The sequence below is a fragment of the Nasonia vitripennis genome, assembly GCF_009193385.2.
Source record: "Nasonia vitripennis strain AsymCx chromosome 3 unlocalized genomic scaffold, Nvit_psr_1.1 chr3_random0012, whole genome shotgun sequence".
In the NCBI taxonomy this organism is placed as follows: domain Eukaryota; kingdom Metazoa; phylum Arthropoda; class Insecta; order Hymenoptera; family Pteromalidae; genus Nasonia; species Nasonia vitripennis.
Genome location: NW_022279632.1, coordinates 1 through 903,681, shown reverse-complemented (window position 1 = coordinate 903,681; position 903,681 = coordinate 1). Strand labels below are relative to the sequence as shown.

General features: G+C 38.5%; 4 protein-coding genes, 3 long non-coding RNA genes and 1 pseudogene across 11 annotated transcripts; 3 read left to right on the top strand and 5 right to left on the bottom strand.

Annotated features, from left to right (window-relative positions):
* Positions 1-230,918: 230,918 nt before the first annotated feature.
* LOC107980680 (glutamate receptor ionotropic, kainate 2) lies at positions 230,919-833,318 on the bottom strand. Of its 4 annotated transcripts, none has more exons than XM_031927147.1 (12): positions 833,311-833,318; positions 828,078-828,230; positions 796,520-796,741; positions 762,324-762,615; positions 717,090-717,228; positions 550,702-550,839; positions 511,703-511,901; positions 428,085-428,322; positions 365,405-365,520; positions 340,980-341,135; positions 296,020-296,142; positions 230,990-231,228 (listed from the first exon to the last, which is right to left on the bottom strand). In XM_031927147.1, the coding sequence occupies exons 2-12, from the start codon at positions 828,213-828,215 to the stop codon at positions 231,175-231,177; spliced, it is 1,815 nt and encodes a 604-aa protein (XP_031783007.1). In that variant the 5' UTR covers positions 828,216-828,230; positions 833,311-833,318; the 3' UTR covers positions 230,990-231,174. The 4 variants fall into 4 exon arrangements, 3 of the variants coding, with proteins under 3 accessions (XP_032457765.1, XP_031783007.1, XP_031783009.1); XR_004227195.2 differs by lacking the exon at positions 296,020-296,142 and adding an exon at positions 258,399-258,665 and having other exon boundaries at positions 231,138-231,228; XM_031927149.1 differs by lacking the exons at positions 230,990-231,228; positions 296,020-296,142 and adding an exon at positions 322,301-322,360.
* LOC116416888 lies at positions 318,754-322,102 on the bottom strand. 2 transcript variants are annotated; one of them, XM_031927150.1, is made up of 2 exons: positions 321,991-322,102; positions 318,754-321,162 (listed from the first exon to the last, which is right to left on the bottom strand). In XM_031927150.1, the coding sequence occupies exon 2, from the start codon at positions 320,109-320,111 to the stop codon at positions 318,867-318,869; it is 1,245 nt and encodes a 414-aa protein (XP_031783010.1). In that variant the 5' UTR covers positions 320,112-321,162; positions 321,991-322,102; the 3' UTR covers positions 318,754-318,866. Both variants share the same exon structure in this region, with proteins under 2 accessions (XP_031783010.1, XP_031783011.1).
* LOC100114540 lies at positions 332,499-333,638 on the top strand (annotated as a pseudogene).
* On the bottom strand, positions 478,492-479,091 carry LOC103316409. Its single transcript, XM_008209906.3, has 3 exons — positions 478,990-479,091; positions 478,740-478,917; positions 478,492-478,661 (listed from the first exon to the last, which is right to left on the bottom strand). The coding sequence occupies exons 2-3, from the start codon at positions 478,915-478,917 to the stop codon at positions 478,516-478,518; spliced, it is 324 nt and encodes a 107-aa protein (XP_008208128.1). The 5' UTR covers positions 478,990-479,091; the 3' UTR covers positions 478,492-478,515.
* Positions 500,951-505,140, top strand: LOC116416889. Its single transcript, XR_004227196.1, has 2 exons — positions 500,951-501,130; positions 505,096-505,140. It is a non-coding gene; the product is annotated as an uncharacterized LOC116416889 (long non-coding RNA).
* On the bottom strand, positions 579,194-579,732 carry LOC116416890. The gene is made up of 2 exons (XR_004227197.1): positions 579,332-579,732; positions 579,194-579,246 (listed from the first exon to the last, which is right to left on the bottom strand). It is a non-coding gene; the product is annotated as an uncharacterized LOC116416890 (long non-coding RNA).
* LOC103316775 lies at positions 829,976-832,861 on the top strand. Its single transcript, XM_031927152.1, has 6 exons — positions 829,976-830,117; positions 830,323-830,530; positions 831,075-831,614; positions 831,680-831,836; positions 831,890-832,545; positions 832,684-832,861. Exons 1-6 carry the CDS (start codon positions 829,976-829,978, stop codon positions 832,859-832,861), a joined length of 1,881 nt encoding a protein of 626 aa, XP_031783012.1.
* Positions 833,319-841,449: 8,131 nt separating the features above from the next.
* Positions 841,450-843,644, bottom strand: LOC116416887. The gene is made up of 3 exons (XR_004227194.2): positions 842,395-843,644; positions 841,759-841,898; positions 841,450-841,676 (listed from the first exon to the last, which is right to left on the bottom strand). It is a non-coding gene; the product is annotated as an uncharacterized LOC116416887 (long non-coding RNA).
* Between the last annotated feature and the right edge of the window lie 60,037 nt (positions 843,645-903,681).

The window sequence follows — 903,681 nt, the reverse complement described above, 5'->3', positions numbered from 1 at the left end:
AGCAAGGAGAACGAGAGCAAATATTAAAGCTCTAAAAAAAAACTCTTAAATCTCGCCAACCTACGCTCTGCGATTCCCTACAAGTAACTTTTTTTAAAAGAGAGTACGTCGGCAAATCAGAGGAAGGCGAGCTAGAGGGAGCATCCAAAACGCAAATTCTTAGATCTAGCTACCCCATACTCCGAGAATCGTTATACGAGTATTTTTAGAAAGAAAGTACGTCGGCAAATCGGAGCAAGGAGAACGAGAGCAATATTAAAGCTCTAAAACAAAAACTCTTAAATCTAGCAACCTACGCTCTGCGATTCCCTATAAGTAACTTTTTTTAAAAGAGAGTACGTCGGCAAATCAGAGGAAGGCGAGCTAGAGGAGCATTCATAACGCAAATTCTTAGATCTAGCTACCCATACTCCGAGAATCGTTATACGAGTATTTTTAGAAAGAAAGTACGTCGCAAATCGGAGGCAAGGGAACGAGAGCATATATTAAAGCTCTAAAACAAAAACTCTTAAATCTAGCCAACCTACGCTCTGTGATTCCCTATAAGTAACTTTTTTTAAAAGAGAGTACGTCGGCAAATCAGCGGAAGGCGAACTAGAGCGAATATTAAAGCTCTAAAACAAAACCTCTTAAATCTAGCCAACCTACGCTCTGTGATTCCTATAAGTAACTTTTTTTAAAAGAGAGTACGTCGGCAAATCAGCGAAGGCGAGCTAGAGGGAGCATCCAAAACGCAAATTCTTAGATCTAGCTACCCCATACTCCGAGATTCGTTATATAGTATTTTTAAAAGAAAGTACGTCGGCAAATCGGAGCAAGGAGAACGAGAGCAAATATTAAAGCTCTAAAACAAAAACTCCTAAATCTCGCTATCCTACGCTCTGCGGTTCCCTACAAGTAACTTTTTTAAAAGAGAGTACGTCGTCAAATTAGAGGAAGGCGAGCTAGAGGGAGCATCCAAAACGCAAATTCTTAGATCTAGCTACCCCATACTCCGAGAATCGTTATACGCGTATTTTTAGAAGAAAGTACGTCGGCAAATCGGAGCAAGGAGAACGAGAGCAAATATTAAAGCTCTAAAAACAAAAACTCCTAAATCTCGCCTATCCTACGCTCTGCGGTTCCCTACAAGTAACTTTTTTTAAAAGAGAGTACGTCGGCAAATTAGAGGAAGGCGAGCTAGAGGGAGCATCCAAACGCAAATTCTTAGATCTAGCTACCCCATACTCCGAGAATCGTTATACGAGTATTTTTAGAAAGAAAGTACGTCGGCAAATCGGAGCAAGGAAAACGAGAGCAAATATTAAAGCTCTAAAACAAAAACTCCTAAATCTCGCTATCCTACGCTCTGCGTTCCCTACAAGTAACTTTTTTAAAAGAGAGTACGTCGTCAAATTAGAGGAAGGCGAGCTAGAGGGAGCATTCATAACGCAAATTCTTAGATCTAGCTACCCATACTCGAGAATCGTTATACGGTATTTTTAGAAAGAAAGTAGTCGCAAATTGAGCAAGGAGAACGAGAGCATTATTAAAGCTCTAAAACAAAACTCTTAAATCTAGCCAACCTACGCTCTGTGATTCCCTATAAGTAACTTTTTTTAAAAGAGAGTACGTCGGCAAATCAGCGGAAGGCGAGCTAGATCGAATATTAAAGCTCTAAAACAAAAACTCTTAAATCTAGCCAACCTACTCTCTGTGATTCCCTAAAGTAACTTTTTTAAAGAGAGTACGTTGGCAAATCAGCGGAAGGCGAGCTAGAAGCATCCATAACGCAAATTCTTAGATCTAGCTACCCCATACTCGAGAATCGTTATACGAGTATTTTTAGAAAGAAAGTACGTCGGCAAATCGGAGCAAGGAGAACGAGAGCAAATATTAAAGCTCTAAAACAAAAACTCCTAAATCTCGCTATCCTACGCTCTGCGGTTCCCTACAAGTAACTTTTTTTAAAAGAGAGTACGTCGGCAAATTAGAGGAAGGCGAGCTAGAGGGAGCATCCAAAACGCAAATTCTTAGATCTAGCTACCCCATACTCCGAGAATCGTTATACGAGTATTTTTAGAAAGAAAGTACGTCGGCAAATCGGAGCAAGGAGAACGAGAGCAAATATTAAAGCTCTAAAACAAAAACTCCTAAATCTCGCCAACCTACTCTCTGTGATTCCCTATAAGTAACTTTTTTTAAAGATAGTACGTCGGCAAATTAGAGGAAGGCGAGCTAGAGGGAGCATCCAAAACGCAAATTCTTAGATCTAGCTACCCCATACTCCGAGAATCGTTATACGAGTATTTTTAGAAAGAAAAGTACGTCGGCAAATCGGAGCAAGGAGAACGAGAGCAAATATTAAAGCTCTAAAACAAAAACTCCTAAATCTCGCTATCCTACGCTCTGCGGTTCCCTACAAGTAACTTTTTTTAAAAGAGAGTACGTCGGCAAATTAGAGGAAGGCGAGCTAGAGGGAGCATCCAAAACGCAAATTCTTAGATCTAGCTACCCCATACTCCGAGAATCGTTATACGAGTATTTTTAGAAAGAAAGTACGTCGGCAAATCGGAGCAAGGAGAACGAGAGCAAATATTAAAGCTCTAAAACAAAAACTCTTAAATCTAGCCAACCTACGCTCTGTGATTCCCTATAAGTAACTTTTTTTAAAAGACAGTACGTCGGCAAATCAGCGGAAGGCGAGCTAGAGGGAGCATCCAAAACGCAAAATCTTAGATCTAGCTACCCCATACTCCGAGAATCGTTATACGAGTATTTTTAGAAAGAAAGTACGTCGGCAAATCGGAGCAAGGAGAACGAGAGCATATATTAAAGCTCTAAAACAAAACCTCTTAAATTTAGCCAACCTACGCTCTGCGATTCCCTACAAGTAACTTTTTTTAAAAGAGAGTACGTCGGCAAATCAGAGGAAGGCGAACGAGAGCGAATATTAAAGCTCTAAAACAAAAACTCTTAAATCTAGCCAACCTACTCTCTGTGATTCCCTATAAGTAACTTTTTTTAAAAGAGAGTACGTTGGCAAATCAGCGGAAGGGGAGCTAGAGGGAGCATCCATAACGCAAATTCTTAGATCTAGCTACCCCATACTCCGAGAATCGTTATACGAGTATTTTTAGAAAGAAAGTACGTCGGCAAATCGGAGCAAGGAGAACGAGAGCAAATATTAAAGCTCTAAAACAAAAACTCCTAAATCTCGCTATCCTACGCTCTGCGGTTCCCTACAAGTAACTTTTTTTAAAAGAGAGTACGTCGTCAAATTAGAGGAAGGCGAGCTAGAGGGAGCATTCATAACGCAAATTCTTAGATCTAGCTACCCCATACTCCGAGAATCGTTATACGAGTATTTTTAGAAAGAAAGTACGTCGGCAAATCGGAGCAAGGAGAACGAGAGCATATATTAAAGCTCTAAAACAAAAACTCTTAAATCTAGCCAACCTACGCTCTGTGATTCCCTATAAGTAACTTTTTTTAAAAGAAAGTACGTCGGCAAATCAGCGGAAGGCGAGCTAGAGCGAATATTAAAGCTCTAAAACAAAAACTCTTAAATCTAGCCAACCTACTCTCTGTGATTCCCTATAAGTAACTTTTTATAAAAGAGAGTACGTTGGCAAATCAGCGGAAGGCGAGCTAGAGGGAGCATCCATAACGCAAATTCTTAGATCTAGCTACCCCATACTCCGAGAATCGTTATACGAGTATTTTTAGAAAGAAAGTACGTCGGCAAATCGGAGCAAGAAGAACGAGAGCAAATATTAAAGCTCTAAAACAAAAACTCCTAAATCTCGCTATCCTACGCTCTGCGGTTCCCTACAAGTAACTTCTTTTAAAAGAGAGTACGTCGGCAAATTAGAGGAAGACGAGCTAGAGGGAGCATCCAAAACGCAAATTCTTAGATCTAGCTACCCCATACTCCGAGAATCGTTATACGAGTATTTTTAGAAAGAAAGTACGTCGGCAAATCGGAGCAAGGAGAACGAGAGCAAATATTAAAGCTCTAAAACAAAAACTCCTAAATCTCGCCAACCTACTCTCTGTGATTCCCTATAAGTAACTTTTTTAAAAGATAGTACGTCGGCAAATTAGAGGAAGGCGAGCTAGAGGGAGCATTCATAACGCAAATTCTTAGATCTAGCTACCCCATACTCCGAGAATCGTTATACGAGTATTTTTAGAAAGAAAGTACGTCGGCAAATCGGAGCAAGGAGAACGAGAGCATATATTAAAGCTCTAAAACAAAAACTCTTAAATCTAGCCAACCTACGCTCTGTGATTCCCTATAAGTAACTTTTTTTAAAAGAGAGTACGTCGGCAAATCAGCGGAAGGCGAGCTATAGCGAATATTAAAGCTCTAAAACAAAACCTCTTAAATCTAGCCAACCTACGCTCTGTGATTCCCTATAATTAACTTTTTTTAAAAGAGAGTACGTCGGCAAATCAGCGGAAGGCGAGCTAGAGGGAGCATCCATAACGCAAATTCTTAGATCTAGCTACCTCATACTCCAAGATTCGTTATATGAGTATTTTTAGAAAGAAAGTACGTCGGCAAATCGGAGCAAGGAAAACGAGAGCAAATATTAAAGCTCTAAAACAAAAACTCCTAAATCTCGCTATCCTACGCTCTGCGGTTCCCTACAAGTAACTTTTTTTAAAAGAGAGTACGTCGTCAAATTAGAGGAAGGCGAGCTAGAGGGAGCATTCATAACGCAAATTCTTAGATCTAGCTACCCCATACTCCGAGAATCGTTATACGAGTATTTTTAGAAAGAAAGTACGTCGGCAAATCGGAGCAAGGAGAACGAGAGCAAATATTAAAGCTCTAAAACAAAAACTCCTAAATCTCGCCAACCTACTCTCTGTGATTCCCTATAAGTAACTTTTTTTAAAAGATAGTACGTCGGCAAATTAGAGGAAGGCGAGCTAGAGGGAGCATCCAAAACGCAAATTCTTAGATCTAGCTACCCCATACTCCGAGAATCGTTATACGAGTATTTTTAGAAAGAAAGTACGTCGGCAAATCGCAGCAAGGAGAACGAGAGCATATATTAAAGCTCTAAAACAAAAACTCTTAAATCTAGCCAACCTACGCTCTGTGATTCCCTATAAGTAACTTTTTTTAAAAGAGAGTACTTCGGCAAATCAGCGGAAGGCGAGCTAGAGGGAGCATCCAAAACGCAAAATCTTAGATCTAGCTACCCCATACTCCGAGAATCGTTATACGAGTATTTTTAGAAAGAAAGTACGTCGGCAAATCGGAGCAAGGAGAACGAGAGCATATATTAAAGCTCTAAAACAAAACCTCTTAAATTTAGCCAACCTACGCTCTGCGATTCCCTACAAGTAACTTTTTTTAAAAGAGAGTACGTCGGCAAATCAGAGGAAGGCGAACGAGAGCGGATATTAAAGCTCTAAAACAAAAACTCTTAAATTTAGCCAACCTACGCTCTGCGATTCCCTATAAGTAACTTTTTTTAAAAGATAGTACGTCGGCAAATTAGAGGAAGGCGAGCTAGAGGGAGCATCCAAAACGCAAATTCTTAGATCTAGCTACCCCATACTCCGAGAATCGTTATACGAGTATTTTTAGAAAGAAAGTACGTCGGCAAATCGGAGCAAGGAGAACGAGAGCAAATATTAAAGCTCTAAAACAAAAACTCCTAAATCTCGCCAACCTACTCTCTGTGATTCCCTATAAGTAACTTTTTTTAAAAGATAGTACGTCGGCAAATTAGAGGAAGGCGAGCTAGAGGAGCATCCAAAACGCAAATTCTTAGATCTAGCTACCCCATACTCCGAGAATCGTTATACGAGTATTTTTAGAAAGAAAGTACGTCGGCAAATCGGAGCAAGGAGAACGAGAGCAAATATTAAAGCTCTAAAACAAAAACTCCTAAATCTCGCTATCCTACGCTCTGCGGTTCCCTACAAGTAACTTTTTTTAAAAGAGAGTACGTCGGCAAATTAGAGGAAGGCGAGCTAGAGGGAGCATCCAAAACGCAAATTCTTAGATCTAGCTACCCCATACTCCGAGTATCGTTATACGAGTATTTTTAGAAAGAAAGTACGTCGGCAAATCGGAGCAAGTAGAACGAGAGCAAATATTAAAGCTCTAAAACAAAAACTCTTAAATCTAGCCAACCTACGCTCTGTGATTCCCTATAAGTAACTTTTTTTAAAAGACAGCACGTCGGCAAATCAGCGAAGGCGAGCTAGAGGGAGCATCCAAAACGCAAATCTTAGATCTAGCTACCCCATACTCCGAGAATCGTTATACGAGTATTTTTAGAAAGAAAGTACGTCGGCAAATCGGAGCAAGGAGAACGAGAGCATATATTAAAGCTCTAAAACAAAACCTCTTAAATTTAGCCAACCTACGCTCTGCGATTCCCTACAAGTAACTTTTTTAAAAGAGAGTACGTCGGCAAATCAGAGGAAGGCGAACGAGAGCGAATATTAAAGCTCTAAAACAAAAACTCTTAAATCTAGCCAACCTACTCTCTGTGATTCCCTATAAGTAACTTTTTTTAAAAGAGAGTACGTTGGCAAATCAGCGGAAGGCGAGCTAGAGGGAGCATCCATAACGCAAATTCTTAGATCTAGCTACCCCATACTCCGAGAATCGTTATACGAGTATTTTTAGAAAGAAAGTACGTCGGCAAATCGGAGCAAGGAGAACGAGAGCAAATATTAAAGCTCTAAAACAAAAACTCCTAAATCTCGCTATCCTACGCTCTGCGGTTCCCTACAAGTAACTTTTTTTAAAAGAGAGTACGTCGGCAAATTAGAGGAAGGCGAGCTAGAGGGAGCATCCAAAACGCAAATTCTTAGATCTAGCTACCCCATACTCCGAGAATCGTTATACGAGTATTTTTAGAAAGAAAGTACGTCGGCAAATCGGAGCAAGGAGAACGAGAGCAAATATTAAAGCTCTAAAACAAAAACTCCTAAATCTCGCCAACCTACTCTCTGTGATTCCCTATAAGTAACATTTTTTAAAAGATAGTACGTCGGCAAATTAGAGGAAGGCGAGCTAGAGGGAGCATCCAAAACGCAAATTCTTAGATCTAGCTACCCCATACTCCGAGAATCGTTATACGAGTATTTTTAGAAAGAAAGTACGTCGGCAAATCGGAGCAAGGAGAACGAGAGCATATATTAAAGCTCTAAAACAAAAACTCTTAAATCTAGCCAACCTACGCTCTGTGATTCCCTATAAGTAACTTTTTTTAAAAGAGAGTACGTCGGCAAATCAGCGGAAGGCGAGCTAGAGCGAATATTAAAGCTCTAAAACAAAACCTCTTAAATCTAGCGAACCTACGCTCTGTGATTCCCTATAAGTAACTTTTTTTAAAAGAGAGTACGTCGGCAATTCAGCGGAAGGCGAGCTAGAGGGAGCATCCAAAACGCAAATTCTTAGATCTAGCTACCCCATACTCCGAGAATCGTTATACGAGTATTTTTAGAAAGAAAGTACGTCGGCAAAGCGGAGCAAGGAGAACAAGAGCATATATTAAAGCTCTAAAACAAAAACTCTTAAATCTAGCCAACCTACTCTCTGTGATTCCCTATAAGTAACTTTTTTTAAAAGACAGTACGTCGGCAAATCAGCGGAAGGCGAGCTAGAGGGAGCATCCAAAACGCAAATTCTTAGATCTAGCTACCCCATACTCCGAGAATCGTTATACGAGTATTTTTAGAAAGAAAGTACGTCGGCAAATCAGGGGAAGGCGAACGAGAGCGAATATTAAAGCTCTAAAACAAAAACTCTTAAATCTAGCCAACCTACTCTCTGTGATTCCATATAAGTAACTTTTTTTAAAAGAGAGTACGTCGGCAAATCAGAGAAAGGCGAACGAGAGCGAATATTAAAGCTCTAAAACAAAACCTCTTAAATCTCGCTACCCTTCGCTCTGCGATTCCCTATAAGTAACTTTTTTTAAAAGAGAGTACGTCGGCAAATCAGCGGAAGGCGAGCTAGAGGGAGCATCCATAACGCATATTCTTAGATCTAGCTACCCCATACTCCGAGAATCGTTATACGAGTATTTTTAGAAAGAAAGTACGTCGGCAAATCGGAGCAAGGAGAACGAGAGCATATATTAAAGTTCTAAAACAAAAACTCTTAAATCTAGCCAACCTACGCTCTGTGATTCCCTATAAGTAACTTTTTTTAAAAGAGAGTACGTCGGCAAATCAGCGGAAGGCGAGCTAGAGCGAATATTAAAGCTCTAAAACAAAACCTCTTAAATCTAGCCAAACTACGCTCTGCGATTCCCTACAAGTAACTTTGTTTAAAAGTGAGTACGTCTCCAAATTAGAGGAAGGCGAGCTAGAGGGAGCATCCAAAACGCAAATTCTTAGATCTAGCTATCCCATACTCCGAGAATCCCTATACGAGTATTTTTCGAAAAAGAATACGTCGGCAAATCGGTGAAAGGCGAACGAGAGCGAATATTAAAGCTCTAAAACAAAAACTCTTAAATCTCGCTACCCTACGTTCTGCGATTCCCTACAAGTAACTTTTTTTAAAAGAGAGTAGGTCTGCAAATCAGCGGAAGGCGAGCTAGAGGGAGCATCCAAAACGCAAATTCTTAGATCTAGCTACCCCATACTCCGAGAATCGTTATTCGAGTATTTTTAGAAAGAAAGTACGTCGGCAAATCGGAGCAAGGAGAACGAGAGCAAATATTAAAGCTCTAAAACAAAAACTCCTAAATCTCGCTATCCTACGCTCTGCGGATCCCTACAAGTAACTTTTTTTAAAAGAGAGTACGTCGGCAAATTAGAGGAAGGCGAGCTAGAGGGAGCATCCAAAACTCAAATTCTTAGATCTATGTACCCCATACTCCGAGAATCGTTATACGAGTATTTTTAGAAAGAAAGTACGTCGGCAAATCGGAGCAAGGAGAACGAGAGCAAATATTAAAGCTCTAAAACAAAAACTCTTAAATCTAGCCAACCTACTCTCTGTGATTCCCTATAAGTAACTTTTTTTAAAAAAGAGTACGTCGGCAAATCAGCGGAAGGCGAGCTAGAGGGAGCATTCATAACGCAAATTCTTAGATCTAGCTACCCCATACTCCGAGAATCGTTATACGAGTATTTTTAGAAAGAAAGTACGTCGGCAAATCGGAGCAAGGAGAACGAGAGCATATATTAAAGCTCTAAAACAAAAACTCTTAAATCTAGCGAACCTACGCTCTGTGATTCCCTATAAGTAACTTTTTTTAAAAGAGAGTACGTCGGCAAATCAGAGGAATGCGAACGAGAGCGAATATTAAAGCTCTAAAACAAAAACTCTTCAATCTAGCCAACCTACGCTCTGCGACTCCCTACAAGTAACTTTTTTTAAAAGAGAGTACGTCGACAAATCAGAGGCAGGCGAACGAGAGCGAATATTAAAGCTCTAAAACAAAAACTCTTAAATCTCGCTACCCTACGCTCTGCGATTCCCTACAAGTAACTTTTTTTAAAAGAGAGTACGTCGGCAAATCAGCGGAAGGCGAGCTAGAGGGAGCATCCATAACGCAAATTCTTAGATCTAGCTACCCCATACACCGAGAATCGTTATACGAGTATTTTTAGAAAGAAAGTACGTCGGCAAATCGGAGGAAGGAGAACGAGAGCGAATATTAAAGCTCTAAAACTAAAACTCCTAAATATCGCTGCCCTACGCTCTGCGATTCCCTACACGTAACTTTTTTTAAAAGAGAGTATGACGACAAATGGCAGGAAAGCGAGCTGGAGGGAGCATCCAAAACGCAAATTCTTAGATCTAGCTACCCCATACTCCGAGAATCCCTATACGAGTATTTTTAGAAAGAAAGTACGTCGGAAAATCGGAGGAACGCGAACGAGAGCGAATATTAAAGCTCTAAAACAAAAACTCTTCAATCTCGCTACCCTACGCTCTGCAATTCCCTACAAGTAACTTTTTTTAAGAGAGTACGTCGGAAAATCAGAAGAAGGCGAGCTGGAGGGAGCATCCAAAACGCAAATTCTTAGATCTAGCTATCCCATACTCCGAGAATCCCTATACGAGTATTTTTAGAAAAAGAATACGTCGGCAAATCGGAGCAAGGAGAACGAGAGCAAATATTAAAGCTCTAAAACAAAAACTCCTAAATCTCGCTATCCTACGCTCTGCGGATCCCTACAAGTAACTTTTTTTAAAAGAGAGTACGTCGGAAAATCAGAAGAAGGCGAGCTGGAGGGGGCATCCAAAACGCAAATTCTTAGATCTAGCTACCCATACTCCGAGAATTCTTATACGAGTATTTTTAGAAAGAAAGTATGTCGGCAAATCGGAGGAAGGAGAACGAGAGCATATATTGAAGCTCTAAAACAAAAATTCTTCAATCTCTCTACCCTACGCTCTGCGATTCCCTGCAAGTAACTTTTTTTAAAAGAGAGTACGTCTGCAAATTAGAGGAAGGCGAGCTAGAGGGAGCATCCAAAACGCAAATTCTTAGATCTAGCTACCCCATACTCCGAGAATCGTTATATGAGTATTTTTAGAAAGAAAGTACGTCGGCAAATCGGAGCAAGGAAAACGAGAGCAAATATTAAAGCTCTAAAACAAAAACTCCTAAATCTCGCTATCCTACGCTCTGCGGTTCCCTATAAGTAACTTTTTTTAAAAGAGAGTACGTCGGCAAATCAGCGGAAGGCGAGCTATAGCGAATATTAAAGCTCTAAAACAAAACCTCTTAAATCTAGCCAACCTACGCTCTGTGATTCCCTATAATTAACTTTTTTTAAAAGAGAGTACGTCGGCAAATCAGCGGAAGGCGAGCTAGAGGGAGCATCCATAACGCAAATTCTTAGATCTAGCTACCTCATACTCCAAGATTCGTTATATGAGTATTTTTAGAAAGAAAGTACGTCGGCAAATCGGAGCAAGGAAAACGAGAGCAAATATTAAAGCTCTAAAACAAAAACTCCTAAATCTCGCTATCCTACGCTCTGCGGTTCCCTACAAGTAACTTTTTTTAAAAGAGAGTACGTCGTCAAATTAGAGGAAGGCGAGCTAGAGGGAGCATTCATAACGCAAATTCTTAGATCTAGCTACCCCATACTCCGAGAATCGTTATACGAGTATTTTTAGAAAGAAAGTACGTCGGCAAATCGGAGCAAGGAGAACGAGAGCAAATATTAAAGCTCTAAAACAAAAACTCCTAAATCTCGCCAACCTACTCTCTGTGATTCCCTATAAGTAACTTTTTTTAAAAGATAGTACGTCGGCAAATTAGAGGAAGGCGAGCTAGAGGGAGCATCCAAAACGCAAATTCTTAGATCTAGCTACCCCATACTCCGAGAATCATTATACGAGTATTTTTAGAAAGAAAGTACGTCGGCAAATCGCAGCAAGGAGAACGAGAGCATATATTAAAGCTCTAAAACAAAACCTCTTAAATCTAGCCAACCTACGCTCTGTGATTCCCTATAAGTAACTTTTTTTAAAAGAGAGTACTTCGGCAAATCAGCGGAAGGCGAGCTAGAGGGAGCATCCAAAACGCAAAATCTTAGATCTAGCTACCCCATACTCCGAGAATCGTTATACGAGTATTTTTAGAAAGAAAGTACGTCGGCAAATCGGAGCAAGGAGAACGAGAGCATATATTAAAGCTCTAAAACAAAACCTCTTAAATTTAGCCAACCTACGCTCTGCGATTCCCTACAAGTAACTTTTTTTAAAAGAGAGTACGTCGGCAAATCAGAGGAAGGCGAACGAGAGCGGATATTAAAGCTCTAAAACAAAAACTCTTAAATTTAGCCAACCTACGCTCTGCGATTCCCTATAAGTAACTTTTTTTAAAAGATAGTACGTCGGCAAATTAGAGGAAGGCGAGCTAGAGGGAGCATCCAAAACGCAAATTCTTAGATCTAGCTACCCCATACTCCGAGAATCGTTATACGAGTATTTTTAGAAAGAAAGTACGTCGGCAAATCGGAGCTAGAAGAACGAGAGCAAATATTAAAGCTCTAAAACAAAAACTCCTAAATCTCGCTATCCTACGCTCTGCGGTTCCCTACAAGTAACTTTTTTTAAAAGAGAGTACGTCGGCAAATTAGAGGAAGGCGAGCTAGAGGGAGCATCCAAAACGCAAATTCTTAGATCTAGCTACCCCATACTCCGAGAATCGTTATACGAGTATTTTTAGAAAGAAAGTACGTCGGCAAATCGGAGCAAGGAGAACGAGAGCAAATATTAAAGCTCTAAAACAAAAACTCCTAAATCTCGCCAACCTACTCTCTGTGATTCCCTATAAGTAACTTTTTTTAAAAGATAGTACGTCGGCAAATTAGAGGAAGGCGAGCTAGAGGGAGCATCCAAAACGCAAATTCTTAGATCTAGCTACCCCATACTCCGAGAATCGTTATACGAGTATTTTTAGAAAGAAAGTACGTCGGCAAATCGGAGCAAGGAGAACGAGAGCAAATATTAAAGCTCTAAAACAAAAACTCCTAAATCTCGCTATCCTACGCTCTGCGGTTCCCTACAAGTAACTTTTTTTAAAAGAGAGTACGTCGGCAAATTAGAGGAAGGCGAGCTAGAGGGAGCATCCAAAACGCAAATTCTTAGATCTAGCTACCCCATACTCCGAGTATCGTTATACGAGTATTTTTAGAAAGAAAGTACGTCGGCAAATCGGAGCAAGTAGAACGAGAGCAAATATTAAAGCTCTAAAACAAAAACTCTTAAATCTAGCCAACCTACGCTCTGTGATTCCCTATAAGTAACTTTTTTTAAAAGACAGCACGTCGGCAAATCAGCGGAAGGCGAGCTAGAGGGAGCATCCAAAACGCAAAATCTTAGATCTAGCTACCCCATACTCCGAGAATCGTTATACGAGTATTTTTAGAAAGAAAGTACGTCGGCAAATCGGAGCAAGGAGAACGAGAGCATATATTAAAGCTCTAAAACAAAACCTCTTAAATTTAGCCAACCTACGCTCTGCGATTCCCTACAAGTAACTTTTTTTAAAAGAGAGTACGTCGGCAAATCAGAGGAAGGCGAACGAGAGCGAATATTAAAGCTCTAAAACAAAAACTCTTAAATCTAGCCAACCTACTCTCTGTGATTCCCTATAAGTAACTTTTTTTAAAAGAGAGTACGTTGGCAAATCAGCGGAAGGCGAGCTAGAGGGAGCATCCATAACGCAAATTCTTAGATCTAGCTACCCCATACTCCGAGAATCGTTATACGAGTATTTTTAGAAAGAAAGTACGTCGGCAAATCGGAGCAAGGAGAACGAGAGCAAATATTAAAGCTCTAAAACAAAAACTCCTAAATCTCGCTATCCTACGCTCTGCGGTTCCCTACAAGTAACTTTTTTTAAAAGAGAGTACGTCGGCAAATTAGAGGAAGGCGAGCTAGAGGGAGCATCCAAAACGCAAATTCTTAGATCTAGCTACCCCATACTCCGAGAATCGTTATACGAGTATTTTTAGAAAGAAAGTACGTCGGCAAATCGGAGCAAGGAGAACGAGAGCAAATATTAAAGCTCTAAAACAAAAACTCCTAAATCTCGCCAACCTACTCTCTGTGATTCCCTATAAGTAACATTTTTTAAAAGATAGTACGTCGGCAAATTAGAGGAAGGCGAGCTAGAGGGAGCATCCAAAACGCAAATTCTTAGATCTAGCTACCCCATACTCCGAGAATCGTTATACGAGTATTTTTAGAAAGAAAGTACGTCGGCAAATCGGAGCAAGGAGAACGAGAGCATATATTAAAGCTCTAAAACAAAAACTCTTAAATCTAGCCAACCTACGCTCTGTGATTCCCTATAAGTAACTTTTTTTAAAAGAGAGTACGTCGGCAAATCAGCGGAAGGCGAGCTAGAGCGAATATTAAAGCTCTAAAACAAAACCTCTTAAATCTAGCGAACCTACGCTCTGTGATTCCCTATAAGTAACTTTTTTTAAAAGAGAGTACGTCGGCAATTCAGCGGAAGGCGAGCTAGAGGGAGCGTCCAAAACGCAAATTCTTAGATCTAGCTACCCCATACTCCGAGAATCGTTATACGAGTATTTTTAGAAAGAAAGTACGTCGGCAAAGCGGAGCAAGGAGAACAAGAGCATATATTAAAGCTCTAAAACAAAAACTCTTAAATCTAGCCAACCTACTCTCTGTGATTCCCTATAAGTAACTTTTTTTAAAAGACAGTACGTCGGCAAATCAGCGGAAGGCGAGCTAGAGGGAGCATCCAAAACGCAAATTCTTAGATCTAGCTACCCCATACTCCGAGAATCGTTATACGAGTATTTTTAGAAAGAAAGTACGTCGGCAAATCAGGGGAAGGCGAACGAGAGCGAATATTAAAGCTCTAAAACAAAAACTCTTAAATCTAGCCAACCTACTCTCTGTGATTCCATATAAGTAACTTTTTTTAAAAGAGAGTACGTCGGCAAATCACAGAAAGGCGAACGAGAGCGAATATTAAAGCTCTAAAACAAAACCTCTTAAATCTCGCTACCCTTCGCTCTGCGATTCCCTATAAGTAACTTTTTTTAAAAGAGAGTACGTCGGCAAATCAGCGGAAGGCGAGCTAGAGGGAGCATCCATAACGCATATTCTTAGATCTAGCTACCCCATACTCCGAGAATCGTTATACGAGTATTTTTAGAAAGAAAGTACGTCGGCAAATCGGAGCAAGGAGAACGAGAGCATATATTAAAGTTCTAAAACAAAAACTCTTAAATCTAGCCAACCTACGCTCTGTGATTCCCTATAAGTAACTTTTTTTAAAAGAGAGTACGTCGGCAAATCAGCGGAAGGCGAGCTAGAGCGAATATTAAAGCTCTAAAACAAAACCTCTTAAATCTAGCCAAACTACGCTCTGCGATTCCCTACAAGTAACTTTGTTTAAAAGTGAGTACGTCTCCAAATTAGAGGAAGGCGAGCTAGAGGGAGCATCCAAAACGCAAATTCTTAGATCTAGCTATCCCATACTCCGAGAATCCCTATACGAGTATTTTTCGAAAAAGAATACGTCGGCAAATCGGTGAAAGGCGAACGAGAGCGAATATTAAAGCTCTAAAACAAAAACTCTTAAATCTCGCTACCCTACGTTCTGCGATTCCCTACAAGTAACTTTTTTTAAAAGAGAGTAGGTCTGCAAATCAGCGGAAGGCGAGCTAGAGGGAGCATCCAAAACGCAAATTCTTAGATCTAGCTACCCCATACTCCGAGAATCGTTATTCGAGTATTTTTAGAAAGAAAGTACGTCGGCAAATCGGAGCAAGGAGAACGAGAGCAAATATTAAAGCTCTAAAACAAAAACTCCTAAATCTCGCTATCCTACGCTCTGCGGATCCCTACAAGTAACTTTTTTTAAAAGAGAGTACGTCGGCAAATTAGAGGAAGGCGAGCTAGAGGGAGCATCCAAAACTCAAATTCTTAGATCTATGTACCCCATACTCCGAGAATCGTTATACGAGTATTTTTAGAAAGAAAGTACGTCGGCAAATCGGAGCAAGGAGAACGAGAGCAAATATTAAAGCTCTAAAACAAAAACTCTTAAATCTAGCCAACCTACTCTCTGTGATTCCCTATAAGTAACTTTTTTTAAAAAAGAGTACGTCGGCAAATCAGCGGAAGGCGAGCTAGAGGGAGCATTCATAACGCAAATTCTTAGATCTAGCTACCCCATACTCCGAGAATCGTTATACGAGTATTTTTAGAAAGAAAGTACGTCGGCAAATCGGAGCAAGGAGAACGAGAGCATATATTAAAGCTCTAAAACAAAAACTCTTAAATCTAGCGAACCTACGCTCTGTGATTCCCTATAAGTAACTTTTTTTAAAAGAGAGTACGTCGGCAAATCAGAGGAATGCGAACGAGAGCGAATATTAAAGCTCTAAAACAAAAACTCTTCAATCTAGCCAACCTACGCTCTGCGACTCCCTACAAGTAACTTTTTTTAAAAGAGAGTACGTCGACAAATCAGAGGCAGGCGAACGAGAGCGAATATTAAAGCTCTAAAACAAAAACTCTTAAATCTCGCTACCCTACGCTCTGCGATTCCCTACAAGTAACTTTTTTTAAGAGAGTACGTCGGAAAATCAGAAGAAGGCGAGCTGGAGGGAGCATCCAAAACGCAAATTCTTAGATCTAGCTATCCCATACTCCGAGAATCCCTATACGAGTATTTTTAGAAAAAGAATACGTCGGCAAATCGGTGGAAGGCGAACGAGAGCGAATATTAAAGCTCTAAAACAAAAACTCTTAAATCTCGCTACCCTACGTTCTGCGATTCCCTACAAGTAACTTTTTTTAAAAGAGAGTAGGTCTGCAAATCAGCGGAAGGCGAGCTAGAGGGAGCATCCAAAACGCAAATTCTTAGATCTAGCTACCCCATACTCCGAGAATCGTTATTCGAGTATTTTTAGAAAGAAAGTACGTCGGCAAATCGGAGCAAGGAGAACGAGAGCAAATATTAAAGCTCTAAAACAAAAACTCCTAAATCTCGCTATCCTACGCTCTGCGGATCCCTACAAGTAACTTTTTTTAAAAGAGAGTACGTCGGCAAATTAGAGGAAGGCGAGCTAGAGGGAGCATCCAAAACTCAAATTCTTAGATCTATCTACCCCATACTCCGAGAATCGTTATACGAGTATTTTTAGAAAGAAAGTACGTCGGCAAATCGGAGCAAGGAGAACGAGAGCAAATATTAATGCTCTAAAACAAAAACTCTTAAATCTAGCCAACCTACTCTCTGTGATTCCCTATAAGTAACTTTTTTTAAAAGAGAGTACGTCGGCAAATCAGCGGAAGGCGAGCTAGAGCGAATATTAAAGCTCTAAAACAAAACCTCTTAAATCTAGCCAAACTACGCTCTGCGATTCCCTACAAGTAACTTTGTGTAAAAGTGAGTACGTCTCCAAATTAGAGGAAGGCGAGCTAGAGGGAGCATGCAAAACGCACATTCTTAGATCTAGCTACCCCACGCTCCGAGACTCATTATACGAGTATTTTTAGAAAAAGTGTACGTCGGCAAATCGGTGGAAGGCGAACGAGAGCGAATATTAAAGCTCTAAAACAAAAACTCATAAATCTAGCTGCCCTACACACCGAGACTCATTATACGAGTATTTTTAGAAAGAAAGTAAGCCGGCAAATCGGTGGAAGGCGATCGTGAGTGAATATTAAAGCTCTAAAACAAAAACTCCTAAATCTCGCTACCGTAAGCTCTGCGATTCCCTACAAGTAATTTTTTTTTTTTAAGAGAGTACATCGGAAAATCAGAAGAAGGCGAGCTGGAGGGGGCATCCAAAACGCAAATTCTTAGATCTAGGTACCCATACTCCGAGAATCCCTATACGAGTATTTTTAGAAAAAGAGTACGTCGGCTAATCGGTGGAAGGCGAACGAGAGCGAATATTAAAGCTCTAAAACAAAAAATCGTAAATATCGCTGCCCTACGCTCTGCGATTCCCTACAAGTAACTTTGTGTAAAAGTGAGTACGTCTCCAAATTAGAGGAAGGCGAGCTAGAGGGAGCATCCAAAACGCAAATTCTTAGATCTAGCTACCCCACGCTCCGAGACTCATTATACGAGTATTTTCAGAAAGAAAGAACGTCGGCAAATCGGAGGAAGGAGAACGAGAGCGAATATTAAAGCTCTAAAACAAAAACTCCTAAATATCGCTGCCCTACGCTCTGCGATTCCCTACACGTAACTTTTTTTAAAAGAGAGTATGACGGCAAATGGCAGGAAAGCGAGCTGGAGGGAGCATCCAAAACGCAAATTCTTAGATCTAGCTACCCCATACTCCGAGAATCCCTATACGAGTATTTTTAGAAAGAAAGTACGTCGGAAAATCGGAGGAACGCGAACGAGAGCGAATATTAAAGCTCTAAAACAAAAACTCTTCAATCTCGCTACCCTACGCTCTGCGATTCCCTACAAGTAACTTTTTTTAAGAGAGTACGTCGGAAAATCAGAAGAAGGCGAGCTGGAGGGAGCATCCAAAACGCAAATTCTTAGATCTAGCTATCCCATACTCCGAGAATCCCTATACGAGTATTTTTAGAAAAAGAATACGTCGGCAAATCGGAGCAAGGAGAACGAGAGCAAATATTAAAGCTATAAAACAAAAACTCCTAAATCTCGCTATCCTACGCTCTGCGGATCCCTACAAGTAACTTTTTTTAAAAGAGAGTACGTCGGAAAATCAGAAGAAGGCGAGCTGGAGGGGGCATCCAAAACGCAAATTCTTAGATCTAGCTACCCATACTCCGAGAATTCTTATACGAGTATTTTTAGAAAGAAAGTATGTCGGCAAATCGGAGGAAGGAGAACGAGAGCATATATTGAAGCTCTAAAACAAAAATTCTTCAATCTCTCTACCCTACGCTCTGCGATTCCCTGCAAGTAACTTTTTTTAAAAGAGAGTACGTCTGCAAATTAGAGGAAGGCGAGCTAGAGGGAGCATCGAAAATGCAAATTCATAGATCTAGCTACCCCACGCTCCGAGACTCATTATACGAGTATTTTTAGAAAAAGTGTACGTCGGCAAATCGGTGGAAGGCGAACGAGAGCGAATATTAAAGCTCTAAAACAAAAACTCTTAAATCTCGCTACCCTACGTTCTGCGATTCCCTACAAGTAACTTTTTTTAAAAGAGAGTAGGTCTGCAAATCAGCGGAAGGCGAGCTAGAGGGAGCATCCAAAACGCAAATTCTTAGATCTAGCTACCCCATACTCCGAGAATCGTTATACGAGTATTTTTAGAAAGAAAGTACGTCGGCAAATCGGAGCAAGGAGAACGAGAGCAAATATTAAAGCTCTAAAACAAAAACTCTTAAATCTAGCCAACCTACTCTCTGTGATTCCCTATAAGTAACTTTTTTTAAAAGAGAGTACGTCGGCAAATCAGCGGAAGGCGAGCTAGAGGGAGCATTCATAACGCAAATTCTTAGATCTAGCTACCCCATACTCCGAGAATCGTTATACGAGTATTTTTAGAAAGAAAGTACGTCGGCAAATCGGAGCAAGGAGAACGAGAGCATATATTAAAGCTCTAAAACAAAAACTCTTAAATCTAGCGAACCTACGCTCTGTGATTCCCTATAAGTAACTTTTTTTAAAAGAGAGTACGTCGGCAAATCAGAGGAATGCGAACGAGAGCGAATATTAAAGCTCTAAAACAAAAACTCTTCAATCTAGCCAACCTACGCTCTGCGACTCCCTACAAGTAACTTTTTTTAAAAGAGAGTACGTCGACAAATCAGAGGCAGGCGAACGAGAGCGAATATTAAAGCTCTAAAATAAAAACTCTTAAATCTCGCTACCCTACGCTCTGCGATTCCCTACAAGTAACTTTTTTTAAAAGAGAGTACGTCGGCAAATCAGCGGAAGGCGAGCTAGAGGGAGCATCCATAACGCAAATTCTTAGATCTAGCTACCCCATACTCCGAGAATCGTTATACGAGTATTTTTAGAAAGAAAGTACGTCGGCAAATCGGAGGAAGGAGAACGAGAGCGAATATTAAAGCTCTAAAACTAAAACTCCTAAATATCGCTGCCCTACGCTCTGCGATTCCCTACACGTAACTTTTTTTAAAAGAGAGTATGACGGCAAATGGCAGGAAAGCGAGCTGGAGGGAGCATCCAAAACGCAAATTCTTAGATCTAGCTACCCCATACTCCGAGAATCCCTATACGAGTATTTTTAGAAAGAAAGTACGTCGGAAAATCGGAGGAACGCGAACGAGAGCGAATATTAAAGCTCTAAAACAAAAACTCTTCAATCTCGCTACCCTACGCTCTGCGATTCCCTACAAGTAACTTTTTTTAAGAGAGTACGTCGGAAAATCAGAAGAAGGCGAGCTGGAGGGAGCATCCAAAACGCAAATTCTTAGATCTAGCTATCCCATACTCCGAGAATCCCTATACGAGTATTTTTAGAAAAAGAATACGTCGGCAAATCGGTGGAAGGCGAACGAGAGCAAATATTAAAGCTCTAAAACAAAAACTCTTAAATCTCGCTACCCTACGTTCTGCGATTCCCTACAAGTAACTTTTTTTAAAAGAGAGTAGGTCTGCAAATCAGCGGAAGGCGAGCTAGAGGGAGCATCCATAACGCAAATTCTTAGATCTAGCTACCCCATACTCCGAGAATCGTTATACGAGTATTTTTAGAAAGAAAGTACGTCGGCAAATCGGAGCAAGGAGAACGAGAGCATATATTAAAGCTCTAAAACAAAACCTCTTAAATCTAGCCAACCTAAGCTCTGTGATTCCCTATGAGTAACTTTTTTTAAAAGAGAGTACGTCGGCAAATCAGAGGAAGGCGAACGAGAGCGAATATTAAAGCTCTAAAACAAAAACTCTTAAATCTAGCCAACCTACTCTCTGTGATTCCCTATAAGTAACTTTTTTTAAAAGAGAGTACGTCGGCAAATCAGTGGAAGGCGAGCTAGAGGGAGCATCCATAACGCAAATTCTTAGATCTAGCTACCCCATACTCCGAGAATCGTTATACGAGTATTTTTAGAAAGAAAGTACGTCGGCAAATCGGAGCAAGGAGAACGAGAGCGTATATTAAAGCTCTAAAACAAAAAGTCATAATTCTAGCTGCCCTACACACCGAGACTCATTATACGAGTATTTTTAGAAAGAAAGTAAGCCGGCAAATCGGTGGAAGGCGATCGTGAGTGAATATTAAAGCTCTAAAACAAAAACTCCTAAATCTCGCTACCGTACGCTCTGCGATTCCCTACAAGTAATTTTTTTTTTTTTTTAAGAGAGTACGTCGGAAAATCAGAAGAAGGCGAGCTGGAGGGGGCATCCAAAACGCAAATTCTTAGATCTAGCTACCCATACTCCGAGAATTCTTATACGAGTATTTTTAGGAAAAGAGTACTTCGGCAAATCGGTGGAAGGCGAACGGGAGCGAATATTAAAGCTCTAAAACAATAACTCTTAAATCTCGCTACCGTACGCTCTGCGGATCCCTACAAGTAACTTTTTTTAAAAGAGAGTACGTCGGAAAATCAGAAGAAGGCGAGCTGGAGGGGGCATCCAAAACGCAAATTCTTAGATCTAGCTACCCATACTCCGAGAATTCTTATACGAGTATTTTTAGAAAAAGTGTACGTCGGCAAATCGGTGGAAGGCGAACGAGAGCGAATATTAAAGCTCTAAAACAAAAACTCATAAATCTAGCTGCCCTACACACCGAGACTCATTATACGAGTATTTTTAGAAAGAAAGTAAGCCGGCAAATCGGTGGAAGGCGATCGTGAGTGAATATTAAAGCTCTAAAACAAAAACTCCTAAATCTCGCTACCGTAAGCTCTGCGATTCCCTACAAGTAATTTTTTTTTTTTTTAAGAGAGTACATCGGAAAATCAGAAGAAGGCGAGCTGGAGGGGGCATCCAAAACGCAAATTCTTAGATCTAGCTACCCATACTCCGAGAATCCCTATACGAGTATTTTTAGAAAAAGAGTACGTCGGCTAATCGGTGGAAGGCGAACGAGAGCGAATATTAAAGCTCTAAAACAAAAAATCCTAAATATCGCTGCCCTACGCTCTGCGATTCCCTACAAGTAACTTTGTTTAAAAGAGAGTACGTCTCCAAATTAGAGGAAGGCGAGCTAGTGGGAGCATCCAAAACGCAAATTCTTAGATCTAGCTACCCCACGCTCCGAGACTCATTATACGAGTATTTTCAGAAAGAAAGTACGTCGGCAAATCGGAGGAAGGAGAACGAGAGCGAATATTAAAGCTCTAAAACAAAAACTCCTAAATATCGCTGCCCTACGCTCTGCGATTCCCTACACGTAACTTTTTTTAAAAGAGAGTATGACGGCAAATGGCAGAAAAGCGAGCTGGAGGGAGCATCCAAAACGCAAATTCTTAGATCTAGCTACCCCATATCCCGAGAATCCCTATACGAGTATTTTTAGAAAGAAAGTACGTCGGAAAATCGGAGGAACGCGAACGAGAGCGAATATTAAAGCTCTAAAACAAAAACTCTTCAATCTCGCTACCCTACGCTCTGCGATTCCCTACAAGTAACTTTTTTTAAGAGAGCACGTCGGAAAATCAGAAGAAGGCGAGCTGGAGGGAGCATCCAAAACGCAAATTCTTAGATCTAGCTATCCCACACTCCGAGAATCCCTATACGAGTATTTTTAGAAAAAGAATACGTCGGCAAATCGGTGGAAGGCGAACGAGAGCGAATATTAAAGCTCTAAAACAAAAACTCTTAAATCTCGCTACCCTACGTTCTGCGATTCCCTACAAGTAACTTTTTTTAAAAGAGAGTAGGTCTGCAAATCAGCGGAAGGCGAGCTAGAGGGAGCATCCAAAACGCAAATTCTTAGATCTAGCTACCCCATACTCCGAGAATCGTTATTCGAGTATTTTTAGAAAGAAAGTACGTCGGCAAATCGGAGCAAGGAGAACGAGAGCAAATATTAAAGCTCTAAAACAAAAACTCCTAAATCTCGCTATCCTACGCTCTGCGGATCCCTACAAGTAACTTTTTTTAAAAGAGAGTACGTCGGAAAATCAGAAGAAGGCGAGCTGGAGGGGGCATCCAAAACGCAAATTCTTAGATCTAGCTACCCATACTCCGAGAATTCTTATACGAGTATTTTTAGAAAGAAAGTATGTCGGCAAATCGGAGGAAGGAGAACGAGAGCATATATTGAAGCTCTAAAACAAAAATTCTTCAATCTCTCTACCCTACGCTCTGCGATTCCCTGCAAGTAACTTTTTTTAAAAGAGAGTACGTCTGCAAATTAGAGGAAGGCGAGCTAGAGGGAGCATCGAAAACGCAAATTCATAGATCTAGCTACCCCACGCTCCGAGACTCATTATACGAGTATTTTTAGAAAAAGTGTACGTCGGCAAATCGGTGGAAGGCGAACGAGAGCGAATATTAAAGCTCTAAAACAAAAACTCATAAATCTAGCTGCCCTACACACCGAGACTCATTATACGAGTATTTTTAGAAAGAAAGTAAGCCGGCAAATCGGTGGAAGGCGATCGTGAGTGAATATTAAAGCTCTAAAACAAAAACTCCTAAATCTCGCTATCCTACGCTCTGCGGTTCCCTACAAGTAACTTTTTTTAAAAGAGAGTACGTCGGCAAATTAGAGGAAGGCGAGCTAGAGGGAGCATCCAAAACGCAAATTCTTAGATCTAGCTACCCCATACTCCGAGTATCGTTATACGAGTATTTTTAGAAAGAAAGTACGTCGGCAAATCGGAGCAAGTAGAACGAGAGCAAATATTAAAGCTCTAAAACAAAAACTCTTAAATCTAGCCAACCTACGCTCTGTGATTCCCTATAAGTAACTTTTTTTAAAAGACAGCACGTCGGCAAATCAGCGGAAGGCGAGCTAGAGGGAGCATCCAAAACGCAAAATCTTAGATCTAGCTACCCCATACTCCGAGAATCGTTATACGAGTATTTTTAGAAAGAAAGTACGTCGGCAAATCGGAGCAAGGAGAACGAGAGCATATATTAAAGCTCTAAAACAAAACCTCTTAAATTTAGCCAACCTACGCTCTGCGATTCCCTACAAGTAACTTTTTTTAAAAGAGAGTACGTCGGCAAATCAGAGGAAGGCGAACGAGAGCGAATATTAAAGCTCTAAAACAAAAACTCTTAAATCTAGCCAACCTACTCTCTGTGATTCCCTATAAGTAACTTTTTTTAAAAGAGAGTACGTTGGCAAATCAGCGGAAGGCGAGCTAGAGGGAGCATCCATAACGCAAATTCTTAGATCTAGCTACCCCATACTCCGAGAATCGTTATACGAGTATTTTTAGAAAGAAAGTACGTCGGCAAATCGGAGCAAGGAGAACGAGAGCAAATATTAAAGCTCTAAAACAAAAACTCCTAAATCTCGCTATCCTACGCTCTGCGGTTCCCTACAAGTAACTTTTTTTAAAAGAGAGTACGTCGGCAAATTAGAGGAAGGCGAGCTAGAGGGAGCATCCAAAACGCAAATTCTTAGATCTAGCTACCCCATACTCCGAGAATCGTTATACGAGTATTTTTAGAAAGAAAGTACGTCGGCAAATCGGAGCAAGGAGAACGAGAGCAAATATTAAAGCTCTAAAACAAAAACTCCTAAATCTCGCCAACCTACTCTCTGTGATTCCCTATAAGTAACATTTTTTAAAAGATAGTACGTCGGCAAATTAGAGGAAGGCGAGCTAGAGGGAGCATCCAAAACGCAAATTCTTAGATCTAGCTACCCCATACTCCGAGAATCGTTATACGAGTATTTTTAGAAAGAAAGTACGTCGGCAAATCGGAGCAAGGAGAACGAGAGCATATATTAAAGCTCTAAAACAAAAACTCTTAAATCTAGCCAACCTACGCTCTGTGATTCCCTATAAGTAACTTTTTTTAAAAGAGAGTACGTCGGCAAATCAGCGGAAGGCGAGCTAGAGCGAATATTAAAGCTCTAAAACAAAACCTCTTAAATCTAGCGAACCTACGCTCTGTGATTCCCTATAAGTAACTTTTTTTAAAAGAGAGTACGTCGGCAATTCAGCGGAAGGCGAGCTAGAGGGAGCGTCCAAAACGCAAATTCTTAGATCTAGCTACCCCATACTCCGAGAATCGTTATACGAGTATTTTTAGAAAGAAAGTACGTCGGCAAAGCGGAGCAAGGAGAACAAGAGCATATATTAAAGCTCTAAAACAAAAACTCTTAAATCTAGCCAACCTACTCTCTGTGATTCCCTATAAGTAACTTTTTTTAAAAGACAGTACGTCGGCAAATCAGCGGAAGGCGAGCTAGAGAGAGCATCCAAAACGCAAATTCTTAGATCTAGCTACCCCATACTCCGAGAATCGTTATACGAGTATTTTTAGAAAGAAAGTACGTCGGCAAATCAGGGGAAGGCGAACGAGAGCGAATATTAAAGCTCTAAAACAAAAACTCTTAAATCTAGCCAACCTACTCTCTGTGATTCCATATAAGTAACTTTTTTTAAAAGAGAGTACGTCGGCAAATCAGAGAAAGGCGAACGAGAGCGAATATTAAAGCTCTAAAACAAAACCTCTTAAATCTCGCTACCCTTCGCTCTGCGATTCCCTATAAGTAACTTTTTTTAAAAGAGAGTACGTCGGCAAATCAGCGGAAGGCGAGCTAGAGGGAGCATCCATAACGCATATTCTTAGATCTAGCTACCCCATACTCCGAGAATCGTTATACGAGTATTTTTAGAAAGAAAGTACGTCGGCAAATCGGAGCAAGGAGAACGAGAGCATATATTAAAGTTCTAAAACTAAAACTCTTAAATCTAGCCAACCTACGCTCTGTGATTCCCTATAAGTAACTTTTTTTAAAAGAGAGTACGTCGGCAAATCAGCGGAAGGCGAGCTAGAGCGAATATTAAAGCTCTAAAACAAAACCTCTTAAATCTAGCCAAACTACGCTCTGCGATTCCCTACAAGTAACTTTGTTTAAAAGTGAGTACGTCTCCAAATTAGAGGAAGGCGAGCTAGAGGGAGCATCCAAAACGCAAATTCTTAGATCTAGCTATCCCATACTCCGAGAATCCCTATACGAGTATTTTTCGAAAAAGAATACGTCGGCAAATCGGTGAAAGGCGAACGAGAGCGAATATTAAAGCTCTAAAACAAAAACTCTTAAATCTCGCTACCCTACGTTCTGCGATTCCCTACAAGTAACTTTTTTTAAAAGAGAGTAGGTCTGCAAATCAGCGGAAGGCGAGCTAGAGGGAGCATCCAAAACGCAAATTCTTAGATCTAGCTACCCCATACTCCGAGAATCGTTATTCGAGTATTTTTAGAAAGAAAGTACGTCGGCAAATCGGAGCAAGGAGAACGAGAGCAAATATTAAAGCTCTAAAACAAAAACTCCTAAATCTCGCTATCCTACGCTCTGCGGATCCCTACAAGTAACTTTTTTTAAAAGAGAGTACGTCGGCAAATTAGAGGAAGGCGAGCTAGAGGGAGCATCCAAAACTCAAATTCTTAGATCTATGTACCCCATACTCCGAGAATCGTTATACGAGTATTTTTAGAAAGAAAGTACGTCGGCAAATCGGAGCAAGGAGAACGAGAGCAAATATTAAAGCTCTAAAACAAAAACTCTTAAATCTAGCCAACCTACTCTCTGTGATTCCCTATAAGTAACTTTTTTAAAAAAGAGTACGTCGGCAAATCAGCGGAAGGCGAGCTAGAGGGAGCATTCATAACGCAAATTCTTAGATCTAGCTACCCCATACTCCGAGAATCGTTATACGAGTATTTTTAGAAAGAAAGTACGTCGGCAAATCGGAGCAAGGAGAACGAGAGCATATATTAAAGCTCTAAAACAAAAACTCTTAAATCTAGCGAACCTACGCTCTGTGATTCCCTATAAGTAACTTTTTTTAAAAGAGAGTACGTCGGCAAATCAGAGGAATGCGAACGAGAGCGAATATTAAAGCTCTAAAACAAAAACTCTTCAATCTAGCCAACCTACGCTCTGCGACTCCCTACAAGTAACTTTTTTTAAAAGAGAGTACGTCGACAAATCAGAGGCAGGCGAACGAGAGCGAATATTAAAGCTCTAAAACAAAAACTCTTAAATCTCGCTACCCTACGCTCTGCGATTCCCTACAAGTAACTTTTTTTAAAAGAGAGTACGTCGGCAAATCAGCGGAAGGCGAGCTAGAGGGAGCATCCATAACGCAAATTCTTAGATCTAGCTACCCCATACTCCGAGAATCGTTATACGAGTATTTTTAGAAAGAAAGTACGTCGGCAAATCGGAGGAAGGAGAACGAGAGCGAATATTAAAGCTCTAAAACTAAAACTCCTAAATATCGCTGCCCTACGCTCTGCGATTCCCTACACGTAACTTTTTTTAAAAGAGAGTATGACGACAAATGGCAGGAAAGCGAGCTGGAGGGAGCATCCAAAACGCAAATTCTTAGATCTAGCTACCCCATACTCCGAGAATCCCTATACGAGTATTTTTAGAAAGAAAGTACGTCGGAAAATCGGAGGAACGCGAACGAGAGCGAATATTAAAGCTCTAAAACAAAAACTCTTCAATCTCGCTACCCTACGCTCTGCAATTCCCTACAAGTAACTTTTTTTAAGAGAGTACGTCGGAAAATCAGAAGAAGGCGAGCTGGAGGGAGCATCCAAAACGCAAATTCTTAGATCTAGCTATCCCATACTCCGAGAATCCCTATACGAGTATTTTTAGAAAAAGAATACGTCGGCAAATCGGAGCAAGGAGAACGAGAGCAAATATTAAAGCTCTAAAACAAAAACTCCTAAATCTCGCTATCCTACGCTCTGCGGATCCCTACAAGTAACTTTTTTTAAAAGAGAGTACGTCGGAAAATCAGAAGAAGGCGAGCTGGAGGGGGCATCCAAAACGCAAATTCTTAGATCTAGCTACCCATACTCCGAGAATTCTTATACGAGTATTTTTAGAAAGAAAGTATGTCGGCAAATCGGAGGAAGGAGAACGAGAGCATATATTGAAGCTCTAAAACAAAAATTCTTCAATCTCTCTACCCTACGCTCTGCGATTCCCTGCAAGTAACTTTTTTTAAAAGAGAGTACGTCTGCAAATTAGAGGAAGGCGAGCTAGAGGGAGCATCGAAAATGCAAATTCATAGATCTAGCTACCCCACGCTCCGAGACTCATTATACGAGTATTTTTAGAAAAAGTGTACGTCGGCAAATCGGTGGAAGGCGAACGAGAGCGAATATTAAAGCTCTAAAACAAAAACTCTTAAATCTCGCTACCCTACGTTCTGCGATTCCCTACAAGTAACTTTTTTTAAAAGAGAGTAGGTCTGCAAATCAGCGGAAGGCGAGCTAGAGGGAGCATCCAAAACGCAAATTCTTAGATCTAGCTACCCCACGCTCCGAGACTCATTATACGAGTATTTTCAGAAAGAAAGAACGTCGGCAAATCGGAGGAAGGAGAACGAGAGCGAATATTAAAGCTCTAAAACAAAAACTCCTAAATATCGCTGCCCTACGCTCTGCGATTCCCTACACGTAACTTTTTTTAAAAGAGAGTATGACGGCAAATGGCAGGAAAGCGAGCTGGAGGGAGCATCCAAAACGCAAATTCTTAGATCTAGCTACCCCATACTCCGAGAATCCCTATACGAGTATTTTTAGAAAGAAAGTACGTCGGAAAATCGGAGGAACGCGAACGAGAGCGAATATTAAAGCTCTAAAACAAAAACTCTTCAATCTCGCTACCGTACGCTCTGCGATTCCCTACAAGTAACTTTTTTAAGAGAGTACGTCGGAAAATCAGAAGAAGGCGAGCTGGAGGGGAGCATCCAAAACGCAAATTCTTAGATCTAGCTACCCCACGCTCCGAGACTCATTTTACGAGTATTTTTAGAAAAAGAGTACGTCGGCAAATCGGAGGAAGGCGAACGAGAGCGAATATTAAAGCTCTAAAACAAAAACTCTTAAATCTCGCTACCCTACGCTCTGCGATTCCCTACAAGTAACTTTTTTTAAAAGAGAGTACGTCGGCAAATCAGCGGAAGGCGAGCTAGAGGGAGCATCCAAAACGCAAATTCTTAGATCTAGCTACCCATACTCCGAGAATCGTTATACGAGTATTTTTAGAAAGAAAGTACGTCGGCAAATCGGAGCAAGGAGAACGAGAGCAAATATTAAAGCTCTAAAAACAAAAACTCTTAATCTAGCCAACCTACCTCTGTGATTCCCTATAAGTAACTTTTTTTAAAAGAGAGTACGTCGGCAAATCAGCGGAAGGCGAGCTAGAGGGAGCATTCATAACGCAAATTCTTAGATCTAGCTACCCCATACTCCGAGAATCGTTATACGAGTATTTTTAGAAAGAAAGTACGTCGGCAAATCGGAGCAAGGAGAACGAGAGCGAATATTAAAGCTCTAAAACAAAAACTCTTCAATCTCGCTACCCTACGCTCTGCGATTCCCTACAAGTAACTTTTTTTAAGAGAGTACGTCGGAAAATCAGAAGAAGGCGAGCTGGAGGGAGCATCCAAAACGCAAATTCTTAGATCTAGCTATCCCATACTCCGAGAATCCCTATACGAGTATTTTTAGAAAAAGAATACGTCGGCAAATCGGAGCAAGGAGAACGAGAGCAAATATTAAAGCTATAAACAAAAACTCCTAAATCTCGCTATCCTACGCTCTGCGGATCCCTACAAGTAACTTTTTTTAAAAGAGAGTACGTCGGAAATCAGAAGAAGGCGAGCTGGAGGGGCATCCAAAACGCAAATTCTTAGATCTAGCTACCCATACTCCGAGAATTCTTATACGAGTATTTTTAGAAAGAAAGTATGTCGGCAAATCGGAGGAAGGAGAACGAGAGCATATATTGAAGCTCTAAAACAAAAATTCTTCAATCTCTCTACCCTACGCTCTGCGATTCCCTGCAAGTAACTTTTTTTAAAAGAGAGTACGTCTGCAAATTAGAGGAAGGCGAGCTAGAGGGAGCATCGAAAATGCAAATTCATAGATCTAGCTACCCCACGCTCCGAGACTCATTATACGAGTATTTTTAGAAAAAGTGTACGTCGGCAAATCGGTGGAAGGCGAACGAGAGCGAATATTAAAGCTCTAAAACAAAAACTCTTAAATCTCGCTACCCTACGTTCTGCGATTCCCTACAAGTAACTTTTTTTAAAAGAGAGTAGGTCTGCAAATCAGCGGAAGGCGAGCTAGAGGGAGCATCCAAAACGCAAATTCTTAGATCTAGCTACCCCATACTCCGAGAATCGTTATACCGAGTATTTTTAGAAAGAAAGTACGTCGGCAAATCGGAGCAAGGAGAACGAGAGCAAATATTAAAGCTCTAAAACAAAAACTCTTAAATCTAGCCAACCTACTCTCTGTGATTCCCTATAAGTAACTTTTTTTAAAAGAGAGTACGTCGGCAAATCAGCGGAAGGCGAGCTAGAGGGAGCATTCATAACGCAAATTCTTAGATCTAGCTACCCCATACTCCGAGAATCGTTATACGAGTATTTTAGAAAGAAAGTACGTCGGCAAATCGGAGCAAGGAGAACGAGAGCATATATTAAAGCTCTAAAACAAAAACTCTTAAATCTAGCGAACCTACGCTCTGTGATTCCCTATAAGTAACTTTTTTTAAAAGAGAGTACGTCGGCAAATCAGAGGAATGCGAACGAGAGCGAATATTAAAGCTCTAAAACAAAAACTCTTCAATCTAGCCAACCTACGCTCTGCGACTCCCTACAAGTAACTTTTTTTAAAAGAGAGTACGTCGACAAATCAGAGGCAGGCGAACGAGAGCGAATATTAAAGCTCTAAAATAAAAACTCTTAAATCTCGCTACCCTACGCTCTGCGATTCCCTACAAGTAACTTTTTTTTAAAAGAGAGTACGTCGGCAAATCAGCGGAAGGCGAGCTAGAGGGAGCATCCATAACGCAAATTCTTAGATCTAGCTACCCCATACTCCGAGAATCGTTATACGAGTATTTTTAGAAAGAAAGTACGTCGGCAAATCGGAGGAAGGAGAACGAGAGCGAATATTAAAGCTCTAAAACTAAAACTCCTAAATATCGCTGCCCTACGCTCTGCGATTCCCTAAAGTAACTTTTTTTTAAAAGAGAGTATGACGGCAAATGGCAGGAAAGCGAGCTGAGGGAGCATCCAAAACGCAAATTCTTAGATCTACTACCCCATACTCCGAGAATCCTATACGAGTATTTTTAGAAAGAAAGTACGTCGGAAAATCGAGGAACGCGAACGAGAGCGAATATTAAAGCTCTAAAACAAAAACTCTTAATCTCGCTACCCTACGCTCTGCGATTCCCTACAAGTAACTTTTTTTAAGAGAGTACGTCGGAAATCAGAGAAGGCGAGCTGGAGGGAGCATCCAAACGCAAATTCTTAGATCTAGCTACCCATACTCCGAGAATCCTATACGAGTATTTTTAGAAAAGAATACGTCGGCAAATCGGGGAAGGCGAACGAGAGCAAATATTAAAGCTCTAAAACAAAAACTCTTAAATCTCGCTACCTACGTCTGCGATTCCCTACAAGTAACTTTTTTTAAAAGAGAGAACGCCTGCAAATCAGCGGAAGGCGAGCTAGAGGGAGCATTCATAACGCAAATTCTTAGATCTAGCTACCCCATACTCCGAGAATCGTTATACGAGTATTTTTAGAAAGAAAGTACGTCGGCAAATCGGAGCAAGGAGAACGAGAGCATATATTAAAGCTCTAAAACAAAACCTCTTAAATCTAGCCAACCTAGCTCTGTGATTCCCTATGAGTAACTTTTTTTAAAAGAGAGTACGTCGGCAAATCAGAGGAAGGCGAACGAGAGCGAATATTAAAGCTCTAAAACAAAAACTCTTAAATCTAGCCAACCTACTCTCTGTGATTCCCTATAAGTAACTTTTTTTAAAAGAGAGTACGTCGGCAAATCAGAGGAAGGCGAGCTAGAGGGAGCATCCATAACGCAAATTCTTAGATCTAGCTACCCCATACTCCGAGAATCGTTATACGAGTATTTTTAGAAAGAAAGTACGTCGGCAAATCGGAGCAAGGAAACGAGAGCGTATATTAAAGCTCTAAAACAAAAAGTCATAATCTAGCTGCCCTACACACCGAGACTCATTATACGAGTATTTTTAGAAAGAAGTAAGCCGGCAAATCGGTGGAAGGCGATCGTGAGTGAATATTAAAGCTCTAAAACAAAAACTCCTAAATCTCGCTACCGTACGCTCTGCGATTCCCTACAAGTAATTTTTTTTTTTTTAAGAGAGTACGTCGGAAAATCAGAAGAAGGCGAGCTGGAGGGGGCATCCAAAACGCAAATTCTTAGATCTAGCTACCCATACTCCGAGAATTCTTATACGAGTATTTTTAGAAAAGAGTACGTCGGCAAATCGGTGGAAGGCGAACGGAGCGAATATTAAGCTCTAAAACAAAAACTCTTAAATCTCGCTACCTACGCTCTGCGATCCCTACAAGTAACTTTTTTTAAAAGAGAGTACGTCGGAAAATCAGAGAAGGCGAGCTGGAGGGGCATCCAAAACGCAAATTCTTAGATCTAGCTACCCATACTCCGAGAATCTTATACGAGTATTTTTAGAAAAGTACGTCGGCAAATCGGGAAGGAACGAGAGCGAATATTAAAGCTCTAAAACAAAAATCATAAATCTAGCTGCCTACACCCGAGACTCATTATACGAGTATTTTTAGAAAGAAAGTAAGTCGGCAAATCGGGGAAGGCGACGGAGTGAATATTAAAGCTCTAAAACAAAAACTCCTAAATCTCGCTACCGTACGCTCTGCGATTCCCTACAAGTAATTTTTTTTTTAAAGAGAGTACTCGGAAAATCAGAGAAGGCGAGCTGGAGGGGCATCCAAAACGCAAATTCTTAGATCTAGCTACCCATACTCCGAGAATCCTATACGAGTATTTTTAGAAAAGAAGTACGTCGGCAAATCGGAGGAAGGCGAACGAGAGCGAATATTAAAGCTCTAAAACAAAAACTCTAAATCTCGCTACCCTACGCTCTGCGATTCCCTACAAGTAACTTTTTTTAAAGAGAGTACGTCGCAAATTAGAGGAAGGCGAGCTAGAGGGAGCATCCAAAACGCAAATTCTTAGATCTAGCTACCCCATACTCCGAGAATCATTATACGAGTATTTTTAGAAAGAAGTACGTCGGCAAATCGGAGCAAGGAGAACGAGAGCAATATTAAAGCTCTAAAACAAAAACTCCTAAATCTCGCTACCTACGCTCTGCGATTCCCTACAAGTAACTTTTTTTAAAAGAGAGTACGTCGGAAATCAGGAAGGCGAGCTGGAGGGGCATCCAAAACGCAAATTCTTAGATCTAGCTACCCATACTCCGAGAATCTTATACGAGTATTTTTAGAAAGAAAGTACGTCGGCAAATCGGAGGAAGGAGAACGAGAGCAATATTAAAGCTCTAAAACAAAAACTCTTAATCTCGCTACCCTACGCTCTGCGATTCCCTACAAGTAACTTTTTTTAAAGAGAGTACGTCGGAAATCAGAGAAGGCGAGCTGAGGGAGCATCCAAAACGCAAATTCTTAGATCTAGCTACCCCATACTCCGAGAATCTATACGAGTATTTTTAGAAAAAAGTACGTCGGCAAATCGGTGGAAGGCGAACGAGAGCGAATATTAAAGCTCTAAAACAAAAACTCTTAAATCTCGCTACCCTACGCTCTGCGATTCCCTACAAGTAACTTTTTTTAAAAGAGAGTACGTCGGCAAATCAGAGGAAGGCGAGCTAGAGGGAGCATCCAAAACGCAAATTCTTAGATCTAGCTACCCCATACTCCGAGAATCGTTATTCGAGTATTTTTAGAAAGAAAGTACGTCGGCAAATCGGAGCAAGGAGAACGAGAGCAAATATTAAAGCTCTAAAACAAAAACTCCTAAATCTCGCTACCTACGCTCTGCGATTCCCTACAAGTAACTTTTTTTAAAAGAGAGTACGTCGGCAAATCAGAGGAAGGCGAGCTAGAGGGGCATCCAAAACGCAAATTCTTAGATCTAGCTACCCCATACTCCGAGAATCTTATACGAGTATTTTTAGAAAGAAAGTAGTCGGCAAATCGGAGGAAGGAGAACGAGAGCATATATTAAGCTCTAAAACAAAAATCTTCAATCTCCTACCCTACGCTCTGCGATTCCCTACAAGTAACTTTTTTTAAAAGAGAGTACGTCGCAAATTAGAGGAAGGCGAGCTAGAGGGAGCATCAAAAGCAAATTCTAGATCTAGCTACCCACTCCGAGATCTATACGAGTATTTTTAGAAAAAGTACGTCGGCAAATCGGGAAGGCGAACGAGAGCAATATTAAAGCTCTAAACAAAAAAAAAAAAAAAAAAAAAAAAAAAAAAAAAAACTCAAAATCTAGCTGCCCTACAACCGAGATCTTATACGAGTATTTTTAGAAAGAAAGTAAGCCGGCAAATCGGGGAAGGGAACGAGAGAATATTAAAGCTCTAAAACAAAAACTCCTAATCTCGCTACCTACGCTCTGCGATTCCCTACAAGTAATTTTTTTTTTAAGAGAGTACGTCGGAAAATCAGAAGAAGGCGACGAGGGGCATCCAAAACGCAAATTCTTAGATCTAGCTACCCATACTCCGAGAATCCCTATAAGTATTTTTTAGAAAAGAGTACGTCGGCAAATCGGGAAGGCGAACGAGAGCGAATATTAAAGCTCTAAAAAAAAAACTCTTAAATCTCGCTACCCTACGCTCTGCGATTCCCTACAAGTAACTTTTTTAAAAGAGAGTACGTCGGCAAATAGGGAAGGCGAGCTAGAGGGAGCATCCAAAACGCAAATTCTTAGATCTAGCTACCCCATACTCCGAGATCGTTATACGAGTATTTTTAGAAAGAAAGTACGTCGGCAAATCGGAGGAAGGAGAACGAGAGCGAATATTAAAGCTCTAAAACAAAAACTCCTAAATATCGCTGCCCTACGCTCTGCGATTCCCTACACGTAACTTTTTTTAAAAGAGAGTATGACGGCAAATGGCAGGAAAGCGAGCTGGAGGGAGCATCCAAAACGCAAATTCTTAGATCTAGCTACCCCATACTCCGAGAATCCCTATACGAGTATTTTTAGAAAGAAAGTACGTCGGAAAATCGGAGGAACGCGAACGAGAGCGAATATTAAAGCTCTAAAACAAAAACTCTTCAATCTCGCTACCCTACGCTCTGCGATTCCCTACAAGTAACTTTTTTTAAGAGAGTACGTCGGAAAATCAGAAGAAGGCGAGCTGGAGGAGCATCCAAAACGCAAATTCTTAGATCTAGCTATCCCATACTCCGAGAATCCCTATACGAGTATTTTTAGAAAAGAATACGTCGGCAAATCGGAGGAAGGCGAACGAGAGCAAATATTAAAGCTCTAAAACAAAAACTCTTAAATCTCGCTACCCTACGTCTGCGATTCCCTACAAGTAACTTTTTTAAAAGAGAGTAGGTCTGCAAATCAGCGGAAGGCGAGCTAGAGGGAGCATCCATAACGCAAATTCTTAGATCTAGCTACCCCATACTCGAGAATCGTTATACGAGTATTTTTAGAAAGAAAGTACGTCGGCAAATCGGAGCAAGGAGAACGAGAGCATATATTAAAGCTCTAAAACAAAACCTCTTAAATCTAGCCAACCTAAGCTCTGTGATTCCCTATGAGTAACTTTTTTTAAAAGAGAGTACGTCGGCAAATCAGAGGAAGGCGAACGAGAGCGAATATTAAAGCTCTAAAACAAAAACTCTTAAATCTAGCCAACCTACTCTCTGTGATTCCCTATAAGTAACTTTTTTTAAAAGAGAGTACGTCGGCAAATCAGGGAAGGCGAGCTAGAGGGAGCATCCATAACGCAAATTCTTAGATCTAGCTACCCCATACTCCGAGAATCGTTATACGAGTATTTTTAGAAAGAAAGTACGTCGGCAAATCGGAGCAAGGTAAACGAGAGCGTATATTAAAGCTCTAAAACAAAAAGTCATAATTCTAGCTGCCCTACACACCGAGACTCATTATACGAGTATTTTTAGAAAGAAAGTAAGCCGGCAAATCGGTGGAAGGCGATCGTGAGTGAATATTAAAGCTCTAAAACAAAAACTCCTAAATCTCGCTACCGTACGCTCTGCGATTCCCTACAAGTAATTTTTTTTTTTTTTAAGAGAGTACGTCGGAAAATCAGAAGAAGGCGAGCTGGAGGGGGCATCCAAAACGCAAATTCTTAGATCTAGCTACCCATACTCCGAGAATTCTTATACGAGTATTTTTAGGAAAAGAGTACTCGGCAAATCGGTGGAAGGCGAACGGAGCGAATATTAAAGCTCTAAAACAATAACTCTTAAATCTCGCTACCGTACGCTCTGCGGATCCCTACAAGTAACTTTTTTAAAGAGAGTACGTCGGAAATCAGAGAAGGCGAGCTGAGGGCATCCAAACGCAAATTCTAATCTAGCTACCCGAGACTCCGATATATTTACGAGTATTTTTAGAAAGAAAGTAAGTCGGCAAATCGGTGGAAGGCGATCGTGAGTGAATATTAAAGCTCTAAAACAAAAACTCCTAAATCTCGCTACCTAAGCTCTGCGATTCCCTACAAGTAATTTTTTTTTTTTTAAGAGAGTACATCGGAAAATCAGAAGAAGGCGAGCTGGAGGGGGCATCCAAAACGCAAATTCTTAGATCTAGCTACCCATACTCCGAGAATCCCTATACGAGTATTTTTAGAAAAAGAGTACGTCGGCTAATCGGTGGAAGGCGAACGAGAGCGAATATTAAAGCTCTAAAACAAAAAATCCTAAATATCGCTGCCCTACGCTCTGCGATTCCCTACAAGTAACTTTGTTTAAAAGAGAGTACGTCTCCAAATTAGAGGAAGGCGAGCTAGTGGGAGCATCCAAAACGCAAATTCTTAGATCTAGCTACCCCACGCTCCGAGACTCATTATACGAGTATTTTCAGAAAGAAAGTACGTCGGCAAATCGGAGCAAGGAGAACGAGAGCAAATATTAAAGCTCTAAAACAAAAACTCCTAAATCTCGCTATCCTACGCTCTGCGGATCCCTACAAGTAACTTTTTTTAAAAGAGAGTACGTCGGAAAATCAGAAGAAGGCGAGCTGGAGGGGGCATCCAAAACGCAAATTCTTAGATCTAGCTACCCATACTCCGAGAATTCTTATACGAGTATTTTTAGAAAGAAAGTATGTCGGCAAATCGGAGGAAGGAGAACGAGAGCATATATTGAAGCTCTAAAACAAAAACTCTTCAATCTCGCTACCCTACGCTCTGCGATTCCCTACAAGTAACTTTTTTTAAGAGAGCACGTAGGAAAATCAGAAGAAGGCGAGCTGGAGGGAGCATCCAAAACGCAAATTCTTAGATCTAGCTATCCCATACTCCGAGAATCCCTATACGAGTATTTTTAGAAAAAGAATACGTCGGCAAATCGGTGGAAGGCGAACGAGAGCGAATATTAAAGCTCTAAAACAAAAACTCTTAAATCTCGCTACCCTACGTTCTGCGATTCCCTACAAGTAACTTTTTTTAAAAGAGAGTAGGTCTGCAAATCAGCGGAAGGCGAGCTAGAGGGAGCATCCAAAACGCAAATTCTTAGATCTAGCTACCCCATACTCCGAGAATCGTTATTCGAGTATTTTTAGAAAGAAAGTACGTCGGCAAATCGGAGCAAGGAGAACGAGAGCAAATATTAAAGCTCTAAAACAAAAACTCCTAAATCTCGCTATCCTACGCTCTGCGGATCCCTACAAGTAACTTTTTTTAAAAGAGAGTACGTCGGAAAATCAGAAGAAGGCGAGCTGGAGGGGGCATCCAAAACGCAAATTCTTAGATCTAGCTACCCATACTCCGAGAATTCTTATACGAGTATTTTTAGAAAGAAAGTATGTCGGCAAATCGGAGGAAGGAGAACGAGAGCATATATTGAAGCTCTAAAACAAAAATTCTTCAATCTCTCTACCCTACGCTCTGCGATTCCCTGCAAGTAACTTTTTTTAAAAGAGAGTACGTCTGCAAATTAGAGGAAGGCGAGCTAGAGGGAGCATCGAAAATGCAAATTCATAGATCTAGCTACCCCACGCTCCGAGACTCATTATACGAGTATTTTTAGAAAAAGTGTACGTCGGCAAATCGGTGGAAGGCGAACGAGAGCGAATATTAAAGCTCTAAAACAAAAACTCATAAATCTAGCTGCCCTACACACCGAGACTCATTATACGAGTATTTTTAGAAAGAAAGTAAGCCGGCAAATCGGTGGAAGGCGATCGTGAGTGAATATTAAAGCTCTAAAACAAAAACTCCTAAATCTCGCTACCGTAAGCTCTGCGATTCCCTACAAGTAATTTTTTTTTTTTTAAGAGAGTACATCGGAAAATCAGAAGAAGGCGAGCTGGAGGGGCATCCAAAACGCAAATTCTTAGATCTAGCTACCCATACTCCGAGAATCCCTATACGAGTATTTTTAGAAAAAGAGTACGTCGGCTAATCGGTGGAAGGCGAACGAGAGCGAATATTAAAGCTCTAAAACAAAAAATCCTAAATATCGCTGCCCTACGCTCTGCGATTCCCTACAAGTAACTTTGTTTAAAAGAGAGTACGTCTCCAAATTAGAGGAAGGCGAGCTAGTGGGAGCATCCAAAACGCAAATTCTTAGATCTAGCTACCCCACGCTCCGAGACTCATTATACGAGTATTTTCAGAAAGAAAGTACGTCGGCAAATCGGAGGAAGGAGAACGAGAGCGAATATTAAAGCTCTAAAACAAAAACTCCTAAATATCGCTGCCCTACGCTCTGCGATTCCCTACACGTAACTTTTTTTAAAAGAGAGTATGACGGCAAATGGCAGGAAAGCGAGCTGGAGGGAGCATCCAAAACGCAAATTCTTAGATCTAGCTACCCCATATCCCGAGAATCCCTATACGAGTATTTTTAGAAAGAAAGTACGTCGGAAAATCGGAGGAACGCGAACGAGAGCGAATATTAAAGCTCTAAAACAAAAACTCTTCAATCTCGCTACCCTACGCTCTGCGATTCCCTACAAGTAACTTTTTTTAAGAGAGCACGTCGGAAAATCAGAAGAAGGCGAGCTGGAGGGAGCATCCAAAACGCAAATTCTTAGATCTAGCTATCCCACACTCCGAGAATCCCTATACGAGTATTTTTAGAAAAAGAATACGTCGGCAAATCGGTGGAAGGCGAACGAGAGCGAATATTAAAGCTCTAAAACAAAAACTCTTAAATCTCGCTACCCTACGTTCTGCGATTCCCTACAAGTAACTTTTTTTAAAAGAGAGTAGGTCTGCAAATCAGCGGAAGGCGAGCTAGAGGGAGCATCCAAAACGCAAATTCTTAGATCTAGCTACCCCATACTCCGAGAATCGTTATTCGAGTATTTTTAGAAAGAAAGTACGTCGGCAAATCGGAGCAAGGAGAACGAGAGCAAATATTAAAGCTCTAAAACAAAAACTCCTAAATCTCGCTATCCTACGCTCTGCGGATCCCTACAAGTAACTTTTTTTAAAAGAGAGTACGTCGGAAAATCAGAAGAAGGCGAGCTGGAGGGGGCATCCAAAACGCAAATTCTTAGATCTAGCTACCCATACTCCGAGAATTCTTATACGAGTATTTTTAGAAAGAAAGTATGTCGGCAAATCGGAGGAAGGAGAACGAGAGCATATATTGAAGCTCTAAAACAAAAATTCTTCAATCTCTCTACCCTACGCTCTGCGATTCCCTGCAAGTAACTTTTTTTAAAAGAGAGTACGTCTGCAAATTAGAGGAAGGCGAGCTAGAGGGAGCATCGAAAACGCAAATTCATAGATCTAGCTACCCCACGCTCCGAGACTCATTATACGAGTATTTTTAGAAAAAGTGTACGTCGGCAAATCGGTGGAAGGCGAACGAGAGCGAATATTAAAGCTCTAAAACAAAAACTCATAAATCTAGCTGCCCTACACACCGAGACTCATTATACGAGTATTTTTAGAAAGAAAGTAAGCCGGCAAATCGGTGGAAGGCGATCGTGAGTGAATATTAAAGCTCTAAAACAAAAACTCCTAAATCTCGCTACCGTAAGCTCTGCGATTCCCTACAAGTAATTCTTTTTTTTTTAAGAGAGTACATCGGAAAATCAGAAGAAGGCGAGCTGGAGGGGGCATCCAAAACGCAAATTCTTAGATCTAGCTACCCATACTCCGAGAATCCCTATACGAGTATTTTTAGAAAAAGAGTACGTTGGCTAATCGGTGGAAGGCGAACGAGAGCGAATATTAAAGCTCTAAAACAAAAAATCCTAAATATCGCTGCCCTACGCTCTGCGATTCCCTACAAGTAACTTTGTTTAAAAGAGAGTACGTCTTCAAATTAGAGGAAGGCGAGCTAGTGGGAGCATCCAAAACGCAAATTCTTAGATCTAGCTACCCCACGCTCCGAGACTCATTATACGAGTATTTTTAGAAAGAAAGTACGTCGGAAAATCGGAGGAACGCGAACGAGAGCGAATATTAAAGCTCTAAAACAAAAACTCTTCAATCTCGCTACCCTACGCTCTGCGATTCCCTACAAGTAACTTTTTTTAAAAGAGAGTATGACGGCAAATGGCAGGAAAGCGAGCTGGAGGGAGCATCCAAAACGCAAATTCTTAGATCTAGCTACCCCATACTCCGAGAATCCCTATACGAGTATTTTTAGAAAGAAAGTACGTCGGAAAATCGGAGGAACGCGAACGAGAGCGAATATTAAAGCTCTAAAACAAAAACTCTTCAATCTCGCTACCCTACGCTCTGCGATTCCCTACAAGTAACTTTTTTTAAGAGAGTACGTCGGAAAATCAGAAGAAGGCGAGCTGGAGGGAGCATCCAAAACGCAAATTCTTAGATCTAGCTATCCCATACTCCGAGAATCCCTATACGAGTATTTTTAGAAAAAGAATACGTCGGCAAATCGGAGCAAGGAGAACGAGAGCAAATATTAAAGCTCTAAAACAAAAACTCCTAAATCTCGCTATCCTACGCTCTGCGGATCCCTACAAGTAACTTTTTTTAAAAGAGAGTACGTCGGAAAATCAGAAGAAGGCGAGCTGGAGGGGGCATCCAAAACGCAAATTCTTAGATCTAGCTACCCATACTCCGAGAATTCTTATACGAGTATTTTTAGAAAGAAAGTATGTCGGCAAATCGGAGGAAGGAGAACGAGAGCGAATATTAAAGCTCTAAAACAAAAACTCTTCAATCTCGCTACCCTACGCTCTGCGATTCCCTACAAGTAACTTTTTTTAAGAGAGCACGTCGGAAAATCAGAAGAAGGCGAGCTGGAGGGAGCATCCAAAACGCAAATTCTTAGATCTAGCTATCCCACACTCCGAGAATCCCTATACGAGTATTTTTAGAAAAAGAATACGTCGGCAAATCGGTGGAAGGCGAACGAGAGCGAATATTAAAGCTCTAAAACAAAAACTCTTAAATCTCGCTACCCTACGTTCTGCGATTCCCTACAAGTAACTTTTTTTAAAAGAGAGTAGGTCTGCAAATCAGCGGAAGGCGAGCTAGAGGGAGCATCCAAAACGCAAATTCTTAGATCTAGCTACCCCATACTCCGAGAATCGTTATTCGAGTATTTTTAGAAAGAAAGTACGTCGGCAAATCGGAGCAAGGAGAACGAGAGCAAATATTAAAGCTCTAAAACAAAAACTCCTAAATCTCGCTATCCTACGCTCTGCGGATCCCTACAAGTAACTTTTTTTAAAAGAGAGTACGTCGGAAAATCAGAAGAAGGCGAGCTGGAGGGGGCATCCAAAACGCAAATTCTTAGATCTAGCTACCCATACTCCGAGAATTCTTATACGAGTATTTTTAGAAAGAAAGTATGTCGGCAAATCGGAGGAAGGAGAACGAGAGCATATATTGAAGCTCTAAAACAAAAATTCTTCAATCTCTCTACCCTACGCTCTGCGATTCCCTGCAAGTAACTTTTTTTAAAAGAGAGTACGTCTGCAAATTAGAGGAAGGCGAGCTAGAGGGAGCATCGAAAACGCAAATTCATAGATCTAGCTACCCCACGCTCCGAGACTCATTATACGAGTATTTTTAGAAAAAGTGTACGTCGGCAAATCGGTGGAAGGCGAACGAGAGCGAATATTAAAGCTCTAAAACAAAAACTCATAAATCTAGCTGCCCTACACACCGAGACTCATTATACGAGTATTTTTAGAAAGAAAGTAAGCCGGCAAATCGGTGGAAGGCGATCGTGAGTGAATATTAAAGCTCTAAAACAAAAACTCCTAAATCTCGCTACCGTAAGCTCTGCGATTCCCTACAAGTAATTCTTTTTTTTTTTAAGAGAGTACATCGGAAAATCAGAAGAAGGCGAGCTGGAGGGGGCATCCAAAACGCAAATTCTTAGATCTAGCTACCCATACTCCGAGAATCCCTATACGAGTATTTTTAGAAAAAGAGTACGTTGGCTAATCGGTGGAAGGCGAACGAGAGCGAATATTAAAGCTCTAAAACAAAAAATCCTAAATATCGCTGCCCTACGCTCTGCGATTCCCTACAAGTAACTTTGTTTAAAAGAGAGTACGTCTTCAAATTAGAGGAAGGCGAGCTAGTGGGAGCATCCAAAACGGAAATTCTTAGATCTAGCTACCCCATACTCCGAGAATCGTTATACGAGTATTTTTAGAAAGAAAGTACGTCGGCAAATCGGAGCAAGGAGAACGAGAGCATATATTAAAGTTCTAAAACAAAAACTCTTAAATCTAGCCAACCTACGCTCTGTGATTCCCTATAAGTAACTTTTTTTAAAAGAGAGTAGGTCTGCAAATTAGTGGAAGGCAAGCTAGAGAGAGCATCCAAAACGCAAATTCTTAGATCTAGCTACCCATACTCCGACAATTCTTATACGAGTATTTTTAGAAAGAAAGTATGACGTCAAATCGAGCTACGCTTCGAGACTTTTTATACGAGTATTTTTAGAAAGAAAGTATGTCGGCAAATCGGAGGAAGGAGAACGAGAGCATATATTGAAGCTCTAAAACAAAAATTCTTCAATCTCTCTACCCTACGCTCTGCGATTCCCTGCAAGTAACTTTTTTTAAAAGAGAGTACGTCTGCAAATTAGAGGAAGGCGAGCTAGAGGGAGCATCGAAAACGCAAATTCATAGATCTAGCTACCCCACGCTCCGAGACTCATTATACGAGTATTTTTAGAAAAAGTGTACGTCGGCAAATCGGTGGAAGGCGAACGAGAGCGAATATTAAAGCTCTAAAACAAAAACTCATAAATCTAGCTGCCCTACACACCGAGACTCATTATACGAGTATTTTTAGAAAGAAAGTAAGCCGGCAAATCGGTGGAAGGCGATCGTGAGTGAATATTAAAGCTCTAAAACAAAAACTCCTAAATCTCGCTACCGTAAGCTCTGCGATTCCCTACAAGTAATTCTTTTTTTTTTAAGAGAGTACATCGGAAAATCAGAAGAAGGCGAGCTGGAGGGGGCATCCAAAACGCAAATTCTTAGATCTAGCTACCCATACTCCGAGAATCCCTATACGAGTATTTTTAGAAAAAGAGTACGTTGGCTAATCGGTGGAAGGCGAACGAGAGCGAATATTAAAGCTCTAAAACAAAAAATCCTAAATATCGCTGCCCTACGCTCTGCGATTCCCTACAAGTAACTTTGTTTAAAAGAGAGTACGTCTTCAAATTAGAGGAAGGCGAGCTAGTGGGAGCATCCAAAACGCAAATTCTTAGATCTAGCTACCCCACGCTCCGAGACTCATTATACGAGTATTTTTAGAAAGAAAGTACGTCGGAAAATCGGAGGAACGCGAACGAGAGCGAATATTAAAGCTCTAAAACAAAAACTCTTCAATCTCGCTACCCTACGCTCTGCGATTCCCTACAAGTAACTTTTTTTAAGAGAGTACGTCGGAAAATCAGAAGAAGGCGAGCTGGAGGGAGCATCCATAACGCAAATTCTTAGATCTAGCTACCCCATACTCCGAGAATCGTTATACGAGTATTTTTAGAAAGAAAGTAAGCCGGCAAATCGGTGGAAGGCGATCGTGAGTGAATATTAAAGCTCTAAAACAAACACTCCTAAATCTCGCTACCGTAAGCTCTGCGATTCCCTACAAGTAATTCTTTTTTTTTTAAGAGAGTACATCGGAAAATCAGAAGAAGGCGAGCTGGAGGGGGCATCCAAAACGCAAATTCTTAGATCTAGCTACCCATACTCCGAGAATCCCTATACGAGTATTTTTAGAAAAAGAGTACGTTGGCTAATCGGTGGAAGGCGAACGAGAGCGAATATTAAAGCTCTAAAACAAAAAATCCTAAATATCGCTGCCCTACGCTCTGCGATTCCCTACAAGTAACTTTGTTTAAAAGAGAGTACGTCTTCAAATTAGAGGAAGGCGAGCTAGTGGGAGCATCCAAAACGCAAATTCTTAGATCTAGCTACCCCACGCTCCGAGACTCATTATACGAGTATTTTTAGAAAGAAAGTACGTCGGAAAATCGGAGGAACGCGAACGAGAGCGAATATTAAAGCTCTAAAACAAAAACTCTTCAATCTCGCTACCCTACGCTCTGCGATTCCCTACAAGTAACTTTTTTTAAGAGAGTACGTCGGAAAATCAGAAGAAGGCGAGCTGGAGGGAGCATCCATAACGCAAATTCTTAGATCTAGCTACCCCATACTCCGAGAATCGTTATACGAGTATTTTTAGAAAGAAAGTACGTCGGCAAATCGGAGCAAGGAGAACGAGAGCATATATTAAAGTTCTAAAACAAAAACTCTTAAATCTAGCCAACCTACGCTCTGTGATTCCCTATAAGTAACTTTTTTTAAAAGAGAGTAGGTCTGCAAATTAGTGGAAGGCAAGCTAGAGAGAGCATCCAAAACGCAAATTCTTAGATCTAGCTACCCATACTCCGACAATTCTTATACGAGTATTTTTAGAAAGAAAGTATGACGTCAAATCGAGCTACGCTTCGAGACTTTTTATACGAGTATTTTTAGAAAAAGAGTACGTCGGCAAATCGGAGGAAGGCAATCGAGAGCGTATATTAAAGCTCTAAAACAAAAAGTCATAATTCTAGCTGCCCTACACACCGAGACTCATTATACGAGTATTTTTAGAAAGAAAGTAAGCCGGCAAATCGGTGGAAGGCGATCGTGAGTGAATATTAAAGCTCTAAAACAAAAACTCCTAAATCTCGCTACCGTACGCTCTGCGATTCCCTACAAGTAATTTTTTTTTTTTTTTTAAGAGAGTACGTCGGAAAATCAGAAGAAGGCGAGCTGGAGGGGGCATCCAAAACGCAAATTCTTAGATCTATCTACCCATACTCCGAGAATTCTTATACGAGTATTTTTAGGAAAAGAGTACTTCGGCAAATCGGTGGAAGGCGAACGGGAGCGAATATTAAAGCTCTAAAACAATAACTCTTAAATCTCGCTACCGTACGCTCTGCGATTCCCTACAAGTAATTTTTTTTTTTTTAAGAGAGTACGTCGGAAAATCAGAAGAAGGCGAGCTGGAGGGGGCATCCAAAACGCAAATTCTTAGATCTAGCTACCCATACTCCGAGAATTCTTATACGAGTATTTTTAGAAAGAAAGTATGTCGGCAAATCGGAGGAAGGAGAACGAGAGCATATATTGAAGCTCTAAAACAAAAATTCTTCAATCTCTCTACCCTACGCTCTGCGATTCCCTGCAAGTAACTTTTTTTAAAAGAGAGTACGTCTGCAAATTAGAGGAAGGCGAGCTAGAGGGAGCATCGAAAATGCAAATTCATAGATCTAGCTACCCCACGCTCCGAGACTCATTATACGAGTATTTTTAGAAAAAGTGTACGTCGGCAAATCGGTGGAAGGCGAACGAGAGCGAATATTAAAGCTCTAAAACAAAAACTCATAAATCTAGCTGCCCTACACACCGAGACTCATTATACGAGTATTTTTAGAAAGAAAGTAAGCCGGCAAATCGGTGGAAGGCGATCGTGAGTGAATATTAAAGCTCTAAAACAAAAACTCCTAAATCTCGCTACCGTAAGCTCTGCGATTCCCTACAAGTAATTTTTTTTTTTTTAAGAGAGTACATCGGAAAATCAGAAGAAGGCGAGCTGGAGGGGGCATCCAAAACGCAAATTCTTAGATCTAGCTACCCATACTCCGAGAATCCCTATACGAGTATTTTTAGAAAAAGAGTACGTCGGCTAATCGGTGGAAGGCGAACGAGAGCGAATATTAAAGCTCTAAAACAAAAAATCCTAAATATCGCTGCCCTACGCTCTGCGATTCCCTACAAGTAACTTTGTTTAAAAGAGAGTACGTCTCCAAATTAGAGGAAGGCGAGCTAGTGGGAGCATCCAAAACGCAAATTCTTAGATCTAGCTACCCCACGCTCCGAGACTCATTATACGAGTATTTTCAGAAAGAAAGTACGTCGGCAAATCGGAGGAAGGAGAACGAGAGCGAATATTAAAGCTCTAAAACAAAAACTCCTAAATATCGCTGCCCTACGCTCTGCGATTCCCTACTCGTAACTTTTTTTAAAAGAGAGTATGACGGCAAATGGCAGGAAAGCGAGCTGGAGGGAGCATCCAAAACGCAAATTCTTAGATCTAGCTACCCCATACTCCGAGAATCGATATACGAGTATTTTTAGAAAGAAAGTACGTCGGAAAATCGGAGCAAGGAGAACGAGAGCATATATTAAAGCTCTAAAACAAAACCTCTTAAATCTAGCCAACCTAAGCTCTGTGATTCCCTATGAGTAACTTTTTTTAAAAGAGAGTACGTCGGCAAATCAGAGGAAGGCGAACGAGAGCGAATATTAAAGCTCTAAAACAAAAACTCTTAAATCTAGCCAACCTAATCTCTGTGATTCCCTATAAGTAACTTTTTTTAAAAGAGAGTACGTCGGCAAATCAGCGGAAGGCGAGCTAGAGGGAGCATCCATAACGCAAATTCTTAGATCTAGCTACCCCATACTCCGAGAATCGTTATACGAGTATTTTTAGAAAGAAAGTACGTCGGCAAATCGGAGCAAGGAGAACGAGAGCATATATTAAAGTTCTAAAACAAAAACTCTTAAATCTAGCCAACCTACGCTCTGTGATTCCCTATAAGTAACTTTTTTTAAAAGAGAGTACGTCGGCAAATCAGCGGAAGGCGAGCTAGAGCGAATATTAAAGCTCTAAAACAAAACCTCTTAAATCTAGCCAAACTACGCTCTGCGATTCCCTACAAGTAACTTTGTGTAAAAGTGAGTACGTCTCCAAATTAGAGGAAGGCGAGCTAGAGGGAGCATGCAAAACGCACATTCTTAGATCTAGCTACCCCACGCTCCGAGACTCATTATACGAGTATTTTTAGAAAAAGTGTACGTCGGCAAATCGGTGGAAGGCGAACGAGAGCAAATATTAAAGCTCTAAAACAAAAACTCATAAATCTAGCTGCCCTACACACCGAGACTCATTATACGAGTATTTTTAGAAAGAAAGTAAGCCGGCAAATCGGTGGAAGGCGATCGTGAGTGAATATTAAAGCTCTAAAACAAAAACTCCTAAATCTCGCTACCGTAAGCTCTGCGATTCCCTACAAGTAATTTTTTTTTTTTTTTAAGAGAGTACATCGGAAAATCAGAAGAAGGCGAGCTGGAGGGGGCATCCAAAACGCAAATTCTTAGATCTAGCTACCCATACTCCGAGAATCCCTATACGAGTATTTTTAGAAAAAGAGTACGTTGGCTAATCGGTGGAAGGCGAACGAGAGCGAATATTAAAGCTCTAAAACAAAAAATCCTAAATATCGCTGCCCTACGCTCTGCGATTCCCTACAAGTAACTTTGTTTAAAAGAGAGTACGTCTTCAAATTAGAGGAAGGCGAGCTAGTGGGAGCATCCAAAACGCAAATTCTTAGATCTAGCTACCCCACGCTCCGAGACTCATTATACGAGTATTTTTAGAAAGAAAGTACGTCGGAAAATCGGAGGAACGCGAACGAGAGCGAATATTAAAGCTCTAAAACAAAAACTCTTCAATCTCGCTACCCTACGCTCTGCGATTCCCTACAAGTAACTTTTTTTAAGAGAGTACGTCGGAAAATCAGAAGAAGGCGAGCTGGAGGGAGCATCCATAACGCAAATTCTTAGATCTAGCTACCCCATACTCCGAGAATCGTTATACGAGTATTTTTAGAAAGAAAGTAAGCCGGCAAATCGGTGGAAGGCGATCGTGAGTGAATATTAAAGCTCTAAAACAAAAACTCCTAAATCTCGCTACCGTAAGCTCTGCGATTCCCTACAAGTAATTCTTTTTTTTTTAAGAGAGTACATCGGAAAATCAGAAGAAGGCGAGCTGGAGGGGGCATCCAAAACGCAAATTCTTAGATCTAGCTACCCATACTCCGAGAATCCCTATACGAGTATTTTTAGAAAAAGAGTACGTTGGCTAATCGGTGGAAGGCGAACGAGAGCGAATATTAAAGCTCTAAAACAAAAAATCCTAAATATCGCTGCCCTACGCTCTGCGATTCCCTACAAGTAACTTTGTTTAAAAGAGAGTACGTCTTCAAATTAGAGGAAGGCGAGCTAGTGGGAGCATCCAAAACGCAAATTCTTAGATCTAGCTACCCCACGCTCCGAGACTCATTATACGAGTATTTTCAGAAAGAAAGAACGTCGGCAAATCGGAGGAAGGAGAACGAGAGCGAATATTAAAGCTCTAAAACAAAAACTCCTAAATATCGCTGCCCTACGCTCTGCGATTCCCTACACGTAACTTTTTTTAAAAGAGAGTATGACGGCAAATGGCAGGAAAGCGAGCTGGAGGGAGCATCCAAAACGCAAATTCTTAGATCTAGCTACCCCACGCTCCGAGACTCATTATACGAGTATTTTTAGAAAGAAAGTACGTCGGAAAATCGGAGGAACGCGAACGAGAGCGAATATTAAAGCTCTAAAACAAAAACTCTTCAATCTCGCTACCCTACGCTCTGCGATTCCCTACAAGTAACTTTTTTTAAGAGAGTACGTCGGAAAATCAGAAGAAGGCGAGCTGGAGGGAGCATCCATAACGCAAATTCTTAGATCTAGCTACCCCATACTCCGAGAATCGTTATACGAGTATTTTTAGAAAGAAAGTACGTCGGCAAATCGGAGCAAGGAGAACGAGAGCATATATTAAAGTTCTAAAACAAAAACTCTTAAATCTAGCCAACCTACGCTCTGTGATTCCCTATAAGTAACTTTTTTTAAAAGAGAGTAGGTCTGCAAATTAGTGGAAGGCAAGCTAGAGAGAGCATCCAAAACGCAAATTCTTAGATCTAGCTACCCATACTCCGACAATTCTTATACGAGTATTTTTAGAAAGAAAGTATGACGTCAAATCGAGCTACGCTTCGAGACTTTTTATACGAGTATTTTTAGAAAAAGAGTACGTCGGCAAATCGGAGGAAGGCAATCGAGAGCGTATATTAAAGCTCTAAAACAAAAAGTCATAATTCTAGCTGCCCTACACACCGAGACTCATTATACGAGTATTTTTAGAAAGAAAGTAAGCCGGCAAATCGGTGGAAGGCGATCGTGAGTGAATATTAAAGCTCTAAAACAAAAACTCCTAAATCTCGCTACCGTACGCTCTGCGATTCCCTACAAGTAATTTTTTTTTTTTTTTTTAAGAGAGTACGTCGGAAAATCAGAAGAAGGCGAGCTGGAGGGGGCATCCAAAACGCAAATTCTTAGATCTATCTACCCATACTCCGAGAATTCTTATACGAGTATTTTTAGGAAAAAGAGTACTTCGGCAAATCGGTGGAAGGCGAACGGAGCGAATATTAAAGCTCTAAAACAATAACTCTTAAATCTCGCTACCGTACGCTCTGCGATTCCCTACAAGTAATTTTTTTTTTTTAAGAGAGTACGTCGGAAAATCAGAAGAAGGCGAGCTGGAGGGGGCATCCAAAACGCAAATTCTTAGATCTAGCTACCCATACTCCGAGAATTCTTATACGAGTATTTTTAGAAAGAAAGTATGTCGGCAAATCGGAGGAAGGAGAACGAGAGCATATATTGAAGCTCTAAAACAAAAATTCTTCAATCTCTCTACCCTACGCTCTGCGATTCCCTGCAAGTAACTTTTTTTAAAAGAGAGTACGTCTGCAAATTAGAGGAAGGCGAGCTAGAGGGAGCATCGAAAATGCAAATTCATAGATCTAGCTACCCCACGCTCCGAGACTCATTATACGAGTATTTTTAGAAAAAGTGTACGTCGGCAAATCGGTGGAAGGCGAACGAGAGCGAATATTAAAGCTCTAAAACAAAAACTCATAAATCTAGCTGCCCTACACACCGAGACTCATTATACGAGTATTTTTAGAAAGAAAGTAAGCCGGCAAATCGGTGGAAGGCGATCGTGAGTGAATATTAAAGCTCTAAAACAAAAACTCCTAAATCTCGCTACCGTAAGCTCTGCGATTCCCTACAAGTAATTTTTTTTTTTTTAAGAGAGTACATCGGAAAATCAGAAGAAGGCGAGCTGGAGGGGGCATCCAAAACGCAAATTCTTAGATCTAGCTACCCATACTCCGAGAATCCCTATACGAGTATTTTTAGAAAAAGAGTACGTCGGCTAATCGGTGGAAGGCGAACGAGAGCGAATATTAAAGCTCTAAAACAAAAAATCCTAAATATCGCTGCCCTACGCTCTGCGATTCCCTACAAGTAACTTTGTTTAAAAGAGAGTACGTCTCCAAATTAGAGGAAGGCGAGCTAGTGGGAGCATCCAAAACGCAAATTCTTAGATCTAGCTACCCCACGCTCCGAGACTCATTATACGAGTATTTTCAGAAAGAAAGTACGTCGGCAAATCGGAGGAAGGAGAACGAGAGCGAATATTAAAGCTCTAAAACAAAAACTCCTAAATATCGCTGCCCTACGCTCTGCGATTCCCTACTCGTAACTTTTTTTAAAAGAGAGTATGACGGCAAATGGCAGGAAAGCGAGCTGGAGGGAGCATCCAAAACGCAAATTCTTAGATCTAGCTACCCCATACTCCGAGAATCGATATACGAGTATTTTTAGAAAGAAAGTACGTCGGAAAATCGGAGCAAGGAGAACGAGAGCATATATTAAAGCTCTAAAACAAAACCTCTTAAATCTAGCCAACCTAAGCTCTGTGATTCCCTATGAGTAACTTTTTTTAAAAGAGAGTACGTCGGCAAATCAGAGGAAGGCGAACGAGAGCGAATATTAAAGCTCTAAAACAAAAACTCTTAAATCTAGCCAACCTAATCTCTGTGATTCCCTATAAGTAACTTTTTTTAAAAGAGAGTACGTCGGCAAATCAGCGGAAGGCGAGCTAGAGGGAGCATCCATAACGCAAATTCTTAGATCTAGCTACCCCATACTCCGAGAATCGTTATACGAGTATTTGTAGAAAGAAAGTACGTCGGCAAATCGGAGCAAGGAGAACGAGAGCATATATTAAAGTTCTAAAACAAAAACTCTTAAATCTAGCCAACCTACGCTCTGTGATTCCCTATAAGTAACTTTTTTTAAAAGAGAGTACGTCGGCAAATCAGCGGAAGGCGAGCTAGAGCGAATATTAAAGCTCTAAGACAGAAACTCTTAAATCTAGCCAAACTACGCTCTGCGATTCCCTACAAGTAACTTTGTGTAAAAGTAAGTACGTCTCCAAATTAGAGGAAGGCGAGCTAGAGGGAGCATGCCAAAACGCACATTCTTAGATCTAGCTACCCCACGCTCCGAGACTCATTATACGAGTATTTTTTAGAAAAGTGTACGTCGGCAAATCGGTGGAAGGCGAACGAGAGCAAATATTAAAGCTCTAAAACAAAAACTCATAAATCTAGCTGCCCTACACACCGAGACTCATTATACGAGTATTTTTAGAAAGAAAGTAGCCGGCAAATCGGGGAAGGCGAACGTGAGTGAATATTAAAGCTCTAAACAAAAACTCCTAAATCTCGCTACCGTAAGCTCTGCGATTCCCTACAAGTAATTTTTTTTTTTTTAAGAGAGTACATCGGAAAATCAGAAGAAGGCGAGCTGGAGGGGGCATCCAAAACGCAAATTCTTAGATCTAGGTACCCATACTCCGAGAATCCCTATACGAGTATTTTTAGAAAAAGAGTACGTCGGCTAATCGGTGGAAGGCGAACGAGAGCGAATATTAAAGCTCTAAAACAAAAATCCTAAATATCGCTGCCCTACGCTCTGCGATTCCCTACAAGTAACTTTTTTTAAAAGAGAGTACGTCTCCAAATTAGAGGAAGGCGAGCTAGTGGGAGCATCCAAAACGCAAAATTCTTAGATCTAGCTACCCCACGCTCCGAGACTCATTATACGAGTATTTTTGCCGGCAGTACTTTCTTTCTGAAAATGCTCGTATAATGAGTCTCCGGGCGTGGGGTAGCTAGATCTAAGAATTTGCGTTTTGGATGCTCCACTAAGCTCACCTTCCTCTAATTTGAAGGACGTACTCTCTTTTAAACAAAAGGATTACTTGTAGGGAATCGCAGAGCGTGGTTGAAGCATTTCAAGATTTAAAGAGTTTCTGTCTTAGGCTTTAATATATGGTCTGGTTCTCCTTCCTCTGATTTGCTGACGTACTCTTTTCTAAAATACTCGTATAATGAGTCTCAAAGCGTATCGATTTGCCATCATACTTTCTTTATAAAAATACTCGTATCAGGATTCTCGGGTATGGTAGCTAGATCTAGAATGTGCGTCTTGCATGCTCCTCTAGCTCGCCTTCCTCTAATTTGGAACGTACTCACTTTTTAAAACAAAGTTACTTGTAAGGGAATCATAGGCGTAGTATAACGAGAGATTGAAGAGTTTTGTTTTAGAGCTTTAATATTCGCTCTCGTTCGCGTTCCACCGATTTTCCGACGTACTTTCTTTCTAAAATATACTCATTATAGGGATTCTCGAGGTATGGGGTAGCTAGATCTAAGAATTTGCGTTTTTGGATGCTCCCTCCAGCTCGCTTTCCTGCCGTTTGCCGTCATGGCTCTCTTTTTAAGCAAAGTTACTTGTAGGGAATCGCGGGGCGTAGGGCAGCGATATTTAGGAGTTTTTGTTTTAGAGCTTTAATATTCGCTCGTTCGCCTTCCACCGATTTGCCGACGTACTCTTTTTTCTAAAAATGCTCGTACTAGGGATTCTCGGAGTATGGGATAGCTAGATCTAAGAATTTGCTTTTTGGATGCTCCCTCCAGATCGCCTTATTCACGTTTCCGACGTACTCTCTTAAAAAATTGCCTGTAAGGAATCATAGAGCGTATGGTAGAGAGATTTAAGAGTTTTTGTTTTAGGCTTTAGTATTCACTCTCGTTCGCCTTCCACCGATTTGCCGACGTACTCTTTTCTCAAAATAGTCGTATAAAGCAGTCTCGGAGTAGCAGGGAGTAGCTACATCTAGAATTTGCGTTTGGATGCTCGCTCGCTCGCGCTCCTCTAATTTGCAGGCGTACTCTCTTTTTAAAAAAGTTACTTGTGAGGAATCATAGAGACGTAGGGTGAGATTTAAGAGTTTTGTCTTAGAGCTTTTAATATTTAAGCTCTCGTTCGCGTTCCTCCGATTTGCCGACGTACTTTCATCTAAAATACTCGTATCAGGATTCTTCGGGTATGGGGTAGCTAGATCTAAGAATGTGCGTTTGCATGCTCCTCTAGCTCGCCTTCCTCTAATTTGGAGACGTACTCACTTTTTAAACAAAGTTACTTGTAGGGAATCGCAGAGCATAGTGTAGCGAGATTGAGTTGTTGTTTTAGAGCTTTAATATTCGCTCTCGTTCGCGTTCCTCGATTTTCCGACGTACTTTCTTTCTAAAATACTCGTATAGGGATTCTCCGGGTAAGGGGTAGCTAGATCTAAGAATTTGCGTTTTGGATGCTCCCTCCAGCTCGCTTTCCTGCCGTTTGCCGTCATACTCTCTTTTTTAAACAAAAGTTGCTTGTAAGGGAATCCATAGAGCGTAGGGCAGCGATATTTAGGAGTTTTGTTTTAGAGCTTTAATATTCGCTCTCGTTCGCGTTCCCTCCGATTTGCCGACGTACTTTCTATCTAAAATACTCGTATCGAGTTCTCGGGTATGGGGTAGCTAGATCTAAGAATGTGCGTTTTGCATGCTCCCTCTAGCTCGCCTTCTCTAATTTGGAGACGTACTCACTTTTTAAACAAAGTTACTTGTAGGGAATCGCAGAGCGTAGTGTAGCGGAGATTGAAGAGTTTTTGTTTTAGAGCTTGCAATATTCGCTCTCGTTCGCGTTCCTCCGATTTTTCCGACGTACTTTCTTTCTAAAAATACTCGTATGAGTTCTCGGAGTATGGGGTAGCTAGATCTAGAATTTGCGTTTTGGATGCTCCCTCCAGCTCGCTTTCCTGCCGTTGCCGTCATACTCTCTTTTAAACAAAGTTACTTGTAGGGAATCATAAGGCGTAGGGCAGCGATATTTAGGAGTTTTGTTTTAGAGCTTTAATATTCGCTCTCGTTCGCCTTCCACTGGTTGCCGACGTACTCTTTCTAAAATGCTCGTGTAGGGATTCTCGGAGTATGGGATAGCTAGATCTAAATTTGCGTTTTGGATGCTCCCTCCAGCTCGCCTTCTTCTGATTTTCCGACATACTCTCTAAAAAAAAAAAATTGCCCAGCAAGGGAATCGCAAGGCGTAAGGGTAGAGAGATTGAAGAGTTTTTTTGTTTTAGAGGCTTCAATATATGCTCGTTCTCCTTCCTCGATTTGCCGACGCACTCTTTTCTAAAATACTCGTATAAAGTCTCCGAAGCGTAAGCTCGATTTGCCGTCATACTTTCTTTCTAAAATACTCGTATAAAATTGTCGGGTATGGGTAGCTAGATCAAATTTGCGTTTTTGGATGCTCCCACTATGGCTCGCCTTCCTCTAATTTGGAGACGTACTCTTTTTAAAAAGTTACTTGTAGGGAATCGCAGAGCGTAGATGCTTGAAGATTGAAGAGGATTTTTGTTTAGAGCGCAACTCTTCACTCGTTCGACTTCCTCCGATTTGCCGACGTACTTTCTTTCCTAAAAATACTCATTACCAAGGGATTCTCCAGGTATGGGATAGCTAAGATCTAAGAATTTACGTTTTGGATGCTCCCTCCAGCTCGCCTTCTTCTGATTTTCCGACATACTCTCTTAAAAAAAAAATTACTTGCCAGGGAATCACTTAGAGCGTATGGTAGAAATTTAAGAGTTTTGTTTTAGAGCTTTAGTATTCGCTCTCGTTCGTCTTCCACCGGTTGCCGACGTACTCTTTTTTCTCAAAATAGTCGTATAAGCAGTCTCAGGTATGGGGTAACTAGATCTAAGAATTTGCGTTTTGGATGCTGGTTCTGAACTCGCCTTCCTCTAATGCAGGCGTACTCTCTTTTAAAAAAGTTACTTGTATGGGGAATCGCAGAGCGTAGGGTAGCGAGATTGAAGAGTTTTGTTTTAAGAGCTTTAATATTCGCTCGTTCGCGTTCCTCCACATGCGACGTACTTTCTTTCTAAAGAAATACTCGTACAGGGATTCTCGGGTATGGGATAGCTAGATCTAAGAATTTGCGTTTTGGATGCTCCCTCGCTCGCCTTCTTCTGATTTTCCGACATACTCTCTAAAAAAAAAAAAAAGTACTTGTGGGGAATTGCAAGGCGTGGGGTAGCTAGATCTAAGGAATTTGCGTTTGGATGCTCCCCACTAAGCTCGCCTTCCTCTAATTTGGAGACGTACTCTCTTTTTAAACAAAGTTACTTGTGAGAATCATAGGCGTAAGTTTGGCTAGATTTAGAGTTTCTGTCTTGAGCTTTAATATATGGTCTGGTTCTCCTTCCTCTGATTTGCTGACGTACTCTTTTTCTAAAATACTCGTATAATGAGTCTCAAAGCGTAGCTCGATTTACCATCATACTTTCTTTATAAAATACTCGTATCAGGATTCTCGGAGTATGGGGTAGCTAGATCTAGAATGTGCGTCTTGCATATCCTCAGCTCGCCTTCCTCCTAATTTGGAGACGTACTCACTTTTTAAACAAAGTTACTTGTAGGAATCATAGGCGTAGTGTAACGAGATTGAAGAAGAGTTTTGTTTTAGAGCTTTAATATTCGCTCTCGTTCGCGTTCCACCGATTTTCCGACGTACTTTCTTTCTAAAAATACTCGTATGAGTTCTCGGGTATGGGGTAGCTAGATCTAAGAAGCGTTTTGGATGCTCCACCAGCTCGCTTTCCTGCCGTTTGCCGTCATACTCTCTTTTTAAACAAAGTTGCGCGGGAATCGCAGAGCGTGGGCAGCGATATTTAGGAGTTTTGTTTTTAGGCTTTAATATTCGCTCGTTCGCGCTTCACCGATTTGCCGGCGCTCTTTTTTAGAAATACTCGTATAGGGATTCTCGGAGTATGGGATAGCTAGATCTAGGTACGCTTTTGGATGCTCCTCAGATCGCCTTATTCTGATTTTCCGACGTACTCTCTTAAAAAAAAAAATTACTTGTGGGGAATCACTTAGGCGTATGGTAGAGATTTAAAGAGTTTTTTGTTTAGAGGCTTTAGTATTCACTCTCGTTCGCCTTCCACCGATTTGCCGACGTACTCTTTTCTCAAAATAGTCGTATCAGCAGTCTTTAGGTATGGAATTGCTTCATCAAGGCGTTTTGGATGCTCGCTCTGGCTCGCCTTCCTCTAATTTTGCAGGCGTACTCTCACTTTTAAAATAAAGTTACTTGTGGGGAATCGCAGGAGCATTAAGGGTAGCGAGATTTAAGAGTTTTGTCTTAGAGCTTTAATATTCGCTCTCGTTCGCGTTCCTCCAGTACCGACGTACTTTCTATCTAAAAATACTCGTATCGGGATTCTCGGAGTATGGGGTAGCTAGATCTAGAATGTGCGTTTTGGATGCCTCAGCTCGCCTTCTTCTGATTTTCGATGTACTCTCTTTGCTAAAAAGTTACTTGTAGGGAATCGCAGGGCGTAGGGTGGCAGATTGAAAGAGTTTTTGTTTTAGAGCTTTAATATTCGCTCTCGTTCGCCTTCGTCGATTGCCGACGTATTCTTTCTAAAATACTCGTATAAGGGATTCTCGGGTATGGGTAGCTAGATCTAAGAATTTGCGTTTTGGATACTCTCTCTAACGCCTTCCTCTAATTTGCAGACCTACTCTCTTTTTAAAAAGTTAGCAGCAGGGAATCATAGGGCAATGGGGTAGCGAGATTTAGGTTTTTGTCTTAGAGCTTTAATATTCGCTCTCGTTCGCGTTCCTCCGATTTACCGACGTACTTTCTATCTAAAAATATGCTCGTAGCCGGGATTCTAGGAGTATGGGGTAGCTAGATCTAAGAATGTGCGTTTTGCATGCTCCCTCCAGCTCGCCTTCCTCTAATTTGGAGACGTACTCGCTTTAAACAAAAGTTACTTGTAGGGAATCATAGAGCGTAGTGTAGCGAGATTGAAGGATTGTTGTTTTAGAGCTTTAATATTCGCTCTCGTTCGCGTTCCTCCGATTTTCCGACGTACTTTCTTTCTAAAAATACTCGTATAGAGTTCTCGGGTATGGAATTCGTTAGCTGAATCTAAGAATTTGCGTTTTGGATCTCCCTCCAGCTCGCTTTCCTGCCGTTTGCCGTCATACTCTCTTTTAAATACAAAGTTACTTGGCAGGAATCATAGAGCGTAGGGCAGCTTGATATTTAGGAGTTTTGTTTTAGAGCGCAATATTCGCTCTCGTTCGCGTTCCTCCGATTTGCCGACGTACTTTCTATCTAAAAATACTCGTATGGGATTCTCGGAGTATGGGGTAGCTAGATCTAAGAATGTGCGTTTTGCATGCTCCCTCCAGCTCGCCTTCCTCTGAATTTGGAGACGTACTCACTTTTAAACAAAGTTACTTGTAGGAATCATAGGCGTAGTGTAGCGAGATTGAAGTTGTTGTTTTAGAGCTTTAATATTGTCTCGTTCGCGTTCCTCCGATTTTCCGACGTACTTTCTTTCTAAAATACTCGTATAGAGTTCTCGGGTATGGGGTAGCTAAGATCCTAAGAATTTGCGTTTTGGATGCTCCTCAGCTCGCTTTCCTGCCGTTTGCCCGTCATACTCTCTTTTAAACAAAGTTACTTGTAGGGAATCATAGGCGTGGGGCAGCCACGATATTTAGGAGTTTTTTGTTTTAGAGCTTTATGTTAGCTCTCGTTCGCCTTCCACTGATTTGCCGACGTACTCTTTTTCTCAAAATAGTCGTATAAGCAGTCTCAGGTATGGGGTAGCTAGATCTAAAGAATTTGCGTTTTGGATGCTCGCTCTAGCTCGCCTTCCTCTAATTTGCAGGCGTACTCTCTTTTAAAAAGTTACTTGTAGGGAATCATAGGCGTGGGTAGCGAGATTGAAGGTTTTGTTTTAGAGCTTTTAATATTCGCTCTCGTTCACGTTCCTCCGATTTGCCGACGAACTTTCTTTCTAAAAATGCTCATTATTTTGGGGATTCTCGGGTATGGGATAGCTAGATCTAGAATTTGCGTTTTGGATGCTCCCTCCAGCTCGCCTTCTTCTGATTTTCCGACATACTCTCTAAAAAAAAAAATTACTTGTAGGGAATCGCAAGGCGTAGGGTAGAAGATTGAAGAGTTTTGTTTTTAGAGCTTCAATATATGCTCTCGTTCTCCTTCCTCCGGTTGCCGACCTCTTTTTTCTAAAATACTCGTATAAAGTCTCGAAGCGTAGCTCTCGATTTGCCGTCATACTTTCTTTCTAAAATACTCGTATAAAATTGTCGAATTATGGGTAGCTAGATTTAAATTTGCGTTTGGATGCCCCTCAGCTCGCCTTCTTCTCATTTTCCGACGTACTCTCTTTTAAAAAAGAAGTTACTTGTGAGAATCATAGGCGTAGGTGAATTGAAGGTTTTGTTTTAGAGCTTTAATATTCGCTCTCGTTCGCCTTCACCGATTTGCCGACGTACTCTTTTCTCAAAATAGTCGTATAAGCGGTCGGGTATGGGGTAGCTAGATCTAAGAATTTGCGTTTTGGATGCTCGCTCTAGCTCGCCCTTCCTCTAATTTGCAGGCGTTCTCTCTTTTAAAAAAAAAAGTACTTGTAAGAATCGCAGAGCGTAGGAGTAGCGGATTTAAGAGTTTTGTTTTAAGAGCTTTAATATTCACTCACGATCGCCTTCCACCGATTTGCCAGATGCTTTCTTTCTAAAATACTCATTATAATGGTATCGGTGTGTAGGGCAGCTGGTTATGAGTTTGTTTTAGAGCTTTAGTATTCGCTCTCGTTCGCCTTCCACCGATTTGCCAACGTACTCTTTTCTCAAAATAGTCGTATAAAGCAGTCTCAGGTGATATGGGGTAGCTAGATCTAAAATTTGCGTTTTGGATGCTCTCTCTGGCTTGCCCTTCCTCTAATTTGCAGACCTACTCTCTTTTAAAAAAGTTACTTGTAGGGAATCGCAGAGCGTAGTTTGGCTAGATTTAGGTTTCTGTCTTAGAGCTTTAATATATGGTCTGGTTCTCCTTCCTCTGAAGTTTGCTGACGTACTCTTTTTCTAAAATACTCACCGTATAATGAGTCTCAAGCGTAGCTCGATTTGCCATCATACTTTCTTTATAAAATACTCGTATAAGGATTCTCGTAGTATGGGGTAGCTAGATCCTAGAATTTGCTTTTGATGCTCCTCTAGGTCACCTTCATAATTTGCAGACCTACTCTCTTTTTTAAAAAAAGTTACTTGTAGGAATCGCAGAACGTAGGGTAGCGAGATTTAAAGAGTTTTTTGTTTTAGAGCTTTAATATTCGCTCTCGTTCGCCTTCACCGATTTTCAAACGTATTCTTTTCTAAAAATATAAATATAAAGGGATTCTCGGAGTATGGGATAAGCTAGATCTAAGAATTTGCGTTTGGATGCTCCCTCCAGCTCGCTTTCTTCTGATTTTCCGACGTACTCTCTTAAAAAGTTACTTGTAAGAATCGCCAGAGCGTAGGGTAGCGAGATTGAAGGGATTTTTGTTTTAGAGCTTTAATATTCGCTCTCGTTCGCGTTCCTCCGATTTTCCGACGTACTTTCTTTCTAAAATGCTCGTATAGGGATTCTCGAATAAGGGGTAGCTAGATCCTAAGAATTTGCGTTTTACGGATGCTCCTCCAGCTCGCTTTCCTGCCATTTGCCGTCATACTCTCTTTTAAAAAAGTTGATGTAGGGAATCGCAGGCGTAGGGCAGCGATATTTAGGATTTTTGTTTAGAGCTTTAATATTCGCTCGTTCGCCTTCCACCGATTAGCCGACCCATTATCTCTTTCTAAAATACTCGTATAGGGATTCTCGGAGTATGGGTAGCTAGATCTAAAATTTGCGTTTTGGATGCCCCCTCAGCTCGCCTTCTTCTGATTTTCCGATATGCTCTCTTAAAAAAAAATTACTTGTAGCCAGGGAATCATAAGGCGTACGGTAGCGAAAGTTAGGAGTTTTTGTTTTAGGCTTTATATTCACTCACGGTCGCCTTCCACCAGGTTGCCGGCTTACTTAACAAAAATACACGTATGTGAGTCTCGGTGTGTAGGGCAGCTAGATTTATGAGAGTTTTTTGTTTTAGAGCTTTAATGTTAGCTCTCGTTCGCCTTCCACCGATTTACTTAGGCATATTCTTTTCAAAATACTCGTATAGGGTTCTCGGAGTATGGGATAGCTAGATCTAAATTTGCGTTTTGGATGCTCCCTCCAGCTCGCCTTCTTCTGATTTTCAAACGTACTCTCTTTTTAAGAAAGTTACTTATAGGGAATCACAGAGCGTAGGTTCGCTAGATTTAAAGTTTTTGTTTTAGAGCTTTAATATATGCTCTCGTTCTCCCTTGCTCCGATTGCCGACGTACTTTCTTCCTAAAAATACTCGTATAATGAGTCTCCCGGAGCGTGGGTAGCTAGATCTAAATTTGCGGTTTGGATGCTCCCTCTAGCTCGCCTTCCTCTAAATTGCAGACGGCCTCTCTTTTAAAAAGTTACTTGTAAGGAATCATAGGCATATGGTAGAGATTTAAGGGTTTTGTTTTAGAGCTTTAATATTTGCTCTCGTTCTCCCTTGCTCAATTGCCGACGTACTTTCTTTTTTCTAAAATTACTCCGAATAACGATTCTCAGGTATGGGGGTAGCTAGATCTAAGAATTGCGTTTTGGATGCTCCCCTCACAGCTCGCCCTTCCGCTGATTTGCAGACCTACTCTCTTTTAAAAAAGTTACTTGTAGGGAATCGCAGAACTTGTGGGGAATTGTGAGATTTAAGGATTTTGTTTTAGAGCTTTAACAATTTCGCTCTCGTTCGCCTTCCCCACCACCAGTTACCGACGTATTCTTTTCTAAAAATACTCGTATAGAGTTCTCGGGTATGGGATAGCTAGATCTAAAATTTGCGTATTGGATGCTCCCTCCAGCTCGCCTTCTGATTTTCCGACGTACTCTCTTAAAAAGAAAAAAAAAAAATTACTTGGCAGGAATCGCAGAGCGTACGGTAGCGAGATTTAGGGTTTTGTTTTAGAGGCTTTAATATTTACTCACGATCGCCTTCCACCGATTTGCCGGCTTACTTTTCTTTCTAAAATACTCGTATAATGGAGTCTCGGTGTGTAGGTCAGCTAGAATTATGACTTTTTTTGTTTTTAGAGCTTTTAATATACGCTCTCGATTGCCTTCTCCGATTTGCCGACGTACTCTTTTTCTAAAAATACTCATTATAAAAGTCTCGAAGCGTAGCTCGATTTGACGTCATACTTTCTTTCTAAAATACTCGTATAAAATTGTCATTATGGTGAAAGCTAGATCTAAGAATTTGCGTTTTGGATGCTCTCTCAAGCTTGCCTTCCTCTAATTTTGCAGACCTACTCTCTTTTAAAAAAAGTTACTTGTAGGGAATCGCAGAACATGGTAGCAGTTAAAGTTTTGTTTTAGAGCTTTAATATTCGCTCTCGTTCGCCTTTCACCGATTTGCCGACGTATTCTTTTCTAAAATACTCGTATAAAGGGATTCTCGGGTATGGGGTAGCTAGATCTAAGAACGGCGTTTTGCATGCTCCCTCTAGCTCGCCTTCCTCTAATTGGAGACGTACTCACTTTTAAACAAAGTTACTTGTAGGGAATCGCCGAGAGCGTAGTTTGGCTAGATTTAAGGACGACTTTAATATTCGCTCTAGCTCGCCTTCCGCTGATTTGCCGACGTACTCTCTTTTAAAAAGTTACTTATGGAATCACAGAGCGTAGGTTGGCTAGATTTAAGAGTTTTGTTTTAGAACTTTAATATATGTCTCTCGTTCTCCTTGCTCCGATTTGCCGACGTACTTTCTTTCTAAAAATACTCGTATAACGATTCTCGGGTATGGGGTAGCTAGATCTAGAATTTGCGTTATGGATGCTCCCTCTAGCTCGCCTTCCGCTGATTTGCCGATGTACTCTCTTTTAAAAAAAGGTACTTATAGGGAATCACAGAGAGTGAGTTGGCTAGATTTAGAGTTTTGTTTAGAGCTTTAATATTCGCTCTCGTTCGGCGATCCTCTGATTTGCCGACGTACTCTCTTTTCAAAAAAAGTTACTCATAGGGAATCCACAGAGCTTAGGTTGGCTAGATTTAAGGGTTTTGTTTTAGAGCTTTAAAATATGCTCTCGTTCCTCCTTGCTCCGATTTGCCACCGACGTACTTTCTTTCTAAAATACTCGTATAACGATTCTCGGAGTATGGGGTAGCTAGATCCTAAGAATTTGCGTTATGAATGCTCCCTCTAGCTCGCCTTCCGCTGATTTGCAGGCGTTCTCTCTTTTTAAAAAAGTTACTTGGCAGGGAATCATAGGCGTAGGGGTGGCGAATTTAAGAGTTTTTGTTTTAGAGCTTTAATATTCACTCACGATCGCCTTCCACCGATTTGCCGGAGTACTTTCTTTCTAAAATACTCATTATAATGAGTATCGGTGTGTAGGGCCTTCGTTATGAGTTTTTTGTTTTAGAGCTTTAGTATTCGCTCTCGTTCGCCTTCCACCGATTTGCCAACGTACTCTTTTTCTCAAAATAGTCGTATAAGCAGTCTCGGGTATGGGGTAGCTAGATCTAAATTTGCGTTTGGATGCTCTCTCTAGCTTGCCTTCTAATTTTGCAGACCTACTCTCTTTTTAAAAAAAGTTACTTGTAGGGAATCATAGGCGTAGTTTGGCTAGATTTAAGAGTTTCTGTCTTAGAGCTTTAATATTCGCTCTAGCTCGCCTTCCGCTGATTTGCCGACATACTCTCTTTTTAAAAAGTTACTTATAGGGGAATCACGAGCGTAGGTTGGCTAGATTTAAATTTTGTTTTAGAACTTTAATACCATGCTCTCGTTCTCCTTGCTCTGATTTACCGACGTACTTTTCTTTCTAAAAATACTCGTATAACGATTCTCGTAGTATGGGGTAGCTAGATCTAAGAATTTGCGTTTTGGATGCTCCCTCTAGCTCGCCTTCCGCTGATTTGCCGACGTACTGTCTTTTAAAAAGTTACTTATAGGGAATCACAGGCGTGGGATTGGCTAGATTTAAGAGTTTTGTTTAGAGCTTTAATATTTGCTTCCGTTCTCCTTGCTCGGTTGCCGACGTGCTTTCTTTCTAAATGCTCGTATAACGATTCTCGGAGTATGGGGTAGCTAGATCTAAATTTGCGTTATGGTCTCCCTCCTAAGCTCGCCTTCCGCTGATTTGCCGACGTACTCTCTTTTAAAAAAGTTACTTATATAAGGAATCTGAAAGTAGGTTGGCTAGATTTAGGATTTTTTGTTTAGAGCTTAATATTCGCTCTCGTTCGCCTTTCCTCTGATTTACCGACGTACTTTCTTTCTAAAAATACTCGTATAACGATTCTCGTAGTATGGGTAGCTAGATCTAAGAATTTGCGTTTGGATGCTCCCTCTAGCTCGCGCTGATTTGCCGACGTACTCTCTTTTAAAAAGTTACTTATAGGGAATCACAGGCGTAGGTTCGCTAGATTTAAGAGTTTTGTTTTTAGAGCTTTAATATATGCTCGTTCTCCTTGCTCCGATTTGCCGACGTACTTTCTTTCTAAAAATGCTCGTATAACGATTCTCAGGTATGGGGTAGCTAGATCTAAATTTGCGTTATGAATGCTCCCTCTGAAAGCTCGCCGCTGATTTGCCGACGTACTCTCTTTAAAAAGTACTTATAAGGGAATCACAGAGAGTAGGTTGGCTAGATTCAAGTTTTTGTTTTAGAGCTTTAATATTCGCTCTCGTTCGCCTTCCTCTGATTTGACATACTTTCTTTCTAAAATACTCGTATAACGATTCTCGTAGTATGGGGTAGCTAGATCTAAATTTGCGTTTTTGGATGCTCCCTCTAGATCGCCTTCCGCTGATTTGCCGACGTACTCTCTTTTTTAAAAAAGTTACTTATAAGGAATCACAGAGCGTAGGTTGGCTAGATTTAGGGATTTTTGTTTTAGAGCTTTAATATTTGCTCTCGTTCTCCTTGCTCCGATTTGCCGACATTACTTTCTTTCTCAAAAATACTCGAATAACGATTCTCAGGTATGGGGTAGCTGAATCTAAAATTTGCGTTTGGATGCTCCCTACAAGCTCGCCTTCCGCTGATTTGCCGACGCGTACTCTCTTTTAAAAAGTTACTTATAGGGAATCACAGAGTAGGTTGGCTAGATTTAAATTTTGTTTTAGAGCTTTAATATTTGCTCTCGTTCTCCTTATGCTCCGGTGCCGACGTACTTTCTTTCTAAAAAATACTCGTATAACGATTCTCGAGGTATGGGGTAGCTAGATCTAAAATTTGAGTTTTGGATGCTCCCTCTAGCTCGCCTTTCCTCTAATTTGCCGACGTACTCTCTTTTAAAAAAGGTACTCATAAGGAATCACAAGAGCGTAGGTTGGCTAGATTTAAGAGTTTTGTTTAGAGCTAATATTCGCTCTCTTTCTCCTTCCTCCGATTTGCCATGTGCTTTCTTTCTAAAATACTCGTACAAATTCTCGGGTATGGGGTAGCTAGATCTAAGAATTTGCGTTATGGATGCTCCACCAGCTCGCCTTCCGCTGAGTTGCCGACGTACTCTCTTTTAAAAAGTTACTTGTAGGGAGATCGCAGAGCGTAGGGTAGCGAGATTTAAAGTTTTGTTTTAGAGCTTTAATATTCGCTCTCCGTTCGCCTGCCTCGATTTGTCGACGTACTCTCTTTTAAAAAAGTTGCTTGTAAGGGAGTCATAGGCGTGGGATTGGCTAGATTGGTGCTGTTTTAGAGCTTTAATATTCGCTCTCGTTCGCATTCATACGAGTTGCCGACGTACTCTTTTTAAAATTGCTTATAGGGAATCACAGAGCGTAGGTTCGCTAGATTTAAAGAGTTTTTTTGTTTTAGGCTTTAATATATGCTCTCGTTCTCCTTGCTCCGATTTGCCGACGTACTTTCTTTCTAAAAATACTCATTATAACGATTCTCGAATAGGGCCCAGCTGAATCCAGAATTTGCGTTATGAATGCTCCCCTCTAGCTCGCCTTCCGCTGATTTGCCGACGTACTCTCTTTAAAAAAGTTACTTATGGGGAATCACAGAGCGTAGGTTGGCTAGATTTAGGAGTTTTTGTTTTAGAGCTTTAATATTTATCTCGTTCTCCTTGCTCCGATTTGCCGACGTGCTTTCTTTCTAAAATACTCGAATAACGATTCTCGGGTATGGGGTAGCTAGATCTAGAATTTGCGTTATGAATGCTCCCCTCTGACTCGCCTTCCGCTGGTTGCCGACGTACTCTTTTTAAAAAAGTTACTTATGGTCACGCAGAGGCAGGGGACATTTCGTTCAGAGTTTTGTTTGGGGCTTTAATATATGCTCTCGTTCTCCTTGCTCCGATTTGCCGGGCATGCTGCTTTCTAAAATACTCGTGTAGCGATTCTCGGGTATGGGGTAAGCTAGATCTAAATTTGAGTTTTGGATGCTCCCTCTAGCTCGCCTTCCTCTAATTTGCCGACGTACTCTCTTTTAAAAAGTTACTTGTAGGGATCCATAGGCGTAAGGATAGCGAGATTTAGGAGTTTTGTTTTAGAGCTTTAATATTCGCTCTCGTTCGCCTGCCTCTGATTTGTCGACGTACTCTCTTTTAAAAAAAGTTACTTGTAGAGAGTCATAGAGCGTAGATTGGCTAGATTGAAGAGTTTTGTTTAGAGCTTTAATATTCGCTCTCGTTCATTCTCTGATTTATAGCGTACTCTCTTTTAAAAAAGTTACTTGTAGGGATCCGCCAGAGCGTAGAGGATAGCGGATTTGGGAGTTTTGTTTTAGAGCTTTAATATTCGCTCTCGTTCGCCTGCCTCTGATTTGTCAGGCAGCACTCTCTTTTAAAAAAGTTGCTTGTAGGGAGTCGCAGAATAGGTGGCTAGATTGAAGAGTTTTTGTTTTAGAGCTTTAATATTCGCTCTCGTTCGCCTTCCACCGATTTGCCGACGTATTCTTTTCTAAAAATACTCGTATAGAAGGTTCTCAGGTATGGGATAAGCTAGATCTAAGAATTTGCATTTTCGGATGCTCCCTCAGCTCGCCTTCTTCTGATTTTCAAGGCAGTACTCTCTTAAAAAAAAGTTAGCAACATCGAAATCAAACATCGAAATGGATGAAGAGTTTTGTTTTAGAGCTTTAATATTCGCACTCGTTCATACCTGCCTCTGATTTAATCGACGTACTCTCTTTTTAAAAAGTTACTTGTAGGGATCATAAGGCGTAGATTGGCTAGATTGAAGAGTTTTTGTTTTAGAGCTTTAATATTTTCGCTCTCGTTCGCATTCCCTCTGATTTGCCGACGTACTCTCTTTTAAAAAAGTTGCTTATGAGATGCAGGCGTGGGTTCGCTAAATTTAAGAGTTTTGTTTTAGAGCTTTTAATATATGCTCGTTCTCCTTGCTCCGATTTGCCGACGTACTTTCTTTCTAAAATGCTGTATAACGATTCTCGGAGTATGGGGTGGCTAGATCTAGAATTTGCGTTATGAATGCTCCCTCTAGCTCGCCTTACGCTGATTTGCCGACGTACTCTCTTTTTAAAAAAAGTTACTTATAGGGAATCACAGAGTAGGTTGGCTAGATTTAAAGTTATTGTTTTAGAGCTTTTAATATTCGCTCTCGTTCGCCTTCCTCTGATTTACCGACGTACTTTCTTTCTAAAATACTCGTATGTGATTCTCGTAGTATGGGGTAGCTAGATCTAAATTTGCGTTTTTGGATGCCCTCTAGCTCGCCTTCCGCTGATTTGCCGACGTACTGTCTTTTTAAAAAAAGTTACTTATAGGGAATCACAGAGCGTAGGTTGGCCTAGATTTAAGAGTTTGTTTAGACCTTTAATATTTGCTCTCGTTCTCCTTGCTCCGATTTTGCCGACGTATTCTTTTTCTAAAATACTCGTATAGGGATTCTCAGGTGTGGGATAACTGAATCTAAATTTGCGTTTTGGATGCTCCCTCAGCTCGCCTTCTTCTGATTTTCCGACGTACTCTCTTAAAAAGTTGCCTTAAGGAATCGCAGAGCGTAGGAGTAGCGAGATTGAAAGAGTTTTTGTTTTAGAGCTTTAATATTCGCTCTCGTTCGCGTTCCTCCGATTTTCACGACGTACTTTCTTTCCTAAAAATACTCGTATAGGGATTCTCGGGTATGGGGTAGCTAGATCTAAATTTGCGTTTGATTATACTCAGCTCGCTTTCCTGCCATTTGCCGTCATACTCTATTTTAAAAAAGTTACTTATATAGGGAATCACAGGCGTAGGGCAGCGATATTTGGGAGTTTTGTTTAGAGCTTTAATATTCGCTCTCGTTCTCCTACTTCCTCCGATTTGCCGACGTACTTTCTTTCTAAAAATACTCGTATAACGATTCTCGGAGTATGGGGTAGCTAGATCTAAATTTGCGTTATGGATGCTCCACTCTAGCTCGCCGTCCGCTGATTTACCGTCTCTCTCTTTTTAAAAAAAGTTACTTGTAGGGAATCATAAGGCGTAGTAAGTTAGCGAGATTTAAGGTTTTTGTTTAGAGCTTTGGTATATTCGCTCTCGTTCGCCTGCCTCTGATTTGTCGACGTACTCTCTTTTAAAAAAGTTACTTGTAGGGGAATCACAGAGTAGGTTGGCTAGATTTAAGGTTTTTGTTTTAAGAGCTTTAATATTCGCTCTCGGAACAGCCTTCCTCTGATTTACCATTTGTGCTTTCTTTCTAAAATACTCGTATAACGATTCTCGGAGTATGGGAGTAGCTGATCAGGAATTTTGGAGTTGTAGTGCTCCTCTGACTCGCCTTCCGCTTGATTTGCAGGCGTTCTCTCTTTTAAAAAAGTTACTTATGAAATCATAGAGCGTAGAATTGCTTGAGATTTAAGAGTTTTGTTTAGAGCTTGTATTCACTCACGATCGCCTTCCACCGGTGCCGGAGTACTTTCTTTCTAAAATATACTCATATAATGAGTATCGGTGTGTGGGGCAGCTAGATTTATGAGTTTTTGTTTTTAGAGCTTTAGTAATTCGCTCTCGTTCGCCTTCCACCATTTGCCAACGTACTCTTTTTCAAAATAGTCGTATAAGCAGTCGGGTATGGGGTAGCTGAATCTAAGAATTTGCGGATGCTCTCTCTAGCTTGCCTTCACCTCTAATTTACCAGACCTACTCTCTTTTAAAAAAGTTACTTATGGGAATCATAGAGCGTAGGATTTTAGCTAGATTTAGAGTTTCTGTCTTAGAGCTTTAATATTCGCTCTAGCTCGCCTTCCGCTGGGTTGCCGGCATGCTCTCTTTAAAAAGTTACTTATAAGGGAATCTGGGAGCGTAGGTTGGCTAGATTTAAGGTTTTGTTTTAGAACTTTTGTACGCCATGCTCTCATTCTCCTTGCTCGGTTACCGACGTACTTTCTTTCTAAAAATACTCGTATAACGATTCTCTCGTAATTATGGGGTAGCTGAATCTAGAATTTGCGTTTTACGGACCCTCTAAGCTCGCCTTCGCTGGTTGCCGACGTACTGTCTTTTAAAAAAAAAAGAGTTACTTATAGGGAATCTGGAGCGTAGGTTGGCTAGATTTAAGAGTTTTTTGTTTTAGAGCTTTAATATTTGCTCTCGTTCTCAACAACCGATTTGCCGACGTACTTTCTTTCTAAAATACTCGTATAACGATTCTCAGGTATGGGGTAGCTAGATCTAAAGGAATTTGCGTTATGAATGTATTTCCGCTGATTTGCCCGTACTCTCTTTTAAAAGTTACTTATAGAATCACAGAGAGTAGGTTGGCTAGATTTAAAGGTTTTGTTTGGGCTGTATTCGCTCTCGTTCGCCTTCCTCTGATTTACCGACGTACTTTCTTTCTAAAATACTCGTATGATTCTCGTGGTATGGGGTAGCTAGATCCTGGGAATTTGCGTTTTGGATGCTCCTCTGGCTCGCCTTCCGCTGGTTGCCGACGTACTCTCTTTAAAAAAAAGGTTACTTATAAGGGAATCCTGGGGCGTAGGTTCATAGATTTAGAGTTTTGTTTTAGAGCTTTAATATGTCTCTCGTTCTCCTTGCTCCGATTTGCCGACGTACTTTCTTTCTAAAATACTCGTATAGCGATTCTCGGGTATGGGGTGGCAGCTAAGATCTAAGAATTTGCGTTATAGATACTCTATAGCTCGCCTTACGCTGAGTTGCCGACTTGATACTCTTTTAAAAAGTTACTTATAGGGAATCACAGAGTGGAGTTGGCTAGATTTAAGAGTTTTTGTTTTAGAGCTTTATTCGCTCTCGTTCGCCTTCCTCTGATTTACCGTGCGCTAACAAAATACTCGATATAACGATTCTCGTAGTATGGGGTAGCTAAGGTCTAAAATTTGCGTTTTGGATGCTCCTCTAGATCGCCTTCCGCTGATTTGCCGACGTACTCTCTTTTAAAAAAGTTACTTATAGGGAATCACAGAGCGTAGGTTGGCTAGATTTAGGAGTTTTGTTTTAGAGCTTTAATATTTGCTCGTTCTCCTTGCTCCGATTTGCCGACGTACTTTCTTTCTAAAAAATACTCGAATAACGATTCTCGAGGTATGGAATTGTAGCTAGATCTAAATTTGCGTTTTGGATGCTCCCTCTGGCTCGCCTTCCCGCTGATTTGCCGACGTACTCTTTTAAAAAGTTACTTATAGGGAATCACAGAGAGTAGGTTAGCTAGATTTAAGAGTTTTTGTTTTAGAGCTTTTAATATTTGCTCTCGTTCTCCTTGCTCCGATTTGCCGACATTACTTTCTTTCTAAAATACTCGTATAGCGATTCTCGGGTATGGGGTAGCTAGATCTAAGAATTTGAGTTTGGATGCTCCCTCTGGCTCGCCTTCCTCCTGAGGTGCCGACGTACTCTCTTTTTAAAAAAGGTGCTCTGGGGAATCACAGGCGTAGGTTGGCTAGTTAAGGATTTTGTTTTAGAGCTTTAATATTCGCTCTCTTTCTCCTTCTCCGATTTGCCGACGTACTTTCAACTCTAAAATACTCATTATAACGGATTCTCCGGAGTATGGGGTAGCTAGATCTAAATTTGCGTTATGGATGCTCCTCTGGCTCGCCTTCCGCTGATTTGCCGACGTACTCTCTTTTAAAAAGTTACTTGTAGGAATCGCAGGCGTGGGGTAGCGAGATTTAAAGTTTTTGTTTTAGAGCTTATTCGCTCTCGTTCAAGCACTCTGATTTGTCGACGTACTCTCTTTTAAAAAAGTTGCTTGTAAGGAGTCATAGAGCGTAGGTTGGCTAGATTGAAAGTTTTTGTTTTAGAGCTTTAATATTCGCTCTCGTTCGCATTCACTCTGATTTGCCGACGTACTCTCTTTTTAAAAAAAAGTTACTTATGGAATCACAGAGCGTAGGTTCGCTAGATTTAAAGTTTTGTTTTAGAGCTTTAATATGCTCTCGTTCTCCTTGCTCCGATTTTGCCGACGTGCTTTCTTTCTAAAAATGCTCGTATAACGATTCTCGGGTATGGGGTAGCTAGATCTAAGAATTTGCGTTATGAATGCTCCTCTAGCTCGCCTTCCGCTGATTTGCCGACGTACTCTCTTTTAAAAAAAGTTACTTATAAGGGAATCACAGAGCGTAGGTTGGCTAGATTGCGAGTTTGTTTTAGAGCTTTTAATATTTGCTCTCGTTCTCCTTGCTCCGGTTATGACGTACTTTCTTTCTAAAATGTAATTAACGATTCTCGGGTATGGGGGTAGCTAGATCTAAAATTTGGGTGCTTGAATAACCCTCTAGCTCGCCTTCCGCTGATTTGCCGACGTACTCTCTTTTTAAAAAAGTTGCTTATAAGAAATCACAGAGAGTAGGTTGGCTAAGTTCAGTTTTTTGTTTTAGAGCTTTAATATATGCTCTCGTTCTCCTTGCTCCGATTGCCGACGTACTTTCTTTCACAAAATACTCGTATAACGATTCTCGGGTATGGGGTAGCTAGATCTAAATTTGAGTTTGGATGCGCTCCCTCTAGCTCGCCTTCACTCTAATTTGCCCGTGATACTCTCTTTTTAAAAAGTTGCTGAGGGATCCGCAGAGCGTAGGATAGCGAGATTTAGGAGTTTTGTTTTAGAGGCTTTAATATTCGCTCTCGTTCGCCTGCCTCCTGATTTGTCGACGTACTCTCTCTTTTAAAAAAGTTACTTGTAGGGAGTCGCAAGAGCGTAGATTGGCTAGATGAAGAGTTTTTGTTTTAGAGCTGTATTCGCTCTCGTTCGCATTCCTCTGATTTGCCGACGTACTCTCTTTTAAAAAGTTACTTGTAGGGATCGCAGGCGTGGGATAGCGAAGATTTAGGAGTTTTGTTTTAGAGCACAATATTCGCTCTCGTTCGCCTGCCTCTGATTTGTCGACGTACTCTCTTTTAAAAAGTTACTTGTAAGGTCGCAGAGGCGTAGATTGGCTAGATTAGAAGAGTTTTTGTTTTAGAGCTTTGAATATTCGCTCTCGTTCGCCTTCCACCGATTTGCCGACGTATTCTTTTTTCTAAAAATACTCGTATAGGGATTCTCGGGTAATGGGATAGCTAGATCTAAGAATTTGCATTTTGGATGCTCCCTCCAGCTCGCCTTCTTCTGATTTTCCGACGTACTCTCTTAAAAAAAGTTACTTGTGGGAATCATAGGCGTAGATTGCTTGAATTGAAGGATTTTGTTTTAGAGCTTTAATATTCGCCTCGTTCGCCTGCCTCTGATTTGTCGACGTACTCTCTTTTTAAAAAATTACTTGTAGGGAGTCGCAGAGCGTAGATTGGCTAGATTGAAGAGTTTTTTGTTTTAGAGCTTAATAATTCGCTCTCGTTCGCATTCCCTCTGATTTGCCGACGTACTCTCTTTTAAAAAGTTACTTATAGGGAATCACAGAGCGTAGGTTCCTTCTAAGTTTGAAGTTTTGTTTAGAGCTTTAATATATGCTCTCGTTCTCCTTGCTCCGATTTGCCGACGTACTTTCTTTCTAAAAATACTCGTATAACGATTCTCGGAGTATGGGGTAGCTAGATCTAAATTTGCGTTATGAATGCTCCCTCTAGCTCGCCTTACGCTGATTTGCCGACGTATACTCTCTTTTTAAAAGTTGCCCATAAGGGAATCACAGAAATTAGGTTGGCTAGATTTAAAAATTCATTGTTTTAGAGCTTTAATATTCGCTCTCGTTCGCCTTCCTCTGATTTACCGACGTACTTTCTTTCTAAAATACTCGTATAACGATTCTCGTAGTATGGGGTAGCTAGATCTAGAATTTGCGTTTGGATGCTCCACTCTAGCTCGCCTTCGCTGATTTGCCGACGTACTGTCTTTTAAAGGTTACTTATAGGGAATCACAGAGCGTAGGTTGGCTAGATTGCGAGTTTGTTTTAGACCTTTATGTTGCTCTCGTTCTCCTTGCTCCGATTTGCCGACGTATTCTTTTTTCTAAAAATACTCGTATAGGGATTCTCGGAGTGTGGGATAGCTGAATCTAGAATTTGCGTTTTGGATGCTCCCTCCAGCTCGCCTTCTTCTGATTTTCCGACGTACTCTTAAAAAGTTACTTGGCGGGGAATCATAGAGCGTAGGAGTAGCGAGATTGAAGAGTTTTGTTTTAGAGCTTTAATATTCGCTCTCGTTCGCGTTCCTCCGATTTTCGACGTACTTTCTTTTCTAAAATACTCGTATAAGGGATTCTCCGGGTATGGGGTAGCTAGATCTAGAATTTGCGTTTTGGATGCTCCCTCCAGCTCGCTTTCCTGCCATTGCCGTCATGCATCTATTTAAAAGTTACTTATAAGGGAATCACAGAGCGTAGGGCAGCGATGTTTAGGAGTTTTTGTTTTAGAGCTTTAGCATTCGCTCTCGTTCTCCCTTCCTCCGATTTGCCGACGTACTTTCTTTCTAAAATACTCGTATAACGATTCTCGGAGTATGGGGTAGCTAGATCTAAATTTGCGTTATGGATGCTCCCTCTAGCTCGCCGTCCGCTGATTTGCCGACGTACTCTCTTTTAAGGGGTGCTTGTAGGGAATCATAGGCGTAGGAGTAGCGAGATTTAAGAGTTTTGTTTTAGAGCTTTAATATTCGCTCTCGTTCGCCTGCCTCTGATTTGTCAGGCGTACTCTCTTTTAAAAAAGTTACTTGTAGGGAATCACAGAGGAAGTAGGTTGGCTAGATTTAAGAGTTTTGTTTTTAGAGCTTTAATATTCGCTCTCGTTCGCCTTCTGATTTACCGACGTACTTTCTTTCTAAAATACTCGTATAACGATTCTCGTAGTATGGGGTAGCTAGATCTAAGAATTTGCGTTTGGATGCTCCCTCTAGCTCGCCTTCCGCTGATTTGCCGACGTACTGTCTTTTAAAAAAAGTTACTTATAAGAATCACAGAGCTTAGGTTGGCTAAATTTAGAGGTTTGTTTTAGAGCTTTTAATATATGCTCTCGTTCTCCTTGCTCCGATTGCCGACGTACTTTCTTTCTAAAATACTCATTATAACGATTCTCCGAGGTAATGGAAATTGCTTCAAGATCAAATTTGCGTTATGAATGCTCCCTCTAGCTCGCCTTCCGCTGATTTGCCGACGTACTCTCTTTTAAAAAAAGTTACTTATAGGGAATCACAGAGAGTAGGTTGGCTAGATTTAAGAGTTTTGGTTTTAGACCTTTAATATTTGCTCTCGTTCTCCTTGCTCCGATTTGCCGACGTATTCTTTTTCTAAAAATACTCGTATAGGGATTCTCGGAGTGTGGGATAGCTAGATCTAAATTTGCGTTTTGGATGCTCCCTCCAGCTCGCCTTCTTCTGATTTTTCCGACGTACTCTTAAAAAGTTGCGGGAATCGCAGAGCGTAGGGTAGCGAGATTGAAGAGTTTTTGTTTTAGAGCTTTAATATTCGCTCTCGTTCGCCTGCCCCTCCTGGGATTTGTCGACGTACTCTCTTTCTAAAATACTCATTATAACGATTCTCAGGTAATAAGGGTAGCTAGATCTAAGAATTTGCGTTATGGATGCTCCCTCTAGCTCGCCGTCCGCTGATTTGCCGACGTACTCTCTTTTTAAAAAAGTTACTTGGCGGGGAATGTCGCAGAGCGTAGGGTAGCGATTTAAGAGTTTTGTTTTAGGCTTTAATATTCGCTCGTTCGCCTGCCTCTGATTTGTCGACGTACTCTCTTTTAAAAAAGTTACTTGTAGAAGTCGCAGAGCGTAGATTGGCTAGATTGAAGAGTTTTGTTTTAGAGCTTAATATTCGCTTCTCGTTCGCATTCCTCTGATTTGCCGACGTACTCTCTTTTAAAAAAAGTTACTTATAGAGAATCACAGAGCGTAGGTTCATGGAATTTAAGAGTTTTGTTTTAGAGCTTTAATATATGCTCTCGTTCTCCTTGCTCCGATTGCCGACGTACTTTCTTTCTAAAAATACTCGTATAACGATTCTCGGAGTATGGGGTAGCTAGATCGATTTGAGTTTTGGATGCTCCCTCTGGCTCGCCTTCCGCTGATTTGCCGACGTACTCTCTTTTAAAAAGTTACTTATAGGGAATCACAACAGAGAGTAGGTTGGCTAGATTTAAGAGTTTTGTTTTAGAGCTTTAATGTTGCTCTCGTTCTCCTTTGCTCCGATTTGCCGACGTACTTTCTTTCTAAAATACTCATTATAACGATTCTCGAGTATGGGGTATGAATCTAGAATTTGAGTTTTGGATGCTCCTCCTAGCTCGCCTTCCTCTAATTTGCCGACGTACTCTCTTTAAAAGAAGGATTACTCATAGAATCACAGAGCTTGGGTTGGCTAGATTTAAGAGGGTTTGTTTTAGAAGCTTTAATAATATCTCGTTCTCCTTGCTCCGATTTGCCGACGTACTCTTTCTAAAAATACTCATTATAACGATTCTCGGGTATGGAATTGTAGATCTAAATTTGCGTTATGAATGCTCCCTCTAGCTCGCCTTCCCGCTGATTTGCCGACGTACTGTCTTTTTAAAAAATGTGCCGGAATCACAGAGCGTAGGTTGGCTAGATTTAGGATTTTGTTTTAGAGCTTTAATATTTGCTCTCTCGTTCTCCTTGATCCACATACGACGTACTTTCTTTCTAAAAATACTCGAATAACGATTCTCAGGTATGGGGTAGCTAGATCTAAAATTTGCGTTTTGGATGCTCCCTCTAAGCTCGCCTTCCGCTGATTTGCAGACCTACTCTCTTTAAAAAGTTGCTTGCTAAGAGATCATAGAACGTAGGAGTAGCGAGATTTAAGAGTTTTTGTTTTAGAGCTTTAATATTCGCTCTCGTTCGCCCTTCCACCGATTTGCCGACGTATTCTTTTTTCTAAAATACTCGTATAGGGATTCTCAGGTATGGGATATAGCTAGATCTAAGAATTTGGTTTTTGGATGCTCCCTCCAGCTCGCCTTCTTCTGATTTTCCGACGTACTCTCTTAAAAGTTACTTAGCTAGGGAATCATAAGAGCGTAGGGTAGCAGATGAAGAGTTTGTTTTAGAGCTTTAATATTCGCTCTCGTTCGCGTTCCTCGATTTTCCGACGTACTTTCTTTCTAAAATACTCGTATAGGGATTCTCGGAGTATGGGGAGTAACTAGATCTAAGAATTTGCGTTTTGGATCTCCCCTCCAGCTCGCTTTCCTGCCATTTGCCGTCATACTCTATTTTAAAAAAAAGTTGCTTATATAGGGAATCACAGAGCGTAGGGCAACGATATTTAGGAGTTTTGTTCAGAGCTTTAATATTCGCTCTCGTTCTCCTTCCTCCGATTTGCCGACGTACTTTCGCTCTAAAGAATACTCGTATAACGATTCTCGGGTAATGGGGTAGCTGGATCTAAGAATTTGCGTTATGGATGCTCCCTCCTGTCGCCTTCTGATTTGCCGACGTACTCTCTTTTAAAAAAGTTACTTGTAGGAATCATAGGCGTAGGGTAGCGAGAAAATCCTAAATATCGCTGCCCTACGCTCTGCGATTCCCTACACGTAACTTTTTTAAAAGAGAGTATGACGGCAAATGGCAGGAAAGCGAGCTGGAGGGAGCATCCAAAACGCAAATTCTTAGATCTAGCTACCCCATACCCGAGAATCCCTATACGAGTATTTTTAGAAAGAAAGTACGTCGGGAAAATCGGAGGAACGCGAACGAGAGCGAATATTAAAGCTCTAAAACAAAACTCTTCAATCTCGCTACCCCTACGCTCTGCGATTCCCTACAAGTAACTTTTTTTAAGAGAGTACGTCGGAAAATCAGAAGAAAGCGAGCTGGAGGGAGCATCCAAAACGCAAATTCTTAGATCTAGCTATCCCATACTCCGAGAATCCCTATACGAGTATTTTTAGAAAAAGAATACGTCGGAAAATCGGTGGAAGGCGAACGAGAGCGAATATTAAAGCTCTAAAACAAAAACTCTTAAATCTCGCTACCCTACGTTCTGCGATTCCCTACAAGTAACTTTTTTTTAAAAGAGAGTAGGTCTGCAAATTAGAGGAAGGTGACTAGAGGAGCATCAAAAAAGCAAATTCTTAGATCTAGCTACCCCATACTACGAGAATCCTTATACGAGTATTTTATAAAGAAAGTATGATGGCAAATCGAGCTACGCTTTGAGACTCATTATACGAGTATTTTTAGAAAAAGAGTACGTCAGCAAATCAGAGGAAGGAGAACCAGACCATATATTAAAGCTCTAAGACAGAAACTCTTAAATCTAGCCAAACTACGCTCTGCGATTCCCTACAAGTAACTTTTTTTAAAAGAGAGTAGGTCTGCAAATTAGAGGAAGGCAAGCTAGAGAGAGCATCCAAAACGCAAATTCTTAGATCTAGCTACCCCATACTCCGAGACTGCTTATACGACTATTTTGAGAAAAAGAGTACGTTGGCAAATCGGTGGAAGGCGAACGAGAGCGAATACTAAAGCTCTAAAACAAAAACTCATAAATCTAGCTGCCCTACACACCGATACTCATTATACGAGTATTTTTAGAAAGAAAGTACTCCGGCAAATCGGTGGAAGGCGATCGTGAGTGAATATTAAAGCTCTAAAACAAAAACTCTTAAATCTCGCTACCCTACGCTCTGCGATTCCCTACAAGTAACTTTTTTTAAAAGAGAGAACGCCTGCAAATTAGAGGAAGGCGAGCTAGAGCGAGCATCCAAAACGCAAATTCTTAGATCTAGCTACCCCATACTCCGAGACTGCTTATACGACTATTTTGAGAAAAAGAGTACGTCGGCAAATCGGTGGAAGGCGAACGAGAGCGAATATTAAAGCTCTAAAACAAAAACTCTTCAATCTCGCTACCCTACGCTCTGCGATTCCCTACAAGTAACTTTTTTTAAAAGAGAGTACGTCGGAAAATGAGAAGAAGGCGAGCTGGAGGGGGCATCCAAAACGCAAATTCTTAAATCTAGCTACCCATACTCCGACAATTCTTATACGAGTATTTTTAGAAAGAAAGTATGACGGCAAATCGAGCTACGCTTCGAGACTTTTTATACGAGTATTTTTAGAAAAAGAGTGCGTCGGCAAATCGGAGGAAGGAGAACGAGAGCATATATTGAAGCTCTAAAACAAAAACTCTTCAATCTCTCTACCCTACGCCTTGCGATTCCCTACAAGTAATTTTTTTTTTTTTTTAGAGAGTATGTCGGAAAATCAGAAGAAGGCGAGCTGGAGGGAGCATCCAAAACGCAAATTCTTAGATCTAGCTATCCCATACTCCGAGAATCCCTGTACGAGTATTTTTAGAAAGAAAGTTCGTCGGCAAATCGGAGGAACGTGAACGAGAGCGAATATTAAAGCTCTAAAACAAAAACTCTTCAATCTCGCTACCCTACGCTCTGCGATTCCCTACAAGTAACTTTTTTTAAAAGAGAGTACGCCTGCAAATTAGAGGAAGGCGAGCTAGAGCGAGCATCCAAAACGCAAATTCTTAGATCTAGCTACCCCATACTCCGAGACTGCTTATACGACTATTTTGAGAAAAAGAGTACGTCGGCAAATCAGTGGAAGGCGAACGAGAGCGAATATTAAAGCTCTAAAACAAAAACTCCTAAATATCGCTGCCCTACGCTCTGCGATTCCCTACAAGTAACTTTGTTTAAAAGAGAGTATGACGGCAAACGGCAGGAAAGCGAGCTGGAGGGAGCATCCAAAACGCAAATTCTTAGATCTAGCTACCCCATACTCCGAGAATCCCTATACGAGTATTTTTAGAAAGAAAGTACGTCGGAAAATCGGAGGAACGCGAACGAGAGCGAATATTAAAGCTCTAAAACAACAACTCTTCAATCTCGCTACACTACGCTCTGCGATTCCCTACAAGTAACTTTGTTTAAAAGTGAGTACGTCTCCAAATTAGAGGAAGGCGAGCTGGAGGGAGCATGCAAAACGCACATTCTTAGATCTAGCTACCCCATACTCCGAGAATCCCGATACGAGTATTTTTAGATAGAAAGTACGTCGGCAAATCGGAGGAACGCGAACGAGAGCGAATATTAAAGCTCTAAAACAAAAACTCCTAAATATCGCTGCCCTACGCTCTGCGATTCCCTACAAGTAACTTTGTTTAAAAGAGAGTATGACGGCAAACGGCAGGAAAGCGAGCTGGAGGGAGCATCCAAAACGCAAATTCTTAGATCTAGCTACCCCATACTCCGAGAATCCCTATACGAGTATTTTTAGAAAGAAAGTACGTCGGAAAATCGGAGGAACGCGAACGAGAGCGAATATTAAAGCTCTAAAACAACAACTCTTCAATCTCGCTACACTACGCTCTGCGATTCCCTACAAGTAACTTTGTTTAAAAGTGAGTACGTCTCCAAATTAGAGGAAGGCGAGCTGGAGGGAGCATGCAAAACGCACATTCTTAGATCTAGCTACCCCATACTCCTAGAATCCCGATACGAGTATTTTTAGATAGAAAGTACGTCGGCAAATCGGAGGAACGCGAACGAGAGCGAATATTAAAGCTCTAAGACAAAAACTCTTAAATCTCGCTACCCTACGTTCTGCGATTCCCTACAAGTAACTTTTTTTAAAAGAGAGTAGGTCTGCAAATTAGAGGAAGGCAAGCTAGAGAGAGTATCCAAAACGCAAATTCTTAGATCTAGCTACCCATACTCCGAGAATCCCTATACGAGTATTTTTAGAAAAAGAATACGTCGGCAAATCGGTGGAAGGCGAACGAGAGCGAATATTAAAGCTCTAAAACAAAAACTCTTCAATCTCGCTACCCTACGCTCTGCGATTCCCTACAAGTAACTTTTTTTAAAAGAGAGTACATCGGAAAATCAGAAGAAGGCGAGCTGGAGGGGGCATCCAAAACGCACATTCTTAGATCTAGCTACCCCATACTCCGAGAATCCCGATACGAGTATTTTTAGATAGAAAGTACGTCGGCAAATCGGAGGAACGCGAACGAGAGCGAATATTAAAGCTCTAAGACAAAAACTCTTAAATCTCGCTACCCCACGTTCTGCGATTCCCTACAAGTAACTTATTTTAAAAGAGAGTACGCCTGCAAATTAGAGGAAGGCGAGCTAGAGCGAGCATCCAAAACGCAAATTCTTAGATGTAGCTACCCCATACTCCGAGACTGCTTATACGACTATTTTGAGAAAAAGAGTACGTCGGCAAATCGGTGGAAGGCGAACGAGAGTGAATACTAAAGCTCTAAAACAAAAACTCTTAAATCTCTCTACCATACGCTCTGCGATTCCCTACAAGTAATTTTTTTTTTTAAGAGAGTACGTCGGAAAATCAGAATAAGGCGATCTGGAGGGAGCATCCAAAAAGCAAATTCTTAGATCTAGCTATCCCATACTCCGAGAATCCCTATACGAGTATTTTTAGAAAAAGAGTACGTCGGCAAATCGGTGGAAGGCGAACGAGAGCGAATATTAAAGCTCTAAAACAAAAACTCCTAAATATCGCTGCCCTACGCTCTGCGATTCCCTACAAGTAACTTTGTTTAAAAGAGAGTATGACGGCAAACGGCAGGAAAGCGAGCTGGAGGGAGCATCCAAAACGCAAATTCTTAGATCTAGCTACCCCATACTCCGAGAATCCCTATACGAGTATTTTTAGAAAGAAAGTACGTCGGAAAATCGGTGGAACGCGAACGAGAGCGAATATTAAAGCTCTAAAACAAAAACTCTTCAATCTCGTTACACTACGCTCTGCGATTCCCTACAAGTAACTTTGTTTAAAAGTGAGTACGTCTCCAAATTAGAGGAAGGCGAGCTAGAGGGAGCATGCAAGACGCACATTCTTAGATCTAGCTACCCCATACTCCGAGAATCCCGATACGAGTATTTTTATAAAGAAAGTATGATGGCAAATCGAGCTACGCTTTGAGACTCATTATACGAGTATTTTTAGAAAAAGAGTACGTCAGCAAATCAGAGGAAGGAGAACCAGACCATATATTAAAGCTCTAAGACAGAAACTCTTAAATCTAGCCAAACTACGCTCTGCGATTCCCTACAAGTAACTTTGTTTAAAAGAGAGTACGTCTCCAAATTAGAGGAAGGCGAGCTAGTGGGAGCATCCAAACGCAAATTCTTAGATCTAGCTACCCCACGCCTTGCAATTCCCTACAAGTAATTTTTTTTTTTTTTTTTAGAGAGTATGTCGGAAAATCAGAAGAAGGCGAGCTGGAGGGAGCATCCAAAACGCAAATTCTTAGATCTAGCTATCCCATACTCCGAGAATCCCTGTACGAGTATTTTTAGAAAGAAAGTACGTCGGCAAATCGGAGGAACGCGAACGAGAGCGAATATTAAAGCTCTAAAACAAAAACTCTTCAATCTCGCTACCCTACGCTCTGCGATTCCCTACAAGTAACTTTTTTTAAAAGAGAGTACGCCTGCAAATTAGAGGAAGGCGAGCTAGAACCAGCATCCAAAACGCAAATTCTTAGATCTAGCTACCCCATACTCCGAGACTGCTTATACGACTATTTTGAGAAAAAGAGTACGTCGGCAAATCGGTGGAAGACGAACGAGAGCGAATACTAAAGCTCTAAAACAAAAACTCTTAAATCTCTCTACCATACGCTCTGCGATTCCCTACAAGTAATTTTTTTTTTAAGAGAGTATGTCGGAAAATCAGAAGAAGGCGAGCTGGAGGGAGCATCCAAAACGTAAATTCTTAGATCTAGCTATCCCATACTCCGAGAATCCCTGTACGAGTATTTTTAGAAAGAAAGTACGTCGGCAAATCGGAGGAAGTCGAACGAGAGTGAATATTAAAGCTCTAAAACAAAAACTCTTCAATCTCGCTACCCTACGCTCTGCGATTCCCTACAAGTAACTTTTTTTAAAAGAGAGTACGTCTCCAAATTAGAGGAAGGCGAGCTAGTGGGAGCATCCAAAACGCAAATTCTTAGATCTAGCTACCCATACTCCGACAATTCTTATACGAGTATTTTTAGAAAGAAAGTATGACGGCAAATCGAGCTACGCTTCGAGACTTTTTATACGAGTATTTTTAGAAAAAGAGTGCGTCGGCAAATCGGAGGAAGGAGAACGAGAGCATATATTGAAGCTCTAAAACAAAAACTCTTCAATCTCTCTACCCTACGCCTTGCGATTCCCTACAAGTAATTTTTTTTTTTTTTTTTAGAGAGTATGTCGGAAAATCAGAAGAAGGCGAGCTGGAGGGAGCATCCAAAACGCAAATTCTTAGATCTAGCTATCCCATACTCCGAGAATCCCTATACGAGTATTTTTAGAAAAAGAGTACGTCGGCAAATCAGTGGAAGGCGAACGAGAGCGAATATTAAAGCTCTAAAACAAAAACTCCTAAATATCGCTGCCCTACGCTCTGCGATTCCCTACAAGTAACTTTGTTTAAAAGAGAGTATGACGGCAAACGGCAGGAAAGCGAGCTGGAGGGAGCATCCAAAACGCAAATTCTTAGATCTAGCTACCCCATACTCCGAGAATCCCTATACGAGTATTTTTAGAAAGAAAGTACGTCGGAAAATCGGAGGAACGCGAACGAGAGCGAATATTAAAGCTCTAAAACAAAAACTCTTCAATCTCGCTACACTACGCTCTGCGATTCCCTACAAGTAACTTTGTTTAAAAGTGAGTACGTCTCCAAATTAGAGGAAGGCGAGCTAGAGGGAGCATGCAAAACGCACATTCTTAGATCTAGCTACCCCATACTCCGAGAATCCCGATACGAGTATTTTTAGATAGAAAGTACGTCGGCAAATCGGAGGAACGCGAACGAGAGCGAATATTAAAGCTCTAAAACAAAAACTCCTAAATATCGCTGCCCTACGCTCTGCGATTCCCTACAAGTAACTTTGTTTAAAAGAGAGTATGACGGCAAACGGCAGGAAAGCGAGCTGGAGGGAGCATCCAAAACGCAAATTCTTAGATCTAGCTACCCCTTACTCCGAGAATCCCTATACGAGTATTTTTAGAAAGAAAGTACGTCGGAAAATCGGAGGAACGCGAACGAGAGCGAATATTAAAGCTCTAAAACAACAACTCTTCAATCTCGCTACACTATGCTCTGCGATTCCCTACAAGTAACTTTGTTTAAAAGTGAGTACGTCTCCAAATTAGAGGAAGGCGAGCTAGAGGGAGCATGCAAAACGCACATTCTTAGATCTAGCTACCCCATACTCCGAAGAATCCCGATACGAGTATTTTTAGATAGAAAGTACGTCGGCAAATCGGAGGAACGCGAACGAGAGCGAATATTAAAGCTCTAAGACAAAAACTCTTAAATCTCGCTACCCTACGTTCTGCGATTCCCTACAAGTAACTTTTTTTAAAAGAGAGTACGCCTGCAAATTAGAGGAAGGCGAGCTAGAGCGAGCATCCAAAACGCAAATTCTTAGATGTAGCTACCCCATACTCCGAGACTGCTTATACGACTATTTTGAGAAAAAGAGTACGTCGGCAAATCGGTGGAAGGCGAACGAGAGTGAATACTAAAGCTCTAAAACAAAAACTCTTAAATCTCTCTACCATACGCTCTGCGATTCCCTACAAGTAATTTTTTTTTTTAAGAGAGTACGTCGGAAAATCAGAATAAGGCGATCTGGAGGGAGCATCCAAAAAGCAAATTCTTAGATCTAGCTATCCCATACTCCGAGAATCCCTATACGAGTATTTTTAGAAAAAGAGTACGTCGGCAAATCGGTGGAAGGCGAACGAGAGCGAATATTAAAGCTCTAAAACAAAAACTCCTAAATATCGCTGCCCTACGCTCTGCGATTCCCTACAAGTAACTTTGTTTAAAAGAGAGTATGACGGCAAACGGCAGGAAAGCGAGCTGGAGGGAGCATCCAAAACGCAAATTCTTAGATCTAGCTACCCCATACTCCGAGAATCCCTATACGAGTATTTTTAGAAAGAAAGTACGTCGGAAAATCGGTGGAACGCGAACGAGAGCGAATATTAAAGCTCTAAAACAAAAACTCTTCAATCTCGTTACACTACGCTCTGCGATTCCCTACAAGTAACTTTGTTTAAAAGTGAGTACGTCTCCAAATTAGAGGAAGGCGAGCTAGAGGGAGCATGCAAGACGCACATTCTTAGATCTAGCTACCCCATACTCCGAGAATCCCGATACGAGTATTTTTATAAAGAAAGTATGATGGCAAATCGAGCTACGCTTTGAGACTCATTATACGAGTATTTTTAGAAAAAGAGTACGTCAGCAAATCAGAGGAAGGAGAACCAGACCATATATTAAAGCTCTAAGACAGAAACTCTTAAATCTAGCCAAACTACGCTCTGCGATTCCCTACAAGTAACTTTGTTTAAAAGAGAGTACGTCTCCAAATTAGAGGAAGGCGAGCTAGTGGGAGCATCCAAAACGCAAATTCTTAGATCTAGCTACCCCACGCTCCGAGACTCATTATACGAGTATTTTCAGAAAGAAAGTACGTCGGCAAATCGGTGGAAGGCGAACGAGAGCGAATATTAAAGCTCTAAAACAAAAACTCTTCAATCTCTCTACCCTACGCTCTGCGATTCCCTACAAGTAATTTTTTTTTTAAGAGAGTACGTCGGAAAATCAGAATAAGGCGAGCTGTAGGGAGCATCCAAAAAGCAAATTCTTAGATCTAGCTATCCCATACTCCGAGAATCCCTATAAGAGTATTTTTAGAAAAAGAGTACGTCGGCAAATCGGTGGAAGGCGAACGAGAGCGAATATTAAAGCTCTAAAACAAAAACTCCTAAATATCGCTGCCCTACGCTCTGCGATTCCCTACAAGTAACTTTGTTTAAAAGAGAGTATGACGGCAAACGGCAGGAAAGCGAGCTGGAGGGAGCATCCAAAACGCACATTTTTAGATCTAGCTACCCCATACTCCGAGAATCCCGATACGAGTATTTTTAGATAGAAAGTACGTCGGCAAATCGGAGGAACGCGAACGAGAGCGAATATTAAAGCTCTAAAACAAAAACTCTTCAATCTCGCTACACTACGCTCTGCGATTCCCTACAAGTAACTTTGTTTAAAAGTGAGTACGTCTCCAAATTAGAGGAAGGCGAGCTAGAGGGAGCATGCAAAACGCACATTTTTAGATCTAGCTACCCCATACTCCGAGAATCCCGATACGAGTATTTTTAGATAGAAAGTACGTCGGCAAATCGGAGGAACGCGAACGAGAGCGAATATTAAAGCTCTAAGACAAAAACTCTTAAATCTCGCTGCCCTACGCTCTGCGATTCCCTACAAGTATCTTTGTTTAAAAGAGAGTACGTCTCCAAATTAGAGGAAGGCGAGCTAGTGGGAGCATCCAAAACGCAAATTCTTAGATCTAGCTACCCCATACTCCGAGAATCCCTATACGAGTATTTTTAGAAAAAGAGTACGTCGGCTAATCGGTGGAAGGCGAACGAGAGCGAATATTAAAGCTCTAAAACAAAAAATCCTAAATATCGCTGCCCTACGCTCTGCGATTCTCTACAAGTATCTTTGTTTAAAAGAGAGTACGTCTCCAAATTAGAGGAAGGCGAGCTAGTGGGAGCATCCAAAACGCAAATTCTTAGATCTAGCTACCCCATACTCCGAGAATCCCTATACGAGTATTTTTAGAAAGAAAGTACGTCGGAAAATCGGAGGAACGCGAACGAGAGCGAATATTAAAGCTCTAAAACAAAAAATCCTAAATATCGCTGCCCTACGCTCTGCGATTCCCTACAAGTATCTTTGTTTAAAAGAGAGTACGTCTCCAAATTAGAGGAAGGCGAGCTAGTGGGAGCATCCAAAACGCAAATTCTTAGAACTAGCTACCCCATACTCCGAGAATCCCTATACGAGTATTTTTAGAAAGAAAGTACGTCGGAAAATCGGAGGAACGCGAACGAGAGCGAATATTAAAGCTCTAAAACAAAAACTCTTCAATCTCGCTACACTACGCTCTGCGATTCCCTAGAAGTAACTTTGTTTATAAGTGAGTACGTCTCCAAATTAGAGGAAGGCGAGCTAGAGGGAGCATGCAAAACGCACATTCTCAGATCTAGCTACCCCATACTCCGAGAATCCCTATACGAGTATTTTTAGAAAGAAAGTACGTCGGAAAATCGGAGGAACGCGAACGAGAGCGAATATTAAAGCTCTAAAACAAAAACTCTTCAATCTCGCTACACTACGCTCTGCGATTCCCTACAAGTAACTTTGTTTAAAAGTGAGTACGTCTCCAAATTAGAGGAAGGCGAGCTAGAGGGAGCATGCAAAACGCACATTCTTAGATCTAGCTACCCCATACTCCGAGAATCCCGATACGAGTATTTTTATAAAGAAAGTATGATGGCAAATCGAGCTACGCTTTGAGACTCATTATACGAGTATTTTTAGAAAAAGAGTACGTCAGCAAATCAGAGGAAGGAGAACCAGACCATATATTAAAGCTCTAAGACAGAAACTCTTAAATCTAGCCAAACTACGCTCTGCGATTCCCTACAAGTAACTTTGTTTAAAAGAGAGTACGTCTCCAAATTAGAGGAAGGCGAGCTAGTGGGAGCATCCAAAACGCAAATTCTTAGATCTAGCTACCCCACGCTCCGAGACTCATTATACGAGTATTTTCAGAAAGAAAGTACGTCGGCAAATCGGTGGAAGGCGAACGAGAGCGAATATTAAAGCTCTAAAACAAAAACTCTTCAATCTCTCTACCCTACGCTCTGCGATTCCCTACAAGTAATTTTTTTTTTTAAGAGAGTACGTCGGAAAATCAGAATAAGGCGAGCTGTAGGGAGCATCCAAAAAGCAAATTCTGAGATCTAGCTATCCCATACTCCGAGAATCCCTATACGAGTATTTTTAGAAAAAGAGTACGTCGGCAAATCGGTGGAAGGCGAACGAGAGCGAATATTAAAGCTCTAAAACAAAAACTCCTAAATATCGCTGCCCTACGCTCTGCGATTCCCTACAAGTAACTTTGTTTAAAAGAGAGTATGACGGCAAACGGCAGGAAAGCGAGCTGGAGGGAGCATCCAAAACGCACATTTTTAGATCTAGCTACCCCATACTCCGAGAATCCCGATACGAGTATTTTTAGATAGAAAGTACGTCGGCAAATCGGAGGAACGCGAACGAGAGCGAATATTAAAGCTCTAAAACAAAAACTCTTCAATCTCGCTACACTACGCTCTGCGATTCCCTACAAGTAACTTTGTTTAAAAGTGAGTACGTCTCCAAATTAGAGGAAGGCAAGCTAGAGGGAGCATGCAAAACGCACATTTTTAGATCTAGCTACCCCATACTCCGAGAATCCCGATACGAGTATTTTTAGATAGAAAGTACGTCGGCAAATCGGAGGAACGCGAACGAGAGCGAATATTAAAGCTCTAAGACAAAAACTCTTAAATCTCGCTGCCCTACGCTCTGCGATTCCCTACAAGTATCTTTGTTTAAAAGAGAGTACGTCTCCAAATTAGAGGAAGGCGAGCTAGTGGGAGCATCCAAAACGCAAATTCTTAGATCTAGCTACCCCATACTCCGAGAATCCCTATACGAGTATTTTTAGAAAAAGAGTACGTCGGCTAATCGGTGGAAGGCGAACGAGAGCGAATATTAAAGCTCTAAAACAAAAAATCCTAAATATCGCTGCCCTACGCTCTGCGATTCTCTACAAGTATCTTTGTTTAAAAGAGAGTACGTCTCCAAATTAGAGGAAGGCGAGCTAGTGGGAGCATCCAAAACGCAAATTCTTAGATCTAGCTACCCCATACTCCGAGAATCCCTATACGAGTATATTTAGAAAGAAAGTACGTCGGAAAATCGGAGGAACGCGAACGAGAGCGAATATTAAAGCTCTAAAACAAAAAATCCTAAATATCGCTGCCCTACGCTCTGCGATTCCCTACAAGTATCTTTGTTTAAAAGAGAGTACGTCTCCAAATTAGAGGAAGGCGAGCTAGTGGGAGCATCCAAAACGCAAATTCTTAGAACTAGCTACCCCATACTCCGAGAATCCCTATACGAGTATTTTTAGAAAGAAAGTACGTCGGAAAATCGGAGGAACGCGAACGAGAGCGAATATTAAAGCTCTAAAACAAAAACTCTTCAATCTCGCTACACTACGCTCTGCGATTCCCTAGAAGTAACTTTGTTTAAAAGTGAGTACGTCTCCAAATTAGAGGAAGGCGAGCTAGAGGGAGCATGCAAAACGCACATTCTCAGATCTAGCTACCCCATACTCCGAGAATCCCTATACGAGTATTTTTAGAAAGAAAGTACGTCGGAAAATCGGAGGAACGCGAACGAGAGCGAATATTAAAGCTCTAAAACAAAAACTCTTCAATCTCGCTACACTACGCTCTGCGATTCCCTACAAGTAACTTTGTTTAAAAGTGAGTACGTCTCCAAATTAGAGGAAGGCGAGCTAGAGGGAGCATGCAAAACGCACATTCTTAGATCTAGCTACCCCATACTCCGAGAATCCCGATACGAGTATTTTTATAAAGAAAGTATGATGGCAAATCGAGCTACGCTTTGAGACTCATTATACGAGTATTTTTAGAAAAAGAGTACGTCAGCAAATCAGAGGAAGGAGAACCAGACCATATATTAAAGCTCTAAGACAGAAACTCTTAAATTTAGCCAAACTACGCTCTGCGATTCCCTACAAGTAACTTTGTTTAAAAGAGAGTACGTCTCCAAATTAGAGGAAGGCGAGGTAGTGGGAGCATCCAAAACGCAAATTCTTAGATCTATCTACCCCACGCCCCGAGACTCATTATACGAGTATTTTCAGAAAGAAAGTACGTCGGCAAATCGGAGGACGGAGAACGAGAGCGAATATTAAAGCTCTAAAACAAAAACTCCTAAATATCGCTGCCCTACGCTCTGCGATTCCTTACAAGTAACTTTGTTTAAAAGAGAGGATCACGGCAAACGGCAGGAAAGCGAGCTGGAGGGAGCATCCAAAACGCAAATTCTTAGATCTGGCTACCCCATACTCCGAGAATCCCTATACGAGTATTTTTAGAAAGAAAGTACGTCGGAAAATCGGAGGAACGCGAACGAGAGCGAATATTAAAGCTCTAAAACAACAACTCTTCAATCTCGCTACACTACGCTCTGCGATTCCCTACAAGTAACTTTGTTTAAAAGTGAGTACGTCTCCAAATTAGAGGAAGGCGAGCTAGAGGGAGCATGCAAAACGCACATTCTTAGATCTAGCTACCCCATACTCCGAGAATCCCGATACGAGTATTTTTATAAAGAAAGTATGATGGCAAATCGAGCTACGCTTTGAGACTCATTATACGAGTATTTTTAGAAAAAGAGTACGTCAGCAAATCAGAGGAAGGAGAACCAGACCATATATTAAAGCTCTAAGACAGAAACTCTTAAATCTAGCCAAACTACGCTCTGCGATTCCCTACAAGTAACTTTGTTTAAAAGAGAGTACGTCTCCAAATTAGAGGAAGGCGAGCTAGTGGGAGCATCCAAAACGCAAATTCTTAGATCTAGCTACCCCACTCTCCGAGACTCATTATACGAGTATTTTCAGAAAGAAAGTACGTCGGCAAATCGGAGGAAGGAGAACGAGAGCGAATATTAAAGCTCTAAAACAAAAACTCCTAAATATCGCTGCACTACGCTCTGCGATTCCCTACACGTAACTTTTTTTAAAAGAGAGTATGACGGCAAATGGCAGGAAAGCAAGCTGGAGGGAGCATCCAAAACGCAAATTCTTAGATCTAGCTACCCCATACTCCGAGAATCCCTATACGAGTATTTTTAGAAAGAAAGTACGTCGGAAAATCGGAGGAACGCGAACGAGAGCGAATATTCAAGCTCTAAAACAAAAACTCTTCAATCTCGCTACACTACGCTCTGCGATTCCCTACAAGTAACTTTGTTTAAATGTGAGTACGTCTCCAAATTAGAGGAAGGCGAGCTAGAGGGAGCATGCAAAACGCACATTCTTAGATCTAGCTACCCCATACTCCGAGAATCCCGATACGAGTATTTTTAGATAGAAAGTACGTCGGCAAATCGGAGGAACGCGAACGAGAGCGAATATTAAAGCTCTAAGACAAAAACTCTTAAATCTCGCTGCCCTACGCTCTGCGATTCCCTACAAGTATCTTTGTTTAAAAGAGAGTACGTCTCCAAATTAGAGGAAGGCGAGCTAGAGGGAGCATGCAAAACGCAAATTCTTAGATCTAGCTACCCATACTCCGAGAATCCCTATATGAGTATTTTTAGAAAAAGAATACGTCCGCAAATCGGTAAAAGGCGAACGAGAGCGAATATTAAAGCTCTAAAACAAAAACTCTTATATCTCGCTACCCTACGTTCTGCGATTCCCTACAAGTAACTTTTTTTAAAAGAGAGTAGGTCTGCAAATTAGAGGAAGGCAAGCTAGTGGGAGCATCCAAAACGCAAATTCTTAGATCTAGCTACCCATACTCCGAGAATCCCTATACGAGTATTTTTAGAAAAAGAGTACGTCGGCTAATCGGTGGAAGGCGAACGAGAGCGAATATTAAAGCTCTAAAACAAAAAATCCTAAATATCGCTGCCCTACGCTCTGCGATTCCCTACAAGTATCTTTGTTTAAAAGAGAGTACGTCTCCAAATTAGAGGAAGGCGAGCTAGTGGGAGCATCCAAAACGCAAATTCTTAGATCTAGCTACCCCATACTCCGAGAATCCCTATACGAGTATTTTTAGAAAGAAAGTACGTCGGAAAATCGGAGGAACGCGAACGAGAGCGAATATTAAAGCTCTAAAACAAAAACTCTTCAATCTCGCTACCCTACGCTCTGCGATTCCCTACAAGTAACTTTTTTTAAAAGAGAGTACGTCGGAAAATCAGAAGAAGGCGAGCTGGAGGGGGCATCCAAAACGCACATTCTTAGATCTAGCTACCCCATACTCCGAGAATCCCGATACGAGTATTTTTAGATAGAAAGTACGTCGGCAAATCGGAGGAACGCGAACGAGAGCGAATATTAAAGCTCTAAGACAAAAACTCTTAAATCTCGCTACCCTACGTTCTGCGATTCCCTACAAGTAACTTTTTTTAAAAGAGAGTACGCCTGCAAATTAGAGGAAGGCGAGCTAGAGCGAGCATCCAAAACGCAAATTCTTAGATGTAGCTACCCCATACTCCGAGACTGCTTATACGACTATTTTGAGAAAAAGAGTACGTCGGCAAATCGGTGGAAGGCGAACGAGAGTGAATACTAAAGCTCTAAAACAAAAACTCTTAAATCTCTCTACCATACGCTCTGCGATTCCCTACAAGTAATTTTTTTTTTTAAGAGAGTACGTCGGAAAATCAGAATAAGGCGATCTGGAGGGAGCATCCAAAAAGCAAATTCTTAGATCTAGCTATCCCATACTCCGAGAATCCCTATACGAGTATTTTTAGAAAAAGAGTACGTCGGCAAATCGGTGGAAGGCGAACGAGAGCGAATATTAAAGCTCTAAAACAAAAACTCCTAAATATCGCTGCCCTACGCTCTGCGATTCCCTACAAGTAACTTTGTTTAAAAGAGAGTATGACGGCAAACGGCAGGAAAGCGAGCTGGAGGGAGCATCCAAAACGCAAATTCTTAGATCTAGCTACCCCATACTCCGAGAATCCCTATACGAGTATTTTTAGAAAGAAAGTACGTCGGAAAATCGGTGGAACGCGAACGAGAGCGAATATTAAAGCTCTAAAACAAAAACTCTTCAATCTCGTTACACTACGCTCTGCGATTCCCTACAAGTAACTTTGTTTAAAAGTGAGTACGTCTCCAAATTAGAGGAAGGCGAGCTAGAGGGAGCATGCAAGACGCACATTCTTAGATCTAGCTACCCCATACTCCGAGAATCCCGATACGAGTATTTTTATAAAGAAAGTATGATGGCAAATCGAGCTACGCTTTGAGACTCATTATACGAGTATTTTTAGAAAAAGAGTACGTCAGCAAATCAGAGGAAGGAGAACCAGACCATATATTAAAGCTCTAAGACAGAAACTCTTAAATCTAGCCAAACTACGCTCTGCGATTCCCTACAAGTAACTTTGTTTAAAAGAGAGTACGTCTCCAAATTAGAGGAAGGCGAGCTAGTGGGAGCATCCAAAACGCAAATTCTTAGATCTAGCTACCCCACGCTCCGAGACTCATTATACGAGTATTTTCAGAAAGAAAGTACGTCGGCAAATCGGTGGAAGGCGAACGAGAGCGAATATTAAAGCTCTAAAACAAAAACTCTTCAATCTCTCTACCCTACGCTCTGCGATTCCCTACAAGTAATTTTTTTTTTTAAGAGAGTACGTCGGAAAATCAGAATAAGGCGAGCTGTAGGGAGCATCCAAAAAGCAAATGCTTAGATCTAGCTATCCCATACTCCGAGAATCCCTATACGAGTATTTTTAGAAAAAGAGTACGTCGGCAAATCGGTGGAAGGCGAACGAGAGCGAATATTAAAGCTCTAAAACAAAAACTCCTAAATATCGCTGCCCTACGCTCTGCGATTCCCTACAAGTAACTTTGTTTAAAAGAGAGTATGACGGCAAACGGCAGGAAAGCGAGCTGGAGGGAGCATCCAAAACGCACATTTTTAGATCTAGCTACCCCATACTCCGAGAATCCCGATACGAGTATTTTTAGATAGAAAGTACGTCGGCAAATCGGAGGAACGCGAACGAGAGCGAATATTAAAGCTCTAAAACAAAAACTCTTCAATCTCGCTACACTACGCTCTGCGATTCCCTACAAGTAACTTTGTTTAAAAGTGAGTACGTCTCCAAATTAGAGGAAGGCGAGCTAGAGGGAGCATGCAAAACGCACATTTTTAGATCTAGCTACCCCATACTCCGAGAATCCCGATACGAGTATTTTTAGATAGAAAGTACGTCGGCAAATCGGAGGAACGCGAACGAGAGCGAATATTAAAGCTCTAAGACAAAAACTCTTAAATCTCGCTGCCCTACGCTCTGCGATTCCCTACAAGTATCTTTGTTTAAAAGAGAGTACGTCTCCAAATTAGAGGAAGGCGAGCTAGTGGGAGCATCCAAAACGCAAATTCTTAGATCTAGCTACCCCATACTCCGAGAATCCCTATACGAGTATTTTTAGAAAAAGAGTACGTCGGCTAATCGGTGGAAGGCGAACGAGAGCGAATATTAAAGCTCTAAAACAAAAAATCCTAAATATCGCTGCCCTACGCTCTGCGATTCTCTACAAGTATCTTTGTTTAAAAGAGAGTACGTCTCCAAATTAGAGGAAGGCGAGCTAGTGGGAGCATCCAAAACGCAAATTCTTAGATCTAGCTACCCCATACTCCGAGAATCCCTATACGAGTATTTTTAGAAAGAAAGTACGTCGGAAAATCGGAGGAACGCGAACGAGAGCGAATATTAAAGCTCTAAAACAAAAACTCTTCAATCTCGCTACACTACGCTCTGCGATTCCCTAGAAGTAACTTTGTTTATAAGTGAGTACGTCTCCAAATTAGAGGAAGGCGAGCTAGAGGGAGCATGCAAAACGCACATTCTCAGATCTAGCTACCCCATACTCCGAGAATCCCTATACGAGTATTTTTAGAAAGAAAGTACGTCGGAAAATCGGAGGAACGCGAACGAGAGCGAATATTAAAGCTCTAAAACAAAAACTCTTCAATCTCGCTACACTACGCTCTGCGATTCCCTACAAGTAACTTTGTTTAAAAGTGAGTACGTCTCCAAATTAGAGGAAGGCGAGCTAGAGGGAGCATGCAAAACGCACATTCTTAGATCTAGCTACCCCATACTCCGAGAATCCCGATACGAGTATTTTTATAAAGAAAGTATGATGGCAAATCGAGCTACGCTTTGAGACTCATTATACGAGTATTTTTAGAAAAAGAGTACGTCAGCAAATCAGAGGAAGGAGAACCAGACCATATATTAAAGCTCTAAGACAGAAACTCTTAAATCTAGCCAAACTACGCTCTGCGATTCCCTACAAGTAACTTTGTTTAAAAGAGAGTACGTCTCCAAATTAGAGGAAGGCGAGCTAGTGGGAGCATCCAAAACGCAAATTCTTAGATCTAGCTACCCCACGCTCCGAGACTCATTATACGAGTATTTTCAGAAAGAAAGTACGTCGGCAAATCGGTGGAAGGCGAACGAGAGCGAATATTAAAGCTCTAAAACAAAAACTCTTCAATCTCTCTACCCTACGCTCTGCGATTCCCTACAAGTAATTTTTTTTTTAAGAGAGTACGTCGGAAAATCAGAATAAGGCGAGCTGTAGGGAGCATCCAAAAAGCAAATTCTGAGATCTAGCTATCCCATACTCCGAGAATCCCTATACGAGTATTTTTAGAAAGAAAGTACGTCGGAAAATCGGAGGAACGCGAACGAGAGCGAATATTAAAGCTCTAAAACAAAAAATCCTAAATATCGCTGCCCTACGCTCTGCGATTCCCTACAAGTAACTTTGTTTAAAAGAGAGTATGACGGCAAACGGCAGGAAAGCGAGCTGGAGGGAGCATCCAAAACGCACATTTTTAGATCTAGCTACCCCATACTCCGAGAATCCCGATACGAGTATTTTTAGATAGAAAGTACGTCGGCAAATCGGAGGAACGCGAACGAGAGCGAATATTAAAGCTCTAAAACAAAAACTCTTCAATCTCGCTACACTACGCTCTGCGATTCCCTACAAGTAACTTTGTTTAAAAGTGAGTACGTCTCCAAATTAGAGGAAGGCAAGCTAGAGGGAGCATGCAAAACGCACATTTTTAGATCTAGCTACCCCATACTCCGAGAATCCCGATACGAGTATTTTTAGATAGAAAGTACGTCGGCAAATCGGAGGAACGCGAACGAGAGCGAATATTAAAGCTCTAAGACAAAAACTCTTAAATATCGCTGCCCTACGCTCTGCGATTCCCTACAAGTATCTTTGTTTAAAAGAGAGTACGTCTCCAAATTAGAGGAAGGCGAGCTAGTGGGAGCATCCAAAACGCAAATTCTTAGAACTAGCTACCCCATACTCCGAGAATCCCTATACGAGTATTTTTAGAAAGAAAGTACGTCGGAAAATCGGAGGAACGCGAACGAGAGCGAATATTAAAGCTCTAAAACAAAAACTCTTCAATCTCGCTACACTACGCTCTGCGATTCCTTACAAGTAACTTTGTTTAAAAGAGAGGATCACGGCAAACGGCAGGAAAGCGAGCTGGAGGGAGCATCCAAAACGCAAATTCTTAGATCTGGCTACCCCATACTCCGAGAATCCCTATACGAGTATTTTTAGAAAGAAAGTACGTCGGAAAATCGGAGGAACGCGAACGAGAGCGAATATTAAAGCTCTAAAACAACAACTCTTCAATCTCGCTACACTACGCTCTGCGATTCCCTACAAGTAACTTTGTTTAAAAGTGAGTACGTCTCCAAATTAGAGGAAGGCGAGCTAGAGGGAGCATGCAAAACGCACATTCTTAGATCTAGCTACCCCATACTCCGAGAATCCCGATACGAGTATTTTTATAAAGAAAGTATGATGGCAAATCGAGCTACGCTTTGAGACTCATTATACGAGTATTTTTAGAAAAAGAGTACGTCAGCAAATCAGAGGAAGGAGAACCAGACCATATATTAAAGCTCTAAGACAGAAACTCTTAAATCTAGCCAAACTACGCTCTGCGATTCCCTACAAGTAACTTTGTTTAAAAGAGAGTACGTCTCCAAATTAGAGGAAGGCGAGCTAGTGGGAGCATCCAAAACGCAAATTCTTAGATCTAGCTACCCCACTCTCCGAGACTCATTATACGAGTATTTTCAGAAAGAAAGTACGTCGGCAAATCGGAGGAAGGAGAACGAGAGCGAATATTAAAGCTCTAAAACAAAAACTCCTAAATATCGCTGCACTACGCTCTGCGATTCCCTACACGTAACTTTTTTTAAAAGAGAGTATGACGGCAAATGGCAGGAAAGCAAGCTGGAGGGAGCATCCAAAACGCAAATTCTTAGATCTAGCTACCCCATACTCCGAGAATCCCTATACGAGTATTTTTAGAAAGAAAGTACGTCGGAAAATCGGAGGAACGCGAACGAGAGCGAATATTCAAGCTCTAAAACAAAAACTCTTCAATCTCGCTACACTACGCTCTGCGATTCCCTACAAGTAACTTTGTTTAAATGTGAGTACGTCTCCAAATTAGAGGAAGGCGAGCTAGAGGGAGCATGCAAAACGCACATTCTTAGATCTAGCTACCCCATACTCCGAGAATCCCGATACGAGTATTTTTAGATAGAAAGTACGTCGGCAAATCGGAGGAACGCGAACGAGAGCGAATATTAAAGCTCTAAGACAAAAACTCTTAAATCTCGCTGCCCTACGCTCTGCGATTCCCTACAAGTATCTTTGTTTAAAAGAGAGTACGTCTCCAAATTAGAGGAAGGCGAGCTAGTGGGAGCATCCAAAACGCAAATTCTTAGATCTAGCTACCCATACTCCGAGAATCCCTATATGAGTATTTTTAGAAAAAGAATACGTCCGCAAATCGGTAAAAGGCGAACGAGAGCGAATATTAAAGCTCTAAAACAAAAACTCTTATATCTCGCTACCCTACGTTCTGCGATTCCCTACAAGTAACTTTTTTTAAAAGAGAGTAGGTCTGCAAATTAGAGGAAGGCAAGCTAGTGGGAGCATCCAAAACGCAAATTCTTAGATCTAGCTACCCATACTCCGAGAATCCCTATACGAGTATTTTTAGAAAAAGAGTACGTCGGCTAATCGGTGGAAGGCGAACGAGAGCGAATATTAAAGCTCTAAAACAAAAAATCCTAAATATCGCTGCCCTACGCTCTGCGATTCCCTACAAGTATCTTTGTTTAAAAGAGAGTACGTCTCCAAATTAGAGGAAGGCGAGCTAGTGGGAGCATCCAAAACGCAAATTCTTAGATCTAGCTACCCCATACTCCGAGAATCCCTATACGAGTATTTTTAGAAAGAAAGTACGTCGGAAAATCGGAGGAACGCGAACGAGAGCGAATATTAAAGCTCTAAAACAAAAAATCCTAAATATCCCTGCCCTACGCTCTGCGATTCCCTACAAGTATCTTTGTTTAAAAGAGAGTACGTCTCCAAATTAGAGGAAGGCGAGCTAGTGGGAGCATCCAAAACGCAAATTCTTAGAACTAGCTACCCCATACTCCGAGAATCCCTATACGAGTATTTTTAGAAAGAAAGTACGTCGGAAAATCGGAGGAACGCGAACGAGAGCGAATATTAAAGCTCTAAAACAACAACTCTTCAATCTCGCTACACTACGCTCTGCGAATCCCTACAAGTAACTTTGTTTAAAAGTGAGTACGTCTCCAAATTAGAGGAAGACGAGCTAGAGGGAGCATGCAAAACGCACATTCTTAGATCTAGCTACCCCATACTCCGAGAATCCCGATACGAGTATTTTTATAAAGAAAGTATGATGGCAAATCGAGCTACGCTTTGAGACTCATTATACGAGTATTTTTAGAAAAAGAGTACGTCAGCAAATCAGAGGAAGGAGAACCAGACCATATATTAAAGCTCTAAGACAGAAACTCTTAAATCTAGCCAAACTACGCTCTGCGATTCCCTACAAGTAACTTTGTTTAAAAGAGAGTACGTCTCCAAATTAGAGGAAGGCGAGCTAGTGGGAGCATCCAAAACGCAAATTCTTAGATCTAGCTACCCCACGCTCCGAGACTCATTATACGAGTATTTTCAGAAAGAAAGTACGTCGGCAAATCGGAGGAAGGAGAACGAGAGCGAATATTAAAGCTCTAAAACAAAAACTCCTAAATATCGCTGCCCTACGCTCTGCGATTCCCTACAAGTAACTTTGTTTAAAAGAGAGTATGACGGCAAACGGCAGGAAAGCGAGCTGGAGGGAGCATCCAAAACGCAAATTCTTAGATCTAGCTACCCCATACTCCGAGAATCCCTATACGAGTATTTTTAGAAAAAGAATACGTCGGCAAATCGGTGGAAGGCGAACGAGAGCGAATATTAAAGCTCTAAGACAAAAACTCTTCAATCTCGCTACCCTACGCTCTGCGATTCCCTACAAGTAACTTTTTTTAAGAGAGTACGTCGGAAAATCAGAAGATGGCGAGCTGGAGGGAGCATCCAAAACGCAAATTCTTAGATCTAGCTATCCCATACTCCGAGAATCCCTATACGAGTATTTTTAGAAAAAGAGTACGTCGGCTAATCGGTGGAAGGCGAACGAGAGCGAATATTAAAGCTCTAAAACAAAAAATACTAAATATCGCTGCCCTACGCTCTGCGATTCCCTACAAGTAACTTTGTTTAAAAGAGAGTACGTCTCCAAATTAGAGGAAGGCGAGCTAGAGGGAGCATGCAAGACGCACATTCTTAGATCTAGCTACCCCATACTCCGAGAATCCCGATACGAGTATTTTTATAAAGAAAGTATGATGGCAAATCGAGCTACGCTTTGAGACTCATTATACGAGTATTTTTAGAAAAAGAGTACGTCAGCAAATCAGAGGAAGGAGAACCAGACCATATATTAAAGCTCTAAGACAGAAACTCTTAAATCTAGCCAAACTACGCTCTGCGATTCCCTACAAGTAACTTTGTTTAAAAGAGAGTACGTCTCCAAATTAGAGGAAGGCGAGCTAGAGGGAGCATGCAAAACGCACATTCTTAGATCTAGCTACCCCATACTCCGAGAATCCCGATACGAGTATTTTTAGATAGAAAGTACGTCGGCAAATCGGAGGAACGCGAACGAGAGCGAATATTAAAGCTCTAAGACAAAAACTCTTCAATCTCGCTACCCTACGCTCTGCGATTCCCTACAAGTAACTTTTTTTAAGAGAGTACGTCGGAAAATCAGAAGATGGCGAGCTGGAGGGAGCATCCAAAACGCAAATTCTTAGATCTAGCTATCCCATACTCCGAGAATCCCTATACGAGTATTTTTAGAAAAAGAGTACGTCGGCTAATCGGTGGAAGGCGAACGAGAGCGAATATTAAAGCTCTAAAACAAAAAATACTAAATATCGCTGCCCTACGCTCTGCGATTCCCTACAAGTAACTTTGTTTAAAAGAGAGTACGTCTCCAAATTAGAGGAAGGCGAGCTAGAGGGAGCATGCAAGACGCACATTCTTAGATCTAGCTACCCCATACTCCGAGAATCCCGATACGAGTATTTTTATAAAGAAAGTATGATGGCAAATCGAGCTACGCTTTGAGACTCATTATACGAGTATTTTTAGAAAAAGAGTACGTCAGCAAATCAGAGGAAGGAGAACCAGACCATATATTAAAGCTCTAAGACAGAAACTCTTAAATCTAGCCAAACTACGCTCTGCGATTCCCTACAAGTAACTTTGTTTAAAAGAGAGTACGTCTCCAAATTAGAGGAAGGCGAGCTAGTGGGAGCATCCAAAACGCAAATTCTTAGATCTAGCTACCCCACTCTCCGAGACTCATTATACGAGTATTTTCAGAAAGAAAGTACGTCGGCAAATCGGAGGAAGGAGAACGAGAGCGAATATTAAAGCTCTAAAACAAAAACTCCTAAATATCGCTGCACTACGCTCTGCGATTCCCTACACGTAACTTTTTTTAAAAGAGAGTATGACGGCAAATGGCAGGAAAGCAAGCTGGAGGGAGCATCCAAAACGCAAATTCTTAGATCTAGCTACCCCATACTCCGAGAATCCCTATACGAGTATTTTTAGAAAGAAAGTACGTCGGAAAATCGGAGGAACGCGAACGAGAGCGAATATTCAAGCTCTAAAACAAAAACTCTTCAATCTCGCTACACTACGCTATGCGATTCCCTACAAGTAACTTTGTTTAAATGTGAGTACGTCTCCAAATTAGAGGAAGGCGAGCTAGAGGGAGCATGCAAAACGCACATTCTTAGATCTAGCTACCCCATACTCCGAGAATCCCGATACGAGTATTTTTAGATAGAAAGTACGTCGGCAAATCGGAGGAACGCGAACGAGAGCGAATATTAAAGCTCTAAGACAAAAACTCTTAAATCTCGCTGCCCTACGCTCTGCGATTCCCTACAAGTATCTTTGTTTAAAAGAGAGTACGTCTCCAAATTAGAGGAAGGCGAGCTAGAGGGAGCGTGCAAAACGCAAATTCTTAGATCTAGCTACCCATACTCCGAGAATCCCTATATGAGTATTTTTAGAAAAAGAATACGTCCGCAAATCGGTAAAAGGCGAACGAGAGCGAATATTAAAGCTCTAAAACAAAAACTCTTATATCTCGCTACCCTACGTTCTGCGATTCCCTACAAGTAACTTTTTTTAAAAGAGAGTAGGTCTGCAAATTAGAGGAAGGCAAGCTAGTGGGAGCATCCAAAACGCAAATTCTTAGATCTAGCTACCCATACTCCGAGAATCCCTATACGAGTATTTTTAGAAAAAGAGTACGTCGGCTAATCGGTGGAAGGCAAACGAGAGCGAATATTAAAGCTCTAAAACAAAAAATCCTAAATATCGCTGCCCTACGCTCTGCGATTCCCTACAAGTATCTTTGTTTAAAAGAGAGTACGTCTCCAAATTAGAGGAAGGCGAGCTAGTGGGAGCATCCAAAACGCAAATTCTTAGATCTAGCTACCCCATACTCCGAGAATCCCTATACGAGTATTTTTAGAAAGAAAGTACGTCGGAAAATCGGAGGAACGCGAACGAGAGCGAATATTAAAGCTCTAAAACAAAAATCCTAAATATCCCTGCCCTACGCTCTGCGATTCCCTACAAGTATCTTTGTTTAAAAGAGAGTACGTCTCCAAATTAGAGGAAGGCGAGCTAGTGGGAGCATCCAAAACGCAAATTCTTAGAACTAGCTACCCCATACTCCGAGAATCCCTATACGAGTATTTTTAGAAAGAAAGTACGTCGGAAAATCGGAGGAACGCGAACGAGAGCGAATATTAAAGCTCTAAAACAACAACTCTTCAATCTCGCTACACTACGCTCTGCGAATCCCTACAAGTAACTTTGTTTAAAAGTGAGTACGTCTCCAAATTAGAGGAAGACGAGCTAGAGGGAGCATGCAAAACGCACATTCTTAGATCTAGCTACCCCATACTCCGAGAATCCCGATACGAGTATTTTTATAAAGAAAGTATGATGGCAAATCGAGCTACGCTTTGAGACTCATTATACGAGTATTTTTAGAAAAAGAGTACGTCAGCAAATCAGAGGAAGGAGAACCAGACCATTTATTAAAGCTCTAAGACAGAAACTCTTAAATCTAGCCAAACTACGCTCTGCGATTCCCTACAAGTAACTTTGTTTAAAAGAGAGTACGTCTCCAAATTAGAGGAAGGCGAGCTAGTGGGAGCATCCAAAACGCAAATTCTTAGATCTAGCTACCCCACGCTCCGAGACTCATTATACGAGTATTTTCAGAAAGAAAGTACGTCGGCAAATCGGAGGAAGGAGAACGAGAGCGAATATTAAAGCTCTAAAACAAAAACTCCTAAATATCGCTGCCCTACGCTCTGCGATTCCCTACAAGTAACTTTGTTTAAAAGAGAGTATGACGGCAAACGGCAGGAAAGCGAGCTGGAGGGAGCATCCAAAACGCAAATTCTTAGATCTAGCTACCCCATACTCCGAGAATCCCTATACGAGTATTTTTAGAAAGAAAGTACGTCGGAAAATCGGAGGAACGCGAACGAGAGCGAATATTAAAGCTCTAAAACAACAACTCTTCAATCTCGCTACACTACGCTCTGCGATTCCCTACAAGTAACTTTGTTTAAAAGTGAGTACGTCTCCAAATTAGAGGAAGGCGAGCTAGAGGGAGCATGCAAAACGCACATTCTTAGATCTAGCTACCCCATACTCCGAGAATCCCGATACGAGTATTTTTAGATAGAAAGTACGTCGGCAAATCGGAGGAACGCGAACGAGAGCGAATATTAAAGCTCTAAGACAAAAACTCTTCAATCTCGCTACCCTACGCTCTGCGATTCCCTACAAGTAACTTTTTTTAAGAGAGTACGTCGGAAAATCAGAAGATGGCGAGCTGGAGGGAGCATCCAAAACGCAAATTCTTAGATCTAGCTATCCCATACTCCGAGAATCCCTATACGAGTATTTTTAGAAAAAGAGTACGTCGGCTAATCGGTGGAAGGCGAACGAGAGCGAATATTAAAGCTCTAAAACAAAAAATACTAAATATCGCTGCCCTACGCTCTGCGATTCCCTACAAGTAACTTTGTTTAAAAGAGAGTACGTCTCCAAATTAGAGGAAGGCGAGCTAGTGGGAGCATCCAAAACGCAAATTCTTAGATCTAGCTACCCCACGCTCCGAGACTCATTATACGAGTATTTTCAGAAGGAAAGTACGTCGGCAAATCGGAGGAAGGAGAACGAGAGCGAATATTAAAGCTCTAAAACAAAAACTCCTAAATATCGCTGCCCTACGCTCTGCGATTCCCTACAAGTAACTTTTTTTAAAAGAGAGTATGACGGCAAATGGCAGGAAAGCGAGCTGGAGGGAGCATCCAAAACGCAAATTCTTAGATCTAGCTACCCCATACTCCGAGAATCCCTATACGAGTATTTTTAGAAAGAAAGTACGTCGGAAAATCGGAGGAACGCGAACGAGAGCGAATATTCAAGCTCTAAAACAAAAACTCTTCAATCTCGCTACACTACGCTATGCGATTCCCTACAAGTAACTTTGTTTAAATGTGAGTACGTCTCCAAATTAGAGGAAGGCGAGCTAGAGGGAGCATGCAAAACGCACATTCTTAGATCTAGCTACCCCATACTCCGAGAATCCCGATACGAGTATTTTTAGATAGAAAGTACGTCGGCAAATCGGAGGAACGCGAACGAGAGCGAATATTAAAGCTCTAAGACAAAAACTCTTAAATCTCGCTGCCCTACGCTCTGCGATTCCCTACAAGTAACTTTTTTTAAAAGAGAGTATGTCTGCAAATTAGAGGAAGGCAAGCTAGAGAGAGCATCCAAAACGCAAATTCTTAGATGTAGCTGCCCATACTCCGAGAATCCCTATATGAGTATTTTTAGAAAAAGAATACGTCCGCAAATCGGTAAAAGGCGAACGAGAGCGAATATTAAAGCTCTAAAACAAAAACTCTTATATCTCGCTACCCTACGTTCTGCGATTCCCTACAAGTAACTTTTTTTAAAAGAGAGTAGGTCTGCAAATTAGAGGAAGGCAAGCTAGTGGGAGCATCCAAAACGCAAATTCTTAGATCTAGCTACCCATACTCCGAGAATCCCTATACGAGTATTTTTAGAAAAAGAGTACGTCGGCTAATCGGTGGAAGGCGAACGAGAGCGAATATTAAAGCTCTAAAACAAAAAATCCTAAATATCGCTGCCCTACGCTCTGCGATTCCCTACAAGTATCTTTGTTTAAAAGAGAGTACGTCTCCAAATTAGAGGAAGGCGAGCTAGTGGGAGCATCCAAAACGCAAATTCTTAGATCTAGCTACCCCATACTCCGAGAATCCCTATACGAGTATTTTTAGAAAGAAAGTACGTCGGAAAATCGGAGGAACGCGAACGAGAGCGAATATTAAAGCTCTAAAACAAAAAATCCTAAATATCCCTGCCCTACGCTCTGCGATTCCCTACAAGTATCTTTGTTTAAAAGAGAGTACGTCTCCAAATTAGAGGAAGGCGAGCTAGTGGGAGCATCCAAAACGCAAATTCTTAGAACTAGCTACCCCATACTCCGAGAATCCCTATACGAGTATTTTTAGAAAGAAAGTACGTCGGAAAATCGGAGGAACGCGAACGAGAGCGAATATTAAAGCTCTAAAACAACAACTCTTCAATCTCGCTACACTACGCTCTGCGAATCCCTACAAGTAACTTTGTTTAAAAGTGAGTACGTCTCCAAATTAGAGGAAGACGAGCTAGAGGGAGCATGCAAAACGCACATTCTTAGATCTAGCTACCCCATACTCCGAGAATCCCGATACGAGTATTTTTATAAAGAAAGTATGATGGCAAATCGAGCTACGCTTTGAGACTCATTATACGAGTATTTTTAGAAAAAGAGTACGTCAGCAAATCAGAGGAAGGAGAACCAGACCATTTATTAAAGCTCTAAGACAGAAACTCTTAAATCTAGCCAAACTACGCTCTGCGATTCCCTACAAGTAACTTTGTTTAAAAGAGAGTACGTCTCCAAATTAGAGGAAGGCGAGCTAGTGGGAGCATCCAAAACGCAAATTCTTAGATCTAGCTACCCCACGCTCCGAGACTCATTATACGAGTATTTTCAGAAAGAAAGTACGTCGGCAAATCGGAGGAAGGAGAACGAGAGCGAATATTAAAGCTCTAAAACAAAAACTCCTAAATATCGCTGCCCTACGCTCTGCGATTCCCTACAAGTAACTTTGTTTAAAAGAGAGTATGACGGCAAACGGCAGGAAAGCGAGCTGGAGGGAGCATCCAAAACGCAAATTCTTAGATCTAGCTACCCCATACTCCGAGAATCCCTATACGAGTATTTTTAGAAAGAAAGTACGTCGGAAAATCGGAGGAACGCGAACGAGAGCGAATATTAAAGCTCTAAAACAACAACTCTTCAATCTCGCTACACTACGCTCTGCGATTCCCTACAAGTAACTTTGTTTAAAAGTGAGTACGTCTCCAAATTAGAGGAAGGCGAGCTAGAGGGAGCATGCAAAACGCACATTCTTAGATCTAGCTACCCCATACTCCGAGAATCCCGATACGAGTATTTTTAGATAGAAAGTACGTCGGCAAATCGGAGGAACGCGAACGAGAGCGAATATTAAAGCTCTAAGACAAAAACTCTTCAATCTCGCTACCCTACGCTCTGCGATTCCCTACAAGTAACTTTTTTTAAGAGAGTACGTCGGAAAATCAGAAGATGGCGAGCTGGAGGGAGCATCCAAAACGCAAATTCTTAGATCTAGCTATCCCATACTCCGAGAATCCCTATACGAGTATTTTTAGAAAAAGAGTACGTCGGCTAATCGGTGGAAGGCGAACGAGAGCGAATATTAAAGCTCTAAAACAAAAAATACTAAATATCGCTGCCCTACGCTCTGCGATTCCCTACAAGTAACTTTGTTTAAAAGAGAGTACGTCTCCAAATTAGAGGAAGGCGAGCTAGTGGGAGCATCCAAAACGCAAATTCTTAGATCTAGCTACCCCACGCTCCGAGACTCATTATACGAGTATTTTCAGAAGGAAAGTACGTCGGCAAATCGGAGGAAGGAGAACGAGAGCGAATATTAAAGCTCTAAAACAAAAACTCCTAAATATCGCTGCCCTACGCTCTGCGATTCCCTACAAGTAACTTTTTTTAAAAGAGAGTATGACGGCAAATGGCAGGAAAGCGAGCTGGAGGGAGCATCCAAAACGCAAATTCTTAGATCTAGCTACCCCATACTCCGAGAATCCCTATACGAGTATTTTTAGAAAGAAAGTACGTCGGAAAATCGGAGGAACGCGAACGAGAGCGAATATTCAAGCTCTAAAACAAAAACTCTTCAATCTCGCTACACTACGCTCTGCGATTCCCTACAAGTAACTTTGTTGAAAAGTGAGTACGTCTCCAAATTAGAGGAAGGCGAGCTAGAGGGAGCATGCAAAACGCACATTCTTAGATCTAGCTACCCCATACTCCGAGAATCCCGATACGAGTATTTTTAGATAGAAAGTACGTCGGCAAATCGGAGGAACGCGAACGAGAGCGAATATTAAAGCTCTAAGACAAAAACTCTTAAATCTCGCTACCCTACGTTCTGCGATTCCCTACAAGTAACTTTTTTTAAAAGAGAGTATGTCTGCAAATTAGAGGAAGGCAAGCTAGAGAGAGCATCCAAAACGCAAATTCTTAGATGTAGCTGCCCATACTCCGAGAATCCCTATACGAGTATTTTTAGAAAAAGAATACGTCGGCAAATCGGTGAAAGGCGAACGAGAGCGAATATTAAAGCTCTAAAACAAAAACTCTTAAATCTCGCTACCCTACGTTCTGCGATTCCCTACAAGTAACTTTTTTTAAAAGAGAGTAGGTCTGCAAATTAGAGGAAGGCAAGCTAGAGAGAGCATCCAAAACGCAAATTCTTAGATCTAGCTACCCATTCTCCGAGAATTCTTAAACGAGTTTTTTTAGAAAGAAAGTATGACGTCAAATCGAGCTACGCTTCGAGACTTTTTATACGAGTATTTTTAGAAAAAGAGTACGTCGGCAAATCGGAGGAAGGCAATCGAGAGCGTATATTAAAGCTCTAAAACAAAAACTCATAATTCTAGCTACCCCACGCTCCGAGACTCATTATACGAGTATTTTCAGAAAGAAAGTACGTCGGCAAATCGGAGGAAGGAGAACGAGAGCGAATATTAAAGCTCTAAAACAAAAACTCCTAAATATCGCTGCCCTACGCTCTGCGATTCCCTACAAGTAACTTTTTTTAAAAGAGAGTATGACGGCAAATGGCAGGAAAGCGAGCTGGAGGGAGCATCCAAAACGCAAATTCTTAGATCTAGCTACCCCATACTCCGAGAATCCCTATACGAGTATTTTTAGAAAGAAAGTACGTCGGAAAATCGGAGGAACGCGAACGAGAGCGAATATTCAAGCTCTAAAACAAAAACTCTTCAATCTCGCTACACTACGCTCTGCGATTCCCTACAAGTAACTTTGTTTAAAAGAGAGTACGTCTCCAAATTAGAGGAAGGCGAGCTAGTGGGAGCATCCAAAACGCAAATTCTTAGATCTAGCTACCCCACGCTCCGAGACTCATTATACGAGTATTTTCAGAAAGAAAGTACGTCGGCAAATCGGAGGAAGGAGAACGAGAGCGAATATTAAAGCTCTAAAACAAAAACTCCTAAATATCGCTGCCCTACGCTCTGCGATTCCCTACAAGTAACTTTGTTTAAAAGAGAGTATGACGGCAAACGGCAGGAAAGCGAGCTGGAGGGAGCATCCAAAACGCAAATTCTTAGATCTAGCTACCCCATACTCCGAGAATCCCTATACGAGTATTTTTAGAAAGAAAGTACGTCGGAAAATCGGAGGAACGCGAACGAGAGCGAATATTAAAGCTCTAAAACAACAACTCTTCAATCTCGCTACACTACGCTCTGCGATTCCCTACAAGTAACTTTGTTTAAAAGTGAGTACGTCTCCAAATTAGAGGAAGGCGAGCTAGAGGGAGCATGCAAAACGCACATTCTTAGATCTAGCTACCCCATACTCCGAGAATTCTTAAACGAGTTTTTTTAGAAAGAAAGTATGACGTCAAATCGAGCTACGCTTCGAGACTTTTTATACGAGTATTTTTAGAAAAAGAGTACGTCGGCAAATCGGAGGAAGGCAATCGAGAGCGTATATTAAAGCTCTAAAACAAAAACTCATAATTCTAGCTACCCCACGCTCCGAGACTCATTATACGAGTATTTTCAGAAAGAAAGTACGTCGGCAAATCGGAGGAAGGAGAACGAGAGCGAATATTAAAGCTCTAAAACAAAAACTCCTAAATATCGCTGCCCTACGCTCTGCGATTCCCTACAAGTAACTTTTTTTAAAAGAGAGTATGACGGCAAATGGCAGGAAAGCGAGCTGGAGGGAGCATCCAAAACGCAAATTCTTAGATCTAGCTACCCCATACTCCGAGAATCCCTATACGAGTATTTTTAGAAAGAAAGTACGTCGGAAAATCGGAGGAACGCGAACGAGAGCGAATATTCAAGCTCTAAAACAAAAACTCTTCAATCTCGCTACACTACGCTCTGCGATTCCCTACAAGTAACTTTGTTTAAAAGAGAGTACGTCTCCAAATTAGAGGAAGGCGAGCTAGTGGGAGCATCCAAAACGCAAATTCTTAGATCTAGCTACCCCACGCTCCGAGACTCATTATACGAGTATTTTCAGAAAGAAAGTACGTCGGCAAATCGGAGGAAGGAGAACGAGAGCGAATATTAAAGCTCTAAAACAAAAACTCCTAAATATCGCTGCCCTACGCTCTGCGATTCCCTACAAGTAACTTTGTTTAAAAGAGAGTATGACGGCAAACGGCAGGAAAGCGAGCTGGAGGGAGCATCCAAAACGCAAATTCTTAGATCTAGCTACCCCATACTCCGAGAATCCCTATACGAGTATTTTTAGAAAGAAAGTACGTCGGAAAATCGGAGGAACGCGAACGAGAGCGAATATTAAAGCTCTAAAACAACAACTCTTCAATCTCGCTACACTACGCTCTGCGATTCCCTACAAGTAACTTTGTTTAAAAGTGAGTACGTCTCCAAATTAGAGGAAGGCGAGCTAGAGGGAGCATGCAAAACGCACATTCTTAGATCTAGCTACCCCATACTCCGAGAATCCCGATACGAGTATTTTTAGATAGAAAGTACGTCGGCAAATCGGAGGAACGCGAACGAGAGCGAATATTAAAGCTCTAAGTCAAAAACTCTTCAATCTCGCTACCCTACGCTCTGCGATTCCCTACAAGTAACTTTTTTTAAGAGAGTACGTCGGAAAATCAGAAGATGGCGAGCTGGAGGGAGCATCCAAAACGCAAATTCTTAGATCTAGCTATCCCATACTCCGAGAATCCCTATACGAGTATTTTTAGAAAGAAAGTATGACGTCAAATCGAGCTACGCTTCGAGACTTTTTATACGAGTATTTTTAGAAAAAGAGTACGTCGGCAAATCGGAGGAAGGCAATCGAGAGCGTATATTAAAGCTCTAAAACAAAAACTCATAATTCTAGCTGCCCTACACACCGAGAATCGTTATACCAGTATTTTTAGAAAGAAAGTAAGCCGGCAAATCGGTGGAAGGCGATCGTGAGTGAATATTAAAGCTCTAAAACAAAAACTCCTAAATCTCGCTACCGTACGCTCTGCGATTCCCTACAAGTAATTTTTTTTTTTTTTTTAAGGGAGTACGTCGGAAAATCAGAAGAAGGCGAGCTGGAGGGGCCATCCAAAACGCAAATTCTTAGATCTAGTTACCCATACTCCGAGAATTCTTATACGAGTATTTTTAGAAAAAGGGTACTTCGGCAAATCGGAGGAAGGAGAACGAGAGCATATATTGAAGCTCTAAAACAAAAATTCTTCAATCTCTCTACCCTACGCTCTGCGATTCCCTGCAAGTAACTTTTTTTAAAAGAGAGTACGTCTTCAAATTAGAGGAAGTCGAGCTAGAGGGAGCATCGAAAATGCAAATTCATAGATCTAGCTACCCCACGCTCCGAGACTCATTATACGAGTATTTTTAGAAAAAGTGTACGTCGGCAAATCGGTGGAAGGCGAACGAGAGCGAATATTAAAGCTCTAAAACAAAAACACATAAATCTAGCTGCCCTATACACCGAGACTCATTATACGGGTATTTTTACAAAGAAAGTAAGCCGGCAAATCGGTGGAAGGCGATCGTGAGTGAATATTAAAGCTCTAAAACAAAAACTCCTAAATCTCGCTACCGTACGCTCTGCGATACCCTACAAGTAATTTTTTTTTTTTTTTTAAGGGAGTACGTCGGAAAATCAGAAGAAGGCGAGCTGGAGGGGGCATCCAAAACGCAAATTCTTAGATCTAGCTACCCATACTCCGAGAATTCTTATACGAGTATTTTTAGAAAAAGAGTACTTCGGCAAATCGGAGGAAGGAGAACGAGAGCATATATTGAAGCTCTAAAACAAAAATTCTTCAATCTCTCTACCCTACGCTCTGCGATTCCCTGCAAGTAACTTTTTTTAAAAGAGAGTACGTCTGCAAATTAGAGGAAGGCGAGCTAGAGGGAGCATCCAAAACGCAAATTCTTAGATCTAGCTACCCCATACTCCGAGAATCCCTATACGAGTATTTTTACAAAGAAAGTACGTCGGAAAATCGGAGGAACGCGAACGAGAGCGAATATTAAAGCTCTAAAACAAAAAATACTAAATATCGCTACACTACGCTCTGCGATTCCCTACAAGTAACTTTGTTTAAAAGTGAGTACGTCTCCAAATTAGAGGAAGGCGAGCTAGAGGGAGTATGCAAAACGCACATTCTTAGATCTAGCTACCGCATACTCCGAGAATCCCGATACGAGTATTTTTAGATAGAAAGTACGTCGGCAAATCGGAGGAACGCGAACGAGAGCGAATAATAAAGCTCTAAGACAAAAACTCTTCAATCTCGCTACCCTACGTTCTGCGATTCCCTACAAGTAACTTTTTTTAAAAGAGAGTAGGTCTGCAAATTAGAGGAAGGTGACCTAGAGGAGCATCAAAAAAGCAAATTCTTAGATCTAGCTACCCCATACTACGAGAATCCTTATACGAGTATTTTTATAAAGAAAGTATGATGGCAAATCGAGCTACGCTTTGAGACTCATTATACGAGTATTTTTAGAAAAAGAGTACGTCAGCAAATCAGAGGAAGGAGAACCAGACCATATATTAAAGCTCTAAGACAGAAACTCTTAAATCTAGCCAAACTACGCTCTGCGATTCCCTACAAGTAACTTTTTTCAAAGAGAGTAGGTCTGCAAATTAGAGGAAGGCAAGCTAGTGAGAGCATCCAAAACGCAAATTCTTAGATCTAGCTACCCATACTCCGAGAATTCTTATACGAGTATTTTTAGAAAGAAAGTATGACGTCAAATCGAGCTACGCTTCGAGACTTTTTATACGAGTATTTTTAGAAAAAGAGTACGTCGGCAAATCGGATGAAGGCAATCGAGAGCGTATATTAAAGCTCTAAAACAAAAACTCATAAATCTAGCTGCCCTACTCACCGATACTCATTATACGAGTATTTTTAGAAAGAAAGTACGCCGGTAAATCGGTGGAAGGCGATCGTGAGTGAATATTAAAGCTCTAAAACAAAAACTCTTAAATCTCGCCAAACTACGCTCTGCGATTCCCTACAAGTAACTTTTTTTAAAAGAGAGTAGGTCTGCAAATTAGAGGAAGGCAAGCTAGAGAGAGCATCCAAAACGCAAATTCTTAGATCTAGCTACCCATACTCCGAGAATTCTTATACGAGTATTTTTAGAAAGAAAGTATGATGGCAAATCGAGCTACGCTTTGAGACTCATTATACTAGTATTTTTAGAAAAAGAGTACGTCAGCAAATCAGAGGAAGGAGAACCAGACCATATATTAAAGCTCTAAGACAGAAACTCTTAAATCTAGCCAAACTACGCTCTGCGATTCCCTACAAGTATTTTTTTTTTTTTTTACGAGAATACGTCGGAAAATCAGAAGAAGGCGAGCTGGAGGGAGCATTCAAAACGCAAATTCTTAGATTTAGCTACCCCATACTCCGAGACTCATTATACGAGTATTTTTAGAAAAAGAGTACTTCGGCAAATCGGTGGAAGGCGAACGGGAGCGAATATTAAAGCTCTAAAACAAAAACTCTTCAATCTCGCTACCCTACGTTCTGCGATTCCCTACAAGTAACTTTTTTTAAAAGAGAGTAGGTCTGCAAATTAGAGGAAGGTGACCTAGAGGAGCATCAAAAAAGCAAATTCTTAGATCTAGCTACCCCATACTACGAGAATCCTTATACGAGTATTTTTATAAAGAAAGTATGATGGCAAATCGAGCTACGCTTTGAGACTCATTATACGAGTATTTTTAGAAAAAGAGTACGTCAGCAAATCAGAGGAAGGAGAACCAGACCATATATTAAAGCTCTAAGACAGAAACTCTTAAATCTAGCCAAACTACGCTCTGCGATTCCCTACAAGTAACTTTTTTCAAAGAGAGTAGGTCTGCAAATTAGAGGAAGGCAAGCTAGTGAGAGCATCCAAAACGCAAATTCTTAGATCTAGCTACCCATACTCCGAGAATTCTTATACGAGTATTTTTAGAAAGAAAGTATGACGTCAAATCGAGCTACGCTTCGAGACTTTTTATACGAGTATTTTTAGAAAAAGAGTACGTCGGCAAATCGGATGAAGGCAATCGAGAGCGTATATTAAAGCTCTAAAACAAAAACTCATAAATCTAGCTGCCCTACTCACCGATACTCATTATACGAGTATTTTTAGAAAGAAAGTACGCCGGTAAATCGGTGGAAGGCGATCGTGAGTGAATATTAAAGCTCTAAAACAAAAACTCTTAAATCTCGCCAAACTACGCTCTGCGATTCCCTACAAGTAACTTTTTTTAAAAGAGAGTAGGTCTGCAAATTAGAGGAAGGCAAGCTAGAGAGAGCATCCAAAACGCAAATTCTTAGATCTAGCTACCCATACTCCGAGAATTCTTATACGAGTATTTTTAGAAAGAAAGTATGATGGCAAATCGAGCTACGCTTTGTGACTCATTATACTAGTATTTTTAGAAAAAGAGTACGTCAGCAAATCAGAGGAAGGAGAACCAGACCATATATTAAAGCTCTAAGACAGAAACTCTTAAATCTAGCCAAACTACGCTCTGCGATTCCCTACAAGTATTTTTTTTTTTTTTACGAGAATACGTCGGAAAATCAGAAGAAGGCGAGCTGGAGGGAGCATTCAAAACGCAAATTCTTAGATTTAGCTACCCCATACTCCGAGACTCATTATACGAGTATTTTTAGAAAAAGTGTACGTCGGCAAATCGGTGGAAGGCGAACGAGAGCGAATATTAAAGCTCTAAAACAAAAACTCATAAATCTAGCTGCCCTACACACCGAGACTCATTATACGAGTATTTTTAGAAAGAAAGTAAGCCGGCAAATCGGTGGAAGGCGATCGTGAGTGAATATTAAAGCTCTAAAACAAAAACTCCTAAATATCGCTGCCCTACGCTCTGCGATTCCCTACAAGTAACATTTTTTAAAAGAGAGTATGACGGCAAATTAGAGGAAGGGGAGCTAGAGAGAGCATCCAAAATGGAAATTCTTAGATCTAGCTACCCATACTCCGAGAATTCTTATACGAGTATTTTTAGAAAGAAAGTATGATGGCAAATCGAGCTACCATTTGAGACTCATTATACGAGTATTTTTAGAAAAAGAGTACGTCAGCAAATCAGAGGAAGGAGAACGAGACCATATATTAAAGCTCTAAGACAAAAACTCTTAAATCTAGCCAAACTACGCTCTGCGATTCCCTACAAGTAACTTTTTATAAAAGAGAGTACGTCTACAAATTAGAGGAAGGCGAGCTAGAGGGAGCATTCAAAATGCAAATTCTTAGATCTAGCTACCCCATACTCCGAGAATGCCGATACGAGTATTTTTAGAAAGAAAGTACGTCGGCAAATCGGTGGAAGGCGAACGTGAGCGAATATGAAAGCTCTAAAACAAAAACTCTTAAATCTAGCCAACCTACGCTCTGCGATTATCTACAAGTAACTTTTTTTAAAAGAGAGTATGACGGCAAATGGCAGGAAAGCGAGCTAGAGGGAGCATGCAAAACGCAAATTCTTAGATCTAGCTACCCCACGCTCCGAGACTCATTATACGAGTATTTTCAGAAAGAAAGTACGTCGGCAAATCGGAGGAAGGAGAACGAGAGCGAATATTAAAGCTCTAAAACAAAAACTCCTAAATATCGCTGCCCCACGCTCTGCGATTCCCTACAAGTAACTTTTTTTAAAAGAGAGTATGACGGCAAATGGCAGGAAAGCGAGCTGGAGGGAGCATCCAAAACGCAAATTCTTAGATCTAGCTACCCCATACTCCGAGAATCCCTATACGAGTATTTTTAGAAAGAAAGTACGTCGGCAAATCGGAGGAACGCGAACGAGAGCGAATATTAAAGCTCTAAAACAAAAACTCTTCATTCTCGCTACACTACGCTCTGCGATTCCCTACAAGTAACTTTGTTTAAAAGTGAGTACGTCTCCAAATTAGAGGAAGGCGAGCTAGAGGGAGCATGCAAAACGCACATTCTTAGATCTAGCTACCCCATACTCCGAGAATCCCGATACGAGTATTTTTAGATAGAAAGTACGTCGGCAAATCGGAGGAACGCGAACGAGAGCGAATATTAAAGCTCTAAGACAAAAACTCTTCAATCTCGCTACCCTACGCTCTGCGATTCCCTACAAGTAACTTTTTTTAAGAGAGTACGTCGGAAAATCAGAAGATGGCGAGCTGGAGGGAGCATCCAAAACGCAAATTCTTAGATCTAGCTATCCCATACTCCGAGAATCCCTATACGAGTATTTTTAGAAAAAGAGTACGTCGGCTAATCGGTGGAAGGCGAACGAGAGCGAATATTAAAGCTCTAAAACAAAAAATACTAAATATCGCTGCCCTACGCTCTGCGATTCCCTACAAGTAACTTTTTTTAAAAGAGAGTACGTCTCCAAATTAGAGGAAGGCGAGCTAGTGGGAGCATCCAAAACGCAAATTCTTAGATCTAGCTACCCCACGCTCCGAGACTCATTATACGAGTATTTTCAGAAAGAAAGTACGTCGGCAAATCGGAGGAAGGAGAACGAGAGCGAATATTAAAGCTCTAAAACAAAAACTCCTAAATATCGCTGCCCTACGCTCTGCGATTCCCTACACGTAACTTTTTTTAAAAGAGAGTATGACGGCAAATGGCAGGAAAGCGAGCTGGAGGGAGCATCCAAAACGCAAATTCTTAGATCTAGCTACCCCATACTCCGAGAATCCCGATAGGAGTATTTTTAGATAGAAAGTACGTCGGCAAATCGGAGGAACGCGAACGAGAGCGAATATTAAAGCTCTAAGACAAAAACTCTTCAATCTCGCTACCCTACGCTCTGCGATTCCCTACAAGTAACTTTTTTTAAGAGAGTACGTCGGAAAATCAGAAGATGGCGAGCTGGAGGGAGCATCCAAAACGCAAATTCTTAGATCTAGCTACCCATACTCCGAGAATCCCTATACGAGTATTTTAAGAAAAAGAGTACGTCGGCTAATCGGTGGAAGGCGAACGAGAGCGAATATTAAAGCTCTAAAACAAAAAATACTAAATATCGCTGCCCTACGCTCTGCGATTCCCTACAAGTAACTTTGTTTAAAAGAGAGTACGTCTCCAAATTAGAGGAAGGCGAGCTGGTGGTAGCATCCAAAACGCAAATTCTTAGATCTAGCTACCCCACGCTCCGAGACTCATTATACGAGTATTTTCAGAAAGAAAGTACGTCGTCAAATCGGAGGAAGGAGAACGAGAGCGAATATTAAAGCTCTAAAACAAAAACTCCTAAATATCGCTGCCCCACGCTCTGCGATTCCCTACACGTAACTTTTTTTAAAAGAGAGTATGACGGCAAATGGCAGGAAAGCGAGCTGGAGGGAGCATCCAAAACGCAAATTCTTAGATCTAGCTACCCCATACTCCGAGAATCCCTATACGAGTATTTTTAGAAAGAAAGTACGTCGGCAAATCGGAGGAACGCGAACGAGAGCGAATATTAAAGCTCTAAAACAAAAACTCTTCATTCTCGCTACACTACGCTCTGCGATTCCCTACAAGTAACTTTGTTTAAAAGTGAGTACGTCTCCAAATTAGAGGAAGGCGAGCTAGAGGGAGCATGCAAAACGCACATTCTTAGATCTAGCTACCCCATACTCCGAGAATCCCGATACGAGTATTTTTAGATAGAAAGTACGTCGGCAAATCGGAGGAACGCGAACGAGAGCGAATATTAAAGCTCTAAGACAAAAACTCTTCAATCTCGCTACCCTACGCTCTGCGATTCCCTACAAGTAACTTTTTTTAAGAGAGTACGTCGGAAAATCAGAAGATGGCGAGCTGGAGGGAGCATCCAAAACGCAAATTCTTAGATCTAGCTATCCCATACTCCGAGAATCCCTATACGAGTATTTTTAGAAAAAGAGTACGTCGGCTAATCGGTGGAAGGCGAACGAGAGCGAATATTAAAGCTCTAAAACAAAAAATACTAAATATCGCTGCCCTACGCTCTGCGATTCCCTACAAGTAACTTTGTTTAAAAGAGAGTACGTCTCCAAATTAGAGGAAGGCGAGCTAGTGGGAGCATCCAAAACGCAAATTCTTAGATCTAGCTACCCCACGCTCCGAGACTCATTATACGAGTATTTTCAGAAAGAAAGTACGTCGGCAAATCGGAGGAAGGAGAACGAGAGCGAATATTAAAGCTCTAAAACAAAAACTCCTAAATATCGCTGCCCTACGCTCTGCGATTCCCTACACGTAACTTTTTTTAAAAGAGAGTATGACGGCAAATGGCAGGAAAGCGAGCTGGAGGGAGCATCCAAAACGCAAATTCTTAGATCTAGCTACCCCATACTCCGAGAATCCCGATAGGAGTATTTTTAGATAGAAAGTACGTCGGCAAATCGGAGGAACGCGAACGACAGCGAATATTAAAGCTCTAAGACAAAAACTCTTCAATCTCGCTACCCTACGCTCTGCGATTCCCTACAAGTAACTTTTTTTAAGAGAGTACGTCGGAAAATCAGAAAATGGCGAGCTGGAGGGAGCATCCAAAACGCAAATTCTTAGATCTAGCTACCCATACTCCGAGAATCCCTATACGAGTATTTTAAGAAAAAGAGTACGTCGGCTAATCGGTGGAAGGCGAACGAGAGCGAATATTAAAGCTCTAAAACAAAAAATACTAAATATCGCTGCCCTACGCTCTGCGATTCCCTACAAGTAACTTTGTTTAAAAGAGAGTACGTCTCCAAATTAGAGGAAGGCGAGCTAGTGGTAGCATCCAAAACGCAAATTCTTAGATCTAGCTACCCCACGCTCCGAGACTCATTATACGAGTATTTTCAGAAAGAAAGTACGTCGGCAAATCGGAGGCAGGAGAACGAGAGCGAATATTAAAGCTCTAAAACAAAAACTCCTAAATATCGCTGCCCTACGCTCTGCGATTCCCTACACGTAACTGTTTTTAAAAGAGAGTATGACAGCAAATGGCAGGAAAGCGAGCTGGAGGGAGCATCCAAAACGCAAATTCTTAGATCTAGCTACCCCATACTCCGAGAATCCCTATACGAGTATTTTTAGAAAGAAAGTACGTCGGCAAATCGGAGGAACGCGAACGAGAGCGAATATTAAAGCTCTAAAACAAAAACTCTTCATTCTCGCTACACTACGCTCTGCGATTCCCTACAAGTAACTTTGTTTAAAAGTGAGTACGTCTCCAAATTAGAGGAAGGCGAGCTAGAGGGAGCATGCAAAACGCACATTCTTAGATCTAGCTACCCCATACTCCGAGAATCCCGATACGAGTATTTTTAGATAGAAAGTACGTCGGCAAATCGGAGGAACGCGAACGAGAGCGAATATTAAAGCTCTAAGACAAAAACTCTTCAATCTCGCTACCCTACGCTCTGCGATTCCCTACAAGTAACTTTTTTTAAGAGAGTACGTCGGAAAATCAGAAGATGGCGAGCTGGAGGGAGCATCCAAAACGCAAATTCTTAGATCTAGCTATCCCATACTCCGAGAATCCCTATACGAGTATTTTTAGAAAAAGAGTACGTCGGCTAATCGGTGGAAGGCGAACGAGAGCGAATATTAAAGCTCTAAAACAAAAAATACTAAATATCGCTGCCCTACGCTCTGCGATTCCCTACAAGTAACTTTGTTTAAAAGAGAGTACGTCTCCAAATTAGAGGAAGGCGAGCTAGTGGGAGCATCCAAAACGCAAATTCTTAGATCTAGCTACCCCACGCTCCGAGACTCATTATACGAGTATTTTCAGTAAGAAAGTACGTCGGCAAATCGGAGGAAGGAGAACGAGAGCGAATATTAAAGCTCTAAGACAAAAACTCTTCAATCTCGCTACCCTACGCTCTGCGATTCCCTACAAGTAATTTTTTTTTTTTTTAAGAGAGTACGTCGGAAAATCAGAAGAAGGCGAGCTGGAGGGGGCATCCAAAACGCAAATTCTTAGATCTAGCTACCCATACTCCGAGAATCCCTATACGAGTATTTTAAGAAAAAGAGTACGTCGGCTAATCGGTGGAAGGCGAACGAGAGCGAATATTAAAGCTCTAAAACAAAAAATACTAAATATCGCTGCCCTACGCTCTGCGATTCCCTACAAGTAACTTTGTTTAAAAGAGAGTACGTCTCCAAATTAGAGGAAGGCGAGCTAGTGGGAGCATCCAAAACGCACATTCTTAGATCTAGCTACCCCATACTCCGAGAATCCCGATACGAGTATTTTTAGATAGAAAGTACGTCGGCAAATCGGAGGAACGCGAACGAGAGCGAATATTAAAGCTCTAAGACAAAAACTCTTCAATCTCGCTACCCTACGCTCTGCGATTCCCTACAAGTAACTTTTTTTAAGAGAGTACGTCGGAAAATCAGAAGATGGCGAGCTGGAGGGAGCATCCAAAACGCAAATTCTTAGATCTAGCTATCCCATACTCCGAGAATCCCTATACGAGTATTTTTAGAAAAAGAGTACGTCGGCTAATCGGTGGAAGGCGAACGAGAGCGAATATTAAAGCTCTAAAACAAAAAATACTAAATATCGCTGCCCTACGCTCTGCGATTCCCTACAAGTAACTTTGTTTAAAAGAGAGTACGTCTCCAAATTAGAGGAAGGCGAGCTAGTGGGAGCATCCAAAACGCAAATTCTTAGATCTAGCTACCCCACGCTCCGAGACTCATTATACGAGTATTTTCAGAAAGAAAGTACGTCGGCAAATCGGAGGAAGGAGAACGAGAGCGAATATTAAAGCTCTAAAACAAAAACTCCTAAATATCGCTGCCCTACGCTCTGCGATTCCCTACACGTAACTTTTTTTAAAAGAGAGTATGACGGCAAATGGCAGGAAAGCGAGCTGGAGGGAGCATCCAAAACGCAAATTCTTAGATCTAGCTACCCCATACTCCGAGAATCCCGATAGGAGTATTTTTAGATAGAAAGTACGTCGGCAAATCGGAGGAACGCGAACGACAGCGAATATTAAAGCTCTAAGACAAAAACTCTTCAATCTCGCTACGCTACGCTCTGCGATTCCCTACAAGTAACTTTTTTTAAGAGAGTACGTCGGAAAATCAGAAAATGGCGAGCTGGAGGGAGCATCCAAAACGCAAATTCTTAGATCTAGCTACCCATACCCCGAGAATCCCTATACGAGTATTTTAAGAAAAAGAGTACGTCGGCTAATCGGTGGAAGGCGAACGAGAGCGAATATTAAAGCTCTAAAACAAAAAATACTAAATATCGCTGCCCTACGCTCTGCGATTCCCTACAAGTAACTTTGTTTAAAAGAGAGTACGTCTCCAAATTAGAGGAAGGCGAGCTGGTGGTAGCATCCAAAACGCAAATTCTTAGATCTAGCTACCCCACGCTCCGAGACTCATTATACGAGTATTTTCAGAAAGAAAGTACGTCGGCAAATCGGAGGAAGGAGAACGAGAGCGAATATTAAAGCTCTAAAACAAAAACTCCTAAATATCGCTGCCCTACGCTCTGCGATTCCCTACACGTAACTTTTTTTAAAAGAGAGTATGACAGCAAATGGCAGGAAAGCGAGCTGGAGGGAGCATCCAAAACGCAAATTCTTAGATCTAGCTACCCCATACTCCGAGAATCCCTATACGAGTATTTTTAGAAAGAAAGTACGTCGGCAAATCGGAGGAACGCGAACGAGAGCGAATATTAAAGCTCTAAAACAAAAACTCTTCATTCTCGCTACACTACGCTCTGCGATTCCCTACAAGTAACTTTGTTTAAAAGTGAGTACGTCTCCAAATTAGAGGAAGGCGAGCTAGAGGGAGCATGCAAAACGCACATTCTTAGATCTAGCTACCCCATACTCCGAGAATCCCGATACGAGTATTTTTAGATAGAAAGTACGTCGGCAAATCGGAGGAACGCGAACGAGAGCGAATATTAAAGCTCTAAGACAAAAACTCTTCAATCTCGCTACCCTACGCTCTGCGATTCCCTACAAGTAATTTTTTTTTTTTTTAAGAGAGTACGTCGGAAAATCAGAAGAAGGCGAGCTGGAGGGGGCATCCAAAACGCAAATTCTTAGATCTAGCTACCCATACTCCGAGAATCCCTATACGAGTATTTTAAGAAAAAGAGTACGTCGGCTAATCGGTGGAAGGCGAACGAGAGCGAATATTAAAGCTCTAAAACAAAAAATACTAAATATCGCTGCCCTACGCTCTGCGATTCCCTACAAGTAACTTTGTTTAAAAGAGAGTACGTCTCCAAATTAGAGGAAGGCGAGCTAGTGGGAGCATCCAAAACGCAAATTCTTAGATCTAGCTACCCCACGCTCCGAGACTCATTATACGAGTATTTTCAGTAAGAAAGTACGTCGGCAAATCGGAGGAAGGAGAACGAGAGCGAATATTAAAGCTCTAAAACAAAAACTCCTAAATATCGCTGCCCTACGCTCTGCGATTCCCTACACGTAACTTTTTTTAAAAGAGAGTATGACGGCAAATGGCAGGAAAGCCAGCTGGAGGGAGCATCCAAAACGCAAATTCTTAGATCTAGCTACCCCATACTCCGAGAATCCCGATACGAGTATTTTTAGATAGAAAGTACGTCGGCAAATCGGAGGAACGCGAACGAGAGCGAATATTAAAGCTCTAAGACAAAAACTCTTCAATCTCGCTACCCTACGCTCTGCGATTCCCTACAAGTAACTTTTTTTAAGAGAGTACGTCGGAAAATCAGAAGATGGCGAGCTGGAGGGAGCATCCAAAACGCAAATTCTTAGATCTAGCTATCCCATACTCCGAGAATCCCTATACGAGTATTTTTAGATAGAAAGTACGTCGGCAAATCGGAGGAACGCGAACGAGAGCGAATATTAAAGCTCTAAGACAAAAACTCTTCAATCTCGCTACCCTACGCTCTGCGATTCCCTACAAGTAACTTTTTTTAAGAGAGCACGTCGGAAAATCAGAAGATGGCGAGCTGGAGGGAGCATCCAAAACGCAAATTCTTAGATCTAGCTATCCCATACTCCGAGAATCCCTATACGAGTATTTTTAGAAAAAGAGTACGTCGGCTAATCGGTGGAAGGCGAACGAGAGCGAATATTAAAGCTCTAAAACAAAAAATACTAATTATCGCTGCCCTACGCTCTGCGATTCCCTACAAGTAACTTTTTTTAAAAGAGAGTACGTCTCCAAATTAGAGGAAGGCGAGCTAGTGGGAGCATCCAAAACGCAAATTCTTAGATCTAGCTACCCCACGCTCCGAGACTCATTATACGAGTATTTTCAGAAAGAAAGTACGTCGGCAAATCGGAGGAAGGAGAACGAGAGCGAATATTAAAGCTCTAAAACAAAAACTCCTAAATATCGCTGCCCTACGCTCTGCGATTCCCTACACGTAACTTTTTTTAAAAGAGAGTATGACGGCAAATGGCAGGAAAGCGAGCTGGAGGGAGCATCCAAAACGCAAATTCTTAGATCTAGCTACCCCATACTCCGAGAATCCCTATACGAGTATTTTTAGAAAGAAAGTACGTCGGCAAATCGGAGGAACGCGAACGAGAGCGAATATTAAAGCTCTAAAACAAAAACTCTTCATTCTCGCTACACTACGCTCTGCGATTCCCTACAAGTAACTATGTTTAAAAGTGAGTACGTCTCCAAATTAGAGGAAGGCGAGCTAGAGGGAGCATGCAAAACGCACATTCTTAGATCTAGCTACCCCATACTCCGAGAATCCCGATACGAGTATTTTTAGATAGAAAGTACGTCGGCAAATCGGAGGAACGCGAACGAGAGCGAATATTAAAGCTCTAAGACAAAAACTCTTCAATCTCGCTACCCTACGCTCTGCGATTCCCTACAAGTAATTTTTTTTAAGAGAGTACGTCGGAAAATCAGAAGATGGCGAGCTGGAGGGAGCATCCAAAACGCAAATTCTTAGATCTAGCTATCCCATACTCCGAGAATCCCTATACGAGTATTTTTAGAAAAAGAATACGTCGGCAAATCGGTGGAAGGCGAACGAGAACGAATATTAAAGCTCTAAAACAAAAACTCTTAAATCTCGCTACCCTACGTTCTGCGATTCCCTACAAGTAACTTTTTTTAAAAGAGAGTAGGTCTGCAAATTAGAGGAAGGTGACCTAGAGGAGCATCAAAAAAGCAAATCCTTAGATCTAGCTACCCCATACTACGAGAATCCTTATACGAGTATTTTTATAAAGAAAGTATGATGGCAAATCGAGCTACGCTTTGAGACTCATTATACGAGTATTTTTAGAAAAAGAGTACGTCAGCAAATCAGAGGAAGGCGAACCAGACCATATATTAAAGCTCTAAGACAGAAACTCTTAAATCTAGCCAAACTACGCTCTGCGATTCCCTAAAAGTAACTTTTTTTAAAAGAGAGTAGGTCTGCAAATTAGAGGAAGGCAAGCTAGAGAGAGCATCCAAAACGCAAATTCTTAGATCTAGCTATCCCATACTCCGAGAATTCTTATACGAGTATTTTTAGAAAAAGAGTACGTCGGCAAATCGGAGGAAGGCAATCGAGAGCGTATATTAAAGCTCTAAAACAAAAAATCATAAATCTAGCTGCCCTACACACCGATACTCACTATACGAGTATTTTTAGAAAGAAAGTACGCCGGCAAATCGGTGGAAGGCGATCGTGAGTGAATATTAAAGCTCTAAAACAAAAACTTTTAAATCTCGCTACCCTACGCTCTGCGATTCCCTACAAGTAATTTTTTTTTTTTTTTAAGAGAGTACGTCGGAAATTCAGAAGAAGGCGTGCTGGAGGGAGCATCCAAAACGCAAATTCTTAGATCTAGCTACCCATACTCCGAGACTGCTTATACGAGTATTTTGAGAAAAAGAGTACGTCGGCAAATCGGTGGAAGGCGAACGAGAGCGAATATTACAGCTCTAAAACAAAAACTCATAATTCTAGCTGCCCTACACACCGAGACTCATTATACGAGTATTTTTAGAAAGAAAGTACGCCGGCAAATCGGTGGAAGGCGATCGTGAGTGAATATTAAAGCTCTAAAACAAAAACTTTTAAATCTCGCTACCCTACGCTCTGCGATTCCCTACAAGTAATTTTTTTTTTTTTTAAGAGAGTACGTCGGAAAATCAGAAGAAGGCGAGCTGGAGGGGGCATCCAAAACGCAAATTCTTAGATCTAGCTACCCATACTCCGAGAATCCCTATACGAGTATTTTAAGAAAAAGAGTACGTCGGCTAATCGGTGGAAGGCGAACGAGAGCGAATATTAAAGCTCTAAAACAAAAAATACTAAATATCGCTGCCCTACGCTCTGCGATTCCCTACAAGTAACTTTGTTTAAAAGAGAGTACGTCTCCAAATTAGAGGAAGGCGAGCTAGTGGGAGCATCCAAAACGCACATTCTTAGATCTAGCTACCCCATACTCCGAGAATCCCGATACGAGTATTTTTAGATAGAAAGTACGTCGGCAAATCGGAGGAACGCGAACGAGAGCGAATATTAAAGCTCTAAGACAAAAACTCTTCAATCTCGCTACCCTACGCTCTGCGATTCCCTACAAGTAACTTTTTTTAAGAGAGTACGTCGGAAAATCAGAAGATGGCGAGCTGGAGGGAGCATCCAAAACGCAAATTCTTAGATCTAGCTATCCCATACTCCGAGAATCCCTATACGAGTATTTTTAGAAAAAGAGTACGTCGGCTAATCGGTGGAAGGCGAACGAGAGCGAATATTAAAGCTCTAAAACAAAAAATACTAAATATCGCTGCCCTACGCTCTGCGATTCCCTACAAGTAACTTTGTTTAAAAGAGAGTACGTCTCCAAATTAGAGGAAGGCGAGCTAGTGGGAGCATCCAAAACGCAAATTCTTAGATCTAGCTACCCCACGCTCCGAGACTCATTATACGAGTATTTTCAGAAAGAAAGTACGTCGGCAAATCGGAGGAAGGAGAACGAGAGCGAATATTAAAGCTCTAAAACAAAAACTCCTAAATATCGCTGCCCTACGCTCTGCGATTCCCTACACGTAACTTTTTTTAAAAGAGAGTATGACGGCAAATGGCAGGAAAGCGAGCTGGAGGGAGCATCCAAAACGCAAATTCTTAGATCTAGCTACCCCATACTCCGAGAATCCCGATAGGAGTATTTTTAGATAGAAAGTACGTCGGCAAATCGGAGGAACGCGAACGACAGCGAATATTAAAGCTCTAAGACAAAAACTCTTCAATCTCGCTACGCTACGCTCTGCGATTCCCTACAAGTAACTTTTTTTAAGAGAGTACGTCGGAAAATCAGAAAATGGCGAGCTGGAGGGAGCATCCAAAACGCAAATTCTTAGATCTAGCTACCCATACCCCGAGAATCCCTATACGAGTATTTTAAGAAAAAGAGTACGTCGGCTAATCGGTGGAAGGCGAACGAGAGCGAATATTAAAGCTCTAAAACAAAAAATACTAAATATCGCTGCCCTACGCTCTGCGATTCCCTACAAGTAACTTTGTTTAAAAGAGAGTACGTCTCCAAATTAGAGGAAGGCGAGCTGGTGGTAGCATCCAAAACGCAAATTCTTAGATCTAGCTACCCCACGCTCCGAGACTCATTATACGAGTATTTTCAGAAAGAAAGTACGTCGGCAAATCGGAGGAAGGAGAACGAGAGCGAATATTAAAGCTCTAAAACAAAAACTCCTAAATATCGCTGCCCTACGCTCTGCGATTCCCTACACGTAACTTTTTTTAAAAGAGAGTATGACAGCAAATGGCAGGAAAGCGAGCTGGAGGGAGCATCCAAAACGCAAATTCTTAGATCTAGCTACCCCATACTCCGAGAATCCCTATACGAGTATTTTTAGAAAGAAAGTACGTCGGCAAATCGGAGGAACGCGAACGAGAGCGAATATTAAAGCTCTAAAACAAAAACTCTTCATTCTCGCTACACTACGCTCTGCGATTCCCTACAAGTAACTTTGTTTAAAAGTGAGTACGTCTCCAAATTAGAGGAAGGCGAGCTAGAGGGAGCATGCAAAACGCACATTCTTAGATCTAGCTACCCCATACTCCGAGAATCCCGATACGAGTATTTTTAGATAGAAAGTACGTCGGCAAATCGGAGGAACGCGAACGAGAGCGAATATTAAAGCTCTAAGACAAAAACTCTTCAATCTCGCTACCCTACGCTCTGCGATTCCCTACAAGTAATTTTTTTTTTTTTTAAGAGAGTACGTCGGAAAATCAGAAGAAGGCGAGCTGGAGGGGGCATCCAAAACGCAAATTCTTAGATCTAGCTACCCATACTCCGAGAATCCCTATACGAGTATTTTAAGAAAAAGAGTACGTCGGCTAATCGGTGGAAGGCGAACGAGAGCGAATATTAAAGCTCTAAAACAAAAAATACTAAATATCGCTGCCCTACGCTCTGCGATTCCCTACAAGTAACTTTGTTTAAAAGAGAGTACGTCTCCAAATTAGAGGAAGGCGAGCTAGTGGGAGCATCCAAAACGCAAATTCTTAGATCTAGCTACCCCACGCTCCGAGACTCATTATACGAGTATTTTCAGTAAGAAAGTACGTCGGCAAATCGGAGGAAGGAGAACGAGAGCGAATATTAAAGCTCTAAAACAAAAACTCCTAAATATCGCTGCCCTACGCTCTGCGATTCCCTACACGTAACTTTTTTTAAAAGAGAGTATGACGGCAAATGGCAGGAAAGCCAGCTGGAGGGAGCATCCAAAACGCAAATTCTTAGATCTAGCTACCCCATACTCCGAGAATCCCGATACGAGTATTTTTAGATAGAAAGTACGTCGGCAAATCGGAGGAACGCGAACGAGAGCGAATATTAAAGCTCTAAGACAAAAACTCTTCAATCTCGCTACCCTACGCTCTGCGATTCCCTACAAGTAACTTTTTTTAAGAGAGTACGTCGGAAAATCAGAAGATGGCGAGCTGGAGGGAGCATCCAAAACGCAAATTCTTAGATCTAGCTATCCCATACTCCGAGAATCCCTATACGAGTATTTTTAGATAGAAAGTACGTCGGCAAATCGGAGGAACGCGAACGAGAGCGAATATTAAAGCTCTAAGACAAAAACTCTTCAATCTCGCTACCCTACGCTCTGCGATTCCCTACAAGTAACTTTTTTTAAGAGAGCACGTCGGAAAATCAGAAGATGGCGAGCTGGAGGGAGCATCCAAAACGCAAATTCTTAGATCTAGCTATCCCATACTCCGAGAATCCCTATACGAGTATTTTTAGAAAAAGAGTACGTCGGCTAATCGGTGGAAGGCGAACGAGAGCGAATATTAAAGCTCTAAAACAAAAAATACTAATTATCGCTGCCCTACGCTCTGCGATTCCCTACAAGTAACTTTTTTTAAAAGAGAGTACGTCTCCAAATTAGAGGAAGGCGAGCTAGTGGGAGCATCCAAAACGCAAATTCTTAGATCTAGCTACCCCACGCTCCGAGACTCATTATACGAGTATTTTCAGAAAGAAAGTACGTCGGCAAATCGGAGGAAGGAGAACGAGAGCGAATATTAAAGCTCTAAAACAAAAACTCCTAAATATCGCTGCCCTACGCTCTGCGATTCCCTACACGTAACTTTTTTTAAAAGAGAGTATGACGGCAAATGGCAGGAAAGCGAGCTGGAGGGAGCATCCAAAACGCAAATTCTTAGATCTAGCTACCCCATACTCCGAGAATCCCTATACGAGTATTTTTAGAAAGAAAGTACGTCGGCAAATCGGAGGAACGCGAACGAGAGCGAATATTAAAGCTCTAAAACAAAAACTCTTCATTCTCGCTACACTACGCTCTGCGATTCCCTACAAGTAACTATGTTTAAAAGTGAGTACGTCTCCAAATTAGAGGAAGGCGAGCTAGAGGGAGCATGCAAAACGCACATTCTTAGATCTAGCTACCCCATACTCCGAGAATCCCGATACGAGTATTTTTAGATAGAAAGTACGTCGGCAAATCGGAGGAACGCGAACGAGAGCGAATATTAAAGCTCTAAGACAAAAACTCTTCAATCTCGCTACCCTACGCTCTGCGATTCCCTACAAGTAATTTTTTTTAAGAGAGTACGTCGGAAAATCAGAAGATGGCGAGCTGGAGGGAGCATCCAAAACGCAAATTCTTAGATCTAGCTATCCCATACTCCGAGAATCCCTATACGAGTATTTTTAGAAAAAGAATACGTCGGCAAATCGGTGGAAGGCGAACGAGAACGAATATTAAAGCTCTAAAACAAAAACTCTTAAATCTCGCTACCCTACGTTCTGCGATTCCCTACAAGTAACTTTTTTTAAAAGAGAGTAGGTCTGCAAATTAGAGGAAGGTGACCTAGAGGAGCATCAAAAAAGCAAATCCTTAGATCTAGCTACCCCATACTACGAGAATCCTTATACGAGTATTTTTATAAAGAAAGTATGATGGCAAATCGAGCTACGCTTTGAGACTCATTATACGAGTATTTTTAGAAAAAGAGTACGTCAGCAAATCAGAGGAAGGCGAACCAGACCATATATTAAAGCTCTAAGACAGAAACTCTTAAATCTAGCCAAACTACGCTCTGCGATTCCCTAAAAGTAACTTTTTTTAAAAGAGAGTAGGTCTGCAAATTAGAGGAAGGCAAGCTAGAGAGAGCATCCAAAACGCAAATTCTTAGATCTAGCTATCCCATACTCCGAGAATTCTTATACGAGTATTTTTAGAAAAAGAGTACGTCGGCAAATCGGAGGAAGGCAATCGAGAGCGTATATTAAAGCTCTAAAACAAAAAATCATAAATCTAGCTGCCCTACACACCGATACTCACTATACGAGTATTTTTAGAAAGAAAGTACGCCGGCAAATCGGTGGAAGGCGATCGTGAGTGAATATTAAAGCTCTAAAACAAAAACTTTTAAATCTCGCTACCCTACGCTCTGCGATTCCCTACAAGTAATTTTTTTTTTTTTTTAAGAGAGTACGTCGGAAATTCAGAAGAAGGCGTGCTGGAGGGAGCATCCAAAACGCAAATTCTTAGATCTAGCTACCCCATACTCCGAGACTGCTTATACGAGTATTTTGAGAAAAAGAGTACGTCGGCAAATCGGTGGAAGGCGAACGAGAGCGAATATTACAGCTCTAAAACAAAAACTCATAATTCTAGCTGCCCTACACACCGAGACTCATTATACGAGTATTTTTAGAAAGAAAGTACGCCGGCAAATCGGTGGAAGGCGATCGTGAGTGAATATTAAAGCTCTAAAACAAAAACTCCTAAATCTCGCTACCGTACGCTCTGCGATTCCCTACAAGTAATTTTTTTTTTTTTTTTTTAAGAGAGTACGTCGGAAAATCAGAAGAAGGCGAGCTGGAGGGGGCATCCAAAACGCAAATTCTTAGATCTAGCTACCCATACTCCGAGAATTCTTATACGAGTATTTTTAGAAAGAAAGTATGATGGCAAATCGAGCTACCATTTGAGACTCATTATACGAGTATTTTTAGAAAAAGAGTACGTCAGCAAATCAGAGGAAGGAGAACGAGACCATAGATTAAAGCTCTAAGACAAAAACTCTTAAATCTAGCCAAACTACGCTCTGCGATTCCCTACAAGTAACTTTTTTTAAAAGAGAGTACGTCTACAAATTAGAGGAAGGCGAGCTAGAGGGAGCATTCAAAATGCAAATTCTTAGATCTAGCTACCCCATACTCCGAGAATGCCGATACGAGTATTTTTAGAAAGAAAGTACGTAGGCAAATCGGAGGAAGGCGAACAAGAGCAAATATTAAAGCTCTAAAACAAAAACTCTTAAATCTCTCTACCATACGCTCTGCGATTCCCTACAAGTAACTTTTTTCAAAAGAGAGTACGTCTGCAATTTAGAGGAAGGCGAGCTAGAGGGAGCATCCAAACCGCAAATTCTTAGATCTAGCTACCCCACGCTCCGAGACTCATTATACGAGTATTTTTAGGAAGAAAGTACGTCGGCAAATCGGTGGAAGGCGAACGTGAGCGAATATGAAAGCTCTAAAACAAAAAATACTAAATATCGCTGCCCTACGCTCTGCGATTCCCTACAAGTAACTTTGTTTAAAAGAGAGTACGTCTCCAAATTAGAGGAAGGCGAGCTAGTGGTAGCATCCAAAACGCAAATTCTTAGATCTAGCTACCCCACGCTCCGAGACTCATTATACGAGTATTTTCAGAAAGAAAGTACGTCGGCAAATCGGAGGCAGGAGAACGAGAGCGAATATTAAAGCTCTAAAACAAAAACTCTTCAATCTCGCTACGCTACGCTCTGCGATTCCCTACAAGTAACTTTTTTTAAGAGAGTACGTCGGAAAATCAGAAAATGGCGAGCTGGAGGGAGCATCCAAAACGCAAATTCTTAGATCTAGCTACCCATACCCCGAGAATCCCTATACGGGTATTTTAAGAAAAAGAGTACGTCGGCTAATCGGTGGAAGGCGAACGAGAGCGAATATTAAAGCTCTAAAACAAAAACTCCTAAATATCGCTGCCCTACGCTCTGCGATTCCCTACACGTAACTGTTTTTAAAAGAGAGTATGACAGCAAATGGCAGGAAAGCGAGCTGGAGGGAGCATCCAAAACGCAAATTCTTAGATCTAGCTACCCCATACTCCGAGAATCCCTATACGAGTATTTTTAGAAAGAAAGTACGTCGGCAAATCGGAGGAACGCGAACGAGAGCGAATATTAAAGCTCTAAAACAAAAACTCTTCATTCTCGCTACACTACGCTCTGCGATTCCCTACAAGTAACTTTGTTTAAAAGTGAGTACGTCTCCAAATTAGAGGAAGGCGAGCTAGAGGGAGCATGCAAAACCCACATTCTTAGATCTAGCTACCCCATACTCCGAGAATCCCGATACGAGTATTTTTAGATAGAAAGTACGTCGGCAAATCGGAGGAACGCGAACGAGAGCGAATATTAAAGCTCTAAGACAAAAACTCTTCAATCTCGCTACCCTACGCTCTGCGATTCCCTACAAGTAACTTTTTTTAAGAGAGTACGTCGGAAAATCAGAAGATGGCGAGCTGGAGGGAGCATCCAAAACGCAAATTCTTAGATCTAGCTATCCCATACTCCGAGAATCCCTATACGAGTATTTTTAGAAAAAGAGTACGTCGGCTAATCGGTGGAAGGCGAACGAGAGCGAATATTAAAGCTCTAAAACAAAAAATACTAAATATCGCTGCCCTACGCTCTGCGATTCCCTACAAGTAACTTTGTTTAAAAGAGAGTACGTCGGAAAATCAGAAGATGGCGAGCTGGAGGGAGCATCCAAAACGCAAATTCTTAGATCTAGCTACCCCACGCTCCGAGACTCATTATACGAGTATTTTCAGTAAGAAAGTACGTCGGCAAATCGGAGGAAGGAGAACGAGAGCGAATATTAAAGCTCTAAGACAAAAACTCTTCAATCTCGCTACCCTACGCTCTGCGATTCCCTACAAGTAATTTTTTTTTTTTTTAAGAGAGTACGTCGGAAAATCAGAAGAAGGCGAGCTGGAGGGGGCATCCAAAACGCAAATTCTTAGATCTAGCTACCCATACTCCGAGAATCCCTATACGAGTATTTTAAGAAAAAGAGTACGTCGGCTAATCGGTGGAAGGCGAACGAGAGCGAATATTAAAGCTCTAAAACAAAAAATACTAAATATCGCTGCCCTACGCTCTGCGATTCCCTACAAGTAACTTTGTTTAAAAGAGAGTACGTCTCCAAATTAGAGGAAGGCGAGCTAGTGGGAGCATCCAAAACGCACATTCTTAGATCTAGCTACCCCATACTCCGAGAATCCCGATACGAGTATTTTTAGATAGAAAGTACGTCGGCAAATCGGAGGAACGCGAACGAGAGCGAATATTAAAGCTCTAAGACAAAAACTCTTCAATCTCGCTACCCTACGCTCTGCGATTCCCTACAAGTAACTTTTTTTAAGAGAGTACGTCGGAAAATCAGAAGATGGCGAGCTGGAGGGAGCATCCAAAACGCAAATTCTTAGATCTAGCTATCCCATACTCCGAGAATCCCTATACGAGTATTTTTAGAAAAAGAGTACGTCGGCTAATCGGTGGAAGGCGAACGAGAGCGAATATTAAAGCTCTAAAACAAAAAATACTAAATATCGCTGCCCTACGCTCTGCGATTCCCTACAAGTAACTTTGTTTAAAAGAGAGTACGTCTCCAAATTAGAGGAAGGCGAGCTAGTGGGAGCATCCAAAACGCAAATTCTTAGATCTAGCTACCCCACGCTCCGAGACTCATTATACGAGTATTTTCAGAAAGAAAGTACGTCGGCAAATCGGAGGAAGGAGAACGAGAGCGAATATTAAAGCTCTAAAACAAAAACTCCTAAATATCGCTGCCCTACGCTCTGCGATTCCCTACACGTAACTTTTTTTAAAAGAGAGTATGACGGCAAATGGCAGGAAAGCGAGCTGGAGGGAGCATCCAAAACGCAAATTCTTAGATCTAGCTACCCCATACTCCGAGAATCCCGATAGGAGTATTTTTAGATAGAAAGTACGTCGGCAAATCGGAGGAACGCGAACGACAGCGAATATTAAAGCTCTAAGACAAAAACTCTTCAATCTCGCTACGCTACGCTCTGCGATTCCCTACAAGTAACTTTTTTTAAGAGAGTACGTCGGAAAATCAGAAAATGGCGAGCTGGAGGGAGCATCCAAAACGCAAATTCTTAGATCTAGCTACCCATACCCCGAGAATCCCTATACGAGTATTTTAAGAAAAAGAGTACGTCGGCTAATCGGTGGAAGGCGAACGAGAGCGAATATTAAAGCTCTAAAACAAAAAATACTAAATATCGCTGCCCTACGCTCTGCGATTCCCTACAAGTAACTTTGTTTAAAAGAGAGTACGTCTCCAAATTAGAGGAAGGCGAGCTAGTGGGAGCATCCAAAACGCAAATTCTTAGATCTAGCTACCCCACGCTCCGAGACTCATTATACGAGTATTTTCAGTAAGAAAGTACGTCGGCAAATCGGAGGAAGGAGAACGAGAGCGAATATTAAAGCTCTAAAACAAAAACTCCTAAATATCGCTGCCCTACGCTCTGCGATTCCCTACACGTAACTTTTTTTAAAAGAGAGTATGACGGCAAATGGCAGGAAAGCCAGCTGGAGGGAGCATCCAAAACGCAAATTCTTAGATCTAGCTACCCCATACTCCGAGAATCCCGATACGAGTATTTTTAGATAGAAAGTACGTCGGCAAATCGGAGGAACGCGAACGAGAGCGAATATTAAAGCTCTAAGACAAAAACTCTTCAATCTCGCTACCCTACGCTCTGCGATTCCCTACAAGTAACTTTTTTTAAGAGAGTACGTCGGAAAATCAGAAGATGGCGAGCTGGAGGGAGCATCCAAAACGCAAATTCTTAGATCTAGCTATCCCATACTCCGAGAATCCCTATACGAGTATTTTTAGATAGAAAGTACGTCGGCAAATCGGAGGAACGCGAACGAGAGCGAATATTAAAGCTCTAAGACAAAAACTCTTCAATCTCGCTACCCTACGCTCTGCGATTCCCTACAAGTAACTTTTTTTAAGAGAGCACGTCGGAAAATCAGAAGATGGCGAGCTGGAGGGAGCATCCAAAACGCAAATTCTTAGATCTAGCTATCCCATACTCCGAGAATCCCTATACGAGTATTTTTAGAAAAAGAGTACGTCGGCTAATCGGTGGAAGGCGAACGAGAGCGAATATTAAAGCTCTAAAACAAAAAATACTAATTATCGCTGCCCTACGCTCTGCGATTCCCTACAAGTAACTTTTTTTAAAAGAGAGTACGTCTCCAAATTAGAGGAAGGCGAGCTAGTGGGAGCATCCAAAACGCAAATTCTTAGATCTAGCTACCCCACGCTCCGAGACTCATGATACGAGTATTTTCAGAAAGAAAGTACGTCGGCAAATCGGAGGAAGGAGAACGAGAGCGAATATTAAAGCTCTAAAACAAAAACTCCTAAATATCGCTGCCCTACGCTCTGCGATTCCCTACACGTAACTTTTTTTAAAAGAGAGTATGACGGCAAATGGCAGGAAAGCGAGCTGGAGGGAGCATCCAAAACGCAAATTCTTAGATCTAGCTACCCCATACTCCGAGAATCCCTATACGAGTATTTTTAGAAAGAAAGTACGTCGGCAAATCGGAGGAACGCGAACGAGAGCGAATATTAAAGCTCTAAAACAAAAACTCTTCATTCTCGCTACACTACGCTCTGCGATTCCCTACAAGTAACTATGTTTAAAAGTGAGTACGTCTCCAAATTAGAGGAAGGCGAGCTAGAGGGAGCATGCAAAACGCACATTCTTAGATCTAGCTACCCCATACTCCGAGAATCCCGATACGAGTATTTTTAGATAGAAAGTACGTCGGCAAATCGGAGGAACGCGAACGAGAGCGAATATTAAAGCTCTAAGACAAAAACTCTTCAATCTCGCTACCCTACGCTCTGCGATTCCCTACAAGTAATTTTTTTTAAGAGAGTACGTCGGAAAATCAGAAGATGGCGAGCTGGAGGGAGCATCCAAAACGCAAATTCTTAGATCTAGCTATCCCATACTCCGAGAATCCCTATACGAGTATTTTTAGAAAAAGAATACGTCGGCAAATCGGTGGAAGGCGAACGAGAACGAATATTAAAGCTCTAAAACAAAAACTCTTAAATCTCGCTACCCTACGTTCTGCGATTCCCTACAAGTAACTTTTTTTAAAAGAGAGTAGGTCTGCAAATTAGAGGAAGGTGACCTAGAGGAGCATCAAAAAAGCAAATCCTTAGATCTAGCTACCCCATACTACGAGAATCCTTATACGAGTATTTTGAGAAAAAGAGTACGTCGGCAAATCGGTGGAAGGCGAACGAGAGCGAATATTACAGCTCTAAAACAAAAACTCATAATTCTAGCTGCCCTACACACCGAGACTCATTATACGAGTATTTTTAGAAAGAAAGTACGCCGGCAAATCGGTGGAAGGCGATCGTGAGTGAATATTAAAGCTCTAAAACAAAAACTCCTAAATCTCGCTACCGTACGCTCTGCGATTCCCTACAAGTAATTTTTTTTTTTTTTTTTTAAGAGAGTACGTCGGAAAATCAGAAGAAGGCGAGCTGGAGGGGGCATCCAAAACGCAAATTCTTAGATCTAGCTACCCATACTCCGAGAATTCTTATACGAGTATTTTTAGAAAGAAAGTATGATGGCAAATCGAGCTACCATTTGAGACTCATTATACGAGTATTTTTAGAAAAAGAGTACGTCAGCAAATCAGAGGAAGGAGAACGAGACCATAGATTAAAGCTCTAAAACAAAAACTCTTAAATCTCTCTACCATACGCTCTGCGATTCCCTACAAGTAACTTTTTTCAAAAGAGAGTACGTCTGCAATTTAGAGGAAGGCGAGCTAGAGGGAGCATCCAAACCGCAAATTCTTAGATCTAGCTACCCCACGCTCCGAGACTCATTATACGAGTATTTTTAGGAAGAAAGTACGTCGGCAAATCGGTGGAAGGCGAACGTGAGCGAATATGAAAGCTCTAAAACAAAAACTCTTAAATCTAGCCAACCTACGCTCTGCGATTATCTACAAGTAACTTTTTTTAAAAGAGAGTACGTCTGCAAACTAGAGGAAGGGGAGCTAGAGGGAGCATCCAAAACGCAAATTCTTAGATCTAGCTACCCCTTACTCCGAGAATGCCGATACGAGTATTTTTAGAAAGAAAGTACGTCGGCAAATCGGTGGAAGGCGAACGAGAGCGAATATTAAAGCTCTAAAACAAAAACTCTTAAATCTCTCTACCATACGCTCTGCGATTCCCTACAAGTAACTTTTTTTAAAAGAGAGTACGTCTGCAATTTAGAGGAAGGCGAGATAGAGGGAGCATCCAAACCGCAAATTCTTAGATTTAGCTACCCCACGCTCCGAGACTCATTATACGAGTATTTTTAGGAAGAAAGTACGTCGGCAAATCGGTGGAAGGCGAACGTGAGCGAATATGAAAGCTCTAAAACAAAAACTCTTAAATCTAGCCAACCTACGCTCTGCGATTATCTACAAGTAACTTTTTTTAAAAGAGAGTACGTCTGCAAACTAGAGGAAGGCGAGCTAGAGGGAGTATCCAAAACGCAAATTCTTAGATCTAGCTACCCCACGCTCCGAGACTCATTATACGAATATTTTTAGAAAAAGAGTACGACGGCAAATCGGAGGGAGGCAATCGAGAGCATATATTGAAAGCTCTAAAACAAAAACTCTTAAATCTAGCCAACCTACGCTCTGCGATTCCCTACAAGTAACTTTTTTTAAAAGAGAGTACGTGTCCAAACTAGAGGAAGGCTAGCTAGAGGGAGCATCCAAAACGCAAATTCTTAGATCTAGCTATCCCATGCTCCGAGAATCCCTATACGAGTATTTTTAGGAAGAAAGTACGTCGGGAAATCGGTGGAAGGCGAACGAGAGCGAATATTAAAGCTCTAAAACAAAAACTCTTCAATCTCTCTAACCTACGCTCGGCGATTCCCTACACGTAATTTTTTTTTTCTTAAGAGTGTACGTCGGAAAATCAGAAGAAGGCGAGCTGGAGGGAGCATCCAAAACGCAAATTCTTAGATCTAGCTACCCATACTCCGAGAATTCTTATAGGAGTATTTTTAGAAAGAAAGTATGATGGCAAATCGAGCTACGATTTGAGACTCATTATACGAGTATTTTTAGAAAAAGAGTACGTCAGCAAATCAGAGGAAGGAGAACAAGACCATATATTAAAGCTCTAAGACAAAAACTCTTAAATCTAGCCAAACTACGCTCTGCGATTCCCTACAAGTAACATTTTTTAAAAGAGAGTACGTCTGCAATTTAGAGGAAGGCGAGCTAGAGGGAGCATTCAAACCGCAAATTCTTAGATCTAGCTACCCCACGCTCCGAGACTCATTATACGAGTATTTTTAGGAAGAAAGTACGTCGGCAAATCGGTGGAAGGCGAACGTGAGCGAATATGAAAGCTCTAAAACAAAAACTCTTAAATCTAGGCAACCTACGCTCTGCGATTCCCTACAAGTAACTTTTTTTAAAAGAGAGTACGTCTCCAAATTAGAGGAAGGCGAGCTAGAGGGAGCATCCAAAACGCAAATTCTTAGATCTAGCTACCCCACGCTCCGAGACTCATTATACGAATATTTTTAGAAAAAGAGTACGACGGCAAATCGGAGGGAGGCAATCGAGAGCATATATTGAAAGCTCTAAAACAAAAACTCTTAAATCTCTCTACCATACGCTCAGCGATTCCCTACAAGTAACTTTTTTTAAAAGAGAGTACGTCTGCAATTTAGAGGAAGGCGAGCTAGAGGGAGCATCCAAACCGCAAATTCTTAGATCTAGCTACCCCACGCTCCGAGACTCATTATACGAGTATTTTTAGGAAGAAAGTACGTCGGCAAATCGGTGGAAGGCGAACGTGAGCGAATATGAAAGCTCTAAAACAAAAACTCTTAAATCTAGCCAACCTACGCTCTGCGATTATCTACAAGTAACTTTTTTTAAAAGAGAGTACGTCTGCAAAATAGAGGAAGGGGAGCTAGAGGGAGCATCCAAAACGCAAATTCTTAAATCTAGCTATCCCATACTCCGAGAATCCCTATACGAGTATTTTTAGGAAGAAAGTACGTCGGCAAATCGGTGGAAGGCGAACGAGAGCGAATATTAAAGCTCTAAAACAAAAACTCTTAAATCTCGCCAACCTACGCTCTGCGATTCCCTACAAGTAACTTTTTTTAAAAGAGAGTACGTCTCCAAATTAGAGGAAGGCGAGCTAGAGGGAGTATCCAAAACGCAAATTCTTAGATCTAGCTACCCCACGCTCCGAGACTCATTATACGAATATTTTTAGAAAAAGAGTACGACGGCAAATCGGAGGGAGGCAATCGAGAGCATATATTGAAAGCTCTAAAACAAAAACTCTTAAATCTAGCCAACCTACGCTCTGCGATTCCCTACAAGTAACTTTTTTTAAAAGAGAGTACGTGTCCAAACTAGAGGAAGGCTAGCTAGAGGGAGCATCCAAAACGCAAATTCTTAGATCTAGCTACCCCATACTCCGAGAATGCCGATACGAGTATTTTTAGAAAGAAAGTACGTCGGCAAATCGGTGGAAGGCAAACGAGAGCGAATATTAAAGCTCTAAAACAAAAACTCTTCAATCTCTCTAACCTACGCTCGGCGATTCCCTACACGTAATTTTTTTTTTCTTAAGAGTGTACGTCGGAAAATCAGAAGAAGGCGAGCTGGAGGGAGCATCCAAAACGCAAATTCTTAGATCTAGCTACCCATACTCCGAGAATTCTTATAGGAGTATTTTTAGAAAGAAAGTATGATGGCAAATCGAGTTACGATTTGAGACTCATTATACGAGTATTTTTAGAAAAAGAGTACGTCAGCAAATCGGTGGAAGGCGAACGAGAGCGAATATTACAGCTCTAAAACAAAAAATCCTAAATATCGCTGCCCTACGCTCTGCGATTCCCTACAAGTAACTTTGTTTAAAAGAGAGTACGTCTCCAAATTAGAGGAAGGCGAGCTAGTGGGAGCATCCAAAACGCAAATTCTTAGATCTAGCTACCCATACTCCGAGAATTCTTATACGAGTATTTTTAGAAAGAAAGTACGTCGGCAAATCGGAGCAAGGAGAACGAGAGCAAATATTAAAGCTCTAAAACAAAAACTCTTAAATCTAGCCAACCTACGCTCTGTGATTCCCTATAAGTAACTTTTTTTAAAAGACAGTACGTCGGCAAATCAGCGGAAGGCGAGCTAGAGGGAGCATCCAAAACGCAAATTCTTAGATCTAGCTACCCCATACTACGAGAATCGTTATACGAGTATTTTTAGAAAGAAAGTACGTCGGTAAATCAGAGGAAGGCGAACGAGAGCGAATATTAAAGCTCTAAAACAAAAACTCTTAAATCTAGCCAACCTACTCTCTGTGATTCCCTATAAGTAACTTTTTTTAAAAGAGAGTACGTCGGCAAATCAGCGGAAGGCGAGCTAGAGGGAGCATCCAAAACGCAAATTCTTAGATCTAGCTACCCCATACTCCGAGAATCGTTATTCGAGTATTTTTAGAAAGAAAGTACGTCGGCAAATCGGAGCAAGGAGAACGAGAGCAAATATTAAAGCTCTAAAACAAAAACTCCTAAATCTCGCTATCCTACGCTCTGCGGATCCCTACAAGTAACTTTTTTTAAAAGAGAGTACGTCGGCAAATTAGAGGAAGGCGAGCTAGAGGGAGCATCCAAAACTCAAATTCTTAGATCTAGCTACCCCATACTCCGAGAATCGTTATACGAGTATTTTTAGAAAGAAAGTACGTCGGCAAATCGGAGCAAGGAGAACGAGAGCAAATATTAAAGCTCTAAAACAAAAACTCTTAAATCTAGCCAACCTACGCTCTGTGATTCCCTATAAGTAACTTTTTTTAAAAGACAGTACGTCGGCAAATCAGCGGAAGGCGAGCTAGAGGGAGCATCCAAAACGCAAATTCTTAGATCTAGCTACCCCATACTCCGAGAATCGTTATACGAGTATTTTTAGAAAGAAAGTACGTCGGCAAATCGGAGCAAGGAGAACGAGAGCATATATTAAAGCTCTAAAACAAAACCTCTTAAATCTAGCCAACCTAAGCTCTGTGATTCCCTATGAGTAACTTTTTTTAAAAGAGAGTACGTCGGCAAATTAGAGGAAGGCGAGCTAGTGGGAGCATCCAAAACTCAAATTCTTAGATCTAGCTACCCCATACTCCGAGAATCGTTATACGAGTATTTTTAGAAAGAAAGTACGTCGGCAAATCGGAGCAAGGAGAACGAGAGCAAATATTAAAGCTCTAAAACAAAAACTCTTAAATCTAGCCAACCTACTCTCTGTGATTCCCTATAAGTAACTTTTTTTAAAAGAGAGTACGTCTCCAAATTAGAGGAAGGCGAGCTAGAGGGAGCATGCAAAACGCACATTCTTAGATCTAGCTACCCCATACTCCGAGAATCGTTATACGAGTATTTTTAAAAAGAAAGTACGTCGGCAAATCGGAGCAAGGAGAACGAGAGCATATATTAAAGCTCTAAAACAAAAACTCTTAAATCTAGCCAACCTACGCTCTGTGATTCCCTATAAGTAACTTTTTTTAAAAGAGAGTACGTCGGCAAATCAGCGGAAGGCGAGCTAGAGGGAGCATTCATAACGCAAATTCTTAGATCTAGCTACCCCATACTCCGAGAATCGTTATACGAGTATTTTTAGAAAGAAAGTACGTCGGCAAATCGGAGCAAGGAGAACGAGAGCATATATTAAAGCTCTAAAACAAAAACTCTTAAATCTAGCGAACCTACGCTCTGTGATTCCCTATAAGTAACTATTTTAAAAGAGAGTACGTCGGCAAATCAGAGGAATGCGAACGAGTGCGAATATTAAAGCTCTAAAACAAAAACTCTTCAATCTAGCCAACCTACGCTCTGCGACTCCCTACAAGTAACTTTTTTTAAAAGAGAGTACGTCGACAAATCAGAGGCAGGCGAACGAGAGCGAATATTAAAGCTCTAAAACAAAAACTCTTAAATCTCGCTACCCTACGCTCTGCGATTCCCTACAAGTAACTTTTTTTAAAAGAGAGTACGTCGGCAAATCAGCGGAAGGCGAGCTAGAGGGAGCATCCATAACGCAAATTCTTAGATCTAGCTACCCCATACTCCGAGAATCGTTATACGAGTATTTTTAGAAAGAAAGTACGTCGGCAAATCGGAGGAAGGAGAACGAGAGCGAATATTAAAGCTCTAAAACAAAAACTCCTAAATATCGCTGCCCTACGCTCTGCGATTCCCTACACGTAACTTTTTTTAAAAGAGAGTATGACGGTAAATGGCAGGAAAGCGAGCTGGAGGGAGCATCCAAAACGCAAATTCTTAGATCTAGCTATCCCATACTCCGAGAATCCCTATACGAGTATTTTTAGAAAAAGAATACGTCGGCAAATCGGTGGAAGGCGAACGAGAGCGAATATTAAAGCTCTAAAACAAAAACTCTTAAATCTCGCTACCCTACGTTCTGCGATTCCCTACAAGTAACTTTTTTTAAAAGAGAGTAGGTCTGCAAATCAGCGGAAGGCGAGCTAGAGGGAGCATCCAAAACGCAAATTCTTAGATCTAGCTACCCCATACTCCGAGAATCGTTATTCGAGTATTTTTAGAAAGAAAGTACGTCGGCAAATCGGAGCAAGGAGAACGAGAGCAAATATTAAAGCTCTAAAACAAAAACTCCTAAATCTCGCTATCCTACGCTCTGCGGATCCCTACAAGTAACTTTTTTTAAAAGAGAGTATGACGGCAAATGGCAGGAAAGCGAGCTGGAGGGAGCATCCAAAACGCAAATTCTTAGATCTAGCTACCCCATACTCCGAGAAACCCTATACGAGTATTTTTAGAAAGAAAGTACGTCGGAAAATCAGAGGAAGGAGAACGAGACCATATATTAAAGCTCTAAGACAAAAACTCTTAAATCTAGCCAAACTACGCTCTGCGATTCCCTACAAGTAACATTTTTTAAAAGAGAGTACGTCTGCAATTTAGAGCTAGGGGGAGAAGGCGAGCTAGAGGGAGCATTCAAACCGCAAATTCTTAGATCTAGCTACCCCACGCTCCGAGACTCATTATACGAGTATTTTTAGGAAGAAAGTACGTCGGCAAATCGGTGGAAGGCGAACGTGAGCGAATATGAAAGCTCTAAAACAAAAACTCTTAAATCTAGGCAACCTACGCTCTGCGATTCCCTACAAGTAACTTTTTTTAAAAGAGAGTACGTCTCCAAATTAGAGGAAGGCGAGCTAGAGGGAGCATCCAAAACGCAAATTCTTAGATCTAGCTACCCCACGCTCCGAGACTCATTATACGAATATTTTTAGAAAAAGAGTACGACGGCAAATCGGAGGGAGGCAATCGAGAGCATATATTAAACCTCTAAAACAAAAAATCATAAATCTAGCTGCCCTACACACCGATACTCATTATACGAGTATTTTTAGATAGAAAGTACGCCGGCAAATCGGTGGAAGGCGATCGTGAGTGAATATTAAAGCTCTAAAACAAAAACTCTTAAATCTCGCTACCCTACGCTCTGCGATTCCCTACAAGTAATTTTTTTTTTTTTTTTTAAGAGAGTACGTCGGAAAATCAGAAGAAGGCGTGCTGGAGGGAGCATCCAAAACGCAAATTCTTAGATCTAGCTACCCCATACTCCGAGACTGCTTATACGAGTATTTTGAGAAAAAGAGTACGTCGGCAAATCGGTGGAAGGCGAACGAGAGCGAATATTACAGCTCTAAAACAAAAAATCCTAAATATCGCTGCCCTACGCTCTGCGATTCCCTACAAGTAACTTTGTTTAAAAGAGAGTACGTCTCCAAATTAGAGGAAGGCGAGCTAGTGGGAGCATCCAAAACGCAAATTCTTAGATCTAGCTACCCATACTCCGAGAATTCTTATACGAGTATTTTTAGAAAGAAAGTATGACGTCAAATCGAGCTACGCTTCGAGACTTTTTATACGAGTATTTTTAGAAAAAGAGTACGTCGGCAAATCGGAGGAAGGCAATCGAGAGCGTATATTAAAGCTCTAAAACAAAAAATCATAAATTTAGCTGCCCTACACACCGATACTCATTATACGAGTATTTTTAGATAGAAAGTACGCCGGCAAATCGGTGGAAGGCGATCGTGAGTGAATATTAAAGCTCTAAAACAAAAACTCTTAAATCTCGCTACCCTACGCTCTGCGATTCCCTACAAGTAACTTTGTTTAAAAGAGAGTACGTCTCCAAATTAGAGGAAGGCGAGCTAGTGGGAGCATCCAAAACGCAAATTCTTAGATCTAGCTACCCCACGCTCCGAGACTCATTATACGAGTATTTTCAGAAAGAAAGTACGTCGGCAAATCGGAGGAAGCAGAACGAGAGCGAATATTAAAGCTCTAAAACAAAAACGCCTAAATATCGCTGCCCTACGCTCTGCGATTCCCTACACGTAACATTTTTTAAAAGAGAGTATGACGGCAAATGGCAGGAAAGCGAGCTGGAGGGAGCATCCAAAACGCAAATTCTTAGATCTAGCTACCCCATACTCCGAGAAACCCTATACGAGTATTTTTAGAAAGAAAGTACGTCGGAAAATCGCAGGAACGCGAACGAGAGCGAATATTAAAGCTCTAAAACAAAAACTCTTCAATCTCGCTACACTACGCTCTGCGATTCCCTACAAGTAACTTTGTTTAAAAGTGAGTACGTCTCCAAATTAGAGGAAGGCGAGCTAGAGGGAGCATGCAAAACGCACATTCTTAGATCTAGCTACCCCATACTCCGAGAATCCCTATACGAGTATTTTTAGAAAAAGAATACGTCGGCAAATCGGTGGAAGGCGAACGAGAGCGAATATTAAAGCTCTAAAACAAAAATTTGTCACGTCGTGCGATTTTTCCAATTTTTTCAAAATCTTAAAATTTTATATTTTTTTTTTAATGCATAAATGCGTACGTGACGCATTTTCAAAATAGATCCGAAAATGCGGGCCTGAAGAGAGAAAGCGAGGGACAGATATCCCTATCGTAAATCTCTTGAGCTGCGCGCATCGACGCGAGGCATCAGCGGATGCATTAGAATAGCGATAGTAGTTTTTCTGCGCATTAGTCGGCAGGAGAAAATTTTCGGGGCGTCGGACCGAGCGCAATTTTATGACGAGCAGCTGCGTTTGCTCAAGCTATCGGCAGCGTCTAGAGCGACCGTAATTAAGACAGCCTACGAGGCTCGGACAATTTCTTTTTTATTGCAGGGACAGTTTCGGAAAGTACGCACGCTTGCAGCTGTGTACTGATCCCGGAATTTTCCGCTTTTTGTCAAAGTATGAAAACTTATTTTGTTAAAATTCGAAATATTTATTTAGAATTCTTTTACATCAGGCTATTGTATAAACTATGCATTTTTTTTTTTTGAATTGCATACGTTCGCTTTTAGCAATAGATTTGGTGGGATAGTTCTATATAAGTATATATATCTATATATAAATGCATAGTTTGTTTGCAGCTTGTAGTATAATTATAATTTTTCAAACAACAAACTGATAACGCGATCTATTTATTTATTATTTGGCACTAAACTGTATATTTTTCGATTTATACAGTTCGCTTCTTGTGCATAATTTATGAATGGATCAAATGTCTATTTGTTTATTTCTGTCTTATATTTTATTGTAATAATCAGTCGGTGTGAAGCTACGATTGTTACAGTAAGGTATATTATTTGGCAGAGTTATAATAGTCGGTCGGTGTGAAGCTACGATTGTTATAACGATGCATTGTAAATTTATTAAATACTAAGAATAATAAAGTAGTTAAATTAAATATTGAGGCTGCGGACAGATAAAATGTATAATTTTCATTAGTAAATTCAATAATAAATTCATAATAATTTTTCTTAAGAATAATGCGCATAAAGGCTTTACTTTTAAGTTTAAGTATAATTATTTGGTATCGGTTTGTAGAGAATTTTACAAGCACTAACATTTTAACATTGATTATTTCACACAAAATTTCATTTAACCTTCATTTACAATAAACAGAATGCTTGGAAAATTCGACACAAATTGGCGTGCGCGTTAGCAACGGTATTCGCGTGAACCACGGTTGTAGAGGAGAGGGCGTAGGCGGACCGAAGGGCCTGACCTACGATACATAGGAGGAGGAGAGATGCGGAAAATCGGCGTAAGTGAGGGAAAGCTGAAATATAACGGCTTCTCTCACTCGCTAATTTTCGGCATCTAGGCGGAACGAGACCCCAACAACATCGAGGAGGGAGGATTCTAGGCCCTTCGTGCTGCTGAACTTCAGTTTCAAGATCACTCCGGTCCCGGCTCTCAGTCAGCACGGTTAGTTTCGCGTTTGTACGCGAAAAGATAGAATCACGCGCTCGTACGCGGTAGACAGAAATCGCGCTTGTACGCGATAGAATAGTTTTTTTTTTACGCGCTTAGTACGCGTAGTGTTAGTTTTTGCGCTAAGTCGCATATTTTCCATTTTTATCTTATTAATATATAATCTAAAATCAAATAGAATTTGTAGTGTTTTTATTTTGTGACAAAACCTTCCTTCAACGAGGTCCAGGTGAACAGCAGAAAGAAAAAGTAAGTAAAATATTTATTAACTGTCCTAACTTCTCTAAAATCGTTCCTAAAACTATCGCTTGGATAAATGAACCGATAACACCGGGTCATTTATCCCTCTCTCACTCATCTAGAACTTAAATCCGAGTAAGTCCGGGTTATTTTCTAGAAGATTTCTTTTCATTTCTATTCTTTTTTTTTTACAAGCATTCAAAGCACCCAGCTATTGCACGAAAGTGCAGGCTAAAGGTGTAATTTATATTAAATAAGCGCTGTAGCATCGTTGGATGTTACAAATTCTTCAATCTCTCTACCCTACGCTCTGCGATTCCCTGCAAGTAACTTTTTTTAAAAGAGAGTACGTCTGCAAATTAGAGGAAGGCGAGCTAGAGGGAGCATCGAAAATGCAAATTCATAGATCTAGCTACCCATACTCCGAGAATTCTTATACGAGTATTTTTAGAAAGAAAGTATGTCGGCAAATCGGAGGAAGGAGAACGAGAGCATATATTGAAGCTCTAAAACAAAAATTCTTCAATCTCTCTACCCTACGCTCTGCGATTCCCTGCAAGTAACTTTTTTTAAAAGAGAGTACGTCTCCAAATTAGAGGAAGGCGAGCTAGAGGGAGCATGCAAAACGCACATTCTTAGATCTAGCTACCCCATACTCCGAGAATCCCTATACGAGTATTTTTTGAAAAAGAATACGTCGGCAAATCGGTGGAAGGCGAACGAGAGCGAATATTAAAGCTCTAAAACAAAAACTCTTAAATCTCGCTACCCTACGTTCTGCGATTCCCTACAAGTAACTTTTTTTAAAAGAGAGTAGGTCTGCAAATTAGAGGAAGGCAAGCTAGAGAGAGCATCCAAAACGCAAATTCTTAGATCTAGCTACCCATACTCCGAGAATTCTTATACGAGTATTTTTAGAAAGAAAGTAAGCCGGCAAATCGGTGGAAGGCGATCGTGAGTGAATATTAAAGCTCTAAAACAAAAACTCCTAAATCTCGCTACCGTACGCTCTGCGATGCCCTACAAGTAATTTTTTTTTTTTTTTAAGAGAGTACGTCGGAAAATCAGAAGAAGGCGAGCTGGAGGGGGCATCCAAAACGCAAATTCTTAGATCTAGCTACCCATACTCCGAGAATTCTTATACGAGTATTTTTAGAAAGAAAGTATGTCGGCAAATCGGAGGAAGGAGAACGAGAGCATATATTGAAGCTCTAAAACAAAAATTCTTCAATCTCTCTACCCTACGCTCTGCGATTCCCTGCAAGTAACTTTTTTTAAAAGAGAGTACGTCTGCAAATTAGAGGAAGGCGAGCTAGAGGGAGCATCGAAAATGCAAATTCATAGATCTAGCTACCCCACGCTCCGAGACTCATTATACGAGTATTTTTAGAAAAAGTGTACGTCGGCAAATCGGTGGAAGGCGAACGAGAGCGAATATTAAAGCTCTAAAACAAAAACTCATAAATCTAGCTGCCCTACACACCGAGACTCATTATACGAGTATTTTTAGAAAGAAAGTAAGCCGGCAAATCGGTGGAAGGCGATCGTGAGTGAATATTAAAGCTCTAAAACAAAAACTCCTAAATATCGCTGCCCTACGCTCTGCGATTCCCTACAAGTAACATTTTTTAAAAGAGAGTATGACGGCAAATTAGAGGAAGGGGAGCTAGAGAGAGCATCCAAAATGCAAATTCTTAGATCTAGCTACCCATACTCCGAGAATTCTTATACGAGTATTTTTAGAAAGAAAGTATGATGGCAAATCGAGCTACCATTTGAGACTCATTATACCAGTATTTTTAGAAAAAGAGTACGTCAGCAAATCAGAGGAAGGAGAACGAGACCATATATTAAAGCTCTAAGACAAAAACTCTTAAATCTAGCCAAACTACGCTCTGCGATTCCCTACAAGTAACTTTTTATAAAAGAGAGTACGTCTACAAATTAGAGGAAGGCGAGCTAGAGGGAGCATTCAAAATGCAAATTCTTAGATCTAGCTACCCCATACTCCGAGAATGCCGATACGAGTATTTTTAGAAAGAAAGTACGTCGGCAAATCGGTGGAAGGCGAACGTGAGCGAATATGAAAGCTCTAAAACAAAAACTCTTAAATCTAGCCAACCTACGCTCTGCGATTATCTACAAGTAACTTTTTTTAAAAGAGAGTACGTCTCCAAATTAGAGGAAGGCGAGCTAGAGGGAGTATCCAAAACGCAAATTCTTAGATCTAGCTACCCCACGCTCCGAGAATCATTATACGAATATTTTTAGAAAAAGAGTACGACGGCAAATCGGAGGGAGGCAATCGAGAGCATATATTGAAAGCTCTAAAACAAAAACTCTTAAATCTAGCCAACTTACGCTCTGCGATTCCCTACAAGTAACTTTTTTTAAAAGAGAGTACGTCTGCAATTTAGAGGAAGGCGAGCTAGAGGGAGCATCCAAACCGCAAATTCTTAGATCTAGCTACCCCACGCTCCGAGACTCATTATACGAGTATTTTTAGGAAGAAAGTACGTCGGCAAATCGGTGGAAGGCGAACGTGAGCGAATATGAAAGCTCTAAAACAAAAACTCTTAAATCTAGCCAACCTACGCTCTGCGATTCCCTACAAGTAACTTTTTTTAAAAGAGAGTACGTGTCCAAACTAGAGGAAGGCTAGCTAGAGGGAGCATCCAAAACGCAAATTCTTAGATCTAGCTATCCCATGCTCCGAGAATCCCTATACGAGTATTTTTAGGAAGAAAGTACGTCGGCAAATCGGTGGAAGGCGAACGAGAGCGAATATTAAAGCTCTAAAACAAAAACTCTTCAATCTCTCTAACCTACGCTCGGCGATTCCCTACACGTAATTTTTTTTTTCTAAAGAGTGTACGTCGGAAAATCAGAAGAAGGCGAGCTGGAGGGAGCATCCAAAATGCAAATTCTTAGATCTAGCTACCCATACTCCGAGAATTCTTATACGAGTATTTTTAGAAAGAAAGTATGATGGCAAATCGAGCTACCATTTGAGACTCATTATACCAGTATTTTTAGAAAAAGAGTACGTCAGCAAATCAGAGGAAGGAGAACGAGACCATATATTAAAGCTCTAAGACAAAAACTCTTAAATCTAGCCAAACTACGCTCTGCGATTCCCTACAAGTAACTTTTTATAAAAGAGAGTACGTCTACAAATTAGAGGAAGGCGAGCTAGAGGGAGCATTCAAAATGCAAATTCTTAGATCTAGCTACCCCATACTCCGAGAATGCCGATACGAGTATTTTTAGAAAGAAAGTACGTCGGCAAATCGGTGGAAGGCGAACGTGAGCGAATATGAAAGCTCTAAAACAAAAACTCTTAAATCTAGCCAACCTACGCTCTGCGATTATCTACAAGTAACTTTTTTTAAAAGAGAGTACGTCTCCAAATTAGAGGAAGGCGAGCTAGAGGGAGTATCCAAAACGCAAATTCTTAGATCTAGCTACCCCACGCTCCGAGACTCATTATACGAATATTTTTAGAAAAAGAGTACGACGGCAAATCGGAGGGAGGCAATCGAGAGCATATATTGAAAGCTCTAAAACAAAAACTCTTAAATCTAGCCAACTTACGCTCTGCGATTCCCTACAAGTAACTTTTTTTAAAAGAGAGTACGTGTCCAAACTAGAGGAAGGCTAGCTAGAGGGAGCATCCAAAACGCAAATTCTTAGATCTAGCTACCCCATACTCCGAGAATGCCGATAGGAGTATTTTTAGAAAGAAAGTAAGCCGGCAAATCGGTGGAAGGCGATCGTGAGTGAATATTAAAGCTCTAAAACAAAAACTCCTAAATATCGCTGCCCTACGCTCTGCGATTCCCTACAAGTAACATTTTTTAAAAGAGAGTATGACGGCAAATTAGAGGAAGGGGAGCTAGAGAGAGCATCCAAAATGCAAATTCTTAGATCTAGCTACCCATACTCCGAGAATTCTTATACGAGTATTTTTAGAAAGAAAGTATGATGGCAAATCGAGCTACCATTTGAGACTCATTATACGAGTATTTTTAGAAAAAGAGTACGTCAGCAAATCAGAGGAAGGAGAACGAGACCATATATTAAAGCTCTAAGACAAAAACTCTTAAATCTAGCCAAACTACGCTCTGCGATTCCCTACAAGTAACTTTTTATAAAAGAGAGTACGTCTACAAATTAGAGGAAGGCGAGCTAGAGGGAGCATTCAAAATGCAAATTCTTAGATCTAGCTACCCCATACTCCGAGAATGCCGATACGAGTATTTTTAGAAAGAAAGTACGTCGGCAAATCGGTGGAAGGCGAACGTGAGCGAATATGAAAGCTCTAAAACAAAAACTCTTAAATCTAGCCAACCTACGCTCTGCGATTATCTACAAGTAACTTTTTTTAAAAGAGAGTACGTCTCCAAATTAGAGGAAGGCGAGCTAGAGGGAGTATCCAAAACGCAAATTCTTAGATCTAGCTACCCCACGCTCCGAGACTCATTATACGAATATTTTTAGAAAAAGAGTACGACGGCAAATCGGAGGGAGGCAATCGAGAGCATATATTGAAAGCTCTAAAACAAAAACTCTTAAATCTAGCCAACTTACGCTCTGCGATTCCCTACAAGTAACTTTTTTTAAAAGAGAGTACGTCTGCAATTTAGAGGAAGGCGAGCTAGAGGGAGCATCCAAACCGCAAATTCTTAGATCTAGCTACCCCACGCTCCGAGACTCATTATACGAGTATTTTTAGAAAGAAAGTATGACGTCAAATCGAGCTACGCTTCGAGACTTTTTATACGAGTATTTTTAGAAAAAGAGTACGTCGGCAAATCGGAGGAAGGCAATCGAGAGCGTATATTAAAGCTCTAAAACAAAAAATCATAAATCTAGCTGCCCTACACACCGATACTCATTATACGAGTATTTTTAGATAGAAAGTACGCCGGCAAATCGGTGGAAGGCGATCGTGAGTGAATATTAAAGCTCTAAAACAAAAACTCTTAAATCTCGCTACCCTACGCTCTGCGATTCCCTACAAGTAATTTTTTTTTTTTTTTTTTAAGAGAGTACGTCGGAAAATCAGAAGAAGGCGTGCTGGAGGGAGCATCCAAAACGCAAATTCTTAGATCTAGCTACCCCACGCTCCGAGACTCATTATACGAATATTTTTAGAAAGAAAGTACGTCGGCAAATCGGAGGAACGCGAACGAGAGCGAATATTAAAGCTCTAAAACAAAAACTCTTCATTCTCGCTACACTACGCTCTGCGATTCCCTACAAGTAACTTTGTTTAAAAGTGAGTACGTCTCCAAATTAGAGGAAGGCGAGCTAGAGGGAGCATGCAAAACGCAAATTCTTAGATTTAGCTACCCCATACTCCGAGACTCATTATACGAGTATTTTTAGAAAGAAAGTATGTCGGCAAATCGGAGGAAGGAGAACGAGAGCATATATTGAAGCTCTAAAACAAAAATTCTTCAATCTCTCTACCCTACGCTCTGCGATTCCCTGCAAGTAACTTTTTTTAAAAGAGAGTACGTCTTCAAATTAGAGGAAGGCGAGCTAGAGGGAGCATCGAAAATGCAAATTCATAGATCTAGCTACCCCATGCTCCGAGACTCATTATACGAGTATTTTTAGAAAAAGTGTACGTCGGCAAATCGGTGGAAGGCGAACGAGAGCGAATATTAAAGCTCTAAAACAAAAACTCATAAATCTAGCTGCCCTACACACCGAGACTCATTATACGAGTATTTTTAGAAAGAAAGTAAGCCGGCAAATCGGTGGAAGGCGATCGTGAGTGAATATTAAAGCTCTAAAACAAAAACTCCTAAATCTCGCTACCGTACGCTCTGCGATTCCCTACAAGTAATTTTTTTTTTTTTTAAGAGAGTACGTCGGAAAATCAGAAGAAGGCGAGCTGGAGGGGGCATCCAAAACGCAAATTCTTAGATCTAGCTACCCATACTCCGAGAATCCCTATACGAGTATTTTAAGAAAAAGAGTACGTCGGCTAATCGGTGGAAGGCGAACGAGAGCGAATATTAAAGCTCTAAAACAAAAAATACTAAATATCGCTGCCCTACGCTCTGCGATTCCCTACAAGTAACTTTGTTTAAAAGAGAGTACGTCTTCAAATTAGAGGAAGGCGAGCTAGTGGGAGCATCCAAAACGCAAATTCTTAGATCTAGCTACCCCATACTCCGAGAATCGTTATACGAGTATTTTTAGAAAGAAAGTACGTCGGCAAATCGGAGCAAGGAGAACGAGAGCATATATTAAAGTTCTAAAACAAAAACTCTTAAATCTAGCCAACCTACGCTCTGTGATTCCCTATAAGTAACTTTTTTTAAAAGAGAGTAGGTCTGCAAATTAGTGGAAGGCAAGCTAGAGAGAGCATCCAAAACGCAAATTCTTAGATCTAGCTACCCATACTCCGACAATTCTTATACGAGTATTTTTAGAAAGAAAGTATGACGTCAAATCGAGCTACGCTTCGAGACTTTTTATACGAGTATTTTTAGAAAGAAAGTATGTCGGCAAATCGGAGGAAGGAGAACGAGAGCATATATTGAAGCTCTAAAACAAAAATTCTTCAATCTCTCTACCCTACGCTCTGCGATTCCCTACAAGTAACTTTTTTTAAAAGAGAGTACGTGTCCAAACTAGAGGAAGGCTAGCTAGAGGGAGCATCCAAAACGCAAATTCTTAGATCTAGCTATCCCATGCTCCGAGAATCCCTATACGAGTATTTTTAGGAAGAAAGTACGTCGGCAAATCGGTGGAAGGCGAACGAGAGCGAATATTAAAGCTCTAAAACAAAAACTCTTCAATCTCTCTAACCTACGCTCGGCGATTCCCTACACGTAATTTTTTTTTTCTAAAGAGTGTACGTCGGAAAATCAGAAGAAGGCGAGCTGGAGGGAGCATCCAAAATGCAAATTCTTAGATCTAGCTACCCATACTCCGAGAATTCTTATACGAGTATTTTTAGAAAGAAAGTATGATGGCAAATCGAGCTACCATTTGAGACTCATTATACCAGTATTTTTAGAAAAAGAGTACGTCAGCAAATCAGAGGAAGGAGAACGAGACCATATATTAAAGCTCTAAGACAAAAACTCTTAAATCTAGCCAAACTACGCTCTGCGATTCCCTACAAGTAACTTTTTATAAAAGAGAGTACGTCTACAAATTAGAGGAAGGCGAGCTAGAGGGAGCATTCAAAATGCAAATTCTTAGATCTAGCTACCCCATACTCCGAGAATGCCGATACGAGTATTTTTAGAAAGAAAGTACGTCGGCAAATCGGTGGAAGGCGAACGTGAGCGAATATGAAAGCTCTAAAACAAAAACTCTTAAATCTAGCCAACCTACGCTCTGCGATTCCCTACAAGTAACTTTGTTTAAAAGAGAGTACGTCTGCAATTTAGAGGAAGGCGAGCTGGTGGTAGCATCCAAAACGCAAATTCTTAGATCTAGCTACCCCACGCTCCGAGACTCATTATACGAGTATTTTCAGAAAGAAAGTACGTCGGCAAATCGGAGGAAGGAGAACGAGAGCGAATATTAAAGCTCTAAAACAAAAACTCCTAAATATCGCTGCCCCACGCTCTGCGATTCCCTACACGTAACTTTTTTTAAAAGAGAGTATGACGGCAAATGGCAGGAAAGCGAGCTGGAGGGAGCATCCAAAACGCAAATTCTTAGATCTAGCTACCCCATACTCCGAGAATCCCTATACGAGTATTTTTAGAAAGAAAGTACGTCGGCAAATCGGAGGAACGCGAACGAGAGCGAATATTAAAGCTCTAAAACAAAAACTCTTCATTCTCGCTACACTACGCTCTGCGATTCCCTACAAGTAACTTTGTTTAAAAGTGAGTACGTCTCCAAATTAGAGGAAGGCGAGCTAGAGGGAGCATGCAAAACGCACATTCTTAGATCTAGCTACCCCATACTCCGAGACTCATTATACGAGTATTTTTAGAAAGAAAGTATGTCGGCAAATCGGAGGAAGGAGAACGAGAGCATATATTGAAGCTCTAAAACAAAAATTCTTCAATCTCTCTACCCTACGCTCTGCGATTCCCTGCAAGTAACTTTTTTTAAAAGAGAGTACGTCTTCAAATTAGAGGAAGGCGAGCTAGAGGGAGCATCGAAAATGCAAATTCATAGATCTAGCTACCCCATGCTCCGAGACTCATTATACGAGTATTTTTAGAAAAAGTGTACGTCGGCAAATCGGTGGAAGGCGAACGAGAGCGAATATTAAAGCTCTAAAACAAAAACTCATAAATCTAGCTGCCCTACACACCGAGACTCATTATACGAGTATTTTTACAAAGAAAGTAAGCCGGCAAATCGGTGGAAGGCGATCGTGAGTGAATATTAAAGCTCTAAAACAAAAACTCCTAAATCTCGCTACCGTACGCTCTGCGATTCCCTACAAGTAATTTTTTTTTTTTTTAAGAGAGTACGTCGGAAAATCAGAAGAAGGCGAGCTGGAGGGGGCATCCAAAACGCAAATTCTTAGATCTAGCTACCCATACTCCGAGAATCCCTATACGAGTATTTTAAGAAAAAGAGTACGTCGGCTAATCGGTGGAAGGCGAACGAGAGCGAATATTAAAGCTCTAAAACAAAAAATACTAAATATCGCTGCCCTACGCTCTGCGATTCCCTACAAGTAACTTTGTTTAAAAGAGAGTACGTCTCCAAATTAGAGGAAGGCGAGCTGGTGGTAGCATCCAAAACGCAAATTCTTAGATCTAGCTACCCCACGCTCCGAGACTCATTATACGAGTATTTTCAGAAAGAAAGTACGTCGGCAAATCGGAGGAAGGAGAACGAGAGCGAATATTAAAGCTCTAAAACAAAAACTCCTAAATATCGCTGCCCTACGCTCTGCGATTCCCTACAAGTAACTTTTTTTAAAAGAGAGTATGACAGCAAATGGCAGGAAAGCGAGCTGGAGGGAGCATCCAAAACGCAAATTCTTAGATCTAGCTACCCCATACTCCGAGAATCCCTATACGAGTATTTTTAGAAAGAAAGTACGTCGGCAAATCGGAGGAACGCGAACGAGAGCGAATATTAAAGCTCTAAGACAAAAACTCTTCAATCTCGCTACCCTACGCTCTGCGATTCCCTACAAGTAATTTTTTTTAAGAGAGTACGTCGGAAAATCAGAAGATGGCGAGCTGGAGGGAGCATCCAAAACGCAAATTCTTAGATCTAGCTATCCCATACTCCGAGAATCCCTATACGAGTATTTTTAGAAAAAGAATACGTCGGCAAATCGGTGGAAGGCGAACGAGAGCGAATATTAAAGCTCTAAAACAAAAACTCTTAAATCTCGCTACCCTACGTTCTGCGATTCCCTACAAGTAACTTTTTTTAAAAGAGAGTAGGTCTGCAAATTAGAGGAAGGTGACCTAGAGGAGCATCAAAAAAGCAAATCCTTAGATCTAGCTACCCCATACTACGAGAATCCTTATACGAGTATTTTTATAAAGAAAGTATGATGGCAAATCGAGCTACGCTTTGAGACTCATTATACGAGTATTTTTAGAAAAAGAGTACGTCAGCAAATCAGAGGAAGGCGAACCAGACCATATATTAAAGCTCTAAGACAGAAACTCTTAAATCTAGCCAAACTACGCTCTGCGATTCCCTAAAAGTAACTTTTTTTAAAAGAGAGTAGGTCTGCAAATTAGAGGAAGGCAAGCTAGAGAGAGCATCCAAAACGCAAATTCTTAGATCTAGCTACCCATACTCCGAGAATTCTTATACGAGTATTTTTAGAAAAAGAGTACGCCGGCAAATCGGTGGAAGGCGATCGTGAGTGAATATTAAAGCTCTAAAACAAAAACTTTTAAATCTCGCTACCCTACGCTCTGCGATTCCCTACAAGTAATTTTTTTTTTTTTTTAAGAGAGTACGTCGGAAAATCAGAAGAAGGCGTGCTGGAGGGAGCATCCAAAACGCAAATTCTTAGATCTAGCTACCCATACTCCAAGAATTCTTATACGAGTATTTTTAGAAAAAGAGTACGTCAGCAAATCAGAGGAAGGAGAACGAGACCATAGATTAAAGCTCTAAGACAAAAACTCTTAAATCTAGCCAAACTACGCTCTGCGATTCCCTACAAGTAACTTTTTTTAAAAGAGAGTACGTCTACAAATTAGAGGAAGGCGAGCTAGAGGGAGCATTCAAAATGCAAATTCTTAGATCTAGCTACCCCATACTCCGAGAATGCCGATACGAGTATTTTTAGAAAGAAAGTACGTAGGCAAATCGGAGGAAGGCGAACAAGAGCAAATATTAAAGCTCTAAAACAAAAACTCTTAAATCTCTCTACCATACGCTCTGCGATTCCCTACAAGTAACTTTTTTCAAAAGAGAGTACGTCTGCAATTTAGAGGAAGGCGAGCTAGAGGGAGCATCCAAACCGCAAATTCTTAGATCTAGCTACCCCACGCTCCGAGACTCATTATACGAGTATTTTTAGGAAGAAAGTACGTCGGCAAATCGGTGGAAGGCGAACGTGAGCGAATATGAAAGCTCTAAAACAAAAACTCTTAAATCTAGCCAACCTACGCTCTGCGATTATCTACAAGTAACTTTTTTTAAAAGAGAGTACGTCTGCAAACTAGAGGAAGGGGAGCTAGAGGGAGCATCCAAAACGCAAATTCTTAAATCTAGCTATCCCATACTCCGAGAATCCCTATACGAGTATTTTGAGAAAAAGAGTACGTCGGCAAATCGGTGGAAGGCGAACGAGAGCGAATATTAAAGCTCTAAAACAAAAACTCTTAAATCTCTCTACCATACGCTCTGCGATTCCCTACAAGTAACTTTTTTTAAAAGAGAGTACGTCTCCAAATTAGAGGAAGGCGAGCTAGAGGGAGTATCCAAAACGCAAATTCTTAGATCTAGCTACCCCACGCTCCGAGACTCATTATACGAATATTTTTAGAAAAAGAGTACGACGGCAAATCGGAGGGAGGCAATCGAGAGCATATATTGAAAGCTCTAAAACAAAAACTCTTAAATCTCTCTACCATACGCTCTGCGATTCCCTACAAGTAACTTTTTTTAAAAGAGAGTACGTCTGCAATTTAGAGGAAGGCGAGCTAGAGGGAGCATCCAAACCGCAAATTCTTAGATCTAGCTACCCCACGCTCCGAGACTCATTATACGAGTATTTTTAGGAAGAAAGTACGTCGGCAAATCGGTGGAAGGCGAACGTGAGCGAATATGAAAGCTCTAAAACAAAAACTCTTAAATCTAGCCAACCTACGCTCTGCGATTATCTACAAGTAACTTTTTTTAAAAGAGAGTACGTCTGCAAAATAGAGGAAGGGGAGCTAGAGGGAGCATCCAAAACGTAAATTCTTAAATCTAGCTATCCCATACTCCGAGAATCCCTATACGAGTATTTTTAGGAAGAAAGTACGTCGGCAAATCGGTGGAAGGCGAACGAGAGCGAATATTAAAGCTCTAAAACAAAAACTCTTAAATCTCGCCAACCTACGCTCTGCGATTCCCTACAAGTAACTTTTTTTAAAAGAGAGTACGTCTCCAAATTAGAGGAAGGCGAGCTAGAGGGAGTATCCAAAACGCAAATTCTTAGATCTAGCTACCCCACGCTCCGAGACTCATTATACGAATATTTTTAGAAAAAGAGTACGACGGCAAATCGTAGGGAGGCAATCGAGAGCATATATTGAAAGCTCTAAAACAAAAACTCTTAAATCTAGCCAACCTACGCTCTGCGATTCCCTACAAGTAACTTTTTTTAAAAGAGAGTACGTGTCCAAACTAGAGGAAGGCTAGCTAGAGGGAGCATCCAAAACGCAAATTCTTAGATCTAGCTACCCCATACTCCGAGAATGCCGATACGAGTATTTTTAGAAAGAAAGTACGTCGGCAAATCGGTGGAAGGCGAACGAGAGCGAATATTAAAGCTCTAAAACAAAAACTCTTCAATCTCTCTAACCTACGCTCGGCGATTCCCTACACGTAATTTTTTTTTTCTTAAGAGTGTACGTCGGAAAATCAGAAGAAGGCGAGCTGGAGGGAGCATCCAAAACGCAAATTCTTAGATCTAGCTACCCATACTCCGAGAATTCTTATAGGAGTATTTTTAGAAAGAAAGTATGATGGCAAATCGAGTTACGATTTGAGACTCATTATACGAGTATTTTTAGAAAAAGAGTACGTCAGCAAATCGGTGGAAGGCGAACGAGAGCGAATATTACAGCTCTAAAACAAAAAATCCTAAATATCGCTGCCCTACGTTCTGCGATTCCCTACAAGTAACTTTTTTTAAAAGAGAGTAGGTCTGCAAATTAGAGGAAGGTGACCTAGAGGAGCATCAAAAAAGCAAATCCTTAGATCTAGCTACCCCATACTACGAGAATCCTTATACGAGTATTTGTATAAAGAAAGTATGATGGCAAATCGAGCTACGCTTTGAGACTCATTATACGAGTATTTTTAGAAAAAGAGTACGTCAGCAAATCAGAGGAAGGCGAACCAGACCATATATTAAAGCTCTAAGACAGAAACTCTTAAATCTAGCCAAACTACGCTCTGCGATTCCCTAAAAGTAACTTTTTTTAAAAGAGAGTAGGTCTGCAAATTAGAGGAAGGCAAGCTAGAGAGAGCATCCAAAACGCAAATTCTTAGATCTAGCTACCCATACTCCGAGAATTCTTATACGAGTATTTTTAGAAAAAGAGTACGCCGGCAAATCGGTGGAAGGCGATCGTGAGTGAATATTAAAGCTCTAAAACAAAAACTTTTAAATCTCGCTACCCTACGCTCTGCGATTCCCTACAAGTAATTTTTTTTTTTTTTTAAGAGAGTACGTCGGAAAATCAGAAGAAGGCGTGCTGGAGGGAGCATCCAAAACGCAAATTCTTAGATCTAGCTACCCATACTCCAAGAATTCTTATACGAGTATTTTTAGATAAAGAGTACGTCGGCTAATCGGTGGAAGGCGAACGAGAGCGAATATTAAAGCTCTAAAACAAAAACTCCTAAATATCGCTGCCCTACGCTCTGCGATTCCCTACAAGTAACTTTTTTTAAAAGAGAGTATGACGGCAAATTAGAGGAAGGCGAGCTAGAGAGAGCATCCAAAACGCAAATTCTTAGATCTAGCTACCCATACTCCGAGAATTCTTATACGAGTATTTTTAGAAAGAAAGTATGATGGCAAATCGAGCTACCATTTGAGACTCATTATACGAGTATTTTTAGAAAAAGAGTACGTCAGCAAATCAGAGGAAGGAGAACGAGACCATAGATTAAAGCTCTAAGACAAAAACTCTTAAATCTAGCCAAACTACGCTCTGCGATTCCCTACAAGTAACTTTTTTTAAAAGAGAGTACGTCTACAAATTAGAGGAAGGCGAGCTAGAGGGAGCATTCAAAATGCAAATTCTTAGATCTAGCTACCCCATACTCCGAGAATGCCGATACGAGTATTTTTAGAAAGAAAGTACGTAGGCAAATCGGAGGAAGGCGAACAAGAGCAAATATTAAAGCTCTAAAACAAAAACTCTTAAATCTCTCTACCATACGCTCTGCGATTCCCTACAAGTAACTTTTTTCAAAAGAGAGTACGTCTGCAATTTAGAGGAAGGCGAGCTAGAGGGAGCATCCAAACCGCAAATTCTTAGATCTAGCTACCCCACGCTCCGAGACTCATTATACGAGTATTTTTAGGAAGAAAGTACGTCGGCAAATCGGTGGAAGGCGAACGTGAGCGAATATGAAAGCTCTAAAACAAAAACTCTTAAATCTAGCCAACCTACGCTCTGCGATTATCTACAAGTAACTTTTTTTAAAAGAGAGTACGTCTGCAAACTAGAGGAAGGGGAGCTAGAGGGAGCATCCAAAACGCAAATTCTTAAATCTAGCTATCCCATACTCCGAGAATCCCTATACGAGTATTTTGAGAAAAAGAGTACGTCGGCAAATCGGTGGAAGGCGAACGAGAGCGAATATTAAAGCTCTAAAACAAAAACTCTTAAATCTCTCTACCATACGCTCTGCGATTCCCTACAAGTAACTTTTTTTAAAAGAGAGTACGTCTCCAAATTAGAGGAAGGCGAGCTAGAGGGAGTATCCAAAACGCAAATTCTTAGATCTAGCTACCCCACGCTCCGAGACTCATTATACGAATATTTTTAGAAAAAGAGTACGACGGCAAATCGGAGGGAGGCAATCGAGAGCATATATTGAAAGCTCTAAAACAAAAACTCTTAAATCTCTCTACCATACGCTCTGCGATTCCCTACAAGTAACTTTTTTTAAAAGAGAGTACGTCTGCAATTTAGAGGAAGGCGAGCTAGAGGGAGCATCCAAACCGCAAATTCTTAGATCTAGCTACCCCACGCTCCGAGACTCATTATACGAGTATTTTTAGGAAGAAAGTACGTCGGCAAATCGGTGGAAGGCGAACGTGAGCGAATATGAAAGCTCTAAAACAAAAACTCTTAAATCTAGCCAACCTACGCTCTGCGATTATCTACAAGTAACTTTTTTTAAAAGAGAGTACGTCTGCAAAATAGAGGAAGGGGAGCTAGAGGGAGCATCCAAAACGTAAATTCTTAAATCTAGCTATCCCATACTCCGAGAATCCCTATACGAGTATTTTTAGGAAGAAAGTACGTCGGCAAATCGGTGGAAGGCGAACGAGAGCGAATATTAAAGCTCTAAAACAAAAACTCTTAAATCTCGCCAACCTACGCTCTGCGATTCCCTACAAGTAACTTTTTTTAAAAGAGAGTACGTCTCCAAATTAGAGGAAGGCGAGCTAGAGGGAGTATCCAAAACGCAAATTCTTAGATCTAGCTACCCCACGCTCCGAGACTCATTATACGAATATTTTTAGAAAAAGAGTACGACGGCAAATCGTAGGGAGGCAATCGAGAGCATATATTGAAAGCTCTAAAACAAAAACTCTTAAATCTAGCCAACCTACGCTCTGCGATTCCCTACAAGTAACTTTTTTTAAAAGAGAGTACGTGTCCAAACTAGAGGAAGGCTAGCTAGAGGGAGCATCCAAAACGCAAATTCTTAGATCTAGCTACCCCATACTCCGAGAATGCCGATACGAGTATTTTTAGAAAGAAAGTACGTCGGCAAATCGGTGGAAGGCGAACGAGAGCGAATATTAAAGCTCTAAAACAAAAACTCTTCAATCTCTCTAACCTACGCTCGGCGATTCCCTACACGTAATTTTTTTTTTCTTAAGAATGTACGTCGGAAAATCAGAAGAAGGCGAGCTGGAGGGAGCATCCAAAACGCAAATTCTTAGATCTAGCTACCCATACTCCGAGAATTCTTATAGGAGTATTTTTAGAAAGAAAGTATGATGGCAAATCGAGTTACGATTTGAGACTCATTATACGAGTATTTTTAGAAAAAGAGTACGTCAGCAAATCGGTGGAAGGCGAACGAGAGCGAATATTACAGCTCTAAAACAAAAAATCCTAAATATCGCTGCCCTACGCTCTGCGATTCCCTACAAGTAACTTTGTTTAAAAGAGAGTACGTCTCCAAATTAGAGGAAGGCGAGCTAGTGGGAGCATCCAAAACGCAAATTCTTAGATCTAGCTACCCATACTCCGAGAATTCTTATACGAGTATTTTTAGAAAGAAAGTATGACGTCAAATCGAGCTACGCTTCGAGACTTTTTATACGAGTATTTTTAGAAAAAGAGTACGTCGGCAAATCGGAGGAAGGCAATCGAGAGCGTATATTAAAGCTCTAAAACAAAAAATCATAAATCTAGCTGCCCTACACACCGATACTCATTATACGAGTATTTTTAGATAGAAAGTACGCCGGCACATCGGTGGAAGGCGATCGTGAGTGAATATTACAGCTCTAAAACAAAAAATCCTAAATATCGCTGCCCTACGCTCTGCGATTCCCTACAAGTAACTTTGTTTAAAAGAGAGTACGTCGGCAAATTAGAGGAAGGCGAGCTAGAGGGAGCATCCAAAACTCAAATTCTTAGATCTAGCTACCCCATACTCCGAGAATCGTTAGACGAGTATTTTTAGAAAGAAAGTACGTCGGCAAATCGGAGCAAGGAGAACGAGAGCAAATATTAAAGCTCTAAAACAAAAACTCTTAAATCTAGCCAACCTACGCTCTGTGATTCCCTATAAGTAACTTTTTTTAAAAGACAGTACGTCGGCAAATCAGCGGAAGGCGAGCTAGAGGGAGCATCCAAAACGCAAATTCTTAGATCTAGCTACCCCATACTACGAGAATCGTTATACGAGTATTTTTAGAAAGAAAGTACGTCGGCAAATCGGAGGAACGCGAACGAGAGCGAATATTAAAGCTCTAAAACAAAAACTCTTCATTCTCGCTACACTACGCTCTGCGATTCCCTACAAGTAACTTTGTTTAAAAGTGAGTACGTCTCCAAATTAGAGGAAGGCGAGCTAGAGGGAGCATGCAAAACGCACATTCTTAGATCTAGCTACCCCATACTCCGAGACTCATTATACGAGTATTTTTAGAAAGAAAGTATGTCGGCAAATCGGAGGAAGGAGAACGAGAGCATATATTGAAGCTCTAAAACAAAAATTCTTCAATCTCTCTACCCTACGCTCTGCGATTCCCTGCAAGTAACTTTTTTTAAAAGAGAGTACGTCTTCAAATTAGAGGAAGGCGAGCTAGAGGGAGCATCGAAAATGCAAATTCATAGATCTAGCTACCCCATGCTCCGAGACTCATTATACGAGTATTTTTAGAAAAAGTGTACGTCGGCAAATCGGTGGAAGGCGAACGAGAGCGAATATTAAAGCTCTAAAACAAAAAATCCTAAATATCGCTGCCCTACGCTCTGCGATTCCCTACAAGTAACTTTGTTTAAAAGAGAGTACGTCGGCAAATTAGAGGAAGGCGAGCTAGAGGGAGCATCCAAAACTCAAATTCTTAGATCTAGCTACCCCATACTCCGAGAATCGTTAGACGAGTATTTTTAGAAAGAAAGTACGTCGGCAAATCGGAGCAAGGAGAACGAGAGCAAATATTAAAGCTCTAAAACAAAAACTCTTAAATCTAGCCAACCTACGCTCTGTGATTCCCTATAAGTAACTTTTTTTAAAAGACAGTACGTCGGCAAATCAGCGGAAGGCGAGCTAGAGGGAGCATCCAAAACGCAAATTCTTAGATCTAGCTACCCCATACTACGAGAATCGTTATACGAGTATTTTTAGAAAGAAAGTACGTCGGTAAATCAGAGGAAGGCGAACGAGAGCGAATATTAAAGCTCTAAAACAAAAACTCTTAAATCTAGCCAACCTACTCTCTGTGATTCCCTATAAGTAACTTTTTTTAAAAGAGAGTACGTCGGCAAATCAGCGGAAGGCGAGCTAGAGGGAGCATCCAAAACGCAAATTCTTAGATCTAGCTACCCCATACTCCGAGAATCGTTATTCGAGTATTTTTAGAAGGAAAGTACGTCGGCAAATCGGAGCAAGGAGAACGAGAGCAAATATTAAAGCTCTAAAACAAAAACTCCTAAATCTCGCTATCCTACGCTCTGCGGATCCCTACAAGTAACTTTTTTTAAAAGAGAGTACGTCGGCAAATTAGAGGAAGGCGAGCTAGAGGGAGCATCCAAAACTCAAATTCTTAGATCTAGCTACCCCATACTCCGAGAATCGTTAGACGAGTATTTTTAGAAAGAAAGTACGTCGGCAAATCGGAGCAAGGAGAACGAGAGCAAATATTAAAGCTCTAAAACAAAAACTCTTAAATCTAGCCAACCTACTCTCTGTGATTCCCTATAAGTAACTTTTTTTAAAAGAGAGTACGTCGGCAAATCAGCGGAAGGCGAGCTAGAGGGAGCATTCATAACGCAAATTCTTAGATCTAGCTACCCCATACTCCGAGAATCGTTATACGAGTATTTTTAGAAAGAAAGTACGTCGGCAAATCGGAGCAAGGAGAACGAGAGCATATATTAAAGCTCTAAAACAAAAACTCTTAAATCTAGCGAACCTACGCTCTGTGATTCCCTATAAGTAACTTTTTTTAAAAGAGAGTACGTCGGTAAATCAGAGGAATGCGAACGAGTGCGAATATTAAAGCTCTAAAACAAAAACTCTTCAATCTAGCCAACCTACGCTCTGCGACTCCCTACAAGTAACTTTTTTTAAAAGAGAGTACGTCGACAAATCAGAGGCAGGCGAACGAGAGCGAATATTAAAGCTCTAAAACAAAAACTCTTAAATCTCGCTACCCTACGCTCTGCGATTCCCTACAAGTAACTTTTTTTAAAAGAGAGTACGTCGGCAAATCAGCGGAAGGCGAGCTAGAGGGAGCATCCATAACGCAAATTCTTAGATCTAGCTACCCCATACTCCGAGAATCGTTATACGAGTATTTTTAGAAAGAAAGTACGTCGGCAAATCGGAGGAAGGAGAACGAGAGCGAATATTAAAGCTCTAAAACAAAAACTCCTAAATATCGCTGCCCTACGCTCTGCGATTCCCTACACGTAACTTTTTTTAAAAGAGAGTATGACGGCAAATGGCAGGAAAGCGAGCTGGAGGGAGCATCCAAAACGCAAATTCTTAGATCTAGCTATCCCATACTCCGAGAATCCCTATACGAGTATTTTTAGAAAAAGAATACGTCGGCAAATCGGTGGAAGGCGAACGAGAGCGAATATTAAAGCTCTAAAACAAAAACTCTTAAATCTCGCTACCCTACGTTCTGCGATTCCCTACAAGTAACTTTTTTTAAAAGAGAGTAGGTCTGCAAATCAGCGGAAGGCGAGCTAGAGGGAGCATCCAAAACGCAAATTCTTAGATCTAGCTACCCCATACTCCGAGAATCGTTATTCGAGTATTTTTAGAAAGAAAGTACGTCGGCAAATCGGAGCAAGGAGAACGAGAGCAAATATTAAAGCTCTAAAACAAAAACTCCTAAATCTCGCTATCCTACGCTCTGCGGATCCCTACAAGTAACTTTTTTTAAAAGAGAGTATGACGGCAAATGGCAGGAAAGCGAGCTGGAGGGAGCATCCAAAACGCAAATTCTTAGATCTAGCTACCCCATACTCCGAGAAACCCTATACGAGTATTTTTAGAAAGAAAGTACGTCGGAAAATCAGAGGAAGGAGAACGAGACCATATATTAAAGCTCTAAGACAAAAACTCTTAAATCTAGCCAAACTACGCTCTGCGATTCCCTACAAGTAACATTTTTTAAAAGAGAGTACGTCTGCAATTTAGAGGAAGGCGAGCTAGAGGGAGCATTCAAACCGCAAATTCTTAGATCTAGCTACCCCACGCTCCGAGACTCATTATACGAGTATTTTTAGGAAGAAAGTACGTCGGCAAATCGGTGGAAGGCGAACGTGAGCGAATATGAAAGCTCTAAAACAAAAACTCTTAAATCTAGGCAACCTACGCTCTGCGATTCCCTACAAGTAACTTTTTTTAAAAGAGAGTACGTCTCCAAATTAGAGGAAGGCGAGCTGGAGGGAGCATCCAAAACGCAAATTCTTAGATCTAGCTACCCCACGCTCCGAGACTCATTATACGAATATTTTTAGAAAAAGAGTACGACGGCAAATCGGAGGGAGGCAATCGAGAGCATATATTAAAGCTCTAAAACAAAAAATCATAAATCTAGCTGCCCTACACACCGATACTCATTATACGAGTATTTTTAGATAGAAAGTACGCCGGCAAATCGGTGGAAGGCGATCGTGAGTGAATATTAAAGCTCTAAAACAAAAACTCTTAAATCTCGCTACCCTACGCTCTGCGATTCCCTACAAGTAATTTTTTTTTTTTTTTTAAGAGAGTACGTCGGAAAATCAGAAGAAGGCGTGCTGGAGGGAGCATCCAAAACGCAAATTCTTAGATCTAGCTACCCCATACTCCGAGACTGCTTATACGAGTATTTTGAGAAAAAGAGTACGTCGGCAAATCGGTGGAAGGCGAACGAGAGCGAATATTACAGCTCTAAAACAAAAAATCCTAAATATCGCTGCCCTACGCTCTGCGATTCGCTACAAGTAACTTTGTTTAAAAGAGAGTACGTCTCCAAATTAGAGGAAGGCGAGCTAGTGGGAGCATCCAAAACGCAAATTCTTAGATCTAGCTACCCATACTCCGAGAATTCTTATACGAGTATTTTTAGAAAGAAAGTATGACGTCAAATCGAGCTACGCTTCGAGACTTTTTATACGAGTATTTTTAGAAAAAGAGTACGTCGGCAAATCGGAGGAAGGCAATCGAGAGCGTATATTAAAGCTCTAAAACAAAAAATCATAAATTTAGCTGCCCTACACACCGATACTCATTATACGAGTATTTTTAGATAGAAAGTACGCCGGCAAATCGGTGGAAGGCGATCGTGAGTGAATATTAAAGCTCTAAAACAAAAACTCTTAAATCTCGCTACCCTACGCTCTGCGATTCCCTACAAGTAACTTTGTTTAAAAGTGAGTACGTCTCCAAATTAGAGGAAGGCGAGCTAGAGGGAGCATCCAAAACGCAAATTCTTAGATCTAGCTACCCCACGCTCCGAGACTCATTATACGAGTATTTTCAGAAAGAAAGTACGTCGGCAAATCGGAGGAAGCAGAACGAGAGCATATATTAAAGCTCTAAAACAAAAACTCTTAAATCTAGCGAACCTACGCTCTGTGATTCCCTATAAGTAACTTTTTTTAAAAGAGAGTAGGTCTGCAAATTAGAGGAAGGCAAGCTAGAGAGAGCATCCAAAACGCAAATTCTTAGATCTAGCTACCCATACTCCGAGAATTCTTATACGAGTATTTTTAGAAAGAAAGTAATCCGGCAAATCGGTGGAAGGCGATCGTGAGTGAATATTAAAGCTCTAAAACAAAAACTCCTAAATCTCGCTACCGTACGCTCTGCGATTCCCTACAAGTAATTTTTTTTTTTTTTTAAGAGAGTACGTCGGAAAATCAGAAGAAGGCGAGCTGGAGGGGGCATCCAAAACGCAAATTCTTAGATCTAGCTACCCATACTCCGAGAATTCTTATACGAGTCTTTTTAGAAAGAAAGTATGTCGGCAAATCGGAGGAAGGAGAACGAGAGCATATATTGAAGCTCTAAAACAAAAATTCTTCAATCTCTCTACCCTACGCTCTGCGATTCCCTGCAAGTAACTTTTTTTAAAAGAGAGTACGTCTCCAAATTAGAGGAAGGCGAGCTAGAGGGAGCATGCAAAACGCACATTCTTAGATCTAGCTACCCCATACTCCGAGAATCCCTATACGAGTATTTTTAGAAAAAGAATACGTCGGCAAATCGGTGGAAGGCGAACGAGAGCGAATATTAAAGCTCTAAAACAAAAACTCTTAAATCTCGCTACCCTACGTTCTGCGATTCCCTACAAGTAACTTTTTTTAAAAGAGAGTAGGTCTGCAAATTAGAGGAAGGCAAGCTAGAGAGAGCATCCAAAACGCAAATTCTTAGATCTAGCTACCGATACTCCGAGAATTCTTATACGAGTATTTTTAGAAAGAAAGTAAGCCGGCAAATCGGTGGAAGGCGATCGTGAGTGAATATTAAAGCTCTAAAACAAAAACTCCTAAATCTCGCTACCGTACGCTCTGCGATTCCCTACAAGTAATTTTTTTTTTTTTTTTTAAGAGAGTACGTCGGAAAATCAGAAGAAGGCGAGCTGGTGGGGGCATCCAAAACGCAAATTCTTAGATCTAGCTACCCATACTCCGAGAATTCTTATACGAGTATTTTTAGAAAAAGAGTACTTCGGCAAATCGGTGGAAGGCGAACGGGAGCGAATATTAAATCTCTAAAACAATAACTCTTAAATCTCGCTACCGTACGCTCTGCGATTCCCTACAAGTAACTTTTTTTAAAAGAGAGTACGTCTGCAATTTAGAGGAAGGCGAGCTAGAGGGAGCATCCAAACCGCAAATTCTTAGATCTAGCTACCCCACGCTCCGAGACTCATTATACGAGTATTTTTAGGAAGAAAGTACGTCGGCAAATCGGTGGAAGGCGAACGTGAGCGAATATGAAAGCTCTAAAACAAAAACTCTTAAATCTAGCCAACCTACGCTCTGCGATTCCCTGCAAGTAACTTTTTTTAAAAGAGAGTACGTCTGCAAATTAGAGGAAGGCGAGCTAGAGGGAGCATCGAAAATGCAAATTCATAGATCTAGCTACCCCACGCTCCGAGACTCATTATACGAGTATTTTTAGAAAAAGTGAACGTCGGCAAATCGGTGGAAGGCGAACGAGAGCGAATATTAAAGCTCTAAAACAAAAACTCATAAATCTAGCTGCCCTACACACCGAGACTCATTATACGAGTATTTTTAGAAAGAAAGTAAGCCGGCAAATCGGTGGAAGGCGATCGTGAGTGAATATTAAAGCTCTAAAACAAAAACTCCTAAATATCGCTGCCCTACGCTCTGCGATTCCCTACAAGTAACTTTTTTTAAAAGAGAGTATGACGGCAAATTAGAGGAAGGGGAGCTAGAGAGAGCATCCAAAACGCAAATTCTTAGATCTAGCTACCCATACTCCGAGAATTCTTATACGAGTATTTTTAGAAAGAAAGTATGATGGCAAATCGAGCTACCATTTGAGACTCATTATACGAGTATTTTTAGAAAAAGAGTACGTCAGCAAATCAGAGGAAGGAGAACGAGACCATATATTAAAGCTCTAAGACAAAAACTCTTAAATCTAGCCAAACTACGCTCTGCGATTCCCTACAATTAACTTTTTATAAAAGAGAGTACGTCTACAAATTAGAGGAAGGCGAGCTAGAGGGAGCATTCAAAATGCAAATTCTTAGATCTAGCTACCCCATACTCCGAGAATGCCGATACGACTATTTTTAGAAAGAAAGTACGTCGGAAAATCGGTGGAAGGCGAACGTGAGCGAATATGAAAGCTCTTAAACAAAAACTCTTAAATCTAGCCAACCTACGCTCTGCGATTATCTACAAGTAACTTTTTTTAAAAGAGAGTACGTCTGCAAACTAGAGGAAGGGGAGCTAGAGGGAGCATCCAAAACGCAAATTCTTAAATCTAGCTATCCCATACTCCGAGAATCCCTATACGAGTATTTTGAGAAAAAGAGTACGTCGGCAAATCGGTGGAAGGCGAACGAGAGCGAATATTAAAGCTCTAAAACAAAAACTCTTAAATCTCGCCAACCTACGCTCTGCGATTCCCTACAAGTAACTTTTTTTAAAAGAGAGTACGTCTCCAAATTAGAGGAAGGCGAGCTAGAGGGAGTATCCAAAACGCAAATTCTTAGATCTAGCTACCCCACGCTCCGAGACTCATTAGACGAATATTTTTAGAAAAAGAGTACGACGGCAAATCGGAGGGAGGCAATCGAGAGCATATATTGAAAGCTCTAAAACAAAAACTCTTAAATCTAGCCAACCTACGCTCTGCGATTCCCTACAAGTAACTTTTTTTAAAAGAGAGTACGTGTCCAAACTAGAGGAAGGCTAGCTAGAGGGAGCATCCAAAACGCAAATTCTTAGATCTAGCTACCCCATACTCCGAGAATGCCGATAGGAGGATTTTTAGAAAGAAAGTACGTCGGCAAATCGGTGGAAGGCGAACGAGAGCGAATATTAAAGCTCTAAAACAAAAACTCTTAAATCTCTCTACCATACGCTCTGCGATTCCCTACAAGTAACTTTTTTTAAAAGAGAGTACGTCTGCAATTTAGAGGAAGGCGAGCTAGAGGGAGCATCCAAACCGCAAATTCTTAGATCTAGCTACCCCACGCTCCGAGACTCATTATACGAGTATTTTTAGGAAGAAAGTACGTCGGCAAATCGGTGGAAGGCGAACGTGAGCGAATATGAAAGCTCTAAAACAAAAACTCTTAAATCTAGCCAACCTACGCTCTGCGATTATCTACAAGTAACTTTTTTTAAAAGAGAGTACGTCTGCAAACTAGAGGAAGGGGAGCTAGAGGGAGCATCCAAAACGCAAATTCTTAAATCTAGCTATCCCATACTCCGAGAATCCCTATACGAGTATTTTGAGAAAAAGAGTACGTCGGCAAATCGGTGGAAGGCGAACGAGAGCGAATATTAAAGCTCTAAAACAAAAACTCATAAATCTAGCTGCCCTACACACCGAGACTCATTATACGAGTATTTTTAGAAAGAAAGTAAGCCGGCAAATCGGTGGAAGGCGATCGTGAGTGAATATTAAAGCTCTAAAACAAAAACTCTTAAATCTAGCCAACCTACGCTCTGCGATTATCTACAAGTAACTTTTTTTAAAAGAGAGTACGTCTGCAAACTAGAGGAAGGGAGCTAGAGGGAGCATCCAAAACGCAAATTCTTAAATCTAGCTATCCCATACTCCGAGAATCCCTATACGAGTATTTTGAGAAAAAGAGTACGTCGGCAAATCGGTGGAAGGCGAACGAGAGCGAATATTAAAGCTCTAAAACAAAAACTCTTAAATCTCGCCAACCTACGCTCTGCGATTCCCTACAAGTAACTTTTTTTAAAAGAGAGTACGTCTCCAAATTAGAGGAAGGCGAGCTAGAGGGAGTATCCAAAACGCAAATTCTTAGATCTAGCTACCCCACGCTCCGAGACTCATTATACGAATATTTTTAGAAAAAGAGTACGACGGCAAATCGGAGGGAGGCAATCGAGAGCATATATTGAAAGCTCTAAAACAAAAACTCTTAAATCTAGCCAACCTACGCTCTGCGATTCCCTACAAGTAACTTTTTTTAAAAGAGAGTACGTGTCCAAACTAGAGGAAGGCTAGCTAGAGGGAGCATCCAAAACGCAAATTCTTAGATCTAGCTACCCCATACTCCGAGAATGCCGATAGGAGGATTTTTAGAAAGAAAGTACGTCGGCAAATCGGTGGAAGGCGAACGAGAGCGAATATTAAAGCTCTAAAACAAAAACTCTTAAATCTCTCTACCATACGCTCTGCGATTCCCTACAAGTAACTTTTTTTAAAAGAGAGTACGTCTGCAATTTAGAGGAAGGCGAGCTAGAGGGAGCATCCAAACCGCAAATTCTTAGATCTAGCTACCCCACGCTCCGAGACTCATTATACGAGTATTTTTAGGAAGAAAGTACGTCGGCAAATCGGTGGAAGGCGAACGTGAGCGAATATGAAAGCTCTAAAACAAAAACTCTTAAATCTAGCCAACCTACGCTCTGCGATTATCTACAAGTAACTTTTTTTAAAAGAGAGTACGTCTGCAAACTAGAGGAAGGGGAGCTAGAGGGAGCATCCAAAACGCAAATTCTTCAATCTAGCTATCCCATACTCCGAGAATCCCTATACGAGTATTTTGAGAAAAAGAGTACGTCGGCAAATCGGTGGAAGGCGAACGAGAGCGAATATTAAAGCTCTAAAATAAAAACTCTTAAATCTCGCCAACCTACGCTCTGCGATTCCCTACAAGTAACTTTTTTTAAAAGAGAGTACGTCTGCAAATTAGAGGAAGGCGAGCTAGAGGGAGTATCCAAAACGCAAATTCTTAGATCTAGCTACCCCACGCTCCGAGACTCATTATACGAATATTTTTAGAAAAAGAGTACGACGGCAAATCGGAGGGAGGCAATCGAGAGCATATATTGAAAGCTTTAAAACAAAAACTCTTAAATCTAGCCAACCTACGTTCTGCGATTCCCTACAAGTAACTTTTTTTTACAAGAGAGTACGTGTCCAAACTAGAGGAAGGCTAGCTAGAGGGAGCATCCAAAACGCAAATTCTTAGATCTAGCTATCCCATGCTCCGAGAATCCCTATACGAGTATTTTTAGGAAGAAAGTACGTCGGCAAATCGGTGGAAGGCGAACGAGAGCGAATATTAAAGCTCTAAAACAAAAACTCTTCAATCTCTCTAACCTACGCTCGGCGATTCCCTACACGTAATTTTTTTTTTCTTAAGAGTGTACGTCGGAAAATCAGAAGAAGGCGAGCTGGAGGGAGCATCCAAAACGCAAATTCTTAGATCTAGCTACCCATACTCCGAGAATTCTTATAGGAGTATTTTTAGAAAGAAAGTATGATGGCAAATCGAGCTACGATTTGAGACTCATTATACGAGTATTTTTAGAAAAAGAGTACGTCAGCAAATCAGAGGAAGGAGAACGAGACCATATATTAAAGCTCTAAGACAAAAACTCTTAAATCTAGCCAAATTACGCTCTGCGATTCCCTACAAGTAACATTTTTTAAAAGAGAGTACGTCTGCAATTTAGAGGAAGGCGAGCTAGAGGGAGCATTCAAACCGCAAATTCTTAGATCTAGCTACCCCACGCTCCGAGACTCATTATACGAGTATTTTTAGGAAGAAAGTACGTCGGCAAATCGGTGGAAGGCGAACGTGAGCGAATATGAAAGCTCTAAAACAAAAACTCTTAAATCTAGGCAACCTACGCTCTGCGATTCCCTACAAGTAACTTTTTTTAAAAGAGAGTACGTCTCCAAATTAGAGGAAGGCGAGCTAGAGGGAGCATCCAAAACGCAAATTCTTAGATCTAGCTACCCCACGCTCCGAGACTCATTATACGAGTATTTTTAGAAAAAGTGAACGTCGGCAAATCGGTGGAAGGCGAACGAGAGCGAATATTAAAGCTCTAAAACAAAAACTCATAAATCTAGCTGCCCTACACACCGAGACTCATTATACGAGTATTTTTAGAAAGAAAGTAAGCCGGCAAATCGGTGGAAGGCGATCGTGAGTGAATATTAAAGCTCTAAAACAAAAACTCCTAAATATCGCTGCCCTACGCTCTGCGATTCCCTACAAGTAACTTTTTTTAAAAGAGAGTATGACGGCAAATTAGAGGAAGGGGAGCTAGAGAGAGCATCCAAAACGCAAATTCTTAGATCTAGCTACCCATACTCCGAGAATTCTTATACGAGTATTTTTAGAAAGAAAGTATGATGGCAAATCGAGCTACCATTTGAGACTCATTATACGAGTATTTTTAGAAAAAGAGTACGTCAGCAAATCAGAGGAAGGAGAACGAGACCATATATTAAAGCTCTAAGACAAAAACTCTTAAATCTAGCCAAACTACGCTCTGCGATTCCCTACAATTAACTTTTTATAAAAGAGAGTACGTCTACAAATTAGAGGAAGGCGAGCTAGAGGGAGCATTCAAAATGCAAATTCTTAGATCTAGCTACCCCATACTCCGAGAATGCCGATACGACTATTTTTAGAAAGAAAGTACGTCGGAAAATCGGTGGAAGGCGAACGTGAGCGAATATGAAAGCTCTTAAACAAAAACTCTTAAATCTAGCCAACCTACGCTCTGCGATTATCTACAAGTAACTTTTTTTAAAAGAGAGTACGTCTGCAAACTAGAGGAAGGGGAGCTAGAGGGAGCATCCAAAACGCAAATTCTTAAATCTAGCTATCCCATACTCCGAGAATCCCTATACGAGTATTTTGAGAAAAAGAGTACGTCGGCAAATCGGTGGAAGGCGAACGAGAGCGAATATTAAAGCTCTAAAACAAAAACTCTTAAATCTCGCCAACCTACGCTCTGCGATTCCCTACAAGTAACTTTTTTTAAAAGAGAGTACGTCTCCAAATTAGAGGAAGGCGAGCTAGAGGGAGTATCCAAAACGCAAATTCTTAGATCTAGCTACCCCACGCTCCGAGACTCATTAGACGAATATTTTTAGAAAAAGAGTACGACGGCAAATCGGAGGGAGGCAATCGAGAGCATATATTGAAAGCTCTAAAACAAAAACTCTTAAATCTAGCCAACCTACGCTCTGCGATTCCCTACAAGTAACTTTTTTTAAAAGAGAGTACGTGTCCAAACTAGAGGAAGGCTAGCTAGAGGGAGCATCCAAAACGCAAATTCTTAGATCTAGCTACCCCATACTCCGAGAATGCCGATAGGAGGATTTTTAGAAAGAAAGTACGTCGGCAAATCGGTGGAAGGCGAACGAGAGCGAATATTAAAGCTCTAAAACAAAAACTCTTAAATCTCTCTACCATACGCTCTGCGATTCCCTACAAGTAACTTTTTTGAAAAGAGAGTACGTCTGCAATTTAGAGGAAGGCGAGCTAGAGGGAGCATCCAAACCGCAAATTCTTAGATCTAGCTACCCCACGCTCCGAGACTCATTATACGAGTATTTTTAGGAAGAAAGTACGTCGGCAAATCGGTGGAAGGCGAACGTGAGCGAATATGAAAGCTCTAAAACAAAAACTCTTAAATCTAGCCAACCTACGCTCTGCGATTATCTACAAGTAACTTTTTTTAAAAGAGAGTACGTCTGCAAACTAGAGGAAGGGGAGCTAGAGGGAGCATCCAAAACGCAAATTCTTAAATCTAGCTATCCCATACTCCGAGAATCCCTATACGAGTATTTTGAGAAAAAGAGTACGTCGGCAAATCGGTGGAAGGCGAACGAGAGCGAATATTAAAGCTCTAAAACAAAAACTCATAAATCTAGCTGCCCTACACACCGAGACTCATTATACGAGTATTTTTAGAAAGAAAGTAAGCCGGCAAATCGGTGGAAGGCGATCGTGAGTGAATATTAAAGCTCTAAAACAAAAACTCTTAAATCTAGCCAACCTACGCTCTGCGATTATCTACAAGTAACTTTTTTTAAAAGAGAGTACGTCTGCAAACTAGAGGAAGGGGAGCTAGAGGGAGCATCCAAAACGCAAATTCTTAAATCTAGCTATCCCATACTCCGAGAATCCCTATACGAGTATTTTGAGAAAAAGAGTACGTCGGCAAATCGGTGGAAGGCGAACGAGAGCGAATATTAAAGCTCTAAAACAAAAACTCTTAAATCTCGCCAACCTACGCTCTGCGATTCCCTACAAGTAACTTTTTTTAAAAGAGAGTACGTCTCCAAATTAGAGGAAGGCGAGCTAGAGGGAGTATCCAAAACGCAAATTCTTAGATCTAGCTACCCCACGCTCCGAGACTCATTATACGAATATTTTTAGAAAAAGAGTACGACGGCAAATCGGAGGGAGGCAATCGAGAGCATATATTGAAAGCTCTAAAACAAAAACTCTTAAATCTAGCCAACCTACGCTCTGCGATTCCCTACAAGTAACTTTTTTTAAAAGAGAGTACGTGTCCAAACTAGAGGAAGGCTAGCTAGAGGGAGCATCCAAAACGCAAATTCTTAGATCTAGCTATCCCATACTCCGAGAATCCATATACGAGTATTTTTAGAAAGAAAGTACGTCGGCAAATCGGAGCAAGGAGAACGAGAGCATATATTAAAGCTCTAAAACAAAACCTCTTAAATCTAGCCAACCTAAGCTCTGTGATTCCCTATGAGTAACTTTTATTACGAGAGTACGTCGGAAAATCAGAAGAAGGCGAGCTGGAGGGAGCATCCAAAACGCAAATTCTTAGATCTAGCTATCCCATACTCCGAGAATCCATATACGAGTATTTTTAGAAAGAAAGTACGTCGGCAAATCGGAGCAAGGAGAACGAGAGCATATATTAAAGCTCTAAAACAAAACCTCTTAAATCTAGCCAACCTAAGCTCTGTGATTCCCTATGAGTAACTTTTTTTAAAAGAGAGTACGTCGGCAAATTAGAGGAAGGCGAGCTAGAGGGAGCATCCAAAACTCAAATTCTTAGATCTAGCTACCCCATACTCCGAGAATCGTTATACGAGTATTTTTAGAAAGAAAGTACGTCGGCAAATCGGAGCAAGGAGAACGAGAGCAAATATTAAAGCTCTAAAACAAAAACTGGTAAATCTAGCCAACCTACTCTCTGTGATTCCCTATAAGTAACTTTTTTTAAAAGAGAGTACGTCGGCAAATCAGCGGAAGGCGAGCTAGAGGGAGCATTCATAACGCAAATTCTTAGATCTAGCTACCCCATACTCCGAGAATCGTTATACGAGTATTTTTAGAAAGAAAGTACGTCGGCAAATCGGAGCAAGGAGAACGAGAGCATATATTAAAGCTCTAAAACAAAAACTCTTAAATCTAGCGAACCTACGCTCTGTGATTCCCTATAAGTAACTTTTTTTAAAAGAGAGTACGTCGGTAAATCAGAGGAATGCGAACGAGTGCGAATATTAAAGCTCTAAAACAAAAACTCTTCAATCTAGCCAACCTACGCTCTGCGACTCCCTACAAGTAACTTTTTTTAAAAGAGAGTACGTCGACAAATCAGAGGCAGGCGAACGAGAGCGAATATTATAGCTCTAAAACAAAAACTCTTAAATCTCGCTACCCTACGCTCTGCGATTCCCTACAAGTAACTTTTTTTAAAAGAGAGTACGTCGGCAAATCAGCGGAAGGCGAGCTAGAGGGAGCATCCATAACGCAAATTCTTAGATCTAGCTACCCCATACTCCGAGAATCGTTATACGAGTATTTTTAGAAAGAAAGTACGTCGGCAAATCGGAGGAAGGCAATCGAGAGCGTATATTAAAGCTCTAAAACAAAAAATCATAAATCTAGCTGCCCTACACACCTATACTCATTATACGAGTATTTTTAGATAGAAAGTACGCCGGCAAATCGGTGGAAGGCGATCGTGAGTGAATATTAAAGCTCTAAAACAAAAACCTACAAGTAATTTTTTTTTTTTTTTTTTAAGAGAGTACGTCGGAAAATCAGAAGAAGGCGTGCTGGAGGGAGCATCCAAAACGCAAATTCTTAGATCTAGCTACCCCATACTCCGAGACTGCTTATACGAGTATTTTGAGAAAAAGAGTACGTCGGCAAATCGGTGGAAGGCAATCGAGAGCATATATTGAAAGCTCTAAAACAAAAACTCTTAAATCTAGCCAACCTACGCTCTGCGATTCCCTACAAGTAACTTTTTTTAAAAGAGAGTACGTCGGCAAATCAGCGGAAGGCGAGCTAGAGGGAGCATTCATAACGCAAATTCTTAGATCTAGCTACCCCATACTCCGAGAATTCTTATAGGAGTATTTTTAGAAAGAAAGTATGATGGCAAATCGAGTTACGATTTGAGACTCATTATACGAGTATTTTTAGAAAAAGAGTACGTCAGCAAATCGGTGGAAGGCGAACGAGAGCGAATATTACAGCTCTAAAACAAAAAATCCTAAATATCGCTGCCCTACGCTCTGCGATTCCCTACAAGTAACTTTGTTTAAAAGAGAGTACGTCTCCAAATTAGAGGAAGGCGAGCTAGTGGGAGCATCCAAAACGCAAATTCTTAGATCTAGCTACCCATACTCCGAGAATTCTTATACGAGTATTTTTAGAAAGAAAGTATGACGTCAAATCGAGCTACGCTTCGAGACTTTTTATACGAGTATTTTTAGAAAAAGAGTACGTCGGCAAATCGGAGGAAGGCAATCGAGAGCGTATATTAAAGCTCTAAAACAAAAAATCATAAATCTAGCTGCCCTACACACCGATACTCATTATACGAGTATTTTTAGATAGAAAGTACGCCGGCAAATCGGTGGAAGGCGATCGTGAGTGAATATTAAAGCTCTAAAACAAAAACTCTTAAATCTCGCTACCCTACGCTCTGCGATTCCCTACAAGTAATTTTTTTTTTTTTTTTTTAAGAGAGTACGTCGGAAAATCAGAAGAAGGCGTGCTGGAGGTAGCATCCAAAACGCAAATTCTTAGATCTAGCTACCCCATACTCCGAGACTGCTTATACGAGTATTTTGAGAAAAAGAGTACGTCGGCAAATCGGTGGAAGGCGAACGAGAGCGAATATTACAGCTCTAAAACAAAAAATCCTAAATATCGCTGCCCTACGCTCTGCGATTCCCTACAAGTAACTTTGTTTAAAAGAGAGTACGTCGGCAAATTAGAGGAAGGCGAGCTAGAGGGAGCATCCAAAACTCAAATTCTTAGATCTAGCTACCCCATACTCCGAGAATCGTTATACGAGTATTTTTAGAAAGAAAGTACGTCGGCAAATCGGAGCAAGGAGAACGAGAGCAAATATTAATGCTCTAAAACAAAAACTCTTAAATCTAGCCAACCTACTCTCTGTGATTCCCTATAAGTAACTTTTTTTAAAAGAGAGTACGTCGGCAAATCAGCGGAAGGCGAGCTAGAGGGAGCATTCATAACGCAAATTCTTAGATCTAGCTACCCCATACTCCGAGAATCGTTATACGAGTATTTTTAGAAAGAAAGTACGTCGGCAAATCGGAGCAAGGAGAACGAGAGCATATATTAAAGCTCTAAAACAAAAACTCTTAAATCTAGAGAACCTACGCTCTGTGATTCCCTATAAGTAACTTTTTTTAAAAGAGAGTACGTCGGCAAATCAGAGGAATGCGAACGAGAGCGAATATTAAAGCTCTAAAACAAAAACTCTTCAATCTAGCCAACCTACGCTCTGCGATTCCCTACAAGTAACTTTTTTTAAAAGAGAGTACGTCGGCAAATCAGCGGAAGGCGAGCTAGAGGGAGCATCCATAACGCAAATTCTTAGATCTAGCTACCCCATACTCCGAGAATCGTTATACGAGTATTTTTAGAAAGAAAGTACGTCGGCAAATCGGAGGAAGGAGAACGAGAGCGAATATTAAAGCTCTAAAACAAAAACTCCTAAATATCGCTGCCCTACGCTCTGCGATTCCCTACACGTAACTTTTTTTAAAAGAGAGTATGACGGCAAATGGCAGGAAAGCGAGCTGGAGGGAGCATCCAAAACGCAAATTCTTAGATCTAGCTACCCCATACTCCGAGAATCCCTATACGAGTATTTTTAGAAAGAAAGTACGTCGGAAAATCGGAGGAACGCGAACGAGAGCGAATATTAAAGCTCTAAAACAAAAACTCTTCAATCTCGCTACCCTACGCTCTGCGATTCCCTACAAGTAACTTTTATTACGAGAGTACGTCGGAAAATCAGAAGAAGGCGAGCTGGAGGGAGCATCCAAAACGCAAATTCTTAGATCTAGCTATCCCATACTCCGAGAATCCATATACGAGTATTTTTAGAAAGAAAGTACGTCGGCAAATCGGAGCAAGGAGAACGAGAGCATATATTAAAGCTCTAAAACAAAAACTCTTAAATCTAGCCATCCTAAGCTCTGTGATTCCTATGAGTAACTTTTTTTAAAAGAGAGTACGTCGGCAAATTAGAGGAAGGCGAGCTAGAGGGAGCATCCAAAACTCAATTCTTAGATCTAGCTACCCCATACTCCGAGAATCGTTATACGAGTATTTTTAGAAAGAAAGTACGTCGGCAAATCGGAGCAAGGAGAACGAGAGCAAATATTAAAGCTCTAAAACAAAAACTCTTAAATCTAGCCAACCTACTCTCTGTGATTCCCTATAAGTAACTTTTTTTAAAAGAGAGTACGTCGGCAAATCAGCGGAAGGCGAGCTAGAGGGAGCATTCATAACGCAAATTCTTAGATCTAGCTACCCCATACTCCGAGAATCGTTATACGAGTATTTTTAGAAAGAAAGTACGTCGGCAAATCGGAGCAAGGAGAACGAGAGCATATATTAAAGCTCTAAAACAAAAACTCTTAAATCTAGCGAACCTACGCTCTGTGATTCCCTATAAGTAACTTTTTTTAAAAGAGAGTACGTCGGTAAATCAGAGGAATGCGAACGAGTGCGAATATTAAAGCTCTAAAACAAAAACTCTTCAATCTAGCCAACCTACGCTCTGCGACTCCCTACAAGTAACTTTTTTTAAAAGAGAGTACGTCGACAAATCAGAGGCAGGCGAACGAGAGCGAATATTATAGCTCTAAAACAAAAACTCTTAAATCTCGCTACCCTACGCTCTGCGATTCCCTACAAGTAACTTTTTTTAAAAGAGAGTACGTCGGCAAATCAGCGGAAGGCGAGCTAGAGGGAGCATCCATAACGCAAATTCTTAGATCTAGCTACCCCATACTCCGAGAATCGTTATACGAGTATTTTTAGAAAGAAAGTACGTCGGCAAATCGGAGGAAGGAGAACGAGAGCGAATATTAAAGCTCTAAAACAAAAACTCCTAAATATCGCTGCCCTACGCTCTGCGATTCCCTACACGTAACTTTTTTTAAAAGAGAGTATGACGGCAAATGGCAGGAAAGCGAGCTGGAGGGAGCATCCAAAACGCAAATTCTTAGATCTAGCTATCCCATACTCCGAGAATCCCTATACGAGTATTTTTAGAAAAAGAATACGTCGGCAAATCGGTGGAAGGCGAACGAGAGCGAATATTAAAGCTCTAAAACAAAAACTCTTAAATCTCGCTACCCTACGTTCTGCGATTCCCTACAAGTAACTTTTTTTAAAAGAGAGTAGGTCTGCAAATCAGCGGAAGGCGAGCTAGAGGGAGCATCCAAAACGCAAATTCTTAGATCTAGCTACCCCATACTCCGAGAATCGTTATTCGAGTATTTTTAGAAAGAAAGTACGTCGGCAAATCGGAGCAAGGAGAACGAGAGCAAATATTAAAGCTCTAAAACAAAAAACTCCTAAATCTCGCTATCCTACGCTCTGCGGATCCCTACAAGTAACTTTTTTTAAAAGAGAGTATGACGGCAAATGGCAGGAAAGCGAGCTGGAGGGAGCATCCAAAACGCAAATTCTTAGATCTAGCTACCCCATACTCCGAGAAACCCTATACGAGTATTTTTAGAAAGAAAGTACGTCGGAAAATCAGAGGAAGGAGAACGAGACCATATATTAAAGCTCTAAGACAAAAACTCTTAAATCTAGCCAAACTACGCTCTGCGATTCCCTACAAGTAACATTTTTTAAAAGAGAGTACGTCTGCAATTTAGAGGAAGGCGAGCTAGAGGGAGCATTCAAACCGCAAATTCTTAGATCTAGCTACCCCACGCTCCGAGACTCATTATACGAGTATTTTTAGGAAGAAAGTACGTCGGCAAATCGGTGGAAGGCGAACGTGAGCGAATATGAAAGCTCTAAAACAAAAACTCTTAAATCTAGGCAACCTACGCTCTGCGATTCCCTACAAGTAACTTTTTTTAAAAGAGAGTACGTCTCCAAATTAGAGGAAGGCGAGCTAGAGGGAGCATCCAAAACGCAAATTCTTAGATCTAGCTACCCCACGCTCCGAGACTCATTATACGAATATTTTTAGAAAAAGAGTACGACGGCAAATCGGAGGGAGGCAATCGAGAGCATATATTAAAGCTCTAAAACAAAAAATCATAAATCTAGCTGCCCTACACACCGATACTCATTATACGAGTATTTTTAGATAGAAAGTACGCCGGCAAATCGGTGGAAGGCGATCGTGAGTGAATATTAAAGCTCTAAAACAAAAACTCTTAAATCTCGCTACCCTACGCTCTGCGATTCCCTACAAGTAACTTTGTTTAAAAGAGAGTACGTCTCCAAATTAGAGGAAGGCGAGCTAGTGGGAGCATCCAAAACGCAAATTCTTAGATCTAGCTACCCCACGCTCCGAGACTCATTATACGAGTATTTTCAGAAAGAAAGTACGTCGGCAAATCGGAGGAAGCAGAACGAGAGCGAATATTAAAGCTCTAAAACAAAAACGCCTAAATATCGCTGCCCTACGCTCTGCGATTCCCTACACGTAACATTTTTTTAAAAGAGAGTATGACGGCAAATGGCAGGAAAGCGAGCTGGAGGGAGCATCCAAAACGCAAATTCTTAGATCTAGCTACCCCATACTCCGAGAAACCCTATACGAGTATTTTTAGAAAGAAAGTACGTCGGAAAATCGGAGGAACGCGAACGAGAGCGAATATTAAAGCTCTAAAACAAAAACTCTTCAATCTCGCTACACTACGCTCTGCGATTCCCTACAAGTAACTTTGTTTAAAAGTGAGTACGTCTCCAAATTAGAGGAAGGCGAGCTAGAGGGAGCATGCAAAACGCACATTCTTAGATCTAGCTACCCCATACTCCGAGAATCCCTATACGAGTATTTTTAGAAAAAGAATACGTCGGCAAATCGGTGGAAGGCGAACGAGAGCGAATATTAAAGCTCTAAAACAAAAACTCTTAAATCTCGCTACCCTACGTTCTGCGATTCCCTACAAGTAACTTTTTTTAAAAGAGAGTAGGTCTGCAAATTAGAGGAAGGCAAGCTAGAGAGAGCATCCAAAACGCAAATTCTTAGATCTAGCTACCCATACTCCGAGAATTCTTATACGAGTATTTTTAGAAAGAAAGTAAGCCGGCAAATCGGTGGAAGGCGATCGTGAGTGAATATTAAAGCTCTAAAACAAAAACTCCTAAATCTCGCTACCGTACGCTCTGCGATTCCCTACAAGTAATTTTTTTTTTTTTTAAGAGAGTACGTCGGAAAATCAGAAGAAGGCGAGCTGGAGGGGGCATCCAAAACGCAAATTCTTAGATCTAGCTACCCATACTCCGAGAATTCTTATACGAGTATTTTTAGAAAGAAAGTATGTCGGCAAATCGGAGGAAGGAGAACGAGGGCATATATTGAAGCTCTAAAACAAAAATTCTTCAATCTCTCTACCCTACGCTCTGCGATTCCCTGCAAGTAACTTTTTTTAAAAGAGAGTACGTCTCCAAATTAGAGGAAGGCGAGCTAGAGGGAGCATGCAAAACGCACATTCTTAGATCTAGCTACCCCATACTCCGAGAATCCCTATACGAGTATTTTTAGAAAAAGAATACGTCGGCAAATCGGTGGAAGGCGAACGAGAGCGAATATTAAAGCTCTAAAACAAAAACTCTTAAATCTCGCTACCCTACGTTCTGCGATTCCCTACAAGTAACTTTTTTTAAAAGAGAGTAGGTCTGCAAATTAGAGGAAGGCAAGCTAGAGAGAGCATCCAAAACGCAAATTCTTAGATCTTGCTACCGATACTCCGAGAATTCTTATACGAGTATTTTTAGAAAGAAAGTAAGCCGGCAAATCGGTGGAAGGCGATCGTGAGTGAATATTAAAGCTCTAAAACAAAAACTCCTAAATCTCGCTACCGTACGCTCTGCGATTCCCTACAAGTAATTTTTTTTTTTTTTTTAAGAGAGTACGTCGGAAAATCAGAAGAAGGCGAGCTGGTGGGGGCATCCAAAACGCAAATTCTTAGATCTAGCTACCCATACTCCGAGAATTCTTATACGAGTATTTTTAGAAAAAGAGTACTTCGGCAAATCGGTGGAAGGCGAACGGGAGCGAATATTAAATCTCTAAAACAATAACTCTTAAATCTTGCTACCGTACGCTCTGCGATTCCCTACAAGTAATTTTTTTTTTTTTTAAGAGAGTACGTCGAAATCAGAAGAAGGCGAGCTGGAGGGGCATCCAAAACGCAAATTCTTAGATCTAGCTACCCATACTCCGAGAATTCTTATACGAGTATTTTTAGAAAGAAAGTATGTCGGCAAATCGGAGGAAGGAGAACGAGAGCATATATTGAAGCTCTAAAACAAAAATTCTTCAATCTCTCTACCCTACGCTCTGCGATTCCCTGCAAGTAACTTTTTTTAAAAGAGAGTACGTCTGCAAATTAGAGGAAGGCGAGCTAGAGGGAGCATCGAAAATGCAAATTCATAGATCTAGCTATCCCATACTCCGAGAATCCCTATACGAGTATTTTGAGAAAAAGAGTACGTCGGCAAATCGGTGGAAGGCGAACGAGAGCGAATATTAAAGCTCTAAAACAAAAACTCATAAATCTAGCTGCCCTACACACCGAGACTCATTATACGAGTATTTTTAGAAAGAAAGTAAGCCGGCAAATCGGTGGAAGGCGATCGTGAGTGAATATTAAAGCTCTAAAACAAAAACTCCTAAATATCGCTGCCCTACGCTCTGCGATTCCCTACAAGTAACTTTTTTTAAAAGAGAGTATGACGGCAAATTAGAGGAAGGGGAGCTAGAGAGAGCATCCAAAACGCAAATTCTTAGATCTAGCTACCCATACTCCGAGAATTCTTATACGAGTATTTTTAGAAAGAAAGTATGATGGCAAATCGAGCTACCATTTGAGACTCATTGTACGAGTATTTTTAGAAAAAGAGTACGTCAGCAAATCAGAGGAAGGAGAACGAGACCATATATTAAAGCTCTAAGACAAAAACTCTTAAATCTAGCCAAACTACGCTCTGCGATTCCCTACAAGTAACTTTTTATAAAAGAGAGTACGTCTACAAATTAGAGGAAGGCGAGCTAGAGGGAGCATTCAAAATGCAAATTCTTAGATCTAGCTACCCCATACTCCGAGAATGCCGATACGACTATTTTTAGAAAGAAAGTACGTCGGCAAATCGGTGGAAGGCGAACGTGAGCGAATATGAAAGCTCTAAAACAAAAACTCTTAAATCTAGCCAACCTACGCTCTGCGATTATCTACAAGTAACTTTTTTTAAAAGAGAGTACGTCTGCAAACTAGAGGAAGGGGAGCTAGAGGGAGCATCCAAAACGCAAATTCTTAAATCTAGCTATCCCATACTCCGAGAATCCCTATACGAGTATTTTGAGAAAAAGAGTACGTCGGCAAATCGGTGGAAGGCGAACGAGAGCGAATATTAAAGCTCTAAAACAAAAACTCTTAAATCTCGCCAACCTACGCTCTGCGATTCCCTACAAGTAACTTTTTTTAAAAGAGAGTACGTCTCCAAATTAGAGGAAGGCGAGCTAGAGGGAGTATCCAAAACGCAAATTCTTAGATCTAGCTACCCCACGCTCCGAGACTCATTATACGAATATTTTTAGAAAAAGAGTACGACGGCAAATCGGAGGGAGGCAATCGAGAGCATATATTGAAAGCTCTAAAACAAAAACTCTTAAATCTAGCCAACCTACGCTCTGCGATTCCCTACAAGTAACTTTTTTTAAAAGAGAGTACGTGTCCAAACTAGAGGAAGGCTAGCTAGAGGGAGCATCCAAAACGCAAATTCTTAGATCTAGCTACCCCATACTCCGAGAATGCCGATAGGAGGATTTTTAGAAAGAAAGTACGTCGGCAAATCGGTGGAAGGCGAACGAGAGCGAATATTAAAGCTCTAAAACAAAAACTCTTAAATCTCTCTACCATACGCTCTGCGATTCCCTACAAGTAACTTTTTTTAAAAGAGAGTACGTCTGCAATTTAGAGGAAGGCGAGCTAGAGGGAGCATCCAAACCGCAAATTCTTAGATCTAGCTACCCCACGCTCCGAGACTCATTATACGAGTATTTTTAGGAAGAAAGTACGTCGGCAAATCGGTGGAAGGCGAACGTGAGCGAATATGAAAGCTCTAAAACAAAAACTCTTAAATCTAGCCAACCTACGCTCTGCGATTATCTACAAGTAACTTTTTTTAAAAGAGAGTACGTCTGCAAACTAGAGGAAGGGGAGCTAGAGGGAGCATCCAAAACGCAAATTCTTAAATCTAGCTATCCCATACTCCGAGAATCCCTATACGAGTATTTTGAGAAAAAGAGTACGTCGGCAAATCGGTGGAAGGCGAACGAGAGCGAATATTAAAGCTCTAAAATAAAAACTCTTAAATCTCGCCAACCTACGCTCTGCGATTCCCTACAAGTAACTTTTTTTAAAAGAGAGTACGTCTGCAAATTAGAGGAAGGCGAGCTAGAGGGAGTATCCAAAACGCAAATTCTTAGATCTAGCTACCCCACGCTCCGAGACTCATTATACGAATATTTTTAGAAAAAGAGTACGACGGCAAATCAGAGGGAGGCAATCGAGAGCATATATTGAAAGCTCTAAAACAAAAACTCTTAAATCTAGCCAACCTACGCTCTGCGATTCCCTACAAGTAACTTTTTTTAAAAGAGAGTACGTGTCCAAACTAGAGGAAGGCTAGCTAGAGGGAGCATCCAAAACGCAAATTCTTAGATCTAGCTATCCCATGCTCCGAGAATCCCTATACGAGTATTTTTAGGAAGAAAGTACGTCGGCAAATCGGTGGAAGGCGAACGAGAGCGAATATTAAAGCTCTAAAACAAAAACTCTTCAATCTCTCTAACCTACGCTCGGCGATTCCCTACACGTAATTTTTTTTTTCTTAAGAGTGTACGTCGGAAAATCAGAAGAAGGCGAGCTGGAGGGAGCATCCAAAACGCAAATTCTTAGATCTAGCTACCCATACTCCGAGAATTCTTATAGGAGTATTTTTAGAAAGAAAGTATGATGGCAAATCGAGCTACGATTTGAGACTCATTATACGAGTATTTTTAGAAAAAGAGTACGTCAGCAAATCAGAGGAAGGAGAACGAGACCATATTAAAGTTCTAAGACAAAAACTCTTAAATCTAGCCAAATTACGCTCTGCGATTCCCTACAAGTAACATTTTTTAAAAGAGAGTACGTTTGCAATTTAGAGGAAGGCGAGCTAGAGGGAGCATTCAAACCGCAAATTCTTAGATCTAGCTACCCCACGCTCCGAGACTCATTATACGAGTATTTTTAGGAAGAAAGTACGTCGGCAAATCGGTGGAAGGCGAACGTGAGCGAATATGAAAGCTCTAAAACAAAAACTCTTAAATCTAGGCAACCTACGCTCTGCGATTCCCTACAAGTAACTTTTTTTAAAAGAGAGTACGTCTCCAAATTAGAGGAAGGCGAGCTAGAGGGAGCATCCAAAACGCAAATTCTTAGATCTAGCTACCCCACGCTCCGAGACTCATTATACGAATATTTTTAGAAAAAGAGTACGACGGCAAATCGGAGGGAGGCAATCGAGAGCATATATTGAAAGCTCTAAAACAAAAACTCTTAAATTTAGCCAACCTACGCTCTGCGATTCCCTACAAGTAACTTTTTTTAAAAGAGAGTAGGTCTGCAAATTAGAGGAAGGCAAGCTAGAGAGAGCATCCAAAACGCAAATTCTTAGATCTAGCTACCCATACTCCGAGAATTCTTATACGAGTATTTTTAGAAAGAAAGTATGACGTCAAATCGAGCTACGCTTCGAGACTTTTTATACGAGTATTTTTAGAAAAAGAGTACGTCGGCAAATCGGAGGAAGGCAATCGAGAGCGTATATTAAAGCTCTAAAACAAAAAATCATAAATCTAGCTGCCCTACACACCGATACTCATTATACGAGTATTTTTAGAAAGAAAGTACGCCGGCAAATCGGTGGAAGGCGATCGTGAGTGAATATTAAAGCTCTAAAACAAAAACTCTTAAATCTCGCTACCCTACGCTCTGCGATTCCCTACAAGTAACTTTTTTTAAGAGAGTACGTCGGAAAATCAGAAGAAGGCGTGCTGGAGGGAGCATCCAAAACGCAAATTCTTAGATCTAGCTACCCCATACTCCGAGACTGCTTATACGAGTATTTTGAGAAAAAGAGTACGTCGGCAAATCGGTGGAAGGCAATCGAGAGCATATATTGAAAGCTCTAAAAGAAAAACTCTTAAATCTAGCCAACCTACGCTCTGCGATTCCCTACAAGTATCTTTTTTTAAAAGAGAGTACGTGTCCAAACTAGAGGAAGGCTAGCTAGAGGGAGCATCCAAAACGCAAATTCTTAGATCTAGCTATCCCATACTCCGAGAATCCCTATACGAGTATTTTTAGGAAGAAATTACGTCGGCAAATCGGTGGAAGGCGAACGAGAGCGAATATTAAAGCTCTAAAACAAAAACTCTTAAATCTAGCCAACCTACTCTCTGTGATTCCCTATAAGTAACTTTTTTTAAAAGAGAGTACGTCGGCAAATCAGCGGAAGGCGAGCTAGAGGGAGCATTCATAACGCAAATTCTTAGATCTAGCTACCCCATACTCCGAGAATCGTTATACGAGTATTTTTAGAAAGAAAGTACGTCGGCAAATCGGAGCAAGGAGAACGAGAGCATATATTAAAGCTCTAAAACAAAAACTCTTAAATCTAGCGAACCTACGCTCTGTGATTCCCTATAAGTAACTTTTTTTAAAAGAGAGTACGTCGGCAAATCAGAAGAATGCGAACGAGAGCGAATATTAAAGCTCTAAAACAAAAACTCTTCAATCTAGCCAACCTACGCTCTGCGACTCCCTACAAGTAACTTTTTTTAAAAGAGAGTACGTCGACAAATCAGAGGCAGGCGAACGAGAGCGAATATTAAAGCTCTAAAACAAAAACTCTTAAATCTCGCTACCCTACGCTCTGCGATTCCCTACAAGTAACTTTTTTTAAAAGAGAGTACGTCGGCAAATCAGCGGAAGGCGAGCTAGAGGGAGCATCCATAACGCAAATTCTTAGATCTAGCTACCCCATACTCCGAGAATCGTTATACGAGTATTTTTAGAAAGAAAGTACGTCGGCAAATCGGAGGAAGGAGAACGAGAGCGAATATTAAAGCTCTAAAACAAAAACTCCTAAATATCGCTGCCCTACGCTCTGCGATTCCCTACACGTAACTTTTTTTAAAAGAGAGTATGACGGCAAATGGCAGGAAAGCGAGCTGGAGGGAGCATCCAAAACGCAAATTCTTAGATCTAGCTACCCCATACTCCGAGAATCCCTATACGAGTATTTTTAGAAAGAAAGTACGTCGGAAAATCGGAGGAACGCGAACGAGAGCGAATATTAAAGCTCTAAAACAAAAACTCTTCAATCTCGCTACCCTACGCTCTGCGATTCCCTACAAGTAACTTTTATTACGAGAGTACGTCGGAAAATCAGAAGAAGGCGAGCTAGAGGGAGCATCCAAAACGCAAATTCTTAGATCTAGCTACCCCATACTCCGAGAATCGTTATTCGAGTATTTTTAGAAAGAAAGTACGTCGGCAAATCGGAGCAAGGAGAACGAGAGCAAATATTAAAGCTCTAAAACAAAAACTCCTAAATCTCGCTATCCTACGCTCTGCGGATCCCTACAAGTAACTTTTTTTAAAAGAGAGTATGACGGCAAATGGCAGGAAAGCGAGCTGGAGGGAGCATCCAAAACGCAAATTCTTAGATCTAGCTACCCCATACTCCGAGAAACCCTATACGAGTATTTTTAGAAAGAAAGTACGTCGGAAAATCAGAGGAAGGAGAACGAGACCATATATTAAAGCTCTAAGACAAAAACTCTTAAATCTAGCCAAACTACGCTCTGCGATTCCCTACAAGTAACATTTTTTAAAAGAGAGTACGTATGCAATTTAGAGGAAGGCGAGCTAGAGGGAGCATTCAAACCGCAAATTCTTAGATCTAGCTACCCCACGCTCCGAGACTCATTATACGAGTATTTTTAGGAAGAAAGTACGTCGGCAAATCGGTGGAAGGCGAACGTGAGCGAATATGAAAGCTCTAAAACAAAAACTCTTAAATCTAGGCAACCTACGCTCTGCGATTCCCTACAAGTAACATTTTTTAAAAGAGAGTACGTATGCAATTTAGAGGAAGGCGAGCTAGAGGGAGCATTCAAACCGCAAATTCTTAGATCTAGCTACCCCACGCTCCGAGACTCATTATACGAGTATTTTTAGGAAGAAAGTACGTCGGCAAATCGGTGGAAGGCGAACGTGAGCGAATATGAAAGCTCTAAAACAAAAACTCTTAAATCTAGGCAACCTACGCTCTGCGATTCCCTACAAGTAACTTTTTTTAAAAGAGAGTACGTCTCCAAATTAGAGGAAGGCGAGCTAGAGGGAGCATCCAAAACGCAAATTCTTAGATCTAGCTACCCCACGCTCCGAGACTCATTATACGAATATTTTTAGAAAAAGAGTACGACGGCAAATCGGAGGGAGGCAATCGAGAGCATATATTAAAGCTCTAAAACAAAAAATCATAAATCTAGCTGCCCTACACACCGATACTCATTATACGAGTATTTTTAGATAGAAAGTACGCCGGCAAATCGGTGGAAGGCGATCGTGAGTGAATATTAAAGCTCTAAAACAAAAACTCTAAATCTCGCTACCCTACGCTCTGCGGATCCCTACAAGTAACTTTTTTTAAAAGAGAGTATGACGGCAAATGGCAGGAAAGCGAGCTGGAGGGAGCATCCAAAACGCAAATTCTTAGATCTAGCTACCCCATACTCCGAGAAACCCTATACGAGTATTTTTAGAAAGAAAGTACGTCGGAAAATCAGAGGAAGGAGAACGAGACCATATATTAAAGCTCTAAGACAAAAACTCTTAAATCTAGCCAACTACGCTCTGCGATTCCCTACAAGTAACATTTTTTAAAAGAGAGTACGTATGCAATTTAGAGGAAGGCGAGCTAGAGGGAGCATTCAAACCGCAAATTCTTAGATCTAGCTACCCCACGCTCCGAGACTCATTATACGAGTATTTTTAGGAAGAAAGTACGTCGGCAAATCGGTGGAAGGCGAACGTGAGCGAATATGAAAGCTCTAAAACAAAAACTCTTAAATCTAGGCAACCTACGCTCTGCGATTCCCTACAAGTAACTTTTTTTAAAAGAGAGTACGTCTCCAAATTAGAGGAAGGCGAGCTAGAGGGAGCATCCAAAACGCAAATTCTTAGATCTAGCTACCCCACGCTCCGAGACTCATTATACGAATATTTTTAGAAAAAGAGTACGACGGCAAATCGGAGGGAGGCAATCGAGAGCATATATTAAAGCTCTAAAACAAAAAATCATAAATCTAGCTGCCCTACACACCGATACTCATTATAAGAGTATTTTTAGATAGAAAGTACGCCGGCAAATCGGTGGAAGGCGATCGTGAGTGAATATTAAAGCTCTAAAACAAAAACTCTTAAATCTCGATACCCTACGCTCTGCGATTCCCTACAAGTAATTTTTTTTTTTTTTTTTTAAGAGAGTACGTCGGAAAATCAGAAGAAGGCGTGCTGGAGGGAGCATCCAAAACGCAAATTCTTAGATCTAGCTACCCCATACTCCGAGACTGCTTATACGAGTATTTTGAGAAAAAGAGTACGTCGGCAAATCGGTGGAAGGCGAACGAGAGCGAATATTACAGCTCTAAAACAAAAAATCCTAAATATCGCTGCCCTACGCTCTGCGATTCCCTACAAGTAACTTTGTTTAAAAGAGAGTACGTCTCCAAATTAGAGGAAGGCGAGCTAGTGGGAGCATCCAAAACGCAAATTCTTAGATCTAGCTACCCATACTCCGAGAATTCTTATACGAGTATTTTTAGAAAGAAAGTATGACGTCAAATCGAGCTACGCTTCGAGACTTTTTATACGAGTATTTTTAGAAAAAGAATACGTCGGCAAATCGGAGGAAGGCAATCGATAGCGTATATTAAAGCTCTAAAACAAAAAATCATAAATTTAGCTGCCCTACACACCGATACTCATTATACGAGTATTTTTAGATAGAAAGTACGCCGGCAAATCGGTGGAAGGCGATCGTGAGTGAATATTAAAGCTCTAAAACAAAAACTCTTAAATCTCGCTACCCTACGCTCTGCGATTCCCTACAAGTAACTTTGTTTAAAAGAGAGTACGTCTCCAAATTAGAGGAAGGCGAGATAGTGGGAGCATCCAAAACGCAAATTCTTAGATCTAGCTACCCCACGCTCCGAGACTCATTATACGAGTATTTTCAGAAAGAAAGTACGTCGGCAAATCGGAGGAAGCAGAACGAGAGCGAATATTAAAGCTCTAAAACAAAAACTCCTAAATATCGCTGCCCTACGCTCTGCGATTCCCTACAAGTAACTTTTTTTAAAAGAGAGTACGTCTGCAATTTAGAGGAAGGCGAGCTAGAGGGAGCATCCAAACCGCAAATTCTTAGATCTAGCTACCCCACGCTCCGAGACTCATTATACGAGTATTTTTAGGAAGAAAGTACGTCGGCAAATCGGTGGAAGGCGAACGTGAGCGAATATGAAAGCTCTAAAACAAAAACTCTTAAATCTAGCCAACCTACGCTCTGCGATTATCTACAAGTAACTTTTTTTAAAAGAGAGTACGTCTGCAAACTAGAGGAAGGGGAGCTAGAGGGAGCATCCAAAACGCAAATTCTTAAATCTAGCTATCCCATACTCCGAGAATCCCTATACGAGTATTTTGAGAAAAAGAGTACGTCGGCAAATCGGTGGAAGGCGAACGAGAGCGAATATTAAAGCTCTAAAACAAAAACTCTTAAATCTCGCCAACCTACGCTCTGCGATTCCCTACAAGTAATTTTTTTTTTTTTTTTTTAAGAGAGTACGTCGGAAAATCAGAAGAAGGCGAGCTGGAGGGGGCATCCAAAACGCAAATTCTTAGATCTAGCTACCCATACTCCGAGAATTCTTATACGAGTATTTTTAGAAAGAAAGTATGTCGGCAAATCGGAGGAAGGAGAACGAGAGCATATATTGAAGCTCTAAAACAAAAATTCTTCAATCTCTCTACCCTACGCTCTGCGATTCCCTGCAAGTAACTTTTTTTAAAAGAGAGTACGTCTGCAAATTAGAGGAAGGCGAGTTAGAGGGAGCATCGAAAATGCAAATTCATAGATCTAGCTACCCACGCTCCGAGACTCATTATACGAGTATTTTTAGAAAAAGTGTACGTCGGCAAATCGGTGGAAGGCGAACGAGAGCGAATATTAAAGCTCTAAAACAAAAACTCATAAATCTAGCTGCCCTACACACCGAGACTCATTATACGAGTATTTTTAGAAAGAAAGTAAGCCGGCAAATCGGTGGAAGGCGATCGTGAGTGAATATTAAAGCTCTAAAACAAAAACTCCTAAATATCGCTGCCCTACGCTCTGCGATTCCCTACAAGTAACTTTTTTTAAAAGAGAGTACGTCTGCAATTTAGAGGAAGGCGAGCTAGAGGGAGCATCCAAACCGCAAATTCTTAGATCTAGCTACCCCACGCTCCGAGACTCATTATACGAGTATTTTTAGGAAGAAAGTACGTCGGCAAATCGGTGGAAGGCGAACGTGAGCGAATATGAAAGCTCTAAAACAAAAACTCTTAAATCTAGCCAACCTACGCTCTGCGATTATCTACAAGTAACTTTTTTTAAAAGAGAGTACGTCTGCAAACTAGAGGAAGGGGAGCTAGAGGGAGCATCCAAAACGCAAATTCTTAAATCTAGCTATCCCATACTCCGAGAATCCCTATACGAGTATTTTGAGAAAAAGAGTACGTCGGCAAATCGGTGGAAGGCGAACGAGAGCGAATATTAAAGCTCTAAAACAAAAACTCTTAAATCTCGCCAACCTACGCTCTGCGATTCCCTACAAGTAACTTTTTTTAAAAGAGAGTACGTCTCCAAATTAGAGGAAGGCGAGCTAGAGGGAGTATCCAAAACGCAAATTCTTAGATCTAGCTACCCCACGCTCCGAGACTCATTATACGAATATTTTTAGAAAAAGAGTACGTCAGCAAATCAGAGGAAGGAGAACGAGACCATATATTAAAGCTCTAAGACAAAAACTCTTAAATCTAGCCAAACTACGCTCTGCGATTCCCTACAAGTAACATTTTTTAAAAGAGAGTACGTCTGCAATTAGAGGAAGGCGAGCTAGAGGGAGCATCCAAACCGCAAATTCTTAGATCTAGCTACCCCACGCTCCGAGACTCATTATACGAGTATTTTTAGGAAGAAAGTACGTCGGCAAATCGGTGGAAGGCGAACGTGAGCGAATATGAAAGCCTAAAACAAAAACTCTTTAATCTAGGCAACCTACGCTCTGCGATTCCCTACAAGTAACTTTTTTTAAAAGAGAGTACGTTCCAAATTAGAGGAAGGCGAGCTAGAGCGAGCATCCAAAACGCAAATACTTAGATCTAGCTACCCCATACTCCGAGACTGCTTATACGACTATTTTGAGAAAAAGAGTATGTCGGCAAATCGGTGGAAGGCGAACGAGAGCGAATATTAAGCTCTAAAACAAAAACTCTTAATCTGCCAACCTACGCTCTGCGATTCCCTACAAGTAACTTTTTTTAAAGAGAGTACGTCACCAAATTAGAGGAAGGCGAGCTAGAGGGAGCATCCAAAACGCAAATTCTTAGATCTAGCTACCCATACTCCGAGACTCATTATACGATATTTTTAGAAAAAAGAGTACGACGGCAAATCGGAGGGAGGCAATCGAGAGCATATATTAAAGCTCTAAACAAAAACTCTTAAATCTAGCCAACCTACGCTCTGCGATTCCCTACAAGTAACTTTTTTTAAAAGAGAGTACGTCGCAAATAGAGGAAGGCGAGCTAGAGGGAGCATCCAAACGCAAATTCTTAGATCTAGCTACCCCATACTCCGAGAATCTTATACGAGTATTTTTAGGAAGAAAGTACGTCGGCAAATCGGTGGAAGGCGAACGGAGCGAATATTAAAGCTCTAAAACAAAAACTCTTAAATCTAGGCAACCTACGCTCTGCGATTCCCTACAAGTAACTTTTTTTAAAAGAGAGTACGCTCCAAATTAGAGGAAGGCGAGCTAGAGGGAGCATCCAAAACGCAAATTCTTAGATCTAGCTACCCCACGCTCCGAGATCATTATACGATATTTTTAGAAAAGAGTACGCGGCAAATCGGAGGGAGGCAACGAGAGCAATATTAAAGCTCTAAAACAAAAACTCTTAAATTAGCCACCTACGCTCTGCGATTCCCTACAAGTAACTTTTTTTAAAAGAGAGTAGGTCTGCAAATTAGAGGAAGGCAAGCTAGAGGAGCATCCAAAACGCAAATTCTTAGATCTAGCTACCCATACTCCGAGAATCTTATACGAGTATTTTTAGAAAGAAAGTATGACGTCAAATCGAGCTACGCTTCGAGACTTTTTATACGAGTATTTTTAGAAAAAGAGTACGTCGGCAAATCGGAGGAAGGCAATCGAGAGCGTATATTAAAGCTCTAAAACAAAAAATCATAAATCTAGCTGCCCTACACACCGATACTCATTATACGAGTATTTTTAGAAAGAAAGTACGCCGGCAAATCGGTGGAAGGCGATCGTGAGTGAATATTAAAGCTCTAAAACAAAAACTCTTAAATCTCGCTACCCTACGCTCTGCGATTCCCTACAAGTAACTTTTTTTAAGAGAGTACGTCGGAAAATCAGAAGAAGGCGTGCTGGAGGGAGCATCCAAAACGCAAATTCTTAGATCTAGCTACCCCATACTCCGAGACTGCTTATACGAGTATTTTGAGAAAAAGAGTACGTCGGCAAATCGGTGGAAGGCAATCGAGAGCATATATTGAAAGCTCTAAAAGAAAAACTCTTAAATCTAGCCAACCTACGCTCTGCGATTCCCTACAAGTATCTTTTTTTAAAAGAGAGTACGTGTCCAAACTAGAGGAAGGCTAGCTAGAGGGAGCATCCAAAACGCAAATTCTTAGATCTAGCTATCCCATACTCCGAGAATCCCTATACGAGTATTTTTAGGAAGAAATTACGTCGGCAAATCGGTGGAAGGCGAACGAGAGCGAATATTAAAGCTCTAAAACAAAAACTCTTAAATCTAGCCAACCTACTCTCTGTGATTCCCTATAAGTAACTTTTTTTAAAAGAGAGTACGTCGGCAAATCAGCGGAAGGCGAGCTAGAGGGAGCATTCATAACGCAAATTCTTAGATCTAGCTACCCCATACTCCGAGAATCGTTATACGAGTATTTTTAGAAAGAAAGTACGTCGGCAAATCGGAGCAAGGAGAACGAGAGCATATATTAAAGCTCTAAAACAAAAACTCTTAAATCTAGCGAACCTACGCTCTGTGATTCCCTATAAGTAACTTTTTTTAAAAGAGAGTACGTCGGCAAATCAGAAGAATGCGAACGAGAGCGAATATTAAAGCTCTAAAACAAAAACTCTTCAATCTAGCCAACCTACGCTCTGCGACTCCCTACAAGTAACTTTTTTTAAAAGAGAGTACGTCGACAAATCAGAGGCAGGCGAACGAGAGCGAATATTAAAGCTCTAAAACAAAAACTCTTAAATCTCGCTACCCTACGCTCTGCGATTCCCTACAAGTAACTTTTTTTAAAAGAGAGTACGTCGGCAAATCAGCGGAAGGCGAGCTAGAGGGAGCATCCATAACGCAAATTCTTAGATCTAGCTACCCCATACTCCGAGAATCGTTATACGAGTATTTTTAGAAAGAAAGTACGTCGGCAAATCGGAGGAAGGAGAACGAGAGCGAATATTAAAGCTCTAAAACAAAAACTCCTAAATATCGCTGCCCTACGCTCTGCGATTCCCTACACGTAACTTTTTTTAAAAGAGAGTATGACGGCAAATGGCAGGAAAGCGAGCTGGAGGGAGCATCCAAAACGCAAATTCTTAGATCTAGCTACCCCATACTCCGAGAATCCCTATACGAGTATTTTTAGAAAGAAAGTACGTCGGAAAATCGGAGGAACGCGAACGAGAGCGAATATTAAAGCTCTAAAACAAAAACTCTTCAATCTCGCTACCCTACGATCTGCGATTCCCTACAAGTAACTTTTATTACGAGAGTACGTCGGAAAATCAGAAGAAGGCGAGCTAGAGGGAGCATCCAAAACGCAAATTCTTAGATCTAGCTACCCCATACTCCGAGAATCGTTATTCGAGTATTTTTAGAAAGAAAGTACGTCGGCAAATCGGAGCAAGGAGAACGAGAGCAAATATTAAAGCTCTAAAACAAAAACTCCTAAATCTCGCTATCCTACGCTCTGCGGATCCCTACAAGTAACTTTTTTTAAAAGAGAGTATGACGGCAAATGGCAGGAAAGCGAGCTGGAGGGAGCATCCAAAACGCAAATTCTTAGATCTAGCTACCCCATACTCCGAGAAACCCTATACGAGTATTTTTAGAAAGAAAGTACGTCGGAAAATCAGAGGAAGGAGAACGAGACCATATATTAAAGCTCTAAGACAAAAACTCTTAAATCTAGCCAAACTACGCTCTGCGATTCCCTACAAGTAACATTTTTTAAAAGAGAGTACGTATGCAATTTAGAGGAAGGCGAGCTAGAGGGAGCATTCAAACCGCAAATTCTTAGATCTAGCTACCCCACGCTCCGAGACTCATTATACGAGTATTTTTAGGAAGAAAGTACGTCGGCAAATCGGTGGAAGGCGAACGTGAGCGAATATGAAAGCTCTAAAACAAAAACTCTTAAATCTAGGCAACCTACGCTCTGCGATTCCCTACAAGTAACATTTTTTAAAAGAGAGTACGTATGCAATTTAGAGGAAGGCGAGCTAGAGGGAGCATTCAAACCGCAAATTCTTAGATCTAGCTACCCCACGCTCCGAGACTCATTATACGAGTATTTTTAGGAAGAAAGTACGTCGGCAAATCGGTGGAAGGCGAACGTGAGCGAATATGAAAGCTCTAAAACAAAAACTCTTAAATCTAGGCAACCTACGCTCTGCGATTCCCTACAAGTAACTTTTTTTAAAAGAGAGTACGTCTCCAAATTAGAGGAAGGCGAGCTAGAGGGAGCATCCAAAACGCAAATTCTTAGATCTAGCTACCCCACGCTCCGAGACTCATTATACGAATATTTTTAGAAAAAGAGTACGACGGCAAATCGGAGGGAGGCAATCGAGAGCATATATTAAAGCTCTAAAACAAAAAATCATAAATCTAGCTGCCCTACACACCGATACTCATTATACGAGTATTTTTAGATAGAAAGTACGCCGGCAAATCGGTGGAAGGCGATCGTGAGTGAATATTAAAGCTCTAAAACAAAAACTCTTAAATCTCGCTACCCTACGCTCTGCGGATCCCTACAAGTAACTTTTTTTAAAAGAGAGTATGACGGCAAATGGCAGGAAAGCGAGCTGGAGGGAGCATCCAAAACGCAAATTCTTAGATCTAGCTACCCCATACTCCGAGAAACCCTATACGAGTATTTTTAGAAAGAAAGTACGTCGGAAAATCAGAGGAAGGAGAACGAGACCATATATTAAAGCTCTAAGACAAAAACTCTTAAATCTAGCCAAACTACGCTCTGCGATTCCCTACAAGTAACATTTTTTAAAAGAGAGTACGTATGCAATTTAGAGGAAGGCGAGCTAGAGGGAGCATTCAAACCGCAAATTCTTAGATCTAGCTACCCCACGCTCCGAGACTCATTATACGAGTATTTTTAGGAAGAAAGTACGTCGGCAAATCGGTGGAAGGCGAACGTGAGCGAATATGAAAGCTCTAAAACAAAAACTCTTAAATCTAGGCAACCTACGCTCTGCGATTCCCTACAAGTAACTTTTTTTAAAAGAGAGTACGTCTCCAAATTAGAGGAAGGCGAGCTAGAGGGAGCATCCAAAACGCAAATTCTTAGATCTAGCTACCCCACGCTCCGAGACTCATTATACGAATATTTTTAGAAAAAGAGTACGACGGCAAATCGGAGGGAGGCAATCGAGAGCATATATTAAAGCTCTAAAACAAAAAATCATAAATCTAGCTGCCCTACACACCGATACTCATTATAAGAGTATTTTTAGATAGAAAGTACGCCGGCAAATCGGTGGAAGGCGATCGTGAGTGAATATTAAAGCTCTAAAACAAAAACTCTTAAATCTCGATACCCTACGCTCTGCGATTCCCTACAAGTAATTTTTTTTTTTTTTTTTTAAGAGAGTACGTCGGAAAATCAGAAGAAGGCGTGCTGGAGGGAGCATCCAAAACGCAAATTCTTAGATCTAGCTACCCCATACTCCGAGACTGCTTATACGAGTATTTTGAGAAAAAGAGTACGTCGGCAAATCGGTGGAAGGCGAACGAGAGCGAATATTACAGCTCTAAAACAAAAAATCCTAAATATCGCTGCCCTACGCTCTGCGATTCCCTACAAGTAACTTTGTTTAAAAGAGAGTACGTCTCCAAATTAGAGGAAGGCGAGCTAGTGGGAGCATCCAAAACGCAAATTCTTAGATCTAGCTACCCATACTCCGAGAATTCTTATACGAGTATTTTTAGAAAGAAAGTATGACGTCAAATCGAGCTACGCTTCGAGACTTTTTATACGAGTATTTTTAGAAAAAGAATACGTCGGCAAATCGGAGGAAGGCAATCGATAGCGTATATTAAAGCTCTAAAACAAAAAATCATAAATTTAGCTGCCCTACACACCGATACTCATTATACGAGTATTTTTAGATAGAAAGTACGCCGGCAAATCGGTGGAAGGCGATCGTGAGTGAATATTAAAGCTCTAAAACAAAAACTCTTAAATCTCGCTACCCTACGCTCTGCGATTCCCTACAAGTAACTTTGTTTAAAAGAGAGTACGTCTCCAAATTAGAGGAAGGCGAGATAGTGGGAGCATCCAAAACGCAAATTCTTAGATCTAGCTACCCCACGCTCCGAGACTCATTATACGAGTATTTTCAGAAAGAAAGTACGTCGGCAAATCGGAGGAAGCAGAACGAGAGCGAATATTAAAGCTCTAAAACAAAAACTCCTAAATATCGCTGCCCTACGCTCTGCGATTCCCTACAAGTAACTTTTTTTAAAAGAGAGTACGTCTGCAATTTAGAGGAAGGCGAGCTAGAGGGAGCATCCAAACCGCAAATTCTTAGATCTAGCTACCCCACGCTCCGAGACTCATTATACGAGTATTTTTAGGAAGAAAGTACGTCGGCAAATCGGTGGAAGGCGAACGTGAGCGAATATGAAAGCTCTAAAACAAAAACTCTTAAATCTAGCCAACCTACGCTCTGCGATTATCTACAAGTAACTTTTTTTAAAAGAGAGTACGTCTGCAAACTAGAGGAAGGGGAGCTAGAGGGAGCATCCAAAACGCAAATTCTTAAATCTAGCTATCCCATACTCCGAGAATCCCTATACGAGTATTTTGAGAAAAAGAGTACGTCGGCAAATCGGTGGAAGGCGAACGAGAGCGAATATTAAAGCTCTAAAACAAAAACTCTTAAATCTCGCCAACCTACGCTCTGCGATTCCCTACAAGTAATTTTTTTTTTTTTTTTTTTAAGAGAGTACGTCGGAAAATCAGAAGAAGGCGAGCTGGAGGGGGCATCCAAAACGCAAATTCTTAGATCTAGCTACCCATACTCCGAGAATTCTTATACGAGTATTTTTAGAAAGAAAGTATGTCGGCAAATCGGAGGAAGGAGAACGAGAGCATATATTGAAGCTCTAAAACAAAAATTCTTCAATCTCTCTACCCTACGCTCTGCGATTCCCTGCAAGTAACTTTTTTTAAAAGAGAGTACGTCTGCAAATTAGAGGAAGGCGAGTTAGAGGGAGCATCGAAAATGCAAATTCATAGATCTAGCTACCCCACGCTCCGAGACTCATTATACGAGTATTTTTAGAAAAAGTGTACGTCGGCAAATCGGTGGAAGGCGAACGAGAGCGAATATTAAAGCTCTAAAACAAAAACTCATAAATCTAGCTGCCCTACACACCGAGACTCATTATACGAGTATTTTTAGAAAGAAAGTAAGCCGGCAAATCGGTGGAAGGCGATCGTGAGTGAATATTAAAGCTCTAAAACAAAAACTCCTAAATATCGCTGCCCTACGCTCTGCGATTCCCTACAAGTAACTTTTTTTAAAAGAGAGTACGTCTGCAATTTAGAGGAAGGCGAGCTAGAGGGAGCATCCAAACCGCAAATTCTTAGATCTAGCTACCCCACGCTCCGAGACTCATTATACGAGTATTTTTAGGAAGAAAGTACGTCGGCAAATCGGTGGAAGGCGAACGTGAGCGAATATGAAAGCTCTAAAACAAAAACTCTTAAATCTAGCCAACCTACGCTCTGCGATTATCTACAAGTAACTTTTTTTAAAAGAGAGTACGTCTGCAAACTAGAGGAAGGGGAGCTAGAGGGAGCATCCAAAACGCAAATTCTTAAATCTAGCTATCCCATACTCCGAGAATCCCTATACGAGTATTTTGAGAAAAAGAGTACGTCGGCAAATCGGTGGAAGGCGAACGAGAGCGAATATTAAAGCTCTAAAACAAAAACTCTTAAATCTCGCCAACCTACGCTCTGCGATTCCCTACAAGTAACTTTTTTTAAAAGAGAGTACGTCTCCAAATTAGAGGAAGGCGAGCTAGAGGGAGTATCCAAAACGCAAATTCTTAGATCTAGCTACCCCACGCTCCGAGACTCATTATACGAATATTTTTAGAAAAAGAGTACGTCAGCAAATCAGAGGAAGGAGAACGAGACCATATATTAAAGCTCTAAGACAAAAACTCTTAAATCTAGCCAAACTACGCTCTGCGATTCCCTACAAGTAACATTTTTTAAAAGAGAGTACGTCTGCAATTTAGAGGAAGGCGAGCTAGAGGGAGCATCCAAACCGCAAATTCTTAGATCTAGCTACCCCACGCTCCGAGACTCATTATACGAGTATTTTTAGGAAGAAAGTACGTCGGCAAATCGGTGGAAGGCGAACGTGAGCGAATATGAAAGCCCTAAAACAAAAACTCTTTAATCTAGGCAACCTACGCTCTGCGATTCCCTACAAGTAACTTTTTTTAAAAGAGAGTACGTCTCCAAATTAGAGGAAGGCGAGCTAGAGCGAGCATCCAAAACGCAAATACTTAGATCTAGCTACCCCATACTCCGAGACTGCTTATACGACTATTTTGAGAAAAAGAGTATGTCGGCAAATCGGTGGAAGGCGAACGAGAGCGAATATTAATGCTCTAAAACAAAAACTCTTAAATCTAGCCAACCTACGCTCTGCGATTCCCTACAAGTAACTTTTTTTAAAAGAGAGTACGTCACCAAATTAGAGGAAGGCGAGCTAGAGGGAGCATCCAAAACGCAAATTCTTAGATCTAGCTACCCCACGCTCCGAGACTCATTATACGAATATTTTTAGAAAAAGAGTACGACGGCAAATCGGAGGGAGGCAATCGAGAGCATATATTGAAAGCTCTAAAACAAAAACTCTTAAATCTAGCCAACCTACGCTCTGCGATTCCCTACAAGTAACTTTTTTTAAAAGAGAGTACGTGTCCAAACTAGAGGAAGGCTAGCTAGAGGGAGCATCCAAAACGCAAATACTTAGATCTAGCTATCCCATACTCCGAGAATCCCTATACGAGTATTTTTAGGAAGAAAGTACGTCGGCAAATCGGTGGAACGCGAACGAGAGCGAATATTAAAGCTCTAAAACAAAAACTCTTCAATCTCGCTACCCTACGCTCTGCGATTCCCTACAAGTAACTTTTTTTAAAAGAGTTTACGCCTGCAAATTAGAGGAAGGCGAGCTAGAGCGAGCATCCAAAACGCAAATACTTAGATCTAGCTACCCCATACTCCGAGAATCCCTATACGAGTATTTTTAGAAAAAGAGTACGTCGGCAAATCGGTGGAAGGCGAACGAGAGCGAATATTAAAGCTCTAAAACAAAAACTCCTAATTATTGCTGCCTACGCTCTGCGATTCCCTACAAGTAACTTTTTTTAAAAGAGAGTACGTCTGCAATTTAGAGGAAGGCGAGCTAGAGGGAGCATCCAAAACGCAAATTCTTAGATCTAGCTACCCCATACTCCGACAATCCCGATACGAGTATTTTCAGAAAGAAAGTACGTCGGCAAATCGGAGGAAGGAGAACGAGAGCGAATATTAAAGCTCTAGAACAAACTCTCATAAATCTAGCTGCCCTACACACCGAGACTCATTATACGAGTATTTTTAGAAAGAAAGTAAGCCGGTAAATCGGTGGAAGGCGAACGAGAGCGAATATTAAAGCTCTAAAACAAAAACTCCTAAATCTAGCTGCCCTACACACCGAGACTCATTATACGAGTATTTTTAGAAAGAAAGTAAGCCGGTAAATCGGTGGAAGGCGAACGAGAGCGAATATTAAAGCTCTAAAACAAAAACTCCTAAATATCGCTGCCCTACGCTCTGCGATTCCCTACAAGTAACTTTTTTTAAAAGAGAGTATGACGGCAAATGGCAGGAAAGCGAGCTGGAGGGAGCATCCAAAACGCAAATTCTTAGATCTAGCTACCCCATACTCCGACAATCCCTATACGAGTATTTTTAGAAAAAGAGTACGTCCGCAAATCGGAGGAATGAGAACGAGAACATATATTAAAGCTCTAAAACAAAAACTCTTAAATCTCGCCAACCTACGCTCTGCGATTCCCTACAAGTAACTTTTTTTAAAAGAGAGTACGTCTCCAAATTAGAGGAAGGCGAGCTAGAGGGAGCATCCAAAACGCAAATTCTTAGATCTAGCTATCCCATACTCCGAGAATCCATATACGAGTATTTTTAGGAAGAAAGTATGTCGGCAAATCGGTGGAAGGCGAACGTGAGCGAATATTAAAGCTCTAAAACAAAAACTCTTAAATCTAGCCAAACTACGCTCTGCGATTCCCTACAAGTAACTTTTTTTAAAAGAGAGTACGTTTGCAAATTAGAGAAAGGCGAGCTAGAGGGAGCATCCAAAACGCAAATTCTTAGATCTAGCTATCCCATACTCCGAGAATCCCTATACGAGTATTTTTAGAAAGAATGTACGTCGGCAAATCGGAGGAACGTGAACGAGAGCAAATATTAAAGCTATAAAACAAAAACTCTTAAATCTAGCTGTCCTACACACCGAGACTCCTAACACGAGTTTTGCAAAACGAGCACAGCTTGTCAACAATCCAAGGTGACAAAACACAACAAGTTTTTGCCAAAACACTACATAGCTCCAGACGCAAGATTCGACCACGTCTATTTGGACCTGGTAAGACCATTCGCAAGTAGTCATGGCTACACACATCTCCTCACCATCATCGATCGCTACACGAGTTAGCCGGAGGCGATTCCAATTGCAGACACAACTGCAGCAACTGTGGCTCGTGCATTTTACGACCACTGGATTTGACGCTACGGCGCACCAACGACGATCACTACAGATCAAGGTGCACAATTCGAATCCAGGCTCTTCACTGAGCTACTGTCAATTATAGGAATCAACAGGATTCGTACTACTGCATATCATTCTGCCTCCAACGGCATGGTGGAGCGCCTCCACCGGGACATCAAAACAGCCCTCATGTGCCGTGGAGATAATCAAGAATGGGTTCTTTTACTGCCGACATGTCGGACTACGCATTCCTTTAGACATGGATGCTAGTCCAGCTGACCTGGTTTTCGACAAGACAATGAGTATTTCCGGGACTTCTCTCAGTTCACCAACGAAGAACTCAACGTTCGCACATTCTACAATGAATTTCGCGAAGTCATGCAGCAACTGAGACCAGTCCCAGTTAATCACAAAACGGCAACCAAGCCATTCCTGCATCACGACATGAAGACTTGCACTCACGTCTGTATGCAAGAAAAGCCGATCAAACCGGCATTGACACGGCCATACACTGGCAATCACAAGGTTTAAAAGATTCTAATTTTGCTTATTTATCGCAAAATAGTATTTATAATTTATTATTTTATTTATAAAGTCACATGGCGCAGGAGTAACGGAACAGGAGGTCGAAATAAGTTTGACACAACACAGAATTTGATGTAAAAAAATAATCAATATATTTATTTATTTTGTTTTGAAATAGGGAAAGGAATTTTGATGTATTCTTTATTAAATTTAAATTCATTGAATTATAACGTAAACGAAAATGGATATTATGTGACAATTGATCAGACAAAATATTTCATAATTAAATTGAAAATGAACTTAATTTTTATATGAAATAATTTGTGTATAACGATAATAAATTTAAGTACTAATTTCAGAAGTGTTGCTAGAGTAATGAATAAAATCTATTGCGTGATACGCCCCGTGGAGACGTATGCTCAACGTATAGATTTAGGTAAACTTTTATGAGTTCTAGAGATTTATGTAAACTTTTATGAGTTCTAGAGATTTATGTAAACTTTTATGAGTTCTAGAGATTTATTTATTATTCCACGATAAAGATAATGAAATTGACGATACAATTATTTGCGGAGTTGTTAGTAAATCTGAAATGAAGGATATCAAATGACGAAGTGCGTCCTGGGATAACTGACTGGGGTCTGACGTAGCCAGCCCAGTCAGACGGCACGAAGCGGTATTTTTACACCCTTTTGGAGGCAGGTTAGTTTATTAATTTTGTGCGTGAGACGAGCTGTCGCAAGTCTCCCCAATTTGGGCCTTATTCCTGGGTCGCAAGTCTCCCCAGTTTGGGCCTTATTCCTGGGTGCACGTTAGTATATAAAAAAAATAAAATTGCTTTCTCAGTGAAAAAACTTCACTTGAAATTACCAAATAATCACTACTGATGCACTTGAGTTGATATCACCGGATGTCACGTTCCTTGTGATCTCGTGGCTGCAGTGATTGAGTCTCTCTCTCACACGGCGTCAGGGCTGAAAAGGATGATGTGCGCTGCGGCGTGGTGTATTGCTTAGAAGTTGTATAGAGAGTGAAGATGGCTCCGCATGACGCCAGCATGCGAGCGTACACCGCGCTCGACAAGATAAACTCAGTAACGCATTTACATAAACGTAATGCTGTTACTGAGTTTAATTACGCGCAGACGCGACACGAGAAACCTTGTCAAAACGACAAGAGAGCAGTCCGAGCTCCGAAGCCAGAAAGTAGGCGGGGCTAGCGCGCACTAGCGTACCATGTGCTTTTCGCTCTCGCGCTTCATGAAAGGCCCGTACCTACAAAAAATACTTTTTCGGGCGCAAGTGCCCGCTTACCTTGATTCGCGCCAAACTTATATATTGCAGGTTATATCTCGCAACATGGAGAACCAGACCTTCAACATAGACGTAAATGGAACGCAGAAGACTGTATCATTACAACGTCTAAAACCTGCATTCATTCTTTAAGAGGATCCTGACGGCGCTAAGGAAAATGCTAGGCCTGAACCGATCAAGATTCTCAAAACCACAAAGGACAGCAGTGCTCAACGAGCATCAAAGACATCCAAACGCACGCAGCTTCCAGCAGACGACATTCCACCTGCACCACCTGCTCCTCCTTCGGATTAGAATTCGAGTATTCACTTCCGTTACATAGGTTACTATTTTTAGTTTCTCTTAAACTTAACTACAATCAGGCTATCGAAACCACGTTAGCCAAGCTAGTCAATAAAAGCAAACTTGATGTAGTAGTCAAGAACTCACGAGGTAAAAAGAGAACTCGTGCAATCAGTCTAGCTTCATTAAAAGACGTAATCTTTGGTTGTGCTAAATTAAGTTTAAGATTCATTAACTGTAAGTTCGTCGGTTTAGCATCAACGCAAAGAGCTTTGGAATCAGATGGAGTTATTGTAAAACGTTCAGAAAACTCAATTATTATTTGTAAGCGCTAAGCAACTCTAATATACTACCAAGAAATCTCTGTATTGATCTAATGTGAACTACTCTCTAGCCGCTGACAGAATCTAAAAGAACATGTTTGTATCGTCGTAATCACAACTCTCTCGTGATTCATTTAATCACTCAGTTATTGAAAAAAATAAAGCTACTCATTTTTTTTCCTTTTCGGGGGGAGTACTTTAGGTACCACACCGATAGATGCGGGACGTCTGACCGCGGGGAGAGAGAGAGCAGCGCTAGCTGCGAGCGAGCGCCGACGCCGCCGTAGAGTTCCATTCTGACCACAGTACATGTCAGACGTGCGAGAGAGAGAGAGAGAGAGAGAGAGAGAGAGAGAGAGAGAGAGAGTTTAATTTAAGCATGATTTGTTAATGCTATAACAACATGTTAATGCATAATACATATGATTATATGTTTTTTTTTTTTATTTATTTAAGCTTCAAATCTTTTTTACAAGACTTATTCACTATGATTATATGTGTATTACATGTTTGATGATTGACACGTTCGATGTTTTCACAGTCCATACATGTTGCGTGGTTGTTGGAAGTAATGGATACTTATACAACTCCCATGAACGAAAACTCACCGAAATCGGTATATCTTTTTGAATATAGTTAAATAGTTGTATTTTTCGTTGGTCTGACAACACGAGGTAGGGCATAAGCCACTCTATACGATTGATCTTGATTTTGAAATCTTCATATGTCGGTCTCCCTTCCGCCATTAAAGCCTCTTGCAAAACAGCATTCAAATCATTTCTCGATTTTGTGAAAATAAGTTCATGCTTAATGTTTACAACGATTTTGCGATAATCTTTAGCAAAACCGAAAATCATTGATAGAGGAACTGTCACATTAAAATTTCCATTATTATCAGCTATATTTCCCACGTCAGTAATAGGTGTCCAGCCAGAATTTTCAAGATACTTTAGTTGACTAGGTGAGAAAGATGTGTAACCTTTTATCAGGGTTGTAGCAGCAACGTTCTTACATCGATCAATCTCTATGGCATTCATCTCATATCGAATTTCTTCAAAGAGATGACTAATAGCATTGTTCATAAAAAGGGTGAGTTGTACTGCTTGCCCATCATGTTTAGTAATCTTTTAACAAATATGTAGAGAACTTTTTGATGGTAGAACACACAAATCTTGATGTTGTATAGCTATTCGAATTTCATCACTATTGTTGAATGCAAGTGAGGTATAGGGTTGATGTGCGTGAACCTCATAATACGAGACAGATTCATCAAAGATGACTGGAGATTGTACATTACGAACTTCCTCCGTCTTTCTTATCAAGTACGTAATGACAGCAGCAACAGATAAACGTACAAGTTATTTTTTCAGTATTTTTCTCGCTTAACGTCCTGTTCTTCCTCCACCACGCACTCTGAGACCGAGACTTTGTAGAAACTGACTGTTCTGACGTGTTAATCGTTTGATCACTCGTTGCTGACTGACTGTCTGACGACATACTGAGCTATTAATATAGCTTTTGTCAGCATTGAAAACAATACTCATTTCAATTGCTTTTTAAATGTAGATGAATTGTAATAATATCACATTGAAGATGAATCAAATCACCATCTTGATCCTCTATGTACAGTTGTAGGTGACAGATTGTTTTCACAGATATTGGTAAGTAAATTATTTGTTTAGGCACCTCGATTATCTTGTAGCCTGGTGGAACTGCTGGGAAAAATTCATGAATTGTATGAACTTTCTGCTGATTTGTGTATGCTCCTGTCGTAATATTACACTCTACTCGTAAAGCGTTCACTTTAAGAATAGCTACTGGCAAATCTGAATCGTGACTTATATAGGGCTTCAAAAGTCTTGAAGTGAATCCTAGTAGACGACCAATCGAGTCAGTCGTCGAAAATCTATTTCATGACCATACATAATAACAATCTGATAACTGCCAGTTCGAAGTTCAACTATTTCTTGTCCAACGTAAAACTTATTGCAATTTGTGTCAACGTTCCATATAGAATTAAAAGTCAGCAACTTAACAAGTCCTAGACTGCATTGTTTGTCCAGATCCAGGAAAGGCCTAGAGTTAGCGACTCAACAACCATCTTGAGCAGACTAATTCAAATCGGTAGCTGTTTTCTTCTTGTATAAACAGAAATTTCTCACAATGGAGCTGATTGCATAGAAATTTGAGACAGAGATGACCACAGATAAAAGTTGAAAATTCTTGATATCTCTGGTAATTGTACTTAACTTGAGATACTTTTCAGTAGTTCATAAGATCTCGAGGTAGTTGTAAATCACCAAAACTATCAAAGTAAATAATTTCTTTACCATTTTTTTGATAAGCTACCTAGTGCGTGCCAGATCTACTCGCATCATCCAGATTTATGATTGCTGATTCTTTAGCTCGGCAGCCATTTGCAGGCAGAGCATTCCGCATAAAAACTCTACGAAAATGCATTATTTTCATTAATTTTGCATATTTGAGCAGATCAATGTTGGTAGCGCACGTTTTGTCAGTCTTATTTCATCGAAGTTTTTTTTATCTTCTACACTTTATATTATTTTTTTTCAGCAAGATACCGAAACTTTTGCAATGAGGTATTAAAAATAGTCCTTTACCAAGTGTCAGCATTTCCATTTTTTTATTATGTCTCTTTTGCTCATTCATTTGTTTCTTAGCAGTGCTTGCTTTATTTATTGCTTGAGTGATTCCTGCAGCTCCTCCTGCAAGTGAGCCAACTGCACTAAGACTAGCAAAAAGTGGGATAGTGCTGGAAGAAAGCCACCTACTGTGTTGGGAACTGGCAATATGCGTGGAACGCTAACTTTACTTTTCCCACCAATATTTTTTACACGCTCACGAGCCATCTTCAGTGCTGACTTAATCATAGAGCGAGAGTCATTGCCGTGAATAATTGATTTTGCTACCGACTTATCCAAATTTTTTAGCGTAATCCTCTTGGTTTTCTTGGCTTTGAAAGATTTACCTCCTCTTCCTCTTCCTTCTCCTCCTCTAACACCCATACCAAGCTTAGATTTTAACTTCATGATATTTGCAACTGCAAAAGCTGTTGCCTTCTCTTTCAAATCAGCCTTCTCTGCTAAAATCTTATCAGCTGCGTTTCTCTCCTAAATGTTGGCAGGATTTTTTGAGTAGGCAATATCGTGTTCCTTGCAAGCAGCGTCTAAAGGATTGATTCCTGGATCAGCACGAGCTAAACGGTTAGTACCTGGACCACAGTACTGATAACCAGGCACATGAAGTTCCATGGGTAATTTGTTGATCAATTTATTCACTAAGCCTGAACCTCTTCTCTTTTGCATGATGCTAGCTCTTAGCAATTTCATGTGAGACTAACTTTGGAAAGCTATAAATGCTCGTATTTATAAGAGCTCAGGTCAGTTGTAATGTGAAATAGAAGCATGATGGATCTTAATAAGCAGTTAACAAAGTTATCAGTGATTTTGATCTTTTGACGCAACAGAAAAAACAGCAGAATCAACATGGCAAATTATTACTCAGCAGTATAAGAGCAGTATTGTGTGGTCCATCCAATTGTGGAAAAACGAATGCTCTCTTATCTCTAATCACTCATCCTAATGGTCTAGCATTTGAAAATATTTACGTATACTCGAAATCTCTAAATCAGACAAAATATAAATTTGTAGAGCAACATGTCGAGCCTTTGGAGGTAATTACCCTTTAGTGAGCACGATCTTGTCGTATCACCTGATGAAGCTCGACCAAATTCAATTTTTGTTTTTAATTGTGCCAGTCGTATGCACAAGTACCGAAACACTTAGTGCGCGATAATGTCAATTTGTTTGTAATTTTTCGACAAGATGATATGAATTTGAAACATGTTTACAACGATCACGTTAATACAGATATGACATATGAGTGTTTCAAAGATATTTGTTCAAAGTGCTGGAATGATGGCAATCATAGTTTTCTCGTCATAGACAAAGATTGTCATATTAATGATGGCCGCTATAGAAAAGGTATTGATCAGTTTGTAATAAATATGCAGAATACGGAAGAAATTTAACATTCAGTTATGAGACTCTAAACTATCAAGATGTCTAATTTTAATCAACAAACTGCAGTCCTGTGTGAAGTTGAGAAAGCTCGAAACGCTGTGAAAAGAAAGTATAATCTAATAAAATTACATAAATTAAAAGTAGAAAAAAATTTGAACGATTTGTTCAAACCAATTGTGAAACCTCTAGAAAAGCTTATCGATGTAAGTGAAAGAAATTTATCACCGCCAGTAGTTAAAAAAGAAAAAAGAAGATAAAATTAGAGTGGATTAGAAGAAAGATGAAAATGATGACGATGATGGTGGTGGTGGTGATGATGATAATGATGGCAACAGTGATAATGCTGACGATGATATCTCAGAATCAATTTTTGAATCAGCCGTCGGCGATTCAGATATTTCGGATCAGGAAGAAACCATCACTAAAGATGATGCTGATGATTTTGGTGATGAAAAAACTGATATGAGCGATAGTGTTGATAAAAACGTTTAGTTGTTGCTTAATGAACAAATAAAAACCTTGGATACACAGTATATGGGGTGCGTAATATGTGGAATGGTTCACTCATGATTGAAAATAGCCCTATTAATTTCGAAAACAAAAATAAAATTGTCATAGGTGATAAAGAGTATGAAAGAGCTTCAGGTTTAATTGAGTTATTCTTTAAGAAATATCCTAATGATACTTTAATCACAGATAATGACAAGAAAAATTATGCTACAATTTTAAAAGATACAAAGGCATACAGTAAATACTATAATGCAGAGGAAGATATTCGTGAAAATACTAATTTTGTATACTAATTTTGTAAGTAAAATTCTCAAGATTGGTAAAAGTGGAAAAGGACTTATGTCATATAAGATTGCTCGTAGAAATACTCATACCTATTACATTTATTGGGATGATCCAAACGAGCTTGTCGATCGTTTAAGATTACTTTTAGCTAAAACATCTGTTGGCAATAATAACCATAATAATGAAATACAATCAATCATTGAGGAGCTTCGTGAAGCTGGAATTATTGTGTGATAATTTAGTATAATAATGAGCATTGATGTGTTTGGACGTCGATTGGTCCACGCAGACGCATCTCATGGACCTCTTAGACTATGATTCAAGCTGACTAGTGATGGAAATTTTGATTCAGAGAATCGAAAACTATGTAATGTCGCCGATGCTAAAGACCAAAATGATGCTGTAAATCAAAAGTCTGTAAAAAAGTTGATCAAAGAGGTGACAAAATTGTTAAAGATTTTCAAGCTGTTGAGAGTGTGTTAAATAATAAAGTTGTGAAAATTAAGTATGAATTTGTTAAGATCAATAATACGCTATCAGATTTGCAAGTGAAATTACAAATTTTAGATTCTGCAATAAATAATCTTATAAATCAGCATGAAAGCAGGACTAGTCGAGGGACTTTATAAACCTGCCAGATATATATATACATGGCTGGATATTTTACAAGATTTAACTTTGCAGTATAATAATAGTCGACATAGAACAATAAGGACATGGAAACAACAGGGAAACAATAGGAATGAGACCTGCAGAAGTGAATAGAGGCAAAGTTAATCATATACTTAATCGAATTAGAAAACCAAACATAAATCTGTTTAAGCGAGCTAAATTTAAAGTTGGAGATAAGGTACGTGTAAGCAGAAACAAGGAGGTTTGTCTGTTAAAAGTTTTAATTTTACACCCGTATGTTTTAGCATTGCATCTTAAGAACAACCTGGAGTACTGTAGTAGTGAGCAGGATCAAGACTGTAAACTTTTATACTCTGATCTCGAAAATTTTTAAAAACATCTGCCAACAACAAGACATTAGTTTTCATATAGAGATCACAATAATCATCAAGTGTTTGTAAGTTAAATGTATTCCACACATTTTGTGCATGTTCGTAATCATGATCTGATATATGTGAATCATTCAACACGCTAAAATAACTTTTTTCTTCTGTATTTATAGGGTAAACACCTTTTCTCCTTAAAAGCTCAACTTATTCTCTGCTAAGATCATTAAACTCTTTATTAACAATTTTGTCATTATCTAGATATGATGCCAATTTTTCGATTGATAAAGGCATGAATCGACACAAATCTAAAAATCGAATTTGATATTAGTATTTTTCACGTGTTTTGTAAATGAAATGTATTTTTCCTTTATTATAAGGAGTAGATAAATCTGCCCTGGAAAATGATTCGATACATTAGATATAATAAAGTGTGCATCATATCCACTTAAATTATGAAATGCCACTGGTATTATTTTTGATAATTTAAATTACAGCTACTATGTGCTGATCCTCGATATTTTTCAGTGAGATGACAGTGATCGCGCAGTGTCATTATCATTCAAAGATTTCTTGCAAATATGACACGTTTTTGAATTATAATAATCTGTTATTTCAGCTTGAAATAGAGCTGACATCGGTACAGGATTTTTGTATAAAGTACTTATTTGTTATTCGATACTTTATAACTGTTCTGCAAACCATCTTGGAGCTTCAGGACCTCTATAAAATTCATATTTTGATAATGAGCCTTTATAGCTAGATTTAAGATAGTATCCAAGAATATAAATTTCATGACTTTGTACTGGTCTACTGTTAGTTTTTTCATCTTGTCTTATTAGTTTAAGTAAACACTCACAGTCCCCATGTATTATAAAAGGTAACTTTTCATTATAACGATAATTTTTAAACATTATCACATTATTATCTTCACTGCGAAGTCTAATTCTACAACTAATTACATTTTTACAATGTTGTTCATGCCTCGTTAAATTATCTTCATTGTAAAAATAATTTAAACACCTATTATATATCAAATCTGTTACAATGCCGCTACCCTAAGCGGTCTTGGGCGTTGTCATCCAGATCGGACGAGTGGGTGCCTATCACCACTACACAGCGCTTCATCAGGTTGCGAATAGAGGAACAGCCACTGAGAAAGAGGTTAGCTGCAAATAAATTGAATAAGCAGCCGCGGACAGCCGATAGGAACAGGCGTGGGTGTGATGAGCCCACACTGTCGAACGCATTCATCTAGAAACACTACGCAAGCAAAATAACAAAAAAACGCTTCACATTATCCCTTATCTCTTTCATCACACATTATAAAAATGGGCAAAAATCCTGCTGTCGAGGAGGATGCGGGAGCGATGACATCTGCCCCGAAAGGGGATATGTAGAATGATTGGTCACCTGGTCTTACGCGGTAACGATGCCAGCGAAGGCGCGATGCCTTGCAGGGGGGCATTAGGATGCGAGAATGAAACCGTAGTGTGTCTGACGACGAGTTGACACTGTCCTTGTCAAAGTCGGAAAGCCCTAATACTTAGTTCTAGAGAGGTATAGGGATTATCACCTCTAGAACGGTGGACTCACCTGCGATCGGAACAGGATCCAAAGCGCGCGGGTTTAACATACTATCATGGCTCAAAAAAATCAAAACCAAATCAAAAGGGACTTAAGGGTCGGAACTTGGAATGTTCGCAGTCTATAAGGAGCAGGCGCGTTTAAAGAACTCATAAAGGAAGCTGATAGGTACAATCTAGATTTGGTAGCAATACAGAAATCGCGGTGGCCAGATAGCAGAGTACTAGCATCGGGTAATTTCACATACCTGTATAGGGCCGGGAACGGGGGATCCCTTGGCACCAGATTTCTCGTAAGCAAAAGCATTATACATTCGGTTAAAAGTTTCAAATCCGTCAATGATAGGCTCTCGTACATCATCATCGAAGGTGAATGGTATAGATATGTATGTATTAATGTACACTGTCCTACGGAGGACAAAGCGAAGGATCTCTATTACGAAACTTTAGAGCAGGTAATCGATCAGTTTTACGACACAAGAATAGTATTAGGCGATATCAATGCTGAAATAGGTAGGGAGGAAATGTTTAAGACTACTATAGGGAAGGAAAGTATTGAATTTATCAAGCAAAATAAACTCAATCGATTTTAGAGTAAAAATATCAGTATTTATTATATCAAAAGGAATACAAGTTGTAGGAAAAATGTTGGCGCAGAGCAGACTCGAGAGACAGAGGTCTTTCCTCGTCGAGTGCTAGGGCTGAACTGAGGGCTACAGTCTGCAGAGGGCTGCACACGCAGAGGACTGCAGCTTAGATGCATATTTCGCCTGCATATAAAAAAAAGGTCCGGAAGCATTTTATTGCACATCTGGACACATCCTAATCCGCGGACCGGGGACGGCGCGTCTCGAAACGGTCAGCGGGAGAAAGGTTTATTGCATTACCTGGGTGTGGTGTTTTTCCCTTAATAGCAAAATGCTTAAAATATAAAGCCGTGCTCGTGCACGTATTTCTCAACACTCCCACTTATTTTGAGCATTCGATTACATTTAAACTTTCACGCAAATTAAAAAATAGTTGCTTTGTCAGTGGTTTAGTGAAGATATCAGCGAGCTGTTCCTTCGACTTTACATATTTGACATCTATTTCGCCGCGATTAAGAACATCACGAATCATATGAAACTTAACATCTATGTGCTTTGATCGCTTGTGATCATTACATTCGGAGTTGCTTGCAATTTTAATAGCAGCTTGATTATCGACATACATAGGTATTTTCTTACATACTACGTTCAACTCATTCATCATTCTGCGCAACCAAATAGCTTCTTTCACACCATTCGCTAGCGAAACATACTCCGATTCGGCGGTCGAAACCGTGACAAGTTTTTGTAATTGACTGCACCACGATATTGGCGCACCATTCAAAACGAAGACATAACCGCTTCGCGATTTGCGAGTCTCTACGCATCCGGCAAAATCAGCGTCAGTGAAGCCCGAAATTTCTAGCGAGCTCCCACTGTCTCCGAAAACTAATCCGTAGTCGCGCGTTTTAGTTAAATAACGCATAATTTTCTTAACTGCTTGCCAGTGCGATTCACCGTAGCAGCTAAGAAACTGGCTCGCGTAATTAACTGCATATTCAATGTCCGGACGACATACCCGCGCCGCGAACAATAACGATCCTATTGCCTCTCTATAAGGTATTTTAGGGTCGATCGGTCCTGTATGTTTTAGCAAAAACATACCTGGTTCAGCAGGTACACTGGAAGAGTTCGCTTCATGCATATTGAATCTTTTTAGAACTTTTTCAATGTAACCTGACTGATTAATCTTTATGAGGCGTCGAGCGCGATCGCGTTTAATTTCAAAACCGAGAAATTCATCTGCCCGACCAAAAGTTATTTTTAAGTTACTCTGCAGATGTTCAAGCACACTCATAATCGCACTCTCGCTCTCACTCATAAGCAAACCATCATCCACATATACCGCGAGATACACATCCAAACATTGCACTTGTCCTACGAACACGCACTTATCACTTGTGATATTCACGAGATTAAATTCCTTGAGAAATCTCGTGAATTTCTCGTTCCAGCACTTCGATGCTTGCTTCAGTCCGTAGAGGCTTCGATGTAGTTTGAGTACTGCATTCGGCTGGTTCTTGTCCTTGTAACCTGGTGGCTGCTCGATGTAGATTTCTTCTTGAAGTTCGCCGTTCAAGAATGCAGTCTTGACGTCGAACTTCATTATCTCGTAGTCGCGTTTTGCAGCTATTGCGAGAAGAATCCTAATCGATTCATAGCGAGCAACTGGCGCAAAAGTGTCGAAGTAATCAATTCCTTCGCGTTGCCTGAAACCTTTTGCTACGAGTCTTGCTTTATATCTCGTTGCATTACCAGTTACGTCACTTTTTACGGTGTAAACCCATTTGCAACCTATAGCTTGCTTACCTTTGGGCAAAGTGCTCAGTGACCATGTGTTGTTCTCGAAGGGATTGCATTTCCTCGTCCATGGCACACTCCCACTTGCTAGCATTTTCGCTCGATGTAGCTTCGTCAAAAGTCATCTCTTTTACATCGGCGAGGTAAGCGATAGGCACGCCATATCGGTCTGGCGCTTGGATTCGACGTCTGTCGCGCAGCTGTCGTCCTTCTTGAGCATCTTCTTCGGCGGCTGCAGGCTCAATGTCGGGGGCGATTTGATCAGCTGGCATGTCTGGATCAATCATTTGATCTGCGTTATTATCAATGCGCGGTTCAGCTGGCTCTTCTTCTTTATCCTCAAAACCAAACACAATCTTGAAGGTACCTGGCTCGGCGTCGTCCTCGGTCCTCGGTGCATCGCTCTCGTTTAAAGTAACGTCGCTGCTTATGTTAATCTTCTGCGACGCTTCGTCCCAAAGGCGGTAATTAGACGAATCCCCGTCATAACCGACAAAGATGACCGGCTTGCTTTTCCGATCGAACTTATGGCACTTTTCTTTAGGTACGTTCAGGTAGGCGACCGATCCAAAAACTCTAAAGTGTTTTATCGCGGGTGGCCGCTTAAACCATTTTTCGAATGGAGTGCGCATCTCTCCGGGCTTAGAGATTACTCTGTTCAGCAGGTAACAAGCCGCGTTTATTGCTTCTGGCCATAGCTTAATCTGCACCTTTTTTGCATGCAGCATCGAACGTGGGCTCTCGACGAGTGTACGGATCTCGCGCTCGGCGCGTCCGTTTTGTTCGTGTATGTAGGAGGCCGAAAATTCGTTTATGATACCTTTTTCTTTGAGGAAATTCTGCATTTTCTCGCAGGTATACTCGGTGCCGTTATCCGTGTGGAGTACTTTTATTTTCGTCCCTAGCTGCGTTGACACGAACGCCTCGAATGTCTTAAAGCGGTCGAACACTTCCGATTTATGGCGCAGGAAATAAACCTTTCTGAAGCTCGTATTCTCATCTTTGATCACGATAAAAAACCGTGTGCCGCTTGGGGACTGCACATTTACGGGCCCACAGACATCGCTGTGTATCTTTTCTCCTGGGCCGTAATTACTCTCAGATGCGCTGCTCGGATGCGGTCTTCGGGTCTGCTTGCCTAGCACACACCCCTCACAAAACTCGAAATTTTCCTGGGAAATTCCGTCGATGCCAAGCCGTTCGCACGTTTGCTTAACAGTTCGAACGTTCACGTGGCCCATCCGTGCATGCCACAAATTTAGCGTGCCTTGTCCATCTGCTCGTACAGCATTGCACTCAGTGGACATTTTTACCTTGAACAGCATGCGGAATATATTGCCTTGAGAGATTCCCCGTGCGATGAGATTCCCTTGCTTATCACGAATCTCACAACCCTTATTATCAGAGGTAAATTTCAAGCCTTTTCTATTTACTGATCCGACAGAAAACAGATTACAGCCAAGATCGGGCACGTAGAGCACATCTCTTAATTCGCGCTCATATAAAACTCCATTAAGCCTTTCTTGGATTATAATTGTACCTACTCCGGGCGCGTCGATGCAGCGATTATCGGCAACTTTCACTGCACTGCCTACTGGATTTGGCCTGATTTCAGAGAAAAATTCTTTCCGAAAAGTCATGTGTCTTCCGGCACCCGTGTCCGCAATGAAGTAGTCTCTGCCACTTTCTGTACTTATGCACTGGTACGAGGAAGTGATATCACAAACGAGCGCAGTCGTTCCTTTCACTGCTTTTGCACTATTATCGCTTCTCTGAATTTTTCTGTGGACACTCGCGTGCCCAATGGCCTTTTTCTTTGCACACTCCGCAGCGAGTTCTTTTCTTTAACTCTTCAATGTCTTTCTTGGAGCGCGTCTTCTTTTTCACATCACTTTTTGCTTCATTCGGCGATGCGTTTTTCACACGAAGCGCAAGCGTTGTCGCTTCTTTTTCGGCAAGCCGATTATCTTCCTTGATTAATCTGGCTATGAGCGTCTTTTGCGTCTGATCATTCTTGGGCGTGCATTCCCAAGCTACCGTGAAAAGTTCAAACTTTTCTGGCAGACTGCTGAGCAATTTCGATACGATAGCCTCCTCGGAAGGCTTCTTATCGATTTCATCTAACTTTTTCACAGTGCTCTCGAATCGCTCTAACTGCACTCTCACTGTCTCGTCCTCGGTAATGTGGAATGCATAAAATTTCTTCCAAGTAGCTTGCTTGGCGTCAGCACTTGTATCGCCGTACAATTCGCTAAACTTTTCCCACATTTCCTTCGCAGACGTACAGTTAATCAGGTTGCATCGTAGCTTCTGATTTATGGAGCCCAATATTATCGTTTTCGCGCGCGATACCGATTTATTGTAAACTTTGAGTTCGGCGGTTTTATCCGCTCCTGGCTTCTTCTCCGTTTCGTCTACATAGCCGAATAGATCCTTGCCTTCTAGCGCGATCTGCACTTCGAACTTCCACTGCGTGTAGTTGTTCGAACCTTCAAGCTTTGTAACTTCTACTTTTAATACTTTCTATTTGCTAAGCCAGCGTGGCTTGTCAATAAATACTGATGCGCAGTAGGAATCGTCCTGGGCCTACAACCTATTGAATTTATCAAGCAAAATAAACTCAATCGATTTTAGAGTAAAAATATCAGTATTTATTATATCAAAAGGAATACAAGTTGTAGGAAAAATGTTGGCGCAGAGCAGACTCGAGAGACAGAGGTCTTTCCTTGTCGAGTGCTAGGGCTGAACTGAGGGCTACAGTCTGCAGAGGGCTGCACACGCAGAGGACTGCAGCTTAGATACATATTTCGCCTGCATATAAAAAAAAGGTCCGGAAGCATTTTATTGCACATCTGGACACATCCTAATCCGCGGACCGGGGACGGCGCGTCTCGAAACGGTCAGCGGGAGAAAGGTTTATTGCATTACCTGGGTGTGGGGTTTTTCCCTTAATAGCAAAATGCTTAAAATATAAAGCCGTGCTCGTGCACGTTTTTCTCAACAGAAAGACTGCACGAAGCCAGCAACGATAACGGTATTAGGGTCATAAATATCGCGGCAGCAAAAGATCTTATAAACAAAACTACGTATTTTAAGCACAAGAACATACACAAAGCAACGTGGACATCGCCGGACGGGGTCACACAGAACCAAATTGATCATTTTCTCATTGAAAAAAGACGTTATACTAACGTTATCGACGTAAGGGCTCATAGAGGGCCAGATAGCGACTCGGGCCACTTCCTAGTAGTAGCCAAATTGAGAGCTAGATTAGTAGCGAATCAAAATAGTAAGCGAAGAAACAAGGTAGAAAGCTTTGATGTTGAAATGCTACGAGATAGAACAGAGCGAATTAGGTACCAGATAGAAATTAATAACAGGTTTCATGCACTTGAAGAAGCAAACACATCGCCGGAGGGGAATAACGAACCAAATAGCTTATGGGGGGACATCGAAAAAACGATAAAAGAGGCCGCGAACAAAGCACTGGGTAAAAAAAAGCCAAAGAGCAAATCATGATTTGACGAAGAGTGCGAACTCTGGTTTGAAAGGTGCAAAAAGGCTAAATTATATAGCTTACACAATAGAAGCGATAGGACCGTAGATGAGTATTCTAACGTAAGGAAACAGGCGGGTGCGATCTACAGAAATAAGAAGCGGAAGTATCAAGAGAATCTTATTAGGAAAATAGAAACAAACAGTAAGGAAAATAATCCCTACGAAATGTACAGAGGGATTAACGCGATCAAAAAGGGTTTTAAGAGTAGAGCGGAATTGATGAAGGACGAAAACGGGGATCTCGTAACAAATGACAACGAATTACTGTCGCTGTGGAAAAACTATTTCGATAAATTATTAAACGTGCACGAAAATAGCGAAGAATTAGAGGACGAAGTTCACACTCCTGAACTTCACGTGGAGGAACCGAGCTACCAAGAAGTAGAGGCCGCAATTAACAAACTAAAAAACAACAAAGCAGCGGGAAATGACGCTAAACCAGCTGAGTTACTCAAATATGGGGGCGTCTAGCTTACTTTTAAAATCTATAAACTAGTATATGCCATCTAGAAAAATGAAACAATACCCGAAAATTGGAAGGAATCTATCATTATACCGATTTTTAAAAAGGGGGATTAGATAGACTGCAATAACTATGGGGTATCTCACTTTTAGCAACGTGCTACAAAGTTCTGTCAAACGTAATACAAGCTAGACTCACTCCATTCGCGGAAGATATAGTAGGAGATTATCAGTGCGGATTTCGGCGCAACAGATCGACGAGCGACAAATGTTTATCATAAGACAGTTGTTAGAGAAAAAGTGGGAATTTTGCGAAACCATACACCAACTATTTATAGATTTTAAAAAAGCTTACGATTTTATTAAGCGAAGCAAAATGTATCAAATTCAAGTACTTCTCGGTGTACCAAAAAAACTCGTGAGATTGATTCAAATATGTCTGAACAGAAGCACGACAAAGCTCCGAGTAGGCGGTAATGTATCAGAACCCTTCACGATACGCGATGGTTTAAAACAAGGGGATGGACTCTCTACGATGCTGTTCAACTTAACGTTAGAGTATGTCGTTAGAAAAATGCAGGTTAGCCAGCTGGGCGCAACGCTTAATGGAACAACGCAGATACTAGGCTACGCAGATGATTTGGATATACTGGGGGATTGTAGGGAAACGGTAGCAAGAAGTGAGTGAATCCAAAACAAAGTACATGATTGTGGATAAACTAGGCATCTGCAGAGGGGAGGGAGATCTCAGAGTGGGGGATTTTACTTTTGAAAAGGTTAGCGAATTTAGGTATCTGGGTACGACCATAAATAATAGAAACGAGATTAATGTTGAAATAAATAAGAGACTCCATTCGGGTAATGCTTGCTTCTACACCGTGAGTAATTTATTTAAGTCGAGGCTGTTGTCTAAAAACGTTAAAATAAGAATATACAGGACAATAATACTGCCGGTGGTTCTGTACGGGTGCGAAACGTGGGCTCTCACTAAGCAGACGGACAAGCGTTTTAGGGTATTTGAAAATAAAGTCTTGCGAAAAATATACGGGCCGGAAAAAGATGAGGAAACCGGGGAATGGAGGAGACTACACAATGATGAGTACACAATCTGTATTCGTCACCAAATATTAACAGAATAATAAAATCACGCAGATTGGGATATGCAGGGCAAGTAGCGAGAATGGGAGACGACCGTACGGCAGCGCGTGTCATGAAGGGCAGGCCGATGGTAACGCGACCTCTAGGTAGACCTAGACGCAGATGGGAGGACAACGTAAAAGCGGATCTAGTAGAAATAGGATTGGTGGGTGTCGATCGGAGGGGTGCATCTTGGGTAGGGTTGACACAAGACAGGGCAGTGTGGAAGGTTTGCGTAGATGAGGCAATGAAATTTCAAGTTCCAAATGCCACTTAAAACAAAAAATAAAATTAAATATCAAATGTTTTTTTTTCTTTCTTGCTAAAATCATTGTTAACTAAACGTGAAAGATGTTTTATATATACATAATGTGATTCTGCTATAGACATCTCATTTTCTCTCGTTAGTAAAAGAAGATATATATGGTTACTCTTTTTACATGATGTCAGATAGAGAGATATAATGTTTTTATTTTCTAATTCAAAAACATTAATTGAAATTGTAGCCTGGAGTCCCTGAAATGCCTGTAAAGTCTATCTCTCTCTCAGATACAAGGTCACGAAGAGCCGTGGTGAACCACGGGTGACGCTGTTTTCTTGGTGTCACAGTCCGTAATGGGGCGAGATGATTGATGGCGTTAGTGAGGTTAGCGTTAAGTGAAGATATGCATTCGTTGAGTGATGAAGAAGTGAGGGATGATCAGTCACATACGCTAAGAAAGTCCCTTAGCTTCTCGGCGCTGATTCCTTTAAATCTGTACGTCGAGAGTGGCCGTGATAAGGTCATGTCCGTTGATAAAAGGTGAGTTTGTGTTCCAGTATGACAGCAGGCGATCCTGCTCGTCGATTAGGCACAAGTCAAGCCAGGTATCAGAACCCTGTTTGTGGTGCGTGGCACCATAGGGAACAGATGAAAGGGAGTTTGCAAGGTATAAGTTTGGCGCGAATCAAGGTAAGCGGGCACTTGCGCCCGAAAAAGTATTTTTTGTAGGTACGGGCCTTTCATGAAGCGCGAGAGCGAAAAGCACATAGTACGCTAGTGCGCGCTAGCCCCGCCTACTTTCTTGCTTCGGAGCTCGGACTGCTCTCTCGCTCTCTCTTGCTCCTACGCTGCTGCCGGCGGCTCGGGTCTCTTCGGGGTTTCTCGTGTCGCGTCTGCGCGTAATTAAACTCAGTAACAGCATTACGTTTATGTAAATGCGTTACTGAGTTTATCTTGTCGAGCACGGTGTACGCTCGCATGCTGGCGTCGTGCGGAGCCATCTTCACTCTCTCTACAACTTCTAAACAATACACCACGCCACAGCGCACATCATCCTTATCAGCCCTGTCGTCGTGTGAGAGAGAGACTCAATCACTGCAGCCACGAGATCACAAGGAACGTGATATCCTGTGACATCAACTCAAGCATCAGTAGTGATCATTTGGTAATTTCTCACTGAAGTTTTTTCACTGAGAAAGCAATTTGATTTTTTTATTTTATACTAACGTGCACCCAGGAATAAGGCGTTAAGCCCAAACTGGGGGAGACAAGCTACAGCTCGTCTCCAGCACAAAATTAATAAACTAACCTGCCTCCAAAAGGGTGTAAAAATACCGCTTCGTGCCGTCTGACTGGGCTGGCTACGTCAGACCCCAGTCAGTTACCCCAGGACGCACTTCGTCATTTGATATCCTTCATTTCAGATTTACTAACAACTCCGTAAATAATTGTATCGTCAATTTCATTATCTTTACATGGAATATAAATTTCTAGAACTCATAAAAGTTTACCTAAATCTATACGTTGAGCATACGTCTCCACGTGGCGTATCACGCAATAGATTTTATTCATTACTCTAGCAACATTTCTGAAATTAGTATTTAAATTTATTTTTGTTATGCACAAATTCGTTCATATAAAAATTAAGTTCATTTTCAATTTAATTATGAAATATTTTGTCTGATCAATTTTCACATAATATCTATTTTCGTTTACGTTATAATTCAATGAATTTAAATTTAATAAAGAATACATAAAAATTCCTTTCCTATTTCAAAACAAAATAAATAAATATATTGAAGATTTTTTTTTTACATCAAATTCTGTGTTGTGTCAAACTTATTTCGACCTCCTGTTCCGTTACTCCTGCGTCATGTGTCTTTATAATAAATTAATAAATTATTAATACTATTTTGCGATAAATAAGCAAAATTAGAATCTTTCAAGTTTTCATCAATGAAGGCCTTGATGAACTTGGCATCTTCAGATGAAGAAAGTTGGTCAGAGATGAAGTCTCTCATTATGACCTTCGTGGAATAGTTGTGCATGTAGGTTGTTAGCTGGTCTATGAAGTTAGAGCCTTGGAAGAATGGAGCATGAGGTGGATGATACACAACCCCCACGAAGATAGGAGAGACTTCCTTTTCCGATACCGAGAGAGAAAGAGAGAAAGAGAGAGAGAGAGAGAGAGAGAGAGAGAGAGAGAGAGAGAGAGAGAGAGAGAGATGTACAGAATTTGAAGCAGTTGTATAAAACTTGTATAAAACTTTTAGCAATACGTCGAAGTTACTGCACTGTCAGTTGCGGTCTGAATGTTATCCGTCTGCAGGATTACCTCAATAGATTCCTTGCGCTGGACCCTTATGTTTGAACTAATTATCTTTAGTCTTTTCTATCTATGGATTAAAGAATTCGAAAAACGCGTGATACAAAATATCGCAGCATTTCATTTAAAAATTACTTATATCACCTCGTTGAATTTTAAGTAAATTAATTTTGTTTATACCTGTATGTTATAAAAACAATAATAATAATCCTTGCTCTCAGAACAACTAACAGAATTCCACTATAAACGCGTATGATCCTTTGACAGACCCTTTTCTAACCCCTGTGTTCTAACTTAAATCATTAAAAAATACTAGAGAGAGAGGGGGTAATTTTCGCATGCATGCGAAAAATCAAAGTATTTTAACACGTTGTTAGTATAGAGTGGGGACAATGCAAATGTTGTAATGGGGTTCACTTTCGGGGGAAAACTCGGTGATATTCAACTGGATCACAATCTCTCGGTGCGACGGAGAACTCTCTAAACGTCCGTGATTTACCCGCGTTGCAACGCAGCTCGTCGCTAGAGCAGCTTCGCGAACGTCGCGTTCGCACGTGTGCTACCTCTCCGCACTCTCCTGTGCGGAGCCGGCTTCTCAGTTTTGCGTTGCAACCGCTTGTTGCAACGCTCGCGGAGGCGGCGGTATCCGCGATGAGGACGTAGGGAACGGGAGAGAACAAGCCGGGAAAATAAATCTAATTCCGATTAAAATCAAATAAAATAATGATATATTGTGCGGCCAATGTTTTCTCTATACAAACGTGCGCCGAGTCACCTCAATGTCGACTCGGCGTGAAGAGTATCTCGCGAAGCTTACGCGCGCGAACGAGAAGGCCGTTACTGGGTGTCGCTGCACCAAGTAGCAAAGCTGTAGCCGCTGCAACCGCTGACGCGATACAAAATAAAGGCTCCGCCCTACTTACTTGCAGTCGCCGTTCTCGGTAGGCGCGCACCACACTCTCACACACACTCTGCGCCGGTGGTGTTGTTGGCTCACTCGCTGGAGCCGACGTCCTCTCGTTTGGCCGCTGATCGACAGGCCGGGTCGTCCTTGCTTCTCGTAGCTGGAGTTGACTTGGACGTCTTCTTCTCGCGATCTCACACACACTCTTACTCTCTCGCACGCTATCGGTTGTCGCTCGATGCCGTCAGTCTCACACACGAGAGCTGACGCGTTCGCACCTATGGCCGGAAGCTATCTCCTTGTCCGACGGACCGCGACTTATACACGAGGCCCCGAATCTTGCCTCGCGCTTGCGCAACGTCGCGTTTCAACGATGCGCGAATCTACCCGATTTCGCACCTCGTTACAATGGATAGAAATGTGTCGGGGATGTGGAATCTTCGCTGCGAAGAATCTCTTGCTAACTCTGCAGAGAATATCTTTGTAGAGCACATTGGAGGTAAACAGTCATTAGTAAGAGCCTGCATACGGGGAAATAGAGGGTCAGTGGCGACATTGAGCTTCGCTATTATGCGTGTGGGAGCATAGAAAACGCGTATAAAAGTTCGGGAGTGAGGGTAACACTGCTTTCCTCTAGGCTGCAGTGGTGCGCTATCTTTTCTAAGGGTATATCGTACCTCACTATAGAGAGGCTGCAAACGAAGGATCGGTGGCGACATTGCGCTTTGCTATTATGCGCGTATGAATCTAGCTTAAAACGCTTTTGTAGCGGAGGGGGTACAAGTTCCATAGATAATTAAGCAATGCTCTACTCCGTAGTGAGTTACATTTTCCTCTGGATATTCAGGCAGTGGTCTACTCTATACTGAGTTACGTTTTGCAGCAGTATAATACTAACATCTTATTTTGTGAGTATATTATAATCAATATCCTTTTAAGCATTTCAATTTATATAATTTATATATTTATACACACACACACACACACACACACACACACATATATATATATATATATATATATATATATATATATATATTTTATATAATATAAAATATTATTTTAATTGAAATATGGATTTAATTGTGGATTGTCAAGGTTTCAAGGACGAGAACGTAGGATTCATTTTTAAAGAGTTGGCTTATTTGGATCCGAACGAACCGTGTGCAGTGCCACAACTCGTACTTTTCCAACCCCCACACTCTTGGAATGACTTGTATAATACTGTAAAGATTACTAATCTGCAGTTAAAATATTTATTTCATGATTAAACTAGAATGCCGGTAATGTGCCATATGACAAATTGGCTGAAGTTTGTTCCAACATCTCAGACATCTCACCAACAAGAAACGATGTTATATGGGTAAAGGGAGAGCAAAAAGTACATTGGTTGCTGCCCTACTTTCCATATATTGAAAATCTAGAAAGTCTCGGTTGTCCATCTCTACATACACCTAGATTCATAAGCCCTGTCGTATGCACCATCACCTTCCTGGCTCGAAGCAAAACTGTGCGGTGCAAAACGTTAATGCAGTAAGAACTTGGCTGTGAACGGTGAGGCAAGATACAAGGTTTAGACTGTTGAATTATGCGAATTACTCATCTGATTGTTCATCATTAAGTGAATAAATTAACATGTAAGTATAATGTGTGCGTGTGTGTGTGTGTGTAAAATATCTGAATGAGAGTAGTGTCACTAAGTTCACCATAAAGCTTAAAAGAGAGAGAGAGAGAGCGAAAGATTTTTTAAAAATTAATATTTGTTATAATTATATATATATATTAATACATTATTCTTATTGACAGTATGGAATCAATCAACGCAGTGGCTACATCGCCAGCATACTTGCCTACGAGTCAGCAAGTTGCTGGTGGAAAATGAGACTGTGCTTGATGAAGCTGGAGGAAGGGATGTGACGTTTATTTAAAACATCTTGGTAATAATTTAATAGAGTTTGTTTAAGCTAAAAGAAAAAAATCTACTATTACATTCATATTTAGCATTAAGGATTTTTCAATATGAATTCGATTATTTATAAGTTATAAATGTATTTTTTGTTAGTAATTATGAGTTTTCATGTTATTTCTATCAAATAATTTTATAAGAATTTAGACATCTTACCGTATATGTATTAACAACGCAATTCATATTTCTTATTGCGAGCGCAATGGATAAGTGTGTGCAAGTCCTTGCTTCCCTTATATTTGCTTTTTATAACTTTAAATTACTATGTATTTAGTGTACTATTAATTTAAATTTGTATGGAGAAAATTTATATTCCTATTATATTAACAATGGATCGATAGATGCATTTAGTTTTTAGATGTGTTTTTCTTATAAGACTATAATAATTAAGACTTTTTTTATGTGTCTTTTAGTTTTTATACAATATATTGTGTACTTATTCAATAAATAAGGTTTTTTCTAAATAAATAAAAATGTATTTACATCTATGTATGAATGATTATTGAATTAATGATTCATATTTTTACTAACACAAAATCCAATCTATCTCTCTCTCGCTCTCTGCATGCACCACCGATAAATCGAGGATTACCCCCTCCACCCTCGCACTTTTCCTACTTTTCCGTAGTCCCACACACATGTACATACACACACGCAGCTAGACGCAGGCTGCGTACAAAGGCCAATTGACGACGTACAGCTAGACGCGGGCTGCCCCATCCTGCGGGTAAAACAGTGCTCTTCGTGGGTAAAGCAGTGCAGAATCCCGCGGGCAAAACTGTGCTCTTCATTGATAAAACAGAACCCTCTTACCATCGGGCAGTATTCTGTGGCGCGGGAGTCGTCTGGCGTAGTAGAAGCCTAGCCCCTACTACTCATTTAATATAAAAGTAAATATTGTATTATATATTACATTTCAGTATATAATATAAATGTTATAATTGTTATAATCCTACAATTTACGTTGTATTATAAACGAAATAAAAAAAAAAGTTTGATTAATATTATTTTGTTAATATAATTAATACTGTCATCAAATAATCACAAAGAGTTTGAAAACATTTTTTATATGCAAAATTTATTTTTATTTTATTTTATAATTTCAAACAGGTCCTGTGTACTGGTAGCTATAACTTCTTTTATAGAATGTTGGCTGTATTGAATATATTCATTTCTACTCGACGGTAATTAATTCTCGTGGAACGTTTTTGAAATCGTGCTTTTAATAGGTTACAATTTATCAATCTGGCAAGCTGATTGGAGCATTTCAAAAACGTTACACAAGAATTATTAACTACTACCCGTGTACATCTAATATTTAACAGTATATGAAATAATGACACTTTAAATAATTAAATATCATCACAATCAATTTGTAACGCGCAAGCGAAGCGAGCGTTTTTTGCTGGTATGAATTTAAAAAATTTATCTTTCAATATTTATAGGTAGGAGATATTGAAAAGAATACGTTTTGTAATTCAATACTTTTGTTATAATGCATCTATATTCTCAATAATAGAACTTGATATAGACATGCAATAAATCTTATTTGCCATACCATGCTCAAACAATATAATTTCGACATGAAGTATAGTTTGTATTTATAAAGGGTTTTGAAATGCACTTATACAAAACGAACAATTAACTGGAAGCATGCTAATGAATTCTGTTTTTGCAGTTATTATGTAATATTAATCATCAATTTTCATAATAATAAACTAATCTAAGTAACTATATTAAAAATTAAATGCAACATGCATATGTCATTGAAATTGAAATTATATGTCAAAAACATAAGTAGTATACGTAAGAAAAAAACATAACCTTACTACCATTTATTATTGTCATCATCATCATACATTGCACTTAAATGTTTCACTGATACATTTGGTAGTTAAAAAAATCAAATTCTCCAATCCCGAAGTTAAAGTATCTGAAAACGTCTATCAATAATAAATATAAGTTATACAACTTCAACTGCACAATACATTCATAGTCACTTAGTACACTAAAAGCTCACAAGTAATAAACACTACTTGCGTTAATAAGTATTACAATATATTCCAATAGAACATTGAATTATATAGTCTGAACAGTATCGTAGAATCCGAGATCGAAATCAGTATCTTAAAAGTATAGCAAACACCGAATAAACGAGGAAAAGTCAACCTCTAAAAATCAGTACAGCAACACTCTCGAGCGCTTACCGCTCAAATAACCTAACTTACACTCTTCTACTGACCTTCATAGTTCAAAAGCCGATGCTTTCTGCTTTATCATACTAATTCAGTCAGAACTCGCCATGGTATGCGTGTCAAATCTATCATTTGCGAATCCTCCAAAAAACGCGAGCAAACAGCAGCGGCGGAGAAAACGGGAAGCCAAAAAAGTCAAACACATACGGCAGTCAGCTTCGTGAACGTGTTTCCAGCCGGTCGGCCGATTGATGTGAAGTTAAATTCCTGTGGCACCATCTCTGTGAAAGGTTAGGTACTGAGCGGCAGTCAAGCGATCACCTGATGCTTATCCGAGCACGAAAAGCACGTTTGTATTTCAAGACTTTTGCAAAAACGAAGGGCTTATGCTCAAGTAATGGGCTAAAATAGTACCTAGTGACCATAGAAATTTTGCTCAACTCTTCTTACATTTCGAAACTATCTATTTTTTCTAATATTAATACTATTTAACTTGAAAATGTGAATTTGCCACCTGACACCAGCGCCACTGGCGCGTTTTGAAACATTTTTCTCCAACATTCCCTTATCGTAGGACAGACTAATGTTTGAATAGTATTTATTAATTAGTAGATTACCGGTCTAGAAAGGAAAAAAAACTTGGACAGTCTATATCTCGTGTAAATTGCCACCCGAGCCGAAGGCGAGGCCATTTAATAGAAGCTGAGATCGAAGCGGTACAGTTTTCAGTTATACAGAATATACAGGGTAAGAAAAAAAATTTTTGAAGCTTGCCTAAAGCAAAGGAGCAAGGTTGCTATATATCAAGGGTGCTATATAATGCTAAATCTAAAATTTGAACTTGATTATTGCCTTTTTACTCCAATTATCGCGTCACGCAGAAAAACGACTTTTTTTAGTTTTTGAAGGTTTTCTCAGGATCTGCCCCATGAAATGACTTAAAATTAAAGTGTGCGGTATAGTCCTAATAATTTTCAATAATCATGTTTTTTTTTTTAGAAAGGTTCAACATTTAATATTCGAGTTAAAACGGTTTAAAAAAATTGCTCTTTATGGTGTATATATAATGAAATCTTTTATATAATAAAAGATCGACGAACGATGATATAAATTTTCCGCGGTAAAAAGATAGGTTATTTTATTTTCTCTCAGGGACATATTAAGCAATTTACTTTTATTAACTTGTTTAATAACTTTATTAGAAAAAACTGAAATCTCAAAACTAAAAAATCAACATAAAAAAAAACCACTGCCAATTCATTGGCACGTAGCTTCCTCCTACTGAATTCATAGGTCCAATAAACTCTAAAAAAAATAACTTTTAAAAAAGTAAAAAGTTAGGCAAGTTTAATATATTTCGCAACAAAATTACAGATTGAAAAGTACTAAGATCAATCAAACAAAGTCAAGTTTATTATATTTAATCGTGATGAAGCAAGGAACAACTCTCAAGATAATTACTACGTAACTTGCCATGCCCGTTTAATTTTGTTTATTGGTGAACAACTAAAATTTCCTTTTATGTATTAGAACGTCATACAAACACCATAAGTACAATGAAACGGGCATGGCAAGTTACGTAGTAATTATCTTGAGAGTTGTTCCTTGCTTCATCACGATTAAATATAATAAACTTGACTTTGTTTGATTGATCTTAGTACTTTTCAATCTGTAATTTTGTTGCGAAATATATTAAACTTGCCTAACTTTTTACTTTTTTAAAAGTTATTTTTTTTAGAGATTTCAATCCTTTTTAGTAAATTTTTTTGAGTATTTCATATTCGACGTCGTAGAAATAAAATATAAGCATATTTAGCACCTTTAGATCAAAGCTTTTTTGTAACATTTTTATCACTAACATGAGATCACTGATTGTTGATATACACCACCCTTGAATTATTTCTACGCCAAGACACCAAAACCCACGGCGCGAACTATCCAGACCTCGTTATCGGACACCCTGTACACCTAGACGCCGTCATCGTATGATTTATTTACCTAGACACCAAAAACCACGAAGCGCACGACCTAGACCTCGTCATCGGCCACCCTGTACACCTGGACACCGCGTTCAAGTGATTTTTACACCTAGACACCAAAAACCACGGAGCAAACTACCTAGACCTCGTCATCGGCCACCCTGTACACCTAGACACCGCCCTCGAATTATTTCAACACCAAAAGCCACGGAGCGCACGACCTAGACCTCGTCATCGGCCACCCTGTACACCTGGACACCGCGTTCAAATGATTTTTACACCTAGACACCAAAAACCACGGAGCGAACTACCTAGAACTCGTCATCGGCCACCCTGTACACCTAGACACCGCCCTCGAATTATTTCAACACCAAAAGCCACGGAGCGAACTACCTAGACCTCGTCATCGGCCACCCTGTACACCTAGGTACCGCCCTCGAATTATTTCAACACCTAGACACCAAAAACCACGGTGTGAACTACCTAGACCTCGCCATCGGCCGCCCTGTACACCTAGATGCCGTCCTCGTATGATTTATTTATCTAAACACCAAAAATCACGGAGCGCACCACCTAGACGTCGTCATCAGCTACCCTATTTATCTAGACACCTTCCTTGAAAGATTTTTACACCAAAACACCGAATACTACGGAGCACACATTTATAATTCAAGCAGAGGAGCAGACAATGTAGGCTCAATAGCTTGTGCGGCCAACTTCACAGTCTAACCACTCGGTCAAACTGCACGCAGCTAACTTAACGGTCTTACCACTTTTTGGGCTGAAGAAAAATTAAGCAAGTGATTTCAGCATTTTTGTTCACCTGCATACTTGTTTATTATGTTAAAGCTGGTTTATTGCTGATATTTTGGTTTAAAATCATAGTTTGGCATACCAGTATAAACATTTATCAAAATTAGCTGGTTACATGAATGATAAATAATTTATTTCCTTAATTGAAAATTCGAAAGACCAATATAGAAGTAAATAGTGTCACGGGCGCCGAGGCGTCGTCTGCTTCTCAAACTCGCCTTCGTGGCGCTCCCGCGCCACTTGATAAAATATTGTTTAGAGGAAGCAAAAGTTTTGACAAAAATCGGTTTTTACATTATAGCTCTTTACTTGAGAACCGCTCGACGAACTCATTTAAAATTTTAGCAGCAGATAGCTTTTTTATAGTGAATCACCAAATAAAATTTTTAAGCATTTGACTACATTGTTCTAGATATAAGAAATCAAAAAATTTAAGAAAAAAATTGAAACCTTGATATCTCAAGAACCATAGGAGTTTGAAAGCTGCTCAATGAACTTGGCCAAAACACATAAAATATCTACTTTTTCCTAAAATCGCAAGTGCAATAAGGCCTTTTTACATCACTTGACATTTTAAGAGGATATAGTATGACATGTGACCCATCGACATAATTTTTTTCGTAAGGTTATGATGTTTAGTTTCAGAGACCCTGGTTCCCGACTTTCCGGCCAGTTTTGAGCAAAAAATCACCATACTGGTCGGAAAATGCCAAAAAAACTGCCCTGTAAAAGCGTGTTTAACACGCGTTTACTGCCCTGAAACTGGGCAAAACTGGCGTATTTTTAAAATAAAAATATACATTGGGTTATTATTGTTTATTGAGACGAATGTTACTGTCTTTTTTGAATAGTTAAAATATCATTATTGAAAGTCAATAACTATCGTCATTATTCATTGAATAAAAGCTTTTTCGTAGGATAAACAGAGTTTAAAAATTCCTAAACTAAGAATACGAATGAATTCAATTTACATGATAGATATATTTGGAAAACTAAATTTGGACATTTAACAATGTTTAAACCGTCAGTGTGCAACACAAGGATAAGGTTAAACATATTTACATACTTCAAGGTTATGATGGTAACTTAAGTTGGTGAGTAAGTAAATATAGTCTTATTATCTAATGCTCAAATCCATTATTCTTATGTTATCTGTATTGTATTAAAGCTAAATATCTGATTTTTTTCAGATAATCGTAAAATTATTTAGAAATGAGTGACCGTAACAGTTTTTACTTAACTGTCTCTGTTGGAATTTTCAGTTCAAGGACTATAATCAATTTTGGATTTGCCGTGTCAAATTTCATCTTAGAGTTGTTTCAGAGAATCTGCTAACTCTAGCCAGTTGTAATTCTGGTTTCTAGTGTATTTTTAGAGGTAGAAAGTTATAATAATTTTGCCTCTTTTCCCAATGCAATAATAAGAATTTTCACTTTCAAAAGTCAGAAGAAATTCTCATTTCGATATCTGGTTTTCAAATTTTTTGGCTGCTATTATTCAGAAACTAATGTACGTAAAGATCTGATCTCTTGTATGCACATTTATTTTACAATAATAAAACAATATTTAATGTTAAATTCATCTCAAGTGATATACTTTTAATTTCACTCATGTCACTTATACCACACTTCATTCTCTCTATATCAGCCCATATACTAGTTTTAGTTTCAGGCAATTTACGCGGATACTATCTACATTTTTCTACGTACTTTGCAAAAACCTTTTCTACTAAATTTTCTGTAACAATAGTATTTTGCAAGTTAAAGATTCGGGACTCGTGCCGGTGATCAGTTACTTTTTAAAATAAAAATAACGTAATGATACTAAGTTTTTTTATTTAATTATATTTTATCGTTTTTTATTTTACACAGTTAAAAAATAACTCAAAGTTACTACTTTATTAAACATATATTAATAAAATACCTCTTTAACAAACAAAAGTATTTCATATAAAAATCTGAGTTAACGATACGTTAGTTGTATAATTTGATGATTTGTTTGAAATACAATACTGGGTTTTGAGAATTTTTACGATACATTTTTATTGGCGTACGAGTGCTTAAAGTTGACAATATTATTGAAGATCAGTAAATCCTATACATATAGGTTTTTCAGACGATCTTTGCCTCTGAAACAGAAAATATTAATAATAATAATTATTATGTTTAAGTAATAATAATATTAAGCAAATAGTATATTTTAATATTAGTGCAAGAATGTGATTTTGGCTTTGTGTGTAAATCACATATGTGCAATTTTGACACATCTCGATACGATGCAGTGTTTATACTCTTGTTTTGCTCATGTAGTGTCAAAAGATCAGTGATAGTAGAAATATATTTAATGTTGATTAACATATTTTGCGCGTTGTAAACAGAAAGCGGTAACAATGCAGTTTGCATTATTTGCATTGGGGCTTAGCGCTACAATTGTCTCACGCAAAAAAATAAAAATCACTATTTCATTGGTGATAATCCTATAACCTTTCCGGAAGATAACCGTACAACATTATCCTCTAAAATTGATGAGAAAATTTTAAGAGGGACTGTAAGGCTATTGGTTGCGCAAAATAAATTAAAAATGACAGATAATATAAGGAAGACAAATAAAACAAAATATTTGCAAAATACTAAAACAGCTGATGAAGGGAAAGTTGAACTACTGAAGACTGTAAATATGCTCTTGGAAAGGTTTGTCTGTGAACTATTGAAAAAAAATGACCTTCTGAGAAGAAATGACAATGTAACAGGAAAGAAACTAATATCCGTTGTTCCCGTACACAGTATGCCTTCAAGTTTTCAAGTTCATTGAATAGAAAAATTCCTAAAATATCAGTAAAGAACAAGTAATAGCAAGAATAGTAGCAAGATTGATTGATGTAACATCTGAAAAACATATTCGAACGAAAAACATTCATATTAATAAAAATAATGACGTGATTTTAAGTTGTTTGAATGATTATACAAGTATTAACGGAATCTATACTAAAGGAAAAACTATTGGATAAATGTACCCTAGTGGAAATGGATCTTGTGCCAAAGTGTGCCATAGTGTACCATAATGTTCCAAAGTATTCAAATTCGGAAATTTACTAAACTTTGGCATACCTTGGCATACTTTGGCACACTTTGGTACACTTTGGCACACTTTGGCACATTTTGACACACGTGGGTTTTTCAGGAATTGGGGACTTGACGGAAAACTTGAATTCCTGGCGAATTTCCTGTTAAGGCATTTTTTTCCAATATTCACGACGGGCAGCAGCTTTAAGGTAATAACGGGCAATTGTTAATTAATATTGTAAAAGTACTAACTATTTAAAGTTTCTTGAAGTACATGAGTCTAAATTTTTGTATTAACTCCCTAGTGGAAAAAAATAGTAATAAATTGTAATAAAACGTAAAAAAATGTAAGAAAATATAAGAAACTGTACCTTTTTGTTAGATTTTGGACCTTTTTTCTCCTACATTTTTGTACACTTTTGTATTATTACAGAATTGGTGCCATGTGAGGCGAGGGAGAAGGGCCGCTGAGAGAGAGAAAGAGGGGGCAGCAGGAGGATTCGGTATGCTCAGCGCGGAGAACGGGATTAGATTGCGATCGGCCTTCGAACAAACTGGTCAATCGATTGAACACTCGCATTATAGTCTGCACCAGGACGTACGACCCCGACATCCAGCGCCTGGAAGGGCATGTCAGCTCCAGCCGACTACCTCGAGACCAGCTTCAGATCGTCTCCGAAAAAGCGCCGTCGCCTTGCCCTTGATCCAGGCCGGCACCATCGAGGCTCGCAGAGAAGCGGCACGCATTTCGCGCCGAGCCACGTCGCACTGCTAAAGAGCACCAGAGTTGGGGCGTGTATCTGCGCAGCCCGTCAAACCGCACTATCGTCGTGGCACCACATCAACGAACTGAGCCGCATCACCGGGTGACGACCCGCATCGAGGACGAAACAGCGCCAGGAATCGCTAGCATCGAAGTATGTTACGTGTACATGTGTGAGTGGCTATATGAGTCTATAGTTATAGGGAAACGTTATAGGGAAACGGGAGAGGACAGACCCACGGCCGAGATTTTAAGCATAAATAAATCTTACCACAAGACTACTTTCAATTTACATAATTGTTGTTTGCCTATTTTATTTGCCTGCATCCTTGTGAGTCCTCTCTTTTCACTTTCTTACATCTTCAGATGTTAACTTTTTTTACATTTTATTACATTTTATTACATTCTATTACATATGTTATTTTACCGCCTAATATAGTCAATATATTTTTTTAACTATTAATTCTATAATAAAATGTAACAATGCATAATAAATTGTACGAAAAAGTATAAGGATGTAAGCAGAAGTACGAAAATAAAAAAGTCGCCATTTTCGTATATTCTATCACGCTTACAGACAATTTTTTACATTTTGTTATACTTTTTTACGTATTGTTACATTTGTCATTTTAACGAAGAGACCCCCATGAAATCCTGGATCAATGGTAATAAATTTGTAATAAATTGTAATAAAACGTAACAAAATGTAATAAAATGTAATAAAATGTAGCAAACTGTAATAAAACGTAAAAAAGGTCCGAAATCCAACAAAAACGCACAAAATGGTACGATTTGTTACATTTTCTTATATTTTATTACACTTTATTACATTTTTTATTTCCATTAGGGCTGTAACGAGTACTCGTGGGTAGACTTCCAGCTTACTAACCCAAAGGATCCGGGTTCAAGTCTTACCAACGCTAGAATTTTTTTTGTATTAATAAATTATTTATTATTATGTACTACTGGGACAATACATACGATATGACGGCATCGTGCAGTGGCAATGTTTTGGCGCGCGGACGGTGGGATATACTTCACTGTGCCGTCCTGAGCCGAAGTGTGCCAAAGTGTGCCATAGTGTGCCAAAGTGTGCCATAGTGTGCCAAAGTGTGCCATGCCGTGCCATACTCTGCCATACCGTGCCATACTGTGCCATACTGTGTTATACTCTGCCATACTGTGTCAAAAAAGAGATGTTTGTTCCTGAAAAAACCCATGTGTGTCAAAGTATGCCAAAGTTTGACAAGGTATGACAAAGTGCAGCAAACTTCCGAATTTGAACACTTTGGCACAGGACGGCACAGTATGGCATAGTATCGCACACTTAGGCACACTTTGGCACACTTTGACACACTTTAGCATACTTTGGCGCACTTTGATGGCGCAAACCCAATGATTTCCACCAGGATATCATTAAAAAAGATAAACTAAATAATCTAAAGTTTTTTACCTGCGTTTGGACATAAAATATGTAAAAAACATGGGAAGAACCTCCAAACTATGCCAACAAAAATTAACAGGACAGTTACTAATTACCAAAAAATAACCTTTATTCCACACCTGACCGAAATAGCCACTTTTTGCGCTTGAAAATCGGGGCAAAAGTAGCATATTTTTCCCGTAAACCTGTTTGCGGAGCAAAAGTAAAATCAGCGGGTCAAACTGTGACTGATCGAATCTTTTGTTTGCTAAGAGTGTTGCTATGATTGTATTTCGTATTATGTGAAACATTAATCGAGATTATCATGCACTTAGGTTAGTTTTTGTATTGAGTAGTGTTCTAAGTGCAAACTATTATCATTCTAATCAATGTACACCAAATGTTCTTTAATTATTGTAACTGCATAAAGACAACAAATATTTGTACCAACTAAAGTATTGTCTTATTTTGCAGGCGCCTTTTAGATTATAGTTCAGGCATTATAACAAATCCTACATTATATTAAAGTGGAGCAAATTTTCTCCGATTCCCTGGGCTACTAGACCTACGTCAAACTTTTTTAGACATTACGTTATCTTTTCATATAAAAATGATGGACCATAAAATGTTTGGGCCTTGAAAAATTGAAGGCCTTAAAAAAATTTTGTGCCTTGCAAATTTAGGGCCTTCAAAAATGTTAGGCCTTGAAAAAATTTTGGGCCTTAAAAGCTTTTAGTTTTAAAAATGTATGGTCTTGAAATTTAGGCCTCACAATTTTTTCCAGACATTTTAAAATTTTAAATATTTGGGCCTTAAAATTTTTTTCATGCAGAACACTTTTAACCAAATATAAATTTGAGCCTTAAAAATGTTGAACGTTTAGAAAATATATGGATAAGGACGTGCTGGTAAATTTAGGTTGATCTTAAAAACTAATTTTAGGCGTTACACAATGTGATCCTTACAAAATAATTTAAAAATTAAATAAATCAAGTGGTGCGGTAGCGATGCTGCAAATAATTATTTCTGTAGATATGATGCTTTTTTCAAAGCTAGGTGTTTGTGAATATAAAATGTCAAAAATCGTTGTTATTATTTTCTTTATATAAAGAGCACTTACATGAGTTTATCAGTAGAGAAAGAGAAATTAATATTAAAGAATATAAATTTATTCAAATAAACCGTAACGTATAATCAAATAGTTGTTTTAAACAAACATTACCATAAATTATATACTTTCATTAATGTATTATATATCTTTACTATAATATTCAAATATATTTTATACAAATTTACTGCAGATCCCAAGTTGATGTAAATTTTTAATATTTTAACGTTTTTATCAATTATCTATATTCATTTTCTATTGATTAATCTTAACTGAGATCTCTACTATTAGGTATACTGCTCTTTTAGGTTTACTTCTAAAATACTCTAAGTTTGTTATATTTGAAAATAATTTTTTTAATAGTAAAACTGTCTTTGAAAATACGTGCATTAAAGCATTCTACATTCATTCCACAATCAATAAAGTGTCATTCTAGTATTGACAACTAAATTTTATCTATTTATAAATTTATGAAAATCAACTTTGCATGTGTATTGAACGTTATTTCCTGATACAGGGGGCGGAAAATGTGGTTGAACGCACGCGGAGCGTGCGTAATAGTGCATTTTACGCACACTATATTGTAATATATTTTAAATACTGTCTTATTTAATAATTTAGATAAGTATTGAATACAAAAATAATAAAATGAATTTATCTTTATACGAGGATATAAAATATGATGTTGTATAAAATAACATAATTTTTCATACTTACACGGAAAAAAGTGAGCCTGAGGGGACACCGGCATTCGTGTGCAGAATTAGGAAAGCTGAATAATGCCGATACACCGCATACGCCTGCCATTAGAGCACACAATCGTGCCGAGTGAGAATGGTCTGAGCGAAGCCGATGCAGCACAGACCCGGTGCTGTTTTGGCACCAGTTCTTACGCTACCTCATTCGCAGCGCGCTCTCTCCGAGGCATGCGCGCGCATAGTGTTACAGAGGCATTTTTCCACTCGGTTCGGTGTGTAGCATCAGAATTCTTGTTGTGGCTTATTATATATTTCTTATAATTTCCTTCAAGGATGTATCAGTGATAAAAAAACCTTTAAATAAAATTATGACAAATATAACAAGTTACAATCCCAAATAGTTACCAGAAAATATTCTTTGTTGCGCCCTGGATAATTTATTACCTGGCTAATCGAGCATTATTTTTCTGGCATCACTGAACAGCTTAGCCCGAGATCTTGAATTTAAAAAAAAAATTGTCGAAAGTGGCTGCTCCTATCGAAAGATACGAGCATTTTGAAAAAGGATAAAAATCTTCGAAAATGACGCCGAAACGAGAATTTTCGGTTTTTTGTCGGATTTTCTCATTCTAGACGATTCTTACCCTATTTTTAATTGCTTGTAGTCGTCGTACCCTATTTTAAATCGTTTATCCGGGGCGCAATAAAGGCTATTTTCTTTATACCTCGGTCGAAAGTACGTACGTCCCGCATCTATTTCAATGCAGAAAGTCCGAAATTTGTGCACTGATGGGGGATACGCGCGCCCTCTATATGTACGAGAGCGAATGAAAATTTTTTGCGCTGAGTCACGAGTGCGCTTGTGTGGAATGGTCGGATTATCTGATGGTGTAGTTGCAAAACGCGCTCGTCGAACTCCTGCAGTCGAAACTTCTCGACCACGTTTCCACGCCGACGGAGAGGATCTTCTTCGCGGTACAGAGTCTATAGAGTCAGCTGAAAAATGACTGAATCGTGCTCATCTGATGAATCTGGAGATGAAGAGGAAGTTTTTCGTGATTTCGACGCAGAAGCGCAGCTAATCATTCAAACGGAAACGTTACCAAAGAAATCTGCGAATAGATATATGTTAGTTTATGATACTTACAAAAAGTGGTAGATTGATCATAAAAGTTCTCTGTCAGACTCTCAAGAAAGTAACTTAATAGTGTATTTTAAAGAACTAACCTCAAAGTTGAAACCGCCAACTTTGTGGAGCATCTGGTCAATGTTAAAGAAAACATTAAATACTAGAAACAATGTTGATAAGGAAATTTCATAATTTAAAAAGTATGATGAAAAAATTCTAAAGGCTATAAACCAAAAAAATCATTAGTATTAAAATGGACTGATATAGTAAAGTTTTTAGACACGGCATCAGACTATATACATTTAGCTTCAAAGGTTTGTATTTACATTTATACTGTTAATAATTACTCTATCAATTTTGATTCTTATATTTATAACAAATTCAGATTATCCTTATATTTGGCATTTGTGGAGCTCTGAGGTGCGATCAACTCACAAATCTTAAAGTGCAAGATATTGAAGATTTGGACAACAGGTATCTTGTTTCAATCAATGAAACAAAAAATGCTAAACCTCGTCAATTCATAATTGGAGAACATTTTTATGATAAAGTCAAGAAATACATCTCGTTGAGACCAAGTGATCTATCAAGTGACAGGTTTTTTATCCAATATCAGAAAGGAAAGTGCGTTCATCAAGTCATCGGTAGGAATAAAATAGGAGAAACACCTGAAGCAATCGCTTCATATTTAGACTTACAAGACGCAAACAGATATACTGGACATTGCTTCCGTAGGACTGGAGCAACACTTTTGTCTGACTGAATAATAGTGATATGAACTTCGTAGATCGTAGATCAAGAAATACAGAATAATGTAAGTTCTGATGATAGGATTAAGTATGAAAACTGCGTATTTCATGGGAACATTGTCAATAATTATTATTGTTCATGTACAAATTTAAAAAAATTAACGAAAGGATAATCATGTATAGTTAATAAAGAAACTTTGTAAGAAATTATATTATTTTATTTATAGCCTAATAATGATAAAGTTTTTATAACATTTGATTTTTCATATATTTTCGATGTCTGCCAAACCAGCAGCACTCGCTTCGCTCGTGCTGCAAATGTCGGGGGCAGACATCGTAGGTTAGTTTCTTGACTGGTCGATAGAGGCGCTAAAGCGAGGAGCAAAAATAAACGTGGCCGAAGAATCGAATGTGCTGAGGTTCTTATTCATCATTCGCGCAGTTCAGGGCTTCTAGCCTTCCTGCCCTTGTAGCGTCATATACTATTTCTGGTAACTATTTGGGATTGCAGCTTGTTATATTTGTTATAATTTTATTTAAAAGTATATCACTGATACCTTTGAACAAAATTATAACAAATATATAATAAGCCACAACTAAAATTCTGATGCTACACGTCGAACCAAGTGGAAAAAAGCCTCTGTGACACTATGCGCGCGCATGCTTCGGAGAAAACGCGCTGCGAACGAGGTAGCGCAAGAACTGGTTCCAAAACAGCACCGGGTCTGTGCTGTATGGGCTTCGCTCAGACCGTTCTCACTCGGGACGATTGTGTGCCCTAATGGCTCGCGTATGCGCAGTATCGGTGTTATTCAGCTTTCCTCATTCTGCACACGAGTGCCGGTGTCCCACCAGACTCACTTTTTTTCCGTGTATATTGATCCTTCGAGGATCACAAATTTTGCACATAACAGTTTCCATATGAAGATTTCAGTCTAAAACAGAAGATAACTGAACAATACAGAAATGTTCAGCAGAAGAATGTCGGAATTCAGACAAAGTCAACAGTTATTTACAGGTATTATTAGTTTGTTTCAGTTTTTTTCAGTTTACTGAGGATGGTACCAGATTTCAATAGTTTTCAACAGTTATGTTAAGTAGATTCTATTATCAAGTGGTGCAGTAGCGCCACGAAGGCGAGTTTGAGAAGCTGACGAAGCCGCGGTGCCCACGCTACTATTTAATTCTATGTTGAGGTTTGCATTTTTCATTACAAAGAAATAAATGCATTTCTTTCTTGACTCTAATATATTTTGATAAAAACTACCTCCGATATAATACACAAGTGTGTCATTCACAAAATGCTCAAAACAAATAAAAAAATGTTAGAACCGTTAAGTTAGCCGCAACAAGTGCTAGGACCGTGAAGTTGGCCGCACAGCTATACACGGATGGATATTGCTTTCTCATCGGTTTTCCGCATACTCGCTCACATGTAGTTTTTAGTGTCTAGGTGTTGAAATAATTTGAGGGCGGTGTCTAAGTGTATGGGGTGGCCGATGACGAGGTCTAGGTGGTGCAGTCCGTAATTTTTTATTTCTAGGTAAATACATCATTCGAGGGCGATGTCTAAGTGTACGGGATGGCCGATGACGAGGTCTAGGTGGTGCGCTTCGTGGTATTTGGTGTCTAGGTAAATGAATCATACGGGAACGGCGTCTAGGTGTACAGGGTGGCCGATAACAAACTCTAGGTGGTACGCTCCGTGGTTTTTTATTTCTAGGTACATACATCATACGAGGGCGGTGTCTAAGTGTACGGGATGGCCGATGACGAGGTTTAGGTAGTTTTCACTTAACTTTGGTGTCTAGGTGTAGAAATCATTCAATCGTGTATCAGAACAATCAGTGATTTCATGTTAGTGATAAAAATGTTACAATAAAACCATGGTCAAAAGGTACTAAAGATGCTTATATTTTAGTTTAAGGAAAAATATGAAATACCTAAAAAGATTTACTTAAAAGGACTAAAATCTCAAAAAATTAACTTTTGAAAAAGTAAAAGGTTAGGCGAGTTTGATATATTTCGCAACTAAATAACAGATAAAAAAGAACTAAGATCAATCAACCAAAGTCCAGTTAGTCTTAGTCTTAGTCTGTTGGGTGGAGGTAAACTGCGGTGGCCCCTGCGCGGGGACGTGCTGGTCGAGCACTCAGGCGAAGCCCATGGTGCTGTAACTCCTGAACTATAAGTAATTACTTTATAAACCCTCGTTTTTAGCTTCGGCAACTAGGAAAATTGATGCTAAGCTTTTTAACCTTAGCTCCTCTAACCCCAACATGGGAACCCACACCCTCTGTCTTGTCCTTGCAAAAGCTGAGCATTCACACAGCAGGTGGGGCGTGGTCTCCTCTTCGGACTCACACCACCTGCAGTTCCTGGAGTCCCTTAGTCCCAGATTTCACAGGTGGTATCCTACCCTCTGTATTTGCCACTGGGGCGGACCTCGCAGCCGCCCGGTTACTCTCCTGGGAACTTACACTGGTATTTGTCGTCTTGACGACAGTCGCCTGGTCTTCCAAAATACCGCCCGTACGGACTTGGCTTGAGCTGGGGAGCTCCTTTCCATTTACTTTCGTTTGTTTTATGGGTGTGTTATACTGTGTGGATTAAGCTCCGCCCTTGCATCCCGGGCCAGTACGCCCCTTAGAATCCACCTACCGCGGAGAAGCCAACCCCGACTCCTGTGGCTTCAGCAGCCCCCCCCCCCCTCCCGACCCAACTTGGCCCTATCCGGTCACTAACTGGCACTGTTAGGTCGGGCGGGAATTTTCGTCGTCTGATAGAGCAGCCAGGTCATGCTGGTTAGGCTGACCCGGGCCCCTGTACTGTCCAACGGTCTAGGAGCGCCAGACAACCTAGTTTTTCTACGGTACCCTCAGATCGACGCAGTCAGCTCTTCTCGAGTGACCGTGATGGATACACGTGCCCGGGGGCAGCTTTGGGGTCGGCAGTGTGTGAGTGTTAAGGTGTGACATGTGTGTTTATGTGTTGTGTTTCCCAACCAGCACTACCGCCTGGTTGGAGGATTGCTCTTAGCCTCTAGTCGGTTTGCCGGGCAGTTTTCGCTCTCCTCCTTCTAAGACGACGAGAGTTGAGCGTGTCTTGCCCCCAGGCCCGTTGAGAGTCTAAAGCAAGGGAGAGCTCTTTTTAGGGGTATCCCGCACTCAAGTAAAAGCTCTTTTTAAGGGGATCTACATACATTTAAGAGCCCGTTTTACAGGAAATCAGACACAGCCAAAAACATTTGTTTTTATTATTTAAAAATTTTTTTTTTTTATTAAAGAAGCGCTCACTTAACTTAAGTTAACTTAAGTTATATACGGATCAATTAGAAAAAGTCCCAAGATACTTACTATGTAACTTGCTATGAACGTTTCATTTTGTTTATGGTGACCCTGGCGAAAAAATCACGTGATTTATCACACGATCCATTACGTGATAGATCACTTGAATTCTTACATGATAAATCACGTGATTTATCACGTGACAATTTGGCGTGATTTCTCACGCGATGAATCACTTTCAAAATCATGTCAGAAATTACACATAAAATTAAAGTATTTGTTTTAACTAAAATCAATTAAATTATTTTATTTTTACTAAACAATAATAAAAAATAGATTTGTTTCTATTTCAAATAAATTAACCACAAAAAAATGAAAAAAAATCTTTGTCCTAACCGAGGATTGAACCCCGGTCCTCAACTTCATAATCCATTATCTTACTGCCTGAGCTATTTGTGCTGTAATAAGCCTTGAAATTCCATGCTTTTACCTAAAAATATGTTAGATTTATAACTTTGTAAAGTTTACACGTATACTTTAAGATAAAAATTGAAAAGATCTAAAATATTTTAGAAGTTATTTTTAATCTAAATTTATACTACTAAATAATATATATTATTTATATATATGTGGGGGATCCCGCTGTCCACCACCGGAGTCACCGCAGGAAGCAGCGCCTGATCCCCAGAACGCTCTGAACCGCCCGACAGGCAACGTCGCAGCGCCTCAGAGCACAGAGAGAGAGAGAGAGCATTGTACATAATAAAGTTTCGTCATATATTCTTTTATTAAACATCAAGTGTATTTTATTCTTCGACACCTCGAGCCTGGTGAGGATCCTCCAACATCCCTGGACCTCTAGTATCCAAATATATATATATATATATATATATATATATATATATATATATATATTATTTAGTATAGAAGAATCACTATAATTTATAAGGATTAAAACACAAAATAAACTTTTTATTATGTAATAAAATTGTTTTTCTTATTCTATCCAATGACAGTAGATAGTCTATACATGTAAACGATACATTACTAAGATTCATATATGATCTGCAAGTTATCATTATTAGGACAAGAAAAAATGGCTCAGTAAATGAGATAATGGATTGTGAAGTTGAGGATTAGGGTTCAAGTCTCGGTTAGGGAAAGTTTTTTTCACTCTTTTGCGGTCAATTTGTTTGGATAAGCATCAACAAATATATATTTTTCATAATTGTTTAGTAAATACGAAATAATTTATTTCAATTAAAACCAACACTTCAATTTTATGAGTGATTCCTGGCGTGATTTTTAACGTGATTTATCACGTGAGAAATCACGCTAAATAGTCAACTGATAAATCACGTGAAAAATCAAGTGATCTATCACGTGATTAATCGTGTGATAAATCACGTAATTTTTCTCGCCAGGGGAACTAAAGTTTTCTCTGTATGTATTAGAACGTCATAAAAACACCACAAGTACAATGAAACAGTCATGCCAAGTTACGTAGTAAGTATCTTGAAAGTTGTTCCTATAATTGATCAGTATATAATTTAACCTTAAGTTAAGTAAGCCCTTTATTGACCAAAAAAAATGTTATTGCTTCATTATACTTAAATATAATAAACTTGACTTTGGTTGATTAATCTCAGTTCTATTTTATCTGTTATTTCGTTGCGGAATATATGTTATTAAAGGCGTGTTTTCAAATAAGTTAAGAAAATTGTGTAGAAATCCGAAGAAAGCTGTTTTGATTGGTAACAAACTAGTGAACGTAGAAGACAGCAATTATAAAATGAAGAAAACTGTTTTGAACTTTGAAAAAAGTGTTATCTTTACTTATTAATAGTTATTGTCTGTAGTATTAATTTTTTATTTATTTTCTAAATTGTAAAATTTTACACCTGAAAAAAAATAAATCCAACTGAAGTATCTAGCAAACTAAATAAAACTAAAGACAACAAAAGATTACTGTTATCTGTGTCTCAATTTCGAAATTTTTCTGCTATCATCTGCAGTTCATAACTTTTTATTTTCAATTGTTTTCATTTTTCTTTTTTGTTAGGGATTGAAGATATCGTTATCATTTAATATAAAAGTAAATATCGTATTATGCATTACATTTTAGTACAGAATATAAAAGTTATGATTGTTATAATCTCACAATTTACATTATTTTATAAATGTAAATAAAAATAATGTATAATTAATATTAATTTTTTGTTAGATTTTGTTAATATAATTAATACTGTCATCAAATAATTACAAAGAGTTTTTTTATTTTATTCAAACAGTTTTAGTATTTTTATTTTATTTTATAATTTCAAAGCTGGTCCTGTACGTGTACTAGTAGCTATAACTCATTTTATAGAATGTTGGCTGTATTGAATATATTCATTTATACTCAACGGTAATTAATATTTATGAAACGTTTTTGAAGTCGTGCTTTTGATTGGTTAGAATTTATCAATCTGTCAATCTAATTGGAGCATTTCAAAAACGTTTCACAAGAATTAACTACCATCGAGTGTACATTTAATATTTAAAAGTATATTCAATAATGACAAGTCAAATAATTAAGGGATGTCGGCGCAAAAGGTTCGCAAATCCACCACAGAGTATTTTGTATCTTTTAACTTCTAGAAAAATAGAAAGTCCGATAGAATTTTTCTTTTAGTAGAACGATTCATTAAACTTAACACTACGGCGCTACGGATTTGGTTTTTCATTTGCAAGCTTTATTTAAAAAGTTTTATGCAAAATTAGATTTTAAGGATCGCGCTGCAATCACATAAGTACGACGAAGTACGCGTAAACATCTGTTTGTATTTCCAAAATTTTAGAAAAACAAAAAGTCTGATCGGAATTTTCTTTCGGTATAACGATTCATTAAACTCAACACTACGGCGCTACAGACTCGATTTTTCTTTTGCAAACTTTATTCAAAAAGATTAATGTAATCTTTAAGTTTTCTTCCATTTACAGAATTAGGTTTCACATTACATGTTGTACAGTCATTAATTCAGTGGTTATTTAAATGATAAACTATGATTTCCAACAAAAATATTTTTAGAAAAGTTGTTTCGTTTCATAATAAACGAGTTCATATATCACGACTGCTTAAAACAGTATCTCTACTTTTTCTCCAGTGTGGTAGGACCGTGAAGTTGGCCGCACAAGCTATTATGTGTAATATAGTTGGGTATCGCTTTCCCACAGATTTCTATAAGCTGCGCAGAGTAACTATGTTTACATTGTTTGCTTAAATTTAAGGTTATATTTTTGAACAGCTGCTGCACTGTCGCTGCATGTTCCGGATAGAATCGCGTGAAGTAGATCGAAGATACCGAGAGCGGTGAATTAAAGTAGCGGGCGTTCCTCCGCAGCTGAGTCGGCATTGCATGGATCGGCAGTGTGATCCATGGCTGTCAGGCTATCCAATTGGGGGTGGTCTGACCACCCTCAGACTGTCACCGACCTCACCAGGAGCTTGCTCCGCGTTACTGAAGGTCACCTCTGCGCGGGAGACCGACGGGTCGACCCGTGGCTGCAGGCCACGCTGACAAAGCCGTGGGAGGCGCCTTGGGTACGCACACGCGTACATTTAAAAGTAAATGCCATAATTAGTATAGTGCGAGTCCACGCGCTCGGTCATCTTCGGGCTTCTTCGGCGCTCGCCGGCGAGCGCACGTTCGGCGTTGCGATGAGCCAGTCATCTCGTGCCCCTTGACCGAGATCCATTGTCGCGACTAATAAGCATTCGACGTTGTAACATTCCGTTGATTCAATATAATCATTTTAAACTATTTACTCTATTTTACTCATTTATTGCACAAAACCTCGCCTTTATTCAGAACACTGCACAAACATTCTGAGTTTTCGAGGTCACTGATGACGGGGCCCAGGAAGTAGATTTCGTGACTTTCCGTTCATACAGGCAAATATCGTTTCGTGGTAGCCAATCACGCTCGGTGTCTAGGTGCCAAGGGTCTTCGATGACGAGGCTGTCTAGGGTGACCGATAACAAAGTCAGGCAGTGCGTACCGTACTTCTTAGTGCAAAAATGTTCAAATCAGTTATGTATACTGTCTAGGTACATGCGGTCGACAATGTCGCGATCGAGGTAGGGCTCTCCGTAGCTTTTATTATCTAAGTTTAAAAACTGATTCTAGACACCAATAGCTATGGAGCGTATCACCAAGACCCTGTCATCGACAACCTTATGCACCTGGATACAATACACGAGAGATATCGATATTTCCGTAATAAGAATCCGAGTATGCACTACCTGAACTCCATCATTATGTATTTTATTTTTAGTTTTAAGTTTTAGGTACTTCAATAAGTTCGCTCAAAAAGACATGAAATTTCTTTAAAAAGAAACTTAACCAAAGAAATAAGGTGAGGCGCGTTTGATGTTTTGCGTATCATCATGCATGTCAATAATTTTGTTTACAGTCAAATTACAGATTAAAAAACAACTAAGATTTTTAATTGAGGGGTGAGTCGAATGATTGATGATGATGATGGTGAATGATTTATAATTAAGTAATATATTGATCAATTACAAATAACTCAAGATATTAACTACGTAACTTGACATGCCCCTTACATTTTGTTCATAATACATACTTTTACAATTGAAATATTACCTTTTATACCCTAGTGGAAAAAAATGTAATAAATTGTAATAAATTGTAATTAAACGAAAAAAAATGTGAGAAAATGTAAGAAACTGTACCTTTTTGTTGGATTTCGGACCTTTTTTCTCATACGTTTTTGTACACTTTCTTACATTTTTAGATTTGTTAACTTTTTTTTACATTGTAACGAGTTGAACACCGCAGCCAACTCGTAGCGGTATGAGTACTGCTGCGCCGCGACGAAACCGCGTAGAGTCGCGTGCGCGATAATAAACACGTGCGAATTCGGCAATAAGCGCGAAAGAGATAGAGAGAGCGAGCGCGCGGGCTAATCCTTCAGGAGCGCGCTCAGATAGCTCTCGGTCTTCGCTAGGTAAACGCGACTTCGCTAGAATTCCAAAAGCTTCGCAATATCGTGTGCTGTGCTGTGTCCAGCGGATAGAGGTGTACTTTGTGAGTGAGTGAGACGCGGAGTCCAGGTGACCTCAGCCTTAGCCTAGTGGTCCAGCGTGGTGACCAAGTCTTGCGGCCTATCCGGGACCAGGAACGTCGTCGACGAAAGGGAGAAGGTTTGTGTGGCGCGCAGTGCATGAGAGAGTGCCTGTGTGAGTGGATATCATCCATGCGAGGGTGATCCGGCGCGCGCGCGACCTTCGCGTCGATACACGCGTGCGAGCGCGAATATTCTAGCGTCGCGGCGAGTCGCAAAGTTGTCGGCGACTTGCGTATTATCATTTTATTATTGTAACTTCACGTTTATTTCGCGACTGATAAATATAACCTTAGTCTTTTTATTTAACGTGAGTTGTTGTCATTTCTAAACCTCGTTCGCTTATTTCCGATCCCTGTTCCTTCCTGCGAATACCGCCGCCTCCGGGGGCGTTATTTAATAGCACTTATTTAACGCAGTTGAGCAGCCGAGCACGCGCCGGGCGGCGCGTAGACCCAGCAAACAGAAGCAGCTAAAACAGCTGCATGCAACGGAGGTGTTTCGCGTGCGGAGAGGAATCCTCCGCCGCATCGAGGGAACGCGATCCAGTCGTTCTACGAGTTATTCGTTGATCGAATTCACACCCCGTTACAATATTTTATTACATTTTATTAAATTTTATTACATATGTTATTTTACCGCCTAATATAGTCAATACATTTTTTTAATTATTAATTTTATAATAAAATGTAACAATGCATAAGAAATTGTAAGAAAAAGTAAAAGAATGTAAGCACAATAAAAAGGTCGCCATTTTCTTATATAATATTACGCCTACAGAGAATTTTTTACATTTTGTTATACTTTTTTACGTATTGTTACATTTGTCGTTTCAAAGAAGAGACCCCCATGAAATCCTGGATCAATGGATTTTTAATTAATCGTAATAAAAAGTAACAAAATGTAATAAAATGTAACAAACTGTAATAAAACGTAAAAAAGGTCCGAAATCCAACAAAAACGTACAAAATGGTACGATTTATTACATTTTCTTTTTATTACACTTTATTACACTTTTTATTTCCACTAGAGTAGAAATAAGAATTTTATAGTTTATGTATACAAATAAAATATGCAGAAAGTTACACTTACACCACTCCATGAACAAGTATGTACCATGAACAAAATGTAAGAGGCTGGTAAGTTATGTAGTAAATATCTTGAAAGTTATTGTAATTGATCAATATATTACTTAAGTTTAAATTACCAATCATTTGACTTAGTTCTCAACTAAACATAATTATTTTTTGTTTTCCGTGTTATAAATAAAATAATATGATTGTAAACTTGACTTTTTTTAATTGATCTCAGTTGTTTTTTAATCTGTAATTTCACTGTAAACAAAATTATTGACATGTATGATGATACGCAAAACATCAAACGCGCCTCACCTTATTACTTTGGTTTAGTTTTTTTTTTAGAATAACTTTTTCCACTCCCTCCTGGCTCCTGGTCCGTCAATAAAAATACACTTATCCTGTTTATAATTTAAACTTTCTAAAACTGCATCATATATATTTTTTTGATAATTGTTAAGGGATGCAATTTTTTTTGTAATTCATTTAGCATATTAGTTTCTTTATACAAAAATGTCGCATTATCAAATTCTACAATGTTCAATGTTATATTATGCAAATTAAAATCACTTAACGTCAAACCGTTTGCTTGCATTACTTTTTCAATTGCATTTAGTGCTATATTTTTCACCTGCACATTCTTTATATTTAAGATGATAAAAATTACTCTTATATTTCTTATATAATTCTCATGCATTAATAGGGTTATGAAAAATACAGATAAAAGCAAACAATTTACATAGTACTGTTGGAAACTATATTTGTATTGCTTGTTGTAAACATTCATCCCACTCTTCATCTTCATTGATAAGGTGTTTTGCTATAGCAGGTTCATAAAATGTAGGATATAAAACTTCGTTAACAGTACGTAAATATTCAAGTAACGTTAGCCATTTAAAATATAAAATTAATAATCCGTCTTTCGGATTTACTTAATACATTCTGCTTAATATTAGTTTATTATACATTTTTTCCTTTTGTTCCATGTTTTTAGTTTTTCGTCAAATGTGTAATGTATTGGTATATCAGAATACAAATAATTTCTTGCACCGATATCAGTTTGATTTAATTTAAAAAATGCGGTTAATGTCGTTTTTATTATTTTATTCTTAATTTTTTCTTCCTTTCCTTTTTCGAAATATAGATATTGTTGATTTTTTTTTTGTGAATAGCTAATCTGTTTATAACATGCGAAATTTCGTGTAAACAATATTCTAATAATCTCTTTAGGAGGACTTAAATATCTTCTATTAAAATATTGATTGATTTCATCACATTTGTATTCGTCTTCTTCCGTACTTAAAGTTCGATTTTTATTGTTATTATCTTCTTCAAAATTGATATCTGCACTATGAATTTCAACAAAAGCACAATCATGACCTTTATTATAGTATTTAAATAAGTATTTAATACATTAAACATTTGAACATACTTCTAAATTAATATGAAAGTTAAACTTTAATAATAAAAAGGGATTATAAGGTATAACAAATCGATTATCAGCTGTTCTTTGAGAATTTTGTTTTCATAATAAATTATAATATCATCATTTCTTCGTTTGTATATTCTATATCCTGTTGCCTAGAAGCTTGTCTCATTATTATAATTTTTTGGAAAATTTTTTGTATATTCTTTAGTTATTTTTATCCATACTAGGAGAATTTATATTTTTTACTTCACGAGGTCCATTAATCATAAACTGTTTTACAATGCTATATAAGCGCGGATAACAATTTTTGTTTGGAATTTCTACATTTATTAAATTATCTACTTTTTTATGAGTATCAAGTTTATGATTTCCATCTATAAATAGTAACATATGCATATGAGGTAGACCTCGTTTTTTAAATTCGATAACGTAAGTATATGCTTACTATATACATATATAATACTTTTTTTTTAAATTCCATCTTTTATAACTAATTCTTTTAATTCTTTTACTTTTTGTTGAAATATTTTAGCCACAATATCTGGTCAATCAATTCGATTTTCATATTTTTGTAAGTTTTCTCTAATTTATTTCCAATCCGAATTACATATATGCCATCGTCAAAAATAGATCAAGCTTTTCATAACGATTAACCAGTGACTTAAGATACGGAATAAATTCATTTCTTACACTCTATAATTATAAAACTGTCAAGTCTATAATTATAAAACTGCAAATTAGTAATATTATTTTTACCAAATTTACACTTCATATTAGGCATCCAGTTATAACCACCATTTTAATATATAAGTGGATATGTCATTGGATTAGTGTGTTTACTTATAAGAGGTATGCTAATCGGTTTATCATGCGTTGAATATATAACAATATCACGTGCGATTGGTGGATAGTCATCTTTCCTAACAAATATCATTGCAACTTCATTACATATAACTTATTATATCTATTTTTATCTAATTCATCATTTCTTGTAATTGACATTATAATATTTTTTGGTTTGCAATTCCTTTTATCAGACTGTTTTAGTTCTTATTTTTCTACCTCATACATCATTTTATAAGCTTTAGCATATGGATTAAATTCTTTTAATAAACTGTCTAATTGACTTCGTAAATCTAATTTTGCATCATGATTACTTTTATTATTTTTACGTTAAGTTGTTGCCATTTCATTATCCAGAGCATTTTATTGACCATATTTTCGTGTATCATTTTCATTTGGATGAATAGCATGAACATTGTGATATACTTTACCACAAATTCTAATAACTTGCGGACCCATACCAGATAATGTGTTGAAATTAGCTCCAAAACTTGCAAACGCTAAAGGAATATTATATGATTGTATATTTTTACGAAAATTAATACTTTTAGCTGAAAATCCTGTAGCCAATAACTTCAATTCTTCTGGGTAACAAGGATTTTCTGGTAAATTTATTTTACCCTTGTGACAACAATTGGAAAATTTATTTCAAATATACTTAAAAGCAAAATGTTTTGCATTGCAATATTTACAAATCTCAGACATAGGACCTAAATAATTGTCTGTAATTAGATTTTCATTGAATTGTATGTTTGCTATTTGGCCTACAATATTTAAAGTTTAAGTAATATTTTTTTGAGTTCTGTTTCTAATATGTTCATTATTTTTTATCAAGTCATAATAAATCCTCCTGAATTATATTAAGCACGATCAATTTTTCTCCAGGCGTTTTGAGGTTGCTCATTTTATTTTGGTTAGGTGTTCATAACCAGAAGTAAACCGGAAGTGACCGGAAGTGAACCGAAAGTAACCCGGAAGTGATCGGAAGTGATCGGAAGTAACCGGAAGTGATCGGAAATGACTGGGGTGACCGAAAAACCACGTAAATATCTGTATGTTATACCTTCAAATGATCTTCTGTACATGTTCCGTCGAACTGGAAGTTATTCCGTGGTGTTCTGAAGACCTAAACAGAAACAAAAAATAAATAGTTAACAACATATGAGTATCCTCCCAGCGTTTGCCAACAATAGATATGTTGCCCAACTCTCACGGCGAGCACGTGCTGGTAAGGTATACTTTTTCGAGAGTCATTCTAGCGCTGCATTCAGACGAATGCTGCAGACGATTTTCGCATTTCCAGCGCTGCATTCAAACAAATGCTGCAGACATTTCCGTATTTCCAGCGCTGCATTCAAACGAAAACTGCAGCTGATCTTTGCATTTCCAGCGCTGCGTTCAAACGAATGCTGCAGCCAATTTTCGCATTTCCAGTGCTGCATTTGAATGAATGCTGCAGCTGATTTTTACAATATCTCTTTATATACAATATTTTTCGTATAAATTTTTGTTTTATGTTTAATTTTAGCATTATTTAGAAGTAGCAATTTTAATTTTTCTCTAATTCTTACCCTAGATAGAGAAACGTATAATTGATCATGACTAAAAACTGGTGATGGTAGATAAACACCAACTTGATTGTATAATTGTCCTTGTCATTGCAAAGCCTAATCTAATTGGAAATCGTTTTTGACGCATATTAAAAGGTACTTCTTCTTTAGATAGTGATAATGTTATTCGTGGAATAACAACTAATTTTCCAATATTTTTCCACTTAGAATTCCGGCTTAAATTGAATATTTTAAGAATCGCTTTACAATTAATCTTGTACCATTACTAACCCTGGTAGCAAATGGCCGATAAGTTCTGGCCCGTTCCCTAGCGACTCGGTAGAAATGAAACCCAGAGTTCGTTGAGAAATATGCGTAGTTTCTACGCTGAATCCCGAGTAGCAGAAGTTCTCTTAATTTTATGCGCATGCGTGTACGGTTCAGGCCAGGCACATGCATACTAGAAGTATTGTATGATTTTCAAAAAGTGCCTATTAAGAGTGAAAACCTAACCCTACACATGCATACTGTCATATATGACAGTATGTACAAGCATGCTGTACTGACTGACTTTGTGTTGTTCAAGTGCAATTACTGTGTAAAAAGTGACATCGATGCTCAAAGTCACCAATGATGAGGTTTGCACAGGTATTTCAAATCTCATCAGTATGCGAGCGCAGTCACTGTCAACCACCAAATCTCTCATAATCATGCTAAATCCATGATATTGAAGTTTGATGTCTGTTCTTTTGCATTAAGACTTGTTAAATTATTTAGAAACAGCCTGCTATCTCAGTTTTCACTTAACAGTCTTGGTTCGGCTTTGCACCCTGAACCCTATGGCTTTGGCGGGAAAAATACAGGTAGGTCTATATATGAAAGTTGAATTCATATCAGCTAGAATGCTAAAAACTGATATGGCAGTCTGTTTCTAAATAATTGAACAAGTCTCAACGCAAAAGAACAGACATCCACCTTTAATATCATGGATTTACCATGATTATGAGAGATTTGGTGGTTGAGAGTAACTGGCTCGCATATTGATGAGATTGAAATACCTGTGCAAACCTCATCATTGGTGACTTTGAGTGCATCGATAACACTTTTGACACAGTACTTGTACTTAAATAATACAAAGTCAGTCAGTACACAATGCTGTACATACTGTCATGTATGAGAGCATGCATGTGTAGGGTAATGTGCACCTTAAAAATCATGTTTCCCCTTTAAAAGACATTGTAGATGAATTTATAGGGTATATAATATATATTCATCAATTTATGAATATTTTCAAACAATGTCAATGAACAGCAGGATCTTTGGTGTGAAAAGTAAGGTTATTTGAACAAATCATAGTGGAGAAAACATTCTACCGAGATTTCTTCCAGAAATCATGCCTGATTTATCGGGGTTTTCATCTAGATTCTACTCTGGAAACCTGCTAGATTTGAAAAATCTCGGTAGTTTCCAGGTACTTTCTCGGGAACGCTGCTACCAGGGAAGATCTTGAATAATATTTAAATTTCTTAATAAGATTACAATAGCACCAACTTTCAATTGTAACTTATGTGGAGGAAATCCATTAGGAGTTAATGAGTTTAACAATTCGTAGGTAACATAACATCTAAGTTTTCTCGATTATCATCTTCTGCTGTATCTATACTTAAATATTCAAAAAAGCATTCTTTCATTATATTTAGAATTTTATGATTAATATCAATTACATCATTATTTTTAAGAGCCAAAATTACTTTATCATTCAATGTTTTATAATTTATTGTTATTTTATTCCCACAAATTTCTTTAATAATGTCTCCTTCTTTGGATATTATATATCGGTCGGAATTTCAATTAACTCATTTTCTTTTTCGTATGAATTACAGTATTTGCCATCGCCTACACTTAACAGCCATTTTCTGAAACTATTATCATTGTTACATATGCGAAGATTTTCAGTTAATGTCATTGGAACAAAATATGGCCATAAACAACTATGTTTGACAGAATTTTTTATAACTTACATTACTACTACCATGACGAACGACAGGTAACGTTTGCCTAAAATCGCCTGATACAACTACGGTTTTACCTTCAAAAATTTCTTTCACATCACATGAATCTTGTAATAGACGATTATCTGCTTCAAAAGCAAATTTGGATGTCATTGATATTTCATCCCATATTATAATTTGTACATTTTTCAATTGTCTGCCATCTTTTGTGTTAGGTTTTATATTACATGTAGCACAGTCAGCTATATTAAGTGGTAATTTAAATGTCGTATGTACAGTTTTTCCATTAGTTAATAAATTTGCTGCAATACCTGTCCAAGCAACACATTAAAATGTTATATTATGCATTTTTAAATAGTCTATTAAAACATCAAGTCAATAACTTTTTCCACTTCCACCTGGTCAATCAATAAAAATGCATCTATGCTGTTTACATTCAAAACTTTGTAAAATCGTATCAAATATATCTTTTTGGATAATAGTTAACGATTCCACCTTTTTTGTAATTCGTTCAGCATTACACTTTCTTGATAAATTGATGTTACATCATTCCAATCATCAATATGCGTAGTTATTTTAGGTAAATCAAAGTCACTTGAGGTAAATCCATTGACTTGTAAAACTTTTTTAATTGCATTCAGTGCCATTGATTCATTATTCTGTTCATATTTAGGATGGTAAAAATGACCTTTGTATTTTTTATATAAAAATAATGTACACAATGCCATAGGAAATTGTATTTGTACTGCTTCTTTTAAATATTTGTCCCATTCTTGATCTTCAGTAACAAGTTGTTTTGCTACAGCAGCTTCAAAAAATGTAGAATACAATACTCCGTCAACAGTACGTAAATCTTCAAATGACGTTGATCCTTTAACATGCAACAATAGTAATATAATAACATATTGTTCTCGATTTTTTGGATTCACTAAATACATTCTGCTTAATATCGGTTTATTAATTTTTTTCTTCTGTTCCATACTTTCAGCTTTTCATCAAATGTGTAGTATATTGGTATATCTGAATATAAATAATTTCGTGCTTCAGGATCTACTTGATTTAATTTAAATAATGCAGTTAACGTAGTTTCGATTCTTTTATTTTTGATTTTCTCTTCTTTTCCTTCTTTAAAATAAACATATTGTTCACCTTTATTGTGAATAGCCGAACGTTTTATAGCATGCGATATTTCATGTAAAGAATATTCTAATAATCTGTGCGTAGCTTCCGGAGGACATAAATATCTTGTATTAAAATACAGATTAATTTCGTTATATTTGTATTCATTATTTTCATTGTTTATGTTTTCATTTTCTATTATCATTTTTTTCTAAAATTAATATCTGCATTACGAATTCCAATGAATGCACAATCATGACCTTTGTAACAATATTTAAACAAATATTTAATGCACTGTACTGTTGAACACACTTCCACATTAATGTGACAGTTGAATTTTAATAACAAGAAAGGATTGTATGGCACGACAAATCGATTATCAGCAATTCTATAGGAATTTTTATTTTTATATTTAATTTGCCTATCATTTCTTCGTTTATATAAAGGATACCCCGTTGCTTAAAAAGTAGTTTTATAAATATAATTTTTTGGAAAATTATTTGTACATTTTTCTATATTTTGATCCATACAAGGAGAATTAATATTTTGTACTCCACAAGACCATGGATCATAAATTGTTTTACAATGCTATATAAATTTGGATAACAATTTTTATTAGGCATTTCAGCATTTATTAAATTATCTACTTCTTCAAGAGTGTCAAGTTTATAATTTTTGTCTAAAAATAATAACATATGCATATGAGAAAGACCTCTTTTTTGAAATTCATAACCATAAGTATGAGCAACACTTTTTCTAAAGATTCCATCTTTGATAACTAATTCTTTAAACTCTTACTCTTTATTCTTCTACTTTTTGTTGAATAACTTTAGCAACCATATCTGGCCTATCAATTGGACTTTTGCATTCTTCTAATTTTTCTACAATTTCTTTCCATTTTGGATTATATGACATTGTTAAAAATAAATCAGGTTTTCAATAACGATTAACAAGTGTCATGAAATCAATATAATTTTTTTTCAACATCTTGGACTTCTAATAAAACTTGATGGTAAAATAAACATTCGACCAATATTCAAATTTTCAGATTCATGTTTTTTATGCAAATAGTCCATTACGACTTTATAATACTCGCTTCTTGAAGTATTTTGATTTTCCAATGAGAAAGGTGCATTTAAGTCTAAACCCCTAGCTTCTGCTTTAATTTGTTTGAAATAATCAATTTTTGTGAATTTGACCGGAAATACTTTGCTTAAATTAAATCACAGAACTGACACTCATGCTCGCATCCACCTTTGATTGAATGATTTTAACTTTTTCAATTGAAAATAGTCACACCTCTTTTTAATAATATTTCCTATGATCTGTTTATTAATTCTTTGTGCTTTTTCACAAACTTATGCTTGTAGTGTATATGTAAATTAGGGCGTACTTCAGATTTGTGGGCAAATGTAACGCTATTTATAATTTGGGAGATAAATGTACGTAAACCTAATGCTTATCAATATTTGTAGGGATCCAGTTGGCGTCTTATCACCAAATTTGGCTGTTTCGAGTGCAGAAAACCAGATTTTCTTCTTTGTGGAACCCGGAGTTCTACACTCTACGTAGCAGCCTCGTCCAGGCCCTGGCTCGACTTCTGGCGATCACTTGCCAGTGCACACTTGTGCTACTTGTCGACCAGATTTTGAGTGTTTTTGGTATTTTTGGAGCACGAGCAAGGTCCTAACGAGCCCACCCCTATGCTTATCAACCAAGTGTATTCGTGCAAAAGAAACTTGTGCAGTGTAATGAGTGTGATTTATTGCAGAGTGACAAAAAAAATTCTAAAAAGAAAATGTGAAATGTGATTTTGAATTTTGTATTTGAAATATTAAATCAGTTGTGCGTGATTACTCAAAATTTAATCAAATGTTAGTGTCTCGAGTGAAATGATTTTGATGTGTATGCATTAAATAATTGTATATTGTGCATTAAGTAAATAAATGAATTTTAACTTTTGTGTGTATGCCTAGTGTGTTAAGTGTCTACAATGTAAATGTGTCTGTGTGTATAAAAGGAGTAATTTTGGCACTACACAATGTCTGGCAGGATACGTCAAACTGCCTGTGCTTTAATTTTGTAAAGAAAATTGATGTGAAAATAGGAATTAATACTGTATTGATTATTGCGACGAAAATGTAAATTTTAAATTTATTTAAAAATTGACTCTTCTACCGAATTGTTGTGATAGTGACCCGCTTAGCGTGTGTTGTATTTTTCTTATTTCCCTTTTTCCCAAGAAAACTCGACAATTCATTAAATAGAATCCACTCTGAAAAATTATTTTAATAGTTCTATGCGTGCCACCCGATATGCACTCGGTTTGAGGTCACAACGTCTTTGTCTCACGCGCGTTTCAAATTTCCTTATGTTTTAAATCTTTCCTAATCTCAATTCTCGTGCATTCCTTTGAAAGTAATTTCTTCTTCTATTTGCGCACTCGTGATCTCTGATTTTTTATTTTCTTCTTTTTTATTTCATTTATGTGTGCGCACTTATATCAATTTTAATTTATGACTCTTTCACTCAATCACACAGAATTTAATACATGAAGAAGCAAACAGTTTTGCTCGACAAAAGCTATAAAAGATCCCGGACGAACCCCAGTTTTGTTAGGGTAATAATAAATTTACCGAAACTAACAAAGTAACGTTGTGTGATTATGCGGATGATAGCTTACTCTCCCATACGGGGGAGATCAGTACTTCGCACTGATTGTCGCTGCGAAGCTGTTTGCGTGATAATAAAACACCAAGGAAAATTAAATTATTAACGAGAACGACTTACTTGTGTTTGTTGACGGGGATGACCCAAAGGTTGACGATCAAAACTCTCAAATCAAATAATCTCTTAGACTCAATTATTTCAAAAATTCCTTTATTTGTTTCTGGAGACTTCAAATAACTTTCAAATGGAATAAGGCACAATTTCGGTAAATGATGATCAAGACGGAAACACAATTAAGACTAAACTCCAACTTAAAGACTCAGAAATATAACTATAAAATCGAACTCTTGAATAGCCTCCTTACTCTTGGATCGCACACACAGGAATCAAAAATCGGGGGAGGCGAAGCTTGAAGAAAGCGTCATGGCTTTCTCCCACGCAGGGTCTTTACTTCTCCTTCGCACTTCAGTTTAGCCGCGCTCTCTTTCTTACTCATTAGGCCTTATGGGCCTAAGTACGGTCAACGGCTAAACTGCAGCGTCGACTGTGCACGCGCGGTTTCAGCCGAGGGAGGAGAAGTTTGTTTTGGTTTAGGGTTACTTGTTGCGCTCGTTAAGCGTCCAAGTTTCTGGATTTTTCCTGCTGTCTTTGTTACATTTAATTTAATATTTCTGAATATTCATCCAGTAACTTCGTCACTTAACAAACAACAAAGGTGAGAGTTGACTGTTCAGGACCAGAAGTCCCATGCTATAAAATAAAACAATAATCAAAATTGGTATCAGAGGTTATTAGGAACAAATTGATTCATGAGTAAGGGTACGACTGACAACAAATTGGTAAAGTCACACTCATTGTTTGAGATTTATGAAAATGAGTAGGAAAAGAAAGTTCTGGTTAAAAGCGCACTTTGAAGTACTCGTGCGAGCCCCTCCCATATAAAAGTTATATACCTAATTATATACCTAATAAAACATATAAAAGTTATATACCTAATACTGAAAAGTTAATCAATCATAAAGAAACACACATAATAGTTAAACACTTTCCTGCAATTAGTTTCAATTTAAAAAGACACTTGATTTTAAAACACTCCAAAGGGGAAATACGAACAAATCGGCCCCATTAATTTTTATACAAAAATTTCTTTTCGAGAAAACGCGTTGAAAGAAAAACATGTAGCTTTATTGTCCAGTAAATGCAATTAAACACCTGATTTCAAATTGTTCATTAGAAATACACATACATACCTTTTTATTTTCACATCACTTATGACAGAGAGAGGAACTTTGAACGTGTCAAGGCTGATTTCACTTGCGAGCACTTAAAGATTCCAAGTAAAAGCACGTACAATAAAAGAAAAAAACAATCATCTGGTCTATTTAGCCTTGTAGCATTGTTGATCACTGCATAGAATCAAAGAAATCCTTGTGTTGACGTTGATCGTGGTCTCAAGTTTTAACAGGTAATTTCACTTTGGCCCCGTGAACAAAATTTATTGTACAGTCTCCACGACCCTACAAGGAGCAAATAAGTTGTAAATATATTGGAGAATCATTTTAATGTATAATTTTCCCACCATTAGAAAGTAGAATTGAAATTGTAGGCGAAAAGCAAGTTTGAAAAAGGAATTCTTATCATATGGTTCAGTAATCGCTTCAGAGAAGGGAAACTTCACACAAATAGACTCAATGAATTATTTTTAACGTGTGTTTTAATTGGCTGTCAATATACGTTAACATCAAAGTCAGAAAATTAACAATTTTAATAATTTTAAACGAAAACTGGCAAATGAACAAAAATCTAAGATAAATAGCATTGTTTATGTCAAAGCCAACCTGTATAACTTATTCAAGCAATATAAAAAGCAAGATTGCAATATTTAAGGAAATGAAGCGTGTGACAATACTCAAAACTTCATACTTGCGTGCATTTTCTTGTGTCGTCGCAGATGAAAAGAGGCCATTGAGAATCTTGCGCCACCCTAGAGCAAGTAAAAAGTTATTTAACACAAAGCAACAAGCTCTAGTGTCATGCAAACGATTTATGTTTGAATAAATTGTCAGAAAAACTTATCTAATTAGTGAGCAGCAACTGGTTGTACTGCTTGGGGTAGAGAGTCCTGGGCCCACACTCATATCTTCACTTTTTGTCGATAAACACCTTCTGAAAATCACTGTCACAAATAAAGGACACACTCGCGAATTTGCAGATTACACGTGCGCACTATTTTCACCGCGATTTAATAACAATAATTGAAGAAGAAATTACGCGATGCGACGCGGGTGAGGTTAGCCATTGCAGCATAGCAGCCGACAGCACGTGTTTGTTCAGAGCCAACGCGGACGCTGTTACATGCGTGCGAGCGTGGTTACCAGGCGCGACTAGGGACTTTACAGTGGTGCGAGACTAGGCGCGAGCAACTGATGCGGTCAAGTCGGAGTAGAGTCAAGAAGCAGGGAGAGCGCGCGGCAGCCATTTTGAGCGGGCGCGAAATTCAAATAGTGAATGCAAAGAATTAGCATTTTAAGGGTTTTATGACAACAATAATTATTATTAATTGAGATAGATTTGAAATCACGTTAATTTAACCTTCTTTTTGCATAAACAAATAAATAATTTTTTTTCTTACTTTAATTATTTCATAAGAGAATTTTGCGTTTTAGGAAGTAACGATTGTTGATTTAGGGTTTTGTTGATTAAACATTTTGTAGATTTAAGAACAATATTAAAATTTCTTTTTGTTTTTGGAATAATACTTCATTATTAATTCGGTTTTCTTCGATCAAGAGGTACTTAATTATTATGACTATTTTAATTATTTTTGATAAACATAATAATAATTGTTTAGAATCCCAGTTTTGTTTTTTTTATCGTGTTCATTTAATTCTTGTTATATCTAACAAAATTAAATAAAACCGAGTGACGCTTCATATACAATCACGTAAGAACTTTGAAATGTTTGTTAAGTTATTGCAACACATTTAATTTCTTTTCTCGCTAATTTTTTCGCTAATGCCAAAATTCGATTATTCTCTACCCAGTTAAGATTTACATTCATTTCTAAATAAATAATTAAATGTCATCGATAATTTTAGAATCTTAGGAATTCTAACTTCTATTAGGCTAATTGATAACGTTTAAGTTTTTTTGGGTACTGGTTTACGGTTTTGAATTTAATTATTAAGATATAGCTATCTGATTTTCCTTTTAGTATAAAAATCAAACAAGTTCTTTTTAGGATAAAGGTTATGATAATTTGAAAGTTTTAAGGTTAAATTTACTTTTGAAACTTTCATTACGATTTGCGTGAATTTTCATCAGAACATTATTTTTACCCCTCTACGAACATTATATATATATATATATATATATATATAATATATATATATATATATATATATATATATATATATATATATATATATATATATATATATATATATATATATATATATATATATAATATATATATATATATATATATATATATATATATATATATATATATATATATATGACCCAATAAGCCTTTTTTCGACATACGAAACCTTCGTAATATTGTTTTGTTGTCTTGGTTCATACATTTTGTATGCTTCCAAGGCACAAATCTTTTAAAAATTTTTCCCTTCAAATTCAAAAGTGAAGCTTTTTGAAAAAGGTGATATTGACGACAAGCGAGAGTGGTGACATAAGCTGGGCAAAATTAATTAAATTTTGAATTAAAATACAATTAATTAAAAATAAATTAAGCAAGAAGAAGAAAATCAAAGTAACCGAAAGCATACTCAAGGTATTATAAGAGTGCAAGAGAATCAATCGACGATACGAGTGATTATCTAGGTTATCTAGAAGGCACACAGTACTTATTCGAGATGACGGGGAACGCCTCAAACAATGATTATTCAGCCAATGGAGGAGCACCAGATGCGAGCATGCTATTAATGAGCACCACGGCAAACAGCTTTGCACTCATGAATTGCATAAGCGGAATTCCAAGTTTTGATGGAAAAAAGAATCTTCGAGACTACATACAAGATTTGAGGAACACCAGCGAGTTGGTCAGTGACCCGATTAAGCTGCAATTCTTACAACACGCTCTACATAAAATAACGGGATCAGCAAAGAAAAGTTTAAACAATAAAACGATAAAAAGTGTAGAAGATTTGATACAACATTTAAAACAGAGATTTGGACCCGGAAGAAATTTCAGTTACTATAATAATAAAATACAGAACGTGAGGATGAGAGAACAAGACACAGTAGGCGATTTTTACGATGAGATAAATGTGCTTCTGAGCAGTGCTAAAAACGCTTTGAAGGAAGAAAAAGGAGAAAGTTTCAAGAACGACATGATGGCACCATTGGAAATACTATAATAATCAGGAGAACTATAATGGGCCACAAAATGGTGACTATTATCGTCGCTACGGAGGATACCGACATGAGAATCGCTATCAAAATAATCAACAGAACTCAAATTACGTGGGGTATGTGAATGACAGAACATACAATGAACCGCCACAAGATGAACCCCAGAATTATTATCCACAAAATAATTATCAAAATCCACAAAATAATTATCGAGGCAACAACTATAGAGGAAGAGGCTACCAAAGCAATTACGGCATCCAAGGTGAACGAGGAGGTTACCATCGTAACTACAATAATGGGCAACAACATCGTAACAATTGGCAAGCTTGGAATAGCAATGGAAACAGGGGAAATCAGCAAATAATCGACCACGAAACTGGGAGATACTACGATGCACCGCAATATCCTGATAAATGACACTAATTGGCGCAATAATCGTCAGCAACATAATGACCAAGCCCAAAGAGGTAATTTAAACTACCAAGAGGCTCGCCACGACCCCAGGATGGCGAGCCAAAGCCAAAATCAGAGTTATCCGAGACAGAACCAAATGCATCCAATGCAGAGTCAGGGGACCAATCAAGCCCAAAGTCATCAGATGCCCAGGAATACGGATCAACAGCATTATCAAGAACAGTTACAAGCATACAACGAGAACAAAAATGCGATCCCAACGGGTCCAGGCAACAATCAGCCGAAGGCACCAGTGATGGCAATCTTGTCGAGGCCAAAGAACTATCAAGAATGTGGTCCACAAACTGTAAAGGATCTCAAAATGTTGATTGGGAGGACGACAAGGCCACATCAGTAAGGATAAGAATACCAGTTGGAACCACTAAACCATGGGTGGAATTCGTGATTGACAATGGAGCCACAGTAAACTTAATTAAAGCAAGTGTATTGGATGATGACATGCCCATCTGTACTGCTGACGCTAGAGAGTTAGGCGGAATCACAAACCAAACTGTGAAGATGTACACATCAATATACCTAGACATCAAAGGCACCCTAGTGAAATTTCAAATAGTATCGGACGACTTCCCAATTCCATTTGATGGGATGTTAGGACGAAACTACCTAAAGAAAGAAGCTGTAATATTTTATTACAATAATGCGCTAATAATAAGCGGAGATGTAATGCACCCCATACCATTTATTGGACATGAAGAGGAACATAATCCGAGAAATATTAAAAGAGGATATAAGTGTAAACAAACAAATGAAGTGCTAAAAGTAGAATCTGCTCAAAGGGAGAAAAGTGAGCCTATGAAACAAGATGATGAAAATATAACCGATCAAATTGGAGGTACAGTAAAGCACATAATCAAAGCCAGAACCCGACAAGTGATCCAAATCAATCTGATAAAAACCGAACTAAAAGAAGGATACATACCGAGAATAGATGTGGGAAACAAACATCTATTTCTAGGAGAAGGTGTAGTAACCAATATAAATAATACTTGCAAAATGATGGCCATCAATACGAGTGAGGAAGATGTCATCATAGAAGTGGATCCAAAAGAACTTATAGCATTTGGCACAGGACCAGATTTCCTGCAAGAAACTGACAGTGAGTTTAATGACGACATGATTGTGAACCAAATAAAGAGACTAGAAAGAGTAAAAGAAGCAATCAGGAGAGATCATTTAAATCGAGAAGAATTGGACATAGTCGATCGGATTATCGAAGACTACCTAGACCGATTTCTACTTGCAGGAGACAAACTTCCATGCACGGATATGATTGAACACCATATACATGTAGAAAACGATGTACCCATCAACACCAAGCAGTATAGGCATCCTCCGCAGCACAAGCAAGTTGTAAGGGACAGCGTAGAAAAGAAACTAAGAGACAAAATTATAAGAGAATCCAATTCACCTTGTAACTCACCAATATGGATCGTATCAAAGAAACCCGACAGTCATGGAAATGATGGCGGATGGTGATTGATGTTAGAGAATTAAATAAGAAAACAATTAGAGACGCATACCCGTCTGCTTTCACGACAATTAATGGACATTATGAGTACACCAGAATGCCAGAAGGTCTGAAAAATGCCACAGCGACCTTCCAAAGACTAATGGAAAAGGTACTGAGAGGACTTCAGAACATTGAAATGCTTGTATATTTAGACGACATCATTGTTTATAGCAAGGATCTGCAAGAACATGAAAGCAGAATTCGCAACCTCATGCAAAGACTAAGAGAAGCGAAATTAGTTCTACAACCCGACAAAATTGAATTCTTCAGAAAAGAAGTGGGCTTCTTAGGACACATAATCAGTGCCAGAGGCGTGGAACCAAACCCAGAGAAAGTTGCAGCCATAGCTAAATTAGCTATACCCAAAAACGCGAAGAACATAAGAGAAGTACTTGGATTGTTTGGCTATTATCGAAAGTACATTAAAGATTTTGCCAAAATTGCAAAACCGCTGAATGACTTATTGAAAAAGAATGCGAAATTTGAGTGGACCGAAAAGTGCGAAGAAAGTTTTGAAAAACTAAAGCAGTGTCTCATGGAAGAACCTATACTACAATTTCCTGACTTCAATAAAGAATTCACTCTGAGCACTGATGCATCAGACTACGCCATCGGAGCAGTCTTGAGCCAAGAAAAGGACGGATTCGATCACCCAGTCCAGTATCTATTGAGGGCACTAAACAAAGCTGAAAGGAATTATTCCACAACGGAAAAAGAATGCTTAGCGGTACTATATGCTCTACATCAGTTTAGACCATACTTATTGTGCCGTAAATTTACACTGGTGTCCGACCATGAACCTTTAAATTGGATGCATAGCAGAAAAGACCCTGGACAAAGGCTCATGAGGTGGATGTTCAGGTTCACGGGTTACGAATACACATTTAAATACAAACCTGGAAAATTAAATAAGAATACTGATGCTTTGTCAAGAAATCCTCCAGAAATTATTGAAAAGGAAATTAACGAAAATTTGCCAAGAATCAAAATAATGGTAATTGACGAGAAAACAGAGGAGGATCAAAATAAAACTAAAGCCAAAGCACCTACGCAGAAGACCGGTTTTCGCAGCAGAGCTCAATCAGCATCCGAAAAGACCACTGCACCCCGACCCAGAGACAGACCCATAGGGGCTAAAACAAATAAAGAACCACCTAAACTAGATCATAGCGTGATAGCACAGAGAACGCGAGCGAAACGCACACAAATACCGAGTCCAGTAGGACAATATATTAAACAAGGAAGTACAACCAAAACATTCAAAACCATCGGTCCAAAGAAACCCGTACAAGCAGAAGCGTTAACCAAGGTTGAAGAATCAACAACAGAAATGACCTCTATCAAGCCCAGAGAGTTGCCAGAAAGTTCATCCAACATAGATTCAGGCACTTCTATGACAGTGAACCCGTCTAGAAGGTCATGGCTATCGTCCACAGCCAACGAAGACAGCGACTTAGATAAACCACCATTGCAAGACCCCAGATACAGTGGATTACGAGTGGAAGACACAGAAATATCAGAGGATAAAAAGCAAGAAATACCAGAAGATGAAACATTCTCTTCAAAAGACAACCAAGACAAGACTATAAGTAATATAGCCATTGAATTGAGCGCAGTAGAAGGATCTCAAACTGGAGAAACCACTGACGAAGACTCTATAGAAAACCTGTCCATAAAAACCACTCTGACAACACAAGAAGTGGAAGAGGCTAGTAGAAAATTTTAAGAGAGTTTGAAAAGATATGAAATGGATAAAAGAATGGATACCAACGAATCAGGGACTGAAATAGCCATACAATTAAAATTATCCTCACATTTCTCAGACGATGACAATGTGTCAGAAGACGTGCGTGAATCCCTGTACCTGTCGGATCCAAGATTCTAAAATGAGACTGACGTGGACAACGTGTGGAGAAAAGGTGTTCAAAATCTAGTAAAACGAGCACGGGAAAAGTTACAAGAGACACCAGGCCAAGAAGATACGGGAGCTGAATCAGATGTCGACAGTGTCACAAATATTATACCACCACCAATAAGAAAAACCTTATCTGTCACTACTATCACAAGCGATAGTCCCACAGCCAACAGTACACCCCGAAACAAACTCAAGAACAAAAGAAAACTAGGAGTGCTGAGCGAGATAGAAGACGAAGAAGGCTCAATCATAGACATAAGGTTTTCCAAACCACCGGAACCAACAATGCCATTCCTTATACCTACACCACCGGACTTGGAACCACTAAATAAAAGTCGTGGTTCCCACCAACATCATGAGGAATCTGACATTGCTTTAACCCATATAACAGCAAGAGTGATACGAGCTCCTCACAACATAATCACTGTAAGAGAATGTCTCACACACAAGAGGGACAATCTTCTGCATTTCTTATCAGCCGATTGTGACAACACGTGGTCCGTCACCAGACTGCTAGTAGAAATAGGAGCCATTGATCTGATGAAAATAAAAAACCAGAAACCAAAGTCAGGACAAGTGCTAGTTACTCCTTTTAAGAAGCATCACATATTTACGGTGATAGTGAAAGACAAATAAATACTTCAATACCATCAAAATGCCGTATCTGCATGAAGCACTCATAAACCTAAAACAAACACTCGTAGAGAAAGGCATCAAAAGCTTTCGAGTGGCCAGAAAAAGATATATCTTGGACCAACTAGGATCTCCAACCATCATAGAAATGCTCTATGAACTCTTTCACAGAAGTGGGATAAGAGTGACCATGTGTTATGGCAAGGCAGAAGTACCACCTGAGAAGCACAGAAAATAGATAATCAGCCATCTCCATGATAGTCTAGCGGGAGGACATAAAGGAATTAACCAAACTTATCAAAAGATAAGAGAACGGTACTATTGACCCCGAATGAGGAACGACGTTCAGGACTACATCAGACGGTGTGCGAATTGTCAAGAACAGAAAATAGAACGATTTAAGACAAGAGAACCAATGATCATCACGGACACACCAATAGAAGCTTTCGACAAGGTCTCAATTGATACCGTAGGAAAACTTAAAATGACACCAAGAGGAAATTGCCATTTGTTAACGATGCAGTGCAATCTAACAAAGTACCTTATAGCAATACCTATCAAAAATCTGCACGCAACTACGATTGCAGATGCATTGGCGAAATATCTCATTTGTCAATTCGGAGCCCCGAGAGCAATACTCTCAGATAGAGGAACCAGTTTCTTGTCAAATATAGTTGAATCTCTACTAAAGTTATTTAAAATAAACCACTTAACAACCTCGGGATATAGACCTCAAACAAATGGATTACTAGAAAGAAGTCACGCTCCGCTCATAGAATTCATCAGAATATATTCTGAGAAATATGATGATTGGGATCAACTAACACCAATCGCAACCTTCACATATAATACTAGCATACACGCGGCAACCAATTTTACCCCTTTCGAACTGGTTTATGGGAGGGTAGCGCGTTTTCCCTTAAGAATACCATCTGATGAAAAATTAAGAACCTATAATGTTTACATGCGAGATCTCGTACTAAGGTTAGAGGAGATGAAACTTTTAGCAAGCGAAACCCAAATAGCTAACAAAGTCAAAACAAAAGCGAGGTTTGACAAAAAGGTTAGAGCGTTTAAGGGCAAAGTGGGTGGATATGCTAGGTTAATTAATGAACCCCGAGTCAGTAAATTTGATGCATACAGAAACAAACCCTTGAAAATCATTGAATTCGTTGGCAGGAAAAACGTAATTTTAGAATATCCTAATGGCAAAAGAATTCGAAAACACATTAATAAATTAAAACATGTAGAGGATGACTCTGATACCAATTCTGATTAATTAATCGCAATAAGTGTAAATAAATTGTAAATAATATATATATATATATATATATATATATATATATATATATATATATATATACATATATATATTTATATAACTAAATTTTATGAACCCCCACTAACTCACATCTAAATTTGCAGGATGAACAAATTAAATAAATTTTTTATCATAATTTTTAATATAATAACAATGGCCCGAAGGCAATCGCCATATCAAATGGACCCATTGAACCCGAACCACGGCATCTACTTCGAGAGAGTGGACGTCATGAAGACAAAGAGAGCAAACTGGAAGATTCAAATCTACATCGACGTGGATGAATTCATGCAGACACATGCACCATTGGAGTCATACTAGGCCGTCTACAATAGCTGTTTGACACGAATCGACGAGACTAAATGCAAACATGCATTAGGACTAGATCTCATAAAGTTGAAGGACCAAACCTTGAAAGAAGTGCAAAAGCAAATAAACGAAACCATTAAAACAATGACACACCAATCGTATCCAACAGTGAGAAACCCCAGAAGTATTCGAGTGAAAAGAATAGCACCCCTAGGAATAATAGGCTCAATAAGCAAGAGTTTATTCGGTCTAGTCACCACTGACGACGTAGATAACATCAACAAGAACATAGACACGTTATTTCAGGACCAAACGAAAATCGTGCACATAATGGACCAAAATGCGAACATAGTCTCAGCGCAATTTGAAGAACTATATAATATAACCAAAAACCACCAGAAAATGCTCCAAGGATTCGAAGCAATCTTAACCAAAACAGTAAACAAAATGTTAAAAGAAGACGATGGACTAAAACATCTAATAGAAATAACCGTGTACGTGAGACGCCTAGAATTAACACTGGACCGCTTAATAAAATGCAACGAGAAGGTCTTAAAAGTACTCAGATAACAACAAGCATGCTACATCAAATTATGACGGACGTAAAAAGAACCAGCGAAAATCTGGACTTTGCCATACCCACAGAACACTTGAGAATAGAAGAAATAATTAAAATATCGAAAATAGACGCAATTCATCAAAACGGAAGAACCATTGCCGTGATACATGTGCCACTTGTGGATAGAGAACCATATCAGATTTACAAACTACATTCGGTGGCAGTGCCACAAAACGAGCAAAATCAAACAACGGAGATAGTATTCGTGGAACCATTGCACAAATATCTGGCAGTAAATTCTAATCAAGAAAAATACGTTAAATTCAATGCAGAACCCACAATCACCAAAACGCATTATGCCCTCATATGCCCAATACTTGGTCTACTTGAGAGCACACCGACATCAAAGAACTGAAGTAACAATGCTATTGAACCCCAACACGGCAGCACTAAAAACTTGTGACATAAGATATGGAACCAGTGCAAAAATCCAATGGAAATATTTAAAAAATGATCAATCATGGCTATACTCAGTTGTCAAACCAGAACAAATGTGAATTTCATGCACGAACCAAGGAGACACAAAAACAAAACTGGAGAAAGCCGGAATAATACGACTCTCACCAACGTGCGTTGGGAGGACCACAGACAGCATGATATTTGGACAAGAAACCAAATCCAGTCGAACCACATATTTGTATAAACCCGAAATTGATCTAAAAATACATGACATGTACCCCATTCTCAATGAAAAGGACCAGAATCTTGATCACAATGCACACCAAGCATTGACATAATTGGACCTAAATCTGATTTTAATCAAGCCAAACCCTTAAAACAAATGATGAAATGATTGAAAGAACACAAAAGGCGAGAATATAAAACAACACTCTTATATAGTAGTCTAACTTTCCAACTGGTAATGATAGCAAGCATCAAAGCATTAATAATGGGAATGAAATGCGGAATGATGATCCTGCCCAAAATTAAATAAACAAACATATAAAATACCCCAAACTAAAGAACCCAATCGCGATAACCCCATAATTGAAACAAACCTAACAGAGACCCCTAGTACTTGTAAATCAAAATGCAATAAATTAAGTGAATCCAAATCATTCATAATCGAAACACAATTTAAAAATGAAGCAGAGTGCAGAATGCGATTATTAACATACCCCTGTATGCGAACCAAGCTTTAGCAGTACCGTTTAATTTTTGAGCTGGACCCAACTAACTCGTACTTTGTAACTTGCGTTGAAAATAAAAATACCCCTAAAAATGTTTTAGAAAAGATGGATGTTAGATGAAAACTCTAAAGAATAAAATAAAGTAAAAACCCCATTGCAACCAAAGATTTTTCTCCTCCCATCATCAACCTAATTAACAAACTAACCGCACATACAAAAACACATAAACACAACACAAGCATTAAACAAACACAGAATCAGAAAGGGGAACATTAATGATGACAATATGTGAGTCACAAATGACCATATTAACTGAAATATCCCCGTTAATTCTATCAACAAAGGTTTAAAAAGTTGAAACCTAACTCACACGACTCACGTAAACACAAAATGTTTTATCTCCACATACTTGGACGTAGACATGAAATATTGTTGTCTCTTGATAAGCCATGGACAACAGTAGCCTGCAGGTCAAATCCACAAACTAAACCTCCCGCTCGCAAAATAGAGCAATCAAGGAAATAGGTGAATAAGGCCCATTTTCTCTTGCTGTTAGTGGACCTGTTCTGCTACGTCTCTTGAATTTACTTTCTTTCTCATAACTCAACCTAAAATCCACACACACACACGAATAAAAGATAAATGATGACCAGCGTTTTCGCAGGACTGATATCTTCCATAAACACAAATTACTACATTCAAACAACAAAGTTTAACCCACACCACCCAATCCCTATAACCAAATTTCCACGAACAACCAACTAGAACCAAATAATAATAAAAAAAAAATCAACATTATCAAACCCCATAATAATAAATGGACGAAAACTAGGAACCCCTAAAAATAAATAAATTGCATGACCAAATATGCTACATCATACCATACAATCATACCTTTTGTCTTTAATTTTCCTTTTGTTATAGGAAAATGGATCAAAACAAAGTAGACGTCTTGGACATCACGGACATGTGGGTACCAAGGTCCACATAAAGTTCAAAGGCATAGAAGATAGCGCCATGAAAAACTTCATGACACATGGACCATGCGTCGTTTCCATTACACTGACAGCAACACAATACTTATATATAGCAGATGTGGAATATGCAAACGAAGAAAATAAACACAAGGCAATCAAAACATACAACAAACCCAAGTCACAGAGCATAATAGAGAAGATGGGATACGTAGAAGGTAAAGGCTTAGGCAAAGATCTACAAGGTAGAACGGACCCAGTCAAAGCCGTACCAAATGAATACAGACAGGGCCTAGCTGCAACAGCCCTAGATTATTACTTGGACCACAATGACACAAATTTTGTCATTGAACAGGAACAAGGACTACCATCCATTATAGAAAACCAGGAGAGGTAATAAGGGTTACCAAAATCAACGAAAAAACTATGTCAACAAGCATAAGGGGAAACCCAGACGACATACAAGCAAACTTAAAACAATTTGGACCATGTGAAATAGAGAAAGTTTATACGGACGAACAAGGTCACACCAAACTAGTAGTGAGATACCAGATCCCTCTGCATAACAAGAAAGCAGTGGAGTATGCAACAGCAATAACAAAAAAAAACATAGAACAACCAATACTAGATATCCCTACGCAAACAACACCAAGAGCAGCAATAAACATACCATTGGTCCTTCGGATATTACCACTGTTGCCACCAGCAGTTCGACCACCACTATTAACAACATCATTACCAGCACAACCACAGAAATCGCCAAGCGAAAAACCAATACCGATGCCAGAAATAATAACAGGACCACTGGATGACACGGCAGGGCTAAGATTCTGCGCCCAGGTACCTTTGGGCATGAACTTTGAAACCTTCGGAAGGATATTTGCTGTATTTGGTCCCCTGGACCACATAACTTTCGTCCTGCACAAAAAGCAGGAACATAACACACCACTCAGAAAGTACCTAGCCTTCGTGCAGTACTACGACAAGGGAAATGACAAGAAAGCAATAGACCATTGCAGTGAAAAATTCAAACAAAAATGGGCATCTCCACGGCACCTCAAGAAGAACGATACACAGTCTAGAAAAAAACACAGTGTATGCGGCAGAATGAGCGACTATAGAAACAAAGAAGACCATGAGTTCGTATGTAAAATACAAAACGGAGAAACACTAAAACGTCACAAAGAGTGTGGCCAATACATACAATACCAATACATGGAAGCTCACAAACAACATTGCATAAGGGTCCAAGGGAACCCAAAAGAAGAAAACATAACCCAGAAGACGAAAAAATAAGCAGGGACCAGTCCACATCACCTGATGTAATCATAGTGGAGAAAATAGACCTAGAGGAACCACCACAAAGACGAAACAAACCCACTAGGAACAACAATGGACCAAAATATTAATCCAATCAGAGGTCCAGAACGAATACTATGGCTACAAGAAAATGACGGACAAATAAACGAGGAAGAAGAAGACACAATGAGCATCTATAGTTACACGCGATTATCACAATAAAATTTTTTTTCCGTCCTTTCTTTTCTTTATAACATTTTCCACTGTTTTATTGTAAAATGGTACCAAAAATAGGGGGACCCAAAGAAGTGAATAATATATTTTTTATATTTTTATACTACATATAGTTTTTAATTGCAACCCTGTATCCAAATAAACATAACATATACTAACAAAATCAAGTACTTAGATATAAGCCAATTAGTTAGCACAGGAGTTAGGTAAAGTACTAACAAATTAGCATGTAAAACATCCAATGTAAAACCACGGACCACAACAACAAAAAGTAGTGGAATATTAGTTAAAACACACGTCCAATATCAATAAATAATACTAAGGGAACAGAATGATTCGAAAATCCCTACTATCACCCACCCGAACATAAAAACAAAACATTTAAAACCCATAGAAGTCTCGTCAACGGCGTCTTCTCTAACCAAAATCCCATCAACCAAACACAATAGGTGTGTATGTCAAGCAAAACAATCATAAACTAGACGTATTAACGAACCATGAGCGAAAGCATCAACACATGATAAAACACACATAGATCATGTGCTGAGCCATAACTCACAGGACATTATCGACATTATTTAAAAGAAGAGAAACAGCACAATTGACTGGAGACCAGAACAAATAACAATAAACAAAAAAAAAAATTTTTTTTGCAATAACAACAAAAACTAAAATAAAGCCCTTTGCCCCTCCGAATAAAACGAATCATTCTGACAAAAATTTCCTTTTCTCTTTCACTCAACCACATCGAACACAACTTTCCCGATTCGCATTTGGAATAATAATTTCAAATGTAGGATCGAGAAAGTTCTACACGTATAAAGGTACAGCGAGACTCAAGGCCACAAAAGTATCAAGTGGCTAAGAATCTCGCTAACCTAAACAACTTCCCCGCCAACGGCTAGAGGCGCACGTGCGGAGCTACGTTGCAGTTTCGGCGCGCAACTAGTTGCCAGGCCCCGTAAGGTCTAATGAGTGCAACAAGCGTCAACACTGTAACGCGGCTAAGGGGAAGTAAGCTGGCGACAGCGTGGGAGGTCCGGAACCTCTTCCGAGCGCTCTCGAACCACGCTGATCTCTCACTCCGTGATCGGGCAACGAAGCCGGTGGACCATTAGAAAGATTTCTTTTAGAGCTTATATTCTTGTAGAACAGATTATTTAGAGAAAAGGGACTTGTAATTTAGAATCAGTAGAAAAAAATTTTTGGGCCATTTAATTGTGATCAATTAATTATTAACACTGAACAAGTAAATACAAACAAATTTGGTTTCAACATACTGGAATAATTCATTCTGTCCAATTCCCTGGAATTATTAAATAAATCATTAGCAGAAATCGGATTCCTTGGACCAGGATATTAAGAAAGAGCAATAAGGTAAGAAATTAAAGTAAATTATAAACAAGATCACGTAAATAACAGAATCAAAGGAGAGAATAAAAGAGTCGATCGTGGGAGCAAATCGTATAACTTGACCATTTATGCATTTGCTCGATAACTGTACAGTTGTCCGTCCCCACCAAACTAGTTAGAATTAATAAATAATATTTTTGAGGGAGAATTATCCAAATTCTCCCATAACATACAGATATTTGCAACGGTGTAAGTAGTATACCCTGGACTATGGCGCGTCAAAAAAAAAAACCCACTTCTCCTCCGTGAAGTGGAACCTGTCTTGACGTACAATAGTCCGGGAGTAGTAGACATCAGAGATGGATGGAAAGATGACGTCTCTCTCTCTCTCTCTCTCACTCTCTTTCTCGCTTGCGGTGGAATTGCTCTATATGTGCACAACGCAGCTAAATGTACAATTGTTGGCTTCTCAGCACGTCCAGAAATATATATTAAAAAACCTGAGTTCGTCTTAGCGCATATATCTATTTAACGTCTCAAACTGCTTTGTGTCCTTGTCTATAACCCCCCTAAGGCGGGACATTGGAGCTGTGTCGAGGAAGCTATCCTCAATTGTAATCCGTCGTTCGATCACCTTATATTAATGGGTGATCTAAACATTGAGTAGCATTCTTGTGACACAAATCATAACATTCTTGTGCTACAAATCATAACATTCTCGCGCAGTCGTTGACCACTCTGGGGATCACCTCAGCGCCGTTTGGGCCAACTCACCACCTCGATCATTCGCAGTCGATTATAGATTATATCTGCGTCCCTATCAGTTGCTACGACTATGCGCACTCGCAACTCCACCAGCCATGGATTTCTGCGCACGATGCATTGTTCGTCTCACTACTGATAGCTATTTACTGCGACCTTAGACCGAAAACGATGACGCGTCGCAATTACAAGAATTTTAATATTAAAATGCCCTTTGGCAGGATCTTCAAGAGGTTGACTGGACTACAATCACCTCGCATCAGGACCTCAACGAGCGAGTCTGTCTTCTAACCGCGACTGTTCTCAACCTCTATGACAAGCACGCCCCTTTGTGTACATTCACTCCCAGGAAACAGCCCTCGCTCTGGTTAACACCCGCATTAAACGCACTTTGAAATGAGCGTAACAAGGCCTGGCATAGATTTAAGGATAGCAAGTGTCGACGCAACAAGGACCTTTACGTACAACTCCGAAACCGAGTGAATTTCGCGCAGCCTTTATTATAATGAGAGAATCAGTGACAGTCGTAACGGGCGAGAGCTGTGGAAAATTTTAGGCGAGCTAGGCTTACGTGGCAAAGAAAGAGAAGAAAATAGTTCCCGGTATCGGTAGACGAACTTAATAGGTTCTTCGTGGGGAATAATTCGCCTAAGCCCCTACATGACCTTGGCCCACCGTCAGAGTGTCTCCTGACGAGTACATCTTTTTCAAACATGTCACTGTTGATGAAATTTTAAAAGCCCTTAGTACAGCTCGTTCGAAAGCTGTTGGCCCGGATGATATGCAGTTGAGTGTTGAAAATAAAAATCAAGCAGGGTATAACTTCTCACGGTGAATATATTTATTAATACAAAAAAGGAGCAAGAAATTAATACAAGTATGACAGCGTAGTCAGATGTCAGTGAAGCGTTCGACTGGACAACTGCTCGCTTGCTCGATTCGGTTAGAACTAACTGCTATCCTCCGCTGAAGGTATTACAATACCTCGGTGACGCGGTTCTACGACTGATCGCAAGAGGGACGCTGCCGATATTCAGGTACGCGACGACGCGGTCGAAGCGTGAGCGGACGGACCCTTCTTAATAGCCCCCGCCGCCAACCTGGGTATCATAAAAAAAGGGCGCACTCAGCAAAGTGCGCGCTCCTTCTTAATCCCTAATTGCCGTGTTTGTCGCACGTATTTTTCGTAGGCAACAAACAAACCGCGTCTCCGAGAAGCTTATAATTATAAAACGAGCAGATGCGCTGCCGAGTTTGGCGACGGACTCGGCACGGCATCTTGGGTTTTCCTAGCTACAATAAAACAAGAACTGAATAATATTTCAAAATACTAAATCTAAGATTTAACAAAAACTCCAACATTGAGAATGCTCAAGGACTGTTCTGGTGCAATTCTACCAATCTTGGCAAATATTTTCAATGCTTCCCTTCAATCGGGCTGTTTCCCGAATACTTGAAAGAGAGCTACGGTCAGGTAGATACCTAAAGTTTGTAATCCGAGCACTGTACGGGATCTCCGCCCTTTTAGCGTCACCTCGCCTGTCTCAAAGGTCTTCGAAAGTGTAGCGCTCAACCAGATTAATGATTACATTGCCAGGAAGAAGTTGCTGAACTTCTTTTAATTGGGATTTCCGAAGGGACACAGCGTTCACACCGAACTTATTTCCATCAGCGATGATATTCGCTACGCTATTAATGATGGCAAAATTACCCTCCCTGTATCGATCGATCAGACCCAGGTTTTCGACCTAGTAAACATCCAACTTCTTGCTGAGAAGCTGCGCTCTTTCGGCTTCTTAGACATGGCATGCAAATGGCTGCGTTCGTTCCTCTCTGATCGTACCCAGGTGGTTACATCAAGCACAGGCGAATCGTCCGAGCCGCTTGTCTGTACTTCCGGGGTTCCGCAGGGATCACTGCCTGGTCCACTGCTTTTTTCATTATACATTAATGATATGCCCGACGTCTGTGGTGGCTGTAAATATTATCTCTACGCAGACGATTTTTGCATCTACGTACATGGCAATGTCCGTGACATTGGCTTTATCATTGACCAAGTCAACGCCACCCTCGCCAACATTGTATCATGGGCACAGGCTAACGGGCTTCGCATTAACGGCACTAAAACCAAAGCCATTTGGTTCGGCTCACGGAGATTCTGTGGACAACTTTAGCAGCTGAACATGTCTCCCATTATAGTCGACGGTCAGTGCATAACTCCTGATGTTACACTAAAGTTGCTGAGTTTCACGTTTGATAGTTGTCTGTCTATGAGGGATCAGTATAACTCCATTGCAAAGAAATGCTTTGCTGCCCTTGCTCGGCTTAGAAGGTGTGCGTACTTTCTTTCGCGACATACTAAATTTATGCTTGTTAAAGCCCTCATTTTTCCATACTTGGAGTTCTGCCCTTCGCTGTTTCTCGGTCTAACTGACAGGCTTGCTACGAAACTCGATAGATGCAAAAACGCTGCTCTGCGATTTGTAAAAGGAGTCAACCGGTTCCAATATATTTCGCCAACGTACAAGAAGTACGGCATCGCCTCTTACAAATGCCGGCTGAAAGCATTAACTCTAGGTCTTCTTGCTGCCGTGCTTAGGTCAGATACTCCTTCCTATCTGTGCGACCATCTTGTTTTTCGCAACACTGATAGACCAGGCTCAAACAGGGCCAGCGAGCTTGACCTTGCTGTAAAATCTTACTGAACTGAGTATTACGCTAACTCGTTCCGTGTAGGTGCGGTTCAAGTCTGGAACGAGCTTCCTGTTGAACTACGCGAACTTTACAAAGAGCAATATCCGGCATCGGCTTTTAAATGTAGTCTTAGTGAAATTATCTCAACGACTGACCCTCGTCTTCAATGCCCTGTGCCACATATGCGACGAGCGTTGCGTCTTTTTCTCTGATCTCACTCATGTTTTCGTATATTTCTTTATTTATTTATTAGTTTGTTAATCGCTTGCTCACCGAATGTATATATTTATATTTTATTTTTTCTCGTCACGTCTGACGTTCAAGCATGTTTTTGTGCTTTGTTAATTCTACGTTTTATTTATGTACATGTCCGTAAGTATCGCGGTATCTATTTTATATGTTGATATTTTAGTGTTTAAGTTATTTTGTACTATTTATACACCATATGCCAGATTTGTAAGGGCTCTGCTTAAGCCTGTTACACGAGGCGTGAAATATGGATCCTGTTTCCGATCAAATTTTTGCTGTAATCTGGTCCGGGAATTTTTCCTAATGGGTTCGCTCCGCTCATAAGGTACAGTGCAGTTGTATCCGTACAGTAGAACCGCGTACCACAGCAATTCCTCGATGTCGGTTCTCGGAGAGCGAGAAACAACAAAAGATCCAACAAGCTGAAGTCAGACATTATTATTTGAAAGTCGTTGCACAAAACTATTAACGATTAACCGCACGTATGGTCGAGTAACTGAAGACTGATGCTCGCTAAATTTGAAAAATTTACAGCCTTCCACTCGTTTTTTGCTACAGCTACATCTTAAGATGTGAGAGTCGTTGGTGAATCATCCGAAAGATGTGAGCCAAACGCAGTCCTTGCACCTTCCCGGGATAACTCGCACCTCAGCAGATCATCGTATGTACCGCGCACCGCTTTAAGTATTTACCTTTCTCCCAAGAATTAATTATTATATATGGGCAGATGAAGAGTTACATATCGAGCTTGTGAGGGCCATAGACTTCGCAACGGTGACATCATTCGAAGAGTCCTACGTACAAGCGATAAAAGGATCTCTGGGCCCGACGCCGGAATCCAGGAGTGCAACGACCGCAGACGAGAGTACCAGGATTCTGCGAAGTAGTAAGTAATCTCTTACGAGGCTCAATCTCCGGCTGCTACTGAGCTTCGTTATTTATTTTTTAACTCGTCTCTTTATACTTTTACTATGTACTAATCGATTTCCACACACGCACACACACACGCACACACACGCACATATATATATATATATATATACTCCTACATGGAGGAATACAACGATCGTCATCGCGCGCATTACACCGCGGCTAATTAACGCAACTCGCTCTCGATCGCATAAACAAAGTTTTCATTAGCGTCACGTGTATCCCCCGCCTCCGTGTCAAAAAGCAACAGCTCTTTTGTAAATAAAATTACTCAGCCGATATACTCCTCGATAGCCGCGCTTTGTCGTATTTTTACACACTCTCGCGCGTATTAATATCCGCTCTCTCGCGTCAGGCGTGCATACGGCACGGCGTATAATGGCAGCCCTGGCGGCCAATACCGTGATGCATTTGCGCGAGTGAGAGATAGAGAAAGCGCTCTGCTCTCGAGCCGTTAAAAGGCTGAGCGCGCCGGAGATCGATGGCAATTGCGCCGGATCATTTTCTCGCCAGGTGATCGAGTCTTGCTACGTATATATACAGGGGGCGATCGCACGGAAGGGTTTATGGGCAAGACAAGGCTGCGGATAGAAATTTCAAGGGTGGCTTGATTCTCGTCAAGAGGGATTTTTAATTTTTGTTTTTCACTTGCCTGATTGGATTCGAATGCGCGGAGATCGCGGTGTTTACGTACAGGGGACAAAGGCTTGGTGATTAAAAAATTATGAAGCTTTGGAGAAGTGCAAAGCACGCGAAGTAATCAGGCGAGCTGAGCGCACGGCAGTCTGGATCTCTTATCGCGGACGCTGCGTCAGTCAGAGCTCGCACTCGGCGAGCTACATGTACTAGATTAATTTTCTCTACATAATTCACACCGTCGGTGCAACTGTACCGCAGATAAATTCAGTTTTTTCGATCCTGAAAAACTACGTTCGATTTAGAACAAAAAAAAAAGAGAAGTATCGTCGGCAGATAAAAACTAGTCTGACCTTCATCAATCAAATCGTCCTCGAAAAAAGAATAACGAAGCGGATCATAGACGGATCGGAATTAAGCAAAAATAAGAGAAGGGTGAGAACGCACTGCAGTATGCCAGAGAAAAATGGCAGCGAGACAGCAATGAAGCACAGGACATAAAGAGAAAACCAACTCTTCCTCTCTCACTCTTGCGTAATCACTGCAGATGCCCGAGCCAAATGGCGCTCGGCGCACAAAATTCGAGATTTATGGGCCTTCGCTCATCGATACATCGGCGATCGCCTCTTCCTACTCGTTCTCTATACAGCATATGGATATATACGCGAAGTGTATATAATGTACTGCTAGACAGTTAGTCGGATGTTTAGCGGCTTCGTCCCCGCGGAGTGATGTAACTCGAGGTGAAGTCGAATTTACGAGGGATTTGACGAGAGTACGTCATCTGTTACGCGACTGCTAATTATTCGGATTGCGGAATCACGGTTTAATTTTCGAGCTTTTTGAAGGATTAGCCAGGCTTGAGTGGAAAGAAGCCCTTGAGTAGCTTGATGATAGCGATGAATGATGATTTTTGCCGGATCAGGCATCTGCGGGTATCGATTGTCAATATTAATTGCGAGCAATGGTTGACCACGAGATTCTTTATTTTCCTCTGTACATACAGTGAGAGGATGTTTTTGGACGATTACGAGATAAATTGTTTATCTTAATTAGCTGCAGCGGCAGCTCGTGAATCCCTCCCTTGTATACGTATAAAACAACTTTGAAGGCGATCGCAACATGTGTAATCGTAATTTTACACTGAGGTCCAAGTTCAATGCACTTTCAGCATTCATAACATTATTTTAGCTTGCTTTATCAAGTATTAGTTGCTGTGCAAATAAGTCCGTCTTACTCGCATGTGTTCGGCGACATTGTTTCAGACGTTAATAATTGCCTACCGTATAGTAGCACGATAACGCAGAGATGAGATCATTCTCTATGCGCTCTGTACTATACATACACTATATAATATGTGTTGAAATTTTTATAAGATAATTCCTCTCGATAATTAAATTAATCAAACGAAAAAACTTTACTCCTGCGGTTTCGACAAGATGCTGCCAGCCACGCGAAGGTACATCCTACACATAATACGCGCGCGAAGAACAACATGGTGAATGGTTACGGCCAGTGCACACTCGCGTACCCTCTCATTGGATTAAGGCCTCGGTGCACAGAGCAGCCAGCGATCAAAGAACCTCGGCCGAGCGAGTCTATAAACGCGTAGTGTATACGCGTCTGTACTGTATAGAAAAGAGAGAAAAGGGAGAGAGAGAATCGACGGAATGAAGATATAGGTGCGGAAAAGAGAGAAAGAGGCGAAGGATAGGGAGAAAAGTAAATGCGGACGCTGACAGATCGAGACGAAGAGAGGCATTCGTCCTTTGGTGGCCAACGAGGCGTCGCACGACGCCATGACTTTAACCCGTCTTTGCTTTGGAACACAAAGGGAAGCTGCCTAACTGAGATTCTGTACTGGCTGTGGTTGTGCTGCGAAATGAGCGTGCACTTTGTGTTATTTTATTTTGAAATGGTAATGAATTAAAATTAAAAAGTCGATCCTTATACAATGCCAGTTTAATTCAAATCTGAGTCAAGTGTCATGCGAACAATTCATAAAGATAAAATTGTTGGAAGAATCGTAAAGTCTACCAAAGGCCATGTAGGAGTAGTAAGTAAAGTCTATCAAAGGCCATGAGAGGGAGAGAAAGAGAGAGAGAGAGAGAGAGAGAGAGAGAGAGAGAGAGAGAGAGAGAGAGAGAGAGAGAGAGACTTTCCATCCATCTCTGATGTCTACTTTCCCCGGACTATGGTACGTCAAGACAGGTCCCACTCCACGGAGAAGAAGTGGGGATTTGTTTTGACGCGTCATAGTCCGGGGTATACTACTGTGTAAATTGTAAATCCTTATTAATAATTTAAAAACAAAATAATTGACCGTAATAATTGACCGACACAATTAAACTTGTTGATATTGAATGTTTTAGGTATAAGTTTTGTTATTCATGATTATCGTAACCGTAGGTAAAACTTTTGTGGTTAATATTAATGTTTAAAAAAAATGCTTTTTCTAGTTCGTTAATCGCCGTTTCAAATATTAATATAATATTTACATTTATGCAACTCTGCTCATTTTATAGCTTATGAAATTTCGAACAAAAAACTATTTGGAAGTTTTTCGTTAAGTGGCTTTTAATTAGAGTTATAGCAAAAAAACGACTCGACTTGTTATTAACAATATGATGCCGCAATTTTTTAGACGGCGCATAGTCAAAATATTGTGCAGATAGCCAAAGCAAAGCGATTTATGTAAAAAAAGTATCTATTATTCAAAACTTTGCTAAAAAATCTCTAACTGCTAGACTATTTGTAGTATCTTCTTATATAGGTACACACATATACTGAGCAGTAATGTAAGTAATATAAATGCAGTAAGTACAAAAATTCCACAAAAAGATATTTATCCAAAATTACATAATATTGTAAAACAATGCTTGATTTATAGTCTTCGTAGAGAACAAAAATAAAAATATAAAAAACTGTCCAAAAAGTTATAATAAAAGACATCTTCTTATTGTTTGGATATCCATCATATATGCGAAGAAATGATGACAAAAAAATCACTGCAAAAGGTAGAAATTCATAATCCTTTTGCAACGTCTACGCTAGGACACAAAGTAGGGAGAGGGGAGCCAAGACAACGTCGTACGTGCCTGCTTTGACACCAGGGCTCGGCACCTGAAATTTTAAATTTTGTAGGTACGGGTGTGAGCAGCGAGCTGTGGCAGCAACGTTCGGCAGAGTAGCCACGCCTACTTCTTTGCTTCGGGTGCGCTCTCTCTCTCTCTCTCTCTCGCTCTCTCTCGCTCTCTCTCTCTCTCTCTCTCGCTCTCTCTCTCTCGCTCTCTCTCTCTCTCTCTCTCTCTGGCTCATACGGGCTCGCGATTCTTGGGTTTCTATGGGCGCGTCTGCGCGTAATTGAACTCAGTAACAGCGATGCGTACATGCAAACGCGTTACTGAGTTTATCTTGTAGAGCGCGTCTCTCTCAGCATACTCGCGCCTCGTGAAGCAGCAGTCCTTTTTTCCTCCTCTCAGCTTACACACCTATCATTCTCCAGAAACCAATTTCTTTATACGAAATTTGTTTTGGCTTGTTTCGTTTCGTGTTTTGTATTGCTTGCTTGTGAGGATACACTTAAAGGGCGTTTGAAGCTTGAGTTGAATTGCATTATGGGCATTTGTTCCAAAGAGAGAGGTCGCGAAGTTAGCTTATCAGTGGATTCTGGGTTGAGCACAGGAGTAAGACTTAACTGGTCTTGAGATGACGGTGCTTCGGAGTTAATATCCGATAGAACAGATTGGTCTAAGAAAGAAAGAACAGAGTCAAGATCGGCTTGATTTTCTGTGGTTGCATCTACATATTATTATGTTTTAGATTAAGGTGTTAAATACCCCTCTTCTTTGCATAAGAAATAATTCAGCTTGTCGCTCGAGAGATAGATCCAATATGTTGTGTCGTCAAAATTGATTTGAATTGACTCTAGATTCTTGGAGACGTCGTCCGTATGAATGTACATTTGCCGACGAAAACTCATAATGTGCGAGTAGTTTGGTTCGTTAATACCAGCTCTGAGAAAAGATATCTGTAAAACAGGTTTGATTTCGTATTCTCATAGCTTATTCAAAAGTACTGAGTGTGGTATGATAGGACAGATGTTAGAAATGATGATTCTCTTGGATTTTGAAATAAGCGGCCTCAGTGTGAGAGAATGAGGGACGATACGTATTGTCGTGTCTTTGGCCGTGACTTTGTTAGCGATCTCTCGAGTACTAAGATAGAAACAGACCTTGGGAAATTCTTGAGGCAAATCGTATGTTATCGGGAGCAACAAGGCCGCCAATGGCGAGAACATAATCTTTGATTTGTAATCCTTCTACAGTGTCAGTGATGATGGCTTGCTCTTTTTTAGGAAACGTTGATTGTTTAGTAACTTGAGAGTACGATAAAGAGGATTTGCTTTTTGTGAAGACATTTGATTTATGTAGGGAACTCTGAGTTGCAAGAGCACCCCCGTTGTCGGAAGAACTCATTGCTGTGATAAGAAAGTCCTGCACTTTGCGGCACTAAAAGTGCCGAAGCACTACTTTGTTTAAATTCACTGTAACCGAGCGCACTAACTCGAGCGGCGGAATGGTGACTGGTTTAGGCTCTGTCGCACGAGAAAATAAACACGTCCTATAATGTTTCCTTACGGAGATATAAGATGGAATCCAATGTTTGAACAAAACCATAACAATGATAAAAATTTATCTCCTTTGCAATATCATTCATATCGATTAGCTTACAGGCCTAAATCAAAATTTAGTTCTATTTTATATTTGGGAAGATTAACTTAAAAGTATATATTATATTCAAGCTCATATAGAATATTGTAGACTCAATTTTTTAATTTCACTTAAAGTTAATATTACACAGAGTTGAAGGGGCAACCTCATTTAATGATTTAAAGAACTTTGAAAATAAAACGTATTCAACATTTACTAACACAGCAATAGCCATGGGATTAATTGAAAATGATGAAAAAATTTTTAATATATTTGATGAGGCGATGTACAATTATGTTACCAGAGCAATTGCGTTTGTTTTATGCTTGGTTTTAACAAATTACCATTAGCACGAACTATTTGGGAGAAATACAAACATTTTTTTTGTGAAGATTTGGCACACCAATTTGCAACGAACGCGGGGGTTGGCGAGCAAAGCGAGTAGGGGGGGGGGTACCCCCCTAGTATAATTAAATGTATTCATCAAAAGTTATTATAAAATTAAAAAGAAGATCAATTTATATCTTTTTTAATATACAATCAAGGAGTCTAATGCTCGTTGTAATACAAAGAAAATGTATTAAAATTATTAACTATTTGTAAAAAAAATTTAATGAATTTTATTTAATTATAAATTTTATAAAAGTATCATATTCGACATTAATTTTTTTTATAAAAATAATAGAAATTACATACCTGTCATTGGGGTGCGTTGTAGCACGGATTGGAAATGTTTTAATAAAGTTTAATGATTTTAATTTCATTATATTATATTAGTTATAATATTAAGTATACTCAAAAGATTGTATATACATTATAATAAAAATGAATTCTTAATTTTTATTTATCTATTTCTAAACAAATATTTCATTTAAATTGAATTTTATAAGAAAATTATATTGTGCATTTGATTTTTAGTAAATCATAATTAAAGTTAAAAATGGCTTTTGAATGTTGGTGACGGAATATTTCCAACTAATTTTGAAAGTTGTAACGTGTTGAGCACCGCGGCTAACACGACGCGGTATGAGTACCGCTGCGCCGCGACGAGAGTACGTAGAGTCGCGCGCGCGATAGAAAAACACGTGCGAAATTCGAAGGCGCAAGAGGGACGGAACGAGCGAGCGCGCGGGCTAGTCCAGCGAGGAGGACAGATAGCTTTCGGCTCCCGAATTATAAACACGCGGCTTCGCTCGTATCGCGAAAGTGCGTCTATCGGTGTTTCGCGGTACGTGCGGCGTAGAGAAAGGAGTGTGTGCGAGTGCGTTAGGCTGATCCAGGTCCTGCCGAGCGGTCCAGCGCTAGACCGCGACGGCGTCATCGAGAAGACCAGCAGAAGCTTAGTGTGGATGCGTGCAGTGCTTGAGAGAAAGATTGTGCGCGAGGATACCACCTGCGGGGTGCGAGACGCGCGACTTTCGCGGCGAAACACGCGTCGAGCGCAAATACTCCGGCTTCGCGACGAATCGCAAAGTTGTTGCGACTCGTGTATTATTATTATTTTGTCTCTCGATGTATTGTAAATTCACGTTTATCTCGCGAACCTAAATATAACCTTAGTATTTTTATTTTACGACTTTTTGTTATTATTTAACGACCGCCACCTTGCTAATTCCTTCCCGCGATTACCGCCGCCTACGCGGGCGTTGAACAAGTAGCTTCAACGCACCTGAGTAGCCGAGCACGCACTAGAAGGTGCGGTATCTACGAGAAGAAGCAGCGGGATAAGCTGCATTGCAACGCGGGTTAATCGCTGGCGTTGAGGTGCTATCCGCCGCAACGTGGGATAGCGATCTCATTCAACGTCGTTTAGGCGAATAATCATACACCCCGTTACAAAGTATCAACGAAGTAGTTGAAATAATAAAAGAAATTTTATACACTAACAATATTATTGATAAAACTTATGGTATTAGCTTTAATAAACAAAATATTAATAAAAGAGTAATTTTATCTCCAAAAAATATAGATGTACAAAGTATTGTTATGATCGGGTTCGGGTAATAAAAATAACAACACGTTATTTATAGAAAATCACTCTTGAACTCGGACTCTGTATTCGAACGTAAACACAACTGTTCTCAACAGCTGACAGAACCAGACTAAACATAAACAATAACATCCGCGACGTCGTTGATCTCGTTGCTAAGGTCGCTATGCGCGTTTCTTGGTGTTCGAATCGCGCAACGTTCAGGCTCGGTCACAACAGTATTAATAATGAAATTCTATCAAAAATAGAAGGTAAAGTTGAAGAATATATTAGTATAGATTTAACGCTTACTGATAACGACAAAATTTTAAGAACTGATTTACCACTTGATTTTATAAATTCACTAACACCAAATAGTCTTCCATCACATAAATTAAAATTAAAAGAAGAAGCAATTGTTATATTATTAAAAAATATAAATTGTTGATAATATTTACAATTGGAATACTCTAATCTATTCTCTTCGTTACAATGATAACACCTAATTCACTAAGTATTTAAGATCCGTGTTTACCGCAACCTCGGATGTTAACGAACAACTCAATAAAATTATCACAACAGTACTTGAATCTCGAATTTATATACAACATTTATTCAGACGCAAAAATGTTCGATCGCTTGTATTTCGACAAAGAAATTATTTTCGCTACCGACTAGCTATTTATGTCCTACAGAAAATCGTCCAAAAATTGCATATCATCACGAATATTCGTAAAAGCAAAAGAAAACTAGTAAGCAGCTTAGGAGACGTCCTAAGCTCAGTTGAGACTACAACTACGCTTACTTAGCTATGCGTGATTTATTATAGTACTAGCTATACGTTCGATCGAACGTTTAATTCGACGACTAAAACGAAAATAACACTCACAGCACAACCGAAAATAGAAATTTCATTACTGTATAAGTGTGAATTTTCGTGGCATTAGACATAAAATTTATGTGTAACAATCATCTCGAAAATACAAGCTTTAACGATCAAATCTTTGAGCGTATGTAATCGCAACAATCATGCGCAGATAATTTTAAGTTGCTAAACACTAAATTTAAACATTTACGATCTCAAATTACGGACGGTCGTGTGCGATCCTCAATTAACCGTATAAGCTCAAAAAAAAGCACAGTTCAATTCTGATGAAAACGGACATATACATCAAGTTTTCTGCGGTCCGTCTCATTCGCACACATACCACTACGATTCACGAGTCTTATATAGTTGATTGCCGCGCGCGGATGTAAACAATACCGCGCGATCGGCCGTCTTCGCTCTATACATGACTCCATAATGGTCCCCAACGAACAACACTGTGTACTATATGTAAGAGCTGATGCACATTATATGTCATAGCTGGTTGCGTATAATACAATTCCGTTTGAGCAACAAACTTTTTTAGTAAATAATCGACGTGTCTTAAGTGAATCTGTGAGATGTTATTTTTATTAAGTATATAAAAGGATTCTACTAGAAGAGACCAATGTTCAACATAAATTTGCATATGCGGAATTGCCGTAAGAATTGGTAAGCTGTAATAGAGAATCCAATTTTCAAATTCTCTTGCTTTCAACCAGCTTCTTTCCGTAATGGATCGTGATAACCTAGCAATTTAATTTGGTACTTTGATTTTTAATACTAAATCATCAATTAAATTTATTTGCTCTTTAGATATTGAAAAGGGCATATTGTGCGTGTCAAACCAGTACTTTGCAAACTGTTCTGCAATACCTAGACAAATACAATGCATGCTGTCTGGGACAAAACCCGAAATAATATTAAATGAGCTTAAATTAATTAAAATGGATGGCTCTTAATTCCAAAAACGGGATGAGTAGAGTTTCTACTTAACTGCATATTTTGTAAGGTATCTATTTCTGTCCTATTTAATGACACTTCGTGAAGTAAGACATATTTAATGGCACCACCTCTATTACTGCGAACATATACGCCTGGATGCAGACACCACAGACATCCAAAATATGCGTTATATTGCACCATTCCTAACATTGGAGATCTCGCAACTGAATCTACACAACAACATATTGTATGGATGTAGAATCGATTTTCTAAACCATTAATATGACACACAATACCATCATTAGCTAACTGATTCATATAGGAAATGTACGGCTTTAAGAAAATATTCATATCAGGTTTATCTTTGCCAAACCACATTCCACACGTAATGGGTTTGTTATATCTTACGCGAAAGGGCATTCCATTGACAACCATCTGTATAGGCCACATAGAGAATTTTGAGCTTACAAATACATCGGTATTAAAAGTTATTAATGAATTCATGATTTTATCTATAGGTAGCATCCGTATAAACTGTTTATACAAAATACCATCACTAAAATCTAAAAAGTTTTCTGAATTTCTCAATCTTCTATAAAAAATCGATTGTATATACTCAAAATTCTCTTTTATTAACAATTCTATCTCCTTATTAACGTTGAAAATTGCAAAATAATGATTATATGTAGGATCTTTTAGAAGAATTTTCCGATCACAGAATTGACACGTAACTTCATAATCAGATTTTCGTTGAAATTGCTTTATGTATCTTGAGACGGCAGGTCCAGCCCGGGGGATAAGAGAACAGCAACAGATAACTTGCCTGGTGTAGGCAAGTTACCGACCGAGTGGCGCTAGTAGCCACATGTAAATAGTCTACCTAAGCGCTGGTAGAGGGCGTGCGCGCAGATAACACAGGAGAGAGGGAGCATCCCGGGTATATAAGGAGCCCCGGAGTCAGCAGCGAGCATTCATGATCTGGCTCTCAACTGAGCAACGTGCGAATGGTAGTACTCGCTGCTTGCTCCGGTCTCCACCATACCCAGTAGTCCATGAGCCCCAGGCTCTCGAAGAGTATGTGTGCAGTCCACTCCCTCTCCTGGTAGACTGAGATCCAGTATCACTTATCATAGAATATTGAATGATTAAATAAATAAATGAAAGACATTTAAAACATATAAACTTTTGTTTAGTATTACCCACTCCCATCCCCCCATCAGTTGTGTCACCGGTGTAGGATGGTAGTACCCTGCATTTAGGTGGCGCATCTGGTTCTAGACTCATGGTGAGATGGTAGTACCTCACACATCAGTCTAATAACTGCGTGGTTTACCTAAGTGTGCGGGATATGCGTAGCGGGAATACCCTACTCATCTCCCTCTACGCACGAGCAGCTCTCCTCTGGTGGTTCGGCCAGATTTTAGGATAGGGAGGTCTTTTGTCCACTCAATAGATATTACCGGGTGGATCAAAGACTGCTATCACTCTTCGAATGTGCTTCTCTCCCGCTTTACTAACCTCGGGTCTCGAATCCTTCGCGTTCGCGTAATAACCCTTCGCGGACCGTTTCAATCTTTTACAATCGGAGCAAACGGCATGGAAGTCTATACCATTTTCAGCATTGAAAAATTTATCAATCAAATAGCGAGTATCAGGTAATATTTTTTGACCAAGAAAACAGTTAATCATTTTACATAAATCAGCTATTCCGGTCTGACATAAGTTGAACAACATTCCAAATTTTAAAATAGCAAGTAGCATTTCCGGTTTACTTAAAGCAAAATCATCAAGTTTTTCATACGCTTCATCACCGTTTAATTCTCGTTGCAAATTTTCAAAATTCATGTTATCTTCAATTATATCAAATCCATTGTTGTAAATCCATTCTTCATTAGCATCAAAATATTCATTTTCATCATCCTCATCTTCTTCCTGGAATTCTTCTAAATTTTCATGTATCCATGAATTCTAAAAATCCCGGTTATCATTAAACTTTTTGTAATTGCTTTATGCATTTCTGAAGTATAATAAGTGAGGTTATTCATTTTCATCTGTGTTGTATGAAAGCTACACATCTGCATTTCTGTATAGATATTTGTTAAATTATTTAGAAATTATTTACTGTAACAGTTTTTCCTATTAACTGTCTTTTTTGGAATTTTCAGCTTGAGGGCAATGAAAAATTTTGGAATTGTGAATCACATTTTTTGTTAAGGTTTTGAACACAATGCCTGATTTTCAAATTTTCTTGTTGCTCTTATTCACAAAATAATATACGTCGTAACGAGCGAACGCGAATTCGTATTTCGCGCGCTCGTCGCGTCGCGCGACCATTTCATGCGTGAGGGCGACGTTGCCATTTCGGCGGTACTCAGAAAGCGCGTGCGAAATCAGCGCGCGAGACAGATAGGCAAAAGTGCTAGTACAGTCTAGACGTGCGACTTTTTACCGGTATACCACCCGCGATTTTCCGTGCATCCGAGACGAGAGAGAGCAGTGACGACCAGGACCATCCGCTGGAGGAGAACACCCGAGCCACCATCACCTCGAGCACCCGGGGTACCCCAGCACATCACTGTTTCAGCCAGGAGGGACGCCTCCCAGCCGCACAGGACTTTTCCCCATCGGCAGCCGACGGATGCGCGGCGACCGAGCACCCAACGCGCGCATCGAAACTGTAAGTCCGTAACATCTCCAGTGCGAGTCGCGAGTGCGAACTCGTCCTCTCGCGACACGCGTTACATTGTATTAACATCTTGAGTGAATATGGGCATCTTACTTTTGAACACGAACGTATGCCTGTTTCTTCCGTAAACCTATTGCGTCCTTCCGACGAACCCGGTAGAGTAAAGCTGCTTACATCGCGGCGCGGCTACAGAGCGCGCGCCTGGCCGGAGACTCTATACGCGAAGAAAGCGCGGCGAGCTTCGCATGACGCGCATTTGTATACCGAGGCAACCCGGCTGCATAGTACGGAGCCGGCATTGCACTGACGGCTAACGTCCATCGCCGACTTCAGCATCATCGAGGGATAGCCGTGCGGAGATAAAAAAGTGAGTAATCCCCCTCGTTGACGCGACAGCATCTTCCCGGCTGTCGCGCTAAAACCCAGTTGCCCCATGACAACGTACAGACCTGATATTTTGTATGCACATTTGTTTAACAATAATATAACATTATTTTATGATAAATTCATCTTAAGCGATATACTATTATTTTTCACCCGGACACCCATGTGAATATTAGGGTTCATCTATAAGATGTTACAAATTGAAAAGAAGTAACCACTAAAAATCTTGTTTTGGCTCACATTTGAAAACTATCATAGCTACCTTGGTTGAAATGTTCAGCAGTATTGAGCCAGTCGCTTCCCAGTTTGGAACGAACTGGCCAGTTCCTTAAGCAGTGACTGCCCAGTGAATACACGATTTTCGACAGTTTTTTATCTATGTCACTGGCTAAGTACTGCTGAATACACTACAGTGTCTTTTATCAAATCTAAAAGTTAAAAAAATAAATATTATCAGTGTTTTATGTTATAAAATTCAATTTTAATCGAAAATGTACTTCTATTTACTCTTTATAAGGCAAATCATTAATTACAGTGTAGTCTTAAAATGTGTGAATTAAAAATTGGCAACCTAACCCTACACTTACAAAAGTATGATGAACAGACCCAGGATACACTGATATACGCTATTCTGACATACCTGTGTAAAATATTAGTAATGAGACGGTAGATAAACTACTTAATATTATGGTATTATACGGGCTGCATTTAAGTTACTTATCTGATTTTTGCATAGATACTTGTAAAATTATGCATAAACAGGCTGCGAATATAAAAAGTTCGTTTAACTGTTGTAATTCGCACTTCCAGGTTGACCCCTATGGCTTTTGCGGCAAAATTCTCATATAGGTCTTGAAATGAAAATCAAAGATATATCACCTAAGATAAAAATAACTTGATTTCTTCTTTTAACGCATTGAAACAAATTGACATACTAAATTTTAGTTCTCTAGCTATAATAGTTTTTAAATGAGAGCCAAAACAATTTATTTATGAAAAAAGCATTTGAATATGAGTGATAACAAAAATTTTGTATTAGCTCTCATTTAACTCATGAACTAAAATTTAGTATGTCAATTTGTTTCAATGTGTTAAAAGAAGAAATCAAGTTATTTTTATCTTAGGTGATATATCTTTGATTTTCATTTCAAGACCTATATGAGAATTTTGCCGCAAAAGCCATAGGGGTCAATCTGAAAGTGCGAATTAGGACAGTTAAACGAACTGTTATATTCGCAGCCTGTTTCTGCAGTATTTTATAAGTATCTGTGCAAAAATCAGATAAGTAACTTCAATACAGCCCGTATAATACCATAATATTAAGTAGTTTATTTATCGTCTCTGTCCAGATCTCATGCTCATGTGCAAATATCTTTGAAAATCACTTCCACAGCTCATAGGTGGCTATATTTGAGATATATAACACCTCTTCTTTATAAAATTTTACATAGGTATGTCAGAATAGCATATATCAGTGTATCCTGGGTCTGTTTATCATACTTTTATAAGTGTAAGGTTATGTTGCTAATTTTTATTCACACATTTTAAGACTACACTTGAATTAATCAATGATTGATTGGAGACTAAATAAAAGTAAATATTCGAATAAACTTAACTCTTATAACATAAAAGACACAAATTGTTCTTATTTTTTAATTTTAAGATTTTGTAATATACACATTAGTGTATTCAGCAGTGCTTAGCCAGTGACTAGGCTTCGACTTCACAGTTCGAATTTTTGATTGAAATTCGTTTTGACAGGTTGAAATAATATATTAACTTGTTTTTATATTTATTTATATAATTTTGATTTTCATAAAACCAAACCTATAGGCAAATTTCCGCTCTCAAGCCTTACAGTTTCAAGTGAACATCCAACTTGTAAGACAGACAAGTAAAAAGTATCATATTAATCTGTTTCTATACAATTTTAGCAGTGTGTGTGTGCAACAAATCAAATGTATAACTTTAACACAGTACATGTAACAACATGATATAGGTACCCTAGTAGAAAGTTCTACCAGTACAGGTTCTAGGCAATCTCTATAAAGATTATGTGTAATGCGTACACTACTTATACTTCATTCCTCTTTAACTGATCCAAGTCATCAATTTTTATTTTATTATTTAATGCTATCTGATTAAACTAATTAATTAAGTTTTGTTTCTTTTAAGCAAGACACTTTGCACTGTTATCATGCTAGTATAGACAATAATATGAATTTGTTTAATCAGATAGCATGGATAGCATGAAATAGTGAAATAAAAGTTAATGAGTTGGTTCGGTTAAAGGAGAATGAAGTGGAAGTAGTAGTGTACGCATTGCACATAATCTTTGTAGACATTGTACAGTAGGACTGTTTTGAATGCTAACAACGAAATAAAACTGATTTATCAACAGAAACTATGAATAAATGCTGTTATTGAATTGTAAATTCTACCAGGGTGTAGCAAAAATAAGATTCTAAAAAAAAGTATTTGTCATTAGCATACTTGTTCCGATGACGATGTTGACATATGTGGTGAATGATTCGTGCCAATATCAACACTTTCATCATTTGGTATGTTATTATCAAATGCGTGAAGTTCATTCTGTGTGGATGTTGATGCATTTGAATTTTGGTAACTGCAGCTCTGAACATCTTCTACAGATGAATGAACATGGCAACTATCCTCGCTACTACTGTTTGTTGAATCAATAAAATCACTGCTACGAATTAATTCCTACGTAAAATAAATAGTAAAAATTAATATTTTCTTCTTTAAAATAACGACTATTTCCAAATTTGTTATACATAAATATACACACATGAGAAAATGATCATTAAATCAAAACTTTGTATCAAAAAGTAGTTAAACAGTAAACGTTCATAAATTTTTTTTTCAAATTGCATGCTAATTTACAAAATTGACATAACAATTACTTATTTTAAGGAAAGTAAATGCTTACCCGCCAATGTTGATCGAATTCTTCGTCTGATGTATCAGGATCATCTATTGTGTTTAACCTCAAACGATATTCTGTCGTTCTTGGTACTTTTTCTAGCAGATCTTCAATGTATGCACCGTAATCCATTATAGAAATAATATATCACTATATTGTTGATTAATAATTTAAACACTAATGTGTTTATTTTTATGCTGACAACAGGTTGAATGTTTCAGACAAAACAGCATTAGCTTGTATGTAAACACTGGAGCAACCCTTTTTCCCGCGTTTTCGGGTTCCCGCCTTCCCATACGTTCCTAATTCCTCGTGACTCTTATAAAAACAAGTACATTCGTTTCGTCTGAAGACCAAACGAACTTACGTAAATACGAAACAAACTTACCAGATAACAGTCTAAGGACGAAACGAACTTACTACATAAAAGTAAGTGTATGTATATATAGGTATACAGATGAAAAATATATTTTAAAGATGTTTACACAGACTATCTGGATCATACCAAAACAGATAATGTGCCTACTGAGACCAACACAAATAAAGGTATGTGAATTTCACTAATAATGTTTCTTGAATATATATTTTTATAATGTGTATGTTACGGGATATTTTAGATAAATCTCCCTCGAAAACATTATTTATTTTAACGAGTCTGATGTGCACAGACAACTATACAGCTATCGAGCAAAAAGCATGAATGGTCACGTCATGCGTTTCGCTCCCACGATCGATTCTTTTATTCTCTCCTTTTGTCGCGAGTGTTTATTGAACCACTGAATATTTATTTAAGTCTCTTACCTTGTATTATAACCTGTATGTGTCGTCGGTTTGATTGCTCTTCTTTCTGAAATCTCTACCTTTGTGCTTTATTGGAATTCGGGTTGAATGGTTTGGAATGATTTAAATTGGCAAAGTTGTGGTCCAAATAATTGTATATTCTCCTCTCTATTTTATCTTTTACAAATCGTCAAAATGATTTATGAAACTCTCAAACCGACAAATAGGGAACATTGATCTTTCTTCTCTATCTCTACTCTAACAAATAAACTCTAGAACAAATAAATCTGATCTGAAGGAGGTTCCGGACCTCCCACGCTGTCGCCAGCTTACTTCCCCTTAGCCGCGTTACAGTGTCGACGCTTGTTGCACTCATTAGACCTTACGGGGCCTGGTAACTAGTTGCGCGCCGAAACTGCAACGTAGCTCCGCACGTGCGCCTCTAGCCGTTGGCGGGGAAGTTGTTTAGGTTAGCGAGATTCTTAGCCACTTGATACTTTTGTGGCCTTGAGTCTCGCTGTACCTTTTTACGCGTGGAACTTTCTCGATCCTACTTTTGAAATTATTATTTCAAATGCGAGATCGGGAAAGTTGTCACGTAACAGTGTAACACAGATGGTTTTCTTTCTACAGCAGAGGATGTACGTAGTGCAGTGAAATTTTTTTCACTAATTCTAATCGATTTTAAAATCTCTAATCATTACTAAATCGTCTATCGATCTTAATACTAGTTTTATGAATAGCTTCGAATATATTTTAATCGACTTTAATAACCAAAACAATTACTATTCTTGTTATATAATTTAAATGTTTTTTGTCAATATATTTTAATCGATTTGAAAATCACTATTTATTACTAAATAGTTTATCGATCCCAATACTAGTTTTATGAATGGCTCTGAATATAGTTTAATAGACTTTAATAACCAAAACAACCACTATTTTTGCAATATCATTTAATTGTTATTTTATCAGTATATATAAATCTGTTGTCGAATGGTACTTTATTACGTATAATAAAAATAATAATTATTTTTCTAATATGATTTGTTCGTTATTTTATCAATAAATAAATTAATTTATAAGGTAATGCGTTTATATAATATTTAATCAATCTCGATACTTTTTTACGGTTAGATTCAATTATCCTTTAATCAATTAAAATAATCAAAAAAAGAATCCCTGCAAAAATACTAGATTGATTTAATCGACGTTTTAAATTATCTATGTGAATTCTCAATCGCAATCTAAATATCAAAATAAAGATATTTTTATCGATTTTTATATGATGATAATTTTAATGCAGTTCAATTGGGATTCTTTCAATAAATATGAATCAACTTTTTAGTCGATATTAAATTAGTTTAATTTTACAAATAATTTTGATAACATTTTAAGTGACCTTAATGATCAGTTTTGTAAAATCCCTTGTGAAAAAAAAACTTTTATATTTCGATTAGAATCGATTAAATTTATTGCAAAACTAGTCGATTTTAATCGACCCTATGTTTCTTAATATAACCGCTTGGTGTCGCTTCAAATGTTCATACTCGCAAGTGACAAGATTTCTTCTCCGTTACGATATAAGAAAGGTCAAATGCTGTACAAGACAGAATAGATTTATTAACTACAATCGATTTGAATTGAAACTTTATTAAAATCGATTGACTTTATTCAACGACACATGAAAAAATTCATGTCAATTCAAATCGATTAACACCACGATATACACATCAGTAAAAACGATTGCATAATTGAATACAGTACGATTGAATAATATCAAATGTTATTTTAGATATAAAAAAATCATTAAAACCGTTTTTCTAGTGTACACAGATACATTGGTTCCGATTTAAATAGGCATTGAATCGATTAAGTGAATATCCTAATACTTATGTATTCTAATCCAGTTTAATCGATATTATTTTATCGTTTTAAATCGATTTTAATGCCATCAATATATTACACACGCAGTAGCCTGAATATAATCGCTTTCAAATGTAAAACGCAGGATTAAGATATAGACTCAGAATCGATTCATTTTTTGTCCATCGATTTCAATCGCATATTTTTAACAGGGTAAGGTGTCGTTTTGTCGAAAACTGGAGTGTGCAACCATATGCTTTCCAGATTAATAATTTGTAATCTAAAAACGTATGTCAATGTTCACCTTTCTACATACGTATGCCAATATGGACGATAGCCTCGGGTTCGCTGTAGTTGAAGATTCGTCGAAATTTGTTGAATTTTGAAATATTTTTTTGAAATTTGATATTCTTTGCAATGTTTTTACCTGAAAAACAATAGATACGTACATTAATATTCAGTATAATAATAAAATAAGCATTTTGATGTTTGCACTCTTGTACTTGATCAAAGTTTAACATCTTCTGAAGAATCTGGCTGTGATGCTCTGCTATCCTACTATCTCAGCTATTTTCGCTCTTATGGGTATAATGAAGTTTTTATTTCATTTGTATCTTGAACATGGAATAACTTATATTTTGTTTATTAGAGTTGTGATATAAATAATGAATTACTAATATTCACAAACTGTTAATAAAAAAGCGAATGGAATCGTTATATGATGCTGTAACGGGGTTTTCTAAGCGTGTCGCGATAACTGACGCGTCACCGAGAGTGCAACATTCGACTCTTTTCCGCGGTGAACCTGAGGGAGAAGCGATATTCGCTGGTGCAACTCTCTCGGGTTTACAATTCCGAAGACTTCGTTGACAAATGCGAGGTGAGTGAAGCTCGCGTTAATACCAGATTTGGATACCAGATTAAAATCAATCAAATGCTAAGTTGGTATAAATTGGTTTCGTTCGGACATTTTCAGCAGGGAATCTATCCTCTCGCGACAAACGAGCGCGCGAGAATACGAATATCTCGCCGCTCGTTAGAATGCATATGAGCTAATCGCAATTTCTGTTGATGTTGCGTATGAAAATCACTAATTTATGATTCATATATTTGCCAAAAATTACTCTGGTAAAATATTAACGGGTTTCCAGCTAGAAATATGCAGGACGTTAAAAATTAGCATAAAATCAGCTAAAAATCTGCTATCAGAGCGACCTTTTTAACAGGTTTCTAGCTAGAAACCTGCTAACAAGAGTGAGTTATTTAGAGTGGTTTACAGCTTAAAACCTGATAATTCTGAAATATTATTAGTAGATGGCGCACACGCGGTGCACGGGATACAGGACAGTTTAGATGCCTAATTCAAGGTATTACGCGATGGATATCGCCACAAAATACATGTAAAATAAAATTTGATGGTGAGAATCAGCTGAACTAAGTATCATTTAGCATGAGCGTATAGGGCTCGCATAACACCTCGATTCTCCCGATGTATACATAAACGTGATATTAAATAAAAATATTCTATCGCGACGACGATTGATGTTTCTTTTCCTCTTTCACAAAGAGGTTATTCCAATGTTTGAATTTTCGGTCGATAATTTACCGTTAGAGGGTTCACTTCTAATATCTGAACGGGTTATTAAAGCTGCCAAACAGACCGGTTTATAAGTACCATTTCTAGCTTCTGCTAAAAATGACCAATTAGACCCAATTATTGCCGATTCCATTTCAATCGGTTCTAATCGGTTTTAATTGAGATAATCGAGCAGTACGATTACTAGTTAATCCGTTTTAATCAGCTTTAATTGGAAGTCTATCCGAATACGTAAACCCCAGATTTCTTTTAATTGGAAAAAATCGGTCTTAACTGTTGTTTTTTTTGTAATTTGAACCTTATACGGTAATCATTGGTTGTAATCGGAATCGGTCTCTAATCAGTATTCAACCAATACGTGTGATCGGTATTAATCGGTTGTTATAGTGGTGCAAATGTTATCGTATTTCAAAGGTTTAGAGTTTGTGTCTATGATCATCGGTTGTAATCAGCATAGGTTCAAAATCAGTACTCAACCAATATTGTATGATCAGAATTAATCGGTTCTAATATTGTTGTTCTAAATCGAGTTTAAAAAATTAGTGTTGGGGTCGGTAATAATCGGTTATAATCGGAATTGGTTGAAATTGGTATTCAACTGACATTTTATGATTGCGCACTATCTGAATTTGGTCATCGGTCAAGTGATTAGTGACCGCCGAGAGCACAACTTCATTTAAAGAGCAGACAAAGTACATTGGGAAACATTACTTTGGTTCATCAGTTATCGGTTTTTTATTTCTATCCAAAATAGACATGTATAAGGAGAACGAAGTGACTGTTGCGGACACATTTTAAAATTTTAAAAATTATCAACATCTTTTTTCAATAAATAGTAGACCTACTGAAAAAAATCGCGCGATTACCCTGGCGAGAAAAGTCACGTGATTTATCACACGGTTTATCACGTGATAGATTCCTTGAATTCTCACGCTATAAATCACGTGACTATTTGGTGTGATTAAACTCTGTCTTAACCGAGGATTCAACCCCGGTCCTCAACTTCATAATCCACTATCTTACTGCTTGAGCTTTTTGTGCTGTAGTAAAATTCTATGCTACTTTTACCTAAACATATGTTAGATTTATAACTTTGTAAAGTTTACACGTATACTTCAAGATGAAATTTGAAAAGATCTAAAATATTATTGAACTAAAGATTGATATTTAAAAACTGAATTTCTACTACTAAGTAATATATATTATTTAGTATAGAAACATCACTATAATTTATAAGGATTAAAACACAAAAAAAAACGTATGTTTACTTGATAAATTAATTTTCCTTATTATGTAATAAAATTGTTTTCCTTATTTTATCAAATAACAACAGATAGTGTATACACGTAAATGATATATTACTAAAATTCATATATAATTTGCAAATTATCATTATTAGGACAAGTAAAAATGGCTCAGTGAGTTAGATAATGGATTGTAAAGTTGAGGACCAGGGTTCAAATCTCGATTAGGGCAAAGTTTTTTTTCACTATTTTGCGGTCAATTTGTTTGAATAAGCATTAACAAATATATATTTTTCATAATTGTTTCGTAAAAACAAAATAATTTATTTCAATTAAAACAAATATTTTAATTTTATGAGTGATTTCTGACGTGATTTTTAACCTGATTTATTACGTGATTGATCGTGTAATAAATCACGTGATTTTTTCGCTAGGCTAGTCGTGCGATTTTCGCGCGATTAATCGTGATAATTTATCGAACTTTTTTGACGTGATTAGTCGCACGATTAATCGCGCGATCCATCTAAAACAAATTTTCAAATAAAATAAAATTGTTTAAAATGCAAAATTAGTTAGCGGGATGGCCAGTATAGGTGTTACCGATCGGATAAATAACACTTAAATTGTCCACTCCGCTTACTAATTTTGCATTTTAAACAATTTTATTTTACTAACAAAATTATTTCAGATGAATTGCGTGATTAGTCACGCGATTAATCGTGCGAGTAATCACGCGATTTTTTTCAGTAGGGAGGATAGCGGATTACCACGCTGTAGCCCGGGGTTCTAATCCTGGCCAGGGAACATTTTTAAATTATTTTTCACTACTAGATGGTTTTTAGACTTTTAATAAATAAATTCTTTTATAAGTATTATTTCAATAAAATACTAATTTCTGACAATTATATTATATGCAGAAAATCCACGAGTGATTTATCAAGTGATTTATCATTTGATAAATCGCGCCAAATCATTACTTGATATTAAATCATTTGATAAATCACTTGACAAATCAGTTATTGCAGTATTACAGAATTCTCTTATCTATTGCATAATCCTTTCATTTATTGAAAATATTTGCTTTAAAAAAACGTTGGCATATCGGAAATATTGAGATGGAATGCAACGAGTTTCGATCATCAGAGAGTTTATTAAAAAAATATGTCAGCAAATCAGAGAAAGGCGAAATAAAATCAAACCCAAATTTTATAAACCCACCTACCTTATAAGCCCATACATATATTTATGTATATGTCGGGGTTTTCAGATCACAAGTTATGAATCTGGCAAGCATATGATTGCACAATTGGGTTTTAGAAAAATCGACACTTCTCAAATATTTTCAAAAACTTCTTGTACCCGCACTTTAAAATTGAAAATCCTTTAGGGGTATAATAATGAATATTAAATATTATTTATTAAGTAAAATAGTTCTCTAACAAGTTTTACGACATAAAAACATTTTTAAATTATTTAAACAGAATTAATGCGATACGATAATTGTATTCATCGTTTTAAAAAAACCGACTCCATGGATGCGGATAGCAAATGACATTTTTCCAACGATACTTTTATTAAATTGAAAATAAACGTTAACGTTGTATTTAAATTTTTATTCAACTACATTTCTTTACATTCATCAAATTAATTTTACGAATTGTCAAAAATTTTAATATATTTTCTTTGTGTTTACATATATTAAAAAATATATAAATTGGTCTACTTTTTAATTTTATAATAACTTTTGATTATTACATTTAATTATATTTATCATATGTTTTGATATATCTTCTATAAATGTTAATATTTAGATTGAATTTTAATATGTAATGCACGGTTTTCTGAATTAACAAGATAAAATCTGATGAAAATTGGTTTGTATAATTCTTTCCTTGCTGTACATACTTATTTCACTGCATTAAATTTATACATTGTAACGGGGTTTTCTAATGCGTCGGACGCGATAGCCGACGCGTCACCGAGAGTTGCACCGAGAGTGCAACTCTCACTCTTTCTCCGCGGTCAATTTAAAGAATCTCGTTAAAAAACGCGAGGTGAGTGAAGCTCACCTCGCTTCCGCGTTCGGACTTGCACCGGCTACATGGTTTCGCGTGAGCCTGGGTAGCTGGGATCAGAATGAATAAGAACACGGGAATGTTAACAACAGAATGATAAACTGTATTAAACTCAACTATAAACATGCATACAAAAACGCGTCGCCCGAAGTGACGGCGTAAAATACGTGAGAGATACGCGATAAGCGGCACGAACCGGACCGAAGCACGGTGGCCACGAGCAACGGTCAGCGACGATTCGCGCGGGCTTTTCTGCGGTAAACACACGCGAGACTTACACTGATGCGAGGAGTTGGTCTCGACTCGCACCTCTGACCGTGGCAATGCGATCCCGGGCATCAGGAAACGTTTCCCCTCGAACGATGAAGGCGTCCCTCGCAGATCCCTTACGGACACAGGTCGGATTCGTCCCACTAGCAAGCTTCTCGCGGTACTGAAGATAAACTCCATTCTCGCGCGCTAGTAGCAAAAGTCTGTTGATTCTATTATTCGACGCTCTCGAGTTCCCCCTCGGTCTTCCGTCGGTACAGCCGTCCGACAGCGTCGTCTGCCGGTCTAACCTGATTTCTCGCGACAAACGAGCGCGCGAAAATATAATATCTCGCCGCTCGTTACAACATTATGGTATATCTGTGTATAAATAATTTCTTGCCTTTTCATCATTCTGATTGAGTAGAAACCATGCAGTAAACGTTAACGTTGTCTTTAAATTTTTATTAAATAACATTTCTTCACAGCCTTCTTTAAAGTAAATTTATCGTTCATTCATAAAATGTACTGCTAATCTATACATATATGACGTTTTCTTCAGGAGGACTGACATACCTGGTATTAATATATTGCTTAATTTCATCATAATTATAATCTTCTTTTTCGTTTTTACAAATGTAGATAACATGACATTGATTTGAAAATATAGTTTAAAAAAAGTATGTAATATGAAGTAACATCTTTTTCTTGTGTCTTAAAAAAATATAAATTACATATAAGTTATGAAAATTTTATTTATTTAATAAATTAAATAAAAAATATTTAGAAACAATTACTTCTAAAAAAATTTATATCAACTTTTGTATACTTGAAAACTCTTTAAAGGTACCATATAATGTATGTGCAAAATTAAAATATTGATAAATTAAATATTATTATTACGTTCTAATAGATAAAAAACGTAAATTTTAGTTATTCACCAATAAACAAAATAAACAGGCATGGCAAGTTACGTAGTAAGTATCTTGAGAGTTGTTGCTATAATTAATCATTATACAACTTAAACTTTAAGTAAAATAAGCCCTTCGATGAACACAAGCATTTTTTGCTTCATCTCCATTATGATTACATATAATAAACTTGACTATGTTTGATTGATCTTAGTTCTTTTTTATCTGTAATTTAGTTGCTACAAGTCACAATTAATTTTTTTTTTTTTGAGATTTCAGATTTTTTTAGTGAATTATTATGAGTTTTATATGCGCACCATCTAGACTTCATCATCGGCTACCCTGTACACCTAGACGCTGTCCTCGTATGATTTGTTTTCCTATACACCAAAAACTACGGAGCGCACCACCCAGACCTTGTCATTGGTCACCGCATACATCTAGACACCTCCTTTAAATGATTTTTACACTAAGACACTAAAAACCACGGTGCGAATTACCCAGACGTCGTGATCATCCACCCTGTACATTTAACCATGTTGAAAAAAATGACGACATTAAATGACGTTATAAAATGACGTGATTAGACTTGTCACAAATTGGAACAAAAAATAACGTTATTTTATGACGTCATTTTCTGAATATTTTGTTTGTATGAAAATGACATATTTTTGTAGTATCTAAAAATCCTAAATATTTAAAACTTGATAAAAATAAGTGGTCTTACAGGTGCTACCATCTCAATAGTAGCAAGGAAAATGGAGGCTAATGCCTGGAAAATTTTGTAATTTTATTATTTGTTGTTTATTAAAATTATTAAAAATTATTAATTTATTGGACATTAGCCCACATTTTTCGCAAAAAATTAGAACAGTGGACAATTAAGTTAAATGTTGCATAAGATAAAAATATTTATGATTCCTCTACTTCCGTAGGAATATTTGTAACAATAATATCAAGTTCTATGATTTTTCAAATAAGATAGCCTAAAGATACGTACAGGACTTTAAAAGTATTTTTATTTAAACATTCAGAAAATAAAAAAAAAGTATTCGGGTAGTTTTAGTTAAAAATATTAGCTAAAAATAATTAAAACAGGCAAAAATGCAAAAATTTCTTGAATTAGTAGAGAGGGGCAAGCCTAGGCAGACAGGTAGGGGAGGTAAAGAGGGGAAGGGTGGCGACGTGGCTCGTCGGGGCAAGTCTAGTTGGGCCCCTCTAGTGGGAGGTGATGACGTAAGAGCGTCGCACGTGCGTTGGCCCGTCCCCGGCGGGGGGTACTGCAGGGCCCGTGTGGATGCAGGGATCGCACCCGCGCTACAGGAGGTCATTCGCACAATGAAAAGGACAATAAGTGCGTTTATCTGTTGGCTAGCTACGACATGCGCATTGACCCTTTTTTATATAGCATACTGAGCTATGTAAGTGGCGTGAAAGCAATGAGCTGCAGCAGAATTTTTTTCCTACAAGATGTGTAGAAGGATCGAACCTTTCTTTGACAAGGTGAAATTTCGTGCTATTTGAAGGAAAGCTACGAGAAAAAGCAGTGAGAGAAATGCTATTATGCGTGTTTCTCGGAGAAATAAGACTGAAGGTTTTTTTTTATTTTACAAGCGAATAGCTTTGTTAAAATGAATTTTTGTACTAAAGATTGACGTATATAGTATGTTTTCAATATAACATTTTTTAAATAATCGGGTAGTTGTGAGGAGGATGATGAAGGTTAAAAATTTTTAAAAGCAAAATTATGTAAATAAATTTATTTATATTTTTTGAGCATTTTGATTACAAAAAATATTGTAAACTTCATCGTGAAAAACGTCACTATGAAGTATTATCATTTCGGTGAAAATCATTTCAAAATAATTATCAAGAAAACAAGAATTTTTCGGTGAGAGTTTTTTTAAAATGTTTTTTTATAAATATTTTCTTTTATCAATAACTATGTTTTTAATAATATCATAGCTTCGTTCAGTATTATGGTAGTCATACAACGTCAAAATTTCAGCAAGTTCGTCGCGTAACAAATTTTTGCACTAATTAATTTTATTCAATACGCGTTCTAAACACCGATAACGCTCATTTACACACACTACAATGTTCAATAATCCATCAAATGTCCGCTTCTGCATTGTTATTGAAGGCATCAAGGCCCTCTTCTTCTTTTGGACGTAAAGAGATTCTTGAATTTGTTGTAGCTGGTGTTGGAGCATGAACATCACTGACTTCATCCCGTATGAAGTAGTTAGAATAATGTCAATTTTTTCAGTTTTATACGTTCTTATTGTTGAATACATAACGCAACACTGTTTGATTTAAAATACGTTGAAATATCCTCTAGTTTATTTTCTAGTTTAAGCCAGCTTTCGATATCGATTCTAAGCCCTCTGGAATATTGGGTATTCTTTAGTTCAATAATCGGTTGGTATTTTTGTGTGGAATCATCGTATTTCAAGTCGATATAAAGTTTCTTCCATCCTGAGTTGTTTAGAAGAAACGTAGAGGCAAACAGAAGCGGACGACTGTGATTTTTCGATCTTTCACTGTTGAATTCTTCGGCAACAACATCTTGCTTCTCCTGGTTTGCAAGTAAGATAGCTTCCGCCATGTTGTTGTTAAATAAAGCACTATCTTAAACTGCACAGTGAATTTATAGCAATGCACAAGGGAAAAAAAATCGAGAGTTTTTCCAGTTAAGGCGTCAAAACAATTCCACAAAGATCGAGTAACTGGACAGCATCACCTTCATCATCATCACAACTAGATCCTCATTACCAAGTAGGCAGAGGAATAGGTATAGGTGATTTAAAAAAAGTCGTTATTTTAAATGAAAGTACTCGTCGTGCTCGTAATTTTTTACTGCGACTCGCGACGTATAATTCGGTTTTATAATAACGCCGAATATCGATAACCCGATTGTTTACCTGCGTTCGGCTTTATTAGAAATTTATCGATATTTAGTATCGGGTTTAAATGAAAATATTTTAGTCGGCGTTATAGTTAATAGTGATAGATTTGCTCGAGGCGATGCATGGTTTCAATGCAAAATATCCGCGATTTCGACTTTAACAATCTTTGGAACCGTATAGGAAGCGTTACACAGAGTAACGAAGCATTTTTTATAGACGAGACTCTCCGCGTAAATGTAACTTATTTAGACTTACCACGCGGTGGTAATGGTCTGCAGGAGTCGAAGTTGGTTGACGCGTTAAATCGTCAATCAATTTTGACTATTAAAAATAACGATAATTTATGCCTACCGAGGGCTATCGCATGCGGATTAGTTTTTCTTGAGAAAGCGGAGTTCGAACGCACGATCTGGGGAAAAAATTGGCGAAAAATCGCCTTTAATTCAATGGCGCACCAAAGAACATGTGTAATTGAAATTTCTGAAAAAGCAGGAGTAGTTGTGCCTGAAAAAGGCTGTGGCTATACCGAGTTTCAGAAATTCCAATTATATTTGTTGGATTACGGAGTTGCGCTAATGATATATTATATAGAGAGTTAAGGCCGTGGAGAGGGGGCGTTATTAAATGGGAAAGCATTTTTTGACGGAGTAAATATATAATATACTAAAAAAATTAATATCGCGTTCCATAGGGATATTAATCATTTTAATTTAATTCTAAACTTGACTGCGTTATGTGTGAAAAAGCATCAGCGATATTACTGTGAAGATTGTAACACAGTATATACGCGGCCTTTTCATTATAAATACGAAAATCTTTGCATAGCGTGCAATACTTCACCAGCGTGCCAGGCTCTCGGTGCGGCCATAACTTGTGACGATTGCCATCGTGAGTTTAAAAATCCACTGTGCTTCGCCAATCACAAGGCTCCTGGCTCGTACACGTTGAGTAAATCGAAAACTGCGCGACGCTCAATTTGCCAATTGGTAAAGTATTGTACTTTTTGTCATTATGTTTATGATATTGACTCGAATAAACATAATTGCAAAAATATGTACTGTACGAATTGTAAAGCAGTGCATGAAAAAAATGCCAACTGTTACATGCAAACTCGACCTCTAAAAAAAAAAAAAAAAAAAAATTCACGTGTAGCTACGACAACAACAAATTTTCACCCGGAAACTCTTTTCGTCTTCTACGATTTCAAGACGACGCAAAACACTGTTCTAAGAGAAGAGGATGAAATAACGTTTACCTACACGTGGTAAATTTATGCGTGGCGCAGTTTTCATGTTCGTCGTGTTTAAATAAAAACGATGTATTGCAATTTTGCAATTATTGTGGCCTTCGCCAACACGTTTCCACAAAAAAGCCGATTTCTAGTTTTTTAAATTTAGTTTTGCGGAAAAAGACTAATTTTAAAAACATCATCTTCATTGCGCATAACGCAAAAGCATTTGATTCACAATTCGTTCAACGTGACATTGTAGAGAATCAAATTGTGAAAGATTCCGGCAGCGTTCCGAGCTTAATTATGAACGGACGAAAAATAATTTTAATAAGTTTCGGTAAAATTAAATTCATAGATAGCATACATTTTATGCCTATGAAACTTGTCGCATTGACAGCCTCGTTCGGTCTGCCGGAAGAAGCAAAGAAAGGATATTTCCTGCATCTGTTTAACACAGATGATAACGCGAATTATGAAAGTCCTTATCCAGCAGCCGAATATTATGCACCGGATGCGATGAGCTCTAAGGAGCGCGAACACTTTTTTAATTGGTACAATGAAGTATCAATTAGAGAAGAGTTCAATATGCCAAGAGAAATAGTCTCTTATTGCGTGCAAGATGTAACTGTCTTGCGACTAGCTTATCTAAAATTTAGACAGATATTCTTAGATTGCGCTAATCTGTGCCCATTCACGGAAAGCGTGACTTTGGCTGACTCGTGCTCTCTTGTACGAGCTTATGCTTATGTCTGTAATTTCCTAAAAGATAATTTGATAGGTCTTATAATCAACGAAGGTTATATGCGCGTCGATAGACATAGCCAAATGGCCGTAGAATGGTTGTTATGGGTTGAGCAGCAGGTGGGCAGGGAAATCATTCATGCCGGGCGTGGACGGCAGTACACCCTTTTCGGTCGTATAATAGACGATGGATTTTAAGCTGATCTTCAAAATTCAGAAACCGGTACAGTGTACCAGTTTCATGGATGTTATTTTCATGGCTGTCTGATCTGCTATCCAACGAGGGGCAATGCGCCTCTTCTAGATCGGACTACTCTCAATCAAAAGTATGAGAGTACCTTAGCAATTTTAGCTAGAATAAGATCAAATGGTTCTATTTTAGTTGAAATGTAGGGACATGACTTCAATTCGAATTTAGCTACTTTAAACGCTTTTAAGCGCTTAATCGAAAATCACCCGATCACGCTGAATGAAATTCTCAATCCACGAGATGCTTTTTACGGTAGTCGCACGGGTAACATTGCGACCTTATATAAAGTCGAACCGGGTAAAAAAATAAAATATGTCGATGTTTGCTCTTTATACCCCGTTGTTTGTAAAACAGGCAAGTTTCCGATAAAACACCTGCGCGTATATAACAGCACCGACTGTCTCGAACCGTGTTGAGGGCTTAGTTAAATATACGATTCTACCGCCGCATAAACTCTTTCATCCTGTGCTACCGTATCGTCTGCATAATCGGTTTCTTTTTTCCTTATGCAGAACTTGTTGTGAAATTTTGAGCAAAGTCCCATGTACACACGTAACACAGGAAGCTCGCGCCTCAAGCGGTACATGGGTATCCGAAGAGATTTAAAAAAGTTTACAACTAGGTTATAACATTTTAAATATCAGCGTTATCTGGCAATACGAGATAACGCAGTACGACCCTGAAGCTGGCAATCAAAACGACACGATATGCGGATTGTTTATCGATTATATTAACTTATTTTTAAAGTTAAAATAGGATAGCTCGGTCTGGCCACGTAATTGCACGGATGAGGCGAGTAAAGCGGCTTACATCGCTTATTATAAAGAAAAGGAGGGTATAGATCTAGATCCTCAAAAAATAGAGAAAAATCCGGGTATGCGCTCGGTTGCAAAACTTGGTTTAAATAGTTTATGAGGGAAATTCTGGCAACGAGGTAATTTGCCAAACACCGAAATAATTAATTCGAGTGAGCAGTTTTTACAATTATTAACTAGTCCGGAAAAGGAAGTAGGTAGAATCTAGGCGAGCGGGTACTGTATTATGATACCGATCCCGTCATATACGTATCAAAAAGTGAGCGTGAAGAGTACGAACCAGAAACCAGGTCTCTGCTAGGCCAATTAACAGATGAACTGGAAGAGTACGGGGAAGGCTCTTATATCGAGACCTTTGTTTCGGGCGGTCTGAAATTGTACGCCTATAGAGTGCGTGCACCCAACGGCGAAACCTTTGATACGTGTAAAGTTAAGGACATCCGACTCAACTATGAGAATATTCAAAAAATAAATTTTGACTCTGTTTTACAGATGATGGAAAATCACGAATTTGATATTATAGACCCAGATGAAGAGGAGGGAGAGGAGGAGGTAAATGAGGATCAAGGCGCGAATAATTGTATATATGTTAGTAATTTTCATATAGGTCGAACGTCAGTCAATGACATTATTAGTTTTAAGCAAAAGAAAAAATGTCGCGCTGTTTTTGAAAAAAGACAATTTGTTAATCATCAATATTCTGTACCATATGGTTATATACATGAATAAAAAATTAAAATAAAAATTATATTCAATTTTATTTACTCAATCCCTTAAATCCTATAAAATAATAGCATCTTTCAGGCGACGGTGGCGGCAGGCGGCGCACAGTGGGAGAAAATGGACAAAATTCGAGCCACGCGTCATTTTTAATCGTAGAGTCATGATTTTTTAAAACTCTTTAAAAAAGCATCAAGTTTAAGCTACAGGTGCGGAAATTATTGTATCACCTTCCTCTAAACCCATGCGACCCCTAGAAGCCACCCCTACCAAACCACAAGCAGTTTAACTAGCCTAACCCTGGGAACAGCGACTTAAATCGCTTAATTTTATCTTAAAATGATTAAGCCACACACCATAAGCCGGCTAATAACCTAAATACCTACCCCTAACCCGCTTAACCCCTAGAAACCACCCCTACCAAATCACAAGCAATAAAACATGGTTTAAAAAAAAACTTTATTCATGTCGATTTTTCACATTGAAATCATTTAAGATTTAATGTTTAGAGCGAAGAAATCGTGACCTCGAGACTTAAATTTCAGTGTCACAGTTTAAATTTTGGAAAAAAAAGGTAAAAGCACATAAAATGGCGGCTAACACGGGAAAATCGTGAAAAATTTCCAGAATTTTTTACTTGAGAATGATAGACTTTAGAAAAAATTTTCTGAAGAAAATGTTCTTAGATTAAATAAAAAAATACGTTGAATTCATTATTGCTTAGTTTTATCAGATCCAGTCATAAGCAGCTTGCGAGATGTTGAAAAAAAAAAACTAAAGAATTAACTTCACAAGCTCAAACATTTCTGATGAAATGATAATTCAGTAATTCTAATCTTAATAAATGTCTCAACTTTGCTATGTAAAAATTATAAAACATTACAGATATAAAAACTAAAAAAAATTAAAAACAAAAACAAAAAAAAAACAACAAAAATACCTCTTTGAAGACTGCAACCTTGACGTGGTAAAGGGGCTTAAATCTGTTTCAACGCAGATGACTAATAGCAGTTCATTCAACAATTACAGCTAACAAATTATGTGACTAATTTACTTGTAATAATGTCTTGAATTACGTGGTTATACGATTCTGCGTGTTTCCGGTCTGGCCTGTGGAGTGGGCTTTTATTATTTTTAGAACAAATAAAGTGAGTTAACTTTCTGTTCCCAGGGTTATGTTAGTTAGCCTGCTTGTGGTTTGGTAGGGGTGGTTTCTAGGGGTCGCATGGGTTTAGAGGAAGGTGATACAATAATTTCCGCACCTGTAGCTTAAACTTGATACTTTTTTAAAGAGTTTAAAAAAATCATGGCTCTACGATTAAAAATGACGCGTGGCTCGAATTTTGTCCATTTTCTCCCACTATGCGGAGGGGCGGCGCGGTGGCTTGCTGATCAGCGGGACCGGACCCCCCCCCCGGCACGCGCTAATAGGCTAGTAGCGAGGGCGCGTGCACGCGCGCGCGCGGGTAAAAAAAGACATAGCAGGGCCGCTGGGTAGCATTTTTACTCGACGCGCAGGTAAACAGTTTAACCCCGGCGCAGGTGAATGACCAGCGGTGTCGCTTCTCGCACTGCAGTTGACCTAAATTTTACAAGGAGACATGCGCCACTATAGAAGCAACACCTGTAGTGGCGCTCTGAACCGAAAATTCGTATACAACATGGATGATTTTCTTCACTATTTCCTCCTTCTCCTCCTCCTTTTCTCTCTCACTCCACTTATTTTTTTTCGCTATAGCAACACTAGATGTAGAGAGAGAGAGAGAGAGAGAGAGAGAGAGAGAGAGAGAGAGAGAGAGAGAGGGGAGAAACCAAATTTTCTTTTTGCTCTAGTAAAATCTGTCATACGTAGACAGTTTGTAGAGGTAGGAACTCCTGCATCATGAATCCTCGTGGAGTTCTTGCACGGGACATGGATCCTTTGATTCATACGGTTCATGAAGTGAGAGTGTCCGCGTTTAAAACACCATCTTGTTTCCATATACAATTGATAAAAGAAGATGCCGCGTATGTGAAATTTGTGGTAGAAATGTTAAATTATTATAGTACACGTATAGTAATTTTGCTGATGTTATTGTTGACACTGATTTTACGAGGTGCTACAGACGATCCTGACGACGACGACGATGTAGCACCATCCACGAGTGCTCTTCAAGGAGGTTTTTCAATTGGGCTCTTCTTCTTCTTTCTCTGTTCGTTCATGTCGATTTCGGTGTGACCGTATAAGGCCTTTCTCAACTATGAGCGCACTCTGAATGTGTAAGCCAATGCACACGTAAGGTATTCAGATTTTCCTCCGTAATACATGCAAATATGATCGTCCACGCTGGATAAGTTTCTGAAGGATAAACAGCTGTATTCTTCAAGGTTTGTAATCTGATTAGCTTTCTGGTAGCCACGTGTGTAAATGGTGTGTGCATCTCTGGCAATATAGCGTAACGACGGGTAAATGTCCTCCAACGCGGCCTCACCATCGTACCATTCTATACCGTGGTGATAACACGAAAGATAAGAATTAGTCGAAATTATTCCCTTGGGTAATTCGCAGTAATCACACGGTGGTTTCACAATCCAATGAGCGATAAAATTACGGTCAACTGCAATTACAGCAATCTCCTTGGGTAGAAATAACCCTTTTTTATCGTGAAAAGCTTAGATATCAATGATAAAATCCATTGTAGCTATCAACTGTTTCTTTCTCAATTACTAGAGATCAACTAACAGCCCTCAAAATCCGAAGAGGTTATATAGGCAAACCCTCTCCCTTCTTTACGGTTTCTCCCCCTCTCCCTCCTGCATATAATGCAAAACTTTAACGAAAAAGAGGGATGAGGCAGAGTTCTGTGATTCGTTCATTCGTTCTTACTGTTACGCACATCTTATGAATTGTAATCTAAAATAACTTGACGCATAGAATTCATCTCTAAAATATTGTCATATTTATCATAAACGATACAATTTACGGTGTGTGTTGATGGTTTATCGAAACGCACTTCGATACGCACATTTCCTTTATTCGACGGAACACAGTACAAAGAGATAAAGGCAGCGATCCGGAAGTAACTAGCGTATAATGCAAATATATGCAGTTTGGGCTATAATACAAATATTTATCTTTGACTTCACAGAGAATCACCCATATATAAATATAGAGAGCCCACTTTATAAATTTTTGGGAAGAAAATGAGAGAATCTTTGTTTTTCAAAGATGGAAATTTTTTATGTTTTAAATCAAATAATTATGAAAATATCAAAGATATAATTTTTACATATAGCTTTTATCTACGTGCTTTAAACAAAAAAAAATAATTATTAGATTTGACAAAATACTACTTAATATAAAATGTAAAGATGACAGTCTCAACTCTGTTAAACCCAAAGAGTAAATAATATTTTTCAAAATTAAATAATATATACATTCATGAAAATAAAATACCGAAGTAATAAGCTTTATTACAATAATATATCGAAATAAGGCAAAACTCTTCGTATATAATATCCAATTGGTAGAAGACCCTTAAGTTGATGAATTATTGTCTACAAAAATAAGCACTGGATACATCGAATCTACTGAAAAAAAATTCTACCTCCTTGATTCTACCTCTGTCGACGAGAATGAGCACCATGTGAACATCAAATCTACTAAAAAAAAATATGTACCTTCCTGTAGACGATGTCCAGGTGTCATGGAAAGTCGATAAAAAAAGTGCTGAGTCATGATTTCGATCACCGGAGAATCTCAAAAACGAGTTATCTACCTTTAATTCGATTTTTTTTATAAATGTAGAAGCAACTTTTAAAAGTTTTTTTAAGAGAATGTTGTAGGAACAGTGTTAAGGAGTATGTAGTCAAAAAATGGGATCCAAAATAGTTTAACATAATTTAAAGAAGATATACATTATTAGAAGGCAAAGTTGAAAAACACATTAGAAACATCGAATTTATAGTATGTAGATTTTCGATGTCCTCGCCGTCATCAGACTGCTCCACGTATTCGTAAAATGTTTTGTCTGACGATGTAAAAGGGTGAGAATTGCCAGAGCTCGTGTCACTGTATGTAATGTCCAACCGTCGCACAACACGGGAGTTTACGACAAGTCTGCCGATCCAACCAGTTTTCAGGTGATAATGGAAGTTCACTTGTTACGGGTGATGACGCCGTCGCTGCCTAATTCAAACCGGAAGGTCCAGGCATCGGTTCACTACTACTAATTCTTTGCACTACACTGTCACTAATTTCTACATCCATTAAGTCGTCAACACTCTCTTCTTCGACGGCACTCACTTCAGTACTAGCAGTAGCATCCTCTTCCTCTTCCTTCCGTACAATATGAAACCAAAAAATATTTGTAAAATATATTTACTCATGTGCATGTGTGTTTGTGTGTACCCCTGTATATAGCCCCAGCTGTCTAGTGTGACTTAGGATGAATTCGAGCATTGAAATAGTCAAACTTATGGTTCCAGCGGTGTTTGAAAAAAAATGGCGAGAATCAATATTTTTCTGCATTCTCTATCGCCAAGTACTAATGTACTCGGTGATTGAGAATTTAGAAAAGTATTGCACTCGATGATTTTGTCAAATCCAGCTGTTGCCATCAGTTTGATTATTACAATGCTCTATTTCATTATGAGTCTCACTAGCCGGTTTCTGCGATACTTTGAATTGAAAAAAAATCATGAAAATGTAAAGACTACTGCTGCTCCTGCATCATATAATAAAATTTTTCACATTTTACAGTAATTTGGCCTATTGTATAATTTTATTTCAAACATACTGCAAACTCCTCCTTCGGGTAAGGGTAAAAATTTTGAAAAATAAATATTTGAATGGCAAATACGTGGCAAAATTTACGAATTGAATTATAAGGAAAGGTAAAATTTTAAGCCCCAAAATATTGGAAAGGTATAATTTTGAAAACCTAAATTTGCAAATTCCTCAAAATATCGCTTTTGCAATATTTTAACTATAAATATCACCTTTCGCAATACTTCAATTTAACATTTTTGTTTTATAAATTATTTCATTTCAAAATCTCAGTTTATAAATTTTGAATTTCTAATCTTTAGCATTTCTAATTTTTATTTTTCAAAATTTTTACCCTCACCCTCCTTCTCCTCCTCCTCCTTAGTTATGTCTTGTTAAAAAACGAAAAATTCGCTAATAAGCAACATTGTGGAGGACATTTTAACATTTTAACATTTTAGCGCGCCCCCTGCTCTCAAAAGTGAATAGAAATCGATTGAAATCGATTAGAATTCACCATTAAAGTCGATAAGATTTCAATTGACTTGAATAGTGAATCTTAATTCCATTTTTTGCATTAGAACTTGATAAAATACGATAAAAATCAATATAAGTCGATAATACTCAATATGCAAAATTGCAATTGAAATCAATAGACCATGATCTTCTTGAAATTCTATCAATTTCAATTGTAATTTTTCATATTAAGTTTTATCGATTTATATTGATTTTTATCGTATTTTATCACTTTTTATCAAGTTCTAATGCAAAAAGTGAAATTAAGATTCACTATTCAAGTCGATAAGTGATCTAATCGTCTTCTATCGACCTTTTCCAACAGGGCCGGCCCTAGCACGCTGAGAAATGCGGTGTCAACTAAATTAATGCTGTACAGCTTTATACACCGCTGATCAGCAGACGCTGACAACACTTGCGAAAAACAGCTGATTTGTCGCGTGTGTGTGATTTCCGCGCCGCATCGCCGCACTATGGGCGATTTCAGGAAAACTATTGTCTAAATCAAATTGCGCCTCTCAGGAAAGTGCTAGGGACCTAATTTTTTTTTAAATGAAGGTTGTACTTCTCAGATATAGGGGAAAATATCAGAATATTGTTTTCTGATGATGTCGAGCCGGGGTACCTATGAAAAGTTTTAATTTTAAGAAAACGATATTTTAGCTACTTGTTAATGCATTAATATGCCATAAAAATGCATTTTAAAATAATTGGGAATTTTTGAGACAATCATATACTATTTTTTTAATTAATGAATGATTTTTTTTACCTACATAACCTAAAAATTCATCTATTTCGACCTATTGTACTAAGAAACGTGAATCCGGGACTTAAAATTATCATAAATCACGGACGTCTAATTTGATTAGCTTCGAATATTATATTCTAATAATACGGCACTATATAAACAAGAAAACATGTTATTTTAAAGTATTCTAACCTACAGGAATTTTAAATCTGAGAAGTTTCATTCTATAGCATGAAAGATTTCAAAGTTAACACGCATAAAATTGTTATATATATATATATATATATATATATATATATATATATATATATATATATATACATATATAATTATGTAACCTAGACTATTACATTACATATTAACGCTATAGTATTTACACGTTATATAGTAACAATTAGCAACGAAATAATAACTCTGTAGTATTCCATTTCCAATTAATATGATAACCTTCTATTATTTCATAATAATTACATTATAGATTCTTCATCAGAATTATCATAAGTCATATTATTTTCATAATCACTTGTGTTCTGGTTTTCTTCTTCCCACTCTTCTTCGTTCATAATATGCCTATAAAATAGATTGAGGATGAAATCATAATTCTGAGCTCATGACAAAATTAAATTCGTAAATAAACTTACGTTTCTTTTATATAGTTCAATGCCTGTGCATTTTGAAAGAATATGCTAATTTTATTTGGTTGCCTCTGAACATCAAAGACATTTTTGGGTCACTCATATGCACTGCTCTGTTAAATACATCCGTAATTCGTGCTAATCTACTTGTTTGTCTGGAGTGTTCTGTCATAGTTCTGCGATAAAACTTATGCCAAGACTCATTAGCATCTTCGGCATAGTATGCTAAAGGCATAGGAAATTGCCTGGCAATTTGACACCCATGCATTAAAATTTTATGAAGCGTTGGATTCATTCGACACCATGGATACGTATTGTAGTACAGTTGATATATATTTATACAGAACCTTTCTAACTCGTCTAATTTAAGCTCCTTTTTGCATTTAAATAAAGTTAATATAGTTACAATATTTTGAACCAAATCTTCATTAATTTCCAATGACCTTGCAAATTTTTTCGGATCTTCAAAACATCTACGAGCTATATTTCCAGTATTTGTTGTTCCATGGCCTTGTAATACTTGGTCCACTCTAACTCCGAAATCAATGAAAACTTTTTCCTGCACATCTCTTTTTCGAATTTGATGTCGCTCTGAAAATCGTAGAATGTATAAATTAATAAAAAACATTAATAGCATTTATTGATTAATGAGGTAGTTGCTGAAGGCTCTAAATAACCCCGTCAAAACGATCAACGTTGATTCAATGCTGATTCCAATATTGATTTCAGTCTGAAATCAGCGTTGATTCAATATTGAATCCACGTTGAATCAACATTGAATTTGTCCGAAAACGCAACGTGGATTTAGCGTTGATTTCAGACAGAATTCAGTGCTAGATTTCAAAGTTCAATCAGGGTTGAAATAAAATTGTAAAAAAAAAACTGCCAAGACGTGGGCTCAAACCCAAGACTTTTTGATTAGTAGACGAACGATTTGACCACTAAGTCATTTCGACACTTGCAATGTATATCTCATAATGTAACATACACGGAAACCTATAGGTGGCAAATAGTCTCGAAGCTGGGTACCTTTCCGAGAGCACAGAGAGGTCCAGTTGAGGGTCCAGTCCAGTATTATTATAAAAATCATGATAGAGTAGATTAATTTTCGGTTATTCTCTATAGGATTCCGTTTATATGTTATATTATGAGATAAATGTAAGTGTCGAAATGGTTAAGTGGTCAAGTCATTCGTCTACTATTCAAAAGGTCTCGGATTCGAGCCCAGGTTTTAGCGATATTTTTTTTACAATTATTTATTTCAACTCTTATTGAACCCTGAAATCCAGCACTGAATTCAGTCTGAAATCAACGTTGAATCCACGTTGCGTTTTCGGACAAATTCAATGTTAATTCAACGTTGATTCAACGTGGATTCAATACTGAATCAACGCTGATTTCAGACTGAAATCAATATTGAAATCAGCATTGAATCAACGTTGATCGTTTTGACGGGGAAAACATCATGCACATAATTATTATAGACGCACCTTTTAGCGGTTCTCGAATATCGTACGTTTTGAATGGCATTCTATAAGAAATGTTTAGGAGATGCTCAAATGTATTAATTTCCGCGTGCAATAATCCCAAACCATACTTCAGTGATTCAGCAACAGGAGTGAAATTATTGCCAAATTCTCCAAACTGATGAGACGTTATCTTACAAATTCATCTACTGGTTGCTCTATTTCCCACTATTACATTTAAACATTTGCCATCAAAAAGAGTTTGTGTAACTTAATAAGAACCGCGAATGTTTTTTCCATTGGACAGACTAAATTTATAAGAACTGAGATTCTTTATTTCATTTTCTAATCGATTGTATTCACGTATGGTCGAATTATCTGTTTCTTTTTCGAATGCAATCCTTAATGGTCGACAAAGCCTTACACTTTGAGGAATTGGATTGATCCATGATTTACCATCAGGCTTATTAGAGCTTATTTTAATGATCCCTGCTATAACTAACGGATTGAGACCAATTAAAAACAATTAAAATCGAATCGCTTTAAATTGCTTTTAATATACTCAATCGATCTTCTAAAATAGTTAGATTGAAAATCAATCGCGATTAATCGACTTTAATTGAAATCGACCTAAATAGCCATATTTAGCATTAATATTAATCATTTCAAATTTAATTATCAGTGCGCGTAATGGCTTTAAATTTCTTTTTTTACAATAGGTGTTAATAAATTTTAATCGATTCAAATAGGTGTCAGAGCAAACCATATTCGATAAAGGATTTAAACATTGCTTTCCAATGTACTCCAATACGTTTTTATTGCTGGTAAAATTAATAGATTTTGATCTATAAAGTTAATATTAATATTTTATTGACTGTTGCAGTCTTCTGTTGCAGATCGTTTTCTTCATCGATTTTAATGCGTCAAGTTTATGTACATTGTAATGTATTCCAATGCGGTTTCATTGTTCGTGGATCGAATGGGCTTTAATCATTCAAATTAATATTGATATTTAATTGAGTTCAATATATTTCAGTATACTCTGACAGGTACATTTCTGTATCGATTTAAATGTGTGATGTTAATGTAAAAGGCGAATCAACGTCAATAAAATTCAATCGACATCACATCATAATTAATAAATTAAATTTATTTTGATCGATTTGAATAAAATCTGGAGTAAATTATTTTTTATGAATAATTTCATTATTGCTCATCAATGAATGCTTCAATATATTCTTATTAATGAAAAAATTACTGGATTTTAATTCATAAAATTAACATTGGTGTTGATTGGCTTTATTTATTTTTAGCTTGACTGAGAAAGGCCGATTTTTTATCTATTTCAATGTGCCAAAGCTAAACATAATGTAAATTAATCTCAATGACATTCAATCATTATAATAAGTATTATATTTTTAATAAGATTTCACCCATTTCATATTAAATGAATGTAATTTATTTGAATATGTGCACATATTCAAATCAATCGCATGCAAGTGAATCACATGTTCAAACAATTGATTTTCCATTTTCAAAACTGACGCTCTGCGAGGCCAAGTAAACACAATATTGACCAGTCAACTCAATATGCCTTTAGAAATTGATCGATTGAAAATTAATCACAGTTAATCGATATTAATCGTCATTAATCTTAATCGGATTCAACTGCCTTTGCAATCATAAGAGCGCACAATGCGTTTTAATTATACATTTTACAATTAATATTAATAAATTTTAATCGATTTTAATGTTTTTTGTTCATCATCATGCAGTAAATCAATAGGTAGGATATAATAAAGGAAAGTATAAGCTGTCAAAGACGAAAATAAATATTTTTACTGTATTTTGATATTATTCGGTAATGTACACAGATAGCGAGCATTTTTAACATTTAAAATTATTATTTTATAATTATTAAAGATGTTTCCTAGTTATTTACTTCACAAGTAAGTTTACAACACTATTATTTAATTTTCAATTTAATTAGAAGCAAAATCTGAATCTTACTTTTTGTATTAGGTCTGTATTCAAATCGATAGAATCAAAATCGATAGGAGTCGATAAAATTTAATATAAAATACAACATTGAAAGTCGACGGTTAATATCAGGGATATTAACTCAGGGATAAAACTATATTAACTTTAATAGTTATTTTTTGTATATAATTTTATCGACTCCTTTCGATTCTATCGATTTTAATCGAGTTCTATTACAAAAAGTGTGATTATTAAGATTTAGCTTCAAATTCGATTGAAAATTTAATGATTCATAGTAATTATTTTTACCAGGGAACCTATTGTATTTCAAAGTCATTAGGCAATTCACACAAATATCTCGTATTACGCACGTTTAACAGATTTAATTTACACTTACAATCAGTAATAGGAATTATTCGGTATTGTTCAAAATTTTCTGATCGAATTTTTTTAATATGATTTACGTAAAATGGATTTTCATCATATACATCAATTCGTGAAAGTTGAAAATAACATTTCTTATCGATGCACAAAATACTTATGATTTGTCGGAAATCTGAATCAGACAATTTTATTGTAGAATCATTAGTCCGCTGCGCACGTGTATAGTTTATACTGTGAAATACTTTATGTTTGTATATACATTTTTTGTACACTCGAGCTGACGTTCCATTAATATTTTTATAATAATATTTACCTACAAATACTACTGCATTTTGATCTCCGTAAGTGAAAAACGTAGATAACCTTTTATTATCAAATAAATTTGAGCAATAATTTGATATCTTATCGGTCGAGTAATCAACATTACCCGTTTTAAAGTGTAATCTTTCTAAATGCTTTCTCGACATCTGTTTGTCCATTCCATTAGGACCATTAATTAATTGTCTCAACTGATGAATATTATTTTCAAAGGGGAATGTGGAATTCGCCCAGAGAGGACCGTTCTTCTTAACGGATTCTACTATATGTAAGACAGAATGAACGTTAAATGTCATGCTCGTTTCATGAAAATAATATTCATACAATACTACGAATTTTTTTAAATCGTGTTCACATGTAGATAATTCTTCTGCTGTAATTTCCGTCTTTAATAATGTAAATAAGCTGTTTACAAGTAAAGAATAATGTAGCAATGCTTCCTCGTCAAGAATTTCAGATAAACATGGTAATGCGTAACATAGAATCCAATGCTTAACGTCAACAGCATGCCAATTACTTCGCTCGAACTCTGGAAGTCTATGTATATCGTGAGTTGGTTTTATTGATATTATTCTTTGTTTTATTCTATTTTTGTCAAAACTTGATATCTTAAATTTAGATTCTGCTTTTGTATACTGTTTATACAACTGGTTGTCTACTCCAGCTAAAGTGCCATGTAAATAATCATAACTAAAAGACCACACCATATCGATATATGGAGTTGCGGATAGCGATATATCACCTTTCACTCCTCTTGCAGAAGAGTTATTTGATAAGATTACGCTTTGTAAATCTTCTGCATGGCTTTCTCTACTTCGTAATGGCTGATTGACCAAACGATCCTCGTTAGTATGAAACATTGGATATCTAATTCCTGACACCTATAAGTAATAAATTCCCCTATGGTAGCACCATGAGCATCCAAAGTATCCATTGAATTGTAATCTTCGCTGAAAAATTGGCCTAGCTACGGAGTCAAAAGAGAACGATAATGCAATAAATTTAAGATTGATTGGTCTGCCATTAAGATCTGTTATTTCTATTCCTGTTTCATACAACGATAATGCTTCTTCTAGAAACTTTGAGAAATATAAATTAGCTATATCGCTGTCTGGTTCTTTGATTGTTATCAACATGCCAACTAGGAGAACGTATTGAAATCTCATCTTGGGTGGTAAACAATTAAGCAAAACTTGCATTGGCCAAAATTATTGCTTACCAGTTTTAGTACATTGTGCTCCATCAGAACCAACATTGTAGGTGAAATATTTTGTTCCATTATTGTTAATATTTTTGTACAGTTCACCATCATGAACATCTCTGATTACATTTTCAGCAGGTCTTTTCGATATTGATTCCTCAAACTTAAAAAATTCTGTTTTTATTTCCTTATTGCGAAATAACATATTCAGCTGAAATTTGAAGTCTATTGTTATAAAATAATTTTTAGATGTTAAACTGATGTTAATTTTATCCAAGCAATTCGAACAAACAACTACTTTCTTTGTTATTTTGTCATGCGTACTTGAGTTGATAATTGCCTTTTTACACGAAGTACAATAATAATGGAACATTATTTTGTTATCTGGAGGATCAAAAGCTTGTTTGAACCTGTACTTCGATATGTTAAGATCGTTTGCATCGGGTCCAGCTGATAATTTCAGCATATCTATTAAGCTATCTCTTTCAATATCCGATAATTTAAATCTTAAGGAGTGCGCCATAACTAGCGTCATAACATCTCGCACTGTCATTTAGGACTCTTTGAACATAATTCTGTCATCAAATGACGTTTCTTCGTTATCAGATATACTGTCGCAATCATCGCTGATATCATCAGAATCACAATAAGTTTCACCACTGTCTGATTCATTATTGTTTTCACCATTTATTTCGTGATTATGATTGAACCTGTATCAAACATATATTGATAAGTAAAATTTTCTATATTTATAAAAGATAGATTGTGTGTAAGTTGAAACAAAAACGCTGATAAAAATAGTCAATAGGAATCGATTAAATCATCAACAAATTCTGCGCTTCATTTGAATACAATTTTTTGTATTAAGACTCGATTAAAATGAATTAGAATCGATGGAAGTCAATAGATTTTAGTACGAAAAACAACAATTGAAGTCGATAGTTATTATACCAGCAATAAGTATCTATTAACTTTACTAATCCTTTTTTGGATAGAATTTTATCAATTTGTATCGATTTCCATCGACTCCATCAACTTTTAATATGTTTTTATGCAAAAAATGGAATTCAGATATAGCTTAGAATTTAATTCATAATTTAATTTATCTCTACTGACTAATTTTAACAGTAAAGAAATACATTTAAATATCAATGTTATGATAAAAATTAAAGAATTTTAATTGATTTTAATCTATTTTAGTCGGTTTCGTAGAATTTAATTAAGAGGGTCTCAAAGCCAATTTAAAATTCAAATTTCACCCAACCATGTAGCAGACGAACAAACAACTAATTTGCTTATGAAAAATGATAAAAACACAATTACGAAAAAGTAGGATATCAGTGCCCTCCATATGTAATTTCTACTATTTTACAAAGTTTGACACTTATATATAAATATCTCATCGAATGGCATTTGAATTACATGATTTTGAGACATTATTGAATTTCAATTCTTTAATTATTCAATTAAATCGATTTTTATCGCCTTTCATCGCTTTTAATACATTTGTATCTACATAAATTACTTCCTGTACTCACTCAATAGTAATATCATCTAAATCACTATTTTCATTTATAGATGTGTTTAATCTATGAGATGTAACTACATGATTTATTGAATTATTAGACTGTAGTTCATCCTCGAGTTCCTCTGTAATTAAACAGAATTTATTTTTAATAATATTGCCAATTAGATAAATACTTTTATAAATAGCAAGCTTAAAATGAATGAATCATTTACCTAATAAATTAACAGAATTATTATAATCACAGCAATTATCTAAATATCCTCTATCATTATGATCTGTTATATTTTCATCATTATTCGTACTTTTAGATTGAACGAAATTAACATCTTTTACATTTAGAAGATCGCTGTCATTATTATCAGTCGTAGTACAAATTTTATCTGTAAAAAATAAAAAATTAACAAACCATGGAACTTCTATACCTTCAAATAGGACCTTGCACGGAAAGATTGGAGATAAAGGTTTCTTAAAAATCTAATGTCTAATGCGATTATCATATTTGAGGTTTTTGCATGGAGAAAAGTGAAATTTAAATAGAAAAAAGTTAAATTTGTAATGAGAAAAGTAAGTTTCAATATAACTTATAAATTAACGGATATAATTAATTTAAATTTTAAGTAAATGCAAGTTAATTTATCTTCAGCGATTGAAGACCAATTAAAAGATGCTAACAAAAGCTCAGACATGAATGACCAGGAAAAGCACTTCCTTCCAGTAGGCAGTTATCGTAAATCGGATGACACAGTGAGTATATTTTGTATGCTTTTATTATACACTAACCCTGCTAGAATAGTTAACAGGAATAGATAAAATCATGAGTTAAAATGTAACATATATTTGAATCTCACTTTTTGTATTATAACACGATTACAATCTAGTACTAATCATTGACTTCTATTGAGTTCAAACAGTCATTTTTGTATTTCATCCCGGACGAGCCCTCAAGCTGTCAGATAACTACACTAACTAAAATAAGAACAACCGCGGAGTTGTTGACTCGGTTGCTATACTTATAAGCGCGATTCACGATGTCCGAATCGCGCTGATCATAACAATCTTATTGACTCCTATCTGTTATTACAAGAGTGGGGTTGAAATATAACTCAGAATTTGATAATTAATTTCATCAATGCCAATGGCCTATTTTTAGCAGGGAATATATATTTTAAAATTGTTGTATAGGTACATATTGGAAGGAACGTGAGATTGCCTGCCTCAATCTACAATAATTTAATGCGCTCTAAAAAACCAAGCACGTGCGTTGGAAACATTCTACTAATCGTGATAGGTGAAGATATTCTCGTAAAGAGTACTTTGACAGGAAAAATTAGTAATAGAACAATAGGGAAAAGTGGAGGAAAAAGTAAAAAGCACGCAAAAAAAGGCAAGAAGTCGACAAAGGAGGATGAAGAATCGGAGCATGATGATGGTACTGTAGAGGAGAATAAACCAGAGCAGCCCAAAAAAATAATTCCGCAGTATGAGAAATTAGATGGAGTTAAATTGGCCGCTTGTCAAGGTTATTATAAAATGAACAGCTTCCTATCATTCTGGAAAAAGTCAATAAGGTTTATAGAAATCAATAGAATAAAATTTAAATAATGATGACAAAAATCAACAGCAAAAATTAAGATTTTAGCAAACTTTTGTCGACTTTTTCCAGAAATAATAAAAATTAAGTAAATTGTTACAATAACTTTCTTTTTTATTTTTATTTAGATTTGTTTTGCATTGACTTAATGACGAATACAAAAAAAAGGAAGACGTTGAAGAATCCGATATTAAAAAAGAATTGAAAAATTTTAACGATTACGTCAGTAAAAAAATTTCTTACTTAAAGCGTGATAGGCTTAGAAAAGTAGTCGAAAAGAGTAAGATCTACATAATTAATTTTAAAAATGTAAAATTGTTGTCAGTTATGAAATAATTTTAATAATTTTATTCAGATGATGGAAATATGGATGAAGAAGTTAAGACTGCTGCCACTAGTGATCCTAAAAATAGTACTGCTGAAAACAGTCCAATATGCGATGACGTTGACAATCCTCAACCCAGTACTTCGAAAGAAGCAGTTGACATAACTTGTATTGATGTTTCGAAAGCACTTTTTGCGAAAGCACTTTTTGCGAAAGCACTCCGGAATTTTCTGATGATGGGTTTCCAAAATGCGATTTTCCTATACCTGAAGAAGTAGTAGATCCCTTAGCAACTGATACTTCTGATAAAACGGAATCGATAGATTCCAAATATGATATGTCTGATTATTCTTCAGTTCATGACGAGGAACCCGTCGAATCCGATTTAGACTAAAATGAGGATTTAGCGATACTAAAACTTAATTTTAAGATTGTTTAATATTGTGTTCAATGGCATATTCAGTAATATTTATTTATATCAATACTTATATCTTTATATCACTTTGAAGAAGCATTAGCTGCAGTAAATTTCACTTTTTTTAGCCATGCATTCGATAAAAAATATTTCATGAATATAAATTTTGCAATGTATTACAATTCATCTTCTAATCCCATTGATTGTAATATAAAAATTTAACATATATTAAATTCATTTACTATAATAAATCTAAGTAAATCTTATTGAAGCACAATTAATTACTATAATACGTCAAATAGTATCTTAACATGTGTTATGTACATTGTGTCCGGCGACTGTACATTAATTTCAATTAGAATATTTTCACGATCAATTTCAAAATTTTCGATTAAAATCAACTAGATCTTATTCACTATAATATCAACAAAAGTCAATTCAATTTTATTAATTTCTTTCAATGTTAACTATGTTTGATTAAAAGCGATAAATATTTATGTTTATTTTACTAATACAAGTCAAACAAACCCCATATCTATATATCTCATGTGCATTCATAGCAATTAAGAAACTTAAAATTACAATGTGAAAATTATTTATTAAAATCAATTGTATTTTATTCGCAATAAAAATAATAAAATGCAATTCAATCTAATTCAAACCCATAATTCCATACTCATGTTCCATTCAAATATATTAGAATCAATGATTGTTTCACTAATACAAGTCAAATAATACCCCAATCATGCGTATTCATTACAATTAAAAAACCGGATGAATCTTTTGTATATTTTATTATTCCGATGGATTAAGATTAATATACAGGTAGTCATAAGAAATCAAATGGTATCGCAACAATTGGCATGCTCATTGATTGTAATTAAAATCAATAAAAATAATTACAATTTTAGCTCTCAATACGATTCGAAACTAGATGTTGTTTAGATATTTTACAATTCAAAGTCATTAAACGGTAAGTCTATTTAAGTCGATTAACAATTATAAGAATTTATAACAGAAAGTATATTGAAGTAAATTGAAAACAGTATGGATATGATTAATACTAATACATTTTAATCAACTAAATTTTATTGCTTTTAATCGGTTTTTTAAGAAACTTTTATCGAAACGTACATTGTAATCAACTTTAATGATAAAAATAGGGAACAACAATCACAATTAATATCGACTGAATTTTCTTCAATCGATTTCAATCCGTCAGTTTTAGCAGGGATAATGAAGCTTGTAACGAAGAGGGACTGCTCGGAAGCTTCGCTTTCATTTACAGCATTCCTTACAGTTTTGATGTACATTTTTATGGCCTGAAGAGCTATCGAACCCTACAGTTACAGAAAGCGTTAAATCAATCAAGTCGTTGACACTCCAATCCAAAGCAACTGCATTGCAAAGTCGCTCACTAGTTTTATATAACATCTCCTGCATGGATACCATAATCTGTACCTCGGAAATATCGTAACCATTTCGTAGACATTCGGACAAAGCTTTGGAAATTCCTGAATAGCAGGTATAAATGGGATCATTTCTCATCTTACAATCTTTAGATAAACTTATGTAAGAATTTTTATTCAAGTTTTGCTCTAAATAAAATGCTGCAGCTGAATCTGCTGTATGTTTCAATATATTTGACTCACACTGTTGAATATTCTGATTTTGCGTTCCATTGGATAAATCGCTATTTCTAAAATTTCAACATCATTTTGGGTGAAGCCATATACCTCTCTTGCTCGTCTATATTTAGTAGATATAGAGTAATCTGATATTATAGTATATCTTCCACCATTGGAACCTGTTCTGACTTTTCTTGGTCGTCCTCTATTATGCTTATTTTTTCTTTTTCGTCTGCCCATCTTATGAATTATAACGATATATGATTTTGTGAATAGCATGTATGATCTTCAATAAATTTAACATATACAGGGGGTATGCCGAAAAAAAATTGATTCTAGCCTTCTGCAAGGAAAAATTTTTAAGATGAATTTTTAAATTTGCGTATCTTTTTTAAAATAGAAATTTTGGCATTTCTTCGTTTTCGTCTTTTTTTGTGTAAAAGTAATTATATGATATCACTCACGATTTATTCTCATAATTTTTGCACCTAATTTTAATAAAAAGAAACAACATAATATATTTTTAGAAAGATGTGCATTAATTTGTCGGAATTTATGCTGTGATGAAACTGTGATCTTATTTTATTTAATTATTTTAAGTAAGTATTTATCGTATGCAACAGAAATTTATCGAAAAAATGCCATAATAATGAGTTTTATCAAAAACTTAGCCTAATTCTGTGGATTTACGGCAAAACAACTTTAATCAATTTTTTGTAGTTTTTAGATATTAGCAAATTTAATTTTTTTTTGTAATATGTACTCAAGTCATTTTGCTTTTGAGCCACAGAATCATTTTCTTTTATTATCTTTGGCGACAGATTCTAATTTTTCAATATTTTAAAACTTACCGTTTGAACAATTTCGTAACTGAAATAACAGTTGCTTTTTAAAAATAAGACTTTATAAAAATTACACTTTGTAAACAATAATACTTAGTAGTGTAAAAAACAACACCTTGTGAAAAATAACATTTGCTTGCTTTTTAAAACTAGGATTTACATAAATATATATTCTTTAATTAGTTATGGGAAACAACGTCTTCTGTTAAAGTAGTGCATAGAGTATATAGATTTTATGCGCAATTTTTTAAAATGATTTTTCTTTTTGTAATATTTAAATAATGTCAATTTTCGATAAATATGAAATTATTATGAATGCATATAAAAATAATATAAATATTATATAATATATTTGTATGTACAGTCATAATATTTAAATGATAAAAACATGACAATATTAAATATTACAAAGAGAAAACTCATTTTAGAAAATTGAAACATGAACTCCATATACTCTGTACACTACGATAACATTTGAAAAAATAATGACAAATAATTAAAAATAATAACAAATAAGATCACTTATCACTATATCCATTTCCAAATAAAAATTAAATATAAATTAATAATAATTAAGAAATTAAACAAAAACAAAATTCTTTTAGAAAATTAAATTATTAAATTAAAAAAAACAAATAATTGCAAATAATGACAGAAAAATTTATATAATTTTGACTATTAGTATTTTTTGTATCCTAATATTTCCTATTATCTGATATTATCTATATAAAGTAATGGTAAGTGGTACTTATATCACATAATTATTTTTTCGTTGCTAATTGTTACTATATAACGCGTAAATATATATATATGTGTGTGTATATATATATATATATATATATATATATATATATATATATATATATATATAAAACAATTTATGTACGTTATATGTGGTGAGAATAATAATATTTTATTTTATCAACAATTTTATGTGTGTTAACTTTGAAATCTTTCATGCTACAGAATACTTTAAAATAACATGTTTTCTTGTTTATATAGTGCCGTATTATTAGAATATAATATTCGAAGCTAATCAAATTAGAGGTCCGTGATTTATGATAATTTTAAGTCCCGGATTCACGTTTCTTAGTACAATAGGTCGAAATAGATGAATTTGTCGTCGAAATAGGTTATGTAGGTAAAAAAATCATTCATTAATTAAAAAAATAGTATAGGATTGTCTTAAAAATTCCCATTTATTTTAAAATGCATTTTTATGGCATATTAATGTATTAACAAGTAGCTAAAATATCGTTTTCTTAAAATTTCGTACTTTTCATAGGTGCCCGGCTCGACATCATCAGAAAACAATATTCTGATATTTTCCCCTATATCAGAGAAGTACAACCTTCATTTAAAAAAAAAATTAGGTCCCTAGCACTTTCCTGAGAGGCGCAATCTGATTTTGACAATACTTTTCCTGAAATCGCCCATACTGCGCTGGGGGGCCACCCGTCGCAGTGATTAGCTGATGTTAGCTGTAAAAGACGTTTTTTCAAAGTTAAATTTTTATATATGCAAACTGTCTGTAAGAAACGCTTGCCAGTAGTAAAATAACTTTGAGCATATGTAGAACGTGTTTTGATTATAAAATAAATATCGACTAATTGTAAAATAAAAAAGTATAAGTTGTACAATATCATCATGGATACGCGACTTCTTCATCTATTTACAATGATCGCAAGTGGACCTACATCGTGTGGCAAAACTTTTTTTATTAATCGATTTTTGAAACATCTCGATCATTTGTGTGACACGCGTTTTGATCGGATAATCGTGTACTATGCAGAATGGCAAGACATGTAGGAGCATGGCTTTAAACCAGTATACGGAAAGATTGAGTATCACGAAGGTCTACCCGATCCTAAAGATTATTCGCACGAAAATACACATAAAAAATTAATCAACATAGACGATCTTATGCGCGAATCGAGCAATAAAGTAGTTGAGGGTCTCTTCGTACGTGGTTCACATCACAAATCTTTGTTGATCATTTATTTAAACCAAAATTTATTTCATAAAGGACAGCGAGATATATCGTTAAATGCGAATTATTTAGTACTTTTCAAAAATCCTCGAAATCGTGCACAAATTTTCTATCTAGCTCGACAAATTTATCCCGAAAATCCAAAATTTCTTCAAGAAATATTCTACGATGCAACAAAGCATAGTTTCTCTTATTTATTCATTGATTTAAAACAAAATACGCCAGATAAGTTGCGTTTTAGTGCCTCTATTTTTCCAGACGACGAGAAACATTACGCGTACGTTCCAAAGAAAAAGGGGCGCTAAGATAGTTAAAAACATTTTCAGTTTAATTTACGATATGGAAGCGTCAACATCGTCAGCACCGAGCAGAGCTCAGTCCTCACCTGACTGTTCAACAGCAAGCTGTGGTTGTGCTGGAAATATAAAAATTACTCTACCAAAACACTTTACAAAAAAGTGCATTGCGCCCTTACATGCATTTTGCCACGCGGACGTACGGCAACGTAACATTCTGCTGCAAACAGCTGATAAAAATCTTATACGCTGTATATGCGAGTGCGCTCTAAATAATGTAAAAGAAAGTGTTGGTTTAAAAACCAAAGAGAGAAATAAACTTTCGAAACTTAACAAATTTTGAGAAAATTAGTCGATAAAATAACTATTAGTACACGTGGCAAGTCGCAGGGTGGAAAAAATCAACAGAAAAACAATAGCCCGCACATCCGGTTGAAAAAAGAAAAAACGTTTATTCTTACAAAGCGGCGGTGGTTTTCTCCCTTTCCTGCTTGCATCCATACTAAATAATCTCTTATCGGTTCTCTTGGAATAAAAATGTTACTGTCGCTAGAAACGGCAAACAGATTGAAGGTTTGAGTATTATAGCCCTATTGAATGATGCTTTAAGAAAGAGAAAAAATTTTCAAGCTATCGGACGCGGTGATTTTGCTATGCTATTAAGATCGTTAAACGTACCGCGTGAGTATATAGGTAACAACGATTTTTGGGTAAGCACGCCAACATTCGCAACACCCAATACTCGCGGCAGCGACGACGACGGCGCATCAGACAGTTTTGCAAGCGACGGGGTGACGGTAAAAATTAAAAAAAAATAAAAATTAGAAAGGGTAAAGATTAGAAATTAAAAATTTATAAACTAAGATTTTGAAATGAACAAATTTATAAAACAAAAATGTTGTATTGAAATATTGCGAAAGGTGATATTTGTAGTTAAAATATTGCGAAAGGTGATATTTTTAGTTAAAATATTGCAAAAGCGATATTTTTAGGAATTTGCAAATGTAGGTTTTCAAAATTATACCTTTCCAATATTCTGGGACTTAAAATTTTACCTTTCGTTATAATTCAATTCGTAAAGTTTGCATTACAAATATTTATTTTTCAAAATTTTTATCTATACCCCTAGATGTCGTGAAAAATAAAACAAAACATCTTCAAATATTAAGTAACCAATCGCCTATTACACCGGCTACAAACCAAAAAGAAGCTGGCTCTTGGCTGTCTTTAAACTTGTGAAATTTAACTGTACATTTATAAACTCGTATATACTTGTGAAATATGAGTAGTAAAAAGTATGAAAACTAATACTTTAATCCTGCTCACAAAGCCAGTTTTTCAGGAGCTAGAAAACTATTACGCATCAATAAAACAGATCCTCCTAAAAGAATTCACGACTGGCTAAGTAATCAAGATTTACACTTCATAGACTAGAACGTAAAAAGTTTCAGAGATTGCACTATAATCAACATCTGATTGATGCCGTATGGGAGACAGATCTCGTAGACGTGCAGGCATTTAAATCGCACAACGACAGCTACAACTATCTACTAGCCATAATAAGCGTATTCTCTAAATTCTACTGGGTACAGCCGATGAAAGATAAGACGGGCGCCTCGGTCGTTAAGGCTTCCGACGCTGTCCTAGCGCGTGCTAATGGCCGCCGACCCGTATACCTGCAGTCAGATCGGGGAAAGGAGTTTGTGTGCGGTATTCTAAAAGTATCTCGAGTAAAACGGCATATTATTCGGTGTCGCGCCTAATCCAGATGTAAAAGCAGCGGTCGTTGAACGTTTCAATAGAACCTCAAAAGAACATATCTGGCGTTACTTTACCTATAGAAACACATGTAAAGGTTCAACTTTCCCCAGGAGACTGGATAGTCAGTCGGTTCCAGGATCTGGATAAGGGAAAGGGGCAAGAAAAGAGTCTGTTTTTATATTTTTAATAATAACAAATATATTTCTTAAGTAAAGAATAGCAATTTGGAATCAGTTGTTAAATCCCGGCTGAAACAGAAATCAATAATGCGTCTTGTTAAAAATATTGCGCCTTTACAAATAGAATTGTTTAAACTAACATGGTTGACAATTTATAAGAATATCTACGCGATTTCGTTACAAGAATGATTCGGTGTTTCGGTACGGTGGCGGTATGACGGATCGGTGGCGGGTTTTGAGGTTAGGAGTTCATTCGGTACGGTGGAGTCGTGTGCGCACGGCTACACCGATCCGAATTTGATTTACCATGGTGTAAGCTTTATAATAAGAAAATAATAGACTAGTGTACTGTTATTTCTTTTAAACGTGGCTGAATGGGACTATTTAACAAAAATAGAGAAGCAGTGGAGTTGTTTTGATTTCGTAGCAGCTTTGTGTAATGTGGCAATACGACAAAGTTAAAAATTTGCAAGATGCTTGGAAAGTGAAGCTGAAGACCAAAAGTGAAGCAGTAGTACTTAACGGTGGATCTTCAGGAAACAGTGTACCAAGAGTTGCTTTAGCTAAAATATCATCCACTATTAGTTGATTAAAAGAAGTTAGTGTTGGGTATTGCAACTTCTTTACTTGCACGATTCAAAAACTTGAATTCTATGCAACTGTACTCGAGGAGCTACAGTATATTGGAATCAGTATCAGAAAACAGACCTGTAATTCTTGTTTATAGTCACAGCTTACAAGGTGCCGTTGCAGCCAGGACAGCACCGTTGGTTCAAAATGAGGTTGTTGTTATTGTTATTCATGTAGTGAAAGGAAAAGCACTTGACGCTCTTAGATTTATGCGGGGCTTCCTATGCTTACACGCATGAACATTTTCAACCATAGCAAAAGTAGTAGGTGTAATGGTGCGTTTGCAGTGGCCAAATAAGAAACAGGGAGGTGTAGACAGACTAGACAGAAAACTTACTGTTGCACAGATGCAAGGCAAGTTCCAATTGCAAGTTCTCACAGCCCATGGACATGTAGTCCAAGAAGATGCACCTGAAAAAGTTCAGAAGCTGTGGCTACATTTTTGGTCAGACACAAGTACGCAGAACTTATTGCTGATTGCACCTGGTCTGTACCAGCCTGCTGAATGATTGCCATTCAAGATCAATGGTCGATCATTCGGCTATCGAGACAACTTCCTATACAAGAGAGGATGCAGCTCTATGGTTGGATTATTAAATCAGTATCCAGGTATGGCGTTATTTCTCTCAACTTGTTTTTACGCAATATCTAATGTTGTATTAGTTTTTCACACACTAAATCTTATCTTTCTTTCTCATGTAAAACAGTTGGCAAGAGCATAGCTGATGAGTGAAACTTCAATGAAACTGTTTTAAATTACTACAAAGCAGCATTCGAAGAAATAATAGCACGCTGAAAAGTTGTAGGCTGATGAATTGGCTGTTCTACGTGGCATTTCTCTAGAAGCTCTTCCATAACAGTATGGCAAATGAGCCAGATAGGTCCAAAAAAGAAAACAACCATATACCATCATTCACAGCTGTTGAAAATACATTAGGACCAGGATTAGACCTAGAATTCGAAACTGAAGCACAGATACAAGCTTCAGAACCTGCTCAGTATGAAACTGCGTATGTCACATCACATTAAGGAAACTGTAGAGCTGGTGCCTTTTCAGCGGATGGCCAATTGATAGTTACTGGATCAGTTGATGCTTCGATAAAAATTCTTGATGTTGATCGTATGCTAGCCAAATCAGCACCAGATGAAGTTCCTGGTGATCAGTCAGGAGGACATTCCGTAATTAGAATATTTTATGACCACTTGGAGGAAGTAACCTGCTTAGAATTTCATCCAAGCATACCAATTCTAGTGTCTGGAAGTAAAGATTTTACCATTCAATTATTTGACTTCAGCAAAGCTAGTGTTAAGAAAGCATTTCGTACAGACTCGGATCAAATAAGATGTTTAGCCTTTAATCCAACTGGTGATTATCTGGTGGTTGGAACTAATCATCCAGTTGTACGATAGTATGATGTTAATACAGCACAATACTTTGTGTGCAGCATTCCAAATCATCAGCATACAAGTGGTATTATACTAGCATTAAATATTCTCCTGACTTATGCATCGGCAAGTAAAAATGGAAGCATCAAGTTGTGGGATGCAGTTTCAGATAGGTATATTAATACATCCGTGAAAGCACTTGATAGTTATCAAGCTTGTTTTGTTGCTTTTACAAGAAATGGAAAAGTATATAAAATTTTTATTTTACATAAAGAAAAGTATACGTAAGAATTATTATCAAGTCCTAAACCTTTTTTTAGTATCTACTGTCATCAGGAAAAGACTCGCTGATCAAATTGTGGGAGTTGTCAACTAGTAGGTGTATAATTGCATACACTGGAGCTGGAACAACAGGTATTTTATGTGGGTTTCTAACAGAAGAAATCAAAATCATGGTATCAACGTACGATGAGGTTGCTGCCAGGTAATAAGATACCTTGTTTTCAAAATTAGAATCATAAATGTCATGTAATTTAAAATTTCAGGTCAGAAGAGATTCAGATGGATCTTCTTATGAAACCATTCTACAAAAGGGCTCGCTGGCTCGAGACTTAAAATCGATTTTTGACAACAGTCTGAGCACCCATGGAATCATAAATATTATGATTGTCAAATGGATACAGGTAAGCTTTTGCCTACCTCAAAAAGATCACCTGACTCACAATAAATGTTTCGTAGTGGACCCACAAATCATTGACAGATGTTTGAACAGTCTGAGACCATACCATGGGTTACTGCTTTTGACTGAACCAACGGACCTGCGCGACTCCCTACCCACAGATCATTCTCCAGATTTGTGTCGCCTTATACAAGTATATAATCCACTAAAAAGTCTGCAAAGTTTGGCTGCAAACTCGGACTTTTTCTGCTAACTGGATATCTGGTCTACAGGGCCAAAGCAACCATAATATACCCCCTATGTGAAAGCAACATATATGTTATTTCACCAGATGCAGTATTAACAAATCGAATGCTCGAAGCATTCTCTGACCAATTTCCTGGAATGTGTTCAGTATATGCCTACAGTTCATGGACGGTCATCCATTGTATGTATTTAATAATTACGATTTTTTAGATTCTACTTTGATCCAACTAACTTTCTATTTCTGACATTGCAGAACATTGCAGATGCTCCTAATGGACTTAGCAATAGTCCTTCAGATGCATTACCAGAGGATGAGTCTGCTGTAGCATTGGATGACGGCTCATGGAGTTTGTTTGATTCGGTGTTCGCGGCTACGATGTTTCGGTACGGTGGCGGATTTTGAGATTATCCCTCGGATTTGTGGAGTTGTGTGCACACGGCTTCGCAAATCTTCTCTTTATCTTGTGTGCGCACAGAGATAAAGCGAGTCGTGAGATGTCGGCGTAAGGCTGGCTTTGTTGGTTAGGAATTTACCTTTGTTTCACCAGGACGTGAGCGCACGACCGGGTGAATCGCCAGTGTTGTAATTGTTACCCCCTCAACCCTGTGGGCTCACAGTGGCAGAGGGTGGCAGCAATATATCGGAATGTGGGTTTGGATTTTTACGGTGGCACCGGGTATCGTCACGTGTGCTCACGTAGACGAGGCTCGATGTCGCTCGGGTGTTCCGGGTTGCCTCGTGTGCTCACGACGGCAATTCGGAGTTTCGGGTTTCGGTTCGTCTACCAAATCGTCACGTGAGCTCACGAGACGATTTCATCCGCGCAGGTCTATCTCTCGCTGTTTCCTGTAGTAACCTGTGCGCACGATACTACCCGGAGTGGAGCTCGAGTAAAACTGCTTATCGTGCCGTGCGATCCGCCTTATAAAGGCGCGCGACGCGGATATGTATAGGTGCGTTCACGGCGCACCGCGTACGCCGCTCGCGCCACCTGGCGCGTCGTCGCTGAGTCGCTCGCCGGCTGCCGCGCTCCGCGCTCGTATGGACTCGCCTTGCGCGCGCTTTTACTTTTGATTCGCTTTTTCAAATAGCAGCTAATGAATTGATTGTTAATTCTCATTTCAGGTGCAGTTGAAAATGCTGCAGTAATTACACAATAATAAATCGATGCGCTCCTCCAGGTGATGCTGTGTATGCAGGCAATGCCTGTATAAGAATTCCAGGCAACTTCTTCCATGTTCAGAGTAAGAAAGACACGATCATTGTATCTTGTGCATATGGGAACAAGAGAACAAACTAAGATACGCGCAAAGTTAAGAAATTACATACGACATAAAGAAATGTACCTGGTTTTACTGATATGCGAAATTTATACATACATAATCTGTTGCTCGAATGAAAATACTGATGCTCACTTGTTGATCAAATAAATACATTACCTTTCATATAAATAAAGCTATTTTTTGTTCTGGGGGCTATCTAATGCTATTCTAATCTATTACATCTGAAGCTAGATCGTTGTACAATATCCATTCATCATTTTCTGAATATGTATAAGCAATTACTCCTTTGAGTTCAAAATCATGGTCTTTTAAAATAATCTCTTTCAGTATTTCACTAAAATCTGTTTTGTATGTTACGTTTGCTATATTTTTTACACTTCTATGTATAAAACCAGCATTCCTTTCTTCATGCAAAAATTCCAAATCAATGACAAAATAACTAGAAAGTTCATAGACTGTCTTTAAAGTTCTTTCAGCGCATTCCATACAAACTGTGATAGAGTTATGTAAATCATCCTGGAGATATGTATCCAAATATTTTATACCACCATCGACAAATTGCGAGGCCGACACAGACCTACTAAAAAATACTAATTTCTTGTTATACCCACAAGATGAGCAGCTCAAATTTTTTACGACAGTAGGTAATGGCTTCATTAATTTTTCCAATAAACTTCCTACATTGTCCCTGCAGTCGATAACACTAGAATCTTAAGAGTTTTGAGCATTTTGATACAAGAAATATAGAATATTACTTCTACAATTATACACATTATTACGATTAAAATTATTATCGCAGTAATCAATTATGCAGTTAAAAATATTAGGGCAGTTGTTATTTCGTTTTTGTGCTATATGTTGTTTAAAACTATCACTTTCAAGGTACATTGTAATTATAATTTCTAAAACGCTGTCAAAAGGACAAGTGTTTTCAAAACGCAATTCTTTTGGACTACTGTTTATGCTATAAATCTTTCGCCCCAATCTATTTCCATTCAGAATTAATTTATGATTTTTATTATCAGTTTCGTTTTTAATAGAAGAGCTTGAAATGTCATTGTTAAACGCAAAACTTAGATCGCTATTTGCTAAACTTGAATTCGTTTCTTCTAATGTCTTAATGTGTGTGTGTGTGTGTGTGTGTGTGTGTGAAATTGATTGGAAATTGAAACTGGTTTTTCAATGCGACTTTTACTTTTATTTATTTCATCATTACCTGTATTTTTTTTAAGGAGTAAATTTCCTACTTTTAAAAAGTGATTTACTTTTATTACATCTTCCAAAATATATAGAAGCAATTGTTTTGAACGAACGTTTTGTTTTCGTTTTTTGAAGTATGTTTCTGATCTAGCAGACGTTACAAAATCATTTGGCGATTTAAAATTATTTTTCATAACATCGAATAAAATCACTATATTTTTGCACGTGATCTTGTACCCCAAGCTGGTGACTTGTATCTTATATCTAGAAACTTTTATTTGCAAGCAATGGTAGATTTCAAACCGTATTGTACTATGTACAGTAAACTTTAACTCCGTATACGACGTATGTAGCCAGAATTTTTCTTTTTTTGTTGATCTTCTTAGATGCGAATTTATTACTGTTTTGTATAAGTTTGCGTTTCCTACATGTCGTTTTAGTTGGTTTTTGCTGTAAAAAATGAATGTCGTCGCAAGGTCTGAGGAATTTTCCTCTTTTAGCTGTTATTTTGTTGTCTATTTCAAGTTTTGCTTTCTTAGCTTCTATTTTTTTGGTGGGAATCGTAGTACTTTCATATTGATTTTCATTCATACTGTCAACTGTAATATTTTCTAATTGATCATTGCTATCATAGATAGATGAGTTGACGAAATTTGACTCGTTTAGATTTTCATCATCTTGTACACAGCCATCCTTGGCATTTTGTTTAAATTGAATCAACGATTTAGATATTGCGTTGTCAGTTTGTAGAGTATGAGCATTTTCATCATCCTTGCAAATAGAATCTATAAAGATACCAATAGTCAAGTTTTTACCTTCAAAATCAATATCATTGTCACTGACAAAGTCTTCTTTACTACCATAACTGTCGCTATCAGAATTCGATGAATTTTCTGAATCTTTTTCATTTTGATTCTTAATCTTCACTCGATCATTATTGAAACTCATCCAATTCTCCTCGTGTTGCATGTAACTGCATCCTAAATCACAAAAGTATAAAATTGAAAAAAGGACTTAATTGTAATCGGTTATGTATTAGAGCGTTATCCATGATAGTACGCAGCTTGGCTTATTCGTAATTGATATTCATAGTTATAGTTAAAAATGTGCATCCCTCATTTCTGCCATTGCGTTTTGGGCCCCCAATTCTCTGAAAAGAGAAGCGGTCTTGTCTTCTAAAACTTCTATGATGACTTCTAATTTGCCTATCGCTTAGATCAGATAGCTCACGTTCGACGACCTCCGTCTGCTCAGCTAATAGCGCCGCTGTTTGGCGCGTATCGTCGGCTATGAGTTTAATCGACGCCTGAATTTCTCTCTTGTCGTCTTCATCTAGGGTCCCGTATAAAAATTTATGAATGGAACCGACGAAGGGGAGTAGAGATCGGCGGACGCGATGCTGCTCTCCGTCTGCCGCGTTGACGAGCAGCAGATCTAGACGCGTTCCGCTTGTCGCGTAACTGATGTCGCTTCCTCGATTAAACTTGAATTTTGGCACCTAGAACCGCACGCTTGTACGACGTTCGAAGCTGCATTCACCAATACTGCGCTTGCTTGGAAATATGGACGCAAATCCGTCTTGTGAATGATCTTCCAGTCTGTGCTGGACGTCGCTAGCGGCGCGATCTTTTCTGTGATCAAGCCTAAATTTCCTTTCAATAAGTAGATTGGCTGGTTGCGGTTCCTTTCGGCACTGCTGTCGTTTTCCATATGGGCGCGGGTACTGACCGCTCTGAAAAACGAACGATGTTTTTGACCGATCTTATTTGGAAAAATAAATGTGCCGCTTGGCTCGCCGGGCTGTTTTTATGGTTTCTCCGTTTTTTGTTTGTTTGGGTATTTAAACAATTTTTGCGTGGCACTACGCACACCCGGTGCCGCACAAAAAAAACAGTAAAAAGAACGACTATTCTTCGGGCTGTTCGTCGAAGATTTCCGACCTAGCCGCGAGTTCACTAGGCCGGTGAATTTTATCAATGTGTACGGTTTTTACTACTTGACCGTTTCCGATTTTTACGTTGTTCGTTGCTCGATTGACTTTGATTACTTCGAAGGGATCCTGGTATTCGGTGGCAAATTTACCCTTTTTGGGTTCTTTCAACAAGAATACCAATTCACGTTCACGTCCCATATTGCCGTTGAATTTTTAAAAGCGCTTAAGAGTTGCGACTTCCAAAAATGTACTGACGATAGTCAGATCTAGTTTGCCCTTATATTGGTTAAAATTTGCAGAAAAATTTGATGAAGAACTTATACCTCTCAAACTGGTAGTGACAGTTTGTTTTGAAGGTATTGACACGACATTACAGTGTTTGAATGAAAAAAAGGGGAAGGCAGTGGCTTTGTCAACATTCCTTTCTTAGTCTTTGTGGAGTATGTTTAAGCCTTGTTTGCATTGCTCCAAGTGAAAGTATTAATTTTTTAATTTCAGGATTTCTTTACAAGTTTTTAATTTTATTAAATGATTTTGTTTATTTTTATATTAAGAATAGCACTTGTAGAGTAAGTTCTATACAGTGAATCATTTTTCTTTACATATGTAATTGTATTTGCATAGGTACATTAATGATAGTTAATTATTCAAATGAAACTAAACGTTTCCGCTTATATTTCTTTAAATCACTTATGTGAAAGCGACCTTTCTCTTTTTGATTTTCTTGGTCGACTAAAAAATATGAAGTTTTTCCGATTTTTCTTTGTATAATGTACGAACCTTCGTAAATAGAGAAGAATTTCTAGATTTTTTATTTTCTAGATCTGATACATTATTAGCTTTTACGAGGACTTCGTCCCCTTTGTTAAATTCAACAAAAAATGGCTTTTTTAATAGATTATATTGCTCAGCCCTCATTTGAGCTTTAGACATAATTCGTTCGCGCGCAAAGAAAATTTTTTGTTCATGTGACGGTTCATTTTTTGGATCAATCGTATGAATCCAATTTTTCCACGCACGTTTAGGTTTTATTCCTAAGTAAGGTATTCCTAAGTAAGTATTCAAAACTTCACTAAGGAGTGAAGTTTGTTGTACCGTGATAGGTTTCGTTTATAATCGTTTGAATGATATTAATGTATCCGACTCAACCAGTGTGTTTTTCACTCGTGAACGTACGAAAAAATCTACCTAATTCTTTATTCACGCGTTCGACATTATAACTTTGTGGATGTCGGATCGATGAAAAAACTAAATCAATGTTTTCTGTTTGTAATTTTTCTATCCACGCCTTTGCAGTGAACTGTGAGCCGTGGTCATATGAAATACGCTTCGGTTTTCCGTACAACAAAATGTAATAGTTAAAAATTTTCTTAATCGCTGTAGCACATGTTTGTCTACAAATTGGATATAATACAACAAATTTTGAAAACGCATCTATGGTTACAAGAAAATATTTCATACCGCCACGCCTGGTCGGTAGTGGGCCGAAAAAATCGATTGATAATAAGTCATGTGGCGCTTCCGGAATTATTGGCTCCATTGGCGCAACGCATGATCTAGTGGAAACTTTGTTCCTTTGACATGAGTCGCAAAATGAAATAAGTTTATGCGCCTTATGTCTTAAATGTTTAATGTAAAAATCTTCTTGTAACACACGAATTACTTTCTTCGCGCCTACATGACCATGAGTTTCGTGTGTTTCAAGAATGAGAGGTTCTATCATTTCTTTGGGAACCATTACTTTATATTGATTAGATTGATTCTTTTTGTAAATTATATCATTTTCAAGTATACATATAAGTGAAATTCAAATTTTGATCTTTATGATCCAAATTTTTAGTAAATAGTTTATTTAAATACTCGTCATTGTGTTGGAACTTTGACAAGTGTTTAAATATATACATTAAGTCTTTAGAGAATTTTTGTATTTTTAAAAGTGCAATAATAATTTCTCCCGGTTTATATATATATATATATAACCCGTTCATCTCCGTTGTCATCGATTTGTGATAAGGCACCGGCGATTGCGAATCTGACGCGTCGCAACGGAGGATATATGGCTTGGATGGATCGAGATATGCGAGGCAAACGTCTTCTTCAAAAAGCTCTTTTACTTTATCAAATGCTTTTTGCTGTCTGTCTCCCCACCCCCAGGATTTTTGTTTTTCCTTTTTTAAAGTTCTAGCAATGGCAATAATTCTTGAGCATGATTTTTTGCAAATTTCGCGTAAAAGACAAATAATGCGAGCCCTATACGGGCTCAAAGCCCAGACAATTGGCGTTCACGCGTTGGATCGGATACCCAATCTACTGACGACGCCAACAGCAATAGTGAGTAATACGGACGACCATACTAAACCAGGAACTCATTGGATAGCTATCTACATCGATAAATAATAGAATGGGCATGTACTTCAACAGTTATGGCTTACCGCCGATTTCAAGACATCATATAGAACGTTTACTAATATATAAATAGCGTGAACATTTTTAATACATTTCAACCAATATATGTACTGGTTATTACTAATGTTTATTTTCTATTTTAAAAATACTTTTTAGTCATATTAGAACAAAAAAACATTAATGAAATTTAAAAAATATAAATACGCACCCTCTCTTCAACAGCAATTTTTCTACTTTTCCACAAAAATTCGCAAACTGCAACAACGCATGCAATTCCCATGCCTCCCATCAATACGACAAAGACACCGCCTACATTTGCCAAACCTAGTTCACTTGCTGTTGAGCTACTTTTCGAAGTTTCATCCTAAAAAAAAATAAAGCACAATTTTAAAACAGTTTAACAAATGTATATTTCTTCGGTCTCTACGAAGAGTAGCACAGTTCAAAAATGCAGTCAAGAGTAGCACAACTTGCAACTTTATATTACTTAAAATGTAAGTATTTAAGGTTTTTATTAGGTAATTTGGTTGGTTAAGGGGTCCAGCCTGGGTAAATTAAATCCTGCAAAAAACAACAAAATATTCGTCTAATAAAATTTTTTTCTGTTTACGTGAATTCAAAAACAAAAAATATCTACTAAAAATATTTACAATATACACTATTCCTACCTATACATACCTCCTTAGACCTAATGAAAGACATTTCTGAAAAATATTAATTAAATATTATTATCGATACGTTGTATACGTAGCTAATAAATTTAATTAATATTTCTCACACTGTACTTGTTGCTAACAACATTTAATTAATATTTTTCAAAAACGTCTTTCATTAGGTCTGAGGGAACATGTTTAAGGTACATTTTAAGTCAGGGTAAAGTAAAGAAGACGGTCCAGATCTTTCACAAAGCCGTGGCAAGTGACTAAAAACACTTATTTATATAGTACAATGTCATGAATTTTGGTCAGTGATTTTGTATAGTATATATATATATATATATAATATTTCTCAGTAGAAATAGTGTATAGTGTAAATATTTTCAGTAGATATTTTATGTTTTTTATTTTCGTAAAAAAAAAATTTTATCAGTCGAATATTTTGTTGTTTTTTTTTGTAGGATTTAACCTAGGCTGGACGCCTTAAGTTCTTGAAAATCTTGGACAAAGACAGACAAACCTCAAAGTTTTAAAAGGTTTCAGAAATTAAAAAAAAAAAGTAAATAATTAAAAAATGTCCTTAAAAAAAAATGATTGTATTTGGGAAAACAATTTTAAATTCGGTCAAAAGTTGTAAATTAAGAATATTTAAAAATGTTCATTTGGGACAGTTTCGCAAAAATCGGGAAATTTTTAAAGAAATTCGTTGTTTAAAGTTTGAGTTGTGCTAGTCTTTGCGGGAAATTTTGAGTTGTGCTAGTCTATCATGCGTCAAATGAGTTGTGGTATTTATGACGAGAAATTTGAACAGTACTATTCTTCGTAGGGAGCGATGATTTATACTAGGATGGTTTTCATCAAGTTGCTATGCTTAGCAATACCAATGTTAACGTTTAAATGAAAAAACCGCTGCCAATTCATTATTGGCACGTAGCTTTCTCTAACTAAATTCGTAGTTCTAATAAATAAAATATTGTTTAAATATACAGTATGTTAATGCTTTTATTATTGTTTTCAAATAAATAATCCATACACACACGCACACAAAAACGCTAAAATCTAAGTCGAGACGCACAAGGGCAATCGGATGCTCTACGGTCGCTATTGTAACAGCGAGGCATAAGCTCAGTGCTCCCCATAATTATAGATATAGTAGTCGATGTTTAATTCGTCGTTAATTCTTGTTATTTCTCTGAATCCTCCGTTTCTATACACATAAATGTAGCTCTTTATTCTCGACTCGCCGGGGATAAAGTTACTTTATGCTGGGGTGTGTTAAAAAATGTTATTTTTCATAATATTGGATCTGATATATTTTGTATAATAATGAACTGACTAAACTGTAAAAAAAAGATAAAAAATTTTACCAATTGATATTATTAATTTTAATTATTTTGCTGAAGAAGCAATTTTCTTAACAAAATACTATGGCATTTCGTAGAACGAGGGGTATAAAAGGAGTGTATCATACATGAGTGGGTGGGTGGGAAAAAATTCGCAAAATTCGCAAGGGAGGGACTTTAATGACGTGCAATGACACCTCTTTAAGAGGAAACAAAATTTTGAGAAAAATGGTTTTTACATTTTAGCTCTTTGCTTGAGCATTGTTTGACGAAATCGTTTTTAATTTTATCAGCAGATAGCTTTTTTATGTTAAATCACCAAATAGAATTTTAAAGCATTTGACTACATTGTTCTAGAGATATTAGAAATCAAAAAATTTTAAAAAATTATTCAAACCTTGATATTTTAAGAACCATAGGGGTTTGAAAGCTGTGCAATGAACTTAGCCGAAACACATAAAATATCTACTTTTTCTCAAAATCTCAAGTAGAATAAGGACTTTTTACGTCCGTTATCGAGGCACAAAAAAACTCATTTTTTCAGTTTTCGATTTATTACTGAAAAAATAAGTTGTCAAATCACTGTAATTTTCAATGGGATATAGTTTGACACGTGGTCCATCGACATGATTTGTTTCGTAAGGTAATGATGTTTAGTTTCAGAGATACGAATTAAAAAAAAATTTCCTTTTTTATTTTATCTGCCAAACGAAGCGGTTGATCCCGAAGACCAAACGAGGAAAAGTAGGTAATTTTATTCTCTTTTAAATGCATTATAGCTGAATTGTTTGTAACAATGGGATGATTGAAAAAAACGCAAAATATTGTTTTTCAAAAATCAAAAAATGGCCATAAAAAAAAGGAATGGAAAAATTATGTTATATATTATAGCGCCGTAATTCTGTCAGAACATTTAAGCAGAGGTTATATTATTATCACTGGCTTTTATTTGTAGAAAGTTTGTACATTTTACTAAACGATAATATTCATGTGTCAAAATTAAATAAAGTAGGTAAAGTGCTATACGAATTTGTAGCTAAAACTGAGAAGTTCTTCGATAAGAAAGCAATGAGTTACGTACATTAACTCTTGCATATAGCCGAAAGTATCTTAAATTGGGGACCACTATGGTGTCATTCAACTTTCTCTTTCGAATCAGGAAATCACAATTTGTTAAAAACTATCAGGTACTCAAAGGGTTTTAGAGGTGCTCTTAGATAATGAGGTATATTAACATTAATCATACTGCAACACTTCTACAAGAGAGCTCATATCCACATCTAAGTGTTTTAGTCACGGTATACCGCGAAGATATTCTCAATTCAAATGTATATAATTATTTTAAACTTTCTGATATAAGCTATTTTAGCAGAGGCGACAGTGTAAATGATTGCTTATTGGCAAGTCTAAATGTATCAATAAATGCCAAATTATATTCACAAATCGTAAAAGATAGATGTTTATATGAGACATTTCGTGAATCAAACTTAAGGTCAAATAATTCATTCATTTTACTAAACGATAACAGATTTTCCCTAATAGATAAATTTGTAGTAGATAGAGAGAATCAGAAAAAATTAAGAATTTGTAATATTCTCCAAGCACGAAAATGTCTAAGTAAACATTATGGTATTTTACAAATAGTCAACGAAATTGAAGAGAATCCTACGTTATAGATACTACGGATATTGAAAGTATTTGTATTTTCATGAAAGTTCTTCGAAATATGTACATCTTGCCATTACCGAATATGTTACATTACTAATATGGAAAGAGCATTGTATACACGGAGAAAAGTGGTAGGGCTCGGGGAGCGTGATGCGATCCTGGCGGATAGCACTGCCATGATTCACCGCGAGGCGGCGCTAACGTACTCACGCTCAGTTGTGGACGTCACCCGCTGCCGCCATGGTTCTGAACACTTCTCACACGGCGGATCAATCACCCTGCACGGGCGTGATCGGTTGGAAGAGCGGCGCGATCCGCAACACAGTTCCGTTTCGTGTTATATATAGTTGAAAAGTACTGATGTTTATAGGGATGTTTATAGGGTCACGTGCTTATAACGAATAGACAATTGATCTATATTATATATAAAGCAATTGTTTATTATTATGAAATTCTAATGTACATACACGTAATAAAAATATAATTTTCATTCTGTATTTATTGTTTTAATTATACAATATGTCGCGTAGAAACAAAACAATTATGTTTTTGAAAAAGTAAACAAGGTGTTCTTATTATTAAATTGTCGCAATATACATATTTTTCGTCACTATTTACATTAACACTATATGCAAAAAAGTGTGAATTAAAACCAACAGTATCAAGTGATCTACAGTTGAATACTATTTTTTGATCGACTACATATATTTTTTTTATCTGTCCAAATACAGGGCCATCATCTGATACATCAATAAGGACACACATCTCATTTTTATAAGTAATGTCATTGACCGTGCAATTTTTCAAGCAAATTTTCGTCTTTACTGATTGAAAAAAACCTTGATCAAAATTATCTTTCTGTTTGGAACCATATATAATAACTTTTTCCTTATATCTACTTATACTAAAATACATTAAACTTAACTCATATCTATTAACGATCGTTTGTAAAATATTTACGTTTGACGCAGATGAATGCTACGACTCTTTAATTTTTCTGTGAAATGATTCGTATCGCATACAAGAAAATTTAACCACAGGTCCATTTTGTAATATTGCTTTTACATAGTGCAGAAGAAAGTGGAATTTCGGCTTGAGATCGCCAAATAATTTTATATAAAGTTTGTGGTGCTTTGTTATTAACATTTCCAATTGAAAAATGTGCGATTGTGATAAAACAGGCGAGGTCAAAATATGTGCAATTCCTCTCAATTTTGTGTACAGTTTCCAATATTCACAATCACTTGGAACTGCTCCACCAATTATAATACCCAGATATCTCGTTAAAAAAAGACATTCGGATGCGGATAATCTTAATTTTTCGTTATTTTGTAAATATTGAAGGCTTATTACAGGCGCTTTATTATCATTCTCAAAGTCAAAATCTATGCTCTGCAATTTAAAATTAAAGTAGTCTATTGTAAAATATTTTTTGTCGGTTATATATATCAGTAATATTTTCGGTATGACATAGTTGCACACCCCTTCATAAAAATCATGCATTACATCATCAGTAAAATTTTCGATGCAGTGAAAATTAGGTAAATCATTAAATAGGCATTTTTGTTTAATTCCAGTTTGCTGATGATCGAAATGCTTAATGTCTTCTTCGTATTTCTGCACTGTCCTTAATAAAGATGTTTCTTCTTTAATTAACGTTTTTGCACACTCAGAAGTAGCGTAACATCCACGGCAGTAATATCTTGAACAGAATGATTCTACGAATCCAAAAATTGAATTTAGACCTGCGTTATCACCTACTACTAAACATGGAATTAAATAAATGTCGTAACTTTTATTATCTATATCAATTTTTATGCCATTTTCCTGCATTTCTTTAAACTGATTTACAACATTTTGAAACATCAAATAATTTCCGGACAATGTACGATGTTTTGTATAAAACAATGTAGCAAATATAATGCTCTCTAATTTAGATGAAAACGTAGGTGGCAAGCAAGGGATTGACGCATACATTGCACCAATCGCATTATGGCCAGCGTGATTCCCCAGCGCATTTCTTAATTCTAAGTCGTCAAAATACAGAATTAAAGGTAATGCAATACCCTTTTTGTCAAACGTTTTAAGTGTCTTTTGCCACAATTCTCCTTGTACAATATTTATTAGAAGATGTTTTTCTTCATTTAGAAACTTCATGTATGACAACGTAGCGTCAAATAATCCGGGTAGTTGTAATAATCTTTTAAACGCGCGTTTAATATCTACTTCCAGTAAAGGGATATCTGATTCTTCTAGAATAATATTATTTCCCTCCATTTTCGCTTTTGTGATTGAATTTACTGCTATAATTTTTGGCTCGACATATAAACCTAGTTTTTTATATAATGATATTCTTTTATACTCAGAACTTACTATTTCAAACGGATCTTTATATAGTCGAAATACATTATTTATTTCTGCAGAAACTTCTTCACTGACGGTTTTGAACAAAGATTTATTCAACCGTTTTAATAAAAATGGATTGTAAGTATCAGTTACGAATTTTTCAATGAGCTCAATTATAAATTGTACTTCAGTTTTCGATATGCTAAGATTCGCATACAGTTGACATGTTAACTTTATAACTTCTTCGTTGAGATCCATTTAAAAAAATAATATATACACTTACATATGTAATAAACGTGCGCAATCCTTAATCAATGCTACAGATCAATTTCACAATCTGGGAATTACAAATTTTTTTTTTCTTGTTGCATGCAGTATATGTGCTTTTGCAACAAAGACCAGACGTGATTACAAACTACTGGGAATTCGATTGTCAGCGTCAACATTAATTTGTAGATGTAATCAATGCAACTGATAATATTCTCAAAATCGTATATGTATGTGCCAATAACAGCATGATAACACTGAGGTGCTTTCAAGGATCCACACAGAACTATATAATATACTAACTATAAAACACGTATACTCAGGAACAACGTTAGCGTAATTTTTGACAGCACTAAACAAAACCGCGTCGTCGATCACGCCGCTTTCTGATACAATCACGGCCCCACGAGGTGATTCTTCCACCGCGTGGGTTGTGGTCGGAAACATGGCGGCAGCGCGTGCCAGTACAGCTGAGCAGCTCGTAGGTCACGCCGCCTCGCGCTGATTCAAGCAGTCTTGTCCGCCGGGACAGCATCACGCTCCCCAAGCCCTACCACTTTTCTCCATGTATGAATGAAATATATTTTGCAATAAAAAACGTACAAATTTACCAAATACTTATTTAGTACTCCCTAACCACAAATAAATTTCCTGATACTGTTTTTCTCTCTCTATCAATTAAAATTTCTATTATTATTGTACACTTACTTAAAAGTTATTAAAATGAGCAATTTACAATTTTAAAAATATATAAATAATAATATAAATACTATTCAAATAGATTCTATTAATCTTTGCGAACAATAAAATTTATCATTAAATATCAAGTCTTTTTGAATAATTATTTCGAAATAGCAAACGCGAACAATCTAGTATTATAACCATTATAATAAAAAGAATGGATAATAATAATGTTTAAAAATTTTATTCAAATATAAATCCAACATATTATTCATTTTTGTTTTATTTTTTTATAGAAAAACCTCGACTTGATGTGGAAGTTAAAAGAAGATGATCCGAATGCAGTGGACAAGGTAAAAATTATATTTAGACAATTTTTATATTTTAAAAACATTTTATACATAATAATTAATAAAAAAGATTTTTCTTTCAGAATAATTTTAACTACACGTTAGGATTGGATTATATATTGGTGGATGCTGATACCATGAAGAGTCGGGAATCACCTAGCACTGCAGCAACCCCCACGTCAGCAGATTGCCTAGAATTCGATAGACTATTAGATATCCATCAAATGACGAATAACATGTTTGAAATGTCTGAAGAAGAGATGGACGATTATTGCGAAGAGCTGGATAAGTTCTTGTATAAAGAGCTGCAGCAACAACCCGAACAAGAGTTACTGCAGCAACAAGAACTTACGCCGCAGCAGCAACAGACTGATCAAGAGGTGTTGCGGCTACTACTACAGCCTCAGCAGCAGGAGGAAATGCTGCAGCAGCAACAACAGCCTCAGCTCCAGCAGCAAAACGAACAGCTGCAGCCACAACAGCAGCCGGAGGTACCACAGCAGCCTGCAGAACTGTTGCAGCAGCCTGCAGAACTGCTGCAGCAACAGCAGCCTCATCAAGAGTTGTTGCAGCAGCTACTACTGCAGCCTCAGCTCCGGCAGCAGGAGGAAGTGCTGCAGCAGCAACAACAGTCTCAGCTCCAGCAGCAGAATGAACAGCTGCAGCCGCAGCAGCCGCTGGAGGAACCACAGCAGACTGCAGAACTGCTGCAGCAACAGCAGCCTCATCAAGAGTTATTGCGACAGCTACTACTGCAGCCTCAGCTCCAGCAGCAGGAGGAAGTGTTGCAGCAGCAACAACAGCCTCAGCTCCAGCAGCAAAATGAACAGCTGCTGCTGCTGCCTGAACATCAGCTAGAGCAGCAACAGCAGCTCCAAAATGTACAGCAACCAAAGCAGAAGCAGCCATGGAAAAGGTAACAAAAAAAGCAGCAGGAACCTATTGTCATTGATATGACGAAAAATTCTGGAACAGCTGACAATGACAAAAATGTCATAACATTCTTCCATGTAATGAAAAGTGCCGATATCATCAAAATAACGGATGCCATATCAAAACCTTTATCTACGATACAGCAGCAAAATCAAGAGATACTAACAGAAATGAAAAAATAGAATCGACTATTGGAAATGTTTTTGCAGACAACAGTAGCAAAAATAACAGCAACACCGACGGCAACAGCAACGACATCAACACTGGCAGCAACAGCAACGACGACAACAACAACAAAGAAGGCTGCAAAAAGAAAGGTGCCTACTCCATTGACCGCGAAAAATACTAATAAAAAATGTAAAAATGGGAAAATAGAACCGGAAAATATTTTACTAGAAATAAGTAAGATTACGTCGAATGCTCTGTCTCTCATAAATAAAGAAAATATAAATAATTAATATATGATTATTAATAATGTACTGGCTTTTTTTAAAAATTATTATATTAAAAGAAAAATTATAAATGTATATTTGTATATTTATTTTAGAAAATTATCACACACACACACACACCTTAATTGAAACTTTGAATCCCGAAAATTCCCGCCAGTGTCGACCGTTGGTTAACTGAGGCCGATGCACATGCGCTGAACGGGGGTGTACAGCGCATGCGCGTCAGCTCTAGATATCCTCAATTAACCGGCGATCGGCACTGGCGGGAGTTTTCCAAATTCATAGTTTTTAATTACTGGTGGGTCTACACATTTCCATACAAAGTTGCATTTCTCTCCCTCCCTCTTTCTCTCTCCACAACAATTTTGAGTATGCATTACGCATTTTATTGCAGCATTACATTTTTTAAAGACTAATTATATTATTTGAATAATTTATGTATAGACTAACTGTGTATGAACTAATTTATTTCATATATTATTTGTTAGAATCAAAATGGAAAATATCGTAGCTGAATGTGTACAACTAGCCAAGCTCTTAGAAGAAGCTGAAAAATTGTTACATTCTACTTTTACTAATTCAACAACATTAGCACGATGGAATAATCAATTTATTTCATCACTTAAGATGTTTCGTAAAGTATTGAAGAATAAGAGGCTTACGGTTCAAGAAAAACAAAGTATTTTATGTACTACAGCAAAAATAGAATGTTTAAAAGCTAAATTTGAGGTTATGGTTAGCAGAAAAAGTGGTGGTGGATTACAAGTACAAAATAAAAAAAAAATCGTTGATCGTGTGCGTTGGATAGATATGGATAACGCTTTTAATAATCGTATGAGGACTGCTGTTATAGCTAATTTAGCACATATAGATGTTACTAAATTTTTACAAGATGCCGCAATATTATTTTCTCGAAAAATGAAAAATATATTGCTTACAAATGATAAAGCTTTCAAAGTAAATACTGTTTTATCATGTAAATATGTAAAAATATGTGTTAAACAAGGCGTAGAAGAAGAAGAAGAAGAATGTATCGAGACTAAACATTTTAATACACAAAATCATGAAATTTTATCTGCTACATCGTTAATCGAATGGTTTAAGTCTAATGTCGCACAATCTCTACTTACAGATCTTGAGGAATTTCAGGAACGCGACTCTGGTTGGACTCTACATTCGATTGAAAACATACAGATAAACATAAACAAATTTAATCCAATGCGTACTGGTAGCTCTTATATACCTTTACCAAAATTTATAGAAAAAAGAAGAGCATGCGTCAATGTTAAAAATTTTGACAACAAATGCTTTATATGGGCAATTTTATCAGCCTTGTATCCTGTAAATCGTAAAAATCATCCAAATAGATTGAGTCATTACATTAAATATGAACATACAATAAATTTAAAAGGTATTGAGTTACCGGTATCATTGAAAAAGATACCGATTTTTGAAAAGCAGAATACTACAATTTCAATAAATGTTTTCGGCTTAGAAAACAAAAACATTGTACCACTCTATTTAACATGCAAAAAGAAGCACCACATAAATCTTCTTTTACTAACGAGAGAACATGATGAGCCTGTACCAGAATCACATTATATATATGTAAAACATCTTTCACGTTTAGTTAGCAATGATTTAAACAAAAATGGAAAAAAACTTTTTGTATGTGATAGATGTTTGAATTCTTTTTTCAAAGAAGATAATTTAATGAGACATGAAGAACATTGGAAAAAAATAAATAATTGTAGAATTAGACTTCCTAGTGAAAATAATAATGCAATAATGTTTAAAAATCATCGTTATAGCGAAAAGTTACCTTTTATAATATATGCAGACTGTGAGTGTTTGCTTAAACCAATAAGACAAGATGTAAAAACTAATACTAGACCAGTACAAAACCATGAAATTTATAGTCTTGGATACTATCTTAAATGTAGCTACAATGACTCATTATCAAAATATAAATTTTATAGAGGTCCTGATGTCTCAAGATGGTTTGCTGAACAGTTAAAAGTCAATGAAGAACAAATAAGTACTTTATATAAAAATCCTGTACCCATCTCAGTTTTATCAGAAGTTGAAATAACAGATTATTATAGTTCAAAAACGTGTCATATTTGCAAAAAAAAAATTGAATGATGATGACAAAGTACGTGATCACTGTCATCTTACTGGAAAATACCGAGGACCAGCACATAATAGCTGTAATCTAAATTATCAAGATTCAAAAATAGTACCAGTGGTGTTTCATAATTTAAGTGGATATGATGCACACTTTATTATATCTGATGTATCAAATCATTTTCCAGGACAGATTGATCTTCTTCCTCTGACAAAGGAAAAATATATATCATTCACTAAACATGTGGAAAATAGTAAAATCAAATTTAGATTTTTAGATTCGTTTCGATTTATGCCTTCATCACTAGAAAAATTAGCATCATATCTACAGGATTACAAAATTGTTAATAAAGAGTTTAATGATCTCAGCAGAGAACAAGTTGAGCTCTTAACGAGAAAAGGTGTTTTACCCTATGAATATATAAGTTCATGGGATAAGTTAGAGGAGTGTGAATTGCCAGAAAAAGAAAACTTTTTCAGTGTACTTAATGATTCACATATATCTGATCATGATTATAAACATGCACAAAATGTGTGGAATACATTTAATTTGCAAACACTTGGTGATTATTCTGATCTCTATATGAAAACTGATGTCTTGTTGTTAGCAGATGTTTTTGAAAATTTTCGAGACCAGAGTATAAAAGTTTACGGCCTCGATCCTGCACACTACTACACTACTCCAGGCTTTTCTTGGGATGCAATGCTAAAACTTACTGGTATACAATTGAAACTCTTAACAGATATTGACATGGTACTGTTTGTGGAGCGAGGGATCAGAGGTGGTTTAAGTCAATGCTCAAATCGTTATGCAACAGCCAACCATAAATACATGTGTGAAAATTATAATAAGGATGAGAAAAATCAGTATTTGATTTATTTAGATGCAAATAATTTATATGGACATAGCCTTTCACAATATCTCCCCTATGATGAATTTGAATGGCTTGAAAATTATGAAAATTTTGATTTGTTTTCCATTGCAACAGATGCTTCTCATGGTTATATTTTAGAGGTTGATTTGGATTATCCTAGCGAACTACATAACGCTCATAATGATTTACCATTCTGTCCTGAACATGCAAAACCTCCAGGTTCTAAGCAAGAAAAACTTTTAGCTGCCCTACATCCTAAAAGAAATTACGTTATTCACTATGTAGCTCTAAAACAGGCTCTCTCGAATGGGTTGCAACTTCGCAAAATTCATAGAGTTCTAAAATTTAAACAATCACCATGGCTCAAGTCATACACAGATTTAAATAGCAGTCTGCGAGCATTAGCAAAAAATGAATTTGAAAAGAATTTTTTCAAGTTAATGAACAATGCAGTGTTTGGTAAAACGATGGAAAATGTTAGAAAACGTGTTTTAGTCAAGCTCATGAGTAAATATGATGGAAGATATGGTGTTGAAGCTCAAATTTCAAAGCCAAATTTTCATAGCAGTGCAATATTTAATGAAAATTTAGTTGCTATACAAATGAATAAGACTGATATATGTATAGATAAACCAATTTATGTTGGTCTTACAGTTCTAGATCTCTCCAAGACGCACATGTATGATTTTCATTATAATTATATGCAAAAAGTATACAAAAATAACTTGAAATTACTTTATACAGATACTGATAGTCTAATATATGCTATTCAATGCAATGATTTTTATGAAGATATGAAAAGAAATATCCACATGTTCGATACATCAGATTATCCTGCAGATAATATATTTAACATGCCGCGCGTTAATAAGAAAATTGTCGGACTCATGAAGGATGAGTGTAATGGTGAGATTCTCACTGAATTTGTTGGATTAAGAAGCAAAATGTATAGTACGCGTGTCAATAATCAAGATAGTATGAAAAAAATTAAGGGTATTAAGGCTTCAGTTGTAAAGAAAACCATTGAATTTAACGACTACTTGGACTGTTTAAAAAATTCCTGCATTCAGAGTCGAGAGCAGTATGCTATAAGATCAAAACTTCATAACGTCGAGACCATTAAACAGAGAAAGATCGCTCTCAGTCCTTATGACGATAAAAGATTCCTTCAAGAGAACAGTACTGACACACTTGCCTGGGGTCATTACAACATACTTACATTACAATTGGGCGTATAGCCTTTATCGAAAACCTCCTTGTTTCTGCTTACGCGTACTTTATCTCCAACTTTAAATTTAGCTCCTTTAAACAGATTAATGTTTGGCTTTCTAATTCGATCAAGTATATGATTAACTTTGTCTCGATTCACTTCTGCAGGTTTCATTCCTATTGTTCGATGTCGACTATTATTATACTGTAAAGTTAAATTTTGTAAAATGTCTAACCATTTGTAGGTACCACGTAGGCTAAATAACTTCCACATCTTGCCTTTCAGAGTGCGATTGAAACGCTCACAAATTGATGCTTTAAGATTACTATAAGTAGAATAAAGATGAATTTTATAACTTTTCATTAGTTTATCAAAATCTTTATTGTAAAATTCTTTTCCACGATCTGTTTGCAAATTCTTAGGTACTCTTTTTTGCACTAGTATTGATTTCATAGCTTGAGCTACACATTTTCCAGTTTTTTGTTTTACCGGAACAGTCCAAGCATACTTTGAAAATACGTCAATGACAGTGAGCAGGTACTTGAAACCATTGTTTTGCTTAGCATATGGAATCATTTCAACAAGATCTGCTTGCCAAGTTTCGTCAATATCTTTAACGAGAAAAGAACGACGTGGATAATTACGCCTGGCAGGTTTATGAAGTTCCTCCACTACTCCTGCTTTCATGCTGATTTATAAGTTTATTTACTTTAGAATCCAAAAATCGTAATTTATCTTGCAAATCTGATAGCGTATTATTAATAATAGCCAATTCAGACTCAATTTTCGTAACTTTATTATTTAACACACTCTTAGTAGTCTGGGAATCTTCGACAATTTTGTCAGCTCTTTGTTTTATCAACTTTTTCACAGACTCTAGATTTACAGCATCATATTGCTCTATAGCATTAGCTACATTACACAGTTTTCGATTCTCTAAATCAAAATCTCCATTACTAGTCAGCTTGAATCCTAGTCCTGGCGGTCCACGAGCTGCTTCTGCGTGGACCAATCGACGTCCAAACACATCGATGCTCATTTTCATACTGAATTATTATTACACAATTATTCCAGCTTCACGAAGCTCCTCAATGATTGATAGTATTTCATTAATATGATTGTTATTGCCAGCGGATGTTTCAGCTAAAAGTAATCTTAAACGATCGACAAGCTCGTTTGGATCATCCCAATAAATGTAATCAGTATGAGTGTTTGCACGAGCAATCTTATATGACGTAAGTCCCCGTCCGCTTTTACCAATCTTGAGAATTTTACTTACAAAATCAGTATATTTCTTACTCATATTTTCACGAACATCTTCCTCTGCATTATAGTATTTTCTGTGTGCATTTGTATCTTTTAAAATTTTAGCATAATTTTTCTTGTCATTATCAGTGATTAAAGTATTATCGGGATGTTTCTTAAACAATAACTCAACTAGACCTGAAGTTTTTTCATACTCTTTATCACCTATGACTATTTTATTTCCAAAACTTATAGAGCTATTTCCAATCATGAGAGAACCATTCCGCATTTTTCGCACCCCATATACTGTATCCAAGGTCTGTACTTGTCCATTACGCAACAATTGTACGTTTTTATCAACACTATCATCAGTTTTTTCATCATCCAAATCATCAGCTTTAGTGATGGTTTCTTCATGATCTGAAATATCTGAATAGTCTACAGCTGATTCAAAAGCTGATTCACCGATATTATCGTCACCATTATCACTGTCGCCAACATCGTCATCATCATCACCACCATTGTCATCGTCTTCGTCTTTTTTGTTAATCCACTCCAATTTTCTCTTCTTCCTTTTTCTTTTTTAACTGATGCTGCTGCTGTTGGAGATGAATTTCTTTCACTTACATTGATGAGCTTTTCTAGAGGTTTCACGATTGGCTTGAACGAATCATTTAAATTCTTCTCTACTTTTAATTTGTGTAATTTTAATAAATCATACTTTCTTTTCACAGCGTTTCGAGCTTGCTCAACTTCACGTAGGACTGCAGTTTGTTGATTAAAATCAGACATCTTGATAGTTTAGAGTCTCACTACTGAATGATAAATTTCTCCCGTATTCTATATATTTATTACAAACTGATCAAAACCTTTTCTATAGCGACCATCATTAATATGACGATCTTTGTCTATGACAAGAAAACTATGATTGCCATCATTCCAGCACATTGAACAAATATCTTTGAAACGTTGATATGTCATATCTGTATTAACGTGATCGTTGTACACATGTTTCAAATTCATATCATCTTGACGAAAAATTACCAACAAATTGACATTATCTCGCACTAAATGTTTCGGTACTTGTGCATACGACTGACACAAATAAAAACAATCTACACTTTTGTGTCTACCCATGCAGTAAAAAGCTTTGACATTATCCTGCTTTTCACAAGCAATATCATCAAAGACAAACATTGAATTTGGTTGAGCTTCATCAGGTGATATGACAAGATCATGTTCACCGAAGGGTAAATACTTCATTCCCTCTAAAGGCTCGACAAGTTGCTCCAAAAATTTATATTTTGGTTGATTTAGAGATTTCGAGTATACGTAAATATTTTCAAATGTCAGACCATTAGGATGAATGATTAGAGATAAGAGAGCGTTCGTTTTGCCGCAATTGGATGAACCGCAAAATACTGCTCTTATACTGCTGGGTAATAATTTTCCATGACGATTTTGCTGTTTTTTCTGCTGCGTCAAAAGATCAAAATTAATCACTGGCAATTTTGCTGACTGCTTCTTAAGATCCATCATGCTTCTATTTCATATGACGACTGACTCGAGCTACTATAAATGTGAGCATTTATACTTTTTCTCAGTTAGTCTAGTATGAGCTCGCTAAGAGCTAGCATCATGCAGAAAAAAAGAGGTTCGGGCTTAGTGAATACATTGATCAACAAGTTACCCATTGAACTTCATGTGCCTGGTTATCAGTACTGTGGTCCAGGTACTAAACTTGCTAAACGCCTAGCTCGTGGAGATCCAGGAATCAATCCTCTGGACGCTGCTTGCAAGGAACACGACATTGCCTACTCGAAGAATCCTGACAACATTCAAGAGAGAAACGCAGCTGATAAGGTTTTAGCAGAAAAGGCGTGGAAAAGAGTAAAATCTAGAGACGCCGGTTTGAAAGAAAGGGCGACAGCTTTTGCCATAGCAAATACTATGAAGCTAAAATCGAAGCTCGGTATGGGTGTTGGAGGAGGAAGAGGTAGATCTGTCAAACCTAAGAAAAAGATTACGCTAAAAAGATTGATCAAGTCAACAGAAAAATCTATCATTCCCGGCAATGACTCCCGCTCTATTATTAAGCCAGCGCTAAAGACTGCTCGTGAGCATGTGAAAAAAATCGGTGGAAAAAGTAAAGTTATTGTTCCACGCATATTGCCTGTTCCCAGCAAAGTAGGTGGCTTTCTTCCAGCACTTATTCCACTTTTTGCTGGTCTTAGTGCAGTCGGCTCACTTGCAGGAGGAGCTGCAGGAATCGCCAAAGCAATAAATAAGGCAAACACTGCTAAGAAGCAAATGGAAGAGCAAAAAAGACACAATGAAAAAATGGAAATGCTGACACTCGGTAAGGGACTGTTTTTAAAACCTCATCACAAAGGCTTCGGTATCTTTCTCAAACAAAACACAAAAAAGAAGCAATGTGGAAAAAAAAAACTTCGATGAAATAAGATTGCCAAAACGTGCACTCACCGACTATGATCTACTCAAGTATGCAAAATTAATGAAAATAACAAATTTTCGTGGAGTTTTTATGCGAAATGCCCTACCTACAAATGGTTGTCGAGCTAAAGAATCAGCAATCATAAATCTGGATGATGCGAGCGGATCTGGCACGCATTGGGTAGCTTATCGAAAAAATGGTAACGAAGTTATTTACTTTGATAGTTTCGGTGATTTACAACCACCTCGAGATCTTATGAACTACTGGAAAGTATCTCAAGTCAAGTACAATTATCAGAGGTATCAGGAATTCTCAACTTTCATCTGTGGCCATCTCTGCCTCAAATTTCTCTGCAATCAGCTCAATCGAAAGGAGCAGTTCTGTCTATATAAAAAGAAATCTACACGAGTCATTTGAATTAGTCTACTCAAGATGGTTGTTGAGTCGATGACTCTTAGCCTTTCTGGCACCTCGTCAAACCTCGAGACGCACTATTTTCCACCCATAGAGCTGGATCCAGATAAACAGTATAGTGTTGGACTTGTTGAGCTGCTAACTTTCAATTCCATACCAAACGTCGATGTAAAATTCAATAAGTTTTACGTTGGACAAGAAATAATTGAACTTCCTACAGGCAGTTATGAGATTGAGGATATTGAACGAACTCTGCAAGGCATCCTCGATACGCGAGGCATAAAAGTTAGTATCAAGCCAAATAATAATACATTGCGTAGTATTATTGAATGCAGTCCTGAAATCGATTTTCGTCCAAGTGACTCGATTGCTCGTCTACTTGGATTTACTCCAAGAGTCTTGAAACCCTATATAAGTCATGACTCTGATTTACCAGTAGCTATTCTCAAAGTGAACGCTCTACGAGTCGAGTGTAATATTACAACGGGAGCATACATAAATCAACAAAAAGTTCATACAATACATGAATTTTTCCCAGCAGTCCCACCTGGTTACAAAATCATTGAAGTTCCTAGACAGATAATATACTTACCGATATCTGTGAAAGTGATCGATCATTTACAACTACGTCTAGTAGATCAAGATGGTGAATTGATTAATCTTCGAGGTGAAATTATTACAATTCGTTTGCATCTGAAAAGCACCTGAAATGGGTATTGTATTTAATGCTGACAGAAGCTATATTAACAACTCAGTATGTCATCAGACAGTCAGTCCACAACGAGTGATCAAACGATTAACACGTCAGAACAGTCAATTTCTACAAAGTCTCGGTCTCACAGTAAAGCGTGGTGGTGGAGGAAAAATAGAACAAGTGAGAAAAATACTGAAAAAATAACTTGTACGTTTATCTGCTGCTGCTGTCAAGATGGAGGCAATTCTTAACGTACAATCTCCAGTCGTCTTTGACGAATCTGTCTCACATTATGAGATTCATGCACATCAACCCTACACCTCACATACATTCAACAATAGTGATGAAATTCGAATAGCTATTCAGCATCAAGATGTGTGTGTTTTACCATCTAAAAGTTCTCTACACATTTGTGGCAAGATTACTAAACAAGATGGTACTGCTGTACAACATACTCTTTTTGTGAACAATGCTATCAGTCATCTCTTTGAAGAAATTCGATATGAGATGAATGCCATAGAGATTGATCGATGTAAAAACGTTGCTGCAACAACCTTGATGAAAGGCTACACTTCTTTCTCACCTAGTCAACTAAAGTATCTTGAAAATTCTGGTTGGACACCTATTACTGACGTGGGAAATATAGCTGATAATAATGGAAACTTTGATGTGACAGTTCCCCGATCAATGATCTTTGGTTTCGCCGAGGATTATCGAAAAATCGTTGTAAACGTTAAGCATGAACTCATTCTCACAAGATCGAGAAATGATTTGAACGCTGTTTTACAAGAGGCTACAATGGTTGATGCAAGACCTACATACGAAGACTTTAAAATCGAAATCACTCGTATAGAGTGGCTTATGCCCTACCTCGTACTGTCAGACCGACGAAAAATACAACTATTTAATTACATTCAAAAAGATATACCGATTGCTATGAGTTTTCGTTCATGGGAATTGTATGAGTATCCAGTACTTCCAACAACCACACAACATGTATGGACAGTCAAAACATCGAATCAACTGGAAAAGCCACGTTTTATCATTCTAGGCTTTCAAACAGCGAGGAAAGGAGTGCGAAGACAAAATGCTAGTTATTTTGATCACTGCGATATTAGTAATGTAAAACTTTTCCTCAACTCTCAGAGTTACCCATACGGTAATCTCAATCTTGATATTACAAACAATCAGTTTGCAATACTCTATGATATGTATGCAAATTTCCAAAATGTATATTATTCTGATAGAATTGTAATAGATCCTCTTTTGAGTAAAGAAGAATTTATCCAACATGCACCACTCATAGTCATAGATTGTTCAAAACAAAACGAGTCTCTTAAACAAGCAGCTGTCGATGTACGCCTTGAATTTGATTGTAAGAATAATATGCCTGCAAATACAACTGCGTATTGTCTAATTTTACACGATCGCATTGTTAAGTATAATCCTATAAGTGGTAATGTTAAGAAACTCGTATAAAACTATATAAAGCTTGCATGAACAATTAATTAGTCAGTATTGTTATAAACCATCAGTGGAGATAGATCTAAAAAATGAATCGAAATAGCATTTCGTACACTCCTCTCAAGGAGGACAAAAGCACTAAAAGAGTGCAAGATGATAAACAATGTAATACGTATCGCGGAGAACCTTGCTCTACTCCTACTAATAAAAGCGGGTAGTGGAAAAATACTTTTGAGAAATATTCCACTAACACAAAGTCCATGTCAGAACATCAAGGCTACAAGAGGTACTGAGATTTACAAATAACTATCTCTATTGTACTAAACAATTTTTTATAAATAAACTAAAAAATAAAACGTATATTACTCTTGTTTTTATTTATCAATCCTCACCTTTATTCCTCCACAATCACTATCATGCGTGAGGCCCATCGGCGGGCTGCGAGCGCCAGCGTCCACGTGGGCTGCGAGGATAAAACAGAGAGGGTCCACGCGGGCTGCGAGGGTAAATCAGAGGGTAAAACAGAGAGGCCCACGCGAGGGTAAAACAGAGGGGGTAAAACAGAGGGTAAAACAGTTTTGCAGATTCCTGTTACCATCGGCCGGTATTCGGTGGCGCAGGAGTCGCATGGCGCAGTAACAGTGTTGCCCCTACTACTTGTACATACGCGCAAACACACACATCCGTACGGACATTTTCCAAAAACACCATTATTAGACTGAAAATGCATCAAAACACACTTCCAACATGTTTTTACACAAACTCCAAAAATTACTATTACAAGGCTTTCTTAGGAAGGAAGCAAAAGGTATCTCCATAGATTTTTTAGTGGTCGTAGTCCAGATCGAACTCTTACTTTCACCAATATTAAGGTTTAAAAGGCTTATTAGATAGGTATAACATATAAATATATAGCCTCGGGATTCCTCGCCAGGATCCTGTTCCCTACTGAAAAAGCTTCAGTGAAAATAAGATGATTTCCAGGTAATTTTCAAGGGTAAAACGTGCCAATTTCGTATTTGATTAGCAGATGATTTTAAGATGAAAATCATGTAACCTTTTATAACTTGAAAATATGACTAGCAAAGCAATATATATATATATATATATATATATATATATATATATATATATATAAAGAGCTATGTAAGAGCTAGTCGGCGCGAGTGCAGGGTATAGTGCGTCGTTGGCTCAGTGGTTAGAGCACGCACCTTGAGATCTCGGGGACGTGGGGTCGAATCCTTCTCGTCGCTTTATTTTTGTGCGAATTATTTTCCGGATACCGATCCATAAATCAGATCCTAAGCATTATGTTACGAACTATAGACCAATCTCTCTAATATCAAATTTTGCTAAGATCTTTGAACGAATTGTTTACGATAGAATATATGATTTTGTTGATAAACACAAAAATTGCATTAAATACTTTAATGAATACACTATATAATAATGTTGATCGTCGAATTCCAACAATCGTGTCTTTTCTGGATCTAGCAAAGGCGTTTGATACGGTTGATCACCATATATTACTCGACAAGTTGTTTCGCATATGAATTAAAGGACAGGCACATGATCTCCTCGCAAGCTACTTAGAAAATAGATATAGGTACTATCACAAGGTACTATCCTGGGACCACTGTTGTTTATCTTGTATATTAATAATATTTTCTTTCTTCTATAGTGTAATTAGCTATGGAATTATTGCCTGGGCACTTATCGTACTAACTTAGAGATCAGACAGTATAACTAGGAACAAGAGTATTATTATTCCTATGAATAAGAAAAGAATTAATAATAAGAATAGCTTTAAGAAAGCAATTATTATTATTAATACGCTACCTAATGAGCTGAAAAATGTAAATATTGGAAAATACGCTCAAATGAAAAAAATTAAAAGCTGGATTAAAGAATACTGCTAGAAATAGACCGATATGTGATCTTAGTAAGCTAGATATTTATGTTTATTGCAGAAAAGATTAATTATTGTTTTTTTAGTTTGTAAGTATTAGTTTTCTAAGTTCGTTTTTTATTTATTGTTCTTATATTTTTTTCTCTTTGTATACCCCAGACCTACGAACAGGTAACTCCGTTTACCTCTGCGGGTTCATGAGTATTAGCATAATACTCTGTAAATTTTTCTAGCTGAATAAATAAAACATGTACACAAGTACTGTCTAGCTTGCGGATTATTTACATTTAGTTCAAACCATGAAGTCAAAGTTGTGTTTAAGTTTTTATTAATGAACTCTTCTTCTGATCCTTCCATAAAGGGATGTCGTCGCTAAAAATACTGTTTTTCTATTACATATACTTTTAAAATAAAGCTTGTAATAAAAAGCCAAGCTTGTAGCGCTCTAGTGTTAGGTTTAGTTAATCATTCTATCAAGGGAAATTTTGATCGGACGTTTAGTTTTTCCATAATCTTGGAAATACGAACAGATGATTACGCGTACACATGCGATTGCAGCGTTTCCCTTAAAATCTAATTTTACATAACTTTTTAGATAAAGCTTGCAAATGAAAAATCAAGCCTGTATCGCTGTAGTGTTATGAATCGTTCTACAGAAAAAAAAATTCGATCGGACTTTTTGTTTTTCTAAAAGTTTCGAAATACAATGTTCTGCCATTTTGACTTCGTGCATCATTTTGTATAATTTAGCGTACATGTTTACTTGTCGAAAAAAATTATCTTATTCCTTTAATAGCATTAAAGAACATGACACATTAGTTTGTAATCGTGATTGCAAGGCGATTTCATTAACAATGATGTATAGTTGCCCATATTTTATGGCTTTGTTTTCGTCTGGATGTAAGTTATAAATATTGTGGTAAATTTAACCACTTATTCGAATAACTTGAGGCCTTTTTCCGAAAAGAGCGGCAAATCTAGCTCCAAAACGCGCGAAGGCAAGTGCATTATTATATTGTCTAATATTATTTAAAAAGTGTTTGATTTCGTTAGTATTTCCAGAAACTAATTTTTTTTAACGTTAAGGATAAGTGATATTGTCAGATAATCCAACGTTCCCTCTATTGCAACAATTAGAAAACTTCTTATTACATAATATTTCAAATTTGAAATGTTTAGCATTACAGAATTCACATACTTCACTCATGCTACCTAAATCATTCTCCATAATTGCTGATTCATCGAAAACGAAATTAAACATGGCATCTAATTTTGTTATTGAAAATTCATTGAAATTTTTAATAGCGTAACCTTTTAATTTTTTGTAGTTATTATTATAATCTTATTACTTTTTAATTTTCTTTAGAGCTATAAATATCTATACCTAATCAACCGAGCGACGCTAGGAGTGAGGTAACCCTGCTAGTAACCTATTAATCCGCAATCACTGCAAAATATTTCTATTGGATTATATTTCGGACAATTTATAAATCTGGTCCCGATTTTTCCGCATTTAAAGCAGAACGCATGTTTCGGACCTTCGCAATCTCGCGAGTAATGTCCGGTTATTCCGCAATTATTACAGATTTGTATCTGTGTATCTGGTCTGTCGCTGTTGTTTTGCGGGCTTTTGTTAGGTGTTTAATTTGTCGATGGTCTTTGGGTATTATTAAAGGGTTTGTCGCGTCGGTAATCAACGTTATTTAATTCGTCCGAGTCAGGCAAGGCATCCTCCGTGAAGTCCGGTTCTGCATGTTCTATATGTGATTAAATTTGGTCTTCGTCCAGTTTGAGGTTTGATTATTGTTGTCTAATATTGCACGGTGGGCGTTGATCTCTGTAGTCTAAGTCCATTAGGGAAGAATCCTCGGCGCTCGGGGCCGGTTTATATGATTGTTACGTCGGAACTTATCTTTTATTTTAGACTACTCTCTTTGTTTTGTTTCTCGCTATTTTCTATTAAAGAGAACTGCAAGGAATGATCGCTTCTTTCTATCCTTCCGTTTCCGCAAATAGATAAGGATGAGATTGTTGCGTTTGGAAATTAATGAGAAATTTTATTTTTAATTATTTTTCTTTTATTTAAGAAATAGAAATGTCTAAAAGTTTATTGACAAAATTGACTATTAAACAGGCACAAGTCTTGAACAGTCACTTGCAAAACAAGTATACTTGTGAAGCAAAGGAGCAAATAATTACGCAGTTTGAGTATTTTAGTGTGAATATAAATACTATTTTATTTTCTTTAAATTGCTACACTAGAAATATAAGTTAAGCATCAACCGGCACTTGACACTACTCGTAGTGAATGAGGAAAATTACTCTAAACTGCTAAGCGGTAGTTGCAAGGAAAGTAAAGCGTAGACAAAAAAAAATATTCGAACAGTTAATATTTACTTACTTTGTTTTCCTTGTTGCTGACTGGAGGCTGAAGATTGCTGCTGTAGAGTTGCGCGAGGTTGAGATTTAATCAAAAGATTTTTTTATTCAATATTCTGTATAGGAAATATCACGCAAAAAGAAATACACGTGTGAAAATGTGTGTATTATAAAAAAAAATGAATTCCGTTTATTGAAAGAGAAATTAACACATTAATATTATTTTGTGATTATTTGTACAAAATTGAGTGGTATTGCAGAATAGTACGCTACGCCTCGGTATGCGTGGTACTCTGTACTCGTAGATGTCTGCGCTTCCCTGTCTCGTCCGCGTTAATTTTCTATGGGGCTGGATATTCGCAGCGCGTGATACGGTTGCTCTTGCGCCGTGAATATGGGACCCAGCACACTAGATGTTAACAGCAGGACGGTCGTCAAAAACTGATAGGGGGGCGGTAGATCGTCGTGCTAGCGCGCAGTGCCCGACGGGGGAAGTTTTCCGTTGGGTTGTACTATACTACTCTCGATGTTCGCTTTGTGTGCCAAACTCCTTTGCAGTTCAGACTGGTGTGTAATCCGTGACTTTCTGCTTCTTGCTTAATTTCCTTACTCGACAATGCCAACCCAGTCATTGACTAAGACCTCGCTAGCTATTTCACGCAAGGTCATCCCGCACAGTCTAAAGTGTCCTAAATAATATCGTAGTTTCCGCGAAGAAATTCAAACGATAAATGTTACGTAATAATCTAGGTGTGCACAGTTCAACGTATTGTTGAAGTTCGTTTCGAGGGTGTTTATGTTATTCGACCCGCGCGCTCACGTTGACCTTTGATTGTCGCGGGAACACGTGTAGCTGATTGTTTGTGTGCCGCTTGACAACAGTGTCATTTGTTTTATCTTCTTTGTAACTCGAGGTACGCTTGAGCTTGCGCTCTAGAAATCTGTTTGCGACACATTGCGACCTTTCTTGGCTTTATTTCGTAGGAATTTTCCCGTTATATCATAATCGTCTGTTTTAAAATTTTTACCTTTCCCGTTTTATTACGTTTTTTGCTATTTGATAATTTTCTTATTCTAACGTACTTATTTTCAAAATTACATTTACATACTCATTTGCAAATATAATGAAGTATTATTATTAAATTATGATAAGTTTTAATCATACCCTGCATGAGCCACCTCCGTGTTTTTCTTTCCACCATTTAGTTTTCAATATATGAAGTTTACCTTCTTCTTGCAGCTTTAGAATAGCACCACTTATAGCTGTTCTGTAAGGTGAATCTGAAAATAATTTATGAGGTTTTAAATTATGAATATTATCATGTATTTATATTGTTTGAGAGTGTACACTTTGACTCTAACAACTTAAAACTAACCGTGCAATATCATATCAATGTACTCAGAAGAAATTGCAACTTTTTCACATATTTAGGTCAGTTGTAAAATTTCGATAGCATTGTGTGCGAGAATTATTATATTAATTATTTGTATAACATGTCTCAATATAATTCTCTGTTAAATTTTCAAAATTGCTTACAAACTACTGTGGGAAAAATGATAGGTTATGCTTGGTGATTTACCAGCTAATTTTGAACGTTTGGCATAAAGCATAATGCAAAATGCTTTGCGCTCTGTGGTGCTTGCACTTCGTATTTGAGGTATGAGCGCACGCTGCTCACTCTTCGCATTTGCTAGATTCATCGGTGGTTGCGCTTTACGATCAATGATCAAATCATTAAATTGAAGCTTATATTATTACAATTGAGGAAAATCAGTGTGGATTATGCTTGTATTTTAAAATTTTTTTATAATTTGTTTTAAAATTGTTTGTTTTGAAATACAAATTTATAATTTCAACGTGCATTCTATTACGTCAACAAGATTATTTTCTTCTACGATTTCTTTACAGAAAATTCAACGGTTGGTTAAAAAAAAAGTGCTCAGATCTCTCTGCTCTTAAAGCTTAGCTGACAGCTAACGTCGGCGCCACCACAAGACGCTAACTACAAGCAAGCTGCTGTTAGACAAATACAAAACTCTCAAAGATGAATTGCGCCAGACGCAACATTTAATAAATAAGTTTTATTGTGCTTACTGGCATCGGCCTGAAGTCTTCATGATGTTCTTAAGCCTGTAGTCTCAAATCTACTAGCAATTCGAACGAGAATTGCGAAGCCGATAAGTGGCAGTCTTATATAGTTGTTCTTGCGTACAGGCTCGCTTTCTGCGCATTTCTCATGCCGCTGGGACTTATTCTGGCAAGGCCATTTTTTCGTAAAACTGCGTATTTATAGCACAGTGTAGCTTAAATTTCAGTCACGCCACGTTTAAGTCACGCCTATCCCTGATCTAAGCAGTCCATTATTGTATCGTGAGGTTAGCTGATATACACGGTGCAATAATGGACTACTGGAGGATTGAAGCAACTGTGCTATAAAATTGTATGCGATACTCGTGAACTAAGCAGCCCATCACTGCACGGCGTTTTATTACCCTCGCTGCGCTCGAGCACTAATACACGCCGTGCAATAATCGGCTACTTAGGTTACACGTATTAAAATATACTACTAGCAGAGTCACCTCGCTCCTAACGCTCGGTTGATTAGGTATATATATTTATAGCTCTGAAGAAAATTAAAAAGTAATAAGATTATAATAATAACTACAAAAAATTAAACGGTTACACAATTAAAAATTTCAATGAATTTTCAATAACAAAATTAGATATATAGATGCCATGTTTGATTTCGATTTCGATGAATCAGCAATTATGGAGAATGATTTAGGTAGCATGAGTGAAGTATGTGAATTCTGTAATGCTAAACATTTCAAATTTGAAATATTATGTAATAAGAAGTTTTCTAATTGTTGCAATAGAGGGAACGTTGGATTATCTGACAATATCACTTATCCTTAACGTTAAAAAAAATTAGTTTCTGGAAATACTAACGAAAGCAAACACTTTTTAAATAATATTAGACAATATAATAATGCACTTGCCTTCGCGCGTTTTGGAGCTAGATTTGCCGCCTTGTCAATCACGATTACAAACTAATGTGTCATGTTCTTTAATGCTATTAGATAATTTTTTTGACACGTAAACATATACGCTAAATCATACAAAATGATGTACAAAGTCGAAATGGAAGAATAAAATCGTTCGAAAAACAACAACATTGAGTTTAATACCAAAGAAATTATAACAGATTTAACAAGCAATTCTAATTATCATAAACGTAAATATAACGCAGCTAAATGTAATAAAGTAGCTATAGTATATGTAGGTGAAAATGGTTAACCACCAGAAGATCGAGATGTATGTTTATATTCAAAACATATAGCACCTTATAATATACCGTACATTAGTGAACATGTAGATCTCTAAAAAAAATAACTTTTAAAAAAGTAAAAAGTTAGGCAAGTTTAATATATTTCGCAACAAAATTACAGATTGAAAAGTACTAAGATCAATCAAACAAAGTCAAGTTTATTATATTTAATCGTGATGAAGCAAGGAACAACTCTCAAGATAATTACTACGTAACTTGCCATGCCCGTTTAATTTTGTTTATTGGTGAACAACTAAAATTTCCTTTTATGTATTAGAACGTCATACAAACACCATAAGTACAATGAAATGCATACTTGTTTATTATGTTAAAGCTGGTTTATTGCTGATATTTTGGTTTAAAATCATAGTTTGGCATACCAGTATAAACATTTATCAAAATTAGCTGGTTACATGAATGATAAATAATTTATTTCCTTAATTGAAAATTCGAGAGACCAATATAGAAGTAAATAGTGTCACGGGCGCCGAGGCGTCGTCTGCTTCTCAAACTCGCCTTCGTGGCGCTCCCGCGCCACTTGATCTTACGTCATATCCACTTATGTATCCTAATGGAGGTTTTGGATGGATGCCCAATATAAACAATAAAAATAACAAAAACAATATTTTGATGCTACAATTTTATTGTCATAAATTCAGCATTAGAAACGATTCTAATCCTTACTTTAATTTAGGAAAATTAACAATACATGGTTGATGCTTAAGTAAAAATTAAAGGTTTACGAATATTTTTTTTTAATAAAAATCAACACCAATTAACAACAGATTTATACAGAGGTGTCATAAATCACTTAAAAAATAAAAGTAACGATGACAACATAAAAATTGAAAAAATGGTTGTATTACCTTCAACAATTTCAGAAAGTCCACGATCGTTACAACAAAACTTCATAGATTTAATGACAATAGTTTAAAAGTATAGTAAACCAGATCTTTTTATTAGTATGACATGTAATCCAAAATGGAAGGAAATTAAACAAAATTTGAGAAAAAATTGAATCAGCTATTGATACACCTGATTCAGTAGGAAAAGTTTACAATGAAAAAGTTAATGAAATTATTAAATAAAATTAAAAGAAAAAACATTTTTGGAAAATGTATTGCATATACTTATGTAATTAAGTTTCAGAAAAGAGGTTTACGGCATATGCACTTGTTGGCTTTTATTCATTAAAATCATAAACTGAACAATGCAGATGATGTTGATAAACTTATAAGTGCAGAAATACCTGATAAAATGATATATGAAATAGTAAAGGTTACATACTATCGTTAAGCAATCAATGATACATGGCCCTTGTGCTGAAAATAACTTGAATTCATCGGAGAGCAACTACGGAACAAGCATGTACGGATAGCAAAACAAAAAAATTTACTAAAAACACTCTGTAATAGTTTAATGAGCAAACTACATTTAATAATACTGGATATCCCCTTTATTAAAGGTGTCAAATATTTATTTAAATATTGTTATAAGGGATATGATTATGCATTTATGAAAATGAGTCAAGGTAATAATTAAAAATAGCCTCGCCGCACGAAAGACAAGCTCTTTTTCTTACCAAAGATTGTACAAACCAAGGGACTTTTTAAGCGGGCTTTTTTGCGGCTAAGATCGGGCGATCGAGCGAGCTTTTCTGGGTGGCGTATCGCGCGAAGGGCTCGCACAGCCTTGCCGCACAAACACAAGCTTTTTTCTTACTGAAGATTAGAAAAATAGCAAGATTTTTTCTGCCGACATTTCTGCGGCCAAGATTAAACGATCAAGCGAGCTTTTCTAGGTGTCGTATCGCGGGAAGGGCTCGCGCAAACTCGCCACACGAAACACAAGTTCTTTTTCTTACCAAAGATTGTAAAAACCACGGACACGCGACTTCGCGCAACACGCCACCCAGATAAGCTCGCTTGATCGTTCGATCTTGGCCACAGAAGAGCCGACAGAAAAAATCTTACCGGTTTTCTAATAGTCTTTTGGAAAAAAGCTTGGGTTTTGTGCAGCGAAACTATGCGAGCCCTCCACGCGGCTTGCTACCCAAAAAAGCTTGCTTGATCGCTTGATCTTGGTCGCAGAGAACCCCGTTAAAAAAGTCGGTGCTTTTTACAATCTTTGGTGAGAAAAAGAGCTTGTGTTTTGTGCAGCGAGGCTGTGCGAGCCCTTCTCGCGACACGACACCCAGAAAAGCTCGCTTGATTGCTCGATCTTGGCCGCCGAGACGCCCGCGGACGATATCCCGCCGTTTATCTAATATTGGGCGAGGAAAAGAACTTGTGTTTTGTGCGGCGAGGTTGCGCAAGCCCTTAATGCGTCACACTACCTAAAAAAGCTTTTGTGTTTGAGATATCTTCGCAGCAGCGATGCCCGCAGATAACAGCCCGATGTTTTTTCGAATTTTTGGTCGAAATTGAGCTTTTTCATATCAGTCCGGCCATGCGAGCTCCCCGTGCGACGTGTGAGTGGGAAAAAATTCTCTTATCGCAAGATCCTCACTTACCACGGCTACTCCGACAGAGGAGACCCTGCGATTTTTTAAAGTTTTACGCTTAAACGAGTGTGGGTTTAGATCGGTGAGGCGGTGCAAAATCTGCTGCTTGGGAGACGATTTGTCGAGACGACGCTGTGATTTTGCTTTGCTAGTGATTTTAAATTAAGGGAACAAAAATTCTTTGGCTCAGCGCACTTTTGCAAAAATTTTAGTAGCGCGGAATAGCAAATTAATATGAGTTGCCGTTCGCCGCCGCAAAATGACAGAGAAACGTTCGCTAAAACTACTAATAGGTAGAATATATTATCGATAAAGAATAAATATGCCGCACTAGTAGCCCTCGGCTACGGTTACAGCTGTACCGACCAAGTTGGGGCTGTGCGTCGAAGCAAATCGAATTTGCGACTTAACATTGGTTCCGGTACGAATCGAACGCTAGACGTTTGTAAAAGAAAAGTAAAAATTTTGCTAACAGATAAAATATATCAGTGTGTTATACTAAAAAAAAAGCGATAATAACAGTGGTTCTAATAAGAACAAAAACATATATAAATGCAATGAGAGCAATTACGAAAGCAATCAAAAAATAAGTAAAACGATAAGTGAGTGTTTCAAAGCCTTATAAATCAAGTTTTTTGTGTTGTGCGTGTGTAACCCTTTCCTTAAGTCTGCTTAGTAGCAACTTTTCCCTGGATCTGCTAAATAGCGGTCAATCTTCTCGATCCTAAAGCTCGCTGAAAAGTGACTTATCCTTTGATCTGCTCTAATAGCGATCTCTCTCTTCCAAAAAACAAAAAAAGCACATAAAAGCACGACAACCTCGTACCCTTAAAAATACGGTCGATGATTTAAATCGGAAATTATTAAGTGAAAAATCTAAATTAATTGAGGAATTAAGACAATTAAACAAGAAAATAGATTCATTTTTCCGATCACAAGAAGTTAAGAAGTCTAAAATAATAATAAGGACATATCGTTGATAGACATCGAAGGCTTTAACGAACTACCAAACTTAATCGGCAACCTAAATAATTCACAGAATAAATTCAACTTCAATTTTAATTTGGACAGTATATTAGATAACACCATGGTGGTTGGTGGGTTAGGTAATCAACAAAAACAACAACAAGCGCCACAGCGGTTGCGGTTATCGCTAGAATATGTAGCGAATCTAATACCAGGATTTGACGGAAAGTGTATGTCGGTTAACGAATACGTAGAAAAATTAAAATATGCAAAAAACATGTTATCGGGGACCGATCAAGCAAATATAATTCCGGTACTAAAAATGAAACTAAAAAGCGACGTATATAGGGCTATGTTCAATGCACAAATTAATAATATTTAAGATTTTATCCAAGGTGTGCGTCAGATTTATCCGTCAACTGATAAAATGGCAACTCTTTATGGGAAAATAGCAGAAAGTTTGCAAAATCCAGACGAGACGGTACTCGTTGCTAATAGGTTGCAAAAACTAGTATTGCAAGTAAAAGACAGCAAGGAAGTAGCAGCATATACAGAGGAAGAAAAACAAAATTTTGAAACTAAAATAGACGCTGAAACTCTATTAGCATTCGTAGAAGGATTACGGCAGGAAATACGTCTCGAATTAGGAACAACAAGGAATTCACTGTGATGCTATACAAAAAGCAATAGAAGTAGATACGAGATTAAACAGAAGAGATTCGATATTTGGTAAAGCAAACGAAGTATTTTGCAGTTTAAGCAATCAAGCGGCCATATCAATAGATACAAGCGTTGCCATATAAAGCGAAATGTGCGAATTCTGCAATGGCACAAATCATACAATAAAAGATTGCCCAGATGTAACGTGCAAAAGATGTGATCAACGGGGGCATGTATTAAAATACTGTCCAATATTAATCAATAGTAAATTTCTAATGTGTGCAATTTTCAATAAAAAAGATCATGAAGCTGAACAGTGTAAAGAGGCTAAAATATTAGTAGCACAGAATAGAGCGAAAGCGTGTCAACAGGATATCCAATGCCAGATTTGCAACAAAAAAGGCTATTCGGGAAAATAATGCCCCAAATTCATGGCTCAGCAACAAGCTATGAATAATGCCAATGCCTTGTATAAAAATCAAAATGATAACAACTATAATAATAACTATAGAAGAAGCAACAATTTTAATAATCAGAACAAAAATACAAGTAATCCTAATTGGAAACAAATAAGCTGCGAGTATTGTAAAATGAAAGGACATCCAATACAAAAGTGCAGAAAATTAAAGAATCTAGAGAATATGGCTCAAGAGCGGAAAAATTGCAGTTATTGTAAAGAAAATTGTAAGGAAATCAAGGCATTGGAATCAAGGGCAAATAAATTCTGTAGCTATTGCAAAAATACGAACCACGTGACGGAGAAATGCTTCAAATTGCAGAATCAGCAAATGAATCGTATGGGAAACGACTAAAGCCTTCTGGAGGCGAGTGGACGAGGAGTAATAAGGCTAATGCACTCGAAATAAACACTGGCACAGCAAATTTAATAAAAACAAGAGATACATATGAAATACATGTTCTAAACACAGAGAAGTTGGAGAAATGCGAGAACGAAGCGAATATTACGGATATCGAGAAACTAAAAGTATATCACACAAAGTTAGATGATCGATTAGAATAAATTGAAATTGCAAATCCATACACAATCAAATCATGTAGCCTACTCGTTGATAGTGGCGCACAAATAAATATAATTAAATTAGGTAAAATTTCTCCGGAGGCGCAATTACAAGATAAAAAAATATTGTTGACAGGAATAAAAAGCAAGCAGATAAAAACTTTAGGAATAGTTGAACAACCAATAAATAATAAATATTTTGGTTTCCATATTGCACCAGAGGAATTCGACATTCCGTACGATGGCATTTTAGGAATTAAATTACTCAGAGAAAGTAAATTACGCTTAGATGAAGGATATTTAGATATAAATGACATAAAATTAAAACTACAAAGTGGACCAATTAAGAAGATATACAAGTATATGGAGCAAGTACAAAACAAAGATCAGAATGCAAGAGTGGGAATAAATAACGATCAAAAGAAATTTCTCAATAGAATTTAAAAAAAAATCATTGATGAAAATGATATATATGTAGGCGTAAATGAAAATAAGTGGAGCGAAAGTAAAGCTGAAAATGAATGGAAAGAAAATATAACTCATCAGAGTAATAAACAAATTAGTGTAAATAAAAGCATGGAGCAAGAGGCAGAAAATTTCGACAATACAAAAGATTCGAAAAAAATGAAATAGCGATAGAAAATACTTTTTATGATGATGTGAAAACAGTCCTGAATAAAATAACTAAAGAATATGAAGTCAGTAATGATACTCAGGCGGAACTAATAAATGAAAATAACAAAGAGTAAAACAAGCCAGAAAATTTTAGAGAATTTTTGGAAATCGATAATAAGAATATTGAAAATTTTGTATATAACATTAACGTAGGATTGCAAGAGGAGCAAAACTCGCAAGAAATCAGTGCAAAAGCAAAAGAATGTGATTTCAAGGACATATTAACAACAATGAAAGAAACTGAAGAAGAATTGTCAAAAGCCGAAGAAAAATTGATGCTTAATGGAAAAGAATATCAATATATATCATTCAATATTAACTATATTCCTAAAGAAGCTCAATTAGTGGACGAATTGGGCATAGAGGAGAGTTTAAATTCAGTAGCAGACGCTGGAATATGTGTTATAACTAGAGCGCAGAAAAAGCGAGAAGAAAATAAAATTCGCCAACAATTGACCAACGAAGATAAAATTAAAATTGTAAATGAACAAAAGACGAAAATCAGTAAGAAAAAGTTGAAGATAAAAAATCGTAAACGAAGAAAAATTAAATGCTCAAAGAATAGAATTGCGTGTGACGTCGAGAAGCAAAAGAGCATACAGAAAAATGTAGTATACTCCAAAAACGCAATTTAATTCCGAAAAGATAATGTAATATATTTAATTAATAATAATGGTGAATCACTAGATGAAAATACAATTACAGCGAATCTATTAAAAAATGAAAATATTTATTGGTATAAAAGTCTACTAGATAGTAATGAAATTAAGATAATAGACAAGGGAAATAACAAAATTTTTGTATTATGCTTAAATATAGCGGAATCAGCAATAACGGTTAAAACAAATCTGATAAATTTATTTAAATTATTAAGGACTATATGTTTGCAAAAGAATTATGCAATATTTAGTATATCGAAAGATATAAAAACAACAAATATTAGTTGGGATGAAATCGAAGAAATCTTAAAAGATATTTTAAACGAGACGAATATTAAGGTTATAATTAGTTTAAATAATATAATTTATATAGACATAGATAAAAGAGATAGATTATTTGAAATGTTACACGCGACTAAAATAGGGGGACACTCTGGCGTTAATAGAACATAAAATAGAATTAAAGATAAATGTTATTGGGAAAATTTAAAAGTAGATATTCAGAAAAGAATACAAGGATGCGAGGAATGTCAAAGAAATACGCTGAAAAGAATAAAAACTAAACAACCTATGATTATCACTGATACGCCATTAAAAACATTCGATAAAATTTCTATGGACATAGTTGGACGGGTAAATGTAACTAAAAATAACAATAAATATATTTTATCTATACAAGATCAATTAACAAAATTTATAGTAATTGTATCTTTGCCCGATCAAACGGCGGAATCAGTAGCAGATGCTCTAATAAAGAAATTCATATGCATTGTCGGATCACCTAAACTTGTACTCAGGGATAGAGGAGCAAATTTTACAAGCAAATTAATAAAACAAATAGCTCGAAGATTTAAATTTAAGAAACTAGAAACGGCGGCATTTCCACCTTAGTCTAACGGCTTGTTAGAAAGAGCACATCATCCGCTATGCGACTATCTAAAGAACTTTTCTTCAAAGAAAATGGAATGGGACGAATTACTTGAATTTGCTCAATTTGATTATAATACTAGTGTCCACACAAGTCATAAATTTAAACTGCATGAACTAGTTTTTGGTTATCCAGCTAGACTTCCATCTAGCGAAGCATTAAAGAAAAACGAACTTTAATGGTTATTTGGAAAATTTAGTAGCGAAATTACAAGAAATTACAGTGATTGCTAGAGAAAATTTGATCAATTGAAAAATGAAATCAAAAGAATGTTATAATCGGTAAGTAAATGCAATTGAACTAAAAATTGGCGAAAAAGTATGGCTAATCTAGGAACCAAACCTAGGTAAATTCGAAAAGAATCATAACCTAAGGCCATATGAAATTATAAAAGTAAATGAAAATAGTAACGTAACTATAAATTACAATTGAAAACCAAAAACAGTTCATGTAAATAAATTAAGCCGTTGCCATACATGATTCTAAAATATTTTTCTTTCTAGGAAATTTGGACACAATGATTCCTGAAATTATTCTAATTTTTACAATTTTTTAAACAAGTCAAGCTATAGTAGGATTCGATTGTGGGGCATCCGATCCAATCATCGCCACGTACTGTCTACTGAATTCGGGGGAGTGCGATTTCCATCAAGAAGATGTAAATGCGACCAACGCCACCATACAACTACTACAGCTGGCAGAATCTAGAAAAGTAAGAGTAATACAATGTAAAATAGAAATTAAGTGAACGGTATATCATTGCGGAATGTTTAGTCATATAGGTGCAGTAGAACAAGGCGTACATGAATATATTTATGATATAAGCTATGAAAATCGCAAATTATTCAATGAAACAGGAATATTCAAATATGACAATTTTCACACTATAGCTAATTTGAAAGTAAACTCAACCAAATCAACAGGAATTAAATGGGCGAGAAGTATTAAAGAAAAGAAATGCACAGGTGCAGCATATTCGGATAGTTTTGGTTCATGGAGTGATATTTTAGTACAGGGACTTATAAAAATTACACTTTTGAGGAATATAATAAGTTTAGATAATGATAAAATAAGATTAAGTTCAGGGACAGTATGTAAATTCTCGGAGCAGCATTGTATCGATATACAAGCTAGCCATACATTTTGGGCAGTAATAAATACTGATAGTTGTTTTAAAAATAAGTATTATATATATATATATATATATACATATACAAAAAATAATCTCACAAAATCACGAGACAGTTTATACAATAAGTACTAATGAAATATCGTTCGCGTTAACTAGTAGAGAAAAGATAAATATTTGCGGTAGGATTTTATATAAAACAGAACATTGTTCATTTATAAAGAAATTGATAATCACTTATTATTTCAAGAAGATATGCTTAACAAAAGTCCGATAGTTAATTTTGATCTTTTTACATATGTAAACTCAAAATTTGTATACGTAGAAAAATATTTTAGGGGTCAGTTTAAAAATGTGTACTTAAATATACTAAAAGAAGAATGTGAATTAGAAAGAAAAGTAATTCAGAATTCTTTATCTCTCGCATCCACTTCACCCGATGAATTTGCCTACAAGATAATGCGAAAACCTGGGTATATGACCAGACTAGCAGGTGAAGCTATACACATAATTAAGTGTAAGCCAATAGAAGTAAAAATTCAGCACACTGACTATTGCTATACACAACTGACAGTCTCATCAGAAAACAAAACAATGTTTTTCACGCCAAAAACCCGTATACTGTTAAAGAAAGGTATACAGATAAACTGCAACTCTATCGTACCTCAATATTTTAAAATTAGCGATAACTAAATAAATCTCATGCTTGCGCCAAGAAAAAGTAATAATATCATCAAGACTTTAAAACCGTCAACCAACATTGCATGGCAGCCGGAAAAATTGAATTCACTGGCAACCAGCGGAGTATATTCACAAGACAATTCAGAAACTACAGCAACACATAATGTTTCCGATGGAAAGAGCATCCTTACTCAACACGATAGCCAGAGGAATGCAAGTTGAATAAACAGTTCAAGGAGGCTTCTAACCTATTAACCAAAAATACATTGATGAACGTCGCTGAAAGCACATGGAGTCGATTTATGGACAAACCGGTCAGATTTGGATCAATCAGCTCAGCAATAATAATGATATTCATTATTATCCATATCTCCAAATTGGCAATCGATATTATAATACGAGGATATACATTACATGCAATGTACGGATGGACGCTTCATCTACTTGGATCTATATTCAGCTCTATTACACATTTACAAATGGTAATGAGAATAAACGATATAATAGTAAACGACGATAATAAACAAACACCAACGACAAATCCTTAAGATATCCAGTTACAAGAAATAGTGGTGCAAAATCCAATCAGTCCGAAGAAAGAAATATCCCCACCTATTCCTATAAATCCACCTAATTCAAAGACCTATATAAATCAACTAATATAATCAAAAGTTAAATCAAAAGTAGAATCTAAACCAGAATCGAAAATATCATTATTCTCGCTGAATCCATTTCAGAGTGTGTAGCTGTAAATATTCAAACCCTTTACTGTTATTCTTCGTAAACAATATGATATTAAAGTTTGATATATTTATATTGCTAGGGTCGTAGGTAATAAATTAGTGCAAAATATAAACTTCATTTATAATTTGAAACCAACTAAAATTAATTTTAATTCAGGTTAGATGTAACCACTAATAGTAGTAGATTTAATAATAAGAATGTAAATAAAATTCTAGAGTATTCATATAAGTTTACAATAAATCAGACAATAATAATAATAATAATAATAATAATACAAGTAAAAAAACTACTTCAAAATTTAGTTAGAATATTCTAGAATTTTATGAAGATTAAAGAATGTTGCTGAGAACTTAATAATTCAAATTGTTTGTTGATCTGTTATCTAATTAAGTTGGTATTGTACCAATAGGCAACCAGCTTGTTGGGAGGATGTTACGCCCTGCGACGTATTGCAGTTGAGCAATATTGCGACGCCGAAAACTCAAAATCGATGAGTCGGAATAATATGTAGAACAGCAAAGTTGATGAGTATACTCTGTATACTCCGCGTGATCAGTGTGTTTGTAGACTCAACCTGGACTCTTTGGACGACGCTCCTATCTGTCGCTACCAAAGATCTACCTTTCTTAAGCCGCGATTTCGGTCTTTATAGAAAACTTTGCCTTGAATAAATCGTGAGAATCAGCCAACTACAAGTGTCCTTCATTCGAATACACCCATCCTGTATAAGCCTGACTACAGCACAGCAGCAGCGATTCGGCCCAAGCAGTGGAACTCCGCCTGACCACCGTACTATAGCAGAGATTCCAGCCCAAGCGGTTAAATGCGAGTAAGTAAGGATAAATAAATAAAAGATCGAATTCGCGACTTAACAATGGAGTTTATTCAATTAAAAAAACAATGAATAGAGATAGATTTCTTCTCATACTGAAGTTTATTCATTTTTCCAACAATGATTGTAAATCAGGTAATAAATTGTATAAATTTCAAGATTTAGTAGATGCTTTTAAAAGGAATTGCAAAAAAGTATTTGAACCTGGCAGTGATATCGTTATTGATGAGACTATGGTTCCTTGGAAAGGAACACTTAGCTGCAAGCAGTACATACATGGAAAAAGGCACAAGTATGGTGTAAAACTGTACAAAATATGCGCAACAAATGGTTATTGTTTACAAACAATAATTTATGTTGGGAAAAACAAAAATAGCAATTCAGAAAAAGGTCGCACCCATGAAATAGTACTTAAGTTAACGCAAGACTATTGAGGTAGGAATATTACATTGTAATGTGATAATTTTTATAACAGCGTGACATTAGCAGAAGACCTTTTAGAAAAGCGAACTTATTCATGTGGCACATTGAGAAAAAATAAGCAAAATATTCAACTGGAAATTTAGTCGACAAGATTAAAAAAGGGAAACATTATTGGTAAAGAAAATGGCAATAGTGTAAAAATTTAAAAATGGAAAGATAAAAGAGATGTTCTGATGATTTCAATAAAGAGCAATCATGATTGTACACTTCAGGATAAAACGAAAATAACCAGAGATGGGTTGTATGCAAGAAAGCCACTATGTATTTAAGATTACAATATAGCTGAGAAAAGTGTAGATTTGTCGGATCAATTTTCAGGCTACTATACTTGTCTTCGCAAGGGAGTTAAGCAGTACCGTAAAGTAGCATTTGAATTTGTAACTGGCACTGCAATAGAAAATGCTTGGTTGATTTATAAAACCGTATCAGATAAAACTTTGACCTTGCTACAATTCAGAGAAGCTTTAGCAAAAAGTTTAGTGAAAGAGCAACCGAGTGAGAAACCTCTGCCTAAAAGGTATATATTAACATAAAAATATAAATAAACATGCCTTAGAAACTAGTATCAGAAATAGATGTGTGATGTGTTATAAATACGTAAGAAATGTTGGATTATCTGCCAAGGATGCAGCTGTAAAAACTAAGCTTGTAAAAACTTTTTGTCCAGATTGTCCAGATGAGCCTCACTACTGTCTTGAGTGTTTTAATAAAAGCCATAGAAATTTATAAATAACATATTGTAAAGTTAGAAATAGTGAATAAATTCTACAAATTATTGTATGCATTAAAATCAACAATTTACCTCATGAACCAATAATATGTCATGTAGCACCAAAGGAAAAAAGTTTCTTAAAGTGCGGCATGAAGCATATATGTGTCATGAAATTATAAAAATAACTTTTGTTTTGATATCATAAATATACGATTTATTACATATTTGTACTAAAATATCTTTCTTTTTAAAAGTGTTAAAACATTTGCCGTTTTTTAAAGAAAATACTTATGCAGTGAAAGTGTTAATCATAATGTGTGTAAATAAATGCAGTGTCTTTGGGTTATAGCAATAACTCTAAAGAAAAGAAAAGAAGTGTAGTGCTATTTATAAAAGTAGATCAGTTAAGTGATTTTATTATGTTATATTTGAAAAGTTCTATAAACAGCCGAGTGCTACAAGTATTGTTATGAGTTGCACAAGTTCTAAAGGCAAGTGTGCGAGTACGCACATGGGAATAAAAAACTCTCGGGAAAGACACAAGAAGAGAATAAAAAGATTTTTTAAAGAAACTTATCAAGATAAATCCAGTTAGAAGTCAGACTTTGACCTACTTAAAAAAAAATCTAAATTCCAGCAGCGCAAGGCTCCACTGAGGTCAGAAATAGAAATATATCAATAAAAGGCATGCTGCAAATAAGTATTTGTGCGAATATAATCTTCTTTTTATAGCTACGTATTTGTGAATTTAAAATAAAGAATGCTGCATGCATTCATGCAAATCACAAGATGCAATCTGCATTTCTTGTCGAAAAAAAAGTATAATGCAAATACGATCTTCCTTTAAAAACTATGTGTTTGTAAATATGAAATGAAGAATGCCGTATGGTTTCATGCATGTCACAAAATATAATCTGCAGATTTGGTCTAGATCAAAAGAATGCTGCAAATAATTTTTTGTGCAAATATGATCTCTCTTTCAAAGCTATCTGTTTGTGAATATAAAATGACTAATGCTAAATGCATACATGCATATCGCAAGATGTAATCTACAGTTTTAGTTTAGATAAAAGGCATGCTGCAAATAATTTTGTGTGCAAATATGATCTCTCTTTCAAAGCTATCTGTTTGTGAATATAAAATGACTAATGCTAAATGCATACATGCATATCACAAGATGTAATCTACAGTTTTAATTTAGATAAAAGGCACGCTGTAAATGATTATTTGTGCAAACATGATCTTCTTTTTAAAGCTATTTGTTTGTAAATATGAAACTAAACTAGCAAATAATTATTTGTATAAATATGTTTTTCTTTTATGAAAGCTGTGTATTGTTGAATATTAAAACACGAATGCCGTATGTATTTATTCATGTCACAAGATGTTATTTGCAGATTCGGGCTAGATGAAAGAGATACTGCAAACAATTTTTGTGCCAATATGCTTTTTTTTAAAGCTTTACATTTGTAAATATAAAATGAGGAAAGCTGTCTTTACTCATGCATATCACAAGATGTAATTCGCAGATTTAGTCTAGATAACAGGGATGCTCAGAACCACTTTTGGTGCAGATATGCTCTGTTTTTCAAAGCAATTTGTTCGTGAATATGAAATGAAGAATATTGTATGTATTTTTGCATATCAAAAGATGTAATTTGCACATTCGGTCCAAATGAAAGGGATAATATTGCAAAGGAGATAAATTTTTATCATTGTTATGATTTTGTTCAAACATTGGATTCCATCCTACATCTCCGTAAGGAAACATGATAGGGAAAATCATAGGATCTATATGAAAAGATAATTCATTCAAAATAGAAGTTGGACCTATTTTTTGGGGAGTTTTTTCGGATAAACACAAAGATGATAATGATTGAGCTTGTACGGGCGCAGGGGAGGGTTAAAGGGTTAAAAACACTCGGATGCGCGCACTTAACTTTCGAAGCCGCTGGAGAAGTTTAGGGGGAAAATTTGAGTGGAAAATTGCTGAACCGGCGGCGGCGGTGGCAGCGAAACTTTTTTTATAATATAGAGAGATTTGTAAATATAAAATGAGGAATGCTGTATGTATTCATGCATATCACAAGATGTGATACGCAGATTTGGTCCAGATAAAAGGGATGCTGCAAATAATTATTTGTACAAATATATTTTTTTTATGAAAGCTGTGTATTGTTGGATATGAAAAGACGAATGCTGTATGTATATATTCATATCACAAGATGTCATTAGCAGATTCGGTCCAGATAAAAGGAATGCTGCGAATAATTTTTCCTGGTGATTTTTTTTTAATGCTTTGTGTTTGTGAATATAAAATGAAAAATGCTGTATGCATTCATGCATATCACAAGCTGCAATCTGCATTTTTTTCGAGTTAAACGAGATGCTGCGAATTATTATTTCTGCAGATATGATATTTTTTTAAGCTATATGTTTCTGAATATGATGTGACGAAAATCTTCATGTTTTTTCTTCTTTCTGTGAAGAGCACATACATGAGTTTTTTCAGTAGGGAAAGATAAATAAATATTAAACAATATAAATTTCTTTAAAAAAACAATTTATAATCAAATAGATGTTCAAAACAAACATTACCATAAATTATATATTTTGAATAATGTATTATATATTTTTATTATAATATCTAAATATATGTTATCTGATGATCCTGATTGTGGCATTGGCAAATTCTATGAAATTCTCAATGGTGTAATTGACAAGTATGTACCTATCACGGAATACTCCCTTAGCTCATTTCCGAAATGGTACGATTCTGAATTGATCGATGCGATCCGTAAAAAGAAAACTGCTCTTTCCTTATGGAAATCTTTAAATGATAAGCGTGATGAAATTGCATTTAAACGATTGCGTACGGTGTGTGTGAGGTTGCCGAGATCGAAATATTGCGCATATATCTTCAGTTTAACTAGGCTTGAAGCGTTAATATGCGTACATTTAAGTTATTTATCGAGAACTTAGGAAATGATTTAAGTATTTTGTCAAAAATGTACCTTTGATCCACCAACCCACTAGTGATGTTGAATCTTTTTCCTGGATATTTCAGTTCTGTATACAGAAATTATTCTTTATGTGAAATTGAGCCCAATGATAAGCATCTTTTTTGCTTATTCAACGTCGTATTATCTTTAGAAACCTTATGTGGTATAGTGGCTAATTTGGATGACAACACAATGGTGGACCTGATGGCATTTCACCGTACTTTATAAAGAAATTTTGGTCAGTTCTATAACGTCCTATTGTTCAGATTTTTCAGTCCTTGCTGAGCTCTAGCTATTTTCCTACTTGTTGTAAATACTCTTTTGTCGTACCTATTTATAAAAATGGAATTGTCTAGCGTGCTTATTTTTAGATTGGCTCAGCAGCAGCATAACTTCGTCAGCGGAGCTCCACGCTCACTAATCTTTTAGTATTTAATAATTTCCTGTCAAAATCTCTTTGTGGTCATGTGCAGACTGATGCTGTCTATACTGATATGTCGAGAGCGTTTGACTCAGTCAATCACAGTGGCCTCATTTCTAAACTTTTTAACTTTGGTATACTCGGGAAGTTATTAATTCTTTTGAGATCATATATAACAAACCTTTCGCAAGTGGTAAGAGTTAACGAGGCAGTATCGTATCCTGTTGATGCACCCTCAGGAGTTCAGTAAGGTTCCCACCTCGGTTCTTTATTGTTTTGGATATACATTGATGACCTTGTACCCAAACTCAAAGTTGCGCAGGTTTTATTGTATGCTGATGATATTAAATTGTTTATGCGTATCCGTTCGGCGGATGATTCTATTATGCTTTAGAGGGATTTGGACACACTATCGGCTCGGACGATTGAAAATGATATTTCTTTGAATGTCAATAAGTGCTCGGTGATCTCATTTTCGAAAAGCAAGTCGTTGCTACTCGTGGGTTATTATATCAATGGATACCATTAGGGATCTTGGCGCGATCTTCGATTTATCGTTAACGTTTAACAACAAGTGATGCGGTCGTGTCCAGGTCCCTCCAAATACTTAGCTTCATTAAGAGATCTACCGTTGTCTTTTCGGACCCCTCTGCAATTATTTATTTATACAAGACTATAGTTCCTCCTCACCTGCTATACTGCCCTCAGATCTGGCGGCCACACTCTCAATACCTAATAAACAAAATTGAATCGGTACTTAAAATGCGCAAACCCTTGCATAGATTTTGTCATGACTACTCAAAAATTGCAGAGGAGTTCGACATCTCAACGGTGTAGTCAACGTTTAATCTCTATGATTCCGTACTGACTTCCAAGATTCTCCGTAGTCTCACCAACTGTGAGAGCCCGAGAGATCTTTTCGCTAGTCGAGCAGTTGTGTATCCGTTGAGGCAATTCTGTGAACTTCGTGAAGGTACTATTACCTCTAATTTAGGGTTCTATAGCGCTATAAATCGAATGAAACACCAATAAAATTCTTGATCTAGAAATGTTTAACTTAAGAAGACTGTATTTTAATTTAAATCCTCTGATCGCTCGTTATCTCTGGCTTACTAGCCAGATGCTCGTAATCATGTATATAACTGTATCTTAGCACTTTTAAACTAATCAGTTGCTTTATTTTATAACTGTATTATAATTTTGAAGGGCGCATTGCCCGTAAAATAAATAAATAAATAAATATGTTATAAAAATGTATAGTTTAATATTCTTATCTATAGTCATCCTTAATGATAAATCTCAAATGAGATCTCTACTATTAGGTATATTGCTCTATTAGGTGTACTTCTAAAATACTTTTATAAAGTTAGTTATACTTAAAAAATATTTTTTAAATAGTATTGAAACATTTTAAGCGATATTTTAATTTTAAAATAATAATATTAACTAGCTAAAAACTCACTCGCTAATGCTCGCTCGTTATATTTAAACATTGATTAAAGTTTTAAATATACATAATCCACAAATTTATAATAATAGAAATATAAAACAATAATAAAATAATATACCACTATTAAAATATAATTTAATTTTAAAATCACAAGTAATTTTATTATAACATTAAAGCATAACACTTATTATATAAATTTAAATTAAATTTGAAGAATGTATTGTTATTGAGTAATATTATGTAGTTATTAAAAAAATATATTTATTTTAATGCGATTCCTGTTGAAAAAATGACGTCATTAAATGTCGTTATTAAATGACGTTATAAAATGACGTCATTAAATGATGTAATTAGACGTGTCACAGATTAGAACAGAAAATAACGTTATTTTATGATGTCATTTTCTAACGTCATTTTCTAACGTAATTTAATAACGTCATTTTTGTCAACAGGGATGTGATATATTAAACATAATGCTGAAAATATTAGATTTTATTAACAACGGACAAAACATCAGAAAAAGGACTAAATTTGACGTCAACACACAACTACATCACTACAGACGATAAATGGAAAATTGCGAAATGTTCGTCATGGTGACAGTCATAATTTTTTAAATGTTCTTCACATCGAGATCTCACGATGAGAGGAATTAACTTAAAAAAGGCGCGATATATTATAGATGGTGATGGCATGTTAATGGAACTGCTTTGATTGGTTCTTAGAGACATTCAACGAATATATGACATTGTGATTGTTTTAACTTGGTTTTCTAATACACTTAAGACGGGATCTATTACCATATTATGGCGCGTTTATCAAAGTTACTTTGTCAGTTCTGTCTATTCATTAGTTAATACTATACATTTAATTGTAAGCTGATATAAAAATTAAGGTGAATAACAAGTCTTTTATTTAAGTTGAATATAACAAAAAGATAATTTAAGATTTATAAGTCAAAAAATATTAAATAAAATAATATATTAATGTAGTAATATGAGCCATGTTTCATAGGGCTCGTAGTAGCATGGCAGCCGGCACGTTAAATTGCGTATGTTATTATACTAATAATAATATTTATTATTTTAATTTAATGGTTTAGTGTGTGACAGTGCACACACACACCTAAAACAGCGTGCATACAGCACATACAAGCGCGTAAGCAGCGCTTACGCACATACAGACACTACACGAGACGCATGGCGAGGCGACAGGAGTCGCCCACGAAGCATAAGCATAGGATAAGCAAGGTAGATGCGAGAGCGAGAGACCAGAGAGAGAAAGTATAGCGCGACACGAGAGCCAGCGCTATACCCAAAACGGCGCCTAGTCGCCGAGAAACAAATACCAGCTCACCCTGAAGGGCGAAGAGAGGGAAGCCGACACACCAGGCAACGAAACCGAGCCTGGTCACTCTTTCGATAGCTGCCATAGCAGCAAGAGGTACCCGGCGCTCTCGGCGCACAGTGGGAGAAAATGGACAAAATTCGAGCCACGCGTCATTTTTAATCGTAGAGCCATGATTTTTTTAAACTCTTTAAAAAAGCATCAAGTTTAAGCTACAGGTGTGGAAATTATTGTATCACCTTCCCTTAAACCCATGCGACCCCTAGAAGCCACCCCTACCAAACCACAAGCAGTCTAACTCATCTATCCCAGGGAACAGCGAGTTCAATCGCTTTATTTTTTCTTAAAATAATAAAGCCACACACCATAAGCCAGCTAACCACCTAACCACTCACCCCCCTACCCCTAGAAACCACCCCTACCAAACCACAAGCAATAAAACATGGTTTAAACAAAAAATCTTTATTCATGTCTATTTTTCACATTGAAATCATTTAAGATTTAATGTTTAGAGCGAAGAAATCGTGTCCTCGAGACTTAAACTTCAGTGTCACAGTTTAAATTTTGAAAAAAAAAGGTAACAGCACATAAAATGGCGGCTAACACGGGAAAATCGTGAAACATTTCCAGAATTTTTTACTTGAGAATGACTTTAGAAAAAAATTTACTGAAGAAAAAGTTCTTAGATTAAATAAAAAAAATACGTTGAAATTCTATCAGAATTTTTTGAAGATTTCTCGAATTTATTATATTATAGTATAATTTAATATAATTAAATCTATTGATTATACGAGTATTTGATGGTTAAATGTTTAATTTGAATTTATTAGATTATAGTATATGTTATTATATTGCCGGGGAACTATAGGTAAAATGAAAGGTGAATAAAGAAAGGTGTTACACTGTATATAAGGGATAAACTGAACTTGGCTTTATTAACTTCTTAAACGTGAAAGTGAACAAAAGAACGTGAGAGCGTAAGCTTAATCGTGAGCGTGGTCTTGACTGAGCGAGCGTCGGATCAAGAGTGAGGCGGCGGCGCGAGACGCTGCCGAGCTCGGCGCTGTCGTTGAGAGAAGGGTCGAGGGGAGGCGCTGGCATCGGGAGACAGCGTATATTCTAACACTATACTACATACAAGTATTGATCATACGATTTTTCGATGACTAAATGTTTACTTTTTGAATTTATTAGACTATAGTATAATACATACAAATATAATTAAATCTATTGATCATACGATTTTTCGATGGCTAACTGTCTACTTTTTTAATTTATTAGACTATAGTATAATACATGCAAATATAATTAAATCTATTGATTATACTATTAGCCTGCTTGTGGTTTGGTAGGGGTGGTTTCTAGGGGTTAAGCGGGATAGGAGTAGGTATTTAAGTTATTAGCTGGCTTATGGTGTGTGGCTTAATTATTTTAAGAAAAAATAAAGCGATTTAACTCGCTGTTCCCTGGGATAGATGAGTTAGACTGCTTGTGGTTTGGTAGGGGTGGCTTCTAGGGGTCGCATGGGTTTAGGAGAAGGAGGATACAATAATTTCCGCACCTGTAGCTTAAACTTGATGCTTTTTAAAAGAGTTTTAAAAAAATCATGGCTCTACGATTAAAAATGACGCGTGGCTCGAATTTTGTCTATTTTCTCCCACTGTGCGGCGAGGCGAGCAGCGGGAAGAGCTAGACTCCAGCTCCGTGATCCCGATCGGAGGGCTAGCATCAGCTCGATCGGAGAAAGAAAGGCGTAGCCGCAGGCAGGATCTCCAGGGCGTGCGAGGGCGAGAAGAGACAGGGCACGACCAGCTCGACGGATTCCCGGAGCAGCGCGTGACCGACTCCGAGCGATGCAGCAGAAGCCGACGGCGCTGTTGCTCTCTTCTGTTACTCTCTCTCTCTCTCTCTCTCTCTCTCTCTCTCTCTCTCTCTCTCTCTCTCTCTCGAAAGGCGCATAGCGCAAACAGCGCGATAGATGCTGTAGCTAGGTTAGATAACAACTTCCATCAGGCCGGTGCAATTAAAAGCGCATAGTCTCGGCAAGCGCCTCGAGTACGCAAGACACACGCGAGCATGTAATACCCGGACCGGGCTACGGCCGGAAGACATTCTTTTTGTTAATGTAGAAAAATAAAGTTATACTGGGCGTGATTAGCCCGAGAGGATAAACACGAATAAACTGAGTGAAAATCTTTATTCTGCATGCATACCCCGCTTCCAATATATATTTCAGCTGGCCAAGCAGAAAGGATCCCGCCACTCTCCGCGGTCCGCTAAAGCGGAGAAGCTGAGTTAGCCAAGGCCGCTCCTTGTCGTCAAACTGACGACTTTTGCGGTACGCTAGCTTCCTGCGCGCCAGCCCGAAGCTTGGCAGGGCTCATTCGTCTAATTTGCGCGCGAGCAGGAGGCAAGCATATCACAAGTGTTAGCTATTGATTAAATAAAAGTGTATACATATTTTATTTCAATATATTTTCTATTTTTCAAATATAATTTATTGTTTTTTTATTATTAAATATATTTAGTCTTAATAAAATGGTATATTCTATACCTAAGATGAAAATCACTGGTAAAATTTTTACTTGTCCAGCTTTTTAGTTTGTTAAATAATAATAATAAATTCTTTTTATGTATTTTAGACGATAAAAACTGGGTAATATTTGCCTCTTATTTAGGTTACACATTTTTTACTGATACATAACCATTCGACACTTTATATTATAGCAAATAGCAAAACAGGGTGTATGATACAAAGCACTCAGTATATAATAAATTTAATAGAAAGCGATTCTCATCTTCAGTAAACGAAGTGTAAGTGCCAAAATGATTCCGAGATTAACCCATTATAGTTATGGTATACGGTATGTAGTGCTTTCTTTAAAATTACAATGAGTTTAACCACAACAAACTCCAGTTATATTCGTAAGTACATGATTTGCGTTAAAATTCCAAAAAGACCAAAATTACAAGTCCAGAAAAATTTCCTGGAAAATCTGAAAAGTGTAAAATTATTACATAAATATTATTACATAAAAATTTTGATTACATAAAAATATTGCAAAAGCACATCCTGAATGTCGAAACATGGTCTACTATACAATGCTCTAAAGATACAACTAATATACCAAACAAAAACTTTTCACTTCCAGTAAACGATGTCTAGGTGTCAAAATCGCCACCCGGATGGCGAGACATGGTCTATGATACAGAGCACTAAGTATACAATAAATGTACCAAAACAAAATTCACTTCCTGTAGATGATGTCCAGGTGTCAGGATGATCCTGAGGTTAACCCATTATAGTTAAGGTAAATTATATATGGTACTACCTTTAAAATTACACAAAGTTTAACCACCAAGAAACCTTGTTTATAATCATTAGAATATTATCAGCGTTAAAATTCCAGGAAGACCAAAATTATAAGAAGTCCAGAAAAATTTCCTAAAAAATCCGGAAAGTACGATATTTCATCTTTATATTAAAATATTGCAATATTGGTGCACTAAAGGGAAACAATAAAACAGTAGAAAAATATTCTTAGATGTTGGAACTTATGCGGCAGTTAAAAAAATGTTAATTAGAAGTGGAGGAATTTGAATAAATTAAACTAAAAATGTCGTTTTGGACAGAAATTAATGTAAATTAATAAATCTTATGTAGATAGCTTTATTGTTTCACTTTTATATAACAGTGTTATATAAAAGTGAGTAATAAACTCCCTTAACTTTTTTCTTTTTACATCAAGTCATGGTGTGTGCACGTCTGTGCTTTAGTGTGTGTGTGTGTGTGCGGGTTTTTTCTCTCTTGGAGAAAGAGCTATTAGGGAAAATCTTAGAAAGACCATATCATAACCTTGTTTATGGGGTCGTCGAAACAGCCCTATCCCCAATGTCAGCCGTGTGTCGGATTTACACCGACTAAACCTATCCCCCTTACGGCCAGGTGAATAAATACCCAGCCGTAAATCTTCTATGCCCCTGAACCCCGCGGTAGCACCGTCAAGCAATGCTTCGCGGGGAGGGGGGGGGGGGGCGAAAGGCTTTCGCCCGCTTCTGGTTAATGTAGTCGTTATCACTATAGTCAGCCTCTTCGTCTTCTTCTGTCTTCTTCGTCTTTCCTGACTTTCTTGAGAATGTCTGCTGCATAGTTGCTGACTGCGCACTATCCATCCTCTGAGGTTAGCATGACCATCATAATCGACTCAGGACTTACTCTGATCTAAAGATAACTCTCAAGTTCCTCTACCTCCTAATGATATCGTGAGCACTCGCAAAAGACGTGCTCAACATCCTCTGTTACATCCGAACATATTGGGCAGTTCGGATAGTCGTCTAGTTTGAACCGATACAAGTACGCCCGAAAACATCCGTACCGGTCAAAAACTGCGTGAGGTAGTAGTTAACTTTCCCATGTCTTCTTTCAATCCAGTCTTCTATCCTTGGTATAAGGCAATGAGTCCATCGTCCTTTGCCACTAGCGTCCCATCTTGTTTGACATTCAGCCATCGTCTTCTTTCTTGCGGCATCCCAGATCTCCTTCTGGCTTTTGTCACTCGATCGTCTCCTAACTTCGAATACGTCCTTTCTTTCCAACTCAAAGAGGTCAATAGGTGGCATACCTGCTATAATGCAGGCAGCATCGTCCGATACCGTACGGTAAGCGGACGCCACTCTTAGAGCACTTCGCCACTATACGGTAGTAAACTTTTGTGCATACGATTTTACTCGCATCACATTTGCTCATATTGTGGCTCCGTATAGCATAATCGATGTGGTTACACTGGTTAAGAGTAACCTTCGCTTCTGAGATGGCCCTCCTACATTTGGCATCAATCGTGATAGAGCAGCCCCAACTTTTGCTACTTTATCACTGACTATTTCCAGATGCTGTTTAAAACATAGTCTTGCATCGAACGAAACGCCCAAGTATTTGATGGTTGGTTGAGAAACGATGTCATGTCCATCCACCGTCAGTATGATTTCCTCCATCTTCTTCCTTCCGGAAATGAGGATAACTTCCGTTTTGTGACTGGCTAGTTCCAGTTTCGTCTCTGTTAGCCATTCGTGTATTATACGGGTTGACTCTGCAGCTATGTCTGTCAACTTTTTTTATGTTATGCTACTACCAGTACTGCTATGTCGTCAGCGAATCATACGTTTGTTGCTCCTTCAGGTAATTGTAGCTTTAGTACTCCGTCATACATGATGTTCCAAGTCGGTGGGACAAGTACTGACCCATGGGGGACGCCTCCTGTAACTTTATATGTGTTGGTACCGTTCTCAGATTCATATAATAGAATTTTGTTCTTCAAGTAGTCGGACCTCATCCTTCTTATATATAAGGGCACATCCTGCTTTCGGAGTGCCTCGTGTATTTCACTTCATCTAACCGAATTGAATGCATTTTTGACATGTTACTATGGCGCAATACTTATTTTCTCCTCCCTTCCATCTTTTCCCCGCTATCGCTGTTTGTGCAGTGTCAATCACTAGACTAACTGCGTCCAGGGTTGAACGCTTCTTTCTGAAGCCATATTGGTATTCCGCTAATCCACCTTTTCCTTTTATAAAATTATCTATTCTGACGCAGATAATGCGTTCCAGAATCTTCCCTGGGGTATCCAGCATGCAAAGTGATCTGTATGATGAGGACTTCTCCGGTAGTTTCTTTCCTTTTGTAGAAGCACTAGTCGCTGTTTCTTCCAGTTTGTGAAATGTTCCCTCTTCTGGACATGTATTGTACAAGTCTACGAAGACCTCTGGATGAGCATAAATGGCATGCTTCAACGCAATATTTGGAATGCCATCCGGCCCTGGGGCCTTGTTGTTTCCTAACCTTCTGCAGGCGGCTAATAATTCCTCAATCGTGATCGGTGGGATAACCTCTTCATTGAAACTTCCTTCGATGACACTCGGCTCTTCCAGTTGCCTGGGAAACAGCGTGGTCACTACCCGGTGTAATAGCTCCGGGCATTTTGGAGGGAGCACGTAGCTTCCTTTAATCTTCTTTATTACTATTTTGTATGGTGTATGGTTATATACTATTTCGTCTTAAGATTTATTTTAGCGTCCTTCATTTCTTGTCCGCGGGCATATTCTATTTCCTGGCCTACACCAGTTTTTATAGTATTTCTCCCTCGCCCGTTGTTCTCGTCTTATGGCCCAGTTGCACTTGCTACGTGCATTTGCAATCGTCTTGTCCCACTATTATACTGGTGGTCGTCTACTGTATGCCACTCTTAGTGGCATTGCAGCGTCACATGCTCGGGTGATATTTACCGTCACCTGCTCCGCCTTGCTGTTTGCCGTTCTAGGCAGTTGCATTTCTTCTAGTGCTAACAGGTACATCTCAATCCTTATCATAATCCTTCTTTTTCCAACTAACTATATTTGTCGTTGTACCCGCGCTGGGTCCCCTTTTTGGTATTCATACCTTCATTGTTATGGCCTAATGATCACTATGTGTGTAGTGTTCACTTTCTGTCCATGAATCAACTGAGCCAATAATGCTGCTACTAACAAACGTCAGGTCGACAATAGACCCTGCGTCTCCTCATTCTAGTGTAGTGTCCATTTCCCACGATGGTTTGTCTAGATCCTTATATTGTTCGCACACAATAGCTACGTCTACCTCTTTCTTGCGGACATACTGATTGAGTAGGTCCTGTGTGTGACTTTTTTTTATGTGGCGTAGGCAGAGCAAGCTCTGCACAAGTCTCCGACACACCCTCCGACACTAGATCCCCACAGGTAGTATCGTTGACTAGCCTTTTTTGGCTTCTCCTTTGAAGTTTGCCATTTCCGCGCGCGCGCGCGCGTGTGTGTGTGTGCGTGTGTGGGACGGTTAGTGCGTGTCGTGTGTATGTGAGTGCTCAGCTGTTTTGTTTCTGTGTGTATATTTTTTTCCGTATTCTCATTCTTTTTCTTCTTTACTCACCCTCTTCTCTTTCTCACTCTTCTGACCTCCATTTCCTATATACCTTTTCTTTTCTTTTCTTTTCCCTTTTTAATCCCTCTTTCTTTTTTAATAATTATCTCCTTTTCTCATACCACTTATAGAGTTCTCCCTTTTATCTCCGCCACCTATTCTTTCCTATAGGAGTTATCTCCCTCCTCATTCTTCTCTTCTTCTCTCCTTCTCTTCTCTTTTATTATGAGAGCTTTGGCCCTTCTCTTTTTGAAGGACAGCCATAGTTCTAGCCTAATCTCACCTCCTTCAATTTCAGCCCTCTTCTCCCAAATCATTTCCATATCTTTTTATTTTTAAATATTACCTTTTTGATCACGTCTGTCCTGGTATCCTCTAGCTCTTAATCTACTCCCTTTATAATATCCTCCAGCTAGTCCTTTACTGAGTCCCCCTCGGCCCAATTATTTAAGTGCACTATCAATACTCTCTCCCATACTTTGCATCTGCTCTCACTTTTTCTTTCTCCTGCAGCGTCCACCCTTTTCTCTCTCTCTCAAAATTTTTCCGTCTCTTCTTTTTCCTACTCTTCACCCCCTTCTCACCTCCTGCCTCTTCTTGACTGCCTCGGCTTTGTTCTTCTTTCCTATCATTCCTTCTCTCATTTCATCCATCTCTCTTTCTTCTTTTCCAGCACCTCTTTTCTTTCTCTCTCAAATCTCGTTTTGATTTTCCAGCCTTCTACCTCGTCCTTCAATTCCCTTATCTCTTTTTCCTTTTTCCTTTCTCCGAACGACATCTACCCCTTTTTAAATTATTTTTTTTTCTTTCTGTGACTGTTTTGGTTTATCTAACCTCTTTTCTACTGTGTAGCACCACGCGTTTTACTATTCTGCTCGATTCCGTTTCATCTTTCCCTGTCCCTGTTTCTCTTTCCACCTGTATCGTTTTCCAGCTTTTTTCTAGTGACTTTTGCTTCTATGTCTGTTCCTCTTATCTTCCCTGTTCGTAAAAAGTCCCTGCAATGTTCTCGTTCTTTCTTCTGATTTTTATCTTTTCCTTCTTATGACTTTTTCCTGATTTTTTTTTCTTTTTCCCTTTTGCTATTGTTCCCTTTCGATTGTTATTTATGTTTTTTTGTTTGCTCCTTCTCTCTTTTGCCTATTTTCTTTTTAAACTTTTTCTCGTTCCTCTTTCTCCTTCCTCATCCATATGACTTCGTATAATTTCGCCAAGTTCTTCCTTTCCCTATTCAAAATGTTTTTTTTTAATTATTTTCTTTATTCCCTGTTCTATTGCACCTCACGAACATGTGTTCGGGCGTATCTTCTTCTTTGACGCATAACCTGCATATTCTCTCTTTCTCTTTCATCCAATACCCGTATCCTCAAATATTGCGCTGATATATCCCGAGATCAGATTCTGATCGACTCTTATTGTGGGGTAAGTGTCGAGGATGTTATTTTAATTGGCCTTGTTGAGACAATGTAAAATTCTAAGGTTATTAAATCAGTATCAATACGAAATATAATATTTAATCAACATAATGCTGTAAAAGAAAAATGAAAATGTTGTTGTAAAGAAAGGGAATAATTTGCTGATCTCTAAATAAAAAGCTATGATGATTTAAAATATGACTTTTGTTTTACCAAATTAATGTGATTAATACAATGCGAGGTGAATTGGAGTCTAAGAATTATCACTTTTTTCAGTAATATTAGCACTTTTCTGCGGAAGATAAATTAGAGCATCTCTATTTTTACAGTTTACAAAATTAGGTCTTATTTATCATGAATAATGTAAAGGAAATAGTGAATGTATAATTTAACAAACTAAAAGAATTTATTTTATCTAATTGTAGCGTATCTTTGAAATTCATTTGTAATTAAACGTCCAGGAACTAATTGAAAATGTGGCCCAAGAATATACTCTGTGCTATGAACTTTTATTTGCCTCATATGGGTATCCCACCTATTTTGATAATTGCTTATGACAGCAATCTGAATCATAAAAGTTCTAATGGGACGATCATTGTCATCTCTTATAGATATCACCGTCCATTCACTTGGTTCACTGAGATCCATTACTTCGACTTCTTATTGGTCATTGAAATTTTTTCCAGCTCTTATGCTTATTCTGGTAGGCAAACAATGTTCAGTTAAGTTAGATCGATTCCAATAATATTGTAAAATACCCAGTACTACGAAGTAAATACCTGCTTGGTGTATAATTCTCATGGAGCTTGGTAGAAAGGGGCTGGTAAGGTAGTATATGGTTGGATATTATTATTTTTTGCTTTGACACTCTTCTTTTCAACATTTGATGTAAGTTTTGAGATTGCGTGGTCAGAATTATCTGCTGTAATGAAAGTGTTTGAAGTCGTAGACATCTATATTCACAAATGACAAAGTGGGCGAGATAAAACTTTTTGAATTGCAATTTGTTTCTACGGGTTTCAAGTCCACGTATAAATGTATTGCTAGTTTACTCATCTCCACACAAATCTTTGATGATACACTATTTTATTCAACTCTATGTCGTCTCTTGAATGGACTAATTGTATCACTTTGAGGAGCAAATAATTTATGCTTCAAAAAATGTATAGATTTATTTAAATCATTCATACTATCACTAAGCTCCAAGAATCATCAATAGAAAGTAGATTTTTAACTGATTTTTCTTACTGGTATCCGTGCAATCTAAGTTGGCTCTTGCCACAGATTTCGGTGTTAAGGGTAGTTCAGACCTGTTAAAAGTTGTATTTCAGTCTGGGTGTACTAAGGCCCATTTCACTATCACACAACATATGCACAACGTCTCAAGAACATATTTACATATTTACAATTTCTTTGCAATTTCACCTGTCAAAAAAGAAAGTATTATTAGATTGGTCATGAAAAAATATTTATGTTAATATATTGAAGGCTTGAATTTTTATTACCTTAGTAATTGATGTGCTCTCCATTGGCATCAACAACAGACTGAAGCCTACGAGGTATTGAATCAGTCAGGTTTCTGAAGTACCACAAATTTTCTTGCAACACTACCCAACTGTTCCTCACACTTTCAATTAGGTTTGCTTCTGTTGGAGCATAGTTTGGCGTCTAGCCTGCGACCATTGTAGCCCAAACGTTTTCTATATAATTGAGGTCCGGTGAACGTACTGGGTGTGGTAATCTTCTTAATTCTGGATGATTGGCATACCAGTTTCGCACAATTCTCGTAGTGTGGACAAGAGAGTTATCCTGTATTATATAGAAAAACTCTCTTTTTAGATATCTACCTCTCATTGCAGGCAGCAGGTAGTTTTCAAGCAGATGAACATATCTCTCAGCATTCAATTTACGGTTGATTTGAACTAGAGTTCCTGGTCCATTTCCAGATACCCATGCCCAGAATGACTTTTTTCTACGTCCTGATGTTGTATTGGGGAGAACGTATGGAGCTTGATAGCGCGACAACGGTGGTCTCGGAACACCATATCTTGCTGAAAACAGCAATCTTTAATCAATTACCATAGTTATGTTTGCAACTATTGCAAGGTTACATAAGTTTGGCAAAAAAATCTTTGAGTTTTTGTGTCAAAAAATTTGATTTTGCTCTGGCATGCTGTATTCTATTTGCATGTATACATGAAACAAATTTTTATTACTTTTATGGTAAACAGCAATGATACGGATTTTATGTGCTATTCAAGGACAATTAGAAATACTCAATTAATAATAGATGCATGATTAACAGGGGACGTCTACTCCGTTTCCTTGAAAAGAACATAAAACTGGATCATGTCTCTGTCTACCTAAGAACCTAAATACTTTTTTTACTTGATGAAAGCACTGAGAGAGCAAAATATATTATTGTCATGCAATAAATACACTGAGACTTTCTCTGCCACATCGCACATAAAACTCAAAATAATCAAGCAACTAATAATAATGTAATAATATTAATATTCTTGCGTAGGTAACGTCTAGAACTTTATTGTCTTACCTCGTAAGTCGTAGGTTATTCTATAAAGCAACAAGTTGCAGTAAGACAATTTTAGGTTACGTTATAATACGCAGCAGACTATACTTATACAGTATACCAGCATATATATATATATATATAAAGATATATTTGTTCGACTTTTAATGGCTCGTCGGAGCATTTTTTCGTGAACGTCTGAATTTAATCTTTGTGGCAAATGCTTGTCGGCTCCAAACGGATTTCGTCGCATCTCGGCCACTACAACTTGTAAGTCGACATCGGTAACTTTGAGGCGTCTGCCGCCGTTGTTTCGCCGATCTTACACTACTGCACCACCCTCATTTTCTTCTCGAAATCGCTGCAAATATCGATAAACTGTAGCAAGCGCACAATTCAAAGCTTCGCTAATTTCCTGTGCGTTATGACCTAGCCTCCATAAAAGACGCATAGCGTGAATATTTTTTTTTGGCTGTTGGTCGAAACAGCTACATTTTAATCGGAAAAGAAACAATAAAGAATTTGCACACGTGCAAGCTCGCGTTTCAGCAATAAACTGCGGTTAGAAATCGGCAAAGCTCGTCCACCGTAAAACAAAATACGATCGCGTTTAAGATATATAGTAGACAGAAGCAAATAACATGTCTCCAACAATCAAGACAGATGAAGTTATTATTTTTAGAAGGTTGAATCGAAATATTATATTTTTATTTTTATTTTTCAATTAATTACCTATCATGCAATATATACATTTTTTACACTCATGCAAACTAGAATTTTATTTTTTAATACATATTTTATTTGTTATATATTATACTATATATATATATATATATATATATATATATATATATATATATATATATATATATATATATATATATATATATATATATATGTTCTATAATTTTATTCTTATATGTTTTTAGCATAATCATCAAGTAATTTATTTTTTATACCAAATATGGCAATTCACGAAGATCTTTGTAGATCATTCAGTGAATCGACTCCAAATCTTCAATTCTCAAATAGGCTCATCTCAGGTATTTTGCGATTCTCCAATACTGCTCTCGCAAATACTCCCACATTGTTTCGACTTCAGCAGCTGCAACAAAAATTAATAAATAAAATATTAAAACTTAAAATTAAACGCAGTGTATTTACTAATATGATTGAAATTCAAATTCAATTGAAAAAGCGAGCACAAAACAAAAACAAAAAATTAATTATATAGGGAATTTAAATTATTGCGAAATTAGGATAATTAGACTGATCTTGAAATAGAATAGGATAGAATAGAATAGAATAATGATACGAACCTGACACTGTCGAAGTAAAGCCTCGATGATGTTGTATTAATGGTGGTCGCGATTTCCGCAAAAATTGACGTCTTCGTTGCGTCGTCCACCAGCCGCCTCACGTAAATGTCTCTCTCTTCGACTAGAAATTTGACGATCTTCGTTATCTCTATCGGGACGATGTTGATTAGATCTCGTATCTCCATATGTGCTGGAGCGACACCCGATAATCTGGCAAAATCCAATTACATTTAGTTATATGCATTCACATGAGTAGCTATTATACTTTAGGCGCAACATCAATACTCTTAAAAAATTACACTTACCGCCCAAAAACGTCGACATAATGACGAGAGGAGCAGAGATGACCACACGACCACAGTAAAAAAACTACAGGACCACAAGACCACAGGACAACAGGACAAACACCACAGGACCACAGGACAAACACCACAGCATCACAGGACGACAGGGCAAACACCACAAGACCACCGGACGACAGGACAAACACCACAGCATCACAGGACGACAGGGCAAACACCACAGGACCACCGGACGACAGGACAAACACCACAGGACCACAGGGCGACAGGACAAACACCTCACGACCACAGGACGACAGGACAAACGCAGCAATCGACAGAAACTCCGACAATCAGAAGCGTCAAGCTAAAGTATGTGACCAATGGCCGATCGATTGATCTCCTTTACGGCTGGCAACAGATTGCCATTTGCTATACGCAAGACACTTGCTCCAATACTCCGAAAACCCCTCGCGTTTGGCGTTTGTTTTTTGAAATGAGCGCGGCTGCGTAAAAGCCATTTTCATGATGGCCGCTCGGAACTCTTTCGCGCGCACTTTCTCGGCTTCGCGCTCCGCCACCCCTGTGGGCTGCGGATTACATATATGTGTACCATAATACACCTATCGAGTATGGGTTATATTACACATCATATTGCCGATCGGGCGCGCAAGCTTCCCCTGTTCTACCGTCCCCGCGACCGCGGACCAGGTGCAGTAAATCGTGTGTGCGAATCGCTGCTCGATCAGTTGGCTGATTGACCGCTCCAAAATCGACCTCGCAGCCTGCTGCTCCGCTACACCTGCGCTCGGCCGCTTTTGAAGTTGGGCAGAGATTCCGATGCGCTTTATCGGTAATCCTTGTGTCTCCTCGGCAGCAGCAAAAAAAAAAAAAAAAATCATAGGAGGAGTGACACCGCCGCCGCCTCCGCACTTAAGTATATAGGCGGCGATCTCGAGGCTACTGCGACAGCTCAGCTCAGTGTCTCAGCTGTGTTAGCTGTGTACTCGACGCGTCCAGTGTCGTTCGGTTCGGCAGCCAGACATGACTCGGCCTCCAAGACGCTGAGCACGACGATGATGATGCTGCCATGATGATGGGCCCAGCTGGTTATGAATAGCGAAGAAGAAGACACTTGTGTCAAAGTGTTCCTAGAGAGGTTAAGTGAGTTGCAGGAGTCAGGTAAGTATGTGAAAACATTTATTCACATTGTAGCAGTAGCATCTCCAAGCCTGGTGGCTGAGCAATGAGCCCATATATCAAGCTTTGAAGAAAGGTTGTAGCTGGCGATTAAAGCCACTATTGTTAGCAACACCAGCAGGAGATCAGTCAAAGCTGCTGTTGATTCAATCATGTTTGTGATTGCTAACATGGGTATTCTTTTATTCTTTCCAGGTGCAAAGTAGCTTGCACTTTTGATAGCCGGCAGAATTAGGAGAGAAGCACTCTGCAGCAAGCTTGAACTGAAGGAGAGTCATAGGACTGCTATAGTGGAGCTGCTTGAGATAGATGGTGCCAATAGGCTTGTCTAGTTTTATGATTTTCGAGATAGCTTTCTTGCATTGCTAAGCAAATCTCAGGAGGAACTAGAAAAGGAAGTCAACGGTGATTCGCAAGCTTTATGTAATTTCTTTTATTAGTGCTCAAATGCAAAATGACAGTGATGATGGAACATGTGCCAGAGTCAATGCAATATATTGATAAGACGAAAAGATTCCAACTTGTGTAAAAGGTAAAGATGTCTGATGTATATTTAATAATGTATCAAACATAAATATTAATTTTATCATCACTAAATCTATTGATTATTTAGTTCACAGAGTGTAGGAGTCAACAAAACGTTAATCCACAAATGCCAATTATGTCTGAAAAGGAATCAAGTGACTTTCCATCGGTTCTTGAAGAGCGATTATCTACAACTGCAAAATATTAAGTATTAATAAGCCTGTGCCATATTATGTCTTAAAAATAAAAATCATAGATAGTTTATCCGTTTAAAGTTGTCATTTTCATAAAAAAAACAATCAACTTAGCATTCTTATTTAGATTTTTTTATTCGTTGACAATTTATATTTGTACCAGTTTTTAGAATTTATTAATTGAATCTACTTAATCTTTATTTTTTAGATGACAGTTGTACATTAACCACAAGTTTATGGAAAGTTGATGATAAGCATAAATTTGCAGTTGCATGCAATTGATGAAAGAATTTCCATTCTTGGCATCCGCAATATTGGTGCTGCACCTGTTTGTGAATCTATCAAATTTAGATGTGGAGTGCACAGATTATTATTTGATCCTAATCGCTCAAATCATCTGGCTGGTTGCTGTGATGCTACGGAACTTAAAATTTTTGATACATCTATTGACTGCAAAAGTATTTTTGAAAGCAATCCACATAAAGACTTTATTAGAGGCTTAGCATAGCACAAACGTGATTTGATTACTTTTTAATATAGAATAATACAATTTTAAAACACACGGTGACATCCGAATAGACTACTCTAATATTGAGTGCATAGAAAACTACAAAGTGTAAATTTTTTAATTGTCTAATAAAATCTATGAATGTATTGTTGAGAATATTATTGATTTTCAACATCTAGATACTATTTTACTTTTCTAAATATTCTTTTTTTAAATCCCCATGAATTTAAATTCAGATTTAAATCTTATTATTTGAATATTAAGATTTAGCTACTCAGCCACTGCGCTGGCAGCACGATTATTTTATTGATGATTAACATCCATAACACCAAAACCATCCTTGACACTTATTCTGCAATAGATCTTAAGAGTCGATCAGAACCTCCCGGGGGATGCCAGCGCAAATTCAAATTCGAGAGGTCTGTTCCCCTCGTTCATCCTCCATTACGGAACATGCGCGTTCCGTGAGATGCGAAACCTCCACGCAAAAGCGCGACTTCCGACAAACTAACATGACCTGGGCAGAGGCCGCATTACACTTAAACATTTTTAAAACGTTCTTCTCAGATGTTTAGTCCGTCGAGTGTTCCTTCCTTTCCCTTGCTCAGTTTGAACTCGTATTTCATAACTCTTCTCCTCGTCCGTGTTTCGAGTTTGTACCTCTCTGTCTCCGAATGTAGTACGTGTTCTGGAGTGGTTCTGTCGAGTTTCATTACTCATTTCATATACTTTCTCTGTATCTTCTCCAGTTCTTTCTTACCTTTGCATCCCTACACCTCTGCACCGTATTCCATTACTTTTCACTAATGTATCAAATAACCTCATACTTAGTTCCCAGTTATCCCTGACGAGTTTTTCTCCTAGCTCCCACATCGAGCTCATAACTGTGCTTACCATTTCCTTTACCTTTTTACTTTTTGCCTTTTCTTTCCCGTTTTCTTTCAACATGTACCCTAGGTATTCGAAATTTTTTACTACATCTATCTTCATATATTCCCAGAAAAATCTATCCTTCTTCTTTTTGCCTCCCCCGTTTTTAAACACCATTATCTTTGATTTTTCCTTATTCAATTCTAAACCTTTTCCATCTATTATTTTCTTAAATTTCCTTAGCATCTGCTTTAATTCAAGCATTGTTCGCTAGCATCATTACGTCATCCGCGTACGAAATTGACCAGAATTTCTTTCTTCCTAGTACTATCCCTTCTTCCTGTACCTGACTCAATTTCTTTTCCGTGTCTGCCATCGCTACATTGAAAAGTGTCGGGCTTAGCGGAAACCATTGGCTAACCTTTTTGTGCAGCTCAAACTCATCTATCTTATTATCCCCGATCTTGATTTCACTCCTTGTCCCTCCATACAACTCCTCTACCCTATTCCTTACTCGGACTCCTAACCCTAGTTTCCCCATCATCACTCACAACTCTCTTCTATTCACCTTGTTGAAAGCCGCTCTCATGTCTACAAGTAACGCGTAGACTTTAGCTTCCTGCTTTTTCAACTCAGTTTCTATTGCTTTGCTTAAAATGTAAAATGCGTCTGCCATGCCTTTCCCTTTTCTGAAGCCCATTTGGGTATCGTTCCTTCTTCATCTATTTGGGTATCTTTCCTTCTTCATCTATTCAGCCGCCTTCGAATCCTCTTCTTGTACCCCCCTCTCTTTATCCTTGCTCCTATGCATTCATTCATAATTTTTTCTTCCAATCTATTTTCTGTTTTCTCTCCTAATTTTACAGCCATCATCTCTCTCTCTCTCTCTCTCTCTCTCTCTCTCTCTCTCTCTCCTCTCTCTCTCTCTCTCCTCTCTCTCTCTCTCCTCTCTCTCTCTCTCTCTCTCTCTCTCTCTCTTCTCTCTCTCTCTCTCTCTCTCTCTCTCTCTCTCTCCTCTCTCTCTCTCTCTCTCTCTCTCTCTCTCTCTCTCTCTCTCTCTCTCCTCTCTCTCTCCTCTCTCTCTCTCTCTCTCTCTCTCTCTCTCTCTCTCTCTCTCTCCTCTCTCTCTCTCTCTCTCTTCTCTCTCTTCTTTCTCTCTTCTCTCTCTTCTCTCTCTCTCTCTCTCTCTCTCTCTCTCTCTCTCTCTCTCTCTGGTGAGTCGCTTTGGCAGCTTTTCATTCTACTCCTACTTTCGCACTGCTTTTCTGCCGCTTCTTGCCTTCGGGCCCTCTTTTGTTGTAGATTGTTGCACGCTCTTTTTTGCAACCTTTACGACGACATATAAATCGCTGAAGGTTGCAATTTATTTTCAACATCTTTTCTGCACAAACTTTCTGCACGGCTTCTAACCTCAAAATCTACTCGGTTCGGCTTGGCTTGGTTTCCCGCTCGCACGGCGTCTCTCTCCGCTCCTAATCAACATCGAGGAGACATCTACCGCATCGAGGGAGAACTTCTAAGGCGTCTGTACATTGTTTGAGGCGGTGCTTTCTCGCTCTTTACACTAACGCTCCATCTAGCCGTAAGAGTTATAACACCGACTCTACCACTCCGTCGATAACTTAACATCACACCACGAATTTCTGCTCTACCGACTGCCAGTAAGTTATCGACGAAAATGAGTGAGAACGGCGAAAAGAGCGGGGAAGTGTCTTTTCGGCAATGCGGCAGCTGTAAACAGCCTATTCAGCACAAGGAGCCGAAAAGGTGTGCTTTTTGCAAGCTCCATTACCACGTCAAATGTCTGAACACCATCAACATCAAGACAGTCGTGGTAAACGATAGGCAGTTTATAGCCTGTCCTCCCTGTGCGGACGCCAAGGGTGCCAAAGCGGGACCCAGGTCAACATCGGCGGCGGGGGTGACTGCGACAACAGCGGCTAAGACCACCCCAAAACAACCGGGGATGAAGAAGACGAGATCGGCACCACCATCAGCCAACACTTCACGAACTACTTCACCAGCTCGCTCACCACCAACCATCGAAGCTGCATTGAAGGACATTCGTGAAGCTCTCGATGACATCCGCAATGCTCATGCGGAAGCCATCCAGACACAAAACATCGTGTCGGAGAGGATCTCGAGAATTGAGCAACGTCTTAGCCCGCTGGAGAAGCGCCTAAAGGCCCTCGATGAGCTGCCTGCACTCAAGACTCGCATACTTAATGCTGAGTCCACCATCACCGAGTTGCAGGCACAAGTCCAAGATCTCTCATTGAGGAGCCCAGCATTGCAGCAGGACAACAACAACAACAGCAACAACAGCAGCAGCGCTGCGGAAATTAGCAGCCTCCGCAGTGAGCTGGCTGAGGTCAAACGACGGCAGGAGCAGACCTCAAATAGTGTTGTTGTCATCACGGGCTTGCACTACACCCGTGAGACCTCGCTGCATCTTCTCGCGTTTGCAGTCATAAACGCACTTGACCCAACGGTCCTGCGGAGAGATGTTGCATCCGTCAGGGTCATGGGTAGGCTCGATGCACCCCGGAACACCGCCAGGAGTGATGGCAAATTGCCACCACTGGCCGTCACCCTCTCGTTGAGTGCACTAGCACGAGCAATCGTCGTTGCCAAAGCTCGTAAACGCAAGCTCCACACCAACGAGCTGGACGCAACCGTGATGGAGGAGGCCAAAGCTCTGAGCCCTGACCACCAAGGGCTCATAAACATCAATGAGCTACTCCCCACCGACGTCCACAAGCTGCGTTCACAGGCTAGGCTGGAAGCCAAGAGGAGGCTGCCGAACGTTCGTCAGGGACGGGAGATTGTTCGTACGCTGCAACGATGACAACGAGCATGCCACCGTCATTACCACCGACGCCGAGCTGGATAATTTTTTAGCTCGGATCCCGCTCGCCGTAAACATCACTCCACAATGAAGCTGCCACACATACATTTCATCCCACCACGTCCGCCATCAAGCTCATCCGCCGTGTCTTCATCGGGTTCTAAGGTATCTCTGTCTGAAGGTCTAAGGGTCTGTCATTTTAATGCGTACTCTCTCACGGGTCACATTGAGATGATCAGGCTCTTTTTATCCACTCGCTCTTTATTCCACGTAATAGCTGTTACTGAGACCTGGCTAAGCGAGAAGGTGACATCCAGCCCTTCGCTGGATGATTACCTGCTCTACAGACGAGACAGAAACAGAAACGGTGGAGGTGTGGCCCTCTATATACACAAATCTCTGACGGTTAGTGTTATTTCATCATCCGACGGTGAATGGTCCGGCAAGCCAGGCAAGCCTGAATACCTCTTTTGTGAGATATCGGCCAAGGGAGTTTCTCCCATCTTCGTGGGGGTTGTGTATCGTCCACCTCATGCTCCTTTTTTCCAAGGCTCTAACTCTGACCAACTATCCTCATCTGAAGATGCCAATTTCATCAGGACCTTCATTGATGAGAACTCTCTTTCGTCCGTTCCCTATGGTGCCACACACCATAAACAGGGTTCTGACACCTGGCTTGATCTGTGCCTAATCGACGAGCAGGATCGCCTGCAGTCATACTGGAAGACAGACGCACCTTTCATCAACGGACACGACCTTATCACGGCCACTCTCGACGTACAGATTCCACGCTACGTACCAAATACATACTCATACAGAAACTTTAAAGGAATCAGCGCTGAGAAGCTGAGAGACTTTCTTAGCGAATGTGACTGGTCATCTCTCACCACTTCATCACTTGACGACTGCATATCTTTACTCAACGCTAACCTCACTAACGCCATCAACCACCTCGCTCCATTGCGGACTGTGACACCAGGACGACAATGTCACCCGTGGTACACTGCGGCTCTTCGTGGCCTTGTATCCGAGAGCAATAGACTTTACAGGCGTTTCAGGGACTCCAGGCTCGAATCAGATCGACGCGTTTACAGATTAGCTAGAGACTATGCTCACAAACAAGTCGAGGAGGCCAGACTGAATTATTACTATTCACGCCTGTCCACCTTGACCGATATTGCTGAGATCTGGAAAGAGCTGGAGAAACTTGGAATTTCTGTCACCAAGGCCCCCTTACCATCTAGATTCACCACAGATGAACTCAACACGCATTTCAGCGCGATCTCAAATGATCCGCTGGCTCCTGCTGTTGAGGATTATCTTGTTACCCTGGAAAGTCTTGACCTCCCGGAACATTTCGAATTCAAACCTATAACGGAATCGGACGTGTTGGCTGCGGTGTCGCACTTTGACACTCAGGCCAGGGGGAGCGACGGCATCCCACAGGTTGTCATCTCAAAAGCTTTGCCGGTTCTTGCTCCCTCACTAAGTCATATTTTCAACCTGTCCCTTAGCGAACCCTGCTTCCCATGTGCCTGGAAAATATCACTTGTGCGCGCACTCAACAAAGTCAGCTCACCAACAGCCCTGGCTGATTACCGTCCGATTTCACTTCTCTGCTTTCTTTCCAAGGCTCTGGAGTGGCTAGTGCACAGGCAAGTCTCAGAATACCTTGAATCAAGGCTATTACTAGATAACCTTCAAACAGGCTTCCGCACTGGTCACAGCACTCAGTCTGGCCTAATGAAGCTAACTGATGATGACAGAGCTGGGATAAACAAAAAGAAAGTAACACTACTCCTTCTCTTTGACTTTAGCAAGGCGTTTGACACTGTGTGTCACGTCAGGCTCCTGAGAAAGCTATCCACCTTCGGCTTCTCAAAGCAAGTCATCCGCTGGTTTGCCTCCTACCTCTCTGGTAGAGAGCAGGCCGTCGTTGGTGACAATAACGAACGTTCTTCTCCTCGGCGTCTCAACATCGGCGTCCCGCAGGGGTCCGTTCTGGGTCCACTGCTGTTTGCATTGTACATCAATGACATCGGTTTCTGCCTTGATACCGATGTTTTCCATCTCATCTACGCGGATGACTTGCAAATTTACAGTCAATGCCACCTCGAAGAGCTCGATTCTTTATCAAACAAGATGAGTGCCAATGCTGAGAGGATTACTGGTTGGGCTGCATAGAATAAGCTAAAACTTAATGTTGCTAAAACTAAAGCAATTGTCCTGGGCTCTCCCTACTACATAAACGCATTACCCTCAACAGCTAACACTTTCATTAACATAGGGGGTGCCCAGGTCAGCTTTGAATCTTCCGTGCGTAATCTGGGATTGGTGCTCGACTCTAAGCTTACGTGGAGGGAGCATATTACACAAGTGTGTAAGCGTGCTCACACACTAATGTACAGGCTTTACTTTTTCAGGAAAAGCACCAATCTCAGGTTGCGCAAGCACTTAGTGCAGGCCCTCCTGTTTCCTCTTATAGACTATTGTTCCCTCGTATACTGTGACCTGACGCAGGAACTCGACCTAAAACTTCTGAGACTCGTGAATACAGGAATTCGGTACATCTATGGTGTAAGAAGAGATGAGCACATCTCCCCATACAGGCGGGAGTTGCAGTGGCTAACCACTGCCGGACGCAGGAAGTATTTCACTGTTTGTTTCCTAAGAAAAATGTTTAACACAGCCGTACCATCATACGTACTGGCATACTTTGACTTCCGCGTGACACTTCGGCCTGTTAGGGGGGAGGTGATACCTCTGGATATTCCGACATTCGCGACGGAGACGCTGAGGAACTCGTTTCATATCAGCGCCTCATACCTATCATCTCACATTCGTAACACTACATCTGTCTCAGGTTTCAAGAGACTAGCTAAAGAGCACTTTCTTGAGCTTGAAAACACAAACACTTGAATCGCTTGTACACATTCACTCAAACGCACACACACACACGCTTGTACACATTCACGCAAACGCACACACTCACACACTCTCGCTTGACCCATCTTCACATTATCATACTATCACAATACACATTTTTGCTGTACTACTATTGCTGCTGTATACAATTTATCGTACAACATATTGTACGTCAAATAAATCTAATAAATCTAAAATCTAAATCTAAATCTCTCTCTCTGGCACTGGTGGTAAGCTAAGCACGCACTCTATTTCGCTCTGTGCAATAATACTAGTTATTAATATTCTCTTCACTCTGTCGAGTAACCTTTTACAGAGGAAGAGTCTTCCCAACGGCTCCTAAGCGTCAGGCAAAAAAACTGCAATCTTTTTGCAATTTTAAGAGCCGGGAAGGATTTCCGCAAAAAGTTGTGCTACATAACCTCAATCATCCAGAGACGTGCTTTACTATCGTTGTGCTCCGCCAATCTCAGTTATCCGCATCGTACCTGCAAGACACAAGCTCAGTATTTTTAATCAGTACAGTGTTGTGAGTGGAGTGAAATCGCGCAGTGTGGTGTTTATAGACTACGAGAGCAGCTATAGCTATAGCTATATCTCTATTTCTCTCTATTCGTCACAGCGTTGCCAGTCGTTGTCGTTGCTAAGCCGGAACTTTATTTTTCTGACACCAGAAGGCAGCACTCTTCGAGCCAGCGAACTGCAGTATAGTACAGCAGCTCCACCGCCAGGTGGCCCCGACACGGCGTACGCAAACACGCACCCAAAAGAGTGTCCTGAAGGCTATCATACAGAGACTACTCTGGCCACCGCACACCACGGCGCTCTTCACCTTGTTTCCTGCACCACTTGTCGACTGAGCCGAATTACCTCCCGTGGATAAAGTCGATTGCGTCATTTGTTTTAAACACTATGTTGAAACCTGAGGGAGATGACGAACAACTGTTGGTGCATACATCGTGCAAGACTTGCACTGAGGTCATTGCTTTGCGTAATCCGCGCAAATGCGACAAATGTGGCTGGTACTACCATCCTAAGTGTACGCCTATTCAGGCAATTAAGGAAGGTAGCAAGACTATACAAGTCTGCATGAACTGCTTGGTAGCTGCTAATAAAACTCCACGCAGCACCTCTACCTCTTCTCTATCTTCACGAAGCAGCAGCCCTCTGCCCCAACAACAAACACGCTACAGGACCGGTTTCTGCACCACCATCTGCACCACCATCGCGCTCTTCTAGTCCTTCACGTAAAGAAGATCCCGTGCTCAATAAAATACTGGACAAGCTAAATAAACTTGACAACATAGAGAAGCAGCAGAACGCAATGAATAACCAGCTTTCTGAGAGCAAGAGTTTTCTGGAGAAGAGAATGACAGCCATTGAGAAGTTCCTGGAGCCGCTGAAAGAGATACCGGCGCTGATTAACCGTGTAACGGTGGTGGAAGGGGATGTGGCTGCTTTAAGGGCTGAGCAGGAGGAGATTAAAGCTAAGCTTGAACAACTGCTGGCTAGTGGTGCTGGCTCTTCTTCTTCGTCTCCATCGAAGGCTCCGGCGCTGTTTACCGAGACCATCCAGCAGCTCCGTGAAGCCAACACGAGAATCTAGGCGCAACTGGATGGCGTTGTGTCGTCCCAGGCAAAGCTCTCTGCAGAATTGGTCATAACCGGCCTGACCTTTTCGGAGACGACATCCTTAAGGCACCTTGCCTATGCAGCTCTTCGGCCTTTGGACGCTGAGCTAACGGAGAGAGACATTATCTCTGTGCGACCCCTGGGAAGGGTGAGAGTAGCCCGCAATGACACTGCGGACGCTTCTGATGCAAGCCCTGGAGCAGTCAGGTTGCCGCTCTCAGTCTCACTATCCAGGACGCTCATGCACTCGCTCATCTCTGCTAAAATCAAGATTCGGAAGCTACATACTACGCAGCTGTCTAGCGAATTGCTGCATAAGGCCCGCGTTGCACTACCGCTCGTCGTGCATCAACGTCGTTCATCAACGTCAACGAATGGTTGCCGTCTGATGTCCTTCGGCTCCGCAAAACTGTAAGGGAGGCTGCAAGAGAGCACGGCTGCACCACGTTTGTGAGGGATGGTCGAATATACATCAAGCTAAAGAAGGAGGATCGTGCTGTGAAGATTGCGTCGGATGAAGATCTGAAGAATTTTTTAGGCTCGATCACAGCCAACTGAAGTACACACCCCTCATTCCACGTAGATCACCATCATTTGAATCGTCCACCACATCTTCAATCACTCCTAAGGTAACTCTGTCTGAGGGTCTAAGGTCAGGTCACCAACAGCCCTGACTGACTACCGTCCAATTTCTCTCCTCTGTTTTTTATCAAAGGCGCTGGAGTGGCTGGTGCACAGGCAAGTCTCGGAATATCTTGAATCAAGACTACTCATTGACAATCTACAAACAGGCTTCCGCACCGGTCACAGAACACAGTCTGGCTTAATTAAGCTGACTGATAATGTCAGACTTGGCATAAACAAAAAGAAAGTCACGCTTCTGTTTCTATTTGATTTCAGCAAGGCGATTGATACGGTGTGTCACGTCAGGCTCCTGAGAAAGCTATCCTCTTTCGGTTTCTCCAAGTAGGTCATCCGCAGCAAGACATTTCTTGGAATTTCTGCACAAGCTGTTCGTATGCGTTCCATAATGTCTTCTCGTGTCGTTGGTTGCTGTTCGTAACAAGTGTTTTTCAAATATCTCCAAAGGTAAAAGTCAGGTGAAGTTAGGTCAGGCGAGTTAGGAGGCCATGCAACTGGACCTCCTCGTCCAATCCATTAGTTTGGGTACCGTTTATTAAGAAAGGTTCTTACAATCCGTGCAAAATGTGGTGGTGCACCATCCAATACCACCCACATTCTTTGCCTGATCTCTAAATCGACATCTTCAAGCAAGCCAGGTAAATGGTATCTCAAAAATTCCAAAAAATTGTGCTGGTTGACATTACCGTTAAAAAAATAAGGACCAATTACATATCCATTTACAATTCCACACCAAACGTTTAAACTCCAACGATGTTGATTATTAACTGTTCTGTGCCAAAGTGAATTCACGTCTGACCAGTAATGACAGTTATGTCTGTTGAGTTCCCCAGAGTTTTTAAAAGTTGCTTCATCTGAAAACATAACAAATGTGAACAACTCTGGATGCTGTAATGCCCATTGACAAAACTGAAGACGTTGTGCAAAATGCCGAAGCGTTAGTTCTTGAATTAATGTGATGTGGTAAGCATGATACCTTTGGGCTTTGAGGATCCTAAGAACTGTTGATTTTGGTATTCCATGTTGTCTTTCAATTTCTCGAGAACTAATGTGAGGATTAAGGTGAACGACTGCGAGAACTGTTAAAACACGATTGTCATTTTCTCCATACTCGTGGCGACGACGTTCACGATGTAATCGTCCTTCTCGAGCTCTATTGGTTAGATCTCGAATGGTAATGTAAGTTAGATGTCGCCTATTTGGATAACGTTCAGCGTAAAGTGCGGCTGCACAAACATAAACACCTCGGTACTCTCCTAAAATCATAATCATGTCCACAATTTCATTTGGGGGGTTATCAGCCATTTTATATTTTTACAAAATTAACTACTGTATAAAGGTAAATGAACCGTCACCGTTCGAATACGGGTTGCACGTCGAGAGAAAATATTCGAATATTTTTTGAATAATCTTAGCGAGCCGTCTTCGTAGTTGGATCTTACGAGTGAAAATCACCGTGAAGTCTTACCGGACGGTGACGGTTCGATAAGGGTATTGCTACATTCGTAGTTGTGCATCTAAGTACCACCTGTGCAAATATTACTATCCGTGTTAGAGATCTTGCTTGAGCGGCGGGCTAACGGATAAGTATCCAAAATCGCGAGAAAACCATTTATAAAGATAATTTTACCTCAAAATTAGACAGATGTTCAAGGTCTTTGATGTCTTTTGACCTTCAAATATTTATTTTTAACTTTTGAAGTGCACAGTAAATTGGCTTTGACACGACCTTACCATGACCTTGATTAGCATTTCCAACGGGCATCTCTTATTTTTACCAAATCGGAGATCAAAAGCAGGGGTTCTCGCTTAAAAAATCACTTTGACCTTGACATAACCTTGAGAACCAAATTCAAGGTCAAGGTTATTGCAACCAGAAAGTGAAACTCTCGTATTTTCGTAAATTTGACCTTCATATGACCTTCCGTGACCTTGTTCAAAATATCATTTTGAACGTGAAGTTTTCTGCACTTTTCAAATCCGGAGTCAAAAGTAGGTCTTCCTATTTAAAAAATGATCTTGACCTTGAAATGACCTTCAAAAACATGTTCAAGGTCGAAGTTGTTGGTACCAAAAGTTGACCCCCTTTGACCTCTACAACTTTTGTCTAAAACATTTTTCTATATCCAACCATAAATCTGAGATATTTTCCATAATAGATTAAAATAGTCCACCCTGTATATATCATCTCTCTCACACACACACACAAATTATAACTGGTTTTACTTTATACTGTTATTTTTGAATTGTGCAACACAATGTACAGAAAGAAAACTTATTTAATCTAATCATCTCTCTCTCTCTCTTTCTCTCTCTCTCTCTCTCTCTCTCCCTCTCTCTCTCTCTCTCTCTCTCTCTCTCTCTCTCTCTCTCTCCTTTTTGTTCCGTTGACACAATCACTTGTTTTGTGAGGTTCAGCACATTTTAAGCACATTGTTGCATTTGAACATTTTTTGGCATTGTAGCCAAATCGTCCACATTTGATGCATGGACTTGTGTTTATAAGATCGTGAACTTTGCAAATTTGATGTCCAACAAAAAGTTTGAATTTACTTTGAGTAACATTCAGCTGGGACTTCCATCAGAACCGAGCTCATCTCGTTGTATGAGCTTTTACATGTAGAACTTTGCCTTTACTTGCTAGATTACTAAAGTTCCTTACATTTATGTCAGTTTCAATGTCCAGTGCGTTCATGCTGGCGTAATTGACGATGCCAACAATTTTGATCTAAGGATTTATCAGCAGTACTTTTTCTATTTTGCATAGGCTATTCAGCTTATTCCTGAGAAGAATCTCAGTTTGATCAGCACTGTCACTATTCACACATGTGATTACCAGGTCGTTGTTTATCAGCTCATTTTTCTCTGTTAATTCGTTAACTAATTGTCTTAGTAGCACGTTTTCAGATTTCACTAGGATGTAGTCACTATGCTCACACTCATCACTACTGTCTGTTTTAACTGTGTATTTATTTTGAGAATGAAAATCTTTCAATAGATCTCTCCTGAGATCCTCAATTTTTCTTAGTTTAACTTGAGTAATCAGTAGTCTTGCCGAGTCACTAATTGTAAGACTTTTATCCTTGGAGAGTGAGGTGAGGTTAAGGCCAGCATGTTCCGGTCAGATTATCAGATTTTTCCCAACGAATTGGTAGTTAATGTTTTTCAGTGTGAGACAGCTGATGTAGTATGCCTCATCACATATCACACAAATAGCAGTTGTAACAGCTTTGAATTTATGACCAAAAAATTATGAACTTGCTTATCAGGAGGGTCATCCAACTCCGCCATGTTGGATCAATTCAATCATTATTTTTATAATGTATTATATATTTTTATTATAATATCTAAATATTTGTTATAAAATTTGATAGTTATGTATATTTCTTCAAGCCGTGCAAAAAAGCTGATGTAAATTTTAATATTTCAACAGTCTCAACAATTATAGTCATCCCTATTGATAAATCTCAAATGAGATCTCCACTATTAGGTATATTGCTATATTAGTTTTTTTTTCTGAAATACTCTTTTTCTGTTTGTTATAATTAGAAATTCTTTTTGAAATAGTAAAACCACATTAAAAATTACATGCATTGAAGCATTATCAGCAATATTTTGATTTAAAAATATTAGACATAAAAATTTCAGGTGATATAATCATACTAATTACACAATCAATAATGTGTCTTTTAATTATTAATAATTGATTTTTATTTATTCATTAAATTTTATAAATCCGTACGCAAAATCACAGATAAAATTTTGACTGAAGATCTTACTTAAGATTTTTCAATAAGGATTGTTAAAATATTTTAAATACTGACTTATTTAATAATTTAGATAATTATTGTATAAAATAATAATTAAATTAATTAATCTTTATGCAAGGATATAATATATGGTTTTATATCAAATTACATAATTTTTCATACTTATATTGATCCTTAGTGGAAAAAGAATTCTGCACGTAACAGTTTTTATCTGAAGCGTTTAGACTAAAACAGAAGATAACTGAACAAAACAGAAACTTTTATCGGAAGAATGTCAAAATATAGACAAAGACAACAGTCATTTACAGGTATTTTTAGTTTTCTCAGTTTTCTATTCTATTATGTGATTAAAGACGTGTTTTAAAAAGAAAAATCAGTAGAAATCCGAAGATAACTGTTTTGATTAGGAAAAAACTAGTGCATATAGAAGATAACAATTATAAAATGAAGAAAACTGTTTTAAACTATGAAAAAACTGTTGTCTTCGCTTATTAATAGTTATTGTCTGTTGTATTCATTTTTACTCATTTACAAAATTGTAAAATGATATACCTGAAAAGAACTGAAACCAACTGAAAAAAACTCTAGCAAACTAAATAAAACTGATGACAACAGAAGATTATTGTTGTCTGTGTCTTAATTCCGACATTTTTCTGCTGTCATCTGCAGTTCATAACTGTTTTCTTTAGTTGTTTTCATTTTTCTTTTCGCTAGAGATTTAAGATATTATTATCATTTAATATAAAAGTAAATATTGTATTATGTATTACATTTTAGTACAGAATATAAAAGTTATGATTGTTATAATTCTACAATTTACATTATATTCTAAATGTGAATGAAACAAATTTCAATTAATATTATTTTATTGTTATATTTTGTTAATAATTAATATTACAAACAATTAATTAATTACTGTCATCAAATAATTACGAAGAGTTTAAAAACATTTTTTAATATTCAAAATTTATTTCTATTTTATTCTATAATTTTAAAGCAGGTCCTGCGTACTAGTAGCTATAACTACTTTTATAGAATGTTGGCTGTATTGAATATATTCATTTATACTCGACGGTAATTAATTCTTATGCTTCTGATTGGTTAGAATTTATCAATCTAGCAATCTGATTGGAGCATTGCAAAAATGTTTCACACGAATTAATTACCATCGATTGTACATCTAATATTTAATAGTATATTTAATAATGACATGTCAAATAATTAAATATCATTACAATTAATTTGTTAATCGCGAGCAAAGCGAGCGTTCGTTGCTAGTATTCTTGAAAAAGTTTTATCTCGGGTATCCCCGGGATGTGCTCTCTCGGCGGCTGTTCAACGCCAGCACCCTCCTGCAACCATAATGCTAATTTATATTTTTAATTAATTTGCACGCTTTACATTTTATTCTTGTGGTAATGTACATGTGAGAGGGCTCTTACATTCATCATCATCATCATCAGTACCACCAGATACAACCTCTGTGCTACTGTGTCCTGATGTTTCGTCAACTACCGATTCAGTGGCTGAGGATGAACCGACTGAGGAGGAGCAGAAGAAAGCAGTAGAGTCAGACGATGAGGACGATGCATCAGAGACTTCTGCGTCATCATTATAATTATAATCCTCGTTAATTCCCTTGTCATCGTTTTTTTCAAGTGTCGTTATCGCGTGCACCTCAGATGGCGCTGGCTCAACCTGCGATGTATCGACGGCCATAGCTGTGGTAGCAGTATTTGTGACGATTGATTCTGTCGTGTCTTAGCAGCAGCAGCAGCAGCAGTAGTAGTAGTAGCGTCATTTGAACTACTTGTATTTGCTGAGGCTACATTGGCTGATGTCTCGTTAGCTTCCATCTTGACAACTACGGCAGTAACACCGGTCGTGACTGCTGCTACTGCTGTAAGGTCCAATGGCGTCTCGTTGGCCTCCATTTCAAAGACTGAGGGTTTCTGCTCCACCTCCTCATCATCTAGTTGTACGAGCGCAATCAGCGCTTCTCCTTTAGTTTCAGCAATCAGTTTATCAAGATCTGTGCATTCAGATTTCACGATCAAAAATACGCTCACAACGAACTCTTGCACGTGCTTTAAGAGAGAGAGAGAGAGAGAGAGAGAGAGAGAGAGAGAGAGAGAGAGAGAGAGAGAGAGAGAGAGAGAGAAAGAGAGAGAGAGAGAGAGAGAGAGAGAGAGAGAGAAAGAGAGAGAGAGAGAGAGAGAGAGAGAGACAGACAGACAGACAGAGAATCTTACCAACAATCTGCTGATATTGCTGCATGACTCGCTAAGAGCACGGATAGTATCCACTCTCGCTAAGAGCACGGATAGTATCCACTCTCGCTAAGAGCACGGGTAGTATCGCTCTCCAACAAGCCACGATTGAATAAGTACATAATAGTGCGCAGACTGCAGAAGCCCAAAATATATTTTAACCGCTTTAATAAACAGCTGATTGAACAGTGTTTTAAAGAACAACGCCATGCTTCATTACAAAAAATGCGTGTTGTTGGCTCACGTACAAGAACCGCGCTCAAGATGGTTAGCACGATTCTCAACACTTGAAGATTGTCCATTTTGGGTTGTAGAGTTCTTTCCGAAGTTTTCGTGGCTACTGTTGGATACTGTTTAATGGCTAGTTGCTTAACTCAGAACTCTTTTATAGTGCCACTAAGCTATGAATCTCGACAGTAGAGGGTGCTTTTGCATAGCAAAAATATAGTCAGCTAGCGAAAAAGTGGAGTTCTTGACGACACTGCATATCAGAAAACGCAGAAGTGAGAAACTGTGCAAAACATGAGTACTTTTTAAGAAATTCTCCAAGAATATATCAACTTGGTGGTTTATTTTTATTAACACGGCCATTTTCTTACCTAATTCAGCAGTCTATGCAACGTATACTTGCGTCACTAAGCCATACGTTCTTGTGTAAGGTAAAATAACACCTGGCGTATAGTGTTTAATTGATACTTCTAATTATACGATTTCAGGCTACACAGAAGCAAGAAACCTGATAATTTAGTACGTATAAACGCTTGTACTAGCAAAATATCAGCGCGCGCGCACGCGTGTGCGTATGTGTGTGAAAATACGTCCAGGCTGCCGCGTCTGTGTGTATGTGTGTGTATGTGTGTGTGTATTTAGTTTCGGTGCTGGCGAAATTTTCGCTAATCACCCGCTGACCGTCGGAGCACTAACACTATAAGAAGTCGCCCCGTCGCTTTCCAAAGTGTCTCGAAAAATCAGAGGCACCTTGGATAGACAGAAAAGAGGAAGAGAGGTTATCTCCAAAATACTTCGAGAATTCAGAGGCACTTTGGATAGCCAGAGGGGGGAGGGGGGCTCTCTCCAAAGTACAAATGGCACCATGGAGAATAAACAATTTCGGCCTTGATCTCTCACTGGTTCGGGTGAAGGGTCAGGGTCAGATTTGTTTACTTTCTCCATGGTGCCGGGGTACTACTGTTATGTAAGAATTTTTACTTTCAAAAGTCAGAAGAAATTCTCATTCTGATGACTATTTTTCAAATTTTCCGACTGCTATTATTCGGAAACTAATGTACGTAAAGATTTGGTCTCTTGCATGCACATTTTTTACAATAATAAAATAATATTATAAATAATATTATAAATTGTGACGGAAATATAGTGCACGTCAAATGTCCAACGCCTAATCATGTATTAATTGTAATAAGATTATTGTTTCAGCAAGCTGCCAACGAGCGCCGAAACGAGCGAGAACGAGAAATGAGGCAAGATAGAGACAGAGAGAGTGAGAGCATAGGTAGCGCGGTTGCCACCTGGCAGCACAGCGTTGGCGAGATATGACAACGATATGCCGACGGCCGGGAGAACCGCGACTAGAATTAGTCTCGCTGCGCTATCCACACGAGTAGCTCGCGCTACTATATACGCGGATTTGTTGTGAGTCCTGCGAGCATCTCGAGAGCGAACGATATTCGTCCGTGCGTTACCGACGAGTTGCTGCGACGCCCGTCCGAACTGTACATCTCCACGTCCGAGACTGGACCACGTCCGTTGCGTCAAGTACTACTGCCACTACCGAGTTGTAAGTACCTGCACTCTCACTCTCTCACGTCGACAGGGTAATATCTCTCGTCTCTATCGTTCGTCGAAGTGTGCGGCGTTTGCACCTCCGTGTATAGTTACAATTGAATATACATTTCCTTATCTAAACTTCTCGTGTGTTGTTTCCTACGACCCGACCTACGCCGCCTCCGCGGGCTCGTGTAAAAACACGTGCATGATCTGAGTCGGCCGAGCCGTGCCTTCTGCACGCCCGACGTTAATTTACAATAAACAGGGCCCTTCTGGCCCTGGTTATAACACGGCAGAAAAGTATTAACCGAGTGTTATAAATGGCGCCCCAAAACGTGTGTCAAGGTCAAGCTATTTAACTCGCGAGTGTACAAAAATTGTATAGCGGCTACTCGTGCTACAGTGTCGACACATTGTAGACGTAAGTGAGACTCGGGAAAAAAAAAAACTGACCGCAAAGGTAGAAAGTATTAAACAGCGTCGAATAATACGCGCAGTTTAACTTTGTAGCGGCAGGCATCAGTCTTCAAAATTCGAAACGGTCAACGACCGAGCGGCCAGCGACAGCGAGTGTATACATTGTTTACATCGCGCGCCGCGAACCGAGAGCTTGAATGCTTACAGTGTCACCCGTTAGGCAGGGAATTTTTGGCTGAGTGCGAGTGAGACGGATGAACTATAGTCAGTATAGGAATTCAAACTATTGTATGGATTTTTGAGAATTCTTTTTGCACTCTGATGCAATTTTTTATACTTGACTACTGTTAAGCCGTAATCTGGCAGTTCAACAAATTGTTGTGTTATTAGGAATGTTAAGGCATAAATCGCGATAATAATTTAGGAAAATTTCGCGAGATCTTGAGCCTGGTTTTGTGAAAAAAAAATAGCTGCGTAGTTGAGTACAGAAACGTACGAATAAAAATACATATACAATCAACACACAGCAGCTCCGGCGTATAATTGCTTTTTCGAATTCGCGTAGAAAAAATTTTTTGCATGATAGAGGGAGTTAGTAACCTTTAAATTCACTAATAATTTATTAAAGTGGAATTGTTTTTTTTTTACAAATTAGTAAGTTTTTTTTCTCTTTCTCGGTTTTTAAAACTTGTAGCACAAAACGTACGTGATTACTTGCTCTGTCAGGCAATTTATCGCGGTTCAAAAACAAATCATTGTTACCGTTATAAAAGTTTAATGGAGTGATTAAAATTAAATCACACGTATTAATCGAAAAAGCAAACGTGTGTTCCAGTGCCGACAACTAAGTATTAAATTCACTTCGAGAGTAACTTGGATAGTTGAATCCTGAGTTTTTTTTTGGTTGTGCTGAATTTGACTCGGCTCTGCTTCTATTAAATGTCAGAATACTCAACGAGCACAATGTCTTTAACTGGCTCGTACATAGGCTTAAGCAGATCGCATGTAGCGATACAAGACCACGTAAGATCGATGGACGCGAATACGTTAGGTCAAGCGTTAGATTTCTTAGGTTTGCAGGATAGGGGGGCTGATGAAGACAGAATGCGTCGATTGTTTAGGTGCCTAGCAGGTGACTACGCGCCAGAAGACTTCCGTCCGTCGCTAACCCTGTTAAATTCGGAGGAGTTATTTAGGTCGCGGGCGACACGACGCGCGTTGTACATAACAAATTATATCCCTCAAGAAGTCAGCGGCATATTTGAAGAAGAAGAGCGGAACGCAAATCAAATAAGTCAAATAATGCAATAAGAATTTTGCACCAAAGAAATGCAATCAGCAATCCTGATGTTGAAAGCCAGGAGCAACAGGCGTATCAGCCTACGGACTGCAGCAATCCAAGCGGCGTCGAAAACGAATTCAGCTGGTTGGAACCAGTAACAATAGGGTTCGGTCAACCGCTACATAGAGAACAGGTTCGACAACCGTTAGCAACAATTTTCGGTGGTAATCCGTGCGATAATACTAGCACGGTAGGGAATGACGTTGTTGAGGAAAGCCTCGAAAATCCAGTTCAAATAAGAATAGACGTGAATCCCCCAGAATTAGCGGATGAACAAGAGAGAACATCGAACGTCGATTCCCTGATGTATTTAGCCAGCGACGGTTGCACGTATAATTTACCGAGAAGAGTCGTCGACGACCTATTAAAGAAAGACGACGAAATCGCACAGTATAAGAAAATACGAGATGAGGCGTGCGAATATATAAAGAAATTACGTATAGCTAACAGCGCTCAGAGAGAGCCCCCAGCGTGTAGTACCCGTTTAAGAACATCAGAATTTACACGGTCGAAAGAAGATGCACCACCATCAGTAGGGACAAAGAGTAAACACGTAGATTTTAATGAGACGTACACGACCAGGTATTTCGAACCAACGAACAAGAATCTCTCAACTTCAGAATTAGAAGATAGCAACATATACCAGCAACCTCAGCGAAGGCTAAGTCAACAGTCGACACCACACAACCATACACCTGGCCAACTACGGCCGATTCAGCCTCCGTATACGTCACAACAGTCGAGTTACGAGAGGAATATCTTTTCACAGAACAGAATGGCACAACAGGCACAAGTAATGACATGTCATCAAAGCCAGTGTTGCCAGACGTGCGATCAGCATAGAATAAACCAACCACAAAATACTGGTGATTCCCAGCAAAGGAGTGGGAATGCTTGGAGAGAGGGGGACCAGCCAATACGTCCGAAGCGCCTGGTTTCAGAACGAGGGCCAAGCAACCTACAGACTAATACGTCTGGATATTATGACTCTAACCTCCAAAATACGTTGAGAGAAAATTCCGCCGATATTAACGACAAAATACGGAAATGGAATGTAAAATTCGGAGGCACGTCAACAGAAGATGTAGAAGAGTTTATCAGATTAGTGCGAGGTTGCAGGAAACTAGCTCGTCCAAGGATTTCAGAGGAAGAATTGTTAGACGCGTTATCACACACCACCTCTTTACTATCAGGAAGAGCACTGAAATGGGCTAAGGTTGAACGTCCGAAATGGCACACGTGGAAAGATTTCTGCAAGGAAGCCAGAGCAACGTACGGCATGACAGACGAAGAGCGCTCACAACTAATTGTGGAGGCGAGTTCACGTACGTAGGGACCACACGAAGACGTAAACGATTACTACGTTAGCATGGTCATGATATTCAACCGTATGCCGGATGCCCTACCAGTTCGACAACAGCTGGATATTTTATATCAAAATATGAATCCAGAGTTAAAATTGATTTTCGGTCGAATAGAATTCGAAACTCTAAACGAATTCAAGAGTAAAGCTGTTAGTGCCGAGAAACGGACGAGAGCAAAATCACGTTACAAGCCACCCCCTACTCCGGAGAAATCTATGCTACCAGGAGCGGCTTATAATCCACAGGAGAAGGCAAAGAATAAAAATCAGCCGGCGATAGCAGCTATCTGTCCAACGGATGCAAAGGAGCCACCCCTCTGGTTCAAGACTTGGGTCAACAACAATTACCCTTCAATAGCAAAGAAGGATAACTACGGCCGTCAGAACCCAAAAGGGTCCAATAGATCTACCCAGGGTAAGAAGAAAACCTTTGCGGAAAATCAGCAGACGAAGTCCACAGTACCGACAGATGTGAAAAATAAGTCCGACTCCAAGGAGGCCAATAAACCGTCTGGAAATTCGAGTGACTCAGCAAACAAGGAAAAAAGAGAACTAGCTTGCTGGACTTGTAAGTCACCGGGCTTTACGAAGAAGACGTGTCCCAATTGTGCGGGAAAAGCCAAAGGGGAACAGTAAGCGAGATCCGTACTGATCCCGAGGTTAATTCAGGGATCTTGGCATCACAGTCGACTGAACAACTAAATCCGACTGCAATAGCACACTGTGCAGCGACCAGTAGTAACGCTGTTTTATCCGACCAGCGCTGGTGGCTGCAGGTGCAGGTAGGTGAATTCAGGGTCAGGGCCCTTTACAACCCAGGAGCCACTCAAACTTGCATCGGGGCTACGTCCGTACAACTAGCCAGTGCATGTAACGCAGAAATAAAACCATGTGACGGAATAGTCGCCTGCATGGCGGACGGTAAAACCTCAATGGTGACTGGAACAGTCGACTTGCCCTTCACGATCGGTGGACAAACCAGGACGCTTACTACGCTAGTAGTACTTGACTTACGTGAAGGATGCAATTTAGGCGCGGACTTCGTTCTACAATTCGACGCCAGGCGTAACCCTCGTGAACGAACGTTAACGGTTGAAAATTCAACCGAAGTCATAAACGCCTGTGAAGCGGTAACAGACGGAACCACTCGTCCGGTCTTAGCTTCAATTGGCCTGCAGGATTTGCATGAAGGCCAGAAACGGATGTTAGAAGAATTACTCGATCGGTTAATTCCTAAAGATGATGGGCCGCTCGGCTTTACGAACTTGGTGGAGTTTGATCTAGAGGTAGAGACATGTCGTCCGATCAAGCAAAAATTCTATCCGGTTTCGAAGAAACTCGAAGAAATGCTCTTTTCTCAAGTAAGAGAGTTACTAGCAGCAGATATCATCGAGCCTTCGTTCAGCGACTGGGCTAGTCCCGTCGTGATGGTGAAAAAGGGGAACAGTGGAAAGCGTCGATTGTGCATCGACTTCCGCAAATTAAATAAAGTTTCCAAAGTAAGCGCTTACCCCCTAACTTTCATGGATACTATCTTGAGTAAGCTTCAATGTGCTCGTTACATATCTACGATAGATTTGAGCAACGCTTACCATCAGATAAAAATAAAAAGGGAAAGTCGACCGTATACAGCATTCAAGGTCCCGGGAATGGGGCTGTTCCAATGGAAACGTCTCCCGTTCGGCTTAGCTGGTGCTCCTGCCTGCTTCCAGCGTATGATCGACTCCTTGATTACGCCCGATCTCGAACCACACTGTTACAGCTATTTGGACGATATTATCGTCTGTACCGAAACGTTCGAAGACCATTTAAAAGTCTTAGAGATCGTGCTGACGAAGCTAGCCAAAGCACGATTGACTATAAATCGCGAGAAAAGTCATTTTTGTCAATCGGAAGTGCGGTATCTTGGCGTGCTCGTCAACAGGGACGGTTTTCGTCCGGATCCGGATAAAATCGCTCCGATTATAGAGTACCCGACTCCGAAGACATTAAAACAACTGCGCAGGTTTTTGGGAATGTCGTCGTGGTACAGGAAGTTCCTCAAAGATTTTGCAACGATAGTTGAACCTTTAAATCGACTGCTTAAGAAAGGAACAAGCTACGTTTGGGGGGAGGACCAAGAACGCGCGTTCGAGCAAACTAAAATGCTGATAGCATCCGCTCCGGTTCTCCACCGACCAGACTTTAATAAAACCTTCTGTCTACAATGCAACGCTTCTGGCACAGGCCTTGGTGCTGTTTTAACGCAGGTGATAGAAGGGGAAGAACGTGTGTTATCGTTCGCGAGTCGCACTATGACTCCGGCAGAACGGAATTACTCAGCGAGCGAGCGTGAATGTTTAGCGGTTCTCTGGGCGATACAAAAATTCCGTCCGTACGTTGAAGGTTACCATTTTCTTGTGATTAACGATCATAGCAGTCTCAAGTGGCTAAGTAATTTACGAAATCCAACTGGACGTTTAGCCAGTTGGGCACTTAAATTGCAGGAATATGATTACACGATCGAACATCGCAAAGGCTCAATGAATGTGGTTCCCGATGCGCTGTCGAGACTTTACGAAGGAGACGACGCAGAAGAGACACGTCCGATTATTGCGAGTATTACACCAGAGGACGAAATAACTGACAAATGGTACACCGAATTAAAGAAGGAAGTAACTGATAACCCGCTAGAATTTCCTGGCTGGAAGTTATTAGGTGGAAAATTATATACCTACCGGCCTGACGCATTCGTCGATGATGTTTTCCAAGATGAGAATGCTTGGAAATTAGTACTTCCGAAAGAGAAAAGAACTCAAGTTTTGAACGAGTGTCATGACGAAGCGACGTCAGGTCATTTCGGCCGCAAGAAAACGCAAGAATGAGTCGCCCTGTCATACTATTGGCCATCGATGAAAAAAGATGTGACATATTACGTCCGAAACTGCTTGATCTGTCAACAATGCAAAGTTGAACAAAGAAAACCAGCTGGTCAGATGGGCAGTCGCAACTTCTCGCGTCCATGGGAAACAGTTGCTGGTGACGTAATGGGTCCGCTACCAAAGTCTACTCACGGTTATGAATATTTACTGGTGTTTCAAGACATGTTTACCAGGTGGGTAGAATGCATACCTATACGAAAGGCCAACGCTCAGACCATCATTAAAAACTTGAATGAACGGGTTTTTCTACGGTTCGGAACGCCAAAAGTCTTCTTTTCCGACAACGGAACAGAGTTTCGAAATAAGGCTATGGATAAATTCCTAGAGGAACGGGGAGTACACCATACGTACGCACCACCGTATTACCCTCAGCCTAACACCGTAGAACGTGCGAACCGCACGATTAAAACGCTGATCCGCGAATATATCGAGGGTCATCATAAAAACTGGGACGAACATATAGCAGAGTTCGCATTCAGTATGAACACGGCTACACAAGACTCACTCCAGACTTCTCCGGCGATGTTGAATTTTGGTAGACAGCCGAGCCACCCCAAATCTCTGCTTCGACAAGAGGAGATTGAAGCTATAGCCAACGAAGATCAGATCGCTATATCTGAATGGAAGGCTAGGATGGAGAAGCTGAGAGAACTCCAAGAAGGGGCTAACGATAACGCTCAAGAAGCGCAAGCGCGCCAAGCCAAATATTTCAACAGCCGACACCGAAACGTGGAGTATTCAGTAGGCGATGAAGTCTGCTATGATGAAGTCCAGGTATTTACGAACTAGTTGACCGAAACGGAAAGGTTGATGGACCGACTGCTGTCGAATATTTGAAAAAGTATAACAATAGAGAAGAAAACGACGGTGAGCCTATCGCAGCAGCAAACGGCTGCGAAGTTACTGATCAAGTAGACGACATCAGGACTACGTCCGTCAACAATGAAGAATCTAACGCAAGTAGCGAGCGACCGAAAAAGCGAGGTAGGACGAGGAAAACGCGGTTACTTGTAAAACGCAAAACACTACCGGCAAAGATTGTAAACCCGACAAAAACCGTAAGCGTCGAAGTAGACAAAGCGAAACGCGAAAGACCGAAAGGTTCGAAAAATAAACCGCGTGACGTTCCGAATAGTTTGTCTCCTAGGAAAACGCGAGCGCACGCAAGGCGGCGGGTACGGTTGACAATTAAAATCATTCGATTAGAGAGCTTCATTCTTCTGTATACCGTCCCATTCTCCACTCATAATTCCCTTCTTCCCACATAGACGGCTGAACGCAAGATGGACGACATCAGGGAGCTAGCAGAGGATATTGTCCAACAAATCGTCGAAGAGTCGATGAGTCACACGGTCGACGACACACCAGCAGTACCGGCCAACGTCCCATCCGGATTTGAGGTGGGAAGCGAACTGCTCAACCGGTCGATCTTTGCTATCCCGGAATCACCGGCCGAGATCGAACTGAGAAAGCAAGCTCTGCTGAAAGAACTGCAGGTGATAGAGGACGCACAGTTCGCTCAGGCTTTAGTCAGAAGACAGCAAGCGAGAAACCGAGCGACGCAGCTCAAAACCGAGCTGATCGCTGCGCTGGAAGAAGCCATCGCTATTGGGTCGGAAATTAAGGAAAAGTATGGTCACCGGCCGGATTTACCTAAGGGAGACACAACCCTAGTAGAAACCGTGGCATTTCTAAAGGCCAAATTCAAAGCGAAGCCGCAACCATTGCCAGCGCCACCGGTTGTCCCGAAAACGGCTCCAACAGCCGTAAGGCCAGATTCGACCAGCCATCAGCCCGACACGACATCGAAAACCACGGCCGCTCCAGCAGCAACAGCCGTAAAGAAACGGCTGACTCTAACCAACGAACAGTTGAACAAAGAGTTCGACCGTAACCGTGAACTGAAGCGTCGAGCGAAAAATAGGCTGCCGACTTACACCGAACCTGGACCGCAATGTTCCATTTGCGGATACCGAGGTATTGCTCGATTGGACGAGTGCCCCAATTTCAACGTCCATGGAATGGACTTAACGTACGGCGACAAGTACAAGAAGAAGTAGAAGAAGAAGCTCAGGCTAACGGCCGAACCACTTCATTTCGTCCTGTACCTTACCTCAATCCCGTGCAATGAAGCATTTTGTTTTTACGTATTTCTCTTCCTTCTCTCTTAATGTTTTTTTTTTAGAGGCAAAAGACTGCCGTACTGGCCAACGGCCGTATGTAAAAAGAGAGGCGAGAGACTAAAAATGAACTATTTTTATTTACTTCTTTAATTATATGTATTATCTAATTAATGATGATAATAAAAAGTCAAGTTTACCTTGTAAAAATTGATATTTATTACAAGTTCTTATTACCCAGTTAGACATGACTGAGTGCGAGCTGGTACACCTGGCAGGATACACAGCGTCTGGGGGAGGGTGTTGTGACGGCCAAGTGCACGTCAAATGTCTAACGGCTAATCATGTACTAATTGTAATAAGATTATTGTTTCAGCAAGCTACCAACGAGCGCCGAAACGAGCGAGAACGAGAAACGAGGCAAGATAGAGACAGAGAGAGTGAGAGCATAGGTAGCGCGGTTGCCGCCTGGCCGCACAGCGTTGGCGAGATATGACAACGATGTGCTGACGGCCGGGAGAACCGAGACTAGAGTTAGTCTCGCTGCGCTATCCACACGAGTAGCTCGCGCTACTATATACGCGGATTTGTTGTGAGTCCTGCGAGCATCTCGAGAGCGAACGATATTCGTCTGTGCGTTACCGACGAGTTGCTGCGACGCCCGTCCGAACTGTACATCTCCACGTCCGAGACTGGACCACGTCCGTTGCGTCAAGTACTACTGCCACTCTCTCGCGTCGACAGGGTAATATCTCTCGTCTCTCTTTATCGTTCGTCGAAGTGTGCGGCGTTTGCACCTCCGTGTATAGTTACAATTGAATATACATTTCCTTATCTAAACTTCTCGTGTTTTGTTGCCTACGACCCGACCTACGCCGCCTCCGCGGGCTCGTGTAAAAACACGTGCATGATCTGAGTCGGCCGAGCCGTGCCTTCTGCACGCCCGACGTTAATTTACAATAAACAGGGCCCTTCTGGCCCTGGTTATAACACGGCAGAAAAGTATTAACCGAATGTTATAAAATAAAAAAATGGTATAAATAATAAAATAATATCTTAATTAAATTTATTTCAAGTGATAAACTTTTAATTGTAATTCGAACACCCATCTGAATATTTGGGTTCATCGCTGACATATAGAAAATTTGATAAACAGACATCGGAATGAGAATTCCTACTGACTTTTGAAAATGAAAATTTTTATTATTGCATTGGAAAAAGAGGCGAAGTTATTATAACTTACTACCTACAAAAATACAGTAAAAACCAGAATTACAACTGGCTAGAGTAAGTAGATCCTCTGAAACAAGTCTAACATAAAATTTGACACGACAAATCCTAAGTGTATCCTTGAGCTGAAAATTCCAACGGAAACAGTTAAATAAAAACTGTTAGGGTAACTTATTTCTAAATAATTTTACAAATATCTGTACAAAAATTCATATATCTAGCTTCAATACAATGCACATGGCATAACATTAATGGATTTGAACTACTGCTAATAAGACTATATGGCTTCCATTTACTTTCTCACTAATTTAAGTTACCAATCACAACCTCAAAGGATTTAAAATGATGTAAAGTATCGTTTAATTAAAAAAAAAAATTATAAAAATACGAGCTTTATTCATAAATCATTTTCATCTTATATTGAATGAGTTTTATTATCCTATATAATAATCTTAAAAGGTTGTGTACATGCAAAGTGCTCTTTATGTGTATGTGCAAGACTGGCCAGTTTTTTCCAGTTTTCATAGCGAAAAATATGCGAAGGGGACTGACCATCGCGTAGCAACCAGGCCAGCCGGACGGGTGAAAATTCTACCAGGGTCATCGTTTTTTATTTGCGCAACGCCTATATATTTTTCCTAACAAAAATTCTCCGTGTGAATACAGCAAGGCCTGCAGTGTCCAGACATCATCAAGGAGATAGTAAGTAAGATTTTTAATTTAGTATCTTTTTCTTAACTGCCTGCAACTACAGCTAGGATATACATACCAACTAAGCACGGATTGTTTGTCCCTTTCCTTTGAATCATGAGAGCATAGATCTGATTAAACCTGGGTAATTTTCTTAAGATTTCTTTTATTTCCTTTCTTTCCTTATATACTACACTTACTTTCAAAGCTCTCAGCTATCGTACGAATGGGTAGGCTAAAGGTGTAATTTTCTTAAAACAGCGGTTGCATCATTGGATGTGACACACTCAATAATTAAATAAAAAAGGTGAAAATACATCAGCACGTTACAGAAAATATAGTGTGGGAGCTAAGGGCTAAGTAGGCTTTTTATCTTGTGTAGCTGCAGTACTCGTTTGTGGCTCATAAACGCTTCCGTCTTTGGTTCAGGTCAACTCGCCCGCACAAACGGGTAATCATTAGCGAAAAACAAGATGTACGCTAAAAATCACATTTTACCGGGGTTACAATTATAAATTAATATAACATTTGATAACAGTTTATAATCACATAATTTCAAAAAGAACACCTTAACTTACTGGGTGGCATGGCGATTCCATAGCCTTTTGAATCTAGAAGTCCACCAATTTGCGTTAATTCACAATTTCTTTCGATAGCATATTCAATCGAAGTTGATTCCATTAAAAAAGCGTAACTTCCTTTTCCTTTAACCACGCGATCAACCCCTTCAACATTACTGTTCGTAAATACTTCATTTGATGGGTTAGCATTTTCCATAAAATGCCACATTCTTTGATAAGTTGAAAAATTCGAATCCTGGAATTGAAGTAGTAATTATGCGCTTTTGTTGCAGGTATTATGGTAAAACAAGGCAAGCATTGAATATAGCATCGCATTTCGAAAACACCAGTACAAGTCAAAGCACTATCGCTTGAATCATAAATAGTCAAAAGAGCATACTATTATACCAAAACAGGCGAACAGTGGTGTATTTTGAAAAATTTCTAAATATTTAAGTATGAGTAATCTAGAGACAATAAGCTTTTCTCTACCTAAAAATATTTGTATTTTAATATCAAAAAAATCAAAATATTGACGGCTAAGTAGAAGACATTGCTATGTCGTCTTACACTTCGAATATTTATTATTTTTGCCTGCTGTTTTGAATTCATTATGATGTGAATACACAACAGTTTTTGTCGCGCGTGTTGGCGCGCGGCAGAAATGCGTCTAAATTTTTACTGTTTTCATTTACATCTGCCTTTTTCCAACAATATAAGATTTATACCATGTAATTTTATCTAATAATATGTGTATTTTATCCCTTCACCTAAAACCAATTAGTTTATTGAAATGATGTTACAGCAAACGTAAATATCTAATGAGTTACTTAATGGATATCATATAGGTGCAAATTATATTCATTATCAATACCAATGATTCATAGTTTATTATTTACTAATCCTAACTCATGAATTTCCTATGCCATGCTAAAAAGCGCGAACATTATCAACAATATATGTAATATTTGTACTAAACAAAAATCCCAAGCTCAAGCTTAAACTTGAGCTCCAACTTAAACCCAATTACAATAAAAGCTCCCACAGGGGGGAGATGATCATATGCAACTTTCAACATCGTATTAATAACGATGTCGGTGGCTGTAGACTAAGGCGGCGCGCTATCGTTCGTCATGCTGGAGTTCGAATCCCGTTCTCGGCTTTTTTTTCCTACTTGAAAGTGATTTCACCAAGATATCAAGGAAATGGAGCGCAGGTACCAAGGAAGATGGGACGTAAATATGTTAGCAGATTACTGTTGATCGTTAAAAAGAGATCTACCATCAACATCGGAGAAGCGGAAGCGTAATCCACTTCGTAGATCATTTGACAATAAAATAGTTCGTTACTATAAAAAAGAGTAATGGGCTTAATATTTTTACGGGTATTTTATTGAATTGCATATACTTATAACAAATTTAAAGCAAATGAAGGAGCAGCAAACTATGATATAGTTTTAAAGGATACGATTGTACTTGCATATATATTGTTCTTTGCTTTATGGTTTACATTACCTTTTGCATTGTTTCAGTTTATAACTATTTTTTTCACTCTCTTTACGTCCATGACCTTGAACTAACCTTCAACTGACCATAAATATAACCTTATGGGACTATACTGACCCTGGATTCGGATTCAGCGACCCCAAAAACCCCTAAATGTCATGGTTTGATTTTACTTTTTATGAATCTTTATAATTTGACCTTCAACTGACCTTGACCATGACCTGATAGGGTTGTAATAAGCCCGGATTCGGATTCAGCGCCCGAAAAAATCCCAAGATACCATGGTTTAGTCTTTTCTTAATGTATTTTGATAATTTGACCCCTATTTGACCTTGACTTAAGATCTGATGGGGTTAAAATGACCCTGGATTCGGATTCAGCGATCCCAAAAACATATAAGTACCGTGGTCAAGTTTTTGGGACTTACAATTTTTTTTTGATTGTGGGGCCGTGTTATCATGAAGAAATCGATACTTTAAGAAAATGAAAAAATTGATAAATATCTAGATACATAACTATATATGTATACCGCTTTTTACAAGATACGTTGGATCGGTATTATTCCCGGTCAATTTTGTTTGAGGTTTCAGTGCATTTGGTGTTATACCTTTAGTTAAAGAGCCCGGAAGAACCGGGTTACTGTTTAGGATTACTCATGCATGTTTATTATGTTTTCTCAGTATTTTCAACATGCGGCATGCGCAAGCGATTAGCATGCACGACCTATCTCCTTTGTTGCACTTATTTGAGTTCTAATATTTCCATTTTGACTGACGACCAATACTTGATACGGCCCGCTGTATTGATCCTCCAATTTGTAAGGTTTTGATCATTTCAATAGCCATACATAGTTTCCGATTTGCAATGTTTTTATATTTATGCGTTTATCATAATATATTTTCGCCCTCTTTTTCGCTTTTATCGCGTTCTCTCTAGCAATTACATTCAACTTGTTTAATTTTTTGACCAAATTGTTCATATACCCGTTGAACGTAGCCAATAAATCATCGGCTTCTAGCTCGTCCTCCGTTGGCGTACGCGCTAAATTCCTAAATACGAGTTCGAACGGCGTATACCAGGTAGCTTTGATTACGCTTGTATTAAAGTTAAATGTCGCTAAATCTATAAGTGGGCCGACCACATCCATTGAAAGCTTATGCATGCTCACAGTGGGTATGTTCGTAATTAACATAGGTAATCTAGTTTTTACTCTGACCAACTTTTTAAAGTGAATACTTCTATAGGCTCACCGGGTAAACATTTTACTAGGGTATGAATCGGCGAGCGGCGACCATCACGGCGACGCGACAGATCGATCGTCACGAAAGCAGCGGCAGCTCTCTCCCCCCACCACGCACTCTTCGCCGCGCATGTTAGCATGCTTGCACAGCTCAGCTCTTCCTTACATATCAGCCGCATTTATTCACGCACGCTGCAAGCGGCTATTGGGTTTTCTCAGATTTCGTACGCGCTAATATAGCGGTACCTTTTCATTCCGCTTCAATTTTTTTTGCGTCAACTAAACGACGTGACTTTTTTAATATGCGCAAAACGTTTGCAGGTAAACATTATTGACTTATTGCGGTAAATATTATCATTGTATGACAAGCCCTGGCGTAAACCTCGATTTACCGCACGCTCGTGCAAAAATGCACTCTATAAATTTCGGATTACGCACGTTGTGTCATAAAATATCGTACGATATACTATTATTCTTATTATATTTTCTTTATTCGTATTATATTTTGCCTATCCTAAATTTACTAGTTGATCAATGATGACTTTACCTAAGATTTTTTAACTCCCTGTTAAAGTTGCGATTAAGTTGGAAAAATAAGAAAATGGCGGCGATTTACGCATCAAAATCACTTAATCAAAAAATTATAAAATTCATCAAAAAAGTCACAATTAAATGAATCTATGTACGTTAGTACTTTGCACTCAACGAAGACGCATTTGAATTCACGTCGAAGACTTATTCATTTCAGTTTTGCCGCGAAGACTATAGTATATATATTTTGAACTCTTACGTCGAAGACTATAAAGTACATTTACAGTCCCGCTGCGAAGACCAGTACATTTCTGATTTCGTATACGTTTGATTCTGTGGCAACGAAACTATTCAAAATTTTCCAAGATTCCACACCATCTATTTAACTATTCACTTCTATCGGCTGTCCCCGAGACAGCTACATTTTTTTTAGTTGACAATCTAAACAGTTGTGGATAAAATTTTGTATGTCTTCTTTCAAATACTCCCATAAGAAATTTTGTTTAATTCTTTTATAAGTTTTAGTTACGCCTCTGTGCCCGCCGACTATTGTCGCGTGTGTTGCTCTAATTAGCTTTTCTCTATCTTCTACTAGCAGATATTTAATTATCCCTAAGCATATAATTAATTTAATATGCAAAAACGTTTTTTAGTAATTTACTTACTCTATTCCAGTGTATTCCTTCGATTAATTCGGTTTTTGCTACGCTTATTGAATTTATTTCAAATTTTCGCAAAAACGGCGTCAAATTTGTGCACAGGATTTTAATTTTTTCTAATGACTTTGTAGGGCCCGTTATTGCTTCCTGTCTTAACGGGACGGCGATGTGAATTTTATTATTTATTTTTACAGAGTTAGGAATTTCCACTTGCAATTGAGTAAGGGCTTTTATTGCTTTCTTATACTTTTCTTCTAACTACCCACCTGTCCGAGTGCGCATCATTATTGCATGTGTCGGCGCCGCGCTTTCACTGCGTGCGGTCCCTCCTTGCAAGTTTTCGTCCGCACTTGCGTTTTCTCCTGCTTCGCTTTCTTCGGCCGTTACGATATTTACTACGCCCTCAATAGATAGCTTATCACCTTCCACATGAAAAATATCGCTAAACTCTGCAACAAGTTCACGTACTTTAACTTGTTTCTCTCTTGCAATGTGTTCTAGTCTCAACTGCTCCGTTACTTTCTTTATTCTCTCTTTAGTTATGAATAATACAGGGCGGCATATCGTTTATACATTTTTTTCTCTTTTCGCGTCCTTTTTAATTTTTTCAAGTCGCGTCTGCACTTTATTCAGCAAAGCGACCAAATATTTTTCATTCCACTCCCTCTGCGCTATTGCCTGCAATAAATTCCCTAGTGAAGCGTTCCCTCGGAATTACACGTCCCCAATCCATGAAATGTCGCTAGTACGTTCATCGTGCGTATTTGCAGTGTAAAAATGATAGCTTCCATTTATTATTTGATTAAGTATTCTCTTTAAATCCTCAATTTCCTTTAACGCCTCTTAACTGTCCTCCGTCTTTACTAAGTTTTCGTAATCATCCCATCTCTCTATCTTTGTCTGTCCCAGTTCTAACCGTTGTAAACTTTTATTGCGCGGCGACTCTTTCTCTGAGGCTGCTTCTATACTTCCTCCTCTCTTGACACCACTCTCTTCATCGTTTTTCCCCGAACTTGCTTCGTTTACAAAATTAATGTTTAATTTTTCGCGCTTCTTCCTTTGTTCTGCGCTTGTTACTGTATTCTAACAGCTTAAATTTTTGTAATTCTCCTTGTTATTGCTCTGTCTGTCTTCGAGCTCAGGCTTTCCCATATTTATTTTCGATGTTTGGATTTGCGCCAGTTTCGGCGTCGCTTCCAAAATTGCGTTCTTGATTTTATTCGATTTTTTATTTTTAGTTTGCATTTCAATTTTATACCATTTTTTATTTCAATCAAGCTTTTCGATTGGTTTTTGATTCATAACCAATTATTGATTTTAATTCTGTACATTGATTTGATTTTAATTTGGATTTAAATTTCGATGTTGAGTTTAATTTACATCTCTATTCAAATCTTAATTTAGTCTAACCTCCGCTCTTTTATTTATTACGTGGATATTCCTCATCACGCCGTCTTCTTGAGAGTCGCTTGCTTTAGTTTCAGCCATAAAAGATGATGTTCCACTGTGAGACAATTTTTTCTATAATCGATGCTTGCTCCTGACTGCGCAAAAAAATTCCTAATGATCCGGCCTCTTTTATTGAGAAATCATTATTCACAACGTGAAATTCTATTTTCAAAGGCGTACAATAAAGCGTAATTATCCCGAGAGTTCGCGTCATTTCCGCCGTGATTTCTTTAAGATTAATTACAACATTCTCGTTGATTATCACGCCTACTCCACATTCTTTTTTTTTAACAAATTCGGACCTGCGCCTGAATCTAGTATAAGACAAAATTTGTCGCCAGTTAATGGATTATCTAGTTCATTTTCGGGTGATTTTGCGTATGAACTTAATCTTACTTCTCGTATGCTTACTGCTGATTTTGCCGATTCGTATTTTGTTCCGAGCGCGGCATTTGTTCGGCCGCCCGTCCCACGCTCTGAAACGAGGAGTGTCCCGACCCATTTTCCTGTTCCTCGCGCCTTTTATTGTTTACATATTCCCTTTTCAAACATTTTTCTATTAGGTGACCCTCTTTTTGCAATATGTACATACTTCTGAGCCTTGCATATTAGTATTTTCGAAAGTAGCCTTTTGTCCATGCAATATTAATTTCACTGAGTGGTTTCGGAGGGGGCGGTGGCTTGCTTTGCCATAGTGCTGGCTGTGCGGCTTGGTAGCCGTTCGTGGACTTCGCCCCATTGTTCTCTTGTGGCTTGTTACTCTGCGGTGAGCCCGCCTCCTGTTGCGGTGCATGATTTCGATACCAACAGTTTACTGCCTTATGCTTTATTCTCCGGCAAATTTAGCATTTATCTAAATTTTGTTGTTACTATATTTACTCGCGCACTGTTGTCGTTTTTTTGTTGCCGAATTCTTTTTCGAATCTATAGTTTCTTGATAGCACGCAAAGTCGCGTTCGACTCGTATTGCTGCTACAATTGGTTCGTTTAAGTCGCTAATATTTTCGATTCGTGTACTTATTGGCCAGTCCAAGCTCTTTTTGAAATAATATACTAACTTTCTATTAAGTTCGGTTTTGAAACTTGCCGTATTTCTCTTTTACATGTTCGCGGCCGCTTTAATATTCACGTCCGAAATTCTAATTCTGTTTGAATATGTTACTACTTTCTCCCCTTTACCTTGCCTTATGCTTGCGAGTTCTCCCAATAATTCGTCAGATGATTTTCCCGAACCAAATGTTGACACAAAATGTTGGCTTATTTTTTTCACACTTGTAAATGTTTTATTTATCGTAGAATTATACGCGTCCCCATCTAATTTTGAATAAATATTTTTTGCTATTTCGGCCTTTGCTTCTGGCGTTTGCTGCTTGTTGAAGCCGTAGGACAAAAACGTGTGCTAGCATATTTTTTTCATTCAATTTTGGTAGAACTCTCATTACTTTTTCTGCCGCTTTACTGTGTAAAATGCTAACTGACACGCTGTTATATAATTCCGATAAATGTTGTCTCCCTTCATCTCCTAAGTTAAACGACGTAGTTGTGAATTTAAATTTTCCGCTTGCTTTCAGTGTTATAAAATCACTCGCACCGTCTTGAGTCATTTCGATTTTTAAAGTTAGTGGTTCTATATAATCCAATTCTTCCGAGTCGTCTCCCCCTAGCGCTTTAATTATTTTTGTCGGATTGATTCTTCCTTCTATAAAATCTACTATTATATTTACTAAAGGGGTGCCCCCCTGTTAGCTTCGCTCGTCAACCCCCACTTTTGCAGAAGTTAAAAAAAAAAAGTTTCTGCGCCGCCAGTTCAGGAATTTTCAGTAGTTCAGTAGTAAAAAGTTACCGCTTTTTAACATTAAAAGCTTTTCAACGCGTTTCAGATTTTATATTGCAGCCGCCACCGCCGCTTACATATTAATAATTGTGCTCGATACGCTCGATAAGCAATGTCAGCTCGAGCAGTTTTTTTCGCTCTACTCGTGCGCATTGTTGCAAAACTCATGTTATTGGCAAACGGCCCATGTACAGAATATATTTACCTTCAGTGTATTCCTTAAAATTTCGGTTGAAATCATTAGATGGTTTTCCATTGACGCCGGCTCTGTCTTATGCATATAAAGATTATTCCGTTTTTAGGATCGAGAACTAACGTTACCGCCTGGCGGGTATATAAAGTACAAGTACTGTAGACTGAATTCGCGTGAAAAGAGATGTGGATTTCGAACAATGTTACGCCGCCGCCACTGGTTCAAGAATGATATACATATCCATTTTATTTCTATGAATGAAAACCAAGTAAAAGAGTCCAAGTGTTATTCAAAATTTTTATTTAATGTTGTTCTGTAGATGTCAATATATAATGTATTTCATTGGCCATAAAAACAAAATACTTATTATTATTAAAAATTGAAAAATGTATTTCATTGGCCATAAAAACAAAATACTTACTTATTATTAAAAATTTTTATTATTATTGACAATAAAATTTGGTAATCGTTTATCTATTTTTAATCCAAATTTTAATATTTGTTGATAATATTATTAGGAATTTGTTACAATTCAGTAAATTTTTAGATTTCTTACTAATTTTGTTGTTGCATTCTATTTTATTGTTTAATTGTTTAATTTGTTCTTTTTGTGATTTTAACATTGATTCATGTAAATAATCATCATATTCTTGTTCAGATTTATTGTGTTCGTTTACAATTTCTTGATATAGCATCTCTAAATGTGACTGTTCCTCGTTTTCATATTATTGTATATTGTTATGATCGAGTTCGGGTGATAAAAATAACAACACGTTATTTATAGAAAATCACTTTTGAACTCGGACTCTTTATTAGAACGTAAACACAACTGTTCTCGTCAGCTGACAGAACCAGACTGAACATAAACAACGACATCCGCGACGTCGTTGATCTCGTTGATAAGGTCGCTATGCGCGATTCTTGGTATTCGAATCGCGCAACGTTCAGGCTCGGTCACAACATTGCCATCCTTCCTTCAAGCAGGTTGATCTTCTTACAATCCAATGATGACTTACAGGAACTGACATCAACATCCTCTACCTTGACCCATCCTAGGCATCAAGTTACCGAGCAATGCTTACAGACGTCATTCCAATCATCACTTAACAGGACTAAGACGGACCCGTCTCTTGAACAATCTACTTCAATCATCCTTCTTATTTTCTCATCATAGGATCGGTCGAAATCGGTCTTCAGAGAAGAGGGGGGAAGTTGACATGCCGTGGAACCTCACCTCAAGTCCCTGCTCCGGTATTTACCTTCACGCCCACGGGAAAAACGACAGCTCAAAAGAACCGTGAGCAGAGCAGTCTTCATTGATGGGTATCTCTCTCAGTGTAAGTCTTGGCGAAGGACGAATACAATAGACGACGTCATTGATTTTTCTCACAACCTCCCAAGATCCTTCCCAATTCGACTGTAGTTTTGGTGCTTTTCCTTTAGTTCTTCGAGGGTTGAAGAACCAAACTTTTTGTCCTTGGGAATATTCAACGTTGAGAGCTCGTTTGTCGTACTAAGACTTCGTCTTTTCCGATTGTAAGTTAATCCGGTCTCGTGCTATTTTGCTATTTTATGGATCTCGCTGAGTTTCCTCCGAAGCCTGTGTACGTAGTCTCCGTCTCCTTTAATCTCGACTTCCTGTGGTAGACCCTCGAATTAAGTCCAAAGGAAGCCTCAGATTAAAACCGGTGTACATCTCAGATGGAGTAGCTCCGGTCGTCGCATGTTTGGAGGACTTGTAAGCTAACAGAAATAGTGAAACCCAGCGATCCCAGTCTTTCTGATTGTCATGTATGTATTTTGTGAGATAGTGAAGTAGTGTTTGGTGTTGTCTTTCTACTTGTCCGTTTGATTGTGGGTGTAATGGTGATGTTCTTGTCTTTTTAATTCCTAATAACTCATACAAATTTTTAATCAATTTCGAATCGAAATTTGTTCCTTGATCAGTGTTTACTTCTAAAGGTACCCCATACCTACAGACAATCTGATCAACGAAAATCTCAGCAATTGTTATTGTTCTCATATTAGAGAGAGGAAAAGCTTCAATCCACTTCGAGAAACAGTCTGTCACAACAAAGAGGTATTTATTGCCTAAAGAAGAAAGTGGAAAGGGACCTAAAATATCCATTTGAAGTCGTTCGAATGGAACTCCTGAATTGTAAATCTTCATCTCACCATGGCCTTTATCTGGAGGACCGTTCTTTGCAATACAAACTTCACAGGATTTACACCAATTTTCTACATCTCTCTTGCAAGTAGCCCAATAAAATCTTTTTCTAATTTTATCTAAAGTTTTATTTACTCCGAAATGTCCTCCAGATGATGAATCATGTGCTTCTTCTAAAATATCTTTGATTTTATCTATAGGAACAACCAATTGACGAATTTTATGATCTAAATTTGTTGAAATCCATTCTCTATACAAAATTCCATTAATTAACACTAATGAATCACATTGTGAACAATAGATTTTAGTGAATTCATCCATCGAAGAATTTTCTTGACATGCTATTTTTTTCTGTAATTCCGTCGTTTGGCAAATAAAAGAAATAGCCTCATCTTCTGCTTGACTCTTCTTCCAATCTTCCGATGTATTTTCTTCAAAAATAATACGGCAAATAGTCTCTTCATTGAATTTTTCTTCTACTCTGGAACGATATTTACATGAAAAATCTTCACAAGGGCGTCTTGAAAGTCGTTTCAACCTTTCCTGTGAACAATTTTGTAGTCATACTGATCCAATTTCCCTAACCAACGAGCTAATTATCCATCTAGTTCTTTAAACGATAATAACCAAGTCAAAGAGGAATGATCAGTCCAAATGATAAAGGTTTACCGATAAGGTAATGATGAAAATGTTTTAACGATTCTATAATAGCGAGGAGTTCACGTTGAGTGACGCAATAATTTCTCTCTGGTTTAGAAAGGACTCTACTATAATAACCTATGACTCGTTCGATTCCATCTTGCTTCTGAGAAAGAACCGACCCAATTCCATGATCAGAAGCATCAGTCTCTAAAATAAATTCAGAAGAAAGAGGAGGAAATGCCAAAATTGGAGGTTTTGTAAGAACCTCTTTTAATTTTGAAAAGGCTTTTTGAAAATCTTCTGACCATAAGAACTTAGTCGATTTTTCAGTTAATTTATACAAAGGTTTTGTTATATCAGCAAATCCTTTAATGAGACGCCTATAATAACTACAGAAATTCACAAAATTCAACACAGCCTTTAAGTTATGAGGAATTGGCCAATTTACAACAGATTGAATTTTCTTTGGATCAGCTGATTTTCCTATTTCAGAAACAATGTATCCTAAATATTCGACTTGCCTGCTGAAGAAAACACATTTCTTCTTATTTAGACGTAAACCTGCTTCTTGAAAACGAATAAATACCTTTTTTAAATTGGATATCATCTCATTAAATGACTTTCTTAATACCATGACATCATCTAAATAAACTAAACAGAATTTTGAGAGATAATCTCTGAGTAACTTTTCCATCAAACATTGAAAAGACGCCGGTGCATTGCATAATCCGAATGGCATAACCTTAAATTGACATAAACCTTTTCCAATTGAGAAAGCCGTGATTTTCCTATCCTCTTCCCGAATCTTGATCTGCCAGTATCCACTCTTCAAGTCCAATGTACAAAACCACGAATATCCTGCAAGTTTATCAAGAGTATCATCAACTCTTGGTAATGGTTACGAATCTTTAATTTTAATCGTAAATTAAAACTTTAATCGTAATTGCATTAATTTTTTGGAAGTTAATACAAAAACTAATTTTTCCATCCTTCTTCCTGGGAACTACAGGTGAGCAATACGAACTATCTGATTCTTCAATGACTCCTTGAGAATGCATCTCAGTAATACATTCATCTAATTCCTTAATTTGATGAATAGTGGGTCTTCGTATAGGTTGTTTAATTGGTTGATTATGGAGTAATTGAATTCTGTGTTCAACCAAATTACATTTTCCAGTAACGTCATCGGCTTGAAAAATTTCTTCAAATTCGTGTAGAAGATCCGCAAACTTCCGACGTTGATCTTGATCCAAGTTCTCTGAGTTCTTATAAAAAATTTCTTGTAATGAGTCTGGTACGACCTGACTAGAATCGACTATTCTTGAAATTTGTTTATTAATGATTGAACTTGGAGTATTTAAAATAATTTTAGTAATTAAATCTGTAATACCAGTTGCATCAAGAAAATCACTTCCAAGTATACAATCATCAATAATATTTCCGACAAAAACATCTAAATTAGCTACATGATCACCCAATTTTAATGACGCTGAAATCAAAAATTCAACTGGTATCTTTTCTCCAGTTGGATACTTAAGTGTTGTAAAATTAATAGGAATTCTCATATCTTTTGATTCAACAAATTTTGGATTTATAATAGTCACATCAGAACCAGAATCTACTTTAAAAATACAAGCTTTGTCATTAATTAAACCATCAAAATAAAATTTATTAGTGTTCCTATTAATTCTTCCAACATGGCAATTAATCCGATAAGAGTGAGAGTTTGTTGGAGTCTGGTCAAGTTCAGTTAAACTCGCTCCAGAAAGTTTAACATAATCTAGTTTCCCTGATAGGTTGACAAAGTCGGACAATTAAACTTGAAATGTCCTTTTTTACCTCAATTCCAACACTCTATTCCTTTTACAAAATCTTGAAAATTCTGTCTGCCTGACGGCTGAGATGACAGCATAGATGAACTAACACTCTTTGGAAATGATGAAGAGGTATAATTATTTCTCTGAGCTAGATGTTGAAGTCTTTTGTCCTGATCTTCGATAACTTTAACTTCCATAGCTCTTGCCAGAGCAATTTGAAGCGAATCAATTCTTTCTAATTGAAGAATTTTCCGAATTGAATTGTCGAAAATAGCAATTACAAATTGAGCACAGGCGATTTTATCTTGAGTTTTAAAAGGACAATCAGGATAAATCTAACCAGCTAATCTCATAAGATCAGTAGCTAATGTTGGAAAATCTTCACCCCGTTGTTGACGCCTGTTCTGAAATTGGAAATAATACGTTGGTGCAAAATGTACATCACCAAAACGTAACTCTAAACTTGATTTTAACTTATCAAAATCTATTGGATCAGTATCTTTATAGCTATCAAGAACAGATTTAGCTTTTCCCCGTAAAGAAGCAGCTAAAGCAACCATCATCCTAGCACTATCCCAATTATTTGCTCTAGCAATTAATTGAAATTGATTCAAAACTCACGCAGTGGTGTTGTACCATCATAAGTATCCCGTTTGAGATTATAACCTAAATTAATACTTTGTGTTGATTGTGTAGTGTCCAGTAGGTGTACGTTATTAGACCTTAACCTATCGGATGTGCCAGTCGATATAGCAGAATTTGTGTTCATGTTTGTGTTAGAAATATTTGAACGACTTAGCTCAGTTAATCGACGTTCGAGATCCTGTTGTTTCCTTGTCCACTCTGACCGTTCTGCGAGTAATGCCTCGTTTTACCGTTGCAGTCTCTCGTTGTCTTCAACCAGGTGCTTCGTTTTCTCCTCATAGTTCTCGCGAAGCCATCTCTCGGACAGAAAATCCTGATCCCGTCGTCGAAGCTCGTCGGAAAGGTTTACTTCTTCCACAGAACGTTGAGATAAGCGGACTTCCAAATCTTTTCGTTGAGCATGTTCGTTTTCTAGTTGTACCTTCAAGTTGTTTATTTCCTTAATAGCAGCCACCAGTGTTGGATTTGGAACATTAGTGTGTGTAGTGAGGATTGGGGTTTGTGAAGATTGTGTGTGTCCGAAAACATTTGTGTCCTCCAGATTCGTCTGTTCATGATTCAATAAATCCACTTCTCGTGAATCATCAATGGATTGTGCTGGTGCGTCCAGCTTGTGTGGTGTTCTGGGAAGCATCTTGCCAGATCGAAGATGCATAAAATAATCACTCAAATAAAAACACTAGTATCCCGGACGAACCTCTAAAATGTTATTATCGAGTTCGGGTAATAAAAATAACAGAAAATCACTCTTGATCTCGGACTCTATATTAGAACGTAAACACAACTGTTCTCAATAGCTGACAGAACCAGACTGAACATAAACAACAACATCCGTGACGTCGTTGATCTCGTTGCTAAGGTCGCTATGCGTGATTCTTGGTGTTCGAATCGCGCAACGTTCTGGCTCGGTCACAACAATATGTATAGAGTAAACTTAGAGAAAGTACAAAGATGTTTACTCAAAGATAGTTTTATTTTGAATGACAGTTATTATTTACTATCAATAATATGAAGTTGCATGAAAAACAATAGAACTTAAAAAGAACGTTAATTGAAATATACTATATTTCCTCCCTCCTTTATAAAGATTTCTCGAATTATCATGGTGGAGAGTAAGTAGTTCGTGATTTGCGTATCCGAGATGATCGTCGAATTGGCGGTGTGTTTGAAATGAAAAATGACTGTTTTTGAGGTAAATGTTCAGTACGTTGATCTTGAGTTTGTAACGGAAATTCTTCTTGAAGAGTTGCAGAGGTAGATTCATTTTGGAATGAATCATTTACGTTAGGTGGAAGAGATGCGTGAGATGTTGAGGATTGAGCTTCCGTTGTAGTCGTAGACATCTCAACACTTGAAGATTGTAAAGATTTTGAAATTAAAGATTCTTGAGTTGACGTAGCTTGTATAGTCGGTGATTCTTTAAACGACACAATCTGAGAAGTCGAAGGAGCCTTATATGATGGTGTAATTACTTCAGTATTTACTTCTTGTTGTACACTCATAAATCTTGGAGTTACGTTATTTTTGTAAAATCGAGTACGACGTCGTGTGCTTGTGGTGGGGAATGTTGTTAAATTAGCACCAATTTTATCTTCAAAAAATGTTACTCTTTCTGGATTCTTTCTTGTTTCTTCCCCTTCTTCTGATTTCTTTGTAAAAGCACGAATTTGATCTACGTGTCGTTTATACTTTTTATCCATGTAACTGATTTCATAATGCAGATCTCCTAGACGAGAATTAATTTGTCTAATTCCTTTATCTAATTTTGGATTACCGGAAAGAAAATATACATGTTTAAGTGGTTTACATTCTCGGTACGTATTGATAAAATCAGCTTGATATTTCTCAGAAATCTTCTCGTTGATAGGTTCGGGTCGAACAAGATCTAATCGTGTGCGAATGTTTCGATCTAAAAATAATAAAGCAGGTGGCTGTCCAGTAGTTAAATGAGGAGCTTTTCTATATTGTCTCAAGAATTCATTACCCACGCATTTTTCTGCTTGAGCATTTGTCGAAGGGTAATAAGGAGCAGTAAGTTTGTGATATTTCACTCCACTTATCTTGAAAAATGTTTCAAACTCATCTGAAACGAATTGACGGCCATTATCTGAAACAACAATGCTAGGTACACCATAAGTAGCGAATAACTAATCGAGAATATCAATTGTAGCAGTGCTAGTACTGGAACTTGTCACCTTGACTTCAAGCCACTTACTATAAGCATCAGTGATTACTAGAAGCATTTTACCAACTACTGGTCCAGCGTAGTCTATATGGATACGATCCCATGGACCTTTAGGATATTCCCAATGATGTGTGTTGAATTTAGGAGGAGCATGATCATGCTTAGCACACTCAGCACAAGATTTAGTAATAAGTTCAATATCTGCATCAACTCCTGGCCACTAAACAAATGATCGTGCCAAACCTTTCATTTTGACAATGCCCAAATGCGCTGAATGAATGTAGTTTAAAATTGCTTGACGAAGAGATGATGAAATCACAACTCGATGTTCAAAAATCAAGCAATTAGAAGATAGACTATAAGAAAACTCGGGCACTTTGTATCCATGACGAGATAGATCTTGACCAGTTTTGAGTAGTTGAACAATTTTACCTAGGTTAGAATCTTTACGAGTTTCCTTCGTAATCTGCTCTGCTCGTACAGGAAACTGATTGATCTGGTTGATAATAAATGTATTAAAAGAATCAAGTTCTGTAATTTTTCAATAGTGTCAACCGTTGAAGGAAGTGGAGCACGTAAACAATAATCTGCATTTGCATTAGCTTTAGTTGGCTTGAACTTAATATCGTAGTTGAAATGAGCTAAGTAATCAGCATAATTAGCCATTCAACTGATACAAAGAATAGGAAGTGATTTTTCAGGATGAAAAATCTGTGTCAATGGCTTGTGATCTGTAAACAGCGTAAAATGACGAGCGTATAGATAATTGAAAAATATTTGACAAGCCCATATAATAGCTAAAGCTTCCTTGTCGATTTAAGGATAGCGTTGTTCAGTAGCAGTTGACGTACGGCTCGCATAAGCCATTGGCCTTTCGATTCCGTTGCTAAGTTTATGTGATAAAACAGCTCCGAGTCCTACTTTGCTTGCATCAGTGGCGAGTATGAGAGGTAAGGATGGGTCGTAAGGCATCAAAACTTGAGGAGAAATGAGAATATTTTTAAGCTCTTCGTATGCTTTATCAGCAGTTGGCGACCATTGAAAAGACGATGTAAGAAGCATGTCCCGAAGTGGTCGAGCTTTTGTAGCTAAGTCAAGAATGAATGAATTGTAGTACGTAGCTTTATCAATAAACAATTCTAATTCTTAAGGTGTAGAAGGTTTAGGTGCATCACGAATTGCCTTGATATGAGAATCAGATTTATGAATGCCTTGTGTATCTAGTTTATGACCTAAAAATTCTACAGAATTTGTAGCGAAAACACATTTACGTCGATTAAGACGAACACTATTTTCAAGAAGACGGATCAAACACGTTTCCAGAATAATCAACAATTCTTTGAAACTTCCAGCCCATACAATGATGTCGTCAAAAAAATTTTGAACGTTTTTTAGACCTTGTAAGATTTCTTTTAATCGACGTTGCCAAACTGCAGAAACGTTGGCTGCGCCGTAAACAGCTCGTGTAGGACGAACCAACCCATGTGTAGGAGTATTGAGGGTTAAAGCATGACTGTACTCGTCGTCAGCAGGAAGATGAGTATAAGCATCTGTAATATCAAGATGTGCGTAAATTTTGGCTCCTTTTACTTTGTTGAAAATGTCACTATGTTTTGGAATAGGACATTCATCTATTATTATACGTGGATACAACGTAGGTTTATAATTTCCAGTTATACGAATATCACCATTTTTTTTAATAACGTTATAATTTCCAGTTATACGAATATCACCATTTTTTTTAATAACGAATAATATGAAGTTGCATGAAAAACAATAGAACTTAAAAAGAACGTTAATTGAAATATACTACACATATTCTTTTGTTAGGTGATTTCGGGCTTGTTGAAACTTATGCGTCTATACAGACACAGCCTACTTGCTTGGCGCACAACGTCGAGTTTCCCCTGTTTTATATATGTATATATTTTTGAATAAATCGTTAGATATGATTTTTACCTTTTCTTCCTGGGGACGCTGGATCGGAATTCTGGTTAAGAACCTTGGAAAGAGATTGATGTTCTGGGAGATATCAATTAAACCAGGTCAACTCGTGATAATTTAATTTTACTGAATGTTTATGCTGAGCAAAATATCGCGCGAAATACAAGCATTAATTAGAAAACACAATAACATGAATTGCGGTGAAATAACTTAAAAGAAAATTAACTGACGGAAAGAAAGAATATTTTAAGTTCGAAAATTAATCTATTGGCACTCTTGAATTAAACTGAAGCTCCGCTCTGGATCCGGGCACAAAGCGTTCTGCCGCCGCTTGGCTTCACCAAGCGACGCTGAAGTCCGATAGGGAGAGAGAGAGGGAGAGGAAGCAAGCTTTGTACTAGCTCCCACGAGTGGTTCCGTTAACCTACCCTGCTCCAACGTCGCTATTTTCTTGGTCTGTTTAGAATTCCACTAAGTGTCGAAGTTTCTCGATTCTTACTTCGAGAAACTTCGTCACTTAACATCTTCTATTGTTTCAACTGAGATGTTTATATGAGGTTATTCTTCTTACTACAAAAAATATAAAAACTATATTAATGATAATTATAAGCATGAATTTGTATACTAATTGTTTCCTTTCTATATTTGATAGATTACTAACAATTTCACCATCTAAAGATGCTTGCGAGAAATAGGACGATAGTTTTTCAAAATATTACCGCAAACTTTACAAGCCACACATAACTTTAAAAAATGTCCTCAGATTTTGAAGAGGTTAACCGGTATCTTAGGTTAATACTGATAAATGAAAAATATTTTTGTGTTATGAACAAATATTTTTGTGTTATTGAAGTGATGCGTTACGGTCAATGTCCCATAATCGAATGGGTTTGAGCTGAATAGCAATGGTATGTACATTGGTGGAGAGAAACTTTTGATTTGGGTAGTACCGTATTGGTAATTATCAGTATTCGTCAATACAGCTCGTAGCAGTCTTGATTGGACATCACCTGTCATATACGGTTTACAGATGTCGTTGTAGATCATAAACATGGATGGCTGACCATTAGAAAGTCGGGCTGGTCTATCAGTAGTAAAAAGAATTTGCCTATCTTTTTCAAATCCAAGAATTTTTTGCACTTTTCTCGATAAACAGAGCTCATGACTGAACTGGAAGCCGCTAGTTAGTTGAGTTTGCGCTCATTATTGTTATTATAACGACGTTCTAAATTCTCTCGCGCTTTGTGAACGTTGTACAAGGTCATAGATGCTGGTCTCATTTTTGTCGCTGAGTGCTTACTGTGATTGTACGCCTCTGTAATATTCTGCAACACGCTAATGTATCTGCGTGTATTTTTGTGAGTGAAATATTGTCAAATTCGCTCTTTAATAGTTTTTATCTTTCTCTCAACGATGACAGCCTTCGTATCCGGATTGTGTGCCACTCAGTAAACAATGTCGTTATCGCGCAAAACTTGCATTGGTTTACGACCATTGCTTCTCGACAGCACCCACAAGAAAGCCTTAGCGGTATTTCTGGAAGTTTTCTGCCTGATCGGTTCCAGCCAGCTATATTTACTGACAACATTGATGACAGTCAAGATATAAGCGTAACCGTCATTGTAAGTTTTTCAGGATCTCAAATCCACGAGATCAGCCTTCCACACGTCATCCAAATTATAACTACGCACAATATAACTACGTCGCGCAAATCGACGTCTAACTGGCCAGTGTAGATTATACGCATCTTGACTCTCGAGCCACTCAACAATATTTTCGCGATTATTTTTTTTTCTGTTTTTACTGTTTTCTATCCTCTTACGTGCAGCTTGAAGAAGTTTATTATCACTAGCATACGCTGCCGGATGTGAAGGCGCGTAATAAATGTTTTTAAATCTTATTCTTCTTTTCATTTTGCGTTATGTCTTTAGTCACTTTTCTAATTGTTTGCAATGTTTTTGTTGTCTTCTAGCCCCTTTTTTACAGTGTCATCAACTTTGCTTTGAACTTTTTTCTTATTCTTCAGTGATCTCCTGATACGTGAAAAAAGTTTTTAAAAGTTAAATTGCTCACCATGCAACAGCCTGTCATCATCGCCAGCGTGCGCTCGTCTCCGGCTGTTTCATCAGCGTGTATTCGCGAAAATGCATATTCAGCTAAAACTCGATCAGTTTTGCGTCGGTTGACTTGCTTATCGCCATAGGCTAGATCATGCTGACGACACGCCTCGTCCAACGGATTGATACCGACTTTACTACGTTCAATACGTTTTGCTAGTTTTGTACCTGGACCACAGAATTTGTATCCGGGTACATGCATTTCAAATGGTACTAAATCAATCAATTCATCCAGAGCACTTTTTGTCACACTTATTCGTTCTTGTTCTTCGTCTTCTTTGACGCTGTTTTTGATTTATTGCCCAGGCTGAATCTTCCCGCTCAATCGTCGCCATGTTGAGACCTCAGAATTGGACACGGCTACTTTCTTCTTCGCACTCGCTTGACCTGCGACTATTTATTTTTCCGCTTTAGGACTCGCGCTGCTACACCACCGCTGCTTTCGTACGCTTCGCTGGTGTCAACAGTACTGCTGCTCGCGCGACCAGCACTCTCAGCACGGCGACGTGGAGTACTAAATAGACGATTGATGGCGTTAAAGCCTGGCGTGGAATAGCTCCTCTAGCACCACCTGGCGGTACTGGTATAGAATTTCCAGGTATATCAACACCTGATGTACTAGCTATCATGCTATCCCAAACGCGCTTATTACCGATGTATTCTCTTGATATAAATAATTCACGAAGAGCAACGGCAAATTGCGTATGACTAAATGGTGGTAGGCATTTTCTATTTTTCATTGCATCGTTTATCAGATCGATCATGTTGGCATTGTGTATATGCACGCCACCTATTGTCATGGGACTGTTTCCATCCCAAGTAATGTTGCCGCTAACTCGAAATTTCCATAATACGTGACCAGCTTTCTGTCTGAACTTTAAAGATACACTCTCTATGATACCTGCGTCGATCCGATCCTATTCTTCGATCCTCTGTATTTCGTTATCATCACAATTGTCATCGTCGTTGTCTTCTTCATCGTAGTCGTTTTCTCTCATTTGTCGCTGTTCTTGGTTATCTTTCTCCACTTTTTTCATAACCTTATTATTGTATCAGCATCCTTAAATGGAAGATATCGTTGTAGTACCGACCTATATTGACTCCATTTTTCTCGATCACTTTTGTAAATAGATGAATTCAGTATGTTATTCATTTCAAAATACAATCTAGTCATTACGGTACCGGGTGTTTGAACTGTCTTTAGTGTAGAACCTTCACCATTACCACGGCAGTTTTTGCTAGCATACTCTGAAGACGTTCAATGTTCTTGTGCGGCACAAGCACCATCTTTTTGGCGTGTTTCATGTTGTCTACTCACTAATGATACTAGCTATCAGTATATCAATGATTAATGCTAATAATGCAGGCAAGAAACCACCGCGTTGTACAATAATTGTTTTCTTTTTCGACAGGCTTACACAAGGTTCGGCTAGTTTTCTCAAAGGTTTTGCGTGTCAGCGTAAGCGTGACTTGTGAGACTTTTCCAGTGGAACGTTACCAATCAACGCATTCAAGGCGCACTCGCAAATATGACGCACTATTTTTGAATCGGCTGTCTGCAAGAGAGCCTTTTGCTGTTTATTGTTCAGATGAAACAGTGTTATCAAAATGACAGCATCCTTGCGAATAAAGGGATGTCGCTTCTTAGGCAAATCACAATGAGACGATTGAAACGAGATTCGACGTGTCGCCGCCCTTTATCTTTTTATTACGTGACACGTAGACGTAGTGGAATTTATCGTCCGGAAAAATACAGGTGCGAAACCTGTAGTTATCTGGTGTGTTCTGCATTAAATCCAGTAAAAGTTATCCATACAGCCTCGAAGTAGCGTCCCAGTAAGCCTCTTGCAAAAATCGTGGATCCTCGAAACACAGTTGACGCGATGGATGCTGTATCTGAGATCTGTCTCGCAAATTTCTAAAAACTAAAATGTATTGTGCGTTTAGAGATATGTCCCGTTGTCCTTTACCCTGATGAAAGATGTTTTATGTGATGAATATCACCGAGAGCGAGTGATGATGGGATGCCTTCGAGAAAATGTCGACTATACCACCATTGGAAATGTTCTCGATCACGGGCTATTTGTTTCCACTCTTCCCGACGTGCATTTTTACAGGCATATAACCACGTACATATGAAATGAACTACCGATTTCTCTCGAAAACGTACTCGCTTTTTCATATTATTCGTTTTTGTTCACAAAAATTGTTTAACTGTGGTAAACTTAATGCCATTATCACCCTAATAATCTAAAAAGTTGTAGTTTATTAGCTTGATCACTTAAGCTGTTAAACAGTTTAGAATCCTTGATCAGTGCGGAACATACTCGAGAAGAAAGAAAAATTTGGAATTCTTCGTCGAGCACTGCCACAATCATCGAGCCAAAACGTGTTTTGACCTCTTTCAGTGACGTCACCATATGATGACGGTCAATCTCCAGCTCGGATATTTTCTTCTTGGAAGGTAGCCTCCGCTAGCAATCTTGTGAAGGCCTTCTAAATCTATCCTAATATAATATATAAAAATATTATTATTATATTATTCGACTGATAGTAATAATTATTATTGAGGTACATACTATTGTAGCAAAAAAAAACCTTCAACGTTTTGTCGTGTAGCTGGTCAAATACTGGTAATTTCTAGAGTGAGCGCTCTTGCTTAAATATGGATGTACCCGCTGCTAGCGTTATCGTTGTCACTACCACCACCACCACCTTTAGTGTCGTCAGTACAAACAGCCAATCAGCTCAATAGTTACAAATTACGATCAATCAGGTTGATGATGGTGTGTCGCGCTCATTCAGCAAGCGATTGCACGTCGCGGCGACTAGTTAACGTTTCAATCGCGCCGCGCAGCGACTTTACTTTTTGCACTTTGCCTTTTCGCGAGCGACACTTTTCACTTTGCTGCGGCTCAAAGTCTCTCACAGTATGTAGGTAGCCACGAAAGCGAAATCCAAAGTTTATTAGCTTTACGTACAGCAACTTATCGAGCAAGTGACAACGAGGAGAAACCGCACTCTGCATTGATAAAGATACGCGCGCAGCTGAGAAGAAAATAACGAGTTATTTTTATAATTCATTCTTTTATTTATTATAATTATAATTAACGCCTGACGTGTGCAATTTGTAGTTTCAGTACGAATTTTCGATTACTTCAATCCAGGTGCTATGGAAAGCCTGCAGCATAGGTTAATGTGTTGGTGGGCATTTGAAGGTGACAGTTGAACGTGGCGGCTATGTGACCGTCAGCAGAATCTGCGGAAAAACTAGCTGTTTCCAGTTCAGTCATAAGCTCTGTTTATCAAAAAAAGTGCAAAAAATTTTGGATTTAAAAAAGATAGGCAAATTCTTTTTACTACTGATCAATATATAATAGAGGCTGATAGACCCGCCCGACATTCTAATGGTCAGCCATCCATGTTTATGATCTACAGCGACATCTGTGAACCGTATATGACAGGTGTATCCAATCAAGACTGCTACGAGCTGTATTGATGAATACTGATAATTACCAATACGGTACTACCCAAATCAAAAGTTTCTCTCCACCAATGTACATACCACTGCTATTCAGCTCAAAACCATTCGATTATGGCACATTGACCGTAACGCTTCACTTTAATAAAGTCGACTAGATTAATCGCTACGACGATTACTTCAACGACCAAGTTCGCAATGGGTACTGTGGAAGAGGAGGAGGAGGAATCGGCCATATTTACATCGGCTCTCCCTACCCAATAGGTCACGGTGGTATAAAATCCTTCCTAACAGGTATATTTCATCGAGTCGAGAGAATCTGGTAAAGTTCTGAAGAGAAAAGCCAAGGAAAAATGGGACAAGTTGATGGAGGGTTCAGGATATAAAATGACACGATACGGGGATCCTGCTCAGTTGCATCTGCTCAGCAAACCCATCACAGTGCGCCGCAAAACAAAGAAAAGTATGGCTAAGAAAAAACGTAAAAAAACTAGTAGTGTAAAGCACAAGTCAAGAAACAGCGTAAAGAAGAGAGGCGTGAGAAAGACGAAAAAGAAGAGATAGACAACTCGTAATAAGAAAAAGAATCCTGGGCGAATGATGGTGTTTCTTATTTGTGCGAATGTCCGAGCTACTATTGTTTAACATTCTACCTACGCAAACTACAATCTAGGGTTTGCACTGGGTTCAATATAAACCGATATCATCTTTGACCGATGACTCACCGATAGAATTTGTGATCACCGAGAATAGTGATTAATACCTCGATCTAGCTCATACAATGCTTAGTCTTCGTGTAAGTTGGAAAAGCAGCATAGACGAAAAAGATGTACCTGAAGCAAACTTAGCAGCTTTTAGACTTTTATCAAACCGAGTAGGCCCAATCAATAATAATTTGATGCACTCACTGTTCAATCAAGAGGTTTTTTTTCGATGAGATACCTGTGTCGCCGCCTACCCAATGCCTATGCTTACAGGGCATACATAAAAACATTGCTGAATTATGGAGCTGCCGCTAAAGCTTCTCACTTTTCAACTGTTTTGTGGTGCAACGATACGGCAGAAAAAATGAACGACACAGAAAATCAGAACGAGGGTCTTGTAAAGAGACGAAAATTCCTTGCTTTAACTAAACCTGTGGACCTTATTGGAAATCTTCATACAGATGTGTTCAATTAGGAGAAGCTGCTGATCAATGGAGTTGAAGTGAGAGTGCGCTTAGTGAAATTTTGTGATAACTTCTGTTTAATGGATTCATCGGGTTACTACTAGACATTGAGGAGGCTAATCGTTTAGTCAGGCGTGTCAGAATCAGTCCGGGTATATTGCTAACACACGCTCAATTACTCTCAAAAATTACAGCTAAATATCCTTTGACGCGTGTAAAAGTCAAAGCAATTACTATGCACAGCGGTGTACACAGTGAAACATTAGACTATATTATATTGGGTTAGCTACCAAAAAGAATTATCTTAGGGTTTGTTAAAAACAAAGCTTTCAATGGCGATCAAAAGCTGAACCCCTTCAATTTCGAACATTATAATATAAATTTTCTATGTTTGTACGTTGACGGTGTACAGGTGCCTTCAAAGCTACTGCAACCGGACTTTAGAGCAAAAAATCTATATGTGGATGCGTATCACACACTATTCTCTGGTACAAGTATGCACTTTCTCAACGAGGGCAATCAAATAACGCGCGAATCATATCCACATGGTTACTACCTCTTTGCCTTCGATTTGACTCCAGATTTATCTGCTAATGACTGCAGTTGTTGGAACTTGATCAAACACTGTGTTAGATCAGAAGTACGTTTCGCCGACGCTCTAACAGAAACGGCCAATTACATTATATATGCGGAGCATGATAATATTTTAGAAATCGATGCTTCAAGCCAAGTCATTGTCGAGTTCAGCAGTTAAATCACAGATGTCGCTTCATACTACTACAACTACTGTAAACATATATAATATGAGAGGAGCGTTTAGAGGTTTGAAAAATATTAAGAGAACTTTCCAAAAAAATTATCCACCTTTTGATAAATTATCGTTTGATGCGTATTGCATGCATCACGCTGTCAAAACGTACGAGACAAATTATCGATGTGCTTTAAATAACGCTTACAAACTAAAATCCTGTCTATCGACGTGTCAAAATTCGAACACTGTTATTAACGAAATTTGTAATGGACAGTCTTCAAATACTAAAAAATCTGTCCAAAATCCGGTCGCACACTGTCGGTATTTTTCCAGCCGATCAGATACCGATGGTGTTAGCCGACGAAACCGACAGCGTTAATTCTTAATACGGATGATCATACGGAATCGGGTATGCATTGGGTTGCTGTATATGCTAACAAATCTTGCAACGCTTTTTATTTTGATAGTTTTGGCCTCCCCCATTTATACCTGACATATAAATCGATTGCGAAAAAATTGTAAACAATTTCGTTGGAATAACATTCGACTCCAGAGCGAGTCTTCCGACGTGTGCGGTCAATATTGTATTATGTTTTTGCGTTATATGAGCGATGGCCTGGGTTTCAATAAATTCCATGAGAATTTCACTGCCAATATGCGAAAAAACTATGATCTAGTCAGACGGTATGTAGGCTGTAAGCAGAGAAAAAGTACCGACGAGAATGTCATGGGAAGCGGTGGCTGCATTGTCAGGTGCTTACAAAGCTGCAATTCTAAGATGTCATTATTAAAGTGTTAAATTATTGTAAGACGAAGCGTTTTTATTTTTATCCTCTGAACAATTGTGAATCAGCGTTTATTTAGCTGACACCCGATAAGTGTCATACACCTGGTGTGGTTTCCTACCATGGCGTAAGGGGTAACATGGCGAGCTAGGAACAAAGCAGACTTTAATTGCATAGCTCCCTTTGCAGTTTGGACAAATCTTACGCAACGGAAATTATCGTTGGGCTGGAATACAACAACTTCAAAGATGAATACTACAAACCTTTGGTGCGTCTATTAGGAGATGACTTTAATGGAATCGCTTTCACCTACGACGAGTGGCTACAATTACCGACTGTATCAATGATTTTCACAATTATCTTTGTGGTCGCGATGAAGACCTACTCGGTCAACAAATTTGCGGTTCAGGCTGGACAGTGAAATTCACTCGTAGTCAGAGGGATAAGGTTATCAAAATTGAATATTACGTCCCTTCAGCAACACTATCACAAAACGGTATCGTTCAACTATTGTTATGAAAAAAGACACATTTCTCTGTTTATACAAATATATCGTAAAATGTATTATTACGCGTTTAGAATATCTCAAATCTGTTGTGGATAATGCAAGTTGTGTTGCAATAGAGGCTTTAGAGTACATAAAAAACTTTCATCTTGATAATATACCAGTGTTAAAACTTTGCATGTTTACATTACCTATTGTTCAAAAAATTATTAATGTGATTGATGATGAATGGTTTGATACTGTTACCTTTATTGTGCAAAAACGTGTGAATGAGTCGAAAGATGATGAAAGATCCTTCAGCCAGAATGATATTGTCGATTTATTAAATGAACATAGCGAGTGACAAATTATTATTATTCAATTTTTTATTATAACCAAAACCAGTTTTTTTTGTCTTACCAATGTATATCGCAATAAATTTGTGTAATCATAAATGTTTCAATAAATTATCGACTATTATTCATAAATATAAATATACTTGTTCTTTATTTTATTTATTTATTTACCTTTTCCATTTCTTTTCCTACTGTATCTTCATATTAAGAAAAAAGTTAAGAAGTAAATATCAGAATAAGAAGTATATTATTTAAATTATATTATATTATTATGAATTATATACACATTTAAAAATATTAAAATTAATGTGCGCATGTATAAAGGGATTTGGACATATATTCTTTTTTTTTAAGTTATACGTTTGTGAATATAAAAAGACAAATGCTGTATATATTCATGCATATCACAAGATGTAATCAGCAGTTTTGAACCTGATGGAAGACATGCTCAGAATAATCATTTTTGCTGATAAGCTCTATTCTCATAGTTATTTGATTGTGAACATGAAAGACAAATGATGTATGTATTTGTGCATATCACAATATGTAATTTTCAAAACTAGTCAAGATGAAAGGGAGGCTGAATAATAATATATTGTGTATATATATATTTTTTTTTTACGTTTGTGAATGTAAACAGATGAATGCTGTATGTATTCGTGCATATCACAAGATGTAATCTGCGGTTTTGGTTCAGATTGAAGAAATGCTGAAAAAAATCATTTGTACAGATATGTTTTTTTTAAGCTTTTTGTTTGTGAATATGAAATGATGAATTCTGTATGTAGTCATGTATATCATTAGATGTAATCTGCAGTTTTGGCCAAAATAAAAGGGATGCTGCAAATATTTAATTGTACAGATATGTTTTTTTTCTATAGTTATTTATTTGTGAACATGAAATAACAAATTCTTTATGTATTAGTGCAGAAATTTTTAGTAGAAGAATGCTGGAATGGAGACAAAGGCACTAGTTATTTAAAGGTATTACCAGTTTTTCTAAGATTTCTTCAGTTTACTGCAGATGGTAGCAGATTTTAACAGTTACGTTAATTTGTTTTCATTATGTTAATACAGGTGTGTTTTAAAAAAAAAAATAGTAGAAATCCAAATATAACTTATTTGATTAGGAAATAACTAGTAAATATAGAACATAACAGTCATAAAATGATTGTTGTCTTTGTCTCAAGGAGACACAACACCATTAAATCCTAAAAAAAGAATTATGAGTAAAAATGACAAAATAAAAGTAAATCATATGAAATTTTTGACTTATATTCAGTACAAATACCTTTACTTACTTTACCGTACTGAAACCTTAATTATTCCTGCTGGCCCATTGTGACACTCAGTGCAATGTTTTGTGAATTTTTTCACTGTCCGTAGGATTCCAAGTGAACATATGGTTCTTTTGGGCTCAAATTTGAGGAGAATACTTTGTACAACTGCGTTTTGGTATAAATGCTGGGATTTTAATTTGAATGTTTAGAAAATGTTGTATATACAAAAAGGTGCTATAATAAGCAAAAGAAAAAAAAAGAAAAAAATTGTTTTTTCATCGCCAAATCATTTTTGAGCATTCAAATCATGATTTAATATAATTAATACTTTTATCATATAATTACAAAGAGTTTGAAAAATTTTTTTAATATTTATAATTTATTTCTATTTTCTTCTATAATTTTTTTTTTATATTATAGCGTTTTCAAGTCCTCTCGAAGAGTCTTATATGGCTCTTTTCTCTGTCCGAGACCATACAATGGTACCGACCAGAGAGGTTCCCTATAGTCGCGGTGCATGTGCATCGATGGGTGCATGCGTCTCGACTGGCGCTACAGTTTAATTATACAGTGAGAAACTAAATACAGTGGGATCCGAACCATTGGAGCTTTGACGTTATAAAGTAAAAAGATTAATTATATTTTAAATATTATAAGTATGTTTACAAACTCCAAAGTTTATTATAGAGAATTTTAATGAAATGCTATACCTTTAAGGTTATAACTGTGATGATTCAATAAAATCAAATTTTTACTGTTATAAACTTGGTTTTATTAACCCGAAAATACTTCACAAATATTAAAAACACTTTGAACTTTACACTTGTTTGTATGCCATTTCTAACCCTACTTTGCACATTATTGATAATAGCAACCGACGCGAGAAGACTAGAGAGAGAGAGAAAGAGAGTGAGAACAAGCGCGAAGACGCACGAGAGGCTAGGTGCGTTTGACTGTGTAATGCCCCACGTTCATACATACTTTAGCATTTACGTATATGTATAATGCCTGTACGACTGCATTCGTGTACTCATACAGACGACGTATACTAAACCCATTGCGACAGTACGAAACCGATCGCCAAACATCGGAGCGAGTGCTTTGACCTACGAGTCTACGAATTACTGACTTACTTTGTACATCATCCTTGCACGTCGGATGTTGATTAGTCAATCGTTGCTGCGTTTTATTTAATTTCACAACTCGTTGAATCGTCACCGAGGCTTTAAAAAGCCAGGAAACGATCTACGGAGCGGCTTTTTACGCGAGTCAAGCTGCTACCGCGAGCTGTACCTGGTTAGAGAATACGAGGGCTGTGAATTTGCGAGCATCGCCTATTGAGTGCGTAGAAAACACTCAAACTCTGCACGCAATTCAATAGTACACCTCTTCACCTGCTAGTCGAGAGTCCCGTGCCTAGTAGGAAAGGGCCCGTCAATAAATATGGCGTTAGTGGAAATACAGCTTAGATAAGTCCGAATAACTTGTCACGAAAAATCGTGTAGGATAGAACTGACAGCATCTGTTACACTGGAAGGAGACTACGTCATCCAACGTGCGAGAGATCGACTATAATTGTAAGTCGCATTACTAGAACACCGTAGATAATAATTAATAAAGTTAGTGAATAGAACAACGTTAGTAAAACTATATTTAAACGAACATCATAACATCTGTCAATACTTAAAACTGTCTGTAAAGTGAAGTGCTCTGGTCCTATGCCAATAAAACAAAACATAACAATTTAGATGAATCTTGTGTCCATTTATTCTAAATTAAATATAAATATCAAGTAATATACCAAATTCCTAATAAATACTAACTACGTGGACATCGAAAAGGTAAGGACTAACAAAACATCGAAGCAGCACCACCGACAGCCATCAAAGTTTGCTCAGACAACACAGCACGGACAGGATCCCGCCCGGAGAGACAAGTGTCCGATTAAGAGCGAGCACGGACCGCACATCGTCAACGCGCTACGAGCAGACACAACTGTGCCCGCACATAAACTAACGCGTCCACCTATAATATCGAGTCACGCGTAATTCTTATTCGTTCAGTACATAAGGCTTCCGAGCCAACGGCTAGTTCTCAATAATTAAATAATTATTTGTACTCTAAAACTGTACTCTACTTTGAAAAAGTGCAATGTATATTGTATGATAATTCATTTTTTAAGACTCTTACACGGCTGAAAATTTACATAGGTATTGAAAATTATAAGAAAAAATAGTAAAAAAATTGTCAGAAGGGTAAGTGGAAGCTAAAGGGGTGTCAGAAGCCGACAAAGTTGCAAAAAATATCGGAAAATTTACATTTCGAAGAAAACTTCTGACAATTGAAATTTACACTGTTTACGTACAGAGTAAAGTGTGCGCAAAGTGTCAGAAGTTAAAGTAGAAGCGATTACGAGTAAATCGAATGCGAAGTGCAAGAGCGTATTTCGGCGCGCACCGCACCACCGATCGGTTTTTTTAATTTTCACACTACATGTTTTAGAAAATTTCTCACAATTTACCTAATTAATCTGCAAGGGTTTTAGAAACTGATTTTAAAATGTCAGAAGTCAATTAAGAAGAATTCATTAATTTAATAAATAATTTATTGTAAAATTTGCATCATTCTGACTGATTTTATTATATGTTTAAACAAAGCATATTGAAACGTTTGAATATAAGTGAAAACTATATGCTGAATTTTCGAGTTTGTAAAGTACGATATAAGCGAAAAGAAAGTTTTGAGAAGATCGTTATGAGAAAGATTTGTATCAGCTCTGAAGGACGCTCGGCCATTGACCCGTGTTTCAGGTATACGATCTGCGGGCTCGTTCTTAGGCGAAAGAGCGGACATCTGCTCTTCTTCCCTCTCTCTTTCGATCCTTCGTTTTGAAATGACGGTTTGCTATTTGAAAAGAGAAATCAGGTGTTGGGCGAAACACGCTTCTGTAGGGGATCGGAACGACAGTTTGGCCTGTAGCTCTGAACCTACAACATCACAGATTTAATTCCTTATTTTCATTTCGTAATTCAAAACGACAAAATGAGTTCTAAGCTAAAGTGTATTTTTAAGTGTGAAGCAGTTTCCGGTCAAATCATAAAATTTACCGAAGAAAATTTGCAGCAGTGCCGTGAAAAACTTCGCATTCGTGTTTCATTAAATATGAAATGCAGTGACATCGTTTTTCCTGACTGTGTGGATGATGTTCACGGATATCAATCGGGTTGTCGAAAAAATTTGTTGGCAATCCCAAAAGAATATATTGAAATAAATTGAAAAAAAAGAAGAAAAGAAGCTTAAAAACACGTCCACTAAAAAAAGTGCTAATTCCGTTTTAGTTGGCGCCACTTCAACATCGTTTGCAAGTGTCTCAGGTAATTTACGCTTTATATTACATAAGAATAATTTTGTATACAAATTAAATGTATTTTCTACAATATAGTTTAAATTATTTAAATATTTATAAAATTATTTTAAAAAGTCTTTATCGCACTAGTATCGTAATATACTAGTAGACTATTATGATACGTAGAAATTTATATTTTAAATTGTATAATTTCAGAAACCGCTAATACTGAAAAAGAATCAACGCAATCTACATCGATGTCTGTTGACCTTGAAGAGGACAGCGCAAGCGGCGAGCAGGCATCAAGTGTGCGAGAAGAAGCGAGCGACGACGATGAAGCTAATGGTGATGGTAGCATAAGTGATCAGGCTAGTAGTGAAAGAATTTGTTTTTTTTTGTGATAAAAGCCGTAAAATATATAATTATTGGGCGGTACCTCTTCACTCGTCAGTAGTCGAAAAATTGAGGAACAATATTTTTGCAATCGCAAATGAATGCGGAGATAGTTCAATAGAAAAAAATTAGAAGCTGTCGGTGTAGACGGGACGATCTATTATCATAACCCGCGCAAAATTATGTTTTTTAAAAAGAATACTATGAAACCAGCAAGTAACACGGAGTGGCATAAAAAACAAAAGTTTCATGAAATAACGTATGCGGATATTTGCGAATTTGTAGAAAACAATATTATTATTATGAAAGAATGCCATTTATTACAGTTTTTGACGGATTGTTATAATGAAATTCTGGAGAAATATTATATTGAAGAATTTCAATCGTTCGATGTTAGATATACTTCTCAACACCTTCTTGAGAAATTACAAAAAACTTTTAACGGCAAAATACAAGTAATTTTAATTCAAAATAAAAAAGGTATCGCTCCTATAGATGGCTGTATTATCAATGACGAAACGTTTTCTCAATTCAAAGAGTTGGAATTGCTTTCACGCGCTGTATTGCTACTACGAAAGAAAATTTTATTGATCAAGAGAAAACCACTCCCAAAAGAGTTAAAAGTTAGTGACATTATTGCAGGAGAATGTGACATTCCGAGAGATCTGGAGGTATTCTGCGAAATCTTTTGTACGGGATTGATTCAAGAACGCAAAAAAGTTTCGATTGCGCGCGTAAAGTGGCTTCTATTTCGCAAGATGTTACTTATGCAGTACATCACGGAAGAATGAAAACCTCGAAACACATAACTCTCGGAATGACACTTAAAAGTATAACAAGTAGTCGAAAAGTCGTTGATCTCATGAATAGATTTGGACATTGCTGTAGTTATAACATTGTCGAGGAGCTTGAGACAGAAGCTACATCTTCTGTATGTAATGCTTCTGATATTTATCCCGAGGATGCTATACTAGCTCCAAATTATTGTAGCGGTGTTGCATTTGACAATTTCGATCGTTTTGTTGAAACTACAAGTGGCAAAGATATATTGCACGATACGGTCGGTATTTTTTACCAGAATATCTGCGAGATCGATAGCTCTACATTGACCGAAAGTTAGGGCATTACAAACACCGAGGAATATGAACGAGCTGCTAAAAGAAGAAGAAGTAGAAGTTTAGATCCTATTATGCCCGAATTGCAACAGTACACAAAAAAAACCTGTATTTCGCGAAAAATTATTACCTATTGATTGCGATTTACGTGTAGTATCAGCCGATAAATACGATTTTTATAAACAAATAGATATTGCATGGGTTTTGTCTCATTACTGTAAAGTACCGAATAGTCCGATGTGGGTTGGATTCAATTATAAAATTATTCAAGATAATAGTCCGAAGCAAAAAATCTCATATCTGACGCCGATCAATGCATCGCCCACAAACCCCTCTGTAGTATACGAAACGATGAGACAAAGTCAACAGATTGCAAGAGAGTGTCAACAAACGTACCTGCAAGGTACATATGATTTAGCGATAACGAAAATCGCTTATCAAATTCAATCTGTAGAAAAACCGTTAGTTTCCTTAGGCTTACAAGTTCTGCATATTGAGAAATTCCTTAAGATCAATGAAATAACTATTTCCGACAATTTAATAAGTTCTTTAATAAAATTGCAGTAAGAAAAATTAAGTAGTAATGAATTAACCGACACAGAGCTTTTGTTAATCATTAAAAAATATTCAGAATTCAAAGTAGATACACTGAACGGCATATATGGAAAGACAGCACAGTACTATATAATGTACATAGAATTTGTAAATTATTATTTAATGTTTACTAGAAGCATTCGTGTAGGAGACTTTGATTTATACAAATTTATTATTCCAAAATTATGCAGCTTATTTTTTATGTTTAATCAAAACAATTATGCACGTTGGCTCTTAAAGTACTACGATAATGTATTGACCGTAGAGCAAAAGCACTCGCAACTTGCTGAAGAATTTAAAAAGGAATGTTTGGAGTAAAGAGAACGTCAAACTCTTTCTCACGCGTGCCAGTTGATTTGACATTAGAGCAAATTGTAAATGCCGATGCAGCGAGTAGATTAACGGGAGTAATTCCGAGTATTTCCGAGTATTTCCGAGTGCGCACAAGATGATCGCAGATTTGAAAACGTTATAAAGCAAAATAAATTAATTAATTTCACATCTTGTAATAAGAAGCAAAAAATTACCATCAATCATAAAGTGCAAGAAATTCGTATACAACGCGATCTATTCGGCCGTCTTTTAGGGATTTCGATGGAAGGGTCGACTGATATAGAAAAAATGTTTTCGTTCCCAATGACTCCGATACCAACATCATTATGTCATTTGGCATGATTTGCAAAACTGAAAAATCGGCGATGATGAAAATTTTGCGAAATGATAGCGTTGTACCGAACCACATCAATGTAGTTAAAGTTGATAGTTTTTTTTTAATTTACACAATGAAAGATGTGCCACAGTCATTCGAAAATATATCAAAAAAAATTTTGCAAATTCTCGCAAGTTTTAACGCTTTATGTGTACACGTAGTATTTGATCGTTACTGGTCGCCGCCAATAAAAGATTACGAACGATCGTTGAGAGGAGGTTCTCACAGTAGCCATGAGTACGTTATCTCGGGTCCAGATCAAGCTAGGACACATGATTTTGCCAGAGTTAAGGAATAACAAATTTAAAGAAGCTCTTGTCCTTTTTTTAATTACGCATTGGCAGAGTAACGATGTAGCCGCTTTTATAGGGAATAAGACTATTTTATTAAATTATATTCATTGTTATTCGTATAGCGTCGTTAATGGTTATGTTATTAAAACAGATAATTTAGATTATTTTTGTCCTTCGCACGAAGAGGCCGATACTAAAATTATTTATCATGCGTCTAAAATAAATTCTGATTATACTGTTTTAGTAAAATGCTCTGACACAGATATTATTGTTATTATGTTAGGTAATTTACATAAAATATCTGCAAAAATTTATATTGAATGTGGCGTTTCAATAAGTCGGCATATTGTAGACGTAAATGCGCATTATGAACTTTTAGGGTTAGAGCTGTGTAAAGCATTGCCAGGATTTCACGCATTCACAGGTTGTGATTATAATCCTGCATTTTTTAGGAAAGGAAAACAGCGCCCATTTAAAATACTGGCAAAAAAATAGGATTTACAAGTTGAATTCGCTAGTTTAGGAGATACAGGGATTGATCTGAGTGATGCTTTTGCAAAAATTGAAGAAATCGTTTGTAGTATGTACGGCTATGAGAAAGAAAAAAAATCAACAATGTCAGGTATCAAATGTTTCTTCGAAATTATAAAGTAAAAAATACGGTAAACCCTTTTTAAAAGCCAAATTAAAAAACTTTGACGCTTCCTGCCTGCCACCTTGCTACACTGAGCTTCTGCAGCAAATAAGAAGGGCGCATTACATCGTACACTTGTGGAATAAGGCAACATTATCGGATATGATCGAATTTGAGCCCGAAACATCCGGATGGACCTTAACTAATAACAAGTACTACTTTCTGTGGTTTGAGGGGCCACAGTTGCCTCCATCAGTAAAAGATGTCATTTTGGATAATCATGATTCGGAAGGTAATAATTTTCAATTTACGACTCTTAATAATATATATCATTTATTAAGTTTATATAAATATTTATTATTTTCAGTTGATGACAAGGCGTCCGAGTATGATAGCGATGAAGATCCATAAATTGAAGGAAATATACAATATACAGATTACGAAATAGAATAGTTATTTTAAAATTTAATGAGAATAAAATTTATTTTTCTCTTATAAAAAATAATGTTTTTTGAGTTAACCAATAGTTTCTAAAACCCTTCAAGATTAATTAGGTAAGTTGTCAACAATGCCCTAAAATAGGTACGGTGTGTAAATTAAAAAAAAAAAACGATCGGTGGTGCGGTGTGCGCCGAAATACGCTCTTGCACTTCGCATTCGATTTACTCGTAATCGCTTCTACTTTAACTTCGCACACTTTACTCTGTACGTAAACAGTGTAAATTTCAATTGTCAGAAGTTTTCTTCGAAATGTAAATTTTCCGATATTTTCGCAACTTTGTCGACTTCTGACACCCCTTTAGCTTCCACTTACCCTTCTGACAATTTTTTTACTGTTTTTTCTTATAATTTTCAATACCTATGTAAATTTTCAGCCGTATACCTCGACAGTTCTTTTAATTGGAAAATTTACGCGTTTGATCGCCCGCCCACGCACTTAGCTTCCAGCGCGCCTTCTGACGGTCGGGCTTTCGCTTTGCTGGCACTAATCGAACCTTTTCATGGTAAAATTGTTCATGTACCGAGGCATGTCGCATTTCATGTAGGCAGCTCTCCGTCTATACAGGGTGGCCGATGACGAGGTCTAGGTGGTGCGCTTCGTGGTTTTCTGTGTCAAGGTATAAAAATAATTCGAGGGCGGTGTCTAGGTGTAGAGTGTGACCGATGACGAGTTTTAGGTGGTGCGCTCCGTGGTTTATTGTGTCTAGGTGTAGAAATAATTTGAGGGCGGTGTCTAGGTGTACAAGGTGGCCGATGACGAGGTCTAGGTGGTGCGCTTCGTGGTTTTTGGTGTCTAGGTGTAGAAATGATTTGAGGGTAGTGTATCAGAACGATTAGTGATTTCATTTCATAGTGATGAAAATGTTACAAAAAGCCATGGTCGAAAGGTGCTAAAGATGCTTATATTTTATTTTTAGGAGAAATATGAAATACTCAAAAAAATTACTTAAATAGACTGAAATCTCTAAAAAAATTAACTTTTAAATAAGTAAAAGGTTAGGCGAGTTTGATATATTCCGCAACGAAAAAACAGATAAAAAAGAACTGAGATCAATCAACCAAAGTCAAGTTTATTATATTTAATCATAATGTAGCAACAAAATTTTGTTTGGTTAATAAATAGCTTACTTAACCTAAAGTTAAGTTATATAATGATCAATTAGGAACAACTATCAAGATACTTACTACATAACTTGCCATGACCGTTTCATTTTGTTTATTAATGAACAACTAAAATTTTCTTTTCATGTATTAGAATGCCATTAAAACACTATAAGTACAATGAAACAGTCACTGTAAGTTACGTTGTAAGTATCTTGAAAGTTGTTCCTAATTGATCATTATATAACTTAACATTAAGTTAAGTAAGCTCTTATATCTTGACTAAACAAAATTTTGTTGCTTCATTATGATTAAATATAATAATCTTGACTTTGCTTGATTAATTTCAATTTTTTTTATCTGTTATTTCGTTGCGATATATATCAAATTCGCCTAACCTTTTACTTTTTTTAAAGTTAATATTTTTTAGAAATAATTAAATATTATTACAATTAATTTGTAAATCGCGAGTGAAACGAGCGTTTTTTGCTAGTTCTAAATTTAAAACAAAAATACTCTATACTCATGTTATTTCCTATTTCCTAATATTTCCATTCGACATTTTTCTTTTAACAATTGTTTAATTTCATAATTTCAGTTTTTTAATATTTGCTTTAATTTTTTTTAATTTGAGTTTTTCCAAATTTTTGCCGGTAATTTAAATTGATTATTCTATAACTGATTATTATGAAAATAAAGACGCTAAAATTTTAGTAAACAAATAGAATGTCTCATTATTATCTAGTAAGCAACGTAAAATTTTTATATTATAAAGAAAAGTTATCTATCTATATAGTTATTTATCACTGGGAAGAACATTGACGTAATTTTGTTATGTATTAAAATTTTATAGTTTCCGGTTTACCCCAACCCCTAAGGAGTTTTGGGGATGAAGTGAACTTATAGCCGCAAACTACCAACGATCAGGCACATTTTAATATGCTAGAGTATTTTTATCACAAATTTGTAAAACTTTTACTATGTTCATAATCAAAATTACTATTAACATCGTAAAAACCTTCAGAATACAAGTATATTCTACCATTACTAGGCATTATAGTAATTTTTGCTAAACTTATAGCAACTTTTGTTACATTTTTTTTTTTAGTGTACGTATTCATAATAAAAGGTTATAATTTATTAAAAAGTACTTATAAGTTTATCTAGCATATTGTAGATTTTATACAATAAAGTTTTAAATAAATGAAAATGCATGCGCTAAACTGCTTTATAGCTTGTACTCAAACAAAATAGTATCTGCAACTCATGAATATGATGCAAATATCTTGCAAGTTTTTAATAAAACTCTTTAGTGTGACATCGCCATCGTACCAGTCGATACCGTAATGATGCAGCGCCAACCGTCTATTCTGTCTCAAGATATCTTTGATGAGACATTTAGTACTGCAAGCAGGAACAATAAGCTAATGTTTGCTAAAGTCCTTATAGAGATTAGTTTTTGATCTTCTGCTTATACTGAAGATAATTTTTTATAAATTTACACTTTTTAACTATATCTGAGATGCAACCAGGTGTAACACTAGGCAGAAAAAGCAATTTAATGATTTTTGCCTCACGAGTAGTCGAAATGTCAATCTTGCATGTTCATTGAAAAGGAAAGTGGTGAAAAACTGCGACAAAGGGAGCATGACTTTATGTCAAAATTTTATTAAGTCCGAAGAAGATGCGCGTACTCAGGATTGACGAAATTAACGCTCTTGTAGGCGAGCTCGAGGACGTGTAATGCCCCGTACACGATCCGTTGCGTATTTCAAAATAAATAAAAACTAAAGTCATTCGACTGTATTACATAAACTACGTGGGGCTTTTTCATTACCCCTCACTTTTTGTAAACACTCCAGCTTACAGTTAAGCAGCCAGCAGCGACACAACAGACGCATAACAGCAGCAGAGGCAGAGTGGGAGCAGAACGCGCACATAGTTTAAGTGACGAAATGAAAGCGAGCACGCAGTGGCGTAGTGATGCTCGCACGGATAGTATGGATGTATGTGTGAAATAAAAGCAAGCGATGACGCAGCGGCGGCGAGCGCGCGCATCCTCGCATGCTTATATGTATGTAGGTGTGAGGTATGATTGTGTGAATAATTTCGGCGGCTCAATCCACGCTTTCTTAGTTGCTTATAAAAGGCCATTCGTAGCCTATGGCTAAACACGAGCTCCAGCGCGATTGAAGCCATTAGTTTCTACCCAAGAGCAATTATATAAGATTATCGCGATTCACTATAGATAACGCAATTTAAAGTGTATCTACCAACAAACCTTTTGTGACACAAAAACTACTTGTTAATTTTCTTTGTTAAAAATAAATATATGCAGTAATTATGCAATATTCGTACTAAGAAAGAATTGACTGAATACATTTATTCTCTTACTCAAAGGTAATCTAAAAAGATTTCATTATTATAACATTCTCCCACAACTTGGTATCCCGGACCACTATTATTATAATAATATACATATAAACATAAAAAATTTTGTGTAATACTTTTTATTAAAATCTTAATTTATTTACACGCATAGGACCGAGAAGAGTTGTGACCGTTTCAGACGTTGAGCAACCGATCGCTGGCGTTGCCACCGCCGGTAAATAAAGAGGAAAGAGCGGCTTTCCGGCAACTTCTAAGAGAAGCCAAAGAAGATTCGTTGGAGAAGGAAACTGAAGTGGGCCGGGATGAGGAAGAGGAAGTGGGTTTTTGGCCATCACCATTGGTGGTGATTCATCTATTGAATCGATAGACTCCGTCGATTTAGAAGTCACTACAATCAGGAAAGAGCTAAACATAGATCTCGAGCAACCGATGAATTAGGACATTGAAATAAATGACCACGAGGAAGTGCTTCATGCCGACCGTGAGTCTCTCGAGAGGGCTGAAGTGCGTTTTCGCTACTTGTGTGCCTTAAAGGCACGATATTTAAACAGTGTCATACAACTAGCACTACAGTGTAGGCGATTAAGAGATGATTGTACTGCGTGAATAATCGCCGTATTATGATAGGTCGCAAAAGTGTTAATAGCAAATAAAATTGTGATCTCCCGTACCAGCACCGAGATATGTAGCAAAATTTTTAATTTATAACGCACTCGTTGCTAATATGTTTTTGCGTATCCAGAATGTTTAACTAGCAACAGCAGTGCCAGCAAACATTTCGTGCAAAAATTTTGTTTAAACGTGCGGCGACAATCTACGGAGACTTGATTCTGAGATGCACGCGATTCTACATTTCAACTAATTTACGGACAAGCGTGAAAAATGTCAGAATGTTACCCATCACCTACTGAGTCGCTAGCATACAATTACCCTCACTACTCCCGCCGGCACTGCACAACGTTATATCCGTTATACAGTCAGTTGCCGGCCTGAACCTGAGCCGGCCAGGTGAACACCGTCCCCTTTTTCGTTTCTCGACTGTCGAGCACGGAAGAACTCCCCAAGAAAAGCCAGCTTAGAACGACATAAGAATATAGAAGGAAACACGATATCACGCTTCATTTTTTTTACCATTACCCGAAGAGAAAAGCCTCGCTTTCAGGACGCCCTTTAATTAGCTACGGGTACGGGTTTCGCAACTACAATGCGTGTCCTCTCGCCAAGGTTCACGCTCTACGGCTCTAAGAGCACGCTTTGCTCTCTTTCAGCAGTCTCTTCGGAGTCACCGAGCTAATCGAAAAACCGGATATGATCGCTTCCTGGACGTTCGTCAGTACTCTGCGAGTTTTTGGTTGCAATACCTTTTTGTGTCTTCTCTCTGGGGTCCGCGCTTCGAGAATATACGGGCGCGCTAAACTCTCTCTAGTTCAGTACAGCAGGAGCTACTGACACACAGTGGGGCCGAATGAGAAAAAATGATATTTATGTTCCTTGGATACCATATTTTATGAATCTGTTTGCCTCGCACTGATACCATTTGTTAGAAAAAATTGTTAAGGAAAAAAAAGGACGATAAATTTTAGGATTTTTGACAAACATTTATAAATCTTTAGTTATCAGCAATTTAAGATTTATGTATAATCGTTAAAAATACTAATATTTATCGTCATTTTTTTTTCCTTAACAATTTTTAACAAATGGTATTAGTGCGAGGGAAAAGGATTCACAAAATATGGTATCCAAGGAACATATTCACTAAAATAAAAGTCGTTTTAAGTGCAACCCTGCTTATTTTGTCCATTTTTTTCATTTGATCCCACTGTGCGACGCGAGTGGTTGACCGAAGAATCTTAGCTACCTGGATGTCCCTCACTTTTCCATCTTTAGTACTTCCATTCGCTAGCTGTATCCCTTTTGTGCTCTGCGGCAAGAGTCCTTAGCGTCTTCCAAACTAGCCGCCTGGTGACCAGGTTCTAGGTGAAGTACTTAGGGGCGCAGATACAACATCGTCAAATATCGTACACAGGGCTTAGCAACTCAGTTGGTAAATGCAGAGCAGGAAATGAATTTTATTCCCACACGGCATTCACGACAAGATCAAGCTACTAGCCAACGAGATAAATAAATCAAAAGCATTCCATAATCATCTGCATCTCAAAGCTGTACCCTTTCAAAAGGGCTACTTAATGCTACAGCGTAAGTGTGCTAAAGTGGAGCAGTACTTGACAATGTTTAACGAAAGAATTTGCCAGACTTTTAGCTTTAAAGATTCTGAGACTCGGCGAAAAAACGGCACCTTTGTCACATCATAAATGAGCACCGTTGTCATGCTAGGAAACAGACCAGCATCGCTTTCTCGAGTTATTTCCGATCAGCTCTATGTGTACACTGATATATGTAAGCCACACAATGTAGGCGACGCCCAATCGCGTCTACTGCGTATAGTTTTCGTGGATAGTGCAAAGTTCGAATTCGACAGCAATATCGTGAGAAATTTTGCACCTGCTCATGACATTCCAATTTACATCACAGTTTTTGCTCGATTGTTGAACGTAATTGTTAGCGACATCACACTGGGTTGCCATCTTTATAGATGAAAATGGATACAGAATTTAATTTGATAGGTATGGAGTAGCGCCCGCATCAAAGCGCCATCCTAATCGACTCCAAAAAATCTGCGCCCGTTTCGACTAGAATAAAAGAACAAGTGCAAAACATCGTCTGTCAAGTATGTGGCGAGCACTACATTATGTTTATTTATAATATGTGTAGTGGCATATCTCTGCAAAATTTTAACACTTTTTTTCATCAGAAATTTGTCAAAAAAGTCGCATTATAAGTGATATATCACGTAAGAAATCGAGTGATTTATCGTGCAATTAATCGTGTGATTAATCACGTGATTTTGGTCGTTAAGGTAGGAATCGGAAACGAGCGTACGAGGTTAATAAATAAAGCAAAAATCACGTAAAATCATAAGTCTAGGTTATATTTGAATACCGCAAAATAAACGTGATTTTACACAACATAAAGTAATAATACGCGAGTCGCCAACAACCTTGCGACTCGTCGCGACGCTGGGATAATCGTATCCACGCGATTATCGCGAGAAGGTCGCGCGCGCCGAATCACCCTCGCACGGATGATGCACTCTCGCATTCACTCAGTTTCATGTACTGCGCGTCTCATAAACCTTTTCAATCTTAAAAATCGCCGACGACGCTCCTGATCCCACACAGGCTGCAAAACTCGAACGCTGCGCTGGACCGCTAGGCAAGGGAATCAGGATACCCGGATTCCGCGTCGCACTCACACACTCCAATTTGCTGGGCACAGCACAGCACACCGGGTTATCAAACGATTCCGAATATTACCAACGAAGTTGCGTGTTTCGAAGGCCGAGAGCTATCTGAGCGCGCACCTGAAGGATTAGTACGGTACTTATACCGCTACGAGTTAGCCGCGGTGCTCAACTCGTAACAATATATACTATACAAAATCACTGACCAAAATTCAGGACATTTTACTATATAAATAAGTGTTTTAAGTCACTTGCCATGGCTTTGAGAAAGATCCAGACCGTCTTATTTACTCTACACGGGCTTACAATGTACCTTAAACATGCGTCCTTAGACCTAATGGAAGACATTTTTGAAAATTATTCGTTAAATATTATTATTCATACGTTGTATACGTAGCTAATAAATTTAATTAATATTTTGCACACTGTACTTGTAGATAACAACATTTAATTATTATTTTTTAGAAATGTCTTTTATTAGTTCTGAGGAAGCATATTTAAGGTACATTTTAAGCCTGGGTAAAGTAAAGAAGACTATCCGTCTTCACTTATTTATATAGTAAAATGTCATCAATTTTGGTCAGTGATTATGTATAGTATATATATATATGATATTTTTTGGTAGAAATAATGTATATTGTAAATATTTTCAGAGATATTTTTTATTTTTAAATTTACTTGAAAGAAACAAATTTTATCAGACGAATATTCTGTTGTTTTTTTGCAGGATTTAACCCAGGCTGGACCCCTTAAGTGACCAATAAACTCGATAAAAAGGTACAAGAGTCCACCTGGTGTAATCATGCATCAGCAAACGTTCGCTGGCTTGAAACAGGTAAAAAAGTGCAAAATTGGAAAAGTTTGTACGACGTCATGTTTCCGCTATAACTTTCTTATTTTGGATCATATTTTGGATAGTTTGTAATCTGTAAATATGCTTTATTGTTTGACGCATACACGCACATACGTACGCACACCAAGCATATGTCATGCATTCATTTTTTTTACTTACTTTAAATAAATATCAAAGTGTATGAAAAAATCATCTTTGCGTATGAATTTCGCTACACCCCTCAATGATCCCCAACGCTGAAATTAAGACTATGCTTTGCGGCATTGTGTAGTAGGGCTATATATACTCTTAGAATATATATATGTGTGTGGGACATTCCACGTCAAACGTAACAAAGCTCTGCCCAAAATTCCGTTTGATTTAAAAATTTTTTAAAATATGGAAAATTTAGCATTTTTTATGTACTTTCAAATAGTGAGGGGCATTCTTTAAAATTATGTTCCAAGACGGAGCTACGCGTTCCCTAACCTTAAAAAATTACTACTTTACTAAATGATCAAGCTGTCAGAAATCAGAGGGGCTCAGAAAAATTCTAAGCAACGACTATTTTCATGTATTTTGAGCTGCGGAACAAGAATCCGACGGTATTTTTTACCGATACCTCAACCGTTCGTCCCTAACCTCAAAAAACACCGCCCCAAAATTGCTTTTTCACGCAATTGAGAGGTTTATGCTGTGATCGACGGGGGGGGGGGGGGTAAATTACTGACAGAGAGTATTTTTATGTATTTTGTGCTGCTGAACACGAAACCGGCCGTCTTTTTTACCCATACCTCAAGCGCTCGTCCCTAACTTCAAAAAACCACCCAAAATGTCTGTTTTACACGGTTAAGAAATTTACGTCTGGAGGAAAGTTATTGACGAAGGCTGTTTTTATGAATTTTGAGCCACTGAATTTGAACACGAAGCTTATTTCTTTTGGTTTCTATTAGTTAAGTACATTAATTCGATTAAAACCAAATGCCTTTAATACCTAAATAATTCGATGGACGTACGTTTACTTTATACCTGTTAAAAACATTTTTGGTCGTGTATACTGATTCATGGATTCAAAGAAATAAATAGATGAAATAGACTGATTCCTTTTGGAAAATGATTGAAATTCCTGTCATTTTAGAAAATTTATTGATTTAATTAACTCGATTACGTCAATTCCATAAGGCGTTCATAATGACCAAATATTACTAAACTTCATAAGTAAGGGATAAGTAAGGGATATTCTAAAAATTACCAAAATAAAAAAGAAATTTAGCTGTTTAGCTATAAAATTATACTAAAAATAGTAGAGAATGATCAGTGTACAATAAATGTTGCAGTACTATATTACAGAGAATATAATGAAACAAGGCATTGTAGTTTTATAACACTTTCTGAATGTACTACTCATGATACGGCCGCAGTTTATATTTTACAAGAAAAGATTATTTCTGAAATAAAGAAAAGATTCCCAAAAATGAATAAGATTATATACGTCACAGATTGTGCAAAGCAGCACTATAAAAATAGATATCAAATGATGAATTTGGTTAATCATGAGTCAGATTTCCAAATAATGGCGGATTGGCATTTCCATGCTACTGCTCAAGGAAAGGGTTCATGTGACGGAGTAGGAGCCGTGTTAAAAGAGAAGCTACTCGTACCAGCTTGCAGGCCAAAGCTACGGAAGCGATTTTAAATTCAAAACAACTTTATGACTGGGCGAGACAAAAGTTCCTAACAATAACATTCTTTCACTATTCAAAAAAAGATTACGAAAAAACTTCAAGATCACTAAAGAAAAGATTCTTGGCTGCACCGTCTGTTACAAAAATTTCAGAAGGACATGCGTTTTTAGTTCTTCCGACAAAAAAATTACTGTGTTTAAATACTCTAATGCACCAAATCCATTATCAATAGTACAATATTAATAATTGAATTTAAAATATGTTTAACAAAATAATACAAATACACAAAAACAAAAGTAATAATTAAAAAACTTAAAAAAATAAAAAAAGAAAGTAATGCGGGCTTTGTAATAAAGACAGTCTCAACCCTGTAAAACGCAGAGAGCTTTCATAGGAATCAATAAAAAAATTGCACAGTATAAACCATATTATCAGTAATCAGTTACATTATTTAAGTGCACTGAAGTAAAAGTAAAAAAATAAAATTTAGCTTCGTGATCAAATTCAGTGGACCAAAATTCATGAAAATAGCCTTCGTCAATGACTTTCCTCTAGATTTAAATTTCTTAACCGCGTAAAAAAGACATTTTGGATGGTTTTTGAGGTTAGGGACGAGCGCTTGTGGTATCGTTAAAAAAAAGGCCGGTTTCGTGTTCAGCAGCACAAAATACATACAAATACTCTCGGTCAATAATTTTCCTCCTGACGATCACAGGATAAACCTCTCAACTGCGTGAAAAAGCAATTTTGGGGGGTGTTTTTTGAGGTTAGGGACGAACGGTTGAGGTATCGGTAAAAAATACCGTCGGATTCTTGTTCAGCAGCTCAAAATACATGAAAATAGTCGTTGCTTAGAATTTTTCTGAGCCCCTCTAATTTCTGACAGCTTGATCATTTAGTAAAGTAGTAATTTTTTAAGGTTAGGGAACGCGTAGCTCCGTCTGGGAACAAAATTTTAAAGAATGCCCCTCACTTATTGAAAGTATACAAAAAATGCTAAATTTTCCATATTTTAAAAAATTTTTAGATCAAAAGGAATTTTGGGCAGAGCTTTGTTACGTTTGACGTGGAACGTCCCATATATATATATATATATATATATATATATATATATATATATATATATATATATATATATATATATAATATATATATATATATATATATATATATATATATATATATATATATATATATATATATATATATATGACTTTGAGGGTATTTTAATTGAAAAAGTGAGAAAATTTTACAAAAAAAAAGTATATCTATGTCTATAGCGAAAAATGCTTCCCTGAGGAGCTACAAATTAATTAATTTGTGCTAAAAACCCAAAAATTGCCATCTTTGGCTCCCTACCATTTTGGTAGAAAGTAATTTAAAAATCTGAAAAAATTAAGGTGCATTAAAAACTGTTTCTGGAACATATTTATTGTGTGTTAAAGAAAAAAAAATTGTTTGATCCTCGATTTGACAGTACCACCCACACACACACACACACACACATATATATATATATATATATATATATATTTATGGGCGTGATTTAATATACAAACGCGACGCGAAACTTATTCAAACGAACGCCTATATATGTAAACCGAATGTCTACTCGCTTCACTTCCGTGTGAGCCACAATAGTGCAAACTCGTATTTGTTGTACCTTTAATAAATCTTGTCATATTCTTTCTCCAAGTATACATTTAATTTGTTCAACCCTGCGTAATCTAACAACAGGTTATGGGCCCAGAACCGACGTCTGGTTGAACGAAAGAATTAATACTGGCAGCAACACCGGCCGCAAGAAAGCGAGATGTTTCAACTTCAACCGTTTTGGACACTATTCGCGCGATTGTACCGCTCCTCGTAAACATGATGCGAAAGTTAATGTTGTAAAGCCGGATTTCGAAAATCTCGATGAAATCGAGGAAGCTAATCCTGTATGTGGTTTTTTGGCCTTGACAGCCACGGCTCAAATCCGAGATAAAGATTGGATTTTAGACTCTGGAGCGTCCGTTCATATGTGCAACGACTTAAATTTATTGCACAAACTCTCCAAGTCCAGCATTAAAACCGTGACTGCCGCTGACCAGAACAGGATTGCAGTGCAAGGAAAAGGCGAGGCTATCCTATCGAGCACTAAAAATTCCAGCGACAGAATTTTTCACCTCCGCCGAGTACTCTATATACCGCAGCTCACCGCAAATCTCGTATCAGTAAGTACGTTAGTTCAATACGGTTATAAAGTCATGTTTATAGACAAAGGCTGTCGAATATCAACCAAGGACGGTCGTACGTTGCTAGAAGGAAAACTAAATCAAAACAATGTGTATATACTTAATTTACGAGAAAACGAAAACGACAACAAGGAAACTCTCGCCGCATTAATCTCCAAATCGAATACACCTGTCAACATTGACGTATGGCATAGGAGGCTAGGGCATATGAATTTTGCCTTTATGAAACAGCTTAATCAATCAGCTATCGGAATAAATATTCCCCACGGATCAAGCCTCTCTCCGTGTGACATATGCGTGAAGGGTAAGCTGGCTAAACAGACATTCAAATTAAATACTCAAAGGGCTGGCAAACCACTTGAATTAGTACATAGCGATGTTTGTTATGTCCCTGAATTATCGTTGAGTTCAGCTAAATATTTTCTTACCTTCGTCGACGATCACACCAGAAAAGTTTTTGTGTATTTTCTAAAAAGGAAGGACGAAGTGTTTTTTGTACTTCGTTAAATTTGTAGAAACACAATGTGAAGACAAACTCAAGGTTCTTAGAACGGATAATGGTACCGAGTATGTCAATAAGGAATTTGCATCTCATCTTTCATCTATGGGTATCCAACATCAAACCTCTGTACCATATAACCCTCAACAAAATGGACGAGCGGAATGAGTCAATAGAACTTTACTCGACAAGGCCAGATGCATGCTCATAGAGTCAGAACTACCAAGAAAATTTTGGGCAGAGGCAATAGCGACAGCCGCATATATAAGCAACCGCTCACCGAAGAGAAGTTTAAATGGTCTGACTCCGGAGCATTGTTGGACTGGAGTAAAGCCCGACTTGTCTAGTCTAAGAGTTTTTGGGTGTAAAGCATTAGCCCATGTACCAATTCAATTGAGAGATAAACTCGACCATAAAGCTACAGAATGCATTATGCTTGGATATGCCGCAGACCAGAAGGCATATCGACTATGGGACCTCAAAGCTAAAAAAAGTGATCTCTGCGTTACGACGTGACGTTGTTTTTCGAGAGGAGTCTGCTACACAATCAGACCGCCCAAATACAGTTATTTTTCCTACGGGCTCATCAGAGGTCTCAAATGAAGCTCGATCTGATCAAGATGCAGAAGAAGACGCAAACACAACGGATCCCGCAGCAGTCCAACTTCGACGTACTCCACCTATAGACGACGGCGAAACACCGTCTACTAGCACTCCACCTGCGAATAACACCAATGAATCCCCTCTCAATAGCCCACACAGCTCAGACGACGAAGACGAACACCAGCAGCGAAGATCTCAGAGACCCAGAAGAAAGCCAAGACGACTAGACGACTACGTCATATTCTCATCTGCTAGCGGACACGTCGAACCTCAATGCTTCAACGAGGCTATTACCGGAAGCGAGAAGCACCAATGGTGGAATGCTATGGAAGTGGAACACCAATCAATGATTGACGATGATGTATGGGTGTTATGTGACCTACCGACTGATCGTAAAGTGATCGGGTGCAAATGGGTCTACAAAAAGTAACTCAACCCCGTCGGATCCATCAGGCACAAGGCCAGATTGGTGGCCAAGGGTTACGATCAATTGGAGGGAGTTGATTTTACAGACACGTACTTGCCCGTCGTGCGATTCACGTCGCTACGCATACTCTTTGCTTTTGCAACTAAACTCAACCTCGACATCCACCATCTAGACGTAAATACAGCATTTTTACACGGCACACTGAAAGAGACTATCTTCATGCAACAACCGGAAGGTTTTATTCAACAAAATGATAATAATAAAGTGTGTAAGCTTAAAAAAGCAATATACGGGCTTAAACAGGGCAGTCGCGAATGGAATGCTGAGTTAGATAAAGTCACGAAGTCGCAAAATTTGGTTCGTTCTGAATTTGACACTTCTATGTATTATCATTTTAATAAAATGAAACTTATCATCATAGCTGTATTTGTCGACGATCTTTTAATTTTTTCTAATAGTATTGATTTTATTTAGATGTTCAAGGAATTTATGCATCGACGTCATACGCGACCAACAGCGCGGAACCATCAAGCTCAGTCAGACTAGCTACATCAATGACATACTGCTGAGATTTGGTATGGAGGATTGCAAAGGAATTTCCACCCCAATGGAAGTTAATTCTAATTTATTCTCGTCGGAATCTAAGAAGGGAACGGCTAATCCTAATATCCCGTACCAAAGCGCAGTGGGCGCACTTATTTATTTAACGCAAGCGACAGGCCCAGACTTGGCTTATGCGGTCAGCAGTGTGAGTCGGTTCAACAGCAATTACGATACGTCACATTGGAAGGCAGTCAAACGTATACTCAGGTATCTGCAAAAAACTAAAGATTTATGTTTACAATATTCTCAAGATAAGAACAGCAGCAATCTTATTGGATATTGCGATGCAAGCCATGGTTGTGACGGGCACGATATGAGGTCAGTCTCGGGATATATTTTCATTATGCAAGGTGGAGCAGTAAGCTGGAATTCCAGGAGACAGCAGACTGTGGCGTTATCCAGCACAGAAGCAGAATATCTGTCGCTTACTGCCGCTGCTCAGGAGGCCATTTGGTTGAAAAATATCACAGTAGAGCTTGAAATACAGCCTCGCAGACCAAGTCTTATCTACTATGACAACAAAGGGTCTATTCATCACTGCAAAAATGCGCGCTTTAGTCCTCTTACCAAACATATAAACATAAGACACCATTTTTTGAAGGAAAAAGTCGATAATCAGGAACTAGAGGTGAAGTTTATTCCATCGAATCAAATGACTGCAGATCCACTCACAAAAGCGACGCCTAGTTCAAGACGGGATACATTTAAAAATGAAGTAGTAGTATTATGTAATGTGTAATTTTGTATATTTTTTTTGCATTTTTGTCAATTCTATCCTTTTTTTTATTATACTTATGTATTGTGTGTGGGATATGAATCGAGAGAGAGAATTTTGATTGAGTGGGCGTGATGAAATTGCTACGTTAGTACAATCAAAATTGGCGCCATGCGTTATCTATATATATATACATATATATATATATATTTATTTATGGGCGTGATTTAATATACAAACGCGACGCGAAACTTATTCAAACGAACGCCTACATATGTAAACCGAATGTCTACTCGCGTCACTTCCGTGTGAGCCACAATAGTGCAAACTCGTATTTGTTGTACCTTTAATAAATCTTGTCATATTCTTTCTCCAAGTATACATTTAATTTGTTCAACCCTGCGTACTCTAACAACAATATATATACACATAATATGTGGGAGGATATATACACAATATATACACAATATATACACAATATATACACACACATATATATATATATATATATATATATATATATATATATATATATATATATATATATAATTATTTTGGCAACACTCCCCCCCCCCACCGCCGCCCACCAAATAACGTAAAATTCTTTCATTTTTACGTGATTATTGAAAATGCATATACCCTCACCACCCCCACCACCCCCACCACCCCCCACTACCCCCACCCCCACCCCTCCACTAGGGCCCCCCCACCACCCCCACCATACTCCTTCATGTTTTTAATGTATTTCAAATACTAATCAATCTTTATGACCAAACGACTATATGAATCAATTTTTTCTTCTTCAAATTTGCTTTTTAATTAAATTAAATAAATTTCATAGTTTATAACATAAATTTAAACATTTAATTTATGTTACATTCAAACATGTATATTCCTAATTATTATTGATATAGTTATTAACATACATTTAAAGAAAACAATCAAAAAAGAAACTTAAAAAAAAAGATTTATATAATCGTTAAAACATAAAAATTGATTCAAATATTCATTATAATTTCAATTACATATAATACGATGATAAAATTAAGTTTCATTAACATAATTTAACAAATACCTATAACATGAATATATATATATAAATTATAACTTTATTTATTTATACATTTAGAAGTAAGTATTAGTAAGTAGTAGAAATAAGTATAAATAAACATTTTGTTTATAATTAACAAACTAAATATATTTTACTGAGGTGTTTATTTTTTGTATAACTACAATTTCACTCTCTATCTTCCTCTTGATGTTGTCTATTTCTTCTATTAATTAAATCATTCTCAGTTTCTTTGTTGATAGCACTAATAAATTTAGCAATAAACACCGCGGCATTTTCCAAATTTCTGTGATAAGGATTAATCCTTACATCAGCTGTCAAACAAAAAGTATATTTTAAAAATAAGTTTAATGAACATTAAAGTATAATAGAAAGTGTATTTCAATACAAACCATTTCGTGATTCATGATGGGCAACTCTGCGACCCCGAACAGGTCTTAAATCTCGCGGTATTGCGCCTCTGCCCTGTTCAGGCGGCGGAAGTTGTGAAAGAGGTGGCCGCTGAGGTTGTTGTAAAGGCGGTGGCCGGAGAGATGACGGAGGACAATGTGAAGTATCTTGATTTTCCATCTTAAATTAAATTTATAATATTTTATTTAATTAAAAAGAATATTTATAAATTAAAATAAAAAAAGATTTTACCTTAGTTAATCAACGTAGACACTAGACAGATGACGATTAATAGTGGTTAACGATTAATAAAAAACATGAATATAGTAAAATTTGATATTCGTGAAAATAGTTAATAAAAATCGATTAGAATATTTAATCGAAATCTCAGCAAAAATTATAAATATATTAGAAAATAATTAAAATCAAAATTAGTACAACGATAGTACAACATTTATTAAAAGATAAAGTAGAAAATTACAACAAAATATAGTTAAAAGAAATATTAAACCTGAACAAAAATAAGTGTATAAGACTTAACATAAGAATTTTCGCAAATTAAATAAAATAAATAATATTGTAAAACAAATTATTATATTAAAAATAATTGATTACCCACTAAATACATTAGTAGGTGAATTAATTTATTTATAATAAACTATATTAATACATAACGTTAATCGATTATCATAAAAAGATAATTGGGTTTATTAAATATTATTTATATTAAAATCAGCTTATAAACTTTTATAAATATAAAATTGGGGGGTTGGCGAGCGAAGCGAGCAGGGGGGCGAAGCCCCACTAGTATATATATATATATATATATATATATATATATATATATATATATATGGGACGTTTCACGTCAACCGGACCATCAGTGCACCCAAAATTTGGGTTAACCTAACAAGACGTTTGAGGTCTCAAAATGATCGTCTGATCAAGGGCTTTTGAAAAAGTTCTGGCCTTTTCAAAAATCCAATGTGGCGCATAAAATATGGAGCCTGAAACCCACGTTTTCATAGCACATTCAACAAAAACAATAGTAAAAATGTTCTAATTTGTGAAATATCCCACCAAAAAGCATGTACAACTCATGATAGGACATATTATTGACAATGCTGACGGAATTCCAAAATCAAAAATGGCGGAATCAAAATGGTGGACATTATACCTCCACCAAACCCATTTTACCGCAACAAATGATTTTTGATCAGTTTAAAGTATCGATATGGGGGTTTTCAGGGTCACTCAATCTTATTTTAACCTCGACATTTCAAAATTCGAAATGGTGGATACAAAATGGCGGACATTATACCACCACCAAACCAATTTTACCGCAACAAATGATTTTAGATCACTTTAAAGTATCGATATGAGGGTTTTTGGGGCCACTGCACCTTATTTTAACCTCGAAATTTTAAAATCCAAAATGGCCGATCCAAAATGGCGGACATTATACAACCACCAAAACTATTTTACCGCATTGAACGATTTTAAATCAGTTTAATGTATCGGTATGGGAGTTTAAGGGGCCGCTGAATCTTATTTTAACCTCGAAATTTCAAAATTCAATATGGCCAATATAAACTGGCGGATATTTGTCATAACCCACCAGCAGGCTCTCTCGCGAAAAGCCCCTGCTAACGCGCAACCCGCCGAACACGCCACGCACGCTGCAGCGCTTATCACCGCGGCGCTAGTACCGCGGCGCGCCGCTGGGCGGCTGCGCATTACCCACAAGTGAAGTAGCGTCGCGGAGGGCACATAAGGAGGCCGGGTCCAGCGCTGTACCTTGCCCCTCTTCCAACAGCCTAATGCTGCAAGTACACGGCTCGTGTCCAATGACAACTTGTGCAAAGACTTCAGCAAATAAAACTGTTTTGTGGCAAAGGAATTTATTGCTTTCAAGTGATTTATTTCATCACTCTTTTTTACCTACACCCCCAACCCCTTCCCACGTTGAGCAACCCATAGAAAGGAATATTTTCTTCAAGGAATGCTTTCTTCATAGGCGACTTTTTCTCCAACAGTCTTTTTCAGGATAGTTGGTGAGCAAGTCCATCAGCGGCTTTATTCATAGGCGACTTTTTCTCCAACAGTCCTTTTTAGGATAGTCAATAGGTACATTAATAGATACATTGGCGACTTCTTCTTCAACATCCTTTTTAAGGCAGTTGTTGAGTAAGTCTTACTTTATCGGCAACTCCTTGTTCAACTGTACTAGCCGTAATTTTGTTATTCCTAACATTTTTTTTGTTTTGGTTGTGCTTTCTCATATCCTACAACAATGTCTTCTCCTGCGAAAAAATATCGTATCGATAGATGCGTTAATCCATTTGATATTAATACAGGACACAGCAAATCTCTTAGGAAGATCTCCAAAGAATTTCAAGATGTCTATCCTGATTATCCAACATCTTCACTGATTTGTGATACATGTAGAAAATCCTTTTACAAACTACATGATTTGTCATCTCCAAACGTCAGTATGAGTGTTGATTTTGAATCAGAGACTGACTCACCTTCGGTTTCAAACACGGATGCACCTATGCAAGATGATCTTACAGATATTTTAACTGGACTTAAAAACAAATTCCAATCCCTGCCGGAGAACAATCCATTACGTGTCAGTATTCTTACTATTTTGCCCGAACACTGGGCAATACGTAAAATTATGAACCAATTTGGTGTGTCTCACAGAATGGCTCGTAAAGCAAAACAGTTAAGAGAATCAGATGGAGTTTTGGTTTCTCCTGTTGCAAAACGTGGAAAAACATTACCTGCAGAAACTACTCAGAAAGTTGAAGATTTTTACGAAAATGATCTTAAAAGCAGAATTATGCCAAATGAAAAAGATACCGTCAGTATTTATTTCTATGGGGAAAAAATAAAAGTGCAGCAAAGATTATTACTTACTGATATTAAGAACCTTCATAATCAATTTAAAGAACAGTTTCCTGAACATCCGATTGGGCTTACCAAGTTTGCGGAACTGAGACGAAAATGTTGTGCCTTTGCAGGATCCTCTGGTACACACAATGTATGTGTATGTACGATACACCAAAATTTCAAGGCGATGATTGACGCAGTAAATATAGAAAAAATCTCAAACAATATTCTGAAGAATTATAAAGATTGTTTGAATTTCGTTCTGTGTGAGGATCCCAAACCAAGTTGTTATTTGAATGAATGCAAATTTTGTCCGGACATTCAAATATTTTCTCATTACATTGAGAACATTATGGATGAGCACAATATTGATCAAGTCATCTTCAGCACGTGGCAATCAACCGATAGATACACTTTGATAAAACGTTGAAATGCCTAACATCGCAAGAATTTATTGAAACTTTATGTTCTAGCCTAGAAAAGTTGATACCTCATCACTTCATCGCTAAGGAACAATCAAAGTTTATTTCTGGGAAGAAAAATAATCTTTCAGATGAAGAGGTTCTTGTTCAATTGGATTTTGCTGAGAACTATGCTTTTACAGCCCAAGATGCTGCACAGGCATTTCATTTTAATAATGATCAAAGTACGATTTTTCCTGCTGTTGTTTATTATAAATCTGAAGGCAAGCTAAAGCATTTCAGTACAGTATCTATGTCCGACTGTACTACTCATGATGCCACTGCAGTATACACAATGCAGCAAAAGCTTATACCTGAAATTCGCAAGGTTTGTCCCACAGTAAAAAAGGTAATATATGCTACTGATGGTGCTAAACAGCATTTTAAAAATCGTTATCAAATGAGTAGTTTAATGAGTCATAAGAGATATTTTGGTGTTGATGCTGAATGGCACTGTTGCAACAGTTTTGCAACAGCACACGGAAAAGGTAGTTGCGATGGAGTTGGAGCGATAGTAAAGAGAGAAGCTACAAGAGCGAGCTTACAAGCTGCAAAAAATAAAGCAATTCTAGATGTTAAAGCTCTTTATTCATGGGCTAATGGACGATCATTCAATATAAAATTTTTCTTATACACCAAAAAAGATCACGAACAAACTCATCAATTCCTAAAAAAGAGATTTAAAAACTGTCCACCTGTCACAAACATACAAATGGGGCAAGGATTTATCCCAGAAAATAATGAAACGTTGAAAGTCATGCATTACTCAAATGCCAATGAACCTAGGAACAGAGTAATTTATGATATCGGCGAAAGCCATTTATCACCAGTAAAAACTCCACGAACGAGGAGCCAGAATTGATTAGAGTGCACAAAATGTCATTAAAGATTGATTCATTTGGCTAAATTATATATTTTTTTCATCCACGCTGGCATATACATATACACAGAACAATAGAAAAATGTAAATGCAAAAACCGCAGACAGATAATCCTAAATTTAATAGACCGGAAAAATATAAGATTCATGTGCACAAATACTGATTCCGATAATACATTTATAACCATTTACCTCACAAACCCCCATATCGATACTTTAAACTGATTTAAAATCGTTCAATGCGGTAAAATAGTTTTGGTGGTTGTATAATGTCCGCCATTTTGGATCGGCCATTTTGGATTTTAAAATTTCGAGGTTAAAATAAGGTGCAGTGGCCCCAAAAACCCTCATATCGATACTTTAAAGTGATCTAAAATCATTTGTTGCGGTAAAATTGGTTTGGTGGTGGTATAATGTCCGCCATTTTGTATCCACCATTTCGAATTTTGAAATGTCGAGGTTAAAATAAGATTTAGTGACCCTGAAAACCCCCATATCGATACTTTAAACTGATCAAAAATCATTTGTTGCGGTAAAATGGGTTTGGTGGAGGTATAATGTCCACCATTTTGATTCCGCCATTTTTGATTTTGGAATTCCGTCAGCATTGTCAATAATATGTCCTATCATGAGTTGTACATGCTTTTTGGTGGGATATTTCACAAATTAGAACATTTTTACTATTGTTTTTGTTGAATGTGCTATGAAAACGTGGGTTTCAGGCTCCATATTTTATGCGCCACATTGGATTTTTGAAAAGGCCAGAACTTTTTCAAAAGCCCTTGATCAGACGATCATTTTGAGACCTCAAACGTCTTGTTAGGTTAACCCAAATTTTGGGTGCACTGATGGTCCGGTTGACGTGAAACGTCCCATATATATATATATATATATATATATATATATATATATATATATATATATATATATATATATATATATATAATATATATATATATATATATATATATATATATATATATATATATATATATGTACATAGATGAATAAAGATTATTTTGAAATTGGTCCAGATGAAAGGAATGCTGCGATTAAATATTGGTGCAGATATGCTGTTTTTTTTAAGCCATCTTTTTGTGAATATGAGATGACGAATGCTTTATGTATTTGTGCATATCATAAGATACAATCAGTAAATCTGCGATTAAATATTTGTGCAGATATAATTTTTTTTTTAAGTTATTTGTTTGTAAATATAAAATAACGATTTATGTATTCATGCATATCATAAAATTTTATATGCAGATTCGATTTACATAAAAGGGATGCTGCAAATAGTTATGTGTGCAGGTATAATCTTTTTTTAATTCTATGTGAGAAGAAAAGAATGCTGCAAACTATTATTTGTGCAGATATGCTCTTTTTTTCAAAGATATGTGTTTGTGAATACGAAATGACGAATGCTGTATCCTTTTATGCATGACGCAAGATGTTATCTGCAAATTCGGTCCAGATGAAAGGCATGCTGCAAATAACTTTATTGCACTGATACGATCATTCTTTTAAAACTATGTGTTTGTGAATATGAAATGACGAATGCTGTATGGTTTCAAGCATATCACAAAATATAATCTGCAGTTTTGGTCGAGATCAAAAGATTGCTGCGAATAATTGTTTGTGCATATATGAAATCTCTTTCAAAGCTATCTGTTTGTGAATATAAAATGACTAATGCTGAATGCATTCATCCTGCTAAAAATATGCGATTGAATTCAATTGAAATCGATCAAAATTTAATCGAATTTAATCGTTTTAAATCCATTCAATCGACCAGCCAAATTTGGTCGATTATATTCCTATCGATTTAAATGATTTTTAATTACAATCGGTTTCAATACGAAAAATAAGTATTAAATTTAATATATTTTTATCGACGTTTATGTAGTAATTATTTTAGTGCAGTGAAATTGTAATTTTTTTCACTAATTCTAATCGATTTTAAAATCTCTAATCGCATTACTAAATGATACTAGTTTTATGAATTGCTTCGAATATATTTTAATCGACATTAATAACCAAAACAATTACTATTCTTGTTATATCATATAAATGTTTTTGTCAATATATTTTAATCGATTTGAAAATCACTATTTATTACTAAATAGTTTATCGATCCCAATACTAGTTTTATGAATGGCTCTGAACATAGTTTAATAGACTTTAATAACCAAAACAACCACTATTCTTGCAATATCATTTAATTGTTATTTAATCTGTTCGAATGGTACTTTATTACGTATAATAAAAATAATAATTATTTTTCTAATATGATTTGTTCGTAATTTTATCAATAAATTTAAATTAATTTATAAGGTAATTCGTTTATATAATATTTAATCAATCTCGATACTTTTTTACGGTTAGATTCAATTATACTTTAATCGATTAAAATAATCAAAGAAAGAATCCCTGCTAAAAATACTACATTGATTTAATCGACGTTTTCAATTATCGATGGGAATCGGTCTCAATCGTAATCTAAATATCAAAATAAAGATATTTTTATCGATTTTTATGTGATGATTATTTTAATGCAGTTCAATTGGGATTCTTTCAATAAATATGAATCCACTTTTTAGTCGATATTAAATTAGTTTAATTTTACAAATAATTTTGATAACATTTTAAGTGACCTGAATGATCAAAGTTTTGTAAAATCCCTTATGAAAAAAAACTTTTATATTTCGATTAGAATCGATTAAATTTATTGCAAAACTAGTCGATTTTAATCGACCCTATGTTTCTATAACCGCTTGGTGTCGCTTCAAATGTTCATACTCGCAAGTGACAAGATTTCTTCTCCGTTACTATATAAGAATGGTCAAATGCTGTACAAGACAGAATAGATTTATTAACTACAATCGATTTGAATTGAAACTTTATTAAAATCGATAGACTTTATTCAACGACACATGAAAAAATTCATGTCAATTCAAATCGATTAACACCACGATATACACATCAGTAAAAACGATTGCATAGTTGAATACAGTGCGATTGAATAATATCAAATGTTATTTTAGATATAAAAAATCATTAAAACCGTTTTTCTAGTGTACACAGATACATTGATTCCGATTTAAATAGGCATTGAATCGATTAAGTGAATATCCCAATACTTATTATGACGGTAGCTCGGCCGTCATTATTATTTTAAGTTGTTTGTTGTTTATGCTACTATTCACCGTTTCCGTCGGCTGTGCAGAAAGCACTAGATTCTACCGACTATAATCTATCCGCGCACTGACTTAAAGACGTATGAACACGCGGCGGTGATTGTAGTACTCAGGACGTGGATTCAAAAGGAGGAAAAGTCAATGAACACTCGCGGATTATTGTAAAACTTAGACTAACTGTTTATTGGTGCTTGGCTTACACAAGCGCGCAAGACGGGCGCATGCCAGCTACCAGCATTTAGTCGAGGTGAGAGAGAGAGAGGAGGCTTAAAGTCGCCCGAGTAAGCGAGAGTTGATAAGAACTAGTACTTACAGATGTACGTGGCCGGCACGGCCGTTCTAACCCACGCGAAGATGGTCTCGGACGGATTGTCCTCGGTTCGGTTGACCTCGCAACCCTCGCACACAATAATCGCAATCGCAGAGTGTCTATTCGCGAAACGGAGCGGAGCGAAGACAGACTCGGAATGGCTCGCTAGCGCGAGCACAGATTTACCTATGCCCTCTGACACACTGTTGTCAACTCTTGACAGCAGTGTGCGAGCAGGTGGCAACATTGTACGTTGCTGAATTTAAATCTCTCTCGATGCTTATTCTCTCTCTGTCTCTCTTACTCTCTCACATGCTGCGCCTTTAGTAGCTGTAACAACAGAAGTATTATACCGAATGTTGATTCTGTCCCGGAGAGACGTCGTAACGTGCTCAACGTGCGTTAATTGCACTGGCAACCGTTACATTATGTATTCTAATCCGGTTTAATCGATATTATTTTATCGTTTTAAATCGATTTTAATGCCATCAATATATTACACACGCAGAAGCCTGAATATAATCGCTTTCAAATGCAAAACGTAGGACTAATATATAGACTCAGAATCGATTCATTTTTTGTCCATCGATTTCAATCGCATATTTTATCCTTTTTTCAAAGCTATGTGTTTGTGAATATGAAATGACAAAAATCATTATGTAATTATTTTCTTTATATAAAGAGCATTTACATGAGTTTATCAGTAGTGAAAGATTAATTAATATAAATTTTTTTAAATAAACCGTAACTTATAATCAAATGAATGTTTTAAACCAATATTACCATCAAATATATACTTTCATTAATATATTACACATGTTTACTATAATTTTAAAATATATTTCATACAAATTTACTGCATACCCCAAGCTGATGTGAATTTACAATATGTTGGATTTAATTTCCTTTTTGGAAGGTGAGGATTAGGCGGAGTTCACGGCGAAGGATGACTCTCTATCGGCTTCCACTAGTGCAGACTGCTTTTATTTTATGTTGTCTTAATACAAAATGAAACACGGCGTACGTTGTACTTCTCTCAAAGATCTTTCTGATGTGCACAGCGCAAGAGTCGGAGAAGGCTAGAGACGAAAAACGACGCGGCGCCAAAGCGTTGATAGTAGAGGTGGGGCTTTTTCCAAAAACCACCTCGAGATGGCGCCTTCAGTACCGAGAGGCACAAAGCTCGCTGCGGTTACAGCCGACACTCCCTCCCTTCGTGGCTCTCCTAAGTCTCATGGGATTCTGTAACAAATTAAAAATAAGTGCATGGTCACTTCAATTTGTATTCATCTCTGAATTATTTATTTTATCTCTGAAGTAATTGTGTGATTGTGTTGGTAGAGGTTTAGTCATTATGTCTGCTATGTTCTCTTTAGTATCTATCCATTTTACCATAGCTTTACCCCCTATCACACATCTCTTAATGCAATCCCCATGAGTTTCTGCTATGTGTTCTTTGCTGCCGGTTTTCTCTCTTTCTCTTAATTTTCTCTGAATCTCAACTTGATCATCATCAAAGTTTTTCAACTTGTGTGATCCGTCCATCTGAGTACAATCTCCGGCTCATTTATTGTCGCACCAAATAGTGACAGGATAACAGGTTTTTCCTGTCATATCTCTGATTGCCTTGTCTAAGGATATTATCTCTTGGCAGGCCTCACTCATAGCTAAGTATTCAGCCTGACAAGTGGATAATGATACATAGTTCTGTTTACAGCTTCTCTAAGCAATTACATCTCCATATAACTTAACTACGTATCCTCCTGTCGAAGTAGAGCCTTCATTGTCTCTGAAACTTGAGTCTGTAAAAGTTTCCATCACATTCTCTTGTCCTCTGAATATTATACCAGTCTCGGTAGTTTTTCTCAGATACCTGAATAATCTTTTACTTCTGTCCAGTCGTTTTCTATAGGTGATATTTGTTTTCTGGACAGGTAATTCACTGCATAAGATATGTCAGGTCTTGTTACTGCTGACAAATATAATACGCTTCCTATAGCCTCTCTATACGGGGCTCTGCACTGGATTTCTTTCTCTTCAAGTTTCTCTGGATTAGATTTTATTGCTCTGTTCTTGACTTGTCTCGTTATCATCGGTGCACTTTGCGGTTTGCATTCACTCATATTGAACCTCTGTAATATTTTGTTTGTTGTTCTATTCTCTCGATATCGTTGTATCTTCATACCTAAATATATATTAGGTTCTCCCAGAACTTTCATTTGATTTAGATTTGATTTTATTTCCTGTATTTTCTCTGAATCGTTTCCTGCTAAAATAATATCGTCCACGTACAGTATCATCATCATCATTCTACCTTTTCTCCTCCAAGTGAACAAACATGGTTCGTTGATGTCTCTTTCAAGTCCAATTTTGCTTACTTCAGTTGCGAATTTTAAGTTCCACTTCTTTGGGCTGATCTTCAATCCATATAGTGTTTTCTTTAGTCTACAGACTTTCTTTCCTTTCATGGTCTCTGAATTTTCTATTCCCTCTGGTATTTCCATGAATATAGTTTCCTCCAGGTCGCTGTTTAGGAAAGCCGTCTTTACATCCAATTGACTTGCGTCTAAGTCGTATTTATTTATTACTGCCAAGGCTGCTCATTTATTTTTGTCTTTGAACCCTCTTATGACTAATCTGGCTTTGAAAGCTTCTTGACCGTTTTTGTCTAGTTTTCTTTTAAATACCCATTTAGAGTCTATCACGTTTGGTCTCTTATTCTCTGAAGTTTTACTCGGGTAATCTACAATTTCCCACACATTATTTTCTTCCATCAACTTTAGTTCTTGCCTTATTGCGTTTTTCCAATTTTCTCCTTCAGAAGAATTTACTGCTTCCTTAAAGTTTATAGGGTCTTTGTTTATTTGCGCTAGTTGCACATAGACTTGTTCATCAGCATCTTGATCATCTTTTGTCTCTGAATTGCTGACTTGAGTCTTATATATAAAGTTTGGATCTCTTAGCGGATTTTCTTTCGCTTGACTTCTTAGAATTTTTCTCATTGAAGTTTCTGTTGTTTCTTTCGACTTAGTTTTCCTCTTTAGTGATTTGTCGATCTCTGTTTTGGAATCTAGCTTCTTTTCTTCCTGTATTACCTCTGTATTGCTCTGTGTTTTCTTCTGTAATTTGGTTCTCAGTTAAATCTCTGAATTCTAATTCAATATTATCTACTTGGTCTACAGTGTCTTTATACACTAATTTCTCGTTGCAATTTACGTGTCTTGAATTTAGAAATCTTAGTGTTTGTGGGTGCCATAGTAAATACCCTGTAGGAGTATAACCTACGAGTATGACTTTTATCGCTCTCTCTGAAAATTTGTTCTCTGGAATTGGAATTTTTACGTATGCTACACATCTGAATCTTCTTAGTATCTCTCTGAAGTTCCATTTAATTCTGGAGTATGTGGGGCTGCAAAGTCGCTTGTGATTCCCTCTCTTTTATTATCTTTGCGAATTCGCCACCTGTGAATTCTGTTCCATTATCCGCTCTGATATAACATACCTTCTCATGTTTCCCTAGAATGTTTCTCGTATGTGTCAGAAAATTATCAAGACATTTGCCTGATTCACTCTTTTGTTTTACGCAGTACGCTTTAGCATATCTGCCTTAATCGTCCATAAACACTATGATAAAGCGATTTTCCCCTGGATAAGACGCTGGAGTTATTTTACCCATTGTATCGGTATGAATAGTATGAAGAGGTCTATCTGATATAGTTCTATTATTTTTAAATGGTTGATTTTCCATCTTTGCTAGAATACACGACTCACAATCCATGATTTCTTTGTCTAACTTTACATTTTTTAATTCAGTTTCGAATTTTTGCAGTTGTTTCATGTATTCGAGTGACGTGTGTCCCAACCTTCTATGCCATATCATTCCTAGGCTCGATTTTTGCATTGGGTTCTCTGAATTAGTTTTCTGATTGTTATTGTATAATTTATTTATTTCTGATTCTGCTATTAAATTATTTAAATCAAGTATTTTTCTTTTTAACTCCTCTTCACCTATTCCTGACTCTAGACTGTTCTCTTGGGGACTTTCCTTTTCAAACTCCCTCCCAATATCAGACGGTCTCTGAATTTGTTTCTCTTTATTTAATGAGTTAGTCTGAGATTGCGACAGGAAATCCCCCACGCTCACTAGGCTTGCTCTTACTATATATTTGTCACACGTATCTTCTGTTGTCTCTGAATTTTTAACGTTAAATTTTACTATCCAATTAGGTGATTCATAATTTCCTGATAGATATTCCTCCCTTGTCTCTGTATTAAAAACTTTTAACTTAAGATCGTCTAAATAAATACCGTATCCAGCCAAGTTAACATAACATTAGATAGGAAAATATTTTCACCCTCTGGTATAGATTTTAAGTACAAATTTCCTTTACCATCTATTTTGATGTTAGCATTTTTATTTTTGTTTGCGCTTTTTATTTCTACGATATTACTTTTTTCGTAATCTCTTAATATAAACCCTTTGTTTATAATGTGGTGTGAGGCACATGAATCTGCTATAAACGTAACTTCATTCTCTACTGTGTCGTGTGAGTGTTTCTTACCTGCAAACTTGGCGTTTACATTTTGATTGTTCTCTTGATTTTGCCTATCATAAGGTTTTCCTCTTCTCTGATAGTGTCCTCTGCCTCTGATTTTACCCCCCTTTCCACTACCTCTACCACGGGTGTAAGTGTTTTGATTGTTTTGTGTAGAATTATTATTTTCATACCTCTGAACTGTGTTGGGGCATTCGTCTCCCTTGTGTTCTCTGACTCTATTGCACACGTAGCAAAACCAGAGATCATCTTTTAGTATATGACATGAAGTCTGGTAGTGTCCAGTCTCGTTGCATCTGTAGCATTTTACATCCTTGTACTTCTTCTCTGAATCCTTGTAGAACTTCTTCTCTGAATCTTTGCCTCCAATTCTCTGTGCTAATTGTGCTCTGGATTTCTCTGTATTTGAGGTACTCTGTGCTTCTACCTGTAAAAAGCATTTTTTCATATCATCTACTGTCCTTTTTTCTCCTGTTTGACATCTCACTAAATGTGTTGATACCAGTTGTGGGCTAATATCACACACTGCCTGATAAAATGTTGCTCTTTTCTCTTCATTTGACAGTGGTGTCTCTGGGTTACAGTTTTCATGTTCTCGTATAATATTATCAAATCTATCACAGAAGTTTGCTACTTTTTCTTTATATCCCTTTCTAATTGCATAAAGTTTTTGTCTAATATTTATCTCTGAAGATTAGCTTCAATTTTCCTTATTTCTTTAATTTTTTCTATGATTGTATGTGGCTCTGTAATTTGCTGTACCTTCTGGTGATAGTTTGCATCTAAATAACTTACTATTATAGTTCTTACTGATCTTTTCTTTTTCAATGTAGTTTCTGTTTCATCATTTTCAAACTTCTCTGGATTTTTTAGTATACATAGTAAGTCATTTTCTGCCAGCTCCGAATCAAATAGATCCAACCATAAGTCTATGTTTCCTTTTGTGTTTAATTTGTAATCTCTATTTACGTGTACTTTGTTAGTTGATATTTTATTTTGTAGTTTTGAAGTTATTTCATTCTGAAGTGTTAATTGTTTATTTATATTTTCGAAAGTTACGTTTAATAATGATAATGACTCTGAGCTTTGTGTATCGTGTGTAATATTTTGACTCTGAATGGGTGTTTTCTCTACTAATTTGTTTTGTGTTTCATTGTTTTCGACCGTGGTAGAGTTAGATATTGGATGTGGTACCTCTTGTCTGGGCTGGCACTTTACCACTCGACCACGAACAATTGTTACAAGTCATAGCTAATTGTGTCCTTATGTACTGCGAGCAGCTGTTGATTTTAATAAAGTTGCAAGTTATTGTAATAAACAATCACCAAAATTATTATTAACGCGTTTAACAACATTGATATTCGCCGCTTATTTCGTGTAAGGCGCGAAACTGGCAGGCTGCTATAAATTCGGTAGTCATGAAAGCGTAGTCATAATAATATAATTAATAAAAATTGGCAAGGAACAAAGTCCGGTGGATTAATAATAGCCTAAATTAACAAAATCAACAGCCTTAAACTATAATGCATTGAAAAGCCTTAGTTCGCGAATTGTGCGGCTGAAAATTGTCTAAGTTTCGCAGCCAACAAAGCCAGCATACTGCGGGAATTTCGTTCCGACAGAATGCTGTCATGGCGAGCAGCACTCCCAGCAGGCATTCTGCTAGCACTCTAACAGCGCCAAATGTTAATCAATTTTGGGTTAATCAACACGGGTCGAAGGCACAATGCCGTCCAGGAGAACTTGCTACAAGTGGCATCTATACAGAACAAGAATTAGAAAAACTAAGAGAGAGAATAATATTTCCAATCGAACAACCAGCAGTATTAAATGATATAGCAAGAGAATTACACGGACACCCAATACCGAACGAAGAAGAACGAAATGAATGAAGATGCTGTAACGAAGATAGTGGAGTCAACTTGGGGAAGAATATGGAGTAAATTAGTTTCTTTTGGAACAGCTAGTGCAGGAATAATTGCAGCAATAATCATATTTCAAATCATCAATACTTATGTGTATATATATATATATATATATATATATATATATATATATATATATATATATATATATATATATATATATACACATACATATATTGGAATGTGTATAAACGGATATGCATAACATCAAATATATGGATGTTGAAACCACATACTCGGAGCAATATGGAATACCTTGGCCTACTATTTGATTTCACGCAAAACAAATTCTAATAGTCAAACAAATGAAACACAGAATCAAGACAACGATAATAAAGACATTGTACTCGAGTTAATGTCAGAACCTAGCACATCAAAAGTAGTAGATGTTCAACCGAAAAACGATGGGAAATCATTTTTTAATTTGCAATGAATCTTTCATTAAAAGATTAGCAGTTCAGATTGACAATGTTTGGCTATTTCACAAATTAAATTTTATTTCATTTCAATTAATTAATTTAATTTTATGTATCTCTATATAATTCTTTTATATCGCATTAAAATTCTAAAAAAATTATAAACTAAGTATAGATAATAAGCTAAAGCGTATGATTGTTCTTGCGTCATTTTATTCCTTATAACAATCATTTTAGGCAAGGGGTGTCACGTCGTGCGAATTTTTCAATATTTTTAAAAATTTTTAAAGTTTAATTTTTAAAACATAAATGCGTACGTGACGCTCGTCCAGAGCAAATTCGGAGATGCGGGCCTGAAGAGAGAAAGCGAGGGACAGATAGCCCTATCGTAAACCTCTTGAGCTGCGCGCGTAGGCGAGAGACATCAGCGGATGCACTACAATAGCAATAGTAAAGTTTTTCTGTGCATTATTCGGTACGAGAAAGTTTTCGGCGTGACGGACCAAGCGCAATTTTATGACGAGCAGCTGCGTTTGCCTAAGATATCGGCAGCGTCTTGAGCGACCGTAATTAAGACATCGGATCTTTTTTTTTTATTGCAGGGACAGTTTTGGGAAATACGCACGCTTGCAGCTGTGTACCGATCCCGGAATTTTCCGCTATTTTTCAAAATACGAATATTTATTTTTGTCAATTGGAAATATTTATATAGAATTATTTTTTAATCAGGCTGTTGTATAAACTATGAAATTTTCGAATCGCATACGTTCGCTTTTAGCAACAGTTTTAGTGGGATAATTCTACATAAAAGTATATAAATGCATAGTTTGCTTGCAGCTTGTAGTATAGTTATAATTTTACAAACTGATAACGCGATTTATTCATTAATTATTTGGCACTAAACTGTATATTTTTCGATTTATACAGTTCGCTTCTTGTGCATAATTTATGAATGGATCAAGTGTCTATTTGTTTATTTTAATTTTATCATATTTTGTCGCGATAGTCGGTCGGTGTGAAACTACGATTGTTGCAGTAAAGTATGTCATTTTGAAGAGTTATAATAATCGGTCGGTGTGAAGCTACGGTTGTTATAACGATGCATTGCTAATTTATTAAATTTTAAAAATAAAAAAGGAGTTAGAATAAATATTGAAGCTGTAAACAAATGAAATGTATAAATTGTATTAGTAAATTCAATAGTAAATTCATTTATTTATAATATTTTCTTAAACTAACGCGCAGAAGAGCTTCATTACTAAGTTTTATATATAGTTGTTTGGTACCGATTTGTAGAAAATTTCACAAGCATTAAAATTATAATATTGAAATATTTATACAATACTCTCCTCAACTTTTATTAAAGATAAATAAAATGCTTGGGAAATTTTATACAAATTGGCGTGCGCATCGAAAGCGACGTATAGGCGAACCACAGTCATAGAGGAGAGGGCGTAGGCGGACCGAAGGGCCTGACCGATGCTGCGTAGGTGGAGAGATGCGAAAATTCGGCGTAAGTGAGGGAAAGCTCAAATATAACGGCTTCCCTCACTCGCTCCTTTTCGGCATCTAGGCGGAACGCAACCCCAACAATATCGGGAAGGGAGAACTCTAGGCCATTCGTGCTGCGAAACATCTTTCTAGTTCGACAATCCGGTCCCGGCTCGAAGTAAGCACAGTAGTTTTTAGATTTGCACTTGTACGCGATAGTAGATCCACGTACTTGTACGCGTAGTTTTAGATTTGCGCCAAGTACGCTCGGCTGTATTTTTAATATAATATATAAAGTAGATTTAATTGAATTTGTGAGTGTTCTGTTGCTATTTTTAACAAGAGCCTTCATCCCTCCACGTTAGTACCAAAGAAGCAGCCAGCGCCAAAAAGTAAGTAAAAATCTATTTTTACTATCCTAACTTTTCCTTTCTATAACTATCGCTTGGATAAATGGGTCATTTAACCCTTTTCTCTATCTTTTAGAATTTAGATCCGCTTAACCCCAGGTCATTTTCTAAAAGTTTTATTTTCCCTTCGTTTATTTTTTATTATTCACAAACATTCAAAGCACCGAGCTATTGCACGAATGTGTAGGCTAAAAGTGTAGTAACTAAATAAGCGTGTAGCATCGTTAAATGTTACATCCCGGATGACGAAACATGGTACTCAGTATAACGCATTCATTATATAACTAATATACTCGAAGAATATTTTCATTTCCAGTAGACGATGTCTATGTGTCAAAATCATCTTCCTTATGACGAGAGATGATCTATGTTACAACGCACTTAGTATACAACAAAAGTATAAAAAGAAGATTGTTACTTTCAGTAGACGATGTGCAGATGTCAAAATCACCTTCCGTATGACGAGACATGGTACATAGTACAACGCATTCATTATATAACAAATATATTAGAAGAATATTTTCATTTCCAGTAGACGATGCCCAGGTGTCAAAATCATCTTCCTTATGACGAGAGATGATCTATGATACAACGCACTTAGTATACAACATAAGTACCAAGAAAAAATTGTTACTTTCAGTAGACGATGTCCAGGTGTCAAAATCACTTCTCGGATGACGAGACATGGTACATAGTATAACGCATTCATTATATAACAAATATACTAGAAGAATATTTTCATTTCCAGTAGACGATGTCTAGGTGTCAAAATCATCTTCCTTATGACGAGAGATGATCTATGATACAACGCACTTAGTATACAACAAAAGTATAAAAAGAAGATTGTTACTTTCAGTAGACGATGTGCAGATGTCAAAATCACCTTCCGTATGACGAGACATGGTACATAGTTCAACGCATTCATTATGTAACAAATATACTAGAAGAATATTTTCATTTCCAGTAGACGATGCCCAGGTGTCAAAATCATCTTCCTTATGACGAGAGATGATCTATGATACAACGCACTTAGTATACAACATAAGTACCAAGAAAAAATTGTTACTTTCAGTAGACGATGTCCAGGTGTCAAAATTATCTTCCTTATGACGAGACATTGTCTATCATACAACGCACTCAGCATTCAACAAAAGTATAGAAAGAAAATTGTTACTTTCAGTAGACGATGTCCAGGTGTCAAAATCACCATCCGAATGACAATACATAATCTATAATACAACGCACTTAGTATACAACAAATGTATCAACAGAAAATCTCTACTTTCAGTAGACGACGTCCAGGTGTCAAAATCAATTTTCGAATGACGAGACATGGTCTATGATACAACGCACTCAGCATACAACAAAAGTACCAAAAAAAAATTGTTACTTTCAGTAGACGATGTGCAGATGTCAAAATCACCTTCCGAATGACGAGACATGGTACATAGTATAACGCATTCGTTATATAACAAATATACTAGAAGAATATTTTTATGTCTAGTTGACGATGTCCAGGTGTCAAAATAATCTTCCTTAAGACCAGTGATGGTCTATGATACAACGCACTCAGCATATAACAAAAGTATAAAAAGAAAATTGTTACTTTCAGTAGACGATGTGCAGATGTCAAAATCACCTTCTCGGATGACGAGACATGGTACATAGTATAACGCAATCATTATATAACAAATATATTAGAAGAATATTTTCATTGCCAGTAGACATGGTCTATGATACAACGCACTCAGCATATAACAAAAGTATAAAAAGAAAATTGTTACTTTCAGAAGACGATGTGCAGATGTCAAAATCACTTCTCGGATGACGAGACATGGTACATACTATAACGCGTTCATTATATAACAAATATACTAGAAGAATATTTTTATTTCCAGTAGACGATGTCCAGGTGTCAAAATAATCTTCCTTATGACGAGTGATAGTCTGTGAAACAACGCACTTTGTACACAACAGATGTACTATAAGAAAATCTCTACTTCCGGTAGACGATGTCCAGGTGTCTAAATCACTTCTCGGATTACGAGACATGGTACATAGTATAACGCATTCGTTATATAACAAATATACTAGAAGAATATTTTCATTGCCAGTAGACATGGTCTATAATACAACGCACTCAGCATATAACAAAAGTATAAAAAGAAAATTGTTACTTTCAGAAGACGATGTGCAGATGTCAAAATCACCTTCTGTATGACGAGACATGGTACATAGTATAAGGCATTCAGTATATAACAAATATACCAGAAGAATATTTTCACTTCCAGTAGACGACGTCCAGGTGTCAAAATCATCTTCCTTATGACAAGAGATGATATATGATACAACGCACCTAGTATACAGCATAAGTACCAAAAAAAATTGTTACTTTCAGTAGACGATGTGCAGATGTCAAAATCACCTTCTCGGATGACGAGACATGGTACATAGTATAACGCAATCATTATATAACAAATATATTAGAAGAATATTTTCATTGCCAGTAGACATGGTCTATGATACAACGCACTCAGCATATAACAAAAGTATAAAAAGAAAATTGTTACTTTCAGAAGACGATGTGCAGATGTCAAAATCACCTTCTGTATGACGAGACATGGTACATAGTATAACGCATTCATTATATAACAAATATACTAGAAGAATATTTTCATTTCCAGTAGACGATGTCTAGGTATCAAAATCATCTTCCTTATGACGAGAGATGGTCTGTCATACAACGCACTTAGTATAAAACAAATTTATTAAAAGAAAATCTCCACTTCCAGTAGACGATGTCTAGGTGTCAAAATCACGTCTCGGATGACGAGACATGGTACATAGTATAACGCATTCAGTATATAACAAATATACCAGAAGAATATTTTCACTTCCAGTAGACGATGCGCAGATGTCAAAATCACCTTCCGGATGACGAGACATAATCTATCATACAACGCACTTAGTATACAACAAATGTACTAAAAGAATATGTTTACTTCCAGTAGACGACTTCTAGGGGTCATGTTGGCGAGTCTTCGCGCCGCTTGCCGTCTATAGTAGACTACAGGGCTAATCTAGCGCCACCATGCGGGCAGCGCTAGGTAAGTACTCTCTCTCTCTCCTGCCGACCGCTCTCGCAGCAACAGCTCCGTCGCCCGAGTTATACATCTAACAAATAAATAGAGTGTTACAACAAGAATATCAGTGCCTAATTTTTTACGAGTTCTCCTCACCGACCATCCAACTAGGATTCCTCCAACAGGTTGTGGGCCAGCTCGCTGGAATAGAGGAAGAACCGAGAAGAAGACGTCTCAGAAGCTTTTCTTTTTGATCTTTGTTCAGAGGAAAACAAATCAGACGCATCAGAGGTCTAGAGGACACATTTCAGAAGAAAACGTAAGTACAAGCTTTTGTAAGGTGTAGTCAGAGTAGTAATCAGATATAGCAAAAGAAAGTTTAATTTTTGATCGGTTTCGGGAGTGTGTTGTGTTACCGCATCGACATGAAAAATTAGAGTTGCGTAAAGAATAGTAGGAAAAGACAGTGCGGTGTCTTAATAATTACAGAATAGATCAGAAGGTTATAGAAAATCAAAAGTCTCAACACGAGACAAAAGCGCGCGACAACGAAACGCACGAACGCTCGCCGGCAAAAGCCTGCACGAGCCGATTCCGGGAATCGGGGGGAGGTGAGCCGCGACTAGCGACGCGTCAGAGTCGAGCGCGCGGTTTGTTGTGCTCTCTCTTTCTCTCTCTCTCTCTCTCTCTCTCTCTCTCTCTCTCTCTCTCTCTCTCGGAATCAAAACAAATTTTACACGCACGGATTTTTCTCGTAAATTTTTTTTCCTTTTCAGTTTCAAAATATATGGTCTAATCAGAATCAGACGTAACGGATTAGATTGGCTATCGGTGTATATATGTAATAAATAAAATCAGAGAAAAATAATTCCAGTTATATCGTTCTCACTCCTATTCAGAATGTCAGAGTTATTCGAGTAAATCAAAAAGCTTCAATTTTTTGTTGGCTTATTAGTATTCAGATGCACTCGAATAAATTTAAAAAAAACACGCCTTGATAGAAATTTCAATGAAACGGCGGTGCAGTGAATTTGAATTTCTATAAAATTTAAAATTATCAAAAGATAATTACACTTTTTTTTCGTGGTTTCTTGGACGACATATGCGTGTGCGATCGCCCCCTCGCAAATTATTAAGTGAATTGCGTTCGTTTACTTAGACTGGGAGGGAGCACGTCCGGGAGGCGCGGTGCTAGTGCTTGATTTTCAAGCTTGGTTTGACTTGCAGTGCGGTCTAACTTGGCAGAAATCAAAGAAAACTGTCAGAGTAAGCATTCTACCTTTAATTCAGAGGAAAAGAACATCAGAGGCGTTATGTCTGACTGGAGTCTTTCAGACCCATTACCATCAAATGAGAAAGAGGTGGCCAACGAAGGCAACGAAAATCAAGTGGACGATCATTTGAATATCCACCAAGGTACAAAGTGTTTTTAAATCAGAATATAAACAATTAATTCAGAATCAGATGTTAGGCCTAAAATTCAGAGTTCAAATAATCAATAAAAATTGAATGCTAATCAGAGAAATTGTTTATAATACAGATTCAGATATAGAAGGGTATACACCCTCGGGTACACCCCCAAAAAGAGATATGGAGGGAAAGTCTCAACCTACTGACTCACAAATGGAGTGGAGAATGGATAATCTGGAGAATGCTCTCGAGAGACACTCCGATATACTCGACAATCATGCTGAAATAATCAGAGATCAAATAGTAGCCATACTCGATATGAAGGAAAATATCGACAACCTAAACACCGTCATACAGAAACTCACAGAATAAATAGGAAAATTAACTTCAGAGGTAATTATCCACCCTGCCAGTTCCACATTCAGAGACATAAGTGAGACAGAGTTTAGTAACAATATCAATTCAACAAACTTATCAGACGGAACAAGTGCATTAGGCGACCTCAGCAGAGCTTGTAATGAACTCAGACGACCTATTTCAAAATAGTTTTCTATTTCAAAGACGCAACTAATTCAAAAATAAACATAAAGAGAAATTATAAATTAACAAAAAAAGTACCACTTAACATTTGGTTAGACAATATAAATGCTGAATTAAAAACTAATAATCTTGCAGACATACTTGATGATTCTCAACAATCAGACGTTTCAGAGACAGTAATAGAAAGACAAAACAGAAAAGACCAAGTCAGAGACATTCTAATAAGTCGCGTAGATGATTATTACCATAATAAGATTTTACAAATAAAAGACCCATTAGAAATAGTCAATAAAATCAAAGAGTTCAGACGAGCAGAGGCCAATGTTACCGATTCTTCAGTCAGAGAAAAATTATATAGTCTCAAAATGAACAATAGAGAATCAGTAAACGAATTTTGCGATCGTTTTGACTCTATTATCAGAGATTTTGAAAATTGTATTACCAAAACAGCTCTGACGGAGGAAGAGATAAGATCGGCGTTCTTTCAAGCTGTTAGTATAAAATTTAAAGAAATCAGATCGGCCAATATTATCAGACTTCAAGCAACCAAATCAGAGATGAGCCTTGATGACATAAAAACTTTGATACTACAGCTGGAATCAGACAGACGCAAATCAGACGGTCAGCCATCAGACGACAGGCAAAAAATTGCAGCTAAACAGGCGATAATCACAGACAAGTGTTATCGCTGCAATAAGGTGGGACACAGAGCAGCCTTTTGTCCTCTTAAAGAGTACAATCTATGGTACTGCTTTTATTGCCAGGCTGTAGCTCCACACAAAGGGGATGATTGTCCAAATAAGGACAATCCCAAAGATGGGTATGTAAAATCTTATACATATAACAACACAAACACACAACACAAACACAACAGTAATAACTTCAGAGGTAGAGGTAACAGAGGAAGGGGTGGTTATAATAATGTCAGAGGTAGAGGAAATAATGTAAGAAGGGGATCTTTCAAACGCAAGGTCGATATACAAACACCAGGCCGAAATCAGAAGAAGGGATACAAGGTCAAAGCGATGCTAACAGGTAACAACACACATATAATTAATGAAACACCTACAAAACTAGTACTTATTGCGGACTCTGGCGCAACAGAGCATATAGTAAATAAGAGCATAATTTTAAGTAACTACAGAAAAAGTTCAGGCGAATATATCAGAAGTGCAAATAAAAATAAATCTGCAAACATCTCTATAGACGGCAAAGGAGATTTAATTTTAAAATCAGAATCAAATGAGAATAACAAAATAATTTTGACAAATGTAATTTCTGCCAAAAATATTTCAGACAATCTGATCTCTCTCAGACGTTTTGCAGACGTAGGTTTGAATATTTATTTGGATAATAAAATACTTAAAATCTACGATAAAAATTCAGACGAAGAGTATTTAGCTGGGACGTATGAAAAGCCAAACTGGATAATTTCTTTAAACGTAGCAAAACATGAACAATCAGACGAGCAACAAGAAGTCTACGATAAGTATTCATGCACGGCTAACATAGTCTCGGTAGACGAGTTCTTGCAGCAATCTCAGTCAGATATCAAGGATCTTGAGGATCAAAACGAATCAGATGAAACTAACGCATCAGAGGGAACTCAGATGAATCCGACTGAGATTGGGAGGGAGAAGCAGCAAGAACGAACTGTACAAGAATCAAATTCATCTAGTCAGAGAGAAGTTTGTGATACAAACTTAGATGAACAAATTCTGAACAGGAAAATCCTAAATATAGACGACTCGTCAGAAGAAATGCTGAAATATCTACAAAACAATGTGGACAACAAATCAGATAAACAAGAAAAGAAGCTGAACGAAGGAATGCTCTGGCATATCAAATTAGGTCACGCTTCTCTGCAATATTTACTATTGCTACAAAAGTCAGAAGATAAACTCAGAAAGGTAAAATTCGACAAGTCCATTACAGACTGCGAAGTTTGCGTCCTAGCAAAAATGGAAAACCTGCCGTTCTCAGAAGTCAGAGTCAGAGCAATAAGGCCATTAGAAAGGATACACACAGACACAATGGGACCAATTAAACCAGTCTCGTATCCTGGGGAAAATAAATTCATAATAGGATTTATTGATGATCACACCAGATTTGCCAAAGCATACTTTACTAAACACAAAAGTGAAGCTGGAGATTGCTTAGAAAAATTCTTGGTAACTACAAGAAATTTACTGGGCAAAGAGGAAAAAGTGTGTTTCATCCGAACGGATAATGGCACTGAATTTACTGGAGGTAAATTTTCAGAAGTTATGGAAAAGGAGAAAATTGAAGGAGAGTTCGCACCTCCTTACACTCCACAACATAATGGAACCGCTGAAAGGTTTAACAAAACCATACAGTGGAAAATCAGAACGCTCATAATAGACTCTGGTCTACCCAAGAGCATGTGGATACTCGCTTTGGAAGTGGCGGTCCATATCTATAATAGAACTCCACACAAAGGAATCGATTCAGAGATACCAATCAAGAAAATGGTTCCAAATGGAAACATGCATCTAGACAAAATCAGACGTTTCGGATGTTTGGCCTATGCCAAAATACCGAATGCGACGAACAAGTTTTCAGACAGAGCAATCCATACAATCATGGTTGGATATTCTCAAACTGGTTATGTTTTGTGGCACTCAGAATCTCAGAGATTCATTACATCCAGACACGTGAGATTTAATGAAAAACTGGTGTATAGGGATGTGTTAAAACTGACCTGAAAGAGAAAAATCAGAGACACTAGAAATATCAACAGATGTTGTCAAAACACAACCAGATATACCAAAAGAATCAAAATCAGAGAAAGAGAAAAATCAGAAGAGAAAAGCAGATGACAAAAATTCAGAAGATTCAAAGGCTAAGAAACCTGAACCAGAAAAGCGACCTTGTCTAGAAAGAAAAGCCAAGACAAACAGACGAACTTGGACACATCTCAGAGAAGCAGTAGTCGAAGTAGAAAACACCAATCACGATCTGCCACAAGTATCTACTCCAACTGGAGAAACCAGAGATACACACTCAGAAGAAGATGAACTTGGACATATTTTTATAGTACGAACGAACAGAGATCCTGTCAGTCATAAAGAAGCTATTGAATCAGACGACAAACATAAATGGTCAGAAGCAATAAAACAAGAGTTAAAGTCTATGGAAGACAACAATGTGTGGACAATAGTAGACAGCTAGACAAAGGTGGCAAAAAGGCACACATCATTGATTCCAAATGGGTATTCAAAAGGAAAATCTCAGAAGACGGTCAGACGACTTACAAAGGAAGATTAGTTATCAGAGGATTCAAGGATAGAAAAGAATATGAACTCAGAGAAACTTACGCACCAGTCTCAAGATTACCAATCGTTAGAGCGACTTTTGCAATCATTAATAAGTTAAATTTAACTGCTTATCAGATGGACGTCAAGACAGCATTTCTAAATGGAACGCTTGAAGATGACATATTCATGGAAATACCAGATGGTATAAAAATAGACCCATCCATTAAGAAAAATAAAGTATGTAAACTCCAAAAATCCTTGTATGGCCTCAGAATAAGTCCCAAGCGATGGAACAAACGCTTCTCAGAAGTTGCTTTGGAACTTGGACTAGAAAAGGACATAAATGAACCATGTCTGTTCACGTGGAGATTACAAAATCAGATGGTAGAATTACTGCTATATGTAGACGACATCATTCTAGCAGGCAACAATCAGACGAAACTAAAACAGATAAAAGAAAAATTATGTTCTACCTTTCAGATGAAAGACTTAGGAGAACCTAAATTATTTTTAGGCATGAAAATAACCAGAGACAGAGATCAGAAAACATTAAAACTGTCACAATCAGAGTACATAGAGAAATGTCTGGAACGTTTCAATTTGCAAGATAGTAAGCCACAGAAAACACCTATGGTTACAAGACAGGTTCGAAAAAGAGAACTCATAAATTCAGAAGAAGCTCAGATAGCAACTCATTCACCGTATGGGGAAGCTATAGGAAGCTTACTATATCTGGCAGGTGCCACCAGACCTGATATTGCATTTGCAGTAAGCTTTCTATCAAGAAAACAGCTGTCACCCACTGAAAGTGACTGGAAGGAAGTAAAAGGATTTTCAGATACCTCAGAGGAACCTCAGATATAGGTTTGATTTTCAGAGCAGAAAATGAGTATATGGAAGCAATGACAGACGCTAGCTTCAGAGATTGTGAAGACTCATCTTCAACTGGAGGATATGTAATAAAATTATACGGCGACTCAATTATGTGGAGAAGCTATAAACAAGTTTACGTATCACTCTCTACCTGCCAAGCTAAGTCCTTGGCAATGACCAATGCTTGCCAAGAAATTGTATCGTTGGATAAAGCTATTAGAGATATAACAGGGAAAACTATGTATCCTGTTACCCTGTGGTGCGATAACAAATATACAGGGTTCTGCACTCAGATGGAAGGAAATCACAAGTTGAAAAACTTTGATGATGATCTGGAAACAATTCAGAGAAACCTACAAATCAGAGAAAAGACAGGGAGTAAAAGTCACATGGCAGAAACACATGGAGACAGAACTACATAAAACAGTGTGTCCTAAAGGGACAAATCAGAGTTAAATGGATATCTACTACCGACAATGTGACAGACATTATGACTGAACCTCTGCCTAATGATACTCATAAATACCTCAGAGATAAAATATTGAACATAGAAATTCACACTTAATTATAATTTTCAGAGTTTTATTTTTATATATATATATCAGACGAATAAGATTTTTTGTACATATTTCAGATACAGGAAACCAAGGAGAAACTAATTCAGAGTAAAGTTCAGAGAGTAAAAACGCAGACGTACAGGAGGACAAGCGCCCCGAAGGGAGGGAGTGTTGGCGAGTCTTCGCGCCGCTTGCCGTCTATAGTAGACTACAGGGCTAATCTAGCGCCACCATGCGGGCAGCGCTAGGTACTCACGCGTGCTCTGCAAAGTACTCTCTCTCTCTCCTGCCGACCGCTCTCGCAGCAACAGCTCCGTCGCCCGAGTTATACATCTAACAAATAAATAGAGTGTTACAACAAGAATATCAGTGCCTAATTTTTTACGAGTTCTCCTCACCGACCATCCAACTAGGATTCCTCCAACATGTCAGAATGATCATGAGGTTAATCCATAATGAATGTTGTACACGCGGTGATATATGATGCTACCTTCCAAGTTATACAATGTTTAATGACAAAAACCAGAAAAGTACAAAATTCAATCTTTACATTAAAATATCACAATATTGGCGCACAAAAAAAATAAAACGGTAGAAAAGTTCTTAGATGTTGGGACTAATGTGACAGTTAGAAAAATTTTAATTTGAATTGAAATGATTTGAATAAATTGAACTGGAAATGATGTTTTAGACATAATTTTAAGCAAATTAATTTTATGTAGAAGATGATATTTAATTATTTGACGTGTCTTAATTAAATATACTGCTAAATATTAGATGTACACCTGATGGTTTTTAATTCTTGTTGAATGTTTTTGAAATGCTCCAATCAGATTGCCGGATCGATAAATTCTAACCAATCGAAAGTACGATTTCAAAAACGAAAATTAAATGCTGTCAAGTATAATTGAATATATTTAATACAGATAACATTCTATAAAAGTAGTTTAGTGCACAGGACCGGTTTAAAATTATAGAATAAAATGGAAATAAATTTTAAATATTAAAAAATATTTTCAAATTCTTTGTTATTAGTTGATAAAAGTATCAATTCTATTAACAAAATATAAGAATAAAATAATATTAATTAAAAATTTTTTTATTTACATTTATAATACAATGTAAATTGTAAGTTTGTAACAATCATAACATTTATATTCAGTACTCCAATGTAATACATAATACAATATTTACTTTTATATTAAATGATTAGGATATCTTAAATTCCTAGCGGAAGAGAAAAATGCAAACAACTAAAAAAACAGTTATTAACTGCAAATTACAGCAAAAAAATGTGGAAATTAAGACACAGACAACAATAATCTTCTGCTGTCTTTAGTTTTATTTAGTTAAGTAGAGTTTTCCACAGTTGGCTTCAGTTTTTTTTTTAAATAAAATTTTTTGATTTTGTAAATTAATAGAAAAATGAATACAACAAACAATTACTATTAATAAGTAAAGACAACAGTTTTTTTAATAGTTTAAAACAGTTTTCTTTTTTTATGATTGTAATCTTCTACATTTAGTAGTTTTTTTCCAATCAAAACAGTTACTTTTACATCTCTACTGATTTTTCTTTTAAAAACACGCCTTTAACAACATAATAGAATCAAATTAACGTAACTGTTAGAAACTGTAAAACGCTGGTACCATCTGCAGTTAACTGAAGAAAACTGAGAAAACTTAATATTACCTGTAAATAACTGTTGTGTTTGTTTCTATTCCGACATTCTGCTGCTAAAAATTTCTGTTTTGTTCAGTTATCTTTTGTTTAAGTTTAAACAATTCAGATAAAAACTGTTATGTGCAGAATTTTTTTCCACTAGGGCTTAATATAAGTATGAATAATGATGTTATTTTATATAAATTCATATATTATATCCTTACATAAAGATCAATTAATTTAATTATTATATTATACAATACTTATCTAAATTATTGAATAAGTCAGTATTTAGAATATTTTTCAATACAGTGTGCGTAAAATGAACTTTTTCTCGCACCTCGTGCGTTTAAGCACATTTGACGCCCCCTGTATCACAAAATAACGTTGGATCTGCACAAATGATTATTTTAAGCAAGACTTCTATCTGGATCAAATTTGCAGATTACATCTTGTGATATGCGTGAATACATGCAGCATTCGAAATTTTATATTCACAAACACATTGCGTTAAAAAAGAGCATATCTGCACAAATGATTATTTTCAGCATGCCTTCCATCTGGACCAAATCTGCAGATCACATCTTGTGATACAAATACATACAGCATTTGTCATTTTATGTTCACAAACAAATAACTTTAAAAAAAATAGCATATCTGCACAAATAATTTTTTTAGCATACCTTTTATCTCGACCTAATCTAAAGATCATCTCTGATAATGTATGTTAAAGATGCATATATATCTATGTGTCGCATATGATTTATAAAATAATTTAGATTAAGAATACAAATAATTATATTTATCATATTTTTCTGAGAATATTTTTATTTACAGTATCTTACATATCTGGACCAATCTTACTATGTCGTGTGGTATATACATACACATACATTATTAATAATTGATTACTAAAATAATGACCTAAATATATATAATTTCATATCTGTATGTGAATATAGCTGATTTATGTGAAATGTTTTATAATGGTCACTTATTGTTAACCACTTGTTATTGAAAAAAATAACTAAATCTAATTTCTTTTTCATTCTTTTGTGGCAGTCTAATGTATAAATTATGTATGAAAGAATTGTCATTCCGGAATGATTTACTAGTTCAGGTAAATTTATTACAAAATTGTTCATTTTATTGCTTTAACATAGTGTAGACTTGCAAGATATTTGCAAAATAGTAGGTAAAATTTATGTACAGGGAGAGGAAAAGGCAAAATTGCTGAATAAGATTACAACTCGTGAAATCTTTAATTTGGAGCACGAAAAGAATTGTACAATTTTTTACAGATTGCCTTGGTGTGAGAAGTCTTGTGTTCAACATGATATCAAATTGGGCTACTTATGGTTTAAATGTGCTCTTAACACGCATATTGAAGAGCTGGCTGCATACACGCAGCAGTAGGGACACAATTACTACATCAGCGGAACCATGTTTTTCCTAACCCTACTACCTCTGTAATAATGAACTCTCTGGATATTCTCCAGAATCTTCAAAAAATGACACATTATTTTGTTGAAGTTCTTACGGCAGATCAGATTCCGATAATATGGGTAAAACCATGTACCTTTATGTTTAATACGGAAAGCCATAAAAGACGTGGTATGCATTGGATGGCGATATATATGTGAGTCTGAGAGTGGTGATGGGTGGTATTTTGATAGTTTTAGTGTATTACCACACATACTCGATCACGTAAATCGCATTAATAGAAATTGCAAAAGGATAAAATGGTGTACTGTTTGTCTACAAAGTAGTTATTTTGATGTTTGTGATAAATATTGCATCATGTTTCTGTATTATATGATGAGGGATCTCGGTATACAACGTTTCCTAGAAAACTTTATATCAACCTTAATAAAAAGCAGTGAGTTATATGAGCTTATAACTTACGCTTTTCAATAAAAGTGCTATAGCGGTGAATTTTTATTAGATTCACCATCTTGAGAGAAATAGTTCCATTGGTCTCCTACTTCTAGAGGATGACACTTTTAATGGCTATAATCCTACCAAATTTAACAGATTTTTTTAATATAAACCGACTCTGTTAGAGAGATAAAATTACAGTTTCCTCGATATTAAGTCCAGATAGCACAAAGAAGAAGATGGCTAGTCAAACATGACAGAACGATGGACAGGTCAGCTCGAATGGCCAGAAAAAGTACGGTTGTCACCAAATATTACCGATGGTGTCTGGATTGAATAACACCTACGAAAATAATTATCCAGATAGGTCTGGATAGTTTTTCAGTTGGTTCTAATGATTTCAATTCTGTTGTCTGACTTAGCAATCAAGAATTTTACAAAATCACTTTCTCACTTACCAGTTGGATGTGGTTTCGAGAACAACTTGACGAGATCAATAGATTTTTTCCCGTTACGAATCGGAAGAGTTGTTGGATTACAGAATCACCATTAATGGTTTAACATTTCTTTTTACAATCAGCTACTTGGACATAGCTTTTGAACTGATTGAAGAAGAGCTGGGCCGGCAAAAAATTGGTGAAGCGTAGACGAAATGACAACGTAAACCCACACTAGTATTTAAACGTGTAACTTTTGACAGGATGAAGGCTTTACCTAAAATTATTGATTATAGAATTAACGCATTCAGGCCCAGGCCAAAACTGGATTAGATAGCATCAAACTAACTATTGGAAACGGAGCATAACGAAAAAAAAAACGTACACGTGTTTTTCTTTTGTCTTTTGCAATTGTTTATAAAAAATTATTTAAACGAATTACCAAAAAATCATTTTTCTTTGAAACTGATTACGCCAATCGATTCTACGGGAAAAATTACGGTGAAAACCTATATAACATTTTTTTCTCTGACCGCAATTTGTTAGTGTAAAACGACAATAAATAATGGTAGGCTAGATAGCCAAAGTGTCTGCGCCAAATCCCAAGCAAAATATACGTTCGATAGCATCAAACTAACTATTGGAAACGGGGCATAACGAAAGAAAAAAGTACCCGTGTTTTTTCTTTTGTCTTTTGCAATTGTTTATAAACAATTATTTAAACAAATCACAAAAAAGTCAATTTTTTGCAAATCTGATCACGCCAATCGATTCTACGGAAAAAATTACAACGAAAACCTGTATAACATTTTTTTTTCTCAGACCGCAATTAGTTAGTGTAAAACAGCAAGAAAGTTCAATGTACAAAACTTTGATTTTTTAGGTGAGTTTGTAGTTCTATGCAAACTCTGCAACCTGACGGTTGGGTGCATAACCTGACGGAAGTTTTTTGTTATAAAAATCTGAAAACCGTGTTAAAGATTACGTTTGAGTGGCGGGCTAACCGTTGAATGCAATACTAACAAAATATATATTTTGACGAAACGATATATTTCGAATTTATAAAGTAGGTAATAATGGCTAGGCGGAGAGTGAGGGACATCAAGTTACGTAGAAGAGGACGATGACAACGAAAATACTCAACATACCGATATAGCGTTCGTTCCCTCGGACCATAAAAGCTCAGATGGTGATTCTGATTGCGATTTGGGTGAAGATTTATCATCACAATTGATTCCTTTAGGTTCATATGAACATGTCAAAAATACATACATCAGTTCTCAAAAGTTATTAGAACCAAATCATATTTATGATTGGAAAAAAATGCTCTAAATGATACTTCGACTCATAATGATAGCAGCTTCGATATTCGACCAATTTCTTCTTCATTCTCTAAAAACTCTGCAGAATTATTTGAGATATATTTCTTGTGGTCTATGAAAAATTATATCATTGAAGCCACAGCTGGAAACAATTATGATTTGTGTATAAAGAATTTAGAAAAATTTATTGTGATTCTTAAGATCACTATTGTTAACTCTAGAAAGAATCTTCGTGATTATTGGTCAGCGAAAAGAATTTTGCGGTGTCTAGTTATATCAAAACTTATGATGAGAAGTAAATCTGTTGAGATAAACAAATATATTAGATTTTATAAGCTTTAATTTGGACTACCGCTATCTTTACCATCTCAACTTTACAACTGCTTGCATCGCCACCGACGCCCTGGAGACAAATGACGCTGTGTGCGTCGGCTCCCTGGTTAAAAACTCTGGAGCCGACCCACACAGCGTCATTTGTCAAACATCACTTTGTGTAGCATGCGTGGTGGTTTCTCAGGTGAAGCGGCAGTGTTACAGTGTTCGTATTGGTGCATGCCGAAACTATCCAAACACTTCAGGAGCGCGCTTAATCCGTCCCTTGGCTAGTAACACTGGAGAGCCCTTGGAAGCTGAGTCAGAACGCACAAGCAATTAAAGCCTAAGGACCGCCAAGTGAAAATACAAATTGACATTTTAAACAACCGTAACATAAACTATAAAGCAAACAGTAAAATAAGCAGAGACGAACTCTGTAAGATCAAACCTATGTGAAGTACTCTGAACAGTTGCCAATAAACCAAAACATAACGTTAACAATTAATCAGTTCTACTTGTATATTTTATCTCAAATACTAATGTATTAATTAATGAATACCTAAATAAACTCTTGTCCGATCCATTAACGCTGCGGACCACTAACCGTCCGCAATAGTAAAACTGTGGACACACTTTCGTCCGCGTGACATCTAAGTTCTTAATTTCTTGTTAGCCCGCTTTGAGCCCGACTTGTAACATCATAATTCTAGTAACAATACATACTCTCGATAGAAGAACTAATTTCACTTGATCGAATAATTATTTGTACACTTGCGCAGCCCGTATTCTTAACAAATACGGTCTTTACAAAACCAAAATGAAAAATTTTCTTCCTATCGGTCTCAATATATTTTTAGAAATGCCAAGGAAGATAAGTAATTTGAAATTTGACTCATCCTTTTATCACAAGAATTTGCTTAAATCCCATTTTACCTGAGACTGATGATCAAAGTAGAGTTTTTCAATTTTTGGTTATCAAACCCAACCTTTGATATGTAATTTTGATACCTTATTGATATTTTTTTATAGAAATTTAATAAAATTAAAATGTATCAGTCTAAACAATTACCCTAAAGAACGCTGCTGTACTACCACCTTTTAAAGCACCATATTTAATTTTTGTTTGTTTAGCTAAATCTTCAGCACTTTCAATTGGTGAATCCATTCGTTCGACTGTTAGAAATGCTGCAAGGTTTGCTGTGTATGATGAAATCATTATCAATGTAAAAAACCACCACATACCAGCCACCATGCGTGTTGATATAGCTCTGTAAGAAAATTATGCGCATTAGAAAAAATCATTGAATGTTTCTTATTGCTTATGCACACTTATATTAATGCATACTATCTGCTTATCTATGCAACTTTTTAGAACCACCTATATATAAAAGCCTACTTCTAATGAGTAAATTGAGTATTATATGATTTAATTAAGTTCTTTTATATTGTTCAGAATAAAGGCGAATTTGTGCAATAAATCAATAAAAGAATGTAAATGGTTTTAAATGATTTTATATTTAATGAAAAAAAGGTTACAATGACGAATGTTAATTGTTTGTGACAATATATCTCGGTTAAAGGGCACGAGATGACTGACTCATGTCGATCAGTCTTCCTGCTTGATCTCGCTAATCGCTAAATCGCGGTACCGAACGTACACCCACCGGCGAGCGCCGAATGAGCCCAAAGATGACCAAGCGCGTAAACTCACTATACTAATTAGACATACTTTTAATTGTACGCGTGTGCGTACCCAAGACGCCTCCCGCGACTTTGTCAGCGCAGCTTGCAGCCACGTATCGACTCGTCGGTCTCCTCGCGCATTGGTGACCTTTAAATACGCAGAGCAAGCTCCTGGTGAGGTCTGTGACAGTCTGAAGGTAGTCAGACCACTCTCAACTGGATAGCCTGACAGCCATGGATCGCACTGCCGATCCATGCAGATGCCGACTTCGGAGAAACGTCCACTACTCTAACTCGCCGCTCTCGGTTCTCTTCGTGCTCTTTCGTTCGATTCTATCCGGAATAATATATTTTTTGTTATTCTGTCGTTCTGTTTGTATATTTATTTATGAATTCATACAAAATATTTATACTATTCTGTGTTGGGATGCTCTGATCGTAGTCCTATCTTTTCTAAATATCATGAGACAGCAGCTCCATCTGGTAGGTAAGAAGGCAGCAACGGATAACTTGCCGGTATCAACAAGTTACCGACCATACGGCGATAGCATCGGCAATATAATAGTCTACCTAAGCGTAGGTAGATGGCGTGCGAGCATAAATCATTGAAGAGAGGGGTAGCTCCGGGCATATGTTTTGATCGTCAGGTGTGATTACATCTTCTTTAAATAACACTCGGGTCTAGTTATTCATACTTGTTTTGCGGCTTACACTGATTGGACCGTTTCATTGGCTCTCGGACAGGGACCAAAGTTTAATACTAAGGACATACTGTACGGAGATATGATTGAAATGCTTCTAAAATTAATTTGATTTTATATACTTCAGAGTTACATAGCATTCAATGATTTCTCTTATACAATTACTGCTCGCGGAGCAACAGCTACATACGCGATACGACAACCTATGTAAAGCTATCTGGAAGTTATCGATACGCAATGATCGGCATCATTAGTACCTCGTGAGATTAGTTCGTAACATAACAACTTGCAATCAAAACGCGTTGAACCTTAATAAATATCTCAACGGTAGAGAGAAAGAGTTAATCGGCTTGATTGAGCGAGAAACCGGGGCGATTGAACTGATTAAAAAAATCTCCCGACACACAACTGAAAAATTCCGAAAGGTGAATGAATGACTCGACTCGTTCGAACTCAAACTTTTCAAAATAACCGACGGGATGAGCAAACTAACGATCTACAAGCCTGCATGTAATATGTTTTAATATCTTTTAGGGCGACGTATCCCCTAAGAAAGAGCTCGATTGGAAGAAGACTGTAGTATATGAGCTTGCCATCCGTAATAAAAAACAAAGCACACTCGAGGAAGATATAGATAATATAGAAACTAGCGAAGAAACCGATTCACTCGAAGAGCCATAGTTAAAAACAAATTTTTTAGATACGAGTAAAAAGAACAAACAGTTTAAAACTGTTGAGTTCATAGATACTCTTGCCACCGCTATTAAAAATCCGTTGCCAGCTTCATTAGCAGTATGCTCTCTTCAAGGAATGTGACAATGAAAAGAATCGTTGAATGAAATTTGTAAAATGCGTAAACGTAAACATAAACTCGCTACGCTCGTGCGCCAATCTCACGGTGCAAATGAGGACTACTTTAGTCATGAATAGGCGAAACTTGCGGATTTTAACAGTCTGTGCTATCAAATTTTATACGATACTCTTAACTTAAATGGTTCAGTTTTACACGGCGCATAGCGCCCTCGCTACGCTCGGGTGCTAACTGCGCCGTGTAAAAAAACATTTAAATTACACGTATCGTAATGTACTATTTATACACACTGTATAAAAAATAGTACATTGTGCAACTGGAAGAGGGGAAGGAAATTAGCACTTTATAGTGATGTGACTGAAAATATTAATGCATAAAACATTACCCGACTTTGAAAATTTTAAAAATCTTCCTTAAAACCTCACATTTTTACAGTTTTAACCATCTCCAAACAGCTAATGAAAAGTTCTATTTTGTTAACTAATAACATCAAAGTATATATTGTGACAGGGTTTTTGGGAACCAAAGTGCACAAAAGTAAAGCGACGAGGGTAATTTAACCCAACTTTCCCGAGATCTCAAGGCGCGTGCTCTTCCACTGAGTCAACAACGCACTTATGTACACTAGGCGGTAAGGCAGTTTTGCAGAACGTTTTTAAAATTACGCAACCTGATTAATTACTTTTTATGAATCGATAGCTCTGATTAAAGCAATTCAAAAAACTACGGATAGTTTACAGTTCCTGCATAACTAACAATAATTAACGAAAACAATTGTTTTTTAATTTTTAATGATTGAGAGAAATTTCAAAAAATCTGATTAGTTTTTGTAAGAATATACCTGATGGACTTGTAAAGTGTACGAAAAATACAAATGCGTTCAAATGCGAGATACAAGTTATCGTGGTAAGCATTTTTAGCCAAATAGTAAATTTTTAATGATTACGAAGAAATTAGAAAATAAACACTTTACTTCAATGGCTTCCAAATTCAATCAGTTCTTCGTTATGTTATACTCAATAAATCTGTGAAATTTCAGCAAAAAGTACAAATGCGTTCGGAAATTATAATAAAGAAATTTTTTCCTCAATTTATTAATGTTAAAATGTATTTTTTTCTAAAGCGCGCTTTATTTTAGTAAATCATTTCCATAATTTAATCAGTTTTTTGTTAAGTTAAACTTGATAAACCTGTAAATTTTCAGCGAAAAATACAATTGCATTCGAGAGTTATCGTAGTAACTATTTTTGGGCAAAATATGAGATTTATAATATTTAAGAAATAATTTTAAAAAATTACTGTTAAGTTTTAGGAAAAAATATAAATACGTTAGAGAGTCTTCGTGGTAACCATATTCGCACACACACATACATACATACATACATACATACATACATACATACATACATACATACAGACATACATGTTTCTTCTTCTTCTTCTTATATTTACTGGCAATAAGTAAACTCGTGCTGCTATCACCCGGTGTTCGACATACATTTTTCAAAAACCACTTTTTCTGATTCAGGAACATTGACATCATTGAAATCTATCAAAATATTTGATATCGAAACTATCACCTTTACAAAACTTGCTCTTGGAGAAAGCAGAAATTAAAAATGAGGGAGAAAATAATAAGACCGACTTTACAACAAAGCAACGATCGAATGAAAAAAATATTAGAAACAGTCAAATCTGATTGTATCACTGTCGCCAACCAGCATAATAAATTACTCTCAGACATTGAAGAAATACGGAAATTGGTTGAAACTAAAGCATCTCAAACTAAACTGTACATACGGATTCAGAAAATAATAGAAGCACAGGCAAAAGAACCTAACGAACTTATAAAATTAATTAAAAGAATCAACGACAGATATCGCCAGACGCGTAAAAATAGCGACTCCGAAATTCAAAGGTCTATCGAGCAAACGGCCTATGAAATTCCTATTGGAATTAGAAAGACACTTCTAAGTAGTAAAAATAGAAGACCAAGAATCAAAATTCGTCATCTATTAAGCCTCAAAAGGTGACGCGCACAACTGGTGGTATCTGCTCCAAGCAGAGATAGATAGATTTTAAATCTTTTCGACGCGCTCCATGGGGCGATACCGAATAAATAAATGCAGAGAATTAATGGCCAAAAAGTTAGATTTGGTCAATATATCCCTGGGCAGCGAAACCAGGTCAGCTATGCTATATATATGTTCGGTCTAACCCGCAAGCTAGAATTTAATCTAGCAGAGCATGAACTCATTAAAAAGATCGCGGAGCATTTCGACTGACACATACGGCGGACGGTGACGGGTCACGACAGACAAGACGCACTAGACAAGTTTGACAAAATATTAAAACAAAATATTATAAGACTTTCAAACAGTGTGTATATAATTCCGATACAGATCGTGGGAAAACGCGACGCATTGGTAAGGTCGTACCTTAACGCACTAAAACTTGATATGGTTCTCCGGAAAAATTTGAAGGACCACCTGGTATCAATGAAGTATTACAAAGATGCACCGATAGGCCAATAACAAGCGCAGCAGATTTTATAGCTAATTACTAGTATATAATACACCACGTTCAAAGTCGACAGTCACGTTTATGAATTTAACGTCGTACCGTTTGTGATTATAACAAGCAGATCCACGTTGATTCGAGGGCTTGCAGAAACCACGTGGGACTTTAACGATTTTTTGGTGCTATTTGTCGACGATCTTATGATAAAATCGCAAACTTTCACAAAACTCATACGCGAAAAATAAAATGTTGGCAAAATATCAAAATAATATCAACGGCTGAGTGGAATATCAACTCTCTCTCTCTCTCTCTCTCTTTCTCTCTCTCTCTCTCTCTCTCTCTCTCTCTCTCTCTCACGTGAGTACAACAGACCTGTTCCGCTTTGCTCATTTTTCATAGTAGTCTTATAGCCTCACCCTGCCTTCGGGCCTATTGTTTTGTAGATCGTTGCATGCGTCTTTTTGCAACCTTCAACGTGAGATAATAATCACTGGAGGTTGCAACTTCTTTCAATGCTACTTTTCTGCTTAAACATCTGTCGCTGTAACCTAACCTGCAAACTTGCACGGCTTTCTCTGCTGCACGGCGTCTATTTTTTCCTCAAAGTAAACCACGTGGAACCACCATCAACGTCTTCATCATCAATCGCAGGTCGGTCAAATCTCACCTCTCTCTCGATTAGCACTCCATCTGGCTTCGAGAGTACGTCTCTGGCTCAGTCAATAACGCCTAAAATGAGCGGAATTGGTTGGAAGAACGTACAAAGAACGTAACAAATCTTAGGCTTTTTTAGCCCGTACGCCGCCAACAGCCAGCATGGATACCACACACTAACAACACTTATGCACAACTACTCCACGAAGGTCATCATGGGTGACTTTAATGCCGATCAGCCTTCTTCATCTGAAGACGCCAATTTCGTCAGGGCCTTCACTGATGAGAACTCCCTCACTTCTGTGCCATATGGTGCAACCCATCACAGACACCTGGCTTGGCCTATGCTTAATTGATGAGCAGGATTGCCTGCTCTCATACTAGAAGACAGACACTCCTTTCATCAACAGACATGACCTTATCACGGCCACACTCGACGTACAGATTCCACGCCACGTACCTGCTACATACTCTTACAGAAACTACAAAGGAATCTGTACTGAGAAGCTAAGGGACTTCCTTAGCGCATGTGACTGGTCATTCTTCACCACGCCATCACTTGACGAATGCATTACCATTCTTAACGCTCACATCACGAACGCCATAAATCATCTTGCCCCATTAAAGACTGTGACACCTGGACGTAAACGTCACCCGTGGTTTACCGCGGCTCTTCGTGACCTTTTAACTGAAAGGAACAGACTCTACAGGCGCTTTCGCAGAAGTCGTTTACCTTGGGATATATACTTCTATAGAATTGCAAAAGACAACGCTCATAAACAGGCGGAGGAAGCCAGGCTGAATTACTACTATTTACGCTTGTCTACCTTGACCGACGTTGCAGAGATCTGGAAAGAGCTTGAAAAGCTTGTTATTACTACCTCTAAATCTCCTTCACCTGCTCGGTTCTCTTCAGATGCTCTCAACAAACACTTTAGCTCCATCTCAAACGACCCTCAAGCTCCATCTGTTGAGGAGTATCTACGAACCCTGGAGAGTCTGGACCTCCCTGAACACTTCATCTTCAGGGCTATCATGGAGTCGGATGTGTCGGCTGCAGTATCACACTTTAACACCCAGGCCATAGGAAGCGATGGCATCCCACAGGTTGTAATCTCCAAAGCACTGCCAATACTCGCTCCTTTACTTTGTCAAATTTTTAACCGGTATCTGAGCGAGGCACGCTTTCAGGATGAGTGCTAACGCCGAGAGGATAATGGGCTGGGCTGCATCAAATAGTCTTAAACTTAATGTCCTTAAGACTAAAGCAATCGGCTTGGGCTCCCCCTACTATATAAATGTTCTACATACTACTGCTAACACCTATATAAATATAGGGGGAGCTCGGGTCGACTACGAATCAGCGGTGCGCAATCTGGGTTTGGTGCTAGACTCCAAACTCACGTGGAAAGAGCACGTTACACAAGTTTATAAACGTGCTCACTCTTTAATGTACCGTCTCTATTTTTTTAGGAAGAGCACTAACCTCAGGTTGCGCCAACATTTGATTTCCCATCATCGATTATTGTTCACTGGCTTACTGTGACCTGACACAGGAACTTGAGGCTGCAGAGGCTTGTCAACACGGGGATCCGTTATATCTACGGTGTAAGGAGGGACGAGCACATCTCCCCTTATAGGCGTGAGTTGCAATGGCTTACCACCGCCGGACGTAGGAAATACTTCATGGCCTGTTTTCTAAGGAAAATGTTCAACACCTCCGTACCTATCTACCTATTAGCCTATTTTGATTCTACGTCGCGCTCAGGCCTGTAAGGGGTGAGGTGACCCCTCTGGACATCCCGTCCTTCAGAACGGAGACGCTGAGGAACTCATTTTTCATCTGTGCTTCCTGCCTCTGGAATAGCCTACCATCTCACCTTCGCAACTCACTATCCATATCACACTTTAAACAAACAGCTAAATCATATTTCTTTAAATTGGAAAACACAAACATAACACAAACATACACACCTATCCATCTCATTTCACCTCATTCCATTTACTCTTCACACTATCACTTCTTACACAACAATTGTTGATCTTATCTGTATTTTTACTATCTCTAAAAAAAATAACTTTTAAAAAAGTAAAAAGTTAGGCAAGTTTAATATATTTCGCAACAAAATTACAGATTGAAAAGTACTAAGATCAATCAAACAAAGTCAAGTTTATTATATTTAATCGTGATGAAGCAAGGAACAACTCTCAAGATAATTACTACGTAACTTGCCATGCCCGTTTAATTTTGTTTATTGGTGAACAACTAAAATTTCCTTTTATGTATTAGAACGTCATACAAACACCATAAGTACAATCAAACGGGCATGGTAAGTTACGTAGTAATTATCTTGAGAGTTGTTCCTTGCTTCATCACGATTAAATATAATAAACTTGACTTTGTTTGATTGATCTTAGTACTTTTCAATCTGTAATTTTGTTGCGAAATATATTAAACTTGCCTAACTTTTTACTTTTTTAAAAGTTATTTTTTTTAGAGATTTCAATCCTTTTTAGTAAATTTTTTTGAGTATTTCATATTCGACGTCGTAGAAATAAAATATAAGCATATTTAGCACCTTTAGATCAAAGCTTTTTTGTAACATTTTTATCACTAACATGAGATCACTGATTGTTGATATACACCACCCTTGAATTATTTCTACGCCAAGACACCAAAACCCACGGCGCGAACTATCCAGACCTCGTTATCGGACACCCTGTACACCTAGACGCCGTCATCGTATGATTTATTTACCTAGACACCAAAAACCACGAAGCGCACGACCTAGACCTCGTCATCGGCCACCCTGTACACCTGGACACCGCGTTCAAGTGATTTTTACACCTAGACACCAAAAACCACGGAGCAAACTACCTAGACCTCGTCATCGGCCACCCTGTACACCTAGACACCGCCCTCGAATTATTTCAACACCAAAAGCCACGGAGCGCACGACCTAGACCTCGTCATCGGCCACCCTGTACACCTGGACACCGCGTTCAAATGATTTTTACACCTAGACACCAAAAACCACGGAGCGCACGACCTAGACCTCGTCATCGGCCACCCTGTACACCTGGACACCGCGTTCAAGTGATTTTTACACCTAGACACCAAAAACCACGGAGCAAACTACCTAGACCTCGTCATCGGCCACCCTGTACACCTAGACACCGCCCTCGAATTATTTCAACACCAAAAGCCACGGAGCGCACGACCTAGACCTCGTCATCGGCCACCCTGTACACCTGGACACCGCGTTCAAATGATTTTTACACCTAGACACCAAAAACCACGGAGCGAACTACCTAGAACTCGTCATCGGCCACCCTGTACACCTAGACACCGCCCTCGAATTATTTCAACACCAAAAGCCACGGAGCGAACTACCTAGACCTCGTCATCGGCCACCCTGTACACCTAGGTACCGCCCTCGAATTATTTCAACACCTAGACACCAAAAACCACGGTGCGAACTACCTAGGCCTCGCCATCGGCCGCCCTGTACACCTAGATGCCGTCCTCGTATGATTTATTTATCTAAACACCAAAAATCACGGAGCGCACCACCTAGACGTCGTCATCAGCTACCCTATTTATCTAGACACCTTCCTTGAAAGATTTTTACACCAAAACACCGAATACTACGGAGCACACATTTATAATTCAAGCAGAGGAGCAGACAATGTAGGCTCAATAGCTTGTGCGGCCAACTTCACAGTCTAACCACTCGGTCAAACTGCACGCAGCTAACTTAACGGTCTTACCACTTTTTGGGCTGAAGAAAAATTAAGCAAGTGATTTCAGCATTTTTGTTCACCTGCATACTTGTTTATTATGTTAAAGCTGGTTTATTGCCGATATTTTGGTTTAAAATCATAGTTTGGCATACCAGTATAAACATTTATCAAAATTAGCTGGTTACATGAATGATAAATAATTTATTTCCTTAATTGAAAATTCGAGAGACCAATATAGAAGTAAATAGTGTCACGGGCGCCGAGGCGTCGTCTGCTTCTCAAACTCGCCTTCGTGGCGCTCCCGCGCCACTTGATATTTAAATATGTACAACAATAAAAACATATAAATCTATAAATCTATAAATCTAATATATCCCGGCCGCGTCTATAATAATACAATTTGACAAAATACTGAAAATTCTTGTTTTGAAGACATTTTCGACGAATTTTACCCTATTTCAAATTGCTCGCAACTTTTGATAGGGACGGTCGTTTCGTTTGTTTTCGACAATTTTTTTTTAATTTAATAAATTTAACTTAATAATAAATTACCTGGGGCGCAATGAAAGGTATTTTTTTGGTAATTCGTAATTGGCCCGTAAATTTTTGTTGGCATAATTTGGAGGTTCTACCCACTTTACTTACATATTGTATAACCAAACGCAGGTAAAAAACTTGATCAGCTAAAGTTAGGGACTTTAACTTAGGATGGAGACTGATCTTTATGTGCTTGGGGTTCGTATACATACATCAAAATTATATGATTTAATTCGTCCAATCGTTGAATCCGATTCGCTTCATGTAATAAAAAGGAGATAAAAAAAAGTAATTCTAATTTTTCAAGCACATTTATGCCTTATCAAGTCGTATTTCAATCTCGCGCAGTACTGCTACTACAAGATTGGAAAAAAATCGCATCCAGAATACAACGTTCCCAAACCCACGGCAGGCATACGACGTTGTCGAAACCGCGGCAGGCATACGACGTTGTCGAAACCGCGGCAGGTATACGACGTTGTCGAAACCGCGGCAAGGTTACGACTTTCTCGAAGCCGCGGCCGAGATACGACGTTATCGAAGCTGACGCCGGGATACGACGTTGTCAAAGCCGCGGCCGGGATACGTTGATATTCCACTCAGCCGTCGATATACTCATCAATTCGACATCTTCAGAGCAATATTGTCGAAAGAGTACAAAGAGTGTTAGGGCGATTTTTCCCTACATTCATAAGTGACAAACGCAAAGGTTGATCACGATACGTAGAACTCATACAAAATATTATTAATAAAACACATCACGAAACCACTAACTTCACAACAATAGACACTTCAGTCGAAAACCCACACAGGTATGGGTAAAATATTTATGTATACCGCATAAAAGCGAAATAATGTTATAACGCATCCATTATTCCATTGCATCTGCATCAACACCAATCAACATAAGCGATAAAAAAAGATTAAAAAATAGGTAACATGGATACTTTTGATTATTTAGATAAGTTTCGAAATTAATCAATGCAAAAAAAGACATGCAGCAATATTGAAAATTTTAATAAAGTTATAAACAACAAAAAGAATATTATCCTGCATGTAAATATTCGAAGTATAAATGCAAATTTGGATAAACTAAAAATATTAATAGAGCGTTTAGTTATCAAACCAGCAATTGTGATATGTTCCGAAGTTTTTGAGCAAGTTAATTATAATTTAAACCAACTGAATGGCTCAGATTATGATTATATAATTTAGTATAACGTCAGTAGGATAAATAGAAATGATCATTGTATTTGTCAATAACAATCTAGTCCAATATACCGAAGTTATTGAAGCAGGTAGAATTAAAATAATAAATATTAGGATAACCTTAAACGATAAAAGTAGTCTTCAAATATCGCCAGTAGTATGCTATTGACCATAGCATACTACTGGCAAAACTTTATTGCATTGAAATTAGGGGCCAAGCGTTGGATCTTCTTTCCAGCTATTTGAATTACAAATACCAAGTAGTCAAAAGTTTTTCTGGTGAATAAATAAATAAATAACTAAATAAACGATTCTGCTTTTCCCCGGGTGTTGGGCGGTCAGTCGGACCCAGAATTCGGTTAGGGAAAAGGTTTAGTAAAGACTCTGTTTATATAATTTAACAATAACAAATATGTGTTTAGTGTCTAAATTAACGATGTGAGTGATTGATGTTAAATCCCACCTGTAATAGAAATCAAATAACGTGATCGTTAGGAAGATTTCGCCTGTACAATCTGAGTAATTTAGATCAGCGCGATTACAATATTTTCAAAGCCACTATAAAGCAACTGTGCCATTACCGTTATGCGGTTGCGGCATCGGTGATTCGGTATGGTGTCGGAGTTACGGAGCGGAGACGGGGATTTGAGGTTAGGGTTGCATTAGGTTACAAAGGAGTCGTGTACGCACAGTTACGTCGATCCGAATGCGTCGCATGATAACGATTTCAATCGCCCTGTGTGCGCACAGTGACAGTCGGATCGGGATTACGGTATTTTAAGGTTATCCTCGAAATTGTAGAGACGTGTGTGCACGACTCTGTGAATCTCCGTCGCTGGCCTCGTTTCTCCTTTTGCCCTGTTTGCACACAGTTGCAAAAAGAGTCGGGAGACGCCGGCGTAAAGGTGATTTCGGAATTGAGAGGTTAACCTCAAATTCACCAAGACGTGAGCGCACGACTCAGTGAGCGTTTCGCTACTTCCTCAACCCTGTGTGCGCACAGTGGCAGAGGGAGCAGTGATACGTCAGGATGTATGATACAGGTTTCGGCGGTTTCGGCGACTCTGGGTATCGTCCACGTGTGTTCACGGGGACGAGACTCGTTGTCGTTCGGGTTTTCTGATTATTTCGTGTGCTCACGACGATAATCCGGAGAATCTGGTTAAGATTTTGCGAACTAGCCGTCACGTGTGCTCACAAGACGGTTTCGTCGGCGGTGGTCTAGCTCCGGCTCTCTTTGCAGTATCGTGTGCTTACGGTACTGCCCGGATCGAAAGCTCGAGTAGAACTGCCAGCAACACCGCGCGGTCGGTCCAATAAAGCCCCGCGGCGTGTTTGTGTGCGCTGTTGCACTCAGCGTGCGCCGCGCCCGCCTGGCGCGTTACGGCTGAATCGCTTGTCGGGTTACCGCGGCCGGCGCTCATGCAGACTTACTTTCCAATCGTTGCGCGCGCGCTCACTTGGCGTCGTGCGGACTCACCTTCTGATTGTTGCGGGCACGCGCTCACTTCGCGTCGCGTCGAGCCTGTTGCGGACGCCTTCACGTGTATTTATCGACGAGACTCGTGTCTCGTTGCAATGTCAAATAAAAAAAGAATATCGTTTGCATGCAAGCAAGCACATAGAATTTCTCTCAAACGCGCAGCAAAAAAAACGCGGAGCATTTCGAACTTAAAATCAGCGATAAAGTAATAAATAAAGCGCTAAATATATCCGACGCAGGAAGAGCGTCCGTGGCTCAGTTGATTAAGGCGCACACCTTAGCCGTCCGAAACACGTTCGCTCAAGGGGTCGTGGGTTCGATTCCCGGTAAGGTCACTCGGATTTTTCTCAGTTACTTTCAACGGGAAGAGTACCCAAGACTCTGGCTGTTTCGAGGCAGGTTTTTCCCCGGAATTTTCCTTCAGTGTAATTTCGGGTTTTCTCTGTCTCTAAGGCGTAAGCCTGGGCAAATGTGGAACAGTGGTAGTGACCGTTAAGGCAGAAATTAAGGTAGTCAACCCGATGCATCAGGCAGGGAGCACCGACCTTACCGGTGTCGAGCTGGTCTAATACGGGACCTTCTCTGGGGAAAGATACACTGAGAGACGGACTTGATGCCCTCTCGGGGGCAGAGAGTGCTGGCTTAACCAGCAAGGAGTGTGTCTGAAAATATGGTCCTCACCGGAAAAGTCTCTCAGGGTGGAAAAATATAGGTATGAAATATAGTGAGGATATAGTGAAAATATAGTGAAGTAAAAAAAGAGATAGGATTAGGCACAACTTCCACACAGAGGTGGTGGAAGGCCCCCGGCAGCTGGGTCGAAAGGCTGCGCCGGTAATGGAAACGGAGAAATCGCGAAATTTTGCTTCCCCCTAGAGAAAGCTTTATAATAGTAAAATTTCAAGTTTCGTTAAAACTTCTAGAAAATACTATTGAAAAATGTCGGTATAGATGTGTCTGTGTGTGTGTGTGTGTGTGTGTGTGTGTGTGTGTGTATACCATGATATCTTCGGAACTATACAGGCGATGTTATTAAAATTTTGCATATAGTTTCGTTTTTTGAATTCGGGAAAAGTAATCTTACTTGGTTTTAATTGTTTTTGTTTTTGTTTTGTTTTGTTTTATAGCCATTTTTTGAATTTTGAAAATCTATTTTTTACGTCTTTTTTATCATCTCATTGCTACAAACAATTCAGCTATAATGCATTTGAGAGATACTAAAGTTACCCACTTTTTCCCATTTGGCACTCGGGATTGACCGTGCAGCAGAAAAATTCAAGAAGCATTAGAGAAAGGGGTAGCCCCGAGCATATAAGGATCCCCGCTGCACAGACGGAGTCTATAACATGAACTGCGGAAAATACATTTACTACATTCAAGCAACAACAAATGATCTGTAAGTACTGATTGTAGCTGATGTTTAAGCAGGAAGCGATCTACGAGGACTAACTAGAGCTAATGTGTTTGCTGCTCTTTTATAAGGCACAGATGATTTATACATAGCTAAAACTTTTTATAACGTTGTTTTTCAGGCATCGAGTATGTGTTTGTAGAAAACTTTTGAGAATTATTCTTTTTTGCTGTATACTTTTTGTTCTTGCAATCTGGGAGTGGAATGTATCCCGCAATCCTTTAAGTCTGACCCATTTTTGCTGAGCGTCAAAACGTAAATGACAAAAAAGCCCAATATGCTCTATAGAGGGGTTAAGTCGTTAAATAGTTTTATAAGTTCTGGCACAATAATTTTACCCGTTCTTTTAATCCTTAATTTGAAACGCTCTTGATCTTGAACTGCATGCTCCCACTCTCCACGACGTGCATTTTTATGTGCATATGTCCATGTACACATTAAATAAAATGTTGGCTTTTCTTGAAAACGCACCCGCTTTTTCATGTTGCTATTTGTTGTTGTAAGCATTCAGTTTACACTGTACACATTTTATTTTAAAAGGCGGGACTCCAATTTCAATGGAATTGTGCTCGTGACAGCGTAGACACTGCAAAATTTCTGAATCCAGTTTTAAATGTTCTGGGAGCTTATCCTAAGCTAGCTCGATGCCATGTTATAAGGCGGCAAATGTTATAAGGAATTCTCGTGGCAAATATGCAATATCAGTTGGAATCATAAATGATAAGTGCTTGGTGCGATAAAACTGTTTAAGCGATCTCTCCAAAGTTTGCGTATTGTCATGATAACATTTTTTCAATAACAATACATTCCTGTGTGCGCAGTTTGCTTTAAATGCAAATTTATGGTGTGGACAGAGTGTCTCATGATATCATATTTTAGCCTCTGTAATGAGGGAAAGCCCATCGACTACCTGAAAATTGAATTTCTCGAGCCATTGCTTCTTCTCAGTTCCTTTGACGCACACAACCCTCGCGTCATGTAAAACAGTTTTCAATACATTTTCAAGCTTTTCATACAGTAGATCCCCTGAGCTCTAGGATAATTCGTGTTATTTTCATTCCAGACAGAGATTTTACACCTGTACTTAGCTGTGAGTCTGCGCCACGGTATAGGCGGCTTGAACACAAACACTAATATCTTGAGGTACGAATTGAGTGGAACTATGGTTCCTTGATGACAAATTCGTTTACAGGCTTTCTGAATCCTTGCATATCAAGCACGTATTCCATTTTGACTGACTGTCTACCACAAGTTGCTGCTGCTCAACTTATACGATTTTCTCCCACCAGCCTTGACAGAATTTTTTCACATCCTCACTCATAGGGTTGTATTCGACTATGTGATCGTGTATGACCAGACAGTATGCCGAGGTTCTAATTGGAATATTTGCTCTAGTCTCAAATTTGAGACGAACATCTACTGAAGCTTGCTTCAGTGACTCATTTTTCTACGAACAATCAATGACAAAAAGAGGAGCATACGTCAGATAGTCGGTCTTATTTAGCATTGGTTCTACCTCTTTGTTGTAGTAAGCATTTGGAAAGCTGGCATACATGTCGTATAATAGAGCATACTGATTATTATTAATATTAAAATCAAGATTTTCATAGGGACAGTATTGAGAATTAAGAAATAGTGCAACGTTGCTTATGTTGCAATGCTCAAGGCGACTGGCATTAGCCGTTTTTCGTCCTTTGCGATTTATCTGAAAGCCGGAAATAACAAAGCGAGACTTCTCCAGCTGATTAGTAGTCTTTACAATCCATACGTGTTTCGATGTACTGGGCAGTAACGGATATTCATACAGCTCCTAGCTACGAAAACTTATAGTAACAGGTCTATCGTTTTCTAGGTAATTAAGCAATTTAATTGTATGATTATCCGAGAGCAGCACATATGGCATTAGCCATTCAAATTTAGTAATTTCAACTTGATAATCCTCGTAAACATTTTGACCAGCCGAGGCTACTTGCTTCTGCACAACAGAATTCACATTAAAATTTGATATTGTGAGAGTGAGCTTGGGTGTAGCATTTACAACGATTTTGCAATAATCTTCAGATAAGCCTAGGATCATGCTGGGTGAGATTGATACGTCAAAGTTACCAATTGCCCTTGAGTCTCTGCAGTGTCAAGCCAGACTGCATTCTTGATCACTGAGCTCTGACTCTCGCACGACACTTGCGATAACCGAGAAGATTCTTAGCGCCGCGCGCATTCTCGCTTTAATATTAAGCTGAATTAATTGTAATAATATCTTGAAAACTATGTAAAACGACGCCAGATATTCGGGGAAAAACGACATTAGAAAATGCGCTCCAAGCCATCGCCAAATATATGCCGTGCTGTGCCGGGAAAACCCGAGGTTTTTCCGTGATCCGGAAAAGTTACCCTTGCAAGACAGACCGTGCCGTGCCGGGAGAATGTATGGTTCTCGAAAGCTGTAGTCTCGCGAGGGTAGTTTCCCGGGCGGAAAATCTCTGGTTTTTAAAACCAGGAAAATGGGTCAGGTACCGGCTGACAAATGTGTTCTGCGAAACGAAACCCAGAGAGGGGTAATCTCGGGCGAGCGCTGAAAAGGGCAGCGCGACACGCGCTCGGCTCAATTTACCTCTGGCCTCGCTGAAAGTATAAGGTAATCGTCGTTATAATTTTTCTCGTCCATTAAAGTTGTGATTTCTATAACCACTGTTTCTTATTCAAATCCCAGCATTGTCCTTTACATGTATGTTCGCTTTAATTACACAATGTATTTGTGAGACAATATGCTTAACTTTTGCGTTATTGGCTTCGGCTCACGATTTTTCCAAGTATATAAAGGATTCAAAATAATTCTAAGTTCTCGACTGATACGCGTTAGTTGTGTTATCAGTTTTGACTTGACAAATTTATAAGTATTTGAGATACAAAAATGTTATAAGTTCGAGAAATATTCGAAAATATTCTAAGTCTTTTACCTGCTTAAGGCGTAAGTAGCTCAAGAGCAGGGGCTAGACGCTTTAGTTGCGCTGGCGCTTAAGTTGCGCTTCGGCTAGTGAGCTAGTACGGGTTGTGCGGGTGCTTTTATAGGCCACGGAGAGAGTGGGGATCGAGCCGCCGGAAAAACTATCGCATTCATACTTGCACACACTTATTCACACCTATATACAAAAATTATTTACACACTTATAATATAATGCGCACGCCGCGCCGCCGCTCGCTCTCTACTCTTACTCTCATTATAATGGCGCCGCTGTGCTCGCCGCTCGATCTATATAGATATAGGCGTGTGTTGCGCGCTTTGTCCGCTTTCTTGCTGCTTGCTGCTGTTGCCGCTGGCTGGCTCGTGGCGCTGCTGTTGTACTGCTGCTTTGAGCTCAGCTGTCAGCTGTGGCGCGTAGCTTCGTATTTGGAGTGGGGGAGCCTAAGATGCTCTTGTATAATCTAAAATGTTGTTTCATATAATTTAGTATTTAATATTTATACATTTTTTGCGGAGCTTGTACGAGGTGTTACAAGTCGGAGAATTCCGATTTGGCGCATCGCGAGTGTGTATGGATCCAATAGGCCTGCAGCTATCGAGCGCACTGAAGAGGCAAGTAGTGCCAAACAATGGTCGCGGCACGAAGCTCGCCGGCAACAGCTAGACTACCATCGTAGGCTACGTATGGCTACCATTCGAAGTCGGCAGTCTGAAGAAGAAAGTACGAGTTGCAATTGTCCCAGATCTTCCTACGGACTGCAGAGTCGGATTAAACTTCACGTTAACCTTCAAGGCCATGTTAGACCCGGCGACTTCAAGAATGTATTTTAAAGAAGATCAAAAATACGTAGATTTAGAGTTAGCGGCAATCGTAGGAGGATCGCCGAAATCAGCTTCGATGGGCTTGGCCGACGTACAAGAGCAGGAGCGAGAGGCGCTCAATGCACTCCTAGATAAGATAATTAGCCAAGACTTCGAAGAAATCGGCTACACGAGCTGGATAGAGCATACGATCGAGATGCAGTCGACGAGACCGATAAAACAAAAATATTTTCCGGTCTCGAGGAAGTTAGAAGAAGAGATGTACGAGCAAGTGAGAACTATGCTTGCGGCGGGAATTATAGAACCATCAAATAGTGCATTCTCGAGCCTAGTGGTAATGGTGCGGAAGGCGAACGGGAAGTATCGATTCTGTGTCGACATCAGGAAAATTAACGCAGTCATGCGCTGCGACGCGTACTCATTAGCGCAGATGATTGCAATATTACGAAAATTGCAGCAGGCGCGCTACATATCCACCATAGATCTCAGTAGCGCGTATCACACAATTCCACTAAGCGAGGAGAGTAAACAATACACGGCGTTTAGGGTGCCCGGATTGGGACTGTTCCAGTTCACGCGGCTTCCATTCGGATTATCCAAGGCCGGAGCAACATTTCAGCGCCTCATAGATAAAATTATTACGCCCGAACTGCAACCACACGCGTTCGCGTATCTAGATGACGCGATAATAAACCGCGAGAAGAGCGTTTTCTGTAGAGACAAAGTCAAGTATCTCGGCGTGTTGGTGAACAGAAACGGCTTCAGGCCAAATCCCGAGAAGATTGCACCGATAATAGATTACCCGATACCAAAAAATTTAAAACAGTTGCGACGCTTTCACGGTACGGCGTCGTAGTACCCATAGTTTTTAGATAACTACGCAACGCTAGCAGAACCGCTAACACGACTGACACGTAAAGATCAGTCGTATATATGAGGCGAAGAATAACAGAGAGCATTTGACGCGATAAAACTCTAATCGCCTCAGCGCCGGTACTCCACAGCCCAGTCTTCGAACGAGAATTCGTAATTCAGATAAACGCGAGCGACACAGGAATCGGAGTAGTGTTCACGCAAGAAGTCGACGAAAAGGAGCTAGTACTCGAATTCGCAAGCCTAGTACTCACACCTGCAGAGCGCATCTATACCGTAAGCGAGAGAGAATGCTTGGCAGTAATATTCGCGGTGAAAAAATTCCGCCAATAGATAGAGGGTTATCACTTTAAAGTGATAACGGACCACAGCAGCCTCCGCTAGCTCTATAATTTAAAGAATCATACCAGTAAACTCGCGCTAGGCGCTAGAGTTGCAAGTTCACAGATACACGATTATACATCGTAAAGACCTATAAAATAGTGGCAGAACTATATCACTGAATAGTTCAGAAACCATGACAGATGGTGGCACGGGATATCATGGGTCTGATGCCAAAGATAGCACACGAGCACGAATACACTCTGATTTTTCAAGATCTTTTTACTCGATTGATCGAGTGCGTGCTTCTACAAAAAGCTAACGGGAAAGCAGTGTTAGCAGCACTCAAAGAGCGAGTCATACTGCCAAAATTAACCACCGTACCTGGGACGAGCACTTGAACGAGATCGCGGTCTCGTATAATACCGCAGTGCACGCGATAACCGGAGTGTCACCCGCGATGTTGAATCTCGGCAGGCAGCTGAACGAGCCCGCGACACTGCGGCGCGAATAAGACCGACAGACGCTAGAACCAGAAGGGATCAACAAGTTGCAGAAACGGCTCGCCAAACTCCCGGCCTTGCACGAGCGAGCGAAAAAGTTGTCAAAAGTAGCGCAAGATCGACAGGCAGCGCACTTTGACAAGAGACGCCAGCCGGCGGAATTCAAGGTCGGCGAATTAGTGTGGAAGCGATGCTACACGCTCTCGTCTGTAGCGGGAGGCGTAGCGGCAAAGCTCGCACTGCCTTTCATCGGCCCGTATACCACCATCGCGCAAATCGGGTCAAATACTTTCAGACTAGAAAATGCCGAAGGTAAAATAGAAGATCTAGTGGCCGCTAAAGAACTCAAGAAGTACTACGGCACCGAAGAGTGTAATGCAAAAATTCCCGAAGATGACCGAGAAGACGAGACAGCTGCTTGACCGCCGAGGGACGACGCGAGCGAAGAGGCGACGTGCGACCCGCCTGACGCAAGCGCACTCGAGCAAGAGCTCGAAGTTAAGATTGTAGCGCCGAGGGAAGGCGATGTGATAGAGCAGGAGTCTGGCCGATTTGTAACGGCACCGGAAGCTGATCGCCAGGCGAACGAGAAGAAGCGAGAGAAGGTAGGAGCCCCCCGAACCCCACGCGGACGTCCGCCGAAGAAACAAAAACGGCACGCGAACGACACCGAGCGCATTATAGATCTTGCGCCATGTCACGCGCTCGCCGGCGGCACGGAGCCCGAAAAACGCAAACATGGGCGACCGCGAGGCGCTAAGAATCGTATGCAAATAGAAAAGCGGGCGTGTCGACACGCTAAACTCGCGCGCAGCGCCGCATTGCGAATCGATCATCATCTGCCTCACGAGCATCACCGTAATTACATCATTTTCTTTTCCTGTCCGCTTTTGCCCTAACAGCTGAGTATCAGACGATCTATCAGCGCCAACACCGAAGAATGGACGAGAAGCGTCTCGAAAAGCTTCGCGCCCAGACGGGCGATGCTCCGCAGGAGCCTCCTTGCCAGCACGCAGGAGGCGCAGGGCAAAGAAAAAGAGAGCCCTGCGGTGCGACGCTGTGCCTCGAAACACAGGTGCGCAACACCTAGAGCCTCGCATGCGCTAGGATTTTTCTTTAAACATAGGATTTGGCGCGATCGTCACGTTTGGGAGAACGCTAGGGAGAGGGAAAAATAATCACACACAATATTTATAGTTTATTGCTCTTTTTATTTCGCCTAACCCTTTCCTACAACAGGTCCAGTCCGCTGACGGCATGCTCTCTCTCTCTCTCTCTCTCTCTCTCTCTCTCTCTCTCTCTCTCTCTCTCTCTCTCTCTCTCTCTCTCTCTCTCTCTCTCTCTCTTGATACCATCACTTGACGAATGCATCACCATCCTCAACGAAAACATCACAAAAGCTATAAATCATCTCGCCCCATTAAAGACTGTGACACCTGGACGTAAACGTCACCCGTGGTTCACCGCGGCTCTTCGTGACCTTTTAACTGAAAGGAATAGGCTCTACAGGCGTTTTCGCAGAAGTCGTCTACCTTGGGATCTATACTTTTATAGAATCGCAAGGGATGACGCTCATCAACGGGTCGAGGAAGCCAGGCTGAATTACTATTATTCACGCTTGTCTACTCTAACCGACGTTGCAGAGATATGGAGAGAACTTGAAAATCTTGGCATTACCACCTCTAAATCTTCTCCACCTGCTCGGTTCTCTCCAGATGCTCTCAACGAACACTTCAGTTCCATCTCAAATGACCCTCAAGCTCCATCTGTCGAGGAGTATCTGCGGACCCTCGAGAGTCTAGACCTCCCTGAACACTTTATCTTCAGGGCCATCACAGAATCGGACGTGTTAGCTGCAGTTTCACATTTCAATACCCAGGCCAGGGGAAGCGATGGCATCCCACAGGTTGTAATCTCTAAAGCACTACCAATACTCACTCCTTTAATCTGTCAAATTTTCAACCTGTCTTTGAGTGAGGCATGCTTTCCCTCTGCCTGGAAATCATCGCTCGTAAGAGCATTAAACAAGATCAACTCTCCTACAGCTGTAACTGACTACCGACCGATTTCCCTACTTTGCTTTCTATCCAAGGCGCTGGAGTGGCTGGTGCACAATCAAATCTCTGAATACCTTGAAACTAGACTCTATCTTGATAGTTTCCAAACTGGTTTTCGCACTGGCCACAGCACGCAGTCCGGCTTGATTAAGCTGACTGATGATGTCAGGCTTGGAATGGACAGGAAGAAGGTCACCCTTCTGCTTCTTTTTGATTTTAGCAAGGCGTTTGATACAGTGTGTCACGTCAGGCTACTCAGAAAGCTACCCTCCTTCGGCTTCTCCAAGCAGGTTATCCGCTGGCTTGCATCTTACCTTTCTGGTAGAGAACAGGCCGTCATTGGTGACAACAACGAACTCTCTACATTCCTACCACTAAACACCGGTGTCCCACAGGGGTCAGTCTTGGGCCCCTTATTGTTCGCGTTATACATCAATGACATTGGCCTCTGCCTTGACTCAGATGTATCCCATCTAGTCTACGCGGATGATCTGCAAATCTACTGTCAATGCCCCCTTGAGGAGCTCGATTCCTGTTCTGACAAGATGAGTGCTAACGCCGAGAGGATAATGGGCTGGGCAGCACTAAACAGACTTAAGCTGAATGTTAGTAAGACTAAGGCGATCGTCCTGGGCTCACCCTACTATATCAATGCTCTACCTTCTACTGCTAACACCTATATAAATATAGGGGGGGCCCAGGTCAACTTTGAATCATCTGTGCGCAACCTGAGGCTGGTGCTTGACTCAAAACTTACGTGGAAAGAGCACGTTACACAAACTTGTAAACGTGCTCACTCTTTAATGTATCGGCTATATTTCTTTCGGAAGAGCACTAGCCTCAGGTTGCGCCAACATTTGGTGCAAGCACTCCTATTTCCCCTCATCGACTACTGCTCACTTGTTTACTGCGACCTGACTCAAGAGCTTGACTTAAAACTGCAGAGGCTTGTCAATACGGGAATCCGATACATCTATGGTGTAAAGAGGGACGAGCACATCTCCCCTTACAGGCGTGAGTTGCAATGGCTCACCACCGCCGGACGTAGGAAGTACTTCATGGCCTGTTTTCTTAGAAAAATTTTCAACACCTCAATACCAGCTTATCTACTAGCCTATTTTGACTTCCACGTCGCACTCAGGCCTGTCAGGGGCGAGGTGACTCCACTGGACATCCCGTCCTTCAAGACGGAGACGCTGAGGAATTCATTTTTCATCAGCGCCTCCTACCTCTGGAACAGCCTTCCATCTCAACTTCGCGACACACTATCCATATCACACTTCAAACAAGCAGCCAAAAATTATTTCTTTAATTTGGAAAACACATAAACATCGCACAAACATACATACATTCTCTTTCATCTCATGTCATCTCTCAACATCACACACACCTTATACTATATACCCTTACACAAATTTTATTTATTCCTTTATCATAATACACTATATTTGTTATATGTACAACAAAATGTACAAAAATAAAGAGCAATTAATCTAATCTAATCTAATCTCTCTCTCTCTCTCTCTCTCTTTCTCTCTCTCTCTCTCTCTCTCTCTCTCTATGTATTGACATAGAGAGACATTGGTCAAGCACTGAATGCACAGGAAAATCAGACGTTCCGGAATACCTATTTTGTAGCGTACATCAGGGAGCTCTCCTCCGATCTTGGCTGGTGTAGTATACAGACCCCCGAACGTCACTATGCAGAAAAAATCGAACCTTTTTGATCTTCTACGCGAACTTAGTAGTGACTATAGTAGCAAGATTATTATGGGTGACTTTACGACGGTACGTTGTCCATCGCAAGGCCGTCTTTTCCCAATGCACGTGTGTTTTGTGTTTTGGTGAGAATCGGAGAAGAGAGCATCGAGAGGAGAGGACAGTAGTTTCCGAGGAACAGCGGAGCAACGAGGAGCAACAGCCAGTTTTAGGAATGCCAGCGAGGGGACAAGATTCGAGGAATGTGTGTCGCGGGCGAGTACTTGTAGCTCTGCAGCGACAGAGCCCCGGTATAATGTACGAGAGTGAGTGAGAGAGAGTATGGAGACGCGCGCGGCAACGACGTAGCCAATAGGCCGAGAGAGAAGCGCGAGATCCGCGAGGGAAGGGCGAGCCCGCAGAAACAGCGAGTTTTCAGACTCGGAGAGGATCTGCGATACTCGTCGGCCGACGTCACGGCCCAATGGGGGAGCGCGCTGATTGGCCGCGAGCGGCGAGCGAGCCTCGTTAAGTGGGCACACCACCTTTGAAATTAAAATCAAAATTTTTCATTAAAAATTTATAAATGCTTATATAAATAAACCAATTTTTTTTTACTCTTCTTAGACATAATTACCTTTACTCTAATGGTTTTAGACCTTCTATATACCTCTATAATACCTACGTATAGTAAGGAGTCCATAATTCACTGACCGTAAGATTCCAAAGGAACGAATGGCCCAAATGAGCTCAAACTCTAGTATATTGTTTAAAAGTACATTAGTAATGGTATGAATGAGGGGATTTGGTTTAAAGGCTATAGCCGGGTTACTATGGTGAAATGGCCCCCTTGGAAAATGTATATATGTTATATACCATTCGATGGGGGATAAAAAAAAACTCCCATAGCCAAATTTTTAGCTCTCTGCCAAGTGCGCATGCGCAGTAACGTCGATAAACGTGTTTTTTTGATTTTATTTTTTTCTGAAGTCCCTATAGGATAAAAATTTTTTTAAAAATTCACATTGGTGTATTTTTATGTCATGAATAACTGCAATTTTTTTGGGATTACATAACCTCAAATATCGGATCTAAAAAAATTATTAAAGTTTTCAATCGATATTTTGACCCCCTTGTTTTTGAGGTGCAACTTTTTAAGTAGACTTTTTTTGTGTACTTTTTCCCGTTCTTTACGATGGCACTAACGTTTTTTCCTTAAAAATGGTGGCACAACTCGATTTGAGCCAAAAACTGATTTTTTTGCCATTTTTTCACGTTTTTAGCTGGTTATGTTACAATTTAGTTACTAAAGTGACTCCTTTTGAGTAGTTTTGCATATCTTCCCATGAAAACATAATCAAATGAAATATTTTGTTCGCTCCAAGCCGTATTTTTTATATTATCTTACGTTTTCAATGATGGTCTTATCAGAATTGTGATATCACCTTATTATAAAACTGATGGCTAATGTTATGTTCTTTTTAAACGTTCTGTGATTGGTCGAAAGTATTGTCTCTGTCGCACTTTTTTGTTTATTGTTTATTTTTATTTATAATAAAAGGTTATGCTTGGCCGCGCGGTTGACGCGGCAGCTGCAATGCAGACGATCTGCGTAGTGAATGGTCAATCATAAAATTAAGAATTATCAGGAGCATAAACAAATAAAGTATTTTGATTTCTTAATTAATTAAACGATGCGCAAACCAATGGCCAACATTGTTTTTTTCAAAACTAATTTTTTTTTTCTTACAATTGTCTATATAAGGGAGAAAGTACAATACGTCCCGTCCCGTCCCGTACCGACCCCGGGACATACCGTCTGAAATAAGTCACTTTTATATTATTGGCTAATTCTGTTCGATAACCCAATCGACGGTACAGAATTAGCCAATCCCGTAAAAACAGCTTATTTCAGACGGTATGTCCCGAGGTCGGTACGGGACGACGGACTCAATTGTACTTTCTCCATAATATACTAATACAAGTGAATGGTGAAAACGCTGTTAGTATAAGTTTATAACTTTTAAAGTAAATTAAAATCTAGCAAATAAAAATTGTTTCGATTTTTCTTTTTACTATTTCGGCTTTTGACTGATAATTGATAGCAATACTAGAAAAAATAATAAAGTAGTTAAGTATTTATTTTCAAATACATTGGAGTTAGTTGGAACCGAAGACTGACGCGGCTACTTTAAATCTTTCTGCTGTTTACTTCAAAACTAACAATCTTGTATATTTAAAGTGAGTACTATATATTTTACATATCTTTTAAAAAAATGAAGATTTAACAAAGTTTTTCAAAAGTTTTGACATCACAGATTATATGCTTTGATATTAGGGTTATATGTATTTCTAATACATATTACACAATAAATTAATATTTTGTTAAATAACTTCTTTAAAATCAAAACCTATTATTAATATCTAAAATGTTATTTTTATGCCGACACTTTGAGTTTTGAAAAAAATACTGTAACCAACCTACTGATAAATAAAAAATCTCCCATGTATTTATAATAAATACACTTGTATTTTACCGGTATATGCAGAGTAAGACTTATTAATGGGTAGAAAAATAAAATTTTTATTATAAATTCTGTAGTATTAAGAGTAATTGTATCAAAAATAATGACAGATAATATAGTAATATAATAATATGATATAATAATATAATAATATGATATAATAATATAATAATATAATATAATAATATAATAATGTAATAATAATAACAGATAATTATTAGACCTTTTTATACGCTAAATAAGAAAAACATGTTGTGTACGTTATTAAATTCTTGCATAAAATCAAAAGTTTAAACCAACATTAAATTATAAACTGTTTTAGTACTCGCATAAAGATCCGATCTTATCCTAAAACAAAAATAGCAATCAGATTTTAAATCAATAAGCTAACAAAAAAGTAATTAATAAAAATGAATTTTCAATCCTATAGATATAGATATACGTACAATGCATGTAAGGGGAACGAGTCTTTATCTATTTAACTTAACCAATTTAGGCTAATCACATAAAGTAAAATGAGAAATTAGTTAAACATAAAGTTGTTGAAACTATTAACTAAATAAAATTAAGAAGGAAAAACATTTGAATAAAATATGACAATAAACTTTTGCTAGAAACGGATTTGACGATTGATGAGTTGCATGTTTTGATGTAATGCGGTATATTAATTATACAAGTATGATTAAATTGATAAAATATAGAAAGTCTTGAACAATAATTAATTTGTTTATGTATAAAATACTGTCAAATTAATAAAAAATGCACATAAATATCTGCATATGACTATATATGATGTGATTTTTACTATAGTTAATTATTATGAGATGAGAAAAAATATTTGGTTTTACATAAAAACAATACATGAGAAATAATAAAAATGAAAAATAGAACTAATAGGATGCGAACTTATTAATTGTCAATTAACTTTTAAGTTAAAAAAATGTAAAATGAATAAAGTAAACACAAGCTAACCTATGCTTTAAACACATACGTATATGAAACATCATTAAAAACAACATTATTTATTTATTTTAAAATACACTATTATTCATGTCTAGATACAAGAACATATTTTTACAAAAAAACAAATTGAATATAATAATTTCATAGGTTTGTTGATTTTATAAAATCACTAGGTGCAAGCACTTCAATACAGTTTTTATGACAAAAAAAAATTATTTGCTTAAAAAACTTATAAATGAAATACAACTTATTTCACTTTTACTAGGCAATATTATTTTTTTACTTTTCATGTAAAGCTACTGAGAAAACTGGATTATACAAGAACTTAGATTATAATATTTTTGTAATATTTATTATTCATTCTAGTTTTTAATTTAAAAAAAGGCAAACAATTTTTTTAGTTTTTTAAAAACTAACTAACAGCATTTTTAAATGTATTGTAAAATATTTATATTTTATTATTTCAGAAGTGATCTTCTTGTCTAATGGTTAAATAAATATGGCATCTAATAGTAATGAAGAGTCAGATAACATCAGGAAACGCGATGATCGTAGATGTGCCATGTGTAATATTTATATTAGAAAATCAATTGGTCGAGAAAAGGAAATCGAATCTGAAGTTGAAATCGAATATGCTAAACAATTATCAAATAAAGATATTTACATCCATGATGTAATTTGTGATTCATGTAGAAAGCGATTAGCCAAATACATATCAAGCTCTAAACCTAAAAAGGTTAATGTTCCAGCAACTGCTTCGTCTCAAGATTCAAATGTTTCTGAATCATTTTCTCAGCTAACTGTCACTTCATCATCTCAGGAAAGTACACAATCATCTGTATACACAATAAAGGAACAAAAAGTACGAGCAACCACGGAATTACTTATTCAAAGGACGATTGCGGCACATAAATATTGCTTTGTTTGTGGGTACCAAAAACAGACTAATAATATATTAGTTCCTTTAGAGGCCCGAATTCAAGTTTATAGTAAAATGAATGTTTTTATTCCACATGGCAATAGATGCTGTTGCACACATTTAATTAAAAAAAGATTTTATGAAGATGAACTAAATAAAATTGCTGATGGTACTTATATAAGGCATGAAAAAAGCTCTAATAACGAGTACCAAAGAAAATCTTATTCAGGCCAAAAAAAAGTTCCTCTGACTAAACCATTTACTATATGTACTACTAATGGTTATGTTGTTGACCAGTTAGGTCCATATCTTGCAAATAAAAATGATGCTACAATACTGATTGAAATATTGGAAGAGAAGCAGAATATTTTACAGAAACTTCTTCGCCAAGGGGACATTTTTATACTGGATAGAGGTTTCAGGGACATTAAACAAAAATTAGAAAATATGGGTTATATTGTTTTGATGCCTGCACTCAAAGGTTCAAAATCTCAACTTTCTACGCAAGAATCAAATGAAACAAGATTCACGACAAAACTGCGATGGGTTGTTGAAGCAGTGCACGGAGTTCAAAAGAAAAAATATAGGTTATTAGATCACAAACTTGATAATAAAATGGTGAAAAATACTGGATCTTATTGTAAAATTTCTTGCTACTTAAATAACTTGTTTGGCAAACGCCTAGATTCTGATGAAGACATGCAAGATGAAATATTTAGTGCTATGCAATCTAGAAAAAATGTTGAAAATACATTAGCAGTTTTAGTAGCAGACAAAAGATGGAGTCGTCGGAAACTACCATTTAAAATAATAACTTCGGATGATTTACCAGACTTTCCTGAATTAACAATAAAAGATTTGAAAATTCTGTTTACAGGAACATATCAGCTTAAACAGACAATATCTTACTTAGCGGAAATGCTTAACGCAGATAATAATTTGAAGATTGGATATTCAAAAGAGACTAACAATATTCTCAAACTTGAAGTTCAATCCAGGCATATTAACAGAAAACAATACAAATGTTTCGTTGAGTATAAACCAAATGGTATTGGTTATTCTAGCATCTTAAGACACTGTTGTGATTGTGCTAACGGTAACCGTACTATAGGATGTTGTGCGCATATTGCTGCCATAATCTATTATCTTTCACATGGAAGATATTTATCAAAAATCATACGACCAGCTGAAATTCTGTCTAAAATGTTTCTTAATGATCAAATTGAAGTGTGTATTGATGAAGATAGTGACAATGATGAGTGAATCATTTTTTCTATTGTGAACATTCGTTATTTTTAAAAAGCTACTTGTATACGTTCCATAATTTATTTTAAATAGCCTATGAAGATAATAAATTATACTTTGTACGAATTGAACATACTTAACTTCAATTCCTTTTTACCTGATAATTATTACTGTCAATAGATTTTGAATAATCAATTAAGTAGAGGCAGATAAGCCAAATATGGCCTTTTTAAGACCACAAGACGCCAAAAGTACCCTCAAACGATCGATTTCAAGGCTATGTTTAGCTAAAAACAGGCTTTTTTGCGTGAAAACCCTTGCATTATGACATTTTTAGGTTAGTTTTGGGTTACATGGTACCAAAAATGGCCTTTTTCGGCGTTAAATCACTCAAATGAGGGCATTTTTAGGTTAAAGAGAAAAGCAGACACTGACAGCGGCGATATTCTTTTTATATATAGAGAGAAACCCTTTATTACCTCAAATTCTGATAAGACCATCATTGAAAACGTAAGATAATATAAAAAATACGGCTTGGAGCGAACAAAATATTTCATTTGATTATGTTTTCATGGGAAGATATGCAAAACTACTCAAAAGGAGTCACTTTAGTAACTAAATTGTAACATAACCAGCTAAAAACGTGAAAAAATGGCAAAAAAATCAGTTTTTGGCTCAAATCGAGTTGTGCCACCATTTTTAAGGAAAAAACGTTAGTGCCATCGTAAAGAACGGGAAAAAGTACACAAAAAAAGTCTACTTAAAAAGTTGCACCTCAAAAACAAGGGGGTCAAAATATCGATTGAAAACTTTAATAATTTTTTTAGATCCGATATTTGAGGTTATGTAATCCCAAAAAATTGCAGTTATTCATGACATAAAAATACACCAATGTGAATTTTTAAAAAAATTTTTATCCTATAGGGACTTCAGAAAAAAATAAAATCAAAAAAACACGTTTATCGACGTTACTGCGCATGCGCACTAGGCAGAGAGCTAAAAATTTGGCTATGGGAGTTTTTTTTTATCCCCCATCGAATGGTATATAACATATATACATTTTCCAAGGGGGCCATTTCACCATAGTAACCCGGCTATAGCCTTTCATAGAAAAAGTTTTATAAGCATATTACTGATTTTTTTATCAATTTTTGATTAATTTTAACATAACTATCATGTAACTTTTTTCTATGAAATTTAAACCAAATCCCCTCATTCATACCATAACTATTTATAAATTTTTAATGAAAAATTTTGATTTTGATTTCAAAGGTGGTGTGCCCCCTTAAATGAACTGCTATTAGGCTGTGACTGGGCAAGCAAGACTGAGATCGAGACCGATCTGGAGAGGGCTTTAAATAATCTCAACACAAATTTAAATTTTGCAATAGAGGAATTCGCTCCCCTAAAAACAGTTAAACCTAAAAAGAATTTTGCTCCATGGATTGGTCCTGAGTTGGAGCGGCTTATCGATAAGCGGAATGCTACCCAGCGACGCTATGAGCGTAGTGGGCGAGCGGAGCTTTTCTATGAGTTCCTTCGGCTCAGCAATGAGGTCGACTTACGCATTACTCAGGAGCGAGACTCTTTCCTACATAAACATCTCTCAGATGCTCTCGATGAAAACAAGGACATTTGGAAGGAAATGCGTAATCTCGGCCTTCTGCCAAAAAGAAGAAAGGAGTACTGTCATGGTTTCACACCGGGGGAGCTAAACGACAACTTTACTCTGTCTCACCCTTCGAAAACATAGAAGACGCAATGGATATAATTTCAACTGCAAACGAGGAAGGTTTTTCGTTTAAACCAGTCACTCTAAACGATGTAATCCTTGCCATATTTAATTTCTCCACGCAGGCAAGGGGGGATGACGGTGTTCCGCAGGGAGTGGTCGTGAGAGCTCTGCCGGTTATTGGTGGTTATGTTGTACGTATTTTTAACTCCTCTCTTGCTCGGGGGATTTTTTCTGGGTCTTGGAAGAGGGCGCAGATCCTAGCGCTTAAAAAGACCGTAGCTCCGACAACGGTCTCGGACTTTCGTCCCATAGTGCTGCTCTGCTTCCTCTCTAAGGTGCTCGAAAAGATCGCCCACGACCAGATTATGGAGTATCTAGATAGCAATAATATACTTGATCCCCTCCAGACCCACTTTCGTCGGAATCATAGTACACAAACAGCTCTACTGAAACTTAAGACTAACTGACGACATAAGAACGGTCAGAAACCGAAAGAAACTGACGCTACTGCTACTGTTCGACTTCAGTAAGGCTTTTGACAAAATATCTCCGTCAAAGTTACTCCTTAAGCTTTGTCAACTGGGGTTTCCCAGGTCGGCTCTCCTGTGGATTAAGTCATACTTACAAGGTCGTACTCAGAAAGTCATAAAAAGCAAGAACATGTTCTCAGATTGGACCGAAACCAATCTGGGAGTTTCACAAGGTTCCGTCCTGGGCCCTCTTTTATTCTGCCTTTATGTCAACGACCTACAACACCTAATCAAAGACAATTTTACATCAGACCCGACGAGCGACTCAAGCGACTCAACTGTTCACAGTTCGGTTAAGCATATCTTTTATGCAGATGATCTCTAAATCTATCTGCACACGACCAAGGAAAAATGCAGGAGGGTATTACTCGACTGACTGATGCGGCGGAACTCGTGTCTGGATGGGCGGAGTGGGCCGGTCTGCGCCTCAATGCTGGCAAAACTAAAGCAATTTTATTCGGGCCAAGGAATGGCAATATCGTTAACGATATGAGCTTGCCAGGCATTGGGATGCGGTCCGGAGTCCTCATCCCTTTTAGTGGCGATGTGACGAGTCTCGGTGTTATACTTGATAGTGGTCTAACGCGAAAACCGCAGATAAACCAAATAGCAAAGAGAGTCAACAAAGCCCTGTACAGCTTGCGGTTTATCAGGGCCTGTACCACTGAGGCTCTTCGCAAGCGACTAGTTGAGGCACTGGTCCTGCCGCATCTTGACTACTGCTCTGTGACATATTTAGACGCAACAAACGAGCAAAGAACGAGACTACAGGGACTGAAAAATTCATGCTTGAGATATGTCTTCGGGGTTAGGAGGGATGAGCACATTACTCCGTACCAAAAACGCCTGGGCTGGCTTCGAACTGACTCGCGAAGGCAGTACTTTATTGCATTGCTTATGTATAAAATCCTGCGTATTGAAGAGCCGAGCTACCTGGCTACTCTCTTTTCGCGATTTCAGCCAAGTCCTATATATAGAGGAGAGCCACCGGAACTCGCCACTCCGGCGGTGTGCGCGGGGTTTTTTCAGACTGAGAGTGTCCGCCTATGGAACTCTCTGCCATCATCTTTGCGTCACGCACCATCCTACGCGAGTTTGAAAAGGATGGTGCGTCAACATCTATTTGAGATTGACCCGTAATGAAACAACCTAACTTTGAGTTTTATTATAGTATTATTACTTTCCGACTGTGTTATTACATGATGTAAGCGCTATACCTTGACAAAAGTATAAATTAATATTCTATTGTGTAATCTCACTATTTTTGATGTGTTCACACGAACTATATTTTAAATTTACTGACTTGTATCTACTGATTGCATTTGTACTGTTTGCCTACGGTGAATAAAAGGTCTCTCTTATACTACCGTCGGTCCTCCTGTCGGCGCCTCCCTGACTCCTCGTAGACCTGGTGGCGGCTGGCTTCCCTGGCTCTTCCACGCCGATCATGCTGGCTGCTCTGGTCCTTACGATAGTGGTAGTGGACTAGCTGGCCTTCGTCCTCTCGTGCTGATCAGGATGGTTGCCGGCTCGTCCGGACGTCGGCACCTCCTAGTACCAACGCACTGCACCTTTAACTCACACAAACACACGCACACTCTGCGACATGCGGAGGGCTAATCAGCGCGCGCGCTGACGAGGCTCGCTCTCGCGCCAACGTTGACGGTTAGCTAGCCCGTTCCTCGAACTATAGGACAGGCCAGCGCCGACAACAACAAGCTGACTCGCTTGTTTCTTTCGCGCACTCAGGTCTTGGCCGCATCGACCGAGATTCCTCTTATCGACGTTGCAAACGTCGCAGCGGATACTGTGGAGGTACCGTCCTCAGACAAAGGCGTAAGGGGTGCTGAGAACCCATGTGCTCGGGCGCGGCACCATCGTCGGACGAAGGTGCGCGGGGTAGAGAGAGCCCCGCGCGTACAGTAACAACGCTATCATTAGATGAAGATGCGCGGGGCAGACGACCGAGCCCCTTGCCTTTCAGCACGACGACTACTTCATCAGTCGACCTCGCCTATGACGCCCTTGAAGAAGAGCTCGAGGAGCTGATGTGGAACGTCGAGGAGATGAAGAGGTGGGAGATGGCCGCGTTTCGTCAGTTTGACGAATTTATACGTCGGGCTGGCGGCGACGTGCCTCCCCAAGCCGTGAGATGAGCCGCGCGCATCCACGACCGTCGCGAGAAGCAGGCGTCGATCCGGGCAACTCGGCGATCCCAAGAGATCCACGGTCGTGACGAACAACGCCGCAAGCAGGAGGCTTGCACGCGTATCAAGGCTATGCGTCTCAAGCGAGAAAAGCTTGAGAAGGAGAAGAAGGAGGCAACTGCGCGAGCGAGAGAACTCGAGCGCGAACTAAACCGCGCTCGCCTAGACAAAGAATTCACCAAGAGCCAGGCGCGCTAAAAACAGGCGTACCGTGAGAAGAAGCGGGAGGAGGGATGCCGCTGCTACGTCTGTGGTAACCCCCGAGTACGCAACTCCGCATATTGCCCTTCCAAGGCGGACCAAGAGGCCATCCGGCGGGAACACCCCTGAAAATTTTGAGCAAAGAAGTAAGGGGAAGAAGAAGATGTAACAGTTACGGCGAATAAATAGTACCCGAAGGCCCCCGAAACCAGTGTTCTTCGTCATTTCCATTACCTGTGCATTTATTCATTTTTAGTATCATCAGCAGGTCGATTAGGATTTCGAGGATAGCAAACGACGTCAGCGGCGACGCTGACAGGAGATTTTCCGCGAGGAGGAGGAGGAGCGAGCGCGCTCAGATTCGTTTTCGCTTCGGCTGGGTCAACAGCTATGCTACCGATACCGTCAACAATCCGCAAGCCGTTTGTCCGTACCGGCGTACAAGTGTGTTCCCTAGCTTCGAGTGCCTGGAGGGACGCCTCCAGATCCACCCTAGCCCACAAGTATTCCCGGTGCCGTCAACGGTCGTAAGGACGAGGGATAAAGCGTTCAGCCAGCGACTGAGTAAGTAGGTTCTCCATCAATACCTGGGACGAAGCTGCCAAAGGCCGAAATTCGTCGCCAATGAATTGTCGGCCCGGGTTCGCCTGAGAAACCGCGCGCGTCCTCCTCGCAATCGCGCGTGCAAGCGTCGTCTTCTAGAATTTGCAATAATTCGTATTTCACTCAGATTCGACAATATATTTTCTGGCTATTAACTTTACACGCGAGTGTTTCTTCTTTGTGCAATTCCCGATTACCCCAGCCGTCTTATTACCCACGTATACGCGGAGGAAAGCGTGGTGCTCTGGGCGCACCACGCATTTGTAGCGAGCATTGGGCAGACCAACGCACGGATGATAGCGCTGCACCAGCGGCTACGTCCGTTCGCTATCGCCTGGCCATCATCGAGGGATCGCCGACCGGGAAATTAACCTCCTGGAAGTGACGTGCGGCATCTTCGCGGCCGCACGATAAGCTGTTGAAAAAAAAAAAATATATATATATATATGTATGTGCGTGTGTGTGTGTGTTTTGCTAATTCGATCTTATTTTCAATATTAAATTAATATTTTTTCTGGGCCAACGACGATTGCTAGTTGAATTTCTATATTTATTTTTGTATTAAGAGGTATCTGAATTAGCAAAAAAATTTTTCAAAATGTGCCACAGAGCGACCCCTTATTAAGAAAACGCGTTGGTAGCTGAGCAGGTCTGTAGTTGATTAAAAACAAGGTGAGAGAAATCACACAAATAGGCCACGCGTTTTTAGTAAGTATTTTATTTCTCACTTTTTCTTTCTCATAATTCGTTTCACGAGAGGTCAATAAAATATTCCAAAAGTCTGAAATATTATCAGTCAGTGATTCAATCATAACGATAGAAGTGATATTCTACTTCACTGACTGCTAAGGGAAAGTTAGCTAGCATTATAAATCAGTGTTTATTTTAAAATAAAATACATAAGAATCTATTGTGGTTTCAAAAGATTTTCTAGCAGCTATTAAGAGCTGTTTTTGCTTAGATGGCCTAGTTAGTCAGGCACTGATGGCGCTAAAACTTTGCATGTCAAAGCTTAGAGTTACTGTCTAGTGTCGCTTATCATAAGTTTAAGACATAACACTATTCCAAAACTTTCTCTAGGAGAAAGCAAAATATTCTCTTATTTATGATTGACTGCTTGGAACTTAATGGTTATAAGTTGGGTGGGTTTATTTATTTAGAATTCAGTATGTTTGTTTCACATCAGCATTTTATTCTGCCCAATGTAGGCTGTTTTAGGATTTTGGTTTAGCATAATTTTCGTTTTTTGATTTGCATCCCCCTATGTCTAGGATAGATGAATGTAGGGGCTTGAGATATATTAGTATTAAAATATTATATTTGCAACTCTATGCGTATGGGGTGAGTAGATTTGGGGTATGGTGGTTTTGTAATCAAGTTTCAGATTAGCTAATTGTTGTTTGAACTATGCCGTCACCTACAACTCGAACATAGCTGCTTCGAGCTGAGACTCTTAATGGCTTACTTTGTGGAATGACGCGGATTACTTTAACTGCGGTGTCCCTTGAAGTTAGCTGTGGGAGCTGATAAGAATAATTGTGACCCTACCACTGATGAAACTGTAACAAACATAGAACTTACATTGGAGCTTATTAGATACACTTTACATCCTTATGCTTGAAGTGTTTTTTAATGTTACAAGTCTGTGAAATTGCTAAATTTCAACTCTTTTTTCTGTACAGTGTTGAAGGAATTTTATTTTTTTTTATTTTTTTTTTTTTTTACATGGCATTTGGAACTCGAAAGTTCATCGCCTCATCTACGCAAGCCTTCCACGCTGCCCTGTCTTGTGTCAACCCCACCCAAGATGCACCTCTCCGATCGATACCTACCCGTCCTATTTCTACTAAATCCGTTTTTACGTTGTCCTCCCATCTACGTCGTCTCCCATTCTCGCTACGTGCCCTGCCCATCCCAATCTGCGCGATTTTATTATTCTGTTAATATTTGGTGACGCGAACAGATTGTGTAACTCATCATTGTGTAGTCTCCTCCATTCCCCGGTTTCCTCATCTTTCTTCGACCCGTATATTTTTCGCAAGACTTTATTTTCAAATACCCTAAAACGGTTCTCCGCCTGCTTAGTGAGAGCCCACGTTTCGCACCCGTACAGAACCACCGGCAGTATTATTGTCCTGTATATTCTTATTTTAACGTTTTTAGACAACAGCCTCGACTTAAGTCTCGTTTCTATCATTTATGGTCGTACCCAGATACCTGAATTCGCTAACCTTTTCAAAACTAAAATTACCAACTCTGAGATATTCCTCCCCTCTGCAGATGCCTAGCTTATCCACAATCATGTACTTTGTTTTTGATTCACTCACTTCTAACCCTGTATACTCCACCGCTTTTATGAGGATTTCCGCGTTTCTTGCTACCGTATCTCTACAATCCCCCAGTATATCCAAATCATCTGCGTAGCCTAGTATCTGCGTTGTTCCATTAAGCGTTGCACCCAGCTGGCTAACCTGCATTTTTCTAACGGCATACTCTAACGTTAAGTTGAACAGCACCGTAGAGAGCCCATCCCCTTGTTTTAAACCATCGCGTATCATGAAGGGTTCTGATACATTACCGCCTACTCGGACCTTTCCCGTGCTTCCGTTCAGACATATTTGAATTAATCTCACGAGTTTTTTCGGTACACCGAGAAGTACTAGAATTTGATACATTTTGCTTCGCTTAATAGAGTCGTACGCTTTTTTAAAATCTATAAATAGTTGATGTATGGTTTCGCAAAATTCCCACTTTTTCTCTAACAACTGTCTTATAGTAAACATTTGATCGCTCGTCGATCTGTTGCGCCGAAATCCGCATTGATAATCTCCTACTATATCTTCCGCGAATGGAGTGAGTCTAGCTTGTATTACTAACTACATGTATTATAGTTATTGCAGTCTGTCTTATCCCCCTTTTTAAAAATCGGTATAATGATAGATTCCATCCAATTTTCGGGTATTGTTTCATTTTTCCAGATGGCACATACTAGTTAATAGATTTTGAAAGTGAGCTCGACGCCCCCATATTTGAGTAACTCAGCTGGTAAAGAGTCATTTCCCGCGGCTTTGTTGTTTTTTAGTTTTTTAATTGCGGCCTCTACTTCTTGGTAGCTCGGTTCCTCCACGTGGGGTTTAGCAGTGTGAATTTCGTCCCCTAATTCTTCGCTATTGTCGTGCACGTTTAATAATTTATCGAAATAATTTTTCCACAGCGACAGTAATTCGTTGTCATTTGTTACGAGGTCCCCGTTTTCGTCCTTCATCAATTGCACTCTACTCCTAAAACCCTTTCTGATGGCGTTAATCCCTCTGTACATTTCGCGGGGGTTATTTTCCTTACTGTTAGTTTCTATTCTCCTAATAAGATTCTTTTGATACTCCCGCTTCTTATTTCTGTAGATCGCGCTCGTCTGTTTCCTTACGTTAAAATACTCTTCTACGGTCCTATCGCTTCTATTTTGTAAGCTATCTAATTTAGCCTTTTTGCGCCTTTCAAACCAGAGTTCGCACTCTTCGTCAAACCATGGTTTGCTCTTTGGCTTTTTCTTTTTACCCAGTACTTTGTTCGCGGCCTCTTTTACCGTTTTTTCGATGTGTTTGCTTCTTCAAGTGCCTGAAACCTGTTATTAATTTCTATCTGGTACCTAATTCGCTCTGTTCTATCTCGTAGTTTCTCAATATCGAAGCTTTCTACCTTGTTTGCTCGCTTACTATTTTGATTCGCTACTAGTCTAGCTCTTAATTTGGCTACTACTAGGAAGTGGTCCGAGTCGCTATCTGCCCCTCTGTAAGCCCTTACGTCAAGAACATTAGTATGACGTCTTTTTTCAATGAGGAAATGATCAATTTAGTTCTGTGTGGCCCCGTCCGGCGATGTCCACGTTGCCTTGTGTATGTACTTGTGCTTAAAGCACGTAGTTTTGATTATAAGATCTTTTGTCGCCGCGAAATTTATGACTCTAATACCGTTATCATTGCTGGCTTCGTGCAGGCTTTCCTTACATAGAGTAGGCCTAAACATTTCCTCCCTACTATTTTAGCATTGAAATCGCCTAATACTATTCTTGTGTCGTAAGACGCGAACTGGTCGATTACCAGCTCTAAAGTTTCGTAATAGCGATCCTTAGCTTCTTCTTCTTTGTCCTCCGTAGGACAGTGTACATTAATAAATACATATCTATACCATTCACCTTCGATAATGATGTACGAGAGCCTATCATTGACGGATTTGAAACTTTTAACCGAATGTATGATGCTTTTGCTTACGAGAAATCCGGTGCCTAGAGATCCCCCACTCCCGGCCCCATACAGGTACGTGAAGTTACCCGATGCTAGTACTCTGCCATCTGGCCACCGCGATTCCTGTATTGCTACCAAATCTAGATTGTACCTATCAGCTTCCTTTACAAGTTCTTTAAACGCACCTGCTCTGTATAGACTGCGAACATTCCAAGTTCCGACCCTTAAATCCCTTTTGGTTCGGATTTGATTTTTTTGAGCCATGATGTTATGTTAAACCTGTTCCGATCGCAGGTGAGTCCACCGTTCTAGAGGTGATAACCCCCATACTTCTCTAGAACTAAGTATGAGAGCTTTCCGACTTTGACGAGGACAGTTTCAGCTCGTCGTCAGACACACTACGGTTTCATTCTCGCATCCTAACGCCCCCCTGCAAGGCAGCGCGCCTTCGCTGGCATCGTTACCGCGTAAGACCAGGTGACGAATCATTCTACACATCCCCTTTCGGGGCAGTTCTCATCGCTCCCGCATCCTCCTCGGCAGCAGGATTTTTGCCCATTTTTGTAATGTGTGATGAAAGAGATAGATTGAGAGATAAGAGATAATGTGAAGTGTTTTTGTTGTTGTGGTGCTTGCGTAGTGTTTCTAGATGAATGCGTTCGACAGTGTGGGCTCATCACACCCACGCCTGTTCCTATCGGCTGTCCGCGGCTGCTTATTCAATTTATTCGCAGCTAACCTCTTTCTCAGGGGCTGTTCCTCTATCCGCAACCTAAGGACGCGCTGTGTAGTGGTGATAGGCACCCACCCGTCCGATCTGGACGACAACGCCCAAGACCCGCTTAGGGTAGCGACATTGTAACAGGAAGGAATTTTATACATACATTAAATATAAATATGTGTTACTAACCTCGGAGCAATATCGGAGCCTTGTTGCATAAGTGATCCAATTGTAAACCATAAAGAATTCAACAACGTGTAGTCATTTTCTAACGTTGGAATTTGATTAGTACTGGTTCGAGAGTTTTCCCACTCGTAAGGACTAAATCTGGAAAATTGAAGATAAAACAAATATTAAATACCGCTTAAAGCAAATCACTTAGCTTTCTAAATGAAGCACTAAGCTATTGTCAAAGGTTAGATTATACACGCTAAAGTGGTTCATAATTTCCAGACATTTGCGCCTTTTCGACAAAATTTTGTACCGATCTTTTCCATAATTGTAAGTTTTATTTCACACTGTACATACATTATTATACACCAACAAATTTTTAATAAATACAAATTTTTCACATCAGTCTCCTGATCAGGGCGGCATTGTTCGTCGAAACGTTGAGAAGAAAAGAGAAAATGTTTTAAAGTTTTTTCTTCCAGACATTTGATTTGTCCACTTGTAACCCTTTCAAAAGCGCAGATATTTAAAAAAAAAAAATAATTTACTTGCATTTCTCATTGTTCGTCGTGATTAAAAATATACAAACATTTTCACGATTTTAAAAATACTTTATTCACCGGATACTATTTCAGACGAGAATGGGTCTAAGGGAGATTGGTTATATGTAATATGTTTCCTAAATCAACTTGTAGAAGCTAAAATCTTATTGTTATTGAATAAAAAGGGAAAAAAGTCGCTTAAAGTTAATAGCATAAATGTATTATTATCCGCGATTGAAAATAAAAATTTCAAATCGAGACAGTCCAGCAGTCAGAAGTTATAGACTGATTAAAAATATTAACTTTGAAATGTTCAAAGATTATTCAAAGTCTAAATTACAAATCAAAAAACTGATCTACATACTAGAGGATAATCCAGTTGTGTTGTGCCTTGAGCAAAAGGTTGCTGACGATAAATACAAAGTAAGAGATCTTATAATAAATAAAATAGATAAGATTTATTTTAACAAGATTTTAAATCTTAACGAACCAAATAAAATCTTGAGAAAACTCAAGGAATTAAAAAGATACGAATCAAAAACCACCATCATAACTGCTAGACAAGATCTACTCGCTCTAAAGTATCAACCGGGCAAAGAGTCAGCCTTGAACTTTTATGATCATTTTTAAGAAAATGTACGAGTCTTTAAAAACTTGCCAGATGAGGGAGAGATGCCTGAAAAGGTAAAAAGAGCCTACTTTGTACAGACAATATCAATTGTTGTACCTGAACTAACTTTTTATGATTCTTTACAAGGAAACGATCGGAAAACTGTTGTCGTGCGATCAACTAAAAAATTGTTTGTTGCAAGTTGATGAAAAAAGTACCGGCAAAGAGCTTAACAGCGCTGTGAAGATGTTTCAAGCGCAACCAAGAAACCAAAGTCAAGGAAGATGCATTTGCAGAAGTTGTGGCATAGATGGCCATCTGATTGCTTAGTGTCTACACTCTAGTAAGTGGATGTGCTACAGTTGCCTTGTCCATCGGCGAAGGTCCAAAAGACGCATCTTAGAGCAAATGTGGAAGATGCATGCTTCAAAGTGGCAGAGGTTGAGGTGATTTCGGTCAACGGAACTGCAACAGTTAAGCTAGCAAAGGCAGCTTCAGAGGACGTGCCAGCAATCGTGGTGATGGTCAAGGCTATCAGAGTAGGACAATCAATAATAATAGCTTATACGATTGTGTAGAGTTTCACGGTGTTTTTGTGTGTAGTAAATATCTGTGTAGAGTTTTTTCGTGTAGAGTTATTTTGTGTATGGTGTAGGGTTATTTTTGTGTAGAGTTTTACGGTGTCGCCAATAACGCAAAGTAAAGCGTATTGACTTATAATAATATTATACAATCAAAGCGAATACATATATTTTTATGTTGCCAATAATGCTTGCAATTTACTCAATATTCTATCTTAAAAATTACTGATAGAATATATTTCGTTCATTGAAAAGAAATAACAAATTTTTATTATTGTAATATCCTTATACTACCTGGTATCCTGGACCTATCACATATTATAAGAATATACTATTATATAGAATCAAATTTCTATTTGTGATCTGCTATCAAAATTCAGACGCAGATCAGTAAATTATCATCCTTCTTCTCAAAAAAACAAAAGTCTTATACGCGCACAAGACCAAGAAGAGTCGTGACCGTTTCAAGATCTTGCTAAATAGATCAGAATGCTTGAAGCCATTGTGCAAGATCTTGCCGAATCGATCACAATGCTTGGAGCAAATTGAACGTTTTAGTTGCGCAGCGTATGAAAAGATACCATGAGGCACGGATACGACAAGCGATGCAAGGGTTTCTAGTCGGTTATATAAATATATGACAAAAAACATGAGAAATTTTTTGAAAGTATGACAGACAAAGATTATGCTACGAGGATGGCTGCAGAAACTAAAAATTCTGAGTTAACATTTTCGAAAGCGCATGAGTCTGTGGATTTAAACAAGATTGGCATAGAGTCTAGCGTACAAAAATAAACTTAAAAGTGTACCTGAGATAAAGGGAAAAATAGGTAGGACAAGGAAAAACCCTAAAGTCATGTTTTTCTTACGCGAGTCACCAAAAACAAAAGATGATCGCGAATTAAGTGATTTGAAATATCATTCGTTGTTAGCTGAAATTCAGAGAGATCCGCAGATTTATAGAGTGGCAACAAATTCTCCAGAGAGATAACACTAGATTTATGCTATCAATACTGAATTAGATGCGTAGAAAAATAAGCAAGTATATACTGCTGTGGATAAGTATGATATTTAAATGAGTGATAAAAGATCTAATATTATAGATTTCAGATGGGTTTCTAAAAGGAAAATAGACGAGAAAGGCTTAAGCTCAGTTAAGCCTTTCTCGTCTATTTTCGAGTTTAAAATCAAGGACTTTGGGGAATAAATCAATTAAGTATCAAAATTGAGAGAGATCTTGACAGGCATACTTTAAAATTAATTCAAACTAAATTCGTGGATAAGATGTTAAAAAAATTTGGCTTTGCAAAGTGTAAACCTGTCAAAACTCTATGCGACTTTTCAAGGCTGCGAGCCATAATAGGAAAGAGAGGGACGAAGAAGATCATGTAGGAAGTAAAATATCAAATCGTTTATACAGGGGAGCGATAGAATCTCTTTTGTATTTTGCTAGCGCAGCAAGGCCAGACATATCTTTTGCAATGAATGTTTTTAGCAGGCATCAAGCTAATCTGACTATGGTCGAATGGAACATGGTAAAAAGAGTTTTTCAATATCTGGCAGGACCCAAAAACTACAAATGGGCCTTTTGAAATACATCGAACAATATGATTGCATACTCTAATGCAAGTCTGTCGGACTGCAAGAACTCACTGACCAACTGCAGCTACGTGAATAAAATGTTTGGTAATTCTGTGGCTTAGAGGACACACAAACAGCAAAGCATAGCTCAGTCCACATGTCAAGCGGAATACGCTGACATAAGCGAAACTTGCCAAGAAGCGATGTCACTGCATAACACACTAAAGATAATGTTGAGTCGAAGTTTGTATCAAATTACCCTGCGGTGTAATAATATGTCGCTATGTATCACTGTAAAAAAATGTGTGAATAAGCGCTATGTTGAAATAAATTGGGTTAAGTCGAAAGAAGATCTTGCAGACAATTTTACCGAGGCTATACAGTTCATTTGCACAATGACTTAAAGTATTCGCTCCGTGCGAAGCATGACACGCCATCTACCGGATCGAGAGGTGCAATTAAATAATCGCGTCCACTGGCTTACATAGGGTACACGCTTAAATATACATTTATAAATTAAAAAATGATCTTGAATGAGTAAATAAATACATGTGGTGTTACTTAGCTCATTGCTGATTAATTTACAAAAAGTCTCATTAATTTCCAATTAGTAAACATGGAGAAAATGCGATTAGAAAACTCGTACGCGCGCACGGCATCGAGCGGCCGAAAGCGCTGCTTCCATCGTCGACATATAGCGCTTCCCATTTCAAAATTCAAGTCACATTGATATTTTGTAAATTACAATGTCAGTTGAGTAAATACACTAATTTTGGCGTGAATAAAGTTTCTCTCATATCTAAGGAACTATTTATTCAAGTGCAAATTTGTTTAGTGCTTAATTAATAAATTGTAATCAACAAAAATCAATTGGAAATCAATAATGGATATTGATGGTTTGTAATGTGCAAGAGTACCAAACAAATGGTCTGGCTATCTGATAGAAGCATAAATTATTCGACAAATTTCTGTTTCACTCAAACCTTACAGTACAAAGATAAATGCAATTTGTGCATACTTTTTTGTTGTAGAAATAAGCAAAAATTATTAACAAAATAATTTTGTTTTAGATCGATGCTACTCGTATTGTATCAGGAGTTTCTTGCACATGTGTGCATGTGTGCACAAAAGGCTCATTGTTAGCACTGGTAACATCGACTCCAACTGACTTATCTACAGAGGTTTTTACTGGCGTATCGCACTGCTTATCCTTAAACTGTCTTCTATTTGGCACTATTATCTTAACGTTCACTGCCACTTTTTTTTGCACTTCAGCATTGCAAAGTCCACATGAATATATGTATCTATTGCAGGTGAACGTTCTTTGAAGTTCATAGTTTTTCAAAAAAGTATCCGCTTGACAATCTTGATCACAAAACTGTGGATCATCTTGATCAACTTGAGCATCCGTACAATCCAAAGAACTTAAAGTACTTTCAACAAGTTACATTCTATCTCCTCCAACTGATCGCACGGAGCGAATAAGATACTCAATATGTCAGCTAAATAACTGACTCTTTTCTTGTTTGTACAGGTAACTCAAACCAGGAGGAAAGGCGTAAGGAGCCCCAGGATAAGAAAACCTGGTATTGATTTAAGTGACGTGACTTAGTGAGAGAGAATGCAAGGATCACACGCGTGCCACCTTACGAGCTAAGTCACAGTGACAGGTCGCATGCAATCAGTCTGCCGCTACTCATCCGAGAGAGCAGATATCTTACGTTTATGATCCATTTGTTCAGATAAATAAAGGCTTGGTACTCGACAGATAACTAAGCATTATTCTTTTGCAAATCATCTTCATAACCTGCATCCCAACATACTTCAACGACATTTTTGACTGCGCGGTCTACGTCGTTGCTCAGCAATCTTATGCACCTGGGTTCTACATGCTTATAAAATTTACAGTATATAATAAATAATAACAAGACAAAATAACACTAAGCTCTGCCCGTTTCTCTATTGGTTTTTGTCTCATTCGAAAGTAAAACTTTTAACAATTCTCACTTTTAACAGAGTTAAGAAGTTATTCGTTCGAGTTAAGAAATTGTAGAATTTTTTAAAAGTTTTTTCTAATACCTGCTTAAGGCATAAGTGCTCAAGAGCAGGGACAAGGCACTTTTAGTCGCGCTGGCGCTTAAGTTGCGCTTCGGCTAGTAAGGTCAGGTAGCCAGCGCAAGTTCTTACCTATAATGGCAGCGGATAGAGCGGTTATCGAGCCACGGGAAAAACTCTAACATTCTTACATTCACACAAACATTTACACCTATTTACAAAAATCATTCACACAAGTATATTATAATACGCGCGCCACGCCGCTGTTCCGTCGCTACACCTTTTCTCGCGCCTTATCGTGCCGCTGCGCTCGCCGCTCAATACATATAGATATACGCGCGTGTTGCGCGCTCTTTCCGCTCCATCGCTGTTTCTGCTGCCGCCGCTGCTGACTCGTGGTGCTGCTGATGTTCTGCAGCTGAGAGCTTAGCTGTGGCCCGGAGCGTTAATGTGAAGAGTGAAGGAGCGCGAAACACTCGCGTAAAATCTGAAATTTTGGTCAAATGATTTTAGTTTTTAATATAATTCATAGTGTGTACTGTGAAGCTTGTACGGGGTGTTACACTTTTTCACGTTCTTCTTTGTTTTTTCTTTCTTCGTCCTTGTTAACGTTGGATGTGCATGCAAAAAGTTGTTTTTACACAAATCAACATTCTACAGAATCAACTTTTGCGCACTTGTATTAAAATATACTATTTTAACAATCCTTATTGAATAATCTCAAGTAAGATCTTTGGTCAAAATTACATCTGTAATTTCGCGTACGAATTTTTGCAATTTTATAAATAGACAAAATTCAGTTAGCAATGATCAAAAGACACTATATTGATTGTGGAATCACTATGATTTTCTTACCTGAAATTTTCATTACTAATATTTTAAAATCAAAATATTGCTCAAAATGCTTCAATGCATGTGTTTTTAAAAAGGTTTTACTATTTAAAAAATAATTTTCAATTATAATAAACTTTTTAAGAGTACTTTAGAAGTACACCTTATAGAGCGGTATACCCAATAGTAGAGATTGCAACGTCCGTACCAGGTCATCAGATATGGGAAGGGGAGCCAAGGCAGCGTCGCACATGCCTGCTCTAAACATTAGGACCCGGCACCTCAAATTTTAATTTTTGTAAGCACGGGTGTGAGCAGCGAGCGTTCGGCAGTGTAGCTACGCCTATATTTTCACTTTTCGCGCCGCCCGGGTTTCTTCGGGTGCGTTTGCGCGCAATTAATCATAGTAACAGCGTTGCGCATATGCCAATGCGTTACTAAATTTATCTTGTTGAGCGCAGCGGCAGTTAGTACACATTTCCTCCTTAAAGCTTACACATCTATCGATATCAAGAAACCGATAGACGCCACGTGCTCCACGCTGCCCAGAAGGAGGCCATTGTTCCTGTCGTGCTACGAAGCCGGTACAACACAACCCAGAAATAGTATACCCAGATATATTATTTTAATCATTCTAATTTACAGACTACTAATACAGTGCACCCAAAGATCTTCCTTGAGGACTGATCCGGGGAGTTTTTCCAATTTTGGAGAAACTCAACACGCAACATTAACGAATAACTCGCCTCCAACGGGACGTAAAAGTACCGCTATATGCCGTCCGGCTGGGATGGCTACGTCAGACCCTAGTCGGTTATCCTAGGACGCACAACAATTTATGTTAATACGAATAATCTCGCTCTAACACTCTTGTGCGTTTAACAAGTAATACGCACAAGGTCACCGCAATCATTATACATCAGTTTCTATGTACTACGCATTCCTTTCAATATCATCCACAAACATCTATGTAATATTATTTTTGTTACGTTTACATTTATCAATTATAACCCTACAAGTTGTTTAACCTAGAAGACCTGTTGAAAACCAGACGTACGTCCGTGTCGCAGGCAAGGCTCAACAAGTTGTTTTGACAATTTCCGTTTGCAACACTATATTTTCAATACACTTATTCAAACTTTCTTGTATACTACATAATTGAATCAAATCAATCATTTCGTTTATTCTAGAAAGCTACAGTCTTTTTCATTATTGCTAAGTCACACCTATACTTTAACAAGTATCTCATCTAATTATAATATTATAATAATATTCTCTTTCCTTCAACAATTATGGTTTTCGCATAAATCTTTATAAACCACTTTTCCATAGTGCGTACACCGACTGTATTGATCCAGTTTTTATGTATTCGAATTATTCTTTCGCATCGTATAATATTTTATTCGGTTATTATTATTTCGAAGAATTAATAATTTCATGCGGTGATCTACATCAATATTGATACGAGACTTTGACATAAATAAAGTGAATAAAGGCTTTATGCTACCCTTATATTATTAAATATAAAAATATTGTTTATTTATTTACCTCATCCTGCTATCCTGCTCTTTACCATAATGTACCCAAATCAAATAATCGAGATTATTGAACAATATCTCTATAATAATTAATATCCATATTTTGCTTAACTCAATTGTAGTCATAATGATTTATTTACTTATCATATAAATAATATTCTTTACTATGGGAATTTTAACTTGATACATTACAATTATATATCAAGTGGCGCGGTAGCGCCACGAAGGAGAGTTTGAGAAGCCTGCAGCGATCGCGACACTATTTACTTCTTTATTGGGTTTTCAAATTTTTAATTCAATAAATACAAATATTTACATTTTTTAATTTTTTTTTATTTAATATCAAGTGGCGCGGTAGCGGTAGCCAGGGTAGCCGATGACGACGTCTAGGTAGAGTGCACCGTTTTATTTTTGTGTCTAGGTGTAAAAATCATTCGAGAGCAGTGTCTAGGTGTACAGGATGGCCGATGCCGAGGTATAGGCAGCTCGCAACGTGGTTTTTGGTGTCTAGGTAAATGAACCATACGAGAACGGCGCCTAGGTATAGAGGGTGACCGATGGCAGCGCACTATGGGGTATTTCAACTTTTCGTGTTTCAAAGTCAAATAGCTCCGTATCCAGCCCGTCAATCAATCTGAATTTTTTAGAGGATGATGTCTAAACTATCGAAAATCACAGAAAAATAAGCAGAAAGGTTAATGTTGACTGTATGGCCCAGGAAAATTTGTTGAAGTTGACGGTTTTCGCAAAAAACTTCACTGTAGAACAATGGTTTTCTTTTATTTAATGCTTGTAAACACTACTTTTATGTATTTTTTCATGCTTTATATGACGTTATATGACCCACATTTACGCACAAACGCGAATGTTTTAGCGCAAAAAAGGAAACTAGTCTTTATTTGCAGGGTTATGGGATTGTATACATCGCGATTCTCATGTTTGCGTGCGTGTGTGTGTGTGTGTGTGTACATATGAGTAGTTCTCTGTGAAGTCGGAAATGAAAATTATTATTTTTGCACAAACCGTATATATATATATATATATATATATATATATATATATATATATATATATATATATATATATATATATATATATATATATATATTATATATATATATATATATATATATATATATATATATATATATATATATATATATATATATATATATATATATATATATATATATATATATATATATATATATATATATATATATATGATACATGTTGTACCTGAATCCCAAAAAAAATTTCAGCGCGATTCATTCATTTAGTTTCGAGTTTCCCTATTAAAAAATTTACTCAAGATCGTATGTAAGAACTTACGTAAAATCATATATCAGATCTTGTCTAAGGTCTTATGCAAGATCTTACCGCCATGATAAAAAGAAATCTTTTTATTAATTATTAATTCAAGATCTTACGTTTTTATCTAATATCTAATATAACACTTAAAGAGATACCGTTTTATTGATCACTTACTCAAGATATACATAGGATCTTATAGAAGATCTTGCATACGACCTTCAGTAAATCATAAATAAAAAGATATCTCTTTAAGTGTTATATACGGTCTTTTATAAGAACTTACATAAGATCTTGCATACGATATTATGTAAGAACTTGGGAAAGATATTACGTAATCTATTATGCAAGATCTTATATACGATATTGCGTAAGCTCTTGAATGAATATTAGATGAAATTTTTTTTTTTACATGAACATAAGATCTTGTATAAGATCTTACAAAAGATTTTATGTTAGTTCTTGGTTGAAAATCGCTGATAAGATCTTATGTACGATCTAAAATGTTATACTTATACTTATACTTATAAACGATGTACAATTTTTAATAGGGTTCAGCTGGTCAAAGTTGAGGTTTCAAGCAACTTTTGTATTTTTTGCCTATTTTTATTGATTTGTAGCTCATAAGGGATGCATTTTTAACTAATACGTATCGGTAGACATGAAATGTACTAGGTTAGAAGTGCTTAATTTGAATGTAAAACCACTTATTAGCCATTATATTATGTTTGTTTTCTACATCACTTCTAGTAGAAGGTCAGGCCCATTCTGAAACTTTACAGCTACTTTTTTACTATAAATCTTTTTACTGTATTGAGGTTGTCGGAGTTCGGATCGAACATTCAGATTTTCATATTTTGAGGTTTAAAATGCAAATAAGGTAGCCTTAACATATATATATATATATATATATATATATATATATATATATATATATATATATATATATATATATATATAGGGCTTTGAAAGTATTTTTAATGAAAAATTCAGAAAATTTTGCAAAAAAAGGTATCCGGGTAGTTTTCGTTAAAAATGCATCCCTTATGAGCTACAAATCATTGAAAATAGGCAAACAATGAAAAATTGCTTAAAATCCCAACTTTGACCACGTATAACTCGAAGCCAAGCAAAGGAATTGCGCTGAAATTTGTTTTGGAAATAAGGTACAACATACACACACACTCATATATACGCATACACCAACATGACAATCGCGTTGTATACAATTCCAAAACCCTGCAAATAAAGACTTGTTTCCTTTTTTGCACTAAAACACGCGCGTGTGCGCGTAAATGTGGGTCATATGATATATTTATTACATAGTTTATATAATCAAACAAGTATTTTTATAGTTTTATAGCTGTATAGAATGAGACCAAATCCTACGGAGTCATAAAAGACTAAATTTTGACGAGTTTACAAGTTTTTTTTTGTTTTCTAAATGAAAATAAAATCCTACTAAATTTTAAGGGACAGATTCGAATTTAGCGTGAGAAAATACATAAAAATAGTGTTTACAGGCAAAATTCTTCATAATTGGTTTCCTCAACATCCTCACTAAACTTAGGTTAATTGAAATCAGTCAGTGTATACTCGTGACTTGTTTAAATAGAATTGATATGTTTTAGTGAAATATTTTCATCTATTTCTTTAGTTTACAATGGACTGTAAAAATATGCTTTATATTTTTTAAATAATTCTTTAACATTTACAAAATTCTTCATAATTGGTTTCCTCAACATCCTCACTAAATTTAGGTTAATTGAAATCAGTCAGTGTATACTCGTGACTTGTTTAAATAGAATTGATATGTTTTAGTGAAATATTTTCATCTATTTCTTTAGTTTACAATGGACGTAAAAATATGCTTTATATTTTTTAAATAATTCTTTAACATTTACTGGGTGATAAAATACGCATATATAACCAAACAATTCACATGGAGCTTTAGGAAATTCAACCTTGATTGCTTCTTCCAAGCATTTGCCCCATTATTCATCAGTGATTATTAATTTTCTAGCTACAACTACTTCATGAAATGCTGCGTATGTAACATTTTCAAATGTTTTTAATTCTTCATAAGCCCCTTTTACATGTTATAATAATAATCTTTAAAAAAATCTTTCACGATCCTTCGGATTTACAAAGTACATTCTACTTATAATTGGCTTCCAAACTCTTTTTTTTTGGTTTACATTTCTTTGTTTTTTCATTGAAAATGTAAAAATATGGTATATCAACATACAAGTATTGTTTAGCTGCGGACGTTTGCATTTAGTTCAAACCATGCAATCAAACTTGTGTTTGTTGCATGGTTGCAACTCATCATTTGTTGAATGTACAGTTAATCGGTAAATTACGTGTAATAAAACGTACATTGCATATTGTAGTAGACGATACATGGCTTCTGGAGGGCTAACATATATCTTGTATTTGAATATTGTTTCATTCCATCGCAGTTGAAATTTTCTTCTACACATTTGTTTTCATTATTACCTTGACTCATTTTTATGAATGCACAATCATGTCCCTTATAACAATATTTAAATAAATATTTGACACATTGAATAGTGAATTGAACATACTTCAACAATCATATGACAATTAATTTTCAACATTAAATACGAATTGTATGGAACTACAAATCTATTGTCAGTTATATTGCTTTTATTGAAACTAATTTGTTTTCCATTGTTACTTTGTCAATAAAGGGGATATGTAGTCTCTCTATATTATAAAAAAAGTTTCTCCGCCGCTGCCGCCGCCGCCCGGTTCAAGAATTCTCCCCCTCAATTTTTCCCCTCAATTTTACCCCTCAATTTTCCGCCTCATTTACTCCATCTCACCTACTCTCTCGCATTTACTCTACACTAAAAAAAGATAGGCTCACCAGAATGGCCTGCTTATGGACCTGTGCGACGCGACAGGTTTCAGGCTCAAGGGTCCGATTGAACCTAGCGATATCTCGCAAAACAAAAGAATACTCGCAGAAAATAGACTTGTGCAATGTAAAAAGCAGACAATTGTTCGTTGTTTTTTAATATATTTGCGATACATGGTTTACTTCACTGCTTGTGGACCGCAGTACTCTCATAAACGACTTGTGTTGAAATTTGAGGTTCTATTTCCCGACTGGAAATAGGAGGTGGCGCTGCCGTGGGCCAGCAGTGGTTGCCCTACTGCCACCTAGGGGCTGAGCATGGCTGCCACAGTGGCACTACTGTGGCATGTAATGGAACGCTGACACAGTAGCTGAAAATTAACTTGGCTAACCGGTAGTTATTGATATTTTTAAATTGCAAATAACTTCAGTTGAATTTTACTTACGCAACAAATAACGCATTTACCACGTTGTATTATCTATAAATAAACGGTACATTGATAAATTATACACTTTACACCGCAAAATTAGTTAATTGAACATGCGTATGTTAGATTAAATTTCGGGGTTATGGAAGCACATGACAGCCGTGGCTCAAGCGGGCAGTACGCTTGTGACACGTCAGCGAATAGGCCGAACAGACGCACACTTACACAAGGCGACTGTCAGATTGCATCTGCGTTTAATATTGTACGCGCATGCACAAACGGTAGCATCATTATCCGAGTAAGGTAAATCGTGCGCACCCGCGGCGGCCTAGAGCCGGGCCAGCTGGGGGAACCATTATATTTTTGATTGGGCCAACTGTGGCAACTACAGAGGAGCTATCTCTTTTAGCGTGGCAGCCCCGCTAATATTTCCAGATAGGTTGCGAGCTGCAGCATAGCAGCGGGAGCGCTATTATGCACAAGGGGGCACTATACGTCCCAACACGAAAGGACATTAGTCCCCCTGCGAAGAAAGCCTACGGTGACCAGCAGAGGATAGCAGACGTGCCTATATTTTTCAGTTTAGCTTGAATTGACATCTTGTAGAATATTTGCGTGAAATATATATGCAATTTGCAGATAAAATAGTGTTGGATGAGTAAATGAAAATAGAATTCAAGATATCGCCGAAGTTCGAATAAGAGAAAAAAATAGAAAGCTAGCAAAGGTAGAGATCGCGACAGACATACAAACAATTAAAATGCAATAATTTGTAGAGCTGTCGATTTAAATGAAACATTTTAGAAAGACAGATACAGAGGTCAGAAATAGAGATGAAACCAGAAAATAAAGATAGATATGCAAGAATCAGATTAAAAGTTTGAGATAGAATTACAATCGGATTTCAGGATATCGATGGCTTTCGTGATAGACTCAAAGATAAAAGTAGAGATGAAGATGAGTAATACGGATGAAGTATAAAGTACAAAAGGCGTCCTTATAAAGTAAGAAATACAAAAGGCGTCCCTATAAAGTAAGCAATACAAAAGACGTCCTTATAAAGTAAGAAATACAAAAGGCGTCCATACTCCCAAAGGTGCGCGTAAAAGTTTAAGTTAAAGATAAGACTCTAAGTTAAAGATAGAGATAAATTAGACCAATCAGAGGTTTAGATAGCAATAAAGATAGAGCTATATATGTAGTGCTATCTTTATCGCTGGGTTTCTAATAGGGTAGAAACATACACGAGAAAAATTTCTGACATTAGCCGTCTTTCAGCAAGGACAGAGCACCTCTTACGTTTAAGATACGGCTGCAGTTCCTGTTTCACAGGGTAAGCAGCGCAGTCTTAGGTACGGTGCTGTCCATTTCTTAGTGGCAGCCAGCATCTCGACCTGTACGCATCATCTTTTATTAAACCGCAGCGTCCCTTTACGGGCCGCAGCGTCCCCTGACATCAAAATCCGTAGCTGCAATATACAGGGGCAACTGCTGTACCTGGCGCTACGGTCCCTCTCTTGTAGGCACAGCTGCGATCAAAAATTCTCCGTATGGATCCACATAAAACGTTTTAAAAAACATAGAGGCAATGAAACCGGGTGTCAAAAAGAAAGAGAAAATAAAGAAATAAAGACGAAAATTGGAATTTACATAGAGATAGTAATAGAGAAGAAGTCTCAAAAGATAACAAAATAATAAAAATATAGATTTCAATATAGATGAAGTTCAAGCTAGGAATGTTAGAATTATATTAAAGATAAGAAAAAGGGAGGACGGGAGGGAATATGGGTAAAGACGCGAAAATGGGTAGAGATGTCAATTCCGACTAAAACTTAAAAAAACAAACGTCATGACGAAGATCGGAGATATATGGGAAATCTGAGAATAAGGAGATAAAGACAGAAATCAGGATAACGATAAAATTTGTGATAGATCCAGAGTCGTAGATAAATGTATAGGGATATCCATGTAGTCAGTAATAACGATAACATTAGAAATACGTATAAAAAGGAGGACTGATGCAGAAGTAGGTAGACAAAGTTCAAGATAGAGATACAGATAAGTCACTAAAAGTTATAAAAATGTAGATTCACATAATAAGTTAAAGAAAGACAGAGAGATAATTGGAAACGCAATAGATACAGCATTAGATAATAAACTGGATATTAAGGTAACGATAGATTATCCCTGAGTGACAAATTAGTTTGAAAATATATAGCAAGCAGAAATAGAAATCGCGACAGAGATTAACATAAATAAAGGAACAAAATCAAAAATGAAGATGCAATCTATGAACAGAAAGATAGAAAAAGAAATAGGGGTGATAAAGCGAAAGAATCAAATGAGAAGCTGAAGATAAAAATACAATCAAAATTCGGGATAACGATGGCATTCGTGAAAGACTCGGAGATAAAAGTAGAGATGGCGATAAAGATAGAAACAGAGTTAGTATAGATTATAAGTGCAAAATATGAAATTTAGATATAAAGTACAAGAGAAGGATAAAGAAAGAGAATGGGATCGATTTTGGAGTTGTTAATATATAGTCAGAGAGATGAACGAAGAAATAAAATACTAATAAAAAGGTAGATACATAGTTAAAGTTTAAAATAGAGATAGAGGATTAATAAAAGGACAGATATAAATAAAATTTAGGATAAAGATCGCTGATATGGATAGAGTTAGACATAAAAATAATATGAATTCAGATTAATATTAACGAAAGAATAGAGATGGTGATACAGATAATGATAGCGATAGAAGCAGTGATAGAGGCAGAGAAAAATATGGAGTCAGGAATAAGAATAGCAATATAAATAAACTCAAATCAAATTAGACTCAGAGACATCGAGGTGAAGTCAAAGATGAAGACAGCGATAAAGACGGATACAAATACTATAAGGTGTAATAGCTAATGAAAATCAGAATTAGGTCTGAGTCCAACATCAGGATAAAGGTACGAGAAATTTAAATATAAAGTTACAGATGGATATACTGATTGAGTTGAAATTAATGATATAAATTTGAAAAAATTTTAAATAAATAATAAAAAGGTTTAAAAAATTGTATATAATAGTTGTAAGCTTGAATTTTGACATAAATATTATATATTATATTTAAAATTTTATTAATATTATAGCTTCATTTTCAAATTACATAGAAAATTCGATTATCACTCAAAATTTGCACTTGGGGGGGTTAGCGAGCAGGAGGGAACCCTCTCTAGTATTATTAAAAGTAGTTTGCTAATTCAACTAATTTAGAAAATTTTTGGTACATTTTTTGTTTTGCTATCCATACATGGTGAATTTAAGTTATTTTTCCACAAAAGCCATGTATCACTGATTGCATAACGATATTATGTAACCTTAGATGATTAATTTTATCAGATATTTCTGCACTTGTCAAGTCAACAAGTGCATACGTGGTAAACCTCTTTTCTGAAACTTAATAACATAAATATATGCAATACATTTTCCAAAAATGTTTTCCAAAAGTATTTTAAATATTTTTTAAATATTTCAAATTGTTAAAATGTTTAGCATTACAGTATCTACATATTTCACTCATGTTATATAAATCATTCTTCATAATTGCTGATTCATTAAAATCGAAATGGTACATGGTATTCAATTTTGGTATTGAAAATTCATTGAAATTTTTAATCTTTAAAAAAATTGCTTTTTAAAAAAGTAAAAGGTCAGGCAAATTTGATATTTTCCGCAACAAAATTGCAGATAAAAAAGAACTGAGATAAATCAAACAAAGTCAAGTTTATTATATTTAATAATAATATCGCAAAAAAATTGTTTTGTTTAATCAAGAGCTTACTTAACTTAAAGTCAAGTTACATAATGATTCATTAGAAACAACTTTCAAGATACTTACAATGTAACTTGCCATGCCCGTTTCATTTTGTTTTCTGGTAAACTAAAATTTTCTTTTTATGTATTAGAACGTGATACAAAGACCATAAGTACAATAAAAAAGACATAGCAAGTTACGTAGTAAGTATTTTGAGAGTTGTTTCTAATGAATCATTATGTAACTTGACTTTAAGTTAAGTAAGCCCTTGATTAAACAAAACAATTTTTTTGCGATATTATTATTAAATATAATAAACTTGACTTTGTTTGATTTATCTCAGTTCTTTTTTATCTGCAATTTTGTTGCGGAAAATATCAAATTTGCCTGACCTTTTACTTTTTTAAAAGTCAATTTTTTGAGATTTCAGTCCTTTTTAGTAGATTTTTTTGAGTATTTACCACCCAGACTTCATTATAGGCTATTCTATACACCTAGACACAGTCCTTAAATGATTTTACACCTAGATACCGAAAACCACGAAGCGCACTACCTATACCTCGTCATCAGCTACCTGTTCAAATGATTTTTACACCTAGACACCAAAAACCACGGGGCGCGCCACCTGGACCTCATCATCGGCCACTTTGTACATCTAGACACCACCCTGGAATGATTTTTACACCTAGACACCGAAAACCATGAAGCGCACCACCTAGACGTCGGCATCGGCCACCCTGTACACCTGGACACCATGTTTAAATAATTTTCACACCTAGACACCAAAGACCACGGTACGAACTACCTGGACGTCGTCATCGGCCACCCTGTACACCTAAACACCGCTTTCGTATGATTTATCTAACTTGACACTGAAATCCACGAAGAGCACTACCTAGACCTCGTCATCAGCAACCTCGTACACCTGGACACCTCGTCTCAATGATTTTTACACATAAACACCCTAGATGCCTTCCTTGAACAATTTCTACACCTAGACACCATAGAACTTATAGCACTTATAATCCGCGCCACTTGATATACTAGAAGTGTGTGGGAAAACAATATCCAACTACACCATACGTATAGCTTATAAGTGGCATACTTCAAGGTCCTAACGTTTTTCTGTCTGAAGAATCACAAAATCGCACATCATTCATTATTACATAAATAAAATTGGCTTTTTGATAATATTTTTACTGGAAATCCTAATAAAACATAAGCCATTTGATATGAGCTACAATTTTTGCAGCAGGTTAAGTGACGAAAAAACAATAATAAATAATAAATTGAACTACACTACATGCGTAGCTAACTTAACGATCCTAACATTTGTCTGGAGAATAAAGAGATGATCTAAGCATTCGGGAATTACACATCTATTTATTTTGAAAATGAAACAGTTTTTTGACAATATTTTTGGTAGAATCGTAGTTTAACACAAAAACATGCTGATGAGTCAAAAATTAATTAAAAACAGTAATAATATCCATTTTTGCTGGATACTATAAAAATCCGTACACCAATATAGAAGGAAATAGTGTCGCGGCGCCGCGGCTTCGTCTGCTTTTCAAACTCGCTATCGTGGCGCTACCGCGCCACTTGATAGTGTAACCTTTTGATTTTTTATATTTATTATTATAATCTTATTACTTTTTTTATTTTCTCCAGAGCTATAAGTATATATACCTAATCAACCGAACGACGTTCATCAAATAGTTTGAAATACATTTTATTAATGAGTGATAAACGGGTCACTCATTAAGTCCGCGTTACCTCTGCTCCACAAGAACATGTGTAGAAGCAAGATATCGTAAAGGAAAATTCAATAGGAAAATTCAACACCGAACAGCTCTGACCAATAAAATTATTTTTAAAGAAAAATGATTTATTATTATGTATTAACAATGATATACATTCATGAATTTGTAAAAAGCATGGTTTAGCACTTATAAAATTTTATTTTAACAATAAATAGCAGTTGTAAAAAAAAGTATTTTGATATTTTTTATAATTATGATTCGTCAAATTATAAGAAAAATATGTTTTCTATAAAAATATTCTTTTAGCATTTATAAAAAAAAAATCATTTTTACTTGCATTTTCTTTTAAATTAGTTGAATAACTGATTGTTTATAATTTTTCATCTCTTCTGGTAACTGTATGGTTTCAGAAAAATAATGCTTACTTATTGATTCTCTGATAAGTGGGCGAACTACATTAAACTGATAATCAAATGCTCCATAGTATAAGAAAAATCCTTTTTATACTTATAATAAATACTTATAATAATTACCACCAACAATCAGGGATGAAAATAGATCTTCATGGCAATGCGATGTTCTCCTGATTTGTAGTTGGAGGAGGTGGGGGAGGTGGAAGAGGAATTAGAGGGGGATGTAGGTTGTCTGGCATCAGTAGAAACAAGTTTTGACGTGGTCTTGGTCTTGGTGGTAATGGTCTCGGTAGTCCTGGCGGTGCTCCTGGTACTCCTGGCTGTACTGGTGCTCCTGGTACTCCTGGCTGTACTGGTGCTCCTGGTACTTCTGGCTGTACTGGTGCTCCTGGTACTCCTGGTGGTGGTGGTGGTGATGTTCGTGGTACTTCTGGTGGTGGTGGTTCTGGAAGTCCTGCTGCTGGTAGTGGTCCTGGCGGTGCTGTGTTGCTTGGGTAGCCATATCCATACTGCGTGTTGGGGTAGTAAGCTGTCTGCCACTGTTGCCGGGGCCATTGTCTATAATTTGGTTCAGAGGTCACCATAGTGTCCATTATATTGGAAATAAGTTCAACTTTTTTCTTTTCCTTTATTTTCTTCCCTCCTCTTGTTCTGCGGTACGGTTGGTAGCGAGAAACTAAAAAATGAATTGCAAATTGAAATTTTTCCAATGATGAATATTGTATTACTAAAAATGGAATCAACTTACAGTTGTAATGTTGTGGCTGGTAGTATGATGGAGATTGTGGAGCCAGGTTAGGAAGCTGTTGTTGGCCTGGGTACTGCTGCTGTGGTTGCGGAGCTGGATAAGGATGTTGTTGTTGATGTTGCTGATGTGGTTGCGGAACTGAGTATAGATGCTGTTGGTGACCAGGGTTCTGCTGCTGTGGTTGCGGAGCCGAGGAAGGATGCTGGACTACATTATTGTAGTATGGCTGCTGGTATTGTTGCTGGTACGGTTGCCAAAATGACCCTTGATTTTCTGAAACAATATAATGTTAAAATTAAAAGTAAAAATCTATGCAGATATCCACATGGAATCAATGTGAATGAAAACACACAAAATAACCTAGATAATACATATTTCCTCAGGGGTTACATATTAAAATAAATGCAGATGACTGCTTACACATAAAATAATGCAAATACTATAAAAAAAAAAAATAGTATTTACCTTCATAATAACCCATGACTGCACGGTTTGATTCGAATACTTGAAGCGATGGAGCATCTCTTGCCAGTTGCCAACCGTTCCGAAACTCTGACTTCCAAGTAACACATACTGAACGCCGTTTTTGACGGTAAATGACGGTCATCAGATAAAAATTTGTATCAAACAAATACAGATCGCGCTGTAACGCTTGACTTTGGATAAACTTTGTTTTCGTCCATCCAACGGTCAAATTTCTTTCGATAAACGATATATCCCTAACGTTAAGCTAGAATCCAACATTGCGCCAAAAAGAACCAAGATATTTCGACTCATTGTAGAGGAAATACGAGAGATTTTGTTTTCATTGGATTGTTTATTATCTTTGATCATCGAATATACTACAGAAAATTTATCAAGGTTGGTTTTCGTTTATTATTATACATGTGATATGTCACATAACCTCAATGAAAGTTATTGATAATTTTTTAGCTATTATTAATATATTACCCTCGCGGAAGTAAAAACAAATATTAAGCAATACTGACAAATAATGAAATATAAAAACAAATAATGTCAAATGAATTCATTATCACTTGCTGTTTATTCATGTGTGTCATTATTTATTGTTATTTATTACTATTCGTTGCAATTTAAAAATACTTCCACCAGGGTATTCATAAACATTAAAAATACATTATTTATTAAAAAATAGCCATTTCGGCGATCGACATAGCGTGTTTGTAAAATGTAAAAATATTAATCTCAAACGTATTTTTTCGTGAAACGTTTCGTAGTTATTGTGATTTATAGTGATACACTGTTATTTACTGTAAGAATGCGGACATTTTTCTTCACGATTTTTTACAATAAATCACAAAAAATCGATAAAAATTCTCAAATATCACAAAAAAGTACGACAAATAATAAATAATGTAAGTGGTATAAAATCCATATCAGTACACTGATAATGGTTTGTTCTGATATATTCTTTACTACTTGTAAGTTTTAGTGAATATTTGTGACTATTTGTAGTTATTTGTAATGTTTTTGATTTATTGTGAAAAATCCTACTGAAAATAAATTCTGACAATAAATAACAATTTTTCACGAAAAAAACAACGTTTCACAAACATTCAATAAATAGCGAAAAGTATGGGTCACAGAGTCGCCGATGACGATGTCGGGAAGTTTACTTCGTTTTTTGTGCGTAAATGTAAATATCGGTTCGGGATAATTTAATATTATTTCTAGGTGTGTATGGTCGCCAATGACGAAGGTCAGGTAGCTTTTTGTGCATAGATGTGCACATCGAATATGGATGGTGTCCAGGTGTATAGGGCACCGATGGCGGGATCCAGGTTGTGCGCTAGGTGGTTTTTTTTATATCTAGAACTAGTTTTTACACATCATAAGCTACGGAGCGCACTACCTGGACCTCCTCATCTGCGACCGTACATACTGAGACACTATATCCATAGTCTATATTCACATCATCTACTTACGAAAAATTACGCAGCGAACTACGTAGACCTCATCATCGCTATCCGTAGCACTACACACCTAGACATTAATAGCCGCAGTATGCACATCTGAACATTAAAAACCAGATATCCCACTACCTGGACCCCGTCATCGCCGACCTCCGACACCTAGACACTATCTAATTTTGATTCTCACTTACTCATCAGATCACAGCCACGCATCGTAAAAGTGTAATAAACGACTTTAATCAAGATTATTAAGAGAACGTAACCTCAAAAGAATACATTGGAATTCTCCCCATTCGTTGGGCAATAAATGCCGAAAAACGTGACGAAATAAGGTCTATACTATTGGCCAATGTATACTAAAATGGTTGGTCAAAGCTTTCAAAAATGGCCAACCGATGGTCAATAAATGGGGAACGTTTCTACCAGACTTTTTATATTACCTAAGCTTTGAATAACTTCCATTAAAAGAGTTTTCATTTTCTTTTATATTTTTTTATGCAAACATCCATGTCTTGCAAGTATTGAATGTCTCGATCCATTTTATGAAATATAATAGCTGTAGAATAATGTGATCTCCTCTTATACTATTTTCTAAGGTTATTAAAAGAAGAGAGGGTGTCTATTTGTACACTTTCAGTGTTCGAGGGTGGGTTATTAGGTAAGTACGATTTGTTTATTAATTTTTTACTTTTTTATAATCAACTAATAAACAGCAGCCAATGGCGCTATTTAAACACTTTAAGCAGCCATTTGCGCTTAAATACAGCAGCCATTTGCGCTTAAATAGAGCAACAAATTACGCTAAATTTAAAGCAGCCATCAGCGCTATAATAATAAGATTTTATCTTAATAATAATTTCATCTAAACTCAAAAGTTTCACTTCAAACATGGATCATAACAAAAATAAAATTAAAATAAGAAAGTACAATCCTGCATGGGAAAAAGACCCACTGCTAAGAATATGGATTTGCAGATCTCCTAGTGATGAAAAGAAACCTCATTGTAAATTGTGTAAATATGATTTGAGCCCTAGAGCCTCTGTTTTGAAAAAACACGCACAACGTAATGAAAGACACAAAGAATTACAAAAAATATATACAATTACTGAAAATGAGTCTGAAAAGGTTGAAGACCACAACCGTGACTTACAAATTGGTGATGAAAAAAGAAACTGTTATAAAAAGTTATCAATTTCTTTTCATGAAAATGAAGCTGAAATGGAAATCGATACAGAGGAAATAAAGAGATCTACTGAAATTGATAATTTTATAAGTTCAGTAGAAGACTCTCGACCCGCTGACAGTGTTGATGATTGCTTGACGATAACAAATAGCAACATTGAATCTGAAAATCATGATAAACGAAATAATGAAATAGACATTCCCAATTCTCAAGTATTAGACCATTATGATACAGAAATTTTACAAGAAGTAACAGATAACCATTCAAATTCTGGATTATTCAAATATGTACATAAATATAGGCCTGAATGGCAGGAGGAGTTTGGTGATTGGTTAAAACCGTGTGAGAATAATCCTCTAAAAGTCGAATGCAAAACTTGCGATCGTGAACTAGTTGCTAATAAAACAGTATTAAATACTCATGCTAAAAGCAAGAAACATCCTAAAAAGATTAATAAAAATAACGATTTTGATTTCTTTAATTTTCAGAAAGCTATAGCCGAAATAAAGTTTAGTGCTTTAATTGTTGCTCGTTATTTATCATTTCTATTTATTAATCATTTGATTCCATTCTTGAAAAATGTTGCTTTTGATTCTGCAATTTTACAAAGTGTTGATTTAGATCGAACAAAAGCAACTAAGATAGTTGCAAATGTCATAGCACCTGCTCAAAAAGACAGAATGTGCAAAATTTTACGTGATACAAAATTTTCTATTTTAATTGATGAAAGTACAGATGTAAGTAATGATCAAGGTATGTGCGTAGTTGTTCGATATGAAGACAAAAAGAGTTGGCGTATTCGTGATAGCTTCTGGGAATATGTGCCAATATTTGATAAAGATGAAAATGTCAAAGCTGATGCCGAAACACTCACTACCAAGGTAATTGAGACTTTCACAAAAGCAAATATCCCTTTAAGTAATGTAATTGCATTTTGCTCTGACACATGTAATCTTATGATGGGTGCTCATAATTCAGTATCACAAAAATTAAAGCTTTTAGTGCCAGGTATTAAAATTATTAAATGTGGCTGTCACATTCAACATTTAGTTGCACGAGACGGCATGAAGAAAATGCCGCCCATTTATGAACAAATTCCTCATTCATTTTATAATTACTTATCCAGCAGTCCTAACAGGTGTAATAGGTGGGCGGTGTTGCAAATAAAGTCAAAATTAACGATTTTAAAAATTTTGAGACCAATAACGTTAAGGTGGTTATCATATTTTTTTGTGCATGCTTAGGATTTATCGGAGATGGACTCCATTAATAAGATTTCTTGAAGAAGAAATCGCTGAAGGTAGTTCAAAAAGTGATTTGAACTCAGCAGAAATGAATTTGTTGCAATACTTAACAAATCCAATAAATAAATTATATCATGCATTTATACTGTCAGTATTCCTAGATTTATATATGTTGAACTTGAAGCTGCAGTCAGAAAAGCCACTAGTTCCAGAAGCTAACAGCGTTGTAAGAAAAACTTACAAAAAATTTTTATTAATGTACATGGATACCGAATATGTATTAGAGACCGATTTAGGTAAGATTAATCCGTCTGATCAAACTAAGTGGAAACCCTTAGAGGAAATTACCTTCAACGAAGACGTATGTAGTAAGCTTGACAAAATTACTAATGAGAATGAAATTAATGCTTTTCGAGTGAATTGCCAACAATTTTTATGTGAAATTTGTGCAAAGTTTAATGATAGATGTGACTTCAATAATGATTTATTGCTCCACGTTAAATGTTTCCATCCGAAAAACGCATTAAACGAAAAATTTCATTGTGAATACAATAATTTAGATAGATTATTTTTCCATCTTCCCAAACTAACGGACCATAATAATGCAGAGAAACTGTTATCCATAAATGAAGAATGGGCCAACTTATTGTTTTACAATTTTCCATAGGAAATAATGTCAGAAAAACAGCCTGATTCATTTTGGATTAGAATTAGATTGTGCGTTGATTCAGAGAGAAATTACTTATTTAAACATGTTGCTCAGTTCGCGCTTGATGTGTTATGTTTACCAAATTCTAATGCATCGTCTGAACGAGTATGGAGCAACTATAATAGGGAGAAAAGTAAGACCCGAGGTAGTCTACAGTTTGGTACTGTGCGTGCAATATTGCTGTCCTTGCAGTATATTACAGATGTAGGAGGTTTGATGAACTTTGAGCCAACGTATGAAATGTTTTATCGTATGATACACAATTTAAACGATAATTTTCAAATTCCTAAAAAAATTGATACATTTAATACTTATAAAGGCAGTGAACTTTCGCATGATTATTTAAAGGACTGTCAGGATGACGAAAGATGTTGTTTTAAAATAAAAAATAATCTGCATACTGACAGTGACGAAGAAGACAATGATATCGCCGAACTTGTCAAGTACATGAGAGATGAATGTAAGATAAGTAAAATGAACTACAAAGAACTTTGTCCTGACGAGGATAAAACGATGCTTATTTCAACAAATAAAAGTGATAAGAGTGTCGAAAATCAACTTATAAAAAGCAATGAATCGATTGTTAATAATAACGAAGATAATTATGATACGATTCTTATTAATGAGTTAGAAGTGACAAATGAAAAGGTTGTTCAATGCAGTGTAGGAAGCTGCGATTCATTGTGTAACGATGGACAACATAAGAACAGTAATGAAGTACCTGCAGATAACAGTATAGCAGACGATGCTGACTCTCCTAAAATTGACGATAAAGAGCTTTCAAGTTTACTACTTTCAGACATTGGAGAGTCATGTGATACTAACTACATTCTGAGTAATGGTTTAATGAAGAATTATACTCATTATTTTCAAAACTTAGAATACAATACAGTTGCAGATAAAGTTGAATGTGTAAACTAGAAAGAAGATCAAATGGACTTTAACATGTTTCGTACGCTGTTACCGTACAAATGGATAGATGGAAAAATCATAGACGCATGCGCTACGATAAATGAATTGCAATGTATAGATACAATATATATTTCTACAGATCAAACATATTACTTATTTCAAGATAAATGGGATTTTACTCCAGGAGATGCATGGATAATGTGGTATTTTCGTGATTTATTATATGAACGTTATTGGGCGGCAAATACATTTTAATAGTAATTTTCATCCAAACGAGTATAGGTCTTTTATACCAAAAATGATTATTCAAAAATCTGAGAGTATGACTGATATTTGTCAATTATGTTTTAGGAATCGTAATGTATCCGTTTACAAGACTTGTAAAATATGTAAAAGATCAACTCACGACACCTGCAATAGACATATTCCTTTTTCCTTTGTTCAGAGTAATATATGTAAATTGTGTTCATAAAACAAAAATGGGATTTGCAATGAAGTCAATAATTTTTGTATTAAAATAGCCTTAGATATAAAACGATGTATTCGCGTAACCTGTGGCGTGTATAGTAATTTTATTTATGTTGATTTTATCTGTTAATATGATACAACTGAAATGTAATTATGCGTTTTATTTATTATAACTTAAAATACCCACTATATCCTGAATTGTCCTAAGTAGTTTTTCAATTATAGGGAAATTCCTAATCTGCTGTCAGTAAAAATTAATATAGTAAATTAACAAACAAACTAATTATAAATATTGTACAAAATTATTGCATTTGTTTTTAACGTCAATGTCGTAAGGAATAATAAACATAAGTAGCAATGTTTAATGTAATTTATATGTTAGTCTGATTTGCACTTTGAATTAATATTCTTTTATTGCTACATCGATTTATTTAATACATTCAAGTACTATAAATACATTTAATTTTCTTTATTATTCATCCAATATTTTCACGTACGAAATATGATATATGTATTAATTTGAAAATTTTTAATAATCTTTGTAAAATCTAATTATTTTCAGAAACGTGAAACATCATCACAGAATACTATATTATAATACTTAATCCTCGACATGGCTTAAATAAACGCTGCATTGCACCGCAGCGTAGCGAGATATAATAAATAGAATATCCTGCGTTATATTAATAGTGCGCACAAAGCGGCCTTTTTTAGACAATCTGATGCAAAGTTTACGGGTTTTAGTTTCAGATAATATTCTTGCTTTGGCTCGCATTCTCCGATGTGCAGGCGCATTGTTTAAACAAATATTCCCTTATAAAAATTGGCGGAGTGTAGGGGAGGTGACTTCAACGGCTTGTCTCAACAAATATTCTCGCTTCTCTCGCCTTCCTTAGATGTGCCGACGTATTTTTGAATTAAATATTTTTGGACCAAAATTCACGATGCAAGCTGTACGTGAGTTTTACTTTTCTATTTTTCTCAAAATAAGTTCCAACAAAAATTAGCAGCGCGCGGGGTACGTGGGGTTTACGTGCTTTGGTTATGGCATAATTTTTGCCCTTGCATCGCTTTCCTTCTTCCGATGTGCCGACGTATTTTTTTTATTAAACTCGCTGTACGTGGGGTAGGAGGGTTTAAGTATTTTGTTTGCCTTCCTCCGATGTGCCGACGTATTTCATTATTAAACTCACTGCGCGTAGGGTAGGTGGATTTGGGAGCTTTGGTTTTCGAGTTGTTTGTCGCAGTCGCTCTCCTGGGACTGTAATTTCACTTTTTTCCACCTATTTCGATTTTACTTATAGGTATAAAACATTTTTTTACACATAATTGGATCAAATAGTTGACGCGTATATTATCATATAAGTATAAGTTTTTTTTTAACGACGAAATTGTAGAATGTAAAAAATAATTATAGAGTATGATTTTATTGTTTGATTGCTGAATATAATTGTTAACGACTCGTATTTAAATAATTAGTAGCTACAAAAAAGAAAGCATTAATAATTAAAAACATAATATGATACATTTTGGAAAATTCCAAATATTTTTTTATTTTTTAATTATTCATATATAGAATATGAAATAATTAGAAAGAGTAAAAGGTTTCCAAAAAGTACAGATAAAAATGCATTTTTCAAATTGTCCGTTTTTCTTTTCTTGTCTTTTAGAAATCCACCCACTTCTTTATTCAAAATGCAGCTTAAAAGAAAACTCCGCCAAATAAACAAGACTACAAGGAAGTGATCAGTACAATGTGGTGCATTAACAGAAACCTTCCACTAGCTATAGCTGATAAATTTCGTATAACATACCTCTAAGGAAATGTTTATTATGCTTTTTTTATGCAAATATTATAATTGACAATCAAATTTATGACAATGTTGAAGTTTACTGAAGATCTGAGCGTTGAGCATCTGCCACTAGATGTATACAAAGATTTAGTAGCAGAACTCAACAGAGATGACAGTTGGAGAACTTTGGCAGTGCATGTCTCTGAGAAACTTGATTACTTTAAGTATGATAACATTTTTTATTATTTTATTTAAAAAAATATAAACACTGATACAATGTTTTGATTATTATTTAAAACAGCGCATGGGTAAATGGGTTGGAAGACAATAGTGGTTCGACAAATGAGACTCCAGCCAATAAATTGTTAGCAGAATTAAATATAAGGTTGTGTACAGTAGGAATTCTTTCTATGCTATTGGAAGATTGTAATTTATTAAATATATTAAACTTTTGAAATAGTTCTACAGATTTGTAAAAAAACCTGTTTGGTTATTAATAATACTTTGATATTTTGAATAAAAAATAGTAATTTTTCAATTTTCCCTCCTATTATAATAACAGTTGCATTAGACTTTCTTGTACTTTTCTAATATATTATTCGAAGAACTAATTCAGTATAGATACGTTTTGATGAAAATAATGCTTCTGAACCTGTTGGTTTTGACATACAAACATCGGATGAAAAGTTTTTTTTTTGCTAATAGCATTGATTATTAGTTATAAATATATAAGTAGAATTATAAATTGTTGTTAACTCATGAATATTTATTAAGATCTTAAAAAGCTGCAAACATCTAAATTGAGCATGTAGTTTACGAGTCCGATGGATTTCAAGTTGTACAAACTAAAAGTATTGACATAACCTATTTAATAAATGTAGTTTTTTGAAAATAAAAATAACACTGGTTAATACTCATTATAAACACGAAATTTGGTATAGAAACAAACTGTTAATGAACAAATAAAAGCTCCACAGTATAACCATGATAATCTACTTGAATTTCTCAATCGTATTACACCTGGTCTACTGCAGTTTTTAGATGAAGTACATGGATCTAATGCTTTTGATGATTATGATCTACTAAGCGATGGAGAAACTAATGTCAACAGCATTGCACAGTCATGCTTATCGTACAGAGGCATCATTGTTCTTGTGCTTTCCTTCCATGAGCACAGCTTCACAAGTAGTTGTCATAGCATGTTCAATACAGCTAAAAAGTACCGTACTCTCTGGAAAAAAAAATAATAAACATTTATAAACATTTTTTCATTTTTTGGAAAAACACAGTAAACTGATTGTCTGGTGGTAACATACAGTTTGTATTTCTGGTTTGGTTTGTATTTCCGGTTTGTATCCAGAAGATCCTTAAGTTCCCTACTAGCTTTGGCCGCAATTTTACTGTTGATAAATTCTTGCGAATACAGCAAATTGACACTCTTGACATGCGGGAAAAGAATTCCCCAGTCGCGATTCAGGGCATACAGGAGGCATAATAAGCACAAGCCATCTAAGGAGGCATCTCCTATCGTCACCACTGGTGTTAAACTCGGAGTCAAGAATGAAGTCAATGGACACCGTTGCTGAAGTATCGTTCCTTCAAGCCAGAGGCTATCCTCCTTCCTCTTTGAACCACTTTTCCCTTGCCTTTACGACTGCTGGATTGTGAACCTGGTTTCGATTATGCAGATGACTGTTCTTCAGGCACATGCCTACAATTATCAATGATGGAATATAAGTATGTGTGTTTTAAAAATGTATTAAAAAAATACGCTTGTAAAATCAAAAGTTACTTATAATATATTGTGTGAGTCTGAACCCAAACTGCATCATGGCCAAGTAGAGGTTCACTATCGGCATTAGCCTCTGAATGATCAATGCCTGAATAGCTGAACTGTCTCACAGCTTGATAGACAGTCATGTTGAATGGAAGAACTTCGTCAACAATCAAAAACTGTAGTTTTTGTGCTTTGCTGAACCTTGACTGCTCTCTCGGTCAGCTGTACCAACTGATAAGACAGCAGCTGTATTTCCTCCTGGCTGTTAATGTATTTAGAGTGCAGGTGCTCCAGCTTGACCTGAAACTCGGCTATACTGTGTAGTAGCAGCGTCTTGGTATTAATACCTTTATCTTGCAGTGAAAGATTAAACAAGTCAAGATCTGGTAGATTTTCCAATCGGTATTCCAGCTGTTAGTGCAGAAATTATCTAATTTGCAAGTTGAAATTCATTAATTACATAATTAAGAATAACTATAGATAACGACAACAAATAATTAGAAATAAAGAAACCTTGCTTGTGGAAGATGCAATCGTGGCAGTCAAATGTGTACAATTGTCATCATGGCAATCAATGACTATCCCATCAATGCTGCCCATAATATCTTTATGTTTCTTCTTATGGTCTACATTCAAGCGTGAAATCACTGACCCGAAGCGAATGTACTCAGCTTCATTGACCTGAGCGGCTGCTTAGTAATTTGCCTCTTAGTAATTTGCTTGATAGATTTATCAGAATCATAACATAATTGCCTACTGGTGCAAAATCTGCAGAGAGCACTGCAGTCCAATCCATCTACTCTGATTTGAATCCAAGAATATCACATCTTGTAATTCCTGCATATCTTGCACTTGTTTTCATTCCAAATATTTTGTGTCACAAAAATACAACTTTCACTGTATCCTTCAGAACACAATTTGCAAACTTCAAGAACTTTTCAAAATGTTATAACCTACAAAGTTATTTATGCTTTATAAAATAGAGAGCAGAAAAAGAAAGCATTGTCGCGTCTCTTCCTCTCTCTCTCTCTCTCGCTATTTCTCTCCTCTTCCCTTTCACTTTATCGCACTTACAATAAATTATTTTTACTGTAGTTATGTTTATTACGTCTCCGCGGCCGAGCTCCACTGTTATTTACTGAGTTTAACTCGAATATAAAGTTCTGTTTGATTACTCACGTGTTTTGATTCTCTCAAACCGCCCTCTCTCCTTACCGATCTCGGGGCTGCAGCTAGCCGAGCAAAACACTCTGCAAAACCTCGCACCGGGAAACACAAGTTACAAATTATATCAAAAATAAATTTCATATTCATGCATCTTGCAACATTACTTGAAGAAATATATTTAAAAATCATAAGATACAAAAGGATGATAAAAAGTAAAATAAAGAAGTGATTTATGCATTTATCTAGTTATTATTTATAGCTAGAAAGTATCGTATATCACAATAAATTTTATCTTGTGACTAGAAAGAGTTAGTGCGCGCTTCCACATTTTGTTAATCATCGAAAGGTATTTCAAATCTGGCCCACATTACATCAATTTTTTATAAAAATATAGCGGTCAGAGGTCTGGAAATTTGCGTACCAATCTATAATGTCCTGCTCTAACACAATATGCATTAAAATTGATTACGATAGGGTTAGTTTGTGTTTTCACTAGAAAAAGTTAATGCGTGCTTCAACTTTCTGTCAATTGACGAAACAAATGTTCAGCTTTACACACTTTGGATCAATTTTCTCTTGAATTTTATTATATATAAACCATATTTAAAATTTGTAAATGAAAATCCTTTGTATATCAATACTTCATGTATTTTATAATATAAATATTGTACTATTTGATACTGTTTTCCAAAATGATACATCATTAACTTTATTATCAAATAATTTGATTTTTAACAATTAATATCATCGACTAAAATAATAAAAAACAATTTATGTATAGCACAAAATCTTGATTTTAGAATTTCTCTAAAGCATACTATGCGAAAAGTAAGGTTGCACCAAAGATGTATGTTAATAGTTAACGTAGCTATATTATTCCAAAAAGCTGTATATTGATAGTTAACATATGGCACCTGTACCAGTTTTAATAGACCTTGTAAAGTAATAATCAGATAAAAATGTTAGAAAATGCTCTTGTATAAATTTTATTAATGCTGAGTGACTTCGGACTGATATAATATCAAAATTCAAAATTTTATCTTTGGCCTTTTGGGTCTGAATTCCAGATCTGGTAGTTTTAGAAATACAATAATGTGTATGATTCCAACTGATTCAGCCGTCTCTGGCATTTCCAAAAAAGTATTTAATCGCTAGTTTAGTATTTTATCACTATTAGTTCAAAAGTTATGTTGTAAGTGAAGTGAAAGTTTTACTTGCCGTTTTGAAATTCGCCCACGCATATAATCTTTGCCATTCTGGAATAGCAGATCTATTCAAAATGATCCCCATTACAAAGTTGATCAATTGTTTAATTAAAATGCAGGAATAGATTTTCATGCTGTATACCCTCATTGCAAAAAGTTGCATGCACTTCCTGCGATGAAAGAGTTTTATTCAAAAGTTAAACTTACGTAGATTACTTTGCTATTTCTAATATTGATAACGAAATCACTTTGTTGATAAAAGAAAACTCTGAACACTTCAATTCTGTGCTAGAAAAAAGAAATACAATCTATTCAGATGTTGAAGATTTTACCGATGGAATTGCATACAGAAAGTTTATACAGTCGATACCATTGCATGGAAGAAATAACATTATAGCTGCAACATTTTATACTCTGACTTGTGGTATCTAATATGGATATTTTTCCAAAACCTTACGTTTCTTATATGAGCAAACTGGGAAGTGTAGGTCTTAAGTACAACATTAATGGAGAAGAACGACGAATTAAAGTCTGTGTATTATGTTGTTGTGTTAAGTCTGGAGGAACGTTAAAATTGTCAATCGCGAGATATTTAGGATGGCATAACAGAGAAAAAGCACGTGGATCCGACAACTACAGTTATCTGTTGACAGTTTATCATTTTTTAAAATGAGTAAAGAAGGATGCATCTACACGTTCAGAAGGAGATCAAGGCTTAGGTCGAATAATTCAATCGCAACAACTGACGACGATCATTTGGATCAGCAATTTATTGTTTTCGAAATCACTACGAAAGAATATGTAATATGTAATATTGTAAATGCTGATAATTTCTTAGCAGATTGTTTATCTGTAAAAAGAGTTGTAAATATTTCTCAAGATGATATAGCTATTAAAACCCTTTATAACTCGCAAAAAAATCAAATTGAATCTATTTTACGGCAGAAATTTTCTTTGACCGTAAATTATTCAAGTTACCGAAAAAAAACGGTCTAATTAGAATTAGTTTGTAGCAATAAAAGGACTTAAAAAATGTCTGTCTGTCCGTCCGGAATTTTTTTTTGCATTTATTTCACAAATTTGATGTATTTTTTACTTTTTTTTTTGTAAAATGTTCTCACCTTTTCAATAAAAATACCCTTAAAGTCATATATCCATATGTTATACCTATCTCATAAGCCATTTAAACCTTAATATTGGTGAAAGTAAGATTTCGATCCTGACTACGACCACCAAAAAATTCATAGAGATACCTTTTTATAGTGCAAAAGTTCCTGTATGGGTCCCAGAATGCCAGAGACCCTGTATCTTTGACTAAAAATGAAGATATTTATAAATTTGTGCTAAAATGATTAAAATTCATATTTAAAGCCTGTGGCAAAGCTTATGAATTACTTGGAACATTCCTAAAAAAAACCACAGCGGGGGATAATAATAAAGGGATGCTGCAATTAAATATTTGTGCAGATAAGCTGTTTTATTTTAAAGCCTGAAACTGTCACGACTCTTCTTGGTCTTGTGCGCGTATAAGATTATAGTTTTTTAAGAAGAGCAATGATCATTTACTGATCTGCGTCTGAACTCTGACAGCAGATCACAAATAGAAATTTTATTCTATACAATAGTATATTCTTATAATATATGATAGATCCAGGATACCAGGTAGTGGGAAGTTATTCTAATAATAAAAGTATGTCATTTCTTTTCAATAAACAAAATATATTCTATCAGTAGTCTTTTAAGATAGAATATTGTGTAAATTGCAAGTATTCTTGACAACAGAAAAATATATATATTTCCTTTGATTTTACAATATAGTTTTAAGACAATACGCTTTATTTTGCGTTATTGGCTTTGGTTCACGATTTTATAAGTATACAAATGATTCGAATTTATTTTATGTTTCGCTAACTGATACGCGTTAGTTGCGTTATCAGGTTCGACAAATTTATAAGTATTTAGAGATACAGAAATTTTATAAGTTTGAGAAATATTTGAAAATATTCTAAGTGTTTTACCTGCTCAAGGCATAAGTTGCTCAAGAGCAGGGAATAGGCACTTTAGTTGCACTGACGCTTAAGTTACGCTTCGGCGAGTGAGCTCGGATAGCTCATACGAGTCCTTATATAGGCCACGGAGAAAGTGGGTATCGCGCCGCCGAAAAAACTTTCACATTCATACATGCACACGTACATTCACATCTATATACAAAAATCGTACACACAAACAGATTCTAATGCGCGTGCTGCGCCACCGCTCGCTCACTACTCCTTTTCTTATCATAATCGTGCCGCTGCGCTCGACGCTCGATATGTATAGCTATACGCAGTGTGTTGCGCGCTCTCCCTGCTGTATCGCTGCTTATGCTGCCGCCGCTAGCTGGCTCGTGGCGCTGCTGGTGTTATGCTGCTGTGAGTTCAGCTGACCGGGAGAGTTTAAATGAAGCGTGGGAGAGCGCGATATACTCGCGTAATATCTAACATTTTATTTAACAAAATTAAGTTTTTATTATTTTTTATAGTTTTATGCGGAGCCTGTACGGGGTGTTTTAAGCTATCTATTTGTGAATATGAGATGAAGAATGCTTTATGTATTCATGCATATCATAAGATGTAATTAGTAAATTTGTTCCAGATAGAGGGATGCTCTGATTAAATATTTGTGCAGATATAATATTTTTTTTTAAAGTTATTTGTTTGTGAATATAAAATGACGATTTATGTATTCATGCATATCACAAAATGTTATCTGCAGATTCGATTTACATAAAAGGGATGCTGCAAATAATTTATCTTTATATGAGGATATAAAATATCATTTTATATAAAATAATTTTATAAAACATAATTTTCCATACTTATATTGATCCTTAGTGGAACAAAAATTCTGCACATAACAGTTTCCATCTGAAGATTTCAGACTGATACAGAAGATAACTGAACAAAACAGAAATGTTCAGCAGAAAAATGTCGGAATTGAGACAAAGTCAATAGTTATTTACAGGTATTATTAGTTTTTTTTTAGTTTACTGCGGATGGTACCGGATTTCGTTAATTATATTCTATTATCAAGTAGCGCGGTAGCACCACGAAGGCGAGTTTGAGAAGCAGACGAAGCAGCGGTGCCCGCGCTACTATTTACTTCTATATTGAGGTTTGCATTCTTTATTGTCTTCTATATATTATGACTTATATCGTGTTTTATTATGCCTAACTAAGATATTTAACAAAAATATTGATGAAAACTACCTTTGATATAATACACGAGTGCGTCATTCACAAAATGCTTAAATCAAATCAAATAAAGTTAGGCCCGTTAAGTTAGCCGCAACAAGTGTTAGAACCATAAAGTTTTCCGCACAGCTATACACAGATAATATTGCTTTCTCATCAGTTTTCTGCATGTTCGCTCACATATAGTTTTAAGTGTCTATGTGTAGAAATAATTCGAGGGCGGTGTCTAGGTGTACGGGGTGGCCGATGACAAGGTCTATGTGGTGCGCTCCGTAATTTTGTAATCAGTAAATTTGGTCTAGATAGAGGGATGCTGCGATTAAATATTTGTGCAGATATAACATTTTTTTTAAAGTTATTTGTTTGTGAATATAAAATCACAAAATGTTATCTGCAGATTCGATTTACATAAAAGGGATGCTGCCGCGCTTTTTATGGCTAGGTAAATACATCATTCGGGGACGGCGTCTAAGTGTGCAGGGTAGCCGATGACATAATCTAGGTGGTGCGCTCCGTGGTTTTTTATTTCTAGATACATACATCATAGAGGACGGCGTCTGAGTGTACAGGGTGGCCGGTGACGAGGTCTAGGTAGTTTGCACTTGGTTTTGGTGTCTAGGTGTAGAAATCATTGGAGGGTAGTGTATCTGAACAATCAGTGATATCATGTAAGTGATAAAAATGTTACAAAAAAAACTATGGTTGAAAGGTGCTAAAGAAGCTTATATTTTATTTTGTGAAAAAATATGAAATACTTAAAAAAAATTACTAAAAAGGACTGAAATCTCAAAAAATTAACTTTTAAAAAAGTAAAAGGGTCGGCGAGTTTGATATGTTCCGCAACGAAATAACAGATAAAAAAAGAACTGAGATCAATCAACCAAAGTCCAGTTTATTATATTTAATAACAATAATAATTATTATTATTAATACTATGAAGGAGGACCACCAAGATCCCTGGCACTTAGGCTGTAAACACATTGTACCACCCTTCGTCATGGCATCCCCTACGCAGGTAAACCTGCCCTTCTCCAGAAGGTCAATATGGCTCCCGCGTCGAGTGCCCTAATCTCTTCATACGTGGGGAAAAGCTCCCCCAAGCACTGATGTCTGAGCTGCGCAAATTTTGGGCAAACAGTCAGTACATGGGTAGGCGTTTCTTCCGCCCCCTCGCACCATCTACATATACCCGTAGCCTCCTTCCCCATCTTCAGACCGTGGTACCTTAAGCGGATGTGCCCGGTCACTATCTGTGTCAGGAGTCGGGAGTTATTTCTGCTGCCACTTGCGATGCACTTGGTCCAGCCGACATTGGTGTCCTGTCCCATTACCGCTTTGGCTTGTCTGCATCCTTGAGTTCCTTGCCATTCCTTAGTATGCTCCCTCTCAACCCAGCCCCGGATTTCGCCCGTTAGCAGGCACCTTGCGGTACCTGTATAGGGCTCCGGCCCGATTGGAGGGAGTTTAACTCCCAAAGCTGCAAGTCTATCTACTATTTCGTTACCCCTGATCCCGGTGTGCCCTAGGACCCAGAGCAGCCTGACCTTGTAGTTGTGAGCGGTCAGCTGATTTACAACCACTTTGCATTCCCAGACCAGTCTGGAGGTCGTCCTATGAGCTATAAGTGCTCTAACTGTAAGTGCCGCCTGACTGTCTGAGCAAATGGTGATAAATCTATCCCTTGCGCCGAGTTCAATGTTCCTCTGAGCGCAGGTCAGTATAGCGTATATCTCGATCTGGAAGACCGTAGCATACCGCCCCAGGGAAAAGAATGTTCCCCTTCCATCCCTTTGGCCCGTACAGTAGTAGTTTGGCAGTAGTACCCCGAACCAGTGCCAGTCTCTGCCCTAGAGCCATCTGTGTACCAGACGTCCCCAGTTCCTGGTAGACTGTCCCTGCGGGCCTTCCATTCTTCTCTTGTCGGTATCACGACCCCGTATCTTTTTCCAAAGAAGTAGCGTGGGATCATCATATCAGTTTTGATGGAAAATTCCGGCAAGAGATCCACCCCACCCGGGAGCTTGGTGTGCCTCGTACCTTGTGTCCATTGTCCGTACGCATTGAGTCTGTGCGCTGCCTTAGCAGCCATCCCAATGATAGTAAGATGGAGTGGTTCCACCTTCACGAGGATTCCAAGTGCCTTGGTAGGCGTGGTCCTATAGGCCCCTGTCGCCCCCCTTAGCACCTGTCCCCTGAGTTTCTCTAGCGCTGCCCTAGCACCCGCCAGCTCCGCCCTTGGCCACCAGACCAACGCGGTGTCGGACAGACGAGGTACCAGGACGGCCCTGTATAGCCACAGTATAATCCGGGGACTTAGTCCCCATGTACTGCCAAATGCCCTGCGACATGTTCAGAGAGCCACCAGGAATTTATCGCACTGGGCCGTGAGATGCTTCTCCCAGGTTAACTTTTTATCCAGAACAATGCCGAGGTACTTAGCTGAGTCCTTTACCTGTAGGGCGACTCCAGAGAGTTTGGGCGCTCTGTAGGTATCTAACTTGTACTTGCGGGAGAAGATCACCATTTCGACTTTATCCGGGTTAACCGAAAGTCCCGTCGAGCAGCACCATATCTCTCCACTTTTCTTAATGCAAGCTGCATGGCGTCCATGGCTGCACCAATTTCACTTCCTTTTATCAGTATCAGGAAATCGTCCGCATAGGCTTGAGTATAGCAGCCCCACCCATTCAGCGCTTCCAGTAGCCCATTTGCCACCAGGCACCAAATGGTGGGCGACACCACCCCATCCTGCGCGCATCCCTTACTGACTTTACCGGAGACCGTTGATCACAGTCCTGCGTGTAAGCATGCTCTGAAGCCATTTTATTAATGGTCCAGGCATCCCAGGTAGTCCTGCCTCTTTGACAACTGTACGCATGCTGGTTAGGGTGAAGAGGAAGCACGGTTAGGATATCGTCTTGAATAAATCTATCCACCAATATTTCTAGTGTCTTAAACAGAAAGGAGTTAAGACTTATAGGTCTATAATCCTTGACGATGGTGTGACTTGACTTCCCTGTCTTAAGAATAAACACAACCTTGGCCGTTTTCCATATTTCAAGTACATGAGCCAAAGCTACACTTGCTCTGAAGAGCTTTAATATTTAATAATAATATCGCAAAAAAATTGTTTTGTTTAATCAAGGGCTTACTTAACTTAAAGTCAAGTTACATAATGATTAATTAGAAACAACTTTCAAGATACTTACTACGTAACTTGCCAAGCCCATTTCATTTTCTTTTCTGGTAAAATAAAATTTTCTTTTTATGTATTAGAACGTGATACAAAGACCATAAGTACAATAAAAAGGGCATAGCAAGTTACGTAGTAAGTATCTTGAGAGTTGTTCCTAATTGATCAGTATATAATTTAACTTTAAGATAAGTAAGCCCTTTAGTGACCAAAATAAAATGTTGTTGCTTGATTATGATTAAATATAATAAACTTGACTTTGGTTGATCTCAGTTCTTTTTTATCTGTTATTTCTTTGCGGAAAATATTAAACTCGCCTAACCTTTTACTTTTTTAAAAGTAAATATTTTTTGATTTTATTAAAGGCGTGTTTTTAAAAAAGTTGAGAAAAATGTGTAGAAATCCAAAGATAGCTGTTTTGATTGGGAACAAACTAGTGAACGTAGAAGACAGCAATTATATAACAAAGAAAACTGTTATGCACTATAAAAAAACTATTGTCTTTACTTATCAATAGTTATTATCTGTGGTATTCATTTTTTAATTTGTTTTCTGAATTGTAAAATTTTACACCTGAAAAAAAAAAAATAAATCCAACTGAAAAATCTAGCAATCTAAATAAAACTGAAGACAACAAAAGATTACTGTTATCTGTGTCTCAATTCCGACATTTTTCTGCTATCATCTGCAGTTTATAACGTTTTTTTCACTTGTTTTCATTTTTCATTTTTGTTAGGGATTTAAGATATCATTATCATTTAATATAAAAGTAAATATCGTATTATGTATTACATTTTAGTACAGAATATCAATTTTATGATTGTTATAATCTCACATTTTACATTATATTATAAATTTAAATAAAAAAAATGTTTAATTAATTTTATTTTATTGTTAGATTTTGTTAATATAATTAATTAAGTCATCAAATAATTACAAAGAGTTTAAAAACATTTTTTAATAATTAAAATTTATTTCTATTTTATTCTATAAATTTAAAGCCGGTCCTGTATATTGGTAGCTATAACTACTTTTATAAAATGTTGGCTGTATTGAATATATTCATTTATACTCGACGGTAATTAATTCTTATGCTTTTGATTGGTTAAAATTTATCAATCTAGCAATCTGATTGAAGCATTTCAAAAATGTTTCACAAGAATTAACTACCATCAAGTGTACATCTAATATTTAACAGTATATTTAATAATGACATGTCAAATAATTCAATATCATCACAATTAATCTGTAAATCGCGAACGAAGCAAGCGTTTTTTGCTAGTATTAATTATTATGAATTAAAGGTTTTGGATCAGTTTGTATATGATTTTCCAATATTAGACACAGTAAATTAAATTGAAAGTATTGTCAAACAGTGTATTAAATTATCAGATATTGTTCATCAAACAGAGTTAGAAAAAATTATATTGAAAGTGATAATTAACAAATTTAAGGGATAGTAAAAGAATTAGTAGCATTTGATAATAGTTTATTTTAATAGAGTATGTAAAATATATTTTGATAAAAGTCATTATAGTTATAGTAATATTCAAAAATGCTCACAGTGAATTTTACAATTAAAGAATAATTTAAAAATAGCCTGTATATTTAGATTAAGTGAAGATATCGCAGATTTAATTAAACAAAAATTAATAGATTATATTATGGAAGGGTTAAAACCTAGATTGAGAAAGAATGTAAAAAAATCATTGTATTAGTGATAATTTAGTGTATAATTTAGTGAAAGCAATAGTTAATGTAAAAAAGATAAATAATGAATTAAAATTTGAGCAGAAAAGATTAAAAGAACTGAAAGCATATTTTATAAATAAAGTAGAAATACAAGTTTGTGAAGTTTAAAGTAAAATAAGTATAGTAAGTAATTTAGATAAAATATCAAGAAATGAAACTATAGTAAATGAAAAGTTTTATAAAAAAGAGGATATTAGTCATTTGAAAGATAATTGTAAAATCAAAAAGGTATTAACATAGAAAATGAAATGAATCAACGCGATAACAATTCAAATTTGATTTTAATAATCTAGGAAATTAAAAAAAAAAAAGAAATCAATATTTTAATACAATAGAAATGTCACGTAAAAAGAATAAGAATAAAAGTAAACGGAATAAATGTTGTCCAAAACTTATTATTGGGAGTTTAAAGTTGCAATGCGATACTAGCGTCAGCTTCGGGAATTAAGAAACATGACGTCAACAGTCTCTGTTTTACATTGTGGTATATGGGAGTTCAGTATTTTCAGTAAATTTTTGAATAACAATTATTGTAAATTGTATGTGAACTCATTAAATTAACTTGTAGAGTTGACTATCAACTAGGGCAAAATGTATGTTTGTACTGAATACAGAAAATTTACTAAAAAAAGGGTTTTCTGCACTAATTCGTTTCTCAAGGACTGTAATTCCAAAATGCAGAAACTCTGTCATTGAGTTTTTACTCAGTACTCAGCAAAGGAACAATTTTTACCACAAATTGACTTTAAAAAAATTTATTTTGAGTATCTGAGCAAGAGTACGAACAGTCCATTTTTCAACTACCACTTCTACGTCATTTTTATCGTTTTCATTTTAGTAACAATATACCTGTGACCAGATAAGGCTTAGATTTCACAGAACTCGTTTGTAAAACTAATGAATATAGCTCAATTTTTTCTGGAACTTTTACGGAGCACCAAACATGTTAATCATGCCAGAATTTATAACGTTCTGGCCTTCTATCGTGTTTCTCGACGACGGTGTAGCCTCACTCTATTCACACGGAGTGTGTAAGGACACTGACAAGAATTTTTATCGTGTAAAAGTTTATATTTCTACATTTTTAATTGAAGCTCCATAAGAGCTGTTAAGTGACGAAGTTACTGGATGAATATTCAGAAACATTAAATTAAATGAAACAAACACAGCAGGAAAAATCCAGAAACTTCGACGCTTAACGAGCGCAAGAAGTAACCCTAAACCAAAACAAACTTCTCCTCCCTCGGCTGAAAGCGCGCGTGCACAGTCGACGCTGCAGTTTAGCCGTTGACCGTACTTAGGCCCATAAGGCCTAATGAGTAAGAAAGAGAGCGCGGCTAAACTGAAGTGCGAAGGAGAAGTAAAGACCCTGCGTGGGAGAAAGCCATGACGCTTTCTTCAAGCTTCGCCTCCCCCGATTTTTCATTCCTGTGTGTGCGATCCAAGAGTGAGGACGCTATTCAAGAGTTCAATTTTATAGTTATATTTCTCAGTCTTTAATTTGGAGTTTAGTCTTAATTGTGATTCCGTCTTGATCATAATTTACCGAAATTTTGTCTCATTGCATTTGAAAATTATTTGAAGTCTCCAGGAACAAATAAAGGAATTTTCTGAAATAATTGAGTCTAAGAGATTACTTGATTTGAGAGTTTTGATCGTCAACCTTTGGATCATCCCCGTTAACAAACACAAGTAAGTCGTTCTCGTTAATAATTTAATTTTTCTTGGTGTTTTATCATCACGCAAACAGCTTCGCCGCGGCAATCAGTGCGAAGTACTGATCTCGCCCGTATGGGAGAGTAAGCTATCATCCGCATAATCGTACAACATTACTTTATTAGTTCGGTAAATTTATTACTACCCTAACAACAGCCCTGTGTATTTTGGTGACTTTCTGGCCGTCATCTTTGTTAACCTTCAAGCGCGCGAACCGAGCGCGCGAACCAAGTTTAAACTAGTTTAATAATTAAGAAATATAAGAAAATAAGAAAATTAATTCAAAATAAGCCAAAGCTTCATTCACTAAATGTAAAGATGTTTCGGAATGTAAAGTTAAGTAATGTACTACGATATGCTTTAAAGCATGAATCTAAGTCAGAACTTAGTTTAGTGTTAAAGTTAATTCAAAAATAGCCTTATATAATTTAGTACAATAGTTTGAAATAAAATGTAATTTGGTATTATAATGATATTATGTATATCCAAGAAATGTAAAACGAGAAAAATATGATGATTAAGATTAAGTTAGAAATGTATACAAGTAGTTAAGATAGTAAATAAAATTAAGAGTATGAAAGAAATACATATGTAGAAAAAGGTAAAAAATTGAATTTGGTCAATTTTAGTATTTAAATTGTTATAACCCTAGTAGAATATAGCCCAACCAAGTTAGCCTGTTTGTCAACGATGCGCCAACGACTTTGGCCAATGTACACTGTTGTGATTGAGAAACGGTTCGCCAACGACTGCTCTTTATCATTTATTAATTTTTTTTAATCGCATAATATCTTATCATTAAATGCACAGCAGTAAATGCGTGCCTTACAATACACTGGTAAATAATGAAAATAATAGCTTTTATGCAGTCGTGATTGCAAAATATATGTGTGTGTGTGTATATATATCCCCGATAACATCGCGTTCCGGGTATTTTGGGGTCACGCGTACCTGCTACAAATGGCGTCATTGTGACGTCTTTTAAGACATGATCTTTCGTTGGAATTTTCAACAATTTTTTTTTCCTGCCATTCGGGAAGTCATAATGTTGACATTTTGGCGGCACAGCGTGCCAGCACGCGTGCTCACATTGCGACGGCACATAACTTTGTCAGAATGACGGCCATGAGTGCCGGCTGTATGACACCGGCACGAACGAAGGCAAAATGTCGGCATTTTGCGGTCACGCCGTGTTGGCACTCATGGCAGCATTATGACGACATTTTGAGGAGCTACATGACGGCATTGTGCCTTCGACTCATGTTCAAAATTTATTAACATTTAGCGCTATCAGAGTGCTAGCAGAATGCCTGCTGGGAGTGCTGCTCGCCATGACAGCATTCTGTCGGAACGAAATTCCCGTAGAATGCCGGCTTTGTTGGCTGCGAAACTTAGAAAATTTTCAGCCGCACAATTCACGAAATAAGGCTTTTCAATGTATTATATTTTAAGGCTGTTGATTTTGTTAATTTGGGCTATTATTTATCCACCGGACTTTGTTCCTTGCCAATTTTTATTAATTATATTATTATGACTACTCTTTCATGACTACCGAATTTATAGCAGCCTGCCAGTTTCGCGCCTTACACGAAATAAGCGGCGAATATCAATGTTGTTAAACGCGTTAATAATAATTTTGATGATTGTTTATTACAATAACTTGCAACTTTATTAACATCGACAGCTGCTCGCTGTACATAAGGACACAATTAGCTATGAGTTGTAACAAGTGTTCGTGGTCGAGTGGTAAAGTGCCAGCCTGCTAACTGAAAGGTTCAGGGTTTGATCCCCGTTAGGGTTTTAATTTTTTTGTTTTTTCTTAATTTAAGTGCTGGCATGATGCTTGCACCGCGTGCCAGCATTGTGCTGAGTACAATGCCGTCATTTGCGGGTCATGGAGCAGGGGTACCTGGTCGTCACGCGTGGCCCATTCCGAGCAGTCTCGGTGCCGTTATTCGGCCGACATCATGTTATCGGGGTATATTATATATTTCTGTGAAATCGAAGATATGAAAATTTTAATTTTTGCCTTAACTGAATATATATGTTCTATATGTTGTACCTGACTTCCAACAAAACTTTCAGCGCGATTCCTTCATTTGGCTTCGAGTTCTAGCTGGTCAAAGTTGAGTTTTTAAGCAATTGTTGCATTTTTTGCCTATTTTCAATGATTTGTAGCTTATAAAGGACATAATGCATTTAGAGGATGTAAAAGATGTGTTTTGTGAGAAGAAAAATTTTGTTACAGTGTTTTTACAATGTGATGCCGAAAAGGAAACAGATCAAGACTTTCGTGCATTCTTAGATGCAGATTATCTTACGAGTGCTTCAATCTTAACTTTGATAGAACCTAAAATAGATATACTCCATCAGTTTGTGTTGCATCTCTTATATCTTGGAGTCATGCAACGTATTTTAGAATACTTGCTTGGATCATCGTCGAACCACAAAAGCAGATTAAGTGCTACAATGAAAGAAAAAGTCCAACGTAGATCAGTAGAAATACAGAAAGATATTTCAGATGAATTCCTGAGGAAAATGAGACCTATAAAGGAGAATGGGAAGTACCATTAGAATCATATCTTGGAAACATGAAAAGTTTAATGAGATCCCCTCTAAACTTGGTTGCATAGTACAGCAAAAAATTGTTTGAATAAGAAAAGTATTTTGAACAAGTGACAAGTGTACCTAAAGAAATTAAAATTTTAGTTAAAACGAAGCAGAAAATTATCAAGATCAGTTATAAAGAAATGATTTTTTCAATTAATGATCCTAATAGCACTTTCTTAACTCAGGATGGAAACGTCGCAGACATAATTGAATTTCAAAAAGTCGAGTATTCAATGGATATTAAATATTAGAAGTATTTGAACAAATTTCCAGTGATTTCTTCATTTAATAAACAAAACATCTAGGAAGTTAAAAAATTATTCTCAGAAATTCGTGTCTCTCCAATTCAAAACTCAAAAAGTTGCCAAGAAATTGATTTAATTTAAAATGAGTTTTTCAGCTTGAAGATAAAAAGTTTTTCGTAATTCCTTTTTTACATTGAATTATTTGTCCTGCCAATGCAGTTTCCTTGCTCATAAAAGGTATGTATGCATTTAAATTGATAACAGATTTGAAATTTCCTCCAAAATTAACCTCAACCTAACCTAATCATAGCATACATTAGACAGCTATAGTTTATAGTCTGCTCAGTGATGCTCAGTGAACAACAAGTTACCTATTGTAATTGTAATTAAACAAAATTTTTTCTTGAAACCATAAGTTTTATCTCATAAATTTGAGATACTTTATATAATTAATTAACTTATACAGTCAAAATAGATTTATGCGAAACTACTTTTTGTATACATAAAGTTGAACAAAACCTTTGAGAAAGTTCTTACTTGTTTTGTGTTTTGTGATTTTTAGAGTTAGTGAAGTGTCAATTGTACTGACATCTACAATGAGCTCTGCTGAGGATGAACAAAGTGATGATGAGATTGAGCTTTGAAGCTTTAGTGTCATGCACTTAATTAAAAGAGGCATGCAGGGTAAAACACGACAAATAGATATAGTCCCAAGTAAATGGCTCGGTACAAGAATTTTTGCATTAACAAAACCTTGCTTGCGATGACAAGGAGGTTCATGACAAAAAATCTTGCTACAAAATACACAGCCTCGAGGTCATCTCCAGATAAAGCTGTTGAAATATTATCGATTTCACGCGACATCGAGACCTGTCCGATAGCACCGCAGCGCCAAGATGTTAAACCGTCTATATGACGTGACCCGCCGCTTTAAACGACGCTATTTTAAATTCAGCCGCATGCTGTATCTCCGCGACCGCGTACATATGAACGGAGGGAGAATCGCAATTGCTGCACTCCCGTCTCACGGCAGACCAGCCACGAACACGACGCAGTCTAGAAGACGTCTGTGTTTTAAATATATGTATAAAATTGAAGTCCGTTAAAGTATCTTCAACCCAGACAAGCAACGGCAGCACATACGAGAAGCCAACAGTTGAAAAACGGGCTTCGTACAGGTGCGCAGGTAACGTGATCGCTCTCCGTAAGCACGGAAATTTTGAATTGTCAATGTGTGCTTATACATCTAGTATAAGTCTGCCTGCGTGCTCTGTTGCTTGCAGACACCGCGCAGGTGGGGCTGCTGGTGTGTAAGTGAACTCTGCAATGAATTAATTAAGTAATTAATTCAACAAAACGACCTTGAGTTGGAAACGTGTATGCAGTATAAAGAAAAGACAATTTAAATAAAGTATCGTATATTAATTAAGAAACGTCCTCACAGATTCAAGCTCACGCACAGACTGGAAAGACACACAACTTCGGCCACATGTCATCTGACTACACCAAACCGAGAAAAGGAAGAAAAAAACAAAGAAAGAAAGGAATAAGAGTTAATGAAACAAAATATTTGGCTTTAATCTTCGATGCAAACATGAGATGGGACAAACACATTGAATATCTAATAAATAAGACTAGATATTTGATCTTTATTTTTAGTAAAATTGCGACGTTGCAAACGTCGCAGCCGCGTCGATACGAGGAATCTCGTTCGATGCAGCCAAGCTCTGAGTGCGCGGAAGAAACAAGCGAGTTGGATTGTTGTTGTCGGTGCCAGCCTGACCTCGAGTTCGAGGAACGGGCCGGCTAACCGTCCACGTTAGCGCGAGAGTGAGCATCGTTGGCGCGAGAGTGAGCCTCGACGGCGCGCGCGCTGATTGGTCCTCCGCATGTCGCGAGCCAATTAGTGGGCGCCGATGTGCGACTCGCTATCCGCGCGGACTGCCAGCCAATCAGGCGCGAGGAAGATGCGCGGGCCCGACGAGCGCGAGTGGAGAGTGAGCGCGAGAACGAGCGGGAAATCGGGGAGTTCTCTCACGACTGTCGACGGAGTACGTCGACGTGCGAGAGAGATACGTAGCCTCCTCTGTTACGAGGAGAATCGGGAGAGTCTCCCGAGGTTGTGCGAGTGTGCGAGAGTGTGAGAGAGTCATAGGTGCAGCGCGTTGGCACGAGCAAGTGCCGACACCCGAACGAGCCAGTAACCATCCGCACGAGAGGAAGGAAGCTAGCCAGTCCGCCATCATTGTCCGGAGGACCAGAGCAACCAGCAGCCTTGGCGTGGGAGAGCCGAGGAAACTAGCCGTCACCAGGTCCACGAGAATCAGGGAGGCGCCGGCGGGAGCACCGACGGACGTCCACCAGGGAGAGAGCGAGTAAGAAAGTATTAGAGAGAGAGAGAGAGAAAGAGATAGAGAGAGAGAGAGAGAGAGAGAGAGAGAGAGAGAGAGAGAGAGAGAGAGAGAGAGAGATCCGAGAGTGAGACGAGTGTGGTGCGGGCACACTAGAGAGAGAGAGAACTCGAGAAACCAGGGTGTTGGTGTGCAGTGCGGGCGCACACCAAGACGTCTTCTACGCGAGGCGTCTGGCCAGCGCACGCGAGAGAGAGAGAGAGAGAGAGAGAGAGAGAGAGAGAGAGAGAGAGAGAGAGAGAGAACAGTGCGAGGAGACGCGTGTGCGTGAGATAGAGACAGCGCAAGAGAAAACCCTATAGCTGCGCGGCTGCAGCAGGTCGGGCTTGCCACAAGCGGGAGGCATAGCCCGCGCGCGAGAGAGAAAGAGAGAGAGAGAGAGAGAGAGAGAGAGAGAGAGAGAGAGAGACAGCCGTCAGCGGACTGGACCTGGGCCTGTGGCCCGCCGTCTGCTGCACGAGCGTGGCTCGTGTTTGAGCGTCCCAGCGTAAGCCCTGCGTGGCTAAACTGTGCGCGGGAGGCACTACAGCCACCGTGTTGTAGGGAAGGGCTGGGCGAAATACATGTGCAATAAAACTTAACCATTGTGTGTGATCATTTTCCCCTCTCCCTAGCGTTCTCCCAAACGTGATGATCGCGGTCAAATCCTACGTTTAGAAAAATCCTAGAGCATGCGAGGCTCTAGGTGTTGCGCACCTGTGTTGGGAGGCACAGCGTCGCAAATTTTCCAAATTTATGGATACTAATACTTTAAAAATAATTTACTATGCACTATTTCATAGTTTAATAAGCTATGGAATACTCACATGGGGAGGCGCATACCAAAACAATTTACAATTACTGCAAACAGTTCAAAAAAGAATTTTAAAAATTATAAATAAAAATACTTTTCAAATAAATCCACTTAATCTACAAGAGTTATTTGCATATGAAAGTCTACGGTACAATTACAACAATTTCAAAGATCAGTATACTAAATCAACAAGTAAAACAAGATACAAACTTGTAATACCACCTAAATATAATACATTTGTGAGTACTACAAACAGCTACATCAAAGCAATTTGCATCTTTAATAAATTGCCAAATGAACTCAAAACTTTAGACCTAAGAAGAAAAATTAATATTAAAAAGATACAAGACTGGCTGAGGAAAAATGAATGACGTAGACACCATTACAACAATAGATTGCATGCAATTAAAATTATGGCTTTTATCGAGATCCAAACAAGAATCCGGAGATGGCCCAGTACTGACTAATAAATTAATATTAAATGTCAGAACTAACATTTGCGCGAAGGGCAAATGTAAATTATACAAGAATCGCAAACATCAACGGATTTTCAACTACAATTACAACAAAATGATAAATGCATACCCAAATATTAAATACCGTCTAGACAATCTAACGACCGAAATAATAAATGAATGGACCTTTAAAACTAAAGATGAAAAAACAAATATCAAATTCATAAAATTCGTCAAAGCAACAACCAATGAATTGGAAGTCAAAAAAGACTCAAGCATTGAAAAATATAAACCAATAGAAAGTCTTCACCAGGATCGACGAAATGGCCGAAGAAAACAGCAATAAAGCTAGGAAAAAGGAAGCGACGTCTGCACCAGGACAGAAGATCACAGAATGACTTATGGCGATATCAACTATCTAGGATCTAACAAGGCATTTTTCTACTTTGTTAGAGGTATAAGAGGTAAACAGGTTTTCATAAATTCAGTCTCCTCACTCAAGCACTAATAGCCTTATAAAGATATAGTAATAATAGATGATATAGTTTTTACATCAGTCTGTAAATGTGATTCATCAAATCAGCATAATGAGATGTTTACGTGCTTACGTGCCCAGCAAGGCTCAGCACAACAGAAAGGATGTCTTACATAAGAGAAAAAAATGCAACAACAGATAGATTTATGACAGCAAGACAAATGTTGGTAAGGAGATGGTGAAACTAAAGTGCAATGACTTTAAATTATTAAACTATAGATATAAAAAAAAAAATTAAGTGACAATACAAAATATAGAATCTCAAATCGTGCAATATAATCTATCGAAAAAAGAAGTATAAGTAATATTAAGTTAAGAGTACAACATATACAATAAATAACGTAAAACTTTAGTACATTTTTAGTAAATTTAAATAATAAATAATATGACGGGCGATATTAGCACGTCATAAGCTCAGCATGCCGCGAGAAGAAAGACTTGTACTAAATCCACACTGTTACAGGTACCAGCGCTGGCAAGGCGGGGAGAGCCGCTGGACGACGCGAGAGAGACGGAGAGAGAGGGAGAGAGAGAGAGAAAATTCGGCGACACGCGACTGCGACGCGTGCCGCCAGATACGATCCGACCTTTGAACTGACTCGTCGCTAGGCGCTCAGTACTTTCGGGAGATAGCTGTTAAGAGAGTGAAAGTTGAAGTGTATGAGTGTGCGTGCGTATACGACATTGCGTCTCGCTACAGCATCCGGAACTGCACCGACGGGGTTCCGACTGCTGACAGCGAACATCAGGGCGATACCGGCTAACTGTAAGTGCCAGCTCTCTCTCTCTCTCTCACGCTACACTCGCCAGGGCTCTCCTTATCCTCCCTCGTACCTGCGACCTCGCTTGCTCGCATGCAAGCCCTGTATATAGTTTGTCAATAAACGCTGTGACAGTCCCTCAACAATCCCTATAGTCGTTATTTTGCGTGTTCCTACGCGTACACTTGTACCTCGCTCCATCACCGACCCAGCCGCCTCCGCGGGCTTGCGTCTCGCATATGTACGAGATCGCAGCATAACTGGCCTGGCCGGAACCTATTCAGCACTAGGTGCTATCCCGACGACTCTCTTTCTCGAGAGTAACGAGGTCTACGGACCTTGATTATAGCGGAGCTGGAAACTGAACAACTGCATCCAGCACACCGTTATATTGGCGCCCAACGTCTGGGATTTAACAATATTTGTTTAGAAGATTTCAAATTTCGGCATCGCAAGAAAAATAATAGTCGCACCGAAATAAAATCTATACAGCGAACAAAAGCTTATATTAGAGCGAGAACGCAAGTTACACGCTAAGCATAGCGACGCGCGACTTTGTTGACATCGCGGTCGAGCGAGCTCGCCGCACGAGATAAACAACACCGGTCTCCGGCGTTGTAGACGTTCGACGAAGTCATATTATATTACGACTTATTACATTTAGCGTATAAGTTTCGGAAAGAGTTTTTGCGATTCGCTTTAACAGTTGTTGTGGGCGGTTCGTATCTCTGTGTACGTGAATTCGTATTGAGTTTTTTTTGTCACCCTCAAAATTTTTTTTTTCCTTTTCGTGTTATCTAAAATTTTTTTTTTGATAAGACTTCAAATGTATCGTAGAAAATTTGTTTAGTCGTAGTTAGTAACCGAAAATACGAATTCACAAACAATTATTTTTGTTCTTCTCCTTCTATTTTTTTTTGTCCCATACAGTTACTACTATAAGTACGACACATAAGTCGAAGCGAATATTTAACGCGCGCAGTGTAGTCAGTATAGTATAGCAGCGCACTGTACATGCACATAGGTATATAGTTGCGTACATACAGTCTGATCTATAGGATAGCTGCGTACGATACATATAGGCATACAGACGTACAGTACAACGCTTACAGTAACATAGGTGGTTTTATACGGCACGCGCTCACGCTATAGAGGTACATACTCACTGAGTATTCCTAAGCGTCCCACACGTATACGGCCCTAGATATAAACATATTACCTGCTTGACGAATTTAAATTCTAGCGCACCGTTATATAACGCACAGTGAGTAAGACTGTCAATAGTCTCCGAAGCTTAAAGTACACTCTTAAAAATACAGCTGCCCGTAGCTAACGCGAGTAATTCAAACATTATTTTATTTATTTACTCAGTGATTACATCTGTTTGAATTACTTTTCCTCTTATTGTCAATTTGTTACCTCCTGGTGAAATCAAACTTTTCTTTATTAATCAGACCCTCACAATACTAATTAAATATTGGAGGCAGAGGTATTGTTTAAGAGCGACACGCGGAAATAAATTCGACTTGATTATTTTTTTTACAAACGCTTATAAAATTTAAGGAGAACAAAGCTTACTCATCTGACGAGCGCTCACTTGTTTCTCTTGTTTTTTGGAAATGCAATGAGTCAGAACCGCGTGAATTATTTTTTCTTCTCTCTTTACCCTTTCGTTATAGCAAACCAAAAAGAATTTTTCAGAGGATGGCGCTTTTTCAAGAAGAACTAGATTTACAAATAGAAAACTGGGCGCTTTCCCTGTCGCCATTGGAATTACAAAATAGATTAATCGAACTAGATCTTATTCGGAGTAATTCAAGGCTAGAAAATGTAAGTAGGTTAGCTAGACGACTTCGCGGAGACTACACTGCAGAAGATTTTCAAGAATCAAGTGATCCAATATTTATAGTTAGTTCAAGAAGAGACACAGATCTCCACAGATTAATACAGACAGATAAAACGTTACCTACGTCGCTGAAGAATAGCATAATAGCACAGCGCAGAGGAAGCAGAGTAAACGTGTTCGACATAAATTCGACATTCATAGATGAGTTCGAACCTCAGATTAATAATCCACAACTGTCAAGCATAACGCGAACGGGTACAAGTGTGTTGCCGACTAGCAACAGCACAGCGGCAACGACAAGTACCAGCACAATAACAACGCAAGCACAAGGAACAAGGCAAGCGAATACGCAAGTAACGTACTCAAACAATGCTCAGAGAAACGAAGAGTACCTCAGGCAACAAAACGAACAACTGATTAGAATGCGCATCGCAGACGTCAAAGAGAAGGAAGCTTTACGACAACAACTAGAACAGCTGGAACAAGTTATTTTAGACATGGCTGAATCCAGTAATTCGTACACTCCGACAACGCCAGCTGATAGTAGGAAAGTTCGATTTCAAGAAACCCGTGGATAATTAATTTAGACGGTACACAGAACTATCAGACCAGGCAAAATCCATTCAGAAGGCAGAGTAACACTCCAGACTATCAAGAGTCTAAGGGGAGGGGCGGATCACCGATTGGTAATAACAATCCATTCCTCAAGCCTGGGGAAACACCATACGCTAATAGCACGAATCCTTTTTGGCCATTTGACGCCACGCAAACGAATCCGTTCAACTGCACACCCACTCCTACGTGGACATCACAGTCACGTAAAGACATCGGAAAAATCGCCCGAGAATGGAAAATAAAGTTTGATGGCAGCCAAGACACTTGCATCGAAGAGTTCCTACAGAGAGTCAACGAATGCAGAATGTCATCTCATCTAGACGACACCGATTCACTGAATGCTATGTTGCACGTATTAACGGGGCCAGCACTAATCTGGTGTAGACAACTGCGACACACTTGGTGTACATGGACAGATTTCTGCAAAGCTGCAATGCGAAGTTACGGAGTCGATCAGGACATCCAAATGCAGCTGTTAGCCGAAGCCCAAGCGCGTACCCAAGGGAAAAAGGAGTCAGTGAGGGAACACATCTTCGCAGTACTGACGATCCTCAGCAGGTTAGATGAACCTCCACCGGTAGACGTACAATTGAAGATGATTTATGACAATATGTTGCCAGAAATCAAGATGATTGTACCACGTAAAGACGTCACAGACTTAGACGCCCTAGTTACGTTAGCGAGGGACGCCGAGAAGTTGGTTCACGATCGGGACAACTACAAGCCGCCACCACCACCGGAACGTAGCCTGCTACCGCATGTCGCCTATAAGGAAAAGCCGGCTACACCAACAGCCACCATTGCGAAAACTCCTAGCATGAACGCTGTAACAGAACCCGTCAAACCAGCGAGCCCGCTCCAGATCACGCTAGTCGCGACGGCAGTAAATAGCCAATTAGGCCTTGCGGGCATTGCTGCCTCTCAGCAGCAACCATCGCAACTACAGCCGAAAGCCATCACAGCGGGTAGAAATAACCCGAAGAACGGCAAGAAGTCGAAGCCGGAAAGTGTCTCTACCGTGACAGTTGAAGAGGTAGTAGAGGAGAAAACGAAACGAACGGTACGCAAACCGGATAATGACCACAATAAAGACCAGAAGGCTCGTGGGCCATATAAGCCCCACGTTAAATGCTATGGTTGCAGTTGGCCACAACACGTAAAAAGTTCGTGCCCAGAATGCTCCCAGAAGTCGGGAAAAGACCAAGGGAAGAAGTGAGTCAGGCCAACGCTTCTCCCAAGGCAACAACGGCCTCTAGCGAATTGCTCGATTTAAAGAGCGAGAACGCACTCATGCCGTTGAAGGCCGAAGATCCAAGTCCAGAGGATCACCGTCGCTGGTGGATGCAGGTTGGAATTGCAGGGTTCAGAGTCCGCTCTTTGTTCGACTCTGGAGCTGCACGCACCGCCATTGGCCCGGTCGGCATTCAGATTGCCTCGGCCTGTGGACAAACTATTACGCCCTATAAAGGACCAGGAGCGAAGCTCGCTAACGACCAGTTAGTGCCGATTTATGGTCACGTCGACCTACCCTTTGACGTACAGGGTCGTCGAAAAGTACTGAAAGTCATGATCATGAGCGAACTTGATTCCTCCTGCATTTTAGGGACGGATTTCATCCGTGCATTTGGCGCCACGCTTAGACCTCGTCAGAATGTCCTAGAGATTGAGGGCACGTCGGAGACTATCCCTCTGGAGTTATCTAGTCTCACTGACGGCGAGAGTAATGCCCTGGCGGCCATTGGCCTAGTTGATGTTACGCCGTGGCAGCGTAACCATTTAAACGAACTGCCGGATAGGTGGCTACCAGAGAACGAACAACCAATTGGCTGAACTTCATTGATCATGCACGCCATTGATGTGGGTTCCGCTCGACCTATCAAGCAGAGGTACTACCCCGTGTCGAAGAAGATTGAGGAGGAGATGCATAAGCAAGTGTTGGAAATGCTAGAAGCAGGAATAATTCGACGGTTGAACAGTGAATGGTCGAGCCCCGTAGTCATGGTGCGAAAAGCCAATGGATCCTACCGGTTTTGCATAGACTACCGTAAACTCAACGCCGTTTCCAAGGCCAGTGCGTATCCGCTTCCATTCATGGACTCCATCGTTAGCAAATTGCAGAATGCTCGTTACATCTCGACGATCCACTTGAGTAGTGCCTACCACCAGATCCCCATGAAGGAGGAAGACATGCACCTCACGGCATTTACGGTGCCCGGACTCGGACTTTTTGAGTTCACCCGGCTTCCTTATGGCGTGGTTGGTGGCCCTGCGACGTTCCAACAGCTTAGCGATAAGATTATCGGGCCTGAGTTGGAACCTCATGCTTTTTCGTACCTGGATGATATTATTATCACTACCGACACGTTCGAAGACCATTTACATTGGTTAGAAGTCGTACTCAAGCGGATCAGCGATGCTGGACTCACGATTAATTGGGAGAAAAGCAAATTCTGTTGCAGCGAGGTTAAGTACCTTGGGGTGATGGTAAATCGAGATGGCTTCCGTCCCGATCCGGATAAGGTTGCTCCCATTTTAGACTACCCGGCCCCCAAGAATCTAAAACAACTCCACAGGTTCCTAGGGATGGTCTCTTGGTACAGGAAATTCCTGGACAATTTCGCGACACTCGCCGATCCTCTCACTCAGTTAACCAGGAAAGACGTGAGATATAACTGGGGCGAATCGCAGCAAGAAGCGTTCCTACAAATTAAAACGCTGATAGCTTCGGCTCCAATCCTACATAGTCCATCATTCGACGAAACTCTCACGATTCAGACGGATGCTAGTGACACCGGCCTGGGTGCAGTGTTGACTCAAGTCCATGATAGCGAAGAACGCGTGTTAAGCTTTGCGAGCCGCACCCTGCCAAAAGCCGAGAGAAATTACTCTGTCACTGAACGCGAATGTTTGGCTGTATTGTGGGCGATACGCAAATTTAGAGCCTATGTTGAGGGTTATCACTTCCAAGTTATTACCGACTACAGTAGTCTGAAGTGGCTGTGTAATATGCGTAACCCCAACGGTCGCTTAGCTAGGTGGGCTCTCGAATTGCAAGCCTATGATTTCGAGATTATCCATCGAAAGGGCTCATTACATTGCGTACCAGACGCCTTATCCCGAATGTACGAGGATGAAGACGAGAATACGCCCTTAGCCACACTCGGTATAGGAGGAAGATTTACAGACGACCCATGGTATACTGACATGTGTGCCAAGGTAAGGGAAAACCCAACCGATCATCCAAACTGGAAGATTTCGGAGGGCAGACTGTATCATCTACGTCCTGATCCTCTCTTAGACGATATCCTAGACGAACAGGACGAATGGAAAATGGTTTTGCCACCAGAGAAGACCCGCTGGGTTAATGGGTCAGAGAAGAGTCCCTGGACCCTGGGAAATTGTCGCCGCTGACATTATGGGTCCGTTCCCCCGGTCGACTCAAGGTTACCAATACATCCTCATCTTCTTAGATGTTTTCACGAAGTGGATCGAAGCCATCCCAATTCGCAAGGCGGATGGAAAAACGATCCGGAAAAACCTAAATGAACGTGTTATTCTACGTTTCGGAGTGCCCGAGGCATTTTTATCTGACAACGGGACGGAATTTCGAAACAAGGTGCTAGCCCAATTTCTTAAAGAACTGAGGATACAACATCGAACTATCCCACCGTATCACGCTCAAGCCAACCCGGTAGAACGTGTCAATCGCACATTCAAGACAATGATTACGACGTTTATCGAAGGTGAACACAGGTCCTGGGATAAACACATTCCCCAACTAATGTTTGCATACAACACGGCTATCCAAGAGACCACAGGTGTTAGTCCGGCCTTTCTAAATTTTGGACGGCACTTAGAGCCACCCCACAACAGCCGCCGAGCAGAAGAGATTCTCAAGAAAGAAGAGGCAGAATAACAAGCCATCAAGGACTGGGAAGATAGAATGCAACGTTTGTTGGATCTGCAAGTCCGTACAGCGAGACACGCACAGAGAGCTTCTGAAAAACAAGCAACTTACTATAACGCGAGACGCAGACAATCCGAGTATCAGGTCGGTAACCTAGTCTGGAAGCGTAATCGCATCCTTTCGTCCGCTCTATTAGGCATAAATGCGAAGCTCGCGCCGAAGTTTGCTGGCCCATTCAGAATTACGGACAAAATTGGACAAGATGTGTACACCCTCGAGAACGACAAAGGTGACAAGTTCGAGAAGATACATGTAGTCGATTTGAAGAAATATGAGGACGACGAAGACCCATCGAGCGACGAAGAACCAACAAACACCGCAACGACGACTGCGAATCCACAAGATGCTGCCCCGGCTTCGACTAATACGTCTGTAAACGTGGAAGCGCCACGTAAGCGAGGTAGACCGCGGAAGACGCGCATCGTTGTTAACCGTGCGATAACTAGAGTCACGCGCGGAAAGAAAACTAGCGAACCACCTCCTAGTATCGAGAATGAGGAGGTAACCCCGTTAGTAGTACCCATGAAAAAGCGAGGTCGCCCAAAAGGTTCCGTGAACAAGCGAGAGACTCCTCCTGTACTGTCCCCTCGTCGTACTCGGTCCAAAAGACCCTCATAAACTTCCTAGAACTCCCTCTTATTGACCTTGCAGATGATGGCGTCAGACCCCAGCTGGATCAGAGTCGTGGAGGGGGGCCGAACCCGCTGGGTTCAGATAGAGGATCTGCCTCTACCACCGACTCCTGACAGCACCACATCGGCGGGCGCTACGCCCTCCACTACGGCAAAGACCCCCTCGACCGCATATGTACGAGATTGCAGCATAACTGGCCTGGCCGGAACCTATTCAGCACTAGGTGCTATCCCGACGACTCTCTTTCTCGAGAGTAACGAGGTCTACGGACCTTGATTATAGCGGAGCTGGAAATTGAACAACTGCATCCAGCACACCGTTATAATAATATAAATTATTTTTCTTAAGTAAAATAGATAGATTATATAAACTTATATGTTTCTTTTCCAATGATTATATTCTTGTTAAAAAATTGGGCATAGGAGTCAAATAGACCCTTATACCTACAAATATAATAGATACTTCTATATAACCATTGTCTGGAAGTCCGACATGGAAAGTATGGTCATACTGAGTGAATGTTTTGAAGTAGAGTATGGTAGTTAGTATGGCTGGAGGTTTTTAGCTGTAGTGTATACAGCTAAGCTAACCAGCATTTTATTACTATCTTGTTATTTTTGTTAATCCGGACCTGCGAACAGGGAACATTGTTTTCCTCTGCAGGATAGCGGCGTTATGATGGGTTATTGTATTAATAATTGCTGCATTATGACAGCCTGCAAATTTTATATGTAATTTATGTAACACTATGTAAATTACGTATTTTCTGGAATTCTAAATAAATAAAAATAAAAATAAATGCCAGAAGGTGGAAAGTCGAAAAATAATATAAGCAAAAGAAGTTAATTTTCATAAAATAGTATAAGATTTGTATTTGTAAACCTGATGTTTTGTACAAACTGTATTGTTTAAGATGTAAATAATAAAAAAAAAATCAAAAAGGCTGGCCTTTTCCCATTTGTTCAATTTCTTATTTTTTAAATAAAATATTATATAATTGATAAAAATTACTTCTAGTTTTATAGTTTATGTGTTAGGGTAATAATAAATTTACCGAACTAACAAAGTAATGTTATATGATTATGCGGATGATAGTTTACTCTCCCATACGGGGGAGATCAGTACTTCGCACTGATTGTCGCGGCGGAGCTGTTTGCGTGATGATAAAACACCAAGGAAAATTAAATTATTAACGAGAACGACTTACTTGTGTTTGTTAACGGGGATGATCCAAAGGTTGACGATCAAAACTCTCAAATCAAGTAATCTCTTAGACTCAATTATTTCAGAAAATTCCTTTATTTGTTTCTGGAGACTTCAAATAATTTTCAAATGGAATGAGACCAAATTTCGGTATATGATGATCAAGACGGAATCACAATTAAGACTAAACTCCAAATTAAAGACTCAGAAATATAATTATAAAATTGAACTCTTGAATAGCGTCCTTACTCTTGGATCGCACACACAGGAATGAAAAATCGGGGGAGGCGAAGCTTGAAGAAAGCGTCATAGCTTTCTCCCACGCAGGGTCTTTACTTCTCCTTCGCACTTCAGTTTAGGGTTACTTCTTGCGCTCGTTAAGCGTCGAAGTTTCTGGATTTTTCCTGCTGTCTTTATTTCATTTAATTTAATGTTTCTGAATATTCATCCAGTAACTTCGTCACTTAACATCCTCCCTCCCTTCAAACGTTTGTCGTCCTCGACAAACGACTATACCTAAGGGTGAGTGGTCTGACAAGGGTGACACGCTGGCGAGCCAAATTTAGACGTTTTTCTCTTATTTTTGATGGAAAATTGTGGATTTAGGGTAGGATCAAGCTTTTTAATTTTTTTTTGTATCTGCTCTAACCTGCAGATATTGAATTGTGCCTATGCTTTGAATTATTGGTATGGTCATGCGTCGTTTATTCTTGGACCACAATTGGATCCCTTGAACAAGCTCTGCGGTGTTCATTCGATGAAGCAATGACGTTGCTTTTTCCTTGAATGTTCAGAACATTCAAGTTCATGCATGGGTTAGGTCGGCTTCCCTCAAAAAAAAAAAAAATATATTTTGTTCGAAGCTATTGGTAAGCAATCGGCAAGATTTCTTTCTCTTTTCTTTTTTTATATTAGGCTTGTCAACTTTTAGCTTGTTTCAGGATGATGATATGGGTTTGGGTGGATTGTTTCTTTGTTCTTCTTTCTCTTACCTTGTAAGCTTGGTTATGGCTTTGCTCCGCAGTCACACAAACTGTCAAGGATGGTCTCGTACAACCTAGACTTATTTTTGAATCTAACTTATGTGTTATTGTTAGTAATACGTATCGCTTTATTTCTGTTATAACCTGCTACTAATATTTTTATGTGGATTACTTCTTGTTATGTGTTCGCTTATCGTTAATCACTTATTTACTAATTTTACATTTCATCTCTAATTTTGATATTATCGTATATTATATTGTTTTGGGTAATGGTCTATTTTAAGAAAAAAAAGGTATGTGGTTCTACATTTTTTTTTTTTTTTTTTGAAAGATAATATGAAAATATATTTTATTTTGACGCAAAACAATGATGGTAACTTGTTTTTTTTTTCTTTTTTTTCATATGAACTACTTGCATCTAACTTAAAGCTAACGTCGCAGTGTCGTCTCTTAAAAACTAGTGTCTAATATTTTATTGAAATCTATCTTCTCCATTTCCTTCCTGATTTGTTCTTCTGCTGCGGTACTGGCTCTTGTCGGTCTTTGGGTCTCTGCATGTTGTCGTCTCGGTTGCTCTGTCCGTTGTTGTCTCTCTTGTATTCGGCGTCTGGCGTTCTGTCTGGCTATCTCCATTTCTATGGGATCCTCGTCGCTGGATGACGTGTATTCTAAGTGTAATGCCTTATACACTGACACTGGTGTTGTCGTGTTGGATGTTGTTGAGCGACTTGTTGCTTGCTCGTTTGCCTGTTCACTCGTGCTCGGTTGTGGTGTCGATGTTGTCTGTCTTGGGTCCTCTTGTGTTTTGGTCGTTGATGTTGACTTTTCATTTAGTATTCTCTGTCTTAAGTGAGGCATGTTGCAGTTCTGTATATGGTCGTCGAAGCTTTGTTTCGGTATTTGGTCTCCGCATAGGAAGTGAATCATCGTTTCGTCTGTTCTTGGCATCCATTTCTATTTTACTATGTATTTCTGTGGTCCGTTTAATTTGGCGTCTATTGCGTCAACTTTGTTTGTATATGTTATGTACCCTACTTTTCCTTTTGTCGTACTGTCCGTCAGTTCAATGCTCACTGTCTCTCCAAACACTGCAAAATCTGTTTCTAATTGCTGTTGTGTGGTGTCTGGTGGTGCTAGTATGTATAATTTTGTGTTGTTGCTGGGGTCAACGGCCCAGGTTGTTAATTTTTTTTCTGTTGTGTTGTGTTTTGTTCTTTTTCTGTCTTTTGCTGTGCAGTTGATCGTGTTGATGTATATACTTTGTTGTAAGCTAGTCTTGTCGAGTGCGTCATTTGTGTCTTTTCCACAGCCTTGTCTGCGCTGTCCTGGTTTTCAAATTGGATGAACGCAGTGTATCGTCCATTTTGTCCGTCTTTAGGCTCTAAGTGTCTTACGTCTATGATATTTCCGAATTGTTGGAATGTCTCTATTAAATTTTGTCTTGTCGTATGTCCGAGTACTCGTACACATATAGTATCTGGTGTTTGTACGTATTCTATTGTTTTCTCCTGATTGGTTTGATGTTCTGTCGTTGGTCTTTGTATGTCATCGTTTGTTTGTTATATGTGTTCTTTGTATTTGTTGATTACTTTAAGCGCATGATTTTTCATTTGGTATCTAATTATTATGGCTTTGATGTCCTTGATTTTCGTTGCATTGTGTTCGGTGTTGCAGGGCCCATGTTGTCTAAATAATGCTTCTGCGTCTATTGTCGTGCCTATATATGTGGCTGTCACTGTGTAAGCGTCTGTCAAATTTATTTTGAGTAGCTGTACATTGTTTTGCGGGTTGTTTGTATGGCGTAGTGGTATGTTTGGTTCATTAATAGTGTAAGCTTCGATATCGTCATTGTTGGCAGGTCTTTGGACGTCGTTATTGTCATTGCTGTCAGTGTTTTCGTTTGTAGCAATTCTGTCATCATTGTTAATGTCGTTATTGTCTGGATCGTCACTGTTGTCCGTAGAGTCGATGTCATCAGAGTTCTCAGAACTGTCAGTGCTGTCAGTGGCGTTTGAGTCAGTAGAATTTTTGGAAGTGTCGGTGTTGTTGCCTGTCTCTCGGTTGTTTGTCGGTTCATTAGTTTCTGCGGTGTTTGTTTCTTGGTCTGTCTGTCTGTTCAGTTCGTAATCGCGTAGTAGTTGTATCGTACCTGTACTTGTCCTGTACGTTATTGTTAATATGGCTGTGGCATTGTCAGTCCCTTGATTGGTAATTCTGAAGCTCTTAGTATTGTTCGATCCGTATTTATTCAGTAATGTCATAACAACGGGTAGTTTCCCTGGTGGGCCAAACCGGATGGTGACGTGTTTTGAGTTCTCATCAAACTCGATTGACTCGATTATGGTCTTGAAGATTTGGTCCATGTCTGTAAAAGAAGATATGCAAATTCGTAGAAGAGGAAAAGCAAAATTTAAACATTTTCATTGAGTGGGGTATTCATGGGTCATATTGTGGTCAATAATTCATTCTCTCATTCACACTTGTTAATTGGTCCTGTCTGATTGCTTACTTTTCTAATCTATAATCATGTCGTTATCATTTAGATCATCATGTATTACTTTGAGGGTCTCGGGTGTTTTGGATTTATGTTGATTCTGAGCATTTACTCTGGCATTTTGTACTAAGTTGCTATTAACAGGATTTTCTTCTCTGTTTTGCTTTTGGCTCTCCAGCGTTTTTTCTTTCAGCTCCAATATGATTTCTTTTAAAGGTTGTAGTTTGTCTAGAGGGGCTTCATCGGTTTGTTCTTGAGACCATTTTGCTTGTTTTTTGCAAGTTACGTCGTGCAAGCTGTATATTTCTGCTTCTATCATTCTCTTGCATTTTTCGTGGAACTTTGTGGTGGTGTTTCCTTGTGCAATGCGTGGGAGTCTTCTTGGCTCTGCAAGGGTCGCCATGTATGTCGGGCCACTTTCTTCTTTTGCAATTCTGGCTTCTTCTTCTGTGAAGTACTGCACATATCCATAAGCTAGGCGTCCTTTCCTGTCTCTGACCGTCTCGTAATAGGTTAGGGTTCCAAATTGCGCAAATTGTCTAAAGAACATCTCGTCCTTTTCTCTGTCATTTCCGTCCCAAGGGAGTAGGCAAAACAATCTGTTTCTGATTACTTGCGTTTGTGCTTTTTGGTTCACTACGTGGACTTCAGATCTAATTGTTGGCTCTTCATTCGGAGTAAGGTCGATCAATTCTCCTATTGGTAATTTGGGGTTTGAGGTCGTTGTGGGGCCCTGGTACGGTGCTGCTCTTCTGCTGTTTCTCTTCAATTTGTTCTGTTTTGCTAATAAAGATCTGAGTTCGTATGCTCTTTGTGTTTCTCTTTCCGAGCTAAATGATATGGTGATCTTCTTGGTCTCTCGTTCCTATCTGTGTTTTTCTACGTAAGCGTTTTGAGGTTCTCCTATTTTTTCGAATTCTTTTACTATGTCCGATAGTGGAATGTCTACATCACAGAACATTGATATGGTGGTTCTTGGTCTCGACTCCATTCTGTTTCTTTCTTTTTTTTTTTATTCTGTAATTAGATTATGTTATCGTCATTAATAATATTTTACTATATGCTGTTTGGCTATGTACAAGCTTCCTGTAAAAATTCATGCTTAAATTTTGGTGAATTATGAGCATTCTGCTTCTTGTTTCGGTACTAGTAACATTTTCTTTGTACTTTTTGAGGTTTTACTTTCAAGGGTTTTGCGGTCTAAGTGTGGGGTATTGGGACTTTCGTGACTAATTGAGATATTTTCGAGTTCGAATTCTTCATCATTTGAGATGAGTTTTCGTCTCTTGTCATTTCTTTTGGGTGGTGGGTGGGCGTGTTTTTTGTTGAGACATTGACAATTGCTGAGGCATTTCATTTTCATGATTATTACTACTATTATTGCTATGATAGTTTACTGAATAGTCACACTTCCGTATAGTGTTGTGTCATTTTTATAATTCTGTCTTTTGTGTTCGCTTATCTCTTCTAACTGACTCATTATTTCGTGTAACGATTTTCCGTCATTATTAGCTGTGTTGGGTGTTAATATCTTTGTTGTTTCTAAACTATGAAATTCTATGTCGTTGTTTTCTTTATTTAGGGACGGGTAAATGTCTGTTATTTTGAGGTTTATATCTGGTTTGTATAAATAAGTGTATTCTGTGTTTCTGGTTATCTCTCCAGTTATTGTGGCTTCTGTAGTCGTTGCTATGCATGTAGGAGCTACGTGCACAATTCCTGCCTCTTTTATTGTTATTTTGGTTTCGTGTTTGTTTTGGCATATAATATTTAATGTTTCTGGTTCAACCGTGGAATAAAGCCATGATTTATCATATTCTAAATCCGTCCATTGGGTCTGTATGTTCATCCTGTAGCGTATATCGCAGTGGTTGATTGCTTTCTGGCTGGGATTTAGGAGTAATGTTATCTCACAGTCCCTGGATTCGGGCACGTTCCTGAGTGCTCCTAGGATCGGGCATATATCTGCATAGTGTGTCGTGATGCATGTTTGTCTCTGTTCTTCATTGAATTTAATATATCTTGTATGGTCGTAACTGATAGCTATGTATTCATGGGACGGTTTTGTAAAAGCTTGCCCTATTGTTTTGTTTTTCATGTTCTGTGGCACTCTTCTTTGATTGGGTGCATTCTGTATAATTGGTACGGCATTCGGTCTACTAGTGGTAGATGCAGCACGGCTAGCGTTCGTTCGTTTTGGTGTATGGCATCGATACTCGATATTTTGGCTAGTTCTTATGCCCTCATGTGCTCTGGTGGTATTGGGAATTCTAAGTCTCGACTCACTCTTTTTACGTCCATGTTCATTTGATGAAGTACATCTTGTTTCATGAGTTCTGGGTGCATTTTTCCTTCTTTTAGCTTTTGTAAAATTGTTAATAGTTTCTCGTTGCTTTTGATGACGTGGTCTAATGTTGATTCCAATCGTTTTACGTATATCATTATTTCGACTTGGTAATTCATTTCTTCCTTTTCTCGTAGCACACTTTTGATTGTTTTTGTTAACTCTCTTTCAAATCCTTGTAGCACTTTGTAATGGTTGCTGGTTATGTTGTATAGCTCCTCGAATTTTGTTGAGATTATCTGAGAATTGTTGTCTATCAGATGCACTATTTTGGTTTGGTCTACGAAGAGCTGGTCTATATTTCTGTTTATATTCTCCACTTCGTCGTCGGTCACTAGTCCAAACAAACTATTGCTTATACTTCCTATTATGCCTAGTGGCACTAGTCTTTTTGCTCTGATGCTTCGTAGATGTCTCGCTGTTGGATATTGGATGTGTCCTAGACTTTCTATTGTCTCTCTTATTGTTTCTTGGATATTTGTTAACTCTTGCTCTTTTATTTCTAGTAGGTCGATGGCTAAAGCGTGTCGGCATTTCCTTTCTTCCATTATTGTTTTACAGGTCCGAAATACGTCTTTGTACGAACTTCTTGCCATGAATGACTGCATAAAATCTTCCACGTTGATGTAAATGTTGAGTTTCCATGTTGCTCTTTTTATTCTGATCACGTCCAATTTTTCAAAATATATTCCAGGATTGGGGTTTAGGGATTCTATTTGGTATACGGGTTCACACTTGTTCTCGTTGAGTAGATTGAATATTATTATTAAAATATTTAAAATTCTCATCCTGTAACATTTTTATTAATTAGTCGAAAGAGTCTGAATCATTATCATCGGGCTTATCCTCTACCGGTTTTAATTTGTCTATATGTTTTCTTATGCGTTTGCCGTTAGGGTATTCCAAAATGACATTTTTCCTACCTACAAATTCAATTATTTTCAGTGGTTTATTCCTATAAGCATCGAATTTACTTACACTGGGTTCATTAATTAGCCTCGCATACCCGCCTACCTTACCCTTAAATGTTTTAACTTTTTTATCGTATCTTTCTTTTGTTTTGACCTTGTTCGCTATTTGGGTTTCGCCTGCTAAAATTTTCATTTCCTCTAATCTTAATACTAGATCACGCATATAAACATTATATGTTTTTAATTTTTCGTGAGACGGTATTCTCAAAGGGAAACGCGCTATTCGCACGTAAACTAGTTCGAATGAGGTGAAATTAGTTGCTGCATGTACACTGGTGTTATAGGTAAACGTCGCAAATGGAGTTAAATGGTCCCAATCGTCGTATCTCTCGGAGTATATTCTAATGAATTCTATAAGTGGGGCGTGGCTCCTTTCTACGACCCATTTGTTTGCGGTCTATATCCTGAAGTGGTGAGATGATTAATTTTAAATAGTTTGAGTAGAGATTCCACTATGTTGGAAAGGAAACTGGTGCCTGTGTCTGAGAGTATGGCTTTCGGTGCAAACGAGATACTTTGCTAGTGCATCAGCTATTGTGGTGGCATTGAGATTCTTGATGGGTATGGCTATTAAATATTTCGTTAAATTACATTGCATTGTTAAGAGATGACAGTTGCCTCTTGGAGTCATTTTGAGTTTTCCAACTGTGTCAATTGAAACTTTGTCAAATGCTTCTATTGGAGTGTCCGTGATTATCATTGGTTCTCTTGTTTTGAATCTTTCTATCTTCTGCTCTTGGCAGCTTGCACATCTTCGAATGTAGTCTTGAACATCATTCCTCATTCCTGGCCAATAATATCGTTCTCTTATTTTCTGGTAAGTTTGATTGATTCCCTTGTGTCCTCCTGTTAGACTGTCGTGAAGATGGCTGATTATTTCTTTTCTGCGTTTTTCAGCTGGTTCTTCTGCTTTTCCGTAACACATTGTCACTCTTATTCCGCTTTGATGAAAATGTTTGTAAATCATCTCTAAGATGGCTGGTGACTCTAATTGGTCTAATATGTCTCCTTTTCTTGCTACTCGGAAGCTTTTAATTGCTTTGTTGACGAGTGTTTTTTTTAAATTCTGAAGCGCCCTGTTTAAATCTTCCATTTTGATTACGTTGAAGTATTTGTCTTTTATTATTACTGTGAATATCTGGTGCTTTTTAAATGGCGTGACTAGGACTTGTCCCGTTTTTAGTTTCTTACTTTTGATTTTTAATAGGTCTATGGCTCCAATTTCTACTAACAGTCTAGTCACAGACCACGTGTTGTCACAGTCTGCTGATAGGAAATGAACAATGTTGTCTCTTTTGTGCGTGAGGCATTCTCTTATGGTAATTATGTTGTGAGGAATTTTCTTGAATTCTTTGGTTATGTGTGTCGCGGCATCCTCCGATTCATGATCATTTCCTGCTGGAGTATAGTTTTTGTTTAGTGATTCCATGTCTGGTGGTGTGGGCAAGAGGAAAGGCATTGTCACTTCAGGTGGTTTTGAAAATCTTATATCTATTATTGATCCTTCTTCTGCTTCTATTTCACTTAACATTCCTAATTTTCTTCGATTTCTGATTTTATCTCTCGGCGTGCTGTTGGCTGTAGGTCTGTCACTTTTTATTGTTGGCGTCACTGACAGCGTTCTTCTTGGTGGTGGCCTTATTATGTCAGCTGCACTTTCAACGTCCGATTCGTTTCCTGTATCATCTTTGTTTGATGTTTCTTGTAGTTTTTGTTGTGCTCGTTTTATTAGTTTTTGAACACTCTTTCTCCATACATCGTCCACATTCGCCTCATCGTCCGTGTAAAATCGTGGATCTGATGTGTAAATTGCTTCGTGCACTTCATGTGGTACATGATCATCATCTGAGAAGTGCAAGGGTATCTTCATTTGTATTTCTATTTCCGTGCTTGATTCGGTTGTATTGGTACTTCTATCCATCTCATATCTCTTCATGCTTTCTTCAAACTTTCTACTTCTTCTCTCGTGAGAGTTGTTTTGATCGATAGTTTCTTTATGGATTCTTCGTCGGTGTTTTCTTCGTCCTGGGATGTTTCTACTGCACTTACTTCTATGGCGATGTTGCTTATGGTCTTGTCTTGGCTTTCGCCTGGGGAAAACACCTCTTCGTCTTGTGTTTTTCCTTCTATTGTTTCTGACTCTTCTTGTCGTAATCCGCTATACCTGGAGTCAGGTATTGGAGGTTTATCCAAATCACTGTCTTCATTGGCTGTGGATGATAGTCATGATCTTCTAGATGGGTTAACTGTCATCGACGTATCCGAATCTGCATCGGTCGAACTTTCGGGAACTTTTCTCTGTTTTACAGTAGTAGCTTTGGATGTTGATGCTTCGGTCTCTGCTGGCTTTTCTATCTTTGTTTTTCTTCCTAATACAGCCGTCTTCGGTACTTTTGATATTGCGCCTTGTTTAATATACTGCCCCACTGGACTCTGTGTTTGCGTGCGCCTTGCTCTGGTTCTCTGTGCTATTACGCTATGGTCTAGTTTAGGTGCTTCTTTATTAGTTTTGGAGCCTATTGGTCTCCCTCTTCCTCTGGGTTTATTTGTTATGTCACCCGTTGATTGTATTCTGCTTCGTGGCTGTATTGTTGCTTTGGATGATGTCGTGGCACTTGCTGATGATTTTTCTTGTTTCTTTTGTTTTTCTTCTATGACCATCACCTTAATAGTAGGTAGATTCTTATTAATTTCTTCTTCAGTCATTTCTGGTGGGTTTCGTGATAGCGCATCAGCGTTTTTATTTAATTTGCCTGGTTTATATTTGAAGGTATATTCGTATCCAGTGAATCTGAACATCCATCTCATTAGTCTCTGTCCTGGATCTTTTCTGCTATGCATCCAGTTCAGTGGTTCATGATCGCTCACTAGTGTGAACTTTCTGCATAATAAATATGGTCTAAATTGGTGTAAAGCATATAATACAGCGAGACATTCCTTTTCTGTAGTCGAGTAATTTCTTTCGGCTTTGTTGAGCGCTCTGGTAAATACTGTACCGGGTGATCAAAACCGTCTTTTTCTTGACTGAGTACGGCACCGATGGCGTAATCAGAAGCATCCGTAGTTAGTGTAAATTCTTTGTCGAAGTCCGGAAATTGCAAGATTGGTTCTTTCATCAAACATTCTTTTAGTTGCTGATAACTGTTTTCACACTCTTCCATTCATTCAAATTTCACATTTTTCTTTAGTAGGTCATTGAGTGGCTTCGCAATTTTTGCAAAGTCTTTTATGTATTTTCTGTAGTACCCAAACATGCCGAGTACTTCTCTCACATTTTTCGTATTTTTAGGTGTGGCAAGTTTTGCTATGGCTACTACCTTTTCTGGGTTTGGCTCTATGCCCTTAGCGCTTATAATGTGTCCTAGGAATCCGACTTCTATTCTAAAGAACTCTATTTTATCTGGTTGTAATACTAGTTTCGCATATCTGAGTCTCTCCATCAAGTTTCTAATTCTTTGTTCATGTTCCTGAAGATCTTTACTATATACTATTATATCGTCTAAGTCAACTAGCATTTCTATGTTCTGCAAACCTCTGAGTACCTTCTCCATTAGTCGTTGGAATGTAGCCGTTGCATTTTTCAATCCTTCCGGCATTCTGATATATTCATAATGTCCGTTTATTGTGGTGAAGGCCGTCTTGTAACAATCTTCTGGGGCCATTGGTATTTGTTGGAAACCACTTGCATGGTAAAAAATGGAAAAGTATGTGGCTCCTCCCAATTGATCCATTATATCAACGATGTTGGGTAGAGCGTAAGCATCTCTTATTGTCCTTTTGTTGAGCTCTCGGAAGTCAATTACCATTCTCCATCTCGGATTTCCGTGACTATCAGGCTTCTTCGGTACTATCCATATTGGTGAATTGCATGGTGAGTTTGACTCTCTGATAATTCGGTCTCGTAACTTCTTATCTACACTTTCTCTAACCACTTGTTTGTGTTTCGGTGGGTGCCTGTATTGTTTCGTATTTATTGGTATATCGTTCTTTAAATGTATGTGACGCTGAATCATGCCTGTGCATGGTAGCTTGTCTCCAGCCAATAGAAATCTGTCTAAATAATCCTCTATAATACGATCTACAATCTTTAGTTCTTCTCTATTTAGGTGGCTTCTTCTAATAGCTTCTTTCACTCTCTCTAACCGTTTGATTTTATCTACTATGATTTCGCCATTAAAATCACTATCTGTCTCTTCTAAGAATTCTGTTTCAGTCTCGAACGGTATGAGTTCTTTGGCATCAACTTCTATGGTATCATCGTGCTCACTTGTGTTTATTGCTAGCATTTTGCAGGTATTATTGTCATTGATCACTACTCCTTCTCCCAGAAATACGTCTTTGTTTCCTACATCTATTCTTGGGATATATCCTTCTTTTAATTATATAACCTCAAATTTCAAATAAAAGTGCATGATTTCATTAATGATTTATTAGGCAAAAAATAGAATTTTGGACATATTTTAACTTTTTATCAATTACATAAAATATTGTAACACCTTGCATAGCTTGCTAAGAACGTTTTCATGCCAAAAACTTGTTTTTAACATTTGAAAAATTTTAGCATTCGTTTAACAACGACGGGCGAAAAAGCGTGACGAATTAAGCGCATGCGTTGGCCAATCGTTAGTGAAACTGTTAACCAAACTTCATAAATTTGGCCAGCCGGTGGTCAATGGTTTACGAACGTTTCTACCAGGGAATTCAAACTAATATATTGTAAAAATTTGAGGAAGTGTATATTTTTTTTATTTATTTTTTTTTTTATCATTATTAGGCATAGAAAAATAATAAGCGATTCGTTTTAGAGGTGTAAATAAATTTCAAATTATATTATGAAAATTAAAATCAAAATACATACAGCAGGATAGAAAAATTATGCAAAGGTTTAATGTAATTTTTGGTTATAAATTACTGAGAAAATAAATTGTAATTATCAACAATAAACTATATATAAGATTAAGAAGATTGAAGAAGACGAGTAAGGAAGGAGAAGCCATTATTGAACCAATACAAATACTTAGAGATAAATATATATATATATATATATATATATATATATATATATATATATATAGGAAGATATATATATATATATATATATATATTCCTATATTATATAGATGCATGTGTAAATTTATGTCAATAACCCCTCCGCGCCCCTCCGCCCCCCTCCGCACCGCCTCCGCAGCCCCTCCGTAGCCCCTCCGCATTTTCACGTGAAAACGTTTCAAAATTTACGTTATTTTTGGAGCTCTTTGCTCCTCCGCGCCCCTCCGCGCCCCTCCGCTGGCCCCTCCACACCCCCTCCGCAAGCCTCCCCGCATCCCCTCCGATGGCCCCTCTTAAATCAATTTTATTAATATTAAAATGATTATTATAAAACTTAGTCAAAAAGATTTCAAAAGTTCCATTTTTTAATAATGGTATAATGATGTGTTATAATCAAATTAAGAAGATCGATAAAATTTCCTTTATTGGAAAAATGGTATAACGATGGGTTAAAGTTTAAATTGAGAAGATAATAACAACAGATTTCCACACCACCCAAGAGGTACTGTCAGAAGCACATTATAATATGGATATACAATGTGTTTCAGTCGCGTTAATTTTTTTTTTTGTTTTTCTTAAATTATTATTTAAAAAATTTGCCAATTATTTTACGTAATTATATGGCATGATATAATTATATAAAATAAAGGCTACTATGAACAATAGTTTCATTTAGTAAATAAAATTATACTATTGATTTGGATATCAAGTTAGAAATTATCTATTCTTAACAGTTTGAATTTTTTATATAATCATTTAATAAAAAACTCAGACTCTAATTTCAAAAAAGCACTTCCAATATTATTTAAATCTAAAGGCAATCTGAAGGTTCGATGTCTTGTCAATCCCCTAGGTAACAAAATAGATGCGATACCAGTCCATGCCATTGATAAAACTTTTTTGTTTAATGACATGTAATAATAAATTAATGTTTTATATAAAAACATTTTTCCCGAACCTCCAGGCCCATTAATGAAATAAATTTTGTGTTCATTGTCAACTAACTCTTCAAAAATTGCCTTTTGATCATCGGTCAATTGATCAAACATACATTTAAAGATATCGGCACTTTGTAAGACATTATCTATAGATGTTGCATCATCATTAATAACACTATTTGGTTCTGGTAAACTGAAATCTTTGCAAGATTTTTCTTCATTCTCTAATATAATTTGAATATGAGATAGAGCATTATTCTCTTTATTTATAAATGTTGTCTTAAAATCTTCGGTGAAATAATTTTTAAATTTGTTCCAAATTGTATTACCCTGTATGTTTTCTGCTAATATAAACCATGCAAAAAATTTACGTAATTGAAATGGTAACATGATGTGACAAGCTTCTTCAAAAATAATAAAAATATGTGAATCATCTTCTATTAAGCCCATTGCAAGTGCTGCGTCTTTATATGTTTGATACTCTATATCTTTATGATTTTTCAAATTTTCAAATGAAGTTGGACCTCTTACTCGATTTAGTATTAATTTCAAAAAAAATCTCTCAGTATCTTTTGGTGATACGATATTAAGTCGAGCAATAGTATTGTATAGAGAAGAACGTGAACGTTTTATCCAAGATTTTGATTTTTTAATAAATCTATAATATTCAGGCAGTTCAACATATTTAAGTGTTTTTGCAAAATCATCAATTTTATTTAATTTAAACCATGCTGCTAAAGTAGTTTCTTTATTGTTAAAGGCTTGCAATTCTTTATTTTCTTCGTAAACTATATGTTGTTGATCTTTTGTATGGATTCCTAAACGTTCTACAGCGAGTATTTTACGACAAATAGGATATCCTTGTAGACGCCAAGCAGCTTCCATTGGGCTTAAATATTTACCATCTACATACTGAGTGAGTTCATCATGTACTATGGGAGTTTCTTCGCTAGAATTATTTGGATTCAATTTTTTTCAACTTATATAATGCTCTATCTCCACCTTTGTGAATATAATCGAATATGTATTTAATACTTTGAATTGATGCACAATATTCGACATTAATATGACACTTATACTTTTTCAATAAAAAGTTATTATAAGGAACAACCATTGTGTTATCAACTGGAATAATTTTTCTAAATTTTTTAATTCGATAAGTATAGTTTTGTGAAATGTTATTTCTTCTTCGATATTCAGGATAACCATTTTCTTTAAAAATGGTGATATCGCGGAATGGTTTTGGAAATTTTATTTTACAAATAGTCTTATTTTTGATGATGCAAGGAGATTTATCTGTATGTGGTCCATGTAACATATGTTTAATTACTAATTTTTGTAAACCTTTATCTAAATTATCAGAAATTTCAGCAGAAATGTATTTGTCAATAGATTGAGGTGTCATGAGCTTGTTTTTTGGATGTAGCGTAACTACAATATGAGCGTGTGGTAATCCTCTCTTTTGAAATTCTATTGTAAAGACATAATCTATTGCTTTTTATCATAAAGGTAACATTTTTAAATCATCTATTATAAAATATTTTGGTTATTAAGTAAAAAAATGAATTTCTATTTGAATACCAAATTTATTTATTTACATTAATTTCAGAATATATCAGACAATAAAAATGAGAGTTAAAATATGATTTCAAGATTAAATTACAAAAAAAAATCTACTATCTAAATTGACTATCTACAGATGAACTGTCGTTTTTTAATTATTTACAATTATTATTATTATTACTATGGGAGTCGGGCTTGTACAGACCACTGGTCGCATGGGTAATCCCTTGGCGTCCCTCCGGTTAGTTAAGTCGCTAATCAAGCGCCAATCGCCTCCCAGAATGAAAGAATTCCGGGGGCATGCTTGGGCTGAACATCTTCCGCTTCTAAGAAAGTGGCACCTAGATGGCGCCGCCTCATGCCCGTTATGGCGGGGCAGTTGCACAGGAGGTGTTCAGGGGTCTCCTCCTCCGTGCAGCAAAATCTGCAGAATGGGTCTTTGTTTAGTCCCATTGCATGTCTGTGGGCATTTAGGCTGCCGTGACCTGTAACAATCTCTACGAGCAGCTTAGTTTTAGCCCTTTTGAGTCCTAGAATTGCTCTGGACCAATCTTTTGCATTATCTGTCGTCACGAAGGCTTTAGTTTTGCCGCACGTGGCGATTTCTTCCCAGATCCGGTTGGTCTCATTGGTTGCCCATTGGCTGATCTCCCCTTTGATCAGACTCTGGCAGAGTCGGACAACCGGTTCTGGTCCTATAAGGTCGCTTTTTGCGCCTAGTTTAACCAGGTCGTCTGCTATCATGTTTCCCTTGACACTGTTGTGATTGCTATCAGCTTCGTTTGTAGTACGGTGGTGTATCGACTCAACGACAGGATTGTTCCAACGCCGTTCTGACGACAGTACACCCCCGCTCCTGCGGCATCCTTCCTTCTGGATCCGTCTGTACCACAGGTCTCCGTTGTTCGGGATGTTTATTCTTTCGTCATCCCGTTCCATACGGGATGGGATGCTTACTCTATATTTCTTATCAAACAGGAATGTTTTGCTATGGCGTCCGGGTTCATTCGAAGAATCCCTTTTTCGTCCAATCCTTTGGGGAGCTGTGGTAGTCCCTGCATTTTGCCTTTCCCGAGCGAGTTGGTGATCTTGTGCAGGGCTTCCGCAGCCGCTGCAGCCAGTGTCACTTTTAGTGTTTCTATATTAAGCAGCAGTCCCAGTGCAGCCGTTGGTGTCGACTTGATTGCGCCCGAGATGCTCCTCACGATTAGACTCCTTAGTCGCTCTAGGAGGATGTTTGAGGTGTAGAGGGCGTTTCGCTTCCACCACACCGCCGCTCCGTACGTCAGCCTGGGTTTGAGAACAGCCTCATATATCCATCTCATGGCCTCTGCCGACAGGCCCCAGTTCCTGCCTATGACTCTTCTCAGTTGCCACAGGTTGGGCGTGACCTTGCCTATTACATATTCCAGATGTTGCTTCCAGGACAGCTTACTGTCCAGGATGACTCCCAGGTATTTGACATGACTCTTAAGAGATAGTTTTTGTTCCCCAAGAGTCAAGTTACATTCCCTTTTCCATTTGTATCTTCTGGTGCAGACCAGGATCTCCGTCTTGGCTGGATTGACAGATAGTCCGGTCTTGTTGCACCACTTGTTTACTAACGTTAGGGCTCCTTGCATGACTCCCATCAGGGGGTCAAGAAAAGGGCCACGTGCAATTATTAGGATATCGTCCGCGTATCCAATAGCCGTGCAGCCTGTGTTGTTTAGTTGGGTCAGCAGCTCGTCCACTACCAAGCAACATATTAGTGGTGAAAGGACGCCACCTTGGGGGCATCCTGACCTCACTGTGCCTTTGAGTGTTGTGCTGCCTTTACTCGCTTCTAGGATCCGGTTTCCCAACATGTGGTCAATCCATCCCGCTATTGCTAGAGGGATCTTGTGGCTATTCATAGTTCTATTGATCACCTCTCGCGATGTGTGGTTGAATGCTCCTTCGATGTCCAGTAGTACGCCTACGGCGTATCCTTTAGCATTCAACTGTGTTTCGATCGTAGATACTGCTCTATAAAGTGCTGTCTCGGTAGATCTGCCAGCCCTGTAGGCATGTTGCTCCTTATGTAGCCCTTCGTCCTTCAAGACCATATCTCGAATGTATCTGTCGACCATTCTTTCAACGGTCTTAAGTACGAAGGATGTCAGGCTGATAGACCGGAAGTCTTTCGGGGATGTGTACCCGTTTTTTCCCGGTTTCGGTATGAATACTACTCTGGTTCCCTGCCACCCCATGGGAATCGCGCCGAGCGTCAAGCTTGCCCTCGCCATTCGTGTCAGTGGGCCAATGATAACGTCCTCCGCTTGTTGAAGCAGGGCCGGAAAAATACCATCGGGTCCCGCTGACTTGAATGGCTCAAACGATCTTATTTATAGCCCACCTCACCCTTTGCGGCGTGACAATTCGTCCGGCCAGCAGCCGGTTTTCGCCCAGTTAAGTGTGCCCAGAACAGCTTCGGGATTCTTGGCCAGGATCTTGTTCATCCTGGCTGCTTCTCTGCCTTTTTGGACGTTCTCGCAGAAATTCCTCCAGCTGTTTCGCTTGGCTTCTCTGGCGTTTTTCCGGTATATATCCCTTTGTGTCCTATATTGGATCCATAGGGAGCGTGTACCGTATTTCCTGGCTCTGTCAAGGGCCCCTTGTGTTTTAGCTTTTCCAGCCTTTGATTCCACCATTTAACTTCACCTTTAGGTCTCGCCTGTTTGGGTTTGCAATTACCCTCGTAGACTTGGATGATGCCTCTAGCGAATCTGTCAGCTGCCATTTCCAGGGATACGCTGTCCCTGATGTCGAGTGGTATTTCGCGCATGGCTTTCTCCACTTCTTTTTTGTATGTTTCCCAGTTCGTATCCCGGGGATTTCTCACCCATTTGGGTTGTTCCTTACTGGGAGTACCACCAACTACGTATGTGATCAGCGAGTGGTCCGACAATGATGGTTCGTCGCTCACTCGCCATTCGCCGATCAGATGCGCTATCTTGGTGGATGACAGAGTTAGGTCTATCACTTCCTCTCTAGCAGCGTTCCTGAATGTGGGTGTGTTGCCAACGTTCATTATCTCTAGGTCTGTTCCCGCGAGATAATCAAGTAGTCTAACTCCCCTAGCAGTGGTGTCCGTGCTTCCCCATACTCTGTGATGTGAGTTGGCGTCGCACCCTATAATTAGTAGAAGGTTGTTAAGCATGCAGTGTTCCACTAACCTTTGGACTTCCCTTGTCGGGTTGTCTGTACTATCGTAGAGTAGGTAGGCGGAAGCTATCACTACCCGTCCTACGTCTTCTAACTCTGTTTGAACTACCATTAGGTCCCCTGTGGCCAAGTCCAGTAGCGGCAGCACGTTCACTCCCTTGACTGCGATGCAGGCTCTTGGCCTCTGCTTCTTTGGGTTCCTGAAACAGACTAAGTTACCTAGTCCCCTTATGGCACCCTTCACTACCCAGGGTTCCTGGATAAGTGCTATGCCTGTGTGCGCCACTGTCATATTCCTCAGTAAGATTGCTGAGGCATCTTTACAGTGATGCAAGTTAATTTGTGAGATAGAGAAGGAGGATGGAGCCATTTATGTTTCCATCACTTCCTCCTCAGCCTCTTTCCCCCTCTCGGCAGACCCCTGCGTTTCTCGGCGGTGCACCTTCATGTGCACCCTTCCGAGGTCGTACCAGGGCCTGTCCTCCATCTTCGCCAACGTCCCGGCGTGGGATTCGGGGATGGTTAGCACAAGGAGCTGATTGTCCCCTGCACCCTCATCCCCCTCCTCGCGGATTCTGGAGTCGACGACCCTCCACGCTTGCGTCTTTAGGGAGGGGTTGTAGCCCCTCAGTCTCTCCAGTATCGCCGCCGGCTCCTCTGCAGGACCAGGGAACCGGACAACGACCTTGAGTCTCTGTTGAAGCAGCTCTGCCCCTCCCATTTTGAGCCTGGCGCCACCCCAGGGTAAGTCCAGAGTGGCCAGCTTGTTGGCTATCCACTCCTTCGCCTCCGGGTTATTTACAATACTTTTATATAAATAAATATTTACATTTTTTATACTCAATTTATTATTTATCAATACAATATGATAAAAACCAAAATTTGGGGGTTGGCGAGCGGAGCGAGCAGGGGGGTACCCCCTAGTATAAAACAACTTTTGATAAGGTAAAATGTTGGCAATTATAAGTTTTGTACTTATCCTCACCATTCTGTATCTTAGTATTATAATTATGATTTCTCCTCGAAAAAGTTATGCAATCCTTAAAGAAATTGTCTAATGTTTATAACTTACAAAAGTTTTTCTGTCTTTTTATCAACATCCTGATTAGTAAAGCTCCTTAGATAATAAAAAAAATATTGTAATTTTAATTAATATTATCTAACAGATTCACACCTTAAAAGTAATAATGCCATCGTTTTACGTATATCATTATTTCGACTTGGTAATTCATTTCTTCCTTTTCTCGTAGCACACTTTTGATTGTTTTTGTTAACTCTCTTTCAAATCCTTGTAGCACTTTGTAATGGTTGCTGGTTATGTTGTATAGCTCCTCGAATTTTGTTGAGATTATCTGAGAATTGTTGTCTATCAGATGCACTATTTTGGTTTGGTCTACGAAGAGCTGGTCTATATTTCTGTTTATATTCTCCACTTCGTCGTCGGTCACTAGTCCAAACAAACTATTGCTTATACTTCCTATTATGCCTAGTGGCACTAGTCTTTTTGCTCTGATGCTTCGTAGATGTCTCGCTGTTGGATATTGGATGTGTCCTAGACTTTCTATTGTCTCTCTTATTGTTTCTTGGATATTTGTTAACTCTTGCTCTTTTATTTCTAGTAGGTCGATGGCTAAAGCGTGTCGGCATTTCCTTTCTTCCATTATTGTTTTACAGGTCCGAAATACGTCTTTGTACGAACTTCTTGCCATGAATGACTGCATAAAATCTTCCACGTTGATGTAAATGTTGAGTTTCCATGTTGCTCTTTTTATTCTGATCACGTCCAATTTTTCAAAATATATTCCAGGATTGGGGTTTAGGGATTCTATTTGGTATACGGGTTCACACTTGTTCTCGTTGAGTAGATTGAATATTATTATTAAAATATTTAAAATTCTCATCCTGTAACATTTTTATTAATTAGTCGAAAGAGTCTGAATCATTATCATCGGGCTTATCCTCTACCGGTTTTAATTTGTCTATATGTTTTCTTATGCGTTTGCCGTTAGGGTATTCCAAAATGACATTTTTCCTACCTACAAATTCAATTATTTTCAGTGGTTTATTCCTATAAGCATCGAATTTACTTACACTGGGTTCATTAATTAGCCTCGCATACCCGCCTACCTTACCCTTAAATGTTTTAACTTTTTTATCGTATCTTTCTTTTGTTTTGACCTTGTTCGCTATTTGGGTTTCGCCTGCTAAAATTTTCATTTCCTCTAATCTTAATACTAGATCACGCATATAAACATTATATGTTTTTAATTTTTCGTGAGACGGTATTCTCAAAGGGAAACGCGCTATTCGCACGTAAACTAGTTCGAATGAGGTGAAATTAGTTGCTGCATGTACACTGGTGTTATAGGTAAACGTCGCAAATGGAGTTAAATGGTCCCAATCGTCGTATCTCTCGGAGTATATTCTAATGAATTCTATAAGTGGGGCGTGGCTCCTTTCTACGACCCATTTGTTTGCGGTCTATATCCTGAAGTGGTGAGATGATTAATTTTAAATAGTTTGAGTAGAGATTCCACTATGTTGGAAAGGAAACTGGTGCCTGTGTCTGAGAGTATGGCTTTCGGTGCAAACGAGATACTTTGCTAGTGCATCAGCTATTGTGGTGGCATTGAGATTCTTGATGGGTATGGCTATTAAATATTTCGTTAAATTACATTGCATTGTTAAGAGATGACAGTTGCCTCTTGGAGTCATTTTGAGTTTTCTAAATGTGTCAATTGAAACTTTGTCAAATGCTTCTATTGGAGTGTCCGTGATTATCATTGGTTCTCTTGTTTTGAATCTTTCTATCTTCTGCTCTTGGCAGCTTGCACATCTTCGAATGTAGTCTTGAACATCATTCCTCATTCCTGGCCAATAATATCGTTCTCTTATTTTCTGGTAAGTTTGATTGATTCCCTTGTGTCCTCCTGTTAGACTGTCGTGAAGATGGCTGATTATTTCTTTTCTGCGTTTTTCAGCTGGTTCTTCTGCTTTTCCGTAACACATTGTCACTCTTATTCCGCTTTGATGAAAATGTTTGTAAATCATCTCTAAGATGGCTGGTGACTCTAATTGGTCTAATATGTCTCCTTTTCTTGCTACTCGGAAGCTTTTAATTGCTTTGTTGACGAGTGTTTTTTTTAAATTCTGAAGCGCCCTGTTTAAATCTTCCATTTTGATTACGTTGAAGTATTTGTCTTTTATTATTACTGTGAATATCTGGTGCTTTTTAAATGGCGTGACTAGGACTTGTCCCGTTTTTAGTTTCTTACTTTTGATTTTTAATAGGTCTATGGCTCCAATTTCTACTAACAGTCTAGTCACAGACCACGTGTTGTCACAGTCTGCTGATAGGAAATGAACAATGTTGTCTCTTTTGTGCGTGAGGCATTCTCTTATGGTAATTATGTTGTGAGGAATTTTCTTGAATTCTTTGGTTATGTGTGTCGCGGCATCCTCCGATTCATGATCATTTCCTGCTGGAGTATAGTTTTTGTTTAGTGATTCCATGTCTGGTGGTGTGGGCAAGAGGAAAGGCATTGTCACTTCAGGTGGTTTTGAAAATCTTATATCTATTATTGATCCTTCTTCTGCTTCTATTTCACTTAACATTCCTAATTTTCTTCGATTTCTGATTTTATCTCTCGGCGTGCTGTTGGCTGTAGGTCTGTCACTTTTTATTGTTGGCGTCACTGACAGCGTTCTTCTTGGTGGTGGCCTTATTATGTCAGCTGCACTTTCAACGTCCGATTCGTTTCCTGTATCATCTTTGTTTGATGTTTCTTGTAGTTTTTGTTGTGCTCGTTTTATTAGTTTTTGAACACTCTTTCTCCATACATCGTCCACATTCGCCTCATCGTCCGTGTAAAATCGTGGATCTGATGTGTAAATTGCTTCGTGCACTTCATGTGGTACATGATCATCATCTGAGAAGTGCAAGGGTATCTTCATTTGTATTTCTATTTCCGTGCTTGATTCGGTTGTATTGGTACTTCTATCCATCTCATATCTCTTCATGCTTTCTTCAAACTTTCTACTTCTTCTCTCGTGAGAGTTGTTTTGATCGATAGTTTCTTTATGGATTCTTCGTCGGTGTTTTCTTCGTCCTGGGATGTTTCTACTGCACTTACTTCTATGGCGATGTTGCTTATGGTCTTGTCTTGGCTTTCGCCTGGGGAAAACACCTCTTCGTCTTGTGTTTTTCCTTCTATTGTTTCTGACTCTTCTTGTCGTAATCCGCTATACCTGGAGTCAGGTATTGGAGGTTTATCCAAATCACTGTCTTCATTGGCTGTGGATGATAGTCATGATCTTCTAGATGGGTTAACTGTCATCGACGTATCCGAATCTGCATCGGTCGAACTTTCGGGAACTTTTCTCTGTTTTACAGTAGTAGCTTTGGATGTTGATGCTTCGGTCTCTGCTGGCTTTTCTATCTTTGTTTTTCTTCCTAATACAGCCGTCTTCGGTACTTTTGATATTGCGCCTTGTTTAATATACTGCCCCACTGGACTCTGTGTTTGCGTGCGCCTTGCTCTGGTTCTCTGTGCTATTACGCTATGGTCTAGTTTAGGTGCTTCTTTATTAGTTTTGGAGCCTATTGGTCTCCCTCTTCCTCTGGGTTTATTTGTTATGTCACCCGTTGATTGTATTCTGCTTCGTGGCTGTATTGTTGCTTTGGATGATGTCGTGGCACTTGCTGATGATTTTTCTTGTTTCTTTTGTTTTTCTTCTATGACCATCACCTTAATAGTAGGTAGATTCTTATTAATTTCTTCTTCAGTCATTTCTGGTGGGTTTCGTGATAGCGCATCAGCGTTTTTATTTAATTTGCCTGGTTTATATTTGAAGGTATATTCGTATCCAGTGAATCTGAACATCCATCTCATTAGTCTCTGTCCTGGATCTTTTCTGCTATGCATCCAGTTCAGTGGTTCATGATCGCTCACTAGTGTGAACTTTCTGCATAATAAATATGGTCTAAATTGGTGTAAAGCATATAATACAGCGAGACATTCCTTTTCTGTAGTCGAATAATTTCTTTCGGCTTTGTTGAGCGCTCTGGTAAATACTGTACCGGGTGATCAAAACCGTCTTTTTCTTGACTGAGTACGGCACCGATGGCGTAATCAGAAGCATCCGTAGTTAGTGTAAATTCTTTGTCGAAGTCCGGAAATTGCAAGATTGGTTCTTTCATCAAACATTCTTTTAGTTGCTGATAACTGTTTTCACACTCTTCCATTCATTCAAATTTCACATTTTTCTTTAGTAGGTCATTGAGTGGCTTCGCAATTTTTGCAAAGTCTTTTATGTATTTTCTGTAGTACCCAAACATGCCGAGTACTTCTCTCACATTTTTCGTATTTTTAGGTGTGGCAAGTTTTGCTATGGCTACTACCTTTTCTGGGTTTGGCTCTATGCCCTTAGCGCTTATAATGTGTCCTAGGAATCCGACTTCTATTCTAAAGAACTCTATTTTATCTGGTTGTAATACTAGTTTCGCATATCTGAGTCTCTCCATCAAGTTTCTAATTCTTTGTTCATGTTCCTGAAGATCTTTACTATATACTATTATATCGTCTAAGTCAACTAGCATTTCTATGTTCTGCAAACCTCTGAGTACCTTCTCCATTAGTCGTTGGAATGTAGCCGTTGCATTTTTCAATCCTTCCGGCATTCTGATATATTCATAATGTCCGTTTATTGTGGTGAAGGCCGTCTTGTAACAATCTTCTGGGGCCATTGGTATTTGTTGGAAACCACTTGCATGGTAAAAAATGGAAAAGTATGTGGCTCCTCCCAATTGATCCATTATATCAACGATGTTGGGTAGAGCGTAAGCATCTCTTATTGTCCTTTTGTTGAGCTCTCGGAAGTCAATTACCATTCTCCATCTCGGATTTCCGTGACTATCAGGCTTCTTCGGTACTATCCATATTGGTGAATTGCATGGTGAGTTTGACTCTCTGATAATTCGGTCTCGTAACTTCTTATCTACACTTTCTCTAACCACTTGTTTGTGTTTCGGTGGGTGCCTGTATTGTTTCGTATTTATTGGTATATCGTTCTTTAAATGTATGTGACGCTGAATCATGCCTGTGCATGGTAGCTTGTCTCCAGCCAATAGAAATCTGTCTAAATAATCCTCTATAATACGATCTACAATCTTTAGTTCTTCTCTATTTAGGTGGCTTCTTCTAATAGCTTCTTTCACTCTCTCTAACCGTTTGATTTTATCTACTATGATTTCGCCATTAAAATCACTATCTGTCTCTTCTAAGAATTCTGTTTCAGTCTCGAACGGTATGAGTTCTTTGGCATCAACTTCTATGGTATCATCGTGCTCACTTGTGTTTATTGCTAGCATTTTGCAGGTATTATTGTCATTGATCACTACTCCTTCTCCCAGAAATACGTCTTTGTTTCCTACATCTATTCTTGGGATATATCCTTCTTTTAATTATATAACCTCAAATTTCAAATAAAAGTGCATGATTTCATTAATGATTTATTAGGCAAAAAATAGAATTTTGGACATATTTTAACTTTTTATCAATTACATAAAATATTGTAACACCTTGCATAGCTTGCTAAGAACGTTTTCATGCCAAAAACTTGTTTTTAACATTTGAAAAATTTTAGCATTCGTTTAACAACGACGGGCGAAAAAGCGTGACGAATTAAGCGCATGCGTTGGCCAATCGTTAGTGAAACTGTTAACCAAACTTCATAAATTTGGCCAGCCGGTGGTCAATGGTTTACGAACGTTTCTACCAGGGAATTCAAACTAATATATTGTAAAAATTTGAGGAAGTGTATATTTTTTTTATTTATTTTTTTTTTATCATTATTAGGCATAGAAAAATAATAAGCGATTCGTTTTAGAGGTGTAAATAAATTTCAAATTATATTATGAAAATTAAAATCAAAATACATACAGCAGGATAGAAAAATTATGCAAAGGTTTAATGTAATTTTTGGTTATAAATTACTGAGAAAATAAATTGTAATTATCAACAATAAACTATATATAAGATTAAGAAGATTGAAGAAGACGAGTAAGGAAGGAGAAGCCATTATTGAACCAATACAAATACTTAGAGATAAATATATATATATATATATATATATATATAGGAAGATATATATATATATATATATATATTCCTATATTATATAGATGCATGTGTAAATTTATGTCAATAACCCCTCCGCGCCCCTCCGCCCCCCTCCGCACCGCCTCCGCAGCCCCTCCGTAGCCCCTCCGCATTTTCACGTGAAAACGTTTCAAAATTTACGTTATTTTTGGAGCTCTTTGCTCCTCCGCGCCCCTCCGCGCCCCTCCGCTGGCCCCTCCACACCCCCTCCGCAAGCCTCCCCGCATCCCCTCCGATGGCCCCTCTTAAATCAATTTTATTAATATTAAAATGATTATTATAAAACTTAGTCAAAAAGATTTCAAAAGTTCCATTTTTTAATAATGGTATAATGATGTGTTATAATCAAATTAAGAAGATCGATAAAATTTCCTTTATTGGAAAAATGGTATAACGATGGGTTAAAGTTTAAATTGAGAAGATAATAACAACAGATTTCCACACCACCCAAGAGGTACTGTCAGAAGCACATTATAATATGGATATACAATGTGTTTCAGTCGCGTTAATTTTTTTTTTTGTTTTTCTTAAATTATTATTTAAAAAATTTGCCAATTATTTTACGTAATTATATGGCATGATATAATTATATAAAATAAAGGCTACTATGAACAATAGTTTCATTTAGTAAATAAAATTATACTATTGATTTGGATATCAAGTTAGAAATTATCTATTCTTAACAGTTTGAATTTTTTATATAATCATTTAATAAAAAACTCAGACTCTAATTTCAAAAAAGCACTTCCAATATTATTTAAATCTAAAGGCAATCTGAAGGTTCGATGTCTTGTCAATCCCCTAGGTAACAAAATAGATGCGATACCAGTCCATGCCATTGATAAAACTTTTTTGTTTAATGACATGTAATAATAAATTAATGTTTTATATAAAAACATTTTTCCCGAACCTCCAGGCCCATTAATGAAATAAATTTTGTGTTCATTGTCAACTAACTCTTCAAAAATTGCCTTTTGATCATCGGTCAATTGATCAAACATACATTTAAAGATATCGGCACTTTGTAAGACATTATCTATAGATGTTGCATCATCATTAATAACACTATTTGGTTCTGGTAAACTGAAATCTTTGCAAGATTTTTCTTCATTCTCTAATATAATTTGAATATGAGATAGAGCATTATTCTCTTTATTTATAAATGTTGTCTTAAAATCTTCGGTGAAATAATTTTTAAATTTGTTCCAAATTGTATTACCCTGTATGTTTTCTGCTAATATAAACCATGCAAAAAATTTACGTAATTGAAATGGTAACATGATGTGACAAGCTTCTTCAAAAATAATAAAAATATGTGAATCATCTTCTATTAAGCCCATTGCAAGTGCTGCGTCTTTATATGTTTGATACTCTATATCTTTATGATTTTTCAAATTTTCAAATGAAGTTGGACCTCTTACTCGATTTAGTATTAATTTCAAAAAAAATCTCTCAGTATCTTTTGGTGATACGATATTAAGTCGAGCAATAGTATTGTATAGAGAAGAACGTGAACGTTTTATCCAAGATTTTGATTTTTTAATAAATCTATAATATTCAGGCAGTTCAACATATTTAAGTGTTTTTGCAAAATCATCAATTTTATTTAATTTAAACCATGCTGCTAAAGTAGTTTCTTTATTGTTAAAGGCTTGCAATTCTTTATTTTCTTCGTAAACTATATGTTGTTGATCTTTTGTATGGATTCCTAAACGTTCTACAGCGAGTATTTTACGACAAATAGGATATCCTTGTAGACGCCAAGCAGCTTCCATTGGGCTTAAATATTTACCATCTACATACTGAGTGAGTTCATCATGTACTATGGGAGTTTCTTCGCTAGAATTATTTGGATTCAATTTTTTTCAACTTATATAATGCTCTATCTCCACCTTTGTGAATATAATCGAATATGTATTTAATACTTTGAATTGATGCACAATATTCGACATTAATATGACACTTATACTTTTTCAATAAAAAGTTATTATAAGGAACAACCATTGTGTTATCAACTGGAATAATTTTTCTAAATTTTTTAATTCGATAAGTATAGTTTTGTGAAATGTTATTTCTTCTTCGATATTCAGGATAACCATTTTCTTTAAAAATGGTGATATCGCGGAATGGTTTTGGAAATTTTATTTTACAAATAGTCTTATTTTTGATGATGCAAGGAGATTTATCTGTATGTGGTCCATGTAACATATGTTTAATTACTAATTTTTGTAAACCTTTATCTAAATTATCAGAAATTTCAGCAGAAATGTATTTGTCAATAGATTGAGGTGTCATGAGCTTGTTTTTTGGATGTAGCGTAACTACAATATGAGCGTGTGGTAATCCTCTCTTTTGAAATTCTATTGTAAAGACATAATCTATTGCTTTTTATCATAAAGGTAACATTTTTAAATCATCTATTATAAAATATTTTGGTTATTAAGTAAAAAAATGAATTTCTATTTGAATACCAAATTTATTTATTTACATTAATTTCAGAATATATCAGACAATAAAAATGAGAGTTAAAATATGATTTCAAGATTAAATTACAAAAAAAAATCTACTATCTAAATTGACTATCTACAGATGAACTGTCGTTTTTTAATTATTTACAATTATTATTATTATTACTATGGGAGTCGGGCTTGTACAGACCACTGGTCGCATGGGTAATCCCTTGGCGTCCCTCCGGTTAGTTAAGTCGCTAATCAAGCGCCAATCGCCTCCCAGAATGAAAGAATTCCGGGGGCATGCTTGGGCTGAACATCTTCCGCTTCTAAGAAAGTGGCACCTAGATGGCGCCGCCTCATGCCCGTTATGGCGGGGCAGTTGCACAGGAGGTGTTCAGGGGTCTCCTCCTCCGTGCAGCAAAATCTGCAGAATGGGTCTTTGTTTAGTCCCATTGCATGTCTGTGGGCATTTAGGCTGCCGTGACCTGTAACAATCTCTACGAGCAGCTTAGTTTTAGCCCTTTTGAGTCCTAGAATTGCTCTGGACCAATCTTTTGCATTATCTGTCGTCACGAAGGCTTTAGTTTTGCCGCACGTGGCGATTTCTTCCCAGATCCGGTTGGTCTCATTGGTTGCCCATTGGCTGATCTCCCCTTTGATCAAACTCTGGCAGAGTCGGACAACCGGTTCTGGTCCTATAAGGTCGCTTTTTGCGCCTAGTTTAACCAGGTCGTCTGCTATCATGTTTCCCTTGACACTGTTGTGATTGCTATCAGCTTCGTTTGTAGTACGGTGGTGTATCGACTCAACGACAGGATTGTTCCAACGCCGTTCTGACGACAGTACACCCCCGCTCCTGCGGCATCCTTCCTTCTGGATCCGTCTGTACCACAGGTCTCCGTTGTTCGGGATGTTTATTCTTTCGTCATCCCGTTCCATACGGGATGGGATGCTTACTCTATATTTCTTATCAAACAGGAATGTTTTGCTATGGCGTCCGGGTTCATTCGAAGAATCCCTTTTTCGTCCAATCCTTTGGGGAGCTGTGGTAGTCCCTGCATTTTGCCTTTCCCGAGCGAGTTGGTGATCTTGTGCAGGGCTTCCGCAGCCGCTGCAGCCAGTGTCACTTTTAGTGTTTCTATATTAAGCAGCAGTCCCAGTGCAGCCGTTGGTGTCGACTTGATTGCGCCCGAGATGCTCCTCACGATTAGACTCCTTAGTCGCTCTAGGAGGATGTTTGAGGTGTAGAGGGCGTTTCGCTTCCACCACACCGCCGCTCCGTACGTCAGCCTGGGTTTGAGAACAGCCTCATATATCCATCTCATGGCCTCTGCCGACAGGCCCCAGTTCCTGCCTATGACTCTTCTCAGTTGCCACAGGTTGGGCGTGACCTTGCCTATTACATATTCCAGATGTTGCTTCCAGGACAGCTTACTGTCCAGGATGACTCCCAGGTATTTGACATGACTCTTAAGAGATAGTTTTTGTTCCCCAAGAGTCAAGTTACATTCCCTTTTCCATTTGTATCTTCTGGTGCAGACCAGGATCTCCGTCTTGGCTGGATTGACAGATAGTCCGGTCTTGTTGCACCACTTGTTTACTAACGTTAGGGCTCCTTGCATGACTCCCATCAGGGGGTCAAGAAAAGGGCCACGTGCAATTATTAGGATATCGTCCGCGTATCCAATAGCCGTGCAGCCTGTGTTGTTTAGTTGGGTCAGCAGCTCGTCCACTACCAAGCAACATATTAGTGGTGAAAGGACGCCACCTTGGGGGCATCCTGACCTCACTGTGCCTTTGAGTGTTGTGCTGCCTTTACTCGCTTCTAGGATCCGGTTTCCCAACATGTGGTCAATCCATCCCGCTATTGCTAGAGGGATCTTGTGGCTATTCATAGTTCTATTGATCACCTCTCGCGATGTGTGGTTGAATGCTCCTTCGATGTCCAGTAGTACGCCTACGGCGTATCCTTTAGCATTCAACTGTGTTTCGATCGTAGATACTGCTCTATAAAGTGCTGTCTCGGTAGATCTGCCAGCCCTGTAGGCATGTTGCTCCTTATGTAGCCCTTCGTCCTTCAAGACCATATCTCGAATGTATCTGTCGACCATTCTTTCAACGGTCTTAAGTACGAAGGATGTCAGGCTGATAGACCGGAAGTCTTTCGGGGATGTGTACCCGTTTTTTCCCGGTTTCGGTATGAATACTACTCTGGTTCCCTGCCACCCCATGGGAATCGCGCCGAGCGTCAAGCTTGCCCTCGCCATTCGTGTCAGTGGGCCAATGATAACGTCCTCCGCTTGTTGAAGCAGGGCCGGAAAAATACCATCGGGTCCCGCTGACTTGAATGGCTCAAACGATCTTATTTATAGCCCACCTCACCCTTTGCGGCGTGACAATTCGTCCGGCCAGCAGCCGGTTTTCGCCCAGTTAAGTGTGCCCAGAACAGCTTCGGGATTCTTGGCCAGGATCTTGTTCATCCTGGCTGCTTCTCTGCCTTTTTGGACGTTCTCGCAGAAATTCCTCCAGCTGTTTCGCTTGGCTTCTCTGGCGTTTTTCCGGTATATATCCCTTTGTGTCCTATATTGGATCCATAGGGAGCGTGTACCGTATTTCCTGGCTCTGTCAAGGGCCCCTTGTGTTTTAGCTTTTCCAGCCTTTGATTCCACCATTTAACTTCACCTTTAGGTCTCGCCTGTTTGGGTTTGCAATTACCCTCGTAGACTTGGATGATGCCTCTAGCGAATCTGTCAGCTGCCATTTCCAGGGATACGCTGTCCCTGATGTCGAGTGGTATTTCGCGCATGGCTTTCTCCACTTCTTTTTTGTATGTTTCCCAGTTCGTATCCCGGGGATTTCTCACCCATTTGGGTTGTTCCTTACTGGGAGTACCACCAACTACGTATGTGATCAGCGAGTGGTCCGACAATGATGGTTCGTCGCTCACTCGCCATTCGCCGATCAGATGCGCTATCTTGGTGGATGACAGAGTTAGGTCTATCACTTCCTCTCTAGCAGCGTTCCTGAATGTGGGTGTGTTGCCAACGTTCATTATCTCTAGGTCTGTTCCCGCGAGATAATCAAGTAGTCTAACTCCCCTAGCAGTGGTGTCCGTGCTTCCCCATACTCTGTGATGTGAGTTGGCGTCGCACCCTATAATTAGTAGAAGGTTGTTAAGCATGCAGTGTTCCACTAACCTTTGGACTTCCCTTGTCGGGTTGTCTGTACTATCGTAGAGTAGGTAGGCGGAAGCTATCACTACCCGTCCTACGTCTTCTAACTCTGTTTGAACTACCATTAGGTCCCCTGTGGCCAAGTCCAGTAGCGGCAGCACGTTCACTCCCTTGACTGCGATGCAGGCTCTTGGCCTCTGCTTCTTTGGGTTCCTGAAACAGACTAAGTTACCTAGTCCCCTTATGGCACCCTTCACTACCCAGGGTTCCTGGATAAGTGCTATGCCTGTGTGCGCCACTGTCATATTCCTCAGTAAGATTGCTGAGGCATCTTTACAGTGATGCAAGTTAATTTGTGAGATAGAGAAGGAGGATGGAGCCATTTATGTTTCCATCACTTCCTCCTCAGCCTCTTTCCCCCTCTCGGCAGACCCCTGCGTTTCTCGGCGGTGCACCTTCATGTGCACCCTTCCGAGGTCGTACCAGGGCCTGTCCTCCATCTTCGCCAACGTCCCGGCGTGGGATTCGGGGATGGTTAGCACAAGGAGCTGATTGTCCCCTGCACCCTCATCCCCCTCCTCGCGGATTCTGGAGTCGACGACCCTCCACGCTTGCGTCTTTAGGGAGGGGTTGTAGCCCCTCAGTCTCTCCAGTATCGCCGCCGGCTCCTCTGCAGGACCAGGGAACCGGACAACGACCTTGAGTCTCTGTTGAAGCAGCTCTGCCCCTCCCATTTTGAGCCTGGCGCCACCCCAGGGTAAGTCCAGAGTGGCCAGCTTGTTGGCTATCCACTCCTTCGCCTCCGGGTTATTTACAATACTTTTATATAAATAAATATTTACATTTTTTATACTCAATTTATTATTTATCAATACAATATGATAAAAACCAAAATTTGGGGGTTGGCGAGCGGAGCGAGCAGGGGGGTACCCCCTAGTATAAAACAACTTTTGATAAGGTAAAATGTTGGCAATTATAAGTTTTGTACTTATCCTCACCATTCTGTATCTTAGTATTATAATTATGATTTCTCCTCGAAAAAGTTATGCAATCCTTAAAGAAATTGTCTAATGTTTATAACTTACAAAAGTTTTTCTGTCTTTTTATCAACATCCTGATTAGTAAAGCTCCTTAGATAATAAAAAAAATATTGTAATTTTAATTAATATTATCTAACAGATTCACACCTTAAAAGTAATAATGCCTGCATTTCATCGATAGACTATAAGACAAGGAGACGGCAAGTAAGCATTAAAAGAATAATTTTTTAAGTACAACTATCTTATTTTTTATATAAGATGAAAATTCGCTTCGTGTTTGAATGATACTTCTATATACTTTGGAGGAATTTACTTAATTTTTATATATTAACGATATTGCTCATTTTTTTGCACAAGATGATTTGGATTAGTTTTAGCACATACAAATTATTTTCCATAAGCGCTATAAATAGAACTAAATCGAGTTAAAAAATCCAGGGGACAATTAAAAAAACACAGAAAGGTAGCTGGCGTCTGAATTAGTATATAAGTAAGACTACTCTATTTATATCTGCTGAATTCTGACTGAAATATTGACTGTTCTGCTGCTTGATCAGCTCAGCTGGGATTGCACTTAATCATTATCTTCTTGGAATAACTATAATTTCGAACTACAGGCGGTTTTCTGCCAGTATCGGCTACTAAGCATGGGCTCCAAAAATTGCATAGCATGTAACTGCATAGCATATGCATTTTCGAACCTTGCAGCGATAAAGAAACGGCTGCAAGCCGTGAAATGAGAGAAAAACTCGAGCACTCGAGCTACGCGAAGAGTGTTTACTCGCATTAACTGATCAATTAACTTATCCTGATAAGACATGGCGCGGTCGTCTTTTCATTTAAAATTATAAAAGTTGGGTGTACAGCAATCAAGCTTCTTTATGTCTATCATACAACAGGTGAGTCAATAGGAGATATGATTCAAATTCAATTATACTTGTTAAATCTAACAAGTAGCCTTTGTAATAATTAAAGAATCGTGTGTACATCTATAGCTATGACTGACTAAAGGAAAAACAAGGGAATTGAAGAGGCATAAATAAATAGGCATAATAAATTATTGAACCTAATTATTTTACAAATGAGCAATTTTATCAACAAAATAATATAGTAATTAGAAATATCTTATGAAAACCTTTATGAATTTGTATGCTTATCAATACACATACACAGATGATCAAATAAAACATATACAGAATTCGTAAACCGTAAATAGGCTATTTAGCAAATTCAAAGTATAATAGGTCGCAGCGCACTCCCGACGACACAGTTTATAAAACTTATATTTGCCATTAGGGCGCTATCGAGCCCCTTAATATATGCGTTACAGAAAACATTTTTATAATAAAGTAAGATTATTACGTAGTTTCTACACCTAGACACCAAAAACCACAGAGCGTTCTACTCAGAACCTTATCATCGACCACCCTGTACACCTAGCCACCGCCCTTTAAAAATTTGTATACCAAGACACCAAAAACGACGGAGTGCACCACCTAAATCTCGTCATCGGCCACCTTGTAGACCTAGACACAGCCCTTGCATGATTTTAATACCTAGACACCAGGAACCAAGGAGCGCACTACCTATACGTCTTGTTGGCCAACCTGTACACCTAGACACCGCCCTCCTACGATTTATTTGCCATGACACTGAAAACCATGGAGCGCCCCAAATAGACATCGTCATCGGCCACCTTGTACACATAGTCACCGCCCTTAAATGATTCATTTACCTTGACACTGCAAACTATGGAGCGCCCCAACTAGACATCGTCATATGCCACCCTGTACACCTAGACACTCCCCTCGTACGATTTATTTACCTTGACACTGAAAACCATGGAGCCAGCCACCTAGACATCGTCATAGGCCACCCTGTACACCTAGACACTGCAACTCGTACGATTTATCTATCTTGACACCAGGAACCATGGAGTACACTACCTAGACGTCGTCATCGGCCACCCTGTACAACTAGACACTCCCCTCGTACGATTTATTTACCTTGACACTGAAAACCATGGAGCCAGCCACCTAGACATCGTCGTAGGCCACACTGTACACCTAGACACCGCCCTCGTACAATTTATTTACCTTGACACTGAAAACCACGGAGCGCAATACCTATACGTCGTGTTCGGCCACACTGTACACCTAATCACCGCTTTCGTATGATTTATATATCTTGACACCAGGAACCAAGGAGCGCAAACCTAGACGTCGTCATCGGCCAGCCTGTACACCTAGACACTGCCCTCGAACGATTCATTTACCTTGACACTGCAAACCATGGAGCGCCCCAACTAGACATCGTCATAGGCCACCCTGTACACCTAGACACTGCAACTCGTACGATTTATCTATCTTGACACCAGGAACCATGGAGTACACTACCTAGACGTCGTCATCGGCCACCCTGTACAACTAGACACTGCCCTCGTACGATTTATTTACCTTGACACTGAAAACCATGGAGCCATCCACCTAGACATCGTCATAGGCCACCCTGTACACCTAGACACTGCCCTCGTACGATTTATTTACCTTGAAACTGAAAACCGCGGAGCGCACGACCTATACGTCTTGTTGGCCACCCTGTATACCTAGACACTGCCCTCGTACGATTTATTTACCTTGACACTGAAAAGCACGGAGCGTACTACCTATACGTCTTGTGGGCCACCCTGTACACCAAGACACTGCCCTCGTACGATTTATATACCTTGACAATGAAAACCATGGAGCGCCCCAAATAGGCATCGTCATCGGCCACCCTGTACACCTAGACACCGCCCTCGTACAATTTTTTTACCTTGACACTGAAAACCACGGAGCGCAATACCTATACGTCGTGTTCGGCCACACTGTACACCTAATCACCGCTTTCGTATGATTTATATATCTTGACACCAGGAACCAAGGAGCGCAAACCTAGACGTCGTCATCGGCCACCCTGTACACCTAGACACTGCCCTCGAACGATTTATTTACCTTGACACTGAAAACCACGGAGTGCACTACCTATACGTCTTGTTGGCCACCCTGTACACCTAGATACCGCCCTCCTACGATTTATTAGCCATGACACTGAAAACCATGGAGAGCCCCAAATAGACATCGTCATCGGCCACCTTGTACACATAGTCACCGCCCTTAAATGATTCATTTACCTTGACACTCCAAACTATGGAGCGCCCCAACTAGACATCGTCATAGGCCACCCTGTACACCTAGACACTCCCCTCGTACGATTTATTTACCTTGACACTGAAAACCATGGAGCCAGCCACCTAGACATCGTCATAGGCCACCCTGTACACCTAGACACTGCAACTCGTACGATTTATCTATCTTGACACCAGGAACCATGGAGTACACTACCTAGACGTCGTCATCGGCCACCCTGTACAACTAGACACTCCCCTCGTACGATTTATTTACCTTGACACTGAAAACCATGGAGCCAGCCACCTAGACATCGTCGTAGGCCACACTGTACACCTAGACACCGCCCTCGTACAATTTATTTACCTTGACACTGAAAACCACGGAGCGCAATACCTATACGTCGTGTTCGGCCACACTGTACACCTAATCACCGCTTTCGTATGATTTATATATCTTGACACCAGGAACCAACGAGCGCAAACCTAGACGTCGTCATCGGCCACCCTGTACACCTAGACACTACCCTCGAACGATTCATTTACCTTGGCACTGCAAACCATGGAGCGCCCCAACTAGACATCGTCATAGGCCACCCTGTACACCTAGACACTGCAACTCGTACGATTTATCTATCTTGACACCAGGAACCATGGAGTACACTACCTAGACGTCGTCATCGGCCACCCTGTACAACTAGACACTGCCCTCGTACGATTTATTTACCTTGACACTGAAAACCACGGAGCGCAATACCTATACGTCGTGTTCGGCCACACTGTACACCTAATCACCGCTTTCGTATGATTTATATATCCTGACACCAGGAACCAAGGAGCGCAAACCTAGACGTCGTCATCGGCCACCCTGTATAACTAGACACTGCCCTCGTACGATTTATTTACCTTGACACTGAAAACCATGGAGCCATCCACCTAGACATCGTCATAGGCCACCCTGTACACCTAGACACTGCCCTCGTACGATTTATTTACCTTGAAACTGAAAACCGCGGAGTGCACGACCTATACATCTTGTTGGCCACCCTGTATACCTAGACACTGCCCTCGTACGATTTATTTACCTTGACACTGAAAAGCACGGAGCGTACTACCTATACGTCTTGTGGGCCACCCTGTACACCAAGACACTGCCCTCGTACGATTTATATACCTTGACAATGAAAACCATTGAGCGCCCCAAATAGGCATCGTCATCGGCCACCCTGTACACCTAGACACCGCCCTCGTACAATTTTTTTACCTTGACACTGAACACCACGGAGCGCAATACCTATACGTCGTGTTCGGCCACACTGTACACCTAATCACCGCTTTCGTATGATTTATATATCTTGACACCAGGAACCAAGGAGCGCAAACCTAGACGTCGTCATCGGCCACCCTGTACACATAGACACTGCCGTCGAACGATTTATTTACCTTGACACTGAAAACCACGGAGTGCACTACCTATACGTCTTGTTGGCCACCCTGTACACCTAGATACCGCCCTCCTACGATTTATTTGCCATGACACTGAAAACCATGGAGAGCCCCAAATAGACATCGTCATCGGCCACCTTGTACACATAGTCACCGCCCTTAAATGATTCATTTACCTTGACACTGCAAACTATGGAGCGCCCCAACTAGACATCGTCATAGGCCACCCTGTACACCTAGACACTCCCCTCGTACGGTTTATTTACCTTGACACTGAAAACCATGGAGCCAGCCACCTAGACATCGTCATAGGCCACCCTGTACACCTAGACACTGCAACTCGTACGATTTATCTATCTTGACACCAGGAACCATGGAGTACACTACCTAGACGTCGTCATCGGCCACCCTGTACAACTAGACACTCCCCTCGTACGATTTATTTACCTTGACACTGAAAACCATGGAGCCAGCCACCTAGACATCGTCATAGGCCACACTGTACACCTAGACACTCCCCTCGTACGATTTATTTACCTTGACACTGAAAACCATGGAGCCAGCCACCTAGACATCGTCGTAGGCCACACTGTACACCTAGACACCGCCCTCGTACAATTTATTTACCTTGACACTGAAAACCACGGAGCGCAATACCTATACGTCGTGTTCGGCCACACTGTACACCTAATCACCGCTTTCGTATGATTTATATATCTTGACACCAGGAACCAACGAGCGCAAACCTAGACGTCGTCATCGGCCACCCTGTACACCTAGACACTACCCTCGAACGATTCATTTACCTTGGCACTGCAAACCATGGAGCGCCCCAACTAGACATCGTCATAGGCCACCCTGTACACCTAGACACTGCAACTCGTACGATTTATCTATCTTGACACCAGGAACCATGGAGTACACTACCTAGACGTCGTCATCGGCCACCCTGTACAACTAGACACTGCCCTCGTACGATTTATTTACCTTGACACTGAAAACCACGGAGCGCAATACCTATACGTCGTGTTCGGCCACACTGTACACCTAATCACCGCTTTCGTATGATTTATATATCCTGACACCAGGAACCAAGGAGCGCAAACCTAGACGTCGTCATCGGCCACCCTGTATAACTAGACACTGCCCTCGTACGATTTATTTACCTTGACACTGAAAACCATGGAGCCATCCACCTAGACATCGTCATAGGCCACCCTGTACACCTAGACACTGCCCTCGTACGATTTATTTACCTTGAAACTGAAAACCGCGGAGTGCACGACCTATACATCTTGTTGGCCACCCTGTATACCTAGACACTGCCCTCGTACGATTTATTTACCTTGACACTGAAAAGCACGGAGCGTACTACCTATACGTCTTGTGGGCCACCCTGTACACCAAGACACTGCCCTCGTACGATTTATATACCTTGACAATGAAAACCATTGAGCGCCCCAAATAGGCATCGTCATCGGCCACCCTGTACACCTAGACACCGCCCTCGTACAATTTTTTTACCTTGACACTGAACACCACGGAGCGCAATACCTATACGTCGTGTTCGGCCACACTGTACACCTAATCACCGCTTTCGTATGATTTATATATCTTGACACCAGGAACCAAGGAGCGCAAACCTAGACGTCGTCATCGGCCACCCTGTACACATAGACACTGCCGTCGAACGATTTATTTACCTTGACACTGAAAACCACGGAGTGCACTACCTATACGTCTTGTTGGCCACCCTGTACACCTAGATACCGCCCTCCTACGATTTATTTGCCATGACACTGAAAACCATGGAGAGCCCCAAATAGACATCGTCATCGGCCACCTTGTACACATAGTCACCGCCCTTAAATGATTCATTTACCTTGACACTGCAAACTATGGAGCGCCCCAACTAGACATCGTCATAGGCCACCCTGTACACCTAGACACTCCCCTCGTACGGTTTATTTACCTTGACACTGAAAACCATGGAGCCAGCCACCTAGACATCGTCATAGGCCACCCTGTACACCTAGACACTGCAACTCGTACGATTTATCTATCTTGACACCAGGAACCATGGAGTACACTACCTAGACGTCGTCATCGGCCACCCTGTACAACTAGACACTCCCCTCGTACGATTTATTTACCTTGACACTGAAAACCATGGAGCCAGCCACCTAGACATCGTCATAGGCCACACTGTACACCTAGACACCGCCCTCGTACAATTTATTTACCTTGACACTGAAAACCACGGAGCGCAATACCTATACGTCGTGTTCGGCCACCCTGTACACCTAGACACTGCAACTCGTACGATTTATCTATCTTGACACCAGGAACCATGGAGTACACTACCTAGACGTCGTCATCGGCCACCCTGTACAACTAGACACTCCCCTCGTACGATTTATTTACCTTGACACTGAAAACCATGGAGCCAGCCACCTAGACATCGTCATAGGCCACACTGTACACCTAGACACCGCCCTCGTACAATTTATTTACCTTGACACTGAAAACCACGGAGCGCAATACCTATACGTCGTGTTCGGCCACACTGTACACCTAATCACCGCTTTCGTATGATTTATATATCTTGACACCAGGAACCAAGGAGCGCAAACCTAGACGTCGTCATCGGCCACCCTGTACACATAGACACTGCCGTCGAACGATTTATTTACCTTGACACTGAAAACCACGGAGTGCACTACCTATACGTCTTGTTGGCCACCCTGTACACCTAGATACCGCCCTCCTACGATTTATTTGCCATGACACTGAAAACCATGGAGAGCCCCAAATAGACATCGTCATCGGCCACCTTGTACACATAGTCGCCGCCCTTAAATGATTCATTTACCTTGACACTGCAAACTATGGAGCGCCCCAACTAGACATCGTCATAGGCCACCCTGTACACCTAGACATTCCCCTAGTACGATTTATTTACCTTGACACTGAAAACCATGGAGCCAGCCACCTAGACATCGTCATAGGCCACCCTGTATACCTAGACACTGCAACTCGTACGATTTATCTATCTTGACACCAGGAACCATGGAGTACACTACCTAGCCGTCGCCATCGGCCACCCTGTACACCTAGACACTGCCCTCGAACGATTCATTTACCTTGACACTGCAAACCATGGAGCGCCCCAACTAGACATCTTCTTAGGCCACCCTGTACACCTAGACACTGCAACTCGTACGATTTATCTATCTTGAGACCAGGAACCATGGAGTACACTACCTAGACGTCGTCATCGGCCACCCTGTACAACTAGACACTGCCCTCGTACGATTTATTTACCTTGACACTGAAAACCATGGAGCCATCCACCTAGACATCGTCATAGGCCACCCTGTACACCTAGACACTGCCCTCGTACGATTTATTTACCTTGAAACTTAAAACCGCGGAGCGCACGACCTATACGTCTTGTTGGCCACCCTGTATACCTAGACACTGCCCTCGTACGATTTATTTACCTTAACACTGAAAAGCACGGAGCGTACTACCTATACGTCTTGTGGGCCACCCTGTACACCAAGACACTGCCCTCGTACGATTTATATACCTTGACAATGAAAACCATGGAGCGCCCCAAATAGGCATCGTCATCGGCCACCCTGTACACCTAGACACCGCCCTCGTACAATTTTTTTACCTTGACACTGAAAAGCACGGAGCGTACTACCTATACGTCTTGTGGGCCACCCTGTACACCAAGACACTGCCCTCGTACGATTTATATACCATGACAATGAAAACCATGGAGCGCCCCAAATAGGCATCGTCATCGGCCACCCTGTACACCTAGACACTGCCCTCGAACGATTTATTTACCTTGACACTGAAAACTACGGAGTGCACTTCCTATACGTCTTGTTGGCCACCCTGTACACCTAGATACCGCCCTTCTACGATTTATTTGCCATGACACCGAAAACCATGGAGCGCCCCAAATAGACATCGTCATCGGCCACCTTGTACACATAGACACCGCCCTTAAATGATTCATTTACCTTGACACTGCAAACCATGGAGCGCCCCAACTAGACATCGTCATAGGCCACCCTGTACACCTAGACACTGCCCTCGTACGATTCATTTACCTTGACACTGCAAACCATGGAGCTCCCCAACTAGACATTGTCATCGGCCACCCTGTACACCTAGACACAGCCCTCGTACGATTTATCTATCTTGACACCAGGAACCATGGAGTACACTACCTAGACGTCGTCATCGGCCACCCTGTACAACTAGACACTGCCCTCGTACGATTCATTTACCTTGACACTGCAAACCATGGAGCTCCCCAACTAGACATTGTCATCGGCCACCCTGTACACCTAGACACAGCCCTCGTACGATTTATTTACCTTGACACTGAAAACCACGGAGCGCAATACTTATACGTCGTGTTCGGCCACCCTGTACACCTAGACACCTCGTCTCATTGACTATTCCACATAAACACAAAAACCATGGAGCCAGCCACCTAGACATTGTCATCGGCCATCCTGTACACCTAGACACCGCCCTCGTACGATTTATATACCTTGACAGTGAAAACCACGGAGCGCAATACCTATACGTCGTGTTCGGCAACCCTGTACACCTAAACACCGCTTTCGTAGGATTTATCTTCCTTGACACTGAAAACCACGGAGAGGACAACCTAATCCTCGTCATCAGCAACCTCGTACACCTGGACACCTCGTCTCAATGATTTTTATACATAAACACCAAAAACCATGTAGCCAGCCACCTAGACATCGTCATCGGCCAACCTATACACCTCGACACCGCCCTCGTACGATTTATTTACCTTGAAACTGAAAACCACGGAGCGCACTACCTATATGTCGTGTTCGGCCACCCTGTACACCTACACACCGATACCGTGTGATTTATTTACCTTGACACTGAAAACAATGGAACGCGCTACCTATATGTCGTGTTCGGCCACCCTGTACACCTACACACCGATACCGTGTGATTTATTAACCTTGACACTGAAAACAATGGAGCGCCCCAACTAGACATTGTCATCGGCCACCCTGTACACCTAGAAACAGCCCTCGTACGATTTATTTAACTTGACACAGAAAACCACGAAGCACACTACCTATACGTCGTCATCAGCCACCCTGTGCACCTAGACACCGCCCTCGTAAGATTTATTTACCTTGACACTAAAAACCACGGAGCACACTACCTATACGTCGTCATCGGCCACCGTGTACACCTAGACACCGCTTTCGTATGATTTATCAACCTTGATACTGAAAACCACGGAGCGCAATACCTATACGTCGTGTTCGGCCACCCTGTACACCTAGACACCTCGTCTCATTGACTATTCCACATAAACACCAAAAACCATGGAGCCAGCCACCTAGACATTGTCATCGGCCATCCTGTACACCTAGACACCGCCCTCGTACGATTTATATACCTTGACAGTGAAAACCACGGAGCGCAATACCTATACGTCCTGTTAAGCATTCCCTGTACACCTAGACACCGCCATTGTATAATTTTCACTACTAGAAATTAAAAACCACGAAACGCTTGCCCAACGAGACATCGTCATCGGACACCCTGTACACCTAGACACCGCCCTGGTACGCAATACCTATACGTCGTGTTCGGCCACCCTGTACACCTAGACACCGATACCGTGTGATTTATTTACCTTGACACTGAAAACAATGGAGCGCCCCAACTAGACATTGTCATCGGCCACCCTGTACACCTAGACACCGCCCTCGTACGATTCATTTACCTTGATACTGAAAACCACGGAGCGCAATACCTATACGTCGTGTTCGGCCACCCTGTACACCTAGACACCTCGTCTCATTGACTATTCCACATAAACACCAAAAACCATGGAGCCAGCCACCTAGACATCGTCATCGGCCACCCTGTACACCTAGACACCACCCTCGTACGATTCATTTACCTTGACACTGAAAACCACGGAGCGCAGAACCTATTCGCCGTGTTCGGCCACCCTGAACACCAAGACACCGCCCTCGTACAATTTATTTACCTTGACACTGAAAACCAGGGAGCGCAATACCTATACGTCATGTTCGGCCACCCTGTACACCTAGACACCGCCCTCGTACGATTCATTTACCTTGACACTGAAAACCACGGAGCGCAGAACCTATTCGCCGTGTTCGGCCACCCTGAACACCAAGACACCGCCCTCGTACGATTTATTTACCTTGAAACTGAAACCCACGGCGCGCACTACCTATACGTCGTGTTCGGCCACCCTGTACACCTAGATACCGCCCTCGTACGATTCATTTACCTTGACACTGAAAAACACAGAGCGCAATACCTATACGTCGTGTTTGGCCACCCTGTACACCTAGACACCAATACCGTATGATTTATTTACCTTAACACTGAAAACCATGGATCGCCCCAACTAGACATAGTCATCGGACACCCTGTACACCTAGACACCGCCCTCGTAAGATTTATTTACCTTGACACTGAAAACCACGGAGCGCAGAACCTATTCGTCGTGTTCGGCCACCCTGAACACCAAGACACCGCCCTCGTACGATTTATTTACCTTTACACCGAAAACCACGGAGCGCAATACCTATACATCGTGTTCGGCCACCCTGTACACCTAGACACCGATACCGTGTGATTTATTTACCTTGACACTGAAAACCACGGAGCGCAGAACCTATTCGCCGTGTTCGGCCACCCTGAACACCAAGACACCGCCCTCGTACGATTTATTTACCTTGAAACTGAAACCCACGGCGCGCACTACCTATACGTCGTGTTCGGCCACCCTGTACACCTAGATACCGCCCTCGTACGATTCATTTACCTTGACACTGAAAACCACGGAGCGCAATACCTATACATCGTGTTCGGACACCCTGTACACCTAGACACCGCCCTCGTAAGATTTATTTACCTTGACACTGAAAACCACGGAGCGCAGAACCTATTCGTCGTGTTCGGCCACCCTGAACACCAAGACACCGCCCTCGTACGATTTATTTACCTTTACACCGAAAACCACGGAGCGCAATACCTATACATCGTGTTCGGCCACCCTGTACACCTAGACACCGCCCTCGTACGATTCATTTACCTTGACACTGAAAACCACGGAGCGCAGAACCTATTCGCCGTGTTCGGCCACCCTGAACACCAAGACACCGCCCTCGTACGATTTATTTACCTTGAAACTGAAACCCACGGCGCGCACTACCTATACGTCGTGTTCGGCCACCCTGTACACCTAGATACCGCCCTCGTACGATTCATTTACCTTGACACTGAAAAACACAGAGCGCAATACCTATACGTCGTGTTTGGCCACCCTGTACACCTAGACACCAATACCGTATGATTTATTTACCTTAACACTGAAAACCATGGATCGCCCCAACTAGACATAGTCATCGGACACCCTGTACACCTAGACACCGCCCTCGTAAGATTTATTTACCTTGACACTGAAAACCACGGAGCGCAGAACCTATTCGTCGTGTTCGGCCACCCTGAACACCAAGACACCGCCCTCGTACGATTTATTTACCTTTACACCGAAAACCACGGAGCGCAATACCTATACATCGTGTTCGGCCACCCTGTACACCTAGACACCGATACCGTGTGATTTATTTACCTTGACACTGAAAACAATGGAGCGCCCCAACTAGACATTGTCATCGGCCACCCTGTACACCTAGACACCGCCCTCGTACGATTCATTTACCTTGACACTGAAAACCACGGAGTGCAATACCTATACGTCGTGTTCGGCCACCCTGTACACCTAGACACCGCCATTGTATAATTTTCACTACTAGAAATTAAAAACCACGAAACGCCCCAACGAGACATCGTCATCGGACACCCTGTACACCTAGACACCGCCCTCGTAAGATTTATTTACCTTGACACTGAAAACCAGGGAGCGCAATACCTATACGTCATGTTCGGCCACCCTGAACACCTAGACACCGCTTTCGTCTGATTTATCAACCTTGATACTGAAAACCATGGAGCGCCCCAAATAGACATCGTCATCGGCCACCTTGTACACATAGACACCGCCCTTAAATGATTCATTTACCTTGACACTGCAAACCATGGAGCGCCCCAACTAGACATCGTCATAGGCCACCCTGTACACCTAGACACTGCCCTCGTACGATTCATTTACCTTGACACTGCAAACCATGGAGCTCCCCAACTAGACATTGTCATCGGCCACCCTGTACACCTAGACACAGCCCTCGTACGATTTATCTATCTTGACACCAGGAACCATGGAGTACACTACCTAGACGTCGTCATCGGCCACCCTGTACAACTAGACACTGCCCTCGTACGATTCATTTACCTTGACACTGCAAACCATGGAGCTCCCCAACTAGACATTGTCATCGGCCACCCTGTACACCTAGACACAGCCCTCGTACGATTTATTTACCTTGACACTGAAAACCACGGAGCGCAATACTTATACGTCGTGTTCGGCCACCCTGTACACCTAGACACCTCGTCTCATTGACTATTCCACATAAACACAAAAACCATGGAGCCAGCCACCTAGACATTGTCATCGGCCATCCTGTACACCTAGACACCGCCCTCGTACGATTTATATACCTTGACAGTGAAAACCACGGAGCGCAATACCTATACGTCGTGTTCGGCAACCCTGTACACCTAAACACCGCTTTCGTAGGATTTATCTTCCTTGACACTGAAAACCACGGAGAGGACAACCTAATCCTCGTCATCAGCAACCTCGTACACCTGGACACCTCGTCTCAATGATTTTTATACATAAACACCAAAAACCATGTAGCCAGCCACCTAGACATCGTCATCGGCCAACCTATACACCTCGACACCGCCCTCGTACGATTTATTTACCTTGAAACTGAAAACCACGGAGCGCACTACCTATATGTCGTGTTCGGCCACCCTGTACACCTACACACCGATACCGTGTGATTTATTTACCTTGACACTGAAAACAATGGAACGCGCTACCTATATGTCGTGTTCGGCCACCCTGTACACCTACACACCGATACCGTGTGATTTATTAACCTTGACACTGAAAACAATGGAGCGCCCCAACTAGACATTGTCATCGGCCACCCTGTACACCTAGAAACAGCCCTCGTACGATTTATTTAACTTGACACAGAAAACCACGAAGCACACTACCTATACGTCGTCATCAGCCACCCTGTGCACCTAGACACCGCCCTCGTAAGATTTATTTACCTTGACACTAAAAACCACGGAGCACACTACCTATACGTCGTCATCGGCCACCGTGTACACCTAGACACCGCTTTCGTATGATTTATCAACCTTGATACTGAAAACCACGGAGCGCAATACCTATACGTCGTGTTCGGCCACCCTGTACACCTAGACACCTCGTCTCATTGACTATTCCACATAAACACCAAAAACCATGGAGCCAGCCACCTAGACATTGTCATCGGCCATCCTGTACACCTAGACACCGCCCTCGTACGATTTATATACCTTGACAGTGAAAACCACGGAGCGCAATACCTATACGTCCTGTTAAGCATTCCCTGTACACCTAGACACCGCCATTGTATAATTTTCACTACTAGAAATTAAAAACCACGAAACGCTTGCCCAACGAGACATCGTCATCGGACACCCTGTACACCTAGACACCGCCCTGGTACGCAATACCTATACGTCGTGTTCGGCCACCCTGTACACCTAGACACCGATACCGTGTGATTTATTTACCTTGACACTGAAAACAATGGAGCGCCCCAACTAGACATTGTCATCGGCCACCCTGTACACCTAGACACCGCCCTCGTACGATTCATTTACCTTGATACTGAAAACCACGGAGCGCAATACCTATACGTCGTGTTCGGCCACCCTGTACACCTAGACACCTCGTCTCATTGACTATTCCACATAAACACCAAAAACCATGGAGCCAGCCACCTAGACATCGTCATCGGCCACCCTGTACACCTAGACACCACCCTCGTACGATTCATTTACCTTGACACTGAAAACCACGGAGCGCAGAACCTATTCGCCGTGTTCGGCCACCCTGAACACCAAGACACCGCCCTCGTACAATTTATTTACCTTGACACTGAAAACCAGGGAGCGCAATACCTATACGTCATGTTCGGCCACCCTGTACACCTAGACACCGCCCTCGTACGATTCATTTACCTTGACACTGAAAACCACGGAGCGCAGAACCTATTCGCCGTGTTCGGCCACCCTGAACACCAAGACACCGCCCTCGTACGATTTATTTACCTTGAAACTGAAACCCACGGCGCGCACTACCTATACGTCGTGTTCGGCCACCCTGTACACCTAGATACCGCCCTCGTACGATTCATTTACCTTGACACTGAAAAACACAGAGCGCAATACCTATACGTCGTGTTTGGCCACCCTGTACACCTAGACACCAATACCGTATGATTTATTTACCTTAACACTGAAAACCATGGATCGCCCCAACTAGACATAGTCATCGGACACCCTGTACACCTAGACACCGCCCTCGTAAGATTTATTTACCTTGACACTGAAAACCACGGAGCGCAGAACCTATTCGTCGTGTTCGGCCACCCTGAACACCAAGACACCGCCCTCGTACGATTTATTTACCTTTACACCGAAAACCACGGAGCGCAATACCTATACATCGTGTTCGGCCACCCTGTACACCTAGACACCGATACCGTGTGATTTATTTACCTTGACACTGAAAACCACGGAGCGCAGAACCTATTCGCCGTGTTCGGCCACCCTGAACACCAAGACACCGCCCTCGTACGATTTATTTACCTTGAAACTGAAACCCACGGCGCGCACTACCTATACGTCGTGTTCGGCCACCCTGTACACCTAGATACCGCCCTCGTACGATTCATTTACCTTGACACTGAAAACCACGGAGCGCAATACCTATACATCGTGTTCGGACACCCTGTACACCTAGACACCGCCCTCGTAAGATTTATTTACCTTGACACTGAAAACCACGGAGCGCAGAACCTATTCGTCGTGTTCGGCCACCCTGAACACCAAGACACCGCCCTCGTACGATTTATTTACCTTTACACCGAAAACCACGGAGCGCAATACCTATACATCGTGTTCGGCCACCCTGTACACCTAGACACCGCCCTCGTACGATTCATTTACCTTGACACTGAAAACCACGGAGCGCAGAACCTATTCGCCGTGTTCGGCCACCCTGAACACCAAGACACCGCCCTCGTACGATTTATTTACCTTGAAACTGAAACCCACGGCGCGCACTACCTATACGTCGTGTTCGGCCACCCTGTACACCTAGATACCGCCCTCGTACGATTCATTTACCTTGACACTGAAAAACACAGAGCGCAATACCTATACGTCGTGTTTGGCCACCCTGTACACCTAGACACCAATACCGTATGATTTATTTACCTTAACACTGAAAACCATGGATCGCCCCAACTAGACATAGTCATCGGACACCCTGTACACCTAGACACCGCCCTCGTAAGATTTATTTACCTTGACACTGAAAACCACGGAGCGCAGAACCTATTCGTCGTGTTCGGCCACCCTGAACACCAAGACACCGCCCTCGTACGATTTATTTACCTTTACACCGAAAACCACGGAGCGCAATACCTATACATCGTGTTCGGCCACCCTGTACACCTAGACACCGATACCGTGTGATTTATTTACCTTGACACTGAAAACAATGGAGCGCCCCAACTAGACATTGTCATCGGCCACCCTGTACACCTAGACACCGCCCTCGTACGATTCATTTACCTTGACACTGAAAACCACGGAGTGCAATACCTATACGTCGTGTTCGGCCACCCTGTACACCTAGACACCGCCATTGTATAATTTTCACTACTAGAAATTAAAAACCACGAAACGCCCCAACGAGACATCGTCATCGGACACCCTGTACACCTAGACACCGCCCTCGTAAGATTTATTTACCTTGACACTGAAAACCAGGGAGCGCAATACCTATACGTCATGTTCGGCCACCCTGAACACCTAGACACCGCTTTCGTCTGATTTATCAACCTTGATACTGAAAACCATGGAGTGCACCAACTAGACATCGTCATCGGACACCCCGTACACCTAGACTCCGCCCTCGTAAGATTTATTTTCCTTGACAATAAAAACCACGGAAAGCACACCCTATACGTCGTGTTCGGCCACCCTGTACACCTAGACATCGCTTTCGTATGATTTATTTAACTTGACATTGAAAAGCATGGAGCGCACTACCTATTCGTCGTGTTCGGCCACCCTGTACACCTAGACACCGATACCGTATGATTTATTTACCTTGATACTGAAAACCATGGAGCGCCCCAACTAGACATTGTCATCGGCCACCATGTACACCTAGACACCGCCCTTGTAAGATTCATTTACCTTGACACTGAAAACCACGGAGTGCAATACCTATACGTCGTGTTCGGCCACCCTGTACACCTAGACACCGCCATCGTAAGATTTATTTACCTTGACACTGAAAACCACGGAGAGGACAACCTAGACCTCGTCATCAGCAACCTCGTACACCTGGACACCTCCTCTCAATGATTTTTACACATAAACACCAAAAACCATGTAGCCAGCCACCTAGACATCGTCATCGGCCAACCTATACACCTCGAAACAGCCCTCGTACGATTTCTTTACCTTGAAACTGAAAACCTCGGAGCGCACTACCTATATGTCGTGTTCGGCCACCCTGTACACCTACACACCGATACCGTGTGATTTATTTACCTTGACACTGAAAGCAATGGAGCGCCCCAACTAGACATTGTCATCGGCCACCCTGTACACCTAGACACAGCCCTCGTACGATTTATTTACCTTGACACTGAAAACCAGGAAGCACACGACCTATACGTCGTCATCGGCCACCCTGTGCACCTAGACACCGCCCTTGTAAGATTTATTTACCTTGACACTGAAAACCAGGGAGCGCAATACCTATACGTCATGTTCGGCCACCCTGTACACCTAGACACCGCCCTCGTACGATTCATTTACCTTGACACTGAAAACCACGGAGCGCAATACCTATACGTCGTGTTCGGCCACCCTGTACACCTAGACACCTCGTCTCATTGACTATTCCACATAAACACCAAAAACCATGGAGCCAGCCACCTAGACATCGTCATCGGCCACCCTGTACACCTAGACACCACCCTCGTACGATTCATTTACCTTGACACTGAAAACCACGGAGCGCAGAACCTATTCGCCATTTTCGGCCACCCTGAACACCAAGACACCGCCCTCGTACGATTCATTTACCTTGACACTGAAAACCACGGAGCGCAGAACCTATTCGCCGTGTTCGGCCACCCTGAACACCAAGACACCGCCCTCGTACGATTTATTTACCTTGAAACTGAAACCCACGGCGCGCACTACCTATACGTCGTGTTCGGCCACCCTGTACACCTAGATACCGCTTTCGTATGATTTATCAACCTTGATACTGAAAACCATGGAGTGCACCAACTAGACATCGTCATCGGACTCCCTGTACACCTAGACACCGCCATTGTATAATTTTCACTACTAGAAATTAAAAACCACGAAACGCCCCAACGAAACATCGTCATCGAACACCCTGTACACCTAGACACCGCCCTCGTAAGATTTATTTACCTTGACACTGAAAACCACGGAGCGCAGAACCTATTCGTCGTGTTCGGCCACCCTGAACACCAAGACACCGCCCTCGTACGATTTATTTACCTTTACACCGAAAACCACGGAGCGCAATACCTATACATCGTGTTCGGCCACCCTGTACACCTAGACACCGATACCGTGTGATTTATTTACCTTGACACTGAAAACAATGGAGCGCCCCAACTAGACATTGTCATCGGCCACCCTGTACACCTAGACACCGCCCTCGTACGATTCATTTACCTTGACACTGAAAACCACGGAGTGCAATACCTATACGTCGTGTTCGGCCACCCTGTACACCTAGACACCGCCATTGTATAATTTTCACTACTAGAAATTAAAAACCACGAAACGCCCCAACGAGACATCGTCATCGGACACCCTGTACACCTAGACACCGCCCTCGTAAGATTTATTTACCTTGACACTGAAAACCAGGGAGCGCAATACCTATACGTCATGTTCGGCCACCCTGAACACCTAGACACCGCTTTCGTCTGATTTATCAACCTTGATACTGAAAACCATGGAGTGCACCAACTAGACATCGTCATCGGACACCCCGTACACCTAGACTCCGCCCTCGTAAGATTTATTTTCCTTGACAATAAAAACCACGGAAAGCACACCCTATACGTCGTGTTCGGCCACCCTGTACACCTAGACATCGCTTTCGTATGATTTATTTAACTTGACATTGAAAAGCATGGAGCGCACTACCTATTCGTCGTGTTCGGCCACCCTGTACACCTAGACACCGATACCGTATGATTTATTTACCTTGATACTGAAAACCATGGAGCGCCCCAACTAGACATTGTCATCGGCCACCATGTACACCTAGACACCGCCCTTGTAAGATTCATTTACCTTGACACTGAAAACCACGGAGTGCAATACCTATACGTCGTGTTCGGCCACCCTGTACACCTAGACACCGCCATCGTAAGATTTATTTACCTTGACACTGAAAACCACGGAGAGGACAACCTAGACCTCGTCATCAGCAACCTCGTACACCTGGACACCTCCTCTCAATGATTTTTACACATAAACACCAAAAACCATGTAGCCAGCCACCTAGACATCGTCATCGGCCAACCTATACACCTCGAAACAGTCCTCGTACGATTTCTTTACCTTGAAACTGAAAACCTCGGAGCGCACTACCTATATGTCGTGTTCGGCCACCCTGTACACCTACACACCGATACCGTGTGATTTATTTACCTTGACACTGAAAGCAATGGAGCGCCCCAACTAGACATTGTCATCGGCCACCCTGTACACCTAGACACAGCCCTCGTACGATTTATTTACCTTGACACTGAAAACCAGGAAGCACACGACCTATACGTCGTCATCGGCCACCCTGTGCACCTAGACACCGCCCTTGTAAGATTTATTTACCTTGACACTGAAAACCAGGGAGCGCAATACCTATACGTCATGTTCGGCCACCCTGTACACCTAGACACCGCCCTCGTACGATTCATTTACCTTGACACTGAAAACCACGGAGCGCAATACCTATACGTCGTGTTCGGCCACCCTGTACACCTAGACACCTCGTCTCATTGACTATTCCACATAAACACCAAAAACCATGGAGCCAGCCACCTAGACATCGTCATCGGCCACCCTGTACACCTAGACACCACCCTCGTACGATTCATTTACCTTGACACTGAAAACCACGGAGCGCAGAACCTATTCGCCATTTTCGGCCACCCTGAACACCAAGACACCGCCCTCGTACGATTCATTTACCTTGACACTGAAAACCACGGAGCGCAGAACCTATTCGCCGTGTTCGGCCACCCTGAACACCAAGACACCGCCCTCGTACGATTTATTTACCTTGAAACTGAAACCCACGGCGCGCACTACCTATACGTCGTGTTCGGCCACCCTGTACACCTAGATACCGCTTTCGTATGATTTATCAACCTTGATACTGAAAACCATGGAGTGCACCAACTAGACATCGTCATCGGACTCCCTGTACACCTAGACACCGCCATTGTATAATTTTCACTACTAGAAATTAAAACCACGAAACGCCCCAACGAGACATCGTCATCGAACACCCTGTACACCTAGACACCGCCCTCGTAAGATTTATTTACCTTGACACTGAAAACCAGGAGCGCAATACCTATACGTCATGTTCGGCCACCCTGAACACCTACACAGCGCTTTCGTATGATTTATCAACCTTGATACTGAAAACCATGGAGTGCACCAACTAGACATCGTCATCGGACACCCTGTACACCTAGACACCGCCCTCGTAAGATTTATTTTCCTTGACATTAAAAACCACGGAAAGTACACCCTATACGTCGTGTTCGGCCACCCTGTACACCTAGACATCGCTTTCGTATGATTTATTTAACTTGACATTGAAAAGCATGGAGCGCACTACCTATACGTCGTCATCGGCCACCCTGTGCACCTAGACACCGCCCTCGTAAGATTTATTTACCTTGACACTGAAAACCAGGGAGCGCAATACCTATACGTCATGTTCGGCCACCCTGAACACCTAGACACCGCCCTCGTACGATTCATTTACCTTGACACTGAAAACCACGGAGCGCAATACCTATACGTCCTGTTAGGCACTCCCTGTACACCTAGACACCGCCATTGTATAATTTTCACTACTAGAAATTAAAAACCACGAAACGCCCCAACGAGACATCGTCATCGAACACCCTGTACACCTAGACACCGCCCTCGTAAGATTTATTTACCTTGACACTGAAAACCAGGGAGCGCAATACCTATACGTCATGTTCGGCCAACCTGAACACCTACACAGCGCTTTCGTATGATTTATCAACCTTGATACTGAAAACCATGGAGTGCACCAACTAGACATCGTCATCGCACACCCTGCACACCTAGACACCGCCCTCGTACGATTCATTTACCTTGACACTGAAAACCACGGAGTGCAATACCTATACGTCGTGTTCGGCCACCCTGTACACCTAGACACCGCCATTGTATAATTTTCACTACTAGACATTAAAAACCACGAAACGCCCCAACTAGACATCGTCATCGGACACCCTGTACACCTAGACACCGCCCTCGTAAGATTTATCTTCCTTGACACTGAAAACCACGGAGAGGACAACCTAGACCTCGTCATCAGCAACCTCGTACACCTGGACACCTCGTCTCAATGATTTTTACACATAAACACCAAAAACCATGTAGCCAGCCACCTAGACATCGTCATCGGCCAACCTATACACCTCGAAACAGTCCTCGTACGATTTCTTTACCTTGAAACTGAAAACCTCGGAGCGCACTACCTATATGTCGTGTTCGGCCACCCTGTACACCTACACACCGATACCGTGTGATTTATTTACCTTGACACTGAAACGGGCAATACCTATATCGTGGAGCGCACCCTCATACACCTAGAACCATTGTCATCGGCCACCCTGTACACCTAGACACACCCTCGTACGATTCATTTACCTTGACACTGAAAACCACGGCGCAGAACATATCCCTGTTCGGCCACCCTGAACACAACACCGCCCTCGTACGATTTTTACCTTAACGAAACACGGAGCGCATACCTACATCTGTTCGGCCACCCTGTACACCTAGACACCGACCTGTGATTTATTACCTTGACACTGAAACCAGGAGCGCAACCTGTTCGGCACCTGAAGACACCGCCTCGTACGATTTATTTACCTTGAAACTGAAACCACGGAGCGCATACCTATACGTCGTGTTCGGCCACCCTGTACACCTAGACACCGCCCTCGTACGATTCATTTACCTTGACACTGAAAACCACGGAGCGCAATACCTATACGTCGTGTTCGGCCACCCTGTACACCTAGACACCCGCTCATTGACTATTCCATAACACCAAAACCATGGAGCCAGCACCTAACATCGTATCGGCCACCCTGTACACCTAGACACCACCCTCGTACGATTCATTTACCTTGACACTGAAAACCACGGAGCGCAGAACCTATTCGCCATTTTCGGCCACCCTGAACACCAAGACACCGCCCTCGTACGATTCATTTACCTTGACACTGAAAACCACGGAGCGCAGAACCTATTCGCCGTGTTCGGCCACCCTGAACACCAAGACACCGCCCTCGTACGATTTATTTACCTTGAAACTGAAACCCACGGCGCGCACTACCTATACGTCGTGTTCGGCCACCCTGTACACCTAGATACCGCTCTCGTATGATTTATCACCTTGATACTGAAAAACCATGGAGTGCACAACTAGACTCGTCATCGGACCCTGTACACCTAGACACCGCCATTGTATAATTTTACCTACTAGAATTAAAACCAGAACGCCCCAACGAAACATCGTCATCGAACACCCTGTACACCTAGACACCGCCCTCGTAAGATTTATTTACCTTGACACTGAAAACCACGGAGCGCAGAACCTATTCGTCGTGTTCGGCCACCCTGAACACCAAGACACCGCCCTCGTACGATTTATTTACCTTTACACCGAAAACCACGGAGCGCAATACCTATACATCGTGTTCGGCCACCCTGTACACCTAGACACCGATACCGTGTGATTTATTTACCTTGACACTGAAAACAATGGAGCGCCCCAACTAGACATTGTCATCGGCCACCCTGTACACCTAGACACCGCCCTCGTACGATTCATTTACCTTGACACTGAAAACCACGGAGTGCAATACCTATACGTCGTGTTCGGCCACCCTGTACACCTAGACACCGCCATTGTATAATTTTCACTACTAGAAATTAAAAACCACGAAACGCCCCAACGAGACATCGTCATCGGACACCCTGTACACCTAGACACCGCCCTCGTAAGATTTATTTACCTTGACACTGAAAACCAGGGAGCGCAATACCTATACGTCATGTTCGGCCACCCTGAACACCTAGACACCGCTTTCGTCTGATTTATCAACCTTGATACTGAAAACCATGGAGTGCACCAACTAGACATCGTCATCGGACACCCCGTACACCTAGACTCCGCCCTCGTAAGATTTATTTTCCTTGACAATAAAAACCACGGAAAGCACACCCTATACGTCGTGTTCGGCCACCCTGTACACCTAGACATCGCTTTCGTATGATTTATTTAACTTGACATTGAAAAGCATGGAGCGCACTACCTATTCGTCGTGTTCGGCCACCCTGTACACCTAGACACCGATACCGTATGATTTATTTACCTTGATACTGAAAACCATGGAGCGCCCCAACTAGACATTGTCATCGGCCACCATGTACACCTAGACACCGCCCTTGTAAGATTCATTTACCTTGACACTGAAAACCACGGAGTGCAATACCTATACGTCGTGTTCGGCCACCCTGTACACCTAGACACCGCCATCGTAAGATTTATTTACCTTGACACTGAAAACCACGGAGAGGACAACCTAGACCTCGTCATCAGCAACCTCGTACACCTGGACACCTCCTCTCAATGATTTTTACACATAAACACCAAAAACCATGTAGCCAGCCACCTAGACATCGTCATCGGCCAACCTATACACCTCGAAACAGTCCTCGTACGATTTCTTTACCTTGAAACTGAAAACCTCGGAGCGCACTACCTATATGTCGTGTTCGGCCACCCTGTACACCTACACACCGATACCGTGTGATTTATTTACCTTGACACTGAAAGCAATGGAGCGCCCCAACTAGACATTGTCATCGGCCACCCTGTACACCTAGACACAGCCCTCGTACGATTTATTTACCTTGACACTGAAAACCAGGAAGCACACGACCTATACGTCGTCATCGGCCACCCTGTGCACCTAGACACCGCCCTTGTAAGATTTATTTACCTTGACACTGAAAACCAGGGAGCGCAATACCTATACGTCATGTTCGGCCACCCTGTACACCTAGACACCGCCCTCGTACGATTCATTTACCTTGACACTGAAAACCACGGAGCGCAATACCTATACGTCGTGTTCGGCCACCCTGTACACCTAGACACCTCGTCTCATTGACTATTCCACATAAACACCAAAAACCATGGAGCCAGCCACCTAGACATCGTCATCGGCCACCCTGTACACCTAGACACCACCCTCGTACGATTCATTTACCTTGACACTGAAAACCACGGAGCGCAGAACCTATTCGCCATTTTCGGCCACCCTGAACACCAAGACACCGCCCTCGTACGATTCATTTACCTTGACACTGAAAACCACGGAGCGCAGAACCTATTCGCCGTGTTCGGCCACCCTGAACACCAAGACACCGCCCTCGTACGATTTATTTACCTTGAAACTGAAACCCACGGCGCGCACTACCTATACGTCGTGTTCGGCCACCCTGTACACCTAGATACCGCTTTCGTATGATTTATCAACCTTGATACTGAAAACCATGGAGTGCACCAACTAGACATCGTCATCGGACTCCCTGTACACCTAGACACCGCCATTGTATAATTTTCACTACTAGAAATTAAAAACCACGAAACGCCCCAACGAGACATCGTCATCGAACACCCTGTACACCTAGACACCGCCCTCGTAAGATTTATTTACCTTGACACTGAAAACCAGGGAGCGCAATACCTATACGTCATGTTCGGCCACCCTGAACACCTACACAGCGCTTTCGTATGATTTATCAACCTTGATACTGAAAACCATGGAGTGCACCAACTAGACATCGTCATCGGACACCCTGTACACCTAGACACCGCCCTCGTAAGATTTATTTTCCTTGACATTAAAAACCACGGAAAGTACACCCTATACGTCGTGTTCGGCCACCCTGTACACCTAGACATCGCTTTCGTATGATTTATTTAACTTGACATTGAAAAGCATGGAGCGCACTACCTATACGTCGTCATCGGCCACCCTGTGCACCTAGACACCGCCCTCGTAAGATTTATTTACCTTGACACTGAAAACCAGGGAGCGCAATACCTATACGTCATGTTCGGCCACCCTGAACACCTAGACACCGCCCTCGTACGATTCATTTACCTTGACACTGAAAACCACGGAGCGCAATACCTATACGTCCTGTTAGGCACTCCCTGTACACCTAGACACCGCCATTGTATAATTTTCACTACTAGAAATTAAAAACCACGAAACGCCCCAACGAGACATCGTCATCGAACACCCTGTACACCTAGACACCGCCCTCGTAAGATTTATTTACCTTGACACTGAAAACCAGGGAGCGCAATACCTATACGTCATGTTCGGCCAACCTGAACACCTACACAGCGCTTTCGTATGATTTATCAACCTTGATACTGAAAACCATGGAGTGCACCAACTAGACATCGTCATCGCACACCCTGCACACCTAGACACCGCCCTCGTACGATTCATTTACCTTGACACTGAAAACCACGGAGTGCAATACCTATACGTCGTGTTCGGCCACCCTGTACACCTAGACACCGCCATTGTATAATTTTCACTACTAGACATTAAAAACCACGAAACGCCCCAACTAGACATCGTCATCGGACACCCTGTACACCTAGACACCGCCCTCGTAAGATTTATCTTCCTTGACACTGAAAACCACGGAGAGGACAACCTAGACCTCGTCATCAGCAACCTCGTACACCTGGACACCTCGTCTCAATGATTTTTACACATAAACACCAAAAACCATGTAGCCAGCCACCTAGACATCGTCATCGGCCAACCTATACACCTCGAAACAGTCCTCGTACGATTTCTTTACCTTGAAACTGAAAACCTCGGAGCGCACTACCTATATGTCGTGTTCGGCCACCCTGTACACCTACACACCGATACCGTGTGATTTATTTACCTTGACACTGAAAACCACGGAGCGAAATACCTATACATCGTGTTCGGCCACCCTGTACACCTAGACACCTCGTCTCATTGACTATTCCACATAAACACCAAAAACCATGGAGCCAGCCACCTAGACATCGTCATCGGCCACCCTGTACACCTAGACATCACCCTCGTACGATTCATTTACCTTGACACTGAAAACCACGGAGCGCAGAACATATTCGCCGTGTTCGGCCACCCTGTACACCTAGACACCGCCCTCGTACGATTCATTTACCTTGACACTGAAAACCACGGAGCGCAGAACCTATTCGCCGTGTTCGGCCACCCTGAACACCAAGACACCGCCCTCGTAAGATTTATTTACCTTGACACTGAAAACCAGGGAGCGCAATACCTATTCGTCATGTTCGGCCACCCTGTACACCTAGAAACCGCCCTCGTACGATTCATTTACCTTGACACTGAAAACCACGGAGCGCAGAACCTATTCGCCGTGTTCGGCCACCCTGAACACCAAGACACCGCCCTCGTACGATTTATTTACCTTGAAACTGAAACCCACGGCGCGCACTACCTATACGTCGTGTTCGGCCACCCTGTACACCTACACACCGATACCGTGTGATTTATTTACCTTGACACCGAAAACCATGGAGTGCACCAACTAGACATCGTCATCGGACACCCCGTACACCTAGACACCGCCCTCGTAAGATTTATTTTCCTTGACAATAAAAACCACGGAAAGCACACCCTATACGTCGTGTTCGGCCACCCTGTACACCTAGACATCGCTTTCGTATGATTTATTTAACTTGACATTGAAAAGCATGGAGCGCACTACCTATTCGTCGTGTTCGGCCACCCTGTACACCTAGACACCGATACCGTATGATTTATTTACCTTGATACTGAAAACCATGGAGCGCCCCAACTAGACATTGTCATCGGCCACCATGTACACCTAGACACCGCCCTCGTAAGATTTATCTTCCTTGACACTGAAAACCTCGGAGAGGACAACCTAGACCTCGTCATCAGCAACCTCGTACACCTGGACACCTCGTCTCAATGATTTTTACTCATAAACACCAAAAACCATGTATCCAGCCACCTAGACATCGTCATCGGCCAACCTATACACCTCGACACCGCCCTCGTACGATTTATTTACCTTAAACTGAAAACCACGGAGCGCACTACCTATATGTCGTGTTCGGCCACCCTGTACACCTACACACCGATACCGTGTGATTTATTTACCTTAACACTGAAAGCAATGGAGCGCCCCAACTAGACATTGTCATCGGCCACCCTGTACACCTAGACACAGCCCTCGTACGATTTATTTACCTTGACACTGAAAACCAGGAAGCACACTACCTATACGTCGTCATCGGCCACCCTGTGCACCTAGACACCGCCCTTGTAAGATTCATTTACCTTGACACTGAAAACCACGGAGCGCAGAACCTATTCGCCGTGTTCGGCCACCCTGAACACCAAGACACCGCCCTCGTACGATTTATTTACCTTGACACTGAAAACCAGGGAGCGCAATACCTATACGTCATGTTCGGCCACCCTGTACACCTAGACACTGCCCTCGTACGATTCATTTACCTTGACACTGAAAACCACGGAGCGCAGAACCTATTCGCCGTGTTCGGCCACCCTGAACACCAAGACACCGCCCTCGTACGATTTATTTACCTTGAAACTGAAACCCACGGCGCGCACTACCTATACGTCGTGTTCGGCCACCCTGTACACCTAGATACCGCCCTCATACGATTCATTTACCTTGACACTGAAAAACACAGAGCGCAATACCTATACGTCGTGTTTGGCCACCCTGTACACCTAGACACCGATCCCGTATGATTTATTTACCTTAACACTGAAAACCATGGATCGCCCCAACTAGACATAATCATCGGACACCCTGTACACCTAGACACCGCCCTCGTAAGATTTATTTACCTTGACACTGAAAACCACGGAGCGCAGAACCTATTCGTCGTGTTCGGCCACCCTGAACACCAAGACACCGCCCTCGTACGATTTATTTACCTTTACACCGAAAACCACGGAGCGCAATACCTATACGTCGTGTTCGGCCACCCTGTACACCTAGACACCGATACCGTGTGATTTATTTACCTTGATACTGAAAACAATGGAGCGCCCCAACTAGACATTGTCATCGGCCACCCTGTACACCTAGACACCGCCCTCGTACGATTAATTTACCTTGACACTGAAAACCACGGAGTGCAATACCTATACGTCGTGTTCGGCCACCCTGAACACCAAGACACCGCCCTCGTACGATTAATTTACATTGACACTGAAAACCAGGGAGCGCAATACCTATACGTCATGTTCGGCCTCCCTGAACACCTAGACACCGCCCTCGTACGATTCATTTACCTTGACACTGAAAACCACGGAGCGCAATACGTATACGTCGTGTTCGGCCACCCTGTACACCTAGACACCGCCCTTGAATAATTTTCACTCCTAGAAATTAAAAACCACGAAACGCTCCACCTAGACCTTGTCATCAGCCACAATGTACACCTCGACACCTTCCTCTAATGATTTTTTCAGATAGACACCAAAGAACCATGGAGCGCACTACCTAGACCTCTTCATCGGCCACCCTGTACTTCTAGACACCGCCCTCGTACGATTCATTTACCTTGACACTGAAAACAACGGAGCACACTACCTATACGTCGTCATCGGCCACCCTGTACACCTAAACACCTCGTCTCAATGATTTTACCACATAAAGACCAAAAACCATGGAGCCAGCCACCTAGACATTGTCATCGGCCATCCTGTACACATAGACACCGCCCTCGTACGATTTATATACCTTGACAGTGAAAACCACGGAGCGCAATACCTATATGTCCTGTTAGGCACTCCCTGTACACCTAGACACCGCCATTGTATAATTTTCACTACTAGAAATTAAAAACCACGAAACGCCCCAACGAGACATCGTCATCGCACACCCTGCACACCTAGACACCGCCCTCGTACGATTCATTTACCTTGACACTGAAAACCACGGAGTGCAATACCTATACGTCGTGTTCGGCCACCCTGTACACCTAGACACCGCCATTGTATAATTTTCACTACTAGACATTAAAAACCACGAAACGCCCCAACTAGACATCGTCATCGGACACCCTGTACACCTAGACACCGTCCTCGTAAGATTTATCTTCCTTGACACTGAAAACCACGGAGAGGACAACCTAGACCTCGTCATCAGCAACCTCGTACACCTGGACACCTCGTCTCTATGATTTTTACACATAAACACCAAAAACCATGTAGCCAGCCACCTAGACACCGTCATCGGCCAACCTATACACCTCGACACCGCCCTCGTACGATTTATTTACCTTGAAACTGAAAACCACGGAGCTCACTACCTATATGTCGTGTTCGGCCACCCTGTGCACCTAGACACCGCCCTCGTAAGATTTATTTACCTTGACACTGAACACCAGGGAGCGCAATACCTATACGTCATGTTCGGCCACCCTGTACACCTAGACACCGCCCTCGTACGATTCATTTACCTTGACACTGAAAACCAGGAAGCACACTACCTATACGTCGTGTTCGGCCACCCTGTGCATCTAGACACCGCCCTCGTACGATTCATTTACCTTGACACTGAAAACCATGGAGCGCCCCAACTAGACATCGTCATCGGCCACCCTGTATACCTAAACACCGCTTTCGTATGATTTATCTATCTTGACACTGAGAACCACGGAGCGCACACCCTATACCTCGTGTTCGGACACCCTGTACACCCCAACCACGCCCTCGTACGATTTATTTACCTTGACACTGAAAACCACGGAGCGCAATACCTATACGTCGTGTTCGGCCACCCTGTACACCTAGACACCGCCCTTGAATAATTTTCACTCCTAGAAATTAAAAACCACGAAACGCTCCACCTAGACCTTGTCATCAGCCACAATGTACACCTCGACACCTTCCTCTAATGATTTTTTCAGATAGACACCAAAGAACCATGGAGCGCACTACCTAGACCTCTTCATCGGCCACCCTGTACTTCTAGACACCGCCCTCGTACGATTTATTTACCTTTACACCGAAAACCACGGAGCGCAATACCTATACATCGTGTTCGGCCACCCTGTACACCTAGACACCGATACCGTGTGATTTATTTACCTTGACACTGAAAACCACGGAGCGCAGAACCTATTCGCCGTGTTCGGCCACCCTGAACACCAAGACACCGCCCTCGTACGATTTATTTACCTTGAAACTGAAACCCACGGCGCGCACTACCTATACGTCGTGTTCGGCCACCCTGTACACCTAGATACCGCCCTCGTACGATTCATTTACCTTGACACTGAAAACCACGGAGCGCAATACCTATACATCGTGTTCGGACACCCTGTACACCTAGACACCGCCCTCGTAAGATTTATTTACCTTGACACTGAAAACCACGGAGCGCAGAACCTATACGTCATGTTCGGCCACCCTGAACACCTAGACACCGCCCTCGTACGATTCATTTACCTTGACACTGAAAACCACGGAGCGCAATACCTATACGTCCTGTTAGGCACTCCCTGTACACCTAGACACCGCCATTGTATAATTTTCACTACTAGAAATTAAAAACCACGAAACGCCCCAACGAGACATCGTCATCGAACACCCTGTACACCTAGACACCGCCCTCGTAAGATTTATTTACCTTGACACTGAAAACCAGGGAGCGCAATACCTATACGTCATGTTCGGCCAACCTGAACACCTACACAGCGCTTTCGTATGATTTATCAACCTTGATACTGAAAACCATGGAGTGCACCAACTAGACATCGTCATCGCACACCCTGCACACCTAGACACCGCCCTCGTACGATTCATTTACCTTGACACTGAAAACCACGGAGTGCAATACCTATACGTCGTGTTCGGCCACCCTGTACACCTAGACACCGCCATTGTATAATTTTCACTACTAGACATTAAAAACCACGAAACGCCCCAACTAGACATCGTCATCGGACACCCTGTACACCTAGACACCGCCCTCGTAAGATTTATCTTCCTTGACACTGAAAACCACGGAGAGGACAACCTAGACCTCGTCATCAGCAACCTCGTACACCTGGACACCTCGTCTCAATGATTTTTACACATAAACACCAAAAACCATGTAGCCAGCCACCTAGACATCGTCATCGGCCAACCTATACACCTCGAAACAGTCCTCGTACGATTTCTTTACCTTGAAACTGAAAACCTCGGAGCGCACTACCTATATGTCGTGTTCGGCCACCCTGTACACCTACACACCGATACCGTGTGATTTATTTACCTTGACACTGAAAACCACGGAGCGAAATACCTATACATCGTGTTCGGCCACCCTGTACACCTAGACACCTCGTCTCATTGACTATTCCACATAAACACCAAAAACCATGGAGCCAGCCACCTAGACATCGTCATCGGCCACCCTGTACACCTAGACATCACCCTCGTACGATTCATTTACCTTGACACTGAAAACCACGGAGCGCAGAACATATTCGCCGTGTTCGGCCACCCTGTACACCTAGACACCGCCCTCGTACGATTCATTTACCTTGACACTGAAAACCACGGAGCGCAGAACCTATTCGCCGTGTTCGGCCACCCTGAACACCAAGACACCGCCCTCGTAAGATTTATTTACCTTGACACTGAAAACCAGGGAGCGCAATACCTATTCGTCATGTTCGGCCACCCTGTACACCTAGAAACCGCCCTCGTACGATTCATTTACCTTGACACTGAAAACCACGGAGCGCAGAACCTATTCGCCGTGTTCGGCCACCCTGAACACCAAGACACCGCCCTCGTACGATTTATTTACCTTGAAACTGAAACCCACGGCGCGCACTACCTATACGTCGTGTTCGGCCACCCTGTACACCTACACACCGATACCGTGTGATTTATTTACCTTGACACCGAAAACCATGGAGTGCACCAACTAGACATCGTCATCGGACACCCCGTACACCTAGACACCGCCCTCGTAAGATTTATTTTCCTTGACAATAAAAACCACGGAAAGCACACCCTATACGTCGTGTTCGGCCACCCTGTACACCTAGACATCGCTTTCGTATGATTTATTTAACTTGACATTGAAAAGCATGGAGCGCACTACCTATTCGTCGTGTTCGGCCACCCTGTACACCTAGACACCGATACCGTATGATTTATTTACCTTGATACTGAAAACCATGGAGCGCCCCAACTAGACATTGTCATCGGCCACCATGTACACCTAGACACCGCCCTCGTAAGATTTATCTTCCTTGACACTGAAAACCTCGGAGAGGACAACCTAGACCTCGTCATCAGCAACCTCGTACACCTGGACACCTCGTCTCAATGATTTTTACACATAAACACCAAAAACCATGTATCCAGCCACCTAGACATCGTCATCGGCCAACCTATACACCTCGACACCGCCCTCGTACGATTTATTTACCTTAAACTGAAAACCACGGAGCGCACTACCTATATGTCGTGTTCGGCCACCCTGTACACCTACACACCGATACCGTGTGATTTATTTACCTTAACACTGAAAGCAATGGAGCGCCCCAACTAGACATTGTCATCGGCCACCCTGTACACCTAGACACAGCCCTCGTACGATTTATTTACCTTGACACTGAAAACCAGGAAGCACACTACCTATACGTCGTCATCGGCCACCCTGTGCACCTAGACACCGCCCTTGTAAGATTCATTTACCTTGACACTGAAAACCACGGAGCGCAGAACCTATTCGCCGTGTTCGGCCACCCTGAACACCAAGACACCGCCCTCGTACGATTTATTTACCTTGACACTGAAAACCAGGGAGCGCAATACCTATACGTCATGTTCGGCCACCCTGTACACCTAGACACTGCCCTCGTACGATTCATTTACCTTGACACTGAAAACCACGGAGCGCAGAACCTATTCGCCGTGTTCGGCCACCCTGAACACCAAGACACCGCCCTCGTACGATTTATTTACCTTGAAACTGAAACCCACGGCGCGCACTACCTATACGTCGTGTTCGGCCACCCTGTACACCTAGATACCGCCCTCATACGATTCATTTACCTTGACACTGAAAAACACAGAGCGCAATACCTATACGTCGTGTTTGGCCACCCTGTACACCTAGACACCGATCCCGTATGATTTATTTACCTTAACACTGAAAACCATGGATCGCCCCAACTAGACATAATCATCGGACACCCTGTACACCTAGACACCGCCCTCGTAAGATTTATTTACCTTGACACTGAAAACCACGGAGCGCAGAACCTATTCGTCGTGTTCGGCCACCCTGAACACCAAGACACCGCCCTCGTACGATTTATTTACCTTTACACCGAAAACCACGGAGCGCAATACCTATACGTCGTGTTCGGCCACCCTGTACACCTAGACACCGATACCGTGTGATTTATTTACCTTGATACTGAAAACAATGGAGCGCCCCAACTAGACATTGTCATCGGCCACCCTGTACACCTAGACACCGCCCTCGTACGATTAATTTACCTTGACACTGAAAACCACGGAGTGCAATACCTATACGTCGTGTTCGGCCACCCTGAACACCAAGACACCGCCCTCGTACGATTAATTTACATTGACACTGAAAACCAGGGAGCGCAATACCTATACGTCATGTTCGGCCTCCCTGAACACCTAGACACCGCCCTCGTACGATTCATTTACCTTGACACTGAAAACCACGGAGCGCAATACGTATACGTCGTGTTCGGCCACCCTGTACACCTAGACACCGCCCTTGAATAATTTTCACTCCTAGAAATTAAAAACCACGAAACGCTCCACCTAGACCTTGTCATCAGCCACAATGTACACCTCGACACCTTCCTCTAATGATTTTTTCAGATAGACACCAAAGAACCATGGAGCGCACTACCTAGACCTCTTCATCGGCCACCCTGTACTTCTAGACACCGCCCTCGTACGATTCATTTACCTTGACACTGAAAACAACGGAGCACACTACCTATACGTCGTCATCGGCCACCCTGTACACCTAAACACCTCGTCTCAATGATTTTACCACATAAAGACCAAAAACCATGGAGCCAGCCACCTAGACATTGTCATCGGCCATCCTGTACACATAGACACCGCCCTCGTACGATTTATATACCTTGACAGTGAAAACCACGGAGCGCAATACCTATATGTCCTGTTAGGCACTCCCTGTACACCTAGACACCGCCATTGTATAATTTTCACTACTAGAAATTAAAAACCACGAAACGCCCCAACGAGACATCGTCATCGCACACCCTGCACACCTAGACACCGCCCTCGTACGATTCATTTACCTTGACACTGAAAACCACGGAGTGCAATACCTATACGTCGTGTTCGGCCACCCTGTACACCTAGACACCGCCATTGTATAATTTTCACTACTAGACATTAAAAACCACGAAACGCCCCAACTAGACATCGTCATCGGACACCCTGTACACCTAGACACCGTCCTCGTAAGATTTATCTTCCTTGACACTGAAAACCACGGAGAGGACAACCTAGACCTCGTCATCAGCAACCTCGTACACCTGGACACCTCGTCTCTATGATTTTTACACATAAACACCAAAAACCATGTAGCCAGCCACCTAGACACCGTCATCGGCCAACCTATACACCTCGACACCGCCCTCGTACGATTTATTTACCTTGAAACTGAAAACCACGGAGCTCACTACCTATATGTCGTGTTCGGCCACCCTGTGCACCTAGACACCGCCCTCGTAAGATTTATTTACCTTGACACTGAACACCAGGGAGCGCAATACCTATACGTCATGTTCGGCCACCCTGTACACCTAGACACCGCCCTCGTACGATTCATTTACCTTGACACTGAAAACCAGGAAGCACACTACCTATACGTCGTGTTCGGCCACCCTGTGCATCTAGACACCGCCCTCGTACGATTCATTTACCTTGACACTGAAAACCATGGAGCGCCCCAACTAGACATCGTCATCGGCCACCCTGTATACCTAAACACCGCTTTCGTATGATTTATCTATCTTGACACTGAGAACCACGGAGCGCACACCCTATACCTCGTGTTCGGACACCCTGTACACCCCAACCACGCCCTCGTACGATTTATTTACCTTGACACTGAAAACCACGGAGCGCAATACCTATACGTCGTGTTCGGCCACCCTGTACACCTAGACACCGCCCTTGAATAATTTTCACTCCTAGAAATTAAAAACCACGAAACGCTCCACCTAGACCTTGTCATCAGCCACAATGTACACCTCGACACCTTCCTCTAATGATTTTTTCAGATAGACACCAAAGAACCATGGAGCGCACTACCTAGACCTCTTCATCGGCCACCCTGTACTTCTAGACACCGCCCTCGTACGATTCATTTACCTTGACACTGAAAACAACGGAGCACACTACCTATACGTCGTCATCGGCCACCCTGTACACCTAAACACCTCGTCTCAATGATTTTACCACATAAAGACCAAAAACCATGGAGCCAGCCACCTAGACATTGTCATCGGCCATCCTGTACACATAGACACCGCCCTCGTACGATTTATATACCTTGACAGTGAAAACCACGGAGCGCAATACCTATATGTCCTGTTAGGCACTCCCTGTACACCTAGACACCGCCATTGTATAATTTTCACTACTAGAAATTAAAAACCACGAAACGCCCCAACGAGACATCGTCATCGCACACCCTGCACACCTAGACACCGCCCTCGTACGATTCATTTACCTTGACACTGAAAACCACGGAGTGCAATACCTATACGTCGTTTTCGGCCACCCTGTACACCTAGACACCGCCATTGTATAATTTTCACTACTAGACATTAAAAACCACGAAACGCCCCAACTAGACATCGTCATCGGACACCCTGTACACCTAGACACCGTCCTCGTAAGATTTATCTTCCTTGACACTGAAAACCACGGAGAGGACAACCTAGACCTCGTCATCAGCAACCTCGTACACCTGGACACCTCGTCTCTATGATTTTTACACATAAACACCAAAAACCATGTAGCCAGCCACCTAGACATCGTCATCGGCCAACCTATACACCTCGACACCGCCCTCGTACGATTTATTTACCTTGAAACTGAAAACCACGGAGCTCACTACCTATATGTCGTGTTCGGCCACCCTGTGCACCTAGACACCGCCCTCGTAAGATTTATTTACCTTGACACTGAACACCAGGGAGCGCAATACCTATATGTCATGTTCGGCCACCATGTACACCTAGACACCGCCCTCGTACGATTCATTTACCTTGACACTGAAAACCAGGAAGCACACTACCTATACGTCGTGTTCGGCCACCCTGTGCATCTAGACACCGCCCTCGTACGATTCATTTACCTTGACACTGAAAACCATGGAGCGCCCCAACTAGACATCGTCATCGGCCACCCTGTATACCTAAACACCGCTTTCGTATGATTTATCTATCTTGACACTGAGAACCACGGAGCGCACACCCTATACGTCGTGTTCGGACACCCTGTACACCCCAACCACGCCCTCGTACGATTTATTTACCTTGACACTGAAAACCACGGAGCGCAATACCTATACGTCGTGTTCGGCCACCCTGTACACCTAGACACCGCCCTTGAATAATTTTCACTCCTAGAAATTAAAAACCACGAAACGCTCCACCTAGACCTTGTCATCAGCCACAATGTACACCTCGACACCTTCCTCTAATGATTTTTTCAGATAGACACCAAAGAACCATGGAGCGCACTACCTAGACCTCTTCATCGGCCACCCTGTACTTCTAGACACCGCCCTCGTACGATTCATTTACCTTGACACTGAAAACAACGGAGCACACTACCTATACGTCGTCATCGGCCACCCTGTACACCTAAACACCTCGTCTCAATGATTTTACCACATAAAGACCAAAAACCATGGAGCCAGCCACCTAGACATTGTCATCGGCCATCCTGTACACATAGACACCGCCCTCGTACGATTTATATACCTTGACAGTGAAAACCACGGAGCGCCCCAACTAGACATCGTCATCGGCCACCCTGTATACCTAAACTCCGCTTTCGTATGATTTATCTATCTTGACACTGCGAACCACGGAGCGCACACCCTATACGTCGTGTTCGGACACCCTGTACACCCCAACCACGCCCTCGTACGATTTATTTACCTTGACACTGAAAACCATGGATCGCCCCAACTAGACATAGTCATCGGACACCCTGTACACCTAGACACCGCCCTCGTAAGATTCATTTACCTTGACACTGAAAACCACGGAGCGCAATACCTATACGTCGTGTTCGGCCACCCTGTACACCTGGACACAGCCCTCGTACGATTTATTTACCTTGACACTGAAAACCAGGAAGCACACTACCTATACGTCGTGTTCGTCCACCCTGTGCATCTAGACACCGCCCTCGTACGATTCATTTACCTTGACACTGAAAACCACGGAGCGCAATACCTATACGTCGTGTTCGGCCACCCTGTACACCTGGACACCTCGTCTCAATGATTTTTACACATAAACACCAAAATCCATGTAGCCAGCCACCTACACATCGTCATCGGCCATCCTGTACACCTAGACACCGTCCTCGTACGATTTATATACCTTGACAGTGAAAACCACGGAGCGCAATACCTATACGTCCTGTTAGGCTCTCCCTGTACACCTAGACACCGCCATTGTATAATTTTCACTACTAGAAATTAAAAACCACGAAACGCCCCAACTAGACATCGTCATCGGCCAACCTATACACCTCGACACCGCCCTCGTACGATTTATTTACCTTGAAACTGAAAACCACGGAGCGCACTACCTATATGTCGTGTTCGGCCACCCTGTACACCTACACACCGATACCGTGTGATTTATTTATCTTGACACTGAAAACAATGGAGCGCCCCAACTAGACATTGTCATCGGCCACCCTGTACACCTAGACACAGCCCTCGTACGATTTATTTACCTTGACACTGAAAACCAGGAAGCACACTACCTATACGTCGTGTTCGGCCACCCTGTGCATCTAGACACCACCCTCGTACGATTCATTTACCTTGACACTGAAAACCACGGAGCGCAATACCTATACGTCGTGTTCGGCCACCCTGTACACCTGGACACCTCGTCTCAATGATTTTTACACATAAACACCAAAATCCATGTAGCCAGCCACCTAGACATCGTCATCGGCCATCCTGTACACCTAGACACCGCCCTCGTACGATTTATATACCTTGACAGTGAAAACCACGGAGCGCAATACCTATACGTCCTGTTAGGCACTCCCTGTACACCTAGACACCGCTTTCGTATGATGTATCAACCTTGACACTGAGAACCATAGAGCACAATACCTAGGCGTCATCATCGGCATCCTCGTACGCCTAGACACCGCCCTTGAATAATTTTTGCTCCTAGAAATTAAAAACCACGAAACGCTCCACCTAGACCTTCTAATCAGCAGCCCTGTACACCGGGACACCTTCCTCGAATGATTTTTTCAGCTAGACACCAAAAACTACGAAACGCAATACCTAGATCTCGTCATCGGCAACCTTGTACACTTAGACACCGCCCTTAAATTATTCATTTACCTTGACACTGAAAACCATGGAGCGCCCCAACTAGACATCGTCATCGGCCACCCTGTATACCTAAACACCGCTTTCGTATGATTTATCTATCTTGACACTGAGAACCACGGAGCGCACACCCTATACGTCGTGTTCGGACACCCTGTACACCCCAACCACGCCCTCGTACGATTTATTTACCTTGACACTGAAAACCACGGAGCGCAATACCTATACGTCGTGTTCGGCCACCCTGTACACCTAGACACCGCCCTTGAATAATTTTCACTCCTAGAAATTAAAAACCACGAAACGCTCCACCTAGACCTTGTCATCAGCCACAATGTACACCTCGACACCTTCCTCTAATGATTTTTTCAGATAGACACCAAAGAACCATGGAGCGCACTACCTAGACCTCTTCATCGGCCACCCTGTACTTCTAGACACCGCCCTCGTACGATTCATTTACCTTGACACTGAAAACAACGGAGCACACTACCTATACGTCGTCATCGGCCACCCTGTACACCTAAACACCTCGTCTCAATGATTTTACCACATAAAGACCAAAAACCATGGAGCCAGCCACCTAGACATTGTCATCGGCCATCCTGTACACATAGACACCGCCCTCGTACGATTTATATACCTTGACAGTGAAAACCACGGAGCGCAATACCTATATGTCCTGTTAGGCACTCCCTGTACACCTAGACACCGCCATTGTATAATTTTCACTACTAGAAATTAAAAACCACGAAACGCCCCAACGAGACATCGTCATCGCACACCCTGCACACCTAGACACCGCCCTCGTACGATTCATTTACCTTGACACTGAAAACCACGGAGTGCAATACCTATACGTCGTGTTCGGCCACCCTGTACACCTAGACACCGCCATTGTATAATTTTCACTACTAGACATTAAAAACCACGAAACGCCCCAACTAGACATCGTCATCGGACACCCTGTACACCTAGACACCGCCCTCGTAAGATTTATCTTCCTTGACACTGAAAACCACGGAGAGGACAACCTAGACCTCGTCATCAGCAACCTCGTACACCTGGACACCTCGTCTCTATGATTTTTACACATAAACACCAAAAACCATGTAGCCAGCCACCTAGACATCGTCATCGGCCAACCTATACACCTCGACACCGCCCTCGTACGATTTATTTACCTTGAAACTGAAAACCACGGAGCTCACTACCTATATGTCGTGTTCGGCCACCCTGTGCACCTAGACACCGCCCTCGTAAGATTTATTTACCTTGACACTGAACACCAGGGAGCGCAATACCTATACGTCATGTTCGGCCACCCTGTACACCTAGACACCGCCCTCGTACGCTTCATTTACCTTGACACTGAAAACCAGGAAGCACACTACCTATACGTCGTGTTCGGCCACCCTGTGCATCTAGACACCGCCCTCGTACGATTCATTTACCTTGACACCGAAAACCACGGAGCGCAATACCTATACGTCGTGTTCGGCCACCCTGTACACCTGGACACCTCGTCTCAATGATTTTTACACATAAACACCAAAATCCATGTAGCCAGCCACCTAGACATCGTCATCGGCCATCCTGTACACCTAGACACCGCCCTCGTACGATTTATATACCTTGACAGTGAAAACCACGGAGCGCAATACCTATACGTCCTGTTAGGCACTCCCTGTACACCTTGACACCGCTTTCGTATGATGTATCAACCTTGACACTGAGAACCATAGAGCACAATACCTAGGCGTCATCATCGGCATCCTCGTACGCCTAGACACCGCCCTTGAATAATTTTTGCTCCTAGAAATTAAAAACCACGAAACGCTCCACCTAGACCTTCTAATCAGCAGCCCTGTACACCGGGACACCTTCCTCGAATGATTTTTTCAGCTAGACACCAAAAACTATGAAACGCAATACCTAGATCTCGTCATCGGCAACCTTGTACACTTAGACACCGCCCTTAAATGATTCATTTACCTTGACACTGAAAACCATGGAGCGCCCCAACTAGACATCGTCATCGGCCACCCTGTATACCTAAACACCGCTTCCGTATGATTTATCTATCTTGACACTGAGAACCACGGAGCGCACACCCTATACGTCGTGTTCGGACACCCTGTACACCCCAACCACGCCCTCGTACGATTTATTTACCTTGACACTGAAAACCACGGAGCGCAATACCTATACGTCGTGTTCGGCCACCCTGTACACCTAGACACCGCCCTTGAATAATTTTCACTCCTAGAAATTAAAAACCACGAAACGCTCCACCTAGACCTTGTCATCAGCCACAATGTACACCTCGACACCTTCCTCTAATGATTTTTTCAGATAGACACCAAAGAACCATGGAGCGCACTACCTAGACCTCTTCATCGGCCACCCTGTACTTCTAGACACCGCCCTCGTACGATTCATTTACCTTGACACTGAAAACAACGGAGCACACTACCTATACGTCGTCATCGGCCACCCTGTACACCTAAACACCTCATCTCAATGATTTTACCACATAAAGACCAAAAACCATGGAGCCAGCCACCTAGACATTGTCATCGGCCATCCTGTACACATAGACACCGCCCTCGTACGATTTATATACCTTGACAGTGAAAACCACGGAGCGCAATACCTATATGTCCTGTTAGGCACTCCCTGTACACCTAGACACCGCCATTGTATAATTTTCACTACTAGAAATTAAAAACCACGAAACGCCCCAACGAGACATCGTCATCGCACACCCTGCACACCTAGACACCGCCCTCGTACGATTCATTTACCTTGACACTGAAAACCACGGAGTGCAATACCTATACGTCGTGTTCGGCCACCCTGTACACCTAGACACCTCGTCTCATTGACTATTCCACATAAACACCAAAAACCATGGAGCCAGCCACCTAGACATTGTCATCGGCCATCCTGTACACCTAGACACCGCCCTCGTACGATTTATATACCTTGACAGTGAAAACCACGGAGCGCAATACCTATACGTCCTGTTAGGCTCTCCCTGTACACCTAGACACCGCCATTGTATAATTTTCACTACTAGAAATTAAAAACCACGAAACGCCCCAACTAGACATCGTCATCGGCCAACCTATACACCTCGACACCGCCCTCGTACGATTTATTTACCTTGAAACTGAAAACCACGGAGCGCACTACCTATATGTCGTGTTCGGCCACCCTGTACACCTACACACCGATACCGTGTGATTTATTTATCTTGACACTGAAAACAATGGAGCGCCCCTACTAGACATTGTCATCGGCCACCCTGTACACCTAGACACAGCCCTCGTACGATTTATTTACCTTTACACTGAAAACCAGGAAGCACACTACCTATACGTCGTGTTCGGCCACCCTGTGCATCTAGACACCGCCCTCGTACGATTCATTTACCTTGACACTGAAAACCACGGAGCGCAATACCTATACATCGTGTTCGGCCACCCTGTACACCTGGACACCTCGTCTCAATGATTTTTACACATAAACACCAAAATCCATGTAGCCAGCCACCTAGACATCGTCATCGGCCATCCTGTACACCTAGACACCGCCCTCGTACGATTTATATACCTTGACAGTGAAAACCACGGAGCGCAATACCTATACGTCCTGTTAGGCACTCCCTGTACACCTAGACACCGCTTTCGTATGATGTATCAACCTTGACACTGAGAACCATAGAGCACAATACCTAGGCGTCATCATCGGCAACCTCGTACGCCTAGACACCGCCCTTGAATAATTTTTGCTCCTAGAAATTAAAAACCACGAAACGCTCCACCTAGACCTTCTAATCAGCAGCCCTGTACACCGGGACACTTTCCTCGAATGATTTTTTCAGCTAGACACCAAAAACTACGAAACGCAATACCTAGATCTCGTCATCGGCAACCTTGTACACTTAGACACCGCCCTTAAATGATTCATTTACCTTGACACTGAAAACCATGGAGCGCCCCAACTAGACATCGTCATCGGCCACCCTGTATACCTAAACACCGCTTTCGTATGATTTATCTATCTTGACACTGAGAACCACGGAGCGCACACCCTATACGTCGTGTTCGGACACCCTGTACACCCCAACCACGCCCTCGTACGATTTATTTACCTTGACACTGAAAACCACGGAGCGCAATACATATACGTCGTGTTCGGCCACCCTGTACACCTAGACACCGCCCTTGAATAATTTTCACTCCTAGAAATTAAAAACCACGAAACGCTCCACCTAGGCCTTGTCATCAGCCACACTGTACACTTCGACACTGCCCTCGTACGATTTATTTACCTTGACACTGAGAACCATGGAGCGCACTACCTAGACGTCGTCATCAGCAACCCTGTACACCTAGATACCGCTTTCGTGTGATTTATCTACCTTGACACTGAGAACAATGTAGCGCGCTACCTATACGTCGTCATCGGCAACCCTGTACACCTAGACACCGTTTTCGTATGATTTATCTACCTTGACCCTGAGAACCATGGAGCGCAATTCCTAGACCTCGTCATCGGCCACCCTGTACACCTACATAGGGCCCACGAATGATTTTTACACCTAGACACTGAAGACCACGGAGTACACTACCTTGACCTCGTTATCAGCCACCCCGTACTCCCAGACACCGCGCTTGAATGATATTTACACTTTCACGCACCTACATAAAATTCCACTGATAGGCCCGCATAAAGTCCCGTTGAAAGCTCCGCATAAGGTCCCGCTGTTAGGCTCGCGAAAATTACTGCACAAAGTATCGACTTCTTCAGACTTTGCGAAAGAATAGCGCTTTTCGATCTCTTCGGCTCTCTTTGTTACTCCGTTCGCCGCCGCCGACCTCCTTAGCAACGGCGCCGCGGACGCCGCGCTCACTTCCCCTCACGCGCTTTTTCGCAGGGCGCTGTGGTGGGAGAATTTTTCTTTCTTGACTAGGAAAATGAAAAGTGAAGGAAATTCTTCGGACTAATTCCACTAGACTTAGCTTTTTGCACTGATCACGATGGTATATAAATGTTGTATTGTTTTAGACTCGCCCTGTTTATATCAGTCGTACACTTAAAGCAGCTGAATTAACCTATTTCACTAAAGAAAAGGAACTACTCGTGGTCTTATGGAGTTTACAGTAACTGAGTACTTACATACGAGCCGCGAAGATTTATATGAAAACTGATCACAAAGCCTTAATCTTTTTATTTAAATGTAAATTTGTGGATAACAGAATCCGTCCCAAAATTATAATCTAGTAATTGATCACGTACCGGGCAAAGATAATGTTGTCGCAGATATGCTAAGTCGACATCCTGATTTCAATCCGGAAGAGCAAAGAAAACCGGGTGAAATTATTATTGCACTTTTAAAAACACTAAAATTCTCTAATGACTTAATGTACAAATTTAAAGACTTATCAAGGTTCCAACACAATGACGAGTATTTAAATAAACTATTTACTAAAAATTTGGATCATAAAGATCAAAATTTGAATTTCACTTACATAATTAAAAATGATATAATTTATAAAAAGAATCAATCAAATCAATATAAATTAATGATTCCCAAAGAAATGATAGGACCTCTCATTCTCGAAACACACGAAACTTATGGTAATGTAGGCGCGAAGAAAGTAATTCGTGTGTTACAAGAAGACTTTTACATTAAAAATTTGAGACATAAGGCGCAAAAACTTATTTCATTCTGCGACTCATGTCAAAGGAACAAAGTTTCCACTAGTACATGCGTTGCGCCAATGGAGCCAATAATTCAGGAAGCGCCACATGACTTATTATCAATCGATTTTTTTAGTCCACTACCGACCGGGCGTGGCGGTATGAAATATATTCTTGTAACCATAGATGCATTTTCAAAATTTGTTGTATTATATCCGATTCGTAGACAAACATGTGCTACAGCGATAAAGAAAATTTTTAACGATTATGTTTTGTTGTACGGAAAACCGAAACGTATTTCATGTGATCACGGCTTACAATTTACTGCAAAGGCGCGGATAGATAAATTACAAACAGAAAATATTGATTTAGTTTTTTCATCAATCCGACATCCACAAAGTAATAATGAACGCGTCGAACGCGTGAATAAAGAATTAGGTCGAATTTTCGTACGTTCATAAGTGAAAAACACACTGGTTCGGTCGGATACATTAATATTATTCAAACGACTATAAACAAAACCTATCATGATACAACAAACATTACTCCAATCGAATTACACTTAGGTATAAAACCTAAACGTGCATGGAAAAATTGGATTCATGTGAGCGCGCGCGCGCAACATTCGCTGGGCGAGTCCGCACGAGCACGAAGCGCGACAGCCGGCGAGCGACTAAGCGACGACGCACCAGGCGGCGTACGCGGTGTGCCGTGAACGCACCTATACATATTCGCGCCGGGTGCCTTTGGGCGGATCGCGCGGCACGAGAGGTAGTTCAACTCGAGCTTCACTCCGGGTAGTATCGTGCGCACACGTTACTACAAGGAACAGCGAGAGATAGACCTACGCCGACGAAATCTTCTCGTGAGCCCACGTGACGATTTGGTAGACAAACCGAAACCCGAAACTCCGAATTGGCATTGTGAGCACACGAGGCAACCTGGAACACCCGAGCGACATCGAGCCTCGTCTACGTGAGCACACGTAGGCGATACTCGGTGCCACCGTAAAATCCTAACCTACATTCCGACACATTGCTGCCACCCTCTGTCACTGTGAGCCCATAGGGTTAAGGGAGTAACAATAGTTCAGCCGGCGATTCACCCGGTCGTTTCTCACGTCCTGGTGAAACAAAGGTAAATTTCTAACCAACAAAGCCAGCTATCTAGGCCGTTACTGTGCCCACACAGAGAGGTCGAGATCGTTGTTACACGACACATTCGAATCGGCGTAGCCGTGCGCACACGACTCCACCGTACCGAATGAATTCCTAACATCAAAATCCGCCACCGATCCGTCATACCGCCACTGGACCGAAACACCGAATCATTCTTGTAACGAAATCGCGTATATATTCTTGTAAATTGTCAACCGCGTTAGTTTAAACAATTATATTTGTAAAGGCGAAGTATTTTTAACAAGACGCATAATTGATTTCTATTTCAGCCGGGATTTAACAACTGATTCCAAATTGCTATTCTTTACTTAAGAAATATATTTTGTTATTGTTGAAAATATAAAAACATACTCTTTTCTTGTCCCTTTCCCCTAACCAGATCTTGGAACCGACTGACTATCCAGTCTCTTGGGAAAAGTTAAACCGTTACATAGTAAAATTCATATATTGATTCAAACTTAATTAGATTAGAATTAGGTGACGCAATTTATGCGCACTTTATTATAAATTGTATCTAACCGAAATCAACATTTACACATTTAAAGTTAAATGATAACGCAATTTAAGCGTATCATTTACGAACCAAATATAATTTATAGATTGTATATGACATCTATAAAACATACTTTAAATTAGTTAGGGATAACGAAGCGTATCGAATAAAACTCCATTGTCAAAATCAAAAGCGGATTCACGCAATTTTTTGTTTGAAAGTATATTGCAATCTACGCAATATTCATCATATAAAACGATTCAATGAATATATTTTAGTTACTATTTAAACATATAACAAAATCTTATTATTTTGATAAAACTCCACTACCTGGTATCCCGGACCTGACCTATATTTAAATCATTAATTATATTTAACTTTATTTTTTTTTTTTTGACCTGTCGTCAGAATTACGACACAAGGCAGTAAATGTTTATAGCTCTTTAATAATAATATAAATTAAATATTTTGTACTAAACCTAGAAGAGCCGTGACCGTTTCATTGGCGATCCTGCCGGGATTTCACTCTTCTTTTACCTATCAATACATATATATTTTTGAATTTCATGAAACGGTCACGGTAAATAGTAACTGAAATATATTCATTGAATCGTTTTATATGATGAATATTGCGTAGATTGCAATATTCTTTCAAACAAAAAATTGCGTGAATCCGCTTTTGATTTTGAGAATGGAGTTTTATTCGATACGCTTCGTTATCCCTAACTAATTTAAAGTATGTTTTATAGATGTCGTATACAATCTATAAATTATATTTGGTTCGTAAATGATACGCTTAAATTGTGTTATCAATTAACTTTAAATGCGTAAATGTTGATTTCGGTTAGATACAATTTATAATAAAGTGCGCATAAATTGCGTCACCTAATTCTAATCTAATTAAGTTTGAATCAATATATGAATTTTACTATGTAACGGTTTAACTTTTCCCAAGAGACTGGATACTCTTTTGTTGTAGATTGTTGCACACTCTTTTTGCAACCTTTACGACGACATATAAATCGCTGAAGGTTGCAATTTATTTTCTACATCTTTTCTGCCACAAACTTTCTGCACGGCTTCTAACCTCCAAATCTACTCGTACGGCGTCTCTCTTTGCTCCTAATCAACATCGAGGAGACATCTACCGCATCGAGGAAGAACTTCTAAGGCGTCTGCACGCTGTTTGAGTAAGTTATCGACGAAAATGAGTGAGAACGGCGAAAAGAGCGGGGAAGTGCCTTTTCAGCTATGCGGCAGCTGTAAACAGCCTATTCAGCACAAGGACCCGAAAAGGTGTGCTTTTTGCAAGCTCCATTGCCACGTCAAATGTCTGAATGCCATCAACATTAAGACAGTCGTGGTAAATGATAGGCAGTTTCAAGCCTGTCCTCCCTATGTAGACGCCAAGGGTGCCAAATCGGGACTCAGGTCAACATCGGCGGCGGGGGTGACTGCGATAACAGCGGCTAACAAGACCACCCCAAAACAACCGGGGACGAAGAAGACGAGATCGGCACCACCATCAGCCAATACTTCACGAAGTACTTCACCAGCTCATCACCGACCATCGAAGCTGCATTGAAGGACATTCGTGAAGCTCTCGATGACATCCGCAATGCTCATGCGGAGGCCATCCAGACACAAAACATCGTGTCGGAGAGGATCTCGAGAATTGAGCAACGTCTTAGCCCGCTGGAGAAGCGTCTAAAGGCCCTCGATGAGCTGCCTGCACTCAAGACTCGCATACTTAATGCTGAGTCCACCATCACCGAGTTGCAGGCACAAGTCCAAGATCTCTCATCGAGGAGCCCAGCACTGCAGCAAGACAATAACAACAACAACAACAACAGCAGCAGCGCTGCGGAAATTAGCAGCCTCCGCAGTGAGCTGGCTGAGGTCAAACGACGGCAGGAGCAGACCTCAAACAGTGTTGTTGTCATCACAGGCTTGCACTACACCCGTGAGACCTCGCTGCATCTTCTCGCGTTTGCAGTCATAAACGCACTTGACCCAACGGTCCTACGGAGAGATGTTGCATCCGTCAGGACCATGGGTAGGCTCGATGCACCCCATTGGAAACACTCGGAATACCGCCAGGAGTGATGGTAGACTGCCACCACTGGCCGTCACCCTCTCGTCGAGTGCACTCTCACGATCAATAGTCGTTGCCAAAGCTCGTAAACGCAAGCTCCACACCAACGAGCTGGACGCAACCGTGATGGAGGAGGCCAAAGCTCTGAGCCCTGACCACCAAGGGCTCATAAACATCAACGAGCTACTCCCCACCGACGTCCACAAGCTGCGTTCACGGGCTAGGCTGGAAGCCAAGAAGAGGTAGGGCTGTCGAACGTTCGTCAGGGACGGGAGATTATTTATGCGCTGCAACGATGACAACGAGCGCGCCACCGTCATCACCACCGACGCCGAGCTGAATGATTTTTTAGCTCGGATTCCGCCCGCCGTCAACATCGTTCTACAATGAAGCTGCCACACACACACTTCATCCCACCACATCCGCCATCAAGCTCATCCGCCGTGTCTTCATCGGGTTCTAAGGTATCTCTGTCTGAAGGTCTAAGGGTCTGTCATTTTAATGCGAACTCTCTCACGGGTCACATTGAGATGATCAGGCTCTTTTTATCCACTCGCTCTTTATTCCACGTAATAGCTGTTACTGAGACCTGGCTAAGCGAGAAGGTGACATCCAGCCCTTCGCTGGATGATTACCTGCTCTACAGACGAGACAGAAACAGAAACGGTGGAGGTGTGGCCCTCTATATACACAAATCTCTGACGGTTAGTGTTATTTCATCATCCGACGGTGAATGGTCCGGCAAGCCAGGCAAGCCTGAATACCTCTTTTGTGAAATATCGGCCAAGGGAGTTTCTCCCATCTTCGTGGGGGTTGTGTATCGTCCACCTCATGCTCCTTTTTTCCAAGGCTCTAACTTTATTGACCAACTAACAACTCACATGCACAACTACTCCACGAAGATTATAATGGGGGACTTTAACTCTGACCAACTATCCTCATCTGAAGATGCCAATTTCATCAGGGTCTTCATTGATGAGAACTCTCTTTCGTCCGTTCCCTATGGTGCCACGCACCATAAACAGGGTTCCGATACCTGGCTTGATTTATGCCTAATCGACGAGCAGGATCGCCTGCAGTCATACTGGAAGACAGATGCACCTTTCATCAACGGACACGACCTTATCACGGCCACTCTCGACGTACAGATTCCACGCTACGTACCAAATACATACTCATACAGAAACTTTAAAGGAATCAGCGCCGAGAAGCTAAGGGACTTTCTTAGCGAATGTGACTGGTCATCTCTCACCACTTCATCACTCGACGACTGTATATCTATACTTAACGCTAATCTCACTAACGCCATCAACCACCTCGCTCCATTGCGGACTGTGACACCAGGATGACAACGTCACCCGTGGTACACTGCGGCTCTTCGTGACCTTGTATCCGAGAGCGATAGACTTTACAGGCGTTTCAGGGACTCCAGGCTCGAATCAGATCGACGCGTTTACAGATTAGCTAGAGATTATGCTCACAAACAAGTCGAGGAGGCCAGGCTGAAGTATTACTATTCACGCCTGTCCAGCTTGACCGATATTGCTGAGATCTGGAAAGAGCTGGAGAAACTTGGAATTTCTGCCACCAAGGCCCCCTTACCATCTAGATTTACCACAGATGAACTCAACACGCATTTCAGCGCGATCTCAAACGATCCGCTGGCTCCTTCTGTTGAGGATTATCTTGTTACCCTGGAAAGTCTTGACCTCCCGGAACATTTCGAATTCAACCCTATAACGGAATCGGACGTGTTGGCTGCGGTATCGCACTTTGACCCTCAGGCCAGGGGGAGCGACGGCATCCCACAGGTTGTCATCTCAAAAGCATTGCCGGTTCTTGCTCCCTTACTAAGTCATATTTTCAACCTATCCCTGAGCGAACCCTGCTTCCCATCTGCCTGGAAATTGTCACTTGTGCGCGCACTCAACAAAATCAGTTCACCAACAGCCCTGACTGATTACCGTCCGACTTCACTTCTCTGCTTTCTTTCCGAGGCTTTGGAGTGGCTAGTGCACAGGCAAGTCTCAGAATACCTTGAATCAAGGCTCTTACTAGACAACCTTCAAACAGGCTTCCGCACTGGTCACAGCACTCAGTCTGGCCTAATTAAGCTAACTGATGATGCCAGGGCTGGGATAAACAAAAAGAAAGTAACACTGCTCCTTCTCTTTGACTTTAGCAAGGCGTTTGACACTGTGTGTCATGTCAGGCTCCTGAGAAAGCTATCCACCTTCGGTTTCTCAAAGCAAGTCATCCGCTGGTTTGCCTCCTACCTCTCTGGTAGATAGCAGGCCGTCGTTGGTGACAATAACGAACATTCTTCTCCTCGGCGTCTCAACATCGGTGTCCCGCAGGGGTCCGTTCTGGGTCCCCTGCTGTTTGCATTGTACATCAACGACATCGGTTTCTGCCTTGATACCGATGTTTTCCATCTCATCTATGCGGATGACTTGCAAATTTACAGTCAATGCCACCTCGAAGAGCTCGATTCTTTATCAAACAAGATGAGTGCCAATGCTGAGAGGATTACTAGTTGGGCTGCACAGAATAAGCTAAAACTTAATGTTGCTAAAACTAAAGCAATTGTCCTGGGCTCTCCCTACTACATAAACGCATTACCCTCAACAGCTAACACCTTTATTAACATAGGGGGTGCCCAGGTCAGCTTTGAATCTTCCGTGCGTAATCTGGGATTGGTGCTCGACTCTAAGCTTACGTGGAGGGAGCATATTACACAAGTGTGTAAGCGTGCTCACACGCTAATTTACAGGCTTTAATTATTCAGGAAAAGCACCAATCTCAGGTTGCGCAAGCACTTAGTGCAGGCCCTCCTGTTTCCTCTTATAGACTATTGTTCTCTCGTATACTGTGACCTGACGCAAGAACTCGACCTAAAACAAAAAGAGATGAGCACATCTCCCCATACAGGCGGGAGTTGCAGTGGCTAACCACTGCCGGACGCAGGAAGTATTTCACTGCTTGTTTCTTAAGAAAAATGTTTAACACAGCCGTACCATCATACGTACTGGCATACTTCGACTTCCGCGTGACACTCCGGCCTGTTAGGGGGGAGGTGATACCTCTGGATATTCCGACATTCGCGACGGAGACGCTGAGGAACTCGTTTCATATCAGCGCCTCATACCTATGGAACAACCTACCATCTCACATTCGTAACACTACATCTATCTCAGGTTTCAAGAGACTAGCTAAAGAGCACTTTTTCGAACTTGAAAATACAAACACTTGAATTTCTTGTATACATTCACGCACACACATACTCACACACTGTCGCATAACCCATCTTCACATTGTCATACTATCACAATACACATTTTTGCTATACTACTACTCCTGCTGTATACAATTTATCGTACAACATATTCTACGTAAAATAAAACTAATTAATCTAATCTAATCTAATCTCTCTCTCTCTCTCTCTCTCTCTCTCTCTCTCTCTCTCTCTCTCTCTCTCTCTCTCTCTCTCTCTCTCTTCTCTCGGCGGCCTACTGGCTCGCACCGAGACTATCCCGAGAAACCCAAAGGTTCTTACCTGGTGTAGGAGAGACGAACACTAGTCTCCCGTCCCCCAGCGGAAGCCTCGCTAGCCCAGGAGGTGCTGGCTTCCCGTACTCTTTCCCTCTCTCTCTCTCTCTCTCTCTCTCTCTCTCTCACGTGACGAGACAGGGCTCGGAAAGGAACTGCCGAGCCGCTCTGCCGCGCGCGCTCGGCATCTCCTCGTCGGCCGTCGGGCCCGGCTGATAACGTAGTCCGATTGGCCGCGCGAGGCGTGAGACGCGCTGATTGGCTGCTCGTCTCGCGCCAGCTCGAACCGGCGAGCTCCCCCCTTGGGTATGTCGGCCAGCGAATTCCACGAATTCCCGGGACATAACTCGTGTCCGAGAAAACGCGGGCCTCGCTGGAACCGATCGCCTTTTCTTCCTCGCATCGAGTGAGGTTGCCACGCAAACAATAACGCGCGATTTGCTCGGCTGCGACGTACAACGTCGCACAAATATATTTTATAAGTATATTAGATTTTATAAATATTGCAAGTGTGTATTCCACGCCTAAATTGCAATAGAGTGTTTACTTGTGAGCATAAATTACTACTACTAGTTTGTATATGCATGTTCATGGTTCTAAGCTTAAGTTGCTGTATAGTGTGTAGTGACTAGAGCGCTGAAGATAAGATAACTAGTAGCTAGCCCTAGGCCGCGCATGACCTTTTATAGAGAGCTAAGCGAGCGCATATTGAGCCGCCGAAAAAATCTATGTATTCAGGCATCATATACCGAAGTGCACGTGACTTGCCGTCGCTACGTCATTGCTCGCTTACTGACACTGCTGCTTGTAGGTAAGAAGCGGGGAAGCGCACGCACACATGTGTGTAGCTAAGTCTGCTGCTGGTTGTTGAGCTGTTACATAATCTTCGAGTCAGCTGCTGGCTTCGTAGCGATAGGTAAGAGTAGGGAGACGAATGTTTTTTTGATTTGTTTTTATTTTTATTTTAATTACACTATGGATCGTGTGCAGGGTATTACAACACATTTCTAAATAATTCGTAATGCGGGCGTTATTATTAAAAATGTTACATTTAATAATTAACGACAGTCTTCACCCTGTAAAACGCAGAGATCAAACTTACAACTAAAATTAATATAAATAATCATTTATAATAGTATCATTTCCAGGCTTTTTTGCAAAAACAGGCATGGAAAAAGATCATATCTGCACAAATAATTATTCGCAGCATCCTTTTCATACGGACTAAATCTGCAGATTACGTCTTGTGAAATGCGTAAATGCGTAAATCCGAGCATGCGTCATTTCACATTCACAAGCAAATATCTTCAAAAAATAAGATCGTATCTGCACAGATGATTATTCGCAGCATCCCTTTCATCCGGACCAAATCTGCAGATTACGTCTTGTAATATGCGTGAATACATAGAGCAGTCGTAATTTCTCATTTATAAACAGATATCTTTAGAAAACCAGATCATATCTGCACACATGATTATTCACAGCATTCCATTCATCTGGACCTAATCTCAAGATCACTACTAATCATATATGTAAAAGATACATATGTATCTATGTGGCGCATATGATTTAATAAATAATTCAGATTATAAATCCAAATAAACATATTTGGCATATTTCTCTAATAAGATTATTATTTACAGCATCCGACACATCTGGACCAATCTTACTGTGTTTTTGATATATGAATACATATACTTTATTTCTCATCAACTATCAGAAAAAAATATCACATAAATGTAATATTTATCATTATTTTGCACCCTGATGCAATATTTAGTATTAGATACATTTAGAATTGTGCATAATTTTACATATTTTGATATTTCAACACTAAAATATATATATATATATATGTGTGTGTGTGTGTGTAGTTATATATTTATTTATTTATGTATAAGAAAGATTTTAAAATTATTTACAGTTTATAAATAATACTTTTCAAACTTTGTAAAATTTGTATTAACTATTTGTTGATTTATTTCCAATTCACACCTTAAGAGTAATTCAGAAAATATGCGTCATTTTGGTTATTTCCTGTTTTTTCAGTATATTTCTGGTTCATTGCTGGTTCATTCATTATTTTTTATCACTTCCGTGTCATTTTGTATTTTTTCCGATTTCCTATGGTCAACTTCCGGTCTACTTCCAGTCTACTTCCGGTAAACTTTCGGTTCACCCCAACCCCTAAGGAGGGGTAGTTTTGGAGATGAAGTGAACTTAAAGCCAGAGACTACCAGACACATTTTAATATAATAGAGGAAGAGGATGACTTGAGATTTGTGAATAGTTTTATGAATGATTCCTGACATGATTTTTCACGTGGAAAATCACGCTATGTAGTTACATAATTCATTACGTAAGAATTCAAGCAATCTATCACGTAATTGATTGTGTGATAAATCACGTGATTTTTCTCATCAAGGTTGGTAAATAAAATGCAATCTCTTTGGTATTATATTTAATATTGCATAAATTTAAATAAGAAGTATTACGTTCTAATGTTATAATGCAATTACTTTTGATTTTAAAATAAAATTTTATTTAAATATTGATTATTTTTTTATTATTGTTTTTGTTTCATATTTTTATCATAAATTTGTGGAATATATATATTCCAAACTTGAATCAATGTTTAAATAGAACGAGCGAGCGAGTTTTTAGCTAGTCACTTTTAAACAAAATCTGTTGCGATCTTAAGGTGCATGTGCTCCAGTGCCAGCAGAAATTCTTCCTTGTCATACTTATTCGTTTCCCAACTAATCCTATTTGTCTTTGTACTCGTGTTTATTTCTTGCTTTGACTTATCTGGCCCTATTATTATCTCCTCGTGGTCACTATTTGTATAGTGTTCACTTACCATCCTTTCGTCAACTGAGTCAATCAGGCAACTGCTAACATACGTCAGATCTACTATAGATCCCGTGTCTTCTCTTCTGAACGTGTAGGTGCAGCCTTTATTGGCTAATACCAAATCTAGACGAGAGAATACCTTTAGGAGCAGCTGGACTATTTAGCTAGTCCTTTGGCTGCCCCACTCTACTACCCAAGCGTTAACGGCAATGATCACTGGCGTTCTTTCTCCGATATCTTGTACCAATTGATCTAACAATCGTTTAACTTCTTTAATTGGCACATTTAGTGAGGCATAGCAGCTGTAGATATGTGATAGAATAATGTGTGAAGTAGACGGGAGGATTATTTATAACAATAGACTTAATTGTAGTAGATATATACAAAGCATGCCGAGCATGCGTGTACTCTGGTAGAGCGTAGAGTAACGAGCAGACGGAGTCGTAGTCGCGTAGCGTCACATGATTTCGGCGTCTCTTGCAGTCACGTGATTCACATGCACATATCGAGAAGAGGGGAGGCTTACAGGTATGCGTTCCCTCACACACTGTGTGTATATTGAACTTGGCTTAAACTTAGCAATGTACAATATAAATGTACTATATTTCAACACGCCTCCTTACATTTATATTGTGCTCTCTGTTTTTACATTTAAGAATTTTCTGAATTTTTTAAACTTTTCTTTAGATAGCGGTTTAGTAAATATATCCGCAACATTTTCATCCGAGTCGATTTTACAAACAGCAATCAATTTTTCTTTTACACTCTCGTGTACAAAATGATAATGTATTTCGATGTGTTTAGAATTTTTCGTAAAATTACCATTATAAGCAATATTTATTATTACTGAATTATCTTTATAAATTTTTATAGGTATTTTCACGTATATTGTTCAAAATATATAATTTATTCAAAGTGCTACGGTAAAATATGAACTATAATAACATTCATTAGATCTCGTTTATTAAATTTTTATATTGCCGCTTTTCTGAGAAATCTCTTTTTGAGAGTCCATCAACTCCACCTCTTTCGCCTTCATCAGCTTCGATTCATGCTGATTATTACCGCGTTTCTTTTCGTTTGAAATTTTTTTTCTATCTTTTTTGTTCTCTGACTCGTTGTCTACACCCTTCTTTTGAATCGGTTCCTTCATTTTCTTATTCGAGCTTTCCAGGGATTGAACTTTATTTATTTTTTCATTTTTAGCTGCAGTGAGTTTTTTGGGCATTGGCTTTTCATTTTTCTTCTGTACTTTAGATTTATGACTCATTTTCGTTTTTGTATCTTCGCTGATAGATTCATCTCGCGGTACATCGATAGCCTTGAATTTCTCCTCATTATCAGATCTGTAAATTAATTTACTGTAAAAAAATTCGTTGTCATATAAGCTATTGCTAAGGAAGACAATATCTATATAAAAAATGTAAAAATATGCATATAAATAAGATCATCAACCTCATTTCATCATCTTCTGAATCACTGAATGAGCGTTTATTTAAAATGTCTTTCTCGAGATGTTTGCCAACTTGTACTTTAGTAGCTAGAATTTCTCGTTTTTCTTTAGCCATCTTCCGTTTTTCTAGTAACACTGCATTGGGGAGAGACTTCCTCCTTTCCTTAGTCATGATATTGCCATCTGTGTCTATTTCTAATTGATCCAGAAATTCTTTGTCTCCTAAGCATTAGTCAAAATTATTTGTGAAAAAATTGTTGTGAAACTACGTTAATCCAAATCTGTCTAAGACTTGTACTCACGTATGCGAAAGCGTCTACAAAATACGTGAAACGTATGCGAATTAACGAAGAAAAATCGAATTCGGAGTTCCTCAAAAGCCAATAGTAAGGTTATCTATACAAGCTCTATAAACATAAAAAGTAATCAAACTAACCCTAAAACTATTTGACGTTTTCATTTTCACGTATTTTGCGGACGTTTCCTCGTACGCGAACACATGCCTTAGGACAAATCGCTTTATTAAATAGGATGTTTGACTTACTACTGGTGTTTAAAACTTTTGTATCGAACCATTCTGAGCCCCATTTAGCTGTGATTTTCTTTTACCGATATTGACGTCGCGTTCACGTAACACGCTCGTTGTCCGTTCTAGTAGATCCTCCGCAAGCCATAGCACTAGATGGTAGTTATCTGATACCATTTTTGTACAATAAATACGCACAAGTCTACTTATTTTTCACGTAGCGTCCGCACTCAGTATGACGTAAGTTAGAAGTCAACTACGACGTACGAATAATACCGCAGTTGACTTCAATCTAATTCGAAAAAAGAACGTTCACGAGTCCGCGTCGATATAACCTTGCAACTTCAAAGCATAAACAAAAAAATAGTTTGCGAATGTCAACATTCTTTTATGAAAACTAACCATAACCTGTAGATGCGGATGAAAATACATTCACGATGCCAAAGAGAGCCGAACATTTTTTCGATTATAGTAAATCAACTCAATATAAATTGCGTAAAAAGTATTTGTTGACTAAGAATACGCAAGATTTAGATACATTAAATTCGAGTGGAAGTGACGAATATAATTCATCTGATAATGAGGATTTTTCATCGTGGAACGAAATCGGGTAACGAAAATTTAGCAACACTACTTAATAATCGTGTGTAATTTGCGTAGCCTGTGCACGCTTTAAAAAACTTAAACTTCTCGCAACTAATCGAACACATATAGAACTATACCCAAAACGACAGCGTATGCCGAGATGTACAAGGTGAAAATTGGCATCGCTGTAGTTACGTCGCACAACAAACTAAGCGTTTTTATACTCGTGTTCAAATGATTACACAGCCCCACAATAAAAAAAAATTGTAAGTCCCAAAAACTTGACCACGGTACTTATATGTTTTTGGGATCGCTGAATCCGAATCCAGGGTCATTTTAACCCCATCAGAACGTTCTCAAGGTCAGTTCAAGGTCAAATTATCGAAATACATGAAAAATACACTAAAACCATGGTATCTTGGGATTTTTTTCGGGCGCTGAATCCGAACCCGGGCTTAATACAACCCTATCAGGTCATGGTCAAGGTCAGTTGAAGGTCAAATCATAAAGATTCATAAAAAGTAAAATCAAACCATGACATTTAGGGGTTTTTGGGGTCGCTGAATCCGAATCCAGGGTCAGTATAGTCCCATAAGGTTATATTTATGGTCAGTTCAAGGTTAGGTCAAGGTCATGGACGTAAAGAGAGTGAAAAAAATAGTTATAAACTGAAACAATGCAGAAAGTAATGTAAACCATATAGCAAAGAACAATATATATGCAAGTACAATCGTATCCTTTAAAACTATATCATAGTTGTGCTGCTCCTTCATTTGCTTTAAATTTGTTAGAAGTATATGCAATTCAATAAAATACCCGTAAAAATATTAAGCCCATTACTGTCGATGACGACGCCTGCGGGCCCGCTTGCTCACCCTGACCAGCCGCCGACACTGGGGTTCCGAATCCCTGCATCGTAATTTTTTGCTGTTTGTCTGCCATGACGGCTCTAAAGCCTTCACCCAGGGGTTTAGCCGACCGAAAAAAAGAATCGGCCGTTTCCCACCGTCACCACGTGGAGGTACCCTGGGGGCAAACAAACAGCATATTCATATCCGTTCGTATCAAGTAGGAAATACAAGAGATACAAGTAAGATGAAGATTACTGTAACATGACTTTGGAAACCTTTTGGGAAAGAAGACCTTAACACAAACTCAAGATAGTCAACATCAATCGTCTTGGGACTTACACTGAGAGAGACACCCGATAATGAAGACTGCCTAATGAATCTAAAATTACACTTTTTATATTCGCATGTTGATGAGTTTCCAGAAAACCTAGGTGATTACAGCGAAGAGCAGGGAGAGAGATTTCACCAAGATATCAAGGAAATGGAGCGCAGATACCAAGGAAGATGGGACGTAAATATGCTAGCAGATTACTGTTGGTCGTTAAAAGAGATCTACCATCAACATCGGAGAAGCGGAAGCGTAATCCACTTCCTAGATCATTTGACAATAAAATAGTTCGTTACCATAAAAAAGAGTAATGGGCTTAATATTTTTACGGGTATTTTATTGAATTGCATATACTTCTAATAAATTTAAAGCAAATGAAGGAGCAGCACAACTATGATATAGTTTTAATGGATACGATTGTACTTGCATATATATTGTTCTTTGCTTTATGGTTTACATTACCTTTTGCATTGTTTCAGTTTATAACTATTTTTTTCACTCTCTTTACGTCCATGACCTTGACCTAACCTTGAACTGACCATAAATATAACCTTATGGGACTATACTGACCCTGGATTCGGATTCAGCGACCCCAAAAACCCCTAAATGTCATGGTTTGATTTTACTTTTTATGAATCTTTATGATTTGACCTTCAACTGACCTTGACCATGACCTGATAGGGTTGTAATAAGCCCGGATTCGGATTCAGCGCCCGAAAAAATCCCAAGATACCATGGTTTTAGTGTATTTTTCATGTATTTCGATAATTTGACCCATATTTGACCTTGACTTAAGATCTGATGGGGTTAAACCGCTGACCCTGGATTCGGATTCAGCGATCCCAAAAACATATAAGTACCGTGGTCAAATTTTTGGGACTTACAATTTTTTTTATTGTGGGGCTGTGTTATAAATATTGTACGATACACGCGTCACAAGTCGATCTTCATGGCATGGCGTTAAGCGCACTCGTTACGCTCGGGCGCTTATACACGCCGTGCCGTAAAGTACACGGACTTGTGCCACTAGTATCGTGATGTACTATAAATACTATATTATTATTAACGTTGGTAACAGAATCCCGAGATCCGGATGGAATTCAAGAAAATTTCGACGAGGCGATTGAGAATGATGAGCAGCAGGACAGTGATGCTGGATTGAGAGATTCAGACGAGGCAGAGTCCGATTATAGCGAAGAAGAGGGAGAAGAAGATGATTTTTTATTAGGCAACGCCGATGAACCCTTATATCCAGGCTCACCCATATCTGTTGCGGAGCACATATTATCAGTGCTATAATATCTTAAATTAATTTGTTTGCACTGTATTCAACCGAATCATTACGTGGAATCCGTTTATAAAATTAAAAAGCTTTTTAGCGAGATAAAAACTCCGTGGATTCGACATTATTATTGCACGGGTTGTTTTAAAAAGCGAGATAATCAGGGAAATCAGGAATGCATAGATTGTACATAAAGAACGGCCACGAGTTATTTTTTGGAAATTTCAATTGTTGATCAATTACAGAAATTCTACAAACGTACTGATTTTCAAGGACTTTTAACTAACAGATTCACGCGTGTTAAACTAAATGATAACAATTTCGAGGACATTTACGATGGCTGAATCTATAAAGAACTGATTGACCAAGGGTTTTTTTCCGATCCAAATAATATTTCATTAACATGGAATACGGACGGCGTTCCACTTTTTAAATCATCAAAATTAAGTATCTGGCCCTTCTTTTTCGCTATAAATGAACTGCCATATGTTCACACATTTAAAAGAGAAAACATGATTCTCGCTGGCCTGTGGATTGGCCCAACCAAACCTGAGTCTAATCTTTTTATGAGCGTATTCATCAAAAGATTGAAAAAACTGTATAACGGATGTTTATTTCATCTCAGCAAAGGTAGTGAGATGATAAAAGTAAGGGGTATAGTAATGTGTGGGACATGTGATTTGTGTGCAAAAGCTCCATTTTTAAACATGAAATTGTTTAACAGTGATTATGACTGCCAGTTCTGTAAACAAAAAGGCGAAAGAATCGAGCATACTCACGTATATCCGTACAAAAATAATTTACAATTGCGTACTTCTGACGAAAGCATTGTATACAGTAAGCAAGCTTTTGAAACATCCGAGGCTGCTTATGGCGTATAAAGACCAACTGAATTGTCTAAATTTGTTTATAAATATATTGAAACTACGGCAGTTGATATTATGCATTGCGCATACGTAGATATTGCTAAAAAACTCGGCTGGTTTTGGTTTGATTCTGAAAATCATGATCACGATTAATAAACGCCTCTTAGCAATCAGTCCTCCGTATTCTGTTACACGATTACTTCGTTCTGTTACAGATTTTGCTTACTGGAAAGTTTTTTCGAGTATATCGAGTGAAATGATCGAAAAAGCGTCCGTGATACTTAATGAATATGTTTCGCAATTCAGTCACTTGTATGGAGAAAAAGACATGAGCTGTAATTTACATCTTTTATTGCACCCACCAGAGGTAGTAAAAATTTGGTCCTCTATGGGTAACGTCATGTTTTCCGTTCGAAAATATGAATGGAGTTTTAAAAAATTTGGTTCACGGAACCAAGTACGCCGAATTGCAAAACTGTTCTTCGATCTCATTATTTCTAAATCACGATGCATTGAAAGAAAAGTACCTTAAGAAACAAAATGAAGTAGGTAATTATTGTCATGTATTAGACACGGTTTCAGGCTCAAAACAAAACAAATATCTAAAAAAATTTCTATTGTGGGACTGTGTAAACAAATGCCGATGCTTCCAATCATTGCATACTGTTTTCGAAACATCGACATTAATGAGAATAAAATTCATAGGTTCTATAGACTTTTTAAAAACAAATTACTGTTCGATTCTAAGTTTTACAACCGTCAAAGAAAAACAAAATCATCTACTGTGAAATATATTCTGGGAGGAGATAAGTATATAGGTTGCATAGAAGTTTTTGTGAAAATTTGCAACTGCGATTGCCAACAATGTGATGTATGCGATGACAATATTTGTAAGTGCTATGCAATTATTAGCAAGTACGAATATGAGCCTATATTTTAGTGTAATTTAATTGATGGTTCATTACCTTTTATTTATTCATGTAATATAAATTTAGATGCCAAACTTGCCGTTCTCGTAGAGAACATACTGCAAGTATTGTTTGAATTTAGTATTGATCAATTTACTTACGTAATTGAACATGTAAATAATATAAAAGAATGAAATAAACAAATGCAGTATAAAATATTATTGTATACTTCGGTCGCAGTCTTTCTCTAGTTTATTTAGTTATAAAATACAATACAAAATATGCCCCTTATATAATTTCGGGACAATATTTTTTATCTACTTGTGCCTTTTCTAATAAACAACGCGCCATGTCCATTATTGTTCTATTAAATTTTTTCACTGTACCATTTAATTCATGTACATACGCTGGACAATTATTAAGAAAAATACCCTTCTCTTTGGCAAATTTATAAAAACGATTATTTAAATATTCTTTGCCATTGTCACATTGAATTTTTTTTACTCTTTTTCCCGTTAAATTTTCAGATTTATTAATATACTGGACCATGCAATCAAAAACCTTTTATGTTTTGATACAGTAAACTCTAGCTATTTTGCTATAATCATTAATAAAAGAATGAAAATATTTTTCTTCATTTAAACCAGCAGTTTTAAAACTACCGCACACATCCGTGTGTATAATTTCTAAAATATCGTCTGTTTTTGTTCTATTATTTTTGAACGGTAAATTATGCATCTTATTTTCAATAAAAATTTTGCATTTCATGTTTTCCGATTTAATTTCACTTGGAATACCCTCTCACAGCTATTGTTTACACAGTGTATTTAAATAGATAAAGTTTACGTGTCCTAATATTCTGTGCCATTTTTCTTTCAAACTCATATTATTATTATTATTGCATTACGTACTATTTACGCTACTGCTATTAAATTTTCGTTTTCATCAATTATTTTTGCTATATTTCCTTTGGAAATAATCGAATTATTATCGGTTAATTTCTCATAGCTAATTGAATTTGTATTCATTTCTTTAACAAATAAAACATTTCTCATTACAACTTTGTTTTCTTTATCAAATGCACTGAAGTAACTTACAACATTTCCGATTTTAGTTGCTTTTAATTCACTAGTATCTCCTTGATAAATTTTAACCGGCTTCTTTAACTCAACACAATTTTAAAGAATGTTATTATTCCCATCCATATTTTTAGAATAAAGTTTTTGGACGGACAAACCTGGTGAGATAACCCTGGTTTCTCAAAAAAATTTTCTTTAACGCATGGGCCGTCTATGTATGCGTGAATAAGTGAACTCGGATAACTTCGGGCATCTCCGCCGCACGGACTCTGTACATACTTGTGTTTCTTATACGGCTTCCACAGACTGATAACACTTACGACAAGAGAGACACGTTTGTCTCTTGTGATATTATTTATTTAATTATTATGGTATGACCATTAAGTTTTTCGGCTGCTGTGCAACAATTATATTAATGATTTCTATATTTTGTAAAAATAATTTTATACATTTATAATTTTTTCTGTTTTAATAAAGGCTTGAAGAGGTCCCCACCAGGGACGAAACGTTGCCGTTCATTTATGAATTTGAGTTAAAGAAAATTTTTTTGAGAAACCAGGCTTATCCCACCTCTTTTGTCCGTCCAAAAACTTTATTCTAACAATTTTAAAGATATCTATCATTATTTACTATATGATCAGAACACCCGCTATCGAGTAACCAGTGAATTTTATTACCTTTACTCAGTTCATTCTCTTACAATGCCGCTACCCTAAGCGGGTCTTGGGCGTTGTCGTCCAGATCGGACGGGTGGATGCCTATCACCACTACACAGTGCGTGTGGTGTTCCTACATGTAAAATGCTACGCTTTAATCTCACGCAGACGCTTATTATGACGCACTTTGTAGTATACCGGGTTAGGTAGCTTAAAGTTTAACCGCCATTTGGGTTTTCCCAACCGTCATTTCTAGGTATCATAAAATATCTCCGTCGCTGGGGTTTTTCCGACCCTAATAAAAAGATCAGCGCCATTATCCATAGCAGTACGGGGATTTTGTACCCAATAACCACTCCAAACTACTCCGCCTACCTGAACCCCTCTACGGTTCATACTCTCAAAAAAACTCCATACCTGGTCTAATCCTCTCGCTGACGGAAAAGGGACGTTTCTCCGCCACCATCCCCTCTTTTCCCTATTCCAACTACAGCATTGCTAGTCCTCAGCAGCATCTACCCGACAGATCCATAACAGAAATATTGTAACCTCTGAATACTCAAGACCTCTCGGTCTCCGCGACACTTCGTACATAGTATAGAATTTGTTAGAATAAATTTAAGTGTTAAACATCATACATATACGTTTCAAGTTATTCACATATCAGTTGTTCGCCATTAATTTAGCGTGCAACGTGGGTATTCCAGAAAGATCTACTTTCATCAAAAAATAACTTTTACCCACGCGTCAACAGCGCGTCTTTAGGTTGCGGATAGAGGAACAGCCCCTGAGAAGGAGGTTAGCTGCGAATAAATTGAATAAGCAGCCGCAGACAGCCGATAGGAACAGGCGTGGGTGTGATGAGCCCACACTGTCGAACGCATTCATCTAGAAACACTAGGCAAGCACCACAACAAAAAAACACTTCACATTATCTCTTAATCTATCTCTTTCATCACACATTACAAAAATGGGCAAAAATCCTGCTGCCGAGGAGGATGCGGGAGCGATGACAACTGCCCCGAAAGGGGATGTGTAGAATGATTCGTCACCTGGTCTTACGCGGTAACGATGCCAGCGAAGGCGCGCTGCCTTGCAGGGGGCGTTAGGATGCGAGAATGAAACCGTAGTGTGTCTGACGACGAGCTGACACTGTCCTCGTCAAAGTCGGAAAGCTCTCATACTTAGTTCTAGAGAGGTATGGGGGTTATCACCTCTAGAACGGTGGACTCACCTGTGATCGGAACAGGATCCAAAGCGCGCAGGTTTAACATACTATCATGGCTCAAATAAATCAAAACCAAACCAAAAGGGACTTAAGGGTCGGAACCTTGAATGTTCGCAGTCTATACAGAACAGGTGCGATCTACAGAAATAAGAACCGGGAGCATCAAAAGAATCTTATTAGGAGAATAGAAACAAACGGTAAGGAAAATAACCCCTGTGAAATGTACAGAGGGATTAACGCCATCAGAAAGGGTTTTAGGAGTAGAGCGCAATTGATGAAGGACGAAAACGAGGACCTTGTAACAAATGATAACGAATTACTGTCGCTGTGAAAAAACTATTTCGGTAAATTATTAAACGTGCACGAAAATAGCGAAGAATTAGGGGACGAAATTCACACTGCTGAACTCCACGTTGAGGAACCGAGCTACCAAGAAGTAGAGGCCGCGATTAAAAAACTAAAAAACAACAGAGCAGCGGGAAATTACTCTATACCAGCTGAGTTACTCAAATATGGGGGCGTCGAGCTTACTTTTAAAATCTATAAACTAGTATGTGCCATCTGGAAAAATGAAACAATACCCGAAAGTTGGAAGGAATCTATCATTATACCGATTTTTAAAAAGGGAGGTAAGACAGACTGCAATAACTATAGGAGTATCTGACTTTTAGCAACGTGCTACAAAGTTCTGTCAAACGTAATACAAGCTAGACTCACTCCATTTGCGGAAGATATAGTAGGTGATTATCAGTGCGGATTTCGGCGCAACAGATCGACGAGCAATCAAATGTCTACTATAAGACAGTTGTTAGAGAAAAAGTGGGAATTTTGCGAAACCATACAACAACTATTTATAGATTTTAAAAAAGCATACTATGATTCTATTAAGCGAAGCAAAATGTATCAAATTCTAGTACTTCTCGGTGTACCAAAAAAACTTGTGAGATTGATTCAAATATGTCTGAACGGCAGCACGGGAAAGGTTCGAGTAGGCGGTAATGTATCAGAACCCTTCAGGATACGCGATGGTTTAAAACAAGGGAACGGGCTCTCTACGGTGCTGTTCAACTTAACGTTAGAGTATGTCATTAGAAAAATGCAGGTTAGCCAGCTGGGCGCAACGCTTAATGGAACAACGCAGATACTAGGCTACGCAGATGATTTGGATATACTGGGGGATTGTAGGGAAACGGTAGCAAGAAACGCGGAAATCCACATAAATGCGGCAGAGTATACAGGGTTAGAATTGAGCAAATCCAAAACAAAGTACATGATTCTGGATAAACTGTGGGAGGGAGATCTCAGAGATGGGAATTTTACTTTTGAAAATGTTAGCGAATTCAGGTATCTGGGTATGACCATAAATGATAGAAACGAGATTAATGTCGAAATAAACAAGAGACTCCATTCGGGTAATGCTTGCTTCTACGCCGTGAGTAATTTACTTAAGTCGAGGCTATTGTCTAAAAACGTTAAAATAAGAATATATAGGACAATAATATTCCGGTGGTTCTGTACGGGTGCGAAACGTGGGCTCTCACTAAGCAGGCGGACAACCGTTTTAGGGTATTTGAAAATAAAGTCTTGCGAAAAATATACGGGCCGAAGAAAGATGAGGAAACCAGGGAAAGGAGGAGACTACATAATGATGAGTTACACAATCTGTCCTCGTAATCAAATATTAACAGAATAATAAAATCACGCAGATTGGGATGGGTAGGGCACGTAGCGAGAATGGTAGACGACCGTACGGCACCGCGTATCATGAAGGGCAGGCCGATGGTAACGCGACCTCTAGGTAGACCTAGATGCAGATGGGAGGACAACGTTAAAGCAGATCTAGTAGAAATAGGACGGGTGGATGTCGATCGGAGGGGTGCATCTTGGGTGGGGTTGACACAAGACAGGGCACCGTGGAAGGCTTGCGTAGATGAGGCGATGAACTTTCGAGTTCCAAATGCCACTAGAAAAAAAAAAATACAGTGCTGCTCTGCTCGTGTGTAGTGCTGGCCCCTTGCTGCTGTTGCTGGTGATGACGGAAGTTTCCGCGCCATCTGGTGAAGTTGCCTCTTCCGCCTCTTGACCGCTATCTTGGCATTCTTTTGCGAAATGCCCATTTTTACCGCACTTGTAACAAATTTCTTTCTTTGTTACAAAAACATTCGATCTTCTTTCAACGTGATCGTTTTAATTTTTCATTTCGGCTATTTGAATTTTATTCTTCACGTAATCTGTCGTTTGATCTTCTTCTTTGAGCGTATCTATTAGATCACCAATGTAACTATATTGAATTGGTAACGTATTTAGCATAATTTTTCCTTTCCGCAGATTTTGGTTCCAGCGCTTTTCAAATCATTCACTGCTTTTTCAAAATCATTGAAAAAAGACGTTGTATCACTGTATTTTCCCAGTTTTAACTTTTCTAATTTGATTCTGCATACAATTTGCAATGATGTAGATTCTTTCAAGTACATGCCGTCTAATTTCATCTTATCTTTCTCTCTTGTTATTGCATCTTGACATTTTTTTAATCTTAAAAATAACTCAATTCTTTTTCTCCACATACTGTTTCGGAGTATTGGCGGGCTAGGTAGGCGTGGTGCAGGAATATAAAGCGCTTTGGGTTTATTCGTCTTTATTCGTGCCACTTGGTTCGGTTACATGTGTATATCAATTTGCACTGTGAACGACTGTCTTCGGCGGCGGCTGGCTGACGTCTGACTTGGAGCGGCCGCGCTCGGGAGAGAGAGGGAAGCGCGCGGAGCCATCTCTTGGCGATTGAAGGAACCTTTGCAAAACTCCCGTACACATACTGTAGTCCTCCCCGTCAAACACGAGTATAGTAAAATTTTCCTTCTCCATTTTTTCTGCTTGGTTTTCGAACTTTTAATATTAATTTGTTTTCGAATGTTCCTACGTGTTCCAAATCTTGCTTTTTAATTTTTACAACTTTCTTTGTTTCCGGCGTTGCTCCGTTATTCATAAACTCAAGTGCTCTCTACTTCACTAGACCACGTGTTACAAATATAAAATTTAATATGCTTGCATCACTTCATTTTTACGACTTTTTAAAAAAACTTTTCTTGTAATTTATCAGTCGAATACTCCTAGCATTTACTTCTGCTTATATTTTTCTTTTTTAGTTACTCAAACACTTTAATTTTTCACGTGGCTTTTAGCCTCACTTTTCAATTATTGTTTTCAATTTAATTGCGAATTCTAAGATTGCTTTGATGCGTTGATTCTAACATGAGTACGCAGCAGACTAGCACATCTATGTATTCAGCTATGTTATAGGTGCGGCGGCCATGTCAGCCGAGGACGCGTGCTGGCGCCATCTTGCTCAAGCTGGCAGGACAAACATCCTCATAGGACTAAGGGAAGAAGAGAGTATATATGTAGTTATACTGAGCGCACGGAAAGCTAGGCGCTGCATGCGCGGCGGAGATCTATATTTAGCATGGGTAGTAGGTAGGGGAGCGTAACGCGTCGCCTCATCTAGTGTTTATCGTGTTTTCACACCTGGACCACGCCATAAGATGTTTCACATCAAAATGTTGCTAGACGAAGGCCGAACTTTTACTCCCCTGCCCGATACAGAGAAACGTCGGCGCTTTGGTCTATGATCTCTATGCGCTCCTCGGACCAATGCAGAGGAACGTAGGTCACAGAGTTGAGCTCTTACTCTTCTGCTCGATGCAAAGAAAAATAGAAGCTAAGGTTGAGAACCTCTAAGCGCTCCTCAGACCGATGCTGCAGTAGGTAACTGAGTTGAGCCCAGACTCCCTCATCCGACACAGAGAAACATATGTGTCGGGGTTGAGTGTCTAGAGGATGACCGGACGATGTAGCACGAAGTAGACAACTAAAAGACAGACAAGATATACAAACCACGCTCTGCTACCACGATAAATTAATAAGTGAGGTAGACGGACGGATTGTTTATAATAATAGAGTTTATTGTAGTGGATATATACAAAGCATGCCAAGCATGCATGTGGTAGAGCGTAGAGTAACGAGCAGACTGAGTTGTAGTCGCGTAGCGTTGCATGATTTCGGCGTCTCTTGCAGTCACGCGATTAACATGCACATACCGAGAAGAGGGGATGCTTACAGGTGTGCGTCCCCTCACACACTCATTAGCGCGCTCACTCATTCTCGCGCGCTCTATACTATACATACTGAACTTGGTCTGAACTTGGCAATATATATTGAACTTGGCTTAAACTTATCAATGTACAATTTAAATGTACCATATTTCAACAATATGCATACCCGCTATCTTTGCACAAAACCTTCTACCTGCACAGCTAATTTTTCCTAGAAAGCAGCGTCCCCGCATGCCCAGATTGCCGCTTTGCCTGATCCATCAGATTTCCATGTTGACTTTTCCAGGTTTTTGTATTGCTCACCCACAATGGCTACGTTTTTCTTCTGCTTATAGACATACTGGCAAAGGAGGTTCTGAGCTGCTTTACAGTGATTAAGATTGTGGTGGCCACACAGCACCCACTTGCACACACACATACACTCGCGCACACACGCACACACATGCACTCCTCACACGCACACGCACGCGAAGACTCTAGCGTTCGTACCGCGAACGACGCGGCCCGGATTAGAACTCGGTTTTCCCGGCCTGGCCGAGTGCATTAGGACAGATAAGTCCTCCTCATCGAGGAAGCAGTAAAACGCTCGGACCCGCGCTCGAACCTTTTATTGCGGTCACCCGCACCTCAATGCGGGCGGCTAAAGCTCGCCGGCGCGGGGAATCCCCGGCGTAATAAAAAAGTAAACGGCCGGCCGCTTGGGCCAGCCGCCCCTGCCACCGACGCGCTATCCGGACCGCGCACGCTCGGTCCCTGCGGATCCGATCGGTGATCGGTACAGAAAGCGGAAAGGTCAAGACCGTCGACGGTCGACGCTGGAGCCGACTAGGTTCAGTACAACTGGAGCCACGACACGAGTCACGTCACATCCAGACTTTGTCACGCGAATATCAACAGCGAATAAACACACACTCCCAAACACCGAGTTCTGCGTTCGTCACGATTTCTTCACCTCACATTCTCCTACACTCTCCTGCACCCACCTCACTCCCAAAATATTAAGTTGTACTATTCTCATATTCTCTTTTTTGCTACTATAAATAATGCCTGGTAGGCTGGGCATGCGTAACTACCCGCAGGATAGTCACTTTTTTCTTCTTTATCTTCTTCGCGACAGAGAATACAGCTGGCTTGTTGTTGCAACTTTTTGCTGCATGCCCTGATGTAACACATTTGAAGCAGCATTGACTTCAGTCTTGCGTACTCATGCACATTTTAGCTATATGCCCGAAGTCCAAGCATTTATAACATCAGAGTGGTAGTCTCGTCTTATCTCCCTTATTCTGCAGTTTATTCAACTTAACTTGATCTTTTCTATAAGATTGCTTATTGGGTCATCTGGGCTGGTAGCTAGATAACAGCAGTCTGCGTATCTCCGTAGGTTTTTCGCACCATCATTATCGCAGTCTCATCCACCAGTTTGTTACTTTGAGTAAACTATCTTTGCAGCGCATCTATTATATCCTGCCCAGAGTTGAGCATATCAAGGTCCTTTATTTTAAAGAACAACTCATGCTGGAGTACCTTTATTGTGGCTCCATTCTAGACGGTGGAGTTTCTATTCGGCTTAGCATCAGTCCAACGCTCTCCTTACTCTTATTTAGTGCTACTTGCTTATCTTTTAGACATTTGGCCAGCCTCATAATTGTCGCTACGTCGTTTTTAACCGGTTTGTAGATGTTTGTCGCAACTTACACTACCGCGTCCACTATGTATAGTTTTTTCTCTTATCTTTTCCCAAATCTTTTTACTATTCTTCTCTACCATCCGGATTTTATTTGAGGCCTCAAGTATTTACTTCCTTGCACTTAAAGTAGCCGCATCCATGGCGCCAGTGCTTGTGTTTTCGATACTTATGTTGTTGTCTGTTTTTTGGGCGGAGGACACAGTTTCATTAAAACTTTTTGGAGTATCCAAAGTCCCCAAGTTTTTTCTCGTAGGTGTACGTATCATCGTCTTTCTTTTATTAATTTTTGTTTCTCTACTTCTCCTACCTACTTTCTACTCGTCTTCCTCTCTAAATCCTAGATCAAAAAACATTCAGGAAAGAGAAATAATGCCTCCTTTTGTCTATCGCAAGGCCCTGCCACCCAGCACCGCCAAAGCCACCAGGATTTTCGCGAGTTGATAGGGCAGCCAGAGCAGGTAGGCTAAATCGCCTTGGGCCCGTGTACTTACCAGCAGCTTAGGAGTGTCAGAATCCAGTTTATCTCATATCCATCCTCCTCAGCAGTCGAAGTTAAGTCGCACTGCGGCAGCTGGCGAGCGTTTGCTCAGCCTTACTCAAAAGATCCGGCCTTATTTTATGTGGTGGGTTATAATTGGTCGTTAGACTTTTGGTCTGCGGGAGATATTTTATTCCTCTCCTACCCTCTGCAGGCAGCACTACGTACGTAGCAATGTATGCAAACATCGAGCACTCCTATGTCGGCTACCTGAGGACACGATAAATGGGAGTACAGCCTCTCTTTTTCTTGCGCCTATGTGTGTGCAAATGTGTTTTTTTTTTCTTTTATGTGGCGTAGGCAGAGCACGCTTTGCACAAGTGGCCTTTTGACACCAGACCATGACATGTACTATCGTTGAACAATACCGTTGGACCCGTTAACTAGCCTTTTTTGGCTTCTTCTTTGAAGTTTGACATTTCCATACATCCTCCATCCACCAAGGTGATTAGGGGTTCAGGATCAAACTCGTCTTCTTCATTCTGCATCGTCTTGCCGTCTTCTTCATTCTGCAGCGTCCAACCGTCTGCTTCCTGCAGTATCGCCCAGTCGTCTACTTCAAGCAGCATCGACCAGCCATCCTCTGGACAGACTCAACCTCGACACCTACGTTCCTCTGCATCGGGTGAGAGAGTCTGGGCTCAACTCAGTTACCTACGTTCCTTAGCTTTGGTCTGAAAAGCATTTAGAGGTACTCAACCCTAGTTCCTACGTTCCTCTGCATCAGGCAGGGGAGTAAGAGCTCAACTCTGTGACCTACGTTTCTCTGCATCAGTCCAAGAAGCGTTTCGTATCTACTACCTAGTAGCCTTCGTCTAGCAACAGTTTTACTCAGCTGTTTCGCCTTGATCTTCCCTTCTATTCTCTTCGTCATTTCTAACCTTCTTGAAAATGGTCCTTACGTAGTTGTTGACTGCGCACCAGCCAATTTTTGACGTTAGTATAGCTGTCATCATTAACTCAGGGGTCAACCTAGTTTGAAGGTAACGCTCGAGTTCTTCTCGTTCTATTTCGTATCATGAACGGTTACTGAAGACATGCTCCGCATCTTCGTTTGCTTCCAAACATACTGGGCAATTTGGATTATCCTCTATCTTAAATCAGTGTACGTAGGCACAAAAGCACCCATGTCCGCTCAAAAACTGCGTAAGGTAGTAATTCACTTCCATGTGTCGTCTATTGGTCTAGCCAACAATCGTGGTATGAGGCGATGCGTCCATCGCCCCTTTCCACTGGAGTCCCATCGTCTTTGCTACTCGGCTAGGGTTTGCTCCTTTGTGGATTTCCAAACTTCCTTCTGAGTATTGTCACCACGCCGGCTTTCTTCATATATATATATATATATTCTTTCGTTTTGTTGCTAGAAGGTCAATAGGCGGCATACTTTAAATAACGCAGACTGCATCTTCTGATACTGTTCGGTAGGCAGAAGCGACCCACAATGCACTTCTCCTATAAACTGTTGACAGCTTTCGTGCATAGGGCTTTACCAACATAGCGTCCGCCCATATTAGGGCACCGTATAACATAATTATTGTAGTTACACTGGCTAGGAGTAACCTTCGACCCTGCGTTGTCCCACCTACATTTGGCATTAGTCGCGATAGTGCAGCACCAACTTCTGCTGCCTTATTGCTCACCCTCTCAAGATACTGCTTAAATGTTAGTCTGGCGTCCATGGTGATTTCCAGGTACTTAATGGTCGGCTGAGTGTCTATTTCCTGTCCGTCCACTAACGACGTTATTGTCTCTATTTTCTTCCTACTAAATATAAGCATAGCCTCCGTTTTATGGCTAGCAAGCTCAAGTTCAGTCTGTTTTAGCCAATCGTGGATTATACCTACTGCCTTGTTAGCGATTTCCGTCACCTCTTCCTTTTGCTTTGCTACTACCACAACTGCAATGTCATCTGCAAACCCTACACCGTTACATCTTCGGGTAGCTCTAGCTTAATTCCTTGTGGGACCCCTCCAATTACTTGATAGGCTTTTGTGCCGCTCTCTGTGTCATACAAAAGGGTTCTGTCTTTCAGGTAGTCAGACATAAACCTTTTTATACATGCGGGTAACTCTTTTTTCTGTAGTGCCTCGTGTATCTTGCCCCAGTTGGCAGAGTTAAACGCATTTTTAACATCCAGTGTAATAATGGTACCGTACTTCTTGGATCCTTCTTTCCATCATTTTCCTTCTATTGCAGTTCTAGCAGTGCAGCTCTAAGAGTGAAGCGTTTTTTCCATAAGCCGTATTAATATTCGGCTAGTCTGCCTGGTTTTTCAATGACTTGGTCTATTCTAACGCCGATTATGCGCTCTAAAATCTTGCTCAGGTTGTTCAGCATGTAAAGTAGTTTATATGAGGCAGCTTCTCCAGGCGGCTCATCTCCTCTTTGTAAAAGCACTAGGCGTTGCTTCTTCCAGTTCTTAGGAAACGTCTTTTCTTTGACACATGAATTGTACAAGTCCACAAATAAATTGGGGCGTGCCTGTATAGCTTGTTTCAATGCAATATTGCAGCTAGTAATTCCTCTGTGGTGATTGTTGGAATAATTCCGCCATTTGGAAAAACAGGGGGAAACAGTGTGGTCACAATACGGTCCATCAATCCCAGGTTTAGGAAGGGGATATAACATCCCTTTATCTTCTTCATTACTACTTGGTCGCTCCCAGGGATTAAGCTCAACCTCGTCCTGTAACTCTTTAAGGTACCGTCGTTTATTTTCTCGGTTTTTTGTCGGCATGCGACCTTAGCGCGTATGAATCCTTCATAACGTATCGTCATTTTTTCCTAGATAGCGGCGTTGTCGCATGCCCATATCGCCGCTTTACCAGTACTGTCCATATCCTACGATGGTTTGTCTAGGTTTCTGTATTGTTCACAGACAATAGCTGTCGATTTCTGTCTCACGGAGACACTGGCTCAGTAGGTCCTGTGCAGTCGCGCAGTGATTTATATTCATCTGCACTATTTCCATTTTCTTTGTATGTCAGTGGCTTCTACTGCATCTCGGTAAACTGAGCATGCATAGCTACCAACTGCGTGGTCACTTTTTCCACCTGTGGCCCCTTTGAAGAGTACACAGTTGGGTTGGTTCTTACACTCTTTTGCTTTGTGCCTATCTTTTCTACATTTAAAGCAAAGCTTACTTCTATCTTCAGTTACTGTACAGTTTCTACTGTATTGGTTAAACCAAGACATTTATAACACCTAAGCGGCTCGCTTTTGCAGTAAGCCACTCGGATCCTACAGTTGACCCATCCTATTCTGATCTTTCGTAGCTTAGTGATCTTAGCCGCTATCTGAGCTGGTACCCGTATCACTGCAATCTGCGTGTCACCATACGTCTTTCGCAGAGATCTTATCGTAGAGACTTCTATGATGTTCTCTTCGCCAATTTTCTTTTGTAGTGCTTCTATTACCTCCTCTTTTGAGGTAAGTATGTCCAAATCTCTTACTTCAATGGTTTCTTCTTCCTGGAGTGCTTTAATTGTGGTGCCTTCCACTAGTACCGCTTGAACTGCTTCTTGGAAATCCGAGGTTTTGAATTCTCTTGTACGTTCAAGCGCTATTAGAAGATCTCCTGCAACTGTTTTGCGTATTTTATTTACGCTATTTCCTAGCGTGTTAAGTGACGGAGCCACTTTCATTTTTGACTAAATGTCTGCATAGCTCTTTCCTTCTGGAGCTTTGATGATTAAAGTATCCAGTCTGGGAGGTCTTGCCTGCTTCGGTCCGTCCTTGCTAGTCTTTTTTTGGTTTGTAACGCCAGAGACACTTTTGTCCTCTTTACTTGCCTTTTTCTCCTATTTCTTTGACTTTCTTGTGACGACTTCATGCCACGCTTCTTTGTTGTACCCGCCTTCCGAGATCTAAGACTCAGAGTTGTCTGGGTTTCCCTCCCCTGAGTTTCCGGGCGTTAGCATTGCTGTAAGTTATCGTCGGCCATGCAGAGATTCTCATAGCTTGCTCTTTATGATTCGGGCAAGATCTTTAAATTATTTTTGCACATCGTGCCTGTCCCTGACATAGTACATCAATTCATTGATTCTGCTGCCAAGGCGATCAAAGTGCGCAATCCTTTGCATTATGCGAACAGCTCTTTTATCCCTGTCTATATAAACCTCCATTTCCATATCACCTGCGTCTCTACATGCAGCAGAAGTCAGGTGAGAAACCTGTGTTGCTCCTAAGTGAGTTTGGACCCTCCTCAATTCCACGGGCCAGCGACGACCACCGGGGCTTTCACCCGATCGGAATCGACGGCGGGACTGGGTACTGTGGCTTGACCCGCTTGGGGTAGTAATTTTATTAACTCACTATTCATGTTTAATTTATCTTGGAGGTTTCTTCCCCTAGCCTGTTTGGTCCGCGGAGCATATATTATTTCTGTTTTACCCTTCGGCCGGTTGAGGAGACCTTGGCGCGCCGATGAGCATTCCCCTATTTGCCACCCAGGGGACGCGCCACATACGAGGTATCGGCATCCCCGCGCAAGTGTGCGTGTGTGTGTGTATGTGTATGTGTATATAATTCGGCACAAAGTTATGTAATATGATTTCAAATTCGGGAAAAGTTACTTTGTTTAGATCGATTGACGTGTTTCTGTTTTATGGCCATTTCTTTGCATTTCGCAAAACTATTTTTTGTGTTTTCAAGATAATAAACTTATCCACTTTTTACCACCCACCCGCCCGTGCTTGATGCAGTCCTTTTTTTAACTTCAGTTACGTATTTGTATTTTAGAATAAATAAATAAAGAAATTAATTCTCTCGGCGGTACTGAAGCCAAATCTATACTATGTACTATAGTAATTTTAATCACAAATTTGTAAAAATTTGTACTGTGTTCGTAACAAAAATTGCTACTAACACAGTAAAAATGTTTAGATTGCGAGCATATCTCACAAGGCATTATAGAAATTTTTGCTTAACTTATAGCAACTTTTGTTACATTATTTTTCTTAGTGTACGTACTAATAATAAAAGTAAATTAATTATTAAGTATAAATACGTTCATCTAACACATTGTAAATTTTATTCACGACTGAATTATAATAGTCTCTTTATTCCCGCAAAATGCAGGAAATAACCTCTTTATTCCCGCAAAATGCGGAAATTAAATTCTCTATTCCTGCAAAAGTTTAGAAATTTTTGAAAATTTAGAAAAAATGTTAAAAAGTAGAAAAATTATAAAAAAATTAAAAAACCTTCAATATTTAAAAAAAAATTGTATTTATTTAGTCAATTGAGCTGTTGTAGGTCCCACTTTTCAAGAAATAAGGTAGCTACACAGTTCAGTCATGAATAAAGCTAAATAATAATCTAAAAAGTAAGTAGAAGAACTCAGAGTGAGTTTTTACAAGGAAAGGGATTGAGTGAGTGAAGGGTTCTTTAATTAAAACACACTATTTCGCGATAAAAGAAAAGTGCACTTGCTGTGGCGTAAAAACCCTCACGGATCAGAGGGAAAAGCCTCAGCAAGTGTAAGCTTTATTGAAAATAAAAAAAAGGAAATTATACAAATGAAAGAAAAGAAAAGTGACTCTAGAGAGGAAAAACTTATCCAAAAAGACACACGCAGAAACGTAAAACGCGAGGTACCTTTGACGCACGCGGAGAGCTCTCTTACCGCAATATCGCAAAGAAATAAGCTGCAGCTGTAGAAGACGCTGAGCTGGCCACGTCGTAGTCCGCCGCTGCTTCCGTTCTGGTCCCTGAGGTCTGGAAGCCGGGCCTGGGAAGCGAGAAGATTGTCCGCAACCGTGTTCCAAGCGCGCTCCGACGTCTCGGGAAGCCAGACGCTTGGCACGAGGGCGACAAGGTGTTGCCGCAGCTCGCTCGCCCTGGAAGGAACCACGTCCACAACGTAGGCACCTTTCCAAAACACACTTAGCCTAACGTCTCAAGGCACACACTCGCGCACCAGACACACACGCGAACTACGCGATCGCGAAATTTCCGTAAAACGCAAGAACACTAAAGCACGACGAAGTGAACAGTGATTGCTTTTAAAAGGGCAGATCTCAAATTCACTTCACAAAGCAAACGTAAAATCCGTAAGGAAGCTAAACGTGCAAGTCATTTGGCGGTCCTAACAGGAGTGAGCACGAGCGGGCCCTCCAATAAAAATGTGTTCGACAAACTGCATTATACCTTGCACTCATTCAAAAATAGTATGTGCAACTGGTGTGGCACTGGCACAATGTATTATTAAATTTAAAACAATAACAAAAAGCAAAATAGGAGGAAGCTAAGTGCGAAGGAATTGAAAGCGGTATTTTTTATTCTATTAAATATATAATGTTCTGAAATATTTTTGTACTTGACGTATAGGCAGATATATCACTTATATGTTTCTTATCATGATTACCCACTGCATCATGTGATTAACATTCTCATAGTTTATAAGAAAACAATTATATTTTTGTATCAATTAAGAGATATGTATATTTGTCCGTACGTACTACGTACGCTACTTTGCAAATGTTTATTGTTAATGTTTGTAAAAACTAATAGTTCAAAACTTAGATGGATAGATAAACAAACAAAAGAATTTAAAAACATGCATATGCTTACCTTGCAAGTATAAAAAGAAGTACTGATACACCCAAATAAGCAGTTGCCATGTATATCCATACATCTAAGCTCAAAGGACTAAGAAAAGAAAATAAATTAGGAGGCTGTTTGACTGGTTTTCTATAAAGTATACTTATTCCTGTGAACCAAAAAGTCTTTTTATTTAGCTAATAAACAATATATATATATATGTATATGTATATGATAAACGGCGTAATAGGGGTTTATGGCGCCTCAACGGGTTATGGGGCCGCGGCGCCATAAATCTCATGTACATAGGGGTTTATGGCGCTCAAATAAAGTCAATTTGATCAGAGTTAAACTTATGGAGTACGATTCTTTTAGCACAACTCTCAACCCCCCTTACTCAAGCCTGCAAATTTTAAATATATATAATAAAAAAAAATACTAATTGATGTATTTTCAATTGCACATTACGAATAATCTATTTGTTGTAATTGAACTCCCGTAGTTATTAATTAAAATTCAAGAAACTGAGACGACCTCACATCCCTGGGAAAGAGGTCGACAATTGGTAAGTTATCGACTGCGGTAGATTATCATACATACTGAAGTACATTTTACCGACACAGATGGCGTGCGCGCATAACGTACTGTAGATTGAGCGTCGGAGATGACGTGGTAGAGAGTCCTACTCTCTCGAGGATAGAAGTCTGAGGGTTAGTAATAACCACCAGCTTCTTCGGAAATGCTTTATTGGACTGATAGGACAACTTGCCAGTTCAAGCGCCAGAAACGTTGTGCGGCTCGCAGGCCGCGACATGCGCTCGTTCATTCTTTCTCTCTCGCTCCAACCAACATGGCGGACATTTCCACTCCTTGCTTACGCAGGGCTGCTGAGGGAGCTCCCCACACACTCCCCCCCCCCCCGAGATTCTTGCTGATCAACTTGCAAGCTCTGAACCAGAAGGGTTAAGAACCAAGAATCGCATGTACATACATAGCTACTTACAACAAGTAATACAAAAATATGAAAGTACAAAATGCTGCTTAAAACTAAATCACAAAGCTAAGCTTGCGCTTTAGTATCGGACGCGAACTTTACTTTTTTGGTAGGATATGTTCAGAGTACCAGACGAGGGACAAGTGGCTGATTGCCATTCGAACTGCATCGACTAAGTTTTCTGCTACGAAGAATGCGGGCTTTGAAAGCTCTATAGAAACGCTACGAGGGGCACCATTGACTTCGATTTTAAATACACGATCGGATTCGCGAGACAGTACCTTGTATGGGCCTGGGTACGGACGCTCGAAAGACTCCTTGGCCATGTTCCGCATGTGAACATGGGTGCATGCTAACGGACGCATATGCTAACGGAACTCCTCTACATATATTTGCGGATCGGGCTTAATATCTTTCGGAATAAAGAATTTGCCAGGTAACTGTAGCGTGGTACCATACAAAAACTCAGCCGCAGAAGCCTCGGTATCGGCTCTTACATAGCAACGCAAACCTAATAGTACAGTGGAGAGCACAAAAACGCAGCTTTTGACGTGCGATGCCACCGTTCAATCATGCCGTTAGAGGCCATGTGGTACGCAGTAGTACGAATGCGCTCACAAGCGATCAAGGATAATAACGCAGTAAAGAGTCTCGACTCATATTGTGCTCCTTGATCCGAGGTGATGACCTTGGGTGCGCTAAAGCGCGACACCCATGTGTCGAAAAACGCGCGAGCTACGGTCTGAGTTGAGGTTTCCTGAAGGGAAACAGCTTCGACCCACCTAGAGAAGCGATCAATCATGGTTAGTCTATTGATAACCGTCACGCACCAGTAAAGGCCCTACGATGTTGATATGAACGTGATCAAAACGACCGTCTGAAGCTACAAAGTGCTTAGGAAATGTTTTGACATGCCTGTGATCTTGGGACCAGGGTGAGCGGTGTTGTGAAAGAAGTCGAATACTGATTTACGGAAAGATTTCGGTATGTACGGACGCAAGCTTTCGCCAGACAATTCAAAGTATAAGACTGTGTGCTCGGGACCAAGCTGAATACGCTTAAGAGTAAGAGGGTAGTTTGGTGACTCACGAATCTCTTTCAGCTGTTCATCCGCTTTCTGTTTGGCAGCTAGATCTACCAGATCGAATTCTAGGGGAAAGCGAACTGATTCTATCCTAGAGAGAGCATTCGCCATTACATTGTCCGAACCTTTGAAGTTACAGCTCTGAACTATGTAAGAAAAATACTTCACTGCTTCGAACATTGCAGTGAGTTCCCTGTCATAGGTACTGTACAACTGCTGAGCTGGGATCAACTTTTGCGAGAAAAAGGCTGAAGGTTCCCATTCGTTCGAGAGCGATTTCTGTTCTACAACAGAACCCATCGCTACGTCAGAAGCATCTGTGACGAGGCGAAGTTCTGCGCCACAGCGAGGATGAACGAGCAGAGAAGCATTGACAAATCAGATTTGATTTTCTCAAATGCTTTGCTGGTTTCCGCAGTCTATTTGATTAGATGCTTATTTTTTTACGTAAATTGCGAAAATACGCGTTAAGAGGAACTTGGGCCTCTCCAGCGTGAGGGCGGTCGCGGTGATAAAAGTTCACCATGCCAAGGAAACGACGCAACTCCACTACAGTGTAGGGTTTGGAAAAGCTCCTTCTCCTAAGTTGAACGAATGCCTTACAAATTGATTGTATAACCTAAAAATACGAGTTATTCAACAGCGAAGGTACACTTATCAACTTTAATACACAAACAGAATTTGTTTAAACGTTCGAAAACTGTACGCAGGTGTTCGAAGTGTTCTTCGACGGATTTTGAGACGATCAGAATATCGTCAATATAGATGAATACAAATTTCAAATCTCCTAACGCTCTATTGATGTACCTTTCGAAGGTTTGGCTGGCATTGCGCAGACCAAAGGTCATATACATAAATTTAAATAAACCGAAGGGCGTGATCGCAGTCTTTTCTATGTCTTCGGGGGCAATAGGAATCAGAGTGAAAGCTTTTAAGAGATCTAACGAAGAACAAATTTTGTTTCTATGCAGTTCACTGGTACAGTCGTACAAGAGCGCTGTAGGGTATAAAGCACAGTACACGCTACAAGGTCGATATGACCTGTCCTTTTTAAAGAATATCAGATTTGAACTGAGGATCGTGCGCAACTGAGCCTGTTATTTTAGGAAACTCAGCTAAAAGTTGAGTACATTTGGAGCTAGAAGCTACCGAATGGATTCCAAAAACTGGAACCATTTTGATTAAACCTACGGATAATAGCGATGTAACCGAATCAACGAGACGACGGTTGTGAATGTCTACAGTTATACTATGGGACGATTCAAGCCTAAATATAACAATAGGAACGTTTTACCGTATGTGTCTATTGCAGTGTCATTGGCCGCGTAAAGCTTGCGAGAAGAGGATTTTGAACTGATCTTGGAACTAGCTGGGAGAACGTAGATTTCTGCTCCAAAATCAATGAGAAATCTGCGCCCAAATTTTAGATCTCGAAGAGTGAGACGTTTTGAATCGGAGGAACCATCTCCTGACGTCTCAGCAAGGAAAGGTTCACTTAGTTTTTTGCCAACCAATTGGAGTACTCAGAGCACTACTTCTTGCACGTAGTGGGATTATCTGGGTACTTCCTATGCGCCAAGCAAAGACCTGACGAATTACGAGACTTGGAACGCGAACGCCTTTTGGATTTGTCTGAATTTGAGCTCTAACGTGCCTGAACTTTGAAAGACGAATTTGATGATCGCATTTAGCACCGTCGTCTAAGCTTTCTAAGCCTATTTAAAACAAGTGATGGCTTGCCATCACTGAGGACTCGGCCCTTGAGAATCTTACGAAGTTTGCTCTCAGTGGAAGCCGAAAAAGCCGTAATTAATCTCTTCTTAATTTGTGCGTAAACGTCGGGAGGTTGAGGCTCTATGAGAGCAATGTCCCTAATGGCAGTCATAGCCTCCTGATCAAGCGCTTCAATAATACAATCCGCTTTGGTCTCCTAAACCGTGATATGCGCGTGCCGAAATAAAGCTTCTACCTGTGTAAACCACATGCCTGGATCAGTTCTGATGAACGCCGTGAGTTTGGGGAAACGGTAAGCCTCTATACGAGTGATTGGATGCATCATCGCAGCCCTGGCCTCGTCCAGCTCTCGCTGCAGGCGAGTCGCGAGTTCTTCCGGTGTCTCCGGCATTGTCACAGCTTACCTATTTACGCTGCAATACATAGTACAAATTGTCCTAGTGCACGCACGCAGGCGTATCACAAATGTGAACATTTAACTTAAAAACTAGAACTAAAAGATATCGTGTAAATACGTACGGGCGTTGACAAATTCTTAGAACTAAAACGCCGCTGCGTGAAATTTGCGACGGTTGGGGAACCGCCACTCTAAACGAAATTTCGCGAAAAACGAGCGCCAAGCGCAGGCGGAGCGAACATTGCGCCTGACAGCTGCAACCTGTGATACGCACGCTACGAAAAAAAAACCGCGAGCTAAAATCCAAGATGGCCGCCCGTTTCTCGGAAGCGAGTCACAATTCGATTTGAATTCAAATTCTTGGAACTGCACTAAAAACTAACACTGGAATACCTTATTTTACGAGAGGAGTACGCTGGACGATGCTGACGACGACGATGACTGCGATGATGACGATGATGACGATGATGACTCAATGATGATGTCCAGGTCGATCCGCTGCGAGAGATTCAATGTCGGCAAAAGCTGCCAGAAGTGCCGCCGCTGCTGGGAAGATGCAGGAACGGCTGCGAAAGGCAGTCGCCTAGAGAGGCTGATCGCGGCTACAGTGACGCTGAAAAGATAAACGGCGAAGCCGGAGTATGCGGTTGCCTGAAGAGGCTGACCGCGGCTATGATGCTGCTGTAAAGCTGGACGACGCTGCTGCACAGGCTGTCGCCTGATAGGCCGACCGCGGCAAGGATACCGTCGAGAAGCTGCACGACGTTGCTGCGAGGTAGTCTCCTTGAAAGGCTGACCGCGCCGTGAACGCCGTCGACAAAGAGAACTCACTAGCTGGGCAAGGCGGTCACCTGAGAGGCTGACCGCGGCAAAAAGGCGGAACGAAAGTCTACTCGCTCGCCTTCTTGAAGTCGGGGTCACCAATGTAGAATTGAGCGTCGGAGATGACGTGGATGAGAGTCCTATTCTCTCGAGGATAGAAGTCTGAGGGTTTGTAATAACCACCAGCTTCTTCGGAAATGCTTAATTGGACTGATTGGACAACTTGTCAGTTCAAGCGCCAGAAACGTTATGCGGCTTGCAGGCCGCGACATACGCTCGTTCTCTCTCTCTCTCTCTCTCTCTCTCTCTCTCTCTCTCTCTCTCTCTCTCTCTCTCTCTCTCTCTCTCGCTCCAACCAACATGGCGGACTTTCCCACTTCTGACTTACGCAGGGCTGCCGAGGAAGCTCCCTACAGTATTGCGTAGAGGGGCTGGCCTAGGTATAAAGACAGCTCCGCAAGCTACGAGGAGTCACTACTTCTCACGACGACGAAATGGCTCTTACTCCAGACTGCGCTACTGCTTACTATACGATTTAGCCTAGCGCCTCCAACTATCCTTGCGCTTAGTATGTGTGTAGTGTACACACGAACGGTACCTGGGTATGTCAGGTTCTCCTTTTGTAATATATAGAGAAGAATAAACGATTATATGACGATTACAAGTATTATAATTCTACTAAGTATCTTGTCAAGTCATTTCTATCCTCTCTATATTTGGGATATGCTTCTAGCAGAGGCAGGACAGTAGTATCTTGTGTCACGCTGGGGGGTAATTCTCTAACCGGCACCCGGGCTAAGGCAACCTAATACACCTACGCCCTCTGCCGGGCTGCACGACCTTCGGGAGTTAATGTGCGGATCAAAGGGGGATATCGCACCCCGTTGACGGTCCCTTACTACGGCTACATTGCTTACGTAGTCGGGTAAGGACAGGTAAATCCCAAATCAACGAAACCTGCTGCACGTTGATAACGGATCTGGACCGTCTAATAATGCATTCCCACCACTTTTACGTTATTCGTCCCGCAACACTCTCACGGCCAGGCGGATTCTATCTCGGAATTATTTGGGTCGTTTCAAAACAAATGCGCTATATGTACTTTGAAAAAAACGTTTTTCTCGAGAAATATTATACTTACCGAAATTCTATCAATGTTAAAAAATTGAACCCTAGCCACTTGTGATTGAGACAGCGCTAAATATTGGAAAAAAGCATATTTATAAAAAAGCTAAAAAATCATTTTTGAGAAATTGAGTATGCAATACTGTCGTACCGCGCATGCGCAAGCCATTCCCAGCGTAGCTGCAGCTCAGCTGCAGCTGCTATAGAGAGCAGCCGTCTGCCGCGCAGTGGAGAAAAAAGTACTGCGCTTAACATATAATGTAATAGTGGAGTCGCAGCTGTGATTTTGGAGTATCTTCGTAAAAACATTAATTAATAGTCCAGTAAGTAAATTTTATGTATAAATGCAGATGGCATTTAAATAATATATTTTAATATTTACCTGATTTTAGGAAGAGAATGGATCAAATAAAGAAGCAAAAATCAAGACCAATGTCTTTTTATCAAATTCTGTTTCATAGGGTAGACTTTGGTGCAAAGCTATCCAAACTAAATAGATTTAAGCGATTGCTGCCAATAGATAATCAACATTTATATCCTTACAAGCTTGGAATCCCTGGGTCACCTAGAAAAACTTTCGAGCAATTTTGATTTTTGAGTAAGTATGCCCTATATCGATTTATTTACATTAAAACAGAATCAAATAGACGTATGATTTCAATATATTTATTTATCACCTTTTTGTTATGTTAAGGATTGTCATTAAATTTTACATAAAATAACATGCTAATTTTCATTTGTAATCGTTATGTTTGAAATTCTGTAATAGCTGTCTTATAAGATAATAAGTCATTTCTTTCATTCCAGGTGCCGTTTATCTTCCGGCAATAAGCAACATAATGATTCATTCCTTTATCAACACTTAGAAGAATATACCTACCTACGCCACACAGAGTAAATGTATCTTTTTTTACATTAATTGTAACAGGAACTTCAATGTAGACGTAATATCTAACTGGTTGAAATTAGTCATCTTTGGATTTAGAGATCGCTTATAAGAATCTTCTGTATCTGCATAAGTAAGGACCTACTTTACATGGGAGACGTGAATTACTGGTCTTATAATTTGAACAAAATACATTTTCGTCTGTGAAATATTGATCTTATTGCTTTTGCATAGTCAAATTATGCTTTACTATAATATCAGTATTGGGGATCGGTATTTGACATTTATTGCATTCTGTATTATATCTACAGGTTTGGCATAATGAAGTTTCTTGAATGGAAGTGAAATCTTTTATCAAACTGCAGAATAAATTGCTTATATTACCTTGACAATTTACATCATAATTACTCAAATTTAGCATTAATCAATGAAGTAAGTAAGCTCGATTGGTATGTAATGTATTGGTTAATGATTTTTCTTGAAGTTTTTTGCCATTTTTAATAACATTTCTGCCTCTATTTTTCTTTTTTCCTTTTGGTAGCACTAGATTTAATTCAGGATCAGCAGATAATTATTTACCACAAGTCTTTTTATTTTTTGAAAATGTGATTTGATCTTGTAATACTTGCTCATCTTTGACTGTTAACGGTATTAAGTTCATAATAGTATTCATAGAACATTCTACATCTGGGTTTTTCACTTCGTTGTTATGATCGTAGTTTTCTGTGTTTGATAATGCATGCTCTGAATATTGGCAATCTAATGTTTCATCCTGACGTTGAAAAATTGTTTGGGGTAATTTTGTTTCGGATTCTAAGCTATGATAGGTATGATCGGAATGGAAATGAAGATCGTTAGATTTATTATTTTTGATTGACTGCTGTAATGTTAAATTTATTGTTTTAGGTGATTTTTTGTCACTTTGATATTTCAATGTAAGGTTTTTATCATTGATTTTACTTATTTTCATCATTTGAAACTTAACTATTTTTTTCATTAATTGTTTTTGCTATACTTCTTTCAACAAGTTTAACAGTTTCAGACAAAAAATCAGAAACATCTTCAATCTCTGTTTTTGTGTACTGATGTTTCCATCGCTCTATGGCAAAAAGAAATTCATTGTCGTCTTTCGCAGGTTTCTTTTTCAAAACAATTTTATCTGGCTGCAAATTGTTCAATGCAGTACGTGCTAAGATCATGCCACTAATAATTTGACGACAATGATTTATAAAGACTACATCTTCTCTTTGAGATGCTTCCTTACAGGATTTAAAGTCACTCAAATAAGATTCTGCTCTTGCTGAACTTGCCACATCTTTAGAATTGTCAAAATATACGTTCATCACTTTGGTCTAGCATGGGAATTCAGTGCAAAGAACAGACAATCTATCAGTAAAATTGGATAAATACTAGTTATTATTTCGAATGTTAAAATCAGAAGAGTTGTTATTTTCAGGTGTACTATCTATGGACTTGGCTTTTAGTTTATCTACATATTAACATGTCAGTCTTTGGTTACTTTTGGTATTCAAGTCTTCGATGTCCACAAAAATATCTTTAATTTCTTTTTCTCTAAAACTTCTAGTTTTTCTGTAACATTTTCATCAAATTTATAAGTTTCTATTCTTTCAATGATGTATGTCAAAGCTTTCTGGCAACGATCATTTTTATTTTTGCTGTTAGAAACTATAAATACAGAAACTAAAAACTCGAAAACAGAAAAATTCTTAAAATTGTTTATGTTTGTCATGAATCCTGCAGATCACGTAAGAATTCTTTGACTTTAGGCTTATCTTTGCTAAAACAAGGCCATTTTGTTACAGCATGTACCAAATGTTCTTAATTGAGTATCCAACTCAGTTTTGTTTTCTGCGTTTTATAAGACCTTAAGGCATTCATCGTTGTATTTAGCAAAATTCATAGTATTAAAAGCCAACAAACAGAGTTTTGAATGCCTTTGCCCATAACTGTCACAACAAATTCAGGGATTTTGGCACCAGATTTTCTCCACTCCAAAAGCCAATAAGACAAAAAATTTGTGTTATTCTTTTATGACATTACTTATGCAACAGGTACAATTATATTATTTATGTATGTCAAAAGAACAGTAAGAAAAATATCACTACACTTCATTGACCCTTTTCATTTTTAAAGATACGGAACCTGTAGCAACTAACGACAAAGGATTTTTCAATTTAGCTTGCCCATCAATATGAATGCTTACCTGTTCGGGTGACCAATACATTAAATAAAATTTGTCGAGACAAATCCCTCTAAAAATTCTATTGAATTCAAAATCTTTTTTTCAGTTTTCCAAGGACTCAAACAGCTTTATTCCTGGTTTCAATCCTAATTTCTCATATTTGACTTCGTGACTAGCTTTTTGAATGACTTCTTGACTATAAAGAAATGGTGGTTCAGGATCTCTAAACTTCATATGTTTGCTTGCTTGTTCCCTTCGCCATTGCTTAGGTTTTTTATGCTGTAGTTTTTTCTTAATTATTTTTGTCTGTGACCCAGCTAGACGTCTTTTTGCTGTATGAGGTTTTTCACAAGAATTCAAAGTTTCTATAGTGAATGTGACTAGTTCACCATCGATAGGTTTATCAAAACAGTTAATTATTACTGTGCATAGCAAGTATTGCAATAAGTAGTGATTTTGACATAAGATTCTATGCCATCTATAACATTCCGTCTATAGTTGTATGCACAAGGTAATTTTTCCTTGTAATACGTTTCTTTCAAAAACATATCTTTGTAAGGATCTTGCAAGGACATACCTTCTCTTCCATCTTTAATTTTTTGTTATAGCCTTTATTTTAAACCATCTCTCTGGAGTTATTGTAGAATCAAATATTTTATTTTTATTCTTTCTTTTGGTTGCTTTATAGAAAACTGTGTCTTCGTTTGTGTTCTCACTTTCTGAAATTTCATCTTTATCGATTTCTTATAGAATTGTTTCACTGTCATCACATTGATGTGTATCTAATTCTTTTATTTTTTTATATAAAGACTAAATGTTACGCCTATCTTGATCCACATGCATGTACAAATAAGGAGGTTTTATTTTTCTTTCGCTGTTAATATTCAAGGTATCACATGAAGATATCTCTTGCCAAATAAGGTCTTTATTTCTTTTAAGTTTGTTTTTTAATTCATATGTATCAAAGTTGATTGTGCTTCAATTATTTCTTCAGCCGGAACTGCTGGTTTTTGTCCAACCATTATTTTTAAGAAATCTAAAATATTTCAAATAGTTTATATCAAACAATTATTATTTCAATTCAAGAATTTTTAATTAAGTGTCACGTGTAAATACTCACACATATATACCGTTGCTAGTTATAATGCAATCGATGCATAAGTCGCCAAATACGCGCATAGCAACAGCTAGGACTCATCTTAAAACTCGTTTCTTTCGACTTAGCATAACCTCTCTTCCACGATTTCGGACGACCGCGGGGGTAAGAATCACATCACCCGGGAAGTCTATAAAAGGGGGTGCATGCAAAGCTTGCTCTTGATTCCGTCACTCACGATCCAGAACTAGATAGGTAGTTGTAACTCACAGACCACAGATAGGATCGTATACTTAGAACGCACATTCTCCGAATTCACTTTACACGCGTTTCTCTCTTTCATACAATCAGTCCATTGTGAATTACAATTAATAAACAGACACATTCACCGATAATCTCTCGTATTCATTCATTACCCCGGTATTTTGGCAGCAACCGCGAGCTTAACACCTCATGAAAAGCAAAACCATCGACCCTCACACGTAACATTTTCTGGTGCTAGGTGTGCTGCTTTAAAGAGTAACACCAGCGGCTTAGCATTCTCACCTAGAGGAATAACAGCGAGCTTTTTGAGAATGAAATCGTTGCCTGGCTGCTTGAAGCCTTGCATATCAACCAAGTACTCTACCTCAAATGAGTTTATGCCACTCTCCTTTATACTACTCTCCCTCCTCTCTCCCCATTTAAACAAGTTTAAACAAGTTTCCTCACATTACCATTGGCAGGATTATACTGAACAACACAATCATGTAGAATCAAGTAATAAGCGGATGTTCCAAGAGGAAAATTCTTTCTTGACTCAAATTTCAATCGTACATCGACTAATGCGTTTTTCAAGGACTCATTTTGCTTTAAACAATCAATTACGATGAGAGGTAGGTAGGTGAGGTATAGTGTTGCCTTTTCAGCATAGACTCCATACTTTTTTCGTAGTATGCATTTTGAAAGTTTGCATGCATACCGTAGAGCATGGCATACTGATTGCGATCGATATCCAAATTAAGATTTTCATAAGGATAGTACTGTAAATTCAGGAAGAGTTTTACATAACTGATGTTGCAGTGATCGAAGCGACTAGTATACACATCTCTCAATCCCTTTCGATTTGTTTGGGAGCCGAGAATAATAAAGCGCAGCTTTTTCAACTGATTAGACATTTTGACTGTCCAAACATGTCTTGGTGTAGTGGCGAGCAGTGGATATTCATATAGCTCCCAACTACAAAAACTCATTTCAATGGATTTATTGTTTTGAATATGACTAAGCAGCCGAATCTTATGCATTTTAGAGAGTACTACATAGGGCATGAGCCACTCAATTTTCATCAAAGTAATTTTAAAATCTTCATATGTAGCTGGTGTGTCGTTAGTCGCAGCTCTCGTAGGTGTCTGCATAACAGCATTTAAATTATTCCTTGATCTAGTAAGTATAAGTTCATGCCTTACATTGACTACTATTTTACGATAGTCCTTAGCAAAACCTAGAATCATTTGTTAGAACCAAGTATGGTACAAAAATCTTCACAGTTCTTGATGAGAAGTTTTCATTGGTGCTTCCGCATCATCTGTCTACGTGTTTGTTTAATAAGGATGTTTTGCTTGATAAAATGATACTAGTTGCAAATCAACGTAAGATGAATCTAACATTCAAGGCTGATAGAAGACTTTCTGCATATGAGATTTTCTGGAGCATAGTTAATAATGAGTATCTATTCAACAAGATGCTACCACTTGCAAAAAGGGTTAGATTAAACCTCGGGCTGTATTGAATGGGAATTCAATGGAAAGGTAAATTTGAGATGGTTGTACCTTACAGGTGGAAGCGATGGTTGGGGCTTCCACCACTTCCCAAAATGGCATATCACTTTTTTTAATCTAACTGTTATGAAACTTGTCGAATCCAAGCCACTCAACGTAGACTTGCTCTCCTCGTTTCTTCCGAACCATCTCTATGAGATATATGTCAGAATACTTTGTTCACGATAATTCCTCTTCATAAAATTCTCCAGTGATTGGTTTATCCTGATAGTCCTTGAAGTAATAGATAACTGGATACGTTGCAGCTACTCTACTCACTGTATATATCTCTGTTGACCAGTTAGGTGTATAACCCTTCTCAAAAATCTACTTTACTATACTCAATTGTATATGATCTCCTACTTTAAATTTAGGTTTCTTTGACTCGTGTTACTCGACCTTAAAATAATACAGACTTCATAGCTGCTGTAAATTCTTCTCCAGTTTTTCTTTTTGCTAGAACAGCCCATGCAAATTTAGAGAATCTATCGATGATTGTAAGAAGATATCTATAATGCTTGTTCTCCTTAGCATATGGTTGCATTTTAACTAAATCAGCTTTCTAAGTTTCATCTATTCCTCTCACATCAAAACTGCGACGAGGATGATTCCGTCAAGCTAGTTTGTGGAGTTTTTCAACTACTACATTTTTATGTTGCATGTTAAACGTTTGCAGAATGAATTTGGGCTGTGATCTGTGACACAGCTTCTTTTATAGTATCGATTTCTAGCTTGTAGATAAGTAATTTCAAATCAAATTGCTCTCTGTATGCTTCCAAAATAGAATCTAACTTGTTTGTGTCTCTTTCTTATCGGGATCTTAAATCTAGCATTTTTCGGTTTTCCATCTGTTGTGATTTTGAAACCATAACCAGGAGGACCACGACCACCTTTTTTTTTTATTACGTCCGAACACGTCGGCACTCATCTTTATGATGCATATTTCTTAAAGCGCTTAATATATATAGAAAAAAAGTTACATGATAGTTATGTTAAAATTAATAAAAAATTGATAAAAAAATTAGTAATATGCTTATAAAACTTTTTCTATGAAATTTAAACCAAATCCCCTCATTCATACCATAACTAATGTACTTTTAAACAATATCCTAGAGTTTGAGCTCATTTTTGCCATTCGTTCATTTGGAATCTTAAGGTAAGTGAATTATGGACTCCCTACTATACGTAGGTATTATAGAGGTATATAGAAGGTCTAAAACTATCAAAATAAAGGTAATTATGTCTAAGAATAGTAATAAAAAGTTTGTTCATTTATATAAGTATTTATAAATTTTTAATGAAAAATTTTGATTTTAATTTCAAAGGTGGTGTGCCCCCTTAATGGTATATAATATTTTCCTTTTAGCTACTCTCACCAACTCAATCATGATGTTTGATGATGTTGCCTGTAAAAAGCAAGATAACAAAAGCATATTACTGCATGGGGAGACATAAGAAAAGTAGATTAGACATAAAAGTTCCAAAACATCTTGTAAGAGACAATGTATTGGTAATTTTATGAAAGGATGATCTAAATCTCAAACATCTGTACGATGATCATGTTATTTCTGATATGAGTTATATGCAGTTTAAAAATGTATGCTCAAAATGTTGGTGTGATGATAAGTATGGTTTTATGATTGATAAGGATAGTCCAATCAATGGAGGTAGATATCGAAAAGGGTTCGATAGTTTTGCAATAAATATAGCACGCATATAGTAAAATTCATAGTTAATATTTGCATATTAAAGCATCAACATGGGTGATATTCAAATAGAAGAAAATATATTACGTCAGCTTGTAAAAGCACAAAACGCAGTCAAAGGCAAGTATAATATGTTGAAGATGGAAAAAGATAGTTTCGAAAAAGCTGTAGGAGATACTTTTAAACCGATTGCTGATCCTCTACAACAGCTTATTTCTTCAACTGAAAAAAATATTCTTTTACCTCTTCACCTCCTCACAAGAAGCAAAAGAAATCTTCTCTAAATGAAACAGTGAGAAAAGGAAAAATCAACGAGAGTATTGATAATACTCACGTTGCTTCTGATGGTGAGAATAGTGACACTGATAATGATGATAGTCTCGATGAAACTTTAGCTGATAAGGATGCTAAAATGAGTGGATTTGAAACAGCTGCTAGTGATGTTGATGATGATGATGATGAAGAAGTAGGAGAGAAAAAAGAAGAAGATGATAAGTATATGAAGATGTCAAAGCAAAAACAGAATAACGATAAAATTTATGTAGTTTGAAAAGTAGGTGGAATATGGATGTTTGGTGATTCTTTTATCATTTTTAGTAATAATAGTATCAAAGTAAAAGATGGAAGATATCATAAAACCCCAGGATTGATGGAGTTGCTGATAGCAAAACATCCAAATAAGCAGATATATAATCGAACAGATCTGCGGAACTATCAAAGTATACTTGAAGCGACGAGTGCTCATAAAAAAGGCTTCAAAAGTCATGAATCAATTCGCATTCATAATAGTAAAAAGTATACCGATATCATAGCATCTTTCTTTGCGAAGAATAATGGAGCATTACCTTGATACAAAGTAGCTCGCTAAGTATTTTTAAATGGTCTAGTAGTAGTTTGAAAACTCCACAAACTAGCTTGACGGAATCATCCTCGTCGCAGTTTTGATGTGAGAGGAATAGATGAAACTTAGAAAGCTGATTTAGTTAAAATGCAACCATATGCTAAGGAGAACAAGAATTATAGATATCTTCTTACAATCATCGATAGATTCTCTAAATTTGCATGGGCTGTTCTAGCAAAAAGAAAAACTGGAGAAGAATTTACAGCAGCTATGAAGTCTGTATTATTTTAAGGTCGAGTAACACGAGTCAAAGAAACCTAAATTTAAAGTAGGAGATCATATACAATTGAGTATAGTAAAGTAGATTTTTGAGAAGGGTTATACACCTAACTGGTCAACAGAGATATATACAGTGAGTAGAGTAGCTGCAACGTATCCAGTTATCTATTACTTCAAGGACTATCAGGATAAACCAATCACTGGAGAATTTTATGAAGAGGAATTATCGTGAACAAAGTATTCTGACATATATCTCATAGAGATGGTTCGGAAGAAACGAGGAGAGCAAGTATACGTTGAGTGGCTTGGATTCGACAAGTTTCATAACAGTTAGATTAAAAAAAGTGATATGCCATTTTGGGAAGTGGTGGAAGCCCCAACCATCGCTTCCACCTGTAAGGTACAACCATCTCAAATTTACCTTTCCATTGAATTCCCATTCAATACAGCCCGAGGTTTAATCTAACCCTTTTTGCAAGTGGTAGCATCTTGTTGAATAGATACTCATTATTAACTATGCTCCAGAAAATCTCATATGCAGAAAGTCTTCTATCAGCCTTGAATGTTAGATTCATCTTACGTTGATTTGCAACTAGTATCATTTTATCAAGCAAAACATCCTTATTAAACAAACACGTAGACAAATGATGCGGAAGCACCAAACAACTTGTTGTTTGGTGTGATAGGGGCCCCAACCACGGCCCCATCCGTGAGGTACAACCAACTTGTAACTACTTCTTGGTTTCTTTACCCACTTAAGGGTTACCAAACTGCACTGTATTATCTTCAAGATAGGTTATCTTTAACTTTAGCTTATTCGCAGCTTCACTTAGCTGATTGAACAAGGTCACATTGTTAAAAACGGATAATACTTGTCCTGAAAGTAATATCTGGAACTCCTCATCTAAAGTTGCAATAACTTTTAGATATCTGGTTTTTACCGTTTTTCAAAGATGTCACCAGGTAGGAATTCTCGATAAAGAAAATTTCCGACTTATTCCAACCTCTCTCTCTCTCTCTCTCTCTCTCTCTCTCTCTCTCTCTCTCTCTCTCTCTCTCAACATCGTGGCGACATCTGCTGCATCGTGGGAGAATTTTCAATGCGTTTTCACGCTGTTCGAGTTCGGTACTTTCACGCTCTCTCCAATAACTCTCTATCTAGCCGTAAGAGTCACGACACCCACTCTTTCACTCCGTCGATAACTTATCATCCTCCTACAAATATCTGCTTTACCGACTGCGAGTAAGTTATCGACAAAAAATAAGTGCAAACGACGAGAAGAGTGTGTGAAGAAGTGCATTTTTAACCATGCAGCAGCTGTAAACAATTCATAAAGCACAAATACCCCAAAAAGTGTGAATTTTGTGGTCTGTACTACCACGTCAAGTGCCAAAACACCATCAACATCAAGACTATCGTGGGGAACGACAGGCAGATTATAGCCTGTCCCTCATGTGCAGACAACAACAACGCCAAGGGTGCCAAAGTGAGGACTAAATCCACCTCTGCTACATAATCAGCAACGGGAGTAACTGCAACAACAGCAGCAAGCAAGAATACTCCCAAACAACAGCAGCCGGTGAATAAGAAGACGAGGTCAGCACCACCATTAGCCAACACATCAAGAAATCCCTCACCAACCCGCTCGGCCAGAGTAACAACACCTACGCCGTCCGTTGAGGCCGCTTTGAGGGACATTCGCGGAGCTCTCGACGATATACGTAATGCTCAAACGGAGGCCCTCAAGACCCAGAACATCGTGTTGGAGAGGATTTCTAAAATTGAGGAGCGTCTGGGCCCGCTGGAGAAGCGACTTATGGCCCTCGATGAGCTGCCTGCCCTTAAAACACAATGCTGAATCCACCATCACCGAGCTGCAGGCACAAATCCAAGATCTGTCATCGAGAAGCCCGACAAAGTAGCAGGTCAACGGCAGCACTGTGCCCAATACTGCGGAGATTTGCAGCCTACACAGTGAATTGGCTGAGGTCAAGAGGCGCCAGAAGCAGATCTCGAACAGTGTGGTCGTTGTCACGGGTTTGCACTATACCCGTGAAACCTCGCTGCACCTCCTCGCTTTCTTATTTATGAACGCGCTTGACCCCACGGTCCTCAGAAGAGACGTAGCACCCGTCAGGACCATGGGGAGGCTTGATGCTATAAACAGCTCCGCCAGGGGTGACGGCAGACTGCCACCACTAGCCGTCACCCTATCTTCAAGTGCGCTTGCACGCTCAATCGTCGTCGCCGTTTCGTCGCCAAAGCTCGGAAACACAAGCTACATACTAGCGAATTGGACGCTACCTTGCTGGAGAAGGCTAAAGCTCTGAGTCCTGATCATCAAGGGTTCATAAACATCAATGAGCTGCTCCCCTCAGAAGTCCATAAGCTGCGTACAAGGGCACTATGCTGGAGGCCAATAGGAGGCAGGGCTGCTGAACTTTCGTCAGAAATGGGAGACTCTACATGCGCTGCAACGATGACAGCGAGCATGCTACCATCATCACCACCGACGCCGAGCTGGAGACTTTTTTAGCCCGGTTTCCGCCCGCGGCCAACATTGTCCAACACTGAGGCTACAACACACACAAATCATTCTAACACACCCACCATCAAGCTCATCTGCCACGTCTTCATCCAGTTCTTAGGTATCTCTGTCCGAAGGTCTACGAGTCTGTCATCTTAATGCGAACTCGCTTACGGATCACATTGAGATGATCAGGCTTTGCTTATCCACTCGCTCTCCATTCCACGTAATAGCTGTTACTGAGACCTGGTTGAGCGACAAAGTAACGCCCATCCCTTCACTGGACGACTACCTACAGTACAGACGAGACAGAAACAGAAACGGAGGAGGTGTGGCCCTCTACATACATAAATCACTGACAGTTAGCGTTATTTCATCATCTGACGATGAATGGCCTGGCCAACCAAGCAAGCCTGAATATCTCTTCTGTGAGGTATCGGCAAAAGGAGTCTCTCCTATCTTCGTGGGGATTGTGTATCGTCCACCTCATGCTCCATTCTTCCAAGGCTCTAACTTCATAGACCAACTAACAACCCACATGCACAACTATTCCACGAAGGTCATAATGGGAGCCTTCATTGATGAAAACTCGCTTTCACCTGTTCCCTATAGTGCCACGCACCACAAACAGGGTTCTGATACCTGGCTTGATTTGTGTCTAATCGACGAGCAGGATCGCCTGCTGTCATACTGGAAGACAAACTCACCTTTCATCAAGGGACATAACCTTATCACGGCCACTCTCGACGTACAGATTCCACGATACGTACCTAACACATACTCTTACAGAAACTTTAAAGGAATCAGCGCCGAGAAGCTAAGGGACTTTCTTAGCGCATGTGACTGCTCATCCCTCACCTTTTCATCACTCAACGAATGCATATCTACACTTAACGCTAAGCTCACTAACGCCATCAATCATCTCGCCCCATTACGGACTGTGACACCAAGAAAACAGCGTCACCCGCGGTTCACCACGGCTCTTCGTGACCTTGTATCTAAGAGGGATAGACTTTACAGGCGTTTCAGGGACTCCAGGCTCGATTCGGATCTCCGCATATATAGGCTAGCTAGAGACAACGCTCATAAACAAGTCGAGGAAGCCAGGCTAAATTATTACTATTCATGCCTGTCAACCTTGACTGATGTTGCCGAGATCTGGAGAGAGCTGGAGAAACTTGGAAACTTGAAGCGACGGAATCCCCCAGGTTGTCATCTCAAAAGCATTGCCAATTTTCGCTGCCCTACTAAGTCATATTTTCAACCTGTCTCTGAGCGTACCCTGTTTTCCATCTGCCTGGAAATCGTCGCTTGTGCGTGCACTCAACAAAATCAGTTCACCAACAGCCCTGACTGACTACCGTCCGATTTCACTTCTCTGCTTTCTCTCCAAGGCCCTGGAGTGGCTGGTGCACAGGCAAGTCTCACAATACCTTGAATCAAGGCTTTTACCAGACAACTTTCAAACAGGCTTCCGCACTGGCCACAGTACTCAGTCTGGCCTAATTAAGCTAACTGATGATGTTAGGGTCGGGATAAACAAAAAGAAAGTGACAGTTCTCCGTCTCTTTGACTTTAGCAAGGCGTTTGACACTGTATGTCACGTCCGGCTCCTGAGAAAGCTATCCACCTTTGGCTTCTCTAAGCAGGTCATCCGCTGGTTTGCCTCCTATCTCATTGGGAGAGAGCAGGCCGTCGTTGGTGACAATAGCGAGCGTTCCTCTCCGCGGCGTCGTAACATCGGCATCCCGCAGGGCTCCGTCTTAGGTCCCTTGCTGTTCGCATTGTACATCGACGACATCGATTTCTGCCTTGATTCTGATGTTTCTCATCTTATCTATGCGGATGACTTGCAAATTTACAGTTAATGCCACCTCGAGGAGCTCGATTCTTTATCAAACAAGATGAGTGCTAATGCCGAGAGGATAATGGGCTGGGCTGCGTAAAACAGGCTTAAACTGAATGTTAATAAAACCAAAGCAATTGTCCTGGACTCCCCTTATTACATAAATTTACTTCCCTTAACAGCTAACACTTTCATTTATATCGGGGGAGTCCATGTCACGTCGTGCAAATTTTTCAATATTTTAAAAAATTTTTAAACTTTAATTTTTAAAACATAAATGCGTACGTGACGCTCGTCAAGAGCAAATTCGGAGATGCGGGCCTGAAGAGAGAAAGCGAGGGACAGATAGCCCTATAGTTAACCTCTTGAGCTGCGCGCATCGGCGAAAGGCATCAGCGGATGTACTACAATAGCCATAGTAAAGTTTTTCTGCGCATTATTCGGTACAAGAAAGTTTTCGGCGTGACGGACCAAGCGCAATTTTATGACGAGCAGCTGCGTTTGCGTAAGATATCGGCAGTGTCTTGAGCGACCGTAATTAAGACAGCCTACGAGGCTCGGACATTTTTTTTATTGCAGGGACAGTTTTGGGAAATACGCACGCTTGCAGCTGTGTACAGATCCCGGAATTTTCCGCTGTTTTATTTAGAATTATTTTTCATCATGCTGTTGTATAAACTATGCAATTTTCGAATTGGATACGTTCGCTTTTATCAATAGTTTTAGTGGGATAATTCTACATAAAAGTATATAAATGCATAGTTTGTTTGCAGCTTGTAGTATAGTTATAATTTTACAAACTGATAACGCGATTTATTCATTAATTATTTGGCACTAAACTGTATATTTTTCGATTTAGTTCGCTTCTTGTGCATAATTTATGAATAGATCAAGTGTCTATTTGTTTATTTTAATTTTATCATATATTTTGTTGCGACAGTCGGTCGGTGTGAAACTACGATTGTTGCAGTAAAGTATGTCATTTTGCAGAGTTATAATAATCGGTCGGTGTTAAGCTACGGTTGTTATAGCGATGCATTACAAATTTATTAAATTTTACAAATAAAAAAGGAGTTAGAATAAATATTGAGGCTGTAAACAAATGAAATGTATAAATTTTATTAGTAAATTCAAGAGTAAATTCATTTATTTATAATATTTTCTTAAACTAACGCGCAGAAGAGCTTTATTACTAAGTTTTAGATATAGTTGTTTGATATCGATTTGTAGAAAATTTCACAAGCATTAAAATTATAATATTGAAATGTTTATACAATACTCTGCTCAACTTTTATTAATGATAAATAAAATGCTTAGGAAATTTTATACAAATTGGCGTGCGCATCGAAAGCGGCGTATAAGCGAAGAGTCATAGAGAAGAGGGTGTAGGCGGACCGAAGGGCCTGACCGAAGCTGCGTAGGAGGAGAGATGCGAAAATTCGGCGTAAGTGATGGAAAGCAGCCAGCGGCAAAAAGTAAGTAAGAATCTATTTTTTACTATCCTAACTTTTCTATTCCTTACTATAAATATGGCTTGGATAAATGAACCGAATAACACCGGGTCATTTATCCCTTTTCTCTATCTTTTAAAATTTAGATCCGATTAACCCCGGGTCATTTTCTAAAAGTTTTATTTTCCCTTCATGTATTTTTTATTATTCACAAACATTCAAAGCACCCAGCTATTGCACGAAAGTGTAGGCTAAAGGTGTAGTAACTAAATAAGTGTGGTAGCATCGTTAGATGTTACATCCAGGTCAGCTTTGAATCCTCTGTGCGTAATCTGGGATTGGTGCTTGACTCTAAACTCACGTGCAAGGAGCATGTTACACAAGTGTGTACGCGTGCTTACTCGCTAATGTACAGGCTCTACTTTTTCAGAAATAGTACCAATCTCAGGTTGCGCAAGCATCTTGTGCAAGCGCTCCTATTTCCGATCATCGACTACTGTTCTCTTCTATACTGTGATCTGACGCAGGAACTTGACTTAAAACTACAGAGGCTCGTGAATACAGGAATTCGGTACATCTATGGTGTAAGGAGAGATAAGCACATCTCCTCGTACAGGCGGGAGGTGCAGTGGCTAACCGCTGCCGGACGCAGGAAGTACTTAACAGCTTGTTTCCTACGTAAAATGTTTAACTCGATCGTACCATCATACGTACTGGCCTTTTTTGACTTCCGCGTCACACTCCGGCCTGTGAGGGGCGAGGTGACACCTCTGGAAATTCCTGCTTTCGCGACGGAGACGCTGAGGAACTCGTTCCATATCAGTGCTTTATACTAATGGAATAACCTGCCATAACACATCAGAAACACTTCATCCACCGTCACTTTCAGAAAACTTGCTAAGGAACACTTTTTTCAACTCGAAAACACATAACTCGTACACACTTCACGCACATGCACACACCTACTTTCTCGCTCATTCCACCTTCACTATCGCCACACTTTCACACTATACATACTCTAAGCATACCTCAATCTATTGTTATTTCTTTTCTTACTTTGTAATGTTGTAAACTTACAATCGTATACTATAATATACGCAAAATAAAACTAATTAATCTAATCTAATCTAATCTCTTGTTTGCCGGCTCCTCATTCTCGTTGTAAAGGCAGGTCTTGGTGCCCTCTGCCAACGCTGCCTCGCACGTCCGGGGTCTGTAGTGTCCCAACGGTAGGGTGTGGGTCTGCCTGAACACCAGATGGCGCTTGTCATCGTGGGGGCTAAGCGCGACCTTCTCCTGCTTCTCGATGGTGACGACGTGCTTTCTGGAGCGGATTTTTTGCTGCTGGCGGACTAGGATCTCTAGGTCGAAGAGGTAGCGGTGGTAGTCCTCGTGATCGATACGGTTCTTCACCACTGGGCCCTTGACGCTCTTCGCCTTCTTGATGAGTTTCTGACCACTAATGCGCATACAGTACATTTTACTACGCAGGCCCAGAAACTCCACCATCACACTTCCGGTGCACTCAACCTTCATTACGCCTATGAACTTTTTGTTCTGACGTGGCATCCCGAACTGGTTGTCCTTAAAGTAGTCGCTGGTGTCGAATCTTACGGTGTCCTCCTTCATCGCAGCGTAGACGTCAGAGCCTTGAACCTCGTAGATGAGGCTATCGGTGTCGGTGTAGAGGAGTTTTCACCTCATTCTGTAGCGCTTGCACATGTACGAGTAGTGAAAGCCGTACACGTTGATCTCTGAGAGATCCAGGACGGAAACACCCACGTAGATGGGCTTGCGGATCTTGATCTCCGTCCTGACGAGCTGGATCGCTACGAGGTTCTCCGAGATTATCGAGCTGCTGTCCCTACTAAAAAAGCTTTAGTGAAAATCAGATGATTTCCAGGTAATTTTCAAAGGAAAACGATGCTAATTTCGTATTTGATTAGCAGATGATTTTCAGTTGAAAGGTATGTGACCTCTTATTTTAAAAACCGAATTTTGATCGCATTTGATTAGTAGATGATTTTTAGATGAAAATCATGTAACCTTTTATATTTGTTTATATTTGATTTATATTTGCTATATTTGAATAAACTTTTTAAACATTATTATTTGTATTGTAATGGTTATAATGCTAGATTGTTCGCGTTTGCTATTTCGAAATAATTATTCAAAAAGACTGTTGATATTTAGTGATAAATTTTATCGTTCGCAAAGATTAAAAGAATCTTTTTGAATATTATTTATAATATTATTTATATTTTTTAAAAATTGTAAATTGCTGATTTTAATAAATTTTAAATAAGTGTACAATAATAATAAAAATTTTAATTGGTACTCCTTATCACAGATAAACTTACGGATACTGTTTTTCTCTCTCTATCAAATAAGTATTTGGTAAATTTGTATGTTTTTTATTACAATTTATATCTCATCTAGATACAATGCTTTTTTGATATTAGTAATGTTACATATTTCGAAAATTTTCATGAAAATACACATACTTTTAATATCCGTAGTATCTACAACGTAGGATTCTCTTTAAATCCATTGACTTTTTGTAAAATACTATAATGTTTACTTAGACATTTTCGTGTTCAGACAATATTACAAATTGTTAATTTTTTCTGATTTGCTCTATGTACTACAAATTTATCTATTCGGGCAAATCTGTTATCGTTTAGTAAAATTAATGAGTTATTTGACCTTATTTTTGATTTACGAAATGGCTCATATAAACATCCATCTTTTACGATTTTTCAATATAATTTGGCATTTATCGATACATTTAGACTTTCCAATAAGGAATCATTTGCACTGTGGCCTTTACCAAAATAACTTATATCAGAAAGTTTCGAATAATTATGTACATTTGAACTGAAAATTTCTTCGCAGTATATCTTGACTAAAACACTAACATGTAGATATGAGCGTTCTTGTAGAACTGTTGCAGCATGACTAATGTCAATATACCTAATTATCTGAGAGGTAACACCCTTTAAGCACCTAATAAATTTAAAAAAATTGTAATTTCCTGACTTGAAAGAGAAAGTTGAATGACACCTTAGTGGTCTCCAATTTAAGACACTTTCGGCTATATGCAAGAGTTGATATACGTTGTAACTCATTGTTTTCTCTCCAAAGAACTTCTTAGTTTCAGCTAAAAATGTGTATAGCGTTTCATCCGCTTTAACAGATTCTAACAGATTAATATTATCTTTTAGTAAAATGTACGAACTTTCTACATTTTAAAGCCAGTGATAATAATGACCTATGGTTAAATGTTCTGACAAAATTACGGCGCTATAATATAAAATATAATTTTCTCATTTTCGAGCTTTCCAATCTTTTTCAGAAATTATTAGCTGACTCAATCTTGAAATATGATGTGGAGCTGTGATCTTTTATATTTTTAAATCAATTTCTATAATATTATCATTATTAATTCATTTTATGTAACATTCACAAAACTGTTTCGCAACTCCTTCTAAGCAGCAGTGCATGTAATCAAGAACAAATCCGGTGATAATATTAAAATTTGGTATTCTATTTTATTCAATTATAGCAAATATAAATCCAAAACATAATATTTTAAAGTAATAAGAGGTTACATGATTTTCATCTAAAAATCATCTGCTCAGCAAATGCGAAAAAAATTAGGTTTTTAAAATAAGAGGTCATATACTTTTCACTTGAAAATCATCTGCTAATCAAATACGGAATTAACACGCTTTTGCCTTAAAAATCACCTGGAAATCATCTGATTTTCACTGAAGATTTTTCAGTAGGGCGTCGAGCAGTGCTTCGCAGGGGGGGGGGGGGTGGCGAAAGGCTTTCGCCCGCTTCTGGTTAATGTGGTCGTTATCACTATAGTCATCCTTTATTTTCTGCGTCGCACACACACACACGTACATACTCAGCATCTTCGTCTTTTTCTGTCTTCTTCGTCCTTTCTGACTTTCTTGTGAATGTCTGCTGCATAGTTGCTGACTGCGCACCATCCATCCTCTGAAGTCAGCATGGCCGTCATAATCGACTCAGGAGTTACTCAGGTCTGAAGATAACTCTCAAGTTCTTGTCGCCCCTGATAATATCGTGAGCACTCGTAAAAGACGTGCTCGGCATCTTCTGTTGCATCCGAACATATTGGGGAGTACTACCACTACTGCTATGTCGTCAAAGAATCCCACGATTGTTGCTCCTAGATAATTGTAGCTTTAGTACCCCGTCGTACATAATGTTCCGAGTTGGTGGGCCAAGTACTGACCCTTGAGAGACGCCTCCTGTAACTTTATACGTCTTCGTACCGTCCTCAGTGCCATATTATAAGATTATGTCCTTTAAGTAGTCGGACATCATCCTTCTTATATATAAGAGCACATCCTACTTCCGCAGTGCCTCATGTATTTCACTCTAATTGGCCATATTAAATGTATTTCTGACATCCAATGTAACAATGGTGCAATACTTCTTTTTTCCTCCCTTCCATCTTTTCCCCTCTATCGCTGTTTGTGCAGTGTTAATCACAAGACTAACTGCGTCCAGGGTTAAACACTTCTTTTTGAAATCAGATTGGTGTTCCGCTAATCCACCTTCTCCTTCTATAAAATTATCTATTCTGATGCAGATAATGCGTTCTAAGATTTTGCCTGGGGTATCTAGCATGCAGAGCGGTCTGTATAATGAGGACTCCCGGGGTGGTTTCTTTCCTTTTGGTAGAAGCACTAGTCACTGTTTCTTCCAGTTTGTGGGCAATGTGTCAATTAACGGCTTCTTGGAGTTCCTGCGTTTTCACATCTTTGGTGCGTCGTAGCTCCAAAAGAAGATTTCCTGCCACCGTTTTGCGTATCTTATTTACGCTGTTACCAAGCACTGTCAGATTGGGGTCCGCTTTTATTTTCCTCAAAATATCAGCGTACGAATTCTCCTCACCAGCATTTATAACAAATGCATCAGGCCTGGTGGGTCTCTCTCGTGGTTTTCTAGTGCCATTTTTGTTCTTGGCATCAGTGCCTTCATGTATCTCTTTTTTCTTTTTTTTTTCTTTCTCCTTTCTAGTGATAAACTCCTGCCAGGGTGGGTCTGCCTTTTCTTCCGAAGACACCTGTGATTGGCTTATTGAAGTGACTACCACAGAAACTACTTCCTTATCTTTCCTCAATTTTTTAGCAAAGTTTTTTTGTCACTCTTCTACCTGGCTTGGTGACATTGCCTTACGCTTATTTAGCGTTCTTGTCGTCACCGCGTTTGATGCATCTATCGTCTGTAATGCCTTGTCCTCCTTCTGGATATGCTGCTGGTTTGGTAACATTTCCGCTTTACTTAGCATCAATCCAAAGCTCTCCTTGCTCATTTCCAGCGCCACTTGTTCTCTTTCAAGCCGCTGAACCTGTGACATAATCGCTGATAGATCGCTTTTAACAGCTTTTATTCCTGTTTTCTCTCCTTGCTCGGTTAAATTATCCATGCTCGATAATAGTCTTGAACGTGGTATGTGTCCGACCACCCTCGATGCCCCCGTTTATGGAGGCAGCTGACATGGCCCCAACACATGACTGTAAGCGGTGTCAGACTGGGAACATCATACCAGGGTATAGCAGGCGATACTGCCCTAACCTACCTCTACTCTCTCAAACCTCCCACCCCGAACAAAGTGCTTCGCTCTCTGGAGAGTTTCCGACAAACATCAAGCAATATCACGCACTTGCCTCAGCCGATTGACCGGTACTGGCTATATGACCGGCCTCCCGTCAGTTGCTTCCCGTCATGCAGTTAATATATTTTTTTATTGAAACTTGTCACAACAGTTTATTGTGATGAAAATCTCCGAAAAATATAGATGTTTTGAGTATAAAAAATAGAATGTTATCAAAAATGGAAGGAAAAGTTAAAGAATATACCAATATAATTTACCAATTTAATTTGTAAATTGATTAACATCAATTGGCCTGCCACCACATGATTCCTCTTCTTTAATTATATTAAAATATATCTATATATGTATTTTTTTATCATCTATATTATTTTTTGATTTATATTTAGTGGTTAAAAATTTTTTAAAAATCTTTATAAAAATCTTTCTTTGGTCTGTAGACGGAAAGAGTGTGTTTTAGAGTGCTAGGATGACTGTCACATGGTGCTAAGAGTATATGTGTGGTAAGAATCGGCTGTGGAGCGTCTATACTTTTGTATGGTGTTTCTGCGCTTAGGTTTCTTTTACTGACCTTCTTTTCGTCGGGTATCTCGTTGCTTCTTTGCGCACAGCTTTCTCATATTTTAATTAGAACTCCTGACTTATCTCGTTTACTCATCTCCTCTACGTCTACGGTGAGGCGAGTTCTAAATTTATTCTTCTTGACAAACAATGTCTGTCAGAGGTTTGTTATCGGTGATTCCGCGCTCATCGGTTTATTACTTGGGTCTACATTACTCGGCTCGCTATTCATTTTCTGAGGGATTGGCCTTGACTGTTTTTACTGCTTAGTGACAGCCTCGGTGTTAGTAGTTGTGATAAGTCGTGGCAATTCAGTGAAGGTTCTTTCTTAATTAGTTTGCGTGATATTTCTACCTCTTGTTTCCGTTCTATTTGACCGGTTTTTAGGAGTTTATATTTGACGTCGCTATCTAAGTTACTTTTGCTGTCTGCTGATTTCTATGTTGTTTCTGTGAAATTTTGGCAGACTTCTATCAAGGGTCTGTTTTCGTAAGGGCTTCTTAGGGTCGTCGTTGTAATTCGTTCCCAAAGTTTGCGGTGTACTTGCGGCTTGCACTCTAAGTCTCATATTTTCTTCCTTGGAGAGTTTTCCTAAGACCCTGTTCGGGTTCGCCTGACTGAGAATTGGCTCGGATGTTTTTCTTGAGTCGAATAGTTTGTGATATGTAGGGTATAGTTTTCCGGTTATTTTGCCGTAAACCTTCTTGTAAACTCTTCTTTTACCATTTCACGTTCCCGCCTTGGGTTGCCATTCGTCATCTGGGAAGTTATCTTCATACCCGCTCTTCCGTAGTCCCTTGCGCACAATTATCCCAACTCTTTCGTACGTGTCGGCGCTGCTTACCGAACGCCTATAAAAACCAGGCGCACGCGAACGCGACTATCACTCGTCTCATAGCCCCAACCTGGCAGACATACCCCTACTCTCGACACTGCCAGCGAGCTAGAGGCATCACGTCGCGGACCGTCAGCCTAGGGAGAAATTAAAAAAAAATAAATCAGCACCAAAAGAAACACGGCTTATTTTCTGCTAGATCCTTTTCTCAACAGCGCACTAAGAGAGCGAACAGCCACCGGGCTCTCTCTGATGGCCGCGCTCTGGACTTATAGTTTCGGCGCCAACTTGCGATATTCAGTTCATCGCGGCTAGCCAAACAGAGCAGATGACTGGATAAGCCAACGCTCGACTGCTACACGCGAAGGCATGGGCTCTCTTCCAAGGTTGTGCTCGGGGCTCCTACAGCCAACTTGCGGATTCTATGATCAGTCGCTCGAGCGTAGCTGACCGGTCAAAACATAGTCTTGCGGACATCCGAACTGCCTACGACTCGAGTCAGGGTCATTCTCTCTCTCTCTCTCTCTCTCTCTCTCTCTCTCTCTCTCTCTCTCTCTCTCTCTCTATTTCGAACGAAAGACAGTCTTTGCGACTGCAGAGTCAAGTAAGAGCCAGCTGGAACTTGCTTTCCGGCACGAGCTCAGCAAGGTCAACTAGACTCAGCGGCCGCATGACCAGGATCTGACGAAACACTACCCGGTTGACTAGTTCCTGGGAAGAGTATTAGGAAGTCCTTGGCAACGTCTGGCCGTGCCCTTGGCTACGGCGCTAGCTGATCTTTCCAAATAAAGAGAGAAGAACACATGGTGCGCGGAAGATCAGCAAAACAACTGCGTAAGCGCAATAATCGGCGACGCAATAGAAAACCTGCAATCGTGATACCGGCCGAATCAGTAGACAAACCTGCTCTCGTGACCATCGTAAATCGTGTAAAAGTCGTCCTTTACGGATGGCGCAAACCCGTCGTCCTCTCGGACTCACGTCCTCCACTAGTCGTTCGCTGGGAAAACAACGTAGCTGAACCAACGGAACCCGAAACATCTTCGGATCAATTGGAGCTCCAACCGGCGATGGACAACAAACAACGCCTTCAAGCAGCGGCTAATCAAGAGACGCTCTAAAAACCCACACAGTTACGACCTATCCATGCACCACCTGGAAGAGACACAGAAATTAAAAACTGTAAAGCCGCACAAGGCCACGAAGGTCCATCGTAGCCAATCCCGGAGTTGACTCCTATCAATTCAAAAGCTCCAGAAACGGTCACGCTACTATTCACACGAACGCGTTCTTCTGCGTAGAGCTCTTTAACTAGATACAAATCAATCAACCCTTTTTAGGGCCACCAATTGCTTTTACGTTGGGAGATCGCCTTTGTGACTTTTCCTTTTGTTTTTTCTTTTACGGAGAGCCAAGATAGAAACAATCTGGACCTGTGCTATCGGTGTAAACTACAACCCGTCGTTTTCTCTCTCTCTCTTTTGGGTTTCCGGAGTTTTCAGATTCTGTCGAAATTCTCTCTTTCTTTCTTCTTTCGTCTACGGTATCGGCTGATTCCGAAAGCTTCTTGGATTTGATTCCTTTCCTTGTTGTTTTAAATCTTAGTATCTTAGTTTCGTGCTCTTGCTTATCTGCCAACTCGTACAATTCTACTTTTGGCCTCTCTGGATTTTCTTTCCCTTAGTCGAGGATAGGATTTCTAGAGAGTGCATCTGCGTTCCCGTTGCGATCTTCCGGTCTATATACGATGTCGAATTCGTAATCTCTGAGCCCTGCCTTCAATCTGTTCAACCTTAGATCAGGATTTTTCGTGGTAAAGAAATATTTCAAGGGCTCGTGATCCGTTACTACTGTAAATTTGCGCCCTGCTAGGTAGTGTCTAGATTGGTCTTTTGCAAATACTACAGCCAGTTGTTCTCTGTCGTAGGTGGAATATTTTAGCTCTGGTCCTTTAAGGACTCACGATGCATAAGCGCAGGGTTGGTCACTGCCTAACTGTTCTTAGCTCAAGATGGCTTTTATGGCGTAGTCAGATGCGTCAGCTATTACTGAAAACGGCATAGTTAGATTTGGTGCCTTTATTTCTGGTTTTTCGCATAATGCTGTAATTTGTCAAAAGCTTGCTGATGCTCCTCTTTCCACATAAAGGGCTCGTTCTTTCTCAACAGTCTAGATAGAATTGACGCTCATTTCGCAAAGTCTTTGATCAAGCGCCTGTAATATTCTGCGAGTCCTAGGAATTGTTTGATTTTCTTAGCGTTTGTCGGTATTGAACATTTATTTACTGCTTTTATTTTCTAAGGATCTGCTCAAATTTTTCCTCCTCCAGCGATATGTCCTAGAAAGTGTGTCTCTTGCTGCAGGAATCGGTACTTCATAGGTTCAATTGTCAAGTTAGCGTCGTCTAATCTTTTCATCAAGCGTCAAAACTTCTTACCGTGCTCTTCAAGATCTCAAGCGAAAACGATTGTATCATCTGAATAGACGTACAGTTCTGTCCTAAGAAGTAAGCCTGCAAGTGCTAAGCTCATCAGGGACTGAAATGTCGAAGAAGCGCCTTTGAGCCCCATTCCTAAACGTTGATAGCAGTAATGGCCGAACGGTACAGTAAAGGCTGTTTTGTGGGCGTCTGCAGGGTCCATTGGTATCTAAGAGAACCCGGGCCTCAAGTCTATAGCGGTTATGTACCTAGCAGAGGCGACGCTGTCAATAATGTTCGCTGTATTATTCGCTGTTCCTGTTATCGTCTTAATTATTGTACCCACTGTTGTTATAATTTTTATTATTATTTTGATTATTGTACCCATTATTTTTGTTATAGTTTCTATTATCTTCTTGATTATTGTACCCATTATGGTTGTTACAATTTGTATCATCCACACCGTCGCGTTCTCCCGAATATCTGCATACGTTATTCTTTCGATAAGCGCCGGTTTGCTTTCCATTAATTTCTTGAGAAGCGATATTATTCTGCATCGCATTATTCGCTTGCGGTGCAGGTATAACGTATGGAATCGGGGCCGAAGTGGGTATGAGGAAGGAGGTATACACTACTGGCTGAGCAGAGGCCACGGGTGCTAACGCTAGATTTTCAAGTTATTCCTTACTGAAATGTCCGTTATTTATCGTGTTTTTTAACGAAAAGCATTCGACGTAGGTATGGCCCACGATATTGCAACATCGGCATGCCATTTCTTTTCAATCTTTTTCTAGGTGTCCCTGTTGCCTACAATAGTTGCATACGCTTATGCCCGTAGTGTATCTGACAGCTTCGCTGGCTTCTGGCTCACCCTAGTTACCTGAACATCGAATCACTTCAACTCACCTCTATGAGGCCGCCCTAGCGCACTGCTACATGTACCCTCCGCAAAGTTACTTCGCTTGCAGGTTGCGTGACGATACCTAGTGGAAGAGCCTTTGCTGTATAGTGGCAGATTTACGTAATGCTAAGCTGCTTTGCTAGCGGGTTGCGCGACGCCACCTAGCGGTAGAGTTTCGACTGACAACGCATGATGGTGGAAAGAGCGCACTTGCTGTGGTGGGGAGAAGCGTGCTTAATAGGTTCGAACCTGTTGAGGTGCATTAATCCGCTAGATGGCGTATTATTTTTCCACAAGTAAACTAGCGAAAAGATTTCTATAAGTAAAAGTTAGTTGCAAGCTAAATCAATTTCCATTCTTTATTGCACAATGGAATCTTTACCAGTATTACCAGAGACTTCATTATGTAATGAGTGAAGTATCCTGCGATACCTTAAGTCGCAATGTCCAGCTCTGATAAAGTCAACCCCAAAGTAGGAGAAAGAGTTACGTAAAGAATTAAAGAAAGCGTTATTGCTAAAGCAACTGAGACCCATAAGGAAACGTTTACGGGAGGAAATCCGGGAAGTCATCCCTCTAGGAAATCCGGATTAACATCCCCGGAGAAAGATGATGAAACTTTTACCGAAAGTGCGAAGCCGGGCAGCGCTGAGTAAGAAGAGGCTGCTGAAGTATGCCACTACCCAGGAAGAGTTGCAGGAACAGCGCAGAAGAGCAGCCAGCATTAAGCGGCCAGCGGAGGAGAAGATTGGGCCTTGGATTCGCAAGCGCACAACCCCCCTTTCTTCCTTATAAACCCTTATGCTAAAAAAGGAAGTCATGGAGAGGTAGTTACACGATGTTTGTACCTCACACGTGAAGGCGATAGCAAGGGCACCTACCCTTCCTAAAAATAAACTTCTTTACTAGTACAAGAAGCTATGCTCCAAAGCTAGCACACAATCGCAGATATATATATACTCACACAAACATACATACACAAGCAAACTCGCACACACGCATATATATTCACACACCGATATATATATATATATATATATATATATATATATATATATATATATATATATATATATATATATGCATAAATACTCCACACACATGTATATTCCAACACTTATACACGCCCATATATTCAAGCATAAATACTCTACACACACTTGTACATATACAAACATACACATTTAACATACTCATACACACTCATACGTATAAGAGCATACAGACTCACACACTCACCACGCACGGATGCCGATACCCCGTATGTGGCGCGTCCCCTGGGTGGGGGATAGGGGAAAGATCATCGGCGCGTCGAGGTCTCCCCAACCGGCCAAAGGGTAGAGCAGAAATAAAATATGCTCCGTGGACCAAATCAGGCCGTCGCGTTTGCCGTGCGGTGCGACCCGTAAGCTGCCAAAAGGAGATCCTGGGTGGGGAGGCAATCTGAGGTTGCGAGCAAAAGTGACCTGAACCACCTTTGGCTCCCGCTGACGGCAAGGCGGGAGGCCGGTCACATAGCCAGTACCGGTTAATCGGCTAAGGTAAGTACGTGATGCTGCTTGATGTCTGCCAGAAACTCTCCAGAGAGCCAAGCACTTTATTCGGGGTTGAAGGTTCGAGAAAGCAGAGGTGGGCTAGAGCAGTATCGCGTGCTATACCCTGGTATGATGCTCCCAGTCCAGTCTGGCGCCACTTACAGTCATGCGTCGGGGCCATGTCAGCTGCCTCCATAAACGGAGGGATCGAGGGTGGTCGGACACATACCAGGTTGAAGACTATTATCGAGTATGGATAATTTAACCGAGCAAGGAGAGAAAACAGGAAAAGGAGCTCTCGAGATCTGGAATAAAATCCGGGATGCTGAGCGAGAACGAGAAAGCATATGAGAGAAGATCCCAGACAGGCTGGACTCTATGGATAATGTTGTGTCAAACGCATCCAACATTCATAAGTCTGTTAAAAGCGATCTATCGGCGATAATGTCACAGGTTCAGCGGCTTGAAAGAGAACAAGTGGCGCTGGAAATGAGCAAGGAGAGCTTTGGATTGATGCTAAGTAAAGCAGAAATGCTACCAAACCAGCAGCATATCCAGAAGGAGGACAAGGCATTACAGACGATAGATGCATCAAACGCGGTGACGACAAGAACGCTAAGTAATCGTAAGGCAATGTCACCAAGCCTAAGGAGATAGCCCCTGTGGTAGTCACATCAAAAAGCCAATCACAGGTGTCTTCGGGAGAAAAGGCAGACCCACTCTGGCAGGAGGTTATCACCAGAAATGAGAAAAAAAAAGAAAACTAAAAATAGCACTAGAAAACCACGAGAGAGACCCACCAGGCCTGATGCACTTGTTATAAAAGCTGTTAAGGGGAATTCGTACGCTCATATTTTGAGGAAAATAAAAGTGGATCCCAATCTGACAGTGCTTGGTAACAACATAAATAAGATACGCAGAACGGTGGCAGGAGATCTTCTTTTGGAGCTACATCGCACCAAAGACGCGAAAACGCAGGAACTCCAAGAAGCCGTTTAAGCGGTCCTGGTAGAAGAAGCCACAATCAAGAAGATTCAGCATGAAGTGGTCTTTGAAATAAAAGACCTTGACATGCTTACCTCTAAACACGATATTCTAGAAACCCTGAATAAAGAGTTTTCAAAAGAAAAGGGAGTAGTAAAGTTGACGTCTGTAAAGACCCTCTGCAAAACCTATGGAGATACGCAGACCGCCGTCGTACAGTACTGGTAAAGCGGCGATATGGGCACGCGGAGACGCCGCTTTCCAGGAAAAAATGACAAGACATAATGAAGGATTCGCACACGCTTAGGGCGCAGGCGTACACATTTACAGCTGCTATAATTCTCATAACATATCGATAAAACAATTCAGACAACTGTTGGACCGGATAGTACAGGATGCTGTAGAAAAAAAAAACAGGTACTGATAGCAGGTTATTTTAACGCCAGGACAGTAGAGTGGGGCAGCCAAAGGACGAACGAAAGAGGACAAGTACTATTCGAAGCATTCGCCCTCCTTGACTTGGTCTTAGTTAACCAGGGATGTTCTTACACATTTCAAAGAGGAGACGCAAGGTCCATCATAGATCTTACGTTTGTCAGCAGCTGTCTGATTGGCTTATTAAGATCGTGGATGGTGAGCGATCATTACACAAATAGTGACCACCAAGCGATAATAATGGAGACAAGAATATCAATGCAGAGATCTAACGGAAGGGCAACGATAAAAAAAGTGGGTTGGAAAACGAAGGATTATGATAAAGAGACATTTCTGATGGCTCTAGAAGAAATACAGCTGTTTGGATCTGCATAAGATAAGGTCGATCAGGTAATGGGAAATATTATTTCAGCCTGCGACGCAACAATGCCAAGGAGGACTTTTAACAATAGACGACCGCCAGTATACTGGTGAGATAAACAAATTGACGCGGCCCGCAAATAGTGTCATCGAACCAGCAGACGGGAACAGCGGGGTCGGAAGAAATACTTCAACACTGGTCGTGGTAGAAAAATAGTAGACGCCCTAAATAAAGAAATGAAGGATGCTAAACGGATACTTAAGAGGAAAATCTGAAAAATACACGACGGTGCCTGAAAGAGTTACAGGACGTGGTTGAGCTGGATCCCCAGAGGCAACTGTACCAAGTGTTAATGAAGAAGATAAAGGGAAGTAATATCTCCCCTTCTAAGAACCCAGAATTGCTGGACCGTATTGTGACCATACTGTTTCCCCTTCAACTGGAAGTAACAGCTATTCCTAAAGCGGAGGCAAATGATGAAATCATTCCAACAATCACCACACAGGAATTACTGGCTGCATGCAAAAGAATTGGGAACAACAAGGCTCCAGGCCTGGATGGCATACCCAATATTGCATTGAAATAAGCTATACAGGCACGCCCCGATATCTTTGTGGACTTGAACAATTCATGTCTTGGAGAAAAGACGTTTTCTAAGAACTGGAAAAAGCAACGCCTGGTGCTACTACCAAAAAGAGATGAGCCAACTGGAGAAGCTTCCTCATACAGACCACAGCACATAATCGGCGTTAGAATGGACCAAGTCTTCGCAAAACCGGGCGGACTAACGAAATATTAATGCGGCTTTCAGAAAAAAGCTCCACTCTTAACGCCGTAAGCTTAGTAGTCGACACCGCTAGAATTGCAATAGAAGGAAAAAGATAAAAAGAAGGATCCAAGAAGTACTGTGCTATTATTACACTGGATGTTAAAAATGCGTTTAACTCAGCTAGCTGTAGCAAGATACATGAGGCACTACGGAAAAAAGAGATATTCGCATATATAAGAAGGATTATGTCTGACCACCTGAAAGACAGAACTCTTTTGTATGACATAGAGAGCGACACGAAAACCTGTCAAGTAACCGGAGGGGTCCCACAAGAGTCAGTGCTTAGTCCATTATTGTGGAACATCATGTACGATGAAGTACTTAGGCTAGAGCTAATTAAAGGGGCAACAATTTTTGATTTGCAGATGACATTGCAGTAGTGGTAGTAGCAAAGCAAAAGAAAGAGGTGATGGGAATTGCTAACGAGGCAGTATGTATAATCCACGATTGGCTAAAGCAGACTGGATTTGAGCTTGCTAGCCATAAAACGAAGGCTATTCTTATATTTAGTAGGAAAAAAATAGAGACAATAACGCTGTCAGTGGACGGACACGAAATGTACTCTCAGCTGACCATTAACTACCTGAAAATCCCCATAGACGCCAGACTAACGTTTAAGCAGCAGCTCGAGAGAGTGAGCAATAAGGCAGCAAAAGTCGGTGCAGCACTATCGCAAATATTGCTAAATGTAGGTGAGCCAACGCAGGGTCGAAGGTTACTCTGAGCCAGTGTAACTACATCAATTATGATACTCGGTGCCCTAATATGGTCGTGAAGTCCTATGCACGAAAGCTGTCAACAGTTCATAGAAGAAGTGCATTGCGGATCGCTTCTGCCTACCGAACAGTATCAGAAGATGCAGTGTGCGTTATTTTAAGTATGCTGCCTATTGTCCTGATAGTAACAGAACGAAAGAATATATACGAAGAAAGCCGGCGTGGTGACAATACTTTAAAGGAAGTTTGGAAATCTGCAAAGGAACAAACCCTAGCTGAGTTGCAAAGACGATGAGACTCCAGTGGAAAGAGGCGACGGACGTACTACCTCATACCACATATTGTTGGCTGGACCAATAGGCGACACGGGAAGTGTATTACTACCTTAGTCAGTTTTTCAACGGACATGAGTGCTTTCGAGCCTACCTACACCGCTTTAAGACAGTTGCCTTTGGACACCCCTCGATTTTAAATCTGTTATACCTGGTATACTGTTTATAATATAGCCCTAGCTTTGACTTTGTTTTTTGTACAGGATCACAGAGCCCTATATAGTACTTAGTAGTATTATTTATTGTAACATTGGTCTTTACAAGGCCGTAGAGTCCCTAGTTGTAATTACTTTAAGTTATTTATACACCTACATATACATTCACATAATCTATATACCACATTCTGTCAACGCTACTCTTCAATATGCGTTCTCTGTATATCTATTGCACTTGTAACAAACTATATAATTATTTGTACCAAAATGTATTTCAAAATACCCTATGGGTCTTTAAGTCCCCGGGTTAAAATAAATGTCTGACTCTTACTCTAACTAGGGTGACCCCTGAGTCAATGATGACAGCTTTGCTAGCTTCGAAAGATGGCTGGTGCGCTGTAAACAGCTATTTAAGAACCATTCTCAAGTAGGTTAGAAATGACGAAGAGAATAGAAGGAAAGGACAAGGCGAAACAGCTGCCCGATGCCGAGGAACGTAGGTAACTGAATTGAGCCAAGACTCCCTTACCCGATGCAGAGGAACGTAAGTGTTGAGGTTAAGTCTGTCCAGAGGATGGCTGTCCAGTCGATGCTGCTTGAAGTAGACGACCGGACGATGCTGCAGGAAGCAGACGGCTGGACGATGCAGAATGAAGAAGACGGCAGGACGATGCAGAATGGAGAAAACAAGTATGATCCTGAACCCCAAATCACCTTGGTGGATGAGGGATGTATGAAAATGTCAAACTTCAAAGGATAAGCTAAAAAAGGTTAGTTAAAGGCCCATACGAAAGTATTGTTCAACGATAGTACCTGTGGGGATACAGTGTCGGAGGACCACTTGTGCAGAGCTTGCTCTGCTTACGCTACATAAAAAATAAGACTCACATACTCACATACGCATATATATTTACACACTCATACATATGCAAAAATACGCACTTAACGTAGTCACACACTCATACATATACAAGCATACAGACTCACATACTCGCTTGTGCGGAGTTTTGCTGTTTTCTCCCATCTGGCGCCTCCCCAGGTTGCGGATAGGGGAATGCTCGCCACTAGTGGAGGGTATCGTGGAAATAAAATACACGAGGTGGACAAAAAAAGCGGCTAGGGGAAGGAACCCCGAAAATAAACCAAATATGGAAAGGGTAGTGAAGGAGAATACCATTACGGTGCAGGGGAGGGATACTCCAGTACCGGCGCCTACAGGGAGTGAGCAAGCGGGCTCCCAGGCGTCGTCATCCGGCGACCGCAATGCTGCAGAAATTGGTCACTCGGCCCCTGCAGCATCTAATGCTACAAGTGACAGTAGAGCAAAGAAGGAGGACCGCGAGGAGGAGGCTGACAAAGCCTTTACCCTCCTCAGCGAACGGATTAACCCATTAAAGCCCATGCTAAGACTGGTTGAGATGGCGACAAACTGAGCTATCCTTTGCATAAGTGAAAAATAAAATATACGTATTTTTTCTTATGTCATTTGCAATTGTTTATAACAAATTATTTAAACAAATTACAAAAAAATTTATAATTTTCAAAATCTGAATGCGGGAATCGATTCTGGAGGTAAAATCGAGACGAAAACCTATATAACACTTTTTTGTCAGAGTTTAATTTGTTAGTGTAATCTATAAACAATTGCACGTTGGGGAGAAAAAGTGACCATGTCAAATCCCAAGCAAAATCTATCTGGAATAGCAAAAAACAAACTGTGCCATCCTTTGTATAAGTGAAAAATAAAATATACGTATTTTTTCTTATGTCATTTGCAATTGTTTATAACAAATTATTTAAACAAATTACAACAAAATTTATAATTTTCAAAATCTGAATGAGGGAATCGATTCTGGAGGTAAAATCGAGACGAAAACCCATATAACACTTTTCTGTCAGAGGCCAATTAGTTACTGTAATGTAGGAAGAAACATTCCGCCTCCTGAGAGTGTTTCAAAAAATCGTATAGAATGAAGCTAATTATTGTATTTATCCATCAATATTCACATGAATTATTGTACATATGTTCGGTGGGATTGAATTATTGTTCATTGCCGTATCCTACTTTATGACTTTTGCAAACAGGTATAGAACATTTCTCACAATACCATTCCGTTCTTGTCCGACATGTTGAAATTCCACATTTCCTAAGACTTCCATGTTTCATCACGTGTTCTTGGGATGAAGGTTCACTCTGTTTCTGTTGTTTGGGGGGGGGGGGGGACGTTTGGAAGATAACTTGTCAATATAATATTCACAAACATCTTGAACAATATCTTTGGAACCTTTTTTTTCGTCTGGATGTAACTTATTGTAAATCACTGTAGCGTTTGCTAAGGATGCTTGGATGAGTCGTAATACAAGGAACCATGTCCAATTGCAAATGACATAAGAAAAAATACGTATATTTTATTTTTCACTTATGCAAAGGATAGCACAGTTTGTTTGTCGCTATCTCAACCAGTCTTAGTATGGGCTTTAATGGGTTAAGTCCCTTGTGGACTTTGTTCTGTCAAGGAGTGCGACGTTGTACGTCGCAGCCGAGCAAATCGCGCTTTGCTGTTTGCGCGGCAACCTCACTCGATGCGAGGAAGAAAAGACGATCGGTTCCAGCGAGGCCCGCGTTTTCTCGGACGCGAACTACGTCCCGGGAATTCGTGGAATTCGCTGGCCGACGTACGCAAGGGGGGAGCTCGCCGGTTCGAGCTGGCGCGAAACGAGCAGCCAATTAGCACGTCTCGCGCCTCGCGCAGCCAATCGGGCTACGTTATCAGCCGGGCCCGACGGACGACGGCGAGACGCCGAGCGCGCGCGGCGGAGCGGCTCGGCAGTTCCTTTCCGAGCCTTGTCGATAACACTTCGAAGTGACGAGAGCACGCGAGAGGGAATCACGAAGAGAGTGAGAGTGAGAGATAGAGAGCAGCAGCGCCACGACCTGGACCATCGCCCCGAGGAAGAGATCCCTCCCCGGAGACGACTATCCAGCCGTTCAGCCAGAGGAAGGAAGCCGGAACGGGAGCCAGGCCTTCATTCCCCTGTCTGCAGAGAGAGAGAGAGAGAGAGAGAGAGAGAGAGAGAGGAAGAGCGAGAGAGAAAGAGTACGGGAAGCCAGCACCTCCTGGGCTAGCGAGGCTTCCACTGGGGGACGAGAGACTGGTGTTCGTCTCTCCTACACCAGGTAAGAATTCTTGGGTTGCTCGGGATACTCTCGGTGCGAGCCATTAGGCCGCCGAGAGAAGCGAGAGAGAGAGAGAGAGAAAGTCGCGAGTGTGTCCGAGAAAGAGTGAGTGAGACGAGAGAGCGGTGTACGGTGCGGGCGTACACCTCGACGTCGTCTACGCGGGGCATCGGGCCAGTGTACACGAGAGCGGGAAAAGAAGAGAACAGCGTAGCGTAGAAGGATCGCGGGAGAGTGTGTGTGTGCGAGAGCGAGAGAGAGAGAAGCATCGGGGCGTTCGAGAAGTCCTCGCTGCTCGGTAGCAGCAGGTCGGGCTTGCTGCCAACGCGCGGCAAAGTCGGTGCGCGCGAGCATCGAGAAGAGCGGGAGAGAGTAGAGAAGGAAGGGGACAACCGATAGCTACGCCGGCGTCGGTTTAGGCCTCGCCAGGCCGGGACCGCCGGCGCGAGCTGTTAGTGAGCGCGCCGATACGTGTGTGCGTGCTCGAGAGTAGAGAGGGGGGGCCGCGTTGGTTCGGCCGACAACGCTGCCGTGAGCGCGCGCTGTGCTCGCGAGTATCCGTGCGGGAGAGAGAGAGAGAGAGAGAGAGCGAGAGAGAGAACGAGCGCGCCGGCCGTATCGCTACTCGAGCGGGTCGCGCCGAGCCGAAATTCGGAAGCGGGAGAGAGAGAGCGCAGACGGGTCAGACTGCGCAACGTCAGAGGCGAGAGACTCGAGGCGTGCGCGCGTATATGAGAGTAGAGGTGTGACGGCGAGCCCTGCGTGGCTATTGTGTGTGGGCGGCTACGGCCACCACGCTGTAAGGAAGGGCTGGGATAAATATACGTGCAATACAAGTTAATAAATTGTGTGATTACTTCCTCCTTCTTTCCTCCACGTTCTCCCAAACGCCGGCGATTACAGTAAATCCAGAGATTAACGAAAAATCTTGGCGCGTACGAGGCGTCAAGTGTTGCGCACCTGTGTTGGGAGGCACAGCGTCGCAGGAGCAATGTCCACAAGGTGATTAAGATGCTGGCTAGGGCTACTAGCAAGGCGCTTGGCGAGTATGCCAAACTGCGCCATCTTAGCCCAGCCTTGGCAACACCGACGGTCAAGAGGAAGGATGGGGGATGCCAAACCTCCCCTATCTTCCGCCAGAACATTCCCCAGAACACCGGGGAGCATGAGCTGCCATGGCCGCCACTACCACCGGCGGCGAAAAAGAGGAAGGCGGAAGGCGACACGCAAGGCCAGTCAAAAGCCCCTGACTGGGCCACCGTAGTAAAGAAGGGAAAGAAGAGGACAAAGGGCAGCCAGCCGCAGCAGCAACAACAACAGCAGAGAGGTGCCAGCAAACCGGCCAAAGGCACGTCAGAGTCTAAGGCCGGAGTGAGACCCCCGCGCCCAGATGCCATCAAAATCAAGGCATCAAGCGGGGGCTCCTCCTACGCTGACATCCTCCAGAAGGTCAAGTCCGCACCGGAGCCTAAAACCCTAGGAGATCGGGTCAACCATATCAGGCGCACCAGGGCTGGGGAGCTTCTCCTCGAACTGGGGCGACCGGGTACGGAAACAGCAGACCTGAAGACAGTGGTCTCGTCCACCCTGAGCGGGTCAGCAGAGGTCCGGCTGCTGACTCACCAAGACTCCATCACTATCAAGGACATGGACGAGTCGATGACAGCACTGGAGGTAGCCGCGGCGATTGCGGCAAAGATCGGGCCAAGTGTGGTGTCCCCTGACAGCATTAAAATCAGAGGGTCCTATAGCAGCACTCTAGTGGCGACCATCCAACTCCCGGCAGCAGCTGCTAAAAAGCTGCTACAAAACGGGAAAATAAGGATCGGATGGGTCAACTGCAGAGTTCGGCTGTCACGAAGCTGGACACATCGCGAGGGACTGCAAAAGCGCAGTCGACCGGTCGGCGCAATGCTACCGATGCGGCCGAGAGGGCCATAAAGTAGTGGACTGCGGCTCGAAAACAGCCTCGAAGGTACCTCCTCTTATCGGTGGTGAGCTCCGTCATTTTATACGGAGCCTCAATCTGGGCTGATGCATTAATGAGGAATGCGAGCTTTGGAGCTCCCTGTCGGCGGGCCTGCAGGGTCGCCGCGCTACGCGTGGCCCGAGCCGTGTTGGATGCCGCTCTCTCGGCAGTCGCTGGTCTACCTCCCATCGACCTCCTAGCATCGGAGAGAGCTGAAAAATATCGTGAAGCATCGCGTACAGAACGAGAAGAACAGGACAACTTGGGCTCAAGATGGGCCGTCAACACATATCGGCAGTGGCAGCAAAGGTGGAATTCAGCCAGCGAGGGTCGCTGGACCCACCGCATCACCCCGGATATCAGCAGGTGGTCGAGCAGGAAACACGGCTTCGTCACGTTCCATCTCACCCAGGTACTAACCGGACACGGATGCTTCCGCAGCTACCTGTATCGTATTAAAGTGTATAGGAGCGCGGAGTGTCCAATATGCCCAGAAGTATTGGAGCGGCCCTTTTATCATCGAGCGGCTGAATTTCATCAGAAGAGAAGAAGAAAGAAGAGGAAACGTCGGCAATAACACCAGCCAGACATAAAGTGGCAGAAGTAAAGCTTTACGGTAGCTCCCGGGGGGGGGGGGGGTAACAGTCGTATGGAGGAAGCAGCACCGGCGAGTCCCACACTTCGTGCGTAAAGGCATTTTTACCCCTCCGCCCAATGAAAAAAAAAACACTCACATACTCACACACTCATGAATGTCAAGCATACACACTCACATACTCAACTCCGCTACGCCGGTCCCAAGCCACAAGAGCAAGGGCCCCCACCACACAAGAGGTTCGGAAGGAGGAGGGGGGGAGTAGCAACCTCGTTAAAATAACCAAGGCTCATCTGGCCCGGATGACAGCACCTTGTTAAAGGGCTCCTTCCTAGGATACAGTATAGGAGAAGAAACAACGAATATAAATTAATCATGGACAGTGAGATAATTAAAACACTGCCTCAAGCGGGTCGAGCTTTACAGCCCACTCCCGACGTTGGTTCCGATCGGGTGAAAGCCCCGGTTGCCGACGCAGGCTTCATGGATATTGGGGGGAGCCAATTAACTCTAATAAGACAAGAGGTTATAGAGGTGGGTCACTCGGCCCTCAAAGGAAGATTAGCCTCAAGTGACGCATCAGGATGTGATGGAGTCATAAACAGGAGAATGCACGATGTATGGTCTAAAATTCAGACAGCAGATCATGCGAAAGAAGAGTTGATGGACAAGATTCAGAACCATCTGGACAAGATGGATGCTGTAGTAGGTCCAGCCAAAAACATTCACAAGAGTGTTAAGGATGACACGAGGAAGGTCATGTCTTTCTGGAAACGGCTCATCAGCGTAAGAGAAGCGTCGAGCAAGACCAAGTGTAGCTTTGGACTGATGATGTCAAATAGCTTACAGATCTCGCTGACCTCAGAAGAAAAACGGGAGAAACGCCAAGGAAGAGGAAGAAACGGTCTCCTACACAGAACGAGACTAATAAGAAAAGAAAAGAAGAGGACAAGACACCAAAGCATGGCCAGAGTGCGCCACTAGCGACGACTTTCAGCACTACTCAGTGCCCACCGCCCACAACAGGGACATTACCACCCTGGCAGAGGGTGGAAACAAGAAAATAAAAGAAGAAAAAGAAAAAAGAAGACGATAAAATTAACAATAGTGTTCGCGTTTTGTTTGTCGGGTCTAATGTGTCTATTTTTTGATACGGCAGCCACGCGCCCACACACACGCCCGCGCGTGGATGCTGATACCCCGTATGTGGCGCGTCCCCTGTTACGCTAGCCTGTTTCTACATAATAAAATAAGCATCTACACTACAAATTAAACATCTTGCACGAATACACTGCATATAAGGTACTATAACGATGCATACTGCCTGCGACTGACTCGAACACTGAGTTGGGAATATGTGTTGGGAGTATCCAGTAGGGTTGTCTGGGTTACCCTCCCCTGAGTTTCCGGGCGTTAGCATTGCTGTAAGTTATCATCTGCCATGCATAGATTCTAATAGCTTGCTCCTATGATTCGGGCAAGATCTTAATTTGTTTGTGCACATTGTGCTTGTCCCTGACATAGTCCATCAATTCCTTAATTCTGCTAAGGCGGTCCAAGTGCGCATTTCGTTGCGTAATGCAAACAGCTCTATTATTCCTGCCTGCATCAACCTCCATTTCTATATCACCCGCGTCTCTACATGCAGCAGGGGTCAGGTGATAAACCTCTGCGGCTTCTAAGTTAGGTTGGTCTCCCTCTCCAATCTCCATGGGGCCAGCGCCGACCACTAGGGCTTTCACCCGATCGGAATCGACGATGGGACTGGGCTCTGTGGCGTGACTTGCCTGGGGTAGTAATGTTATTAACTCACTGTTTGTGTTTGATTTGTCTTTGGGGTTTCTTCCCCTAGCCTGTTTGGTCCGCGGATCATATTTTATTTCTGCTCCACCCTTTGACCGGTTGAGGAGACCTCAACACGCCGATGAGCATTCCTCTATTCGCCACCCAGGGGACGTGCCACATACGGGGTATCGGCATCCCCGCGCGGGCGTGTGTGTGTATGTATGTGTGGGCGCGTGGCTGCCGTGTCAAAAAATAGACACATCAGACCCGACAAACAAAACGCGAAAATACGTCTGGGCAAATGATATAGTGTGCATCAAGGGCTAAGTAAGCTTTTTGACTTCGTGTGGTTGCAGTACTTACATCACATGCATAACTGTCCTTGCATTTGGTTTGGGCTAACTCGCCTTTACTCTTACTACAAACTCCACACTTGGTCTAAAAAAGCCTACTTTTCGCTTTTAGTACACAATATACTATTTCTATGAAGTATAAAATCCAGAATAGAACCTTTCTTGAATCGTTTTAATCTTTGAAAGACATCATTTGTTAAATAGAATAAAAAATACGAATTTGATACCTTCGTCAAGGGGGCACACCACCTTTGAAATTAAAATCAAAATTTTTTATTAAAAATTCATAAATACTTATATAAATGAACCAAATTTTTATTACTATTCTTAGACATAATTACCTTTATTTTGATGGTTTTAGACCTTCTATATACCTCTATAATACCTACGTATAGTAGGGAGTCCATAATACACTTACCGTAAGATTCCAAAGGAACGAATGGCCCAAATGAGCTCAAACTGTAGGATATTGTTTAAAAGTACATTAGTTATGGTATGAATGAGGGGATTTCGTTTAAATTTTATAGAAAACGTTTTATAAGCATATTACTGATTTTTCTAACAATTTTTGATTAATTTTAACATAACTATCATGTAAATTTTTTTCTAGAAGGTCTAAAACCATCAAAATAAAGGTAATTATGTCTAAGAATAGTAATAAAAATTTGGTTTATTTATATAAGTATTTATGAATTTTTAATAAAAAATTTTGATTTTAATTTCAAAGGTGGTGTGCCCCCTTAAAGTTAAATTAATACTTTTGGCCTTCCTAGCACAGTTGTTTTTATTTAAAGGGTTAAACTGCACTACTTGAATTCAAACTAAGAATCACGTCTGAAATTTTTTGATTTACTTTTTTTATTCTCTATCTTAAACTTACCTAAATTCATAAATGGCATCGTAAAATCAACCGCTTGTTCACGATCATACGTAATTGTAAGATCTGCAATAGCGAGATCAGCTTTTTGATCTAAGAGCTCTTTAATCATTCCATCCCATTCTTTTGTCTTTCGATTAAATGATCCATATCTGCCATCTGGTACTATTTGTATTGTATAATTGAATCCTAATATACGTGAGATTTCTTGAATAAGGTCAATACTGTAACCTTCAAACTGAGAATTTCCAGAAAGTGTTTTACTTGATTCTTTATACATACAGTACGGTGCACTCTATAATTAAATATTTAAATATACCACATATATTGTTAATAATATAAAAAATATCGTTATTATGTATTATGACGGGCGATATTAGCACGTCATAAGCTCTGCATGCCGCGAGAAGAAAGACTTGTACTAAATTCACACTGTTACAGGTACCAGCGCTGGCAAGGCGGGGAGAGCCGCTGGACGACGCGAGAGAGGCGGAGAGAGAGGGAGAGAGAGAGAGAAAATTCGGCGACACGCGACTGAGACGCGTGCCGCCAGATACGATCCGACCTTTGAACTGACTCCTCGCGAGACGCTCAGTACTTTCGGGAGATAGCTGTTAGGAGAGTAAAAGTTGAAGTGTGTGAGTGTGCGTGCGTATACGACATTGCGTCTCGCTACTGCATCCGGAACTGCACCGATGGGGTTCCGACTGCTGACAGCGAACATCAGGGCGATACCGGCTAATTGTAAGTGCCAGCTCTCTCTCTCTCTCTCTCTCTCTCTCTCTCTCTCTCTCTCACACTACACTCGCCAGGGCTCTCCTTATCCTCCCTCGTACCTGCGACCTCGCTTGCTCGCATGCAAGCCCTGTATATAGTTTGTCAATAAACGCTGTGACAGTTCCTCAACAATCTCGACAGTCGTTATTTTGCATGTTCCTACGCGTATACTTGTACCTCGCTCCATCACCGACCCAGCCGCCTCCGCGGGCTTGCGTCTCGCATATGTACGAGATCGCAGCATAACTGGCCTGGCCGGAACCTATTCAGCACTAGGTGCTATCCCGACGACTCTCTTTCTCGAGAGTAACGAGGTCTACGGACCTTGATTATAGCGGAGCTGGAAACTGAGCAACTGCATCCAGTACACCGTTATAGTATTTATATGTTATATTAATAATCATAAAAAAAATCGTTCACGATCCTTCGGGTTTACAAAGTACATTCTACTTATAATTGGCTTCCAAACTCTTTTTCGTGGTTCCCATTTCTTTGTTTTTTCATTGAAAACGTTAAAATATGATTTATCAACATACAAGTACTGTTTAGCTTGCGGATCGTTTGAATTTAGTTTAAACCATGCGGTCAGAGTTGTGTTTTTATTAATCAACTCTTCTTCTGATTCTTCTTTAAATAATACAAACTCTGAATTTTTTAAATATACAGCTAATCGGTAAATTACGTGCGATAAAACCTACATTGCATATTGTAGTAGACGATACGTGGCTTCTAGAGGTTAACATATCTTGTATTCAAATATTGTTTCATTTTATTGCAGTTGAATTTTCTTCTTCAGATTCGTTTTCATTATTACCTTGACTCATTAATGTACAATCATGCTCCTTATAACAATATTCAAATAAATATTTGACACATTGAATAGTTGAACATACTTCAACATTAATATGACAATTAAATTTCAACAATAAATACAAATTGTATGGAACTACAAATCAATTATCAGCCATATTGTTTTTATTGAAACGAATTTGTTTTCCATTAATACATCATTGATAAAGGGGCTATCCAGTATTATTAAAAGTAGTTTGCTCATTTAACTGTTTTGGAAAGGTTTTGGTACATTTTTTTGTTTTGCTATCCATACGTGGTGAATTTAAATTATTTTTACCACAAGAGCAATGTATCACTGATTACCTAACGATATTATGAAACCTTGGATAATTCATTCATATTTCTGCACTTATAAGTTTATCAACATTATCTGAATTGTCATGTTTATGATTTTTATGAATAAAAGCCAACAAGTGCATATGTGGTAAACCACTTTTCTGAATCTCAATAACATAAGTATATGCAATACATTTTTTAAATGTTTTGAATATCTGAGATATTTTTTAAATATTTCAAATTTGAAATATTTAGCATTACACAATTCACATATTTTACTCATGCTATCTAAATCATTCTCCATAATTGCTGATTCATCGAAATCGAACATGGCATCCAATTTTGTTATTGAAAATTCATTGAAATTTTTAATAGCGTAACCTTTTAATTTTTAGTAGTTATTATTATAATTTTATCACTTTTTAATTGTCTTTAGAGCTATAAATAAATATATATATATATATACACTACTATTACAAGGCTTCCTTAGAAAGGAAGCAAAAAAAAAGCTAAAAGACACACTGGTAGTAAAAACTGGATAACCGAAGCAATAATAATATCATGTGAAACCAAAGAGTTTTAATATAATTCGTTGCAACTGGATGTGCAGAACAAGCAACTAAAATCACAGTATAAAACTTATGCTAAAATTTTAGATAAGGTAGTTACCGATGCCAAAATAAAATACGAATTAAATGTTGTGCAAAACAATTTCAACAACCCGAGAAAACTTTGGGTAATAATAAATACAAAAATCGTAAAAGTTAAAAAATCCAATGATGCCATAAATTACGTAAAAAAATAATCAAAAAATTATTGACAAATTCCAAATAACACAAAACATAAATACTTGTTCCTGTAAAATAGGTAGGAATTTAAGTGCAAATGTCGTAAAACCAGTAAACACTGAACTTAAGCTACTTGACATGAATCCTATTTCTATTTTTCTAAAACTAATAATCACGGCGAAAATAATAAATATAATCAATAACTGAAATTCAAAATTGGAGGAGTTGACAAGATAAATGCAAAGACTTTGAAAATACTATGTAACCACATGGAAGGTCTCCTGACACATATTATTAATAAATGTATCGAAAAAGCAATATGTCCAGAAGCTCTTAAAAGGGCTGAAGTAGTGCCGATTTATAGATTAGGCGAAAAACATAAAATTACGAATTATCAACATACCTCTCTCATATTCAATGTTGCGAAAAATTCTGAGCGAATTATATATAATAGAATTGTACTTATAGTGTTTTTATGACGTTCTTATACATAAAAAGAAAATTTTAGTTCACCAATAAACGAAATGAAACGGTCATGGCAAGTTACGTAGTAAGTATCTTGAGAGTTGTTCCTAATTGATCAGTATATCATTTAACTTTAAGTTAAGAAAGCCCTTTACTAAGAAAACAAAAATGTTGTTGCTTTATTATGATTAAATATAATAAACTGGACTTTGGTTGATTGATCTCAGTTCTTTGTTATCTGTTATTTCGTTGCGGAACATATCAAACTCGCCTAACCTTTTACTTTTTTAAAAGTTAATTTTTTGAGATTTCAGTCCTTTTTAGTAATTTTTTTAAGTATTTCATATTTTATCACAAAATAAAATATAAGCTTCATTAGCACCTTTTGACCATCGTTTTTCTGTAACATTTTTATCACTAACATGAAATCACTGATTGTTCTGAAACACTACCCTCGAATGATTTCTACACCTAGACACCAAAGGCCACGAAGTGCACCACCTAGAAAATTTTAGTTGTTCACCAATTTTAGTTGTTCATCTCGTCATCGGCCACCCTGTACACCTAGACACCGACCTCGAATTATTTCTACACCTAGACATAAAAAATCACGGAGCGCACCACCTAGACCTCGTCATCGGACATCCTGTACACCTAGACGCTACCCTAGAATTCTTTCTACACTTAGACACAAAAAACTACGAAGCGCACCACCTTGACCTCGTCATCGGCCACATCGTACACCTAGACACCGCCCTCAAATTATTTCTACACCTAGACAGTAAAAACTACATGTGAGCGAGCATGCAGAAAACCGATGAGAAAGCAATATCCATCTGTATATAGCTGTGCGGCCAACTTCACGGTTGTAACACTTGTTGCGGCTAACTTAACGGTCCTAACATTTTTTTATTTGATTTGAGCATTTCGTGAATGACACATTCGTGTATTATATCAAAGGTAGCTGTTTTTATTAATATTTTTGTTAGAAATCATAGTTTGGCATAATAAAACATGATATACGTCAAATTATATTAGAGACAATAAAGAAACGCATTTATTATTTTGTAATGAAAAATGCGAACCCCAACATAGAGTAAATAGTAGCGCGGACACCGTGGTTTTGTCTGCTTCTCAAACTTGCCTTCGTGGCGCTGCCGCACCACTTGACAACTAGGGTAGACAATTTTAAATACCTAGGAACAGTTTTTGACAGCAACCTAAAGTGGGACAGCCAGATGAATTCACTAAATTAAAACGAAATACTAAGTCAACAAACTAATTCAAATTGTGAGAAAAGTATCTCAAATCAAAATCTAATAAATCAAAATCAATGTTAAAAAAAAGGCCAAATCAATCAAAAATTAGCGCAAAATCAAGGAGAAATTCTAAAAAAAAATAACCAAAGTATAAAATAAAAATCGATAAAAAAGGAATATTTACGTAAAAAATTAAAATTATTACTCCTCAACGGATTTAACGAAACCATGAACAGAGAGAGATATGCATAGAGAACAACGACAAAAACAAAATTGAGACAAAAGTAAGTACAAATTCAGATAGCGTCTGTACATATTTACGCGAACTTGAGTCGAGTGCATTAGAAAATAAAAGACCGGAAGGGGCGAGTGAGGAGTCAAATGACACGAACGAAAAACAAGCTTTAAGCGAAGTCATGCAATTACTTGATATATTAGAGAAGACGTTAAATGGAGACGTAAAAGTAAATACTAGCATCTTCAGTATAGACATAAGCATTTTTCTTGCGTTAAATTGTTCGGCGGTGTTTAGTCTGGAGGAAACACAGTATGTGTTAGTCGAACTTTGACAAGCCATAAAAGACGAAAGGTGGCAAAGAAAAATTTTCTGGTTGTTAAATAGAGCCAAAGCACAACTAACGCAGGTGCAGCAGGCGCTATAGGAAAGAAAGCAAATATCACTTAGCCGCATGCTGTACTGCCAAACTTCAGAAAGTAATAAAAAAAGAGCAGAGCCGATAGCAAAAGATTAACAACTGGATCATACACTTGTAGACCAAAGGGAGAAGGTGAGCTTTTTAGTCGAAAAATTAAACTATATATTCTACGTATAACATCACCATACTGCAACCTGTGTTTTCTAGTTCCGAAAAAAGCAGATTCTATAGATGTAAACAGCGCTAAAAGCGAAACGCTTTGCTTTTCACAAAAGGCACTCGCCGATATTTAAAGGTTCGCTGATGAACATACATACATGCACACACATAGGCACACATACACATGACAAACGAAGTATGCAGTTATTCAATTATTATTGAAAAATTCATTAAACTGTAATGGAGTACGTCTTGACGATGAGAGGAGATATCGTCTTTATTTCCTGTTCTGATTACCAGTTGTGTTACTAGATAGTATTTTCAATATATTGACCATGTTTTATAGAAGAAATTCGTATTCTTACGAAACAAATCAATTTTTCAGATTCGTCATTTGCATAATCTAAATAAAACTACTCAGTTTCATCCGAATACTTTTATTGATCTGCTGCAGCAAAAAAAAATGTTAAATTTTAATGACAATTGATTTGGGTATAAAAGGGATTGTAATGACAATAACAAATAAAATGTATAAGTTAATGTCAGTATATAAGGATTTTCCGAACGTGAGTAGGAATAAGGTGACACACAAATGGAGAACACTTTATTAAAAAAGTAAAAGAATAAACGTGGCTTTATTAGTGCTTAGGAACGAACAACGGGCTTAGACATGTAACGTGAGCGGAGAGCGTGCTGCTGACTCGAGGACCTGGAACAACGGGCTTAGACATGTGACGTGAGCGGAGAGCGTGCTGCTGACTCGAGGACCTGGAACAACGGGCTTAGACATGTGACGTGAGCGGAGAGCGTGCTGTTGACTCGAGGACCTGGGAAGCAGTGAGGCGGCGAACAGAGAACGCCGCCGAGGTGGTGGTCGCGATGGCTTAACGTCTTGGGGGCGCTAAGGCGCCATCGGAAAGGGCTCGGTGTCGTGTGATATTGCAAATATTCCGCTTCCTCCCGATTTCACTCGACATCGTCAAGTTTTCTTTTAGATCTGTTAATTGGCCGTCTTCCATTGCGCCTCTGCTCATGGTCGTCTCTGTTGAGTTATTCTGTAACATGGAAAACTATGTTAATTTCCTAGTAATAGTTTAGTAAGTCTATTATGACTATCAGAGGGCAAAGGCTTAGTGAAAATATTTGCTCTTTGCTCCTTTGATTCTATCCATTCTATTTTTACATATTCGGTTTGGGCGTACTGCTTAACGTAGTCCTTATATACCTCCGTCATATGCCTGAATTTATTACTTCCATCCATCTTTGTGCAAGCTACTGCTGCTTTGTTATCGCACCATAAGATGATTGGAAAATACATCATATCTGGAATTACTTTTAATGATAGACACATGCTGATTGCTTCCCTACAAGCATCACTCATAGTTACATATTCAGCTTGGCATGTTGACAGAGCCACATAGGCCTGTTTGTGCGTTCTCCATGCTATCGTATCTTCGCACAAAGTAACTACAATACCGTTAGGTGTAAGTGAGTTCTTGCGATCTCCAAAACTTGCGTCTGAGAAAGACGCCATTCCCTCACTTAATCCTCTGTACGTTAATTGCCAACTCGCATTACTTAAATATCCTGGTGACCATTTTTCATTCGTTTTCGGTCCGATTCTGCTGATGTCTACTTAGTTCTAGATACTTCAGAGAACCAATTAATTCTCTGTAATCACGTTGATTTACAACTTGCTCGTTTGTTGATTTATTCTTTCGTTGTTTTCTTTGCTTGTTCAATACTTGATTAGTTACCATGGGGGTTGATTGACTTTTGGCCTGAGTATCCAAATTTCATTTGCATCTTGGTTATAAACTTAATTTGGTCCAATCTTATGATCCTTTCTTCTCTATTTCTTAATATGGTAATTCCTAAGAATTCTTTAGGCTTACCTAGGAATTTCATATGGAACTTCTTACTCAATTCTTTCTGTATTTCTCTTATTTTGTGCTCGTTATTGCCTGTTAGCAGTTTTCTTTGGTGTTATCATGACTTCTTCAGATTGAACAGAGTTTTCCTTCTCAAATTTAAATAACCAAGTCTCCTTATTCAAGGTGTCATTTGTTATCGTCCAATTCTTTATACCTTCGGGTTTGTAGACATCTCCGAAGACCTTGTTTTTGATAAATTGTATATTTCTACTTTCGTACACTTAACCGTCTTCTGGGTTCAACAGCAGATAGCCCTTGTCAGTATATCCTACTAACACTGTTTGGTTCGATATTTCATCAAACTTGGTTTCCTGTTGTCCTTGGACCTTGGTAAATGCCATGCATTAACTCTTATGATTTGATTTATGTATATTTATAATTCTTGGTTGATCATTAATAACGCTGGCTTAAAGTCGACTGACTTATGGGGCGTCAGTTTGTACAGATACACTGCCGCTTTTAATGCCAGATCCCAGGCATTTGCTGGCAGTCTTAAATCATACATCAGAGTTCTCGTGATCTTCTGGATCGTCTGATTGTAGCATTCTGCGAAGCTGTTCAGCTGTGGTGTACATAAGCAAACTGTTCTTAGTTTCACATTAAATTTATCCAACACCTTCTTGGTCTTCCCACTGATAAGTAACAGAATTTTTCATCTTCTCCGCATATATTTCTAATTTTCGCTATAAAGTCGTCAATGCACTCAACACCGTCTGACTTTTGCTTAACTGGGTAGGCCATCGCAAAGCGTGAATAATTATCCACTAACACAACTTTAAACCTGCAGCATTTCGGATAAGTAGCTGGCGTTATAGGTCCCATTGTGTCAGCACTCACGCTTTGCAATGATTTCTTCGCCATCTCCTTGTTATTTTCAAATTTCGGCCTATTCATTTTCGCTACTTTACATATTTTGCAATCTCTCAAGCACACACCATAGTCCTTCTCCCGAAATTCCTTAATATTCGGATACAACTTTTTCAGAACCTTTACTTTGTTCAGAGACGTGTGTCCTAACCTAATGTGCCACAAGCTCATAGTATTTATCACGCTTGTCTACTTATCCGTGTTATTGTCATCATTTTGACTTACCGAGTCTGCAATTACGTTTTCGTCGCCAAACGTTACCCTTTTCTTAACAGTCTTTTTATCGTTTTTATGAGTGACCAGAGCGTTTGTGTGTATCGCTTGGCTCTCATTTGTTTTCAGCTTCGAGTCAATTATCAAAAACGGATTTCTAAACTTTCCTTTTAGGATCGCTTAAGTGACAGAAGATTTTTACTTAAATTCTCTGCGTATATTATCTAGTTTTATTACTTTGCCATTCGATAACTTGAACTTGACTCGACCTCGATTAGTTGATTTTATGCTCGGCTTTTGTCTATGTTGGCACAACCTATTACATGCTCGGCTTTTTCATTAAGTTGTATTAAAATGAGTTTAGAATTTGTCATATGATCTGTTGCGCCCGAATCTACGATAAATTTTTGTGTCGTACTGTCATACTGATTCAGACTGACATACATGCTTACTGAATCGGTAATTTTATTACCTTTCGCTGGCGTTGGTGATCGAAAGACAGATCGTCTAAACGGCGATCTGGACGTTGAACTGCTTAATTGCTTGTTTACTTCCCGGCGACTTGCTTTCGTGCCTCCTTTGCTTTCGCTTCAGCGACAAACTCATTTTCCTCTTTGACGTTCTTTTTCGTAAAAGTCCCTTCTTGGGTTCGTTGCAGTCTTTTGCGATGTGGCCGAACTTGTTGTAGTTCAAGCATTTCGGTTCATTCTGTGTACAGTCAGCAGTCACATGACTCTGGCTGCCACACATTTCACATCGTTTGCTTGGTCTTTCACCCCTGGCAGAAATTAAAACTAATAAAAACTGAGAAAAAGTAAGAAATGTAAATAATTACAGAGAGAAAAAAATAATTGCTAGTAGAAAATAGGAAAAACTAAGAAATTCGAAAAACAATAAATAAAAAATTAAGAAACTTTCAGAATTATTATACAGTAATGGACAAATTTCTTACTGATTTTTAAGTTTTCCTAACTTTTCTTAGTTTTTTTTTAGTTAATTTCATCATTTTATATTAAATTTTGACAATTCTTTGTCGTTATTTTTCCTAAATTAATTAATAGTTAATTATACGTTTTTTAAATTATGAGTATAATTAAAATTAGAACTAAAACAAATAGTTTTGCTTCCTCCTAGAGGAAGCTTTGTAATAGTAAAATTTTGAGTTTCTTCAAAACTTCTAGAAAATACTTTTTAGTATGCTAGAAGTTCAAATCAAGTGTTATTGGAAAATGTCCGTATGGATGTTTGTGTGTGTGTGTGTGTATGTGTGTATGTATTTATACCGTAATATTTTTGGAACTACTTTGTCAATATCAATAAACTTTGACATGCATATATATTTTTTGATTCTGAATTCGGGAAAAACAGTTATTTTTTAATTTCTTAACTATATTTTTTTATGGCCATTTTTTGATTTTTAAAAAACACTATTTTGCGTTTTTTTCAATCATCCCATTGTTACAAACAATTCAGCTATAATGCATTTGAAAGAGAATAAAATTACCTACTTTTCCTTGGTGCTCGGGATTGAAAAAGGCGATTTTTTAAAAAAATTCATATCACTAAAACTATACGTCATAACGTCGCGAAAATTATGTTAATGGGTCACGTGTCAAACTATACCCCATTAAAATTTGAAGTGATTTGACTACTTATTTTTTCAGTAATAAATCGAAAACTGAAAAAAATGAGTTTTTTTTGTGCCTCGATTATAGACGCAAAAAGGCCTTATTGCACTTGAGATTTCGGGAAAAAGTAGATATTTTATGTATTTTAGCTAAGTTTATTGTACGGCTTTCAAACCCCTATGGTTCGTAATATATCAAGGTTTCAATTTTTTTGGAAATTTTTTGATTTCTTATATCTCTAAAATAATGTAGTCAAATGCTTCAAAATTTTATTTAGTGATTCACTATAAAAAAAACTATCTGCTGTTAAAATTTTTAACGATTTTGTTGAGCGGTTTTCAACTAAAGAGCTAAAATGTAAAAATCATTTTCTTGAAAATTGCGCGAGCGACCTATCTAATGAATAACCTGCTGTTTTGATGGTTAGGTTGGTTAGGAACACATGTAAACATGCGTGAATTTCTGTGAAAAAAAATTGACGACAGTGTTCGTATTCTGTCATAAGAAAACAGAGGGGTCTGCAAACTTTTGGACAATGAACTACCCAAAACTTTTATTAAATCGTGTATCAAAAATCGCCTCATACATTAGCAAGCAGATATATAGATATATTAAAACAATATTTTATTTATTGGACTTATAAATTTAGTTGGAGGAAGCTACGTGCCAATGAATTGACGTGAAATGAAAAGACTAGTAAATATGAAAATAAAAAAATCTTTATATATACAAACTATATGTCTTTAAGTAGCCGATTACATTTCATTCTGTTCATTATCTTCAGAGAATTCTTCTATTGTCAATTCTTCCATCATTTTCACGTGCTTTTTTGCACCTCCAATAACTTTATTGGCATAACTGTTGATTTTTCCTAAGTGAATATTCATCATAACTTTTCCATATTGATAGTGGTCCAAGAATTTCTGAAAGTTGTCGAATGACTTTCTTTTTCTTTGAAGTCATTACAGTTTTGTTTTTCGTTTTTTTTTTTATTAATTTCACACATCTTCTGGAAAGCTCTTTATGCCCCCAGGCTGTGTAGCACATCTTTACATAGAACTTAGAAGGATCAGTTTTTGAATATGCTTCCTCAAGAGCACTAGTTCGGACCATAATGTGACCTTTAGTACAAATGGATGTAGGAAAGCCGAAGCCATTTCCTTCAAGTTCTTTTACTTCTTCTGTTTTGGTTTTTTGATCTGAAAAATTAGTACAATATACGATTAATAAATTTATTAATTAATACTAAGTTAGTTTAATGGAAATTAAATTTACAATACATATTTATAAAATAACATTTGTACAATAAGTTTACCTTGTTCAGCTTTTTGCTTCTCAACTTTCTCCTTTACGTGTTTGTAGTGATTGTCTAACTAGTTGTTCAAATGTACTGCTTGGTTCTTCAGTCTCTTTTCATTTTTCAACTGTCCTTTTAATGTCTCAATTTTATTGATTTCTGGAATCTGCAAAAATTTGAAATGTATAAGTACTTTCAAATATAGTTATATATATGTATTAATCTTGAGAAACTAGATTTGAATAAAAGGACTATATCGTATAGACTTGTGAACTTATTTGTGAAGTTTAGTGACTCATCCGTAACCAGAAGATCTTGTTTGTTTTAAAAAAAATGCTTTAGGTGCAAGTGTTTGGAACAAAGTAAGTAAACAAAGTCCAACGTTTAGAAATATATGAAAAAGCATCACAAGGGATCATATATCAAGTTTCAAGTGTATACGTAGAACGACTTTCGAAATGTGCAATTTTTAATTAAAGATATATTGAAAAACTGTATTTATGTAAAAGTGTTATGTGCTGTAGACTTGAAATTTGATATCCAAGGCCTTGTCATGCATTTCAACTTATTTGTGGAGTTTAGTGACTCATCCGTAACCAAAAGATCTAAATTGTTTGTTTTAAATAAACGCTTTTGGCGCAAGAGATTCACAACAAAGTACATCTTCTGGCTGTAGTAAATTCTCCAACTTTCAGAAATATGTTAAAAAATATTACAAGGGAACGTACATCGAGTTTTAAGTATACTTGATGCACTAAATTTAAAATATCTAATTTTCAGTCACACAAATCTTACAAAACTGAATTTATTCTCCTGTATGAACCTGTCACAAGAGACAAGTACAACACATGCTCGACCACTTACGATACATGAACAATCACTTGTGTTACTTTTTACATAACATTAAAATAAAAACTAACCTTTTTCTCTGTATCATCTTCTGAATTGCAGCTTGAAAAACTTTTTGTTCCTATATCTTCAATTGACTCATCACCTGATGAAAATAAGTCATGGTCGTCTGTTCTTGGCTTTTTTCTTCTTTACAAGTACTTTGATCATCACGAGCAGTCAACTTTTAGCATACTCATCCAGAATATCACTTTCAGCTTTAACTCCGGCTTTTTTCTTTATTGACGCTGCTTTCTGGAATCATAATGATAAATAAAATATCATTCTATATTAATTTTTGCATCAACTCATCCAATGCAAACAGGTACTTTAGCTAGATACTTTGCTGTTTTCCTATTATTCATCTGTGATGGCTTATTGTCTATCTCTAGGTCTGATGTGTTCAATCGAGGCACAATGGGTCGATAAGCTTTGACATATTGTTCAAGACTTTCCAAGTCATCTAAAATATCAAAATATATTAGGTTATGTACAAAACTACTTTTTATAACTAAGAAATTACAAAATAATATATGTACGCTTTTTACTGGATTATTTTACTGCAATGCATGTTATATAATAAACTAACCTGCAACTGAAAGAATTTGACAAGCCATTTTTTTCGGGCCATTGCCGAACTTCTCGTGTACATAAAAGGTTTTGAAGCAGTCTCTTTAGATTGATGACCAACATCATCATATTCAAAATCTTCAATTTGTGTCTCATGTATTGAATAATACTTCTTGCTCGCTTTGTTATAAACATAATCATACATTTTGTAAATCAATAAGTATTAACAAACAAAAGTTAATCATAGCTATTGTACTGTCTACTTGACAATTTGCCATAGACAATAGATTGTTAACCGTGTGATATACATTTTTAATACGCTAGTAGTATGCATCCGCGCCAGCAAGCGACGTTAGCAAAACTCCACAAACGAAATGAGTACGCTAGTAGCATGCATCCGCGCCAGCACGCGGTTCTAACGAGTCTCCGGATGGTAATGATCCTTGAGTACTCGAGGATCTTTATCCGCACGGTCGCTGGTTGTATATCTCGTATTTATATCGTCGAATGCTTGTGTACATATGTTATACGTATTTTTGCTTTACAAAAAACATATATTACAAGTGGCTCATTTACAAATAAAAATATTGACAAAAATATTCGTTTAATAAATACTTGAATAGTGCGAGCAGTCTTTTTATAATAAGTGTATTTCTCTGTAAATTAAAAAAATGGCAAATAGGTTAGGAAATAAAGTTGGCAAAAGTTGGATGAATCCGAAATCAGCACGGACTATTGCACGTTCTAGTAAATACAAACAGAAGCAAGATCAATTTAAAACACTTTGTCATGTAAGGCTTGTAAATTAAAATGAAAATATATTTTTTCTAATTCGTACAAATATTTATGTATTTGGTATTATTTAAGTTGTCTGGAATGATTACGGTTTCTGAAGATAGTTCTGATTCTGACGTTGAAAATAAAAAATTCACTCAGAATCAACAAAGTCAAAAATCGAAGCACATGATAAAGAAACGAAAATAATAGAAATTGATGATCCTTTCTGTATTCATGAATATAATGTTGATAGAAAAAACGAAACCCACTATGGCGCAGACTAGATCAATGTAAGTATTTGCATATTTAACCATTTATAAGATGATGAACACTAATTTTACATTTTTACAAACCTCTTTTCAAAGGTGATATCTACAAAAATATTATCGGAAGAATATTCATCAGATGTAAAACAGAATAGATACAGAACACAGTGACTTTCAACGAAAATCAAAGGTAATTTCACATGTACATCATATAAACTGTCTACTGAAGTTAAATACTAAATTTGCTTTTTTTTAACAGATACAAAGAAAGTCTAATAGAGATAAATTGTATTTAAATCAACGTATAAATGAGAAAACAAGTACCAGTAATGGCGAAGCTTAATTGATGTGCATGCTTTTGGGAGTTCGACACTCGCTTACCTGGGAAGCTATAACAGATATTATAAACAATCAACGGATTGTTTGATAAAGATGTGTTGAATGTAAGCAAATATAAGTTGCTAAGTTTTTTTCCTATGCAAAATAGTTGGTTTGTCTACCACGTATATTGCCCAGATGCGTACAAGTCACTTTCATTGCCAAATAAAATTTTATTACAAGAAGCTAACATTTCATACACATTTAATACAGATGGCTGTAGTGCAAGTGATTCTAGTCCAACAAGTATCTGGCTAGTATATTTAAGATTAAATGAATTACCTCCTCAAATCAGAAATGAACATTTAATATTGGCAGGCCTTTTGAAACGTTGTTTTGGAAACTAACAAATAAATGTAAAAATTATACCTACAACATAATTATTTTATTGCCCTATTTAACTGCTTTTAGATTGAATAATAAAAAATGCAAAATACATATTTTATTTTTATTTGTTTATAACAAAAAGGTAGTGCACATCGTTGTTCCATCCATAGAGCTTTTAGCCACGTGATCCAGTCATAAGGGTGGATGGCCCCTTGAGATCTGTACTTGTAAAATCTCTGAGTCCTGGTGTAAGAAGTACAGATTGATTGCCAGACACCGCCCGAAAACCGCGTCTGCGTCCTCGGATGCAGTTCGAACGGATTGTTTGGACGTACGTTGCTAATGATTTTAAACTTGTTGACTTCGGGTCGACATAATCTTTTTGGCCAACTTTTCCGTACCTTTGTATTCTGATTCCTGAGTCTTAGATCGTCTACAGATTTCATCATGCTGATCATATCCGTACTGAGCGTCTTATTCAGATTTTCCAGGTTTAGGTTGATCCTAGCGTTCTCGAAGAGGTTGTCCAAGTCAGCTTTCGTTATACTTTGCGTGTTCGTGGGCGTTGACATAGTGCGTATTCGTGGGCATCGCTACAGTGGCAGTGGGCAGTCGCTACAGTGGCTTATGGGTCCTCTCAACCCTGCTACTCGTTTCTTGGCTGTAAAAAATAGACGTGGGCGTTATAGTCTGCGGTTGAGAGGATACCCGTACAAAGCTTCCGATTCTTCGTGCACAAGTCTTGGGCTACCCTGCAGTCAGTCGAGGCACCTCCTTAGAGGCTCCCCAACCGACCTAGTCACACGGCTCCTGCCGTCCGAGACCCATCGAGCACGAGAACAGGTTTGACAGATCTATGTAAGGGTCTAGTTTTTATTGAGCGTGGGACACTGACTAAGTGTCTGAGCGTGCGCACGTAATTAGTCGAATTCGTGGGTTCATGTTCAACCTCTTACAGATCCGCGCAGACTTTTACATACATTTCCATATATTCATATAAACATTATACATTATACACGAGAAGACTTCATTACCCAATAGGAGTCTTTTGTCCTTACTGGTGATGATCCATATGTTTTCACTGAAGAGTGCTAGCCAGCGTTCCTCGTTGGGTCAGTTATAGTGTAATTCAGACTGGTCTAGGATTTTTTTGCGTATATCTTTCCAGTCTGCACTTGAGCTTGAATCTGTTAAAGCATATCATGATTATTATTAACTGTTGGAGTTGTCTTTTCTTTATCCTGCATACAAGTTTCCAACTGTAGATCGTTTTATTGAATTAATAACTTAATTAATTCATTGCAGAGTTCACTCACACACCAGCAGCCCCACCTACGCGGTGTCTGCAAGCAGCGCAACACGCAGGCAGACTTACGCTAGATGTGCAAGCATTCGTTCAGTTCGTATCAGTTATGAAGAAGATCAGAATGAATGTAGTGAAATCAGTTTTAACAATGTCAAGTGTTAAAAATTAGCACACTGACAAAAATGATTACTTTCTTCAAGAAGAATCAATCTCACTTATAACTTCAAGGTGAAAATCTTTGTTTGCGCGTAAAACCTTCTGTAAAACTATTTTTGTATTTATTCCATTATCATCAGCTTGAATATTTTCAGAAAGTAAAAACCATGCAAAAAACTGTCTTAACTGATTTGGTAACATAACAGTGCTTACTTCTTCGAAAATATCCATAATTTGAGAATCATATTCTAATAAACCAATCGCAATAGCAGTGTCTTTATATGTACTGTAATTTATGTCTTCAGTGATCTTTAGGTGAATCTACATTTAATCTATCAATTGTAATATTTTTCTTTACATTTTTTCTCTTTTGCCATATTTTTTTTGTCTTATTAAATATATAATGTTCTGGAATATTTACGTACTTTAAAGATTGTGCAAAATCATCAATTTTATTTAATTCAAACCAAGCTGTTAATGGTGTTTGCTAACATATTTTCAACTTTATGAGTTCTAAAACGAATCAGAAATTTTTGAAATCGTCAAACTGCTTCTATTCGACTAAGATATCTACCATCGACATAAATTGCAATGTCAAGTTTTTCTTGATTACAATCATCATTGTGACATTTTTGAATTTTGACAATTGCCCTGTCACTATCTTTGTGAATATACTTATAGTTATATTTTATACTCTGAATAGATGCACAAAATTCAATATTTATGTGGCATTTCATGTACAAAAATTTATTATATGGTACAATCATTGAATTATTAACTGGAATTTTTCCCTTATTTTTAGTTCTATAAATATGATTTTTGTAACACATGCACGATTTTCGCGTTTTTTTGACCTAAAATTAGGGACAAAAGTAATTATTTTCCGACCGGAGGGTGAAAACATGCAGCAGCGAGCGAAAAAATGCAGCAGTGGGCGCCAAAGTACTTTTGCCCGCTACTCAATTCTTTGGCAAATCTTCCAAACTCGCGTGAAATTCAACAAGTGCAGTTTGAAACGCGAAAATCAGTACATGCGTTACAAAAATATGGTATGCACCAAGGGCTAATCGAGCTTTTTGGCCTCGGGTGGTTGCACTCGTCCGCGGCTCAAAAACGCCCTCGTCTTCGACTCGGGCTAACTCGCCTTGACTCGTGCTGCAAACTCCACACTCAGCATAAAAAAGCGCACTTTACGCCCTTGGTACACAATATACTATTTCAGAACTATTGTCTGTTCTTTTATATTAAGGATAATTATCTTGTTTTATTATTGTTACATTAGCAAAAGGTTTTGGAAATCGTTTATTGCATTGATGCTTGAATGAGATCCATGGAGCATATGTTTAATAATCAATTTTTTAAGTTTTTCATTATTTGAAATTATTTTAGCGGATATAAATTCATCAATTTGTTCTGAGGTTATTAATTTGTTGTCAGGATGTAATGTTATTAAAATATGTGCATGTAGTAAATCTCGTTTTTGACATTCAATTGTATGAACATAAGCTAATACTTTACCAAAAATTTTTTGTTCCGTTATATCATTCATAATTGATTGTAATTTTATGTAGAATAGTCTGTAGAGCAGTGATATTCAGTATATAATTTGGAGTTGTTCTTTTTGGAAATTTTCTCAAAATTTCATCGTTACCACGACGGTCTGCTCACGTTTGAACTTATGCGTAAATTTATAATTTGTTCGTCGATCTCTGACTTTTTCTCTATTAGAGACTTATCATATAATTACATAGATTAAAGCTCGCATGAAATTCTCTCCCGCAACGTATCACTGTCATTAAGCAGTTATCAGAATTTAAATGTAACCTCAAATCATTCATGTCGGAATTTAGTTAGTAAACTCTGTCATAATATTGTTCGTTATCTTTTATACATGTAAATGAACCAGCATTTGTATTTTTTTGTAAAGGCATTTATGCCCGTTAATATAATAATAAATATAAATTAATAAATAAAATTAATTTTAATTCTTTATGTTGTGGATTGCACGTTACGATTATGAATAAATCTGGTCTTCCACATTTTCTCATCATAGCTATTGTATCCTGATAATGTTGCTGCATATATTTAGGACCTCTAATGTATGTTAATGGTAGTATATAGCTACTTCAAATTTTTTCTTTTTTTTTCAAAATTATTAGAAATATTTGAAGCACTATTGATACCTGATTGTTTGTGGTTATTTCTTAAAAAGTTTAAGTGTTTATTTTCAATTATTGCATAACTGTATATGAAAAATTGTTACAACATTGTCCTGCATACAATAAAGGACAAAAAATGTTTTCATTCTGTCTATAGGCAAGTCTATATGAATAATATTGCAAAAGTGTAAGATTTTCTTTAACACGTGCATAATGATTTTTAACGTAATTAGTACTTCATCCCAAATTAACTAGCGGAAACATTATTAGAAAAATCATTGGATCTACGAATTGCGATAATTTTTTCAAATATGTATTTTGTGGATTATTTTCTGGTACTTCTTTAGGGTATATACAAAGATTGTAATTTTCTGGCGAACTTGAATCTAAAGCAATAATTGCACCACACTCAGCGGTCACTGGTTTGTTATACTCATGTTTCTCTTTTCCGTCTTTTTGTCTAAAAATCATTTTTTTATTCGGGAGTATTTAAATATTTAAAATTTGGTGCAAATGTTCATAATATTTTGCTATGGGGATTTTTTTCTAAAACATTAGTTAAAGTTTCGATGTGCGATTTAACCAATTTTTTAATTTAATCTTTGTTCAACAGCTTCCTGATCATCATATATATAAAATTGACTATGTTTTGGAGTATTGCTATTATCTAATTTCAAAGTACTTGGAGTTCCATGACTATCAATAATGGTATTACAATAATTGGAAAAAAGCATATTCGTGATAAAATATATTTACCAAAAAATCACACAGAAACTAAAATGGGGGTTGGCGAGCGAAGCAAGCAGTGGGGCGAAGCCCTACTAGCGCACACACACACACACACGTGAGTATATATATATATATATATATATATATATATATATATATATATATATATATATATTAAATATACTATATTCTACATGATCATCATGTATATGAATCTTTAGACATACTTTTATAGACCAATAAAGGTAGAAACTAACATTTCTTCACTACACCAAGTTTAAATTCTTGAAAAAAAGAACGTTTCATACTTGTTTCCATGTAATACTTGTACAATGACTATATATGTTCCGTATACTATATTCTAAGCCATCACTGAGCATGTATATTAAATATTTTATACCCTCTGCATAACCTTAGATCTGAAGAAAATATAAATTGTTTTTACTCTTGCTATATTAAACACTTGCACTGTAAATGTATATTATTGTACTCGTCACCATGTACATTTACGCATACTTTTACTAATGTTAATACAACGTGACCTTATATTACAGATCATACTTGCTCAAACAAACTTTTTTCACTTAAACTCACTATATATATTGAATATACTATATTCTACACTACGCCTAGACTAAATTTTTGAAATAATAAACTTTTTCACACTTTTTGTATTAACCTTAAAAATGAACTTTGTAAACATTACTCTTACATGAACCAAATTCTTGCTCATAGTTTATATATTTATTTTTTTGAAGGCTCACTCTTCCATGTTTTTCCTCTTACTTTCTTTTACCTCTTTTCTGACTAAACCTTCCCTTTCTTCTGTCTTCGTGAATCTTGTAGCCTGTGTACGGTTAAGGCTTGTCTTTGTCGACCACTACTTTCTCATGTCGTCCACAAAATTTGTGCTACGCTGCTGTGGCTGACAGCTGCAAGTCACCTATATTGCTTTCATTACTACATAAAAGTTGACTAATTCAAGATTTTAAGTAATATGTAAATATTAAATATATATACATGGTGTCACGGGGCAACTGGGCTTCAGCGCGACAGCCGCGAAGATGCCGTCGCGTCACCGAGGGGGATTACTCACTCTTTTATCTCCGCACGACTATCCCCCGATGATGCTGAAGTCGGCGATGGACTTTAGCCGTCGGTGCAATGCCGACTCCGTACTATGTAGCCGGGTTGCCTCGGTGTACAACTGCGTGGCGTGCGAAGCTCGCCGCGCTTTCTTCGCGTATAGAGTCTCCGGCCAGGCGCGCGCTCTGTAGCCGCGCCGCGATATAACCGGCTTTACTCTACCGGGTTCGTCAGAAGGACACAATAGGTTTACGGAAGAAACAGACATGCGTTCGTGTTCAAAGTAAGATGTCTATATTCACTCAAGATGTTAATACAATGTAACGCGTGTCACTCGGCCTCGGCGTCCGCAGCCGATTCGGTAGTATATAAATCGCGCAGTAGCTAATGTTACGGACTTACAGTTCGACGCGCGCGTTGGTTTCTCGGTCGCCGCGTATTCGTCGGCTGTCGACGGGGAAAAGTCCTGGGTGGCCAGGAGGCGTCCCTCTCGGCTGAAACAGTGACGTACTGGGATACCCCGGATGCTCAAGGTGATGGTGGCTCGGGTGTGCTCCTCCAGCGGATGGTCTCTGGTCGTCGATACTCTCTCACGTCTCGTCGATATGGATAATCGCGGGTGGTATACCGGTAAAAGGTCGCACGTCTAGACTGTACTAGCGCTTTTGCCTATTTGTCTCGCGCGCTGATTCCGCGCGCGCTTCCCGAGTACCGCCGAACTAGCAACGACGTCCTCACGCATGGAATGGTAAAATCTTAAATTGGTCAACTTTTTATTATACTCTTGCGTCCACTTAATACTTATATATTTATAGTTATGAATAACATGCATATATAATTCTCGCATAGAAACACAAAGTCTAAAATGATAAAACTTCAATCTTGCTTGCATTGAACGTAACATTATGCTCATAATCATCAAAAATACAAATATAAATGATTAACTCAATGATACATGATTACTGCATCACAGAATCGACCTTTCAAACAAATATTAAACAAGGTACTTTTACTAAATTATAATTTATGCATTGTATAGATTGTTTTAATTGTAAATGAATTATATATAGCAGATTATAACAATCATAAATAACAATCATTATTGCATTGAAAAATTAATAATAATAATAAAAATTAAAATAAGAACAATATTTAATCATAATTTAACCGTGAACAAATTTGTACGCAATTTTTCATTATAATAAAATATCAATGACATTATACTTTGCAATAAAATGCAACGAAAGTATTTATATACAAGATAAATAATTTCAATAAATTAAAAATAATATACTTTATTAGTCAAAAAATTAATCTGCTATTAACATCATAAACATTGAAGAACCTGCAACAATAAAATAAATTTCACAATGTTAATGCTTAAAAAAAAGTTTTAAACAATAATTCTTGTTTTTAATTTATAATAAATAACTTATCTAATAATTCTATTGAAGTACTTAATTGAAGGCTCTCTCTTTCTGATGCGTGCGGGCTATGCCTCTAGCTTGTGGCAAGCCCGACCTGCAGCTAGGGTTTTCGCTCGCGCTTTGTCTCTATCTTTCTCTCACACACACGCGTCTCTTCGAACTACTCTCTCTCTCTCTCTCTCTCTCTCTCTCTCTCTTCGAACTACTCTCTCTCTCTCTCTCTCTCTCTCTTCGAACTACTCTCTCTCTCTCTCTCTCTCTCTCTCTTTCTCTCTCTCTCTCTCTCTCTCTCTCTCTCTCTCTCTTTCTCTCTCTCTCTCTCTCTCTCTCTCTCTCTCTCTTTCTCTTTCTCTCTCTCTCTCTCTCTCTCTCTCTCTCTCTCTCTCTCTCTCTCTCTCTCATTTGCGTGCGCTGGCTAGACGCCTTGCGCAGAAGAAGTCTTAGTGTGTGCCCGCACTGCACACTGACATTCTCGTCTCTCGCGTTCTCTCTCACACACACGGAGGGCGGGCTCGCTTCCTTCCTCGTAGATCGAGATGGTCGCTGGCTCGTCCTGGTGTTGGCACTTCCTAGTGCCAACGTGCTGCACCTGAAACTCACTCGCGCACTCTCGCGAATACGGAAGACTCTCCTGAACACTTCAAATTGTCGACCTCGGGTCGACGAGCAAAGGAGAACACACGGTCTCTCGCAAACGTCGACGTGCTCTGTCGACAGTCGGGAGCGAACTCGCGGATTTCCCGTTCGTTTTCGCACTCACTCTCTCCTCGCGCCCGTCAGGCCCGCGCTTCTTGCCGACTCGCTCGTTTCTTCCGCGCATTCAGGGCTTGGCCACATCGACCGAGATTCCTCGTATCGACGCAGCTGCGACGTTTGCAACGTCGCATCGTATCATCAACTTATAAATTTTATATGTTATTATCATTACAATCTCTAAAATCTTTTATACATAAATCAATTGTCATGAAAATTTAACATTATTAAAAAAGCATGGTCAGTATATTGAAAATACTATCTGGTAACACAACTGGTAATCAGAACAGGAAATATAGACGATGTCTACTCTTATCGTCAAGTCTTACCATATTACAGTTTAATGAATTTATCGATAATATTCGAATATCTGCATACTTTGTGTGCGTGTGTGTATGTATGTGTATGTGTGTAAATGTATGTGTGTTTATCAGCGAACTTTTAAATATTGGCAAGTACCTTATGTGAAAACCAAAGCGTTTTGCTTTTAGCGATATTTATGTTATGTTGTTGACATCCTTCTTCTTCTGTCGATGTTTCTTGTATTACACTTTTATTTATAAGTATATCGTTAATATTACGTATCAAATGTGTTAAGACATCAGTCGCTTTCAAGTTTTCGGTCTTCCCGAGGCAGGTAGCGGAAAGAAGAAAAAACTTTTTCCATAACATGTCCTCTTCTTTTCTCAACATTTCAATGGACAATGCCGCTCTCATTAGGAGACTGATGTAAAAAATTATATTTATTTAAAAATTGTTAATATATAACTAACACAACTCACCTCATTCCTAACGTCGCTTGGTTAAAATATATATTGCAATACTGATAAAATTTGAGTTTTGTTAAGTCTTTTTTTCCTAATGTCAATTCCTAACAGGGTAAGAAGTAACAATTTTAAATAATAAAGATTTGAAACACGAAAATGACGCATTGATTCATGATAAACGGTAAAATTTTGAAACTGAAAATATGAAAAATCTATGACAGTTAAAAAAATAAATTTTGAATTCTAACCTCAAAACAATAATACTCTAAACTCTTGTTATTTTATACTTCCTAATATTTCAATTCAACACTTTCGTTTTAGAAATTGTTTGATTTCATAATTTCAGTTTTACAATTTTTGCCTTTCGTGCTTTAATTTTTTCGAATTTTAATTTTTCTGAATTTTTTCCGCAAAGTTAAATTGATTATTTAATCACTGGTTTGTGAAAATAAAGACGTTGAAATTTTAGTAAACAAATAGAAAAATATTATGTTTCAGTATTATTTTGTAAGGAACGTGAAATGTTTATATTATCAATATAGTTATCTATGCATATAGTTATTTATCACTGGCGAGATTATTAACGTGATTTCATTATGTCATTTTATTATGTATTAAAATTTTATAGTTTTCTACGTCAATTTGTCACTGTCGATGCGAAATTTGTTTAAAAAATAGGTAAAAAATGTATGCTGTGAATCACTTAATAGTACATTATGAAGAGTGGCATACAGTAGACGACCTCCAGTATACTGGTGGGAGAAGGAGATTGCGAGCGCAGAAGACAAGAACAACAGGCGAGGAAGATATACTATAAAACTTGTATAGGCAAGAGATGTTCGCGGACGAGAAATGAAGGATGCTAAAACGAGTCTTGAGATGGAAATCCGCGAAAACAAATGACTGTGCCGTAAGGAATAACAGGACGAGGTCGAACATGACCCTTGGGGTCGATCGTATAAAATAGTAATGAAGAAGATTAAAGAATGCTGCGTGCCTTCACCAAAGTGCCCGGAACTATTGCACCGGGTAGTGACCACACTGTTTCCCAGGCAACTGGAAGAGCCAAGTGTAATCAAAAGAGGTGTGAATGAAGAGGCTATCCCTTCGATTATGATTGAGGAATTGTTAGCTGCCTGCAGAAGGGTAGGAAACAATGACTTGAACAATGCATGTCTAGAAGAGAAAACATTGCCTACATACAAAATGAAACAGCGAATAGTGCTTTTGCCAAATGGAAAGAAACCACCCCGGGAGTCCTCATCATACAGACCGCTCTGCATGCTAGATACCCTAGGCAAGATCCTAGAACGCGTTATCTGCGACAAAATAGATCATTTTATAGAAGAAGAAGGTGGATTAGCGAAACATCAATATGGCTTCAGAAAGAAGCGTTTAACCCTGGACACAGTTAGTCTAGTGATTGACACTGCACAAACAGTGATAGAGGGAAAAAGATGGAAGAGAGGAAAAAAGAAGTATTGCGCTATAGTTACATTGGATGTCAAAAATGCATTCAATTCGGCCAGATGGAGTGAAATATACGAGGCACTCTGGAAGCAGAATGTGCCCTTATATATAAGAAGGATGATGTCCGACTACTTGAAGGACAGAATCTTATTATATGACACTGAGGACGGTACCAAGACCTATAATGTTACAGGAGGCGTCCCCCAAGGGTCAATACTTAGCTTACCGACTTGGAATATTATGTACGACAAGGTACTAAAGCTACAATTACCTGAAGGATCAACAATCGTGGGATTTGCTGACGACATAGCAGTAGTGGTAGTAGCGAAACATAAAGAAGAGGTGACAGACATAGCTGAAGAGTCAACCCGTATAATACACGGATGGCTAACAAAGACGGGTCTGGAATTAGCTAGTCAAAAAACGGAAGTAATTCTCATTTCCAGTAGGAAGAAGATGGAGGAAATCACACTGACGGTGAATAGATATCAGATCGTTTCTCAACCAACTATTGGATACTTGGGCATCACCATCGATGCAAGACTAAATTTTAAACAGCATCTGGAAGTAGTCAGTGATAAAGCAGCAAGAGATTGATGCCAAATGTAGGAGGGCCAACACAGAAGCGTAGGTTACTCTTAGCTAGTGTAACCACATCGGTTATGCTATACGGAGTCCCAGTATGGGCAGATGCGATGCGGGTGAAATCATATGCATGAAAGTTGACTACCGTGTATAGGCGATGTGCACTTAGAGTGGCATCCGCTTACCGTACAGTATCGGACGATGCTGTCTGCATTATAGCAGGCATGCCACCTATTGACCTTTTAGCGTTGGAAAGAAAGGCCGTTTTCAAAGGCAGGAGACGATTGAATGACAAATGCCAGAAAGAGATCTGGGATGCTGCAAGAAAGAAGACGATGGCTAGATGGCAAACAAGATGGGACGCTAGTAGCAAGGGGCGATGGTATACCAAGGATAGAAGACTGGATTGGAAGAAGACATGGAGAAGTTAACTACTACCTCACGCAGTTATTGACCAGGCATGGATGTTTCCAGGCGCACCTGCATCGGTTCAAACTAGACGACCGTCCAAACTGCCCAATATGTCCGGATGCAACAGAGAATGTTAAGCACGTCTTTTGCGAGTGCTCACGATATCAGCAGGAGCGAGAAGAACTTGAGAGTTATCTTAGTAGTCGTAGTAGTTATAATTAGTCGAAACTCGTTACTAGGGGGTTTCTGGGTTCATTGAACACGAATATTGCGACAGCAACGGCCTCCGAGGTACCTGGTGCTAAGGGTGGACAGTATCAAAGTCGTCTTCAAGAGTTTCAGGAGAATTTGTAACATAATAAGTCGAAACTCGTTACTCAAGGGTTTCGGGGGTCACTGAAACGGTCCGCGAAGGGTTAGAGCGCGAACGCGAGGAATTCGTGACCCTAAGAACAGGGTACTACCATCCTGCACCGAAGACACAACTGATGGGGGGATGGGAGAGGACGTTCTAATAAAGGATCAAAATTATTTATATTTTGCAAAGAGTTATTCATTTATTATTTTAATAAATATCTGTGAGCGATGCTGGATCTCAGCCTACAGGAGATGGAGTGGACTGCACAGATACTCTTCGAGAGCCTGGGGCTCATGGACTACTAGGTATGGTGGAGACCGGAGCAAGCAGCGAGTACTACCATTCGCACGTTACTCAATTGAGAGCCATATCATTAATGCTCGCTGCTGGCTCCGGGGCTCCTTATATACCCCAGTTGCTCCCTCTCTCCTGTGTTACATGCGCGTACGCCATCTACCCGCGCATAGGTAGACTATTTACATTTGGCTACTAGCGCTATTCGGTTGGTAACTTGCCTACGCCAGGCAAGTTATCCGTTGCTGTCCTCTTATCCCCGGGCTGGGCCTGCCGTCACAGTGCCCCCCCCCCCCCAATAAGAAATTCTTCTTTTTGAGACGGCACTGTTGAGAGAAAAAAATTTTTTTATTTACAAGGAAATGCGGGCAAGACGACAGTGACAGAGAACATAGTATATGTAGGCGCCTGCCTTCCTCGCGTCAGTCTTCATTACGAGCCTGGGGCTCGTATGGCTCGTGGTGGCCGATCAGGCGGCGTTTGAGTGCCGCCTGATCGAAGAAGCCCCAGATTCGCTCTGCCGATTTTGTCCAGCGGAGGCAGATGTACCACGATGACGATGCGTGGTGCCTTGTTTGCTGCGGCAGCGGGTTTGGCTGGGCTTGGTCTGGCTGGGGTGTACCGACCCGGGATCAGCACCCTTTTCGTTGTGGCTGGAACTGGTGGTGTGGCCTCAGTCCCGGTTTTCTGATCCCGCGTCCCCCAGCCAGGCGGGGTCTGGTAAAACCAACCCTTCGCAAACCGTTTGCTGCCGGGCATAAAGTTGCTGCCTCGGGCAATGCACGTGCGGAGGCACGGTATTTTGTATTTTTTTTTTGTCCTTAAAAGAGAACGGTTCCCCGTTTAAATATTATTTTTCGCGCGCGTAGAGAGAGAGAGAGAGAAGAGTATTTTTCACGGTATCTTACCAGCACTCTGCTATGCCCTCAGCCAAAATCGCCTCGGTCACCTGCGTCCCCTGATCGCAGATCTTCATCGGCTCCGTTTGGGTCGATGAATCTCTCTTCTTCGGCTTCGGCACCTGGGGCTCACTGCTCGCTGGCGTTTTGTCCATCTTGACTGATTAGCTCCTAATGAGCTCGCTGCTGCTCTGTTTTAGGCGCTTTGTTTTTTTTTGAATTCGGCGGCTAGCTGCGGCCGCTGTTTTTGTTTTCGTTAGATCGCGTAGGTCGCGAGCTGTGTATGGAATTTTGTCGCGCATGCCGTGTCATTCGCTCTCTCTCTCTCTCTCTTTCTCGAATTTTCGTATTTCTTTAATTTTTTGAGTTTTTAATAAATGTATTTGAATTCACAATTCACTGTTCTATATATATTTTAAAATACATTTTTGTTTGTTAATTTTTTTTTTCTTTTTTATGAATTGTGTATTCAATCTTCGAAGTATGGCTTAAGATTATTTATATGTAACTTTCCTCGCTCTTTTTTGGTATTTATATCTATAAGTAAATATGTGTCTATTCCGACTTTTTTCTGGACCTCGTATGGTCCTTGATAAATGTCAAAAAAATTTGGCTATTTTACCGTTTTCTGCGTCGGATACGTTTAACGCTTTAATCATTACTTTATTTCCTATATCTAACTCGAAATGCTCTGCGTGAACGTTCTTTTTCGCCGCGCGTTTGATAGCTATTCTATGTGCTTGCACGCATGCAAGTGATATCCGTTTTTCGTTTGTGATTTCATCTTTTTCAGGTGGTATATATATAGATATTTTTCCCATACTCGCATGGGTTTTCGGCCGAAATGTAATTGGTGTGTAGTTTGTTGTTTCGTGGTGCGTTTCGTTTATAATATTTTGTATTATTTTTACGTATCGCGACCAACCTTTATGTTTGTCGTTTACAAATGTGCGAAAAAATCATCCTAATTCCCTATGTACCCTTTCCACAATATTACTTTGCGGGTATCGGATCGATGAATATATGTTACGTGACAATTTTCCCGATCTCGCATTTGAAATAATAATTTCAAAAGTAAGATCGAGAAAGTTCCATACGTAAAAAGGTACAGCGAGACTCAAGGCCACACAAGTATCAAGTGGCTAAGAATCTCGCTAACCTAAACAACTTCCCCGCCAACGGCTATAGGCGCACGTGCGGAGCTACGTTGCAGTTTCGGCGCGCAGCTAGTTGCCAGGTCTCGTAAGGTCTAATGAGTGCAACAAGCGTCGACACTGTAACGCGGCTAAGGGGAAGTAAGCTGGCGACAGCGTGGGAGGTTCGGAACCTCTTCCGAGCGCTCTCGAACCACGCTGCTCTCTCACTCCGTGATCAGGCAACGAAGCCGGCGGACCATTAGAAAGATTTCTTTTAGAGCTTACATTTTTGTAGAACAGATTATTTAGAGAGAAAGGGACTTATAATTTAGAATCAGTAGAAAGAAATTTTGGGCCATTTAATTGTAATCAATTATTAACACTGAACAAGTAAATACAAACAAATTTGGTTTCAACATACTGGAATAATTCATTCTGTCCAATTCCCTGAAATTATTAAATAAATCATTAGCAGAAATCGGATTCCTTGAACCAGGATATTAAGAAGAAGCAATAAGGTAAGAAATTAAAGTAAATTATAAACAGGATGACGTAAATAACATAATAAAAGGAGAGAATAAAAGAGTCGATCGTGGGAGCAAATCGTATAACTTGACCATTTATGCATTTGCTCGATAACTATAGTTGTCCGTCCCCACCAAACTCGTTAGAATAAATAAATAATATTTTTGAGGGAGAATTATCCAAATTCTCCCGTAACAATATAAAAGTTTAATGTTTTCGTTTTTTAACGCGTTTACAAATTACTTCGTACGTCGGTATATAATCCTCTGTCAGTTTTTTAATTACCGCGTGAGCTGTTGCTCGTCGTAGAGGGTAAGACACAACGTATTTACTGAAGACATCTATGCTTGTTAATAAGTATTTTATATGTAAAAGTCTATTGACAGTAATTCACCGGGCTTTCGTGTAAGGATAGGTTGTGACATTTCCGTATATTTTTTAGTTAAGTGTTTAGTTCGTTGGCAACTGTCACATGTTTTTAGAATTTTCGCTATCTTTCTGCGTAAGCCTGATGCGTAGAAATGCTCGCATAGCATTTTATTTAATTTTTGCCCCCCTATGTGGCCGTATTTTTTGTGTACCTCGTTTATAAAGTCTCTTAATACGCTAGTCGGTATTACAATTTTTGATCGCTCTTTTGCTTTTTTATATTACACATGATCTATAAGTTCGTAACGCTTACAAGTTTTTTCGTTGTTTTCTACAAGCTCGTCGATTAGTGTACGCGTTTGAGGATCCCGCCTCTGGCTCTTTTCTATGTTTTTACAGATATTATGAGTTCGCGGCTTGGTTTTTGCTGGAAGATAGCGGAAATTATGATTTCAGATTGGCTTTCTGCCTTACTTTCTTCGCTTTCGTCCATGTGGTTAAGGTAGTCCGCTACTGCGTTTTGTTTTCCTGGAATGTGTATTGGATTTAAATTAAAGTCTTGGATCGCGAGGTTCCATCTTTGTAGTCGTTGGTTATTGAACTTTGATACGAGTTAGACGATCGGTAGGAGGAAAAAACGAGAAGTTTTTCTACGTTATTTGTTGGTAGCCCTGAAAAGGGCTGATTGTTTTAATCGAAGGGTAGTTTTAGCGCTTTCTCTTTATTGGGGGCGCAGGCAGCTCGTGCGCCTGGATGATTTTTAGCTTAGTGTCCGGGGAAACAAGGAGCACCCTCCTCTTGGCCTGGTTGATGATACGCGGGTCCCTCTGCGGCGTGTTGTTCGATCGCGGCTTTTTAAAACGAGCAATTCGAGGTGTCTCCGCTAAAGGTGCTCGAGTGGGAGGCACGATGATATTGGGCCGGGTTTGCGTACGCATTATCCCTATCGGCTCTGGTTCCTCAGATTCGTCCTCGTCGGGGGAAGCGCACAAGGTTATGCACCCCGTTTCGACGTCCGGGATCGTCTTAAAGACTTCCTCAGGCGTCGGTAGCGGAGATGTTGGCCTTGGCTCCTCAAAACCAATAATTTCGGGTGGTAGCTCGACCGAAGGTGAGGCCTTGACAGGATCTACCACCACGACCTTGCTGCGGACTTGTACGGTAGGCAAGTCTTCGTGGGTTGCGTCGTGCGATGTTACGGGCACGAAGACGAGTGTGCGATCACGCACGCGCCCGTCTACGTTGCTGCCTTGTCCTACGATGATTCCGCTTAAAGCGCTGCACCTCCGAGCGATGTTGGGGCTTCCGTGTTCTGGCAGGCATGACTGTTTTTCGTCGTTTTCAAAGTTTTCAAAGTTTTTTTTTCTTTATTGAAATTTGTAGGGCCTAAACGCGTCGTAAGTTGGCGAGCTAGTGGTTGTTGGGTTCGTATCCGGGGCTATAAGCCGCCAGATGCGCCTCTTGGTAACGAAGTCCGGGGCTAAAGCCTTCCAGACTCGTTAGCGCACGAGGTGAGTCCGGGGCCTATCGGCCTTTCAGACTCGTTAGCGCACGAGGTGAGTCCGGGGCCTATCGGCCTTCCAGACCCGTTAACACACAAAGTGAGTCCGGGGCTTATCGGCCTTTCAGACTCTGGGAGTGTGTCCGGGGCTGCTGCCGTCCAGACCGTTCGGTCGCCGGAGAGCGAGTGTCGCTCCGCGCGAGCTGCCGCTCCTTTTAACCGCGCGCGCGAAGCAGCGCCGAAGCCGTCGCGGAGAGGGGGAACTCGAGCGCTCGCGCCCGTGCCGCTCCGCGCGGACTCTCGCAACGGCGCGAAAGTGCCTTACAGTACAGGCTTCAACTTGCAAGTTCTTAGGAAATGTCGTAGCATCTGTCGTCAGTATGTACGGCTTTTTTGGATCAGAATATTTTAAAATTATGTTATCATCAAAAAGCGTTTTTATTTTTTCGAACGCTTCTTGATGTTCAGTTGTCCAATGAAATAGCACATTTTTTCTCATTAGATTTAATAATGCTATTAGACCTTCAGCAAAGTGTTTTGTAAATTTTGAATAGAAATTTATGAATCCAATGAAGCTTTGTAGCTGTTTTAAATTTTTCGGTCTTTTGAAATTACGAATTGTACGTATTTTCTCCGGATCCGGTCTATTCCTTTTGCAGAAATATAATGCCCAAGAAAATCTCTTCACAGAAAAATTTAGATTTTTTGAAATTTAATCGTAAATTGTGTTCGATTAGCCTTTTATATAATTTATTGAGATGTTTGATGTGTTCTTCGAACGTACGCGATTTGATCATTAGATCATCTACAAATAGTACTAGAAATTCATTGAAATCCCACGTGGCTTCCGCCAGCCTTCGAATTAACGCGGACCCACTTGTTTTAATACCGAACGGTGTACAACGTTAAATTCGTAGACGTAACTATCGACTTTGAACGCGGTGTATTTTCGAGAATTTTCTTCTAGTCTGATTTGCCAGTAACTAGCCGTGAAATCTGTTTCGCTTGTTATTGGCCTATCAGCGCATCGTTGTAGTACCTCGTCGATACCGGGAATCGTAATTCCCTCGTAATTATTTTGGAGAACCATGTTTAATTTTTGTGCGTTTAGGCACGGCCTTACCGATCCGTCTCGTTTCCTTACGATCTGTATCGGGTTTATATATACGCTATTTGAGCGTCTTATTATGTTTAACTTTCACATCCTGTCAAACTCATCTAGTGCGTCTTGTCTGTCAGCGATGGGTATTGGGTGTGGTCGGCAAAACCAAGGTCTGTTGTCTGTAATAATCGTGCTCATATGTAGTTAAAAGTCCGGGTTTCTTTTCAAATACTTCTTTTTTTTGATAATTAGATTTTTTAATATATTTATTTGTGCCTCGTTGAGGTTTTCACAAGAATTTACGTTCCCGTCGATCTCCTCGATTGTGAGTTCGTATGGGTTTTCATAATTATTTTCATAATCTTCGTAAAGATTATTGAGATCCGTGTGGTACCCTTTTTCGGTGTATCCAACGGCGTCTTGAATTGTTAGCGACGTGAATTCGTTACGGCATTTTTTTGTCTACGTACGTTATTACCCCGTCGTCGTTTTTTACCGAAAAGAGAATTTGTTCGTGTACCGTGTCAATTAACATTTTTAATGATTTGATTGTGTCGAACCCGATTATACAAAGCTTGACTAGCTTTGGTATGACTAAGAATATGATTTTGTCAGACAGTTTTTCGAATTTCGTATTTAAACGCAATTGTATTTTAAGCCGAGCCGATTTGCTACCCGTAGCGCCTTTTATGACTTTACCGCAGATAGATAATGTTGGACAAAGCTTAACAGCTTCGTGATTTTGATGATAAAATTCTTCGGAGATGGCCGTTACCTCGCTTCCTGTGCCTACGAGTGCGTCAACTTCCACTTCGCGACCGTCCGGGTTTATGTCGTGCAATAGTTCGTTGCGCGGGTTTTCCATGATGGACGCGATTTGAGCAGCTGCATCGTTCTTCCCTAGAGAAGGAAGTGCATCCGCATTGGACGCAGCTACTGCATGTTTCCCGAATTTTGTTTATTTGTGTCTTGAAAACAATCCAAGACGTCGATGTCATAGGCATCTTTTTAAGAGGGTTTATTATTTCCTTGTTTTTTGCTACCACCCTTGTTTTGTGATCCTGATCCCTTGTTGGATGTGTCGACTGCTGTCTGCGTAATGTTCACGCCATGTCCAGTCCATGTCTTTTTCTGAACGGGGTTGTTGCCTGTTGGCTTATTAGGCTGACTGTTTTTTGACTCGTTATTACCCGCGGGTGGGTAGGTGGTTTTATGATTCTGGTTATTTTGTTTGTTTTGCGCGTTCTAATTATTTTGCGCGTTGGCTCGATCTCGATGTGTGTCATCGAGTCGGCAAATATCTCGAGAAATTTGTTGACCGATTTTATCTCTTTCCCAGTTACCGTGCGCCGTATGTCTCGGTCAAAGTGCTCCGCGATCTTTTTCACAAGCTCGTGCTCTTCTAGATTTAGTTCTAGCTCGCAGGCTAGACCGAACATATAAGTGGCATAGCTGACATGGCTTCGAGGCCCAAGGCTGTACTCTCCAAATTCTACTTTACGACCATACGTTCTTTGAATTTGATCATTCCAGTAGCGTTCCCGGAAGCGCGTTAAAAATGTCTCGAAACTATCCACCTCTGCTTGAAGCAGATACCACCAGTTATGCGCGTCGCTCTCCAAGGCTTGAGATATTACGTATTTCAACTCGTGGTCTTCCGGTTTGACCAACTTTATATAATTGTCTAGTTCTGATAGGAACTTCATGGGTCTTTCGCTTGCTAGGCCTTTGAATTTCGGCGTAGCTATTTTTACGCGTTTGGTAATGTTAGGAGTAGATTTGCACTGATTATAAAAAGCACAGTACACAACAAGAAGCGATTTGGCATTTTTAGATTCGGATGATGATTGCACACTCGTATCCGTTTCCGGCGCTTGCGGCGCCCTCGATTCCCACTCGTGCTCAATTAAACTTGACTCCTACATGTGTTCGCTTGAAAAAGCCAACTCACTCCTAGTTATGTAATATACTATTATCCTCAACCCGTGACGAAACCTCCTCGAAGAAAAAAGACACATACTGCCAAGTGAGCGAAAATATCACGCCCTACATATACATCAAAACATATTTCAAACATGTTTTTATAACATATGCATAAAAAAGATCATTTTCAAAGCCTATAAAGTGGAGCAAAAATAGTCGTTTTTGCCCCTAAGGAAGTAAATGACTATTTTTCTCCACTTTAGAAAACTAAAAAATGAAGATAGAGGACTGAAAATTGTCATTTTCACCCCTTATTAGTGAAATGGCTATTTTCGCTTCACTTTTTTTTTTATTTTTTGCTTCATTTTCTCACTAACACTTTAAATTGTCAAAAACATTTCATAGGCAACAAAAAATGATCTTTCTTATACAAAATATACACTTTTTATACAAAATACGGCATACAACAAGTGACAAATGTGCTTTTCTAAACTCGAATAATTTTTCGAACACAAGTAAAAGTCGCCATAAGCACCCTTGCTTGGAAAAGCCCATTTTGCCCCTAGTTAGACAATGTACTATTCTTTTCAAACTTAAAAAAATACGATTAAAAAACTTTGTTAAAAAGGAAGCAAAAAGATGTATATATTAGAGTGATCTCTGATATACATCTACAAAATCTCATATAAGTTAGTCACTTAAAATCTTTACTTCAAATTAAAAAACATGATTCCAAAATTGAAAATTAAATATTAAATTAAAAATGGAAATTCTCAAAGAATTAGAAAGTAACAATATTTAATTAACTACTAGCATATTGCATATATTAAATAATTAAAATATTAACAGATTCTTGTACAACTTACCAAAATTGTAGTTACAATAAAAGTTTTATTGTGCAAATTGTCAACTATTTGAGTATATATTTCACCGTAACTTCTAGTAAAATTTATTCCTCGTGTGCTATTCCAGCGCCCAATTTTTTGTAATCCATCTTTTGTATTTAACTCGATAATATCTAAAATGAAATCAGAACGGAAGCCTTGATTATCAAACTTTATTGAGCCAGTCAGTCCGGTCATTTCAACCTGAAAATAATTCCAGATGCTTAAGAACGCTAAAAAATGCTAGGTAAACTTGAAATCGTACAGAATAAAACAAGCGTCATTGACTTTTCTCTTAAAGTTGATTTTTTTAAATGTTATTTTTATAAATTTATTATAATGATAAAGAAATTTTCATAAAAAAGAATCCATTTGATTCATATATTTAGTTCTGCATAGAAAACGATTATTTACAAAAATTAAATTATGGATTATATTATGGATATATAACTATATGGATTATATACGACATCTATAAAACGCACTTTAATTTGTTAGCGATAACGCAAAATAACGCGTACCCAATAAAACTATTGTAAAAATCAAAAGCGGATTTATACAATTTTTTGTTAAAAAGAATATTGCAATTTACGCAATATTCTACATTAAAACGATTCATTGAATATATTTCAGTTACTATTTAAACATACAACAAAATCTTATTATTTTGATTAAACTCCACTACCTTGTATCCTGGACCTGACCTATACTTAAATCATCAATTATATTCAATTTGCTCTCTCTTTCTCAACCTGTCGTCAAAATTACGACACAGGGCAGTAAATGTTCATAGCTCTTCATATATATATATATATATATATATATATATATATATATATATATATATATATATATATATATATATATATATATATATATATATATATATATATATATATATATGTGTATATATATATATATATATATATATATATATATATATATATATATATATATATATATATATATATATATATATATACCTATCTTATAAGCCATTTAAACCTTAGTCTTAGTCTTAGTCTGTTGGGTAGAGGTAAACTGCGGCGGCCCCTGCACGGGAACGTGCCAGTCGAGCAATCAGGCGAAGCCCATTGTGCTGTGCCTCCTGTACCATAAGTAATAACTTTATAAGCCCTTGTTAATAGCTTCGGCAACTCGGCAAATTGATGCTAAACTTTTTAACCTTAGTTCCTCTAACCCCAACATGGAAACCCCCCACACCCTCTGTCTTGTCCCTGCGAAAGCTGGGCATTTACACAGCAGGTGGAAGGTGGTCTCCGTTTCGTGCTCGCACCACCTGCAGCTCCCAGAGTCCCTTGGTTCCAGGTTACACAGGTGGTATCCTACTCTCCAATGTCTCGTCAGGCAGCTAACGGCCAGCCTCAACCTATTCCTGCTTAGGCTCCTAATGGTCCGCAGCCGCTCCTCAGGTGGGCTGCTGCCCATCAAAGCCCTAGCCTGTCTTAGCCCATTGGCATTGGTCCATTTGTCGCTCAGTTGCGAGCTGCTTATTACGAGTACTTATGCGAGTTACTTACTATATTCTGTTCCAGAGGAGGCACCGGTATTTGCCGCTGGGGGGGGGACCCCGCAGCCGCCCGGTGACTCCCCTGGGAACTTACACCGGTATTTGCCGTCTTGACGACAGCCGCCTGGTCTTTCAAAATACTGTCCGTAGGTACTTGGTTTGAGCTGGGGAGCTCCTTTGTTTCTGGCACATTTGCAACAGTTTCCTGTATTTCATTCTCTTCCATTTTCATTTGTATATTTTACGGGTGTGTTAGTGTGTGTGGACCAAGCCCCACCTCCGCATCCCGGACCAGTACGCCCCCTAGAAGCCACTCACCGCGGAGAAGCCAACCCCGACGCCCGTGACCTCAGCATGCCCATCCCCCACCCAGACCCAACATGGACCTATCTGGTCACCAACCAGCACTGTTAGGTCAGGCGTGATTTTTTGTGGGCTAATAGGGCAGCCAGGTCATGCTGGATAGGCTGACCCGGGCCCCTGTACTATCCGACGGCCTAGGAGCGCCAGACAACCTAGTTTTCCTACGGTATCCTCAGATCGACGCAGTCAGCCTTTCTCGAGTAACTCTGGTGGACATACGTGCTCGGGGGCAGCTTTGGGGTCTGCAGTGTGTGATTGTTGAGGTGTAACATGTGTGTTCATGGGTTGTGTTTCCCAACCAGCACTACCGCCTTGGCCTGGTTGGGGGATCGCTCCTAGCCTCTAGTTGGTCTGTCAGCCAGTTTTCGCTCTCCTCCCCCTGAAACGAGGAGAATTGAGTGAGTCCCGCCCCCAAACCCGTTGAGAGTCCAAAGCAAGGGAGAGCCCTTTTTAGGAGGATCCCGCACTCGAGTAAGAGCCCTTTATACGGAGATCCACATACATTTGAGAGCCCGTTTTACAGGGAATCAGACACAGCCAAAAACATTTACTCTTTCTCGCCGGGTCTGGGTCTGAGATACGCCGCACAATCAACAAGAGGAGCCCCCTCACCGGACCATCGGTCACACGGCAAGGTGGAAATCCATCGAGAGGGCATTGAAACCTTAATGTAGGTGAAAGTAAAGACACTATATCTTTGGCAAAAAATGAAGATATCCATAAATTTGTGCTAAAATGATTAAAATTCATATTTAAAGCCTGTGGCAAAGCTTATAAATTGCTTGGAGTATTCCTTAAAAAATCACAGAAGTAGCAAACATCAAAATAATTTATAAAATCGAGTTTTATGATTTTTTTGGCGCGTATTCAAGTGACGCAATTTATTTCTATGAGCAAACATTTATTGAAATAATTTATCACTAAGCTTTAAATTTTTAGTCAATGATGGACATTGAGAAACAATTTCCTCCAACGGTCACTTTCTTTTTGTATACCATGTTTTAACCCAAATATTTGCATTTTAACCCTCACGAAAAAAGGATTCCATGAACACACATTTTTGTAGGTTATGAAACTTGATGTATGAAATGTACTTCTTTAACTTCTAATTCTTGTTGACGCACTGTGTAAAATCCACCTTCACACTTCTTTGTCTCAATCAAATATGAATATATAAAGATAATTCACAAAACAGCATATACGTATGTACGTATTTTTCGGGGTTAAGTATCTTGTTGTTTACTTTTCAAATAATTCGGAATCTTTGTAGTGCTTGGCCAGTGCCTAAGCAGTCACCATGCTTTGAACTGGCCAGTTGGCACTGGCCAGTCACTTGTCTTCTCGCCAGTTTCACTGCTCAATTTTCTACTTGGGTAATTATACTGGAATAATGTATGAAAAATTTAAGTGTACTAGTCAAAATTTATTTTAAGTCAAGCTACATTTACAAAAAAGAAAAGATGATGATGCTGAAACACATTATTAAAAATAAAAAAAATATTAACTTACGATCACGAGCTTTTCATTTTTCATGTAACGTCTCAATTTCTTTCTCAAATAATTTGTTAATTTGTCATCATCCTTATCCTTATATGGAAAACGTGTAAATATTCGTATAGACATGGTACTAATTCATTAACAATTTTTAAAGTTATTTGCAGACCTCGTATATCTTCCTCAGATGATGCAGCAAACGTGCATTGCGAAGTGAGAAGCGCACGGCGCCAGGTGGTTCGGTCCTCACAGTCCCGTTTTGTTTTTCCGTTCCCCTTCCCTAGTCTCCACGACTTAAAGCGTGCTACAGGCTACAGCTTTGATCATATATACGATCTCCCAAAAACACTTTTTTCAAAAGTGAAAACCTTTGCAAAAAAAAGACTAATAAACGTAGTGAAATCTCTAAATATTAAAATGTCAAGTAAATTTTTTTTTATATACGCATTAAGATATCATTTTTTGGGAAAACTAATTTTAACTTTAATTTTATATCTTAATGCGTATAGCAAAAAAAATTTACTTGACATTTTAATATTTAGAGATTTCACTACGTTTATTAGTCTTTTTTTGCCAAGGTTTTCACTTTTGAAAAAAGTTCTTTTGGGAGATTCCACATATTTTACAAAGCATATCCACCTTGCTATCGCATTTCATGAAATCTTGATCTATTCGATAGACAATAAGCTACTATTGCTTTAGACATTGATCGCATAGCGCATATAATCGTATAGCATTATTATATGCATATAATCACGTGTGTCGCCGAGTAGCAGACGAATGTCGGTAAAGTAGATGAACCACTTTAACCACTGGTGTATAATACCTAATATAATACTCACCGGAAGTCACGTGACCGGAGGAGACGAAAAAAATTGGGAGAGGATGGAAACTCTGAACGAAAAGAAATATACCGAGCAAATTTTCAACTTGCAATATTAAGTTAATAACTTAATATTTTTGGATGAATCTTTTTAATCGTGAAAGATTAGGTTAATATATTGAACTAGATACCAACAGATTCCATATACGCGCAATAGTAATGTTTTAAATGCTCTCGAGATTTTATTTAAGGTTAAGAAAATCGAATTTCAAAGTATATAGGGTTGCGCCGTCGACAAATCGTACTTTTTCTTGCCAGCGCGGCGCTGTCGCGCCCCTTGATATACATGTACCTCAACCGCGCGAGGAAAGCATAAATATATAGTATAGTATAGTCAAACGTTGCGAGTTGCGATAGCCCGAACCAAGTGAGGTTTCCCTTTGCAGTCACAGTTATTTAATCGCATATTGTTAGTGTAAGATACTTTTCATTCATAAGCTTCAAAACCAAATCGTTGCTTAACATGACGTCACCTCTATACACTCGAATATGTTTTCGTGATGAACCACAAAAATTTGTGACTAACAATAAGAAAATTATTTAGGCTAAGGATCGCTTTGATGGCCAAAATAATAACTATATGACGTCAACGATTTTGATAGGAAAAAAATTTATTATGCAAAATATACACGTTGCCAGAAAAAACATGCACATTCTGAGTCAAGAATGCTTTATTATGTTTTTGGCAGGTAAATACTTAATTTATTTTTTTCATACAAAACAGCAATTCTCAACTATGATAAAATCATCTGACATTGACGATAAGATTACTCATGCGAAGAAAACAACATTTGTAAAGGTATACAAATTCTAGTACAGATAATAATTTTCGTTCAAAGTTAATGTTTAGTGTAATTAATGTAATATAACTCAAATTATAGACTAACAAAAAGGATGGCCGAATAAAAAAGAAAACGTTGTCCAAAAGAAGTCAATCTTAGAAGAAGTGAAAAGAAGAAGTGTTATAGAACATTTTGCAGATTCCTCCCATGATACAACTGAAGATTAAGAAAGTATTTATGGAAAAAAAGTAAAACAAATCAAGGTATGTTATAACCTAATCTCATTATAGATATAGGCTAGAATCAATATTTTTAATGCAAGATATACTCCTTAATCGACGTTAGTTTTAGATTATAGTGATGATGAAATCTGTCATTGATTCTGAAGGTAATAATATTCACCGTCACTTCATTTTTTGAATTTTAAATTATTATTTGTTCAAATTGTATAACCTTTTATTTATTAAATTAATAGATGGTACTGGAACACTTTTCTTACGTTTTCAAGGAAATGTTGAGGGTAAATATTAACTCTTTATTCTGCTAACGTCAATAATGATAAGTGAGCCACTCGAAGTGTTATAGGGGAGATTCTCACTTATTGTTTAACAGATTTTAGAATGCTAAAATGTTTGTGTTCATTTTTTAGGTTGTTTGGTAGCAGCAGCAGCTTAGGTCAGTCAAAGTGTTGCCAAAGATAGTGAGATGTTAAACGATATTAGTATTGGGAACCTGATTAACACATCTCAGAAAGGTAAATTTTGTTAATATAATGATGTTAATTCCATAAAATTAAGAGGAAACTCCATTATTGCTTCCTTCCTAAGGAAGCCTTGTAATATTAATTTTTGGAGTTTGTGTGAAAACATGTAGGAAATATGTTTTAAGGCATTTGTTTGTTCGTATCGCCTCTAGCTGAGCTTCTACTCAGTGGATTTTAATCCGTCAAGTCTCATTTTTTTTGTTTTTACTAGTACATAGCAAGATAACAGTCCGGTTTTACATTTTTTAGACCTGTTATTTTATTTCAATTTTTTAGTTTTGAGATTTCAGTTTTTTCTAATAAAGTTATTAGAAAAGTTTATGAAAGTTAATTGCTTAAAATGTACCTGAAAGGAAATAAAATTACCTATCTTTTTAATGCGGAAAATTTATATTATCGTTCGTCGTTTTTTTATTACACACCATAAAGCGCTAATTTTTGAAATTGTTTTAATTCGAAAACTAAATTTTAAATCTTTCTAAAAACATCATGATTATTGAAAGTTATTAGGACTATACTTCACTTTAATTTTAAGTCGTTTCATGGGGCAGATCCTGAGAAAAACATCTATAACTGAAAAAATTCGTTTTTCTACGAGACGTGGTAACTGGAGACATTAATCAAGTTCAAATTTTGGATTCAGTTAGCATTATATAGCACTTCAATCCCTATGTTTGGGTTGTTTCTTTTTCTCGAGAGAGTGGGACTCTCATCTACGTCATCTCCGACGCTCAATCATGCTTTAAACGCACAGACTGTTCCTGACAAATACCCTTCAGTGCACTTGTATGACTGTACCAGTTAACTGCATAAACAAAATTTTTTTCCTCGTTAGATCTCTAAAAAGTTTTTAATCAGATTCCTATCGCACCCGAAGAGATTAAAATAACTGCGATAATTACGCCCTTTGGTTTATTTTAATTCATGTACATGACATTTGGTTTGCGCAATGCCAGCCAAACCTTCCAAAGGTACATTAATAGAGCATTAGGAGATTTGAAAATTTGTATTCATCTACATTGATGATATTTTGATTGCCTCAGAATCCTTAGAAGAGCACTTCGATCACTTGCGTTTAGTTTTTAAGCATTTCAACAAATTCTGTTTGTGTATTGATGTGAATAAGTGTAACTTTGCTGTTGAGTAATTTTAGGATATTCAATCAACTCGCAAGGCATTCGCCCAACTCAGGAGAAGGTCAAAGCGGTGTTAAACTTTCCCAAACCCTGCATTGTAGTGGAGTTGCGTCGTTTACTTGGCATGGTGATCTTTTATCATCGCAACCTCCCTCACGCTGCAGAGGCCCAAGTTCCTCTAAACGCGTATTTTTGCGATTCTCGTAAAAATGACAAGCGTCCAATTGAATGGACTGCGGAAACCAGCAAAGCATTTAAGCAGATCAAATCTGATTTTGCCAATGCTTTCATGCTTGTACATCCTCGCTGTGGCGCAGAAATTTGCCTCGTTACAGATGCTTCTGACGTAGCGATAGGTGCTGTTTTAGCACAGAAATCACTCTTGAACGAATGGGAACCTTTAGCCTTCTTATCGCAAAAGTTTACTCCAGCTCAGCAGTTGTACAGTACCTATGACAGGGAACTTACTGCAATATTCGAAGCAATGAAGTATTTTTCTTACATTGTTGAGGGCTGTGACGTCGCGATTGTCACCGATCACAAGCCACTCATTTACGCCTTTGTGCAAAACAACGAGAAAGCTCCTCCGCGTCGTTTGCATCAGCTAGGATACCTTTCTCAATTTACTACCCGTATAGAACACGTCAAAGGTTCGGACAACGTGGTGGCGGACGCTCTCTCTAGAATTGGATCCGTTCGCTTTCCCCTAGAATTCGACCTGGCCAAACAGGAAGCGGATAAACAGCTGAAAGAGATTCGTGAGTCACCGAACTATCCTTTTACTCTTAAGCGTATTCAGCTTGGTCCCGAGCACACAGTCTTATACTGTGAATTGTCTGGCGAAAGCTTGCGTCTGTACATACCGAAGTCTTTGCGTAAATCAGTATTTGACTTCATTCACAACACCGCTCACCCTGGTCCCAAGATCACCGATCGTCTTGTTCGTCAACGATACGTGTGGCCAAACATGCATCGCGACATTGCTGTTTGGTGCAAAAATTGTCTTGCCTGACAGCAGTTCGAAATCTTCAGGTATGTCAAAACATTCCCTGAGCACTTTGTAGCTTCAGACAGTCGTTTTGATCACGTTCATATCGATATCGAAGGGCCTTCATTGGTGCGTGACGGTTACCAATACTTGCTAACCATGATCGATCGCTTCTCTAGGTGCGTCGAAGCTGTTCTTCTTCAGGAAACCTCAGCCCAGACTGTAGCTTGCGCGTTTTTTGATACATTCTTGTCGCGCTTTGGCGCACCCAAGGTTATCACCTCGGATCAAGAAGCCCAATTTAAGTCGAGACTCTTCACTGCCTTATTATCCTTGATTGGTTGTGAGCGCATCCGCATCACTGCGTACCACCCGGCCACTAACGGCATAATTGAACGGTGGCATCGCACGTTAAAAGCTGCGTTTATGTGTCACAAGGATGACGACTGGCTTAGAACTCTCTCCACTGTACTGTTAGGTTTGCGTTGCCATGTGAGAGCCGATACCGATGCTTCTCTGGACGAATTGTACGGTACCACGCTACGGTTACTTGGCGAATTCTTCATTCCAGGAGACATTACGCCCGATCCGCAAATCTTTGTAGAAGAGTTCCGTGATCACATGCGCCTAGTTCGTCCCATACCAGTCGCGCATCACTACAAAAAACGCATTTTCTATTTTAAAGAGCTTAATAAATGTACCCTTGTTCACATGCTAAACATGGCCAACAAGACCGTACGCAGGCCCATACAAGGTACTGTCTGTCGAATGCGATCGTGAATTCAAAATCGACGTCAATGGTCCCCCTCGTAGCGTATCTGTAGAACTTTTAAATCCTGCATTCTTTATTGCCGAAAATTGAGTCGATGCAGGAGGAGTATCCAACGACAGTTCGAATGGCAATCAGCCACCTGTCCCTCGTCCGGTACTCAAAACAAATCCTGCCAAAAAAGTAAAGTTCGCGTCCGATACAAAATCGCAAGCTTAGCTTGGCTATTTAGTTTTTAAGCAGCGTTTTGTACTTTTATACTTTTGTATTACTAGTTTTAAGTCATTATGTATGTACATGCGATTCTTGATTCTCAACCTCTCTGGTGCAGAGCTTGCAAGTTGTTCTGCAAGAATCTCGGGGGGGGGGGGGGGTTGTGGGAAGCTCTATCGGCAGCCCTGCGTAAGTCAGGAGTGGGGATGTTTGCCGTGTTGGTTGGAGCGAGAGAGAGAAAGAACGAACGAACGCATGTCGCGGCCTGCGAGCCGCATAACGTTTCTGGCGCTTGAACTAGCAAGACGCACAATAAAGCCTAGTTGTATTTCCGAAAAAGCTGGTGGTTATTGAAGATACCCGAGGGTACCTGAGAGTATTGTGGGCTATCTTTATGACAGTGCGGCTAACGCGACAAATTCCCGCATATATGTGATAAATACTATATTCTAGATAAATGTACGTGCACCTACATTCGAGCGATATATGCAGTTACATGGAATATTGCTTAATATTTTTTTGAAGGCTGTGCTAGTTTTTTTCACCAATTTGTGAAAAACAAGAGTTTTAGATACGCATGTGCGTATTCTTCTTTTCTTCTCATTATTTCTTTGGCTATCTAACTACTATATTGTATATATTGTATTGAAGGTAATACTTGGAGTGTTGTTTCTCTCTCTGTTCTAGTCTTTTTCAAACAGTCGACTATAGTCTCCCACGAACTACAGGCTGTTCAATTGTTGCTGAGGAGTAATTCATGACACAGTTTACTTAGATTATTTCAATTCACGTCAATTCTAAAATCAACTTCCTTTTGATCATACTAAATTAACTTGTATAAATTTAATTATTATTTGTTCGGTCATTATATGATAAAATTTAATCTTTGATTTAAATACAACTAAATACCTTCGAGAAACTTGCGAGGCGCATTCAGTAATATTGTTCTAAATTTAACATTCTGTTATATTAATTGACAATATATTTTCTTATTAACTACAGATCGATGTTATTGCGTTTAGAGTCATTTACCTGCCCAAATGCTACACAAGTTTCCTTTTACGTAAATCAATAAAAATCCACAGTCCACGTAATATATATTGTAACGGGACAACGAGTGAAGCTCGCCGCGCTTTCTCCGCATCCAGGGTTTCTCGACTAACAGCGACGACGGTGCCACGACTCTTTCCCGGTCTAACCCTGCCGAGTTCGTGAGCAGAGTATAGGAAGGACGTGCTTTTAGGTTGACAATACGAACACTATTTGTCGTGATGATAAGTAATATATTGAAGTCACTTGAGTGTTACAATGGATTACACCGGCACACAAAATAAAAAAAGATGTCTGTACAAAAAATCAGACACATGTAACCTTATGTTTTTCGAGTCGCTGAATTCGAATCCGGTGTCAGTTTGGCCCTATCACGTCAGGGTCAAGGTCAGTTCAAGGTCAAACTGAGAAGAAACGGTTCAAAAAAATTGATATGCCATATATTTATGTTTTTTTGGTCGCTAAATCCGAATCCGGAGTCAGTTTGACCCGATCACGTCAGGGTCAAGGTCAGTTCGAGGTCAAATTGAGAATAAACGGTTAAAAAATGAAAATACCATATATTTATGTTTTTTTGGTCGCTGAATCCGAATCCGGGGTTAGTATGGCCCCATCACGTTAGGGTCAAGGCCAGCTCAAGGTCAAACTGAGAAGAAACAGTTTAAACCGATAAAAATGTTATATAAAACTTTCCAAAAATGGAAAAAGATACCAAAAATTGTAAAAAGTCTTCAAGTCATCAAGAGATTTGATCACTTAATATCATCCTTGTGTACAGAGCAAAGTTGCTTTCGTTTATATTTTTTTCTTATTTTTTTTCCACTAGTTTAGTAACTGTCGATGTCTTTCTTTACTCCTTTTTTCTCTTGTAACGAACTCTTTTTTCTTCAAATGACCTATGCAATGGGTTTCTTTTTGTCGTTTTGTTATTTGTTTTAATGTTCAGCGTCCAGCAAAATTCTGCCATCATGTTGACATTCCATCTTCCTTGGTATCGATTCTCCATTACACTTATATCTTGATGAAATCGTTCTCCCTGTTCTTTACTGACGTCTCGTAGATTAAGAGGAAAGTAATCAAGATGGGAATATAAGAAATGCATTTTATAACTCATCAAGCAACTCAAATTTTTGAAATTCTCCAACATTTGTGCAACTGTCTGATGATTGTATAAGTATTTTCTTGTAGTGTAACGCAATATAATACAATGTTTGTACTAATGAACTGACTCCATCTGACAGATTTGCTTAAGGCTACGGTTTGTAACAAGACTTAATTTATAAGGAATCTTGAACATATTTACAAAGTAGTGTAATGAGTATAAAGTAGTATTAGGCACTGCACCCCCTCCGCAAAATAGTTGCGTTTCGCGTATTTGCGTGACTGAGCTGAGTCAACGTTCTTTTTCCGTCAAAGAATGTTCAGAACGAATCTAACGCGTTTGGGCACCGGATGTTGTGGGGGTAGGAATCGGTTGATCCGGTGGATCTGCGGTAGGTGGGGTGGGAGGTGCAGGTTGATTGTCATCTGTTGGAGGCTGCGTAGTTTTGAAAGTACTGGGTGCTGGTTGAACGCGGTTGACATCTATTGGTGGAGGAATCTTGATCAGTTCAGGTGTAGAATTTTCCTTAGCGCCGTAAGGATCCTTTTGCAGAATGAACGCTGACTTCACGCGTTGCGAAGACACTGTTTTCTGTCTGCCCTTGACTTTGATGACTAAGGTCTGGTTCTCCATATTGCGTGAGATGACCTTGTGAGGGTCAGTGTACGGCCGTGTCAGTGCTAGTTTGGTTGCTTTTTCTTGTAACCAAACGTGAGAACAGGTTTTCATGTCCTGATGTAGGAATGGCTTGATCTCCGTCTTGTGATTTAATGGAACAAGTCTCAGTTGATGCATGAAGTCGCGAAATTCATTGTAGAATGTGCAAACGTTTGGTTCTTCGTTGGTGAGAGGTGAGAAATCACCGGGAATTCTCATTGATTTTTCGAATAATAGGTCAGCTGGACTGGTGTCTGTATCTACACGAATGCGTGTGCGCAGTCCCAGCATGACTATTGGAAGTAGACGGAACCACTTTTGGCTGTTTCCGTGGCACATGAGAGCTGTCTTAATGTCTCAGTGGAGACGCTCCACCATGCCGTTGGAAGCAGGGTGGTATGATGAGGTACGAGTCCTGTTTATTCCAAGGATTGACAATAGTTCGAAAAACAATCTGTATTCAAATTGGGCACTCTGATCGGTGGTGATCGTTGTCGGTGCGCCATAACGGTAAATCCAGTTGTCGTAAAACGCACGAGTTACAGTAGCTGTCGTTATGTTAGCAATAAGAATAGATTAATCGGGATTAATGTCCTCGCTTCTTAACAGTATCGTTGAAACTATCGCGATTACTGTTATCTTCATGTCCGTCATCTTCTTCCTGCAAAGAAGAAGTTTTTCTTAATCTGTTTGCACTTCTTAGATCGTAACGACGTGGCTGTCCGTGTATATAACACTCTAATGAGGGACCTTTTTGTTTTTTAACTAATAAATTTTGGTAACGGGGTGTGATTTTATTCTGTTGTTGTTGATGGGCTTTAACATATATTTCTTTACTTTTTAATTCATCGTTTGAATCATTAGGTAATTTTTGTTTTCGTGGAAGGGTAAAATTTTTTTTCCGTATTTCATTATATTACTCAGCTATATCTGCTCCAGGTTCGATGACATATTTGTGTAGTTCTTCATACGGTCCATACAGTAAGGTGAATAGTGCAAAATTTGTTAATGAATAAATGCTTTGATTATACAGGGTGAGTCATTTTAATCTTTAATCTCAATTATCTCGTTGGCAAAGCATGCCAGCGAAAAAAGTTTCGGGTAAAAGTTTTAGGATTTTTCCCTGGCTATCTGATGATGACCTTGACAATGTCATTGAGCATGACCTTCAAGGTCATTTGAAGGTCAAGTCGATTTTTTCAAATAGAAACCCCTACTTTTGGTACCAGAAATGGAAAGAGCGGGAAATTTTACGTTCGAACATGTGATTTTGGAAACAAATCATCTTTTGTGCGGAAATTACCTTTGACATCAGCCGAACCCAGGATGCACCATCTAGGAGGTTGTCAAAAGGATTTAGCATCCCATTTTTTGTTTTATTTTTTTTGTATTTTTTTTTATTTGTTTTTTTTGTTTTTTCCCTTTTTGTTATTTTTTTGGTATTTTTATGGAATGTTAACTGGAGTTAACCATTGATTAATTGTTCGAAATTACCGCCGTTTTGTTGGATGCAAAGATCAAGTCGAGCTCTGAATTGTCTTATGGTTCTAAGTAGAACATCTCGAGGGATTGCTGCACAAGCTGTACGAATGCGTTCGATCATATTATCTCGCGTTGTTGGCCGTTGAGCATAAACAACATTCTTAAGATATCCCCATAAGTAAAAATCGGGAGGGGTTAAATCAGGTGAACGAGGGGGCCAGGCAACTGGGCCACCTCGCCCAATCCACCTGCCATTGTAGCGGGTGTTTAAATAATCACGAACAATGCGTGCATAATGTGGTAGTGCTCCATCTAATTGGATCCACATTCTTAGCCTTGTGGCTAGATCTACATTTTCTAGTAATTCAGGTAAAATGTCTCGAAGTAATCTCAAAAAGTTTACCCCATTCACGTTCTCTTCAAAGAAATAAGGACCAATCAAATAGCCATTGATGATTCCACACCAGACCATAACACTCTAGCGGTGTTGATTGTCTATGGGCCTGAACCAATGAGGATTTTCATCTGACCAATAATGGCAATTATGTCTATTCAATTCTCCAGTGTTTCTGAATGTTGATTCATCTGAAAAAAGAACGTGCCTGAAAAAGTCTTGATCTTGTTGAATCATTCGTATTGCCCATCGACAAAAACGTACTCGCAAAATCATATCATTTGGAGTTAACTGTTGTGTTAATGTTATGTGATAAGGATGATATCTTCTCGCTCTCAATATTCGGGATGCTGTTGATCGAGGTATACCTATTTCTCTTTCTATTTGTCGAGTACTAATGTGAGGATCAAGATGAATAATCGCTAGAATGGTAATAACACGAGGATCGTTTTCGTCGTATTCATGATGACGGCGTTGACGAACAAAAGCTCCATTTCGAGCACTCTGAGTTAAGGTTTCAATAGTAACATTACTTGGGTGTCTCCTATTGGGATAGCGTTCAGCATAAAGTCTGGCAGCTGCTGCATAATTATTTCGACTTTCTCCCAAAATCATGATCATATCAACGATTTCGTTGGGACCATAATCAGCCATGATCAAAATCAAAATAATTTGTTACAGACCAGTAAACAGGGAAACAGATTTTTTTCAATAATAATTATCGATTTACAAGAAGTAAAAAACACGATTAAGCTTTTCTGCACTAATTTGCTATCTACATAACTGTTAAGAGTAGTTCACTCTCAAAAATTGACACTAATACAAAATAATGGAATGACTTTGAAAATTTTTGAAAACTGAAAAAATTACGAAAATTTTAGAAAATATTGAAAATTTCTGGAAATATTGAAAATTTTTTCATTTTTGAACGCATGTCACTCTCTTTTCATTTATGGGGCTAAAAGTAGGGGTTTCCATTTCAAAAAATCAACTTGACCTTGAAATGCCCTTGAAGATCCTGTTTAACGACAGGGTCAAGATGACCATTCGTCAGCCGGGGAGAAAACTGAAAACTTTTGTGGGTAACATTTTCTCCTTGAATGCATTCGAGTTCAGCTAACCAGTTGTACTGTTATCGGAATGACCAATGACCTTGACCATTGAATTCAAGGTCAAGGCAAGGTCATATTCAAACGTAAAATTTCCCGCTCTTTCCATTTCTGGTGCCAAAAGTAGGGGTTTCTATTTGAAAAAATCAACGTGACCTTCAAATGACCTTGAAGGTCACGCTCAATGACATTGTCAAGGTCATCATCAGATAGCCAGGGAAAAATCCTAAAACTTTTACCCGAAACTTTTTTCGCTGGCATGCTTTGCCAACGAGATAATTGAGATTAAAGATTAAAATGACTCACCCTGTATAATAGGATTGCTGTTGTCATACGGTTCTTCATTGTATCCCGGAGATTTTTGTCGACTAAAATACTTAGTTTTTCTCTTACAAATGAATGTAATCTCTCTATTATCCCATTTGATGTATGTCTATTGATTGTAGTTTGATGATATTCAATCTTTTGTATTTTACAGAATTCCTTAAATACTGCAGAATTGAATTAGCTTCCATTATCCGTAGTAATTTTATCTGAAATAATTATGATGCGATGCAAAATGTCTCAATTTGTCTAATACTGTTATAGGGTTTTCATCTGATAGATGATAAGCTTGAGCGTATTTTGAAAATATGTCAATAAGTGTTAAAAATGTTTTTTTCCAACATGAAAAATATCAATATATATATATATATATATATATATATATATATATATATATATATATATGCTGTAATGGTCTATTAGCGATCATAGGTCTATGTTTTCCTGTTTCGTAAGGCTTTCTTTCATATTTGTGTTCCAAGCACAATTCACATTAGTTAATATAGTTTTGTATAAGTCTATCCATGTTTAGTGTATACAACTCATTTTTAAATTGAGCTATTGTTTTCTGAATTCCGTTATGGGTTCTATTATGATACTCCTTAAGTTTTTTAAGAAAATAATATTTGTCCATCACGGGTGTATAAGTATTTGTTTAATTTAACTTTAGTTTTTCATTAAAATGTTTTAGCAGCACTCGGTAAGCGATAATTTCCAAATCCTTATTTGTGAAGTATTGTTTATTTGGTTTTGTATTTTTATTTAGAAATTGTTACAATTGTGTTTCGGCTTCATCCTTATTAATATTTAATATATACTGAATCTTAAGCTTATCTTTATTTAATTTTACACCGTGATCCCTTGTTGATTTTATTATAATACTGTAATTAAATACATAAATATTTTTGTCTGTTATAGGCAATGAAAATACTGGATCTTCCTTAACAGTGTGGGCCGTTTCCAGATCGTCGCTGGAGTCTTCGTCCACTTCCTCAATTCGGTGTGCTGTTATATCTGAGGCTTGGGGAACCATTGAAAGTGAATCGTCATCCTCTTCTTGATTATTAATTTTTATTCTGCTTAGGGCGTCAGCTACATGATTTTTACATCCTTTTTTGTGTTTAATATCGTAGTCATATTCTACCAATTCTATTCTCCATCGAATCAAACGTGAATTTGGTGTTTTTAAAGACCAGAGTCAAGTAAGCGGCTTATGATTTGTTTCGATTGTAAATTTTTTACCGTATATGTATGGCCTAAAATGTCTACATGCCTCGACTATTGCTAGTAGTTCTTTTTTGATGGTCAAATAGTTTACTTAAATGAATTCAGGGTTCTTGAAAAACTTGATATGAGATGTTTATCTTGTGATAAAACGGCGCCAATTGCGACATTTGACGCATTTGTTGTAATAGTTAATGCTTCTGTAAAATCTGGGTAAGCAAGTATTGGTGCATTGACGATTAACTCTTTTAACTTATTGAATGCTTCTATGGATTGTTTGTCCTCTACTTTTATTTCTTCTTCCTTCTTAAGCACCTTCGTTAGTGGTTTCGATATTTTGGCATAACTTAATCTAATATGGATAACCATCCTCCATTTCTTTTTCTCACTTGCATCTTGCTTCTTGGGTACTATCCAGACAGGCGATTAGTAAGGTGGATTACTTGATTGAATAATTTCGTCACAACCTCCTTCAAATGATATGGATATTTGTAACTTTTGACATAAATCGGGTTTTCATCCTTAGTTCTTATTTTGTGTGTAACTGCATTTGTGGCTGTTAATTTTCCACACTTATTGTAGAAGCAATCCTTATATTTCCTACATAATGCTATAATTTTTTCTATTTCTTCCTCATTCATGTGCTCCGTATAAATTTGCACCTTTGCATCCTGATGATTACTTAGTATGACTATCTTACATTTTTCTGGTATATTATTCTAATAGTTAATTTTAAATTTTAGTGTGCTAAATTCTTGAGTCCTATAATCAATATTTGCTTTTAAATTTTGTAGATCTTTCTGACCTATTAAACAGTTATATGTAGAATGCCAAGGGGCAATTAAAAATGTAATTGGTGTATCGTCACCTAACTCTTGTAAAATTGGAAAAGTGAGTGCATTTAGTGTGAGTCAGGATGAAATTAAAGTTTAAAAACAAATTTGTGAGAAAACGCTGTGTTTATTAATAAAGTGGCTTTATTATAATACACACTTTGCAACGAGACACGAGTCTCGTAAATAAATAAACGTGAAGGCAGCCGCAATAAGCTCGACGCAAAGTGAGCGACGCGACGCCAACCGAGAGAGCGCGCGCGCAACAATTTACCCGCTCGACATACACTTACACGGCACAAGGCTTCATAAGGCCGACCGCGTGACGTAGCGGGCATTTCGACTCGAGCTTTCGATCCGGGCAGTACCGTGAGCACACGGTACTGCAAGGAAAGCCAGAGCTGGACCACCGCCGACGAAACAGTCTTGTGTGCACACGTGACGACTAGTTCACAATACCCTAGCCGATTCTCCGGATTATCGTCGTAAGCACACGAAATAATTAAGAAAATCGGAACGACAACAAGTCTCGTCCTCGTAAGCACTCGGGGACGATACCCAGAGTCGCAGAAACCTGTAGCCAACATCCTGACATATCACTGCTCCCTCTGCCACTGTGCGCACACAGATTGAGGAATTAGTACTCACGTAAGATAATACTGATAAATTAGAACAAAAACATAATAACGTAAAGACACGCCGATACGCACGGGGTTCTACAGTAGAGGCAAGACACCAAGCAAAGCACACCGATATACACGCACACATTACGACTCTACGGCAGGAAAATAAGCAGAACACACCGATACTAAAACCGAGCCGCTACAAAATATAACGAATACAGCACAGCACAAGTAGAGAGAAGAATATGAAGCCTACTGTACATCATGGATCGCGCATACCAGAAAGCGATGCACGTGCATTGAAGGGGAAACCCACAGAGCGCGCAGCGCTATCGGCAAGTGACACATAATTCACGCGCTCTGGAAGCTTGAGGAGCCGCCAAAGAGGACACCGTGCGAGTCAGCTCAAAATGCATCGATGAGCTTCTATAAGCCTGCAGATAAGAAAAAGTAAATCAGAGGCGAGTTGACAGGAGAGGAGCACAAGGGGACTCGATGTACTAGAGGAGAGGATTTTTACTCTGGTTTTTTGATTGGCCCTCCCTGCAACGTCACATGCATTAAACGCTCCAAATAAGGCAAGAAGCTGCATCTAGGCCTCCTAATTGGCCAAATACCCACCCCGCCGAGGAGACGAAAATCGGAGATCACCTCTGCTACGAGAGCATAAAAGAGCCCAGGAACAGGTCCTCACGTCCTCAGTCTGCTTCAAAACTTCTGCTGCGCACATTGATAAGCACAACTCATGGCTAGAGCGGCTTTTCGCTTATCTTTTTGATGTTTTTTTTTTCATTTTCGCTGACAAGTCTAGCAGTCGCTGTTAGTAGCGCTCGAGCTGGCCGTTGATTTTTCTGAGGGCCCGTTTTTTTTGCTTCGATACTAGCAAGAAGCGCATCGCGGTGGACTGCTATTTTCTTTAACTCTGCCATGGTGGTGGCCACGTGTATGCTCTCTGTTAGAACTCGGCGGGGACTGATTGTTGCGAGCCTCGTCATAAGCGTAAGCTTTCAGTGTAAGCGGGGAAAATTCCTGCACATGGGTAGAGGAACGTGCCTTGCCATCTTTTAACGGGCTGCATTGTTTTAAGATACAGGGCTGTTGCTAACGCTACATTCAAAATGATTCATTAGTATACACTATAACGAGCGAACGCGAATTCGTATTTCGCGCGCTCGTCGCGTCGCGCGACCATTTCATGCGTGAGGGCGACGTTGCCAGTTCGGCGGTACTCGGGAAGCGCGCGCGGAATCAGCGCGCTAGACAGATAGGCAAAAGCGCGACTACAGTAAGGACGTGTGGGAGACTTTTACCGGTACATCACCCGCGTTTACCCGTGCGACTGAGACGAGAGAGAACAGCGACGGCCCGAGACCACCTGCTGGAAGGATACACCCGAGCCACCTTCACCTGGAGCATCCGGGATATCACAGTACGTCGCTGCTTCAGCCGAGGGGGACGCCTCCCGGCCATCAAAGGACTTTTCCCCGTCGGCGGCCGACGGACACGCGGCGACCGAGAACCACACGCGTGCGTCCAAACTGTAAGTTCGTTACGTTAGCTATTGCACGATTTATAAACAATCGAATCGGCTGCAGGCGCCGAGGCCGAAGCTCGCTGCCACCGAGTCGTCGGCCCGTCTCCAGTCCGAGCCGCCAGTGCGAACTCGTCCTCTCGCGATGCGCGATATATTGTACCGACATCTTGAAGAATATAGCCATCTTTCAATTGTACACGAATGCACGAGTATTTATTCCGTATTCCCGTTGCGTCCTTCCGACGAACCCGGTAGAGTAAAGCCGGTTACATCGCGGCGCGGCTACGGAGCGCGCGCCTGGCCGGAGACTCTATACGCGAAGAAAGCGCGGCGAGCAGTTGTACACAGAGGCAACCCGGCTGCATAGTACGGAGTCGGCATTGCACCGACGGTTAACGTCCGTCGCCGACTTCAGCATCATCGAGGGATAGCCGTGCGGAGATAAAAGGAGCGAGTAATCCCCCTCGTTGACGCGACAGCATCTTCGCGGCTGTCGCGTTAAAGCCCAGCTGCCCCGTGACAACACAAAGCACTTGAGATCCAACGCCGACGTAGAGGGGTTAATAGAAAAAATGGAGTCGCCCTCGCGAGAGACTAAACAAGAGGCGCATTGTTTGAGACTTATCACTCGACCTCTCGAATTTAGAGGCTTGAGTCGTGAAAACGGGCTATGACTTGTGGAGAAACGGCGTATGTACGCGTGCTCGCCTCATGTTTGAGCCTTTTTCTCTCTACCGTAGGTTTATGACTGGTAGGTGCCTAAAGAGCAAACAGCGCTACAACTGATTGAAATTTTTTGATTGGCTGTCGATTGGAAGAATCTCTTAGCTTTGGGCTTAATATGTTTGACACGTTGGGGAAACTTATTAACGGGGTCTGCAAGTGGCGGCCTTTTGGCCACATGGTATTTTTTTTTTTTTTTTTTGAAGCGGTGTGGGGTCTTTTTCCGAGAGAAGCGGGAAAAGAGCTGTAATTTGCGAAGATGCTATCGCGAGGAGGACCTTCTTTTTTTCGTAACTAGGTTTTCCAGAGCTTGTCTCCCTCTCTAGACCTCCTTAAGCTTCAGTAGCTTACCACGGCTCTTCATGATCTCGTATCTGAAAAGGTTAGACTATACAGGCATTTCAAACACTCTAGACTCAGATACCTTAAATTAAGGCTCTTGCTATATAATCTTCAAACAGGCTTCCGCACTGACCACAGCACTTAATCTGGCCTAATTAAGCTAACTGATGATGCCAGGGTCGGGATAAACAAAAAGAAAGTCACACACTTCTCCTTCTTTTTGATTTTAGCAAGGCGTTTGACATTTTATGTTACGTTAGGCTCCTGAGAAAGTTATCCACTTTCGGCTTCTCACAACAGGTCATCCGCTGGTTTACCTCCTATCTCACTGGGAGAGAGCGAGCCGTTGTTAGTGATAACAGCAAACGTTTCTCTCATCGGCGTCTTAACATCGGCGTCCCGCAGGGTTCCATTTTGGATCCCTTGCTGTTCGCATTGTACATCAATGACATCAGTTTCTGCCTAGATTCCAATGTCTCCCATCTTATCTATGCGGATGATTTGCAAATCTACAACCATTGCCACCTTAAGGAACTTGATTCTTTATCTAACAAGATGAGTGCTAATGCCGGAAGATAATGGGCTGGGCTGCACAAAACCGACTAAAACTTAACGTTAGTAAAATTTAAGCAATTGCCCTGGGCTCCCTCTACTATATAAACGCTCTATCTTCAGTAGCTAACAACTTCATTAATATTGGGGGTGCCCAGGTCAATTTTCAATCTTCTGTGCGTAATCTGGGATTGGTGCTTGATTCTAAACTCACGTGGGATGAGCATGTCACACAATTGCGTAAACGTGCTCACTCACTAATGTGCAGACTTTTTCAGAAAGAGTACCAATCTCAGACTGCGCAAGCACCTAGTGCAAGCGCTCTACTTTCTAATTATCGATTACTGCTCTCTTGTGTACTGTGACCTGACTCAGGAACTTGACTTAAAGCTACAAATGCTCGTGAATACAGGGATTTGTTACATTTATGGTGTAAGGAGAGACGAGCACATCTCCCTGTACAGACGAAAGTTGCAATGGCCAAACACCGCTTGACGCAGGTCTTATTTTACTACTTGTTTTCTTCGTAAAATGTTTAATTTAACCGTACTATCATACGTACTAGCTTACTTTGACTTCCGCGTGACACTTTGGCCTGTGAGGGAAGAGGTGACACCTCTGGATACGCTTTCGCGACGAAGTAGCTGAAGATCTCGTTTCATATCAGCGCCTCATACTTGTGGAACAGCCTACCATCACACATCCGAAACACGGCATCCATTGCCAGCTTTAAAAACTTGCTAAGAAATACTTTTTTGAATTTGAGAACATGTAAACATCTTGTACACTCATACGCATACACACACACTTACTTATTCTTGCTAAATCCATTATTTCACCTTTACACCTTCGCACTCTACACTCTATCTCTAATAAATATAATCTAATCTAATCTCTCTCCCTCTCTTACCTCGATCGTGGGTTGGTAGCTGGCATTCGCTTGTCAGGCGCATTGTGTATGCCAAACCATTATAGTTAGCCTAAGTTTAGTTGAGTAATTTAAATTTGCCTAATGTAATAATGTATATTGAAGATTTTGATAATGCAACATTTTTGTATAAAGAAACTAATATGCTAGATGAATCATAAAAGAAAGTTGCATCCCTTAACCTTAATCAAAAAATACCTATGATGCAGTTTTAGAAAGTTTAAATTATAATTAGGATTAGTGTATTTTTATTGATGGACCAGGAAGGAGTAGAAAAAGTTATTTACTCAATGTTTTAAAAGATTACTTAAAATTACATAATATAAAATTTGTGTATGTTGCTTAAAGCGGTATTGCAACTTACTTAGTAATGGAAGAACAGTAAATACAACATTTAAATTACCACTAAATATTAATGACTGTACAACATGTAATGTAAAACCTTATCCATCTACAAAAAGGTGATAGCGATCAGTATCGAGTTGAAGCTATAGAGCCAATTCAGACCGTTATCAAAAAATTTCATTGGTGGGTACAGTGAAAATAGGGAGCAACTTCTAGGAGTTTAAGAACAACAAAATTAACGCGCATGGCACGTGCGTTAAGCAAATTTCTAGTTCTATAAATCGAAGAATACTTAAAATGTATAAATTATAATATGGGATAAAATATCAATGACATCGAAATTTGCTTTTAAAGTTGACCGTCTTTTTCAAGATTTATGTGACGTAAAAGTAATGTTTAGTGGTTAATCTATGCTTTTTTCAGAAGATTTTAAACAAACATTACCAGTAATTTGACATGGTAGTCGAATTGAAGTTATCGAAAATTCAATAATCATACGCGACACAGTGGTACAAAGATACGACCTTGCGACGTAAACATCTACCATGCTAAGAAAGCGAGAGAAATATTAGAAAAAAGAGCGCGTCTGCATTTGACTTACAAAAATCGCAGAAAGATGACGTTAGGTGTAATGAATAAATACAAGCCCGGATCTTACGTGCGAATTAGTTGCACGAAATAGTACATTACGATACGTGTGACTTAAATGGTTCTTTTTTACACGACGCAGTTAGTACCTGAGCGTAGCGAGGGCACTAAGCACCGTGTAAAACTGAACCATTCAAGTCAAGAGTATCGTATAAAATTTTATAGCACAGACTATTGCCGAGTTTTCCCCCGAAATTGAGCCCCGTTACAAGTTTGCTGAATAAGTTTTTGTACTTTATACGTTTATCTATTTAACTAGCTTGATCTAGCTTTAAGTTTGTCTTCATTAGAGTATCATATAGTTTGGCATTTTCTAGATTATATTTAGCAGCTAAAGATTCAATATACTTGGTCTGACTTAAAGTCAATTTATCTCTATTATCACTATAATCAATATCAATACCTATGTATTGGCTCATCTTGCCTAAATATTTAATTGCAAATCTTTGCATTAGACTAGCTTTTACTTTGTTTATTTTATTTTTATCTTTACAACAAATTAAGAGATCATCAACAAATATTAGTATATATATATATATATATTGGATTGTTGCTTGCATTATTTACATATAAACAGTAATCATAATTACTACTTACAAAATTAAAAATTTTAATGAATTTATTAGAACATTCATACCGAGCTTTTGGGCATTCTCGTAATCCATATAATTCTTTTTGCAACTTGCAAAATTTATCGTCTCCAGTTTCATATTTACATGACTATTTAAAAATGCTGTCTTGACATCTATTTGTTCAATAAACAAGTTATTTTTACAGCTATATGACAGTAAAATTTCCGAAGTTTGCATTTTACCTACTTATAAACAATATTACTTTTATTTAACACCCAATCAACATCAATAACTTTTTTGTCTCTTAGCCTATTAACAATTTGCCAAGTGTAGTTTTTCTTTAGATTTTTCATTTTAGAGTCCATCGCAATTCGCCATTGTTTATATTCGTTGGAGCTTATCGCCTCTTCAAATGTATTCGGTACATTTGCTTCAATATGTTGGGTTGGGCAAAACATAATTTCGGTTCTTCCTAATAGATGGCGTTAAAGTTGTACATCTATAGTAATGCTTATTCAATGAAGTCACACTATAGCATGTTTAGATCTTGAAGATTAACCTCGCCCTGGTCAGCCAGCCGTTGAAAAGTCGATGAAATTCTTGAAAAAAAATCAAGATAGACCAACATATTTCATCTCGCGACATCGCTATGAAACTTAAACATCGACCATAAAACAGTATTGAACCATTATATAAGACTCGATACTTCGGATTTCACACGAATTAACGTCAAAAAATTGAATGGGCCGAGTTTCCATTTGTTAATCCCTGCTAAAACAAAACGAAATCGAGCCATTTTTGAAATGAATAAAGCCTAAAGAAGTTTCACAAACAGTTGCGAAGTCCGTATTGACGCTAAGGAAGGTGATGCTGAGTGTTTGGTGAGATTGAAAGGGTATTGTTTATCATAAGCTGCTCAAACCTGGACAAACCAAGACAATTACGGAAAGGTACCCAACCCGAACTCACCGATTTTGATGATTTTCATATATGTTGTAGAATATAAAAAAATAAGAGACACGTATTTTTTTTATCGGCTAATTTTCACTTTTAAGGGGTAAAAACCTCCCCTAAAGTTAACCCCCAAAAAGCGTTTTTTTTTAAATATCTCGGCTTAAAATTAATATTTTTCAATGAAACAAATTGGAGGTTATTTCTTACAAAAAGAGCAAGTATTTCATGGTGATTTGAAGAGTAAGGGTAGCATCCCCTATTTTTTAGGGGTTGAAAACATATATTTTTTGGCATAATTTTATAATAAAAAAGTTTACACCGACTAAAAAAAATTGGAAAAAATGTTTAAACATCCTTAATAACAAAATTTAGTTGACGTCTTTCGGTGTTTTCATAAATATTATCCCTAAGGGGGTAAACCACCCCTAACACAAAATAACTGTAAATATGTAATTCAATACATAATATTTCGTAGAAAGTTTGTATATAGAGGTTTTCGAGGTCGCTGATTACAAATCTGTTATCAGATTTTGAAAATTCAAAATGGCGGAACCAATATGGCGGACGGAAATATCGAAAAAAAATTTTATATAATAAAAAAGTTTTAAACGACTAAAAAAATTGGAAAAAATTTGTAAACATCTATAATAAACAAATTAAGTTTTTCGATTTTTTCATAGATACTACCCTTTAGGGGGTAAACCACCCCTAACACAAAATAACTATAAGTATACTTCAATCCATAATATTTTGTAGAAGGTTTGTATATAAGGGTTTTCGAGATCGCTCTTTGCAAATCTGATATCAGATTTTGAAAATTCAAAATGGCGGAACCAATGTGGTGGACGAAAATGTCGAAAAAAAATTTTAACTTTCATAAAAACTTGTTATAAATGTGTGATCTTTGTAGCCTGTACATGTGAACTAAAGAGCCTTAAACCCTAAACCCCTAAAGAACAAATAGGCTAAAGGGTTGTGCTTTTTAACCAAACCACCTCAAATTCCTAAATTTGTAAACAAGAAAATTCTGTGTGTGAAGCAGTTTTATAATTTCCGTAGAAATTGTTATCAGAATGTTATTGAAATTCCTTTATTGTAAATTCAACTTATATTGTATTTTTGTTTATAATATTAGAGTATAATAATAATCTACAATCTTTTATCTTTTGCCATAGTGCATTTTTTGTATTGAGCATAAAATATATTATTTTACGATGTTTTTACAATAATGGTAGTCCTCATAAAAGTGTTTAAAGCACAATGCTTTTTTGCACCAACCACATCGTACAATTGCAATGTTTGTGCACCCTTCTATTTCACAATGTGTTGCACAAGACTTTCCAAAACTGAAATCTATAGGATTATCAAATTTATCTGGTTTTTCATTGACGTAACCGCTTTTATACCAGGAATATTTAAACAAATCTATATATCTCGGTGAAGACAGTTGGTTGTGAACCAATGATTGAAGTTTAATTATATTATTTCTCACATAAATGTAATTTATGTAAATTCATATCATGATCCATTAACATTACATTATCAGAAAATGTTCGGACAAAGTTTTTCCAAATACGGAATCCATAGACATCAAGTGGTTGTATTTTTCCTGTGGTTCCAGTTGAAATTTTTTTTATGTTAATAATTTTATTTTGTGGCATTGTTTCTTCTATAACTTTGTCACAATGACCACTCCAAGAATCAAGTAATAGTATTGAGTGATGGCCTACATAGGGATAAAATATTTTTTCCAACCAGATTTTGAAGTGATCTGCAATTAAACGACTTACTAATTAACTGATCAACGATATTACAATGTAAAAATTGTTATTAGTTCCCTTACTTGTTGTTAATTTTCCAGATTTGGATGCTTCCACGTACACGTTTTCTGGTCTAAATATGTTTTGTTCTACAATAGGGCCAAACTTGCCACTTGGTTCCTTTAAAACAAGAAATAGCGGTGACAACAGTTGTCCAGTAGCTGATATTAGTGGCTGTATAGTATAACTATGCGTTGTTGCTGAAATTGACTGTACCAGACATTGCACTTGCTTTTCTCCTTCTACTGCTAATGTTCTTCCAGAATGCATTTCTAGCTGAAATCTGCTCTGATCTGTATTATACAAATTTTCGAGTCCAATCCTTGGTATACACGATTTAACGTCATCGATAAATGCTTCAGCTTTAGCCGTAAGTTCTGCACTACTTTCTAGTGTTTTTCTTGTTATGAACTTATTTATTTTCCTAGAAACTATTCGGTGTGCTTGCTTAAATTTGAGTAACCAATGTTTAGAAGCTTTGAATCTAATATCATCAAAACCAATTTCTTTTTTAGCTTGTAAGGCCCATCGAATTATATCTTCATCATGGATAATTGAACCACTATCGAGAGCTGCTTGAAAATTATCCAGGGTATACTGACAAATTTGTGCTACTTTTTCTCTATACGTGCCACCTTTATTAATTGAATGAGCCCAACGACGTAGCTGACTAATAGATGATACTTTTTTGAATCTGTTTTGCACTGTTTTGAGACTTAAATTTTGCTTCGTTTTGCTACTTCTCCAAAATTCTACAGCTCTTTTTTTGTATTCAAAATCTAGTTCTTCATTATCTGCTGTACATTGATTTGTTGGTGCTATATCCGGATCAGGAAAATGATGTTGCACTTCATCTTCAATTATTTCCGCATTATGGTCTTTATACTCTTCTTGAAAATCCAAAGAGTCATCAGTAATCATTTCTACATCGTTGAAATCATGTGTTGCATCTATTAAAATTTCTTTTATTTTTTCGGCCAACTCTGTTTCGTGATAATTCGTGACACTATCTGGTATGTTTAACGCTTGAAAGTATGCTAATAATAAGTTTAGAACGTTTAACGGATTAATTTTCATTTTTCAATCTAAAATGAAAACAAGCGGTAAAATTTATACAAGCTGTGTTTTTGCATGTAAGGCACGACTGCTACATTTCTACCAGAATAAAACGAGTGAATGTAAATTGAATCAAATCATTAATTTATGCATTGGAGAAGAATTCTCGTTCCACTTTGTGATGTTCGGAAAACTCTATTTTTGGTTTTATTCAACTTTTATTCACTTTGAAATTGAATAATGTAAATCTATATAAAATCACTAAAGAAAATTTTCTACAACTGTATGATACCACTGACAAACAAAAAGACGTACTATTCGTACTTTCCGGCATCGAACTAGAATACCCACAAAACTCACTCACTGCCTAAGAAATAACACAGGCAGCTGAGGTAAACACTCGATGAAAACAATCTAAAAAAAGAACATACTGATTCGCACATATTGTCAACAACTTTTATGAGTGAAAGACATTTATCTGTGGAATTATCATTGAATGTACGATAACATTCATTAAACTAATGAATGCATATAAAATTCCCTTTCAATAACAACGTGTTCTTTAATTGCAAATGAAGTTCGAGTATTAATATTCTTTTATGTATTTTTACCAATAACAAAAATTATCATAGTAATATAATAATAATTATAATAAGAAGAAGAATAAGCATAATTGCAATAGCAATAATAACAGTAATACTGATAATAGCAATGATAATGAAAAATAATAATAATAATTAGAATAATATTTATTATTAAATTTAGATTTTTTGATAAATTCATTAAATCGTAGCAAATAGTATTATTATGGAATTCCAGACTGTAAATATTTTACTATAGATACAATAATCATTACTTCGAGAATTCATCTAAAAAACTCGGCTTACGAAATAATTGTAACAATGAAAAACTCCCAAGTTTGACAACATTAAATTTTATTACAAAACGCAAAATAGTTTGATAAACTAATTTTATTAACCTATGTTTTTTCATTTGCAAAAAAGTGTGGACTTTTTGAATTTATAAAATTATATAATTATGCAATTTATGAAATACTTTATAATTTATGAAATTACTTTTGAAATTATGCTAATTTATAAAAGCAGAAAAATAAATAATCTTTGATTGAAACATAAAACGAGACGTTATTTGTTACATACAAAATGATAGAATAAAATATCGGTAATATGTCTATACTCGTGTCTACGGTAAAGCATAGGCCTTCGGCTTGTCTGGAGGTTAGGGGTTTGGAGTCGTTTGGTTAAAAAGCACAACCATTTAGCCTATTTGTTCTTTAGAGGTTTAGGGTTTAAGGCTCTTTAGTTCACATGTACAGGCTACAAAGATCACACATTAGTAAATAAGTTTTTTTGAAAGTTAAAATTTTTTTTCGACATTTTCGTCCACCACATTGGTTTCGCCATTTTGTATTTTTAAAATCTGATATCAGATTTGTAAAGAGCGATCTCGAAAACCCCTATATACAAACCTTCTACAAAATATTATGGATTGATGTATACTTATAGTTATTTTGTGTTAGGGGTGGTTTACCCCCCTAAGGGGAAGTATCTATGAAAAAACCTAAAAACTTAATTTGTTTATTATAGATGTTTACAAATTTTTTCCAAATTTTTTAGTCGTTTAAAACTTTTTTATTATATAAAATTTTTTTTCGATATTTCCGTCCGCCATATTGGATCCGCCATTTTGAATTTTCAAAATCTGATAACAGATTTGTAATCAGCGACCTCGAAACCTCTATATACAAACTTTCTACGAAATATTATGTATTGAATTACATATTTACAGTTATTTTGTGTTAGGGGTGGTTTACCCCCTTAGGGATAATATTTATGAAAACACCGAAAGACGTCAACTAAATTTTGTTATTAAGGATGTTTAAACATTTTTTCCAATTTTTTTTAGTCGGTTTAAACATTTTTATTATAAAATTATGCCAAAAAATATATGTTTTCAACCCCTAAAAAATAGGGGATGCTACCCTTACTCTTCAAATCACCATGAAATACTTGCTCTTTTTGTAAGAAATAACCTCCAATTTGTTTCATTGAAAAATATTAATTTTAAGCCGAGATATTTAAAAAAAACGCTTTTTGGGGGTTAACTTTAGGGGAGGTTTTTACCCCTTAAAAGTGAAAATTAGCCGATAAAAAAAAATACGTGTCTCTTATTTTTTTATGTTCTACAACATATATGAAAATCATCAAAATCGGTGGGTTCGGGTTGGGTACCTTTCCTTGTTAGACTGTCTACAGTCAACAACTAATGCGACTGCAACGCGCAACTAAGGCGATTGAAAAAAAAAACGGCCAGAATTGATCAATAGGAAAGTCGTTGTCATACATTACAACAATGCTAGACCGCAGATATCTTTAATGACTCGTCAAAAATTAAGTGAGTTTGGTTAGATGTTTTAATGCATCCACCGTATAGCCCGGTCCTTGCCCCGTCGGACTATAATTTATTCTGGTCTCTGCAAAACTCTCTTAATGGTGTAAAGCTGGATTAAAAAGGAGGTTGTAAAAATCACTTGGTTAAGTTTTTCGCTCAAAAACCTCAGAAGTTCTACAGTGATATGAAAAAAACGAAATTACTTTTTACCCAACCCAATAATTTTCATAAATAAAATGAGTTACAGGATTTTGGTACCTATTTACAGGACTTTTCTTTCTATCAGATTTTCTTTGCACTTTTAAGCTTAAATTATTATTTTCAGCAATATCAAAATTTGATTCGTTGTCTCTACTTTCACCAAAAGTATAAGTAGAGATAAGAGAATTTTTTCTATTTAAATTTACATCATATTTATCAATTTCGGTTTTATTTTCCAATATCTTATTTTCTACATTTATAGATTTGCTATTTTCCAAATCTTTTTCATCATCTTGTCCTTTGCATTATCACATTTTTTTAAACAAATAATTTTTCCCAACAGGCGCAAGAAATGGGCCTTTTTTCATGCCTAAAAGTAGCGTAGAAAATCGTCAATTCCAAGGTGTTAGAAAAAGTTTGAGCTCAAGCGAGGATACAATTTTTTTCTCCCCGCTCGAGTCAAGTTAACCCAAGTTGAGTTAAATTAACCCAAGTTATCTCTGTTAATACCCGTTTCTCATATCTCTCAAATTTTTTAATTTTTTCAGATTCACATGTCAGACTCGGGTGAGGTGTTTTCAGCATTCGTCTACGTCTCTGAGCACCTCACCCACGCATGACATAGCTTATTTTCTCCCCTTGTTTCACAATGTACTATTTTACAATTCGTGCATAAAAAAGACCCTTTTCCGTGCATGAAAAACGAATGGAAAATCTATTTTTTAAAAGCAGCGGGTAGACAGTTTTTCTTCCCTAGGGAGGAAAATTTTTCATCAGCTGTTCGTATATGGTATTGTAAAATTTTAACAATTTTGCAAAATTTGTAAAATTTAGGAAATTTTGTAAAATTTAGGAAATTTTGTAAAATTTAGGAAATTTTGTAAAATTTAGGAAATTTTGTAAAATTTAGGAAATTTTGTAAAATTTAGGAAATTTTGTAAAATTTAGGAAATTTTGTAAAATTTAGGAAATTTTGTAAAATTTAGGAAATTTTGTAAAATTTAGGAAATTTTGTAAAATTTAGGAAATTTTGTAAAATTTAGGAAATTTTGTAAAATTTAGGAAATTTTGTAAAATTTAGGAAATTTTGTAAAATTTAGGAAATTTTGTAAAATTTAGGAAATTTTGTAAAATTTAGGAAATTTTGTAAAATTTTTTGTATATTTATCGAATCAATCCTAACTTTCAGTTATTCCTGATGAGGGCGGCATTGATTGCCGAAATGTCGAAGGGATTGAAACTAAAATCTTTAATTTTTTTATACCTTTCCCTTCACGCTTTATCTGCCGCAGGTAGACCGATAGAAGCTACTAAATCTTTGTTCTTAATAATTTTTAATGTGCAGACGATTCAACAATACTAGATGATTATAAATTATGAATTTAAAATTCTGGATGCCAACTTCTTAGACGACATGAAATGACGCTATGATCTGTTTAAATTTTTTAAACGCCCTTCGACACACCGATATGCGTAAAAGGAGTCTATTGATATACTTAGCGAACATAAGGCTCAACACGATGCGCGTAGTGTTGAGGAAAGAAGAGAGTATAGCTATAGTTATACACATAGCTCAAAAAGAAGAGAGATAAAAGAGCTCAAATAACTTGAATTCATACAGAGCCAATTTCTGAAGGTGTAAAAATTTTTCTTATTAATATGGAGAGACAGAGAAATTAAAAATCATAAATTATTCTATTATCCAAATTTGCAATGAATATGCTGATACTCACGTTTTTCATGTAGTTTATCAATGAATAGCCATGGTCCCAGGTATTGGTTAACTCACATGATAATGGTTTGATATCTATTTGTTGAGAGGCATCCAAAACATGTAGTGCATGAGCGAACAAGTGAACAGCATCATACATTAAAGCCGTTTCAGTCTAGAATATTTAATTTGTTTATATGTTGTTATTCAGAGTAATGATATAATAGCAAAAATAAATAAATATTAGCTTTGGTGGTCGATTATATTTATTAAAGCAAATTTAATCAAAATAATTTCAAGATTTCTTCAGCATTTGATTTATTTTGCAATTAATCTCTTTATGACGTATTTATAGCGAATTTTCCTTCAGTTACGTTCTGCAGACTAATTCTTGGTAACTTTTATTAGCGAAAAAAGAATATTTATTCGGGGTGCATTTGCCAACTTGCTTCATTGTCTTTTTATATATTTTTTAGTATAATTTACATAATACTTAACAAGGTGAAAACTAACGGAGTAGCCAGTGCAAGCGTATGTGCTGACGTCAACAGAAATGTCAACACTATTGCTGTGGCATTGGATAATCCTTTCTCTATTATATTAAGGGGACCTCACCACCTTAAATTTAAAAAAAATGAGATATTGATTATTTGTGTAAAAGTACCTTAACTTGTTTAAATTATCAATTAAACAATTATAATAACTCAGTCATACTGTAAAAATGATCAAACAATGTTCATAAATACCATATGTCAGGTACAATAGGTCTTCGAAGGCCAAAAATCGCAATTTTCATTATTTTAGCTACCGCAGACTTACTTCAGTTTTGGGTTTCAAAGGACACTTTTTTCCTAATGGATCTACTTTGAACACATATGTTTATAGAATAAATGTGGGAATTAAAAAAAAAATTTAATTTAGAAAAGTTGTCTACGATTTGATAAAAAAATTTGTTTAAATATTTAGAAAATGACAAAAATTATGCTTAACTTGTAGACAACTTTTTAAAATTAAAATTTTTCTTAAATTCACACATTTATTTCATAAACATATGTGTTTAAAGTAGATTCATTAAGAAAAAAGTGTCCTTCAAAGCCCAAAACTGTAAGTCTGCGGTAGCTGAAATAATGAAAATTGTGATTTTTGGCCTTCGAAGACCTATTGTACTTGACATATGGTATTTATGAACATTGTTTGATAATTTTTACAGTATTCCTGAGTTAATATAATTGTTTAATTGATAATTTAAACAATTTAAGGTACATTAATACAAAAAATTCAATATCTCATTTTTTTTTAATTGAAGGTGGTGAGGTCCCCTAAAAGAGAAACCCATTTTAGCGTTTTCTGGTTCTCCAGTTCTTCAGTTTTCCGAGTTCATAATTTTCGATTTATGAATTGAAGTGACCAGTTTTGTAATTCATACCTTATTTAAATCATCTTTTAATGAACAACTTTGTGCAATAGCATCAACTTAAGGAGGTTCGGTGGTATCATGGGGGGGGGGGTGAGGGACACGGGGAGGTGCCTATCCTTTAACATAGGAGAGCAGCAGGGGTGACAACTTGAAATAAATTATTTTATACCATCTAATAACAATATTTTAAATTAAAAAATAATTTCTTTAATAAAAAATCCAAATAAAAATAGAATAAATTTGGCAACAGTGCACGGATGTGATGTATGTTGGCTGTACGTTGGTAGTAACTGATCGCACGCATCAATAGTTCAGCTGTGGCTATAACCTAAAAACTGTAGAGACGTGCAGATTGTTCACAGTAGTTATTTTATGAAAGAAAAATGTCTAATCGTTGTAGAAAGGACGATTTATTAAAAAAAAAGTACAGGATGCTTTATTAAGAAGATCTGAAAATGCTAAAAATCTCAACATGATCAAAATTGCAAAAAAAAAAGAAAAAAATGGTAGAGAATGACGAAGCTCCAAATTGTAAAGTCGAAGGTAGCAGAATCATTGATGTGAAACACATGTCGGAGCAAATGATTTGCACTGCGTGCAAGACACCATTTCTAATGCAGGATATCGAGCAAGAGACTAAAAGAGGTGTAGCTTCCATTTTTTATGTGCGCTGCAGTAATTGTTTATTAGTGGTTCCTGTTAAAACTGACAAGGAATACAAATGTCCAGCATCAGGAAAAAAATGTTTATGACAAATACTAAAACAGCACTTGGTAAATATAGTCAATTTTATAGCATTTTCTTGTTTTGATTTCTTTTCTTGACATATTTCGTATACATAATTTTGTAGGATCTATACACACTGGAATAGGTGAAACACAAGCAAATAAGTTTCTTAATATCATGGGCTTTTCTGGTATAGATTCTAAACTTTTCAAGAAGCACGAGAGGATTATTGGTCCATTCATAGAGTATGTTGCGAAGGAAAGCTGCTTGGAGGCAGCTGAAATGGAACGACTTTTGACATTGGAAAATATAGAAGAATTGAAAAAGCTGTTGTGAGTTTAATATTATGTGATACAGTACTGGGTTTGCTCTATACAAGTACTATGAATACTTTATGATAATATAAATTGTATAAACGACATATTGAGAGATAATTACTCTCTATTATAATGAAATTATTAATTGATTTTTACAAATTCATTATGATTTTACATTTATTATTCTTAAGTTGTAACCCATGTAAAACTTAATACAAAATAATATTGTATACAAAAAAAGTTTCTTATTTCACTTGACTTGGAACAAAATTTCTTACAGGCCTGAGGATTTACAGGAGCAATTTTTAGTTGTGAATGTCGACTCATCAGAAAGTGACCGACCGTTAGTGAGAATTTTTGCCTCTTATAATATGAGCTGGAGCCAGCGTGGAAATGGACATGTGTACGACAGTTTAAATGGTTATTGTGCCATAATAGGATTGAAAACTGGGAAAGTCCTCGACTATTGTACCAAAAATAGAAAATGCAAGACTTGTGATTCAGAGCTTCGAACTGGGAAATAAGTTGAACATGACTGTAGACTTAATTTCCATGGCAGCGCAAAGGCTATGGAATCTGATGAAGCATTAGAACTTGTCACTAAAAGTTCCATTTTAAAAGAAGCTAATCTTCAAGTTGGAGTTTTCATTGGTGACAATGACAGCAGCTGCATATCATCTGTCCAGAAAGCGAGTTCTCACCAGGTTGTTAAACAATCTGATATGAACCATTCTGTGAAAGGCATCGGAAACATACTTCATGAAATTTATAAAGAGAAGGCATCAGATCCTGAAAAAGAATTGACAAATGAGGTTATCAAGCATGTTCAACGCTGTTTCTCATATGTTGTCCAGCAGAACAAGGGGGACATTCAAAAAATAAAAGTTGCTATTGAGAATATTCCACAACATCTGTTTGACCATCATGAGAAATGTGGCAATTGGTGTACTGGTAATCAAGAAAATGTATCTGGTATTAGACTTTCCAATCCACAATTGTTTGAAGCGTTAAAGAAGATTTTTGTTCAACTGGCAAATACCGGAGAAAAATTTGCAAGTGCTGCGAGTAGTCAGGCGAATGAGAGTTTAAATAACTCTATGTGCAGTAAAGCACCAAAGAGGATATGCTACTCTACATATGCTACTCTGAATCTGGGGATTACAGATTTGCTGCTGCCATTGCACAAAAAAATTGTGGTATTGATTATCTTAGAAGTACTATGATACTTGCTAGTATACCTTGGAGTAAAAATGTAGATACTTATATTGAAAAATGTGACAAACAATTATTGAAAAGAAAGGAAAAATCTAGTCAACCACAAGTAAAAAAAAAAGATTAGAACTAAAAGCTAAAAGATCGCAATTAAGAAATCAGAAAGAAAAAGATGAAGGAAATACGTACCAAAGCAATATAACTTTATTAGAATCTCACACTATTCAAAGTGTTCACGAAGAACAATGCCTTCATGTTTTGCCTAACGATACCATTTCTTATGGAACAGATGATCTTTGTATAGTATTCTTTGATTTAGAGACCGCTGGATTGAAGCTTTCGCATGAAATTCTTCAACTATCTATGAAATGTGGACAATTTATATTTACTTCTTTTATCACACCTACTCGCTCTATAGCTCCTGCCACAACAAAAGCAAATGGTTTGAATACAGTACACAAAAAATTATTCCAACATGGACATGAAGTTATTACTAGGGCTAGTAGTGTACTATTTCAAAAATTACTGGAGTATTTACTAAGTCTTGGAAAAAAATGCATTCTTGTGGCGCACAATTGTGCTTTTGATTCAAGTTGTCTTATTCTAGCTTTACAAAAGTTATCCCTCATTGACAAGTTCAAAGAAGTTGTTGCGGGATTTAGTGACACGCTGAGTTTATTTAGAAAAAACTATCTTAAGAGACAAAGTGGATATAAGCTAACTACACTAGCCTCTGAAATGATGAGTCTTCCATGCGATGGTGCCCATGATGCTAGTTTTGACACTTCTTTATTAGAAAAGCTTACAGTAGCTCATCTGTAAGTACTGGAGGTTATAAACAGCAAAAAATCTGTTGAAGATGTTATCACCCATATGGAAAATGCTGATAACAGTAGAAGAATTCTAAATACATATACACAGTTGAATTCTGTTTTAAAACTATCTATGCGGAAAAGATTGGCAAGTTTTGGAATAACGGAAGAGATGATACTCGAAACTTTTAAAACAAAAGGAAAAGAACAAACAGAAATTTTACTGAAAGGAGTCAATATTGAAAAGCCACAAATTATAAAAACGAAGAAAATGTTGATCAGTATTTTAGATTATCTCCAGGGACTCCAGGAGAACTTGTGATAAAGTGGACTTAAAGTTAAACTAGTTAGTTGCATTTTGACGTGCCAAAGATTTAAAAAAGTCAATAGATTGTATTGATTCATATATAATATATTAGTTAACTGATACCGTATATGTAACAAGATTTTGTTTTAATAAAAAAAAATATTCTAGTTATTCTGACGTTAATACAATTGTTCATTGTGATCATTATACCAATCAAAACACATGAAATCAATGTTCAATATTGTTCATAACCTCCATATAAACAGTGCCAAGCAGAACGCCAAGCAGACAGCGAAGATCTTTACGTATGGTTAGGTTAGGTTAGGTACACACAGGCGTGCGTCTTTATGAGTGTGTGAGTTGCGCCGTTGTCATATTTCTTATTAGGCCGTTCAAGATTTCAAAGACGGTATTGTAAGATCTCAATTATTGTAAATTACTTTGCAGATAGCAAGGTAACATACCTTTATAAAAATATCAAACGATTCCTCTTTATTTTATCTATCAGTTCATATAAGTAAGTTTTGACTCTCTACGCTTTTTCAACTTCATTTTGTGTTCCTAACAGTAGAACTGTTTGTGTCCCATAAGAAGCCGTGAAAAATTAGAAAATGCCAAAAGCGTCGTTTTTTAATATTATGTGGATAAAAATTAAAAAAAAAATTATTTTGGTATTTAAATATAATTAGGAATTATATTCTAAAATTTTATGCCGATCTCTACGCTTTTATAAAACCCCTGAACCTCCTTAAGGGTAACGATTTTAGACCCGTCTCACATATCGCTGAAGCAAACAGCGCCCCTCCATTAAAACTTATATAGGCAATATAAGCACAACAAGGTTGTAGTTAAAAAGTTCAATTAAGAAATGATATATACGGAACGCTAAATAATTTTCAACTCCAATTTTTCGAATAATTTTGCAGACTGTGTTAATTGTATGTATAAGTAGCAGCTAACATTTTTTAACTACAAGCAAAAAACGCTCGCTTCGCTCGCGATAAACAAATTAGTTGTGGTGATATTTAAGGGGATGTCGTCCCAAAAAACACTGTTTTTCTATTACATAAAACTTTTTGAATAAAGTTTGCTAATGAAAAACCGAGTCTGTAGCGCCGTAGTGTTAAGGTAGTTCACTTGGCCCAGTGGTACTCAATTCGAGGTTGAATTCGAAAATTAATTGTTGTAAATATTATGCAGTATTATTAAGTGTAAAAACTCAAGAATTTTAAGTTTTGTATGGGTTGGTTTATTCGATTTTCGGTCAAGCACAGTTATTCCCTGTGTTGACCGTAAAACCCAGTTTTCAGCCACATTTTGCAGGTAATAGTAATTTTTAGCTTCTTCAAAACGTGACCGCGTCAAGCTTTAGTAGCGGTAATGATTCCACAATAGCGTTTCAATAACTACATTGGATAAATTTTTCGGAAGAATTATTGAATAATCACGTTTTTGCCGCACATGTAATTTTGATAACAACACGAAATCAGGCCGCGGTATCACAGTCTTCTGACAGAAAGACAATATTATGCGAGTGCTATTTAATAACATTTTCGAAAACCAAACTTTTTTCTGCAAAATTAGAAGGAATTCAATATTTAGCTACTATTGTATTACGTGAAAGAATTTTTTCGTCACTCTCTAGGTGAAACGTGAACTTTCACGCAATAAGCAAAGTATTTATAACCTTAGCGAGAATTAGTTTGAATTATTTGCAGAATTTAATGAAATTTGAAGATTTAGCTTCTATTACATGACACAAAAGAATTTTTTCGTATCACATAACGAGGCTAGAGTGAAATTAAATATGTTGCCAAAACATTTTAAAGAAATTTTCCGTAGCTTTGATTTTGCTAACGATTTACCCCCCCCCCCCCCAACACTACAGCGAATAACAGCACAGCCAGTATTTAAGGAGAGCTTTTACCTGCGATTTGCCAGTGTGTTTTAGACTTGACGGTCTATATCAGTGTGTGCCATAATATTTCGAGCTACACTGAGTCACTTAGTAAAAGTCTTGCGATCCGTTTTGCGTATTGCAAACGCTCGCAAACCACACATTCGTAGAATGTGTGGCTCTGTGTGGAGTAGTGATTTAGATTGTTTGCCTTTTCACATTTTATGCAAAAATTGCATTTTTTACTACTACATTGTCGTATAGCAACAGTTCGGTACACGTTTAATATAGGTCTCTTGCACAACAAGGATGTGCTCACAATTGTTGTACATACTGTCAGACAACGAAACGATCATCAAGACCCTCTAGCTGCCGAGTTGATCAGACGCCATTGTAAGTACTCAAACTTTATCAATTATAACATTTATTTTTACATAGAATTGATAAAATTTATTACTTATGATAAATAGTCGATTATAAATCGAATGCTGGACGATCACTAAGGTGATGATTTTTATTAATCGTTGTGAATAGTGTTGGAGTAGTTGGTGGATTGACGGGATGAATCAAAGGGGATTAGTCCTGTGTTTGAGAAGAAACTTTTATTGAGCACACAAAAATCAGAGTGTTGTATGTAGCGGAGATGTGGCCTCGGGGTCGGACGAAACTCGAATGAGCAGGAAGCAGAAAGAAGCGCCAACGCCATGTCGTCCGAGCATGAGGCGGACGTCTTGCGAACTAGTCGCGAGCAGCGTTATACTTCTGACACTCCCTCCATGCGAGTGACCCTGTTTTTTTTTTATTTTATTTATTCACTCTGAATCATTGTCGTCTTGGCTTGACATATCTGAAAGAAAAGAAACTGTTTTACACCTGATTCAAAATTATATTATGAATACTGTGCTTATTTTAAATTGAGAATTTTGTCTTTGAAGTATTTATGTTTTTCTATAAATAGAGGTTTTGTCATAATGTCTGCTATATTTTCTGAGGTAGAAATCCATTTTACTTTGAATTTTCCTTCTGATACACATTTTTTAATATAATCTCCATGTGTGTTTGCCATGTGAGCTTTGCTGCCTGATTTTTCTCTTTCCTCTAAATTCTTCTGAATTGTTTCAAGATAGTCATCAAAGATTTTCAATTTGTGATTTCATTCCATCTGGGTGCAATCTCCTGCTGACTTGTTGTCGCACCAAATGGTAATAGGGTACATTGTTTTCCCAATGATGCTTCTGATTGCTTTGTCTAGTGAAATTAAGTCTTGGCAACTGTTACTCATCGCTAAGTACTCTGACTGGCAAGTTGACAATGATATATGTGTTTGCTTGTAACTTCGCCACATAATTGGATCACCAAATAGTAATATTATATATCCTCCAGTGGAAGATGAATCGTACCAATCTCTGAAGCTGGCGTCTGACATAACTTCTAATTCTTCCTTTTCTGCTTTGAACATCAGTCCAACATCTGAGGTATCTCTGAGATATCTGAAAACACGTTTTACGTTTTTCCAGTCATTTTCAGTGGGGTTCAGTTGTCTCCGTGACAGATAATTTACTGAAAATGAGATGTCAGGTCTGGTTGCTCCAGCTAGATAGAGTAAACTACCTATTGCTTCTCTATAGGGAGCTTGTGTTCTTATTTGATTTTCTTCATTGATTTGTTTTTCTTCTAAATCTCTGATTTCTCTGTTTCGTACTTGTCACCATGGGTATCTTCTGAGGTTTGCACTCTTTCATGTTGAAGCGTTCTAAGCATTTTTCAATGTACTCTGATTGTGACAATTTCAGTGTCTTTTCTTCTATGTTTCGAGTGATTTTCATACCTAGAAAAACTTTTGTTTCTCCCAAATCTTTCATCTGAAATGTGCATTAAGTTTGTACTTTATTTCATCTAGTTTCTTCTGATCATTACCTGATAGTAAAATATCGTCTACGTATAATACCAACACAACCATCTGATTTTGTTTTCTCCACGTGAATAAACATGGTTCATTTATGTCCTTTTCTAGACTAAATTCTAATGCAACTTCTGAAAAACGTGCGTTCCATTTCTTGGGACTGATTCTTAGTCCGTACAGAGATTTTTGTAATTTACAGACTTTATTTCTTCTGAAATCTGGATCACATTCTATCCCTTCAGGAATTTCCATATAGATATCTTCTTCTAAAATTCCGTTGAGGAAGGCTGTCTTAACATCCATCTGGTATGCTATCAAATCGTATTTGTTTATTATAGCTAAAGTTGCTCTGACCACTGATAGTCTTGAAACAGGTGCGTACGTTTCTTTCAGTTCGTACTCATTTCTGTCCTTGAATCCTCTGATGACTAGTCTACCTTTGTATATAGTCTGACCATCATCTGAAGTTTTCCTTTTAAATACCCATTTGGAATCGATAGTGTGAACCTTCTGACCATTTCCGTTTAGTGAGGGTTTGTCGACGATAGTCCAGACATTGTTATCTTCCATTGACTTTAGTTCTTGTTTTATAGCTTCAGCCCATCTGAGATTATCATTCTATGGCTTCTTTATAACTTGTAGGATCTCTGAATATTCTTGCAATAGATGCATATATTAGTTCATCGTTATCTGTGTTATTTTCTCTGATTTCTTTGGGTTTCTTATGTGTATTTAGCTTCTGATTTGTGTTTTCCGATACATGGTCTACTGTAGCTTCTCTGAAGTGTGTCCAGGTTCTTCTGTTGGTTTTGGCTTTTCTTTCTAGACGTTGTCGTTTTTCAGGTTCTGGTTTGTTCATGGCCGTTTTATCTAAAGTTTTATTCTTTGATTCATTATCATCTGGTTTTCTTTTCTCAACTCTTCTTGGGCTCTGAGGTTTGTCTTTTTCCAAGATGGTTTTTTTGTTAGTCACTGGTTCATCTGATTTTTCATTTATTTCTAAGATTTCACTGATCTCTAAGTTTTCTTATAAGTCAAGCTTATGTACATCTTTGTATACCAGTTTTTCGTTAAATCTGACATGTCTGGAAGTCAGAAATCGTTTTGACTTCGGGTGCCATAAAACATACCCTGTTTGTGAGTATCCTACCATAATTGCTGTAATTGCATTCTCTGAAAATTTACTCTCTGAAATAGGTATTTTAACATAAGCAAACGCGAACAATCTAGCATTATAACCATTATAATAATAATAAAAATAATGTATTCAATTATTCGCTGGGTGCAACACCGCAGCGCCGCCAGAGAGCGGAGACTGCGGGAACTTTTCTGCTCAAGGCATTTAAAAAATAGTATGGCCTCTTATGACGATCAATCCTTTTTTAATATTAAAAATTGAATTAAATTTCAAGAGATGTATAATTGTTTAAAAAATGGACTTGATCATCGGAACCGGGTTTGAAAAAATAACTTGGTCTATTCAGTTCAACCCTGAAGGTGTGAGGAAAGGTAAAGAGCTCTTTAAAAGTAAGCACGTTCAAGACGTGAAAGAATATAGGAGCAACGGAATCAGCTATTTAATTATTGCAAATGTAATTCGACAAACTAGCATAAGTTTGACTCCGTATCAAGTTCAACTTCACGTAAGTACAAACGGAAATTATTTTAATTGTATATATTTTAGGTTATGTTGAGATTTGTTGATTGTGAAATTCTAAAGTAATTTTTTTTTTATTTTACAGATTGACAATAATCGTCATGTGTTTGATGTATCCTGTAACTGTGTGGAAAATAAAAGTGGAAAATGTAAGCATGTTTATGCACTTATTCACCACATAAATTGCAGTGAAAGTGTATCAAAAACTAGCTATGAGCAAACATGGAGAACGCCAAGTGTGAGACAGTTAACGATCGAAAAGTACTCCAAAGGTCGATTTTTTGCTGAAATGGAACCACCGAAACCGATAACAGAAGTTCAATCATACTCACTCACCCTGGAGGACTTGCAGGACGTGCCTTGCAGTTTGCGATCAGCTTTACTTGAAGATAGAAAAGATAAAGTTTTGTGCTTCATCAGCTTATTATTGTACTCTGTTGTCGAGAATGTGTTTGTGAAACATAATTTAGATGTGTCTGAAGCATGTTTGTGTAGTTTATTGATACATAAGGAAGAACATGCAATATTTAAAAGTACGGATTATGCAAGTTTTTTGGCGGAAAGCTTAAAAGAATTTTATGATAAAAGTGTGAAATTAGATGAAAGTCAGATTGTAAAATTAAATCAGGATACAGTGTGCCAGTCAAAATGTTCTAAATGGTTTGATGTTAGACTTATAAGATTATCAGCCAGCAAAAATGTACACGAGGTAAAGTCTTTGACAAGAAAAACTGCTCTTGCAAATGAAATAGCACATCCAAAAAACGTCGTTACAGAGTCCATGAAGTAAGGTACAAAGTTTGAGAACGCAGTTTTACATGAATATAAGTGTTTATGTGGTATTGATATTATTAAATTAGGTGTATTGGTTTATAAGTATCAACCATGGTTATGTGCAAGTGTAGATGATGTCGTAATTGAAAATGACTGCGTAGATAGGCTAGTAGAAATTAAATGTCCAAGCTCTTGCGCCAAAAAAAAAAAAGATTGTTGACTATAAAACCAAACGTTGCAATGTACAGTACCTCAAATTTTATGGTGATAATGTAGAATTAAGTGAAAGTTCTGTATATTATACGCAATGTCAGTTTCAATTGTATGTTACTGGCTTGACTGTATGTGATTTATATGTGTACTCTCCTGAAGGAAGTTGTTTAGTTCAAGTGCACAGAAATGATACCTTTTTAGCCCGTGTAGTTCGTGTATGCGAGAAATTTTATTTTGAAGTTTATTTAAATGTTATCTATGAAAAACTAAAAAATGTTGAATCAACCTTTATCTTTTTTTAAGGATTGGTTTTAAAAGTACTTCAATTGATTCGGATAATTAAAATAATAATCATTTTTCTAAAATGATTTGTTCGTGATTTTATTAATAAATTTGAATTAATTCATAAGGTAATTCGTTTATAGAATATTTAATCGATCTGGATACTTTTTACGGTTAGATTCAATTATACTTCAATCGATTAAAATAATTAAAAAAAGAATCCCTGCTAAAAATACTAGATTGATTTATTTGACGTTTTAAATTATCGATGTGAATTGGTCTTAACCGCAATCTAAATATCAAAATGGAGATATTTCAATCGACTTTTTTGCGATGATTATTTTAATGTATTTTAATTGGGATTCTTTTAATAAATATGAATCAACTTATTAGTCAATATTAAATCAGTTTAATATTACAAATAATTTTGATAACAGTTTAAGTAACATTAATGATCCAAGTTTTGTAATATCCCTTATGAAAAAAAAAACCTTAATTTTTCGATTAGAATCGATTAAATTCATTGCGCAACTAGTCGATTTTAATCGATCCTATGTTTCTTAATATAACCGCTTGGTATCGCTTCAAATGTTCATACTAGCAAGTGACAATATTTCTTCTCCGTTACTATATAAGAAAGGTCAAATGCAGTAGAAGACAGAATAGATTGATTACCTACAATCGATTTTAATTGAAACTCTATTAAAATCAATTGACTTTATCAAACGACACATGATTAAAAAAAATTCTAGTCAATTCGAATCGATTAATACCACAATGTACACATCAGTAAAAACGATTGCATAGTTAAATATAGTACGATTGAATAATATCAAGTATTATTCTAGATATAAAAAATCATTAAAACCGTTTTTCTAGTGAACACAGATACATTGGTTCCGATTTTAATAAGCATTGAATCTATTAAGTGAATATCCTAATACTTATGTATTCTAATCCGGTTTAATCGATATTATTTTATCGTTTTAAATCAATTTTAATGCCATTAATATATTATACACGCAGTAGCCTGAATATAATCGCTTTCAAATGTAAAACGCAGGATTAAGATATAGACTCGAAATCGATTCATTTTTTGTCTATCGATTTCAATCGCATATTTTTATCAAAGTATGCACACTCACGAAAAGAGTAGAAGGTAATATTTAGTCTCAGTAAGAGATATGCAAACACTTGTGTGTGTGTTTTCATCTGTTTATTTAAGTGCACGCACGTGACGACGAGACATTCCCATTTCATTGTGTTTTGACGCTCAACAGCACGTGTAATTAGTTTAACTCGCCGCTTGTATACACAAACACGCGCACATACATACACACACACATAAAGAAAAAAGAGAGGGCAGCTAGAGAAAAAGGCAGAAAGCTAATTTAGCGCCGAGAACTGTTGGAGATTTAATGCACGGGCGGATTTGAATTTTCGATCAGACCCAGGAAGGTCAAAGACGCCTAGCTGCTCCACTGAGTTTCTCCCTGTATGAAAAAAAGTTTGCACATCTCGCCTTGTTGTTTCTCCAGCTGCGGAGAGTACGCCTCCATTAGCAGAGTCCCGGGCAAATCTGAGGAACGCTCTCCCGAAAAAATTCATCAAGCCGCCGGATCGTGAAAAATCGCACTAGGTAGCGTTGTCCTCCATAAAACAGAAGAGTACTTCACGCGATTTCGCCAGTTGGTTGCGAGAATCGTCAAATTTTGTAAGCCGAATCATATAAGCTAAACTTTCAATCAGAACAAAGTACAAAATTTCTGATGACTAATAACGGTGAAATTAATCGTTCAAAATCGATTATTGTTACAAAAATCAGAAATAAATAAGGAATAAATAATTGTTTTTATTCATAAGAGTATAAGCTTAAAAGTATTTTTAAAGGACATCATTTTATTAGCTAGAAGTCAAGAAGATTTGAGCCTCGTCGTTTGCATTCAAGGATGAGCTGAGCTTGATGGTTCCTTTTTCACAGCATTCTTTTAACATTTTACGTCTTAACTCATGATATAGGGCTTTAGCTTTGGCGTATCTCAACTTGTACGCCATAATGGCTTCATCTGAGTGGCGACATAAACATTTTCGTTTTTTTCCGTGTCTAAAATAATATTTATTTGTTAAATAACTTATTTATCGACCTCTTTTAAAACAATACCGGATTTCAAACAGATTAATTATACCGGTAGTACTTGTTTCATCATTTCAGTTTTGAATTTGATTTTTCAGATTTTTCCTTGTGTTGCCCGTTTCAAATCGTCGTAGGTGGCTGATACTCACTGCGGTAATTATAATAGTACTTTCTAAGTTGTTTTACAGTTCTCTGAAATGTAATTTTGTTTAATTAGTTTTTTTTTTTTTTGCTGTCATAGAAATAAGAGGGGCTGAGTTGTACAACTGATTTTTTATTTTATACACGATGTGAATATAAGAATGAATCAATATTTTGATAAAAAATCGCATTCTTAGCGAAATAATTCAATAATAATCACATATTGGGTTTCAAATACGAAGAACTCGAGTTATAATTGTATTGCAAAACCAAAGCGATAGCTAGCAAAACCTATTGAAAGAAAAAATCTCTTAACCTTGCAAGAGAAATAGCCAAACATGCCCGCGATACACTACGCGACGATGAGCATTACTACGAAGGTAACACCGAGTTGCACGAGACCAGCAAGAGCCACGACAACTCGTAAAATGTCAATAGTTTTGGTAATTTTTGTTCTCAAATCTATTCAAAAACATTTCAATTCTTCTGTATCTCAGCCCCTATTGTATTCATATTTTTATATGTATTTTAGATTTATATATATTACCTGATAAACTATTTCGTTACAATTGAACTTTTGGCGAATCTGGCACGATCATTTATCAACGAAAGATGCAGCTCGCACGCAACTGCCAAAATCTTCTTTTGAACTTCGTTGAAATTTCTGACTTTTTCTTCCTGTTTTTCTTTCGTTGACATTGTCCTGGGGTTATATGCTGTTTACTGCGCATTGGCATCTACGGCGTAAAAAAAAGAGCAGCATATTTTTTATCGCGTTTTCATTGTTTATCGCAATCTGGGAAATATTGAAGAGGCAGCTACATAAGTCTTTGCTGGGTTTTCAAGTATTCATAATTATGTATTGAAAATCACTCCGAAAAATACGGTATATTTATGATTCTTGATTTTTTACTAAAACATATAACTTTCACGCGCTCGGGTGAGAGCGCACATTAACGCCTGAAACTTTCGCGAGTGCGTGTATGTATATACACTTGCGCTTATATATGCGATGCTCTTTACACCGGTTCGACCCCTTAATAAAGTCAAACTGTTGCACATATGCATGTCATATATTGACAAACAGTGAAAAACCGGTACAATATAATCAATAAATGAATTGGTAAATAAATATTATTTTTGGGCACAAGAAAAAAATTAAAAGGTTCCTTCGACACACGAACACAAAAATGCACGTTTTTGCATGTAGGATCATTGTTATATTAGTCGGATGCAGGATAATCATCATGCTGTTTATTCTTCGGCCTGGTTTGTACCAAAGGTCAAATATTAATCATCTAATTTAATACAATTTTGGCATACCCAAGCTAAGTAAGGAAGTCCTTATCATACCGCAAGAGCCACTACCGCTCTCGAAGTCTCTCCTCGATATACTTAAGCCGTTCCACAAAAATGGAGGACAAAAATTTTTGGGCTGTTCCAGAACTGCACACAGTGCAGACGGTAGTGCATAGGCTTGAATCATTGATCGACAATGATCAGTTTTTCTTGTTGCAAAGAACGATGACATCGTAAATATCAATCACCCGCTGGTTTCAGTACAAATTGAGAGTGGTTGTTTCGCGTAGATGATCAGGCAGACAGACAACACAATGCATAGGCATTTATGAAAAGTACCACCTTTAAAGCAATTATATAATGCTTAATAACCAGGCTGACGATGTAGCGAATGAAAAAACAAAAAAAGAAAAAACGTAGACGCAACTCATGAATGACCTTTTTTGATTAGGAATAACACGAGTATGATGTATTTATCATATGATAGTTATTTGAGCTTTAATATTGTTTAACATGGCCTATCTTAAATTTATATACTTAGAATAGAAGTAATCGTGGATAAGGCTCCTTGTTGAAGCTTGTAAATATTGCTATACCACGCATTTTCGTTGACAACATACTAATAGTTCATCGTATAAAATTATAACTTTATAATACAATTAGGTTTTGAATGAATAATTGAATAAACAGGTATATTTTAGTATTTGTTAACATTCAAATTTCGACGAATTAATTTGTTTACAACGCAAATAATAAGATTTTACAATATTAGAAATACATGCATTGAACATTTTATGTACAAAATAGTCAAGCCGTTGTAAACATTATAAAAATGCATCTTAGAGCTATCTTATCCTGTTCTTGTATATTAATCAGAAACATGTGTTGATTATTACTATTATATACATAAAAATACAATTTTTTAAATTGATAGTATCACCTCTTACATAACTCGATGGTATCTAGCAATTCCAATATATCAATAATTACAAATAAAACTTCATAACACTTAGTAACCTATTAACATTCATGGTATTAGGATAAAGAATAGGGGGCGACGGCGCGGTGGCCCAGTCACCGTATGGTATGGTTATTAAAATCGTGAGCGTTAGTCTAAGATCACTCAGTGACAAATTATTTTAAAAATAAATGAAATCAGAATCATGCTTCTTTTTCCGGTTTCCTTTTTCAGTAGCTTTGATATTATTTTGCTTTCCTATATCTTCTATTGTTCTTTTCTTGTTTGCCTCTTTTTTTAGCAGTGCATGCCTTTAATCCACTAAGAAATGGTAAGCCGTTGCGTAAGCAGTTCTTTCTGGCACCGTAAGATTTACATCCGAGCGTAGCAATGATAAGCACGGTGCCATTTACGCAACGGATAAGCGTGTCTTCGCGGATTTACGGCACGCAGTGCTATAAAAGTATAATAGATACTAAAGTAGCCATTTACCATCGAGCAAAAAAAAGCTACGGTAAGTTGTTAAAAAATTTACAAATACTTTCCTTTTCAGTAATAGGTTCTTTTTCGTCAGAACTGTCATAATGGAAATAGTCACAGTCCACGTCCTCGTCTTCAATATCTAAATCCACAATTTCAGCGTCACTGTCACCTTCATACTCCTCATATTTTGCATCAACTAAAAGAATGTAATAAAATAGTATTTTTATAACACGTGCATAAAAAAGATCATTTTCGGCGCCTATAAAGTGGACCGAAAATAGGGTTTTCCGAGCGTCAGACAAAATATAGAGACAGAGTCCCTAGGCATAAAACATGTATAAATCAATTCATTTTCGCTCCCTATAAGGTAGAACGAGCATACAATAATTTGAGAATCGGAAATCGAGAACAGCGAAAAAGGTCGTTTTCGCGCCTAGGGGCGAAAACGACCATTTTCGCTTCTCTCGATCTATTTTTTTCCATCTTCTTACTTTAAATGGTTAAAAACTTTTGTAACAATTTACAAAATTTTCCAAAATTTTCAAAATTTTCAAAATTAAAAAAACAATATATATGTAAATGAATGGAAATGACGACTGTTCTATGTATTCACGTCTATCAGAAAACGTAATCTTGTTTTTTAAAGATATCTGTTTGTGAATGTGAAATGACGACTGTTTTAATTCATATCACAGGACGTAATCTGCAGATTTGATCCGGATAAAAGGGATGCTGAGAATAAACAACTGTATAGATACGATCTGGTTTTTTCAAGATATTCATTTATAAATGTTAAATTATGCATGCTGTATGGATGTACGCATTTCACAAGACGTAATCTGCAGATTTGGTCCAGATGGAAGGGATGTTGCGAATAATCATCTGTGCAGATATTATCTGATTTTTTAAAGATATCTGTTTGTGAATGTGCAATGACGACTGCTCTATGTATTTATGCATGTCAAAAAAGGTAATCTGCAGATTTGGTCCGGGAAAAGGGATACTGCGAATAATCATCTGTGCAGATATGATCTTGTTTCTCAAAGATATCTGTTTGTGAATGAAAAATGACGACTGCTCTATGTATTTACGCATTTCACAAGACGTAATCTGCAGATTTGGTCCGTCTGAAAGGGATGCTGCAAATAATAATTATCTGGTCAGATATAATCTTGTTGTTTAAAGATATCTGTTTGTAAATGATAAATGACGACTGCGCTATGGATTTACGCATTTGATAAGACGTAATCTGCAGATTTGATCCGGGAAAAGGGATACTGAGAATAAAAATCTGTAAAGATATGATCTGGTTTTTCAAATATATTTATTTATAAATGTTAAATGATGCATGCTCTGTGGATTTACGTATTTGACAAGACGTGATTTACTGATTTCATCCAGATGAAAGGGTTGCTGCGAATAATGATCTCTGCAGCTATGATCTTGTTTCTCAAATATATCGGTTTGTGAATGAAAAATGACGACTGCTCTATGTATTTACGCATTTCACACGACGCAATCTGCAGATTTGGTCCGTCTGAAAGGGATGCTGCAAATAATAATTATCTGGTCAGATATAATCTTGTTGTTCAAAGATATCTGTTTGTAAATGATAAATGACGACTGCGCTATGGATTTACGCATTTGGTAAGACGTAATCTGCAGATTTGATCCGGATAAAATGGATGCTGAGAATAAACACTTGTATGGATACGATCGTGTTTTTTAAAGATATTCATTTATAAATGTTAAATGACGAGTGCTCTATGTATTTACGCATATCACAAGACGTAATCTGCAGATTTGATCCGGGAAAAGGGATACTGAGAATAAAAATCTGTAAAGATATGATCTGGTTTTTCAAATATATTTATTTATAAATGTTAAATGATGCCTGCTCTGTGGATTTACGCATTTGACAAGACGTGATCTACAGATTTTATCCAGATGAAAGGGTTGTTGCGAATAATCATCTCTGCAGATATGATCTTGTTTCTCAAATATATCTGCTTGTGAATGAAAAATGACGACAGCTCTATGTATTCACGGATTTCACACGACGTAATCTGCAGATTTGATCCGCATAAAAGGGATGCTGAGAATAAACACTTGTATGGATACGATCGTGTTTTTTAAAGATATTGATTTATAAATGTTAAATGACGAGTGCTCTATGTATTTACGCATATCACAAGACGCAATCTGCAGATTTGGTCTGAATGAAAGAGATGCTGCGACTAATCATCTAAGCAGATATGATCTTGTTTTTTAAAGATATCTGTGTTTGAATGTTAAATGACGAGTGCTCTATGTATTTACGCATATCACAAGACGCAATCTGCAGATTTGGTCTGGATGAAAGAGATGCTGCGACTAATCATATAAGCAGATATGATCTTGTTTCTCAAATATATCTGTTTGTGAATGAAAAATGACGACTGCTCTATGCATTTGTGCATATCACAAGACGTAATCTGCAGATTTGATCCGGGAAAAGAGATACTGAGAATAAAAATCTGTAAAGATATGATCTGGTTTTTCAAATATATTTATTTATAAATGTTAAATGATGCGTGCTCTGTGGATTTACGCATTTGACAAGACCTGATCTACAGATTTTATCCAGATGAAAGGGTTGTTGCGAATAATCATCTCTGCAGATATGATCTTGTTTCTCAAATATATCTGTTTGTGAATGAAAAATGACGACTGCTCTATGTATTTGTGCATATCACAAGACGTAATCTGCAGATTTGATCCGGGAAAAGAGATACTGAGAATAAAAATCTGTAAAGATATGATCTGGTTTTTCAAATATATTTATTTATAAATGTTAAATGATGCGTGCTCTGTGGATTTACGCATTTCACACGACGTAATCTGCAGATTTGGTCAGTCTGAAAGGGATGCTGCAAATAATTATCTGGTCAGATATGATCTTGTTCTTTAAAGATATCTGTTTGTGAATGTTAAATGACGACTGCTTTATGTATTCATTCATATCACAAAAGATAATCTGCAGATTTGGTCCAGATGGAAGGAATGCTGCGAAAAATCATCTGTGCAGATATGATCTTGTTTCACCAAGATATCTGTTTGTGAATGAAAAATGACGACTGCTCTATGTATTTACGCATTTCACACGACGCAATCTGCAGATTTGGTCCGTCTGAAAGGGATGCTGCAAATAATAATTATCTGGTCAGATATAATCTTGTTGTTTAAAGATATCTGTTTGTAAATGATAAATGACGACTACGCTATAGATTTACGCATTTGGTAAGACGTAATTTGCAGATTTGATCCGGATAAAATGGATGCTGAGAATAAACACTTGTATGTATACGATCGTGTTTTTTAAAGATATTGATTTATAAATGTTAAATGACGACTGCTCTATGTATTTACGCATTTCACAAGACGTAATCTGCAGATTTGGTCTGTATGAAGGTGATCCTGGGAATAATTATCTGGACAGAAATGATCTTGTTGTTTAAAGATATCTGTTTGTAAATGATAAATGACGACTACGCTATAGATTTACGCATTTGGTAAGACGTAATTTGCAGATTTGATCCGGATAAAATGGATGCTGAGAATAAACACTTGTATGTATACGATCGTGTTTTTTAAAGATATTGATTTATAAATGTTAAATGACGACTGCTCTATGTATTTACGCATTTCACAAGACGTAATCTGCAGATTTGGTCTGTATGAAGGTGATCCTGGGAATAATTATCTGGACAGAAATGATCTTGTTTCTCAAAGAAATCTGCTTGTGAATGAAAAATGACGACTGCTCTATGTATTTACGCATTTGGTAAGACGTAATCTGCAGATTTGATCCGGATAAAATGGATGCTGAGAATAAACACTTGTATGGATACGATCGTGTTTTTTAAAGATATTCATTTATAAATGTTAAATGACGAGTGCTCTATGTATTTACGCATATCACAAGACGTAATCTGCAGATTTGATCCGGGAAAAGGGATACTGAGAATAAAAATCTGTAAAGATATGATCTGGTTTTTCAAATATATTTATTTATAAATGTTAAATGATGCGTGCTCTGTGGATTTACGCATTTGACAAGACGTGATCTACAGATTTTATCCAGATGAAAGGGTTGTTGCGAATAATCATCTCTGCAGATATGATCTTATTTCTCAAATATATCTGTTTGTGAATGAAAAATGACGACTGCTCTATGTATTTGTGCATATCACAAGACGTAATCTGCAGATTTGATCCGGGAAAAGGGATACTGAGAATAAAAATCTGTAAAGATATGATCTGGTTTTTCAAATATATTTATTTATAAATGTTAAATGATGCGTGCTCTGTGGATTTACGCATTTCACACGACGTAATCTGCAGATTTGGTCAGTCTGAAAGGGATGCTGCAAATAATTATCTGGTCAGATATGATCTTGTTCTTTAAAGATATCTGTTTGTGAATGTTAAATGACGACTGCTTTATGTATTCATTCATATCACAAAAGATAATCTGCAGATTTGGTCCAGATGGAAGGAATGCTGCGAAAAATCATCTGTGCAGATATGATCTTGTTTCTCAAAGATATCTGTTTGTGAATGAAAAATGACGACTGCTCTATGTATTTACGCATTTCACACGACGCAATCTGCAGATTTGGTCCGTCTGAAAGGGATGCTGCAAATAATAATTATCTGGTCAGATATAATCTTGTTGTTTAAAGATATCTGTTTGTAAATGATAAATGACGACTACGCTATGTATTTACGCATTTCACAAGACGTAATTTGCAGATTTGATCCGGATAAAATGGATGCTGAGAATAAACACTTGTATGTATACGATCGTGTTTTTTAAAGATATTGATTTATAAATGTTAAATGACGACTGCTCTATGTATTTACGCATTTCACAAGACGTAATCTGCAGATTTGGTCTGTATGAAGGTGATCCTGGGAATAATTATCTGGACAGAAATGATCTTGTTTCTCAAAGAAATCTGCTTGTGAATGAAAAATGACGACTGCTCTATGTATTTACGCATTTCACACGACGTAATCTGCAGATTTGGTCCGTCTGAAAGTGATCCTGGGAATAATTATCTGGTCAGATATGATCTTGTTCTTTAAAGATATCTGTTTGTGAATGTTAAATGACGACTGCTTTATGTATTAATTCATATCACAAAAGGTCATCAGCAGATTTGGTCCGTCTGAAAGGGATGCTGCAAATAATAATTATCAGGTCAGATATGATCTTGTTCTTTAAAGATATCTGTGTGTGAATGTTAAATGACGACTGCTCTATGTATTTGTGCATATCACAAGACGTAATCTGCATATTTGATCCGGGAAAAGGGATACTGAGAATAAACATATGTATAGATATGATCTGGTTTTTCAAATATATTTATTTATAAATGTTAACTGATGCATGCTCTATGGATTTACGCATTTGGTAAGACGTAATCTGCAGATTTGATCCGGATAAAAGGGATGCTGAGAATAAACACTTGTATGGATACGATCGTGTTTTATAAAGATATTGATTTATAAATGTTAAATGACGAGTGCTCTATGTATTTACGCATATCACAAGACGTAATCTGCAGAGTTGGTCTGGATGAAAGAGATGCTGCGACTAATCATCTAAGCAGATATGATCTTGTTTTTTAAAGATATCTGTGTTTGAATGTTAAATGACGACTGGTCTATGTATTTGTGCATATCACAAGACGTTATCTGCAGATCTGATCCGGGAAAAGGGATACTGAGAATAAAAATCTGTATAGATATGATCTGGTTTTTCAAATATATTTATTTATAAATGTTATATGATGCATGCTCTGTGGATTTACGCATTTGACAAGACGTGATCTACAGATTTTATCCAGATGAAAGGGTTGTTGCGAATAATCATCTCTGCAGATATGATCTTGTTCTTTAAAGATATCTGTTTGTGAATGTTAAATGACGACTGCTTTATGTATTCATTCATATCACAAAAGGTAATCTGCAGTTTTGGTCCAGATGAAAGGAATGCTGTGAATAATCATCTGTGCAGATATGATCTTGTTTCTCAAAGATATATGTTTGTGAATGAAAAATGACGACTGCTCTATGTATTTACGCATTTCACAAGACGTAATCTGCAGATCTGGTCTGTATGAAGGTGATCCTGGGAATAATTATCTGGACAGAAATGATCTTGTCTCTCAAAGATATCTGTTTGTGAATGAAAAATGACGACTGCTCTATGTATTTACGCATTTCACAAGACGTAATCTGCAGATTTGGTCTGTATGAAGGTGATCCTGGGAATAATTATCTGGACAGAAATGATCTTGTTTCTCAAAGATATCTGTTTGTGAATGATAAATGACGACTGCGCTATGGATTTACGCATTTGGTAAGACGTAATCTGCAGATTTGATCCGGATAAAAGGGATGCTGAGAATAAACACTTGTATGGATACGATCGTGTTTTTTAAAGATATTGATTTATAAATGTTAAATGACGAGTGCTCTATGTATTTACGCATTTCACAAGACGTAATCTGCAGATTTGGTCTGTATGAAGGTGATCCTGGGAATAATTATCTGGACAGAAATGATCTTGTTTCTCAAAGATATCTGTTTGTGAATGATAAATGACGACTGCGCTATGGATTTACGCATTTGGTAAGACGTAATCTGCAGATTTGATCCGGATAAAAGGGATGCTGAGAATAAACACTTGTATGGATACGATCGTGTTTTATAAAGATATTGATTTATAAATGTTAAATGACGACTGCTCTATGTATTTACGCATATCATAAGACGTAATCTGCAGATTTTGTCTGGATGAAAGAAATGCTGCGACTAATCATCTAAGCAGATATGATCTTGTTTCTCAAAGATATCTGTTTGTGAATGAAAAATGACGCCTGCTCTAGGTATTTACGCATTTGACACGACGCAATCTGCAGATTTGGTCCGTCTGAAACGGATGCTGCAAATAATAATTATCTGGTCAGATATGATCTTGTTCTTTAAAGATATCTGTTTGTGAATGTTAAATGACAACTGCTTTATGTATTAATTCATATCACAAAAGGTCATCAGCAGATTTGGTCCGTCTGAAAGGGATGCTGCAAATAATAATTATCAGGTCAGATATGATCTTGTTCTTTAAAGATATCTGTGTGTGAATGTTAAATGACGACTGCTCTATGTATTTGTGCATATCACAAGACGTAATCTGCATATTTGATCCGGGAAAAGGGATACTGAGAATAAACATATGTATAGATATGATCTGGTTTTTCAAATATATTTATTTATAAATGTTAACTGATGCATGCTCTATGGATTTACGCATTTGGTAAGACGTAATCTGCAGATTTGATCCGGATAAAAGAGATGCTGAGAATAAACACTTGTATGGATACGATCGTGTTTTATAAAGATATTGATTTATAAATGTTAAATGACGAGTGCTCTATGTATTTACGCATATCACAAGACGTAATCTGCAGAGTTGGTCTGGATGAAAGAGATGCTGCGACTAATCATCTAAGCAGATATGATCTTGTTTTTTAAAGATATCTGTGTTTGAATGTTAAATGACGACTGGTCTATGTATTTGTGCATATCACAAGATGTTATCTGCAGATTTGATCCGGGAAAAGGGATACTGAGAATAAAAATCTGTATAGATATGATCTGGTTTTTCAAATATATTTATTTATAAATGTTAAATGATGCATGCTCTGTGTATTTACGCATTTGACAAGACGTGATCTACAGATTTTATCCAGATGAAAGGGTTGTTGCGAATAATCATCTCTGCAGATATGATCTTGTTTCTCAAATATATCTGTTTGTGAATGAACAATGACGACTGCTCTATGTATTCACGCATATCACAAAACGTAATCTGCAGATTTGGTCCGTCTGAAAGGGATGCTGCAAATAATAATTATCTGGTCAGATATGATCTTGTTCTTTAAAGATATCTGTTTGTGAATGTTAAATGACGACTGCTTTATGTATTAATTCATATCATAAAAGGTCATCAGCAGATTTGGTCCGTCTGAAAGGGATGCTGCAAATAATAATTATCAGGTCAGATATGATCTTGTTCTTTAAAGATATCTGTGTGTGAATGTTAAATGACGACTGCTCTATGTATTTGTGCATATCACAAGACGTAATCTGCATATTTGATCCGGGAAAAGGGATACTGAGAATAAACATATGTATAGATATGATCTGGTTTTTCAAATATATTTATTTATAAATGTTAACTGATGCATGCTCTATGGATTTACGCATTTGGTAAGACGTAATCTGCAGATTTGATCCGGATAAAAGGGATGCTGAGAATAAACACTTGTATGGATACGATCGTGTTTTATAAAGATATTGATTTATAAATGTTAAATGACGACTGCTCTATGTATTTACGCATATCATAAGACGTAATCTGCAGATTTGGTCTGGATGAAAGAGATGCTGCGACTAATCATCTAAGCAGATATGATCTTGTTTCTCAAAGATATCTGTTTGTGAATGAAAAATGACGCCTGCTCTAGGTATTTACGCATTTGACACGACGCAATCTGCAGATTTGGTCCGTCTGAAACGGATGCTGCAAATAATAATTATCTGGTCAGATATGATCTTGTTCTTTAAAGATATCTGTTTGTGAATGTTAAATGACGACTGCTTTATGTATTAATTCATATCACAAAAGGTCATCAGCAGATTTGGTCCGTCTGAAAGGGATGCTGCAAATAATAATTATCAGGTCAGATATGATCTTGTTCTTTAAAGATATCTGTGTGTGAATGTTAAATGACGACTGCTCTATGTATTTGTGCATATCACAAGACGTAATCTGCATATTTGATCCGGGAAAAGGGATACTGAGAATAAACATATGTATAGATATGATCTGGTTTTTCAAATATATTTATTTATAAATGTTAACTGATGCATGCTCTATGGATTTACGCATTTGACAAGACGTGATCTACAGATTTTATCCAGATTGAAGGGTTGTTGCGAATAATCATCTGTGCAGATATGATCTGATTTATTAAAGATATCTGGTGTGAATGAGAAATGATGACTGCTTTATTTGTTCACACATATAAAAAGACGTAATCTGCAGTTTATATCTGGATGAAAGGGATGCTGCAAATAATCATCTAAGCAGATATGATCTTGTTTCTCAAAGATATCTGTTTGTGAATAAAAAATGACGACTGCCCTATGTATTTACGCATTTCACAAGACGTAATCTGCAGATTTGGTCCGTAATGTATGCAGGGAACAATTATCTGAACAGAAATGATTTTGTTTTCAAAAGATATCTGTTTGTAAATGTTAAATGTCGACTGCGCTATGTATTTACGCATTTCACAAGACGTAATCTGCAGATTTGATCCGGATAAAAGGGATGATGAGATTAAACATTTGTATAGACACGATCGTGTCTTTTAAAGATATTCATTTATAAATGGAAAATTACGACTGCTTTATGTATTAATTCATATCACAAAAGGTCATCAGCAGATTTGGTCCGTCTGAAAGGGATGCTGCAAATAATAATTATCTGGTCAGATATGATCTTGTTCTTTAACGATATCTGTGTGTGAATGTTAAATGACGACTGCTCTATGTATTTGTGCATATCACAAGACGTAATCTGCATATTTGATCCGGGAAAAGGGATAATGAGAATAAACATATGTATAGATATGATCTGGTTTTTCAAATATATTTATTTATAAATGTTAACTGATGCATGCTCTATGGATTTACGCATTTGACAAGACGTGATCTACAGATTTTATCCAGATTGAAGGGTTGTTGCGAATAATCATCTCTGCAGATATGATCTGATTTATTAAAGATATCTGGTGTGAATGAGAAATGATGACTGCTTTATTTGTTCACGCATATAAAAAGACGTAATCTGCAGTTTATATCTGGATTAAAGGGATGCTGCAAATAATCATCTAAGCAGATATGATCTTGTTTCTCAAAGATATCTGTTTGTGAATAAAAAATGACGACTGCCCTATGTATTTACGCATTTCACAAGACGTAATCTGCAGATTTGGTCCGTAATGTATGCAGGGAACAATTATCTGAACAGAAATGATTTTGTTTTCAAAAGATATCTGTTTGTAAATGTTAAATGTCGACTGCGCTATGGATTTACGCATTTGGTAAGACGTAATCTGCAGATTTGATCCGGATAAAAGGGATGATGAGATTAAACATTTGTATAGACACGATCGTGTCTTTTAAAGATATTCATTTATAAATGGAAAATGACGACTGCTTTATGTATTAATTCATATCACAAAAGGTCATCAGCAGATTTGGTCCGTCTGAAAGGGATGCTGCAAATAATAATTATCTGGTCAGATATGATCTTGTTCTTTAAAGATATCTGTTTGTGAATGTTAAATGACGACTGCTTTATGTATTAATTCATATCATAAAAGGTCATCAGCAGATTTGGTCCGTCTGAAAGGGATGCTGCAAATAATAATTATCAGGTCAGATATGATCTTGTTCTTTAAAGATATCTGTGTGTGAATGTTAAATGACGACTGCTCTATGTATTTGTGCATATCACAAGACGTAATCTGCATATTTGATCCGGGAAAAGGGATACTGAGAATAAACATATGTATAGATATGATCTGGTTTTTCAAATATATTTATTTATAAATGTTAACTGATGCATGCTCTATGGATTTACGCATTTGGTAAGACGTAATCTGCAGATTTGATCCGGATAAAAGGGATGCTGAGAATAAACACTTGTATGGATACGATCGTGTTTTATAAAGATATTGATTTATAAATGTTAAATGACGACTGCTCTATGTATTTACGCATATCATAAGACGTAATCTGCATATTTGATCCGGGAAAAGGGATAATGAGAATAAACATATGTATAGATATGATCTGGTTTTTCAAATATATTTATTTATAAATGTTAACTGATGCATGCTCTATGGATTTACGCATTTGACAACACGTGATCTACAGGTTTTATCCAGATTGAAGGGTTGTTGCGAATAATCATCTCTGCAGATATGATCTGATTTATTAAAGATATCTGGTGTGAATGAGAAATGATGACTGCTTTATTTGTTCACGCATATAAAAAGACGTAATCTGCAGTTTATATCTGGATTAAAGGGATGCTGCAAATAATCATCTAAGCAGATATGATCTTGTTTCTCAAAGATATCTGTTTGTGAATAAAAAATGACGACTGCCCTATGTATTTACGCATTTCACAAGACGTAATCTGCAGATTTGATCCGGGAAAAGGGATACTGAGAATAAAAATCTGTATAGATATGATCTGGTTTTTCAAATATATTTATTTATAAATGTTAAATGATGCATGCTCTGTGTATTTACGCATTTGACAAGACGTGATCTACAGATTTTATCCAGATGAAAGGGTTGTTGCGAATAATCATCTCTGCAGATATGATCTTGTTTCTCAAATATATCTGTTTGTGAATGAAAAATGACGACTGCTCTATGTATTCACGCATATCACAAAACGTAATCTGCAGATTTGGTCCGTCTGAAAGGGATGCTGCAAATAATAATTATCTGGTCAGATATGATCTTGTTCTTTAAAGATATCTGTTTGTGAATGTTAAATGACGACTGCTTTATGTATTAATTCATATCATAAAAGGTCATCAGCAGATTTGGTCCGTCTGAAAGGGATGCTGCAAATAATAATTATCAGGTCAGATATGATCTTGTTCTTTAAAGATATCTGTGTGTGAATGTTAAATGACGACTGCTCTATGTATTTGTGCATATCACAAGACGTAATCTGCATATTTGATCCGGGAAAAGGGATACTGAGAATAAACATATGTATAGATATGATCTGGTTTTTCAAATATATTTATTTATAAATGTTAACTGATGCATGCTCTATGGATTTACGCATTTGGTAAGACGTAATCTGCAGATTTGATCCGGATAAAAGGGATGCTGAGAATAAACACTTGTATGGATACGATCGTGTTTTATAAAGATATTGATTTATAAATGTTAAATGACGACTGCTCTATGTATTTACGCATATCATAAGACGTAATCTGCAGATTTGGTCTGGATGAAAGAGATGCTGCGACTAATCATCTAAGCAGATATGATCTTGTTTCTCAAAGATATCTGTTTGTGAATGAAAAATGACGCCTGCTCTAGGTATTTACGCATTTGACACGACGCAATCTGCAGATTTGGTCCGTCTGAAACGGATGCTGCAAATAATAATTATCTGGTCAGATATGATCTTGTTCTTTAAAGATATCTGTTTGTGAATGTTAAATGACGACTGCTTTATGTATTAATTCATATCACAAAAGGTCATCAGCAGATTTGGTCCGTCTGAAAGGGATGCTGCAAATAATAATTATCAGGTCAGATATGATCTTGTTCTTTAAAGATATCTGTGTGTGAATGTTAAATGACGACTGCTCTATGTATTTGTGCATATCACAAGACGTAATCTGCATATTTGATCCGGGAATAGGGATACTGAGAATAAACATATGTATAGATATGATCTGGTTTTTCAAATATATTTATTTATAAATGTTAACTGATGCATGCTCTATGGATTTACGCATTTGACAAGACGTGATCTGCAGATTTTATCCAGATTGAAGGGTTGTTGCGAATAATCATCTGTGCAGATATGATCTGATTTATTAAAGATATCTGGTGTGAATGAGAAATGATGACTGCTTTATTTGTTCACACATATAAAAAGACGTAATCTGCAGTTTATATCTGGATGAAAGGGATGCTGCAAATAATCATCTAAGCAGATATGATCTTGTTTCTCAAAGATATCTGTTTGTGAATAAAAAATGACGACTGCCCTATGTATTTACGCATTTCACAAGACGTAATCTGCAGATTTGGTCCGTAATGTATGCAGGGAACAATTATCTGAACAGAAATGATTTTGTTTTCAAAAGATATCTGTTTGTAAATGTTAAATGTCGACTGCGCTATGGATTTACGCATTTGGTAAGACGTAATCTGCAGATTTGATCCGGATAAAAGGGATGATGAGATTAAACATTTGTATAGACACGATCGTGTCTTTTAAAGATATTCATTTATAAATGGAAAATGACGACTGCTTTATGTATTAATTCATATCACAAAAGGTCATCAGCAGATTTGGTCCGTCTGAAAGGGATGCTGCAAATAATAATTATCTGGTCAGATATGATCTTGTTCTTTAACGATATCTGTGTGTGAATGTTAAATGACGACTGCTCTATGTATTCACGCATATCACAAGACGTAATCTGCAGATTTGGTCCGTCTGAAAGGGATGCTGCAAATAATAATTATCTGGTCAGATATGATCTTGTTCTTTAAAGATATCTGTTTGTGAATGTTAAATGACGACTGCTTTATGTATTAATTCATATCATAAAAGGTCATCAGCAGATTTGGTCCGTCTGAAAGGGATGCTGCAAATAATAATTATCAGGTCAGATATGATCTTGTTCTTTAAAGATATCTGTGTGTGAATGTTAAATGACGACTGCTCTATGTATTTGTGCATATCACAAGACGTAATCTGCATATTTGATCCGGGAAAAGGGATACTGAGAATAAACATATGTATAGATATGATCTGGTTTTTCAAATATATTTATTTATAAATGTTAACTGATGCATGCTCTATGGATTTACGCATTTGGTAAGACGTAATCTGCAGATTTGATCCGGATAAAAGGGATGCTGAGAATAAACACTTGTATGGATACGATCGTGTTTTATAAAGATATTGATTTATAAATGTTAAATGACGACTGCTCTATGTATTTACGCATATCATAAGACGTAATCTGCATATTTGATCCGGGAAAAGGGATAATGAGAATAAACATATGTATAGATATGATCTGGTTTTTCAAATATATTTATTTATAAATGTTAACTGATGCATGCTCTATGGATTTACGCATTTGACAACACGTGATCTACAGGTTTTATCCAGATTGAAGGGTTGTTGCGAATAATCATCTCTGCAGATATGATCTGATTTATTAAAGATATCTGGTGTGAATGAGAAATGATGACTGCTTTATTTGTTCACGCATATAAAAAGACGTAATCTGCAGTTTATATCTGGATTAAAGGGATGCTGCAAATAATCATCTAAGCAGATATGATCTTGTTTCTCCAAAGATATCTGTTTGTGAATAAAAATGACGACTGCCCTATGTATTTACGCATTTCACAAGACGTAATCTGCAGATTTGATCCGGGAAAGGGATACTGAGAATAAAAATCTGTATAGATATGATCTGGTTTTTCAAATATATTTATTTTATAAATGTTAAATGATGCATGCTCTGTGTATTTACGCATTTGACAAGACGTGATCTACAGATTTTATCCAGATGAAAGGGTTGTTGCGAATAATCATCTCTGCAGATATGATCTTGTTTCTCAAATATATCTGTTTGTGAATGAAAAATGACGACTGCTCTATGTATTCACGCATATCACAAACGTAATCTGCAGATTTGGTCCGTTGAAAGGGATGCTGCAAATAATAATTATCTGGTCAGATATGATCTTGTTCTTTAAAGATATCTGTTTGTGAATGTTAAATGACGACTGCTTTATGTATTAATTCATATCATAAAGGTCATCAGCAGATTTTGGTCCGTCTGAAAGGGATGCTGCAAATAATAATTATCAGGTCAGATATGATCTTGTTCTTTAAAGATATCTGTGTGTGAATGTTAAATGACGACTGCTCTATGTATTTGTGCATATCACAAGACGTAATCTGCATATTTGATCCGGGAAAAGGGATACTGAGAATAAACATATGTATAGATATGATCTGGTTTTTCAAATATATTTATTTATAAATGTTAACTGATGCATGCTCTATGGATTTACGCATTTGGTAAGACGTAATCTGCAGATTTGATCCGGATAAAAGGGATGCTGGAGAAAAACTTGTATGGATACGATCGTGTTTTATAAAGATATTGATTTATAAATGTTAAATGACGACTGCTCTATGTATTTACGCATATCATAAGACGTAATCTGCAGATTTGGTCTGGATGAAAGAGATGCTGCGACTATACATCTAAGCAGATATGATCTTGTTTCTCAAAGATATCTGTTTGTGAATGAAAAATGACGCCTGCTCTAGGTATTTACGCATTTGACACGACGCAATCTGCAGATTTGGTCCGTCTGAAACGGATGCTGCAAATAATAATTATCTGGTCAGATATGATCTTGTTCTTTTAAAGATATCTGTTTGTGAATGTTAAATGACGACTGCTTTATGTATTAATTCATATCAAAAAGGTCATCAGCAGATTTGGTCCGTCTGAAAGGGATGCTGCAAAATAATAATTATCAGGTAGATATGATCTTGTTCTTTAAAGATATCTGTGTGTGAATGTTAAATGACGACTGCTCTATGTATTTGTGCATATCACAAGACGTAATCTGCATATTTGATCCGGAATAGGGATACTGAGAATAAACATATGTTAGATATGATCTGGTTTTTCAAATATATTTATTTATAAATGTTAACTGATGCATGCTCTATGGATTTACGCATTTGACAAGACGTGATCTGCAGATTTTATCCAGATTGAAGGGTTGTTGCGAATAATCATCTGTGCAGATATGATCTGATTTATTAAAGATATCTGGTGGAATGAGAAATGATGACTGCTTTATTTGTTCACACATATAAAAGACGTAATCTGCAGTTTATATCTGGATGAAAGGGATGCTGCAAATAATCATCTAAGCAGATATGATCTTGTTTCTCAAAGATATCTGTTTGTGAATAAAAATGACGACTGCCCTATGTATTTACGCATTTACAAGACGTAATCTGCAGATTTGGTCCGTAATGTATGCAGGGAACAATTATCTGAACAGAAATGATTTTGTTTTCAAAAGATATCTGTTTGTAAATGTTAAATGTCGATGCGCTATGGTTTACGCATTTGGTAAGACGTAATCTGCAGATTTGATCCGGATAAAAGGGATGATGAGATTAACATTTGTATAGACACGATCGTGTTTTTTAAAGATATTCATTTATAAATGGAAAATGACGAACTGCTTTATGTATTAATTCATATCAAAAAGGTCATAGCAGCATTGGTCCGTCTGAAAGGATGCTGCAAATAATAATTATCTGGTCAGATATGATCTTGTTTCTTTAACGATATCTGTGTGTGAATGTTAAATGACGACTGCTCTATGTATTCACGCATATCACAAGACGTAATCTGCAGATTTGGTCCGTCTGAAAGGGATGCTGCAAATATAATTATCTGGTCAGATATGATCTTGTTTATAAATAAATATATTTGAAAAACCAGATCATATCTATACATATGTTTATTCTCATTATCCCTTTTCCCGGATCAAATATGCAGATTACGTCTTATGATATGCGTAAATACATGGCAGTCGTCATTGAAATACGGTAAATCAATATCTTTATAAAACACGATCGTATCCATACAAGTGTTTATTCTCAGCATCCCTTTTATCCGATCAAATCTGCAGATTACGTCTTACCAAATGCGTAAATCCATAGAGAGCATGCATCAGTTAACATTTATAAATAAATACTATATTTGAAAACCAGATCATATATCTATACATATGTTTATTCTCAGTATCCTTTCCCGGATCAAATATGCAGATTACGTCTTGTGATATGCAATAAATACATAGAGCAGTCGTCATTTAACATTCACACAGATATCTTTAAAGAACAAGATCATATCTGACCTGATAATTATTATTTGCAGCATCCCTTTCAGACGGACTCAAATTCGTTGATGACCTTTTATGATATGAATTAATACATAAAGCAGTCGTCATTTAACATTCACAAACAGATATCTTTAAAGAACAAGATCATATCTGACCAGATAATTATTATTTGCAGCATCCCTTTCAGACGGACCAAATCTGCTGGATGACCTTGTGATATGAATTAATACATAAAAGCAGTCGTCATTTTCCATTTATAAATGAATATCTTTAAAAGACACGATCGTGTCTATACAAATGCTTAATCTCATCATCCCTTTTATCCCGTCTGAAAGGGATGCTGCAAATAATAATTATCAGGTCAGATATGATCTTGTTCTTTAAAGATATCTGTGTGTGAATGTTAAATGACGACTGCTCTATGTATTTGTGCATATCACAAGACGTAATCTGCAGATTTGATCCGGAAAAGGGATACTGAGAATAAAAATCTGTATAGATATGATCTGGTTTTCAAATATATTTATTTATAAATGTTAACTGATGCATGCTCTATGGATTTACGCATTTGACAAGACGTGATCTACAGATTTTATCCAGATTGAAGGGTTGTTGCGAATAATCATCTGTGCAGATATGATCTGATTTATTAAAGATATCTGGTGTGAATGAGAAATGATGACTGCTTTATTTGTTCACGCATATAAAAAGACGTAATCTGCAGTTTATATCTGGATGAAAGGGATGCTGCAAATAATCATCTAAGCAGATATGATCTTGTTTCTCAAAGATATCTGTTTGTGAATAAAAAATGACGACTGCCCTATGTATTTACGCATTTCACAAGACGTAATCTGCAGATTTGGTCCGATATGTATGCAGGGAACAATTATCTGAACAGAAATGATTTTGTTTTCAAATGATATCTATTTGTAAATGTTAAATGTCGACTGCGCTATGGATTTACGCATTTGGTAAGACGTAATCTGCAGATTTGATCCGGATAAAAGGGATGATGAGATTAAACATTTGTATAGACACGATCGTGTCTTTTAAAGATATTCATTTATAAATGGAAAATGACGACTGCTTTATGTATAATTCATATCACAAAAGGTCATCAGCAGATTTGGTCCGTCTGAAAGGGATGCTGCAAATAATAATTATCTGGTCAGATATGATCTTGTTCTTTAACGATATCTGTGTGTGAATGTTAAATGACGACTGGCTCTATGTATTTGTGCATATCACAAGACGTAATCTGCATATTTGATCCGGGAAAAGGGATACTGAGAATAAACATATGTATAGATATGATCTGGTTTTTCAAATATATTTATTTATAAATGTTAACTGATGCATGCTCTATGGATTTACGCATTTGACAAGACGTGATCTACAGATTTTATCCAGATTGAAGGTTGTTGCGAATAATCATCTGTGCAGATATGATCTGATTTATTAAAGATATCTGGTGTGAATGAGAAATGATGACTGCTTTATTTGTTCACGCATATAAAAGACGTAATCTGCAGTTTATATCTGGATGAAAGGGATGCTGCAAATAATCATCTAAGCAGATATGATCTTGTTTCTCAAAGATATCTGTTTGTGAATAAAAAAATGACGACTGCCCTATGTATTTACGCATTTCACAAGACGTAATCTGCAGATTTGGTCCGTAATGTATGCAGGGAACAATTATCTGAAAAGAAATGATTTTGTTTTCAAAAGATATCTGTTTGTAAATGTTAAATGTCGACTGCGCTATGGATTTACGCATTTGGTAAGACGTAATCTGCAGATTTGATCCGGATAAAAGGGATGATGAGATTAAACATTTGTATAGACACGATCGTGTCTTTTAAAGATATTCATTTATAAATGGAAAATGACGACTGCTTTATGTATTAATTCATATCACAAAAGGTCATCAGCAGATTTGGTCCGTCTGAAAGGGATGCTGCAAATAATAATTATCTGGTCAGATATGATCTTGTTCTTTAACGATATCTGTGTGTGAATGTTAAATGACGACTGCTCTATGTATTTGTGCATATCACAAGACGTAATCTGCATATTTGATCCGGGAAAAGGGATAATGAGATTAAACATATGTATAGATATGATCTGGTTTTTCAAATATATTTATTTATAAATGTTAACTGATGCATGCTCTATGGATTTACGCATTTGACAAGACGTGATCTACAGATTTTATCCAGATTGAAGGGTTGTTGCGAATAATCATCTGTGCAGATATGATCTGATTTATTAAAGATATCTGGTGTGAATGAGAAATGATGACTGCTTTATTTGTTCACGCATATAAAAAGACGTAATCTGCAGTTTATATCTGGATTAAAGGGATGCTGCAAATAATCATCTGTGCAGATATGATCTTGTTTCTCAAAGATATCTGTTTGTGAATGAAAAATGACGACTGCTCTATGTATTTACGCATTTCACAAGACGTAATCTGCAGATTTGGTCTGTATGAAAGTGATCCTGGGAATAATTATCTGGACAGAAATGATCATGTTTCCCAAAGATATCACTTTGTGAATGAAAAATGACGACTGCTCTATGTATTTACGCATTTTCACACGACGTAATCTGCAGATTTGGTCCGTCTGAAAGTGATCCTGGGAATAATTATCTGGTCAGATATGATCTTGTTCTTTAAAGATATCTGTTTGTGAATGTTAAATGACAACTGCTTTATGTATTCATTCATATCACAAAAGGTAATCTGCAGATTTGGTCCAGATGAAAGGAATGCTGTGAATAATCATCTGTGCAGATATGATCTTGTTTCTCAAAGATATCTGTTTGTGAATGAAAAATGACGACTGCTCTATGTATTTACGCATTTCACAAGACGTAATCTGCAGATTTGGTCTGTATGAAGGTGATCCTGGGAATAATTATCTGGACAGAAATGATCTTGTTTCTCAAAGATATCTGTTTGTGAATGATAAATGACGACTGCGCTATGGATTTACGCATTTGGTAAGACGTAATCTGCAGATTAGATCCGGATAAAAGGGATGCTGAGAATAAACACTTGTATGGATACGATCGTGTCTTTTTAAAGATATTGATTTATAAATGTTAAATGACGAGTGCTCTATGTATTTACGCATATCACAAGACGTAATCTGCAGAGTTGGTCTGGATGAAAGAGATGCTGCGACTAATCATCTAAGCAGATATGATCTTGTTTCTCAAAGATATCTGTTTGTGAATGTGCAATGACGACTGCTCTATGTATTTGTGCATATCACAAGACGTAATCTGCAGATTTGATCCGGGAAAAGGGATACTGAGAATAAAAATCTGTATAGATATGATCTGGTTTTTCAAATATATTTATTTATAAATGTTATATGATGCATGCTCTGTGGATTTACGCATTTGACAAGACGTGATCTACAGATTTTATCCAGATGAAAGGGTTGTTGCGAATACTCATCTCTGCAGATATGATCTTGTTCTTTAAAGATATCTGTTTGTGAATGTTAAATGACAACTGCTTTATGTATTCATTCATATCACAAAAGGTAATCTGCAGATTTGGTCCAGATGAAAGGAATGCTGTGAATAATCATCTGTGCAGATATGATCTTGTTTCTCAAAGATATCTGTTTGTGAATGAAAAATGACGACTGCTCTATGTATTTACGCATTTCACAAGACGTAATCTGCAGATTTGGTCTGTTTGAAGGTGATCCTGGGAATAATTATCTGGACAGAAATGATCTTGTTTCTCAAAGATATCTGTTTGTGAATGATAAATGACGACTGCGCTATGGATTTACGCATTTGGTAAGACGTAATCTGCAGATTAGATCCGGATAAAAGGGATGCTGAGAATAAACACTTGTATGGATACGATCGTGTCTTTTAAAGATATTGATTTATAAATGTTAAATGACGAGTGCTCTATGTATTTACGCATATCACAAGACGTAACCTGCAGAGTTGGTCTGGATGAAAGAGATGCTGCGACTAATCATCTAAGCAGATATGATCTTGTTTCTCAAAGATATCTGTTTGTGAATGTGCAATGACGACTGCTCTATGTATTTGTGCATATCACAAGACGTAATCTGCAGATTTGATCCGGGAAAAGGGATACTGAGAATAAAAATCTGTATAGATATGATCTGGTTTTTCAAATATATTTATTTATAAATGTTATATGATGCATGCTCTGTGGATTTACGCATTTGACAAGACGTGATCTACAGATTTTATCCAGATGAAAGGGTTGTTGCGAATACTCATCTCTGCAGATATGATCTTGTTTCTCAAAGATATCTGTTTGTGAATGAAAAATGACGACTGCTCTATGTATTCACGCATTTCACACGACGCAATCTGCAGATTTGGTCCGTCTGAAAGGGATGCTGCAAATAATAATTATCTGGTCAGATATAATCTTGTTGTTTAAAGATATCTGTTTGTAAATCATAAATGACGACTGCGCTATGGATTTACGCATTTGGTAAGACGTAATCTGCAGATTTGATCAGGATAAAAGGGATGCTGAGAATAAAGACTTGTATGGATACGATCGTGTTTTATAAAGATATTGATTTATAAATGTTAAATGACGAGTGCTCTATGTATTTACGCATATCACAAGACGTAATCTGCAGAGTTGGTCTGGATGAAAGAGATGCTGCGACTAATCATCTAAACAGATATGATCTTGTTTTTTAAAGATATCTGTGTTTGAATGTTAAATGACGACTGGTCTATGTATTTGTGCATATCACAAGACGTTATCTGCAGATTTGATCCGGGAAAAGGGATACTGAGAATAAAAATCTGTATAGATATGATCTGGTTTTTCAAATATATTGATTTATAAATGTTAAATGATGCATGCTCTGTGGATTTACGCATTTGACAAGACGTGAATTACAGATTTTATCCAGATGAAAGGGTTGTTGCGAATAATCATCTCTGCAGATATGATCTTGTTTCTCAAAGATATCTGTTTGTGAAAGAAAAATGACGACTGCTCTATGTATTCACGCATTTCACACGACGCAATCTGCAGATTTGGTCCGTCTGAAAGGGATGCTGCAAATAATAATTATCTGGTCAGATATAATCTTGTTGTTTAAAGATATCTATTTGTAAATGATAAATGACGACTGCGCTATAGATTTACGCATTTGGTAAGACGTAATTTGCAGATTTGATCCGGGAAAAGGGATACTGAGAATAAAAATCTGTATAGATATGATCTGGTTTTTCAAATATATTTATTTATAAATGTTAAATGATGCATGCTCTGTGTATTTACGCATTTGACAAGACGTGATCTACAGATTTTATCCAGATGAAAGGGTTGTTGCGAATAATCATCTCTGCAGATATGATCTTGTTTCTCAAAGATATCTGTTTGTGAATGAAAAATGACGACTGCTCTATGTATTCACGCATATCACAAAACGTAATCTGCAGATTTGGTCCGTCTGAAAGGGATGCTGCAAATAATAATTATCTGGTCAGATATGATCTTGTTCTTTAAAGATATCTGTTTGTGAATGTTAAATGACGACTGCTTTATGTATTAATTCATATCATAAAAGGTCATCAGCAGATTTGGTCCGTCTGAAAGGGATGCTGCAAATAATAATTATCAGGTCAGATATGATCTTGTTCTTTAAAGATATCTGTGTGTGAATGTTAAATGACGACTGCTCTATGTATTTGTGCATATCACAAGACGTAATCTGCATATTTGATCCGGGAAAAGGGATACTGAGAATAAACATATGTATAGATATGATCTGGTTTTTCAAATATATTTATTTATAAATGTTAACTGATGCATGCTCTATGGATTTACGCATTTGGTAAGACGTAATCTGCAGATTTGATCCGGATAAAAGGGATGCTGAGAATAAACACTTGTATGGATACGATCGTGTTTTATAAAGATATTGATTTATAAATGTTAAATGACGACTGCTCTATGTATTTACGCATATCATAAGACGTAATCTGCAGATTTGGTCTGGATGAAAGAGATGCTGCGACTAATCATCTAAGCAGATATGATCTTGTTTCTCAAAGATATCTGTTTGTGAATGAAAAATGACGCCTGCTCTAGGTATTTACGCATTTGACACGACGCAATCTGCAGATTTGGTCCGTCTGAAACGGATGCTGCAAATAATAATTATCTGGTCAGATATGATCTTGTTCTTTAAAGATATCTGTTTGTGAATGTTAAATGACGACTGCTTTATGTATTAATTCATATCACAAAAGGTCATCAGCAGATTTGGTCCGTCTGAAAGGGATGCTGCAAATAATAATTATCAGGTCAGATATGATCTTGTTCTTTAAAGATATCTGTGTGTGAATGTTAAATGACGACTGCTCTATGTATTTGTGCATATCACAAGACGTAATCTGCATATTTGATCCGGGAATAGGGATACTGAGAATAAACATATGTATAGATATGATCTGGTTTTTCAAATATATTTATTTATAAATGTTAACTGATGCATGCTCTATGGATTTACGCATTTGACAAGACGTGATCTGCAGATTTTATCCAGATTGAAGGGTTGTTGCGAATAATCATCTGTGCAGATATGATCTGATTTATTAAAGATATCTGGTGTGAATGAGAAATGATGACTGCTTTATTTGTTCACACATATAAAAAGACGTAATCTGCAGTTTATATCTGGATGAAAGGGATGCTGCAAATAATCATCTAAGCAGATATGATCTTGTTTCTCAAAGATATCTGTTTGTGAATAAAAAATGACGACTGCCCTATGTATTTACGCATTTCACAAGACGTAATCTGCAGATTTGGTCCGTAATGTATGCAGGGAACAATTATCTGAACAGAAATGATTTGTTTTCAAAAGATATCTGTTTGTAAATGTTAAATGTCGACTGCGCTATGGATTTACGCATTTGGTAAGACGTAATCTGCAGATTTGATCCGGATAAAAGGGATGATGAGATTAAACATTTGTATAGACACGATCGTGTCTTTTAAAGATATTCATTTATAAATGGAAAATTACGACTGCTTTATGTATTAATTCATATCACAAAAGGTCATCAGCAGATTTGGTCCGTCTGAAAGGGATGCTGCAAATAATAATTATCTGGTCAGATATGATCTTGTTCTTTAACGATATCTGTGTGTGAATGTTAAATGACGACTGCTCTATGTATTCACGCATATCACAAAACGTAATCTGCAGATTTGGTCCGTCTGAAAGGGATGCTGCAAATAATAATTATCTGGTCAGATATGATCTTGTTCTTTAAAGATATCTGTTTGTGAATGTTAAATGACGACTGCTTTATGTATTAATTCATATCATAAAAGGTCATCAGCAGATTTGGTCCGTCTGAAAGGGATGCTGCAAATAATAATTATCAGGTCAGATATGATCTTGTTCTTTAAAGATATCTGTGTGTGAATGTTAAATGACGACTGCTCTATGTATTTGTGCATATCACAAGACGTAATCTGCATATTTGATCCGGGAAAAGGGATACTGAGAATAAACATATGTATAGATATGATCTGGTTTTTCAAATATATTTATTTATAAATGTTAACTGATGCATGCTCTATGGATTTACGCATTTGGTAAGACGTAATCTGCAGATTTGATCCGGATAAAAGGGATGCTGAGAATAAACACTTGTATGGATACGATCGTGTTTTATAAAGATATTGATTTATAAATGTTAAATGACGACTGCTCTATGTATTTACGCATATCATAAGACGTAATCTGCAGATTTGGTCTGGATGAAAGAGATGCTGCGACTAATCATCTAAGCAGATATGATCTTGTTTCTCAAAGATATCTGTTTGTGAATGAAAAATGACGCCTGCTCTAGGTATTTACGCATTTGACACGACGCAATCTGCAGATTTGGTCCGTCTGAAACGGATGCTGCAAATAATAATTATCTGGTCAGATATGATCTTGTTCTTTAAAGATATCTGTTTGTGAATGTTAAATGACGACTGCTTTATGTATTAATTCATATCACAAAAGGTCATCAGCAGATTTGGTCCGTCTGAAAGGGATGCTGCAAATAATAATTATCAGGTCAGATATGATCTTGTTCTTTAAAGATATCTGTGTGTGAATGTTAAATGACGACTGCTCTATGTATTTGTGCATATCACAAGACGTAATCTGCATATTTGATCCGGGAAAAGGGATACTGAGAATAAACATATGTATAGATATGATCTGGTTTTTCAAATATATTTATTTATAAATGTTAACTGATGCATGCTCTATGGATTTACGCATTTGGTAAGACGTAATCTGCAGATTTGATCCGGATAAAAGGGATGCTGAGAATAAACACTTGTATGGATACGATCGTGTTTTATAAAGATATTGATTTATAAATGTTAAATGACGAGTGCTCTATGTATTTACGCATATCACAAGACGTAATCTGCAGAGTTGGTCTGGATGAAAGAGATGCTGCGACTAATCATCTAAGCAGATATGATCTTGTTTTTAAAGATATCTGTGTTTGAATGTTAAATGACGACTGGTCTATGTATTTGTGCATATCACAAGATGTTATCTGCAGATTTGATCCGGGAAAAGGGATACTGAGAATAAAAATCTGTATAGATATGATCTGGTTTTTCAAATATATTTATTTATAAATGTTAAATGATGCATGCTCTGTGTATTTACGCATTTGACAAGACGTGATCTACAGATGTTATCCAGATGAAAGGGTTGTTGCGAATAATCATCTCTGCAGATATGATCTTGTTTCTCAAATATATCTGTTTGTGAATGAAAAATGACGACTGCTCTATGTATTCACGCATATCACAAAACGTAATCTGCAGATTTGGTCCGTCTGAAAGGGATGCTGCAAATAATAATTATCTGGTCAGATATGATCTTGTTCTTTAAAGATATCTGTTTGTGAATGTTAAATGACGACTGCTTTATGTATTAATTCATATCATAAAAGGTCATCAGCAGATTTGGTCCGTCTGAAAGGGATGCTGCAAATAATAATTATCAGGTCAGATATGATCTTGTTCTTTAAAGATATCTGTGTGTGAATGTTAAATGACGACTGCTCTATGTATTTGTGCATATCACAAGACGTAATCTGCATATTTGATCCGGGAAAAGGGATACTGAGAATAAACATATGTATAGATATGATCTGGTTTTTCAAATATATTTATTTATAAATGTTAACTGATGCATGCTCTATGGATTTACGCATTTGGTAAGACGTAATCTGCAGATTTGATCCGGATAAAAGGGATGCTGAGAATAAATACTTGTATGGATACGATCGTGTTTTATAAAGATATTGATTTATAAATGTTAAATGACGACTGCTCTATGTATTTACGCATATCATAAGACGTAATCTGCATATTTGATCCGGGAAAAGGGATATGAGAATAAACATATGTAAGATATGATCTGGTTTTTCAAATATATTTATTTATAAATGTTAACTGATGCATGCTCTATGGATTTACGCATTTGACAACACGTGATCTACAGGTTTTATCCAGATTGAAGGGTTGTTGCGAATAATCATTCTGCAGATATGATCTGATTTTTAAAGATATCTGGTGTGAATGAAAATGATGACTGCTTTATTTGTTCACGCATATAAAAAGACGTAATCTGCAGTTTATATCTGGATTAAAGGGATGCTGCAAATAATCATCTAAGCAGATATGATCTTGTTTTCAAAGATATTGTTTGTGAATAAAAATGACGACTGCCTATGTATTTACGCATTTCAAGACGTAATCTGCAGATTTGATCCGGAAAAAGGGATGCTGAGAATAAACACTTGTATGGATACGATCGTGTTTTATAAAGATATTGATTTATAAATGTTAAATGACGACTGCTCTATGTATTTACGCATTTCATAAGACGTAATCTGCAGATTTGGTCTGGATGAAAGAGATGCTGCGAATAATCATCTAAGCAGATATGATCTTGTTTCTCAAAGATATCTGTTTGTGAATGAAAAATGACGCCTGCTCTATGTATTACGCATTTCACACGACGTAATCTGCAGATTTGGTCCGTCTGAAACGGATGCTGCAAATAATAATTATCTGGTCAGATATGATCTTGTTCTTTAAAGATATCTGTTTGTGAATGTTAAATGACGACTGCTTTATGTATTAATTCATATCACAAAAGGTCATCAGCAGATTTGGTCCGTCTGAAAGGGATGCTGCAAATAATAATTATCAGGTCAGATATGATCTTGTTCTTTAAAGATATCTGTGTGTGAATGTTAAATGACGACTGCTCTATGTATTTGTGCATATCACAAGACGTAATCTGCATATTTGATCCGGGAATAGGGATACTGAGAATAAACATATGTATAGATATGATCTGGTTTTTCAAATATATTTATTTATAAATGTTAACTGATGCATGCTCTATGGATTTACGCATTTGAAAGACGTATCTGCAGATTTATCCAGATGAAGGGTTGTTGCGAATAATCATCTGTGGATATGATCTGATTTATTAAAGATATTGTTTGAATGAAATGATGACTGCTTTATTTGTTCACACATATAAAAGACGTAATCTGCAGTTTATATCTGGATGAAAGGGATGCTGCAAATAATCATCTAAGCAGATATGATCTTGTTTCTCAAAGATATCTGTTTGTGAATAAAAAATGACGACTGCCCTATGTATTTACGCATTTCACAAGACGTAATCTGCAGATTTGGTCCGTAATGTATGCAGGAACAATTATCTGAACAGAAATGATTTTGTTTTCAAAGATATCTGTTTGTAAATGTAAATGTCGACTGCCTATGGATTACGCATTTGTAGACGTAATCTGCAGATTTGATCCGGATAAAAGGATGATGAGATAAAATTTGTATAGACACGATCGTGTCTTTTAAAGATATCATTTATAAATGGAAATGACGACTGCTTTATGTATTAATTCATATCACAAAAGGTCATCAGCAGATTTGGTCCGTCTGAAAGGGATGCTGCAAATAATAATTATCTGGTCAGATATGATCTTGTTCTTTAACGATATCTGTGTGTGAATGTTAAATGACGACTGCTCTATGTATTTGTGCATATCACAAGACGTAATCTGCATATTTGATCCGGGAAAAGGGATAATGAGAATAAACATATGTATAGATATGATCTGGTTTTTCAAATATATTTATTTATAAATGTTAACTGATGCATGCTCTATGGATTTACGCATTTGACAAGACGTGATCTACAGATTTTATCCAGATTGAAGGGTTGTTGCGAATAATCATCTCTGCAGATATGATCTGATTTATTAAAGATATCTGGTGTGAATGAGAAATGATGACTGCTTTATTTGTTCACGCATATAAAAAGACGTAATCTGCAGTTTATATCTGGATTAAAGGGATGCTGCAAATAATCATCTAAGCAGATATGATCTTGTTTCTCAAAGATATCTGTTTGTGAATAAAAAATGACGACTGCCCTATGTATTTACGCATTTCACAAGACGTAATCTGCAGATTTGGTCCGTAATGTATGCAGGGAACAATTATCTGAACTGAAATGATTTTGTTTTCAAAAGATATCTGTTTGTAAATGTTAAATGTCGACTGCGCTATGGATTTACGCATTTGGTAAGACGTAATCTGCAGATTTGATCCGGATAAAAGGGATGATGAGATTAAACATTTGTATAGACACGATCGTGTCTTTTAAAGATATTCATTTATAAATGGAAAATTACGACTGCTTTATGTATTAATTCATATCACAAAAGGTCATCAGCAGATTTGGTCCGTCTGAAAGGGATGCTGCAAATAATAATTATCTGGTCAGATATGATCTTGTTCTTTAACGATATCTGTGTGTGAATGTTAAATGACGACTGCTCTATGTATTCACGCATATCACAAAACGTAATCTGCAGATTTGGTCCGTCTGAAAGGGATGCTGCAAATAATAATTATCTGGTCAGATATGATCTTGTTCTTTAAAGATATCTGTTTGTGAATGTTAAATGACGACTGCTTTATGTATTAATTCATATCATAAAAGGTCATCAGCAGATTTGGTCCGTCTGAAAGGGATGCTGCAAATAATAATTATCAGGTCAGATATGATCTTGTTCTTTAAAGATATCTGTGTGTGAATGTTAAATGACGACTGCTCTATGTATTTGTGCATATCACAAGACGTAATCTGCATATTTGATCCGGGAAAAGGGATACTGAGAATAAACATATGTATAGATATGATCTGGTTTTTCAAATATATTTATTTATAAATGTTAACTGATGCATGCTCTATGGATTTACGCATTTGGTAAGACGTAATCTGCAGATTTGATCCGGATAAAAGGGATGCTGAGAATAAACACTTGTATGGATACGATCGTGTTTTATAAAGATATTGATTTATAAATGTTAAATGACGACTGCTCTATGTATTTACGCATATCATAAGACGTAATCTGCAGATTTGGTCTGGATGAAAGAGATGCTGCGACTAATCATCTAAGCAGATATGATCTTGTTTCTCAAAGATATCTGTTTGTGAATGAAAAATGACGCCTGCTCTAGGTATTTACGCATTTGACACGACGCAATCTGCAGATTTGGTCCGTCTGAAACGGATGCTGCAAATAATAATTATCTGGTCAGATATGATCTTGTTCTTTAAAGATATCTGTTTGTGAATGTTAAATGACGACTGCTTTATGTATTAATTCATATCACAAAAGGTCATCAGCAGATTTGGTCCGTCTGAAAGGGATGCTGCAAATAATAATTATCAGGTCAGATATGATCTTGTTCTTTAAAGATATCTGTGTGTGAATGTTAAATGACGACTGCTCTATGTATTTGTGCATATCACAAGACGTAATCTGCATATTTGATCCGGGAATAGGGATACTGAGAATAAACATATGTATAGATATGATCTGGTTTTTCAAATATATTTATTTATAAATGTTAACTGATGCATGCTCTATGGATTTACGCATTTGAAAAGACGTGATCTGCAGATTTTATCCAGATTGAAGGGTTGTTGCGAATAATCATCTGTGCAGATATGATCTGATTTATTAAAGATATCTGGTGTGAATGAGAAATGATGACTGCTTTATTTGTTCACACATATAAAAAGACGTAATCTGCAGTTTATATCTGGATGAAAGGGATGCTGCAAATAATCATCTAAGCAGATATGATCTTGTTTCTCAAAGATATCTGTTTGTGAATAAAAAATGACGACTGCCCTATGTATTTACGCATTTCACAAGACGTAATCTGCAGATTTGGTCCGTAATGTATGCAGGGAACAATTATCTGAACAGAAATGATTTTGTTTTCAAAAGATATCTGTTTGTAAATGTTAAATGTCGACTGCGCTATGGATTTACGCATTTGGTAAGACGTAATCTGCAGATTTGATCCGGATAAAAGGGATGATGAGATTAAACATTTGTATAGACACGATCGTGTCTTTTAAAGATATTCATTTATAAATGGAAAATGACGACTGCTTTATGTATTAATTCATATCACAAAAGGTCATCAGCAGATTTGGTCCGTCTGAAAGGGATGCTGCAAATAATAATTATCTGGTCAGATATGATCTTGTTCTTTAACGATATCTGTGTGTGAATGTTAAATGACGACTGCTCTATGTATTTGTGCATATCACAAGACGTAATCTGCATATTTGATCCGGGAAAAGGGATAATGAGAATAAACATATGTATAGATATGATCTGGTTTTTCAAATATATTTATTTATAAATGTTAACTGATGCATGCTCTATGGATTTACGCATTTGACAAGACGTGATCTACAGATTTTATCCAGATTGAAGGGTTGTTGCGAATAATCATCTCTGCAGATATGATCTGATTTATTAAAGATATCTGGTGTGAATGAGAAATGATGACTGCTTTATTTGTTCACGCATATAAAAAGACGTAATCTGCAGTTTATATCTGGATTAAAGGGATGCTGCAAATAATCATCTAAGCAGATATGATCTTGTTTCTCAAAGATATCTGTTTGTGAATAAAAAATGACGACTGCCCTATGTATTTACGCATTTCACAAGACGTAATCTGCAGATTTGGTCCGTAATGTATGCAGGGAACAATTATCTGAACTGAAATGATTTTGTTTTCAAAAGATATCTGTTTGTAAATGTTAAATGTCGACTGCGCTATGGATTTACGCATTTGGTAAGACGTAATCTGCAGATTTGATCCGGATAAAAGGGATGATGAGATTAAACATTTGTATAGACACGATCGTGTCTTTTAAAGATATTCATTTATAAATAGAAAATGACGACTGCTTTATGTATTAATTCATATCACAAAAGGTCATCAGCAGATTTGGTCCGTCTGAAAGGGATGCTGCAAATAATAATTATCTGGTCAGATATGATCTTGTTCTTTAACGATATCTGTGTGTGAATGTTAAATGACGACTGCTCTATGTATTTGTGCATATCACAAGACGTAATCTGCATATTTGATCCGGGAAAAGGGATAATGAGATTAAACATATGTATAGATATGATCTGGTTTTTCAAATATATTTATTTATAAATGTTAACTGATGCATGCTCTATGGATTTACGCATTTGACAAGACGTGATCTACAGATTTTATCCAGATTGAAGGGTTGTTGCGAATAATCATCTGTGCAGATATGATCTGATTTATTAAAGATATCTGGTGTGAATGAGAAATGATGACTGCTTTATTTGTTCACGCATATAAAAAGACGTAATCTGCAGTTTATATCTGGATTAAAGGGATGCTGCAAATAATCATCTGTGCAGATATGATCTTTTTTCTCAAAGATATCTGTTTGTGAATGAAAAATGACGACTGCTCTATGTATTTACGCATTTCACAAGACGTAATCTGCAGATTTGGTCTGTATGAAGGTGATCCTGGGAATAATTATCTGGACAGAAATGATCATGTTTCCCAAAGATATCACTTTGTGAATGAAAAATGACGACTGCTCTATGTATTTACGCATTTCACACGACGTAATCTGCAGATTTGGTCCGTCTGAAAGTGATCCTGGGAATAATTATCTGGTCAGATATGATCTTGTTGTTTAAAGATATCTGTTTGTAAATGATAAATGACGACTGCTCTATGTATTTACGCATTTCACACGACGCAATCTGCAGATTTGGTCCGTCTGAAAGGGATGCTGCAAATAATAATTATCTGGTCAGATATAATCTTGTTGTTTAAAGATATCTGTTTGTAAATGATAAATGACGACTGCGCTATAGATTTACGCATTTGGTAAGACGTAATTTGCAGATTTGATCCGTATAAAATGGATGCTGAGAATAAACACTTGTATGTATACGATCGTGTTTTTTAAAGATATTGATTTATAAATGTTAAATGACGACTGCTCTATGTATTTACGCATTTCACAAGACGTAATCTGCAGATTTGGTCTGTATGAAGGTGATCCTGGGAATAATTATCTGGACAGAAATGATCTTGTTTCTCAAAGATATCTGTTTGTGAATGTTAAATGACAACTGCTTTATGTATTCATTCATATCACAAAAGGTAATCTGCAGATTTGGTCCAGATGAAAGGAATGCTGTGAATAATCATCTGTGCAGATATGATCTTGTTTCTCAAAGATATCTGTTTGTGAATGAAAAATGACGACTGCTCTATGTATTTACGCATTTCACAAGACGTAATCTGCAGATTTGGTCTGTATGAAGGTGATCCTGGGAATAATTATCTGGACAGAAATGATCTTGTTTCTCAAAGATATCTGTTTGTGAATGATAAATGACGACTGCGCTATGGATTTACGCATTTGGTAAGACGTAATCTGCAGATTAGATCCGGATAAAAGGGATGCTGAGAATAAACACTTGTATGGATACGATCGTGTCTTTTAAAGATATTGATTTATAAATGTTAAATGACGAGTGCTCTATGTATTTACGCATATCACAAGACGTAATCTGCAGAGTTGGTCTGGATGACAGAGATGCTGCGACTAATCATCTAAGCAGATATGATCTTGTTTCTCAAAGATATCTGTTTGTGAATGTGCAATGACGACTGCTCTATGTATTTGTGCATATCACAAGACGTAATCTGAAGATTTGATCCGGGAAAAGGGATACTGAGAATAAAAATCTGTATAGATATGATCTGGTTTTTCAAATATATTTATTTATAAATGTTATATGATACATGCTCTGTGGATTTACGCATTTGACAAGACGTGATCTACAGATTTTATCCAGATGAAAGGGTTGTTGCGAATACTCATCTCTGCAGATATGATCTTGTTCTTTAAAGATATCTGTTTGTGAATGTTAAATGACAACTGCTTTATGTATTCATTCATATCACAAAAGGTAATCTGCAGATTTGGTCCAGATGAAAGGAATGCTGTGAATAATCATCTGTGCAGATATGATCTTGTTTCTCAAAGATATCTGTTTGTGAATGAAAGATGACGACTGCTCTATGTATTTACGCATTTCACAAGACGTAATCTGCAGATTTGGTCTGTTTGAAGGTGATCCTGGGAATAATTATCTGGACAGAAATGATCTTGTTTCTCAAAGATATCTGTTTGTGAATGATAAATGACGACTGCGCTATGGATTTACGCATTTGGTAAGACGTAATCTGCAGATTAGATCCGGATAAAAGGGATGCTGAGAATAAACACTTGTATGGATACGATCGTGTTTTTTAAAGATATTGATTTATAAATGTTAAATGACGACTGCTCTATGTATTTACGCATATCATAAGACGTAATCTGCAGATTTGGTCTGGATGAAAGAGATGCTGCGACTAATCATCTAAGCAGATATGATCTTGTTTCTCAAAGATATCTGTTTGTGAATGAAAAATGACGCCTGCTCTAGGTATTTACGCATTTGACACGACGCAATCTGCAGATTTGGTCCGTCTGAAACGGATGCTGCAAATAATAATTATCTGGTCAGATATGATCTTGTTCTTTAAAGATATCTGTTTGTGAATGTTAAATGACGACTGCTTTATGTATTAATTCATATCACAAAAGGTCATCAGCAGATTTGGTCCGTCTGAAAGGGATGCTGCAAATAATAATTATCAGGTCAGATATGATCTTGTTCTTTAAAGATATCTGTGTGTGAATGTTAAATGACGACTGCTCTATGTATTTGTGCATATCACAAGACGTAATCTGCATATTTGATCCGGGAATAGGGATACTGAGAATAAACATATGTATAGATATGATCTGGTTTTTCAAATATATTTATTTATAAATGTTAACTGATGCATGCTCTATGGATTTACGCATTTGAAAAGACGTGATCTGCAGATTTTATCCAGATTGAAGGGTTGTTGCGAATAATCATCTGTGCAGATATGATCTGATTTATTAAAGATATCTGGTGTGAATGAGAAATGATGACTGCTTTATTTGTTCACACATATAAAAAGACGTAATCTGCAGTTTATATCTGGATGAAAGGGATGCTGCAAATAATCATCTAAGCAGATATGATCTTGTTTCTCAAAGATATCTGTTTGTGAATAAAAAATGACGACTGCCCTATGTATTTACGCATTTCACAAGACGTAATCTGCAGATTTGGTCCGTAATGTATGCAGGGAACAATTATCTGAACAGAAATGATTTTGTTTTCAAAAGATATCTGTTTGTAAATGTTAAATGTCGACTGCGCTATGGATTTACGCATTTGGTAAGACGTAATCTGCAGATTTGATCCGGATAAAAGGGATGATGAGATTAAACATTTGTATAGACACGATCGTGTCTTTTAAAGATATTCATTTATAAATGGAAAATGACGACTGCTTTATGTATTAATTCATATCACAAAAGGTCATCAGCAGATTTGGTCCGTCTGAAAGGGATGCTGCAAATAATAATTATCTGGTCAGATATGATCTTGTTCTTTAACGATATCTGTGTGTGAATGTTAAATGACGACTGCTCTATGTATTTGTGCATATCACAAGACGTAATCTGCATATTTGATCCGGGAAAAGGGATAATGAGAATAAACATATGTATAGATATGATCTGGTTTTTCAAATATATTTATTTATAAATGTTAACTGATGCATGCTCTATGGATTTACGCATTTGACAAGACGTGATCTACAGATTTTATCCAGATTGAAGGGTTGTTGCGAATAATCATCTCTGCAGATATGATCTGATTTATTAAAGATATCTGGTGTGAATGAGAAATGATGACTGCTTTATTTGTTCACGCATATAAAAAGACGTAATCTGCAGTTTATATCTGGATTAAAGGGATGCTGCAAATAATCATCTAAGCAGATATGATCTTGTTTCTCAAAGATATCTGTTTGTGAATAAAAAATGACGACTGCCCTATGTATTTACGCATTTCACAAGACGTAATCTGCAGATTTGGTCCGTAATGTATGCAGGGAACAATTATCTGAACTGAAATGATTTTGTTTTCAAAAGATATCTGTTTGTAAATGTTAAATGTCGACTGCGCTATGGATTTACGCATTTGGTAAGACGTAATCTGCAGATTTGATCCGGATAAAAGGGATGATGAGATTAAACATTTGTATAGACACGATCGTGTCTTTTAAAGATATTCATTTATAAATAGAAAATGACGACTGCTTTATGTATTAATTCATATCACAAAAGGTCATCAGCAGATTTGGTCCGTCTGAAAGGGATGCTGCAAATAATAATTATCTGGTCAGATATGATCTTGTTCTTTAACGATATCTGTGTGTGAATGTTAAATGACGACTGCTCTATGTATTTGTGCATATCACAAGACGTAATCTGCATATTTGATCCGGGAAAAGGGATAATGAGATTAAACATATGTATAGATATGATCTGGTTTTTCAAATATATTTATTTATAAATGTTAACTGATGCATGCTCTATGGATTTACGCATTTGACAAGACGTGATCTACAGATTTTATCCAGATTGAAGGGTTGTTGCGAATAATCATCTGTGCAGATATGATCTGATTTATTAAAGATATCTGGTGTGAATGAGAAATGATGACTGCTTTATTTGTTCACGCATATAAAAAGACGTAATCTGCAGTTTATATCTGGATTAAAGGGATGCTGCAAATAATCATCTGTGCAGATATGATCTTTTTTCTCAAAGATATCTGTTTGTGAATGAAAAATGACGACTGCTCTATGTATTTACGCATTTCACAAGACGTAATCTGCAGATTTGGTCTGTATGAAGGTGATCCTGGGAATAATTATCTGGACAGAAATGATCATGTTTCCCAAAGATATCACTTTGTGAATGAAAAATGACGACTGCTCTATGTATTTACGCATTTCACACGACGTAATCTGCAGATTTGGTCCGTCTGAAAGTGATCCTGGGAATAATTATCTGGTCAGATATGATCTTGTTGTTTAAAGATATCTGTTTGTAAATGATAAATGACGACTGCTCTATGTATTTACGCATTTCACACGACGCAATCTGCAGATTTGGTCCGTCTGAAAGGGATGCTGCAAATAATAATTATCTGGTCAGATATAATCTTGTTGTTTAAAGATATCTGTTTGTAAATGATAAATGACGACTGCGCTATAGATTTACGCATTTGGTAAGACGTAATTTGCAGATTTGATCCGTATAAAATGGATGCTGAGAATAAACACTTGTATGTATACGATCGTGTTTTTTAAAGATATTGATTTATAAATGTTAAATGACGACTGCTCTATGTATTTACGCATTTCACAAGACGTAATCTGCAGATTTGGTCTGTATGAAGGTGATCCTGGGAATAATTATCTGGACAGAAATGATCTTGTTTCTCAAAGATATCTGTTTGTGAATGTTAAATGACAACTGCTTTATGTATTCATTCATATCACAAAAGGTAATCTGCAGATTTGGTCCAGATGAAAGGAATGCTGTGAATAATCATCTGTGCAGATATGATCTTGTTTCTCAAAGATATCTGTTTGTGAATGAAAAATGACGACTGCTCTATGTATTTACGCATTTCACAAGACGTAATCTGCAGATTTGGTCTGTATGAAGGTGATCCTGGGAATAATTATCTGGACAGAAATGATCTTGTTTCTCAAAGATATCTGTTTGTGAATGATAAATGACGACTGCGCTATGGATTTACGCATTTGGTAAGACGTAATCTGCAGATTAGATCCGGATAAAAGGGATGCTGAGAATAAACACTTGTATGGATACGATCGTGTCTTTTAAAGATATTGATTTATAAATGTTAAATGACGAGTGCTCTATGTATTTACGCATATCACAAGACGTAATCTGCAGAGTTGGTCTGGATGACAGAGATGCTGCGACTAATCATCTAAGCAGATATGATCTTGTTTCTCAAAGATATCTGTTTGTGAATGTGCAATGACGACTGCTCTATGTATTTGTGCATATCACAAGACGTAATCTGAAGATTTGATCCGGGAAAAGGGATACTGAGAATAAAAATCTGTATAGATATGATCTGGTTTTTCAAATATATTTATTTATAAATGTTATATGATACATGCTCTGTGGATTTACGCATTTGACAAGACGTGATCTACAGATTTTATCCAGATGAAAGGGTTGTTGCGAATACTCATCTCTGCAGATATGATCTTGTTCTTTAAAGATATCTGTTTGTGAATGTTAAATGACAACTGCTTTATGTATTCATTCATATCACAAAAGGTAATCTGCAGATTTGGTCCAGATGAAAGGAATGCTGTGAATAATCATCTGTGCAGATATGATCTTGTTTCTCAAAGATATCTGTTTGTGAATGAAAGATGACGACTGCTCTATGTATTTACGCATTTCACAAGACGTAATCTGCAGATTTGGTCTGTTTGAAGGTGATCCTGGGAATAATTATCTGGACAGAAATGATCTTGTTTCTCAAAGATATCTGTTTGTGAATGATAAATGACGACTGCGCTATGGATTTACGCATTTGGTAAGACGTAATCTGCAGATTAGATCCGGATAAAAGGGATGCTGAGAATAAACACTTGTATGGATACGATCGTGTTTTTTAAAGATATTGATTTATAAATGTTAAATGACGAGTGCTCTATGTATTTACGCATATCACAAGACGTAATCTGCAGAGTTGGTCTGGATGAAAGAGATGCTGCGACTAATCATCTAAGCAGAGATGATCTTGTTTTTTAAAGATATCTGTGTTTGAATGTTAAATGACGACTGCTCTATGTATTTGTGCATATCACAAGACGTAATCTACAGATTTGATCCGGGAAAAGGGATACTCAGAATAAAAATCTGTATAGATATGATCTGGTTTTTCAAATATATTTATTTATAAATGTTATATGATGCATGCTCTGTGGATTTACGCATTTGACAAGACGTGATCTACAGATTTTATCCAGATGAAAGGGTTGTTGCGAATAATCATCTCTGCAGATATGATCTTGTTTCTCAAAGATATCTGTTTGTGAATGAAAAATGACGACTGCTCTATGTATTTACGCATTTCACAAGACGTAATCTGCAGATTTGGTCTGTATGAAGGTGATCCTGGGAATAATTATCTGGACAGAAATGATCTTGTTTCTCAAAGATATCTGTTTGTGAATGATAAATGACGACTGCGCTATGGATTTACGCATTTGGTAAGACGTAATCAGCAGATTTGATCCGGATAAAATGGATGCTGAGAATAAACACTTGTATGGATACGATCGTGTTTTTTAAAGATATTGATTTATAAATGTTAAATGACGAGTGCTCTATGTATTTACGCATATCACAATACGCAATCTGCAGATTTGGTCCGGATGAAAGAGATGCGGCGACTAATCATCTAAGCAGATATGATCTTGTTTTTTAAAGATATCTGTGTTTGAATGTTAAATGACGACTGCTCTATGTATTTGTGCATATCACAAGACGTAATCTGCAGATTTGATCCAGGAAAAGGGATACTGAGAATAAAAATCTGTAAAGATATGATCTGGTTTTTCAAATATATTTATTTATAAATATTAAATGATGCATGCTCTGTGGATTTACGCATTTGACAAGACGTGATTTACAGATTTTATCCAGATGAAAGTGTTGATGCGAATAATCATCTCTGCAGATATGATCTTGTTTCTCAAATATATCTGTTTGTGAATGAAAAATGACGACTGCTCTATGTATTTACGCATTTCACACGACGCAATCTGCAGATTTGGTCCGTCTGAAAGGGATGCTGCAAATAATAATTATCTGGTCAGATATAATCTTGTTGTTTAAAGATATCTGTTCGTAAATGATAAATGACGACTACGCTATAGATTTACGCATTTGGTAAGACGTAATTTGCAGATTTGATCCGGATAAAATGGATGCTGAGAATAAACACTTGTATGTATACGATCGTGTTTTTTAAAGATATTGATTTATAAATGTTAAATGACGACTGCTCTATGTATTTACGCATTTCACAAGACGTAATCTGCAGATTTGGTCTGTATGAAGGTGATCCTGGGAATAATTATCTGGACAGAAATGATCTTGTTTCTCAAAGATATCTGTTTGTGAATGAAAAATGACGACTGCTCTATGTATTTGCGCATTTCACACGACGTAATCTGCAGATTTGGTCTGTATGAAAGTGATCCTGGGAATAATTATCTGGACAGAAATGATCTTGTTCTTTAAAGATATCTGTTTGTGAATGTTAAATGACGACTGCTTTATGTATTCATTCATATCACAAAAGGTAATCTGCAGATTTGGTCCAGATGAAAGGAATGCTGTGAATAATCATCTGTGCAGATATGATCTTGTTTCTCAAAGATATCTGTTTGTGAATGAAAAATGACGACTGCTCTATGTATTTACGCATTTCACAAGACGTAATCTGCAGATTTGGTCTGTATGAAGGTGATCCTGGGAATAATTATCTGGACAGAAATGATCTTGTTTCTCAAAGATATCTGTTTGTGAATGATAAATGACGACTGCGCTATGGATTTACGCATTTGGTAAGACGTAATCTGCAGATTTGATCCGGATAAAAGGGATGCTGAGAATAAACACTTGTATGGATACGATCGTGTTTTATAAAGATATTGATTTATAAATGTTAAATGACGAGTGCTCTATGTATTTACGCATATCACAAGACATAATCTGCAGAGTTGGTCTGGATGAAAGAGATGCTGCGACTAATCATCTAAACAGATATGATCTTGTTTTTTAAAGATATCTGTGTTTGAATGTTAAATGACGACTGGTCTATGTATTTGTGCATATCACAAGACGTTATCTGCAGATTTGATCCGGGAAAAGGGATACTGAGAATAAAATTCTGTATAGATATGATCTGGTTTTTCAAATATATTGATTTATAAATGTTAAATGATGCATGCTCTGTGGATTTACGCATTTGACAAGACGTGAATTACAGATTTTATCCAGATGAAAGGGTTGTTGCGAATAATCATCTCTGCAGATATGATCTTGTTTCTCAAAGATATCTGTTTGTGAATGAAAAATGACGACTGCTCTATGTATTCACGCATTTCACACGACGCAATCTGCAGATTTGGTCCGTCTGAAAGGGATGCTGCAAATAATAATTATCTGGTCAGATATAATCTTGTTGTTTAAAGATATCTGTTTGTAAATGATAAATGACGACTGCGCTATGGATTTACGCATTTGGTAAGACGTAATCTGCAGATTTGATCCGGATAAAAGGGATGCTGAGAATAAACACTTGTATGGATACGATCGTGTTTTATAAAGATATTGATTTATAAATGTTAAATGACGAGTGCTCTATGTATTTACGCATATCACAAGACGTAATCTGCAGAGTTGGTCTGGATGAAAGAGATGCTGCGACTAATCATCTAAACAGATATGATCTTGTTTTTTAAAGATATCTGTGTTTGAATGTTAAATGACGACTGGTCTATGTATTTGTGCATATCACAAGACGTTATCTGCAGATTTGATCCGGGAAAAGGGATACTGAGAATAAAAATCTGTATAGATATGATCTGGTTTTTCAAATATATTGATTTATAAATGTTAAATGATGCATGCTCTGTGGATTTACGCATTTGACAAGACGTGAATTACAGATTTTATCCAGATGAAAGGGTTGTTGCGAATAATCATCTCTGCAGATATGATCTTGTTTCTCAAAGATATCTGTTTGTGAAAGAAAAATGACGACTGCTCTATGTATTCACGCATTTCACACGACGCAATCTGCAGATTTGGTCCGTCTGAAAGGGATGCTGCAAATAATAATTATCTGGTCAGATATAATCTTGTTGTTTAAAGATATCTATTTGTAAATGATAAATGACGACTGCGCTATAGATTTACGCATTTGGTAAGACGTAATTTGCAGATTTGATCCGTATAAAATGGATGCTGAGAATAAACACTTGTATGTATACGATCGTGTTTTTTAAAGATATTGATTTATAAATGTTAAATGACGACTGCTCTATGTATTTACGCATTTCACAAGACGTAATCTGCAGATTTGGTCCGTCTGAAACGGATGCTGCAAATAATAATTATCTGGTCAGATATGATCTTGTTCTTTAAAGATATCTGTTTTTGTGAATGTAAATGACGATGCTTATGTATTACATATCACAAGGTATCAGCAGATTTGGTCTGTCTGAAAGGATGCTGCAATAATAATTATAGGTCAGATATGATCTTGTTTTTAAAGATATCTGTGTTTGAATGTTAAATGACGACTGCTCTATGTATTTGTGCATATCACAAGACGTAATCTGCAGATTTGATCCAGGAAAAGGGATACTGAGAATAAAAATCTGTAAAGATATGATCTGGTTTTTCAAATATATTTATTTATAAATATTAAATGATGCATGCTCTGTGGATTTACGCATTTGACAAGACGTGATTTACAGATTTTATCCAGATGAAAGGGTTGATGCGAATAATCATCTCTGCAGATATGATCTTGTTTCTCAAATATATCTGTTTGTGAATGAAAAATGACGACTGCTCTATGTATTTACGCATTTCACACGACGCAATCTGCAGATTTGGTCCGTCTGAAAGGGATGCTGCAAATAATAATTATCTGGTCAGATATAATCTTTTTGTTTAAAGATATCTGTTCGTAAATGATAAATGACGACTACGCTATAGATTTACGCATTTGGTAAGACGTAATTTGCAGATTTGATCCGGATAAAATGGATGCTGAGAATAAACACTTGTATGTATACGATCGTGTTTTTTAAAGATATTGATTTATAAATGTTAAATGACGACTGCTCTATGTATTTACGCATTTCACAAGACGTAATCTGCAGATTTGGTCCGTCTGAAACGGATGCTGCAAATAATAATTATCTGGTCAGATATGATCTTGTTCTTTAAAGATATCTGTTTGTGAATGTTAAATGACGACTGCTTTATGTATTAATTCATATCACAAAAGGTCATCAGCAGATTTGGTCCGTCTGAAAGGGATGCTGCAAATAATAATTATCAGGTCAGATATGATCTTGTTCTTTAAAGATATCTGTGTGTGAATGTTAAATGACGACTGCTCTATGTATTTGTGCATATCACAAGACGTAATCTGCATATTTGATCCGGGAAAAGGGATACTGAGAATAAACATATGTATAGATATGATCTGGTTTTTCAAATATATTTATTTATAAATGTTAACTGATGCATGCTCTATGGATTTACGCATTTGACAAGACGTGATCTACAGATTTTATCCAGATTGAAGGGTTGTTGCGAATAATCATCTGTGCAGATATGATCTGATTTATTAAAGATATCTGGTGTGAATGAGAAATGATGACTGCTTTATTTGTTCACACATATAAAAAGACGTAATCTGCAGTTTATATCTGGATGAAAGGGATGCTGCAAATAATCATCTAAGCAGATATGATCTTGTTTCTCAAAGATATCTGTTTGTGAATAAAAAATGACGACTGCCCTATGTATTTACGCATTTCACAAGACGTAATCTGCAGATTTGGTCCGTAATGTATGCAGGGAACAATTATCTGAACAGAAATGATTTTGTTTTCAAAAGATATCTGTTTGTAAATGTTAAATGTCGACTGCGCTATGGATTTACGCATTTGGTAAGACGTAATCTGCAGATTTGATCCGGATAAAAGGGATGACGAGATTAAACATTTGTATAGACACGATCGTGTCTTTTAAAGATATTCATTTATAAATGGAAAATGACGACTGCTTTATGTATTAATTCATATCACAAAAGGTCATCAGCAGATTTGGTCCGTCTGAAAGGGATGCTGCAAATAATAATTATCTGGTCAGATATGATCTTGTTCTTTAAAGATATCTGTTTGTGAATGTTAAATGACGACTGCTTTATGTATTAATTCATATCATAAAAGGTCATCAGCAGATTTGGTCCGTCTGAAAGGGATGCTGCAAATAATAATTATCAGGTCAGATATGATCTTGTTCTTTAAAGATATCTGTGTGTGAATGTTAAATGACGACTGCTCTATGTATTTGTGCATATCACAAGACGTAATCTGCATATTTGATCCGGGAAAAGGGATACTGAGAATAAACATATGTATAGATATGATCTGGTTTTTCAAATATATTTATTTATAAATGTTAACTGATGCATGCTCTATGGATTTACGCATTTGGTAAGACGTAATCTGCAGATTTGATCCGGATAAAAGGGATGCTGAGAATAAACACTTGTATGGATACGATCGTGTTTTATAAAGATATTGATTTATAAATGTTAAATGACGACTGCTCTATGTATTTACGCATATCATAAGACGTAATCTGCAGATTTGGTCTGGATGAAAGAGATGCTGCGACTAATCATCTAAGCAGATATGATCTTGTTTCTCAAAGATATCTGTTTGTGAATGAAAAATGACGCCTGCTCTAGGTATTTACGCATTTGACACGACGCAATCTGCAGATTTGGTCCGTCTGAAACGGATGCTGCAAATAATAATTATCTGGTCAGATATGATCTTATTCTTTAAAGATATCTGTTTGTGAATGTTAAATGACGACTGCTTTATGTATTAATTCATATCACAAAAGGTCATCAGCAGATTTGGTCCGTCTGAAAGGGATGCTGCAAATAATAATTATCAGGTCAGATATGATCTTGTTCTTTAAAGATATCTGTGTGTGAATGTTAAATGACGACTGCTCTATGTATTTGTGCATATCACAAGACGTAATCTGCATATTTGATCCGGGAATAGGGATACTGAGAATAAACATATGTATAGATATGATCTGGTTTTTCAAATATATTTATTTATAAATGTTAACTGATGCATGCTTTATGGATTTACGCATTTGAAAAGACGTGATCTGCAGATTTTATCCAGATTGAAGGGTTGTTGCGAATAATCATCTGTGCAGATATGATCTGATTTATTAAAGATATCTGGTGTGAATGAGAAATGATGACTGCTTTATTTGTTCACACATATAAAAAGACGTAATCTGCAGTTTATATCTGGATGAAAGGGATGCTGCAAATAATCATCTAAGCAGATATGATCTTGTTTCTCAAAGATATCTGTTTGTGAATAAAAAATGACGACTGCCCTATGTATTTACGCATTTCACAAGACGTAATCTGCAGATTTGGTCGGTAATGTATGCAGGGAACAATTATCTGAACAGAAATGATTTTGTTTTCAAAAGATATCTGTTTGTAAATGTTAAATGTCGACTGCGCTATGGATTTACGCATTTGGTAAGACGTAATCTGCAGATTTGATCCGGATAAAAGGGATGATGAGATTAAACATTTGTATAGACACGATCGTGTCTTTTAAAGATATTCATTTATAAATGGAAAATGACGACTACTTTATGTATTAATTCATATCACAAAAGGTCATCAGCAGATTTGGTCCGTCTGAAAGGGATGCTGCAAATAATAATTATCTGGTCAGATATGATCTTGTTCTTTAACGATATCTGTGTGTGAATGTTAAATGACGACTGCTCTATGTATTTGTGCATATCACAAGACGTAATCTGCATATTTGATCCGGGAAAAGGGATAATGAGAATAAACATATGTATAGATATGATCTGGTTTTTCAAATATATTTATTTATAAATGTTAACTGATGCATGCTCTATGGATTTACGCATTTGACAAGACGTGATCTACAGATTTTATCCAGATTGAAGGGTTGTTGCGAATAATCATCTCTGCAGATATGATCTGATTTATTAAAGATATCTGGTGTGAATGAGAAATGATGACTGCTTTATTTGTTCACGCATATAAAAGACGTAATCTGCAGTTTATATCTGGATTAAAGGGATGCTGCAAATAATCATCTAAGCAGATATGATCTTGTTTCTCAAAGATATCTGTTTGTGAATAAAAAATGACGACTGCCCTATGTATTTACGCATTTCACAAGACGTAATCTGCAGATTTGGTCCGTAATGTATGCAGGGAACAATTATCTGAACTGAAATGATTTTGTTTTCAAAAGATATCTGTTTGTAAATGTTAAATGTCGACTGCGCTATGGATTTACGCATTTGGTAAGACGTAATCTGCAGATTTGATCCGGATAAAAGGGATGATGAGATTAAACATTTGTATAGACACGATCGTGTCTTTTAAAGATATTCATTTATAAATGGAAAATTACGACTGCTTTATGTATTAATTCATATCACAAAAGGTCATCAGCAGATTTGGTCCGTCTGAAAGGGATGCTGCAATAATAATTATCTGGTCAGATATGATCTTGTTCTTTAACGATATCTGTGTGTGAATGTTAAATGACGACTGCTCTATGTATTCACGCATATCACAAAACGTAATCTGCAGATTTGGTCCGTCTGAAAGGGATGCTGCAAATAATAATTATCTGGTCAGATATGATCTTGTTCTTTAAAGATATCTGTTTGTGAATGTTAAATGACGACTGCTTTATGTATTAATTCATATCATAAAAGGTCATCAGCAGATTTGGTCCGTCTGAAAGGGATGCTGCAAATAATAATTATCAGGTCAGATATGATCTTGTTCTTTAAAGATATCTGTGTGTGAATGTTAAATGACGACTGCTCTATGTATTTGTGCATATCACAAGACGTAATCTGCATATTTGATCCGGGAAAAGGGATACTGAGAATAAACATATGTATAGATATGATCTGGTTTTTCAAATATATTTATTTATAAATGTTAACTGATGCATGCTCTATGGATTTACGCATTTGGTAAGACGTAATCTGCAGATTTGATCCGGATAAAAGGGATGCTGAGAATAAACACTTGTATGGATACGATCGTGTTTTATAAAGATATTGATTTATAAATGTTAAATGACGACTGCTCTATGTATTTACGCATATCATAAGACGTAATCTGCAGATTTGGTCTGGATGAAAGAGATGCTGCGACTAATCATCTAAGCAGATATGATCTTGTTTCTCAAAGATATCTGTTTGTGAATGAAAAATGACGCCTGCTCTAGGTATTTACGCATTTGACACGACGCAATCTGCAGATTTGGTCCGTCTGAAACGGATGCTGCAAATAATAATTATCTGGTCAGATATGATCTTGTTCTTTAAAGATATCTGTTTGTGAATGTTAAATGACGACTGCTTTATGTATTAATTCATATCACAAAAGGTCATCAGCAGATTTGGTCCGTCTGAAAGGGATGCTGCAAATAATAATTATCAGGTCAGATATGATCTTGTTCTTTAAAGATATCTGTGTGTGAATGTTAAATGACGACTGCTCTATGTATTTGTGCATATCACAAGACGTAATCTGCATATTTGATCCGGGAATAGGGATACTGAGAATAAACATATGTATAGATATGATCTGGTTTTTCAAATATATTTATTTATAAATGTTAACTGATGCATGCTCTATGGATTTACGCATTTGAAAAGACGTGATCTGCAGATTTTATCCAGATTGAAGGGTTGTTGCGAATAATCATCTGTGCAGATATGATCTGATTTATTAAAGATATCTGGTGTGAATGAGAAATGATGACTGCTTTATTTGTTCACACATATAAAAAGACGTAATCTGCAGTTTATATCTGGATGAAAGGGATGCTGCAAATAATCATCTAAGCAGATATGATCTTGTTTCTCAAAGATATCTGTTTGTGAATAAAAAATGACGACTGCCCTATGTATTTACGCATTTCACAAGACGTAATCTGCAGATTTGGTCCGTAATGTATGCAGGGAACAATTATCTGAACAGAAATGATTTTGTTTTCAAAAGATATCTGTTTGTAAATGTTAAATGTCGACTGCGCTATGGATTTACGCATTTGGTAAGACGTAATCTGCAGATTTGATCCGGATAAAAGGGATGATGAGATTAAACATTTGTATAGACACGATCGTGTCTTTTAAAGATATTCATTTATAAATGGAAAATTACGACTGCTTTATGTATTAATTCATATCACAAAAGGTCATCAGCAGATTTGGTCCGTCTGAAAGGGATGCTGCAAATAATAATTATCTGGTCAGATATGATCTTGTTCTTTAACGATATCTGTGTGTGAATGTTAAATGACGACTGCTCTATGTATTCACGCATATCACAAAACGTAATCTGCAGATTTGGTCCGTCTGAAAGGGATGCTGCAAATAATAATTATCTGGTCAGATATGATCTTGTTCTTTAAAGATATCTGTTTGTGAATGTTAAATGACGACTGCTTTATGTATTAATTCATATCATAAAAGGTCATCAGCAGATTTGGTCCGTCTGAAAGGGATGCTGCAAATAATAATTATCAGGTCAGATATGATCTTGTTCTTTAAAGATATCTGTGTGTGAATGTTAAATGACGACTGCTCTATGTATTTGTGCATATCACAAGACGTAATCTGCATATTTGATCCGGGAAAAGGGATACTGAGAATAAACATATGTATAGATATGATCTGGTTTTTCAAATATATTTATTTATAAATGTTAACTGATGCATGCTCTATGGATTTACGCATTTGGTAAGACGTAATCTGCAGATTTGATCCGGATAAAAGGGATGCTGAGAATAAACACTTGTATGGATACGATCGTGTTTTATAAAGATATTGATTTATAAATGTTAAATGACGACTGCTCTATGTATTTACGCATATCATAAGACGTAATCTGCAGATTTGGTCTGGATGAAAGAGATGCTGCGACTAATCATCTAAGCAGATATGATCTTGTTTCTCAAAGATATCTGTTTGTGAATGAAAAATGACGCCTGCTCTAGGTATTTACGCATTTGACACGACGCAATCTGCAGATTTGGTCCGTCTGAAACGGATGCTGCAAATAATAATTATCTGGTCAGATATGATCTTGTTCTTTAAAGATATCTGTTTGTGAATGTTAAATGACGACTGCTTTATGTATTAATTCATATCACAAAAGGTCATCAGCAGATTTGGTCCGTCTGAAAGGGATGCTGCAAATAATAATTATCAGGTCAGATATGATCTTGTTCTTTAAAGATATCTGTGTGTGAATGTTAAATGACGACTGCTCTATGTATTTGTGCATATCACAAGACGTAATCTGCATATTTGATCCGGGAAAAGGGATACTGAGAATAAACATATGTATAGATATGATCTGGTTTTTCAAATATATTTATTTATAAATGTTAACTGATGCATGCTCTATGGATTTACGCATTTGGTAAGACGTAATCTGCAGATTTGATCCGGATAAAAGGGATGCTGAGAATAAACACTTGTATGGATACGATCGTGTTTTATAAAGATATTGATTTATAAATGTTAAATGACGACTGCTCTATGTATTTACGCATATCATAAGACGTAATCTGCAGATTTGGTCTGGATGAAAGAGATGCTGCGACTAATCATCTAAGCAGATATGATCTTGTTTCTCAAAGATATCTGTTTGTGAATGAAAAATGACGCCTGCTCTAGGTATTTACGCATTTGACACGACGCAATCTGCAGATTTGGTCCGTCTGAAACGGATGCTGCAAATAATAATTATCTGGTCAGATATGATCTTGTTCTTTAAAGATATCTGTTTGTGAATGTTAAATGACGACTGCTTTATGTATTAATTCATATCACAAAAGGTCATCAGCAGATTTGGTCCGTCTGAAAGGGATGCTGCAAATAATAATTATCTGGTCAGATATGATCTTGTTCTTTAACGATATCTGTGTGTGAATGTTAAATGACGACTGCTCTATGTATTTGTGCATATCACAAGACGTAATCTGCATATTTGATCCGGGAAAAGGGATAATGAGAATAAACATATGTATAGATATGATCTGGTTTTTCAAATATATTTATTTATAAATGTTAACTGATGCATGCTCTATGGATTTACGCATTTGACAAGACGTGATCTACAGATTTTATCCAGATTGAAGGGTTGTTGCGAATAATCATCTCTGCAGATATGATCTGATTTATTAAAGATATCTGGTGTGAATGAGAAATGATGACTGCTTTATTTGTTCACGCATATAAAAAGACGTAATCTGCAGTTTATATCTGGATTAAAGGGATGCTGCAAATAATCATCTAAGCAGATATGATCTTGTTTCTCAAAGATATCTGTTTGTGAATAAAAAATGACGACTGCCCTATGTATTTACGCATTTCACAAGACGTAATCTGCAGATTTGGTCCGTAATGTATGCAGGGAACAATTATCTGAACTGAAATGATTTTGTTTTCAAAAGATATCTGTTTGTAAATGTTAAATGTCGACTGCGCTATGGATTTACGCATTTGGTAAGACGTAATCTGCAGATTTGATCCGGATAAAAGGGATGATGAGATTAAACATTTGTATAGACACGATCGTGTCTTTTAAAGATATTCATTTATAAATAGAAAATGACGACTGCTTTATGTATTAATTCATATCACAAAAGGTCATCAGCAGATTTGGTCCGTCTGAAAGGGATGCTGCAAATAATAATTATCTGGTCAGATATGATCTTGTTCTTTAACGATATCTGTGTGTGAATGTTAAATGACGACTGCTCTATGTATTTGTGCATATCACAAGACGTAATCTGCATATTTGATCCGGGAAAAGGGATAATGAGATTAAACATATGTATAGATATGATCTGGTTTTTCAAATATATTTATTTATAAATGTTAACTGATGCATGCTCTATGGATTTACGCATTTGACAAGACGTGATCTACAGATTTTATCCAGATTGAAGGGTTGTTGCGAATAATCATCTGTGCAGATATGATCTGATTTATTAAAGATATCTGGTGTGAATGAGAAATGATGACTGCTTTATTTGTTCACGCATATAAAAAGACGTAATCTGCAGTTTATATCTGGATTAAAGGGATGCTGCAAATAATCATCTGTGCAGATATGATCTTTTTTCTCAAAGATATCTGTTTGTGAATGAAAAATGACGACTGCTCTATGTATTTACGCATTTCACAAGACGTAATCTGCAGATTTGGTCTGTATGAAGGTGATCCTGGGAATAATTATCTGGACAGAAATGATCATGTTTCCCAAAGATATCACTTTGTGAATGAAAAATGACGACTGCTCTATGTATTTACGCATTTCACACGACGTAATCTGCAGATTTGGTCCGTCTGAAACGGATGCTGCAAATAATAATTATCTGGTCAGATATGATCTTGTTCTTTAAAGATATCTGTTTGTGAATGTTAAATGACGACTGCTTTATGTATTAATTCATATCACAAAAGGTCATCAGCAGATTTGGTCCGTCTGAAAGGGATGCTGCAAATAATAATTATCAGGTCAGATATGATCTTGTTCTTTAAAGATATCTGTGTGTGAATGTTAAATGACGACTGCTCTATAGATTTACGCATTTGGTAAGACGTAATTTGCAGATTTGATCCGTATAAAATGGATGCTGAGAATAAACACTTGTATGTATACGATCGTGTTTTTTAAAGATATTGATTTATAAATGTTAAATGACGACTGCTCTATGTATTTACGCATTTCACAAGACGTAATCTGCAGATTTGGTCTGTATGAAGGTGATCCTGGGAATAATTATCTGGACAGAAATGATCTTGTTTCTCAAAGATATCTGTTTGTGAATGTTAAATGACAACTGCTTTATGTATTCATTCATATCACAAAAGGTAATCTGCAGATTTGGTCCAGATGAAAGGAATGCTGTGAATAATCATCTGTGCAGATATGATCTTGTTTCTCAAAGATATCTGTTTGTGAATGAAAAATGACGACTGCTCTATGTATTTACGCATTTCACAAGACGTAATCTGCAGATTTGGTCTGTATGAAGGTGATCCTGGGAATAATTATCTGGACAGAAATGATCTTGTTTCTCAAAGATATCTGTTTGTGAATGATAAATGACGACTGCGCTATGGATTTACGCATTTGGTAAGACGTAATCTGCAGATTAGATCCGGATAAAAGGGATGCTGAGAATAAACACTTGTATGGATACGATCGTGTCTTTTAAAGATATTGATTTATAAATGTTAAATGACGAGTGCTCTATGTATTTACGCATATCACAAGACGTAATCTGCAGAGTTGGTCTGGATGAAAGAGATGCTGCGACTAATCATCTAAGCAGATATGATCTTGTTTCTCAAAGATATCTGTTTGTGAATGTGCAATGACGACTGCTCTATGTATTTGTGCATATCACAAGACGTAATCTGAAGATTTGATCCGGGAAAAGGGATACTGAGAATAAAAATCTGTATAGATATGATCTGGTTTTTCAAATATATTTATTTATAAATATTAAATGATGCATGCTCTGTGGATTTACGCATTTGACAAGACGTGATTTACAGATTTTATCCAGATGAAAGTGTTGATGCGAATAATCATCTCTGCAGATATGATCTTGTTTCTCAAATATATCTGTTTGTGAAAGAAAAATGACGACTGCTCTATGTATTCACGCATTTCACACGACGCAATCTGCAGATTTGGTCCGTCTGAAAGGGATGCTGCAAATAATAATTATCTGGTCAGATATAATCTTGTTGTTTAAAGATATCTATTTGTAAATGATAAATGACGACTGCGCTATAGATTTACGCATTTGGTAAGACGTAATTTGCAGATTTGATCCGTATAAAATGGATGCTGAGAATAAACACTTGTATGTATACGATCGTGTTTTTTAAAGATATTGATTTATAAATGTTAAATGACGACTGCTCTATGTATTTACGCATTTCACAAGACGTAATCTGCAGATTTGGTCCGTCTGAAACGGATGCTGCAAATAATAATTATCTGGTCAGATATGATCTTGTTCTTTAAAGATATCTGTTTGTGAATGTTAAATGACGACTGCTTTATGTATTAATTCATATCACAAAAGGTCATCAGCAGACTTGGTCTGTCTGAAAGGGATGCTGCAAATAATAATTATCAGGTCAGATATGATCTTGTTTTTTAAAGATATCTGTGTTTGAATGTTAAATGACGACTGCTCTATGTATTTGTGCATATCACAAGACGTAATCTGCAGATTTGATCCAGGAAAAGGGATACTGAGAATAAAAATCTGTAAAGATATGATCTGGTTTTTCAAATATATTTATTTATAAATATTAAATGATGCATGCTCTGTGGATTTACGCATTTGACAAGACGTGATTTACAGATTTTATCCAGATGAAAGGGTTGATGCGAATAATCATCTCTGCAGATATGATCTTGTTTCTCAAATATATCTGTTTGTGAATGAAAAATGACGACTGCTCTATGTATTTACGCATTTCACACGACGCAATCTGCAGATTTGGTCCGTCTGAAAGGGATGCTGCAAATAATAATTATCTGGTCAGATATAATCTTTTTGTTTAAAGATATCTGTTCGTAAATGATAAATGACGACTACGCTATAGATTTACGCATTTGGTAAGACGTAATTTGCAGATTTGATCCGGATAAAATGGATGCTGAGAATAAACACTTGTATGTATACGATCGTGTTTTTTAAAGATATTGATTTATAAATGTTAAATGACGACTGCTCTATGTATTTACGCATTTCACAAGACGTAATCTGCAGATTTGGTCTGTATGAAGGTGATCCTGGGAATAATTATCTGGACAGAAATGATCTTGTTTCTCAAAGATATCTGTTTGTGAATGAAAAATGACGACTGCTCTATGTATTTGCGCATTTCACACGACGTAATCTGCAGATTTGGTCTGTATGAAAGTGATCCTGGGAATAATTATCTGGACAGAAATGATCTTGTTCTTTAAAGATATCTGTTTGTGAATGTTAAATGACGACTGCTTTATGTATTCATTCATATCACAAAAGGTAATCTGCAGATTTGGTCCAGATGAAAGGAATGCTGTGAATAATCATCTGTGCAGATATGATCTTGTTTCTCAAAGATATCTGTTTGTGAATGAAAAATGACGACTGCTCTATGTATTTACGCATTTCACAAGACGTAATCTGCAGATTTGGTCTGTATGAAGGTGATCCTGGGAATAATTATCTGGACAGAAATGATCTTGTTTCTCAAAGATATCTGTTTGTGAATGATAAATGACGACTGCGCTATGGATTTACGCATTTGGTAAGACGTAATCTGCAGATTTGATCCGGATAAAAGGGATGCTGAGAATAAACACTTGTATGGATACGATCGTGTTTTATAAAGATATTGATTTATAAATGTTAAATGACGAGTGCTCTATGTATTTACGCATATCACAAGACATAATCTGCAGAGTTGGTCTGGATGAAAGAGATGCTGCGACTAATCATCTAAACAGATATGATCTTGTTTTTTAAAGATATCTGTGTTTGAATGTTAAATGACGACTGGTCTATGTATTTGTGCATATCACAAGACGTTATCTGCAGATTTGATCCGGGAAAAGGGATACTGAGAATAAAAATCTGTATAGATATGATCTGGTTTTTCAAATATATTGATTTATAAATGTTAAATGATGCATGCTCTGTGGATTTACGCATTTGACAAGACGTGAATTACAGATTTTATCCAGATGAAAGGGTTGTTGCGAATAATCATCTCTGCAGATATGATCTTGTTTCTCAAAGATATCTGTTTGTGAATGAAAAATGACGACTGCTCTATGTATTCACGCATTTCACACGACGCAATCTGCAGATTTGGTCCGTCTGAAAGGGATGCTGCAAATAATAATTATCTGGTCAGATATAATCTTGTTGTTTAAAGATATCTGTTTGTAAATGATAAATGACGACTGCGCTATGGATTTACGCATTTGGTAAGACGTAATCTGCAGATTTGATCCGGATAAAAGGGATGCTGAGAATAAACACTTGTATGGATACGATCGTGTTTTATAAAGATATTGATTTATAAATGTTAAATGACGAGTGCTCTATGTATTTACGCATATCACAAGACGTAATCTGCAGAGTTGGTCTGGATGAAAGAGATGCTGCGACTAATCATCTAAACAGATATGATCTTGTTTTTAAAGATATCTGTGTTTGAATGTTAAATGACGACTGGTCTATGTATTTGTGCATATCACAAGACGTTATCTGCAGATTTGATCCGGGAAAAGGGATACTGAGAATAAAAATCTGTATAGATATGATCTGGTTTTTCAAATATATTGATTTATAAATGTTAAATGATGCATGCTCTGTGGATTTACGCATTTGACAAGACGTGAATTACAGATTTTATCCAGATGAAAGGGTTGTTGCGAATAATCATCTCTGCAGATATGATCTTGTTTCTCAAAGATATCTGTTTGTGAAAGAAAAATGACGACTGCTCTATGTATTCACGCATTTCACACGACGCAATCTGCAGATTTGGTCCGTCTGAAAGGGATGCTGCAAATAATAATTATCTGGTCAGATATAATCTTGTTGTTTAAAGATATCTATTTGTAAATGATAAATGACGACTGCGCTATAGATTTACGCATTTGGTAAGACGTAATTTGCAGATTTGATCCGTATAAAATGGATGCTGAGAATAAACACTTGTATGTATACGATCGTGTTTTTAAAGATATTGATTTATAAATGTTAAATGACGACTGCTCTATGTATTTACGCATTTCACAAGACGTAATCTGCAGATTTGGTCCGTCTGAAACGGATGCTGCAAATAATAATTATCTGGTCAGATATGATCTTGTTCTTTAAAGATATCTGTTTGTGAATGTTAAATGACGACTGCTTTATGTATTAATTCATATCACAAAAGGTCATCAGCAGATTTGGTCCGTCTGAAAGGGATGCTGCAAATAATAATTATCAGGTCAGATATGATCTTGTTCTTTAAAGATATCTGTGTGTGAATGTTAAATGACGACTGCTCTATGTATTTGTGCATATCACAAGACGTAATCTGCATATTTGATCCGGGAAAAGGGATACTGAGAATAAACATATGTATAGATATGATCTGGTTTTTCAAATATATTTATTTATAAATGTTAACTGATGCATGCTCTATGGATTTACGCATTTGACAAGACGTGATCTACAGATTTTATCCAGATTGAAGGGTTGTTGCGAATAATCATCTGTGCAGATATGATCTGATTTATTAAAGATATCTGGTGTGAATGAGAAATGATGACTGCTTTATTTGTTCACACATATAAAAAGACGTAATCTGCAGTTTATATCTGGATGAAAGGGATGCTGCAAATAATCATCTAAGCAGATATGATCTTGTTTCTCAAAGATATCTGTTTGTGAATAAAAAATGACGACTGCCCTATGTATTTACGCATTTCACAAGACGTAATCTGCAGATTTGGTCCGTAATGTATGCAGGGAACAATTATCTGAACAGAAATGATTTTGTTTTCAAAAGATATCTGTTTGTAAATGTTAAATGTCGACTGCGCTATGGATTTACGCATTTGGTAAGACGTAATCTGCAGATTTGATCCGGATAAAAGGGATGACGAGATTAAACATTTGTATAGACACGATCGTGTCTTTTAAAGATATTCATTTATAAATGGAAAATGACGACTGCTTTATGTATTAATTCATATCACAAAAGGTCATCAGCAGATTTGGTCCGTCTGAAAGGGATGCTGCAAATAATAATTATCTGGTCAGATATGATCTTGTTCTTTAAAGATATCTGTTTGTGAATGTTAAATGACGACTGCTTTATGTATTAATTCATATCATAAAAGGTCATCAGCAGATTTGGTCCGTCTGAAAGGGATGCTGCAAATAATAATTATCAGGTCAGATATGATCTTGTTCTTTAAAGATATCTGTGTGTGAATGTTAAATGACGACTGCTCTATGTATTTGTGCATATCACAAGACGTAATCTGCATATTTGATCCGGGAAAAGGGATACTGAGAATAAACATATGTATAGATATGATCTGGTTTTTCAAATATATTTATTTATAAATGTTAACTGATGCATGCTCTATGGATTTACGCATTTGGTAAGACGTAATCTGCAGATTTGATCCGGATAAAAGGGATGCTGAGAATAAACACTTGTATGGATACGATCGTGTTTTATAAAGATATTGATTTATAAATGTTAAATGACGACTGCTCTATGTATTTACGCATATCATAAGACGTAATCTGCAGATTTGGTCTGGATGAAAGAGATGCTGCGACTAATCATCTAAGCAGATATGATCTTGTTTCTCAAAGATATCTGTTTGTGAATGAAAAATGACGCCTGCTCTAGGTATTTACGCATTTGACACGACGCAATCTGCAGATTTGGTCCGTCTGAAACGGATGCTGCAAATAATAATTATCTGGTCAGATATGATCTTGTTCTTTAAAGATATCTGTTTGTGAATGTTAAATGACGACTGCTTTATGTATTAATTCATATCACAAAAGGTCATCAGCAGATTTGGTCCGTCTGAAAGGGATGCTGCAATAATAATTATCAGGTCAGATATGATCTTGTTCTTTAAAGATATCTGTGTGTGAATGTTAAATGACGACTGCTCTATGTATTTGTGCATATCACAAGACGTAATCTGCATATTTGATCCGGGAAAAGGGATACTGAGAATAACATATGTATAGATATGATCTGGTTTTTCAAATATATTTATTTATAAATGTAACTGATGCATGCTCTATGGATTTACGCATTTCACAAGACGTAATCTGCAGATTTGGTCCGTAATGTATGCAGGGAACAATTATCTGAACAGAAATGATTTTGTTTTCAAAAGATATCTGTTTGTAAATGTTAAATGTCGACTGCGCTATGGATTTACGCATTTGGTAAGACGTAATCTGCAGATTTGATCCGGATAAAAGGGATGATGAGATTAAACATTTGTATAGACACGATCGTGTCTTTTAAAGATATTCATTTATAAATGGAAAATGACGACTGCTTTATGTATTAATTCATATCACAAAAGTCATCAGCAGATTTGGTCCGTCTGAAAGGGATGCTGCAAATAATAATTATCTGGTCAGATATGATCTTGTTCTTTAACGATATCTGTGTGTGAATGTTAAATGACGACTGCTCTATGTATTTATGCATATCACAAGACGTAATCTGCATATTTGATCCGGGAAAGGATAATGAGAATAACATATGTATAGATATGATCTGGTTTTTCAAATATATTTATTTATAAATGTTAACTGATGCATGCTCTATGGATTTACGCATTTGACAACACGTGATCTACAGATTTTATCCAGATTGAAGGGTTGTTGCGAATAATCATCTCTGCAGATATGATCTGATTTATTAAAGATATCTGGTGTGAATGAGAAATGATGACTGCTTTATTTGTTCACGCATATAAAAAGACGTAATCTGCAGTTTATATCTGGATTAAAGGGATGCTGCAAATAATCATCTAAGCAGATATGATCTTGTTTCTCAAGATATCTGTTTGTGAATAAAAAATGACGACTGCCCTATGTATTTACGCATTTCACAAGACGTAATCTGCAGATTTGATCCGGGAAAAGGGATACTGAGAATAAAAATCTTTATAGATATGATCTGGTTTTCAAATATATTTATTTATAAATGTTAAATGATGCATGCTCTGTGTATTTACGCATTTGACAAGACGTGATCTACAGATTTATCCAGATGAAAAGGGTTGTTGCGAATAATCATCTCTGCAGATATGATCTTGTTTCTCAAATATAATCTGTTTGTGAATGAAAAATGACGACTGCATCTATGTATTCACGCATATCACACAAAACGTAATCTGCAGATTTGGTCCGTCTGAAAGGGATGCTGCAAATAAATAATTATCTGGGTCAGATATGATCTTGTTCTTTAAAATATCTGTTTGTGAATGTTAAATGACGAACTGCTTTAATGTATTAAATTCATTATCATAAAAGGTCATCAGCAGATTTGGTCCGTCTGAAAGGGATGCTGCAAATAATAATTATCAGGTCAGATACTGATCTTGTTCTTTAAAGATCTCATGCTGTGTGAATGTTAAATGACGACCTCTCTATGTATTTGTGCATATCACAAGACGTTATCTGCATATTTGATCCGGGAAAAGGATACTGAGAATAAACATATGTATGGATATGATCTGGTTTTCAAATATATTTATTTATGAATGTTAACTGATGCATTGCTCTATGGATTTACGCATTTGGTAGACGTAATCTGCAGATTTGATCCGGATAAACAGGGATGCTAAGATAAACACTTGTATGGATACGATCGTTTTTATAAAGATATTGATTTATAAATGTTAAATGACGACTGCTCTATGTATTTACGCATATCATAAGACGTAATCTGCAGATTTGGTCTGGATGAAAGAGATGCCTGCGACTAATCATCTAAGCAGATATGATCTTGTTTCTCAAAGATATCTGTTTGTGAATGAAAATGACGCCTGCTCTATGTATTTACGCATTTGACACGACGCAATCCTGCAGATTTGGTCCGTCTGAAACGGATGCTGAAATAATAATTATCTGGTCAGATATGATCTTGTTCTTTTAAAGATATCTGTTTGTGAATGTTAAATGACGACTGCTTTATGTATTAAATTCATATCACAAAAGGT

Coding starts and splice junctions, on each gene's coding strand:
- LOC116416888 (XM_031927150.1), bottom strand. CDS start 320,111: ATGTTTCATACTAACGAGGATCGTTTGGTCAATCAGCCATTACGAAGT.
- LOC103316409 (XM_008209906.3), bottom strand. CDS start 478,917: ATGGAAAATCAAGATACTTCACATTGTCCTCCGTCATCTCTCCGGCCA. Junction 478,662..478,739: donor CCATCATGAATCACGAAATG/GTTTGTATTGAA, acceptor TTTGTTTGACAG/CTGATGTAAGGATTAATCCT.
- LOC107980680 (XM_031927147.1), bottom strand. CDS start 828,215: ATGTATGATGCTGTTCACTTGTTCGCTCATGCACTACATGTTTTGGAT. Junction 428,323..511,702: donor GTACAGCAGCGTTCTTTAGG/GTAATTGTTTAG, acceptor CTTCAATTCCAG/GATTCGAATTTTTCAACTTA. Junction 231,229..296,019: donor TGGCATACGTATGTAGAAAG/GTGAACATTGAC, acceptor TTTCTGTTTCAG/AGGCAAAGATCGTCTGAAAA.
- LOC103316775 (XM_031927152.1), top strand. CDS start 829,976: ATGGTAGAGAATGACGAAGCTCCAAATTGTAAAGTCGAAGGTAGCAGA. Junction 831,615..831,679: donor GAGAGTTTAAATAACTCTAT/GTGCAGTAAAGC, acceptor TGGGGATTACAG/ATTTGCTGCTGCCATTGCAC. Junction 831,837..831,889: donor AAAAATCTAGTCAACCACAA/GTAAAAAAAAAA, acceptor TTAAGAAATCAG/AAAGAAAAAGATGAAGGAAA.